General features: G+C 44.0%; 1 protein-coding gene, 1 long non-coding RNA gene, 1 other non-coding gene and 1 pseudogene across 3 annotated transcripts; 3 read left to right on the forward strand and 1 right to left on the reverse strand.

Annotated features, from left to right (window-relative positions):
- The first annotated feature begins 6,747 nt into the window (after window positions 1-6,747).
- LOC126176959 (uncharacterized) lies at window positions 6,748-640,330 on the forward strand. The gene is made up of 5 exons (XR_007535715.1): window positions 6,748-6,858; window positions 226,401-226,475; window positions 414,949-415,017; window positions 605,033-605,152; window positions 640,238-640,330. It is a non-coding gene; the product is annotated as an uncharacterized LOC126176959 (long non-coding RNA).
- Window positions 340,343-340,460, forward strand: LOC126177274 (5S ribosomal RNA; annotated as a pseudogene).
- Window positions 632,366-632,440, reverse strand: Trnat-ugu (transfer RNA threonine (anticodon UGU)). The gene has a single exon. It is a non-coding gene; the product is annotated as a tRNA-Thr (tRNA).
- A 206-nt stretch (window positions 640,331-640,536) lies between the features above and the next one.
- Window positions 640,537-974,768, forward strand: LOC126176958 (adenylate cyclase type 2). The gene is made up of 19 exons (XM_049924166.1): window positions 640,537-640,576; window positions 703,051-703,245; window positions 744,187-744,290; window positions 775,684-775,795; window positions 783,544-783,671; window positions 845,722-845,880; window positions 847,896-848,028; window positions 853,364-853,609; window positions 859,440-859,498; window positions 863,400-863,570; window positions 872,222-872,477; window positions 874,064-874,201; window positions 898,770-898,933; window positions 904,189-904,333; window positions 909,665-909,907; window positions 929,682-929,786; window positions 951,043-951,160; window positions 956,665-956,789; window positions 970,428-974,768. Exons 2-19 carry the CDS (start codon window positions 703,111-703,113, stop codon window positions 970,554-970,556), a joined length of 2,670 nt encoding a protein of 889 aa, XP_049780123.1. The 5' UTR covers window positions 640,537-640,576; window positions 703,051-703,110; the 3' UTR covers window positions 970,557-974,768.
- The last annotated feature ends 178,665 nt before the right edge of the window (window positions 974,769-1,153,433 follow it).

The following is a 1,153,433-nucleotide window of genomic DNA, read 5'->3' on the forward strand; positions in this document are numbered from 1 at the left end:
AGTACAGGGCGAGTATACGAGTAAATCTTTGTTGCTTTTGAGTTACACATTAAACGTCATTTCATTTCTTTGGCTCAGAGTCCCACGTATGGAATTAATCACTATTAAGCAACACACTTATTTTAAGGCATCGCAAATTGAGAATACTGAGAGCTGGTTTCTCAGGATGGGCCAGGACAAGGATACGATTGTGGATGGGGCCGTAATCAGTTACTCTCGGTTGCAGAACAAATACGTAAACTTTATTTGAAGAAATTAAAATTTTAAAACACTCTCTTAAAAACACAATTGACTGTATGACAACTGAAGCCCTTATCACAGAAAAAAATTTCACAATTTTAGGGCCGGAGGCTACTAACAATAACCTCAAATAACAAACGGCTGAAGGCCTGAATTAGAAGTCAGAAGAACAAGTAGCACTCTTAATATAAATACCTTGTTTTTAAAACAAGTTTGATTAAAAAAAAGTTTCTTTAACATGGCTGAAGGCCTGATCACGAAAGAAGTGAAATTATTGCTCGGCTGAAGGGCCCACCAACAATAATTAGAAAATTACAAACATCCTTAAAATAAACATCACAATCTAAGGAATCAGGACAAGTGCTTCTCAGCAAGTGTTCCCAGGGTCGGCCTGGGAAGGTAACTCAAACATAAGGTAAGGTGAGACAGGCAGCCAAGAGTTGTGCTCTCGTAAAAGGATGGCAACTCAAACTAGAGGCAGCTTAAGCGCCGACCGATCGACTAACCACTCCGCCTAACGTCCGACCACCGGTACAACGATGGAATATTTTTAGGCAAGGCCGAAGAGACGAACATTTCTACATCTTCAGAAAACACTTTGTAAGTAGGCTGTTTATGTTTTCTTATGGGTAACGCCATGTAGCGCTCTGTATGAAAATCACTGGCTGTGCTGTGTGCAGTCTGTGGCTAGTTTGCATTGTTGTCTGCCATTGTAATGTTGGGCAGCGGCAGCTGGATGTGAACAGCGCGTAGCGTTGCGCAGTTGGAGGTGAGCCGCCAGCAGTGGTGGATGTGAGGAGGGAGATGGCGGAGTTTTGAAATTTGTAATACTGGATATCATGAACTGCTATATGCATTATGACTTTTGAACACTATTGAGGTAAATACATTGTTGCGCAGTTGGAGGTGAGCCGCCAGCAGTGGTGGATGTGAGGAGAGAGATGGCGGAGTTTTGAAATTTGTAATACTGGATATCATGAACTGCTATATACATTATGACTGTTGAACACTATTGAGGTAAATACATTGTTTGTTCTGTATTAAAATCTTTCATTTGCTAACTATGCCTATCAGTAGTTAGTGCCTTCCGTAGTTTGAATCTTTTATTTAGCTGGCAGTAGTATTGCAGTAGTTCGAGTAACGAAGATTTTTGGTGAGGTAAGTGATTTGTGAAACGTATAGGTTAATGTTAGTCAGGGCCATTCTTTTGTAGGGATTTTTGAAAGTCAGATTGCGTTGCGCTAAAAATATTGTGTGTCAGTTTAAGCACAGTCATGTATAATTGTTCTAAGGGGACGTTTCAACTTAAGGGGCTCCGGAAAGGCTCAAAATCATGAAAAGTTCAATTTTTACTTTTTTGCGTTTTCTGAATCTGCAGACTATTACCTTTTAATAGATATCTAATTTATTCAATTCCGAAGACTACAACTATTTTTAAATTTTTTTTGAACCGTGTTCTACATGGGCGTGACCCACTGTGGCGCTGTTAAACTGCTGTCAAATGGTGTTATTATTAACGTCCGTGTTCATCAGGTACATTTTAGTGATGTGAGATAAAGTATGTGTTGTGGCTAACCTGTGATGGTTCAATATATATCGCTGGTGTGGTTGTCGATTGTTTCATGTTTATTTACTCTGTCGTTATCTCGAAAATATTCGTAATTAATTCTGTTTCTTGAGTCTCTGTTTTGTTGAAGTATAATAATGAGTAAAAGTAAAGTTATTAGAAATCCTCTGAAGGCTTTTAAGAAAAGGAGAAATGTTGGAAAGCCAAAGGTATGTGTTATTGCTGTAAATAATAACATTCTAACATGGTACGAGCGATGCTTGCTTTAGACAAGGAACACCTTCGGGCTGCAGACAGGGCTGTAAAGAGTCTAGAAATACAAGCAAGAGTAAACAGGAGGAGGAACAAGAGGAAGCTGGAGGAGGAGATTGCAGAGGATGAAGATAATCCATCCTATGGACCTGGAATGCACTAAAAAGTTAATCGAATCTTTGTCGCTCGATTCCCAAAACTTTTATTTTCTCATACTAATAACATGTTTTCTAAGGATCTTCCAAACATATTTGTTTCAAACTTTCAGTAAATGTTACACAGTACCTTCTGCATAATTTAACACAGCCTTTTTCCAAAAAACTGTATATTTTTGAATATATAAATAAAAAATTGCAAAAAAATGTTGTGAATTTTCATTACAATTGAAAGAAAATCACCTTTAATTACTGAACTAAAATTTTGTAAAATCCCTGTATTAAGTTGTAGCCCATATTCCAATAAATAATCTTTAAAAAGTTCAACTTCCTACCTCAAACACTTTGTGAGAAAAGATGTAATTTATAAGCGTTATTTTAACATTGCAAGTATAGGGCGTTCCGGAGCCCCTTAAGGCCGAAGGAAACACTAGAACCAAGGTAGACCTACCCAAAATATATATATATATACACAGTACAATAGAAGAGGCTGTCGAACTACACGCCGTGTCGGACAGCATCAACATGACGAGGAAAGGTACACTGCCGGAAAAGTACGCTAACCTCCAGGGCAGGTAACTGGGGCGTTAGCGGCCACAAGGCAGAAAATGCCGCTGGTAGCACTTAACTAATAAGAATAATACTTAATTCAATGATGAATAACGAATAGAGAAAGACGGCTGCATCATTTCGCCGCATCGAAACACTTCACTCGTTGCCGACAGGCTCAGCGGCCCTGGGAGCAACAACCCGCCGACCAAAGGCGAGATCTCAGAATAGTTGAGGTTGTATTAGCAGTCAAGTCTACACTCAACTTCGACGTCCACGGTTCGGTTTGCAACGATGTCGTCGCTCTCGCAGCCACCCCTCCTCCATGTGGCGGTGGCAGTGTGCTGCCAGCGGCCCCGGCTCGCTCCTCGCGCTGCACAGACCTGCTCGCTGCTGCGCTCTCAACCGATCTGATGTCCGTTCGCAACTCCTCACTTCACACAACGCGACCCGGTAATACTAGCAGTCGCACCAAAGACAGTACCACAGTACAGCGCTGCTGCTGCCACTCACACGGAGCAAGCCAGCAACTTAGTTACGCCAGTAAATCGAATAAGAAACGAGATGCCACAACCGCAATGACAAGATGCCAAGCAATAAACGTCTTGAATAGGAGCCGCGCACGGTTCCAATACGATCCTGACAAAACTCTACCATCTGGTTAGCAAGATGTATGAAACAGGCGAAATACCCTCAGACTTCAAGAACAGTATAATAATTCCAATCCCAAAGAAAGCAGGTGTTGACAGATGTGAAAATTACCGAACAATCAGTTTAATAAGCCACAGCTGCGAAATACTAACACGAATTCTTTACAGACGAATGGAAAAACTGGTAGAAGCCGACCTCGGGGAAGATCAGTTTGGATTCCGTAGAAATACTGGAACACGTGAGGCAATACTGACCTTACGATGTATCTTAGAAGAAAGATTAAGGAAAGGCAAACCTACGTTTCTAGCATTTGTAGACTTAGAGAAAGCTTTTGACAATGTTGACTGGAATACTCTCTTTCAAATTCTAAAGGTGGCAGGGGTAAAATACAGGGAGCGAAAGGCTGTTTACAATTTGTACAGAAACCAGATGGCAGTTATAAGAGTCGAGGGACATGAAAGGGAAGCAGTGGTTGGGAAGGGAGTAAGACAGGGTTGTAGCCTCTCCCCGATGTTATTCAATCTGTATATTGAGCAAGCAGTAAAGGAAACAAAAGAAAAATTCGGGGTAGGTATTAAAATCCATGGAGAAGAAATAAAAACTTTGAGGTTCGCCGATGACATTGTAATTCTGTCAGAGACAGCAAGGGACTTGGAAGAGGCAGTTGAACGGAATGGATGGTGTCTTGAAGGGAGGATATAAGATGAACATCAACAAAAACAAAACGAGAATAATGGAATGTAGTCGAATTAACTCGGGTGATGTTGAGGGTATTAGATTAGGAAATGAGACACTTAAGGCAGTAAAGGAGTTTTGCTATTTGGGAAGCAAAATAACTGATGATGGTCGAAGTAGAGAGGATATAAAATGTAGACTGGCAATGGCAAGTAAAGCGTTTCTGAAGAAGAGAAATTTGTTAACATCGAGTATAGATTTAAGTGTCAGGAAGTCATTTCTGAAGGTATTTGTATGGAGTGTAGCCATGTATGGAAGTGAAACATGGACGGTAAATAGTTTGGACAAGAAGAGAATAGAAGCTTTCGAAATGTGGTGCTACAGAAGAATGCTGAAGATTAGATGGGTAGATCACATAACTAATGAGGAAGTATTGAATAGGATTGGGGAGAAGAGAAGTTTGTGGCACAACTTGACCAGAAGAAGGGATCGGTTGGTAGGACATGTTCTGAGGCATCAAGGGATCACCAATTTAGTATTGGAGGGCAGCGTGGAGGGTAAAAATCGTAGGGGGAGACCAAGAGATGAATACACTAAGCAGATTCAGAAGCATGTAGGTTGCAGTAGGTACTGGGAGATGAAGAAGCTTGCACAGGATATAGTAGCATGGAGAGCTGCATCAAACCAGTCTCAGGACTGAAGATCACAACAGCAACAACAACAACGGCTACACGATTTACTAGTAACATATAAAGATATGAGCCGGACCGGGACTCGAACCCAGATTCACAGTTTTACGTGAACAGTCGCCTTAAGCGCCTCGCCCTCCAAGTACGCTTTCAGGACCGACCCAGACTTCCATATAGCCAAGTGTCTACATCCTATGGGGCCCGCATACAAACTGTATGATTCCCGTACAGGGAGAAACATTGTTTTGCTCTTCATATTGCCATACTTAGGCATGAAGCAATGTTCCTTAGAACATGCATCCATGCCCGACGGAACAGACACTGCTGGCGATTGAAAGCCGTGTTACATTATGAAATGCATTCGTAAATTGGAAAATTCATTGTACAACGACTCTACGATTTACTGTTAACGTGAAAGTTTCTGCCTGACTGGGATTCGAATCCGGATTTCCCGCTTCCGCCAACCGATCACGCCTCCAGGACTGCCGCTAACATCTATGATCTCCTAGTGCCTACGTCCCATAGTGCTCGCATACAAATCGTATGACTCACGCACAAGGAGAGACATTGTTTACCTCGTCAGATTGTATTGCTTTGCTACGAAATACCGTGGGGCAGTGTCTGTATTCCACTGAGTCTGTATAGCTCCTTCGGACATTGAATCAAACTATACACACAACGTAAAATACAGACGCTGCCTACTGTAACAAACTTAAGTTCATCAATGCAAGAAAACGAGATTACGTCACCACGTGATTAAACAGACATTTACACTGCTTAGAGTTAGGTCGACCATCCAGCTGTGGTATAGACGGGAACGTCAATCTGCGAGTTTTCTTTCCTTTACCCTCTCCTAACCTATGGACAATCAAGAACGTTTTTAGCCGTCGATACGAACGAGATGGTAGCTTAAGGGGGAATAGGACGTCAAACGGGCCGACTTGGAGCAGGAGAGGCACCACAGGACATTTTAATTTCCACTGTCTATACTTTTACAAATAAATTCATAAAACTTTGTCAGCATGACCAGGAAGGATTCAGAATTCACACTCATAGCAGTGGAAGTTCGAAGACATAACAAAGTAATTTATTTTACATGTGAAATTTCATCATTTTTTTCACTTACTAATGTCAGTATTTGTTGCTATAGGTACACTTTTCTTCATAAGTAAGAGAGATTCTTCGATGAATTTTGCACAGCATACAAACCATACTTAAAAGTGTATGAAACTCTAGAATTTTCCAAATCTATTAAAAACTGTGGTAAAAATTGAGGTAATAAACTACAAAATTTTTGTTTTTTATCTAAACATGAAGTTTAAAATACAACAGCTCTTTCGTTTTTTCATAAATTAAATAAATTATAGAGCTTCATACACCTGTAAGTATGGTATGTAAGCTGTGCAAAATTCATCGAAGAATCTCTCTAACTTATGAAGAAAAGTGTACCTACAGCAACAAATGTAGCCATTAGTAAGTGACAAAATGATGAAATTTCGCACGTAAAAAAATTTTTTTTATGTTTTCGAACTTCCACTGCAATGGGTGTGAATTCTGAATCCTTCCTGGTGATGCTAACAAAGTTTTATGAACTTATTTGTAAAAGTATAGACACTGGAAATTAAAATGTCGTGTGATGCCTCTCCTGCTCCAAGTCGACCCGTTTGACGTCCTACCCCCCTTAAACGGGGACACGTTGAAAAAGCGCGAAGCATTCTTTTACAAGGCGGCTAATGCTCCGCTGTGAGAATCACGAAGACATTTTCGCTAGCGCGCGTGAATGAGGACTTATGGACCGCAGACAATAAGGCCTGTCGTGTTTCGCGCGCAGAAATTTCGGGCGCGATTACCCCATTAGTAGCCATCAGCGCGCAGAGCACCGCGCCGTCTGCAGCTCTCGGCAGACACACGGAGAGGGCGCCGAGCGGTGATTGTTGCGTAGCCGCGCTCGGCCACTCACTGCGCAGGCCTCCGCTAGGAGCGCTGCTGCGCCGACCGAGGAGGAGACGCGGCAGTTGCAAGCTACGCTTCGCCGCGTGCAGTCACCGGGAGCCGTCTATCCTGTCGGACGCTGGCCCAGGTACGTACGCGTGCGAGAGCGTTGCGTGTTTCCAAAGAGCATGATGTGAAATCAGCGATAGATTCTTTGAAATGTATTTCTTTATGACTGATTAAAATTCTTTAATTTTGGACGTAATCAAATGAAAATAGTGTTGCTTAAAAAGATCTCAAAACAGTCCAGCTAGCGATTTATTGTATTTAGTGGCCTTTTTCGATTACACAATCATCTTTAGACAGACTTAATACCAACAATGACAAGGAAACATTAAGTTAGTAAATTTTTCCAGCAGGTATCTGTCAGTTCTGGATATTAAGCTGATGTGAAAATATTTTTATGTAAAATATAACCCACATCTTAATAAAGATAACAGCAATATAAACTGTTTTGAACATAATTTTAACTTGTTCAGTCGGTTGTACAGGGCCTATTCTAAATTTTCTAACAACGACCTATCATACTTACCAATGAAACCGAGTTGTTTCCATTGAATTAGTTTCCCTCTATAAGCTACTGCTTTAGACAGTAATTCTATGAAAGATAGTTTAGTTGTACAACACTATAGGCCTACAACAATGGCTTGTTAGGAAATATCATACATTTAAATTAAAAACAACAGAATGATTTCATTAAATAAATTATTATGGGCGGCACAAGTCATATCAGTTTTTTCTCTCTTCGACGGATGCGACGATAAATTTCTGTATTCCCGTATCAGGAATGTTATCATCTGCTCATAGAAATAATGACACTAAACTTTAAATATGGTTATTATATCTTTAGTATCGCTGTATCAGTCTGCTGGATAAATAAATGACACGAATTTATAATTTTGAGGTAGTTTTCTTTCATTTCCGTTATAGGGCCGCGAGAGACGATCTTTGTCACACATTTTTTTTCCTTTTTTTAAATGTGTAACTATATTTGAGGCCCTGTGGTCTAACCCTCGGCCTATAACATGTGCTAGTAATTAAGATAGTTAATTGTTGGCGCGAGAGAATATGTTACTTAGGGAACATGTGCGATACTTCGCGTGCGGCAGTCGTATTTTCAAAAATATCCGTCTCTATAAGCCTATGTTGCCTTTGATTTGATGTGTTTTTATAGGTACTTGAAAAAATGTAGCAAGTGGTTGTTTTTGGTCATTTAATAAATTCGTAAATTTAAATTTCACTAATTTGGAAACTCTTATTGCATGATATTTAATGAAAATAACTTACGAAATACAGCAAACTGCCGATTGTCCGAGGTAACGCAGACCTGAGAGTGCAGTGGCAACCTAAAAAACATGGATAGTCCAAAATACACGTTTTCCCCCAAAACTTATATTTACCGTATTTAAGTCACATGCTACATGTCACACCTGAAAGTTCGCTGCATTATTAACGCGTTACTCACCGGAAATTGTGAATTAATGTACAACATTATGCTTATAACACACTTCATTTGCTTTCAGTTCACTTTCGGGAGATAGTGGTCCAGTTTTTTTTTTTTTTTTTTTTTTTTTTTCCCTAACGGCAACTCTCATTTACCGGAGAGTGAGAAGATCGGTGGTCAGACAGATTTTGCCCATTGTACTCTAATAATAGATGAACATTTTTCAGTGCGTCCTTGTACGTGATAAGTGTTTTCTCGATTATCTCGTCTCTACCGAGAAAACTTTCTGCACTATTACAGGCCAATCCGCGTCTGTTACGCGCTCAAATGCCGGTTAACACGCACTGCCATTTAATAACTTGAGGATGCTTCTTCGTATACCTCTTCACAACTAGAAAGTTGTATTCTAAACTAAAATATTGCTTTTGGTTATAACACCATACTTCTGTCTTGCCGCGCGGGATTAGCCGAGCGGTGTAAGGCGCTGCAGTCTTGGACTATGCGGCTGATCCCGGCGGAGGTTCGAGTCCTTCCTCGGGCATGGCTGTGTTTGTTTGTCCTTAGGATAATTTAGGTTAAGTAGTGTGTAAGCTTAGGGACTGATGACCTGGGCAGTTAAGTCCCATATTATTTCACACACATTTGAACATTTTCTGTCTTCCTGTTTTTTTTTTTTTTTACATTTTTTTTCAGTAGCGCCGAACTAAACTCAGTTAATCAGAAGCATGCAGTACTACTTGCAAGTAGTTAACATAAGTAATAAACATGTATCACGAAACGCTATTAACTTTATTTATGATGGTATACAGTGAGTTGTTATAGTTCTTTTAGTTAAGTGTTGAAGGTAAGTTACTTTTTTTTCCCGTCAGTTTCTTGTTACATCAGAATGCGTAATCTAGAAGGGCGTTTCATAACAGACACTCATTTTACTTCCTCGAAGGATATATGAGAAGGCCTCGTTGTTTATTTTTTATAAAACTAATACTGTATCAGCAGCGTAAGTTGGCAATATTACAGTCTGGATTGTTGAAACGTAAACAACAACGCAACGTACATGAGAAGAGGAATATAACAGACAACTGAATTGTGTTCCGTTGCGAAGTCGTAAAGAGCAGTGACTGTGATATGAGTGCCAAAGGCGGCAGAAATTCATAACTTTGACTACTGGTTTCAAACTGAATATAAGCGGAAAACAAATGGGGAAAATCGCAGTAGGTTAAGGAACCTTACTTCAGTAGTATAATAAGCAATTGGTTTTATTTTTAAGGCTTATTTTTAAGCTACTGTTGATCATTGTAGCTGCTAAAACGAGAAGCGTAAAAGGGGGAATAGGGATATCGATTACTGCAAAGGCAGAAGTAAATTAATAATGCCCTCAAATAAAGATTTTGTATAAAAAAGTGGAGGACGAACAGCTGTTCAAAGTTAGTTAATAATTAATTTAATTTACATTTAACTTTTAATTTTCATCGAACAGCTGGGACTTCTGTTTTTGTTGCAAGACATCAAGATATGGTTTTCAACAATTATTAGACGTAGTAAAAAGTTAGGAATGCCAGGGTCCATTTTACCTGGACACGTGACTTCCTGAGGTACAGTACTGTGGCCCAACAGTTGGATGTCAGAATGCGAATCCGATTCCCTAAAGAGACTGGCAACGAGCCAATACAAATTATACCTGCCCCTCATAATCACGCATCGGTAATTTTCCACAATTTGTTCAACTTATGGTATGTAGTTTTAGCATAACGCAGTCAAAAGTGGTATTTTAGCAATTCTGCTAACAGTGCGACTACTTTTACACCGCCTTCCTTAACAGAAAGTGACTGAGTAGTCAATTCTCAGAGTATCGCTATTCCTTCGTAGATGTTGACTTTGATATACCGAAACATTAAATCGGCGATTGTTTAATTTAACACGCTGCTCCTGACACAGTGTTGGTGCGCAGGGAAAATTCTTGTAGCATCTGCCACTAGAGTTGTGTGGGCATCTCCGTAACCCTCTTTACTAAACAAACCAAGGATTCAGTGGCCGCTCTTCTTCGGATCTTCTGTATTTCCTTTTCTATGCTACATGATAAGAGTCCCAATCAAACGAAAAATATTCAATAATCGGCCGAACAAGTGCTTTATAACCTCCTTTCGTAGATATGTTCTGTCAATGAAACTCAGCGTAGCATTCCCTTTGGCTTACTTTATGCTGCTTTTCCACTTTAAATCACTCCTACGACTACTAAGCTGTTTAAAACAAGTGTCACATATTCCTTGAGGAGGTGTTTTTGGCCAAAACTTTTTAAGTTACTGTAACGGCATGTCCGCAAACGAATACCTGTTGAGATTCCGGTGAAGCTGTCCTCTCATTCACGTATTACGCTGAAGTAGACATCATAAGCAGTGTTGCATGTGGTTACCGCTTATCGTGACACATCCTTCATCTCTTCTTCGCAGCGAATCACCTGGTTCCTTTCGGAATGCATCACATGCGTTGGATCACACCATCCTGTAACGTATGCCGCTGTCGATGGGCTGGGCACATACTGAAGCCTTTTAAATGTGCCCATAGCCGTAACTCCAACAGAATCTGGTCCGGTGAACTGGGAGGGCACGCCTCCGGACGTCCTCGACAAATCTACCGATCACAAAACGTTGCAGTGAGGTCCTGTTGCACGATTGGTAGAAAATGGTGTGGCGCCCCGTCGTCCATAAATCACAGTCTCTCTGCAAATGTAACGTTGTTCAGTGCTGCTGGTAGATTATCGTGCATAAATCAATGATACACAGCACCCGTTAATCTGCTTGGTAAACTGGACCCACCTATGAGTGTCAGAAACAATTCCTGCCCAATCATTGATACTGAAACGATCTTGATGATTCACCTCCATGATTGATCGAGGATTTGGATCTGCTCACACGTGCATATTCTGTCAATTTACTATGCCATTTCTTGCGACGGCCCACACCTCTCAATACTACGCATTATCGTCACGAGCAAAACTGTCCATATCTCAATAGATATTGTTTCCGTAGACAAGAGATGGGCAAACTGAAACACGTAACTGTTTAGAAACAAATGAAACAGTACAATGTAATGTTCCGATACGCTGTTTCGAAACAGTGAAACAGTTTGTGTTTTGTAATGTAATAAACCTACACATTTTATCATCTTGAATGTCTACTGTATAAGTATGTCCATATAAACACAAACGAGGTGCGAGAGCGCTAATCATGTCGCAGAAAGTATGAAACTATCACTTAGGCGTCTTGGCAGTTTCTTATTTCCTGCAGCAAATGCGCTGCTTTCGTGTCGCGTGACTTTCATACTTTTCAATTGGCTGAGGACAGCCATGGCTGAAGACAGAAGAACCACCACGAAAGGAACTGGAGGTGGGAGCAAACTGCAGAAACAACGGATATTCTACTGGGAGTCCCACATTCCGTTAGTATGGGTAATATACCCATCCTGATAATTTCCATCTACGCAAAGGGAATCATTGTGAATAATAGGCACAGTGACTATAGACTCACAAATAACGTCAAATAATTCGAATAAATAACGAAATATAACAGAAAATTTTTTTGTGTTTCAAGGTTTTTCGAACCGTTACTATAAATTCACCATGCTTCCCAGCCCTTCCCGTACACCATTACACTATCAGTGATTTGTCAAACAGATTGCTTGCAATTATACCTACATCAAATTTATGTATATGTCTAATAACTGTCACTCTACGCCTTTTTTTATTCAAAATGTTGTAGGCTTACTTGCGTTTCTTAATATGATTACTGTACATGAACAGAGAAGCGTATGTTATAAAAAAGTGTAATTTAACTGAATGATTTTCACATATTTATTATTTTGAATGTGAATAGCATGCGTTGTTTTATTGTTAGGTTAGTGTTTATAAAGCAGATGTAGCGCCATTTCGAAACAGGACAGTCAGCTAGAAATGAAGCTTTATTTTCGGATATCTTAAGCTTCATGCTACTGCTTGTCAAAAAGATTTCGACACTCTTGAAAGAGTTTCATGAAGTGGTATGTTGTGTTTCAGTACCTGTGCCGAGCCCGAATCTCGTCCGACACAGAGTGGAATGAAACATCACTGTTTCGATACAATTGGTCCGTTCCAGGCACAGGTGGACTGAAACAGCCTTATTTTGAAACAACGATACAGTTTCTGTGTCTGGCTCGAGATCGAATCTGGTCCGAGACAGGGGCGGAATGAAACACCACTGTTTCGAAACAGTGAACCACAACCGTTCCGAAACACTGAAACAGTTCCACGTATCGATACACTGTATCGAAACATAGAAACAGTGGCCAAGTCTACCGTAGACGTAATTACAGGATTTTTTCTTTTAGTTCTGACCCAACTACCTCCCGTACGAATATGCAGCACTTTATTTAAGCAACCTATACTTACGGTTATTAGTCTCCACTAATTTATCGCCAGTGGTGTAACATCTTCAGTTATTTTTTCTTCGTTTGAAGAAACGGTCGACTGTTGAACAAATGAGGGAGCCAGTAAATATCTCATAAGCCCGCCCGGTTGGCCGTGCGGTCTAACGCACGGCTTTCCGGGCGGGAAGGAGCGCCGTTCCCCGGCACGAATCCGCCCGGCGGATTTGTATCGAGGTCCGGTGAACCGGCCAGTCTGTGGATGGTTTTTAGGCGGTTTTCCATCTGCCTCGGCGAATGCGGATTGGTTCCCCTTATTCCGCCTCAGTTACACTATGTCGGCGAGTGCTGCACAAACAAGTTCTCCACGTACGCGTACACCACCATTACTCTGCCACGCAAACATAGGGGTTACACTCGTTTGTCGTGAGACGTTCTCTGGGGGATCCACCGGGGGCCGAACCGCACAATAACCCTGGGTTCGGGGTGGGGCGGCGGAGAGGTGAAGTGGACTGCGGTAGTCGTCGTGGGGTTGTGGACCAATGCGGCTGCGGCGGGGACGGAGCCTCTCCGTCGTTTCTAGGTCCCCGGTTGACATACAATGCCATACAATACAAATATCTCATAACACGAGTCGAGTCTTTCCCATGGTCTTAAAAGTTTTGAACTTACAGTGGCCACTTCTGTAGAAAGTTTCACTGCAGACATAAAGATTATTCGTTTCTGTTTTTTCATTATGTAATTACTTTTAAAATTTAGTCGTTCCATTTTAAAACTAGTTTTGAACTATTTCAGCGAACGAAATGTTCCAGAGAAATAGTCATCCAGAAAGAGATATTCAACCATACCTGCGTAGTCATCCTTTGCTAGATAAAGGCCTATACCAGACATATCCATGCATAACGGACTTCCGATTTACGCATCCCTATTGCTTCTCCATGTTCTCCAATTTCGTGTACCCACCTTTCCATCAGATCGCCATCTCTAGTTATTCTTGGAAAATAGTAAAGAAATTCCTCAATCCATCCAACATTCATTGACTTGGCTATATGTCCGCCAAACTCTTTTTAATTTTCGGTACGATCTTAATTCTAGGTTTAGCGAGCGCAGTTATTTGCTTGCAGGGGAACTGCGGTCGTTAGAAATTAAAATTGTAGAACTGCCACAAGTCGCACATATTTTTTTCTTTATTTTACATGTTTCACTCGACCTTCGAGAGCTTCTTCAGAAATTACCTGGCCGAGGGCCAGTCGTTACATACATACACAGCCCGATATTTGTAACGAGTGGCCCTCGGCACGTAATTTCTGAATTTGCTCGCGATGGTCGAACGAAACATGTAAAATAAAGAAAAAGTTACCCGTAGTTATATGTGATTCCACATATCTACATATATATTCCGCTAGCCACCAAGCGGTGTGTGGCGGAGGGCACAATTCGCGCCAAAGTCAGATTTCCCCTGTCTGTTTCACTCGCGGATCGCACGAGGTAAAAACGACTGTCTGAACGCCTCAGTACGAGCTCTAATTTCCCTTATCTTTGAATGATGATCATTGCGCGATTTGAAAGTTGGTGGTAATAATACATGCTCTACGTCCTCGGCGAACATCGGATTTCGGAATTTAGTGAGCAGCCCCTTCCGTTTAGCGCGTCGTCTATCTGCAAGTGTATCCCACTTCAAACTTTCTATGAGATTTGTAACGCTTTCGCGATGGCTAAATATACCAGTCACGAATCTTGCCGCTCTTCTTTGGTGGACCTTTTCAATCTCTTGAATCAGACACAACTGGTAAGGGTCCCATACAGATGAACAATACTCTAAAACTGGACGAACTAACGTATTGTAAGCAATTTCCTTTGTTGAAGGACTGCATCGCTTCAGGATTCTACCAATAAGCCGCAATCTAGAGTTCGCCTTTTCTTTTACTTGTGTAATCTGATCATTCCATTTGAGATCATTTCGAATAGTCACACCCAGATAGTTGATGGATGTTACCGCTTCCAAAGACTGGGCATTTGTTTTGTACTCGTACAATAATGGGGATTTTCGCCTTTCTGTACGCACTAGGTTACACTTACTGATATTGAGAGATAACTGCCAGTCATTACACGATGCATTTATTTTCTGCAAATCCTCATTGATTTGTTCACAATTTTCGTGTGATACTACTTTCCTGTAGACAACAGCATCATCGGCAAACAGTCTAATGCCGCTGTCAATACCAGCAACCAGAATGTTTATGTAATCGTAAAAAGCAGCGTACCTATTACGCTGCCCTTGAGCATTCAGGGTTATCCGTTTGTTTTCTTCTCTCTCCCAGAAATTCCCAGAGTATCTGGTCATTGGTTGCCGTGTACCCTCACTTGTCAACGGGACTCGCGTAGAAATTTCCTGTCTTACTGCCTTATCAAAAACTGCCAATACAAGCTGATTTTAAACTTGTATTTTGCGAAACACGGGAAGCTCAGTTCTGAAAAATATGGTTTATGAACATATACAACTGATAATATTACTTAACTTTGCGTATAGATGAGCACGTAGATGTGAAGCCGTTCATGTATCGAAGCTAACAGCTACTAGAAATTACGAAGGCAAATCGGTAGTGGCTCGCCAACTATGAAATAGAAACAATGTTGCTTGGTCGTCTACTCGGAATCAAAATGGGCTGAATCCGGAGCGGCGCTCGTAGAGCTGCACTATCGATACCACACATCACAACAAACCACTGGTTTCCAGTCATCCACTGTACAGTGGCGATGGTCTGTAACCACCTCGAGCATCGTTCAGCGCTGACTCCAGAAATGTGTGGCCTTTGACGAGTTACTCGACCATTGTGCCCCATTGTTTTTAACTACCCACGCACGGTCATGGTGCTAGATGGACTGCTGTTAGCATTTTGGAGCTCACGAATGAGTCCTTCAGCTCATCTAATGCTATTGTTTACAACTACCACCCGCAAAGCTCGATGTACCCTGTACGTCAGTACCAGAGGTGTGTCAGATCTTCATTTAGCTATAGTTATTGATTCACCTTTCCACCTCACAGTCACATAAGTAACAGTTAGGGTTTCCATAATCCGAGGACGAAAATCAAGAACAAAATTCGGTGATTATAAAGATGCGGTTGAAACACGGACCGATATGTTGTGCAAGTGACCATTGGTTTGCATTTCAGTTGAATCTTCATCATTACTTTACAGTGGTAATTATGAAGCTGTAGTTCAAACCTGGAATCACACAATGTCCTTTCACCTTTCTGCACGTCAGCCAAATCTTCATAATTACCATAATTCGAACAGTAATTCTGTCAGCAAAGAAGTTGTAAGTAACAAGGAAAATTAATCCAAGCATTAATGGTGTCTATTAAGGAGTGGTCAATGATGAAGAAACTTAATTGCAATTGACATTAAATAACCTTTCAGTTAAAACACTGAACTCAAATCATTAACATGTGCACAGTCATGTTGCTACGATTGATATATATCTTTTACTTTATGCTTTAAACTTGTCATATTTCTATGAGCCCAGGACAGAAGAAAGAAACTCGCTCCGATTCTGAATCAGTCTATGAAAATATGTGCAATTTATGTTTTTCATGTTATATTGGATTTGGAGCATTGCATTGACTGATGCTTTTTTACCCTGTTTCTTTCTTCTGTCCATTGTGCATTCACAAGGGAAAACACTCTCTCTACATTGGCGTTATGCCCTGGAGTGGAGAGATAGTGATGCACAACAGCAAGCAGTTCTGAATACTGCTCTTTAGAAACACAATTCTCAAAAAATTTAACGCATTTTTTATGAGGCATCATCTCCAAATTCTGGTTATCTTCCTGTGTAAGAAAACATTTCAGTTACAGTTATCATAAAGATTCTGAAGTGACACGGAATATCAGCACAGGTTTCAACGGCTATCGTTAAGTCTGCAGAAGTTATGAAACGCTTGATCCGTGGTCAATAGCAAAACTTGGGTAAAAATTTTTTTTTACTTACTAGCCACTTTTTTCGCGGACATTTTCCTCTTCGTCCAGGACAGCCGTCTTCGAGCATAAAAACCGGACTGTCAGCGAAATCCGCGACGTATGGCAACACAACTAACAATCGATTCGGGCAGCTTTAGACGGGCTGAAATGTCCCTGGCTGAACTCTTGCTCAGGTGACATCCAATGACTAGTCCACGTTCGAAGTCAGTGAGCTCTCGTGACCGACGTGTTATAGTGTTACTGCTTGCCGGCCGGAGTGGCTGAGCGGTTCTAGGCGCTTCAGTCTGGAACCGCGCGACCGCTACGGTCGCAGGTTCGAATCCTGCCTCGGGCATGGGTGTGTGTGATGTCCCTAGGTTAGTTCGGTTTAAGTAGTTCTAAGTTCTAGGGGACTGATGACCTCAGATGTCAAGTCCCATAGTGCTCAGAGCCGTTTGAACCATTTGTTACTGCTTCTGTACTGACAGCAAATATTCCCTGCCTCTTTTTGTACCAGCGGGTCCGCTTCTCATCATATGTGGGGGTCGATTCCGCATTACACAAGGGTTTCCGGATACTTTGATCAGATAATTTGTTTCTATTCGTTACTGAAGTTCGTCTGCAGAAGAGGCAAACACTATAATGTCATCAGCAGAGCAAAGGTGGCGGAAGTGCGAACAAGAGCAAAATACTCCTCAGCTTTTCAAGTTTTCAGTTCTTTCAAATTCAGTTCTTTGCCGTTAATAAGATTAGTTACGGTGATACAGAATCTTCATACTTGACTTCTCTTTCTGTTGTGGATTTCTTATTATCCTGATGAACTCGAGAGGAAGCTGTTGCATTGTCGAGTGTATTCTCCATTGCGCTGAATCAAAGAATCATTTCTAGAGGACTATCGGCACCGATTTTATTGCAATAGAGTCATAAACTTTCTCGTCTGTATATTGCAGACGTGTAAATTTGGGGAAGACAACAGGAATAACTCGCGTCGAAAACTGACAGCTCTGATAGTCACACCAACATTTGTTCACCCTTTCTCCTCTAAAGAAAATATGCGTCTGTGTTTAACTTCTTTCTCGAGAAAGTCCAGATTATTTTGTTGGCAGTAATCTCTGCTGCGACCTTGGCCGCGCTTCCCGGTTAACTGTCTCCGGACTGAATCCATTATACAGCAGCGGCTCGCGTAGCGCCCGCATATCGCGTTCTCTTTCGTGTAAACAACACGTCGCTCTTTATTCACTTGTATTTCGGGGCGCGTAAAGAGCCCTCGAGATACATTTCCAGTTGTCCCTTCGGCTGCGGAGTTCAGTTTACCATTATCGAGCGTCGGGTAGTGCTTTCCTGCCGTAAGTTACCTTCAAGAATTTAGTTACACATTATCGTAGCAGGTCAAGTAACTGTTATTGAACGCAGCACTACGCCTCATATTACGCAGATATATGACACTATTTTACCACAAACTCACCAAATCCCTGTACACAACGGTCGGTGCGTTCTAGAAATACTTCAGTACTTTGGCGGTAGAAATTCGCTCCTTGGTCACGAAGCACTTTGGCAACCGCTGTGTAACCTCATCGTCCGAAGATCTCTCTCTCTCTCTCTCTCTCTCTCTTTCTCTTTCCCCTCTCCCCTCGCTACGCCTACCCCCAGCTGTTATTTCATATATGATGTACGAGGCTAACAAGAGGAGGCCACAACGTTTGGAACGCGGATTTACTGCAAACTTCGTACACTCGTAGTACTTCACGAGCACAACAAAATGTGTGAGCAGTAGCGCATACTTCTCAAGCGTTATTGAGAAAATCGCAAGATAATTTCGTTGACCAGTTTAAGCAAGAAGCGGCTATAGCCGAGTGGCGCCGGCACGGTAGCTCAGGGTGTTCGGTCAGAGCGTTAGCTACCCTTTATAATAAAAAAACTGAGCGAACGATCATCGACCAAACAGAACGGGTGTCATCGGAAATCCGCCCTGAACAAATTCAGCGAACTATATAGAACAAAATGTTTTTTGTTTTAAAAAAAAGTGTTTGGCGTTCAAGCCGCTGGATCGCTGGATCGAGTTCCGTTCGTCAGTTTTTTTTATTTTCAACACAATCATTTTCTTTATTATGTATATCGCAATTGATATTTTTTTTTTGTCATCAGTCTACTGACTGGTTTGATGCGGCCCACCACGAATTCCTTTCCTGTGCTAACCTCTTCATCTCAGAGTAGCACTTGCAACCTACGTCCTCAATTATTTGCTTGACGTATTCCAATCTCTGTCTTCCTCTACAGTTTTTGCCCTCTACAGCTCCCTCTAGTACCATGGAAGTCATTCCCTCATGTGTTAGCAGATGTCCTATCATCCTGTCCCTTCTCCTTATCAGTGTTTTCCACATATTCCTTTCCTCTCCGATTCTGCGTAGAACCTCCTCATTCCTTACCTTATGAGTCCACCTAATTTTCAACATTCGTCTATAGCACCACATCTCAAATGCTTCGATTCTCTTCAGTCGGCTTTCAGCCGTGATACCGTGCGGACGGGCTCGGCGCGCCGGGCAGTGCTCCGCAGGTGTTGTTGTTTACCCGCTAGCGCGCGGTCGCGTCGTTGTATTACCGTATAGTACCTGTACCGACCCGACATGGCGTTCGCATATCGCAAAGCTACAATCAAACTGACGTTCAACGCATCGTACACGAGACCGAAGGCCCATGAAATTGAACGGTTTCTACGAGACATCATGCACATAGAACCACAAGAACTGATAGGAATTCATCTGTCTATTGTAACCAGCACAGTGTACCTCAAACTGATTGACGAAGCGGCGTGCGACAGATTACTCCAACGATCTGCAAACGGCTTTCGCTTCTGTCACGCAGACGGTAACGTGAGCGTGGTAGGAGTTGACCATGCTGGTCTGGGGGTGCGTACCGTGCGCATCTTTGAACTACCGTTCGAAGTTCCTGCCAACCTAGTCGTTGATGCGCTGCGGCCATACGGCACAGTTCTGAGCCACACAGAGGAGAAATGGAACACATTCGAAACGTACCCTGTCCTTAACGGGGTACGACAAGTGCGCATAGAACTTAAGAAGCACGTTCCATCGTATGTTTTCGTTGGTGGCTGCCGCGCAATTGTTATATATGATGGACAACCGAGGACCTGCTCGGGCTGCGGCCAGGAAGGCCATGTTAGAACTGAGTGTCTGCAGCGCCGCCTCGTTCAGGTGCCCCGCAATGAACTTCCCCAACGATCCACTATGACCTCTCTCCCGCTAACATACGTGGAGGCGGCACGCCATGATGTGATGGATGATCAAAACCTGCTACCTCCTCAAGCCGCTGCCAGCTCCGTTGGAGAGTCAGCGCCGTCGACGACGCCGCAGCCCAACGGTGCAGAGGTTCCTACAGCCTCTGCCCACCGCAGCGTCGTGGACACCCAGCCACCGTCACTGTCGGAATCTGACACAGGTGTTCCTAGCGACCGAGACTGTGTCGAGCCCCGCCCTTTAGTGGATGTCGAATCTCGGACCCGAAAGCAAAGATCACCCAAGCGACACAAGAAGAGGCGATTGTCAGCTGAAGAACAGGACAGGGATGCGAAGCCGGCGGAAGACATCGACTTCGTTGACTCGTCCACAATTGCAACGGCCTCCAGTGGCATCATTCACCAGAAGGTGCCTGAAGACAAGGAACACTCTCCTAAATCTGGTGGCCCAGAAAACGAGGCGCATTGCGTCGACTCCTGTGAAACCGACCAGCCCCCAATGACATCACAATCGTCTCTTGGTGATTGGGCAGACGATATGGAGGCAGATGATGCACAGCAAACATTGATATCTCCGCCAGAGCCCATGGCTGACATTGAGCCCGGAGGGCTCTGCCAGTCAGGGACTCATACGGTACAGTAATGCACAGCATGCAGATGGATGGCTGTGTGGTGTGTGAGATCACTGTGGGCTTGCACCGGCACACTGCCTCCGCCACTTGATATGTCTCAGTCATACCGTGTGGGAACAGTCAATGTAAATGGTGTCCACTCCACTGTCAAGACCCGCATGTTACACGACATGATCAGAGCGGCAGACTTGGACATTGCCCTTCTCCAGGAGGTCCGTCCCGAGCTGCGTTTAGACCTATATGGCTACACCACCTACAGCCTACCCTTAGGTGATGGTGCAGGAGGAACGGCCATCCTTCTCCGAGATGGCATAGACGCGACAGACGCGACGTACTTGCCGAACGGGCGAGGCATCGCACTAACACTTGGCGCAGTCCGCCTCATTAACGTCTACGCTCCCTCCGGTAATTCGCACCGTGGTGACAGGCATGTCTTCTATTCGGAGGAGATAGCCCCACTATTGCAAGGAAATATGGACCATTACATAGTGGGCGGCGATTTTAACAGTGTTCTGCGGCCCGAGGACCAGATACCGCATTACGTCCCATGCCCGGCTCTACAAGCATTGATACGTGACCTCGCGCTCCACGACACATGGCTCTTACATCACGGGACCCAGAGTGGATATACGCACTTTACCAGCCATTCTGCCAGTCGTCTGGATCGGATATACGTCTCGCGTGCCCTCCGCACAGCAACCCGTGATGCAGAACTCTGGCCGACGGCCTTCACGGACCATCTCGCGTACATCTGCACTGTCACCTTACCCCGACAACTCACAAGACGCAGCAGGGGCCCGTGGACGCTGAACGTCTCCCTCCTTCGCGAGGAAGCGTGTCAGCGAGCAGTCACTGACACGTGGCGTCGATGTATCAGGCGCCTGCCCATGTATGCTTCCACGTTGCTGTGGTGGCTGGGATGTGTCAAACCTACACTCCGAAAGACCTTGATGGCCTACGGGCGTGACAGATCGAACTGGCAAAGGGCAACATCGGAATTTTACTATACAGCGTTACGTGAGCTGGCGACGCAACCGCCGTCTCCCGAGCGTCAGATGTCAGTACAACGCATCAAAGCTCGTCTCCTTCGCATCAGGACCGAGCAGCTCGAAGGTGTCCGCATCCGTGCGCGAGTGCAAGACTGTATCCCCAACGAAACAGCGTCAGTGTATCACATTGTGCGCGAGAGGCGCCACCGCAAACGTCAGCTCATTACGGCGGTAAACACGGAGGAGGGCGGCCGCGCAGTGACACAAACGGACATCGCGCACACGTTTGCCAGACACTATGGGACCTTGTACATGGAAGATCCGCGAAATGTACGTGATTATGACGAGCTGTTGCACGATTTTCCCGCCCGTCGGGACGTGGCACCCGATGATAGTCTGCTGTTGCCCATTACACCCGACGAGCTGACATCGGCCTTGGCACGTGGAGCACCGAACAAGTCGCCTGGACCGGACGGCTTACCCCTGGAATTCTACCGCACTTTTTACCACCTTATGGGTGACAAGTGACTCCAAATGTTTCAAGACCTGATCCGTCCTGATTTCACTGTCCCCACAGAATTCACAGAAGGCATCTTGATCCCAGTACCGAAACCGAATGGTGGTTGTAGGTGGCAGGACTTTCGCCCACTCACACTCCTCAACAACGACTACAAGATCTTCGCCCGTATCCTCCGCGCGCGTCTCCACACCGCTATCGGGAAAGCCATCCACACCGATCAAACATGTTTAGGTGGTGTCAGCAACATTCATACGGCGTTAGGAGCATACCGCGACGTAATTGCTTTGACGGCGGCCTGCAAAATACGAGGCGCCCTTGTCGCCGTAGATTTTGACCACGCATTCGACCGCGTCGACCACGGCTTCTTACGCGCAGTTTTGCAACGCATGGGCCTCTCTCCGGAGTCTGCACAGGTGGTCCTTCGACTGGTCCACGGAGCGCGCTCCCGCATGATGGTCAACGGTTATCAGTCTGGTCACATTGTTGTTGGACGGTCAGTGCGACAAGGGTGCCCCCTGTCGGGTATATTATTTGCTGCAGCGCTTGAACCAGCTTTACATGGTCTACGACAGCGATTAACTGGTATCTCCTTGCGGGACGAGACCTTTCGTTGTGGTGCATTCGCCGATGACGTGGTGTTCCTGGCCAGATCAGAGGATGAAATGCATATGGCGCTACAGTGGCTACGCCAGTACGGGGCGGTCGCTGGGAGCGTCATCAACGTGAAGAAGACAAAATACATGGATGTCGGAGGGGGGCTTTCCCACACAACGGCGGTGCCCTTTGACAAGGTGCCCGTACTCAAGTGTTTAGGAGTGCAATTCTATAGCAATGTCCGCCGCACGGCGGCGGCTACGTACCGCCGGCTCCTGCATCAGACACGTGCTCTGCTGCAGGACAACAAACTGCGTCGCTTGGATATGCTTCTCAGAACACGTTATGTCAACACCTATCTTGTCTCAAAACTGAACTATTTTGCGCATATCCTTCCCTTGACGGCTACGATGGCCGACAGATTTCAAGCAGCATATGGACATTTCGTAAGCACCGGTCTGGTTTTTAAAGTCCGATACGCCACCCTGACGCTGCCGCAGCGGGCGGGCGGTATCGGTTTACTTCATGTGTATAACCGTGCGCGATCGCTTTATCTCAACACTATGCGTCGCAGGTGGACCTCTGCCCACGCCACTCTGACGGGCAACCTGATAGCGGAAGTGGCACCACACTCTCTGCATCCCCCGGTTTCTGTAGGACACATTTCACCGGCACTCACCCACATCAGAGAGTTCTTGATTGACTTCAGCTACTTACGGTCAGAACTTCCGACGACACGGAAGCCCAGCACAAAAGACTATTATCGCATCTATCAACAGCAGCAACCTGTAAATACGGTCACCCAGAGACATCCTGAAGTTGCCTGGAACACGGTGTGGCGAGCGGTACACACGCCTTTTCTACCTACGACGGTGCGTTCATTGTGGTACGTAGTTGTGAATGGGAAGTTCGCTACTCGTCAGAGGCTACATTCCATACATCTGACGGACGACCCCTTGTGTCCGACATGCTCAGTCGCTGACTCGGACGCACACCGTCTGACTTGTGCCGCTACCAGCGAGTGCTGGCTACTGACGCAGCGCATGCTGGCGTTACTCTTGCGGCGATTGCCGGAGTCTATCTCCCCTGATGAAGTATTGCGCCCCGACGGCGTCTACTTTCTATCAACCAGAACGAACGCCGTTAACTGGCTAAAAGGCATGGCCGTTTACTACATATTTTGCGATGCTCCCAAAGGCACACTCGACTTTTGGTCCCTATTGATGACGACACATGCAGCTTTCAGCCGCCACCCGAAGTACAGAACCCGTTTCGCAAATTATTTAGGTTCATTATTTGCGGATCCTCCTGCTCACTGGGGCGTTCCGGGTATGAGACGCTGAAAATGAAGAAGAATCCTGGAGCATATTGATCCTCTACGGACGGAATAGGGGGGAACCCCTCCCAACAGACGAGAAGACGACTCGGACGCACGGCTACGGCAGTTGTAGGATCTTTCTTTGTAATGAAACAAAAATGAATCTATAAAAAAATGTTATAAAAATTTAAAAAAAAAGAATAAACAAATAAATAAATAAATAAATAAAACAACATCGATAAACCCACTACATCCTCTTCCTGATCCTTCGATCCTCGAACTCGAACACGTTGCTTGGGCGTGGCGGCGGGATGGCCAGGCTTCGGGTGTCGACCCCTGCCCTACCCGTCGTCCTGCTCCCGCAGCGGTTCATAAGATTTAAAAAAAAAAAAAAAAAAAAAAAAAAAAAAAAAAAAAAAAAAAAAAAAAAAAGGGTGTTCGGTCAGAGCGTTAGCTACCCTTTATAATAAAAAAACTGAGCGAACGATCATCGACCAAACAGAACGGGTGTCATCGGAAATCCGCCCTGAACAAATTCAGCGAACTATATAGAACAAAATGTTTTTTGTTTTAAAAAAAAGTGTTTGGCGTTCAAGCCGCTGGATCGCTGGATCGAGTTCCGTTCGTCAGTTTTTTTTATTTTCAACACAATCATTTTCTTTATTATGTATATCGCAATTGATATTTTTTTTTTGTCATCAGTCTACTGACTGGTTTGATGCGGCCCACCACGAATTCCTTTCCTGTGCTAACCTCTTCATCTCAGAGTAGCACTTGCAACCTACGTCCTCAATTATTTGCTTGACGTATTCCAATCTCTGTCTTCCTCTACAGTTTTTGCCCTCTACAGCTCCCTCTAGTACCATGGAAGTCATTCCCTCATGTGTTAGCAGATGTCCTATCATCCTGTCCCTTCTCCTTATCAGTGTTTTCCACATATTCCTTTCCTCTCCGATTCTGCGTAGAACCTCCTCATTCCTTACCTTATGAGTCCACCTAATTTTCAACATTCGTCTATAGCACCACATCTCAAATGCTTCGATTCTCTACTGTTCCGGTTTTCCCACAGTCCATGTGTCACTACCATACAATGCTGTACTCCAGACGTACATCCTCAGAAATTTCTTCCTCAAATTAAGGCCGGTATTTGATATTAGTAGACTTCTCTTGGCCAGAAATGCCTTTTTTGCCATAGCGAGTCTGCTTTTGATGCCCTCGTTGCTCCGTCCGTCATTGGTTATTTTACTGCCTAGGTAGCAGAATTCCTTAACTTCATTGACTTCGTGACCATCAATTCTGATGTTAAGTTTCTCGCTGTTCACATGTCCTTAACTTCATTGACTTCGTGACCATCAATTCTGATGTTAAGTTTCTCGCTGTTCACATTTCTACTACTTCTCATTACCTTCGTCTTTCTCCGATTTACTCTCAAACCATACTGTGTACTCATTAGACTGTTCATTCCGTTCAGAGCAGATCATTTAATTCTTCTTCACTTTCACTCAGGATAGCAATGTCATCAGCGAATCGTATCATTGATATCCTTTCACCTTGTATTTTAATTGCACTCCTGAACCTTCCTTTTATTTCCATCATTGCTTCCTCGATGTACAGATTGAAGAGAAGGGGCGAAAGGCTACAGCCTTGTCTTACACCCTTCTTAATACGAGCGCGTCGTTCTTGATCATCCACTCTTATTATTCCCTCTTGGTTGTTGTACATATTGTATATGACCCGTCTCTCGCTATAGCTTACCCCTACTTTTTTCAGAATCTCGAACAGCTTGCACCATTTTATATTGGCGAACCCTTTTTCCAGGTCGACAAATCCTATGAAAGTGTCTTGATTTTTCTTTAGCCTTGCTTCCATTATTAGCCGTAACGTCAGAATTGCCTCTCTCGTCCCTTTACTTTTCCTAAAGCCAAACTGATCGTCACCTAGCGCATTCTCAATTTTCTTTTCCATTCTTCTGTATATTATTCTTGTAAGCAGCTTCGATGCATGAGCTGTTAAGCTGATTGTGCGATAATTCTCGCACTTGTCAGCTCTTGCAGTCTTCGGAATTGTGTGGATGATATAATGGGGAAAATACGTGTAATCGGATGAACTTTTATTAAATTTACAATGTTAATTGGCAGTCTACTAACTTTTACTATCACAAATAATGTAATATTCATACCTATCGACTAGTAAACGACCAAACGCATAAAGTGATACTGAAAATACTCGACCCAGCGATCCAGCGGCTTGAACGCCATCCACTTTTTTTTTTAAATAAAATAAAAAAAAATGTTCCATATTGTTCATGGCGGACGTACGATGACACCCGTTCAGTTCGTTCGATTATCGTTCGCTCAGTTTTTTTATTATAAAGGGTACCTAACGCTCTGAGCGAAGACGGTGAGCTACCGTGCCGGCGCCATTCGGTTGCAGCCGCTTCATGATTAAAATGGCCACCCATATATATACACTCCTGGGAATGGAAAAAAGTACACATTGACACCGGTGTGTCAGACCCACCATACTTGCTCCGGACACTGCGAGAGGGCTGTACAAGCAATGATCACACGCACGGCACAGCGGACACACCAGGAACCGCGGTGTTGGCCGTCGAGTGGCGCTAGCTGCGCAGCATTTGTGCACCGCCGCCGTCAGTGTCAGCCAGTTTGCCGTGGCATACGGAGCTCCAGCGCAGTCTTTAACACTGGTAGCATGCCGCGACAGCGTGGACGTGAACCGTATGTGCAGTTGACGGACTTTGAGCGAGGGCGTATAGTGTGCATGCGAGAGGCCGGGTGGACGTACCGCCGAATTGCTCAACACGTGGGGCGTGAGGTCTCCACAGTACATCGATGTTGTCGCCAGTGGTCGGCGGAAGGTGCACGTGCCCGTCGACCTGGGACCGGACCGCAGCGACGCACGGATGCACGCCAAGACCGTAGGATCCTATGCAGTGCCGTAGGGGACCGCACCGCCACTTCCCAGCAAATTAGGGACACTGTTGCTCCTGGGGTATCGGCGGGGACCATTCGCAACCGTCTCCATGAAGCTGGGCTACGGTCCCGCACACCGTTAGGCCGTCTTCCGCTCACGCCCCAACATCGTGCAGCCCGCCTCCAGTGGTGTCGCGACAGGCGTGAATGGAGGGACGAATGGAGACGTGTCGTCTTCAGCGATGAGAGTCGCTTCTGCCTTGGTGCCAATGATGGTCGTATGCGTGTTTGGCGCCGTGCAGGTGAGCGCCACAATCAGGACTGCATACGACCGAGGCACACAGGGCCAACACCAGGCTTCATGGTGTGGGGAGCGGTCTCCTACACTGGCCGTACACCACTGGTGATCGTCGAGGGGACACTGAATAGTGCACGGTACATCCAAACCGTCATCGAACCCATCGTTCTACCAGTCCTAGACCGGCAAGGGAACTTGCTGTTCCAACAGGACAATGCACGTCCGCATGTATCCCGTGCCACCCAACGTGCTCTAGAAGGTGTAAGTCAACTACCCTGGCCAGCAAGATCTCCGGATCTGTCCCCCATTGAGCATGTTTGGGACTGGATGAAGCGTCGTCTCACGCGGTCTGCACGTCCAGCACGAACGCTGGTCCAACTGAGGCGCCAGGTGGAAATGGCATGGCAAGCCGTTCCACAGGACTACATCCAGCATCTCTACGATCGTCTCCATGGGAGAATAGCAGCCTGCATTGCTGCGAAAGGTGGATATACACTGTAGTAGTGCCGACATTGTGCATGCTCTGTTGCCTGTGTCTATGTGCCTGTGGTTCTGTCAGTGTGATCATGTGATGTATCTGACCCCAGGAATGTGTCAATAAAGTTTCCCCTTCCTGGGACAATGAATTCACGGTGTTCTTATTTGAATTTCCAGGAGTGTATATATATATATATATATATATATATATATATATATATATATATATATATATATATTTATCGACCGAAATTATCTTGCGATTTTCTCAGTAACGCTTGAGAACTACGCGCTACTGCTTACACATTTTGTTGTCCCCGTGGAGTACTACGAGTGTACGAAGTTTACAGTAAATCCGCGTTCCAAACGTCATGGTCTCCCCTTGTAAGTCAGTTATTATCCAGAACTTAGTTATATTTTTGTCTCGATTATAATCCAGAATTAAATTATATTTTTGTTTATTTTGGTAGTTTTACGTCGATGGCCCATGCTTTGTTTATTTGTTGTTATATCTTTGCAATTTTCAAGCTGCTAGGTTAGTTTCGTTATCGCTGCCGTGCTGTTAATCATGGCTGTTCCGCTGTCTATTTGCACCAAAGAAGAGCAACGTTCAGTGATCCGTTTTTTTGTGGTCGGAAGACTATCAGGGGCCGAAATTCATCGAAGACTTTCGGTACAGTGAGGGAACAGTGTTTTACCACAACGGAGTGTCTACGAATGGATTGAAAAAATTGCGAAATGGTCGCACAGGTGTTACGCATGATGAAGGAGGCGGACGACAGTTTCCTGCTACAATTGAAGAAACCATTGAGCGTTCACGTAAAATTAGACAGACGATTAACTATTGACGAAGTGGCTCATCGTCTGCAAATTATTCATGATTCTGCCTACGAAATCATCCACAACAGACTTTGGTTTCTTAAAGTTTGTGCAAGATGGGTCCCAAAACGACTCACATAGTTGTATTGACCTAAAGAAACGCGCTTGGACATCTGCAAAAAACATTTGCGTCGCTATAGTAGCGAAGGGGACAACTTCTTAGATGGGGTCATTACTGGTGACGAAACATGGATCCATCTTTACGAACCAGAGAGTAAACGGCAGAATATGGAATAGAAACATCCAAATTCGCCGTGCAAGAAAAAATTCAAGACCCAACCGTCCGCAGGAAAATTGATGCTTACGGTTTTTTGGGACGCACAAGGTCCAGTACGGGAACATTATGGGGAAAGGGGCACAACAATAAAAGAATGTACGTCACAGTGAGATGCTTACTGCCAGGCTAAAGCCTGCAATTCGAAGCAAGCGCCGAGGATTGCTGTCAAAAGGAGTTGTGTTGTTGCACGACAATGCCCGTCCGCATACTGCTGCCCATACTGGTGAAACGCTCCAGAAACTCAAGTTTTAAGTACCGGATCATCCATATAGTTCCGATCTTGCGTCTTCTATCACTTGTTTGGTCCACTCAAACAGGCATTAAGGGGCCGTCGGTTTGCCTCGGACGACGCAGTGAAAGAAGCGGTGCATTCCTGGCTCGCAGCTCAACCGAGAACCTCCTTTTATTAGGGCATCAGGAAGCTTGCACAACGACGGACCAAGTGCATTGAAACGCAAGGAGACTATGTCGAAAAATGATGTTCTTGTAAGTTCAATATTTGATTACAAGAAAATTTTATAACTACTTTGCGGGTAATAATTGAATTACCCTCGTATATCTACACGATTACTTAGCAATTGGCAACTGAAGAAGTGTCAGAGGTTTCACGGAACCACAGCCCCCGTAGCTGAGTGGTCAGCGTGACAGACTGTCAGTCCTAAGGGCCCGGGTTCGATTCCCGGCTGGGTCGGAGATTTTCTCCTCTCAGGGACTGGGTGTTGTGTGGTCCTAATCATCATCATTTCATCCCCATAGACGCGCAGGTCGCCGAAGAGGCGTCAACTCGAAAGACCTGCACCAGGCGAACGGTCTACCCGAAGGGAGGCCCTAGCCACGTGACATTTCATTTCTCTACTATTCCACTCTCGAACAGCACGCGGGGAAAACGAATGCTTAAATCTTTCCGTGCGAGCTCTAATTTCTCTTATTTTATTATGACCATATATAGATTGGCGCCAAAAAAAAAAATATTTTCACATTCTGAGGAGAAAGTTGGTGATTGCTATTTTACGAGAACATCCTGCTGCAATTGGAAACACCATTGTTTCAATGATTGCGACCTCAGTTTTCTTATCATAACCGCGGCACACTGTCTCCTCCATTTCGCGATAATACAAAAACGAGCTGCAATTCCTTGAACTGTTTCGATATCCTCCGTCAGTCCCCCTCTGACGTGGATCCAACACCGCACAGCAATACTCCAGAAGAGGGTGGACAAGCGCAGTGTAGGAAGTCGCGGTAGCACACCTACTGCATTTTCTAAGTGTTCTGCCTATAAATTTGGTTTGCTTTACCCACAACATTATCTATCTGATCGTTCCAGTTTAAGTTATTAATAATTGCAATCCCTAAGTATTTACAAGGGGAGGCCACGATGTTGGGATCACAGGTTTATTTCAAACTTTGGACACCTTTAGTAGGCCACTGAAACTACGTGATGTGCAATTAGTAAGGTGCACTACTCTGGCAATTCCGAGAAAATCGCAAGAGAAGTTTTACGCGTCTGTTATGAGGCTTATGCATTTGTGCGTCGGTGCCGACGTTAGAGTTCAAGGTCAAGTGATTGGCGTTCGAGCTTCAAATGGTTCAAATGGCTCTGAGCACTATGGGACTCAACATCTTAGGTCATAAGTCCCCTAGAACTTAGAACTACTTGAACCTAACTAACCTAAGGACATCACACACACCCATGCCCGAGGCAGGACTCGAACCTGCGACCGTAGCAGCAGCGCGGTTCCGGACTGCAGCGCCAGAACCGCTAGACCACCGCGGCCGGCGTTCGAGCTTCCTAAGATGAAAGTGTATGAGGCGACGGTTCGACTCCCGCTCATACTTAATTATTAATCTTTTTTTTCGTCGCTAGTCATGTTATTTAATTGATATGACATTTGAGAGGTAATATAATGAAAAAAAAAAAAACGACGTGTATTTCCCTGAAGTAATTGCATGGGAGTTTCAATTTATTTTTTCCACGTCTGTATCACAGATACATCCTGCAAAGTGTAATGTTGAGAGCACATCGGATGAGTAATTGTACATTACACTTGTGGTCTGACAAATTGTCACTTACTGCACTTCTGATTGTGAATGACGTCATTTGCATCAAGATTTATCGAGGCTTGACTTGGGCTTTCCAAACCCGTTCCTCGTCTTTGAAAATTTAACTAAAGATAGTAAATAGTAAGATATCATACGAAATTTACTACAACTTTATGAAAATACACGTGGTTTTTTTTTCATTGTATCAGCTCTCAAACGTCACATAAATTAAATAATGTGACCAGTGGCGAAAAATTTTAGATTGAAAGAATGAGTAGCTACAGGATTCGAACCGTCTGCTCGTTCACTACCCTCTTGCTACGCCCGAATGCTAACCACATGAGCACAATGACTTCCTGATGCCGGCACCTTCGCATAGACACATCAGTTACATTATAGACGCGTAAAACTTCTCTTGCGATATTCTCGGAATTGGCAGAATAGTGCGTCTCGCTAGTTGCACATTATGTGGATTCAATGGTGTACTAAAGGTGTGCAAAGTTAGAAATAAATCCGTGATCCCAACGTCATGGCCTCCCCTAGTGAGTTGAATTTAAATCATTTAAATTTGTGTGATTTATCGTGTAATCCAAGTTTAGCGGATGCCATTCAGTACTCATATGGATGACTTCATATTTTCATTATTTTGAGTCAGTTGCCACTTTTTTCACAGTACAGGTATCTTGTCTAAATCTTTATGCAATTTCCTTTGATCACCTGAAGACTTTATAAGATAGTAAACGACAGCATCATCCGCAAACAATCGAAGAGGGCTGCTTAGGTTGTCACCTGAATCATTTGTGATCAGAAACAGCAGTGGGCCTTCCTTGGGGAACGCCCGATAATATTTCTGTTCTCCATGACTTTCTCTCAGTTACTGCAAACTGTAACCTTCCTGATAGAAAATGAGGAATCCACTCACACAGCCGAGACGGTACTCCACAGACAGTTTAATTAGAAGTCGGTGTGAGAAGCAGCGTCAAACGCCTTCTAGAAATCTAAAAATATGGAATCAATTTGACATCCCCCGTCGATGCCGAAAAGGATGGAAATCGCAGGGTGCAAGATCTGAGCCGTACGGCGGATACTTACAAACCTCCCATCGGAAACGTTGATAAAATCTTGTGTTGGGCTCGCCTTGCGGTTCGTTGATTTGTCGTGCATGGGAACAACGGCTTTGTTTCATTTTTCCACGCCTCCTATTTATGGTATTGCACAGCGGTGTCATTGTTGCACTCTACGAATCGGCGTTAATGGTAGCGCCCTTTTGCGTAGACTCTTTGCACACATCTCCTTCACAGCCGAAGAAAACTGAGTCGATGACCTTCCCTGCTCAAGGCGCAACTTCGGATTTCTTCCGTGGGGTTGGGGAGATGTGTCCCCATTCCACAGACGCTCTCCTTGCAGATGTGAAATCATGGGCGCCAGTCTCATCGTCAGTAATCTTGCGGCTAAGGATATCATTGCCTTCGACGAAAGAAAGTCCAGAGGCGCCGTAAGCCCTGCGCATTTGTCTGCTGGGGACAGTGATCTCGGTCCACAGTGCCAGGACAGCTTCCGAAACGGCAGGCGATCGCGGACGATGTACAGGGCTATTACAAATGATTGAAGCGATTTCATAAATTCACTGTAGCTCCATTCGTTTACATATGGTCACGACACACTACAGATACGTGGAAAAACTCATAAAGTTTTGTTCGGCTGAAGCCGCACTTCAGGTTTCTGCCGCCAGAGCGCTCGAGAGCGCAGTGAGACAAAATGGGGACAGGAGCCAAGAAAGCGTATGTCGTGCTTGAAATGCAGTCACATCAGTCAGTCATAACAGTGCAACGACACTTCAGGACGAAGTTCAATAAAGATCCACCAACTGCTAACTCCATTCGGCGATGGTATGCACAGTTTAAAGCTTCTGGATGCCTCTGTAAGGGGAAATCAACGGGTCGGCCTGCAGTGAGCGAAGAAACGTTTGAACGCGTGCGGGAAAGTTTCACGCGTAGCCCGCGGAAAATTGGCTCATGCCACAACTGGAGACCGACAGCGCCGACTTCATCTTTCAACAGGATGGTGCTCCACCGCACTTCCATCATGATGTTCGGCATTTCTTAAACAGGAGATTGGAAAACCGATGGATCGGTCGTGGTGGAGATCATGATCAGCAATTCATGTCATGGCCTCCACGCTCTCCCGACTTAACCCCATGCTATTTCTTTCTGTGGGGTTATGTGAAAGATTCAGTGTTTAAACCTCCTCTACCAAGAAACGTGCCAGAACTGCGAGCTCGCATCAACGAAGCTTTCGAACTCATTGATGGGGACATGCTGCGCCGAGTGTGGGAGGAACTTGATTATCGGCTTGATATCTGCCGAATCACTAAAGGGGCACATATCGAACATTTGTGAATGCCTAAAAAAACTTTTTGAGTTTTTGTATGTGTGTGCAAAGCATTGTGAAAATATCTCAAATAATAGAGTTATTGTAGAGCTGTGAAATCGCTTCAATCATTTGTAATAACCCTGTAGTGAGCACTGCCTATTGTTATGCGTTTCTGCTGAGAAATGTTTTACATCATCACTCGGCGACTACCGTGAATCAGTTTCTCGATTGCCTAGACTTTGGCCGATGTCGATGGTCTTCCTTTCCGATCAGCATCACACCTGTCAAAGTGACCACGATACAATTGTTGGTATCGTTTCATTACAGCTGGACGCAATATTGCATTTGGTCCACATAAGGCCAGGAATTTCACGGCGAATCTGTTTTGAATTTAGATCTTTTCCGCACAAGAATCGTACTATCATGAGTGCTTCAATTGCTGCACTATTTCGCTCCCACACTGGAATTAACCCGGTATCCGTAACTCTGCAGAGCTCTCTGCAGGAAACCCGCAACATGAATTATTTTTCTTCTGACAATGCGCCATTCATGTTGCACGGTAGTCTTGGCTTGCAACTACACGTACAGCTTACTTTCTGAAGTCCCTGCGGATTTAGATGTCTAATATCGGAGAGTTGTTTTATATGTAATCTTCACCTCTCATCATCCGTGCTAGGAAAACGTGCGAGACAGTCAGCAAGTTGTTGGATGAACTTCTACATCTACAGCTACAGCATGGTGCATGGCGGAGGGCACCTTGTATCACTATTATTCGTTTCTTTTCCTGTCTCACTCGCAAGTGGAGCGAAGGAAAAGCGACTGCCTATATGCCTCCGTGTGAGCCTTAATTTCTCTTATCTTCGAGGGCCTTACACGAAATGTACGTCGGCGGCAATAGAATTGTTATAGAGTCAGTCTCAAGTGCCGGTTCTTCAAATTTTATCAGTAGCATCTCACGAAAACAAAGTCGTCTTCCCTCCATTTATTCCGACTTTACTTCACGAAGTATCTGCGTAATATTTGAGTGCTGATGGAACCGACTGGTAAAAAATCTAGTAGCCCGCCTGTGAATTGCTTCCATATATTCCTTTAATCCTATCCTGTGCGGGTCCCAAACACTCGAGTAGTACTCAAGAATAGGCCGCACTAGCACTCTGTCCGTTGTCTTCTTTATAGATCAGCTACACTTTCGCGAAATTCTCCCGGTAATCCGAAGCCAACCATTCGCATACCCTACTACCGTCCTTACGCTCTCGCACCGTTTCAAATCTCTTTGCAGCGTTGCGCGTATATATTTAATATACGTGACCGTGTCAAGTAGCACTCCACTAACGCTACGTGTATATTCGAACGTAACAGGTTTGTTTTGTTTCTCAGCTGCATTAACTTATATTTTTCCACATTAGGAACAAGCTACCGTTCGTCACACCATCTGCAAATTCCATCAAAATTATGTTAATCCTTCCACAGTCATTTAATGACGACACCTTTCCAACACCACAGCAACATCAGCAAACAGTCACAAATTACTGCTTGGAAAATATTTCGAGTAGATTTCCCCACCATGTTATAGTTCTGGGTGGAGATTTTAATTTGCCGGATATAGACTGGGAGACTCAAACGTTCATAACGGGTGGCAGGGACAAAGAATCCAGTGAAATTTTTTTAAGTGCTTTATCTGAAAACCACCTTGAGCAGTTAAACAGAGAACCGACTCGTGGCGATAACATATTAGACCTTCTGGTGACAAACAGACCCGAACTATTTGAAAAAGTTAACGCAGAACAGGGAATCAGCGATCATAAAGCGGTTACAGCATCGATGATTTCAGCCGTAAAGAGGAATATTAAAAAGGGTAGGAATATTTTTCTGTTAAGAAAAAGTGACAAAAAGCAGATTTCAGAGTACCTGTTGGCTCAACACAAAAGTTTTGTCTCAAGTACAGATAGTGTTGATGATCAGTGGACAAAGTTCAAAACCATCGTACAATATGCATTAGATGAGTATGTGCCAAGCAAGATCGTAAGAGATGGAAAAGAGCCACCGTGGTACAACACCCGAGTTAGAAAACTGCTACGGAAGGAAAGCGAACTTCACAGCAAACATATACATAGCCAAAGCCTTGCAGACAAACAAAAATTACGCGAAGCGAAATGTAGTGTGAGGAGGGCTATGCGAGAGGCGTTCAATGAATTCCAAAGTAAAGTTCTATGTACTGACTTGGCAGAAAATCCTAAGAAATTTTGGTCTTATGTCAAAGCGGTAGGTGGATCAAAACAAAATGTCCAGACACTCTGTGACCAAAATGGTACTGAAACAGAGGATGACAAACTAAAGGCCGAAATACTAAATGTCTTTTTCCAAAGTTGTTTCACAGAGGAAGATTGCACTGTAGTTCCTTCTCTAGATTGTCGCACAGATGACAAAATGGTAGATATCGAAATAGACGAGAGGGGGATAGAGAGACAATTAAAATCGCTCAAAAGAGGAAAGGCCTCTGGACCTGATGGGATACCAGTTCAATTTTACACAGAGTACGCGAAGGAACTTGGCCCCCTTCTTGCAGCGGTGTACCGTAGGTCTCTAGAAGAACGTAGCGTTCCAAAGGATTGGAAAAGGGCACAGGTCATCCCCGTTTTCAAGAAGGGACGTCGAACAGATGTGCAGAACTATAGACCTCTAACGTCGATCAGTTGTAGAATTTTGGAACACGTATTATGTTAGAGTGCAATGACTTTTCTGTAGACTAGAAATCTAGTCTGTAGGAATCAGCATGAGTTTCGAAAAAGACGGTCATGTGAAACCCAGGTCGCGCTATTCGTCCACGAGACTCAGAGAGCCATAGACACGGGTTCACAGGTAGATGCCGTGTTTCTTGACTTCCGCAAGGGGGGGGGAGGAGATTAGTGTTTAACGTCCCGTCGACAACGAGGTCATTAGAGACGGAGCGCAAGCTCGGGTGAGGGAAGGATGGGGAAGGAAATCGGCCGTGCCCTTTCAAAGGAACCATCCCGGCATTTGCCTGAAGTGATTTAGGGAAATCACGGAAAACCTAAATCAGGATGGCCGGAGACGGGATTGAACCGTCGTCCTCACGAATGCGAGTCCAGTGTGCTAACCACTGCGCCACCTCGCTCGGTCCTACACTTCCGCAAGGCGTTCGATACAGTTCCCCACAGTCGTTTAATGAACAAAGTAAGAGCATATGGACTATCAGACCAATTGTGTGATTGGATTGAGGAGTTCCTAGATAACAGGACGCAGCATGTCATTCTCAATGGAGAGAAGTCTTCCGAAGTAAGAGTGATTTCAGGTGTGCCGCAGGGGAGTGTCATAGGACCGTTGCTATTCACAATATACATAAATGACCTTGTGGATGACATCGGAAGTTCACTGAGGCTTTTTGCAGATGATACTGTGGTGTATCGAGAGGTTGTAACAATGGAAAATTGTACTGAAATGCAGGAGGATCTGCAGCGAATTGACGCATGGTGCAGGGAATGGCAATTGAATCTCAATGTAGACAAATGTAATGTGCTGCGAATACACAGAAAGATAGATCCTTTATCATTTAGCTACAAAATAGCAGGTCAGCAACTGGAAGCAGTTAATACCATAAATTATCTGGGAGTACGCATTAAGAGTGATTTAAAATGGAATGATCATATAATGTTGATCGTCGGTAAAGCAGATGCCAGACTGAGATTCATTGGAAGAATCCTAAGGCAATGAAATCCGAAAACAAAGGAAGTAGGTTACAGTACGCTTGTTCGCCCACTGCTTGAATCTGCTCAGCAGTGTGGGATCCGTACCAGATAGGGTTGATAGAAGATATAGAGAAGATCCAACGGAGGGCGGCATGCTTCGTTGCAGGATCATTTAGTAATCGCGAAAGCGTTACGGAGGTGATAGATAAACTCCAATGGAAGACTCTGCAGGAGAGACGCTCAGTAGCTCGGTACGGGCTTTTGTTAAAGTTTCGAGAACATACCTTCACCGAAGAGTCAAGCAGTATATTGCTCCCTCCTACGTATATCTCGCGAAGAGACCATGAGGATAAAATAAGAGAGATTAGAGCCCACACAGAGGCATACGGACAATCCTTCTTTCCACGAACAATACGAGACTGGAATAGAAGGGAGAACCGATAGAGGTACTCAAGGTACCCTCCGCCACACACCGTCAGGTGGCTTGTGGAGTATGGATGTAGATGTAGATGTAGAATCTGCACGTCAGATGTTTCATGTACAGGGTGGCAATTGTTGAACTATATGAAAAAAACTTAAATTAGTTAGAAACTGCGGCGTGCACACACTTTACTCAACATGTAAACGTCACTACAGACATTCGGATTTAGGTTATGACATGTACGATATGGCTGCCATCATTGGAGATGATGAGGTGCAGACGAATAGAGAAATTCTGCATGACCCGCTGCAGTGTCGGAACATCGATGCTGTCGATGAACTGCTGAATGGATGTTTTCGGTTCAGCGATGGTTTTGGAGTTATTGCTGTACAACTTGTCTTTAATATAGCCCCACAAAAAGGAATCGCATATGGTCAGATCAGGAGAATATGGCGGCCAATCGATGCCCATGCCTCGGTGGTCCCCAAAGTGCCCCTCCAGGACATCACTCTCCTGTTTCGATGCGGGTCGAGCTCCGTCTTGCATGAGCCACATCTTGTCGAAATCAGAGTCACTTAGGACAATAGGGATGAAATCATGTTCCAAAACATTCACCTACCGTTCGGTAGTCACTGTGCCATCAAGCAATATCGCACCGATTATTCCGTGACTGAACATTACACACCACATATTCACTCGTTGAAGTGAAGAGACTTAGAGACTTCTCGAGCCAGCCGCCGTGGCCGAGTGGTTCTAGGCGCTTCAGTCTGGAACCGCGCTGCTGCCTTCGGTCGCAGGTTCGAATCCTGCTTCGGGCATGGATGTGTGTGATGTTCTTTAGGTTAGTTAGGTTTAAGTAGTTCTAAGTCTAGGGGACTGATGACCTCAGATGTTAAGTCCCGTAGTCCGAAGAGCCATTTGAACCAAGACTTCTCGATCGCGAATTACACTTTCTCAGTCCCCCAAATGCGCCAATTGAGGAACCCATCCCAATGGAGGTGGTCGCTAAACCAAACCATGCTAATTCCCATCATGCCCCGCACCGAAGCGTGTAGTTTGAAAGTCCTAACGCAAACCGTTCAGAAGGAATGATGATTTTATTTCTTATAGTTGGGTGGGTTCTGGGAAAATTCAGGGCATTTGCAGAGGATATCACATTACAACAGTCCTAGAGCGTTGTTCCAGTGCTTGTGGACATCGAGTAGGCACGACAACAGACATGGAACGAATTCAGAGACGCACGGTTAGGAACAAACAGATCCAGGCAACCCAACGAAACAGAAACGCTCGGCGAACTTGGAGGAGAATATCTGAAAGAATGGTGAAGTTGTTCTCGCAGACCCCTGTTATGTAAATTTAGACTACTTGTATTCGAGGAAATTGTGCGACAGTTTCGCTGCCACTACCATATACAGGGTATCCAGCGCCGGTGTCCTTGATTTTAGAATTAAATACCACGAAGACTAAGATCGATAGTCCAACAAATGGTACGTTTATTGTGAAAACTGTAAGAATTTTACACAAACGTTGTACAGAACTTTCTAAATAGTTCGAAGAGCTGCTAACAAATGGAGCTGTAATCGCAGTACTTGCTGCCTATAAATACTGCGCCACAGCCCAGGGCGATCAGCTCCACCATTGAAACGTGAAAGGAGGTTGGTGTACCGATGGAAGAGGTTGAAATAATTTATTCCATTGAACATTGTGATTTACTGGTACTGAAGTAACACAGCTTACAACACAGTCCTACGGTGACAATGCGCAGTTTTCAAATGGGATTTAGGGTTCTAAAGGGGCCCGATGCGAAAACTACTCATAAGCTCTTCTCCACATTCCAATGGATACGCAACGTGGCTGATGATCTAGTGAGGAATGTTGACCCCTGTAGTTACTCCTGAAAATGTTGCCACGGTTTCTAGAACTACTGAGCATAAGCCAACTAAATTCATCCGAAGACTTGGATCAGAGACTGGTCTGAAGCGTTCCAGCACGCAGAAAATTCTTACACAGGGCCTACACATGTTTCCATTCAAATTCCAAAGCCACCAGGCCATACCAGTACGAGACGTGCGACAGATGACTGGCTTTGATAACCAGACTTTTGCAACGACTGATAATGAAGGATCTGACGTTGGCTGCATCTGGTTCACAAATGAAGCACACTTCCACCTGAAACGAGTCGTGAATAAACAAAACTGGCGATTTTGGACTTTCGAAAATCCCTATTTATGTGAAGCGAAACATCTGTATTCTTCCAAAGTTACTGTTTGAGGTACGGTATGCAGCAGAGGCATTATTGGCCCTTTTTTCATGCGAAAAACTGTCACTGATGGACGTTACGTTGCTATTTTGGAACAATTTGTTGCCACACACTAGCATTGGAGGAACGACCAGGCACCGAGTGATTCATGCAAGATGCGGCAAGATCACAGCGCGCCGAACAGGTTTTTCGCTGTCTTGGTGAATACTTCGGGAGTAGTCAATGCGTTGGATTATTCAAATTTTCTGGCGCAGAGATGAATTGGTCTCCATATTCGCCCAATCTGTATCAGTGTGACTACTTTTTGTGGGCACATTGAATGACGCTGTCTATTGGAACCATCCCATCACGGTTGACGAACTTGAATCGACAATCTGTGTGATATCTGAACCCAATTCCATTGAGACACTACAGTATGTAATGCCAGATTTCACTATTCGTCTGTGGCACAACTGTGAGTTGTGGGAATTTTGAAAAAAACTGAGATATGATTGCAGGGGCGAGTTTAGTTATGCACGCTGGTACTCTACGAGCTCCACAGCGTACAGCGACATCTACATCTACATCTAAATCTACGTGGACACACTGCAAATCACATTTAAGTGCCTGGCAGAGTGTTCATCGAACCACCTTCACAATTCTATATTATTCCAATCTCATACAGCGCGCGGAAGGAATAAATACCTGTATCTTTCCGTACTCTAGCTCTGAATTCCCTTATTTTATCTTGGTCACCGTTCCTCCCTATGTAAGTCGATGTCAACAAAACATTTTCGCATTCGGAGGAGAAAGTTGATGATTGGAATTTCGTGAGAACATTCCGTCCCAACGAAAAATGCCTTTCTTTTAATGATGTCCAGCCCAAATCCTGTATCATTTCTGTGACACTCTCTCCCATATTTCGCGATAATACAAAAGGTGTTGCCTTTCTTTGGACTTTTCCGATGTACTCCGTCAGTCCTATCAGGTAAGTATCCCACACCGCCCAGCAATGTTCTCAAAGAGGACGGACAAGCATCGTGTAGGCAGTCTCCTTAGTAGGTCTGTTACATTTTCTAAGTGTCCTGGCAATAGAACGCAGTCTTTGGTTAGCCTTCCCCACAACATTTTCTGTGTGTTCCTTCCAATTGAAGTTGTTCGTAATTGTAACCTAGGTATTTAGTTGAATTTACGGGTTTTAGATTAGACTGATTTATCGCGTAATTGAAGTTTAAGGTATTCCTTTTAGCACTCATGTGGATGACCTCACACGTTTAGTTATTCAGGGTCAACTGCCACTTTTCGCACCATTCAGATATTTTTTCTAAATCGTTTTCCAATTTGTTTTGATCTTCTGAGGATTTTATCAGTCGATAAACGACAGCGTCATCTGCAAACAACCGAAGGCGGCTGCTTAGATTGTCTCCCAAATCGTTTATATATATATAAGGAACAGCAAAGGGTCAATAACACTATCTTGGGGAACGCCTGAAATCACTTCTGTTTTACTCGATGACTTTTCGTCAGTTAATACGAACTGTGACCTCTCTGACAGGAAATCACAAATCCAATCACATAACTGAGACGATAATCCATAAGGACGCAGTTTCACTACGAACCGCCTTTGTGGTACCGTGTCAAAAGGCTTCCGGAAATCCAGAAGAACGGACTCTATCTAAAATACCTTGTCAATAGCACTAAACATTTCATGTGAACAAAGAGCTAGTTGTGTTTCATAGGAACGATATTTTCTAAACCCATGCTGACTGTGTGCCAATAGACTGTTTTCTTCGAGATAATTCGTAATGTTAGAACACAATATATGTTCCAAAATCCTGCTGCATATCGACGTTAACGATATGGGCCTGTAATTTAGTGGATTGCACCTACTACCTTTCTTGAATATTGGTGTGACCTGAGCAACTTTCCAGTCTTTGGGTACGGATCTTTCGTCGTGGGAACGGTTGTACATGATTGTTAAGTATGGAGCTAATGCATCAGCATACTCTGAAAGGAACCTAATTGGTATACAGTCTGGACCAGAAGACTTGCTTTTATTAAGTCATTTAAGTAGCTTCACTACTCTGAGGATATTTAGTTCTACGTTACTCATGTTGGCAACTGTTCTCGATTCGAATTCTGGAATATTTACTTCGTCTTCTTTTGTGGAGGCAAAAAAAAAAAATGGTTCAAATGGCTCTGAGCACTATGGGACTTAACATCTATGGTCATCAGTCCCCTAGAACTTAGAACTACTTAAACCCAACTAACCTAAGGACAGCACACAACACCCAGTCATCACGAGGCAGAGAAAATCCCTGACCCCGCCGGGAATCGAACCCGGAACCCGGGCGTGGGAAAACTGGAGGCAATTCGGAAATCTGTGTTTAGTAACTCTGCTTTGGCAGCACTGTCTTCGATAGTATCTGCACTGCCATCGCGCTGAGAAGGCGTTGATTGTTTCTTGCTTTCCTGCTTTTCGAACGATGTCAAAAATTCTGTATAGCTTGGATAAAAAAATTCGTACAGCTTTCACAATAAACACACATTTTATCGCACTTGTCTATCGATCTTAGATGTCGAGCTGGACACACTACAATTCGCGTAAGTGTCATGAGAATAAGATAAGAGAGACTTGAGCGCATGTATGGACGCAGAAATTTTCCTTCACTGAATAAGATAATGAAATAAGAGAGAAAATCGTGATGACGAGACCAAGTACTACCCCCACTCCCCCCCCCCCCCCACCATCACCACCACAACGTACTGTAGCGGGCGTTCGTCGTATACACCGAGGTGACAAAAGTCATGGGATATCTCCTAATATCGTTTCGCTTGCCCGGCGGAATGCCTCAACTCGACGTAGCGTGGACTCGACAAACCGTTGGAAGTTTCCTGTAGAAATGTTGATCTATACTGCCTCTACAGCCGTCCGTAATTCCGATAATATTTCAGTTGAAGGTTGTTGCGCACGAACCGACCTCTTGATTATGTCCAATAAATGGTCACTGGGATTCATGTCGGGTGATCTGGGTGGCCAAATCGTTCGTTCTAATTGTCCAGAATGTTCCTTAAACCAGTCGCAAACAATTGTGGCCCGGTGACTTGGTGCGTTATCATCCATAAAAATCTCATCTTTATTTGGGAGCATAAAGTGTATGAATTGCTGCAAATGGTCTCCCATTAACCGAACGTAGCCATTGGCAGTGAATGATCGGTTCAGTTGGACTATGGGACTCAGTCTAGTCTATGTAAACCCAGCCAACACCATTTTTGAGCCACCACCAGCTTCCGCAGTGCCTTGTTGACAACTTGGGTCCGTGACTTCGTGGGATCTGCGTCACTTTCGAACCCTACCATCAGCTCTTGCCTGATCTGATCAGGCCACGGTTTTCCATATGTCTAGGCTCCAACAGAAGTGACCACGAGCCCAAGAGAGGCTCCGCAGAACTGTTAGCAGAGGCACTCGAGTGGGTCGTGTTCATCGAAAAAGTTCAAAGAAAGGCAGCGCGTTTTGTATTATCACGAATTATGGAGAGGGTGCCACAGGAATGATATAGGATTTGGGCTGGAAATCATTAAGAGAAAGGCGTTTTTCGTTGCGACGGAAACTTCTCACGAAATTCCAATCACCAACTTTCTCCTCCGAATTCGAAAATATTTTATTGACACCGACCTACATAGGGAGGAACGATCACCACGATAAAATAAGGGAAATCAGAGCTCGTACGGAAAGATGTAGGTGTTCATTCTTTCCGCGCGCTGTACGAGATTGGAATAATAGAGAATTGTGAAGGTGGATCGATGAACCCTCTACCCGGCACTTAAATGTGATTTGCATAGTATCCATGTAGGTGTCGATGTAGTTGAGACAAGAAAATGTCTCAAATACTAAACGGAATAACACTTTTTCATTATTTTCAAACATACTATCAGGCGATACCATTGTTGATCCCTCTGCCCCACACCGAGGGGGTTGGAGAGGGGGACAACTTTGAACTCTTAAATAGGTTTTATTATAGAATCGGATTCTACTGGGAAACGATACGTAAGGGGCTGTGTATATAACACTTCTTTCGTTGCGTGACACTTGGGTCTTTAATCGAAAAATAATGCAGTTGAATTTGAAAACGGTCTCGAGAATAATGGATTGGAACGAAAACATAAATGCAGGCATTTATGCAAACGAGTCAGTGTTTTGCAGTTTTCTCTGTATAGCTGTTTTTAAATATTCATTCATTGATTAATTCATTATTTGTCTCTACCCATTGCGTGCTCGTCGTCCCTCATTTCTTAAATACGTTGTTTCATAACCTGGCCGCGTTATTAGTCAGAATGCACGCTATTACTATAAAAGAGAAAACTGAAATGGTTTACATTTATGGACAGAGGGGTAAGAATGTCGATTAAACTGTAACCCTTAATGCTCACCGTTTCCTGAACAGGGTGTGATCAGGCACTTCTTTTTGTCGGGTTATTCGAGAGATTCCTACAGAGAGAACTGTGCAATCATGAAAAAGGAACCATGGAAAGAAACAGCTGCTGGAGAGAAAATGAAACTGTGATAATAACTTCAGTGAATCGCAACACTCACATTACCAGCCGAAAATTGAGTCGTGAATTAATCAGACACAATTTGGCGAATTTTGAAACGGAGAAAATTCCATCCATAAGATATTTCCCTCCATCAGGAACTTCTTGGCAATGATTTCAAGAATCGAGCAACATTTTGCCAGTGGTCACTTCAATAGACACAGAGAGAATCTAATTTATTTACTCTAGTATTGTTTTCGGACGAACTGACCTTCACAAACTACGTACTATTGACCGATGCAAAATGCATTATTGTGGAGAAGCCAGATTTGGTACGACATAGTTGAAAATCAGCATCCGTGGAATATGAATGTTTGGTGTGGTATAATTGGAGACAAACTTATTTGTCTATTCTTTATCGATGGAACCTTAAGTGGTGATAAATACCGAGCATTACTGGAGGAAAATCTTTCAGTATTGCTTGCAGACCTACCCTTGGACATGCGACGAACAATGTGGTTTTACATTATGGTTGTCCAGGACATTATTCTCTAGCAACACGGGAAATATTAAATCGCGTGTAGAATCGGTAGATCAGAAAAGGGGGATCCAGCGACTTGGTCTGACTCGTTTGTGTGATTACTGAATGAGTGAAGTTTATAGCGAAGTGCCAACAACGTGCGATAACACGATTTGGAGTATCACCAGTGCATGTCAGCAGATTACATCGGAAACAATTCTCAGTTTTCAGAATGAGATTTTCACTCTGCAGCGGAGTGTGCGCTGATATGAAACTTCCTGGCAGATTAAAACTGTGTGCCCGACCGAGACTCGAAGTCGGGACCTTTGCCTTTCGCGGGCAAGTGCTCTACCAACTGAGTTACCGAAGCATGACTCACGCCCGGTACTCACAGCTTTACTCCTGCCAGTACCTCGTCTCCTACCTTCCAAACTTTACCTGCGATTCGCAGGAGAGCTTCTGTAAAGTTTGGAAGGTAGGAGACGAGGTACTGGCAGGAGTAAAGCTGTGAGTACCGGGCGTGAGTCGCGCTTCGGTAGCTCAGTTGGTAGAGCACTTGCCCGCGAAAGGCAAAGGTCCCGAGTTCGAGTCTCGGTCGGGCACACAGTTTTAATCTGCCAGGAAGTTTCAATTCTCAGTTTTGTCGAATCATTCCATATGCGGACGAATATTTGCTACGGTGTGAGCAGCGACGTTTTTGAAGACTTGCTGTGAAACACATCTAACAAACAAGCACCATGTTGGTGAGAGAACGCACTTCACACAAGCCTTTCTCACAATTACTGAACACATCTGGTTTCCTGTCTTTCATCCACTGCATTCACTGCATTTTCCTCGAGATAATACCATTTTTAACTAAATTCAGGTTTTTGTTCATTACAGTGCCATCTACGACACAACAGAAAATGGTTAAAAAAAGAATTCGATGCATAGTTCTTAAGATATTTCGCTGTCTCAAGATAAAAATCTTACCCTGTATTGAAGACGAAGATATGTAATCAGTTTAAAATCCGCTTTTAGGCAGTTGCTTGTAATTTGCTCTTGTTTCCGACTCGTAACTACATTATCTGTACTTTCCAATCTGTACGTATTCGCGATCTCCTATGCTTTCTGGTGAAGTACTCTTGTACCGGTTGCAGTGTGTAAGGAATGTCATTATCATTAGATAAGTATAATAATTTTCAGCGCAGCAATGAAATATTTTGCAATCCAAATGGATGCTGGCAAACATGAGCTTTTTGTCAACGTTCAAGCGGGTACAATACCCAGGTTCTAGTTGACTGCTGACGTACGTGCTATGTTTGAGAGAACTGGGTAAAACTGAATCTCTTGTAGATGTCGTCGTCATCGTCGTCAAGTACAACATACGAAAACAACTGCTGGATAGACGCCCCCAAAAAATGGTTCAAATGGCTCTGAGCACTATGCGACTTAACTTCTTAGGCCATCTGTCGCCTAGAACTTAGAACTAATTAAACCTAACTAACCTAAGGACATCACACACATCCACGCCCGAGGCAGGATTCGAACCTGAGACCGTAGCTGTCGCGTGGTTCCAGATTGAAGCGCCTAGAACCGCTCAGCCACATCATCCGGCGATAGATGCCCCCGCCAGACATTTAAATGCAGCCCGGTATTCGTCTATACATAGCTATGTTGTTCTTTCATGTTTCCAAATGACGTCTACTCACCGTCCATTTGGTTTTCGTACTGGTCTTTTATTCTCTTTTCGGATCCGGCAATTCTTTGATCCATCCACCACAGTGGGTCATACGTCCCACTCACCTCAATCTAACTTTGCATAAAGTCACAAATACGCCATCGACTCCTATTTGTTCTCTGATACACTTAATCTTCTTCTGTCGTTTAGTTATTCCCAACCTGTACCTGTCCATTGCTCTCTGAACACGCCACAGTTATTCATGATGTTCGCACTATAAACTCGCGTTTTCCTGTCACATCTCAACAGTGCCAATAAGCACTGATGGAAAATATTCCTTCTCAGACACATAGAAAGCATCTTTTAAAACGAAATCCTCTTTGGTGTAGCAACGCATAATATTTTCAGTCATATGTTTCTTTTTCTGTCCATCCCGTCAATGTTTTTCAGTTGCTTTAAATGCAGAACCTTACCAACTCGTTCGGTGACTTCATTGTTCATTTGATTAATTTGTTTTTGGATATGTTATTTATACTGAACTGCAATGAGTTTTAGGTCTGCTGTCGATAGAAAAGGAACTAATGAGTCTTTATGTAATGTATGTATACCACTTCATTCTGCGCATTACGTTGAGCTCTTTGCTTGCAGTGCAGATACAATTCAGTAAAGTAAATAGAAGAACTTAATTAAGTTATATTTTCCTAAATGTGTTCTGCAACACAGATACAAACACAGTCGATAATGATTCATGTACTAAACAAAATAATTTGATGCTGGTCAAAACTGCATCGAGAATACTCGTAAAGAAATCATCGCTAAAATGCATAATACTGTGGTAGAAAACCGGCCGAGGTGGCCGAGCGGTTCTAGGCGCTACAGTCTGGAACCGCGCGACCGCTATGGTCGCACGTTCGAATCCTGCCTCGGGGATGGATGTGTGTGATGTCCTTAGGTTAGTTAGGTTTAAGTAGTTCTAAGTTCTAGGGGACTGATGACCTCAGAAGTCAAGTCCCATAGTGCTCAGAGCCATTTGAACCATTTTGAACCATTTGTGGTAGAAAAGTCACTTCAAAAGTTGTGAGGTGGTTGCGATTTTTGGCATTTTACAGGAGAGAGGCTAATCGCGTGGTTACCTCTTCCGTGGACTTGTTATAAAACATGTTCGAAGGAACCCAATTTCAATATTTATTTGAGAAGCTGAAGGATTAAGAGAGGAGCTACAGCTGTCGTCGGGTGTCCTGTCGAAACGGATCCAACAAAACACGTCGGAGCTAAAACTTAAGTAAGACAGTGGATCAGTGAATGCGAAAGAGCACTGACGAAAGCGAAGCGTTTCACTGGTTGGAAAAGCGATCCATTCCTCTTTTGAGAAGCGCTATGTGTAACCATCACATTTTGGAAAATAGGAAAACAGTGACAGACTGTTATTCTACAAAGTCATCGTACCAGTTACAAAGGTAGTTTTAACAGAGATTACAGAAATTACGACACAAAACCGTGCTCTACCCCCATGAATATGAGGTGTTACACACGAGCTGTTGGGGTTAGCATGAAATGAGCATCGAAATAGTCATCTTAAATCCCCTGATTTGCCCCGACGTTGGTATGCCCGTGACGCACTCCCTGCTAAAACGTTCCTCACGTAAAAGTTAATACACATTGCTTGGCAAGGGAAGGCAAAGCACCCAGAAGAGCAGGAGGGAAATAAGGAACTAAATGAAACTTGGTGGTCTGAGAGGGTATGCAATGTTAATTCAGTGATCACAAAATCGAGACAAATTTACGAAGAACTTGACTGAATGAGCTGACTTACCAGTTCGACGTTGCACCCCCTCGGACCTGGATGCATGCGCTTATCGGTAGGGGAATGTATGATAAAAGCCGTTGTATCCCCTCCCTATACAAGCTGGCCCACAGTAGTTGTTACTGCTTCTTGATATTCTCGATTCTGGCACTGGGACCGAGTTAACGTCGAACTGGTCCTACACATGGTCCATCTGGGGATCTGGGCTACACGAGTACATCACTACCAGCCGTGACCCGAACTCATACCCGATGGTTTCCTACGTCACGAAACCAGGAGTAACACCTCTGTGCCTCTACAAAACATGAAGGTTTGAACCTCTCCCCACGTCTCCACCTTCCTCGCTGACGACAGTCATATACAGCGGTGCAGAAACGTGGTTCTACGTTATTCATCAGTAGCCGATGCTTCGCGGTCACGGCGCTTCTCCAAAAGCAGACATTTGCGTTGTGTAAGCGGCATCTTACGCAGGGGACGTAATCCCGTAGTCCTGCAGCTGCTAGTCTCTCACCTGTGGACCAGGGTAACTCGGGGAGTTTCACGGACTCCATTGCTTGTTTTTGGATCGTAGAACATATATTGTGTTCGAACATTATGATTTACCTCGAAGAAAACGGTGTATTGACACACAGTCAACATGGGTTTAGAAAACATCGTTGTTGTGAAACACAACTACCTCCTTATTAACATGAAGTGTTGACTGCTATTGACAAGGGATTTCAAATCGATTCCTTATTTCTGGATTTCCGAAAGGCTTTTGACACTGTACCACACAAGCGGCTCGTAGGGAATTTGCGAGCTTATCGAATATCTTTTCTGTTATGTGACTGGATTTGTGATTCCTGTCAGAGAGGTCACAGTTCGTAGTAATTGACGGAAAGTCATCGAGTAAAACAGAAGTGATTTCTGGCGTTCCCCAAGGTAGTGTTATAGGCCCTTTGTTATTCCTTATCTATATAAACGATTTGGGAGACAATCTGAACAGACGTCTTCAGTTGTTTGCAGATGACGCTGTTGATTATCGACTAATAAAGTCTTCAAAAGATCAAAAGAAACTGCAAAACGATTTAGAAAAGATACCTGAATGGTGCGAAAAGTGGCAGTTGACCCTAAATAACGAAAAGTGTAAGGTCATGCACATGAGTGCTAAAAGGAACTCGTTAAACTTCGGTTACACAATAAGTCAGTCTAGTCTAAAACCCGTAAATTCAACTAAATACATAGGTATTACAATTACGAACAACTTAAATTGGAAGGAACACATAGAAAATGTTGTGAGGAAGGCAAACCAAAGACTGCGTATTATTGGCAGGACACTTAGAAAATGTAACAGTCCTACTAAGGAGACTGCCTACACTACGCTTGTCTGTGTCCTCTTTTAGAATACTGCTGCGCGGTGTGGGATCCTTACCAGATAGGACTGACGGAGTACATCGAAAAAGTTCAAAGAAGGGCAGCAAGTTTTGTATTATCACGAAATATGGGAGAGGATGTCACATAAATGATATAGGATTTGGGCTGGAAATCGTTAAAAGAAAGGCGTTTTTCGTTGCGACGGAATCTTCTCACGAAATTCCAATCACCAACTTTCTCCTCCGAATGCGAAAATATTTTGTTGACACCGACCTACATAGGGAGGAATGATCACCACGATAAAATAAGGCAAATCTGAGCTCGTGCGGAAAGATATAGGTGTTCATTCTTTCCGCGCGCTATACGATATTGGAATAATAGAGAATTTTGAAGGTGGTTCGATGAACCCTTTGCCAGGCACTTCAATGTGCTTTGCGGAGTATCCATGTAGATGTAGGCGCTGATGTGAAGGGGTTACGATTTACACGGTGCGCAATATGGCGAATCCCACTCGGCCGTTCGACTCTTGACGTGAAGTAATCCTGTTCTCACGCTCCCCTTGCAGTCCAACATCGGTCTGTTGTCACATCCGAATGCTCCACATACCTGGATATTGCACGATTCGACCAGTAGGCCAGGAAAGACCCATCTTTGCCTCTTTATAAAACTGTCAGGTGGCGATAAAGTTGTCCCATAGGAGTGCAAGGCTTCCCATGTCTTTGGCAGTGATCACTCCACATATGATGTAATTCACGCCTCTTCTGTATCCAACCAGGCCTGGTAACAACGCTTAACGTAAACAACACTAATGCACTCTGGCTGCAGTTCTACGTGCAACAGAAAATTGCACCTGTAATCATTTGCATAGCCACCAATGGTATGTACGTGTGCTAACAGTTAGTTACATTGACATCCCTCCGTGTCTTCTGGGTGCTTCGCTTTTTTTATCAGACAGTGAATATTTGGAATCCCAGTCCACAAAATATTTCCAGATGTGCTTGGAGAGTGACCAGTTTTCAATGCGTGCCGTGATATTTGTCTAAGTGCCGAAGTGAAGCTCCAAAGGTCTTCTTCACCGTTGAAAAATAAGGATTCCGCTGATAAACGCTTCTTTTACTTCTGTCAATAGTTTGTTAATGTGAAAAACTCAAGTTCTATTGCGCTTTTTGAATGCACGTTGAACTCTTTAAGTCCCCCTGAATAAATCAGTTCAAAGGTCGGAGGTAGGCATGGGCACACCACAGCAAAGAAGAAAATGGCTAGTAAAGCTATCTGATGTTCAAAGCAATCTTCAGACTGAGGACAGACTTTGTTCAGTTAGGAAGCTTTATACTCAGCTTTGGTATTACTCGTAAACTAAAAAGGAGATTTCAGAGTACCTGTTGGCTCAATACAAAAGTTTTGTCTCAAGTACAGATAGTGTTGAGGATCAGTGGACAAAGTTCAGAACCGTCGTACATAATGCGTTAGATGAGTATGTGCCAAGCAAGATCGTAAGAGATGGAAAAGAGCCACCGTGGTACAACAACCGAGTTAGAAAACTGCTGCGGAAGCAAAGGGAACTTCACAGCAAACATAAACATAGCCAAAGCCTTGTAGACAAACAAAAATTACGCGAAGCGAAATGTAGTGTGAGGAGGGCTATGCGAGAGGCGTTCAGTGAATTCGAAAGTAAAGTTCTATGTACTGACTTGGCAGAAAATCCTAAGAAATTTTGGTCTTATGTCAAAGCGGTAGGTGGATCAAAACAAAATGTCCAGACACTCTGTGACCAAAATGGTACTGAAACAGAGGATGACAGACTAAAGGCCGAAATACTAAATGTCTTTTTCCAAAGTTGTTTCACAGAGGAAGATTGCACTGTAGTTCCTTCTCTAGATTGTCGCATAGATGACAAAATGGTAGATATCGAAATAGACGACAGAGGGATAGAGAAACAATTAAAATCGCTCAAAAGAGGAAAGGCCTCTGGACCTGATGGGATACCAGTTCAATTTTACACAGAGTACGCGAAGGAACTTGCCCCCCTTCTTGCAGCGGTGTACCGTAGGTCTCTAGAAGAGCGTAGCGTTCCAAAGGATTGTAAAAGGGCACAGGTCATCCCCATTTTCAAGAAGGGACGTCGAACAGATGTGCAGAACTATAGACCTATATCTCTAACGTCGATCAGTTGTAGAATTTTGGAACACGTATTGTGTTCGAGTATAATGACTTTTCTGGAGACTAGAAATCTACTCTGTAGAAATCAGCATGGGTTTCGAAAAAGACGGTCGTGTGAAACCCAGCTCGCGCTATTCGTCCACGAGACTCAGAGGGCCATAGCCACGGGTTCACAGGTAGATGCCGTGTTTCTTGACTTCCGCAAGGCGTTCGATACAGTTCCCCACAGTCGTTTAATGAAAAAAGTAAGAGCATATGGACTATCAGACCAATTGTGTAATTGGATTGAAGACTTCCTAGATAACAGGACGCAGCATGTTATTCTCAATGGAGAGAAGTCTTCCAAAGTAAGAGTGATTTCAGGTGTGCCGCAGGGGAGTGTCATAGGACCGTTGCTACTCACAATATACATAAATGACCTGGTGGATGACATCGGAAGTTCACTGAGGCTTTTTGCAGATGATGCTGTGGTGTATCGAGAGGTTGTAACAGTGGAAAATTGTACTGAAATGCAGGAGGATCTGCAGCGAATTGACGCATGGTGCAGGGAATGGCAATTGAATCTCAATGTAGACAAGTGTAATGTGCTGCGAATACACAGAAAGATAGATCCTTTATCATTTAGCTACAAAATAGCAATTCAGCAACTGGAAGCAGTTAATACCATAAATTATCTGGGAGTACGCATTAGGAGTGATTTAAAATGGAATGATCATATAATGTTGATCGTCGGTAAAGCAGATGCCAGACTGAGATTCATTGGAAGAATCCTAAAGAAATGCAATCCGAAAACAAAGGAAGTAGGTTACAGTACGCTTGTTCGCCCACTGCTTGAATACTGCTCAGCAGTGTGGGATCCGTACCAGATAGGGTTGATACAAGACATAGAGAAGATCCAACGGAGAGCAGCGCGCTTCGTTACAGGATCATTTAGTAATCGCGAAAGCGTTACGGAGATGATAGATAAACTCCAGTGGAAGACTCTGCAGGAGAGACGCTCAGTAGCTCGGTACGGGCTTTTGTCAAAGTTTCGAGAACATACCTTCACCGAAGAGTCAAGCAGTATATTGCTCCCTCCTACGTATATCTCGCGAAGAGACCATGAGGATAAAATCAGAGAGATTAGAGCCCACACAGAGGCATACCGACAATCCTTCTTTCCACGAACAATACGAGACTGGAATTGAAGGGAGAATCAATAGAGGTACTCAAGGTACCCTCCGCCACACACCGTCAGGTGGCTTGCGGAGTATGGATGTAGATGTAGATGTAGATGTAAACTAGCCGCATCAGTGCATTGAATTTGGCAGTTCAGGAAAAAAGAGGCAGAATTTCAAATATTTACGTTTCCAAACAATTTTTCCCTCCGGTGTGTAGGACAAACAAATGACACCTATTCTAAAACGATTAGTAACGAGCTAGTAGTGGAACAGATAATGTTGCCGTTGCTATTATGCAGGAGAAAAGCTGGAGCTTTTAACTCTGATTCCTCTCAGAATCGACAGGAAACACTATCCCGGGAAACATTTCTGGCAAAATTGTATGCAGAGTTTTATGAAGAGCAGTAACTGTTTTCATTTTTTTTTCAAACCAATCCGAGTTTAAAAAGTTGGCACACAAAATGGCACTACATCAGTTCGAATATAATGCATCACGCGAACATTACCGAAAGAAATTAGAGCAAACAAAAAAAATGGTTCAAATGGTCCTGAGCACTATGAGACATAACTTCTGAGGTCATCAGTCCCCTAGAACATAGAACTACTTAAACCTAACTAACCTAACGACATCACAAACATCCATGCCCGAGGCAGGATTCGAACCTGCGACCGTAGCGGTCGCGCTGTTCCAGACTGTAGCGCCTAGAACCGCTCGGCCACCCCGGCCGGCTTAGAGCAAACAAATAACTGCAAAGATTTACTTACTAATTAGTTACTAATTATAACAAGAAGTTATATATAGGGTCGACCATTTTAGTCCATAATGGGGAATAAATCGGAATAGAGATGAGATAAACCAAAACGATTTAGATGGTGTTGTATGTGGCAAACAGGCTCACGCATTGCTACTAATGGCCGTGACTATGAACGTGACTTTCAAGGTGATTTGGGAGTTAAAGTTATTTTTTTAATGGGAACCCTAATATGTAATTCAAGATTTGAAAAGAGCGGCAAATTTTACGTCTAAAATGATACATTATCCAAAGTCATGGTAAGATTCAACTTAGTAGGGATTAACTTGGTATAGAGGGGGGGTACAACAAACTGCAGTGTTAGATGCAGATTGGAAGGGGCATAACGCGTCACATATGATTTTAAAGGTAATTGTCGAACGCCATTCGAAGATTGAGTTTTACTTCATGGCAACCACTATTCGTGACGCCGGATTTGGAAAGAGCAAACAGAGTTTTGAACTTCAAGTTTTAATTAACGTGTTTATAGGCAAAAATAAATACGTCACAGCGTATAAATGTTATTGTGGCATTTGAAAGAAAGAGAAAACGTAAATAAAACGTAAATCATTGATTTACAAGTCGTTGAATGAGCCCCTGATTCCTCGGAGTGCATTTTGAAATTTGTATCCAACATTGTATTTTGCTTTATCCCTCCTCTATCCTAAGCTAATCCCTACTAGACCTGAAAACATATTTGCTTATTTGACCTTCACTGAGCTAGCCAAGATCTTGAATAATGTATCTTCTTCTAAGTGAAGTTTCCATCTGCTTTCAAATCTTGAATTACATGTTAGTGTTGTCATTTAAAAAATCACCTTCACCTCCAAAGTATCTGGAAAATCACGTTTAAGATCTCGGTCAGATAAACTTTTTGCTGTATCTTATATCCTTTCCGAGTTATTCCCATTATGGTTAAAATGGTCCGCCATGAATATATTAAGGGTATACGGAATGAGTTTTTCGATGAAAAAATCCATTTTTGGGTAAATGCATTTTCGAAAAATTTAGACTCTCCCGTTTAATACCATGTATAAAATATTTGGATGAATTGAATAGAACTATTTCAAATAATTTTTTAAAATAATTTCGGCACACGATGTTCCGCACCTTGTATATGAGACGCGAAATATACCTGATATTGACAGCCTTGCCAGAGATATAATTGAGCACAAGAGAGTTAGCTTTTCTGTTGGCTACACTGCTAGACAGTTGACAATAGATTCTGCACCATTTGTATTGTTTCCTTTGTGAGTACATCCATGTCATTGTTGTGAAAGTCGTATGTGGAGAAGTCATTGAGTTTTCTTTCCTTCAACATGCCAAGACCTAGTCTGAAGGTATTTAGAAAGCGTGTACATTGGCGCAAGAAAGCCAAGGGTACTAAAAATTCGTCTGATTCATCTTCATCAGTATCTGATGTCCCAGTAGCGACTAACCTCAACACTGGTAGTGATACATTGAGTGATGCTGCTGCCACTACACCGGAAAGTGCTTCAAGAAGAAAACTAGCTGGATTTGAAGAAGAATACAAGAAACTAAATGCTGGGACTACAAAATATGAGGTAATTAACGTCTCTTTATTGTCAGACGTTTTGGAGAACAATGTGTGCTGCAAACAATGTGGAAAATGTGGTGTTTCATTGAAAACAAACTTACATGTAGGACTTGCTTGTGAATTAGAGTTGATGTGCAGTTATTGCAAATACAGTGTTACTTTCTTCAATTCCTCACATGTTACTGCAGATACAGGTAAACTATACGATATAAACATTAGACTGGTTTATGGATTACGGTGTATAGGAAAGGGCAGGGCTGCAGGTGCCATGTTGTGTGGTGTGATGAACCTCCCTCCTCCAACTTCAAAATTTAACAAACACATAATTGCAATAGGCTCTGCTGTAGAAGATGTGGCACAGGAAAACATGAAAGATGCTGTTGAGGAAGCAGTTGTTGAAAATAATAATAGCAGTGACTTGTCCATAGCTTTTGATAGAAGCTGGCAGAAGAGAGGCCACACATCTCTGAATGGTGTAGTAACAGCTACAAGTGTGGACACTGGTAAGGTAGTTGATGTGGCAATACTTTCCAAGCATTGCAGATGCAAGGAGAAAATGAAAAATAAACATGAAGAGGAATGCATGGCAAATTACTATGGGTCAAGTGGTGGTATGGAAGTTGCTGGTGTAAGAAGTATTTATCAACGCTCAGTAAAATGGTACAACGTTAGATACATAAATTTTCTTGGAGATGGTGACTCAAAGGCTTTCAAAGAAATTGAGGAACTGAGACCCTATGGTAACGATGTGAAAATTTCCAAACTGCAGTGTTTTGGCCATGTTCAGAAAAGGATGGGATCAAGACTGACGGCTCAAGGCTAGCATGAAAGGCAAGAAATTGAGCGATGGAAAAACTTTAGATGGGAAAAATAGACTGACAGATGCTACAATAGATCATATTCAGAAGTGCTACGGTCTAGCAATAAGACAGAATACAGCAGATGCAGAATTAATGAGAAGAGCAGTCTGGGCTCTGTTTTTTCATACAGCTTCAAACAATGAGAATCCCTAACATGGGCTATGTCCAAAAGGAGACGACAGTTGGTGCAAGTACAACAGAGGCAAGGTAACTAAGAAACAATACAATCACCCTCATCACCTGCCACCTGCCATAATGGATGAAATAAAACCAATATTCCGAGACCTCGCAGATATTAGTCTACTAAAGAAATGTCTTCATGGCCAGACTCAAAATCCAAATGAGTGTGTGAACCATGTGATGTGGGTATAAACACACTTCACTTTGGCGTTTATGATGCTGTCGCATCATTCAATCAGGGCAAAATAACAAAGTGCAAAGTTCTGCAGAAGTTGGGGCTCTGTGTAGGACTACGAACTGCCGCAGCTATGCTTTGTGCTCAGGTCTTCAGATACTGCCATAAAAGTATATTCAAAGATGGCTAGACAGCATAGCAGAGCCATCAAGAGGAACCTGTTGGACGATTCTGATGATACAAGCTATGGAGCAGGCTTGTACTGAAGTAAAAACGTTGAAGCTAATTTCCCGTAACTTTAGTTTTTTGTGTATAAGGTATATTTTCTCAGGGCCTGTTTATAGTAGAAAGATGAAATTTTCTGTAGTTGTTCCTTAAGACCTTCTAATATATCTGAATTAAAAGATATGTGGAATTATTTTGTATTAATGGATGTAAATTTTAAAATACTTGCTAAAATGTATAACTTTTTTTAACATTTACAAACAATAAAATATCTGAAAAACTATACATTATTTTTTCAAAATTAATAATTCAGCATAAAAGCAGAACATATCTCTGCGTTCTGTGAAAAAATCAAGAGTATCGTCCAAATAACAAATGAGAAAATGTTCCTAACTTTTAGCTCAATTTAACATTGTAAGCATAGGGCGTTCCGTATACCCTTAAGATACAGTCAGCTTAGAGTTATTTGCCGGGTGTCCTCAGAAATACATCGGGCCTTGGTAAGACGTAGTCTTCTCCTATACTGGTGGCTACAGAGTTAATGATTCCAACAATTCGGTCGTGTGTTGTTAGCTTTTACTCAGCGAATTCCACTTTTGCTTCCTGCTGCTATCCCCCACTACTCCGACGCTCAGAACTCTAATGGAACCAGATCAGATAACCATGACAGTCACTGACCGTGGCTGCTGCGAACGATCAATCATCTAGATATGGTGCCTTTAGCTGACGTGTAAGCGCGGCTGGGAGAGCGGTGTGCTGACCCATACAGCTCCATGCCGCATCCAGATGACGCCATATATAAATAACGAAAAATATTGGAAAATTATTTCGTACATAGTGTGAAGCATTGAGCTTCGAACACAGACTTGGGTTTTCTACACTCCAGTGTCAGTAAATGGCGATGCAACTTAATTCCATGGAGTCGAAAAATCTCAGGACAACATTTGATTGTTCCCGTGGGGCGGTATACGATCACGTCTGCATGCAATAGTGACAAACGACAACAAACTGCATCGTAGAATGCTACGTCAACCGCTCTTTTCAATTACACCTTCTCAATGTCAGCAACGTATGACCAATAAGGTCTTATACGGTTTATCGTGCTGTGCTATAAAATGAATTTTTTATTTTAAATTTCCATCAGTGGGTGGTACAAATCAGGGCTCGGGTGTGCCGCGTAATATATCTGCGGGGGAATAACAAGATTTCGTTAAATGCATAATTTTTGTAATTTTGTGAACAGTGAGTCCACGAGAAAGGACCCAACAGTTTTCGGTATGTGCATAACTCATATGACCCTCTGTATACGAGGGTACATAGAGGGTCTCAGAAAAAATTCAGGAATGAAACGGCTCTGGTGGAATACAATTGGGACATTTTCCGGAAGAAGGGTTCATAGATGTACGAGGCCTTTTTCTGAAAATTATTTAAAAGTAATCAACTTGTTGTGTAGAACATTCCGCCAAGGTTTTGTTTCATTATCATTATCAGAGGAGTGTTTTCTTGATGCATGTGCACGCAGGAAGAAGAAGATGAAGAACCGGTTTTGGTTTGTACAACAGATATGGGAATGGTCATTACTACCGAAACCTGTAGTCTGAGCACCTACACTATTTGTCATCATAAACGTGAAATAAAGAAATTTATTCTATTATCAGAAATAATATTATTATTATGTTTTAATCTGTCCTGAGAGTTAAAATACGATTAAACGAAACAAGTGTTTCCTCATTATAACTTACTGACATTGATTTTTGGCAAAAGGGCCAAAAAATGTTTATCATAAATTTTATTTTTCACTTTAAAACATAGGTTAAAGTATCTAGTACTAGGAAAGCGTTACTTAATAGTAGCATACATCCTATTAAAATATACGTGTTTATTAGAACCGGTTTGTTATTTTAATACACTGACGGAAAAAAATCGCAACACCAAAAAATAGTTCAGGTAGACTAATGAAATTTCGAAAACACATTTCTCTAGGTAAGATATTAAAGTGATTAACATTGCAAGACCACAGGTTAATGTAAGCGCAGGAAGAGCTACAGCGACTTCGAAATGCCGGTGCATTAATAACCAGAGTGGGCCGAGCGGTTCTAGGCGCTACATTCTAGGCGCTACAGTCTGGAACTGCGCGACCGCTACGGTCGCAGGTTCGAATCCTGCCTCGAGCATGGATGTGTTAGGTTAGTTAGGCTTAAGTAGTTCTAAGTTCTAGGGGACTGATGACCTCAGACGTTAAGTCCCATAGTGCTCAGAGCCATTTGAACCAACCAATAACCGGCGTAACCGCCAGAATGTTGAATGCAAGCATGCAAAAGTGGATGCATGTGTTGTACAGGTGCCAGTGTCAGTTTGTGAGATGGAGTTGCACACCTGTTGCACTTGCTGGGCCAATCCAGGGACAGTCAATGCTGTTTGCGGATTACGCTGGAGCTGTCCGATAATGTCCCACGTGTGCGTGATTGGACACAGATCTGGTGATCGAGCAGGTCAGGGCAACATGTCGACACTCCGTAAAGCTTGTTGGGTTACAACAGCGATATGTGGACCAGCGTTATCCTGTTGGAAAACATGGGATACTGTTCGTGAATGGTAGCACAACAGGTCGAATCACCAGGCCGACATACAAATTTGCCGTCAGGGTGCGTGGGTTAACTAAGAGAGTGCTCCTGCGGTCATACGGAATCGCACTCCAGACCATAACTCCACGTGTAGGTCCGGCGTGTCTATGACGCAGACAGGTTGGTTACATGCCCTCAACTCGCATCCTTCCATTCAGCACACGGGATTCACTGGCACCGAGGCAGAACCAGCTTTGATCAGGAAACACAACAGACCGCTGCCCTGCTCTCCAATGAGCTCTCGCTTGGCACTACTGAAGTCGCAAATGGCGATAGTTAGGGGTCGGTGGAATGCGCGCTACAGGGCCTCTAGCTCGGAGGTGTCCTTGAAGCAACCGAGCTGTAATAGTTCGTTGTGTCACTGCGGTGCCAACTAGAGATGGGGGATCCGCTCTTGAACTAATTCATAGAGTTGAATATTTCAAAGGAGTGAACAATCAGTGATTCAGAAAAAAAGAACGGTAGCTCCAAACGTTTCCCACGGCAGAGAGAGAGAGAGAGAGAGAGAGAGAGAGACGGAGCATATCAGCAGCGCCTCTGCTGGTCAGAGCACAGTGCACGCCACACAACACAGCCAGCGCCGGCCTCTGCCCTGCTTCTACCTTGGCTGCCTGCATTGTGCAGTGCCCCATTGGATTTTGTGTTTCACATATGCCGTGCTGTCTCTGTGCGTCGTCTGCTGCTTGCAGTGTCTGGCGCAGCTTAACTTCGCATCGCACTCTGTCGGCGATCGTTTCAGTCGCACGTCCTGCCCTCTGGGCAGTTGATGCGAGCAACAGGACAGAGAGCCACCTAGCGGATAACATAGGGACTACCTGCAACAACCTGCTCGCAAGGGAACGGACGATTTGTCTCGGAGCGGGTGAGTTCACCGCTCCCCCCACCCTCGGAACTCGCCCGCTCAACGCTCACCCCACCCTCTCGACTCTAGCCAGAGCGTTGAGCAAAGTGGCTCCGGTGTCACTCTGGTATCTGCGGTCTTAGCTCACGCAGTAATACAGCTCGCGGCTCGACCTGCTCGACTCAGCGCCTCTGCATCGGAGTTCGTCCCTACTGGATATTGTTCTTCGTAGTAATACCGCTATGTATATTACATTATTATGTTATGTATACATCAATTGTTTTTATTTTATTTTTATTTGTTTAAACTGATTAGATTAGGTTCCTGATGACTCCTCTTACTATAGGATTTTTATTATGGACACTCGAATTTACGCTTTAATTACGAGCGAACCGATAAACGTATCGTAAAATGTGATACACCAATATTTTCCTTGTTTTATTCTGCGTAAGGCTATATGCAGCACTTTCGTTTTACAGTCAAATTTATATTTTTTTTTCTTATTCTGGTACGGATTTTGCGATTTTAGGCGTCTTTGGAAGGAAACGTTCACTTTAAAAATATATGGCTTGCGATGTATTTGTATGAGGTTAATGAAATTTTAATACATTGTAGCCAAATATATTGTTAATGTAAATCTCAAGTTACAACATTTTCTGATCACCCAGGAAACCACGATAGTGCAAAATAAATCAATAATCAAAAACTTTGTCATTTCGTGGAAATTTCAATAAACAATACAAAATTCTTACTCATTATCTGTGTTACTTCAAAATAGGATCAAATAAGATCAAAATACAGGTATAGTACTGGAATAAACCAAGTTTAAAGGGCAATGTGCCTTCCATTTATTTTCTATTGTAAATGAGTGGTGAGTCATGAAAAAGAGCTAATTCATTTCAGGGAGTGAACAGTTCTGATCCAATCTCTGGAAAGAACAGTTTTGCCCATCTCTAGTGCCAACTGCTACTCAAAGCGCTGCTGCAGCTGCGCTATGATGCGCCAGAGCACGTCGAACACGTGGTCTTCCCTCTCGGCAGTGCCACGTGGCCGTCAGAAGACCGGTCTTCTTGCGACTGTACATTCTCGTGACTACCTCTGCTGTCAGTCATCTACAGTGGATACGTTCCAGCCAAGTCCTTCTGCAGTATGCCAGGAGGAACATCCAGCTTCTCGTAGCCCTATTACTCGTCCACGTTCAAACTCAGTGAGGGGACTATAACGGCGTCTTTGTCGCCTTAAAGGCATTCTTGAGCAACATCATGTCACCACATCCTATTTGAAAGGTAACTAACGCTCAAGAACGTAACAGCGTGTATTTAAAGAAAAACCTGGTGTGAGTCCTCATATTGGTGACACGAACACCACTGTCGTGCGACTGGGATGAAATGTGAATAAACATCATCTTTCAGATCTAAAAACACGTCAACCAACTTTCTTTTGTGTCCAATAACTCCTTAACACCGGTTCCCGTCAGATCACCGAAATTAAGCGCTGTCGGGCGTGGCCGGCACTTGGATGGATGACCATCCGGGCGGTCATGCGCTGTTGCCATTTTTAGGGTGCACTCAGCTTAGTGATGCCAATTGAGGGGCTACTCGACCGAATAGCAGCGGCTCCGTTCACAGAAAACCATCATAACAATCAGAAGTGTGGTGTGCTGACCTCCTCTCCGCATCCTCATCTGAGGATGACACGGCATTCGGATGGTGGCGATGGCTCACTTGTGGCCTGAAGACGGAGTGCACAACTACTTACTGGCTTCAATAGTTTGCTCCGTCTGAGTGTATTAAAAGTAAGCATTTAAACTGCCCTATATGAAATGAAGATCTTGTCATATGACCCTATTTTTCGGAAAATGCCGCAATTACAATGCTTTTGTGTAAAAGTAAGAAAGAAGATAGATCAGAGAAACATTTGACGTGCTTTTGAATGCTCCTCGAAATCACGTAGGCCTACACAGCAAATGAGGTGACGATTGAGAATTTACGAGGTGCATTGAAGTTCTAAGGCCTCCGATCTTTTTTTCTCCGGATTGGAAAGAGATAGAAACATGCGCATTGTTTTAAAATGAGGCCGCGTTCATTGTCAATACGTCCCAGAGATGGCAGCACCGTACAGCAGATGGAATTTTACCGCCAGCGGCGAGAATGAGAACTGTTTTAAATACTTAAAATGGCGACGTTTTCCTTACTTGAACAGCGTGCAATCATTCGTTTTCTGAATTTGCGTGGTGTGAAACCAATTGAAATTCATCGACAGTTGAAGGAGACATGTGGTGATGGAGTTATGGATGTGTCGAAAGTGCGTTCGGGGGTGCGACAGTTTAATGAAGGCAGAACATCGTGTGACAACAAACCGAAACAACCTCGGGCTCGCACAAGTCGGTCTGACGACATGATCGAGAAAGTGGAGAGAATTGTTTTGGGGGATCGCCGAATGACTGTTGAACAGATCGCGTCCAGAGTTGGCATTTCTGTGGGTTCTGTGCACACAATCCTGCATGACGACCTGAAAATGCGAAAAGTGTCATCCAGGTGGGTGCCACGAATGCTGACGGATGACCACATGGCTGCCCGTGTGGCATGTTGCCGTGCAATGTTGACGCGAAATGACAGCACAAATGGGACTTTTTTTTCGTCGGTTGTGACAATGGATGAGACGTGGATGCCATTTTTCAATCCAGAAACAAAGCGCCAGTCAGCTCAATGGAAGCACACAGATTCACAACCTCCAAAAAAAATTCGGGTAACTGCCAGTGCTGAAAAAATGATGGTGTCCATGTTCTGGGACAGCGAGGGCGTAATCCTTACCCATTGCGTTCCAAAGGGCACTACGGTAACAGGTGCATCCTACGAAAATGTTTTGAAGAACAAATTCCTTCCTGCACTGCAACAAAAACGTCCGGGAAGGACTGCGCGTGTGCTGTATCACCAAGACAACGCACCCGCACATCGAGCTAACGTTACGCAACAGTTTCTTCGTGATAACAACTTTGAAATGATTCGTCATGCCCCCTACTCACCTGACCTGGCTCCTAGTGACTTTTGGCTTTTTCCATCAATGAAAGACACTCTCCGTGGCCGCACATTCACCAGCCGTGCTGCTATTGCCTCAGCGATTTTCCAGCGGTCAAAACAGACTCCTAAAGAAGCCTTCGCCGCTGCCATGGAATCATGGCGTCAGCGTTGTGAAAAATGTGTACGTCTGCAGGGCGATTACGTCGGGGAGTAACGCCAGTTTCATCGATTTCGGGTGAGTAGTTAATTAGAAAAAAAATCGGAGGCCTTAGAACTTGAATGCACCTCGAAAGTTAAAAGTTTAACTTAGAATTTTAGGTAGCACCAGAGGATATTTGTTAAACTGAATGACGTTTAGACAAATCATTTCGCAAAACATTTTACCTTTCTGTTTCAAAAAATTCATTGACAGCGAAATATTACACCAAAATAACTTGTACGCAAAATGGCTAGGCTTTGAGAAGATGAACTTTTTGACACTTCATATACTCAGCTACCAGCAGCTGTTCTTGAAATATTTCAGTTTATCTTCAACTTACTAGTTAAGTTTTTTGAAATACCCTGATTACATTCAAGCAATTAAATCTTTGTAATCTCTCAGGATTTTTCGTCGTGATTAATGGTGTGCTTCCCGGTGTTTTGCACAGGTGTAGATTTTATTTCATGCATGCTACTTCGACGTATGACCCAACGGCCCTCTTCAGGTGCTGCGAATTTTGCTATTAATGTTTACTCGCTGCCTAGGCTTCAACCAGACTCTGAACTGTTGCTACTCTCACGCTGATATTTGTAGCTGAGATCGATGCAAGACACTTCCTACACCTTTTGATGCTCTTTTTATTTTTCAGAGCTCGCACTGATATTCCATGAAATGAAAATTCTCTCAGCGTTTCCCTGTTCTGTTGGATGTACTGGGTAGACTGTTATAGAGTGAGTACCGCAACTCAGGTGTTACATAAGCTGAAACACCTGTCGCTGTTTATCAGATATTCTGTCTTATTTATTTCGATACACTCCTTAAGTATGCAGTCTCAGAAACTTGTCTCGCCGTATTTTATTTCCTCATTATATTCGAAGCAGTGGTCGGTGACAGCTGACTTGGTTGGTTGTTTTAATTGCGTGCGTGCCTGGTGTTCCTTGCATCCCCTCTCGAGTGCTCCCATAGTCCGGCTCCCTTAACAAACACCACATTCGAAGATGCGATACACAGCCGGCTTTGGGAGACCTAGGTCGTCTTTAACATTAGAAATACTATCTTCCCTCTTCCTTGAAGAGAGCGAAATACATTTGATGCTATGTTCCGTAGGAGTGTACCAGTATTTCCGGATATTGTACCAGCAGAATGGGATATAAGTGATTTCTGCTGTGTTTCCCGATACTGTCCATCGGATAGGGCTCCCGGAGCAGTTCTCAGTTTACTATGCAGAACTGTTTGCCATTCTGCAAGCATTAGAGCATATGCGCCGACATCGTGGCACGAAATTCCTCATCTGCTCCGATTCCCAAAGTGCTCTACACGCTCTTGAACAGATGTACCCAGCAGATCGGATGGTGCAAGAGGTGCAGGACGCACTCCTGCTCTTGCAACAGCAGGGTAAGGATGTAATTTTCTGCTGGGTTCCAGGGCACATAGGGATTCCTGGAAATGAACTTGCAGATGCGGCTGCCAAGGAGGCTTGCTCCATCCCACCTCCTGCTCGCTGTTCCATCCCCCTGCAGGCCATTACGTCTTTCGTGACTCGGAAGGTCATGCATTGGTGGGAGGCTCAGTGGCTGGACGTGAGGGATAATAAGTTGCGAGCGGTGAAGGATTCTGTCCGACCGTGGCTCACCTCCTTCCGACAACGACGCGCTGAGGAAGTAGCCCTTACACGGCTTAGAATAGGACATTGTCCTTTGACACATGGTTTTCTGTTACGTCGTGAGGAGCCACCAACGTGTCAGACATGTGGGACACAGCTGTCGATACGACATATTTTAACTGAGGGTGTTTTATATGTAGGTTTGAGGGAAGATTTAAATTTACCACCAGACCTGCCCTCTATTTTAACTAATAATGAGGCAAGTGTCGCTAGAGTTTTACGTTTTTGTGTGATGTCTGGCCTTCTTCCCAAAATATTGGGATTGAAGTCTTAATGTGTTGTCCCGTGGTTTGGTCACCCATTATTTGTAAGTGGTCACTCAGCCACCGTTAATTATTTTTACCTGTTTGTACTGCTATTTTATTTTTAGTTTTATCTCCCTGATTTGATGTGCTGTGTCCAATCTTGCAATTTGAACAATACCCATTCTCTCAGAATTCGGCTCTGAATTGAACTTTTGGGAACGGGCGCTGATAACCTCGCTGTTGTGCGCCCTAAAACACTAATCATCATCATCATCATCATCATCATCTTCTCTAGCTGGATCTGACCCTCTTTCTCAGAGGTTCTTGACTCTGATTACATTGTTCGGTCAGTTTGATTGACCTGTGTACCCATTCGTTTGTAATATTATTGGTAGGTGTTGTAATTCCTCGACGAGTCTATCCTTGTCTGGAAGTTTTCGAGCTCTGTGCACCAGTATCGTGCACCAAAGAGGAAACTTCTGGGACAGAATAATTAAAGAGCATATAGAAATAGAAAAGTCAGAAACTTAATTCATTGAATAACGTCTGAGGTCCGCTACTCAGTTTATTAGAATTCCGCCGGGTATCATATCCACTAGAGCTGGATTTCAGACTGGATCCCCCACTTTAGTTCGATGCTGAGGTGCTATTCCAGAACATGGAGAACATCGGCAGTTACGCTCGCGTGTGAGGGGGAATTTACAGTAGACTGCGGTGGCAGTGAGAATTAGGATCTAGGAGGGATGGGAGTCAGGGTGGTCAGTGCAGTAGTGCCAAGAAGGTTTAGGGCTAAATCATCTGCCTAGTAAGCAGGAGACTTGTGTTCGATTCCCGGCATTGGTACAAATTTTCACTTTCCACTCCAATCTACACTCCTGGAAATTGAAATAAGAACACCGTGAATTCATTGTCCCAGGAAGGGGAAACTTTATTGACACATTCCTGGGGTCAGATACATCACATGATCACACTGACAGAACCACAGGCACATAGACACAGGCAACAGAGCATGCACAATGTCGGCACTAGTACAGTCTATATCCACCTTTCGCAGCAATGCAGGCTGCTATTCTCCCATGGAGACGATCGTAGAGATGCTGGATGTAGTCCTGTGGAACGGCTTGCCATGCCATTTCCACCTGGCGCCTCAGTTGGACCAGCGTTCGTGCTGGACGTGCAGACCGCGTGAGACGACGCTTCATCCAGTCCCAAACATGCTCAATGGGGGACAGATCCGGAGATCTTGCTGGCCAGGGTAGTTGACTTACACCTTCTAGAGCACGTTGGGTGGCACGGGATACATGCGGACGTGCATTGTCCTGTTGGAACAGCAAGTTCCCTTGCCGGTCTAGGAATGGTAGAACGATGGGTTCGATGACGGTTTGGATGTACCGTGCACTATTCAGTGTCCCCTCGACGATCACCAGTGGTGTACGGCCAGTGTAGGAGATCGCTCCCCACACCATGATGCCGGGTGTTGGCCCTGTGTGCCTCGGTCGTATGCAGTCCTGATTGTGGCGCTCACCTGCACGGCGCCAAACACCCATACGACCATCATTGGCACCAAGGCAGAAGCGACTCTCATCGCTGAAGACGACACGTCTCCATTCGTCCCTCCATTCACGCCTGTCGCGACACCACTGGAGGCGGGCTGCACGATGTTGGGGCGTGAGCGGAAGACGGCCTAACGGTGTGCGGGACCGTAGCCCAGCTTCATGGAGACGGTTGCGAATGGTCCTCGCCGATACCCCAGGAGCAACAGTGTCCCTAATTTGCTGGGAAGTGGCGGTGCGGTCCCCTACGGCACTGCGTAGGATCCTACGGTCTTGGCGTGCATCCGTGCGTCGCTGCGGTCCGGTCCCAGGTCGACGGGCACGTGCACCTTCCGCCGACCACTGGCGACAACATCGATGTGGAGACCTCACGCCCCACGTGTTGAGCAATTCGGCGGTACGTCCACTCGGCCTCCCGCATGCCCACTATACGCCATCGCTCAAAGTCCGTCAACTGCACATACGGTTCACGTCCACGCTGTCGCGGCATGCTACCAGTGTTGAAGACTGCGATGGAGCTCCGTATGCCACGGCAAACTGGCTGACACTGACGGCGGCGGTGCACAAATGCTGCGCAGCTAGCGCCATTCGACGGCCAACACCGCGGTTCCTGGTGTGTCCGCTGTGCCGTGCGTGTGATCATTGCTTGTACAGCCCTCTCGCAGTGTCCGGAGCAAGTATGGTGGGTCTGACACACCGGTGTCAATGTGTTCTTTTTTCCATTTCCAGGAGTGTAGAAATAAAAAAGTCAGAAACTTAATTCATTGAATAACGTCTGAGGTCCACAACTCAGTTTATTAAAATCCCGCCGGGTATCATATCCACTAGAGCTGGATTTCAGACTGGATCCCCCACTTTCGTTCGATACTGAGGTGCTATTCCAGAACATGGAGAACATCGGCAGTTACGCTCGCGTGTGAGGGGGAATTTACAGTAGACTGCGGTGACAGTGAGACTTAGGATCTAGGAGGGATGGGTGTCAGGGTGGTCAGTGCAGTTGTGCCAAGAAGGTTTAGGGCTAAATCATCTGCCTAGTAAGCAGGAGACTTGGGTTCGATTCCCGGCATTGGTACAAATTTTCACTTTCCGCTCCAATCTATTTGCACAAAATATGTGAAACAATTCTCTGAGCTAAACATTCCACGGAGCCAGACAATCTAGACTACTATTTGTGCATCGAACCCCGACACAAGATGCCAAAAGTAGATACGATATTTCTGTGCCTGTGTTGTTGAGAACAACGATGCATTGTTCCTTCTGCAATATCGTATTTATTCGCAGTAAAAGGCAGGCAACTTTCATTTAAAATCTCCTCCCCTGTAAGGGAATTCCATAATGTGTGTACAAGTACAATCCGTTAGGCAGGAATGACGACATATAGGTGTCTGGAACAAATTTTCATTTTCGTCCGAATAAATTTCATGTATGCCGAAAATCGCTGGACCCATTTTGTGAATGGCTGCGAAATCTTACGCATTACGCCAGGGATACATCGGCGCATCTGGGATTCAGAAAGTCAAGTCGAGGCATACATTGTATCGTCATCTAACAATCAGCATTGCTGTTAATATCCCTTTACTGTAGGAAGTGACGTAATCTTTGGTGATATACAGAGAAGTCTCGTGAAGTCTCCATGACCTGATCCGGCCGACTGAATAAAGATAATTCCTCACGATGACGACAGAGGGAGTCGTCGAAAGCTTGAGTTTCCATACAGTACCAATGTGATCCAGCAAGGTACCCATGGAACATTTATTCGGTTAAGAACGTTACTCGCAGATATCAAGGCTTCGAGTTAACGAAAAAGAAAGATTGGAGTTAATTAACATCTAAACATCATTGTTCTGCAGACCACTGTGAATTCGCGTTGTAAAAATGGTTCAAATGGCTCTGAGCACTATGGGACTTAACATCTATGGTCATCAGTCCCCTAGAACTTAGAACTACTTAAACCTAACTAACCTAAGGACATCACACAACACCCAGTCATCACGAGGCAGAGAAAATCCCTGACCCCGCCGGGAATCGAACCCGGAAACCCGGGCGCGGGAAGCGAGAACGCTACCGCACGACCACGAGCTGCGGACAATTCGCGTTGTACCGCATGTTAAATCTCTTCCTGTTCCATTCGCGTATGAAGCCAGGGATGAATGACTAGTGAAATGCCTCTACGTATATTGTAGGTATCTGTCCGCAGCTCGTGGTCGTGCGGTAGCGTTCTCGCTTCCCACGCCCGGGTTCGATTCCCGGCGGGGTCAGGGATTTTCTCTGCCTCGTGATGACTGGGTGTTGTGTGCTGTCCTTAGGTTAGCTAGGTTTAAGTAGTTCTAAGCTCTAGGGGACTGATGACCATAGATGTTAAGTCCCATAGTGCTCAGAGCCATTTGAACCATTTTTTGTAGTTATCTTAATCTTGTCTTCACGCTTCCTTCTAAAACGATACGTGAGTAGCTGTAGTACATTCCTGTATTCGTTTATTAATACTGTTTGTGGATGCTAGGTAAGTAAGCTTTAGTGGGAAAGAATTCGTCTGTTTCAAGTGTGCCAATTCAGGTTTCTCAGCATTTCAGGTACGCTCTTTTGTGAGTCAAATTATCCTGTGACCATTCGTGCTGTCCTCTTCAGTACACCATCAATTGAGCACTGTTTCACATAGAGCTCACAAACATGGTCAATATTCTTGTGTGGGTCGCACGAGAACTTTGGCCGTGTGCTACCAATGCATAACTCGGGTCATTCCACTATGGGAATAAGCGTGAGTTGACTAATTCCTCTTGTTACTGGTTAATATTGTAGTCATTGGATACCACTTTTTGCGTTTCGTGTAATCAAAAATTTTACATGAGTTGCCAAAATTTGTACCAAACCGGCGGTAAAGTCATTAGAAGCGTCCTAGAAGTTCAGACAACACAAGGATGTAGAAGAAAATCGGATGCGACTGTTTCAGATGAAATATTCCAGCATTCGCCTTAAAAGAAGTGTTCGCGGAGCAGAACAGTTGCCTGCAGTACCGGCTGACGTCACATCGTTCTATTTCTACAGCAGCTGAGAAAGCTGGGCCTCCCATAATGTGGTCCAGAACCTACTGTTTCGGACTCTGAGTGTATTGTGATTCGTCGAAAAAGTAACATTTGTAGCAATATTAAACTGCAAATTATGGAAATTATGTGAGAATGACAGCAGAAAAAACGAGGTTGTATGTATATTTCCTTTCTTTGCGTTACAGCTCTTAGCCATGTCTTCGCAATATCCTTTCTTTCAGGAGTGCTAGTTGTGCAAGGTCCGCAGGAGAGCTTCTGTAAAGTTTGGAAGGTAGGAGACGAGATACTGGCGGAAGTAAAGCTGTGAGGACGGGGCGTGAGTCGTTTTAGCTCAGTCGGTAGAGCACTTGCCCGCGAAAGGTAAAGGTCCCGAGTTCGAGTCTCGGTCCGGCACACAGTTTTAATCTGCCAGGAAGTTTCATAAGATGTATTGGTTAACGAAGGAGGCCTATGTCTCTCGTCCTTATATGGATATTGCGATTTCACGAAAATGTTACGAAAACCAGTCGATTTTATTTTATCGTATGGCTAGGGCCCCCGTAGGACAGACCGTTCGCCGGGTGCCGGCCTTTCAATTTGACGCCACTTCGGCGACCTGCAGTCAATGAGGATGATAGCATGATGATGAAGACAGCACAATACCCAGTCTCTGGGTGGAGAAAATTCCCCGATCCAGTCGGTAATCGAACCCGGACCTAGATGACTGACAATCCGTCACGTTGACCATTCAGCTACCAGGGGCGGACAACTAGTCGATGAGGAATGGACATTGGAATGAAATCATTTGTCTGCCATAAAGGGCAGTACTACTCTTCGATACAGCCCTTAATTAGAGTTTCTTCCTGGTTCCGAAAGTTTGAGCCGACTACGAAATCGATAACTATCTGGGTAGGAAGGCGTGCTGTTAGGTTATGTCATTAGTAGACCCGTAAACTTATCGAACCCGAGGAGCGTAGAATTAAAAATGATATCAGCAGTATATTGCAGTTACTAACGCGCATATTAAACGTGCCATGTTCGTTTAAGAACCTCGACCACTGCGTGCTTATTAAAACCGTCTGTTTCCGGGCATGTTTTATCCAGCGACAAGTGTGTGAAAACACGTGTGGCAAGTTACATCACAGTAGTGTGTCTGCTGGAATGTTCAGCATAACCGGTATTTTACGTCAGAAATGAGTCCTCAGACAGCGAGACTACTTGCCAGACAAAACGGAAAATAGTTTCCTGTTTACCCACACGCGATTCTTTCCTGGAAATGTACTGCATGCATAAAAGTGACCTATTTCTTCGTCTCTTCTATATCGAGCGTACGCTTGTATTGTTTGCTTCGTGGAGAGAGGCACCGTGTGTTAAGTGCATGTCCACTATTAACTTGAAGAATAAATATATTTCAATCATGTAAAGAACAAGCTAGTTTTGGGATTGAATATACATAAATTATTCACTTGTAACTCGCCCACAAAATTATAGAACAGTGCAGTGTGTATGAATAACCTCTCTGTCTGGCAGATTAAGCAAAGCTGGCCCAGACTGTCCAGTTGGGACCGACCGACCGCCATGTATCCTCTGCTAAATGGCGTCATTCATTGAGTTTCGAGGGGCACGGTATCAGCACACCACTCTCTCCGTAGTTGTCGACTTTCTTGGCTTTGGAGCTGCTCCATCTCAATCAAGTAGCACCTCAGTTGGAATCACGAAGCTGAGTGCCCCCCCCCCCGTTCCAATCCTCCCACCAAGGAAAAAATCCCTAGCAGTACCGGGAATCGAACCCGGATCCTCCGCATATCGGCCAGACACGCTGACCACTGACCTAAGGAGGGATGGGATTTATAGACTTTGAATATCCTCAAGAATCAGTTTCAAAAAATATCTGTACAACAAGATGGTGAGAAACATGTCATTAATCTACATCTACGTCATACTCCGCAAGCCATCGAATGATGTGTGGCGGAGGGTACTTTTTGTACCACTAACTGAGCCCTCAAAACTCAGCTTCACTCGCGAAGAGCGCGTGTGAAGAATAATTGTCGGCAATCCTCTATTTTGGCTCTAATTTCTCGATTTTTCTCCTCGAGGTCATAAAGCGATGCGTATCTGAGGGGAAGTAATATGTTGTCCCGGAAAGTTCTGTCTCGAAATTTCAATAGCATGTCTCTCCGCGATGTACATCAAATGGTTCAAATGGCTCTGAGCACTATGGGACTTAACATCTATGGGCAACAGTCCCCTAGAACTTAGAACTGCTTAAACCTAACTAACCTAAGGACATCACACAACACCCAGTCATCACGAGGCAGAGAAAATCCCTGACCCCCCCCCCCCCCCCCCCACCCCGGGAATCGAACCCGGGAACCTGGGCGATGTACATCGCCTCTCTCGTAACGTCTGTCAGTAGAGTTTATTGGGCATTTTCTTAACGCTTTCGCGCCGGCTAAACGATCCCGAGAAGAAACGCGCCGCTCTTCGTTGGATCTTCTCTCTCTCTCTCTCTCTCTCTCTCTCTCTCCTATCAGTCCTACCAGGTATGGAACCCGGATAGATAAACAACACTCAAGAATCGGTCGAACAAGCGTCTTATAAGCCACTTGTTTTGTGGAAGATTCTTCCTAAGACCTGAGCCTGGCCACTGTTATTCCCACTATTTGTTTTATGTGGTCATTCCACTTAAGGTTGCTCTGGATAGTTGCTCCTAGATATTTTACAGTAGATACTGTTACTGATATAACCTACGTTACTATACTGAAGAATATAGTTGTAACTGCTTCGGATTCCATTGTAATTCATCTGGAGAGTGGGAATTTCAAAATTGAAGGAGGAGTGAGACTAGCAGATTCCACATCTTGCTTTATTCAGAACTCCTAAAATTTATTGCATCTCTTCACTGGAAGAAGGGAGAAACACAAATCTAATACATCAGTACCACTTTCATTTAGCTGACGACACTATATTCTTTATCTCTAGTACACATGATCTTCAACAAGAAATGGAACAATTTAATATTTTGAAATAAGGACTGTATATCAACTATAATATTGCAGCCATACTAACAGTAATGAAAACTGTGTAATTCAAAGAACAGTTGATAGGTTTCATTTATTTCGGGTAGCTGTAGGCGACGACACTATTGTCTGTGCAGTCTCAAAATTTAATAGGGATTTCAAAACGGAGCTTCCGATAAGCCTAAACATTTAGAATGAATGAGTATTACCAGTTTTGTCCTGTATCAATAAGACAGGAACTATTAATGCGAAAACCGTACAGAAACTAAAGGTTGCTGAGAGTAGTAACGTTATTTTCCAGTTTTTTTTTTATTTACAAACACAAATATCATAAAATGGGATAGTTTCGTTCTGTCTTAGGGCTACGACAAAAGGTATAAACAGTGACAATAGAATATTGAGAGAGGTGTAAGTAGAATGATTTTGTAACTCTTAACAAAGAAAAGAAAGTTTTAATGTCTGTTTTGTTTCATCTGATCATTTCGTTGCATGTCGCTTAGTTTAAACGTCAGTTACATGTAATGTTTTCTTAAATGAATAATAGTGCATTTCAAGGTTAGCTGTGTCTCAAAACTTACTCAAAATTATCTTTCATAAAAATTAATTCGAGAAATAATCAGGTAATGTTTAATTTGGCCACCTTTAAAACGGAATCTATTCGTTTTGTGCGATAATTTTGAGTTGCATTTGGCTCCAGTTCATTCACTTCCATTTTTAAAACTGGACATATGGAATTGAGAGGCATTACATTGAATGAGATTTTCTTATAAAGGGTACTGTTTCGTAATCACGTGGTCGCGTTGTTATTAAAAAGATCTATTCTATAAAGATAATGGGCCTAGCTGATATTATTCAGTTCCATAAAAGCAGAATGAAAACCCCATTGATATATGAAACATTTCATTTAAAGGATGAATATGCACTACAGTCGTTGCACTTAGACTTGTAGTGAAAGCAAAGATGAAATATTTTGTAAACTATGTATTATGCAAATGTAAAATCTTTTGTACACTGTGTACCACAAAAAAAAATTCTTATATTTTAGGACACAGATGTAAAACTTTCAGAAAGTAATGCTACCATCTAATGATGATTTCAGGCCCGAAACTAGTGAAGGTACAATAAAATCATTTCAAGAAAACTTGTGCTTGGTTGCAGTACTTCCTACAGTATAATTTACAGTGTAAGATTAATTTCCATACATTCCTTTTCTCGCCGATTCAGCAGAGAACCATATTTGGCATCTCACCAGCTCACTTGGTTTTCAATGTCTCAAACGCTTCACCTCTTTTCTCTTTCACTTTTCCCACAATCCATGTTTTACTTTCATACAATGCTGTAATCCAAACGTAAATTCTGAGAAATGACTTCATCAAATTAAAAACTGTTACTAGTAGACGTATTTTGGCCAGGAATTCTGTCTTTACCTCTGCTAGCTTGCATTTTTCACGTTTCCTCCTTCGTCTATCATGTACTGTTTTGCTACCAAGATAGCAGAATTCTTTCACTTTTTCTGCTTCGTGGCCCACAATTTTCATGTTACATTCCCCACTAAACTCATTTCTGCTACCCCTTTATTACTTTCATCTTTTCGGTTTACTCTCAGTTCAGTACGTCCTGTAATTCTTCCTTGCTTTCACTGGGGATACCAACGCAACGGCGAATTTCATCATTGACATTGTGTCAACCGTAATCTTAAGTCCACTTAATATACCTTTTATGTCCGTCAGCGCTTCTTCGATGCACGGGCTGAACAGTGTGGCAAAAGACTACGCCCGTGGCGCGATTTTAGTCCGAGCTTAGCCCGAGCGCTTCGATCTTGACTTTCCATTCTTGTTGTTCTTATTGGTTCTTATACATGTTGTAAATTACTCGTCCTTCCCTAGAGTTCGCATCTACACTCCTGGAAATGGAAAAAAGAACACATTGACACCGGTGTGTCAGACCCACCATACTTGCTCCGGACACAGCGAGAGGGCTGTACAAGCAATGATCACACGCACGGCACAGCGGACACACCAGGAACCGCGGTGTTGGCCGTCGAATAGTGCTAGCTGCGCAGCATTTGTGCACCGCCGCCGTCAGTGTCAGCCAGTTTGCCGTGGCATACGGAGCTCCATCGCAGTCTTTAACACTGGTAGCATGCCGCGACAGCGTGGACGTGAACCGTATGTGCAGTTGACGGACTTTGAGCGATGGCGTATAGTGGGCATGCGGGAGGCCGGGTGGACGTACCGCCGAATTGCTCAACACGTGGGGCGTGAGGTCTCCACAGTACATCGATGTTGTCGCCAGTGGTCGGCGGAAGGTGCACGTGCCCGTCGACCTGGGACCGGACCGCAGCGACGCACGGATGCACGCCAAGACCGTAGGATCCTACGCAGTGCCGTAGGGGACCGCACCGCCACTTCCCAGCAAATTAGGGACACTGTTGCTCCTGGGGTATCGGCGAGGACCATTCGCAACCGTCTCCACGAAGCTGGGCTACGGTCCCGCACACCGTTAGGCCGTCTTCCGCTCACGCCCCAACATCGTGCAGCCCGCCTCCAGTGGTGTCGCGACAGGCGTGAATGGAGGGACGAATGGAGACGTGTCGTCTTCAGCGATGAGAGTCGCTTCTGCCTTGGTGCCAATGATGGTCGTATGCGTGTTTGGCGCCGTGCAGGTGAGCGCCACAATCAGGACTGCATACGACCGAGGCACACAGGACCAACACCCGGCATCATGGTGTGGGGAGCGATCTCCTACACTGGCCGTACACCACTGGTGATCGTCGAGGGGACACTGAATAGTGCACGGTACATCCAAACCGTCATCGAACCCATCGTTCTACCATTCCTAGACCGGCAAGGGAACTTGCTTTTCCAACAGGACAATGCACGTCCGCATGTATCCCGTGCCACCCAAGGTGCTCTAGAAGGTGTAAGTCAACTACCCTGGCCAGCAAGATCTCCGGATCTGTCCCCCATTGAGCATGTTTGGGACTGGATGAAGCGTCGTCTCACGCGGTCTGCACGTCCAGCACGAACGCTGGTCCAACTGAGGCGCCAGGTGGAAATGGCATGGCAAGCCGTTCCACAGGACTACATCCAGCATCTCTACGATCGTCTCCATGGGAGAATAGCAGCCTGCATTGCTGCGAAAGGTGGATATAGACTGTACTAGTGCCGACATTGTGCATGCTCTGTTGCCTGTGTCTATGTGCCTGTGGTTCTGTCAGTGTGATCATGTGATGTATCTGACCCCAGGAATGTGTCAATAAAGTTTCCCCTTCCTGGGACGATGAATTCACGGTGTTCTTATTTCAATTTCCAGGAGTGTATTTTAAGTCTTGCTCCCATTATGTAACAGACGGCGTGACACGTCTGATGGCATTATTGCTGATGCGAAATTGCAGCAGCCGTGAGGTATTATTTTCGAATAAGCGTTATCAGTGTGATGGTACAACGCCTGAGATGAACTTGGCTATCAGGTAGTATAGCGATTTTCGTTGACAGTATTACAGTTAAGGCATGTTCTTTTGTATGCACAATCGTAGTCTGTTTTGTGAACACTCGTGAATGTTTGGGAACCACGTGGTAATAAATCAGGATCCAACTCGTGTACGTTCAGAAGATCATTGTCTGGAAATTTATCTATCTTCTGGAATGTTCATTGAATGAGTTGCCTAGTCTCTTCGTATAATGTTTTCTGCGTCAAAGCCTAGGTTCTCCAATGAAGGACTGTGTGTGTAAGGTACGAAGGACACCAATAAAATCACTCGCAGAAAATCAATGTGGTATTCAAAAATATTCAAATGTGTGTGAATTTCTAAGGGACCAAACTGCTGAGGTCATCAGTCCCTAGACTTACACACTACTTAAAATAACCTATGCTAAGAACACGCACACCCACGCCCGAGGGAAGATACGAACCTCCGGAGGGAGGGGCCGCGCAGTCAGTGACATGGCGCCTCAAACCGCTCGGCCACTCCGCGCGGTAATGTGATATTCAATGAACCTTTCGTGTTTATGCCAATTTAGTAATGTTACTCATGAACATGATGTTGAGGACTTCACACGCTGTTATTAGCACCGTCCATACTGTAACCGGATACAAGTTTCACCTGTTGGCTGAGTATTAGAATATATATCTACATTGAGAAAGGCACCTTAGGGAGTGAGGCGTATGGTTTCTGAGTTTCCTGTTCCATTCGCGAATGGTATATAAATCCTACTGTTAGGGCTTGGTATTTGTAAATTGTGACTACTTCCTGCCAGTCTCTTATAAAGCCTATGTACGAACAATGCATTTAATTTGCTTGTGTTGAAGAACAACTGTCAATCCTTGCACCTAGAGTCGATGTGTGTCTACGTACTGTGTCTGCAAACAGTCCATGGAACCTCCGGTGTTTTCAAATGGTTCAAATGGCTCTGAGCACTATGGGACTTAATGATGTGTTGGCAAATGTGCGAACACCTTGTAGATTGAGGAGGTCGAAATGCTCTCTATAATCTAACGCAGACGGGCGTGAGGTCTGGAACAGGATACTTATTGAATGCTATAAAGAAAAGTACGTAGCTGCGGTTATACTTAACTTTTAATCCATCATTTGTATACAGCGTTCTTGATGATACAAGTGAGACTCTCTATAGAAATGGTTAATGGCGCCTTGCTAGGTCGTAGCCATGGACTGAGCTGAAGGCTATTATAACTATCTCTCGGCAATTGAGAGAAAGGCTTCGTCAGTGTAGTCGCTAGCAAAGTCGTCGTACAACTGGGGCCGAGTGCTAGTACGTCTCTCTAGACCTGCCGTGTGGTGGCGCTCGGTCTGCAATTACTGACAGTGGCGACACGCGGGTCCGACATGTACTAATGGACCGCGGCCGATTTAAAGCTACCACCTAGCAAGTGTGGTGTCCGGCGGTGACACCACACTTAACATCTATGGTCATCAGTCCCCTAGAACTTACAACTACTTAAACCTAACTAATCTAAGGACATCACACAACACCCAGTCATCACGTAGCAGACAAAATCCATGACCCCGCCGGGAATCGAACCCGGGCGCGGGAAGCGAGGACGCTACCGCACGACCACGAGCTGCGGACCCGGTGTTTTCCTCACACGTCATTTATGAACATCGTTAACATCAGCGGTCCAGTAACACTTACCTGGGGAATACCCGAAACTACTTTCCCATGTGACGAAATCTCTCACTTACGAACGACTCTGTGCGTGTATCGCTTGGGAAGCCCTCAGTCATAAAAGTTGTCCGGCGTTGCGTAAGCCAATATTCAGTTGGCTATGTCACAGTGCGTAGCTGCATTGATTCGCTTCCGGAGAGATTAAATGGAGCCGCGAATGGCTCTAACACTTCTCCGCATGTTTTAAATTTCTTTTGTCCTATTTTGCCTTCTGGTGTCGGTCCCCTTTACCAGTGTTGAGCCAAGGAACTCATATTCGGAAGGAATTGTGTTCATTTCCCCGCCTGTCCGTCTCGGTATAGCTTTTCCTCTCGCATAGCACTGTACAGGGCGGCAGCCAGTCGAGGAATATTTTAAGGAATTTGTTCAAAAAAACTTATTTCAAAGGCTGAGACTTCTGTATTAAAATTCTTTTCTGCTTCTATTGCTGAATGAAATGGAAAGTTGAAGCTTCTACGTTATTTAATTCTGAAACAGCTGAGCAAAACTGAACGTACTGTGCCTACTTTCTCTTAACTTATTCTTATAACACTGACCCACAATATTCTTGCGCAACGCAATCTGACTGCTCAAAAAAATTACAATCTGACTTCAAATAATCAATTCAAAAGAATGGCCCTGACTAAACAGAAATCTTAACAATAACCTATACCTTTCATTAAGCAGTTACCTCACAAAAAACTTCATTACACGAACTACTGCAATACAGCGAGCGCCAATACTGCCAGCTAAATAAAATATTCTAACTACTAAAGCCACTAACTACTAATAGGCATGTGGTTAACAAAGGAAAGATTTTGCTGCAAAACAAATAATGTATTTTTTACTTTAATAATGTGACATCCAGTTTAAACAAGAATGTAAATCGTCTTTGAAATGTAGTACAAAGGTATATAATCTTAAATAATATTCATTCTCCAAGTTGAATATGTGCAGATCGTTAGCCTGCGCCAACACTTCAGACCTCTACCCTCCATCAATGCTAACTTCTCACATCTAACTGATGTGTTGGGCGGAAGAGCCAACACCGTGTTGCTAGAGGAGGCCGAAATGCACGCGTTTACGCTCACGCAGACTGGCGTGAGGTCTGGAACAATTACGGGAATGTATAGTAGCAATAAAGTACGTAGTTGATGGAATACTTAACTTTAATACATAATTGGTGCACATTGGTCTGATAGTACATGCTTCACAAGATACATCGCAAAGGATAAATGGCGCCTTGCTAGGTCGTAGCAATTGACGTAGCTGAAGGCTATGCTAACCATCGTCTCGGCAAATGAGAGCGTATTTGTCAGTGTAGCTTCGCTAGCAAAGTCGGCTGTACAACTGGGGCGAGTGCTAGGAAGTGTCTCTAGACCTGCCGTGTGGCGGCGCTCGGTCTGCAATCACTGACAGTGGCGACACGCGGGTTCGTCGTATACTAGCGGACCGCGGCCGATTTAAAAGCTACCACGTAGCAAGTGTGGTGTCTGGCGGTGACACCACACTAACCACCATCACTGCTCGCTGTTCACCTCCAACTGCCCAACAGTACTTCCATCTCTGCTGGCGACTAACTCCCCACTGCCCAACACTAATGGCGATTAACTGTCTGTACTCTGGAGTCCAACCAACAAATCTGAAACATCATTACCAAATGCTGTTTCGCAATCAGCGATTGATATGTTCATGGCTTCTTATGGCGACTAACTTCCAACAACGGTCCAACCAGCCACAGAGTCTCTTACAAAGAAAGCGCAGTCAGAGATCGAATGCAAAGCGCGACACAGTGCTGCCAACACAGAAGCAGACCACTTACAAAGCCCAGTCAGATCTTTACAAGTTTTCTCCCAGAGCAACTTCTGCTGTGCCTGCGTGACACAAGTTGCCTGTCTTTCAGAACCGAGACGCTTCTGTCCTGTTAAAACTGCTGACAAGTGACGCCTTGAGCGCTACACTGAAATTGCTAGGTCACGTGTGAGGACGCTGGAGCTTTCCGCAGTACAGAACATAGTTGCCTCTCCCTCTTGTGATGCAGACCTCGAGCAGAACAGACTTCTTGGGAAGCAGAGCCTTCTGCTGTGGGTTCCAAGACCGGCCATCGACGTAAGTTAACATGAACCGCCTGCCCACCCGTTGCCCACTTATTTAGTTGTTCGACCTCCTAGACTGGCCTAAACGTGGTAACTTCTGACCCTAGGCGAACCCCCATACACTGAAATATATTCTCTTTATTTTACCTAATTTCTTGTTCTATCATTTAACGGCAGCGCTGGATGCCCACTCACAAGTGCTGACCGTCGTCGCAAGCAGAATCGAGTAACCTTCTTCCCCCATCCCTGCCCATGTACATCACAAATGGTGATTTTAACGTCCTCATTTGGTAGGCAGTTCAAGAGGAATAGAATTTTATTCATTTAGTGAGTCGTAGTAAAGTAATCGGGTTAGAGTTTCAGCCTTTCAACGTAAGACCTCGTTACCTAATCTCGTAATCACACTTTTGGTAAGAAAGCTTTACACCATCAAACGGTTCAAATGGCTCTGAGCACTATGGGACTTAACATCTGAGGTCATCAGTCCCCTAGACTTAGAACTACTTAAACCTAACCAACCTAAGGACATCAAACACATCCACGCCCGAGGCAGGATTCGAACCTGCGACCGTAGCAGCAGCCCTGTTCCAGACTGAAGTGCCTAGAACCGCTCGGCCACAGCGGCTGGCTTTACACCATCCTCTGACTTTCATAGTTTCTGTGTTTTTTTTTCTCTTTTTTTCGATACTCCCATTCTTTATATTATTTTGACCACGGAAAATGGATTCTTACATCCAGCTGTGTAATGGAGGTAAGATTAATTCCACACCTCACTGCAGCTAAGTACCATGTGTTGTGTCTGCTATTGTGAAGGGTACAGTCCATATTGTGTTCACTATTCAGTCTGCCAACGTGCCTCGAAGTGTCATTTCCAGCTTAAGGTACGTTGATACTGAAAACAAACAAAAAAAACGTCGCAACTGTAGTAAGTTTGTCAGACTTGCAACTATCGTAATGCTATTGTAAATATAATACTGCCATTAATCAGTATATTTTAAAATTTTTTGTTCCATAATAATTTTGAAAAACTAAGCAAATACTATAACGAGAGTAAGCTTCTTTTAAGTGTAGTTTATCTGTTTAAAATAACCTCTTTGACATAGGTGGAATAAATGTATTAACACATATTTTGTAAATAATTATGTAATATTTCAAGTACAACTGTAATTAATTATGTCAATTTTGTATGTATATGCTGTCATGCAATTGTAGATGGTTCATACTTAGGGTTTTTGTAAGCAGAAGCGTAAATTGAAAAGGTGTAGGGATCATAGGTAGAACGGAACTCCGTTCTGTGGTGGAATGGAAAAGGTGGTGGGGCGCGCGAGGGAGATTGGGCGCGCAAGTGGCTCACACAGTCGGTAGCTGCCCTGCAAGTGGTGAACCCGCATTACGTTGGTCAAGCACTAGAGGCGCCGATTTTACCTGCAAGACTGGGTTTTAGCCTCGGACGTGTTCTACATGATTGGCACAGTACGGCTCAGAAATTTGCAATTTTACCGTCGCCACCAAGAGGAAGTCACAGCTTGTACATCAAGAGCCGTACCTGCGCAATGTTACTACGCAGCAGCGCCTCACGCCACCTTCGATATCAGTAACAGACAAAATACTTCATTCAGAAGTGTATCACAGTATGAACCATCCTTCTTCAATCAGTGGAATATAAGTGTTAAATGTACCTTTGTGTTTAACCGTAATTTTCCTATTTAATTTACCTCAGTAGGTTCCTTACCTAAATGAATTTATTCCAAGTATCCTGATGTTTGTTGAAGCTTGAATAATAGTAATTTACTGGCAATAGTAATGTTTTGGTAGTAAGTTCTGAAAATCATTATTAAATACTAAAGTTTGCACGTATCAGTTTAACGGCCACCGCTTTGCGTGACCATGAGGATAAGTTTCCACTAGAATTTCTGAAAGTGATGCAACATAATTGTTTAACTGCAACAATCTTAACAGTAATTGTTCGTGTTGCTTCTCCATGTCAAAGAAAGCTAGACAAATATTGGTGTTAGTAAAACATTAACAAATAACAGTCCTAAACAAATGAAATTTAGCCGTGTTAAATAATAGTTTTGGTCATATGAATGATAGCTATAAGTTTAATACTTTTTTGTATCCTTGTTGGAACATATGTGTGTCTTCTTTAAATATTTACTGAAGCATAGTGATAAATTCCATAAGTAACAGAAAGTGGAATTAATAGTACTTACTGCCAAGTGACTGTAGTAAATGGAAATTAAGTGGTTGTGTTTGAATTACATAGTAAGTGAAAGTAGTTATTTATTCAGTGTCGAAAACTGACTTCATCTTTTTGTGTAGACACTGTGCCTGATTTGGGCTGGCGGCCGTTTTATTAAGCGAAACAGTTTATTGTTATAACAGGCTTTGTCTGAATAAAGGTTTCCAAAAGTAATTACTCTCACTGCTTTTCCCACAAACTGTATGATTCGGAGAAAAATAGTTCGATACTTTACCATTAGGTTAAACACGGTTAAAATCTCTCTCCGAGAGTCGATGGTTTGGAGTGTTAGTGCTGCGTAATTTTGTTGTAGTGTTCCTGCCGCTACTTACTACACAGTTCTGACATTTCAAATCACGGATCTTCCGTCTTTACAGTGGTAGAACTTAAATGTTCTGGTACCGTATTGACTAGAACGCGAAAGTATCGTTGCAACGTGAGATCGCCAAACTTCCACCTATTGCAAAATGTTGACAACAGTTTCAAATACTTGTAAATATACACATTCGCAGTATTCTTTTTTTTTTCAGAAATGAAAATGGATTCTAGTTGTGAAGATGCATTACCACATTCTACTATAATTCTTGGTATAATTATTTGTAACGAAAATCAACTCAAGAAAGACGCATGTGGTACAGAAAGTTTTTGTTACAAACAGAAATCCACGGAACTTATAATCCTGTATTGGAGCTCTATACGGGAGACGGGAAAGAAGAACTATGGCAGTATGACACGTAGGCAATTCGACGAACAATCCTGTATTGGAGCTCTATACGGGAGACGGGAAAGAAGAACTATGGCAGTATGACACGTAGGCAATTCGACGAACTCTTGAGGTAAGGGGTACCACATATTCCAAGGAAAGTCACAAATTTGGGAGATTCAGTACCATCAGCAGAACACCTTCTTATAACCCTTCGATTTTTGGCAACAGGTGACAGTTAAAACGTTTAATGTACTCTCAATGAATATCACTGACCTAGATTAGTGAAACCATGTCTGGAGTGTGCTAGGCTGCCGTAAATGTACTCAAGGATTTTGTAAAAGTACGTACTATTATTTTGCTTTCTACACATGCACTTATCGGCACATGCCACATATTCAGTTCCTTCCCTTTATCCTATTATCTGAAGGCAAGGAACTGAAAGTTATTGTTAAAGTCTCTGATCATCATAAGAGTTTGCACGTGCTTCAACCTGTAAGTGAAGAATATAAGTTGCCGGACTCAAAATGAACATAGTAGATATCTGTACCTTAAATTTAAAATAAAATGATTGTTAAATTGAAATAATTTATTCATAAGAATATTGAATCAGGTGGTTCCCTCTGAGTTTTCATAACTTTAGTTTATAATAAAAACAGAAAAGAAAGAAAACATACGACACTGAAATGCTCATGAGCCAGTCACCCAACTTTGCCATGTTTTTATTCACTGACCATAAACTGCAAACTGGAGACAAAACTTCCCTCAACTAGTTATTCAAATTCGCGATTTCTAGCAACTCTCGACAATAGTCAGACTTCGAGTTGAAAGCAGTTGTCAACCGAGTTTGTTGTATTTGGTTTTCGGTGTGAAGGTCCCTTTAGACTGCAAATGCATTGTCACGGGGTTGTCAGGAACGGTAGTTGCTAATATCATTGGTATACAACATAGCCACATCATTCGAACATTTAATCGCTTGCGTGAGACACAAATCATCGAAGGTCAACTCTCTGGACGTGGTCCGCGGTGTACACCACTATCTGATGACCGCCACCTGCCAATTATAGCTCGTATGAACGGCGAGCGTCATGAAACACCGCTGCGTGCTGGCTTTTCGGATTCAACTGGCAGGACTGTATCGACCCCGACAATGCGCAACCGCTTCCACGCAATTACTTTGACCACTGTGTGTACATTACGAACAACAATGCAAACAGAATGCATTTTCACTCGGTAGCTGATTGCGCGCTGTTCTGAAACATCCTAGCAGATCAAAACTGTTTGCCGGCGCGGGACTAGAACCTGGGATGAGGAGAAGTTGTGTGAACTTTGGAAGTTAGGAAATGTACCGGCGGAAGTAAAGATCTGAGAGCAGCCCGTGAGTCGTGCTTCGATAGCATGGTCAGTGGATCACTTGTCCGAGAAAAGCAAAGGTAAGAGCTTCGAGTACCGATCTGGGTTACAGCTAGGACCTGCAAGGACGTTTCAGTAGTACAAACACATCAGCATCGTGACGCGTGAAGAAAGTGGACAAGGGATCAGCTGGTATTAGGATTAGATATACTTTCATTTCAATTGATCCGTAGTGAGGAGGTCCTCCAGGATGTAGAAAATGTCAGCAAAACAACAGTACATGTCAAATATTTACAACTCAAACAAATAAGCTAATGTACTATTCCACAGGTCCCAAGTGGAATGATCGTCATTTTTTAATCAGTACTATATTAAAGAAACATGTTACAAATACTAATGCACTGAATTTAAAATAAAAAAGTTTTTTATTTATTTGTAAGGCAATAATCGTGTAACACAACTACTACAATACTTATTTACAATGAACACGTTACTGCACTGAAATTGTGCAGAAGTTTACAAATCAGTTGATTCTACTGTTAAATTCGTCAATGGAGTAGAAGGAGTTGGCCACCAATAAATCCTTTAGGCTTCTCTTAAACTGAATTTCATTGGTCGTTGGAATGCAACCTGTATCAGTGGCCTCTAGCTCCCTTGACCTAAAAGTGCGGGTTGTTTTGTTTGTTCGTGTGTTTGTTTTAATTACCCACTAAGATAATAATTTAATTGTTATAGGAATCATTCTGTTATCATCTGTTCCCTATTGAATCTAAGATCACGCTTGTAGATATGCGTGATACTTAAGACCGTATTTGAACAGTAACGTAATCTGTAGAGAAACGCTACTACTATACTCAGTGCATACCATCATATCAGAAAATGCTGCAAAGTAATGCCTCCGCATTTATTATGTGACAACTGTTGAAGCTTTTTACATAAAACAGATTTTAACATTCTTCATCTTACGTTTTCATATCCACATATTTATTTCTCAACTTAGTCCGCTGGCGAGGAACACATTTCTCCCAAAGACAGAACAGTTTGTTGATACCGTCACTACAGAATGTTGAATTTTGTTGACGGAGCTGTAACCTCACCTCTGCTTGCACCCTTTCATCACTATCAAACTGAGGTCCTCGAAGGTGTTCTTTAAGTTTTGGAAACACCTGGAAATCGGATGAGGCCAAGCAGGGTGTGTGTGAGGGATGATCGATGACAGTGACTCCAAGGCGTAGAGAGCTTGCAGATGTCTTAGGGCTCGTGTGTGGTCTCACATTGTCATGCTGAAGGGGAAGGTGCTCCATGTGTGGACGAACTTACAGGATTCGTGCTTTCAGTTTTCAGAGGGTCTTGCAGTCCACCGACATACACTACTGGCCATTAAAATTGCTACACTACGAAGATCACGTGCTACAGACGCGAAATTTAACCGACAGGAAGAAGATGCTGTGATATGCAAATGATTAGCTTTTCAGAGCATTCACACAGGGTTGGTGCCGATGGCGACACATACAACGTGCTGACATGAGGAAAGTTTCCAACCGATTTCTCATACACAAACAGCAGTTCACCGATGTTGCCTGGTGAAACGTTGTTGTGATGCCTCGTCTGAGGAGGAGTAATGCGTACCATCACGTTTCCGACTTTGATAAAGGTCGGATTGTAGCCTATCGCGATTGCGGTTTATCGTATCGCGACATTGCTGCTCGCGTTGGTCGAGATCCAATGACTGTTAGCAGAATATGGAATCGGTGGGTTCAGGAGGGTAATACGGAACGCCGTGCTGGATCGCAGCGGCCTCGTATCACTAGCAGTCGAGATGACAGGCATCTTATCCACACGGCTGTGACGGATAGTGCAGCCACGTCTCGATCCCTGAGTCAACGATGGGGACGTTTGCAAGACAACAACAATCTGCACGAACAGTTCGACGACGTTTGCAGCAGCATGGACTATCAGCTCGGAGACCATGGCTGCGGTTACCCTTGACGATGCATCACAGACAGGAGCGGCTGCGACGGTGTACTCAACGATGAACCTGGGTGCACGAATGGCAAAACGTCGTTTTTTCTGATTAATCCAAGTTCTGTTTACAGCATCATGATGGTCGCATCCGTATTTGGCCAGATCGCGATGAAAGCACATTGGAAGCGTGTATTCCTCATCGCCACACTGGCGTATCACCCGGCGTGATGGTATGGGGTGCCATTGGTTACACATCTCGGTCACCTCTTGTTCGCATTGACGGCACTTTGGACGGTGGACGCTACATTTCAGATGTGTTACGACTTGTGGCTCTACCCTTCATTCGATCCCTGCGAAACCCTACATTTCAGCAGGATAATGCACGATCGCATGTTGGAGGTCCTGTACGGGCCTTTCTGGATACAGAAAATGTCCGACTGCTGTCCTGGCCAGCACATTCTCCAGATCTCTCACCAATTGAAAACGTCTGGTCAGTGGTGGCGGAGCAACTGGATCGTCGCAATACGCCAGTCACTGTGGTATCGTGTTGAAGCTGCATGGGCAGCTGTAGCTGTACACGCCATTCAAGCTCTGACTCAATGCCCAGGCGTATCAAGGCCGTTATTACGGCCAGAGGTGGTTGTTCAGGGTACTGATTTCTCAGGATCTATGCACCCAGATTGCGTGAAATGTAATCACGTGTAAGTTCTAGTATAATGTATTTGCCCAATGAATACCCGTTTACCACCTGCATTTCTTCTTGGTGTAGCAATTTTAATGGCCAGTAGTGTAGTTACGGTACACACCACAATTCAGAGCTTTCTAGCGGCAGAGGGTTGCAATGTACTTCAGCGATATGGGAAAGTCAACCTAGTAATGCGCATGACATGGAACAGCACAACTGGTCCTGAGAAGAGAACAAAAAATTCGGAGGCATTGCTTTTCAGCACGCCCTCGTACATTAATAGTCAGGACGGTGCTCATAACCACGCCGTTGACAAGCCTAAAACCGTTAGCATTATCATCATTATCGTCATTGGTGATCAGCTACGTAACAATATCACTATTTGCGAATCATATTATACATTAGAGACTTATCTGTCAATATTTACTGAAATATCACGATTATTGCAGATGGTGTAGTTACACTATGTGATCAGAAGTATCCGGACACCCCCAAGAATGAGATGCACGGTGCTGCCACCTACTGCCAGGCACTCCATATCAGCGACCTCAGTAGTCATTAGACATCGTGAGAGAGCGGAATGGGGCGCTCCGCGAACTTCAGGTGATTCGGTGTCACTTGTGTCGTATGTCCGTACGCGAGATTTCCACACTCCTAAACATCCCTAGGTCCACTGTTTCCGATGTGATAGTGAAGTGAAAACGTGAAGCGACACGCACAGCACAAAAGCGTACAGGCAGGCCTCGTCTGTTGACTGACGGAGACCGCCGACCGTTGAAGAGGGCCGTAATGTGTAATGGGCAGACATCTATCCAGACCATCTCACAGGAATTTCAAACTGCGTCAGAATCCACAGCAGGTACTATGACAGTTAGGCGGGAGGTGAGAAAACTTGTATTTGATGGTCGAGCGGCTGCTCACAAACCACACATCACGCCGGTGAATGCCAAACGACGCCTCACTTGGTGTAAGGAGCGTAAACATTCGACAATTGAACCGTGGAAAAACGTTGTGTGGAGTGACGAATCACGGTACAGAATAAAGCGATCCGATTGCGGGGTGTGGGTATGGCGAATGCCCACTGAACGTCATCTGCCAGCGTGTGTAGTGCCAACAGTAAAATTCGGAGGCGGTGGTGTTATGGTGTGGTCGTGTTTTTCGTGGAGCGGGCTTGCAAGCCTTACTGTTTTGCATGGCGCTATCACAGCACAGACCTACACTGATTTTTTAAGCACCTTCTTGCTTCCCACTGTTGAAAAGCCATTCGGGGATGGCGATTGCATTTTTCAACACGATCGACCACCTGTTCATAAAGCACTACTTGTGGCGGAGTGATTACACGACAATAACATCCCTGTAATGGGCTGGCCTGCACAGAGTCCTGACCTGAATCCTATACAACACCTCTGGGATGTTTTGGAACGCCGGATTCGTGCCAGGCGTCAGCGACCGACGTCGTTACCTCTCCTCAGTGCAGCACTCCATGAAGAATGGGCTGTCATTCCCCAAAGAAACCTCCCAGCACCTGATTGAACGTAGGCTTGCGAGAGTGAAAGCTGTCATCAAGGCTAAGGGTGGGCCAACAATATTGATTTCCATCATTATTGATGGAGGGCACCACGAACTTGTAAGTCATTTTCAGCCAGGTGTCCGGATACTTTTGATCACATATTGTATCTAAGAGGAAATCCTATCCGGTAAATTTATAGATATTTGCTGGTATAAGGGGCACTCAAATCAAAATGAATTGGAAAAAAAAACTAAGTACACTGCTTACTATTTCTAATGCAGTCATCATAACTGTTAATACATTTAGCCTACTGTGAGACAAGATGGTGAATAATTTCATGGAAAAATTTTTACAATTAGCTGCGGAACCATGACTTTACCCAAGCGTGCACCTATTAGTCCGACACAAATCAGCGACCACCAATGTCTTTCTTCAGGGCACCAAAAGTATGGGAATCGCATATGGAGAGATCGGGACTGTGTACAATGTAGCTGACTTGCACACGTGTTGTCAAGGTTGCTTCGACTACGCTGCAGAAGTTACGCTAGGAAGCCCTTCTAAATCCTTTATACAGTCCCGAACTCACGCCATGCTATTTCCATATTTATGGTACCTGGAGAAAGACAATCGTGGCCGCCGATTTGCTTCGTACGAAGAGATGCGCGCCTGGATACGATCATTAACGCCGTGGGCAACAGCAAACATTTGTTCACGAAGGCGTTGGTCGTCTTGTCTCACTGTGGAATAAATGTATTAACTATTATGGCGATTTCTTTTGAAATAGCAAACAGTATACTTATATTTTTACATCTTCATTTCATTCGACTGCTCCTTTTAGACAGGCTTCGACATAAATGAAACAAATATCTCGCTACGATTCTTTGTTGAGATGCTGGGACACTGCGGCTTGTCTACAACAGGGATTGAGTACAAAACATTAAAACATTCGTAGACCCACATATGCATACTGCTGAAGTGTATGAAACCCTTATGAGGTCAGGGTAACAAAGTAATGCCAGTTTTTAGGTACACAGAAGAGCGGCAAGAATGGTCACAGGCTTGTCTGACAGAAGAAACTCGGAAGATGCTCAAAGACAGAAGCCGTACTTCTCTCACGATATGTTAAAAATATTTCAAGAATCGTAATCCTGGACAGAAACTACCAATATTCTTCTGCACTTTACATGCTTAGTTAAAATCAGGAACATAGCAACCCCCTTTTCTTTAACTAAGGTGCAAAGAAGCTGGGGTCATGTACTCGTATGCTTGGGTCATGACTTGAAGTGGGCCGTTTTCTAGCGAAAGCAGTCCGTGTTTCTTGAAGTTTATCGACACACAGGAGACTAAAGGGTGTCAGTAGGTGAGTAAAACTACGATAATTGATAAAATAAACCTGGAACGCTTGTTAAGACGCAACAAGAAATCTGAAAGATAAGCGAGACTTAATTTTAAGAGGGCATTCGAAAGAGTTTCTAGGACAAACGGTGTATACGGTCAAAATTTATTTACAGCAGACATGGTACTCAAAGTGAGTCCATGTTCCAATACAGCTCAAGAAAATGGTACCCAAAATAGGTCGTAGGAACAGGGGCGTTGGTGCATACGAGAAAAAGAAGGTCGGTGTGAATGGTTAAAGGCTTCACATTAATTTAAGAAGGCAGTGACGTTTCGATGTTTTTGAAAAATAGTGATTTGGCACACTAGCTGCATGTCACTTTCATAAAACTATTTATCAGGGCATTTTGAGGCATAATAAAAGGATGTCCTGTAGTTAAGACCATATTTTTGCCTGAGAATGGTTTGATGTTTGATAGTAACAAAATTTAGGTTTATGAAAGTGTTTATATATAGCCACTGGAACCGAATCATTATTTTCCTAACATGGTAAGTTTGTTTGACTAGCGAGAGATTGTAGCCGAAACAATGAAACTATTAATCTGACAGGCACGTATCTATCCCCTAGAGACAGTGCAAAAATAAATAAATAAGTAAATAAATAAATAAATGTTTTCATGCTAGTTCCGTGAACGAAACGGGAAGAAACAGCAAATGTACGCTGAAATCAAAAAGTGCTCTCTGCCTCGCACATCACAGTGATTCACAAACTAGAGATGTAGATGTCGAGGGTGAAAGTCAGTGCTTGCACATGACCTACTTGTCTAATGTAGTTTCTTACTTTTAAATAAAATAACTTGTTGGACAGACAGCGGAGTAACTCTATTGTACATTCCCGCACGAAAAATACGTGGAATTCTACATCTACATGATTATTGCTTACTAGGAGAATGGAACGGTTGGTAGGACATTTTCTGTGGCATCAAGGGATCACCAATTTGGTACTGATTGGAAGCGAAGGGGGGGGGGGGGGGGAATGGTAGAGGCAGACCGAGAGTTGAATGCACTAAGCAGATTCAGAAGGATAGAGGTTACAGTAGTTATTCGGAGATGAAGAGGCTTGTACCGGGGTAGAGTACCATGGAGAGCTACATCAAACCAATCTCTGGACCGAAGACCACAACACCTACGATAAAATTCAATCGTCAGTTGCAAATCTATTTTTATTTAGCTTTCCCTGTTTCGACAAATTAATTTGTGATCTTCAGAAGCCTACAGATTTAGTGATATTTTAAATCTTTAGACCTTGGCTATACATTTATGTAATGTATAAGAGGTATGTTACTGAAACTTACTTAGTATTAATTTAACAGTGTCAATATCTTCTTGCTTTTTGATGCAGCGGATATGATATACAATACATTCTTTTTTGGACTTATCATGGGTTTTGCTTGTATGTAGAAGATAATGACTAGTTCTAGATCGATACTAAGTTACTTTACATAAATATGTAGCCAAAGTCTAATGATTTACAATAACCTTAATTCTGTAGGATTCTTAAGATGACAAATTGATCCGTTGAAGCGGGTAAAGCGAAATAAAAGTATATTTGGAACTGACGACTGAATTTTATTCTGAAATATATACGAGGTGCATTCAAGGTCTAAGGCCTCCGATTTTTTTTCTAATTAACTAATCACCCGAAATCGATGAAACTGGCGTTACATCTCGACGTAATCGCCCTGCAGACGTACACATTTTTCACAACGCTGACGCCACGATTCCATGGCAGCGGCGAAGGCTTCTTTAGGAGTCTGTTTTGACCACTGGGAAATCGCTGAGGCAATAGCAGCACGGCCGGTGAACCGGTGAATGTGCGGCCACGGAGAGTGTCTTTCATTGTTGGAAAAAGCCAAAAGTCACTAGGAGCCAGGTCAGGTGAGTAGGGAGCGTGAGGAATCACTTCAGAGTTGTTATCACGAAGAAACTGTTGCGTAACGTTAGCTCGACGTGCGGGTGCGTTGTCTTGGTGAAACAGCACACGCACAGCCCTTCCCAGACGTTTTTGTTGCAGTGCAGGAAGGAATTTGTTGTACAAAACATTTTTGTAGGATGCACCTGTTACCGTGGTGCCCTTTGGAACGCAATGGGTAAGGATTACGCCCTCGCTGTCCCAGAACATGGACACCATCATTTTTTCAGCACTGGCAGTTACCCGAAATTTTTTTGGTGGCGGTGAATCTGTGTGCTTCCATCGAGCTGACTGGCGCTTTGTTTCTGGACTGAAAAATGGCATCCACGTCTCATCCATTGTCACAACCGACGAAAAGAAAGTCCCATTCATGCTGTCGTTGCGCGTCAACATTGCTTGGCAACATGCAACACTGGCAGCCATGTGGTCGTCCGTCAGCATTCGTGGCACCCACCTGGATGACACTTTTCGCATTTTCAGTTCGTCATGCAGTATTGTGTGCACAGAAATGCCAACTCTGGAGGCGATCTGTTCAACAGTCATTCGGCGATCCCCTAAAACAATTCTCTCCACTTTCTCGATCATGTCATCAGACCGGCATGTGCGAGCCCGAGGTTGTTTCAGTTTGTTGTCACATGATGTTCTGCCTTCATTAAACTGTCGCACCCACGAACGAACTTTCGACACATCCATAACTCCATCACCACATGTCTCCTTCAACTGTCGATGAATTCCAATTGGTTTCACACCACGCAAATTCAGAAAACGAATGATTGCACACTGTTCAAGTAAGGAAAACGTCGCCATTTGAAGTATTTAAAACAGTTCTCATTCTCGCCGCTGGCGGTAAAATTCCATCTGCCGCACGGTGCTGCCATCTCTGGGACGTATTGACAATGAACGCGGCCTCATTTTAAAACAATGCACATGTTCTATCTCTTTCCAGTCCAGAGAAAAAAAATCGGAGGCCTTAGAACTTGAATGCACCTCGTACTACAGTAGCTTAAAATTACATCCATAAATAAAACATTATTTCATACAGTTTAGTTCCAATGTCCTACTGTAAATCGATCTCAAGCATTTGGGTTTATTACTCAAGGGAGTACTCCTACTCCCTTTCTTGTGTGCTGGTATTGAAAGAGCTGTGTCGGCTACAGGGAGCCGGTGTTATTGAGTACCTGGCAGTAGTGGCTCTATACACTAGTGTAGCAAAAAGAAATGTCGGCTTGCGGCTGACTGAACGCACAGGAAAGAGCAGCCCAGGTCAGATCAGCAGCGAGCCGTGGCGGAATGTCGCCGCCCCACGCTGCGCCACGTGGCCTGCTGACCTGTAACCGGTCCAAAGGACAGACTCTGCCTTTGGCGGCGCGGCAGCTCTTTGCCGTTCGACAGTCGCCGGCGGCGAACACACAGCACAACCTGTTGCTAGGCAACGCCACAAGTGACTTCTCTCCCTGCAGTCGATCGTTTCGACCTCATTTCGTGACACCTACCGTGTTCTGTCGGTTATCTCCTTAGAATACTGACGCTGAGTTCCCAGGATCGAGTCGCTGTGACCAAGTCACATTTTTCTGTTTCGTAACTGAGGGAAGTTGTGGATGGCAGTATTCATGAAAGAGGAAGGTAACGTTGTCACTGCCCCAGGGAAGTATAATGAGAATCGCTCCTGTTCTCCATGTGTCTCATTTAAATTATACAAGTGGTGGACAATAATTAGGAAATACCGAACTGAAGCTCGACTCATCACTGAAGACAATTCTACTCCAGTCAATGAGATTCCAGGCCGAAGACGTATCTGGCGGTGGGATACCAATCTCAATGTCACCTTCCATACTTCCCGACAACCATGAGTCATGGTCTGGGTTGCCATTTCTTTTCGTAGCAGGACTCCTTTTGTTATCATCCGCTGCAGTCTCACTGCACAGTGATCCGTCGACGTTATTCTATATCCGTTTTGTTGCCCCACATATCAAGCCATCCTGGGCTTACGTTTCAACAAGATAATGCCCGCCCGCACACGATGAGAGTTTCTGCTACTTGTCTTCATGCTTGCCAAGTCCACCCCTGGTAGCTGAGTGGTGCCGACACGGTAACTCAGCGTGTTTGGTCAGAGGGCTAGCTGCCCTCTGTAATAAAAAAACTGAGTTAATGGATCAACAACGAACTGAAATGGGTGTCTTTCGACGTCCGCCCCGAGCAGATACAACGAACAACAACGAACAAAATGAGATTAAAAAAAAAAGTGGCTAGCATGACACAGTGTCAATCCTAAGGGCCCGGGTTCGATTCCCGGCTGGGTCGGAGATTTTCTCCGCTCATGGAATGGGTGTTGTGTTGTCCTAATCATCATCATTTCATCCCCGTCGACGCGCAAGTCGCCGAAGTGGCGTCAGATCGAAAGACTTGCACCCGGAGAACGGTCTGCCCGACGGGAGACCCTAGTCACACGACATTTACATTTGTGCATGCGAAACCGTACCTCGGTCAGGAGGCCGTCGGATTTTTCCCCAGTTGAGATCGATTGGAGCATTATGAGCAGGACCCTCCAGCAAGCTCGGGATTTTGACTGTCTAACGTGCCAATTTGACAGAATTTGGCACGATATCCCTCAGGATATAAGAGTCGAGGGACATGAAAGGGAATCAGTGGTTGGGAAGGGAGTGAGACAGGGTTGTAGCCTCTCCCCGATGTTATTCAAAATGACTCTGAGCACTATGGGACATCTGTGGTCATCAGTCCCCTAGAACTTAGAACTACTTAAACCTAACTAACCTAAGGACATCACACACATACATGACTGAGGCAGGATTCGAACCTGCGAACGTAGCGGTCACGCGGTTCCAGACTAAAGCGCCTAGAACCGCACGGCCACACCGGCCGGGCGATGTTATTCAATCTGTATATTGAGCAAGCAGTAAAGGAACAAAAGAAAGATTTGGAGTAGAAATTAAAATCCACGGAGAAGAAATAAGAACTTTGAGGTTCGCCGATGACATTGTAATTCTGTCAGAGAGAGCAAAGGACCTGGAAGAGCAGCTGAACGGAATGGACATGATCTTGAAAGGAGGAAGTAAGATGAACATCAACAACAGCAAAACGAAAATAATGGAATGTAGACGAATTAAATCGGGTGATGCTGCGGGAATTAAATTAGAAAATGAGACGGTTAAAGTAGTAAATGAGTATTGCTATTTGGGGAGCAAAATAACTGATGATGGTCGAAGTAGAGAGAATATAAAATTTAGACTGGCAATGGGAAGGAAAGCATTTCTGAAGAAGAGAAATTTGTTAACATCGAGTATAGATTTAAGTGTCAGGAAGTCGTTTCTGAAAGTACTTGTATGGAGTGTAACCATGTATGGAAGTGAAACATGGACGGTAAATAGTTTGGACAAGAGGAGAATAGAAGCTTTCGAAATGTGGTGCTACAGTAGAATGCTGAAGATTAGATGGGTAGATCAAATAACTAATGAGGAGGTATAGAATTGGAGAGAAGAGAAATTTGTGGCACAACTTGACTAGAAGAACGGACCGGTTGGTAGGGCATATTCTGAGGCATCAAGGTATCACCAATTTAGTATTGGAGGGCAGCGTGGAGGGTAAAAATCGTAGGGGGAGACCAAGAGATGAATACACTAAACAGAATCAGAAGGATGTAGGCTGCAGCAGGTACTGGGAGATGAAGATGCTTGCACAGGATAGAGTAGCATGGAGAGCTGCATCAAACCAGTCTCAGGACTGAAGATTACAACAACAACAGCAACATCCCACAGGAGGGTATTGAAGAGCCGTATCAATTAATACCAAGCCGAATGACTTCTTGCATAAGGACCAGAGGTGGACCAAAGCGACATTCACTTGCTGAACTTGTGAATCTCTTCCTCTTGAATACTTCATTCAGTTTTTCTGAAATTGTGATCGGTACGTCACATCTACCGATTTCCGTTCCATTTGAATAATTCCTTCGTGGTGCACCGCTTCTTTTTCCGTGCGTCTTAGAATGTACTATTCCCCTCCTGCAACATCAGTTTTATTTGTCTTCTCCATAATAGCTGCAATTCTCGCACTTCTGTTGTTTTTCCAGTTTGGGAGCCGCCAATCATGTTCTCGAGGACTGCACGGCGTTGTGCTCGCGTCCCAGCGACTTGAGTAACGTTTCCGTTTCGATACTTTACTTGCCGTGTCCTCCGAGATCTAGCAGGTATCTGGTGATATGAGTAAAGCCATCAGGAACTCGGGGACTGTCACAACGGCCAAAGTTTGACCAATACATGTTTATAATAGATTTTGGAAATTTAATAATGAGATTCTGTGAAAGCGTGCCATACGTAAGATGCTTGCAGCCGTTTAAAAGGAAATTGCGTGTCTGTTCGGCAGCGTGTTTCCACGAAAAACTGAAATGTTGACAGCGCGTTTTTTTAATCTCCTGATTCAGATTGAATTTCAGGCCCTCCGTCCGCTGCGTTGCGGCAGATTTCATTTCCCGGTAATCACATTGACCACGGTTGGTTTGATATGACACCGCAGTAACGGGAAATCAAGTCATGATTCTCTTTATCTAATACAAAATTATATTATATAACGTTCTCGTGTGGTTTAGCGCACAGAACCTCCTTCCGTCTCGCAAATGTAACTTCTTTATGTGCTACTGCGTAGTTGACAAAGTATGAAGTGATTCAGATGGCTCTGAAATAGAGAGAGAGAGAGAGAGAGAGAGAGAGAGAGAGAGAGAGAGGGAGAGAGAGAGAGAGGAGGTGGAGGAGAATGAACTGAGAAAGCCTGAGGAATACGTACCGCCACTGGAGGAAGCGTTCTTCCACTGTATTTCATCACAGATATTCTTAACGTGGATTCTGACACACTTTTAACGTCATCGCAAACCACACCATTAGGTTTTTCCCTTGGTCCGTCCCATAACGAACTTCGCTCTTGTCGCTACTTGATATTAACGTGGTCAGTCTGAACATACATGAGACCACAAATATGGTGGTTCAAAATGGTTCAAATGGCTCTGAGCACTATGAGACTTAATATCTGAGGTCATCAGTCCCCTAGATATTACAACTACTTAAATCTAACTAACCTAAGGACATCACACACAACCACGCCCGAGGCAGGATTCGAACCTGCGACCGTAGTGGTTGCGCGGTTCCAGACTGAAGCGCCTAGAACCGCTCGGTCACACAGGCCGGCCAAATATTGTGAATTTGGCACATAATGCACAAGATAGTGGAAACTATAGTGCAGGAAATTTAGAAAAAGAAGTTTTCAGCAAGTCTTACGAATTATAATTATCTTTGAATAGTAAGTTCTGTGTCCGAAACTAAATGAATAGCTATTTGTATGGCTGGTACCTCAATGGCACGGTTTTTCGTATTTCAATAGAAATTCTTCCAATCCATGCTTTTAGGTTATCCAAGTCTACACAACGCGATCGCGATTCTTAAATAGATGTATTTGTTCTCTGTTTTCTATGTAGATAACCTGAAGATGCCTAAATAAGGCGAAACGCGTCGTTGAAAAATAAAAAACTAAAATTGCAACCAAGACTGCTTTTAACCAATACTATTTAGTATATCTATACAGTTCAAGAAGTCCTGCTCTTGATGTCTTCGTGCTCATCTCACTACATCCACTTTGCCTGTTCACAAGTGTTTGTTCTTTCTTTTTTTGAACTGTAAGCTCACCTGACAAAAAAGTAGTAATCCCTGGAGAAATTATCACAAGCATTATTTAACACCGTGTAGTTAAGTCCATGGGTTTGATAAACGCCATGATCCGGTTAGGAAGTGAGTCCAAAAGGATGTGTAGGTACGTTGCACCCAGGTTAAGACACTCACTGAGGATTTGACAGAGCAGTGAAACCAAATTACGGGTACTCTGGTATCGATGATTTACCCGCTGTTCAAACGTGTTCCACAGATTTTCTTTGGCATTCAAGTCAGGTGATTTTGCAAGCTAGTCGAGATGTAATGTGGTGGGGGAGTGTTCAGAAAACCAGTCACGTATCTTTCCAGCCCTTTGCTGTTGTCGTCTTGAAAAATAAAGTTATCATTAACATACTTATCTTGCAGCTGTTGGCTGAAAGGCAACACGTAATTATTCAGAATGTTCAAATAAATATGCTGGTCCATGTTAGTGATTACCTTAGTGAGCGGGACCAGTTTACGATGAGAAGAATACCACCAAAACATCACAGACTCACCTCGGCTTTCATCTGACCATTCACACAGTCAGGATGAAAGCTTAATTTGGCCTTTGGTACACTCGACGACGTGCGTCATTTGAATGTAGGCAAAAAAGTGACTCGTCAGACTATACTATATTCCGCCAGTCAGCTACTGTTCACGTTCGGTGATTTCTTGCCCATTGATGATGAGCAGCTATATGCGCCTGTGTGAGCAATGGCCTCTTGCAAAGTGACCGACTCCAAACGTTCATTTCAGCAATTACCGTCGTAATGATCGCTACATAGCATGTTGGCATAGATCTACAGCGGTTCCTGTCGGGTCTGAAAACGATTTTGATTCAGAAGCCTCGAAACGTGTCCCCGTTCCCTCTGTCACATTGTTTTTCCGACCACAGTTCTGACGTTGTGATTCGTGGTCACATGTGTTAGACCACTGCTTGTAGATTCATCGAAAGTCCGCCGTGAAACACCAACAAATACGGCAGTCTCACACGCCGTTTGACTATGAGCACGGTGATATACGAGGTGTGGCTAGAAAAAAACCGGACTAGTACTGGTGAAACAATAAAACGAATGCAATAAGGCTGAAAGTCGCGTGGCCTGTCAAGTGACTCTCGCTCCGCCTACTGCTCGAGTTTCATCTGCCTCCTGCACTCAGTCTGCCTGTGGCGTCTGTTTTAAGTAATTGACGTTTTGTCTGTGCGTCGGAAAATGTTGAGTGTACAGAAAGAACAGCGTGTTAACATCAAATTTTGTTTCAAACTAGGAAAATCTGCAAGTGAAACGTTTGTAATGTTACAACAAGTGTACGGCGATGATTGTTTATCGCGAACACAAGTGTTTGAGTGGTTTAAACTCGCACTGGCAGACCACTGTCAGCAAAAACTGATGCAAACATTGAAAAAATCGGTAAACTTGTTCGACATGATCGCCGTTTAACAATCAGAGCAGTGTCTCAGTTAACAGGAGTTGACAAGGAAAGTGTTAGGCAGATTCTTCATGAAAGTTTCAACATGAAAAAAGTGTGCGAGTGTCATCACTGGTGTCTTCGCGGCCACCTTTAAATCGTTTAAACCACTCAAACACTTGTGTTCGCGATAAACAATCATCGCCGTACACTTGTTGTAACATTACAAACGTTTCACTTGCAGATTTTCCTAGTTTGAAACAAAATTTGATGTTAACACGCTGTTCTTTCTGTACACTCAACATTTTCCGACGCACAGACAAAACGTCAACTACTTAAAACAGACGCCACGGGCAGACTGAGGGCAGGAGGCAGATGAAACTCGAGCAGTAGGCGGAGCGAGAGTCACTTGACAGGCCACGGGACTTTCAGCCTTATTGCATTCGTTTTATTGTTTCACCAGTACTAGTCCGGTTTTTTTCTAGCCACACCTCGTATGATTGCTCTATCTAGCCACTCTGTCCCCCCTTTGAGTTTGCCCATGCTTACGTACAATGTCCGCGTGAAACACAATGTCTCACTGATCGCTGCTTCCTCATGCTCATGTAGAGGCGCAACTCGTGCGGTCGAACACGTGACTAGATCTCTGCATCACATGCAAAGGCTGGACGATTCACCTTGCCGTGTCCACTGGGCTCACTAAAGTTTTGTCAGGTGAGCTGACTCTGTGTCTTTGCTGTCTTGTTGCTGTCTGTGTTGCCAACTACCGAGGTCCATTGTCCTCTGTAGCGTTGCCAACTTACGAGGAGCGTTGTTCTTCCTTTTGTGTCCTGGTGGCTTATGTAGTTCAGTTCGCTTTGGTGTGTGCGTTTGAGTGCGTGTGCGTCATTTATGGCAGAGGCTGGAAGTGAGTGGGCGGAAATCGCTAGTGTAGGTCCGTATCGTCATGTGTTTTATTTTTATAATGGGACTGGTTCCGATAGTGGGAAGACACTATATGTGCAAACCAAGTCGACACTCCGGCACGGAGGCTGATGGGAGCGACTGTAAATGGGAAATGCCATTACGGTTGCTCCCACCAGCCAATGCGCTGAGTATCAACTTAGTCTGCGTATGTAGTGCGTGTTGTAGATTCGGATAGCTTTGTTAGACATATAACAGTTAAACACAAATTAAGATAAAAAGTAATATTAGAAATTTCTGACACACTCATTCCCGTCTTGTCCCAATGGTAGTAAACAAATTTAATACACAAACATATTCAGTACTATACTAACACGTGTCTGTTATACAGGCTGTATCAGGACGCATAGTAAATATTTCACGAGGTGGTGGTTTGGGCTAGTCAGAGTAAAACTTTACATAAAATATGCGGCCAATTTTATTTGATTTCATACTCTCACCAGACTATAGAATGTAATCCAAATCGGAGTCTTGGTGGCCAAGGAACATCACTCCCGATTCATCTTTCAGTGAATTTTACGCTTCGGTGATGTGTCACCTGGTGATTAGAATATGCAAATGATCCTTCTCGCTGGAGATCATAACCATCCTCATTACCACATGAACGTCTACTGAACGTCTACATCATACTCCGCAAGCCACCAAAGTGTGTGTGGCGGAGGGTACTTTCGGTACTACTATCTGGTCCCGCCAGCCCTGTTCCACTCGCGAATAGTGCGTGTGAAGAATGATTGTCGGTAAGCCTCTAATTTCTCGAATTTTCTCCTCGTGTTCAATACGCGGGGTGTACGTGGGGGAAAGTTTTCCGACTCCTCCAGAAAAGTGCTGTCTCGAAATTTCAGTAGTAAATCTCCCCGTGATGCACAACACCTCCCTTGTAACGTCTGCCAGTGGAGTTCGTTTAGCATCTCTGTGACGATCTCTCGTCAGCTAAATGATCCCGTGATGAAACGCGCCGCTCTCCTTTGGACCTTCTCTATCTCCTCTATCAGTCCTACCTGACAGGGATCCCAGACAGATGAACAATACTCAAGAATAGGGCGAACAAGCGCGTTATAAGCCACTTTTTTCGTGGATGAGTTACATTTCCTTAAGATTCTTCCGATGAATCTGAGTCTGGTGTCTGCTTTTCCCACTATCCGTTTTATATGATCATCCCACCTACGGTCGCTCTGGACAGTTATTCCTAGCCGGCCAATGTGGCCGAGCATTTCTAGGCGCTACAGTCTGGAACTGCGCGGCCGCTACGGTCGCAGGTTCGAATCCTGCCTCGGACATGGATGTGTGTGATGTCCTTAGGTTAGTTAGGTTTAAGTAGTTCTAAGTTCTAGGGGACTAATAACTTCAGAGGTTAAGTCCCATAGCGCTCAGAACCATTTGAACCATTTGAAGTTACTCCTAGATAATTCGCGGCAGACGCTATCTCTAGTTGTTTGTCATCAATAGTGTAGCTGTACAGTAGTGGATTTCTTTTTCTATGTATGCGCAAAATGTTACATTTATTTACATTCAGGGTCAACTGCCGGAGCCTGCACCATTCATCAATTCTCTGCAGGTCGTTCTGCAAATTCTTACTATCTTCTGGCGTTGCTACTTTGGTGTAGACAACTGCATCATCTACAAAAGCCTTAAAGCGCAACCAATGCTTTCTACTAGATAATTTACACATATTGTAATCAGAAACGGTCCTATCACACTTCCCTTTGGTACTCCGGATATTACCTTTTTTTTGGTCATCAGTCTACTGACTGGTTTGATGCGGCCCGCCACGAATTCCTTTCCTGTGCTAACCTCTTCATCTCAGAGTAGCACTTGCAACCTACGTCCTCAATTATTTGCCCTCTACAGCTCCCTCTAGTAGCATGGAAGTCATTCCCTCATGTCTTAGCAGATGTCCTATCATCCTGTCCCTTCTCCTTATCAGTGTTTTCCACATATTCCTTTCCTCTCCGATTCTGCGTAGAACCTCCTCATTCCTTATCTCATCAGTCCACCTAATTTTCAACATTCGTCTATAGCACCACATCTCAAATGCTTCGATTCTCTTCTGTTCTGGTTTTCCCACAGTCCTTTACCATACAATGCTGTACTCCAGACGTACATCCTCAGAAATTTCTTCCTCAAATTAAGGCCGGTATTTGATATTAGTAGACTTCTCTTGGCCAGAAATGCCTTTTTTGACATAGCGAGTCTGCTTTTGATGTCATTTACCTTTATATCTACCGATTTATTTCTGATACGAGCGACGTGTTGAGTTCTGTCTGCAAGAAAATCTTGAATTCAATCACAGGTCTGCTCCGCTATTCCGTAAGTTCGTATTTTGTTCATTAAACGGCAGTGCGGAACGGTGTCAAATGCCTTACTGAAATCAAGGAACACGGCACCAACCTGACCGTTGTAATCCACTGCGCTGTGGATCTCGTGGAGGAGCAGAAAGAGCTGAGTTTCACAGGATCTCTTTTTGCGGAATCCATGTTGATTTTTATACAGGAGATGTTCATAATCCTTGAGCATAAAACATGGTCCATATTCAACGATATAGGTCTATAATTGTGTGGGTCTGTCTTACGGCCTTTCTTAAAAAAGGGAATGACCTGCGCTTTTTTCCATTTGTTAGGTACCTTTTGTAACACCATAGCTCTAATGCTGTACTGATTTATTTTGCTTTTGTTTCATTTAATGTTACATTGCTGTGCTTCTGTAGATGTGTTTGATTGAATAGGTAACACAGAATTGTATACTCCTTTCTTTGTTAAAACTTTGATGTCGTGGTTTGTTTCTATGCAAATTAGTGTATCTGTCATTTAAATTCTTTGTCCCATTTGGAGGGAACAAAACTTACCATATATAATTGTAATTTCTGTGTGAGTAATTTTTTGTAGAAATGTCAATATGTGCATATGTTCTGTTTTATTTAATGTATTTGTTTGCTGTTATGAAAACTGCTGATCCTCACTTAGGGTTCTTTGTTAATTTGTATGTAAAAGGTGTAGTGGTTCCCCTGGGGAACGAAACTGTGTAGCGCGCGCAAATTGTGGTTGGCCTATGTAGAACAAGTGGAACTGATAGTCAGTCGGGGACAAGCTACGAGTCGGGACGAGCTACGAGTCTGTGCACTGCCATGTAAATGTTGCATATTGTGCTGGTTCCGAGAGAGGCTTTTCCAGCCGCTTTCCAATGCCTCGGATGGATGGATAAATAGTTGGAACTATTCTGGAATTTGTATCTATCATCGCCACCAAGAAATGACAGAGTCCAGCAATTCTACCTGCAATTCCACCTAACAACATGCAGTTGCCACCACATTGCGCAATCATTACATCGGAATACTACAATGATGTACAGTGAAGGATCAGCTTAATGGATGTGTTAGTCTGCTCAAATATAAGGTAATATATATCTGAATTTATGTACCTACCCTGATTTTTCTCCTCATCATAACACCTCTCAGGTTCCCCTCCGTTTGAGCTAAAGTGATTACCGAGTGTCCCTACTGAAAGAAAGTTAAAGACCAGTGTTTTTGCTAATTAATGCCTCTTGAACATAGTAAAGAGAAAGTTAAAGTTAATGTGGCAATAGAGTGAGTTAAAGTCAATGATGCTTGCTGAAAATAATTTTCCTAGTAAAACTGCTTATTAATGTGTTGTTGCCAATTTCAAATTAAAAGTTCTTAAGACTGAGGCTTATAAAGTTTTTGCTTAGTAAATGATCACATTACTGCCTGTTGTAAATCGCAGAAGGTGAGTCAGTATCTTACATATATGTCAACATTGTGTTTCGCTGTAGTAAAAGTGAGAAAGCTGCAGTTGTGAAACGTTATATACTCATGTTAGCTAAGTGTTTGTCTCTCTTGTGTATTAGAAGTGCATATTAATAGTAATGTTATAAAGACCATTCACTTTGTGCAAGCCCTGAAAGTAATAGTGTGTTTCGGTATCTGTTATAATTTTGCAAATTGTTTCTGCTGCTCTGTTAGTTTCAATCTTACCGTAAACATATGTACGTGTCTGAGTTCACTGCACTCGCGTGTGACAAAGTATAGGTTGTGTTTATCCATTAAAGTTACTAACAACTATTTACTTGAACGAGAATGTTAATCATTCTCTTGCCTAGTTAGGCTGGCGATCGTTTTCTTTATCCATTGAACAGTGCAGATAGGCAAAATTTTGTTTGTTACTGTTCGAATATTTACGTAATTCTGACTTTCATTTCCGATAAGCCATTCCCGTTAGGTACAGCACGGTCAACTTAACAAAATTCCTCTCAGAGGGTAACACTGCTCTGTTGCTTTATACCATAATTGTACTAACTAGACAGTTTTATTTCACAACCTGCCTCCAGCTTCGAGGTTATGGTATAGCAGTAGCAGCAGTTTGGGAGTGTTATACTTTCTTTGCTCAAGCGATCTGCGATAAATTTCTGCTAGAAGGGGAGCAAGTTCTTTACAATATTCTTTATAGAATCTGATAAGTATCTCATCTGGTCCTGAAGCATTTCCACTACTAAGCGCCGGCCGCGGTGGTCTAGCGGTTCTGGCGCTGCAGTCCGGAACCGCGCGACTGCTACGGTCGCAGGTTCGAATCCTGCCTCAGGCATGGATGTGTGTGATGTCCTTAGGTTAGTTAGGTTTAAGTAGTTCTAAGTTCTAGGGGACTTATGACCTAAGATGTTGAGTCCCATAGTGCTCAGAGTCACTACTAAGCGACGGTAGCTGCTTTTCAATTCAGCGATCGGTTATCTCAATATCTGCCATTTTGATGTTCGTACGACGATTGAAAGGAGGGACAGTGTTACGATCTTCCGCTGTGAAACAACTTCGGTAGACCGGATCCAGTATTTCGGCCTTCTCTCTGCTGTCTCCCGTTTCGGTGCCAGTGTGGTCGCTGAGAGATTGAATAGATGATTTTGACGTACTTACTGATTTTACATACGACCAAAATCTCTTAGGGTTTATATTCAGGTCGATTGACAACGTCTTACTTTCAGAATTATCGAACGCTTCTCTCATTGCTATCCTTGCGCTCATTTTCGCTTCTTTCAGCTTTTGTTTGTCAGCTAGGTTTTTACTTCTCTTGAATCTGAGATGAAGTGCTCTTTGTTTACGTATCGCTTTTCTAACACGGCTATTAAACCATGGTGGATTTTTCCCATCTCTTAAAACCTTACTCAGAACATGCTTGTCTAGGACATATAGAACGATGCCTTTGAATTGTTTCCATTTGTTCTACACATCTTCGTCCTCATCGCCGAATATTTGATGCTGACTGCTGAGATATTCTGTAATTTGTATCCTGTCACCCTTGCTGAGCAAATACATTTTTCTACCTCTCTTAACATTCCTTGTAGGATCGTCGCCGGACGGAGTGGCCGAGCGGTTCTAGGCGCTTCAGTCTGGAACCGCGCGACCGCTACGGTCGCAGGTTCGAATCCTGCTTCGGGCATGGATGTGTGTGATGTCCTTAGGTTAGTTAGATTTAAGTAGTTCTAAGTTCTAGGGGACTGATGACCTAAGATGTTAAGGCCCATAGTGCTCAGAGCCATTTGAACAATTTGATCCGTCGTCATAGATGCTGTCACAGCCTTATGATCACTGATACCTTCCTCTACGTTAACTGATTTGATGAGTTCAGGTCTTTTTGTTGCCAGGATGTCTAAGAAGCTATCCTCACGAATTGATTCTCTAACTATATGCTAAAGGTAATTTTCGGACAAGACATCGAGAACAAAGCTACACGATTCCCTGTCTCTGGCACCAGTTTTGATGGTATAACACTCCCAAATGGAATGACAAAGCCATTTTCCCTCGATACTTCGCGATTTTTCAATCTCGAATACTCTTTCATTATTGAATGCAACAAAAGGACATGAAAATAAAAATGTTGCTGAAAATTACCAAGCGTGGCGAATGAAAATATTTTTTAGCGTTAAAAACCTACGAGCATTAAAAATGGTTACATTCTATAAAAACTGTTATATTTTTGTTTCCTTTCTCATTTACATTTCAGCAGTGCAACTACATAGATAAGTTTAAATCAAAATTTACTCGCTTTTGAGCAAAGTTCTGCTAATCCACTAACAACATACATCTGCAGCCAAATATAAAGTTACATAGTTTAGAACCCAAGCAGGATCTCTGTCTGTCAGTCTCTGGCGAAATTAGTTAAACATTTTTCATAGTTCTGCGTCAAGTTAGCAGAGATATTTGGTTTAGACTAATCTCTATTATTTTCAGTGTTTGGGTTAACACCTGCATTTCGCAATTTTGTTTTTAAAAATTTCTTCTTTTGACTCCACCCTTCGTCAGTACCGAGCTTCGTTACAAGCAGGCAGCATCCAGAGTCTGGGCGTCGATTAGGTTGGCAATTGGCCGCAGCCTTGGTGCCGGAACCAGGACGGCGTTCTCTTTAATTGACTTGTGGTCCCGACAGTGACCCTTGGATCAAAATGGCGGCGCGCACTTAGTCTATATTACGAGCCTATCGTTAGAGAGCAGTTCTCCTGTTGAAACGAAGAGATGGAGTTTGCAGACATTTAAAAGACCTCACGAACTCTCTCACGTCGCATTAAATTCCCAGTGACCACTATTGTCTTTGTGAATTCCTATCTTAGTGGCTTCTTCGTCTTTGTCGCATTAAAGGTTTCCTGTTTGTAGTCGTGCAATACATTTCTTTAGTTACCTGGCTATTTACTTTGGATCTGAAGTTATTAAGGATCAAATAAAGGTAGCGAAGGGTTATCTACAATTTATAGAAAAACAATACTACAGTTATAATTGTTGAAATACATGACAGTGAGTCAGTGGTTGAGAAGGTAGTTAGTGTTGTAGGTTATCCTTCATGTTATTCAAACAACAAGTAGAGTAAGGAGTAACGGAAAAGGAGGAGGAATTTGGAAAGGACCTATTGGGAGAATGAATATAACCTTGAGGTATGCCGATGACAATGTTATTCTGTCAGAGACAGCAAAGGACTTGGAAGAGCAGCTAAACAGATATGATAGTTAGTTACTTTCAGCGCGCTGGATGGCAGTAGACAACAACTTACTACGATTTAATGAGATTACAAAACCGTTAAAGTTGCACAAAAGTTTGCTTTCATTTAAATAACCACCTGTTTCGGACTTTTGTCTATTATCAAACCACCCACGTAAGTGCTACCAAAAAACCATAATGTGTGTACGCCGGCTACATTGCTTGTATGGTTGACTAAGTGGAAGATACTGTTTGCTGCTGCTTACAGCATGGAACGGATAGTATTGAAAGAAAGTTATAAGACGAATATCATAAAAAGTAAAACAAATACATTGCAGTGTAGTCGAATTCACTCTGGTGATGCCGAGGAAATTAAATTAGGATACGCGGCGCTGTAAGCAGCAGATGAGTTTTGTTGTTTCGGGAACAAACCATCTGACGTCAGACTGGCAACAGGTTCAAATGGTTCAAATGGCTGTGAGCACTATGCGACTTAACTTCTGAGGTCATCAGTCGCCTAGAACTTAGAACTAATTAAACCTAACTAACCCAAGGACATCACACACATTCATGCCCGAGGCAGGATTCGAACCTGCGACCGTAGCGGTCGCTCGGCTCCTGACTGCAGCGCCTAGAACCGCACGGCCACTCCGGCCGGCTGGCAACAGGTAGAAAACTCTTTCTGAAAAATAAAAAAATCAAATACAAATATAAGTTGTTACAATTCGTTTCTGATATGTTAATCTCTGGTGTGGCTTTACATGAAAATGAAACGTGAAGATAAGCAACACAAACAGGAATAGTAATTTTTGAAATGCGGTTTTCACAAAAATGCTGAAGATTAGATGTGTAGAACTAGTGCCTAATCTGAGTGCATAGATACTGAATTTAACTGGAGACCAAAGGGCATTGTTGCAAAAATTGATTAAAAGGAGGGTACGTTGACAGTACGCATTCTAAGGAAGCAAGGAATAGTTAATTTGATAGCTGTGGTAAGGACGGAGGGTAAAAACTGCTGTTGGCACCCAGGCTTGAATACAATAGTCAAGTTCAGATGGATGCAGGTTACAGAGAGCTGCAGGAATTAGCGCAATTGGGAGTAACAGGATTGACTTGCGCGTTGAGCTACATAAAACTAGTGTTAGGATTAAAGACTAAAAGACCACTATCCTGAATCACTTGATGAATCTGTAGTCTTCGCCAGAACAGCGTCTCAGTAAGGATTTGGGCGTTTGTGCTGGAAACAGGCCAGTTCCCCAGTGCCTGTTGCTCGCTGGTGTTCGTAGGTTAGCCTCGTAACAGTTCCCATGACATTGCATGCAATTAGAGAGACATACGTTTCCAAAATGAATGAAGGTTCCAAGGACTCATCGACGCCAAATGAATCGTTGTTTCCTCCCGAAGGCAGTATTTTATTCCGGGAGAATAATGTTCGTGGTAATCAGCATGAAAATCGTAAGTCATTAGCTTATCAGCTCTCGTTTCCGGCGCCTAACGTTCGTGTGATGTCTCGCTTCTTATGTAAGCCTGCTGTCTCTACTGCTGGGACCAAGGCTGCTCTGCGCTTGCCCTCCTCGTACGGCCGCCGCGGCAAACAATTCATCATAAATGGAATGTTACAAGTCTACTCGTTGGCGTAGTACGCGCTGTGTGTTGTCGTTGTGGTCTTCATTCCAAAGACTGGTTTCATGTAAGTTTGGAAACACCCAGTAATTTTAGACAAAGGAAAGGAAATACAGTATAAAAATGCGTTTTTTGTTGTTTTTCAAATGTTTATTAAGCTCAAATAATACACAGGAAGATGCAACAATTAAATTTTCAATTCCTCAAAATAGCCACCCTTTGCTTTCATCACTGCCTTGCACACTCTCAGCATGTGCTGCGTCAGTTTTGCCAACGTTGTAAGGAGGGTATAATTTCACACCTTACAAGAACCCATCCACATACTTTGACGTGTTCTACAAAGACAATTAGGTATCACGTATTGCCCCTCGCAGCGAGCAAAGTTAATGATAATACACTTTGCAAGCTAACAGAAAAAAATTGTTGGGTTGTTTATTCAAAAGAGGAATATTTTGAATTAGTAGAATTTTACTATAGAGAGTATGGGTAACATGTTAAGACAATAAGTTACGAGAATACCTAAGCTGTAGTTTTTACATGTACCGGGGTATACCTGCAGCCCGAGTACATAACCAGGGAAGATGTAGATTGGTGTAATTACGAAAAAGGTCTACCCATTTGGGAATTGGCCTTCACAGGGAAACCCTGGAAAACCCGGAAGAATAGACCCCAGCTCAGGTATTAAAGAAGATAGGAAAGCCTAAATCCAGTAATTTTGAAATATATAGAAGCTCCATAGATTAGATCGAAGGAAAAGTGCCTCATAGCCAAAAAAAATTTTACAATATTGCTCAAAAAAAATTTTCAAAATTCTTCTTTCGACGATGTAGCCGGCGATCTCGTTGTGAAGTCGATGGAACAGGAACACTGGGTACGGACACCGGGTAGGCGACGTACAGCGTCTGGTGGAGGCGGCACGGAGGACAGGCGATGGCCTATGGTACAGGATAGAAGCTGGTAATGCGCCGTAGAAACAGGAAGATGACCTCAGGAACAGATGGTCAGGGACGTGAACATGAAACAGGTTTAAAGTGGAATAAGAAAAGGTTCTGACTGAATAAATCCCTGGAAGAGAGTGGATTAAGGCAACGAAGTCCATATTTCAGCGTTGAACTCAAAGTCGGAGTGGATTCTTATATTCTTCCATCTGTACTAGACTCGAACATCCATCAGTCCTATCACGGTCGCCACTGTAATTTTTTTTCTCCTATCTACGTAATTCTGTAGCTCTCAATTCGTTCGAGCAATCAATCATTCATGATAGGAAACACATTCATAGCTCAGTCACTCAAAATGATTCTGAAATTTTACTTGTTAGAATGAAATCAGGCGATGATTCTTCTTCTCTGCAGGCTCGTGCTTTGCGGCAGTCTGCTAATCTGTACAAATACAATACCTCGTAATTTTGGGAGCGTTGTATAATCAGTCGGGAAACCTCAGATCAAGCGGATATTTGGCTTTGATGAAGTTTAACCTTCCGAAGAAGTAATGGAGCTCTTGGATTATTAAATGCAGGTTCGTATCCAGTCTTTCGGAAGTCCCTTCTGATTAACAACTACGCAATATATCGATAAATATCATTAATTCTCAATTGTCAAATACACACCTTGGTATGAAGGAGCAATCTATATATATATATTTCCTTTTTAATCGTACAGTTCGTATCAGTTATCTTCTGTTATAAATCTCAATAATCAGATTACAGTTCTTCCAAACCAAGGTCAGGCTAATCGGCACGAAGACAACCTCGGAAGCTCCCTTTCTCTTTTTTTTCTAACAACCACCAGAGAGAGTACCACAAAGAATACTTATGTGCTCATGGCATAGCTATTGTATGAAACTATTTTGCGCATGGATTCTGCGAGTATGAAGATAGAAGATTAGTAAACGTCATTCAAGGGTAGAATTGTATCACAATAACTCATCGAATATAAAGAGATATTACAACGTGATAGGTTGTACATCGTATATATCAATATATAAAGGATACTGACATTGTCACGTACGCCTTGTAAATAATTGTCAACGCTTATTGCAAGAAAGGTGACGGAGTGCCTTTATCGTCATACTAGTAGAGGTTGGAACGCCGGTGGAGATGAAACGGCAGGCAGAACTCAAGCTCTGTGTGGAAGGCCCGTCCTGCTTTAACATAGGAAGTAGCTAGACGGACGTGATGGCACCTGAGCTCTGGAGCAGAATAGGGTGATTGCCGGTCGCTATTGTAGTAGGGCCGGAGGGATAACCGGATAATACTTCCGAACTCTGCAAATCTTGGATGCAGGTGAGAGGAACGAAGAAGCGGCACTTCGGAAACTACGCAGGCTGGGTTATTTCCAAGTATTTTTGCTCAGAAGCGTACCGTTGTACGAGTCTAGGGTTTTCCTCACAAACGTTCCGCGCTGGACGACAAAAGACTAAAATATGGTTGGTCGGCGTTCGGAAGAATCTTTAGAGAGGGAGAATATTCCGTGGTTTCGGGAATATGATTCGTTTTCGGAATTACGATGGTGGGGAGCTGAGCCTTGCTGGGAGGCTAGCGGTAGAGAGATGAGGTCTTCCGTTGTGAGCGCCCCTGTGTGACGGTCGCTCGATATCAGCTTTGTTGGTAGAGACGGACTTGCTGTCTTTGTTTTCAGGAGTGTTTATAGTTAGAACAGTTAGGCACTGTACTGTTGCGAAATTATACAAATCTAGACTTCACCTCCGGGTTGGAAGTCGTCGTTGAGTACGCAGCGTTCAGTAATTGAGAGCACTTCCTCTGCCTATACTTACGTTGAGACGTTATCTGAACTCCATTCTTGTGGCTGGGAGTTCGCGTTTCTCGTCTGTAGAACACAGAGAGGAGAAGACAGTATTAGAGTAGATTAAAACTGTGTGCCCGACCGAGACTCGAACTCGGGACCTTTGCCTTTCGCGGGCAAGTGCTCTGCCATCTGAGCTACCGAAGCACGACTCACGCCCGGTACTCACAGCTTTACTTCTGCCAATATCTCGTCTCCTACCTTCCAAACTTTACAGAAGCTGTCCTGCGAACCATGCAGAACTAGCACTCCTGAAAGAAAGGATATTGCGGAGACACGGCTTAGCCACAGCCTGGGGGGATGTTTCCAGAATGAGATTTTCACTCTGCAGCGTAGTGTGCGCTGATATGAAACTTCCTGGCAGGTTAAAACTGTGTGCCCGACCGAGACTCGAACTCGGGACCACTGCCTTTCGCGGGCAAGTGCTCTACCATCTTTTTTTTTTCCGCGACCGCAGCGGTCTTGCGGTTCCAGACTGTAGCGCCTTTTTTTTGCGCTGACCACTTTTTTACCACTTTTTTACTTTTTTATTTTTTTATTTTTTTTAAATTTTTTATTTATTTATTTATTTTTAATTTCCAATGTCAGGCTTACCACCTTTGCTGACATACATTTTGTTGTACTACCGCACAAATAGTGTCTACATTGTCCATTGTTGACAAATAGTGCCTAATTAGGAAATTAAGTAATTAAGGAAATGAATAAAACAGAAAATGTCCAAATGAAAGACATGAAGGCATTGCGGATAGTACAAATGTAAAAGAAACATGCTCCTGTAGCAATGAAATGAAATTCGTGTCGGGGGCGACACCTACTCACGACCCGACGTTCGATAGAGCAAGAGAGCCATCTATCGACTCGTTCTCCAGACGTTGGTGTAAGACTGGGTCGTCTTCTCGAAATTAACTAAGGGTCCGTAAGTGTGATCGATATCTATCTCGGTTTCTTCGTCTATCTCATCTCTCACCCGTCACACCCCATCTGGCCGCTTGTCGGTAAATGTAAGTCGCAAGTAATTAGCGAAGTCTTGCCCATATTTCTTACGCTGTTGCAGCTTCGTGTGTCCATCCAGGAGAAAATGCCAAAAATCAATTTTGTCCTTTTCCGATTCGTTATACACGTAGTCCACCACCATTCCCCGTACCCATGTCACTGCATTGGTTTTTTGGACCGGAAAATAAGATTCTTGGGGGAACAAAAGTGTGTCTGATGAAATTGTGTGAGGGGCGGAGCGTAACAGGAAGGCCAATATCTGTTGTGCCAAGTGCCACACTGGAGCCGTCCCACTACATGCTAAACGATGTTCATCAGTGTCCACTGTTGCGCAGCCTAAACATAGTGGAGTGTCTGCCAAATGAATCGCGTGCCGCCGTTGATTCGTTGCGAACTTCCTATTTACCACCACATACCATGTTGAGCGTACCGACGTTGGGAGGTAAACGTTCCGTATAACGCGCCATATCTGTCGCCAGTTCTTGTCTGGGTACTTCGTTTCCAGGGTATTCCTGGGACACCGGCGCAGTAAGAGTTGGTGTACATCTCGCGTCGTCGGTAGTCGTGTTGTTGGGAAGGAATCTCTGACATAGCTAAGCTCCAAAAAAACAACTCGAAATGTGACAGCTTCGGTGAAATATGGCCCACATTGACTGGGGGCAGCATTGAAGTCGGCGCTAGTACATCGGCCAACGCACCCGAGATATTGCGAAATTGACCGCGCCACTGTCGGAAAATTGTACTGACGAATAACGCCCGTGCCTTTTCATATACGTTCACTAGACCAAGTCCACCCTCTCCAGGTGGTAGCGTAAGCGTTGTGTATTTGATCTTAAATAGGTGTCCCACACTCACGTAGGTTCCGAAAGTTGCTTGTATCCGTGATGCCATTGTGCGCGTTAAAGGCATGACATGCGCTACGTGAGTGAGTCTCGGTGCTAGGTATACGTTAACATAGGTCACGCTCTGAATCATATTCAACGCTCTTAATTTCTGTAACAGCGCCATTGTCCGCATCAGCTTCAATATGCGTCGGTAGTTATCCGCTGCTGTCCGCTGCACATCCGTGTGGAACGTAATACCTAGGCATTTTATGGTCTTAACTAACATGAGCGGGCCTTCCTCCCCCGGTTGTAATCCTCGACCGACATTCATGCAGCGTGATTTCTGTAGATTAAGCACGCTTCCTGCCGCCATCCCGTATCGCTGTATCCATGCCAACGCCGTACGTACTTCTTCGCCTGTCCGTGCCACCAGCATCACATCGTCAGCATAAGCGCGGCAATGAAAGGTCAGTTGTGGCAACGGCACTCCCTCCAACCGTCTTCGGAGACCATATAGACACGGTTACCATCTGAGCTACCGAAGCACGACTCACGCCCGGTACTCACAGCTTTACTTCTGCCAGTATCTCGTCTCCTACCTTCCAAACTTTACAGAAGCTCTCCTTCCCCCATGGCTGTGGCTAAGCCATGTCTCCGCAATATCCTTTCTTTCAGGAGTGTTAGTTCTGCATGGTTCGCAGGAGAGCTTCTGTAAAGTTTGGAAGGTAGGAGACGAGATACTGGCAGAAGTAAAGCTGTGAGTACCGGGCGTGAGTCGTGCTTCGGTAGCTCAGATGGTAGAGCACTTGCCCGCGAAAGGCAAAGGTCCCGAGTTCGAGTCTCGGTCGGGCACACAGTTTTAATCTGCCAGGAAGTTTCATATCAGCGCACACTCCGCTGCAGAGTGAAAATCTCGTTCTGGAAGTATTAGAGTATATTAGTCAGTGAACCGCCTCCTGCCGTCCTAGTGTTTCAAAGAGCTTATTTGTGGCTGGAGTTCTTCCATCATGGCAGACGAGTACGAGAACTATCACTTCGACGCACCGGACGCAGTGCATACGGTGATATCGCAAATTGCTTCGGACTATTACGGCTATAAAAGTTAAACGGCTGTGATCGCGTTAGTTTATTTCCACTGATGTTCCACACCACCGTAGATCATCTTTTAAAGTAGTGTCTTGTAGTGTTTGGTATGTAGATGATGTCAGCCATATCGCGTTCTCGATATTAGACTGCACAGTCATAATAAGGGCAGAGTTGGGCGATTGATTACTAATTTTACTTAGGAAATGTAAACTTTGTAATCTAAAGGTCTTTTTTAATCTACAGTAAATACATAAGCAGGAACAACGTTTGTCATTTAGTAGGATTAGTTGCCTTCATTATTCATTTATGTTTAGATCGTAATTTATAGAATTAAGAGATCCTAAGATCTGCTTCAGGGGGTAATCAGACAGGACCAAATCTTCATTTAGCGTTTATTATTTTCCGTTGCGCACATTCATTTTACACCTGCCAGGAGCAGCATCTTGGAAGGTTTCAGTTGGAATTAATCTCCATTCTTGCTGCAGGACCTCCCACAATTGTGACCCTCTCATGATTTCCAGTTTTCGGATCCTCATGTTCAATTTATCCCATAGCAGCTCAGGGGATTGAGGCGGCCATTCCATGTTTTTTCAATATTTCATGAATCTATAGAGACTTCGCATAGTTCTGACACAAGCGAGACGTATGTTTCGGGTCGTTGTCTTGCTGCAAGACAAAACCTTTCCCAATCAGACGCAAACCAGATGTCGTAGCATGTCGCTGGAGAATGGCATGATAATCCTTTTGGTGTATTTTTCCATCTATTTTCACCAAATCTAGGACTTCATTCCCTCCAAAGGATCCCCATACCATCACAGAACCTCCTCCATGCTTTACAGTTGGAATCACGCACTGAGGATTCAAGCGTTCATGGGGTAAACGGCGTACAAATTGACGGCATTTACTTCCAAATATTTCGAACTTGGATTTATCAGTGAATAAGACTCTTTCCCAATCCTCTGCTGTCCAATGTTGGTGTGTCTTAGCCCAGTGAAGTCTTTTATTGTTAACAGGGCGCAACAGTGGTTTCCTTGTTGCTACATAAACACGGAGGTTGTTGTCTGCCAGGCTTCGTCTCACTGTTGACCCGGTGTATGCCTCGTTGCGTTTAGTTCAGCAGTAAATCCATGGACAATTTTTAGTCTGTTACGTTTACTGGTCACTACCAAACACTTTTCCTAGCTTTCTGATATTTTCCTGGGTGCTCCTGAGCGAGGACGATCTCCATAGGAGCCTGTTTCTCGATGCCGGTGTACAGTTTTGACAACTCCGCTGATGGAAAGCATCAGTATCTTTTCTATTTGTCGGACACTATTGCCTTCTTGGTGCAAAGTGATTATCATTGCCCGTGATTCATAAGCAATCTGGCACTTTGGGGCTATTTTCAATTACTTTCGCGGCGTGTTATACCTTTTTGCAAAAGCAACTACAAGTGAACAGAAATGTAAACAACGTACGTATACATAGCCATGCGGTCTCCTCGTGCCACCTGGCGTGTTTAGTGGAACTGTTTGGGCAGGTAATGTCGGTTTACATAGAACGGAGCAATACTAATATGTTCCAATATGTATGTATATGTACAATAATTAAGTGTACAATACTGTACGTGTCATTATTAACCGTTATTTGATCTTGCTTTTCCGTATCATAACCAATAACTCACATGAATCACTTCCATCTTGCTCCGTTGTAATACGCAGCATGGTGTTTCCAATCTTATGGAGGGCAGTGTAGCTCGTCATACTTGTCTACCTCGTCACAAAACTCATTAATTCCTTATTACAACTACAAAGTACGTCCAATTGAACCTGCTCATTGCAGTCAAGTCTAGGTATCCCACTACAATAACCTGGTACTCGCCTGAATGAAAGTTCTGTTTTTATTGCCACCATACTTCATTAATTTCCACTAATTGTAACGTCAACCTAACCATTTATCTTTTCCACTGCTTGTAATCAGCGCTCGGACGATTAAACGCTAGATTTGCTTTTTCCTTGACCTTGATATCCAAATAGGGGACTGTTTCTCCTCCGAAGTATTTCACCCACCACTACGCCATGCAGCAGAGCTGAATGTTGTCGATAAATACACTGTAAGACAAAAAAGAACAAAAATACGACGCACCAAGAAGGAGTTATGCAAATAGGTTCAAAAATGGTTCAAATGGCTCTGACAGCTGCGGAACAAGAGGTCCTAGGTCCGAGTCTTCCCTCCAGTGAAAATTTTACTTTCTTTATTTTAGCAAAGTTACGATCTGTCCGTTCATTCATTGACGTCTCTGTTCACTGTAATAAGTTCAGTGTCTGTGTTTTGCGACCGCACCGCAAAACCGTGCGATTAGTACACGAAAGGACGTGCCTCTCCAATAGGAACAGATTCCTCCACTGGAAAACACGTCTGATATATTCTATACGACACTGGTGACGGCATGTGCGTCACATGACAGGAATATGTTGTCGACCCACCTAACTTGCACACTTGGCGAATGGGTAGAAAGATTCTTCTACCTTGCCCGATTTAGGTTTTCTTGTGGATGTGATAATCACTCCCAAAAAAGTGATGAAAACATAAGAGTTTGTCACATAAACTGCAACAAATGAATGCAACAGTTTCACAGTCGCACAGTTTTCCCTGTGCTCTGTCAAAACATATGTTTTTTACGTTTTCAAATGTTTCCGTGTGCAGACCGTCAAATCCTGCATTTCGTCCAAGCAAATCTGAACATGTCATGGAATTTTGGAGAGCGAAGTTGATTACGTGTGACTGCCTGAACTTTGATAATTGTCTGAAAGTAAAAAATTAAATTTTTCATTCGAGAGAAGACTTGAACCAAGGACCTCTCGTTCTGTAGTTGCTCACGCTAGTCACGGGACCACGGCGCTCTTACGCTCATACCCTCCTTGATGTTGCCTACATTGCACATGGACTACTCAGTTTGTATATTTTGCTTATTTTTTTCATAGTTGCACACAACTTCTTCCTGTTTTCTCGACTGATCTGTGTTCAGTTTTTCAAGGCCTATCCCTGTGCCAACATATAACTAAATCTGAGGGGGGTGCGATGGGGAGGTTCCCTTGTGAGCACTATGGGACTTAACATCTATGGTCATAAGTCCCCTAGAACTCAGAACTACTTAAACCTAACTAACCTAAGGACATCACACAACACCCAGTCATCACGAGGCAGAGAAAATCCCTGACCCCGCCGGGAATCGAACCCGGGAACCCGGGCGTAGGAAGCTAAAACGCTACCGCACGACCACGAGCTGTGGACATGCAAATAGGTCACAAATTGATATTCGTACTGGTATAGACGGAAAATGCAGAATTGTAAACTTCGATGGCGGATCTACATCTACACGGATGCTCTACAAATCAGATTTAAGTGCCTGGCAGAGGGTTCATCGAACCACCTTCACAATTCTCTAATATTCCAATATCGTATAGCGAGCGGAAAGAATGAACACCTGTATCTTGATGGATGAACGTGTGACGCAGCAGCGCGCTTTCACCGAGCAGGTGGCAAGGGTAGTAACCTGCGGACATGTCGTTATCAGGTCTTTGCGAATTTCGTGTACTCAGTTGGACAATAATTATGCCTCGCAGACAGGTATTTGAGCAATGTATGCAGTTACCAGCATTTGAGAAAGGACGTGTAGTTGGGCTCAAAGAAGTCGGTTGGAGTAACAGGCGAATCGTTTGACATTTGAATTGGAGGGGTGTCATTATTCCAAGACGTTGGCAAGAATGGATGAATCTTGGCCGAACACAGCGTCAAGAGGACCAAGCAATCGCCAGAGCGGCACTCATAGCCATGGATTCATCACTATCATCGATCCGACGTACGACTGATACTTCATGATGAGTCATCCTAGGGTTCCCAGAATGAAATTTTCACTCTGCAGCGGAGTGTGCGCTGATATGAAACTTCCTGGCAGATTAAAACTGTGTGCCCGACCGAGACTCGAACTCGGGACCTTTGCCTTTCGCGGGCAAGTGCTCTACCATCTGAGCTACCGAAGCACGACTCACGTCCGGTACTCACAGCTTTACTTCTGCCAGTATCTCGTCTGCTACCTTCCAAACTTTACAGAAGCTCTCCTGCGAAACTTGCAGAACTAGAGCACTTGCCCGCGAAAGGCAAAGGTCCCGAGTTCGAGTATCGGTCGGGCACACAGTTTTAATCTACCAGGAAGTTTCATCCTAGGGTTGCTTATCAACAATGTAATTCCCGCCCGCACACAGCTACAGTGTCTACTGCTTGTCTTCGTGCTTCCAACCCTACCTTGGCCAGCAAGGTCGTCGGATCTCTCCCCAATTGGAAACGTTTGAAGGATTATGGACAGGGGTATCCAATCAACTCGGGCTTGTGACCATCTACCGCGCTCATTGGACACAATTTGGCACGAAATCCCTCAGGAAGAGACGCAACAATCTCTCAATCAATGCCAAGATTTGCTTGCGTAAGGGCCAGATGTGTAGTAACGCGTTATTGACTTTCTCACTTTGTGAAGCGCTTTCTCTTGAGTAAATCACCCAGTTTTTCTGAAACTGATATCATTGTCTGTCTATACATGTACACTTGCCGATTTCCTCCCATTCGGATTACGCATTCATGGTGCATCTTTTACAGTATAAACTGAGTGTATCGTGAAGAATATGCCCTACCAGGGCGAAATTGGAATTCCAAGACATGCTTTCTAGTGCTTTTCGATAATCCATTCGCTTCCCTGGAAAGATAGTAGACGTACAGACCTGTATCACTGACATGTTTCTTGTAGAACTATAGAACTTAATTGTGTTGCCTGCTCGCTTTTAATGCCCAACAGCAAACAGAACTTCATTCAAAAGAACTTGAAGCGCATGTCTGGAATGTGAACATTACGCCTGCTTGAGTTTGTAAATCTGATAATATTTTCATTACGTGTGGAAAGAAAATACTACCATAGCGTCTACCCATATTAACTGAAAGTACTTCTGTGAATTTTCTCTTAACTGTATCAAATTTAGGTCTCTACATCTACATCTGTGCTCCGCAAGCAACCTTACGGTATGTGGCAGAGGCTACTTTGTGTACCACGTATTAGCCCACATCTCGTGGTCGTGCGGTAGCGTTCTCGCTTCCCACGCCCGGGTTCCCTGGTTCGATTCCCGGCGGGGTCAGGGATTTTCTCTGCCTCGTGATGGCTGGGTGTTGTGTGCTGTCCTTAGGTTAGTTAGGTTTAAGTAGTTCTAAGTTCTAGGCGCCTGATTACCATAGCTGTTAAGTCCCATAGTGCTCAGAGCCATTTGAACAATTTTTTTTTTTGTACCACTTATTAACGATTGCCGGCCGTTGTGGCCGAGCGGTTCTAGGCGCTTCAGTCTGGAACCGTGCTGCTGCTACGGCCGCAGGTTCGAATCCTGCCTCGGGCATGGATGTGTGTGATGTCCTTATGTCAGTTAGATTTATGTAGTTCTACGTCTAGGGGACTGATGACCTCAGATGTGAAGTCCCATAGTGCTTAGAGCCACTTGAACCACTATTAACGACTGCATTTCATTTCGTTGTCTACATTTGCTGGCAATGTAGGTACTTAATCGTTCCTTGCTCCATACCTGAATCCACGACTTAAGAGAAAATCTGCGATTTTCAAATAAGTAATGCCTCTGTGCTGTAAGAGTACAGTGTCTTTTAGTCTAGTACTTCTTGGCTTAGCTTGGTGTAGCCAGTGAGCGTTACCTTCTACAGGGTGCTTAAAAAATGACCGGTATATTTGAAACGGCAATACAAACTAAACGAGCAGCGATACAAATACACCGTTTGTTGCAATATGCTTGGGACAACAGTACATTTTCAGGCAGACAAACTTTCGAAATTACAGTAGTTACAATTGTCAACAACAGATGGCGCTGCGGTCTGGGAAACTCTATAGTACGATATTTTCCACATATCCACCATGCGTAGCAATAGTATGGCGTAGTCTCTGAATGAAATTACCCGAAACCTTTGACAACGTGTCTGGCGGAATGGCTTCACATGCAGATGAGATATTCTACTTCAGCTGTTCAATTGTTTCTGGATTCTGGCGGTACACCTGGTCTTTCAAGTGTCCCCACAGAAAGAAGTCACAGGGGTTCATGTCTGGCGAATAGGGAGGCCAGTCCACGCCGCCTCCTGTATGTTTCGGATAGCCCAAAGCAATCACACGATCATCGAAATATTCATTCAGGAAATTAAAGACGTCGGCCATGCGATGTGGCCGGGCACCATCTTGCATAAACCACGAGGTGTCCGCAGTGTCGTCTAAGGCAGTTTGTACCACCACAAATTCACGAAGAATGTCCAGATAGCGTGATGCAGTAATCGTTTCGGATCTGAAAAATGGGCCAATGATTCCTTTGGAAGAAATGGCGGCCCAGACCAGTACTTTTTGAGGATTCAGGGACGATGGGACTGTAACATGGGGCTTTTCGTTTCCCCATATGCGCCAGTTCTGTTTATTGACGAAGCCGTCCAGGTAAAAATAAGCTTCGTCAGTAAACCAAATGCTGCCCACATGCATATCGCCGTGATCAATCCTGTGCACTATATCGTTAGCGAATGTCTCTCGTGCAGCAATGGTAGCGGCGCTGAGGGGTTGCCGCGTTTGAATTTTGTACGGATAGAGGTGTAAACTCTGGCGCATGAGACGATACGTGGACGTCGGCGTCATTTGGACCGCAGCTGCAACACGGTGAAAGGAAACCCGAGGCCGCTGTCGGATCACCTGCTGCACTAGCTGCGCGTTGCCCTCTGTGGTTGCCGTACGCGGTCGCCCTACCTTTCCAGCACGTTCATCCGTCACGTTCCCAGTCCGTTGAAATTTTGCAGACAGATCCTTTATTGTATCGCTTTTCGGTCCTTTGGTTACATTAAACCTCCGTTGAAAACTTCGTCTTGTTGCAACAACACTGTGTTCTAGGCGGTGGAATTCCAACACCATAAAAATCCTCTGTTCTAAGGAATGAACCATGTTGTCCACAGCACACTTGCACGTTGTGAACAGCACACGCTTACAGCAGAAAGACGACGTACAGAATGGCGCACCCACAGACTGCATTGTCTTGTATATCTTTCACATCACTTGCAGGGCCATCTGTTGTTGAAAATTGTAACTACTGTAATTTCGAAAGATTGTCCGCCTGAAAATGTACTGTTGTCCCAAGCATATTGCAACAAACGGTGTATTTCTATCGCTGCTCGTTTAGTTTTTATTGCCGTTTCAAATATACCGGTCATTTTTGAAACACCCTGTAGTATGACCGTTGTTCCCGTCTTTTCTGGCAGCTGCGGCATTACGGTGTAGCGCTAGCAATGAGTGAGTGCACTGGCGACCAGGCGGGTTCAGTAGTGGTTTTACTGTTAAAAGATGAGATCGGATGACTTAACATGCGGTATCGACTCACAGGAACTGGACACTTGAAAGTTAAGGAGGGAAGTGTTTAATTTCTTCTACCGAGTAGTATATTTTTTGGACTATATAGATTGATTAAAAGATGTTAACTGAAGAATTTTTCGTGCTATGGGAAAGTAAATTGACGGGACCAGTTGTCAATTTACACAGTTCGTGTGAATATCCATTGTTACAACTGACAACTAGCATGCAGAATATACTTTTTCATCATAAGACTAAACCTGATGGAAACAAACACAAACGCGAAGACAGTTCAGCAGCCGTAGCACATGTGCACTTGTGTTACGCTCTTGGAAGCAGGTCCTACTTGCGTGTCAGATTCATTGCGTTAAATGAAACTATAAAATTTTCTAATGCCTTAACAGCCATCAACGTGTTTCTTAATCACTCTTACGGTATGTAGTTTCTATTTCAAAAATCGTGTACGGTCACTATCTCTGTATTATTGTACTCGGATTGTTGCGCTGTTAGTTCGCAGTGTGGAAATGGCTGACACTGCTTCCTGCTCTGTAGTGAGACACAGGCGTGGAAAGCCATTAAAAAGTGGCGACAAACACGTTGTTGTTAATATTTTTCACAAGTTTACAGAAAAAAAATCAGCTTTGAAGTTTTAAGAGTAACTGTATTTACTAAAGTTAAGTATTTCAAATCGGCTGCTTAGCTGAACAGGTAGCATCGTATAATGGTTATGCAATACAGGGCTATTACAAATGATTGAAGCAATTTCATAAATTCACTGTAGCTCCATTCAATGACATATGGTCACGACACACTACAGATACGTAGAAAAACTCACAAAGTTTTGTTCGGCTGAAGCCGCACTTCACGTTTCTGCCGTCAGAGCGCTCGAGAGCGCAGTGAGACAAAATGGCGACAGGAGCAAGGAAAGCGTATGCCGTGCTTGAAATGCACTCACATCAGTCAGTCATAACAGTGCAACGACACTTCAGGACGAAGTTCAACAGAGATCCACCAACTGCTAACTCCATTCGGCAATGGTATGCGCAGTTTAAAGCTTCTGGATGCCTCTGTAAGGGGAAATCAACGGGTCGGCGGGCAGTGAGCGAAGAAACGGTTGAACGCGTGCGGGCAAGTTTCACGCGTAGCCCGCGGAAAATTGGCTCATGCCACAACTGGAGACCGACAGCGCCGACTTCATCTTTCAACAGGATGGTGCTCCACCGCACTTACATCATGATGTTTGGCATTTCTTAAACAGGAGATTGGAAAACCGATGGATCGGTCGTGGTGGAGATCATGATCAGCAATTTATGTCATGGCCTCCACGCTCTCCCGACTTAACCCCATGCGATTTCTTTCTGTGGGGTTATGTGAAAGATTCAGTGTTTAAACCTCCTCTACCAAGAAACTTGCCAGAACTGCGAGCTCGCATCAACGATGCTTTCGAACTCATTGATGGGGACATGCAGCGCCGAGTGTGGGAGGAACTTGATTATCGGCTTGATGTCTGCCGAATCACTAAAGGGGACCATATCGAACATTTGTGAATGCCTAAAAAGACTTTTTGAGTTTTTGTATGTGTGTGCAAAGCATTTTGAAAATATCTCAAATAATAAAGTTATTGTAGAGTTGTGAAATCGCTTCAATCATTTGTAATAACCCTGTAGAGTCCATGGATCCAATACAGGTGATCTGTAGGCAAGTTAAGGGATTTGTCAAGTGAAATAAAAAGGCATTTAAGCTGCCAGACTTACAGGAACGAATGGACGGCGCTTTGTCACACATTATTGCTGAAGCTGGCGGAATACAGAACGGCAAGTCATAAAAGAAGAGGAGGAAATGTGGCGCTTTTCGGGCTTCGCAGAATCTGTTGTTGATCGTCTCTTTATCAGCGTCGCAGGGGACAGTTTCAGTACTGCAGTGTATTTGGCGGATTCGAATATGGAAGGAGTTCATGATTACCAGATGACTGGCTGTAACACCGTCACTAACTTCAATATTTAACTTTACGGTAAAATCCTTGCAATACGCTTTTAGGTCACACATAACTCGTTCAGGAAAATATGCTTTATTTAAGTTAGGAATTTCATCACTCTTCTTTTTAATTACAGCACTAGGGGGTGTTCAAAAAGTCTCTCCGCAGTGCCGTATGATTGTTAGCCGCGCGTGCCGTATGATTGTTCGCCTGCCTGCGTTACTTCCCTTCAGGTGGACTCTCCCAACGTTCCACTGTTTCGTTTATCTCAGCCAGCGTCAGTAGTATCGTTGGTGTGTGTCGTTACGTGTTGACGTGAACGTTTAAGTTTAGTCCATTTGTTCGTTTGTTTCGTGTTTGTCACTGCTAAATTGCTAACCATTGAAGAACGTGTGTTTTTAGTCGAACAAGTGTTCAAAGCTGGCGGTAAATACACAGTTTCAGTTCGTCAAACATTTAATTCAGTTTTCCCGGAGACAACACTCCCACATCGCGATACTGTGCGAGATTTGATTAACAAATTTCGAAGTACGGGTTCAGTGACAGATGCACCGAGAAGTGGTCGTAGTAGCGTTTTGTCAGAGGGTAAACTACTCGATATTTCCGATAAAATGTCCATGAGTCCGAACAAGTCAGAAAGAAAACTCGCCCATGAAATCGATGTTAGTGTCGGAACGCCCCACACAGCTGTAAGGGAAAAATTAGAACTTTTCCCATACAAAGTGACAGTCGTGCAAGAACTGAAAAATACTGATCATAGCAAGAGACTGCATTATTGTCAATGGTTCAAAAATTTCGTTCAACAAAATGGAAGCCTTCGGGCAGACCGTTCACCGGGTGCCGGTCTTCGATTTGACGCCACTTCGGCGACCTGCAGTCGATGGAGGATGAAAGGGCGGTGATTAGGACAGCACAACAGCCAGTCCCTGGGCGACGAAAATTCCCCGACCCAGCCGGGAATCGAACCCGAGCCCAGAGGATTGACAATCCATCACGCTGACTATTCAGCTATCGGGTACGGACAATCCAGGTACATGAACTCGCAAAATTCTCGTATGTGGAGTGCTGCAAATCCAATGTGTGTTCATGAGGAATCACTTTATTCTGTGAAAATAGGAGTTTGGATTGCAATTTCTAGACGTCGGATTGTGGGTCCCATATTTTTCAACGAAACAATAAACCCACAACGAAACTGCAGTGATTTCCTGTACCCATTCATAGGAGAACTTGTGTTAAGTGTAATACTGAGCGGTTATTTTCAACAAGACGGTGCAACCGCGCATACAACTCGCGTTTCTATGTCACTGCTTGCTGATGTTTTTGGTGATCGCATAATTTCACAGGGACTTTGCCCTCCACGATCGCCTGACCTAATACCACCTGACTTTTACTTCTGGGGTGCAGTGAAAGCCACTGTCTATAAAATGCCGTCCAAAATCTATCGATGAATTGAAAACTGCAATATCCACTTTCATTACTTCTGTTACAGGAGAAATGTTACAGCTTTATTTTGGAAACATGATTAGACGACTTGAATTGTGTATTCAACAACGGGGGGGACACTTTCAACATTTAATGTGAAAAACTGTAAATCAAAATGAATATTCAATAATAAATTAATAACTTGTATTTCACTGAGTTTCATTTCGGTATATTCAATGCGGCATGCCGCACAATCATACGGCAGCACGGAGAGACTTTTTAAACACCCCGTATATACAGGGTGTTTCAAAAATGACCGGTATATTTGAAACGGCAATAAAAACTAAACGAGCAGCGATACAAATACACCGTTTGTTGCAATATGTCTCGGACAACAGTACATTTTCAGGCAGACAAACTTTCGAAATTACAGTAGTTACAATTGTCAACAACACATGGCGCTGCGGTCTGGGAAACTCTATAGTACGATATTTTCCACATATCCACCATGCGTAGCAATAATATGGCGTAGTCTCTGAATGAAATTACCCGAAACCTTTGACAACGTGTCTGGCGGAATGGCTTCACATGCAGATGAGATGTACTGCTTCAGCTGTTCAATTGTTTCTGGATTCTGGCGGTACACCTGGTCTTTCAAGTGTCACCACAGAAAGAAGTCACAGGGGTTCATGTCTGGCGAATAGGGAGGCCAATCCACGCCGCCTCCTGTATGTTTCGGATAGCCCAAAGCAATCACACGATCATCAAAATATTCATTCAGGAAATTAAAGACGTCGGCCGTGCGATGTGGCCGGGCACCATCTTGCATAAACCACGAGGTGTTCGCAGTGTCGTCTAAGGCGGTTTGTACCACCACAAATTCACGAAGAATGTCCAGATAGCGTGATGCAGTAATCGTTTCGGATCTGAAAAATGGGCCAATGATTCCTTTGGAAGAAATGGCGGCCCAGACCAGTACTTTTTGAGGATTCAGGGACGATGGGACTGTAACATGGGGCTTTTCGGTTCCCCATATGCACCAGTTCTGTTTATTGACGAAGCCGTCCAGGTAGAAATAAGCTTCGTCAGTAAACCAAATGCTGCCCACATGCATATCGCCGTCATCAATCCTGTGCACTATATCGTTAGCGAATGTCTCTCGTGCAGCAATGGTAGCGGCGCTGAGGGGTTGCCGCGTTTGAATTTTGTATGGATGGAGGTGTAAACTCTGGCGCATGAGACGATATGTGGACGTTGGCGGCATTTGGACCGCAGCTGCAACACGGCGAACGGAAACCCGAGGCCGCTGTCGGATCACCTGCTGCACTAGCTGCGCGTTGCCCTCTGTGGTTGCCGTACGCGGTCGCCCTACCTTTCCAGCACGTTCATCCGTCACGTTCCCAGTTTTTCAAACAGATCCTTTATTGTATCGCTTTTCGGTCCTTTGGTTACATTAAACCTCCGTTGAAAACGTCGTCTTGTTGCAACAACACTGTGTTCTAGGCGGTGGAATTCCAACACCAGAAAAATCCTCTGTTCTAAGGAATAAACCATGTTGTCTACAGCACACTTGCACGTTGTGAACAGCACACGCTTACAGCAGAAAGACGACGTACTGAATGGCGCACCCACAGACTGCGTTGTCTTCTATATCTTTCACATCACTTGCAGCGCCATCTGTTGTTGAAAATTGTAACTACTGTAATTTCGAAAGTTTGTCCGCCTGAAAATGTACTGTTGTCCCAAGCATATTGCAACAAACGGTGTATTTCTATCGCTGCTCGTTTAGTTTTTATTGCCGTTTCAAATATACCGGTCATTTTTGAAACACCCTGTACGAACAAGAGCATCTTATGCTTTCCGTCTGGTCCCCTAAGAAGCGTGCGGCATTGCTCGGGTTCTGCCGAATATTACTTCATTCTGTTTAAAAATTAAATGACCTTCGAAGCTGTATAGTTTGTCTGCTCGTGTGTTTTAACGTCTCAACTGCAGCTGCTCGCATCACTACAGGTTAGTTGGACCAGGCGGCTGGGCAGTGATGTCCAAGTTAAATGCACCGACTTAGTTGTTGCCCCACATTACTGCTCAGTCGCTGTGGGCGTAACCCGGCGCAACATAAGAGGCATCTTTATTATAGTACTTGACTGTACACGATAGAGCTTGGCTTCCGCTCCACGTGAAACAAAATCCAATGAGATTCCAGCAACTGCGGAGCTTTACATTATGTAATGTTTACATCAGGTTTATTCTTATGATGAACACAGTATAATTTATAGACGGTCATACAATATTTATAATCAGATTCGTGCTGAACCAACGTGAACAAACTGCAAACTTGCGGCTTCTCTTGAATAAAAGGATTGTACAATGTATCAGTGCGAATTAAGGCATTTGTATGAGTTGACAGAGTCCAATTGTACCTCATTAATAAATTGTTGTCATAGGATGTTGTGAAGCGCGCAGCTGTACATTTATGGATATTTAAAGTAAGTTGCGAATCTTTGCAACACTTGGAGATTTCATTATGTAATTTTGTATATTTAGCAAAAATAAAATAAAATTAAATTAAATTAAAATAAAGGCGGACAACGCAAACAATTACCTGAGTGTAAACTTTGTACGAACATGGGATGGAACGATAACATAGGCTCAATCACAGATAAAGCGGGTGCAGATTACGGTTTATTGGTTACAAATCACCGCTGGCACGGATCCTAGAATACTGCTCCAGTGTTTGAGTCCCGTACAAAATAGGGATAAGAGAGCGTTATTGAACGTTTAGAGAGAAACGCTAGCACACGTTTTTTTGACCTATCGGAGGGTGTCATAGAGATGACGAAGGAATTTATCTGCCAGACAGTAGAAAAAAGACACAAACTATCCCGAGAAAACCTACTTTCAAAATTCCAAGAACGAACTTTAAATAAATCTAGGAGTATACAACTCCCTACATATCACTTCCGTAGAGATCTTAAGCACAAGATTGACTTAATTAACAGCGCACACAGATCCATTCAAACAGTCATTCTTGGCACTCTCCGTATGTGAATGGAATGGGAAGAAGTGCTAAAAACTGGTATGAAACCTCTTAAAGGTAGCAGGCAGACCCACGGTTCTCTACCCCTGGAAGCGTGGAATCCACATCTACATATATACTCCGCGAGCCACTGTACTGTGACTGAGATTAATTAACTTAATGCACATCATCTTTTATTGCAGGGAAGTGTTTGTCATAGCTAGTTATTAGTTTTGTACGACAATTACTGGAACTTTGTGAACGGTAGGCATGCAGTTTCACCCTTTTCCGAGTGCGATCTGTTGGTAAAGAGTCTCCTTTCTGAAGATGCGATTACTTCAAATTAAATGAACTATAGTGGTCCGAAAATGGGAAGGGTACTTACACTTCCGCAAGTAGATCCTTCCCTTGTTTAGTATCAGTATCATTGACAGGTCTGTTTTGAGTCTTTTAAAGGAAACTTTTTCGAATACTGTAGCTCTGGGATACACTTCACTGCGGCCTGTACTGACAAATCAGCGCGATAGGTAAAGCGTAATCACAATAATTAATTAAGTGCAAAATATGTTGGCGTGTAAAAAGATCAAATATCGGCAGTATTGGCTGGTCGTGTTTCTCATTAAAGCATTATTAATGCCAGACACATCGATATACCGAAGATCTCTTATTACAGAAACTGCTGTATCACCGTAATGAGTTTCTGCTTCGTATCCTGCAACATTGCCACTGATGCCGAGTTCTAGCAGGGAAACACAGCTGCGTTGCGATATATCCGCCGCTCCTGTGATTAATTAAGTTATGTGTTTAGAGCATCTTTTGAACGAAATCATAGACGATTATATTTCATAACGCATCTGTGATCATTACTCCTACTGGTAAAAAAATCTCCTGTAAAGATATGAGTAGAATTGGGACACGGACAGCCTGTTCAGACCATTTCCCTGTAATTAATGGCCTCTGTCAAACGGGTAAGTATCTAATCAACAATAGTCCGAAGATCTGTACAGAGCGAAGTGGCGCAGTGGTTAGCACACCGGGTTCGCATTCGGGAGGAGGGCGGTTCAAATCCGCTTCCGGCCATCCAGGCTTTGGTTTTCCGTGATTTTCCTAAATCGCTTCAGGCGAATGGCAGGATGGTTCCTTTGAAAGGGCGCGGCCTATTTTCTTCCCCATCCTTAACACAATCCGAGCTTGTGCTCCGTCTCTAATGACCTCGATGTCGATGGGACGTTAAATCCAATCTTGCTTCCTTTCAGAGATCTATAATGGCGTTATCAGATTTACGAGTGAAATGTTGTAACGCCAGTTTAGAAAAGTGTAGCCAAGTAACTGGCTAATTCGTTCGGTTTCTCACTGTCAACTAACCCTTTAGGATGATTTTTTCGCTTGCATGTGAATCCTATGGTACAACGTGTTAAGGTAACATCATGAACCCACACTGCCATCATTCAGCAATTGAGATGACGGTGATGTAACAATTATAGTGAAATGTTTCCAAACCAGCCTTCTGTTTATAACAGAGGAAAGAAAACGAATCTAGAATTTTCTTCACACAAATCTTTGAAACTTAAGTACAATGTAATTTAAGCATCATCGGAAAAAACTACTAACGAATGATGTATTTCTATACATGTTGTTTACTTTTTTTATATGGCGAAGGGTATTTTGCACCCAATACAGCCATCATTGCTACACAGCACGTCATTAAACAAAAGGAATGTACACTGGCGGAAAATGTTATACCATGAAAACTGTGATCGAATTCTGATAAACTGATACTCTAGTAAAAAAATGTTCTAATATGTGTGAAATCTTATGGGACTTAACAGTTAAGGTCATCAGTCCCTAAGCTTACACACTACTTAACCTAAATTATCCTAAGGACAAACACACACACCCATGCCCGAGGGATGACTCGAACCTCCACCGGGACCAGCCGCGCAGTCCATGACTGCAGCGGCTCAGACCACTCGGCTAATCCCGCGCGTCGATATTCTAGTATTTCCATGAGTTAATAGAAATTTCATCCTTACGTCAACTTATATTCAGTACAGAAAAAAGTCCTTCCTACACGGGAAGAATGGTAGGAGTACACGATGGCTTTGGTGTGTGTAACGTTTCTGGAATTTTTCAGCCGGCCGAAGTGGCCATGCGGTTCTAGGCGCTGCAGTCTGGAACCGCGAGACCGTTACGGTTGCAGGTTCGAATCCTGTCTCGGGCATGGATGTGTGTGAATTCCTTAGGTTAGTTAGGTTTAACTAGTTCTAAGTTATAGGGGACTAATGACCTCAGAAGTTGAGTCCCATAGTGCTCAGAGCCATTTTTTTTGGAATTTTTCAGGTGGAAATCACAAAAGAGCATGCTCAAAGAACGTGCACTTACTGCTTATCGCCATCTTTCGTACTCTGAGAAAGGTCGAATAATTGGCAGGAGGGTGATGGGGACTTCATACCAACAGATTACACAGACAATTGGCTGTTATTGAACGGCTGTGAAACGAATGGCGTCGAGATGGACTGAGTACCAGAGCGTGACAACAAGAGCAGGTACGGGCCCTCCAGAATGAGTGAACTACGATAACATCGTAGAGCCGGTCGAGTGGCTCTGACGAACAGGCACATGACAGCAACTGAAATCTGGACAGAGGTTACAGATTGTCTCTCTCCACGAACCATCGGAACCAGATTGCTAGAAACTGGTACACTTCGAGGTACTTCCGTCATTTACCACTGACGCCATACCACAGAGAATTGCGTGGTCTAGAGCCAGAGTTAACTGGGGCACTGAGAGGTGTTCTGTGATTTTCGACTGTGTATCTAACTTCCGTTTGCGGGCGTCAGAGCGACCAGAACGTGGATAACCTCTTAAAGGTTGCAGGCAGCAGCGTTATTTGACACCTATACAGGGTTATTACAAATGATTGAAGCGATTTCACAGCTCTACAATAACTTTATTATTTGAGATATTTTCACAATGCTTTGCACACACATACAAAAACTCAAAAAGTTTTTTTAGGCATTCACAAATGTTCGATATGTGCCCCTTTAGTGATTCGGCAGACATCAAGCCGATAATCAAGTTCCTCCCACACTCGGCGCAGCATGTCCCCATCAATGAGTTCGAAAGCACCGTTGATGCGAGCTCGCAGTTCTGGCACGTTTCTTGGTAGAGGAGGTTTAAACACTGAATCTTTCACATAACCCCACAGAAAGAAATTGCACGGGGTTAATTCGGGAGGGCGTGGAGGCCATGACATGAATTGCTGATCATGATCTCCAACACGACCGATCCATCGGTTTTCCAATCTCCTGTTTAAGAAATGCCGAACATCATGATGGAAGTGCGGTGGATCACCACCCTGTTGAAAGATGAAGTCGGCGCTGTCGGTCTCCAGTTGTGGCATGAGCCAATTTTCCAGCATGTCCAGATACACGTGTCCTGTAACCTTTTTTCTCAGAAGAAAAAGGGGCCGTAAACTTTAAACCGTGAGACTGCACAAAACACGTTAACTTTTGGTGAATTGCGAATTTGCTGCACAAATGAGTGAGGATTCTCTACCGCCCAGATTCGCACATTGTGTCTGTTCACTTCACCATTAAGAAAAAATGTTGCTTCATCACTGAAAACAAGTTTCGCACTGAACGCATCCTCTTCCATGAGCTGTTGCAACCGCGCCGAAAATTCAAAGCGTTTGACTTTGTCATCGGGTGTCAGGGCTTGTAGCAATTGTAAACGGTAAGGCTTCTGCTTTAGCCTTTTTCGTAAGATTTTCCAAACCGTCGGCTGTGGTACGTTTAGCTCCCTGCTTGCTTTATTCGTCGACTTCCGCAGGCTACGCGTGAAACTTGCCCGCACGCGTTCAAGCGTTTCTTCGCTCACTGCAGGCCGACCAGTTGCCAGTTGATTTCCCCTTACAGAGGCATCCAGAAGCTTTAAACTGCGCATACCATCGCCGAATGGAGTTAGCAGTTGGTGGATCTTTGTTGAACTTCGTCCTGAAGTGTCGTTGCACTGATATGACTGACTGATGTGAGTGCATTTCAAGCACGACATACGCTTTCTCGGCTCCTGTCGCCACTTTGTCTCACTGCGCTCTCGAGCGCTCTGGCGGCAGAAACCTGAAGTGCGGCTTAAGCCGAACAAAACTTTATGAGTTTTTCTACGTATCTGTAGTGTGTCGTGACCATATGTCAATGAATGGAGCTACAGTGAATTTATGAAATCGCTTCAATCATTTGTAATAGCCCAGTACTTCTATACCCCTTGGAAGCTTGAAATCGACATCTACATACATACTCCGCGAGTCACCGTGCGGTGTGTGGCGGAGTGTACCAGTGTACCACTAGAAGTCGTCCCCTTTCCTGTTCCACTCGCAGATAGAGTAAGGGTAAAACGACTATCTATATGCCTCTGTATGAGCCCTAATTTCTCGAATCTTCGTGGAAATTATGCAAAATGTATGTTGGCGGCAGTAGGGTAGTTCTGCAGTCAGCTTCAAATTCCTGTTCTCTAAAATTTCTCAATAGTGTTCTTCGAAAAGAATGTCTCCTTCCCGACAGGGATTTCCATTTGAGTTCCTGAAGCATTTGCTTGTTGCTCGAACCCGCTGGTAACAAATCTAGGAGATTGCCTCTGAATTGCTTCGACGTCTACCTTTAATCCGACCTGGTACGGATGCGAAACACTCGAGCAGTAATCAAGAATATGTCGAACTATCGTCCTACACACGGTCTCCTTTACAAATCAACCACACGTTCCTAAAATTCTCCCACTAAACCGAAGTCGACCATTCGCCTTCTCTATCACGATCCTCACATACACGTTCCATTCCACATCGCTTTGCAACGTTACGTCCAGATATTTAAACAACGTGACTGTGTCAAGCAGGACACTGCTAATGCTGTATCCGAACAGTAAGGGTTTGTTTTTCCTACTCATCCCTATGAACTTACACTTTTCTTCATTTATAACCAGCTGCCACTTATCACAACAAGTAGAAAGTTTGTTGATGGCGTTAAGACAGCGACCAGCCACAAATTTATTTTCAGTTCCTTTATTCGAAAGGTACCGTTACCGGTTTCGAATCTTTACGATTCATCTTCAGACGTAATACATCGTAATTCATGAAAGAGAATACATAGAAAAAACCTTGGAATTTTTCCATAGCAACAATATTACTGAGATAAAGTCATATCCTACAATAAAATTCCAAACTAAACTCCGTAAGCTACTACAAAACTGTAACTTTTTACTGAGCAAATATGAAATACGTAACTGCGTAACAATGAATCCCTCAGCACCAAAACTGCGTGCACAGCCAAAGGTTCACAAAGAAAATTGTGCCATTCCCCCCATTGTTAACTCAAGAAACATCCTTGCATACTTCATAAGCCGTAAACTAAAAGACCTCATTACCAGATACTATACATTTGAAAATAACTACACCATACATACCACACATGAACTCATTAGCTTAATTAAAGACATCCACAACCCACCAACAGCTAAATTAGCATCACTAGACATAGTCAACCTGTACACGAACATCCCTGTCAAAGAGACTTTTAACATTATAAGAATCAATCTGCTTAAATATAAGAAAATTAGTATTGCAGAGATCTATGAACTCATAGAAATACTTTCACTTATTTTAGAGCATAACTACGTTAGCTTCAACAACAAACTGTACCAAAACCATGATGGTTTGGCAATGGGAAGTAGCTAAGCTGGGATATTGGCTGATAGTTACATCAACCATACAAAACAAAAATTCTTCTCAACCAGCCAGCACATCTAAAAAAATGACGTACTACAGAAGATATGTTGATGACATAATCTTGCTTTTTGGTGGTACAAACAATGAAATTGATACAGTAGCAGCAGATCTAAGCAAAAGGCACAAAAATATTAAATTCACAGTTGAACATGAAACGAATAAAAGCATTAACTTTCATGACCTGAAGATTTGCAATAGTAACCATAAATATCAATTTATTATTTACAGAAAACCTACCCCAACAGATGACAGTATTGAAAACTCATCTTGCCACCACCGTCAACAAAAAATGGCATATTTCGGAGCCATGGTACACCGATTTAAAAAAGTACCAATGAGTGACACAGAACAACAAAATGAAATCAATATAATTGAAACGGTTGCTCAGAATAATGGATATAAACCCATAATAATAGAAAAACTCCAAAACAAAATGCAAACAAAACCCACGGATCCACTTCACAGCAATCCACACAACATGGACTCCAAGCCAAATCGGTGTGCCACAGAAGCCAGACCTAAATATTCTGCTCTCCCATACATAGGATCACTATCATACCATATAGCAAACTTATTTAAAAAGAAAAATATCACATTCAGCTTTTCCACAAATAATAAATTACAACAAAAAGTAATCCATTATGTAAATACCTCCAAGAGTCCACATGGTAAATCAGGAATATACAAACTCAAATGCGATACATGCCCAAAATTCTACACTGGACAGACAGGCAGAAGTTTCGACGTTAGATGCAAAGAACACATTGATGCTTTAAGGCTTGGAAAATTGAACAAATCTGCATTTGCAGCCCATATTGCTGAAGAATACCATTCAGTGAGAAACACTGACAACAACTTAAAATTTTACATCTAGCAAAAAAAGGAGCCACTATGAATATATTAGAAGAAATAGAAATACAAACACACCAAAACAGCACCCCAGACTATATCCTCAATGAACAAACCGAGTTAGCTAACACCCCTTTCCTGAAAAATTTCCAAAAATTAGTTTCCACTCTCCAAAGCAAATAATATTCCTACGCCTATATGCATATCAAGTAGCAAATTTATATGTTTCTACAATTGTCACGATGCCAAATGTAAATAAATAATGTACTGTCTTACCTATACAGTACCCCAAAAAAATGGAACAATTTTATAATTAATGTAACAGTGTTCGCTCTAAAACTCACAAAATCAATGTCCCTCTGAACTAGTGTAAAAGGCGTTTCAGTTGCATAAGTGAATATCTGATCTTTTTCCAAACATGGGACATCTTTATAATGTTACAATATATCGTAGCACCTTTGACACTCATATGTTTGTAAGCACTTTTTATGTATCAAAACAAGTGGTGCGTGTTAGAAAACTGTTCTGTGTCATATCTAAAGTGTTCAGTGAGAAAAATTTACGTGTGCAAAGATAAGAATGCAGTGGGAATGTATTCACATCTGTTGGACGAAAACTATGAAAACAAACACTACAAACCGACATTTCACGTAAGTCACATCCAATGCAAACCTGTAACGCAACCACCTGTGTGGCGTGCTTATAATTATGTACTATTTATGTTTTAGGACAATTAATCTGTAAAAAAAATGCACCAAATGTAATGAAAGCATGAAAACCGTCTGAAGATGAATCGTAATGATTCGAAACCGGTAACGGTACCTTTCGAATAAAGGAACTGAAAATGAATTTGTGGCTGGTTGCTGTCTCAACACCATCATTTGTCATCAAATAACAGCCACGGTCTCCAACCATGTCATCATATGACAAAATTGCACAAAGTAGAAAGTTTGTCTGTCAACTTGTATCATCCTACAGTCTCTCATCTTCGACACCGTCCCTTACACCGTATATCATCAGCAAACAATCACAGATTACTGCCCACCCTGTTCGCCAGATCATTTATGTGTATAGGAAATAATGATGGTCCTATGACATTTCCCTGGGGTACTCTTGGCGATACCCGCTTATCTGATGAACACTCCCCATCGAGTGGGTTCTATTACTTAAGATGGCTTCGAGACACGCACGTATCTGGTAACCTGTTCCATATGCTTGTGCATTCGTTACGTCTACAGTGTGGTGTCGTGTCAAATCGTATCGGAAATCTAGAAATATCGAATCTGCCCGTTGCCCTTAATCCATAGTTCACAGTATATCGTGCGACAAAAGGGCAAGCTGAGTTTGACTCGAGTGATGCTTTCTAAAACCGTGCTGATTCGTGGACATGTGCTTTTCTATATCTAGCAAATTTCTTATATTCGAACTAGCAATATGTTCTAGAATTCTGCAGTACATCGACGTTACGGATAGTGATCTGTAATTCTGCGAGTCCGTTCTCTTGCCCTTCTTGTCCACAGGGGTCACCTACTCGTTTTTCCAGTCCTTTGCGACTCTGTGCTGGGCTAGAGGTCCGTGATAAATGCAAGCTAAATAAGAGAGACGTGGACTGTAGAGTATTCTTCGTAAAACAGAATTGGGTTTCTATCGGGACTTATTTGTTTTCAGCTCGTTTAGTTGTTTCTCTACGTCTATGTCGTGCATAAGGGACCCTGTGCGCTGGAGAGCTATTGGATATCACAACAAGCCTGATTTAGTATTTGTTGAAACGAAGCTGAATGTTTGTCACCATGTGGTTAATAAATAGCATATTCCAATACGATAAGCCGACGCTGCAGTTCACGCCACAAACGCATTTAGAAAGTTATGAATCCTAGACTTTCGTCGCCGGTCCCCTGATTTGTCACCCATGGAGCATGTCTGGGATGTGATGGGAAAACTTATACTTACACATCAGTCTTCACCCAGAAATCTTCATGAACTGACGAAGCATGTGCTTGTTGATTGCTAAGAAACTCAACTTTTGCTGGCTGTTTGCTTTATTGTCACAACGAATGCAAGAGCTTTTCCGGCCCCCTGGGTGACCATGCTTCATAGTAATGTTGGACGTCATTCCGGACATAAGTAAAGGTTAATCATTTAACGGCCTTTGTATGACAAACGTCTCTATAAAGTTTGATATATACCGAAATGGCCATCCATAGTGTAACACTTTCCACTACCGCGAGTATATAATGCAGCATAGAAAGTTGTATGTGAACTGTGTACAACCTACATAAATATGTGACAACTCCCTACATCTCGCATTTGAATTTGATTTTTTAAGTTACTGAGCAGCGCACTCTGGAGTAAAAATACAGTTACAAGCTAAGTTAACAGGCAGTAAAAAAATTGTATAGTGTTTTTCGGTATTTACTGTTTTGCATGTGTGTACAAAGTTTCAAAATAAGAAGTTCGGCGTGTTACAAAGAAAGTGAACTTCTGACATTATCAGTTAATGACTCACTTCTTTCCCAGGCTTTTCACTTCAACATCGACTCTGAGCTGATGAGCTAGGAATTTTTCACGATCGCTTTTGGAGACAAAATATCTTATAATTTTTCCGTCGGTAAAGCAAAATTTTAGAGAATTTCTCAAGTGAGTAATAAAATACTTCATGTTATCTTTCCAACGTTCCTTAGTTTTATTTTCTTGAACCATATAACAATATCGGACTTGGGAAAGGTTATGTTTAGAGCACACCAGTAGCTGAAGCGTCATCAAAGTCGAGGTTATTCCTTTCAATTTCCACTTTCCTATCCACGATGTTCATTTAAAACAGTCATTTTTAGTGTTCCACTTAGTATTTTCTACTGACTGCGGCACGATCTTAAAATTAGTTGCGACTAACTGTTGGAAAGGTCCTCTATGTGTCCCGAAAGTAATACGTGTTTTGTAGCCATGGCGTCCATTGTACATGTAAATATTTCATTGGTAAATCAATTTCAGGAAATATTACTGTCGTATTCATGAGGTAAGAAAAAGCCTCATTTGCTGAATCAGTATATCCGCGATCTGTCACACTTTCTCCCGTAAGGTTGTATGCGTCGATGACATCTTTCTACTGGCTCACAGGAATAGCCTCTCAGGGGCAGATAAGTAGTGCCAGACGATCTGCGTGTGTTTCATGGAGTTTCAGGAAGCTGTAGATAAAACTAAACCGTCTGAAGAGAGAAGTTGTAGCCTTCCACTTGAGCAACACATTAGCAAACCACTGTCAGCAGGGAATATTCGGGCAGTGTATTAAAGCGCAATAGCAACACGAAGTACCGAGTCGTTATTCTTGATACATGACCTACCGACATGTGCCATGGTCGCAAAAGAGCTTCAAGGGATACAGTGCAACTGGAATTCTGCTTATACAACGACTGAAATGTAGCCATGACGTGTACAACATGTCATGTATATATCGTGCACTGTAAAAACTAACAAGCTTCTTTGGTGTGATATCTGTGGTAACATGTTTATTTTCACAAGATTCTTTTTATCTGCTCGACCAGAAAGCTTTTGACAATGTTGACTGGAATACTCCCTTTCAAATTCTAAAGGTGGGAGGGGTAAAATATAGGCAGGAAAGGCTATTTACAATTTGTACACAAACCAGACGGCAGTTATAAGAGTAGAGGGGCACGAAAGGGAAGCAGTGGTTGAGAAGGGTGTGAGACAAGGTTGTAGCCTATCCCCGATGTTATTTAACCTGTATACCGAGCAAGCAGTAAAGGTAACATAAGAATAATTTTTAATAGGAATTAAAGTCCAGGGAGAAGAAATAAAGATTTTGAGGTTTGCCGATGATATTGTAATACTGTCAGAGAAAGAAAAGGACTGAAAGAGCAGTGTAACGAAATAGATAGCGTCTTGAAAGGAGGATATAAAATCAACATCAACAAAAGCAAAACGACGGTAATGGAATGTAGTCGAATTAAATCAGGTGATGTTGAGGGAATTAGATGAGGATATGAGACAATTAAAGCAGTAAATGGGTTTTGCTATTTCGGAAGCAAAATAACTGTTGAAGTAGGGAGGATATAAAATGCAGACTAGGAATGGCAGGAAAAGCATTTCTGAAGAACAGCAGTTTGTTAACATCGAGTACAGATGTGTCAGGAAGCCCTTTCTGAAAGTGTTTGTGTGGAGTGTAGCCATGTATGTAAGTAAAATATCGACGATAAACAGTTTAGAAGCTTTTAAAATGCGATGTTACAGAAGAATGCTTAAGATTAGGTGTGTAGATCACGTAACTAATGAGAAGGTACTGCATAGAATTGGGGAGAAGAGGAGTTTGTGGTACAACCTGAATAAATGAGGGGATCGGTTGGCAGAACACTTTCTGAGGCATCAAGGGATCACCAATTTAGTACTGGAGGGAAGCGTGTGGGGTAAAAATCGTAGAGGGAGACCAAGAGGTGATTACAGTGTGCAGGTTCAGAGGGATGTAGCTTGCAGTAGTTTCTCAGAGATGAGGCTCGCACAGGATAGAGTAGCATGGAAAGCTGCATCAAACAAGTCTTTGGAGTGAAGACCGCAACAACAACAACAATTCTCCACCATTATGACAATATGGCATGAGTGATAAACACATAATGGAACACGATTTATAACCAAAAATTTTGTCAAGATCAGAAGTAATAATTCCAGCAATCGGAACCGGTCCTCAGTAACAGACATAAATGAATACGATCTTGGAGGTAAGAAGGTTTGTTATAAAGTGGTTTTTACGTGGGAGAAATGTGCTCGTCGCTAGGGTGGCTAGTTGAGAAATAAAATTGTAGGCATTCAGAATAAAGATGTGGAACGTTAATAATGTTGGCTTTATATAAGAAGTTTTAAGAGTTTTCGCATTAAAAATTCGGAGGCATTACTTTTCAACTGATGACCTCAGATGTTAAGTCCCGTAGTGCTTAGAGCCATTTGAACCATATGTAACTTACGCAAAGGTATGTACAGTATAGTATGGGAAAATTGCATGCAAAGTGACATTTTAGTACACCGAGTGTATCACAGTGTGAGCTAATTAACTCCGGCACCCTATAAAGAGGCGTGCTGAGGAGCAGTTGTAACACGGACTATTTAAGCGGCCGTGGTTTGTGTTAGGAGGGGATTTCTCGACAATTAAGGAAGCCAGCCAGCGTGCGTGACGCTTTGCGGCGTGCGTGGCTGCAAAGTGTTTAACGCCCCGCTACTGACGTCAGCACAAGCGCCTTCCCCGCTCGCGTTAATGGCATGGGCGCTACCGAATCGCTCCACTGTCAGTTGACCATCGAATTTAGTTCCTGTTACATGCTGCCTAGTGCTTTAAGATTTTAATACTAGTGACCAGTTATCTACAAAGTGAAGAAAAATTGGCCCACTCGGAGTACACTCCGCGATTCCTTCCATGGTAGCAGGACAGAGAAGCATTAACAGTACTGTCGTCCTGTACATATTTTCAGTAGAAAATACACGTCCAAGCATGAAAATCGAGCAAGATTGTGAGCGCTGAATGACACTGGCCCTTCGTAGTCAATGCAGTGAGAATTACTGGTAGATTTTGTGTTGTTGAAATACTGGCTCGTGTTCTTATTTCTATCCCATCACAGGTGAGTTTTGCTACCTTTACTCTTCAACAATATTTCTAGCAACCTGATCAGTGTTACTGTCATGACTCCATAAAGAATTCTGTAATGTGTAGCTGTAGGATAGATACTGCGAAAGAACCACACTATGCTACATTATTTTTTGCAAGGCTAAATTCTAAAATAAAGAGAAATAACCGCATTTAACCCCAAATTTCATAAACTGCGCAAATTTGCTACACCTTTTTAACTGATAATGTATGTGCTGCATGTCATTAGTAGACCACGGATTTTTAGGTCGTAAAAAGTGTGTTTTAGGCACCTAAAATAGGTTCCTTCAGTAGTTCATTTAGGCTATATAAAACCTAAAATAGGCTCTAATAAAAATGATGCAGAGAAAATAAAAATAAATTAAAATATACTGTGTTGACAGTATGAACATCTTATTAGTCATTAAAACAAGGAGAATGAATATTTACACAGTTACAGAGCTAAGCAATCTACAACATTAATGTTGAACATAACTCCAAATATTTTTGAGTTCCTTCAAGATAAAGATCTTCGTAAAAAAGATGTGGCAATGGTTTAATTAATACATTCGTAGTTTCACATATTCTGACCATAGTTGGCTTCACAATAAATAACCAAAATCTTTTCTAGGTTTTCTAGCGAAAAACTGTGGCGCTTGTCAGTCAGAATAAATTTATACGCTGAAAAAGAACGTTCTACATCAACAGATGTGACAGGGGCGTACTTGACTTTCGGCACATGTTGGACAGGAATGCAGCAGTCAGGGGTGCTGGATTTTCTACTAAGTATGTCGGCAGCTGCACACAACTCCTTCATGCCAGTGTTCTTCTGCAAAACCGTTCGCATTTTTGCCCGTACTTTTTCCCCTACTTCACCTGGCACTTCATTAATTTTCATTTTGACTTCCTCAAGCAAAGAAATATTGTCGTAGATAGGTCTCCCTGAGCCTTCTGATTGTCAAATTATTCTTGTCATAAATGTGTAGTGGGCCCTCATGTAAGATAAGTCCCGTTCTAAAGAAGAATCTTTGAGTAACTCCATTGCTGCGGTTACGGATGCAGCATCCTCCGGTATACTTTCAGCCACCTGCAGGACAGCAGAGAGATGCGTACTATAGTATTCTGCTGCTATCAGCCACGTGCCCCAGTGGGTGACAGCAGGCTCTGGCAGCAATGGGACATCTGGAAGCTGTTCTTTGAATGCCTGTATTCTTGATGGTGCCTTAACAAAAATTTTCTGCACCATAGACATAACTTTATTTACTTTAGGAAATTGTGGCCTTACTTGCTCTGCTATGTGGTTGATCCCATGCACTACGCAAGTTACGTGCAGCATCAATGGGTAGAACACTTTTAATAGTTGAAACGCTGCTATCATATATGCAGCAGCATCAGTGACGGCCAGAAGCACCTTATTCTCATCCAATCCGTTTGGGTATAGCACCTTAAGCCCATTGTTCACAAACTGCTATTGTTTGTTGGTTAGTTTTTGCAAGCTGTTTTGTGTAAATCAAATGAGCCCTGGATGGAGCATCTGGATCTAGCTTGCCAATAATCAGGTTTGCAATGTAACGGCCAAGACTGTCAGTAGTTTCATCCACAGAAATCCATCTATAAGATTCTCCAACATCTTCTCGGATTCTGTGCAATGCAGCATTGTAAGCTGAATCCACATAATTCTTACGTAAAGTTGACTCTGCAGGAATAGACTGACGACAGTACTTCTCAAGAAAACCTCTGAAAATAGGGTTTTCTAGTTTCCGAAAGGAGATGTTCGCTGCCACAAGTGCATGACATTAATCACTGCAGAACTTGTATTTTTCGGAGGATTCACCAAAAGAGTTTGCATCAATTTTGACTTTCGTTCAACATTAGCATTAAGCGCGATTCCATCTGCATACTGAGTTAAGTGAGATTTCTTAACACTCGAAACCTAATACGAGAGAAAAGGGAAATGCAGTTTAGAATCGCATATAAATAGTATTTCGTATTACTAAAGGATAGCGATAAAAAAGAATCCTAAGTGACAGGAAAATAAAAAGTCTAAGAAAAACATCAACTAACCTCCTTGTTGCATGCTTGCAGAAAATAATTTTCCCATCTGTTTTATAATGCGGAAAATCTTGCAGCCACTGCCTTATATGAGTAGACTTTGAACTCGCTGTTTTCGGCATGGCGTAGTATTCTCACACAGAAACTAGAATTTGTTTTGCACTTAGAACGTCAGTAACACTTAACACGTCGGTCGCTATACAATGTACTGATTTGTTTTCGCTGCGAAAGAGTTAACGATGACCTGTTTTCTTTCCTTTTACTGCGGTGCATGGGAGCGGTAGGGGAAGTACCTTACTCGTTGCTGGACATATGGCACCTGACAGATGGCCGCCCCTTCTGAACAAACGAATGGAGTCTACCGGTGCTTCAGATGAAAACATCTCACTACTGGCACATTATTCTTCGAACCGCAAGATTCACTTAAAATCTTTCACGAAACAGAGTAGTTTGATAGGACCGCCTGTAGACAGCAGCGAGAAAATTCGCGAAGGGCAGTAATGTAGCTATAGAGGGCGTCTACGATTGACATTGTGATTTTTTAATCCGTGCTCAGCTTAAGGCCTATGAAACCGTTTCTTTGCGAAAATACACAACTGGCCAGAATTCTACGAACGAAATATCTTCAAATATAACATTTAGTACTCCCACGTTCGATTCTAATGTGTAACTCAAATCTTTGACCGGTTCCCATTCGCTCACCGAAGCTAGCTAGGACTGTCGCGCTCGGCGCGTACTTGTATGGATGACCATTCAACCGTGCCGAGTGCTGTTGATAGTAAGGCAAGCAAAGGAATTGTAAACAGTCTCTAATGACCTTCACCTTCGACGAGACGTAAAGCCCTAAGTTTACTTCCTTTTTCTAATTTTCGAAAATACAAGAACTCTATGTCAGATTGCCGGCCGCGGTGGCCGTGCGGTTCTAGGCGCAGCAGTCCGGAACCGCGGGAGTGCTACGGTCGCAGGTTCGAATCCTGCCTCGGGCATGGATGTGTGTGATGTCCTTAGGTTAGTTAGGTTTAAGTAGTTCTAAGTTCTAGAGGACTGATGACCTAAGATGTTAAGTCCCATAGTGCTCAGAGCCATTTGAACCATTTTTTTCTATTTCAGATTAACGAAATAGGTACTTTTTAGGATTTTGATGCCGAAATAGACAAAATTAGGCGTCAACGTCGAAATACGCAATTTTAGGTCCTATAGAACTAACGGTATTCAGTTTAGTTAGTCATGATACGCATAAGCACCAACTTATATGCAAATTGGAGCTTAGGAAAAAAAATAGGTTTTAGCCTAAAGATCCGTGATCTATTTTTTACATATGAATAATAAAACACCTATAAAGAGTATTTGGTATTAACAGGGATAGCGATATAAAAAAGACCGAAGTGTTGGGCAAATACGAAGCATGAGCGCATATCAACTAGCCACCTTGCTGCACGCTGGGCAGACAATATTTTTTTCCATCTGTCGTATAGTGTGGAAAAATTTGGAGCCACTGTGTTATATGTTGAAATAGGCACTTTTTAGGATATTAAAGCCGAAATAGGCAAAAACAGGCACTAACGTCGAAATAGGCTTTTTTAGGTCCTATAGAATTAACGCTATTAAGTGTAAATAGTCATGAAACGCATAAGTACAAATTTTTATGCAAATAGGAACTCAGGAACAAAATAGGTTTTTACCTAAAATCCGCGGTCTAGTCATCAGATTATTACGTCAATGGCATCATTTGACGTCAATCTTTTAGCAAAAAAGTTCCTGCAGATATTTTTGCATTGTCAGTGTGCGAAGAATCGCGCTACGAAGTCAGAGTGCGATATCTTTCTTTTTCTATTCTAATCGTAAATAACTTTCCGCTAAAGCAATAAAAATCAGAGTACGTACGCTTACAGGGGAGTTTATACAGCTATGTCACTCGCCTAACATATTCTCTTTTGCTACTATGTTCGACTATATCCCACTTCTTTTATCTCTACTACCAATTTACACAGCCTAGTCACTTGCGGGAATACGGTCGTGGTACTTAATATACAGCTGCCGATATTATTTTTACAGGTTAATGTTTGAAAATGAGGTGGTCTTTATTTGTCGAAATATCGGCGGTTGTCGCGGAAGTTACGCGGCTTCATTCCTGTTAGTTACCTGTGCATTCGATATGCCAAGAAAAGCTTAAGTTACGTAGTCACTGGCTTCCCTTCTTCTTTCTCAGACCCTTCGACCTCTTCCATGCATCGCCAGAGTCACCTTAGCTTGTCGACTGCTTTCCGAAGCATTCATTTTAATATACCTCTTCATTCCAGTCCGGACCCTTGTCGAATCGTCTGTAGTTGCGACTCCCGTGTACTGTGATTAATCTAAAAATCATGGTAATAGTAAAAATGAGGCCAATGTGAAGTAAAGGCTGAATGGGCATCGTAGAATACATATTTGACCATATTTTTAAGAACGAACCAATTATAACGGTAAAAATCCTATTTCCTTGCTGCCGTTTACAGCTACACGGGGTCGACCGCAATTCCTCTTACTTCTGTGAGTTGTAAAGTGGAATTATTTGATGACGTTCAAGATGGTAGGCAGTTGTCCTAGTTTAACCGATCATTATATTATTGTGCAGGGCAGCTGGTCAGCAGGGTGAAGATTCACTCAACACGGGAATTGCGTACAAGAAGTTATAAGGAAAGTTGTGAGAGTCGTGAAAATATGGCGTGATTTACAACCTCATAAAAATAAAAGCTAACGCAATGACATGTTAGGATTTTAAGTAATAGGTCGATTAAGTAGGTACACCAAAAACGCGACAGTTAATACGTATAAATTATTACACAATAGAAGTGAAATTCATAAGTTTGCCGAAGACCAGTCGGTAGCTCGTGGTCTAGTTGAGCCTATAGATCATGGGGTCTGGGGTTCGATTCTCAGCCGGATCGTATTTTATCTGCACGGGAACTGAATGTTGTGCTGTCCACATTATTTCCTCACCATTGACTCGCAGGTCGCCGAAATGGAGTCAAATAAAAGGAGTCGTATACAGAGTCTCCAGGCCAAATAATGCCCTACGATCAGTTCAGTCTTACAGAAGAACAAAAGACTGCGCTACCTGCAATAGGATTAACGCCAAGCGTGGAAAACGAAGCAAGCCGGTATCGCAGACTACAACCGGACCAAAATCAACCCACACTGTGGTGTCACCGCCAGACACCACACTTGCTAGGTGGTAGCCTTTAAATCGGCCGCGGTCAGTGATTGCAGACCGAGCGCCGCCACACGGCAGGTCTAGTGAGACGTCTTAGCACTCGCCCCAGTTGTACAGCCGACTTGCTAGCGAAGTTACACTGACATATACGCTCTCATTTGCCGAGACGATAGTTAGCATAGCCTTCAGCTACGTCATTTGCTACGACCTAGCAAGGCGCCATGACCAGTTTATATTGAGATTATATAATGTATCAACAAGAGCGATGTTCTCCAGTTATGGATTAAAGTTAAGTATTACATCAACTCCGTACTTTATTTATTAGACTCAACTCCTTCAATCTGTTCCAGACCTCACGCCAGTCTGCGTGAGCTTAAACGCGTGCTACTCGGCATCCTCGCATAGTGACTTGGCTGTCTTGCCAAGTCACAACACACACAATAAACAGTGTATTTTCGCGGTTGTCAGCAGAGACATCAGGCTTGTTAGATTTAGGCTGCAGTCACGGACTGTGCGGCTGGTCCCGGCGGAGGTGCGAGTCCTCCCACGGGCATGGGTGTGTGTGTTTGTCCTTAGGATAATTTAGGTTAAGTAGTGTGTAAGCTTAGGGACTGATGACCTTAGCAGTTAAGTCCCATAAGATTTCACACACATCTGAACGTCTTGTTAGATTTAGCAAAGACCGTCGAAAGATATTTTGAAATAGGAATTCTGAGAAAACTTATCTTCATTCAAAATTGTTCTGCTTTCTTTCTTTTGACACAAGATATTTCAAAATGCTTCTGCAAATTTAGATGAAGCCCACTGTTGGCTCTGTGCAGAATCTCAATACCAGCGACCATATCAGAGATTTCATGGTTGCGTCTTGACACAGGTGCACCCAGTACAGTTTTATTCTGCTTATAAGAGTCCTCGTTAAAACGAGTCTTAAATATTCTGTCCAATGAATTGTTTTGTTACTGTATCCTTTAGATACCCCAATGTAGATATTTATTTTTCTATGTGAAGTATTGTGTCGAACTCTCGCTTTGTTTAAAGCATCTTTTAAGTTTGTTTTAGCTTACGACTTTTCAGTTTTATCACACATTACGCCGCTATGTGGTACGGAATTGCGTTTCTTATTTAATTTAGGTTCTTGCTCCATACTATAGACTCTCGACATTGCTACAGAACCGCGCCGCTGCTACGGTCGCAGGTTCGAATGCTGCCTCGGGCATGGACGTGTGTGGTGTCCTTAGGTTAGTTAGGTTTAAGTACTTCTATGTCTAGGGGACTGATGACCTCAGATGTTAAGTCCAATAGTGCCTAGAGCCATTTGAACCTTGCTACAGAGCGTTCGCACCATTTTATTCTAACAATGAGCTTCAGTATGTTCTTTTCTAACCTTCTCTTGTGATAATGACGGGTGTAACCGTGGCGCAGCATTGAATGACGATGGAGCCCCTCAGGGAAACAGCGTACAGGGCTGGAAAGAAATCCAATGTGCACTCAGTCTGTCTGCCGGGGGGGCTCATCCAAGATGTGGAGGCGGCCTTGCCTGCGGCTATCGAACGTACGGGGTGCAGTCGTCTGCAAGTAGTTGCTCACGTCGGCACCAATGATGCCTGTCGCTTGGGTTCTGAGGCGATCCTCAGTTCGTACAGGCGGCTGGCGGATTTGGTGAAGACCGCTGGCCTCGCACGTGGGGTGCAAGCAGAGCTCTCTATTTGCAGTATCGTTCCCAGAGTGGATCGGGGTCCTTTGGTTTGGAGCCGAGTGGAAGGTCTCAACCAGAGGCTTCGTCGACTCTGTGACGATCTTGGCTGCAGATTTCTAGACTTGCGCTATTGGGCGGGGAATTGTAGGACGCCCCTAGATAGGTCAGGGGTGCACTACACAAAGGAAGCGGCTACTCGGGCAGCAGAGTACTTGTGGCGTGCACATGGTGGGTTTTTTAGGCTAGGCAGTAGTGCGAGGTGTCCTGATGAACACTCACCAGTCGACGTGCAGGCAGGGAAATTAGGACGCGCTCAGTGTAAAGACACTTCAGCTATCAAGATAGTAGCAGTAAATTTTGAGAGTGTTCGGAATAAAGTTCCTGAATTTACTGCCCTCCAGTAAGGGTGTGGCGCGCAAATTATTCTCGCGACTGAGACCTGGCTGAACCTCGAGATAGGAAGTTCTGAAATATTTAGTGAGGGTTGGAACGTGTATCGGAAAGACAAATTAGACACCGTAGGAGGTGGTGTCTTCATTGCAGTTGACAAAGATATTGTGTCTACCGAGGCCGAAGTAGAGTGTGATTGTGAAGTTATCTGGACACGTTTACAGGGCTAGGGGAAATAAAGTTAATTGTGGGGTGTTATTACCGCCCACCAGGTTCCACCGTGACATTTCTAGAATCATTCTTAGGGAATCTACATTCTGTATCGCAGAAGTACCCGGATCATGCTATATTACTCGGAGGCTACTTCAACCTACCTAGTATAGACTGGGATGCTTATGGATTCATTACAGGTGGTACAAACAATCCGTCGTGTGAATTACTTTTGAACACATTATTCGAAACCTGTCTTGAGCAGCTAAATCGACAGCCAACGCGTAATGGAAATATTTTAGACCTGGTAGCCACGAACAGACCAGACCTCATCGACGGCGTCAGTTTTGAGACAGGGATTAGTGATCATGATGTTGTCATTACGACTATGGTTACGAAAGTTAAAAAGTCGGCCAAGAAGGCTAGGAGAATATTCTTACTAGAAAGATCAGATAAGCAGCTGTTAGCATCCCATTTAGTAAATGTATCGACTTCATTTACTTCCGGTACGATGGAATTATGGGCAAATTATAAACACATTGTAAATCACGCATTGGACAAGTATGTGCCGAAAAAGTGGGTTACGGACGGAAAAGACCCAACGTGGTTTAACAGCGCAATTCGGAGAATGCTCAGGAAGCAAAGGCAGTTGCACTCGCGGCACAAGAAAGATCGGGAGAATGAGGACAGGCAATAGTTAGTAGAGATTCGTGCTGCTGTAAAAAGAGCGGTGAGCGAAGCATTCAACCACTACCACCGTCATACCTCAACGAAATATCTTGCTGAAAACCCAAGGAAATTCTGGTCTTACATAAAATCGGTAAGCGGGTCGAAGGCTTCCATCCAGTCACACTCACTGATGAGTCTGGCCTGGCAACGGAAGACAGAAAACGAAAGCTGAAATTTTAAATTTAGCATTTCGGAAATCTTTCATGCAGGAGGATCGTACAAACATACCGCCGTTTGAGTCTCGTACAGATTCCCGTATGGAGGACATAGTGATAGACATCCCTGGGGTTGTGAAGCAGCTGAGTGGGTTGCAAATAAATAAATCGCCAGGTCCTGATGGGATTCCAATTCGGTTTTACAGAGAGTACTCTACTGCATTGGCTCCTTACTTAGCTTGCATTTATCGCGAATCCCTTACCCAACGTAAGTCCCGAGCGACTGGAAAAAAGCGCAGGTGACGCCTGTATATAAGAAGGGTAGAAGGACGGATCCTCAAAATTACAGACTAATATCCTTAGCATCGGTTAGTTGCAGGATTCTAGAACATATTCTCAGTTCGAATATAATGAATTTCCTTGAGACAGAGAAGTTGCTGTCCATGCATCAGCACGGCTTTAGAAAGCATCGCTCGTGCGAAACGCAACTCGCCTATTTTACACATGATATCTTGCGAACCATGGATGAAGGGTATCAGACGGATGCCATATTCCTTGACTTCCGGAAAGCGTTGACTCGGTGCCCCACCGCAGACTCCTAACTAAGGTACGAGCATATGGGATTGGTTCCCAAGTATGTGAGTGGCTCGAAGACTTCTTAAGTAATAGAACCCAGTACGTTGTCCTCGATGGTGAGTGTCTATCGGAGGTGAGGGTATCATCTGGAGTTCCCCAGGGAAGTGTGTTAGGTCCGCTGTTGTTTTCTATCTACATAAATGACCTTTTGGATAGGGTGGCTGTTTGCTGATGATGCTGTGGTGTACGGGAAGGTGTCGTCGTTGAGTGACTGTAGGAGGATACAAGATGACTTGGACAGCATTTGTGATTGGTGTAAAGAATGGCAGCTAACTCTAAATATAGATAAATGTAAATTAATGCAGATGAACAGGAAAAAGAATCCTGTAATGTTTGAATACTCCATTAGTAGTGTAGCGCGTCGATTAAATATTTGGGCGTAACATTGCAGAGCGATATGAAGTGGGACAAGCATGTAATGGCAGTTGTGGGGAAGGCGGATAGTCGTCTTCGGTTCATTGGTAGAATTTTGGGAAGGTGTGGTTCATCTGTAAAGGAGACCGCTTACAAAACACTACTACGACCTATTCTTGAGTACTGCTCGAGCGTTTGGGATCCCTATCAGGTCAGATTGAGGGAAGACATAGAGGCAATTCAGAGATGGGCTGCTAGATTTGTTACTGGTAGGTTTGAAAGTCACGCGAGTGTTACGGAAATGCTTCAGGAACTCGGGTGGGAGTCTCTAGAGGAAAGGAGGCGTTCTTTTCGTGAATCGCTACTGAGGAAATTTAGAGAACCAGCATTTGAAGCTGACTGCAGTACAATTTTACTGCCGCCAACTTACATTTCGCGGAAGGACCACAAAGATAAGATAAGAGACATTAGGGCTCGTACAGAGGCATATAGGCAGTCATTTTTCCCTCGTTCTGTTTGGGAGTGGAACGGGGAGAGAAGACGCTAGTTGTGGTACGAGGTACCCTCCGCCATGCACCGTATGGTGGATTGCGGAGTATGTATGTAGATGTAGATGTATCCGTTTTTCTTATGACGATACACTCTTTCGCATAGACTTTAGTATCTACGCATGTAGATTTCCTAAGGAATTTGGAAATGGTTAAATAAAGGTAGCTGAAGCCGGTGTTTTCCCGTTACTAAAGTGAATTCTACATTGATGCCCCTGGTATATATTTTCCAAGTAGCCTTCCCGATTCGCATTAAATAAAACGATCGCGTCAGAGAATCTTTTACAATACATCACACAGATTCTTTTGTTTTGAAAATTTTTCTTTACAAATCGTTCAGGAAAGCCTCTGTAATAGCATCAGCTAAACTGTCGCCCAGTCACGCCCTCAAGCTGTTTAAAGTGACAGAACTTACGTGAAAGTAAAATACTTCAGCAATTCCGTAATCCCACTTTCACGAGCTCTTGCACATTTTAATACACTTTGTTGAATAATCGCCATAGTTTCATGGAGGTGCTTAAGACTATTTAACCTTGTCGTCTGTTCTTGATACAAAACGTTTCTGGCACTGTGTATAAAGCTTTCAATCTTTTTTTCTTTGTTGGAGAGGTAACGGCCAGTTAATGTTATAGAAAATGGGACGAATTTTCTTATTCTATATGTTGTTTGAAACTGGGTTGGTGATTTCGAAAATATCCGTGACTTTTAGATATTTCCTTTCTGTATCTGGACACATTGACGTATTGTTACGTGACTGACAACGTACAATTTTAGTACTTCGTGTGAACTCTTGCCCTGCTGAAAAGCTGCTCTTCGCAGTGACAGTTACGAATTACTTCATGGGGTTTGATTTTTATACTGACGTTGTTTATCTTTTTTATTGAGAAATTATACTACCAATTTTGTACCCTCGTACATATTTTTCTTCTTTTATCACTTACTTGGACGTGAAGATAACCAGAATGGCCGCTCGAAGTCGATTATCCGAATAAAGCAGAGCAAGTGACCCGGACTGAGTCTTTTCTCGCTAACAGCTGAACAGTAATATCGTTGCCTTTGTCTTCGGCTGATCGTTTCGCACCTCGGCTGTGTGAGACGCAGAGAGGCGGTCCCTGGGTCACAGACGTGGCGTACAGCTCTGCATCGTGTCGCCCTGAGCGCCTGCCATCTTCAGCCGCCTTACACAACCGACTTGCCTGTTACGGTGTCACCACAATACCGCACGGGAGCCCCTAGTGACGCAACTCTGACCACAGGCTGCCTCCGCTAATTGTAAACTGGGCTGCGCCGAGCTGTGTCACGTAATATCTCGGCTTTTCTTCCTTGTTCCTCGGTCAACTCCAGCCGTCCCAACCTGGCCGAAATGCAATTGTAAATTCTACTGACAATAAACTGTGCCATGACCCTGCCTGGTATGAGCACTTCATATCTACTGGAGAGTTAAATTGACGATGAATCGAAAATATTCAGTTTGCCGAAATATATGTCTCGGGAATAACTGGCTTCGTATTTTCGCGGCCGTGAAAGTTTGAAATATTTCAAGTGGGATAATTTAATTTGCACTTGGCAATCGGGCTTTTTAATTAAATAAAGAACAGGTCCTAAACAATAACTACGTATTACAAGAGCAACTACGGGAGTAAACATGGCTGATAAACGATTTCTTTAGAAACTGAGACGCTTGTTTCTACCAAACTCATTTCTCAGCCCGTTCGGGTTTTTTTTCCTTGTATGCAGGCATAGAGTCGAGCGATGTGCCACCATTAGCGAAACGTTATGTCAGTTTAACTACAACCCAATCTGGCCCATAATCCGATGCTTACTTACTGTGAAAAGAAGGAGAACGCCTCAACGACTTCGAGAGGGAGCACATACTACGCTTGGAGGAGACCGGCCGTGCCGTTTACAAGGAACTGTCCCGGCATTTTTCTCTTAAGATTTACGGAAGCCTCGGGAAGATTTACAGTGTAACGCCAAAGAAAATGGTATAGACATGCGTATTCAGATACCGTACTGAGGTATGTAAACAGGCAAAATACCGCGTTGCGGTCGGTAACGCCTGTGTAAGACAACAAGTATGTAGCGCAGACGTTAGATCGATTAGTCTACTACAATGGCAGGTTATTAAGATTTAAGTGAGTTTGAACCTGGTGTTACAGTCGGTGCACGAGAGATGGGACACAGCTTCTCCGAGGTAGCGATGAAGTGGAGATTTTCCCGTACGACCATTTCACGAGTGTATCGTGAATATCAGGAATCCAGTAAAACATCAAATCTCCACCACCGCTGCGGCTGGAAAAAGATCCTGCAAGAACGTGGCCAACGACGACTGAAGTGACGTGACTGAAGTACAACCCTTCCGAAAATTGCTGCAGATTACGGTGCTGGGTCATCAACAAGTATCAGCATGCGAACCACTCAATGAAACTGTTATGTATGAGGCGGAACTATGGGCCTCATGGAGAAAGGGTGACGCGGCTGAGTCACGCAATGACTCTTAGTCTGATCACGAGGTGTGGCCATTAATTGCACGCGTTGATCACGTAGGCTGACGTGAGAATCAATAAACTATACTTGACAGGATGTATCTGGAATTATCTTGGGTGATTATAAAGTAGTAGCCAGGAATACAATTAAATACACTCCGTCTTCAGGCCACAAGTGGCCCACTGGGACCATCAGACCGCCGTGTCATCCTCAGTTGAGGATGCGGATATGAGGGACGTGAGGTCAGCACATCGCTCTCCCGGTCGTTATGATGGTTTTCTGTGACCGGAGCCGCTACTATTCGGTCGAGTCGCTCCTCAATTGGCCTCACGAGGCTGAGTGCACCCCGAAAAATGGCAACAGCGCATGGCGGCCTGGATGGTCACCCATCCAAGTGCCGGCCACGCCCAACAGCGCTTAAAATACAATTAAATACCTAGCTTTAATTCAGCATCAGCGGTGAACGTCAATCTTGACTTTGTACAGTAATATTTACAAGTACAGTTATAGACTGAACTGCGAATACTTCTTTACAATTCTGATTGCTTCACACATGTAGATCAATTGTCAATGCATAAACTGTATATGGCGCCTGGCTAGGTCGTAGCTGCTGACTTAGCTGAAGGCTATGCTAACTAGCGTCTCTACAGATGAGATCTCTGAAGCTATAACGAGTGAACCATACCTGGCCAGTGCGCTAGCTTGTCTCGTAAGACCAGCCGAGTGGCGGCGCTCGGTCTGCTAGCGTCGACAGTGGCGACTCCCGGTTCCGATGTGTACTGACGGACCGCGACCGATTTGAAGCTTACAACCTAGCAAGTGTGGTGCCTTGCGGTGACACCACAGAAACAATACCGATATGGGCTTTCGGAGCCGAAGGCCCACTCGTGTACCCTCCATGACTGGCAAAACACAAAGCTTTACGCCTCGCTTGGGCCACCGACATTGGACTGCTGATGACTGCAATCATATTGCCTGGTCGGACGAGTCTCGTCGAGTGGATGGATGTGTAAGGATAAGGAGACAACCTCTTGAATCCATGGACCCTGCATGTCAGCAGGGGACTGTTCGAGGTGGTGGAGGCTCTCTAATGGTGTGGGGCGTGTGCAGTTGGAGTGATATGGAACCCCTGACACGTCTAGATACAACTCTGACAGGTTACACGTACGTAAGCATCCTGTCTGATCTCCTGCATCCGTTCACGTCCCTTGTGGACCCGACAGATTTGGTTAATTCCAGCAGGACAGTGCGACACCCCGCACCTCCAGAATTGCTACAGGGTGAGTACAGGAACAGTCTTCTGAGAGGCCGCGCGGGATTAGCCGAGCGGTCTCAGGCGCTGCAGTCATGGACTGGTCCCAGCGGAGGTTCGAGTCCTCCCTCGGGGATGGGTGTGTGTGTTTGGCCTTAGGATAATTTAGGTCAAGTAGTGTGTAAGCTTAGGGACTGATGACCTTAGCAGTTAAGTCCCATAAAATTTCACACACATTTGAACATTTTTTTGAGTCTTCTGAGTTTAAACACTTCCGCTGGCCACCAGACTCCCCAGATATGAACATTATTGAGCAAATGTGGGATGCCTTGCAACGAGCTCTGCAGAAGAGATCTCCACCCCTCGTACTCTTTCTGATTTATGGACAACCCTGAACGATCATGGTGTCAGTTCCCTCCAGCACGATTTGAGACATTAGTCGAGTCCATGCCACGTCGTGTTGCCGCACCTCTGCGGGGGCCCTACACGATATTAGGCTGATGTACCTGTTTCTTTGGCCCATCAGTTTAAATCTGGACGAATGGACGGTGGGAACTTGAGCAACCGTTCTCCCAGTGCCTTAGCACTACTTCTTTTAGTGCGACACTTTCTGTAAAACGAGTGTATTTTATTGTGTGCGACTTTGTACAGGGCAGTAAGGAGAGGTGGGCTACATAGTGGTGTAGCAACTGTCGACGTACGAAAGCTGGACAGGAGCAGAAACGATCAGCGAACAAGTTAACAAAACAAACAGAAGATTTACTTAGTTTGTATTTCTTCGTGTGTGTGAAGGCGCGTTACAAATGATGAGACAAGAAATAGAGTCCAGCTCTTAATGTCAGGGAGGATGACCCTCTCTGTACTGAAGCACGAACGATGATGGCGGTGCTGTGACTAGGCGCTGTCTGCATGGGCTCCCTTAGCGAAGTGACTCCGTAGGCGTATGGGATGAGTGGCTGCTGCCGGCCGTCATACATTGCGACGGCAGAGGGTGTTCGTAGCGCAGGGCTCCTGCAAGCGTGGCTCAGCGGCAGCGGCTGACTGGATCCGCCAGGTCCCGTGCGACTGCTTGCGGCGGTGAATTTCTTTTTACACAGGCGCCTCCTTGAAGTTGTTGACATACAGTTCACAGCCAGAAAAAGCTATAGAAAAAACAGCTGCACACATCATAATCGCAAGTAGCACTGAAATTGTTTTGTTGGTGGAAGGAATAGTAAAATGAAAGTATTTATATACGTAATACTTCACTCTGTTTTGACAGGCTTGCATACACCAGTTACTACCAAGCCTCACTCTCAGCTGTACAAAGTCTGAAAAGTTCACACGAGCACCTCATTCATAACCATAGCCAGTTTTTGGTATAATTCTTCACCGAAGCCGGCCGCGGTGGCCGAGCGGTTCTAGGCGCTAGAGTCTGGAACCGCGCGACCGCTACGGTCGCAGGTTCGAATCCTGCCTCGGGCATGGATGTGTGTGATGTCCTTAGTTAGGTTTAAGTAGTTCTAAGTTCGAGGGGACTGATGACCTCAGAAGTTAAGTCCCATAGTGCTCAGAGCCATTTGAGCCATTTTGAGTCTTCACCGAAAGCTTACAAACGGATTGTTTCTTTCAAAATTGCTCGCTCATATGCTGCTAGTATCAGCCTCATAGAACAAATTGGTCAAGTTCGCGAGTAAGCAACACGCCACGCAGTGGTTAGTTGTTTAAATGTCTCCAAACGTTCTGAATTTCACCTTAAGTCGCATTCCCTTCCACAGGTTACGGCACTTCTCAAACGTTTTGATACCGAAACATCACAATGTTAATAATTTACAAGGAAGCTCATGTCAATAGATCTGTTCACTATACGTTGGAAGCCCCGACTTTTCAGAGAAATATCACAGCCAGTCGGAAAGGAGCATCCAACCCGCTCAATCTCGCACATATGTTCAGAACCAATCAAAATTGGTCACTGAACCAGAAAAAAAATTAACATGACTAAATTTTGAAAACCCACAAATATTAAATTAATCCCCTTTTAACAAAACTGTTGTTCCGAAATCATCATCTCATTTCCACAGTACCATATACGTTGGAAGCCCCGACTTCTCAGAGAAATATCACAGCCAGTCGGAAAGGAGCATCCAACCCGCTCAATCTCGCGCATATGTTCAGAACCAATCAGAATTGGCCACTAAACCAGAAAAAAATTAACATGTCTAAATTTTGAAAACCCACAAATATTAAATTAATCCCCTTTTAACAAAACTGTTGTTCCGAAATCATCATCTCATTTCCACAGTACCATAAACTGACGAAATAGTTTATAATAAATTCTCCATTATGAATGACTAACACACACGTCATTCTCAAGATGAGACCAGTTACTTCACTGCATAATATAAAACTTTACATAAAGCACTATTTCACATTTGCACCCTCTTTCGGCCTCATAAGCAAACGCAATAATAGTAGTTATTAAGGAACAATAAAAAAATTAAAAAAACGAAACCAAAACTTAAATTAACAGTATTTTGACTGCAGCTCCAACATTGTTCTCAGTTAGTAACGTCTACCATATCGCAAAGAAACTACGTACTTGAGCCGTATGACGCCGCCTTTCTTGCTCGTGGCTCATACCACACGTCTGATCACTATGTAATGTCCCATCCGAACAGGCATGATGCGACGCGCCACGCTTCACGCTATCAGCGTGGAACGGAAACATACAAACCCATTACCAACGTAATGGCTGTGAGGTGGTATCAGTGGGTGGTATCACCCGTTTTGTAGCCATTAAATTGTGTAAAATGAAAATAATGGTCCATTATTGTGTGTACCATCTCTCCGTGACGCTGTTTGCCACACACAGTCCGCACCTCACTACGCATCACTATTAGAAAACATCAATGGCTGTGTCGAGGTGGATACATCGGTTCCCGTCAGATAACCAAAGTTTATTACCATCGGGCGTGCTCACTACTTGGATGGGTGACCGTCGTAGCCAGTACTTTGGTGGATAACTGTCCGGGTACGTCGCGTTTTCTTGACAATTAGCCTTTATATCAGAGGGGCAGGGGGGGGGGGAGAGGTGGTAGCATAAGATTCCTGATCCCAGTCTTTTCGCTAATGTCCTCGATTCATATCCAAACCTCTCCACAGTTTCTCATGAAGTAAGAGCATGCGACATGGATGATTAAGATACGTCCGTCGAAGGGAGACATGAAGCTCGACGGTCCGCGTGGTGTTCTTCGATAGTAGTCTACGTGCCGCAACCGGGTTCAGCCACTCCCTTCTCTGTAATCTCCAACACGTCACTACACTAACCATACGCCACTGTAATCATCTACACTTAAGGGGCTCCGAAACGCCCTATACTTGCAATGTTAAAATAACGCTTATAAATTACATCTTTCCTCACAAAGTATTTGAGGTAGGAAGTTGAACTTTTTACAGATTATTTATTGGAATATGGGCTACAACTTAACACAGGGATTTTACAAAATTTTAGTTCAGTTATTAAAGATGATTTTTTTTCAATTGTAATGAAAATTCACAACATTTTTTTGCAATTTTTTATTTATATATTCAAAAATATACAGTTTTTTGGAAAAATACTGTGTTAAATTATGCAAAAGGTACTGTGTAACATTTACTGAAAGTTTGAAACAAATATGTTTGGAAGATCCTTAGAAAACATGTAATTAGTATGAGAAAACAAAAGTTTTGGGTATCGAGCGACAAAGATTGGATTAACTTTTTAGTGCATTCCAGGTCCATAGGATGGATTATCTTCATCCTCTGCAAACTCCTCCTCCAGCTTCCTCTCGTTCTTCTTCTTGTTTACTCTTGCTTGTATTTCTAGACTCTTTACAGCCCTGTCTGCAGCCCGAAGGCGTTCCTTGTCTAAAGCAAGCATCGCTCGTACCATGTTAGAATGTTATTATTTACAGTAATAACACATACCTTTGGCTTTCCAACATTTCTCCTTTTCTTAAAAGCCTTCAGAGGATTTCTAATAACTTTACTTTTACTCATTATTATACTTCAACAAAACAGAGACTCAAGAAACAGAATTAATTACGAATATTTTCGAGATAACGACAGAGTAAATAAACATGAAACAATCGACAATCACACCAGCGATATATATTGAACCATCACAGGTTAGCCACAACACATACTTTATCTCACATTACTAAAATGTACCTGATGAACACGGACGTTAATAATAACACCATTTGACAGCAGTTTAACAGCGCCACAGTGGGTCACGCCCATGTAGAACACATTTCAAAAAAAATTTAAAAATAGTTGTAGTCTTCGGAATTGAATAAATTATACACTCCTGGAAATTGAAATAAGAACACCGTGAATTCATTGTCCCAGGAAGGGGAAACTTTATTGACACATTCCTGGGGTCAGATACATCACATGATCACACTGACAGAACCACAGGCACATAGACACAGGCAACAGAGCATGCACAATGTCGGCACTAGTACAGTGTATATCCACCTTTCGCAGCAATGCAGGCTGCTATTCTCCCATGGAGACGATCGTAGAAATGCTGGATGTAGTCCTGTGGAACGGCTTGCCATGCCATTTCCACCTGGCGCCTCAGTTGGACCAGCGTTCGTGCTGGACGTGCAGACCGCGTGAGACGACGTTTCATCCAGTCCCAAACATGCTCAATGGGGGACAGATTCGGAGATCTTGCTGGCCAGGGTAGTTGACTTACACCTTCTAGAGCACGTTGGGTGGCACGGGATACATGCGGACGTGCATTGTCCTGTTGGAACAGCAAGTTCCCTTGCCGGTCTAGGAATGGTAGAACGATGGGTTCGATGACGGTTTGGATGTACCGTGCACTATTCAGTGTCCCCTCGACGATCACCAGTGGTGTACGGCCAGTGTAGGAGATCGCTCCCCACACCATGATGCCGGGTGTTGGCCCTGTGTGCCTCGGTCGTATGCAGTCCTGATTGTGGCGCTCACCTGCACGGCGCCAAACACGCATACGACCATCATTGGCACCAAGGCAGAAGCGACTCTCATCGCTGAAGACGACACGTCTCCATTCGTCCCTCCATTCACGCCTGTCGCGACACCACTGGAGGCGGGCTGCACGATGTTGGGGCGTGAGCGGAAGACGGCCTAACGGTGTGCGGGACCGTAGCCCAGCTTCATGGAGACGGTTGCGAATGGTCCTCGCCGATACCCCAGGAGCAACAGTGTCCCTAATTTGCTGGGAAGTGGCGGTGCGGTCCCCTACGGCACTGCGTAGGATCCTACGGTCTTGGCGTGCATCCGTGCGTCGCTGCGGTCCGGTCCCAGGTCGACGGGCACGTGCACCTTCCGCCGACCACTGGCGACAACATCGATGTACTGTGGAGACCTGACGCCCCACGTGTTGAGCAATTCGGCGGTACGTCCACCCGGCCTCCCGCATGCCCCCTATACGCCCTTGCTCAAAGTCCGTCAACTGCACATACGGTTCACGTCCACGCTGTCGCGGCATGCTACCAGTGTTAAAGATTGCGATGGAGCTCCGTATGCCACGGCAAACTGGATGACACTGACGGCGGCGGTGCACAAATGCTGCGCGGCTAGCGCCATTCGACGGCCAACACCGCGGTTCCTGGTATATCCGCTGTGCCGTGCGTGTGATCATTGCTTGTACAGCCCTCTCGCAGTGTCCGGAGCAAGCATGGTGGGTCCGACACACCGGTGTCAATGTGTTCTTTTTTCCATTTCCAGGAGTGTATATCTATTAAAAGGTAATAGTCTGCAGATTCAGAAAACGCAAAAAAGTAAAAAATTGAACTTTTCATGATTTTGAGCCTTTCCGGAGCCCCTTAAGGGATACATTTACACACTCACGCACCTCTCACAGTGCACAAAGGTAAGGTTCTTGGGGGTTGGAGAATAGGAAAAAGCTTTCCACCTAGATGGCGGAACCTCGACTTCTGTGTCTCCCAGCTTGTCATGCCATACGATTTTACTGTACTGTTAGTAGAAAAAGTAGAAAAGGTCCAAGGAACAGTGTCACGTTTCGTCACCGATTCGTTTGGTAAACGATGCAGCACCATGCAAACGCTCATCCAGTTGCACTGGCGGGAGGTGCAAAAGAGGTGGTGCGTCTCGCAGGCAGGTTTGCTATTAAAATTCCGAGAGCGTACCTTCCTTTACGTGTCAGACTGTTACTTTCTCAGAGATACACGTTGCGAAATGATCATACAACAATTTCACACCATTCCCAGACAATTCTCAGGCTTACCAGCAATCGTTGTTCTACATCTACATCTACATGGATACTCTGCAAATCACATTTAATTGCCTGGCAGAGGGCTCATCGAACGACCTTCACAATTTTCCATTTTTCCAGTCTCGTATAGCGCGCGGAAGAATGAACTCCTATATCTTTCTGTACGAGCTGTGATCTACCTTATTTTATCTTGGTCATGGTTCCTCCCTGTGTAGGTCGGTGTCAACAAAATATTTTCGCATTCGGAGGAGAAAGTTGGTGACTGGAACTTCGTGAGAAGATTCCGTCGCAACTAAAAACGCCTTTCCGTTAATGTTGTCCAGCCCAAATCCTGTGCCATTTCTGTGGCACTCTCTCCCATATTTCGCGATAATACAGAACGTGCTGCCTTTCTTAGAACTTTTTTGATATACTCCGTCAGTCCTATCTGGTAAGGATCCCACACCGCGCAGCAGTATTCTAAAAGAGGATAGACAAGCGTAGTGTAGGCAGTCTCCTTAGTAGGACTGTTACATTTTCCAAGTGTCCTGCCAATAAAACGCAGTCTTTGGTTAGCCTTCCCCTCAACATTTTCTATGTGTTCCATCCATCTGAAGTTGATCGTAATTGTAATGCCTAGGTCGGGTTCGAATCCCGCCTCGGGCATGGGTGTGTGTGATGTCCTTAGGTTAGTTAGGTTTAAGTAGTTCTAAGTTCTAGGGGACTGATGACCACAGCAGTTGAGTCCCATAGTGGTCACAGCTATTTTTGTAATGCCTAGGTATTTAGTTGAAATTACGGCTTTTAGATTAGACTGATTTATCGTGTAACCGAAGTTTAACGAGTTCCTTTTAGCACTCATGTGGATGACCTTACACTTTTCGTTATTTAGGGTCAACTGCCACTTTTCGCACCATTCCGATATCTTTTCTAAATCGTTTTGCAGTTTGTTTTGATCTTTTGATGACTTTTTTAATCGATAAACGACAGCGTCATTTGCAAACAACCGAAGACGGCTCCTCAGATTGTCTCCAAAATCGTTTATGTAGATAAGAAACAACAAAGGGCCTGTAACACTACCTTGGGGATCGCCAGAAATCACTTCTGTTTTACTCGATGACTCTCCGTCAGTTACTACGAACTGTGACCTCTCCGACAGGAAATCACAAATCCAATCACGTAACTGAGACGATATTCCATAAGCACGCAATTTCAGTACGAGTCGCTTGTGTGGTACAGTATCAAAAGCTTTCCGGAAATCCAGAAGTACGGAATCGATTTGAAATCCCTTGTCAATAGCACTCAACACTTCATGTGAATAAAGAGCTACTAGTTGTGTTTCACAGGAACGATATTTTCTAAACCCATGTTGACTCGAATTATTCGTGAATAAAGCAGGTGAGACGTGATCCGAAACGCACGTCCTTTTCCAGGCATCATCATTAGTGCAGTAAAAATAACTGTTACAGTATGTAGCGCATATATTCGGTAATGTCGAGAAACTTAACCGTTGCAAAATATTCGTTAGTCTGTCACGTATGAATATTGCTTGTGGACCTTGGTGCGACCATTATTGCCGACATAAAACACACTTCGCTTTATTCCCTGACTCTTCTCTGAAAAAAATCACGCCGTTTGCTTCTTTTCCGAAAAATATTTACTGCGCAACACAGTGAGAAAGGCGCTAAATTACCGTGAACGTGACTCATGTGAGCAGGACAACGAGACGTTGCAAAAATAGAACTCTACCTTCCATTTCGGCTCAGAACATAATTTACTTTTGGACTCCAATAGAACACTTTTTAACAAATGTAGATGGGTCAAATTAGATGATGGTGGAGAGCTACAGTTGCCGCACTGGTGAATCACGTCATTTACGTTTCGCTCACGGCGTTTGAATTTACAGGACTACCGAAATGCATCTGGGAGAAATGTTCTGACAGCTTACGAATACTACTGACTAAGCCCGCTTCTGGCTCATCTGCATACGGAAACACCGAATACATTAGATAAATCTGCCTCCCGTAACATAAACCGTAAAGTGACTTGTGCGCTATAGGTGTTGATATATGCAGTAAAGACAAAACTGGACGTGAACGTCAAAGGAAGGCTGTATAAGTCGGTGTTTCTAGGAAGCTGTGAGGCAGACGCACAGGAAGCATTGCGTAATCTTTCCGCACGCGAATGGCTGACCGCAGCCGAATTTCCGCCATGCTGAGAGGTCTTCCCTTTAGGTCGAGAGAGGCCTTCAGCTGCAACGTTGGCAGCACTGATAGCGGTGCGAAAGACGGCCTGGAGCTGTTTCCTTGGCGCGGCCCACTCTTGCCTCATTTCCGCCAGATGGCTCCTCTTATATTTGGAACGGTTTACTTAGGCCCCACATTACTGTCACCATAATTTGCCTCCTTATTATAAATATAGAACTCTTTTCTCCCGAAATAATAAGCTTTGATGCACTGCCATTGCAGTTATTTCTAGTTCGCGGGACTCAGCTCTCGCGAATCTGAAACAGGCTCGTTATGCGATGGAAACTATCCAGTGACGTCATAGTAACTGTAGCCATGATGAGGAGTCCTTAACAATATGTACCTTTTCTCTCTCTCCCTCCCCCCCCCCCCCCCCCCCCCCCATCTCTCTCTCTCTCTCTCTCTCTCTCTCTCTCTTAGGAAACAGCAACAAATAGCATTTTATTTTCGTGAAATATTCATTTGTCGTAAGCTAATTTTTCAGTATCAGAACCATGAAAGTAAGACGGTGAGTGCTTCATCATATTGTAGCGTTACTGAAAACAGGAAACTTTTGACGCAGTCTACTACTACAATAAACACTAAAAGTTTTTGCTACAGCTTGCGTGTTACAGAAACAAAAAATGGATACTAATTTTACGAGCCTATTCATATTGCTTCGTTTAAATCGGGTGAGAAATCGCAACGAAAACTATCATTTGCAACGCCTTCTTTTCCACATACGTAGAGCACATTCATAAGATGCAACAGCAAAATGATTTGTAATACCTATCACTTGAATTCTGGGGACTTGCCGGTTGATTAACCACAGAAGCTCTGCAGTACAGCTAGGCTTGCTATTTTTTTAATACTTTTTTTCTCACACAATTACATATCACGTGCTATTAAACAACTGCTTGAGACCAAGGCAGCTTCCCTGATAGCGTTCACAAGAAGCTCGCCACAGAAAGTGATTAAATCAAGAGCGTGCCGGGCCAAGACAAGAGTTGGCGCAAGTTCACGGTGGCACACAGAACTACACTCCTGGAAATTGAAATAAGAACACCGTGAATTCATTGTCCCAGGAAGGGGAAACTTTATTGACACATTCCTGGGGTCAGATACATCACATGATCACACTGACAGAACCACAGGTACATAGACACTGGCAACAGAGCATGCACAATGTCGGCACTAGTACAGTGTATATCCACCTTTCGCAGCAATGCAGGCTGCTATTCTCCCATGGAGACGATCGTAGAGATGCTGGATGTAGTCCTGTGGAACGGCTTGCCATGCCATTTCCACCTGGCGCCTCAGTTGGACCAGCGTTCGTGCTGGACGTGCAGACCGCGTGAGACGACGCTTCATCCAGTCCCAAACATGCTCAATGGGGGACAGATCCGGAGATCTTGTTGGTCAGGGTAGTTGACTTACACCTTCTAGAGCACGTTGGGTGGCACGGGATACATGCGGACGTGCATTGTCCTGTTGGGACAGCAAGTTCCCTTGCCGGTCTAGGAATGGTAGAACGATGGGTTCGATGACGGTTTGGATGTACCGTGCACTATTCAGTGTCCCCTCGACGATCACCAGTGGTGTACGGCCAGTGTAGGAGATCGCTCCCCACACCATGATGCCGGGTGTTGGCCCTGTGTGCCTCGGTCGTATGCAGTCCTGATTGTGGCGCTCACCTGCACGGCGCCAAACACGCATACGACCATCATTGGCACCAAGGCAGAAGCGACTCTCATCGCTGAAGACGACACGTCTCCATTCGTCGCTCCATTCACGCCTGTCGCGACACCACTGGAGGCGGGCTACACGATGTTGGGTCGTGAGCGGAAGACGGCCTAACGGTGTGCGGGACCGTAGCCCAGCTTCATGGAGACGGTTGCGAATGGTCCTCGCCGATACCCCAGGAGCAACAGTGTCTCTACTTTGCTGGGAAGTGGCGGTGCGGTCCCCTACGGCACTGCGTAGGATCCTACGGTCTTGGCGTGCATCCGTGCGTCGCTGCGGTCCGGTCCCAGGTCGACGGGCACGTGCACCTTCCGCCGACCACTGGCGACAACATCGATGTACTGTGGAGACCTCACGCCCCACGTGTTGAGCAATTCGGCGGTACGTCCACCCGGCCTCCCGCATGCCCACTATACGCCCTCGCTCAAAGTCCGTCAACTGCACATACGGTTCACGTCCACGCTGTCGCGGCATGCTACCAGTGTTAAAGACTGCGATGGAGCTCCGTATGCCACGGCAAACTGGCTGACACTGACGGTGGCGGTGCACAAATGTTGCGCAGCTAGCGCCATTCGACGGCCAACACCGCGGTTCCTGGTGTGTCCGCTGTGCCGTGCGTGTGATCATTGCTTGTACAGCCCTCTCGCAGTGTCCGGAGCAAGTATGGTGGGTCTGACACACCGGTGTCAATGTGTTCTTTTTTCCATTTCCAGGAGTGTAGTTGCCACTTGTAAACTCCTGCATTGTTGTCACAGCAAAAGCTACTTCCTACAATGTTGAAACGAATGAATATGCTCTCCTGTGCTATAGCACAATTAGAGACAGACCTAGATTTCTCACTGCCGGACTTAGCGCTTTTATAAACCGCAGCGTTCTGTGTTCAATAGTGTCAACTGTTTCGGCGGTGGATTTTGGAAGAGTTTTATGGCTGTCATGTCGATTCCCCCTCATAACTATCTCCCTCATATCATACTGTATTCTTGTGATTCAAGCTCCGCGATACAATGATCGAAAATGAATCTACGTTGTTCATATACTCTTAAAATCAGCCTCTTCTTTTAAACATTTTGAAGTCGTATGCTTGTCGCACAATCTTCAGCTAAATCTTCTAGTTATAACAACACCTTAAAAATTAAACTCAGATCAGGATACGTTTGACTTGAAGGTTATGAGTCTCATATTATTTTCCAGTTGCAGAAACTGTTCGTTACACCTGTGATTTTCAGTTTTGCAAGAGTAATGCACGTCGTCTTACTTGTGGATGGGGCTACCAACTACCTGAATAACTGCTTCAGATGCAGCGATGTTCTGTGTTCTGAACACTGTTGAATACACACGGAATAGCGTGAAGGGAGTGGTCTACAGTGGAATAGTAGGTGCCAGGCTGAGATTCACTGGCAGAATCTAAGAAAATGGAAGTCATCCACGAAAGTAGTGACGCACAAATTTTTGTACCCCACCTGGACAGGCGGCGCGTGCATCTGCTCCTGTGAACTGCTTCTGCAAAATAGGCCGAGAGCGAAGAACGCGAGTAGGAGTAGGAAAAGGAGAAGTACTTCGGTACTGTCTGTAGATTTTGGAAGTTACTATTTTTTTTCTTTATTGAGTTTCGATTCCCCCCCAAGGGGGTGGGCTGGCAGCAGCTTAGTACGCCGCTCTTCACCCTATAGAATTTGTTTTAAAAAGATGAAGATAATAAATAATAAAAGCAGGCGATAAAATGGTAAAAAGGCGGAAAACTGTGGAACTTAAAACATAGAACAAAGGGTTGGTGATGCTAACAATATACATATGAAGCAGACAGGTAAAAAAATATACAGACAATTAAAAAAAACAGGGAGACAGTCTGGTTCTGTTCGCAAGAGATATAAAATTTACACCCAGTGACAGCATGGTTTCTGTTCGCAACACTTTGGAAACACTGAACATTCAATTGAACACTGCACAAAAACAAGGCACAAATATGATATACCACAGCCGAGGGCAGATGGGGGGAAACTGGACTGATGATGGGAAAGGAAAGGCGGAAGGGCAGGAAAAAAATGAAGTGGGAGGGGGGCGGGAAGGAGCCGATGGAGGACGAGGACCCATAAGAGGAAGGCGGGTGCTGGGCAGATGTGACAAGGAGTGGGGAAAGGCAGAGGAGGGGTATACAATAGGACTCTGGAGGGGGGGAGAGGGGAGGCAGAGAGAGGTTAGGTGGGGAGAAAACAGGATGGAAGGGGGGAAGAGGGAGCCAGGGGAAAGGGCAGAGGAAAGGAATGGGGGGGGGGTGAGGATCAGAGTTGATGGGAGGGATAAATGGAGGGACACAGGGCATCATTCAGGAGGGGGAGTTGACGGAAGCCATCTTGGGAAAGGAGATGAAGGGTGTAGAGATGGAGGGTAGGGGGGGGGACACAACAGTAAATACGTGGTGGGGATTCAAGGGGTGATGGGGATCGAAGCGACGGGAGGTGTAGAGAATGCGGTTATGTTCGAGGAATAGGAGCAGATGGGGGAAAGGAATCAGGTCATAGAGGATCCGCATGGGGGATCGGAGGCGTATACGGAAGGCGAGGTGGAGTGCATGGCGCTCGAGGATCTGGAGGGACTTATAGAATATGGGGCGGGGGGGGGGGTGGCTACAAGTTACTAATTTTTTTTTCTTTATTGTTATTTTGAAACCTGTAGTATAGGCAGGCCTGCAGCAGCATACGACGGCGCTCTTTGGCCGCAGAGAAACACAGATATACAAATGAAGACATTTAGAGAAAAAACATGGTGGACATATAAACGGAGACAAACAGTTTTTACAATACAAGGTGCCGTTCACGGGCGTAGAATCCAAGATAAAATTGTTCAAACACTTGGACACAGACAGAAACGAGAATTGTCACACGTGAACGTAGGTGCACAAAACGAATAACACTGAACCACTTAAGCACAAAACGACGGCACACACAGAACACGAGGCGTTGATCTCTGGCGCGCGAATGTTCACTAACCGTGTACGAGTCCGGGGACCTGCCAGGAGGAGTGGGGGAGGGAGGGAGAGGGGAGAGCAGATGCCATGTGCAGGGCGGGGGGGGGGCAGGGGGAAGGGAGGAAGGGGGAGGGGAAGCCCGGGGGTGGAGGGAGGGGACGGGGGAAAAGGAAAAGGAAGGGAGGGAGGGTGCCTAAAGGAAAGGACACAGGAAGTGGGGGGGGGGAGAATCAAAGTTGATACAAGTTACTATTTTTTCTTTTTTTTTTTCCTTTATTGGGTTTCGATTCCCCCTAAAGGGGGGCGGGCCGGCAGCAGCTTATTACGCCGCTCTTCAGCCTACAGAATTTTTTAAAAAGATGAAGATAATAAAAAATAATAACAGTTGGCGATAAAATCGGTGACTTAAAGGTAAAAATGGCAGAAAATTCTGGAGCGTAAAACATAAAACACAGGGTCGATGAAGCTAATAAAACACACAGGAAGCAGAAAAACAATAGACAGACAATTAAAAAAACACGGCGACAGTCTGGGTTCTGTTCGCAAGAGATATAAAAAGCACACCCAGCGACAGCATGATTTCTGTTCGCAACACTGTGGAAGTACGCACAACACCGAGCACTCACTTAAACACTGCACTAAAAGTTGGCACAAATACGACATACCACACCCGAGAGCAGGTGGAGGAAACTGGTCAGATGACGGGAAAAAGGGGGGGGGGGAAGGAGAGTAAAAGTGAAGGGGGAGGGGGGAAATGAGCCAATGGAAGAGGAGGATCCATAAGAGGGGTTGGGGGGTGCTGAGCAGACGGGCCAGGGATTGGGGAAGGCAGAGGAGGGGAGTACAAAAGGACTCGGGGCGGAGGGGGAGAGAAAGGAGATGATAGGCGGGGACAAAACACAGGATTGAAGGGGGGGGGAAGAGGGAGCCCAGGGAAAGGACGGAGGAAAGGAGCGGGGGTTGAGGATCAGAGTTGATAGGAAGGATAAATGGAGGGAGAGAGGGCATCATCCAGGAGGGGGAGCTGATGGAAGCCACCTTGGGAAAGGAGATGTAGGGTGTAGAGATGGAGGGTACAAGTTACTAAAAAAAATATGAGTAGATAAGTGGTTACTTAACTTTGGATGAGATGAGCACATAGACGCGGAGCAGTACAGGTATCAAAGCTAACAGCTACTAGAAGTTACAAAGGCAAAAATCTGTAGTGGCTCGCCCTCTGTGAAATAGAAATAATGTTGCTTGGTCGTGTACTCGTGATCAAAATGGGCTGAATGTGGAGCGGCGCTCGTCGAGCTCCACAGCGTCGGCTGGAGGGCGCTGTGGGCGGCGTTGTTCGTCCGCTCTCCTAGTGCCAGCCTACGAGAGCGCACCTGCGTTGTGGCATCGTAGCTGTCAAATGTGTTCAAATGTGTGTGAAATCTTATGCGACTTAACTGCTAAGGTCATCAGTCCGTAAGCTTACACACTACTTAACCTAAATTGTCCTAAGGACAAACACACACACCCATGCCCGAGGGAGGACTCGAACCTCCGCCGGGACTAGCCGCACAGTCGTAGCTATCGATACCACACAAATCACTCCTTCGACCGATTTTTTAGTATTTCTTTCCATTCTGGGACCTTTTCTTCAGGTCAGGTTAATACAAGGCATAGGCAATCCTAAAAAAAGGGCGCGTTTTGTAACAGGATCGTAAAGTAAGCACGAGAGCAACAGAGTTGCTCGACAAGTTCCAGAGGCAGACGTTACAAGAGAGATTTTTGTCAGTTTCGGAGAGCTTTACCACAGAAATTCCGTGAGCATACGTTTGAAGAGGAGGCAAGTAATATTTGATTTGCTCTCGCAAATTTCTCGAGAAATACACACACAAAAAAGCAGACAGAAGCCCTCCCCACAGTAACGGTGGTGAAAACGTTGATGGTGACGACGTGGATGATAATTTTTCTCACTGACTAGAATGAACACTTCCCCCCATGAACCATGGACCTTGCTGTTGGTGGGGAGGCTTGCGTGCCTCAGCGATACAGAAGGCCGTACCGTACGTGCAACCACAACGGAGGGGTACCTGTTGAGAGGCCAGACAAACTTGTGGTTCCTGTAGAGTGCCAGCAGCCTTTTCATTAGTTGCAGGGGCAACAGTCTGGATGATTGACTGATCTGGTTGGTTGGTTGTTTGGGGGAAGAGACCAAACAGCGAGGTTATCGGTCTCATAGGATTAGGGAAGAATGGGGAAGGAAGTCGGCCGTGTCGTTTCAAAGGAACCATCCCGGCATTTGCCTGGAATGATTTAGGGAAACCACGGAAAACCCTAAATTAGGATGGCCGGACACGGGATTGAACCGTCGTCCTTCCGAATGCGAGTCCAGTGTGCTAACCACTGCGCCACCTCGCTCGGTGAATGATCTGGCCTTATAACACTAACCAAAACGGCCTTGCTGTGCTGGTACCGTGAACGGCTGAAAGCAAGGGGAAACTACAGCCGTAATTTTTCCCGAGGGCATGCAGCTTTACTGTATGGTAAAATGATGATGGCGTCCTCTTGGGTAAAATATTCCGGAGGTAAAATAGTCCCCCATTCGGATCTCCGGGCGGGGACTACTCAAGAGGACGTCGTTATCTGCAATTAAACAATTACTGATGATGGTCGAAGTAGAGAGGATATAAAATGTAGACTGGCAATGGAAAGGAAAGCGTTTCTGAAGAAGAGAAATTTGTAAACATCGAGTATAGATTTAAGTTTCAGGAAGTCGTTTCTGAAAGTATTTGTATGGAGTGTAGCCATGTATGGAAGTGAAACATGGACGATAAATAGTTTGGACAAGAAGAGAATAGAAGCTTTCGAAATGTGGTGCTACAGAAGAATGCTGAAGATTAGATGAGTAGATCACATAACTAATGAGGAAGTATTGAATAGAGTTGTGGAGGAGTTTGTGCACAACTTGACTAGAAGAAGGGATCGGTTGGTAGGACATGTTCTGAGGCATCAGGGGATCACAAATTTAGCATTGGAGGGCAGCGTGGAGGGTAAAAATCGTAGAGGGAGACCAAGAGGTGAATAAACTAAGCAGATTCAGAAGGATGTAGTCTGCAGTACGTACTGGGAGATGAAGCAGCTTGCACAGGATAGGGTAGCATGGAGAGCTGCAGCAAACCAGTCTCAGGACTGAACACCACAACAACGACAACAGAATGAACAAGTAAAACACTGTGCCTAACTTGATTTATGCAAACGAAAGACAGCCCCACGGCATGTTAAGTGACAGAGAATACGAGAGAATTCCAGTACCTCCGTGTGGGAACGCCAGAAGCCTCTGCCACATGAGAAGTGGGCAGACGACGACAGGCAGACGCGGCCGCTGACGCGCAGCCAGCGCTCTTGAGGCCTCGCGAGTAATCCAGCCCGGAGCAGAGGCAGCGGCACGCCGCCGGCACGTCGCAGCTACTCCGCCGAGAATAATATTTTGGAGCTCACGTCACACAGACGGTCGCCGAGGACAACTCACATAAGTGGAAAGCGGCTCTCCCTCGCACACCTACTTACGTTCCTCTTCAGCTTTGAAATTTGTGTTGGTGGAGACACCCGTCTCTCCCTTTGTAATGCTATTGTAAATACAGGGTGATTCAAAAAGAATACCACAACTTTAGGAATTTAAAACTCTGCAACGACAAAATGCAGAGCTAAGCACTATCTGTCGGCGAATTAAGGGAGCTATAAAGTTTCATTTAGTTGTACATTTGTTCGCTTGAGGCGCTGTTGACTAGGCGTCAGCGTCAGTTGATGCTAAGATGGCGACCGCTCAACAGAAAGCTTTTTGTGTTATTGAGTACGGCAGAAGTGAATCGACGACAGTTGTTCAGCGTGCATTTCGAACGACGTATGGTGTTAAACCTCCTGATAGGTGGTGTATTAAACGTTAGTATAAACAGTCAACTACCTGAGGCGATGGATCGGCCGCCAGGCAGCCCGTGACAGAGCACTTCATCACTGGCCTCCAAGAAGCCCTGATCTTACGCCCTGCGATTTTTTCTTATGGGGGTATGTTAAGGATATGGTGTTTCGGCCACCTCTCCCCGCCGCCATTGATGATTTGAAACGAGAAATAACAGCAGCTATCCAAACTGTTACGCCTGATATGCTACAGAGAGTGTGGAACGAGTTGGAGTATCGGGTTGATATTGCTCGAGTGTCTGGAGGGGGCCATATTGAACATCTCTGAACTTGTTTTTGAGTGAAAAAAAAAAACCTTTTTAAATACTCTTTGTAATGATGTATAACAGAAGGTTATATTATGTTTCTTTCATTAAATACACATTTTTAAAGTTGTGGTATTCTTTTTGAATCACCCTGTATAATACTGCCATTAATCTGTATATTTTAAAATTTTTTCGTTCCGTAATAATTTTGAAAAATCAAGCAAATACTATAACGAGAGTAAGCTTTTGTTAAGCGTAGTTTATCTGTTTAAAATAAACACTTTGACGTAGGTGGAATAAATGTATTAACACATATTTTATAAATAATTATGTAATATTTCAAGTACAACTGTAATTAATTATGTCAATTTTGTATATGCTGTCATGAAATTGTAGATGGTTCATACTTAGGGTTTTTGTAAGCAGAAGTGTAAATTGAAAAGGCGTAGGGATCATAGGTAGAACGAAACTCCGTTCTGTGGTGGAATGGAAAAGGTGGTGGGGCGCGCGAGTGAGATTGGGCTCACACAGTCGGTAGCTGCCCTGCAAGTGGTGAACCCGCATTACGTTGGTCAAGCACTAGAGGCCCCGAATTTACGTGCAAGACTGGGTTTTGGCCTTGGACGTGTTCTACATGATTGGCACAGTACGGTAATAAATTAATACCTCAGAAATGTGCAATTTTATCGTCGACACCAAGAGGAAGTCATGGTTATGTACATCAAGAGCCGTACCTGCGCAATGTTACTACGCAGCACCGCCTCACGCCACCTTCGACATCAGTAACAGGCAAAATACTTCATTCAGAAGTGTATCACAGTATGAACCATCCATCTTCAATCAGTGGAATATAATTGTTAAATGTACCGTTCTGATTCACCGTAATTTTCCTATTTAATTTACCTCAGTAGGTTCCTTACCTAAACGAATTTATTCCGAGTATTCTGATGTTTATTGAAGCTTGAATAATAGTAAATTACTGGTAATAGTACTGGTTTGGTAGTAAATTCTGAAAATCATTATTAAATACTAAAGTTTGCACGTATCAGTTTAAGGGCCACCGCTTTGCGTGACCATGAGGATAACTTTTCAATAGCATCTCTGAAAATAAAGTAACATAATTGTGTAACTGCAACAATCTTAACAGTAATTGTTCGTGTTGCTTCTCCATGTCAAAGAAAGCTAGACAAATATTGGTGTTAGTAAAACGTTAACAAATAACAGACCTAAAGAAATGAAATTTAGTCGTGTTAAATAATAGTTTTGGTCATATGAATGATAGCGATAAGTTTAATATTTTTTTGTATCCTTGTTGAAACATATTTTGTCTTCTTTAAATCACTACTGAACTATAGTGATAAATTCCATAAGTAACAGAAAGTGGGATTAATAGTACTTACTGCAAATTGATCGTAGTAAATGGAAATTAAGTGGTTGTGTATAAATTACGTAGTAACTGAAAGTCGTTATTTATTCAGTGTCGAAAATTGACTTCATCTTTTTCTGTAGACACTGTGCCCGATTTGGGCTGGCGGCCGTTTTGTTAAGCGAAACAGTTTATTGTTATAACATGCTCTGTCCGATAAAAGGTTTCCAAAAGTAATTATTCACACTGCTTTTCCCACAATCTTTATGATTCGGAGAAAAATAGTTCGATATTTTACCATTAGGTTGAACATGGTTAAAATTTCCCTCCGAGAGTCGCTGGTTTGGAGTGTTAGTGCTGCGTGATTTTGTGGTGGTGGTCCTGCCGCTACTTACTACACAGTTCTGACATTCCCAATCGCGGATCTTCCGTCTTTACAGTGATAGAACTTAAACGTTCTGATACAGTATTGACGAGAACGCGAAAGTACCGTTGCACCTTGCCTTCTTTAAAAGAAGACAAGCTCCTTACCCGGCGTTGTCTGTTTACATATATCTCCCAGTCGTAAGTTGGGTAAGGTAAAGGGAATGAAACCTGAATACGGTGTGAAAACAGTACAGAAAATATAATTTTTTTTACAAACTCGTTGCAATCTAATACACTCTAAGACAAAAAGAAACGACGCACTACGACCGAATTATCCGAATGGGACTGAAATCAGTACTGTCGTGTACAAGTACGGGCAAACAAAAGATTGGCCGGCCTCGGTGGCCGTGCGGTTCTAGGCGCTCCAGTCCGGAGCCGCGCTGCTGCTACGGTCGTAGGTTCGAATCCTGCCTCGGGCATGGGTGTGTGTGATGTCCTTAGGTTAGTTAGGTTTAAGTAGTTCTAAGTTCTAGGGGACTGATGACCACAGCAGTTGAGTCCCATAGTGCTCAGAGCCATTTGAACCAAACAAAAGATCTTCAATAAAATTCTTCAGGGTATCAGACCGCATCGTCATAATTTAAAATGCGCCAACGTTTCGGCCAGCGTTGCAGCTAGCCTTCATCAGGGCCTTACGTTAAACTGTTTAACGTAAGGCCCTGATGAAGGCTAGCTGCAACGCTGGCCGAAACGTTGGCGCATTTTAAATTATGACGATGCGGTCTGATACCCTGAAGAATTTTATTGAAGATGACAACGGCCGCGGAAGCCTACGCTTACAAACAAAAGATAACAGCTTACCAAAAACTGGACAATTTATTCGTGAGGAAGGACTTAACAAACTGAGCAAGTAAATGACGCCTTGGTCCACCTCTGGCCCTTATGCATGGAGTTATTCGGCTTGGTATTAATTGAAAGATTGTTGGATAACCTCCTGAAGGACATCGTACCAAATCGTGTCCAATTGTGAGATACTCAAAATCCCGAGTCGGTTGGAGGGTCTCGTCCATAACGCTCCAAACCATCTTCACTGGGGAGAGGTCCGGCGACCTTGTTCGCCAAGGTAGGGTTCGTCAAGCACAAACTAGCAGCAGGAACTTCTGCCGTCTGCGGGTGGACTTTACTTTGCTGAATTGTAAGGCTAGGATGGCTTGCCATGAAGAGCAATAAAACGAGGCGTAGAATACAGTCGACGTACCGCTGTGAGGTTCGGGTACCGCGGATGACAACCAAATGGGTCCTGCTTCGAAATGAAAAGGCAGCCTAGAACTTCACTCCTGGTTGTAGGGCCATATGGCGGTCGCCTCTTCGTCATCGTGGCTCAGTTCAAGGCGGGACTTGTCACTGAATACAGTTTACTCCAATCAATGACATTCGACGGCGAAGAGATTGAAGTGATTGAGGTACCACTTCATTTCAAAGCAGGACCCCGATTGTTATCGCCGGCCGCTACGGTCGCAGGTTCGAATCCTGCCTCGGGCATGGATGTGTGTGACGTCCATAGTTTACTTAGGTTTAAGTAGTTCTAAGTTCTAGGGGACTCATTACCTCAGAATTTAAGTCCCATAGTGCTCAGAGCCATTTGAACCGGTTGTTATCCGCAGCACGCTTACGTCGAAAATATTCTACACACCGTTGTGTTAGCCTTAACATAAGCTATCCTGGGCTTATATTTCAGCAAGATAACGCCCGCCCGCGTGCGGGGAGAGATTTTACTACTTGTCCTCGTGCTCGTGAAGTCCTAGCTTGGCCACCAATGTAGCTGGTTCCAAATGGCTCAAATGGCTCTGAGCACTATGGGACTCAACGTCTGAGGTCATTAGTCCCCTAGAACTTAGAACTACTTAAACCTAACTAACCTAAGGACATCACACACATCCATGCCCGAGGCAGGATTCGAACCTGCGACCGTAGCGGTCTCGCAGTTCCAGACTGCAGCGCCCAGAACCGCACGGCCACTTCGGCCGGCCCAATGTAGCTGGACCTCTCTCAAATTGAGACCGTTAGGAGCATTATGGCACCATAATCACTAACCTTCTTTTCTTTGAGTGAACGATGATCGTACAAAATCCTTATTGCGATATCAGGATTCCTGCCGTATCGAGTACCTACCGTTAAAATATGACATTATTTCCCGCTGCTATGTCATTAGATACAAACTGGATAATTTAGTCTCTTGTGAGTAACGACATGCAAGTTACTAATAAAAGAGGACGGTTACCTGTTTTGTGCACGGTGTAAGCGACGTTGTCAGGACATATGAAATTCGTAATCTAGTAGAAGAGAGTAGCGCGCTTGTATTCTCTGGCACACTTACGGAAAAACGCGTGCATTATTTGTTTTTTAATAACGCACAGTTGCAAATTAAAAACGCGGTACAGAATGTAATATATCCCCACGTGTTGAATGTCTCTCCGAAATTTGATTTTGCTCTGTTCCAGTTTTGTATTCGTTTATTTCTAATTGTTGGCTGCAGAAGGAACCGATGTACATATTCGTAGAATTTGCCCGCTAATAACACTGAATTTATGTAGGTAAAAAATAAACGACGTCTGGGAAAAAGCTTCTCCGGTTTTCCAGCTGCAGAGCTGATCTTATTTTTTAGGTTAACACAGGATTTAACACGAAATCCACTATCCTCCAACGTAGACTTAACACAGGCTTAACACGAGAAATCGATTATCAGGAAGCGTTATAATGATGGATCCTGCACTTACTGAAGTAAACGTAACTCTGCCGTGACGTAACAGTTCTTGTTTTCCATACATACACAGACGTGCGCGCGCGCGCACACACACACACACACACACACACACACACACACACACACACAAGCGCGCGCAGGCGTGCATCCGAATATTACTAGGCTGTAGGGAAGCGGGAAACAATGATGTATGAGATGGTTTCCTGTGGAAGCATAAACAGTGTCATTTGTCTGCAAGTGTTACGTGAACCTCGTGAAGAATAATATTAGTCCAAAGGAAGGTCAGTGCTTAACATTCCGTTGACGACGAGGCCATTAGAGACACAACAAGAGAACTGGAAGGAATTCGGGTGCGCCGGCCATTGTGGCGGAGAGGTTCTAGGAGCTTTAGTCCGGAACCGCGCTGCTGCTACGGTCGCAAGTTCGAATCCTGCCTCGGGCATGGATGTATGTGACGTCCTTAGGTTAGTTTGGTTTAAGTAGTTCTAAGTCTAGGGGACTGATGACCTCAGGTGTTGAGTCCCATACTGTCTAGAGCCATTTGAACCGTTTGAATTCGTCTGCGCCCATACAGTCGTCTTAAGCGATTTAGGGAAATTACGGTAATTCTAAATCTGCACGATAGGAGTGGGACTTGAACCATCGTCCTCTCGAATACGAGTCCAGTGAGTTGCCACTGTGCCGTAACACGTCTTCACTCGGTGTTTCATCATCACACTTCGAAAACAGACTCAGCACAGCGCAGATAGCACTAATGAATGAAATTGTTATATTTTAAAAATAAATCTTACCTCAAACTCCAGATGCAAAGCATTACTTTAAAATTATGTTCCATATAAAAGTATGCCTTTTGTAGCAGAAATATCTTCGCACAAGCCCTAATCATATTCATTTACTTTCCGGTATTTCATCTAAAATACTTTTTGAAGCTTAAATCACCTGATCTGGAGACGAACTGGAATACTTCATGTAACCTTGTTCTTTTGCCACGATCTGACGCTCTGTCTTTAGAGTTCCTACACAACACTCACAGCTTCATGTCAATGGATTCCATCGTCACTTTTGGCAGAAAAGTTTCATATCTAGCCCCGAAAAACAAATTTTGCTTTCTTCCACTACTTTATTACCAACAGTTTTTCGTCGTATTAGGTTACATGTTATTCTTAATAACACCTGCTTAGCATCCATAAAGATACTGTAGAGTGTAACTTTCCTTAATAAAATGTGTAACTTCACGATTACCTTGAATGAAGTGTGATGTATGAAATGAATACTGAACTCGAATTGTCGTGTTGCGTGTTGTAAGTGCAAGTGTTGTGCTTACTCTATGTTATTGTTAGGAAAACTTTACACGAATTGATTGGACAATGCAGCTCCCAGTACCAATAAAGGAATACAGTCACTGCAAAATACATTCAGCACCTTAGGGACTGAATCATCTGGCCCTGTTCAAAACTGATAACTTTGGTCCCTGTGCACATAACAAATAAAATTAACTGTCTTACCTCTAAAGCAGCAACGGAGTAAGCCGATATATTCTGGTCTCTCACAAAAATATGAATGCTAACTACAGGCTCAGCAGTGTGCAAATGCTGGCCATAATACTTGAAATGCACATGAAATTCATTTGGCTGATAAACGAGATCATCTAAGAAAATTCAACTTCTTTAAAAATTATATATGACCTGGACTGGGAGGCGGTACTGATTATGGTGAATTACTAACACTGAGTTTTCTTAGCAAAATTATATGGCAAGTTAATTTTGCCTTTTCCAAAACATCTGCCAATTGGAGCTAAATTACTCACAATTGATTCACAAAGAATGAGATTTAAACAGAAAGTATTATATAACTTCATTAATCCGTCATAAATGTAAATCATCAAATCTGTTAACAAATCTTAAAAGCATTACAAAATGAAATATCTAACTAGCCTATTTTATCAAGACAGTTCACATACATCCTGGGGTTACTCAACAATTTAAAATTATCAGCCAACTCATCTATACTAACACGCTGGAAAAAACAAAAATCATAATTATTTAAATATTTACCTTATTTGCCTGAAGACGTCTGCTTCCATGTTCAACAATATTGACATACCTACATCAATCTAACTCTTGGTGGCTTCATACAGCACACCACAGAACCTGCCGACTCCATCGTCTTTCCCTCACAGACAACTGAGCGACCAGCACTCTTACTCCAACAAAGCAGTACAGTATCTTTGGCTCTGCGGTCGCCCTCAGTCAGCGATCAGTATTTTCGAGCCTATCAGAGACATTCATTGTTTATAGTGTACTAGTTTCATTTTAATTTATTAATATTCTTATTTTATTCTTGTGCCGGATACAAGTGTGCACCAGTACACTCCTTTCAACAGAAGTGCTATAATTTTCCGCCAACCACTAACGCCTAGGCGCTTCTGAAAAAAGTTATGCTATCCTACGCATAAACAGGCTTTCATATAATCTTGAAAAAATTTCGCAGCTACATACCTACCTTTTCCAACAACAGTAACATAACAAAAACACAATATAACCTGTAGCACAAATTAGGGTGTGTTAGATAACCAGTAATCATATGACAGGATCTGTTGAGTAGGAAACACAGATTTGATTGTTTTTAACAGTAAACTGTCCGTACGATATCCGCTGTAAAGTTGTACATACTTACAAGAAAAGCGGGAAAATGACGATACGGCTGTTTTAGAAATGAATAAAAGTGTGACACGGACTGTTCGCTGAGTTTTAAATGACCAACCCCTACTTCGTTTTGCACCCTCAGTTACCCCTACTTCGTTTTGCACCCTCAGTTAAAATAAGTTTCGGTTCTGCATCTGTAAGAGGACCGGATAACAGTGGTAAAATAAACATTCATATTTAATATATAACTACTTTCTTTGTAATTCTCTTATGACTTTACTGCTTTCCAACGTAAGAACTTTGTATCTGTATCACTAATAGACCGCAACACGAGGAAAAATAGCAAGTAACGAAACTGCAGTAATTATGCGTGTACAGTATAGCAGGGAGAATGTTGCAGTTGTTATCATCATGGTTTGACGCAGCTCTCCAGGCTACTCTAGCCTGTGCGAGTCTTCTCATCCCCGAATAACTACTGCAACCTACATCCTTCTGAAACTGGTTGCTGTATTCATCTCTTGGTCTCCATCTACGATTTTTATCTCTCACACTTCCCTTTGGTAACTTCTTGATGTCTTAGAATGTGTCGCATCAACCGATTCCTTCTTTCGTCAAGTGGTACCTCGAATTTCTTGTCTCCTCAATTATATTCAGTACTTCCCCATTAGTTACGTGATCGACCCACCTAATCTTCAGCATTCTTCTGTAGCACCACATGTCGAAAACTTGTATTCTCTCTGTATCTAAACTGTTTATCGTCCACGTTTCGCTTCCATACACGGCTACGCTACAGACAAATAGCTTCAGAAAAGACTTCCTAACAGTTAAATTCATATTCGATGTTAGCAAATTTCTCTTCTTCAGAAATGCTTTTCTTGCCATTGCCAGTCTACATTTTATATCCTCTCTACTTCGGCCATCATCAATTATTTTGCCCCCAAATAACAAAATTCATCTACTACTATAAGTTTCTCATTTCCTAATATAATTCCCTTAGCATCACCTCATTTAATTCGACAACATTCTGTTAGCCTTGATTTGCTTTTGTTGCTCTTCATGTTATATCCTCCTTTCAAATGCTCTTCCAAATCCTTTGCTGTCATCGGCAAACCTCAAAGCTTTTATTTCTTCTCTCTGAACGTTAATTCCTACTTCAAATTATTCTTTGGTTTCCTTTACTTCTTGTTCATTGCACAGGTCGAATAACATCGGGGATAGACTACAACCCTGCTTCACCCCCTTCCCACCCACTGCATCCCTTTCATGCCTCTCGACTTTTATAACTGGCGTCTGGTTACTGTAAAATTGTAAATAGCCTGTCGTTCTCTGTACTTTAACCTTGCTACGTTCAGGGCTTCAAAAGAGTATTCCAGTCAATATTGTCAAAAGCTTTCTCTAAGCCGCTCTGCTATAAACGTAAGAGTGCATCATAACATATCTTCTAAAAGAAGCCCCAGGGTCCGTATTGCCTCGTCTGTTCCTGCATTTCTTCAGAATCCAAACTGATCTTCCCTGAGTTTGGTTTCTACGAGTTCTTTTCACTTCTGTAAAGCATTTGTGTTAATATTTTGCAACCATGACTTATTCAACTGATGGTTCGGTCATTTTCACACCTGTCAGCAACTGCTTTCTTTCGGATTGGATTTATTATATTTTTCTTGAAGTCTAAGGATATTTCGCCTGTCTCAAACATCTGGCACACAATACGGAAGAGTTTTGTCATGACTGGATCTCCCAAGGCTATCAGTAATTCTGACGGAATATCGTTTACTCCCGGGGACTTGTTTCGACTTAGATCTTCCAGTGCTCTATCAAATTCTTCTCGTAGTATCACGTTTTCCATCTCATCTTCATCTACGTCCACTTCCCTTTGGGTAATATTGTTTTCAAGTTCATCCCTTTTGTAAAGGGCTTCTATATACTCCTTTCGTCTTTCAGCTCTCTTTTTCTTTGCTTAGGACTGATTTTCCTTCTGAGACTAGGTATTCACACAGCTGCTTCTCTTTTCGCCAAGGGTCTCTCTAACTTTCCTGTAAGCGGTATGTATCTTCCCTCTGGTGGAATATGCTTCTAAGACTCTTCATTTGTACTCCAGTCATTTTTGCTTAGCCATTTTGCACTTGCTGTCAGTTTTATAATTTAGATGTTTGTATTCCCTTTCGCCTCCTTCATTTACTCCATTTTTAAATTTTCGCCTTTCATAATTTAAATTCAGTATCTTCTGTGCTCTCCAAGAGTCCTTGTATTTTTACCTATTTCACCGTCTGTTGCCTTCCCTATTTCACCACTTAAAGCTACCCAATCATTTTCTACTGTATTCCTTTTTTCTGTTCTAGTCAACCGTTGCCTGACGCTCCCTCTGAAACTCTAACAACCCTTTGTTCTTTCAACTTATCCAAGTCCCATCTCCTAAATTTCCTGCGTTTTTCCAATTTCTTTAGTTTTAATCTATAGTGCATAGCAGAGTCAACATCTGCCCCTGGAAATGTCCTGCAATTATAAATCTAGTTCCCAAATCTCTTTCTTACCATTATATAACCAATCTGAAATCCTTCAGTGTCTCCAGGCCTCTTCCACGTATACAACCTTTTTTTATGGTTCTTAAACCAAGTGTTTTCGACGATTAAATCCTGCTCTGTGCAAAATTCTACTAGGCGGCTTCCTCTTTCATTTCTTTCCGCCACTCCATATTAATCTACTATTTTTCCTTCTCTTCCATTTCCTGCTATAGAATTCCAACCACCCACCACAGCTAAATTTTCGTCTCTTTCAACTGTCTAAATAAATTTTAATTTCTTTATCTCATCATACATGTATTCAATTTCTTCAGCATCTGTGGAATCTGTAGAGCTAGGTGACAATAAATTGTACTGCTGTGGTAGGCGTGGGCTTCGAGTCTGTCTTGGCTACGATAATTCGCTCGTTCTGGCGTTCATGGTAGCTTATCCGCATTCCTGTTTTCTTATTCATTATTAAACCCACTCCTGCGTTCTCTCTATTTGATTTTGTATTTATAGCCCTGTACTCACCTGACCAGAAGTCCTGTTCCTCCACCGAACTTCAGTAATTGCCACTGCATCTGACTTCAACGTATCCAATTCCTTTTTTAAATTTTCTGATCCACCTGCCAGACTAGGAGATCTAACATTCCACGCTTCGATCCACAGAATGCCAGTTTTGTGTATCCCGATGACATCCTTTCTATTAGTCCTCGCCCGGAGATTAGAATGGATGACTATTTTAGACCCTGAATGTTTTTCCCAAAATAACGCCATCATTACTAAGCTATACATCAGAACTGCATGCACTCGGGAAAAATTACGGCTATAATTTCCCCTTGCTTCCAAACGTTCGCAGTACCAGCACAGCAAGGTCGTTTTGGTTGATGTTACAGGGCCAGATCAGTCGGTCATCCAGACTGCTTCCCCTGCAACTACTGAAAAGGCTGCTGCGTCTCTTCAGGAACAACACATTTCTCTGGCCTCTCAACAGATAACCCTCCGTTGTGGTTGCACCTACGGTACGGCTATCAGTATCGCTGAGGCACGCAAGCCTCCCCACCAACGCAAGATCTATGGTTCATGGCCGGCGTAGGAAGAGTAGATGATCAAACTTGTAGGTAAATCGGGTGTACAGGTTGCTCGGCTGTGCATCGAGACGAACTGAATCTGGGTGTCAGGTATGGGTACATCATGCCATGCTGCAACAACAGTATGACGGAGTTCATCATAGTGGTGACGTGCTAATTTTTTGGCAATCTACTACCACGTGTTTTCAATGAGAGAGAGATGTGGAGAATGTGCTGTACAGGTCTACAGTCTAGATCTCGCCAATCGAGATATATCAGAATAGCATCGATAACATGCGGTTTTACGTTATCTTGTTGAAAGATAAACGCCACAGAACCTCGTTGGTAGGGCACAGCCACCGGCAGCGACATGTCAGAAATGCAACGCTTGCTGCCCAAATTATTGGCTATGCGGACAAGAGCTGATGGTGTTTTATACAATATGGCACAGAATAGCCTAACGGTACTTTGTCTGTATGACGATAACGAATGCATTCTGGCGACACTGGTTCTCCTCGGGCTCTCCTTACATGGATTCTTCCATCGTGATGGCATACACAGAACCAGATCGTCTGGAAGGAAGACGTTGTGTCACATGCATGCCCAGTCTTGTCGATGGGCGCACAACATTTGCGCACTTCTCTCTTTTGCCGTGACAAGCGGTGTGGATAACGTTCTTGGTACCACCAAGCCCACTTCCTGACTCAGAGTGCTCCATGTGGATGGACGATTCAGCACCGCTTCTCAATTTCCAAGCCCATATGGCCTAAGAGAGCGTGCAAGCTGCTTCATCTCCCAGTACCTACTGGAACCTACATCCTTCTGAATCTACTTAGTGTATTCATCTCTTGGTCTCCCTCTACGATTTTTACCCTCCACGCTGCCATCCAATACTAAATTGATGATCCTTTGATGCCTCAGAACATGTCCTACCAACCGATCCCTTCTTCTGGTCAAGTTGTGCCACAAACGTCTCTTCTCCCCAATCCTATTCAATACTTCCTCATTAGTTATGTGATCTACCCATTTAATCTTCAGCATTCTTTTGTAGCACCACATTTCGAAAGCTTCTATTCTCTTCGTGTCCAAACTATTTATCGTCCATGTTTCACTTCCATACATGGCTACACTCCATACAAATACTTTCAGAAATGACTTCCTGACACTTAAATCTATACTCGATGTTAACAAATTTCACTTCTTCAGAAACTCTTTCCTTGCCATTGCCAGTCTACATTTTATATCCTCTCTACTTCGACCATCATCAGTTATTTTGCTCCCCAAATAGCAAAACTCCTTTACTACTTTAAGTGTCTCATTTCCTGATCTAATTCCCTCAGCATCACCCGACTTAATTCGACTACATTCCATTATCCTTGTTTTGCTTTTGTTGATTTTCATCTGATATCCTCCTTTCAAGACACTGTCCATTCCATTCAACTGCTCTTCCAAGTCCTTTGCTGTCTCTGACAGAATTACAATGTCATCGGCGAACCTCAAAGTTTTTATTTCTTCTCCATGGATTTTAATACCTACTCCGAATTTTTCTTTTGTTTCCTTTACTGCTTGCTCAATATAAAGATTGAATAACATCGGGGACAGGCTACACCCCTGCCTTACTCCCTTCCCAACCACTGCTCCCTTTCATGTCCCTCGACTCTAATAACTGCCATCTGGTTTCTGTACAAATTGTAAATAGCCTTTCGCTCCCTGTATTTTACCCCTGCCACCTTTAGAATATGAAAGAGAGTATTCCAGTCAACATTGTCAAAAGCTTTCTCTAAGTCTACAAATGCTAGTAACGTAGGTTTGCCTTTCCTTAATCTTTCTTCTAAGATAAGTCGTAAGGTCAGTATTGCCTCACGTGTTCCAGTGTTTCTACGGAATCCAAACTGATCTTCCCCGATGTCGGCTTCTACTAGTTTTTTCATTCGTCTGTAAAGAACTTAGAACTACTTAAACCTAACTAACCTAAGGACATCACACACATCCATGCCTGAGGCAGGATTCGAACCTGCGACCGCTGCGGGTGCGCGGTTCCAGACTGTAGCGCCTAGAACCGGTCGGCCACTCCGGCCGGCTTGACTTGTTCAATTTATGAAGTTCTTTCTCTTGAATAAGTCATCCTATTTTTCTGAAATTGTAATCATTTGTTTGTTTGTACATGTACATCACATCTACTGATTTCTGTCCCATTCGGATAATTCCTTCGTTGTGCCTCATTTTTCTCTCTAAGAATTTGTATAGAATGGAGATGGCATAACTTCTACCTACTTTGTACGGTAGTGCTGAAGTGCTAATCACTTATATCTCTAAGCCTTTAGCAAACATCACGCCAATTTTTTGTTGTTGCTCGCCATTTTCATGGTGTTGCAGTTTTAATCGCCAGCTGATAAGTAGATAAGGCGCATATAATTTCATCTGTATCTCACACACTAAGTTGTCTCCTGATAATGGATTAAGAAGCCGAAAACCGGTTTTTGAGTAAATAACAATTGCAAAAAATGAAGAAAAGTTACATATATTTTTTCTTGTTATTGTCATGTTCTGTTAAGTGCAGATGGAAAATTCAATTAATATTAAAATGAAGTTTCATTGTAAATGATGAAACCCTTTCTAAAACCAACGTAGGTGGTCAGTTTTATTATACCAAGGGCTTTTCTTGCACCACACATATATGTACCACAATGAGAAATGCTCCTATCGTAGCAGAAAATAGGCGAATATATCCTGATCAGTGTTACTGGTTAAAAGTTGATAGCTAGCTTTTCGACTTATCTATCATCTTCGTAGACATTTAAATCAAATCATCTTGACGTATTCGCGATTTTTTGCTTGTTAGTATTAGTGCAAGTGTCAATGAATATGATGCAGCATGTCAAGTCAAGTAACATGATACATGATGTCATGTCATACAGGATGACGCGTGCCATCATGCCGTCCAGAATTGCATTTTTCATATCTTGTAATATATGCAACGTTCCATTAAAGTTTGGGATGCATGCATCCTCATTCTGTGATACTTGCTATTATAGATGCACGCCCAATCTCGGATATTTTGTATTGTAGTTGCATCCCACTCTCCAGAACCGTACAAAGTTTTGCCTCTTTGTTCCTACATCCCTCACCGTACATGTAACAGGGGGTGCGTCTAAGACAGCTCAGTGCGCTGAGGAAGTAGGGTTAACTCGTAAAAAAATCACCAATATATCAAGATATTTTGATATAAATGTGCTTGAAGCAGCCAGATAAGTCGAAGAGCTATTTCCTTTCTTTTACATCCCTAAATCAGTGCAGGACAAATTCACCTTTTTTGTGCTACGATAGGAGCATTTTTCATTCTGGTTCCCAACTTTTACACTACCGAAAGTTTGACATTGACCGCCATAGTTTGGCATCCGATGTACATTTTTTTTTTAACTCGCTCGACGACTGATCCTGTTTAAGTTTCTTTTTTGTCTTTCGAACCATAATGCTTGTATGTGGCAACGGATAAAGCTATCACAAAACAGAACGACCATTAACTACAAAATTTGAAGCGATTCGCGTAAGTTTGAAATATAAACTCCTGAAAATTGAAATAAGAACACCGTGAATTCATTGTCTCAGGAAGGGGAAACTTTATTGACACATTCCTGGGGTCAAATACATCACATGATCACACTGACAGAACCACAGGCACATAGACACAGGCAACAGAGCATGCACAATGTCGGCACTAGTACAGTGTATATCCACCTTTCGCAGCAATGCAGGCTGCTATTCTCCCATGGAGACGATCGTAGAGATGCTGGATGTAGTCCTGTGGAACGGCTTGCCATGCCATTTCCACCTGGCGCCTCAGTTGGACCAGCGTTCGTGCTGGACGTGCAGACCGCGTGAGACGACGCTTCATCCAGTCCCAAACATGCTCAATGGGGGACAGATCCGGAGATCTTGCTGGCCAGGGTAGTTGACTTACACCTTCTAGAGCACGTTGGGTGGATCGGGATACATGCGGACGTGTATTGTCCTGTTGGAACAGCAAGTTTCCTTGCCGGTCTAGGAATGGTAGAACGATGGGTTCGATGACGGTTTGGATGTACCGTGCACTATTCAGTGTCCCCTCGACGATCACCAGTGGTGTACGGCCAGTGTAGGAGATCGCTCCCCACACCATGATGCCGGGTGTTGGTCCTGTGTGCCTCGGTCGTATGCAGTCCTGATTGTGGCGCTCACCTGCACGGCGCCAAACACGCATACGACCATCATTGGCACCAAGGCAGAAGCGACTCTCATCGCTGAAGACGACACGTCTCCATTCGTCCCTCCATTCACGCCTGTCGCGACACCACTGGAGGCGGGCTGCACGATGTTGGGGCGTGAGCGGAAGACGGCCTAACGGTGTGCGGGACCGTAGCCCAGCTTCATGGAGACGGTTGCGAATGGTCCTCGCCGATACCCCAGGAGCAACAGTGTCCCTAATTTGCTGGGAAGTGGCGGTGCGGTCCCCTACGGCACTGCGTAGGATCCTACGGTCTTGGCGTGCATCCGTGCGTCGCTGCGGTCCGGTCCCAGGTCGACGGGCACGTGCACCTTCCGCCGACCACTGGCGACAACATCGATGTACTGTGGAGACCTCACGCCCCACGTGTTGAGCAATTCGGCGGTACATCCACCCGGCCTCCCGCATGCCCACTATACGCCCTCGCTCAAAGTCCGTCAGCTGCACATACGGTTCACGTCCACGCTGTCGCGGCATGCTACCAGTGTTAAAGACTGCGATGGAGCTCCGTATGCCACGGGAAACTGGCTGACACTGACGGCGGCGGTGCACAAATGCTGCGCAGCTAGCGCCATTCGACGGCCAACACCGCGGTTCCTGGTGTGTCCGCTGTGCCGTGCGTGTGATCATTGCTTGTACAGCCCTCTCGCAGTGTCCGGAGCAAGTATGGTGGGTCTGACACACCGGTGTCAATGTGTTCTTTTTTCCATTTCCAGGAGTGTAGAAGCGCGGCGCTTAAGAAAACGTACAGATAACGTGATTCTTGCACGTAACATCCCTATGAAGCTAGATTTTTGACGAGTCTTCAATTTGATCGTAAGAATGCACTAGTTATTTGTCTGATTCACTTTAAACTGTTTTCGAGCATTCAGTTCACGGGAGAACGAATTTCACGTGCTGCATTTTGCTCGACTTTAACACATTGTATCTCGATAATGAACAAAGATTACTGGATAAAAAAACCTCTGTTCTGACTTCATCCATTTATCTACTTAGTGCAGAGTCGTACAAATTTAAAGTTCAGAAGTGGCGCGCTCCAAAATCCTCACGGAAAATTTTTTTTTGGACTAAAATCCAGGCGAAAAAGATTTTTTTGAACATATTAAGACCAAGGTACGATACATCAGTAGATCAGATTTGAATCATCAGTTTCGTTTCAGTCCAGAGTTGTTTAAGGACGACTGTTCTTGCACGTAAAATTCGAACTAGGGCGACTGTTTTTGCGTTTAAAATGTGAACGGTGCACACACAAATGCTGTCATTATCTGAGCATTAATTTCAGCCTAATGAAAATCTTTTGAAAAAGGAATTAATAGAGTCGCACAATTTGCCTGGTCACCAGCTCCAGTTCGTCGTTAAAACCCTGCTTAATATACTGTAACATAGCTAGAGTGAGACAAATGTTCGAATGGCGACACAAATGGCTGTGGTTCCGGCCTTTGACCGTTTTCAAATGCCAACGTTGGTGATGTATGTGTCAAATTTAAATCTTGTTTCGTGCCCCGTGGGGACTGGCAGTTGTTCACACACACACACACACACACACACACACACACACACACGCACACACGCACGCACGTCGTACGTTTAAATATATGTTCTTGCACATCACAACCTCCTTCCAAGCATAAACTACATAAATCGTCTTGCATGTAAAAAACACTACCAACAGCTAGCTTCCTGGTCCTTGGAAGTGCCATTGAATGTATTTGCCAGCACCGAGAACGTAGCTGTTAATAGTGTTTTTACATGCATGATGTGTTATATAATGTGTTCTTGGCAGAAGGTTTTGATGTGCAGGACCATATAAACGTTCGATGTACGTGTGTGGACAAGTGTCAGTCTCCCACCTAGCACGTAAAAGGTTTTAAATGTGACACTCATACTACTAGCGCTATACATCTGAAAATGGCCAAAGTTGTAAACTGGGCAGTAATGTGAAGTATGTACATGGTGCAATAAAGGTACTTTGCATTAAAAAAAATGACAGCGTACGGTGGTTTCGAAAACTATTTCATCATTTAGAAGTTACATTGAGGCTGTGGACCACACTTGAAGTAACTAATGCAGTTCGTTTTTTTTTCCTGCCTTTACCCTTTACCTCCTCCTCACGACTCTCCTCACATGTAGCATGCCCTCCCCTTCCCTTCCTCTGTCGCTCTTCCTCCTTTTCTCTCTTTCATTTTTGTCTCCACCTCCCAACCTCTCCTTATTAAATGGTTCAAATGGCTCTGAGCACTATGCGACTTAATTTCTGAGGTCATCAGTCGCCTAGAACTTAGAACTAATTAAACCTAACTAACCTAAGGACATCACACACATCCATGCAGGCACGATTCGAACCTGCGAGCATAGCGGTCGCTAGGCTCCAGACTGTAGCGCCTATAACCGGACGGCCACTTCAGCCGGCTCTCCTCATCCGTCTCTCATCCTTCTTCATACCACCTCTCCCTGTCTGACTCCCTCCCCCCTCTCTCTCTATCTAACTTTCTCTCTCTCTCTCTCTCTCTCCCTCTCCCTCTCCCCTCCCTCCCCCTCTTTCTCCCTCTCTCCCTTCCTCCCTCTCTCTCTCTCTATCTAACTGTCTCTCTCTCTCTCTCTCTCCCTCCCTTCCTCCCTTCCTCTCTTTCTCTCTCCTTCCCTTCCTCCCTCCGCCCCCTCCTCTCTCTCTCTATCTCTCTGTCTCTCTTCCTTCCTCCTCTTCCTTCATACCTCCCAACTTCGCTCACTCCATCATCTGCCCCTCTTTCTCTTCTCTCCGTCTTCTGTCTGTCTGTCTTCGCCGGCCGTGGTGGTCTAGCGGTTCTAGGCGCTCAGTCCGGAACCGCGCGACTGCTACGGTCGCAGGTTCGAATCCTGCCTCGGGCATGGATGTGTGTGATGTCCTTAGGTTAGTTAGGTTTAAGTAGTTCTAAGTTCTAGGGGACTGATGAACACAGCTGTTAAGTCCCATAGTGCTCAGAGCCATTTGTCTCTCTTCCCCACCCAGCCGCCTCTCTCTCTGACGGCAGTGAGTGTGTTGCTCTAATCGGGGGCAAGTCTGCTGCTCTACGCATTAGGAGAAAACATAAACAGCTACCCAAAAGATTGTTTTTCTACAGTTGGCGGCCGCCACAGCTAGCCAGAATAGTGAGTGCAGCGTCTAAAATTAGCCCGCAGTGCCGGCAGCTGGTGCGTGTCGCCAGCGGAGGCTGGACGCGTGCTGCGCTCGGAGTACTGGCCTGCCTGCGCTATGAACGGACCCGCTGTCGGCGCGGCGTCGCTACGCCGGTCCGCTAATTGGGACGCCGCTGGCCCGTAGCGCCGGCGCCCGTGCCGCCGCGGGCGCAGCCGTCGCGACGCAACGCGCCCGGCCGGCCGTTCTAAATATTTGCTGGCACTCGGCGCGGCGCCGTCCGTGTATTTATACCGCGTCCGCCGCCACCGCAGGCCAATAACATTTGTCGCCAGTGACATAGTGCTGGAGGGGCGAGAGGGGGACATCGATTTGTTTGGGGGAGGGGGGGAGAGGGGTAGCTTCTGGCACGCAGGTGGCGGCCGTGCTCCGCCGGACGGCTGACTGCCGCCTAAAAATAAAAATACGGCCGCTGTGTTTTATGGACCGCGGCCGACGGTAGAGCGGAAGGGCGCGCGTCGTGTCCACCTCACGCTGGATCTCCTCTGACAGTCCACTCCCAGGTGCTGTTCTGAACATACGTTACCCCCTACAGTTCACTCCCCTTCGCTATCCGCCTCATCTTACCCCCCTCTCTCTCTCTCTGCCCGTGTTCTCATCCTTCTCTGTCCACCTCATGCACCTTTCCCCTTCCTCCTTTCTCTGCCCATCTCTCCTCCGTATCAGTCCATCTCCTCCATCCTCCTTTCTCCGTCCATCCTCATTTCCTCTTTTTATCTCTCTGTCCATCTCGTCTTGCCTCCTCTATCCGTCCTCCTCCCCTCTCTGACCATCTTCTTCTCGCCTTTCTCTCTCTCTCTCTCTCTCTCTCTCTCTCTCTCTGTCTATCTGCTCCTCTTTCCTCTGTCCATTCCTCCTCCCTCCTCTTTCAGTTCACCTCGTCCTCATTCCTCTCTCTTTCCATCTGCTCCTCTGCCCATCTTATTCTCACTTCTCTCTCTGTCCATCTCCTCTTTCTCCTCCTTCTCTCTGTCCATCTCCTACCAACTCTGTCCAACTCCTGCACCCCGTCTCCCTGTCGGTCCATTCTTCCCTCATTCTCTGTTTACGTCTGTGTTCTCATCCTTCTTTGTCCATCTCATGCACCCTTCCCCTTCCGCCTCTCTCTGCCCATCTTTCCTCCGTATCAGTCCATCTCCTCCATCCCCCTTTCTCTTTCCATTCTCTTTTCCTCTTTCTATCTCTCTGTCCATCTTGTCTTGCCTCCTCTATCCATCCTCCTCCCCTCTCTGACCATCTCTTTCTCGCCTTTCTTTCTCTCTCTCTCTCTCTCTCTCTCTCTCTCTCTCTCTCTGTCTCTCTGTCCATCTGCTCCTCTTTCCTCTGTCCATTCCTCCTCCCTCCTCTTTCTGTTCACCTTGTCCTCTCTCTTTCCATCTGCTCCTCTCCCTCTGCCCATCTCATTCTCACTTCTCTCTCTGTCCATCTCCTACCAACTCTGTCCAACACCTGCACACCCTCTCCCTGTCTGTCCATCCTTCCTTCATTCTCTGTTTGTCCATCCGCTTCTCCCCTCTACCTCTAACCATCACCAAGTTATCACCAACGTCCTCACCCCAATGTTGGGTTTATGGTTTTTATATCCACAGTGTTTCTTTCCAGATAATAAGTAATAAGTGTACTTCATTTGGTTGAAACTGATCAAGTATTTTTTCCGAATCCATAGCCTTCTGACTGGTTTGATGCAGCGCACTACGAATTACTCTCCTGTGCCAACCTTTTAATTTCAGATTAGCACTTGAACTTTCGTCCTCAGTTATTTGCTCGATGTATCCCTATTTCTTGTTTTCCTCTACAGTTTTTACCCTCTACAGCTCCAAAAAAATGTTCAAATGTGTGTGAAATCTTATGGGACTTAACTGCTAAGGTCATCAGTCCCTAAGCTTACACACTACTTAACCTAAATTATCCTAAGGACAAACACACACCCATGCCTGAGGGAGGACTCGAACCTCCGCCGGGATAAGCCTTACAGTCCATTAATGCAGCACCCGGACCGCTCGGCTAATCCCGCACGGCTCTACAGCTCCCTCTAGCTCCTTCGACGTATGGATTGAACAGTAGGGTAGAAATACAACATCCCTATCTTACACCCTTTTTAATCCGTGCTCTTCATTCTTGGGCCAGGCGGAATGACCGAGCGGTTAGAGGCCCCTTGTCACGGATTGCGCGGCCCCTCCCGCCGCAGGTTCTAGTCCTTCCTTGGGCGTGGGTGTGTGTGTTGTTCTTAGCATAAGTTAGCTTAAGTTAGTTTAAGTAGTGTGTGAGTCTAGGGACCGATAACCTCAGCAGTTCGATCCCTTAGGAATTCACGCACATTTGAATATTTTTAATTCTTGGTCTTCCACTTTCTTGGTTCTCTCCTTGTGAATATTGCACATTACCCGCCTTTCCCTATAGCTTACTCCTATTTTTCTAAGGATTTAGAACGTCTTGCACCAATTTACATTGACGAACGCTTTTTGCACGTCGATAAACCATAAGAATGTGCCTTGCTCACATTTTCACCCACAACGTCAGAACTGCCTCTCTGAAGCCTTTACCTTTCGTAAAACTAAACTGATACTCATCTAGCAGATCCTCAGTTTTCTTTTCCATTCTCCTGTACATTGTTCTTGTCAGTAATTTGGACACATGAAACGTGAAGCTAATTCTTCCATAATTTTCGCACTTTTCCTATGTGGATGATGTTTCTCCGGAAGTATGATGGTATACCGCTAGTCTCGTGCATTCTGCATACCAGCGTGGATAATGGTTTTGCTGACACTTCCCCGAATGGTTTAGAAATTCTAATGGAGTGTTATCTCTGACGTATTCTTCCGTAAGTTTTCCAAAGCTGTTTTAAATTCTGGTTCTTATACTGGATCCCCTATCTCTACCATATCGATTCCTGTTTCTTCTTCTATCACATCAAACAAATTTTCCCCCTCATAAAGGCCTTCAGTCCTTTCAATCTATCTGCTATCTCCTCTGCATTTAACAGTGGAATTCCCATTTCCCATTTCACTGTTGTTACCGCCCTTGCTTTTAATTTTACCAGAGATTGGTTTGACTTTTCTTTTCAGTCCTTCCAACAATCGTTTCCTTTTCGATTTTTTCGTATGTTTCCTGCAGCGATGTCGGCTTAGTTTGCCTGCACTTCTTATTTATTTCCTTCCTAAATGACTTATATTTCTGTATTCCTGAATTTATCGAAACATTTTTGTACTTCTTTCTTTTGTCGATTAACTGAAGAGTTTTTTCGCAGCTATCTTCCATGTACCTATGTTTTCCCTTCCAGTTTCTGTGACTGCCATTTTTAGAGATATTCTTTCTTCTTCAAGTGAACTGCCAACAGAGTTATTCCTTAGTGCAGTACCTATAGCCCTAGAGAACTTCTAGCGTTTCTCTTCATTCCTTAATACTTCCGTATCCCACTTCTTTGCGCACTGATTCTCCCTGACTAGTCTTTAAAACCTCATCATATTCTCCCGTAACCCTTTCTTCTACTCTTCCCCTACAATGCATTCCAATCCCCACGACTATTAGATTTTCGTCTCCCTTTTGCGTACTTTCTCTCTCTCTCTCTCTCTCTCTCTCTCTCTCTCTCTCTCTCTATCTATCTATCTTCTGCTTACGACTCGGCGTGTATACATGAACTGTTGTTGTCGTGTTAGGTGATGTTGAACTATTCGTCTACTACCCGTGATGGTGGAAGGGGGAGGGGAGAATTTCTCACACACAGTATTTTTACACAGTAATTCATGTACCTAACAAATTTAGTTGCAATTGCTCCAAATGTTCCTAAGCTATGCTTCAATGTCACTCGCTTTTCATTCTCACCCATTAGGGATGTAGGTGGTTCTTAGCCTCATAGTGTCACAGTCTTTCTTTCTAGATAGTAAGTAAGCAGTAAACACCTGATTCTTTAAAGAATTGAACACCCCTGTGTAAAACAGCGTCCAGCTTCTGACTACTGTGCAAATGAGTGTAGGTATTACATATTTTACTGTGAACGTGCAAGGGAGTAAAAATTTAGAAAAGGTCTGAAGTCAAGTGTGAAGTTTGTTGGAAGTCGTTAAGTTTTCTCATTCTCAAATACTGCGTGAATATAACCTAGGAATTTGCACGCAGTGTTCAAAGCTTCTTTTTTACACCCGCCGACATCCTTTTGAGAGACAGGCTTGTTTCCGGATAGTAAGCGATATTTGTACCAAGTCTGATTGAAATCGATCCAGTAATTTAGGAAGAAATGTTAAAGAAACAAGCGAACGTACACTACATAGGTACTTTTTCATAATATATAGAGACATAGACCATTCAGCCATTCAGAATCAGGACCGAAATATAGGCATTGGCATGGGCCATTTCTTGCTCCTGCGTATACCGTTTCTGGAAGGTGCTGCTTCCTGGCAGGACTCCCAGGACTCTGTGACGTTAGAAAATACCGGCCGTCATGACGAAACCCCTGAACCTGAAGTCGGCATCGTATAATCCGACCAGTACCCATTTAGGGCTATTACGGAAACACCGGCCCATTTTGTCCAGGCTGGAGGAAGAAAACACTTTCCCTGGCACACACAGTAATCACCGAGACAAACAGATGTGGCCCAGAAAAGATATGATACAACATGTCCACTGGTTTGATAGAAACTACTGATCATTTGATTGAAATGCTTCGTGAGTAATCCACCAACTTTATCTTCGTTACTCTTGGAACACCCTATAAGATGATAGCTGCTCATTTCCTGGTCGTACTAATTCATGAGTAACCCACTTTATCTTCATCAAACACCCTACAAGTGGATAGCTGCTGAGTTCCCTGATCGCACTAATTCATGAGTAACCCACTTTATCTTCGTTACTCTTGGAACACCCTATAAGATGATAGCTGCTCAGTTCCTGATCGTACTAATTCATGAGTAACTCACTTTATCTTCGTTGCTCTTGGAACATCCAATAGGTTGATAGCTGCTCAGTTCCCTGATCGTACTAATAAATTCGAGATTGCCGGCCGCGGTGGTCCAGCGGTTCTAGGCGCTCAGTCCGGAACCGCGCGACTGCTATGGTCGCATGTTCGAATCCTGCCTCGGGCATGGATGTGTGTGATGTCCTTAGGTTAGTTAGGTTTAAGTAGTTCTAAGTTCTAGGGGACTGATGACCACAGATGTTAAGTACCATAGTGCTCAGAGCCATTTGAACCAACCAAATTCGAGATTCGTCTCCTGTTATAGTGTTGAATTTCCGTGCTCGAATTCATTGAGCATTTTCTTACACCGATTACTATGAGCCAGTTTTTGAGCGTCAGCTGTACTATACGGAATACTTTTCCACAAATAAATATTGATAGAAATGCCAACGTACTTTTGTGGTCGCAGATATGCTCAGGAAGCTGGTATCTCTCGCTAAGTTCCACTCCATTCCTCGCCAGTCACGTCGTCCTACAGCGTCGATGTTGTTTGGAATAACAAGCGATATTCGTCGACCTTCACGAAATTCATCGCTGACCGAAGCACGGCCACGACGAAATTCTGCAAAACAACTGTAAACTACATTAGGTTACATTCCATTCAGAAGGCTGTTGCACTCAGCGACTGTTCTATTGAAATGTAAATAATAGATTTCAGCTATCAGTCGTCCCTTTCAAATTTTATTGGCAGATCTGGATTTCAGCTAAAAACTAGCCATTCTCAGTGCACTATCATTTTTGGTCAATGCCTGTAATGCCTGTTGGTCGGGCTTCATCCATAGTTCATTGAATACCAGTAGATGAAGCCCGACCAACAGGCATTATATACATTGATCAAAAACGATAGTGCATTGAGAACGGCTAGTTTCTAGCTGAAATCTAGGTCAGCCAATAAAATTTAAATAGGACGACTGGTAGTTGAAATCTATTATTTACAATTGTAAACTGTATTTTATGAAGGTAGAAAGTAAAGTCGTATGGCGTCACTGGCTGGGAGACCCCGAGGGCGAGGTTCATCGTCGAACTGGGAAGGTCCTTCGCTCTCACTCGCAGCTTTACTTCGTGAAATGTGAGACTTATGTGTTAAGTGTAATTGATATGTGTAGATGACTTTCTTAGCTGCGAGTGTTGTATGATGGTCAGAGAGGGGAGAGGGTGAAACCCGGTCCGGCACGTAGCCCATTCCTCACGAACTGCGCCAAGGGGTCGTCACAGTTTAAGGTCCCAGCCGATGGAGTCACCGACCAGAGGTATGGAGTTCAATTCAGGACACTGGCGCGAAGCCAATAGTGCCTGACGCGCCCCTTCGGTTACCCATCCGATTACCGGGCACGCTCGGTGATCTGACGGATCCTGGCGTATTCAACGAGGCAAGGATGTAAGGATGTTGACATCTTTTTTTTTGGTCATCAGACTACTGACTGGTTTGGTGCGGCCCGCCACGAATTCCTTTCCTGTGCTAACCTCTTCATCTCAGAGTAGCACTTGCAACCTACGTCCTCAGTTATTTGCTTGACGTATTCCAATCTCTGTCTTCCTCTACAGTTTTTGCTCTCTACAGCTCCCTCTAGTACCATGGAAGTCATTCCCTCATGTCTTAGCAGATGTCCTATCATCTCCTTTTCAGTGTTTTCCACATATTCCTTTCCTCTCCGATTCTGCGTAGAACCTCCTCATGCCTTACCTTATCAGTCCACCTAATTTTCAACATTCGTCTATAGCACCAAATCTCAAATGCTTCGATTCTCTTCTGTTCCGGTTTTCCCACAATCCATGTTTCACTACCATACAATGCTGTACTCCAGACGTACATCCTCAGAAATTTCTTCCTCAAATTAAGGCCGGTATTTGATATTAGTAGACTTCTCTTGGCCAGAAATGCCTTTTGTGCCATAGCAAGTCTGCTTTTGATGTCCTTGCTCCGTCCGTCACTGGTTATTTTACTGCCTAGGTAGCAGAATTTCTTAACTTCATTGAATTCGTGACCATCAATCCTGATGTTAAGTTTCTTGCTGTTCTCATTTCTACTACTTCTCATTACCTTGGTCTTTCTCCGATTTACTCTCAAACCATATTGTGTACTCATTACACTGTTCATTCCGTTCAGCAGATCATTTAATTCTTCTTCACTTTCACTCAGGATAGCAATGTCATCAGCGAATCGTATCATTGATATCCTTTCACCTTATATTTTAATTCCACTCTTGAACCTTTCTTTTATTTCAATCATTGCTTCCTCGATGTACAGATTGAAGAGTAGGGGTGAAAGGCTACAGCCCTGTCTTATACCCTTCTTAATACGAGCACTTCGTTCTTGATCGTCCACTCTTGTTATTCCCTCTTAGTTGATGTACATATTGTATATGACCCGTCTCTCCCTATAGCTTACCCCTACTTTTTTCAGAATCTCGAACAGCTTGCACCATTTTATATTGTCGAACGCTTTTTCCAGGTCGACAAATCCTATGAAAGTGTCTTGATTTTTCTTTAGCCTTGCTTTCATTATTAGCCGTAACGTCAGAATTGCCTCCGTCGTCCATTTACTTTTCCTAACGCCAAACTGATCGTCACCTAGCGCATTCTCAATTTTCTTTTCCATTCTTCTGTATATTATTCTTGTAAGCAGCTTCGAGGCATGAGCTGTTAAGCTGATTGTGCGATAATTCTCGCACTTGTCAGCTCTTGCCGTCTTCGGAATTGTGTGGATGATGCTTTTCCGAAAGTCAGATGGTATATCGCCAGACTCATATATTCTACACACCAACGTGAATAGTCGTTTTGTTGCCACTTCCCCAATGATTTTAGAAATTCTGATGGAATGTTATCTATCCCTTCTGCCTTATTTGACCGTAAGTTGACATCTATGCAGACGATTTACTGTCGAAAGTTGAGCGAACCATTTCGAAGCGTCATAACCTATATGTGAAATTTCCATTATTTCCCATCACTTTGTCTAAACGCCCTCTGTAAACAAACTACTTCGTCATCAGATCTGCCATTGTTTTAACTGCGTTTATCGTGACTATCTCGCCCGGCACAAAGTCCCAAGTGACTGGAAAAAAGAGCAGGTGACTGCAGTATACAAGAAGCGTAAAAGAACAGACCCGCAGAATTATAGGCAAATATCTCTAACTTTGATTTGCTGCATAGTCTCAGTTCGAATATATTAAAGTTTCTCGAGACTGAGAAGCTTACGTCCACGAATCACGATAGTTTTCTAAAACATCGCTCGTGCAAAACTGAACTCGCCCTATTCTCACGTGATATACTGCGAACTACGGATGACGGGCAAAAGGCAGGTTCCATATGTGTAGATTTCCGCAATGCATTTGATACGGTGCCCTACTGCAGGCTGTTACCGAAAGTACGAGCATATGGAATACGTTCACACATATGTCAGTGGCTTGAAGACTTGTTGAGTAATAGAACACAGTTTGTTGTCCTCGACGGCGAGTGCGGGAGGGAGAAGGGTGTCATCAGGAGTGCCCCAGGGAAGTATGATAGGTTCGCTGCTGTTCTCTGTAGACACAAATGATTTAGCGGACAGAGTGGGCAGAAATCTGCGGTTGTTTGATGATAATGCTATGATGTACGGTAACGTGTCGAAACTGAGTGACTACAGGAAGCTACAAGACTACTTAGACAAAATTTCCAATTGGTGTGATGAATGGCAGCTAGCTCAAAATGTGGAAAAATGTAAATTAATACCGATGAGCAGGAAGGAGAAATCTGTAATGTTCAGATATAGTATTGCTAGTGTCCTGCTTAACACAGTCAAGTCGTTTAAATAACTTTGCGTAACGTTACAAAGCGATATGAAAGGGAACAAGCATGTGCGGACTATGCTAGAGAAGGCGAATGGTCACTTTGGGAGAATTTTAGGAAATACTGATTCACCTGTAAAAGAGACCGCATATAGAACATTAGTGCGACCTATTATTGAGTACTACTCGAATGTTTGGGATCCGTACCAGGTCGGATTGTAGAAAGATTTCTAAGCAGTTCAGATTTTTTTTCTTTTCCTTTATTGAATTTCGATAGCCCCCCCCCTCCCCTCCCCACCCACACCCCCTCCCCCAGAGGGAAACAGATACACTCTTGACACTTTATAGCAGGTCGGAGAAACGCAGCAGGATATCACCTCCGGTAGGATATTGCCTGGAACGGCGATGCTGTATTGCTACGTGAGCTGCCTTCACTCATTTCCTGAGTATAGGTCTGCTTTGGGGTAAAGGAATAGATTTGACACTGACTTCGCAAGGGCGATCACTCGCTGGAATCAACGTTCACATCTGCGAGAATCCGTACGGAGTGGTTCAAATGGCTCTGAGCACTATGGGACTTAACATCTGAGGTCATCAGTCCCCTAGAACTTAGAACTACTTAAACCTAACTAACCAAGTACATCACACACATCCATGCCCGAGGCAGGATTCGAACCTGCGACCGTAGCGGTCGCGCGGTTCCAGACTGAAGCGCCTAGAACCGCATGGCCGTACGGAGTGATAACGTAGAAGAGGCAGATGGCAGATTCAGATATATTAGAAGACTCCTTAGAACGTATAAATGTACCACCAACTCATCAGTATTGTTCTTCGGTCCGGGATCCTTACCGACCTGGATTAACGGAAGACGTAGAAGAAATACAAAGAAGAGATGTACTATTTGGGACAGATTTTTTTCGCGAGTTCGAGAGAGTGCCAGAAATTTTCAGCGAACTGCAGTGAGATAAGTTAGAACGAAGACTTTGTCCATGAGCCTTGCTCAGAAAATATCAGGAGTCCACGATAAACCAGGTGGCTATAATTAAACTTTCCCTGTTTAACATGTTATAACACGTAAACTAAATACCGTACAAGGACCATGCTTGGTAGCATTAATGTCAAGGACGTATGCAAGAGAAATAATGCAGAATCAACGCAGTTCAAACACTTTTAATTTGCTGTTACGGTGCATCATACAATTACATACCTGTACCATTATTGTTACAAAAGGGGCTCAATACGGGGCCCATCAGTGTCCGGAAGAATCTGAAAGTGCACGATTGCATACTGCACAGCAGAACGAATCATGTCCTTAGTTATGCTGCCTACCATCTCGATATGCTGCGCTTCAGATCAGCGTATGCGTGAATGTTCCCCTGGTAAACCCTGTTCTTCAGGTAGCTCCCCAACCAGAAATCACAGGGAGTGAGATCAGGTAATCCTACTGGCCAAGCATTTGGAAACGATCGTCTGATAATTTAAGGGGCTCCGGAACGCCCTATACTTGCAATGTTAAAATAACGCTTATAAATTACATCTTTCCTCACAAAGTATTTGAGGTAGGAAGTTGAACTTTTTACAGATTATTTATTGGAATATGGGCTACAACTTAACACAGGGATTTTACAAAATTTTAGTTCAGTTATTAAAGATGATTTTTTTTCAATTGTAATGAAAATTCACAACATTTTTTTGCAATTTTTTATTTATATATTCAAAAATATACAGTTTTTTGGAAAAAGGCTGTGTTAAATTATGCAGAAGGTACTGTGTAACATTTACTGAAAGTTTGAAACAAATATGTTTGGAAGATCCTAAGAAAACATGTAATTAGTATGAGAAAATAAAAGTTTTGGGAATCGAGCGACAAAGATTGGATTAACTTTTTAGTGCATTCCAGGTCCATAGGATGGATTATCTTCATCCTCTGCAAACTCCTCCTCCAGCTTCCTCTTGTTCCTCCTCCTGTTTACTCTTGCTTGTATTTCTAGACTCTTTACAGCCCTGTCTGCAGCCCGAAGGCGTTCCTTGTCTAAAGCAAGCATCGCTCGTACCATGTTAGAACCTATCTTCATTCCCATATTTCTAAATACCTTGCAGCTTACAATGTTGCCATCATTGAAAGTCGCAACAGCATCATACACACCAAAGTGAAGTGTTTCTATTCCAACAAATACAGTCTTGGGGATTCTCGACCATATAACACTATTTACACTTTCATTGGGGTTTTGAGTTTTTCCGTGAATACACTTTTTCAACAGTTCAGGTGCTGCTAAGTCTCTGAAAATAGGTTAGCCAGAACACATACTTTATCTCACATCACTAAAATGTACCTGATGAACACGGACGTTAATAATAACACCATTTGACAGCAGTTTAACAGCGCCACAGTGGGTCACGCCCATGTAGAACACATTTAAAAAAAAGTTTAAAAATAGTTGTAGTCTTCGGTATTGAATAAATTATATATCTATTAAAAGGTAATAGTCTGCAGATTCAGAAAACGCAAAAAAGTAAAAATTGAACTTTTCATGATTTTGAGCCTTTCCGGAGCCCCTTAATTGATTCCAAATGTGTTTCGGAGAAACAGGTGAACTTCCCGAGCGATGTTCTGTTGGGCCCCATTTTGCATGAAAAGTGTTGAGTTCAATGCGTCTCTGTCCTGATAGGCGAGTATGACGTACTGGCGAAGCAAATCGCAGTAACGCTGGCAAGGTACACTATATTTCTCAGCGCCAACCTGTTCAAAAAGAGAATGGTCCAATGATGAACGTGGCCATGGAGGCACACCATACGGTGAAGCGTTCACCATACAGAGGAACGTCATGCACAGTGACTGGAGTGAAGATCCCCACACTCGGCAATTCTGTATCCATCTCACCCGTCAGAGAAAAATGAGCTTCGTCTGTCCATAGGATGGTCCAGTTCCAGACCTCGTAAACTTCAATCGTTGCTTGAAAGTGGAGAGCGGATTGAACACATCGTTGCGCGTCCTGTGGTGCAAGTTGGTGTACGACATGGATCTTGAACGGATACCATCTGAGAATGGTTCAAGGCACCTTTCGTACAGGGATATTCCACTGTCGTGACACAGCACGCGCACTGCCTGATGATCGGGAATTTCGCGCAGCGTTGTCTGCCTCTGTTGTTGTGGTCTTCAGTCCTGAGACTGGTTTGATGCAGCTCTCCATGCCACTCTATCCTGTGCAAGCCGCTTCATCTCCCAGTACCTACTGCAACCCACATCCTTCTGAATCTGCTTAGTGTATTCATCTCTTGGTCCCCCTCTACGGTTTTTACCCTCCACGCTGCCCTCCAATACTAAATTGGTGATCCCTTGATGCCTCAGAGCATGTCCTACCAACCGATCCCTTCTTCTGGTCAAGTTGTGCCACAAACTTCTCTTCTCCCCAATCCTATTCAATACTTCCTCATTAGTTATGTGATCTACCCAACTGATCTTCAGCATTCTTCTGTAGCACCACATTTCGAAAGCTTCTATTCTCTTCTTGTCCAAACTATTTATCGTCCATGTTTCACTTCCATACATGGCTACACTCCATACAAATACTTTCAGGAACGACTTCCTGACACTTAAATCTATACTCGATGTTAACAAATTTCTCTTCTTCAGAAACGCTTTCCTTGCCATTGCCAGTCTACATTTTATATCCTCTCTACTTCGACCATCATCAGTTATTTTGCTCCCCAAATAGCAAAACTCCTTTACTAGTTTAAGTGTCTCATTTCCTAATCTAATTCTCTCAGCATCACCCGACTTAATTCGACTACATTCCATTATCCTCGTTTTGCTTTTCTTGATGTTCATCTTATATCCTCCTTTCAAGACACTGTCCATTCCATTCAATTGCTCTTCCAAGTCCTTTGCTGTCTCTGACAGAATTACAATGTCATCGGCGAACCTCAAGGTTTTTAATTCTTCTCCATGGATTTTAATACCTACTCCGAATTTTTCTTTTATTTCCTTTACTGCTTGCTCAATATACAGATTGAATAACATCGGGGAGAGGCTACAACCCTGTCTTACTCCCTTCCCAACCACTGTTTCCCTTTCATGTCCCTCGACTCTTACAACTGCCATCTGGTTTCTGTACAAATTGTAAATAGCCTTTCGCTCCCTGTATTTTACCCCTGCCACCTTTAGAATTTGAAACATAGTATTCCTGTCAACATTGTCAAAAGCTTTCTGTAAGTCTACAAATGCTAGAAACGTAGGTTTGCCTTACCTTAATCTTTGTTCTAAGATAAGTCGTAAGGTCAGTATTGCCTCACGTGTTCCAGTATTTCTACGGAATCCAAACTGATCTTCCCCGAGGTCGGCTTCTACTAGTTTTTCCATTCGTCTGTAAAGAATTCGTGTCTGCCTTAGCCTTAGCCTTAGCAACATCGATTTCATCCTGGGAGGCAACTAGTCTTCGGCATCTTCCCGGAGCGACGCCCAGTTCGCGAGTTGATTGGAACTTCTTGATCATTCTCCGCACAGCAGATGGAGAAAGGGGACCCTTCCGTAATCCTTTCAACCGGCGGTATTCTCGAAGTGCAACTGCAACATTACTGTTGTTTTGATAATAGAGCTTCACCAGTGATGCGCTGCTCCTTTTGTCCAAGCTCATGTTGACACATCAACAAGCGCACTGCCGTGCAGGTGAGCGCCACAATCAGGACTGCATACGACCGAGGCACACAGGGCCAACACCCGGCATCATGGTGTGGGGAGCGATCTCCTACACTGGCCGTACACCAAGATGATCGTCGAGGGGACACTGAATAGTGCACGGTACATCCAAACCGTCATCGAACCCATCGTTCTACCATTCCTAGACCGGCAAGGGAACTTGCTGTTCCAACAGGACAATGCATGTCCGCATGTATCCCGTGCCACCCAACGTGCTCTAGAAGGTGTAAGTCAACTACCCTGGCCAGCAAGATCTCCGGATCTGTCCCCCATTGAGCATGTTTGGGACTGGATGAAGCGTCGTCTCACGCGGTCTGCACGTCCAGCACGAGCGCTGGTCCAACTGACGCGCCAGGTGGAAATGGCATGGCAAGCCGTTCCACAGTACTACATCTAGCATCTCTACGATCGTCTCCATGGAAGAATAGCAGCCTGCATTGCTGCGAAAGGTGGATATACACTGTACTAGTGCCGACATTGTGCATGCTCTGTTGCCTGTGTCTATGTGCCTGTGGTTCTGTCAGTGTGATCATGTGATGTATCTGACCCCAGGAATGTCTCAATAAAGTTTCCCCTTCCTGGGACAATGAATTCACGGTGTTCTTATTTCAATTTCCAGGAGTGTAGGAGAAGTTCAATTCCAACCACCCGGTATTAAGTGTGCCACAGATTTGTGGTAAATGACCATTGCACCAAGTTGTGTTGAGGGTGATGGGTCGTAGGTGTCATACAGTAAGCTTAGGCATATGTAACCATAAAGCCATCAAAATATCAATCGATTTGTAATTGCATCAAAAGTTCTTCCCGAGTATGTGAACTTAGGAGCCCAGTTCTCGTCATCCGCGGAAAGTTTTAATTTTCTGCTTTAATACGAAGAAATCTGTGGCTGACACTAATAAATGCTGGGTAAGGCCTGCGGGGGGCACCCGTTGGTGAAATAACATGCAGAGAATGGTTTCAACGCTTCAAGAACAGTGATTTCGACGTAGAAGACCGGCATGGTGGTGGAAAGACAGAGAGTTTTGGAAGCTACTGAAACCGACGGAGATCGTTGTTGAAAGCAATTGATTCGTTTGAGGTGGGCACTGAAAGACAATCGGCCACAATACAGTCATAGATATGAAAAAGCTATTTTGCAGCATAACAGTGCTGGACCCCATGTCGCAAAAGATACTGCGAAACGTTGAAATGGGATTCCTACCACAGCCACCGTTTTCTCCAGACTTTGTTCCCTTCGACGACCACCTTCTTCGATTGGATCGATTCATGGATTCCCTCAAAATTCGCTCAGTCCTTCCGCCACGGGATTATTATGCCGTCCGAAAGATTGAAGAAAGTAGTGGTTACCGATGGCCAGTACTTTGAATCGCAAATTTCTTTTGTAAGCTTTGCGCATTAAAAGCAGGGGAGCAAAGTTGTAGACCTAATGAGCCAAGATGCATATTGTATCCTGTAATATATATTTCGTAATACAAAACTAAAATTAAAGAATTTGCGGAAGGTACCGTGAATTACAGGCAGGTTTTCCTTCCACTTGTCATACACGATTGTGACATGGTTGAAAGTTGATGCTGTAAAACTGTAGGTATGTGTGTGTGTGTGTGTGTGTGTGTGTGTGTGTGTGTCTAAATTCGAAATGTTGTGTGTCTGAACGTAAATTTTATTCATGAGCTATCCGGGTATATGGCAGTAGCAGCGCTGAAGCCGTCGGTGCAGGTTGTTCCTTGTAAGGCTACTTTGCAGCAAAGAGCAGCCCTTGTTGCGATGCCTCTGGCTTCTGGCGAGGCGCGCCAAGACTGCTTTCTCAGGGTTATAAAAACCACCCGTAAAGGCAGGCCGGCGCCTGTGGTCATCCCGCAGCCGTGTCGTAAAACGTCCTGATGATGACACGCCGCAAACGCCGTGAAACGCAGGGCGCGCGACACATGCAAAGGCCGGGGGAAAGTAAGAATTCTGTGGCGGTGTCAGTCTACATCTACATCTGCGTCTGTATTTAGGGAGACATCGTGCAGTGTGTGGCAGAGGCCGAATATCGTGCCAGTCTCTTTCCTCCCTTCAAATCTATTCGCGGGTGATAAGGGAGAAGGAAGGCAGTACCCCTCCGTATAGGCCAAATCTAATTTCAGCGATATGGTCATTAAGCGCGGTTTGTTCGAGCAAGTGCTATGATTCTTAATTCGCTTTAAAATAATGACAGAGGCCTTACTACATGGAGATAGGATCTGCGCTTTGCAGTGTAGTAGTTTTCCTAACGTCTCGCATCGCTTCTTACTGGGAATTTGCGTGACACTCTGGTGCACATAAAATAGAATTTTACAACTCTCATTCCAATCTTTTCCATCCATTCCGCTAATTTAAGTCAGTAAGGAGCGCAGAGTTGAAAGCCTCCTCACTACTATACACTTCAATGCCCACGTTTTTAATTTCCTGAAACGTTACCCTCTTACGTAAAGTGTAAGCCATATGTGAGGAACGGAATAAGACTAACTTCGTTTCTGAGTTTTGGTAAGGGCAACAACTTTCTGACAGCGCTACGGAATAATTAAAGCGAGGTCTAACAAGGATTAAAACCAAACAAAACTGAAACCTAACCTATAAAAGTAAAAATTTCAACAGCCAAGATTGCCAATTATAATTTTATTTTTTATGATCAGTTGCGGTAAGTCTAAGTTGTCATCATCGGATCTTATGCAAATATTGATTTATTTATTTATTTATTTCACCTGATCAGATTAGGGCCATCAGGCCCTCTCTTACATCGGACCAGTGTTCCACACATGCTGCATTTCACACATTAGAGTTACATCACGACAATAGTTTAAATGAGAAAATTAGCTTACTCTAGTGACAATATGAATAAAGAGTAGTGACTAAGACCTAATAAAGTAAATGCGGCAGTATTTTTACAACAGGTGCTATACATACACATTATGATAAAAGCAATAATAATAACAGTGAAAAAATCAAATAATAATGATAAACATGACTAAGACCTAATAAAGTAAATGCTGCCAGTATTTTTAAAACAGGTGCTATACATACAGATTATGATAAAAACAATACTAATAACAGTAAAAAATGTCAAATATAAATGACAAACATGAGAAAAAATTGGCAATAGTAATGAAGGTTTGTGCAGATGTACATTAATATCTTGGTGTGTGAAGTAGATGTTTACTAGTATAGCGAGCTGCCCGCCGCTCGTGGTCTCGCGGTAGCGTTCTCGCTTCCCGAGCACGGGGTCCCGGGTTCGATTCCCGGCGGGGTCAGGGATTTTCACCTGCCTCGAGATGAATGGGTGTTTGTGTTGTCATCATCATTTCATCATCATCCAGGAAAGTGGCGAAATTGGACTGAGCAAAGATTGGATAATTGTACGGGCGCTGATAACCACGCCGTTGAGCGCCCCACAAACCAAACATCATCATCATCATAGTATAGCGAGTTTTGGGGAAGGGAGATTTAAGGAGGGGGAAAGAGGGAAGTAATGAAGTGAAGTGCATTCATGTACAGAGGAAGGCATTACTGTTGCTTAAGTAGATACGTCACTAATTGGTTTTTGAAGCCGGACATGTTTTTAAGTTCTGTAACATAACGAGGGAGGTTATTCCAGAGTCGGGTTCCCGCTGCTGTAAAGGACTAGCAGAAGGTGACTGAGCGATGCAGTGGAACAGAGAGGATTTTATTATGATGGGAACGTGTGTTTCTGTCATGTTGTTCCGCCATAAGCGTTAAGGATGAGGAGAGATATGAGGGACAGTGTACATTTATAAGGCAGTAGATGAGACAGGGTGTATGGAAATCTCTGCGTTTGTCTGCACGCAGCCAGGACAATTTTGCATATGCTGGTGAAATGTGATCAAAACGTCGAACGTCACAGATATATCTGACGCAGGCATTCATGACCAGTTCTAGACGTCGCGAATTTTCCTTAGAGAGGCCTTGTAGGATAACATCGCTGTAGTCAATGATTGGGAGTATACGCGTTTGTACTAATTTCTTTTTCAGATCGAAAGGGAAGAGTTTTTTATATTTTTGTAGGACATGAAGGGATGCTGATGCTTTTTTGCACACTGCAGTTACGTGCTCTGTCCAATTTAGATTATCATCTATTATTACTCTCAAACTCTTTGCTGAGGGAGAGAAGTTACTATTTGTTCCATTTAGGATAAGAGGTGATACGGATTCCCGATGTTTTGGGCTAATGAGCTTAGAGTGACCAACAAGTACCGCTTGGGTTTTAGATGGGTTTAGTTTTAGACCTATGTCCTGTGCCCATTTTGACAGTGCATCGAGGTCAGTATTGAAATTTTCAATAGCTTTCTTGAGATTGCTTGGTTTCGCACTTAGATACAACTGAAGGTCATCAGCATACATATGATATTAGCAATAGGTCAGAATCGATGACACATCATTGACATACAGAGAGAAGAGTATAGGCCCTAATACTGAGCCTTGGGGAACGCCTGACACTACCTGCCGTCATTGTGATTTTATATTTCCAGACAGGACGCGTTGCTGACGAGACGTCATGTATGAGCGAAACCATTGCACTGCACTTGGTGAGAAATTTAGACCGCTAAATTTGGCTAGTAAGATGTCGAAGTCGACAGTATCAAATGCTTTGCTGAAATATAAGAAGCAAATGATAGTCGCTTCTTGTGTGTGCATGGCAAGTTTCAGGTCATCTGTCACCTTTATGAGTGCGGATGTTGTGCTTCGATGTTTACGGAAACATGATTGGTATTCGTCTAGTAGGTTGTTAGTAGTTAGGTAGTTTGTGAGCTGGTCATGAACTACATATTCTAAGGCCTTTGATAGTGCAGGAAGAAGGCAGATGGGGCGGTAGTCAGAGGGTGCTGTGGCGATGTCCTTTTTAGGCAGTGGCTTAATTTGTCCCAGTTTCCAGGCCTCAGGGAAAACACTTGTGATTAATGAACCGTTGAAAATGTGTGTTATAGAGGGCAGTAGTTGATCAATAATAAGTTTTACCATCTGAATAGTGATGCCATCATGTCCAGTAGATGCCGATCTAATCCGCATTATGGCTTTCTTGACAGTACTGCAAGTGACGTGCTGTAGATAGAATTTTTCTTTGCTACAGTCGTTCATCCCCATGAAGTAATCAATGATACTCTGTTTTTTTTCTTTTTTTTTTTTTGCGGTTCAATTTTGGTTGTAGGTAATGTGAAGAATCGGTTTAGTTCTTCAGCTGGGACCATGGGATTTTCTGCAACTTTTATTTTGCCTAAACCGATACTACGGAGATTTTTCCACAGGATAGCTGGTCTACATCTATTGCCAGCTAATGTACGGGCATGCCTGAGCTTAGCGTTTCTCACCGCTTGACTGACTTTGTTTCGTTTCTGCTTGTATACAGTATGATTTTCAGGTGTAGGGTGTATCTTGTATGCTCGATGTGCAGCGTCTCTGAGATTCTTGAGCTGTTTTAGTTCATCAGTCAGCCAGGTAGCAGGTTGCCTTTTTACTTTTCTGGTCTTTATTGGAGCATATATACGTCTGAGTGCATCTCCATCGTATGTACAATACATTGTGTCAACTCGTGACACGTCATTTCAGGAACATACAGAAAGTGGAACATCGGCAAGGTTTTATTACTGACATGCCGACGTACCATTTTCTGCGTGTTCCTGGAATGACGTATCACGAGGTGACGCAGTATATTGAACATATGATGGCCATGTATTGAGACGTATTTGGATAAGATCCGATGGTGACCACTTAGATTTGCCGAAACCGGTCATCTAAAATAAAATTATTATTAGAGACCTTGGTTTGTAGAAGCTTTTGCTTCTATGTTTCATATTACTCTAGATTGACCCCGTACTTGAATGTTAAGCATATACAAAACTGAAACCACAATCTTTACAACAGACCAATTATATCTAATCAATATCCATGTGTCTGAATTACACTGTTTAGAGGTAGTTCATGTGATGCAATTGGTTTTGCACCCTGTACCCTTACACAGCTAATGAACTGAGAAAATCTAAGCTAACGTTACAGTCTCAAAGAATCCGTCTCCGCAAGCGCGCGTCTTGAATTTCAACAGCAACACTAACTTAACTTCACAGCTGAAAATTTCATTAGAATTTAAAAAATTCATCACTGCACTTTATTCCCTCTCGACTTTAAATGCCGCTAACGCGAGTACAGTACATTGGAGAATGTGATTAAATGAACACATAAGGAGATATGGAACCCGTGAAAGATTAAAATCAACAAAGATTAAATGTCGTTATAATCGTAGGAATCTGAAATTATACTCATTCTCTCTATATTTTTCAGCAATTGCATACAAAGTCTCTTGTTTTATATAAAAATTCCATTTACATGACCATCTAAACACAATAGAAAAACTAAAATCATCACGTATTAACATTAACCTCGGAAGTATTATTTGATGGATCGAAGAGCAATGAGATAAGCAGTTTGCAAGCTTGGATGACTAAATAAAAGTTGGTCTAAGGAAGGTGCGGATTCGTACAAAGACATGACGTTTTCCACGTTAAATACAACTGCAAAGTACCTCACTCAAAGGAATTAATGTTCCCTAATTTGAAGGCTACCCTCAGTTGCATAAATGCTGTAGAAGCATGTGAGCCAGTACTCGTCTGTCTACACTGAATGTGTGTTTACAAATGACGTCACCTACCAGTGCAGAAATGCATCATCCGCAAACATCCCCAGAGAGATAAAGGCTTTATTCGTTAACAGCTTCCAACAGCACTTTACGGTGCGCCGGACGCTACCTTTGCTTCTGGCGATACTTCCTGATTAAGAATGACGAATAGGTTCTCTCTTCTATCCAGTCTTCCATACGCAGCCCTTTTCAATCTATCCCAGGGTTCATGTCTGGAGACCGTGCTGGCCACTCTAGTCGAGCGATGTCGTTATCTTGAGGAAGTTATCTTGAAGGATGTCATTCACAAGATGTGCACGATGGGGAAGTGAATCGTCGTCCACGAAGACGAGTGCCTCGCCAATATGCTGCCGATATGGTTGCACTATTGGTCGGAGGATGGCATTCACGTATCGTATAGCCGTTACGGCGCATTCCATGACCACCAGCGGCGTACGTCGGCCCCACATAATGCCATCCCAAGAGAGCAGGGAACCTCCACTTTGCTGCACTCACTGGACAGCGGGTCTAAGGCGTTCAGCCTGAGCGGGTTGCCTCCAAAGACGTCTCCAACCATTGTCTGGTTGATGGAATATACGACACTCATCGGTGAAGAAAACTTGATGCCAATCCTGAGCGGTCCATTCGGCATGTTGCTGGGCCCATCTGTACCGCGCTGCATGGTGTCGTGGTTGCAAAGATGGCCGTCGCCACGGACGTCGTGAGTTAAGTTGCTCATCATGTAGACAACTGCACACAGTTTGAGTCGTAACACGACGTCCTGTGGCTGCACGAAAAGCATTATTCAACATGGTGGCGTTGCTGTTAGGATTTCTCCGAGCCATAAACTGTAGGTAGCGGTCATCCACTGCAGTGGTAGCCTTTGGCGGCCTGAGCGAGGCAAGTCATCGACAGTTCCTGTCTCTCTGTATGTCTTCCATGTCCGAACAACATTACTTTGGTTCACTTCGAGGCGCCTGGACAGTTACCTTGTTGAGAGCCCTCCCTGGCAGAAAGTAACAATGCGGATGCCATCGAACCACGGTACTGACCGTCTAGGAATGATTGAACTACAGACAACACAACCCGTGTGTCTCCTTCCTGGTGGAATGACTGGAACTGATCGCTGTCGGACCCCCTCCGTCTAATAGGCGCTGCTCATACATGGTTGTTTACATCTTGGGGCAGATTTAGTGAGATCTCTGAACAGTCAAAAGGACTGTGTCTGTGATACAACATCCACAGTCAACGTCTATCTTTAGGAGTTCTGGGAACCGGGATAATGCTAATTTTTTGTTTTTGTGTGTATTTCGAAAAATACTCTCTCTCTCTCTCTGTGTGTGTGTGTGTGTGTGTGTGTGTGTGTGTGTTTGTGTGTGTCGTGAATAAAGGGGCTAACAGCAAGTGTTCGAAACACACAGAAAAAGACAGCACATGTCGGAGGTTTTGGAAGCATCGTGTAGAATTTGCAGCTACCGCCAACGGTGCTAAAAAACTATTAACTTTCAACTTGCTGGAGTCGCTTTGATTAATGTGAATTTGTGACACACCACATTAAGACGTTAACTATAGCCTCACAGAAAACCACATATCTACGCCTCAAGGGTAGTTTTCATACGTAGAAAGCCTACAGAATTAGAAAACATCTTCATCACTACACAAGCACACGATACTTTGTCACTAACTGGACGCAGAGCGTAACGTCGCAGAACATATTTACACAAACGCAAGAAATATTATGCGCAGAACCACCCGCACCTCTACAGCTAACTAAAAGTTAACTACCGCCACATGCCACTTTGACGTGCATCGTAGGGTTCGCAGCGAGTGCCCGGAACAGGCAAACGTGCACAGACGGATGTGCTCCCAGACTCACAGCCGCGTTTGGCACTACGTCAGCGGATGCTTTACTAGTGATTAATGGAAGCTACCTAGTAGACATGTTGTTCAGCCTCCTACTGGTTACGTGAAGATGATCTGCCAAAAATCCAACAAATCGTTGACTAAAGGGTAACAAGTAAGTCCGAACTCCTGAAACGGAAAGTGGATATATGGTGGAACAACTGGAAGGAGAGTAAAATGGGCAGGAGAGTCGGTCAGCATTTTCCGTGTATTCGAGAACGCCTAGCCCTGGGCCATGAAATCCCAGTCCGGGCATGGCACATTACCTAATGAGGCATCGTCTGTATCCAGTTTACATGTACAGCTTCAACAGGAAAGCCAATGGCATCTGCTGCTGTCGGTATCCGGAACACCCGATCTCTTGTTGTAACTATGACGCTTATAATGAAACTAGGGAACCTATAGACACTAACCGACCTCAATATGAAAATTTTACAAATTACTAATGGTATACAATAACAGTGTTTCTAACATCATTTAAAGGCGTGAAAAAGTGGAGGCCGGGATACTTCAATTACAAGATACCTCACATAAAAAAAATGGTTCAAATGGCTCTGAGGACTATGGGACTTAACATCTATGGTCATCAGTCCCCTAGAACTTAGAAGTACTTAAACCTAACTAACCTAAGGACAGCACACAACACCCAGTCATCACGAGGCAGAGAAAATCCCTGACCCCGCCGGGAATCGAACCCGGGAACCTGGGCGCGGGAAGCGAGAACGCTACCGCACGACCACAAGCTGCGGACTACCTCGCATACTGCACAGCATCAGCACAGAAGTGTGAATGATGAAACAGATGCTGGCAAGTGCAGCTAGTTTTGTGGAAGATGTAAATAAGACTGTATTTTGTTTTCAATCAAAACATAAAACTACGTCAAAAAATTTTGAAAACACGACCTATTATACAGGGTGGATTACACATCACTTACGATCATCCTACTTTAAGTTTGTTAATGTCAAGAGGCATTATTCCATTTAAAAAGTGTGCGTTTGCACAAATAAATAGACTTTCTAAGTGTTATTACGATCTGTTGATTGGCTAACAACATGAGCCACTGACTACCAATCCATTCTGTGAAACCCGCACAGAAACAGCACTTTCCATTTCCGTAATATTTTCGCTGCAAGTCTTAGGTGATTCGTGCTATATAAATTATAAGTCTAAAGGAAGCAATAAAATAAATAAATGTGTCATCTGGACCACATGCTCCTGTGATTACACTCTAGTGAAATGGCGCAGTTGTGTTCGTGATAGCCTTCAGCTAGACCTGATGCAGGTCAGGAGTCACGTGATGTTTTCTTTATCACGCGGGCGAGTAACTTCTCTGTGTAGAGGGCAAGGGAGGGGAAGGGGGCGGCGGCAACGTACGCACTTCTCTTAATTTATTGCTATGGAGGTAATGTGTAACTGAAGGAGATATTTGAGCCGCTCATTCAATATCAATAACATCTCAATGGAGAAAATTTAACAAATACTGTGATGAACAGAAATTATCAACACTTGGGATATTTAAGGTTATATTGAGTTACATTGCAGCTTACTTTCATGACTGTTTCTTCATAAGCAGTGTGTAATCAAAATTATTGGGGTTCTGGGTTCAGGGATCAAATGCATGGCTAAATCCAAAGCTTCGACAAGAGACTCGGAAGTAGAATAATAGAGCGCAAATCTGTAAGAAAGTCATAGACGTTAAAACTGCAAAAGGCACACAGCTTTTAATATACAAAAATATAGATGCTGACCCAGGAAAAGATTCATGAAAAACTGTTTCAAGCGTGTGTGTGAAACGTGAACGCAGGGGAAGAGAAAAATGAAATGATAGAATTTTTTAGTATGATGTTACAGCAGACTGTTTAAAATGTGGTACATTCATCGAGTAAAGAATGAACACGTACGTCCTGTAACGAATCACTCAGAAAACATGTTTACTATAGTAGACCTACATAATGAAATTACGTCGCAGAATAGTTGGGCAGATATTACGACATGAATCGTTGCTGAAAATAGTACCTGAAGGGACGATGGCAGAAAAAACTCTCAAAGACACGACCAGATATGAGTATTTATGGCATATAGCCGATATATAGAATGTAATAGCTGTGCTGAATAAAGAGGATTACTCTGAAGCGGCATGAATGGGAACTGTATCATATTGTCCTTAGGACTGTTGATCGAAACTTCAAAAAGAATCTACGAGAAAATAAATCTCATTTATGCAACTGCAATAGATGAAACTTTTTCTTCTTTCTTTTCTTTTACTCTGGACATCATCTTTGATGGTGCCGAATATTTTTAATTTTGTTCTACAGTGTTAAATATGACTAAGTTTTGCTTTATTTACATTTCTACATTAATTTCTTGTTAATTGAGTACGCAAAACTTCAACATATATTTTATCTGCTTTTGTAAAATGCACAGAATAAAACTAATTGTAGTACGTAATGTATATGAACTGTGATGCGAGAGCGTTATCGATAGTGACAGTCGAACAGTGACAGTCAGTGTGGTGGCACATATACGCGCTTATGCTTCATAATTCTGCTAGACAGAAACATATAAAGATTTATTGCCGCATAAATATTTTTCGGACACGGTTAAAACTAAATTTCGACGTGAAAGTTATGACAGAAAAAGTTAGACTTTTAAGCTTTGTGGAGTATTATAAAGAGTTCAGATAACCTATATACAAATTGACTTTGACTGTCGTTATTGGAACTGAATTGTTTGCGTATTACTGAATTGTATAGACTAATGTACTTTAAATTTCTTGTCATATTTGCTAAATGAAGTGCCGACGCGTTAAAACATTAACCGCCGCTATGAAAATATTTAAACCGTTTATTACGTGTGGTACTGTTTTCGCCGGAACCGTGAATTCGTGATTGTGGTACACACGCTAAAAGCGATGGACTGTAACTTCATGATTGGCAGGTTAAACTGAATTTTATACTGTTTTAAAACTGTGTGCGGCACGTTGATATCGGAATCGCGTGTGATTGCACACGTGCGAAGTTGGATCTTCACAACTACTATTCTCGACCAGCCTGTGATAAAAGGAATGCCACGGATGATAATACTATCGCCAGGAGAATCATATAATAAGCAAGCTCATGTACCCACAGTAATTTCACGATTGATGGAGCTGAAATAATTACGCCCACAGAACGAAAGAGCAGCTATCGACGTAACAACACCCCGACTACGAACAGAAACGCTCTCTCTCTCTATCACTCATAAACACTAAAAGGAATTCAACATTCCCATTTCTCGTCTTACGGAGAGAAACTTTTCTTAATAAATGCTTTCCTTAAAATAAATGGTTCTTTCTATGTTGACATTACTGGACAACCGTTAATAGTAGTCATTATTATTACCATCTCTGTCTTAATCTTTTATTCTGTTGTAAATTTTGTTGCATGTGTTTTAACGTATGTTTCGGAGGGACATGTTTGTGTGTATGTGTGTATGTGGTGGGGGGGGGGGGGGGGGTGCGTGATATCATTGTGTTTTGTCATGATCCGTGGTAAGTCTCGTGAGTTGTGGCATACATTTCCTGTTTTTTTTTTGTGAGTGTTGCGAATTCATGAGAATGGACTGCGACTTCAGCAACGCTACGGACACTGCGAGGCATGGAAGAAAGGAATGTTACACTGTCTTCAGTCAATACGTCTTTCTTATTTTTTCTGTTCGTCTTATGTATAATTCTAGTCAGCAGCTTGTAAACAGACATTTTCAGGCTAAATGTCCGACAGTTTTCCTATATATCTGCACGTCTCCTCCCCCCCCCCCCCCCCCCCCTAGTGATGATTTGATAATCCTTTCCTGACTTTGAGATACTAGGTTGAAAACCTGGTGGTAGAATAAATGAAGGCCAATATTTTTTGGTATGGGAAGAAGAGAAACTTTTTTGTGTTGTGTGTTAAAACTCAAATACTTCCACGGAGTGAAATCATATGGAACTGCCGAATGATCCAGTCAAGCTCAGCGGCCTCTTTTGTGATACTCCAGAGCAGTTGGCGGTGTGCCGGTAGCGGGTTCCAACGTCTTCATTCCACGCTCATGTATAACAACACAAACGTGAAACGTGGTAGCACCGTACTCTACAAACAGGCGTCAAAGTCTGCCATGGCAGAGAGACAGCTTGACACCAAAGAGACAGCTTGACACCTTAGGACTGGTCAAAGGAAGGCAACGGCGAAGCACAGCGAGTTGTATTTCGTCCACGACAGCCCTGCGTAACCCTCCACGATATGAGTGTGGGAGAAAACCAAGCGCGACAGAGGAGGCTAGGGGACCGGGGGTGGGGGTGGGGGGAGGGGAGGAAGAGAGGAAGAGAGAGAGAGAGAGAGAGAGAGAGAGAGAGAGAGAGAGAGAGAGAAAGAGAGAGAGAGAGAGAGAGAGATAGAGATGGAGAGAGAGAGAGAGAGAGAGAGACCTGCAGAGGTTCATCGTTTGGTGCAAGGAGTCGTAATTGACCCTCATCATGAACAAATGAACGTATAGCGAGAAAAGATCTTCAGTGTGTGATTCCGCGACTGCATAACAATCACTGAAAGAAGTTACTTCCATAAAACATCTAGGAGTGTGCGTACGGATCCATTTCCAGTGGAACGACCACATAAAATTAATGGCTGCTAAGGCAGGTGCCAGACTGAAATACGTTGGCAGAATCCTGAGGCAATGTAGTCCATCAACAAATGATGTAGCTAACAAAACACTCGTTCAACCAATACTAAAATACTGCTCGTCAGTCTTGGAGGGACACCAGATGGCATTGATAGGTTGTGGCGGTGGTGTTAGTGGTTTGATACGTATAGGGCGCTCAACGGCGGGATCATCAGCACCCATACTACACTAAGGCACTGATAGAGGAAGTACAGAAGCACAGCACGTTTCGTTACAGGTTCATTTCGTAAGCGCGAAAGCGTCACGGGGATGATGAGACAGCTCCAGTGCCAGAAGGTACAAAAGAGGTGCTCCGCGTTACGAAATGAGCAACGGTTGAAATTCCGTGACGGCACGTTCCTAGAAGAGCCAACCAACACGTTGCTGCCTCCTAAATACCACGTGGTTATTATGAAAGTGCACCTACTCACGGAGGTCCGTTGTGGGCTGTAATTATTGTGTGGCAGCGAAACTTGGTAGATGCACTAATGCTGTAATGCGGAACCGATACACGCTGGAAAAAGATAGTTCCAATTTTGGCCAACAAGTGCAAATCTGGTGCTGTATCATATCCCGTGGAGTCGCCGGTGGTGATACTGAACAAATTGTGTAGGCGGCGGTTAATAGTAAAAACATTATACCTTTCTCACTTGTTTGACCTATTTTGCCCAAATCCCTGTCTTAAACCGTTACATATGCAAACTTTTTTCCATCGTAAATCGGCTACGCATTCACGTATTAGAATATCCAGCGAGTTTCACTGCCACATGTGAATTCCAGCACACACTGGATCCCTGTGAGTAGCTGCACTGTAATTGTAACCACACGTATACCTCGTGGAAAGACCATGAAGATAAAAGAGAAATCGTTGTTCCTGCGAACAAAACGCGACTGTAACAGGAAAAGGCGGATGTGACAGTGGTACACGATGTTCCCTCCTTAAAGTGGCTTGTGGAGTAGAGATGTAGTCGTAGATGGAGAGCGCTGTAGGGTACTGTTATCTGGGAAACTCAAAAGGACAGTCGACCGATAGGAAAGCGCTCTCTTGCTCGTCGCACAGTGGCATGATTCCAGCCAGACGTTTCAAGGTTTCCTAGAGGAAAAATAGTGTAGCTGACAGAAAGTCAGCTTTTTCCCAACCTATAGTCCTACTTTTTTTTCCTTTTTAAATACGCATCAGTCTGTGTCCACCGCAGAGGTAGAGCAGGCGGTTGAAGTCCTGACCGTTTGTAGAGTAAGGGCCTTTTCAGCCAAACACGAGACGATGCTGTACTGGAGCAGAGGGAGTCCCAGTTGTGAATATTTGGGAACGGACTTCTAGTTCAAGCAAGGAAACCTCCGGAAAACCTGGATCCGAACCAGGGAATACGACCGACTTTTAATGTAATCCTAGGACAATAGCTTGTGGCAACGGCCTTGCCGCAGTGGATACACCAGTGAGATCACCGAAGTTAAGCGCGGTCAGGCGTGGTCGGCGCTTGGATGGGTGACCATCCAGGCCGCCATGCGCTGTTGCCATTTTTCGGGGTTCACTCAGCCTCGTGATGCCAATTGAGGAACTACTCGACTGAATAGTAGCGGCTTCGGTCAAGAATACCATCATAACGACCGGGAGAGCGGTGTGCTGACCCCACGCCCCTCCTATCCGCATCCTTCTCTGAGGATGACACGGCGGTCGGAGGGTCCCGGTAGGCCACTCGTGGCCTGAAGACGGAGTTCATTAAGACAATAGCTTACAGGCAAAACATCGGAAACCGAGCGTTTGTGTGAGTATATTTTATTGTTTATGTATAGAGTAAAATCGATGATTTCTTCGCCACTTGCAGTGCACCTACTGAATTTCGCTGCGATGCATTCCTGGAATGTTGTGACAACATTTTCAGTACCACTGAAAACATCTATTGAAAACGTATATTTTACCGACAAAAATTAGGTCCGAGTTTAAGGTACTGAATTCGTTGTTGCAAGAAACGGGGTTGCATCTCCAGTCCAAGCATTCAGATATAGGTTCCCCGTAGTTTCACAAAATCGCTTTGGACAAATTGTGTGATGGTTTCTTTGTAAAGCACAAAGGCAGTTGTGCAACGCTGGGGAAGAGTATGGGTTAACGTTGATTATACAATTCTCACAATAGAAGGCGCCTCTTGGACTAAATGTAGGACATTAGCGATTTGCATCCCGTATTCGTGTACACTGTTATATACGTTCTCAGCGTTTCTTTCACATCATTCTTTGTTAATATTGCTGTTTTCACAAACGTTATCATACTTAATTTAACGGATAAACTACTTACAGAAGACTGCGGCTTGTAGAGTGAGGAAAAGAAGTAGAATTAAATTAAATAACTCCATACAGACGTCTGGGAGCTTAAATATATCAAAGAAACTGGGTGGCTGAACCTCGAAATAGTTTAATCATCTAACCAGAAAGGTTCTTCTTCATCTTCGCACAATGGCCCCTTTCCTCACTGTGAAGGTGGGTGCCTTAAGTGTGTCTGTTCAGTGTGAGTGACTGCAATGGTTGCATGTGTGTGCCTAGTATGGAATCATGTTTATGTTGTACGATGATGACAGGAAGAAGAGGGTGGATCCCGATGCTAGCAAATAACGTGCTCCTCGCAGATAGCCACAAGGGGTCCACAGTGTTTAACATGCATTGTCACACGTCCTCACGACGCATGGCCCTGCGGGAGGTTTGGAATTTGATCTAGGATGTTGGCGCAACGTCTAGTGATCAGGAACTCTCCGCCGCCATCTCTCTTCCCCTCGATGGCCAAATATAAGCTGTCAAAATTTATTCCACAAGCAGGATTCGAACCGGATACCTGGCAGCCGAGCGCTACGGAACAGACTTGTCTTTTATTTATTCATTTATTTTATTTTATTTTTTTAAAGGAAGGCCGGCATGGAGGGGAGACCGGAGAGGGCAGAACGGACCGGGTTCGGAATGTCTTAGTGCTCTCGGCTAAGGTGCCTACTGAGTCTTCCAAACACTAAGCTAAACGTTCCCCTAAACGCACACAGGAAAGTTGCAATATCGAATGGAATGTATCACGAGTCGAGCCTAGCAGTTAGTTAACGTAACTGCTTTCTGCGCGATTCTAGAATTAATTAGGAAGAAACATAATCACGGCGGAACTTGGAAAACTGAAAGGCGATACTTCATATCAATAACTACCGGGGGATGAAGAAAACAAAACGATGGAACTAAGTAACAGAATCCTTGTCAAGTATCCCAGCTTCCTGTCTGCAGTTGCGAGCAAAAAGGTTTTCACGTCGAACTCAGCAAAGCTAATGCAGTGACCACTCAGCTACGATCTACTCTCTTCTGCAAGAAGGAAGTCAGTACCAAGACTAAGTTATCTGTGCACCGTTCAATCTTTCGACCAACGTTGTTGTATGGGAGCGAAAGTTGGCTGGATTCAGGTTACCTTATCAACAAGGTTGAGGTTACGGATATGAAAGTAGCTAGGATGATTGCAGGTACTAGTAGATGGGAACAATGGCAGGAGGGTGTCCACAATGAGGAAACCAAAGAAAAACTGGGAATGAACTCTATAGATGTAGCAGTCAGGGCGAACAGGCTTAGATGGTGGAGTCATGTTACACGCATGGGAGAAGCAAGGCTACCCAAGAGACTCATGGATTCAGCAGTAGAGGGTAGGAGGAGTCGGGGTAGACTAAGGAGAAGGTACCTGAATTCGGTTAAGAGTGATTTTGAAGTAAGAGGCTTAACATCAGAAGAGGCACCAATGTTAGCACTGAATAGGGGATCACGGAGGAATTTTATAAGGGGGACTATGCTCCAGACTGAACGCTGAAAAGCATAATCGGACTTATATGATGATGATGATGATGATGATGACGACTCAGCTTTTGTACCTACCTCTCCTCCGAGTCAACTCTGTTCACAAAAAACTTGTACAGCTACTTTTGGTGGTACAAGTCTGTCTAAAAGGTATTCCTTGACTATAGATATCTAAATAAAAAAATGTTTCATGGGAGGTATTTTGTATCCTTATCTACGCGGCAGCATATCACACTGTTGCAGGAGGACCTGGTTCTGTCTTTCTTTGGTGCGATATCCGGAATGTGGTCCGCATGGCCTCTTGAAGAAGGCTGAGCCCGTTCTTAAAAGAGAAGTTTCAGAGCTGTGTCCCTTTTAATACCAACTCACACTAAAAGTCACGCAATAGAACGTAGAACGTAGAACTTTGTGCACGCTTTTTTCGCGCTCCAATATTTTTTCTGTACACTGGCTTACTTTGGTTAATTGTATGTGCACGTTGTTGCGAAAAAATGAGATTAATTATTATTATACTGGAACTGGCTTCTTATTAAATGAACACTGTTTTGTTACTGTAACTCAATACAATGCACAACATATGCATCTCTGCTGCAACTATCCTAAAATTGCTCTGAAATTATTTCTGTTATCAAAAATAATGAAGTTGCCGTACGCAACGCTTAAAGAACCTCAAACCTTGCAGTGGATTTTTCGTCAATATTAATTATTAATCAGCATCACCGCTAACACTAGAGCATGAGACTATCATTATTAACCAGAAAATGATTTTTCTATAACTTTTACCAGTCCAGAATTTTTGCATAGCAAGATTTGCTTTTGAAATATGTTAGTATTTTAACTTTGACACTGTTAAAGTTTACAATATTAGCAGCTCGCGTCCGCCTGTGAAACACAACGTAAAATCTGCTGCTTTGTACTCCGATCTCGAACTGCTGTAATAAATAATTTTAAATTCAATTTTTACCTGGCCGCTTATTGCGGTATGATTGCCCTTATTATCAGATTTGAATCTGCGCAGTTCTGCACCACAGACACTACTTAAAAAGCTAAAAATGTCTTAAATAAATGGTTAAAGTACCAGGCAAGGTTTCTAATAATACCATGCGAGTTGTCATTAAATAACTACATTTAAAACTCGAATAATAACATGTTCACACACCTTTCTTTATAGTCAGCGCCTAATGGCGTCCTGCTTACAATCTTGACAAATGAAAGCTACCTATGCGTTAAACATAGCGTCTCAGGTTCCTCCTCTCTATGTGACTCCAAGAAGACGACAACGACATTATTATTCTTACACTACTATTTATAGAATGGCTGATTGTCATGAAATCTCTGACTTTTCTTTACTAATTATTTTCTGTGGCGATTTCAGAACTCGCCGGCACAGATATTATTTCACAAATCCAGTACTTAATCCTTTACAAATACAAAATATAACATAATTGTCTCTATTCTATTATTGTTCAGAGTCCACAGACGTAATCAGTGCCTATATATAAATAAAATTGTAATTGCATAGTTATAAAGTATGCTTTACCAGAAAACGTTATATTTTCTAGAGGAACGTTCAATAGATTTGAAAGATTTTTATCCGTACAATGCTGTTATGGCCGCTAGAGGAAAATCTAGTCACTTGGTTTTTGAGCAACTCAACTTTATTTACACATTTCGAGTGAACTCATCTTCAGAATGTCAAAGGAAGTAAGGGGCTTCATACAGACGGTATGGCGTTGTACAAGTACCCAATTTCACCCTATTCCTTTTGATTTCATGAAGATAAGTTTACTCGCTTAAATAACGTTGAGTTGCTGAACCTCAAGTGACTACATTTTTCTCCAGCCACAATAACGACAACGTACAAAAAAATTATAAAATGATCACGTGCCTCGTACATGACTTTGTTATATACCACGTCCACGTACACCTTCAACGGAAAGCAACGTCACTATCAAGAATTCTAGAGAAGATAACTTCGGCAGTGGCGCCGTCTGTTCATATCGGAACCCAACGTAGACTGAGGTGACAAAAGTAATGTGGTACCTCCTAATATTGTGTCAGACCACCTTTTTCCCGACGTAGTGCAGTGCTCGACGTGGTATGGACTCAAGAAGTCGTTGGAAGCCCCTGCAGAAATATTGAGCCATGCTGCCTCTGTAGCCGTCCATAACTGGAAAACTGTCGCCGGTGCAGGATATTGTGCACTATCTGACCTATCGACTATGTCCCGTGTATGTTGGATGGGATTCGTGTCGGGCGATCTGGGTGGCCAAGCCATTCGCTTGAAATGTACAGAATATTCTTCAAACCACTCGCGAACAATTGTGACAAGATTTGTTTTTTGGGAACATGAAGTCCATGAGTGGCCGAAAATGGTCTCCGTGTAGCCGAAAGTAACTATTTCCGGTCACTTATCGATTCAGTTGAACCAGAGGACTCATTTCATTCCATCTACTACCAGTTTGCACAGTGTCTTGTTGACAACTTGGATCCATGGCTTCGTGAGGTCTGCGCCACACACGAATTCTGGCATCAACTCTTACGAACTGAAATCGGAACTTGCCGGACCAGGCCACGGTTTTCGAGACGTCTAGAGTCCAGCCGATGTGATCACGAGTCCAGGAGAAGCGCTGCAGGCGATGTCGTGCTCTTGCGGCAGTCGCCCACTTTCATATTCAATTAACGCTAAATTTCGCCGCATTGTCCTAAAGGATACGTTCGTTGTACGGCCAACATTTATTTCTACGTTTATTTCGTGCAAAAGCGACTGCTCTCGGTGAAGGTCGTCGGCCACTGTGTTATCCGTGGCGTATTCTTGACAAGTGGACCTCAGAATATTGAATTCCCTAACGATTTCGTAAATGGAATATCCCATGAGTCAAGCTTCAACTAACCTTCTGCGTTAATTCCCGTCGTGCGGCTTTAATCACATTGCAAATCTTTTACGTGAATGACCGAGATGACCAAGTAGAAATGACAGCTCTCCAAATGAACTGCCCTTCTATAGCTTGTGTACGTGGTACTACCAGCATCTCTATGGTATACATGCGTATCGTTGTCACATATCTTCTGTCACCTCAGTGTAATCTCACTAAGCTTATTCGCGTCTGAGTAATGGATTACTAACGGTTATGACTTCTCAATCTTTAATTCTTCTTTGTTTTCAACACACGTTGCATAGATTTCACTAGGACTTGATACTTTTTTCGAGTGAACTCCTTCAAAAGATACTCAGCATCTTTCTTTGTTTCTTTCACTGATGCCTAATCCCACAGCTGTGCAGGGTCGGCATTGTGAGGAACGGATTTGGCAAGGTTAATGGTTAAGGGGTGGCCGGATGCTCTTCCTGCCGCCACTCCGTACCCCCCAGGACGGAATTAGTGGACCCCAGCTGTCTGCATCTAGTGTAATCCATGGAATAGTGCTAACCTATTCAGATGTCTGCGAGACATGTAACTGAGGCCGAACGTGGGGACAAGCCCAGTACTCACTTACTGGGATGTGGAAAACCGCCTAAAAACCACATCTAGGCTGGCTGGCACACCGCCGCTCGTCATTAATCAGCCAGGCGGTTTCGATCCGGGGCGGGCGCGCCTACCCGAGACCAAGAAGCAGCGCGTTAGCGCTCTCGGCTAACCTGGCGGGTCAAAAGATAGCATCTCTAAGTAAAATTTTAGTTAGGCTTTACAAAGCCTATACAGTGAACTGTAAATAAATAACAAGGTAATAAAAGTAAAACAGCTTTTGCTCAGAGAAAAGATTCCACTGACACTGATTTTGTGCGTGTCAGTTAAAAAAGCAAAAAGATACGTAAACGTGAGATGTATTGCCTGATAAAATTTTGATGGTAGGAAATGTTTGCACGTTGCTTTCCCCACGCTTTCCGCTCTGAGCAATGAGTAGAATTTACCGTTCTCCTTTCGCCAGTAACAAATAGCGAGGTGAAGCAATAGTTGGCACTCAGGACCTGTATACGAAAGGACGGCGCTTCAAATCCTCATCTGCCCATTGTGCTTTAGGTTTTTCGTGATTCCTCTAAATCATTTAAGGCTACCTCCTGCATGATTCTTTTCAATGGGTTATGGCAGAGTTCTTTCTTCAAATGGACTCTAAAAGCATTATATTATAATATAATTCATTTTAGTTCTTTTATTCTGAAATATTTCTTAACGTTAATTAATTTCGCATTATTGTATTTCGATTGAAATATATGCCGTATTATCGCATCTTAGAGACTTCAGCGCTCTCGATCGATACAACGTAACTCATTTAATATAACAGAATGAAAGTTGACAGGTGCCTATGTAACCAGCGTTGGTGCTTTCAGAGTTTTAAAGGACAGCCCCATTTATAAAGGAACGAACAGTGCTCATCATACAATCACGTTATTATATTATGTGCACAAAGAAATAAAAGAAAACAGAGTTACATAATAGTGGAAGAAAATGAACTTGGTATTCAGTGGGATTTGGAATCGACGCGGTGGTTTCTTATTTAACTTTCCCAACTCAACGGTTCCGTAACAAAGGTAAAGTGGATTGTGGCGCATCATGCAGACAAAGCATGAAACAACAGTTCTATCACCACGAGATAAAGAAACTTATCTTCTGTGCTAAATTTTACTGCTTGCATCCTAGATAGACTTCGTACGTCGTTAATAAGGAATATTCTGACAGCACGGACGTCATGTGCGACTGTAACTAATAGTTGGGGCAACAGAGATGGACTCGTATTTATCGTATAATTTGCAGACCCCCATAATGGGTAAGCGACCACTACGTGAAAGATGCTTCATGGCTCCTAGTACTAATCAATAACGTTGTAAATATTGGCGCAATTCCCTGGCAGGAGTAACATTACAATGCTGAATCACTATGCAGAGCAAGTACAAAGTTCGCATCACTGAAATCGTATGGTGATGCGAAAGATTTCGTATAAATGTAGGTTTCTATTTAAACTTGAACTAATTTCACCACAGTAGCATGCGAGTTAGAGTTCTGAATTTGTTGATCTAGACTGTCATCGGAAAGAATGTGTGTGTTAGTTAATACTCGCAGGACATCGTGTCTGTTGGCAAGTGTTTGCATCTGTGACGTTTTGCTTTGGTTGCAAAGCAGCATCACGTAGCGTCCACTAAGTGTCTGTGCATGCGATGCTTTCTTTTTTCTTTTTCTCAAACCATATTTGCTTAAGCTCAGCCGATGGCCACTTCACGGCTCGAAGCATTTGTCGGTGGCCGACTGCCAGCAGAGAAACTAGCGCACTGCTTGTTTGACGCCGACCAGAGGAAATCGCTGCTCTTCGGTGATGTGAAGTATTTGCTTTTATTTTCCTTACAAAGACGCACGGGCTGTATAGGACTTTTATGTGAGGCAGAAATATTTCGAACTTTTCTGGCTGAACAACAAAACTGCAAAAACGCGACGCTTCTATTGGCACGATAGCGGCAATTTCTGTTGTAAGGCGGGCTGCCACAGCCTTTTCTATTAGCACAATTAAATTTTCCACTTTTGAATGACTGACAGGAATTTGCGAAGTACTTTTCCTCCCAATAGCAGCACGCTTGATATAACGGGTCCCATCACAAAAAAACAACATTCACTGATTTCCAGTTGATATTTCATTACGCAACTTGATAAGAACACTTGTCTATAAAAGAGACTAATAGCTCTTCCTGTAAATTAAACTGTAATAATTAACGAAGAGAAAGAACAATAATTGTCTTTTATTGGACACTTCAGAATGCCAGTTTGTAATTTCTCCCTTTGCAGATGGTCATCCCTTTATGACTTACGTGAACAATCTAGTGCAGCTATCTGTAAATTGTTGGTCAAAATTTAAAGCAAACCAGGAATGCTCTCGACTGTGAACTACGTGTAAATGATTTAAAACGTATACGAAGTGCTCGGTGCATGTATAAACTGCTGTCATTAAGAACTCCTTTTACAAATCTAGTTACTGCACAAGTGGATAGCAACGATTAGTTTATTACTTTCTCAAACATTTTAGGAAAATTATCTAAGCTGAGGCTAGTCGCTGTTTACCGAATTTAAGTTAACAGTCTGTAACATATGCAAATAATAACAATACATAGTGAAGTACTGAAACTTTTTACCCCCTTGTATGAAAGCATACAAAATTTTGTATACCAGAGTCATGATAACTTTGCTTATTTCTCATGGATGTATGAAACGTATTTTAATTTTGTTACATATCTTAGGTTTGGTAGCTCTATTTTTCTTACTAGCAACATCCAACAACTTTTTCAACTACCTTCCTGCTGCAGCTGGTCATTCCCCCTGCCAATCATCTTCTATTTTTCCTTACTCGACACGCTCATTGTTCTATGGTCTTTTACAGTATTACTGACAAGCGTGTGCGAACTATGCCCTTTTGAAGTAAGTACTGTTCCCCCTGACAACTGTGACTTATCTCGTTTCCTATACTCGGGGACTGGGTGTTGTGTTGTAGCTACTTTCGAATCGCCGTAGCTGAGAAGACAATCATCTCCATTACACCGTCGTATCGTCTGCCCATTACTCAGATGGCTGGATGGGCACGAACCGAAAGCCAATAAACTGAAATAAAAAGAAAAAAAATGTTTCCTTTACGTTACGTAACGACTGCTTCTTGTTCATTTTTCAGAAAAAACGCTCTGCTGGTGGCAGCTGGTGACTTAGGCCTTCAGCAACGTTCAGTGCTGGAGTCTGCACATCTGCGGTAAGTCCAGCTTTTCTTTCTAACTTTCAAACTACTGAGGGCACAGAAGAGTTGCTCAGGATGTCCTAGACTGCGGAAACTAGTTGGTATTATGTCAAAATGTAACGTTCTTCACTCCATAGAACTTAAAAATGTAGTTGCCTTAAACTACATGGTTAACGAATCAGTTATATCAGAAATATCTGCGAGTAAGAAAGCGTGGAGAGATGAACTGTAACTGTGATATAGTCGTGTGATGTTGGTACAAGCAAATGGCAGGATTTGCTTGCAAAAGTGATTGCTTACAAATCCTTTACACGATCTGTACCGGTATAATTTCAGATCTGTCTCAGTCGCATCAGGGTGGACTGTCAGAGTAAATCTAGGACAGTAGTAGTTATTACACACTCGTTTCACTCGCTCTGATGTGTTAAAGAAATTCTGAAAAAAGAAAAATATCTCTGAGGTGTCACCGCCAGACACCAGACTTGCTAGGTGGTAGCTTTAAATCGGCCGCGGTCCATTAGTACATGTCGGACCCGCGTGTCGCCACTGTCAGTAATTGCAGACCGAGCGCCACCACACGGCAGGTCTAGAGAGACGTACTAGCACTCGCCCCAGTTGTAGAGCCGACTTTGCTAGCGACTACACTGACGAAGCCTTTCTCTCATTAGCTGAGAGATAGTTAGAATAGCCTTCAGCTAAGTCCCTGGCTACGACCTAGCAAGGCGCCATTAACCATTTCTAGAGAGAGTCTCACTTGTATCATCAAGAATGCTGTATACAAATGATGGATTAAAGTTAAGTATTCCAGCAGCTACGTACTTTTCTTTATAGCATTCATTACGTATCCTGTTTCAGACATAACGCCATCCGGCGTGTGTAAACGCGTGCGTTTCGGTTACCCGTCACTGTGGACTGGCTGTCTTGTCAGTCCACTACAATCTCAATTGACAAGACACCTGAAGAAACGCGTCTAAAATGTTATGAATACTTAGGGCCAGGTTCGCATTCGAATGAGCAAAAAATAGGCAAATGTGTTTGCATGCATACTGACATATAAATCATTGTATGAACGTGAGTCACTGCACGACAAGCTTCCTCTCTGAGTCTGACGTCTCTGGCTTCGAACTTTTGTAACGCACGGATTAAAACTCTTTTCGTCCCAACATTCTAGAAACATATACCTTTCAAAACATGCAATAAAAATCGAATTTTCGACCGTTTTGAATAAGAAGCTGGAATACGAGGATTGTCCAGAAAGTGAGTTCCGATCTGTTGCGAAATGGAAACCACTCTGAAAACCAGAAACGTTTTATTTGCAACAGTTAGGTACACCTTCCACCTACTTCTCTACATAGTCGCCGTTCCAACTTCGAGTTTTGTTGTAGTGTAGTATCAACTTTCCAATATCCCCGTCATACAGGGTGTTTCAAAAATGACCGGTATATTTGAAACGGCAATAAAAACTAAACGAGCAGCGATAGAAATACACCATTTGTTGCAATATGCTTGGGACAACAGTACATTTTCAGGCAGACAAACTTTCGAAATTACAGTAGTTACAATTTTAAACAGCAGATGGCGCTGCGGTCTGGGAAACTCTATAGTACGATATTTTCCACATATCCACCATGCGTAGCAATAATATGCATAGTCTCTGAATGAAATTACCCGAAACCTTTGACAACGTGTTGGCGGAATGGCTTCACATGCAGATGAGATGTACTGCTTCAGCTGTTCAATTGTTTCTGGATTCTGGCGGTACACCTGGCCTTTCTCGTGTCCCCACAGAAAGAAGTCACAGGGGTTCATGTCTGGCGAATAGGGAGGCCAATCCACGCCGCCTCCTGTATGTTTCGGATAGCCCGAAGCAATCACACGATCATCGAAATATTCATTCAGGAAATTAAAGACGTCGGCCGTGCGATGTGGCCGGGCACCATCTTGCATAGACCACGAGGTGTTCGCAGTGTCGTCTAAGGCAGTTTGTACCGCCACAAATTCACGAAGAATGTCCAGATAGCGTGATGCAGTAATCGTTTCGGATCTGAAAAATGGGCCAATGATTCCTTTGGAAGAAATGCCGGCCCAGACCAGTACTTTTTGAGGATGCAGGGATGATAGGACTGCAACATGGGGCTTTTCGGTTCCCCATATGCGCCAGTTCTGTTTATTGACGAAGCCGTCCAGGTAAAAATAAGCTTCGTCAGTAAACCAAATGCTGCCCACATGCATATCGCCGTCATCAATCGTGTGCACTATATCGTTAGCGAATGTCTCTCGTGCAGCAATGGTAGCGGCGCTGAGGGGTTGCTGCGTTTGAATTTTGTATGGATAGAGGTGTAAACTCTGGCGCATGAGACGATACGTGGACGTTGGCGTCATTTGGACCGCAGCTGCAACACGGCGAACGGAAACCCGAGGCCGCTGTTGGATCACCTGCTGCACTAGCTGCGCGTTGCCCTCTGTGGTTGCCATACGCGGTCGCCCTACCTTTCCAGCACGTTCATCCGTCACGTTCCCAGTCCGTTGAAATTTTTCAAACAGATCCTTTATTGTATCGCTTTTCGGTCCTTTGGTTACATTAAACCTCCGTTGAAAACTTCGTCAACACTGTGTTCTAGGCGGTGGAATTCCAACACCAGAAAAATCCTCTGTTCTAAGGAATAAACCATGTTGTCTACAGCACACTTGCACATTGTGAAAAGCACACGCTTACAGCAGAAAGACGACGTACAGAATGGCGCACCCACAGACTGCGTTGTCTTCTATATCTTTCACATCACTTGCAGCGCCATCTGTTGTTGAAAATTGTAACTACTGTAATTTCGAAAGTTTGTCTGGCTGAAAATGTACTGTTGTCCCAAGCATATTGCAACAAACGGTGTATTTCTATCGCTGCTCGTTTAGTTTTTATTGCCGTTTCAAATATACCGGTCATTTTTGAAACACCCTGTAGAAAGCAGCCGCCTGTGCTTTCGGCCAGTTATCTGCACTGGTCTGCAGCTCGTTGTCAGTGGAAAAATGTTGACTTCATAGTCAGCGATTCTTGTGAGCAGAGATGAGACTCAGGGGAGCCAATTATGGACTGTATTGTGGGTGATCAGACACTTCTCACCGGAAACGCTGCAGTAGCGTCTTCATTGCCCCTACAGTGTGCGGCCGAGAAATGGCATGAAGAAGGGACTGCTCGACAGTTGTGTTATGTGGGCTGCATGACACAGGCGAAATCTCTAACCAAACCCTCATACTTGGCGGGAGACGCCATTCCATACGCATGTTTACGTGCTCACTGTTCACTCAAAACTGAAAAGAGCGATGCGACACGATCGACAGGCATACTAGAGACACTGCCCAACACAACTGTGCAATGCTTTACAGGATTTTCACAGTGATTTCCATTTGGCGACCGATCGGAACTTACTTTCTGGACAAATGTTCTACAAATGTTCATGTACATTTTTTAGTCATGACTATCCATTTCTTTAATCTTTTCATCTCTTCATAACTCTAACACCCATCATCCCTAATCATCTATTTTCAGTCTTCGCCTTACCCCTACATTTTCCTCCCTGCTGCTCCTTTCAGCGCCAAGTTAACTTTTCCGGCACGCCACAGCAGATGGTCCATCAACATATCTCACTTATAGTAAGGGTTTTCTACAGCCGTCTTTCCTCAACTACGTTTTTAGTACCATTTCAATTCGTATCTGATTTATCCATTGGATTTTAGACATTTTCGCAACGCATGTCACATTCATCCACATTGTTTAGCTGCTGGTTTCTCGTGATCAACGTTTCACTTATTCCCATCGTGGTGTTCCGGACGCCCAGTTGTACTCGCATTTGTCGAGATGGTGGTTCAGATCCATTCTGACCATAAGAAAAATTGTGATTTTGTTTGTCTTCCCAGCAGAATAAGCCATGACACTGTTCCCATCTGGCCCTCATCTTCAGGTGAGACGCTGCTGTTGCTAAGTCTCACCTAACTGATGATACGCTGCAGCCGGCGCCGCTGTGTAGGCCAGCAGAGTGTGCTGAAGGCATGCACGTAGCCTCGTCAATTCTGTCGCACTGCAAAAGATACTAGCGGCAATGCCAGTGATGGTACTGCAGCAAATACGAGGTATCGCTGTCCCGACTTATCGGTGAATTTAGTTTTATTTATTTACCCATCCTTAGATATCCTTTGCTTAGTTATTTAATGCTGCATTTATGATGATGATGATGATGATGTTTGGTTTGTGGGGCGCTCAACTGCGTGGTTATCAGCGCCCGTACAATTTCCCAATCTTTGCTCAGTCCAATGTCGCCACTTTCCTGGAGGATGATGAAATGATGAGGACAACACAAACACCCAGTCATCTCGAGGCAGGTGAAAATCCCTGACCCCGCCGGGAATCGAACCCGGGACCCCGTGCTCGGGAAGCGAGAACGCTACAGCGAGACCACGAGCGGCGGACTGTATTTATGTTCCCGCGAAATATTCAGTTGCTGACGTGTTTGAACTTTGCTTACGGAAACGTGTAGCGATCGAGAACGTCCTGTTTTAATACAGGTCAGCGCAGGGTTCCACGATGTGCTTTGAGAACATCCCTTGTCCCTGTTAAATTACCAGCCAGCTTGATTTCTTCAGAACACAGTGCCAGTAACGAGAAACGGCATCAGCGACCTGTCATTCACGATACTGTGTTCCTACATCTATATCTACATATATACTCCGTTAGCCACCAACTGGTATGTGGCGGAGGGCACAATTCGCCCCAAAGTCATATTTCCCCCGTCTGTTCCACTCGCGGATCGCGCGAGGGAAAAACGACCATTTGAACGCTTCAGTACGACCTCTAATTTCCCTTATCTTTGAATGGTGATCATTTCGCGATTTTAAAGTTGGTGGTAATAATATATGCTCTACATCCTCAGCGAAGATCGGATTTCGGAACTTAGTGGGCAGCCCCTTCCGCTTAGCGCGCCGTCTATCTGCAACTGTGTCCCACTTCAAACTTTCTATGATATTTGTAAAGCTCTCGCGATGGCTGAATGTACCAGTCACGAATCTTGCCTCTCTTCTTTGGACCTTCTCAATCTCTTGAATCAGACCCAACTGGTAAGGGTCCCATATAGACGAACAATACTCTAAGACTGGACGAACTGCCGGCCGAGGTGGCCGAGCGGTTCTAGGCGCTGCAGTTTGGAACCGCGAGACCGCTACGTTCCAGGTTCGAATCCTGCCTCGGGCATGGATGGGTGTGATGTCCTTAGGTTAGTTAGGTTTAACTAGTTCTAAGTTCTAGGGGACTAATGACCTCAGAAGTTGAGTCCCATAGTGCTCAAAGCCATTTGAACCATTTTGAACTGGACGAACTAACGTATTGTAAGCTATTTCCTTTGTTGAAGGATTGCATCGTTTCAGGATTCTACCAACAAACCGCAATCTAGAGTTTGCCTTCCCCTTTGCTTGTGCAATCTGATCATTCCATCTGAGATAATTTCGAATAGTCACCCCCAGATACTTGAAAGATGTTTCCGCTTCCAAAGACTGAGCATTTATTTTGTGCTCGTACATTAATGGGAATTTTCGCCTTGTCATACGCAGTAGGTTACACTTACTAATATTGAGGGATAATTGTCAGTCATTACACCACCCATTTATTTTCTGCAAATCGTCATTGATTTGTCCAGAACTTTCGTGTGATACTAATTTCTTGTAGACCACAGCATCATCGGCAGACAGTCTAATACCGCTGTCAATACCATCAACCAGATCGTTTATGTAAGTCGTAAAAAGCAGCGGACCTATTATACTGCCCTGGGGCACACCTGAAGTTACGCTTGTTTCTGTTGAAGTCTCCCCATTCAGGACGACATACTGCTCTCTGTCTGTTAGGAAACTTTCTATCCAACCGCATATGTCATCAGAGAGGCCGTAAGCGGGCACTTTTTGGAGCAAGAGACATTGCGGAACAGTCGAGCGCCTTTCGAAAGTCGAGAAATATGGCATCAACCTGGGAGCAGGTATCTAGAGCCTGTTGTATACCATGCACAAAGAGGGCCAGCTGTGTCCCGCATGACCGCTGTTTCGTAAAACCGTGCTGGTTTCTGCAGATGAGCTTCTCAGAGTCTAGAAAGGTCATTATGTCTGAACACAAAATATGTTCCATGATTCTACAACAAATCGATGTCAGTGAAATTGGCCGGTAATTATGTGCATCCGATTTTCTACCCTTTTCACAGACTGGTATGACCTGGGCCTTCTTCCAGTCCCGTGGAACTTTCCGCTGTTCCAATGATCTTTGATAGAAGGTGGATAAGAATGGTGCTATATTTGTAGCATAGTCAACATAAAATCTTACGGGGATACCGTCTGGGCCAGATGCGTTCCTGGCGTCTATGGACATTAACTGTTTTACGATTCCAGATACACTAAACACTACGTCAGCCATCCTTGTGTTTGTGCGATACTTGAAAGGGGAAATGGTGCTGCAGTCCTTTACCGTAAATGAGTTTTTGAAAGCTGGGTGTAGAATTTCGGCCTTATGTTTATCATCATCAGTTACATTACCCGTACTGTCAGCACGAGAAGGTATTGAATTATTTCTAGCGTTCATAGATTTTACGTACGGCCAAAATTTTTTTGGGGTTATTTTTAGAATCTGCAGACAAAATATTGCTTTCAAATTTGTTAAAAGAATCTGTCATTGACCTTTTGACAGCTGTTTACATTTCGCATAATTTCTGTTCGTGAGCTGGGCAGTGACTACGTTTAAAACGACTATGCTGCTTTCTCAGCAACTTCCTAATGTGTTGGTTGTATCAAGGTGGATCCTTTCACTCCCCTATATTTTTGCTAGGCACATACTCCCCGCGGTGACTGCTTGGAGCTGACTATGAAGATATTCATTAATGACACTTTTATTTGTTTTCCCAAATAAGAAAAGTATACGCTGTTTTTTTTTTTTTTTCAATTGACATAGAAGCCACAACGACATTATGGTCGCTAATACCTTTCATTGAGTATGACCGCAGATTTTCCGGGTTGTTGTAACTTTGTTTGCAAGTGATGTTCCACACATCTGTCCTCAACAGTAGGAGTAGTTTTAATGAGAATGTATGCCTTAAAACAGTGACATGGAATCTTATAGACATCGGGCTTCCATAGCCCCGTCTCTCCTTTAAGAGAACCCAAGGCCACTGTCCTTGGTCGGTTGGAGTGTGCCAGTAAAATGGATCCCTTACTTAGTTAGCCATACATACGAAGAACGACATTACTGAAACTATAAAACTGAAATGCGTTCTGTCCTAAAAATAAGCTCGATGCCTAAAGATGCTGCCTGATGCTCCTTTCCAGTGAAGATTGTATGGTTTCACCAAAAACCAGAAGGAAAGCGTGCCATAACACCCCATTGTTTAGTAACGTGGGCGCACCCACTCACATTTTAGCAAAATATCCTACTGGATGTTCCTCGTCCAGTCGTCGGCAAATGTGAACGTCACATCTACAACTCGGTGGATTCAGTCGGCGTTTAAATACTTTACACCCACGTCCTTTGGAACTGCGTCTAGTTGATTAGAAAAAGTATGCAACATAGTGCTAATTTTATCAATACAGTATCTCGGACTACGCTGAAAAAATGTACAGTGTGAGTACATGTGATATGAATGTGTGATGTCTGTTGTTTAGGACATCTCAGAAAGAACAGACACCACACATTAATATAATTTGATAGGCCGAGATGGCCAATGAATCCACCTCATTCAGTGCGGATGCACAAATACGCCCGACCTCCTGTGGGGATCTCCAAAGAGCAAATATGGCGAAAATGGAGAGGGGCTACGGATAAGTGGTGCTGGATGGGAACGTGTTTCGGCCGTGTGGCGAGCCGAGATAGTCAGTGCAGTTGCGATAACACTGTGTCCTGGATGGCGCAGTGGTGACCGCACCTCTCTAGTAAGCAGGATATCCTGGGTTCGAATCCCGGTCCAATACACATTTTCATTAGTCGCCGCCGATTCCGCGTAATGTCCCAATGCAGCTGGCAGCCTTAATCCCTCCCGACCTCCAATTTACTTGTAAGTACATGTGCTTTAGATTTATCACGCAATTTCCAAATTTAGTTTATCCAGGATTTTAGTTTCGATTTTGAATATACATCAGTTTAAAATGTTTTCGCTTTAGGATACCATGGCATTCAGAGCGACCGACAGCCGATTAACAGTTCGTGCTGTAAATACGGTGAAGCTGTCTAATGATGAATACAACGATAGAAACAAGAAGCAACTAAGCAGTTGAAGAAGAGTGTCACCTGGTGAATAGTTGATAGCTGTTATTATGAAATATCCTATACAGCATTTTTAGAAGATTTCACCTAATTTTGGTGTAGTATACTTACATTTTTAAATATGCGTAAATAAAGTCTAAGACAAAAAAAGCTACACACCACAAAGGAGGTACCCGTATAAGACAAAAATTGATAGATGTGAGGTGCATGTACAGATAAACAAATAATTAGAAAATTGGATGATTTATTCAGTAGAAAGAGCTTCACAACTTCTACATCTACATTTATACTCCGCAAGCCACCCAACGGTGTGTGGCGGAGGGCACTTTACGTGCCACTGTCTTTATCTCCCTTTCCTGTTCCAGCCGCGTATGGTTCGCGGGAAGAACGACTGTCTGAAAGCCTCCGTGCGCGCTCTAATCTCTCTAATTTTACATTCGTGATCTCCTCGGGAGGTATAAGTAGGGGGAAGCAATATATTCGATACCTCATCCAGAAACGCACCCTCTCGAAACCTGGCGAGCAAGCTACACCGCGATGCAGAGCGCCTCTCTTGCAGAGTCTGCCACTCGAGTTTGTTAAACATCTCCGTAACGCTATCACGGTTACCAAATAACCCTGTGACGAAACGCGCCGCTCTTCTTTGGATCTTCTCTATCTCCTCCGTCAACCCGATCTGGTACGGATCCCACACTGATGCGCAATACTCAAGTATAGGTCGAACGAGTGTTTTGTAAGCCACCTCCTTTGTTGATGGACTACATTTTCTAAGGACTCTCCCAATGAATCTCAACCTGGTAACCGCCTTGCCAACAATTAATTTTATATGATCATTCCACTTCAAATCGTTCCGCACGCATACTCCCAGATATTTTACAGAAGTAACTGCTACCAGTGTTTGTTCTGCTATCATGTAATCATACAATAAAGGATCCTTCTTGACTTGAATAAGTCAGTAACGCGTTGGTTCATTTTTGGCCCTTATACAAGCAGTTATTCGCTTTTCACTTATTGATAGAGTTGCTGGATGCCCGCCTGAGGGATATCGTGTCAAATTCTGTCCAACTGGCGCCGTAGGTTGTGAAAATCCGAGCTGACTAAAGGGCCCTGCCTACGATGCTCCAAACGTTCTGAACTGGCGAGAGACCTGGCGACCTTGCTGGCCAAGATGGTGTTTGACAAATACGATGACAAGCAGTACAATTTTTTGCCGTGTGCGGGCGGGCTTTATCTTGCTGAAATATAAGCCCAGGATGGCTTGCCATGAAGGGCAACAAATCGGGGCATAGAATATTGCAGTGCTGTAAGGCTGCTGTGGATGACAATCGAACGGGTGTTCCTATGAATGGAAATGGCTACCAAGACCATTATTGGTGGTTTTCGGGTCGCATGGTGGCCCACCGTTGTCTGAGGACTGTCAAGAGACGCCTTCGCTGGTCATTGGGACTCATTTAGAAGCGGGCCCCTTCACTGAAGACAAATCTATTCCATTCAATGATACTGCAGGCCGAAGACGTCTATCGAGTCGCCACGGATAGCGCTGGAATACTAATCTGACTGTCGACCTTCCATACTGCCCGAAAACTAGGGGTGATGGGCTGAGGTGTAGCTTCTTTTCATGGCAGGACCCGTTTGGTTGTCATCCGCGGCTCCTTTACATCACAGCGGTACGTAGACGATATCCTACGTCTCGTTTTGTTGCCCTTAAAGCCATCCTGGGCTACATTTCAGCGTGATATTGCGCACCCGCTCACTGCCGGAATTTCCATTGTTTGCCAAACCCTACCTCGGCCAGCAATACAGGGTTATTACAAATGATTGAAGCGATTTCACAGCTCTACAATAACTTTATTATTTGAGATATTTTCACAATGCTTTGCACACACATACAAAAACTCAAAAAGTTTTTTTAGGCATTCACAAATGTTCGATATGTGCCCCTTTAGTGATTCGGCAGACATCAAGCCGATAATCAAGTTCCTCCCACAGTCGGCGCAGCATGTCCCCATCAATGAGTTCGAAAGCATCGTTGATGCGAGCTCGCAGTTCTGGCACGTTTCTTGGTAGAGGATGTTTAAACACTGAATCTTTCACATAACCCCACAGAAAGAAATCGCATGGGGTTAAGTCGGGAGAGCGTGGAGGCCATGATATGAATTACTGATCATGATCTCCACTACGACCGATCCATCGGTTTTCCAATCTCCTGTTTAAGAAATGCCGAACATCATGATGGAAGTGCGGTGGAGCACCATCCTGTTGAAAGATGAAGTCGGCGCTGTCGGTCTCCAGTTGTGGCATGAGCCAATTTTCCAGCATGTCCAGATACACGTGTCCTGTTACGTTTTTTTCGCAGAAGAAAAAGGGGCCGTAAACTTTAAACCGTGAGATTGCACAAAACACGTTAACGTTTGGTGAATTGCGAATTTGCTGCACGAATGCGTGAGGATTCTCTACCGCCCAGATTCGCACATTGTGTCTGTTCACTTCACCATTATGAAAAAAATGTTGCTTCATCACTGAAAACAAGTTTCGCACTGAACGCTTCCTCTTCCATGAGCTGTTGCAACCGCGCCGAAAATTCAAAGCGTTTGACTTTGTCATCGGGTGTCAGGGCTTGTAGCAATTGTAAACGGTAAGGCTTCTGCTTTATCCTTTTCCGTAAGATTTTCCAAACCGTCGGCTGTGGTACGTTTAGCTCCCTGCTTGCTTTATTCGTCGACTTCCGCGGGCTACGCGTGAAACTTGACCGCACGCGTTCAACCGTTTCTTCGCTCACTGCAGGTCGACCCGTTGATTTCCCCTTACAGAGGCATCCAGATGCTTTAAACTGCGCATACCATCGCCGAATGGAGTTAGCAGTTGGTGGATCTTTCTTGAACTTCGTCCTGAAGTGTCGTTGCACTGTTATGACTGACTGATGTGAGTGCATTTCAAGCACGACATACGCTTTCTCGGCTCCTGCCGCCATTTTGTCTCACTGCGCTCTCGAGCGCTCTGACGGCAGAAACCTGAAGTGCGGCTTCAGCCGAACAAAACTTTATGAGTTTTTCTACGTATCTGTAGTGTGTCGTGACCATATGTCAATGAATGGAGCTACAGTGAATTTATGAAATCGCTTCAATCATTTGTAATAGCCCTGTATATCCGCATCTCTCCCCAATTGAGAACATGTGGAGCATTATGGGCTGGGTCCTCCAAGTAGCTGGAGAGTTTGACGATTTAAAATGCCAGTTGGACATAATTTCTCGCACGACATCCCTCAGGAGAACATCCAATAAGTCCGTCAATCAGTACCAAGCCGAATAGCTGCTTGCATAGGGACCAGAGGTAGACCAACGAATTATTGACTTGCTCGATTTCTGCAGCTCGTTCTCTCGAATAAATCTCACGATTTTCTCTGTCCATTAACACCACAACTACCGATTTCCGTCCCATCCCGATAATTCCTTCGTGGTGCCTCTTCTTTCTTGCCTTAGAGTGTAAAAGAACTTTTCTCACTGTTGTTGTTGTTGTGGCCTTCAGTCCAGAGACTGGTTTGATGCAGCTCTCCATGCTACTCTATCCTGTGCAAGCTTCTTTATCTCCCAGTACCTACTGCAGCCTACATCCTTCTGAATCTGCTTACTGTATTCATCTCTTGATCTCCGCCTACGATTCTCACCCTCCACGCTGCCGTCCAGTACTAAATTGGTGATCCCTTGATGCCTCACAATATGTCCTACCGGCCGATTCCTTCTTCTACTCAAGTTGTGTCACAAATACCTCTTCTCCCCAATTATATTCAATACCTCCTCATTAGTTATGTGATCTACCCATCTAATCTTCAGCATTCTTCTGTAGCACCACATCTCGAAAGCTTCTATTCTCTTCTTACCTAAAATCTACACTCGATGATAAAAAAAATTCTCTTCTTCAGAAACTCTTTCCTTGCCATTGCCAGACTCTACTTCGACCATCATCAGTTATTTTGCTCCATAAATAACAAAACTCATCTACTACTTTAAGTGTCTCATTTCCTAATCTAATTCCCTCAGCATCACCCGATTTAATTCGACTACATTCCATTATCCTCGTTTTACTTTTGTTGATGTTCATATTATATCCTCCTTTCAAGACACTGTCCATTCCGTTCAACTGCTCTTCCAAGCCCTTTGCTGTCTCTGACAGAATTACAATGTCATCGGCGATCCTCCAAGTTTTTATTTCTTCTCCATGGACTATAATTCCCACTCTGCATTTTTATTTTGTTTCCTTTACTGCTTTCTCAATATATAGATTGAATAACATCGAGGATAGGCTACAACCCTGTCTCACTACCTTCCCAACCACTGCTTCTCTTTCATGCCCCTCGACTAGATAACTACCATTTGGTTTCTGAACAAACTGTAAATAGCCTTTCGCTCCCTGTATTTGACCTCTGCCATCTTCTGAATTTGAAAGAGACTATTCCAGTCAACAATGTGAAAAGCTTCTACAAATGTGAAAAGAGTCTACAAATGCTAGAGACGTAGGTTTGCCTTTCCTTAATCTATCTTCTAAGATAAGTCGTAGGGTCAGTATTGCCTCACGTGTTCCAACATTTCTACGGAATCCAAACTGGATAGACAGATTTTATTCCTGGTCCTATCTTATCCCAGGTCATGGCACATAAGTAACTGATCAACGCCAGGCAATAAGCTACTGCCTAATAAGAAAGCGTCTAAATAGCTACAGCTTTGAACCAGTAAATGTGGGCTGTAAGTATTTCCGAGGTAAAGCCCAACAGCGAGTAGTCCTTAGGTGACAGTGAAACATTAATCTCAGTCGTGTGCGCCTGTGAAATGCGAGGGCAGAAGAAACTCGCTAAGAAGAGAATCTCTGTCGGGGATCAGAGACTTGTCTTTTCGCCGCGGGCCGAGTGATACTTTGCATGGGCGGCCCGCCATGCCAGGGTGACAGATTGTCACCGCTGAGTCCGCCTGCTCCAGGACCCGGCGGTTCAGTTCCGCCAGCACGTGGCGTCCGCTCTTTTTCTCCTTCACGACGTTTCGCCACCGTGCCTGGCTGACATTTTCACAAGATTTGTGGTGCCAGTTATTCTACTGCGCTGTACTTCAGGTTCAACATTTACATGCATGCATATTACGCAAGCCATCTTGCGATGTGTGGCTGAGGATATCTTGGGTGGTTTGATAAGTCTGGTAAATTACTTACCAGGAAAGAAGGGAACATTTTTGCTATACCTTCCTGGCTGGTACTCTTGATTACTCCAAAGATCGTATGTATAAAGAATTTCAACAATGTACAGCTTACAGTTTGTTGTAGACCACCGTCTGAATTGGTCATTGTGTAGACTGCGATTGAAAACGGAGAAAACCGAGATTCGTGCTGTTATTAAACATTTTCATTTGAAGTGTCAGATTGCCGCACAAATTAAAACAAAACTGGATGATCTCGGCGCTGCCTCTACACTATCACTGAAGACCAATTACTTCTGGATTAATAAATTCACACGTTGTCGGGCCAAAGGCGAAGCACGCTTCCGACTTCCAATTGACGTCATCATAAAGGAAATCATTGACAAAATCCATGACATGGTAAACACCGAAGAATAAAAATTCATGAGATTTCTGAAACTGTAGGCATCTGAACTGCGTGAGTGCGTAATATCTTGTACGGAAAATTTTCTCTGAAGAAACTGTGCGAGGTGGGTGCCGACCAAAGCGCATCGGGCACAGCATTTCAACACAGTTTCCGGCAACATTGATCGCAATCTGTAAGACTTTTTGCACCGATTTGGGACTATTGATGAAGCCTGGATCCATCATTACACACCAGAGTCAAAACGGCAGTCAAACCAATGGACAATGGCTGGTGAAAGTCAAAATCAACCAAACTAGGCGAAGACTGTTCTGTCAGCTTCTAAGGTGACGACCACTTTTTTTTTTTTTTAGGGATTCCCAAGGAATAATCTCTGTAGATTACTTGGAAAAAGACAGAACCCTAACTGGATCCTAATGTGCTTCATTGTTGGATTGTTTCAAGCTTGGTGGCTTAAAAAAGGTGGTTGGCACGCAAAAAAGTGGTCTTTGACTAGGATTATGCACCATTCCCACATTGCCAGCAGGAGTGACCGAGCGGGTGTAGGCGCTACAGTCTGGAACTGCGCGACCGCTACGGTCGCAGGTTCGAATCCTGCCTCGGGCATGGATGTGTGTGATGTCCTTAGGTTAGTTAGGTTTAAGTAGTTCTAAGTTCTAGGGGACTGATGACCTAAGAAGTTAAGTCCCATAGTGCTCAGAGCCATTTGAACCATTCCCACATCAGCGATAGCAATGCCAAAAACGCGTGAATTGGGCTTTGAATTGTTTCCTCATGAACCCTTTTCACCAGACGTAGCCCCAAGTGACTTCTTTCTGTTTCCTGGCTTGAAACTTTCTCTTCCTGGGAAGAAATTTTCATCATATGAAAAACTGACAGTTGTAGTCAACGAGTACTTTGCAATGACAGAACGTAGTTTGCCCATGAGATGAAAAACCTAGTGGACCGTTGGACCAAGCGTATATCCCTTAAAATGGACAATGTCGAGAACTATGACTAGTTGTTTAGGAAACAAACATTTTCTCTTGCTTTTTTTTACAGACTTATCGAACCACCCTCGCACTACTTATAGGTACTCCATTTTTTTATTCCTCTCGCAAATGGGGCGAGGGAAAATCGAGCCCTGATTACTCTTGTCTACGAGATTCTTATGCAAGACACACATTCGTGACATTACAAGCCTCCTACAGTCTGTCGGAGATCCAGGTCCTCTAAACTTTCTCAGTTGTGTAGCTGTGTTTAGAAAAAAGGTGGTCTCCCCTGTAAGGATTCTGTTGCCTATTATACATAGTTCGCAGGATATCGTGCGAGAAAAGGGCAAGCTGAGATTCGCACCAGCCGATCCTTTCTAAATTCATTTTGATTTGTCGATGTAATTTCTTTTCTCCTCAAGGAAAATTATAACCTTCGAACTTAGATTACGCCCAAGAACTCTGGAGAAAACCGATGTTAAGTCCGAGTCTTTCCTTTTACGCTTCGTACGTACGGAGCTCACTTGTGCTCTCCCACACTCGTTTGTGAAATGGCTCTGGGCGATAACTGCAAGTTACGTAATGGGCCAACGACGAAGAGTACTGTCTGTAAAATCGAACTGCGATTCTATCTGGACCTGTCGACTTATTTGTTCGCAACTCTTTCAGTTGCTTTTCAACGGCAGGAGTGACTGTTTCAATCCCTCAATATGTGGGTTTCTGCAGCAGTCAGACAGTAGTACAGAGTATACGAGGTGTGGCTAGAAAAAAACCGGACTAGTACTGGTGAAACAATAAAACGAATGCAATAAGGCTGAAAGTCGCGTGGCCTGTCACGTGACTCTCGCTCCGCCTACTGCTCGAGTCTCATCTGCCTCCTGCACTCAGTCTGCCCGTGGCGTCTGTTTTAAGTAGTTGACGTTTTGTCTGTGCGTCGGAAAATGTTGAGTGTACAGAAAGAACAGCGTGTTAACATCAAATTTTGTTTCAAACTAGGAAAATCTGCAAGTGAAACGTTTGTAATGTTACAACAAGTGTACGGCGATGATTGTTTATCGTGAACACAAGTGTTTGAGTGGTTTAAACGATTTAAAGATGGCCGCGAAGACACCAGTGATGACACTCGCACTGGCAGACCATTGACAGCAAAAACTGATGCAAACATTGAAAAAATCGGTAAACTTGTTCGACAAGATCGCCGTTTAACAATCAGAGCAGAGCAGCGATCTTGTCGAACAAGTTTACCGACAATCATCACTTGTTGTAACATTACAAACGTTTCACTTGCAGATTTTCCTAGTTTGAAACAAAATTTGATGTTAACACGCTGTTCTTTCTGTACACTCAACATTTTCCGACGCACAGACAAAATGTCAACTACTTAAAACAGACGCCACGGGCAGACTGAGTGCAGGAGGCAGATGAAACTCGAGCAGTAGGCGGAGCGAGAGTCACGTGACAGGCCACGCGACTTTCAGCCTTATTGCATTCGTTTTATTGTTTCACCAGTACTAGTCCGGTTTTTTTCTAGCTACACCTCGTATCTGTACCATCTCCATGCTTGAACGATTTTTTCAATACACAATTTAAAACTAGCTTTGATTTTCATCTCTTCTATTGCCGCATCAGACTGAGATATGAGTGAATGAACAAAAGCCTTAGCGATTTTAAGTCTAACCGGATTTTCAAGGAGCCCTGGGGAGATGAATGGAGGTCTTGCAGTTAATACATTTCAGTAGATATACTGGTAATATTTGAATGTCCTCTGACGTATTAGAAGCAACAGTACGTTTTTCTGTTGTACGTGCTATTATTTCAGAGTTGCAACTCTAAGGAGCGTTACTGTAGCGAAAAGAAGCCAGACGGATATCGTAATGAGTATTGTGCCTGCACGTGCATCAATACTAGCAGTAGTAGTTTTATTTATGTTTAGATATCTTTTACAAGCACAGTGGACATGTTTTGGTATTTCAATTTAAGAACAACAAAAATAAAGTAGTTCACACACACAGACATTTACAGATTTACAGGACTAGAATGACAACAATTGGGCAGGTCGTCGATCGTGCCCTTATAGTAGGAAACATCCCGGCATTTGCCCGAAATAATCTAGAGAAGTCATGAAAAACCTAAATCAGCATGGCTGGATAAAGACTGGAGCCTTGACCTTTCGGAATACAAGACCACTCCGTTTAAAATAGTGCTACTTGTCCGGTTCTTCCTTATTGTACAATACTGCTTTGCAGAAAAGTTATTTAATAATGGTGGAAAGCCAGTGCTACACTGCTCATTCCTTTCTCACACCCAGTCATTGCACACACTACACACGCTATACACAAACTGTTTCATAACACTACACAAACTGTCAGCTGCTGTCAGGATTATTTCGTGCACCGCAACTTCCCATTTGCTAGCCTGAAAAACTGAGTCGATATCCCTTTGTGACGATTGAAATGTTGAGTTCAGAAAGGTGAGCTGATTACTGCGTTGGAGAATACAGCATTTCCCAGAGCGATACTTAATACTTCAACTACCACAGCATATGACACGTTTTATTTTGCTGGAAAATGTGTGTGAATCTGCGGAGATCTTATAAATGTGCTATAGCTGAGGTTTCTGTCCTTTTTCTCTGCCCGGAGACACGAACTTAAGGGAACATTATACGTGAAATTCGTTGAAATTTGACATTTTCTGTTTTCTACTCCACAATGTACTTTGGACTTTCCTGAACATTTTGGTACATAATACATTAAAATCAGACACTTGTGAGACCTCCAAATAATATTTTGAATGTTTACATGTGTCTGTCAAATTTCGCGGCTACGCTTATACTGCCATAATTGAGCAGTCGTATCTTGGAAACTACACAGTCTAGAAGGCTGTGAACTGCTTTGTTTTGTGCCTACTGCTACGTCTCATAAGTTGTCATTACGAATAAACAAATCAGTCCTTTGTTTCTGATACCACTTTTAATTGAAAGTAGAGTGATTATTGGCTGTTTTTGTAGTAAGCTAACTTCTATTACTTCTTATATGTAAATAAAATGACTAAGCGTAGGCCATTAAAGATAACTGTGACAATTTAGAGAAGATGAAAAGAGCTCTGTGAAGCACTTACATTCATCAAATATCAGCCGATGAAAAGCCGTGTCATGCTTTGTGTCCACCTCTACCAAACAAGCTGAATTTTCTAGCACCCTGCATGAATTTGCAAATAAACGTTCTCTTCCTTTGGCAGTAATGGAGGCAATCAAACCTATTTACGGAGATTTGACAAATCCTGAGCTGCTAAAGAAGTGTTTACATGGGAAGACCGAGAAAGTGAATGAGTCCTTCAGTAATGTTATGTGGTGCCGTGCGCCTAAAAATGTATTTGTTGGCCTTATAGCTCTAAAGTTAGCAGTGTCTGATGCTGTAGTAAATTTTAATGGTGGGAACTATGAAAGACTTAAGGTTCTGGAGAAGTTAGGGGTAAGATTTGGACAGAACATCGCGAAAGGACTGCGGGGACTGAATGAGCTTCGTGTACGTGAAGCAGAGTTAGCTGCTCAGCAAATGACAAAAGAAGCAAGAAAGAAAAGGAGGAGGCAAGCACAGGGCTCTTGTGACACTAAAGTAGACAGAGACTATGGGGCCAGGGAAATTCTAGTGCATAAAAGACGCATGAATCTAAGTCCGTATAAGAATGTGTAATAAAAACCTCGATATGTCTGAACTACATTTTTTGCAATAAATGAGCCCTTCTGTAAAAAGTACTGATGGTAGAGACATGAAATTTTCACAGCATGCCAAATGTGAGATTCATCACATATGGAACTAGAATAATTTAATTATCTTAAGTTGGTTTGTTTTTAAGTTCATTTGTTTAAAAATTCTATCAGCAAATTGAGTGTTTGGAAAAAAAAAGATAATATGCCCCACAGTACAGTTTTAATAAAAAGTCCAGTTCAGTGTATCTAGAAAGGTGCATTCAATAGTTATGGAAAATTGTAAGTTGGTGTCTTAAAAAGTTTCGAATATAAAATTCGATAATTTATCATTGGCGGTATAGGACATACAATGTACCCTTAATTAATGACCCCAGCATCGTTGCTTTATCGCACCACAACATGTTTGCCAGGTTTCTTTTTTTTCACCGTTATTTCCATCAGAGCTGCGTTCGCTATATAATCAACTGGTAGTATTTCCTCCTCCTCGTTAAGATAAGGTTTATGCATCTAAATGGCTAACTGAATTTAATGTGCATAGGTTTCCTTTGTATTCAAAAGGACTTTAGTCTCATTGAACTTCAGTGTATGTTGAATATTACTGTAAACGTATTTCCCCACAATTTATTTTTTTAATCTGTCTTTGTAGACCAGTCATATTGCGTTGAAGTCCTGTGTTAACCGATCTTTTAATGAAGGCAATACGGGTTTTTCCATAGTAATATGGAATATGATAAACCCCTGATGTTCAAGTGCATCACACTTAAGTTTTAGCAACCTGTAGAATTCGCCAATCCTTTCAGCGGGTTTGAAAATGGTTGTATCTACTGAGTCTATCGATGACTTTTTAGAGCAAGGACAGTTAACTGTGAGTGTGCCTTTATTTTGTTTCTGTTGTTACTCTTGTAGGCTTGAGTTCTCCTGAACTTCAGATTTGGAACACAAAGGGAACGTGACATTCACGAGTTCAGAACGTGCCCTTAAATATGTATGATAGTCGATTTTGGGTAGGATGGTGATAGGACTCTCGCTGCAAGTACTGCCCTGTTTGTATTGACGTTCTGTAGAGAGTTTAGCCCAAATGCCGGTCGATTCGCATGAGTAATATGTCTAGAAATGCAAGTGGGGCATCCTAATCCTTTTCCTTTTCCACTGTAAGTGGTTTGTCGGCATGGATTTCATTAATGTGATTGAACGAAAGGCAACACTCATATAAGCTGTGTTCTCCTTGTTTGAGGCGATGAACGTGTCATCTGCGTATCTGTAACACACTATAGGTGTATACCACTGGCGGACAACCTGGTGCCTACCGCCCACCAATGGGCGTCCCAGCTTTCACTGTGGGCGGCAGGTGGTGAGGATTTTAAAAACATTTTCAATAGGGTTTTCTAAAATTTTGACACAGTATTTCGAAAGTAATTATTATTATATGGCTAAATTTGCCGTAACTCTGCTTCACAAATTTAATAAAGTTAATTGCTTACTTCATAAATGAACATTACTGTGGAACAGGTGGGCGCTTAGAAAATTTTGCTACTAACAGGGATACAAAAGTGGGCGGTAGGTTAGAAAGGTTGACTACCCTTGATGTATACTGGGCTCGTGGTAGTCTGTTCAAAATACACTCCTGGAAATGGAAAAAAGAACACATTGACAGCGGTGTGTCAGACCCACCATACTTGCTCCGGACACTGCGAGAGGGCTGTACAAGCAATGATCACACGCACGGCACAGCGGACACACCAGGAACCGCGGTGTTGGCCGTCGAATGGCGCTAGCTGCGCAGCATTTCTGCACCGCCGCCGTCAGTGTCAGCCAGTTTGCCGTGGCATGCGGAGCTCCATTGCAGTCTTTAACACTGGTAGCATGCCGCGACAGCGTGGACGTGAACCGTATGTGCAGTTGACGGACTTTGAGCGAGGGCGTATAGTGGGCATGCGGGAGGCCGGGTGGACGTACCGCCGAATTGCTCAACACGTGGGGCGTGAGGTCTCCACAGTACATCGATGTTGTCGCCAGTGGTCGGCGGAAGGTGCACGTGCCCGTCGACCTGGGACCGGACCGCAGCGACGCACGGATGCACGCCAAGACCGTAGGATCGTACGCAGTGCCGTAGGGGACCGCACCGCCACTTCCCAGCAAATTAGGGACACTGTTGCTCCTGGGGTATCGGCGAGGACCATTCGCAACCGTCTCCATGAAGCTGGGCTACGGTCCCGCACATCGTTAGGCCGTCTTCCGCTCACGCCCCAACATCGTGCAGCCCGCCTCCAGTGGTGTCGCGACAGGCGTGAATGGAGGGACGAATGGAGACGTGTCGTCTTCAGCGATGAGAGTCGCTTCTGCCTTGGTGCCAATGATGGTCGAATGCGTGTTTGGCGCCGTCCAGGTGAGCGCCACAATCAGGACTGCATACGACCGAGGCACACAGGGCCAACACCCGGCATCGTGGTGTGGGGAGCGATCTCCTACACTGGCCGTACACCACTGGTGATCGTCGAGGGGACACTGAATAGTGCACGGTACATCCAAACCGTCGTCGAACCCATCGTTCTACCATTCCTAGACCGGCAAGGGAACTTGCTGTACCAACAGGACAATGCACGTCCGCATGTATCCCGTGCCACCCTACGTGCTCTAGAAGGTCTAACTCAACTACCCTGGCCAGCAAGATCTCCGGATCTGTCCCCCATTTGGGACTGGATGAAGCGTCGTCTCACGCGGTCTGCACGTCCAGCACGAACGCTGGTCCAACTGAGGCGCCAGGTGGAAATGGCATGGCAAGCCGTTCCACAGGACTACATCCAGCATCTCTACGATCGTCTCCATGGGAGAATAGCAGCCTGCATTGCTGCCAAAGGTGGATATACACTGTACTAGTGCCGACATTGTGCATGCTCTGTTGCCTGTGTCTATGTGCCTGTGGTTCTGTCAGTGTGATCATGTGATGTATCTGACCACAGGAATGTGTCAATAAAGTTTCCCCTTCCTGGGACAATGAATTCACGGTGTTCTTATTTCAATTTCCAGGAGTGTATGAATATAATTTGAGGATTAGACCAGAAGAGCATTCTCCGCAAGGTAACCATTAAAAACAATAAACATACTCTTTCGTAAAATACTGAGAACAAGGAATGTTAGTTGACATCACCCAGCATCCCCGAGAAACAACTTCCAGATCAATTGGTCAAACGATGAACAGCTTGCCTGAGAATAAGCCACGATGTGAATTCTGCAAACGACGGCCTGAAAGCTTGCATAAACGTGTCATTAACGTAAAATTTACTGCTGTTTCAATGATCAAACTGTCGCTCACCGGACACACGTATTGTCAAATAGAGTGCCGAGATCGCTGCATGCCGAAACCACCTCTCGCAGTTTAAGCTCGGCGCTAGCCACCGTCAAATCCCGCCACTGCAGTCTAACAAGCTATTCGTTTTTGTGAGTTGATTTCATGTGTATTGATTTTGCAATTATAGCTGGATTTCTTTTGTCTTTGTTGTTTTTTCACTGTCCCCGCCAGTTTACGAGGCCGGTTCTCACAGTTTTTTGAAGTACGAGACTCGTACATCGGTTTCCTCACGCTTTCTGCGAAAGTAAGAGATGGTGCAGTGGCAGCTCCGTTGCAGTTCAGTGCGTCATACGATGGTACAGTGTTTGTGCGTATCTGTAGAGATACGAAAGACACGTTCTCGGGCACCAAGGAATAATCGGTTTGGTAATAGAGGGAAATGTGAAGAGAAAAAAAATTGTAGAATGCCATCAAAGCTTGACTACGGCAAATAGGTTCAAATGAATGTAGGATGCAATAGTTACTTAAAGATGTAGAAGTTTGCACGTAAAAGACCAACATGGAAATCTGTAGCGGACAAGTCTACGCACTGAAGACCAGAACAACAATTTGCGTTGTCATGGACTGAAGGAGTTCCTATAGGGGGGCAGAAAATAAGCGCTGGGCCTACAAAACCTATGAGGAAGAATTCTTAGCGTTGTGAGATTTTGATTCTTAGTTTATACGCATAGAATGTGTGTAGGAAGTGGTTAACGCCTCTTTAAAGTCAGTATCGCCATTACTGTCGTTTATTTACAGTGTTACATTTACACTTACACAATCATGATTTCGGCTCGTATTTTAATATGACAGTATGCCATCTTAGGCAATTTATAACACTTAAAACACTTGATAATGGCACTTTGAAGCCGAAATCATGATTGTGTAAGTGTAAATGTAACGCTGTAAATAAACAACAGTCTAATGGCGGTACTAACTTTAGTAAAATACAGGGTGTTTCAAAAATGACCGGTATATTTGAAACGGCAATAAAAACTAAACGAGCAGCGATAGAAATACACCGTTTGTTGTAATATGCTTGGGACAACAGTACATTTTTAGGTGGACAAACTTTCGAAATTACTGTAGTTATAATTTTCAACAACAGATGGCGCTGCAAGTGATGTGAAAGATATAGAAGACAACGCAGTCTGTGGGTGCGCCATTCTGTACGTCGTCTTTCTGCTGTAAGCGTGTGCTGTTCACAACGTGCAAGTGTGCTGTAGACAACATGGTTTATTCCTTAGAACAGAGGATTTTTCTGGTGTTGGAATTCCACTGCCTAGAACACAGTGTTGTTGCAACAAGACGAAGTTTTCAACGGAGGTTTAATGTAACCAAAGGACCGAAAAGCGATACAATAAAGGATCTGTTTGAAAAATTTCAACGGACTGGGAATGTGATGGATGAACGTGCTGGAAAGGTAGGGCGACCGTGTATGGCAACCACAGAGGGCAACGCACAGCTAGTGCAGCAGGTGATCCGACAGCGGTCTCGGGTTTCCGTTCGCCGTGTTGCAGCTGCGGTCCAAATGACGCCAACGTCCACGTATCGTCTCATGCGCCAGAGTTTACACTTCTATCCATACAAAATTCAAACGCGGCAACCCCTCAGCGCCGCTACCATTGCTGCACGAGAGACATTCGCTAACGATATAGTGCACAGGAATGATGATGGCGATATGCATGTGGGCAGCATTTGGTTTACTGACGAAGCTTATTTTTACCTGGACGGCTTCGTCAATAAACAGAACTGGCGCATATGGGGAACCGAAAAGCCCCATGTTGCAGTCCCATCGTCCCTGCATCCACAAAAAGTACTGGTCTGGGCCGCCATTTCTTCCAAAGGAATCATTGGCCCATTTTTCAGATCCGAAACGATTACTGCATCACGCTATCTGGACATTCTTCGTGAATTTGTGGCGGTACAAACTGCCTTAGACGACACTGCGAACACCTCGTGGTTTATGCAAGATGGTGCCCGGCCACATCGCACGGCCGACGTCTTTAATTTCCTGAACGAATATTTCGATGATCGTGTGATTGCTTTGGGCTATCCGAAACATACAGGAGGCGGCGTGGATTGGCCTCCCTATTCGCCAGACATGAACCCCTGTGACTTCTTTCTGTGGGGACACTTGAAAGACCAGGTGTACCGCCAGAATCCAGAAACAATTGAACAGCTGAAGCAGTACATCTCGTCTGCATGTGAAGCCATTCCGCCAGACACGTTGTCAAAGGTTTCGGGTAATTTCATTCAGAGACTACGCCATATTATTGCTACGCATGGTGGATATGTGGAAAATATCGTACTATAGAGTTTCCCAGACCGCAGCGCCATCTGTTGTTGAAAATTGTAATTACTGTAATTTCGAAAGTTTGTCTGCCTGGAAATGTACTGTTGTCCCAAGCATATTGCAACAAACAGTGTATTTCTATCACTGCTCGTTTATTTTTTATTGCCGTTTCAAATATACCGGTCATTTTTGAAACACCCTGTATATTATGACTGTGGCCCCGCATTATGAAAAAACTATTAAATAGTTAACGGTTGCTTTCAGCAATTTGTTTACCATACTTGAGACGCAGTGACGGTATCTTGAACACTATGGTGCAGTCAGGTCGGACGTTGCAGGTAGCCTGTTGGTCTTGGTTGGCAGTGGCCCAGAGATCTGATTCTGACGCCACAGCCTACGTGTTTAACATGACCACAGCTTCAGGCTTGCCTTTGAAGTTAGAAGAGGAACTAAGGTGAGTGTTGCCCATGCTGAAACAATTCAGGACCGTCTTCCCGAGTTAGTCTCTTAAAATGAAGTAAAAGGTTTATTTGGAAATTATGTTCTTGTTTCGTATCTTTTTAACTGTTTTCTTTGATTTACGAATTGAAAAGAAAATCCACAAAAAACAATCAATTCAGTGTGATACAGTATTTACAGTTACGCGTGGTTTGCAAAGTGTGTAGCGCTGAAAACAGAAATGAACAAGAAAAATAGAGGTAGAAGTGAGGAATTCCACGAAATGCCCAAGCAGACATTGAGGTATGAGTGGAAACAGAAGACGAATGAACACCACTGATAATGTTACAGCTAAATAAAAGGAACCGCCTATGGAGACGAAAACCCGCATCTGTATGTGCAAATGTAAAGCGCCAGTGCAATTATAAAACATATCGGAATAGAACAGTATGAGCACTTACGGGCAGCTTGTAGACATGCTACATCGTATTCTGTGTACCTGTACTGCTCTATTCCATTGTCAAAACCCCAGCCAAAAAAATTATGCAGATCTTTGCCATGAGCTGTTTTTCGCTTTAATCTCTCTAGATTTGCACTTCGATGACGAATAACTGACCACAACTACTTCGGTTTTGTAAATATGATTCTAAACTTACTGCATGCGTTAACGCATAACGTTTCAAGCATTCTTACCTTTTTTGCTAAGAATACCTCATTTATGACTCTCGTGTAGCTGCTGATCTCTGTTGCCTGTTACTCAGTAATGGTTCATCTTTAACTTGTGCTTCTTCTATCTTTAGATTTTTTAACCTTCAAACATCGATTGTACAAAAACGTACAGTTTTTTTGATGGTTTTTAGCCTTTTCAGGCGTTTCACTTAATAGCAGAGAATCCGACATTATGGTAAGCGAATGACGCATCAAGATTCTTACTACGCATTAAAACGATTGTTTAGATTAAGCAATTTTGAAAATAATACTACAAACAATTATTTCGAAACAATTAAGTATACCGTAAAATAATTAAACATATAAGTGCGTAGCAAGGGCGCTTACCACAGAGCGAAAGCCGAGATGCTGTCCGGTGACATGCTTTCCTTTAATCTACTCTGACATAGCTAGTTCAGCGTGTGTTGGTCAAGACACAATGGATATCGTGCTAATGCATGTCCCAGATGTAAACATAGAAGCATTGTCCTGCTACATGTTTGCAGACGAGGTATCTGGGGACACCCGTCTCGTCTGTTTCTCCATAAACAGGTAGAACAGGCTTCTATCAACAACATGGAAGCTCCTGAATGAATAGAATCAATACCATGTCGATCCATATTGATCTTGCCATACAGTAACGTTAAGCTGCAGGCTGTGTTCACATAAATGTTGGTTGGTCTCCATGGGTATTTTTGTAAGTTTTGTCAAATGGTGAAGAGAATATGAACAATCTATGCATTTCAATAATTTGCATTATTTTCGTGTTTAAATACCAATTTCTTACATTTGAATGAAATAGGACTGTTGTACCTTTAACGAACCACAATTTAAATTTCTCAGTTTCTATTTTCAGACACGAAATCACGCAGAAACACGATTTCCCATTTTGCGAAAAAGTAAGTCCATGATTAAAAATTTCTGGGTCATGGTGGACAAATTTCACATATCTTGCTGGAACATCCACGCAGCCAGAGATACGTGTATTTATTTTGTCCCACTTGGATGGGCCAACTAAAGACCCCGTGACAATTTCAATTCCTTATGCTTGGTTCTCTTCTTTTTTTTCCAGTACTCTTTCATCTGCTCACTACATTCTTTACTCCTGTCTTCTGACCACTTCAGGACCTTTTTTCACTCTTACACCTAGGGATTTTTCCATACCGAATACTTTTCTCTAAACACTTCTATAAGTTCTTTCTTCAGCTTCTGTATTATTCTTTTCTACATCTGTTTTCAATTCATGGATCCACCTTATCGTTGACTTCTTGTCCCACAAATAGTTGAAGATCTTTTTGGTTAATCTGTTGTGTTGCATTAGATATAAATATAAAAAAATAATATTCTTCTTATTCCCATTACTTCTGTTATGTTTTCTATGTTTCGATGAATTTCACATTACTATGTAATTACCAACCTTCACGTTTTCTCGTGAGCCTAATAGTTTCCTAATGATTAGCCTTTCTTGTATTTGTAATTAATCCAAATTGTAGTTTAGGGCAAGAAATTCGCTTTCATATAAACAGTCTTGTTTCACTGCAGTATTGTAATGCCGTATTGTAATGCTTTATTTTTGCATTTTTAGACCAACGTTTTTTGTTGTAAAAGTCTTTAGTTATACCATATGACCCTTCCAATTTAACTGCCAATTTCCTTGGATTATATTCTAAAAATATTTAAATTTTTTAACGTTTTCAATTCGACCCATTATTGTTTTCAGAAATTTAGGTGCATTTTTCATGTTTGTAGAAAAAATTGTTTTCTTTTTCCTGCAAAACTTCTTCAGCCGGTCCTACTGGCTATTTCTTCTGAAATATTAATTCTAGTTGCAGCTGGTGTCACACTTTCAGAAAGTGTAGCAAGCTGTCTGCAAAGGAGGGACAGTTTATTCCTGTACACACTGACGGAAAAAAAATCACAACACCAAAGAAGGAGCTGTTGGTAGGCATTGTAGCATTGCTCTTGGGGGGTGAAAAGGAAAAGAATTGTTATTTTACATTTTTTGAAAAATGTCGAAAAAGTGAATATTTTGGTGGGCCATTTGGCAACAGAATCAGGTATTGATTACACTATTATAATAACATACGTTGAGCATTAAATACGTGGTTGGATTATTTTGAACAAGAGTAGCAGATTGATTTATTTGAGATCGTTTGGAAGAAACATGATCATTTCTGTGCATTTTTATAGTCGCGATGTAGTCATACCGGGAGCAACACTAAGGCACCAGAAGATTTATAAACTTTAAAAGAAATGCAACACTACACAATTAAAAAAAAGAGCTGATTCAGAAGTAATAAGAAAAACGATAATGTTCCTTCTGCCTGATGCTGCGTTCGGCCCATCAGCGTGATCGTAATTTCTGGTGATGAACTAATACAAAATAAGTATCATTCAAGTAAATGAGGTGATGGAAATCATCAAGGTTAATTTACTAAAATAAGCACACTTATATTTAACACACGTTTTTTAAGGCTACGTACCTTTGCATATTAAATTACAATATATGACCATTGTGGTTAAATACTTTATACATAACAGTCAAAACGTCCTCTTGATGCTGTCTGTTCGTAATCAGTTACAAGAAACTAAATGTTTTCTGATTGGAATAGTAACAATCAGCATATTTACTGAATATTTTCACATAAAATATAAAATACCGATGCGGAACGCAGCAAGTCCGCGTCCGCCTTTCGTGGAATACAAACAGTAAAAGGTGAGGCGCCCGATGCCTCATTTGTCTTGAAACAACAGAATTATCTTTTATATCATTAATCGATACATGTACATACAGATTTACAGGCACCGCGCAAGAACGGCAAAGATAAAAAATAATGAATTCTGTCGCTGCTATACAATGGTTCATTTCTTTTACTTTACAATTGTTCGATAACTTTAGGCCATCAGGCGTTTACTATTGAGCGTATATTGATGTTTGTGAGGCGAAAATTACTAATATTACAGCATGTTTCTACATCTGAAAGATGTTATCTATTCAGATTCTGCGCCAGTCGCATAAGAGTAGCGCTAGAAGCGCCACTGTAAGGATGCAAGTCAGGTTTGCTTAAAATACACGTTGTAACGGTCGTGAGCGTCAGTTACGTATGAGACAGGACTGGTGAGTTGATGTTAGTCAAGAATGCCTTTAAGGGGCTCTGGAACGCCCTATACTTGCAATGTTAAAATAACGCTTATAAATTACATCTTTCCCCACAAAGTATTTGAGGTAGGAAATTGAACTTTTTACAGATTATTTATTCGAATATGGGCTACAACTTAACACAGGGATTTTACAAAATTTTAGTTCAGTTATTAAAGATGATTTTTTTCAATTGTAATGAAAATTCACAACATTTTTTTGCAATTTTTTATTTATATATTCAAAAATATACAGTTTTTTGGAAAAAGGCTGTGTTAAATTATGCAGAAGGTACTGTGTAACATTTACTGAAAGTTTGAAACAAATATGTTTGGAAGATCCTTAGAAAACATGTAATTAGTATGAGAAAATAAAAGTTTTGGGAATCGAGCGACAAAGATTGGATTAACTTTTTAGTGCATTCCAAGTCCATAGGATGGATTATCTTCATCCTCTGCAAACTCCTCCTCCAGCTTCCTCTTGTTCCTCCTCCTGTTTACTCTTGCTTGTATTTCTAGACTCTTTACAGCCCTGTCTGCAGCCCGAAGGCATTCCTTGTCTAAAGAAAGCATCGCTCGTACCATGTTAGAACCTATCTTCATTCCCATATTTCTAAATACCTTGCAGCTTACAATGTTGCCATCATTGAAAGTCGCAACAGCAACATACACACCAAAGTGAAGTGTTTCTATTCCAACAAATACAGTCTTGGGGATTCTCGACCATATAACACTATTTACACTTTCATTGGGGTTTTGAGTTTTTCCGTGAATACACTTTTTCAACAGTTCAGGTGCTGCTAAGTCTCTGAAAATAGGTTAGCCACAACACATACTTTATCTCACATCACTAAAATATACCTGATGAACACGGACGTTAATAATAACACCATTTGACAGCAGTTTAACAGCGCCACAGTGGGTCACGCCCATGTAGAACACATTTCAAAAAAAATTTAAAAATAGTTGTAGTCTTCGGAATTGAATAAATTATATATCTATTAAAAGGTAATAGTCTGCAGATTCAGAAAACGCAAAAAAGTAAAAAATTGAACTTTTCATGATTTTGAGCCTTTCCGGAGCCCCTTAAGGCGACAAAGAGGCCATTGCATCCGTCCTGCACCTCTGGCGCATAGTGCTGCACCTGCAGCAGCAACTTGAGCAGCAGTTGGCACCACAGTGACACAAGGGACTTTTACAAATCGGTTGTCTTAAGTACAGTTCCGAGCCGGACTCTCTGTAGTGTGTGCATTCCACTGATCCCAAACCACTGCCATTTCTGACTTCAGTGGCGTCAAACGAGAGCTAATTGAAAGGCAGGGTGGAGGTTCGCGTTTTCCGATGAAAGCTGGAATTGCCTCGTTGCGAGTGATGGTCGTGTGTTGGTTAGTACACTCCTGGAAATGGAAAAAAGAACACATTGACACCGGTGTGTCAGACCCACCATACTTGCTCCGGACACTGCGAGAGGGCTGTACAAGCAATGATCACACGCACGGCACAGCGGACACACCAGGAACCGCGGTGTTGGCCGTCGAATGGCGCTAGCTGCGCAGCATTTGTGCACCGCCGCCGTCAGTGTCAGCCAGTTTGCCGTGGCATACGGAGCTCCATCGCAGTCTTTAACACTGGTAGCATGCCGCGACAGCGTGGACGTGAACCGTATGTGCAGTTGACGGACTTTGAGCGAGGGCGTATAGTGGGCATGCCGGAGGCCGGGTGGACGTACCGCCGAATTGCTCAACACGTGGGGCGTGAGGTCTCCACAGTACATCGATGTTGTCGCCAGTGGTCGGCGGAAGGTGCACGTGCCCGTCGACCTGGGACCGGACCGCAGCGACGCACGGATGCACGCCAAGACCGTAGGATACTACGCAGTGCCGTAGGGGACCGCACCGCCACTTCCCAGCAAATTAGGGACACTGTTGCTCCTGGGGTATCGGCGAGGACCATTCGCAACCGTCTCCATGAAGCTGGGCTACGGTCCCGCACACCGTTAGGCCGTTTTCCGCTCACGCCCCAACATCGTGCAGCCCGCCTCCAGTGGTGTCGCGACAGGCGTGAATGGAGGGACGAATGGAGACGTGTCGTCTTCAGCGATGAGAGTCGCTTCTGCCTTGGTGCCAATGATGGTCGTATGCGTGTTTGGCGCCGTGCAGGTGAGCGCCACAATCAGGACTGCATACGACCGAGGCACACAGGGCCAACACCCGGCATCATGGTGTGGGGAGCGATCTCCTACACTGGCCGTACACCACTGGTGATCGTCGAGGGGACACTGAATAGTGCACGGTACATCCAAACCGTCATCGAACCCATCGTTCTACCATTCCTAGACCGGCAAGGGAACTTGCTGTTCCAACAGGACAATGCACGTCCGCATGTATCCCGTGCCACCCAACGTGCTCTAGAAGGTGTAAGTCAACTACCCTGGCCAGCAAGATCTCCGGATCTGTCCCCCATTGAGCATGTTTGGGACTGGATGAAGCGTCGTCTCACGCGGTCTGCACGTCCAGCACGAACGCTGGTCCAACTGAGGCACCAGGTGGAAATGGCATGGCAAGCCGTTCCACAGGACTACATCCAGCATCTCTACGATCGTCTCCAAGGGAGAACAGCAGCCTGCATTGCTGCGAAAGGTGGATATACACTGTACTAGTGCCGACATTGTGCATGCTCTGTTGCCTGTGTCTATGTGCCTGTGGTTCTGTCAGTGTGATCATGTGATGTATCTGACCCCAGGAATGTGTCAATAAAGTTTCCCCTTCCTGGGACAATGAATTCACGGTGTTCTTATTTCAATTTCCAGGAGTGTAGTAGTCCAGTTGAGGGCCTACAACCAACCTGTCTGCTTGGTACACCTGGAGCTATGGTGTGGGTTGCGAATCGTATGATTCGTATAACTAGTGGTTATTCTTGGCACCCTAACTGCAAATATGTACAACAGTCTGGTGAATCGACCTGTTGTGCTACCATTCATGAGCAGCATTCCAGGGGGTGATTTCCAGCAGGATAACGCTGGCCCACGTACCGCTGTTGTAACACGACATGCACCATAGAGTGTTGTCATGTTTGCTTGATCTGCTCGATCACAAGATATGTCTCCAACGAGCACATGTGAGACATCATCAGGCGAAAGTCCAGCGTCATCCGCAACTAGCATTAACAGTCCCTGTACGGACCGATCAAGTGCAACAGGCATGTATCTCCATCCCACAAACTGACATTCGGCATTTGTATAACACGATGCATTTTGTCGATTACACCGGTTATTAATGTACCAGTATTTCACATTTGCAATCTCTTATGTGGCGCTTATATTAATCTGTGATCTTACAATGTAAATCAGTTAAATAAGTTACCTAGACAAATATATTCCCGAAATATCCTTACTGTACGTTAATTATTTTTTGGGGTTGAGATTTTTTTCTGCCTGTGTATTTGTTTTCTCTTCCCTGCTATATCGGTAAAATCTCAAATTCATTTAGTTTTCATTCCAAATTCCAATTTTTTTATACAACACAATTATAAAGAATTGGGTATAATCCGTCACCTTGCCGCACACCTGAGTGTGTATCGATTATCTGATATATTTCTCCCTTGAGTTTCACTTTATCTTCTGTGTCCGTAACGGTTCCACGAATTAGATCCGCTAATTTAAAAAAATGGTTCAAATGGCTCTAAGCACTATTGGACTTAACATATGAGGTCAACAGTCCCCTAGTCTTAGAACTGCTTAAACGTAACTAACCTAAGGACATCACACACAGCCATGCCCGAGGAAGGATTCGAACCTGCGACCTCAGCGGTCGCGCGGTTCCAGACTGAAGCGCCTAGAACCGCTCCGCCACAGCGGCCGGCTGCTAATTTAAACTTTACAGAAAATACAGAGTTATTCTACAAACTGCATACAGTAACAAAAAGACAAGTACCTCGTAGAAAGTGTATTAACAATAAACTGTCACTGTATACATACACTATTTGTAGTTACGCCAGCTACATGTCTCCCTACTTTGAAACAGCTGCGCCTCCCTTAGTTACATTATCTTTCATTGCTAGCTCAATATTTACTTTACTATATTGGTGCTATTCAGAGAAAATACATACGTCTATAACAACAGAGCACTGTTTACAGTACACTTGCTACTAGTTATGCATCTGGTCGAGCGGTTCTAGGCGCTTCAGTCCGGAACCACGCGGCTGCTACGGTTGCAGGTTCGAATCCTGCCTCGGGCATGGACGTGTGTGATGCCCTTAGGTTAGTTAGGTTTACTTAGTTCTAAGTCTAGGGGACTGATGACCTCAGATGTCAACTCTCATAGTGCCTAGAGCCATTTGAACAATTTAGTTATGCAGCTGTACGCTGCTACTCGTCATTAAGCAAACTGGTTACTTGCAGAGAGTGGCTGAGAGGTATGTTTTTCGTTCCCCTTTGAAATGATAGCGATCAAAAATTGTTGATTTATGATTGATGGGAGCTCGTTGAATGCTTATGCACAAGTTCAAGTAACTTTATTCTGTACCCAAGACAAATTTGAAACCCCACATGAATATCATTTTTTGCGTCTTTTATTGTGATAACGTGTTGCTTACTCGAATGTGTGTTCACCCGATATTTTTTTTTCTTGGTCTTGTAGAACAAACTAAAGGGTATGCTGACTTCAGCTTGTCACTGAAGGTAAAATCCTATACGTGTTTAGGCTGCACTACATTGCGCTTCAACTTTGAAAGTTACCTACATGTTGCTGTTACACTGTTATTATTTTACGAGACTTCCTCGTAGGAAACGTCAAAGGAGATTGGTCAAAGCGCGTAGTAGAAAATACTAGCATTTTCATTTAACTAATTTGTTTTATTCTCTAGGCACAATAAAAGTTACAGAGAGTTGAATTCTCTGATCTTTTGGGATACCACTACCGCGTGAGCTGAAGGGTTCAGAAATACTACCTGAATATCAATAAATAGCTCTGCTACGCTAGGGGAAATTCCTGCGTCACTCAACTGAATAAACAAAGATTATGATCGCTCTTCTTGGCAGGCGGGCGAGCGGTCTAAGGCCCTGCAGTCATGGACTGTACGGCTGGTCCCGGCGGAGGTTCGAGTCCTCCCTCGGGCATGGGTGTGTGTGTGTTTGTCCTTACGATAATTTAGGTTAAGTAGTGTGTAAGCTTACGGAGTAATGCCCTTAGCAGTAAAGTCCCATAACATTTCACACACATTTGAACATTTTGGCAGGCGTGAATGAGCGTTATTCAAAGAACGCAAAAGGAACCCCATGCCATAAAGTTGGGTGATTTTGAAAATAAAGCTAAACCAGTTCACTTTCTAATGAGCTCATCGTGGCTTGACTATAAATTCAATGAAACCAGTAGCATCCTGACGATGAACCCAGAAAAGGGATCGGAATTTCAAGCACTGTAAAAGCTTGAAGAGGAATATGAGGTGGACTGACAACTAAGAAGATTTTACCAACGTTTTAATCGATTTAGCGACATTCTGTCTCTGCAGGCATAGGGATGACAAAGATGTTTTTATATGCCTGGACTGGATATGTGGTTTCCAGTCAGGGAAGTCACAGTTCGTTGTAATTGACGGGAAGTCATCGAGTAAAACAGAAGTGATTTCTGGCGTTCCCCAAGGTAGTGTTATAGGCCCTTTGCTGTTACTTATCTATATAAACGATTCGGGAGACAATCTGAGCAGCCGTCTTCGGTTGTTTGCAGATGACGCTGTCGTTAATCGACTAATAAAGTAATCAGAAGATCAAAACTAACTGCAAAACGATTAGGAAGAAATATCGGAATGTTGCGAAAAGTGGCAGTTGACCGTAAATAACGAAAAGTGTGAGGTCATCCACACGTTAAACTTCGGTTACACTATAAATCAGACTAATCTAAAAGCCGTAAATTCAACTAAGTGCCTAGGTATTACAATTACGAACAACTTAAATTGGAAGGAACACATAGAAAATGTTGTGGGGAAGGCTAACCAAAGACTGCGTTTTATTGGCAGGACATTTAGAAAATGTAAGACCTGCTAAGAAGACTGCCTACACTACGCTTGTCCGTCCACTTTTAGAATACTGTTGCGCGGTGTGGGATCCTTACCAGATAGGACTGACTGAGTGCAACGAAAAAGTTCAAAGAAAGGCAGGACGTTTTGTATTATTGCGGAACATGGGAGAGAGTGTCACAGAAATGATACAGAATTTGGGATGGACATCATTAAAAGAAAGGCGTTTTTCGTTGCGACGAAATCTTCTCACGAAATTCCAAGCACCAACTTTCTCCTCCGAATGCGAAAATATTTTATTGACGCCGATTTACATATGGAGGAACGATCACCAAGATAAAATAAGGGAAATCAGAGCTCGTACGGAAAGATATAGGTGTTCATTCTTCCCGCGCGCTATACGAGATTGGAATGATAGAGAATTGTGAAGGTGGTTCGATGAACCCTCTCCCAGGCACTTAAATGTGATTTGCAGAGTATCCATGTAGATGTAGATGTAGATATGCGCAGTATACTGGCAAACAATCGTCTACTGCATGACAAACTAGATGACTGAAAGATTGTGCAGTATTCAGCCACTTTTCAACCCAGATTCAGCCATACGGGGCGTCACAAAAGTCTCGAGGAAGATCATAACAGAGCAATCGAAACGTTTTATTTGGGGAAGAAGTTGACACGAATGTGACACAGCCAAATAATCCAGAAGGTGACACCTTCAAGCTAAAAAGTATTCCTTATAGTTAAATGTTACGTGACATGTGTATATTAGCACTTGTAGAGGTAAAGGTACGTAAAGTTCCACTTTTGGGCGCTACGTGGGCCTACAGGACCCGACCAACCGCCGTGTCATCCTCTGCCATTGGCATCACCGGATACGGTATGGAGAGACATGTGTTCATCACTCCACTCTCCCGGTCGTTGTTGCGTTTGTTGACCTTGAATACGCTACTCATCGGTCGGGTAACTCCTCAGTTATTCTCACAAGGCTGAGTGCATCCCACACCTATCCAAGGAAACATTCCTGCCAATACTGCCAATCGAACCCGGGTCCTCCGCGTACAGTCAGCTGTGCTGACTACTCACAAGGGAACCTCCCCATCGCACCCCCCTCAGATTTAGTTATAAGTTGGCACAGTGGATAGGCCTTGAAAAACTGAACACAGATCAATCGAGAAAACAGGAAGAAGTTGTGTGGAACTATGTAAAAATATATATATATACAAACTGAGTAGTCCATGCGCAAGATAGGCAACATCAAGGATAATGTGAGCCCAGGAGCGCCGTGGTCCCGTGGTTAGCGTGAGCGGCTTCGGAACGAGACGTCCTTGGTTCAAGTCTTCCCTCGAGTGGAAAGTTTAATTTTTTTTATTTTCGCAAACTTATGAACTGTCCGTTCGTTCATTGACGTCTCTGTTCACTGCAATAAGTTTAGTGTCTGTGTTTTGCGACCGCACCGCAAAACCGTGCGATGAGTAGACGAAAGGACGTGTCTCTCCAATGGGAACCGAAAACATTTGATCGCAAGGTCATAGGTCAACCGATTCCTCTACAGGAAAACACGTCTGATATATTCTATACGACACTGGTGACAACATGTGAGTCACATGACAGGAATATGTTGTCGACCCACCTAACTTGTACACTTGGCGAATGGGTAAAAAGATTCTTCCACCTCGCCCGATTTAGGTTTCCTTGTGGATGTGATAATCACTCCCAAAAAAGTGATCGCATCGGACGGACCGACAGATAATAATTGTGTGAAAATAAAAAAAAAACTTTACAGTCGAGGGAAGACTTGAACCAAAGACTTCTCGTTCGGCAACTGCTGACGCTAACCACAGGACCACGGCGGTCATGAGCTCGCACTATCCTTGATGTTGCCTGTCTTACGCATGGACTACTCAGTTTGTATATTTTGCTTATTTTTTTCATAGTCCCACACAACTTCTTCCTGTTTTCTCGATTGGCCTGTGTTCACTTTTTCAAACCCTATCCACTGTGGCAACTTATAACTAAATCTGAGGGGGGTGCGATGGGGAGGTTCCCTTGTCAGCTGCGGAGGCAGACGACAGCTTTAGAGACAAGTAAATAGAATTAAATTATAGTTAGATTTCATTACCTCATTTTCATAAAAGTAGAATGGGATTTGCATGCAATGAAGCAACACTGTATAATCAGTTTGCTGAAGTAAAAATAATGTTTCTGCGTAAAACACTGGCCTATACTGCCTGTACTAAATTGGGAACTGTATATAAAATTAGTCGGTTTCTGAGTATTTTATTCCAAACTGATTATACCAGAACCAGCTGACAAATCCGCCATTTCATTGCCCGGGTATTCATTTTACCTATTTTTTTGTTTTGTTTTTTAGGAACGAAAACCAAAAATGAACTGTGTTTGTAGTGTAATATCGTAAAAATTTCATGCACATTTGTTCGCGAAAAACGCCTTCGTAGTTATGAAACAGTCACAAAAAGAAATTTCCATAATATACAAATGTAAAAGTAATTCAAATGGTTCAAATCGCTCTGAGCACTACGGGACTTGTCATCTGAGGTCATCTGTCGCCTAGACTCAGAACTACTTAAAACTAACTAACCTAAGGATATCACACACATCCATGCCAAGGCAGGATTCGAACCTGCGACCGTAACAAAAGCGCGGTTCCGCTCTGAAGTGCCTAGAACCACTCGGCCACAGCGGGCGGCGTAAAAGTAATTACCCAAATTAAGAAACATAGTTCCTGTACGCTTGGTACAGCTGCCATGCGTGTCTACAACGCGATTTTGTGAACGTCTCTTCACCGAGGTGACAAAAACCATGGGATAGCGACATGCAGTTAAACAAGTGACGGTAGCATCGCGTACACAAGGTATAATAGGGCAGTGCATCGCCGGAGCCGTGATTTATACTCAGGTGATTCATGTGGAAAGGTTTCCGACGTGATTGTGGCCTCACGATGGGAATTAACAGTCTTTGAACGCGGTGTGGTAGTTGTAGCCACAGGCATGGAACATTCCATTTCGGAAATTGTTAGAGAATTCAATATTCCTAGATCCACAGTGCCAAGAGTGGGCCGAGAAAACCAAATTTCAGACATTACCTCTCACCCAGTTCTAAGCAAACCCCAGTTCTAAGCAAAGAAGGGAAAGTAGAAAGGTGGAAGGAGTATATAGAGGGTCTATACAAGGGCGATGCACTTGAGGACAATATTATGGAAATGGAAGAGGATGTAGATGAAGATGAAATGGGAGATACGGTACTGCGTGAAGAGTTTGACAGAGCACTGAAAGCCCTGGGTCGAAACAAGGCCCCCGGCGTAGACAACATTCCATTGGAACTACTGACGGCCTTGGGAGAGCCAGTCCTGACAAAACTCCACCATCTGTTGAGCAAGATGTATGAAACAGGCGAAATACCCACAGACTTCAAGAAGAATATAATAATTCCAATCCCAAAGAAAGCAGGTGTTGACAGATGTGAAAATTACAGAACAATCAGTTTAATAAGCCACAGCTGCAAAATACTAACACTAATTCTTTACAGACGAATGGAACAACTTGTAGAAGCCGACCTCGGGGAAGATCAGTTTGGATTCCGTAGAAATACTGGAACACGTGAGGCAATACTGACCTTACGACTTATCTTAGAAGAAAGATTAAGTAAGGAAAGGCAAACCTACGTTTCTAGCTTTTGTAGACATAGAGAAAGCTTTTGACAATGTTGACTGGAATACTCTCTTTCAAATTCTAAAGGTGGCAGGGGTAAAATACAGGGAGCGAAAGGCTATTTCCAATTTATACAGAAACCAGATGGCAGTTATAAGAGTCGAGGGACATGAAAGGAAAGCAGTGGTTGGGAAGGGAGTAAGACAGGGTTGTAGCCTCTCCCCGATATTATTCAATCTGTATATTGAGCAAGCAGTAAAGGAAACAAAAGAAAAATTCGGGGTAGGTATTAAAATCCATGGAGAAGAAATAAAAACTTTGAGGTTCGCCGATGACATTGTAATTCTGTCAGAGACAGCAAAGGACTTGGAAGAGCAGTTGAACGGAATGGATGGTGTCTTGAAGGGAGGATATAAGATGAACATAAACTAAAGCAAAACGAGGATAATGGAATGTAGTCAAATTAAGTCGGGTGACGTTGAGGGTATTAGATTAGGAAATGAGAGACTTAAAGTAGTAAAGGAGTTTTGCTATTTGGGGAGCAAAATAACTGATGATGGTCGAAGTAGAGAGGATATAAAATGTAGACTGGCAATGGCAAGGAAAGCGTTTCTGAAGAAGAGAAATTTGTTAACGTCGAGTATAGATTTAAGTGTCAGGAAGTCATTTCTGAAAGTATTTGTATGGAGTGTGGCCATGTATGGAAGTGAAACATGGACGGTAAATAGTTTGGACAAGAAGAGAATAGAAGCTTTCGAAATGTGGTGCTACAGAAGAATGCTGAAGATTAGATGGGTAGATCACATAACTAATGAGGAAGTATTGAATAGGATTGGGGAGAAGAGAAGTTTGTGGCACAACTTGACCAGAAGAAGGGATCGGTTGGTAGGACATGTTCTGAGGCATCAAGGGGTCACCAATTTAGTATTGGGGGGCAGCGTGGAGGGTAAAAATCATAGGGGGAGACCAAGAGATGAATACACTAAGCAGATTCAGAAGGATGTAGGCTGCAGTAGGTACTGGGAGATGAAGAAGCTTGCACAGGATAGAGTAGCATGGAGAGCTGCATCAAACCAGTCTCAGGACTGAAGAGCACAACAACAACAACAACCTCTCACCACAGACAACACAGTGGGCAAGACCTTCGTATAACGACCGAGAGCAACGGCTTCTGTGTGGAGTTATCAACTCTAACAGACAAACAACACTTCGTGAAATAGCCGAAGAAACCGGTATGGAGCCGTTGGTGGCCGAGCGGTTCTAGGCGCTTCGGTCTGCAAGCTACTGTCGCAGGTTCGAATCCTGCCTCGGGCATGGATGTGTGTGATGTCCGTAGGTTAGTTAGGTTTAAGTAGTTGTAAGTTCTAGGGGACTTATGACCACAGATGTTAAGTTCCACAGTGCTCAGAGCCAGCCAAACCGGTGTGGAACTTACGACGAACGTATCCGTTAGTACAGTACGGCAAAACTTGGCGTAAATGGGCTATGGCAGCGGACGACCGACCTAAGTGCCTTCGCTAACAGTGCGACATCGTCTGCAGAGCCTCTCCTTGGCTCTGGACCATATCGGTTGGACCCTAGAAGACTGGAAAACTGTGGCTTCCTCAGATGAGTCCAGATTTCAGTTGGTAAGAGCTGATTGTAGGGTTCGAGTGTGACGCAGACCCCACGAAACTGTGTTGTCGACTAGGCACTATGCAAGATGATGTTGTTGTTGTTGTGGTCTTCAGTCCTGAGCCTAGTTTGTTGCAGCTCTCCATGCTACTCTATCCTGTGCAAGCTTCTTCATCTCCCTGTATCTACTGCAACCTACATCCTTCTGAATCTGCTTAGTGTATTCATCTCTTGGTCTCCCTCTACGATTTCTACCCTCCACACTGCCCTCCAATGCTAAATTTGTGATCCTTTGATGCCTCAAAACATGTCCTACCAACCGATCCCTTCTTCTAGTCAAGTTGTGCCACAAACTTCTCTTCTCCCCAATCCTATTCAATACCTCCTCATTAGTTACGTGATCTACCCACCTTATCTTCGGCATTCTTCTGTAGCACCACATTTCGAAAGCTTCTATTCTCTTCTTGTCCAAACTAGTTATCGTCCATGTTTCACTTCCATACATGGCTACACTCCATACAAATACTTTCAGAAACGACTTTCTGACACTTAAATCTATACTCCATGTTAACAAATTCCTCTTCTTGAGAAACGCTTTCCTTGCCATTGCCGGTCTACATTTTATATCCTCTCTACTTCGACCATCATCGGTTATTTTACTCCCTAAATAGCAAAACTCCTTTACTACTTTAAGTGTCTCATTTCCTAATCTAATTCCCTCAGCATCACCCGACTTAATGTGACTACATTCCATTATCCTCGTTTTGCTTTTGTTGATGTTCATCTTATATCCTCCTTTCAAGACACTGTCCATTCCGTTCAACTGCTCTTCCAAGTCCTTTGCTGTCTCTGACAGAATTACAATGTCATCGGCGAACCTCAAAGTTTTTACTTCTTCTCCATGAATTTTAATACCTACTCCGAATTTTTCTTTTGTTTCCTTTACTGCTTGCTGAATATAGAGATTTAATAACATCGGGGAGAGGCTACAACCCTGTCTTACTCCTTTCCCAACCACTGCTTCCCTTTCATGCCCCTCGACTCTTATAACTGCCATCTGGTTTCTGTACAAACTGTAAATAGCCTTTCGCTCCCTGTATTTTACCCCTGCCACCTTCAGAATTTGAAAGAGAGTATTCCAGTTAACATTGTCAAAAGCTTTCTCTAAGTCTACAAATGCTAGAAACGTAGGTTTTCCTTTTCTTAATCTTTCGTCTAACATAAGTCGTAAGGTCAGTATTGCCTCACGTGTTCCAACATTTCTACGGAATCGAAACTGATCTTCCCCGAGGTCGGCTTCTACCAGTTTTTCCATTCGTCTGTAAAGAATTCGCGTTAGTATTTTGCAGCTGTGACTTATTAAACTGATGCAAGATGATAGAAGCTAACTAAACCAGTAATTGATTGGAAATGGCTATGTTCGGCTACTTGGAGGCCATTTGCAGGCATTCATGTACTTCATGTTTCCAGACAACGATGTCATGTCACTGAGACACAATTGGTCACAATTTCAAGAACATTCTGGACAACGCCTGTTCATTGCTCCGTAGAGGGCTAATGTTTCCGAACACAGCCGTTTCTTCTTCGCATTTGAAAGCAGTCAATAGCGCTTCCGGGTATCGGCTACTTCAGTAAGTTGACTCGACTGTAGGTAAAGAACGATGCGGCACTATTTCACGCATGTGAGTGTTTATGACGTGTAACACACCAATTATAGAGCCCATAATGATCACCCTTTTGTTGCAAAAAGAAATAGAAAAATCATTGATCCTGACAGTGATGACAGCTATTGAAAACAAAAATATACACTCTCGGCAGTTTGATTAAGAAGAATGTTATGTAAATACTAATGCTTATCATAAAGAAAGGACTGAATGAAAGAATACAATATGATATGAAACAGAAACTTTTAAGAAAGAATTTAAAAAAAATTTATTTAGGAAGGGTAAAGCCCAGACCATAATTTGACCAAAGACAACATTTATCCTAGAAGAGAATTGTAGCCGCATCGAGCTGTAAGTTCGCTGTGACTACAATGTAACTCGGCAATGGAGATGTCAACTTCACTTCTCTCTTGTACTATTGCTGTAGTAGTACCCATGTTAAGCGCTAGTGGATTGTTTTAAAAAAGATCTGAAGTTCAAAAGTTTTACGGTCGGAAGTATTAGTCAGAAATCGGACTGAAGTAAAATCATCTTCACCGTTTAGACAGATAACGGGATAGTTGATATATGTGACAGAAAAATAACTCGTGTGATTGCTGATTTGTGATGGGACTTAGCCTTCGTGATACTTAATAGTCACGAATATCAAAGGACACAGAAAGAGACTGATTGTCGACATAAACTCAATTATGTGACTTGAGTAGGCAACAGATAAACGCAATCACAAAGAACTTACAATTGCGCCGTGTTGTCAGAAGCTATTGTCAAAGTCAGAATTGCTGGTGCTAACATACGCAATTACCTGAATGAAAAATCGGTGTGTGTGCTCAGTGCAAGGACAAATAATTACAAAGAACAATAAACTTTAATTCAACTTTAATTCTTCGTGTTCCGCATACATCATTTAATGGACATTTAAAGTGTATTTGTGAATTAACTGATTCTTCGGCTAACATAAAAATGAAAAGTAATTTAGTGACAATTTAACTGTAAACAGCAATAAGTTTACACCGAAATACAACGCATTCTGAATATTGCTCAAGGGTATGTTATCTCTGGAATTATGTCGTGTAGTTGTTGAATACGCGACGTAGCGACGCCTTGACGACGGAATAATGATTAACAACTCAGTATCCTCGCAAAAATCATGATGTGACAGCGGCTTGGGTGATGGATTGATGATTCAAGACACTATATTTTCAACGTTTGGATACCCATTCTCAAATCGGGCATAAGAACTACAGCCAGCAAGTTCGCGTGAACTGAAAAGTCTGTCGCGAACACCCAAAGGACTTTTGGTTGTTATTTCAGATGAAGGGAGTCATCGCGTTATCGAGTGGTACAGTAGCTATATTTATAAGAGGAGTAGACCGATAGACATTGAACACCTTTGCTTTAATTATAAGCAAGTGCGGCGCACACACTCCGGCGTGCTGCTCCATCGAGACGTTGATATCGGTTTTGAGACACAGTATCTGAAAAATAATCAAACCGCGCGAGTAGTTTGTTTTTATGATAGTTACTGATTGGCGTTGTCGTGATCGAAGGACGCCGTTCCACGTCATCTCGACTGGGACAACAACCACCATCGAGCCGACACAAAACGAGACGTCACAGACGCCATATCTTCTGAACTATGTGTGATATCAGATATGGTTCTGAAGGTGCACTTAGCGCCGTTGGTGGATACTGTCTGCGAAATTTAGTTAGCACGAAATTAGTAAATTTAAACGTCATACACGATGCGACAGTTTTTCACTCGTATCATAGTCCATGACGTCATAGCTCCTGAACTGTGATAGGTGGGTTGTTCTTACCCCTACAACGATTGTTGTTTGACAGTAAGGGATATATGTACAAAGTTTGGTTGAAATTGGTCCATTGGTTTAGATGTAGAACATACATACACATAAACATACACATAAACATACATAGCACAATTTTTACAGCATGTATGTATGGGTTCCTAGTGAGTCGCCATCCCTTTAGCGTTTGTACTAGGCTAAAATATCACTCAGTACTCAGTACAGTCGTCTTTATAACCATCTCATCTCAAATAACATACTGTCAAAGTCACAGTTTGGATTTCTAAAAGGTTCTGATATTGAGAAGGCTATCTACACTTACAGTGAAAATGTGCTTAATTCATTAGACAAAAAATTGCAGGCAACTGGTATATTTTGTGATCTGTCAAAGGCATTTGACTGTGTAAATCACAATATCTTTTTAAGTCAACTAGAATATTATAGTGTAACAGGAAATGCTGCAAAATGGTTCAAATCTTATATCTCTGGCAGGAAACAAAGGGTGTTATTAGGAAAGAGACATGTATCAAGCTATCAGGCATCATCCAACTGGGAACTAATTACATGTGGGGTCCCACAAGGTTCCAATTTGGGGCCCTTACTTTTTCTTGTGTATATCAATGACCTTTCATCAGTAACATTACCAGATGGCAAGTTTGTTTTGTTTGCCGATGATACAAACATTGCAATAAATAGCAAATCAAGTGCAGTCTCAGAAAGATCAGCCAATAAAATATTTGTGGACATTAATCACTGGTTCCTAGCCAATTCTTTGTCACTAAACTTTGAAAAAACACACTACATGGAGTTCAGAACTTGTAAGGGGAGTCCCAAGAGTATATGTCTAACATACGATGACAAGAAGATAGAAGAAGTGGACAGTGTTAAATTGTTTAATTCTTGGGATTACAGCTTGATAATAAATTCAACTGGGAGGAGCACACCACAGAACTGGTGAAACGTCTTAACAAATCTTTATTTGGAATGCGAATTTTGTCAGACATAGGGGATATAAAAATGAAAAAGCTGGCATACTATGCTTACTTTCATTCCATAATGTCATATGGGATTATTTTTTGGGGTAATTCATCAAGCCAAGCTAAAGTTTTCCGGGCACAAAAACGTGCAGTAAGAGTTATATGTGGTGTGAACTCAAGAACATCCTGCAGAAGCCTGTTTAGGGAACTAGGGATACTAACTACTGCTTCCCACTATATTTATTCCTTCATGAAATTTGTCATTAAAAATATATCACTTTTTCAAACCAACAGCTCAATTCATGGAATCAATACTAGAAATAAGAATAATCTTCACAAGGATTTAAAGTCACTTAGTCTTGTACAAAAAGGTGTGCATTATTCAGGAACACACATTTTCAATAACTTGTCAGCAGCCATAAAAATCTTAACAACCAATGAAATTCAGTTTAAGAGAAGCCTAAAGGATTTATTGGTGGCCAACTCCTTCTACTCGATTGATGAAGTTCTTAGTAAAACCAACTGATTTGTATATAAGTACAACATAACTTCTGCACAATTTCAGTGCAGTAATGTGTTCATTGAAAATTTGTGTGTGTGTGTGTGTGTGTGTGTGTGTGTGTGTGTGTGTGTGTGTGTGTGTAAGTATAATCTAACTTCTGCACCATTTCAGTGCAGTAATGTGTTCATTGTAAATAAGTATTACAGTAGGTGTATTACATGTTTATTACCTTATAAATAAATAAAAAACTTTTTTAATTTAAATTCAGTGCATTAGTATTTGTAAAATGACTCTTAGTGTTCATTAAAAAATGACGATCATTCCACTTGGGACCTGTGGAATGGTACATTAGCTTATTTGTTTCAGTTGTAAATATTTGTCATGTATTGTTGTTTTTCTGACATGTTCCACATCCTGGAGGACCTCCTCACTACGGATCAATTGGAATGAAAGTAAATCTAATCTAATCTAAAAAAAAAATCATTAATAGAACCAGAGACAGCGTTTGCCGTAGCCCTAGATTCACGATCTTACGTAGACCACCACTTTAAATCCGTGAGTTCGATCTGGCCCCGGAGGCGTTGCGTGCAGCATGATAAACGACGCCAGCCATGCGTCATGGCGCTACCTGGAAGCTGAATTAGTGACGGGCTCGGCTTATTGTTCCGGCAGCAGTGCGGCCCGAGTTGATCACAGGACCCCGAGCTGCGCCGCGTATCACACAGCCATAAACTGCACGGCGGGCAACGCCCAGCAGTCGTTAGGAAGAGCACAGTAAAGTCGAGTTAGGCTCTCGTGTTCGCCACACGAGGCAACTTATAATTACGGCCTTCAGACAAGTTCCTTGCCCGAGTAGTCAACGGATGCCGCATGTCATCGCCACTGGTGAAACGCAAGTCAGCCATTATACCGGGTGGCCCAGAGAGACGTAATCAACCTAACGTTTCACTGTCACGAACTCGTTGAAAGTTGTTGAACATTCTTCTCTTTGCATAGCTGTTTAATGTGTCCCAAACATTTAGGATAAAAGTTAGAGAACTTTGATATCAGGAATTAGTTTTTACTGAAGTTATAAATTTACACATTGCAGTCAAAACCTAAATCTATAGCCACTGCTCAAAGTGTCGAATGCCAGTTTGACTGCAGATTGCAGATGAGCTGTCAACGTTTGGCGAATTCTAGAAAAATAAAAATAAAGTAAACGGTAGCCGGAGTATTCCACTATACAGTCGTTAGGAAGCATAATTTTATTTGCGAAGCACTATTATGCATGTGACATCCTTGAAATATTTTACGGTTGTTTGCTGGTCTTCGGTAAATATGAAGACTCTACCCCTGCAATACATCTCTGGCCAATTTCTTGTCAATATGTATCCCTAGTCCTTTCCCTAGGAGTTTAGTGGAACAGCTCCCAAACAATGTGCCACAGTGCCCTAGGCATCAGATGCTGACGGCACGATGACATCTATTCGTCATGCAGGTTGCAGCCAGCTCAGTCCCAACGTATCAGCTGACATGGAACTTCGCAACCCCGGAACTCCAAACTCGTTGGAGACATATCTTGTGATCGAGCAGATCAAGCAAACATGACAACACTCTATGGTGCATGTCGTGTTGCAACAGTGGTACGTGGGCCAGCGTTATCCTGCTGGAAATCACCCCCTGGAATGCTGCTCATGAATGGTAGCACCGTAGAGATCGCTGGGAAACCACACCTCCTCATGCCTCCGCCATGTTATGTGCCAAAAGCAGGGGCCCACAGACCTATCCGTGAGGCAGCTATCTGGGGTAGCACATGAGCTCTAGAGAGCTGTCCCGTGGCAGCCAGAAACCTGAAGATCTCCTTTACACTGCGCCAAGGACTGGGCTCTCGACTTCTGGACGGCACACCGCCGCCTCAGCTGGGACTCAAAGGGTTCAGCAGAGTGCTTGTTTAGAGCTGGTAGAATTGTAATGTTGTTGTTCTAGCCAACAAAACAGTGTCACACTGGAAGATTCTATCCTTGTCGGACTTGGACATTTCTTTACTGTTGGCTCTCAACACTTCTTCAGCAAAGTACACCATGGGAATTGTTAAGTGTTTATTCTACTTTACTGAAGCTTGGGTTTGGACCTGAAACTTACTTTTCCATTTTAACCTAAAGTTATTAAGACTTCAGTACTCTGCACATCAGTGTGTGACTACAGAAACGTAATTCACTGTTTTTAATGTAAAGCTCCTAAGACTTTAAGATTGTGTTCACTGAAGCATGTGTAACTTTTTCAAGTATCACTGAACTTATTTATTTACTTTCTGATTCTGCAAGTCTAAGGGACTTATTTATGAACCTTCATTTATTTTGTTTACTTACTGAAGGACTAGAATCTATTTTCTTTCACTTATTGAAGAGCCATCCTTCCTTTGTTTCATAATGGAGATTATTTTTGTATTAATTGTGTTCTATAAACTTTTGTTCGTTCCCTGTACCTGGGCTCTTCACTTCTGCTCGCCAGTGGCGGACACATCGCAATGTATAAAAGAACTATACTTCATTCTGAAGTTTCTATTGAAATATACGCAACGAAAGAGTGACTGTGTTAAAATAGGGCCAACTGGCCTACTGCCACTACTTGTGCGTTGAAAATTCCAGTTACTGCAGTGCAGCGATACACGTCTGATTCAATTTCTCACCAAAACGTTAAATACGGAATGAAAGCAAGCTAATATCTGGACTGATGGAGGCCCTGACTTTTCACCATTATGTAATCACACAAGACGGCTCAAAAATCGTGTAAAAGTTTTTCCTCCAAAATAATGTACATAGATATGCAGTTGTAAATGGGGGTAAAGTCCCGCATCTGCTAAAGACCCACAACGCGTTTTTTAATTAACCGCCATCGATTCAGAAGCTGACCATCAGGTAGCAGGTTTGTCTCATTGTAACTCATTGTTCCTTAAAATTATCTCCAGACAGGTCGCTCCAGAGGTGAGAAAATGACGTAAATTTCTTATGTAACTTTTCTGGCGTTTTACTTGAATGTTGAAAACGTAGGGTTTGAAAAGGGGTACGAGGAATTACTCGTTGAGACTACTGCTTTTAAACCCCACTTTCCCGTGAAAATAATTTTTCCTTTTAGTTCCCAAAATTTTTAGGTTAATCCCCGCAGATCCAAAACTGTGGCGACAACTTCTCAATGATAATGCATGCAAAAGATGATACTGAATACACAGTGCATGAGATTATCTGACCTGAAAATATAATTCCGCTGACTAAGATGAAGATTTAGGGGAAACTTTGTAGCAGAGCAATAGAATCTGTACTTTTAAGTTTGAGACTCAATTAAGAAGGAATGGAAGAAGAGTGAACAGAAAAAGAAAAGCTTTCTACTGACAAGGAAAGACGTGCCAAAGAAAGAAAAGTGCGTGCTATGGAAACAAGAAGACGTAATTTAGATTTCATTACGTCGATGCCAAAAAAAAAAAAAAAAATCAAGAAAACAGCCACTTGTTTTTTGTTCTTCAGGGTCAGATTGTCTTCTAACATCATGACCGTAGCTCTGATATAGATGTAGACATACTGTTTGGCATAGAAGCTTTCTAAGAGGAAGAAGAAGTAGATGAAGAAGGACACGGGACTTCCGAGAAAGAATCAGAGGACCCGAAACAGTACACTACTTACTAGATACTTAGACAGCTTAGCCTCAGTAATCGAATTCTTTGAGGTTACCCTACAAATCCTCCTTTCTTGAAGAAGAAAGTATTAGTTTTGTAGAAGTATTTTAAGAATTCTGTTCAAATTTACGAGATATTTCAGTTAAATATTCAGTTGGGTAACTTGGATACAATACAACAATTTCAGAAACGATTATATCAAATGCTTTTCTATTGGAGACACCAATTTTTATCCATGTTTATTTATTAATAATAAAACCGAGCTGGAATTTGGATAAGCTGTGGGCAACGACCCAACCATGACTTCAGTTAGAAATCGCCGTAAAATCTAACCCTCATTGACCCTACTATCAGAAAACTCTAACACTGCGAGACTTTACCCCCACCTACTCTAACAATTAAGCAAAAAAACTTAATAAAACACCTTAAAAAAAATGCAATTGAAATGAGACAAGTTTCTTGGAACGGCCGCGCGGAGAGGCATGGATGTGAGTGTTGTTCTTAGCATAGGTTAGATTAAGAAAAGTATTGTGTAAGTCTAGGGACCGATGACTTCAGTAGTTTGGTCCCTTAGGAATTCACACACATTTGAACATTTTTTTGGAGTGCCGATTTTAACAATGCAGCAAGATCACATCAAACAGCAACATAGATCACAAACACAATAAGTTTTCAGAGTTAATTATTTTTGGCAGACGGAAGACATAATTTTTATCTGGTACAAACTGTCACCATACTGATAAACGTAGCAATTTCACACAGTTTCCCACTCAAGCTGCCACGTAATTACGACTTATTTAGCTTCATAATCGAAAAAAGGTCTTTCACACAAATATATCGATCGAAATATTGTAGCACTTTTGCAATCTCATTATGGGAAGATGGCAAATGTACCCGAGAAAAGCAATGTAGACATCCTGGACAGTTTTAACGTAAAAATATTTGTGATTAAAACTGGAATTACCTTGAAGGCCAATCAGTTACATCTGCACATGCACAGGTACGCTTTCAGCAGAAATGGCAAACGGTCTCGAAAACAGCTGGAAAACAGATGTAAGATTCACAGTGTCTTCAAAATCTTTATAATTGCATCGTTCTAATTCTTGCAAGGCCGCAATGAATTCTTCAAACTTCGCACTTTCTTTGAGCATAGGGAACTGGATTGTCTCTGTCATAATGTGGCCTTCTACAACGTGATTTTCTTTTTAAGTGCATCCCGTGGAAATCACAAAGAAGTTGCCTTGCAACGTCTTATTGTGGGCAGTGTGCACACAAGTTCACTTAAAATGCGAAGTCTGTAAACCATTACGGATCTTCTAATTTTCGTTCCTGCGCTACTTTTTCTTTCATAAATTCAGCAACAGCCATATATAAATTTAAAAAAAAATCGTTCCGGAATTCCTTTGACTTAACCAGCGTACTTTTCAGAAATTTATGAAGTCTCCATACTCTTCCTTCATTTCCAATGAAAACTGTTGCTACTGAAAATTAAATAATGGTTGCGACTTCAGAAATTTTACTATTCGTACCACCAATTTCTGCAACTGCTCCATGCCAGCAAATTTAGCACGAAGTGTTTCTTGATGTACAGAACAATGAATCCCGTCTGTCGCCCGTCGTGACTTTTTGCACTTTAATTGTCATTTAAAGGTTTAAATTCTTTCTGCATGGTACTATAAAATGGTTTCGTAGCAAATAAGCAGTACCACTCGGTTATGCGAATTGAGAGTTTGATCCCTCTATTCTTTCATTTCCATTCATTGTAAAGGTTTGCCGCGCAGGATTAGCCGAGCGGTCTGAGGCGCTGCAGTCATGGACTGAGCGGCTGGTCCCGGCAGAGGTTCGAGTCCTCCCTCGGGCATGGGTGTGTGTGTTTGTCCTTAGGATAATTTGGGTTAAGTAGTGTGTAAACTTAGGGACTGATGACCTTAGCAGTTAAGTCCCATAAGATTTCACACACATTTGAACATTTTGAACATTGTAAAGCTTTGCGACGATAGATCGCTAGACTGCCTCTTTTTGTGCAAACAACCACTGGTCAACGTCCTTCATACCACGAACACATAGCGTGCTGACAGCACGATTCTGCCGAATTCTGAGCGTTGTGTAGACCGCAAAATGCCGGACCGCAATGCTAAATGAAACGTCGCTCCGTTCCGGGTACTTCTCACTAGGACGGAGCAAAGCCGCGTGACAGGCCGTGCGTTGGTCCGGCGGCCGCCCGCGCACGCAACACGCGTGAAGTTCGGCACGCCGTGACCGGCCCTGGGTGGTAGGTCACGCGTCCAAAGCACGCAGGAGGCGGCCGCACGGGTAGCGGGAGCTGCGTGCGAGGACTGGGACTCTTTTAACCTCGGCGAGTTTCGGAAAAATGCAGGAAGGGCTTCAGTTTCAAATGGTGCAGGACGAACACAGGAAGAAGGTAGCCACAGCAACAATTAACATTGTAGTTGCAAAACTGTCGTAGGTGTGGTGAGAGAAAACCAGAGCTCCAAATGCTAACAGAAAGCCCTGAAGGTCAAATCCTTAAGATTACCGAAAGCTGCCTAAATCCGGAGATAACTTAAGCCGACATTTTTATGAAGGGCCTAAAAGTGTTTGATGAAGTTGGATTAAATATAGTTAGTGGCAGATTTGTTGCTGTTAGAAATAGATTACGTTGTAGAGAAATTGAAGTAAGTTCCTGTGAGCATGGGTGGAGGTTATACTTGACAAACCGAACAAAGTATTGATTGGTTCCTTTTGCCTACCCCCTGCCTCACATGATACTGTTGCCGAACAGTTCAAAGAAAACTTGAGTGTCATCACAAATAGCTACCCCACTCACACAATTATAGTTAGTGGTGACTTGAATGTGTTGGTGAAAATACGTATTTAAAGCCAGTGGTAGGTATAAAACATCGTCAGAAATTGTACTAAACCCATTCTCTGAAAGTTATTTTGAGTAATTATTTCAGGAGCCTAAACTAATATGAGGGGTCCACGACGTTGGGATTACAGATTTATTTCAAACTTTGTACACCTTTAGTACGTGATTAAAACAACGTAATGTGGACGTAGTAAGGTGCACTACTCCAGAAATTCCGAGAAAATCGCAGGAGAAGTTTTTCGCGTCTATTGTGTAACTGATGTATCTGTGGGTAGGCGCCGGAAGTTAAGAGTTCATGGTTGTCAAATGGAGCGGGCACGGTAGCTCAGAGTGTTCGGTCAGAGTGTTAGGTGCCCTCTGTAGTTAAAAAAATTGAGTGAGCGGATCAACGATAAACCTGAACGGGTGTCATGGGACGTCCGCTCTGAACAAATGGAATGATCATATAAAGTTGATCGTCGGTAAAGCAGATGCCAGACTGAGATTCATTGGAAGAATCCTAAGGAAATGCAATCCGAAAATAAAGGAAGTAGGCTACAGTACGCTTGTTCGCCCGCTGCTTGAATACTGCTCAGCAATGTGGGATCCGTACCAGATAGGGTTGATAGAAGAGATAGAGAAGATCCAACGGATAGCAGCGCGCTTCGTTACAGGACCATGTAGTAATCGGGAAAGCGTTACGGAGATGATAGATAAACTCCAGTGGAAGACTCTGCAGGAGAGACGCTCAGTAGCTCGGTACGGGCTTTTGTTGAAGTTTCGAGAACATACCTTCACCGAAGAGTCAAGCAGTATATTGCTCCCTCCTACGTATATCTCGCGAAGAGACCATGAGGATAAAATCAGAGAGATTAGAGCCCACACTGAGGCATACCGACAATCCTTTTTTCACGAAGAATACGAAACTGGAATAGAAGGGAGAACCGATAGAGGTACACAAGGTAACCTCCGCCACACACCGTCAGGTGGCTTGCGGAGTATGTATGCAGATGTAGATTTAGATGTCACGAACAAAATGAGGTCAACCAAAAAAAAACAGTGGTTATCGTTCGAGAAAGTAAGACGAACGTGTAAGGGCGACGGTTCGACCTCCGATCAGACTTAATTTTTAATCTATATTTTTTTCATCAACGGCTATATTATTTGACTTATATAATATTTGAAGGAAATATAATTTTAAAAAAACACCTGTATTTGCGTGAAGTTTTAATGAATTTCATGTTGTTTGACTACTTACTAGTCTTAATTAAATTTCATTATTAGAACAAACAGATTTATAACTGTTGACAAGTAAATGAAGAAACACTTAGAGTTTTCTTGAAAATGTATGCCTGCCGTGATTTGCTAAAGCCCTCATACAAGCAATCCGGTAAGGTAAACGAAACTACTTTGCACCTCGACGCTTCGAGCTGCAGACACAGACGCAAGCCCCATTTGGCAGTTAACCTGCGTAGCGGTGAGACGAATAGTGTAGGCACAAATTTTTTGAATATCTCAGAATTTACACTTGTACTACAAAAATGAAGGTTTGAGCAGGAGTCGCACCGTCGCCTCAGTTACGTTCGTCTTACGAAGCTCAAACTCTAACCACTTTTTTTAAGCATTTTGTTCGTTTTTGTTCCTTGTGTTTTGTTGTAACGGACATCACATGACATCCGTTGAAGTTCGTTGTTGATCCCTTCACTCAGTTGTTTGTTAAAGAGGGCAGCTAATCCTGTGACCGAACACACAGCTATTCTGCCGGCTCCATTTGACCACCATGAACTCTTAACATCAGGCCCCTACGCACAGATACAGGGTGTTTCAAAAATGACCGGTATATTTGAAACGGCAATAAAAACTAAACGGGCAGCGATAGAAATACACCGTTTGTTGCAATATGCTTGGGACAACAGTACATTTTCAGGCGGGCAAACTTTCGAAATTACAGTAGTTACAATTTTCAACAACAGATGGCGCTGCAAGTGATGTGAAAGATATAGAAGACAACGCAGTCTGTGGGTGCGCCATTCTGTATGTCGTCTTTCTGCTGTAAGCGTGTGCTGTTCACAACGTGCAAGTGTGCTGTGAACAACATGGTTTATTCCTTAGAACAGAGGATTTTTCTGGTGTTGGAATTCCACCGCCTAGAACACAGTGTTGTTGCAACAAGACGAAGTTTTCAACGGAGGTTTAATGTAACCAAAGATACGAAAAGCGATACAATAAAGGATCTGTTTGAAAAATTTCAACGGACTGGGAGCGTGACGGATGAACGTGCTGGAAAGGTAGGGCGACCGCGTACGGCAACCACAGAGGGCAACGCGCAGCTAGTGCAGCAGGTGATCCGACAGCGGCCTCCGGTTTCCATTCGATGTGTTGCAGCTGCGGTCCAAATGACGCCAACGTCCACGTATCGTCTCATGCGCCAGAGTTTACACCTCTATCCATACAAAATTCAAACGCGGCAACCCCTCAGCGCCGCTACCATTGCTGCACGAGAGACATTCGCTAACGATATAGTGCACAGGATTGATGACGGCGATATGCATGTGGGCAGCATTTGGTTTACTGACGAAGCTTATTTTTACCTGGACGGCTTCGTCAATAAACAGAACTGGCGCATATGGGGAACCGAAAAGCCCCATGTTGCAGTCCCATCGTCCCTGCATCCTCAAAAAGTACTGGTCTGGGCCGCCATTTGTTCCAAAGGAATCATTGGCCCATTTTTCAGATCCGAAACGATTACTGCATCACGCTATCTGGACATTCTTCATGAATTTGTGGCTGTACAAACTGCCTTAGACGACACTGCGAACACCTCGTGGTTTAAGCAAGATGGTGCCCAGCCACACCGCACGCCGATGTCTTTAATTTCCTGAATGAATATTTCGATGATCGTGTGATTGCTTTGGGCTGTCCGAAACATACAGGAGGCGGCGTGGATTGGCCTCCCTATTCGCCAGACATGAACCCCTGTGACTTCTTTCTGTGGGGACACTTGAAAGTCCAGGTGTACCGCCAGAATCCAGAAACAATTGAACAGCTGAAGCAGTACATCTCATCTGCATGTGAAGCCATTCCGCCACACACGTTGTCAAAGGTTTCGGGTAATTTCATTCAGAGACTACGCCATATTATTGGTACGCATGGTGGATATGTGGAAAATATCGTACTATAGTGTTTCCCAGACCGCAGCGCCATCTGTTGTTGAAAATTGTAACTACTGTAATTTCGAAAGTTTGTCTGCCTGAAAATGTACTGTTGTCCCAAGAATATTGCAACAAACTGTATATTTCTATCGCTGCTCGTTTAGTTTTTATTGCCGTTTCAAATATACCGGTCATTTTTGAAACACCCTGTACATCAGTTACATAAGAGACGCGCAAAACTTCTCTTGCTATTTTCTCTGAACTGCCAGAGTAGTACACTTTACTAATTGCACATTATTTTGTCTTAATGGCCCACTGTTTTTCAAGTAAATCTGTAGTCCCAACGCTGTGGCCTCCCCTTGTAAGTGTAAATGGCTGCGAAAACATACTTGACCTCTTAACAACAAATCGTCCTCAACAAACAGGTAGCATCATGGCGGGTACAGGGATTAGTGTAGCGAGTGACGCTACCAGCAACATCCAAATCCAGCAAACACAAACACAAAATACATCTATTAAAAAAACCAGATAAACATTCGCTTGACGCCTTCCAAAGAGACAGCCTCCACTCCTCTCGAACTATTAAGTGTGAACGAGATGTGGTTTAAATTCAGACAAATAGTATCTGGAGCATTTGGCAGATTTATAAGAAATAAATTAACACACGATGGTGCCGATCCCCCATGATACACAAAACAAGCCAGAACACTGTTGCACAGGCAACGGGAAAAGCATGCCAAATTTAAAAGCACACAAAATCTCCAAAACTGACTTAGCGCGAACTTTAGTGTAAGTCGCTTAAAATGAAACTCTGTCTCATAATGTGAAAGAAATTTCAAAGAGATTCTCGTCGTATGTAAAGTACACAAGCGGCAAGAGGCAATCGATAACTTCACTGCGAGGTACCAATTGTAATATTACCGATGACAGTGCAGCTAAAACGGAGTTATTAAATCACGGTTTCCCGAAATGCCTTCACCAAAACAAAGGGTAGCAAATATTCCAGAATTACAATCGAGAACAACTGCCAACATGAGTAACTTAGAAGTATGTATCATCGGTGCAGCGCAACAGCTTACTTTGCTTAATAATGACGAAACCTCAAGTCTAGACTGTATCCCAGTTCGGTTCCTTCCAGAGTATCCCGATACAGTAACTCTGTACTTAGCAACCGTACACAACTACTTGCACATCGAAAGAGCCGTACCTACAGGTTGGAAACTTGCACAAGGAAATAGAAGTTGTTGTTGTTCTAGTCTTCTGTCCAGAGACAGGTTTGATGCAGGTCTCCATGCTACTCCATCCTTTGCAAGCCTCTTCATCTCCGAATAACTACTGCAACCTACATCCTTCTGAATCTGCTTAGCGTATTCATCTATTGGTCTCCCTCGACACTTCACTCCAGTACTAAATAAATGATCTCTTGATGCCCCAGAACATGTCCTCCCAGCCGCTCCCAACCGACCCCTTCTTCTAGACAAGCTGTGCCACATATTCCTCTTCTCCCCTATTCTATTCAGTACCACCTCATTAGCTACATGATCTACCCACCTAATCTTCAACATTCTTCTGTGGCACCACATTTCGAAAGCTTCGATTCTCTTCTCGTCTAAACTATTTATCGTCCATGTTTCACTTACATACATTCCTACACTCCATACAAAAACTTTCAGGAAAGACATCCTGACACTTTAATCTATACTCGATGTTAACAGATTTTTCTTCTTCAATAACGAATTCCTTGCCATAGCCAGTCTAGATTTCATATCCTCTCTACTTCGACGATCATCAGTTATTTTGCTCCCCAAATAGGAAAACTCGTTTACTACTTTAAGTGTCTCATTTCCTAAAGTGACATCCTCAACATCACCTGCTGTAATTCGACTATATTCCTTATTCTCGTTTTGGTTTTGTTGGCGTTCATCTTATATCCTCCTTTCAAGACATTGTCAATTCCATTCAGCTGCTCTTTCAGGTCCTTTGCTGTCCCTGACAGAATTACAATGCCGTTGGCAAACCTCAAAGTTTTTATTTCTTCTCCGTGGATTTTCATTCCTACTTCAAATTTTTCTTTTGTTGCCTTTACTGCTTGCCCACTATACTGACTGAATAACATCAGGGATAGGCTAAAAATCTGTCTCACTCTCTTCTCAACCACTGCTTCCCTTTCTTGACCCTCGATTCTTATAGCTGCCATCTGGTTTCTGTACAAAATGTAAATAGCCTTTCGCTCCCTGTATTTTATCCCTGCCGCCTTAAGATTTTGAAAGAGATTAGTCCAGCCAACACTGTCAAAAGCTTTCTCTGAATCTACAAATGCGAGAAATGTAGGTTTGCCTTTCCTTAACCTATCTTCTAAGATACGTCGTAGGGTCAGTATTGCCTCGAATGTTCCAGCATTTCTACGGAATCCAAATTGGTCTTCCCCGATTTCGGCTTCTACCAGTTTTTCCATTCGTCTGTAAATAATTCTTGTTGGTATTTTGCAACAGTGACTTAATTAACTGATAGTTCGGTAATTGTCAGACCTGTCAACACCTGCTTTCTTTGGAATTGGAATTATTATTTTCTTCTTGAAGTCTGAGGGTATTTCGCCTGACTCATACATCTTGTTCATCAAATAGAAGAGTTTTGTCATGGTTGGGTCACCCAAGGCTGTCATTAGTTGTCATGGGATGTTTTCTACTCCCGGTGCCTTGTTTTGACTTAAGTCATTCAGTGCTTTGTCAAATTCTTCACGCAGTATGATATCTCCCATTTCATTTTCATCAACTTCGTCTTTCATTTCCATAAAATTGCTGTCAAGTACATCGTCCTTGCATAAACCTTCTATATAGTCCTTTGCCGCGCATGGTAGCCAACTGGTCTTGCGCGTCTTCTCACTTTACGCGCGGCTTCCCCCTTCGGAGGGTCGAGTCCTTACTCGGGCATGGGTGTGTGTGTCCTCCTTAGCGTAAGTTGGTTTAAGTTAGATTAAGTAGTGTGGAAGCTTAGGGACTGATGACCTCAGCAATTTGGTCCTTTAACACCTTACCACTAATTTCCAAATTTCCTATGTACTACTTCCGTCTTTCTGCTTTCCCTTCATTGCTTAGGACTGGTTTTCCATCTAAGCTCTTGATATTCATACAGGTGATTCTCTTTTTCTACAGGAATATTCTGCTGAATTACAGGCCCATATCATTAACGTCGATTTGCAGTAGGATTTTGGGACATATACTGTGTTAAAGGACTATGAATTACCTCTAGGGTAACGGTATATTGACACACAATCACCAATCATTCAGAGAATATTTTTTCTTGTGAAACTAGCTCTTTATCCGGACGAAGTAATGTGTGGTATCCCGAGGGGATCTCAAACTCATTCGGTATCACTAAATTTGCAAAAGGTTTTGGCACTGTTCCTCACAAGCGTCTTCTAACCAAATTGTGTGCGAGTGGAATATCGTCTCAGCTGCGCGGCTGGATTCGTGATTTTGTGTCATAAAAGTCTCGTACGTAGTAATCGACGAAAATCGTAGAATAAAACAGAAGTGATATCTGGCATTTCCCACGGAAGTGTTATAGGCCCTTTGCTGTTCCTAATCAACAATGAGGAGCAGTCCTCTTGGATTGTTTGCAGATGGTACTGTCATTTACTGCCTAGTAAAGTTTTCAGAAGATCAAAACCAAATTCAAAATGACTTAGACGCGATATCTGAATGGTGCGAAAATTGGTGCGATAAGTGGCGTATGTTCTCAATAGGAAATTGTGAGAGCTCATCCACTTGAGTACATAAAAGAAATCTGTTAAATTCCATTTACACGATGAATCACACAGATTTTAAGACTAAATATTTAGGATTTACAATTAAGAACAACTTAGTTCGAACAATAACATAGCTAACGTTGTGGGGAGGTAATCCGAGTACTGTGCTTTATTGGCAGAACGGTTAGGTGACGCAACAAGTGTACTAAATAGACTGCCTACACAACTCTTGTTCGTTCTCTGTTAGGGTAATGCTGCACCTTATCGATCCTCAACAGAAAGGATTGACGGAGGACATCGAAAAAGTTCCAAGAAGGTCAGCTCGTTTTGTGGTTTCGCGTAGTAGGTGACAGAGTGCCACGTATGTGATACGGAAGTTGGAATGGCAATCATTAAAACAAAGGCTTTTTCTGTTGCTGCGATATCTTTTCACAAAATTTCAGTCACGGACATTCTCCTGTGAATGTTTTATTATCACCATTGTCCACAGGGAAAAATGATCTCTTAGTAAAGTAATTAACATCAGAGCTAGTACAGAAAGATTTAAGTGTTCATTTTTCCCACTTGCTGTTAGAGATTGAAACGGTAGAGAAATCATTCAAAGAACCGTCTACCAGGCAGTTGCGGGATAGTCATGTAGATGTAGATGTGAACCAGTCCCACTTGCATTCCATATTGTGAGGTAACGCACGAATTGTGGCGTGCCGCAAGGGCCACCCGTCCAACCGGGGCCCGGCGAACACGTGGTTTCGAACATTAGCCTGACGAGAGGGGTAGCCCCAGAGCATGGTCCAGCCGCGGGGCGTGGCTGGGAATTCCATCGTGACACTGTGCTGCTGAACGAGACACGCCGGGAGTGTCAAAGATGGCGGACTTTGTGAAACGTTAATGGCAGACATTTCACAGTTCGTATGGAAATTAATAGTAGCCACATGAATCATGATACCTCAGAAAGAAACTTGTACATTACCATTATTTGCACGACGATTCTGATGGTGTAACCAGATTTTCAATATATTTGTTAGTTTAAAGTTTAGTATCTGACTGTAAATTAGACAAGTAACACCCAGCAAACGAGTTTCCAAAATGTAGACGCTTCATCCGCTTTCGTCGATCGACGTGTCTTTAGGAAGCTATTAGTGTAAACCTAAATTGGTATGAATTACAGGCATGTTACAAGATTTTAAACATGGCTGCAACAGCAACTGTTGAAATTCTTCACGATAAAGGATGACATCCAAAAACAGTTGCAGGATAAAAATTTATTGAATTTCTTGACCAGGTTTCGGTACATGTACATGTAAATATACCTTCATCAGAAGTAAAAAATCTAAAATTACATCATGCAATGGAGATTAATAAAACAATTGTGCCAAAGGCGTCGTCAATAATTAAGACATGTTCTCCATTTGTACAACATGACTATAGGCACAGGGTCAAAGCGAACAGTTTAGCACCATTAAACTGTTCGCTTTGACCCTGTGTCTATAGTCATGTTGTACAAATGGAGAAGATGTCTTAATTATTGACGACGCCTTTGGCACAATTGTTTTATTAATCTCCATTGCATGATGTAATTTTAGATTTTTTACTTCTGATGAAGGTATATTTACATGTACATGTACCGAAACCTGGTCAAGAATTTCAATAAATTTTTATCCTGCAACTGTTTTTGGCTGTCATCCTTTATCATGAACAGGCATGTTACCTGAATATTACATGAGTTATTAGAAGTTAAAGTGGCCCGTTACTATCTATCGCGTCAGGCCATAAGTATTCCACAGTTACACGAGAAAAATGGTAGCAGCATACTTATAAATATATTTATTCATCTATGATTTTGTTTATATCCGATATATACTATTCATGAAGAAACTGGTTAAATATTTACTGTGTTTTAGAAAGCATAGAAACATTAGGCTAGTGGCCTACCTTTTGTTCCACTCCTTTGATATATGTTTATTTAATTTGTTCGTGTTTCTAATAATGTGTGTTAGAGCGTGTTTATGGTCCAGTCGTAGGAGTACTTATTTAATTTCAAGTTATTTAAATGTAAATACAGTATTTAGAATGCGTTGCATCATGTTTGTGGGGGTGCGTTAGCTTGAAGACGTGAGCGCTCTAGCCAATCACAGCGCTCGTGAATGGGGAGACTGGATGGAAGCGGGAGAAGAGCATCGTTTTGAGAGAGGAGAGGGAGTTCGGGAGTGGGCTGTACGAGAGAGTACGGAACACGACGCGGGAAGTGCAGCACGCGACGGCGCGACGGACGCGGAGTCGGCGGAGAGACTTGGAGAGTGTTTAGCGGTTTGCGCGTGGTCGAGACAGATAGAAATACTTCGGAGTGCCGACTTGTGCACTTGTGAGATTTCCTTGGCTTCTACAGTGAAGACGTAGTGTGCGTTTAGAAGTGAATATCTCGATAGCTACGTTGTCGTTCGCCGGCCGGTGTGGCCGAGCGGTTCTAGGCGCTTCAGTCTGGAACCGTGCCAACGCTACGGGCATGGATGTGTGTGGTGTTCTTAGGTTAGTTAGGTTTAATTAGTTCTAAGTTCTAAGGGACTGATGATCTCAGATGTTGAGTCCCCTAATGCTCAGAGCCATTTGAACCATTATGTTGTCGTTCATAAATAATTCAAAAAATGGTTCAAATGGCTCTGAGCACTATGGGACTTAACATCTGTGGTCATCAGTCCCCTAGAACTTAGAACTACTTAAACCTAACTAACCTAAGGACATCACACACATCCATGCCCGAGGCAGGATTCGAACCTGCGACCGGAGCAGTCGCGCGGTTCCGGACTGAGCGCCTAGAACCGCTAGACCACCGCGGCCGGCTCATAACTAATTATGTGCAGTAGGAATCTATTGTTTCCTTATTATTCAACTTATATTTTATTTAATTGCTGGATCATCGACACCAATAACTGTTTGCAGAAATATACCGCATTCTCAAAAGTACTTTTACTATCGTACTCATCATTTAAAGTCGTTACGTTAGTACCTGCAGATTTTATTTAATTGCGATCTTTCATTTGTAAATTTATATGTCACTTTCACAATTCGCAATTGTCGAGTGATAGAAACCTTCCACCATTCGATTCATGTGTGTATTCATGTCGTATACTGTAGACTCAGCAGTATTTGGCCTGTAATGCGGCTACTACGTATCCCAGCCCCTAGACAACGAAACCAGCCAAAACTTTCTATGTTTCAACTCTGAGTCGCAGGGTGCGTAGTGTTTGAAAGCCCGCAATATGTAGTTGAGTGGAGTGGATCTACCCACAGCTTATACCTTCCTGGAAATTCGATGTCTCTCAAAAAGAAGCATGGTTTTTACTGAGAAACTTGGTTTAGTACATCCACAACACACCACGCTAGGTCGAATTCCAGGGCAGATGAAAAATAAATAAATAAATAAATAAATAAAGAATAAAACGGCGTGCTGTAGCTACCGTCGCAATCAGTAATACCAGTACGCCGTTCCCCGTCCCGTATAGTATAACTACATTTGTAGGTATCATTCACTAACCACTTGCAGCAGCCTTCCGCCTGACAACCTTCCCGTTCGGAGACTCACACCAGACTCTTCTGCTGGCAGCTCGGTCTTCGCCACGCAGCAAGCGCCTCGGCTCAGGGCCAAGGATCACAAACGGCTCGCGAGAGAGAAAATGTATCATTAAGCGCGATGCGCCTGTTGCGAAATTTTTCGCCATACATTCGTTCGGTTTATACTGCTGTGATGTGCTTGTCCTTAAATTCCTGTAATGAATAATGTTCCATCATCGGAAGGTACTTGATATCTACCTATACGAGGTGCATTCAAGTTCTAAGGCCTCCGATTTTTTTTCTCCGGACTGGAAAGAGATAGAAACATGCGCATTGTTTTAAAATGAGGCCGCGTTCATTGTCAATACGTCCCAGAGATGGCAGCACCGTACGGCAGATGGAATTTCACCGCCAGCGGCGAGAATGAGAACTGTTTTAAATACTTAAAATGCCGACGTTTTCCTTACTTGAACAGCGTGCAATCATTCGTTTTCTGAATTTGCGTGGTGTGAAACCAAATGAAATTCATCGACAGTTGAAGGAGACATATGGTGATGGAGTTATGGATGTGTCGAAAGTGCGTTCGTGGGTGCGACAGTTTAATGAAGGCAGAACATCGTGTGTCAACAAACCGAAACAACCTCGGGCTCGCACAAGCCGGTCTGACGACACGATCGAGAAAGTGGAGAGAATTGTTTTGGGGGATCGCCGAATGACTGTTGAACAGATCGCCTCCAGAGTTGGCATTTCTGGGGGTTCTGCGCACACAGTTCTGCATGACCTGAAAATGCGAAAAGTGTCATCCAGATGGGTGCCACGAATGCTGACGGACGACCACATGGCTGCCCGTGTGGCATGTTGCCAAGCAATGTTGACGCGCAACGACAGCATGAATGGGACTTTCTTTTCGTCGGTTGTGACAATGGATGAGACGTGGATGCCATTTTTCAATCCAGAAACAAAGCGCCAGTCAGCTCAATAGAAGCACACAGATTCACCGAGACCAAAAAAATTTCGGGTAACCGCCAGTGCTGAAAAAATGATGGTGTCCATGTTCTGGAACAGCGAGGGCGTAATCCTTACCCATTGTTTTCCAAAGGGCACTACGGTAACAGGTGCATCCTACGAAAATGTTTTGAAGAACAAATTCCTTCCTGCACTGCAACAAAAACGTCCGGGAAGGGCTGCGCGTGTACTGTTTCACCAAGACAATGCACCCGCACATCGAGCTAACGTTACGCAACAGTTTCTTCGTGATAACAACTTTGAAGTGATTCCTCATGCTCCCTACTCACCTGACCTGGCTCCTAGTGACTTTTGGCTTTTTCCAACAACGAAAGACACTCTCTGTGGCCGCACATTCACCAGCCGTGCTGCTATTGCCTCAGCGATTTTCCAGTGGTCAAAACAGACTCCTAAAGAAGCCTTCGCCGCTGCCATGGAATCATGGCGTCAGCGTTGTGAAAAATGTGTACGTCTGCAGGGCGGTTACGTCGAGAAGTAACGCCAGTTCCATCGATTTCGGGTGAGTAGTTAATTAGAAAAAAAATCGTAGGCCTTAGAACTTGAATGCACCTCGTACTTCATTTTAGGTGAAAATTCAACCCTCCACCTCTGGGGCACCTGGCGCCACCCTCCCCCTCCACCCAGTTCCATAATTCTTGCTCAGGCAAGCAGGGGTCTGCCTGGGTCATTGGTTGTTTCCCTAGCGTTTCATGGGACCCCTATGGAACGGTCTCATAAAACTACTACTCCTGATGGGGCGGGTGTACCGCCAGGTAGTATCTACGGCTACTCATCAAAAAGAGTTCGGTTGGTCAGTCCTCCCGAATAGAAGTCTCAGAATCATAATAACCGGGCATTAGTGTGCCATAACACTTTCGTTGTAACCAAGCGAACGGAGGTAATCTTTGAGGTCTTCCCTTTCTATATTCACAAGGCATTGAAAGGTATTGCTGGGTCTCTAAAAAGTGACGAACGGCTTCATAATGGAACTCTTTTAGTTAAAACTGCTAATTCAAACCAAATATCTAAGCTTCTGGGATGTAAGGTCTTAGGTGACTACCCAGTCGAGACTGAGATGAATAACAAACTTTAGCAAGAGTGTAGTTACCTGCTCCGATATGATGGAGGTGGACCCCGCAGAGTTAGGTGACTAATGGAAAAATATGGTCGTCGCGGAAGTGCAGAACTATGTGAGGAGAATCAATGGCAAATTGGAAAAATCGGTAACATTTATTCTAACGTTTAGTACTCCGGAATTACCTGAACATATACTCTGAGGTTTATCCGTCTTAAGGTTCGCTCGTTTGTTCCCAGCGCAATGTGATGCTTCAAATGTCCTGGGAAGGCTACGTGTGGCAATTGTGGACGCTGAGCTCACGAATCAGGCAATGCCTGTACACTTCCTCTGGAATGTGTAAATTGCTCTGGGGATCACCCATTGTGGAGCAGAAAGTGTGCGGTGACAACGAGGAAAAAAAATTCAGGAGTTGAAAGTCAAGAGGTGAATACCCTAAGGTTAAGCTAAAAAAGATTTCAAAGCTAAGCAACCTCCGGTTTTTGCTACTTCTTTTCCATCAGCCTTTGAGACGCCTAGTGTGCTGTCTCCACACACACTCAGACCATAGATTCGAGCACGAGCGCATGCACTTGTCGGTGCACCTGTGGGGGAAACGTTCCACCTTAGACAGAAGTCATTCGGAAGCCGTCGGCAATGGGCTTTCCACCTAAGCCATATACAAGAGCCCACAATCAGAAGCTAACTAAACCGTCCCCGCAACCCAGGCCACCATTTCCTCCCATAGTAAAGAGAAACGTCCTATGAAAAGTAGTTGAAAGTCCAAGAAAGTGGTAGGTAAACCTTCGACTCGGCGAGCTCTCTCCCTCTCTAATGCCGACTATGCTCTTGAGAATATGGACTTCCATTTGGAGGAACTGGTGAGCCGGTAACCGGCTAACATTCCCCCTGACCTCCCTGGTAAATTACCACCTCCAAGGGACAAAGGCAGGAACAACCTTCGCCAAGCAACGGCTTCCACAGGGAGTTCTGTGTTGCAGTGGAATTTAAATGGATGTCGCTCACATTTGGAAGAATTACAGCTCCTGGTCCAGGTAGAAACCGTTCTTCATCTGCTTACAAGAAACGAATCTTAAAATCACTGGCACACCTGCATTACAGGGTTACTATTCATACAGGAAGGACGATATTACTGGAGACAAGGCTAAAGGTGAAGTGACAAATTACTTTCCTCTCCTGTCCCTCCTCACCACGACCATGCAAGCAACTGCTGTGAAAGTTCTACCACCCTTTAACGTCACATTGTAGCTTCCACCTAATGATGCTCTGGATGCAGACGCACTAACAGAACTCTTCCATACATTCCCACGCCTATTCCTCCTTGTGGGAGACTTCAGTGTACACAGTGTGCTGTGGGGCTCGGCTACCACTTGCTCCAGGGGTCTGATGATTGGGAGAATCGTCCATTCTGAGAGTATCTACCTTCTGAACGCAGGTCACATGACACACTTTTCCACAGCTGTATGGTCTTTTTCGGCCATTGACCTTTGTTTTTGTTCCCTAGCTATTGCAGACTCAGTCCAGTGGGAAGTGGCTACAGATTTACATTCTAGAGACCACTTCCCAGCATGGATCTGAATGCTGACTAGAATGGTGGCTGACAGGACACCATGCAGATGGGTGATAAAAGGGAAAATTGGTTAGAGTACGGTCGACAGGCTACTTTTGAACAAAATGACTCTGCAGAGAAGATGGTGGGCCACATCACTTGTGAGATTCAACAGGCTGTCACAGAGTCCATCCTATAGCACAGCAACTACCTTACATGATGGCCTGCACCTATGTGGAATGAAGACTGTCTATTGGCAATCAGGGCCAGACAAACAGCTCTGCAGGGCTTCAAACACTGTCCAACTGCAGAAAACCTTCATGCTTTCAGATCTCTGAGAACATATGTGAGGCAAGTGATAAAAGAATGGAAAATGGCTTCCTGGAAGGAATTCAAGACTTACATTAATCGGTTCACTTCCACTACACAAGTTTGGGACTCAATAAGATGGATTTCAGGAAAGGGTAGTACACGACCCCTTACAGCCTTGTCAAGTAATGGGGGCTTGGTGGACACGCCAGAAGACTTGGCTCATGTTTTAGCTGAACACTTCTTTACTGTCTCTATGTCATCCAGACAAGCTCCTGCTTTTCAGATATTCTGTAGGACTGCAGAGATGAGGAAGCTCAAGTCCTTCTCACATAATGAGGAAGTCTATAACCTTCCATTACCTATGTGGTTACTGGAATCAGCTTTATCTGCAGCCAGAAACACTGCTCCAGGACATAATGAAGTCCATTATGCCATGCTTCGTCATCTGTACCCTGAAGCAAAAGGACTGCTTCTCTCTTCTTTTAATCAGGTCTGGTTTGATTAACAGTACCCAAAGCCTTGGAAGGAGTCAATATTAATTCCATACTGGGAACCACGCAGGACCGTAGTAGCCCTAACAGTTACACGAGTGCAGTCCTTCCCATTTTTATGGGTAAGACACTTGAACCCATGGTCAAACCCGCTTCGACTGGCTGCTCGAATCGCGAGGTCCCTTGAGCCGCTCCCAGTGCGGTTTAAGGCGCTACTGTTCCACCCTTGACAACTTAATTCTACTGGGGAAGGCGATGAAGGACTCCTTCTTAGTCTGAAGCCACTTGGTGTATGTGTTTTTTGACACTACTTGGAGGTACAACATTCTTCGCCAGCCGGCCGCGGTGGTCTCGCGGTTCTAGGCGCTCAGTCTGGAACCGCGCGACTGCTACGGTCGCAGGTTCGAATCCTGCCCCGGGCATGGGTGTGTGTGATGTCCTTAGGTTAGTTAGGTTTAAGTAGTTCTAAGTTCTAGGGGACTTACGACCTAAGATGTTGAGTCCCATAGTGCTCAGAGCCATTTGAACCATTCTTCGCCAATTTGATGAATGGGGAGTATGTGGACGCCTGCGACTTGTTATCCAATCCTTTCTCGAGGACTGTCGTTTTCGATATCATGTTGGCGACGCCTTGTCTGACTGCTATGTTAAATAGAATGGGCTCCTCCAAGGCAATGTTCTCAGTATCACATTGGTTGCCATCGCTATCAATCGCATTTCCTCTGCAGTCAGGACCCCTGTCAAATGCTCTTTGTTTGTGGATGTGTTTGCAATCTTCTACTCTTCCTCTGATCTTACAACGACGACGAGGCAGCTACAGCTGACCATTAGGAGGCTGGAAACCTGGGCCAGGACAACTGGTTTTCGGTCATCCCCAGAGAAGACTATATGTGTCAATTTTAACCGTGCTCGTCGAAGTTTTAACCGACCAATGCTCACAAAAGGGGACAATATTTTACGTTCTCAAGAAACTGAGCGCTATTTGGGTTTAATATTTGACTCGAAATTGACTTGGCTCCCACACCTGAAAGACCTACGGACGACAAAGGGCTTCCAGTCATTGAACATTTTGAAATGCCTTAGCGGAAAAACATGAAGAGCTGAGAGGTCCCGTCTCCTGCAGTTTTGTAGGGCATTTGTTCGATCACGTTTAGATTATGGCAGCGTGGTCTAAAGATCTGGCCATATTTCCTACCTGAAGATGTTAGACGCTGTCCACCATGAGGGCATTTGGATACCAACTGGCGGCTTTTGGACCAGCCCAGTTCCAAGTCTGTGTGCAGAGGCTGGTGACCCACTACTCTAAATTCGGCGACGTATCCTTTTGGCTCGACAGGCATTGAAAGTCTCATCGTTATTTCAGTCATTTGCATTTAGTGTAGTGGTCCAACCCAATTGTGAAAAGCTGTTCAGGAATCGGCCTCATGCGACCAAACCGTTTGGGATACGTGCTGTAGACTGTATCAAGGATCTGAATCTATCACGTATCAAAATACACAGACAGGGATGGCACGTATTGCCGCCTTGGCGTCTTCAGAGGACCAAAGTGATTTTAAGCTTGACACAGTACAAGAAAACGTGTACTTCAGACTAAGTTTTTAAGACTTTGTTTTAGTCCTTTTCAAGAACGTACCAAAGTTTTGTCGTTGTTTATGCAGATGGATCCCAGCAAGAGAATGTCCTCGGTTGTCCTGCTGTTTTCCCTCACAGGGTTTTTGAAGTGCGTCTGGAACAATTTACGGATTACGACGCGTAATTATATGGTATTCTGGTGGCAGTGGAGAGTCTTCGGAGACATCGTCAAACAGGGTTTCTTGTCTGTTCCGACTAGCTTAGTGCACTTCAGGCACTTCACCAAATGTATCCAGTAGACCAGCCGATTCAGCTCGTCCATGGCTCCTTACAGCGGCTCCAACACCATGGGAAGCAGGTGATCTTTTGCAGGGTATCTTGCCACATTGGGATATAGGAAAGCGACATAGCCGACAAAGTCGCCAAGGAAGCATGTCAGGAAGGTGTTGCCCATCAATGTCCCGTCCCGTTGCATGCCGTCGTCTCATTTTCTGACAGACGCATCATGCGCCATTGGGAGACTGAATGGTTGCACGTGACAGAAAACAAACTGCGGTTGTTCAAATCTACCATAAAGATATCGTGGACTTCATGTGAGCCTCACCTTTGGAAAGAGGTTCTGCTTACCAGACTACACATCGGACATATCCCTTTAACACATGGCTTCCCCCTCCTGCCGGAGGATCCACCACTCCGTAAGATTTGTTGCATGTCGCTTTCAGTTCAGCGTATTTTCGCAACATGTGTCCTGTATACTGATATAATGGCAGCCCTCAGTCTGGATGGAGATCTGCCCACCATCCTCGCAGATACTGATTCTAGTGTTGCAAGAATTGTGAAATTTTGTGAACTGATAGGACTCATCCCAAAATTGGTGGGGAAGGGAGGCAGACTTTAGCACATTCTTGATTGCCTTCATCCCCACCCATGAGATTGGCATGTGGACTTTCCGTCAGGTCGCTGATGACCATGATGTTGCGCACCCCTGGCCTCAAATCATTATCATCATCATCGTCATCATCATTCACGACTCCCCTGGATACATTTACCTTAGAGTCATTCACTGTCCAGCAACGCAGGTCCACAGCTTCATATTGAATGAGGTATATTTTAACTTTATAAGTAAGGAACAAAAACTTTTACTAATGTGTGTTTGTTGTTGTTCAGTGCAAAGACATTAACATGAGCAAAGTGCTTAGAAATGTCTCGCTGCCTCAGCGTTGCCAACTCCACCCTTGGCAAACACCGTACAACGCCATCTTGAAAACATTCGCTCATCTGTAGATGTCAAAGCGTCTGCTCCTACACTCGCCGATATTGTGCAAAGACTCTCACCACTACAGCATAGGTGTCAAGTGCTCCACTGTTGCTTTTATTCAAGGGGTTAATGACGTCATAAAAGCGCTACGTTATAATTGCTTGTCTTAACACTCAAGTTTCTTGTAAATTAAAGTTATGTTGATTGCTAATTATACAGGTAATTCATTGCACCAAAAAGATTCTGAGAATCCCTCACAAATTGTCAGATCTTATTACATGCAAATCTAGGCTACAATAATTTTAATCATTGAACCAGATTGAAGGGCTGTGGAAAGGTGGAAAACATACAAAAACAAAAATCTCTAGAAAAATACCAAAATAAAATTCAGTAAATATTATCGTGTTTGATCGGAGGATTACAAAACTGAAATTGGATTTTGTCTGAACAAACTACGAGGGCTTTTTTTCTTTCAACCTTCGATCGATCGCGAAATTAAAACGACAATGTAAACCCGATGGAGCTTTGAGCATATGTGTTTCTCAGTATCTCTAGTAATCCCATCTATCGCATCACGTCGCATTTTTCAGTTCTGAACACACAGGGCTAATAGAACTCCTTGGGTAACAGAAGAAATATTGAATTTAATTGATGAAAGGAGAAAATATAAAAATGTAGTAAATGAAGCAGGCAAAAAGGAATACAAATGTCTCAAAAATGAGATTTACAGGAAGTGCAAAATGGCTAAGCAGGGATGGCTGGAGGACAAATGTAAGGTTGTAGAGGCTTATCTCACTCGGGGTAAGATAGATACTGCCTACAGGAAAATTAAAGAGACCTTTGGAGAAAAGAGAACCACTTGTATGAATATCAAGAGCTCAGATGGAAACCAGTTCTAAGCAAAGGAGGGAAAGCAGAAAGATGGAAGGAGTGTATAGAGGGTCTATACAAAGGCGATGTACTTCAGGACAATATTATGTAAATGGAAGCGGATGTAGATGAAGATGAAATGGGAGATACGATACTGCGTGAAGAGTTTGACAGAGCACTGAAAGACCTAAGTCGAAACAAGGCCCCGGGAGTAGACAACATTCCATTTGAATTACTGACGGTCTTGGAAGAGCCAGTCCTGACGAAACTCTACCATCTGGTAAGCAAGATGTATGAGACAGGTGAAATACCCTCAGACTTCAAGAAGAATATAATAATTCCAATCCCATAGAAAGCAGGTGTTGACAGATGTGAAAATTACCGAACAATCAGTTTAATAACCCACATCTGCAAAATACTATCGCGAATTCTTTACAGACGAATGGAAAAACTAGTAGAAGCCGACCTCGGGGATGATCAGTTTGGATTCCGTAGAAATATTGGAACACGTGAGGTAATACTGACCCTACGACTTATCTTAGAAGCTAGATTAAGGAAAGGCAAACCTACGTTTCTAGCATTTGTAGACGTAGAGAAAGCGTTTGACAATGTTGGCTGGAATACGCTCTTACAAATTCTGAAGGAGGCAGGGGTAAAATACAGGGAGCGAAAGGCTATTTACAATTTGTACAGAAACCAGATGGCAGTTATAAGAGACGAGGGACATGAAAGGGAAGCAGTGGTTTGGAAGGGAGTGAGACAGGGTTGTAGCCTATCTCCAATGTTATTCAACCTTTATATTGAACAAGCAGTGAAGGAAACAAAAGAAAAATTCGGAGTAGGTATTAAAATCCATGGAGAAGTTATAAGAACTTTGAGGTTTGCCGATGACATTGTAATTCTGTCAGAGACAGCAAAGGACTTGGAAGAGCAGTTGAACGGAATGGATAGTGTTTTGAAAGGAGGATATAAGATGAACATCAACAGAAGCACAACAAGGATAACGGAATGTAGTCGAATTAAGTCGGGTGATGCTGAGGGAATTAGATTAGGAAATGAGACACTTAAAGTAGTAAAAGAGTTTTGCTATTTGGGGAGCAAAATAACTGATGATGGTCGAAGTAGAGAGGATATAAAATGTAGACTGGCAATGGCAAGGAAAGCGTTTCCTAAGAAGAGAAATTTGTTAACATCGAGTATAGATTTAAGTGTCAGGAAGTCGTTTCTGAAAGTATTTTATGGAGTGTGGCCATGTATGGAAGTGAAACATGGACGATAAATAGTTTTGACAAGAAGAGAATAGAAGCTTTCGAAATGTGGTGCTACAGAAGAATGCTGAAGATTAGATGGGTAGATCACATAACTAATGAGGAGGTATTGAACAGGATTGGGGAGAAGAGAAGTTTGTGGCACAACTTGAAGAAGAAGGGATCGGTTGGTAGAACATGTTCTGAGGCATCAAGGGATCACCAATTTACTATTGGAGGGAAGCGTGGAAGGTAAAAATCGTAGAGGGAGACCAAGAGATGAATACACTAAGCAGATTCAAAAGGATGTAGGTTGCAGTAGGTACTGGGCGATGAAGAAGCTTGCACAGGATAGAGTAGCATGGAGAGCTGCATCAAACCAGTCTCAGGACTGAAGACCACAACAACAACAAAATGCGAACACTAATTATGTATACTGTACTGTAAACTGATTTGTTCCACATCACTCCAAGAAAAGAAGCGTTCAAATGATCTATGGAACGTGTAACTAACTAACATGAAGAAAAATCAGGGAGCGAAAAGTTAACTACAACTTGTACAGAAACCAGACTGAAGTTATAAGACCTGAAGCGCCGCTAAGGGAAACAGTGGTTGAAGGAGTGAGACAAGCTTGCAGCCTCTCTCCAGTGTTTTTCAGTCTGCACGTTGACCAAGCTGTAATGGAATCAGAGGAAGAAATATGAGGAGGGAATTAACCTTTTCACTACCAGCTTTTTAGAGCAAAAAATATTAACATATGATTGTCTTAACAAATGCCGTAATCAGAAATAAACGGGGGTGAGACAAATGAAAATCTTAAATATTTTTTTTAAAATGTTGTTTATTGTGCAGAAGTGGTACAAAGCTGTATCACTTTTCAACATAAACTCCCCCATGCTCAATGCAAGTCCTCCAGCGCTTACAAAAAGCATATATTCCTTAGGAAAAGAAATTCTTTTGGTAGTCCGCGCATTCACTCATGCACCGCGTGGCGTACCTCTTCATCAGAACGGAACTTCTTCCCCCCATTGCGTCTTTGAGTGGTCCAAACATATGGAAATCACTTGAGGCAAGGTCTGGTGAGTATGGTGGATGAGGAAGACTCTCAAAATGCAGGTGTGTGATTGTTGCAACTCTTGTACGGGCAGTGTGGGGCCTTGCAGTTTCATGTTGCAAAAGGACACCTGCTGACAGCAATCCACGTCGATTTGATTTGATTGCAGGCCGCAGATGATTTTTTTAGGAGATCTGTGTATGATGCACTGGTGACAGTGGTCCCTCTAGGCATGTAATGCTCCAAAATGACACCTTTTCGTCCCAAAAGAGAGTCAGCATAACCTTCCCTGCTGATGGTTCTTTTCGAAATTTCTTTCGTTTTGGTGATGAGGAATGGCGCCATTCCTTGCTTTCTGTCTTCGTTTCCGGTTGGTGGAAGTGAACCCAGGTTTCGTCCCCAGTAACGATTCTTGCAAGGAAGCCATCACCTTCTCGTTCAAAGCGCCGAAGAAGTTCTTCACAAGCATCAACACGTCGTTCTCTCATTTCAGGAGTCAGCTGCCGTGGCACGCATCTTGCAGACACTTTGTGAAACTGGAGCACGTCATGCACAGTGTGGTGTGTTTGACCCATGACTAATCTGCAAACATGCTGCAATGTCATTCAGTGGCACTCGGCGGTTTTCCTTCACTATGGCTTCAACTGCTGCAATGTTCTGTGGAGTCATAACTCGTTGTGCCTGACCTGGACGAGGAGCATCTTCCACTGAAGTCACACCATTTGCGAACTTTCTACTCCATTCGTAGACTTGCTGCTGTGACAAACATGCATCACCGTACTGAACCTTCAAAAATGGCTCTGAGCACTATGGGACTTAACAGCTATGGTCATCAGTCCCCTAGAACTTAAAACTACTTAAACCTAACTAACCTTAGGACAGCACACAACACCCAGCCATCACGAGGCAGAGAAAATCCCTGACCCCGCCGGGAATCGAACCCGGGAACCCGGGCGTGGGAAGCGAGAACGCTACCGCACGACCACGAGATGCGGGCACTGAATCTTCATTCGTCGATGAATTTCAATAGGTTTCACACCTTCACTACGCAAAAACCGAATAACAGAAAACTGTTCTTCCCTGGTGCAAGTCGCAAGTGAGGCGGCCATCTTTATACTGATACTGCGACGGTATGTTTGCATCTGCACTATTCCGCCACCTACAGGCCATTCCGCACGCTGTTGGTAGCACGCTTATCAACTTACAGGATAACAGCGCGAAATTTCGATTTGCTGTTACAAATTTAAGCTTTTCATTTGACTCACCCTCGTATTTTCAAAAGAGGGGTGGGGGGAACGGGGATGGGGACATAGGATTCTTCATAGATACCTCTGGAGTTTCAGAAGATGACAGAGCAAAAACTACGAGACGTACAGAAAACCAACACACATCAGCGGTTATAGCGTCTCTCCAAGTTCTTAACTAGCGTTACAGGTGCTCAGTACGGATACCTCTTGTGACGCAGCAGACGTCAGTTGTTCGACAGTAATTGTTCAGACACGCGCGACGCAGCCTGCTTAGCATATCTGTTCATTGGGTTGCCTATCTGCTGGCACGAACTAATCCGATGCGTCAATATGGAGCGGTGCGGAGTGGAGGGTTAACATTGAAACTTGAAGACATCAGAACCTACAGGTGCAAAATGTAATTATAAATATTCCACAAACATTTTGCAAGCTTCCGTCGACCAGTGGGACACTGATGCGTAGCGATAATATGCAGGAAATTCCCACTGAGTCTCTGCTAACCTCTCGTGGGATACATATGTCCCAATGGTAGTGAAAGGATTAACGTTCGGGGAGAAGAAATAAAAGCTTTACGGTTTGCCGATGACACTGTAATTTTGTCAGTGACGGCAAATGACTTGTAAGAGCAGTTGAATGGAATGGGCAGTGATACTTTAGAATGATACACGAGAATACTACGAACGAAAGTAAAACAGGAGTACTGGAATGTAGTTCAATTAAATAAGACAATGGTCATAGAGTTATATAAGAAAATGACACCCTAAAAGTAGTCAATGCATTCTGCTGTTTGGGCCGAAGTGTAGAAGATATAAACTGTAGACTGCAAATAGCCGAGAAAAGCTTTTCTGAAAAAGAGAAATTTTTGATATTAGATATAAATGTGTTAGGAAATATTTTGTTAGACTATATCTGTGGAGTGTAGCCTTGTATGGAAGTGAAGCGCAAAGAATAAGTAGTTCGGACAAGAAGAGGAGCTTTTGAAGCATTGTGATACAGAATAGTGTTGAAAATTGGATGTGTAGATCGTCTAAATAATGAGGAGTTATTGAATCGAATTGGAGAAAAAGAAATCTGTGGCGCAACTTGACAAATGAAGGGATCGGTTGATAGGACACGTCCTGATGAGTCCTGGTGAGTGTTCATGGGAGGTGAGGGTATCATCTGGAGTGCCCCAGGAAAGTGTGGCAGGTCCGCTGTTGTTTTCTATCTACATAAATGATCTGTTGGATAGGGTGGATAGCAATGTGCGGCTGTTTGCTGATGATGCTGTGGTGTACGGAAGGGTGTCGTCGTTGAGTGACTGTAGGAGCATACAAGATGACTTGGACATGATTTGTGATTGGTGTAAAGAATGGCAGCTATCTCTAAATATAGATAAATGTAAATTAATGCGGATGAATAGGAAAAAAAATCCTTTAATGTTTGAATACTCCATTAGTAGTGTAGCGCTTGGCACAGTCACGTCGATTAAATATTTGGGCGTAACATTGCAGAGCGATATGAAGTAGGACAATCATGTAATGGCAGTTGTGGGAAAGGCGGATAGTCGTCTTCGGTTCATTGGTAGAATTTTGGGAAGATGTGGTTCATCTGTAAAGGAGACCGCTTATAAAACACTAATACGACCTATTCTTGAGTACTGCTCCAGCGTTTGGGATCCCTATCAGGTCGGATTGAGGGAGGACATAGAAGCAATTCAGAGGCAGGCTGCTAGATCTGTTACTGGTAGGTTTGATCATCACGCGAGTGCTACGGAAATGCTTCAGGAACTCGGGTGGGAGTCTCTAGAGGAAAGGAGGCGTTCTTTTCGTGAATCGCTACTGAGGAAATTTAGAGAGCCAGCATTTGAGGCTGACTGCAGTACAATTTTACTGCCGCCAATTTACATTTCGCGGAAAGACCACAAAGATAAGAGAGATTAGGGCTCGTACAGAGGCATATAGGCAGTCACTTTTCCCTCGTTCTGTTTGGGAGTGGAACAGGGAGAGAAGATGGTAGTTGTGGTAGGAGGTATCCTCCACCACGCTCCGTATGGTGGATTGCGGAGTACGTATGTAGATGTAGATGATACCTCAAGAAATATTAAATCTTCTAATAAATGCAAGAATGGGGATACGCGCGGTACGTTGAATATAGGGATATTATTGATGCAGAGCCGGCCGTAGTGGCCGAGCGGTTCTAGGCGCTACAGTCTGGAACTGCGCGACCGCTTCGTTCGCAGGTACGAATCCTGCCTCGGGCATGGATGTGTGTGATGTCCTTAGGTTACTTAGATTGAAGTAGTTCTAAGTTCTAGGGGACTGATGACCTCACCAGTTCACAGTGCTCAGAGCCGTTTTTTTTATTGATGCAGAATGACCTTGATTCAAATGGCTCTAAGCACTATGGGACTTAACATCTGAGGTCATCAGTCCCCTAGGCTTAGAAGTACTTAAACCTAACTAACCTAAGGACATCACACACATCCATGCCCGTGGCAGGATTCTAACCTGCGACCGTAGCAGCAGCGCGGTTCCGGACAGAAGCGCCTAGAACCGCTCGGCCACAGCGGCCGGCAGAATGACATTGGCTCCGACGTCGACCAGTAGAGTCGTACCATAAGGACAAGCAGGCCCTCCAAGTCAGCTGACATAAGATCGTCGTATTGATCAGTAATTACGTTGAAAATAGTGTTTTGAAGCCAGGAGTGTGGGTAATAATGTGGTGCACTGGAGTCCTGAACAGAACTAACCTGCTTTCAGAGAAAAATTGTTGCATTACTTATCGAACACCCCTCGCATGTAACCTGTTCAACTGCGTGTTGTTGTGTGTAGTTGGCGAAAAACCAGATCGTGGCAGATATTCATAGGCGTTTGCAGACTGTCTACGGAGATCTGGCAGTGTGATTTAGTTTCCCAGTATTTAGCTACTCCCGTGCCCCTTTTCTTTAAAAAATAGAGTACCTGCTGATAACTCGCTGAGAAGTCGAATCTGTTTGTGATACTGTTTGTGCGATCTAAAGCTGAAGAGCACAATAAAAGACTTTTGCCAGTATTATTGCCTTCTGCCTCATAGAGTGTCTGTTAATGTAGCATATCTTAATAAACAGTTGAGTACATCTACATGTACATGGATACTCTGCGAATCACATTTAAGTGCCTGGCAGAGGGTTCATCGACCACCTTCAGAATCCTCTGTTATTCCAATTTCTAATAGCGCGCGGAAAGAATGAACACCTATAACTTTCCGTACGAGCTCTGATTTCCCTTATTTTATCTTTGTGATCATTCCTCCCTATGTAAGTCGGTGTCAACAAAATATTTTCGCATTCGGAGGAGAAATTTGGTGATTGGAATTTCGTGAGAAGATTCCGTCGCAACGAGAAGCGCCTTTCTTTTAATGATGTTCATCCCAAATCCTGTATCATTTCTGTGACACTCGCTCCCATATTTCGCGATAATACAAAACGTGCTGCCCTTCTTTGAACTTTTTCTATGTACTCCGTCAGCCCTATCTGGTAAGGATCCCACACCACGCAGCAGTATTCGAAAAGAAGACGGACAAGCGTAGTGTAGGGAGTATCCTTAGTAGGTCTGTCACATTTTCTAAGTGTCCTGCCAATAAAACGCAGTTTTTGGTTAGCCTTCCCCACCACATTTTCTATGTGTTCCTTCCAATTTAAGGTGTTCTTAGTTGTAATACCTAGGTATTTAGATGACTTTATGGCTTTTAGATTAGACAGATTTATCGTGTAACCGAAGTTTAACGAGTTCCTTTTACTACTCATGTGGATGACCTCACACTTTTAGTTATTTAGGATCAGTTGCCACTTTTCGCACCATTCAGATATTTATTCTAAATCTTTTTCAGTTTGGTTTGAACTTCTGATGACTTCATTAGTCAATAAACGACAGCGTCATCTGCAAACTACCTAAGACGTCTGCTCAGATTGTCTCCCAAATTGTTTATATAGATAAGGAACAGCAAAGGGCGTAGTTGTACCACTGGAAAGCCTTCAAAGAAAATGTTTTGATTGGATACGAAATATTTTATTTCGTTGAAGTGAGGACTTCTGTCAACAAAAACTGTGCAGTCTATGGGGCAAGTTGTACTGTACCTGGCGTTAAGGATAGGAGCGGGCTGTGCGCCGCACACGGATATTGTACGGCGCGGCGAGATCAGAGGCGGGTTGCTGGCATTGTTCGCGTGTCCCAGTCTGTGTGTGCGCGGCTGGAGGGCTGTCGGCCGTGCCGAGTACCTGCCGCAGCGCCACAGAAAAGTCTGCTGACGCAGACGCTCGCCACCACCTCAGCCACGGAGCGACTGTAATTACAAAGGCTAACACATCCTGTGATACATACAGTCCAATGGTGTAGTCAGTGGAACACGGTGAGGCATTCGTACCGAGATTCTGTACGCGTACTCCGTCGTCGTGTTACAGGCAGGCGTTACGAAAAGCCCTGCCCAGCCTTCTCAGAGCATATGTCGATCCTTTCCTTCGTCGACCTATGTCTCTCCTGTGAACCTGATTGTACTTAACAGATATATAGCGTACTCTTTTGTTTTTCATTCTGTTCACTTGTTGTTTCTACCTATTTCTTCATTAGTAGCATCTACATTCAGTTCAGTAGGTTTTCTATTCTGATCTGATCTCTAATTATGCAGCCTTTCACTCTACTCAACACTCTCATCCTGTTGCTGCTATGTTACTGTCATCGTTTCCACCTCTCCATGGTGTCTCCATACTTTAATAAAATCTGTTTTTTCTTCTCTTTTTTGGTTTTGTACTTCAATCTTCTGTTTATTCCTCCATAAATTGCTTGAAATTTGTGCAGATTTTCGTATATACCATAATTCGAGAGGCATCCCAGACAACCTTCTTTCTCGCTTCCTGGCATTTAATGGCATGGGTTCGCTTAAAGGTGTAGACATATATGCATTTACTGACAGCGTGATTATTTTAAAACGAACTAAATGTTCAGAATGTCTGTTTTAATCATTTTCCTGATAAACAACGAGTATAAAAGGAAACCATTCTGTTGAAACGCCATCTGCCAGTGTAAAGCTTGATTCTAACGGCACTCAGCGCAGGTTAATTCTAATATAGGCATCAAGTGAGCGGGGATACCACGATTGACCAACAAAAGTGTGCTGCGGAGAACACCAAAACGCGAGCAAGTTTCACTCTACTCAACACTCTCATCCTGTTGCTGCTATGTTACTGTCATCGTTTCCACTCTTGATGGTGTCTCCATACTTTAATAAAATCTGTTTTTTCTTCTCTTTTTTGGTTTTGTACTTCAATCTTCTGTTTATTCGTCCATAAATTGCTTGAAATTTATGCAGATTTTCGTATATAGCATAATTCGAGAGGCATCCCAGACAACCTTCTTTCTCGCTTCCTGGCATTTAATGGCATGGGTTCGCTTAAAGGTGTAGACATATATGCATTTACTGACAGCGTGATTATTTTAAAACGAACTAAACGTTCAGAATGTCTGTTTTAATCATTTTCCTGATAAACAACGAGTATAAAAGGAAACCATTCTGTTGAAACGCCATCTGCCAGTGTAAAACTTGATTCTAACGGCACTCAGCGCAGGTTAATTCTAATATAGGCATCAAGTGAGCGGGGATACCACGATTGACCAACAAAAGTGTGCTGCGGAGAACATCAAAACACGAGCAAGTTTCACTCTACTCAACACTCTCATCCTGTTGCTGCTATGTTACTGTCATCGTTTCCACCTCTTGATGGTGTCTCCATACTTTAATAAAATCTGTTTTTTCTTCTCTTTTTTGGTTTTGTACTTCAATCTTCTGTTTATTCCTCCATAAATTGCTTGAAATTTGTGCAGATTTTCGTATATACCATAATTCGAGAGGCATCCCAGACAACCTTCTTTCTCGCTTCCTGGCATTTAATGGCATGGGTTCGCTTAAAGGTGTAGACATATATGCATTTACTGACAGCGTGATTATTTTAAAACGAACTAAATGTTCAGAATGTCTGTTTTAATCATTTTCCTGATAAACAACGAGTATAAAAGGAAACCATTCTGTTGAAACGCCGTCTGCCAGTGTAAACTCTAACGGCACTCAGCGCAGGTTAATTCTAATATAGGCATCAAGTGAGCGGGGATACCACGATTGACCAACAAAAGTGTGCTGCGGAGAACACCAAAACGCGAGCAAGTCTGCTCATGAACAGCAGACACTCTTCTCGTGTTCTCGCTGTTTGTACCAGTGATGAACTTTAACTTACGTTCACCAGATCTCTCCCCCACTGAAATCACCGGGTCTTGGTTACCCTGTGAATAACAAGCTACCACTTGATAGCCACCATGATTGATGAACTCCGACATAGACCAGAAACAGCATGAAATGACGTACTTATATCATGATGAAAAATCATTTTTATTTGTTCCTGTATAGGCACTATTTATTTATTATTTTTTGGAACATTGTTCTAGGAAAACAGCGGACCTACCAGGTTAGCCGAGAGCGCTAATGCGCTGCTTCCTGGACTCGGGTAGACGCGCCGGCCCCAGATCGAATCCGCCCGGCGGATTACCGACGGCGGCCGGTGTGTCGGCCAGCCTGAATGTGGTTTTTAGGCGGTTTTCCACATCCTGCTAAGTGAATATGGGGCTGGTCCCCATGTTCCGCCTCAGTTACTCGCCTCGCAGACATCTGAACACATTCGCACTATTCCATGGATTACACTAGACACAGACAGCTGGGGTATACTCATTCCGTCCTGGAGGGTGGGGGGGAGGGGTACGGGGTGGCTGCAGGATGGGCATCCAGCCACCCCTTAAAAACTAACCTTGCCAAATCCGTTTTTAACCATGCCGACCCTGCGAAACCGCGGGACAAGGCACCAGCAAAAGAAAGAAAGAAAGTTCTGGGAAAACAGCGACCTCAGGTGTCAATAAAATCTGCTGAAAACAGTCTTGACCGCATAAATATTTTATTTAAAATGGTGGCCGGTTTAGTTCTGTTATACTAGAATCATCTTCAGACCTTTAGCCTCATGATGATTAGAAGATCTGGGATGGTTGAGCAGGCTGCTCCAGAGAGAGTCGATTACACATATCTAGAGCACTCAGGCAGCCAAGCATCTTTCACCATCATGAAGTTCTAGGTCTGGAGATGGTCTAACTACAATAGATCGGAACAGGCCACCAGTTTAAATAAAATATTTATGTGAGAAAAAATGTTTTTCGCAAGTTTTATTTATTTATTGGCCGGATAATTTTGGGTTTTGCCATTTTCATAAGCCACGTATTACAGAGATCAAAATTTTATGAGTGGATGCGTCGAATGCGGATTATAAATATATCAATAATAATATACTCGAGACGGTAACTACTTATGTATTTTCTATTTGGGATATATTTGGTACATGTCATCACACTTTAGATGTAGCTCAGATCTGCGTCGGAACACGTCACAATTGTAGTTACACTTTAGAGTAGTATGTCAGTGTATCATCGAGATACGTATTTGTTTTACCTGTGGCAGCCCTCTCCCCCCCCCCCTCTTCCCCCCTCCCCCGCCATCTTCATTATTCAGAATGATCTGATCCTTGTGACAACGATATATTCTGTGTATATTAAAGGAAATATCCTGACTCCCACATCATCTCCCAGCTCCAAAACTTGAAATTTGGAGAGAATGTTGGTATTATGTTGTAGACGTCGTCTGAGAAGGGATTTTTTGGAACTTCAAAAGCTGGTATTTGGTTTCTCGGCCTGAAATCAGGAAACACACATTTAAGCGTTTTAGGAAAGTCAACCCTTAAGGAGGTGAAAAGTTTCGTGAAAATATTTAATTACGAAATCATTTTGAAAGCTAAACCTCTGAAAATTTCTATTTGACACCTCGGTTAGAAATAAAAAAAAAATTACGTGTTTCAGTGTTTCTTAGAATTTAAACCCCTAGGGGGTGAAATCGGGGATGAAAGTTTTTATGAAACTATTTCATGATATCAAAATATTTTCAAAGTTCAATCCATGAAAAATGGTATTTGATTCTAAAGAAATATATTTTTGGGGATGTACATTTCTATGGAAATATCACCGCAGGAATTTACAAGACAGGTCTAACTAAAGACCTCCGATTCCAGCTACCAGAATCGCTTTTTGGTCAGAAGTACATTCGAAAAAAACCGTGCTCATATGGCCCTTAATTATCGTGAAACGTTTAGATAATGTTGCAGTTTGTGAACGATATTACAGGGAAATAAAAAAAAATCTTTTTAGACCACGCAGTTTAAGCGAGTGAAGCAACAGGCACTAAGCTAGCTTCAGTATAAAGCAGCATTCGTTCTCGCTGGAATTCACTGTGTGTCTCTCTGACTTATTTTTTGTATGTGTTACCGTAAATGTCAGAGATGTCGTTGCACAAAATTTTATTGTATGGTATTATATAATCTCTGAAACATTCAATTTACTCCGCGATTACTCTGATATCACGGACTTCGTTCAGTGTGAAACACATGCAGTGAGCAGTTCAGAAAAATGTTTCAGTAAGGATACTTCCACCGGTTTCCAAATTAGAATACTGATGACAAAACGAAGTATTAAAGATTAAAAAACTTGATACGTCTGCTAGATAACAACGGCAACATTTTTCAAAGAGTTTCAAGAAATGCTACCTTTTCTTAAAAAATAGCCACAGAGCATCTTTCACATAATGTGTACTAACTTACAGCTCAAGTGCTAGAAGTAACTACGCATCCTATCAACCTTTCCACAGATACATCAGCTTCTACATCTCTTCCTTCTACGGCAGTTTACATTACTTCCAACAGTAACTTCCACTCTCCATATTAGTTTATAATTTGTAAATCTTCATTGACCGTGGTAATTCTTTCAGTAATATATCGAAACAATCAACAACCAGCTGAATAAAGAAATTTTTTTTCTTAACAGGTTTCAAGTACTTACTTCCCTTCTTCAGTTTATAACTATGGCATTATTTGCGAGTAATTAAAACTTTGTCGATATTATTCCTTACCTTATTGTAATCGTCTTTTGTTTAATAGGTTGAATACAATTCTTCTAGAAGTTTTGTAGATGTGGTATTTCTGTAAAAGACAGTGCATGTTACCGGAAGTTGCAAGAGATCTCCAATAGAAGTTTAAGACTTGTACTTGTTGTGACTTAGTAACTAAAACTGTAGTTGAAAAGTCCGGAAGAAATTCTCTATTTCGTTATCCAGATTAACCAGCGATCTTTTATGCTGTTATCGATAAAGAATGTGCAAAGGAAGTAAATACCCTGCGATTAATCGTCTTCGAACGTTCGGCTACAATTGCAACAACCAAAGTGATTGTGCTGAGCAGAAGCCGCAGTGGATCAGCAGTTGACGCTGCCCGCCACCGACCTGCCATAGCACGCAGTACTAACATTTTTACATCATATTCACTTACCCGTTAACCCAGATAAATATCACTGTTTTTCCAAGATTAAAGTCTTCTTAGAAGCGTCAGGTACATTTCGTACTGTTATGTAGTTTCTAAAACTTCACTTGCGATGAGTACACGCAATAGTACTTTTTCAGCACAACGTTGGTCAATGAAGGGCGCGTGCTCAGTTGATTGTGTGATTTCACAAACCTGAACTGTCGTCCTAAGACATGTGAAAATCGAGTCAGAAACGTTGGAACAGCTAGGAATTTCAAATAACCATGGGAAAGCAAGAAAACAAAAGGAAGGTAATCTTGATTACTGTTTAGTGTGTTATGGCTTTTTAATTTTGAGACACGGAAGGTGAAAGAAGTTGAAGCTTTGTTTTTGTTTTTTGTTTTTTTTGTTTGTTTGTTACCATGAAAGCCACGATAACCAGGTGCTAATAAAGTGTGCAACTTTCTTTTCTTGAACATCTTCTCCCCAAAAACATAAAAGATCTTCAGTTGTTCAGAGATGTATGCAGTAGCCAAAACCGCAGCCATGCGGTTATGCAGTAAGAATGTCATAGTTCTTAAAGACAGTGGCAGATTTGATAACATCTACTACTATTTCGCCATTAGAAGGCACCCTTATCTACCGTCTGATAGTGAATTAACTGTTGTGAAAAGAAAATTACGAATGACGAATGTACTATCGAGCGCTTACTTTAGACATGTCACATATCACCGAATGTAGCTGCCTTGGCCTTTTTAAAGTTTATACAGCAAAAACAAGCGACACAGTGGATATTAAAACATAGTGGTTCCTTTTATATAAGAAAGTCTTCATCTCAGCTGAATCAATGAGAAGAGGCACTAGAAAAAAGGACAGAGTATCTTTTGCTCCCCAACAGTTTAAGTACGATGAGTACAGTTGAGAAGTGAAAGGACAAGTTTTTAATAAGCCGTATGCTGGAAGACTCTAAGTCCATACCTTTACATTAGTCAAAGACGGGCCATATTTTCCCAACAAGAAGATCAGGCTTGCTCGAGCGGAATGTTCTCAAAAAGAAGAAGATAGCAGTGACAGTGAGAAATCACTGAAGTATATTACAGATCCGCAGCCTCAAGTCTTTTATATTCAGCTGAAGTCGTGGTCTACCAAAGAAGTGGATGAAGGTGACTGATAAGTGACTAGAACCAATCATCTCTTATAACACATTTCATTTTCGTATAAACATAAGACGGTTTTGTGAACAACTGGCTAGTCTTTTTTTGCAACATGTTTTGTATTTATGTATGTACCTAAGACAATTTTTTGAATACTTAGAGTTACAAAGTTAACGTTAAAAATATTCAGTGATTTAAGTTCGAAGGCATTTAAAAGAAATTCAAACACGATTATGTATGCTGATAATAAATTTTTCCGTTTAATAGTAAGCTCAAGATAGAATTAATTACTTTATATTACAGTTCTTGCAGTCAAAACACTGTCATTAATTATTTATAAGTTCTTACTTTCCTGTAATTTAAATAAGTGCCTTAAAATATATTTTCTTCTTCATTTATTGCGATAAGGGAATAAAATATTACCACGGCAGCCACAAATACTTTTCAAAATAGGCAAAATTTGCCTTAAAATATATTGTCTTCTTCATTTATTGCGATAAGGGAATGAAAAACTTACCACGGCACCCACAAATATCTTTCAAACTAGATAATATTAGCCTTACACATTTCAGAAAAGGAATTATTGTTTCAAACAGTAGAAAAAAATTGGTCTTCAGATTTTCAAACAAGATTGTGGAGTATTATTTCCTCCTCATAAATAATTTATCGATGGCAAGTTGTCCCCTTTGAAAAATAAGTGATTCAGTTTTCCGCTAGGATAAACTAACCGAAGACGAAAGAGAGAGAATTTTAGCTAGGCGAAGAACGAATTTCTGTTTATCCAAATCGAGGAGAACGCACTACTGCTTCTACTACTACTGCTATTACTTCTTTTCGTCAGCGTTCACCCCGCCTAATACGGGCTCCGCTGTACTCGAGTTTTAGCAAATTTATTTTTGTTCTCTTTGCAGCGAGATGCCCTCCATGTTGCCACAGGGATGCCCTGTTACCTGAGGCAGGCAATTTATGTGCGCCACCTGCCTGTGAATCGTGTAAACTTCGTTCTGTGTGCGATTGCATAACTGTGTGTGAATCACATTTCCTGAGGCAGGAAGTGGTGATCAGCTCAGCATAACCAGCATGCTCTAGCGTGTGGTCTGGCATCTTCATGCTGAAGGACAGGGTGCTCCATGTGTGCGAACTCTTCGAATTCGAAACACTATTACAGCACACTCTTTCTCACACACGACATAGCCACTTTACGCCCACCGTGTTACACGCTACCCTTCGGAGACTTCAGCGGCAGAGGCTGCAGATATGTAGACATGAAGAGTAAGGATACAGAACGTTAGTTTGGTTGGTTTTATTTGAAAACCTTTCAGAGTTTCAACTTAAAAATTTGAAGGCATTTCTTTTCAGCACGCCGTCGTATATTGCGCGACTTATTAATATGACGTATGCTTTTAACGTGACAAGTCTAAATACATTTTCGTAAGTCCATCGACAATGTAGCCATAAAAACACTGTCCACCTCAGCATTTGGGCATACCCATGAATTTCTGGTTACACGGAAAGTATACCGCTTTCCCTGTCTTCTAAAACAGCTTTCAGTGAGGATATGTCAGGTTGCTGCCCATCTCAGTATGTGCTCTGCTGTATATCGCCTCACGTGCTGTATTGCTTCAACTAATAATAGACTTAGGCAATGCTCGCTGTGCAAGAATATATATGACGCCTAGGAACTGACGGAAGCCGCCTAATATTTCTATACTGACGTGAAAAAAGTCATGAGATAGCGATTTGCACATGTACAGATAGCGGCAGTATCGCGTACACAAGCTACAAAACGGTAGTGCATTGGTAGAGCTTTCATCTATACTCAAGTGTTCCATGTGAATAGGTTTCCGACGCGATTACGGCCGCACACGGGAATCAACAGACTTTGAAAGCAGAATGGTAGTTGGATATAAACGCACGGGACATTCCGCTTCGGAAACCGTTGTTGTTGTTGGTGTGGTCTTCAGTCCTGAGACTGGTTTGATGCAGCTCTCCATGCTACTCTATCCTGTGCAAGCTTCTTCATCTCCCAGTACCTACTGCAAGCTACATCCTTCTGAATCTGCTTAGTGTATTCATCTCTTGGTCTCCCCCTATGATTTTTACCCTCCACGCTGCCCTCCAATACTAAATTGGTGATCCCTTGATGCCTCAGAACATGTCCTACCAACCGATCCCTTCTTCTGGTCAAGTTGTGTCACAAACGTCTCTTCTCCCCAATCCTATTCAATACTTCCTCATTAGTTATGTGATCTACCCATCTAATCTTCAGCGTTCTTCTGTAGCACCACATTTCGAAAGCTTCTATTCTCTTCTTGTCCAAACTATTTACCGTCCATGTTTCACTTCCATACATGGCTGCACTCCATACAAATACTTTCAGAAATGACTTCCTGACACTTAAATCTATACTCGATATTAACAAATTTCTCTTCTTCAGAAACGCTTTCCTTGCCATTGCCAGTCTACATTTTATATCCTCTCTACTTCGACCATCATCAGTTATTTTGCTCCCCAAATAGCAAAACTCCTTTACTACTTTAAGTGTCTCATTTCCTAATCTAATACCCTCAGCATCACCCGACTTAATTCGACTACATTCCATTATCCTCGTTTTGCTTTTGTTGATGTTCATCTTACATCCTCCCTTCCAGACACCATCCATTCCGTTCAACTGCTCTTCCAAGTCCTTTGCTGTCTCTGACAGAATTACAATGTCATCGGCGAACCTCAAAGTTTTTATTTCTTCTCCATGGATTTTAATACCTACTCCGAATTTTTCTTTTGTTTCCTTTACTGCTTGCTCAATATAGAGATTGAATAACATCGGGGAGAGGCTACAACCCTGTCTTACTCCCTTCCCAACCACTGCTTCCCTTTCATGTCCCTCGACTCTTATGGAAACCGTTAGGGAATTCAATATTCTGATATCCACAGTGTCAAGAGCGTGCCGAAAATACCATACTTCAGGCATACCTTTCCACACCGACAACACAGTGGCCGAATGCCTTCACGTAACGACCAAGAGCATCGACGTTTCTGCACAATTGTTAGTGCTGGCAGACAAGCAACACTGCATGAAATAACCAGTGAAATGAAAGTGGGATATACAACGAACGTATCCATTAGGAGAGCGCGGCGAAATTTGGCGTTAATGGGGTATGACAGCAGACGGCCTTGCTAATGGCACATCACGACGTCACCTGCAGCGCCTCCCCTGGGTTCGTGACCACATCGGTTGAGCCTCAGACGACTGGAAAACCGTGGCCTGTTCAGATGAGTCCCATCTTTAGCTGGTATGAGCTGACGTGCTAAACGCCCAAGAACGGAAGATGATTATTACTGATCTGCAGGGTCTTCCAACATCTAGACACCCGAGACGTTTCCATTCACGTAAAAGGCTTAATAGCGTTGGCAAAGCCAACCACGGCGGAGTGGACAACGACGACGAACTGCTGGTACCCGAACGAGGAAAGAACTCGCTCTTTTCACCAAGGGTTTGTGTAACGCAACTGCACTCTAAGACAAAATAGGAAAGAGACATCCGAAAGAATTGTCCGAATGGGACGCAAATAGGTAGATTTTATTTATATGTACAGACAAACAAATGATTGCAAGTTGAGAAAAATTGGTTGATTTATTCAATGGAAAGAGATTCACAAATTGAACAAGTGAATAACGAGTAGTCCACCTCTGGTCCTTATGGAAGGAGTTATTCGGCCTGACACTGTTTGACAGAGTTTTTGGATATCCTCCTGAGGGATACCGTGCCAAATTCTGTCGAACTGCGAGTTATATCGTTAAAATCCCGAGCTGGTTCTTGGGACCTGGCCATTATGTTCCAAATGTTCTCAGTCGGCGAGAGATCTAGTGACCTTGTTGGCCAAGGTACGGTTTGGCATGCTCGAATACAAGCGTAGAAATTCTCGCCGTGTGCTGGCGGGCATTATCTTGCTGAAATGTAAGCCCAGGATGGCTTGCCATGAAAGGCAACAAAGCGGGTTATACTCGTAGAATGTCTTCGACGTACCGTTATACTGTAAGAGCGTCGCGGATAACAACCAAACGGGGCCTGCTAAGAAATGAAGTGTCGCCCTCAGACAATCACTCTTGGTTGTCAGGACGTAATGATGGGCGACAGTCAGGATGGTATCCACGTCTGTCGGGGGCGCCTTCAACCACGTTTTCGCTACACGCCAAGGCTCTGTTCAGAACGGGACTCATGTTGTTGTTGTTGTGGTCTTCAGTCCTGAGACTGGTTTGATGCAGCTCTCCATGCTACTCTATCCTGTGCAAGCTTCTTCATCTCCCAGTACCTACTGCAACCTACATCCTTCTGAATCTGCTTAGTGTATTCATCTCTTGTTCTCCCTCTACGATTTTTACTCTCCACGCTGCCCTCCAATACTAAATTGGTGATCCCTTGATGCCTCAGAACATGTTCTACCAACCGATCCCTTCTTCTGGTCAAGTTGTGCCACAAACTTCTCTTGTCCCCAATCCTATTCAATACTTCCTCATTAGTTATGTGATCTACCCATTTAATCTTCAGCATTCTTCTGTAGCACCACATTTCAAAAGCTTCTATTCTATAAGACAGGGTTGTCGCCTCTCCCCGATGTTATTCAATCTGTATATTGAGCAAGCAGTAAAGGAAACAAAAGAAACATTTGGAGTAGGTATTAAAATCCATGGAGAAGAAATAAAAACTTTGAGGTTTGCCGATGACATTGTAATTCTGTCAGAGACAGCAAAGGACTTGGAAGAGCAGTTGAACGGAATGGATAGCGTCTTGAAAGGAGGATGTAAGATGAACATCAACAAAATCAAAACGAGGATAATGGAATGTAGTCGAATTAAGTCGGGTGATGCTGAGGGTATTAGATTAGGAAATGAGAGACTTAAAGTAGTAAAGGAGTTTTGATATTTGGGGAGCAAAATAACTGATGATGGTCGAATTAGAGAGGATATAAAATGTAGACTGGCAATGGCAAGGAAAGCGTTTCTGAAGAAGAGAAATTTGTTAACATCGAATATAGATTTAAGTGTCAAGAAGTCATTTCTGAAAGTATTTGTATGGAGTGTAGCCATGTATGGAAGTGAAACATGGACGGTAAATAGTTTGGACGGGACTCATAACTAAAGACAATACTATTCCAGTGAATGAGATACCAGGCCGAAGACGTGCCTGGAGAGATCTCGGCAAGTAGTGGACACCAACCAGACCGTCTCCCGCCATGCGGCCCAAAAACCAGGAATGATGGTCTGAGGTGCCAAGTCACTTCATAGATGGATCCCCTTGGTTGTTGAAGGATCCCCTTGGTTGTTGAAGGATCCCCTTGGTTGTTGAAGGATGCCCTTGGTTGTTATCCGCGGCATTATTGGAGCTCACCGGTACGCCCCGTTTTGTTGCTCTTCATGGTAACCCATCCTGGCCTTACATTTCGACAAGTTAGTGCCCGCCCACACACGGCGAGAGTTTCTGCTGCTTTTTTCTGCTTGACAAACCCTGCCTTTGCCAACAAGGCCACCGGTTCTCTCACGAATTGAGAACGTTTAGAACAGTATGGAGCGCCCATCTTGGGATTTTGATGATCTAAGAATCAATTGGACAAAATTTGCCACAATATCTCTCAGGAGGACATCAAACAACTCTATCATTCAATGTCAAGCTGTAACCTCCCCCTCACTTATCGACCTTAATGACAGTGAAAAATTAAACCGCGTGTACCTAATGGGAATTTGGGAAAAGCAATCGTCACCGAAGTTTATCTGTCGGTAAAGAGGGAGGAAAGGGTTACATCTAAATGAAAGGAAAAATGCTAATCAAACTGGTGGAAATTAATTTTGAAAAGGGGTAAAGTTAATAAAGAAAGTAAATGTGCGGCCGTTACGTTAACAATTAACTAGCGGTAATTAGATATTTGAGATTTGGGGAGAAGTACGGTCGCCAGTCCTAAGGACAATTACTATAGTAACTGAAAAAGAAAGGTTATTATACATATAATTAGCACTAGAAGTGTGGCAACTGAAGGTTGACACGTGCAGTGTGAAAACTGAAAGTTTGTCAGAAGTAATAAATTTCGCTACAGTCTGACTTAATTTAGCAAAAGATTTTATAAAACCGGAAAATCGAAAGTTAATTTAGTGACTGAAATTAATAGTTTGCTTTGTTTCTGATGCACATCGAAATTCAGTAAAATACGGTTAGTCTTGGACTACTTCAACAATCATTTCAAAAGCTACTTGAATCTACGCAATTTAGAAATAAGAGATTTAACTTTGAACTTGAATTAAATGATTCTGAACAATTAACAATAGTAAAATTTAGTACGTACCAAGCTGAGCTGCAGTTACTGGTAAGCTAAAATATGGTAACAATACTCGCACTCTTGATTTTTGCTTGTGTAATCTAAATATTGTAGCCAGCTATGAATACTTTAACCGAATTTTGAAATTAAAGCAGCGAAATGGAATGATATTCCTTTAATGCTGGCGTTTGAATTTCGACACTCGGGTTCATTCCGGAAAAGGAAGGGACCCTGCTTGGTAATGCAATTGGGACAATGAGCAACAAAGGTTCATGCTAAGTTGCTGTAATTATAGTTACGAAAATGGTATAGTTTGAAAAGCTGAGGTCTGCCATACAGTTCTGAAACTTTACGTGCTTCCAGTCTTCCTTGTTGGTTGATTGAAGGTTTGAAGCCGTCGATCGAGGAGATGGCGACAGTCACTCATTGTCGGCCGTCGCTGTTGCAGAAGCTGGATGTTGGCGCGCCTTCTTCTCGACACGGTCACCAGGCGAAACGGGTTCTTGATGTGCGCCAGCTAATGCTTCCCGTCCGCGACACCATGTCAGAAACTATCATCGCGAGTCGAGCGCAATTACATTCTGCCAAACCCCGAAAGCGCGGCAACTCGCGGGAGCGTCACACAACACACCTGCTCCACTGCACTTCCGCCAGCCAGACTCCCTCTGCCCGCGCTCCACGCGGCAGACTTAACACTACCAAAGATCCTACACACTTTGATTCTTCACACGACCTATCGACGTAATCGTTCGATAGCAGTTTTCCCTAGGCAAGACCCAGCGTAAAAATACAAATAATATTTACGAAACAAACCAATTACACATCGACATAAATGCATATATATATATATATATATATATATATATATATAGTAAAACAATTACAATATACGAAGACACAGAAATGTTATATATTCAGGTAACAAAAATAAGGAAAACAAATTTATAGTACAATAGATGGAAATAGGAGGATATGCATTTCCCGCGTTACAAAGCCCAATAATTGCTTGCATAAGGGCCAAAGATGGACCAACGCACTATTCACTCGCTCAAATTGTAAAGTCCTTTTGCTTCAATAAATCATTCAATTTTTCTGTAACTGTCATTAGTTGTTTGTTTGTACAAATACATCTCATCTTCTGATTTCCCTCCCATTCCGGTAATTACTTCGTTTTGTTGTCATAAAGGCCTGCATAGAACAATGTACGTACAGTTTATCACACACAGGCGAAGCGACTCTGAGATGTACATGTTGATTGTTAATTTTTTTTAGTTTCATGGTAAATATAAATTAATAATGCATTTGTTAGTTGTGATGCATGCGGTTCCCTATATGTTACTTTTTCTTCTGTAGTCTGTGGTAATAGTAGTAGTAGTAGTAGTAGTAGTAGTAGCTGTTGTTGTTGTTTTAGTTGTTGTTGTTTTTGTTGTTGTTGTTGTTGTTGCTGTTGTTGTGCTGTCGTTCTGTGACCCAGCATTGCACAAGATGGCTGTAACTAGTTAGAAATGAGAAGCTGACTGACTCCGACTGTAAGAAGTTTTGTCCACTGTAAAACTTTGCCGATATAAATTATTTTCATTCACTCCAGAAAAATGTGTCTGAAACGGCAACTAAGGAGCGCGGCTTTGTATGAAATTGAAATACGCCCTGAGCTACTCCAGTATTTTGAAAGGACAACACAAAACCGCAAAGTTTTCAATACCTGTATCCGTTTGCACTGAATTTCATGTCTCAGTGATGAGAAGATTCGGCAAGAACGTATCGGGGTTCCTTAAACCCAACCAACCTAAGAACATCACACACATCCATGCCCGAGGCAAGATTCGAACCTGCGACCGTAGCGCTCGCGCGGTTCCAGACTGAAGTGCGTAGAACCGCTCGGCCACACCAGGCGGCGGAGGGGTTCAGATTCCGTGTTATTAAACTGTACGTCCCGGTTCTCCAGTAGGATTACTGGTGTAGGGTAGGGACACGCAAATCATGAAAACGGCGTCCAGTCGAAAGATTTACACCAAGCCTTTCTGCTACAAGAAATTGTTGTTATTCTGTACGGAAAGCAATAGCTTAGGTATTTCACACATTTTCTTAACGTATATCCTGTCATGATGTATTCGGTGTCACCAATATCGACAACCAAGATACTCTGTTCTTTCTAGAGCTGCTAGCGATGCACTTATTTTTCCGTCTTATGACACAGACTGTCTCTCGGAAATAAGCCACCATCTCATCTTGCACTGAAACTTCCAACTCCAGGAAGATTCATAAGATGCTCGTATCTTTCAATTAGGAATTTTTGTTTGGTTCATTATATATGTTTGTATTTCACCAGGTTCCAAGCACGATAGTATCAACATATGTTACGTCATTTGAATTTCCCTTGTAACCTCCCCCTCACTTATCGACCTTGATGACAGTGAAAAATTAAACCGCGTGTACCTAATGGAAATTTGGGAAAAGCAATCGTCACCGAAGTTAATCTGTCGGTAAAGAGGGAGGAAAGGGTTACATCCAAATGAAAGGAAAAATGCTAATGAAACTGATGGAAATTAATTTTGAAAAGGGGTAAAGTTAATAAAGAAAGTAAATGTGCGGCCGATACGTTAACAATTAACTAGCGGTAATTAGATATTTGAGATTCGGGGGAAATTACGGTCGCCAGTCCTAAGGACAATTACTATAGTAACTGAAAAAGAAAGGTTATTACACACATAATTAGCACTAGAAGCGTGGCAACTGAAGGTTGACACGTGTAGTGTGAAAACTGAAAGTTTGTCAGAAGTAATAAATTTCGCTACACTCTGACTTAATTTAGCAAAAGAATTAATAAAACCGAAAAATCGAAAGTTAATTTAGTGACTGAAGTTAATAGTGAGCTTTCTTTCTGAAGCACATCGAAATTCAGTAAAATACGGTTAGTCTTGGACTACCTCAACAATCATTTCAAAAGCTACTTGAATCTACGCAATTTAGAAATAAGAGATTTAACTTTGAACTTGAATTAAATGATTCTGAACAATTAACAATAGTAAAATTTAGTACGAACCAAGCTGAGCTGCAGTCACAGGTAAGCTAAAATACGGTAACAAAACTCGCACTCTTAATTTGTGCTTGTGCAATCTAAATACTTTAGCCAGCTATGAATACCGTAACTGAACTTTGAAATTAAAGCAGTGAAATAAAATGATGCTGGCGTTTGAATTTCAACGACACTCGGGCTCATTTCGGAAAAGGAAGGTACCCTGCTTGGTAATGCAATTGGGACAATGAGCAACAAAGGTTCATGCTAAGTTGCTGTAATTATAGTTACGAAAATGGTACAGTTTGAAAAGCTGAGATCTGCCATACAGTTCTAAAACTTTACGTGCTTCCAGTCTTCCTTGTTGGTTGATTGAAGGTTTGAAGCCGTCGATCGAGGAGGTGGCGACAGTCACTCATTGTCGGCAGTCGCTGTTGCAGAAGCTGGATGTTGGCGCGCCTTCTCGACACGGTCACCAGGCGAAACGGGCTCTTGATGTGCGCCAGCTAATGCTTCCCGCCCGCGACACCATGTCAGAAACTATCATCGCAAGTCGAGCGCAATTACATGCTGCCAAACCTCGAAAGCGCGGCAACTCGCGGGAGCTTCGCACACAACACACCTGCTCCGCTCGCTACTCCAGCCAGACTCCCTCTGCTCAGCCCGCGCTCCACGCGGCAGAGTTAACACTACCAAAGATCCAACACACTTTGATTCTTCACACGACCTATCGACGTAATCGTTCGATAGCAGTCTTCCCTAGGCAAGACCCAGCGTAAAAATACAAATAATATTTACGAAACAAACCAATTATACATCGACATAAATGTATAAATATATACACTCCTGGAAATTGAAATAAGAACACCGTGAATTCATTGTCCCAGGAAGGGGAAACTTTATTGACACATTCCTGGGGTCAGATACATCACATGATCACACTGACAGAACCACAGGCACATAGACACAGGCAACAGAGCATGCACAATGTCGGCACTAGTACAGTGTATATCCACCTTTCGCAGCAATGCAGGCTGCTATTCTCCCATGGAGACGATCGTAGAGATGCTGGATGTAGTCCTGTGGAACGGCTTGCCATGCCATTTCGACCTGGCGCCTCAGTTGTACCAGCGTTCGTGCTGGACGTGCAGACCGCGTGAGACGACGCTTCATCCAGTCCCAAACATGCTCAATGGGGGACAGATCCGGAGATCTTGCTGGCCAGGGTAGTTGACTTACACCTTCTAGAGCACGTTGGGTGGCACGGGATACATGCGGACGTGCATTGTCCTGTTGGAACAGCAAGTTCCCTTGCCGGTCTAGGAATGGTAGAACGATGGGTTCGATGACGGTTTGGATGTACCGTGAACTATTCAGTGTCCCCTCGACGATCACCAGTGGTGTACGGCCAGTGTAGGCGATCGCTCCCCACACCATGATGCCGGGTGTTGGCCCTGTGTGCCTCGGTCGTATGCGGTCCTGATTGTGGCGCTCACCTGCACGGCGCCAAACACGCATACGACCATCATTGGCACCAAGGCAGAAGCGACTCTCATCGCTGAAGACGACACGTCTCCATTCGTCCCTCCATTCACGCCTGTCGCGACACCACTGGAGGCGGGCTGCACGATGTTGGGGCGTGAGCGGAAGACGGCCTAACGGTGTGCGGGACCGTAGCCCAGCTTCATGGAGACGGTTGCGAATGGTCCTCGCCGATACCCCAGGAGCAACAGTGTCCCTAATTTGCTGGTAAGTGGCGGTGCGGTCCCCTACGGCACTGCGTAGGATCCTACGGTCTTGGCGTGCATCCGTGCGTTGCTGCGGTCCGGTCCCAGGTCGACGGGCACGTGCACCTTCCGCCGACCACTGGCGACAACATCGATGTACTGTGGATACCTCACGCCCTACGTGTTGAGCAATTCGGCGGTACGTCCACCCGGCCTCCCGCATGCCCACTATACGCCCTCGCTCAAAGTCCGTCAACTGCACATACGGTTCACGTCCACGCTGTCGCGGCATGCTACCAGAGTTAAAGACTGCGATGGAGCTCCGTATGCCACGGCAAACTGGCTGACACTGACGGCGGCGGTGTACAAATGCTGCGCAGCTAGCGCCATTCGACGGCCAACACCGCGGTTCCTGGTGTGTCCGCTGTGCCGTGCGTGTGATCATTGCTTGTACAGCCCTCTCGCAGTGTCCGGAGCAAGTATGGTGGGTCTGACACACCGGTGTCAATGTGTTCTTTTTTCCATTTCCAGGAGTGTATATACAAACAGTAAAACAATTACAATATATAAAGAGACAGAAATGTCATATCTTGAGGTAACAAAGCAAGGAAAAAAATAATAGTACAATAGATGGAAATAGGAGGATATGCATTTCCGGCGTTACACCCTGCGTAGCTCTCATGACAGGTCGCGGCCTGCAAACAATTTTTCTTCTGTCAGATCTGATCGTAGCGGTAGACATTGTAATTTCCGGTTTCAGTAAGTGGTAACGACATTTCGATCACTGTCAGCGCTTGCTCGTGGAAGAGAGCCATGCAACTGAAGGAACTCGAAGGCATTGTAACACGGTATTCTAGAAAAGGCCACTAACCGGAAAATGATACTTAACCTGTGCGGCATCAAGGTAGGTGAGGCAGTGGCTACTATTGCTAGTCCCGTAATTGGTAGGACGGCGGTTCAAATTCCTGTCCCATTTGGGTTTCTCGTGGCTTCTCTATATAACTTGAAACAAATTCCTGTATAGTTGTCTTGCAAACGACACTGTCCACATTCTTCCACATGCAGCACCTCCATCCCTGTTTGTGCCTCGTCTCTCTAATGAGCACCTCGTCGATGGGACTTTAAATCCTAATATTCCTTTCTCCATTTCTTCTTCTTCTTTTCTCACTTACCTGATCAGGACTGACAAAAGTTTTATTTTACTCTAATTGATAAGTATCCGTTTCCTAGATGACTGTGTAGTTGTATGTTGGATTCAGACGGAAATGTAACCAAGACATTAAAAAATTAAATGCCGTATGTCATTGTTGGGTGGGATATCCCACGAAGGTGGGTTCTGTGTCCCACACCTCGTGCGGCTAGAGGAGAGCTCTAACAGTTGAAGTGGCCTTGACGTACGTGCTTCGCGCGTCCACGACGGTCAGTCAGATCGTGGGGTTTTGCTTACGTTACCGTGGTCGATGGCCCACCGTTGCCGTAGTGCTAGGCGATCCCGGCTTTCATTCAGTTGTGTCGAGTGCCTAGTTCAGGTTTGTGTGCGTACGTGTGCATTCCACTAATTCTGTGAGTTTCTCGCCGTGTATCTGGAAAATGGCCACCTGCAGTAGAGAGATGACGAATTTTGGAAAAATAGTTACGCTGACATCTCAAGCATGGTAATTTTTATACAGATTGCGTTTTTGGTGGGCCTTTGATAGCAGTGAACAATGTGATTCACAGGATGGCAGAAGCGGAAAGGGTGTTCTTCTCCCGCGCGCATTAGCACCTTACCTCGCCGAAATTTGAGTGCTGTGTCATGTATAGTGATCAGCAAGAACATTACGACTACCTGTCTAAAGCCCATCTTAGATACGGTGGCGTCGCGTCATGCAATGGAATCAGTGAGGCCTTGGTAGGTCACTGGAGGGAGTTCGCACCACATCTGCACACACGAGTCACCTAATTCCCGTAAATTCCGGGGAGGGGTCCATGAGCTCTGACGCCACGTTCAATCAAATCCCAGATGTGTTCTATATGGTTCAGATCTGGCGTGCAGGGCGGGGGGGGGGGGCAACAGCACATCAACTGGATGGAACTCGCCACTATGATGTTCCTCGAGCGACTCCACCACACTCCTGACCTTTTGCCACGGCGCATTGTCTTGTTGAAAAATGCCTCTACCGTAGGGAAACATGATCGTCAAGAAGGGGTGTACGTGGTCTGCAGCCAGTGTACGGTACTCCATTGTAACGTCTACCGCTCGGGCGTACGTTAACTCTTTAAAGCCTGTACTATGGTAAGTTGACGGGCTTCACCTTATAAGAAAGGATTTTAGTAAATATGTTGACCGCGTGTACCTGAATGGAGGCAAAATCAGACTTACACCCACTCAGTAACAACAATGATACGTCAAGCAAGTCTAAAGTGCAACTACATGTTAGGACGGGCAAGAAACATACACAGCAGATGCTACCAATTGTTAATAATACGGTCGCCAGCCTAGTTAGGCATAAACTGAGTTTCTTCCCTGTACAAGAGGAAGTACGTTCAAGCATAACAACACGTAGTAATACTGCATTATATGGTAAATTTTAGAACCAGAAAAATCTACTGAACTAAGAATCTCACTTTCTGTTCTAATATGGACACACCATAAATACACAACAATACACTATAATGTTTACTACAACCTGCGTTTTGTCTTTTGATCCGACTGAAATCGGGCATAGGTTACCCTAGAAATAGCACTTTTGAAACACACCTACAAAGTCAATTTTAAGAAGGGTAAAACACTGATAAATTTAGGTTTTATATTGACCTTTAACTTTGCTGGTCAAAGCAGTTCAGCACACTTCAGGATTCAAATGAATAGAAAAGAAAGAAAGGAGAAGGGGGGGGGGGGAGACCCTGAAACTGTTACGATCACTGTAGTGAAAGTTTGATCATTGAGAGCCTTAAGCATTCTAGATTTCCAATGTATGATTTACCACTCTTTTTGTCTTATTTCCTGCTCATTTAACTACCGTTATTTTTGTCTCAATTTAAATAAACTTCATTACTAAACCAATTTCAATATTATCTTCCAACTTGGTCGGACCTATATTATTCGTCCAGTATTTCATTAACAACAAAGTTCTTTAAACATCATTCTAACATAGACAGGTCTGCAGGTAATTATTATTAACATAAACCTTAAATCTTCATCTTGGGATACTCGGATTGCACAACATGTGGAAAGGACCCTGTCTAGGTTAGTTGTGAGGATAATTAATTGATAGGACAGTTCTGGTAAAATTTAAGTTATTATTGAACAGTATGTAGCAAAAGTGACACTGGTCCACACGAATACAGTACCGAAAGTTTCAACCTGTTCGTATCGATGAGGCGGTCGGCAGGTGGCGGGACGGCGAGGCACAAAGCACACGTGCAATTACAGCAATGGCTCACGAAATCTCGGCACTTTACTTCTTCACGGCGTCGCAATGCTTTTCCATTTAGTGCATATGGAATATTGTCATGCTGTACAGACGTCGGAAACAGCGCATCCGAGGCTCAACGAAACCACTTTTTCCAGGAGAGCCTCCTCGATCCAGCACGTGTTTCTCAGATCGATGCCCAACTCTGGCTACTACTGCTGAGCCCGTCATATCGTACCGCGCCCGTGTGCATTTTCCCGCGCTCGCCTGCCTCCACCTTTTACCGCTCCCCTACAGACAGGGTATTCACCAAAGGTTTTACATTCCACATAGTCTAATACATTGCCTACATATGGACCAGGCGTACAAATACAACTTTCACATCTTACAATAGTTTCAACATTAGGTACACTTCCCTTCGATTACAACATTACTTGAAATTTGACATAAATATTAAAATTTACATCGAAATTTGTTTATAGCTTTTTCAACATAATGTCATGAAACAAAAAAGAAATGAAACCAGAATATCGATTATACTAATTTATCGAAATTCAGAAGACAAAAATTTATTACATATACAGTAGGATAACGTTAGTGTTGTTACACCATGGCCGTAACGGTGCCTTGCAGAAACTCCGCTGGAACAGTGGATACCCACGTGCATGTTCCCCAGAGCATAACGTAACTGCCACCAGCTTGTCTCCCTCTCGCAATACAGGTGTCAAGAAGCTGAAAGACGACAGATCCGTTCCCTCCCATCAGCATGATGAAGCAGGTTTCGGGATTCATTAGACCATGCACCGCCCTGCCACTGCGCCAACGTCCAGTGCCGATAGTCACCTGCCCAGCTCCGTCGTAGCTGCAGATGCCGTGGTGTTAACAGAGTCACATGCGAGGGTCGTCGTGTGCGGAGGCCCATCGTTTGGAGTGTTGGTTGCATTGTGTGGTCAGACACAATTGTTCTTTCCCCAGGATTAAAGTCTGATGTTAGTTCAGCCACAGTTCGCCACCCGACCTGTTTTACCAGCATGCTCAGCCTACGACGTGCGACGTATGTAATGAGATGTGACCACCCAAGTCTGCAACGTCTGGACGTGGTTTCCCCTTGGGTTCGCCACGTATTGAAGACACTCACCACAGCACCCCTCGAGCACTCGGCATGTCGTGGAGTTTCCGAAATGCTCGTGCCGAGCCTCCCAGGCCATCACAACCTGTCCTCGGTCAAACTCAGATAGACCGCAACCCTTCTCCATTATACACATGGACAGCACGCTCACTGATACTGGATGCACCATGTGTTTGTCTCACTAGCAGGTATTTCCCACCAGGTGACGCTGCAATCGCCCGGACGGACTCATATCGGTAGTAGATCGCCGGTCATAATGTTCTAGATGATCAGTGTATATTTTTATACACTCCTGGAAATTGAAATAACAACACCGTGAATTCATTGTCCCAGGAAGAGGAACCTTTATTGACACATTCCTGGGGTCAGATACATCACATGATCACACTGACAGAACCACAGGCACATAGACACAGGCAACAGAGCATGCACAATGTCGGCACTAGTACAGTGTATATCCACCTTTCGCAGCAATGCAGGCTGCTATTCTCCCATGGAGACGATCGTAGAGATGCTGGATGTAGTCCTGTGGAACCGCTTGCCATGCCATTTCCACCTGGCGCCTCAGTTGGACCAGCGTTCGTGCTGGACGTGCAGACCGCGTGAGACGACGTTTCATCCAGTCCCAAACATGCTCAATGGGGGACAGATCCGGAGATCTTGCTGGCCAGGGTAGTTGACTTACACCTTCTAGAGCACGTTGGGTGGCACGGGATACATGCGGACGTGCATTGTCCTGTTGGAACAGCAAGTTCCCTTGCCGGTCTAGGAATGGTAGAACGATGGGTTCGATGACGGTTTGGATGTACCGTGCACTATTCAGTGTCCCCTCGACGATCACCAGTGGTGTACGGCCAGTGTAGGAGATCGCTCCCCACACCATGATGCCGGGCGTTGGCCCTGTGTGCCTCGGTCGTATGCAGTCCTGATTGTGGCGCTCACCTGCACGGCGCCAAACACGCATACGACCATCATTGGCACCAAGGCAGAAGCGACTCTCATCGCTGAAGACGACACGTCTCCATTCGTCCCTCCATTCACGCCTGTCGCGACACCACTGGAGGCGGGCTGCACGATGTTGGAGCGTGAGCGGAAGACGGCCTAACGGTGTGCGGGACCGTAGCCCAGCTTCGTGGAGACGGTTGCGAATGGTCCTCGCCGATACCCCAGGAGCAACAGTGTCCCTAATTTGCTGGGAAGTGGCGGTGCGGTCCCCTACGGCACTGCGTAGGATCCTACGGTCTTGGCGTGCATCCGTGCGTCGCTGCGGTCCGGTCCCAGGTCGACGGGCACGTGCACCTTCCGCCGACCACTGGCGACAACATCGATGTACTGTGGAGACCTCACGCCCCACGTGTTGAGCAATTCGGCGGTACGTCCACCCGGCCTCCCGCATGCCCACTATACGCCCTCGCTCAAAGTCCGTCAACTGCACATACGGTTCACGTCCACGCTGTCGCGGCATGCTACCAGTGTTAAAGACTGCGATGGAGCTCCGTATGCCACGGCAAACTGGCTGACACTGACGGCGGCGGTGCACAAATGCTGCGCAGCTAGCGCCATTCGACGGCCAACACCGCGGTTCCTGGTGTGTCCGCTGTGCCGTGCGTGTGATCATTGCTTGTACAGCCCTCTCGCAGTGTCCGGAGCAAGTATGGTGGGTCTGACACACAGGTTTCAATGTGTTCTTTTTTCCATTTCCAGGAGTGTATGTACCCTCTACTGCTATGCGCAAAACGAACCCCGTATGGTGCAATCAACGTGTAGAATTTAAGCCTTGTTCTTACTTTATGTTTCTATTAAAAGCTGAAATTTCCAGGTAAATCCCATTTTACGCTGTCTTACGTAAAACATCTTTCTGCCAAAGAAAACAGATTTTTTTTTTACGGCAGTAAGCAATGTCCATAATGTCGTCATTATTTTTTGGTTTATGTGAAAGTCCTCCATCGTTTGTCGAATGACCGATTTTGTGAAACTGCCTATAACGAAGAGTTTCCTCCCAAAATTATCAGTTTTCCTTCGTGGCGGTTCCAGTAAACCACGCGGTTTATTTTCGCGTTTCTTCCTTATGCGTCCTATTGTGGCGAGGCTGACGTTTGCATAAATTGCAGCCCTCTGATTAAGACTGGTAATATTAGCCCACAGTTCTTTTGTGCCGCCTCTTTAACACATGATGTTGTAACATTACAGACAACCGAACGCTCGTTACTCCATAAATACCTCCTCTTCCCCATATTCTGCACATTTTCTTGCAATGCAGGGCGATTATGCATCACTTCCGGATACCGAAGTATATCAGTAAGCATACAAAATTAACTGTCTGACACTGGCAATTATGATCCCACGAACAGAACGACATGTATCACTGCTCGCTTATCTACACCGCTAGGCAGGTAACGGGCAACTGATTTTGGGTGCCCCTGTAGGCCAGTGGCAGGGTTCTTATGGGAAAGGCCGCTTCCCCCACCAAAGGCAGTGCTCGCTCTTGAGTTTACAGACAGACTATAGCTGCAGATGTCGTGGTGTTAGCAGAGGCACATGCGAGGGTCGTCGTCTGCGGAGGCCCATCGTTCGGAGTGTTGGTTGCATTGTGTGGTCAGACACATTTGTTATGGGTGTGTGTGATGTCCTTAGGTTAGTTAGGTTTCAGTAGTTCTAAGTTCTAGGGGACTTATGACCTAAGATGTTGAGTCCCATAGTGCTCAGAGCCATTTGAACCACATTTGTTCTTTCCCCAGGATTAAAGTCTGATGTTAGTTCAGCCACAGTTCGCCACCTGACCTGTTTTACCAGTATGCCCAGCCTACGACGTGCGACATGTGTAATGAGGTGTGACCACCCAAGTCTGCAACGTCTGGACGTGGTTTCCCCTTGGGTTCGCCACGTGTTGAAGACACTCACCACAGCACCCCTCGAGCACTCGGCATGACGTGGAGTTTCCGAAATGCTCGTGCCGAGCCTCGCGGGCCATCACAATCTGTCCTCGGTCAAACTCAGATAGATCGCACGCCTTCTCCATTATACACACGGACAGCACGCTCACTGATACTGGATGCACTATGTGTTTGTCTCACTAGCAGGTATTCCCCACCAGGTGACGCTGCAATCGCCCGGACGGGCTCATATCGGTAGTAGATCGCCGGTCATAATGTTCTAGATGATCAGTGTATATTTTTATACACTCCTGGAAATTGAAATAAGAACACCGTTAATTCATTGTCCCAGGAAGGGGAAACTTTATTGACACATTCCTGGGGTCAGATACATCACATGATCACACTGACAGAACCACAGGCACATAGACACAGGCAACAGAGCATGCACAATGTCGGCACTAGTACCGTGTATATCCACCTTTCGCAGCAATGCAGGCTGCTATTCTCCCATGGAGACGATCGTAGAGATGCTGGATGTAGTCCTGTGGAACGGCTTGCCATGCCATTTCCACCTGGCGTCTCAGTTGGACCAGCGTTCGTGCTGGACGTGCAGACCGTGTGAGACGACGCTTCATCCAGTCCCAAACATGCTCAATGGGGGACAGATCCGGAGATCTTGCTGGCCAGGGTAGTTGACTTACACCTTCTAGAGCACGTTGGGTGGCACGGGATACATGCGTACGTGGATTGTCCTGTTGGAACAGCAAGTTCCCTTGCCGGTCTAGGAATGGTAGAACGATGGGTTCGATGACGGTTTGGATGTACCGTGCACTATTCAGTGTCCCCTCAACGATCACCAGTGGTGTACGGCCAGTGTAGGAGATCGCTCCCCACACCATGATGCCGGGTGTTGGCCCTGTGTGCCTCGGTCGTATGCAGTCCTGATTGTGGCGCTCACCTGCACGGCGCCAAACACGCATACGACCATCATTGGCACCAAGGCAGAAGCGACTCTCATCGCTGAAGACGACACGTCTCCATTCGTCCCTCCATTCACGCCTGTCGCGACACCACTGGAGGCGGGCTGCACGATGTTGGGGCGTGAGCGGAAGACGGCCTAACGGTGTGCGGGACCGTAGCCCAGCTTCATGGAGACGGTTGCGAATGGTCCTCGCCGATACCCCAGGAGCAACAGTGTCCCTAATTTGCTGGGAAGTGGCGGTGCGGTCCCCTACGGGACTGCGTAGGTTCCTACGGTCTTGGCGTGCATCCGTGCGTCGCTGCGGTCCGGTCCCAGGTCGACGGGCACGTGCACCTTCCGCCGACCACTGGCGACAACATCGATGTACTGTGGAGACCTCACGCCCCACGTGTTGAGCAATTCGGCGGTACGTCCACCCGGCCTCCCGCATGCCCACTATACGCCCTCGCTCAAAGTCCGTCAACTGCACATACGGTTCACGTCCACGCTGTCGCGGCATGCTACCAGTGTTAAAGACTGCGATGGAGCTCCGTATGCCACGGCAAACTGGCTGACACTGACGGCGGCGGTGCACAAATGCTGCGCAGCTAGCGCCATTCGACGACCAACACCGCGGTTCCTGGTGTGTCCGCTGTGCCGTGCGTGTGATCATTGCTTGTACGGCCCTCTCGCAGTGTCCGGAGCAAGTATGGTGGGTCTGACACACCGGTGTCAATGTGTTCTTTTTTCCATTTCCAGGAGTGTATTATAGGCAACTGTAGTGTGTGTGTGTGTAAGGTGGGCGACACTATTGTGTTCTGCGTGATCCCCAGTCTGTTCCTCTCAAGAAGGATGAAGGGGGCAACCGAGATTAACGTTCTCATCGAACACACGGATCACCAGCACTCCATGAGGCACTGCGGAACGGTTGAAATTTAATACAGGACTCTGGTGCAAAGACTGGTGATCACGAAGTGTAAGCCACCACCTCTCCTCGCCCTATTGGCCAAATACTGGCATTGGAAATTTCACGAGGATTCAAACCGGTGTACCTCGGATTCGAGTGCCATCGCACATGTGTGCGTTAGTGACCTCTGCTGCAGTTAACCAAGACACTCATTATCGCACTTTTGAACTTACACTGTCAAAAAATAATGACAGCTTCGAAGAAGTAATATGTGTCACTGATAGTTTCTTATGAGGTGGTAAACGACTGGAGCATTGAAACATCCTGGCAGATTAAAACTGTGTGCCGGACCGAGACTTGAACTCGGGACCTCTGCCTTTCACGGGCAAGTGCTCTACCATGTGGGCTACCCAAGCACGACTCACACCCCGTCCTCACAGCTTTACTCCTGCCAGTGAGGACGGGGCGTGAGTCGTGGATGGGTAGCTCACATGGTAGAGAACTTGCCCGTGAAAGGCAGAGGTCCCGAGTTCGAGTCTCGGTCCGGCACACAGTTTTAACCTGCCAGGAAGTTTCATATCAGCGCACACTCTGCTGCAGAGTAAAAATCTCGTTCTGGACTGGAGCATTGTTCAACACATCTGAATGTTAACCTTGACCGAACTCTGTCCTTCAAGAAACATTGTCGTAACACCAGGCAGAAAGTTAGTTAATGTTACTTAAAATCCGTCTTGATTGCAAATTTTTTTATTATTCATATGACCGGTTTCGGTTCATTCAGAACCATCTTCAGATCTGATATTTCAGTTACAGGAGTAACCCGTCCAAATCCAGCAACTTTCACATGCTACGTCACATCTTGCATGTGACGTCATGATGTGACGTAGCATGTGAAAGTTGCTGAATTTGGACGGGTTACTCCTGTAACTGAAATATCAGATCTGAAGATGGTTCTGAATGAACCGAAACCGGTCATATGAATAATAAAAAAATTTGCAATCAAGACGGATTTTAAGTAACATTATAAAATCACTGATTGCTGTTATCCCATAAGACATTATGTCTGTTTTTGCAAAATAAAAGTTAGTTCACGGAATAACATCTTGAGGAAGCTCACATCCACCGCCTGGGGAGCAAGTCCTCCCATCCTGAGAATTTCGGCTCTTGCTTTGTGTGTGCCCGCTGCAGAGTATGCTTCACCTGTGTGGAGTGCATCCACTCACACCAAACATGTTGATATTGAAATCAATGAGACCGTCCGAATCTTGCAGGGATGCTTGAAGCCATCTCCAGTCGATAAAATCTACCCGATTGTTGGAATAGCTCTCCACACTATTAGAAGGGCTGTTGCTGCTGATGTAGAGGGGGCTAAGCAAACTTATGATCCCCGACATCCAATGCATGATAATCAGGCTGTAGTCCGTCGATTGAAGTCGAGAAAGAGCTTCATCGCCATGTCTCAACCACTAGAGAGAACACCAGAGTCTAACCACAACACCAGGTGGAAGAGCAAGCTGCCACCTGATATCCCTGTAAAGGAAGAGGTAGCTCCAGCAAATGACTTGACCTACCCTATTTGGAGATCACTCAATCCTCTTGGGGTGCGCGCTCCTCTTTGCAAGACCAACATGCGAAAATGGGGCATTCTTCCAGTTGATGGAGATACATCCTGTGAGTGCGGAACAACACAAGACCCGGCCTACCCGCTAATTTGTCCCCAACTTGAACAACGCTGCACAACACAGGACCTGATCGCGGGAAACAACAAGGCAATAGGAGTTGATACCTTCTGGAAATGGTGACTGGACACGGAAATGAAATGAATGAATGAGCTGGTTCTGAAAGCTCATTGACACATTAAAGAGAGTTTTGTTCCTTGGTGTAGACAAACTGCTACGTGTTCTGTGATGTGACAAGAGTCGCAGCCTGCGCCGAGATCGCCTAACAAAGCATTCCGCGCAGACCAAGTGACGCGTGGCGCTAATTCTTATCTGGGGAAGTTCCCACCCGCAGTTTCATAAGCGCATTACCGTTAAGCTCTTCACCTCTGCAGCAGGGAGGGCACCAGCGAGAGCGATATTATCGCACAGAGAGGGAAAGTGGAGGCAGTGGCAAACTTCGGGGCGGGGGGCTAGGTACTCGGATGCAAGTCCTTTCACGGCGATAATCTGGAGAAATCCTCTTTGGGACTCCATTCGCCAGAAGACCGTGCAGCGAATAGAGGAAATGCGAGATAAACGTTCAGATTGTGCTGCTCTACACAGCCAGACGCCTTCTGTGCAGTTCTCCCCCCGTTGCTTCAGAAAGATAGCTGTACTTCACTGACAGATGTTACACGCGGAAGATTGTTCTAAACACTCCGTCCAACATTCTAATAACAGTGAAAGAAAAATATTATATACGGATATATAATGTGTTTCGACTATATGGGGCCGGCCTGAGTGGCCGTGAGGTTCTAGGCGCTACAGTCTGGAACCGCGCGACTGGTTCGAATCCTGCCTCGGGCATTGATGTGTGTGATGTCCTTAGGTTAGTTAGGTTTAAGTAGTTCTAAGTTCTAGGCGACTGATGACCTCAGAAGTTAAGTCCCATAGTGCTCAGAGCCATTTGAACCATTTTTGACTATATGGGATGCAACCGACCACTTAAAAACACCAAGATGCGAACATGTAGTTACTATTCGACCATGAAGCAATTCGTCGACTTACGCTGATCCGATATATATATCCCTGCACTTGTAAAACTGTTTTAATTGGCTCAACAACATCATATTTACCTATCAAAAAACAATTACTCACATCTCACACACCACAGATCTGCTTGTTGTTACCAGCATTGATTCATAAAAAAGCTCCTGGTCCAGGAAACCGGATTTGAGCTACAGAGCAATATCAGTTTCAGCTCCAATGATGTATCTTGCATTGTGTTCAGATTCTGGAAGAAGTAGTCTCGAGACTAAAGTACTTGACTGAAACCAAGGAGAATGAACTTCCGAGTACATATATTTATATTTAGCGAATGTGCGTGGTCTCAGTACACATCCAACACCAGCTCGAAGTGTATTCACTGCCTTCCAATTTCCAATGTTATGTATAATCCCTCTTGATTGCAAAAAAAATATTTATTCACATGACCCGTTTCGGTTCCTCTAGAACCATCCTCAGATCTGCAATTTCGGTTACAGGAGTAACCCGTCCATACACAGCAAACTTCAGACGCGTCACCGAAACCGGTCATGTGAATAAACATTTTTTGCAATCAAGACGGATTATAAATAACATTGGAAAAACCAGTGATTGCGGTTATCCCATCAGACATTATGTCTGTTTTTGCACAGCCTTCCAAATTGCCACCAACTCTCTTTCGTATCGGGCTGACAGTTCTTTTGATAATGGGATGCGATGATGGCCCCTACGTCAAATTTTAAATCTTTTTCTTAACAAAGTGGCACAATGGTCAACTACTAGACTCAGAATCCAAAAGTCTGCGGTTTCGATGAAGAGCCACACCTACGATTTTACTCTATAGCCCATTATTTCTTTCATTTCGGGCGGTGTTAGTTAATATGAAAAATACCGGTTTATACCGCGATTCGGAACCCATATTATACTGTAGGGTCACCCCCCCCCCCCCGCCCCCTCGCCACTCAATAGCTGACAGGGTAAGTCAGCGCAAATATAAAATGATGGCAATGACGTACCACCTGTTACAGGATCATGCCACTGTGATGTTCACATAAAGCTACAAGTAGGTGATAGCTTCACCTTGTGGTCTTGCGGTAATGTTCCCGCTTCCCTCGCACAGGGTCCCGGGTTCGTTTCCCGGCGAGGTTAGGGATTTTTTCTGCCTCGAGATGAGTCGGTGTTGTTGTGCCGTCTTCATCATCATCATTCATCCCCATTAAGGTCGGAGGAAAGCAATGGCAAACCACCTCCGCTAGGACCTTGCCTAGTACGGCAGTGCGGGTCTCCCCCATCGTCCCCTACGCTCCTCGGAGTATGGGACCTTCTCATCCTCACTTGATGTTTTTACACATTTAAGGGGCTCCGGAAAGGCTCAAAATCATGAAAAGTTCAATTTTTACTTTTTTGCGTTTTCAGAATCTGCAGACTATTACCTTTTAATAGATATATAATTTATTCAATTCCGAAGACTACAACTATTTTTAAATTTTTTTTGAAATGTGTTCTACATGGGCGTGACCCACTGTGGCGCTGTTAAACTGCTGTCAAATGGTGTTATTATTAACGTCCGTGTTCATCAGGTACATTTTAGTGATGTCAGATAAAGTATGTGTTGTGGCTAACCTATTTTCAGAGACTTAGCAGCACCTGAACTGTTGAAAAAGTGCATTCACGGAAAAACTCAAAACCCCAATGAAAGTGTAGATAGTGTTATATGGTCGAGAATCCCCAAGACTGTATTTGTTGGAATAGAAACACTTCACTTTGGTGTGTATGATGCTGTTGCGACTTTCAATTATGGCAACATTGTAAGGTGCAAGGTATTTAGAAATATGGGAATGAAGATAGGTTCTAACATGGTACGAGCGATGCTTGCTTTAGACAAGGAACGCCTTCGGGCTGCAGACAGGGCTGTAAAGAGTCTAGAAATACAAGCAAGAGTAAACAGGAGGAGGAACAAGAGGAAGCTGGAGGAGGAGTTTGCAGAGGATGAAGATAATCCATCCTATGGACCTGGAATGCACTAAAAAGTTAATCCAATCTTTGTCGCTCGATTCCCAAAACTTTTATTTTCTCATACTAATTACATGTTTTCTAAGGATCTTCCAAACATATTTGTTTCAAACTTTCAGTAAATGTTACACAGTACCTTCTGCATAATTTAACACAGCCTTTTTCCAAAAAACTGTATATTTTTGAATATATAAATAAAAAATTGCAAAAAAATGTTGTGAATTTTCATTACAATTGAAAAAAATCATCTTTAATAACTGAACTAAAATTTTGTAAAATCCCTGTGTTATGTTGTAGCCCATATTCCAATAAATAATCTGTAAAAAGTTCAACTTCCTACCTCAAATACTTTGTGAGGAAAGATGTAATTTATAAGCGTTTTCTTAACATTGCAAGTATAGGGCGTTCCGGAGCCCCTTAATGTCATTTATCTGGGAGTCGTAGTTAAACATTCCACATTCATCCTGAAACCTGACATTTTGGCGCTTGATGGCTTTACAACATTCGAAATGTAGGAAAACAAATCTGGGCAATCCTGTAACAATCGAAGAATTTTTGGAGGTTCATTCTGCAAATTGCTGTATACGTACAGAAAATCTGCCATTGACTTCTTATTTTCCAATACTGGATCAACGCTTTATCGACTTCTTCTTTAACCTGTTTGTTTCTAAAGCCTCATGAGGCACAGGCTGTCCAAAAAGTGCAGTAAGTCTTCACCGTCCACAGGCTGTCCAAAAGGTGCAGTAAGTCTTCACCGTCCACTTAAAAAATTCACTGTATAACTCATCGAATCCGCGCATCACACAGTTCACTGTTATGTGAAACACAGATGTGGACAGATAGTCTTGTGCGACCACTTGTAGTGGACCGCACAAGAATCGCCCAGTTCGTAGTTGAGTGTGTACGATTGGTCGTTCATTGTCGCTTCCTGTGAACGCCCGGTATTAATAAGCCCAGCAATAGTCGGTTGGCAATCTGAACAACAAACAGGCGGGTGCGAGTTCCTACTCTCTCTCTCTCTCTCTGTCTCCTCTCTCTCTCTCTCTCTACCCAACTGCGTCACAAGGAGCACACAAAGGTTGTACCATAAGGTTATACCGACCCTGCTACACAGTTTCTTTCATAAGGAGCAATCAAAAATTTTCAGTTTGAGGGCATTACTATAGCGCGTACGCGACTTAGCAAACTCCAATTCGGGTATGGAGGTTGTTAGGAAATCCCTGTACAGACTTCTAGGACTTGCAGAGAGGAGTGTGTATATAGTACACTCCTGGAAATTGAAATAAGAACACCGTGAATTCATTGTTCCAGGAAGGGCAAACTTTATTGACACATTCCTGGTGTCAGATACATCACATGATCACACTGACAGAACCACAGGCACATAGACACAGGCAACAGAGCATGCACAATGTCGGCACTAGTACCGTGTATATCCACCTTTCGCAGCAATGCAGGCTGCTATTCTCCCATGGAGACGATCGTAGAGATGCTGGATGTAGTCCTGTGGAACGGCTTGCCATGCCATTTCCACCTGGCGCCTCAGTTGGACCAGCGTTCGTGCTGGACGTGCAGACCGCGTGAGAGGACGCTTCATCCAGTCCCAAACATGCACAATGGGGGACAGATCCGGAGATCTTGCTGGCCAGAGTAGTTGACTTACACCTTCTAGAGCACGTTGGGTGGCACGGGATACATGCGGACGTGCATTGTCCTGTTGGAACAGCAAGTTCCCTTGCCGGTCTAGGAATGGTAGAACGATGGGTTCGATGACGGTTTGGATGTACCGTGCACTATTCAGTGTCCCCTCGACGATCACCAGTGGTGTACGGCCAGTGTAGGAGATCGCTCCCCACACCATGATGCCGGGTGTTGGCCCTGTGTGCCTCGGTCGTATGCAGTCCTGATTGTGGCGCTCACCTGCACGGCGCCAAACACGCATACGACCATCATTGGCACCAAGGCAGAAGCGACTCTCATCGCTGAAGACGACACGTCTCCATTCGTCCCTCCATTCACGCCTGTCGCGACACCACTGGAGGCGGGCTGCACGATGTTGGGGCGTGAGCGGAAGACGGCCTAACGGTGTGCGGGACCGTAGCCCAGCTTCATGGAGACGGTTGCGAATGGTCCTCGCCGATACCCCAGGAGCAACAGTGTCCCTAATTTGCTGGGAAGTGGCGGTGCGGTCCCCTACGGCACTGCGTAGGATCCTACGGTCTTGGCGTGCATCCGTGCGTCGCTGCGGTCCGGTCCCAGGTCGACGGGCACGTGCACCTTCCGCCGACCACTGGCGACAACATCGATGTACTGTGGAGACCTCACGCCCCACGTGTTGAGCAATTCGGCGGTACGTCCACCCGGCCTCCCGCATGCCCACTATACGCCCTCGCTCAAAGTCCGTCAACTGCACATACGGTTCACGTCCACGCTGTCGCGGCATGCTACCAGTGTTAAAGACTGCGATGGAGCTCCGTATGCCACGGCAAACTGGCTGACACTGACGGCGGCGGTGCACAAATGCTGCGCAGCTAGCGCCATTTGACGGCCAACACCGCGGTTCCTGGTGTGTCCGCTGTGCCGTGCGTGTGATCATTGCTTGTACAGCCCTCTCGCAGTGTCCGGAGGAAGTATGGTGGGTCTGACACACCGGTGTCAATGTGTTCTGTTTTCCATTTCCAGGAGTGTATTTTGAATTGAGACTCATGCCAGAAACGTACAGTTTCCGTTCTATGACGATTTCAATTCACATATATAACGCGTCCACTGCTACTGAGGGAAAGAGAAAAGTCTGAGAGTTGCTTGTCCTGTTATGTAATATGGTAGGCAGGATTACGTGTACTACTAGTTGTTGGGCCAAATGCAGAATTTAATTTACGAGACTCCTGTAGAGACAGAAGAAAATATGCTGGCACGAGTTCTGGGCGCTGCATTAAAAATTGAAGAGACACCAGGTGCGATGGAGAGTGTGTACCAGAACATGCTTTGTAGGTACAATGTAACAGAGTTGGTGGCTGGCACATCGAGCCGCTGTTCTAATGCATCAGTACCACCGGGTGTTCAAAATGTCTCTCCGCAGTGTCGTATGATTGTTAACCGCGTGTGCTAGATGCCGCAGTGAATATACTGAAATGAAACTCAGTGAAATACAAGTTATTAATTTATTTAATATTCATTATTACTTACAAATTTTCACATTGAATGTTGAAGGTGTCCCCCCTGTTGTTGAATACACAATTCAATTCGTCTAATCATGTTTCCAAACATAAGCTGTAACATTTCTTCTGTAAGAGTAGTAGTGAAAGTGGATATTGCAGTTTTCAGTTCATCGATGGATTTTGGACAGTTTTTATAGACAGCTGCTTTCACTGCACCCCAGAAGAAAATGTCAGGTGGTGTTAGGTCAGGCGATCGTGGAGGCCAAAGTCCCTTTGAAATTATGCGATCACCAAAAACATCAGCAAGCAGTGACATTGAAAAGCGAGCTGTATGCGCGGTTGCACAATCTTGTTGAAAATAACCGTTCTCCTATGAATGGGTACAGAATATCACTGAAGTATCGTTGTGCGTTTATAGTTTCGTTGAAAAATATGTGACCCACAATACGACGTCTAGAAATTCCAATCCAAACTCCTATTTTCACAGAATTAAGTGGTTCCTCATGAATACACAATGGATTTGCGGTACTAAACATACAAGAATTTTGCGAGTTCATGTACCCAGGTAAATGAAACCACGCCTTATCAGTGAAAAACGTTTCATTAAGAATATCTCTTCTATTCTGTTGAACGAAATTTGTGAACCATTGACAATAATGCAGTCTCTCTCCATGATCAATATTTTTCAGTTCTTGCACGACTGTCACTTTGTATGGGAAAAGTTCTAATTTTTCCCTTACAGCTGTGTGGGCCGTTCCGACAATAACATCGATTTCCTGGGCGAGTTTTCTTACTGACTTGTTCGGACTCATGGACATTTTATCGGAAATATCGAGTAGTCTATCCTCAGACAAAGCGCTAGGACGACCACTTCACGGTGCATCTGTCACTGAACCCGTACTTCGAAATTTTTTAATCAAATCTCACACAGTATCGCGATGTGGAAGTGTTGTCTGCGGAGAAACTGAATTAATTGTTTGACAAACTGAAACTGTGTATTTACCGACAGCTTTGAACATTTGTTCGACTAAAAAAACACGTTATTCAATGGTCAGCATTTCAACAGTGACAGAAACGAAACAAACAAACAAAGGAACTAAACTTAAACGTACACGTCAACACGTAACTACACACACCAACAATACTGCTGACGCTGGCTGAGATAAACGAAATAGTGGAACGTTGGGAGAGTCCACTTGAAGGGAAGTAAACCAGGCAGGCGAACAATCATACGGCACCCGCGACTAACAATCAAACGGCACTGCGGAGAGACTTTTTGAACACCCCGTATTCTGTATTTACAGTGCGTTGGGTTCTTTCTTTGTTTTGGAACAATGGAAACACTTAATGTTTAAGTTGTTCACACAAACAAATGCTTTGTAAGCTGCGACAGGGTCGCAAATTGAACAGTGACCCGAATATAGAATAAATTTCCTGTACTTCACGTCTATGGTCACAAGTTTTTGTCATCAGACTACCGGTTTCGGTCTATAATGCATGGGTTAGTGTTGAGAATATTATGTACTCACTCTCGTCTACAAGTCCTAGAAGCTTTTAAGGGGAATTTCTGAACGTATGTAAGCAATGACATACAGGCAAGCGATTAGCGTGGTATTCGTATCTTTTCGATGTACATGTTGTGGATTGGCAAGACAGCCAATCCACTAGGAGGAAGCCGAAAGGCACGCGTTTAAGCTCACGCAGGCTGGCGTGAGGTCTGGAACAGTTAAAGGAATTGAGACTAGTAAAAAAACGTACGTAGCTGCTGGAATACTTAACTTTAATCCATAATAGGTGAACATCGCTCTTGACGGTACATGTTTTACAGCATCAATAGTAACTGGTAGGCAACGGCCTTGCCGCAGTGGATACACCGGTTCCCGTCAGATCACCGAAGTTAAGCGCTGTTGGGTGTGGCCGGCACTTGGATGGGTGACCATCCGGGCCGCCATACGCTGTTGCCATTTTTCGGGGTGCACTCAGCCTCGTGATGCCAATTGAGGAGCTACTCGACCGAATAGTAGCGGCTCCGGTCAAAGTAAACCATCATAACGACCGGGAGAGCGGTGTGCTGACCACATGCCCGTCCTATCCGCATCCTCCCCTGAGGATGACACGGCGGTCGGATGGTCCCGGTGGGCCACCTGTGGCCTGAAGACGGAGTGCCAGCCAGTGCCAATAGTAACTGGTAATGGCGCCTTGCTAGGTCGTAGCAAATGACGTAGCTGAAGGCTATGCTAACTATCGTCTCGGCAAATGAGAGCGTAATTTGTCAGTGAACCATCGCTAGCAAAGTTGGCTGTACAACTGGGCCGAGTGCTAGGAAGTGTCTCTAGACCTGCCGTGTGGCGGCGCTCGGTCTGCGATCACTGACAGTGGCGACACGCGGGTCCGTCGTATACTAGCGGACCGCGGCCGATTTAAAGGCTACCACCTAGCAAGTGTGGTGTCTGGCTGTGACACCACAGTACATGCGGTAAATGAGAGAACTATGAGTACGTTATCACCAAATGAGTCCAATCAAAACCAATTTCCTGTTGTTTTCTTTTTGGCTGAGGAAGGACAAACGCCGGCAGACTTTATCAGTGACTGAAGAATGTATATGAGGTGTCATGTTATACCGTGACGTCGTTATGTTGTATCGTAAGGCGTGTATGCTGTCGTGGTCGTCTCTTCTTTTCCTCTTCGATATCAGAGCATGAGAAATGTTTATGTTTGTGTTTACCAGTTTGTTGTTGACAACACACGACTACACGGCCACGATACCACCTGATTCCAGAATTAACAGTACAAAGATAGTGGGTTTCGATGCAGCATTATTTGCCTCTACACCACTATAAGAAAATATCACTGTTCATGAAATAACAAAATATACGAATAAACTTCTTTATATCTTTCCTTTTTTTTCAATCAAATGGTTTCAAATGTTTATTTCGCACACACAAATGATTCACACCTCGATGTAGAGTGTAAACGTGTTCACGAAAAATAGTACACTGTTTCCGTCGATAACCACGTCTGAGCTTTTGGGTTGCTAGGCTACTTCGATCAACAGGATTTATATTGGATTTTGAAACTGATCTCTCTATCCAAACCTACGTCCTCCACAATAGGCCATCAACAGCGGGATAACCATCAAATATTCTACCCTTTGGCGATAGTTAAGAATTCGCGTAAATTGTATTTTCGCGAGTTTAAAGCAAACCATCGGCGACGCGAAAGCAGTCTTGATACCGCGTCACACTCGCGACGCTTACTAGCCTGTCACGAAACTGACCTGCATACATCTACAGTCAATTCCAAGGTCATAATTCGCCCCACGCCACTGTGTGCAAGTGAACTTCGTCAAACCAATTATTTCTCGAATCGTAATCACTGATCCCGACACGTTCATAAACGTACAATTAACACTCTTTTTCTAACAAGAGTAAAAGAATGACGTCACGTCATGTACGTAGTTATTAAATTATTATTACAAATACCTCAAACATTTATCGTCATTATATTTCAATTGTAATCAGAAAAAATATGATTTACTATCGGAAAATAAAACATAACAGATGGCAAAGCGCACGCAACTACACTCCTGGAAATTGAAATAAGAACACCGTGAATTCATTGTCCCAGGAAGGGGAAACTTTATTGACACATTCCTGGGGTCAGATACATCACATGATCACACTGACCGAACCACAAGCACATAGACACAGGCAACAGAGCATGCACAATGTCGGCACTAGTACAGTGTATATCCACCTTTCGAAGCAATGCAGGCTGCTATTCTCCCATGGAGACGATCGTAGAGATGCTGGATGTAGTCCTGTGGAACGGCTTGCCATGCCATTTCCACCTGGCGCCTCAGTGGGACCAGCGTTCGTGCTGGACGTGCAGACCGCGTGAGACGACGCTTCATCCAGTCCCAAACATGCTCAATGGGGGACAGATCCGGAGATCTTGCTGGCCAGGGTAGTTGATTTACACCTTCTAGAGCACGTTGGGTGGCACGGGATACATGCGGACGTGCATTGTCCTGTTGGAACAGCAAGTTCCCTTGCCGGTCTAGGAATGGTAGAACGATGGGTTCGATGACGGTTTGGATGTACCGCGCACTATTCAGTGTCCCCTCGACGATCACCAGTGGTGTACGGCCAGTGTAGGAGATAGCTCCCCACACCATGATGCCGGGTGTTGGCCCTGTGTGCCTCGGTCGTATGCAGTCCTGATTGTGGCGCTCACCTGCACGGCGCCAAACACGCATACGACCATAATTGGCACCAAGGCAGAAGCGACTCTCATCGCTGAAGACGACACGTCTCCATTCGTCCCTCCATTCACGCCTGTCGCGACACCACTGGAAGCGGGCTGCTCGATGGCTAAATGGCTCTGAGCACTATGGGACTCAACATCTTAGGTCATAAGTCCCCTAGAACTTAGAACTACTTAATCCTAACTAACCTAAGGACATCACACACACCCATGCCCGAGGCAGGATTCGAACCTGCGACCGTAGCAGTCCCGCGGTTCTGGACTGCAGCGCCAGAACCGCTAGACCACCGCGGCCGGCGGGCTGCACGATGTTGAGGCGTGAGCGGAAGACGGCCTAACGGTGTGCGGGACCGTAGCCCAGCTTTATGGAGACGGTTGCGAATGGTCCTCACCGATACCCCAGGAGCAACAGTGTCCCTAATTTGCTGGGAAGTGGCGGTGCGGTCCCCTACGGCACTGCGTAGGATCCTACGGTCTTGGCGTGCATCCGTGCGTCGCTGCGGTCCGGTCCTAGGTCGACGGGCACGTGCACCTTCCGCCGACCACTGGCGACAACATCGATGTACTGTGGAGACCTCACGCCCCACGTGTTGAGCAATTCGGCGGTACGTCCACCCGGCCTCCCGCATGCCCACTATACGCTCTCGCTCAAAGTCCGTCAACTGCACATACGGTTCACGTCCACGCTGTCGCGGCATGCTACCAGTGTTAAAGACTGCAATGGAGCTCCGTATGCCACGGCAAACTGGCTGACATTGACGGCGGCGGTGCACAAATGCTGCGCAGCTAGCGCCATTCGACGGCCAACACCGCGGTTCCTGGTGTGTCCGCTGTGCCGTGCATGTGATCATTGCTTGTACAGCCCTCTCGCAGTGTCCGGAGGAAGTATGGTGGGTCTGACACACCGGTGTCAATTTGTTCTTTTTTCCATTTCCAGGAGTGTAAATGACAGCTTTGCATAGCGTCGGGACTTAATCACGCAAATCTATACAAAGAAATGCCCGGAATCTCAATTTTTCCATACGAACTGACAGATACAAATAAGATATTCAAGACTTCATAGATCGATCCCGACCTGTAATGTTATAATGTGTGTCGAAAACGGCAGCTGTCGGGAGGTGGAACAGGAGGTGCTACTTGTTCGTTGTAACGCTCGTCCTCTCATGGCAGATGTAATGCGGAATTTACGCCAACTGAAGTGGGAGGCACATTCCGCCTCGATAGGTGCGCAGTCAGCGCAGCCGATTGCTAAGTGAAGGTTCAAATGGTTCAAATGTCTCTGAGCACTGTGGGACTTAACTTCTGAGGTCATCAGCCCCCTAGAACTTAGAACTACTTAAACCTAAGTAACCGAAGGACATCACACACATCCATACCCGGGGCAGGATTCGAACCTGCAACCGTAGCGGTCGCGCGGTTCCAGACTGTAGCACCTAGAACCGCTCGGCCACCCCGGCCGGTGCTAAGTGAAGGGGCTTGGGTTCAATTCCTCGTCGGTAGAAGATTTTCTCCGCTCGGGGACTGCGTATTGTGTTGTCCTTAGGTTCATATCGTCCTAATTCGACTATTGAACTGGTGAATGGGCACGTCCCGAAAGCCAATAAATTGGAAAGAAAGGTGAGAGACATTAGAACACCCCCCGTATAGTCCTGATGTCTCCCCATGCGACTATCACGCCTTCGGTCCCCTAGAAACGGCCTTGAAGGTCGACGATTCCTGTCAGACGAGGATGTGCAGGAGGCAATTACGGCACTTCGTCGCCCAGCACAACGTGGTGTTCTACCTAACGGATATCTTCAACCTGGTGCGTCCTTGGTATTATTGTCTCGAAGTCCACAGGTGATTTTCCCTGACTGGGTTACCGATTCTGGTCTGAACGGCCTTCGACCGGAAATTTTTTGATCGTCCCTCTGCGACACAATGCGCAGAAAACCCGGAGACTATTTCCACTGTACGCGTTAATACTACACGGAACGCAGAAGTGAGTAAGGCCGGTATTACACTATCAAATTTCTTTGTCAAATATCTTTGTCCAATATCTTTGTCAAAGATATTTGATGGTGTAATAGGGAACTTTGTCAAATCTCGTCCAATATTTGATCAAATTTAGGGCCTCGCTGTAGATTTGATCAAAGAAGTCGCTTGTCTTCTGTTCACTGCAATGTGACATGTTACCACATGGAGCGCTAGCATCGTTGCGTTCTATAGTCTGTAGTGGTTTTATAAACATTACCGGTAAATACAATTGGTGTGTGCCGACAACTACAAAATTAATAGAGATGTATGAAGCTGATGAGGCGCTTTACAACGTGAGGCATGCTGAATACAAAAATAGATTACAAAGATTGGAGACCTGATCTAACCTAACCTAACCGTCTCCTGTAGCAAGGTTCAAATGGTTCAAATGTCTCTGAGCACTATGGGACTCCACTTCTGAGATCATCAGTCCCCTAGAACTTAGAACTACTTAAACCTAACTAACCTAAGGACATCACACACATCCCGAGTCAGGATTCGAACCTGCGACCGTAGCGGCCGCGCGGTTCCAGACTGTAGCACCTAGAACCGCTCGGCCGTTCCGGCCGGCTGTAGCAAGGAATCGGAGTCTTACAGTGAGCCTGTCTTCTGCAGATGTAGCAGTTCTTAAGTGAATATTGTGTTTTGTGATATGAGGGTACACTTCATTGAGCACATACAGAAATGTATGCCCATCGCTTCTTAAGTAATTGATGTAGGACTTGACGCCCCCCACTATAAGCTCACGTAACAGGTTTTGTTGAATGCTTTTATCGTGTCGTCGTAAAACCGACTGCTTCACCCAAGTATGTTTCCTTTTTTTCCCCCGCTTCTCTTCCGCGTGCGCACACAGTGCAATTGTGGTACATGCAACTGCTGCGGTTAATAACAAGTTGTTGTTGTCAGCCATCTTGAACTTTGACGAAAAATATGATGACAATGTAATACCCCTTCTAGCGCTACGTCAAAGATCTTTGTCAGATATATTTGACGGAATATTTGATCACATCTTTGATCAAATCTTTGACAAAGAAATTTGATAGTGTAATACCGGCCTAAATGAAAGCGCACACAAACAGTTTATTCGTAAATCACAGGGGGCAACACTACACAAACAGACTGGAAACTATCTCTTCTGCACCCTGCATGGTAGCTGTAGCGTTCTTCTGTGAAAGGCCACTTTCTCCAGCACACCACGAGCGCTGCCCAGCTAGACGCGGCTGCGCTGCGCTGTGTCAAACACAGGCCGCCCGCCATCTCCGGCGGCCTTGTGGGCGCCAGCAGGCAGCGGCGACCGCAGGCGGGCAGATGGCCGTGTTTATGGGGCGCCGCCGGTGACGTCACGCGCAGCAGGCGGCAGTGTGCGGTCGCGCGGCCCCGGCCTCTGCGTGTCTGGCGGGTTTACGCGCCCCGATGCATTGCGCCGCGTGCTAACCAGCCGGTGCGGGCAGCCGTCCAGAAGTGTCGTTATTAGACCCGTGTGCAGGCCTTGGTCACTTTGCAGGTAGTTTTTAAAAGTAACCACGTTCGCATTCCAAAGGCCATAGTACGAGTGGTAAACATACAGTTCGAAAAAACTTTGGAACTTGGTTTTTATGGTGTTCTTTAATTAGACACATTTTTCGCAATGATGGATGACGAGACGGAGTCTGTGGTTGTATAAGTCTGAGTTTTAGCTGTGAAGGAAACGTTCCACTACGAAATTCAGCTCTTCCTAGTTGTGTAAAAATCTCCAAAGCAACAGTTCCTTTATCTGAGGAAGGAGGAAAAACTCAGTAGGTACCATGTCAGCAGGATAAGAGTGCTGAAGCAAAATTTGAAAGCCCAACGTTGCACCATGTGCGACTGTGTATTGTAAACTCATTCGGGAGGACGATGGTTTGGATCCGTGTCCGTTCATCCAGATTTAGGTTTTCCATCATCATCATCATCATTTAAGACTGATTATGCCTTTCAGCGTTCAGTCTAGAGCATAGTCCCCCTTAGGTTTTCCATGGGTTCCCTAAATCATTTAAGGCGGTAGTCGTCTACGAAATCACGAAAAATACAGTGAAACGTTAAATTTGACGATATACAGGGTGATCAAAAAGTCAGTATAAATTTGAAAACTGAATAAATCACGGAATAATGTAGATACAGAAGTACAAATTGACACACATGTTTGGAATGACATGGGGTTTTATTAGAACCTAAAAAATACAAAGGTTCAAAAAGTGTCCGACAGATGGCGCTTCATCTGATCAGAATAGCAATAATGAGCGTAACAAAGTAAGACAAAGCAAAGATGATGTTCTTTACAGGAAATGCTCAATATGTCCACCATCATTCCTCAATAATAGCTGTAGTCGAGTAATAATGCTGTGAACAGCACTGTAAAGCATGTCCGGAGTTATGATGAGGCATTGGCGTCGGATGTTGTCTTTCGGTATCCCTAGAGATGTCGGCCGATCACAATACACTTGCGACTTCAGGTAAACCCAAAGCCAATAATCGCATTGACTGAGGACTGCGGACCTGGGAGGCCAAGCATGACGAAAGTGGCGGCTCAGCACACTATCATCACCAAACGACGCGCGCAAGAGATCTTTCACGCAGCTAGCAATATGCGGTTGTTCTAAAAAAAGCCCATGTCTTTCCAAGCATGTGTGTCAATTTTTACCTCTCTATCTACATTATTCCGTGGTTTATTAAGCTTTCAAATTTATACTAACTTTTTGATCACCAGGTACGCCGGCCGAAGTGGCCGTGCGGTTAAAGGCGCTGCAGTCTGAAACTGCAAGACCGCTACGGTCGCAGGTTCGAATCCTGCCTCGGGCATGGATGTTTGTAATGTCCTTAGGTTAGTTAGGTTTAACTAGTTCTAAGTTCTAGGGGACTAATGACCTCAGCAGTTGAGTCCCATAGTGCTCAGAGCCATTTGAACCATTCACCAGGTACTTTAATTCCATGCCATTTAATGGATGGTATGTACTGCTCAACAGAAATTAGGAAAAGAATTGCAATGGCAAAAGAAGGATTCAAGAGAAAACAGAAATTACTTTGTGGACCACTAAACAAAGATCTGAGGAAAAGACTTGCCAAATGTTACATCTGGAGCATTGCACTATATGGTGCGGAGACCTGGACATTGAGGAAGGAAGACGAACGAAAATTGGGGGCACTAGACATTTGGATACGGAGAAGAATGGAAAAAGTGAAATGGGGAAGACTGAGTAAGGAATGAAGAAGTATTAAGAAGAGTTGGAGGAGAAATAAACATGCTGAAAGTCATCATAAAGAGAAAACGGAACTGGATTGGACATTGTTTGGGGAGGGACTGTTTATTGAAGGAAGGAATAGAAGGAATGGTGGAGGGAAAGAGCTGAAGAGGAAAAAGAAGATATCAAATGCTGGACAATATCAAAGGAAACTTCCTGGCAGATTAAAACTGTGTGACCGACCGAGACTCGAACTCGGGACCTTTGCCTTTCGCGGGCAAGTGCTCTACCATCTCCGCAATATCCTTTCTTTCAGGAGTGCTAGTTCTGCAAGGTTCGCAGGAGAGCTTCTGTAAAGTTTGGAAGGTAGGAGACGAGGTACCGGCAGAAGTAAAGCTGTGAGTACCGGGCGTGAGTCGTGCTTCGGTAGCTCAGATGGTAGAGCACTTGCCCGCGAAAGGCAAAGGTCCCGAGTTCGAGTCTCGGTCGGGCACACAGTTTTAATCTGCCAGGAAGTTTCATATCAGCGCACACTCCGCTGCAGAGTGAAAATCGCATTCTGGAAACATCCCCCAGGCTGTGGCTAAGCCATGTCTCCGCAATATCCTTTCTTTCAGGAGTGCTAGTTCTGCAAGGTTCGCAGGAGAGCTTCTGTAAAGTTTGGAAGGTGGGAGACGAGGTACTGGCAGAAGTAAAGCTGTGAGTACCGGACGTGAGTCGTGCTTCGGTAGCTCAGATGGTATAGCACTTGCCCGCGAAAGGCAAAGGTCCCGAGTTCGAGTCTCGGTCGGGCACACAGTTTTAATCTGCCAGGAAGTTTCATATCAGCGCACACTCCGCTGCAGAGTGAAAATCGCATTCTGGAAACATCCCCCAGGCTGTGGCTAACCCATGTCTCCGCAATATCCTTTCTTTCAGGAGTGCTAGTTCTGCAAGGTTCGCAGGAGAGCTTCTGTAAAGTTTGGAAGGTGAGAGACGAGGTACTGACAGAAGTAAAGCTGTGAGTACCGGACGTGAGTCGTGCTTCGGTAGCTCAGATGGTAGAGCACTTGCCCGCGAAAGGCAAAGGTCCCGAGTTCGAGTCTCGGTCGGGCACACAGTTTTAATCTGCCAGGAAGTTTCATATCAGCGCACACTCCGCTGCAAAGTGAAAATCTCATTCTGGAAACATCCCCCAGGCTGTGGCTAAGCCATGTCTCCGCAATATCCTTTCTTTCAGGAGTGCTAGTTCTGCAAGGTTCGCAGGATAGCTTCTGTAAAGTTTGGAAGGTGGGAGACGAGGTACTGGCAGAAGTAAAGCTGTGAGTACCGGACGTGAGTCGTGCTTCGGTAGCTCTGATGGTAGAGCACTTGCCCGCGAAAGGCAAAGGTTCCGAGTTCGAGTCTTGGTCGGGCACACAGTTTTAATCTGCCAGGAAGTTTCATATCAGCGCACACTCCGCTGCAGAGTGAAAATCTCACTCTGGAATATCAAAGGAGACAAATATTCAGAATGAAAAAACTGGCTATGGACAGACAAAAATGGAAGAGGCTTCACCCATGACAAGACCTGCCGTAAGGCACAATACCATACTACTACTACTTAGTCTTCAAGAAATCATTTTCGTGCCCACATCGGACGCTCTCTGTAACCGCTGCACTGGGTGGAAAGAGACCTTGCAGCAGGAGCACTGGTCATCAGCGGGCATTCCCGAACGCATCCTATTGGACCTGTAATAAAATAATTTTGTGTTAAGTCATTTTAAGTATATTTTCTATCAGCATTCATATAATTGATTCGCCTCGATGGGTAATGAATCCACCGCCATCAGTGCGGGTGTACTAATACGTTTGACCTTCTGCAGTAATACGAAAGTAGCGAGCATGAAGGAATGGTCAGCGCTGGGTGGGGATGTGGGTTGGCCTATAGGCGATCCGAGACAGTCTGCGCAATTTCGATAAACACTGCGTCTAGAAGGCGCAGTGGTTAACGCAACTGTCTTGTAAGCAGGAAATCTGGGATTCAAATCCCGGTCCAGCACACATTTTCACTCGTCGCCGCTGATTCCGCATAAAGTACCGATGCACCTGGCATCAATAGTTCCTCCCCTTTCGGTTCCTTTCCACCCCCTCCACCTTCAATATACATAATAAAGATGATATTTGAAAAATATTAACTTTTAACGAAATGGTGACGTGTTGAAACGAATGTAATTTATTCGCACAAAAAACCGATGCGGAACGGTGCACCAAAAACAGATTTTCGAAGCTAATGCTAAACGGCTACGTTCGCTGACAGAAAATTCAACGTAGGATGGCGACATCAAATTGCGATCAAAGTCGTGTGTGCCGTCCTCGAGTTACGTTTCTCGCCAAATTGAAAAAAATCGAGGAAAAGCGTTTAAAGTTACATTTTTTGTAGTTAAACATACGTCCAGTCAGCTATCCGTGGACCAAATAGGAATCCTCCCAGATTCTGAAGGAGGTCCTCCACCGTCTTCTTCCTGGCCATGGTTGTTCTGAGGGTCTCATTGGTATCTTCTGTCGTCCGCTACCCTATTGGTTCGGTACACTTTTCGTTCGCTTTTGTGCAGAAGTTGTAACAGGCTAGTCTGACCTTTAATATAAACACTTGACATTGTCGGCTGAAGACCGATCAATTAATTCGATGTAAAGAAAGCTTCTGATACGAAGATTTTTAATACCTTGATCGCTTACTTACTGGCTTACCAGTTCCGATAGGAATAATCTGTCATGCTCAGATCCGCAGAGTACAGGTTATAAAAACATGCTGTGCGGTAAACCGCACGTTTGTATTCATAACATCGTAACGGACTAATAATAAAAAAGCGAGTAGGAGATTGAAAATACAGCTGTGTCCTCATGGCAAGACAGAGTCATACAAGTGTGCCACATGAAGATTTGCCAGTGGTCTACGCAGACACATGCAGCAACTACGAAGACAAAGAGGAAGACTTTTTCTACATCTGTCCTCACTCTAAACAGAAGCCTATTAGTAACACATCTGTAAAAAGTAAAGTTGATAGTCTAGTAAAAATGTGGCTGCACATGAAATCAAAAGACTCATTCAATGATGTGGCAATTCCTGGGGAACAGGCTTTAGTAAATTCGTCTACATACCCTCAAATGCTGCAGTCAACGACTTTTTTCTCTGGGGGCAAAGACATTTTGTCTCCTATACGAGCTCGTTCTCGGATGAAAATGTACCGAGCGAGGTGGCGCAGTGGTTAGCACACTGGACTCGCATTCGGGAGGACGACGGTTCAATCCCGTCTCCGGCCATCCTGATTTAGGTTTTCCGTGATTTCCCTAAATCGCTTCAGGCAAATGCCGGGATGGTTCCTTTGAAAGGGCACGGCCGATTTCCTTCCCCATCCTTCCCTCACCCGAGCTTGCGCTCCGTCTCTAATGACCTCGTTGTCGACGGGACGTTAACCACTAATCTCCTCCTCCTCCTCGGATGAAAATGTTAACGTGTTCATGTTCATGAAGAGAAATATGCACCTTATGTATCACGCTATCTGATTCCCCTGTATTTTGATTCTCTAGTGATTTAACATTGATAAGTAGATGATTATAAAATTAAATGATTGAACTGTTTTTATCTTCCATTCCTACCTAAGCTTCCCCATCAAAAAAAATTTTTTTAAGCAACGATAATACGTTTGATTTTATCATTAACAGTTAACGATTAACGTTAACTTCGGATAAATCACCTGTAAAGTAACGCTTTAACGTTTAACGAAGTTAACACTTTTAATAACGGATTAACAACAAGCGTAGTTAACTTTTTGTTTAACGGTTGCTAGGTATGGTTACAGCACGTAATGCGTAGTTTAAGATATGCGCTTTAGTTGCTCTTTTCGTAACATTTTAGTTTTAATCATCAGCCCTCCGGCATATCACTGGAGCAAATACTTTCTTTGCTTTGTTGTTCTCGATGGGTGCAGTTACATCAGCCTCATTTATCATTAATACAAGTGAAATAATTAGCAGTGTTATCTTAATGTGGGTAATGAACTGGTAAGTGTGCTGATCCTGAGCATGTAGAATCACCAAGTACATAAACAGAGGTTAACAATAAGCCCAATTTCTATCTGTTGTTATAATTTCTGTGTCCCTTCCCCCAGATGAAAATAATATTTTGATTATTTTGGCCTCAAAAACAGTTCCACAGCTGAAGATGGACTGTATACAGAAATATCATAGTATTTTTCATTGTGGTTTCTTTACTATAACTTTTTATCGAGGTTTCTGGTCCTGCACTGATTTCATGCTGGAAATGCGTAGAACAGTATATAATTAGAGGACACTACAACTTACATGTTGTGCAAACCGTCGCTTGCTTTAATCATAAGTATACGTCTGAGTAAAGCTAAGTGTTGTTATCTTCACATAAAGAAAAATACACTCCTGGAAATTGAAATAAGAACACCGTGAATTCATTGTCCCAGGAAGGGGAAACTTTATTGACACATTCCTGGGGTCAGATACATCACATGATCACACTGACAGAACCACAGGCACATAGACACAGGCAACAGAGCATGCACAATGTCGGCACTAGTACAGTGTATATCCACCTTTCGCAGCAATGCAGGCTGCTATTCTCCCATGGAGACGATCGTAGAGATGCTAGATGTAGTCCTGTGGAACAGCTTGCCATGCCATTTCCACCTGGCACCTCAGTTGGACCAGCGTTCGTGCTGGACGTGCAGACCGCGTGAGACGACGCTTCATCCAGTCCCAAACATGCTCAATGGGGGACAGATCCGGAGATCTTGCTGGCCAGGGTAGTTGTCTTACACCTTCTAGAGCACGTTGGGTGGCACGGGATACATGCGGACGTGCATTGTCCTGTTGGAACAGCAAGTTCCCTTGCCGGTCTAGGAATGGTAGAACGATGGGTTCGATGACGGTTTGGATGTACCGTGCACTATTCAGTGTCCCCTCGACGATCACCAGTGGTGTACGGCCAGTGTAGGAGATCGCTCCCCACACCATGATGCCGGGAGTTGGCCGTGTGTGCCTCGGTCGTATGCAGTCATGATTGTGGCGCTCACCTGCACGGCGCCAAACACGCATACGACCATCATTGGCACCAAGGCAGAAGCGACTCTCGTCGCTGAAGACGACACGTCTCCATTCGTCCCTCCATTCACGCCTGTCGCGACACCACTGGAGGTGGGCTGCACGATGTTGGGGCGTGAGCGGAAGACGGCCAAACGGTGTGCGGGACCGTAGCCCAGCTTCATGGAGACGGTTGCGAATGGTCCTCGCCGATACCCCAGGAGCAACAGTGTCCCTAATTTGCTGGGAAGTGGCGGTGCGGTCCCCTACGGCACTGCGTAGGATCCTACGGTCTTGGCGTGCATCCGTGCTTCGCTGCGGTCCGGTCCCAGGTCGACGGGCACGTGCACCTTCCGCCGACCACTGGCGACAACATCGATGTACTGTGGAGACCTCACGCCCCGCGTGTTGAGCAATTCGGCGGTACGTCCACCCGGCCTCCCGCATGCCCATTATACGCCCTCGCTCAAAGTCCGTCAACTGCACATACGGTTCACGTCCACGCTGTCGCGGCATGGTACCAGTGTTAAAGACTGCGATGGAGCTCCGTATGCCACGGCAAACTGGCTGACACTGACGGCGGCGGTGCACAAACGCTGCGCAGCTAGCGCCATTCGACGGCCAACACCGCGGTTCCTGGTGTGTCCGCTGTGCCGTGCGTGTGATCATTGCTTGTACAGCCCTCTCGCAGTGTCCGGAGCAAGTATGGTGGGTCTGACACACCGGTGTCAATGTGTTCTTTTTTCCATTTCCAGGAGTGTATTATCTTTTCAATAACCTTGAAATTGTGTGGTGCTCAAATGAGTCTTCTACATAAACTAGTGAATTTACTCATGGCGCTTTTGTTGCCCTACACATGTAATCACTTTCAGAAGTCAAATTAATAAACAAATTTACAATAAATAAAAATATATAGAATAGTACAGTGAATATGAATGAGAATAGTGGGGTATTTAAGTTTACAAAATAATGACAAGTTTTATTAAACCTTTAGTAACTACAACCTTCTGGACAACCAGCTGATAAATCTTACATGGAAATGACAAACACAAACCAGTTAACGAATGGTGTCTGATAGGCAAAGCATACACTGAGTTAGAAGCTATACAAATTCTCCCCTGAATGTATCCGTTTTACAATGCAATCTGACTTTGTTTACATAAGTCTACTGTTAGGCCCACTCTATCAAATGGAATAGACTACGATCAGATATACCACAAACGACGGTTCACCTGAGAACAGGCAAGTGTGAATATAATTTAACAACCCTACTCCAGCGCAGCAGCACTTTGCCCACTCACTTTGATTCAGCCGGCAGCAGAAAACGGCGAGCCGCGGGCGAGGCGTAGTGTGTGCTGTAGCAGCTGTTATGACCTGACGCGTCCACGAAAATATGCAAACCTTGCGGTCTGGCATTCTGATTACCAGAACGTGAGAAACGTGCCTCTCAGAGCACTAAAATCTCGACAGATTTCAGTCTTAGTGCGCCTGGATGCTGGCCAGGCCAAACCAATCTGACTCACAGGCATGACTGTGCATGCTGGAATTGTCAAACATCAGACGGCTGACTCAGGAAAAATAAGTCCACCTTCAAAACATACGATACACTATTCGATCAAATCTATCCGGACACCTGGCCAAAAAGGACTCACAAGTTCGTGGCGTCCTCCATCGGTAATGGTGGAATTCAGTATGGTGTTAGCCCACCCTTAGCCTTGACGACAGCTTCCACTGTCGCAGGCATACCTTCCTGCTGGTGGGTTTCTTGGGGAATGGCAGCCTATTCTTCATAGAATGCTGCACTGACGAGAGTTATCGATGTTGGTCGATGCGGCCTGGCACGAAGTCGCCGTTCCAAAACATCCCAAAGGGGTTCTGTAAGATTCAGGTCGGGAATCCGTGCAGGCCAGCCCATTACAGGGATGTTATTGTCGTGTAACCACACCGCCAAAGCCCCTGCATTATGAACAGGTGCTCGATCGTGTTGAAAGATGCAATCGCCATCCCTGAAATGCTCTTCAACTGCGGGAAGCAAGAAGGTGCTTCAAACATCAGTGTGGGCCTGTGCTGTGATTGTGCCACACAAAACAACAAGCGGTCCAACCCCTCTCCATGAAAAACACGACCACACCATAACACAATCGCCTCTGAATTTTACTCTTAGCGCTACACACGCTGGTAGATGACTTTCACCGGACATTCGCCATACCCATACCCTGCCATCGGATCGCCACATTGTGTACCGTGATTCATCACTCCACACAGCGTTTTTCCACTGTTCAATCGTCCAACGTTTACACTCGTTACACCAAGAGGGGCGTCGTTTTGGCATTTACCGGCGTGATGTGTGGCTTATGAGCATCCACTCGACCATGAAATCCAAGTTTTCCACCTCCCGCCCAACCATCGTAGTACTTCCAGTGGATTCTGATGCAGTTTGGTATTCCTGTGTGATGGTCTGAATAGATGTCTGCCTATTCAACTGTCGGCGGTCTCTGTCAGACAACGTACGAGGTCGACCTGTACGCTTTTGAGCTGTACGTGTCTCTTAACGTTTCCACTCGACTATCACATCCGAAACAGAGAACCTAGGGATGTTTACGAGTGTGGAAATCTCACGTACAGACGTATGACACAAGTGATGGCCACGTTCGAAGCCCGTTAGTTCTGCGGAGCGCCCCATTCTGCTCTCTCACGGTGTCTAATAACTACTGAGGTCGCTGATATGGAGTACCTGGAAGTCGGTGGCAGCACAACGCACCTAACATGAAAAAGGTATGTTTTTGAGGGGTGTCCGGATACTTTTGATCACATAGTGTATGTCAGAGATGATAAGCAGTTCCACTGTCGGTACACCTGGAAATGGCCACAGGCCCTCTCTCAGTCCACCACAACATACAGGACCAAAGTCTCAAAAAGAGCCTGAAGTTCACCAAAACAGGACGAGAAGACAAAGTCCCCTGGAGAATCATCACTACATTCCATCAAGCTTCATGACGGGAGCAGAATTATCAAAACGAAACCACCTGCACAAAGCAATCTGTTTCTGTTTATCGAATCTCCCCTCTTGACTGTTCTGTCGGCCTAACAGCCAACAGAGTCATAGCACCATTGTTTCCAAACAGCGGAACAAGCTTCTCCTTTGTGCCTTTGTCTATACTGAGAATATCCAATCAGCGCATCCAAATCTCTCATGTATGAAAAGAAAAAGACTTTAGATAAGGGAAGCGCCGTTCTCACGGTAGGCATGGCCATATTTTGGCGATAAATACACTCCTGGAAATGGAAAAAAGAACACATTGACACCGGTGTGTCAGACCCACCATACTTGCTCCGGACACTGCGAGAGGGCTCTACAAGCAATGATCACACGCACGGCACAGCGGACACACCAAGAACCGCGGTGTTGGCCGTCGAATGGCGCTAGCTGCACAGCATTTGTGCACCGCCGCCGTCAGTGTCGGCCAGTTAGCCGTGGCATACGGAGCTCCATCGCAGTCTTTAACACTGGTAGCATGCCGCGACAGCGTGGACGTGAACCGAATGTGCAGTTGACGGACTTTGAGCGAGGGCGTATAGTGGGCATGCGGGAGGCCGGGTGGACGTACCGCCGAATTGCTCAACACGTGGGGCGTGAGGTCTCCACAGTACATCGATGTTGTCGCCAGTGGTCGGCGGAAGGTGCACGTGCCCGTCGACCTGGGACCGGACCGCAGCGACGCACGGATGCACGCCAAGACCGTAGGATCCTACGCAGTGCCGTAGGGGACCGCACCGCCACTTCCCAACAAATTAGGGACACTGTTGCTCCTGGGGTATCGGCGAGGACCATTCGCAACCGTCTCCATGAAGCTGGGCTACGGTCCCGCACACCGTTAGGCCGTCTTCCGCTCACGCCCCAACATCGTGCAGCCCGCCTCCAGTGGTGTCGCGACAGGCGTGAATGGAGGGACGAATGGAGACGTGTCGTCTTCAGCGATGAGAGTCGCTTCTGCCTTGGTGCCAATGATGGTCGTATGCGTGTTTGGCGCCGTGCAGGTGAGCGCCACAATCAGGACTGCATACGACCGAGGCACACAGGGCCAACACCCGGCATCATGGTGTGGGGAGCGATCTCCTACACTGGCCGTACACCACTGGTGATCGTCGAGGGGACACTGAATAGTGCACGGTACATCCAAACCGTCATCGAACCCATCGTTCTACCATTCCTAGACCGGCAAGGGAACTTGCTGTTCCAACAGGACAATGCACGTCCGCATGTATCCCGCGCCACCCAACGTGCTCTAGAAGGTGTAAGTCAACTACCCTGGCCAGCAAGATCTCCGGATCTGTCCCCCATTGAGCATGTTTGGGACTGGATGAAGCGTCGTCTCACGCGGTCTGCACGTCCAGCACGAACGCTGGTCCAACTGAGGCGCCAGGTGGAAATGGCATGGCAAGCCGTTCCACAGGACTACATCCAGCATCTCTACGATCGTCTCCATGGGAGAATAGCAGCCTGCATTGCTGCGAAAGGTGGATATACACTGTACTAGTGCCGACATTGTGCATGCTCTGTTGCCTGTGTCTATGTGCCTGTGGTTCTGTCAGTGTGATCATGTGATGTATCTGACCCCAGGAATGTGTCAATAAAGTTTCCCCTTCCTGGGACAATGAATTCACGGTGTTCTTATTTCAATTTCCACGAGTGTACCTACCTAGATAGGACCACAGTCCCTCATTTTCAGATTGAGCTAATCTTTCTGGGCTCACCATTTCCCGTTTCTGAAATAAGGCAGTTAAGCTTCTCAAACATTTGTGGCTGTGAAATATATGTTTTTACGTGCACTAAAGGAAGCTGGCAACTTCCTGGCGTCATAGGGGAGGGGGGATTACAGCCCTACCTCCGTTAGACATGTACACCAGCTGCTCTGTCTGTTGCGTCCCAGTTTCTAATATGAGAATGTACGGAGTTTTACGACCTTCCCACCATTTGCACAAAATCTAAATTTACTGCAGTCTCTCTTAAATGACTGTCAGAAGTTTTGCATTTTGTGTTGAGACTGAAAAGTCGTTGACATCAATAGCGATAATTTTTGCACACGAATGATGTTGTGCTGTGTCGAGGAGGATATCTGTTTAAATTTTATGCTGGTGGGGAACGACATTGTAGAATTATAACAAAGGAAATTCACACTGGGTGTTAATGCCATTATAAAAAAGGAGGAGGAAGAAGAATATTGCATGAAAAATGAATGATGTGAGTTGAGACATCATCGGCCGCAAGACGCTATCCAGAACTCCTTATGTTTTACGATGTGTGATAAACATTTTCGTCCGCAGCTCGTGGTCGTGCGGTAGCGTTATCGCTCGCCGCGCCCGGGATCTCGGGTTCGATTCCCGGTGGGGTCAGGGATTTTCTCTGCCTCGTGATGACTGGGTGTTGTATGATGTCCTTAGGTTAGTTAGGCTTAAGTAGTTCTAAGTTCTAGCGGACGGATGACCATAGATGTTAAGTCCCATAGTGCTCAGAGCCATTTGAACCATAATCATTTTCAAAAATATCTTTGTGGACTGTTCTGCCTCTTTTCTTTGGACTCTGTTTTCGACATACAATATTAATCCGCCATTGGTTACTCACATTCCATATCATTTTCTTCTTGTTTGTTGAACATGTAGAATCAACAATGTGTCGGTCTTGAATAAATCTAAAATGGTCGTTTGTCTGGTGCGTCAAGAACAACTAATATTGTACTTCTACTGTTTGAGAAATCGAACAGTAATTCATTCAAGACAAATTTGTTATAGCAATTAATTCTTCTGTCAATGACAATTAGTCTAATAATCTGAGAATGATTGGATAAGAGTCAGTGCAGTAATTTTCTTCACTTTTTTTTGCTCTACGGCAACATAAGGTAGCTTGTATGCTGTTTACTCATTGTTTCAATAAACGGACTGGTTCTCCTTCAGATTTTAAATTTTTGCTCTAGTTTCCAGACCTCTTAACTCTTTGTTGGATCACACAATCACCCTATTATTCGCAATTACTATAAAAGTGGAAATACCCTCATTTAAAAAATGAATTCCCCCGGATAGTGGACGTGTCTACGAACAGCGAACAGTTTACGGACTAAGTTTTCTTTTATTTGCCTTCTTAATATTTTGATTCTATATATCTTTAAACTGAGAGGCCATTTTTTAAAAAATTTTGCTCAATTTCTACATTTAAGACAGGAAAGAACAGGAATAGAAAAACCGAAAATCGGTTATTTCAGAAACCGGTAGTATTGAGCGGTTTTAGCAGTCAGGTTAAACTGGCGTGGGAAAGACATAGCCGAAAACCAGTTGTTTCAGCGATAAGCGCCATCCCTAGTTGCGAGTTAACGACTCTATTCATAGCGGTCTTCAGGGTCGTGCACCGCTATCTGATTCTGCCGTATGTTGCCCCTACTGAAGCGCTCAATCAGTGTTTAACCTGTATAATTTGTGTAAACATACATTAGCACAAACCATTTCAGATGAGAATAGTTCGAGGTTGTACCGAGACCTCCGCATCTGAAACAGGTAGAAATAGGCCATTATCAACCAACATGGTACGTAGACTATATTACGCATCCAAATACAGCATATCACTTCCCTCTACATAGTCCAAATTATTTTCACCACACTCATTGTATTACAGCATCTACTTTTTTATTTTTCTTTGACATTTGCATTATATAAATTATATTCTCATCAACTAGGTAGTGAGCCATGCTGGCCCCAGCTTATGCGTTGGTTTAAACCTTGACTGTTACTCTGCGTTTGGTGTCCCGCGGTTATTGCGATTCTGCCGTGGTTCTTCCTCTTTCTACGTGCGGCAGCAGCGGTGTGTATCGATATTCGCACCTTGTACTATCTTTGGTCCTGTGCTGATAGTTTCCGGCTATCTGGTGTGCGGCAGTCGGTCGGTTGGTGTGGATCAGGCCCACTGGCGGTCTCTACGCAGTGTTGGAGTGTGTGGGAGCTGTTCCGATTGCTACGAGGTTCGTGGCTCACCTACCTAGGACATCAAAGTTGAGTGGTGATTTAATTAACGAAGCCAGTCTGTCCACATTGTGCCGCTGGTTTTCATTGTTGACTGTTAAGGGGGGGGGGGGGTATTCCCGTGAGAAACAACGAGTGTTCGAGTTGGTGAAAGTGTTGTTGAGTGGTACTTAAGTAAATAAATTAGTGAAATCAAAGTGAAGTAGAAATTAGAATATAAATGAAAAACTTGGTTTAGTTTAGAGAGTTACATACTGGCATTCAGCGGGCAGAACAGCAGAGACAATGACCGTGAAGTCAGCAAGTTCCGCATAAGCGGGCGCTGTCGATTCAGCCGTCAGGGCATCGCCCGACCGGCTCACGTGTTTCTCAGTTGTCGCATGTGAGCAAAGGCCCTCGCCTACATCCCAAGAGCCAATGACCGACGTTAAGAAGAATCTTCGAGAATCTTTTCAACGTGACAGAAGAGGCAATGGCCGTGAAGTCGTTCACCTCCAGTAAACTGAAGTGAATAAATACGCGAGACGCAGTGGGCCCAACAGATGAAGACGAGAGGAAGACGAAGGCGAAGACGGAGACGAAGACGGAGACGAGCGACGAAGAAGACGAAGAAGTGAAGAAGCGTAGCAGTTGTTTTAAGTTAGTTTCGGTGCTGAAGACCGTCATGCAAGAAGAGACTACATCATGCACAGACGCACCAAGTCCGCCGCTGTAATGGAATAGCAAGCAGCAGCCTCGGCGCCAGAAGACAGGAGTTAAAAGGTATTTGAAGTCTGATCTTTACGTACCCGGGTGACTCGTAAGGACGGGAAGGAGACGGCCTCACTTCAGCAGTCACCTGTGAGCTGGGATGAAGACCTGACAGCCGAAGACTGGCAAGCGGGAGTCCGTGGTTCGAGTCCGGGACACTGGCCTTCCCCCGCCGCGCCGCTCTGCTGGCCGACGCACAACACACGCGGCCGCTTAGAGAAGAGAAACACTGGGACGCCACATTCAAGGTATCACCATCCGATGCACGACGTCGCTCGCAATAATTAAACGGGCCACCTCGCGCTGCGCGTCTCCAGTCAGCTGGGCGAGACGGCGACACGAGATACACACCGCTACGCGTAATCAAACGCCGCCGCCGCCGCCGCCGCAGCAGCAGCAGCAGAAGGCTACGTAAACGACACAGCTGCCGCTCTCCGAACCAGAACATCCCGTAAGATACAGTTGTACAAATCTTCAATAAAAGTTATCTTATGTAAAATTGATGTTTCATTCGACCCCATACCCGAGCCAAGGAAGAACCCACCCTGCCCACATCTTGTTAAGAGAGAAAAGTTAATTTATTTAATATTTTCACCCTGACAGAATGCTTTAGAATGCTCATCCTGACAACTGACAGCATCAAAAGAGAAAACCCAGTTGGATTGAGTGACAGAAGTGTCACATTTAGTAACACAACTGTTACAGTGTGGCCACTACCTGGTGGAGTTTAACTGTATTTTGGTTGTTTGAAGTCCGAGTGCACAAACGGAATTTTCTGCCTTGTGGCCGTTAGCGTTCCGGTTACCTGCCCTCGTAGCTGACGTAAAATTCAGGCAGCGTCCTTTCCTCACCATGTTGTCGCTGTCCAACAAGTTATGTAGTTTTGACAGCTTATGCATACTTGGTTGTGGGCGGCTACGCCTTTTACGTTCTGGCATTGGAGTTCCTTGTGTACTGGTCGTGTGGAAAGCAAGTCGTCTTGTCGGTGGGTCTGTTGACTGTCTCTTGGTTGGGTTGCCGGCGGATCGGATATAGTTGGGCCAACTACCTGTCTCCGCTAAGCGAACGTCAATATTTCAAGTGCAAACCAACCCCCGGAAACTTCTGAGCGCCGCTGCCTTTTCTTATTGGTGTTTCATTCTGTATTGTAGTGGCTCATAGCCCATGGTTTGAATTTGTATGCTTTTAGTTGGGTTTTAAATAATGGGCCTCACGCCATTTTAAAATTGAAAGTTCCTTACTTGCCAAGCCTTGCACTGTTTCGGCCTTCAGCCTAATTTTATTTTATTTTTGATAAAGCTTTGGGTCTTCTGCCTTTTGAAAATTTATTGCAGTTGAGTTTTCCAGTCATGGGCCTTCAGCCGTCTTAAAATTTAAATTCGTTACTTGTTAAATCTTAGATTGTTTGGGCCTTCATCCTCATTTTTCAAAATTATTTAAGGATAAAGCATTTGGCCTTCTGCCTTTGAAAATTTGTTGTAACTGTGTTTTTAAATCATGGGCCTTCAGCGAGTTGTGCTCTTAAGCCATAAGATTGTGTGACATATTCAGTCCATAGTTAAGGTCGGAAATGTAATGTTATAATAATGTTATATGTGTTCGAGTGTAATTGACAGCCGCTCATTTTTGGCCCGTTTCCACGATTCCAACTACCTGTTCTGTCCTGCGGATTTAACCAGGCGTTTCAGTTAGTAACAAATTACATGGAATGATTTTAACAATTGTTAAGTATTCAATTCGCTGTAACCGCCGAGAAATCTTTATATATTATGATGTTTATATTATTTTAAAAAAGCATTAACAACTGTGTACCAATAAGATTGTAACAATGAGAATTCTTTGCTGTTAGATTCAGAAGCATTCGCCCCACCTAACATTTCAAGGAGGTGGGTTACTCTTAATTGTTAATGAAAATAAATAAATAAATAAATCTACTGTCTGTGATTCGATGCTTAAGAAGACGTAGCGCCCGTTGCATTCGTCTTGTAGGCTGTCTGATTTTCTCTGGTTGCTGTGAGTCAACGAGCACGGTTTATACTGTTGTATATATGACGGTTTCCGTAAGGTGGTCTACGCATGTGCGGCTGCGCTGGTTCGAGTATAGAGCTCAGCGCGGGAGTAGGAGCCGCGTAGAGCATGCCCAGTCGGACCAGCAGTGTGAGCACAGCTGGTCCTAGGCCTTAGTTACACTTGTAGGATACGTGAGAGCCGGGGGTTGGCCGAGCGGTTCTAGGCGCTACAGTCTGGAACCGCACGACCGCTACGGTCGCAGGTTCGAATCCTGCCTCTGGCATCGATGTGTGTGATGTCCTTAGGTTAGTTAGGTTTAAGCAGTGCTAAGTTCTAGGGGACTGATGACCTCAGCAGTTAAGTAATAGAACCCAGTACGTTGTCCTCGATGGTGAGTGTCTATCGGAGGTGAGGGTATCATCTGGAGTGCCCCAGGGAAGTGTGTTAGGTCCGATGTTGTTTTCTATTTACATAAATGACCTTTTGGATAGGTTGGCTGTTTGGTGATGATGCTGTGGTGTACGGGAAGGTGTCGTCGTTGAGTGACTGTAGGAGCATACAAGATGACTTGGACAGGATTTGTGATTGGTCTAAAGAATGGCAGCTAACTCTAAATACAGATAAATGTAAATTAATGCAGATGAATAGGAAAAAGAATCCCGTAATGTTTGACTACTCCATTAGTAGTGTAGCGCTTGACACAGTCGCGTCGATTAAATATTTGGGCGTAACATGGCAGAGCGATATGAAGTGGGACAAGCACGTAATGGCAGTTGTGGGGAAGACGGATAGTCGTCTTCGGTTCACTGGTATAATTCTGGGAAGATGTGGTTCATCTGTAAAGGAGACCGCTTATAAAACACTAATACGACCTATTCTTCAGTACCGCTCGAGCGTTTGAGATCCCTATCAGGTCGGATAGAAGGAGGACATAGAAGCAATTCAGAGGCAGGCTGCTAGATTTGTTGCTGGTAGGTTTGATCATCACGCGAGTGTTACGAAAATGCTTTAGGAACTCGGGTGGGAGTCTCTAGAGGAAAGGAGGCGTTCTTTTCGTGAATCGCTATTGAGGAAATTTAGAGAGCCAGCATTTGAGGCTGACTGCATTACAATTTTACTGCCGCCAACTTACATTTCGCGGGAAGACCACAAAGATAAGATAAGAGAGATTAGGACTCGTACAGAGGCATCTACATCTACATCTACATGATTACTCTGCAACTCACATTTAAGTGCTTGGCAGAGGCTTCATCGAACCACAATTATACTATCTCTCAACCATTCCACTCCCGAACAGCGCCCGGGAAAAACGAACACCTAAACCTTTCTGTTCGAGCTCTGATTTCTCTTATTTTATTTTGATGATCATTCCTACCTATGTAGGTTGGGCTCAACAAAATATTTTCGCATTCGGAAGAGAAAGTTGGTGACTGAAATTTCGTAAATAGATCTCGCTGCGACGAGGAACGTCTTTGCTTTAATGACTTCCATCCCAACTCGCGTATCATATCTGCCACACTCTGTCCCCTATTACGTGATAATACAAAACGAGCTGCCCTTTTTTGCACCCTTTCGATGTCCTCCGTCAATCCCACCTGGTAAGGATCCCACACCGCGCAGCAATATTCTAACAGAGGACGAACGAGTGTAGTGTAAGCTGTCTCTTTAGTGGACTTGTTGCATCTTCTAAGTGTCCTGCCAATGAAACGCAATCTTTGGCTCGCCTTCCCCACAATATTATCTATGTGGTCTTTCCAACTGAAGTTGTTCGTAATTTTAACACCCAGGTACTTAGTTGAATTGACAGCCTTGAGAATTGTACTATTTATCAAGTAATCGAATTCCAACGGATTTCTTTTGGAACTCATGTGGATCACATCACACTTATTTAGCGTCAACTGCCACCTGCCACACCATACAGCAATCTTTTCTAAATCGCTTTGCAGCTGATACTGGTCTTCGGATGACCTTACTAGACGGTAAATTACAGCATTTTTCCTTCGTTCTGTTTGGGAGTGGAACAGGGAGAGAAGATGGTAGTTTGGTAGGAGGTACCCTCCACCACGCACCGTATGGTGGATTGCGGAGTATGTATGTAGATGTAGAAGTCCCATAGAGCTCAGAGGCATTTGAACCATTTGATACGTGGGATACGTGACACACATCTACAAAGTAAGCACCTAATTAGCCTTTGTATGTTTATACAGGGTGATTCAAAAAGAATACCACAACTTTAAAAATGTGTATTTAATGAAAGAAACATAATATAACCTTCTGTTATACATCTTTACACAGAGTATTTAAAAAGGTTTTTTTTTTCACTCAAAAACAAGTTCAGAGATGTTCAATATGGCTCCCTCCAGACACTCGAGCAATATCAACCCGATACTCCAACTCGTTCCACACTCTCTGTAGCATATCAGGCGTAACAGTTTGGATAGCTGCTGTTATTTCTCGTTTTAAATCATCAATGGTGGCTGGGAGAGGTGGCCGAAACACCACATCCTTAACATACCCCCATAAGAAAAAATCGCAGGGGGTAAGATCAGGGCTTCTTGGAGGCCAGTGATGAAGTGCTCTGTCACGGGCTGCCTGGCCGCCCAGAACTTTTCCCTTTGCACAAACACCCATTCTCTGTAAACTGTTTATACCAACGTTTAATACACCACCTATCAGGAGGTTTAACACCATACTTCGTTCGAAATGCACGCTGAACAACTGTCGTCGATTCACTTCTGCCGTACTCAATAACACAAAAAGCTTTCTGTTGAGCGGTCGCCATCTTAGCATCAACTGACGCGGACGCCTAGTCAACAGCGCCTCAAGCGAACAAATGTACAACTAAATGAAACTTTATAGCTGCCTTAATTCGCCGACAGATAGTGCTTAGCTCTGCTTTTTGTCGTTGCAGAGTTTTAAATTCCTAAAGTTGTGGTATTCTTTTTGAATCACCCTGTATTTAGAAATGCTAGCGTCCTCAAACAAGTCCGTTCTACATGCCATTCGCTTTGCGGAAACAGATAGACCCTTCCCAGGAGCCGTACGCAGGTCTGAGCACGCATGGGCGTGGCTGGGGCGGGCACGTTTCAGCCACTCGCGCATCTGGCAGCGAGACGGACCGCCCGGATGCCGCGGCCAGGGCCAGAGGCTGAGCAGCTGGGCAGCTGGGCAGCTGGCTTCTCCCACGCCCCGTTCTATCCTCGGCCAGCTTTCCTTCAGCTGAGCCGGCGCGGACGACATTCGGAATGGCGGCAACGAATCGGAGCGAAGCGCGTGCAGGCGCGCCGGATTCGTCAAGCGAAGCCTCAACTCCAGGATGTGCCGCAAGGGTCCAAGAATACACGTCCGCCTTTTCTGCCAACCCCAACACCATCATGCCACTGTGCTGCGGGATGTGTAGACATAAAACTGCCAGGCGCTCCGTTGGTCTACTTGCTCGCTTTTATTATAGTCTCTGAACTCGGCACCAAAGAAAGAACTGACTCATGAGAGTCGTCAGTGTACTGCGGCATACAGGGTTAAGACAAACTCTGTCAGTTTGTCGGAACAGAACTTAGTGAAACTATATCTTGCGGTTTCGCTACAAGGGCAACGGTTAATGCTTAAGAGGAGTGACTAGTAATGGGGAATCATAAACAGCAATCAACAGTCAGCGAAACCTGTGAGTCGATCGACACTCACATCCTTGTCAGAAGACGACTTCCGCAGCTGATGTAAGTTTTCGTGAATAAAATAATCTACCAGAATACAGCTACTGGTATGAAAATGTGGTGAAAGCTCCTCAGCTACAGAGCATTGTACGGAAGTCAAGATTAGATTAGATTAGTTTTTCGTTCCACAGATCCGTGCTGAGGAGATCCTCGTGAATGTGGAACGTGTAAATTTTTTTTTAAAAGATGAAATAACAATACTAATAGTATGAATATATACAATACATCATCTGTTTCCATTAAAAAATTCGTCAATGGAGTAGGAGTTGGCCACTAGTAAGTCTTTCAGGCTCCTTTTAAACTGATCTTTATTTGTAACAAAATTTTTTATGTTTGCTGGCAAATTATTGAAGATGAGTGTTCCTGAGTAGTGGACCCCTTTTTGAACTAAAGTGCTTTTTAAGTCCTTGTGCAGATAATTTTTGTTCCTGGAATTGTATGTATGAACTAAGCTGATTGTTGGGAAAAGAGATATATTATTTACAACAAATTTCATTAAGGACTAAATATACTGAGAGGCAGTAGTTAGTATACCCAGTTCTTTGAAGAGGTTTCTATATGACGTCCGTGAATTTACTCCACAAATAATACGTATTACACAATTTTGGACTCTGAAAACTTTTGTTTGACTTGAAGAGTTACCCCAAAATATTATACCATATGACATTATGGAATGAAAGTAGGCCCTTACTAACAAGGACCACTGGAAGTCTAGAGAGAAAGAAACTGGAAGTAGGTGATATATGATGCATCCAAAAATGTTAAAAATTAAGTCGACAGATGAAGTTTGAAAGGAAGAAGTACTAAAGAGAGTACCACCACATTAGTGGAACATCTGCAAATAGCATTCATGAGTTGTTAACTTGGAGGTGGGAGGAGCAGTTGAGGCGAAATATAGGGACCGGCTAAAAAACCTCCCTTGTTTCAAAAAGAAGTTACAAAAAAAAGAAAGAAATATACAGAGAAAGTACTTTTATGTATGAGCAACAAATAGTATGCGATTCTACATGAGGTGGTTTTTAAAAATTACGTCCGTTAAATGGTGTCCTCCGTTGCTGACACACTGGCGAAGCCTTTCCTGGGAGTTGTTCATACGTGTTCGTGCCACTTCCGGTGGAACGGCAGCCACTTCCTGGCTGATTACGTCCATAAGTCCTCGAAGGTTTGGGGGCCACTATATATTCACCTGAGCCTTTAAATGTCCCCAAAGAAAACAACTACATGGTGATAAATTGGGTGACTTTGGAGGCCATGCTATCTTATCCCGTGAAGAGAGAAGACGCCTAGGAAACAATTTTCTCAAAATTTCTTGGGAATAGTGAGAAGTGTGAGTTGTGGCTCCGTCTTGTTAAAACCAGACTTTCCCTCTTCATGGTCCCCAACAAACTGGTTTAATTATGGCCGAAGAAAGGCCCCTCGGCTATGACAGCAGCGATCTGAATTACCCGTTACCGTTTCGCCGTCTTCTTCGTAAACATGGGGACCCCAACGCCAAATTCAAAAGCGGCGTATCAAACTGTCGCATGATGGCTGTGAAGTGGTCATTGGTGAAGTTCCTGAGAGTTTCCTGCTGCTCAGTAGCGAAAATTTTATTTATTTACAGTACGTGACATGTAAGTCTCATCATGCGAAATAAAAACTGCGCCAGGGGGAATATTCTGAAGAATTTCCACAATAACTTTTCTGAGAGTTTCAAAATTACTCTCGCTTAATTCCTGGGTAACCGTCATTTTGTATGGGTGCATGCAAAAATCTGCGTTCAATATTCTTCCTACACTATCAAGACGATCGCATGGCAGCTTCCCGTTTAACTGCTGATCGCTTCGGAGATTGATGGACGGACGCTGTCACATGCGCCACGTCTTCCGGCTATGTTGCAGTCCGAGATAGGGCAGTGGATTCTCTTTTCAGTACAAAATCCGTTTTCATAAAGTTTGTTACCCAACCTCGAATAGTTTCTGTATCAGAAACAAAATAATGTCTGCCACGCTCGAACCGAATGCGAAATGCTCTCTGAGTATTACTCACAGGAACATCATTACGAATACACTCCTCCGCAAGAAATGCACGATGCTCATTAATACCAGATAGAAGAAGGTAGAGGACAACATTAGAACAATTACAAGACTGATAACCTAACAACAGTCTTTCATCCACCCATGAGAAATTAGCACTCCTTACTGCCCTTTCAAGAATGCTATCCACCAGCATGACATAAAGTTTGGTCGCTCTGCCCTTGCGGTATTGAGTGGCAAATCTTACGTAGAATTTTTTGTTGACCCAACCTTAGACAGCTTAGGTGTTAAAAATGAAAAGTAGTTAATTGCAGATATTGCACAGTATTATTCTAATTACGTAACCGACTTACGGCTTCCGAGACCACTATCAGAATTTTGCTACAGTCATCAAAGATGATATAATACTGATGCCCACCATTGCAAAAGATATTACACTTGGAGGGTCAAATGTAAACACAGTGTGACGTGTAACGCCGGAAATGCATATCCTCCTATTTCCATCTATTGTACTATAATTTTTTTCCTTGTTTTGTTACCTCAAGATATGACATTTCTGTCTCTTTATATATTGTAATTGTTTTACTGTTTGTATATATCTATTTATGCATTTATGTCGATGTATAACTGGTTGTTTTGTAAATATTATTTGTATTTTTACGCTGGGTCTTGCCTAGGGAATCTATGCTATCGAACGAATACGTCGATAGGTCGTGTGGAGAACCAGAGTGTTTAGGATCTTTGGTAGTGTTAACTCTGCCGCATGGAGCGCGGGCTGAGGAGGGAGAGTCTGGCTGGAGTGGTGCAGGTGTGTTGTGTGACGCTCCCGCGAGTTGCCGCGCTTTTGGGGATGGGCAGCATGTAATCGCGCTCGACTTGCTATGATAGTTTCTGACATGGTGTCGCAGACGGGAAGCATTAGCTCGCGCACATCAAGAGCCCGTTTCGTCTGGTGACCGTGTCGAGAAGAAGGCGCGCCAACATTCAGCTTCAGCAACAGCGACGGCCGACAATGAGTGATTGTCGCCACCTCCTCGATCGACGGCTTCAAACCTTCAATCAGCCAACAAGGAAGACTGGAAGCACGTAAAGTTTCAGAACTGTATGGCAGACCTCAGCTTTTCAAACTTTTAAAATTGTTGCATCACAAAATTACAGCAACTTAGCATGAACCTTTGTTGCTCATTGTCCCATTTGCATTGCCAAGCAGGGTCCCTTCCTTTTCCGAAATGAACCCGAGTGTCATTGAAAATCAAACGCCAGCATTAAAGTAATACAATGCGATTTCCCAGCTTTAATTTCAAAATTCAGTTAAGGTATTCATAGCTGGCTACAATCTTTAGATTACACAAGCACAAATTAAGAGTGCGAGTTTTGTTACCGTATTTTAGCTTACCTGTGACTGCAGCTCAGCTTGGTACATACTAAATTTTACTATTGTTAATTGTTCAGAATCATTTAATTCAAGTTCAAAGTTAAATCCCTTATTTATAAATTGCGTAGATTCAAGTAGCTTTTGAAATGATTGTTGAGGTAGTCCAAGACTAACTGTATTTGACTGAATTTCGATGTGCTTCAGAAAGAAAGCTCACTATTAACTTCAGTCACTAAATTAACTTTCGATTTTCCTGTTTTATTAATTCTTTTGCTAAATTAAGTCAGAGTGTAGCGAAATTTATTACTTCTGACAAAGTTTCAGTTTTCACACTACACATGTCAACCTTCAATTGCCACGCTTCTAGTGCTAATTATATGTGTAATAACCTTTCTTTTACAGTTACTATAGTAATTGTCCTTAGGACTGGCGACCGTAATTTCCCCCAAATCTCAAATATCTAATTACCGCTAGTTAATTGTTAACGTAAAGGCCGCACATTTACTTTCTTTATTAACTTCACCCCTTTTCAAAATTAATTTCCACCAGTTTCATTTGCATTTTTCCTTTCATTTATATGTAACCCTTTCCTCCCTCTTTACCGACAAATTTACTTCGGTGACGATTGCTTTTCCCAAATTTCCATTAGGTACACGCGGTTTAATTTTTCACTGTCATTGAGGTCGATAAGTGAGGGGGAGGTTACACGTAGAACTAACGGTCTTAAAGTTACTAAGCAAAAAATATTCATCAAACTAAGGGGAAATGCATACTAATTCCGCTCCATTTTTTAAGTCAAAATGGAAGAACTTTTCTCAAAGAATAGACTTTTAGTACCAGCTAAACGTGGTTTTACATGTTGTCGACCACATGGGTCGCTTACTTGGTGGCGGGGTAAATATAATCACACACAACAGTTCAGTTTGTCCTGCTGGCTTTGCAATGCACCACTGGCGATCTCCCAAGTTTATACTGGGGCTGGCTACCAGGCACTTGCGGAAGAATGCAGCCGCAACTACGACACGAAGTAACGAGGTGACGACAAGTTCTATAATGGGACAGGCAGCCTCACACAACCCGTAAACATTCCCCTCTCTCTCTCTCTCTCTCTCTCTCTCTCTCTCTCTCTCTCTCTCTGTCTCACACACACACACTCACACATACACGTGTGCCTCACGTGACGGAATCGGAAGTAATTTCTGAAAAACGAAGTCCAGTTGTGCAGATTTTGTGCGAAGTCTCTTGTTGCTATCATATTTTTTTTTTTTTTTTTTTTTTTTTTTTTTTTTTTTTAGATTGCCAAAGTGCTGTCGAAGATACACCTCACACTTGCTGTCTCTGGATTTTGTAGATCACACAGGTCTCAAAGAGCCTGAGGGACAGCATAAGACTGCACGGAAATTTGATTTCCATTAAGTAACAAAGAAGATTTAGTAACTTCCTTCTTGTCCACGACATACAAAAACGGATAAAAAGAGGAACACAGTAACTGGGCAGCAGTTGGAATTACAAACAGTCTTCTGAAGAGTCCAGAGCTGACGCGATTACAGTGATATGAGGATGCCATGACAATTAATCCATAAGAAGACGCTTAAATACACACTGATATGGTGAACATAATGTTCCCAGGAGGAGACTGCAGGAAACAATCTGTAAAAGTTTGGAGAAGAGCGGTATGAAAGGCGTTGCAAAATTACAGATGCCAACTGGCGTCAAAATAAGTACAAAATCTGTGGACGGAGAATGACAGAGAGAGAACAGTAAAGAGCAACTTGTTCCCTATAGCAGAGAAATGGAAAAATGATGATGTAAGTAACGTCTATTGTGTGAACGAGGCACCGAAAGCAGAGACCGAAACAGGCGCGCGTACGTCTTTTGGTTCTGGGAGATCGTCGCAATTTCTTAGTTTCTCCTCATGCCTCCAAATACAGTTTACTGTCACCCCATCTTTCAATGTACCACAGGCGCTTCGTGTTTTAATAATAATAGCATTAGATGTTTAAAATGCTTTGATACAATAATTTGTTTACATTAGTGCTCAGCACATTGTTTAAGTGGTTCGCAACTCGTGATCTTGTGGTAGTCTTCTCGCTTCCCACGCACGGGGTCCCGGGTTCGATTCCCGGCGCGGCCAGGGATTTTTCCTGCCTCGAGATATGTTGTGTCATCATCGTCATTCATCCCCATTACGGTCAGAGGAAGGCAGTGGAAAACCACCTCCGCTAGGACCTTGCCTCGGAGTATGGGACCTCATCATCACCACATCGTTTAGTACAACTTGCAAGAAATTGCAGTTCCTTAAAATACACCAGTTTAAAAGCATTCGTGCCACATATTTGATTTAAGAACTACCTGACGTAATAATAATAAACTCACATACAGGGTGTTTCAAAAATGACCGGTATATTTGAAACGGCAATACAAACTAATCGAGCAACGATAGAAATACACCGTTTGTTGCAATATGCTTGGGACAACAGTACATTTTCAGGCAGACAAACTTTCGAAATTACAGTAGTTACAATTGTCAACAACAGATGGCGCTGCGGTCTCGGAAACTCTATAGTACGATATTTTCCACATATCCACCATGCGTAGCAATAATATGGCGTAGTCTCTGAATGAAATTACCCGAAACCTTTGATAACGTGTCTGGCGGAATGGCTTCACATGCAGATGAGATGTACTGCTTCAGCTGTTCAATTGTTTCTGGATTCTGGCGGTACACCTGGTCTTTCAAGTGTCCCCACAGAAAGAAGTCACAGGGGTTCATGTCTGGCGAATAGGGAGGCCAATCCACGCCGCCTCCTGTATGTTTCGGATAGCCCAAAACAATCACACGATCATCGAAATATTCATTCAGGAAATTAAAGACGTCGGCCGTGCGATGTGGCCGGGCACCATCTTGCATAAACCACGAGGTGTTCGCAGTGTCGTCTAAGGCAGTTTGTACCGCCACAAATTCACGAAGAATGTCCAGATAGCGTGATGCAGTAATCGTTTCGGATCTGAAAAATGGGCCAATGATTCCTTTGGAAGAAATGACGGCCCAGACCAGTACTTTTTGAGGATGCAGGGACGATGGGACTGCATCATGGGGCTTTTCGGTTCCCCATATGCGCCAGTTCTGTTTATTGACGAAGCCGTCCAGGTAAAAATAAGCTTCGTCAGTAAACCAAATGCTGCCCACATGCATATCGCCGTCATCAATCCAATCCTGTGCACTATATCGTTAGCGAATGTCTCTCGTGCAGCAATGGTAGCGGCGCTGAGGGGTTTCCGCGTTTGAATTTTGTACGGATAGAGGTGTAAACTCTGGCGCATGAGACGATACGTGGACGTTGGCGTCATTTGGACCGCAGCTGCAACACGGCGAACGGAAACCCGAGGCCGCTGTGGGATCACCTGCTGCACTAGCTGCGCGTTGCCCTCTGTGGTTGCCGTACGTGGTCGCCCTACCTTTCCAGCACGTTCATCCGTCACGTTCCCAGTCCGTTGAAATTTTTCAAACAGATCCTTTATTGTATCGCTTTTCGGTCCTTTGGTTACATTAAACCTCCATTGAAAACTTCGTCTTGTTGCAACAACACTGTGTTCTAGGCGGTGGAATCCCAACACCAGAAAAATCCTCTGTTCTAAAGAATAAACCATGTTGTCCACAGCACACGTGCACCTTGTGAACAGCACACGCTTACAGCAGAAAGACGACGTACAGAATGGCGCACCCACAGACTGCATTGTCTTCTATATCTTTCACATCACTTGCAGCGCCCTCTGTTGTTGAAAATTGTAACTACTGTAATATCGAAAGTTTGTCCGCCTGAAAATGTACTGTCGTCCCAAGCATATTGCAACAAACGGTGTATTTCTATCGCTGCTCGTTTAGTTTTTATTGCCGTTTCAAATATACCGGTCATTTTTGAAACACCCTGTATTTGACAATGTCATAATTTACTCAGTATAAACTCAAAGCGCACTCACTGTTATCAATAGTCCAGATAGCTCTACAGCTACGAACGCAAGTCTGGGCACAACAGCTAAAGGAGCATGCAAATGGGGATGATGCGCCTCTCACAGTCTTCTGCGCTTCCGGTCTGGAGCGTTGCTATTTCTGTCACTTTTCTCCTTAGTCGAGGGCCTTTCTCTTTCTCTCTTGCTTTGCTCTGCTCCCTTCGGGCTACCGGCTGTACCTGTGCGCACACCGGTCGTGTCGGATTTGTTGTTAGCAGAAAATATGCTCGGCATGTCAACAGAATGTCTTTAACAGAGAAGAATATTGTCTGCACCCTCGTATAAGGTACGGTCCAGGAAAAATCAGGAAACATCCAATATGAACAACAACTAAGAAGGATCAACAAGGGTGCAAAACTGAGGAACTGTGCTGGTGAAAAAGGATGAAGGGCAGTGTTTCGCCTTTGTTGTCCAACTTGCACATTGAAGAAGTAATGTCAAAATAAAATAACGGTTAAGAATTAGGATTAAAATTCAGAGTGAATTATGTATTTAGTAAGATTCATTAATGACATTCCCATTCTCAGTAAAAATGAGAAGAATTAGAGGACGTTTTGAACTGAATTAATCGTCGAATAAACACAGAATAAGAACTGAGAGTAATAAAATGAAAAACGAAAGTAATGAAAAGTAACAGAAGATAGATTAACGATAGAATGAATATCAGAATTGGAAACCACGAAGTAGACGGAGTGATGTAATTCTGCTGCCTTGGAAGCAAAACGTGACGTATGAAGCAAGTTCGAAATAAGAAGCAATGAAGCAACTGCAAATAGGGAGTTTCTGGCTAAGAGATGTCTCCTGGTATCAGCCATAGATATCGAAATAGACGACAGAGGGATAGAGAAACAATTAAAATTGCTCAAAAGAGGAAAGGCCGCCGGACCTGAAGGGATACCAGTTCGATTTTACACAGAGTACGCGAAGGAACTTGCCCCTCTTCTTGCAGCGGTGTACCGTAGGTCTCTAGAAGAGCGTAGCGTTCTAAAGGATTGGAAAAGGGCACAGGTCATCCCCGTTTTCAAGAAGGGACGTCGAACAGATGTGCAGAACTATAGACCTATATCTCTCACGTCGATCAGTTGTAGAATTTTGGAACACGAATTATGTTCGAGTATAATGACTTTTCTGGAGACTAGAAATCTACTCTGTAGGAATCAGCATGGGTTTCGAAAAAGACTGTCATGTGAAACCCAGCTCGCGCTATTCGTCCACGGGACTCAGAGGGCCATAGACAGGGGTTCCCAGGTAGATGCCGTGTTTCTTGACTTCCGCAAGGCGTTCGATACAGTTCCCCACAGTCGTTTAATGAACAAAGTAAGAGCATATGGACTATCAGAGCAATTTTGTGACTGGATTGAAGCGTTCCTAGATAACAGAGCGCAGCATGTCATTCTCAATGGAGAGAAGTCTTCCGAAGTAAGAGTAATTTCAGGTGTGCCGCAGGGGAGTGTCGTAGGACCGTTGCTATTCACAATATGCATGAATGGCCTTGTGGATGACATCGGAAGTTCACTGAGGCTTTTTGTGGATGATGCTGTGGTATATCGAGAGGTTGTAACAATGGAAAACTGTCCTGAAATGCAGGAGGACCTGCAGCGAACTGGCGAATGGTGCAGGGAATGGCAATTGAATCTCAATGTAGACAAGTGCAATGTGCTGCGAATACACAGAAAGAAAGATCCCTTATCATTTAGCTACAGTATAGCAGGTCAGCAACTGGAAGCAGTTAATTCCATAAATTATTGGGAGTACGCATTAGGAGTGATTTAAAAAGGAATGATCATATAAAGTTGATCATCGGTAAAGCAGATGCCAGACTGAGATTCATTGGAAGAATCCTAAGGAAATGCAATCCGAAAACAAAGGAAGTAGGTTACAGTACGCTTGTTGGCCCACTGCTTGAATACTGCTCAGCAGTGTGGGATCCGTACCAGATAGGGTTGATAAAAGAAATAGAGAAGATCCAACGGAGAGCAGCGCGCTTCGTTACAGGATCATTTAGTAATCGCGAAAGCGTTACGGAGATGATAGATAAAATCCAGTGGAAGACTCTGCAGGAGAGACGCTCAGTAGCTCGGTACGGGCTTTTGTTGAAGTTTCGAGAACATATCTTCACCGAGGAGTCAAGCAGTATATTTCTCCCTCCTACGTATATCTCGCGAAGAGACCACGAGGATAAAATCAGAGAGATTAGAGCCCATACAGAAGCATACCGACAATCCTTCTTTCCACGAACAACACGAAACTGGAATAGAAGGGAGAACCGATAGAGGTACTCAAAGTACCCTCCGCCACACACCATCAGGTGTCTTGCGGAGTATAGATGTAGATGTAGATGTAATGAATGCCGTTACAGAAACTAAGGAAATGCGATATAGTTGACAGAGAGTAAAGTCTTGTGTAGGACCACTCTTTCTGGACGCGAGGATGACGTCAGATCTGAGCAAATGGAAGACTTACTTGGTCGTCTCACTTAAGAGTGAACACAGGCAAGTGTCAGGCCTATGTGAGGCCTAACTGTTACGAGCCAGGCACCAAGAGCATGCCGAGCGTGGGCAGATGTGAGGCTCCACTAACATAAATTGTCACTGTCCCATAAATGGTCACTGCGAATCACGGTGTGCCCGCAATATTGTATAGAGCGATAACGGCACTGCTGACGACATTAAAGACGACGGCGTATCATCTGCAGCGAACTACAAGGTTGTTTTATTTTTGTTGACATTGGATACTTTATGAGGCATTACCCAGTGATATTCTCAGTAAATGGTATTTCAATAATAAGTGTTGCACACCGACCGCTGTGGCCGAGCGGCTCTAGGCCCTTTAGTCCGGAACCGCGCTGCTGCTACGGTCGCAGGTTCGAATCCTGCCTCGGGCATGGCTGTGTGTGATGTCCTTAAGTTAGTTAGGTTTAAGTAATTCTAAGTCTCGGGGACTGATGACCTCAGATGTTAATTTTCATAGTGCTTAGAGCCATTTGAACCATTTTTGACTCTTGCACGTAAAAACTGTGGGTACTTGATCTTGCCATTATCCTCACTCATTATCATCTACTTATAATCCCATTCCTTTCCAGTTATTGAATATCTAACTGTCGTTGTTTAAATAGCTAAAAGAAAAGTAATAAATTACTGCCATTTTTGTTTACTGAAAAAAAAACCTCCCTCCATGAACCATTGACCTTGCCGTTGGTGGGGAGGCTTGCGTGCCTCAACGATACAGATAGCCGTACCGTAGGTGCAACCACAACGGAAGGGTATCTGTTGAGAGGCCAGACAAACGTGTGGTTCCTGAAGAGGGGCAGCAGCCTTTTCAGTAGTTGCAGGGGCAACAGTCTGGATGATTGACTGATCTGGCCTTGTAACACTAACCAAAACGGCTTTGCTGTTGTGGTACTGCGAACGGCTGAATGCAAGGGGAAACTACAGCCGTAATTTTTCCAGAGGGCATGCAGCTTTAATGTATGGTTAAATAATGATGGCATCCTCTTGGGTAAAATATTCCGGAGGTAAAATAGTCCCCCATTCAGATCTCCTGGCGGGTACTACTCAAGAGGACGTCGTTATCAGGAGAAAGAAATCTGGCAATCTACAAATCGGAGCGTGGAATGTCAGATCCCTTAATCGGGCAGGTAGGTTAGAAAATTTAAAAAGGGAAATGGATAGGTTAAAGTTAGATATAGTGGGAATTAGTGAAGTTCGGTGTCAGGAGGAACAAGACTTCTGGTCAGGTGGATACAGGGTTATAAATGCAAAATCAAATAGGGGTAATGCAGGAGTAGGTTTAATAATGAATAAAAAAATAGGAGTGCGGGTAAGCTACTACAAACAGCATAGTGAACGTATTATAGTGGCCAAGATAGACACGAAGCCCATGCCTACCACAGTAGTACAAGTTTATATGCCAACTAGCTCTGCAGATGATGAAGAAATTGAAGAAATGTATGATGAGATAAAAGAAATTATTCAAGTAGTGAAGGGAGACGAAAGTTTACTAGTCATGGGTGACTGGAATTCGGTAGTAGGAAAAGGGAGGGAAGGAAACATAGTAGGTGAATACGGATTGGGGCTAAGAAATGAAAGAGGAAGCCGTCTGTTAGAATTTTGCACAGAGCATAACTTAATCATAGCTAACACTTGGTTCAAGAATCATAAAAGAAGGTTGTATACATGGAAGAATCCTGGAGATGCTAAAAGGTATCAGATAGATTATATAATGGTAAGACAGGGATTTGGGGACCAAGTTTTAAATTGTAGGTCATTTCCAGGGACAGATGTGGACTCTGACCACAATCTATTGGTTATGAACTGTAGATTAAAACTGAAGAAATAGCAAAAAGGTGGGAATTTAAGGAGATGGGACCTGGATAAACTGACTAAACCAGAGGTTGTACAGAGTTTCAGTGACAGCATAAGGGAACAATTGACAGGAATGGGGGAAAGAAATACATTAGAAGAAGAATGGGTAGCTCTGAGGGATGAAGTAGTGAAGGCAGAAGAGGATCAAGTAAGTAAAAAGACGAGAGCTAATAGAAATCCTTGGGTAACAGAATAAATATTGAATTTAATTGATGAAAGGAGAAAATATAAAAATGCAGTAAATGAAGCAGGCAAAAAGGAATACAAACGTCTCAAAAATGAGATCGACAGGAAGTGCAAAATGGCTAAGCAGGGATGGCTAGAGGACAAATGTAAGGATGTAGAGGCTTATCTCACTAGGGGTAAGATAGATACAGCCTACAGGAAAATTAAAGAAACCTTTGGAGAAAAGAGAGCCACTTGTATGAATATCAAGAGCTCAGATGGAAACCCAGTTCTAAGCAAAGAGGAGAAAGGAGAAAGGTGGAAGGAGTATACAGAGGGTCTATACAAGGGCGATGTACTTGAGGACAATATTATGGAAATGGAAGAGGATGTAGATGAAGATGAAATGGGAGATACGATACTGCGTGAAGAGTTTGACAGAGCACTGAAAGGCCTGAGTCGAAACAAGGCCCCGGGAGTAGACAACATGCCTTTAGAACTACTGACGGCCTTGGGAGAGCCAGTCCTGACAAAACTCTACCATCTGGTGAGTAAGATGTACGAGACAGGCGAAATACCCTCAGACTTCAAGAAGAATATAATAATTCCAATCCCAAAGAAAGAAGGTGTTGACAGATGTGAAAATTACCGAATTATCAGTTTAATAAGTCACAGCTGCAAAATACTAACGCGAATTATTTACAGACGAATGGAAAAACTAGTAGAAGCCGACCTCGGAGAAGATCAGTTTGGATTCCGCAGAAATGTTGGAACACGTGAGGCAATACTGACCTTACGACCTATCTTAGAAGAAAGATTAAGGAAAGGCAACCCTACGTTTCTAGCATTTTTAGACTTAGAGAAAGCTTTTGACATGTTGACTGGAATACTCTCTTTCAAATTCTAAAGGTGGCAGGGGTAAAATACAGGGAGTTAAAGGCTATTTACAATTTGTACAGAAACCAGATGGCAGTTAGAAGAGTCGAGGGGCATGAAAGGGAAGCAGTGGTTGGGAAGGGAGTGAGACAGGGTTGTAGCCTCTCCCTGTTATTCAATCTGTATATTGAGCAAGCAGTGAAGGAAACAAAAGAAAAACTTGAAGTAGGTATTAAAATCCAGGGAGAAGAAATTAAAACTTTGAGGTTCACCGATGACATTGTAATTCTGTCAGAGACAGCAAAGGACTTGGAAGAGCAGTTGAACGGAATGGACAGTGTCTTGAAAGGAGGGTATAAGATGAACATCAACAAAAGCAAAACGAGGATAATGGAATGTAGTCGAATTAAGTCGGGTGATGCTGAGGGAATTACATTAGGAAATGCGACACTTAAAGTAGTAAAGGAGTTTTGCTATTTGGGGAGCAAAATAACTGACGATGGTCGAAGTAGAGAGGATGTAAAATGTAGACTGGCAATGGCAAGGAAAGCGTTTCTGAAGAAGAGAGATTTGTTAACATCGAGTATAGATTTAAATGTCAGGAAGTCGTTCCTGAAAGTATTTGTATGGAGTGTAGCCATGTATGGAAGTGAAACGTGGACAATAAATAGTTTTTCAGAAATTACTGCAACCAGTCGCCTTTTATGTAGATGTATTTTATTTAACCATGACCGGTTTCGAGCTGCCTAGCAACTCATCATCAGATGGTATATACATTTAGTGCTTTTTTGTACCCATTGTGTGGGTGGTTGAGTATCTGTGGAGATAAATCTTTCTGCAGGTATATATATCTCTTTTAGGACGTATTTTTGAAACCATTGTGTCTTGTTTTTCACAATTACACAAGTTACAACTTTCACTAGATGTATATTGCTTTTATGAGGCACTGTTGGAAACATATATCTTGTTTTTCGTAAACATCGCTGAACACACTTAGCCACAGATACGAATACAGGATTTACACATTATAAACAAGCCAAAGATTGCAATATAACTACAGTATCAAAGATTTCAAGTTGACCAGAGGCATTATTAGTCATCGCACACACTGACAAGAGATTTGTCTTTATTACATAGAAAATAAATGTAAATTAGCTTAAACTATTAAAATATTTATTTATAAATTAACTGTGCAATTTTAACAGGTATATAAAACTAAATTATTTCAGTTACATTTAAGATTATCGGTATTGAGAGTATTATGACAGCTAATTTCTTGCTCCTTCCATTGGCTGATCTTGGCATATGATGTCAGGGATGAGAGGTTGATGGTTAACTTGAAATAATAAGTAATGCTGGTACTTGAAAGGGTGTGGAAAAGGAGTTAGCGGCGGTGGGGGGGGGGGTGTATAGGAAAAAGGAGAGGGGGGGGAGGGGGGGGGGCATATTGTTTCTGAATGACTGTTTAGTTTTTTAAGTTCAAAGAATCCTTAAAATTCTGAAAGAAGGAGTTATTCGCCAATTCTGTCTGCTCATTTAAAATGGTATGTGGGGAATTATGTTTGTGGGTGAAAATCTCTAATTGTTCGAGAAGATTCATCTTGAATCCCTTGTCTACAGTGTGTAGACATTAAAACTAACCTTCAAATCCCCCCCTCTCCTTTTTCCTATACACCCCCCCCCACCGCCGCTAACTCCTTTTCCACACCCTTTCAAGTACCAGCATTACTTATTATTTCAAGTTAACCATCAACCTCTCATCCCTGACATCATATGCCAAGATCAGCCAATGGAAGGAGCAAGAAATTAGCTGTCATAATACTCTCAATACCAATAATCTTAAATGTAACTGAAATATTATGTAAAAAATTTAGTTTTATATACATGTTAAAATTGCACAGTTAATTTATAAATAAATATTTTAATAGTTTAAGCTAATTTACATTTATTTTCTATGTAATAAAGACAAATCTCTTGTCAGTGTGTGCGATGACTAATAATGCCTCTGGTCAACTTGAAATCTTTGATACTGTAGTTATATTGCAATCTTTGGCTTGTTTATAATGTGTAAATCCTGTATTCGTATCTGTGGCTAAGTGTGTTCAGCGATGTTTACGAAAAACAAGATATATGTTTCCAACAGTGCCTCATAAAAGTAATATACATCTAGTGAAAGTTGTAACTTGTGTAATTGTGAAAAACAAGACACAATGGTTTCAAAAATACGTCCTAAAAGAGATATATATACCTGCAGAAAGATTTATCTCCACAGATACTCAACCACCCACACAATGGGTACAAAAAAGCACTAAATGTATATACCATCTGATGATGAGTTGCTAGGCAGCTCGAAACCGGTCATGGTTAAATAAAATACATCTACATAAAAGGCGACTGGTTGCAGTAATTTCTGAAAACCTTTTCACACCACAGTCGCAGTGTTCCACATCCACAATGGATAAAAGTCTTAATAAATAGTTTGGACAAGAAGAGAATAGATGCTTTCGAAATGTGGTGCTACAGAAGAATGTTGAAGATTAGGTGGGTAGATCACGTAACTAATTAGGAGGTATTGAATAGAATTGGGGAGAAGAGAAGTTTGTGGCACAACTTGACTAGAAGAAGGGATCGGTTGGTAGGACATGTCCTGAGGCATCAAGGGATCACAAATTTAGCATTGGAGGTCAGCATGGAAGGTAAAAGTCGTAGAGGGAGACCAAGAGATGAATACACTAAACAGATTCAGCAGGATGTAGGTTGCAGTAGGTACTGGGAGATGAAGGAGCTTGCACAGGGTAGATTAGCATGGAGAGCTGCATCAAACCAGTTTCAGGACTGAAGACCACAACAACTGAAAAAAAAACTGAAAGTAATTAATAATGAAGCATCAAAAACTGAACAGTGTGACTCAATATTTCAAGTGACAATGTCACCCACGCTAATTGAGTAAAGACAAAGTAAAGTAACTTAAAATTAATGTAATTTTGACATTTTCAATCCAAAGAACAGAATAAATTAAGTTTACGTATTTCATATTTGAGTCTATTGTAATAACCCTATGCATTCTCTTACAATTATTTCACGCAGATACTTCATGAATCCATTCGAATAGTAAGCGGTTGGGAAATCGCACTTTTCCTCTTAGCAACAAATAATCCTGAACTAATGACAAGCATCAAAACGGATAGAGAGACTAGCGAACACAGGGTTTTCGTGGCGAGATCGAGTACTGTAACCCGCAAATCCTCCAAAAATAAACGAAAAATATACCTACTGAAAAAAGGCAAACAAAAATTCACTTCACACCGTCCTGGGAGACAATCTCTACTCCTCCCAAATTAACAATGTAGGAATAGGCCAGGTGTAGCTCTGATTCAAAGAAATAGTATCGGCAGCAATTGAGAGATGTATACCAAACAAAATTAACAAAAGACGCAGCTGATCCTCCTTAGCACACAAAACTGGTCAGAACACTGGAAACAACGAAAAAACATGCCAAATTTAAACGGAATCAAAATCTTTAGTATTGGAGTTCTATTACAGAAGCTCGAAATTTAGCGTAGACTTCAATGAGAAATGCTTGTAACAGTTTCCGCAACGAAACTTTGTCTTGAAACCTGTCAGAAAATTCAAAGAGATTCTGGTCGTATGTGAAGTATGCTAACGGCAAGACACGAGGAGTGCCTTCTCTGCGCGATAGCGATGGAAATACTATAGACGACATTGCTGCCGAAGCATAGTTACTAAACACAGCATTCCGAAATTCCTTCACCAAAAAAGCCGAAGTAAAAATTCTGGAATTCGAATCAAGAACTGCTGCCAACATGAGTAACGTAGAAGTATACTAGGAGTAGTGAAGCAACTTAAATCGCGAAACAAAAGCAAGTCTTACGATCCAGACTTGACACCAGTTACGTTCCTTCCAGAGTATGCTGATACAACAGCTCCATACTTAACAATCGCATACAGCCGTTCGCTCGACGAAAGATCCGTACCCAAAGACTGGAAAGCTGCACAGGTCACACCAATATTCAAGAAAGTTAGTAGGAGTAATCCACTAAATTACAGGGCCATATCATTAACGTCGATATACAAGCAGGATTTTGGAACATATGTTGTTTTCGAACGTTATGATTACCTCGAAGACAACAATCTATTGACACACATTCAACACGGATTTAGAAAACATTGCTCTAGTGAAACACAACTAGCACTTTATTCACATGAAATGTTGAGTGCTATTGACAAGGGATTTCAAATTGATTCCGTATTTCGAGGTTTCCAGAGGGCTTTTGACATTGCACCACACAAGCTGCATGTAGTGAAATTGTGTGTTTATGGAATATCGTCTTACTTATATGACTGGATTCGTGATTTCCTGTCAGGGAGGTCACATTTCGTAGTAACTGACGGAAAGTCATCAAGTAAAACAGAAGTGATTTCTGGCGTTCCCTAAGGTAGTTTTATCGACAGGGGATGTCAATTTGATTCCATATTTTTAGATTTACAGAAGGCTTTCGACACCGTTCCTCACAAGCGTATTTTAACCAAACTGCGTGCCTGTTGAATGTCGCCTCAGTTGTGGGACTGGATTCGTGATTTCCTGTCAAAAAGGTCACAGTTCGTAGTACCAGACGGAAAGTCATCGAGTAAAACAGGAGTAATGCCCGGCGTTCTCCGAGGAAATGTTGTAGGCCCTCTGTTGTTCCTCGTCTATATTAACGATGTAGGAGACAATCTGAGTAGCCGTATTAGGTTGTTTGCAGATGATGCTGTCATTTGACGTTTTGTAAAGTCATCAGATTACCAAAACGAATTGCAGAATGGTTTAGATAAGATATCTGTATGGTGCGAAAAGTGGCAATTGATTCTGAATAAAGAAAATCGTGAAGTTATTCACATGAGTACTAAAAGAAATCCACTAAATTTCGGTTACGCGATAAGTCACACAAATCTGAAGACTGTAAATTCAACTAAATACTTAGGGATTACAATTACAAATTACCTAAATTGAAACGATCACATAGATAATGTTGTGGGTAGAGTAAACCAAAGACTGCGATTCATCGGCAGAACACTTAGGAGGTGCAACAGGTCTACTAAAGAAACTGCTTACACCACGCTTGTTCGCCCTGTTCTGGAATATTGCTGTGCGGTGTGGGATCCGCGTCATGTGGGACTGACGGATGATATCAAAAAAGAACAAAGAAGGGCGGCTCGTTTTGTACCATCGCAGAGTAGGACAGGTAGTGACACAGACATGATACGTGAATTGGAGTGGCAATCAAAGAAACAAAGGCGTTTTTCGTTAGACGAGATCTTCTCACGAAATTTCAATCTCCAGTTTTCTCCTCCTATTGCGAAAACGTTCTGTTGGCACCCACCTACATAGGGAGAAATTATCGTCACGATAAAATAAGAGATATCAGTGCTCGCACAGAAAAATTTAAGTGCTCGTTTTTCCCGCGCGCTTTCGACAATGGACCGGTAGAGAGACAGCTTGAAGGTGGTTCATTGAAGGCCCTTTGCTGTTCCTTATGTATATAAGCAATTTGGGAGACAATCTGAGCGAAGACGTTTTTCGTTGCGGCGGAATCTTCTCACGAAATTTCAGTCGGCAGTTTTCCCCTCCGAATGCGAAAATATTGTGTTGACGTCGACCTACATATGGAGAAACGATCATCTTAAAAAGTAACGGAAATCAGAGCTTGCACGGCAAGATATAGATGTCTGTTTTTTCCGCGCGCTGTATAAGACTGGAATAATAGAGAATTATTGTGAAGGTGGTTCGTTGAACTCTATGCCAGGCACTTAAATGTGATTTGCAGAGTATCCATGGAGATGTAGATGTGGGTGTGTTCTGACTAGGTTCATATTTCGGCGTTACTAATCGATTGAAAGCCAACAGTTGCGTGTTTGATCCAGTAACTTTTCAGAGTAATTGCAATCCATTCAAAGTACATAGTTTCCAATATCCAACAATCTAGCGCACGTACGTAAACGCTAATCTCAGGTTCCTTAAATTAATGTCGTAACAAAAGAGCTATCTCCATTCAGTCATTTACTTTTCAATGAGTTTAAATACCCTTTTCGAAATTAACAGATCTGAATATTAACGATATAAGATAATTTCTTTCTTTATTCATTATTATTTCGTAACGTGTCGTGTCGTCGTAAACCTGTGTCAACCTTCTGTTGCCACACGCACTCCCAAACGATTACGTACTTATTGATCAGATATTGAGCAGACAGTGTCCAGTTGGGCTGGCGACCTTATTGATTAATTTCTGTATTATTCCAATTAGATTTGTTGTGGTCTCTCTGCGTCATGTGGTACCCTTTCTCGTTTCATATTTTATGTGAGTGATGACACTGTTTTCATTACTAAGCAAAATCCATATAAGTAGGAAGTACCGGAGTAGAGTAGGTTGTCCATTAGAATAATTTCTTGTGCACTTCTCTACACTAACCGGTCAAAAAATTTCTAAGGTGACGATCACCTTGTCCAAAATCAAATTAATTAGAGATACGTATATCAAAGTCATATTATGGCTTTAACCGACTAGTAAGGTGGAGGTTACAAGGAATTACGAACACGACTCAAACGTTCCATACTTTTATTACTTTTTGCTTTCAGTTTTTAACAAACGTGATTTCTGTAATCTATCAGACACTGAAGAATTTGCTCCAGAGGCACTCCAGACCATTAACAATGATTTAAAGAACCATTTTCTTGTAAATGATATTTTAACACCAGAAACATTTAAGAACACAGATATCTAAACGGCAACCGACTTGAAGAGCGACAGAAGTCATGCAGGAGACCTGCGACTATGACGTAAACTTGAGGAAACTTACTCCACTGATCAACAGGCCACTAGAATAACTAGCCACTTGCTGTTCAAAAATTCTTGCTTATGACGCGTTTCGGCCACAGCCCATTGTCAGTAAATCAAAAAGAAAATTCTTCACGCAAAGCAAGTGACCAGTTATTGTAGCGACCTATTCAACAGTGGTATAAATCTCAAAAGACAAACCGCCAAAGCGCCAAAATTAGAGGCATATGCTAATAGTTTCGAAAGACAATGTTCAAATGTGTGTGAAATCTTATGGGACTTAACTGCTATGGTCATCAGTCCCTAAGATTACACACTACTTAACCTAAATTATCCTAAGACAAACACACACACCCATGCCCGAGGGAGGACTCGAACCTCCGCCGGGACCACCCGCACAGTCCATGACTGCAGCGCCTCAGACCGCTCGGCTAATTCCGCGTCGCTAAAAGACAATTGTAAGCAGCTTTTTATACAGGCGTTAGAATAACCACTGTTAAAATTTGAAAATAATCGTTTAGATTCCAAAAATATTAGTTCAGGCACTCTTTTGAATTCACTAAGAGAACAAAAGTTTTTGAAGTATGTAATATCTTGAAGTGTTTAAATCGCCAGAAAAAACAAAACACAAACGCTTTGACTAACAGATTCACAGCATATTTGAAAGGGAGCTGATATTTATTGCATTAACCAAGATAAGATCACAGACTTGAGCTTAGACCACACATCGAAGTGTTGTTTGGTTCAGCTCAGACTGTTAAACATACACAGGGTACACATTAGAACTGTGTAACAGATACAAATTACAGACCGCATACTGGTACTTCCCGTCAGAACAAGAATAACTGACCCCATTTAGTCCACAGAAGCAAATAGTCAATTGTACGTACAAATATTTGTTTAAAATTGAACACCTGATCATTCAGAATAAACACAGATATAATTCTAAGACAATTAAAGCACGAGTGGTATAGTCCTAAAACATAATACATGATTTGAACCCTTGAGCGTTCAAAAGAAGACATACGTACACATTTTAAAGAAACAATCTTTGCTTTTTCCAATGATAATGAAAATAGAACTAGAGAAAATATGACCCCGTTTACAGATGTCTTAAAAACGACTCGGAGATTACAAAGGACGATGAGCCGTTTATAACACCCAGGCCAAATAAAGGCCATTAGCGAGAGCTACACACGCTATTGGCGTCAACCCAAGTCTCACTTACAAAGAACAGGAGCTTCCGAAAATTGCATCTATCACTTAATCACACGCAGACGACTTGCCCGTCATTTACTTCTACGCCGAATGCCTGAGGCACAAGAAATACTGGTGGGACCACATCGATCAACCAAAGCACCAGAAACGGGAACTGGTCGACTCAGAAGATACAATCCGCGTTCGCGAAGGCAGAGGCAAGCAATGGTCAACCAGACAGCGTCGGCACCGTAGTGTAGGTCGTCCTGCTACTACGGTTCATCGCGCACGTCTGAGTGGTTGTAATTTACAGAACACTAATGGCAGCGCAACGAACTGCTACATCATCTGCTACTGCAACAGACTGCTGTAGACCGGCAGACCAGTGTCTGCATTTTACTTAAAGATGAGGAGGCATGTTTCACAAAAGATGTCGCATTGATTTACCATAATACGCACATGTGGGAAGATGCAAATCGTCGAGCAGTCATGAGAGTGAGGCATGAGGATGGCGTCATTATCAGTGTATGGCAGCAATTGTCGATGATAGACTCATGGGGCCACATACACTACTGACCATTAAAATTGCTACACCAAGAAGACATGCAGATAATAAACGGGTATTCATTGGACAAATATATTGTACTAGAACTGACATGAGATTACATTTTCATGCAATTTGGGTGCATAGATCCTGAGAATTCAGTACCCAGAACAACCACCTCTGCCCGTAATAACGGCCTTGATACGCCTGGGCATTGAGTCAAACAGAGCTTGGATGGCGTGTACACCTACAGCTGCCCATGCAGCTCCAACACGATACCACAGTCATCAAGAGTACTGACTGGCGTATTGTGGCGACCCAGTTGCTCGGCCACCATTGACCAGACGCTTTCAGTTGGTGAGAGATCTGGAGAATGTGTTGGCCACGGCAGCAGTGAAAAATTTTCTGTATCCAGAAAGGCCCGTACAGGACCTGCAACATGCGGTCGTGCATTATCCTGCTGAAATGTAGGGTTTCGCAGGGATCGAATGAAGGGTAGAGCCACGGGTCGTAACACATCTAAAATGTAACATCCACTGTTCAAAGTGCCGTCAATGTGAACAAGAGGTGACTGAGACGTGTAACCAATGGCACCCCATACCATCACACCGGGTGATACGCCAGTATGGCGATGACGAAGACACGCTTCCAATGTGCGTTCGCCGTGATGTCGCCAAACACGGATGCGACCATCATGATGCTGTAAACAGAACATGGATTAATAAGTGCTATCATTGATTTCTGCACTATAAACTACCAGTGCCATCAGAGAACTTAGCCTGCACACAGCCAATGGTAGTTTATGCACGAGGAGTCACCACCTCATCTTCTACACATCGTGCGACATAACCTCATCGCAACGTTTCATGGACGGTGCGTTGATCGTGGAGGTCCGATACATTGGTTTACCTGTTCGCCGGAACTGAATCCTCTGGATTTCTGTCATGGGGACATTAAAACAACTGGTGTACGGTTAACCCGTCGACAATGTGCAGACGTTACAGGAGCGTGGGTCCAATGCTTGTGTGACACAGTCATAACTAAGCGAGATGTATCTGAAAGAGCCGAGCGGTTCTAGGCGCTTCAGTCTGGAATAGAGCGACCGCTAAAGTCGCAGGTTCGAATCCTGCCTCGGGCATGGATGTGTGTGATGTCGATAGGTTAGTTAGGTTTAAATAGTTCTAAGTTCTAGGCGACTGGTGACCTCAGATGTCAAGTCCCAAGTGCTCAGAGCCATTTGACCCATTTGAATCTGAAAGAGTGCTTGATCCATTGCGAGGAACGGCTGAAGCACGTATCAGGATGCATGGTAACCACTCACAGGACTGTTTCAACCGAACAGACAGATTCGCATGAGAGCAAAGAATCGCCCATAGTCTCGAAAGACACATAATTATAAGGTCTTTTCTGCTAATTTTTAGCGATACTATCTACTGTAGGAATACGTGGTACTGTTTTTAGCACCCTGCATACAACGAACAGTTGAGGACGTTTAGAAGTGAGAACTTCTCTGACGTGAGGTTTGTGGAAAAGGACGGAATTTCGTGGCGGGCCGCATAAAACCAGTCAGAAGGTTAAAAATGAAAGAAAGATGATACATGTATCTCCATTTGCTTCTTTGGATAAATTTTACACTGAGCTCCATTTCACAACTCTTCTGTAGAGGTTGGAAATCGAGTAAACATGTTGGGGGCAGAAGGAATGTGTGTGTGATGTGATAGCGGGGACTTACTTGTGTGTGTATGTGCGTGTCTGTTTTTACTTTTTAATTTAAGCATCTCCTCGATGTTCTCCCATGGATTGCTCCAGCTTGTGACCACCCTTGGTGACCCTCCATGCATACGATCGATGTACCCTGTTAGGGCTATCTGAAATCAGTCCCACGCGGAACGTGCTCGTTAACGTGGTTTTCGTAATTTTGTATCAATAAGAGTATTTTTGTTATTGATTACTGAGCATTTTTAGGTTCGCTGCTGATTTTTATGATTTCGTACCTAAATCGGTAAAAACAGAACCTTCATAGGATCAATTTGTTATCTCTCTCTCTCTCTCTCTCTCTCTCTCTCTCTCTCTCTCTCTCTCTCTGTGTGTGTGTGTGTGTGTGTGTGTGTGTGTGTGTGTGTGTATGTTAAGAATCCCTTTTCTACATGCTAAGGTCCACAGTATCTTTGCAGTGTAAAACACTGAAGCTTAGAAGTCAATGCAGTCAAAATATACGGCCATTTACATCACGTATTTTGTTGTTGTTGTTGTGGACTTCAGTCCTGAGACTGGTTTGATGCAGCTCTCCATGCTACTCTATCCTGTGCAAGCTTCTTCATCTCCCAGTATCTACTGCAACATACATCCTTCTGAATCTGCTTAGTGTTTTCATCTCTTGGTCTCCCTCTACGATTTTTACCGTCCACACAGCCCTCCAATGCTAAATTTGTGATCCCTTGATGCCTCAAAACATGTCGTACCAACCGATCCCATCTTCTAGTCAAGTTGTGCCACAAACTTCTCTTCTCCCCAATCCTATTCAATACCTCCTCATTAGTTACGTGATCTACCCACCTTATCTTCAGCATTCTTCTGTAGCATCACATTTCGAAAGCTTCTATTCTCTTCTTGTCCAAACTAGTTATCGTCCATGTTTCACTTCCATACATGGCTACACTCCATACAAATACTTTCAGAAACGACTTCCTGACACTTAAATCTATACCCGATGTTAACAAATTCCTCTTCTTGAGAAACGCTTTCCTTGCCATTGCCAGTCTACATTTTATATCCTCTCTACTTCGACCATCATCGGTTATTTTACTCCCTAAATAGCAAAACTCCTTTACTACTTTAAGTGTCTCATTTCCTAATCTAATTCCCTCAGCATCACCCGACTTAATTTGACTACATTCCATTATCCTCGTTTTGCTTTTGTTGATGTTCATCTTATATCCTCCTTTCAAGACACTGTCCATTCCGTTCAACTGCTCTTTCAAGTCCTTTGCTGTCTCTGACAGAATTAAATGTCATCGGCGAACCTCAAAGTTTTTACTTCTTCTCCATGAATTTTAATACCTACTCCGAATTTTTCTTTTGTTTCCTTTACTGCTTGCTCAATATACAGATTGAATAACATCGGGGAGAGGCTACAACCCTGTCTTACACCTTTCCCAACCACTGCTTCCCTTTCATGCCCCTCGACTCTTATAACTGCCATCTGGTTTCTGTACAAATTGTAAATAGCCTTTCGCTCCCTGTATTTTACCCCTGCCACCTTCAGAATTTGAAAGAGAGTATTCCAGTTAACATTGTCAAAAGATTTCTCTAAGTCTACAAATGCTAGAAACGTAGGTTTGCCTTTTCTTAATCTTTCTTCTAAGATAAGTCGTAAGGTCAGTATTGCCTCACGTGTTCCAACATTTCTACGGAATCCAAACTGATCTTCCCCGAGGTCGGCTTCTACCAGTTTTTCCATTCGTCTGTAAAGAATTCGCGTTAGTAATTTGCAGCTGTGGTTTATTAAACTGATAGTTCGGTAATTTTCACATCTGTCAACACCTGCTTTCTTTGGGATTGGAATTATTATATTCTTCTTGAAGTCTGAGGGTATTTCGCCTGTCTCATACATCGTGCTCACCAGATGGTAGAGTTTTGTCAGGAATGGCTCTCCCGAGGCCATCAGTAGTTCAAATGGAATGTTGTCTACCCCCGGGGCTTTGTTTCGACTCAGGTCTTTCAGAGCTCTGTCAAACTCTTCACGCAGTATCTTATCTCCCATTTCGTCTTCATCTACATCCTCTTCCATTTCCATAATATTGTCCTCAAGTACATCGCCCTTGTATAAACCCTCTATATACTCCTTCCACCTTTCTGCCTTCCTTTCTTTGCTTAGAACTGGGTTGCCATCTGAGCTCTTGATATTCATACAAGTGGTTCTCTTCTCTTCAAAGGTCTCTTTAATTTTCCTGTAGGCAGTATCTATCTTACCCCTAGTGAGACAAGCCTCTACATCCTTATATTTGTCCTCTAGCCATCCCTGCTTAGCCATTTTGCACTTCCTGTCGATATCATTTTTGAGACGTTTGTATTCCTTTTTGCCTGCTTCATTTACTGCATTTTTATATTTTCTCCTTTCATCAATTAAATTCAATGTTTCTTCTGTTACCCAAGGATTTCTATTAGCCCTCGTCTTTTTACCTACTTGATCCTCTGCTGCCTTCACTACTTCATCCCTCAGAGCTACCCATTCTTCTTCTACTGTATTTCTTTCCCCCATTCCTGTCAATTGTTCCCTTCTGCTCTCCCTGAAACTCTCTACAACCTCTGGTTCTTTCAGTTTATCCAGGTCCCATCTCCTTAAATTCCCACCTTTTTGCAGTTTCTTCAGTTTCAATCTGCAGTTCATAACCAATAGATTGTGGTCAGAATCCACATCTGCCCCAGGAAATGTCTTACAATTTAAAACCTGGTTCCTAAATCTCTGTCTTACCATTATATAATCTATCTGATACCTTTTAGTATCTCCAGGAGTCTTCCAGGTATACAACCTTCTTTTATGATTCTTGAACGTATTTTAACACTCGCAAATTCCCTCATCAAAACCTATAGTGTGTCTCGTTCACCTAGGATCATGAGATTTGGTAAAAAGCAAGGTTTCACCGTACAAATAAGGGGGAAATGGAAACACTGAGCCGGCCACTGTGGCCGAGCGGTTCTAGGCGCTTCAGTCCGGAACGGCGTTGCTGCTACGGTCTCAGAAGCGCGGTTCCGGACAGAAGCGCCTAGAACCGCTCGGCCACAGCTTCGGTCGCAGGTTCGAATCCTGCCTCGGGCACGGATGTGTGTGTTGTCCTTAGGTTAGTTAGGTTTAAATAGTCCTAAGTCTAGGGGACTGATGACCACAAATGTTAAGTCCCATAGTGCTTGGAGCCATTTTTTCGAAAAACTGGTAATATGTAATTATGTCATACAGTCTGCCTGTCCGTCTGTTAAGAACGATGTTTGTCAGAAACAGGTAGACCTAACTAGCTGAAATTTATCTCAAATACTAAGGCGTATGACTCTTTGGCGATGTAAGAACTTTAAGCATTCCACGTCAATGCGATCGGCCGATGCGGGAATCTACGTCACATATTTTGATATCTCACTAATATCGATATCAGCAAAAGTCATCGAAATTCTCGATTCCCGGGATGGATGAACTATCTATATAAGTTTCTACGGATCCCTCAGTGCGCCGGCGCATGTGACCGAGCGGTTCCAGGCGCTTCAGTCCGGAACCGCGCGACTGCTACGGTCCCAGGTTCGAATCCTGCCTCTGGCATGGATGTGTGTGATGTCCTTAGTTGAGTTAGGTTTAAGTTGTTGTAACTGTAGGGGACTGATGACCTCAGATGTTAAGACCCATAGTGCTCAGAGCCATTTGAACCATTTGAACCCTCAGTGCGCGTGTCCTACGCGTATTTACAGGGTATTTCAAAAATGACCGGTATATTTGAAACGGCAATAAAAACTAAACGAGCAGCGATAGAAATACACCGTTTGTTGCAATATGCTTGGGACAACAGTACATTTTCAGGCAGACAAACTTTCGAAATTACAGTAGTTACAATTTTCAACAACAGATGGCGCTGCGGTCTGGGAAACTCTATAGTACGATATTTTCCACATATCCACCATGCGTAGCAATAATATGGCGTAGTCTCTGAATGAAATTACCCGAAAGCTTTGACAACGTGTCTGGCGGAATGGCTTCACATGCAGATGAGATGTACTGCTTCAGCTGTTCAATTGTTTCTGGATTCTGGCAGTACACCTGGTCTTTCAAGTGTCCCCACAGAAAGAAGTCACAGGGGTTCATGTCTGGCGAATAGGGAGGCCAATCCACGCCGCCTCCTGTATGTTTCGGATAGCCCAAAGCAATCACATGATCATCGAAATATTCATTCAGGAAATTAAAGACGTCGGCCGTGCGATGTGGCCGGGCACCATCTTGCATAAACCACGAGGTGTTCGCAGTGTCGTCTAAGGCAGTTTGTACCGCCACAAATTCACGAAGAATGTCCAAATAGCGTGATGCAGTAATCGTTTCGGATCTGAAAAATGGGCCAATGATTCCTTTGGAAGAAATGGCGGCCCAGACCAGTACTTTTTGAGGATGCAGGGACGATGGGACTGCAACATGGGGCTTTTCGGTTCCCCATATGCGCCAGTTCTGTTTATTGACGAAGCCGTCCAGGTAAAAATAAGCTTCGTCAGTAAACCAAATGCTGCCCACATGCATATCGCCGTCATCAATCCTGTGCACTATATCGTTAGCGAATGTCTCTCGTGCAGCAATGGTAGCGGCGCTGAGGGGTTGCCGCGTTTGAATTTTGTACGGATAGAGGTGTAAACTCTGGCGCATGAGACGATACGTGGACGTTGGCGTCATTTGGACCGCAGCTGCAACACGGCGAACGGAAACCCGAGGCCGCTGTCGGATCACCTGCTGCACTAGCTGCGCGTTGCCCTCTGTGGTTGCCGTATGCGGTCGCCCTACCTTTCCAGCACGTTCATCCGTCACGTTCCCAGTCCGTTGAAATTTTTCAAACAGATCCTTTATTGTATCGCCTTTCGGTCCTTTGGTTACATTAAACCTCCGTTGAAAACTTCGTCTTGTTGCAACAACACTGTGTTCTAGGCGGTGGAATTGCAACACCAGGAAAATCCTCTGTTCTAAGGAATAAACCATGTTGTCTACAGCACACGTGCACGTTGTGAACAGCACACGCTTACAGCAGAAAGACGACGTACAGAATGGCGCACCCACACACTGCGTTGTCTTCTATATCTTTCACATCACTTGCAGCGCCATCTGTTGTTGAAAATTGTAACTACTGTAAGTTTGTCCGCCTGAAAATGTACTGTTGTCCCAAGCATATTGCAACAAACGGTGTATTTCTATCGCTGCTCGTTTAGTTTTTATTGCCGTTTCAAATATACCGGTCATTTTTGAAACACCCTGTATCTGCATTTTTTAAATTTGTTTGCGTGTGCCATTCATAAATATGAAATGTTTTGCAATTTAACACAGTGGAATGGTCCATTAAAGTCACTTGTTACGGCGCGGGAGGAGGGACCGCCCGGTTATTTGGCCCAGGTAGCAGCAGGAACCTGCTGGCCCCTGGCAGCGGTCGCGCATTCTGCTGGAGGCCCCACAAAGAACAGCTGCCGGCCATTCGTCTCCCCAGTATAATTAGCACACAAGCGCGCACACACACACAGACCAAATATACTGCGGGCTCCGGTCACCAGCAGCCCATTTGCTCCACTGTGTTTACTGAGGAAGCGATACCCAACCGTCATCACACACATACATCTATCTACCTCTTTCCTCCTCACCAATCTCCGCGAATGCAATAGTAATGCCATTCCCACTGAGACGTGAACGCGGCCGCGCTCTCCAGCGAGGTTAGTTATCGCTCAGAAACCATCACACAGGATGTGCTCGCTAACGTGTTCTGTGGCCGCTGCGCTGTCCAATATTAGTTGGCGGTTGCCTCTCATCTGGCGTGCAAAACCTACGAAATTTGCTTCAGAAAATGAATATTCGTGAGTGAGCTGCGTCAGCTTCAAATGCGATTCTCTAAGATCCGTGGAGAGAATCCCGAAGAACGTTGTGGAAGCATCAGTGCGCCCCAAGACGTTTAATACGAAAAGAGACGTTTAAAAGTACTTCGTTTTCTTCCATTCAAAATATGATGTACAACATACAGGGTGATTCAAAAAGAATACCACAATTTTAGGAACTTAAAACTCTGCAACGACAAAAGGCGGAGCTAAGCACTATCTGTCAGCGAATTAAGGGAGCTATAAACTTTCATGTAGTTGTACATTTGTTCGCTTGAGGCGCTGTTGACTAGGCGTCAGCGTCAGTTGATGCCAAGATGGCGACCGCTCAACAGAAAGCTTTTTGTGTTATTGAGTACGGCAGAAGTGAATCGACGACAGTTGTTCAGCGTGCATTTCGAACGAAGTATGGTGTTAAACCTCCTGATAGGTGGTGTATTAAACGTTGGTATAAACAGTTTACAGAGTTTTTGGTCCCTTTTTCTTCGAAGGTGCTACTGTAACTGGACTACAGTATCTGGAGATGTTAGGGAATTGGCTGTTCCCTCAGCTCGAACAAGAAGCACAACAATTCATATTTCAGCAGGATGGAGCGCCACCACATTGGCACTTATCTGTCCGTAACTACCTGAACGTCAACTACCCAAGGCGATGGATCGGCCGCCAGGCAGCCCGTGACAGGGCACTTCATCACTGGCCTCCAAGAAACCCTGATCTTACCCCCTGAGATTTTTTCTTATGGGGGTATGTTAAGGATATGGTGTTTCGGCCACCTCTCCCAGCCACCATTGATGATTTGAAACGAGAAATAACAGCAGCTATCCAAACTGTTACGCCTGATATGCTACAGAGAGTGTGGAACGAGTTGGAGTATCGGGTTGATATTGCTCGAGTGTCTGGAGGGGGCCATATTGAACATCTCTGAACTTGTTTTTGAGGGAAAAAAAACCTTTTTAAATACTCTTTGTAATGATGTATAACAGGAGGTTATATTATGTTTCTTTCATTAAATACACATTTTTAAAGTTGTGGTATTCTTTTTGAATCACCCTGTATTTAAGCAAGTAGGCACAGTTGCGATGGATTAATGTTTCATGTGTGACTAAGGAATGAGTGTGAAGCAGATGGTGCACTTAGCTTCATTGGCAGGTCATTTTGAAACTGTATTCAGTTGACAAACGGTCTCCTAAACTGACATACGGCCGGGAGGGCGGTGTGCAGACCACATGCCCCTCCACATCCGCGTCCATGACGCCTATGGACTGAGGATGACACGGCGGCCGGTCGGTACCGTTGTGCCTTCAAGGCCTGTTCGGGCGGAGTTCAGTTTTATTCAGTTTACAAAGGAGGTTGCTCATATGAAACTCTTGGCTCCCATTGCAGAATATTGCTCATATGTGTGCGACCAATATCATCAAAGAGGACTGACGGGGGATATTGTAAGTACACAAAGAAGAACACCACTAGCGGCCAGTGGTTTGTGTGGCGACGAGAGAGCATCAGGAGGAAGCCGAAGAACCTAAATTGGCAGAAGCTCGAAGACAGATAACAATAGTCCAGCGAAATCCTACGCATAGAGATTCAAAAACCAGAATCAAATGAAGACTCCTTTAGTGAGTTCCAGGTGACCGTTAAGACAAGACTGGGCTGATTACATCGCTCACAGGAGAATTCAAGCATCTTTTTCCCCGCTCCACACGTTGCGGCAACAGTAAGAAAACGCAAACGTCATCCAATAGGGTTTTCCCTCTGCTGTGTACTTCGCAATAGTTTGTGTACTACGGTTGCCTGTTTGGTATCATCCACAAACTGGAAAGCAGTACTCTTGCATATACACATCGTGGCATTTCATCAAATTGTTGTATTTCTAAGTTGTTTGACGGTAAATCTTCTAATTTAAACTCAACGATGCTTTCATTTCTAAATGATCATTCGGGATACAATCGACGTTGCATAAGCAAAACATCTCGAGGTATCTTTGAAGTTTGTACCCTCATACCATTTCCCAAAATTTTATCACAGATAGTAACAAAAGCGACGTGTTGTTTTTATGCAGTGTAATTCTGCTGTCCCTGCCGATGAAGTTTAAGTAACCCCTAATGTTACATCTGGCATTCAAAAACCGAGTGCGAGATTTCCGTATTCTCTCGCTCGCTGAGCGCCAACTATTACTCATACAGAAAAATGAACATATCTTCTTTTGTAGGAAATATGACGTCGTTAAATTTTCTACTGGGGTACGTTTTCGGTAGAAGCAGTAGACTGCAAGTTATTCAAGAAAACCGTACAAAAGTGAGCTTGAAGCACACCTTCACCCTCGCAATCATGCCTCACCAGTTAGGATTTCTAGTATATTGTTCGTGACACTCCCTTTTGCCTCTTTAAAAAACATTCTCACTACAGGAACTGTTTCCGATGTTCAACCTTTTTTTTTTTTGTCTCTGTTGACTGGGCTTTTACGCCACCAGCATACTCGACTAATTCGTTAACATTAATTAAAACGTAATAGCAATGAAAGAAACACGACTTCTGTAAACGTTACGCTAAAACTAATTACGTTGAATATTATATCCAAACTTAACCCTTACCAGCATTCTAGTTTCATAGTCAGGAGACGTAACAAAAACGACGACTTATTTTTTTTACTTTACTCCTTAAGACTGCTCGCAGATGATACTGTTTTCTATAAGAAAGTACCAACGCCAGAAGACAGTATTGATTTGCAGGAAAACATGCAGAAAATTGATGAAATGTGCAGGCTGTGGCAGTTGACCCTGAACGTAAATAAATGTAACACATTGCAGATACATAGGAAAAGCAGTCCAGTTCTGAAGAACTACACTACTGACGACAAATTTCTGGAAACAGAATCTGTGGTAGAATATCTGGGAGTATCTAACCAAAGCAACCTCTAGTGGAACGATTCAAATGTTCAGATGTGTGTGAAATCTTATGGGACTTAACTGTAAGGTCATCAGTCCCTAAGTTTACACACTACGTAACCTAAATTATCCTAAGGAAAAACACACACACACACACACACACACACACACACACACACACACACACACACACACCTGCAGCGCCTGAGACCGCTCGACTAATCCCACGCGGCTCTAGTGGAACGGCCACATAAAATAAATAGTAGGAAAAGCTGTTGTCGGACTGAAATTCTTAGAAAAAATCTGAAGGTAATGTACGTCATTCACGAAGAAAGAGGCTTACAAGGCATTTATTCGACCGATTCTCGAATATTATTCATCAATCTTGGATCGTTATCGGATAGTACTGACAGGAGAAATAGAGAAGATCAACGAAGAGCGGCGTGTTTCGTCACGGGATGCTTTAGTCTTGAGACAGCATTATAGGGATGTTTGCCGGCCGGAGTGGCCGAGCGGTTCTAGGCGCTACAGTCTGGAACCGCGAGACCGCTACGCTCGCAGGTTCGAATCCTGCCTCGGGCATGGATGTGTCTGATGTCCTTAGGTTAGTTAGGTTTAAGTATCTCTAAGTTCTAGGGGACTGATGACCTCAGAAGTTAAGTCCCATAGTGTTCAGAGCCACTTGTAACGTGCTCCTACGTTCAGCAGGGGCATGCAGGACAACACCTGGAGGGGCGCTTCTTGTGGTAATGGGTGGGGATCTGTACACTGGACATTAAAATCCGTGAGCAGGCCGCCTGGTACTGGGCGAAGAAGGAGAAAAGGGATAAGGGAGATAACTGGGGGTTTAAGCTGGGCATAAAAATGCAATTAAAAAGAGAGGGATCGAACTATGGCAGGAACAGTGGAATAATGAGGATACGGGGCGCAGAACCTATGAGCAGTTACCGGACATAGAGGAACACGTACTTCATGCCTACGAGAGGAATGCTGCACTTTCTTACTGGAAGTGGACCCTACCCTACATATCTAAATCGGTTTGGGAAGCAGACTACACCCACGTGCGACTGTGGTGCTGTGCAAGGCACGCCAGAAGATGTGGTGTATAGAGTGCCACCTCTTCGATGACGTAGCCAACGACTTCCGAATATCGACACATACCATCTGCTAAGGCATGACAACACCTTCAATGTCTTGAACAAATTGACAGCCCGCATCTCGTGGTCGTGCGGTAGCGTTCTTGCTTCCCACGCCCGGGTTCCCGGGTTCGATTTCCGGCGGGGTCAGGGATTTTCTCTGCCTCGTGATGGCTGGGTGTTGTGTGCTGTCCTTAGGTTAGTTAGGTTTAAGTAGTTCTAAGTTCTAGGGGACTGATGACCGTAGCAGTTAAGTCCCATAGTGCTCAGAGCCATTTGAACCATTTTTGAACAAATTGACAGACGACATTTCGAAAAAAGTCCTTAAGAACTTTCTAAGGGACAACCATTAATCAGTAAAAATTACACCAACTCGGACTCCGTGCACCTTTGCTGTTCCGCCGGGCCGGGACTTGGCCAGCCGCTTCACGGCTGGAATCCGCCTTGCTCTGGACTAGGGGGGGGGGGGGGGGAGGGTGTACAATAATCGTATAAGACTACGCACCAATTATGACACTATGTAAAATTAGGTTAGGTGTAGAAGATAGGATAATGCTTTTAAGGATAGACTGCAGCGATACCAAGTTACTGGCCAGCCCAGTTCCAGGGGCATGCCCACTGGGATTAGCTCAGTGGGCCAGGCCAACATCCATCAGGTTTATAGAGCACTTGCACACCTGTAACGCTGCAGGTAGCATAAGTTTTCTCGTAGATTAAGTAGATTAGGAACCACATAGCGGTAAGATCATAACTAAGATTTACGTACCTGTAGTGTAGAACAGAGAGCTGCATATTTGTGTATGAAAATAGGACCCACTAGTGCAATCATGTAGTGGGTTAATATATATAATGTAATGAGTTGAATAAAGAATTAAAAAAAAAAAGTTCTCGGGGACTGATGACATCATCAGAAGTTAAGTCCCATAGTGCTCAGAGCCACTTGAACCATTTTTTATAGGGATGTTTAACGAACTCCATTGGCAGAAGCTGTGCATCACAGAGGAGTTAACTATTGAATTTTGTGGGGAGCACTTTCCGGGAAGAGTCGGACAACGTATTACTTCATCCCACATCATCTCACGTGCCATTTGGGAGTGACGCACATATACATTACCATGAGGGGTGAGGTACACGTACACACGTGGTTTCCGTTTTCAATTACGGAGTGGAATAGAGAGTGTCCCGACATGTCAGGCCAATAGATGTTCAATGTGGTGGCCATCATTTGCTGCACACAATTGCAATCTCTGGCGTAATGAATGTCGTACACGCCGCAGTACATCTGGCGTAATGTCGCCGCAGGCTGCCACAATACGTTGCTTCATATCCTCTGGGGTTGTAGGCACATCACGGTACACATCCTCCTTTAACGTACCCCACAGAAAGAAGTCCAGAGGTGTAAGATCAGGAGAACGGGCTGGCCAATTTATGTGTCCTCCATGTCCTATGAAACGCCCGTCGAACGTGTACCTCACCACTCATGGTAATGTACAAGTGCGTCAGTGAAAAAGACCAATAAAAAGATGTTAGCATGTGGACGTAATGTGCCGTTCCAGTCTCTTCTGTACCTAAGGTCCATCACCATTCCCTTTGGATCCCTACGTAATTCGGTGCTCCCCGATACACACGATCGAACAGCGGAGGAGTGGTACTCAAGCGTCAACTTTAGGTTACAATATTTCCGGATGTAATTAATACTTTTCAATGCAACAAACGGCACTGATTACGTATTTGTTTATATGTTCAGATGTGCTAACAAAACTAACGGGGTTCCATTTAAAAAACGTAGGTTTGTGTTAAAAAAACATACTTCCGTGCATTTTTGTATGGTTTGTATTAACCAATTACACTAGCCCCTCTCCTCACGTTCGGTCTGTGGAATCGATTCGTCAGTATTTGATGTGGTTTACGAAATATATCCAGCGGTAACGTTAGGTGGCTTCCCCTGTATATAAGGAACTTAAGCAATATCAATAAGATAAACAGAAATTAATAAATGCAGGAAAATGGAGGTATTTGAGGGAACCTACAGTTTGAGAGTGTGGTGGTACTGCATTTTAACATTAACATTATAATCAAAGCAGTGGCTGTGTACCAGTTTTCATTAAATAAATGAGAAAAGTAAAATATGAACAGTATTTGATGAGACAACTACAAGGGGAGTTAAACATGGACAGTAATACAAGTACAAGTTAAACGGAAACCCTTAACTATTGAAACTACAGCCTATGTGGAATACAAAGACAACTGCAACAAATAAATCAACTTAATGAATACAGGAAAATGGGAATATTTAGGAAGAGAGAGTGTAGGAAATAATGAACAACAAAGATGATTATATGAAGTTTAGGAGAGGGGAAGTGTTGAGTTGTGTCTGCCTTGTAAGCCTAAAACCGGTTAGCAATAAAAGTAATATTGTAGAACAAAAGCAAACTGGTGCTCTTCATTTATCATAGAGTTACAAATTGTAGATGTCCACTTTTTAGAACCGCGCACCTCCTCAGCCTTTCACACGGGTTCTCGCAGGTTACCGCTCGCTCCTTTGAACTGTTGCTGCTGACCCGCTGTACGTTCCGAGGTCCCACGGCGCGTGACAGCCACCTCGCGTGCGGCAAGGCCGGCGAAAAGGCCAGCCGGCGCTGCCGCCACGCCTGCACCAACTAATTTCGCCGCTGCTAATTCAGCAGAGACCCTGCGCTTTGCGTTGGCGTGTCCTGGCACTACTTATCACGAGCCTGTGGGCTGGTGCGATACTATCGCCAGAGCGCTAAACTGGCTGCCCGTCCGCGTCAGACGACGGCTTCGTCAGTGTGCGAATGAAGCGCCGACACCTGTTTTAGTTTACTCAGCTCGGACCACCGTGTAATTGGCGAAACTGGTAGTTTATTCAAAAGGTTGGGCGTGCCTTTGCACAGGCGAGAGTATACGTAGCTTAATCTCGGCAGCTGCTCCTTTTACTAGCTAGTCAAATCGTAACTCACTATTGTACTCTGTCAGTGCAGATGGAATAGGTTACCTTTGCTGATATCAGCTCTTGCGGTGTGCTTGTTCCACGTCGCTTGCCAGTTATGATGTGACCCTTCTGCACTATTGCTTGTTTTAATGATTGATGAGCGTGAGTCTGGTGGTAACAGACCAACTACTTTCAAATTTAGGAAGTTACAAGGCAGATTACACGGATGAAGAGTCTGACACAGAAGTGAATACAATGAAGCAAACAAATCCATTCTTATGTTCATATTCTCAGTTAAAATATGGCAATTAAATAATTTTTCGGTATATTACACTGTCATTTGGGCTGTATAAAAGATAAATTGTATAAAATCAACAGTATGGGAATTGTGAGTAGGCCTTGATGCGAAGCACGTTATTTGTTTATTCCCCAAACTAGTTTCAGTGACAAATATCACCATCATCAGTGGGTTCTTTAAATCTAAACCCGCAGAAAATAGCATAGTTAGGAAACACAGTAATACATTATTATACGAGGGCTATCCACAAAGTACATTAAGTTTTGCAATTAAAAATAAATAAAGTATTGGATTTTGTTTATTATATACAGATGAAAGCCACACTTAAATACTACTTTTCTACACAGTTGCCATTTAAATTAAGGCACTTATCGTAGCGATGGACGAGCTTGGAAATTCCTTCGTCGTAAAACTCGGCCGCCTGAGCCTTCAACCACGTGGTTACCTCTTCTTGAAGCTGTGCGTCGTCATCAAAACGCTGCATAGCCAACCACTTCTTCATTGCTGGGAATAAGTGGAAGTCGCTCGGTGCCAGTTCGGGACTGTACGGCGGATGAGGAAACAACTCCCACTTAAAAGATTCGAGAACTTCACGAGTGGCATTTGCCGTGTGGGCCCGGGCGTTGTCGTGAATCGGCAAGATCTTTGAGCCCAACTTTCCCCAGCGCTTGTTTTGTATTGCTCTTCTGAGGTTGTGCAGAGTTTGGCAATACCTTTGAGAGTTTATTCTAGTGCCTCTTTCCAGGAAATCCACAAAAATCACACCTTTTCTGTCCCAAAAGAGGTAACCACGTGGTTGAAGGCACAGGCGGCCGAATTTTACGACGAAGGAATTTCCAAGCTCGTCCATCGCTGCGATAAGTGCCTTAATTTAAATGGCAACTATGTAGAAAAGTAGTATTTATGTGTGGCTTTCATCTATATATAATTAAAAAAAATTCCAATACTTTATTTATTTTTAATTCCAAAACGTAATGTACTTTGTGGATAGCCCTCGTATTTGTACTGTTTGTTTTTTAAATAGTGTTTTCTCTTAATACTTTCACACTATCATATTTATTATACGTTACAGTATGGTTTTAAGATTGTTGTCACTGTTTGCGGCTATTTTCTGTGGTTTTCTGTTGCCGTTTTTCTCTGCAGATGACCACCCTTCGCCAAGCGATAAAATCCAAACGACCAGAGAATCTCACCCATGGGGTCATTCTGCTCCACGGCAATGCAAAGCCTCATACGGCCAACACAGTTGCGGCACTCCTGCAGAAATTCAAATGGGAGGTTCTCGGCCGCCCTCCATACAGTCCAGACCTCTCTCCCTGTGATTCGGCCATTTTTGGTCCCCCCGAAAAGGTTCTGAGGGGCAAAGGATTCACCTCGCACGATGACTTCCAGCTGTACGTGCGGAACTGGTTAACAACGCAGTCCCGGGAATTTTATGAGACACCCATTCACCGCCTTGTGTCACAGTGGGACAAGCATCTCAACAGCCAGGGTGAATACTTCTAACATACAGGTATTGGTTTCTGTAATTACGCCTCCAGCACGTTTCTTTTTGAACGCCTCTTACACACAAATCAAAAAAAAGTTTTGCATCACCTCGGTTCCGGGAATTCCGGAACCTGTACAAAAAATTGGGATAGAGAGCAAAAACAAACATCATTTGCACCCTTTTTATTGCTCATGAAAACCACACATGGCATGTTGTACCACCATACAGCGAGACCTTCAGAGGTGGTGGTCCAGATTGCAGTACACACCGGTACCTCTAATACCCAGCAGCACGCCCTCTTGCAATGATGCATATCTGTATTCGTCGTGGTATACTATCCACAAGTTCATCAAGGCACTGATGGTCCAGATTGTCCCACTCCTCAACGGCGATTCGGCGTATATCCCTCAGAGTTGACGGTGGGTCACGTCGTCCATTAATAGCCCATTTCAATCTATCCCACAGTTAATGTCTGGATAACATGCTGGCCATTCTATTCGAGCTATTTTGTTATCCTGAATGTAGTCATACAAGATGTGCACGATGGGGGCGCGAATTGTCGTTCATGAAGACGAATGCCTCGCCAATATGCCGCCCATATGGTTGCACTATCGGTCGGAGGATGGTATTCATGTATCGTACAGCCGTTACAGCGACTTCCATGACCACCAGCGGCGTACGTCTGTTCCACATAATGCCACCCCAAAACAGCAGGGAACCTCCACCTTACTGTACTCGCTGGACAGTGTGTCTAAGGCGTTCACTCTGACAAGGTTGCCTCCAAACACGTCTCCGGCGATTGTCTGGTTGAAGGCATATGCGACACTCATCGGTGAAGATCACGTAACGCCAATTATGAGCGTCGGCCGTTGTGGCTGAGCGGTTCTAGGCGCTTCAGTTCGGATCCGCACAGCTACTACGGTCGCAGGTTCGAATTTTGACTCGAGCATGGATGTGTGTGATGTCCTTAGGTTAGTTAGGTTTAAGTAGTTCTAAGTCTAGGGGACTGATGACCTCGGACGTTAAGTCCCATAGTGCTCAGAGCCATCTGAATCAATCCTGAGAAGTCCATTCGGCATGTTCTTGGGGCCATGTGTGCCGCACTTCATGCAAAGACGGACCTCGCCATGGACGTCGAGAGGGAAGCTGCGCATCATGCAGCCTATTGCGCACACTTTGAGTCGTAAAACGACGTCCTATGGCTGCACGAAAAGCATTAATCAACATCGTGACGTTGCTGTCAGGGTTCCTCCGAGCCACGTTAAATCAGTAAGTGGCTCGAAACAGCATATCCAGACACTCCGGGATGATGATGGCATTGAAACAGAGGATGACAAGCGTAAAGCTGAAATACTAAACACCTTTTTCCAAAGCTGTTTCACAGAGGAAGACCGCACTGCAGTTCCTTCTCTAAATCCTCGCACAAACGAAAAAATGGCTGACATCGAAATAAATGTCCAAGGAATAGAAAAGCAACTGGAATCACTCAACAGAGGAAAGTCCACTGGACCTGACGGGATACCAATTCGATTCTACACAGAGTACGCGAAAGAACTTGCCCCCCTTCTAACAGCCGTGTACCGCAAGTCTCTAGAGGAACGGAAGGTTCCAAATGATTGGAAAAGAGCACAGGTAGTCCCAGTCTTCAAGAAGGGTCGTCGAGCAGATGCGCAAAACTATAGACCTATATCTCTGACATCGATCTGTTGTAGAATTTTAGAACATGTTTTTTGCTCGAATATCATGTCGTTTTTGGAAACTCAGAATCTACTATGTAGGAATCAACATGGATTCCGGAAACAGCGATCGTGTGAGACCCAACTCGCTTTATTTGTTCATGAGACCCAGAAAATATTAGATACAGGCTCCCAGGTAGATGCTATTTTTCTTGACTTCCGGAAGGCGTTCGATACAGTTCCGCACTGTCGCCTGATAAACAAAGTAAGAGCCTACGGAATATCAGACCAGCTGTGTGGCTGGATTGAAGAGTTTTTAGCAAACAGAACGCAGCATGTTGTTATCAACGGAGAGACGTCTACAGACGTTAAAGTAACCTCTGGTGTGCCACAGGGGAGTGTTATGGGACCATTGCTTTTCACAATATATATAAATGACCTAGTAGATAGTGTCGGAAGTTCCATGCGGCTTTTCGCGGATGATGCTGTAGTATACAGAGAAGTTGCAGCATTAGAAAATTGTAGCGAAATGCAGGAAGATCTGCAGCGGATAGGCACTTGGTGCAGGGAGTGGCAACTGACCCTTAACATAGACAAATGTAATGTATTGCGAATACATAGAAAGAAGGATCCTTTATTGTATGATTATATGATAGCGGAACAAACACTGGTAGCAGTTACTTCTGTAAAATATATGGGAGTATGCGTGCGGAACGATTTGAAGTGGAATGATCATATAAAATTAATTGTTGGTAAGGCGGGTACCAGGTTGAGATTCATTGGGAGAGTCCTTAGAAAATGTAGTCCATCAACAAAGGAGGTGGCTTACAAAACACTCGTTCGACCTATACTTGAGTATTGCTCATCAGTGTGGGATCCGTACCAGATCGGGTTGACGGAGGAGATAGAGAAGATTCAAAGAAGAGCGGCGCGTTTCGTCACAGGGTTATTTGGTAACCGTGATAGCGTTACGCAGATGTTTAACAAACTCAAGTGGCGGACTCTGCAAGAGAGGCGCTCTGCTTCGCGGTGTAGCTTGCTCGCCAGGTTTCGAGAGGGTGCGTTTCTGGATGAGGTATCGAATATATTGCTTCCCCCTACTTATACCTCCCGAGGAGATCACGAATGTAAAATTAGAGAGATTAGAGCGCGCACAGAGGCTTTCAGACAGTCGTTCTTCCCGCGAACCATACGCGACTGGAACAGGAAAGGGAGGTAATGACAGTGGCACGTAAAGTGCCCTCCGCCACACACCGTTGGGTGGCTTGCGGAGTATAAATGTAGATGTAGATGTAGCCACAATCCGTAGGTTGCAGTCGTCCACTGCAGTAGTAGCCCTTGAGCGGCCTGAGCGAGGCATATCATCGACAGTTCCTGTCTCTCTTTATCTCCTCCATGTCTGAACAACATCGCTTTGGTTCACTCAGAGACGCCTGGACACTTCCCTTGTTGAGAGCCCTTCCTGGCACTAAGTAACAATGCGGACGCGATCGAATTGGGGTATTGATCGTCTCGGCATGGTTGAACTACAGACAACACGAGCCGTGTACCTCCTTCCTTGTGGAATGACTGGAACTGATCTGCTGTCTGACCCCCTCCGTCTAATAGGCGCTTCTCATGCATGGTTGTTTACATCTTTGGGCGGGTTTAGTGACATCTCTGAACAGTCAAAGGGACTGTGTCTGTGAAACAATATCCACAGTCAACGTCTATCTTCATGAGTTCTGGGAACCGGGGTGATGCAAAACTTTTTTTAATGTGTGTATACCCCACGAAGCCTAGTCAAATTATTTAATCTTCGCAAGTACTAAGAGAATGAATGCTACTCAATTTAGATAGACTAGTAAATTTTCGGACAGTCATCTTATTATGTCATTTGAAGAGGAACGGATTTTTGTGGCTATATATTTGATTTAGTCTCCAAAATGTATTAATTTGCCCTGTTTGCCTTTTACAGCTTTAAAAGTAAATTAGTGGTGTTATGACTCCCTTCAACCCCATCCCCTACCTTCCATAACTGTCACTGTCTACCAGTCAGTTATTCCTACTCTCCACAAGCCATTTTCCTCCGTGTGGTGGAGGCTTTCTGGAACCATTTTCATTATTCCCCTCCCCCTCTACTTCCCTATCCCATTCCCAAATGGTACGTGGTAAAAACAGACTGGCGGAGAACCTCAATATGAGCTCTAATTTCCGTGCTTTTAGTGTCATATTTTGCGAGACGTGTGTTGGAGGAAATAATATGTTGCCCTACTTCACTTGGTACGCTACCCGGAATTTTAACGTTAAACCTTTTTTTTAATGCAAATACATAGCATGTCTTACAGCGGGTGGCGCAGGTGAATATCCTTATTTGTCTCGTGCTTACTGAGCAATCTTGCAACGAAACCCTCGCTCTTCGTTTTAGGTTCCCCATCTCACCCATTAATCAATTTTGGTAAATTGTTTGAACAACGAGCAGCATTCAAGAATAACTGATCGAACGAGTGTTTTGTTAGCTAATTCTTACATTTCCTTAGGATTCTACCTCTGGATCACAGCCTGACATCTCCTTTTCGTACAACTAGTTTTTGTGTCATAATTCCTCTTTAGGTCGATCTTGCGGCTAACGCTTTTGTTTGTCGCGGTCTATCGCAAGTGGCGTAATCGAACAGTAACAACTCTGAAACTTCCTGGCAGATTAAAACTGTGTGCCCGACCGAGACTCGAACTCGGGACCTTTGCCTTTCGCGGGCAAGTGCTCTACCATCTGAGCTACCGAAGCACGACTCATGCCCTTTACTTCTGCTAGTATCTCGTCTCCTGCCTTCCAAACTTGTAAAGCTGTGAGTACCGGGCGTGAGTCGTGCTTCGGTAGACCAGATGGTAGAGCACTTGCCCGTGAAAGGCAAAGGTCCCGAGTTCGAGTCTCGGTCGGGCACACAGTTTTAATCTGCCAGGAAGTTTCATATCAGCGCACACTCCGCTGCAGCGTGAAAATCTCATTCTAGTAACAACTCTCTCCGGCTATTTAGGCACACTATGCTGGATTTATTTACGTTCAGAATCTATAGGAAGTCCTTGCTCCAAGAATCGATCCTCTGTATGTCTTCCTGCCTTTCGCTATGGTCTTCTGGTGTTGCAAGCGTCCTATAGGCAACAGGATAGTCCATGAGCAGCATAACGTATCTCCCGACAGTATCCATTACATCATCGTTTGTAACCGTGCTGTAAGCCTCCGTTGCGGCTAGGCCGTAATGGTTCATCGTGTTAATAATGGCATGTTGCGTTCAGTCTCCAAGGAAGTCTTGGAGTCATCTCTGACGATGTTCCATGTTTTTACGTAACATCGCATTCTCTTTCCGCATGGTAACATGTTCATTTTTTTCAGATTTTCTTACTAATACATGGCTACGTTTGTCTCTGAGTGAACTCCTGATTTTTATCGAAGGTGATAAAACACGCAGATGTTATGTATCTTATGCAGTATCAATATTTTTAATCGTACTTGTAAGATGTCTTGACGCAGATATTAGGTCGACAATACTTCATAAGTATTCATATCACACAGCTTCAGTGGATGTATTAAATAAAAAATGACATCTGTCCAATGCAAAAGTGAACGAAAACACATTTTGGTAATTAATTCGAAGTACCTGTGTTTTGCGTAAACAGGATGAAACTCTTCCTGCAGTAAAACTGGGAAAGTGCCTAATGTACATACTACCGAACATCGAAAACCATTCAGAAAGCGCGCATGTATGGCTGTTGTAAAGATACACGTATTACCATCACCACAAAATTCTAATAAACCAAATTTTATTTGTTTGCGTAGGCTATATATGCAAGTAACGAGAGCATCTATATGAATGTAGACACTTACATTACCTAGCGGCAGCAGTAAGAGTTAACAGGAAATTACACGCTGAAATGCCCGGTGTTGTACGGTGCTACCGCTTTTTAGTCATCAGTCTTCTGGCTTGTTTGATGTGGCCCACCATGAGTTTGTCAACTGTGCCAACCTCATTATCTCAGAGCAGCAATTATAGCGTACGACCTCAATTATCTACTGGGTGTATTCCCATCTCTGTCTTCCTCTACAGTTTTTACCTTGTACAGCAGCCTCTAGTATCATGGAAGTTGTACCTCGATGTCTTCACAGATGTCCAATAGTCTTGTCCCTTCTTCTTTTCAGAGTTTTCGGTATATTCCTTTCCTCACTGAGATTGCGCTGAACATTCTTAATCTTTATCTTGTCATTCCACTATCACATCGCAGATGCTTCGATTCTATTCTGTTCCGGTTTTCCTAAAGTGCGTGTTTCATTGCCATACAATGCTATACTCCAAACGTACATTCTCATAAATTTCTTCCTCAAATTAAGGGATATGTTTGATATTACTAGATTCTCTTGGCCAGGAATGCCCTTTTTTCCAGTCTACTTTTCCGTCCATCAGGGGCTATATTTCTGCCTAGGCAGTGAATTCCTTAACTTTGTCTAATTTGTGATCTCCAATTCTTATGTTAAGTTTCTCGCTGTTCTCATTTCTGCTACTTCTCATTACTTTCATCCTTCTTCGATTTGCTTTCAATCCACATTCTGTACTCATTAGGCTGTTCATTCCATTCAGCATATCCTGTAGTTCTTCTTCACTTTCACTCATGATAGTGTGGTGTCACCGCCAGACACCACACTTGCTAGGTGGTAGCCTTTAAATCGGCCGCGGTCCGCTAGTATACGACGGACCCGCGTGTCGCCACTGTCAGTGATTGCAGACCGAGCGCCGCCACACGGCAGGTCTAGAGACACTTCCTAGCACTCGCCCCAATTGTACAGCCGACTTTGCTAGCGATGGTTAACTGACAAATTACGCTCTCATTTGCCGAGACGATAGTTAGCATAGCCTTCAGCTACGTCATTTGCTACGACCTAGCAAGGCGCCATTATCATTTGCTATTTATCTTGTGATGCATGTACCGTCAGACCGATGTTCACCAATTATGGAGTAAAGTTAAGTATTCCAGCAGCAACGTACGTCATTGGCTATATTAATTACCTTGTCCTGTTCCAGACCTCACGCCAGCCTGCAAGGGCTTAACGCGTGTCTTTCGGCTACCAATCATAGTGGCTTTGCTGTCTTGCCAAGTCACAACAGATAGCACTGTCATCAGCGAATCTCATCAGTAAATCCTTTCATCCTGAACTTTAATTCCATTCTTGAATGTTTCTTTTATTTCCGCCATTGCTTCTTCGACGCATAAATTGAACGCCTGGGGCGAAATACTACATCCCTGTCCTGCACCCTCTTCAATTCGGGCACTTAGATCTTGGCCTTCCAGTTCCATTCTTCCCACTGGGTCTCGTACATATTGTATTTTACCCGTCTCGCTCTATAGCTTCTCTTTTTCCCTCAGAATATCGAATATCTTGCACCATTTTACATTGTCGAACGATCTTTCTGGGTCTACAATTCCTATGAATGGGTCTTGATTTTCTTAAGTCTTGTCCCCACTATCAACCGAAATATCAGAACGTCCTCTCTTTTACCTTTACCCTCATAAAGCCAAACTCTTCGTTATCTAACAGATCATCAATTTCCTTTTCAATTCCTCTATATATTATTCTTGTCAATAAATTTGATGCATTAACTCTTTAGCTAATTGTGCGACAATTATCAAACTTGTCAGTTCTTGCAATCTTTGGAATTGTGTGGATGATGTTTTCGTGAAAGTATGATGATATACCACCAATCTAAACTCCAACAAGATTGTTGCCACTTCACCCCCCCCCCCCATCACCACCACCCCAATGGAGGCCTTCATTATAATCTTTCCACCTATCCGCTCTCTCCGCTACATTTAGCAGTGGAATTCTCATTGTGTTCATTATGTTACCGCCCTTGCTTCTTTTAATTTCGACGACGATCGTTTTGACTTCTCTATGTGCTGCGTCGGTTCTTCCGAGAATCACTTCTTTTTTTATTTCTTCATATTTTTCATGCAGCCACTTCGCTTTAACTTCCCTGCACTTCTTATTTATTTCATTCCTAAGTGACCTGTATTTCTGCATTCCTGAATTTCCCTGCAAATTTTTCTGTGATTGCCCTTTTTAGAGATGTTCATTTCTCTTCTACTGAACTGCCTACTGAGTTACTCATTATAGCAGTAGCTACAGCCTTAGAGAACTTCAAGGGTGTACTTCCATTCCTTAGTGTTTCCGTATCCGACTTTTTTACACATTGATTCTCCCTGACTAGTCTCTTAAAAGGCAGCCTACTTTTCATCATTACTAAATTGCGATCTAAGTCTATTCGGCTCCTGCTCCTTACAATCCAACATCTGATTTCGAAATGTTTGCCTGATCATGATGTCATGTAATTGGGATTTCCCCGTGTCTCCCGGCGTTTTCCAAGTGTACCCCCTCCTCTTCCTCGGAATTATCAAACACAGTATTCGCTATTGGTTGCTGAATTTTTTTTTTACAGAATGGCAATGTACGTCAGTTAGGGGAAGAGCCGATAGACAAAGAACGGGCTACCTTTTCGCGAGTCGTCTTTGTGGAGTCGTGAAGACTGCTTGTCGCAGAGCAGATACGCATTCAGCCTCTAATTTACTGTAAACAGTGTGTCTAAGGAGGAATTGTCAGTATTCAGGGGCGTGACAGGAACGACCATTCGCAGTGAAAAGAAAAATCGAGGGAAATGGTCTCTAAAATGCATTCTTTAAGAGCCATGAGCACTTCTTCATCTTAGATCGGGTGCGACACATCTCTTTTACTGAACAGGTGTTCGTAGCTCGTATAGTATGCATTTTAGGAACCTTGTTTATGAGACGATATTTTTCTTGTTTTGGTCCAGACTACCTCCTCCAAATCAAATGGTTCAAATGGTTCTGAGCACTATGGGACTTAACATCTGTGGTCATCAGTCCCCTAGAACTTAGAACTACTTAAACCTAACTAACCTAAGGACACCACACACATCCATGCCTGAGGCAGGATTCGAACCTGCGACCGTAGCAGTCGCGCGGTTCCGGACTGCGCGCCTAGAACCGCGAGACCACCGCGGCCGGCTACCTCCTCCAAAAATATGCAAAACAAAGACCTTTCAGTAGAAGAGATTTGTTTCAAAATATCGAAATTGAAGAAGTGCTCATAACTCTTAAGACACGCATTTCGGAGCACATGTTTACTGGGCATGGTTTTCTTCGAATAATCGTTCTTTTCATATCCGTCAATACTGACTATTCCTCCAGGAACACTCTGCATAGAGTGCAGCTGCTGAGTCGCCGATGATATCACAGCAGTACGCCGTCATCATGGAGTGTCTTAGCTAAATTTCTACAGGTATTTCCTCGCCAGCCAACGTAATGATGAAATGGACATCGCAACTTGGCTTGGGTCGTTGGTTAGCTAGCGAGAATAAGGAAACAGCTGATTAATTGCAATACCAACTGTTGGATAGTAACTTAATGCAGCAGTTAACATTATATGGCATCTACAGGAGAGGCACAAAACTGCTCACTGATATGACTACGAATCTTAAATGTTTTTGTCACTAGTGTTGGGCATACAGTGAATACGTTCGCAGGACGCTAGTATGCGAAGTCAAGTTTAGTTTTGTAAAGCCAAGCTCTCTCGGACTGTGCTGTTTTATTTGAGTAATTATTGGATTAGCTAATGCACTTGGTTTTACGTGTTTCCTTCAGTAAGTACTGAGTGTATACCGACTGCGCGTTCCATGTATCAAAGTCTGTTCATATTGCACTATCGTAAAAGTAGAAGCTGGTACCAGATAAATTAACATACTCAGTATTCGACAAATGCAGTTTATATCAATAATAAGCAGTTTTGTGTGCTAAAGTGCTATGAGCTGTGAAAGAGACCACAAAACTGACTCCGAAAGGCAACAAGCTGAATTCATCATTATGCAGTAGACGCACTGTGGTGATGTAATTCCAGTGAAAACAGTTTCTTTCGATACATGCGACGATGTTAAAATGTTAACTACGGAAAGTTTACGTTTCAGTGACACATTAACTCTTGTTACTCACGTTAATTCCTGTAAAGTGACCTGGTTAAAACCGCCATTTGTAAAGTGAAGTGTTGCCCACACAAATACTCAAATGACCAGCCACCGCACTGCACGCTGCATCCTTTGTGTAGTGTAGTTCAGCCATATATATTTACTTACTGCGTATTTTTTGTCTAATCGTTCTATATTATTGTGTGTGCTACGTGTTAAAATCATTTGTTGGCTCTGAGCACTATGGGACGTAACATCTGTGGCCATCAGTCCCCTAGAACTTAGAACTACTTAAACCTAACTAACCTAAGGACATCACACACATCCATGCCCGAGGCAGGATTCGAACCTGCGATCGTAGCAGTCGCGCGGTGCCGGACTGAGCGCCTTAACCGCAAAATCATTTGTTAATGTTTATGCTGATTGTCCGAATTGCTCTAGTTAATTTGTCCCATTTGTAGGTTTATTCTCAGTCCTCAACCATCTTGAAGTTAGAATGAAATTGCGATTACAGCTAGCTACCCATCCTCTCATCAGAACGTAATGACAACGTATTATTTTAAGTCCAGCAGCTCACATAATATTATCGTTAGGTTAAAAAAATGGTTCAAATGGCTCTGAGCACTATGGGACTTAACATCTATCGTCATCAGTCCCCTAGAACTTAGAACTACTTCAACCTAACTAACCTAAGGACATCACACAACACCCAGTCATCACGAGGCAGAGAAAATCCCTGACCCCGCCGGGAATCGAACCCGGGAACCCGGGCGTGGGAAGCGAGAACGCTATGAGGTATATAGTGCAAAACATTATCGAACAGCTACTACAGGTTATCGTTACTGTTTCAATCCGATGAGTCACCCTTGAATGAGTGTCACTCCTAACAAGGAAAGGACAAGTTAACTGAAACGATGTGGTAGCATTATAGTGTGTGTGTGTGTGTGTGTGTGTGTGTGTGTGTGTGTGTGATACAGTGAAATAACAGTATGTATCGTTACTGTTGCAGATTGGAGCACTCGCCAATGCACACGAACTAAGCAGTCAACTTTGCCTGTGATACAGCCAGAACAACACGGTAAGCTTCCAATGTGGTAACTTTTTCCTCACATTCGGCTATTTGAAGGATCACAGGTGAAACTTCTGATAACAATTAACTCCTCTAGTTTAGTAGCTAGTGCTAGAGTTAGGCCGTAGCACATCATATCATCATAGCCAGTCTTGTGACTGAAGTCACAAAAATATCAAAATATGAAACTAGTTAAATGTATGTGAGTATTTCAGGACATATATCCTCGGTTGTCTTACTGAGATGGCGCTGAAAGGGACATGCATCACTACGAAAGACATATTGTTTGTACACCTTAAGCTGCAATTTAATTGCAATGTATTTACCGCTATGTAAAATTCACCTCGTTAGTTGGTGAACACTATACAGCAGGCTTTTACTTTCCATTATTTCGATTTCAACAGAGTCCGAAGCAACTACAAATAGCCTGAATGTTGCCATTATATCACAATGGCTGCCAGTGGATGAATGTACAGTAATGGCAACAAAACAAATTGAAGTTTTCTTTAACCGACTGCAGCCAGTGTTGTAAACTATCTAATACTTCCATTATGCAGATCCTCCCTAAATAATCTGGAGGTGATCCTATATATTGGCTGAAATCGGTTGTTTCAATAAAATTTCCAGCGTAGCTGCGTAATGAAATATTTAGAAATTCCTGAAGTTCGTTGCTGTTAGTTTACAATTCGACGTGAGAAAGAAAGGTACAATGTCTGGTTAACTTTTCGCCAGAAGCAGTGTCGTGGTGACACATACGCTGGATAAGAAACGGCCGGCCACTGTATGGGGTGGTGAATGCTATTGAACGGTCTCAGAGTACACTCACGCCTGAGAAATTGACGGAGAGAAAGGGAGAGAGAGGGAGAGAGAGAGAGAGAGAGAGAGCTCCGGTAATGTGATCTTAGTCATCGTGGTGACACTAGACCACAGGATGAGTATGTCACTGCATCTGATCACTGTCAGATCGTAGATGCCTGAATCACGAGACATTTCATATCCGACATCCTGTGAACACTCGGTTTCATATGCGCCACTGTGCTTCGTAGTCACTCCGACTGAGAAAAAAGCGCCACCGCCAAAATTAGCAGGCAAGGACAGTTGATGATAGAGGTCCTGTATGTTGTGTGAATGTAAAAGTAACAACAAATTTAGGCTTACGATAGGGATGCATTACGTCTCTGTTACTTTTAATGTTTGTGTTCATTCTATGTTGAGACAACTTCTAAAGAAACTAGAGTCTTAGGCCCATGACTTAACCAACGAAGTTATCTGATGACAGCAATCTTTGTTGATGATCATCTTCTTGCAGTCGACGGCAAGGACACACTTTAACTCTTTTAAAGAACAGGACCCAGACCCACGCAAAACCGTAATAAACGACCAGAATACAGAGAAAGTTACAGAGTTCATCTTCTTGGTAAATAGCACCTCCTTCACAAACGAAAAGATACACAGAAAAAATTTAAGTTATTCAATTATATCAATGGAACCATATATACGATTCTGAATTAAAAGGCGAGGAAAGAGAGCCTAATTAAGTTCTACAAAACAATGTAAGTCTGCAGGCTTTCGTGGCCGTTGTCACTGAAGTTGAAATCTTCTGGGTTATAAGGCCGCGCCATATTTCTTCTAAAATGATCGAAGTTTCGACCCCTCTGCTGGGATCTTCCTCAAGATCTTCCGGTGTCCACTGCTGCTAGAACACTGTCAGAGACGAGGGACGCGTCCTATTATAAAGGGGAGTTTTCCCGCATTCGTGCTGGAGAAGTGGTAGTATTGGTAAAAATTCTTATGGCTACCATTGCTGGGTCATAGGCTAATATTCCGGCACTGATGCAGAAGAATGGGCGTTGTTGGCGAAACCCATGCGGATACTATTGGTGGCCCGTTGTCACTGGATAGAAAGGCACTATTTCACAATTACGCTTGAGAAGGGTTATTGGTTGAAATTCCTCCTACTACTATTGGTTGGCCGTCATCATTGGCTAGATTCGAAACGGACAGAGCAAGAGTGGAGGAATGTTTACCCAAAATACTATTGTCCGCCGAGGTGACTTGCAGCACGTTGTTTGTCACTCGCAAACCGCGGCCGCATGTTCGCTTCCTCGATGCCGGGAAGCCACGATGCCGGAAACCTATAGCCGTCCTCTCTACTGAAATTACATGCATTCTGGGAAGTTTCAACCGCTTCTCTGACCTTTCTTCCATAATTGTTTGTTTTCTTAGCCAGCACACTACTTTATTAAAATCGAAGTAACAGCCACATTTCTCATGATGCTCCGCTATTGCCGATTTTGCACTCTGCCGCAGGTGCCGTTTGTGTTCCGTAATGCGTTCTGTAACACTTCTTCCCGTTTCGCATAAATACACTTTGCCGCAGCCACATGTCACTTGATAGGCGCCTGCATTGTGGAGGCAATTGTGTGGCATCTACTTTCCGTCGAAAGAAATCTTTTATTTTGCTTTGACCAAAGGAAGATGTTTGAATATCATTTTTCTTTAGAAGTTTGCTTATGCGGTCTGTGACCCCAGAAACGAACGGTAACCTAACGGAGTGAGAAGGCGGTTTTTCGTCATTCTTACTAGCATTATTAATATTCCGCCTGTAACCTCCCGCTCACTTATCGACCTTAATGACCGTGAAAAATTAAACCGCGTGTACCTAATGGAAGTTTGGGAAAAGCAATCGTCACCGAAGTTAATTTGTCGGTAAAGAGGGAGGAAAGGGTTACATCTAAATAAAAGGAAAAATGCAAATGAAACTGGTGGAAATTAATTTTGAAAAGGGGTAATGTTTAAAAATAAAGTAAATGTGCGGCCGTTACGTTAACAATTAACTAGCGGTAATTAGATATTTGAGATTTGGGGGAAATTACTACAGTAACTGAAAAAGAAAGATTATTACACATATAATTAGCACTAGAATCGTGGCAACTGAAGGTTGACACGTGTAATGTGAAAACTGAAAGTTTGTCAGAAGTAATAAATTTCGCTACACTCTGACTTAATTTAGCAAAAGAATTAATAAAACAGGAAAATCGAAAGTTAATTTAGTGACTGAAGTTAATAGTGAGCTTTCTTTCTGAAGCACATCGAAATTCAGTCAAATACGGTTAGTCTTGGACTACCTCAACAATCATTTCAAAAGCTACTTGAATCTACGCAATTTAGAAATAAGGGATTTAACTTTGAACTTGAATTAAATGATTCTGAACAATTAACAATAGTAAAATTTAGTACGTACCAAGCTGAGCTGCAGTCACAGGTAAGCTAAAATACGGTAACAAAACTCGCACTCTTAATTTGTGCTTGTGTAATCTGAATATTGTAGCCAGTTATGAATAACTTAACTGAACTTTGAAATTAAAGCAGTGAAATAGGATAATGTTACTTTAATGCTGGCGTTTGAATTTCAACGACACTAGGGTTCATTCCGGAAAAGGAAGGGACCCTGCTTGGTAATGCAATTGGGACAATGAGCAACAAGGGTTCATGCTACGTTGCTGTAATTTTGTGATTTGAACAGTTCTAAAAGCTGAGGTCTGCCATACAGTTCTAAAACTTTACGTGCGTCCAGTCTTCCTTGTCGGTTGATTGAAGGTTTGAAGCCGTCGATCGAGGAGGTGCCGACAGTCACTCATTGTCGGCCGTCGCTGTTGCAGAAGCTGGATGTTGGCGCGCCTTCTTCTCGACACGGTCACCAGACGAAACGGGCTCTTGATGTGCGCTAGTTAATGTTTCCCGTGCGCGACACCATGTCAGAAACTATCATCGCAAGTCCAGCGCAATTACATGCTGCCAAACTCCGAAAGCGCGGCAACTCGCGGGAGCGTCACACAACACACCTGCTCAACCGCACTACTCCAGCCAGACTCTCTCTCTCTGCCCGCGCTCCACGCGACCGAGTTAACACTACCAAAGATACTAAACACTTTGGTTCTCCACACGACCTATCGATGTATTCGTTCCCTAGGCAAGACCCAGCGTAAAAATACAAATAATATTTACAAAACAACCAATTACACATCGACATATATATATATATATATATATATATATATATATATATATACAAATAGTAAAATAATTACAATATATAAAGAGACAGAAATGTCATATCTTGAGGTAACAAAACAAGGAAAAAAATTATAGTACAATAGATGGAAATAGGAGGATATGCATTTCCGGCGTTACACGCCAAAAAGCCCTGTCGATTGAATAACTATCATCGCCATTTGCCTTCAATGTCCTCTTTAAAAAATTCAACTCCGATTCCAAGTTGTCGTCATGGCTGATACGGAAGGCACTTGAAGAAAGAGTGTTTCTTGCTTCTGGGCTGAGTGGTGGTGCGAAGTGGCATCTAAAAAATACCTGTTAGTGTTAGTCGGCTTTCTGTACACTCTGTCACCTATTGTGTTATCAGATCATCTGTATACGAATAGTATCCACAGGAGTTTAGCCAACAACGCCCCTTCTTCTGCATCAGTGCGGGAATATTAACCTATGACTATGACCGAGCAATGGTAGCCATAAGAATTTTAACTAATACTACCACTTCTCCAGCACGACTGCTGGAAAACTCCCATTTATAAGAGGACGCCACACTCGTCTCTGACGTTGTTCCAGCAGCAGTGGACACCAGTAGATCCTGAGGAAGATTTTAGCAGAGGGGTCGAAACGTCGATCATTTTAGAGGAAATATGACTCGGCCTAATAACCCAGAAGATTTTAACTTCAATACTATCGATAGTTTATGAGAGCCGACCGGTGTGGCCGTGCGGTTCTAGGCGCTTCAGTCTGGAACAGGTTTGAATCCTGCCTCGGGCATGGATGTGTGTGACGTCCTTAGGTTAGTTAGGTTTACGTAGTTCTAAGTTCTAGGGGACTGATGACCACAGATGTTAAGTCCCATAGTGCTCAGAGCCATCTGAACCAGTTTATGAGAGTGAGGTTTGGACGATAATATCTGAAAATAAACGGAGGACTAGCTGTGAAAATGAGTTCTTTAAAAACAGATGACTATAGACTACCGGGCATGATAAGGAGTACAACAGTCAGGCAAGAACTAAGGCTTAAAAACGTAAATGAACATACCAAGGCGTACAGAAATAAACTGAGAGATCACGTCACAAGAACGAATGAAAATGGAATACCCAAATGCCTATCACCTGAGAAGAGGAAGAAGAAGAAGAAGAAGGGGAGGAAGGAAAAGAAGACAGTATGAGGCGGGATCGTCAATTATCGCGAGTTATAACAGCGGATAGGCTAGCTACAGTGCAGCAAACCGCTAGACAAGCCAGTTCAGGACAAGGACAATTGGTGAGTAATCACACCGTTACTTTCCAGAACTGCCCCACGCTATGTTGTTACAGAAGTAACCAAGTCAAGGGACTGCTCTGTTCTGTACGGTGGGGTATCCAGTTTTCTGTACGGTGAACATACTTGGCAAGCCAATAAACAGTGCGTGACGGAGACTACTTCGAAGGAATGTTAGCTGCTTTTTTACTACTTCATCCACATATTGAGGGACTTACATCTTTATGTGCGCCCTAATCTCATATTATTCTCAAGATCCCTGCGCGACATATGCAATGGTGGCAGCAGAACTGTCGCAGTCTTACTGATATACCGGTTCTCTAACTTCGCCCAAGAATGTGTCCATCTAAGTTCTCCGACTTCTCTGACTTCTCTATGGGCTATTCCCAACAGTTTCAACATGACAAATCTGTGTGTTCCCTGCCCTCTCTATATTACGGATTTTGCGTATTCATTTTTTGCTTTAGATTAAGCTCTACATATAATTAAACGATACGAGATTGTTCACATATTTTCCACTAGTCATGTAATCGAATACTGTTTGCTTGTTATGAACATTGTCTCTCTCTCTCTCTGACACACATACACACACACACGCACACACACACACATGTAGGGTGGTCCATTGTTAGTAACCGGGCCAAATATCTCACGAAATAAGCCTCAAACGAAAAAAGTACAAAGAACGAAACTCGTCTAGCTTGAAGGGGGAAACCAGATCGCGCTATGGTTGGCCCGCTAGATGGCGCTGCCACAGGTCAAACGGATATCAACTGCGTTTTTTAAAGTAGGAACCCCGATTTTTTAATACATATTCGTGTAGTACGTAAAGAAATATGAATGTTTTAGTTGGACCACGTTTTTCACTTTGTGATAGATGGCGCTGTAATAGTCGCAAACGAATAAGTACGTGGTATTACGTAACATTCCGCCAGTGCGGACGGAATTTTGCTTCGTGATACATTACCTGTGTTAAAATGGACTGTTTACCAATTTCGGAAAAGGTCGATATCGTGTTGATGTATGGCTATTGTGATCAAAGTGCCAAACGGGTGCATGCTATGTGTGCTGCTCGGTATTTAATAAATAAAAGAAAATATTGCTATTGGCTGACTACATCACGTATCCTACGCTAGAAGATCCGCTGTCATCGGCTGGCGAGATCACGTGACGAGCTATTAGTGGCTACAAAAGCACATTGTAATCTTGATTTCAATGCTTCGGTAAGTAACATGCGGTGTTTGGTGGAATTTAAATTTACACTTTCGTAATACGAAAATACGCAGTATACATGTTGCTGCACACCAAAGACCTTTCCACTTTTTTTTTTTTTTTAGTGAGTTTGGTTTTGTAAAGGTCTGGGAAGTTTTATGCCCATGTATAAAACCAAAACCATTCAAAGTATTGGCAAGTTCTACACTTCCGAAGAAAATTATACGGTCACATAACACGGAAAAAGTGTATTTTCACCTGGGAGAAAGTGTAATTTTAACCTGGAAATCCGGGAAAAATCCGGGAATTTTTTTCTTGTCTGCGTATACACCCTGTAGAATATTGCTCAAGTGTGTGGGACCCGTACCAGATAGGACCAACAGGGAATATTGACTGTATACATAGAAGGGCAGCATGAATGGTTGCAGGCTTGTCTAATCCGTGGAAGAGATACTGAAGGAACTGAACAGGAAGTTTCTTGAAGATGACGTAAACTTTCCCGAGAACGTCTGTTTACAAAGTTTCAAGAACTGGCTTTAAGTGATTATGCTAGGGATATACCACAGCCCCTTATGTATCGCTCGTACAGGGATCGTGAGGATAAGATTAGAATCATTACTTCAAGTACAAAGGCATTCAGACAGTCATTCTTCTCGCGCACCATACGTGAATGGAACAGGAAGAAAGCCGCATAAGTGATATAATGGAACTTACCCGGTGACATGCACCTCACGGTGGTTTGCAGAGTATAGATGTAGATGTAGATATATCGATGAATAACGGGAAACCCCATTCATTAAAAATGTAAATTTTGGCAGCATCTACATACATTTCCTTGACACTGTTCAACGACAACACTTTACTACAGACAGTATCATCGTCAGCAACCACTGTGATGGTGCTCGTTATCCTACGTGAGAAATCGTTAGGCATACTAGTGGTCCTCCTACGAATTCCTGTGGCAAACACGATACTCTCGTGGGGTCCCATCATCGGAGAGGAGGTGGCGATATTGCTATATAGGTGCCGCTAATCAATTTGCACGATTACAGATATACTTCGAATCAAGAGTAATTCGGTGTAGAACTATGACTAGATCGAAGGTTATTTCTTGCTTGCAATCAACAATAGAGGAAAAAATGCAGCTCAGCTGTGGTTCAGCTCCCTGAAGACAGAAACTCTTCGTTGTACTCACCAACCACGGACAGTTCTCAAATAACGAGAAGTTAAATTGAAAGGACTGATAGATGTGAGACAGTAACCTTAACATCGTAACGCTGGTCTTTGCTGCTCAGCCGGGGCACGTAATAGCCTGATTACGTGGTGCTGTTACCGCAACTGTGTGTTCCACTAATTGACACTGCGTAACACCAGGCACTTGTCAGGACGCAGCAGTAACTTCTGCGGTCCGTGGCCGTGTACGGAAGTGGAAATCTTAACTCAGATGCCTTCCCGTGTACGCAGGTACACACATCAGTTGAACAAACGCAAAATCAGGACTCGTCGGACAACATTACAAGCCTCCACTGAGCCGCGGTCGAGTTGCTGTGTTATTTGACACATTGTAGACGTGCCTGTTTTAACAGGCGCTGTGAGCAGTAGCTTCCGCAGAGTATCAGACTTAGTGTCCACATTAATGCAGGTTTCTTCGCACTGTTCGCTTGGGAACAGGTTGAGATGGACATGCATTTACTGACTACTGAGGTTCCTGTCGGGTTGCAAAACGGTTGTCAGCGACAAGGGATGGTACTGAAATCCGGTAACAGTCGGTTAGAAATTGTTTTCACCCGTTGTTCTTATACTTCGGTTAGTTCATTGCTATAACTAGCGTTAGCAGTGCAACGTGGCGTGAACATCTAGCAGCAATTATACACCGTATACAGCGCTCCGAAGCGACCAGTGTGCTCTATTGAGGAGGCGACTATTTTGTGAATGAACTAGTGTACACTTCCAGAACTCCATAAAGATGTTTGTGAACGATGCTGTAGTACATCATAAAACACCATGAAATGACGTACCTAGGAGACATGGAGAAATTATCCGGGTGGGACAAAAATCGGCATCTGTGATGTACATGTACGGAAAAACGAATGATTAAAATTTCAGAAAATTTGGAAGACCTACAAAGATAAAGAGCTTCACAAAGTGAGCATGTCAGTACTGTGCTTGGTTGGCTCTGAGCACTAAGGGACTCAACTTCTGTGGTCATCAGTCCCCTAGAACTTAGAACTACTTAAACCTAACTAACCTAAGGACAGCACACACATCCATGCCCGGGGCAGGATTCGAAACTGCGACCGTAGCAGTCGCACGGTTCCGGACTGAGGTACTGTGCTGATCAACCCCTGGTATTGTGTCCGCCAGATCGTCTAATATAGGGTGCCTAGGAAGCTGTGAGACGCCCTACTAAACCCGCAGGACAGGACAGGTAGTTTAAGTTGTGGAAAGTGGACGAAATAAGTGGTTGTCAGTTACACTAGAACATACAACCTTTTATTTGATCAAACATTACAAGAACCAAGAAAAATTAAAAAATAACACAGCTTGAGTTTTGGAACTTAATTAGCGGTTGAATGCGCCGTACAATCTCATGCCCTAAGGGCAAGACGACTTTAATTTTAAAAAAGGCTGAAGGCCAATAACTTAAGGCTCAACCAAAATCAGAAATTTAAAAGGCAAAGCCTTGTCTTGAGTTCTTAATTAGGCTGAAGACCCAAAGAATCTGGCACTTTAAGAGCAAACAACTTAAATTCAAAATCGGCTGAAGGCTCAACACTTAAGGCCGGCCTGTCTGGCCGAGCGGTTCTCGGCGCTTCTGTCTGGAACCTGCGATGCCACTATCCGAATGTACTATAATATTTTTAGACCATGCGGCATCGGACGTCTGGAAAGCGGCTATCGCGTGTAATAAGCCTGAATAGCTTTGCTATGTAGTTCAGACTACTACACAGAATTACTGAATAAATATTGGCGATGGCGTACAAGAAGTCGAATGTTAAATAAATTCTGATTTTCATTAACAAAAATAACCTCTTTGAAGTGACTGAACAGAATGCACTAACTGGTGTATGTTAATCACGCCTAGCAGGCGAACAACATTTACGTAACACAATATACACACACATATGATAAACACTTGAACTTGCTGTAAGTTAGATTGATCTACACCAACTGTCAGTAATGATTTTCATGTTACTGAATTTGCATTGTACTGAAGGTACAATGATTACTGTGGTGGCAATAAATTCTTTAATTGAATAATCAATGAACACTATAGAACTGATGGTTACTAGAGATGTTAAAAACATTACTTTAGAATCATTTTGTTCTAATGAAACTGAATGAGTTTTTACGTTGATAAAGTACTGAAAAGCCACCACATCGAGTTGAACTGTAATTAATGTGGCACAGTACCTGGTGTCTTCTGTCAGTTGTATAAACCGGCGTTTGTTGGAAATTTTTGGCGTTAACTCCGATTATATCCTCTTGTTGCATTAATACGCCGATACTCACGTAATATAGCCTTTTTACTGGTATTGCTGCACACACAGTGATGGATTTGGGATAATAATGAACTATTTTCTGGCAATAATTGATGACACTCATGGAATGCACTTTGAATCACAAACTTATTATTTCACTCAGACATTACACTGTAGAGAACTTGACTTGATAAATACATAAACTGGTTCGCTACGGATAAATGTACTTGTTATGGCGGCGGTATAAAATGCACTGTTCATAAAAACACTGTCGCACGATAATTACTAGTTCGTTGCTTGTGCTGGCGTGAGCTCATTAATGGATCTCATATGGTTGTAAGATCACATTGCAAAATTAGCTGCAGACACTGGTCACTTCATACCTTGCTGCTGGTCGCTGCAGTCCGTCGTAAATTACGCAGACTTCCACAAGGCGTGCCATGTGCTTTTTGAGCGGGAACAGCAACCATATCGCTCACAAGCCGTCTCCGTTGAAATGTTGCATCCTGCAAGCCTTATTGTCCATTTGACTTGCTGACACACCATAAATCCACTTAGTGTTTCTTGTAAGCTCACTTTTAACTGTCTATAAGCAATGTTACCGTACCGTACTAAAACCGTCACTTTCGCGCCGCGAAATCGCTGTTCTGCACCTGAACAGTTCCATAACACATCTCTCTCTACTGCCAAATTCACGCGCCAACCTGCATTGTCCGCGTTCTCGGCGATTTCCCTCACATTTAAACATTAATTTACTCTATGCCAAGTTCGCTATTTACAAATGGACATACCATAACATTACCATATTCAATTACAGTCATATATATATATATATATAACTAATATGAAATTAATATTTTTGCTATATGTAATAACATTATCCTAGTTTAACGCTTCTTTATTTCGTCGTCCGAGCGCAGCACTATTCAGATACTGTCTTACTCGTAGCGCTATTTCATTTGACTGCCGCCAGGTGGAAGCACTTGTGCTTTTGTTTGTGCAACTTCCAACAGATGACATGAGCATTCACTTATTCAACTGCTGTGCCTTGGCTATGCTTCATCGTGGCATTACAAACCGCGCGACCGCTACGAACACAGGTTCGAATCCTAGATGTGTGTGATGTCCTTGGGTTAGTTCGGTGTAAGTAGTTCTAAGTTCTAGGGGACTGATGACCTCAGATGTTAAGTCCCATAGTGCTCAGAGCTATTTGAACCCAACACTTAAACTCAATAACATTAATTTTAAAAATGCCAAAGGCTTTACGTAAAATAGTTCTTAAATTAGGGTGAGGACCAAACCATCTAACACATTAAGAACAGAACAACTTTAATTCAAAATCGGCTGAAGGCCCAACGCTTAAGACTCAATAACTATAATTTTAAAAATGCCAAAGGCTCTATGTAAAACAGTTCTTAAGTTTGGCTGAAGGCCCAAACCATTTGACACCTTAAGGGCAAAACAACCTCAATCTAAATATTGGCTAGAAGCCATACAAGTACAAACAACAAGAACAAACAAGAAAAGGCAGTACATCCAAGGGCGCTCAGAAGTTTCGAGAGTGGGCCTGGAATTCAAACACTAACGCTCGCTTAGATGAGAGAGGCAGTCGGCCCAACAATGGACCCACCGACGAGATAACCTCTGCTCCATGCCAACCGACCAACTAAAGCCCAGAAATGGCGAAAGGACCAAATATACGTCGGCTGATGAGACGACGATGCGAACGACCAAGCACCGGTCGTCCCACTCCAATCTCCCTCCATCGGACAGTTCACGTGTGTCTCCAGCGGTCGGAGAGCACTGGCTGTCGGCGCCTCACCGGCGCCCCGTCCCCGACTTCACTACTGCTGCGCCACGACTGCGCTGCTACAGCTACATCTACATCTACATTTATACTCCGCAAGCCACCCAACGGTGTGTGGCGGAGGGCACTTTACGTGCCACTGTCATTACCTCCCTTTCCTGTTCCAGTCGCATATAGTTCGCGGGAAGAACGCCTGCTGGAAAGCCTACGTGCACGCTCGAATCCCTCTAATTTCACATTCGTGATCTCCTCGGGAGGTATACATAGGGGGAAGCAATATATTCGATACCTCATCCCGAAACGCACCCTTTCGAAACCTGGACAGCAAACTACACCGCGACACAGAGCGCCTCTCTTGCAGAGTCTGCCATTTGAGTTTGCTAAACATCTCCGTAACGCTATTACGCTTACCAAATAATCCAGTGACGAAACGCGCCGCTCTTCTTTGGATCTTCTCTATCTCTTCCGTCAACCCGACCTGGTACGGATCGCACACTGATGAGCAATATTCAAGTATAGGTCGAACGAGTGTTTTGGAAGCCACCTCCTTTGTTTATGGACTACATTTTCTAAGGACTCTGCCAGTGAATCTCCACCTGGTACGCGCCTTACCAACAACTAATTTTATATGATCATTCCACTTCAAATCGTTTCGCACGCACAGTCCCAGATATTTTACAGAAGTAACTGCTACCAGTGTTTGTTTCGCTGTCATATAATCATACAATAGATGATCTTTATTTCTATGTATTCGCCGTCCGTCTCCAACTGACTACCAGACACACAACGACCCAGAAATGCTATCGGTCGGTCCAGATGTGGTGCGACAGTGCACTTATCGATACGCGCTGCTGCTGCCGCTCACGGGCATGTAAGGCAGGAAATTAGTGACGCCAGTAAATGAAATAAGAAAACGAGGCGGCACTACCGTAATAGAAGATGACAAACAATGAACGGGATAAACGCGAGCAGTGCACGGCTCAAGCTGTTCTCTCGAATCGCTAGACAACAATTCAAGCAAAACGTATTAATGGTGTATATTACAGTAAGTTAAACTGACAATGCTTAACTTTGCGTATTCACAAAAGTGTGTCGCAAGCAAATGGCGACATGCAGATAATCAATGTCCCTTGTTATATATAATTTCAATGCAAGTAAAACAATACAGATCATAAGGCACTGGTGTAGCGTTTTTATGACGGGTCGTCTTACACTCCGGCCGGGGCTAGGCGGCACGGTGCTTGCATTCTCTTCACCTAAATGTCACTCCTGTCTTGGTGTCGTCCTAGAGATTGGTTCGTCAGCGTACTATTGGCTGACGTCGTCTCACAGTCCTCTCCGCTCTTCCGCTCTTGATCGTCGTGCCGGCGCTTGTCACTACGCCGGAGCATCTGGCCCTTATGTAAGCAGTAATAAGGCTGGACATTGATTGATAGAGTTGTTCTATGCCCTCCTGAGGGCTGTCGTACCAAATTGTGTCCCAGATCGTCAAAATACCGACTTCATTTGAGGCCCTGCCCGTGATGCTCCAAAGCTTCTCAACTGGGGAGACATCCAGCGAGCTTACTAGCGAAGGTAGGTTTTACCTGGCACTAAGATAAACGGTAGAAACGCTCGCCGTGTGCGAGCGGGCATTATCTTGCTGAAATGTAAGTCCAGGATGGCTTACCGTGAAGGGCAACAAAATGGGGCGTAGACTATCATCGACGTACCGCTCTGGTATGAGATGCCGCGGATGGCAACCAGAGTGCGCTGCAGCGTACGCATTCATCCACCGACCACCAAAGTTTACAGTTTTGCATTGTGCCTCGAAACGTCTGTTAATATCAGTTTGGGACCAATTTGCATAATTCCTTCGTGGTGTGTCGTTCTTCTTTGTCTTTTTTTTTTTCGCAAAGTGTATCTTCCGAGATTATGACGCCGGAGAGCCGAGAAGGATCGATGGGTCACGCAGTGACAGTTGACCCACAACACAAACAAAGGTACCTCATTCTTTGTAAGCCAGCAGAAACACCCATTACTGTATTTCGTGTTGCTTTCCTGGCTACATTAAAAATTTACCAGTTCAAACACAACTTTGCGTCACCTGTGTATACCACGTATTTCTCCTCCACCTACACTGAAGTGATTCAAAGTCGTAAGTCCTATTGTAAACGTATGCGAGGGGACTTCAGTAAGTAACGCAACACATTTCTTAAAGCTAGTTGGTTTTATTCAGGATGCTGATACACCATACTATTCCCCATTCTTTTAGCTATAAACCATATTTTTCAACAATGGGACGGCATTACGCCAATTTACTGGGAGGGCCTTTATTCCCGCATGGTCACACTCTATTGGTCGACGTCGGAATCAATGTCTTGCTGCATCAGTAAACTCCCCAGATTCCACCTACTGCTTCCCGCGGATTGAATCCTTCATTGGGACGAACAGATGGAAGTCGGAAGGCGTGATGTCTTGGCTACTGGGAGGGCCTTTATTCCCGCATGGTCACACTCTACTGGTCGACGTCGGAATCATTGTCTTGCTGCATCAGTAAACTCCCCAGATTCCATCTACTGCTTCCCGCAGATTGAATCCTTCATTGGGACGAACAGATGGAAGTCGGAAGGCGTGATGTCTGGGCTACTGGGAGGGCCTTTATTCCCGCATGGTCACACTCTACTGGTCGACGTCGGAATCAATGTCTTGCTGCATCAGTAAACTCCCCAGATTCCATCTACTGCTTCCCGCGGATTGAATCCTTCATTAGAGCGAACAGATGGAAGTCGGAAGGCGTGATGTCTTGGCTACTGGGAGGGCCTTTATTCCCGCATGGTCACACTCTACTGGTCGACGTCGGAATCAATGTCTTGCTGCATCAGTAAACTCCCCAGATTCCATCTACTGCTTCCCGCAGATTGAATCCTTCATTGGGACGAACAGATGGAAGTCGGAAGGCGTGATGTGTGGGCTACTGGGAGGGCCTTTATTCCCGCATGGTCACACTCTACTGGTCGACGTCGGAATCAATGTCTTGCTGCATCAGTAAACTCCCCAGATTCCATCTACTGCTTCCCGCGGATTGAATCCTTCATTAGGACGAACAGATGGAAGTTGGAAGGCGTGATGTCTTGGCTACTGGGAGGGCCTTTATTCCCGCATGGTCACACTCTACTGGTCGACGTCGGAATCAATGTCTTGCTGCATCAGTAAACTCCCCAGATTCCATCTACTGCTTCCCGCGGATTGAATCCTTCATTAGGACGAACAGATGGAAGTCGGAAGGCGTGATGTCTTGGCTACTGGGAGGGCCTTTATTCCCGCATGGTCACACTCTACTGGTCGACGTCGGAATCAATGTCTTGCTGCATCAGTAAACTCCCCAGATTCCATCTACTGCTTCCTGCAGATTGAATCCTTCATTGGGACGAACAGATGGAAGTCGGAAGGCGTGATGTCTGGGCTACTGGGAGGGCCTTTATTCCTGCATGGTCACACTCTACTGGTCGACGTCGGAATCAATGTCTTGCTGCATCAGTAAACTCCCCAGATTCCATCTACTGCTTCCCGCGGATTGAATCCTTCATTAGGACGAACAGATGGAAGTCGGAAGGCGTGATGTCTTGGCTACTGGGAGGGCCTTTATTCCCGCATGGTCACACTCTACTGGTCGACGTCGGAATCAATGTCTTGCTGCATCAGTAAACTCCCCAGATTCCATCTACTGCTTCCCGCAGACTGAATCCTTCATTGGGACGAACAGACGGAAGACGGTAGGCGTGATGTCTGGGCTGTAGGGTGAATGACGAAGAGCAGTCCAGTGAAGTTCTGTGAGGTGCTATCGGGCGCGCAGACTTTTTTAAGGCGTTGCGTTGTCATAGAGAGGAAGTTCGTCTGTATCTTGGTGGGGTCGCACACGCTGAATGTGTGTGTCCGCACGCTCCTACAGTGCATGACTCACAGGCCTGTGTGGCCAGCTGGCAAGAGGAAGATCGGACATGTTTGCGCGGCCTTATTGCGAAAATGACAGGCTCCTCGCCCAACGATTCACCACGCTTTTGTTTACTGCCAGGCCTCCGTGAGCATTCTGCAAGCGCCTGTGAATATTTGCGATGTTCTGGTTTTTCGCCAAAAGAAACTCAGTAACAGCTCTCTGCTTGTAACTCACCTCCATTACAGACGCCATTTTGAAAGCTACCTATAGCCCCGCCACCTATTGGATCTTCATGAAAGTGTATGCGATTAAGCGGGCATATTCCACGATGTCCCACAACAAATTCCGTTTGTTTCCAACCGAAAGTGGACGAGAGAAAAATATGTTGCATTACTAATTAAACGACTCTCATAAGCACCCTTGCATGTAGTCCCTTGTATCGCAGGTATACTCATCTTGTTGAATGTCGGTGACCTAACAATCACATACAATCGTTCGCTCGACAGAAGAACCGTACCCGAAGACTGGAAAGTTGCACAGGTCACACCAATATTCAAGAAAGGTAGTAGGAGTCTAAACATTGTGCGTGGTGTCTGTTTGTTCTATATCGTGTCTCCCTACCACTTTCGTGCAACGACCCTCTAGGGTGTTTTTTAGGGAATTGAGTAGTAGAACCTGGGACCTGTTGCTGGCAAGGAGACGCCAGACCACACATGACATGTAGAATTCAGAATAGTTCAGTGAGACTAGCGATGATACAACCAAATACTTAATGATTTCAGCGTCAGCTCCACTGCACTCCCTGTAAAAGAATCTTAATACTAACTAAATTTAGTGGAAGGGGTTCAAGGCTTTCCTATTTTTAGTTAGCTGGTAAAATAACGTCGAAAAAGCAGCTAAGTTTACCATTGGAAATTTTATTCTTCTCACAAAACATCGTTTATAAATTGCACTATTGATAAAAGGAAATGTTTTAATACAGGATGGTAAAAACCAACTCCGTTCAACAAAAATGTGAACGAATATTCCCTGAATGGGTTTCCAAGCGCCAAGCGTTCATTACCTTTTCAGTGTTCGTCAGGGGGCGGCGGCCGGCGCAGCTCCGTCCAGCTCGCCTCTCGGAAGCAACTCTCTCCTAACTTCTACTTACTACTATTTACCGAAGTTGGTTAAAAAAAAAACTATCTGGCTGTGTTTTCATCCGACCAATCAGGGTCTCAATGTTAACCTTAAGCTCCGCCTACAAAAATTCTGTCTATCCATGAGAAACGTTATACTTTTTGTGGTGGGGCAATGTCTTTTTAAAGTTTGCAACATAACAAAGACGCGAAAAAGTCTCACGCTAAAACTTGCAGCTGATGTGGTCCTTTTAGCGTTATCGTAAGATCTATACTGTTGTTCTGGGGGGCTCTATCTTTTATCATGGGCTGCGGGGGTGGTCCTAACGTAACAGAGACGCGAAAAAGTCTCACGCTAAAACTTGCGGGTGGTGTAGCCCTTTTTTTGTTATCGTAAGATCTATACTGTTCTTATGGAGGGCTCTAGCTTTTAACATGGCCTGGGGGTGGTCCTAACGTAACAGAGACGCGAAAAAGTCTCACGCTAAAACTTGAGGGTGGTGCGGTCCTAGCGGTTAGCTGGCGACGTGGGTGTCCGTCCGTTCCTTATCGTAGGGCCTTCCAGCGTAACACGGTTCTGCTCTCGGCTTCTGTTCTCGTTTCTCCCCTCGGAACTGCGTCTGTCTCACGGTGGGAAGGTATGACATGCGTTTAGGCATTCTTGTGTTAGTCTGTGGTATTCCATTTGCTCACTCGTTACTCGTATTACTTTGGTTAATTTAATGTCACGATTTATTCGGAGCTATGTGACATACTACTGGATTTGCTTATCATGTCAGGGTTTTCATGGAAGGTGTTGGATTTGCCTCACACCTTACAGGAGTAATCCACTAAATTACAGGCCCATATCGTTAACGTCGATATGCACCAGGATTTTGGAACATATATTGTGTTCAAACATTATGAATTACCTCGAACAAAACGGTCTATTGACACACAGTCAACATGTGTTTAGAAAACATCGTTCCTGCGAAACACAACTAGCTCTTTATTCGCATAAAGAATTGAGTGCTATTGACAAAGTATTTCAGATCGATTCTGTATTTTTGGATTTCCGGAAGGATTTTGACACTGTACCACACAAGCGGCTCGTAGTGAAATTTAGTGTTTATGGAATATCGTCTCATTTATGTGACTGGATTTGTGATTTGCTGTCAGAGAGGTCACCATTCGTAGTAAGTGACGGAAAGTCATAGTGTAAAACAGAAGTGATTTCAGGCGTTCCCCAAGATAGTGTTATAGGCCCTTTGCTGTTCCTTATCTACATAAACGATTTGGGAGACAATCTGAGCACCCGTCTTCGGTTATTTTCAGATGGTGCTGTCGTTTATCGCCTAATAAAGTCATCAGAAGATCAAAACAAACTGAAAAAACGATTTAGAAAAGATATCTAAATAGTGTGAAAAGTGGCAGTTGACCCTAAATAACGAAAAGTGTGAGGTCATTCACATGAGTGCTAAAAGGAACTCGTTAAACTTCGGTTACACGATAAATCAGTCTAATCTAAAAGCCGTAAATTCAGCTAAATACCTAGGTATTACAATTACGAACATCTTAAATTGGAAGGAACACATAGGAAATGTTGTGGGGAAGGCTAACCAAAGACTGCGTTTCATTGGCAGGACACTTAGAAAATGTAACAGACCTACTAAGGGGACTGCCTACACTACGCTTGTCCGTCCTTCTTTAGAATACTGCTGCACGGTGTGTGATCCTTACCAGATAGGACTGACGGAGTACAGAAGGACGGCACGTTTTGTATTATCGCGAAATATGGAAGAGTGTGTCACTGAAATGATACAGGATTTGGGCTGGACATCATCAAAAGAAAGGTGTTTTTCGTTGCGACGGAATCTTTTCACGAAATTCAAATCACCAACTTTCTCCTCCGTATGCGAAAATATTTTGTTGACAGCGACCTACATAGGGAGGAACGTTCACCGCGTTAAAATAAGGGAAATCAGAGCTCGTACGGAAAGATATAGATGTTCATTCATTCCGCGCGCTGTACGAGATTGAAATAATAGAGAATTGTGAAGGCGGTTCGATGAATCCTCTGTCAAACACTTAAATGTGATTTGCAGAATATCCATGTAGATGTAGATGTAGATGCAGTTACATGTACATCTAGATTTTATACTCTGAAAACCACCACCGAGGGAATGGCAAAGGAAGCGCATGGCAGAGATTATATGCGTTCCTCCGTTCAGAGAGCAGTGCAGCAAGTTTGTATAAGGTGCAGTTTATGAATGACAGTTTCCTAGTCCATCGCGAAGGTATCGTCAGTGATTTCATCAGTCGTATCAGTATCGCTCGACTGTATCGGCCTGCATTTTCCCTCGATACTCATATAGAGGGTCTATACAAGGGCGATGTACTTGAGGACAATATTATGGAAATGGAAGAGGATGTAGATGAAGATGAAATGGGAGATACGATACTGCGTGAAGAGTTTGACAGAGCACTGAAAGACCTGAGTCGAAACAAGGCCCCGGGAGTAGACAACATTCCTTTAGAACTACTGACGGCCTTGGGAGAGCCAGTCCTAACAAAACTCTACCATCTGTTGAGCAAGATGTATGAAACAGGCGAAATACCCTCAGACTTCAAGAAGAATATAATAATTCCAATCCCAAGGAAAGCAGGTGTTGACAGATGTGAGAATTACCGAACAATCAGTTTAATAAGCCACAGCTGCAAAACACTAACACGAATTCCTTACAGACGAATAGAAAAACTAGTAGAAGCCGACCTCGGGGAAGATCAGTTTGGATTCCGTAGAAATACTGGAACACGTGAGGCAACACTGACCTTACGACTTATCTTAGAAGAAAGATTAAGGAAAGGCAAACCTACGTTTCTAGCATTTGTAGACTTAGAGAAAGCTTTTGACAATGTTGATTGAAATACTCTCTTTCAAATTCTGTAGGTGGCAGGGGTAAAATACAGGGAGCGAAAGGCTATTTACAATTTGTACAGAAAGCAGATGGCAGTTATAAGAGTCGAGGGACATGAAAGGGAAGCAGTGGTTGGGAAGGGAGTAAGACAGGGTTGTAGCCTCTCCCCGATGTTATTCAATCTGTATATTGAGCAAGCAGTAAAGGAAACAAAAGAAAAATTCGGAGTAGGTATTAAAATCCGTGGAGAAGAAATAAAAACTTTCAGGTTCGCCGATGACATTGTAATTCTGTCAGAGACAGCAAAGGACTTGGAAGAGCAGTTGAACGGAATGGATGGTGTCTTGAAGGGAGGATATTAGATGAACATCAACAAAAGCAAAACGAGGATAATGGAATGTAGTCGAATTAAGTCGGGTGATGTTGAGGGTATTAGATTAGGAAATGAGACACTTAAAGTAATAAAGGAGTTTTGCTATTTGGGGAGCAAAATAACTGATGATGGTCGAAGTAGAGAGGATATAAAATGTAGACTGGCAATGGCAAGGAAAGCGTTTCTGAAGAAGAGAAATTTGTTAACATCGAGTATAGATTTAAGTGTCAGGAAGTCATTTCTGAAAGTATTTGTATGGAGTGTAGCCATGTATGGAAGTGAAACATGGACGATAAATAGTTTGGACAAGAAGAGAATAGAAGCTTTCGAAATGTGGTGCTACAGAAGAATGCTGAAGATTAGATGGGTAGATCACATAACTAATGAGGAGGTACTGAATAGGATTGGGGAGAAGAGGAGTTTGTGGCACAACTTGACCAGAAGAAGGGATCGTTTGGTAGGACATGTTCTGAGGCATCAAGGGATCACCAATTTAGTATTGGAGGGCAGCGTGGAGGGTAAAAATCGTAGGGGGAGACCAAGAGATGAATACACTAAGCAGATTCAGAAGGATGTAGGTTGCAGTAGGTACTGGGAGATGAAGAAGCTTGCACAGGATAGAGTAGCGTGGAGAGCTGCATCAAACCAGTCTCAGGACTGAAGACCACAACAACAACCTCATCTCACTGGAAAAGGTTGAGACTGATTAAAAAAGTAGTGCTAGCACGTTCTGACTCACCATAGAAGTTACAACGGGTGAATCTCAATAAAAGTTACTTTCGTTTCCGTTACGTAATAGTAGATCTTATTTTCTCCGTTTTTGTGGTCAATAAACTGGAAGAGACATTACTTGCCAACCAACATTTCAGCACTGCGTAGAATGCTTTCGAACTTTTATTTGGCGGTTGTGTAAAGCTTGTCTTGTATACCGGTTTACGATGAAGACACGTGTGAGAGCTGAGGACATCCCAAGATATGTAGGCGTGGAGCTGTGGTGAGCTAAGCCGCCTGACAGCTCCCGTCACCTCATACTGGCTTGTGTAAACACTCTGACATCTGCCGCTGATTGACGCGTAACCGAAGTGCGCCCGCGCGACCCTCTTCGTGGTTTCGTCCGTTCAGTCGCATTAATCACCCGGCGCAGAGCTACCGCATCTTGTACAGGGTAAGCCGCTTCGCTAAACACAGGTCCGTTAATCATCCCGGCACGAGCGAATCACTTGCCAGGCGCGACAGCGGCCGCGTGCAAATTTCTGAGACTCGGACGAAGAGAGGAAGCGAAGCGGGCAGCCTTGGTGATGGATGGGGCTCGGACATATATCTGCCGCTCTCTAAGTTTCACAACAGCTGTGGCAGGAGAATTTCCTAACGCAAAGGGGACCGGCCGTAGTTACGACGGAAGAAATTGTCACGCCATGTGGTGGGCAATTCTCCCTCGTTCTGTCGATTAAGACCATCTAGAGAGAATTTCAAACGATGAGATGCAGTTGTGAGTGACAATTAACGCTTCACACTATTGGTCTTGCCACCTGAGTAATGTTCCTGTGCAATGAAAATTCCTCCAGGAAGGGGTACATCCGCTGCCGACGATTAGTGACGAGAGATGGACAAAATTATACATGATATTTCAAGAGTAACACAACCTGTTCGGAAAATTACGAGATTGCGAAAGTTTTTGAAAGGGGTCTCCATTCTTCATTCAAAAAACAGGGCAGTCATGAATATGACTCTCCCAAACATCTCTTTTTTCCGTGTAGAAGGTACTCGTACATCTGATCAGAATTTGCCGCACGCCAAGTAAAGTAATATAAGCTCCAAAATATCCGTCAAGGTGCAACCATCTCTCCTCAGGCCAAAATCGTTTTTTTTTTTCTAACTAGCATTTGCATTGACAGAAGGCTGTACATTTCCCATTGTCTTGCGGTAACTGCTAATGAACAGCAAGTATTATATATGGGTGTATTTTATAAAAAATTCGTAATGTCGTGTGAGCACTACCAACAGATGTACCGTACTGGCTCGCCTGAATCGTGCAGGCTTCGTGTGACTCAAAGAAAATGAGCCTCGCTCTTCCAACTTCTGCATTGATAACACTTTCAACCGATCACTTTTGGACTTGTATGTCACATTTTTGGTCGTAAGGAATTTGTCGTACAGCTCTAAGATGGTGCGCGTGGTTGTTGCACTTCACCATACTTTTCTGTGAAGGCATTCTGAGTCGCACTATAGCTGAAAAACTGACTGTACACGGTGGAAATGAATATTTTCTGTTGTAATGTCTACAGTAATTCTTCCCCAAATTGAACAATGCCCGCATCTCGTGGTCGTGCGGTAGCGTTCTCGCTTCCCACGCCCGGGTTCCCGGGTTCGATTCCCGGCGGGGTCAGGGATTTTCTCTGCCTCGTGATGGCTGGGTGTTGTGTGCTGTCCTTAGGTTAGTTAGGTTTAAGTAGTTCTAAGTTCTAGGGGACTGATGACCATAGATGTTCAGTCCCATAGTGCTCAGAGCCATTTGAACCATTTTTTTTGAACAATGGTCATACCCGCAACAAAAAGCAAACCTTCTTCCGTAAGGTTGCGTCACGTTTTAAACACCATATATAAACAACCAATTAATATCTATTGCATTCACAACAGCCTGAATCTGTATGGGACTCACGTATCTAAGTCCTGTATCACTGGAAATGGGGAATTGTGCCGTTATTTACGAAGACATTTTTCAAATTGCTAGAAAAATACAAGCATCGTTGAACCGACAGTTTTCCATATCCGTCAGTTGACCTATTAAGCCTTCATGTTCAATGTACCAATTGTTAAGAGACGATCATGGTTATCTACTACAGACTGTAGCAGTTTTATTTTCTCACAGTATGATTTGTAACCGAATACATGTCTTCTTATAGCCTTGACATACTTAAGATTTTAATAGTTGTATTTTCTTTCAGTGTGTCTGTATAATTCTCTGAAACCGAAGATATGGTTGCAGAAACCATTGCAGGATCTCCTCTGCGCCCCTTCCCACCCCAACAGAAAGAATACAGACTGGACTGTACACTTCCTCTAATGTTATATTTACGTTCAAAAGACCTGCGTTGGGAAACTGTGTAAACGTTCGAGGGAAATTCACAAAATATCTATTACATTTCAAAAATAAATAAATTAATAAATAAAAATAAAGAAAAGTAAAAGAAATGAAGTCGAGTTCGGTCTTGAAACCTGGCGGCGGTATTAGTTTTTCTGTACACATTCACGTTTTTCTCAACGATACATGACTTGATCGAGATCTTAGCAGTAGGAGTCTACATTTTGGCTGTTCAAGATACATTCTGCCTCAATAAAGACTCCATAGTCATTCTGTAAATGCTTGCCACGAAGTGGTTTTTTCATCCGAGGAAAAAGGAAGTCACTTGTAACCTCCCCCTTACTTATCGACCTTAATGACAGTGAAAAGTTAAACCGTGTGTACCTAATGGAAATTTGGGAAAAGCAATCGTCACCGAAGTTAATCTGTCGGTAAAGAGGGAGGAAAGGGTTACATCTAAATGAAAGGAAAAATGCAAATGAAACTGGTGGAAATTAATTTTGAAAAGGGGTAAAGTTAATAAAGAAAGTATATGTGCGGCCGTTACGTTAACAATGAACTAGCGGTAATTAGATATTTGAGATTGGGGGAAATTACGGTCGCCCGTCCTATGGACAATTACTATAGCAACTCAAAAAGAAAGGTTATTACACATATAATTAGCACTAGAAGCGTTGCAACTGAAGGTTGACATGTGTAGTGTGAAAACTGAAAGTTTGTCAGAAGTAATAAATTTCGCTACACTCTGACTTAATTTAGCAAAAGAATTAATAAAACCGGAAAATTGAAAGTTAATGTAGTGACTGAAATTAATAGTGAGCTTTGTTTCTGAAGCACATCGAAATTCAGTAAAATACGGTTAGTCTTGGGCTACCTCAACAATCATTTCAAAGGCTACTTGAATCTACGCAATTTAGAAATAAGAGATTTAACTTTGAACTTGAATTAAATGATTCTGAGCAATTAACAATAGTAAAATTTAGTACGTACCAAGCTGAGCTGAAGTCACAGGTAAGCTAAAATATGGTAACAAAACTCGCGCTCTTAAATTGTGCTTGTGTAATCTACATATCGTAGCCAGATATGAATACCTTAACTGAACTTTGAAATTAAAGCAGTGAAATCGATTGATGCTGGCGTTTGAATTTCAACGACACTCGGGTTCATTCCGGAAAAGGAAGGGACCCTGCTTGGTAATGCAATTGGGACAATGAGCAACAAAAGTTCATGCTACGCTGCTGTAATTTAGTTACGAAAATGGATCAGTTTGAAAAGCTGAGGTCTGCCATACAGTTCTAAAACTTTACGTGCTTCCAGTCTTCTTTGTTGGTTGATTGAAGGTTTGAAGCCGTCGATCGAGGAGGTGGCGACAGTCACTCATTGTCGGCCGTTGCTGTTGCAGAAGCTGGATGTTGGCGCGCCTTCTCGACACGGTCACCAGACGAAACGGGCTCTTGATGTGCGCCAGCTAATGCTTCCCGTCCGCGACACCGTGTCAGAAACTATCATAGCAAGTCGAGCGCAATTACATGCTGCCCAACCCCGAAAGCGCGGCAACTCGCTGGAGCGTCACACAACACACCTGCTCCACTGCACCACCCCAGCCAGACTCTCTCTCTGCCCGCGCTCCACGCGACAGAGTTAACACTACCAAAGATCCTAAACACTTTGGTTCTCCACACGACCTATCGATTTATTCGTTCGATAGCATAGTTTTCCCTAGGCCAGATCCAGCGTATAAATACAAATAATATTCACAAAACAAACCAATTATAAATCGACATAAATGCATATATATATGCAAACAGTAAAACAATTACAATATATAAAGGCACAGAAATGTCATATATTCAGGTTACAAAATAAGGAAGAAATTTATAGTACAATAGATGGAAATAGGAGGATATGCATTTCCGGCGTTACACACTCGGTACACATCTTAAGAGAATATAGGTGGTGAGGCAAAATTTGGCAGCCCAAGGAAGCAGTGTGTGTGACTGTGTTGTGTGCGATTTGTAGCGTTCTCGTAGAGCAAAAATACGGACTTCGACAGTTTTCCGCGATGTCCAGTATAAACTACCTTCCGTAAGACGTTCTGGAAAACGATCATATGACAGTTTGCCCATCAAGAGAATAATCTGTTAGCACCACACCATGGCTCAGTTCCAAAACAAAATCACTCGGTGGCACCTTGCCTTATGATGTTTGGGTCTTGACCTTTTTGGGCGGTGTTGAATCCACATGTTTCCACTGCTTGATCTGCTGCTTTGTGTCGGGGCTGTAATGGCGTACCCAGCACTCTTCCACAACGATCAGGCGGCTAACGAATACATCTTGGTTGGTCTGCAACAACTGAAGCATTTCTGCTGCTGCCTCAGTTTTGTGGGATTTTTCAGTGGTAGCAGTCGCAGAAACCACCAAGTGGCGACCTTTGCCATCTTCTAAATACCGTGCAAGACGTTTAAAACTGATCCACGACTGATTGTCACTTTTCCTATTGTCACCTCGATTGTGCTATGCCAGATTTTTAGCAACATGCCCCACTTCTCGTATGATTCCAATTTCTTCACAGAGCAATCTACACTATGTGATCAAAAGTATCCGGACACTTGGGTGAAAATGATTTATGAGTTCGTAGCGCCCTCCATCGGTAATGCTTGAAATCTACATGTTGTTGGCCCACCCTTAGACTTATGACAGCTTCCACTCCCGCAGACATACGTTCAATCAGGTGCTGGAAGGTTTCTTGGGGAATGGCAGCCCATTCTTCACGCGGTGCTGCACTGAGCAGACGCATCGATGTCGGTCGTTGAGGCCTCGCACGAAGTCGGAAATGGAAATTTGTGGTATGGACTATGGGACCAAACCGCTGAGGTCGTTGGTCCCTAGGCTTATAGGCTACTTAAACTAACTTACGTTAAGGACAACACACACACACACACCCGTGCCCGGGAGAGGACTCGAACCTCGGGGTTGGTTGCGGTGCGGGGGGGGGGGGGGGGGGCGTGGTCCGCGAGAAGACGCCTGAGACCGCACCCGCACGGCTCCCATGCGTCGCAACTAAGTCGGCGTTCCAAAACATCCTAAAGGTGTTCTATAGCATTCAGGTCAGGACTCTGTGCAGGCCAGTCCGTTACAGAGGTGTTATTGTTGTGTAACCACTCCGCCACAGGCCGTGCGCTATGAAAAGGTGCTCGATCGTGTTGGAAGATGCATTCGCCATCACCGAACTGCTCTTCAACAGTGGGAAGCAAGAAGGTGCTTAAAACATCAGTGGAGGCCTGTGCTGTGATAGTGCCACGTAAAACAGCAATGGTTACAAGCCCCCTCCGTAAAACACACGACCACACCATAACACCACCGCCTGGAATTTTACTGTTGGCACTACACACGCTGACAGATGACGTTCACCGGCATTCACCATAGCCACACCCTGCCATCGGGTCGCCACTTTGTGTACCGTAATTCGTCACTCCACACAACATTTTTCCACTGTTCAAGCGTCCAATGTTTACGCTCCTTACACCAAGTGAGGGGTCGTTTGGCATTTACCGGCGTGATGTGTTGCCTATGAGCAGCCAATCGACCATGAATTACATGTTTTCTTACCGCCCGCCCAACTGTCATAGTACTTGCAGTGGATCCTGATGCAGTTTGGAATTCCTGTGTGATGGTCTGGATAGATGTCTGCCTATTACACATTACGACTCTCTTCAACTGTCGGTGGTCTCTGTCAATTAACAGATGAGGTCGGCCTCGTGACACCCAATCACTTGACCACGTTCGAAGTCCGTGAGTTCCGCAGAGCGCCCCATTCTGCTCTCACGATGTCTAACGACTACTGAGGTCGCTGATATGGAGTATTTGGCAGTAGGTGACAACACAATGCACTTAATATGAAAAAGCATGCTTTTGGGGGTGTCCGGATACTTTGATCACATTGCCGTGCTGCAAGCGACTGTAGCACCATTGTTGCCGTACTGTTCCACCAACTCAGCATGGTTTGTTGCACCGTTCTTTGCCTTCGAAAGCAGCAAACTACTGCTGCGTGGTACTCCATCGGCAGGTTGCACCACTTTGTTTTGGCTCCTGTAACTGCGTGCTACAGTATTGTGACACTGCCTTTTCAAAGTGTGCCAGCACTGTAGGCATGTTGTTGCTAACAAACAAAAAATTTGTTTTAACTCAGATATCACCCCAGACTGAAACAGCTGGACCATATCCTTCCTCGAGGCTTTGGTTACCTATTAATATGCCCTGAATGAGTAAGATACTAACCAAGATCCTTCCCACCCCACCTCTGGCTGTGTTCCGTCACCCACCCAAACTCGACAACATCCTAGTTCATCTCATATCTATGCCACTTTCAATCCCAATCTCTTGTCAAAGCGATTGTATGGCTGTGGAAGAACGAGGTGCAAGATCTTTAAAATCCACCCACCAAGCACTTCCTATTTCAGTCCTGTCACAGGCTTATCCTACCCCATCAGTGGCTGGGCCACCTGTGAAGCAGCCATGTCATGTACCAGCTTTAATGCAATCATTGCACAGTCTTTTATATTGGTATGACTACCAACCAGGTATCCACCAGGGTCAATGGCCACTGCCAAACTGTGGCCAAGAACAAAGTGGACCACCCAATTTCAGTGGTTGCTTCACAACTGGAGTCAACTCGATTATTCCCTCCACTATCATCTTTTCTGAACTTCACAGATGGGAGTTACCTTTACAACATATTCACCATTCCCAAAATTATTCCGGCCTCAACCTTCGGTAACCTACAGTCGCAACACACTCCAACCAACAGTTTTCGCACACTCTGTCCTATCACCTCATACCTGTCAACGTTCCCTCGCCCTCGTTCTGTGCCGCTCTCTGTCAATGCATCCGCCCATCTTTCCCCATCCTTGCTCCTCCCCTTTCCCGCTCCCCCCCCCCCCATTACCTCCCCGCTATGCTACCTCGCACCCTCCAGACACTGCACATAGCAGGCTCGTCATGCCTCCATGTAGTACCTGCACGCTCCACCAGACAGCACTCTTCTCCCCACTCATCCATACCCTGCTACCCCACCCCTTTCCCCGCCGCATTCCAGATAGATACCTTCGTTCAATACGGCAGTTGCATTCCAGTCTGAGCTGCGAGCGATGGCGGTCATCTGTGCGTGACGTCTACTTTCTTGTATGAACGTGCATGTTTATTTTCTGGAGAAGGGTTTGGCCGAAAGCTAAATGTTTAACAGTCTTTTCGTTATGCTTGTCTCCAACTCAAGGCGTCATTTTTACAGTGAGAAACAATCTATCCTTTTCCGTATATTGTTAAAAAGTTAATTTTCCAGTTTTAGCTTTTCGGTGCGATAATTACTACTTTATGACCATTTCTCGTAGATTTTCGCTGTCAGTGCATCTTGCCATTTCCCTGTGACCATAGTTTAGTACTTCTTGAGTCAACGAAGAATCTTGTCTCTTTTCTTTTGCTTTACAAAGTTTTTGCGTAAGTAATTCTTCCACCTATTACAATCTTCCTATCAGATATGCTGTAGTCCCATGGAATGTCTTAACAGTCCCAATGTTCCTTTCTTCCAAATGCGGAGTAGTTCATAGGGCCACGGTTCTCGAATTTTGAAGGGATTACAGTGCACTGACGCCACTGAAGACGAGGCCATTACCGCGGAGCGCCAGCCCGTGCGCAGGTGAGTAGGTGTGCACTTTGCCTCGTGCTGCCACTCCGCCGCCCACTCAGGGTGTCGCAACCCCAAACAAGGGCGGCGCGCCGAGCCGTGCCGTATCTCGGCTTCTCCAGTAATTGGCGCCCACTGGAGGAGAATCCGGGGCGGCCACCCCCACCCCGCAGCTAATTAACAGAACGACCTGGCCTGGCCTAGGCCAGCCCGCCCGGGGCTGCCTCCGACGCTTCCAGAATTACTCCCCGACTGCTCCGGGCGACCTGCCAGCTGCCCTCGCCACGTGAGAGTCAGACACCCGATATTGTTTGGAGTGGCCCCAGGCTACGACAGAAATGGACCGTCAGTCAGGATCACTCCCATCCAACCGACCTGCAGTGCTCTTCCGTTCTTTTTTCTTTTTTTTTTTTAATCTCCAGTTTCTTCTTTCGACACTTAGCAAACATATACAGGGTGGTCCATTGATAGTGACAGGGCCAAATATCTCACGAAATAAGCATCAAACGAATAAACTACAAACAACGAAACTCGGCTAGCTTGAAAGGGGAAACCAGATGGCCTTATGGTTGGCCCAGAAGATGGCGCTGCTACAGGTCAAACGGATATCGACTGCGTTTTTTCAAAACAGGAACCCCCATTTTTATTACATATTCGTGTAGTACGTAGAGAAATATGAATGTTTTAGTTGGACCACTTTTTTTGCTTTGTGATAGATGGCGCTGTAATAGTCAAAAACGTGCTATCACATAACATTCCGACAGTGCGGACGGTATTTGCTTCGTGATACATTACCCGTGTTAAAACGGACCGTTTACCAATTGCGGAAAAGGTCGATATCGTGTTGATGTATGGCTATTGTGATCAAAATGCCCAACGGTGTAAGGTGTCAGGCAAATCCAACACCTTCCATGAAAACCCTGACATGATAAGCAAATCCGGCAGTATGTCACATAGCTCCGAATAAATTAACCAAAGTAATACCAGTAACGAGTGAGCAAATGGAATACCACACACTAACACAAGAATGCCTAAATGCATGTCATACCTTCCCACCATGAGACAGACACAGTACCGAGGGGACAAACGAGAACAGATGCCGAGTGCAGAACCGTGTTAAGCTAGAAGGCCCTACGATAAGGGATGCACTGGACACCCACGTCGCCAGCTAACCACTAGGACCACCCCAGCTGCAAGTTTTAGCGTGAGACTTTTTCACGTCTCTGTTACGTTAGGACCACCCCCCAGTCCATGTTGAAAGATAGAGCCCCCCGGAAGAACAGTATAGATCTTACGATAACGCTAAAAGGACCACACCAGCTGCAAGTTTTAGCGTGAGACTTTTTCGCGTCTCTGTAACGTTGCAAACTTTAAAAAGACATTGCCCCACCACGAAAAGTATAACGTTTCTCATTGGATAGACAGAATTTTTGTAGGCGGAGCTTATGGTTAACATTGAGACCCTGATTGGTCAGATGAAAACACAGCCAGATAGTTTTTTTTAAACCAACTTCGGTAAATTGTAGTAAGGAGAAGTTAGGAGAGAGTTGGTTCCGAGACGGCGAGGTGAGCGGAGCTGCGCTGCCTGCCGCCCCCTGACGAACACCGACAAGGTAATGAAAGCACGCGATGCCGCATTTTTGAGCGCATAAGGCTTCCTCAGAACTGCAGAAGTCTCATCTGTTACACCGCCTTTACGTAATACTAGTGTCGATCGTCAATTAAAGCTCATGGTGTTCACATTTGCCACTTGAAGTAAAAATCTGAAACGCGATGATTTTTCTGTTATATAGTTATTGAGAAGCCACGTCAGCCACTGTAATTTACGACAAGTTAGATAAGTAATTAAAGATAATTGAGCGTCATTGTAGACCATTTTGATAGTTTTGTCTTTTATGAAACTTTACTTAAACCTAGATTATAGATGTGATATGGCATAGGTCGTCCTTCGATCCATTGTAGAACTTTGAAACCCATTCAGGGAATATTCGTTCACATTTTTGTTGAACGCAGTTGGTTTTTATCATCCTGTATTAAAACATTTCCTTTTATCAATAGTGCAATTTATAAACGATGTTTTGTGAGTAGAATAAAATTTCCAATGGTAAACTTAACTGCTTTTTCGACGTTATTTTACCAGCTAACTAAAAATAGGAAAGCCTTGAACCCCTTCCACTAAATTTAGTTAGTATTAAGATTCTTTTACAGGGAGTGCAGTGGAGCTGACGCTGAAATCATTAAGTATTTGATTATGTCATCGCTAGTCTCACTGAACTCTTCTGAATTCTACATGTCATGTGAGGTCTGGCGTCTCCTTACCAGCAACAGGTCCCAGGTTCAAACTAGTGAATTCCCTAAAAAACACGCTCAGAGCGTCGTTGCGCGAAAGTGGTAGGGAGACACGATATAGAACAAACAGACACCACGCAGAATGTTAGAACGGGCGTGTGCTATGTGTGCTGCTCGGTATCCTGGACGACATCATCCAAGTGTGCGGACCGTTCGCCGTATAGTTACCTTGTTTAAGGAAACAGGAAGTGTTCAGCCACATGTGAAACGTCAACCACGACCTGCAACAAATGATGGAGATGCCCAAGTAGGTGTTTTAGATGCTGTAGCGGCTAATCGGCAAATCAGTAGCAGACAAATTGCGCGAGAATCGGGAGTCTCAAAAACATCGGTGTTGAGAATGCTCCATCAACATCGATTGCACCCGTACCATATTTCTATGCACCAGGAATTGCATGGCGACGACTTTGAACGTCTTATACAGTTCTGCCACTGGGCACAAGAGAAATTACGGGACGATGGCAGATTTTTTGCACGCGTTATATTTAGCGACAAAGCGTCATACACCAACAGCGATAACGTAAACCGGCATAATATGCACTATTGGGCAACGAAAAATCCACAATAGCTGCGACAAGTGGATCATCAGCGACCTTGGCGGTTTAATGTATGGTGCGGCTTTATGGGAGAAAGGATAATTGGCCCCCATTTTATCGATGGCAATCTAAATGGTGCAATGTATGCTGATATCCTACGTAATGTACTATCGATGCTACTACAAGATGTTTCACTGCATGACAGAATGGCGATGTACTTCCAACATGATGGATGTCCGGCACATAGCTCGCGTGCGGTTGAAACGTTATTGACTAGCATTTTTCATGACAGGTGTATTGGTCGTCGAAGCACCATACCATGGCCCGCACGTTCACCGAATCTGACGTCCCCGGATTTCTTTCTGTGGGGAAAGTTGAAGGATATTTGCTATCGTGATCCACCGACAACGCCTGACAGCATGCGTCATCGTATTGTCAATGCATGTGCGAACATTACGGAAGGCGAACTACTCGCTGTTGACAGGAATGTCGTTACGCGTATAGCCAAATGCATTGAGGTTGACGGACATCATTTTGAGCATTTATTGCTTTAATGTGGTATTTAGAGGAAGTCACGCTGTAACAGCATGTGTTCTCAGAAATGTTCACAAAGGTACATGTATCACATTGGAACAACCGAAATAAAATGTTCAAACGTACCTATGTTCTGTATTTTAATTTAAAAAAAAACCTACCTGTTACCAACTGTTCGTCTAAAATTGTGAGCCATATGTTCGTGACTATTACAGAATCATCTATCACAAAGCGAAAAAAGTGGTCCAACTAAAACATTCATATTTATTAACGTACTACACGAATATGTAATAAAAAATCGCGGTTGATATCCGTTTGACCTATGGCGGGGCCATCTAGCGGGTCAACCATAGCGCCATCTGGTTTCCCTCTTCAAGCTAGACAAGTTTCGTTATTTGTAGTTTTTTCGTGAGATATTTGGCGTGGTCACGATCAGTGGACCACCCTGTATAGGCGACGTACGAGGGGCGCTCAATAAGTAACGCCACACATTTTTTCCTGAAAGCAGGCTCGTTTTATTCAAGATTCCAGTACACCATACTATTCCCCCTTCTTTTGGCTAGAAAACCCTACTTTTCAACCTAATCCCGCTCGGTGCAGGTGTAAGCCTTACTGGGTGAGTCTGTACGCCCCCATGGTACGACTCTAGTGTTCTGTGTCGGAGCCAACGCTTTACTGCGTCAATAACCTCCCCATCATCCACGTGCTGATTCCCGCAGGTAGCAAACTTGATTGGGCCAAACAGGTGCAAGAGGGAAGGTGTGACTTCCGGGCTGTAGGGTGAATGAAGAAGAACACTCCAATGAAGGTTAGGTGAGCTGCTCTCGGATGTACAGACGTGTGTGAGGCATTACTTTGTCACGGAGAAGGAGATCATCTTTCGCATTTTTGTGGTTTCTCCTGTTTCGAAGACTACAGTGGTCACAGCTGTGTGCGGCCGTCCGGCACGGGGAGATCAGACATGCCTGCGCAACCCTGTTGCGATGACGACAGACAAGTTGCCCAACTACTCACCGTGCTTTTGTTCGCAGCTAGGTCTACATCTACATTTACATCTACATTTATACTCCGCAAGCCACCCAACGGTGTGTGGCGGAGGGCACTTTACGTGCCACTGTCATTACCTCCCTTTCCTGTTCCAGTCGCGTATGGTTCGCGGGAAGAACGACTGTCTGAAAGCCTCTGTGCGCGCTCTAATCTCTCTAATTTTACATTCGTGATCTCCTCGGGAGGTATAAGTAGGGGGAAGCAATATATTCGATACCTCATCCAGAAACGCACCCTCTCGAAACCTGGCGAGCAAGCTACACAGCGATGCAGAGCGCCTCTCTTGCAGAGTCTGCCACTTGAGTTTGGTAAACATCTCCGTAACGCTATCACGGTTACCAAATAACCCTGTGACGAAACGCGCCGCTCTTCTTTGGATCTTCTCTATCTCCTCCGTCAACCCGATCTGGTACGGATCCCACACTGATGAGCAATACTCAAGTATAGGTCGAACGAGTGTTTTGTAAGCCACCTCCTTTGTTGATGGACTACAGTTTCTAAGGACTCTCCCAATGAATCTCAACCTGGTACCCGCCTTACCAACAATTAATTTTATATGATCATTCCACTTCAAATCGTTCCGCACGCATACTCCCAGATATTTTACAGAAGTAACTGCTACCAGTGTTTGTTCCGCTATCATATAATCATACAATAAAGGATCCTTCTTACTATGTATTCGCAATACATTACATTTGTCTATGTTAAGGGTCAGTTGCCACTCCCTGCACCAAGTGCCTATCTGCTGCAGATCTTCCTGCATTTCGTCTCCGTAGACATTCTGCAAGTACCTATGAATATCTACGATGCTCTAATTTTCCCACAAAAGAAACTCAATGACAGCTCCCTGCTTATAACGCACCTCCTTTACGGACGCCATTTTGAAGGCTACGTATGGCGCCATCACCAGTCGGAACTTCATGAAACTGTTGGAGCTGAAGCAGAAATATTCCATGAGAGCCCACAATAAATTCCGGATTTTTACAGCCGAAATTGTCCGAGAAAAAATGTGTTGCAATGCACATTGAACATCTCTCGTACAAGTAGCAGTGAACCCTTGTAAGACGTCATGGTCTCCTGACCTTCATTGCTTACATATTCCGCCATCACAATCATATTACGCACATGAAGACGCTTCAATCAAACCCAAACTCGATAAGACAAAGTCAATGTTGTACGAATTCATGTAAACAATATGCAAATAGCTAGTAAATCGCAAGTGCGCACCGTGGTTGAAATACTCGAGGCTGGCGTACACACACACATTCAAGACACAACGGTCAGAAAAGCTTTTATTTCGGGAGAAGCAAACCACTCACCAGGAGGCCGGTCCCTTCAGAGGACGAGACATCCTATCTACGTCGGCCAGCAACCGCCTGTAGAGCCGACAGCGTTTGCCTGAGTGAAAGGCAGAACGACCCTGTGTTCGGCTTAAAAGCAAATTCCGCTACATTGTGTGGGAGCGCCCAGCCTACGCATTCTTTACAAATGTAGCACGCAGTTTCAGAGGTTTTCACAGGGAGGCAGCAAACGCCAAACGCCGATGCTACAGATTTCTGGACTGGTCGCCTTAAACGAAACGTTATTCTCCCGGTTTAGAAGAGCAATGCTGATTGGCAGACGATATTCCTGACGCCTTGAGCTGAAGGAGTAATGGAAGAGACCAAAAGATACACCCCTTCACGTCTGGCGTGGAGAGGGGCTGTTCCGTTGTCACTCTTGGAGCGAGAACACGTAACGAGAGCGTGTGCGCTCGTACGTGTACTCAAAGAGCGAGGAACAAGTCTCTCCTCAGTACTTCACTGGGAAAGCACCTCTGTTCAGAGCGAATCGGAGTGCGACTCTATATTGAGTCCTTTCGATTAAGCGTTGTTCACTGTGTTGGCCACCACACTTATTGTGTGGTGTGAACAGACAGAGGTATAGTTAAACGCCTGCAAGCGAATGTTTGAGTGGCATCGCAGTGGACTGGTTATCTGACTGGTGTACCACGACAATAGTTGGACTAGTGGTGAAGAGTAGTATTCTGCGTACAATTCTTCAGAGAAAGGCCAATTGGACTGCACATGTTCAGGGCTATTAGAAATGATTGAAGCGATATCGTAAATTCACTGTAGCTCCATTCATTGACATATGGTCACGACACACTACAGATACGTAGAAAAACTCATAAAGTTTTGTTCGGGTGAAGCCGCACTTCAGGTTTCTGCCGCCAGAGCGCTCGAGAGCGCAGTGAGACAAAATGGCGACAGGAGCCGAGAAAGCGTATGTCGTGGTTGAAATGCACTCACATCAGTCAGTCATAACAGTGCAACGACACTTCAGGACGAAGTTCAACAAAGATCCAGCAACTGCTAACTCATTTCGGCGATGGTATGCGCAGTTTAAAGCTTCTGGATGCCTCTGTAAGGGGAAATCAACGGGTCGCCCTGCAGTGAGCGAAGAAACGGTTGAACGCGTGCGGACAAGTTTCACGCGTAGCCCGCGGAAAATTGGCTCATGCCAGAGCTGGAGACTGAAAGCGCCGACTTCATCTTTCAACAGGATGGTGCTCCACCGCACTTCCATCATGATGTTCGGCATTTCTTAACCAGGAGATTGGAAAACCGATGGATGGGTCGTGGTGGAGATCATGATCAGCAATTCATGTCATGGCCTCCACGCTCTCCCGACTTAACCCCATGCGATTTCTTTCTGTGGGGTTATGTGAAAGATTCAGTGTTTAAACCTCCTCTACCGAGAAACGTGCCAGAACTGCGAGCTCGCATCAACGATGCTTTCGAACTCATTGATGGGGACATGCTGCGCCGAGTGTGGGAGGAACTTGATTATCGGCTTGATGTCTGCCTAATCACTAAAGGGGCACATATCGAACATTTGTGAATGCCTAAAAAGACTTCTTGAGTTTTTGTATGTGTGTGCAAAGCATTGTGAAAATATCTCAAATAATAAAGTTATTGTAGAGCTGTGAAATCGCTTCAATCATTTGTAATAACCCTTAGACACGAGGGACTCATACATGATGTCATCGAAGGGAAACTCAGAGGAAACGCAGGACGAGGAGGAAGAAGAATTCAACATCTGGACGACATGAAAGATGGAAGGAGATACAACAGACTGAAGGAAGAAGCTGAAGACAGGGAACAGTGGAATCAGAAATTCTCCATACGAAGACATGGACCTGCCACTAGGCAGAATACTACATAATAAGAATAATAATAATAGTATACCGGACCAGCTTTGTGATTGAATGTAGCTGGTTCAAATGGCTCTGAGCACTACGGGACTTAACATCTGAGGTCATCAGTTCCCTAGAACTTAGAACTACTTAAAGATAACTAACCTAAGGACATCACACACATCCAAACCCGAGGCAGGATACGAACCTGCTTCCGTAGCGGTCGCGCGGTTCCACACTGAAGCGCCTAGAACCACTCGGCCACACCGGCCTGCTGAATTTAGCGTAACTAATAATTTACTGTAAAAAATTGGCAGAAAATCTTATAATTGTACGACTTCCCATTTGCCAAAGTCACTGAAAGTTGTCATATCCATTAAAATCTTGCTATATCCATTAAAATCTTGCTATTTGCATGAATTTGGAAGAACACATCAAGCTAACCGCAGGTAAGGCAGATTACATGTACCCTCAGGAAGTTTCTTCCGCTTGTGAAGGGGCTAACACACAAAACACTCGTTTAACGTTGCTTGAGTATCGCTCCTCAACCTGGGACCGTTAAGAGAATTGATAAAAGAAATCGGGAAGATTGAAAGACGAACCCCGTCTGTTACTACAAAGCCTCATCTCAGGTCGTAACAGTCTTCTTATTGAACCATAACACAAAAACCTATTGTACCTTGCGAAACTTTAAAAAAAAGCTTTCGCCCATAGCTAAAAACAGAGTCCCATTATTAGTTATAAATACCCATTCAACAATACCGACAATATTTACAAATATTATACGTGAAAAATAGCCGACTCGAACGCTATTTTATTGGTTTACAGTCTTCAGAAAGAGCGTGACAGCGCTGTGTGTATGTTTAATCGGATAATTGAAAATATTTCGCTCTCTCTCTCTACGCAGCTAAAGGCTACGAGAAATGGCAGATGACAGCAAATAATGATAAGCTTTATAATTTCTCGTGCAATTTGCTGGCTGTTACCAAATAACGAACGATTTCAAACGACTTGAAGTTAGGTACTTTTTAAAAAATGCCGACAAAGTTATAATAGCTGGTAACTGAAATGAGCGTGAACAGCGCAAATTACCAATTTCCATCGCACAATACGGTCCGAGGCAGTTAATTATCACAAAGTAATTCACTTGCCCTATTGTTATTTATGCTTTAATGAAAACTAAGTGTTTAAGCTGTCTTTTGTTTCGACAGCCTATTCACGTAAATATAACGACTCATATAAATCACGAGTATTCACTTTTACCCTAATATTTACTTTCTGCATTTATATTGAGAGCCGTCATCAACTCAAAAGTTGTGACAAATGACTCACATTTTGGAGAACGATTTTCAAATCCCCGTTTGGCCATCCAGATACAGATTTTCCATGGCGTCGTTACATTGCGTAAGGCGACTGCCGAAATGGCTCCTTTGAAAAGAACGCAACACATTCCCTCCCACATCCTTTCATAGCCCGAGCTTGTACTCCGGCTGTAATAACGTTCTTGCAATAGGATATTTACCTCTCATCCTTCCTTTTACCGAAAGGTTAGACTGAACGTCACATAATCTTACTAGGCTTGTTCCCTTTTGAGTTGGAAATCCCTAGCTTTCCTGGGACGAACTGGGGGTATAACTTGTGAGTTTTGTATTTTCACGATTGACCTTTATGTAAATAATCTATATTGTAAATACTTCATGTGGTATGAATAAAAGTTTCTATGACTTGTAGATCTGCAAGCTATTAAGGTACCGCAGGCGTACAGGAAATCTGAAAACTTCGAGGTCAAGTTACAATACCTGGCACGCATTCGGTGACGCTGATTGTTGTGATGCAGTCATCGGTACTCATTCTCTCCTTCGCATTAGGCGAGAACAGACTTTAAGATTATTCAGAGGTATTATGTGTAAATTTAGCTCTAGCGCAGTGAATAACGGGTAATGGTCAGAGGAAGTACTGCGCTAGCAGCCTATAGTCAAAACTTTTTACTGATAGAGATACTTAGAGATTGATTTTGAGCAGGATAAACTTGGGGTGAAAACCAACTGAAAAAAGACGTGAAGCACAAAGGAGTGGAGGGTGAAACGAGATGCTACTTCGCAAGTTGAGATGGTGCGTGATGTTGTTACACTGATTACTAAACTGAATCAAATTTAGGATGATTTTGGCAGTAAGAGCCTACTTATCACTGCGACATTGTACCCCATCTGAACTTTGGACGCATGCACTGATTCGATTAGGAAGGGACGCATAAGACCGTTCATCCTCTCCCGAGTCAAGCTGACAGACAAGTGTTGTAATTCTCTGTCGGTCCATTATAGCCAGGGGACATCATCAGGAACGTACTTCTAAAGTTGATTGCGTTGAGAAGTGTTGTAATTGGTCCCTGAGTCTGACAGAAGGACGAATCTGACGTCCGAGCTGGTCCCACACATCTTCTGTCAGAGACAGATCTGACAACGGAACCTCCCCATCGCACCCCCCTCAGATTTAGTTATAAGTTGGCACAGTGGATAGGCCTTGAAAAACTGAACACAGATCAATCAAGAAAACAGGAAGAAGTTGTGTGGATGAAAAAAATAAGCAAAATATACAAACTGAGTAGTCTATGTGCAACATATGCAACATCAAGGACAATGTGAGATCAGGAGCGCCGTGGTCCCGTGGTTACCGTGAGCTGCAGTGGAACGAGAGATCCTTGGTTCAAGTCCTCCCTCGAGTGAAAAATTTAATTTCCTTATTTTCGCAGTTATGATCTGTCCGTTCGTTCATTGACGTCTTTGTTCACTGTAATACGTTTAGTGTCCGTGTATTGCGACCGCACCGCAAAACCGTGCGATTAGTAGACGAAAGGACGTGCCTCTCCAATGGAAACCGAAAACATTTGATCGCAAGGTCATAAGTCAACCGATTCCTCCACAGGAAAACACGACTCGTATATTCTATACGACACTGGTGACGGCATGTGCGTCACATGACAGGAATATGTTGTCGACCCACCTAACTTGTACACTTGGCGAATAGGTAAAAAGATTCTTCTACCTTGCCCGATTTAGGTTTTCTTGTGGATGTGATAATCACTCCCAAAAAAGTGATGAAAACATAAGAGTTTGACACATAAACTGCAACAAATGACTGCAACAGTCGCACAGTTTTCCCTGAGCTCTGCCAAAACATATGTTTTTAACGTTTTCAAATTTTTCCGTGTGCAGACCGTCAAATCCTGCATATGTCCAAGCAAATCTGAACATGTCCTGGAATTCTGGGGAACGAAGTTGATTGTGTGTGTGTGTGTGTGTGCCTGAACTTTGATAATTGTCTGAAAATAAAAAATTAAAATTTTCACTCGGGGGTAGATTCGAACCAAGGATCTCTGTTTCCACAGCTGCTCACGCTAACCACAAGACCTTTTTTTTTTTCTTTTTTTCTTTTTTTTTTTTTTTACTCAAATTGTGAGGAATAAATAAGGAAATTTTTTGTTTTTTTTTTTTCAAAAGAAAACAAAGACTCCAATTATACTGGTTTCGCCTTCCAGTAAACAAAAATGAGTCTCCTTCATCTTGTTGGCGAAGAAGCAATCTTTTGGAACAAAAAAAGTTTCTCAAATTCAAATTCAAATTTCTTGTTCCTTTAAGAACAAACTATGAAGAATAAATAAGGAAAAGCGTTTTAAGTCGTCGTGCGACTTGTAGTTAAAGTCCAGTTCTTACAGGAGCTCCTGAAGTGTCCGCCTACAGCATGCCAGCTCGTCCAAACGTGTCTTCTCATGGCGTAGGCGTGGGTTTCGGGTAGCAGATCTATTCAGTTCGGTCCGTTTTATACAGTTTTCAGCTTCTCATGGCTTGGACGTTCCAGCTACTAGGTGGGTCATCGAAAGTGCTCCGTAAGAAATTGGAAAAATATTGTTTATAGCGTGGGTTGCGTCTCAGGACGCAGTGTCGTTCGTTGAGATACGTCCAATATCCTAGCGTAGACTTGTCGCCAGAAGTAAAAAGATAGCGGATCGTGTGGCCACAGATCCAATTCACAGAGTTAGTTTTGGCGGAGGGGTAGAAAGTCTTATCGGGGTGCAAAAGCATGTGGACGTCGATCTGAGCCGGTGTCTGGCGAGTAAGAAACGCCAAAATTCGCCGCGCAAGTGTCCAGACGTCTAGCGCTGTGCCACAGTGGAACCGGTGGACATCCGTGTCATCCACTCCACAGTGGGTGCAGAGGGATGAATCGGCGAGATGGATGCGGTGCAGACGATCTCGGTTAACTTGTTTGCCATTCACGGTGATGTACCACGCTGATTGAACGTCTGATTCGAGAAAACGCGCATGGATCGCCTTCCATATGTGTCTCCACACGTACTGTGGATACTTACGTTCGATGGGGTGGGACGGGCGGCACTGTTGTAACAATTCGGAGACTGTTTTCGTGAGGTACAAACGTGTAAGTGGTAAGGACCGGTAGATATAACTGAACTCCAGGAAAAATCGTTGGATGTAATAAAAGGGGGTTGGAATGGTCGATACCAGTACTGGGGCGGACAAGGAGGCCGGTGCAAAGTTGTGAAGCAGGAGGCTAGTAAGGCTCTGCGGGCAACGATGCCAAAGTTTTAGTTGGGAGCTGACGTATAGTGCCTTGACACGAGTCGGCACGTGGATGAGTCCCAAACCGCCACGATCTCGTGGCAGTGCAAGGGATTCATACTGCACCTTGAATAACATCCCCGAGCTGACGAAGGAGCCGAAAGCCATCAACAGTCGTCGCGCCAGGAGATTTGGGACTGGTAGTACTTGAGCCACGTGTGGTATACGGGAAGCATGATACATGTTCACGTATTGCGCGCGTTGGATAATGTCGAGAGCTCGTAGCCGGTGATCTGCGAGATTTGCTCTGATTGTCTGTAGCAAGCGTCTACCATTGATAGTCGCTGAGCGGCGCAGGTCTGCTGTGAAATCAAGTCCAAGACACCGTATGGTGGCGGAGACACTAAGCGGGGCAGGGCATCTCTCCGGCAAGCCCTCACCAATGAGCAGGACCTTGGATTTTGACACGTTGAGGCAGCTCCCCGACGCTTCGCCGTAAGTCGCCACCCATGCCAGTGCTGCTCGTACTTCATCTTCACTGCGCAGATATAGTACTATGTCGTCTGCGTAGGCTGTACAACAAAAACGGTGGCCTTGCACAGCCATGCCTTCCAAACGTTGGCGCATGCCCTGGAGCAGGGGTTCCAAGGCGAAAGCATACAAAATCGTGGAAAGAGGGCATCCTTGTCGTACAGATCGTGCGATGACCAGGAACGGTGTAAGACGACCATTGTACATGATTTTGGAGGTTGCACTACTCAACAGGCGCATAATCACCGTTACAATACCGCCAGGAAAACCCATATGCTGAAGAACTGTCCGTAAATAGAAGTGGTCAACACGGTCGAAAGCCTGGCTAAAGTCCAGTGAAGCCAAGGCGCCAGGGAGACGCTGATGATGCGCTAATGCTATCATGTCTCTGTAACGGCAAAGGGCCGTACGGATGTTGTTGTCGCCTCCTAGGGAAGTCTGGTCGCAGGATGTGACGTAACGTGCGACCTTCTTGAGACGCGATGCCAGTAGCCGTGTGAATATTTTCATGTCGCTGTTGAGCAAAGTAATTGGTCGATAGTCCTGGACCCTCGATAACCCACGCGGTTTATGTACGGGGATAATAATTCCTTCTAGAAAGGCGCTCGGGACCACTGTCATCGGTGACATCAGCTCTTGTGCGATTGCCGTCCACGTGGAAGCCAACAAATAGTGAAAACTTTTATAAAATTCGATGGGGATACCGTCAGGTCCAGGAGATCTGTTATCGGAACCCGCCTTGACAGCGTCTAGCACTTCATCGGTGGTTACGTCGTCTTGGAGGTCGTGCAGTGCATCCTCTGGAAGAGTGGTCGTAGTAAGCTGAGCGACTTCTGTGATCAGTGCTGCAGAATGCCGTACGGCTGCGTATAGCCCGGCAAAATGAGCATGGAGAGCACGACCGATGCGTTGTTGGGTGTCGTGCCGGCGCCCTTCCACATCAGTGAGGACTTGGATCAGATCTCGTCGTCGTCGTTGTCTTTCCTGAAGGAGGTGGTACATCGACGGACGTTCTTGAGGGATTCGATTAGAAGCTCGAGAACGGACTACAGTGCCTTCCAAGTTACGCCGCATGATCATGGAGATCTGCGCCTTCGTGCGATGGACCATCGACTGCCGGGCTGGCGAGAAAGGCATCGTCGTACAGTCACGTAGAATGGTGTAGTAGAAGTGCAGGGTATTAGTTTGCCACGCCTTTAATTCCTTCCCATAACTCATCAGAGTCTTCCGGAGGGTCGGCTTTGCACAGGAGATCCACCATGATAAGGTGGAGGCATAGGCTTCTCGACGATGGTGGCAGCGTGCCCACGCTTCTTCGACCATACGGCGACAGTCTGAGGAGGTCAGGTGAGCGACATTGAGTTTCCACAGACCACGACTATGCCACACTTGCTGTCGGGCGAGAGTGACGTCACAGATGTACGCATCATGGTCTGAAAAGGCCAAGGGCCAGATTTCCGCATGACGTGTGCCATCAGCAAGGGAGCGGGTAACGTAGATGCGATCTATGCGGCTTGACGAGTGAGAGGTGTAGAATGTATAGCCCGGTTGAAGTCCGTGGAGCTTCCGCCATGTGTCAACAAGTCGGAGACGGTCGATGACCACTGAGAGAGATGCACAAGGGGAATGTCGCGGGAGTTGGTCCGCGGGCTCCTGTGTCGAGTTAAAATCCCCACCGAGTACCAAATCGTCCTGCGGACCAGTGAAAAGGGGCGTGACGCTTTCGGCAAAAAAAGTTTGTCGGTCATGACGGTGGCCAGTGCCGGACGGTGCGTAGATATTAATAATACGCACGCCGAACAGTGTGAGGGCCATACCTCGCGCAGTGGGGAGGTAGATGACGTCCTCTGCAGGGAGGCCGTCGCGTAGCAGGATGGCGACGCCGCTACCGGTATCGGATGCGGGGGAAACATGGGCGTTGTATCCGGTGGGAACTAGGAAGTCAGCCACAAACACCTCTTGTAAGAGTGCTATATCCACATCCGCAGAGTAAATAGTCTCTCTGAACATGGCCAGTTTATGGGGGGCACGAATGGTGGCAAGATTCATCGTGGCGATACGATATTGCTGTGTGCGGCCATCCTCAGTATTTGCAGAACGTGCGGTAGAAGTAGCCGGCAGGTGGAGACCCGCCGGTGGTCCCGCAGTGGTGATAATTACTGGCGGGACGCCTGCCCCAGTGTCGCCGAGGTGGACTCCTGTGCAGACACGCTGGCAGTCTGTTCCGCTTCTTCTTCAACGTCATCGGCCCAGGAAGCTGACGACGTGGACATGTGACGGTCACGTACTTCCGGAACGGTTGTTGTGGATTCCGGAACATGAGTGGCAGGGGGATCGCCGTCATCATTCGTTGACAACGGCGAGGACACGTCCCTGGCCGGGAGAGTAGGCGTCACAGGAGGGGCGCCTGTTGCTGCCACATCGCGTGACTGGACGCAATGTGGGAGATCACCGTCAGACATCAGGTCGACATCTCGTGAGCCCGTCTGAGATAGGGCGTCATCGGAAGGCGTTCGTCGTCGTTTCCTGTGTTTGCGAGGCGACCGCTGTTTCCTGATGTGGCCTTCTGAATCAGAATGTGGTCGCCCGTCGTCTGACGCCGAACCCGTCTGGACAAAGGCAGACGTCGGCACGACACCGAGGTCGACGTCCATGGTTCCAACAGGAACATCGGTTTCGGTCTGCAAACCGGACGGTCCTGAAGCGAGCACTGGAGGCGACGCCGTGCTTGTGTCCTCGGCGCGTTGTGCTGCGGCGGGTGGCGTTGACGATGCTGCTGGCGCAATCGAGATTGGTACGACGGGGTCCTGTGCAACCTTGGCGTAGGTGATGGGTAAGGACGTGACCGTCGAAGCCTGGGTCTCTTCACGTAACGGCGTCTGTATTAAACGGCGGTGTAAGCATTCGGAACGTACATGTCCCTCCTGGCCACATCCTGCGCACGTTCGTGGCTGTCCATCATACATGACGATGGCCCTCACACCGCCAATCAGCAGGTACGATGGGACATGTTTCGTCAGCTCAATTTTGATTTGCCGGACGCCATTTAATACGGGGTAGGTCGTAAATGTTTGCCACTTCTCCGCGACGTGACCTAAGACGGTGCCATATGGTTGGAAGGCGGCAATGACCACATCCTGAGGCACCTCGAACGGGAGCTCAAACACCCGCAATGTCCGGAGACCGAATCCAGCATGGGCGACTGTCACAGCACCCATATGTCCATCAGAGTGTTTAAATTTCAGTCCGGTGGCATGACGGTGAATTATGTCATTGCAAATTTCCTCCGTCGACATCTTAATGTAGACAACACTTCCAGTGATGGAAAAATGTATGCCGATTACGTCCTGGGGGTTCAAACGTAGATCCTCACGTATAAACTGTTCGACTTCGAAAGCTCTGGGTCGTGGATGTTCGGCCTGAAACGTTACTTTGATCGTTGCACGGCGGTACGAGTGCGCCATGGTGTACGTTAGTACTGGACTCGATAGACACAAACACCGCGACGCGGAAGTAAACACCACCGAGAGCGGAGCGGCGGACGGCGCGCGGAGCAGCTCCGCACGCTAGCACGGCTGAGAGCCGACTCTGCCTCGGCGCTACTACTGTAGTACTATCCTTAATGTTATATATCTTAAGCATGGACTACTCAGTTTGTATATTTTGCTTATTTTTTTTTCATAGTTCCACACAACTTCTTCCTGTTTCACGATTGATCTGTGTTCAGTTTTTCAAGGGCTATCCACTGTGCCAATTTATAACTAAATCTGAGGGGGGTGCGATGGGGAGGTTCCCTTGAGAGGATAGTGATAGTCACAGCGTACCTGAGCATCAAATAGGTTGTTCATAGGAACGCGTACCATGTGTGCACGAGCTCATTTTTGAAAAGGGCGCCATGATAACGTTACATGAGACGTAACAGAATGACCGTGACGTGACGTGCCGTCAGAGTGCCATCACCGGCCGTAGTGGCCGTGCAGTTCTAGGCGCTACAGTCTGGAACAGAGCGACCGCTACGGTCGCAGGTTCGAATCCTGCCTCGGGCATGGATGTGTGTGATGTCCTTAGGTTAGTTACGTTTAGTTAGTTCTAAGTTCTAGGCGACTGATGACCTCAGAAGTTAAGTCCCATAGTGCTCAGAGCCATTTGAACAATTTGAAGAGTACCATCAGTCACTGCCAGCGGCCGATGGCTCCGCACACCTTAGCGCCAGGAATAATACTTTTGTAAGTAGCCTGTTTATATGTTTGTATGTTGGCAGCGCTATAGACTGCATTAATATCACTGACAGCGATCAGCGCCCTCGCTAAGAGACTCTGTGATTGGACGGAATCGCAGTTGGCTGTTAATACTTACAAGGGAACCTCCCCATCGCACCCCCCTCAGATTTAGTTATAAGTTGGCACAGTGGATAGGCTTTGAAAAACTGAACGCAGATCAATCGAGAAAACAGGAAGAAGTTATGTGGAACTATGAAAAAAAGCAAAATATATAAACTGAGTAGTCCATGTGCAACATAAGCAATACAAGGATAAAGTTAGATTGAGAGTACCGTGGTCCCGTGGTAAGCGTGAACAGCTGTGGAACGAGAGGTCCTTGGTTCAAGTCTTCCCTTGGGTGAAAATTTTACTTTCCTTATTTTCGCAAAGTTATGATTTGTCCGTTCGTTCATTGACGTCTCTGTTCACTGTAATAAGTTTAGTGTCTGTGTTTTGCGACCGCACCGCAAAACCGTGCGATTAGTAGACGAAAGGACGTGCCTCTCTAATGGGAACCGAAAACATTTGATCGCAAGGTCATAGGTCAACCAATTCCTCCACAGGAAAACACGTCTATTCACGTATATTCACGTATATTCTATACGACAGTGGTGACTGCATGTGCGTCACATGACAGTAATATGTTGTCGACCCACCTAACTTGTACACTTGGCGAATGGGTAAAAAGATTCTTCTACCTTGCCCGATTTAGGTTTTCTTGTCGATGTGATAATCACTCCCAAAAAAATGATCGCATCGGACGGAAGGACGGACAGATAATAGTTGTCTGAAAATAAAAAATTAAAACTTTTCACTCGCGGGAAGACTTGAACTAAAGGCCTTTCGTTCCGCAGGTGCTCACGCTAACCACGGGACCACGGCGCTCCTGAGCTTACATTATCCTTGATGTTGCCTATCTTCTCATGGACTACTCAGTTTGTATATTTTGCTTCTTTTTTCGTAGTTCCATACAACTTCTTCCTGTTTTCTCGATTGATCTGTGTTCAGTTTATCAAGGCCTATCCACTGTGCCAACCTATAACTAAATCTGGGGGGGGGGGGGGGGTGCGATGGGGAGGTTCCCTTGTTAGCAGTGTTGGAGGTTAGCAGTGAGCGAGCAGACGTTCTGGACGAGGGTCCGTCATGGAGATCTAGTGTTGATTGGAAATGGATTGTAAAATGATGATTGAGGTATCTGCTAATGTTTGGATACAGAAATTATTCATGATTATATAATTTTCGAACTGTACGTCACATGATTAATGTAAAATCTGCAAAATACATTGTTTGCCCTGCAACAAAATCTTTCCTTTTCTAACTACATGCCTATTAGTAGTTAGGGCCTACAGTAGTTAGAATCTTTTATTTAGCTGGCTGTAGTTGCTGCTTGCTGCTATTGCCGTTGGATCGTGTAACGAAGATTTTCTGTGTGGTAAGTGACTTATGAAAAGGTGTAGGTTATTATTAGGATTACTTCCAATCCAGGGCCATTCCGTTGTGTTACTTATTTGCATTCAGATTGGGTTGCGTTTGTGTGTTGTGGGACACAAATAGGGAAATTCTGCTGGTCAGTGTTGAAATTATAAGAACAAGTAAAGAGACTGTTGGTCCAGTTGCATTCAGCAGTTTCAGACTTAAACAAAGAAGTTTCACCTGTCGACACTTAGCCGAGGATACCTCACTGGAATCTTCTGATTTCCTTGTACTTTGAATAATTAGCGCATGATTAGAAATTAGTTATTGTCTACTGGTAGCGCGTTCCTGTATATAGAGAATTTCCTTTGTAGTTGTAGTTTCTTATTGTTGTACTGTATTGTAATAAGCAAAGAAGTTGTGGCATGCACATGGATTTGCGCTAAGTATTTCGCAGTCTCGCTTGCAACTAATTTACATATAGATTATTTTCGGTGCTATTCTAGTGTTTCTTTTTATTTTTGCTTTTCAAATTGTGTTTCTTCTGTGTTATCGTGTGAAATACCGTGATAATCATGGCGTGTGAAAAGCGGAACACTAGGCTGCAAAGTAAATTGAGCAATGACAGTGACGAGGAGCATAGCTTGTTAACACCACCTAGTAATGAATTGACAAACGTTCAAGGCAATAATTTGGTAATTGTGCATAGGGAGATGGACCAGGTAGTAAATAGCGGTGTAGAAACTGAAACAATCAGTCAACAGGGAACTATTGTCGATTGCTCGGTCGGTAACAGTTCGCCTCAGGAATGCGAAATAACAGAACCAAATCTTGCAAATACCGTAGATTCAGGTTTTGCGTCATTACACTTTTCTCAATTAAGTCAGGACACACTCTCTGCTTTTCAAAATACCAATATTGCCGGTGCAAACGCACTGACGAAAACCACAGAGGAACATGTTTCGGTCACTAATGTATTGTTATTGCAATTAATACAAAATAGGAAACAAACACAGCAACAAATGGAACGAACACAGCAACAGCTTCAGAAGTTAGACACAGCACTTGAACAAACACGTCAAGATTTAACTGAAGAGCTATTTTAAACTGAATCGAAATATCAAAAGATTTTTGAAGATGTAAAAACACAAATTTGTGAGCATTTTCAGAAGAGATTCGTTGACTTTTTCCTGTTTAATAAAATCCTGTGCTTCTGTACACCATTTGATTCGTTGATGTTTCCCTGCTCAATAAAATCCTGTGCTTCTACACACTATTTCAACCTGATTACAAAATCGTTTAATTTTAAATACATGATATGTTACAACACAGCATAACCAGTCTTTCGCGACATGAAAACACATTACAGAATCATGAAGCAGCCATAAAAGAATTGCGGATAGCTGTTCACGAAAATCACTACACCTTGCAGGCTACAACTGACTCAGTTGCATCTACCGATATGGTCGTGCAACTTGTAGAAGATCAGGAAAACTTAAAGGACACAGTAAATACGATTACGACACAATTGGACACTCTAAGAGTTGGTTCAGAAAAACACACAGAGGAAAAGTAGCCAAACTTTCGGCTCTGTTAACAAATTTATCTACGAAGGTAGATGATGATCTTCATTATACGAAATACGGCAATAACAGCAAGCAGAAACTGCAACCAGCTAAATAAAAAATTCTAACTGCTGTAGGCTCTAACTACTAATAGGCATGCAGTTAGCAAAGGAAAGATTTTGTTGCAGAGCAAACAATGTATTTAGCAGATTTTACCTTACTCATGTGACATACAGATCCAAAATTATAAAATCATCAATAATTTCACTATCCAAATATCAGCAGATATATTAATCATCATTTTAAATCCATCTCGAATCAACACTAAATCCCATGATGGACCCTCGTCCAGACTGCCCGCTCGCTCACTGCTAACCTCCAACACTTCTAAGTAGACTTGGCCACTGTTTCTATGTTTCGATACAGTGTATCGATACGTGGAACTGTTTCAGTGTTTCGGAACGGTTGTGGTTCACTGTTTCGAAACAGTGGTGTTTCATTCCGCCCCTGTCTCGGACCAGATTCGATTTCGAGCCAGACACAGAAACTGTATCGTTGTTTCAAAATAAGACTGTTTCAGTCCACCTGTGCCTGGAACGGACTAATTGTATCGAAACAGTGATGTTTCATTCCACTCTGTGCCGGACGAGATTCGGGCTCGGCACAGGTACTGAAACACAACATACCACTTCATGAAACTCTTTAAAGAGTGTCGAAATCTTTTTGACAAGCAATAGCATGAAGCTTAAGATATCCGAAAATAAAGCTTCGTTTCTAGCTGACTGTCCTGTTTCGAAATGGCGTAACATCTGCTTTATAAACACTAACCAAACAATAAAACAACGCATACTATTCACATTCAAAATAATAAATATGTGAAAATCATTCAGTTAAATTACACTTTTTTTATAACATACGCTTCTCTGTTCATGTACAGTAATCATATTAAGAAACGCAAGTAAGCCTACAACATTTTGAATAAAAAAAGGCGTAGAGTGACAGTTATTAGACATATACATAAATTTGATGTAGGTATAATTGCAAGCAATCTGTTTGAAAAATCACTGATAGTGTAATGGTGTACGGGAAAGGCTGGGAAGCGTGGTGAATTTATAGTAACGGTTCGAAACACCTTGAAAGACAAAAAAATTTTGTGTTATATTTTGTTATTTATTCGAATTATTTGGCGTTATTTGTGAGTCTATAGTCACTGTGCCTATTATCCACAATGATTCCCTTTGTGTAGATGGAAATTAGCAGGATGGGTATATTACCCATACTAACGGAATGTGTGTTTCTGCAGTTTGCTCCCACCTCCAGTTCCGTTCGTGGTGGTTCTTCTGTCTTCAGCTATGGCTGTCCTCAGCCAATTGAAAAGTATGAAAGTCACACGACACGAAAGCAGCACATTTGCTGCAGGAAATACGAAATTGCCAAGACGCCTAAGTGATAGTTTCATACTTTCTGCGACATGATTAGCGCTCTCGCAACTCATTTGTGTTTATATAGACATACTTATACAGTAGACATTCAAGATGATAAAATGTGTAGGTTTATTAGAATACAAAACACAAACTGTTTCACTGTTTCGAAACAACGTATCGGAACATTACATTGTACAGTTTCATTTGTTTCGAAACAGTTGCGTGTTTCAGTTTACCCATCTCTACTTCTAAGTATTAACAGCCAACTGCGAGTCCGTCCAACCAAAGAGTCTATTAGTGAGAGCGCAGAGCGCTGTCAGCGATATTAATGCAGTCTATAGCGCTGCCAACATACAAATATATAAACAGACTGCTTACATTTGCTGCCTCTTCAGAACATTCGACGAATGGGACTTCTCCCCAGATTATCCTGGGTAGTGCAGAACCGCAGTTCATCGCTGAATACAGTGCGGTGCCGTTCACCTGCAGTCGATACTTCCCTGCCACAGTACTGCTCGGCCATTTGTGTTGTGGTGATGACGTCAGCCTATGCAAGAGACGGTGATTCCCTACTGTGGGTGCTGCCACTCTCCGACCAGTGCTGCTGGATAACACAGTGTTCATTACGTATTCTCAGATGGCTGGCGCAAATGTAATGAGGTTACGATGTGTTTAGTTCACAGTGCGTTGAACCTCCTTTGTGTTGGCCACACATGGTCGGCCGGAACCTTGAGGACGAGTAAGCCTTCTCTAATGTTCTCAAGCAGTCCAATATAAGGCCACTGTTACATCTAAATGCCCCAAATTTTTACACGATTCGACTAGCCGGCCAAATGGAGATCCACAATCGGACCCCCATCGCTCAGTTCTACACAGGGTAAGATCTTACGCTGTTAACGCGCGCTTAAAAAGGGTGATCTGTAAAAGCGTGCCAAAATTTAACGTGACATAGAGGATGTTCCATTGACAATTTGAGGTTGGGAACCTAGGGTCGGAGAAGCAAGCTTAAGGAGATAATAGGAATAATATCACATTAATATGTACTTTTTTATTTACATTAGTTACAGTTAACTGCAAATACCATCATTCACACACTGAACGTACCATTTGTACCTTATCCTACAAAACGTGCTGAAACTGATGTCCATCAACCTCAATGCAGGCATGACATCGGCGAACAAGATTCTGACGCACCCAGACAAATATCCCTAGTGTGTTTCGAATCACATCACAGGCAGCTAGAGTTCTGGAATCTAATTCCATCACCGTCTCCTCTGGGATCTCATACATAAGTGACATTAGATATCCTCATAGGAAATACGCAAAGGGATTCAGGTAGGTGACCACGCAGGCTATGGAATAGGATCTCCCATTCCAATCCAGCGACCAGGAAACACAGCATTGAGATTGTTGCGAATATCCATACTGAAGTGAGGCGTCGCACCGCCGTTTTGTACCCACATCCTACACGAACAGCCAAGGGTACTTTCTCCAACCACTCAGGCAGAACTCTTTGAACAGACCTTAAGTGTAGGTGGCGATTCAGATGGCCAGGTAGAAGACATGGCCTAATGAGATATTCACGTCAAAATGTACTTGATGGTATGACTTTACTAAAGCGTGATGGTTTTCCTCATCCCACACAGTGCTATTCCTGCTGTTCGAAATACCATCACGATCAGATGAGGATTGATTCAAAATGGTTCAAATGGCTCTGAGCAGTATGGGACTTAACTGCTGAGGTCATCAGTCCCCTAGAACTTAGAACTACTTAAACCTAACTAACCTAAGGACATCACACACATCCATGCCCGAGGCAGGATTCGAACCTGCGACCGTAGCGGTCGCGCAGTTCCAGACTGTAGCGCCCAGAACCGCTCGGCCACTCCGGCCGCCTGATGAGGACTCATCAGTAAACAGCACGATCTGGAGGCAATCTGGTCGATCAATCAATTGCTGGAGTAACCCCTGATACAATGCAACCCTTGGTGCAAAGTCAGTCACGAGCATTACACGGACTCGTTGAGGGTGATACGGGTGTAATTGTTGTTCGTGGAATACTCGCCATACGCCAGTATGAGCAGCGCCAATTTCACGCGCAATACGAGTAGTGTAGCGGGGTCCGCTGCAACACGCCCCGGCACCTCCTCTTCAGAATCGAGTGTGCGAGTGGTTCTCATGTTGCCAAGTCCCTCGTTTCTTCCTTCCAATGAACCAGTTGTGGAGCGGCGGGAGGAATTATTTTGTTTTATAAACGATGTAGAATTGTAATGTAGAAAGAATGCATTTCCCTGCCGTTTAACCATATGTGGGGCGGCGGGTGTAATTAATTGTTATAAAAATGTTCCTATTAATTATGCTGTCTTTTGCCGTTCTCAACACTGGCTCTCTAACTACAATATTGGCAACCAGAAAGTGATTAACAAAACGTGAAGCCTGTAATTAGAATTCCTAGTGCCCACTTCATCTGAGAAATACACTTATAGCTACAGCTTATAGCTCTGAGGAATTAGGAGATTGTCTGGGATTCATAATCAAAAACGATCGTGAAAAAAAAAACGTTCTATGCATTCTGAAAGTCACAGATGAAAAAGAGAGGGAAAAAAAAGAATCCACACAACCTGACTAACAGAGCAGTTCAGAGTCTAATGCGCTGATGCAACTATAACTGTCCAAATTAAATGTTTAAATGAATGCTCGCCATAATTTGATGATAATGTTCATCAAACGCCACGCTAAATAATGGTAGAATGTCTGTCCCGCGGCGGCACGTGAAAATACGACATTCGCAAACTGAAGATAGATCATTAAAGTCATCCCAGAATTTACACTTCACTCGAAATCGATTTCATGGTTACGCGTATCCCGAGTAACTTAATACGGCATCCGAGGCTGTTTATAGCAATGATACCGACGCGACGCGACTCCCGACACAGACGGTGTGCTATTCAGCGTCTGGAGAGAACTGGGGCCTTCCTTCCTCGCGCAGCGTTCTTATGTATAAAGCCGCGGTGTAGACGGCTAAGGGAACGCCTGATCAAATCGGCTCTCCCAACTAGCAGCTGGGCTAGTAATGCACCACTTTAAGTCATTGAATAAATCATAGCTCCTTTTGCTGATGGCCGATGAAGCTCTCAATTTAAATGTGCATTCAGCACACAGGTAAGTAATCATAATAAAAGTGTACGTGGGTAAGTAAAATATTTTGGGCGAGAGAATTAATTTAATTACACTACACGCTGTAGAAGAGCTCTGAACTTGCCCTTTGGAGATACGCTATCGCTATAGTTTTATAGTTATTGAGTTGAAATTTCTCACATCTTTATGATTATAGCGGATCTCCATTCTACTTAAATTTAAACATCCTAGCCTTATTTATTAGCCTACTTAATCTATCTTGCTTCCTTAAATTTTAATACAAAAACCAGAAAATTATGAATTTCCACTAAAATTTTAACTTGTGAGATCCCAAGTACTGTTCCTACTAAATTATTATGAAAAAGGAATCTAAATATAAATTTTTAAGTCTCTAGCTCTTTTCTGTTGCGCCAATGATTTTTACAGAAAAACGTCCAAATTTCGAAGATGGTTAAACTTATCGAACTGATATTCAACACATATTAATTTAGTATTACTCCTGACATGCTAGAACTGTTTCAGGTTATTTACTTGAGTTTTAAAGTATTGCGCAACATTTATGACGTCAGAGCTAGCTACAGCGGACTAGGCTGGCACACAATGGAAAGACTGATGTGAATTTTATACGGCGTGAGTAGGCTGCTTCCCTACACAGTCTCCCGAACCCGTCTATCGAGAGAAATAAACACTCGTCGTGACGGATGATGCCTGTTATGAAATCGTTCCCTGTACGGCTTTTCAGCAGCGACAGCATTACAACGCTCCGCTGGCCGGTGTGGCCGAGCGGTTCTAGGCGCTTCAGTCTGGAACCTCGCGACCGCAACGGTCGCAGGTTCGAATCCTGCCTCGGGCATGGATGTGTGTGATGTCCTTAGGTCAGTTAGGTTTAAGTAGTTCTAAGTTCTAGGGGACTGATGACCTCAGCAGTTAAGTCCCATAGTGCTCAGAGTCATTTTGAGCCATTACAACGTACTTCCCCATACACAAGGCGCATGTCAGTGACTTCTGCCAAACTGCACCGGTACTGCTCCATCGTATTGTACTGTACGTTTCTAAATATCATTGAGTGATGAATGGGACAGTCGTTCTTTTATAGGGCGTTCTGTAATGGGACAAAGTAAATAAGATACAACAGAGCCAGCTTATGGACATCTAAACAAACAAAACCCCCGTCATGACTTCCTAGTAACCATGCTCGTCGTCCTTGTTTCCTTGCAGGAAATAAAAAATGTACATATAAATAGACAGCACTGTACGTGTAAACTTGAATGCGTGTTAAATGTTCAAAATGGTTCAAATGCATCTAAGCACTATGGGACTTGACATCCGAGGTCATCAGTCCCCTAGACTTAGAACTACTTAATCCTAAATAACCTAAGGACATCAGACATACCCATGCCCGAGGCAGAATACGAACCTGCGACCGTAGCAGCAGCGCGGTTCCGGACTGAAGCACCCAGAACCGCTCGGTCACAGCGGCCGACTGTTAAATGTTAATAGGCTGGCAAACAGTAATGCTAGACAAAACGGTAAGCAAGTTTACTTCCATATCTCCTTAAGCTGGCTTCTCCTTCATATAGTTCTGTGGAGCATTCTCTATGTCCTGTTAAATTTTTCATGCTCTTGTGGAAAATCTTGTGTACTCCAGTAGTAGTAAAGTAGACGAAAGACAGTGACGAACTCCAGCGATCATTCTACATTTCACTGAGAATTGCAACTTTAATCGTTTACATGCCCACCGATGGTTTGTGCGTGAATGAAGTTACCTTGACATCTGATCATGTACAGTGGATTTTAATGATTAGAAACCAAGTCCCGTCCCAATGCAGATCCCAGTACATTATTGCCATCCAGTGTTACAGAGAGAGAGAGTGAAGATGCACTAAAATTGAGAGTAGTGATTGTACTTGCTAGGTTAGTTGCACAGTGTAATTGAACAGTCAGCATAACATCCACCTTGCGATAAAAAATATGCAGCGTGAAGAAAATCCTGCCCGAAACCTACTTTGGGTTTCGGATACAGTTTTAGTTCGTCTCACATCTACCACGTGTCGCCTCTCACATTTTTTCTATCTGCCGCCGGGCCGATCGTTTGAATGGAGCCCTTACCACGACCCTTACGGGGAAAGGTCAGTAAGCAGAGATCGGTGCGTTGGTGTGGCACGCCCACGTGAGGGCAGAGTGAGACGGACAGGGTCGCAGGAGTGGAGCGCCCGGTGAGGGGGGTTGAGCCTTGAGAAGAGGAGAGCTTCTTTTTCTATTTCGAAAGACACGAGTCGATGCCGTTGGACGGTGGCGCTTGAAGTCGTCTGCCTCTGTTTTGAAATTTTGTGCCGGAGAGCACGAGAGTGAACAGCTCGGTTTGTGATTGTTGTCTAAGCAATGTGGGGAACGCTGTGTGCTCGGCAGCAGTGAAATATAAGGTACTGTATCGCGACTGCGCTCTGTTTTTCGTTTGGTGTACACCGCGATAGATTTCCGCTTCGAGTGGAAGAAGTCCACTGAAGTTGTATTTTGGTGACGCTTCGTCGTGTCTGTTTAACTGGCCATCGGTAGTTTGAACTTCATGCCACCTTTTGGAGTACACAGTGGATCGTTACAGTGGTTTAGAAATCGTGTGTACACTGTTGTATCTTCCAACTGTACTGCTAGTATGTCGTTTCTGTTTAGCTAATTCATGCCTGTCTCAATCAAAGTGCAACGTGAACCTGTTATTGGCTGGCACCGAATGGCTGTTATTTATTTAATATACCTGCATTTAGTTGATAAGTTATTTATGCGTCACAGCAGCTGAGTGCTTCTCAAGTTCTATCTTGTGATAGTTAATGTACGATTGTGTGATATTAACGAGTTCTGTTGAAGATATCATATAAGGTTAATTTGGCTTGTTTTCGTGATGATTTGAATCCTTTTGAATAAGTTAATGTTGAGCCCATGTCTGAGGTGCAGAACCAGCTTTGAATCCAGTCTTGTTGTAACGGATTTGAAAAGTTTTAGATTTTTGTGAACTGTTCTGTTAGTAAGGTTTCTATTCTTTTTGAAAAATAATTTTTTGATAAAATTACTTGGATTGTTATGTGGTCAAAATATTGTGTTTATACGATAATTGTATTCAAAATAAATTTTTACTTCACGAAAAGCTGTTATTTATAGTAAAAGAGAAAAATATAAACTGCAGCACTGTGATGCAGCCGCTAAATAAATGTGTTACGTAAGTGCAACCTGTGTGTTAATTGGCCCAACTCACCATGATATCATTATTTCCTGTCTTGCTTCATCTTTCGATATCAAATGACTTTATGCTAAGATATCAGCCACAATACAAATATTCTACCAGGGATATACGGGATACTGAAGTGAGTCATTAGTCAATATCAAATTAACAATAATAATAATAAATATCATAGTAATGTATTTGTTATTATAACATTAAGCGTAATACACTGAAGCACCAAAGAAACTGGTATAGGCATGCGTGTCCGCAGCTCGTGGTCTAGCAGGTAGCATTGTTACCTCTCGATCACCGGGACCGGGGTTCGATTCCCGGCCAGGTTGGGGATTTTCTCTACCCAGGGACAGGCTGTTTGTGTTGTCTTCATCATCATCATCATCATCCGTGACAGTGGTTACTATGGAATGTGAAAAACTGGGCTGTGTGATAATTGGGACTTTGTACGGGTGCTGATGACCGTGCAGTTAAGTGCCCCCCAAACCAAACATCATCATAGGCATGCGTATTCAAATACAGAGATATGTCAATAGGCATAATATGGTGCTGTGGTCGGCAACACGTATATAAGACAACAAGGGTCTCTCGCAGTTGTTAGAGCGGTTCCTGCTGCTGCAGTGCCAGGTTATCAATACATGAGTTTGAACGGGTGTTATAGTCGGCCCACGAGCGATGGCACACAGTATCTCCGAGGTAGCAATGAAATTGGGATTTTCCCTTACGACCATTACACAAGTGTATCATGAATATCAGCAATACGACGTCGCTGCGACCGCAAAAGGTCCTGCAAGAACGGGACCAACGACGACAGAATCGCAAATCTTCCCCAAATTGCTACAGATTGCCGGACAATCAGCAAGTGTCACTGTTCGAACCATTCAACGAAATGTCATCGATATAGGCTTTCGGAGCCGAAGGCCCACTCCTATACCCTTGATGACTGCACGAAATAATGCTTTACGCCTCGCCTGGGCCCGTCAACATCGACAATGGGCTCTTGATGACTGGAAACAAGTTGCCTGCTCGGACGAGTCTCGTTTCAAATTCTATCGATCGGATGGACATGTATGGGTATGGAGACAGCCTCATTAATCCATGGACCGTGCATGTCAGCAGGGGACTGTTTAAGCTGGCAGAGGCTCTGTAATGGTGTGGGGCGTGTGCAGTTGGAGCGATATGAGACCCCTGATCCGTCAAGATACGACTCTGACAGGTGAAACGTACATAGGCATCGTGTCTGATTAGCTGCATCCATTCATGTCTATTGTGCATTCCGTCGGACTTGGACAATTCCAGCAGGACATTGATGTACCCAACACGTCCAGAATGCTACAGGGTGGCTACAGAAACACTCTTCTGAGTTTAAACACTTCCGATGGCTACCAAAATCTACAGACATGAACGTTATTGAGCCCTTCTGGGATGCCTTGCAACGTGCTGTTCAGAAGAGATCTGTACCTCACTGTACACTTAGAGATTTATAGACAGGCCTGCAGGATTCTTGGTGTCAGTTCCCTCCAGCACTACTTCAGACGTTAGTCTTATCCGTGCCAAGTCGCGTTGCGGCACTCTGCTTGCTAGCGGGGCCGTATACGATATTCGGCAGGTGTACCAGTTTCTTTGCCTCTTCAGTGTTATATAATGAAGCTATTCATTGACTCCCACCGTCAAAGTATGCACATACCGAAAGGAAGTAACTGGGAAGATGTCGCCAAAGACTGTATGAGTTGAGAACGGAATGATAAAAGATTTCCTCTACCTTTAAGCGACGGGAAGGAGGAAATAAGAGCCACGCTCACTGACCTGCGACGAGGAGCAGAGTAGGATCACAACTGACTAGCTGTACTCTGTGGGCTGTAAATTTGCGCTGCAACTCGACCTTCACCATAGATAAATATTCCTCATCTTTGACATACTTACTTGGGAAAAACTTTCTATTTACTTCCGTGTTTGCACGAACAATAAACAGATTGTGAGCAACCCACCTTCAGCAGAACACTATTTTTTTGTTTTTCACTATTTACGCATACATAACTTGGTGATGTTACACTATAGTCAGGGAGTACAAAAACGTGCAGCTTGAAGAGACGGTCATCACATCCCTAAAGCCGTTTCTACAAAAACACATACTTTAATAACCCATTTGGTTATTCACGTTGCTTTCAATCTGAGCAGTATTGCTTGAATTTTCATGCAGATTGTCACTGTAACTATTTTACACTGTTATACTTTCTACAAAACGTAAAATCATAAAATATAACTACTGCGTTGGAGTTTTTTCTCATATTGTTATTGTTATATAACTCATTACTAACATTTTTTTGGCTACTGATCTTCTGAAACTGTTACATTATGCCAACTTCTGTCAAACCTATTACGGGTTACTTTAGCCCTGTTAAACCCATTTTATCCCTCAGTACGGCTCTATTCCGCTTAGATGCCATACACACATTTAATTTTTGCTCTTAACTCTCTCCAATTTTATGCCATTAAAACATCGTTTTTAATAAACTGCGGTTTTTCCATCCCCCACAACACAGAAACCATATTAGTGTTAGAGAAAAAAAATGAATGGAACTTTTTAGTAGGAAATTTAATGTAGTTTCATTCTGTATCGAAAAATATTTTCGCTTGAAGCCTCTGTTTTCGAGTTATTCAAGGAAAACATAAAAATGACTTTCAAAAGCCCAGCCGCCTACACTCTTACTCGACTCGTCAAGATTTTTAGCATGTTCCTCATGGTAGTCCTACCACTATGCAACAGTCTGCGACTACACCAATTATTTCTCCTAGTGTTCTGTCGTTGACTTGTCTATTAACTGTGGTTGTTCCTTCGCGTTTTCACTTTACAGTCACATCACTAAGAGTCAACATTGGCAGCTTTAGAAGGACTGAAATGTACCTGATGTATTTGTTACTGAAGTGACAATAAAAAACTAGTCCTAGTTCGAAGTCACCGTTCAGCTGTTGCTGCTTCTGCACTGAGAACACAACACTCCCCGTCTCCTTTTATGCTGCCTCGTCGACCTACCGTGACATTTAGTGGTCAATTCCGGGTTACATAGTGGCGTCTAGTTACCTTTGATCAGGTAGTACAGTCATGTGGAAGATGTAACACTCTATGTTTTCTTCAGTACACTAACGTAGGTTTCTCTAGGGCTGCTAATACAGATGTCACAGAAACTGAAACCTAACTTATATTCTGTGACTGTCAGACGAAGTCATAGTAAGTATCATACTTCCATTCCGTCGTTTCATTTTTGGCTTGTGAATTTTCCTTTTCGCTGTATTCATTTCTAAGGCCAGCTTCTTCATTTGCCTGCTTAAAATCTAACATCGTTTTTCCTTGTGGTTGGTGTAAATTTACGATTTCGCACATTACGAGGACTGGACTTAGAGGTAGGCAATAATTTATACCCTGTCTGTCACTTTTTTTGTAAACTAGAACAACTACACATTGTTCAAATGCGGATCAATTGGCTTTTCTCAAAAACATCCTGTAAATAATTTTACAACTTCGTTGTACACTGAAGAGACAAGGAAACTGGTACACCGGCCTAGTACCGTGTACGGCCACCGCGAGTACGAAGAAGTGCCGCAACAAGACGTGGCATGGACTCGACTAATGTCTGAAGTAGTGCTGGAGGGAACTGACACCATGAATCCTGCAGGTCTGTCCACAAATCCGTAAGGGTAACAGGAGGTGGGGATCTCTTCTGAACAGCTCGTTGCAAGCCATCCCAGATATAGTCGATGATGTTCGTGTCTGGGGAGTTTGGCAGCCAGCAGAAGTGTTCAAATTCAGAAGAGTGTTCCTGCAGTCGCTCTGTAGCAATTCTGGAAGTGTGGAGCGTCGCATTTTCGTGCTGGAATTGCCCAAGTCCTTCAGAATGCACAATGGGCATGAATGGATGCGTGTGATCAGACAGGATGCTTATGTGCGTGTCACCTGTCAGAGTCGTATCTAGACGTATCAGGGGTCCCACATCACTCCAACTGCACACGCCCACCGCCAGCTTGAACAGTCCCCTACTGACATCCAGGACCCATGGATTCGTGTGGTTGTCTCCATACCCGTACACGCCCATCGGCTCGATACAGTTTGAAACGACCCTCGTTCGACCAGGCAACATGTTTCCAGTCATCAACAGTCCAGTGTTGGTGTTGACGGGCTCAGGCGAGGCGTAAAGCTTTGTGTCGTGCAGTCATCATGGGTACACAAGTGGGCATTCGGCTCAAAAAGCGCCTATCGATGATAGTTCGTTGAATAGTTACCACACTGACACTTGTTGATGGCCCAGCATTCAAATCTGCTGCAATTTGCGGAACGGTTGCACTTCTGTCACGTTGAACGATTCTCTTCAGCCGTCGTTGGTCCCATTGTTGCGGAATCTTTTTCCGGCGCAGCGATGTCGGAGATTTGATGGTTTACCGGATTCTTCATATTCACGGTACACTCGTGAAATGGTCGTATGTAAAAATCCCCACTTCATTGCTACCTTGGAGATGCTGTGTCCCATCGCACGTGCGCCGACTATAATAACATGCTCAAGCTCACTTAAATCTTGATAACCTGCCATTGCAGCAGCAGTAACCAATATAACAACCGCTCCATACTCCAGTTGTCTTGTATAGGCTTTGCCGACCGCAGCGCCGTATTCGGCCTGTTTACATATCTGCGTACTTGAATAGGCATGCCCATACCAGTTTCATTGCGCTTCAGTGTATATAACTTTTCCTCCGCTGTAAACGATTCATTTTGCATGCCGTCTCCAGAAGCCTCTTCTTTCCTCATATCCCGGAAATTTAGTACCACAATGGTAGATTACTTACGTAGTACTGCTGTGGGTTTTGTGCAAAAATAGTGGAGTTAACTGCAGGAGGAGGAAGAAAGTATGCGTGAGAGCTTTACCATGGTTCGTAATCACGGTAATGAGATAGAGAACACAAGGTCGGAACGGAACAGGATGGTGGAAGACATTCGGCCGTTCCTTGTTTAAAAAATCGTCTTACCATTCACTTGACGCTACTTTTTTTATCATGATTCTGCTAGTGTTTGTTGAACTATACTGTCAACAGTTTGGTACAAATATAAAAACATGCATACAGAGAAATCGCAATATAAGTTGTTTCAACAAAACAATTAAAATATTCTTAATGACCATATAGGCCCTATAAATAGCTAAAAAGGATCATGACATGATACCAGCTGTTGACAAAATTATAAAAATTGAACTCAATATAAATTGGCGCAAGTCCACGTGGGTATTAGAGTGTTAATGCATCCACTCATAGGACACTAGCTCGATAAAAAACCATTATTATGTTGTGTAGACTTAAAAAAGATCTTTTTATAATTAATGTCTTTATGACACAGTAGCTTGGAAGGGGCGCCCTCGTTTATACAAGATTTTGCGGTAAGCGGTGTTGGTATGCTTCGAAGGAACTATCGGAAAACAGGAAGTGTTTTACACATCTTTGTTCATTTCTCTGACAGTGGCACAAATAGTTTTCCTTGATACCCATCCAGTGTAAGTGAGATGGAAACTGCTGGTGCGCAGTCGATCGCCGTAGTTATGAGCTTCCTGCTGGTTTGGAATTTTTCGAAACTAGGGAGAGCTTCTAATTATTGGATGGATTGCAGCGTCCTATGGTCTACGTAGCAAACTAAACGGCGCGAATCTTTCGACCATTCTTCAACGGTCAGTTTCGGTATCTTATGTTTTGAGATCGGAGGACGGTAGACCGATATTCATTGCAGGGCCAGAAACACTGGCCTCCTTCGCGAACAACTCGACTTTGTCATTCCAAAACACTCCTACATGATTACTAGCTCATAGAAATATTAACACGCTTCTTATTTTGCAATGATTCTTGTATAAGAAATAAAATGCGAATAGAGACTGCGATTCTGCACCCGGTGGGGACCTGAAAACTTTTCTTAGAGTGCCGTAAACGAGACGAAAGGAGCTCGTGGACCTAAATCTGATGCAGACTCGTTACTTCTTCGAGGCAACAGCTTTACCGCCCCACTCATCTTATAAAACGCTGTTAGCCCCATAATGGACGACTAGTATGTTCACTTGTAACCTCCCCCTCACTTATCGACCTTAATGACAGTAGAAAATTAAACCGCGTGTACCTAATGGAAATTTGGGAAAAGCAATCGTCACCGAAGTTAAACTGTCGGTAAAGAGGGAGGAAAGGGTTACATCTAAATGAAAGGAAAAATGCTAATGAAACAGGTGGAAATTAATTTTGAAAAGGGGTAAAGTTAATAAATAAAGTAAATGTGCGGCCGTTACGTCAACAATTAACTAGCGGTAATTAGATATTTGAGATTTGGGGGAAATCACGGTCGCCAGTCCTAAGGACAATTACTATAGTAACTGAAAAAGAAAGATTATTACACATATAATTAGCACTAGAAGCGTGGCAACTGAAGGTTGACATGTGTAGTGTGAAAACTGAAAGTTTGTCAGAAGTAATAAATTTCGCTACACTCTGACTTAATTTAGCAAAATAATTGATGAACCCGGAAAATCGAAAGTTAATTTAGTGACTGAAGTTAATAGTGAGCTTTCTTTCTGAAGCACATCGAAATTCAGTAAAATACGGTTAGTCTTGGGCTACCTCAACAATCATTTCAAAAGCTACTTGAATCTACGCAATTTAGAAATAAGAGATTTAACTTTGAACTTGAATTAAATGATTCTGAACAATTAACAATAGTAAAATTTAGTACGTACCAAGCTGAGCTGCCGTCACAGGTAAGCTAAAATATGGTAACAAAACTCGCACTCTTAATTTGTGCTTGTGTAATCTAAATATTGTAGCCAGCTATAAATACTTTAACTGAACTTTGAAATTAAAGCAGTGAAATAGAATTAGCTATATTACTTTAATGCTGGCGTTTGAATTTCAACGACACTCGGGTTCATTTCGGAAAAGGAAGGGACCCTGCTTGGTAATGCAACTGGGACAACGAGCAACAAAGGTTCACACTACGTTGCTGTAATTTTGTGATTTGAACAGTTTTAAAAGCTGAGGTCTGCCATACAGTTCTAAAACTTTACGTGCGTCCAGTCTTCCTTGTTGGTTGATTGAAGGTTTGAAGCCGTCGATCGAGGAGGTTGCGACAGTCATTCATTGTCGGCCGTCGCTGTTGCACAAACTGGATGTTGGCGCGCCTTCTTCTCGACACGGTCACCAGACGAAACGGGCTCTTGATGTGCGCCAGCTAATGCTTCCCGTCCGCGACACCATGTCAGAAACTATCATCGCAAGTCGAGCGCAATTACACGCTGCCAAACCCCGAAAGCGCGGCAACTCGCGGGAGCTTCACACAACACACCTGCTCCACTCGCCACTCCAGCCAGACCCCTCCCTCAGCCCGCGCTCCACGCGGCAGAGTTAACACTACCAAAGATCCTACACACTTTGATTCTTCACACGACCTATCGACGTAATCGTTCGATAGCAGTCTTCCCTAGGCAAGACCCAGCGCAAAAATACAAATAATATTTACGAAACAAACCAATTATACATCGACATAAATGCATAAATATATATATACAAACAGTAAAACAATTACAATATATAAAGAGACAGAAATGTCATATCTTGAGGTAACAAAGCAAGGAAAAAAATAATAGTACAATAGATGGAAATAGGAGGAAATGCATTTCCGGCGTTACACACTCTCGCCTGATATCAATAGCTGGCCGTTCCTCAGTGCGTGGCACGTTATGCTCTGGGCGAGTGAAACGAGACTGCAGCACTTTGATCCGTTTACATTTCAAACGGCGTTTACGCACCACTTAGACACTGTTTGGGATATTGCGGAACTGTGTATCACTCGTTCCCAGGCCGCAGTGCATACCGTTTACTTCTAGCAAGGATCTGAAGAAACTGGGGATGGAAAGAAACAAAACAAGCCGACCCGCGTGCCTGAACAGTGACGTCATTGCCATCGTGCGGCGACGGCCGGTTGCCACGGATACGGCGCCGTCTGCCTCGGGCCACGGGTTCCAGTAGCGACCCTGGAACTCCGCTGCGCTTTCTCTGATTTGCGAAGTAGGTCACGCACTCCACGAGGTTCTCAGCAACTCAAGGTGAAGGTGTGTGAAGTAAAAGTTGTTTGCACGGTTGTCGGAACACACACGAATATTGTTCCAGCGTTATCAAGTAGGCATGACAGCAGACATGAAATGACTTCAGAGCCGTGCTGCTAAAATCGTACCAGCTCGGAGAGGCTCGCATGAAAGCTTAATAAAAATGTTCGAGGAACTTAAAAGGAAATTCCTGCAAAGGAGAGGCGGAGTTCTTGCGATACCTCATGTGTAAATTTATGTAACTTGTTTTCTAAGATTACTGGTGTCTCTGTTATATATTAAGAACCAACCGAAACGGGGAAAGACTCATAGAGTTTTTTAAACAATTTAACCTAAAACTAATGTCGACATTTTTCAGGAAACTTGAAAGACAGAAAAAAATGTGGGTATCACCTAATCCAAATCAAGGTGAATATCAACTAGACCATGTGACAATAATGACTCGTAACTACAAGGAAATCTTGGATGTCCGAGTGAGGAAGGGCCTGAATATAGACTGAGACCATTATCTGACTGAAATCATGTTCCAACCAAACAAACCTAAACCAAAACCAAAAATATTTCCAAGAGTACACACTAAATTTCCCACGCATAACCAGGACAAATTCTATGATATACACTCCTGGAAATGGAAAAAGAACACATTGACACCGGTGTGTCAGACCCACCATACTTGCTCCAGACACTGCGAGAGGGCTGTACAAGCAATGATCACACGCACGGCACAGTGGACACACCAGGAACCGCGGTGTTGGCCGTCGAATGGCGCTAGCTGCGCAGCATTTGTGCACCGCCGCCGTCAGTGTCAGCCAGTTTGCCGTAGCATACGGAGCTCCATCGCAGTCTTTAACACTGGTAGCATGCCGCGACAGCGTGGACGTGAACCGTATGTGCAGTTGACGGACTTTGAGCGAGGGCGTGTAGTGGGCATGCGGGCGGCCGGGTGGACGTACCGCCGAATTGCTCAACACGTGGGGCGTGAGGTCTCCACAGTACATCGATGTTGTCGCCAGTGGTCGGCGGAAGGTGCACGTGCCCGTCGACCTGGGACCGGACCGCAGCGACGCACGGATGCACGCCAAGACCGTAGGATCCTACGCAGTGCCGTAGGGGACCGCACCGCCACTTCGCAGCAAATTAGGGACACTGTTGCTCCTGGGGTATCGGCGAGGACCATTCGCAACCGTCTCCATGAAGCTGGGCTACGGTCCCGCACACCGTTAGGCCGTCTTCCGCTCACGCCCCAACATCGTGCAGCCCGCCTCCAGTGGTGTCGCGACAGGCGTGAATGGAGGGACGAATGGAGACGTGTCGTCTTCAGCGATGAGAGTCGCTTCTGCCTTGGTGCCAGTGATGGTCGTATGCGTGTTTGGCGCCGTGCAGGTGAGCGCCACGATCAGGACTGCATACGACCGAGGCACACAGGGCCAACACCCGGCATCATGGTGTGGGGAGCGATCTCCTACACTGGCCGTACACCACTGGTGATCGTCGAGGGGACACTGAATAGTGCACGGTACATCCAAACCGTCATCGAACCCATCGTTCTACCATTCCTAGACCGGCAAGGGAACTTGCTGTTCCAACAGGACAATGCACGTCCGCATGTATCCCGTGCCACCCAACGTGCTCTAGAAGGTGTAAGTCAACTACCCTGGCCAGCAAGATCTCCGGATCTGTCCCCCATTGAGCATGTTTGGGACTGGATGAAGCGTCGTCTCACGCTGGTCCAACTGAGTCGCCAGGTGGAAATGGCATGGCAAGACGTTCCACAGGACTACATCCAGCATCTCTACGATCGTCTCCATGGGAGAATAGCAGCCTGCATTGCTGCGAAAGGTGGATATACACTGTACTAGTGCCGACATTGTGCATGCTCTGTTGCCTGTGTCTATGTGCCTGTGGTTCTGTCAGTGTGATCATGTGATGTATCTGACCCCAGGAATGTGTCAATAAAGTTTCCCCTTCCTGGGACTATGAATTCACGGTGTTCTTATTTCACTTTCCAGGAGTGTATTAAACACAAGAAAAATGGATGATTTGGAAGAAATTAAAGAAAGAATGCTAGAGTCAGTTAAGGAAATGGTACAACCACGAAGAATACTAAGACAGATGGTGGAACGAGCTGTGTGACGAAGCAATTGACAATCGACTTAAGGCATGGAAAAAATTGAACAGTAATAAGAAACATGAATCCTGGGAAGAGTTTCAAGAAGAAAGGAAAAAGACAGAAAAAAATACTCAGATCAGTGAAAAGAAAATTTGACAAAGACAGATTACAAGAAATGGATTCACACTAGAGACTTCTATAAGACTTTCAAAGAAATTTTAGCAGGATTCCAGTCACCAAGTTTACATTTTAAAGATAAAAACGAAAAAATGGTTTTAAGCAATAAAGGGAACAGCCAAATTTTAGCTGAATACTTTGAAAATCTATCAAATTGTGAAGAGCCTAATGACAGATTACAATTTCAAAAACCACAACGTGAAGATCGACCATCGGAAGCACCTACAGTAGAAGAGAGAGAAAAGACTTTCAAAGCATTGAAGAATAACAAAGCACCAGGAGAGGATGGGATAGTAGCAGAAATGTGAAAACTAGGGGGGTTATCCGCATGGCAGGAAATTCACAAAGTAATTAAAGACATTTGGAGAAAAGGAATCCTATCCAGTGACTGGAAACGAGCATTGATCCATCTTCTGTATAAATAAGGAGATAAAACAGACACCAACAACTACAGGGGTATACTTTGTTACCAATAAGATACAAATAATGTTAAAGAGCTTTTAAAAGAGAATAGAGGAACAAGCAGGACCTAATATAGGACATTATCAAGCAGGATTTAGAAAAGGTAGATCATGTGCAGAACAGATTCTTAATTTAAAAACAATTTTGAGAGTGAGAGCTATACTTTCATAGACTTCAAGAAGACCTACGACTCAGTTGACAGACAAACACTTTTCCAGATACTTTATGAATCAGGGGTAGACGAAAACACCAGAATACTTGTTGAACAAACGCTCACAGATACTACGTCAAGGGTTAAGTTTCAAGGTGAAATTTCTGAACCATTGAAAAGCAAGACAGACGTTCGACAAGGCGATTGACTGTTCCCAATTCTCTTTAACCTGGTTTTCATAAAATAGTGAAAACATGGAAAAGCACATTAAAAAACACTGACACAAAGGGTATAAGCATCGGCCAAGGAAAGAACAAATTTGAAGTGATATGTTTTGCCTTTGTGGCTGATATGGCATTGATAACTGAAAACCGAACAGACGCAACAGTTATGCTTGATCTGTTACACGAGATTGCTGAAAAGACTGGGTTGTGGATATCCTACGAAAAAACCTAGTATATACACTCCTGGAAATTGAAATAAGAACACCGTGAATTCATTGTCCCAGGAAGGGGAAACTTTATTGACACATTCCTGGGGTCAGATACATCACATGATCACACTGACAGAACCACAGGCACATAGACACAGGCAACAGAGCATGCACAATGTCGGCACTAGTACAGTGTATATCCACCTTTCGCAGCAATGCAGGCTGCTATTCTCCCATGGAGACGATCGTAGAGATGCTGGATGTAGTCCTGTGGAACGGCTTGCCATGCCATTTCCACCTGGCGCCTCAGTTGGACCAGCGTTCGTGCTGGACGTGCAGACCGCGTGAGACGACGCTTCATCCAGTCCCAAACAAGCTCAATGGGGGACAGATCCGGAGATCTTGCTGGCCAGGGTAGGTGACTTACACCTTCTAGAGCACGTTGGGTGGCACGAGATACATGCGGACGTGCATTGTCCTGTTGGAACAGCAAGTTCCCTTGCCGGTCTAGGAATGGTAGAACGATGGGTTCGATGACGGTTTGGATGTACCGTGCACTATTCAGTGTCCCCTCGACGATCACCAGTGGTGTACGGCCAGTGTAGGAGATCGCTCCCCACACCATGATGCCGGGTGTTGGCCCTTTGTGCCTCGGTCGTATGCAGTCCTGATTGTGGCGCTCACCTGCACGGCGCCAAACACGCATACGACCATCATTGGCACCAAGGCAGAAGCGACTCTCATCGCTGAAGACGACACGTCTCCATTCGTCCCTCCATTCACGCCTGTCGCGACACCACTGGAGGCGGGCTGCACGATGTTGGGGCGTGAGCGGAAGACGGCCTAACGGTGTGCGGGACCGTAGCCCAGCTTCATGGAGACGGTTGCGAATGGTCCTCGCCGATACCCCAGGAGCAACAGTGTCCCTAATTTGCTGGGAAGTGGTGGTGCGGTCCCCTACGGCACTGCGTAGGATCCTACGGTCTTGGCGTGCATCCGTGCGTCGCTGCGGTCCGGTCCCAGGTCGACGGGCACGTGCACCTTCCGCCGACCACTGGCGACAACATCGATGTACCTCACGCCCACGTGTTGAGCAATTCGGCGGTACGTCCACCCGGCCTCCCGCATGCCCACTATACGCCCTCGCTCAAAGTCCGTCAACTGCACATACGGTTCACGTCCACGCTGTCGCGGCATGCTACCAGTGTTAAAGACTGCGATGGAGCTCCGTATGCCACGGCAAACTGGCTGACACTGACGGCGGAGGTGCACAAATGCTGCGCAGCTAGCGCCATTCGACGGCCAACACCGCGGTTCCTGGTGTGTCCGCTGTGCCGTGCGTGTGATCATTGCTTGTACAGCCCTCTCGCAGTGTCCGGAGCAAGTATGGTGGGTCTGACACATCGGTGTCAATGTGTTATTTTTTCCATTTCCAGGAGTGTATTTTCAGAATAGAGAAATGTGTCGTAGGAATTGTGCTTCGTACTGTATTTCCCTTTTAGTTCAGCTTCGGCAAAAAATAATTGTATAACTCCTTATTCATAGTAATTAGGATGAATAATCCAATACCTTTATTTTATTTCGCCAACAGCTGTAGTAGCCCACACAGCTAATGTAACTGAACTAAGACATTTCATTCATTTGCCTCCTCTTTTTACTTCATTCTTTCAATAAACTTTTTTATAGCTTGTAGAGTTATGTGAGTAGTACTACATTGTATGCACCGAGCCTTGCGAAAATTTAATAAGTATCCACCTGTAACAATTTCAGAAGAGAAACAGTAATAATTTGTACAGCTTCAACATGACTTTCTACAAATAACCCGTTCGCATTCAATCGTCTGTTGACGTTTCCAGTAACATGATGACGCTAATTTCATCCCTGTTCTTGTTTGATTTAGAAAATAAAAGCGACGTTTTGATCTTCTGACAACGCAGATGGGAAACCATTCTAAATTTAACAGGTTAAATGAGGGACCCAAAAGAGAACATGGGGATGGGTACGGAGGGCGGCGAAGGGTCTACTGTACCCGGATTCTTCATGTTTAGAGTGTCTATTCCTACGAGGACGACATAGAACTGAGTCTCATTGCTTTCTGCCATTCAGATAAAATAAAAGCCATGTCTACCGTTTCACAGTATTTAAACCTTTGCATGAAGATATCGCGCTCCAAGCAATCAAAAGCTTTAGTTAACTAAGTCAAAAGTCATTAACATGAAAACTGCATAGCCGCTTTCAGGCACGAAGCGGTGAACCGCTGTTACTTTTTAATTTAAGCTAGCAAGTAATGACAGGAAATGCTTCTACTCATCGAGGTGATAACTTGACGTTAATTTCACTTGTTGAAGAGAAAAGATAATGTGTAAGAACAGAGAATCTGAATGTGCTCAAGATATGTTGATTATTTGTGCTGTACAGTGAGTAGTAGAACTGGGCTTAGCTGTGAGTTGTCCATACTCTTCAAAATTTTCATTTAGTAAAGTATCGAAAACAATATTCCAATGAACTTACATATTTTTTGTAAAAAAAATACACTGTTTTTAAAATTGACACATTCAGTAGTATCAAAGGACTGATAGTCTCTGAATTCCGAAGTCATTACAATAAACAATAAATTCAAAAAGAGCCAGGCCCAAGGATAGCGAGATAATGTTTAAATCAATGGAATAATAAAATTACAGAGAATTGCCCAACAAAAACAGTTCAATTAGCCAAAATCTTTTAAAATGCATAACAGACACAAAATAAACTATTGTACCTGGGACAGAGCACCATATATAAGCTTGCTACAACCGTGAGAACTGTTACATGAAACCTTGCCCTAAATAATGGCCGGCCGAAGTGGCCGTTCGGTTAAAGGCGCTGCAGTCTGGAACCGCAAGACCGCTACGGTCGCAGGTTCGAATCCTGCCTCAGGCATGGATGTTTGTGATGTTCTTAGGTTAGTTAGGTTTAACTAGTTCTAAGTTCTAGGGGACTAATGACCTCAGCAGTTGAGTCCCATAGTGCTCAGAGCCATTTGAACCATTTTGAACCTAAATAATGGTACACACAGTCCGGCCAATAACACAATTGTAATTTACTGACAATGTTACCAGATACAAGCTACATCGAAGCAATATGAAAATACTACAAAATGACCAAACGTTTTCACAAGTTTTCAAATTAATTTAGATCCTATACTCTGAACGGATTTATAACAACAATATTAATCAAGAAAAGCAATGCTTGAAACATCATCATTGTTGAGTGGGAACCAGATCGGAATGTATGCACTCCAGCAGAAAATATACCAAGGTTTATACATGTTCAAGTGAGCTGGCAACGGATGCAGTAACATACGCGGTTCACTGAGTGCTCTGGCGCAAATGTACTGAATACAAGAAATACTGTACTCAGAAATTCTATAACAGTAATTCTATAACAAGACTCAGGATGCACGCAGTTATCAGTAGTCACCCAAGCACTGATTTGAATCACTTGGACTCAGAAATAACGCCGCTCTTTCCTGTGAGTACACTACCAACTGCGTCGGAGACACAGCTGACAACCTGTCAGGTAAAAATTTAGGAAAGCACAACACACTCAGACAGCCCACTATGGCACCCCAAATCGCGCCTTCCAGGAACATGCAGGTCAGAAAGCTCTACAGTAAACAGCACAGGGCGTGCAGTTCGCCCGGCACTCTCTTCTTACAAGGGAAGCTACCCGTCGCATTCCCCTCAGATTTAGTGGTAAGATGGCCGAGTGAATAGCCCGCGAAAAACTGAACACAGATCAAGCATTTAAACAGGAAGATGGTGCGCTGAATTGCGACAAAAGAAGTAAAATAGGAACAGGGAACGGTTCAACCTCAGATATGCAACATCGAGCGATGGTCAGTAACAGCGGCGTCGTGGGTGCGTGGTTCTGGTGTTGGATTGGTATATCACTGTTCAAAGTTCCCGCTCTAGTATGATAAAAGCAAAAAAAAAAATTAAATTTAGTGTATTTCAGTTTTTTTCACTTTTAATCTGATAATTATATATGTATTGTGTTTCATACTAGAATGTCGTGTTCCCGATTTGGCACAGCTTTGCTGCAGGAAACACGGAAGAGGCCGAAGACGTCAGTCTTCTGGTCGGCTCCTGATCGTTGTCAGAAGGAGGCTAGTTTTTCATTACTCAAAGGCTTCTATTATTTGGAAAAGATTAATCAGTATGAATTTTATAATTTCCTAAGGGACCTTTAACAATGAACAATAAAAAATTGCTCTTGCAAATGAAATCATTAATAACTGGGGCGGCTATGAGTTGTATAGAAAACATGGATGCCGCAGTATTCTCTGCTGTAGTGAAGGCTGTTTGACATTTATAAAAATAATATGACATGGAGGTAAAAAAAGGAAAACAATAGAATAAGAAATCTGGTAAACACTATATATATTCAGATACTTCTCACGAGCAATTAGGGCTTATTTATAAACACTATAACTTAAATAAGTAATTTTCTGACTGTTGTTGCCATCAGATTTCAGCCTGTCCTGTGATCGCTTCTTGATTCACGTCTTTATCACACATTACACTCATTACGTTTCTCATTCCTTGAGATAATTCTTGCACTGTTCAATACCATACAGCGTGGAACATAAATTACTTGAATTTTATTAATTAATAACTGTTGACTGCACGCTGGCAAGACCTCTCACTTTTATGGCTTAAAGGCGACCTTCTTTTCGCTTTCGCATTACAAGAAGAAGTACGATAAAATCTGAAAATCTACAAAGGTTTTTACCGTCATATTGACTGGAGCGGAACGCTCAGTTCAGATTCTGTTGAAATGTTTCTTTGACTGCGCAATCGATGTATTAGCGTTCGTGCTAGATGCGCATCTTTACAGCTACGTAAATTATGTAAAACAAATGTCTTTCAAAGAATAGGTCTCATCTCATAAGTTGATCATTTAATACACAGCTAGGTGAATGCCTTTGCGATGGTACTCACAGCTTTCGTACGACGGAAAGCACCAATAATATTACACCACTTGCTCAAATTTTTTTTTTTTTTTTTTTTTTTACAAAATTATGAACAGTCCGTGTGATCATTGACGTGCCTGTTCGCTGTATTCAGATTTGTGTCTCTGCTGTAGTGTAACGTCCGTTTGCAACAACAAGGTGTAAGTAATTGACCTACAGACGTACATACCTCCTATTAGTTCTATACAACCTGATATTTATTCTATACAAGTACCAAATGTTAAGACTCTTATGTTCCGTTTTGGAAGTTTTGACTCTAGAATTCCTTTGCTGTAATATACTTCAGTTTATTGTCGTTTTCTTTTCTGTGCGCGGTTTATACAGCATCTCGCTTGATCTCACTATTCATCACATTTACTTACGACAGTAATATACGAGGGTTGTAACTTAAATAGTAGCAACTATTTATTCACAACCGATACAAAAGAGTTACATGTTTGCACCTGTTACTGTCCTTGAACGTAGTCACCATCGTTGTATAGAACCCGTCGCCAACGATGTGGAAGGTGTAGTATATGGTTAGCACAGCCTGTTCTGTTGATGGTGCGAATCGAGCGATCTAAAGTGATGGTAATTCTCGTGTACGGCTGTGATGGTGTTATCCTAAGGCATTACGTTCCTCCACGGCAGACCGTCAATGGACAGTATTACTGTTCGTTTTTGGAGCGTTACCTGCGACCAGCTTTGCGGAAGAAGCGGCGACACTTTCTGCGCATTTTGCACGACAGTGAGCGCTCGCATACAGCGCAAGCTGTGACTTGCAACAGTAATATACGAGGGTTGTAACTTAAATAGTAGCAACTATTTATTGACAACCGATACAAAAGAGTTACATGTTTGCACCTGTTACTGTCCTTGAACGTAGTCACCATCGTTGTATAGAACCCGTCGCCAACGATGTGGAAGGTGTAGTATATGGTTAGCAGAGCCTGTTCTGTTGGTGATGCGAATCGAGCGGTCTAAAGTGATGGTGATTCTCGTGTACGGCTGTGATGGTGTTATCCTAAGGCATTACGTTCCTCAGCGGCAGACCGTCAATGGACAGTATTACTGTTCGTTTTTGGAGCGTTACCTGCGACCAGCTTTGCGGAAGAAGCGGCGACACTTTCTGCGCATTTTGCACGACAGTGAGTGCTCGCATACAGCGCAAGCTGTGACTTGCAACAGTAATATACGAGGGTTGTAACTTAAATAGTAGCAACTATTTATTGACAACCGATACAAAAGAGTTACATGTTTGCACCTGTTACTGTCCTTGAACGTAGTCACCATCGTTGTATAGAACCCGTCGCCAACGATGTGGAAGGTGTAGTATATGGTTAGCAGAGCCTGTTCTGTTGGTGATGCGAATCGAGCGGTCTAAAGTGATGGTGATTCTCGTGTACGGCTGTGATGGTGTTATCCTAAGGCATTACGTTCCTCCACGGCAGACCGTCAATGGACAGTATTACTGTTCGTTTTTGGAGCGTTACCTGCGACCAGCTTTGCGGAAGAAGCGGCGACACTTTCTGCGCATTTTGCACGACAGTGAGCGCTCGCATACAGCGCAAGCTGTGACTTGCAACAGTAATATACGAGGGTTGTAACTTAAATAGTAGCAACTATTTATTGACAACCGATACAAAAGAGTTACATGTTTGCACCTGTTACTGTCCTTGAACGTAGTCACCATCGTTGTATAGAACCCGTCGCCAACGATGTGGAAGGTGTAGTATATGGTTAGCAGAGCCTGTTCTGTTGGTGATGCGAATCGAGCGGTCTAAAGTGATGGTGATTCTCGTGTACGGCTGTGATGGTGTTATCCTAAGGCATTACGTTCCTCCACGGCAGACCGTCAATGGACAGTATTACTGTTCGTTTTTGGAGCGTTACCTGCGACCAGCTTTGCGGAAGAAGCGGCGACACTTTCTGCGCATTTTGCACGACAGTGAGCGCTCGCATACAGCGCAAGCTGTGACTTGCGACAGTAATATTCGAGGGTTGTAACTTAAATAGTAGCAACTATTTATTGACAACCGATACAAAAGAGTTACATGTTTGCACCTGTTACTGTCCTTGAACGTAGTCACCATCGTTGTATAGAACCCGTCGCCAACGATGTGGAAGGTGTAGTATATGGTTAGAAGAGCCTGTTCTGTTGGTGATGCGAATCGAGCGGTCTAAAGTGATGGTGATTCTCGTGTACGGCTGTGATGGTGTTATCCTAAGGCATTACGTTCCTCCACGGCAGACCGTCAATGGACAGTATTACTGTTCGTTTTTGGAGCGTTACCTGCGACCAGCTTTGCGGAAGAAGCGGCGACACTTTCTGCGCATTTTGCACGACAGTGAGCGCTCGCATACAGCGCAAGCTGTGACTTGCAACAGTAATATACGAGGGTTGTAACTTAAATAGTAGCAACTATTTATTGACAACCGATACAAAAGAGTTACATGTTTGCACCTGTTACTGTCCTTGAACGTAGTCACCATCGTTGTATAGAACCCGTCGCCAACGATGTGGAAGGTGTAGTATATGGTTAGCAGAGCCTGTTCTGTTGGTGATGCGAATCGAGCGGTCTAAAGTGATGGTGATTCTCGTGTACGGCTGTGATGGTGTTATCCTAAGGCATTACGTTCCTCCACGGCAGACCGACAATGGACAGTATTACTGTTCGTTTTTGGAGCGTTACCTGCGACCAGCTTTGCGGAAGAAGCGGCGACACTTTCTGCGCATTTTGCACGACAGTGAGCGCTCGCATACAGCGCAAGCTGTGACTTGCAACAGTAATATACGAGGGTTGTAACTTAAATAGTAGCAACTATTTATTGACAACCGATACAAAAGAGTTACATGTTTGCACCTGTTACTGTCCTTGAACGTAGTCACCATCGTTGTATAGAACCCGTCGCCAACGATGTGGAAGGTGTAGTATATGGTTAGAAGAGCCTGTTCTGTTGGTGATGCGAATCGAGCGGTCTAAAGTGATGGTGATTCTCGTGTACGGCTGTGATGGTGTTATCCTAAGGCATTACGTTCCTCCACGGCAGACCGACAATGGACAGTATTACTGTTCGTTTTTGGAGCGTTACCTGCGACCAGCTTTGCGGAAGAAGCGGCGACACTTTCTGCGCATTTTGCACGACAGTGAGCGCTCGCATACAGCGCAAGCTGTGACTTGCAACAGTAATATACGAGGGTTGTAACTTAAATAGTAGCAACTATTTATTGACAACCGATACAAAAGAGTTACATGTTTGCACCTGTTACTGTCCTTGAACGTAGTCACCATCGTTGTATAGAACCCGTCGCCAACGATGTGGAAGGTGTAGTATATGGTTAGAAGAGCCTGTTCTGTTGGTGATGCGAATCGAGCGGTCTAAAGTGATGGTGATTCTCGTGTACGGCTGTGATGGTGTTATCCTAAGGCATTACGTTCCTCCACGGCAGACCGTCAATGGACAGTATTACTGTTCGTTTTTGGAGCGTTACCTGCGACCAGCTTTGCGGAAGAAGCGGCGCCACTTTCTGCGCATTTTGCACGACAGTGAGCGCTCGCATACAGCGCAAGCTGTGACTTGCAACAGTAATATACGAGGGTTGTAACTTAAATAGTAGCAACTATTTATTGACAACCGATACAAAAGAGTTACATGTTTGCACCTGTTACTGTCCTTGAACGTAGTCACCATCGTTGTATAGAACCCGTCGCCAACGATGTGGAAGGTGTAGTATATGGTTAGCAGAGCCTGTTCTGTTGGTGATGCGCATCGAGCGGTCTAAAGTGATGGTGATTCTCGTGTACGGCTGTGATGGTGTTATCCTAAGGCATTACGTTGCTCCACGGCAGACCGTCAATGGACAGTATTACTGTTCGTTTTTGGAGCGTTACCTGCGACCAGCTTTGCGGAAGAAGCGGCGACACTTTCTGCGCATTTTGCACGACAGTGAGCGCTCGCATACAGCGCAAGCTGTGACTTGCAACAGTAATATACGAGGGTTGTAACTTAAATAGTAGCAACTATTTATTGACAACCGATACAAAAGAGTTACATGTTTGCACCTGTTACTGTCCTTGAACGTAGTCACCATCGTTGTATAGAACCCGTCGCCAACGATGTGGAAGGTGTAGTATATGGTTAGCAGAGCCTGTTCTGTTGGTGATGCGAATCGAGCGGTCTAAAGTGATGGTGATTCTCGTGTACGGCTGTGATGGTGTTATCCTAAGGCATTACGTTCCTCAGCGGCAGACTGTCAATGGACAGTATTACTGTTCGTTTTTGGAGCGTTACCTGCGACCAGCTTTGCGGAAGAAGCGGCGACACTTTCTGCGCATTTTGCACGACAGTGAGTGCTCGCATACAGCGCAAGCTGTGACTTGCAACAGTAATATACGAGGGTTGTAACTTAAATAGTAGCAACTATTTATTGACAACCGATACAAAAGAGTTACATGTTTGCACCTGTTACTGTCCTTGAACGTAGTCACCATCGTTGTATAGAACCCGTCGCCAACGATGTGGAAGGTGTAGTATATGGTTAGCAGAGCCTGTTCTGTTGGTGATGCGAATCGAGCGGTCTAAAGTGATGGTGATTCTCGTGTACGGCTGTGATGGTGTTATCCTAAGGCATTACGTTCCTCCACGGCAGACCGACAATGGACAGTATTACTGTTCGTTTTTGGAGCGTTACCTGCGACCAGCTTTGCGGAAGAAGCGGCGACACTTTCTGCGCATTTTGCACGACAGTGAGCGCTCGCATACAGCGCAAGCTGTGACTTGCAACAGTAATATACGAGGGTTGTAACTTAAATAGTAGCAACTATTTATTGACAACCGATACAAAAGAGTTACATGTTTGCACCTGTTACTGTCCTTGAACGTAGTCACCATCGTTGTATAGAACCCGTCGCCAACGATGTGGAAGGTGTAGTATATGGTTAGAAGAGCCTGTTCTGTTGGTGATGCGAATCGAGCGGTCTAAAGTGATGGTGATTCTCGTGTACGGCTGTGATGGTGTTATCCTAAGGCATTACGTTCCTCCACGGCAGACCGACAATGGACAGTATTACTGTTCGTTTTTGGAGCGTTACCTGCGACCAGCTTTGCGGAAGAAGCGGCGACACTTTCTGCGCATTTTGCACGACAGTGAGCGCTCGCATACAGCGCAAGCTGTGACTTGCAACAGTAATATACGAGGGTTGTAACTTAAATAGTAGCAACTATTTATTGACAACCGATACAAAAGAGTTACATGTTTGCACCTGTTACTGTCCTTGAACGTAGTCACCATCGTTGTATAGAACCCGTCGCCAACGATGTGGAAGGTGTAGTATATGGTTAGAAGAGCCTGTTCTGTTGGTGATGCGAATCGAGCGGTCTAAAGTGATGGTGATTCTCGTGTACGGCTGTGATGGTGTTATCCTAAGGCATTACGTTCCTCCACGGCAGACCGTCAATGGACAGTATTACTGTTCGTTTTTGGAGCGTTACCTGCGACCAGCTTTGCGGAAGAAGCGGCGCCACTTTCTGCGCATTTTGCACGACAGTGAGCGCTCGCATACAGCGCAAGCTGTGACTTGCAACAGTAATATACGAGGGTTGTAACTTAAATAGTAGCAACTATTTATTGACAACCGATACAAAAGAGTTACATGTTTGCACCTGTTACTGTCCTTGAACGTAGTCACCATCGTTGTATAGAACCCGTCGCCAACGATGTGGAAGGTGTAGTATATGGTTAGCAGAGCCTGTTCTGTTGGTGATGCGCATCGAGCGGTCTAAAGTGATGGTGATTCTCGTGTACGGCTGTGATGGTGTTATCCTAAGGCATTACGTTGCTCCACGGCAGACCGTCAATGGACAGTATTACTGTTCGTTTTTGGAGCGTTACCTGCGACCAGCTTTGCGGAAGAAGCGGCGACACTTTCTGCGCATTTTGCACGACAGTGAGCGCTCGCATACAGCGCAAGCTGTGACTTGCGACAGTAATATACGAGGGTTGTAACTTAAATAGTAGCAACTATTTATTGACAACCGATACAAAAGAGTTACATGTTTGCACCTGTTACTGTCCTTGAACGTAGTCACCATCGTTGTATAGAACCCGTCGCCAACGATGTGGAAGGTGTAGTATATGGTTAGAAGAGCCTGTTCTGTTGGTGATGCGAATCGAGCGGTCTAAAGTGATGGTGATTCTCGTGTACGGCTGTGATGGTGTTATCCTAAGGCATTACGTTCCTCCACGGCAGACCGTCAATGGACAGTATTACTGTTCGTTTTTGGAGCGTTACCTGCGACCAGCTTTGCGGAAGAAGCGGCGACACTTTCTGCGCATTTTGCACGACAGTGAGCGCTCGCATACAGCGCAAGCTGTGACTTGCGACAGTAATATACGAGGGTTGTAACTTAAATAGTAGCAACTATTTATTGGCAATCGATACAAAAGAGTTACATGTTTGCACCTGTTACTGTCCTTGAACGTAGTCACCATCGTTGTATAGAACCCGTCGCCAACTATGTGGAAGTTGTAGTATATGGTTAGCAGAGCCTGTTCTGTTGGTGATGCGAATCGAGCGGTCTAAAGTGATGGTGATTCTCGTGTACGGCTGTGATGGTGTTATCCTAAGGCATTACGTTCCTCCACGGCAGACCGTCAATGGACAGTATTACTGTTCGGTTTTGGAGCGTTACCTGCGACCAGCTTTGCGGAAGAAGCGGCGACACTTTCTGCGCATTTTGCACGACAATGAGCGCTCGCATACAGTGCAAGCTGTGACTTGCAACAGTAATATACGAGGGTTGTAACTTAAATAGTAGCAACTATTTATTGACAACCGATACAAGAGAGTTACATGTTTGCACCTGTTACTGTCCTTGAACGTAGTCACCATCGTTGTATAGAACCCGTCGCCAACGATGTGGAAGGTGTAGTATATGGTTAGCAGAGCCTGTTCTGTTGGTGATGCGAATCGAGTGGTCTAAAGTGATGGTGATTCTCGTGTACGGCTGTGATGGTGTTATCCTAAGGCATTACGTTCCTCCACGGCAGACCGTCAATGGACAGTGTTACTGTTCGTTTTTGGAGCGTTACCTGCGACCAGCTTTGCGGAAGAAGCGGCGACACTTTCTGCGCATTTTGCACGACAGTGAGCGCTCGCATACAGCGCACGCTGTGACTTGCAACAGTAATATACGAGGGGTGTAACTTAAATAGTAGCAACTATTTATTGACAACCGATACAAAAGAGTTACATATTTGCACCTGTTACTGTCCTTGAACGTAGTCACCATCGTTGTATAGAACCCGTCGCCAACGATGTGGAAGGTGTAGTATATGGTTAGCAGAGCCTGTTCTGTTGGTGATGCGAATCGAGCGGTCTAAAGTGATGGTGATTCTCGTGTACGGCTGTGATGGTGTTATCCTAAGGCATTACGTTCCTCCACGGCAGACCGGCAATGGACAGTATTACTGTTCGGTTTTGGAGCGTTACCTGCGACCAGCTTTGCGGAAGAAGCGGCGACACTTTCTGCGCATTTTGCACGACAATGAGCGCTCGCATACAGTGCAAGCTGTGACTTGCAACAGTAATATACGAGGGTTGTAACTTAAATAGTAGCAACTATTTATTGACAACCGATACAAAAGAGTTACATGTTTGCACCTGTTACTGTCCTTGAACGTAGTCACCATCGTTGTATAGAACCCATCGCCAACGATGTGGAAGGTGTAGTATATGGTTAGCAGAGCCTGTTCTGTTGGTGATGCGAATCGAGCGGTCTAAAGTGATGGTGATTCTCGTGTACGGCTGTGATGGTGTTATCCTAAGGCATTACGTTCCTCCACGGCAGACCGTCAATGGACAGTATTACTGTTCGTTTTTGGAGCGTTACCTGCGACCAGCTTTGCGGAAGAAGCGGCGACACTTTCTGCGCATTTTGCACGACAGTGAGCGCTCGCATACAGCGCAAGCTGTGACTTGCAACAGTAATATACGAGGGTTGTAACTTAAATAGTAGCAACTATTTATTGACAACCGATACAAGAGAGTTACATGTTTGCACCTGTTACTGTCCTTGAACGTAGTCACCATCGTTGTATAGAACCCGTCGCCAACGATGTGGAAGGTGTAGTATATGGTTAGCAGAGCCTGTTCTGTTGGTGATGGTGATTCTCGTGTACGGCTGTGATGGTGTTATCCTAAGGCATTACGTTCCTCCACGGCAGACCGTCAATGGACAGTATTACTGTTCGTTTTTGGAGCGTTACCTGTGACCAGCTTTGCGGAAGAAGCGGCGACACTTTCTGCGCATTTTGCACGACAGTGAGCGCTCGCATACAGCGCAAGCTGTGACTTGCAACAGTAATATACGAGGGTTGTAACTTAAATAGTAGCAACTATTTATTGACAACCGATACAAAAGAGTTACATGTTTGCACCTGTTACTGTCCTTGAACGTAGTCACCATCGTTGTATAGAACCCGTCGCCAACGATGTGGAAGGTGTAGTATATGGTTAGCAGAGCCTGTTCTGTTGGTGATGCGAATCGAGCGGTCTAAAGTGATGGTGATTCTCGTGTACGGCTGTGATGGTGTTATCCTAAGGCATTACGTTCCTCAACGGCAGACCGTCAATGGACAGTATTACTGTTCGGTTTTGGAGCGTTACCTGCGACCAGCTTTGCGGAAGAAGCGGCGACACTTTCTGCGCATTTTGCACGACAATGAGCGCTCGCATACAGCGCAAGCTGTGACTTGCAACAGTAATATACGAGGGTTGTAACTTAAATAGTAGCAACTATTTATTGACAACCGATACAAAAGAGTTACATGTTTGCACCTGTTACTGTCCTTGAACGTAGTCACCATCGTTGTATAGAACCCGTCGCTAACGATGTGGAAGGTGTAGTATATGGTTAGCAGAGCCTGTTCTGTTGGTGATGCGAATCGAGCGGTCTAAAGTGATGGTGATTCTCGTGTACGGCTGTGATGGTGTTATCCTAAGGCATTACGTTCCTCCACGGCAGACCGTCAATGGACAGTATTACTGTTCGTTTTTGGAGCGTTACCTGCGACCAGCTTTGCGGAAGAAGCGGCGACACTTTCTGCGCATTTTGCACGACAGTGAGCGCTCGCATACAGCGCAAGCTGTGACTTGCGACAGTAATATACGAGGGTTGTAACTTAAATAGTAGCAACTATTTATTGACAACCGATACGAAAGAGTTACATGTTTGCACCTGTTACTGTCCTTGAACGTAGTCACCATCGTTGTATAGAACCCGTCACCAACGATGTGGAAGGTGTAGTATATGGTTAGCAGAGCCTGTTAAGTTGGTGATGCGAATCGAGCGGTCTAAAGTGATGGTGATTCTCGTGTACGGCTGTGATGGTGTTATCCTAAGGCATTAGGTTCCTCCACGGCAGACCGTCAATGGACAGTATTACTGTTCGTTTTTGGAGCGTTACCTGCGACCAGCTTTGCGGAAGAAGCGGCGACACTTTCTGCGCATTTTGCACGACAGTGAGCGCTCGCATACAGCGCAAGCTGTGACTTGCGACAGTAATATACGAGGGTTGTAACTTAAATAGTAGCAACTATTTATTGACAACCGATACAAAAGAGTTACATGTTTGCACCTGTTACTGTCCTTGAACGTAGTCACCATCGTTGTATAGAACCCGTCGCCAACGATGTGGAAGGTGTAGTATATGGTTAGCAGAGCCTGTTCTGTTGGTGATGCGAATCGAGCGGTCTAAAGTGATGGTGATTCTCGTGTACGGCTGTGATGGTGTTATCCTAAGGCATTACGTTCCTCCACGGCAGACCGTCAATGGACAGTATTACTGTTCGTTTTTGGAGCGTTACCTGCGACCAGCTTTGCGGAAGAAGCGGCGACACTTTCTGCGCATTTTGCACGACAGTGAGCGCTCGCATACAGCGCAAGCTGTGACTTGCGACAGTAATATACGAGGGTTGTAACTTAAATAGTAGCAACTATTTATTGACAACCGATACAAAAGAGTTACATGTTTGCACCTGTTACTGTCCTTGAACGTAGTCACCATCGTTGTATAGAACCCGTCGCCAACGATGTGGAAGGTGTAGTATATGGTTAGCAGAGCCTGTTCTGTTGGTGATGCGAATCGAGCGGTCTAAAGTGATGGTGATTCTCGTGTACGGCTGTGATGGTGTTATCCTAAGGCATTACGTTGCTCCACGGCAGACCGTCAATGGACAGTATTACTGTTCGGTTTTGGAGCGTTACCTGCGACCAGCTTTGCGGAAGAGGCGGCGACACTTTCTGCGCATTTTGCACGACAATGAGCGCTCGCATACAGCGCAAGCTGTGACTTGCAACAGTAATATACGAGGGTTGTAACTTAAATAGTAGCAACTATTTATTGACAACCGATACAAAACAGTTACATGTTTGCACCTGTTACTGTCCTTGAACGTAGTCACCATCGTTGTATAGAACCCGTCGCCAACGATGTGGAAGGTGTAGTATATGGTTAGCAGAGCCTGTTCTGTTGGTGATGCGAATCGAGCGGTCTAAAGTGATGGTGATTCTCGTGTACGGCTGTGATGGTGTTATCCTAAGGCATTACGGTCCTCCACGGGAGCCCGTCAATGGACAGTATTACTGTTCGGTTTTGGAGTGTTACCTGCGACCAGCTTTGCGGAAGAAGCGGCGACACTTTCTGCGCATTTTGCACGACAATGAGCGCTCGCTTACAGCGCAAGCTGTGACTTGCAACAGTAATATATGAGGGTTGTAACTTAAATAGTAGCAACTATTTATTGACAACCGATACAAAAGAGTTACATGTTTGCACCTGTTACTGTCCTTGAACGTAGTCACCATCGTTGTATAGAACCCGTCGCCAACGATGTGGAAGGTGTAGTATATGGTTAGCAGAGCCTGTTCTGTTGGTGATGCGAATCGAGCGGTCTAAAGTGATGGTGATTCTCGTGTACGGCTGTGATGGTGTTATCCTAAGGCATTACGTTCCTCCACGGCAGACCGTCAATGGACAGTATTACTGTTCGTTTTTGGAGCGTTACCTGCGACCAGCTTTGCGGAAGAAGCGGCGACACTTTCTGCGCATTTTGCACGACAGTGAGCGCTCGCATACAGCGCAAGCTGTGACTTGCAACAGTAATATACGAGGGTTGTAACTTAAATAGTAGCAACTATTTATTGACAACCGATACAAGAGAGTTACATGTTTGCACCTGTTACTGTCCTTGAACGTAGTCACCATCGTTGTATAGAACCCGTTGCCAACGATGTGGAAGGTGTAGTGTATGGTTAGCAGAGCCTGTTCTGTTGGTGATGCGAATCGAGCGGTCTAAAGTGATGGTGATTCTCGTGTACGGCTGTGATGGTGTTATCCTAAGGCATTACGGTCCTCCACGGCAGCCCGTCAATGGACAGTATTACTGTTCGTTTTTGGAGTGTTACCTGCGACCAGCTTTGCGGAAGAAGCGGCGACACTTTCTGCGCATTTTGCACGACAATGAGCGCTCGCATACAGCGCAAGCTGTGACTTGCAACAGTAATATACGAGGGTTGTAACTTAAATAGTAGCAACTATTTATTGACAACCGATACAAAAGAGTTACATGTTTGCACCTGTTACTGTCCTTGAACGTAGTCACCATCGTTGTATAGAACCCGTCGCCAACGATGTGGAAGATGTAGTATATGGTTAGCAGAGCCTGTTCTGTTGGTGATGCGAATCGAGCGGTCTAAAGTGATGGTGATTCTCGTGTACGGCTGTGATGGTGTTATCCTAAGGCATTACGGTCCTCCACGGCAGCCCGTCAATGGACAGTATTACTGTTCGGTTTTGGAGTGTTACCTGCGACCAGCTTTGCGGAAGAAGCGGCGACACTTTCTACGCATTTTGCACGACAATGAGCGCTCGCATACAGCGCAAGCTGTGACTTGCAACAGTAATATACGAGGGTTGTAACTTAAATAGTAGCAACTATTTATTGACAACCGATACAAAAGAGTTACATGTTTGCACCTGTTACTGTCCTTGAACGTAGTCACCATCGTTGTATAGAACCCGTCGCCAACGATGTGGAAGGTGTAGTATATGGTTAGCAGAGCCTGTTCTGTTGGTGATGCGAATCGAGCGGTCTAAAGTGATGGTGATTCTCGTGTACGGCTGTGATGGTGTTATCCTAAGGCATTACGTTCCTCCACGGCAGACCGTCAATGGACAGTATTACTGTTCGTTTTTGGAGCGTTACCTGCGACCAGCTTTGCGGAAGAAGCGGCGACACTTTCTGCGCATTTTGCACGACAGTGAGCGCTCGCATACAGCGCAAGCTGTGACTTGCGACAGTAATGTACGAGGGTTGTAACTTAAATAGTAGCAACTATTTATTGACAACCGATACAAAAGAGTTACATGTTTGCACCTGTTACTGTCCTTGAACGTAGTCACCATCGTTGTATAGAACCCGTCGCCAACGATGTGGAAGGTGTAGTATATGGTTAGCAGAGCCTGTTCTGTTGGTGATGCGAATCGAGCGGTCTAAAGTGATGGTGATTCTCGTGTATGGCTGTGATGGTGTTATCCTAAGGCATTACGTTCCTCCACGGCAGACCGTCAATGGACAGTATTACTGTTCGGTTTTGGAGCGTTACCTGCGACCAGCTTTGCGGAAGAAGCGGCGACACTTTCTGCGCATTTTGCACGACAATGAGCGCTCGCATACAGCGCAAGCTGTGACTGCTCTGTTCGGTCGATGGGACTGGGAAGTACTATACCATCCACCATACTCGCCGGACTTAAGTCCTTGTGACTCTGATTTGATTCCGAAGATAAAGGAACCACTTCGTGTCATTCGCTTCAGATCTGTTCTTGAGAGTCGACAGGCAGTAGACTGCTCCATTCGGACCATCAACAGAAAAGGCTCTGCTAACGGTATACTACGCCTTCCACATCGCTGGCAACGGGTTCTACACAACGATGCCGACTACTGTAAAGGACAGTGACAGGTGCAAACATGTAACTCTTTTGTATCGGTTGTGAATAAATTAATGCCACTATTTAAGTTCCAGTTCTCGTATTCTTAAAACATGACTCAAAGTCTAGAACCAATGTGTAGTTTCACAACTACCCCGACTACCAAAGGAGAACCGATACGTCAATGACCGGGTGGAGAGTCAACAATTTTGCGAAAATAATGGGGCACGTGGGAGATATGAACATGGATTTCCCGCTTTGCAGTCCAACACTGTGACCATACAACCACGACGCTGTGGTTCTTACAGTTCGCTCTATGTCGCACATCTTGAGCTTGGACCTTCACCGCTTCTGGTTTGCTTCTTTTTTCACATTTCAGTTCAGCTTATTCCTATTTTCATGCCTGATCTGTGATCATTTTCTGATGGGCTATCCACTGGGCAATTTTACCATTAAATCTGAGGCGGGTGCGACGGATAGTTTCCCTCGATAGCGGCTCCCGACTCAGCCGTGGCTCCCCAGGTATGCGGTCGAATCCGTTCATCCGACTCGTTCGGCGGCGCCTCCAGCTTCCTTGCGATGTTGCTCCTTCGGCCCCCTTCGGTGCTCTGCCCGATTCCCTCTTCTCCTGCTGGAGTCTGGCCGGCGCTGATATGGCAGTGAGCTCGCATACAGCGCCTCCATGGAGTCTTGCTGACACGGTCGCAGTGGGGCTGGCGAGGTTTCCCAAGTTGCTATGGCTGAGTGACTTCTTGTGACGGCGCATTACAAGAGAACAGTTCGCAAAATATGGAACAGCGGACATCATACGCTTCCTCTCTAAAGAGGAAATAGAAAACGAAAAAGAAAGCTGTTAACAAGGCGACGAAATCCTTTGTGGTCTTAAGTGTATTTCTTTAAGGAATGCCGTAATATTTACCAATTCTGAGACAGCATTACAGCAGGTTCTTGTCATAATGCCAAATTCTGATACCGAACAAATCGGAATGTAGCGCATAGTAGACAATGATCCACTGACCGTGACGATAGATCTCTCGCTCCCAGTACAGCAGCTGACCCTAATTCAGTTGCTCTTGAAGAAATTTTCCTAAATTATGTTTGAGAAGTTTCTAATCGTTCGAGCTATGCAGATTAGCTTCCTTATTTACGCCAACAACACCCGTTCTACTTTCAATTAAATACATGAAGGCGCTGTTGTATACAGCTATCCACATTGATGACTGAGCCATAGCTTCTTAGTAACGGAAAGGAATAGCGCTACACTGAGTGGAAGCGGCGAACTTAACGGGATGTGGCGGGTGATAAGCGACGAGCGCGGTACAGTTTCTGCCAGTGTCTCCAGATATGTCGTTGGCCACGGGATAGTGAGTATGTCGGCTTCATCATACAGTACACGTCGTACGTACTCGTATACTGTTGCAAATATTGCAAGCTTAATACCATGAAGGTGGAGATGACTGTGCGATTGTAGGTGAGCAGTTTGAACTGTATAGGGTTCCAAGCTTCCTTCCTTCAAATAAATTTCCGTCTTAGATGACTCCTTTTTTCTGTTTTTAGGAACGCATGCGCGTAATCTGATATGTAGTAATATTAGTGACAGTAACAGAACATAATTGCGTATTTCGCATCAGTGAATCGTGGGCTTTTCTGTCATTGCCATTCGACAGGGTTGATAGCAAACATAGTTTCCGCTAGAGTGGAAGTTTTAATTGCATGTACAACATTTCGACATCTGCCGGCAACAGAGATATGAGGCCAGTTTTGTAATGCTGAAGATGCTATGTGCATCCTAAAACTCTATGTACACCGCAATCCTTTTATGCGACATGTCGTCTGTAAGTAGGAATATTACAACTTCAATCAGGGCCAATAATAATTCCCGCCCCCCTCCTCTTCCTAGCCGTTCCCACTGACAGTTGCTTAATATAAACACAAGACTAAAATAAGCCTACTCTACGTATAGGCCTATATTGGTACCACTGTACTGTACTGTACTGTACTCAGTTCCACCGAAGGTCTATTCAGAACTGTTGAAACAGCTATCTTGAGTTTTATCACTGAGAGAAGCATAACCTTACAGGTAGTGCGTCATCCAACCCACCGCAAGAACAATAAAAGGTCTTAATTTTAAACACAATTCCGGGAACTGGCATCCAAGTGTCCACAACTTCTGGTAGACAAACTCACCTTTTGAAAATTACGTAGTAGCACCTTTTATTCTATACACAGAGACTCTGATTATGTCAGTTGAAAAAAGCTTTTACAGAAAACAATGATACGCTTTTAAAACGAGTTTTCATTCATCCCGATTATATTAGATTTGTAAATAAAACCTTTCGTCGCCGACTTTACGTAGAAACTGTATTTATTTACAGAGCTGAATACTGAAGCAGAATTTAGAAGCTGGTGAACATTAAGGAGAGACAGGACTGACGTAATCGTTAAATCATGTCTTTTTGGGAAACTACATGTTTGCTTTCGGTTAAGAGCGCTCTGCTGAATTACGTGAAAATTGTACTAAGAACGTAGAAAGTGTTATATACACGTAATCCTTCACTCGATTGCCGCAGCCTAACGAAAGAAAATATAATTTTTTAACCTGTCGGTTTTAGGTAACAGCTCTATCTTGTGATATTTTGGCACTGAAACCATTTCTGACTTCAGTCTTTTTTTCTTTCACGCACAGTTTTGTCATAATGTGCGTTCGTTACAAACTGGAAAATTAGCAGAACATGAGTGATTAGAATGAACAGTAATTTTATTTATTTTTATGAAAATAGATTTTTATTGAAGTATAAACACTAAAATAATTCTTTATTGCATCGTAATTATGTACTCTTTGGCTCAAGCATATACTTCCTTTCCGTTTTCTCCTTAAAACATCTAATACAGCCTCAACTGCGACGAACTGTCTGTTGTACGTCTCAGCGAGAAAATCAGCAATGGCCTTGTATCATATGGGTATTCCAGCGGCACTAGTACCGTCTTTTTAATACGTTGATGTATTTATGAAAACGCTCAAGCAAATATTCAGAGAAAACTCAAGGTGTCTCTCCAAAAAGTGAATATTGAGGTTCATCAAACTGCCTAACCAACTTTTTCAACAAGTTGGCTACAACAGGAGAATATAATGTGAGTACCTGTTGTTGCCTAAGAATTTAGAATTATATGTTTATACTTTCAGCTGCTAACGGGCGTTGATATATATCAACGGGGACAAGTGAAAATGTTTGCCCCAACTGGGACTCGAACCCGGGATCTCCTGTTTACACGGCAGACGCTCTATCCATCTTTTTTTATTTATTTTTTATTTTTTTATTCGACCTTTGCCTTTCGCGGGCAACTGCTGTACCAACTTTTTTTTTTAACAATAGGGAAAGTTCAAAATTTGTGCTGGACAAGTATCCGAAACCTGGACCTCCCGTTTACTAGCCAGATACACTGACCACTGTTGCCTTTTTTTGTTTTTTCTTTTTTAAGTTTTTTTGTTGTAATTGTAAATTTTTCTCTACCAACTTTTTTTTTATATGGAAAAAGGCGTCGTTCAGTTACGACAAACAAAAGTAGAATGTACATCCGTAGCAACAACAGAACAAGAGTTCCTTCTAAACTATGAAATAGAATTCGAAACTAATAGTATGATGATAGATAATAAGGAAAGAAAAATGTAACCAAATCCCGCACGCCATTCCATGTGCATAGCCCATCTGCGTACAGATTCCATGTTCCAAATTGGTACAACATTTCTCAGCGTGTGGAGCCCCATGAAGGCGATCATCCTCTGCCTGGTACTCCCCAACTGTGAGGGGGTTTATCGAAGACACTGCGCAAATAGTTGGCAAATAGTTGTCGGTATCGGGGTGTACACTCAAGTGTGCTATGACCGTCCTGGAGAAATTGCCAGTCAGCAAGTACCATCTTCTCATCATCTCGAAAGAGGTAGTATATGGACATGCCTTTAAACCATGTGAGAGCGTGAGTCTTCGCAGGTGGGAAATAAGTATCCTCTGGACAAAGGAGGAGCCGTGGCTCAATTCTGCGAGGCGCGATACGTAGGTAGCAGGCGAGGATCTTCTGCACTAGCAGCCATACCTCTGACGCCGATTCACATGTTAAACGGTGTTCGCCAATATCCACGGGGTGGCAACGTGGGCAGAGGGGGGAATCCGTCATCCCGATAGCGTGCAGCCTTTGTCGTGTTACAACCTTCCCGTTCACTACCTGGTACCACGCGGCTCGTACCCGCGTGGGGAGGAACGGCTTCTGGACCTCTCTCCACACTGCAGGCCATAGGGTAATCGGGCTTTTCCTCTCAATCACATTGCGAGGGATGGACCTTAGCAGCAGCCTGTAAACGTCTCTCGCCTTGGGAGGGCGAGTGTTGGGGAGGTCTGGGTGCACGTAACTATACTCAAGAATAAATGCCGAGAGGTGCGAGAGTGAGGGTGTAATGTGCGCAATCGTGACAGGTGGCAGAAGAGACGCCGGCAGCAATTCTTCTAACAGAAGTCCCGTAAGGGAACCATCTTTGTGGATCCACAATTTCATCATTGTGCACAAGTATAACGCTGTAGCTCTCGTTCGTACATTTATAAGTCCCAGTCCGCCATCACGCGGGGGAAGGGTGAGTGTTTCGTAGCGGACTTTGAATAGGTGTCCGGCGGTAAGATAATATCCAAACGCTGCTTGCAGTCTGTGTGCCGTCGCTGTCGATATCGGTGGGACCTGAGCCATGTTGATCATCTTAGTCGCCACGTGAAGGTTGAGGTATTCCACACGCTGTAGGAGGTCCATCTGTCGAAGTAGGTTCCGGCGAACTTCTGTGCGTATTGCCTGTAGTAATCGTGCATAGTTCATGGCAGCCGTGCGGCGCACATCCTGTCTAAATGTTATGCCCAAGAACCGGATCTTGTTAACTAGTGGGAGTGGGGCTAAAGCGTCCTCCTGCAGACCTCTCCCAATGGGCATCGCTGCCGACTTGGCCACATTCATGAGGCTGCCCGCTGCCAATCCATTGCGATTGATCCATTGCATCACCGAGCGTACCTCGTCACCAGATCGGACAAGTAACAGAAGGTCATCAGCATATATCCTGCAGTGAAATGTGTGATCCCTCAATGACAAGCCCGAGAGCCTGTTTTTCAACCCTCCGACAAGTGGTTCGAGTGCGATCGCACAAAGGATCATGGAGAGTGGGCATCCTTGGCGAACTGACCATCGGATCGGAAAGGGACCCGCAATCCGTCCATTCACCAGTACACGGGATGCAGCTCCACGGAAAAGGCGCTGAAAGATGTCGAGAAAGTCAGGCGGGAAGCCCATGCGGGCCATAACGGACAGAAGGAACTTGTGGTGAACTCTGTCGAAGGCGTGGTCGAAATCAATGGAGATCAGAGCAGCTAGAAGGCGACAGGATGTGGCGATAACTATTAAATCCCTGCATTCGCTGGTTGCCGCTTGCATGTTGGTCACTCCGCCCTGTGTCGTTTGCTCCATGGAGAGGAGTAGGGGCAGAACCTTCTTTACGCGGCTGGCGAGTAGTCGGGCGAAGATTTTATAGTCCGCGTTGAGCATTGTAATTGGCCTGTAGTCCTCGACCGTCCGACCTCTGGAAGGCTTGTGTATCGGTATGAGGAGAACTTCCACGAATCCAGGTGGCACGTGGGAACCGGAGGTCATCAGTTCTTGGTACATGGTGATCCATCGGGGCATCATTAGATCGCGGAAAGTCCGCTAAAACTCGAGCGGCAGTCCGTCTGGCCAGGGGGATTTGTTGAGTGCTCCCTTGTTAAGCGCGTCGTCGATGTCGTCCCGTGTAAGTCCAGCTAACAGCGTCGCCGCTGCTGCATTGTCGAGGGTGTGCGACACGCGCTGCAGTATGTCGTGCCCATCCGCTTCCTCTGTATTCACCTCGTCGTAAAACCGGCGATAGTGATCTACAAAGGCTCCTGTAACCGCCGCCTGAGTCATTACGACCCTACCACCTGACAATATGAGGTCCGTGATCAGCTGCTGTCGGCGTCGGCGGCTATTGAGCACGATGTGATGCACAGACGGGTTTTCTCCTTCCGCTCGGTCTTGACGTCGCGATCGCACGACGACCCCCTCCAAACGTTTCCTCGTAAGCGACAATATTTTACCTTTAATTCGGCGGCTTTCCATTTGTCTGTTTGGAGATGGTGGTTGGCTGGCGAGTTCGCGGAGCATCGTGTAATAAAAGTCCAATGTGTGACGATGCCACACTGCGATATCTTTCCCGAACTGTGTTAGCACACGCCGAAACGTTGGTTTTGCACATTCCACCCACCATGCTAGAGTCGAAGGGTATCGGGGAAGACGACGTTCGCAATCCATCCACGTGTTGGCGATAATCTGACGGCATTCCGGGGCTTGAAGATGTGCCACATTCAGCTTCCAGGGTCCTCGGCTGCGCCATATCCGCTGCTGCTGTAGAGTGAGTGTGCATATGAAAGCGCTATGATCGGAGAAGGCAAGCGGCCAACGTTCGGCGCCCAATACTCCCGGCGCTAGAGCTCGTGAGACATAAATGCGGTCTAGGCGACTGGCTGAGTGACTAGTAAGGTATGTCGTGCACTGTCTCCCACGTGTCGGTGAGAAGCATATCACGAACCAGGAGCCGAAGTTCTTGACAAGTCGAGAAATGAGGGACTTGGTCTTTGGGGTGGAGCACACAGTTAAAGTCGCCGCCGAAGATATATTGATCGAAGTGACTGATAAAGAGGGGGGCGATATCCTCGGAGTAGAACAGCGATCGTTCGCGGCATTGGTCAGTTACTGATGGAGCGTAAATGTTAATGATGCGCGTGCCCAGTGCTGTGATCGCCAGCCCCCTTCCTGACGGAAGGTAAGTCACTTCTTCGATGGCAATCCCGTCGCGCACTAGTACTGCCGTACCGCTGCCATTTCGGTCCGCCGGTGACATATATGTCACATAACCGCAGAAAACAGGGAGGGCCGCTATATACACTTCTTGCAACAGGGCAATGTCAACATCCGAAGAACGAAGCATCTCACGCAGCAACTGGATCTTCATTGCCGTTCGTATCGTGTTGAGGTTAATCGTGGCGATACGATAAGCTTGTTGCCGAACCGCAGGAGCTAAGTGATCCATTAAGACTGAAATTACCTATGACGTTTCTGACTGTATTGACACCTCCGCATCCCCCCAAACCTCACCTCCTGTCTAGAGAGCCGGCGCCAATGGCGTGGGCCCTGTTGGCGTAACTTGCATGGTGCCGTCGTCGTCGTGGTCATCCGCCCACGTCGGGGAACTCAAAGCCAGATCGGTTTCCCTAGCTTCCTCAGGACACGGCATGGGTGCTTGCACTCCAGAAGGTGGTGGGCAGCATCTGTCCTGCGTATCGACATCCGATTTTGCCACTGTAAATATGTCTGGTTTGTCCTCAGTTCCGTTCGGTGGTGCCACACTTCAGCAAATGGCGCCTGCCTCTGTGGTAGCGTCGTCATTGAAGGTGGAGTCGTCGTCCTCTGGAGGCTGTGTCGCATCCCGTTCGGAAGTTGCTCTACGCCTCCGCTTCCGTCGCTTCGGAGAGCGTTGCTTCCTGGTGTGTCCTTCTGTGTCAGACGATGGCAAAGATTCACGACGTTCCGGCACAAAGGCAGCCGTAGGCATAATAAGCGAGTCTACGGCCATGCTGTCGTCATGTATCTTGTTATCCGTCGACGGGGGCGGCTGCATCGGAGTTGAATCTGTAGCTTGTGGAACGGGTGTGTCGTCATCGCCCTGTATTGGAGGATGGAGCCGCGACCCAACTGTGGATGTCGGCTGTCGTGGTGAAGTGGTAGCTGTCGTGAGGGCGGCTGCATAAGTCACGGGGAGCAGCGTCGGCTGCGACGGCGGGTCCGCGTCAGCCGGCGGCAGTTGAGTGATTCGACGTTGGATACATTCTGATCTGAGGTGTCCCTCCTTCCCACAACCAGAGCAGGTCTTCGGGTGCCCATCGTAGATGACGATGGCACGGCAGCCACTGATATTCAGATATGAAGGTACGTGTCTTTTAAGATCTATTCGGACCTGGCGGACTCCGTTCAGCACAGGATATGTCTGGAATTGCGTCCATTTTTCCGCAATATGATCATGCAAAGTGCCGTAGGGGCGCAGCGCTCTACATCTACATCTACATCCATACTCCGCAAGCCACCTGACGGTGTGTGGCGGAGGGTACCTTCAGTACCTCTATCGGTTCTCCCTTCTATTCCCGTCTCGTATTGTTCGTGGAAAGAAGGATTGTCGGTATGCCTCTGTGTGGGCTCTAATCTCTCTGATTTTATCCTCATGGTCTCTTCGCGAGATATACGTAGGAGGGAGCAATATACTGCTTGACTCTTCGGTGAAGGTATGTTCTCGAAACTTTGACAAAAGCCCGTACCGAGCTACTGAGCGTCTCTCCTGCAGAGTCTTCCACTGGAGTTTATCTATAATCTCCGTAACGCTTTCGCGATTACTAAATGATCCTGTAACGAAGCGCGCTGATCTCCGTTGGATCTTCTCTATGTCTTGTATCAACCCTATCTGGTACGGATCCCACACTGCTGAGCAGTATTCAAGCAGTGGGCGAACAAGCGTACTGTAACCTACTTCCTTTGTTTTCGGATTGCATTTCCTTAGGATTCTTCCAATGAATCTCAGTCTGGCATCTGCTTTACCGACAATCAACATTATATGATCATTCCATTTTAAATCACTCCTAATGCGTACTCCCAGATAATTTATGGTATTAACTGCTTCCAGTTGCTGACCTGCTATTTTGTAGCTAAATGATAAAGGATCTATCTTTCTGTGTATTCGCAGCACATTACACTTGTCTACATTGAGATTCAGTTGCCATTCCCTGCACCATGCGTCAATTCGCTGCAGATCCTCCTGCATTTCATTACAATTTTCCATTGTTACAACCTCTCGATACACCACAGCATCATCTGCAAAAAGCCTCAGTGAACTTCCGATGTCATCCACCAGGTCATTTATGTATATTGTGAATAGCAACGGTCCTATGACACTCCCCTGCGGCACACCTGAAATTACTCTTACTTCGGAAGACTTCTCTCTATTGGGAATAACATGCTGCGTCCTGTTATCTAGGAACTCCTCAATCCAATCACACAATTGGTCTGATAGTCCATATGCTCTTACTTTGTTCAATAAACGACTGTGGGGAACTGTATCGAACGCCTTGCGGAAGTCAAGAAACACGGCATCTACCTGTGAACCCGTGTCTATGGCCCTCTGAGTCTCGTGGACGAATAGCGCGAGCTGGGTTTCACATGACCGTCTTTTTCGAAACCCATGCTGATTCCTACAGAGTAGATTTCTAGTCTCCAGAAAAGTCATTATACTCGAACACAATACGTGTTCCAAAATTCTACAACTGATCGACGTTAGAGATATAGGTCTATGGTTCTGCACATCTGTTCGACGTCCCTTCTTGAAAACGGGGATGACCTGTGCCCTTTTCCAATCCTTTGGAACGCTACGCTCTTCTAGAGACCTACGGTACACCGCTGCAAGAAGGGGGGCAAGTTCCTTCGCGTACTCTGTGTAAAATTGAACTGGTATCCCATCAGGTCCAGAGGCCTTTCCTCTTTTGAGCGATTTTAATTGTTTCTCTATCCCTCTGTCGTCTATTTCGATATCTACCATTTTGTCATCTGTGCGACAATCTAGAGAAGGAACTACAGTGCAATCTTCCTCTGTGAAACAACTTTGGAAAAAGACATTTAGTATTTCGGCCTTTAGTCTGTCATCCTCTGTTTCAGTACCATTTTGGTCACAGAGTGTCTGGACATTTTGTTTTGATCCACCTACCGCTTTGACTTAAGACCAAAATTTCTTAGGATTTTCTGCCAAGTCAGTACATAGAACTTTACTTTCGAATTCATTGAACGCCTCTCGCATAGCTCTCTTCACACTACATTTCGCTTCGCGTAATTTTTGTTTGTCTGGAAGGCTTTGGCTATTTTTATGTTTGCTGTGAAGTTCCCTTTGCTTCCGCAGCAGTTTTCTAACTCGGTTGTTGAACCACGGTGGCTCTTTTCCATCTCTTACGATCTTGCTTGGCACATACTCATCTAACGCATATTGTACGATGGTTTTGAACTTTGTCCACTGATCCTCAACACTATCAGTACTTGAGACAAAACTTTTGTGTTCAGCCAACAGGTACTCTGAAATCTGCTTTTTGTCACTTTTTCTAAACAGAAAAATCTTCCTACCCTTTTTAATATTCCTATTTACGGCTGAAATCATCGATGCCGTAACCGCTTTATGATCGCTGATTCCCTGTTCTGCCTTAACTTTTTCAAATAGTTCGGGTCTGTTTGTCACCAGAAGGTCTAATATGTTATCGCCACGAGTCGGTTCTCTGTTTAACTGCTCAAGGTAGTTTTCAGATAAAGCACTTAAAAAAATTTCACTGGATTCTTTGTCCCTGCCACCCGTTATGAACGTCTGAGTCTCCCAGTCTATATCCGGCAAATTAAAATCTCCACCCAGAACTATAACATGGTGGGGAAATCTACTCGAAATATTTTCCAAATTATCCTTCAGGTGCTCAGCCACAACATCTGCTGAGCCAGGGGGCCTATAGAGACATCCAATTACCATGTCTGAGCCTGCTTTAACCGCGACCTTCACCCAAATCATTTCACATTTCGGATCTCCGTCAATTTCCTTCGATACTATTGCACTTCTTACCGCTATAAACACGCCTCCCCCTTCACTGTTCAGCCTGTCTCTGCGGTATACATTCCAATCTGAGTTTAGGATTTCGTTACTGTTTACGTCTGGTTTCAGCCAACTTTCTGTCCCTAGTACTATATGGGCGTTGTGATCGTTTATTAATGAGAGCAGTTCTGGGACCTTTCTATAGACGCTCCTGCAGTTTACTATTAGCACATTAATATTGTTATTCCCTGTTGCATTTTGCCTACTCCTAACTTGCCGCGTCTCAGGAGGCGTCTTGTCGGGCCTAGGGAGTGGATTCTCTAACCTAAAAAACCCCCATGTGCACTCCACACGTACTCCGCTACCCTTGTAGCCGCTTCCGGCGTGTAGTGCACGCCTGACCTATTCAGGGGGACCCTACATTTCTCCACCCGACAGCGGAGGTCGAGAAATTTGCACCCCAGATCTCCGCAGAATCGTCTGAGCCTCTGGTTTAAGCCTTCCACTCGGCTCCAAACCAGAGGACCGCGATCGGTTCTGGGAACGATACTACAAATAGTTAGCTCTGATTCCACCCCGCGAGCGAGGCTTTCCGCCTTCACCAATTCCGCCAACCGCCTGTACGAACTGAGGATGACCTCTGAACCCAGACGGCAGGAGTCATTGGTGCCGACATGAGTAACAATTTGCAGTCGGGTGCACCCAGTGCTCTCTATCGCCGCCGGTAGGGCCTCCTCCACATCTCGGATGAGACCCCCCGGCAAGCAGACAGAGTGAACACTGGCCTTCTTCCCCGACCTTCTCGCTATTTCCCTAAGGGGCTCCTTCACCCGCCTAACGTTGGAGCTCCCAATAACTAATAAACCCCTCCCCCCGTGTGCCTGCTCGGACCTTGCTGAAGGAGCAGCCACATGTCCCCTCACAGGCAGAGCGGGCGATGCCACACGGCCAGCCTCCACATTGACCTTCCGCCTCGTGCGCCGCGAACGCCGCTGAACCCGCCACTCCCCTTGGGGAGAGGGTGGCCCAACCGCGCCCGGTACCCGCGAAGATGTCACGACGTCCTCCGCCGGTAGCTCGAAAGGAAGTTCGAAAAGTCTGATCGTGCGAAGTCCCATGCCAGAATAATCGACGTGCACAGTCCCCACATTGCCATCAGCATGGCAGAAACGGAGGCCCTGTTTCGTGTCCCGAAGGGTCCGTTCACATGTTGCGTCGTTGATGATCTTGACATATACGATACTACTCACAATGGACAAGTGAATGCCGAGAATGTCGGTCGCTGGGATTTTAACTTCTTCTCGTAGAAATCGTTCGATTTCGAGTGCTTTGGGCCGTGCAAATTCGTTGCGGAACGTAAATTTGAGCGTCGATTTTCTGTATTGGTGCGCCATAGTGATCTATATGCTGAGTACGGCACGCGCGAAACGGCCGAGTACGATGTAAACAACACGAGCGCTCGCTCCGCGGCAGGAACACAAACAGCGCGTCCTCACCGCAGCACAGCCAAAGGCCAACTACGTGCGACTGCAGGGACAATCTCGCGCACGCCTCCCGCGAGACCCGCAATCTCACCTTATATGTCCACACACTACATTCGTAGTGTCCCTACCCATCGCACTCATTACTCGTGGAAGACATTCTTACCAAGTCCCGTAAGAGTTCGGGTAATACGTGTGCATCCGTACACAAGAGGAAGGTTATGGCCGGCATTGCCACAACTATATACTTACATGGATATGGTGTCTGTTCTTTCGGACATGCTGCAATCAAATGTTCAAATGTGTGCAAAATCTTATGGGACTTAACTGCTAAGGTCATCAGTCCCTAAGCTTACATACTACTTAACCTAAATTATGCTAAGGACAAACACACACACCCGTGCCCGAGGGAAGACTCGAACCTCCGCCAGGAGCAGCCGCACAGTCCAGGACTGCAGCGCGTCAGACCGCTCGGCTAATTCCGCGCGGCATGCTGCAATCGAACATCAGTGTCAAGTTCAGTAAACGCACTTGAAACCTTATCAAGCTTTGGGTAACGCTTTTACAGACTGATTTATTAGGACCAATTTAATGAACATACATGGTGATGGTATTTCTCTAGGATGAGCAATATTTTTTATTAATAAAAAGATGGAGCAAATACAGTGTCGTGACAGGATATACACGGTATGGACAAATTAGGGAAATGCATGCTTGAACATACACTCCTGGAAATGGAAAAAAGAACACATTGACACCGGTGTGTCAGACCCACCATACTTGCTCCGGACACTGCGAGAGGGCTGTACAAGCAATGATCACACGCACGGCACAGCGGACACACCAGGAACCGCGGTGTTGGCCGTCGAATGGCGCTAGCTGCGCAGCATTTGCGCACCGCCGCCGTCACTGTCAGCCAGTTTGCCGTGGCATACGGAGCTCCATCGCAGTCTTTAACACTGGTAGCATTCCGCGACAGCGTGGACGTGAACCGTATGTGCAGTTGACGGACTTTGAGCGAGGGCGTATAGTGGGCATGCGGGAGGCCGGGTGGACGTACCGCCGAATTGCTCAACACGTGGGGCGTGAGGTCTCCACAGTACATCGATGTTGTCGCCAGTGGTCGGCGGAAGGTGCACGTGCCCGTCGACCTGGGACCGGACCGCAGCGACGCACGGATGCACGCCAAGACCGTAGGATCCTACGCAGTGCCGTAGGGGACCGCACCGCCACTTCCCAGCAAATTAGGGACACTGTTGCTCCTGGGGTATCGGCGAGGACCATTCGCAACCGTCTCCATGAAGCTGGGCTACGGTCCCGCACACCGTTAGGCCGTCTTCCGCTCACGCCCCAACATCGTGCAGCCCGCCTCCAGTGGTGTCGCGACAGGCGTGAATGGAGGGACGAATGGAGACGTGTCGTCTTCAGCGATGAGAGTCGCTTCTGCCTTGGTGCCAATGATGGTCGTATGCGTGTTTGGCGCCGTGCAGGTGAGCGCCACAATCAGGACTGCATACGACCGAGGCACACAGGGCCAACACCCGGCATCATGGTGTGGGGAGCGATCTCCTACACTGGCCGTACACCACTGGTGATCGTCGAGGGGACACTGAATAGTGCACGGTACATCCAAACCGTCATCGAACTCATCGTTCTACCATTCCTAGACCGGCAAGGGAACTTGCTGTTCCAACAGGACAATGCACGTCCGCATGTATCCCGTGCCACCCAACGTGCTCTAGAAGGTGTAAGTCAACTACCCTGGCCAGCAAGATCTCCGGATCTGTCCCCCATTGAGCATGTTTGGGACGGGATGAAGCGTCGTCTCACGCGGTCTGCACGTCCAGCACGAACGCTGGTCCAACTGAGGCGCCAGGTGGAAATGGCATGGCAAGCCGTTCCACAGGACTACATCCAGCATCTCTACGATCGTCTCCATGGGAGAATAGCAGCCTGCATTGCTGCGAAAGGTGGATATCCACTGTACTAGTGCCGACATTGTGCATGCTCTGTTGCCTGTGTCTATGTGCCTGTGGTTCTGTCAGTGTGATCATGTGATGTATCTGACCCCAGGAATGTGTCAATAAAGTTTCCCCTTCCTGGGACAATGAATTCACGGTGTTCTTATTTCAATTTCCAGGAGTGTAGATGCCGACGCTATTCAATCCTGCAGGTAGCGTTGTTATGTTTGACCACAAACGGCGCCTACGTAGTGTGTTCAGTATGCTGTAAGTGTCAGTCGCGGTCAGAGCAGTGCTCTGTGTAGTTGTGACTGCTTTATGTCGGAGTCATGTAAATTAGAACGAGGGCGAACTGTTGGTATGCATGGTAGGTGTTCCTACAACCAGGGCTCCGAAATGTTTAATGTTTCAAGAGGTACCGTATCGAAGATTTATACCGCATACAAGAAAAGCTGAAAAACATCATCTGCTACGTCACAAAGCGGGAAGAAAACGTGTGTTGAGTGAAGTGACATATGGTCATTCAAGCGTATTGTGACGAAATATAAGACGACTATAGCTGCAAGAGTCATTGAAGAACTGATTGTCGCACTCACGAACCGTGTCAGCACCAAAGCAACATGAATGGAGCAATAGATCTGGACTGTGGAGCAATGAAAGAAAGTCATTTTGTCAGAAGTTCGAAATTTGGCTGAAAGGTGACTTCAACCTCCTGCGACGTAAGCCACGAGCTCGAAGACGGTTGAAATAGGAAGGTGTCGATTCATGCAGAACAAAGGCCCCAGCTCGGAAGTTCATGTGAGCTGTAAGGTGGGTTAATAATGTCACACTGGAACCAAATGTCGTTACAAATCTGCCCAACGCCACCCTGGAAACGTCACACTATGGGAATGTCGGCACACACTCTTTTATCCACATCTCAACCCTTCTTTTGACGCCTCTGGAACGGAGGTCAGAATCGCGACACCCAGCCCTGCAATCACATGATTTTCTTATGGGTGGGCGAAGAAAAGATCTCACACACGCCGCCGTTCAGGCTTCAGAGGTTCGTATAAAGAGCATCAATGAGACCAGCCCTTTCCTTGGAGCGATCATTCTGCACCTGTCACGGTCGAGAACGACATTCCTCTGTGTGACGATCAACAGGATGATGTTGCTGGCAACATTTGACGCTGCCATCGGAGGAATGACAAGTGCTTCAAATGGTTCAAATGGCTCTGAGCACTATGGGACTTAACATCTGAGGTCATCAGTCCCCTAGAGCTTAGAACAACTAAAACCTAACTCACCTAAGGACATCACACACATCCATGCCCGGGCAGGATTCGAACCTGCAACCGCAGCGGTTGCGTGGTTCCAGACTGAAGCGCCTAGAACCGCTCGGTCACGCCGGCCGGCGACAAGTGCTTCCCTGCCTGTGAACATCTAGGTTTATTCCGCAGTTTTTCTCTGTAAAGGCACATTTTTAAAATTCTCATTAAATGTAGGCGGCTGCTACCGAAGGTATTGCCGAACTGGATGCCTGAGAGGGAGCCTTTGCCGTTTTGTTAACGCATGTTTCAGTGTTGCACAACTGCGTGGTCACGCCACAGGAAGGCAAGAAACTGAAGTGCTGAAATGCATAAGCACTTTTTGCTGTTCCCAGTCACGTTTAAAGTTGGTCGAATGATCTTGAACGGTCCCTGGTGGTTCCAACCTGTTCACGAGAGCAAAAACTGCGGTTTTGCTGCACTCTAGAGGGGTGCGATCACGTTCCCCAGCGTCAGCTGTTGTCAGTGACGTTGTCCAGCTTCTCATCGCACTAAGAACTCTCGCTTTCGACCGCGGAATGTGTGAGAATCAAGCCTTAAGGAGAGAGGTGGTTTCATTGACGACCTTTATACCACCCCTTCAGCCCCTTTCGTGTCAGCTCTGTGCGCCATTATGTCTGAAGTGGTTTGCTCGGCCACCCATAATAAATCGCGTGATTTCAGCGCTGGGTATCGCTGTTACGACTTCCATCGCAAAGGCATCAAAAGAAGGGATGGAATGTGGATAAGAGGGGATTTGGCTACCTTCCCATCGTTTGACACTTTCGCGGTGGCGTTAGGCAGATTTGTAGCGAAATTTGGTGCCAATGTGACGGCATTAACTCGCCTTACACGTCACATCAACTTCTGAGCTCTGACTTTTTCTTCGCTTGTGTCGACACTTTATTATTTGAAGCGTCTTCGAAGCAGAGGGCGACGTCGCAGGGCGCCCTTTTGTACCATTACAGAAGAAGATTGCAGGCATCTTTGAGCCAAACTGCAATCTTCAGCGTCACGGCAGAAGTCAATTACGGGTTTCGAAAAAGTGATCCTTTAATTGTGTTGCGATTTATACCTGAATCGTTTAAATATCTGCCTTGAACTTTTTTTCTTACCTTTGTTGACTTAAGGGATTTAGTAATCAAAGTGCCCAACTTAATCAGCAATCTCTTTTCTCCTAATAGCTCCTCCTGACTAGTCTCCGGTCAAGATACGAAGGAGAGACTGTTTATCTTCGGTATACTTGCACAAGGAAAACAATTACTACGTTTTTAACGAAGAACTTCGTATAACATGGAAAGTAATAAAAATATGTTAGTTGTTTTTGTAATTGACTATACACCGTCCAGTTTTTGTGCCTGTTGTTTAATCTGAACGTATTGCTGTCTTGATGTGCCCATTTGTACTGCGTATACTGTAAACATTTAAATTAAGCAGATTCTTTTGTAATATTCTTTACTGTGGTGTTTCAATATATTACACTTGCATGACTTCTCATTAGTAGTGACTTAAGGTAACGATACGTCGCTACAGTTTTTTCGTAGTGGTCATATTCTTTGATATTCTGTTTATTCTCAGTATGACTGTGAACGCTATCTATAGCCTGTAATGTTTTCTTCGTCGGTACGTCATCGGTGCATTTGCAGTTTGGCACTAACACAATAGGTAATAGAGTCTTATTTCCAGTAGCCTGTATGCTCAATTTCATGAACTTTGCTTTCTACTTAATTGTAACTATGAGTAGATTTTGGATGTATTATGGATGACAAAATTTTCACTAGCTTTTCTTATAATGTGTTTCTTGTTCTCGACACAGCTGTGTTCTAATGATGATGTACAGAAACGTAACGACGAATCTAGTAATTTGCAATATTTCCAAATTCTTTACTGTATCAGAGCAGAAAAAGATTCTAGCGGAGCTGTGCTTGGCGCAGAGCTCTGTAAGAGTGAGAAACGCGGACATAGGGCAAGAGAGATATTAGACAATTACAAGCCCTGGAAATGCTGAGATCGGACTGACTGATCGAGTGAGGATTGAAGACTTTCTGCCACGGCTCATCGACAAAAAATTTCTAAAGGTAAACATACCCTTGGTGAACACCGTCGGCGAGTAGGATGACCACCTGAGGAGAGGCCCCTTTCTAATGTTTTTGGGAGGCACAGTGGTGTCACTTCTGGCGCCATACTGAGGGGAGCCATCGGGTCTGATTTCAAATCACGGCTGGTACTGACTGAGGGAGAACGGTGCCTCTTGGACGTTCTGTTTCCTGCTCTGTGAGCTCTCATGCGACAGTATCGAGATTCCGTTTTTCAGCGGGACAATGCTCGTCCACAAATAGTACGTATGTGTATAAATTGTATGCGTGATGTTGAGATGCTCCCGTGGCCAATAAGATCCCCAATCTGTTGTAATACACTCCTGGAAATGGAAAAAAGAACACATTGACACCGGTGTGTCAGACCCACCATACTTGCTCCGGACACTGCGAGAGGGCTGTACAAGCAATGATCACACGCACGGCACAGCGGACACACCAGGAACCGCGGTGTTGGCCGTCGAATGGCGCTAGCTGCGCAGCATTTGTGCACCGCCGCCGTCAGTGTCAGCCAGTTTGCCGTGGCATACGGAGCTCCATCGCAGTCTTTAACACTGGTAGCATGCCGCGACAGCGTGGACGTGAACCGTATGTGCAGTTGACGGACTTTGAGCGAGGGCGTATAGTGGGCATGCGGGAGGCCGGGTGGACGTACCGCCGAATTGCTCAACACGTGGGGCGTGAGGTCTCCACAGTACATCAATGTTGTCGCCAGTGGTCGGCGGAAGGTGCACGTGCCCGTCGACCTGGGACCGGACCGCAGCGACGCACGGATGCACTCCAAGACCGTAGGATCCTACGCAGTGCCGTAGGGGACCGCACCGCCACTTCCCAGCAAATTAGGGACACTGTCGCTCCTGGGGTATCGGCGAGGACCATTCGCAACCGTCTCCATGAAGCTGGGCTACGGTCCCGCACACCGTTAGGCCGTCTTCCGCTCACGCCCCAACAAATTGCAGCCCGCCTCCAGTTGTGTCGCGACAGGCGTGAATGGAGGGACGAATGGAGACGTGTCGTCTTCAGCGATGAGAGTCGCTTCTGCCTTGGTGCCAATGATGGTCGTATGCGTGTTTGGCGCCGTGCAGGTGAGCGCCACAATCAGGACTGCATACGACCGAGGCACACAGGGCCAACACCCGGCATCATGGTGTGGGGAGCGATCTCCTACACTGGCCGTACACCACTGGTGATCGTCGAGGGGACACTGAATAGTGCACGGTACATCCAAACCGTCATCGAACCCATCGTTCTACCATTCCTAGACCGGCAAGGGAACTTGCTGTTCCAACAGGACAATGCACGTCCGCATGTATCCCGTGCCACCCAACGTGCTCTAGAAGGTGTAAGTCAACTACCCTGGCCAGCAAGATCTCCGGATCTGTCCCCCATTGAGCATGTTTGGGACTGGATGAAGCGTCGTCTCACGCGGTCTGCACGTCCAGCACGAACGCTGGTCCAACTGAGGCGCCAGGTGGAAATGGCATGGCAAGCCGTTCCACAGGACTACATCCAGCATCTCTACGATCGTCTCCATGGGAGAATAGCAGCCTGCATTGCTGCGAAAGGTGGATATCCACTGTACTAGTGCCGACATTGTGCATGCTCTGTTGCCTGTGTCTATGTGCCTGTGGTTCTGTCAGTGTGATCATGTGATGTATCTGACCCCAGGAATGTGTCAATAAAGTTTCCCCTTCCTGGGACAATGAATTCACGGTGTTCTTATTTCAATTTCCAGGAGTGTAGAACATGTGTCAGACCAGCTCGAACATCAATTCCGTTTGAGTGCAACTATCCATGAAATCAAAAACATTGTGAATAACAACAACACTCAATAACCATTCAAATTATCATAAAAATTGTGACGATTAAAAAGTCAAGAACCATGAGATGTTTCCAAAAGCCTCGTAACTGTGTGAAGGTGCTTTATTCGTAGCTACTGGTTTTTCGCGTCAGTATAGACGCATCGTCAGGTTTATAACGGTTATCTTTCCATAGCGTAGATGGAAATATATACTCTTGACTTTTTAATCGCTATAATTTTTATGAAAAAACAAGAATGGACAGAGTACGGAACGTAGATATAAGAAAGGACATTTAAGAAAAAAGTATGAGCGAAGAAATTGAAAAAATGAGACTAAGATGGTACGGGCATGTTAAGAGGATGTGTGGGCAGAGACTCCCCAAAAGCTGGATAGAAAAAGACCTAGAGGGCCCCCGAGAACACGGAGGAAAACGGCAGTGAGAATATCTGTGGAAAGGAGGGTGTGACCTGGCAGCAAGTGGAGGAAGAAAAGTGGTGGGAGGACCGAGCCAAGTGGAGAGGACTCGTCAGCACCCAGACCTGGCAGTAGCTGGTGCGGGATCCGGCTATAGATGGACAATTGTTATGATAATTTGAATGGTTTTTGAGTGTTATTCTGAATGTCTCTGAGCTGGGGTTGCCCTCCCCTGAAAGTGGTTTGTATCGAGGAGTAGTTACGGCTGCTGTGGGCTACTTGTTTCAGGAGGGGATACAATGGATTCCCAACCGAATCAGTATATGCTCTAGGCCAGAGGGGCGCAACATCATAATGATAAGTGGGCTTATAGTGCCAAGTTCTTGTAATCTCTGAAATAACATCACATACCCTCACTCTGTGACGTTTCAGTTCGGTTCCTCCTCACCTTTTATTGGCTTCATTGTTTTGTCAAGCACTGGTCTTATATTCGAAAGGTTACGGTCAAATCCCTGCCTGTTGTAGCACTGATATATTGTGCTACCTAGCCACAAAGCATGTGGCAGCACGTCAGCAGCTGGTCTAGCACTATGACAAAGGAAGAGCGTCCAAATGAAATTTAATCAGTAGGTACTTTTGAGTACAGATTCACCTTTGTCTTGATTTAAACCGTGGACGAATCGGCCAAATGAGTTAAAAGTCAATTTCATTAAACGCCGATTAAATAAGTCATATCAAATGAATTTTCCGCGGTAGACAGCGACCTCCGTAGCCTTGCCTAACCTGAGGACTTCCAGCCCGTGAAGAGGTTATAATTCCAACCCGGTGGCCGCAGGCACTACTTTCACGGGCAGGAAGAAATTAGAATGAGACGTGCCTGTGTGGTTGGTCGTGGGGTTCCTCTTCTTCCCGGTGAAGGCATGCAGTGTCGTTGGATGTTTGTACAAAAAAAATGAAGATAGACGGCACCGACGGCCCAGTTGATCTAAGATCTCAGTTGGAGTAGGTTCGTGACCGTCGCCAGCTAGTGAGTTGCAGCCATTATGCACGGGTGTGTACGCTTCTTGCGTCGGTAGCGGCCATTGATCACGCGATTCGCTACAGCACGGTCGGTAATCAGTTTCCGCGTGCTAATCGGTAATAATTCCGACGCGAAGCAACAGCGCGCGTGCCAAAGCGCAGGCGCACGGACTCGTCGTGTTTCCGGACAGCAATCTGAACCGCCTCCAGCTGGACCGGTCTCATGACTATCAGTATTTCAAGTGCTCTCGGCACACTCGCTCTTAATTCAGCGGTTAGACCATTCATCAGAATGTCTGTAATTCGTTCCTGTTTAATCGTTCTTCTGTCTTGTTCTAAAGTAAGACTACTTCTCGCAAGTTTCTTAGCTTGATTCAAGCGCAATAGCGGTTACTCACTTGCAAAAGACTGTCTCTCATTTGACAAGGACAATAATGCAACATTTTCCATAATATGGGAAGCTGAAGAAGTGAATTAAGATTTGTGCTGCGGCCGGGACTCAAACCCTGGTCTTCTTGATTATTAGGCAGATATGCTGACTACTACACTACCACAGGATTACCGTCTACACACATGCACGAACTACGCAAGTCCAATACCCTCCCCAACACAAATTCCAATTCACATCTAGTAAGCAAGAAAACCCGGGTTCGAGTCCCGGCAGCAGCACAAATTTTAATTCACTTCTTCAGCTTCCAACGTTATCGTAAACAAATTAGAGACTTAAATGTCTCATGGAAAATTTAGTCTAAGATCTATACGATCACATTAAGTCCAATGCTTGGGTGCTATTCCAATGTCGGAGAGCCCTGGTAATAGTGACAATGTAAGGGGAGATGTGAATTGGAGTTGGTGTTGGGGAGGGTATTTGACTTGGATAGTTTGTGCAGCACTTGGGCAAGCAGTAAAGGAAACAAAAGAAAAATTCGGAGTAGGTATTAAAATCCATGGAGAAGAAATAAAAACTTTGAGGTTCGCCGATGACATTGTAATTCTGTCAGAGACAGCAAAGGACTTGGAAGAGCAGTTGAATGGATTGGATGGTGTCTTGAAGGGAGGATATAAGATGAACATCAACAAAAGCAAAACGAGGATAATGGAATGTAGTTGAATTAAGTCGGGTGATGTTGAGGGTATTAGATTAGGAAATGAGACCCTTAAAGTAGTAAAGGAGTTTTGCTATTTGCGGAGCAAAATAACTGATGATGGTCGAAGTAGAGAGGATATAAAATGTAGACTGGCAATGGCAAGGAAAGCGTTTCTGAAGAAGAGAAATTTGTTAACATCGAGTATAGATTTAAGTGTCAGGAAGTCATTTCTGAAAGTATTTGTATGGAGTGTAGCCATGTATGGAAGTGAAACATGGACGGTAAATAGTTTGGACAAGAAGAGAATAGAAGCTTTGGAAATGTGGTGCTACAGAAGAATGCTGAAGATTAGATGGGTCGACCACATAACTAATGAGGAAGTATTGAATAGGATTGGGGAGAAGAAAAGTTTGTGGCACAACTTGACCAGAAGAAGGGATCGGTTGGTAGGACATGTTCTGAGGCATCAAGGGATCACCAATTTAGTATTGGAGGGCAGCGTGGAGGGTAAAAATCGTAGGGGGAGACCAAGAGATGAATACACTAAGCAGATTCAGAAGGATGTAGGTTGCAGTAGATACTGGGAGATGAAGAAGCTTGCACAGGATAGAGTAGCATGGAGAGCTGCATCAAACCAGTCTCAGGACTGAAGACCACAACAACAACAGTTTGTGCAGCGATGTTGACCATATTACTTGGTGCTGTAATGGTCAGAGTATCTGCCTACTAAGCGAGAAGACCCAGGTTCGAGTCCTAGCCGCAATACAAATTTTAATTCACTTCTTCAGCGTCCAACATTATCGTAGATAAATTAGAGACTTAAATGTCTCAGCGAAAATTTAATTTGAGATTTTCCATAATATCTATGGTTTTCTTCGGTCTTTGGCTACCTTGTGCTGTCTCTTTTTATCGTCAATTTAAAAACTGAAACCCCATGTAGACGTGGTGGAGCCAGATACCGGCCGCCATTGGACCAACAGCGGAATCGCAGGTGAGATTTAAGATCGCCAGCTCATTTAGTGAGCAAGGCAAACTGACACCCACTTCATCTGATGCCATCTCAAGAAGCACCAGCCACACGGTCATCTAGATTTTACTTTTCCACAATTTCTGCACTTCATCTGGGGTGAATGAAGCGATGATACGTTTGGAAAGGCAGTACCGAATTCCTCCCCCTACCTTTCCCAATCCGATCTTCCGCTGTGTCTGGAGTGACCCCGCGATCATCAGGACGTTAACACCTCACCTCCTTTCCTTGGTATATACGGGGTGCAACGGGTAACAGTGCAGATATTTCTATTGGTGACTGAAGACGGTGTACGGAACAACAGGAAGACAGTATTTACGTCATTTGCAGATTAATAATCGTAGGTATTACAAGACGTATGTTTTTAACTCGAGTACCACATCGACGTATGGTGTCACAAGCAAGTCATTAATGAACGAGGGCTGTTCGGAAAGTAAGGTCCGATCTGTCGCGAAATGGAAACCACAGTGAAAATCCAATTAAATTTGCATAGAAGTGTTGAGAAGTTTCTCTATTATGCCCGTCGATCGCGTCACGTCGCTGTTTTCAGTTATGTGCGCACAGTGACTGCCTAAAGATGCCTAGAAAATAGCGTCTCACGCCAGGTATGAGGGCCAGGTGAGAGATTTTACCTGATATCATGCAGTCCAATAACATACGTATCATTCTCGCCCGCTCTCTGAAGGGGGGAAAAAGACGCTCCCGTACCGTTGTCTATGGGAAGTGTTTGATCACACACAATAGAGCCCGTAATCGGCTCCCCTAGAGTTTCATCTGTGCTCACATGAACCGCTGGCCACGAAGGAAATATTTTGATACGCACAATGAGCTGTAGAGCCGCGTACAGAATAGGAGGAAAGCACAGGCGGCTGCTTTTATGACGAGGGTATTGGAAAGTTGGTACAACGCTACGGCAAGTGTTTAAGTCGGAGCGGCGACTACATAGAACAATAGCTGGAAGGTGTAGCTAAATGCTCCAAATAAAACGTTTCTTATTTCAACGGGGGTTCAATTTCGCGACCCATTGGACTTTACCTTCCGAATAGCCCTCATATATGTTCCCTAGGGCAGTAGGTCAGGTATTGAAGTGTTGATGCAAAAACGATAGTCTTTCTTGACAGGCGTACTTCGTGCAGAAAACAACAGGTCGTAAGGTTTGTGACATGTTTGTGGGAAGACTGTTCGACACAGAGAAAAAACAACAAACACAGTCATATGTGTATATACGAGGGTCACAACTTTAATAGTGGCAACTTTTCATTTACCGCTCGTATAAAATAGATTCGTATTTCAAAGTAGTCACCAACATTGTGTATAGCCCGTTGCCAGCGATGTGAAAATCGTAAGATAGCCTTAGCAGTGCCAGTTGTGTTGACAGTTCGAGTGGCGCGGTCTATTGCCCGACGAATTTGTATCAGTTCTTAAGCAAATGCCATGACGTGTTTCCTTCAGTTTAGAAATCGAGTTGAACTTACGAGGGCTTACGTCAGGGGAGTGCAGTAGGCGGTATAGCACTTAGCAGCCCCATCAGTCAAACAAATCAGTAACAAAATGCACTGTACGTGCTTGAGCATTGTCCGGCAAGATGATGGTCAGGTCCTGCAGGAAGTGTCGTCAATTCTAAGCTTGTCGCAGGTTGTGTTAAAAAAATGAACAGTATAGAGACAGAAGTGATGACACTTTCTGCAGGGCCTGACCATCATTTTACAGCACAATGCGCAAGCACATACAGTGCAAACTCTTACTGATTTGTTTGACTGATAGGACTACTAACAAGGGAACCTCCCCATCGTACCCCCCTCAGATTTAGTTATAAGTTGACACAGTGGATAGGCCTTGAAAAACTGAACACAGATAAATTGAGAAAACAGGAAGAAGTTGTGTGGAACTATGAAAAAATAAGCAAAATATACAAACTGAGTAGTCCATGCGAAGATAGGCAACATCAACGATAATCGCAGCACAGGAGCGCCGTGGTCCCGTGGATAGCGTGAGCAACTGCGGAACGAGAGGTCCTTGCTTCAAGTCTCCCCTCCAGCGAAAAGTTTTTATTTATTTTGGCAAGGTTATTATCTGTCCATTCGTTCATTGACGTCTCTGTTCACTGTAATAAGTTTAGTGTCTGTGTTTTGCGACCGCACCGCAAAACCGTGCGATTAGTAGACGAAAGGACGTGCCTCTCCAGTGGGAACCGAAAACATTTGATCGCAAGGTCATAGGTCAATCGATTCCTCCACAGGAACACACGTCTGATATATTCTATACGACACTGGTGACGGCATGTGCGTCACATGACAGGAATATGTTGTCGACCCACCTAACTTGTACACTTGGCGAATGGGTAAAAACATTCTCCTACGATGCCCGATTTAGCTTTTCTTGTGGATGTGATAATTTTTCCCAAAAAAGAGATGAAAACATAAGAGTTTGTCACATAAACTGCAACAAATTAATCCGACAGTTTCACAGTCGCTCACTTTTCCCTGTGCTCTGTCAAAACATATGTTTCAAATTTTTCCGTGTGTAGACCGTCAAATCCAGACTATGTCCAAGCAAATCTGAACATGTCCTGGAATTTTGGAGAGCGAAGTTGATTATGTGTGAGTGCCTGAACGTTGATAATTATCTGAAAATAAAAAAATTAAACTTTTCGCTTGAAGGGAGACTAGAACCTAGGACCTCTCGTTCCGCAGCTGCTCACGCTAACCACGGGACCACGACGCTCCTCAGTTCAATTTATCGTTGATGTTGCATATCTTGCACATCGACTACTCGGTTTGTATATTTTGCATATTTTTTCATAGTTCCACACAACTTCTTCCTATTTTCTCGATTGATCTGTGTTCAGTTTTTCAAGGCCTATCCACTGTGCCAACTTATAACTAAATCTGAGGGGGGTGCGATGGGGAGGTTCCCTTGTAAGTGCTATACCAGCTACTGCAAATCCCCTGACTTAAGCCCTCGTAACTTCAACTCGATTTCTAAAATGAAGGAAACACTTCACGGCATCTGCTTCAGAACTGCTACAAATTCGTCGGATGATAGACCCCGCCGCTCAAACTGTCAACACAATTGGCACTGCTAAGAGTATCCTACGACTTCGACATCGCTGGCAACGGGCTATACACAGTGCTGGTGACTACTTTGAAGGTTAGTAAAACATTGTAACACGTATCTGTTTTCTACGAGCTGTAAATACACTACTGGCCATTAAAATCTCTACACCACGGAGATGACGTCCTACAGACGCGAAATTTAACCGACAGCAAGAAGATGCTGTGATATGCAACTGAGTAGCTTTTCAGAGCATTCACACAATGTTGACTCCGGTGGCGACATCTACAACGTGCTGACATGAGGAAAGTTTCCAACCGATTTCTCACACACAAGCAGCAGCTGACCGGCGTTACCTGGTGAAACGATGTTGTGATGCCTCGTGTAAGGAGGAGAAATGCGTACCATCACGTTTCCGACATTGATAAAGCTCGGTTTATAGCCTATCGCGATTGCGGTTTATCGTATCGCGACATTGCTGCTCGCGTTGGTCGAGATCCAATGACTGTGAGCAGAATGTGGAATCGGTCGGTTCAGGAGGGTAATATGGAACGCCGTGCTGGATCCCAACGCCCTCGTATCACTAGCAGTCGACATGACAGGCATCTTATCTGCATGGCTGTAACGGATCTTGCAGCCACGTCTCGATCCCTCAGTCAACAGAAGGGGATGATTGAGAGACAACAACCATCTGCACGAACAGTTCGACGACGTTTGCAGCAGCATGGACTATCAGCTCGGAGACCATGGCTGCGGTCACCCTTGACGCTGCATCACAGACAGGAGCGCCTGCGATGGTGTACTCAACGACGAACCTGAGTGCACGAATGGCAAAATGTCATTTTTTCGGATGAATGCAGGTTCTGTTTACAGCATCATGACGGTCGCATCCGTGTTTGGCGACATCGCGGTGAACGCACATTGGAAGCGTGTATTCCTCATCGCCATACTGGCCTATCACCCGGCGTGATGGTATGGGGTGCCATTGGTTACACGTCTCGGTCACCTCTTGTTCGCATTGATGGCACTTTGAACAGTGGACGTTACATTTCAGATGTGTTACGACCCGTGGTTCTACCCTTCATTCGATCCCTGCGAAACCCTACATTTCAGCAGGATAATGCACGACCGCATGTTGCAGGTCCTGTACGGGCCTTTCTGGTTACAGAAAATGTTCGACTGCTGCCCTGGCCAGTAGATTCTCCAGATGTCTCACCAACTGAAAACGTCTGGCCAATGGTGGCCGAGCAACTGGGTCGTCACAATACGCCAGTCACTACCCTTGATGAACTGTGGTATCGTGTTGAAGGTGCATGGGCAGCTGTACCTGTACAGGGCTATTATAAATGATTGAAGCGATTTCATAAATTCACTGTAGCTCCATTCATTGACATATGGTCACGACACACTACAGATACGTAGAAAAACTCATAAAGTTTTGTTGGGCTGAAGCCGCACTTCAGGTTTCTGCCGTCAGAGCGCTCGAGAGCGCAGTGAGGCAAAATGGCGACAGGAGCCGAGAAAGCGTATGTCGTGCTTGAAATGCACTCACATCAGTCAGTCATAACAGTGCAACGACACTTCAGGACGAAATTCAACAAAGATCCACCAACTGCTAACTCCATTCGGCGATGGTATGCGCAGTTTAAAGCTTCTGGATGCCTCTGTAAGGAGAAATCAACGGGTCGGCCTGCAGTGAGCGAAGAAACGGTGGAACGCGTGCGGGCAAGTTTCACGCGTAGCCCGCAGAAAATTGGCTCATGCCACAACTGGAGACCGACAGCGCCGACTTCATCTTTCAACAGGATGGTGTTCCACCGCACTTCCATCATGATGTTCGGCATTTCTTAAACAGGAGATTGCAAAACCGATGGATCGTTTGTGGTGGAGATCATGATCAGCAATTCATGTCATGGCCTCCACGCTCTCCCGACTTAACCCCATGCGATTTCTTTCTGTGGGGTTATGTGAAAGATTCAGTGTTTAAACCTCGTGTACCAAGAAACGTGCCAGAACTGCGAGCTCGCATCAACGATGCTTTCGAACTCATTGATGGGGACATGCTGCGCCGAGTGTGGGAGGAACTTGATTATCGGCTTGATGTCTGCCGAATCACTAAAGGGGCACGTATCGAACATTTGTGAATGCCTAAAAAAACTTTTTGAGTTTTTCTATGTGTGTGCAAAGCATTGTGAAAATATCTCAAATAATAAAGTTATTGTAGAGCTGTGAAATCGCTTCAATCATTTGTAATAGCCCTGTATACGCCATCCAAGCTCTGTTTGACTCAATGCCCAGGCGTATCAAGGCCGTTATTACGACCAGAGGTGGTTGTTGTGGTACTGAGTTCTCAGGATCTATGCACCCAGATTGCGTGAAAATGTAATCACATGTCAGTTCCAGTGTAATATATTTGTCCAATGAATACCCGTTTATCATCTGCATTTCTGCCTGGTGTAGCAATTTTAATGGCCCGCAGTGTAAATATTGCCACTGTTAGAGTTTCAACCCTCGTATTAAGATACCACATACTAAAATATCTGCACTTATACCCGCCTCGCAGCCGGTGAGTCGCCTGGCTGAAAGCCTGCCTCGCTGGAGGCGGCGATCGGCAGCGGCGCCGACAGACTAATTGCTTTTGGAAGGCACCTGCCCTGGCTGGCGGCCCAGGATGCTGGCAGATTACGCGTCTCAGCGGAAATAGCGGGCGTGGCAAGACGAGGGAGGGGAGGCGAGGCGCGTCACACCTGTGCCGGCAGCCGGCTCGGCGCTCGCAGCCCTCAGGCCAGTCTCCGGCACTCAGAGCCACGCGGAGATGCGGCAAATTAGCGGAGTGGCATCACCAGCACCAGCTGCACCGGTGAACTGGTTAGCCGCCTCTGCGGCGCCGCACCCGCGTTCTTGGCCTCCAACGCCGCTCCGTAAACCAGCTAACGAGGCCTCACTTGCTGGTGATAACATAACATCAGAATGAGATTTTCACTCTGCAGCGGAGTGAGCGCTGATATGAAACTTCCTGGTAGATTAAAACTGTGTGCCGGACCGAGACTTGAACTCGGGACCTTTGCCTTTCGCGGGCAAGTGCTCTACCAACTGAGCTACCCAAGCACACAGTTTTAATCTGCCAGGAAGTTTCATATCAGCGCACATTTCGCTGCAGAGTGAAAATCTCATTCTGGAAACATCCCCCAGGCGGTGGATAAGCCATGTCTCCGCAAAATCCTTTCTTTCAGAAGTGCTAGACCTGCAAGGTTCGCAGGAGGGCTTCTGTAAAGTTTGGAAGGTAGGAGACGAGGTACTGGCGGAAGTAAAGCTGTGAGGACGGGGCGTGAGTTGTGCTTGGGTAGCTTCAGTTGGTAGAGCAAAATGGTTCAAATGGCTCTGAGCACTATGGGACTCAACTGCTGTGCTCATAAGTCCCCTATAACTTAGAACTACTTAAACCTAACTAACCTAAGGACATCACACACATCCATGCCCGAGGCAGGATTCGAACCTGCGACCGTAGCGGTCGTGCGGTTCCAGACTGTAGCGCCTTTAACCGCTCGGCCATTCCGGCCGGCAGTTGGTTGAGCACTTTCCCGCGAAAGGTAAAGGTCCCGAGTTCGAATCTCGGTCCGGCACACAGTTTTAATCTGCCAGGAAGTTTCATATCAGCGCACACTCCGCTGCAGAGTGAAAATCCGATTCTGGAAACATCCCCCAGGCTGTGGCTAAGTCATGTCTCCGCAATATCCTTTATTTCAGCAGTGCTAGTTCTGCAAGGTTCGCAGGAGAGCTTCTGTTAAGTTTGGAAGGTACGAGACGAGGTACTGGCAGAAGTAAAGCTGTGAGGACAGGGCGTGACTCGTGGGTACCTCAGTTGGAATGCCCGCACGGTTGCTCAGCGTGTTCGGTCAGAGGGTTATCTGCCCTCTGTAATAAAAAACTGAGTTAATCGATCAATAACGAACTTATACGGATGTCTTACGACGTCCGCCCCGAGCATATTCAACGAACAAAAGCGAACAAAATGAGATGTAAAAGAAAAAAAATATGTTGGTAGAGCACTTACCCGCGAAAGGCAAAGGTCACGAGTTCAAGTCTCGGTCCGGCACACAGTTTTAATCTGCCAGGAAGTTTTAACATAACATCACTTAAGGGGGACGTTGCCGAAATTGACCAAAAATACCAATTTTCGATTTATTTTTTATTTGTTTGTACAACTCATGGTCAATAAGTTCCCAAAGTTTCAATGTTGATATCGCATCCGAAGTGCCTGAAAATTAATTAAAAGTGTGACGCGGCCTCCCTGCCACGCCCACGTTTGGAAGCAGCACTTCAGTACCAGCTCAGTGAACAACGGTTCTGCGTATTACTTTCAACCAAACGTGTGCGGGATACATCTAGAAGGCCGTGATACATACTCTTTGCTTTTATAGATCAACTTTGGCCGATCCTGCACTTCTCAAAAAGTGAGTTGATGGCAAAACCCAAAATCCAAATGAGTTCCTACGTTCATTCATATGGAAACGATGCCCTAAAAACACATTTGCATCTTCTACAGTTGTCAGAATTGCAACTTATGATGCAGTTATTGTTTTTAATGATGGTAACGTCGAGAAGATGAAGGTATTACAAAGAATAGGCTTCAAGATTGAAAATTTTACTCAAGACATCCTGAGAAAAATAGATTTACAGCGCGTGTCCGCAGCTGAAAAGTCAGTTGAAGACGTGGTATAGGAAATAAGACAGACAACAAGAAAGCAGGAGAGAAGCCTTGAAGGGAAAGACGACCCAGATTACAAATGTGGTGCCTTCTGAAAAAGTTTCATAGGGAAAAAAGTTTGGCTGAGCTTTAAATTAAGTTTCCTGAAAAGTTTGTTTTTTAAAGTTTATGTAACTTTTCCTCAGATTCTATGAATGCAAGAATTATGAAATTTTGTACACATATTTCTGTAAAGCTAACAAACGTTGTCTCAAGAGCAAATTTTGTAATTCTGACTGCAAGCTGAGATATTGGGCAAAGTGCTTGGAATTTTGCATGAATTGAAATTTGTACTTGTGCAATTATAATTAAAAAGTTATGAAAATTCTCCTATTCTACCTATTTCAAAAACCTCATGAGAGAAGCTTACAACTTATAAAGAGCGGAAACAGCGAAATTTTTGTAAAAATCTCTTGAATACTTTCTGAGAAAAAGGCACATACATTATTATTTGAAAATAAAACTTCAAATTTAATTTAAAAAAGTTGAATGTATAAAATCAAAGGATTTTATATGTAAATGTGTTACTTTTATTTAAAGCGTGGTACAAAATTTCTTTGCCATATCTCCAAAACTGTTGATTTGGTGTATTTTTGAAACAGCGTGTGTTTTTCATCAACGTCCCCCGTAACGAGCTATATCATTTATAATACGACAATTACCAGATGTATGAATTTAAACATCAACCGGTCACAAGTACAGGTTAAGAAATTTGTTTAAAACATACCATTACAAGATTCAGATTTACTACAAATTCATCTTCAGATGCCTCTTACAGATTTTCTTGCTTACGCACTGAGTCCTCGTTTTGTGACCGTTATTGGTTTCAAAATTCGGTAAAACTACGTCAGTTTTTTTTTTACCTTCACGAAACGTACATGAAATGATTATAAAGGTACTAAAAATGTAATGTGACAAACACTTACGTGGTGTCTATTTCTGTTCATCGAATTGTCGTACATCTTTGTTGTTGTTGTTCAAAAAAATGGTTCAAACGGCTCCAAGCACTATGGGCTTAACATCTGAGGTCATCAGTCCCCTAGACTAACCTACGGACATCACAAACATCCATGCCCGAGGCAGGATTCGAACCTGCGTCCGTAGCAGCAGCGCGATTCCGAACTGAAGCACCTAAAACCGCTCGGCCACAACGGCCGGCGTATGTGGTTGTTGTCTTCGATCTGAGGACTGGTTTTATGCAAGGTCTCCATCGTACTCCAAGTTCTCCATCCTATTCCATCCTGCGCAATGCTCTTTACCTCCAAGTAACTACTGCTACTTGGCTCAAATGGTTGGTTCAAATGGCTCTGAGCACAATGGGACTTAACATCTGAGGTCACCAGTCCCCTAGAACTTAGAACTACTTAAACCTAACTAACCTAAGGACATCACACACATCCATGCCCGAGGCAGGATTCGAACCTGCGACCGTAGCGGTCGCGTGGTTCCAGACTGAAGCGCCTAGAACCGCTCGGCCACACCGGCCGTACTGCTACTTACATCCACTTCAACCTGTTTCCTCAATTCATCTCTTCGTCTCCATTTATAATTTGTACCCCCCCACACTTCCCTCCAGTAATAAATTGGTGGTCCCTTGACGCCTCAGAAAGTGTGCTATCAACCGATCCCTTGTTTTACTTACGCTGTGTCATAAATTGTTTTCTTCCCAATTTTGTTCAGCACCTCCGCGTCAGTTACATGGTCTAACCATTTAATCTTCAGCATTCTTCCGTAGCATCATATTTAAAAGCTTCTATTCTCTTCTTGTCTAAATTGGTTATTTGCTTGTGTAAATTGCAGTTTTAATTTATAAACTTTATAGTTATCCTACAACGACGGTTCTCGTAACGTCTTTTTAAGACAAGATACCGTATTATAGGACTGTGAACACTCACGTGAGGCTTTTTGAGCTAAATATTCTCAGAAAATTAAAAAAAAATATTTGACGTGTGTGCCTGACCGTCGAATTAATTGCTGTTGTTTATAGTTTAATTCTGACAGTAGTGTTGTGCTACAGTAGATCCGCTCGGTTCGCTTCCATGAGCAGTCTTATCTCTCTCTCTCTCTCTGTCTGTCTCTCTGTCTGTCTCAGACACACACACACACACACACACACACACACATATATATATATATATATATATATATATATATATATATATATATATATATATATATATAAACACACCCAAAAAAAATTCAAGGCTAAGCATGGCATGAAACGGTAATTGTAAAATGTCAAGAAACAATTGTTCCATCTGCGTATCTGCGAATGTGTGAGGAAAAAGACAAGAAAATAATTAGCCTCACGAAACAAAAATAACTTTACTAGTAAATAAAAGTAAAACAATAACCATAATAAACATTTTTTAAATTTATTTGTGGGTCTCGGACCTCAGCCATACAGCCAGTCTCATAATAATTCTTTTTAACTTTTAGCGGTTAAAAACAACAATTATCATCTACCTTAAATTAGTATGAAATCCCCTTAATGATCCAACAAAATTTAAAACCACATTAGTTAATTTGAAAGGAGGCCTGATATCATAAATCATCCTTATTCATTTACTATATTCAAACGCAAAACTATAAGTCGCTTTATCTACATTCTTATTTGTTCTTCAGCCATACACTGAGATGACGAAAATCATGGGATATCTCGTAACATGGCATCAGGCCTCCTTTCTCCCAGTGTAGTGCAGCTACTCGACGTGCACGGACTCAACAAGTCATTAGAAGTCCCCTGCAGAAATAATGAGCCTTGCGGCCTATATAGCAGTCGATAACTGCGAAAGTGTTGCTGGCGCTGGATTTTATGCACGAACTGGTCTCTCGATTATGTCCCATAAATGTTCGATACAATTCATGTCGGGAAATCTGGTTGTCCAGATCATTCGCTCGAGCCGTCCAGAATGTTCTTCAAACCAATCGTGAACAATTGTGGGCCGGTGACATAACATCGCTGTTTTGGAAAGTGAAGTCCATGAATGACTGCCGAACATATCCATTTTCAGTCAATGATTGGTGGACCAGAGGACCCAGGCCATTCCACGTAAACACATCCCGCACCATTACTGAACCAAACTAGTTTGCGCAGTGCCTTGTTGGAAAATTGGAAATTCGTGTTAAGTTCCTATGGGACCAAACTGCTGACGTCATCGGTCCCTAGGCTTACGCACTACTTAGTCTAACTTAAACTAACTTACGCTAAGGACAACACGCACACACCCATGCCCGAGGGAGGACTCGAACCTCCGACGAGGTTAGCCGCGCCAACCGAGGCAAGGCGCCCCAGGCCGCTCGGCTACCCCGCGCGGCAGTGCCTTGTTGACAACATGGGTCCATGACCTCCTGGGGTCTGCGCCACACTCTAACCCTGCCATCGACTCTTACCATTTTAAATCGAGATTTTTATGGCGCGTAATATGTTATAGAATCCAGTCGGATACTGTGCGGTCCTCAAACCACCCTCAACGTCATTAAGAGGCGTCTGACATCGGTGTATGGACCCAAAACATGACTGACTCAGCTCTTTACTGAACAGCTAGGACTTCATGCTTGAGACGTCAGTTGGTACGTGCCCACCACCACAATCCTCTACGACAATCGTCAGACGTCAATATATCCTACACAGATTTGGTGGAGGAAACGCAAAGGAATTCCTCTTCACGTGTTTCCATGCCGATCATCTTCACGAATCATGGTGCTGGGGATGGGACGTTTCTTGTCTGAAGGAACAGGAACTGCAACGAAGTGCCGAAGATAGACAACCATCAATTATGCGATGGATTGACGACAGCGAAAATTTGTTCCGTTCTGGGACCTGAACCCGGATTTCCCGCATATCGCGAGCTGTTCCTTTATCACTAGGCTACCCGAGCACGCCTCACGGTCAGACCCAAACTTCCATATGTCGTCTACCATGTGTCAACAGCCTGTACTGATACAGCTATTATGTATATTCCCATACAGCGAACACATTTTAGTTGAATGTTACCTGCCCGGTGTCGACAGATAAATACAATATAACAGTTCCTGTGTTGTCCTCCTGCACTCCGTAGACTACAGTCGTTATGAAATACAGGGTGAGCACAAAGTCTTTTCCTGATTATAACAATTTATTACAGAATAACCGTTTGACATAGTAATTTACATTTGATGCGGTTACATAGGTTAGTGTTACTAGGTTTTTTTTAAGACCACTTACGTTAAGTAAACCTCAACGTGTGCTCCCTTGGTAGCTCGGAGAATGTCGCGGAGTTATTCCAGTTCCCGCCAGGTGTTTCGTAACATGTGTTCTGTCACAGTACCCACAGCATCTTGTATTCTAGCCATCAGTTCGTCGACGTCAGCAACTGGTGTGACGAAGACTCTGTCCTTGATATAGCCCCAGGAAAAAAAGTGAAGGGGCGTAATGTCTGGAGAGCTGGGTGGCCAGGGTGTTGGACCGTTCCTGCCAAACCACCGATCCGGAAATGTTTCATCCAGGAAATAACGCACTATCAAAGCCCAGTGGGAGGGGGGGTGGAGGGGTTGCCCCATCTTGCTGGAAAATTATCCATAGTTGATATTCTTCTAACTGTGGGGCTTTGGTAGTGCGTTATTTCCTGGATGAAACATTTCCGAATCGGTGGTTTCGAAGGAACGGTCCAACACCCTGGCCAGCCCCCGTTCTCCAGACATTACGCCCCTTGACTTTTTTTTCTGGGGCTATATCAAGGACAGAGTCTTCGTCACACCAGTTGCTGACGTCGACGAACTGAAGGCTAGGATACAAGATGCTGTGGGTACTGTGACAGAACACATGTTACGAAACACCTGGCGGGAACTGGAATACCGCCTCGACGTTCTTCGAGCTACCAAGACAGCACACGGTGAGGTTTACTAACGTAAGTTGTGTATAAAATATTCTCGGTATTCTTGCCGCGTCAGTTCTAGATAAAATCTCGAACTTTCGACGATTACCTCCATCGTCATCGTCAGGAGCTGACTGTCTCCACTGCTGCTATGGTAGCCTCTATATAGCCCGAAGACGGCTTCTGATTGGTCGGCTTCTGATTGGTCGGCGATTACGTGCTGCTGTCTGAGACGGTGTCACTGTGTGCGCCGGTGGCGCCACCGCTTCCGTTTGAACGTAAACCTTGGAAGGAACGTCTCTGCTGCTTCTCTGCATCAAGCGCTCGTTTCCACGCACAGCTCAGATGGTACCCGCTATCGCGGTTAAAGTTCTTTTGGCTCATTCTTGTTTCAACAGCCTCCTTAATAACAGAATCCCAGTACGTGGAGGCATGGGACAGAATTTTAGTTTCATCGAACAATATTTTGTGTTTGTTCGTGAGGCTGTGCTCCGCAATTGCCGATTTCTCCAGCTCTCTATTTTTAATATGGCGTTGGTGTTCTGCACAGCGGTCGGAAACGGTACGAATAGTCTGACCTATATAATTGCTTCCACACTGACAGGGTATATTATAAACTCCAGGGACCCTGAGGCCGAGATTGTCCTTAACAGGGCGCATCATCTCCTTAATTTTCTTAGGAGGACGAAAAATCGGTCTTATACCACGTCTACGCAGGACTCTTCCTATTTTGCTGGAAATTGCGCCACAAAAAGGAAGAACCGCAATCGGTGTTTCATCCTGTGAGGTTGCAGCATTATCACGTTTCCTTCTTTTGGAGAACGCTGCCTTTATATCGCGTGCACCACAGCCGTTCTTTCGGAACACGTTCTTCAGGTGATTAATCTCGGACCTTAAGTGGTCCTCGTCAGAAACAGTTTTGGCTCTATATACCAACGTGTTCAAAACGACTCTCTTCTGAGCAGGGTGATGGAAACTCTGTGCGTTGAGGTATAAATCGGTATGCGTCGGCTTACGGTATACAGAGTGGCCAAGACGCCCGTCCGTCTGTCGTTGTACTAAAACGTCTAAGAAAGGCAGTCTCCCTTCCTTCTCCATCTCGACAGTGAACTGGATGTTCGAATGGATGCTGTTCATGTGTTCAATGAATTCTTTGAGAGCTTCTTCGCCGTGTGGCCAGACCATAAATGTATCATCAACGTATCGATAAAATAAGGATGGACGGAGGGGAGCCGAATTTAGTGCACGTTCTTCAAAATTCTTCATAAAAAAGTTAGCCAGTGATGGAGACAACGGAGAGCCCATTGCCATACCGTCTGTCATTTCATAAAATTTATTACCATACAAGAAGTAGGTGGTCGTCATCACGTGCCGGAACAACTTTATAGTTTCAGGAGGAAAAAGATCCGCCAGCATTTTCAAAGTGTCCTCCACAGGAACTTTTGTGAACAGTGACACCACATCCAGGCTGACTAAAATGTCATTTGGACCAAGAACTTTAACCGCGATAGTGGATACCATCTGAGCTGTGGGTGGAAACGAGCGCTTGATGCAGAGAAGCAGCAGAGACGTTCCTTCCAAGGTTTACGTTCAAACGGAAGCGGTGGCGCCACCGGCGCACACAGTCACACCGTCTGAGACAGCAGCACGTAATCGCCGACCAATCAGAAGCCGTCTTCGGGCTATATAGAGGCTACCATAGCAGCAGTGGAGACAGTCAGCTCCTGACGATGACGATGGAGATAATCGTCGAAAGCTCGAGATTTTATCTAGAACTGACGCGGCAAGAATACCGAGAATATTTTATACATAAGTGCCGCCGCGAAAAACTTCGTTCTCAACGTAAGTTGTCTTAGAAAACTAGTAACACTAACCTATGTAACCGCATCAAATGGAAATTACCATGTCAAACGGTTATTCTGTAATAAATTGTTATAATCTGGGCAAGACTTTATGCTCGCCCTGTACATTCACAGCTGCGAATATCAGCTGTATAGTGTAATGGTAACAGTGATAATTTGTGCCGGATAGGGACTCGAACCCGTATTTCATGCTTATGGCGAGCGTGCATGTCCGTAGGAACTTTGCGTTGCACGCCGGTACAGCACACGCACTGCAGTAAGGTATTTATACGTCGACACCGGGTGAGCGACTTCCAGTTACAGTGTCTTCCTAACAAAAGAATATACATAATGGACGTACAAGTACAGGTTGACACATGATTGACGACATATGAAAGACTGGGTTTGGCCGTGAGTCGTTCTCAAATAGCTTAATGGTAAGGCGACCGCCCGCGAAAAGCGGGAAATCTGAGTTGGCGTCCCGGTCGGGCACAAATTTTAGCTGTCGTCATTTCATGTACAGTTACATACTGACTGGTTTGATGCAACCATCGCAGATGCCTCCAGAGTGGCAACGTGCAGTTCTGTTGCAATCTTCTCTGGGTTCCCAACACCATAATTTGCAGTAACTCTCATCGGCTAATGTTGTTGGCTGCTGGCGTCCACTAAAAAGCCGATCTTCAACGGTTTGTCCCACACGATAATAGTTTTTTGTTCATTGGTTGGGAGACTTCCTGTGCTGACAAAGCTTACTGCCATACAGTGAGAATGCACGCGCATTTTAACTTGAAATGACCTTTTAGAGGCGTGTTGACAGAATCAACAGTGCAGGTACACAAGACGCAGAGTCCCATTCCCCACATTACTGAGTGTGCTCTACTGAACTGCAATGAGAATATTTACCTTCAAAGCACATTGGGACTTCCTACGGTAGGAAGAATGTGGAGAAAGGGGTTTCCCATGAAAAGACACCAACTATTGCATAAACCCATGTGTGTTTGAAATGGGTGTCCTGACCCAGAAAACTAAGTTAGAGCTGGACACCCATTAAGCCCCAAGCTCAAATTATTGAGTGGAACGCAATGACTAACACGAAGAATTTATGGCACTTGCTGTGAACTCTAAAGTGAAGAATTGCGTAACATTAAAGATGACGTTAAGTGAAGGTGTTAACAGAAATGAACACTTTATTTTATTCTATTAACACACAAACATAAAACGCATCTGAATATCAAGCTTCAACCGATATTACAAATCTGCACCGCATGAATAAAAACCAAGTGAACCTGTTGGTTTTCGTAGTTACCTGAAGGTGAAGAAATAGTGCCCTTTAGATGCAACTGAAACTGAAAAAAAAGAGACTCGCGACCTTCTAATTAAACGAATTCAGTGACTTTTGGCCTGACAGAGTGACAAACACATGATTTTACGGAATCAATGCTCGACTGTTGACAGATAACTGCAATGATCTGACAACATATCGACCAAGTGCTGTCCTACAATGTTAGTACTGCTAATAAAATGGCTATAAGCACTGTGGGACTTAACATCTGAGGTCGTCAGTCGCCTAGAACTTAGAACTACGTAAACCTAACTAACCTAAGGACATCACACACATCCATGCCCGAGGCAGGATTCGAACCTGCGACCGTAGCAGCCACGTGGTTCCGGACTGAAGGGCCTAGAACCGCTCGGCCACAGCGGCCGGCTGCTGCTAATAATGCTCGTTCTGTATAACCAGCACGACACATGCAGAAAGCTGCTGATATGCCTGTGTGTCTGAAGCACAGGGTGAGGGTTCTGCTTCTGCCGATACGATTTTGGATCCCATTCGGCTGCTAATATGCACACCAGATGCGCCCTCGCCGCCGTCTCGAAACGAACTTCGCGATCTGATCTCATCTCCGTCCCTGGACGAACTTCTGAATCCACGCTAGTTTCCGTATGTGGAAGTATTCCTCGATCCACTCACGTCTCCGTCTCCAGACGAATTCTGAATTTTTCTTTTAACTGAATTGTACCTGGCATCACAAGCATTTTACCGGTAGTGCGTTTTTTCAACCAGGAACTAGTCTCGCATCAAATACAGTGGAATGTCAGGTCTTAAATGGCTACACAGGATAATTGAAATGGCCTGGGAGTTGGGACAGGTTCCATCAGACTGGACAAAAGCAGTAATCACACCGATCTTTAAACATGGAAACAGAAAAGATTGTAACAACTACAGAGGTATCTCTTTAATCAGCGTTGTGGGTAAAATCTTCTCAGGTATTGTTGAAAGGAAAGTGCGAGTATTAGTTGAGGACCAATTGGATCAAAATCAGTGTGGGTTTACGCCTCTTAGAGGTTGTCAGGACCAGATCTTTAGCTTACGGCAAATAATGGAGAAATGTTATGAGTGGAACAGGGAATTGTATCTATGCTTTATAGATCTAGAAAAGACATATGACCGGGTTCCTAGGAGGAAGTTATTATCTGTTCTACAAGATTATGGAATATGAGGCAAACTTTTGCAAGCAATTAAAGGTCTTTACATGGATAGTCAGGCAGCAGTTAGAGTTGACGGTAAATTGAGTTCATGGTTCAGAGTAGTTTCAGGGGTAAGACAAGGCTGCAACCTGTCTCCACTGTTGTTCATATTATTTATGGATCATATGTTGAAAACAATAGACTGGCTGGGTGAGATTGAGATATGTGAACACAAAATAAGCAGGCTTGCATATGCGGATGACTTGGTTGTGATGGCAGATTCGATTGAAAGTTTGCAAAGTAATATTTCAGAGCTAGATCAGAAATGTAAGGACTATGGTATGAAGATTAGCATCTCCAAAACGAAAGTAATGTCAGTGGGAAAGAAATATAAACGGATTGAGTGCCAAATAGGAGGAACAAAGTTAGAACAGGTGGACGGTTTCAAGTACTTAGGATGCATATTCTCACAGGATGGCAACATAGTGAAAGAACTGGAAGCGAGGTGTAGCAAAGCTGATGCAGTGAGCGCTCAGCTACGAGCTACTCTCTTCTGCAAGAAGGAAGTCAGTACCAAGACTAAATTATCTGTGCACCGTTCAATCTTTCGACCAACTTTGTTGTATGGGAGCGAAAGCTGTGTGGATTCAGGTTACCTTATCAACAAGCTTGAGGTTACGGATATGAAAGTAGCTAGGATGATTGCAGGTACTAGTAGATGGGAACAATGGCAGGAGGGTGGCCACAATGAGGAAATCAAAGAAAAACTGGGAATGAACTCTATAGATGTAGCAGTCAGGGCGAACAGGTTTAGATGGTGGGGTCATGTTACACGCATGGGAGAAGCAAGGTTACCCAAGAGACTCATTGATTCAGCAGTAGAGGGTAGGAGTAGTCGGGGCAGACCGAGGAGAAGGTACCTGGATTCGGTTAAGAATGATTTGAAGTAATAGGTTTAACATCAGAAGAGGCACCAATGTTAGCACTGAATAGGGGATCATGGAGGAACTGTATAAGGGGGGCTATGCTCCAGACTGAACGCTGAAAGGCATAATCAGTCTTAAATGATGATGATGATGATTCATTTTTTCAACCAGGAACTAGTCTCGCATCAGAGGTGCTCGGAATTTAAAAAAGGGAGCAATTGAGGCTAACGCCTTATATTTCGGCGTTCCGTGTTTCTTTAGGAAAGCGTAAGATTGTTATCGGCTGAGGGCACACTTCAGAACTCAAGGCGGGTGCCAGCCACCTACTGGTACAGTTCCTTCACTCGCCACTGCTCAGCCGCTAGGCTGGAGGTGAGTCGTAAGAGCACAGTGGCACCGGTCACCCGGAGCTCTCCCTGCGAGGCTGCTTTCATGAAGGCAACACCCGACACCAACTGCCTCTGCGAATGCCAGATGCCAGAGGCCACACTGGCTGCTCATCCTCGCTTCTTTTCGTTATTTCGGACACTACCTTGCCTGTCCCAGATCCAGCATGTGTCCTGTTCGCACACACTCTCAGAAAGCAAAAAGAAAAAGACCTGCCCCATGTTCAAAGTACCGGGTGGCTATAATCAAACTTTCCCTATTTAACTCGTTATAATACGAAAACCAACTACCTTAAGAGGAGCAAGCTTGGTAGCATTAACTTCAACAACGTGGGAAAGACAAATAACGCAGAATCAGTTCAACTGAAACACTTTTAATGTGCTGCTACGGTATATAATACCATTACATACCGGTACCACTTCTGCTACAAAAGGGGCTCAATATGGCGCCCATCAATGTCCAGAAGAGTCTGAAAGCGCAGGATTATTCTGCACAGCAGAACGAAGCATGTCCGTAGGTATGCTGGCTGTTGTTGTTGTTGTTGTTGTTGTTGTGGTCTTCAGTCCTGAGACTGGTTTGATGCAGCTCTCCATGCTACTCTATCCTGTGCAAGCTTCTTCATCTCCTAGTACCTACTGCAACCTACATCCTTCTGAATCTGCTTAGTGTATTCATCTCTTGGTCTCCCCCTACGATTTTTACCCTCCACGCTGCCTTCCAATACTAAATTGGTGATCCCTTCATGCCTCAGAACATGTCCTACCAACCGATCCCTTCTTCTGGTCAAGTTGTGCCACAAACTTCTCTTCTCCCCAATCCTATTCAATACTTCCTCATTCGTTATGTGATCTACCCATCTAATCTTCAGCATTCTTCTGTAGCACCACATTTCGAAAGCTTCTATTCTCTTCTTGTCCAAACTATTTACCGTCCATGTTTCACTTCCATACATGGCTACACTCCATACAAATACTTTCAGAAATGACTTCCTGACAATTAAATGTATACTCGATGCTAACAAATTTCTCTTCTTCAGAAACGCTTTCCTTACCATTGCCAGTCTACATTTTATATTCTCTCTACTTCGACCATCATCAGTTATTTTGCTCCCCAAATAGCAAAACTCCTTTACTACTTTAAGTGTCTCATTTCCTAATCTAATACCCTCAACATCACCCGACTTAATTCAACTACATTCCATTATCCTCGTTTTGCTTTTGTTGATGTTCAGCTTATATCCTCCCTTCAAGACACCATCAATTCCGTTCAACTGCTCTTCCAAGTCCTTTGCTGTCTCTGACAGAATTACAACGTCATCCCCGAACCTCAAAGTTTTTATTTCTTCTCCATGGATTTTAATACCTACTCCGAATTTTTCTTTTGTTTCCTTTACTGCTTGCTCAATATACAGATTGAATAACATCGGGGAGAGGCTACAACCCTGTCTTACTCCCTTCCGAACCACTGCTTCCCTTTCATGTCCCTCGACTCTTATAACTGCCATCTTGTTTCTGTACGAATTGTAAATACCCTTTCGCTCACTGTATTTTACCCCTGCCACCTTTAGAATTTGAAAGAGAGTATTCCAGTCAACATTGTCAAAAGCTTTCTCTAAGTCTACAAATGCTAGAAACGTAGGTTTGCCTTTCCTTAATCTTTCGTCTAAGATAAGTCGTAAGGTCAGTATTGCCTCACGTGTTCCAGTATTTCTACGGAATCCAAACTGATCTTCCCCGAGGTCGGCTTCTACTAGTTTTTCCATTCGTCTGTAAAGAATTCGTGTTAGTATTTTGCAGCTGTGGCTTATTAAACTGATAGTTCGGTAATTTTCACATCTGTCAACACCTGCTTTCTTTGGGATTGGAATTATTATATTCTTCTTGAAGTCTGAGGGTATTTCGCCTGTTTCATACATTTTGCTCACCAGATGGTAGAGTTTTGTCAGTACTGGCTCTCCCAAGGCCGTCAGTAGTTCCAATGGAATGTTGTCTACTCCGGGGGCCTTGTTTCGGCTTAGGTCTCTCAGTGCTCTGTCAAACTCTTCACGCAGTATCTTATCTCCCATTTCATCTTCATCTACATCCTCTTGCATTTCCATAATATTGTCCTCAAGTACATCGCCCTTAACACGTTATAATACGAAAAGCAACTACCTTACGAGGAGCAAGCTTGGTAGCATTAACTTCAACAACATGGGAAAGACAAATAATGCAGAATCAGTTCAACTGAAACACTTTTAATGTGCTGCTACGGTATATAATACCATTACATACCGGTACCATTTCTGCTACAAAAGGGGCTCAATATGGCGCCCATCAGTGCCCAGAAGAGTCTGAAAGCGCAGGATTGCATTCTGCACAGCAGAACGAAGCATGTCCGTAGGTATGCTGGCTACCTCTCTTAATATCCTGCGCTTGATCAGCACATGTGTGAATGTTCCGTTGGTAAACCCTGTCCTTCAGAAAGTCCCACAACCAGAAATCACAGGGAGAGACTGTGGTGTCACCGCCAGACACCACACTTGCTAGGTGGTAGCCTTTAAATCGGCCGCGGCCCGTTAGTATACGTCGGACCCGCGTGTCGCCACTATCAGTGATTGCAGACCGAGCGCCGCCACACGGCAGGTCTAGAGAGACTTCCTAGCACTCGCCCCAGTTGTGCAGCCTACAGCCGACTTTGCTAGCGATGGTTCACTGACAAATTACGCTCTCATTTGCCGAGACGATAGTTAGCATAGCCTTCAGCTGCGTCATTTGCTACGACCTAGCAAGGCGCCATTACCAGTTACTATTGATGTTGTAAAACATGTACCGTCAAGAGCGATGTTCAGCAATTATGGATTAAAGTTAAGTATTCCAGCAGCTACGTACGTTTTTTGCTAGTCTCATTTCCTTGACCTGTTCCAGACCTCACGCCAGCCTGCGTGAGCTAAAACGCGTGCCTTTCGGCTTCCTCTCTTAGAGGGTTGGCTCTCTTGCCAATCCACAACAGAGACCAGGTGAAGGTGCTGGCCAAGAATTCGGAAACGATCGGCTACTAATTCGATCGTTTCCAAATGCGTTTCGGAGAAGCAGGCGAACATCACGACCGATGTACGGTGGGGCTCCATCTTGCTTGAAAACTGTTGAGTTCAGTGCGTCTCTCTCCTGTGGGGCGGGTGTGACATGCTGGCAAAACATACCACAGTGCCGCTGGCCAGTAACACTGCGCGTCTACGGGCCTTGAGCGCCAAACTGTTCAAAAAAGAATGGCCAATGATGAACGTAGCGTGAAGCCACACCATAAGGTGACACGTTCACCATACACAGGGACTTCATGCACAGTGACTGGAGGTGAAGTTCGCGACGCTTGGCAACTCTGTGTGTTTACATCACCCGTCAGAGAAAATTGAGTTTTCTCCGTCCATAGGGTGGTCCAGGACCAGCCCTCGTCAACTTCAATCCTTGCGGGAAAGTGGAGAGCGAAATCAACGTGTCGTTGTGTGATCTGTGGTGCAAGCTGCTGTATGATATGGATCTTGTACGGATACCAACTGAGAATGGTTCGAAGCACCTTCCGTACAGTGGACCACGGGATCATCAACTGTCGTGACACAGCACTCGCACTGCCTGACGATCGGGAATTACGCGCGACGTCGTCTGCCACAGCAACAGCGATTTCATCAACCACCTGTGGTGCAACCACTCGTCGCCCTCTTCCCGGAGCGACGCCCAGTCCTCTAGTTGATTCGAACTGATACGAGGTGCATTCAAGTTCTAAGGCCTCCGATTTTTTTATTTATTAACTACTCACCCGAAATCGATGAAACTGGCGTTACTTCTCGGCGTAATCGCCCTGCAGACGTACACATTTTTCACAACGCTGACGCCATGATTCCATGACAGCGGCGAAGGCTTCTTTAGGAGTCTGTTTTGGCCACTGGAAAATCGCTGAGGCAACAGCAGCACGGCTGGTGAATGTACGGCCACGGAGAGTGTCTTTCATTGTTGGAAAAAGCCAAAAGTCACTAGGAGCCAGGTCAGGTGAGTAGGGAGCATGAGGAATCACTTCAAAGTTGTTATCACGAAGAAACTGTTGCATAACGTTAGCTCGATGTGCGGGTGCGTTGTCTTGGTGAAACAGCACACGCGCAGCCCTTCCCGGACGTTTTTGTTGCAGCGCAGGAAGGAATTTGTTCTTCAAAACATTTTCGTAGGATGCACCTGTTACAGTAGCGCCCTTTGGAAGGCAATGGGTAAGGATTACGCCTTCGCTGTCCCAGAACTTGGACACCATCACTTTTTCAGCACTGGCGGTTACCCGAAATTTTTTTAGTGCCGGTGAATCTGTGTGCTTCCATTGAGATGACTGGCGCTTTGTTTCTGGATTGAAAAATGGCATCCACGTCTCATCCATTGTCACAACCGACGAAAAGAAAGTCCCATTCATGCTGTCGTTACGCGTCAATATTGCTCGACAACATGCCACACGGGCAGCCATGTGGTCGTCCGTCAGCATTCGTGGCACCCACCTGGATGACACTTTTCGCATTTTCAGGTCGTCATGCAGGATTGTGTGCACAGAACGCACAGAAATGCCAACTCTGGAGGCGATCTGTTCAACAGTCATTCGGCGATCCCCCAAAACAATTCCCTCCACTTTCTCGATCATGTCGTCAGACCAGCTTGTGCGAGCCCGAGGTTGTTTCGGTTTGTTGTCACCCGATGTTCTGCCTTCATTAAACTGTCGCACCCACGAACACACTTTCGACACATCCATAACTCCATCACCACATGTCTCCTTCAACTGCCGATGAATTTTAGTTGGTTTCACACCACGCAAATTCAGAAAACGAATGATTGCACGCTGTTCAAATAAGGAAAACGTCGCCATTTTAAGTATTTAAAACAGTTCTCATTCTCGCCGCTGGCGGTAAAATTCCATCTGCCGTACGGTGCTGTCATCTCTGGGTCGTATTGACAATGAACGCGGCCTCATTTTAAAACGATGCGCATGTTTCTATCTCTTTCCAGTCCGGAGAAAAAAAATCGGAGGCCTTAGAACTTGAATGCACCTCATACATCATGCTCCGCACAGCATGTGGAGAAAGCCGGTGATATTCTCGAAGTGCAGCTGCAGCATTACTGTTGTTTGGATAAAGCAAAAATGGTTCAAATGGCTATGAGCACTATGAGACTTAAAATCTGAGGTCATCAGTCCCCTAGAACGTAGAACTACTTATCTAACCTAAGGACATCACACACATCCACGCCCGAGGCAGGATTCGAACCTGCGACCGTATCAGTCTCACGGTTCCGGACTGAAGCGCCTAGAACCGCAAGGCCACCACGGCCGGCTTGATAATACAGTTTCACCACTAATGCCCTGCTTCTTTTGTCCAAGCTCATGTTCAAACGTCGACAAGTGCACTGCGATTGGTTAGGTGCGTGAGACTATGAATCACAATGACTGATCAGGGCTCCTGGTGGCCATAGTTGGAACTGGATGGCGGCGCTGTGACGCATGGAAATCATGCACTCTGGACATTAATGCTACCAACTTTGCTACTCGTACAGTAATTAGTTTCCGTTTTATAACTTGTTAAATAGGAAAACTTTAATTATAACCACCCGGTTGTTACGATATGAAGCTAGTGGAAGTCAGTGATAACAGACACTGCAGTCCAGTTGGCTTTCATGAATCATTATCATCATATTCCGCTCCCTCATAATGCTCTAATTAGTGTGTGGTTCTCATAGTAAATGAAAAGGGATATGGAAAATGGCTTGCCGCTTTGCACAGTGAGAAAACATAGGCGCTGTACCATTTTTTGATTGCTTTACTAAATAGCTGTAGTTAGACCTACACATTCGGTTACGTGACATTCGCTAAATTAATTGGCAATGTATATACTATGTAAACACTCGTAACGGTGCGTCCTCATCAAACGCCGACGTTCTGATTATACAGTTCTAGCAAACACTGTGATTCCATTGGAGCTTATTACATTTACATGCAGGTAATGTGTGAAACAACTATAATTCCATTAATGCAATAATTTATGTGTCCATATCTTGATGACATATCTCTTGGAGGTGTCTGTTTTGGACTCATGGGGCGACAGATGATTGATAACTTGACTTTTCGCTGACATTTTCAAAACAATCATCGACTGTCGGCAGTGGCGGAATGAAGCCGAGCTCGTGGGGACTTTGGCCGAGTGCCTTTTCGTGGTCTTTATCGCTAGCTACGTACCTGTGTTGTTCGTTCTCTGTAAGACAGCAGTCAAACATCCGCTTACTCCCAGGCTTTTCTCCTCCTTGTTGGCGTTCTCTTCATGCATATATACATCCCTGATCTCTAGGAAAAGACGGGCGTAGTAACTCATTTGCTCACGCAGTAGTCGAGTTTTGGCGAATCATGTACATTGTTCCACGTTATTTGACACATGCTAGAGGACAACCGATTATCCGCCTCTCCCACCCTACTGTTTCGTGCATGTTCCGTCATCTTGGCGTCAGCGGATTGACCCGTCATTCCGGTTTACAGGATGTAAACTTTAAGTTGACAAACCAAAACAACTCCAAAAAGAAGCATCACAAGAAAAAATGTGTAGAATCTGAAGTTGATTATTTTCGAGGGGGACGTCTGCTGGTGCTAACATTAGCCCGCCACCCCAGCCCCCTGGGGGTGGGTCGGGAGGCAACTTTAAAATTTCAAATGGGAACCACCATTTTTTATTGCAGATTCAGATTCTATATAATAAACTACGAACATTTTGTCTTAAGCATTTGCTTTGATTCTTGGTAGTTGGTGCTCTAATTCAAGAAAATCCATGTTCTCATTTTTGCGTGGAAAATGGTTACGGATAAATAAAAAATACTTATTTACTCGGTAAATTTTGATTCGATAAAACTAAAACTCTCCCTCTATCCCCATAGACTGGGGTTTGAGAGGGAGGAAGTAGAGTTTTACAAATGTTCATCCATACACTAATTTTTTCCGCAGATTCGGATAAGTTTTGTTTGTTTCGTGATAATGAGGCTACACAACTTTTAATTATCAAACAGACCATTTGACTAGCTAACTAACTAACCAAACATCCTACTTCCTAACAACTGAACTCATTAACTAAAAAACTGACTCGCGAACCGAGTGAGAACATGGATTTTATTGAATTACAGCGCCAACTACCAAGAATCAAAACAAACGTTTAAAACAAAATGTACATAGTTCTTTATGTAGAATCTGATTCTGCAATAAGAAATGGGGGTTCCCATTGAAATTTTAAAGTTGTCGGGGTCTGGGGTGGTGGGTTAATTTTAGCACCAGCCGATGTTCCCCTCGAAAATAATCAATTTTGGATTCTACACATTTTTTCGTGTGAGGCTTATTTTTCGAGTTATTCTGGTTTGTCAACTTAAAATTTACACCCTGTATAATTTGCCGAAAGTGCGCAGAGTTTGGTTAACCACTGATGCTGTGAGCAGGTCCTCGTTGTCGCTGAGCGATCTGAAGTACTCACTGGTTTCCTCGGTCGGTCTGCGTACTGTCTGTATTTTCCGATATTCATCCGCTTCTAGTTTCTACCCTGGGGAGGTACGGGAGAAAGGCCGTGCCCGGCATTTGTTCTTTAAAGTTGTCATTTCGCCTGCTACTGGGGTTTATCACGCTTCCAATGTCGATCGTGGAACATATATGTTGTTGTTGTTGTTGTTGTAGTTGTGGTATTCAGTCCTGAGACTGGTTTGATGCAGCTCTCCATGTTAATCTATCCTGTGCAAGCTCCTTCATCTCCCAGTACCTTCTGCAACCTACATCCCTCTGAATCTGCTTAGTGTATTCATCTCTTGGTATCCCTCTACGATTTTTACCCTTCACGCTGCCCTCCAATGCTAAATTCGTGATCCCTTGATGCCTCAGGACATGTCCTACCAACCGATCCCTTCTCCTAGTCAAGTTGTGCCACAAACTTCTCTTCTCCCCAATCCTATTCAATACCTCTTCATTAGTTATGTGATCTACCCATCTAATCTTCAGCATTCTTCTGTAGCACCACATTTCGATAGCTTCTATTCTCTTCTTGTCCAAACTATTTATTGTCCATGTTTCACTTCCATACATGGCTACACTCCATACAAACACTTTCAGAAACGACTTCCTGACACTTAAATCTATACCCGATGTTAACAAATTTATCTACTTCATAAACGCTTTCCTTGCCTTTGCCAGTCTACATTTTATATTCTCTCTCTTTTGACCATCATCAGTTATTTTGCTCCCCAAATAGCAAAACTCCTTTACTACTTTAAGTGTCTCATTTCCTAATCAAATTCCCTCAGCATCACCCGACTTAATTCGACTACATTCCATTATCCTCGTTTTGCTTCTGTTGATGTTCATCTTACATCCTCCTTTCAAGACACTGTCCATTCCGTTCAACTGCTCTTCCAAGTTCTTTGCTGTCTCTGACAGAATTACAATGTCATCGGCGAACCTCAAAGTTTTTGTTTCTTCTCCCTGGATTTTAATACCTACTCCGAATTTTTCTATTGTTTTCTTTACTGCTTGCTCAATATACAGATTGGAATAACATTGGGGAGAGGCTACAAACCTGTCTCACTCCTTTCCCAACCACTGCTTCCCTTTCATGCCCCTCGACTCTTACAACTGCCATCTGGTTTCTGTACAAATTGTACATAGCCTTTAGCTCTCTGTATTTTACCCCTGCCACCTTTAGAATTTGAAAGAGAGTATTCCAGTCAACATTGTCAAAAGCTTTCTCTAAGTCTACAAATGCTAGAAAAGTAGGTTTGCCTTTCCTTAATCTTTCTTCTAAGATAAGTCGTAAGGTCAGTATTGCCTCACGTGTTCCAACATTTCTACGGAATCCAAACTGATCTTCCCCGAGGTCGGCTTCTACCAGTTTTTCCATTCGTCTGTAAATAATTCGCGTTAGTATTTTGCAGCTGTGACTTATTAAACCGATAGTTCGGTAATTTTCACATCTGTCAACATCTGCTTTCCTTGGAATTGGAATTATTATATTCTTCTTGAAGTCTGAAGGTATTTCGCCTGTCTCATACTTCTTGCTCACCAGATGGTAGAGTTTTGTCAGGACTGGCTCTCCCAAGGCCGTCAGTAGTTCTAAAGGAATGTTGTCTACTCCCGGGGCCTTGTTTCGACTCAGGTCTTTCAGTGCTCTGTCAAACTCTTCACGCAGTATCGTATCTCTCATTTCGTCTTCATCTACATCCTCTTCCATATATAGTTTCTCAGAACTTACACGAAGTATTGTATCACGTCTGTAAGCAGCGAAGGATAGTTCATCGAGGATATCAGCCTGCCGTACTAGCGAAATGTCAGATTATTTTTGAACCAAACAACCAAAGGCCGAACGATATGAAACAGATGCCTGCGGGCAGTACGTCAAGTGTAGTTCTGTTAGATAAACAATTCAGAGTTGATTAGTGAATTCTGCTTTATACGCAGATTAACAAAATGAGTTACTAAATCAATTAACAGTTTCATTTTACTTTTAATCAGTATTGTCCTTGTCCAAGACGTCTCTTTTTTCTTATGTAAAATCATTAATAATCGTGAGAAACTCTCGTATGAGCTGGCGTCACATTGAAGATAGATGTTGCTTTGCGTATTTGCCTATGGCATTCCCTCTTCGTTCGTTCGCATTTTACGCCATGTTAAGATAGAATGTTGATTTCTGCAATTTGATTTTTAATATTTTATTTTAAATAAAATATGAGCCATAGACTCACTTTCATCTCTAATAAAACTCTTGCCATCACGTAATAATTGACAGCCAATAATAGTAAAACTATTTTTAATACAGAGGGAAAGTAAAAATCAATCAACACAAGGGATAACTATTCACTTACAAAATACGTCACTGTTGGTTAAGGTAGATATCAATAGTATCGAGTCCCACTGAGCGCAAAAGGGTAGTGGTTATCGCACTGGAATAGCATGCGGGTGGACGGTGGTTCAAACTCGCGTCCTGCCATCCTGATCTAAGTTTCCCGTCATTTCCCCTAATATCTTGATGTGATTGCCGGGATGGTTCCTTAGGCTGCTTTGCTTCGCCATCCTTTCGTAATCATAGCTTATGCTCCGTCTCTAGTGACCCCCATGGGACATTAAATACTAATTTCATCCTCTTTCTGTACCGAGTCCAACTCTTACCAGGTATTATACTGCACTCTGACTTACTTCCGGATTCCACAATGGAACCTGTCCCGCCTGTTCAAACAGGAAAGTGTCCGAATTCCTCTTCTGCAAATCATAAGTGCCAAGTCCATGTTGTACTTCTTTTCCTACTTTCTTATGCTCATTTCGACTTTTGTACTTCTCCTCAAATCAGACTGGATTTTGATGTGGCGTTGAGAGTTAAATCATGTACAATGTTCTTGCTCTCATCTGATTGAGGGTATGAATTCTTTTTAATGGTTGTGTCAAAACTAGCCTCGACATATTTATGTTGCACTCAGATGCTAAGAAACGGATATCCTCGACTGTATAAAATAACCAAACGTTTTCCTTTGTGGCATATATGGAAAAATGGCTACCTGAAACTGTATGTTGAAAGAAAATTTTATGAAGAAATGTAGTTGTTTTAATTATCAAGAGACTGAAAAAACCAGTTAAACAGCTGCAAATAAAGGTTTAAAGAAACTCTTGACCTAAGTTTTGACAATTTTAAAATTGTCTTCTTCAGAAGGTGTAATGGTCATTGTTACATCACATGCTATGAAGTACATTGAATAATCAAAACTGCAATATCATATGACTTTTGCTATTTGTCAGATATTTACTGCTGTACTCCAGATGCCATCATTGCATTTTATTGTTTACAAGTCAACTTTAACGTTGACAAGAGCCTCATGTTAATGGGCCCCTAAAATGGTATTTTGTCTGCACACCTTTAATACCATACAGGGTGTTTCATAGTTAATGGCCTAAACGCATGTAGATGACAGTACACGATACTATAAGCAATAAAGGTCTCAGTAAACATAGGGTCGAAAATGCATACCTTAAGAGCTACGAGCAATTTTTCATCTTCGATACTGTGAAACAAATCTCTTCTACTGCAAGTTCTTTGCTTTACATATTTTGGGAACTGGTAGTATGGACCAAAACAAGAAAAAAAGTCAGTAAACATATGCTCCAAAATGCATTCCTTAAGAGCTATGAGTACTTGTTCATCTTTGCTACTTTGAAACACAACTCTTCTAATGATCAAATGCTCGTATTTTTAACGTATGCGTTTTAGAGCACTTGTTTGCTGGACATTTTTGTCTTATTTTGGTCCATACTACCACTTCCCAAAATATGGAAAGCAGAGAACTTGCAGTAGAAGAGATTTGTTTCACAGTATCGAAAATGAAAAGTTGCTTGTAGCTCTTAAGGTATGCATTTTCGACCCTGTGTTCACTGAGACTTTTTTGCTTCTAGTATCGTGTACTTTCAACTGTATGCGTTTACACCATTAATTATGATACACCCTGTAGTACTGCAATCTTAAGTCATGGTTCGTGATTTTTCGTGTTCTTAAGATGGATTCTCAGATGGCAAGCACTGTTTGGCTTTGTGGCGCAGTGGTTAGCACACTGCACTCGCATTTCGGAAGGACGAAGGTGCAAACCCGCGTCCGAACATACTGATTTATGTTTTCCATGATTTCCCTAAATCGCTTCAAGGAAATGCGGGGATAGTTCCTTTGAAAGGGCACCACCGACTGCCTTCCCCTTCTTTCCCTAACTCAATGGGACCGATGATATCGTTGTTTGGTCCCCTCCCCTCCCCCCCCCCCAAATCAACCAAACAAATTAATTAACATGGGATGTAAGAAGATCCTTTACACCTTCAGAAGCAAAGAATTTTAAAATTGTCGAATCCTAGGTCAGGGATTCGAATTAACCTTTTATTTGCAACTAACAGGCTGATTTTTTGTGACCTCTCTAAGTTTACTGTTATACAGTTGCTGAAATTAGTCACATTTAAGCTTTTAGTTGTTTTAACCTGAAAATAACAAGAAAATGTAAAGCAGATACAATTTAGAATTGTAAAAAAATGGTTCAAATGGCTCTGAGCACTATGAGAGGTCATCAGTTCCCTAGAACTTAGAACTACTTAAACCTAACTAACCTAAGGACAACTCACACATCCATGCCCAAGGCAGGATTCGAACCTGCGACCGTAGTGGTCGCGCGGTTCCAGACTGAAGCGCCTAGAACCGCTCGGCCACACCGGCAGGCTTAGAATTGTAAAACTTGAGCTTCTTCCGGCGCGATGAAGTTCACATTCATAACTGTAGTACAGCCAGCTAAAGTGTTCGACAGTCTGCGACATTTCGACATGTGAAAACCCCGTCATTTTCAGTGTGTAAGGGAAACACAGCATGCGCTGACTTTTGGGTTTCTTGCCGTAGTCGCGTCCACGATGGTTTTAATTTTCATGCACAGAAATTTTATGTTTCATTTGTCCCTTGAGAATGACGGACTACTGTCGAAGACGTTACGCGGCTGCATACCTGAAGTTGTGTGAAATTCGTAGTTATTTCTTATTTCAGTTGTACTTTCGCAATCATTGCTGCTTTAACCCCGTTTTCGGTGTTTCCAGCATCACTGTCTTCGGTTACTTGACGGAACAGTATTGGTCTGTAACGGGCTTGCGCAGATTACTGAAACAACGAAGCTCTAGAGTAAAAAATAATTATTACAAACAGACAACAAGCCACTTCCCTCAAAAACTGAAATGAATGTAGCCTTTTTTTTTTTTTAATTTTGCTTTGAAGACGATTTTCCTTTGTCTTCCTAGTTATTCATACAATTCCAAACGTGTCACCACTGTAACTCTAAAACTTTAATTTATGTACCGGCTTGTTGTTGTAAATCTTAGCGGTTACCTCGGTGGCGCTTCTTACGGCCTTGCGGCGTAATGTGTTTGCTGCCCTTCGGAGGTGCTGTGTGCCGTTGTTAATGGCCCATTCGCTGTGCCGCTACCGCAACGACCAACCTGAGCGTCTTTATCAACGGCACCTAGTAGAGAGCAGCCGAGAAGGGGCAAAGACAGTTAGCAAACAGACTGTTGCAAGTGTCAACAGGTGGTCCGCGTCACACAAGATGGATGGCAGCAGGCGCGACGGTTAAGTGAAAGTCGCTGGGAGATTCCGTGAGTCACTGTCTCTCACCGCACGCCATTGTCAACTTCTGCTCGTTTCTCGCTTGGCGAGTTAAGGTTGCTATCATCAATCAACCATTTTTACTACATTTTTACTACACACAGGAATCCGTGCCGCACATTGAAATCTGCCTTTCAGTACTGCTCCATGTACGAGAGTGTGCTGAAAAGTAAAACCCCCGAATTTATTTCTGAAAACTCTTAAGGGGCTCCGGAACGCCCTATACTTGCAATGTTAAAATAACGCTTATAAATTACATCTTTCCTCACAAAGTATTTGAGGTAGAAAGTTGAACTTTTTACAGATTATTTATTGGAATATGGGCTACAACTTAACACAGGGATTTTACAAAATTTTAGTTCAGTTATTAAAGATGATTTTTTTTTCAATTGTAATGAAAAATCACAACATTTTTTGCAATTTTTTATTTATATATTCAAAAATATACAGTTTTTTGGAAAAAAAGGCTGTGTTAAATTATGCAGAAGGTACTGTGTAACATTTACTGAAAGTTTGAAACAAATATGTTTGGAAGATCCTTAGAAAACATGTAATTAGTATGAGAAAATAAAAGTTTTGGGAGTCGAGCGACAAAGATTGGATTAACTTTTTAGTGCATTCCAGGTCCATAGGATGGATTATCTTCATCCTCTGCAAATTCCTCCTCCAGCTTCCTCTTGTTCCTCCTCCTGTTTACTCTTTCTTGTATTTCTAGACTCTTTACAGCCCTGTCTGCAGCCCGAAGGCGTTCCTTGACTAAAGCAAGCATCGCTCGTACCATGTTAGAACCTATCTTCATTCCCATATTTCTAAATAACTTGCACCTTACAATGTTGCCATCATTGAAAGTCGCAACAGCATCATACACACCAAAGTGAAGTGTTTCTATTCCAACAAATACAGTCTTGGGGATTCTCGACCATATAACACTATTTACACTTTCATTGGGGTTTTGAGTTTTTCCACCAGAGATATATATTGAACCATCACAGGTTAGCCACAACACACACTTTATCTCACATCACTAAAATGTACCTGATGAACACGGACGTTAATAATAACACCATTTGACAGCAGTTTAACAGCGCCACAGTGGGTCAAGCCCATGTAGAACACATTTCAAAAAAAAATTTAAAAATAGTTGTAGTCTTCGGAGTTGAATAAATGATATATCTATTAAAAGGTAATAGTCTGAAGATTCAGAAAACGCAAAAAAAGTAAAAATTGAACTTTTCATGATTTTGAGCCTTTCCGGAGCCCCTTAAAGCTTTTTAAAGAAAACAAATTTTATTAACAGTTCACATCTTTATTCTTCGTGCCTACATATTTAATTCTCAACGTAGTCACCCTGGCGACGGACACATTTCTCTCAACGAGGGAAAAGCTTGTTGATACTGTCACTGTGGAATGTTTGACTTTGTTGACGGAGCCGCAACCTCACCATTGCACGCACCGCTTCATCACCATCAAGCCCTCCAAGGCGTTCTTTGAGTTCTGGAAATAGATGAAAATCGGATGGGGCCAAGTCGGGATTATATGGACGATTATCGGTGACAGTGAAGCCAAGGCTTCGGATTGATGCACGCGTCGTAGCGCTCGTGTGTGGTCTGGCATTATCATGCTGAAGTAGAGGGTGCTCCATATGTGGACGAACTCTTCAAATTCGAAACTCGATCATGGCACGCTGTTTCTCAAGCACTGACATACTTACGTTACACACCGCCACGTTGAATGCTATAATTCGGAGCCTTCTAGTCGCAGAGGGCTGTAAATATGTACAGGGTGTTTCAAAAATGACCGGTATATTTGAAACGGCAATAAAAACTAAATGAGCAGCGATAGAAATACACCGTTTGTTGCAATATGCTTGGGACAACAGTACATTTTCAGGCGGACAAACTTTCGAAATTACAGTAGTTACAATTTTCAACAACAGATGGCGCTGCAAGTGATGTGAAAGATATAGAAGACAACGCAGTCTGTGGGTGCGCCATTCTGTACGTCGTCTTTCTGCTGTAAGCGTGTGCTGTTCACAACGTGCAAATGTGCTGTAGACAACATGGTTTATTTCTTAGAACAGAGGATTTTTCTGGTGTTGGAATTCCACCACCTAGAACACAGTGTTGTTGCAACAAGACGAAGTTTTCAACGGAGGTTTAATGTAACCAAAGGACCGAAAAGCGATACAATAAAGGATCTGTTTGAAAAATTTCAACGGACTGGGAACATGACGGATGAATGTGCTGGAAAGGTAGGGCGACCGCGTACAGCAACCAGAGAGGGCAACGCGCAGCTAGTGCAGCAGGTGATCCAACAGCGGCCTCGGGTTTCTGTTCGCCGTGTTGCAGCTGCGGTCCAAATGACGCCAACGTCCACGTATCGTCTCACGCGCCAGGGCTTACATCTCTACCCATACAAAATTCAAATGCGGCAACCCCTCAGCGCCGCTACCATTGCTGCACGATAGACATTCGCTAACGATATAGTGCACAGGATTGATGACGGCGATATGCATGTGGGCAGCATTTGGTTTACTGACGAAGCTTATTTTTACCTGGACGGCTTCGTCAATAAACAGAACTGGCGCATATGGGGAACCGAAAAGCCCCATGTTGCAGTCCCATCGTCCCTGCATCCTCAAAACGTACTGGTCTGGGCCGCCATTTCTTCCAAAGGAATCATTGGCCCATTTTTCAGATCCGAAACGATTACTGCATCACGCTATATGGACATTCTTCGTGAATTTGTGGCGGTACAAACTGCCTTAGACGACACTGCAAACACCTCGTGGTTTATGCAAGATGGTGCCCGGCCACATCGCACGGCCGACGTCTTTAATTTCCTGAATGAATATTTCGATGATCGTGTGATTGCTTTGGGCTATCCGAAACATACAGGAGGCGGCGTGGATTAGCCTCCCTATTCGCCAGACATGAACCCCTGTGACTTCTTTCTGTGGGGACACTTGAAAGACCAGGTGTACTGCCAGAATCCAGAAACAATTGAAGAGCTGAAGCAGTACATCTCATCTGCATGTGAAGCCATTCCGCCAGACACGTTGTCAAAGGTTTCGGGTAATTTCATTCAGAGACTACGCCATATTATTGCTACGTATGGTGGATATGTGGAAAATATCGTACTATAGAGTTTCCCAGACCGCAGCGCCATCTGTTGTTGAAAATTGTAACTACTGTAATTTCGAAAGTTTGTCTGCCTGAAAATGTACTGTTGTCCCAAGCATATTGCAACAAACGGTGTATTTCTATCGCTGCTCGTTTAGCTTTTATTGCCGTTTCAAACATACCGGTCATTTTTGAAACACCCTGTAGATGTGAAGAATAACGGGACAATCCTTTCTGTGTTCACTGATCACTCGGTCAATGTACCTCGAAGAGCTTAGACGTTGAGTGCAGTGTCACTTTCCGGCAAAGGCGGTTGTCGGCACGGGAATGTGCCACCTAATTTGGCGTACACCGCATTGACGTCAATCGAATATTATCCAATATCGCGAGATGCGAAGCACTGATGATATGCCGGGCAATAATCTCCTGCTGTCAAAACCTCCAGCTGAGGGCGGAAGCCTACAAATTATGGCTTGTCAGTACACAGAGGAGAACGCAATACATCTGAGGTTGGGATTTTCTGGAAATAGCTCGGAAGACTTTGTCCAGACAGTACGCAAACGGTGCAGTTTGACCTCTAGGCGTCCGTTACTAATCCCTCGGCATTGCAAATGTTCGGTCGGAGTGGGTAAGGGAAGAGGCTGGTCCAAAGCTGACTGGATCATCGGCGTCAGGTTCTTTTCACCGAATAGGGTAGATCTGTGTGATGCCTGATTACCATGGAAGAGTTTAGAAGCTGCCAGGTACAGCAGGGATCATCTCTAGCACACAACCCACGGGTTCAGCAGGAAGGTAAACAGGTAATGTTTCGGACTGCTGTTATACACTTATTTCGTATACACGTTTCATCGCTATGGACAGTAATTTGAAGGCTTTGTGGTACCAGGAATGTATCTTTCAACCTACTGACCAGCTCTACAATAACAATTTGGCGATGGGTTCGTGAATATCGTGAATATCTTCTTCCGATAGGCAGGACACAGCGCTGACATGAACCCGACCGAAAATGCTTAGGACCAGCTGAAACTGGCAGCGGTGGTAACGTAGTGGATGGTCTCAGGAAAATCGCTGACGATGAGTGGGAAAAGTTTGAGCAGAACCCCGTGACAGTCTTGTGGACAGCGTGCCAGAGAGGAAATGATGCATGCTGTAAATTTACTGGGTATAGCAACACCGCTCTAAGTGCTACAGACCAGCACGTAGTGATTTCACGGATGTGCACTTCCTAACAGGCTGTCTTTATTTTACTCAGTTTTTGTTGTTATCTCACAGTAGTTAATTTTCAGCTTCGTTCCATCTTGAATCCAAGATCGTCATTAGTTCGAAGTCATACAGGTTGTGTTAGACTATTCTCAAACATTTTGTGTTTAGAAGAAATTATTACCAGTATTTATCTCGTTAAATTGTTAATTATGGGAATCTCATTTCTCTCTCTCTCTAATCATTTACCCATTTAGTCGACTTCGACTCTTCGTCACCCCAGGAACTGAAACACTCCAGTTTCCTCTGTCCCACACTTTACCCCGCAACTTTCCGGGTTAGAATCCATTACTTTTGCGATGTCATCGATACATCTCTTGCTTTGCCGCTTTCTCACTGAGCATTATAAAAAAATCCACACACTTTTAGAGGTTCCCAATTTACTCAAGATATTTTGTTGCAACCGTGCATACGGATTACATGAAATGACGGCATTTAGAGATCAACAGCACAAGCGGTTTTAATGTACCAGGTATCAACCCTTGTTGAAACCCACATTAGTATGCGGTGTAACCTCAACGCGCAGCAACAAAAGTGATACGAGGATAATGCAGTGTAGTCGAATTAAATCGGTTGATGCTGAGGGAATTAGATTAGGAAATGGGACACTTATAGTAGTAGATGTATTTTGCTATTTGGGAAGCCAAATAACTGGTAATGGTCGAAGTAGAGAGGATATAAAATGTAGACTGACAATGGCAAGGAAAGCGTTTTTGAAGAAGAGAAATTTGTTAACATCGAGTATAGATTTAAGTGTCAGGAAGCCGTTTCTGAAAGTATTTGTATGGAGTTTAGTCATGTATGGAAGTGAAACATGGACGATAAATAGTTTAGACAAGAATACGATCTTTCGAAATGTGGTGCTACAGAAGAATGCTGAAGATTAGATGGGTGGATCACGTAACTAATGAGAATGTACTGAATATATTTGGGGAGAAGAGGAATTTGTGGCACAACTTCACTAGAAGAAGGGATCAGTTGATAGGACACCTTCTGAGGCATCAAGTGATCACCAATTTAGTATTGGAGGGCAGCGTGGTAGGTAAAAATCATAGAGAGAAACCAAGAGCTGAATACACTAAACAGATTCAGAAGGATGTAAGTTGCAGACGACAGGGCAGGATGGAGAGCTGCATGGAACCAGCCTCTGAACTGAAGTCCGCAACAACAACCCTGTATTCAACTGACCAGAAGTGTTGCTCCTTCTGCCACCAAATTTCACTAATCCCCACTATATCTACCTTTAATCTAGCTATGTCCCTTTTTATATTTTCTAGCTTTCCTGCCCGATTAATGGATCTGAGATTCCACGCTCCAATCCGCAGAATGCCAGTTTTGTTTCGCCTGATAATGACGTCCTCATGAGTAGTCCCCGACCGGATATCCGATTGGGGGACCATTTTACCTCCGGAATATTTTACCCAAGAGAACACCATCATCATTTAACCATACGGTAAAGCTGCAAGCCCACGGGAAAAATTACAGCTGTAGTTTCCCACTGCTTTCAGCCGTTCGCAGTACCAGCATAGCAAGGCCGTTTTGGTTATGTTACAAGGCCAGATCTGTCAATCATCCAGACTGTTTCCCTTGCGACTACTGAAAAGGCTGCTACCCCTCTTCAGCAGCCACACGTTTGTCTGGCCTCAACAGACACCCCTCAGTTGGGATTGCACCTACGGTATAACTGTCTTTGTCACTGAGGCACGCAAGCCTCCCCAGCAACGGCAAGGTCCAAGGCTCCGATAACAATGGAAAAACTATAAGCGACAGTGCTGCCAAAACAGAGCTACTAAACACAGCTTTCCGGAATTCATTCACCATAGAAGACGAAGTAAATATTCCAGAAATCGAATCAATAACAGCTCTAAATATAAGTAACCGAGAAATAGATATCATCGAGGTGACAAATGCATGTCTTCTGGTCCAGACCGAATACCAGTTAGGTTCCTTTCAGAGTACGCTTATACAATAGCTCCATACTAAAGAATCAAATACAACCGTTCGCTCCACGAAAGATCCGTACCCAAAGACTGGAAAGTTGAACAGGTCACACCAATATTTAAGAAAGGTAGTAGGAGTAATCTACTAAGTTACAGGTCCACATCATTAACGTCGATATGCAGCAGCATTCTGGAAAACGTAAGCGAACATTATGAACTACCTCGAAGAGAACGGTCTATTGACACTCAGTCAACACGGATGTAGAAATCATCGTTCTTGTGGAACACAACTAGTTCTTTACTCACACAAAGTGTTGAGTGTTATTGACAAGGGATTTCAAATTGATTCGTATTTCTAAATTTCCAGAAGGCTTTCGACACTTCACCACACAAACGGCTTGTAATAAAACTGCGTGCTTAGGGAATAGCGTCTCAGTTATGTGACTGGATTCGCCATTTTCCGTCAGGGAGGTCACAGTTCGTAGCAGCGTAACGTTAAGTCATCGAATAAAACAGAAGTGATTTCTGGCGTCCCCCAAGGGAGTGTTATAGACCCTCTGCTGTTCCTTATCTGTATAAAAGATTTAGTAGACAATTTGAGCAACGTCTCAGGTTGTTTGCAGATGATGCTGTCGTTTATCGACTAGTAAAGTCATCTGAATATCAAAACCAATTGCAAAACGATTTAGAAACGATATCTGTACGGTGCAAAAATTGGCAATTGACACTAAATAACGGAAAGCGTGAGGTCATCAACATGAGTGCTAAACGGAATCCGTTCAGTCAAATCTAAAGGCCGTAAATTCAAATAAATACCTAGGAAATACAATTACAACTTAAATAGGAAGGAACATACAGAAAATGTTGTGGGAGACGCTGACCCCAAAGACAGCGTTTCTTTGGCAGGACACTTAGGAAATGTAACAGAACTACTAAGGAGACTGCCTTAACTACACTTGTCCGTCCACTTTCACTCGTGGCATACTGCTGAGTGGTTTGGAATCCTTACCAGACAGGACTGACGGAGTACATCGAGAAAGTTCGAAGAAGGGGAGCACGTTTTGTATTACCGCGAAATAGGGGAGAGCGAGTCACCGAAATAATACAGGATTTGGGGTGGAAGTAATTGAAACAGAGGTGTTTTTCGTTGCGTCGGAATCTTCTAGCGCAATTTAAATGACCAAATTTCTCACCCAAATGCGGAAATATTTTGTTGACTCTGACCTACATAGGGATAAATGATCTTCATAATGGAATGAAGGTAATCAGAGCTCGCACGGAAAGATATAGGTGTTCGTTTTTTATGCGCGCTGTACGAGATTGGTATAACAGAGCATTATTGTGAAGGTTGTTCGATGAATCCTCTGCCAGGCACTTAAATGTGATTTGCAGAGTATCCATGTAGATGTAGATGAACCCGTTTTATATAAAAATATGAGGGCTGCAACCGGCTTATCCGCTGACCTGCCTTCTGCTTTAGGAAGCAGTGAATCGAACGTGGTTCCTGTTTTAAGATTATGTGTGATGTTCGACCTTCTACGTGGTTTCTTAAGTAGTACAGTTTAATGTATTTCCAGGGTGTCCGCTTCATCTTTTATTTCCCCGCTGATCAACCAGTCACGATTATCTGTTACTTTATTTTAGCTTTTGTGTAATTATAGTCTCTGTATTTTAACCGTAAAATGAACTGAGGCATACGTCTTTTAGTTGTCTGTGTGAGTGTTAGTCAGTAAGAGAGGGTGTATCAGGGTGGTTTAGAATTAAGTTATATGTTTTATTTTTCGTGTATAATGTTCAAGTAATAATAATACGAGGGCAGTTCAATAAGTAATGCAACACATTTTTTTTTCTCGGCCAATTTTGGTTGAAAAAACCGGAAATTTCTTGTGGAATATTTTCAAACATTCCCGCTTCGTCTCGTATAGTTTCATTGACTTCCGACTGGTGGCAGCGCTGTACGGAGCTGTTAAAATGGCGTCTGTAACGGATGTGCGTTGCAAACAACGGGCAGTGATCGAGTTTCTTTTGGCGGAAAACCAGGGCATCTCAGATATTCATAGGCGCTTGCAGAATGTCTACGGTGATCTGGCAGTGGACAAAAGCACGATGAGTCGTTGGGCAAAGCGTGTGTCATCATCGCCGCAAGGTCAATGATGATGATGATGATGTTTGGTTTGTGGGGCGCTCAACTGCGTGGTTATCAGCGCCCGTACAATTACCCAATCTTTGCTCAGTCCAATTTCGCCACTTTCCTGGATGATGATGAAATGATGAGGACAACACAAACACCCAGTCATCTCGAGGCAGGGAAAATCCCCGACCCCGCCGGGAATCGAACCCGGGACCCCGTGCTCGGGAAGCGAGAACGCTACCGCGAGACCACGAGCGGCGGACCGCAAGGTCAAGCAAGACTGTCTGATCCCCCGCGTGCGGGCCGGCCGTGCACAGCTGTGACTCCTGCAATGGCGGAGCGTGCGAACACACTCGTTCGAGATGATCGACGGGTCACCATCAAACAACTCAGTGCTCAACTTGACATCTCTGTTGGTAGTGCTGTCACAATTGTTCACCGGTTGGGATATTCAAAGGTTTGTTCCCGCTGGGTCCCTCGTTGTCTAACCGAACACCATAAAGAGCAAAGGAGAACCATCTGTGCGGAATTGCTTGCGCGTCATGTGGCTGAGGGTGACAATTTCTTGTCAAAGATTGTTACAGGCGATGAAACATGGGTTCATCACTTCGAACCTGAAACAAAACGGCAATCAATGGAGTGGCGCCACACCCACTCCCCTACCAAGAAAAAGTTTAAAGCCATACCCTCAGCCGGTAAAGTCATGGTTACAGTCTTCTGGGACGCTGAAGGGGTTATTCTGTTCGATGTCCTTCCCCATGGTCAAGCGATCAACTCGGAAGTGTATTGTGCTACTCTTCAGAAATTGAAGAAACGACTTCAGCGTGTTCGTAGGCACAAAAATCTGAACGAACTTCTCCTTCTTCATGACAACGCAAGACCTCACACAAGTCTTAGCACCCGAGAGCAGCTCACAAAACTTCAGTGGACTGTTCTTCCTCGTGTACCCTACAGCCCCGATCTCGCACCGTCGGATTTCCATATGTTTGGCCCAATGAAGGACGCAATCCGTGGGAGGCACTACGCGGATGATGAAGAAGTTATTGATGCAGTACAACGTTGGCTCCGACATCGTCCAGTGGAATGGTACCGTGCAGGCATACAGGCCCTCATTTCAAGGTGGCGTAAGGCCGTAGCATTGAATGGAGATTACGTTGAAAAATAGTGTTCTGTAGCTAAAAGATTGGGGAATAACCTGGTGTATTTCAATGCTGAATAAAACAACCCCTGTTTCAGAAAAAAAATGTGTTGCATTACTTATTGAACTGCCCTCGTAATAACCACATTCGTCTCCAGTTCGTTAACAATGGCGCTGATGACCTCACTATTGTGCGTACTCTGTATACCACCACCATCACCACCACAAAAGAATAATAAAACCATTCTAAACACAAGCGACTAAGCAATTCCTCCCTCAGATGAGCTGGAACTCTGCTTACGTTGGTCTCTGCTATACAGAAAGCTTCAAAACTGTCTCCTTCAACATCTGACCTTTGAATTTGTCGAGAAAGGTATACAAAAATTCTTGATTTTTGCATTAACAGTTTCAGATAAAAACAGTAAATGTAGGTTGTATAATTCATCTTTGATATTAGGCAAATAAATGCGGAAAATACTGCGGCATGTCTTATAACGAAAATACGGAATGTCTTTTAAAATGCTACTACGTTTTTTCGCGTTCTATCTTAGCATATGATAGCTCTTTTCTCTCTCTCCTTGAGACAAAACGTGTCCAGATACATGTTCGTAGATTTGATGAAGGTGGCCACAGGTTTGTCAGGCGTCGCTCGAAACACTTTCGAGAGGAAGATGGAGAACAAAGCACGCGTCCCACACTCATTGTATCGACGTGGTGGGAGGAGTTTATTGTACTGTGACCAGATGTTTTGTTCAAATTTAAAATACAGCACAAACAACAGTGACACTGTTTTGAAAGGCTGTCGGGAGTAGGCGTCGTATTTTGAAAAGCCGACGATATTTCGACTGGACGTCTGCCCATTATTCCCAAGTGGCATCGAACGCGCGCTGACTGTGTTCGACGGTTGACAGCTGTTTACTCTGTGCAGCCACTGGGGGAACTTCCCTCGCGCTTTCACAGAAAAGATATGAAGTGGTACGTCCACATAAGTTCAGTCGTAGGTATAGCAAATGTCAAACTACGGTTCATTGGCAGGAAGTAGGGAAACTGAAGTTAGCGTACAAAGGATATTTAATGCAATACACTCGTACTGCCCGAATTTGAATACGGCCCATGCGTCTGAGATACAAATCAGGCTCCCTATATATTAATACCGTATCATGTCAGCAATAATGGAATTGTATCGTGCTACACATTCAGAATTTTTTGATAACAGTATATCACTGCTTCTCATGTGAAGAACTGACATAGCCTAACCGACATAAACGAATATGTTGGTCTATGACTGTGAAGAATATCTCAACAGTGCGTGTCTCACCACGACTTATCTTTAAATAGACCATGAAAATACTTTATTATAGGCCTACGATAAAAATAGCCTCTGCCGCGCACTTCACAATTATTTATGTGTAGTAGCACTTCCTCAGCTCATTCTCAGTAGACTTCTGGGCCGATGATGCAAATCAATCACGGAATGCGTTCTGAGACTTTTGATTGGTCATAATTAGTAAGCACGTCATAGCTGTGTGATTGGTCAGGGCTTGAAGGCATATACTGACGTTGCGAGGCAGCGATGTCTCGAAAGAGACTACGGAGAACATCTTACGAACTTACTCGAGCCTCCAGTTCTTAACTTGAGAAGCAGTGTTATGCTGTTATTGTAAAATTCGAAACGTGTAGTACGATACAATTCCACTTATATTAACTGAAAATTACTAATGAGGTATTACGGCGAAACAACTACGACATACCGTGAACGCACCTGGGCTCTTCAGCAGTTGTCTACTTATGGCAGAATGTTGAGGGGATCCGGCGGCACACCCAAAAACTATTAGAAGAAGAAAAACGCCGGGAAAATTTCAGAAGTTACACCTACAAAAACAATAATGATTGTTTCTGGAGTCAATTTTCTTTTAGGTCTTCAAAGTTCTGTTCTTAGTCAAAGACTGTATCACTTACATCCATTAGGAGTATGTTTAATTTAAGTAACTGTGTATCTGCAATTTATGAAGTGTACATTCTGTGTGGTTTGAACTCCTTGATGTATGGCAAGAAATTGGAGTTTTGTAATGTATATATGAAAAAAGCCCATAGAATATGTTGAAAATTTGAATTATTATAATACGAATGTGCTTATGAAAGAAGTATGTTTGTTGAAAGCTGGTTCATGGTTAGGGCACTTGTATTTCTAACATGTAAACACTGTAGGGAAGTCCCTTCACAACTAAAGTGGCATGGCGCGATGGAAAAGGTGGGTTTGGCGGTCGAACTGAGCGGCTCCTTTGTGTGAACGGTACGCAGTAAGTGGCTAGCCTTAGCACGGTACACTTCGACGGTGCTAAGAGAGGCAGTTGGAAGCTGCATTAGAAGGGATTTGCCTCAGATGTGAATCTGGCTATTATTTGGTATTCAAGGAATAATAGAATGGATCTAATATTTTGAGAATCTGACGTCACGAAGAGATTTTATAGAGCATTCGCACGTGAAGAGCCGTGAGTGCAGTTACCCGCTATTTCGCCTGCCACTAATCTTCACTATTGCTTCACAGACTTCATGCATTCAGTTACGTAATGTATATTGGCATGGACCAGTTAATTTTTGTGTTGTTTCAACAATAATCACGTAAAACGTCGATTCGTGTTCGAAACCAAAACTTGAATCCTAATTACGAACCTACGCAGGGTTCTCACCTAAGTGCTTCTAAAACCGAGTATCCTGATTTAAATAAACAGTTCTGCCATTCATGTGTTTGAAAGTGATTTTTTTGTCTAAAGTAAAAGGAGTAGCAAAAGTTAGAAAAATCTGGGTGCTTTGTTTATGGACTATTCCAAGTGAAATTGTTAAGGTAGGAAGTTTACGTAGAAATATTTAAAGATCTATCAATAGGAAAGTGAAAACTTTAATTATTTAAAGGCTAAAACCATAAAAGTGAAGTTGGTTAGGCTTTTGCTCAAGTATCCCTAGTTTATTATAAAATATACTTTTGTAGGATTACAGTCCAAGATTGTGTAAATATTATTGCCAAGTATGCCTGCTTCGCAGGTGATTAAAGTAAAAGTACATATAAATGTTTAATGAACCGATTTGAGTACTGTTAGAAGTGAAGTTATGCACATTTTCAAAGAAATGTAGTTTTGGTACCCACCATGAATGATTCCTTTTGAAATTAATTAAGCCCAGTGTTGTATTTTATTACCTTTCAAGGTAATTTAAGTGAATGATTAGCTTTCAGAGGTAATTTTTACTTTTGCAATAATCAAAGAACCCTGTCTAGTGAAACTATACTAGTTTATGGGTCCCCATCATATTTTCCTCCTATTAAGAAAGAAAAACAACTACTACTGTTACTAACGAAAACCGTTATATGCGTTGGAGCTTAAACATTGTATTTAAGATGTTATTCATCTTGATTTGCGTTATTGATGTCAGTCAAGATAGAAGCTCCTCATGTCCAAAATTACTTCTGCACTTCATGCAGTGATGTTTCAGTATTTTGATTAAGTAATGCTATTGATTGTGGCCGTTATTAGTATGAAATCGGTGCAATTTTGCTCCCCATGATTTACTGGTGTGTGTGTGTTATCGGCAACTGCTGCTACACACAGTACATGGTGCACTGTGTCAGTTTGTATCCTGTTTTCTATTCAAAGGGAAATCTCAACAAAAGTAACTTCAATAACTAGGCAATTTTCTCAAATACATATTTCCAAATTACTGTGCCTAATTAGGCTGGCGTTCGTTCATTTTTTTAATTCATTTATAATTTTACGACATCTGTTAACTCCTAAGGTTAAGACCCGTTTGGTTTTACTGTTAACTTCACAAAATTCGCAATTATAGCCCGATATCCCTTGCCTAGCAGGCGGTGCGAACTCCCGCATCGTGCCCTTCGCTCCTCGGAGTATGGGAGCTCATCATCATCATCACCCCTTTCCATTAGACACACACACACGGTCGAACTTTGAAACCCTCTCAGAGGGTAACATTAGCGTGTTTCACGGCATGTTAGTGGTGGGTAGTGTTTAACGTCCCGTCGACAACGAGGTCATTAGAGACGTAGCGCAAGCTCGGGTTAGGGAAGGATTGGGAAGGAAATCGGCCGTGCCCTTTCAAAGGAACCATCCCGGAATTTGCCTGAAACGATTTAGGGAAATCACGGAAAACCTAAATCTGGATGGCCGGAGACGGGATTGAACCGTCGTCCTCCCGAATGCGAGTCCAGTGTGCTAACCACTGCGCCATCTCGCTCGGTCGGCATGTTAGTGTTATACCTGACTTTTCCCGTGACAGAACTAAAGGTTCAGTTATTAAGGTATAGTGTTATAAGCTTGCCCATAGGTGAATTGTTTACTAGTCGACCCAGACATAGACGAATGTGTTGCTCTATGACCCTGGAGAAGACCTCAACAGTGCGTGTCTTAATGCAACTCTTCGTGAGAGGCCACACATGGCACCAATGTTTATTACATTTCGTTTACCTGCATTATTGCATATGCCCTCCAGAAACCGCTCTACAGTGGACGCTTGAGGATGCTTCTTGGTAGAATTAGCACATCATGCTCTGTTCGATATCCTTTTGGAACGTGTAGCTCCCTGATCTCTCTTGCCTTATTCTCGTGATTCCTGCACGAAAGACATGAAGAGTGCCATAGAAAAATGTCATAGCTTTCATCAGGTAGCGGATTTCTAAATGTAAGAAATGAGATATTGTGGAAATAACATTAATTTAATTCTAATGTTCCACCTAACTTTCATGTGGGATGTATCTACCAGCTACGATCTTAGCAGCTGATATGTGAACTGATTCGATTCCTACCTTTAGGTTTACTTGAAGGGACTCTAAGCAGTACGATAGGTCACATTAAAGTGTTTGTGTAGCTTTTTATAACACACACATTGCACTTAAACAGAATATTCTCAACAAATCTGAGTATTTCATTGTCTTTCCCAACTAACATTTGTAATGGATTTGTGGATATGTAAATGATGCGACAGATTCCTGAAACAGTTTCTGAAGCATTGTTCATGACAGCATTCATAAAGTACTAATCGAAATTTCAGTTAAATAACGATCTTAGCCCCTAAAATTTATTTTTATTCTAAAAGGTGACCGGTTTAGATCTGTGTGGGATCATCTTCAGACCAGTTATATTTCATGATGACCATTGGTGACGGTCCACGGTATGTGTGTCCTCACTTTCCATGTGCTCCAGCATCGGGTCGCTGTCACATCATAATCCCCACACATCTGAATATTGCCCGACTCGATGTGCCGGCCAAATGGAGACGCACAGTGAAGCGCCTTTCAAACTGTAGCAGGTGCTGATAACGCTGTCTCACACGCATACGCGGCATCTCTGTGTCCTCCTCAGTAATCAGTCAACATCTGACGATGTATATGCCTCTTATGAAACCTACCAGGCCTGGTCACAGCGCTAAAGACGAGCAATACTAATGCCCTCCAGTGGTCGTTCTGCCTCCTGTCACGGACAATTACAACTCTATTACATATACGAGGATGGTATGTACGTGTACAAACAAAGTTACACTGGCGTCCGTCCAGGTCTTCTGGGTGCTTCAATTTTATGCTGGGCTATATGTATAAATTCACGCACTCTGAATTCGTAGTGCGGTTCCTCGCATACTAGCTGTACAAAAACGTCTCTCACAAAATTTCGTCCTGCCCATATTTCGGGCAGTAAATGGACGTTAAAAACTGGCAGCATGGCAACACTGTAACCACAAGTAAGCCAACAAGCTCTGTCAGCAACTAGCAGTAGGGGTGTGCAGTTGGTCCAGTGGACAGCGTCTACGGGTCAGCATGCAGCAGTTCGAGGGTTCGATTCTGGGCCGAGGCTTAGTTGTTTTTATTAGCTAAATGTAGTCTGTGTGGTACGGTATCTGGCGTCTTAATAGTCATACAGCGCTTACAGTGGGTCTTCTACGGAACATCTGCTGTTGCGTACTACGAACAAAGAAATGGAAGTACAATAGTTTTCACTGGTCAGCTTTTACAGAAGCTTTTTGCACATCGTGGACGCGAATTGCTTCGCACCATTGCATCTACTAGATTCCGAACTTGCTTTGTGTGTACCGTGCCCTAATGGTCCCATCGGGTAATACCAACGATTATTCTTGGCACGTTCACGTCCACTACATTTCGTTAGGGTGTTACGCCACCAGTAGGGCTAGCAACGTGCATAGAAAATACACTCCTGGAAATGGAAAAAAGAACACATTGACACCGGTGTGTCAGACCCACCATACTTGCTCCGGACACTGCGAGAGGGCTGTACAAGCAATGATCACACGCACGGCACAGCGGACACACCAGGAACCGCGGTGTTGGCCGTCGAATGGCGCTAGCTGCGCAGCATTTGTGCACCGCCGCCGTCAGTGTCAGCCAGTTTGCCGTGGCATACGGAGCTCCATCGCAGTCTTTAACACTGGTAGCATGCCGCGACAGCGTGGACGTGAACCGTATGTGCAGTTGACGGACTTTGAGCGAGGGCGTATAGTGGGCATGCGGGAGGCCGGGTGGACGTACCGCCGAATTGCTCAACACGTGGGGCTTGAGGTCTCCACAGTACATCGATGTTGTCGCCAGTGGTCGGCGGAAGGTGCACGTGCCCGTCGACCTGGGACCGGACCGCAGCGACGCACGGATGCACGCCAAGACCGTAGGATCCTACGCAGTGCCGTAGGGGACCGCACCGCCACTTCCCAGCAAATTAGGGACACTGTTGCTCCTGGGGTATCGGCGAGGACCATTCGCAACCGTCTCCATGAAGCTGGGCTACGGTCCCGCACACCGTTAGGCCGTCTTCCGCTCACGCCCCAACATCGTGCAGCCCGCCTCCAGTGGTGTCGCGACAGGCGTGAATGGAGGGACGAATGGAGACGTGTCGTCTTCAGCGATGAGAGTCGCTTCTGCCTTGGTGCCCATGATGGTCGTATGCGTGTTTGGCGCCGTGCAGGTGAGCGCCACAATCAGGACTGCATACGACCGAGGCACACAGGGCCAACACCCGGCATCATGGTGTGGGGAGCGATCTCCTACACTGGCCGTACACCACTGGTGATCGTCGAGGGGACACTGAATAGTGCACGGTACATCCAAACCGTCATCGAACCCATCGTTCTACCATTCCTAGACCGGCAAGGGAACTTGCTGTTCCAACAGGACAATGCACGTCCGCATGTATCCCGTGCCACCCAACGTGCTCTAGAAGGTGTAAGTCAACTACCCTGGCCAGCAAGATCTCCGGATCTGTCCCCCATTGAGCATGTTTGGGATTGGATGAAGCGTCGTCTCACGCGGTCTGCACGTCCAGCACGAACGCTGGTCCAACTGAGGCGCCAGGTGGAAATGGCATGGCAAGCCGTTCCACAGGACTACATCCAGCATCTCTACGATCGTCTCCATGGGAGAATAGCAGCCTGCATTGCTGCGAAAGGTGGATATACACTGTACTAGTGCCGACATTGTGCATGCTCTGTTGCCTGTGTCTATGTGCCTGTGGTTCTGTCAGTGTGATCATGTGATGTATCTGACCCCAGGAATGTGTCAATAAAGTTTCCCCTTCCTGGGACAATGAATTCACGGTGTTCTTATTTCAATTTCCAGGAGTGTAATTAGGATGGGACCATTGGGGGGGGGGGGGGTTGACACAGAAAACAGATATGGAATGTAGATGCAGTGACGGGAGACAGTTCACGTCAACGACGTACTACGTAAGGTTTCTTTAAAGGCTGACCAATGAAAACGATTGTACTGCCATTTCTGTGTTCATGGTAGGTAACTGCAAATGTTCTGTAGAAGACCCAACGCAATCGCTGCATGACGATTAAGACGCCAGGTACCGTACCACGCAGACTACACAGTCAGCTAATAAAAACAAATACGCCTCAACCCAGAATCGAACCCTCGACCTCCTGCATGCAAACCCAAAATGCTATACACAGCACCAACTGCACAGCACTGCTCTATATGCTAACGGAGGTAGTTGTATGATTACAGTCTTGCCAGACTGCCAATCATTAACGTCCATGTATTGCCCGAAATATCAGCAGGACTAAATTATGTGAGAGACATTTTAGGTAGTTATTTGATTACAGTGTTGCCATTATTTGATTACAGTGTTGCCAGACTGCATTATTTGATTTCAGTGTTGCCAGACTTCATTATTTGATTACAGTGTTGCCAGACTGCATTATTTGATTACAGTGTTGCCAGACTGCCAATCTTTAACTTTCATGTATTGCCCGAAATATCAGCAGGACTAAATTTTGTGAGAGACATTTTTGTGTTGCTCGTCAGAGTGCGCGAATTTTTCTTCACCCATGGCCCGGACGAGTGGATACGATTGGACATGACCACACCTCGCGACTCACACATCACGTGTACGTGCGTCACGCCATCCACACCGCTTCATAGCTTAGTGCGGGCTGCGTCGCTGTGAGTGGAGCAGGGCAGAGGATACGACGGTACTCACAGTGCAGCAGCGGGTGTTCGCTGTGGAAAGCTACGTGACAACAGAATCGTGGGAACGATATGGTCAGTTGTCTGCTGAGAAGTTTAATGGTGTCAAAGAGCCAGCAAAGTGTGGCGTCAGACAGGATCTGATTTGAACAAGTGAAGAAACATTCCGTAAGTGCTCGCACACCAGGAAACGTGGCCCTGGTTCACCAGAAAATGCTTCAGATTCCTACCAAATCAACCCGACGCCTGTCGCAAGAGACCGGGATATCACGTCTGTCATCCGGACGAATACTCCACCGAGACATACATCCCTACCGAGTGTCTCTTCACTCATTAAAACCAGCAGCGCCTCCAGTATTGCGAGTCGGTGTTCACTGAGATATCAATGAAAGTTTCGACATGGACCCGTTCTTTATGTTTGATGAACCCGGTTTTCACCCGAGGGGCTATGTCAGCACACAGGATCACAGGTTCTGAGCAGCAGAGAAACCGCGTAATTTCTACGAAACACCCTTCCATGACCAGAAGGTTAGGGTGTGGTGTGCTGTACCTGCACGCCGCATTTTTTGTGCCATCTTCTTTCATCAGACATTGACTTCGGCGCGTTACATTACCAACATTTTGAACCGATTTATAGCAGGATTAACGGCGGAGGAGAAGACCTACAGTTCCTTCCAATAGGATGGAACAACTGCCCATCCAGCCGGCCGAAACTTGCGCCACATTTACACAATCTTCAAGCCTGACAGATCTGTTAGCACATGTTAGACGGGTCGCGACCCTTGCCGGTCACCCAGGTCACCTGATCTGCCACTGTGCGATTACTTTGTGTGGTGAGCCCTCAAGTCAAGGTGAATCGCAAACAACCCTCATAGTCTTCAGAACGGCAGCAGAACATTTCGGATGAGGTTGCAGCAGTTTCAGGAATCCAGCATCGATCCACCTTCAGCAACTTCCTGACCAGGGGCCAAATGTGCCAAGAGATGAATGGTGGTAAATTTCAGCATCTGCTATAGTCAGGTTACTACTGCGTAACTCTTTTCTCCATGCCAGTTTTATTTTTCCCACTATATATCAGTCTTATGACTGGTTTGATGTGGCCCGCCACAAATTCCTCTCCTCTGCCAAACTCTTTATCTCAAAGTAGCACTTGCAGTCTACGTCCTCACTTATTTGCTGGACGTATTCCAACCTCTGTATTCCTCTACAGTGTTTACCCTCAACAGCCCCATTTAGTTCAAATGATTCAAATGGCTCTCAGCACTATGGGACTTAACATCTGTGGTCATCAGTCCCCTAGAACTTAGAACTACTTACACCTAACTAACTTAAGGACATCACACACATCCATGCCCGAGGCAGGATTCGAACCTGCGACCGTAGCGGTCGCTCTGTTCCAGACTGAAGCGCCTAGAACCGCTCGGCCACACCGGCCGGCCCCCATTTAGTACCATGGAAGTTATTCCCTGATGTCTTAACAGGTCTCCCACCATCCTGACCCTTCTTCCTGTCACTATTATCCATATATTCATTTCCTTGCTGATTGTGCGGAGAAACTCCTTGAACCGTGACGAAATGTCACGGTTGGTTCTCTGCCTTTCCTCCTTGTCCGTAGCACGTTCCATTTGAAATTCCGGGTCTGGTGCAGCAGGGGATACAACCCGTCGGTTTTGAACAATGACGTCATTCCTTAGTCATAGATCGTAATGTCTTCACTTCGAGGCATAGATAATAAAGCAGTTCTGTGTTCTAATAAGCACTATCATTAAAATAATTGAATGTTAATCTAAAAGCGATCGCTTGATATTCGGTACATCATTAAACGTGTGATTTAATTAACTTAATTGTTTGTTTTTTATTCGGCCGGTACTTAATATTTTTCGTAATGATATTGAGGTAATGTGGATTGTGATTTTTGGCTTTAAAAAAAAAAACTCACGAGATAGAATAAATTGATCCTACTTTATTAAGCAATCAATAAAAAAACTAAACTAAAACATAACAGCTTTTGCTGTTATGTTTCAATTTCGTTTTTTTACTGATTGCTTAATAAAGTAGGATCAGTTTATTCTATCTCGTGAGATTTTTTTTAAAGCCAAAAACCTCTTATTAGCTACTGAAGGGAGCTACAACACTATGAAGAATCGCTTCTCGGCTTTTGAGAAGATCAATGTTTATCTCTCTCGCATTCCTTTGTTTCTCAACATTCTCCTCAGCTCTTTCATCTTTGTAATACATGGTCTCTGGCGACTTGTGACGTCATTGTTCAAAGCCGACGGGTTGTATCCCCTGCTGCACTAGACCCGAAATTCCCGCTTCGCGGTCTGCTGTTTTCTCACCCTCGCCAGAGGGCGCTGTGGCGCTGCTGCGGCCGGCTGCTGCCGTGTTAGCGGGAGAGAGACGGTCGGGAGGAGGGACTCTGATTGCGGTCGTCTGGGAGCGTACAGGAGGCCACGCCGTTTTGTTGATGGTTTGGCGTGGCTCGTGTCAGGTGTGATGCCTCGTTAAACACCTGATAGCAGCCAATGTTACTGTCTTGGTCGCAAGTGGACCCAAGGGGATGAGGCCTGGTTGTCCATTGAAACTCCTATCCTACGGATGTCATCGGACTTAAAGTAACACATTTTGAGCATTATTTGCATCATTTTCAAGCAACTGGGGATTCCGGCGTCTGCAGTAATTCGGCGAAGATTACTTGTTTCGTCGGTGTGTAAAAGACTGATCAAGGAGCAGATTATTTAACGCTCACCTTATGCTCGTGTTCTGCTTGCTAGTGTAAACTTGACTCTCACCTTTGTCTGTTTGTTTTAAGCGCATCATCAAATACTGAATACAAGTTGTGACTTAATTAGCTGGATTCTTTCTTTCCTCGTTAAGACACGTGTTAAATAGTAAAGTAGAACTGTATACCTTAACTTTCCACCTCATTTGTGTGGCATCGATAACACAGCCTAACCTGTTAACTAATTAAGGCTTGTGGTAAACAAAAGTATTTAAGTATTTTGTTTCAAAATATTATCTGAAATGTGTCAATGATTTATGTTGCGCTAGTTGATTCTGGGGTATGAACGGAAGTATTGGCACGTCTGCCGTGTAAGGGAATCCTGCTAGTTTTAGTTGTTTTGGGAACTTTAATTGAGAGAGAAACTAGTGTGCTTTAGTCCTGCCTTGGGTTAAGGCTATATTCTGGCTCTGGCATTTTTACTCCAAGCTGCCTAAAAAAATGCCTCTGAGCACTATGGGACTTAACATCTATGGTCATCAGTCCCCTAGAACTTAGAACTACTTAAACCTAACTAACCTAAGGACATCACACAACACCCAGTCATCACGAGGCAGAGAAAACCCTGACCCCGCTGCAAGCTGCAATATCATTCTGTTGTTTCATGGTTGTTTTGTTCTCAAACTAGGTGTTTGAACTAAACATGCTTTCGGCTGGGCGTTTCGCCCCTCAGCATTACACCTGGGTTTCAGCTGAGTGTTCAGTCCATTGACTATCCATCGTACGCCACATAGGTAATGGTCAACCTGTCATCAATTGATTTTAGTGCTGTAGTTAGTTGTAAATTGGTACTGGCTCCATTACCTTCTGACCAGGGTTCTTGCTAAACGCTTGTCTTTAAACACGCCGATAACCTGGTTAGCGTATGTTGTAGCTAGCTTAATCACTGCTCAATAGCCCAAAACAGTACGTCGGCCGTCAGAAGCCGCGTATGTGTTATTTATTCCTTTATTCTAGTCAATCTATAAGGATACTATTCTTAATTTTGTTACTCTAGGTAGCCATTAAGTTGCCATTTTTAGGGTGTTTAGATGGAGTGCAGCTCCTTTGAGTATAATTATTTTCCTTTTAAATGGAGTATGCCTGCCTTGATGTTATAAGTGACTGTTTCATAACCAGTTCTTTAACGCGCCTACTCGCATATTTATATTTAGTGTAGAACTTAAATTGTGTTCGCCTGTTGAACTTTAACTAAAGTGCAGAAAACTGAATCAGGTGTTTATTATTGTTCCAGTGCTATTATCTGTCAAATTGTAACCTCCCCGTCACTTGTCGACCTTAATGACAGTGAAAAATTAAACCGCGTGTACCTAATGGAAATTTGGGAAAAGCAATCGTCACCGAAGTTAATCTGTTGGTAAAGAGGCAGGAAAGGGTTACATCTAAATGAAAGGAAAAATGCAAATGAAATTGGTGGAAATTAATTTTGAGAAAAGGGTAAAATTAATAAAGAAAGTAAATGTGCAGTCGTCATGTTAACAATTAATTGGCGTTAATTAGATATTTGAGATTTGGGGAAAATTACGGTCGTCAGTCCTATGGACAACTACTACAATAACTGAAAAAGAAAGGTTATTGCACATATAATTAGCACTAGAAGCGTGGCAACTGAAGGTTGACACGTGTAGTGTGAAAACTGAAAGTTTGTCAGAAGTAATAAATTTCGCTACACTCTGACTTAATTTAGCAAAAGAATTAATAAAATCGGAAAATTGAAAGTTAATTTAGTGACTGAAATTAATAGTGAGCTTTGTTTCTGAAGCACATCGAAATCCAGTAAAATACGGTTAGTCTTGGGCAACCTCAACAATCATTTCAAAAGCTACTTGAGTCTACGCAATTTAGAAATAAGAGATTTAACTTTGAACTTGATTTAAATGATTCTGAACAATTAACAATAGTAAAATTTAGTACGTACCAAGCCGAGCAGCAGTCACAGGTAAGCTAAAATATGGTAACAAAACTCGCACTCTTAATTTGTGCTTGCGTAATCTAAATACTGTAGCCAGGTATGAATACATTAACTGAACTTTGAAATTAAAGCAGTGAAATTTTAACGACACTCGGGTTCATTTAGGAAAAGGAAGGGACCCTGCTTGGTAATGCAATTGGGACAATGAGCAACAAAGGTTCATGCTAAGTAGCTGTAATTTTGTGATTTGAACAGTTTTAAAGGCTGAGGTCTGCCATACAGTTCTAAAACTTTACGTGCTTCCAGTCTTCCTTGTTGGTTGATTGAAGGTTTGAAGCCGTCGATCGAGGAGGTGGCGACAGTCACTCATTGTCGGCCGTCGCTGTTGCAGAAGCTGGATGTTGGCGCGCCTTCTTCTCGACACGGTCACCAGGCGAAACGGGCTCTCGATGTGCGCCAGCTAATGCTTCCCGTCCGCAACACCGTGTCAGAAACTATCATATCAAGTCGAGCGCAATTACATGCTCCAAACCCCGAAAGCGCGGCAAATCGCGGGAGCGTCACACAACACACCTGCTCCACTGCCCTACTCGAGCCAAACTCTCTTTCCCGCGCTCCACGCGGCCGAGTTCCCACTACCAAAGATCCTGAACACTTTGGTTCTCCACACGACCTATCGATGTATTCGTTCGATAGCATAGTTTTCCCTAGGCCAGACCCAGCGTGTAAATACAAATAATATTTACAAAACAAACCAATTATACATCGACATAATTGCACACACACACACACACACACACACACACATATATATCTATATATATATATATATTAAAACAATTACAATATACAAAGACGCAGAAATGTTATATCTTCACGTAACAAAATAAGGAAAAAAATTTGCAGTGCAATATATGGAAATAGGAGGATATGCATTTCCGGCGTTACAAAATGTAACACGCGACATTTTCTTGCTCTGTTATCAAATGTTACAATAAATGCCAATTGCAGTAAAGTGATGGGCTATTTCAGTTGTTCCCGTGATTTCCTATCTCCACATATAATATTTAACTGTTTGATATAAGACTGATTAAGCCTTGTTGAAATATTGGAGGGAGGTGTGCTTGTCTCACTTCTCATTCCTTACCAATTTACATAGTGTGTATATTGTATACACCTTCAACTTTAGACAATTATAAGCCCATGTTTTAATAGTAGCTTTGTTTATTTTTACGTGTTTTTTGTTTATGTTTAAGGCATCACTGCTTTATAAAACAACGATGAATTAGTTAACAATGTTGCTGACTGAAAATGGTACTACCTGACTTCGGGATGTTAAACAAATAGTCAAAGTGAAGAATTACTGAGTTGTAAAGTGAAATTGTAAGGTTTTCTTGTCTCAGTGCACGTTCTATCACGAAACGTCTCTGCTCTCTGACAGACATGTCAGTATTACGAGATGCAAATCTGTTGTTTCTTAACGTTGACAACACTCGAAAAAACAATTTCCTTGTACATGCTCCACTGGGAAGATACTGGTAGAAGGTGTTAGAAAACAGCCTGACATGGTCTTCAAGAAAGTGGCCGGGGAGAGCAGGTATGACGTTCGAGATGCGTTTAATCAGTGATACACGGTCGCAGGTTCTAATCCTGCCTTGGGCATGGATGTGTGTGATGTCCTTAGGTTAGTTAGGTTTAAGAAGTTCTAAGTCTAGGGGACTGATGATCTCAAATGTTAAGTCCCATAGTGTCAGAGCCATTTGAACCATTTTTTCCTGTGGAACAGCTATGCTGCAGTTCTTTTAGAAGGACGTAATATCTACAAGGCACTTTGAAAACAAGTCAATCTTATCAGAATTTTAAATTTAATTGAGAGTGAGAGTGTAGTATAGCTTTACTTTAATCCACATGATATCTACAATGGTAATGTGGCCTTTTTTCTTGCGGTTATTTTGAGATAAAACATATGGAACACTGTACTGTTGCAGTTTTGTGGTAGTATATCCAAGGACAAAAATGGTAGTGACAATTATAACGATCAGAAGTAACGATTGTTTTCATCACGAAGAAACAGCCTTCCCCATGAAGAAAACAGATTTAAATGAATGGGAAAACAGTCGACTGATTTTTTGAATTTTCAACAAATAATTTTCTCTCTGTTTTCGACAAGATGTACCAACCCGAATAACGAATTCAAAATACGAATGCGCAAAAACAGAGATATTTGGGTCAAATGGCGCTGAGCACTATGGGACTTAACATCTGAGGTCATAAGTCCCCTAGAAGTAGGACTACTTAAACCTAACTAACCTAAGGAGACCACACACATCCATGCCCAAGGCAGGATTCGAACCTGCGACCGTAGCAAGAGCCCGGATCCGGACTGAAGCGCCTATAATCGCTCGGCCACGACGGCCGGCCAGAGATATTTCACAGACTCCTTAAAAAATGTGTGGTATGTTTACAAATAACTTTGGTAATTACTTTATAAGTGATTACTGGATTTTGTAATTCTGCACACATGTTTTGTTCCGTTTCCTCTGCTAGATCTGTATTAAAGGTAATCTATGTAAGGTATGGAAGACTGCTTTGCAAGGTTATAGGTGAGAAACCACAGTATGGCAGGGAAAATAGGATGCATCGCACAAGTGGTAGTGTAGCTTATTTTTAACGATTGTTTTTCGACCTGGAAGTACGAGTATTTCCTTGCGTTGTGACAACCTATCAAGTCAGTTCCTGTAGAACAGCAGTTGCTTGCACATGTGCTCCTTCTGGCAACCGCAACGTTATTTTTTCTTCTATTGTTGTAGCTGTAATTTCCAAATTGTGATGTGCGGTCACAACGCCAAACTCTGTAGGTGTGCGTCACAGATCATTCTCGCAAGGCGCTTCTGTGCAAACAGTACTTCCTACGTCACGAGTTACGGCACCATAAGACATTAATGAGTAAAAATATCATAAATATACTAAGATATTAATTCGTTTGTTTCAAAATTAGCTATTATGAGACAAGTTGCTAAGTTTTGCTTTGTAAGTAGCTCTTTAACTTCTTTCTTGCAAATTAAAATTTCATCTATGTGATGGTCCAAAAATGTAGAACATTATGCCGCTCTCAAGTGACAGTCTTATTCACGTTCATGCTGGTATTACGTTCCTATTACCAAACTTGTCAGCCGGCCGCTGTGGCCGAGCGGTTGTAGGCGCTTCAGTCCGGAACTGCGCTGCTGCTTCGGTCGCAGGTTCGAATCCTGCCTCGGGCATGGATGTGTGTGCTGTCCTTAGGTTGGTCAGGTTTACACAATTCTAAGTCTAGGGGAATGATGACCTCAGATGTTAAGCCACATAGTGCTCAGAGCCATCTGAACCATTTGAATCAAATTTGTCACCAACGAATTAGTTCTCAGGTATGGTGCTGTGAAGTTAGATGGACCCCGGCATTCCGAAAACACTTTCTTCGTAATAAGTGTTCCCCGGTCAGGAACGTCTTCCCTGCGGTAATTGAACAGGTGAAGTAGTTTAAATTTCTGTGGCGTTCACGACTGATCAAACCACCGCGAAGTGTTCAGGTATTCATGCCGGTTGTAACCTCCCCCTCACTTATCGACCTTAATGACAGTGAAAAATTAAACCGCGTGTACCTAATGGAAATCTGGGAAAAGCACTCGTCACCGAAGTTAACCTGTCGGTAAAGAGGGAGGAAAGGGTTACATCTAAATGAAAGGAAAAGTGCTAATGAAACTGGTGGAAATTAATTCTGAAAAGGGGTAAAGTTAATAAAGAAAGTCAATGTGCAGCCGGTACGTTAACAATTAACTAGCGGTAATTAGGTATTTGAGATTTGGGGGAAATCACGGTCGCCAGTCCTATGGACAATTACTATAGTAACTGAAAAAGAAAGGTTATTACACATATAATTAGCACTAGAAGCGTGGCAACTGAAGGTTGACACGTGTAGTGTGAAAACTGAAAGTTTGTCAGAAGTAACAAATTTCGTTACACTCTGACTTAATTTAGCAAAAGAATTAATAAAATCGGAAAATCGAAAGTTAATTTAGTGACTGAAGTTAATAGTGAGCTTTGTTTCTGAAGCACATCGAAATCCAGTAAAATACGGTTAGTCTTGGGCTACCTCAACAATCATTTCAAAAGCTACTTGAATCTACGCAATTTAGAAATAAGAGATTTAACTTTGAACTTGAATTAAATGATTCTGAACAATTAACAATAGTAAAATTTAGTACGTACCAAGCTGAGCTGCAGTCACAGGTAAGCTAAAATACGATAACAAAACTCGCACTCTTAATTCGTGCTTATGTAATCTAAATATTGTAGCCAGCTATGAATACTTTAACTGAACTTTGAAATTAAAGCAGTGAAATGCTATATTATTATTTTAATGCTGGCGTTTGAATTTCAACGACACTTGGGTTCATTCCGGAAAAGGAAGGGACCCTGCTTGGTAATGCAATTGGGACAATGAGCAACAAATGTTCATGCTAAGTTGCTGTAATTTTGTGATGCAACAATTTTAAAAGCTGAGGTCTGCCATACAGTTCTAAAACTTTACGTGCTTCCAGTCTTCCTTGTTGGTTGATTGAAGGTTTGAAGCCGTCGATCGAGGAGGTGGCGACAGTCACTCATTGTCGGCCGTCGCTGTTGCAGAAGCTGGATGTTGGCGCGCCTTCTTCTCGACACGGTCACCAGGCGAAACGGGCTCTTGATGTGCGCCAGCTAATGTTTCCCGTCCGCGACACCGTGTCAGAAACTATCATCGGAAGTCGAGCGCAATTACATGCTGCCAAACCCCGAAAGCGCGGCAAGTCGCGGGAGCTTCACGCAACACACCTGCTCCACTCGCTACGCCAGCCAGACTCCCTCTCTGCTCAGCCCGCGCTCCCCACGACAGAGTTAACACTACCAAAGATCCTACACAGTTTGATTCTTCACACGACCTATCGATGTAATCGTTCGACAGCAGTTTTCCCTAGGCAAGACCCAGCGTAAAAATACAAATAATATTTACGAAACAAACCAATTATACATCGACATAAATGCATAAATATATATATACAAATAGTAAAACAATTACAATATACGAAGACACAGAAATGTTATATATTCAGGTAACAAAAATAAGGAAAACAAATTTATAGTACAATAAAAGGAAATAGGAGGATATGCATTTCCGGCGTTACACGGTAGCAAGCCGCGGCGTGAAAGTGCGCCAGCCAGCGGAAGGCGGCTCCCTCAGTGGAGCTCGTTTACTGCCGACTCTGCACTTACGAGCGTAGCCAAGCTCCCACCTCCCAGCGCAGTCGAATTTCTATTTTCCATTGAATTTAGACGGGAACCGCCACTTCGATGAAAGGATCCCAATTTACAGGGAACCCGTCACTCCCTTCACCGGCGTCAAATGAAGGAAACGGGGCTGGAGCGAGCGAATATGGCGAATAAGAAAATGAAGCGGCGCGAGAGATAAATTGAGACACGCCGAACTCTCGGGTGACGTCGTTATCGGCAAACTGGGAAAGGCGGCTGCCGCACGTGAAAGGACACAGCCAAACGCGCAGCGCGAGCCGAGGGCGTTATTGGCTGCGTGTGTGCAGAACCGGATGTGGTTTATGTGTAGTTCCAGACACACAACACCTGCTAGCAGTACCAGTCACTAAGGTCCCATTCACTAGAGCGTCATCAGCCTTGCTGGCTTAAGGGGCTCCGGAAAGGCTCAAAATCATGAAAACTTCAATTTTTACTTTTTTGCGTTTTCTGAATCTGCATACTATTACTTTTTAATAGATATATAATTTGTTCAATTCCGAAGACTGCAACTATTTTTAAATTTTTTTTGAAATGTGTACTACATGGGCGTGACCCACTGTGGCGCTGTTAAACTGCTGTCAAATGGTGTTATTATTAACGTCCGTGTTATCAGGTACATTTTAGCGATGTGAGATAAAGTATGTGTTGTGGCTAACCTATTTTCAGAGACTTAGCAGCACCTGAACTGTTGAAAAAGTGTATTCACGGAAAAACTCAAAACCCCAATGAAAGTGTAAATAGTGTTATATGGTAGAGAATCCCCAAGACTGTATTTGTTGGAATAGAAACACTTCACTTTGGTGTGTATGATGCTGTTGCGACTTTCAATGATGGCAACATTGTAAGGTGCAAGGTATTTAGAAATATGGGAATGAAGATAGGTTCTAACATGGTACGAGCGATGCTTGCTTTAGACAAGGAACGCCTTCGGGCTGCAGACAGCGCTGTAAAGAGTCTAGAAATACAAGCAAGAGTAAACAGGAGGAGGAACAAGAGGAAGCTGGAGGAGGAGTTTGCAGAGGATGAAGATAATCCATCCTATGGACCTGGAATGCACTAAAAAGTTAATCCAATCTTTGTCGCTCGATTCCCAAAACTTTTATTTTCTCATACTAATTACATGTTTTCTAAGGATCTTCCAAACATATTTGTTTCAAACTTTCAGTAAATGTTACACAGTACCTTCTGCATAATTTCACACAGCTTTTTTTCCAAAAAACTGTATATTTTTGAATATATAAATAAAAAATTGCAAAAAAATGTTGTGAATTTTCATTAAAATTGAAAAAAAAATCATCTTTAATAACTGAACTAAAATTTTGTAAAATCCCTGTGTTAAGTTGTAGCCCATATTCCAATAAATAATCTGTAAAAAGTTCAACTTCCTACCTCAAATACTTTGTGAGGAAAGATGTAATTTATAAGCGTTATTTTAACATTGAAAGTATAGGGCGTTCCGGAGCCCCTTAACATTGCTCATGCCTGAGTGGAACTCTATGTGACCTCTTTGTTGACTTCTGATTCAATTTTGTCACCACAAAGCTCCTAAACAAAACGGCATGCTCGACCCTTGAGTGCTTCTGTACATGTCTGCTAGCAAGGAACCACGCGGTGTACGACGGTAGCTACACTACTGGCCATTAAAAGTACTACACCACGAAGATGACTTGCTACAGACGCCAAATTTCACTGACAGGAAGAAGATGCTGTGATATGCAAATGATTTGCTTTTCAGAGCATTCATACAAGGTTGGCGCTGGTGGCTACATCTACAACGTGCTGACATGAGGAAAGTTCCCAACCGATTTCTCATACACAAACAGCAGCTGACCGGCGTTGCCTGGTGAAACGTTGTTGTGGTGCCTCGTGAATGCGTACCATCACGTTTTCGAATTTGATAAAGGTCGGATTGTAGCCTATCACGATAGCGGTTTATCGTATCACGACATTGCTGCTCGCGTTGGTCGAGATCAAATGACTGCTAGCAGAATGTGTAATCGATGGGTTCAGGAAGGTAATACGGAACGCCGTGCTGGATCCCAACGGCCTCGTATCACTAGCAGTCGAGATGACAGGCATCTTATCCGAATGGCTGTAACAGATGGTGCAGCCACGTCTCGGTCCCTGAGTCAACAGATGGGGACGTTTGCAAGACAACAACCATCTGCACGAACAGTTCGACGACGTTTGCAGCAGCATGGACTATCAGCTCGGAGACCATGGCTGCGGTTACCCTTGACGCTGCATCACAGACAGGAACGGATGCGATGGTGCACTCAACGACGAACCTGGGTGCATGAATGGCAATACGTCATTTTTTCGGATGAATCCAGGTTCTGTTTACAGCATCATGATGGTCGCATCCGTGTTTGGCGAAATCGGAAGCGTTTATTCGTCATCGCCATACTGGTGTATCACCCGGCGTGATAGTATGGGGTGCCATTGGTTACACGTCTTGGTCAGCTCTTCTTCGCATTGACAGCACTTTGAACAGTGTACGTTGCATTTAAGATGTGTTACGACCCGTGGCTCTACCCTTCATTCGATCCCTGCGAAACCCTACATTTCAGCAGGATAATGCACGACCAAATGTCACAGGTACTGTACGGGCCTTTCTGGATACAGAAAGTGTTCGATTGCTGCCCAGGCCAGCACATTCTCCAGTTCTCTCACCAATTGAAAACGCCTGGTAGATGGTGGCCGAGCAACTGGCTCGGCACAATACGCGTTACTGCTCTTGATGAACTGTGGTATCGTGTCGAAACTACATGGGCAGCTGTACCTGTATACGCCATCCGCGCTGTGTTTGACTCAATGCCCAGTCGTATCAAGGCCGTTATTATTGCCAGAGGTGGTTGTTCTGGGTACTGATTTCTCGGGATTTTGATGTTCAAAATGTTCAAATGTGTGTGAATTCCTAAGGGACCAAACTGCTTGGATCATCGGTCCGTAGACTTCTACTTAAACTAACTTATGCTAATCACAACACACACACACCCATGCCCGATGAGAGAGGACTCGAACCGACGGCGGGAGGGGCCGCGCAGTCCGTGACATGGCGCCTCAAACCGCACGGCCGCTTCTCGCGGCATTTCAGCGTTGATCCACGAGTACAACTGACTGTAGCTTACCGCTAGTAGAGTGAAATAAAATGGGGAACCCCCTGACAAAGAAAAGTATCGTGCGATTAAAGAAGTCATCTGAATTGGTCTAACGTAGCTGATACGTTTCCGATGCTGGCGAAAACGAATTACCAAACGACACTCCACGTTTCCAGTGCGCCGTGCTTTTCTTGCTTTGGCTTCCTAGCGGCGTGAACGACATTGTAGCGCGCGTAATTTAGTGCGTACCAGGACTGCAGACATGTGTCTGTCAACAACAAAAAAATTAATTGCGTGATTCTATTTTTTAGAGATAACAATTAAGACTTTGACTACCCTCGGGCATAACTAAATTGCTGATTGCCATCCCGATACTGCCAGGAAATTTGAAAATTTGTGGTAAGGTCATATGGGACCAGGTGAAGTAGTCTACATTTCTGTGGCGTTCACGACTGATTGAAACCACCGCGAAGTGTTCAGTTATTGACGCCGGCAGCAAGCCGCGGCGTGAAAGTGCGCCAGCCAGCATGAGCAATGTTAAGGGGCTCCGGAACGCCCTATACTTGCAATGTTAAAATAACGCTTATAAATTACATCTTTCCTCACAAAGTATTTGAGGTAGGAAGTTGAACTTTTTGCAGATTATTTATTGAAATATGGGCTACAACTTAACACAGGGATTTTACAAAATTTTAGTTCAGTTATTAAAGATGATTTTTTTTCAATTGTAATGAAAATTCACAACATTTTTTTACAATTTTTTATTTATATATTCAAAAATATTCAGTTTTTTGGAAAAAGGCTGTGTTAAATTATGCAGAAGGTACTGTGTAACATTTACTGAAAGTTTGAAACAAATATGTTTGGAAGATCCTTAGAAAACATGTAATTAGTATGAGAAAATAAAAGTTTTGGGAATCGAGCGACAAAGATTGGATTAACTTTTTAGTGCATTCCAGGTCCATAGGATGGATTATCTTCATCCTCTGCAAACTCCTCCTCCAGCTTCCTCTTGTTCCTCCTCCTGTTTACTCTTGCTTGTATTTCAAGACTCTTTACAGCCCTGTCTGCAGCCCGAAGGCGTTCCTTGTCTAAAGCAAGCATCGCTCGTACCATGTTAGAATGTTATTATTTACAGTAATAACACATACCTACGGCTTTCCAACATTTCTCCTTTTCTTAAAAGCCTTCAGAGGATTTCTAATAACTTTACTTTTACTCATTATTATACTTCAACAAAATAGAGACTCAAGAAACAGAATTAATTACGAATATTTTCGAGATAATGACAGAGTAAATAAACATGAAACAATCGACAATCACACCAGCGATATATATTGAACCATCACAGGTTAGCCACAACACATACTTTATCTCACATCACTACAATGTACCTGATGAACACGGACGTTAATAATAACACCATTTGACAGCAGTTTAACAGCGCCACAGTGAGCCACGCCCATGTAGAACACATTTCAAAAAAAATTTAAAAATAGTTGTAGTCTTCGGAATTGAATAAATTATATATCTATTAAAATAAAATTTTCTGCAGATTCAGAAAACGCAAAAAGTAAAAATTGAACTTTTCATGATTTTGAGCCTTTCCGGAGCCCCTTAAGCCAGCAAGGCTGATAACCCTCTAGTGAATGGGACATTAGTGACTGGTACTGCTATCAGGTGTTGTGTGTCTGGAACTACACATAAACCACATCCGGTTCTATACACACGCAGCCAATAACGCCCTCGGCTCGCGCTGCGCGTCAGTCAAATGGCTCTGAGCACTATGCGACTCAACCTCTGAGGTCTTCAGTCGCCTAGAACTTAGAACTAATTAAACCTAAGTAACCTAAGGACATCACACACATCCATGCCCGAGGCAGGGTCCGAACCTGCGACCGTAGCGGTCACGCGGTTCCAGACTGAAGCGCCTTTAACCGCACGCGCGTCAGTCATATGGGACTGCTGACGCCATCGGTCTCTAAGCTTACGCACTACTTAATCTAACTTAAACTAACTTACACTAAGGACGAAACGCACTCCCATGCTCGAGGGAGGAACCGAACTGGGGGGAGCCGCGCGGACCATGACAAGGCGCCCCAGACCGTGCTGCTACTCCGTGAGGCGATAATGCCAGGGATTTTCACCTTTGTGGGACAACTGGAACAGCGACCACTCAGCATCGTTATGACAATTGAGGAGCTACTTGAATGAGAAGCAGAGGCTCCAAGATCTGAAAAACCGACAACTGCTGGGAGAGCTGTGTGCTGACCCCCCGATCCTCCATACAGCTTACAGGTGACGCCATTAACGTTTCGCGTCCCAGTCATCATCATCATCATCATCATCATCATCATCATCATCATCATCATTTAAGACTGATTATGCCTTTCAGCGTTCAGTCTGGAGCATAGCCCCCCTTATACAGTTCCTCCATGATCCCCTATTCAGTGCTAACATTGGTGCCTCTTCTGATGTTAAACCTATTACTTCAAAATCACTCTTAACAGAATCCAGGTACCTTCTCCTCGGTCTGCCCCGACTCCTCCTACCCTCTACTGCTGAATCCATGAGTCTCTTGGGTAACCTTGCTTCTCCCATGCGTGTAACATGACCCCACCATCTAAGCCTGTTCGCCCTGACTGCTACATCTATAGAGTTCATTCCCAGTTTTTCTTTGATTTTCTCATTTTGGACACCCTCCTGCCATTGTTCCCATCTACTAGTACCTGCAATCATCCTAGCTACTCTCATATCCGTAACCTCAACCTTGTTGATAAGGTAGCCTGAATCTACCCAGCTTTCGCTCCCATACAACAAAGTTGGTCGAAAGATTGAACGGTGCACAGATAACTTAGTCTTGGTACTGACTTCCTTCTTGCAGAAGAGAGTAGATCGTAGCTGAGCGCTCACTGCATTAGCTTTGCTACACCTCGCTTCCAGTTCTTTCACTATGTTGCCATCCTGTGAGAATATGCATCCTAAGTACTTGAAACCGTCCACCTGTTCTAACTTTGTTCCTCCTACTTGGCACTCAATCCGTTTATATTTCTTTCCCACTGACATTACTTTCGTTTTGGAGATGCTAATCTTCATACCATAGTCCTTACATTTCTGATCTAGCTCTGAAATATTACTTTGCAAACTTTCAATCGAATCTGCCATCACAACTAAGTCATCCGCATATGCAAGACTGCTTATTTTGTGTTCACATATCTTAATCTCACCCAGCCAGTCTATTGTTTTCAACATATGATCCATAAATAACATGTCCCAGTAATAAGAAAAAATCAATTTTTAAATTTTTTTATAGAATTGACCTTTATCATCACAGTAAACAATGAATACAAGAAGAAATTTGCAGAAAGTAAACATTCAACTGTTTCAGGCACTTGGTTTCACTTTGGAACATAATTTAATGTTTTTCGCGAAATAAACCTTTACAGCCACACTAACCGACGAATAGAGGAAAACTGCAAAAAGTAAACAATTAACTGTTTTAAAGATGTCCTTTCACTTTGAAACGACTGGTACATCAGTTTTCAACCACCCATCATTTCCTGAGATATATTTGAAAGTAACTTCGCATTGATCCTAGACACAATAAGGCATCGCAGAAACTTCCATGAACTTATGATTAGGTTAAAATCAACAGTAGAGATGGCAGTAATATTTGTTTATTTACCCGGTGTCGGCTTATACTAAACCCATCCTCAGGACTTTTGGCATCCTATTTCTGGTGCTGGCGGCTTCTCGGTTTTCTCGTGATACCACAGTGTACGATTGTCGTATCACGAGAAAACCAAGAAGCCGCCAGCACCAGAAATAGGGCGCCGAAAGTCCTGAGGAAGGGTTTAATATAAGCCGACACCGGTTAAATAAACAAATATTACTGCCATCTCTACTGTTGATTTTAACCTAAATACAGGACCAGATCGCTGCACTCCATAGACCATTTTATCTAAATTTATTTCCATGAATTTATGATGCCTAAATCAAATTATAGTCCTAAATAACGAGCCAAAACTGGCCTAAAATTTAGTAAATCTGTCAAAAGTACGTATTACCAAAGTGGTTTCATTTCGAAACCACTCATAAAAGCACTAGTACAAACTCAAATTTCCCTCACAAGAACTGTAGATATACTTACTTTTTTTGTCCACGATCTCCTCAGTACGATCACTATATAAAAAAAGCAATGTGTCGCAATCTTCTATAATCACTTAGCACAATTGCCCCGCCTACTGTTCCTCTGGAAGTTGTAAGTGACTGCTACAATGCGCTACATTCGTATGACTACTTAAGTGCATCACTAGATGCCTCTGTCTTACAACAGCATCGCTGGTTTCATGCGAAAGGTACAGGTACTTCAAAAAATAATTACATTAGGATTTCAGGCAGAAACAACTGGCACTCAAAGGGCGGAGGATGGTGCAGCGGTCCGTCTGTGGTCAGAGCGGCGGAGTTTAGCGAGAGCTGGTTGAGCGAATCAGTTTCGCAAGATGAAAAATAATCCTGCCACATACGCAGGATCGTGTCGAGTGCATTTTTACACATATGCGACGTATCACTTGTATCCGACTTCCCCGCCCTGCATTTTTTCCCTTCCACGCTCGTACATTTTCACCCGTGTCACCTGTCGCTACTAGTTGTGGTTCGCACTGTGTACAAATTTTGCACTTGAGTGGCCCACTCAGCTTGGCGCTCCAAGCGGTGCCTTGTGTCACTTGGGTCTTGAACCGGTCCTGCGTATTCGATAGGTGTGGTATCAAGTGACGGTGTAACTAACCGGTTACTACGGGTTATTACGTTATTATTGGGACTGTAAATGCTTATTGCTTGTGAAGTTAGCTTGAGAAGATTAGGGTCGCCACCGACTCTAACCATACAACTAATCGAAGGTTTGGTCGAGTCGGAAAATAAATTAATTTGATCACAGACCAAAAACTCACAAAAATGCACACGTGGTGAGGTCGCTCATAGCGGATACGATGTAATTAATAGTATTGCCCGTGCACTGTTCACGAAAATCAAACATTTAAAATAAAATAGAAAATGCATGAACACTGCATAAGATCAGCTCCCAGCAACACGCCTGAAAATAAGACTTAATCTAAAGAATTTGTTATGAAATACAAGGGGAGACTAATCACTGGACCTGTGCATAAAGAAACGCATTGGATGTGCTAACGGGAAAGCTACGAGGTGAGTGGCTTAGGTGCAAAAACTTCATCTCGGAACACAAGAGAAAATTGTAGATAAAATCATTTATTCCTAAGATAAGGATGTGAGGCATGTACACGATTCCTGATAACACATGGTTTGTGGAGACACAATTTCTAGGTATAGTGCCAAATTCCAACAATATCACATCACTCAATCATGTTAACGTTATCTAAAACAAACATGCAATCGGACAGTTAGTGATGCCGGTAGCCCAACAACTATAAAGTTCTACCACGTGGTTGGCTTCCCACGGACGAAAGACACATAAAGTAAGGAAAATTTACGAGAAGGCAAAGCTCTAAATATTTAGAAAGGTGAAAGCTTATGCAGGCACAGCTGAAGGCAAACAGACATTCATACAGAAGCGAGTGCTCACTTCTTATCGACACCTTTGTGTGGCGCTCTTCCGGCGGATCCAAGTCTGCTACAGAAATTGGCTAAAAGAAAAATCTGCCAAAGTTTTGCATTCCTTGCTGCGACAAGGCAAAGCAATCTTCCAGATTTGAAAAGCGAGACCAAAAGCTAACAGCTCTCCCCTCGCCAAGTAACAACGCGCCACGCGGCCAGTCTAACTCACCCTTCTTCGACTGGAGCACAGCTGTGCACGCTTCCCGTACCGGCGGCAGACTGCCCCCTTTTTCCTCTCCAGCCTCCTCCACGCTCCGCGTGGACCGGAAAGCCCAAAGATGCCATTTCCGCCACCAACCTAACGCAGGTGGATTTCTCACAAGTAGGGCAAACCTCTTTGCCTACTTGACCACTACGAGAGTTGGCTATTCTGTACCAGTGCTGCTGAATCTCTACGACTATCGCAGACTTTCTGCAGCAGACTACGCCACCGTCTAGCAACGTGACACACAACCACATTCATTCAATCACGCCACTATGAGAGTAAAGAGAAAAGAGAAACAAGAAAAAGAAAGAGAAATACTTGTGAAATTGGGCTACCGGACTAATGAAAGGTGGCTACAGGACCCTTTCAACGGTAGCAAGTGTTCAATTGAGTTTTAGGCGGCCTATTTGAACAGTTGTTTAGCATTTATTCTACCATTCAAATAATACAAAGTTATTAGTCGGTATTTTTTTATATATAGATTTTACACTACTGGCCATTAAAATTGCTACATCAACAAGAAATGCGGATGATAAAAGGGTATTCATTGGGCAAATATATTATACTAGATCTGACATCTGATTACATTTTCACGCAATTTGGGTGCATAGATCCTGAGAACTCAGTACCCAGAATAACCACCTCTGGTCGTAATAACGGCCTTGATACGCCTGGGCATTGAGTCAAACAGGTCTTGGATGGCGTGTACAGGTACAGCAGCTCATGCAGCTTCAACACGATACCACAGTTCATCAAGAGTAGTGACTGGCGTATTGTGACGAGCCAGTTGCTTGGCCACCATTGACAAGACGTTTTCAATTGGTGAGAGATTTGGAGAATGTGCTGGCCAGGGCAGCAGTCGAACGTTTTCTGCATCCAGAAAGGCACGTACAGGACCTGCAACATGCGGTCGTGCATTATCTTGCCGAAATGTAGGGTTTCGCAGGAATCGAATGAAGGGTAGATCCACGGGTAGTAACACATCTGAAATGTAACGTCCAGTGTTCAAAGTGCCGTAAATGCGAACAAGAGGTGACCGAGACGTGTAACCAATGGCACCCCATACTATCATGCCGGGTGATACGCCAGTATGGCGATGACGAATAAACGCTTCCGATTTCGCCAAACACGGATGCGACCATCATGATGCTGTAAACAGAACCCGGATTCATCCGAAAAAATGACGTATTGCCATTCATGCACCCAGGTCCGTCGTGGAGTACACCATCGCAGGCGCTCCTGTCTGTGTTGCAATGTCAAGGGTAACCGCAGCCATGGTCTCCGAGCTGATAATCCATACTGCTGCAAACGTTGTCGAACTGTTCGTGCAGATGGTTGTTGTCTTACAAACGTCCCCATCTGTTGACTCAGGAATCGAGACGCGGCTGCACGATCCGTTACAGCCATGCGGATGTGTCTATTAACATTTCACCATTTACATTCCTGATCCCCAATCCATGCACGCCCATGATATGTTCAAGCCCTTCATTTTCTGAACCAACTTTTGCGTTCAAGTCACCCATTAAAATTTTAATGTCCCTAGAAATAGTTCGTCTAAGGACTCCGTTAAGCTCTGTATAAAATGCATCTTTTAATTCTTCTTTAGCTATTTCAGTAGGTGCATAGTATTGAATTACAGTGACATATCGCACATTTGTTTTAAAGCGTGCGGTTATTATCCGTTCTGAGACTGGTTTCCACTCCAGTAAGCTCTTCTTGCTGCTTTTAGATAGTAAGAGCCCTACACCATTCGTATGCATTGCGTCCTCACCTGTTTGACCCGCATACAGCAACACTCCACCATTTTGTGTTTGGAATTCCCCAGATTCTGGCCACCTTACTTCACTTAGTCCCAATATATCTAGTCGATAGTTCTCCATCACTTTTTCAACCTGTCTTAGTCTCCCTGCCTCTCTCAACGTCCTTACATTCCAAAAACCGATACGGGTTTTCCTTTTCAGGCCAAAAGTCATATCCTTAAGATCCATCCTGCTGCTTCTCCTTTTAGTTTCTGTGATATGTGTTTTTTGGTGGTGCGGGTTATCAGCCCACAGAGTGTCCTGGTGGGGCTGCCACCTCATGGCCTGGACACGTGCCAATGTTTTATTTCAGGGCCTCACCCCTTAGATAGCTTGTCTTCACCACGACTACAGAACGCTATCCATCCCTTCGCAGTAAGGCCTATGTGCATCAACGTTGTCCTGGTTTTCAAGGATCTTCCGCTGTCCACATTAGGGGACTGTGTCTGCTGCCACACAATCACAAGGAGGAAAAGGAAAGGAAGAGAGTCTATAGGATGGGACAGAACAGAATAGGATAGGACAGGACAGGACAGGACAGGACAGGACATTAGACGGGACGTTGTGAGACACACTTTGTCTGGATCCTCTATAGAGACCTGTCCAGCTTGGGAGGCCCTGCTGGTAGTTACACCACCGCCGGCATAGCCCTCCACTTCATTGGATCACACAAACCCCCTCACCCACATGGACAGTGTTTCGTTAAGGCGGTGTCTCCTGAGGGGGAGTCTACGTTATACTCTACATTATCTTAGAAAATTTCTCGCTGGAGTTGATGAATAGACGATATTCTTTGTGACTGTCTGAGCTTGCAGTCTTTCGCTCTTAAGAAATCAGTTGCAGTGCTACTCCGTAACCCACTACAACGGCGATTGGACTAATCCATAGAAAGACAATTCAAATGCAGCTGTTCTAAAGTTTTCTTTATAAATTTTTATTTAATAGGAATTTTTAATTTGTCAATACAGCTAACACTACAGTTGTTGATATTGTGTTTAAGATGACAAAACACACTTACACCCACCCACCATCCTCCCCCCCACCCCCCCCCCCACCCCCCCCATACACACACACTATGCAATCATTTTTGATAATTTTCTGGGAGAGTTATGAACTATTTCTGGTGAGATATATCTGGATGAACAGATTTGTAGCGCTATCCTTTACAGATGGTTGCATTTTATAGTCGAGGAACAATTTGTTGAAGTTGAAATACGTTTGGGTAAGCACTACGCAGCGAACGCTTAAGATAGTTCATTTAATGCTCGTAAAAACGGCTAGTATATAGATAGGTTGATTGGAAATCAACCCATCAGCACTCTGACGGCAAAGTGTTGTGATGCATCCCTTAGCGCCAAGTGGAAATTCTGTAAGAATCAGTGATTGTGAGGATTAAATTATGCATGAATTTTCCTCCCTGTTTTCTATGTAAACTCATTACGAGTGGAACAAAAAATACTGAAACACATTAAAGTTTCCGCCATATTTCACTGCAGTATGCCTAAATTTCTTCTTGATATCTGAATCTCTACGTTTTTTGGCAACTCTTTTCATCCATCATTTCATCGTAAGTATTCAAGCTAATGTATGTAAGTCTTGATCTTAATCATACAGAATTTTTGCTATGTGAACGTTTTTTTTTAGAAGTATGGAGTCGTTTTATTACCTACTATGTTCATCTTGTTGCCCATGCACCATTGCTCCCATCTCTTCAAACAGATCTCAGTTTCTCATAACCATCTTTGCTATACGGTCTTCAGTCACCACCACCATACCGCTATATCAGCGCAGTACTGTGGGCTAAAGGCTAAATATACACCTCCGTGGCGTAAGCTGTGGTCTCGCTACAGAACAGATATGAGCCTGAGCGACGAACACGTCAGCGGCCGCGCGTTGACTTTGGCGAAATATGTCTGACTTCATAGGCGGCGACGCCGGCGGGGGAAACAGAAGAGACCGGAGAAGGGAGTTCAAAGGGCCGGAAGGGCGCTTCCCTGTCACAGCCGGCGCTGTAACTGCGTCACTTCTCGCAGGCGCCGCGTCAAAGGGCTGGGCCTGTATTCGGCGTCGGCCTGCGTGAATAGGCCAGCGAAACTGTCATCTGCCTCCAGTCACTTGTTATCTGTGGAGCAGCGGAAGACGAGCTTTTGTACAGCAGCGTTTCCTTCTGAATCGAATAATGGCTGATATTAACTGAACCATGTTTGCCCCAATGGATGCTGTAGCTAATACTGTATTTACGAGAAAATTTAATATGTCTTTATTCTCTCTTTTGAAACACTTCGTATGAAAACTTAGAGGTGGCATCTGGCACGTGGTGATTCCATCGGGATCCAAGTCGGAAGTAGAATAGGTTAAAAAAAATACAGGGTGATTCAAAAAGAATACCACAACTTTAAAAATGTGTATTTAATGAAAGAAACATAATATAACCTTCTGTTATACATCATTACAAAGAGTATTTAAAAAGGTTTTTTTTCACTCAAAAACAAGTTCAGAGATGTTCAATATGGCCCCCTCCAGACACTCGAGCAATATCAACCCGATACTCCAACTCGTTTCACACTCTCTGTAGCATATCAGACGTAACAGTTTGGATAGCTGCTGTTATTTCTCGTTTCAAATCATCATTGATGGCTGGGAGAGGTGGCCGAAACACCATATCCTTAACATACCCCCATAAGAAAAAATCGCCGGGAGTAAGATCAGGGCTTCTTGGAGGCCAGTGATGAAGTGCTCTGTCACGGGCTGCCTGGCGGCCGATCCATCGCCTCGGGTAGTTGACGTTCAGGTAGTTACGGACAGATAAGTACCAATGTGGTGGCGCTCCGTCCTGCTGAAATATGAATTGTTGTGCTTCTTGTTCGAGCTGAGGGAACAGCCAGTTCTCTAACATCTCCAGATACTGTAGTCCAGTTACAGTAGCCATCTTAGCATCAACTGACGCTGACGCCTAGTCAACAGCGCCTCAAGCGAACAAATGTACAACTAAATGAAACTTTATAGCTCCCTTAATTCGCTGACAGATAGTGCTTAGCTCTGCCTTTTGTCGTTGCAGAGTTTTAAATTCCTAAAGTTGTGGTATTCTTTTTGAATCACCCTGTATTTCTTTTAATCGGTAATGGCGTATTGAAAATTGACTTCTTTCGAGAAAAGGATACTTATTTCAAGTTTATAGTTGACCTGAGGACTCGTCTTGGCATCTACAACGCGGTATATGATAATTAATAGCGAAAACTGACAAAGATGAAATTATACGGTAGTAGAAGCAACCTCGTTTCAGTAAACATAGGTGGTACAGGAGCCACTTGTGAGATAACTGTGAACGTATCATTATGAGCTGCTACGGGTACCTGTATGAAATGTTGACCTAGTTTGTGCAGATTCATTTGAAAAGTGAACTTTACGAGAAGGTGACATGTCGTTGCCTTCCATCCCACTTTTGATCTCATTTACGAAGTCATTCACAGGGGCTAATGGTTTAATGTCAGCTCCGAAGCACGGTGAAACTTGGCGTTTCTCACACTAAAAAATTATTCTAAGAAAAGAATTCGTTGTCTGACGTCTACTTAGCCACTGCGTCACACCCGCCGTTTCCTACACATCAAAAAGTGGTCTGATTATCGACTTCTTGGTCATAGGGAACTATAAAAACTTCAAATTCTATATCAGCTGAAACCTAAGGTTTCGGAACGAAATGAAAAGGGTCGCAGGAAGCTCGTACACTGTGACAAAAGTGCTTTGCTTTCAGTGGTAATAACCAGCACGTCACAGCATATTAGCCTTCTCTTTGATCTCTTACAGCCATACGATACTCTCAATAGAAATACATTGCCTTGAGCATTGAGCAGAACCGAGATCCGAATCCAGGTCTTTGCCTGAATTCAAGAAAGATTCACAGAGGTTGGAAGCATAGCTGAGGGTTGCTGTAAGCTTAAAAATTTGCGTCGGTGCATGAAATTTGTTCCAGAGTTCTTTTTGACTTGCTGAGGAACAGGAGTGACAGTAGACCAATATGGTTTTAAGTACACTACTGGCCATTAAAATTGCTACCACGAAGATGACGTGCAACAGACGCGAAATTTAACCGACAGGAAGAAGATGCTGTGATATGCAAATGATCAGCTTTTCAGAGCATTCACACAAGGTTGGCGCCGGTGGCGACACCTACAACTTGCTGACATGGGGAACGTTTCCAACCGATTTCTCATACACAAACAACAGTTGACCGGCGTTGCCTGGTGAAACGTTGTTGTGATACCTCGTGTAAGGAGGAGAAATTCGTATCATCACGTTTCTGACTTTGATAAAGGTCGGATTGTAGCCTATCGCGATTGCGGTTTATCACATCGCGACATTGCTGCTCGCGTTTGTCGAGGTCCAATGACTGTTAGCAGAATATGGAACCCGTGGGTTCAGGAGGGTAATACGGAACGCCGTGCTGGATCCCAACGGCCTCGTATCACTAGCATTCGAGATGACAGGTATCTTATCAGCATGGTTGTAACGGATCGTGCAGCCACGTCTCGATCCCTGAGTCAACAGATGGGGACGTTTGCAATACAACAACCATCTGCACGAACAGTTCGACGACGTTTGCAGCAGCATGGACTATCAGCTCCCTGCGAAACCCTACATTTCAGCAGGATAATGCACGACCGCATGTTGGAGGTCCTGTACGGGTCTTCTTGGATATAGAAAATGTTCGAATGCTGCCCTGGCCACCACATTCTCCAGATCTCTCACCAATTGAAAACGTCTGGTCGATGATGGCCGAACAACTGGCTCGTCACAATACGCCAGTCACTACTCTTGATGAACTATGGTATCGTGTTGAAGCTGCACGGACAGCTGTACCTGTACACGCCATCCAAGCTCTGTTAGACTCAATTCTCAGGCGTATCAAGGCCGTTATTACTGCCAGAGGTGGTTGTTCTGGGTACTGATTTCTCAGGATCTATGCACCCAAATTCCGTGAAAATGTAATCACATGTCAGTTCTAGTATAATATATTTGTCCAATGAATACCCGTTTATCATCTGCATTTCTTCTTGGTGTAGCAATTTTAATGGCCAGTAGTGTAAATAATTTACAGCAAGATGATTACCATGATTACATGAGAACATTCGCAAGCAAGGAAACTGTCTTAATAGTTCAGTGCTTTTAGTTTCATTTTGTTTTATGGGTGTGCCCTTACGATTCGTTTGCTAAAAGAATTCATAGGATCTCACGCGAAGTTAAATGCAGTCTTTAGAGCATGGAGTAAGTTGGATGCATTCGTGTTGAAAAATTCATCCGCTCCGACTTCTCGAATGGCTTCATATCAGTAAAACGAATACAACCCAGCAGAGAAACAGACTTTGAGCATCCATATGCACTAGCGTCTTCCGTCGGATGCATTATTGAGCCGGAATCGTTGGGCTTAATGATTTCAGTTCGACTCAATTGATTCTTTTACACACCCTCCGAGTAAATCAGTTGCTGTAGAGATATCCTAAATGTCATTCGCATCCATGCTTTCTGCTCATCTGATGGCCTACTACATCGTTAACAGAAAATTATTTGCCCTTGTTCTGCCTTAAACACAATTTACAACATTCATGGCTGTGTTTTCCATTTACAGAAGTTTGGAAATAAGGAGTCATTCTAGTGGGTACCAGATCACATTGGTATTCAGAGAAATGAATTAACGGCTGTGAGAGCCAAGAAGGAATGTACTCAAAAAGGACTTGGGATCAGTGTGATGTATTTCGGCCGGCCGCTGTGCACGAGCAGTTCCAGGCGCTTCAGTCTGGAACCGCGCTGCTGCTACGGTCGCAGGTTCGAATCCTACATCGGGCATGGATGTGTGTGATGTCCTTAGGTTGGTTAGGTTTAAGTACACTCCTGGAAATGGAAAAAAGAACACATTGACACCGGTGTGTCAGACCCACCATACTTGCTCCGCACACTGCGAGAGGGCTGTACAAGCAATGATCACACGCACGGCACAGCGGACACACCAGGAACCGCGGTGTTGGCCGTCGAATGGCGCTAGCTGCGCAGCATTTGTGCACCGCCGCCGTCAGTGTCAGCCAGTTTGCCGTGGCATACGGAGCTCCATCGCAGTCTTTAACACTGGTAGCATGCCGCGACAGCGTGGACGTGAACCGTATGTGCAGTTGACGGACTTTGAGCGAGGGCGTATAGTGGGCATGCGGGAGGCCGGGTGGACGTACCGCCGAATTGCTCAACACGTGGGGCGTGAGGTCTCCACAGTACATCGATGTTGTCGCCAGTGGTCGGCGGAAGGTGCACGTGCCCGTCGACCTGGGACCGGACCGCAGCGACGCACGGATGCACGCCAAGACCGTAGGATCCTACGCAGTGCCGTAGGGGACCGCACCGCCACTTCCCAGCAAATTAGGGACACTGTTGCTCCTGGGGTATCGGCGAGGACCATTCGCAACCGTCTCCATGAAGCTGGGCTACGGTCCCGCACACCGTTAGGCCGTCTTCCGCTCACGCCCCAACATCGTGCAGCCCGCCTCCAGTGGTGTCGCGACAGGCGTGAATGGAGGGACGAATGGAGACGTGTCGTCTTCAGCGATGAGAGTCGCTTCTGCCTTGGTGCCAATGATGGTCGTATGCGTGTTTGGCGCCGTGCAGGTGAGCGCCACAATCAGGACTGCATACGACCGAGGCACACAGGGCCAACACCCGGCATCATGGTGTGGGGAGCGATCTCCTACACTGGCCGTACACCACTGGTGATCGTCGAGGGGACACTGAATAGTGCACGGTACATCCAAACCGTCATCGAACCCATCGTTCTACCATTCCTAGACCGGCAAGGGAACTTGCTGTTCCAACAGGACAATGCACGTCCGCATGTATCCCGTGCCACCCAACGTGCTCTAGAAGGTGTAAGTCAACTACCGTGGCCAGCAAGATCTCCGGATCTGTCCCCCATTGAGCATGTTTGGGACTGGATGAAGCGTCGTCTCACGCGGTCTGCATGTCCAGCACGAACGCTGGTCCAACTGAGGCGCCAGGTGGAAATGGCATGGCAAGCCGTTCCACAGGACTACATCCAGCATCTCTACGATCGTCTCCATGGGAGAATAGCAGCCTGCATTGCTGCGAAAGGTGGATATACACTGTACTAGTGCCGACATTGTGCATGCTCTGTTGCCTGTGTCTATGTGCCTGCGGTTCTGTCAGTGTGATCATGTGATGTATCTGACCCCAGGAATGTGTCAATAAAGTTTCCCCTTCCTGGGACAATGAATTCACGGTGTTCTTATTTCAATTTCCAGGAGTGTAGTTCTAAGTCTCAGATGTTAAGTCCCATAGTGCCTGGAGCCATCTGAATTTTGTCGTATTTCATGCTATACCATTAGCGTTGAGAGGCAAGGGCGTCATATGCTGGTGCGCAGAAGAGTGGTTGGAAGTGATGGGAAATAAGCTGTTGTTGATTAAATCAGCTAGTAGGCTGTGGTGCACCCCCTCTTGGCTAGCGGACCCTCCACTGTGCGGTCTAGATTTCAGTATGCATCATATAAGGGGTGGCAAATGTCTCCATTTGAAGGCTGTACAGTTCGGAATCGGCATGCCAATAAGGCAAAATCGCCCTGAATATTGAAACGAAGCTGTCATCCCACCGACGAACCAGGTTAACGATATCCATTTGGTAAAACACCATGTTATGCTCCGTGAAGAAGTTCCAATTGCCTGCCGCACATCCTCACCGTAAGGGAGTTGTTGATCCTTCAGGGCATTTTTCAAAGGACTGAGTTCACGATAATCGCTTGGGGAGAGATCACGGATAGAGGGCGGATGTTAGTGTGTCTCCCTCTTGAGTTGGCGTAATCCCTGCGTTAAGGCATTTTGGATACGGGATTTGCCTAATCATCAAGTAGTGGCACTCATTGGGAACTTTGCGCTACATTCCGCGACGGTGATTACCAACAGACATGCTGCCCCATACAAATTATACACTCACAGATGGATGTCTACCAGTATCTGTCCTTCAGGAACCAAGAAAAGAATAACAGTACGTTGGCCCCGTTCGTACGCATTTGATAGTGTCGCCAGAGTTCACGTTCCCGCATAGGATGCACGCTCGTTGAAAAGACACAAATGCCACACTAATCCCTCGTGTACATGTCGGTGTCGCACAAAGTTGCATGTACGCAGCAGCAATGCCCCAAAATGAAAACTTTTTGATCGCCCTTATACACTGTGTGATCAAAAGTATCCGGACACCTGGCTGAAAATTATTTACAAGTTTGTGGCGCCCTCCATCGGTATTGCTAGAATGCAGTATGGTGTTGGCCCACCCTTAGCTTTGATGACAGCTTCCACTCCCTCAGCCATACGTTGAATCGGGTGCTGGGAGGTTTCTTGGGGAATGGCAGCCCATTGTTCACGGAGTGCTGCACTGAGGAGAGATATCGATGTCGGTCGGTGAGGTCTGGCACGAAGTGACGTTCCAAAACATCCTAAAGGTGTTCTGTAGGATTCAGCTCAGGACTCTGCGCAGGCCAGTCCATTACAGGAATGTTATTGTCGTGTAACCACTCCGCCACAGACCGTGCACTATGAAAAGGTACTCGATCGTGTTGAAAGATGCAGTCGCCGTTCCCGAATTTCTCTTCCAAGGTGGGAAGCAAGAAGGTGCATAAAAAGTCATCGTAGGCCTGTGCTGTGATAGTGCCAATCAAAACAAGAAGGGGTGGAAGCCTATTCCATGAAAAATACGACCACACCACAACACCACCGCCTCCGAATTTTACTGTTGGCACTAAAAACGCTGGCCAATGACAGTTCACAGGGCATTCACCATACCCACATCCTGCCATCGGATCGCGACATTGTACACCGTGATTCGTTACTCCACACAACATTTTTCCACTAGTCAATCGTCCAATTTTTACGCTCCTTACAGCAAGCGAAGCGCCGTTTGGCTTTTACCGGCGTGATGTGTGGCTTATGAGCTGCCGCTCGACCATTAAATGCAAGTTTTCTCACCTCCCGCCTAACTGTCATAATACTTGCAGTGGATCCTGATGCAGTTTGGAATTCCTGTGTGATGGTCTGGATAGACGTCTGCCTATTACACATTACGCCCATCTTCAACTGCCGGCGGTCCCTGTGAGTCAAGAGACGAGGCCGAACTATACCCTTTTGTGCTGTACGTGTCCCTTTACGTTTCCACTTCACTGTCACATCGGAAACAGTGGACCTAGGTATGTTTAGGAGTGTGGAAATCTCGCGTACAGACGAGTGACACACGTCCAAGTTCGAAGTCCTTTAGTTCCGCGGAGCGCCCCATTCTGCTCTGTCACTATGACTACTGAGGTCGCTGATATGGAGTACCTGGCAGTTGGTGGCAGCAAAATGCATCTAATATGAAAAAAGTATGTTTCTTGCGGTGTCCGGATAGTTTTGATCACATAGTGTATTTTATTCTGAGACAAGAGAGCAGATGCTACTTTACAAGGTGATCTGTCTTTTACTTCAGCAGATCGTGAGACGAATCTAACGCGATGTTTAAGATTTTGCGAAACGTCTGACTAGCTTACTAACTCGTTAGGGAGAAGGTTTAATATCTTTGTGATTTCAAGTGAATTTATTTTAGGCGTTTCGCAAATAGTTCACATGGCTCTAAGCACTATGGGATTTAAAATCTGAGGTCATCAGTCCCCTAGAACTACTTAAACCTAACTAACCTAAGGACATCACACACATCCATGCCCGAGGCAGGATTCGAAACTGCGACCGTAGCAGGAGCGCGGTTCCGGATTGTAGCGCCTAGAACCACTCGGCCACAGCGGCCGGCTATGTGTTTCTAGTTTTACCTATTTTAACGACAGTCACGGCCCTATGCTCAGATCTGCCAAATGGAAAACATGGTGTTGGTTTATTGTAAACAGTTATTCTAGCCAAATAATGAGGTATATGGAAACTGGTTATGTTCTGAAAAATAGGATATACTGAACGGTGCGGTATGTTTACTGTCCTTACCCGCGCTGGGTGCGTGGTCAATCACGTGAAAGTAATGATATACGTCTCCTCGTTTCCCATTGCCTGTCCGGAGCAAGCCCTCATATGAAAGAGTTGTCTGCTACGGCCTCTGATTGGCTACTTTTGGAGAATAGAATCTCCGGAACGACGTAACAACAACGGGTGGCTTTAGTCTCAGGGTTAACGTGCATCCGGAAAGATGTACGCACTGCGAGGGTGTGTTTTATTCTACTTCGACTGTTTGTCATATTTCAAAGCGCTTGAGATTGAGGGTGTACACATTCCACCACGATTGTTTTTGTGGGAAATTAAACATATCGTGCCATCCCTACAAAAATACCTATCGCTAGTAGCCAAACGATGTAGGAAATTCGTAGCGATCCTCGTTACAGTCAAGGGAAGCGATAACAGCAAACCTGAGACAGTGCGGTATCTTCTTCCCAGGAGACAGGACTACAGAAAGCGCAAGGTGGGTGCACAGACCCTCCGTCCCATATGCCTGGAGTGCGTAAGTCCAGCTGTAGCATCTGGAAGCAATGTTTGTTAGAATTAGCTCCCATCATTATGTTTTCAGAGGTAATGACGGCTGGAGTTGTTGCACCGTCCATAAAAAGCAAAATCCTTTTTGAAGTGCCACTGTGGCTTACGATTTTGAGTTGATTTCGTAATCACACAGTGAAAGATTGACTGGCACTATTTTAGAGAAGACTATGTTTCCAGAACGTGTGCAAATGTTAGGAATGCCCTCGTGTTCCAGATGGAGCTGGAGGACCTGTACCGGCGCTACTGCTCGCGGCTGAAGCAGTCGCTCTTCCTGTCCGGGCTCGGTGTTTCCACGGCCAGCTGCGCATGCGCACTCACCGCTCTGCTCATACAGGTAAGTGTTGTGGACTGACAAGACAGCCAGTCCACAGTGACGGGTAACCGAAATGCACGCGTACACCCACGCCGGCTGGCGTGAGGTCTGAAACAGGATACGTAATGAATGCTATAAAGAAAAGTACGTAGCTGCGTTAATACTTAACTTTATTCCATCATTGTGGTACATCGCTCTTGGTTATACAAGTGAGACTCTCTCCAGAAATGGTTAATGGCGCCTTGCTAGGTCGTAGCCATGGACTTAGCTGAAGGCTATTCTAACTGTCTCTCGGCAAATGAGAGAAAGGCTTCGTCATTGTAGTCGCTAGCAAAGTCGTCCGTACAACTGGGCGAGTGCTAGTACGTCTCTCTAGACCTGCCGTGTGGTGGCGCTCGGTCTGCAATTACTGACAGTGGCGACACGCGGGTCCGACATGTAGTAATGGACCGCGGCCGATTTAAAGCTACCACCTAGCAAGTGTGGTGTCTGGCTGTGACACCACAGTAAGCACCATCAAAAAATGGCTCTAGGCACTATGGGACTTAACATCGGAAGTCATCAGTCCCCTAGACGTAGAACTACTTAAACCTAAGGACATCACATACATCCAAGCCCGAGGCAGGATTCGAACCTGCGACCGTACAATCCGCGTGGTTCCAGAGTTAAGCACCATCCTTGGGATACTCTTCGTGTAGGGCAATTCTTACGATCGCTTAAAAACCTCCGAAGCGATGCAGATGACGCTGAGACGAGTAATTTAATATAAGACACCTGGGGACCACAAATGTAGGGACATGCCCGAAAACTGTATGAAAAATTGACAAGTGACGTCAGCAGATGACGTACGTTGCCGCAACTGATCATCCCAACCCAAGTCAAGTTCAGGGTGTTTATAAATGAGTATCGGGGTTTTAACGCTTTATAATATTTATTATATTAAACTTACAGTATATAAATGATATGTAAAGTGAAAGAGCAGCTCAAACAGTTGTGTTTGGCACCAGTGCACATGCGCAACGCGAAATGTTTCCGCCGAAATCCGCTCGATTGGTTGAACTTCACTGTGCCCATGCACTGGATAGGCCGCAAGGGGCCCAATGACAGGGCTTGCTTTGCATGGCCTCCACGTTTACCGAAACAAACGCAATGCGATTTTTTTCTTTGGGGCTTCATCAAGGGTCGTGTGCACGTGCCACCGCTACCAGCAGACCTCCCTGAATTAAGAAACCGGATTGAAGGAGCAGACCTGATGTTTGCCGTGTGATAAATGGTGCTCACATTGAACATTTATAAGGTTCTTGGTAAAACTGTTTGAGTTGCTCTTTCATTTGCCATATCATTTATAACTGTAAGTTTAATATAGTAAATATTATAAAGCCTTAAAACCCCGATATTCATTTATAAACAACCTGTATTCTTGTCGGTGTGGCTCCTGGCCTACGTGCACGTCTACAGCTCGATCGGCTCAGGGTTCCAATCTTCTGTGTGGCAGGAAGTATTTTTTTTTCATTGGTTTAGACGATTATGTCTTTATATTGAAAATACAGGGTGATTGAAAAAGAATACCACAACTTTAGGAATTTAAAACTCTGCAACGACAAAAGGCAGAGCTAAGCACTATCTGTCGGCGAATTAAGGGAGCTATAAAGTTTCATTTAGTTGTACATTTGTTCGCTTGAGGCGCTGTTGACTAGGCGTCAGCGTCAGTTGATGCTAAGATGGCGACCGCTCAACAGAAAGCTTTTTGTGTTATTGAGTACGGCAGAAGTGAATCGACGACAGTTGTTCAGCGTGCATTTCGAACGAAGTATGGTGTTAAACCTCCTGATAGGTGGTGTATTAAACGTTGGTATAAACAGTCAACTACCCGAGGCGATGGATCGGCCGCCAAGCAGCCCGTGACAGAGCACTTCATCACTGGCCTCCAAGAAGCCCTGATCTTATCCCCTGCGATTTTTTCTTATGGGGGTATGTTAAGGATATGGTGTTTCGGCCACCTCTCTCAGCCACCATTGATGATTTGAAACGAGAAATAACAGCAGCTATCCAAACTGTTACGCCTGATATGCTACAGAGAGTGTGGAACGAGTTGGAGTATCGGGTTGATATTGCTCGAGTGTCTGGAGAGGGCCATACTGAACATCTCTGAACTTGTTTTTGAGTGAAAAAAACCTTTTTAAATACTCTTTGTAATGATGTATAACAGAAGGTTATATTATGTTTCTTTCATTAAATACACATTTTTAAAGTTGTGGTATTCTTTTTGAATCACCCTGTATATTTGTAATTTCATTTACCGGTCTCGCGATACCCGCTGGTTTATTGCAAAGTACAGTACAGTTCAACAAAAAACTAACGTATTGCGTTATAAGCTTACGAATCGCTTTGCTACCAGTAAACCCTGTACGTTTTCTTTACTGAATAAATGCTCTAAACAAAATAAAAAGGGACAAAAGGAAAGAGGCACAAAATAAGTACAGCTTTTGTTTGGTTACAGCAAGGACAATAATGTAAGTTCTACGTTTACAACAGGTAACATTTCGAAAAGTGTTCGATAAAAGAGTAGCCTAGAGGAGCGACGTGTAGCGCTGCCCCTGCCAGCGATGGTAGCATCGACAAGCTCAACCGCTGCGCGTACGGCGCGATACGTCACCTAGTGACGTCACATTTCGACGTTTGTCATCCACTTCAGGGTATTCTCGACATTTTCGGCCGCCTGTGTCTTATATTAAAATAATTGTCTCAGTGTCATCTACGTCGCTTCGGGGTTCTTTAAACGTTAGCAAGAATCACGCTATATAGCAAGCCGACCTACTCGGTATAAATATTTACAAGTAGATATAGCAGCCTTCAGAATATCTTGGGAGTTCTAATAGATCTGAAGCTCTGAAGCACAGGGCCTACATGTTCCTAACAAAGTGATTTTATGAAACAAACCGACTTACTTTCGTCAAAATTATTTTATTGTTGTTGTTGTTGTTGTGGTCTTCAGTCCTGAGACTGGTTTGATGCAGCTCTCCATGCTACTCTATCCTGTGCAAGCTTCTTCATCTCGCAGTACCTACTGCAACCTACATCCTTCTGAATCTGCTTAATGTATTCATCTCTTGGTCTCCCCCTACGATTTTTACCCTCCACGCTGCCCTCCAATACTAAATTGGTGATGCCTTGATGCCTCAGAACATGTCCTACGAACCGATCCCTTCTTCTGGTCAAGTTGTGCCACAAACTTCTCTTCTCCCCAATCCTATTCAATACTTCCTCATTACTTATGTGATCTACCCATCTAATCTTCAGCATTCTTCTGTAGCACCACATTTCGAAAGCTTCTATTGTCTTCTTGTCCAAACTATTTACCGTCCATGTTTCACTTCCATACATGGCTACACTCCATACAAATACTTTCAGAAATGACTTCCTGACACTTAAATCTATACTCGATGTTAACAAATTTCTCTTCTTCAGAAACGCTTTCCTTGCCATTGCCAGTCTACATTTTATATCCTCTCTACTTCGACCATCATCAGTTATTTTGCTCCCCAAATAGCAAAACTCCTTTACTACTTTAAGTGTCTCATTTCCTAATCTAATACCCTCAACATCACCCGACTTAATTCGACTACATTCCATTATCCTCGTTTTGCTTTTGTTGATGTTCATCTTATATCCTCCCTTCAAGACACCATCCATTCTGTTCAACTGCTCTTCCAAGTCCTTTGCTGTCTCTGACAGAATTACAATGTCATCGGCGAACCTCAAAGTTTTTATTTCTTCTCCATGGATTTTAATACCTACTCCGATTTTTTCTTTTGTCTCCTTCACTGCTTGCTCAATATACAGATTGAATAACATCGGCGAGAGGCTACAACCCTGTCTTACTCCCTTCCCAACCACTGCTTCCCTTTCATGACCCTCGACTCTTATAACTGCCATCTGGTTTCTATACAAATTGTAAATAGCCTTTCGCTCCCTGTATTTTACCCCTGCCACCTTTAGAATTTGAAAGAGAGTATTCCAGTCAACATTGTCAAAAGCTTTCTCTAAGTCTACAAATGCTAGAAACGTAGGTTTGCCTTTCCTTAATCTTTCTTCTAAGATAAGTCGTAAGGTCAGTATTGCATCACGTGTTCCAGTATTTCTACGGAATCCAAACTGATCTTCCCCGAGGTCGGCTTCTACTAGTTTTTCCATTCGTCTGTAAAGAATTCGTGTTAGTTTATTTTATTTTATGAAACAAGCAATGTACAGTGCAAACACAGGGAACTCATAATGCATTGTATACTACCCTTACAATTCACTAATGAAGTTAATTGTAACGTTAAACAAAGATCATATTTATATAATATATACGACTGTCAGTTGTAGTGTTACAAGGGCACTAATTCAATGTTCGGCGAAGTAACTATTCCTAACGTTTAGCCGGCCGCGGTGGCCAAGCGGTTCTAGGCGCTTCAGTCCGGAACCGCGCGACTGCTACGGTCGCAGGTTCGAATCCTGCCTCGGGCATGGGTGTGTGTGATGTCCTTAGGTTAGTTAGGATTAAGCAGTTCTAAGTTCTAGGGGACTGATGACCTCAGATGTTAAGTCCCATAGTGCTCAGAGCCATTTGAACCATTTGTACCTAACGTTTAGTTTACCTACATTTCAGTTATCCTGACACTTTCCTCCCTCGTCAAAATTTGTGTGTGTGTGTGTGTGTGTGTGTGTGTGTGAGAGAGAGAGAGAGAGAGAAAGAGAGAGAGAGAGAGAGAGAGAGTAGTAGTAGTAGTAGTAGTAGTAGTAGTGGCTGTCCTCCATCTTAAACAATAAGTTTAAATTGGGATCCGTTGCGTGGATGAACACTACGAAGTTTTAGAATTACTTGTGATTTCAAATTTTAATTTCTTTTCGTCGGGAAATAGTTTATCTGGTCCGGAGAAACATATATTGAGTTGTAAATTGGTGCAGTAAAAAAAGAAGAGTTTTAACACTATGGGACCTTGCTGCATTCAATCACGTTTTTCACAGTAAACTATTGAGGCCTGAAGTCATTTCCTGGCTAAGTTATCCTGAGATTGTGATGATGGAGGAAGCGGCTTTTTTTCTTGTTACGATCAACAATATTTTGCACAAAGGTTCCACAACACTGTACATATCTGTGGTTGCATCGTCACATAAGAATAACTTTTTCTACGTGGGTTTTATGACAACATAAAAAGAATTGAAACTTCCTGGCAGATTAAAACTGTGTGGCCGACCGAGACTCGAACCCCCGAGTTCGAGTCTCGGTCGGGCACACAGTTTTAATCTGCCAGGAAGTTTCATACCAGCGCACACTCCGGTGCAGAGTGAAGATCTCATTCTGGATAAAAAGAACTGCTTTTAACATGCGTTTGGAGATATAGCACTTTTTGCCTTATTTTGTATTACTGACACACTTACAGGCTTTCAAAACAAAATCTAATATGATGGATAAAATTAATTTGTTGCTTTTGATGTCGTTTACATGAGGGTTCAGAGTTAGTTTTCATGTCAGTTATTCGACTCTTTTGAAGTAATGAAAGCATGTCACTCTGCCAGACACCTCGTTTATTGCTCGGCAACACACGCTGCTTGGCGACCAGAGTGTCAGGCGGCTGTTGATACTCGTGGTCCCAAACACCGCACCAACCGCTCGATACGCCTGTTACACCCCTCCACACGCACCACCCCGTATTCATCGCTCTGCGGTAACTTGTTGCTTTTTCCCGTTACCTGCACAATTCTGCCCATGCTGCCCACTCGTCGCAGTGTCGTGAAGAGCTCTGTAATTATTAGCTTTTCAAATTTCGAATAATTTCGTGTCACTTCTCGCCCATCAGCACACGCCATCCACCCAACACCATGTGACGTAGCTCTAAGCCAAATAAATAGACACACTGAGAAACGATAGTGTTATTAGATCCCAACTACACTCATGCTCATAAATTAAGGATAATTGCAGAATGTGGTGCCACACAACGTGACACTACACGAAACTGGCGCTAATAGCATAGGCAAATGGGGAACACACACACGACACAGATCTGTAAGTCCACGGTATTGGTATAAGTTGAGAGAACTGTCCCGAAACACATATGCTACAAAACGCCACTGTTACCTCCGCATGTACTCCAACTTCAGTATGGGATGTGATCACCATGCAAACGTACACAGGCCGCACAACGGGTTGGCATACTCTGGATCAGGTGGTCGAGCAGCTGCTGGGGTATAGCCTCCCATTCTTGCATCAGTGCCTGACGGAGCTCCTGAAGTGTCCTAGTGGTTTGAAGACGTGCAGCGATACGTCGACCGTGAGCACCCCAGACGTGCTCGATGGGGTTTAGGTCTGGAGAACAGGCAGGCCACTCCATTCGCCTGATATCTTCTGTTTCAGTGTACTCCTCCACGATGGCAGTTGGCTGAGCCCGTGCGTTATCATCCATCAGGAGGAAGGTGAGACCCAATACACCCCTGAAAAGGCGGACGTACTGGTGCAAAATGACGTCCCGATACATCTGACCTGTTAAAGTTCCTCTGTCAAACACATTCAGGGGTGTACGTGCGCCAATCATAATCCCATCCCATACCATCTAACCACGACCTCCATACAGGTCCCTCTCGAGGACATTAAGGGTTTGGTATCTGGTTCCTGGCTCACGCCAGTTGAAACCCCGGCGAGAATCACTGTTCAGACTATACCTGGCCTCGTCCGTGAACATAACCTGGGACCACTGTTCCAATGACCATGTACTGTGTTCTTGACACAAGGCTTTATGGGCTGTCCTGTGACCAGGGGTCAGTGGAATGCACCTTGCAGGTCTCCGGGCGAATAAACCATGTCTGTTCAGTCGTCTGTAGACTGTATGTCTGGAGACAACTGTGCCACTGGCTGAGGTAAGGTCCAGAGCAAGGCTACCTGCAGTACTGCGTGGCTGTCCGCAGGCACTGATGGTGAGATATAGGCCTTCTTGTGGTGTTGGTCACTGTGGACGTCCCGTACTGTAGCGCCTGGACACGTTTCCTGTCTGCTGGAATCGTTGCCATAATCTTGAGATCACATTTTTTGGCTCACGGAGGGCCCGTGCTACGGCCTGCTGTGTTTGACCAGCCTCCAGTCGCCCTAGTATTCTACCCTCATAACGTCATCAATATGTGCTCTTTGAGCCATTTTCAACACACAGTCACCATTAGCACGTCTGAAAACGTCTGCACACTTACTCGCTGCACCGTACTCTGACATTCACGAACACACCTGTGCGTATTTGGGCTACTGCCAGCGCCACCGTGCGACGATCGCAGATCAAATGCACTGCATGGTCATACCCGAGGTGATTTAACCCGCAAACCGCCACCAGAAAGTTGTTTCACCATGTAGCAGCATTATCGTTAATTTATGACCATGGGTGTTGAAGAAAGAGTGGAATCTGGAGAGAGATTATCCTTCCTTGACTTCGAGAAAGGCTTCCATACGGTTTTAATATTTTTTTGTGGTATTCAAAAAAATTTAAAAACCTCTCTCACACCGGCCTGATTTAGCATCACCGATCAGGATAGTAAAAAGCATGCGTATATTAAGGGAATTTTCATTCACAAAGTAGGCTTATCACATTCACACAGTTCAATACTGTTCCATCATGATTAAATTGAGCTTAACTTAAATACCATAAGGCAGTGAAGCAATTTCGAAGTCTCGGTGCGACGAAAATTGTCAGTCGATCTCCTGAAAACATTTGTAATAATTATTAATTTTCGGTGATCACATGGGGAAGACCGGAGATCTCCTGGTAAGACCGTGTTAGCCTATTTATTTGAAGTAACTGGATATCTTGAGCATTCAAAACGGTAGGTTCATTCAGTGTAAATCAGACGTCCCCCACTGATCCCGTGCAACACAGCGTAGTAAGCAGACACTGTCAATAATAATCAGTTAAATAATACGCGAACACACTTACTTTAGTTTAGTTCATGTATTGAATTCCTTCTCATGCAGAATCTTATCAAGATGGCGACTAGCTCAACAATACATACATACACATCCTCGTTCTTTCACGGCTAATCGGCAAGATCTCCGTCATTCTTTTCATAAGAGGAAACATAGATAGTAGAGAAGCTATTCCATGGAGTAAATGGACCTCCAAGGAATAATAGGGCTTGAAACTACTTTGCATTGATAATGATCGTATATTAAAGTTTAGGAATCGGTAAGATAAGAAGAGATATTTCGAGATATGTACTGAGTTATATAATTTATAAAATTTCTGAAAATATCGCGGAGAGACCGCTGCGAGAGACATTACACGGTCCTGTTAAAATAAATACTTGCTTACCGAATAACTGAACTGGTGTTCCAGCAAGATGAAAACTTCCTAGCAGTCAAATCGTTTATAATTGAGAGGCGTCAAGATAATGAAAGGCTGGTAGCGTTGGTATATCTGGATGTGATAGGGCCGGTAATATTCTATGGATATACATTGTGGCGCAAATAGAAGTGGCCAGGACGAGTGGATACCACTTGTGACAGCATTAACGGAGGAGGAAGAGACCTGTAGTTACTTTTATCAGTATGGAGCAACTGACCAAACCGCCGGCCTAATCTTGGAGCACATTTACACAATCTTCACACCTGACGGTGTTGTTAGCAGAGGTCAGTATGATCATGGGCCTAGCTGGCCATCCAGGTCAACGGATTTGTCTATGTACTGTAACAGTTGTGACACTAAATGTAGCACTTCTGCTACTAAATGTAACTGGGTTTTCTCTTTTGATGCTGTCAATTGTCAGGATGAGCATTCTAAAGCATTCTGTCAGGGTGAAATTATTAAATTAATCAATTTTCCTCTCTTAACAACATTTGGGCAGGGTGGGTTCTTCCTTGGCTCGGGTATGAGGTAGAATGAAACAGCATTTTTACATAAGATAACTTTTATTGAATGTTTCGTACAGCTGTATCTTACTGGATGTTCTGGTTCGGAGAGCGGCAGCCGTGTCGTTTGCGTAGCCTTCTGCTGCGGCAGCGGCGGCGGCGGCGGCGTCTGATTACGCGTAGCGGTGTGTATCTCGTGTCGCCGTCTCGCCCGGCTGACCGGAGACGCGCAGCGCGAGGTGGCCCGTTTAATTATTGCGAGCGAAGTCGTGCATCGGATGGTGATACCTTGAATGTGGCGTCCCAGTGTTTCTCTTCTCTAAGAGGCCGCGTGTGTTGTGCGTCGGCCAGCGGAGCGGCGCGGCGGGGGAAGGCCAGTGTCCCGGACTCGAACAACGGACTCCCGCTTGCCAGTCTTCGGCTGTCAGGTCTTCATCCCAGCTCACAGGTGACTGCTGATGTGAGGCCGTCTCCTTCCCGTCCTCACGAGTCACCCGGGTACGTAAAGATCAGACTTCAAATACCTTTTAACTTCTGTCTTCTGGCGCCGAGGCTGCTGCTTGCTATTCCATTACAGCGGCGGACTTGGTGCGTCTGTGCATGATGTAGTCTCTTCTTGCATGACGGTCTTCAGCACCGAAACTGACTTAAAACAACTGCTACCCTTCTTCACTTCTTCGTCTTCTTCGTCGCTTGTCTCCGTCTTCGTCTTCGTCTCCGTCTCCGTCTGTCGGGCCCACCGCGTCTCGCGTATTTATTCACTTCAGTTCACTGGAGGTGAACGACTTCACGGCCATTGCCTCTTCTGTCACGTCGAAAAGCTTCTCGAAGAATCTTCTTAACGTCGGTCATTGGCTCTTGGGATGTAGGCGAGGGCCTTTGCTCACATGCGACAACTGAGAAACACGTGAGCCGGTCGGGCGATGCCCTGACGGCTGAATCGACAGCGCCCGCTTATGTGGAACTTGCTGACTTCACGGTCATTGTCTCTTCTGTTCTGCTCGCTGAATGCCAGTATGTAACTCTCTAAACTAAACCAAGTTTTTCATATATATTCTAATTTCTACTTCACTTTGATTTCACTAATTTATTTACTTAAGTACCACTCAACAGTACAATTACTTTATGTTGGGAGCCCTCAAGTATAAGGTGTATCGCAACAACCCGCATGGTCTTCAAGAATTGTAACAGAACATTTCGGATGAGATGGCAGAAATTCCAGCAGTCCAGCTTCGATCTGCCTTCAGCATTTTCGTGACGAGGCCATAAAGTGCCAAGAGATGAATGATGCTCACGTTCAACATCTGCAGAGTCAGGTTAGTACAGTATTTCATTTCATCTGCTATGTTTCTCTGTACCCTGGAGCTCGCTTCTCCGGGCCACTTTTCTATGCCTCATCCTTTATATCACTTCCCAGATAATCTGCAGACTTGTGAGATTCATAAAGAAGGCGCAGTTACGTACAGAGAGATGCCGTCATTAGGAACTTGTTACGGTATGCAGAAGGACTTGAGCATGGTCGCAGCTTGATGCAAAGACTTGCAGCTTCCTCTAAACATAAATAAATTTAATGCCCGACGTAGACGAAAAGATTAATTACGCGATCGTCCATCGTTCAACGGAGCGGCGCGCATGTCACATAAACAGAAATTTTTGTCCAGAACGATTTAAGAGGACACGGCGGTGTAAATTCAACCGTATGGAAGGGAAAGACCAATCTCAGATTTAATCATGGTCACATGGTGGTTATAATCCATTGGTGAGTTTACATGCTGTATGTACTGCACAAATGTCGCATTACTTCAACCAAAGGGCGTTTAAGGTGCAATCTTTCTTCCTTTTTTCTTCGCGGGTACAAAATACATCTTGGGGAGGGAGTGGAGAAATTCACTGATATGACATAGCGTACTGTACTTCAAGTTTAACACAAGTAGCAAACCTGCCAGTCCACAAAGAGATCACGTCGTGATTGCAGAAGGTCAATGATCAGGGCCTGCAGAGCGTAACAAGCAACAAGGCCACGAGGTGAGAGGCTGGAGTTGCTTTAAGACCCCCAATGAATGCTCGGAATGGAATTCTGTCGTACCGATACTCGGTGGAGACATGCGTACAATAGACCCTTCCTTGCCCGCGAAAGGCAAAGGTCCCGAGTTCGAGTCTCGGTCGGGCACACAGTTTTAATCTGCCAGGAAGTTTCATATCAGCGCACACTCCGCTGCAGAGTGAAAATCTCATTCTGGAGACCCTTCCTTCTTCCTCTCCAAGAACACTGAAACTCACGAATAGTTTTCTTAAGAAGGCGTAAAATCTGTCGTCTGGTAATAGCATTCACAGTTCTGAATGCGAATGATACGTTTCATCTGTCCCTCGATGAAATCAGGGGTTCTTTCGGGACAACTTACAAAGGCTGCAGCAAGCTGTCATGATATTTTGGATTGCCTTAATCGCAAGTAACTGGGTCTTTTCGTGAGGTGACGGTGTTGACTCATTTCCGACATGTTGTTAATACTATTGAAATTCTCAACCAACATAAATTTTCGTCTAATGATACATTACAAGTAGGAATTGTTCTTTGCATGTCAGTCACTTAATACGAATTTTGGAATCTTGCAGTCACTATTATTGAGTACAGCGTGCGGACAAGTTTGTTTTAGAGCTGTGTGAATCTGTGGAGTCAGTACTTCATTTTGTACTACAGGTCAAGTGACTTTCGTACGTAGATGTATCGCAAAAGGAACCTATACCACCCCCTGGAATTTAGAATGGCGTATAAAAGCCGTGAAACAGATAGGCCATGTGGTTTACTTATGGGATAACGTATTTGCCAGTTGTTGCGCAAAGAATCTTCATAACTATTTCCTCCATGGTAAACTGTATTTAACGACTGCTAATCTGATTTTAAAAATTTGGCATTAATCTATTGCAATAATGATGTCGCAACAGTCGAAAGCTGTAGAGAATGCCTTCCACTTGAAAACTAAGGACGATCGTTGCAACATTGAAGTTGATCACAGTGATGATATGAAATGATGAACGCACTTCTGATAATCGTGGTGAAGCTCATAATTACAATGATTATTATGTTCCTGATGATGGTGATCGCAACTAAGATGATGCTCATGACGATGATTATAATGAAGATTATGATGGATTTGATGAAGATGTAAACACCATACCGTAAAAAAATTTCGTGTCGTACTCAGAAGTCTTGCCATGTTCGCATATGCAACACTATTTCTAAACGGTTTTGTTCCCATACTGTACGTTTCACTCTTCGCCTGCATAATAAGTGAAGAGATACATTCTGACTGAAATCCATATATTTAACACAGAAAATCGAGAGAAAGCACTTACGCAGGATGAATCCGAACTCTATTAACAAAATTTCAGATTTTCTGAATAATATTTTCTGTGTTTTTGATATAAGGGAACTTCACATCTCAGTATTTAGAAAATATCCTTGAAAAACCTCCAAAATTTATCGGTGGACCTCAGGTTTGCCTTTGTATAAAAATATATTTTATCTAATTTTTGAAGCACAACTTAAAGAACATTGATTATTTCTTAGAGTTTGCATAAGGCTCAGAAATGGATCTGTGCTCTACATGAGCAATAATTTTCCAGCAGAAGAATCCGAGAAAGTCCCTCCTGGGTGTATGTACATCGATAGCCGCTACGGGAAAAAAATACGGACGCGACTTCATGCGTGGCACAAAGCTATAATCCGTCAGGAGACTTCAGTGAAAACAAACAAAATAGGACGCCTTCATTCTTAGTTTTAATGGTAGTCATCATCGTCTGCTGGACTTTAGTAACTGTCGTTGTGAACACGATACATTTTGCGAACGACTTTTGCTATTCCTAACAGAAATTCCATTCTTACAGCCGTAAAACACGCCAGATACGAGACTATGAAATTGTCTGAAAGTCTACAGAGATTTGTCCTTGCTGGACCGTGGGAACCTCATACTATCGGTATAGAGATATACTTCAAAAATATCCTGAGTTAGTACGTACAGTGCCTTACAGTTTTAACTAGATACACAGCGAACGTTGAAGTATGCACATTGTTAGGGTGTTAAATTATTGAATTTATCAGTAATATATCTACCAAATAAGCGATTCACGGCCGCTATGGACGAATAATTCCGGATAAAAGTTTAAATTACCTAAATTAGAGAGAAAACATGTAACGGCGGACTTATTGGTTTAATATAGTTGTTTCCACAGAACAGTTCGTAATATTCACCCCAGAATGTTTAATATACAGCAGTATACAAAATGTTGGTGATGATATCGTACTAAAATCGGTAAAATATGGTACGTATCGATGAACCAATTCGCTCAAAATCCCGTCCCCTGTTTCTTTTCCTCCAAGCAAAGAATTAAAAGACAAATTTAATGGGTTCAAATACCCGTGGTATTTACCATACAGTTAAATAATGTTAGTACTGCAGCATGCTGTAAATATTTGCGAAGCGGCAGTCGGTACGATAATTTGATGGACTTTAACAACCAGCTACGAATAAATTATCAAAATTCAAGCCGAATAATTCCAAATAAATTCTCAAGTTCTCAGCAGCTATTTCCACCGTAGTCTTAAGTAGTAAAAAGATTGACTGTAATTATTTTATCTTCTGAAGACGCTAGCAGAGATATTTTTCAGGAATTTTATTCGAAATAACTCTGCTTGAAAACCGAGAAGGTTTCATTTAGGTATGCTACCATTGTGGACTTGATGGAAACAGTCATGTATTTCCCTATTAAGAGATGATGTTAAAGTATTTTTTCACCAGACATCTTCAAAGTATTTTATCATTTTATATTTGTGCTACTTACTGATGCTCTATGTTTTTTTTTCTCCCAATGCGAAAAAAAGTACTCTTGCGCTGAGCAACAACTACTACCACGCGAAGAGCACAAGAACAGTTGTCAGCTATTACTATTTAACACGCTGTTGTTGTTGTTGTTGTTTTCGGTCCGAAGACTGATTGGATTCAGCTGTCCATGCTAGGCTGTCCTGTGTCACTTTACGTCTAGACATCCTACAACCGTTTGGACCTCCTTAATTTAATCAAGCCTTAGTCTCCCTCTACATATTTTACCACTATGCTTACCCCTACTGCCAAACCGACTGTTTCTTGATGTGTCATGATGTATCATATCAGCAGATCTCCTCTTTAAGTCATGTTGTGCTACAAATTTATTTTCTCGCCAAGGATATTCAGTAATTTCTCCTGTAGTAATGTCTACATTACACTTCCGCACAAGGCTATACTTCAGAAAAATATCGTCAGTAGAACCTAACATTACAATTTACATTCTGCATTAAGAAATTCCTGTTTTTCTAAATGCTTTTCGTTCCTAGTCTACATTTTATATCCTCTCTACTTCGGTCATCATTAGTTATTTTGCTGCCCAAATAGCAAAACTACTATTAGTGTTTCATACCCTGTTCTATCAACATCAACTGATTTAATTCGGCTATCTACCATTATCATTATCTTACTTTTATTTATATTCTTCTTACAATCTCTTTCCAAGATACTATCCATTCCTTTAAAGTACTCTTCCAAATCCTTTGCCTTCTGTGACAAAATTAAAATGTCATGTGCAAACCTTGAAGTTTTACTTTCTTCTCTCTGAACTTTAATTCCCATTTTCAACATTTTTTTTTTTTTTTTTTTTTTTTTTTTTTTTTTTTTTTTTTTGCTGCCTTCATCGCTAGCCAATGAACAGATTAACGAAAATCTGGGAAAGGGTAAAACCCTGTCTCACTCTCCTCTCAACAACTACTTCACTTTCAAATACTGCACCAACAGCCGTTATTTAGATATTGTTTCATTAGGCAAGCAGTTTCGACGCTCCAATCACGTCATCTTCAGATCTGTTGCGTGAATGACACCAACTACCACTCGTGCATGTCTAAGACAAGGCACCAATATTTGCATCTGGTTCCCTAGACATCCGAACATCATGAGCATATTTATATTTATGAAATTGGTACTTGGTGTCGCTCATGCGACAGGCCTGAAGATGACATGATTGGAGCGTCGAAACTGTATGTCTAATAAAAGAATATAAAAAAACTGCTGTTGGTAAAGTATTATTAAATTTCGTCGACCGGCAGCTGTCTCACGCTCCTGAGCCCAAAATGGGGTTACGTTTGCTTCACCTGCAAGTCCTTCGACTCTTACAGCTGCAGGTTTATTTCTCTACAAGTTGCAGATGACCTTTACGTCAACCTGTTATTCCCATATAAAGTCCTCAGTGACGTGAGAAGAAGAACCCAAATTTATTCAGCATTCCTATATTTTCGAAAGCGCTTTCATTCAGTACCACATCAACGCTCCTAAAGAAAATAAATTCATATTGAATATGTAACTGGATTTATGAATCGTTCGAAGTATATTGACAGGCAGGACACAGTACGGTATCCAAAATAGAGACTCATCTACAGACACTGAAGTGATACTCGATGTGCTCCAGGGAAGTGTATTAGGACTAAAAATGGTTCAAATGGCTCTGAGCACTATGGGACTTAACATCTGAGGTCGTCAGTCCCCTAGAACTTAGAACTACTTAAACCTAACTAGGCTAAGGACATCGCACACGTCCATGCCCGAGGCAGGATTCGAACTTGCGACCGTAGCGGTCGCTCTGTTCGAGGCTGAAGTGCCTAGAACCGCTCGGCCACACTGGCCGGCCCTGTATTAGGACTACTGGTGTTCATGATATACAGTAATGACTTAGCGAATAGTATTAGTTGTAATTTCAGGGCTTACGAAAACGAAGCACTTATCGATAAAGGAATTACATCCGATAAAAACCTGCAATAATATCCAGTGAGGCCTCTTGAAAATATCACCCTCGCGCCAATATTAATTAGCTCTTAACGTAGAGAAATGCAAAATTTTTCATTCACGAAACATGTAACGTAATTTCCCTTGACTACAGGAAAATCAATCACAGTCTGTTATATCATGAGAGTAGTTGCGAGTAACAGTGTATGGAAGTTTGAAGTGGAACGATCCCACAGTCTCCGTTGTACGTAAAGCAAATGGCAAGCAATGACTCATTGGTGGGATACTGGGTAACTGTAGTTTTTCCACAAAAGAAATTGCGTACGAAACACTTGTATGGCCGACACTCGAATATCCCTCAAGCATGGGATCCGTATGAGGTCGGACCAATAGAATGCATCTGTTACTTACGAAGTAGCGTGGTATGATTGGTCACATGCTTGTTTAGATCGCGAGATTAGAAATCATAAATGTAGAAAAATTCTCTCTCGGAGTTATCCGAAGAAATACGCAGAACTGAAAACCGACTCCACCTTGTTGAGAAAATAATTACGACAATTTGCGTCTGTACTCTCAAAGTAGTACTAATTCTGTTGACGTCGGAGCCAGTCGGTTTGTTGCAGGATTCTCGAATATATTCTCAGTTCGAATATAATGAATTTCCTTGAGACAGAGAAGATGCTGCCCATGCATCAGCACGGCTTTAGAAGGCATCGCTCCTGTGAAACGCAACTCGCCCTTTTTTCACATGATATCTTGGGAACCATGGATGAAGGGTATCAGACAGGTGCCATAGTCCTTGACTTCCGGAAAGCGTTTGACTCGGTGCCCCACTGCAGACTCCTAACAAAGGTACGAGCATATGGGATTGGTTCCCAGATATGTGAGTGGCACGAAGACTTCTTAAGTAATAGAACCCAGTACGTTGTCCTCGATGGTGAGTGTTCATCGGAGGTGAGGGTATCATCTGGAGTGCCTCAGGGAAGTGTGGTAGGTCCGCTGTTGTTTTCTGTCTATATAAATGATCTTTTTGATAGGGTGGATAGCAATGTGCGGCTGTTTGCAGATGAAGCTGTGGTATACGGGAAGGTGTCGTAGTTGAGTGACTGTAGGGGGATACAAGATGACTTGGACAGGATTTGTGACTGGTGTAAAGAATGGCAGCTAACTCTAAATATAGATAAATGTAAATTAATGCGGATGAATAGGAAAAAGAATCCCGTAATGTTTGAATACTCCAGTAGTAGTGTAGCGCTTGACACAGTCACGTCGATTAAATATTTGGGCGTAACATTGCAGACCGATATGAAGTGGGAAAAGCATGTAATGGCAGTTGTGGGGAAGGCGGATAGTCGTCTTCGGTTCATTGGTATAATTTTGGGAAGATGTGGTTCATCTGAAAAGGAGACCGCTTATAAAACACTAATACGACCTATTCTTGAGTACTGCTCGAGCGTTTGGGACCCCTATCAGGTCGGATTGAGGGAGGACATAGAAGCAATTCAAAAGCGGGCTGCTAGATTTGTTACTGGTAAGTTTGATCATCACGCGAGTGCTACGGAAATGCTTCAGGGACTCGGGTGGAAGTCTCGAGAGGGAAGGAGGAGTTCTTTTCGTGAATCGCTACAGAGGAAATTTAGAGAACCAGCATTTGAGGCTGACTGCAGTACAATTTTACTGCCGCCAACTTATATTTCGCGGAAAGACCACAAAGATAAGATAAGAGAGATTAGGGTTCGTACAGAGGCATATAGACAGTCATTTTTCCCTCGTTCTGTTTGGGAGTGGAACAGGGAGAGAAGATGCTAGTTGTGGTACGAGGTCGCCTCCGCCACGCACCGTATGGTGGATTGCGGAGTATGTATGTAGATGTAGATGTAGTGTACGATCCTAACTACAAAGTTTGGCTCTGCTGTCCTAATAACAGCCCCATACATCTACGATTTGGGCAGGCAAACACTGATTAAACTTACGAAATCCAGTATACATTTCTGTAACAATTAACAGTAAACAAGTTATATAAACTGAAAAAGTAAGTGGAATCAAAATACTACTGTAATCAAAACACCGACGAAGTTAAAAACTTAATATTATATTTTCAATAAAAATACAAAGAAAAACGATGACGTTCCATAAAATTATTAATTGCTTGTCGGTTTCCACCTTAAATAAATAAAACAGTAGCGAAGTGCATTTAAGACTGAGTGAATACCGAATTACACTGAGGTAACAAAAGCGTGGGACAGCGATGTGCGATAGTACCGCATACACAAGACATAAAAGGGCAGTGCATTGGCGGAGCTGTCATTCGTACTCAAATGATTCATGTGGAAAGGTTTCCTACGTTATTATGGCCGCACGATGGGAATTAACAGACTTTGAATGCGGAGTGGTAGCTGAAGCTAGACGCATGGGACATTCCATTACGGGAAACGTTACGCAATTCAATATTCTGAGATCCAGAGCGTGAAGAGTGTACCAAAAGTACCAAATTTCAGATGTTACGTTTCACCACGGACAACGGAGTGGCCAACGGTCCACAATTAACGACCGGGAACAATTGCCCTCGCGTAGAGTTGTCAGTTCTGACAGATAATCAACACCCCCTTGTAGTAATCGCAGAAATCAATCTGGAACGTACGACTTCCGTTAGGACAGGGCGGCAAAATCTGGCGTTATCGGGCTTTTCGCAGCCAACGACCGTAACGAGTGCCTTTGCTGACAGCACGACGTCGGAGTCTTCAGCGCCTCTCCTGGACTCATGACCATATCGGTTGGACCGTAGACGACTGGAAAATTTTGGCCCGGTCAGATGAGAAGAAGAAAGAGTCAGATTCAAAAATGGCTCTGAGCACTATGGGACTTAACTTCTGAGGTCATCAGTCCCCTAGAACTTAGAACTACTTAAACCTAACTAACCTAAGGACATCACACACGTCCATGCCCGAAGCAGGATTCGAACCTGCGACCGTAGCAGTCGCGCGGTTCCGACATGAAGCGCCTAGAACCGCTCGGCCATCGAGGCCGGCAGAAAAATTTCAAATCAGAGAGGAATTATTTCTGTTAATCACTTGAAAAGTAGTCAGCTCTTTATGCAATTTTTCAGAACCTGCAGATCTACAATAGGAACTGTTTTGTAACGTTTAGGAACCTGGGGCTGTAGGCCTACTTTTATTCAAGGATGCCGTTTGGTTTTTGCCCTAATGCTCATTTAGTTACTTATCTTCTAAAGCTGTGACTTTAAGCAGTAATAGATTCTCTCTACGAAAAAAAAGTATCCTGTGGTGGCCACTGTCTGGGATCATAGCTTACATCGGCAATTGCCGCGCATTGCAAACAGCTATGCTTCAGATATGGAATTCAAGCACTAAAAACACGTAGTCTCATCTCTGAGTATAATAACAAGTTTAAGTTTGTACAGAGCACACATAAAACTTTTCAAAACATTCTACAAAAACCAAACCTCGTTCCACTTCTTATACGACGTAGGAATGAAACAGGACTCAAATTCAACGTCTAAACCCACCAATATAAAAACTCATTCACAATTTGAAATACACTTTAAGATAAAAAAATAGACGTATCATGAAGGGGTTATGCAAATTAGTCACAAATTGATATTCATAGAGGTATCGACAGAAAATGTAAAACTGTAAATTTTGGCTACCGATGGATGAACGTGTGACGCTGCAGCACAGCTAGCAAGGATGGTAAACATGGTAAAGTATACCAAGGCAAAGTATTTGTGAATTTTATTCCGTGTCCTCAATCGGGCGGTAACTATGCCTCGCAGACAGGGGCGTGAAAAGTATAGTACGCAGATATCATCATTTGAGACAGGACGTGTAGTTGGGCTCAGAGAATCTGGAGAATCGGTAGGTCGCTCGACATTTGAACAGGAGCGATGCCACTATTTTATGCTGCTGTCAGGAATTGGTAAAACATGGCAGAACACGGCGTCAAAAAGGAAGCGGTCGACCTAGAGAGACGACACAACGAGAGGACCGGTAAATCGTCAGAGAAGCACACAGAGAGCTGTGGATTGATAATTATAATAGATCCGATGTTCAACTGGTGCTTCAGGGACCACAAGGACCATTAACAGGTGGCTCACAGTAGGGCAGCTTAGACGCCCCTTGCGTCGAGTGTCATTGACTTCTGTACACCAACGAGCCCGTTTGCAGGAGCGTCTGGAACATTTGGCCTGGAATCTCACTGACTGGAGCAGAATTGTCTTCAGCGACTAATCCCGCATCAAACTGAGCCCCGATGACCAGAAAAGACATGTCTGGAAACCAGTAGACAGTAGTGGGATACCAGCCTGAAAGTCGATGTATGCGGTGACATTTCGTTTCACAGCCTGACCCCTTTGGTTGACATCCGCAGCATCCTTACATCGTACCTGTACGTCGACCAAGTTCTCCACCCTTTTTTGTTTCTCTTCATGACAAGCAATCCTGGGCTTAAATTTCAAGAAGATAATTGCCGCCCCCAAACGGCGAGAGTTTCTACCATTTGTCTTCGAGCTTGCTCCTGTACCTTGGTCAGGAAGGTCGCCGGATTTCTCCGCAATTGAGTACGTTTGGAACGTTACTGACAGGCCGCTACAACCAGCTCGGAATTTTGACCATCTAGCACGCCAATTGGACAGACGTTTGCCGGATATCCCCTCTGGACAGCATTCATCCACCCTATCAATCAATGCCAAGCTGAATAATTGCTGGAATAAAGGCCAGAGGCGGACCAAAGCATTCATGGCTTGCTGAATTTGTGAAACTCTTTGTCTTAAATAAATCATCCAAATTTTCTGAAATTGTAAACATTTGTATATCTGTACATGGTCATAACATCTACCGATTTCCGTTCCATACAGATAATTCTTCGTGATGAGTTTTCCTTGTGTGTACGTAGCGACAGCAAGGATTCAACGATCGAAAAACAAGCACTCAAGAAATAAGACAAACATATCTGTCGCGAGATCATACGTTCTCTTCACATTTTTCTCTTCAGTCCTCGGCTCGTCGTCGGAACAGTAGACCTGTGGCAGTTTCTCCCACTCTCCAGTCTGTGCTACTCAGGCGCAACCAAGCAGTACGGGAATGAAGTATTAGGCATTGTTATACGCTATGCTTAATTGGTTTTGTGCTCTAACATGCGGTAAAGCAGCTCCTGATCCTGCAGCGTCATGCACGACTCCTTCCCGATAATATAGCTCTTATTTTACGGAGATCGCAATTGTTTATTGATTCCAAGCAGTTACAGTTTTACTATCGCCTTGGAGAGCATATTTAGCACGTAGTAATAAAATTTCATTCGTGAGCTTGATGTCTCACCGCTAATGTTTCTACACTCCTGGAAATTGAAATAAGAACACCGTGAATTCATTGTCCCAGGAAGGGGAAACTTTATTGACACATTCCTGGGGTCAGATACATCACATGATCACACTGACAGAACCACAGGCACATAGACACAGGCAACAGAGCATGCACAATGTCGGCACTAGTACAGTGTATATCCACCTTTCGCAGCAATGCAGGCTGCTATTCTCCCATGGAGACGATCGTAGAGATGCTGGATGTAGTCCTGTGGAACGGCTTGCCATGCCATTTCCACCTGACGCCTCAGTTGGACCAGCGTTCGTGCTGGACGTGCAGACCGCGTGAGACGACGCTTCATCCAGTCCCAAACATGCTCAATGGGGGACAGATCCGGAGATCTTGCTGGCCAGGGTAGTTGACTTACACCTTCTAGAGCACGTTGGGTGGCACGGGATACATGCGGACGTGCATTGTCCTGTTGGAACAGCAAGTTCCCTTGCCGGTCTAGGAATGGTAGAACGATGGGTTCGATGACGGTTTGGATGTACCGTGCACTATTCAGTGTCCCCTCGACGATCACCAGTGGTGTACGGCCAGTGTAGGAGATCGCTCCCCACACCATGATGCCGGGTGTTGGCCCTGTGTGCCTCGGTCGTATGCAGTCCTGATTGTGGCGCTCACCTGCACGGCGCCAAACACGCATACGACCATCATGGGCACCAAGGCAGAAGCGACTCTCATCGCTGAAGACGACACGTCTCCATTCGTCCCTCCATTCACGCCTGTCGCGACACCACTGGAGGCGGGCTGCACGATGTTGGGGCGTGAGCGGAAGACGGCCTAACGGTGTGCGGGACCGTAGCCCAGCTTCATGGAGACGGTTGCGAATGGTCCTCGCCGATACCCCAGGAGCAACAGTGTCCCTAATTTGCTGGGAAGTGGCGGTGCGGTCCCCTACGGCACTGCGTACGATGCATCCGTGCGTCGCTGCGGTCCGGTCCCAGGTCGACGGGCACGTGCACCTTCCGCCGACCACTGGCGACAACATCGATGTACTGTGGAGACCTCACGCCCCACGTGTTGAGCAATTCGGCGGTACGTCCACCCGGCCTCCCGCATGCCCACTATACGCCCTCGCTCAAAGTCCGTCAACTGCACATACGGTTCACGTCCACGCTGTCGCGGCATGCTACCAGTGTTAAAGACTGCGATGGAGCTCCGTATGCCACGGCAAACTGGCTGACACTGACGGCGGCGGTGCACAAATGCTGCGCAGCTAGCGCCATTCGACGGCCAACACCGCGGTTCCTGGTGTGTCCGCTGTGCCGTGCGTGTGATCATTGCTTGTACAGCCCTCTCGCAGTGTCCGGAGCAAGTATGGTGGGTCTGACACACCGGTGTCAATGTGTTCTTTTTTCCATTTCCAGGAGTGTATTTTGACATACCATGAGAGTAAGCAGGGCTAATCTACGGGCTAAAATTACGCAGCACTTATTTATAGCCAGTGAGTTGTGAGGTTCGTTAACGGAAGTAGGCTACGTCTGGATGTCAGTATTCAGTGGACACAACAGTTTGGCAGACGAGCACGTTCGCATCGCAAGATGCGCACATAACCTGAGTTACCATGGGCCACCGTGAGGGGGTGAAGTGCATACTTCTCCCATTTCCACAACTCCTCTACATCTACATCCACATTTTGAAAACCATTGCGAAGTGCGTGGCAGAGGGTGTTCCCGTTGCAGCACGTATTAGAGTTTCTTTCCGTTGTGTTGGCGAATGAAACGCGGAAAAGGACTGCTTAAATTCCTCTGTGCGCGCCATAGAGTAAAGTGACAGGAGTCATGGGATCTTCCTGATATACTGTTGGACCTCCTTTAGCCCGGAGTAACGCAGCAACTCGACTTGATGTAGACCTCTGCAGAAATATCGGGCCATGCTACCTCTACAGTCGTCCATAACTGCGAACGTGTCGGCGGTGCAGGATATTGTGCAAGAACTAAATTTTCGATTATGTCCCATAAATGTTCGATGGGATTCATGTCGGGCTATCTGGGTAGTCAGATCCTACTCTCCAATTGTCCAGAATGTTCTTCAAATCCGCTTCGAATAACTGTGGCCCAGTGACAGGACATCGTTGTGTGGGTACACGAAATCCGGCTGCAAATGGTCTCCATGTAGTCGAACATAGCCATTTCCAGTCAATGATCGGTTCAGTTGGACCAGAGGACCCAGTCCATTCCGTGTTAACACAGCCCGTACCATTATGGTGCCACCACCAAGTCGTGCATTGCCTTGTTGACAACTACGTCCGCGGTAGCGTTCTCGCTTCCCGAGCACGGGGTCCCGGGTTCGATTCCCGGCGGGGTCAGGGATTTTCACCTGCCTCGAGATGACTGGGTGTTTGTGTTGTCCTCATCATTTCATCATCATCCAGGAAAGTGGCGAAATTGGACTGCGCAAAGATTGGGTAATTGTACGGGCGCTGATAACCGCGCAGTTGAGTGCCCCACAAACCAAAGATCATCATCATCATCATCATCAGACAACTACGTGGAATCTGCGCCACACTCGTATCCTATCGTCAGCTCTTACCAACTTAGATCGGGACTCATTTGACCAGGCCATGGTTTTCCAGTCGTCTATGGTCCAACCGACAAGATCACGAGCCCAGGTGAGGCGCTGCAAGCGATGTTGCGCTGTTAGCAAAACCACTCCGGTCGATCGTCTGCTGCCATAGCCCGTTCCGCCACACTTCGTCACGATGGCCTAACACATACGTTCGTCGTACGTTCCACATTGATTCCTGCGCTTATTTCACACAGTGCTGCTTGTCTGTAGGCAGTGACAACTTTACACCAAAACCGTCGATCACTGCGTTGTTCGTGCTGAGAGACAATGCCTGAAGTTTTGTATTCTCGGCACACTCTTGACACTGTGGATCTCTAAATATTGATTACCCTAACGATTTTCGAAATGGAATGTGTTGTGTCTAGACAAGACAGTCTAGACACAAGGCGAGGAAGCCGAAAGGGCACGCGCTTAATTCACGCAGGCTTGCTTAGGTCTGAAACAGGATACGTAATGAATGCTATAAAGAAAAGTACGTAGCTGCTGGAATACTTAACTTTAATCCATCATTTGTATACAGCATTCTTGATGATACAAGTGAGACTCTCTCTAGAAATGGTTAATGGCGCCTTGCTAGGTCGTAGCCATGGACTTAGCTGAAGGCTATTCTAACTGTCTCTCGGCAAATGAGAGAAAGGCTTCGTCAGTGTAGTCGCTAGCAAAGTCGTCCGTACAACTGGGGCGAGTGCTAGTCAGTCTCTCTAGACCTGCCGTGTGGTGGCGCTCTGTCTGCGATCACTGACAGTGGCGACACGCGGGTCCGACATGTACTAATGGACCGCGGCCGATTTAAAGCTACCACCTAGCAAGTGTGGTGTCTGGCGGTGACACCACAGAATGTCACATGCTTGTCTCTTAAAGCTTCACCCTCCGTTGCTGGTGGTGGGCTGTTGCCGAGCTCAAAGAACAGTCCGAGACAGAAACCAGTAGCCAATTTTCCAACAAGTGGCCACGAAAGCTTCAACGATATTGTTTTATATTGTATATGAAGTTAGCTGATTTACCCTTTGATCTTTACTGCTAAAATTATAATGTCGTCACAAGACTCATACCATGCATCGAGCCTAGAAGAATGAAAATTAAATTTTTAGCTATCATTACATATCTGTAGAAGAAATCTCATCGAAATCGGATCACTACAGTAAAAAGCTGCGTCATGAAGCAGTATGTTGCTGAAGTGGTTTTTAAGAATAGTCGCACCGCGCCACTTCGATTCGCCGTTCCTGCAGAAATTAACGCATGGAGAGGACTGTTCCCCAGGTAAGCGCAGCTTCGAGCAGTGCCCGAGAATGGTGACGTACTGTGAGCAAGTTTGCGAAACTGGCGGCGGCAGGGCTTATAAAGCGGCATTATTAGCCGACGGCAATGTCCTGCGCGGCAACTTCAAAGAGGTGGCAGACAAGCGTCTCCCGCCAGCCCTTAATGAGCCTGGGCCGCCCAGCAAGGGACCTCTCACCTGCCGCTGTCAAGGATCACACACGGCAGCCGCCAGTCTGCAATAACGCGGAGGACAGCGCTGGAAAATGATACTGAGGAACGTATTATTAGTAATTCAAATGAAGAAGGTTAAGCAAAGACGGAACAGCGAGGCCAGTGAAGAGTAAAATGCCTTCGTTAAAGAGAGATACGTACGGAGATCGGCAGAATCAGAACTGACCTGGGAATACTCGAGTGCTTTTAACACTCTGTCAGTGAATTGAATGCTATCAGTAGAATTTTATTCCTCACGACTGTGAATTTGGAAGTAGGTTATGCGGCCGATTGAATTTGTAAACATACACCGAAGAGCCAAAGAAACTGGTACACCTGCCCAAAATCGTGCAGGTCCCCACGCGCACGCCGAAGTGCCACAACACGACGTGGCATGGATGTCTGAAGTAGTACTGGAGGGAAATTACACCATGAATCCTGCAGGGCTGTCCATAAATCCGTAAGAGTACGAGGTGGTGGAGATCTCTTCTTAACAGCACTTTGCAATGCATCCCAGATATCTTCAATAACGTTCATGTCTGGGGAGTTTGGTAGCCAGCGGAAGTTTTTAAACTCAGAAGAGGGTTTCTGGAGCCACTGTGTAGCTATTCTTGGCGTGTGGGGTGTCGCATTGTCCTACTGGGATTACCCAAGTCCGCCGGAATGCACGGTGAACATGAATGGGCCGAACAGTCTAGGTCGTCTTGCCACGGTTCGCTCGGCTCCCCCCGTCGGAGGTTCGAGTCCTCCCTCGGGCATGGCTGTGTGTGTTGTCGTTAGCGCAAGTTTGTTTAAGTTACATTAAGTAGTGTGTAAGCCAGTGACCTCAGCAGTTTGGTCCCATAGGAACGTACCACCAACACTAATGGGTGCTTGTGATCAGACAGGATGCTTTAGTAAGTGTCACGTGTCTGAGTCGTATCTAGACGTATTACGTGGTCGATATAGCTCTAACTGCACACGCCCCACACGATTACATAGCCTCCACCAGCTTGAACAGTCCCCTGCTGACAAGCGTGGTCCATGGATTAATGAGATTGTCTCCAAACCCGTACACGTCCATCCGCTCGATAAAATTTGAAATGAGACACGTCTGAGAAGGCAACATGTTTCCAGTGAAACTTCCTGGCAGATTAAAACTGTGTGCTGGATCGAGACTCGAACTCGGGATCTTTGCCTTTCGCGGGCAAGTGCTCTACCATCTGAGATACCCAAGCACGACTCACGCTTCGTCCTCACAGCCTTACTTCTGCCAGTATCTCGTCTCCTACCTTCCAAACTTTACAGAAGCTCTCCTGCGAACTTTGCAGAACTAACACTCCTGAAAGAAAGGATACTGCAGAGACATGGCTTAGCCACAGTCATCAATAGTCCAATGCCGGTGTTGATAGACCCAGGCGAGGCGTAAAACTTTGTGTCGTGCAGTCATCAAGCGTACACAAGTGGTCCTTTGGCTCCGAAAGCCCATATCGATGTCGTTTCGTTAAATGGTTCGGACGATGACACTTGTTGATGGCTCAGAATTCAAATCTGCAACAGTTTTGAGAAGGGGTGCACTTCCGTCACGTTGAACGATTCTCTTCAGTCGTCGTTGGTCCCGTTCTTGCAGGATCTATTTCCGGCCGCAGTGACGTCGGAGATTTGATGTTTCACCGGATTTCTCATATTCACGGTACACTCGTGAAATAGTTGTACGGGAAAATTCCTACTCCATCGCTACCTCGAAGATGCTGTGTCCCATCGCACGTGCGCCGACTATAATAGCACTTAAAGTTCACTTAAATCTTGATAATCTATCATTGTAGCAGCAATAACCGATCTGTCAACTGCGCCAGACACTTGTTGTCTTACACTCCTGGAAATTGAAATAAGAACACCGTGAATTCATTGTCCCAGGAAGGGGAAACTTTATTGACACATTCCTGGGGTCAGATACATCACATGATCACACTGACAGAACCACAGGCACATAGACACAGGCAACAGAGCATGCACAATGTCGGCACTAGTAAAGTGTATATCCACCTTTCGCAGCAATGCAGGCTGCTATTCTCCCAATGGAGACGATCGTACAGATGCTGGATGTAGTCCTGTGGAGCTGTAAACAGGCGTTGATTTGCTTCATTGGGGACACGTTGAAAATGTGTGCCCCGACCGGGACTCGAACCCGGGATCTCCTGCTTACATGGCAGACGCTCTATCCAGCTGAGCCACCGCGGGTACAGTGGATAGTGCGTCTGCAGGGACTTATCCCTTGCACGCTCCCCGTGAGATCAACATTCCCAACATGTCCACACCACTACATTCGTAGTGCGCCTAATAGATGTTTGCCCATCATACTCATTACCCGTGGCAGATTAATCTACCAAGTCCCGTACGAGTTCGGGCATAGCGTGTGCGTTCGCACAAGAAGGTCAATGGCCGGGAAGCCATATTTTAACTATATATGACGGTAGTATCTGTTCCCGAGAGAACAGTTACCGTGGATGACCATGCAGCTTTGCTAGATATGAAATGATAATTAAATGGACACCATAGCTGCAAACAGGCGTTGATGTACTTCGTTGGGGACATGTTGAAAATGTGTGCCCCGACCGGGACTCGAACCCGGGAACAGATACTACCGTCATATATAGTTAAAATATGGCTTCCCGGCCATTGACCTTCTTGTACGAACGCACACGCTATGCCCGAACTCGTACGGGACTTGGTAGATTAATCTGCCACGAGTAATGAGTATGATGGGCAAACATCTATTAGGCGCAGTACGAATGTAGTGGTGTGGACATGTTGGGAATGTTGATCTCACGGGGAGCGTGCAAGGGATAAGTCCCTGCAGACGCACTATCCACTGTGCCCGCGGTGGCTCAGATGGATAGAGCGTCTCCCATGTAAGCAGGAGATCCCGGGTTCGAGTCCCGGTCGGGGCACAAATTTTCAACATGTCCTCAATGAAGTACATCAACGCCTGTTTGCAGCTAGGGTGTCCATTTAATTATCATTTCGTTTTATTTAGAAACAGCTACTTTCGAGAGGTCACACATCTTTCTCGTAAACCGTTGTGTTTGTTGCATTTGAGAGTGACATTTGAAATCGGGATGTACAAGTACTCTCGGAATATTATACCCTAGTACAGTCTTATTTGGGCAACTGAATACAGAGTAACGGTAACCCCTTCAGTCCAGATCGCTATTTAGGTGCAGACGGGAATTCTCCTTACACGCAGTCTGCCTCAGTACCCGGCTGAACCCCGCTCTGGTACTCCCGGTTCTCCAGTGCTGAAATGTGGGACGCTGAGACCGACACAAGTAGGGCGCTGGTGCGGGCACAAGTGTTCCACAGAACGCCGTTGTCGAATATGGAGCTCCGCATCAGAGGACCTCACGTGATCCTCTTCTGGGCCAAAGACATCGTCAATAACGTTTGCAGTAGGCACACGGACACAAACTGAACGTGTCACTCGCTCAGATGAGTCGCGTTTCTTGTTACATTAGGTCGATGGTCGTGTTCCGAAATGCCGTCATGAATGCGAACGGATATTCGAAACACGCCACGTACGCAGAACCATGGGCGTAGTATTACATTATGGAGGACAATTACCTGCACTTCCGTGGGACGTGCGGTATTAATCGGAGGCACTACGACAGCTGTGAACTGCGTGAATATTCTTGCGGGCTATCGGCATGTGACAGTTCACACAGTAGAATGAGATTTTCACTCTGAAGCGGTGTGTGCGCTGATATGAAACTTCCTGGCAGATTAAAACTGTGTGCCCGACCGAGACTCGAACTCGGGACCTTTGCCTTTCGCGGGCAAGTGCTCTACCAACCCAGCTACCGAAGCACGACTCATGCCCAGTACTCACAGCCTCACTTCTGCCAGTACCTCGTCTCCTACCTTCCAAACTTTACAGAAGCTCTCCGCTGCAGAGTGAAAATCTCATTCTGGAAACATCCCCCAGGCTGTGGCTAAGCCATGTCTCCACAATATCCTTTCTTTCAGGAGTGCTAGTTCTGCAAGGTTCGCAGGAGAGCTTCTGTAAAGTCTGGAAGGTAGGAGACGAGGTACTGGAAGAAGTGAGGCTGTGAGTACCGGGCGTGAGTCGTGCTTCGGTAGCTCAGATGGTAGCACGGTAGCTCAGCGTGTTCGGTCAGAGAGCTGGTTGGCCTCTGTAATAAAAAAACTGAGTCGAAAGATCAACAAACGAGCTTTAACGGATGCCATGCGACGTTCGCAACGAACAAACACAACGATCAAAAAAAAAAAAAAAGATGGTAGAGCACTTGCCCGCGAAAGGCAAAGGTCCCGAGTTCGAGTCTCGGACGGGCACACAGTTTTAATCTGCCAGGAAGTTTCAGTTCACACAGTGTTGAAAAAATTTTAACTGTCATCAAGCTAGTCAAGTCGTCTTAAATTGTTGTTGTAGCAACCAGATTAGTCCTAAGAGATAAGTTGGAGAACCGGAAACGTACCTTAGTATAACTTTTTTTTAAATTTCTGTTTGTTTCCAAAAATGTTGCGTCGGTTCTATGACATTCTCCGCCAATATTAGCAGAGTGAGCGGCGCTCATCGCCGGCAGCAGTAGTCCGGGGCAAGGCGACATCAACGGGAGCTGGCCACAGAAGCAATAGCTGACAGCTGTGGAATGCAATGAACTAATTGTTAAAAGTAACGGAAGCGTTGTACGTTTATTTCAGTTGAATACCAGGTCCTGTACAGTGCAGTGGCAGTGAAGGCTAACTGGCGAGCTGACATACCCGTGGCCACAGCGTAACTACTCTATTGCGTCTCTTCCGAGGAATAGTTTCTGAATAGATTTATGGAGGTGTTTGGAGGATATTTTTACGTCGAAAATTAATACTGACCGTTGTTATTGAGTCGCAATCAACGAAAAATTTCTTTAGGCACTTGTAGGTTTCACGGACTTTAAGAATTGATCGATAGTTTACTGTGATGCGCAGTAAGTGCTGCACCTACACCGAACATTGGTAATTGGCACTTAGGTTGCTCTTCAGTCGAACGTCCGTTCGTGCATATTAACTAGTGAATATTTCGTCAGGCAGAACTACACAGCTCGTAAGTACACTAACCTGCAAGTTTACTAATGTTTATAAAAACCATCTCTGAGCAATTAGATCTTGTAAAAGAAGTAAATCTTTCGTAAAAATACCATTACCGATATGACAACAAAAATATTTCTTTTCTTTCCCAGTGCAGCAAATGAATAACATAAACAAAACTGGGTCCAACTAAGAACGCTTGTAATCTGCCATCTGAAGATGGATTTGTAAAGATAAATCCGAAACCAGTCATGGTCTGAAGATAATAAACCTTTCTAAACCATACATGTGGCTGGTAGCTGTTTTTTGTATAAATTATAAACCTTAAGTACAACAGCCACGTTTCTCAACATGTCGACTTTCGACAAAATAGCGTATTTTCACAATGCTTTGCACACACATACAAAAACTCAAATAGTTTTTTTAGGCATTCACAAATGTTCGATATATGCCCCTTTAGTGATTCGGCAGACATCAAGCCGATAATCAAGTTCCTCCCACACTCGGCGCAGCATGTCCCCATCAATGAGTTCGAAAGCATCGTTGATGCGAGCTCGCAGTTCTGGCGCCTTTCTTGGTAGAGGAGGTTTAAACACTGAATTTTTCACATAACACCACAGAAAGAAATCGCATGGGGTTAAGTCGGGAGAGCGTGGAGGCCGTGACATGAATTGCTGATCGTGATCTCCACCACGACCGATCCATCGGTTTTCCAATCTCCTGTTTAAGAAATGCCGAACATCACGATGGAAGCGCGGTGGAGCACCATCCTGTTGAAAGATGAAGTCGGCGCTGTCGTTCTTCAGTTGTGGAATGAGCCAATTTTCCAGCATGTTCAGATACACGTGTCCTGTAACGTTTTTTTCGCAGAAGAAAAAGGGGCCGAAAACTTTAAACCGTGAGATTGCACAAAACACGTTAACTTTTGGTGAATTGCGAATTTGCTGCACGAATGCGTGAGGATTCTCTACCGCCCAGATTCGCACATTGTGTCTGTTTACTTCACCATTAAGAAAAAATGTTGCTTTATCGCTGAAAACAAGTTTCACACTGAACGCATCCTCTTCCATGAGCTGTTGCAACCGCGCCGAAAATTCAAAGCGTTTGACTTTGTCACCGGGTGTCAGGGTTTGTAGCAATTGTAAACGGTAAGGCTTCTGCTTTAGCCTTTTCCGTAAGATATTCCAAACCGTCGGCTGTGGTACGTTTAGCTCCCTGCTTGCTTTATTCGTCAACTTCCGCGGGCTACGCGTGAAACTTGCCCGCACGCGTTCAACCGTTTCTTCGCTCACTGCAGGCCGACCCGTTGATTTTCACTTACAGAGGCATCCAGAAGCTTTAAACTGCGCATACCATCGCCGAATGGAGTTATCAGTTGGTGGATCTTTGTTGAACTTCGTCCTGAAGTGTCGTTGCACTGTTATGACTGACTGATGTGAGTGCATTTCAAGCACGACATACCTTTCTCGGCTCCTGTCGCCATTTTGTCTCACTGCGCTCTCAAGCGCTCTGGCGGCAGAAACCTGAAGTGCGGCTTCAGCCGAACAGAACTTTATGAGTTTTTCTACGTATCTGTAGTGTGTCGTGACCATATGTCAATGAATGGAGCTACAGTGAATTTATGAAATCGCTTCAATCATTTGTAATAGCCGTGTATTTCTTTCCTTTGCAAGATGCCGGAACATCTGTAATGTACGCTTCTGGTGAAGTCACATGTCGTTGAATCCTTAGGAAACACCTGTGACATGGAGATTTAATATACCTGCAGAAGCACGCAGCAGATAAAGTAGTCCAGAATCTCCAGGTCGTGATTCTGCGGCTACGAAAAGTCGTGGAAGTAGCCGTCCTTCTGCTGGATACCAGTCTACATGGAAATTTAGGGAAACGAATTATCAGATGAAGGAGCCAAGGGGGCATGCATCAATAATGACGTGCTACACTGTGCCGTCTCCCTACATGATATCAATTAACTGTTGTGGTAGAGAGTCATCCGCAGATTGAAACAAGAGTGGCTGTAAGTGACAGAGAACACCTATGACTAGTAAAATCAACAACGTTATTATGACGTACTTCCTTCCAGCCACACAGGCGGGATCAGGTCCTCCTCCCTTGTCTCAGCATGGAACACAGTCCAGTGATGCAAGACCATCCCCCAACCAGAGGACTCTCCAATGAGGAGTGCTTGTGACTTAAAGGTCACAGAGTGCCACTTTTTAATTGATGCCCCACTTTTTAAGTGACTGTGTTTTATACTCAGAGAAGTGAAAGGCGATTAATTTACCAGCAGATTTGCCCTGTATTTTAACTGAATGTGAGACGAAAGTGCTACCACTTCCGACTCTGTGAAATGTTAGCTCTGCAAAATATTAGGGAAGAGTTTATAAAGTTTTATCGGGGCTGGCTCCTCTTCGCTTTTTTAGCTGATCGGTCAGTCACACATCACTGTGTCGCCGTTTTATCGTCCTCGTGTTATCCATGCTTTAATAGAATATATTGTGTCTCACTACTTAGACGCACAAAATGCGTGGGCGTTTTCAGCTCGTTACTAAAAGCAAATAAGTAGGAGGCCGAGTTGATAGGAGCTGAAGGAGTCCAGGTTGCAATAATATGCGGTACGGCACACTGTTAGAGAGAAGAATTATTATTCAAGAAACACACAGTACAATGAAAATTGGTTATCTTAAGTAGTTTGTAGGACTGCAGCTGTGGCTATGAACTGACAGTCTCGTAACGTGGAATACCATGAACTAATACAACATATTCTCAGGGACTAGGCCTGATGGGCCCTCCTCAGAGAATCACTGCAAACAGAACTGGCTGAGGGCCGATTATGAAAGTGCGTCTGCCTATGTTGGAATCTAGCTAAGAAGTGAACGAGGCACACTCCAGTTCCGTCGAGCTGCACAGCCCGCTGCAGTGCGCTGTGCTCGGCAGACGACGGGTTGCCATCCTTGTGTTGGCGCGGCGTTGTAGTAGTATCTGTGGCAATGATACTACAGAATATTTTAGAACCTTTAACTAAATTGGCAGCATTTGCAGGTTTGCATGTTAAAGTGATTGAATGGGCGAACATGAGATTGTCCTTTACTTGTTTTAAATATTTTATACGTGGCACCTTTTTAATATTTTAGACGTTATAATCAAATTTTTTCTGGTTATTTTAGTAAGGTTGCTGGTAACCTCGTCGCTGAGCATAAATAAAACACACATACACAGGCTAAATTCACCATAGTGTTGCCATAGCCACAGTCTTTATAATGACGTTTCGGCCTGTAGTGATCTCATCTTCAGGAGCGAAACACACACACAAGCTACAGGGTGTTTCAAAAATGACCGGTATATTTGAAACGGCAATAAAAACTAAACGAGCAGCGATAGAAATACACCGTTTGTTGCAATATGCTTGGGACAACAGTACATTTTCAGGCGGACAAACTTTCGAAATTACAGTAGTTACAATTTTCAACAACAGATGGCGCTACAAGTGATGTGAAAGATATAGAAGACAACGCAGTCTGTGGGTGCGCCATTCTGTACGTCGTCTTTCTGCTGTAAGCGTGTGCTGTTCACAACGTGCAAGTGTGCTGTGGACAACATGGTTTATTCCTTAGAACAGAGGATTTTTCTGGTGTTGGAATTCCACCGCCTAGAACACAGTGTTGTTGCAACAAGACGAAGTTTTCAACGGAGGTTTAATGTAACCAAAGGAGCGAAAAGCGATACAATAAAGGATCTGTTTGAAAAATTTCAACGGACTGGGAACGTGACGGATGAACGTGCTGGAAATGTAGGTCGACCGCGTACGGCAACCACAGAGGGCAACACGCAGCTAGTGCAGCAGGTGATCCGACAGCAGCCTCAGGTTTCCGTTCGCCGTGTTGTAGCTGCGGTCCAAATGACGCTAACGTCCACGTATTGTGTCATGCGCCAGAGTTTACACCTCTATCCATACAAAATTCAAACGCGGCAACCCCTCAGCGCCGCTACCATTGCTGCACGAGAGACATTCGCTAACGATATAGTGCACAGGATTGATGACGGCGATATGCATGTGGGCAGCATTTGGTTTACTGACGAAGCTTATTTTTACCTGGACGGCTTCGTCAATAAACAGAACTGGCGCATATGGGGAACCGAAAAGCCCCATGTTGCAGTCCCATCGTCCCTGCATCCTCAAAAAATACTGGTCTGGGCGGCCATTTCTTCCAAAGGAATCATTGGCCCATTTTTCAGATCCGAAACGATTACTGCATCACGCTATCTGGACATTCTTCGTGAATTTGTGGCGGTACAAACTGCCTTAGACGACACTGCGAACACCTCGTGGTTTACGCAAGATGGTGCCCGGCCACATCGCACGGCCGACGTCTTTAATTTCCTGAATGAATATTTCGATGATCGTGTGATTGCTTTGGGCTATCCGAAACAAACAGGAGGCGGCGTGGATTGGCCTCCCTATTCGCCAGACATGAACCCCTGTGACTTCTTTCTGCGGGGACACGTGAAAGACCAGGTGTACCGCCAGAATCCAGAAACAATTGAACAGCTGAAGCAGTACATCTCATCTGCATGTGAAGCCATTCCGCCAGACGCGTTGTCAAAGGTTTCGGGTAATTTCATTCAGAGACTACGCCATATTATTGCTACGCATGGTGGATATGTGGAAAATATCGTACTATAGAGTTTCCCAGACCGCAGCGCCATCTGTTGTTGAAAATTGTAACTACTGTAATTTGGAAAGTTTTCTGCCTGAAAATGTACTGTTGTCCCAAGCATATTGCAACAAACTGTGTATTTCTATCGCTGTCGTTTAGTTTTTATTGCCGTTTCAAATATACCGGTCATTTTTGAAACACCCTGTAAATTCACCATAGTGTTGACATAGCCACAGTCTTTATAATGACGTTCCGGCCTGTAGTGAGCTCATCTTCAGGAGCGAATCGTTCGTGTGGCGCAGGGCGGCGCGGGCGAGTCGCCGGTGCCGGTGTGGGTGCTGTCGGCGATGTGCGCGGGCAGCGGCGCGCTGCTGGTGGCGGCGCAGGTGCCGGCGGTGCGCGGCCCGCGGCGGCTGCTGGCGGCGTCGACGGCCGCGCTGTGCGGGCTGGGCGGCGGCGCGCTGGCGCTGGGCGGCGGGGCGGCGCCGCTGCCGCTGTTCGCGCTGCTGCTGGCCGCCCACACCATGCTGCCCGCGCCGCGCGCGCTCGCCGCCGCCCTCTCGGCGCTCCTCGCCGCCGGCCACCTCGCGCTCGCCGCCGTCCTGCGGCCCTCGCCCTCCACGCAGGCCACAGTCTGCCAGGTGAGCCGCTGCCGCACCCAGTACACACTGCTGGCTAAACTGTGACGCCGCGAAGGCCACGTGCAACAAACGTCCTACTGGTACGAAGATATCCAAACGATCAGTATTTAATTGCAAGTGCACAAACTAGGAACGATTACGAAGGGGTCTCCCATTCTGAGATGGTGTCTGAATGCTGATTTGTTTGTCAGAATATCGTTTTTGTTCTGTGCAAGGAGAAGAAAGGTTTACCAACAGATCTCCAAATTCAACAGTGCCAAGACTGTCACCTATTCAGACTGTAATTGAAATTGCAGCTCACATTGGTAGGGATTCCACGCGACTAGCGTCCGATAGGCCAAACATGCATACGCTACTGGCCATTAAAGTTGATACACCAAGAAGAAATGCAGATGATAATCGGGTATTTAGTGGGCAAATATATTATACTAGAACTGACATGTGATTGCAAAAAAATGGTTCAAATGGCTCTGGGCACTATGGGACTTAACTTCTGAGGTCATCACTCCCCTAGAACTTAGAACTACTTAAACCTAACTAACCTAAGGACATCACACACATCCATGCCCGAGGCAGGATTCGAACCTGCGACCGTAGCGTTCGCGCGGTTCCAGAGTGTAGCGCCTAGAACCGCTCAGCCACCCCGGCCGGCATCTGATTACATTTTCACTCAATTTGGCGCATAGATCCTGAGAAATCAGTACCCTGAACAACCACCTCTGGCCGTAATAACTGCCTTGATACGCCTGGGCATTGAGTCAAACAGAGCTCGGATGGCGTGTACAGGTACAGCTGCCCATGCAGCTTCAACACGATACCACAGAAGTAGTGACTGGCGTATTGTGACGAGCCAGTTTCTCGGCCACCATTGACCCAACGTTTTCAATTGGTGAGAGACCTGGAGAATATGCTGGCCAGGGCAGCAGTCGAACATTTTCTGTATCCAGAAAGGCCCGTACAGGACCTGTAACATGCGGTCGTGCATTATCCTGCTGAAATGTAGGGTATCACGGGGGTCGAATGAAAGGTAGAGCCACGGGTCGTAACACATCTGAAATGTAACGTCGACTGTTCAAAGTGCCGTCAACGTGAACAAGAGGTGACCGAGACGTGTAACCCGTACCGTCACGCCGGGTGATACGCCAGTATGGCGATGACGAATACAGGCTTCCAGTGTGCGTTCACCGCGATGTCGCCAAATACGGATGCGACCATCATGATGCTGTAAACAGAACCTGGATTCATCCGAAAAAATGACGTTTTGCCATTCGTGCACCCAGGTTCGTCGTTGAGTACAGCATCGCAGACGCTCCTGTCTGTGATGCAGCGTCAAGGGTAACCGCAGCCATGGTCTCCGAGCTGATAGTCCATTCTGCCGCAAACGCTGTCGAACTGTTCGTGCAGATGGTTGTTGTCTTGCAAACTTCCCCATCTGTTGACTCAGGAATCGAGACGTCGCTGCAAAATTCGTTACAGCTGTGTGGATAAGATGCCTGTCATCTCGACTGCTAGTGATACGAGGCCGTTGGGATCCAGCACGGCGTTCCGTATTACCCTCCTCAACCCACCCATTCCATATTCTGCTAACAGTCATTGGAACTCGACCAACGCGAGCACAATGTCGCGATACGATAAACCGCAATCGCGATAGGCTACAATCCGACCTTTATCAAAGTGGGAAACGTGATGGTACGCATTTCTCCTCCTTACATGAGCCATCACAACAACGTTTCACCAGGCAACGCCGGTCAACTACTGTTTGTGTATGAGAAATCGGTTGGAAACTTTCCTCGTGTCAGCACGTTGTAGGTGTCGCCACCGGCGCCAACCTTGTGTGAATGCTCTGAAAAGCTATTCATTTGCATGTCACTGTATCTTCTTCCTGTCGGTTAATTTCGCGTCTGTAGCACGTCATCTTCGTGGTGTAGCGATGTTAATGGCCAGTAGTGTATTTTTTTAACTTACCTATACAGGGTCCTCCACTTACGACACATGCTGTCAGTAAGCAAAAAGGACTCTTTGTCATGACAAATATCCTTGCTGCGAGCGATATTGACTGTCAGAAAGGTGGCCATTGCAGCTTCTGTTGATGCCATAGCAGAGAGAGGCACTCCGACAATGGTGCGTTCTATGATCTTACTGGGGGCAGACGTTTTTTCGGAAGAATTCTGGTTCTGTGCACTATATCACGATGGATGTATCCTTGTATGAAGGCTCCAAGTATAATGGACATTGCCACTTTGTATTCGTCAACATCGTAAGGCATAATGGTTATTGGTACCACTCCACACATAGCACAATTACCTCTCGTTCGTACAGCCTATAATTTGGGCAGCAGCCGTAATTTTTCTGACGTATTAAGCCCTACCGGTGTGCACTACCTTCGAGATTTTTGTAACATCTTTCAGTAAGGTAACACAACGCAGCATTTTCTCCGTACGTTCCTGACCAGTCACGATACAGAGTGTCTTCGAGTGGTTCCCTGGTCAGCAACTTCTTTAGATACCGAACCCACTGGAAGAATATAATCATGCTTTGCCTCCACCACTCGCCAGCCACTATCTTTGATGAGCTATATGCCATAGTCGAAGCTGCATTTAATGAAGTTTTCGTGACTGGTTTACAAGCTCAATTCAACTCTATGCCAGTGTGGTCGAAGCCACTGTTGGTGTCTGAGACGGAAGTTCTATACAGTAAATTTCGCAACCTGCGTACCTCCGAATCACCTACAAATTTAATGTATTATTCCACGCAATAGGTAAACTTTCGTTACTTGCTACCATACCTCCAAATCACCTACAAATTTAATTTATTATTCCACGCAATAGGTAAACTTTCGTTACTTGCTACCATTCCTGATGTTACAGATAAAGTTAGACTTCCTCAACTGCAGACTGACGTCAAAAACTGCTGCTCAGTTACACAAATTATGCTTACGGTCCCCCTGAGCTTCTTTCTTCATCGCAGCAGAGATCTGACTACGACAAAACAGACCTACGTCACCGTTTCGCATACAATATCTCTCTGTCCATATGCGTATTCCGCATGCCGCTTTACGGTGAGTAGCGCAGGTACTTACGCTATCACAGGCTCACCCCTCCCTCCCTTTTTCATTCGCAAATAGCGCATGGGAACCACGATTGTCGGTAAACATCCGTATCAACTCTAATTTCTCTGATTTCCGCGTTGTGATCATTTCTCGCGGCATTAAGGGGCTCCGGGAAGGCTCAAAATCATGAAAAGTTCAATTTTTACTTTTTTGCGTTTACTGAATCTGCAGACTATTACCTTTTAATAGATATATAATTTATTCAATTCCAAATACTACAACTATTTTTAAATTTTTTTTGAAATGTGTTCTACATGGGCGTGGCTCACTGTGGCGCTGTTAAACTGCTGTCAAATGGTGTTATTATTAACGTCCGTGTTCATCAGGTACATTTTAGTGATGTGAGACAAAGTATGTGTTGTGGCTAACCTGTGATGGTTCAATATATATCGCTGGTGTGATTGTCGATTGTTTCATGTTTATATACTCTGTCGTTATCTCGAAAATATTCGTAATTAATTCTGTTTCTTGAGTCTCTGTTTTGTTGAAGTATAATAATGAGTAAAACTAAAGTTATTAGAAATCCTCTGAAGGCTTTTAAGAAAAGGAGAAATGTTGGAAAGCCAAAGGGATTTAGAAATATGGGAATGAAGATAGGTTCTAACATGGTACGAGCGATGCTTGCTTTAGACAAGGAACGCCTTCGGGCTGCAGACAGGGCTGTAAAGAGTCTAGAAATACAAGCAAGAGTAAACAGGAGGAGGAACAAGAGGAAGCTGGAGGAGGAGTTTGCAGAGGATGAAGATAATCCATCCTATGGACCTGGAATGCACTAAAAAGTTAATCCAATCTTTGTCGCTCGATTCCCAAAACTTTTATTTTCTCATACTAATTACATGTTTTCTAAGGATCTTCCAAACATATTTGTTTCAAACTTTCAGTAAATGTTACACAGTACCTTCTGCATAATTTAACACAGCCTTTTTCCAAAAAACTGTATATTTTTGAATATATAAATAAAAAATTGCAAAAAAATGTTGTGAATTTTCATTACAATTGCAAAAAAATCATTTTTAATAACTGAACTAAAATTTTGTAAAATCCCTGTGTTAAGTTGTAGCCCATATTCCAATAAATAATCTGTAAAAAGTTCAACTTCCTACCTCAAATACTTTGTGAGGAAAGATGTAATTTATAAGCGTTATTTTAACATTGCAAGTATAGGGCGTTCCGGAGCCCCTTAAGTGGGAGTGGAGGAAGTAACACGTTGTCACGCTCTTGGCATTTCGACAGTAAACTTATCCGTCACACACAACGCCCCTTTTGTAGCGTCTGCCGCCGCAATTTGTCGTGCGTCTCCGTAACTCTCTTGTGTCGCCTAAACGATCATGCGGCGAAAAACGTCATTCTTCGATCGATCTTCTCGACCTCCTTTGTCAATGAACCTGGTAAGGGTCCCAGTCTGATGATCAGTTGTAAAGTATCTGTCTAACAAATATTTTGTAAGCCATTTCTCTCGTTGATGAATTACAATTCCTTAAGATTCTTCTAATGAATTACAGCCTAGCACCTGCTTATCGCGGAATTTGTTTTATCTGATCGTTTTACTTTAGACCACTCCATATGGCCACTCTTAAGTATTTTACTGCAGGACAGTGGCAGTAGTTTACCGCAAATAGCGCAATCTAACAGCAGTGGATATTTTGCTATTTATGAACAGTACGGTATATTTATTTATTTCATTGTCAATCGCCAGTTCCTGCATCAATTGTCGATCTACTACAGGTCTTCTCGCATTTCGCTAAAGACTTCCGGCTTTGCCACCTACCCACCGACAACTGCATCGTCTGCGTGGTCCCGAGTTATTTATCCACTAGATTACTCACATGTGAAAGAGAACGGCCTTATCACACTGCTTCGGGGATCTTCTGAAATCACTTTTACATACGACGATTTTCATCCGCTAAGAAAAATTTGTTGTGTTTTATCTCCAAAGAATTCCTCATCGAATCACAAATCTGGTCCGATTCTCGGTAGCTCATGTTTTGTTTACTAAACGAAAATGTGGGAATCTTCCGAATGTCTCCCTTGTAGTCAAGTATCACAGCACCGACCTGGATACCTTTACCTACCACGCTCTGAATCTCACGGACGAACAGTGTGAGCTGAGATTCGCAAGAACTCTGTCCAACAACTGCCTCTCCTCGTTGACCGTCTCTACCTAGCACACGTCTGCAGACTCACCCATATATGAGTCTAAGGGAATGGTAGATCCCTCCGTTTCTCACCATTTGTTCCTTTCATTCCTTGGCGGATTTCTCAGTTCTGAAACAGTTTATACCGATGGTTTGAAGAATGAAGATCGGACCAGCTACCTGTACCCGTGCGCCGGGAGGTGTACAGTACACTCGCTACCGAATGGGTGTGGTGCTCTTGAAGCACAATTAATGGCCAGTAAGCGAACACTATGTTATATTAGTTTCCATACACAAGATATTTTCTTAATTTGTTGTGTGTAAACTTCGACCTCTGTTCCATCCAATATAATTTACATATTAGTGACCGCAAATTTTGTTAAGGACAATCGGTATTTATTTAGTTGGACGTTAGCCGAGGAGGGGGAGGGGGGAGATGAAGTCCGCATACGGGGTGTTCAAAAAGTCTCTCCGCAGTTCCGTGTGATTGTTGGTTGCGCGTGCCCTATGCCACAGTGAATATACCGAAATGAAACTCAGTGAAATATTCAATTTTATTTACAAATTGTCACATTAAATGTAGAAAGTGTGCCGGCCGGTGTGGCCGAGCGGTTCTAGACGCTTCAGTCTGGAACCGCACGAACGCTACGGTCGCAGGTTCGAATCCTGCCTCGGGCATGGATATGTGTGATGTCCTTAGGTTAGTTAGGTTTAAGTAGTTCTAACTTCTAGGGGGCCGATGACCTCAGAAGTTAAGTCCCATAGTGCTCAGAGCCATTTGAACCATTTTTGTTGAAAGTGTCCCCCTCTGTTCTTGAATAAACAACTCAATTCGTCTAGTCATGTTTCCAAACACAAGCTGTAACTTTCTTCCGTAATAGAATCAGTGAAAGTGGATACTGCAGTTTTCAATTAATCGATGGCTTTTGGAACGTTTTTAATAGTTACTTTCGCTGCACCCCAGAAGAAAAATTCAGGTGGTATTAGGTCAGGCGATCGTGGAAACCAAAGTCCCTGTGAAATTATGCGATTACCAAAGACATTAGCAAGCAATGACATCGAAACGCGAGCTATATGTTCGCGGGCACCATCTTGTTGAAAATAACCGTTCAGTATTTCAATTAACAAAACTTCTCCTAAGAATGGGTACAGAATGTCACTGGAGTATCGTTGTGCGTTTATTGTTTCATTGAAAAATATGGGACCCACAACCCGACGTCTAGGAATTGCAATCCAAACTCCTATTTTCACAGAATGAAGTGATTCCTCATGAATACGCAATGGATTTGCATTACTCCACATACGAGAATTTTGCGAGTTCATGTACTCGGATAAACGAAACCACGCCCCATCAGAGAAAAACGTTTCATTAGGAATATCGCTTCCATTTTGTTGAACGAAATTTTTGAACCATTGATAATAATGCATTCTCTTGCCATGATCAGTATTTTTCAGTTCTTGCACGACTGTCACTTTGTATGGAAAAAGTTGTGTGGGCTGTTCCGACACTAACATCGATGTCCTGGGCGAATTTTCTTAATGACTTGTTCGGAATCATGGACATTTTATTGGAAATATCGAGTAGTTTATCCTCAGACAAAACGCTAGGACGACAACTTCTCTGTGCACCTGTCACTGAACCCGTACCGACCTTCGAAATGTGTTAATCAAATCTCGCACAATACCGCGATGTGGGGATGTTGTCTCCGGGAAAACTGAATCAAATGTTCGACGAACTGAAACTGTGTATATACCGCCAGCTTTGAACACGTGTTCCACCAAAAACACACACATTCTTCAATGGTTAGCATTTCAACAGTGACAAAAACGAAACAAACGAACAAAGGACCTAAACTTAAACGTTCACGTCAACACGTAACGACACACACCAACGATACTACTGACGCTGGCTGAGATAAACGAAACAGTGGGATGTTGGGAGAGTCCACTTGAAGGGAAGTAACCGAGGCAGGCGAACAATCATACGGCACGCACGGCTAACAATTATGCAGCACTGTGGAGGGACTTTCTTGAACACCCCGTGTAAAAAAACACAGGAAGATTAAGAGCTGTAACTACGTTCCTAGACCCATCGGATGCCCCTGTTTTGATTTTAATACAGCTTTCTTATTATTAGTTTCAAATGTGGTGTATATTCAATAATTTAGAATAGAAAATTTACATAGATATCGTAACTGTTAATTCGACAAGCATTTGATTCCTAACACTTTAAGCCGGCCGCGGTGGTCTAGCGGTTCTAGGCGCTCAGTCCGGAACCGCGCGACTGCTACGGTCGCAGGTTCGAATCCTGCCTCGGGGATGGATGTGTGTGATGTCCTTAGGTTGGTTAGGTTTAAGTAGTTCTAAATTCTAGGGGACTGATGACCACAGATGTTAAGTCCCATAGTGCTCAGAGCCTAACACTTTAAATTCTTATTCGTATTCGTCACTATTGTTAAAATTTCGTTTTCTCTATGTTCATTGGCAGTCTAGATTGTTGACCATTGAAACCAATAAAATTTAGATGACACAGTATATGTGAAAATTATCGTTGCTTGTCATTCACGTGCAACTGCTTTCTTTACGCACTTGTACCACTCTCAATCAGAATCCTCTTTCCTTAACAACTCCTTATCGCCATCTTTTAATTCTTATTATTAATTAACAATCTTTCTCTCATCAATTTTTCAATAATTTCACTGTCTACATTTACAGTATTTCATTCTTCATATTAATTTTTCAAACAAAACCTCACGCGCACGCACACACACACGCACGCTCAAATCAAAAACTTCGGATTGCCAAGACCTAACGGATGTCTATTCTGATTACTAAATAAGTTGGCCTCAGTACAAATAGTATCCTTACAGGTGACCCCCTCAGTTGGCAGCAGGTAATAACTCGATGCTGTCCCAGAAACCCAGTGGTTCCGACAAACCACGATCATTTTCCAGGCCTCCACGATTACTGAAAGACTTATCTTGCTTCTCGCAGTATAGCGTTACATTGCTATACCCAGGTAAGAATTCTAGAGCTGTTAGCTCAGGAGGCGACCACGATTGGCACTCTGGAAATGGGTGGGGCCTATTCTGGGTCCCAGTACACAGACGATACTACACTGTCACGTTTTGGGGTGACCACTACCAATAATCTACGATACGTAATTGGAAACACAGCTTTGTAGCAGTCTTCGAACCTCTAGCAAGTAATGAACTGCTCCTTATCGGCTTATTGATCACACTTGCGTGTTACAAACTATTGACGACCAAGCGGCGGACCTGGTGTTACTTTCCATGCGTGGCTGTTGTTCCTGATCATTCCGTTGGCTTTGTTAGTGTAGTCCCATCGACACATGATCAGCCTTGTCGGCCTCTGGATGTCCGTGGCTGGAGAACACTCCCGCTTCGTGAAATTTTCAACTTTTTTAAGTGTTTCATTTATAATTCTGTTAGCCCATGGCAGTTATTTTTTCTTCCTCCTTCGAGATTTTATTTTTCCAATCTTATCGACCTTTTACAGATACTATGGTGAGGAGGAGGGGGGGGGGGGGGGGGTCGGAGAGAGGAGTGGGAGGAGGAACTAAATTTCAGTTCGACATGAAAGTTATGACTCATACTATCAGACAAGTTCCATGAGATCTCTAGCCTATTTCCTCACCTTCTTGTATTTTCTTACATTTCTTGCCTGTTTGACCTTTACTCTTCCTCGTATTTGTTTTTCCACGCCAGTTGATAACTCTCCTGCCTTGACATTTTTTGTTTGTTTCCTAACGCTACTTTATTTCTTTAAAACATTTTGCGTTGAAAGATAAAAGTTAACAGAAGTTTTTCATAATCAAAGAGCAGCAGTTGCACGATGTCCCGAAATTCATCTGCTTCAAGATCTCCTACGGGCGTGAAGTCTGCAGCGGTAGAAATCCAGTCCATCCGTCGCCGTGATTTATTTATATTGCAATTATTACTTTTCCTACTTCACATAAAACTGTGGTGTCACCGCCAGACACCACACTTGCTAGGTGGTAGCCTTTAAATCGGCCGCGGTCCGTTAGTATACGTCGGACCCGCGTGTCGCCACTATCAGTGATTACAGACAGAGCGCCGCCACACGGCAGGTCTAGAGAGACTTCCTAGCACTCGCCCAGTTGTACAGCCGACTTTGCTAGCGTTGGTCCACTGACAAAATACGCTCTCATTTGCCGAGACGATAGTTAGCATAGCCTTCAGCTACGTCATTTGCTACGACCTAGCAAGGCGCCATTACCAGCTACTATTGATGCTGTAAAACATGTACCGTCAAGAGCGATGTTCACCATTTATGGATTAAAGTTAAGTATTCCACAGCTACGTCCTTTTTTGCTAGTCTAATTTCCTTGACCTGTTCCAGACCTCACGCCAGCCTGCGTGAGCTAAGGTGTGCCTTTCGGCTTCCTCTCATACAGGGTTGGCTCTCTTGCCAATCCACGACAAAAACACTAACATAATTATGAAACCACGACTTGTATTTTTGGTGGTTTTTAACTTTTTTATGCATTTCCATAAGAACAGAATGCATGGTCCGGTAAGCTCAAAGTATGTTCTCATTAAAACACATCAGTACAGTCCCGCTCTACTTGCCTGATCGTGCTTTCTTTTCTTTTTTATCCAAGAACTTTTACCGAAAAGGAACTCCGTTACCAATTACTACCCAATAGTAATGTTCACCTTACCTCGATCACGATTTGAATCAGTTATATTAATATTTAGTGCGCTGGTAGACATTCAGAAAATGTGGGAAGTATCATGGAACAGGTCTATAACTCAGTAAAGCAATACTGAGTTAATTATTTGAAATTGTCTCCAACCCAGTCCCAGTCGGACATATGCTACCGTCGGCGAACAGATTAACAGCGTTTTGATTGCTAGCTGCTTAATACACCGCGTGATCGAATATGCGATCTGCAATGCACACACAAATGGTTCAAATGGCTCTGAGCACTATGGGACTTAACTTCAGAGGTCATCAGTCCCCTAGAACTTAGAACTACTTAAACTTAACTAACCTAAGGACATCACACACATCAATGCCCGAGGCAGGATTCGAACCTGCGACCGTAGCGGTCGCGCGGTTCCAGACTAAAGCGCCTAAAACCTCTCGGCCATCCCGGCCGATATGTGTGCACACACACACACGCACACACGCACACACACACACACACACACACACACACACACACACACAAACAAACCTGATAGCCAATGATTCAACGAAAAAATTTTAAGTTATACTGTCGTTAAGTCTGTGAAAATAGTTGCAATATGAAAGCAATACCAGTACTTACTGATTACATGAGTATGGGCCGTCAATATAACTAATACGTTGCGCTTCCTAACAATAATGCGTTCAGCAGTTACGCCGTTTTCACCAGGCCGAACCCGTCATTTTCCTGATGTTCCCTCTCAGATAAACCACCAGTTTTTCAACAGGAAAAATACGTCACAAGTATTCAACAACTGAAAGTGATGAGATCCAGAGAAATTAATTTATACGACATATTGAAAGCAAGTTGGGCAGCAATTTTGAAATACCCATGCGTCGCGCCACAGTCCTAAAAATTAATAAATGCAACTTTGGAACCCTTTTGCTTCGAACGTCACTTTAAACTGTCCTGACAAATTGCTCTTGTCTTCTGGCACAGCGGTAGTAAGTAAATTATGAAAGTAGCAACCTCAATGCTACATTACTTGCGCATTCAGTTATTTCCAAAGACTCCTTGGCTACTATTAAGCTAACAGAAATTAAAAAAAAAAAGAATTTTCCTTAACACCAAAATTTAAGCTCTCTGTTTCTCAGTTAACAATATCTGAAAAGGAAAGCCTACTTTTAGCTTTAAACTTTACTCGGGTTGCCGGCCGGGGTGGCCGAGCGGTTCTAGGCGCTACAGTCTGGAACCGCGCGACCGCTACGGTTGCAGGTTCGAATCCTGCCTCGGGCATGGATGTGTGTGGTGTCCTTAGGTTAGTTAGGTTTAAGTAGTTCTAAGTTCTAGGGGACTGATGGCCTCAGAAGTTAAGTCCCATAGTGCTCAGAGCCATTTGAACTATTTTTTACTCGGGTTGGTTACTGGAATTACCCGGGAATCTAACACAGGTAACATGATTCGGATTAACAACGCTTTGCGAAGAGCGATGAAATTATAAGTTTGTACTGAGAATCACAATGTAATTCTCTGCCATGCTTATACATGCCCCCAACCGAATCAAAAATACTTTGCCTGGTAACGTTGTGAGGTTACAACAATCCAATTGGTGGTGGTGGTAATGGTGACGGTGATGTCTGTCTGAGGCACAGTGAACGATATTCGCACTTAGCCTACAGTCGACGTTAGATGTTTCAGCACATAATTAAAACTGCCTTTTAGCACACAAAGCAGCATCTGTATTACGGAGCACTGCGCACTGTCTTCGTAGCAATCCGCTGTGCGCATTATAAGCCCTCTAACCATTATTATTATTACAGTTTGTTATTGTTCTGGCGTTTCACTAACATAGAGAGTAACGGACTCATAGCCGTAGATCATATCCGTATCAATAATCGCGTGCCTTCACAAATGTGCTAATGATTAGATTCCTTCTTTTAAATTATCTGTTATGAATGACAATAAATTTTTAAATGATAGCTGTTTAGTAAAACATGGTTTCAAAATATTAAATCGAATCACTCACATACGAATGAAACGGCTGGTAGAGTAAGATCACTTTGGTTTCTAGAGAGATGTTCAAATATGCAAGGCAATAACCATCCAACGATTTATCTCACTAGATTCCTTAAAAAAAGGCAAATTCATATTTAAAGCATTTCATAGTTCAGAAGAGCGCTTTTGACAATGCTGACTGGAGTACATTCTATGAAACTGCGACACTATCACGTTTAAGACTACTTTTATGAGCCGAAGGTGATCTTGAAAGACAGGCAGTGACAAGACAGGAGTGAGACAAGATTGTTGCTCACCCTCGTGCGTTGTTCACTGTGTACACAGAACAAGCAGTAAAGAAAACTAAACTGAAAATTAGTAAATTCATGAGACGAACATCAAGAAAAGTAAAACAGGATCGATGTGTGACTGAATTAAGGAGTACTTATTTTGAAAATGAAAAGTTGAAAGTATTAGTTTTGCTATTTGTGTAACAATATAGCTGGCGATGCAGAGTTAAAGATCATACAAAATGCTAGCTGGTAAAAAAAAATCTTTTAAGAAAATTGCAGCATCCAAGAAGAAATCGTGGGAAGACTTTGGAAACAGGTTGGAGACTATGGGTCAAGCTGCTGGAAAACCATTCTGGAGTGTAATTAGCAGTCTTCGAAAGGGAGGTAAGAAGGAAATGACAAGTATTTTGGACAGATCAGGAAAACTGCTGGTGAATCCTGTGGATGCCTTGGGCAGATGGAGGGAATATTTTGAAGAGTTGCTCAATGTAGGTGAAAATGCGATCAGTAATGTATCAGATTTCGAGGTAGAATGGGATAGGAATGATGATGGAAATAGGATCACATTTGAGGAAGTGGAAAAAATGGTCAATAGATTGCAGTGCAATAAAGCGGCTGGGGTGGATGAAATTAAGTCGGATCTCATCAAATACAGTGGAATGTCAGGTCTTAAATGGCTACACAGGATAATTGAAATGGCCTGGGAGTTGGGACAGGTTCCATCAGACTGAACAAAAGCAGTAATCACACCAATCTTTAAACATGGAAACAGAAAAGATTGTAACAACTACAGAGGTATCTCTTTAATCAACGTTGTGGGTAAAATCTCAGGTATTGTTGAAAGGAAAGTGCGAGTATTAGTTGAGGACCAATTGGATGAAAATCAGTGTGGGTTTAGGCCTCTTAGAGGTTGTCAGGACCAGATCTTTAGCTTACGGCAAATAATGGAGAAGTGTTATGAGTGAAACAGGGAATTGTATCTATGCTTTATAGATCTAGAAAAGGCATATGACCGGGTTCCTAGGAGGAAGTTATTGTCTGTTCTACAAGATTATGGAATAGGAGGCAAACTTTTGCAAGCAATTAAAGGTCTTTACATGGATAGTCAGGCAGCAGTTAGAGTTGACGGTAAATTGAGTTCATGGTTCAGAGTAGTTTCAGGGGTAAGACAAGGCTGCAACCTGTCTCCACTGTTGTTCATATTATTTATGGATCATATGTTGAAAACAATAGACTGGCTGGGTGAGATTAAGATATGTGAACACAAAATAAGCAGTCTTGCATATGCGGATGACTTAGTTGTGATGGCAGATTCGATTGAAAGTTTGCAAAGTAATATTTCAGAGCTAGATCAGAAATGTAAGGACTATGGTATGAAGATTAGCATCTCCAAAACGAAAGTAATGTCAGTGGGAAAGAAATATAAACGGATTGAGTGCCAAATAGGAGGAACAAAGTTAGAACAGGTGGACGGTTTCTAGTGCTTAGGATGCATATTCTCACAGGATGGCAACATAGTGAAAGAACTGGAAGCGAGGTGTAGCAAAGTTCATGCAGTGAGCGCTCAGCTACGAGCTACTCTCTTCTGCAAGAAGGAAGTCAGTACCAAGACTAAGTTACCGTGCACCGTTCAATCTTTCGACCAACTTTGTTGTATGGGAGCGAAAGCTGGGTGGATTCAGGTTACCTTAGCAACAAGGTTGAGGTTACGGATATGAAAGTAGCTGGGATGATTGCAGGTGCTAGTAGATGGGAACAATGGCAGGAGGGTGTCACAGTGAGGAAATTAAAGAAAAACTGGGAATGAACTCTATAGATGTAGCAGTCAGGGCGAACAGGCTTAGATGGTGCGGTCATGTTACACGCATGGGAGAAGCAAGGTTACCCAAGAGACTCATGGGTTCAGCAGTAGAGGGTAGGAGGAGTCGGGGCAGACCGAGGAGAAGGTACCTGGATTCGGTTAAGAATGATTTTGAAGTAATAGGTTTAACATCAGAAGAGGCACCAATGTTAACACAGAATAGGGGATCATGGAGGAACTGTATAAGGGGGTTATGCTCCAGACTGAACGCTGAGAGGCATAATCAGTCTTAAATGATGATGATGATAATGATGATGATGATGATGATGATAAGAAAAGATGAGTATGGTCACATTGGATGTAAGAGGATGTTCTAAGAAGTCTCTTTTAAAAAGTATTTGTTAAAATGTAACTTTACATGGGCAACAAACAGTACACACAAGAAGAGAAGTTTTTCTATGTTTCCATCTAGATGGAGTCCGCCCCAGTAGCTGAGTGGTCAGCGTGACGGATTGCCGTCCTCCGGGCCCGGGTTCGATTCCCGGCTGGGTCGGAGATTTTCTCCGCTCAGGGACTGGGTGTTGTGTTGTGTTCATCATCATTTCATCCCCATCCGGCGTGCAGGTCGCCCAATGTGGCGCCGAATGTAATAAGACCTGCGCCAAGGCGGCCGGACCTGCCCCGCGAGGGGCCTCCCGGCCAATGACGCCAAACGCTCATCATCATCATCTAGATGGATACTCTACAAATCACACTTAAGTGCCTGGCAGGGAGTTCATCGAACCATCTTCACCATAGTTTCTCTGTTATTCCAATCTTGAACAGCGTGCGGAAAAAACGAATACCTATGTCTTTCGGTGCGAGTTGCGATTTCCCTTATTGTATTATGATGATTGTTTCTACCTATGTAGGTCGACGTCAACAAAATATTTTCGCATTCGGAGGGGGGAGTTGGTGATTGAAATTTCGCGAGAAGGTCCCGCCGCAACGAAAAACGCATTTGTTTTAATGATGTCCATCTCAAATACCGTATCATGTAAGTGACACTCACTCCCCTATTTCGTGATAATAGAAAACGCGCTGCTCTTCTTTGAACTTTGTCGATGTACTCTGATAACACTATCTGGTAAGGATCCCAGACCGCGCAGCAGTACTTCAAAAGAAGACTTACAAGCATAGTGTAGGCGGTTTCTTTAGTAGATCTGTTAAATTTTCTAAAGTATTCTGCCAATAAAACGCAGTAGGCTATTTGATTCGCCTACCCCACAACTTTTTTTGTGTCTTGTGTGTGTGTGAATTCCTGAGGGACCAAACTGCTGAGGTCATCGGTCCCTAGACTCACACACTACTTAAACTAACTTAAACTAACTTATGCTAAGGACAACACTCTAACCCATGCCTGAGGGAGGACTGGAATCTCCGACGGGAGGGGCCACGCGTCTGTGTGTTCTTTATAATTTAAGTTTTCGTAATTTTAATACCTAGGTATTTAGCTGAATTTACGGCCTTAGATTTGCCTGATTTATCGTGTAACCGAAGTTTAAGGGGTTTCAAAAAAATGGTTCAAATGGCTCTGAGCACTATGGGACTTAACTTCTGAGGCCATCAGTCCCCTAGAACTTAGAACTACTTAAACCTAACTAACCTAAGGACATCACACACATCAATGCCCGAGGCAGGATTCGAACCTGCGACCGTAGCGGTCGCGCGGTTCCAGACTAAAGCGCCTAAAACCTCTCGGCCATCCCGGCCGATATGTGTGCACACACACACACGCACACACGCACACACACACACACACACACACACACACACACACACACACACACACACACACACACACACACACAAACAAACCTGATAGCCAATGATTCAACGAAAAAATTTTAAGTTATACTGTCGTTAAGTCTGTGAAAATAGTTGCAATATGAAAGCAATACCAGTACTTACTGATTACATGAGTATGGGCCGTCAATATAACTAATACGTTGCGCTTCCTAACAATAATGCGTTCAGCAGTTACGCCGTTTTCACCAGGCCGAACCCGTCATTTTCCTGATGTTCCCTCTCAGATAAACCACCAGTTTTTCAACAGGAAAAATACGTCACAAGTATTCAACAACTGAAAGTGATGAGATCCAGAGAAATTAATTTATACGACATATTGAAAGCAAGTTGGGCAGCAATTTTGAAATACCCATGCGTCGCGCCACAGTCCTAAAAATTAATAAATGCAACTTTGGAACCCTTTTGCTTCGAACGTCACTTTAAACTGTCCTGACAAATTGCTCTTGTCTTCTGGCACAGCGGTAGTAAGTAAATTATGAAAGTAGCAACCTCAATGCTACATTACTTGCGCATTCAGTTATTTCCAAAGACTCCTTGGCTACTATTAAGCTAACAGAAATTAAAAAAAAAAAGAATTTTCCTTAACACCAAAATTTAAGCTCTCTGTTTCTCAGTTAACAATATCTGAAAAGGAAAGCCTACTTTTAGCTTTAAACTTTACTCGGGTTGCCGGCCGGGGTGGCCGAGCGGTTCTAGGCGCTACAGTCTGGAACCGCGCGACCGCTACGGTTGCAGGTTCGAATCCTGCCTCGGGCATGGATGTGTGTGGTGTCCTTAGGTTAGTTAGGTTTAAGTAGTTCTAAGTTCTAGGGGACTGATGGCCTCAGAAGTTAAGTCCCATAGTGCTCAGAGCCATTTGAACTATTTTTTACTCGGGTTGGTTACTGGAATTACCCGGGAATCTAACACAGGTAACATGATTCGGATTAACAACGCTTTGCGAAGAGCGATGAAATTATAAGTTTGTACTGAGAATCACAATGTAATTCTCTGCCATGCTTATACATGCCCCCAACCGAATCAAAAATACTTTGCCTGGTAACGTTGTGAGGTTACAACAATCCAATTGGTGGTGGTGGTAATGGTGACGGTGATGTCTGTCTGAGGCACAGTGAACGATATTCGCACTTAGCCTACAGTCGACGTTAGATGTTTCAGCACATAATTAAAACTGCCTTTTAGCACACAAAGCAGCATCTGTATTACGGAGCACTGCGCACTGTCTTCGTAGCAATCCGCTGTGCGCATTATAAGCCCTCTAACCATTATTATTATTACAGTTTGTTATTGTTCTGGCGTTTCACTAACATAGAGAGTAACGGACTCATAGCCGTAGATCATATCCGTATCAATAATCGCGTGCCTTCACAAATGTGCTAATGATTAGATTCCTTCTTTTAAATTATCTGTTATGAATGACAATAAATTTTTAAATGATAGCTGTTTAGTAAAACATGGTTTCAAAATATTAAATCGAATCACTCACATACGAATGAAACGGCTGGTAGAGTAAGATCACTTTGGTTTCTAGAGAGATGTTCAAATATGCAAGGCAATAACCATCCAACGATTTATCTCACTAGATTCCTTAAAAAAAGGCAAATTCATATTTAAAGCATTTCATAGTTCAGAAGAGCGCTTTTGACAATGCTGACTGGAGTACATTCTATGAAACTGCGACACTATCACGTTTAAGACTACTTTTATGAGCCGAAGGTGATCTTGAAAGACAGGCAGTGACAAGACAGGAGTGAGACAAGATTGTTGCTCACCCTCGTGCGTTGTTCACTGTGTACACAGAACAAGCAGTAAAGAAAACTAAACTGAAAATTAGTAAATTCATGAGACGAACATCAAGAAAAGTAAAACAGGATCGATGTGTGACTGAATTAAGGAGTACTTATTTTGAAAATGAAAAGTTGAAAGTATTAGTTTTGCTATTTGTGTAACAATATAGCTGGCGATGCAGAGTTAAAGATCATACAAAATGCTAGCTGGTAAAAAAAAATCTTTTAAGAAAATTGCAGCATCCAAGAAGAAATCGTGGGAAGACTTTGGAAACAGGTTGGAGACTATGGGTCAAGCTGCTGGAAAACCATTCTGGAGTGTAATTAGCAGTCTTCGAAAGGGAGGTAAGAAGGAAATGACAAGTATTTTGGACAGATCAGGAAAACTGCTGGTGAATCCTGTGGATGCCTTGGGCAGATGGAGGGAATATTTTGAAGAGTTGCTCAATGTAGGTGAAAATGCGATCAGTAATGTATCAGATTTCGAGGTAGAATGGGATAGGAATGATGATGGAAATAGGATCACATTTGAGGAAGTGGAAAAAATGGTCAATAGATTGCAGTGCAATAAAGCGGCTGGGGTGGATGAAATTAAGTCGGATCTCATCAAATACAGTGGAATGTCAGGTCTTAAATGGCTACACAGGATAATTGAAATGGCCTGGGAGTTGGGACAGGTTCCATCAGACTGAACAAAAGCAGTAATCACACCAATCTTTAAACATGGAAACAGAAAAGATTGTAACAACTACAGAGGTATCTCTTTAATCAACGTTGTGGGTAAAATCTCAGGTATTGTTGAAAGGAAAGTGCGAGTATTAGTTGAGGACCAATTGGATGAAAATCAGTGTGGGTTTAGGCCTCTTAGAGGTTGTCAGGACCAGATCTTTAGCTTACGGCAAATAATGGAGAAGTGTTATGAGTGAAACAGGGAATTGTATCTATGCTTTATAGATCTAGAAAAGGCATATGACCGGGTTCCTAGGAGGAAGTTATTGTCTGTTCTACAAGATTATGGAATAGGAGGCAAACTTTTGCAAGCAATTAAAGGTCTTTACATGGATAGTCAGGCAGCAGTTAGAGTTGACGGTAAATTGAGTTCATGGTTCAGAGTAGTTTCAGGGGTAAGACAAGGCTGCAACCTGTCTCCACTGTTGTTCATATTATTTATGGATCATATGTTGAAAACAATAGACTGGCTGGGTGAGATTAAGATATGTGAACACAAAATAAGCAGTCTTGCATATGCGGATGACTTAGTTGTGATGGCAGATTCGATTGAAAGTTTGCAAAGTAATATTTCAGAGCTAGATCAGAAATGTAAGGACTATGGTATGAAGATTAGCATCTCCAAAACGAAAGTAATGTCAGTGGGAAAGAAATATAAACGGATTGAGTGCCAAATAGGAGGAACAAAGTTAGAACAGGTGGACGGTTTCTAGTGCTTAGGATGCATATTCTCACAGGATGGCAACATAGTGAAAGAACTGGAAGCGAGGTGTAGCAAAGTTCATGCAGTGAGCGCTCAGCTACGAGCTACTCTCTTCTGCAAGAAGGAAGTCAGTACCAAGACTAAGTTACCGTGCACCGTTCAATCTTTCGACCAACTTTGTTGTATGGGAGCGAAAGCTGGGTGGATTCAGGTTACCTTAGCAACAAGGTTGAGGTTACGGATATGAAAGTAGCTGGGATGATTGCAGGTGCTAGTAGATGGGAACAATGGCAGGAGGGTGTCCACAGTGAGGAAATTAAAGAAAAACTGGGAATGAACTCTATAGATGTAGCAGTCAGGGCGAACAGGCTTAGATGGTGCGGTCATGTTACACGCATGGGAGAAGCAAGGTTACCCAAGAGACTCATGGGTTCAGCAGTAGAGGGTAGGAGGAGTCGGGGCAGACCGAGGAGAAGGTACCTGGATTCGGTTAAGAATGATTTTGAAGTAATAGGTTTAACATCAGAAGAGGCACCAATGTTAACACAGAATAGGGGATCATGGAGGAACTGTATAAGGGGGTTATGCTCCAGACTGAACGCTGAGAGGCATAATCAGTCTTAAATGATGATGATGATAATGATGATGATGATGATGATGATAAGAAAAGATGAGTATGGTCACATTGGATGTAAGAGGATGTTCTAAGAAGTCTCTTTTAAAAAGTATTTGTTAAAATGTAACTTTACATGGGCAACAAACAGTACACACAAGAAGAGAAGTTTTTCTATGTTTCCATCTAGATGGAGTCCGCCCCAGTAGCTGAGTGGTCAGCGTGACGGATTGCCGTCCTCCGGGCCCGGGTTCGATTCCCGGCTGGGTCGGAGATTTTCTCCGCTCAGGGACTGGGTGTTGTGTTGTGTTCATCATCATTTCATCCCCATCCGGCGTGCAGGTCGCCCAATGTGGCGCCGAATGTAATAAGACCTGCGCCAAGGCGGCCGGACCTGCCCCGCGAGGGGCCTCCCGGCCAATGACGCCAAACGCTCATCATCATCATCTAGATGGATACTCTACAAATCACACTTAAGTGCCTGGCAGGGAGTTCATCGAACCATCTTCACCATAGTTTCTCTGTTATTCCAATCTTGAACAGCGTGCGGAAAAAACGAATACCTATGTCTTTCGGTGCGAGTTGCGATTTCCCTTATTGTATTATGATGATTGTTTCTACCTATGTAGGTCGACGTCAACAAAATATTTTCGCATTCGGAGGGGGGAGTTGGTGATTGAAATTTCGCGAGAAGGTCCCGCCGCAACGAAAAACGCATTTGTTTTAATGATGTCCATCTCAAATACCGTATCATGTAAGTGACACTCACTCCCCTATTTCGTGATAATAGAAAACGCGCTGCTCTTCTTTGAACTTTGTCGATGTACTCTGATAACACTATCTGGTAAGGATCCCAGACCGCGCAGCAGTACTTCAAAAGAAGACTTACAAGCATAGTGTAGGCGGTTTCTTTAGTAGATCTGTTAAATTTTCTAAAGTATTCTGCCAATAAAACGCAGTAGGCTATTTGATTCGCCTACCCCACAACTTTTTTTGTGTCTTGTGTGTGTGTGAATTCCTGAGGGACCAAACTGCTGAGGTCATCGGTCCCTAGACTCACACACTACTTAAACTAACTTAAACTAACTTATGCTAAGGACAACACTCTAACCCATGCCTGAGGGAGGACTGGAATCTCCGACGGGAGGGGCCACGCGTCTGTGTGTTCTTTATAATTTAAGTTTTCGTAATTTTAATACCTAGGTATTTAGCTGAATTTACGGCCTTAGATTTGCCTGATTTATCGTGTAACCGAAGTTTAAGGGGTTTCAAAAAAATGGTTCAAATGGCTCTGAGCACTATGGGACTTAACTTCTGAGGCCATCAGTCCCCTAGAACTTAGAACTACTTAAACCTAACTAACCTAAGGACATCACACACATCCATGCCCGAGGCAGGATTCGAACCTGCGACCGTAGCGGTCGCGCGGTTCCAGACTGTAGCGCCTAAAACCGCTCGGCCACCCCGACCGGCTTAGCGGGTTTCATTTAGAACTCGTGCGAATGATCTCACTCTTTTCATTATTTATGGTCAATTGCGAATTTTCGCGGATATCTTTTCTAAATCGTTTTGCAATTTGTTTTGAGCTTCTGACGGCTTTACTTGGCGATAAACGACAGTACCACCTGCAAACAACGTGAGACGACTGCTCAGATTGTCCTCTAAATCGTTTACATAGGTAAAGAACAGCAGAGCGTCCATAACACATTGTAGAACGCCAGAAATCACTTTTGTCTTGCTCGATAATTTTCCGTCAATTGCAACTACCTGTGATCCATCTGATAGGAAATCACGAATCCAGTCACCTAACTGAGTCGGCATTCAATAAGCAAGCAATTTCACTACAAGCCGCTTGTGTGGTACAGTGTCAAAAGTCTTGAAATCCTGAAATACGGACTGAGTTTGAAATCCCTTCTCAATAACACTGAATCCTTCGTGTGAGTAAAGAGTCGGTTGTGTTTCACAAGAACAATGTTTTCTAAATCCGCGTTGGCTGTGTGTCAATAGACCATTCTCTTCGAGGTGATTCATAATGTTCGAACACAATATATGTTCCGAAATTCTGCTGCATATTGACGTTAATGATTTGGGCCTGTAATTAAGTGGATTATTCCTACCACCTTTCTTGAATATTGGTGTGACCTATGCTACTATCCAGTCTTAGGGTAAGGGTCTCTCGTCGAGCGAGCGGTTGTATATGATCGTTAATTATGTAGCTATTGTATCAGCATCCTCTGAAAGGAATCTAATTGGTATACAATCTGCATCGGAAAACTTGCCTCACTACTCCGATGATATCTATTTCGAAGTTACTCATGTTAGCAGCTGTTCTTGACTCGTATTCTGGAATATTTACTTCGTCTTCTTTGGTAAATGAATTTCGGAAGGCTGTGTTTAGTAACACTGGTTTTCCAGCACTTTCGTCGATAGTATTCCCATTGCTATCGTGCAGAGAGGGCATTGACTGTGTCTTGCCGCTACCATACTTTATATACGGCCAGAATCTCTTTGGATGTGACGGAGTGGCAGAGCGGTTCTAGGCGCTTCAGTCTGGAACCGCGCGACCGCTACGGTCGCAGGTTCGAATCCTGCCTCGGGAACGGATGTGTGTGATGTCCTTAGGACAGTTAGGTTTAAGTAGTTCTAAATTCTAGGCGACTGATGACCTCAGAAGTTAAGTCCCATAGTGCTCAGAGCCATTTCTTTGGACGTGAGCCTTGTTTGCCTTAGGAAAAAGGGACTGAAGACCCTGTTGTTTGGTCGCTTTATATCCCAAACCAACCAACTAACCAACTATCTTTGGATTTTTTGCCAGAATTCTAGACAAAGTTTCGTTCTCAAAACTTTTATAAGCTTCTCGCATTGAAGTCCGCGCTAAATTTCGAGCTTGTGTAAAAGATCGCCAGGCTTGGAGATTTTACGTTTGTTTCCATTTTACATGCTTTTTCGTTTTTCTGGAACAGTGTTCTGATTCGTTTTGTGTACCAGTGGGGATCAGCTTCGTCGTTTGTTAGTTTATATGGTCTAAATCTCTCAACTGCTGTCGGTACAGTTTCTTTGAATTCAAAAAACAGCTGGCCTATACCTACATTATTAATTTGGAAGGAGTGGAGATTGTCTATTGGGAAGGCGTCAAGTGAATTTTCATCTGCTTTTTTGAATAGGTATATTTTTCGTTTATTTTTGGAAAATTTGGGAGTTACAATATCCAGTCTTGCTACGTCAACCCTGTGTTCACTAATCCCTGTATTCGTTTTGATGCTCGTCATTAGCTCAGGATTATTTGTTACTAAGACGTCAAATGTGTTTTCACAGCCGTTTACTATTCGCATGGGCTCATGAACTAACTGCTCGAAGCAATTTTCAGAGAATGCGTTTAGCACAGCTTCAGATGATGTTTTATGCGTAATTCCGTATTTTCGCCAACATATCCAAATTATTCATCACCAACTACAAGTGTATGAGTCGTGTACGTGTTTGAAATTAAGCTCAAGTTTTCTTTGAACATTTCAGCAATTGTATCATTTGAGTTGGGAGGTCGGTAAAAGTATCCATTTATTATTTTTATTCCGCTTGCCAAGAATGACCTCTGCCCATAGTAACTCACAGGAACTGTGTACTTCAATTTCCCTTCAAGGTAAAATGTTTTTAAGAGCAACAAACACGCCGCCGCCAATTGTGTTTATCCTATCCTTTCTGAACAGCGTCCTTCGCAAAACTTTCGGCTGAACTGATCTCCGACTTTAGCCAGCTTTCAGTGCCTATAACGATTTGAACATCAATGCTTTCTATTAGCACTTGGAGCTCTTTGCTTTCCCCACACAGCTACAATAATTTAAAACTGTTATACCGATGGTTCGTGGATCTACGTTCTTCCTGGGTTCGACCTGCGTCCTTTGAGACTGAAACCCTATTTGTGTTTCTCCGAGACCCTCTAACCTGAAAAACTGCCCAGTCCACGCCACCAGCCGCTGCTACCCGTGTACGCATTTCCTGCGTGTAGTGGTCTCAGACTAACCTATTTGGCGGAACTCTAAACCCAACCACACCCTATGGCCAAGTCGAGGAATCTACAACGTACACAGTTACAGAACCGTCTGAGTCGCTGATTCAGACCACTCATCTCCGTACCAGAGGTACGCAATCGGTTGGTTCAAATGGCTCTGAGCACTATGGGACTTAACATCTATGGTCATCAGTCCCCTAGAACTTAGAACTACTTAAACCTAACTAACCTAAGGACAGCACACAACACCCAGCCATCACGAGGCAGAGAAAATCCCTAACCCCGCCGGGAATCGAACCCGGGAACCCGGGCGTGGGAAGCGAGAACGCTACCGCACGACCACGAGATGCGGGCCACGCAATCGGTCCTGTCGACTATGCTGCAAATGGTGAGCTCCGCTTTCATCTATCAAACAAGACTGGCGGCCTTTGAAATGTGTTACTAGAGAACATTTATTAAGAATAGATGGACGAAGATATACTGAATCGAGTTTGGGGGGGAAACAGACGTATTGCACAACCTGATTGAAAGAATAGTATGAGAAGTCTTACCCTGAGGCATCAAGGAATATTTTGTTTGGCAGTGAAGGAAAGTGTGCAGAGTAAAGCTTATGGGGAACACCAAGCCATGAACATAGTTAACGGGGCCAAATATATGTAGGTTGCAGGAGGTACGCATAGACTGGATTGCAAAGCTAAATGACATCAGTTTCCGGATTATTAATACAACAAGGGCTATTACTATGGTTAAGAAAGATGTTAATTAAATGAAACAACAAGTTTACTGTTACCAGGCACCGTTTTATTTTATTTTTTCCACGACGCGTTTCGAAGGTTTAAACCTCCATCTTCGGGTGGATTTACATTAGTTAGTATTACATATGTGTGTATGTTGTGTTACGATTTTGGAGGAACGTGTGGCACTGCCTAGTGGGGAAACAAGACACTATTTCAGAATATGGTTTTGGATAACTTTTGACAAAAAATAAACTGATATCTAATGGTAAACTTTAATAAGTAAACTAGAGTACCTCCAGTGATCACAGGTTCCTTTTTCTGTCGTAACACTTAACATGTATAATGCCACATTTGTAAACAAATATGGCGTCTGGAAACAGCTGGGTGCAAGGTTCGTACAGCAGAAGAGAAGACATAATCGCATAGTGCAAAGAATATAGATCGTAACAACATTATTACAGAATAATCGTTTAAACCATTTGGGGGTGTTTGTTTTGAGGTGTCGAGTATATGTGTGTGTACTTCAGGTGGTATATAAATCCAATTTTGAAAGGTTAAAACAGATAAATATTCGTACTCGTTTATGCAATCAGGTGAAATGTTAAAATGGCTTAAACTTCATACTTGCTCATAACAATTAAGTGAAATGTTACAGGCTTGAATTACAATGATCATATTGGCTACAGCAGTAAAATCATAAATAGATGACACTCTTTGAAGAAAGAGAGAGAGAGAGAGAGAGAGAGAGAGAGAGAGAGAGAGAGAGAGAGGAAGGAGTGATTATATGAGAGCAAACATTTACATGGCAAGGAGTCTTAAGATTACATGTTGCATATAATGCAGCTAATACCACTGGAGGTACTCTAGTTTACTTATTAAAGTTTACCATTAGATATCAGTTTATTTTTTGTCAAAAGTTATCCAAAACCATATTCTGAAATAGTGTCTTGTTTCCCCACTAGGCAGTGCCACAAGTTCCTCCAAAATCGTAACACAACGTACACACATATGTAATACTAACTAATGTAAATCCACCCGATGATGGAGGTTTAAACCTTCGAAACGCGTCGTGGAAAAAATAAAGAAAAAATAAAATAAAACGGTGACTGGTAACAGTAAACTTGTTGTTTCATTTAATGTCGGTAACAGTCACAGTAAAGCCTAACCTAAAAATGTTCGCATTTAAAGTTAAGAAAGATGTATTAATCAACTATATCAGAGGTACGGTGTGGTAAGTGTATAATTATGAATAGGTAAGTGTAAAATTAGGAAGTGACACACTAAAGCAAACGATTCAAAAGGCTATGAATAGTGATCAGTTTGAAGAGAACTTAAAGAATATTGTAATCGTATCGAGTCTCCTTTGCTGAGGGCTGGTTAACTAAGCGAGAGCCGGCTGAAGGATGAGGTCGCGGGGTTATTTCCAGGTCGGCGAACGGGGCGATCAAAGTAATGAGATTCAGTCCCGGAAGACGCATTCTCTTTGAGCACAAGGAGAGGCAGGAGCCCTCTGAAGCCTGCCGGCACGAAAGGCGGACCAGCACTGAATAACCGCGGCGTCAAATCAGCTGTAAGGGCGTGGGATTAGTCCGTCGGTTCTGCTCCGAAACATGGAGGTGGCTTTTACAAAGTGCTTATGTCGTCCAAAGCACTTGCTAGATGACGGTACGGTTGAAAAGAGCGTAAACGTTTAATGTGAAGAAACAAGTAGTAATAATTTCCATCTCTGAATTCTGGAACACTTGCAAATCTAACGAGCAGTGTTTAGGCAGTAAATTTTAACTTTTCAGTCGTAAGTAGTAGTTGCCTCCACTGTAATAGTTGTATCGTGCAGCAACTGTATCCAGGGTTGCCACCACACACCTATGGGGTGGTCCTGGACTCGGAGATAACCGGTTTGAGTCCTGATGAAGGCGAAAAGTTCCTGATCAACTGACTTCCCTCCTGAAGTCTTGGATCAAGTTCCGAACCTTTCCGCGATGTCTCTTGGGAGTCTCATGTAGTACTGTCGAAGATGATCCGTTCGCAGGACGAAGGTATCAAGATCGGAGGATGCCCTTGGTGCTATTCGCAGGAATAAGCTGTGTGCCGGCACCAGATTTCACCATCTGCTTTGTCTTACCGCCACACAACAAAAACATGACAGCACACTTCACAGATATTTGCAATTTCCTATATCCAATGAGTAGCTGGAGTCAGCCCAAACAAATACTGCTATACATCACTTTCCTGCGAAGCCTGGTGACAACGAAATGCGTTGGTTTCTTTCCTGTCAAAAACAAAACGATTTTAAAGGTGGAATTTAACACGCCCACATAACAGAGCGGTCCCAAATTAGTCTAGTCTGATACTCGGTTTATCAGTATGTATTAACAGGGAAATTTCGCGCGACGTAAGACTACCGAACTTTATTGGTACCAAAAGTCTTTTCTAATCGAACTACTGTCTACATGACTGTGTCGAAAACATAGTGAAACATTATTTTGTTGTACACCTGAGACCAATACACCTGAATTCCAAACACAGAGACTGGGTTTTGTTCCATAGCTCATTTTCTCATATTTCTTTCGCGAAGTGCGAATATCATTGGTGGAGTGTAAAATTTTATTGAAATAGTTAAAGACAGATGCTGGTAGAATGCACGGTCGAGCGAGATCCTTTAGATGTGTAGTTAGATAGATATATAGATAGAGAGAGAGAGAGACAGACACACAGACAGAGAAAGAGATAGGAGTGGTTGGATCCGAATCTGATTCATAAGTTGTACCTTTCGATCGGCACGGACGACACACCACATCTGGGTACGCATGCGCCTAGCGAATCACAACAAAGATGTCATTTATCTTCATACTGTGACATACTACAAATGCTGACGGAAGTAACTACGACTTAGTGGCCAATGTAATTGCTCGCTTTCTCCCTTAAACAAATGAATATAGCTGCTTTAAGTCTCAATTAACACCTACCATTAAATTCCCGTGGTGAGTTTAGTGTGTCCTTAACGATATGATCTGGCTGGCACATTACTGTAATCTTTAGTAAGGAAATATGTGGAAATTGCTAATAGAAGACATATAACTACAGCTGCATTATTTAAGTTAAGGAGAGACTAATGATGAATGACACACCATGGCAGTGCTATTTCTACCAGTGGCTTAACTATCGCTCTAACTTAACAGCGGCTGTACCAGGATGGCATTAACACATGTCGTCGGAGATGCAATACGATGAAACGAGAAAACTGTGTAATCTCAGATAGTCAGTAACAGATTGACTTCCACAAAGGGAAGAAATATTTGGGAATTGTTTTAGGTCAGTAGTGGGGATTTTGGCCATCGGGATAGCGCTTGGCATTTTGAACGATAATCAATGCAATAAATATACACAGCGCAACAAGAGACAGGATTAACTACCGGGTCGATCTCTGAGACGCGGTTGGACGGCTCAGCTGGTAATGCGCAGTCAAGAGACGGCAGAGAATTAGATTCAAATGGTGATTCAGTGTGCAGTTTCAATTCTTCACCCATCATAACCAATACAATGTATGGTTCATGTTATATGTCCAGACTCTCTCCCTCTTCAGCTATGCTTTCTTTTCAAACAACGAAGAATAGCCAAAATCTCCAGCAGCGGCTGCACACGAGACGGGGCAAGTCGAACTAAGAAGACGTGGCGATCAAATGTTTACCAATCCTTCGGTTTCTATAGTGGAAATCTCCTACATTAGACACCTCTGAGACCAGTCCGCGTAGCTACAGTATGAGGTGCATTGAAGTTCTAAGGCCTCCGATTTTTTTTTCTCCGGACTGGAAAGAGATAGAAACATGCGCATTGTTTTAAAATGAGGCCGCGTTCATTGTGAATATGTCCCAGAGATGGCAGCACCGTACGGCAGATGGAATTTTACCGCCAGCGGCGAGAATGAGAACTGTTTTAAATACTTAAAATGGCGACATTTTCCTTACTTGAACAGCGTGCAATCATTCGTTTTCTGAATTTGCGTGGTGTGAAACCAACTGAAATTCATCGACAGTTGAAGGAGACATGTGGTGATGGAGTTATGGATGTGTCGAAAGTGCGTTTGTGGGTGCAACAGTTTAATAAAGGCAGAACATCGTGTGACAACATACCGAAACAACCTCGGGCTCGCACAAGCCAGTCTGACTACACGATCGAGAAAGTGGAGAGAATTGTTTTGGGGGATCGCCAAACGACTCTTGAACAGATCGCCTCCAGAGTTGGCATTTCTGTGGGTTCTGTGCACACAATCCTGCATGACGACCTGAAAATGCGAAAAATGTCATCCAGGTGGGTGCCACGAATGCTGACGGACGACCACATGGCTGCCCGTGTGGCATGTTGCCAAGCAATGATGACGCGCAATGGCAGCATGAATGCGACTTTCTTTTCGTCGGTTGTGACAATGGATGAGACGTGGATGCCATTTTTCAATCGAGAAACAAAGCGCCAGTCAGCTCAATGGAAGCACACAGATTCACCGCCACCAAAAAAATTTCGGGTAACCGCCAGTGCTGAAAAAATGATGGTGTCCATGTTCTGGGACAGCGAGGGCGTAATCCTTACCCATTGCGTTCCAAAGGGCACTACGGTAGCAGGTGCATCCTACGAAAATGTTTTGAAGAACAAATTCCTTCCTGCACTGCAACAAAAACGTCCGGGAAGGGCTGCGCGTGCGCTGTTTCACCAAGACAACGCACCCGCACATCGAGCTAATGTTACGCAACAGTTTCTTCGTGATAACAACTTTGAAGTGATTCCTCATGCTCCCTGCTCACCTGACCTGGCTCCTAGTGATTTTTGGCTTTTTCCAACAATGAAAGACACTCTCCGTCGCCGCACATTCACCAGCCGTGCTGCTATTGCCTCAGCGATTTTCCAGTGGTCAAAACAGACTCCTAAAGAAGCCTTCGCCGCTGCCATGGAATCATGCCGTCAGCTTTGTGAAAAATGTGTACGTCTGCAGGGCGATTACGTCGAGAAGTAACGCCAGTTTCATCGATTTCGGGTGAGTAGTTAATTAGAAAAAAAATCGGAGGCCTTAGAACTTGAATGCACCTCGTAGTAACACAGCACAGTCACTTCCCAGACGGTATCACGGAACTGCCGTGTGTTTCTCGTTTCCGTAACACGATAGTATCTTCCTAATGTTACGAAGGTTTGAGATTAATAAAGCCAACGGCCTTGCCGTAGTGGTAACACCGGTTCACGTCAGATCACCGAAGTTAAGCGCTGCGGGGCTGGGCTAGCACTTGGATGGGTGACCATCCGCTCTATCGAGCGCAGTTGGCAAGGCGGGGTGCACTCAGCCCTTGTGAGGCAAACTGAGCAGCAACTTGACTGAGAAGTAGCGGCTCCGGCCTCGGAAACTGACATACGGCCGGGGGCCGGGAGAGCGGTGTGCTGACCACATGTCCTTCGATATCCGCATCCAGTGACGCCTGTGGGCTGAGGATGACACGGCGCCCGGTCGGTACCTTTGGGCCTTCATGGCCTGTTCGGGAGGAGTTTGAGTTTAATAAAAAGTAGCACGCAGTAGACGTAAGTCATTTAATTTAGTTTGGTTACTGCACATAATGAGCGGCAAGACTTTACATTTACAAACCAATTCATGACCAACCAAACAGTCAATAAATTCACAATCTTGAACGTGGTTGTTAGCAGCAGCTGTAGTTTACAGTTTATTTTACAGTCAATAACTTGCTCATTTGCAACTAAAGCCATTGTCTGTAACTGGTTTCCAGTCTATAATTAAAAATGTTATTTTGCTAATTTATTATTAATTTTTCGTCGCAGACACTCGATCCATTAACATTCCACATAACATAAAAACGGATACTAAAGCCTACCTGTGGCCGAGCGGTTCTAGGGGCTTCAGTCCGGAACCGCGCTGCTGCTACGATCGCAGGTTCGAATCCTGCCTCGGGCTTGGATATGTGTGATGTCCTTAGGTTAGCTAGGATTAAGTAGTTCTAAATCTAGGGGACTGATGACCTCAGATCTTAAGTCCCATAGTGCTTAAAGCCATTTGAACCATTTTGAAAGTCTAGCCAAAGTTGCTAATAAATGCTTAGAGTAAAACAAAGTAAAAAGAGGAAAAGAGAGAAATAGGAAACCAAATAACTAATTCATCGACCCATTGCCTTACTGTAGGTGTTCGAATATACCGCAGTTTTGTTCTCGACTCCGTTTTAGTCTAGGTCGGATAGTAGCTGTATTCCGCAGTGCCTCATACGACACATCAACTGCGGATGCAATTTTTGATCTCGTCACGGTTTTCGCATCTTCCTGCGTACATCATATCCATTACTGTTGCCCAGTAATAGAAGTCGACGACCGACAGATCGGGCGAGCTAGCTGGCCATTCAGCGTCCATATGTCTGCCTGTTGTTTTCATGCGGAAAAGATCCCGTGCAGCTTGGCGCACAGATGCAGTGCAGTGTCTAGGTACAGGTACACCATACTGTTGTTGCATCCACATCAATTGCTTCGTTCTTAAATCGTCGAGCAGAGCAGGCGGTTCATTCCAAAGGAAATTCGTGTACTTTCTCCTGTTCAACCTGTCTTAAATAATTGAGGACCAACAACACGGTTACCGATAATACAACCCCAGCATTTGACGGCCCGTCGGTGTTGATAATCTGCCTCAAGCATAGGGTTTCGCAGTGGTCCAGTAGTGTTTGGCAAAGGGATCTGGCATTCCTGTGCTGCAAAACTTTGACTCGTTATAACACTATTACTGGCGTTCAGGTGCGTGTGCAACACTGTTTCCAAATAGCGGAACTTACAAACTTGTCACAAGGAAGCCAAGTATGACACTACCGCTGCAATTTGCCTAAATATGACTTAACACACAGTATGTGTTACCCTCTGGGAGGATTTTTAAAAGTTTGACCGTCTGTTACATAGCAGACAGAGGGAATCTAACATGCTCGTAATAGTAGCAGTTGGTAGACAACAGAAAGACTAAAATTTTGTAAGAAATTACAGTAACGGAGTTCCAGTAAATGAAATACAAAACGGTCGCCAGCCTAATTAGATATAATAATGTGGAAACATTATTTTTAACTAATTTATTTTTATTCTTGCAAAAGTAACTTTCATAAATCCTTTCCTAATCAAGTGCAATGAACACCTACAATAATAAGGAAAACCGCACAGTGGGTAGCAGTAGTTATCAACAACATAGTTAAGCAATCACAGAAAGGGGAAAGAGACTACCCCCGTTAACCACAATATTCACTTCTACCTTTCACTAATTTGGCACATGAACTGTTCCCTATAGCATACACAAGACTAAGTGGCATCTGGTAAGAATTAAAGTTTGGCGAAGTCTTACACACACATCATAAATGCAATAAGATAACACTGTACACATACCTTTTGTATATAGTCTTTTAAATAATCACTTCTAGTTTATTTAGCTAGAAAACAACTATTCGGTTTGTTTTCTTCCTGATATAAAAGAATGAAATGGGGTCCCACAAACCATACCTTCTTTATATAAGCAAACTATACACACTTTTCAGAAATATTTTGCATTATGAAAAAAGCTGAATTATTGCCCCACTTAAGGTCATTGATCTGGCAAAGGTTTAACATTATTTGCACTGACAATACTCTTTACAACTTCAGCAGAGACTTCAATTAGAAGTTAACTTCAAACAGCATCAAAACCAAATGCTTCATAACACTACTTGTGAAGCAAGTGACTTTCACTGACAACTTTTATACTGCTGAAAACACTGATACTTGTAAAACAGAAGCAAACCAAAACACATTGGAGATTTTTATAAATTCATCAATAAGTGTCTCCCATGATTTCAATGAAATTATTAATCTGATTATTCACGTTTATAAATTTTTGCATTCAGAAACTAGGCACACTCAGATAACAAAAATTATTATCAGTTTTCACACACAGAATACTCGGTCTTTGGTAATTCTGAGGAGAGGACCATGTTAGGTACCATGAGAGTGGTAAATAAATAGTGGTGGCGAGCACGTGGCGACTATCTGGTCTCCCCTTTGGCAGTAATATGCTCTATTTCGTTCTTGGCGACGTGAATATCATTTTTAGAGTCATTTCCAAGGCGAGAGCAACATTTTACAACCACAATTACTCCCGAGGCCTTTCCATCTGAAATTAGATACTGGATGCCTCGCTCGGCACCTGTGCTGTTGACTGGTACCGCGCGACTGCTACGGTCGCAGGTTCGAATCCTGCCTCGGGCATGGATGTGTGTGATGTCCTTAGGTTAGTTAGGTTTAAGTAGTTCTAAGTTCTAGGGGACTGATGACCACAGATGTGAAGTCCCATAGTGCTCAGAGCCATTTGAACCATTTTTTTGTTGACTGGTCGACTGCTGGCTATTGACTCCTTACTGTGCTCTCTCGCCTGCCGCCCAGATTCAGCGCCAATACCTCCTTTTAGCTCGCGCCACATCACTTGTGCATCGGAGGGGAATCACTATGTCTTTTATATTATACAATACAAAATACCTGTGTATGAACCTGTTTTTACATTTCAGTTGTTCATATATAAACAAACATATTTAATAAAATTCGATTATTTAAGCACACAGTTATAATTCTACAAAACATATTTCGCTAAACTCCACTTTCTCACAGTAATGCAAAGACATTAGGCAGTAAAGAGTAAACACTTTATACTTCACATAATAAATGACACTTTATAAACTACTGACTATCGATTGTGGTGTTACATCGTCTGTGAACAGTCTCTTTAAATTATAGGTTGCTTCAATTTCCCTTTTACAAAATATCAGCCAATTAGCTTTGTCCAGCACTGAAAACTTCTGATGCACGTGCTGGTGGTATGAGTGCATGTTTAAAGGAGGGAAGGAAGATTAGGTTTAAATGTGCCATCGACAACGAGGTCATTAGAAAGTGGATGTTTGAGTCTTTCAACACTGCGATGCGCCGTGCTGCGTGATATTTGTAACACGCTGCGGGCGTCCTTGTACTACTGTGTGCATCATATCCAACGCAGTGGCATTGGCTCGATTTCGCACAAGATTGCTTCGCTGACGCTTTCTGGGTGCAAATCCTCTGTGTGTAGAGCTCGTTGTATTACAGCCTGAAAAGGATCTGCGCAAGGCGGCTTCCAACTCGTTCCGAATAACTCTCGGCGTACATTCGAGCTGTCACCCTGGCAGCCTTTTTGCACATCTAAGTAAATAAAATTAGTAGCAAGGAATCGCGTCGGAAATATCCACTAAAGTAACAACAACGAAACAGTATGCTGGCACAGGAATACTTTAGAAACATTTTCTCATTATCAGATTTCTGCCCCTTATTTCTGAAGGAAATTTTTTTTTCTGCTGTGTGCCGTGGCAGGAAGGAGAGTGACAAGGAGATGTCCCCAGCGGCGGGGTCGACTTTTTAAATTATCTGTATGGTGATGTAAGTTAAAAGCTCAGATGTCACACCCTGCAGCCATTCATCCCGGTGGTCCCTCGTTTGCCAATAACTGTCGAAAAAATTTCGGAATTTTGTGTGATGCTCAATTGCATTAAAATAGAAATATCATGTTAATTGGTTGCGTGCTGTGACAGGGTAAAGCCTTCACGTGCACAAGGTCGTGGGACTGAATCTGCTCATATAATTTTTCTTTAATTTTTATCAGAATCATTGATCATTATTTTCATTCAGTTAATTGGCTTAAATATAATTTTTATTTCTGTTCCTTTGTCACATTTTAATTATTACATGAAATTCTTCATTCGCTCTCACTTCTGTCATGCTTTTTCCGCTTGAAATCTTTATTCTTCTGATTTTAATTAATTTTACACACGGTATTAATTTCAGTTTAATTTCTTTCGTTTTATCATCCTATTTTTTTCGTCCATGTTATTACGTTCGTTATTTCTTTTCCTCATTTTGCTTGATTTCGTTTTATTTATAATCTCTTCTTTAATTTAAATCTCAGTCTGCTTATTTTATGCATGGTGCAGTAGAAATTGAGGCTATGTTTTAAATGTTTATACGACGATTTCCGACCAAAAAATGTACATCTCGTAACGAAAAGCATATTTTTGGCACAACTACACAGTCAGTATAAATAGATAATTTCTTTTGTTTTCCAACCTATAGATCAGCATTTTCAGTTATTCAAATATTATGGCAGATAAATATAAATTTAGATTCACGTTTATAGAAATTCCGAATGGAAAAAGAATGATATAAATAGAAAATGAGACTGAATGAAAACATTCATACAGTGATTAAAGTGAAGTGACGCAGGAATAGAACTAAAAAATACGTTTCAACCAATTAACTGAATAAAAATATTGATAAGTCATTTCGATAAAGATTTCAAAAACAATGTAAGGCACCTTACAACATTTGAACCCACAACATTCCACACATGAAGGCCTTGCTTGTGCCATTCATTTCACCACGCAACTAGTTTTGCAAAACAGAACTTATTTAATGCTGTTACGCGTTGCGTATTTGTTTTTTCATCGATTATTCGCAAACGAGGCAAACCAGGTCGTATGACTGCGGGGAGCTATTCCTGGGCTCTTCCCTTACATCGCTATATAAATGGTTTCGAAAAGTCGATGCCACCCCTGGCGATCTCTCCTTGTGATACGTGTCCACTGCCAGTTCCACTGTGTTACAGAAATTGTCTTATCGGTAAACATATGTTCACCACGTCTTCCTTGCCCGACTTGCCCTGTCTCGGGTGCCGCCACGCCACGCGTTGTCTGCATGCAGCAGCGCTACTCACAAGGGAAACTCCCCATCGTCCCCCCCTCAGATTTAGTGGCCTTCCATATTTGACGCGAAGTATAGGCATTCACTTTAAAAACCTTCTCCAGATGCAGGAAGGACATGCAAAATTATAATAACAAGTAGCAACGCTCTGAGGAGACTGATGTCGATTATAAATCAACTGCGTTCCTTCCATATGCCGGAAACGTGTCTTCTAAAGTAGACAGATTGCTTAGGAAGAATAATATTGATGTCGTCTTGCGTCCACCAGCAAAGAGCAAGGCCATAGTCGGATCCGTTAAAGACGATTTACAATTGAGGAAGGCGGGTGTTTATAAAATTCCCTGTGAGTGTTGTTCTGTATATATAGGTCAGACGACATGAACGGTCCAGGAACCCGTATGCGGCAACCTTTAAAATCAGCAGTAGCAGAACATTGTGTTTCCATGGGACATTCAATGGAGTACAATAATGCCAAAATTTTAGCACCGGTAGCCAGCTTCTGGGAGTCTGTAATTAAAGAATCTGTGGTAATATGTCTTGCTGATAATTTAATGGCCGGCCGGTGAGGCCGAGCGGTTCTAGGCGCTTCAGTCTGGAACCGCACGACCGCTACGGTCGCAGGTTCGAATCCTGCCTCGGGCATGGATGTATGTGATGTCCTTAGGTTAGTTAGGTTTAAGTAGTTTTAAGTTCTAAGGGACTGATGACCTCAGATGTTAATCCCATAGTGCTCAGAGCCATTTGAACCATTTGATAATTTAATGAATCGTGGTAACGGCTTTCAGCTGGATAAAAATTGGAATCCAGTTATTAAAATTATGGGGTCACAACGGAATCGACATGCTCAGTAGATACTCAGTGATAAGATTATTCTTACTTCATCACTGAGGGCAGCACACACAACTTGGCTGCCTCGCATATGTCACCTCCTGACGCATACGCCGTAAATCGCCAGAACGATTCGCATGCGCGGAATTCACCATAAATACCGTGACTGCATCAAGTCTCTTTAGTACTTCGTCTGCTCACGTGAGAATAACCGGACGTCTCTGGGTCGAAATATCGTGGCAGAATGTTGATTGGATCCGGATGCAAACCTGAAAATTCCTGGGAGAAAGAAGAAATATGCCGGGAAATTTTCAGAAGTCACAGACTGTGAAATGTTTCCTGTTTTGACGTCAGTATGCTGTTTGTCGTTTGATTTATTTTGTACAGTGACTGTTGGTTTAAAGGGTTAATGTTCTTTTGTGCACGAAACGCGATGGCTTTTGAAAAGGAAGACCTTGAACTACTAGTAAAGTTGTTTTATCAGAACGGCAACAATAGCAGCAGTGCATTCCGGGAATATTGCAGACAGAAAAAGCTGCGAAGAGGCCCCATGTCAATAAATGGACTAAAGAATATGATCAAGAAATTTCAATAAACAAATGAATTAGGTGATGCAGCGGGAAAGGCGGGCAATTCCTGTGGCAGTAGTTGTCCTGTAGCAGATCGTGCAGCACATGCGTCGAATTCTGCAACCCTTAGCTGAGTGTCAGTTCGTCTGACTGATATGCGGCGAAACCGGGTTCGATTCCTGGCCGGGTCAAACATTTTTTCTACTCGGGGGCTGGGTGTCGTCTTATCATATTCATTTCATTATCATCTGCACGCAAGTCGCCTAGTTTGGCGTCAACTGAAAAGACCTGCAGTTCGGCGGCCGAACTACCTTAGGTGGGGACTCCCGACCGTCAACGCCGCACGTTCATTTCATTTCATCTCACAGGAATTGTCTCCCTCATGATTAACAGTTCAAAAGATTTTGCGGCCCATTTTACACTGGTATCTCTAATTCAGAATATGCACCTCATGAAGTCCGAAGATAGGTCACTAAGCCATGACTTTGTCCTTCTCTTTTTGGCAACCATAGTAATGGATGACACGTGGGCAAGGAATATTTGTTAGATGGATGTGAATGCTCAGAATGTAGTGGACTGACAAGACAGCCAGTCCACAGTGACGGGTAACCGAAAGACACGCGTTTACACACGCCGGCTGGCGTTAGGTCTGAAACAGGATACGTAATGAATGCTATAAAGAAAAGTACGTAGCTGCTGGAATACTTAACTTTAATCAATCATTTGTATACAGCATTCTTGATGATACAAGTGGGACTCTCTCTAGAAATGGTTAATGGCGCCTTGCTAGGTCGTAGCCCTGGACTTAGCTGAAGGCTATTCTAACTGTCTCTCGGCAAATGAGAGAAAGGCTTCGTCAGTGTAGTCGCTAGCAAAGTGCAACTGGGGCGAGTGCTAGTACGTCTCTCTAGACCTACCGTGTGGTCGAGCTCGGTCTGCAATTACTGACAGTGGCGACACGCGGGTCCGACATGTACTAATGGACCGCGGCCGATTTAAAGCTACCACCTAGCAAGTGTGGTGTCTGGCGGTGACACCACACAGAACTGTCGCATATGGCGTTCTACTCCGCCACATGTTGTGCAAGAACAACACTGCGTTGACCTTATGCAATTGTGTGGTGTGGTTTGACAAGCTAATTGATTCTCGTTTCGTTTTTCATCGGGGAATGACAATTCTCGAGGCTGTTAGGTGTATAGTGACGACTGCTTGTTATAAGGACCTCCTTGTGCAACACATGATACCTGCTTTGCAAGAATGCATGATAGGACGACGCCTCATGTCGCTTGCCAGGTGAAAAATTTGATAACGACCGCATCATCTTTAGGTAGTTTCACGATGTATGGCCTTGCCGATCCTCCGACCTAAATCGACGTGACTTATAATTGTGGAGATATCTGGAAGATCGTGTCTATCAGGAATGTATCTGGACTGTTCCTGATCTGAAGGACAGCATGAGACGACATATCGCTCTGATTGCGCCGGATACGCCGCGAGCAGCTGTCGATCACGAAGTGTTACGGCTGCAGGACGCAGCTGAGTCGGGAGATCAAATTGAACACACGTTGTAGCTCGTGACTATATCCTAATAAACGTGCGTTTGATCATACCTCTCCTTTCCATGCACACAAACTATTATTTTTTCGGCATACTCCGCGTGCACACCGATTAGTGACCAGGCCTACGATATTTCAGCTTCCTGCAATGTAAACGTCCCGCGGTATAAACTTTGGACAGTGTCAGTTTAATTATAACCACCCAGTATTACTCACCATATAGGGAGATACTGAGTTACAGATACGCACAACAAAAAGAGTCTGACAAAGCTTTTGGCCAAACAGGCCTTGATCAGAATAGGAGGCCTGTTTGGCCGAAAGCTTTGTTTGACAGTTTTCTCATTGTGCCTACCTGCCACTCATTTCCGCTATGTCGTGAACAGTAACTATACTTTTCATCATATTGTCATTATTCCATCCCGTATTTTCCATTGGTTGACGAAAAACAAATCAAAACACCAAGAATTAGTTGTGCGACATAAACGAAAGTTGGTAAATGTGTGTCTACTTCTGAAAGATTGTAATGTCTCTTGCAGCGGTCTCTCCGCGATATTTCAGAAATTTTATAAACTATATAACTCAGTACATATCTCGAAATATCTCTTCGTATCTTACCGATTATCAATGCAAAGTAGTTTCAAGCCCTATTATTCCTTGGAGCGGCCATTTACTCCATGGAATAGCTTCTCTGCTATCTATGTTTTCTCTTAGGAAAAGAATGGGGGACTTCTTGCCGATTAGTCGTGAAAGAAGGAGGATGTATATGTATGTATTGTTGAGCTAGTCGCCATCTTGATGAGATTCTGTATGAGAAGGAATTTAATACATGAACTAAACTAAAGTAAGTGTGTTCGCGTATTATTTAACTGATTATTATTGACAGTGTCTGCTTACTACGCTGTGCTGCAGAGAATCAGTGGGGAACGTCTGATTTACACTGGACGAACCTGCCGTTTTGTATGCTCAAGATATCCAGTTACTTCAAATAAATAGGCTAACACGGTCTTACCAGCAGATCTCCGGTCTTCCCCATGTGATCACCGAAAGTTAATAATTATTGCAAATGTTTCCAGGAGATCGACTGACAATTTTCGTCGCACCGAGACTTCGAAATTGCTTCACTGCCTTGTGGAATTTAAGTTAAGCTCAATTTAATCAGGATAGAACAGTATTGAACTGTGTGAATGTGATAAGCCTGCTTTGTGAATGAAAATTCCCTTAATATACGCATGTTTTTACTATCCTGATCAGTGAAGCTAAATCAGGCCGGTGTGAGAGAGGTTTTTAAATTTTAGATTCCACAAAAAATATTAAAAGACGATTATTCAAACTCCGCGCCAGTCGCATAAGAATGACACTAGTAGCGTCACTATGAGGAAGCAAATTAGATTTGCTTTAAATACACGCTGTAGCGGTCGTGAGAGATAGTTACTTTTTGGATTGGAGGCGAGAAAGACGCTATTACCAGTACGTCACTGAGTTTGTACGAGGTTGTGTAACAGAGGTACGAAACGATGGATGTTCTTTCTGCGATACTGCAGGAAGACCTGGCAGGAACGTAGCCCTTGTACATAATTGCTGGCAGCGGTAGTCGCAAGAATGCACAGTCGCAAGAAGCCATGTGGCACTACCAAGAAACACGAACATCGGGTTGCGCGTGGGACTCTGGCGGAACGTAATCTCTCAACAGTAGCAATCTGAGCGGCAGTTGGCACCACGGGATACAGCGAATTGTTACAGATCGGTTCGTTCAAGGGTAGCTCCGTACCAGACACCCTGTAGCGTGGATTCCACTGACCCCAAACCACCGTCATTGGTGTCATCACTGTGTAACCTCCCCCTCACTTATCGACCTTAATGACAGTGAAAAATTAAACCGCGTGTACCTAATGGAAATTTGGGAAAAGCAATCGTCACCGAAGTCAATCTGTCGGCAAAGAGGGAGGAAAGAGTTACATCTAAATGAAAGGAAAAATGCAAATGAAACTGGTGGAAATTAATTTTGAAATAGGGGTAAAGTTAATAAAGGAAGTAAATGTGCGGCCGTTACGTTAACAATTAACTAGCGGTAATTAGATATTTGAGATTTGGGGGAAATTACGGTCGCCAGTCCTAAGGACAATTACTATAGTAACTGAAAAAGAAAGGTTATTACACATATAATTAGCACTAGAAGCGTGGCAACTGAAGGTTGACACGTGTACTGTGAAAACTGAAAGTTTGTCAGAAGTAATAAATTTCGCTACACTCTGACTTAATTTAGCAAAAGAATTAATAAAACCGGAAAATCGAAAGTTAATTTAGTGACTGAAGTTAATAGTGAGCTTTCTTTCTGTAGCACATCGAAATTCAGTAAAATACGGTTAGTCTTGGACTACCTCAACAATCAATTCAAAAGCTACTTGAATCTACGCAATTTAGAAATAAGAGATTTAATTTGAACTTGAATTAAATGATTCTGAACAGTAGTAAAATTTAGTACGTACCAAGCTGAGCTGCAGTCACAGGTAAGCTAAAATACGGTAACAAAACTCGCACTCTTAATTTGTGCTTGTGTAATCTAAATATTGTGGCCAGCTCTGAATACCTTAACTGAACTTTGAAATTAAAGCAGTGAAATCGAATGGTATTATTTTAATGCTGGCGTTTGAATTTCAACGACACTCGGGTTCATTTCGGAAAAGGAAGGGACCCTGCTTGGCAATGCAATTGGGACAATGAGCAACAAAAGTTCATGCTAAGTTGCTGTAATTTCGTGATGCAACAATTTTAAAAGTTTGAAAAGCTGAGGTCTGCCATACAGTTCTAAAACTTTCCGTGCTTCCAGTCTTCCTTGTTGGTTGATTGAAGGTTTGAAGCCGTCGATTGAGGAGGTGGCGACAGTCACTCATTGGCGGCCGTCGCTGTTGCAGAAGCTGGATGTTGGCGCGCCTCCTTCTCGACACGGTCACCAGACGAAACGGGCTCTTGATGTGCGCCAGCTAATGCTTCGCGTCCGCGACACCATGTCAGAAACTATCATCGCAAGTCGAGCGCAATTACATGCTGCCCAACCCCGAAAGCGCGGCAACTCGCGGGAGCGTCACACAACACACCTGCTCCACTGCACCACCCCAGCCTGACTCCCTCTCTGCCCGCGCTCCACGCGACAGAGTTAACACTACCAAAGATCCTAAACACTTTGGTTCTCCACACGACCTATCGATGTATTCGTTCGATAGCATAGTTTTCCCTAGGCCAGACCCAGCGTATAAATACAAATATTATTCTCAAAACAAACCAATTATAAATCGACATAAATGCATATATATATATGCATATATATATATATTATCCCAAGCACACAGGTTACAAAGTTGAACGACGGTCTGATGATTCGAGCTTTTGTGCTGCCATTCCTGAACAGCCTTCCAGGGAAGAGGGGGAGGGGGGGGGGGGGAGGGGACGGGTGTTTCACAACTCGATAATGCTCGCCTACATACCGCTGCTGTAATTCAACATTCTCTACAGAGTGTCGACGTGTTGGCTTGGCCTACTCGATCGTCAGATTTGTCTCCAATCGAGCAAAGATGGGACGTCGTCGGACGGCAACTCCGGCGCCATTCACAAACAGCGTTAACCGTCCCTGTGTTGACCGACCATGTGCAACAGGCATGTAACCCCATCCGGCACCAGTACAACACAATGTATGCACGCATGCTTGTGTCCAAAATTCTGGTGTCTGCACCGATTGTTAATGTACTAGCATGTCACATTTACCATGGCCGATCTCGCGCTTATTCACTCCGTGAGTGAACGGTATCCTCCAGGTAAGTGACAAGAGAGTTGTGTAGAACGAATGTGTGGTGTCACCGCCAGACACCACACTTGCTAGGTGGTAGCCTTTAAATCGGCCGCGGTCCATTAGTATACGTCGGACCCGCGTGTCGCCACTGTCAGTGATTGCAGACCGAGCGCCGCCACACGGCAGGTCTAGGGAGACTCCCTAGCACTCGTCCCAGTTGTACAGCCGACTTTGCTAGCGAAGCTACACTGACAAATACGCTCTCATTTGCCGAGACGATAGTTAGCATAGTCTTCAGCTAGGTCATTTGCTACGACCTAGCAAGGCGCCATTACCAGTGTATATTGAGATTGCACTTATGTATCATCAAGAGCGATGTACGACAATTATGGATTAAAGTTAAGTATTCCAGCAACTACGTTCTTTTCTTACTAGACTCAACTACTTACCTGTTCCAGACCTCACGCCATCCTGCGTGAGCTTAGAGCGTGCATTTCGGCCTCCTCTAGCAACACTACAGAATGACAAAAATTTTGGAGGTTGTCGAATCAATTAAATATACAGGGATAGTATTTTAGAAAAAAAACTGGAACCACCACGTAAAAAATGTTATAGAGAGGGCGTTTTGTTGGCAAGACACATAGATGATACAAAAATCAACCAAATGAACTGCTTACAATACGTTGGTCAGTCCTGTTCAAAAGTAATGCTTCCTTCACTTCGTGATATCACGAAACAGGAAATAGAGCGTTAGGTATCCGATAAGCGGGTTGCTCATGCGCAAAGAGCAAAAGTGTACTGGTAACATTACTCGTTAAGCCCGAATTACAGGCCTATATCACTAACGTCGATTTGCATTAGGGTTTTGGAACATATACTGTATTCGAACATTATGAAGTACCTCGAAGAAAACGATTTACTGACACGTAGTCAGCACGGCTTCAGAAAATATCGTTCTTGTGAAACGCAACTAGCTCTTTATAGCCGCGCGGGATTAGGCGAGCGGTCTAGGCGCTTCAGTCATGGACTGTGCGGCTGGTCCCGGCAGAGGTACGACTTCTCCCTCGGGCATGGGTGTGTGTGTTTGTCCTTAGGATAATTTAGGTTAAGTAGTGTGTAAGCTTAGGGACTGATGACCTTAGCAGCTAAGTCCGATACGATTTCACACACATGTGAACATTTGAGCTCTTTATACTCATTGGGGGAAGTGGCAACAAAACGACTATTCACGTTGGTGTAGAATATATGAGTCTGGCGATATACCATCTGACTTTCGGGAAAGCATCATCCACACAATTCCGAAGACGGCAAGAGCTGACAAGTGCGAGAATTATCGCACAATCAGCTTAACAGCTCATGCATCGAAGCTGCTTACAAGAATAATATACAGAAGAATGGAAAAGAAAATTGAGAATGCGCTAGGTGACGATCAGTTTGGCTTTAGGAAAAGTAAAGGGACGAGAGAGGCAATTCTGGCGTTACGGCTAATAATGGAAGCAAGGCTAAAGAAAAATCAAGACACTTTCATAGGATTTGTCGACCTGGAAAAAGCGTTCGACAATATAAAATGGTGCAAGCTGTTCGAGATTCTGAAAAAAGTAGGGGTAAGCTATAGGGAGAGACGGGTCATATACAATATGTACAACAACCAAGAGGGAATAATAAGAGTGGACGATCAAGAACGAAGTGCTCGTATTAAGAAGGGTGTAAGACAAGGCTGTAGCCTTTCGCCCCTACTCTTCAATCTGTACATCGAGGAAGTAATGATGGAAATAAAAGAAAGGTTCAGGAGTGGAATTAAAATACAAGGTGAAAGGATATCAATGATACGATTCGCTGATGACATTGCTATCCTGAGTGAAAGTGAAGAAGAATTAAATGATCTGCTGAACGGAATGAACAGTCTAATGAGTACGCAGTATGGTTTGAGAGTAAATCGGAGAAAGACGAAGTTAATGAGAAGTAGTAGAAATGAGAACAGCGAGAAACTTAACATTAGGGTTGAGGGTCACGAAGTCAATGAAGTTAAGGAATTCTGCTACCTAGGCAGTAAAATAACCAATGACGGACGGAGCAAGGAGGACATCAAAAGCAAACTCGCTATGGCAAAAAAGGCATTTCTGGCCAAGAGAAGTCTACTAATATCAAATATCGGCCTTAATTTGAGGAAGAAATTTCTGAGGATGTACGTCTGGAGTACAGCATTGTATGGTAGTGAGACATGGACTGTGGGTAAACCGGAACAGAAGAGAAGCGAAGCATTTGAGATGTGGTGCTATAGACGAATGTTGAAAATTAGGTGGACTGATAAGGTAAGGAATGAGGAGGTTCTACGCAGAATCGGAGAGGAAATGAATATGTGGAAAACACTGATAAGGAGAAGAGACAGGATGATAGGACATCTGCTAAGAAATGAGGGAATGACTTCCATGGGACTAGAGGGAGCTGTAGAGGGCAAAAACTGTAGAGGAAGACAGAGATTGGAATACGTCAAGCAAATAATTGAGGACGTAGGTTGCAAGTGCTACTCTGAGATGAAGAGGTTAGCACAGGAAAGGAATTCGTGGCGGGCCGCATCAAACCAGTCAGTAGACATGACCAAAAAAAAATACTCACGAAGTAATAAGTGCTATCGACAGGGGACGTCAAATTGATTCCATATTTTTAGATTTCCAGAAGGCTTTCGACACCGTTCCTCACAAGCGTCTTCTAACAAAACTGCGTGCCTACGGAGAATCGCCTCAGTTGTGCGATTGGATTCGTGATTTCCTGTCAGAAAGGTAATTGTTCGTAGTAATAGACGGAAAGCCATCGAGTAAAACAGAAGTAATATACGGGTTTCCCCGAGAAAGTGTTATAGGCCCTCTTTGGCTCCTGATCTATATTAACGACATAGGGAACTATCTGCGGAGCCGTCTTAGATTGTTTGCAGATGATGCGGCCGTTTACCGTCTTGTTAAGTCATCAGATGATCAAAACGAATTGCAGAATGATTTAGATAAGACATCTGTATGGTGCGAAAAGTGGCAATTGACCCTGAATAAGGAAAAGTGTGAAGTTATTTACACGAGTACTAAAAGAAATCGGCTAAATTTCGATTACGCGATAATTCACACAAATATGAAGGCTTCAACTAAATACTTAGGGATTACAATTGCAAATAACCTAAATTGGAACGATCAAAAGATAATATTGTGTGTAGAGCAATCCAAAGACTGCGATTCATTGGCAGAACACTTAGAAGGTGCAACAGGCCTACTAAAGAGACTTGCTTACACCACGCTTGTCCGCCCTATTCTGCAGTATTGTTGTTGCGGTGTGGGATCCGCATCAGGTGGAACTGACGGATGACATCGAAAAAGTAAAGAGAAGGGCAGCTCGTTTTGTATTATCGTGAAATAGGGGACATAGTGTCACAGACATGATACGTGAATTGGAGTGGCAATCATTAAAACAAAGGCGTTTTGCGTTGCGACGGGATCTTCTCATGAAATTTCAGTCACCAGTTTTCTCCTCCGATTGCGAAAACATTCTGTTGGCACCCACCTACATAGGGAGAAATGATCATCACGATAAAATAAGAGAAATCAGGGCACGCACAGGAAAATTTAAGTGCCCGTTTTTCCCGCGTGCCGTTATTGAGTGGAACGGTAGAGAGACAGCTTGAAGGTCGTTCATTGAACCCTCTGCCAGGCGCTTTATTGTGAATAGTAGAGTAATCACGTAGATGTAGATAAGCATAAATTATTAGACGACATATACTACATTACACTGTCAGTATTAAAATGAATTACACAACTGAGGCTGACAGAGGTGGAGCCTTCTTGCAGTTGCTGCATCGGACATCTCCCATTGTTATCTTCCAGTAGGATAAACCGCTAGAACAAACAGTCATTACGCATCTTCACTCATGAAGTGGAGTTTTCTGCAGCAAGACAAATGCCCACGACGACTTTAGCACTACGTACGGTCACGCCCACCATTTAGCGTCTTCCATCGACGTAAGCGGCAGCAGAAGGAGGGCCTCTGACAGATGCGTGAGAAATTACTTCTAGGTTTCCAGGACGTTATCTTCCAACAGGGTCTGTCAAGGCTGCATATTTCCCGTGATACGCTGACCTAGCATAGTACAGATAGCGTGCGATTCTTCCTTTGGCCATCATATTCCCTTGATACTGGAAACACGTGGTTACGATCTGCTGAGAGACTGGCACAGAACTACTCGCCAGGAACAAGACTGATGATGAACTGAGGCGCAGAGTTGAAACTGCGTGGAATGACTTAACCGCATCTCCCATCCACGCCCCTTTGTGCTCCATAACCAGCTGACACAGAGCCATTATAGCTACCAGCGGTGGAAGCTCTGTGTACTGAGTGTCGCATCTTGTATTGACACCAATCATTTACGAATTTACACATTTGTTTGTTCTTACTGTACAGTACATGTACAGCAACTTCCAGTGCGTCTCTTCCTTCCCTGTGTTGAAATTTTTAAGGCCAGCACTGTAGTAGGCCTGCTGCTGACAGCGTAGCTGTACAAACTTCTCAACTTGTCCAGCAGCTGCGAGTTAATTGGCGTTGATGGAGAAGGAGCGAATACTACGAAAATGTTGGAATCTTCCCTAATTGGAGGCCAAGGGCGACTGCGGTTAGCTGTCGTGTGGATGAACGTTTTACTCCGGACAGAGGAACAACGAACTGATGCAGTGCTGGATTCGGGAACATTATTGTTGAAATATTGGAGGGCTTTCTCTGGCGTACCCTTAGTATGCTAACAGACGCCAAAATGGTTCAAACAGAATCATTGTCACATTATCCAACAGGCATTGTTATTTCAATTTGACTTTATGGAGAAGTATAAACAACACTTTATTAAAGTGAAGTATGGTATTTTATTTAGAAAATAATAAGCGCTACAATTTACTGGGACCTAATGTTACTGATTCGTCACGGCAGCATAATAGCGGCCTAACATTATAACTACCTCGTAAATGTGACCTTTTTTTCTTCAAACAGCAGCTCCACAGCTACACTTTATTCTTTCTAGTTTATTTATACATTTTTCTCTACTACTTGGTTTGGATCAGGAGCCAACATCGTTTTTAAGGACGTCTACTTACGGTGACTGTAAAACATAGTCCTAACCACGACAGTATGCTTGCTGTTTTCCGGGATAGAGTCCTTGATGCGACCCAACAATTTCACTCCTTCACTCCACACTCCAACAGCTCCCTGCCTCCCCTCCGCCGTCTAGTCTAGTCTACTTCAGACCACCACTCCCCGTTTCCCCGCAACCCCCCACCCCCCACCCCACTACAGCTCTCTTCTCTCTCTCTCTCTCTCTCTCTCTCTCTCTCTCTTTCTCTCTCTATGGGGTACTGTGAAACGAGGTTTTCAAGTCTGTAGCTCGGGTGAAAATGTCATGGATGCCTGCACGATGAATTCTTCTGGAGTTAAATACGAAAAGAATTGCAAATAGTAATCGGAAGCTCTTAGTAGTGAGTAATAACGCCGATGTGAGACGATGAGGAAGAGGAACCATGAGAATAGATGTTAAAGTCATTACTGTAAATGAAATGTTTAACAAGAATCCAAAAAATTCACCCGATCAACGGTGTCGGAGAACTGTTCTAATAGTTTGAAAGGTAGCCTGCGTTATTTTATAAATAAAAAACGGGAATAAATCATGGCAGTCAGAGATCATATACAGATTACTTAGTAATTCAGTTAAACAAAAACTCGACAAAGGTTAAAGCAATGATATAGGGAGCTAAGAGTCCATGTATACATTTCAGCAAATTGAGTCTTTCTGGTTCATATAAAGAACAGATCAACTATGTTAGTGAGACGCTTTCTAATTCGAGTCTACAAGAAACGGTGGTCAGCATTATTTTCAGGAACGGAGGATAGGAACTAGTTACGACCAACCAGCTGGAATTTGTCGTGGCATTTATTGAACATGTGTCTAACATCCTGCACCTCTTCTATGGTACAAGGAAACAGAAATATAAATTCAGATAATCACAGCTTTCAATACCTAATCAACAGGGGGATTTGGCAAGGACAAACAACCCCCCAGAAGCGCAAGGAAATGTTAGGATACAGGAGTCTACTGAAATTCTCAATTACGTGACGCTTATCGGAAAAATTACTTGTTGCAATAATGCAGATTTAGGAAAATGTGCAAAAAGGATACCGTACACACAATAGCTGCGGTGATTCAGCGTGGGCTAGATAGTCCATCGTCAAGTTCGAATTTAAAGTTGTTTCAGACCATGACATCATGGCTCCCAGGTAGTAGACTCCACGTAGACTTTCAGACAAAGTAAGCACCACGATATAACCCAATAATTTGCATTAGAATAGTCGCATTCACCAACGAAAAAGATAGACTACGGATATATTTTTTCAATCTGAGTGGCTTCTAACTGGATCCTCACTCTCGTGGCACATCACACAAAAAAATACCCCGAAATCGAGCAGTTACTTTAGAAACCTATATCAAAATGAGAAGCAAACTCTTCCGGCAGCATTTCAGAAGGACAAGGAAATACTCTTAAGGCACCCATGGTGTATCACACAAAGAAGATAACATAAAATTGGACAATTAGATCAGCAGTCTATATCAGAATAGCAGACAAAACACTTCTGTAGTGTTTTAAAGAGAACAGGATACACAATGAAATCACCTATTCCGTTTTTAGCCCATCTAACTGGCCTCCGACTAATGTCGTAAAGCGCGCAACGAAAGGTGTCACAATGCTGAAAAATTTAATCCGCTCTTTCTTTTGGAATAGCAAGAAAAACGCTTTCTGCTTCGTATTAGAGAAAATAATATTCCATTACGCATTTAGACTATACCCTGAGAAGCCCAGAGACGCTTATAACGTGTCCTCCGCCGATGTGTAGCCTACCTAAACCCTGCAGTGCGGCCATCCTCTGGCAGCCAGCAAAGGAATAACCCTGACTTGACAACTCGGAGTCGCTCACTTTACCTGTAGTCCAGTCAAATAGTAGATATACCTTGCAAAAGGTGGGGTAGAAGAGTTTATTTTTTCAACTCGTTCATATGGTTGGAAAGATTAGAAAACCGAGCTTTGCCAACAAAATTTCGCATGGGAAAACTTTCTGCAGTCAAAAAACTTCGAAAATTTTGGACTTTTTTCAGTTTTTTCAAAATATCTCAGTTTCATTTGCTCCTATCGCTTTAACGTCTATTTTCTTTTTTAAAGAGCACAAAATTATCTACATATTTGATTCTTGCCATTTTTTTCTACTCCCAATATCTAAGGCCTCAAAAAAATACCAATTTTTCAAATTTTGAGCATAGTGGCAAGATACCTTATTTTTAACACTATTTTTTCAGTTTCTGTTTGTGTAGTATAAATACATTCTACATCATGTTATAAGTTGGAATTTACCACCTCACTTTCAGGTATTCACTTTCTCTGTATGCAACATGAGGATTGCTGGGCACCCAACTATTGTGATTCTTACATCGCTACCTGAAGTTCACTATGGGCCACCTCAGCCCTGGTATTTGTAAAACTATAAATATAAAAATACATCATTAAGAGACATAAACACACACACACACACACACACACACACACACACACGCACGCACGCACGCACGCACGCACACGCACACAAAAGAAATTGTCTCAGGAAACTGAACTATTTTTAGCTTCAATAGGCAACCCAATTAGGTTCTGGGTGTGTAATACTTGTAATATTGCACTTAAGCGCACTTGAGACAGATATGAGCATCACTTCCAACGTTTTGATGGGCCAGGTTCCTCAGTGTCATCAGAAATACCTTGAGTCACGGATTCAGGGTCTGTACATAGAGTTGATCCCAGATTGACCTCTTCTTTAAACAGCGAGTCAGCCTCAGCAAGGTCCTTGGTTTCGTCAGCGGTTTCCTCAACATCCTCCATAACATCTTCTTCACTGTCTTCATATAAAAATTTTGGCACGTTTTCACAGTTGACCCCAATACATTTCTTGCAAATTGAAGAACATTTCAAACCCAATTTCCTGCAGGAGCACGCTCCGCCACAGTTCAGCTTGCATGAGCATGAAACAATATGAATAAGTGCTTCAGGGCTGGACCTTGGCTCATTATAACGGGTATTGGACCGTGGTCACTGTGATTCCAGCCCCATTCCTCAAGAGTTTCCCAGTTTCCCATCCAACTTTGGACTTGTTGGTAAGTCCGCAACGAATGATATTGTGCAGCATCTTGTGTAGGTGGCAACCGTGCAAGATTCAGTTTGCTTTTTGTGGTAGACTTGGCGAATAGCTGGTACCGCAAATAGTCTAGTATGTGGGAACCGCTGAAACCTCCACTATACAATGCGATAGTAAACTGTTCTCCTGCAGTTATTATTTCTTCACGGGTAGCATGTGGTTTATTGAACGTGCAAAGCGCTGAGGTTAGGTGTTCATTTTTTGCAACAATATTGCAGCACTTAATTTTTCCTTGACCAAAAAAGCAGATGTTGTATCACATCCGCTAAAGGCGTGAGTGAACAGAATATATTCACTGTCAAACTTGTAAGATGCAGTGGAAAACCACTTGTCTTCTGCATTTCCTCTTCCTGGCTTTAAGAAAAATAAGTTTTCAATGCCTTGCCCCAAACCGGTCATGAGCAGAAGCGGGTCAACATCATCTCCTACAATGACAACACTTCCAAAATCTTTGGTTCTTGAAATGGCAGATGTTATAATTATAACGTCAGCATCTTCTTGTGCCTGGTGCACTTCAATGCTATACGCCAGAAATTCCATTTTAAGAAGTGTGATCAAACGCATCTTGTTTCGTTCGTTGTACAAGAACTTGTCCTGAGGGACTTGGTTCACCATCTCTGATTCAACCACAACGTCAACCGAAGAATGTTGTTTGGACGTACGAATCCTCTCAGCACTCTTTGTGCTACGTTTGTCTCCCTCACATGGATACCCATCAAATACAATAGCAAATTGAGCTCCTAAATGACATTGCAGGTAAGAAACATAGCTTTGGGCTATTGACTTGAAGCAAACATTTCGAGTCCAAGTCACTTTGTGGATAAAGGTACCCTCCATCAATTACAAAAAATTTACTCGGTTCACCTGACTTCACATCTTCCACTGGAACGAAGGCACTGTAGAATGAAGATTTTATTCCTTTTCGCATGCCTTTTTCTGAGAATAGGGACATTGGGTAAGGAGCAAGTTCATATTTCAGAAAGGCTTTTAACTCTTCTTCACTTTGTTTCACTAAACAAATCCTTTGGAAAAGAGTTAAAGGATCAACAGGAGTAATTTTAGTGCACCCAGTTTTTACAGAATTGAACGCAGAAAGGAGAGTCACAACTTTATCTTTTCTACGGAACTTTACATCGTGGAAATTGTCACCAACTATTCTTTGCTCGAAATTTGAAAAACTGGTATTTTTTGATACGCTGTAGCGCCTTAGATACTGGGAGTAAAAAAAAAATGGTAAAAATAAAATTTGTAGAGAATTGTGTGCTCTTTAAAAAAGAAAATAGACGTCAAAGCCATAGGAGCAAATGAAACTGAGGTATTTTGGAAAAACTAAAAAAAAGTCCGAAATTTTCGAAGTTTTTTGACTGCAGAAAGTTTTCCCAAGAGAAATTTTGTTGGCAAAACGTGGTTTTCTAACCTTTCCAACAATATGAACGAGTTAAAAAAATAAAATCTTCTACGCCACCTTTTGCAAGGTACAGGCTTTTTTTCTGACAGTTTCACTGGACTACTGTGTCATTGTAGACTGAATGATACCTCGCAGATTCTCTGCCTAGCAACTGTGTAAGCAAAATAGTTCCGAAGGCGCGCTCCTCAGTTGCTTTGAAATCAGCCGTACGACTGTTAAAGGTACCCCAGAAAGGATCCGAAACTTCTTCTTTTCAGCGATCACAGGTCGTGTAAGCCACGTGCTGCATCCAACGACCTGCTTCCACTTTAAATCCACTATTCGAGGCATGTCGTTGATGTGCGCCAATATGCATAAAATGTTCTGGCCGCATTACGAGCGCTGCGCAGGTTAAGCTTCGTATTGGGGCTGCCATCTCATAGCTTCCAATCGAGCGAGGTGGCGCAGTGGTTAGACACTGGACTCGCATTCTGGAGGACGACGTTTCAATCCCGCGTCCGGCCATCCTGATTTAGGTTTTCCGTGATTTCCCTAAATCGCTCCAGGCAAATGCCGGGATGGTTCCTTTCAAAGGGCACGGCCGACTTCCTTCCCCATCCTTCCCTAATCCGATGAGACCGATGACCTCGCTGTCTGGTCTCCTTCCCCAAAAACAACCAACCAACCATAGCTTCCAAGCTTGCTCAGTAATATTTTGGAATACCATTTCCTAGGCAGAATGCCTTTCCCATGCTCCGAGCAACGATTACAATATACAACAAAGAAACAAAGAAAAAACAGCCATTCTGATCCACAGAATGCTAGTTATTTCCCCGGTATCGTAGTCCACTTGCAGTGATATTAAAAAACCGCCGGGGCTGCACAGAAGTTTGTTTTTATTTGAATGGCGACCAGTTTCGGACTTCTGTCCATTATCAAGCTAGTCTTCATAAAACCAGAACGTAGAAAGACTTACATGGATGTCTTGATAACGGGCAAAAGTCATGAACTGGTCGCCATTTAAATAACAACAAACTGTATGCAAATTAGAGGGTTTTTTAATTTCATTGAATCATAGTAAGTTGCTGCCTGCTGCCAACCAATATTCTGGAAGTGAGTAGATCTCTTTCGTCTTTACATCGCGAAGTCTGTAGGCCTCTTAAAAGTCGACGCATTTCATATTTGTTCCAAAAATTATATGTCTCCTTTAAGAAATAAAGCCCAAGTGTATGCAAGAACTGTTCCTTGAAAACTGAGATCACAAAATGGAGATGACTGAAACCATTTTGAGGTGCCACGATGAAATGTATTGCTGGGTTTGTGTTGTAGCGTATTGTGCGGTGATGTGGCTGTGATGCACCGTGGTGAGATGAGATTCTGCCACACGTTGGCAGTTTTATAAACAGACCAATCGGTCATTACTGGGCAAATGAATATTTCTCATATTTTCGTTGAAAAGGAGAAATTACATCCGAAGATGGTGCAGAATTTTTGCGTCTTGAATTGTTGGTCTGTAGCGTTTCCATAAAACAGTAAACTGAAAAAAGTATCTGGCGACGTTGTGAGACTGTGTGTGGCCAGAAGTTCCTACGTGGCATCTGAAGCACAACAAGTTTATAAATAGGAATCACACTCTACGATGTATAATAATAGTACAAAGAATACTTTCGAATCATAATATCTAATGGATATGTAAGATATCATTTCCGATTCCCGATTTAAAAAGAAAGTTAATCAAGCATTATCAGTTGAAATGGCAGGGTCCAAAGCTATTGTTACTCTATTGTATTCCGTTGCTCGTGCGTGTAGTTTAATCGTTATGCATGTTAAATGAAGTCATTTAGTTCTTTATCAGTTTTCCGGACCTAGAGGCTAAATAAATAATAACAGATCGTCATGTATTCTAGCTAATTATTTACCATACTTATTTCACTTTATCTTGTCTTAATTTCTTAAGTATCTAGTATCTTGAGGAGACGTTATCGCCAGTAATCCCAGCATAAAAGTTCTTGTAATGTGGTGTATCTGGATATTGTCAATCTCTGTGAATTCTGCGTTGAACCTGTATTAGCGCTTACCTACAGGGTATATACAGGGTGTTACAAAAAGGTACGGCCAAACTTTCAGGAAACATTCCTCACACACAAAGAAAGAAAATATGTTATGTGGACATGTGCCCGGAAACGCTTACTTTCCATGTTAGAGCTCATTTTATTACTTCTCTTCAAATCACATTAATCATGGAATGGAAACACACAGCAACAGAACGTACCAGCGTGACTTCAAACAGTTTGTTACAGGAAATGTTCAAAATGTCCTCCGTTAGCGAGGATACATGCATCCACCCTCCGTCGCATGGAATCCCTGATGCGCTGATGCAGCCCTGGAGAATGGCGTATTGTATCACAGCCGTCCACAATACGAGCACGAAGAGTCTCGACATTTGGTACCGGGGTTGCGTAGACAAGAGCTTTCAAATGCCCCCACAAATGAAAGTCAAGAGGGTTGAGATCAGGAGAGCGTGGAGGCCATGGAATTGGTCCACCTCTACCAATCCATCGGTCACCGAATCTGTTGTTGAGAAGCGTACGAACACTTCGACTGAAATGTGCAGGAGCTCCATCGCACATAAACCACATGTTTTGTCCTACTTGTAAAGGCACATGTTCTAGCAGCACAGGTAGAATATCCCGTATGAAATCATGGTAACGTGCTCCATTGAGCGTAGGTGGACGAAACTAAAATGAGCTCTAACATGGAAATTAAGCATTTCCGGACACATGTCCACAAAACATCTTTTCTTTATTTGTGTGTGAGGAATGTTTCCTGAAAGTTTGGCCGTACCTTTTTGTAACACCCTGTATATGGACAGTTTAGTGGTCGCCTCACTCGCAGCTCTGTCGCTGGAAACCCGAGGAGTTTCGTCCCCAGAAGCGACCACCTGGAGCGCCTGCTTTACGTTTGACACAGCACGTGTTCTTTTTTAATATTATCGTGAGAATATCTCCGACATTGCGGTTAACAAGACGTGCGGAGTACCTATGTGTTCCGTCTAGCCAAACAACACCTCCCACAGATTGTCTCTGTTTGCAAGAGAGTATTTCCTGTGTGTGAACGGCTTCGATTCCCCTCAGAGACAGACATCATTGTATTAGGGATATATTCCTCACCAGTGCAAAACTGGAGACTTTACAAAGGGTCGTCCTCGCACTGCGCTTGTTTGTGTTATAGGAAGAAACGAAGATTAGGGTTTAACGTCCCGTCGACAGCGAGGTCATTATAGACGGAGTACAAGCTCGAATTACGAAAATATGCCCTTCCAAAAGAACCATTGTATTGTATGTTAACAGGGGACCTAGAAACGACGGAGAGGCTCCGTCCCCGCCGCAGCCGCAGTGGTCCGCAACCCCACGACGACTACCGCAGTCCACTTCATCCCTCCGCCACCCCACACCAAACCCAGGGAGGGTCCAGGGTCCAGGGAACGTCTCACGCCAAACGAGTGTAACCCCTATGTTTGCGTGGTAGAGTAATGGTGGTGTACGCGTACGTGGAAAACTTGTTTGCACAGCAATCGCCGACATAGTGTAACTGAGGCGGAATAAAGGGAACCAGCTCGCATTCGCCGAGGCAGATGGAAAACCTCCTAAAAACCATCCACAGACTGGCCGGTTCACCGGACCTCGACACCAAGTCCACCGGGCGGATTCGTGCCGGGGAGCAGGCGCTCCTTCCCGCCCAGAAAGCCGTACGTCAGACCGCACGGCCAACCGGGCGGGCAAAAGAACGATTAGAAGCATTTGCCTGGAGGGATTTAGGGATCTCAGGCAAACCCTAATTTAAATTGGTGAGCAACGGATTTGTATCGTAGTTCTCTCGAATGGAAGTCCAGCGTGCTAACCACTGCGCCCCGTCGCTCGGCCGCTGTGTAGGGCAGGTATTGGCCATGTGCCTTCGTGCCAAGTGGGGGCCAACGAAAGTGAGGATGGCGTTTGTCCACAGCTCGTGGTCGTGCGGTAGCGTTTTCGCTTCCCACGCCCGGGTTCCCGGGTTCGATTCCCGGCGGGGTCAGGGATTTTTTCTGCCGCGTGATGACTGGGTGTTGTGTGGTGTCCTTAGGTTAGTTAGGTTTAAGTAGTTCTAAGTTCTAGGGGACTGATGACCTCAGAAGTTAAGTCTCATAGTGCTCAGAGCCATTTGAACCATCATTTGAACGACTTTGCGCCCCTGATATACGAATTACTTGCGTATTGTGGACGGCCCAATTCTGCTTTTGCCTCATTTAGGCGTTCCTGTTAACAAAATGTTTCGCAGTGTAACGCTGTTTACATCGAAATACATTATAATGAATTCGTCTAAAACACCGGTTCGGTGACGGATTGATACGACTGGCCGAGCGGTTCTAGGCGCTTCAGTCAGGTTCGAATCCTGCCTCGGGCATGGATGTGTGTGATGTCCTTAGGTTAGTTAGGTTAAGTAGTTCTAAGTTCTAGGGCACTGAAGACCTCAGATGTTAAGTCCCATAGTGCTCAAAGCCATTTGAACCATTTGATTTCTTATCAGATACGGAATTTGGATAATCCTGACAGATACAAAAGAACTGTTGTCATCCAGCGGACATCTCGACCTTTATTTTCTACTTTTACTGCAAACGAGACTTTTTTTCCTGGATATATACAGCTCTGTTGCTTGGTATGTTGAAATGCCATTAATAATTTCCTCTTAAAGGCAGCATTTAAGCCGGCCGGAGTGGCCGAGCGGTTCTAGGCGCTACAGTCTGGAACCGCGAGAGCGCCACGGTCGCAGGTTCGAATCCTGCCTCGCGCACGGGTGTGTCTGATGTTCTTAGGTTAGTCAGGTTTAAGTAGTTCTAAGTTCTAGGGGACTGATGACCTCAGAAGTTAAGTCCCATAGTGTTCAGAGCCATTTCAACCATTTGAGCAACATTTAAGTTGTGGCTGCAGTCAGATTTGTAGCGTAGCCTGAAGTCTAGGTTAGATTGGAAGATTAAAGTTTGGTTGTGGTAGCGTAAATTCACTGTGTATCAATAAGGCAAACGAATGTGTACGGGAATAGCAGACAGAACAGAATGCCAGTAACTGTTATAAGTCTCTGTTTCATGTTTTGTACGAATTAATTCGTATCAGTAAGTCACTGCAATGAAGATTCCGTATTTTTATTCAAAAGAACAACGACATTGAAATTAACCGGTGAGGGAAAGTCGAAAATTTGTGCCCGGATTTTTCCGTCTCGTGCGAACTGTCGTCTTGACGGCCTCGTATAACCGTACACTGTCCATGACCGATCCAAAATCCCAACTTTACCACATATTACTGACGTAGTGTCCCTGCGCATTATCGTCACTACTCGCAGTGATTGTTGATTCTCGTGGAATTCGGGACTGGTTGCGCATCTTCACGGAAAGGGTCAGAGGCCGCAATGGCCGTCTCACTATATATACACTCCTGGAAATGGAAAAAAGAACACATTGACACCGGTGTGTCAGACCCACCATACTTGCTCCGGATACTGCGAGAGGGCTGTACAAGCAATGATCACACGCACGGCACAGCGGACACACCAGGAACCGCGGTGTTGGCCGTCGAATGGCGCTAGCTGCGCAGCATTTGTGCACCGCCGCCGTCAGTGTCAGCCAGTTTGCCGTCGCATACGGAGCTCCATCGCAGTCTTTAACACTGGTAGCATGCCGCGACAGCGTGGACGTGAACCGTATGTGCAGTTGACGGACTTTGAGCGAGGGCGTATAGTGGGCATGCGGGAGGCCGGGTGGACGTACCGCCGAATTGCTCAACACGTGGGGCGTGAGGACTCCACAGTACATCGATGTTGTCGCCAGTGGTCAGCGGAAGGTGCACGTGCCCGTCGACCTGGGACCGGGCCACAGCGACGCACGGATGCACGCCAAGACCGTAGGATCCTACGCAGTGCCGTAGGGGACCGCACCGCCACTTCCCAGCAAATTAGGGACACTGTTGCTCCTGGGGTATCGGCGACGACCATTCGCAACCGTCTCCATGAAGCTGGGCTACGGTCCCGCACACCGTTAGGCCGTCTTCCGCTCACGCCCCAACATCGTGCAGCCCGCCTCCAGTAGTGTCGCGACAGGCGTGAATGGAGGGACGAATGGAGACGTGTCGTCTTCAGCGATGAGAGTCGCTTCTGCCTTGGTGCCAATGATGGTCGTATGCGCCGTGCAGGTGAGCGCCACAATCAGGACTGCATACGACCGAGGCACGCAGGGCCAACACCCGGCATCATGGTGTGGGGAGCGATCTCCTACACTGGCCGTACACCACTGGTGATCGTCGAGGGGACACTGAATAGTGCACGGTACATCCAAACCGTCATCGAACCCATCGTTCTACCATTCCTAGACCGGCAAGGGAACTTGCTGTTCCAACAGGACAATGCACGTCCGCATGTATCCTGTGCCACCCAACGTGCTCTAGAAGGTGTAAGTCAACTACCCTGGCCAGCAAGATCTCCGGATCTGTCCCCCATTGAGCATGTTTGGGACTGGATGAAGCGTCGTCTCACGCGGTCTGCACGTCCAGCACGAACGCTGGTCCAACTGAGGCGCCAGGTGGAAATGGCATGGCAAGCCGTTCCACAGGACTACATCCAGCATCTCTACGATCGTCTCCATGGGAGAATAGCAGCCTGCATTGCTGCGAAAGGTGGATATACACTGTACTAGTGCCGACATTGTGCATGCTCTGTTGCCTGTGTCTATGTGCCTGTGGTTCTGTCAGTGTGATCGTGTGATGTATCTGACCCCAGGAATGTGTCAATAAAGTTTCCCCTTCCTGGGACAATGAATTCACGGTGTTCTTATTTCAATTTCTAGGAGTATATATATATATATATATATATATATATATATATATATATATATATATACAGAGAGAGAGAGAGAGAGAGAGAGAGAGAGAGAGAGAGTCTCTAATAGCCTTCAATATAAAAAGCACAAAATGCTACATATATCAGTAAGCAAAAGCAGAAAGTAGAATTCAGTGTTCAGCAATCGATTACGTGTTTATATGTATTTACAACTGCTACCGAATTGGTTTTTCTCCGAAAATTCAATTTGATCGCCCTCTACCACCTAGAATATTAACATGGCTGCTTTGTGAATTATTTGTCCTGTGATCGAGTCGAAAACATAACGTTTACGTTTATGAAATCTTCTCGGATTATCGAGTCAGTCGTGGCGTCGCGTTGGCGCACTGTTTTGACGACTGTCTCACTATTCATCTTCAGGCAGACTGTCGGGTCCATATCCAGTTCTTTCCTTTATAGCCGTTTAACCGCAGACTCCTACGCCTAGAGTCCAATGACGGGCAAGGAGCTATTCGAAACGTTTCAACAAAACGAGACAACGACACGACTTTATATCCAGGAAGATTTCATCAATGAAATTCGCCGAGGAAGCCTGCAGTCCCAAAGAGTGTTTCATGGTTGGCTATGCACTCAGCTGTTCTGAGAAGATAACGTCCCACAACCCGCTTGCGATGGGCGCTGCAAACATACACTCGAAGCTTAGACTGCGGACGCCCCGTCGTAAAATCTTGCAGCTGACGCACACTTTTGTGCGTTGACGTGTGACTGGAATGAGGGCACGGCGTATGGTGTGCTTGAAACATCCCCGTAGCAAAATTTATGAATCATTGTGCTGGTAAACCCCTTACGTTATTTGATTTTCAAACAGCTGAGCAAAACTGAACGTATTCATACATTTCTCTCTTTACTTATTCTGATCATCATTAAACTGACACACAATATTTTTAGCGCAACGCAATCTGACTTTTAATAATCCCTGCAAAAGAATGGCCCTGACTAACGATAACCTATACCTTTCATGAATCACTTACTCACAAAAATCTTCATTACTCGAACTATTGCAATACAGCGAGCGCCAATGCTGCCAGCTAAATAAAAGATTCTAACTACTGAAGGCACTAACTACTGATAGGAATTATTAGAAAATGAGAGAATTTGATAGAGAACAAACAATGTATTTACCTTAATAGTGTTCAAAAGTCATGATATATATACAGGGTTATTACAAATGATTGAAGCGATTTCACAGCTCTACAATGACTTTATTATTTGAGATATTTTCACAATGTTTTGCACACACATACAAAAACTCAAAAAGTTTTTTTAGGCATTCACAATTGTTCGATATGTACCCCTTTAGTGATTCGGCAGACATCAAGCCGATAATCAAGTTCCTCCCACACTCGGCGCAGCATGTCCCCATCAATGAGTTCGAAAGCATCGTTGATGCGAGCTCGCAGTTCTGGCACGTTTCTTGGTAGAGGAGGTTTAAACACTGAATCTTTCACATAACCCCACAGAAAGAAATCGCATGGGATAAAGTCGGGAGAGTGTGAAGGCCATGACATGAATTGCTGATCATGATCTCCACCACGACCGATCCATCGGTTTTGCAATCTCCTGTTTAAGAAATGCCGAACATCATGATGGAAGTGCGGTGGAGCACCATCCTGTTGAAAGATGAAGTCGGCGCTGTCGGTCTCCAGTTCTGGCATGAGCCAATTTTCCGCGGGCTGCGCTTGAAACTTGCCCGCACGCGTTCAACCGTTTCTTCGCTCACTGCAGGCCGACCCGTTGATTTCCCCTTACAGAGGCATCCAGAAGGTTTAAACTGCGCATACCATCGCCGAATGGAGTTAGCAGTTGGTGGATCTTTGTTGAACTTCGTCCTGAAGTGTCGTTGCACTGTTATGACTGACTGATGTGAGTGTATTTCAAGCACGACATACCTTTCTTGGCTCCTGTCGCCATTTTGTCTCACTGCGCTCTCAAGCGCTCTGGCGGCAGAAACCTGAAGTGCGGCTTCAGCCGAACAAAACTTTATGAGTTTTTCTACGTATCTGTAGTGTGTTGTGACCATATGTCAATGAATGGAGCTACAGTGAATTATGAAATCGCTTCATTTGTAATAGCCCTGTATATATATCAGTTCATGACATCGAGTCTTACAAAATTAGTGTCTCTGATGGACACACGTCCAGATCATCCGCTCTCAAAACTCCGCCACTGCTGGCGGCTCACCTCCAACTGCGCAACGCTACGCGCAGTGTTGCCAACTCGAAAAAACCCGAGTCGCTAGATTCAATATCAAAAGTCGCTAGAAAGTCGCTAAAACTGATTTTACTATGGGTGTACTGAAAATTTCGTGCTGTGAATGGCGCAGTAAGCCAGTGGCAGGGGGGGGGGGGGGGGGGGGAGAGCGGGAGTTGTCTTAATTAAATGACGCATCGCAACAACATACATATAAAATACGTTAACGTTTAATTAAACATGTTATCATAATTGACGCAACACATAAATTGTTGTTTCAATCACAGTAGTCAAATATACTAGAAATATACAACTATATTTGTAACAAAAGAAAGCAAGAACTCAAATTAGGTTACAAAATATGCACATACCAGTATGTGAGCTATTCATCGTTGTAACTCAGAAGATCGAATAACTCTTCTGCTTCATGCTCTAACAGAACTGTAGTTGATGTAGAGTATTGAACGTCGCTCAAAAGGTGATGTTGCAGTTCGACTGGTTTTGTCGCAAAAGAGTAACTTTTCTTTGTTACAATAAGCTCCAATACGTCTGACGGTATGCCAAAAGATGCACAATCTTTATTTTGTTTCTTCAGCTGGTCTCTCAATATGATCAAAGCATTAATTGACTTTAACGATAATCTGTTACGTTGTTTAGTTTTTATAATGTTCATGGAACTGAATATTCTTTCCACTTCTGCATTTGAATGCGGTAGGCATAGAACAGTCATTGCTAGCTGTGAAATCAAAGAAAAAGGATTCTCTCCTGCGGCATTTTTATACTGCAAAACCTCACTCCAAAATCGAACAGTGTTAGTAGTGTTATTCCACCCAATGAAGTTGATATTATGCCATTCTTGCAGCATACCGTCTATGAAATCGCCACTAAAACCCAATTCTTTGGCTACATCCGCTACAGCATTATTTTTATTCACTTGTAGTGTTTCTTCAGCATCCAGCATTGACTTTTTTTCAGGATCGTAACGTTACTTGGCAGTCTTTGTTGAATTTCTTTTATGAGTTTCAGACTAAACTGAATGCATCTCTTCTTCAAATAAACTTTATTTTCTTCAGACAAACTTGACTCGGACAATTACTGTTCAAACGTAAAACCAAGGTTCGGATTTGCGAACATACATTCGCTTGGAACTGGTGTTGTCAACAAATCAACAGTTGGAAAAACTATGTTTTGTCCGAGTGACTGCATGAGAAATAGAAGTGTATCTAGTAATTTAGTGGTGTCATTGTCTTCTCCTTTAAAAGCTTTTATTGCTATTTGTACGTCTTTTAAAGCATGTTTAAGGTAAAACATGTAAAGAAGATTTGAGTCGTCACAAATGTACTAAATGTTGAACAATGCTACATGATCTGCTAAGAACTTAATTTAACTTAGTAAATCTAGAACAAAGTCAGCGCAGTACCCATTCTATAGTTAAAATCTTAGTTTTGTTAATGAAAATACTGGCCCAAAATAGTTTTGATTCGTACTTCAAAAGTCGTCAGTACTCCACATGTCGCCAAATAAGCCGCTAAATAATTTTTCTCGCTAAAAAAATTTTTTTTTGTCGCTAAGACGAAGGCAAAAGTCGCCATTTCTAGCGACAAAGTCGCTAAATTGGCAACACTGGCTACGCGCTGTTAACAGCCAACTGCCCAACACTACAATAGCAAATTCCAACAATGCAAACCGGCCACAGACTGCACACAGCACAGGCAGTGATATTCATATAGAGCGCTACGTGGCGTTACCAACACAGAAAGCTAAACAGCCTCCTTACGTGTTGTGGTGTTCCAGCTGGTGGCGGAGGCGCTGCTGCTGGCATGCGCGGGCGGCACGGGCCTCTACTACCGCCACATGACGGAGGCGGCGCACCAGCACACGTTCGAGGGCACGCGCACCTGCATCGAGTCCCGCATCAAGCTGGAGTGCGAGAAGGAGCAGCAGGAGCAGCTGCTGCTCAGCGTCATACCCGCCTACATCGCCGCAGAGGTAATGATAGCGATTAGGACTTAATCATGGCCTTTTTGGATATTGAGAAGGCGTATGACAGTATCTGTAGGGACAAGCTCTGGGATGTGCTGAATGCAAAAGGGATAGATGAAGAGATAGCACGAAAAGTCAGAAAAATGTATGAGGGAAGTGAGAGTTGTGTGAAAGTGGGGAGGGAACGTACTGCATGGTTCAAGCTGGAAAATGGGCTGCGACAGGGAAGTGCACTTTCGCCTTTATTGTTTATTATTGTTATGGATGAAACCCTACAGCAAGTATCAGATGCAATTGGAGATCATAAAATGAAAGCAGTGCTTTTTGCCGATGACCTGATGTTATGGGGAAATTGCGAGAAGGAGGTGCAAGAGCAGTTAGATGCATGGGAGGCAACGGCAGCACAATATGGAATGCATTTCTCTGCAAAGAAAAGTGAAATAATCGTCACAACAAGGAAGAAGAATAGGCCAAATGTGGATATAACTTGTGGAGGGGAAAACCTACAAGTGGTAGAGAACTTCAAGTACCTGGGAAGCGTGATTGAAAGTAAGGAGGGAAACGCAATGGAAATAAATGAAAGGTGCAGAAAAGCAGGACAGTTCTACAAATGTATTAGGGGGCTTATTTGGAGCAAGGAGGTGCCACAGAAATCCAAGGGAATTATATACCGAACCTACTTTGTCCCCATATTGGCATACGGAAGTGAGACATGGGTAATGCACAAAAGCGACAAAAGTAGAATACAGGCTAGTGAAATGAAGTTCCAGAGGAGCAGGTTGGGTGTAACAAGACGAGACAGATTGCGAAATGTGTATGTGAGGGAAAGACTAAAGGAGGAACCAGTACAGGACAGGATAGAAAAAGCAAGACTGCAGTGGTATGGACACATGAAGAGAATGGATGAGGGAAGAATTCCTAAGAGGATGTTTGATCTGCAACTGGAGGGGAAGAGGCCCAGAGGAAGACCAAGGGATAGATGGGTGAAGGGAGTGAAGGAATGTGTGATGAGAAGAGGAGAGAACTGGACAAAGGTGGAAGAGGGGGAATGGTGGAAAGACAGAACACGATGGAGAGGCTTGTGTTCCCGACAGACCCAGCCATTCGCTGGAAACTGTCCAAGATGATGATGATAGCGATTAGGTTGGTTAGTACCTGCAAGCACATGTAGCAAATGCAACCCGTTACTGTATTTACCCCTGGGCAGCGTCTCAGGTGTTGAAACGTGGATGTCTGGACACAGAACGCTTAGTTAATATTCATAGGGGTAGTCGACTTAATGGTGCAGTTACGACCGTGCTCATAACATCAAGTAGTAAGTTACGTGACGTGTTTGCAAGAAGACTGTTAGACGCAGAAAAAAGCGACCAACGCAGTAATGTATGTACATATTAAGGTACCTCATACGAAAGTATCTACACTTGCACTCATGCTCATAAATTAAGGATAATGCTCATACGTGGTGAACAACGCTCTAGTGGGCGGGTTGCAGGTTTAAATCACCTCGGGGTATGACCGTGCGGTGCATTTGACCTGCGGCCGTCGCACGGTGGCGCTGGAAGTAGTCCTCATACGCAGAGGTGTGTTGGTGCTGAAACGTCCCCTTAGAACAATTATACAAGACTGTGCTTAAACTGACACACAATATTTTTTTAGCGCAACGCAATCTGACTTTCAGAAATCCCTACAAAGGAATGGCCCTGACTAACATTAACCTGTACCTTTCACAAATCACTTACCTCACAAAATCTTCGTTACTCGAACTACTGCAATACAGCGAGCGCCACTACTGCCAGCTAAATAAAAGATTCAAACTACGGAAGGCACTAACTACTGATAGGCATAGTTAGCAAATGAAAGACTTTAATAGAGAACAAACAATGTATTTACCTTAATAATCATAATATATATAGCAGTTCATGCCATCCAATCTTACAAATTTCAAATCTGCGCCATTTCTCTCCCCACATCCACCACTGCTGGCGGCTCACCTCCAACTGCGCAACGCTACGCGCTGTTCACATCCAGCTGCCGCTGCCCAACACTACAATGGCAGACAACAATGCAGACTAGCCACACACTGCACACAGCACAGCCAGTGATTTTCATACAGAGCGCTACGTAACGTTGCCCATAAGAAAATCTAAACAGCCTACTTACAGTGCATGTCAGGGTACGGTGCAGCGAGTAAGTGTGCATAAGTTTTCAGACGTGCTAATGGTGACTGTTTGTTAAAAATGGCTCAAAGAACACATACTGATGCCGTTATGAGGGGTAGGATACTAGGGCGACTGGAAGCTGGTCAAACACAGCAGGTCATAGTACGGGCCACGAAGTGTGATTTCAAGATTACGGAAACGATTCCGACAGACAGAAAACGTTACCAGGCGCTACAGTACGGGAGGTCCACAGTGTACAACACCACAAGAAGACCAATATTTCACCATCAGTGCCTGCAGTCGGCCACGGAGTGCTGCAGGTTGCCTTGCTCTGGATCTTACCGCAGTCACTCGAACAGCTGTCTCCAGACACACAGTCTACAGACGACTGAACAGACATGGTTTATTTGCCCGGAGACTTGCAAGGCGCATTGCACAGACCTCTGGTCACAGGAGAACCTGTAAAGTGTGGTGTCAGGAACACAGTACACGGTCATTGGAACAGTGGTCCCAGGTTATGTTCATGGACGAGTCCAGGTATAGTCTGAACCGTGATTCTCGCCGGGTTTTCATCTGGCGTGAACCAGGAACCAGAAACCAACTCCTTAACGTCCCTGAAAAGGACCTGTGTGGAGGTCGTGGTTTGATGGTGTGGGGTGGGATTATGATTGATGCACGTACACCCCTGCATGTCTTTGACAGAGGAACTGTAACAGGTCAGGTTTATCGCGACGTCATTTTGGACCAGTATGTCCGCCTTTTCAGGGTTGCAATGGGTCCGACCTTCCTCCTGATGGATGATAACGCACGGCCCCACCGAGCTGCCATCATGGAGGAGTACCTCGAAACAGAAGGTATCAGCCGAATGGAGTGGCCTGCCTGTTCTCCAGACCTAAACCCCATCGAGCACGTCTGGGATGCTCTCGGTCGACGTATCGCTGCACGTCTTCAAACCCCTATGACACTTCAGGAGCTCCGACAGGCACTGGTGCAAGAATGGAAGGCTATACTCTAGCAGCTGCTCGACCACCTGATCCAGAGTATGCTAACCCGTTGTGCGGCCTGTGTACGTGTGCATGGTGATCATATCCCATACAGATGTCGGGGTACATGCGCAGGAAACAGTGGCGTTTTGTAGCACATGTGGTTCGATACGTTTTTCTCAACTTATCACCAATACCATGGACTACCAGATCTGTGTTGTGTGTGTTCCCTGTGTGCCTATGCTATTAGCGCCAGTTTTCTGTAGTGCCACGCTGTGTGGCACCACATTCTGCAATTATCCTTAATTTATGAGCATGATTGTGTATCCATTACACCCTTTGTATACGCCCATATCAATAGTATTATTGGCTTTGCGGATAATGGCTTTCTCAGAGTGGATGTCTGTGAGTGTATGGGCGAAACTCGGCAGTAATATACCGCCTGATACAAAAAGTGAAGCATCCATAAGATATGGTCGGACATCAAGATAACTTCATAGATGCATACACCATTGACATGTTGGCATGTGTGTGAATGACAAGAAATGTAAATTCTCTGTGTCCATTAGACCAGCCACCAGAATGGTTCAAATGGTTCAAATGGCTCTGAGCACTATGGGACTTAACATCTATGGTCATCAGTCTTCTAGAACTTAGAACTACTTAAACCTAACTAACCTAAGGACATCACACAACACCCAGCCATCACGCGGCAGAGAAAATCCCTGACCCCGCCGGGAATCGAACCCGGGACCACCAGAATGCATTAGCGCTGTCCGTCTGTAGTGTTGTTAACACTTTGCCGTCCGCACGCCTCGTACAAATTTATTTGCTCGGCGCCGGCAGCGCTAATTCGGATTACTCGGCTTGTCGCCGGCCGTTCTTGAGATTATCGGAAATAGTTACGTTTTACTAATCTCATCGTTAGGTGTCACAAGTTATCAACCCCTTTGCCCTACTTTTATGAACTTTCGAAGATATACATACGTAAATAAATACAAAATTTGTTTGTTTCACATATCTGTTTATTTGCATTGTCTCTGGGGCTTAGAATTTCTCTTTCATATGATATGCAGCAAAATAATCTCCAAGATGTAACGCAACTCCATAAGACTTGCACAGTAGGTTTTTTTTTTTTTTTTTTTTTTTTTTTTTTTTGGGACCGTACATGGTAGTTTCTTCGTTTTCTTTTATTCCTCTCGGAAATACGTAGGCTTGTTAGTTGGTGTTGCTTTATGTGACCCGAAAGTCTGTCAACCGGATAATGATGAGACGTACGTGATGTAGTGTTGTGGACTGGCAAGACAGCCAATCCACTATGACAGGAAGCCGAAAGGCACGCGTTTAATCTCACGCAGGCTGGCGTGAGGTCTGGAACAGGACAAGGAAATGAGACTAACAAAAATAATACGTAGCTGCTGGAATACTTAACTTTAATCCATAATTGGTGAACATCGCTCTTGACGGTACACGTTTTACAGCATCAATAGTAACTGGTAATGGCGCCTTGTTAGGTCGTAGCAAATGACGTAGCTGAAGGCTATGCTAACTATCGTCTCGGCAAATGAGAGCGTATTTTGTCAGTGAACCATCGCTAGCAAAGTCGGCTGTACAACTGGGGCGAGTGCTAGGAAGTGTCTCTAGACCTGCCGTGTGGCGGCGCTCGGTCTGCAATCACTGATAGTGGCGACACGCGGGTCCGACGTATACTAACGGACCGCGGCCGATTTAAAGGCTACCACCTAGCAAGTGTGGTGTCTGGCGGTGACACCACATGTAGTGGCAACCTCCAAGTTTTGCTCCACGCATTCATCGTAAATAATCGTACCGTCTCTTTCGTCTACCATGATGAAAGGGCACTGGAACTTATAAATACAAAGAACTTGTGGACCTGTGTAACTTATTGTTACCTAAACAAAAAACCAACAGAATGTAAAAGATACTAAAGTGCTGCAGCCGGCCACTGCGCGGTACTGTACTCACGACACCACTGTGGTGTCGCCGGCCACTGAGCGACACTATGCTCACGACACCAATGTGGTGTCGCCGGCCGTTGGCCGCTGTTTCACGCACGACACCACTGTGGTGTCTCCGGACGGCAGAGTGTTAACAGGGCTGTTAGGGTATACGAGGTGCATTCAAGTTCTAAGGCCTCCGATTCTTTTTCTAATTAACTACTCACCCGAAATCGATGAAACTGGCGTTACTTCTCGACGTAATCGCCCTGCAGACGTACACATTTTTCACAACGCCGACGCCATGATTCCATGGCAGCGGCGAAGGCTTCTTTAGGAGTCTGTTTTGACCACTGGAAAATCGCTGAGGCAATAGCAGCACGGCTGGTGAATTTGCGGCCACGGAGAGTGTGTTTCATTGTTGGAAAAAGCCAAAAGTCACTAGGAGCCAGGTCAGGTGAGTAGGGAGCATGAGGAATCACTTCAAAGTTGTTATCACGAAGAAACTGTTGCGTAACGTTAGCTCGATGTGCGGGTGCGTTGTCTTGGTGAAACAGCACACGCGCAGCCCTTCCCGGACGTTTTTGTTGCAGTGCAGGAAGGAATTTGTTCTTCAAAACATTTTCGTAGGATGCACTTGTTACCGTAGTGCCCTTTGGAACGCAATGGGTAAGGATTACGCCCTCGCCGTCCCAGAACATGGACACCATCATTTTTTCAGCATTGGCGGTTACCCTAAATTTTTTTGGTGGCGGTGAATCTGTGTGCTTCCATTGAGCTGACTGGCGCTTTGTTTCTGGATTGAAAATTGGCATCCACGTCTCATCCATTGTCACAACCGACGAAAAGAAAGTCCCATTCGTGCTGTCGTTGCGCGTCAACATTGCTCAGCAACATGCCACACGGGCAGCCATGTGGTCGTCCGTCAGCATTCGTGGCACTCACCTGGATGACACTTTTCGCATTTTCAGGTCGTCATGCAGGATTGTGTGCACAGAACCCACAGAAATGCCAACTGTGGAGGCGATCTGTTCAGCAGTCATTCGGCGATCTCCCAAAACAATTCTCTCCACTTTCTCGATCATGTCGTCAGACCGGCTTGTGTAAGCCTGAGGTTGTTTCGGTTTTGTTGTCACACGATGTTCTGCCTTCATTAAACTGTCGCACCCACGAACGCACTTTCGACACATCCATAACTCCATCACCACATGTCTCCTTCAACTGTCGATGAATTTCAATTGGTTTCATACCACGCAAATTCAGAAAACGAATGATTGCACACTGTTCAAGTAAGGAAAACGTCGCCATTTTAAGTATTTAAAACAGTTCTCATTCTCACCGCTGGCGGTAAAATTCCATCTGCCATACGGTGCTGCCATCTCTGGGACGTATTGACAATCAACGCGGCCTCATTTTAAAACAATGCGCATGTTGCTATCTCTTTCCAGTCCGGAGGAAAAAAATCGGAGGCCTTAGAACTTCAATGCACCTCGTATTACGGGCGTGAACATTGTCGTACGCTGGGTGGACCTCCGTTTGGCCAGCTGGTCGGATGGTGCAGTATTCAGATTTATGAGGTATTCAGATGTGCCAGTGGCCCAGTGTTGGACTGCATGGGAAAGTGAGGGCAGGCATCAGGTCTTCCGGTTTTCAACCGACCACGTCTGACTCCCACGAGCAAGGATCGCCGTATTCTGCACCCAGAAAATCGTAACGCCTTTACGCCTGCTCCTGGCATCTGAGAATACGTTATTGACTCCTTACAACATTCTGTGCCATCCTGCCCCATCGGTCAGAGATTAGCAGCAGCCAGACAAGGGAATACTGTGCCCTGCATAGGCTGTCAGTAACGCCACAGTACAAACGGCTGTGTTAGGATGTGTGATGAATGGGAAACCTGGACTGCTGATGAATAGCGTCGCATTATGGTTAGCCGTGATCGTGATTCTTCGCTTCCCCAGATGACAACGGCTGCCGCTTGTAGACAGGTGCCATTCATCCGATGTTTTCGAGAGTACGGCACTGTTACCCCTGAAGTCGTGCGGTTCGATTCCCGGTCACTCCTTGTACCGATTGAAGGAACTAGGATGGCAGACAGACGTCCTGCGTCCTCAAGTGTTACCTCTCATGCTACAGTACCGTGGCGTCATTTTTGAACAGCACAGTGCTCGTTCACACATGGCACGTCTATCTATGAACTGTCTGCTCGACGTTGAGGCACTCTGTCCCCGGTATAGCACGTGAGGGTTCTGCTCGGACGTCAACTCCACCTCAGTGCTACTACCCAGGATATGAAGGACCACTTACAACATTTTTGGCCAGATTGCCTCACGAAATGACACAAAGGCTTTGTGACACCATTCCAAACCGAATCAGTGCTTATACCCAGGCCAGTGTGGAGCGAAGATAAGCTAAGAAGTGGGCTCATACTGCTAAGTTCGTTATAAATATCACTCGATTTCGTAATGACTGAAATAACGTTGTACGAGGTACAATCAAGTTCTAAGGCCTCCGATTTTTTTTCTAGTTAACTACTCACCCGAAATCGATGAAACTGGCGTTACTTCTCGACGTAATCGCCCTGCAGACGTATACATTTTTCACAACGCTGACGCCATGATTCCATGGCAGCGGCGAAGGCTTCTTTAGGAGTCTGTTTTGACCACTGGAAAATCGCTGAGGTAATAGCAGCACGCCTGGTGAATGTACGGCCACCGAGAGTGTCTTTCATTGTTGTAAAAAGCCAAAAGTCACTAGGAGCCAGGTCAGGTGAGTAGGGAGCATGAGGAATCACTTCAAAGTTGTTATCACGAAGAAACTGTTGCGTAACGTTAGCTCGATGTGCGGGTGCGTTGTCTTGGTGAAACAGCACACGCGCAGCCCTTCCCGGACGTTTTTGTTGCAGTGCAGGAAGGAATTTGTTCTTCAAAACATTTTCGTAGGATGCACCTGTTACTGTAGTGCCCTTTGGAACTCAATGGGTAAGGATTACGCCCTCGCTGTCCCAGAACATGGACACCATTTTTTCAGCACTGTCGGTTACCCGAAATTTTTTGGTGGCGGTGAATCTGTGTGCTTCCATTGAGCTGACTGGCGCATTGTTTCTGGATTGAAAAATGGCATCCACGTCTCATCCATTGTCACAACCGACGAAAAGAAAGTCCCATTCGTGCTGTCGTTGCGCGTCAACATTGCTTGGCAACATGCCACACGGGCAGCCATGTGGTCGTCCGTCAGCATTCGTGGCACTCTCCTGGATGATACTTTTCGCATTTTCAGGTCGTCATGCAGGATTGTGTGCACAGAACCCACAGAAATGCCAACTCTTGAGGCGATCTGTTCAGCAGTCATTCGGCGATCTCCCAAAACAATTCTCTCCACTTTCTCGATCATGTCGTCAGACCGGCTTGTGTAAGCCTGAGGTTGTTTCGGTTTTGTTGTACACAATGTTCTGCCTTCATTAAACTGTCGCACCCACGAACGCACTTTCGACACATCCATAACTCCATCACCACATGTCTCCTTCAACTGTCGATGAATTTCAATTGGTTTCACACCACGCAAATTCAGAAAACGAATGATTGCACACTGTTCAAGTAAGGAAAACGTCGCCATTTTAAGTATTTAAAACAGTTCTCATTCTCACGGCTGGCGGTAAAATTCCATCTGCCATACGGTGCTGCCATCTCTGGGACGTATTGACAATTAACGCGGCCTCATTTTAAAACTATGCGCATGTTGCTATCTCTTTCCAGTCCGGAGAAAAAAAATCGGAGGCCTTAGAACTTCAATGCACCTCGTATTACGGGCGTGAACATTGTCGTACGCTGGGTGGACCTCCGTTTGGCCAGCTGGTCGGATGGTGCAGTATCCAGAGTTATGAGGTATTCAGATGTGCCAGTGGCCCAGTGTTGGACTGCACGGGAGCGTGAGGGCAGCCATCAAGTCTTCCGGTTTTCCACCGACCACGTCTGACACCAACGAGCGAGGATCGCCGTATTCTGCACCCAGAAAATCGTAACGCCTTTACGCCTGCTCCTGGCATCTGAGAATAAGTTATTGACTCCTTACAACATTCTGTGCCATCCTGCCCCATCGGTCAGAGATTAGCAGCAGCCAGACAAGGGAATATTGTGCCCTGCATAGGCTGTCAGTAACGCCACAGCACAAACGGCTGTGTTAGGATGTGTGATGAATGGGAAACCTGGACTGCTGATGAATAGCGTCGCATTATGGTTAGCGGTGATCGTGATTCTTCACTTCCCCAGATGACAACGGCTGCCGCTTGTAGACAGGTGCCATTCATCCGATGTGTTCGAGAGTACGGCACTGTTACCCCTGAAGTCGTGCGGTTCGATTCCCGGTCACTCCTTGTACCGATTGAAGGAACTAGGATGGCAGACAGACGTCCTGCGTCCTCAAGTGTTACCTCTCATGCTACAGTACCGTGGCGTCATTTTTGAACAGCACAGTGCTCGTTCACACATGGCACGTCTATCTATGAACTGTCTGCTCGACGTTGAGGCACTCTGTCCCCGGTATAGCACGTGAGGGTTCTGCTCGGACGTCAACTCCACCTCAGTGCTACTACCCAGGATATGAAGGACCACTTACAACATTTTTGGCCAGATTGCCTCACGAAATGACACAAAGGCTTTGTGACACCATTCCAAACCGAATCAGTGCTTATACCCAGGCCAGTGTGGAGCGAAGATAAGCTAAGAAGTGGGCTCATACTGCTAAGTTCGTTATAAATATCACTCGATTTCGTAATGACTGAAATAACGTTGTATAGCCTCTCAACCTGTGAAGTTTCATTTCGTTTCTTCTTCCCCTTCTGGGTGCTTCAATTTCTTTTTCAGACAGTGTAATTATTTTGTGGTTAACAGTTGGAGAATAGTGTCAATATTACAATTTTTTTTCACTTTTTGTATTCACATTGTTATCGGATCGGGATTGAATGGCACTATATTGTGTCGAGTGCGTAGTATCCTGGAAGCAGTAGATCTCTGCAAAGATGGCGATATTACACACACTCCCTGCTTCTGTTGTAGCAACTGCCACAAAGCAAGTTGAAGGCTATTCTAGTACATTCCAGTCATTATAATATTCGGTTCACGACGTGGTATAAAATCAGTGACATGCATCACTAACTACGTTAAGAAGTGTAGCACGTTAACGTGATTTAACGTTATAGTGAATTAACGTGCATTGCATAAACTATGTGGCTAACATTTAGCTGTGTGAAAGACGTTACGATAGCTTGTGGCACGACTTCTCAATGTTGAACTAATATTCTGCAGAAAATTTCGGAAAATCCGTTTCAACATCTACGAAAGGAAACTGTAATTTACGAAATTTACCGAGAAAATAACACACAGATTTGTATTAAATTGTGCTCATGGTCGACATCTAAATCCTTCGTCTACAGAATGTGTTCAGCAGACGATGATTCAGACACGCTGCAAAGTTGCAACAGAAATTCAGTATACCGACCGATTTAAATTGGTTTGTAATAATTAAATATCGTCGGTTGCACGTAAGAGTCAGGCGAAATACAGACATACATCAAGAACAGTGAAATAATTCCAATGTCAAACAAGTCAGGTGCTGGCAGCTATGAATATTACAGAATCACCAGGTTATGAAGTCAAGGTTGCGTAATACAGACACAAATTATTTACAGAAGAAGCGAACGATTAGTAGAAGCCGTCCGCGAGGAAGATTAGTTTCGATTTCTCAGTAATGAACAAACACGCGAAACATTACTGACTCTGCGACTTATCTTAGAATACAGACTGTAGAAAGGCAAACCTACGTTTATAGCATTTGCACAGTTACAGAAAGCTTTCGAAATTATTGAATGGAATGCATCTTAGAAATTATGAACATAGCAGGGGTGAAGAACAGAGTGCGAAAGGTTACTTATAACACGTACAGAAATACACTGCACTTGTAAGAGTCGAAGGACTTGAAATGGAAGCAGAAGTTAAGAAGCGGGTGAGACTGGGGTGTAGCCTATCGCCGATGCTATTAATCTATATATTTAGCAAGCAGTAAAGAAAACCAATGACAAATTTGGAAAGGAAGTTAGAGGTCAGACAGAAGAAATAAAAATTCAAGATTTGCCGATGACATCGTACTTCTGTCAGAGACGGCAAAGAGCTTTGAAGAGCATGTAACCTCCCCCTCACTTATCGACCTTAATGACAGTGAAAAATTAAACCGCGTGTACCTAATGGAAATTTGGGAAAAGCAATCGTCACCGAAGTTAATCTGTCGGTAAAGAGGGAGGAAAGGGTTACATCTAAATGAAAGGAAAAGTGCTAATGAAACTGGTGGAAATTAATTTTGAGAAGGGGTAAAGTTAATAAAGAAAGTAAATGTGCAGCCGTTACGTTAACAATTAACTAGCGGTAATTAGGTATTTGAGATTTGGGGGAAATTACAGTCGCCAGTCCTAAGGACAATTACTATAGTAACTGAAAAAGAAAGGTTATTACACATATAATTAGCACTAGAAGCGTGGCAACTGAAGGTTGACACGTGTAGTGTGAAAACTGAAAGTTTGTCAGAAGTAATAAATTTCGCTACACCCTGTCTTAATTTAGCAAAAGAATTAATAAAACCGGAAAATCGAAAGTTAATTTAGTGACTGAAGTTAATAGTGAGCTTTCTTTCTGAAGCACATCGAAATTCAGTAAAATACGGTTAGTCTTGGACTACCTCAACAATCATTTCAAAAGCTACTTGAATCTACGCAATTTAGAAATAAGAGATTTAACTTTAACTTGAATTAAATGATTCTGAACAATTAACAATAGTAAAATTTAGTACGTACCAAGCAGAGCTGCAGTCACAGATATGCTAAAATACGGTAACAAAACTCGCACTCTTAATTCGTGCTTGTGTAATCTAAATATTGTAGCCAGCTATGAAAACTTTAACTGAACTTTGAAATTAAAACAGTGAAATGATGCTACTTTAATGCTGGCGTCTGAATTTCAACGACACTCAGGTTCATTCCGGAAAAGGAAGGGACCCTGCTTGGTAATGCAATTGGGACAATGAGCAACAAAGGTTCATGCTAAGTTGCTGTAATTATAGTTACGAAAATGGTACAGTTTGAAAAGCTGAGATCTGCCATACAGTTCTAAAACTTTACGTGCTTCCAGTCTTCCTTGTTGGTTGATTGAAGGTTTGAAGCCGTCGATCGAGGAGGTGGCGACAGTCACTCATTGTCGGCCGTCGCTGTTGCAGAAGCTGGATGTTGGCGCGCCTTCTTCTCGACACGGTCACCAGGCGAAACGGGCTCTTGATGTGCGCTGGCTAATGCCTCCCGTCCGCGACACCGTGTCAGAAACTATCATCGCAAGTCGAGCGCAATTACATGCTGCCAAACCCCGAAAGCGCGGCAACTCGCGGGAGCGTCACACCACACCTGCTCCACTCGCTACTCCCGCCAGACTCCCTCTGCTCTGCCCGCGCTCCACACGGCAGAGTTAACACTACCAAAGATCCTACAAACTTTGATTATTCACACGACCTATCGATGTAATCGTTCGATAGCAATTTTCCCTAGGCAAGACCCAGCGTAAAAATACAAATAATATTTACGAAACAAACCAATTATACATCGACATAAATGCATAAATATATGTATACAAATAGTAAAACAATTACAATATACGAAGACACAGAAATGTTATATATTCAGGTAACAAAAATAAGGAAAACAAATTTATAGTACAATAGATGGAAATACGAGGATATGCATTTCCGGCGTTACAAGCAGTTGAAAAGAAATATAGTTTCTCGAAAAGAGATTGTAAGAGAACATTAACAAAAATAAAACTGCCGTAATGGAGTGTAGTAGAATGTAATCAGATGATGCTGAGGGAATCAGTTTATCAAATAACATACTAAAACTTGTTGGTGCTATTTCGGAAGGAAATGACGATGGCTGAAGCAGATTGGATATAAAATGAAGACTGCTAACAGTAAGAAAAGCGTCTTTTGAAAAACTTAACATGGAATATAAATGTAGGTGTTAGTAATTCTTCTCTTTTTTTTATGTGATGTTGCGACACGGGATCGATCATAAGGCATCAAGGAGGGAAGTGAGGGGAGGGGGGAAGGACGAAAGCTGTAGAGTGAGGCCAAGGTCCTGTTCGTTCAAAAAATTCTGAGACTGATTTCACTCCTTTTGAGTATAAACGATGGCCGCCCAGTAGCTACGGTGGCAGCTTGAACTGACAACTGTAAACAACAGATGCGCATTCGGCCAGTCAGCCGGGAGCAGGCCGTGTTAATTAGCGAAAGTGCGGCCGTTGGTGTGCCAACGTTGCAGTGTTACAAATCGCAATGGAGCAACAACTCCGAATCAAGTGTTCAAGGTACTCTCGATAATGTTTTGGAGATAAGTGTGCACAAAGTTTTTGTCGCACGCTTAGGCTCCTGAACAAAAACGACGACGATCGGACGGCTGCCGTGACTGAAATGCAAAACGTGGACTTTTCTTTTTCAGGAAAAAGTTATCGTAGGTAAAGAGGCTTGGTGCTTTCTGTACTAACCTACCACAAGACGACAAGGTGTAGAACTTCATACGGAGGGTCGACGCTCTGACGACATACCGACGTTCAAATCAGTCTGACGCGCGAGTCGAATAACGTCCCAAAGAAAGACTTCTCTGTCAGTTTCATATGAGTTGTATGAACGTTCTGTGCGTTGTACTCGAGTGAGTGGGAAACTATGTAGAAAACTTGAAGCATCAAGCCCTCCATCTTAACTTTCCTCTATTTTTTATTAATCTATTCTCGAAACTTTTTGGACCGAAGTGGTGCAGTAAGCAGGTTCAAAAGTCCAGACTGGTACAATTAAACTTTCGCTAACTCAGAGGGTCCTTATGACAGTGTAGCTTTGTGGAAACATTTTTAAGGACATGCGCAATAGAAATTACATATAAACCATTGAAAGGAACACATTTTCATTTCCATGTGAGAGAGTAACATTTGTTAATTGCATACCATGTTTACGTTTCACGTTACTCAATGTAGCGACAATCTATATCCACGACACCCCGGAATCACATTAGAGATTCCCTTTTTCTTCTGTTTGCAACATTTTTCGAACGGTTGGCCTTGGGATGTTCAACTGCCCTGACACAGCACGTGCCCTGCATTAAGATCACACATTCTTTCCAGCATTCTCAGCCATAGAATCAGTATTTTTTAAAACAATCTCCGGCGCTATTGGTCGTTGAACTCTCCCAGGAGCAATTCCCAAATTGCCAGTTAATTCGAACTTCCGAATCGTGTTCTTTAACGTCGGTGCGGAAGGAGGACCTTTCTGTATCCCTTTAATGTGTCAGTACGCGCGAAGAGCAGTAACACTATTGCTGTTCTCTTGACAAAATAGCCTTACGAGTAAAGCCGTGCTCACCTTGTAAAAAACCATCTTGACTGTGCGCTACTGTAATGTACACTGATGCATGTGTTTGAACCCTACGGCGCCTAACGGTAAGTCATGACGCCATGACTACTAACAACGTAAATCCTGTTACGTACAGTCCGAACGTCATTGCTGTGAAGCTGGGCAGCCGGTAAATAGTCTTCCGTCTACATTGGATCAAGTAGTGAAAGTGTAATCATAGCCAACCTGTATGTTGCAGTAGCTGCGATGGGATGAAGAGACTTTTACAAAATCGACTAACGAGGAGAGCTGCATCAGGCGAGTCTTCTGATACTGAATACCATCAACAACTAAGACTGGCGATAGTGGCACGACTATGAGGATGCAAACTGTAACATTAGTTCGCTTTGAGACTGGACGTGGTGAGTCGATGCTAGTCAGGAATGCTTTTAAGGCGACAAAGAGTTTGAACGATGTCTTGTAATAGAGTAGATTAGGAGAAATTTTTGCACCTTACACAAAGAGATACCTAAATGGAAATAAGTGTTTCTAGTAGAATGATATCTGGTCTATTGACTGGTGATAATGCATGGAATGTGGTAGGTGTCCATTTTGAGACACATGACTTTCAACACGGCTATAACTTGGTACTTTCATATTTTTTAGCAAATTTATAGGACGGTAGCACAGTTATTAAACACGCAAGCTGGCTATAATTTGTGAAATACACAACGGCCAGACAGACATTAGTGATCTCTTCTCACTACTTATGCCTTGTTAAACCATGGGACATATTTGTCCCCACATGATTTATTACCCATTTTGAACTGAGATTATGCCAAAAGCGTTGTTTTCTGAACTTTCCTTGCATCATTTATGTGTTGAGCATAAAAAGTTGTACCACTATGCCCAGAAGGAAGCGGCTAATGGTTTAAACGGCCCTAAGCACTATTGGACTTAACATCTGACGACATCAGTCCCATAGACGTAGAACTACTTAAATGTAACTAACCTAAGGACATCACACACATCCATGCCCGAAACAGGATTCGAACCTGCGACCGTAGTAGCAGCGCGGTTCCGGACTGAAACGCCTAGAACCGCTCGGCCACAACAGCCGGAGCAAGCGGCTAGCTCTCTTAGATTAGGAACAGTGGCACGTCTTGGCTTTTGGGTCACCAAAAAAGTGGTCTTCACAAGAACGACTCCAGTAGCAGGTAATTCGAAATTTGTGGTAAGTTTCTATGGGACGAAACTGCTAGGCTTACACACTACGTAATCTAACTTAAACTCACTTACGCTAAGGAATCACATACACCCATGCCCGAGGGAGGACTCGAACATCCGACGGGTGGAGCTGCGCGAACCGTGGCAAGGCGCCCGAGACCGCGCAGCTACCTCGCACGACGGTACCAGGTGAACCTGAAACTTTAGAAGTTCATGCAGGTCCTTCAAGTTCAGCCTATATACATTTCAACGAAATTAAAGATGTTCGAACTGGGAGCATGTTCTTGGTTGGTTGGTTTGTTTGGGGAAGGAGACCAGACAGCGAGGTCATCGGTCTCATCGGATTAGGGAAGGATGGGGAAGGAAGTCGGCCGGGCCCTTTGAAAGGAACCATCCCGGCATTTGCCTGGAGCGATTTAGGGAAATCACGGAAAACCAAAGTCAGGATGGCCGGACGCGGGATTGAACCGTCGTCCTCCCGAATGCGAGCATGTTCTAAACTAGGACACTTGACATGAAATGAGCCAAATGAAACTTCCTGGCAGATTAAAACTGTGTGCCGGACTGAGACTCGAACTCGGAACCTTTGCCTTTCGTGGGCAAGTGCTCTAGGAGCTGAGCTACCCAAGCACGACTCGCGCCCCATCGTCGCAGCTTTACTTCTGCCATTACCTCGCCTGCTACCTTCCAAACTTTACAGTAGCTCTCCTGGTAGAGCACTTGCCCGCGAAAGGCAAAGGTCCCGAGTTCGAGTCTCGGTCCGGCACACAGTTTTAATCTGCCAGCAAGTTTCATATCGGCGCCCACTCCGCGGCAGAGTGAAAATCTCGTTCTGGAAACATCCCCCAGGCTGTGGCTAAGCCATGTCTCCGCAATATCCTTTCAGGAGTGCTAATTCTGCAAGGTTTGCAGGAGACCTGTAAAGTTTGGAAGGTAGGAGACGAGGTACTGACAGAAGTAAAACTGTGAGGACGGGGCGTGAGCTGTGCTTGGGTAGCTCAGTTGGTGGAGCACTTGCCCGCGGAAGGCAAAGGTCCCGAGTTCGAGTCTCGGTCCGGCACACAGTTTAAATCTGCCAGTAAGTTTCATATCAGCGCACACTCCGCTGCAGAGTGAGTCTCATTGTGGAAATGAGCCAAATGTTAGTATTTGCGAGGGGATGTGTAGTCGGGCTCAAAAAAGCTGTTTGGAGTGATCAGCGTCTCGTTCGAGATTTGAATAGGAGCGATCCCACTGTTCGACGATGTCGGCAGGAATGGATGAACTATACCCGAACACAGCGTCAAGAAGGAAGCGGTCGACCTCGAGACTCGACACAACGAGAGAACCCACAGTCGTCAGAGAGGCAATCAGAGCCCCGGATTTGTCATCATTATCGACGTGCAACTGGTGCTTCAGTGACCACACGGACCATTAATAGGCGGCTCACAGAAAGGGGGGATGGGCTGACAGTACCCCTTACGCCGCCAATCATCGACCTCTGTACACTGATAAGCACGTTTGTAGTCGTGTCGGGTACATTCAGCCTGGAATATGACTGTAGTACAGTTGTCTTCAGTAATGAGTCCCGCTCCGAAGACCAGCGAAGACGTGTCTGCAGTCGCCCCAGAGAGCTGTGGGGAGTCAACCTGACTTTCGCTCGCCTTGCGGCCCCACAACCAGGAGTGATCGTCTGAACTGCCACTCCCTTTCATAGCAGGACCCCTTTCGTTATCATCTGCGGCACCATTACCTCTCATCTGTACGTCGACGATATTCCGCTGCCGGTTTTGTTGCTCTTCATCCCAAGAAATCCTGGCACACCATTTCAGCAAGACAATGCCCACCAGCACATAGAATTTGGCACGAGGACAGCCAACAACACAATCAATGAACACCAAGCCAGATAACTACTTGCATTAAGGCCAGAGCTGCCCAAACGCGTTATTGACTTGCTCAATTTCTGAATCTCTCTCTTCAATAAATCATCCAAGTTTTCCGTAATTGTAGTCATTTGATTTGTTTGTCTCTACATAAACATCACATCTACGGATTTCCATCCCATTCGGATAATTCCACCGCGGTCTCTCGTTTGTTAACCGTCTACTAGCAAATTATCGATTACCATGTTTTTTTTTCCTTTATTGAGTTTCGACTCCCCCTAAAGGGGGCTGGCTGGCAGCAGCTTATTACGCCGATCTTCAGCCTACAGAATTTGTTTTAAAAAGATGAAGATAATAAAAAAAATAAGAGCAGTTGGCGATAAAATCGATGACTTAAAGGTAAAATGGCAGAAAATTCTGGAGCTTAAAACATAAAACACGGGGTGGATGATGCTAATAAAATAGACAGGAAGCAGAAAAATAATAGACAGACAATTAAAAAACACGGCGACAGCCTGGGTTCTGTTCGCAAGAGATATAAAAAGCACACCCAGCGACAGCATGATTTCTGTTCGCAACACTGTGGAAGGACACACAACACTGAACACTCACTTAAACACTGCACTATAAGTTGGCACAAATATGACATACCACACCCGAGAGCAGGTGGGGGGAAACTGGTCAGATGACGGAAAAAGGGGGGGGGGGGGGAAGGAGAGGAAACGTGAAGGGGGAGGGGGGGGGGAAAGGAGCCAATGGAAGAGGAGGATCCAGAAGAGGGGTGGGGGGATTACCATGGGATTTCGGACGATATTTGTATATCCGCATTGTAAGAAGGGTCAAGGGGGAGTCACGCTGTTACAGGAATTAATATCTGTGAGCGGCGTCTGTTCTGTCGGACGTGTCCGACAAATCAGACACCAGTTATATATACATTGATCATAACCGAGCCAAATATCTCACGAAATAAGCGTCAAATGAAAAAACTACAAAGAACGAAACTTGTCTACCTTGAAGGGGGAAACCAGATGACGGTGTGGTTGGCCCGCTAGATGCCGCTGCCATAGGTCAAACGGGTATCAGCTGCGTTGGGCATTTTGATCACAATAGCCATACATCAACACGATATCGACCTTTTCCGCAATTGGTAAACGGTCCATTTTACCACGGGTAATGTATCACAAAGCAAATACCGTCCGCACTGGCGGAATGTTACGTGATACCACGTAGTGATACGTTTGTGACTATTACAGCGCCATCTATCACAAAGCGAAAAAAGTGGTCCAACTAAAACATTCATATTTCTTTACGTACTACACGTATACGTAATAAAAATGGAGGTTCCTATTTAAAAAAACGCAGTTTATATCCTTTTGACCTATGGCAGCGCCACCTAGCGGGCTAACCATAGCGCCATCTGGTTTCCCCCTTAAAGCTAGACGAGTTTCCTTCTTTGTAGTCTTTTCGTTTGACTCTTATTTCGTGAGATATTTGGCCCGGTCACTATCAATGGACCACCCTGTATATCTGCAAAAGCGCGACAGCTCCTTGGAATTTGTTTCGGAGATGATGGACTAATATTATCCCAACTCCTACAGGAATCAATAATTTGCGAATAGGGGGTTAATCAACGAGGGCCGCTACACTGCAGCATGCGATAAGTTGGAAATTTGAGTTGGTCAGGGACCGTATGCCAATGGCCGAAGCGGTTAAGCCAAACGCTCAGGAGAAACACTAAATCCTTGTTCGAGTCCCTGTTCGCGACAAATTTTCAACTTTTTCCTTTGCGTTACGACAGCGCCGTGTGCAGCTGTAAGTCACTGATTCCCATGCGTCTCCTCCCTTCCTTTCCCCATTTTCTTTTACTTATAAAAAATTGTGTGTTGTAATAAGGGACGCTGTAGAGTTCTATAAACTGCCTCCTTTGTAGAGTGACGCTATATCCTTCTTGCTGAGAAAATTTCGGCACGAGACACTACCACCGACCACTGTGCAGCTGAAACCGTATACTCTGAAATAACTCGGCACTGTGCGACAGGGATTGGGTGCGCCCTTTGGGACGCTGAATCAACTTGTTAACGCGGCGGCTGCCCGTGCAACCCCCGCCGTGCAGACGCCGCCAGCGCGGATCCCCCGGCGGACTGCCTGCGGTCGTTGCGTAATGAAGCGCCGCCTCGCCGGCCGGTATTCCGGCCTCCGGCTCGCTGCCGCCTCCACCTCCTCCCCCACACCCGCCCCCAGCGCTGAGTGGGGCGCCGCCCCCGCCGCAGACACCCTCCAATTACCACACGCCGCCTCTCGGAACGCCGGCAGTCGCGTCCGTCTGCTGTTTAGCGCAGTTGCGCGACGCGCCAAGCACAGCACAAAACATCCGAGTTAACGTATGCCCTGGGGGGGCGTTTCGAAACATTTACTCCATATCAGCGAGCTCTAATTTTTGTTGCTTTCTTAATTACACTATTGGTCAATAATTGCAACACCATAGATGCGTTACACAGCGAACGTCAAATTGGCGTGTAGTCTTCTACATGCGTGTCATTACCAGTTGTCTATATAGCCACGAGTGACGCCATCTACTTCGTGTATACGAGGAAAGATTATGCAGCGGGTTGTTTAATCATAAATCGTATTTGAATGTTGATCGTTTCTGAGAAGATTGGATTCAGCCTTGTGTAAGAAGGAGAAAGGCCTACCAACACGTGTCTAAATTCAACACAGGCATTATCGTCGTGTATCAAGACTACGATTCAGCGTTCCACGATTTACATCTACATCAATACTCCCCAAACCACCTGGTGGTGTGTGGCGTGGCGGAGCGTACGTCTGATACCATTAAATGATCCGTCTTCCCATTCCACTCGCGAATGGCGCCTGGGAAGACCATTGTCGGCATCTTTCTTTTTTTACGATGTTTGACGTATGTTAACGTCAGCTGATGAACATAAGTGACGAATCCACGTCACAAGAATATATTGGCTGTTAAATACGCTATACTGGAACTTCCTGGCAGATTAAAACTGTTTGCCGGACTCAGACTCGAACTCGGAACCTTTGCCTTTCGCGGGCAAGTGCTCTACAAACTGAGCTAGCCAAGCACGACTCGCGACCCGTCATCACAGCTTCATTTCTGCCAGTACCTCGTCTCCAACATTCCAAACTTCACAGAAGCTCTTCTGCGAACTTGCCCGCGAAAGGCAAAGGTCCCGAGTTCGAGTCTCTGTCCGGTACACAGTTTTAATCTGCCAGGAAGTTTCATATTAGCGCACACTCCGCTGCAGAGTGAAAACCTCACTCTGGACGCTATACTGGGTTTTAATGGTATTTCACTGTGCACAATGCAGCCGTATTATGTATCTTCGATATGTATTCATATAATACGACAACTGGTCTGTAAGACCAGAAATATGCTCTTTCGACGATGACATGTTACAGACAGTCAGGCGTATTTTAACATTTCAACGTGCACTTGAGAAATGCTATAAAGACGAAATTACTATTGTGCACAATAAAAGAAAAATTATCAGTCAAATGGTGGAAATATCTTTCAAAAATCCGACATGATTTGGTCCCCCACGAAGGAGAGATTGCAGCCTGTCTGTAAGCCTCTGTATTAGCTCTAATTTCTCGAATTTTGTATTACAGTCATTTAGCGAGATGTATGTAGGAGGCATCAGTATGTTGTTCGACTCTTACCGGAAAGTTCTCTCTCGAAATTTCAGTAGAAAACCTCTCCGTGGTGCATAACGCCTCCCTTGAAGTGTCTGCACTGGAGTTTGTTGAATATCTGTGTAATGTTCTCGCGTCGACTAAACGATCCCGTGAAGAAAGCCCCGCTCTTCGTTGAATCTTCTCCACCTCTTCTATCACTCCTGGCTGGTAAGGCGCCCACATGGACGAACAATACTCAAGAAACGACTTGTAAGCCACTCCTTTTGTGGATGAGTTATATTTCCTTAAGATTCTTCGTATGAATCTCAGTTTGGCGTCTATGAATATCAGTCTGGAGTCTGCTTTCTCTACTGTTTGTTTCATTGGTCGCTCCACTTAAGGTTGCTCTGGGCAGTTTCTCCTAGATATTGTACGATATATGTTTCCAGCAATTTTTCATCAACAGAGTAGTTCTGCAGTGGTGGATTTCTTTTCCTACGTTTGCCCAATATGTTACACTTATTTATTTTCAGGGTCAACTCCCAGAGACTACACCAGTAATCAATCTTCTGTAGGTCATTTTGCACTGTCTTCTGGCGTTGCTTCTTTCTCATAGACAGCCCCGTCTTCTTCAAACAGTCTTAAAAAGCTTCTGACGATGTTGCTGGTAGCATTGGTCAGGATACCCATGGCTGTCATGCGGATAAGTAACCGACGGGTTTAGATGGGCCAAACTCAGTGCTTTATTTCCTTAAGACAGTTGCATATTTTGAATGACTGATGTTCTTTTATTCATTCGGTTAAGATATCCAAATAACATTAACATTGGTTTTTTCATTACCTGCAAACTTTTATAAATGTACGTTTCATTTTCAATTTATCTTTTGTGTGTTTCACATCTCATAATTACTCTTCCAATAACTTTTTTCCTACCTGTAGCCTACTCTGCAAACTTTTATAAAGGTACATGCTTCATTTTCAATTTATCTTTTGTGTGTTTCACATCTCATAATTATTCTTCGAATAATTTTTTTTCCTACCTGTAGCCTGCTCTTAACATAGTTCATTTTTGAACTATCACATATTTGTAAAAGTCTTACTTTACATTACCTGCATTTTGTAGTTCTAGAGAAGTTTATGATGTTGAAGATGTTCTTAGTTAAATCACACGCTTCTTTCCTCCTGCTGAATATTTGTACCATTTCTTCCGTTCAGAATCTTTTTATTAATTTTCTTCTATGATTTTTCCTAGATATTGAGGTTTTTTTTAATTTACCTACTTCCAAAAACGTGCGCAGAATCGTGGAGGAAAGGAATATGTGGAAAACACTGATAAGGAGAAAGGATAGGATGATAGGACATCTGTTAAGACATGATGGAATGACTTCCATCGTACTAGAGGGAGCAGTAGAGGGCAAAAACTGTAGAAGAAGACAGAGACTGGAATAAATCCAGCAAATAATAGAGGACTTAGGTTGCAAGTGCTACTCTGAGAAGACGAAGAAAAAAAAAAGACATCCACCCTGTCATTTGACATGCCATAACGATCAATAATAAAAATCAACATTATGTTTTCCCTACTTTTTTGACGTTTTCTGCCCACGTCCCGTTCCTTTCCCATTACGCACGGAAACATTTCTATACCTCTTTCTTGCCGCTACAGCGCCAGATTTGCACCTGCTGGACAAAATTAGAACATTTAATTTTTTCAGCGAAAGTCGGTCCCGTATTTACGCATTAGCATGTCTGCCGACTTTCGGTGCCATAGGATAATTGCAGCCCACACTGGACCAGATTTACAAATGGTGACAAAAACTGGAACTATTTTTTTTTTCCAGCGTAAATCGATTCCACATTAACGCATTAGCATATCCGACAAGTTTTGCTCTCATACGATAATTGCAGCCCGCACTAGACCCCCGTGAAGACGGCACTTTATTATAGACTTAATTATAGCTACTCCGTATACGTCTGCACTCCTGGTACACGTTGATCAAGGGGAGAATGTTTGAACAAGGCAAGCTAAGTTTGTGGAAGTGTGCCTTTGCAATGTCTTATGACACGGTAGTTGGGTAGCACAGATGCTTCCAGTGTGGTCAAACAGCTCTAAAAAGAGCGAAGTGCCAGACCATCTGTGTGATGGTCTTCTAACATTCTGCGTGGTTTCTGTTTGTTCTAAGTCGTGTATCCCTACCACTTCCGCGCAACGACGCTCTGAGCGTGTTTTTTAGGGAATTGACTAGTTTGAACCTGGGACCTGTTGCTGGTAAGGAGACGCCAGACCGCACATGACATGTAGAGTTCAGAAGAGTTCAGTGAGACTAGCGATGATATAACCAAATACTTAACGATTTCAGCGTCAGCTCCGCTGCACTCCCTGTAAAAGAATCTTAGTACTAACTAAATTTAGTGGAAGAGGTTCAAGGCTTTCCTATTTTTAGTTAGCTGGTAAAATAACGTCGAAAAAGCAGTTAAGTTTACCACTGGAAATTTTATTCTACTCACAAAACATTGTTTATAAATCGCACTATTGATAAAAGGAAATATTTTAATACAGGATGATAAAAACCAACTGCGTTCAACAAAAATGTGAACGAATATTCCCTGAATGGGTTTCAAAGTTCTACAATGGATCGAAGGATGACCAATGCCATATCACATCTATAATCTAGGTTTAAGTTAAGTTTCATAGAAGGGAAAACTATCAAAATGGTCTACAGTGACACTCAATTATCTTTAATTACTTATCTAACTTGTAAATTACAGTGGCTGATGTGGCTTCTCAATAATTATATAACAGAAAAATCATCGCGTTTCAGATTTTTACTTCAAGTAGCAAATGTGAACACCATGAGATTTAATTGACGATCGACACTAGTATTACGTAAAAAGTGGTTGTAACAGATGAGACTTCTGTAGTTCTGAGTGAAGACTTATGCGCTCAAAAATGCGGCATCGCGTGCGTTCATTACCTTGTCGGTGTTTAGGCAGCGTCAGGGGGCGGCGGGCGGCACAGATCCGTGCACCTCGCCGTCTGGGAAGCAACTCTCTCCTAACTTCTCCTTACTACTATTTACCGAAGTTGGTTTAAAAAAACTATCTGGCTGTGTTTTCAACTGACCAATCAGGGTCTCAATGTTAACCTTAAGCTACGCCTACAAAAATTCTGTCTATCCAATGAGAAGCGTTATACTTTCCATGGTGGGGCATTGTTTTTAACGTTTGCAACGTAACAGAGACGCGAAAAAGTCTCACGCTAAAACTTGCAGCTGGTGTGGCCCTTTTAGTGTTATCGTAAGATCTATACTGTTCTTCTGCAGGGCTCTATCTTTTAACATGGGCTGGTGGGTGGTTTTGGCGGTCAGCTGGCGACGTGGGTGTCCGTTCCTTATCGTAGGGCCTCCTAGCCTACACGATTCTGCTCTCGGCTTCTGTTCTCGTTTCTCCCCTCGGAACTGCGTCTGTTTCATGGTGGGAAGGTATGACATGCATTTAGGCGTTCTTGTGTTAGTCTGTTGTATTCCATTTGCTCACTCGTTGATCGTATTACTTTGGTTAATTTAATGTCAGGATTTATTCGGAGCTATGTGACATACTGCCGGATTTGCTATCATGTCAGGGTTTTCATGGAAGGTGTTGGATTTGCCTGACACCTTACAGTCTGATTGGGATTGCCAGGAAATCGGAGGCCGTGGACTTCAAGACAGGCGTGTCACAATCCAGGCGATTGTCGAAAAGGTGAAGAATCTGTCATGGATCAGTTTTCAACACGTAACACGACATTTTGAACGTGACAAAAGTCGCTGTGCGCAGGTTCCTCAACTGCTCATATCCATTCAAAAAGCGCGTCCAAACGAGGCAGCAGTGAAAATGTTGCAGCTGTTTCAGGGTGAACCAGGTGACAAGATTAGGGTCATCAGACTCTCTCTTACACCTAAGCAGGTGTTCTATATGTGTTACAGCAAGCATATAATACTAAATTTAGAAACATGAAAATTACACTCGTTACAGATAAACATACGGGCAGTTTATATTCGAACGGTAACTGCAAGAATAATTAGAGGTTGCAGTAAGGCAGATTTTTAATTATGAGTGGTAGCAGCAGTGGGCATGGAGAAAGGGGTGGACGAGGAAGGGAACGTGTCATAACACAAAGTTAAAGGATATAAGGGAGGAGAGGGGAGAGCACGGTTTGACTTACAGGGAAAGGGAAAGATACAGAAGAGTAAGTGGGAGAAGATACGAACATTGCCTTCGCTTTTTGACAGAGGGGAAGGGCTGTATATGTACGTTAATTTTGGGAAGCGTTATCAGGACAACAGGAGGAAATTCTTCAACCTATTTTTAAAATTATCAGGACTTCGCATAGCGCAAACAGTGCATCTTGCTCCAGACCCGAGCAGCAGTGACACCGGAGGAGTTTGCCAATGTTTCTCTTTCATGAATCGACACAGTTAGGATACTAGATAGCTGAGACCTTGTGTTTGCATTACGATGCACGAAAGATGCTTAATCTCTGAGGCAAGGTACTGAGGTGCATGCGCTCTGAGAAGCCTATGAAGTAAACACAACGTATGGTAGTCCCGTAACTTGTCTGGCAGAAATCACCCTATCTGGGTGTCTGAAGCGCTGACATGGCCATAAACGTGAATGTTGCTGCTGTAAAGCACACAACCATTCATGATTAGCTCTAACCGCCTTGTGTTTTCACTAATTGTACCACATTGAATAACACCACAATAGTGGAGGTTCGGTAGAACGAGTGACTGCCGAGCTTGCGTTTCACATCCTCCAGATATATGTTCCGAAACTCTTTGGGGGCATAGGTGCAAGCGTAAACTTTCTGGTATAGGGCGATAGTATTCTCTGTCCAATTTAAATGCTGAACCAAAATTACATGGAAGCTCTTCACTGCTTTCTGAAATGCTATTGGGATGCCGTACAATTAAAGGGGGGGGGGGCAGCTGTCGCTGAATTCTGAACTCATTAATTTGTGATGGGATACAAAATTACTTGCGACTCTTGTATTTAGTTTAAGCCCGAAGTTTTTCGCCTGTGATACCACTGAAGACAGATCATCATTCGTTTGGGCAGTCGCAGTACTTATATTTTCAGGTCTGGCACTTAGGTAGAGCTGGAGATCCTTGGCATAGAAATGGTCTTTACAGGAAAACAGAATCGATGAATCATCATTGGCATAGAAGGAAAACAAAAGTGGGTCCTAGATTGATGCTTGTGGCACTCCTGAAAGAACATGTTTTCAGGAAGATTTTTCATTCTCACTCACAGCACTTCGCTATCCGTTTTACAAGTGGCTTTCAAACCACTTCAGGGCACTTTAGTTCTTGAATCGCCACTAACGAGTACCTGGTGTATCACTATGGCCACGACAAAAAGGAGCAAAGCAATCAGAGGAAAACTGTGGATTTACTACCGCCGAAAAAAGAGCGAAGAAAGGATTGGAAACAAGTGGATTCACCAGTGCCGAAAAAGCCAAATATCCAACCATCATCGGGCAAAGTGGTTGTGAGTGTTTCTTGGACTGCCACCGGTTGATGCTAACAGACTGTACTCGTAAGGGCCAAACTGTCACAGGAGCATGCTAAGGAAATCTGACGAGGTTTCGGCAGCTTATCAAGGCGAATCGTCACAGGAAGTCGTCCAAGGCGGTTTTTGGGCTACGTGACAATGCAACAACCTATTTTGTACAGTCACTCATGCTGCTTCTTCGGGCTATCAAATTGGGACCCCTCCCTCCACCTGACATGATCTCCAGTGACTCTTTCTTCGGATGAATAAACCATTGTTCAGCAAGCACTTTCATGATGAAGCGGATTGTAAAACCAAGGTCGCGGAAAGGTAATCCATCACTGCGGATAACCAGTGGCACTGAAGGGTTAATGCCATCGTTGAGGATAATTAGCTGCATTGATGACTGAATACGCGGGGAAGGGCTAACAGCATATCTAATGGTTGCTGCTCGAATGTTTCGATGTGATAATTCGTGCAACAGCACTCTAGTGCTGTCGACACGGTAGTTCAGCGTGTTTGGTCACAGGGGTGGCTGCCCTCTGCAGTAAAACAAAAAAAAGTTGAGGAAGTATTCAACTATGAATTTGAAGAGGTGTGACGTGACGTCCGCCCAGATCAAATCCCAGAATAATGACGAAAAATACAATAGCGCGGGGGGGGGGGGGGGGGGGGAGGAGGCGGCGAGGGAACGACTTTGACTAGTAACAAAATGTCTACGACCCGGGTTCGAGCCTCACCAATAATTAAATTTTGAACGAAGATCATCAGCAATGGCGGTCGAAGACTTTCAGCATATAGAAGTCACACTTGTTCTGCCAACGCCGTTGTCAAAGAGGGCGGAGGGTCGGACAGATGTTCAGGGCACTGTCTTGCACTTGGGATACAAAGCTGCCTCTAAAAGGAGAAAGAACTAGTAATGATCAAAGACATGACGAAGCAGACTGTGAAGGAAACCACCGCATTGAATACATAATTTGTATCAATAGTACATGTGGCTTGTAATTGGAAAAATGTCATAATTATCCCCCTAATACAAAAGATTCTGTACTAGTCCCTCATTTATATCTTTGCGAGGGAACTGACAAAAAGGAGGTGACCATGAGAAAAATATTGAATAACCAACGGAAGGGTAAGGTTCTTCTACTCGGGGCGTGGAATGTCAGAAGTTTCAACGTGGTAGGGAAGCTTGAAAATATGAAAAGGCAGATCCAAGATTCAGTCTACATATAGTGAAATGAAAATGAAAGAAGGCAACGATTTTTGCTCAGACAAGTAAACAGTAATATGAATGCCAGCAGAAATTGGTATAACGGAAGTATGATTCGTTGTGAATAAGAAGGTAAGGCAGAGAGTGATTTACGGTGATTAATTCAATCATCGGGGTGTTCTCATCAGAAACGTAAGCAAACCAACGCTTATAACAATAGTTCAATTATACATGCCGATGTCGCAATCAAAAGATGAAGATATTGAGCAAGTACATTGATAAGCCAAAACATAATGAGCACCTGCTTAACAGCTTATTTGTCCGTTTTTGGAACGATATATATCACTTATTCAGTGTATCAGGGATCCGACATTTTGTTAGTAAATTCGTGAAAGTATGTGGCATTAGATGTTTACGCAGAGGTCACGTAATTCGCGTAAATAACGGACCGCTAGTTTGCGTGCGCGGTGATGGCGACCGATAGCGACGCAGAAGGGTCCCATAGAATTTATATCAGGTGAATTTGGTCCCCGAGACATCAACGTGGATTCACTGTAGTGCTCCTCAAACCACTGTAGCACGGTTCTGGCTCCGAGACACAGATAATTATATTGCTGAACGATGACGTCGCCGTCGTGGAAGACATCAAGCTTGGAGGGATGCAGGTGGTTCGAACCTGTCAGCGTCTATTCGATTAGTACCACAGGTCCCATGCAAGCGCAGGAAAATGCCTCCCATAACATAATATACACTCCTGGAAATGGAAAAAAGAACACATTGACACCGGTGTGTCAGACCCACCATACTTGCTCCGGACACTGCGAGAGGGCTGTACAAGCAATGATCACACGCACGGCACAGCGGACACACCAGGAACCGCGGTGTTGGCCGTCGAATGGCGCTAGCTGCGCAGCATTTGTGCACCGCCGCCGTCAGTGTCAGCCAGTTTGCCGTGGCATACGGAGCTCCATCGCAGTCTTTAACACTGGTAGCATGCCGCGACAGCGTGGACGTGAACCGTATGTGCAGTTGACGGACTTTGAGCGAGGGCGTATAGTGGGCATGCGGGAGGCCGGGTGGACGTACGGCCGAATTGTTCAACACGTGGGGCGTGAGGTCTCCACAGTACATCGATGTTGTCGCCAGTGGTCGGCGGAAGGTGCACGTGCCCGTCGACCTGGGACCGGACCGCAGCGACGCACGGATGCACGCCAAGACCCTAGGATCCTACGCAGTGCCGTAGGGGACCGCACCGCCACTTCCCAGCAAATTAGGGACACTGTTGCTCCTGGGGTATCGGCGAGGACCATTCGCAACCGTCTCCATGAAGCTGGGCTACGGTCCCGCACACCGTTAGGCCGTCTTCCGCTCACGCCCCAACATCGTGCAGCCCGCCTCCAGTGGTGTCGCGACAGGCGTGAATGGAGGGACGAATGGAGACATGTCGTCTTCAGCGATGAGAGTCGCTTCTGCCTTGGTGCCAATGATGGTCGTATGCGTGTTTGGCGCCGTACAGGTGAGCGCCACAATCAGGACTGCATACGACCGAGGCACACAGGGCCAACACCCGGCATCATGGTGTGGGAAGCGATCTCCTACACTGGCCGTACACCACTGGTGATCGTCGAGGGGACACTGAATAGTGCACGGTACATCCGAACCGTCATCGAACCCATCGTTCTACCATTCCTAGACCGGCAAGGGAACTTGCTGTTCCAACAGGACAATGCACGTCCGCATGCATCCCGTGCCACCCAACGTGCTCTAGAAGGTGTAAGTCAACTACCCTGGCCAGCAAGATCTCCGGATCTGTCCCCCATTGAGCATGTTTGGGACTGGATGAAGCGTCGTCTCACGCGGTCTGCACGTCCAGCACGATCGCTGGTCCAACTGAGGCGCCAGGTGGAAATGGCATGGCAAGCCGTTCCACAGGACTACATCCAGCATCTCTACGATCGTCTCCATGGGAGAATAGCAGCCTGCATTGCTGCGAAAGGTGGATATACACTGTACTAGTGCCGACATTGTGCATGCTCTGTTGCCTGTGTCTATGTGCCTGTGATTCTGTCAGTGTGATCATGTGATGTATCTGACCCCAGGAATGTGTCAATAAAGTTTCCCCTTCCTGGGACAATGAATTCACGGTGTTCTTATTTCAATTTCCAGGAGTGTAGATCCCACTAGCCTGCGTTACTGGCGCGCTGCGCGTTTCGAGCCGCCGTGCACCACGATGAATGCGTTTGTGGAGACGACGTAGTGTAGCAATAATGTGATTCACCTGAAGAGCCGACATCGTTTCCATTGATCGACGATCGAATCACTATGATCCCGTGCCGACTGCAGTCTTAACTGACGATGTCATTGTGTCAACATGTACACACGTAGGGGTGGTCTGCTCGATGTTCAATAACGACGAAACGATGTTCTCCGAAACACTTGCGCTTACACCAACATTGTGACCTTTCGCAGAGATGCCACAGATCACCATCTACCCTACTTTACAGAGCAGACATGCCTCCGAACACCACGTTCTGTGAAGACTCGTGCACGTCCAAACGTCTAGCGACTAGTGGTAGTTTCACTGTCCTTCCACCTCTTCCATAGATGCTCACGACAGTAGCACGTGAACTTTAGACCTGCTTCGCAGTTTTCGAGATTCTCGTTCACAGGCTCTGCGTAATAATAATCTGCCCTTTGCCAAAGTCACTTACGTCAATGAATTTCCCCATTCGCAGCCCTTATGTTCGCTAAGGATATCCCTGTTAAGCCGTCGGCACACGGACCATGCTGTCGAACGTAAACGTTGAGCGTGCCAAGTTCAACGTGCCGCTGAACGCTCAGGAATGATGCGACTTGTGCATACGGTACGTGGGCCCCAACGTGGTATACGCGATCGCAACGCACTCCAGCGGCAGTTGAGCGATGTTTCTAGTTCGTAAATCACACTGTTTACTCAACGGGCGCGCGTAAAATTCCCACGTTAGCACTATTAAAACGTGCATTTCCTCCATCGTCCACGAAAAGGAAAGTACCATGTCCAATCAATAAGGACAGAGACATAAAAGTTCCATTACAAACAGTGCGGTACAAATTTGGAATACTTCTCCGCATAAGATAAAGATTATTTCATCATTCCCACATTTTATTAAAACCCCAAGGTCAGTCATACTCAATCACTGTTCGTACCCAACAGCAGAATCTTTGCAACATGTGAATTACGAAGCGAAAAAGAAAAGGAGCAAAATATCTTTATGGAAGTAGCGCAAGCTGTCCTGTAGATTAAGCCAATCGAACAAAGGCACCCCTCAAAAAATGATGAACTTCTATTTACATAATATCAAATATCATAGTATATACTTATATTAAACTAATAATAAAGTATCAGAACCTAATAAAAACGCTGATGTTAAGAAATAAAATACGGAAGTGTCAAGACGCGAACCACCACCCCAACTATCAACGAGACAGTTACGTTACTCATTATGCTAATCCAACCACACGCGGACACCTCTCGCAAGTAATCCAAGTATGTTACCCGTTATCGTAGATACGTTACTAATTGAAATTTAATTATAACAAATTGTACAAGAACAATGCGTTTTGGGTGGATCATCCTTGTGTCACTGCCTTCAAATAGCCTACTCTCATAAGACGCAAGTTACAATAATTCTTTTGCCATGAAAATGATGTTTCTCGTTATTTTATTGGAATGAATCACAGAATTAACAACGGGTTTTCCAATGATTCTCAATTTGCTGGTGCTCAGAAACGGCATATATACATATAGGATTGAAATGAACGCCAATATGGCGCCTCACAACTCTGTACTGAAGGGAGACGGCGTGCGTGTGACGTAGGTGGCGTTGTGCCATCTCATTGGTCAACGCTCAGACGCACGCTCAGAATATCTGACATGCCAGATATTGCTCTGCACGTTCGGAAAGACTCCCGAACGTGCTATTCCACGCTATGACGACAGAAACTCGGCGCGCCCAACGTTCAACGTTCGGATGCACGGTCCGTGTGCCGACGGCTTTACACACTTTTGTTACCGCGTCAGGCGGCATTCAGTGACGCGGTGGCGAGTGGTCATAATGTTTTGGCTTTTCAGTGTATATAAGGATACTGAATGGTTAATTTTGTACTTAAAGAGAGTTCCACATCTAGAGAGAGACTATTTGAGTACTGCAGTAAATTTCAGCAAGTAATAGCGAATACTCTGTTGAAGAACCACAAGAGAATGAGATATGCTTGGAAAAGGCTTGCAGATTTAGGTAGATTACAGTTAGATCATATCATGGTCAGGCAGGATTCTAAAAGCAGATATTGGATGGTAAGGCCTATCCAGGAGTAGATACATGCTCGAATCACACTTTACTAATGATGAAGAATTGGCGGAAGCTTAAGAAACTAGTGAGGAAGGATCAGTGCACAGAGAAGTGGGATATGGAGATAAAGAATTAAGAGATATGCTTGAAACTTTCTCTGAGGCTATAGGTACTGCGATACTGAATAGGTCAGTAGGCTGTTCAGTTGAAGAGGAATGGACATTCCTGAAAAGGACAATCACAGAAGTTGAAAAGAAAAACTTAGGTACAAGGGAGGCAGCTGCGAAGAAACCATGGGGAACAGAAGGAATACCTCAGCCGATTGATGAAAGAAGAGGTGCTAAAATTCTGAGGGAAATCTAGGAATAAAATGATATCAGTCGTTTAGGAATGAAATAAATAGGAAATGTAGGGAATCTAAGAAGAAATAGCTGCGTTGAAGATGTGAAGAAATCGAAATAGCAATGTTTGTCGAAAGGACTGACTCAGCATATATCAAATTCCAAACAACCTTCAGTGAAATTGTAAGCAAGGGTGGTAACGGTAATAGAGCAATGGTGATTCCACTTTAAAACACAGAGGAGTGAGCGAGTATGTGGAAAGAGTACACTGAGGGCCTCTATCAGGGGCAGATTTTTTTGATGACGTGATAGAAGATGAATCAGGAGTCGATAGAGGAGAGAGAGGAGATCAAGTATTAGAATCAGAATTTAAAAGAGTTTTGGGCAACTAAAAATCATATAATGCGAAAGGGATGGATAACATTACATTGGTATTTCCAAAATCGTTGAGGGAAGCGGCAACAAATCTACTATTCACGTTGGTGTGCAGAATGTATGAGACTGGCGATATACCATCAGACTTGCAGAAAACATCATCCACACAATTCCGAAGATAGCAAGAGCCGACAGGTGCCAGAATTATCGCGCAATGATCCTAACAGGTCAGGCATCTAAATTGCTGATAAGGATAATATACTTTGCGCTTAATAATGGAAGCAAGACTGAAGAAAAATAAGATACGCTGATAGGATTTGTCGATCTAGAAAAAGTGTTCGACAATGTAAAATAGTGCAAGATGTTCGGAATTCTGAGAAAACTATGAATGGTCTACATGAAAATATGTTCAAGTACCAAGAGGGTACAATATGACCGGAAGGTCAAGAACGATGTGCTTGAATTAAAAAGGGCGTAAAGCATGGCTGTAGTCTTACAGATGTAGTGTTCAGTCTATACATCGAAGAAGCAATGACGGAAATAAAAGAAAGGTTCAAGAGTGGAATTAAACTTCAAGGTTGGTGGATATCAGTGATAAGATTCGCTGATGACATTGCTGTCCTCACTGAAAGTGAAGAAGGAGTACAGGATCTGTTAAACGGAATAACCAGGGTACAGATTATGGATTACGAGTAAATCGAAGAAAGACGAAAGACATGAGAAGTAGCAGAAATGAGAACAGCGCTAAAGTTAACACTAAAACTAGGAATCATGAAGTAGACGAAGTTAAGGGATTCTTCTACCTAAGCAGCAGAATAACGCATAGTGGGCGGAGAAAGGAGGACATAAAAAGCAGAATAGCACTGGCAAATAGGACATTTCTGGCCAAGAGAAGCCTACTAGTATCAAACATAGATCTTAGTTTGTGGAAGAAATTTCTGAGAATGTACGTCCGGAGTGAAACATGGTAGTGAAACATGGGCCGTGGAGAAGCCGGAAAAGAAGATCGGACCGTTTGATAAGTAGTTGTACAGAAGAATGTTGAAAATTAGGTGGACGGATAAGGCGAGGAATGAGGAGGTTCTCTGAAGAATCGACGTGAAAAGGCATAAATGGAAAACACTGACAAGAAGGGACAGTACTAGGGGGAGCGGTAGAGGGTAGAAACTGTAGAGGAAAACAGACGCTGGAATACATCAATTAATTAATTGAGTACATACTGCAAGTGCTACTCTCAGATGAAAAGGTTGGCACAGGAGAGGAATTCGTGCAGGGCAGAATGACAGAAAAAAAGAGCTGTTTGTTACTACGACCCGTATTTGTAGCGACAGACTCACCTGCTTAGCCGCGGAGCCAACCTGAGCAAACCTGTAAACCAGCACCTCAGTAATGTCAGTCACTATTTCAGCAGATGGTACTTCGCTGTGCGGTGGGCTTTGAAGCCATAACAAATTACACACTGCTATTATCTCCAGAGTGCGTATATAAATCCGACTTTCTGTAGGCTTTTTCCCCAAAGAATATTTGTCTTTCTTTCCTTAACGAATTTAAAGATTCATCCGATTATCCATGTAAGTCATCTACTCGCATAATGACTGTGTGTATTTCTCTTGCGTGAATTTATATCGGCCGTTACTTTAATATCGGTCATTATCTTATCAGCTCTACAAATATGGAGGAATTGTCGTATTTCTCAAGTATGACACAAAACTGAGTTTTTTCCCCTCCAGTTTAGGACCTCATTGTCTGAAAATGTTTTCATCTTAAATAGTACACTTAGTTATAATCGTTTAGAATATCAAGACAAACGTGCAGACATTGCTCCGTGGGTTGTGACAATATCTTTGGCCGCAGCTTTACAATTTATCGCACTTATTGTTCTTCGAACGGGCGGGCAGAACTATAATGTGGCTTGGTGGTCTTGTAGCCTGAGAGCTTCAACTAGCTCCAAGTGAGGAACTAAATGTTCACACCTCACTGACCAGCACGAAGTCCGGTAGCAGCCTAGACTTGACTGGGGACCAACGTCTACTATCCGCGACACTATTTTTCCATGTCATGCGAGCGTCTACTGTGAATCCTTCTTGTGAAGTTACCCGTGTCAGCAAGTCGCTGGAGAAACCTCCTCAAATATAAAGAGGGTGTATCATAACACTACGCAACAAAGTAATTTTTTTCCCTGTAGCTCGGTTGAAAATACTTTCCTTGAAGTAATTCATATGCGCTGAATACATAACTACAGTCATATTTGCCCTGACAAGTCGGGAAAAAAGTTATGTATGTGTAAATGTTGTCAAGAATATTACCTGCGCTGAATTGCGAATGTGAGAAATTTTAGGAAATTAATGTACGTACTTTGGAATGAAAGCACTAAATACTATAAAGAAGTGTATTATAAATGTTTACATAGCTCTGAAATTCGTCACCGACCTTTAATTACACTAAGATTGGGAATGACTTGGTTTAAAAGTGTGTAGAGAAAATGGTTCAAATGGCTCTGAGCACTATGGGACTTAACATCTGAGGTCATCAGTCCCCTAGAACTTAGAACTACTTAAACCTAACTAACCTAAGGACATCACACACATCCATGCCCGAGGCAGGATTCGAACCTGCGACCGTAGCAGCAGCGCGGTTCCAGACTTAAGTGCCTAGAACCGCTCGGCCACTGCGGCCGGCGTGTGTAAAGAGTCTTGCTTTCCGCCAGTGAACATATTCTGTTGCTTTCTGCAAAAACCAACAGTAATCCCCCATTATGTTCGGATTGAAGCGGCCGTAGTATCTTGCTTCCACGGTGGACGTCTCGTGGTGGAATCTTTCACCGTGCTCGTCGCTCCAGGCTTCCATATTTGACGGAAAGAATGTGAGATGCGAATGCAAGAAATTCAACTTTAGTGACATTTGGCAACCGAGGTGGTGGAACCCTGGTAGCAAGTTGTCCACAATTTCTGCATAGTTGTCTGCACTGTGATTCCCAAGAAAGTTGTGCACAAGAAGCACAAATGAGTTCCAAGTTTGTAGTTCTCGTCTCGTGAGCTCCAATCTGAACTGCGGATCTCGAACCAACTTTCGTGTTTCTGGTCCGACGAAGACTCCTGCCTTCAATTTTTCGTCAATTTTCATCTTTCCAAACTTGCATTTTAGGTACTGCAAACCACGATTTGTTTCATCTTTCGCTGCAAGAAACTATTTCATAAGACCCAGCTTGATATGGATTGGAGTTAGGTAAATCTTATTACGATCCACAATAGGTACATGTTCAACATTGTGCTGTTCGACTACAGATAAATTTCTCGGTGGCCAATTTTCCACTATGCGGTGATACTTGTCATCGCGACTAGTCCGTAGGCAAACAAAGCACGTGTGCTTTGTATACCCAGTATGCAATCCTAACAATGGGGCTACAACCCTCAAATCACCGCAGATATTCCAGTTATGCTCAGAGTACTTAATCAGCATCAAGAGAGTGTTCATTGTTTCGTAGGTTTCTTCACTTGCAAGTCGGAATTGATAGTTTCTGGTTATCATTGTGTAGTAGTGCAGGTTTGAAACTGCTTGATTTAGAGTCAATAAAAAGTCTCCCCTCTTCTGATACGTATTTATTGCGTAGTTCCTAGATGAGTCCTGTCACGTCCTGACAGAAGCGAACACCGCCTCCAACAGCATAGTACGCTGCGAATTTCATGCGCCGATCAGGACAATGGGGTAACTGTGACACCTCTAACACCTTCAGTCAGGAACCCAACAGTTCAGATTTATCTTTCAACAGGGACTAATCGTGAACCAGGTGGTCCAGTTCGACTTGGCTTATCAAATGTGCCTTTTTATGTCATTGTCGGGATCATTCGTATACTCCATAGCTCCTTCGTCACTGCCATTACCTTCAGTATCACTGCATCGGATGAAGGATAAATTGGTACTGGGTAATCTGTACCATGCGCCACAGGCTTTACAGCAGACTGAAAATCGGGATTGACGATTTTTGACTTTTTCTTCTCGCTGTACCTGGATATGTTGCTCAAGCAGAAACCGCAGTTCGAGTGGTGATCTTTTTCCTCCCGCCAAATCAAGGTAAGAGCAAAAGGCATTCGATTTCGCTTACCGTTTAACCATTGGTTTCACGTTCGAAGTAATGTTTGTAAGCTATATACGTATAGCTTACAAGCATTCTGGTCATGTTCTGGCGTCGGTCGGACGTCCTGTACTTGCCCCAAATGTAGCAAAAGTAGTCTGGACAATTCACACAACTGCTCCTATTCATGTTTCGTTTACTAAATCACCATACACCGGATTACCGAATCGTCTTATACGAAATCACTCAAATGCATGTTACCGCGACTGTTGATTAATAAAACACAGAACCACACTGGCATGAACTGTTCTCTATCCACCTCCGAATCAGACTGATTGATGAGCAGGAGAACTTGCACGGGAACTAATTTTATAAAACGGGTTGAAACCTGCCTGTGCGCTGTACCTCGCAGAAAAGTTAGAACTTGTCGCAGACTAGTTAGAACTTGTCCAAGTCTGCCAGTTTGTTTTCAGTACTGCATACTTATCCTTCCACAGACGCATAAAGTAGAGAAACCTTAGAGAATACACACACGTACATACACACTCACACAATCGTTCGTCAAACACGGCTCGTTGATGCAGCTATATATTAACCCATGTACAGGCTTTAAATATCGTATGAATTTCAGCCATAAGTTTAAAGCCAGGCGTCCTACAACATTTCCGATAGCAAAATCGGAATCAGCGCACACTATTACACAACACTCGCGCTATTTTCACCCATTAGCAAATTCATTGTTGCGTAGTGTATTTAAAGGCCTAAAAGCAAACAGTTGAAAGTACAAGACACTAGAACCAAATTAATCCCATTACTGCGTGAAACATTGTCAGCTGGAGAACGCTCATGAGTGCAGCGTACGAGGTGCATTCAAGTTGTAAGGCCTCCGATTTTTTTTAATTAACTACTCACCCGAAATCGATGAAACTGGCGTTACTTCTCGACGTAATCGCCCTGCAGACGTACACATTTTTCACAACGCTGACGCCATGATTCCATGGCAGCGGCAAAGGCTTCTTTAGGAGTCTGTTTTGACCACTGGAAAATCGCTGAGGCAATAGGAGCACGGCTGGTGAATGTGCGGCCACGGAGAGTGTCTTTCATTGTTGAAAAAAGCCAAAAGTCACTAGGAGCCAGGTCAGGTGAGTAGGGAGCATGAGGAATCACTTCAAAGTTGTTATCACGAAGACACTGTTGCGTAACGTTAGCTCGATGTGCGGGTGCGTTGTCTTGGTGAAATAGCACACGCGCAGCCCTTTCCGGACGTTTTTGTTGCAGTGCAGGAAGGAATTTGTTCTTCAAAACATTTTCGTAGGATGCACCTGTTACCGTAGTGCCCTTTGGAACTCAATGGGTAAGGATTACGCCCTCGCTGTCCCAGAACATGGACACCATCATTTTTTCAGCACTGGCGCTTACCCGAAATTTTTTTGGTAGCGGTGAATCTGTGTGCTTCCATTGAGCTGACTGGCGCTTTGTTTCTGGATTGAAAAATGGCATCCATGTCTCATCCATTGTCACAACCGACGAAAAGAAAGTCCCATTCATGCTGTCGTTGCGCGTCAACATTGCTTGGCAACATGCCACACGGGCAGCCATCTGGTCGTACGTCAGCATTTGTGGCATCCACCTGGATGACACTTTTCGCATTTTCAGGTCGTCATGCAGGATTGTGTGCACAGAACCACAGAAATGCCAACTCTGGAAGCGATCTGTTCAACAGTCATGCGGCGATCCCCCAAAACAATTCTCTCCACATTCTCGATCATGTCGTCAGATCGGCTTGTGTGAGCCCGAGGTTGTTTCGGTTTGTTGTCACACAATGTTTTGCCTTCATTAAACTGTCGCCCCCACGAACGCACTTTCGACACATCCATAACTCCATTACCATATGTCTCCAACTGTCGATGAATTTCAATTAGTTTCACACCACGCAAATTCAGAAAACGAATGATTGCACGCTGTTCAAGTAAGGAAAACGTCGCCATTTTAAGTATTTAGAACAGTTCTCATTCTCGCCGCTGGCGGTAAAATTCCATCTGCCGTACGGTGCTACCATCTCTGGGACGTATTGACAATGAATGCGGCCTCATTTTAAAACAATGCGCATGTTTCTATCTCTTTCCAGTCCGGAGAAAAAAAATCGGTGGCCTTAGAAATTGAATGCACCTCGTAAAGAAAGCTTCAGACATGAAGCTGTTATTACATTGATCGTATGTAGGTACACTGGACTACTAGTTTCACCCGGGCTAAATGCCATCTTCGGATGTGAAAGGTTACAAAAATTACAAGAATATTACATATTTGTAACTGCAATCCTAAATTAATGATTCTCCGTTATTTCTTTTTCACATACCCTCAGTGTATTGGTTATGAAGTCGTGGTGTGCAATCAACTGCACCTTAGTTTGTGTACCATCGCAACAGACTGCGTATTTCAAATCATCATCATCATCATCATCATCATTTAAGACTGATTATGCCTTTCAGCGTTCAGTCTGGAGCATAGCCCCCCTTATATAGTTCCTCCATGATCCCCTATTCAGTGATAACATTGGTGCCTCTTCTGATGTTAAACCTATTACTTCAAAATCATTCTTAACCGAATCCAGGTACCTTCTCCTCGGTCTGCCCCGACTCCTCCTACCCTCTACTGCTGAATCCATGAGTCTCTTGGGTAACCTTGCTTCTCCCATGCGTTTAACATGACCCCACCATCTAAGCCTGTTCGCCCTGACTGCTACATCTATAAAGTTCATTCCCAGTTTTTCTTTGATTTCCTCATTGTGGACACCCTCCTGCCATTGTTCCCATCTACTAGTACCTGCAATCATCCTAGCTACTTTCATATCCGTAACCTCAACCTTGTTGATAAGGTAACCTGAATCCACCCAGCTTTCGTTCCCATACAACAAAGTTGGTCGAAAGATTGAACGGTGCACAGATAACTTAGTCTTGGTACTGACTTCCTTCTTGCAGAAGAGAGTAGATCGTAGCTGATAAAAAATGAAATTTTCTTTGCTTGAGCTACTACAGTAAATATATAAATTCCAATGTACGCCTAAGATAACATTGTCTCGCGATGAAAACAGAGTAAAACATTAAAAAGTGTAACTGTGTCCTCCTGGCAACACAGAGCCACACGGGCGTGGCACATCAAGAAGTGCCGCCGGTGTCTGAGTTGGCTGCCGGCTGCATACTGCCGTACACCAGTTGCGCAAGTAAAGTAGTGAGAGGAGTGCCACCAGATGACAGCAGTCTCACGAGCGAAAACAAAGATTTTCTAGGTCTGTGTATTGTGGTACTTTTGTGTCCTCTGCTATTTATGTATTAAATTTTATAACGTTTGCACCTATTTTAGTAAGTACATTCCAGAATATTATCTGACAAACTTCGTTAACGCTGTTCTCAAGATGGTTGGACGAGAGGAAGCTATACCCACATACATATACTTTAACATCCTATAACAACTTAAAAGTGTTTTGCCGGCCTACGTGGCCGAGCGCTTCTAGGCGCTTCAGCCTGGAACCGCGCGACCGCTACGGTCGCAGGTTCGAATCCTGCCTCGGGTATGGATGTGTGTGATGTCCTTATGTTAGTTAGGCTTAAGTAGTTCTAAGTCTAGGGGACTGATGACCTCAGATGTTAAGTCCCATACTGCTCAGAGCCATTTGAACCATTTTAAAAGTGTTTGTTCTAACGAACACAGCCGATTTATAAGACCTAATATACAAATGAAAGGTTCTTTTTTGTGACCTGGAAAGTAACAATAAATAAACTATACTTATCAAATTCTTTTTCCCTTCAAGTGCTTCCTAAAGGCTTTACTTGGCCAATGGCTGTTGCAGGTGAAGAGGAGCATAATGCTGAAGATGGCGGACGCTTGCCAGGACATGGCCAACAAGCAGACACGCTTCCACGAGATGTATGTCCAGCGGCACAACAACGTCAGGTAAGGTCTCATCCCTCATGTATTCTCAAGAAATGTACAGGGTGTTTCAAAAATGACGGGTATATTTGAAACGGCAATAAAAACTAACCGAGCAGCGATAGAAATACACCGTTTGTTGCAATATGCTTGGGACAACAGTACATTTTCAGGCGGACAAACTTTCGAAATTACAGTAGTTACAATTTTCAACAACAGATGGCGCTGCAAGTGATGTGAAAGATATAGAAGACAACGCAGTCTGTGGGTGCGCCATTCTGTACGTCGTCTTTCTGCTGTAAGCGTGTGGTGTTCACAACGTGCAAGTGTGCTGTGGACAACATGGTTTATTCCTTAGAAAAGAGGATTTTTCTGGTGTTGGAATTCCACCGCATAGAACACAGTGTTGTTGCAACAAGACGAAGTTTTCAACGGAGGTTTAATGTAACCAAAGGACCGAAAAGCGATACAATAAAGGATCTGTTTGAAAAATTTCAACGGACTGAGAACGTGACGGATGAACGTGCTGGAAAGGTAGGGCGACCGCGTACGGCAACCACAGAGGGCAACGCGCAGCTAGTGCAGCAGGTGATCCAACAGCGGCCTCGGGTTTCCGTTCGCCGTGTTGCAGCTGCGGTCCAAATGACGCCAACGTCCACGTATCGTCTCATGCGCCAGAGTTTACACCTCTATCCATACAAAATTCAAACGCGGCAACCCCTCAGCGCCGCTACCATTGCTGCACGAGAGACATTCGCTAACGATATAGTGCACAGGATTGGATTGATGACGGCGATATGCATGTGGGCAGCATTTGGTTTACTGACGAAGCTTATTTTTACCTGGACGGCTTCGTCAATAAACACAACTGGCGCATATGGGGAACCGAAAAGCCCCATGTTGTAGTCCCATCGTCCCTGCATCCTCAAAAAGTACTGGTCTCGGCCGCCATTTCTTCCAAAGGAATCATTGGCCCATTTTTCAGATCCGAAACGATTACTGTATCACGCTATCTGGACATTCTTCGTGAATTTGTGGCAGTACAAACTGCCTTAGACGACACTGCGAACACCTCGTGGTTTATGCAAGATGGTGCCCGGCCACATCGCACGGCCGACGTCTTTAATTTCCTGAATGAATATTTCGAGGATCGTGTGATTGCTTTGGGCTATCCGAAACATACAGGAGGCGGCGTGGATTGGCCTCCCTATTCGCCAGACATGAACCCCTGTGACTTCTTTCTGTGGGGACACTTGAAAGACCAGGTGTACCGCCAGAATCCAGAAACAATTGAACAGCTGAAGCAGTACATCTCATCTGCATGTGAAGCCATTCCGCCAGACACGTTGTCAAAGGTTTCGGGTAATTTCATTCAGAGACTACGCCATATTATTGCTACGTATGGTGGATATGTGGAAAATATCGTACTATAGAGTTTCCCAGACCGCAGCGCCATCTGTTGTTGAAAATTGTAACTACTGTAATTTCGAAAGTTTGTGTGTCTGAAAAATGTACTGTTGTCCCAAGCATATTGCAACAAACGGTGTATTTCTATCGCTGCTCGTTTAGTTTTTATTACCCTTTCAAATATACCGGTCATTTTTGAAACACCCTGTAGCAGTTGTGTCGTGGCAGCAGTCAGTGTCATAGGCTCCTGGGACATCGTACCTTCTCCCCCCTTTCAAAGAGATGACTGATTGCTTTGGAGCGCCATAAATGTTGTAGAGCAGGTAAATCATGGATATGAAGTGGTGTATATTTGCCAGCAATCATCGCAGTAAGCTAGAGTAGAGAGAAGCGACAGAGCTAAAGAAAAGAGTTATCTTGTTCCGACCTAGCTGGAAGGAAGCTGCGCAGTTTGTCGGGTTACCTACGTGCATTGTTCAAAGTACACTAATCAGCCTGAAGATTGACGACCTACGTAATAACCGGAATGTTCATCTTAGGCACGGATAACAGCAGCAACCCGTCGTGGCATGGAAGCAGTGAGGCCTTGCTAGGTCGCTGGAGGGAGCTGACGCCACACCTGCACACACAAGTCACATAATTCCCGTAAATTGCGGGATGGGAGGGGGGGGGGGGCGATGAGATGTGACGCCACGTCACATCGCAGATGTATTCGATAGGGTTCAGATCTGGCGAGTTGAGAGGGGTGGGGTGTAGTGTAACGACGTAAGTTCTTTATAAATGATTTTCTTTCGACATATGACCATGTGTAGACTTCGTCACCTACGTCAGTTACAACCCACTTCAAAATTATTCATATTCTTTTTAAATTGTCTCAGAATGGTTCTTGAACGAAACTGTAAAACATCATTTGAGTCGTACGCACAGAATTACGTCACTCGGGCCAATTGGTTTGCGTAACTTTTTCAATTTTTGACGTCGTTTGTTTCTCCTCAGAAATTATATTGATACACTTTATCTTGATTTAATCGATATTAGAATCACATTAAATAAACTTTGAGATTCAAAGTTGCGATGAACGCTGTCAACATTCAATAATATTGTCAAATATATTATTAATCTATTCACATAATTCTTCATAAATAAATCCTCAGAACACGTGTTTCAACTTTAGTAGCATCCACTATTTTATTATCTTCCTACATACAGACGTGAACCTGAGCCTTGACAAGATAGGACTAACATTTTCAATAAGATTAAACTTCCTACGATATCATTGTTGTACAAAAAATTACATATTTTCATTTATCAATTTTTAGAAGCACGACGCAACAAATCGGTTTCAGAATCTTCTGTTGCTCTTTGGCTGTCGACCCGCGACGTGTAGTGGCCAGCAATTTTCTCTCTGGTCCCGGCAGCGAAGATGCTGTCTCCGTTCGTTGCGCCGCCCTCTCCGTACATGAAACATAAAAAATAAATACAAAAACTTTAGATAATCCACAGCTATTACCAAAATATTACAAAAAATACATAAACAAACTAAATTAAACTTATATTGACCTGCAAACTGGGTTGACACTGGTGGATGGGTGACGCTTCAATTTCGCGTCCCACTACTGGGGGCAGGAGGGGGCAGCACATCGGTTGGAACTCGCCACTGTGTTCCTCGAACCACTCCGTCACACTTCTGACCTTGTGACATGGCGCGTTACCTTGTTGGAAAATGCCACTGCCATCGGGAAACATGAACGTCATTAAGGGATGCACATAGTCTGCAACCAGCGTACGATATCCTTGCCCGCCATGGTGCTTTGCACGATCTCCACTGGACCTGTGGATGCCAGCTTCTCTCCGTCCCGTAGTAAAGGTGTCAAGAAGATGTTTCACTGGAAGACGACGGATTCGCGCCCTCCCATTGGCATGATGGAGAAGTGTCGGGATTCATCCGACCACGCAACGGTCTATCACTGGGCCAACGTTCAGTGCCGAGGGTCACGCGCCCATTTCAGTCGTATTTGCCGGTGTCGTGGTGTTAACATTGGCACATGCATGGGTCGCCGGCTGCGGAGTCCCATCGTTAGGAGTGTTAGCTGCACTCTGACTCAGGTCAGACTGCAGCTGACTGAAATCACGAACATCTGTGTTTCATCACGTAAGAGAAAAAGAAGCTTAACCTTCTCCTGGGAAGGTAAAACGCTGGAACACTGTCAAACTCCAAACTGACTAGGGGTATAGCTGCAGCGCACCATATCCTTTAAGCAGCATTGTCTGAACAGCAAGCACAAAGTGGCCACCAGAAGTAATGTTAAATCACTATCTTGATCTCGAAAATAATTTTATCTATCCTTTCAAGACCAGTTTCGGGAGAAATCCATCATCAGATCTCTTGAATGAAACGTAACATATAGGACAAATATTAAAAGCGATACCTTGCAACAACACTGAAGATGACAAACGTACGTACTACAATCATCACAAACTATTTTGTCCCTCTCTAATCCAATTCGTAACATCATCAGTGCCCAAGCTGACGAAGATTACAAGAGAAGCAATTTTACCAGTAGGTGCCAATAATGACCCTAATGCCTATGGCAGTAAGCATAACAGTTACATGACAACGCTTATTAAAAAAGGAAAATATACTGTTTAACTTAAACACTGGAAACTCCATGGAGGAATATCAACAATGCAGGAAAAGATAGCGTGTTATCTTTACGGGAAGCAACCCAATTTGTAGACAGGCGCAATTAAAAGACACTCACACATAAGCTTTCAGCTTCAGCTTTCGCCAGAAGAAGACAAACACACACCATTCATTCACACGGGCAGGCACAATTCACGCACACGTAACGATCAAGTCGGAGATGGGGTTAACACTCATGTGTGGGCGAGGTGTGCTTGCCTTTGTGAATGAATGATTTGTGTTTCTCTTTGACGAAGGCCGAGGCCGTAAGCTTACGTGTAAGAGACTTTTAATTATGCCTGTCTGCAACTTAGCGTGTTACCTTTACAGTAAGTAGCAACTACCTTTTCTCACATTGCTGACATTATTTAACTTACGTCTGTACAGAAATGGTTAATAAAAGAATCACACTGTACTATCGAAGCCATATCTTCAGATTCCAAAGCTGCTAGGATTTGAACATAGAAAGTGACAGAAATCGAAGAAACTCAGTACATAAATTTCAAACAAAACGTTAAAAGCAATATTACAACGCAAAATCAAAATTACAAGTAGCTCAATAAAGATAAATTTAAAAAATAAGGAATGAAGCAGGGACACGATTACAAGGAACCACGGCCATTTATGGGCTACTAGTAGCTAATGCTTGTAACATCAACATCTGTCATCAAAATTACATCACAAAAAATTGTCAGTAATTGCAGTTACAAATTTCTGCCAAAAAGGCCCTAGCTGAAGCTGCTGGAATCTAACATAAGAACTCACTGCGTAGGAGAATCTTAAATATAATAATTTCATCCAATCTATTTAAAAAATATTACGTGAAGTAAATTTTTTTTTGTAAACAGTCCTATGTGGCAGTCGAAATTTTAAAGCACGTTTTGAAAAGCGATAGTACATGGCAGCCAAAGTAACAAGTCAAAAATAAAAGTTTAAAAAGATGTGGAAAGAAAGAGATCAGGGGTATCTATAATCTGCGCAAATTGACGGAAGTAACTTGGAGAGAGATATGATCACTAGTTCTGTGCTGTTCTGCAGAAAAGAACGCACGCCCTGTATGGCCCACATGACACCACATCAGATCAGTGGATGTCGGTATCAAAAAACGCGTCGAATCATTACAGGCTCTCTACGTCCCCTCTTCTGTAGGAGCTATACTGTCACTGTAGAATCGCACCTCCTGACATTTGGCGAGAAGTAGCAGCCAGATAAGAGAAGACCAAAGCAACGAAATCAGAATCTTAACTACTGTTTAGCCACCGGTATTCAGTTACATGAACTGATATCGATAACAAGTCTTCTCAATACAACTGAGGAATTCGTAGCTTCACCATAGTAAACGATATTAAGAAATTAGCGCGCTAGAACCCGCTGGTTAGGTAGATGAAATATGAGGAGGACTTCCCCTCCGCCCCGCAGAAAAATGACTTATAAGTCACTCAACTGACTCCATTCCGGTTCACGAGGAAGAAATGAATACGGGTGGCGTCTCAGTGTGGAGCCTGTGTTCTGTGATTGTGGGGATGAGCAGAACTCAACTCACTTGATGCAATGGAGTATATGGCTATTCTCGTCCACAGTAGCGAAGTTACCCAAGCCTGCGCTCATTGCACTTGATGATGCCAAGTTCTGGTCTGCAGGTGTCTAGTATTTATAGTTATATTTTGTTCTCAGTTAGGTTGTGTATCCAAGTGTTATATAAGGGTACTGGCACGACATATAAACAACTGCACGCATTTCTACTCCATTGTGTTTAACCTTACGTCCTACGTGCCACCCCATGTGCAGGGAAAAACCGAATGGAGTCTTACTGTCGTACTTTTTTCCCATATCGGCTTCATATCACTGGTTTACGACTAATAAAACTGAAGTTCGTTCCTTGCGCTGCCGTGCAGACGCCGTGAAAGACTTCAGTAAAACTCCTCTTGCAGCTGCACTGTCGCCACACCAGAGGCGAAGTTCCTGCCGACCAAAGTTTCTTAACTGCCGATTTATTGGACCACTTGGCCTTGCTGCAGCTGCAATAGCGTCTGTTAGACGTCCTATTCCCAGGGCTGTCTGTGTTTTTACTGCCCCATGAACATTAAGCGAGTGAAGCGTTAAGGAACTGCCAATTTCTTTTCATGCTATCAGTAAACTATATGAACACTAAAATAATGCCTCTTGAATTATTGGCACCATTGGTAGAATTTAATATACAATATATTATAACATTACCGCCCTTGTATGATGTACTGCCGAACTTCATTTCTGCATCTGCTAATAGTCTAGCTTGAAGTTACATAAGCGAACCATCGAAAATTCTGTCTTTGGCGGCAATGTTATAAGACAAACTGGGACCAGAAGAAAATGAAAATATTTTTCTTTCTTAACTTTTGTACATGATTGCATGAAAAATTCAAGAATAATTAATGATGATTTGGTTTTCTTTTATTGCACTTATTAAAGTATTTACGGTCACAGTTAGCTTGGAAGACAACTCGTTTGGTAGTTCTTAATCGACCGCTGAAAGAAATAATGTTTTCCTTCGGAAAGTATTACTTAAGAATAATATTGGATTTCACAAAATTAAAATGATTGCAGGTTCAAGCATGATAATTGAATTACAGTTGTACACAAAATGCTGCTTAAAGTCATTGCCAACCAAGCGAAAAGCCTCCGTGTTTCAATAATTCACTTTGACGAGAAAATAAACATTTTGACTATGACTTTCAATGAAGGGGATTGTAAAAGGATGTACTCTACACTCAACAAAACATTTTAAAAAGTTTTTAAGGAGAAACTGGTAACATTACAGTGAAATGAACACCCTTAGCTGCTTACAGGCGTTGACATACGTCAACGGGGACAGATGAAAATGTGTGCCCCGACCGGGACTCGAACCCGATCTTTTTTTTTTCATTGTTGATCGTTGTGTTCGGTCGTTGCGGACGTCGCAAGACATCCTGTTCAAGTTCGGTGGTTGATCCTCCCACTCAGTTTTTTATTATAGAGGCCAATCGGCTCTCTGGCCGAACACGCTGAGCTACCGTGCCGGCTATCCATCTGAGCCACCGAGGAAACAGAGGATAGCGCGACTGCAGGGATATTTATCTCTGGCGCGCCTCCCGCGAAACCCACATTCTCAACGTAATGTCCCGCACTATATTCGTAGTATATAAACATTTAACATATGAACTCACATTCCAATAGATGACAGCAAGACAAATTAGCAGACCAGACCATGTCGCAATCGTCAGTAACAGTAATAAAAATAGCAGTCGTTTTTCCTATCGATGCACGTGTATATATACAAAATCTACTGATAAAAGGATCTTTGTACAGAGTTTTTATCGTGTTATACACTATAGATTACGTACATTGCACCATTTCACAGGTACTGACATGAAATAAAAATAAATATTATTTTGTTTACGCGTATTATATGCGATCATGTAATATGTGCTGTTCACGAAACGAAGCGAAAATTTTCTTAGTCTGGCTGTGGCGCCTCAGTATACAAGAAAAGAGGCGTAGTTTTCGCAAAGCATCTTCAATAAATAATTTATGCAATCGGAAATAAAAGCCAGTTGAAATTCAATATTGTCAAAATTGTTGCTTCAGACTTTGTTGCACAATTTTATTTTTTTGTCTTATTCATTGCTTCATACAATCTTCTGTTAGTGTGATGTTGCATATGTCTGTTTCTTTCGTGACACCAGTATTTAATTAGACTTTAGAAGAGGAAAACACTTTTTAGCCACTGTTCTACCAATTGTTTACAATTTGTGTGACCTATTTTTCGAGCTATTAGCCCACTGTGTATTCTTATTGGTATATAACACTAGACAATGGGCTAATCACCCGTAACATGAGCCACAAAAATTAGGAGGAATCAGTGAAACCGTGACTGAAACTATTTCATTTTTCCGTGAAACGAAAATAAATTAACTGCTCTTTTAGTAGAATAGCAGATATTAGAGCAGCTTCTTTGGAGATAAATTTCTTTTTGTTCTTTCTTATACTGATATAGATTACAAATGACACAAAAAAGTATTTACGAACAGTGTTAGCGAGTGTGATATCTGCCACATGACCAAGTGGTTGCATAAACAGGACGCGCCGTACATCACAAATTTTGAAAAACGATAAAGCATAACGAAGAATCTTACACCTTCAGTTCTCCATCACCTTGAAGCGTTGGAGCTGCGTGTAAAACACGTTTATAGAGAAAATACTCATAGCTTGAATATATTAAGAGAAATAAATATATATGTAACTCATAAAATTATTCATAGGTGAAATGTTTTCAGCACCTGTTTCGATATTTTTTCAGAATAAATTTCAGTCGTCAGCTGCACAATTGGAATTTTTTATTGTACTTAACCAGTTTCAGCACACTAACCTGTCATCTTCGGAAACCTACAAAATATAAATCATTAGAACATGCCCCTACTTCCATGTGTAGTAAGAGAAGCGTATAACATAAAAAATTAAGGCAGTTTTGCGTTATTACATGGATAAGCAGACATCAATATCTTATTTTATGAAGCACAATGCCAAGACGTCAGAAAGTGCTTTTAGTGTATACGATAATTGTAATCATGGATAGATAACTTAGAGTGGATTAATAACACATACAAAGAGAGTTAAGTTGTTATGGAGAAAAGTATTCATACACCGTAGTTCATGTAGAATAACTTTATTTGTTATATGCCTCCCTGTCTGTCCTACATAAAAATTCCATATTTCGTTGATTTTTATACATCCTAGAATCCATAAATTAGTGAGTTGTAGTCTTCTCATTATGTGTAAAGAGCTGTTTTGTGACATTATTGGTGGTAAAGGATTCACTGATGCCACATTTTTTAAACAAAGTAGCAATACGATACGAAATGTCACTTAGGAATCGACTGTAATGTATTTCTTAATAGTAAGGTCATTTGTATTGAGTGTAGAGGAATTAGTGTTGATACGGGGTTTAGTTTCATGAAGTTTTTGTTCAAGGCATGCTTGATATCTGCCTTTAACAGCTATATAGTTTAAATATAAATATATAGCTCTGTGCTAAAGGGTGACAAGTACGGATTATGACAACTGTTGTGATGGGTTTCCTATAAGCGTACAAGTTAATTTTACCATCTAGTTAAGGCAGTTTCAGTCAAGGAAGCTAAGTCCCTTGCGCTAAAATTCTATTTCATAACTAAATTTAATTTTAGACTGGAAGCAATGCAAAGAGTCACTAAGTGACAAGATCTCATTCACATCTCATTTTAATACGATGCTAGTATTGTACACATACCGTCTCTGTTAAGAAATGCTGTTAGCCAGAGCTGGAAAGACTTTAAAAAATTAATCTCAATATGTTTAAGGAAGATGTCAGGTAGATATCTAGGTAGGCAGCTCCTCACAGCAACTCTTCATCTTGTTGATATAGTAGACCATTGACACTGACGTAATTGTAGTTTGGAATGATTCTCAAAAAGTGTTATAATTGCTTTAATTTCATCTGAATCCACTTTCTGTGCTTAGTGAAATTGTCTTCAATGATGTGGATCGTTTCTTGTATTGGAATGTAGGCATAAAAATTTGTAATATCCAGTGAGCCAGCAAAATTCAAGTATATGGGCAGCAGAAAAGAAGATAATTTTTAGAGTTAAATATCTCTTTCCTATTTTTCACAGAGAAAGACGTTTCATATTAATAGTAGCTTTTTGCGAATACAGAGTAACTTCTGCGAAAAGAAACAGCAAGTGCTACAAATTCCATTAATGACTGTGAAGTTAGTGTCCTGTGATTCATGCTTAACACTCTGGTATGGTCTTTGGCAGAGAAGGAAGAATTACAGGAGAAAAAGCCTCTTTAAGCTCGTTAGTGGATTTAGTTGCGGGATTGTTGCTGATGGTATATATGTTGTTATCAAAAATTCTAACGTTTTGCTACTATACAGGTCTTTGTTAAAGATGACCGAATAATTGCTCTTATCTTATTAATGATGAGAGCATTTTATTCTTTGAGATTCTTATTAATGTGCTTCACGGTGGAAAGTCATTTTTTTTATATGGCTAGCAATTATGTTTTCCTTTTGTGACAAGCTCATTAACTTTACAACCAATCTTAGTTCTGGCTGATAGCATTTGTTTCTGTGGATGGCACATTGACCATACCAGCATTGTATTAAAAGGATGTGAATGACATCATGTCACTTAGTTACTCCCTGAATTGCTTTCAAACTAAAATTAAGTTTACATATGATTTTACGGTAAAGTTAACGTTGACAATTACAAGAAACAAACCGCAACAGATAATATGTTTCATACTACTTCTTGTCACTCCTTCAAGCAAAAATTGCTGTTCTTTCCCGCTGTGATCGCCTGTGTGCTTGAGCTACGCCTACCTCTACTGCTGCTGTTACTGAACTTAGTAACTAAAGGTATGTAGCGGTCCAACACAGTTATCAAGCAAGTCTTGTACAAATACTTCATGAAACTAAAACCAATAAGAACGCCAATTCTTTACACTTAATAAAAATGACCTTACTGTTAACAAATCATTACAATCCCATTCATAAGTGAGTTTCATATCGTATTGCTAATCTGTTTAAGAAATATGACATCACTGTGTTCTTTATGACAAGTAATGCCACCAAGCAGCTATCTACGCATTATGAGAAGTCTACAACTGACAACTTTACCAACTCCGGTGAGTATAAATGTCAATGAAATATATGTCCGAGATTTTGTATGGGCGACACAGAGGACGCATTTAAGACTCACCTTCGTCAGCACTTGCTCAGCAAAGACGGTAAAAATTCATGTAAGTCAGCATGCACAGAACTCCTTGAAGTCAAGAAACACACTCTTCCTCCATCATCTTTACTGAAACGAAAATTTTGTGTGCGACTGACAAGGGCTACAAAATGAGCCTCTTGGAAAAGCTCGAAATATATAGCACCCCTGCCCAAATTCTAAAGACTTACTGAATGATCAGCTCACATTGAAAATCACGATTTTTATTGTTTAGCATTTCCCTTAACATGATGAAAATTAAACCATTTCATGTAGATTCTAATGTTGGCAATACATTACGCAGGAGTATGTGGCATGTTTTCCACATGACGTAGAAAGTGGCCAGTAAGATTTTAGCTAACGTGCGTATGATCCACAGGCACGCATTCCGCATACTAAATCAACTCGTGGACACGCACGCGCTAGGGCGCGTCCCACGCTCAACTCGCTGGCAGACAAGGCCGCGTGCAGCCTACTTACCTGGCGTTTCTGCGAACTCTCTTCCAGCTGCCAGTCTCGTCTCCAGGATACTGAAATGTACAAAGAACTGCCAATACACCATCAGCCCATAGCGCCACCATCAACTACCAATAAATTAAATTCCATACCAGCCTTTTGTAAGACCTTTTAACCTGAAATCCACGTTTATAAATGATTGGCCGTTCAGCAATTTTATGTACGAGGTGCATTCAAGTTCTAAGGCCTCCGATTTTTTTCTCCGGACTGGAAAGAGATAGAAACATGCGCATTGTTTTAAAATGAGGCCGCGTTCATTGTCAATACGTCCCAGAGATGGCAGCACCGTACGGCAGATGGAATTTTACCGCCAGTGGCGAGAATGAGAACTGTTTTAAATACTTAAAATGGGGACGTTTTCCTTACTTGAACAGCGTGCAATGATTCGTTTTCTGAATTTGCGTGGTGTGAAACCAATTGAAATTCATCGACAGTTGAAGGAGACATGTGGTGATGGAGTTATGGATGTGTCAAATGTGCGTTCGTGGGTGCGACAGTTTAATGAAGGCAGCACATCGTGTGACAACAAACCGAAACAACCTCGGGCTTGCACAAGCCGGTCTGACGACATGATCGAGAAAGTGGAGAGAATTGTTTTGGGGGATCGCCGCATGACTGTTGAACAGATTGCCTCCAGACTTGGCATTTCTGTGGGTTCTGTGCACACAATCCTGCATGACGACCTGAAAATGCGAAAAGTGTCATCCAGGTGGGTGCCACGAATGCTGACGGACGACCACATGGCTCCCCGTGTGGCATGTTGCCGAGCAATGACAGCATGAATGGGACTTTCTTTTCGTCGGTTGTGACAATGGATGAGACGTGGATGCCATTTTTCAATCCAGAAACAAAGCGCCAGTCAGCTCAATGGAAGCACACAGATTCACCGCCACCAAAAAAATTTCGGGTAACTGCCAGTGCTGAAAAAATGGTGTCAATGTTCTGGGACAGCGAGGGCGTAATCCTTACCCATTGCGTTACAAAGGGCACTACGGTAACAGGTGCATTCTTCGAAAATGTTTTGAAGAACAAATTCCTTCCTGCACAGCAACAAAAACGTCCGGAAAGGGCTGCGCGTGTGCTGTTGCACCAAGACAACGCACCCGCACTTCGAGCTAACGTTACGCATCAGTTTCTTCGTGATAACAACTTTGAAGTGATTCCTCATGCTCCCTACTCACCTGACCTGACTCCTAGTGGCTTTTGGCTTTTTCCAACAATGAATGACACTCTCCGTGGCCGCACATTCATCAGCTGTGCTGCTATTACCTCAGCGATTTTCCAGTGGTCAAAACAGACTCCTAAAGAAGCCTTCACCGCTGCCATGGAATCATCGTGTCAGCGTTGTGAAAAATGTGTACGTCTGCAGGGCGATTACGTCGAGAAGTAACGCCAGTTTCATCGATTTCAGGTGAGTAGTTAATTAGAAAAAAAATCGGAGGCCTTAGAACTTGAATGCACCTCGTAATGCATAACTTCCTTTTTTTATTGCTTAGTTATGTTGTTTATATACTTCTATAAACGTTCCTTGCTGCTAGCGCACCAACTTGATTCTGTATACATGTATGATTAATTTATTCAAAGTTATCTGTATGTGATTATACGAGTAATTATCGCATACACTGCGTAAATTCTGCGATGAGTCATGGCAGTATGCTCCGTTGAGGAAGCCATTGCTCTCTCCTTCTAAAGATGATAGATTAATCTGTAGAAACTCGTGAAATGAAATAAAATATTTCTACTGAGCAGCTGACGAGTGAACACTATTTAGATAAAGTATACTGACGTACTGCACACCCATTCCACGGAAATATCAGCAAAGAGCGATGGAACGTGCCATTAATCAAATAAGTTATTTCCTGTAAGGATGCTAAATGACGTAAACAGAAGACCTTGATTATAACTGCTTCGTTCACAGTTGCTTTTAGAAATAAAGAATAACAATCACACTACATCGATCTGTGTATTTCGAAGCAGTTCCCAACTAAAAACTTAAAGTTTATTTGGAACTGTAGGACCTTGGCCGTCTTAAGAATTAGTGTAACTGGAGGTGATAGAGCATTTTGTTTACTGAGCTTTTCCTAAATTTTTATGAAACACTTGGAAATTAAGCGTTGGTATTGCAACTTTGTTCGGTAATGATGTCGTAGCGACTAGCGACTCAGTCTGTGCTGCGGCTACATTAAAAGCCGGATCTGTGCACGGCCGTCGCTAAGAATTACCTACGTTTTTGCATCGAGTCTGGGTGCATTAAAAAAAAATTTCCGCCCGAACAGACTTCGAGAGCTTTTTCAGTGGCTACTCTCAGTGTTCCTCTTCACGACGCTGACAAGGGTTGTAATAATTTGGCTATTATCATTAGTTGCGTTGTCATGATTGTCATAAGTTGCGCAACACAGTGAAACAGGTTTTAATAAATGTAACAGAAATTTCTAGACAAATTGTTCGTATTTAAAAATTCTGTAATACTCCAAAAATAACTTGTATTTGCAACAAACGTCAATTTCTGGCATTGCTGAGATCGTATCACTGTTCTTGTTACTTTGTTTTAAATTGTGCTGATAAAAGAAATTACTGTTTTTATGTACGGTTAAGCGTTTCGAGATATCATACAACTTTTCCTAAAGTCCGCTCTAAAAAATAGACTCACTCGTTTAATTAAAATAAGAACACATTTTCACAATAAAATGCACATATTTTAAGTCATTCAGTATATATTGCCATTTTTGCATCTATTTTGTTTACCACTGATAATTAAAATATTAATAAAAATGCCTGAAATATTGCTTTCACTGGCTATCTGTGTCTTAAAACAAGTGTGCACAAACCAAATTAAAAGAAGAAAATAAACCATAATGCAAGAATCGAAAAGAAAATTTGTAATTTTATTTTGAACAGAAATGAGCTCTTATGACTAAATTCTCATAAAAATGCGATCTAGTTCTGTAAACTCTCCGTATTTCGATATTGAGTAAACTCGCATGGAACATAGTGGAGCCCGTCCACAATTTTGCTGTCGTCTTTATGTCGTACAGAGGCATAATAAGGCTCTTTTATTAACAGGTAATACTAATAAAAAGTTGAGTTTCAGGGGATAACAGGAAGTGAAACAAATTTTCATTAAAATATCAAACTGCAAAGTTTCCTCTGCGTTTTACTAACAGGGAGTTAGTGAAATGTTATTAAAGAAAGGCGAGAGCAGACTGGTTATAAATCATTTCAAGAGCCAGAGCAAGACCTGAAAGTTTGGGACCTGTGCATTACGTCTTTTGTATTGTTTTGACACCGGCAAGAGCTCTGATTTAAAGTTAACCTGCCGACTTTTAAAAGCGAATAAAGTGAATCAACATTAGCTGTCCGTGTCTGAGGATGATCCCTTACAGTAATAATAATAATAATAATAAAGTAATAATAATAATAAATGAGTGTGCTAGTTCGTGTGAAAGTGGCACGAGTACGTCTGAAAAATGAATCTAGCTTTCACATCACAACCAGTGAAGTCTCGCCAAGTGGTTGAAATATTGCGTAGTTTGTCACGGCATTACTGCCTTCTACGTCACTTTCGAATCCAAGCGTGAAGCATAATGTGCTGGAAGCAATGTGAGCCCTACCACATTAAGTGTGTGACGATACTTTGAGCGCTGAGCAGCGACCAGCCGAGTTGACTATGTTACTTGCTCCCGATCTTCCATATTTCCTACCAGCAACACATCATGCGGTGCGACTTCGGCTTCTGCTCGAGCAGCTGCAATTCCTACTCAAGTATCTCGCTAAAGCCAATTAGCTGCCGTTCCAGGGGCTTTGCGCAGAATCTCGATTTCACAGTTCCCGCAAATGAAGATATAGGCCTATGTAACTACACAAACAAAACCAGCAGGCACGGTCTAGTGAACAGCATCAGGTATTAACTCAGGCTCACGGTTTTTCATTTCTCAGCGTGCCGACACATTCGTACACAGAAAATAAATGAAGTATACGATGGATGACAATGTTTCTGCTGTCGTTTCAAATCAAACTTGTCAAAACGGATATGCTAACATTCCTTGTGAAGAACTTACTCTCGCTTGTAACGGGTACCATTAACAAGGAGAGGACACCAAGAGTGGTACTGACTTTTTTAAATCAGCCGCGCGGAGTTAAAGATTAAGGTGCAAGGAGTCACACGCTGAAGCCATTCCATCCTGGTTGATCCTCGTTTGTGTGTAATCCACAAAAAAGAATTTGGGAATCTCTTATGATTCACAATAGCCTTAAAAGTAGCATTAATTACAAAACGACGCCGTAGTCTAGTTGATAGATTATTTGGCTTGTATAATGAAAGTTGTGGAATCAAATCCGACCTGGAATAATCTCATTTTGGTACATCCTTATCGCAATAACTACGATGATTGTTTTTATTCAATTAACTGGTTTAAATATATTTTTTCACTTCTAATCTTTGCCACAATGTTTTAATCATATTTTTACATCTTTTGTTTGCTCTCTTTTCTTCCTCTCATTCTTGTTTGTTATTTGAAATGTTTGCTAGTGTGGTGTTTTGTTATTTTCGAGCACTTACTTCGGTTTAATTTCTTCCTTTTCAGCGTGTTATATGTGCGTCCATATTACTGAAATAATTATTTTGCTTGAATTTAATTTTATTTGTGAAATTTTTGTTTGTTTAAATCTTCAACTGCGGTATTTTGTCCGTGGTGCGGGAATCTGTGTTTTTAATGTTTATAAGACGATTACCATGCATAAAAGTGTACATCTTGTGACGAAAAATACACTTTTGACGCCATTGCACAGCCAGTGTAAATCGATTACGTTGTCTTTTGGTTTTTAAACGACGGTAGGTATTTTGAAATGTTTAAATATTGCGATAGGTAACTAAATATAATTCAGAACACATGGACAAATATTTAAAAAAAGAATAAATGGTAATAAAAATTGAAGCAAATAAAAAGTTGATAGGACAATTAAATTGAAACGGCAAAGGAATAGAACGAAAAATTATGTCAATTAATTGAACACAAATAATGATCACATTCATTTCTACAAAGATATAAAAATTTGATTGTAAGCGATGGAAATGGAGCCCACAACCGTCAGCATAAAAGTCAACAGTTCCATAAAATTTCGGGCGTGCAGCCGCATAAATTTCACTACATCATCTGATATTGCGGCTGTGTACCGTCCAGCCATCTCCAGAGTGAGCCGGGTGACTGACGCTCCAGCAATTGCTCCGTCGTTCCAAACCCGCAGACCGCGTCACTGTATCTGTGGCCACGTGTGCAGTGGAGCGCTCCGCGGGTTTAGAACGACGGAGCAGTTGCTGGAGCGTCAGTCACCCGGCTCACTCTGGAGATGGCTGGACGTGAAACTGATCCTGCAGCACGCCAGAAATTTTATGGAAGAATCAATGTGCCGAGAAAATATGAATACGCACTAAAAACAAATAGTTTACCTGCTAGACTATGGCGCCGATTAAATTCCTATTTTTAGACTCTTGTGGAACATAAGAAATTCTGAAATTCTTTTTTGTTGATTACTTGCAAAGCCCACCATGGTGTATTGCTGCAGGACTGTAAATAATTTGGTGCACTTTAACATCTCTCAGTTCACTACGTGAAAACATTACTCTTTGATACGGTTCTTAGATTATGAAGAAAGTAGGAGAGTATGAAATGGAAAGAATGAAAGACAACATTCGATATACGTAGGCACCAAATCAATCACAAGAAATCGCGGATTGGAAAAGGATAGGGTTATTTCCGTTTTCAAGAACGGGAAAAATAAGTACTGAAATCCTCCTGTGCGAGCTCTGATTTCTCTTATATTGCCATGATAATCATTTCTCGCTAAGTAGGTGGGAGCCAACAGAATATTTTCGCATTCGGAGGAGAAAGTTGATGATTGAAATTTCACGAGAAGATTCTGCAACGCAAAACGCCTTTGTTTTAATGACTGTCACCCGAGCTCATGCATCATGACCGTTGCACTCACTCCCCTATAGTGCGATAATACAAAACGAGCTGCACTTCTATGAATTTTTTCGATGTTTTCCGTCAGTCCCATCTGATGGGGGATCCCTCACCGCTGAGCAATATTCCAGAAGAGGGCGGACAAGCGTGAAGTGCGCAGTCTCTTTAGTCGATCTGTTGCATTTTCTAAATTTTCTACCAGTAAATTGCAGTCTTTGGTTTGCTTTACCCACAACATTATCTATGTGACCGTACCAACTGAAGTCAGTCGTAATTGCAGTCCTAAGTATTTAGCAGAATTTTGCAGCCTTTAGATTTGTGTGATTTATCGTGTAATCGAAATTTAGCGGATTTCTTTTCGTACTCATGTGGATAACTTCACACTTTTCATTATTTAGAGTCAATTGCCACTTTGTGCCCTATATAGCTATCTTGTCTAAATCATTTTGCACTTGGTTTTCATCATCTGATGACTTTACAGGACGGCAAATGACAGCATCATCTTAAGCAATCTGCTCAGATTGTCTTCTAAAACGTTTATATGTATCAGAAACAGCAGAGGGCCTATATCGCTTCATTGGGGCCATAGGCAAGCAATTTGATTAGAAGACGCTTGTGAGGAACGGTGTAGAAAGCCTTCTGGAAACCTAAAAATACGGAATCCGCTGTCGATAGCGCTCATTACATCATGAGTATAGAGATCTAGTTGCATTCACAAGTACGATTTTTCCTTAAAACCTGCTGATTATTAGTCAATAAATCGTTTTCTTCGACATAATTATCATCGAACCGAGAATATGTTCCAAAACCCTACTGCAAATCGACGTTAGTGACACGGGTCTGCAACTCGGCGGATTACTTTTGTTTCCTTTCTTGGGTATTGGTGTAACTTGTGCAACTTTGTACTCTTTAGGTGCAGGTCTTTGGATGAGCGAGCGGCTGTATATCACTACTAGATGCGGAGCTATTGTATCAGCATTCTCTGAGGGGAACCTGACTGGTATGCAATCTGGACCAGAAACCTTGACCTTATTACGTGATTTAAGCTGCTTCACTACACTTCTATTACTACGACCGCATAAAACTAGTTACCAGAAAAGCAGATGCCATGCTGAAATTCTTTGAAAAATCTGAAGGAAATGTAATTCACACACAGACAAAAATAAAATTTAATTTATAAAATTAAAACTAGAAGAGAAACTTTGTGCATTGTATAGAGGTTTTCTGTTGAAACTGAGAGAGCGTACGTTCCAGTGAGAATTAAGCAATATATAAATTCCTCACACACACACTTTTATAAATGACAATGCCGGGAATATCAAGCAAATTACATCTTTCGTAGGGCTACAGTTATTCTGACTACACACCTCACACGAATGGAAGAGGAAATAGTGATAGTGACGATGGAAATGCCTGGACTGGTATAGATGTTTCTAAAGTTCAGTTGGTATGTTCTTGGATAGAAGTATTGTGTTTTTGCGTTTAAGGTGATGAGTGGGTTGTCATTGCATTTTTACTTAAATTAGTCCTAGCTTTAATAAATCATTCAGCTTCGTGTAAAAATGTTTTCTTTGTCCTTATTCGTTTTCAGAGAGTTAATCACATGGGTACTTAGAGAGAAACATTCTTCTACGTTTTAACTGTGGCAATGGAACTAAAATCATTTTCACATTCTGAATATGTTAGGGAAAAGTAGATGTCTATCATTTGTCGAGTTTTCCGAAACATATTAACCGATATGCTATAGCGTCAATGGAACAAGCAGTAAATGAATGAAATTAGACGAAATAGTTCTTGGTCGAAGCTGTTCAGCGGAAATTTTCTCTTAATTCTTGTTCAGGTACAAACTGCTTCACAATCCATAATATGGCTGTTAGCGAATTGCTCTTAATTGTACTGTTGCGTAAACAATTGTACTGTTATCGAACAAAAAGTTTGAGTTTTGAGAAATGATATCAGCGTCGGTAATTGTGGCTGTTGCGTGTGTAATAGGTATTGAATTCCGTTGTCGCATTTCTGATTAGCTCTGGAAACTTGTTGTCCGTTACGTCACTGGCCTCGTATACTGCAAGTTATTCTTGAACGCAGGTCAGTCAATAGCGGGCAGCATTTAGCCGAGTACTTGTTCACTGGGTACAGAACTTGTGCAAGTTAATCACTATGTACCTTTAATTTTTTAGTTGTAAAGCGTTCTATATTCCTTAGACTATGTACTGGATAGTTTTCCGTATATTGATATAATACGAGAGTTGTCCAGAAAGTAAGTTCCGATCTATCGCTAAATGGAAACCACAGTGAAAATCAGAAACATTTTATTTACAAGAGTTAGCTACACTTTCCAGATACATCTCTACATAGTCGCCGCTCCGACTTAGACACTTGTTGGGGCGTTATACCAAATTTCCAACACCATCGTCATAGAAGGCAGCCGCCTGCGCTTTCCGATAATTATCTACGCTGTTCTATAGCGCGTAGCCAGCGCCCAAGTGTTGTCTTATTATCCAGCGTTTCATGTGAACAGAGATGGGACGCGGCCGCTCCACGCCCGCACCAACGTGGTGACCAAACCAAAAGTTCTACTGTCACCTCTGTCAACATGTTAGTTATCTAGTAAATGGACCATAGGATGCTGGGCTGTGATGTTATCCGTGCGTCTGGGTAAGACTACGCATTAACACGGTCCATCAGGTGATAGATAGTGGACGAAAGGCGAGTGAGGGTAGCGATTTGAAGAGCAGAGGGAAAAAAGTGCCAAGGCTCGTGCCGTGGGAAAAATAAAACCTCTGCGACAGTGGGATGGGTAGTAAAAGCAGTAGTGGCTTACTAGCTACGATAGTTCATGCAGTGTTGGGTTTGTTAGTATGGGTATCATGCATCATTACCGTGGCAAGCGATGGCGATGTATCCCAATTGCTGCAGCCGCTACAATCCTGGAACAGTCAAGATCGTTGTACAATAGTGGGAGATCGGCTATAGATCATCTCACTGTATGGGGGATGTAGATGATACTCAGAACAAGCCAATTAGGGCTGTGTTGTGGGTGATCGAACAGTTCCCATCGAAAAGGCTGCAGGAGCGTCTTCACTTCCCCTGCAGAGTGGGCTGAGAATTTCCATGAAGAATGAAGTGCGTGGCAGTTGTGTCAGGTGGGCTGCATTCATTAAGGCGAAGCCTCTCAGCGGGCCGTCCTACTTGGCGGGAGACATCGTTGTTCTGGGCACCTTTACTCGCTCACAGTGCGCTCAGCACTGAAAAGAGCGTCTTGATGCGATCTACGGTCATACTAGAGACACTATCGAACACATCTGTGCAAAACTTAATCGGGTTTTCCCCGTGGTGTCCATTTCGCGACCGGTCGGAATTTACTTTCAGCACATCCCTCGTATTTGCAAGTGGTGGAAACTCTTATTTTAACAAATGTGATGCACGTGTGAGTCATAAACTTGAATATTGTGGAGTCTGATGAAGTAGGTGGTCGGAATATGATGGGCAAATACACTGACGGAAATAAAATCTCAGCGCCAAGAACGAGTCGTGTGACATAGACGAAAATTGGTTGGTGTGTTTCTACATCTGAAAGCTGATGTCCATTCAGATGTCGCACCAGTCGCATACGAGTGGTATTAGTAGCTCCACCATGAGGATGCAAATCATCTTGTAACACGCCCGGGAGTACGATTGGGGGTGGGGGACTCTTAACTGCTTTCACTTCTGCTTTTCTTGGCCGTGCGCCCTGTCCACACCACGTACGTGATAATCCCGCGGCGGTCGTTCTTCTCCACACTGCTGCTGGCTTGCCTGACATTATCTGTCGAATTATGCAAGCGGATTTAGGGGAGCCACTTGAAACGTCCCCTTAGAACAATTCATACAGGACTGTGCTTAAACTGACACACAATATTTTTTTTAGCGCAACGCAGTCTGACTTTCAGAAATCCCTACAAAGGAATGGCCCTGACTAACATTAACCTGTACCTTTCACAAATCACTTACCTCACCAAAAATCTTCGTTACTCGAACTACTGCAATACAGCGAGCGCCACTACTGCCAGCTAAATAAAAGATTCATACTACAGAAGACACTAACTACTAGTAGGCATAGTTAGCAAATGAAAGATTTTAATAGAGAACAAACAATGTATTTACCTTAATAGTCATCAAAAGTCATAATATATACAACAGTTCATGACATCCATTTTTACAAATTTCAAAACTCCGCAATTTCTCTCCCCACATCCACCACTGCTGGCGGCTCACCTCCAACTGCGCAACGCTACGCGCTGTTCACATCCAGCTGCCGCTGCCCAACACTGCAATGGCTGACAACAATGCAAACTAGCCACAGACTGCACACAGCACAGCCAGTGATTTTCATACAGAGTGCTACGCAACGTTGCCAATAAGAAAACATAAACAGCCTACTTACGTAAAGAAAACATAAACAGCCTACTTACACACTCAACGTTAAAACACAACACTGTTCGACGTCTGGTATGAACAACTATATTCTGAGACTATTCTACATTCTATTTCAGAAGTGTTTATCCCAATTAATGAATGATTAACAGCCCACGATATAATTCGGACGAGCGTACGCGTCACCGGCACGACCCGGATGATTGTTGATGATGCGGAAGCCGAATGGTCACACGAAAGTTCTTACGCTCGTCGCATACACACATATTTGGTACCAGTCCTCCTTGACACTAGTAATGATGTTTTAACACCGTTCGTAAAGTTAATTTTTCAGTTCTCAGTTCTCACTTGTACGAGCGTGCGCGTAACCGTCGCGGCGCGGCTGTTTGTTGATAATGCGGAAACGCGATGACCGAACGCACGTCCTCACACTCGCTACAAATCGCTGACACTTGATTGCACTCTTTTATGGTAACTAATTTGTTCTGATTCACATCAGTTCATTCTGGGAGACCGAACGCGGCGCGGATGATTGATACTGTACGGTACGACACGCAACGAGAGGATACACATATACTTCATCAGCAGCACTGATTATTTTTAAATTACTTATTGATGCATTTTCCTCTGAAGCATTTGCATATTTTGTCACTCTACAGTAGTAGCACTTGTAGCAACACTTCAACTTCCATACTAACAATGTCTCTCACATGCAGAGCTACACACTACAACATAACAGTTCCGTGTCCCGCGCTCGACTCTGCAGACGCGGCTGCCCGCAAAGATACTCCACAACTAAGCCAGCGATATGACAATACGCTTACAATCTTTGCTATTAATACACGCTGTTATCTTTGAGACTGGACGTGGTGGGTTGATGTCAGACAAGAATGCATTTAAGGGGCTCCGGAGCGCCCTATACTTGCAATGTTAAAATAACGCTTATAAATTACATCTTTCCTCACAAAGTATTTGAGGTAGGAAGTTGAACTTTATACAGTTTATTTATTGGAATCTGGGCTACAACTTAACACAGGGATTTTACAAAATTTTAGTTCAGTTATTAAAGATGATTTTTTTCAATTGTAATGAAAATTCACAACATTTTTTTGCAATTTTTTATTTATATATTCAAAAATATACAGTTTTTTTGGAAAAAGGCTGTGTTAAATTATGCAGAAGGTACTGTGTAACGTTTACTGAAAGTTTGAAACAAATATGTTTGGAAGATCCTTAGAAAACATGTAATTAGTATGAGAAAATAAAAGTTTTGGGAATCGAGCGACAAAGATTGGATTAACTTTTTAGTGCATTCCAGGTCCATAGGATGGATTATCTTCATCCTCTGCAAACTCCTCCTCAAGGTTCCTCTTGTTCCTCCTCCTGTTTACTGTTGCTTGTATTTCTAGACTCTTTACAGCCCTGTCTGCAGCCCGAAGGCGTTCCTTGTCTAAAGCAAGCATCGCTCGTACCATGTTAGAACCTATCTTCATTCCCATATTTCTAAATACCTTGCACCTTACAATGTTGCCATCATTGAAAGTTGCAACAGCATCATACACACCAAAGTGAAGTGTTTCTATTCCAACAAATACAGTCTTGGGGATTCTCGGCCATATAACACTATTTACACTTTCATTGGGGTTTTGAGTTTTTCCGTGAATACACTTTTTCAACAGTTCAGGTGCTGCTAAGTCTCTGAAAATAGGTTTTATCACCTCCATTATTGCATGAGGCAGACTATGCTTATGAGTGTACACCTCACCAGTTAGCAATCCTTTGTTATATTTACACCAACTGTCTTCTTCTTTGGGACACAAGCTATGTTGGGGATTTTCATCGGTTGAAGAAGTATGAAAAAAAAAGAGTCCAAACAGCCTTCTTCATTTCGTCGACACTTTGTGTATTTCTAATAACTTTACTTTTACTTATTATTATACTTCAACAAAACGGAGACTCTAGCAACAGAATTAATTACGAATATTTTCGAGATAACGACAGAGTAAATAAACATGAAACAATCGACAATCACACCAGCGATATATATTGAACCATCACAGGTTAGCCACAACACATACTTTATCTCACATCACTAAAATGTACCTGATGAACACGGACGTTAATAATAACACCATTTGACAGCAGTTTAACAGCGCCACAGTGGGTCACGCCCATGTAGAACATATTTCAAAAAAAATTTAAAAATAGTTGTAGTCTTCGGAATTGAATAAATTATATATCTATTAAAAGGTAATAGTCTGCAGATTCAGAAAACGCAAAAAAGTAAAAATTGAACTTTTCATGATTTTGAGCCTTTCCGGAGCCCCTTAAGACGACAAAGACGCCATTACCAACACCTCACTGAATGTGTAAGAGGTTGTGTAATAGAGATATGGGCAGCTGGATGTTCCTTCTGCGATCTCGCAGAAAGACATGGCAGGAATGTAGTCACTGTACAGCGGTGTTCGCGGGAATATTGAGTTGCAGGAAGAGCAGCCTCCGGACGGCCACGTGGCACTGCCAAGAGGGAAGACCACCGTGTGCGGGCTACGGCTCTGGCGCATCGCACTGCATCTGCAGCGTCAATTTGAGCAGAAGTTAGCACCTCAGTGAGACAACGAACTGTGAAACGTCCCCTTTGAACATTTATACAAGACTGTGCTTAAACTGACACACAATGTTTTTTTTTAGCGCAATGCAATCTGACTTTCAAAATCCCTACAAAAGAATGGCCCTGACTAACATTAACCTATACCTTTCACAAATCACTTACCTCACCAAAAATCTTCATTACTCGAACTACTGCAATACAGCGAGCGCCACTACTGCCAGCTAAATAAAAGATTCAAACTACTGAAGGCACTAACTACTGATACGCATAGTTAGCAAATGAAAGATTTTAATAGAGAACAAACAATGTATTTACCTTAATAATCATAATATATATGCCATCCAGTCTTACAAATTTCAAGTCTCCGCCATCTCTCTCCCCACATCCACCACTGCTGGCGGCTCACCTCCAACTGAGCAACGCTACGCGCTGTTCACATCCAGCTGCCCAACACTACAATGGCAGACAACAATGCAAACTAGCCACAGACTGCACACAGCACAGCCAGTGATTTTCATACAGAGCGCTACGTAACGTTGCCAATAAGAAAATATAAACAGCCTACTTACATAGCCCCCATGCTCCCCACAAAAAATTTTACAAATTGTTTTGGGCAGTGGCCAATACAGATTTGAAAAAATTTTTCATAATTACAGTAAGAAAGATATCAAATGCACACACTTATTAATACAATGTTGGTCAAAAGCTAAAATTTTCTCACAGTCCTATGTAAGTAGGCTGTTTGTTTTCTTATTGGCAACGTTACGTAGCGCTCTGTAGGAAAATCACTGGCTGTGCTGTGTGCAATCTGTGGCTAGTTTGCATTGTTGTCTGCCATTGTAATGTTGGGCAGCGGCAGCTGGATGTGAACAGCGCGTAGCGTTGCGCAGTTGGAGGTGAGCCGCCAGCAGTGGTGGATGTGGGGAGAGAGATGGCGGAGACTTGAAATTTGTAAGACTGGATGGCATATATATTATGATTATTAAGGTAAATACATTGTTTGTTCTCTATTAAAATCTTTCATTTGCTAACTATGCCTATCAGTAGTTAGTGCCTTCAGTAGTTTGAATCTTTTATTTAACTGGCAGTAGTGGCGCTCGCTGTATTGCAGTAGTTCGAGTAACGAAGATTTTTGGTGAGGTAAGTGATTTGTGAAAGGTATAGGTTAATGTTAGTCAGGGCCATTCTTTTGTAGGGATTTTGAAAGTCAGATTGCGTTGCGCTAAAAAAAAAATATTGTGTGTCAGTTTAAGAATAGTCATGTATAAATGTTCAAAGGGGACGTTTCAACTGTTACAAATCGGTTACCTGAATGACATCTCCGAGCCAGATGCTCTGTAGCGTGCCTTCCAATGAACCCAAATCACCGCCATCTGCAACTTCTGTGGCCACAAGTGAGAGGTCACTGGAGGGCAAGGTGCAGGTCTGTTGTGTTTTATGATGAAAGCTGGTTCTGCCTCGGAGCCAGTGTTGTCGCGTGCTGGTTAAAAGAAGGTTCTGCAACCAATCTATCTGCTTGCCAGACATACTGGACTTACACCTGATGTTATGGTCTGGGGCGCGATTTCGTATGACAGCGGGAACACTGTCGTGGTTATCCCACGCTCCCTGGCTTCAAATTTGTACGTCAGTCTCCTGATTCGACCTGTTGTGCTGCCATTCATAAACAGCATTCCAAGAGATGTTCTTCAACAGGATCACAATCGTCCACACACCGTTGTTGCAACTCAGGACGATGTACAGAGTGCCGATATGTTACCTTGGTCTGCTCGAACAAGATCTGTCTATAGTCGAGCACATTAGAGATGGGGTATCCGCTCTTGAACTAATTCATAGAGTTGAATCTTTCAAAGGAGTGAACAATCAGTGATTCAGAAAAAAAGAACGGTAGCTCCAAACGGTTCCCACGGCAGAGAGAGAGAGAGAGAGAGAGAGAGAGAGACAGAGCATGTCAGCAGCGCCTCTGCTGGTCAGAGCACAGTGCACGCCACACAACACAGCCAGCACCGGCCTCTGAACTGCTTCTACCTTGGCTGCCTGCATTGTGCAGTGCCCCATTGGATTTTGTGTTTCACATATGCTGTGCCGTCTCTGTGCGTCCTCTGCCGCGTGCAGTGAGTGTCTGGCGCAGCTTAACTTGGCATCGCACTCTGTCGGCGATCGTTTCAGTCGCACGTCCTGCCCTCTGGGCAGCTGATGCGAGCAACAGGACAGAGAGCCACCTAGCGGATAACATAGGAACTACTTGCAACAACCTGCTCGCAAGGGAACGGACGATTTGTCTCGGAGCGGGTGAGTTCACCGCTCCCCCCACCCTCGGAACTCGCCCGCTCAACGCTCACCCCACCGTCTCGACTCTAGCCAGAGCGTTGAGCAAAGCGACTCAGGTGTCACTCTGGTCTCTGCGGTCTCAGCTCACGCAGTAATACAACTCGCGGCTCGACCTGCTCGACTCAGCGCCTTTGCATCGGAGTTCGTCCCTACTGCATATTGTTCTTCGTAGTAATACCACTATGTATATTACATTATTATGTTATGTATACATCAATTGTTTTTATTTTATTTTTATTTGTTTAAACTGATAAGATTAGGTTCCTGATGACTATTCTTACTATAGAATTTTTATTATGGACACTCGAATTTACGCTTTAATTACGAGCGAACCGATAAACGTATCACAAAATGTGATACACCCATATTTTCCTTCTTTTATTCTGCGTAAGGCTATATGCAGCACTTTCGTTTTCAATCAAATTTATATTTTTTTTTCTTATTCTGGTACGGATTTTGCGATTTTAGGCGTCTTCGGAAGGAAACGTTCACTTTAAAAATATATGGCTTGCGATGTATTTGTATGAGGTTAATGAAATTTTAATACATTATAGCCAAATATATTGTTAATGTAAATCTCAAGTTACAACATTTTCCGATCACCCAAAAAACCACGATAGTGCAAAATAAATCAATAATCAAAAACTTTGTCATATCGTGGAAATTTCAATAAATAATACAAAATTCTTACTCATTATCTGTGTTACTTCAAAATAGGATCAAATAAGATCAAAATACAGGTATAGTACTGGAATAAACCAAGTTTAAAGGGCAATGTGCCTTCCATTTATTTTCTATTGTAAATGAGTGGTGAGCCATGAAAAAGAGCTAATTCATTTCAGAGAGTGAACAGTTCTGATCCAATCTCTGAAAAGAACAGTTTTGCCCATCTCTAGAGCACATACGAGATACCGTTGGACGTCAGCCCCAGCGACACCCACAAACAGCGTTAACCATCCCTGTATTGACCGACCAAGTGCAACAGGCATGGAACTCCATCTCACAAACTAACATCCGGCGCCTGTACAACACAATGCATTCATGCAACATTGTGGTGGTTGCACTGGTTATTAATATACCAGCATTTCATGCTAGCAAATGCATATCTCGCGCTTACATAATCTTGTGATCTAGCAGTGTTAATCACTTAAATACGTTAGCTAGACAAATGTGTTCCCCAAAGTTCATTACTCTACATTAATTACTTTTTGGTGTAGCTTTCCTTCATCAATTTCCATAGAGAAGCGCTTGATCTTACAATGTAGGCGGCAGTGAGCCGCTTTACCTCGTGGGATGTCTCCCGCAGTTGGAGAGTTTTCTAAACTCATGCTCATAAATTAAGCATAATTGCAGAATATGGTGCCACACAATGTGGCACTGCACAAAGCTGGCGCTAATAGCATAGGCACGTGGGGAACACACACGACACAGATCTGTAAGTCCACGGTATAAGTAGAAAAAACCGTCCCGAAACACATGTGCTACAAAACGCCACTGTTTCCTGCGCATGTACCCCGACGTCAATATGGGATATGATCACCATGCACACATACACAGACCGCACAACGGGGTGGCATAGTCTGGATCAGGTGGTCGAGCAGCTGCAGGGGTATGGCGTCCAGTTCTTGCTCCAGTGCCTGTCTGAGATCCTGAAGTGACGTACGGGTCTGAAGACGTGCTGCGATACGTCGACCGAGAGCATCCCAGACGTGTTCGATGGGGTTTAGGTCTGGAGAACAGGCAGGCCACTCCATTCAGCTGATATCTTCTGTTTCAAGATACTCCTCCACGATGGCAGCTCGGTGGGGCCGTAAGTTATCATCAATCAGGAGGAAGGTCGGACCCACTTCAACCCTGAAAAGGCGGACATTCTCGTTCAAAATGACATCCCGATACACCTGACCTGTTACAGTTCCTTTGTCAAACACATTCAGGGATGTACGTGCACCAATCATAATTCCACCCCACTGCATCAAACCACGACCTCCATATACATTCCTGGAAATGGAAAAAAGAACACATTGACACCGGTGTGTCAGACCCACCATACTTGCTCCGGACACTGCGAGAGGGCTGTACAAGCAATGATCACACGCACGGCACAGCGGACACACCAGGAACCGCGGTGTTGGCCGTCGAATGGCGCTAGCTGCGCAGCATTTGTGCACCGCCGCCGTCAGTGTCAGCCAGTTTGCCGTGGCATACGGAGCTCCATCGCAGTCTTTAACACTGGTAGCATGCCGCGACAGCGTGGACGTGAACCGTGTGTGCAGTTGACGGACTTTGAGCGAGGGCGTATAGTGGGCATGCGGGAGGCCGGGTGGACGTACCGCCGAATTGCTCAACACGTGGGGCGTAAGGTCTCCACAGTACATCGATGTTGTCGCCAGTGGTCGGCGGAAGGTGCACGTGCCCGTCGACCTGGGACCGGACCGCAGCGACGCACGGATGCACGCCAAGACCGTAGGATCCTACGCAGTGCCGTAGGGGACCGCACCGCCACTTCCCAGCAAATTAGGGACACTGTTGTTCCTGGGGTATCGGCGAGGACCATTCGCAACCGTCTCCATGAAGCTGGGCTACGGTCCCGCACACCGTTAGGCCGTCTTCCGCTCACGCCCCAACATCGTGCAGCCCGCCTCCAGTGGTGTCGCGACAGGCGTGAATGGAGGGACGAATGGAGACGTGTCGTCTTCAGCGATGAGAGTCGCTTCTGCCTTGGTGCCAATGATGGTCGTATGCGTGTGTGGCGCCGTGCAGGTGAGCGCCACAATCAGGACTGCATACGACCGAGGTACACAGGGCCAACACCCGGCATCATGGTGTGGGGAGCGATCTCCTACACTGGCCGTACACCACTGGTGATCGTCGAGGGGACACTGAATAGTGCACGGTACATCCAAACCGTCATCGAACCCATCGTTCTACCATTCCTAGACCGGCAAGGGAACTTGCTGTTCCAACAGGACAATGCACGTCCGCATGTATCCCGTGCCACCCAACGTGCTCTAGAAGGTGTAAGTCAACTACCCTGGCCAGCAAGATCTCCGGATCTGTCCCCCATTGAGCATGTTTGGGACTGGATGAAGCGTCGTCTCACGCGGTCTGCACGCTCAGCACGAACGCTGGTCCAACTGAGGCGCCAGGTGGAAATGGCATGGCAAGCCGTTCCACAGGACTACATCCAGCATCTCTACGATCGTCTCCATGGGAGAATAGCAGCCTGCATTGCTGCGAAAGGTGGATATACACTGTACTAGTGCTGACATTGTGCATGCTCTGTTGCCTGTGTCTATGTGCCTGTGGTTCTGTCAGTGATCATGTGATGTATCTGACCCCAGGAATGTGTCAATAAAGTTTCCCCTTCCTGGAACAATGAATTCACGGTGTTCTTATTTCAATTTCCAGGAGTGTAGGTCCCTTTCATGGACATTAAGGGTTGGTATATGGTTCCTGGTTCACGCCAGATGAAAACCCGGCGAGAATCACTATTCAGACTATACCTCGACTCGTCCGTGAGCGTAACCTGGGACTACTGTTCCAATGACCATGTACTGTGGTCTTGACACCAGGCTTTACGGGCTCTCCTGTAACCAGGGGTCAGTGGAATGCACCTTGCAGGTCTCCGGGCGAATAAAACATGTCTGTTCAGTCGTCTGTAGACTGTCTGTATGGAGACAACTGTTCCAGTGGCTGCGGTAAGGTGCCGAGCAAGGCTACCTGCACTAGTGCGTGGCCGTCTGGGGGCACTGATGGTGAGATGTCGGCCTTCTTATGGTGTTGTACACTGTCGACGTCCCGTACTCTAGCTCCTGGACACGTTTCCTGTCTGCTGGAATCGTTACCATAGTCGTGAGATCTCACTTTGTGGCACACGGAGGGCCCATGCTACTACATCTACATCTACATCTACATTTATACTCCGCAAGCCACCCAACGGTGTGTGGCGGAGGGCACTTTACGTGCCACTGTCATTATCTCCCTTTCCTGTTCCAGTCGCGTATGGTTCGCGGGAAGAACGACTGTCTGAAAGCCTCCGTGCGCGCTCTAATCTCTCTAATTTTACATTCGTGATCTCCTCCGGAGCTATAAGTAGGGGGAAGCAATATATTCGATACCTCATCCAGAAACGCACCCTCTCGAAACCTGGCGAGCAAGCTACACCGCGATGCAGAGCGCCTCTCTTGCAGAGTCTGCCACTTGAGTTTGTTAAACATCTCCGTAACGCTATCACGGTTACCAAATAACCCTGTGACGAAACGCGCCGCTCTTCTTTGGATCTTCTCTATCTCCTCCGTCAACCCGATCTGGTACTACCTGCTGTGTTTGACCAGCCTCCTGTCACCCTAGGATTCTACCCCTCACAACGGCATCAATATGTGTTCTTTGAGCCATTTTCAACTCACAGTCACCATTAGCACGTCTGAAAACGTCTGCACACTTACCCGCTGCACCGTACTCTGACATGCACCAACACACCTATGCGTACGTGGACTGCTGCCAGCGCCACCGTGCGACGACCGCAGGTCGAATGCACCGCATGGTCATACCCCGAGGTGATTTAAACCAGCAAACCTCCCACCAGAGCGTTTTTCATCATGTGTCAGCATTATCCTTAATTTATGAGCATCAGTGTACATCGAACACGTACCATAAGCTTGTTTGATTCAGTGTATCCTCTCACAAAATTTATTGCAATAATGTGCCCTTCCTGTTGTTTCAGCATCCTGTACGCAGACATCGTCAACTTCACTCCGCTGTCTGAACAGCTGAGCGCTTCGGACCTGGTCAAGACTCTCAACGAACTGTTCGGCCGGTTCGACCAAATAGCGCAGGTGAGCAGCCACTCAAAGCGTGTCTCCAACAAGGCACAGTGAAGAACAATAAGAGTTGAAAATATTATCGTTCTTAGTTTTGTGCGATGTCGGAGAATAGGAAGAAGTGGAAAAACTTTGGAGTAACTTCAACTTTTTGTTATCAGTGACGACTTAATAAGCCTGTTTGAAATTTCACCACTGTTTCAGTTTGTACAGATAAACTTGACTCGCGCAGTAAGTAAGTAGAAGGAACAAGCGGAGACGACGTGTTTATCAAAAATTTGTATTCCACTGAGGACGATAACTTGTGAAGATTCGCAGTTGTGACGACGATGTCAAATAAAATCGTCACCAACGTTACGCTTAGTGCTTTTGTTTTCTTTCCGGATGTGCATCCAGCTGTTTCTTCCCAATTACCTGAATACATGCGATCGAAAGTTATTCAATTTTATGCCGTATAGTTCAATTTTTTTTTCACTCGCACGTTAGGTGAACAGGGAGCTTGCGTCCGGAGCGACGACAGGTGGAACAATGAAATAAAACTGTGAGTGAAATCAGCGGTCAGACTAAGATTCATTGAGAGAATCTGAAGGAAGTATATCCTTCCCCATGAAAGTGATAGCTTTCGAAACAAATTCTTAAGTACTGGTCGTCAGTCTCTGACCTTTACTAAGTACTGCTAACAGATGAGATAGAGAAGATCAATCTTAGAAGAGCACGTTTTCGTGAAGGGTTTGTCCCGTCAGTGTTAGAGCGTCACGCAAATGCTCATTAAACTGCAGCAATAATCGCTTCAAAGTGTGGCCACTGTCGTGGTGGGATTTCTTGTTTAAATTGCGAGATACACATCCAAGAAGAATTCAACAAGGTATTACCCGTACTTCCCTCCATATACAGGGCTATTACAAATGATTGAAGCGATTTCATAAATTCACTGTAGCTCCATTCATTGACATATGGTCACGACACACTACAGATACGTAGAAAAACTCATAAAGTTTTGTTCGGCTGAAGTCGCACTTCAGGTTTCTGCCGCCAGAGCGCTCGAGAGCGCAGTGAGACAAAATGGCGACAGGAGCCGAGAAAGCGTATGTCGTGCTTGAAATGCACTCACATCAGTCAGTCATAACAGTGCAACGACACTTCGGGACGAAGTTCAACAAAGATCCACCAACTACTAACTCCATTCGGCGATGGTACGCGCAGTTTAAAGCTTCTGGATGCCTCTGTAAGGGGAAATCAACGGGTCGGCCTGCAGTGAACGAAGAAACGATTGAACGCGTGCGGGCAAGTTTCACGCGTAGCCCGCGGAAGTCGACGAATAAAGCAAGCAGGGAGCTAAACGTACCACAGCCGACGGTTTGGAAAATCTTACGGAAAAGGCTAAAGCAGAAGCCTTACCGTTTACAATTGCTACAAGCCCTGACACCCGATGACAAAGTCTTACGCTTTGAATTTTCGACGCGGTTGCAACAGCTCATGGAAGAGGATGCGTTGAGAGCGAAACTTGTTTTCAGTGATGAAGCAACATTTTTTCTTAATGGTGAAGTGAACAGACACAGTGTGTGAATCTGGGCGGTAGAGAATCCTCACGCATTCGTGCAGCAAATTCGCAATTCACCAAAAGTTAACGTGTTTTGTGCAATCTCACGGTTTAAAGTTTACGGCCCCTTTTTCTTCTGCGAAAAAAACGTTACAGGACACGTGTATCTGGACATGCTGGAAAATTGGCTCATGCCACAACTGGAGACCGACAGCGCCGACTTCATCTTTCAACAGGATTGTGCTCCACCGCACTTCCATCATGATGTTCGGCATTTCTTAAACAGGAGATTGGAAAACCGATGGATCGGTCGTGGTGGAGATCAAGATCAGAAATTCATGTCATGGCCTCCACGCTCTCCCGACTTAACCCCATGCGATTTATTTCTGTGGGGTTATGTGAAAGATTCAGTGTTTAAACCTCCTCTACCAAGAAACGTGCCAGAACTGCGAGCCCGCATCAACGATGCTTTCGAACTCATTGATGGGGTCATGCTGCGCCGAGTGTGGGAGGAACTTGATTATCGGCTTAATGTCTGCCGAATCACTAAAGGGGCACATATCGAACATTTGTGAATGCTTAAAAAAACTCTTTGAGTTTTTGTATGTGTGTGCAAAGCATTGTGAAAATATCTCAAATAATAAAGTTATTGTAGAGCTGTGAAATCGCTTCAATCATTTGTAATAACCCTGTACACTACACGGATTAACAACAAGGATAAAATCGTAGAAGTTCGAGGATAATAATGAGTCTTTTTCGTACGGTGCAGATGCACTCTTCATACGACGTCGTGCGGGAATCAGTTGAGGCTGCGACCAACGAGATTATTGGACAGGTTTCGCTATGTATGTAATGTGCGGCGTGTAAGAATCTGGGTCAGAATGGATGTGTGCTCTGATGTACGAAGTGGTTAAGGCGACCACTCGCGAAAAGTGGGAAGTCCCGGTTCGGTTTAAATTTTCACTTGTCCCCATTGGATTTTTTTCTTTTTCAGTGCCTGATTGCAGTTGGTGTCGGAATTTCTCTTTCGTCATCACTGTTTTAAGGTTTAATTCTTCATGCGGATAAATTTTTAGATTTAGCATAGAGATTGTAGTGAGGAGAACGCCTTTGAAGGAACTAATGTGTTTCATTAACTTGTCTGCAGTGCCTGTTGTCTTTTTCATGGATATAGTAGAATGAGTGGCTTGGCAATCAGTAGGAGCATGACCGATAGAGCAAAGAGATTTCTTGATTGTCAACATATTCTGGTTTGTTGTACCAAGCACACTTATAAAAAGGCACTGTAACAAACTGAAATTTCAGTATTTTTCCCGTCCCTCTGTACACTCACCTTGCAGACTGGTGTCTGAGGTTCCCATCTTCTGGTTTCCACGTTCTTCATTTCACTGGCAAAACTGAAATTAGTGAACACAGCTGTGCACTTGGCACATTCGTATTTTCAAGTAAACTGAACTCTTGGGTAAACACATCACGTACATGTTTTGAAATTTTCGGAAAACACTGTTTTCTATATTTGCAATCTTCACCAAGAATGTGACACATCGCTTTCATGCGTTTACTCGCATCGTGAAGTGTAGCATGTTTGGATCTTTTGTTTTCTGTAGTCTGATGAATAGCTGTAACACTTTTATAACTTCATGCGAATTTAGACTTTCTCTGCGAATCTCGATGATGAAGTCTTCTCGGGTTATCAGCAGAACGAAGGCGCCGTTCTGCGGTAACGTTTCAACACCTTTCCTGCTTTTCATCTTCAGGCTAAGTGTCTCGTCCAGTTCTTTATAGCCGATGGACCGCAGGTTCCTCTGCCTCGTTTGCGTCGGTAGCGCCAATCGCACGCTTCCGGAAGGAGTGTCGCTTCATCTGGGATGGTGACGGGGGGGGGGGGGGGAGGGGAGGGGGGGGCGGGGAGAACTGTGGGCGGTGGTCGTGGGAGCTCCCTGCGTGCTGGAGGGTGCTGGCGTCGCGTCCTGACGCTGCTTTCGCTGGTTTCGCATTGGAGCGTTCTTGTAGTATTTTTGCCATCGCTGTCTCGGTTGACAAGGTCATCATGGACTTTTATCTCCACAGCATCTTTGAAAATCAAATCTGAGAACTCTTTCGCCATGAACACTTGTTCGAAAACAAAGAAATGGTTTTCCTTGAGACTGTGTTCCGCCACTGTTGAATCCCAGAACTTAGGGCCTAGTAGGTGGCCAGTGTATCTTGAACGACTGCACTATACGAGACATCGCTCACCACGTCTACGTTGCACGCGCAAAAGACCATCACTTGCGTGCAGGCATAATCTCTTTTCATCGCTGAAGACCGTGGCGCCCCATTCCATCTTCCAAGCGATCCTCTGACGGCACGGTGCACGTCGATTCTGAGGCGTGAGAGGAAGACGGGCTATAGCTGAGCGTGCCTGTTGTCCCACTGCTAGTAACCAGTTAGCGCAAGTTGGTGTTGACACGTCTGGGATCGCAGGCCCTCTTACCTGTGCTGTGGTTGGTGCGCGATCTGCCACTTCCGCCCTTGCAATACGGCGATATTGGCGGACGTCTGTTCTGCGAGGACGTCCAAACCTCGTCTACGAGTGTGAGAATGTTCATGCGACCACTGATTTCAGCATGGTTGCACAACTCACGCAGCACGTTCAACAAGTGTGGAAATTCCCCTAAAGGGCCCTCCCGCCATTCGGAAGGCTAATCCCTTTCAAACTCGCTCATTTGGCTGAGAAAGCATGATTGCATCTCCGTGGCATGGTTACCTGTTTGCTTCACACATATGCACCACACATCCTTCTGGATATCAGTATTCCATATTAAAGACAGCGCTCTGTTAGCTATGCCGCTACCTTATCTGTTGGCGGAAGACGCTGAAATCCTTATTAGTACATCTACTACCCCCAGGTGGCATATGCCGCCATCGGATCAAAATATGCGTCGTCTTTCCAGGTGTAGTAATTTTTTTGCAACAGTCTATGCTGAAGCAACTGAAAATTTTTTTGAATGCAGTGATATACTCTCATAGATTTTGAAAGCAGAGTACTCTGATTACTGTGAATGGTGGCGTCATTATGTTTCATCAAATACTGTGAGGAGGTTGCTGGAACTGAGTCGCAAGGAGGCTGGAATCAGCTACTGCAGCGTAAACACAGCCAATGGAGCTGTCATGATATAAGAAACACGTTTTATCATGGTGTCATCGAACTTCATACTTCATGCATGTTACAAAAAGGTACGGCCAAACTTTTAGGAAACATTCCTCACACACAAATAAGGAAAAGATGTTATGTGGACATGTGTCCGGAAACGCTTATTTTCCATGTTACAGCTCATTTTAGTTTCGTCAGTATGTACTGTACTTCCTCGGTTCACCGCCAGTTGGCCCAATTGAAGGAAGGTAATGTTGACTTCGGTGCTTGTGTTGACATGCGACTCATTGCTCTACAGTACTAGCATCAAGCACATCAGTACGTAGCATCAACAGGTTAGTGTTCATCACGAACGTGGTTTTGCAGTCAGTGCAATGTTTACAAATGCGGATTTGGCAGATGCCCATTTGATGCATGGATTAGCACGGGCCAATAGCCGTGGCGCGCTACGTTTGTATCGAGACAGATTTCCAGAACGAAGGTGTCCCGACAGGAAGACGTTCGAAGCAATTGATCGGCGTCTTAGGGAGCACGGAACATTCCAGCCTATGACTCGCGACTGGGGAAGACATAGAACGACGAGGACACCTGCAATGGACGAGGCAATTCTTCGTGCAGTTGACGATAACCCTAATGTCAGCGTCAGAGAAGTTGCTGCTGTACAAGGTAACGTTGACCACGTCACTGTATGGAGAGTGCTACGGGGGAACCAGTTGTTTCCGCACCATGTACAGTGTGTGCAGGCACTGTCAGCAGCTGATTGGCCTCCACGGGTACACTTCTGCGAAAGGTTCATCCAACAATGTGTCAATCCTCATTTCGGTGCAAATGTTCTCTTTACGAATGAGGCTTCATTCCAACGTGATCAAATTGTAAATTTTCACAATCAACATGTGTGGGCTGACGAGAATCCGCACGCAATTGTGCAATCACGTCATCAACACAGATTTTCTGTGAACGTTTGGGCAGGCATTGTTGGTGATGTCTTGATTGGGCCCCATGCTCTTCCATCTACGCTCAATGGAGCACGTTATCATGATTTCATACGGGATACTCTACCTGTGCTGCTAGAACATGTGTCTTTACAAGTACGACACAACATGTGGTTCATGCACGATGGAGCTCCCGCATATTTCAGTCGAAGTGTTCGTACGCTTCTCAACAACAGCTTTGTGACCGATGAATTGGTAGAGGCGGACCAATTCCATGGCCTTCACGCTCTCCTAACCTCAACCCTCTTGACTTTCATTTATGGGGGCACTTGAAAGCTCTTGCCCACACAACCCCGGTACCAAATGTAGAGACTCTTCGTGCTCGTATTGTGGATGGCTGTGATACAATACGCCATTCTCCAGGGCTGCATCAGCGCATCAGGGATTCCATGCGACGGAGGGTGGATGCATGTATCCTCGCTAACGGAGGACATTTTGAACATTTCCTGTAACAAAGTGTTTGAAGTCACGCTGGTACGTTCTATTGCTGTGTGTTTCCATTCCATGATTAATGTGATTTGAAGAGAAGTAATAAAATGAGCTCTAACATGGAAAGTAAGCGTTTCCGGACACATGTCTACATAACATATTTTCTTTCTTTATGTGTGAGGAATGTTTCCTGAAAGTTTGGCCCTACCTTTTTGTAAGGGTGTCCCAGCTATCTTGTCCACCCAAAATATCACTGGAACAATAACAGCTATTGGAAAACGACTTTCACCGGTATCAATGTATGGCTGGGGCCCATGAATGTACATATGTGGAAACATTCTAAAACGAAAGCATATGTGTTTTTTTAACACAAACGTATGTTTTTTTTAAATGGATCTCCTATATTTTTTCTTCAGCAATCCATAGCATGAAAAAGCACATACACAACTGCGTTGATTGCATCGCAATATTCCCATTACTTCCCAAGATATTGAGACGCGAAGTTGACGCTTGAAACACCCGACATGCGCTGCTAGCGCATGTCCTGAGGCTCAGGCGTGAATCCCATGCTGCCGTAATCGCGCAGCAGACCGTATTATTCGTTTCGGTCCTCTTGATAAGTATGGAAGTGTGATTACGCATGTCAATCACATCGCGATTAGGGGCAGCGTGGGGTTCACGCCTAAGCATCAGGACGTGCGCTAGCAGCGCATGTCGGGTGTTTCAAGTCAACTTCGCGTCTCAATATCTCGGGAAGTAATGGGAATATTGCGATGCAATCAACGCCATTGTGTATGTGCTTTGTCATGCTATGGATTGCTGAAGAAAAAATATAGGAGGTCCATTTAAAAAAACATACGTTTGTGTTAAAAAAACACATATGCTTTCGTTTTAGAATGTTTCCAAATATGTACATTCATGGGCCCCAGCCCTACATTGATACCGGTGAAAGTCGTTTTCCAATAGCTGTTATTGTTCCAGAGATATTTTGGGTGGACAAGATAACTGGGACACCATATATATATATATATATATATATATATATATATATATCGGACATCATACGTCCGTGATAAAACGTGTTTCTCCTTTGCCCTACTTTGTAAGACAAACATAGAGGCTCATCTATACATTTTGTGACTGTATGCTAGTTTTTAGTAAAGAAGATGAGTCTTGCGAATTTTTAAAAAGATGTTCAGTCCTTATGTTTAGACAGTTTTGTGCAAAGATCTAAATCCTCGTAAAGTAATGCTATGTTAACGACGGAGCTCGTCATGAAAACACCGCTTGGAGGTGTTTACAACACGTTAGCGAATTCTAAGCGGTTTGTCTCTTACCTGTAGCACTTCTCTCAAATATAGCTGCGAAAGGTTGCAATGCCCGTGTTAAGAAGTGCTATGTCACTGTTCTTGTCTACTGAGGAGCTTTAGAGTGCTCTTAAGATCATTTACTATTTCATTTAAAAAAAACTTGCTTCCGTATACCAACCGGTACTGGAAACGAATAGTTAGCAAAATCACCTGCTCCTGCGTTACTGCCGTTTGTTTTTGATATCTTGAAACTTTTGCGAAATAACTGGGTGTTACTTTTTAGGCAGTAGTCCATGTTTTTATTAAGTATCGTGAATAATAAGGGTACTTGATGAATAATTCGTTGCTTGCTGCAGGACAACCAGTGCATGCGGATCAAGATCCTGGGCGACTGCTACTACTGCGTGTCCGGGCTGCCCGTGTCACGGCCCAACCACGCCTGCAACTGCGTCAACATGGGCCTCCAGATGATTGACGCCATCAGGTGAGTGCAAGTCGTCTACTGATGACGCTGCCAGAGCTCCTTAGGTCTGCAGCAATATCATAATGTAGATTAGAAATTATTAGACAGTACAACATCCTAGAATGTACAAACATCGTCAACTAGTAAGCACGATACTATCACTGGTCAAGGTAGTGTTTGGCAACCACGAAGACAGACAATGAAATCTTTCGCCCTATGCGGGCGGGCTTTATCTTGCTGAAATGTAAGCCCAGGACAGCTTGTCATGAAGGCCAACAAAACGGGGCTTATAATATCATCGACGTGTCCCCATGCTGGAATTGGGCCGTGGATGACAACCGAATCAGTCCTTTTATGAAAAGAAATGGCAATCCAGGCCATCATTTCCAGTTGTAAAGGCGTATGGCGGGCGACAGTTAGGCTGGAATCCCACAGTTGTTTGGAACGCCTTCAGTCACGTTTTCGGCCTGAAATCTGAATCATTGACTGGAGTAAAATTGTCTTCTGGGATGAGTGCCGCTTCGAAGCGGACGCCGATGACCAGCGAAGACATGTCTGGAGGCGCCCCACACAGCAGTAAAGATACCACCCTGTCACCCGCCATACGGCCTGAAAACTTGGAATGATGATCTGAACTGTCATTTCTTTTCATAAGAAGAGCCCTTCTATCCTCATCTGTGGCACATTTACAGCATAGCGCTACGTCGACGATATTCTATCGTCTGTTTTGTTGAAATTCATGAGAGATATTCTGGCCTCATATTTCAGCAGGATAATGCCCGTCCGCACACGGCGAGAGTTTCTGCTGCATGTCTTTGCGCTTGCCAAACCGTACCTTGAGCAGCAAGGTTGCCGGATCTCACCCCAGCTGAGTACGTTTGAACCATTGTGGCAGGACCCTCCACCCAGCTCGACATTCTGACGATCTAACGAGCCAGTTGAATAGAATTTGGCACGATGTCCCTCAGGAGGACAAACCACCAAGCCGAATAACTGCTTGCATAAGGACCAGAGGTGGACATGCTCAATGTGTGAAGTCTTTTTTCTGAAATTGTAATCATTTGCTTGTATGTACATGTACATCACATCTACTGATTTGCGTCCCATTCGGATAATTCCTTCGTGATGCGTCGTTTTTATTTATTTATTTTCTTTTTTGTCTTAGATTGTTTTTAGAGACAATACAAAGAACGCTTAATCTGTAATAGATAACGTGAATGGAAGAATTTTATTTGTTAGGAGGATTCTTGCAAAGTTATATGTATCTGTAAAGGCAGTAGTACACACGACGTCATTGCGACCAATCCTAAAATACTGCTCTAACGTTTGAATTCGATGTGAAATTGGCATGTCACTTGACAGCCAAAAAAATTAGAGTCATCCTCGTAAGATCGTAACTGGTCGTTGTAGTCCGTTACAAACAATAACAGCAGTGCTCATTGATTTAAATGGGAATCTGTGGAAGAAACGTGACATTGTTTTTGTGAGACCCAGTTAGGTTAATTTAGAGAGCCGATGTTCGAGGGTGACTGCTACCATCATCCTATATCTCGTGTAGTGACCCTGAGAATAAGGTAAGGGAGATGATGCGTGCGGAGCTGTAAAGATGGTCATTTATGTATTCACTCAATACGCAGCTGAAACAGGACGAAAATCAATAATAGCGGTGCGCAATTCCCTCGGCGCGCACCATACGTATGAATACGAGTACTTTTGTAGTTACGCTTTTGCAGGCCGGAGTGGCCGAGTGGTTCTAGGCGCTACAGTCTGGAACCGCGCGACCGCTACGGTCGCTGGTTCGAATCCTGCCTCGGGCATGGATGTGTGTGATGTCCTTAGGTTAGGTTTAACACATCGATTACACAAATATCGCACTAGTCTAATCTGGTACATCTCTATTGAATGGGCATGAAAAATTCCGCTTTACAAATAATTTTGACTTCCACCAACACTGGGAGTCGCGTCAGAGACGTGTTGGGCAGTATTTGTTTGGGACGACTCCAGCTACACATAACAAAAGCGTGACTGGTCCAAATGATTCAAATGGCTATGAGCACTAAGGGACTTAACATCTGAGTCCCCCAGAACTTAGAACTACTTAAACCTAACTAATCTAAAGGCATCACACACATCCATGCCCGAGGCAGGATTCGAATCTGCGTCCGTAGCGGTCGTGCGGTTCCAGACCGAAGCACCTAGAACCGTTCGTCCACTGCGGCCGGCTAAACTATAATAGTATACCTAGCTTCCCTGAATTCCTCAGGCAGACAATCCAACGAAAACTTTCAGTAATTTTGTGGAACTATGAAAAATATATGTTGGTTCCTTTGTTATTTACGCTTTACCTCTTACTAAAAATCCCAAATTCACTCTTAAATATAAATGGTGTAAATTTTAAGTTGACAAACCAGAAAAACCCGAAAAATAAGCTTCACACGAAAAAATGTGTAGAATCCAAAGTTGATTATTTCCAAGGAAGACATCCGCTGGTGCTAAAATTATACCGCCTCCCCAGACCCCTGGGGGTGGGGAGGGAGACGACTTCAAAATTTCAAATGGGAACCACCATTTTTTATTGCAGAATCAGATTATACATAAAAAACTACGTACATTTTGTCTTAAACATTTGTTTTGATTCTAGGTAGTTGGCGCTGTAATTCAAGAAAATGCATGTTCTCATTTTTGCGTGCAAAATGTTTACGAATAATTAAAAAATACTTATTTATTTCGTAAATTTTGATTCGCTAGAACTAAAACTCTCCCTCTCTCCCCATAGAGTGCGGTTAGGGAGAGAGAAATTAGAGTTTTACAAATGTTGACCCAAATATTAATTTTTTCCCGCAGGTTCGGATGGGTCAACATTTGTAAAACTCTTATTCTTCTCTCTCAAACCCCATCCTATGGGGAGAGGGGGAGAGTTTTAGTTTTAGCGTATCAAAATGTACGAAGTAAATAAGTATTTTTTATTTATCCGTAACCATTTTCCACCCAAAAATGAGAACATGGATTTTCTTGAATTACAGCGCCAACTGCCAAGAATCAAAACAAATGTTTTAAGACAAAATGTACGTAGTTTTTTTATGTATAATATGATTCTGCAATAAAAAATGGTGGCACCCCAAGGGGCAAGGGTAGCGGGCTAATTTTAGCACCAGCTGATGTCCCCCTCGAAAATAATCAACCTTGGATTCTACACATTTTTTCGTGTGAAGCTTATTTTTCAAGTTATACTGGTTTGTCAACATAAAATTTACAGCCCTGTATACAGTGTGACCCAAAAGTTCGTTAACGTTTGAAAATGCAATAATTCACAGAATAATGTAGGCAGAGAGGTAAAACGTCTGAAATGAGATGGGTTTTATTGAAACCAAAAACGAGTCAAAAACCGGTCAAGAGATGGAGCTTTCTTCGAGAAAATGCGGGATGCTGAATTTCAAACTGTCAGCGTGACGGGTGTGTGGTTTTGGCCGATATGTTACGGAATCGAATCATCCCTAGCCTGGCTGATAAACACCTGCGGGGCTGCGCCCCCCCCCCCCCCCCCACCGTATTGCTACACGTGTGAAAGTCCTCCTGCGCACGTCGTTTAGTGTGGATTGCATGCTGAGCCGCCACTGCTGTCCCAGGTCCTCAGACCTCCGTCCGTGTGATTATCAGTAGTGCGGTTACCTGAAGTCACAAGTCTACTACGATTGTCCGACCTCATTAGGGATGCTAAAAGACAACATCCGACGGCAGTGTCTTACTATACGTACTGATAACGCTGTACAGTGCTATTCACATTGTCCTTCGACTACATATGTTGTTGTTGAATCACGGCCGACAAGTTGAGCATTTGTTATAAAGAACATCTTTGTGCCAGATCAGTTATTATGCTAATTATTGTTTTTGTGTCATGTGAATCGCCATCTGTTGGTTATTTTGTGAATTTTTTTGTTTCAATATAATCCCATGTCCTTTGAACGCGTGTGTAAACTTTTACCTCCCTACCTACGTTATTGTGTGAAGTACTGAATTTTCAAATGTCAGCGGACGTTTGCGTCACACTGCACATTTTTCTGAGGGTAGTGGTGAGAGAATTAAATAGACGTAATAACAAACAGTAGTCGCTAGGCTCGAAAACTAATCCCCACCTTTCCCCTCCTTTCTCCTATCCTGTGCGCTTGCCACCAGTAATGTAATGCGGTCTTACCTAAGATTTCAGTAGTTGGTCTGAATTCTCGTTATCTGAAGGAACCTTGTTAAAGTGTTAGCACATCGTAGATCTTACATAACACTTTCGAGGCTACAAAGTGTGTGAATAAACAATTAATATGGTGTGACAAATGAAAATCTGTGCCAGACGGGGGGTGAAACCAGAATTTCCTTTTTTTGGCGGCCAGCCTCCCAAGACATCAGGCTGTCGGAACACGCCTACGTGAATGACACTTACTGTCGCTGGTTTTCCATTTGCACAAAAATGTATTGACCCCACTACCCAAATGGGGTTATAAGACAGTTACTGACTTCATTCAAATCAATATACCACAAAGACATTCTCAGTGGGTTGATTTCGCATAAAACTACTTTGAGTAAGGTATGAAGAAAAGGAAACGTTATACTCAGATTCCAGAAGAAAAGATTCTGCAGTTGCGCTATCAGATTTTAACGAAGAGCATTAAAAAATTGGATTACGAACAGGTTCTCATATTCACTATGAAAATATATTTCTTTCTTAATTTATCAGTTTTTCAACTGATCTGATTCATGTCTTGTGCTACTTTTTTCATCTCAACCGCCATCCCAACCGCGTATGTACGTACCTATAATTCATTCTGAATACTGTAGCCTTTGTCTATGCCGTACAAATTTTCTTCGCTTGCTGGCCTTCCAGCGCCATATTAATTTTGCTGGGCGCCGTACGTGACATCCCAGTAAAAAGATCCACTGGTACAGAAAGTGTACATACGTTTCAAACTGGCGAAATAATCCTCAGACAGTCACTAATTACTCCAAAAATCTTTCAATTGGTAACGGTAACAGAATTCTGACTGATGTGTTTGTGATCAAATCTATATAATTTCACATCTTTGCTTCATTAAATGTTATACGTAGTAGATCGTCATAACCGTCACCTCTATGGTTTAGACCTGTTGGTCCGCTACCGTTTCAAGCGGAACTGTCATCTACCTTTTGTGGGGTCATCCTACGTAGCGCCGTCCTGATGAGGAAGAGTTTAAGGAGACCAAACAGCTAAGGCCATCTCCCAGGACAGGAGCAGTGTACCCAGTCGGACTGTATAAAGAGTAAATTCTGTGTGCAATTGTGAGAAAGTGTTCTAAATACATGCGAAGTGTGTATCTGAAGCGGAACATGGGAAGCAGCCCAGTATTCGCTTAATGGACTGTGGGAAACAGCCTAAAAATCTCATACAGGCTGACCGGCACACTGACAGCTTGTCGTTGATCCGTCAGATGGATTCCATCTCTGGCCGGCATACATCCCGATCCCAGAAGTGGGCTTGTTAAAAACGCGCGGCTACTCAGACGGATCCCACCGTCCTAGCAAGACATATGTTGTTGTTATTGTTGTTGTTGTTGTGGTCTTCAGCCCAGAGACTGGTTTGATGCAGCCCTCCATGCCACTCTATCCTGTGCAAGGTTCTTCATCTCCCAGTACCTACTGTAGCCTACATCCTTCTGAATCTGTTTAGTGTATTCCTCTCTTGGTCTCCCTCTACGATTTTTACCCTCCACGCTGCACTCCAATACTAAATTGGTGATCCCTTGATGCCTCAGAATATGAGCAAGACATGCAGTTGTGTTATTATCTAGTCGTTGAAAATCGACTGTCGATTTTAGTTTGTCGTAGTATATTCTGCAATTTAAATTTGTTGTGCCCTCATCTGTGAAAGTATAACCTGTTCCCGACGTCCAAAATATCATTTGCCTTTCAAAATACCATTTCGACAGTTATTAACCGCCTCTTCTCTGATCTCGGTAATTTTCCTAATCTCACCATCGTGTTTTAACATGCGGACTGCTATCACCTTAAAAATCTTGAAATGTGTCTCCGTGGTATTCCTCTTAATTTTTTATTTATACACAGCACTTTAGACTTTTACGCTTTACATCGAGATAATGTCACTGTATACACTGGCTTAATTAGCGAGCTTCGAGGAAGATAACGTAATTAATGTTGTGCAGACTTCGAGCAGCTAGACCTGGCTCCAGCTAATAACACTCCTGTTGATTAGGAACAGCTGTTACAACGATCAGATAATGCAGCAGTACACACTTCCTCCCAAGTCATGGCTCGCACGAGAATTTCACATTCGCTCGTGCGCCTTGCAGTTCGTTGTAACACGTTATTTTCTGGATGATAACGATCGGTAAATCTATCCACATGCGATACAACGTGTAACAAAGACACGATGGTGCCCAGTATACAGCAACTTCCATGAAGCTGTGTTTTTCTTTCTGGTGGGCACGATGCCGTAATACACTGTTTGTTATGCTTTGTGAACGTAGTCACCAGCTCGTGGTCTTGTACTTAGCATTGCCGACTCTCAATCATGAGGCTCCGGATTCGATTCCAAGCCAAGTCACCGAAGTGGCGTCAAAAAGAATTGCAGCAGGCGGTCTAATTACCCGTAAGGGGACTCCCCGCCAAAAGAGCCATACACACTAAAACGGGATTTTCGTCGTACAAAAATTAAAAAAATAGGACGTGCGCTGATATTAGAACACTTACGAACTACCAACCCATGACACACCGAAATTGCATAATATTTCCCAAGATAATGTGCACTTATAGAGGATTTTGTCCACAAGTACATCTGTGCTCTGCGAATCACTATGTAGTGTGTACCAGAGTGTACTTTTTATTGTGCCACACATAATGTTTCCTCCCGTTCAGTCCATATATGGATCGTGGGAAGAATGTCTGCTTGTGCGCCTCTGTGTGAGGGTTTGTCCGATATTATCTGCAGGATCCCTACGGAATAGACACGTTGTATTCCTAGTTTCTTCCATGAATGTCGGTTCTTCCCTCTTTCTAAGAAGGTTCTAGCATTGTGTACGGCATTGTGAATCTAGTAAAGATTTGTTAACATTTCTGTTGCGCACTCTCACGAAATAGCCTGTGACCATTCGTACCGCTATTTCTCGTACACTATCGATGTCCACATTTAGTCCGACCTAGTAAGATGGCCCCATATGCTTCAGTGGTACTAAAATACGTGCAGTACAAGTGTTTTGCATGTAACTTGTTTTATGGCAAATAAACAAACAACGTCTGCATTGCAGCTTTTATTGGAATTGGATAACTTCCTAATCTCCTGCTCCCCCTTCTCTCTGTCTATCTCATTCCCCCCCCCCCCCCTCTGTCCATCTTCTACTCTTCCGTCTCTCTGTCTATCACCTTCCCCTCCCCCCACCATCTCCGGCCAATCACCTTCTCACCCTCTCTCTGTCACTTTCCTCTTCCCCCTCTTTCTCTCCATCTCCTCCGCCCCCTTCGTCCGTCTCTCCTTTCTTGTCCATTCCCCCCCCCCCCGCCCCGTCTCTGTTCATTACCTCTTCCTCCCTTTGTCTCTGACCTCGAGCCTTGTTTAAAGTCGTTGCAAACAAAACCCTGATTTGGGACATAAGTCGCTTAAAATGAGAGGGAAAATCGGTTGGTATCATTCATATACGATAGAAGCTTCTCCAGCTACTGAATGTGTGAGCATATTAGATTCAGTGACTGTACTTAAAGCTTTAATAAACAAATGGTTTTAATTAATAAATGACACCAAGTTTTGAACGATTCGCTATCCGTAGCAATATTATAGTCATAAGGCACAAGCCATAAATATGGTTATCGTGTTTTCTGTTAAAATCGAGTGCGAGGATGATAACACAACATCACATTGTTGCGTCTACAATTTTTGTTCAAAATTATATACAAGGAGAGAAAATAAATGCGGGGGAAATAATTTGACTAATGGTTTAATTAAATGCCCTGCTGTCGTGGTTAAAAATGTGTGCGAGAAAGAAAACTAAACCATACATTGTTACAGCACAAGACAATACTCTTTTTCGCACTTGGTTTAACAGAAAACTGCACATTGTTGCTTAAAAATATTTAGCCTATGTCCGCCTGAATGTTTATTAGAGTATCGTGTAAAACCTAGAAAAAAGTAATATGTAGCCTATGTGCAGCTGAACGCTTATTAGGCTATTGTGAAAATTTAGTAGACTATCGTGTAAAAATTAGAAGGAAATCGGTGAAGAACCATTTGAGATATTCACCGACTTGCTTCTAATATACATACAGTTTATTTGCTTCTAATATACAGGGTGAGTCGCGTAAGACGTAACCCCCCCCCCCTCCCCATTATTCCGGGGGCGATTGCACGTATCGACAAGCGGTGTTCGGCAAATCATAGTGGACTATGGGGCACATACGTTGGTACATGTACAATAATCACAATGTTTATAATGACCAAGATAATGAGGCAAGTACATGTTTTTTAAATGGGTCGCTATACTTTTTTTGCCATCATTCGAACGCTCTGGAAAAGACGCGTATAGTGATGTAACGCATGTTGCTATTGTGATTCAAACTTCGCTGGGAAATATTGTACGACTGAAGGTCGAGGCGGTCGGAAGCGGCTGCAGACCGTAAACACGCCTTGCGCGACCCACAGGCCGAGATGCCGTGCTCTATGCAGCATGCACATCCTACGCTACGTAGGTAAATCCTCATCCGCCCTCTTTTAAGCAAAGTTTGAATCACAATAGCAACATGCGTTACATCACTATATGCGTCTTTTCCAGAGCGTTCGAATGATGGTAAAAAAAGTACAGCGTCCGAGTTAAAAAACATGTACTCGCGTCATTATCTCGGTCAATATAAACGTTGTGATTATTGTGCATGTACCAACGTATGTGCCCCATAGTCCGCTATGATTCGCCGAAAACCGCATGCCAATACGTGCAATCGCCCCCGGAATAAAGGGGGTGTTACGTCTTACGCGACTCACCCTGTGTATACATATCTTCACCGGTTTGCTTCTAATATATAAATGTCTTCAGATCTGGAGACTGAACGCTGAAAGGCATAATCAGTCTTAAATGATGATGATGATGATGATCTGGAGCTGCTAAATTCAGTTTGTCAACAGTGGTACACAGCGTTACACACCAATGCTGACAATCTGCACTTTGCAGTGCAGACCTGAAGATGATATGCAGCGGCAATTGAAACTAGTAGTCGTTAATAGAAGAAGTTGTGATCCAGACAGTGTTTTTTTTTTTTTAACTAAAACAAAGGTCACGGTTCCCAAGGCATTGCGTCAATTATGCCATTTCTTTTGTTGTTAAACTGCAGTTTCCTAGTGTTCTGCGAACAAACTGTAACTGGCTTTTGCTTCGGCCACTACTAACGTGGTTGTTACATTCCATCCTTTTACGCAGTGTTACTCCAAAGTATTTGTGTGAGGTGACCTTAGTTGTGAACCATTAACGTGGCGGTCAATGGACACCACGCTTCTACTTCTTGTTTGAATTTCTGTTCACTGAAACTATTATTTTGTATCAGGGTGATAATATTTCAACTCAATCTGAATAGTACTGCAATTTTTACCCCAATAGAATTTCTTCGCGGGTAACTGCATCATCCGCTGAAAGCCTGAGATTTCAGTTAATACCATCTGCTAAGACCCAAATACACAGATGAACAGTGAAAGTTCTAATACAGTACTTTGGGGCACACTAGAAATTACTTAAGGGTCTGCAGATGACACTCTGTCCAGTACGACGTACTGCGTCTTGCCTGGCGCGTAATTTTCGATCTACTCGTAAGCCTGCTTAGAGATCCAACAGAATGTATTCTCCTCAGACAAGTGGTAGTAAAACAGCTTGTCGAATATCTAGAAATACCATACAAAATTTAATAATCTTCCTGCTTAGATGATTAATGAGAAAGGATCCGGGGCGAATCCAGTTTGGATGTATGTGAATTTATGGATGAAGAAGTCTTTCGTCTGTATTTACCGCTACACAGTCCTTCGGCTGCGACGTTCTCTATGAGAGGTGAGCTCGCATTGTAGCAGCTGTCAGGGCGGTGTCACCAGCCAGGGTAGCATCAAGCGGCTGTTTGGGAAGCCGTTTCCACCTCCTCTGACCACTTGAGATGCAGGGCGCGCGCCCACGCTTACTCAGCTGCCAGACAGTGACAGTTGCCTCCCTAGAACTCAGTAATATCGTTACTAGAGTGCCCACCCAAGTTGGGACCTCTTCTTCAACTCCGGTCGCACTGGGAGGAGAAGCACGTAGCTATCCGAAACAGCTCGAGGCGACCACCAGCCAAGGCAATTGTACTCACTCTCAAACTAAGTGAACGGGAATTTCTTGTAACTCGCATTACAATGCCATCTCCACAAAGCATTTTCCCTGGCACAACACTCTCTGTGTCGTCGTCGTCGTCTCTCGTTACTGACCAGTCACACATATCCATGTTTCTTTCTTCTTAGTACTGCATGACGTCGTCACAGCACAAGGTAAAATAGTTCCAATTCCCTGACGCGATGAAGGTTTCCCTTGGTTATCAGGGAAATTCTGAAACCTACGATCCCCTCCAACATTTGGGAAATGAGACTGCATTTTCCAGTTTGTGGAGAAATCTACAACGGTCCAGTCTGTCCATCGACAATGAAGCCATTGAAGGAGATTTCGGGATTGCAGGCAGTCGTCGTAAACTTCATTCCCCGATATTTCGGCTGGACAACTGCCAGCCATCTTCAGATGGCAGTTGTCCAGCCGAAATATCCTGGAATGAAGTTCACGACGACCGGCTGCGTTCCCGAAATCTCTTTGAACAGTTGATTCGCCGGGAAAATTTTAAATTTTACGACAATGAAGCTATTAGAGGTGGAGTATAGATCGGATTGGGGAAGGATGATAAGGAAAACCGATCGCGTTGTTAGTAAATGAAGATCCCCGCAGGTACCTTAATCGATTTTGGGGAGAAACGGAAAACATAAATGTTGTGGGTTGACAGGAGAGCCAACACCGGGTATGAGAGGAAGCCGAAAGGCACGCGTTTTAGCTCACGCAGGCTGGCGTGAGATCTGGAACAGGACAAGGAAATTAGACTTTAGAAAAACGGACGTAGCTGGTGGAATACTTAACTTTAATCCATTAATGATGAGCGTCGCTCTTGACTGTACATGACTCAGTATCAATAGTAACTGGTAATGGCGCCTTGCTAGGTCGTAGCAAATGACGTAGCTGAAGGCTATGCTAACTATCGTCTCGGCAAATGAGAGCGTATTTTGTCAGTGAACCATCGCTAGCAAAGTCGGTTGTACAACTGGGGCGAGTGCTAGGAAGTCTCTCTAGACCTGCCGTGTGGCGGCGCTCGGTCTGCAATCACTGATAGTGGCGACACGCGCGTCTTACGTATACTAACGGACCGCGGCCGATTTAAAGGCTACCACCTAGCAAGTGTGGTGTCTGGCGGTGACACCACATTCCTCCCTGCAAATCGGCGGACGGTTGTGGCATAAGGCTTCCGCCCGCCATGGGGAGGACCCCATGTTGACGTATGCGATGAGGTGGGGAGTCTAACAACAGGCGAGGCTGTGCCACCCGCACCCTGTCATTCGGACCGCGGGGAGCTAGGAAACGCCTGAAAACCTGCTCCAGGGTGCACGCCAACATGCGGTGTATGTGCCCGTAGAGAGACAGGAGGGGCCGAAGGGTCGACCTCCATCGGGCCGGGGCACCCGACGGGCGAAGACGACATATGATCGGAGCGAGCAAGAGTTCCATGCCGGAGGACAACTGGTCACGGGAAGCGATCGGCGGCGCGTGACCCAGGGAGACGCCCGGCGGTTGCAGCGACGCGTCCACTCGCCGGCGGGAGAAGATGCAGCGGCTGCGGCGGCGCGTCGCCATGGGGCAAAATGGAAGGCAGCGTCGGTAACACCTGGGGCTGAGGCGAGCCAGTAGATGGGTCCCCAGGGCGCTGACCTGACGCCACCGTCGCTGAAAGCAGACGGGGAGCGGCAGATCCCGTGCGACGACAGAGGCGCAGCTGATTGATATGCCGACGCACCTCACCAGAGGCCCCCAAAACCAGATACATAGCGCGGCCGAGGCAGCGAAAAATGCGCCCTTCGAGCCAACACCGTGAACCGCGATAGTGACGATAGGAGACAACGTCGCCTGGGGCAAAAGCAGGTGTCTGCCGCTGCACAGGAACCTGATGCGGCGGATGTAGCAAAGACATAAAGGTTCGATGAGGGCGACCGTGGAGTAATTCAGCCGGCGAGCGACCATCTCGGGGCTGAGAGCGATATGAGGACAAAAAGAGCAATAACGCGTCCTCCCGAGAATGCGACTCTTTCAACTTCAACATCTGTGACTTGAAAGTCCTGACCAATCGTTCAGCAGCACCGTTTGACTGTGGCGAAAACTGCGCGGACGTCAGATGTTGAATACCATTGGCCTTGCAGAATGACTGAAATTCTGCGGACATGAATTGTGGGCCATTGTCGGAAACAATTAGTCTGTGGAAGACCTTCGATGCAAAAGATTGCAGATAACGCTTGGATGGTGGCAGATAACGTGGTGGAAGACATCCGGACAACAAAAGGAAAATTACTGAATGAATCTACCACAACCAACCATCGAGGAATCCAGAATGGACCAGCAAAATCGATGTGTAAGTTGCCAAGGGGAAGTGGCTTTTGGCCATGCAAAGAATTTCCGCGGTGGTGCTGATTGTTGTTCGGTACACACCATGCAAGAAGAGCACCTATTCGTAATCGCGGCATCAATTCCGAACCAAGTACAGTGCTGACGAGCAAGTTGTTTCGTTCTCACTATACCCTAATGTCCTTGGTGGAGAAGCTGTAAGACAGAGGACTGTAACGAACGTGGGACCACGACCCTGGACTGTTCATTATCTGAAAGCAACAGCAAAACACCACGTCGTACAAAAAGTCTCTCCTTGTGAGCAAAAAATCGGCGAACCAACGGATCCCCTATCCGTTACTTTGACAAGGGCCTTTGTGTAGCAACAAAACGCAGAACGGTAGCAAGGACAGGGTCGGCAGCTGTGGCTGTAGCTACACGACGAAAATCAATCGGAAACGATTCGACCACGTCATCGGTTTCCGAATCAATGAACATGCAAGCAAGTTCGGAGGAATCGTATGCTCTATCCTCAGCAACAGGCAAACGGGACAACGCATCGGCGTTTCCGTGCTTAGCAGTGGACCAATACAAGATATCGTAGAGGTACTGCGAGAGGAAAATAGACCAGCGAATGAATTTCTGCGCTGTACGTGGAGGTACAGGCTTGGTCGGATGAAAAAGCGATGTCAAAGGTTTGTGGTCTGTGATGGTGGTAAAGTGACGACCATACAAGAAATCATGAAACTTTGCAACACCAAATACGAGAGCCAATGCTTCTTTCTCGATCTGTGAATAATTTCGTTGCGCAGACGAGAGCAATTTGGACGCAAAGGCAATAGGGCGATCGTGCGAACTATCTTTGGGCGCAAGCACAACACCGATCCCGAAATCCGATGCATCCACCATCAACAAAAGGGGCTTCCGGGGATCGAATGGCGTAAGGCAAGTATTGGAAAGCAACGCCGATTTCAACTGGCGAAAGGCGCGTTCGCATTCCGTCGTCCAGACGAACGGAACACCTTTACAGCGTAATCGATGAAGCGGAGCTGAAATGGAAGAGGCATGGGGCACATATTTGTTATAGTAATTTATTTTTCCCAGCACACTCTGTAGCTGCTGCAAATTCTGCGGCGAAGGCAAGTCTTGTATGGCACGGAGGTGCTCTGGACTGGGATGTATGCCTTGGGCATTGAGTACATGTCCCAGATAGGTTAAGTCACGAGCAAAAAACACACATTTGTCCTTCCGCAAGCGAAGACCATTTTGTCGCAAGACCTGAAATAATGTTCTGAGATTGGCTAAATGTTCTTCTTCCGTCTTTCCGGAGATCACAATATCGTCCAGATAGTTTGCTGCAGTAGGGACCGACGCACTAACAGTTTGTAGATATTGCTGAAACAATGCAGGGGCGGATGCACACCCGAATGGCAGTCGTTTGAATCGATGCAAACCAAGATGCGTGTTAACCACCAAAACGCGCTGGGATTCTTCGTCCACCGATATTTGCAAGTACGCATCTGCTAGGTCCAACCTCGAAAAATATTTACCCGGGCACAGTTTGTCAAAAAGATCTTCTGGGCAGGGTAAAGGAAAAGTTGCAGTCACTAGTTGTGGATTCACTGTTGCCCTGAAGTTCACACAAAGTCTCAATTTTCCGGAAGGTTTTGGCAAAATTACTAAGGGTGATGCCCAGGGAGAAGCCTGCACACGTTCAATTACACCTTGTGATTCCAAATCGTGTAATGTTTTTGCGACCTCATCACGCAATGTGTGGGGAACATTGCGCGCTCTGAAAAATTTCGGTTGCGCGTTTATTTTCAGTTCCAAATGTGCTTTATAGTTCTTAGCGCAACCGAGGCCCAGTGCAAAAATGCCTGCAAATTCTTCACATAGACGAGAAACACTGTCTGAAGGCACAGTCTGGTTCACTGATAGGACCTGATTTACTATAGACAAGTTAAACAACTGAAATAAATCGAAACCAAACAAGTTCACTGCAGAAGAAGAGCAAAGGACGTAAAATGACACAAGTTTTGTTTATCCCTTGTATGTTGCAAGAAGGCTGCACTGTCCTAACACAGGGATCTTGTGAGCCGAATAGCTAGTTAACTTAACAGTTGCGGCACGCAACGGAGGTGTGCCCAGCAGTTTGTAAGTGTCTTGATTGATCAGTGAAACTGCAGCCCCGGTATCGGGCTGGAATGGTATCACTTTGCTGTTAATGTCCAAGTCCTCAAAAAGGTTATTGCCCTGCTGACGACAAGAGTGACTGTCTCGTGCAACGTGAACTGACACTGGTACCAAATCACTTGCGACTTGACGGGAGTTCCTGCGATGTCGACGCACACTATTTGTGGGACGAACACAATCACTGTTAGAGAGAGGGGCACTGGGCGGAGTGGTATGAACTATACGAATTTCCATGGGCGAAGTTTCGTGAGCCTGAGTATCCTTGGTTCGATTCTGATTCCGGCGTGAAGCAAAGGGCCTGGAATGGTTTTGAGCTTCCGACCTGACCTTTTCTGGCAAACACTTTGAACACGTCATTTTTTATTACAGTAAAAGCAAATAGCTTGGCGTGACAGGCAATTCTCATGCGAATGTCTAGTAGCACACCGCGGGCATGATTTTAGCACTGTATTTGCTTGCCGGCGTGGTACATGTGGCTGAGAGCCTGGTGGCAGCGGCGCGGTCGGGCGCGAGGACTGTTTACTGTTCTGTGCAGCTCGCCCGGCGGGCCAGTTAACCTGACACACGGGTGACGAAGTTTCAAATGATTCCTGAGCAAAGTCAAGTGTGTCCTGCCGATCCAATACGTTCATCACTGGTTGAACGGAGGGATTGACTAGTTTCAAAATCTGTTCCCATAGACGAACATCAGAAACGTTCTGTGCCATTGCATCACGCACCATAGTATCTGAATAAGGGAGTCCACATTGACACTCAAAATCACAATCCCTAGTAAGGGCTTGCAAGGTTGCAACCCACTCCCAATTAGTCTGACCTGCCATACGTTTTGTACGAAAGAAGGTATACCGTTTGGCAACTACACTGACTGATTCTTTGAAATATGCATCTAATGCAGACAAAATTTCGTCGTAGGACAGAGTTGCTACGTCGCGTCGGGGAAATAATTTGACTATCACACGGTACGTGTGCACCCCAACGGAGGACAATAAAAAAGGCTGCCGCTCGTTACCTTGAATTCTGTAGGCGACGAGATGGAATCCAAATTGGCATGACCACTCCGCCCAGCTTTCCAGTGCAGCATCAAAATGACAAACAGTAGGTGCAACTGCGTTTTGTGGCTGCGTTAGCTGTGGAGCGGTGGCTGCCGCATCATTTTGCATTGCACGTTGACCCTGGACGAGCTGTCCCAGGGCATCCAGTAAGGCCTGCGTCTGCTGATTCTGTAAGCGATAAAATTCGGACAGTACACCTGGAGATGGTGGCGAAGCCATTACACAAGTAAATCAGGGCAGTATAGTTATGAACGCGGTGTTGCCTTGTCGCCAATGTTGTGGGTTGGCAGGAGAGCAAACACCAGGTATGAGAGGAAGCCAAAAGGCACGCGTTTAAGCTCACGCAGGCTGGCGTAAGGTCTGGAACAGGACAAGGAAATTAGACTTTAGAAAAACGGAAGTAGCTGGTGGAATACTTAACTTTAATCCATTAATGATGAGCGTCGCTCTTGACTGTACATGACTCAGTATCAATAGTAACTGGTAATGGCGCCTTGCTAGGTCGTAGCAAATGACGTAGCTGAAGGCTATGCTGACTATCGTCTCGGCAAATGAGAGCGTATTTTGTCAGTGAACCATCGCTAGCAAAGTCGGTTGTACAACTGGGGCGAGTGCTAGGAAGTCTCTCTAGACCTGCCGTGTGGCGGCGCTCGGTCTGCAATCACTGATAGTGGCGATACGCGGGTCCGACGTATACTAACGGACCGCGGTCGATTTAAAGGCTACCACCTAGCAAGTGTGGTGTCTGGCGGTGACACCACAATAAATCTGCTTCGTCGGACTGGAATTGGGATCTCCGCCCTCTCGAAAGAAAGTAGACGAGTCTTACAACGGAGGGGACAGATTCTTCATAAAATTTTTAATGCCTAATGGATAAAGAAGACCCATAATACTGCGTCTTTGACCCACATTTCACCTGCCCACGCATTTTGGCTTCGTAACAAAATTTTCCTCAAGACAATCACTTGTAAACGATTAAACTCTATCACCTACGGCGCCATCTATGGAAATGAGAAGATCAACTGCAGCTTAAAGCGCTAAAAGTTAATACAGTCACTGGATATGATGGAGTATATTTCCATACAAAAGTTGCTACTGAACTATCTCTTTGCTATAATTAGTTAGACAGAAAACGTTCCCAATGATTGGAAGTGAAAATGGATTGTAATATTCTGTTTGGTTCTGCATTGTCGATTCTTGTATGTTAAATTTCCCTACGGTGTGACTCATGTTTCTGTTTATACTATTATTGAAAAAAAGCCAGAAACTAATTGTATTGCAAAATTTTTTGAGTGTACATTTTGCTTCTAAGAGATTTAAAGAAGAAGTTAAAATCTACTGGTTTGTTAGGCCGCGTCATATTTCTTCTAAACAATGGACGTTTGGACCCCTCTACTAGGATCTTCTACAGGACCTTGTGGTGTCCACTGTTGATTGTTGAGTATTCAGTCAACAGTAAACACCATAAGATCCTAAAAAGATCCCAGCAGAGGGGTCGGTACGTTATCGTTTTGAAGAAATATGACGTGACCAAACAAACTAGAAGATTTTAATTTCACTGTCAATGGCCACGAATGTCTCGAGACTTATATTTGCCACGGCTTTCGGATAAAAAATCGGATTTTTGTTTTATCGATTAAGCAAACATATAGCAATACGATTCACATTCGTAGTCTTCATATGTTGACTCCAAAGGTTAAACATCATAAAGCTGGATAGTTTCCATCTGTTCTTTTACAGAAATAAATTCAGTTGTTTACTTTAACAATAGGAGACTCTCCTAAATCTCTTATTTACGTAACTGAAATTATTCTATAGGGGAACCAATTAAGCAACAGTATGAGGCTTCATGCGGAAGTTGATGCCGTCATATTAAGTAGTGCTCTATGGTTTCCCGTCGTTTCATTGTAACACATTTCCATTTCAAACAAGACAATAATCAGAAACGTAACACAGTAATTCTGGGAACAACGCTGTTAGCAAAGCCGTTTATTTCACACCGGACAGTATTACTATAAAAGGCACATAACACACAAAACGCTTTAAGATAGCGTACAAATTTTAAATGTCATTTCCAGCCTTTTTTCTAGGGTTTATAAACTAATTAATTGTTTTCAAAGTATAAGAAAAAGCAGGTGTCTTCGTTTAATACTGCTAAAATGCCCGTATCAGTTACTTCATTGTACTGTTCTTTGAAAGGTAAATATTTTTAAATTACTTGCAGCTTAGGGTGGTTTTATCTGTGTTATTAATGGTTCGGAACATTGGGGTTCATTATACCCAAATTCGGTTATCTGTGAGCGACTTGTATCGAACGAGTTGCACTTAAGACTAGCAACCAGTTCAGGTAATTCATTTAGATACGTACTTTCTGCTTTCGGGTAGTATGCAATTCTGTTTTCTGTACTTAAATAAACATTGGTCGTTATTTAGTTTATTTCCATAGAACATTTTCATAAACGACCTCGATGTTACCTTAAAAAACAGTCACTCGCCATGATGTCAACTATTTGTGATGGCTATCAACTTGTCGGAAGTTTCACCTTACTTGCCAAACACAATGAGGCCACCCGATGTACGGATCGTAGTCTGTCTGGAGACGCCATCGATTCAGAAAAAGCGTCGTGCAAAGAACACTGGTCCTCGTGTGTGCCCATTAGAAGCACCGTGTGTAACTGGAAGACCCGGGCATTCCCCAAGAGAGGAACCTTCCTCTGGCGGAGAACTACCTGCACAGTGTGGCGAACTCTGAACGAGGTAAGGGTTCAAGCGCAGCGTTGCAAGACCGACATGCAGAGCAGGGGGATTCCTTTTCTCGCAGATGAAGCAGGTGCTCTTTGCAAGGTGTACAGTGGTGTACAAGGTCCGGGCTACCTGTTTCTGTATTGTCTGGCGGGTGTACCTTCCACATTATTTTTAGATACCGAAAAAAAAACAGTCTAGGTTTGACAAGAAAGGTTTATTTAATATTAACTTGCGACGCGCTTCGCCTGTTCTAGGCATCATTAGATAATAGGATGAAAACTCGTGCTAATCGTGATCGAGGCGTCGAACGTAATTAAGGGGCTCCGGAATGGCTCAAAATCATGAAAAGTTCAATTTTTACTTTTTTGCGTTTTCTGAATCTGCAGACTATTACCTTTTAATAGATATATAATTTATTCAATTCCGAAGACTACAACTATTTTTAAATTTTTTTTGAAATGTGTTCTACATGGGCGTGACCCACTGTGGCGCTGTTAAACTGCTGTCAAATGGTGTTATTATTAACCAATTATTAATAATTATTAATAATAATAATTAATAATAATAATAATAATAATAACTGAACTGTTGAAAAAGTGTATTCACGGAGAAACTCAAAACCCTAATGAAAGTGTAAATAGTGTTATATGGTCGAGAATCCCCAAGACTGTATTTGTTGGAATAGAAACACTTCACTTTGGTGTGTATGATGCTGTTGCGACTTTATATGATGGCAACATTGTAAGGTGCAAGGTATTTAGAAATATGGGAATGAAGATAGGTTCTAACATGGTACGAGCGATGCTTGCTTTAGACAAGGAATGCCTTCGGGCTGCAGACAGGGCTGTCAAGAGTCTAGAAATACAAGCAAGAGTAAACAGGAGGAGGAACAAGAGGAAGCTGGAGGATGAGTTTGCAGAGGATGAAGATAATCCATCCTATGGACCTGGAATGCACTAAAAAGTTAATCCAATCTTTGTCGCTCGTTTCCCAAAACTTTTATTTTCTCATACTAATTACATGTTTTCTAAGGATCTTCCAAACATATTTGTTTCAAACTTTCAGTAAATGTTACACAGTACCTTCTGCATAATTTAACACAGCCTTTTTCCAAAAAACTGTATATTCTTGAATATATAAATAAAAAATTGCAAAAAAATGTTGTGAATTTTCATTACAATTGAAAAAAATCATCTTTAATAACTGAACTAAAATTTTGTAAAATCCCTGTGTTAAGTTGTAGCCCATATTCCAATAAATAATCTGTAAAAAGTTCAACTTCCTACCTCAAATACTTTGTGAGGAAAGATGTAATTTATAAACGTTATTTTAACATTGCAAGTATAGGGCGTTCCGGAGCCCCTTAAAAGTCTCATAGAAACGGTAGGTGACAGCCAGGCAGCTACAGTCGATGCTTCATTACATCACCGATAAAATGCTCCCTACTGATATCCGAGGGGTCAAATGTGATTAAAAGTCTCAAGGAACTGGGAGACCAGGTAGCCACCGTCAATGCGTCTTCATATCACCCATGAAGAAACCGCCCCATTAGCACAAATATGGTGTACTCATTGTGTTGTGAACAGACTGCAGACTGGCTTTCTGGCTGTCACCTCCCGATTTTATGGGACTTTTCATTACGTTCCACGCCTCGGTCACGATTGGCACGAGTTTTTATTCGGTTGTCTGATGATGGCTAGAACAGGCGAAGCGCGTCACATGTGAAGATTAAATAAACCTATCTTGTGCCACCAAGACTGTGTATCTTAAGATCTATTACGGTTGGTGTACCAGTGGCACAGCGGTAGTTATGGAGTGGACCGACTTTCATTCCACGTTATATCTTTTTAAAGTTAATAAGAAGGCCATTTAAAACGATTTTTTTACAAAAAAGATCTCGTTTAAGTGGGCGCAGAAATGAATAAATGAAATGAGACAATGAATTCGTCAATTCGTTATTACTCTTCTTCTCCCAGTATAACAAAGCTTCTGCTTGTGTCTGCATTCAGATTTAGCTGGCACCCCCCAACGTCACCGCGAATTCCGCCGACAGTGACCACCTCGCAGCGCGCCACTGCTCTGCCTCTATGGAATGGTGTGGACCGCTCTGCTTCTGTGTGCCTGCGCCTGACTATTGTGGCACGACCCAAGAATGTGCGTCTTAACCTTTAAAAATATCGGTAGAGTATGATGGATCCCAGAAACTCTCTGTTTCGTAATTTTTCATGCGCTAATTGGAAAGTGGCATTGGAACATTGTACTCCTAGTTTACATCACTTGTACGCTAGACGAAACATTGTGCATTACTGCAGTTCCAAAGTGTAAATCCCGAGCACGAAAATGCATACCGAGTATTCCCTGACGCGTTTCTGGTGTAGTTCCGTTCGGTTAGCAAAATATATCTTTTAACAGTTGTCACTGCTTTTTAGTCTTACTTCGTAACCTAACAGAAGGAAACAATGTTTTAGAGCGACATGACATAGCGAAAACGATCTGACTGGCCCTTATAGACATTGAGATTATTTCTGAATGATTTACACTTCTGCTATACAGAAAATGAAGCTGATGGTAAGTCACATAATTTCATCTCAGTCAGATAATTTCATCTGAAATAATCACAAATCTGAGTCTGATGCGACCTTAGCTAGGTCCTGAAGAGAATGAAGGGAGAATCGGAGATTCAAACCAATTTTTTCTCTGGTGATATCCTAATTGGAAATGGCGTAAAATATGTAACTAGCTTACCCGAAAATATCGTTGTTCATTTTGCATATCTGATCTCACGGTGGGTATTTTACCTTCGTACACAAATGACAAAGAAGAGCAAGCCGAGAAAGGTTCAAGTCCTTACTCCTACCCTACATATACGAATTTAACATTGTTGAACTGATGGCTTTTATTTGAGTATTTCATTCATCAGGATGAATAAAGCCAGCTAATGAAGCTGACATCACATTGTTTGCCTCGCACAGTACTGATGGGATCATCTCTCGTAAGATCACGAGCATGTCAGTGGTTTTGTTCATTCTGTATTCTCTGAGATTAGTATTATGCACTCTTCTCAAACGTTCCTAAATCGAATGGAGCAATTGTATCGTTAGATACCATTAAGAAATGACCCCAGAAAATGGGAATCCAGACATTACAAACGGTTAGAAGAATCCAAATTGTGTAGATGACTCTCTGGATGAACCTCACAGCAATTATTCATTATCCAAATGAACCAGAACAGGATCAATGGCAATATATAGTTTCACAATTAATTGCTGGAGTAGCTAGTTGCAATATATAAACCTCATAAGAGCTACTGCTGGTTAGAAAAGATCTAGTACACCAACATATAGAATACAGACAACTGGCGAATATTTCTCTACACTTGGAGTGAGTCATACGCTTGTTTTTTAGGAGTAAGTGAGCCTCAACATACAGCTGCGCGACAGAAACAGTACTTCGCAGTCTGATTGGAGTCCTCGCAATGAACATGCTTAACAACGTATCTTGCAACACCTGAAGAAGATGAATGGATCCATCGTCGAAATACTGTGCATTGACATGGAACCAAAAACTTGGCCACACAACTGAGAGTACATCATAGCCAGTTATGTATCCAGTGTAGAATGTCCCCACACATGACAGTAGAGCAGAGATGCCGTTTCGGATTGCTCCATACTTGACAGTAGCGAGAATTCACAGTCAGATCCATGACTTTGCCGAGACTAGGGACGAACCGTGGATCCCGTGCGCTATTTCTCGCTACTCTGCCCCTGCCAGGCAGACAACAGGCGGCTCACGCGAGGAGAGGTGAGGTTAGAGGGACAGCGCCGCTGAAGAATGGCTCCAAGCACGCACGCACGCCTGCCACCGCAACCCGCTGCGCCAACTTGTGTGGCGGTCGGCCTATACGGAAGGCGTATCCTGCACCACTTACATTACTTACTTCTCTATTTCGTGACAGTTTTTCTTTCCGTGACCAACCAACTATTTATATCCTCTTTAATTCAGCCGTCATGAGTTTTTTTTTTTTCTTTTTTTTTTTTTTTTTTTTTTTTTTTTGCTGTGATTAGCACGGTATCGTTTAATTTGTTCCATGACGGTCACCGCACTGTTCAAACTGGAATTTCCCGGCGCTGCGCAGAAAGACAACTTGTAACGTTAGTCCTCCATTTCTGTCAACAATTAGTGCATCGATATAGAACGGACAGGAGAAAGATGGCAGAAACAGTCCTGCAGGGTCTATGAGAATGAAGTGTCTGCAGCAGTAAGCGGCGGAATAACAGCCGTACGTGATCTATTGATGCCTCTCTGCTGGTTCCGTTCAGTTGATGTCGATTCGCATTGCTTTCACCCGCTCAAAACTACCTGCCCTTACATGGGCTCCAACCGTTCAGAAGGTGCACTCGAAGTGGGGTTGCTTTGTAATACCAAAAAAAAATCATGGAGAGGTTTGTACACCATCAAATAAGTGACACATGAATCTGATAAAAAACACACTATATTGTCGAGGTCCTGAGTCCTCCTGTTAGCTAGATGTACATTAGCATCAACACAAACCTAAAGACAAAATCCCCACGCATCAGAATTCACCTAGCCTGTACTGCAGTTTCTAATTTAGAGTAACACCACTCTTCCGTAAATTTGACTATCTAGCAACTCCAGTCCGAGTTCACGCAACACAATAATACTTCTGCCACTCGGGACTTTATACATGAGTCAACAGGATAGTTCTGAATCTGCTTGGCACCAAAACAGTCAGTGTTCTCCAAGACGATTAAGACTGACACCCACAAACGCCACCAGAAGGTACGTGCACGTTTTTAACCCAACACTGGGAAACTACGGAGGAAGGTAAGAAGCTTTGTCCTCTTACTAGCCTCAATGTGATGGATGACACAATAGTGTGATACAAACTCTGTTCATCTGAGCTTTCCATCTCTCAATCAGTTGCTAATGTCACAGTCCAAACTGTAACTTTAAAACACCAATTAAAGTCATTTCCTTTACGACTGTTCGTATTCAGAAATTGCAAACATCAGATGGAACCTCAAACAATTATTGCTACACTGAAGTGGAACGGAAATCAAATCTGTCCTCATTCAACGCCTGTTGCGTTTTGCCTCGAACATCGGACTCCGACTCCTATCTACACTCAGAACACCTTGAACGACTAGAGATGGAACGTTAATATTCATGACTTGTACATTGGTATGTTCTGCAGAAATGATTAGCATTTGAACCATGTCGGCCGCGGGGACAAGGTCAACATCGATATTGCTGCACGCCACCACATACCAGTAAAAGGTGCCTGCAGCTATAAACCGAAGGTAATGGATCAATGTGATTTGAGCAGATGTGATGCATGCCTCGCAGACGTATGCATGAACCGTAGCGTCAAATCAGTGAGTGTGAAAGAAGCCCATTATTGGCTTGAGAGAGTGTGATTATCCATCGTGGAAACTGCTCCTTTTGTGGGCCGAAGTGTTTCGGCAGTGCAACGGGCGTGGGCAGAATGGTTCACGGAAGGCCATACAACACGACGAGATGAGTCAGGTCGCACCAACGAGATATCACGGTATAAGTGTATATTTTTATTTTTATAATTATATATTTTATGATTTTGGTTGGGCTGGCTTTAAATATTGTGGGCTAGCATGAGACTTTTAATTAATTAATACCGCGATACCAATCGTAAGGACATCGGCTGCCGCGAAGTACGTACGATATAATATTTTTAAACACAGCGCGCGACTCACCGCCTTCTAATAAATAGTTTGCGTGAGCGCTGCTATTTAGAAAAGAAAAAATGCGTATTCTTACGCAAACTGTAATTATTAATATGGGTCTCAGGGGCTACTGGTTTTTTATGTACCAAAGTACACAAAGATTAACTGAGATATTACGGAATGTAATGCTTTTCCATATTTATTGTTCTCTATTCGCAAGGCAAAACTGGAGAGAATCTCGTCTGCCGTTAGACGGCCAAAATGAAACATACTGAACTCATTCAGTGCTGTGAATTTTGGTAACTGAAATTAATTTTAACTTCGTAATTAATGGAAGATCAAAATTGAGAAGTCTCTCGCATTTACATATTTACATTTAATATTATGACTTGAAATTTTAATTAAGTAATACAATCAGCATAATGGCCGACTAAATCCTGCTAGGGGAGGTGAACTCCCTGCACTTCGAAATTCTGTAAATTTTTGTTAATTATAATTAATGGTTGCAATCATGAGAGGTGACAACTAAGTCAATAATACCCACTTTCTAATAACAGTTTCTATTATATTTTTCAAATATACAGATAAAACTTACGTGAATTATCAGACAGCACTGCAATGGTGGCCTACCGCTAGACGAAACAAAAACAGGAAAGCTAGTTCAATCAAAGCATTGTCTCTGATCTTCATGGCCTATGTTACACAGAGATTATACCAAAAAAACTGTGTTTTGTTAAATACATCGTTACATGTGTGCAGAGTGTGAAGAGTAATTTATAATTCATACGTCTCATAACAAAAACTTCCTTTCTCTTTCTCCAAATGTCCATTTATGTGACGTAGCTTCACAGAGACCATACCCGCAAATGATCGACACCTTATCTAAACAACATTGCAGCGCAGACCTGCGTCCTCCTCAACACCAGCGCAACGTTAGAATAGTGTAAAACATCGTACACCATCAGGGGTGACAGTCCGTCGCGGTTTATTACGGCAGGAGTTTAGCGCGCGTCGTCCAGTTTTTCGCCTACCTTTGACGAATGTACAGAAACATTCTAGACGGCAATGGTGTAGGAAATGGGATCGCTGGGAAGAGGAATGGCATCAGAGAGTGTTTTGGAACGAATCCAAGTTCTGTTTGTTAAAAAAGTGATGGCTGCATTTTGGTTCGTCACAGACACGGGGAGCGGCATCACAATGACTGCCACCGCTTGAGTTCTTAAGGTGTGGGGTGCTATTGGGTGCAACCAAAACGCACAGTTGGAGCGTGCCCAGGGCGCTGTGACGAGTGTGACCTACATGAATGACATCCAGAGACCCGTAACTATACTCTTTCTACGCAACACCCCAGACGCCATTTTTCACCAAGACAATGCACGACCACATGCTGCTGCACGAACACGAGCCTTCTTGGTGTCACAGGAATTCAACCTTTTACCGTGGCCCTCCAGAGCACCAGACTTGTCACCAATAGAAAATACGTGGGGATGGTGAAACGACGGGTTTAGCGCTGCGACCCAACGCGAGCCACCACAGAGGATCTTTGGAACGAGGTGAATGCAGCATGGATGGCTATAGCACAGGCCGCAATTCGCGCCTTATACGCGTCGATGCCATCAAACGTGGAACAACTTATCAGGGCCCACGGCTGACCCTGTGCCTACTAGGCAACATGACACACGGAAAATTTGGAAACTTTTGGTGAGTTCCATGGGACCAAACTGCTGAAGTCATCGGTCCCTAAACTTACACACTACTTAATGTACCTTAAATTACTATACTGTCAATTAGGATTGCTACACCAAGAAGAAATGCAGATGATAAACGGGTATTCATTGGACAAACATATTATACTACAACTGACACGTAATTACATTTTCACTCAATTTGGGTGCATAAATCCTGAGAAATCAGTACCCAGAACAACCACCTCTGGCGGTAATGACGGCCTTGATACGCCTGGGCATTGAGTCAAACACAGTTTGGATAGCGTATATAGATACAGCTGCCCATGCAGCTTCAACACGATACCACAGTCACAACAAGTTTAGTGACTGGCGTATTGTGACGAGCCAGTTGCTCGGCCACCATTGACCAGACGTTTTCAACTGGTGAGAGATCTGGAGAATGTGCTGGCCAGGACAGCAGTCCAACATCTTCTGTATCCAGAAAGGCCCGTACAGGACCTGCAACATCCAGTCGTGCAATATCCTGCTGAAATGTAGGATTTCGCATGGAAAAACTAGTAGAAGCAGACTTCGGGGAAGATCAGTATGGATTCCGTAGAAATGTTGGAATACGTGAGGCAATACTGGCCTTACGACGTATCTTAGAAGAAAGATTTAGGAAAGGCAAACCTACGTTTCTAGCATTTGTAGACTTAGAGAAAGCTTTTGACAATGTTGACTGGAATACTCTCTTCCAAATTCTGAAGGTGGCAGGGGTAAAATACAGGGAGAGAAAGGCTATTTACAATTTGTACAGAAACCAGATGGCAGTTATAAGAGTCGAGGGACATGAAAGGGAAGCAGTGGTTGGGAAGGGAGTGAGACAGGGTTGTAGTTTTTCCCCGATGTTATTCAATCTGTATATTGAGCAAGCAGTGAAGGAAACAAAAGAAAAATTCGGAGTAGGTATTAAAATCCATGGAGAAGAAATAAAAACTTTGAGGTTCGCCGATGACATCGTAATTCTGTCAGAGACACCAAAGGACTTGGAAGAGCAGTTGAACGGAATGGATAGTGTCTTGAAAGGAGGATATAAGATTAACATCAACAAAAGCAAAACGAGGATAATGGAATGTAGTCGAATTAAGTCGGGTGAGACACTTAAAGTAGTATAGGAGTTTTGCTATTTGGGGAGCAAAATAACTGATGATGGTCGAAGTAGAGAGGATATAAAATGGAGACTGGCAATGGCAAGGAAAGCGTCTCTGAAGAAGAGAAATTTGTTAACATCGAATATAGGTTTAAGTGTCAGGAAGTCATTTATGAAAGTATTTGTATGGAGTGTAGCCATGTATGGAAGTGAAACATGGACGATAAATAGTTTGGACAAGTAGAGAATAGAAGCTTTCGAAATGTGGTGCTACAGAACAATGCTGAAGATTAGATGGGTAGATCACATAACTAATGAGGAAGTATTGAATAGGATTGGGGAGAAGAGAAGTTTGTGGCACAACTTGACCAGAAGAAGGGATTGGTTGGTAGGACATGTACTGAGGCATCAAGGGATCACCAATTTAGTATTGGAGGGCAGCGTGGAGGGTAAAAATCGTAGAGGGAGACCAAGAGATGAATACACTAAGCAGATTCAGAAGGATGTAGATCGCAGTAGGTACTGGGAGATGAAGAAGCTTGCACAGGATATATTAGCATGGAGAGCTGCATCAAACCAGTCTCAGGACTGAAGACCACAAAAACAACAACAACAGAATGAGGGTTAGATCCACGCGTCGTAACACATCTGAAATGTAACGTCCACTGTTCAAAGTGCCGTCAATGCGAACAAGAGGTGACCGAGACGTGTAACCAATAGCACCCCATACCATCACGCCGGGTGAAACGCGGATGCGACCATCATGATGCTGTAAATAGAACCTGGATTCATCTGAAAAAATGACGTTTTGCCATTCGTGCACCCAGGTTCGTCGTTGAGTACACCATCGCAGGTGCTCCTGTCTGTGATGCAGCGTCAAGGGTAACCGCAGTCATGGTCTCCGAGCTGATAGTCCACGCTGCGGCAAACGTCGTCGAACTGTTCGTGCAGATGGTTGTTGTCTTGCAAACGTCCCCATCTGTTCACTCAGGGATCGAGACTTGGCTGCACGATCCATTACAGCCATGTGGGTAAGATGCCTGTCATCTCGACTGCTAGTGATACGAGGCCGTTGGGATCCACCACGGCGTTCCGTATCACCCTCCTGAACCCACCGATTCCATATTCTGCTAAAAGTCATCGGATCTCGACCAACGGGAGCAGCAATGTCGCGATACGATAAACCGCAATCGCGATAGGCTACAATCCGACCTTTATAAAAGTCGGAAACGTGATGGTACGCATTTCTCCTCCTTACACGAGGCATCACAACAACGTTTCACCAGGCAACGCCGGTCAACTGCTGTTTGTGTATGAGAAATCGGTTGGAAACTTTCCTCTTGTCAGCACGTTCTAGGTATCGCCACCGGCGCCAGCCTTGTTTGTTTGAATGTTGTGGAAAGCTTATCATTTACATATCACAGCATCTTCTTCCTGTCGGTTAAATTTCGCGTCTGTAGCACGTCATCTTCGTAGTGTAGCAATTTTAATTGCCATTAGTGTAACTTACACTAAGGACAACACACATATCGGGACCGAGCGAGGAGGCGCAGTGGTTAGCACATTGGACTCGCATTCGGGAGGACGACGGTTCAATCCCGTCTCCGGCCATCCTGATTTAGGTTTTCCGTGATTTCCCTAAACCGTTTCAGGCAAATGCCGCGATGGTTCCTTTGAAAGGGCACGGCCGATTTCCTTCCCAATCCTTCCCTAACCCGAACTTGCGCTCCGTCTCTAGTGATCTCGTTGTCGACGGGACGTTAAACACTAACCACCAGCACCACACGCATATCGGCTTCCGGCACACTTCTCAGATTTTGCAGCCGAAATCTTCGCCTTGTATCAAGCCACGGAGTACATCCGGCGATACAGCCTTTCCAAATGTGTCCTCTGCTCAGACTCATTCAATGCCCTCCAAAGTCTATGTGCGCTGTACACTGCTCATCCCTTACCGCAGAGGGTCCTGAAAAACTGTTACTTGGTCATTGTCCGTGCAGCCAGTTTCAGTTTCTGTGGGTGCCTGGTTATGTCTGTCTGCCAGGCAACGGGGCTGCTGACGCTGCTGCCAGGGCTGGATGTTTGGTTTGTTTGGTTTGTGGGGCGCTCAACTGCGTGGTTATCAGCGCCCGTACAGTATCCCAACCTTTGCTCAGTCCAATTTCGCCACTTTCCGGGATGATGATGAAATGATGAGGACAACACAAATACCCAGTCATCTCGAGGCAGGTGAAAATCCCTGACCCCGCCAGGAATCGAACCTGGGACCCCGTGCTCGGGAAGCGGGAACGCTACCGCGAGACCACGAGCGGCGGACACTGCCAGGGCTGCAGTCCCTTTACCTCAGTACCTCTGTTCCCTCCGATGACCTCTGCGCTGCCGTCTGTCAGGAGGTGGTGTCCCTTTGGCATCGCCAATGGCCCTCCTCCCTTCACGGGAATAATCTTCGGCTTATTACGCCTCTCCCAGCGCCATGGACGATCTCCTCTCGGCCCTCCCGCCGAGAGGAGATATTTTTAACTCGGCTGCGTGTTGGGCACTGCCTTTTTAGTCATCGTCATTTCCGAAGTGGCGCTTCCCCATCCTCTTTGTACACATTGCGCCCAACTTTTAACTGTCCTCCACTTCCTGCCAGAATGCCCATCGTTTACCAATTTACGTTCCACCTTGGGTTTGCCGTCTGCTTTATCAGCCGCGCGGGCTGTCGACTGCGTTTTTCTTTATATCCGCCAAAGCAATATGGCGGAGGCCATTTAATTTTTAGTTCTCGACCTCCATTTCTGTCTGGTGTTTTTTTTTCAGACCTTTTCGCACGTGCCTGTTTTTTAGCTGTATCCTATTCTGTCCAATGGGACAGACGTATAGTCGTGCAACTCTGTGTTCGTGTTCTGTAGTTTTGAGTTGGGCGCGTATGACCCCAGTTGTTTTTGGCCCTAAAGCAAAACAAAACAAAAACACCCATACCCGAAGGAGTACTCGAACCTCCGACGAGGGTGGGAGGGGGTGGGGGGGGGGGGTAAGCCACGCGAACCGAGACCACGCGGCTACCCCGCGCGGTCAGGACACATACATAACCCAGGTGACTGAAATGCTAATCATTTCTGCAGAACATACTATTGTACATTTCCTGTGAATATAAAGGTCCTTTCTATACTCGTTCAAGGTGATCTGTTTTTTTTTTCTGAACTTGAGTGCATTACTTTCGAGCCAGCCAGCCAGCCAGCCAGCCAGCCAGCCAGCCATATTTCCGATATTACACAATTTTGTTATTATTTGGGAAGGGAGTAAGACAGGGTTGTAGCCTCTCCCCGATGTTATTCAATCTGTATATTGAGCAAGCAGTAAAGGAAACAAAAGAAAAATTCGGAGTAGGTATTAAAATCCATGGAGAAGAAATAAAAACTTTGAGGTTCGCCGATGACATTGTAATTCTGTCAGAGACAGCAAAGGACTTGGAAGAGCAGTTGAACGGAATGGACAGTGTCTTGAAGGCAGCATATAAGATAAACATCAACAAAAGCAAAACGAGGATAATAGAATGTAGTCGAATAAAGTCGGGTGGTGCTGAGGGAATTAGATTAGAAAATGAGACACTTAAAGTAGTAAAGGAGTTTTGCTATCTGGGGAGCAAAGTAACTGATGATGGTCGAAGTAGAGAGGAAATAAAATGGAGACTGGCAATGGCAAGGAAAGCGTTTCTGAAGAAGAGAAATTTGTTAACATCGAGTATAGATTTAAGTGTCAGGAAGTCATTTCTGAAAGTATTTGTATGGAGCGTAGCCATGTATGGAAGTGAAACATGGACGGTAAATAGTTTGGACAAGAAGAGAATAGAAGCTTTTGAAATGTGGTGCTACAGAAGAATGCTGAAGATTAGATGGGTAGATCACATAACTAATGAGGAAGTATTGAATAGGATTGGGGAGAAGAGAAGTTTGTGGCACAACTTGACCAGAAGAAGGGATCGGTTGGTAGGACATGTTCTGAGGCATCAAGGGATCACCAATTTAGTATTGGAGGGCAGCGTGGAGGGTAAAAATCGTAGGGGGAGACCAAGAGATGAATACACTAAGCAGATTCAGAAGGATGTAGGTTGCAGTAGGTACTGGGAGATGAAGAAGCTTGCATAGGATAGAGTAGCATGGAGAGCTGCATCAAACCAGTCTCAGGACTGAAGACCACAACAACAACAACAACAACACACTCCCTACCTGATTCTCCCACATAAACTCACTCCGAAACCCCTTTAAAATAATTTTTCATCCGCTCTTTCTGCTGCACAACGTATTCTTGTGGAGGACTACTTTTGCTTCTCCCACCCTTCAGGGCCAGCGAGGAGACCAACCACTGTGGCTAAGTGGTGTCTCCCCACAAAAACTGCATTTTACTTTTAGTTTTGCACTGAAGTATCCCAGTGCCGAGCCTCGAGACTATTCCCGGCGCCCTGGCGTTCGCCTCACATGTAGGCCTCGGATCTTCAGCGCTGAGTCTCCTCAACCTGGCTCAGCGCACCTCCACGAATCCTGATCGGCAGCTCAGTTAAAAGTCTTACCTTCCAGCAGGTGTTTATCAGGCAGCCTAGGGATGATATGACTGACTCCCTCTCCGACTACTACTACACTACTGTCGTGCAGCGTCAGTGACATGTTGCTGTCCAGCACCATCTCTTCGCCAGTATTTTGCATCCGCTTTTTGTTTCAGTAAAACCCCATGTCACGTCAGGCATTTGTGTCGATTGTTACCTCTATGCCTACAGGATTCCGTGAATTAGAGCATTTTCAAATGTTATCGGGCTTTATGGTCACCCTGTACTGGTTCTTTCTGAATTGAGCGTTGTCAGTGAAGTAACATGGCATGTTAACGCCGTAAACTGGGCGAAGCAGAGGTGGACAGATACGCACCAGCTAGTGGAGTGTTTATTTCCGGCAGTTCAACCGGACGGCAGACAGCAGCCCAGCATACCACAGCAGGCAAAGTCATGCTGGTGCGAGTGGCACTCGTTGCTTGCTGCTGCCGACTACCACCATGTCGGTGATGGGGCCAGTGGCCATGGAAGGTTGTCGATTTCTCCCTACGACAGTTACAGGTTTTTGGGGTCGGTTGCTGTTCGAAGTGATCCTATTGATTAAGTCATTTCTGTTGTGTCATCCGGTTCACCAGTTACAGTGCAGCGTTAAGTGGCGATTCCTGTATACGTTCTAATATTATGTTGATGAGGTTAATATTATTTATAACATCTGCAATTAAGCTATTGCCCTAGTGTAACGTTATTTTGCTGTCACGGAACATTAGTGATTAGAATCGCTAGTTAGTGATGTACGTTCTCGTCTTTAAGGCAGTAGTACAATTCTTTTTTTTTTAGTCCTTCAAAATTATTTCCTGACTTTTTTAAATAGTTTGTCCCGTAGCGTCCACTATTTTTACACGGAATTTGCGATTCTTTCGTATTTAGATTTTATTGTTTTCTTTAAGGGTTAAGCTTCCTACTTTGAGCGACAAGGTTTATTGGCATAAATATGTTAATTATATTTTGTAATGTTTCATAAATTCTGATTTACTGTAAAATTTATAACGCACAATCAACCCAGTTCTCCCACTCCCCTTCTTCCAGACAGCGACACTCGCCTACTACTGTCAGCGGCTCATTTCGCAGTCTAATTCCCTGAGTATCACTTGAATAAATTTGACCACATTTCATTATCATCATTATAGTTATATTCTCCTTATAACACTTTTCAAGACAGTATCCGTTCCGTTCAGTAGTTTATTCAAGGCATTTTCCTCCTCTTGCAGTATTAAATTATCATTGGCAAACCTGAAAATTTGTACAGGGTTATTACAAATGATTGAAGCGATTTCACAGCTCTACAATAACTTTATTATTTGAGATATTTTCACAATGCTTTGCACACACATACAAAAACTCAAAAAGTTTTTTTAGGCATTCACAAATGTTCGATATGTGCCCCTTTAGTGATTCGGCAGACATCAAGCCGATAATCAAGTTCCTCTCACACTCGGCGCAGCATGTCCCCATCAATGAGTTCGAAAGCATTGTTGATGCGAGCTCGCAGTTCTGGCACGTTTCTTGGTAGAAGAGGTTTAAACACTGAATCTTTCACATCACTATGCGTGAAACTTGCCCGCACGCGTTCAACCGTTTCTTCGCTCACTGCAGGCCGACCCGTTGATTTCCCCTTACAGAGGCATCCAGAATCTGCGCATACCATCGCCGAATGGAGTTAGCAGTTGGTGGATCTTTGTTGAACTTCGACCTGAAGTGTCGTTGCACTGTTACGACTGACTGATGTGAGTGCATTTCAAGCACGACATACGCTTTCTCGGCTCCTGTCGCCATTTTGTCTCACTGTGCTCTCGAGCGCTCTGGTGGCAGAAACCTGAAGGGCGGCTTCAGTCGAACAAAACTTTATGAGTTTTTCTACGTATCTGTAGTGTCTCGTGACCATATGTCAATGAATGGAGCTACAGTGAATTTATGAAATCGCTTCAATCATTTGTAATAGCCCTGTACTTATTCTCCCTCAACTTTAATTCCCTTTTCATATTTCCCCTTGATTCCTGTCACTGCTTGCCCAAACTGCAGATCGATAGGCTACAACGTTGTCTCACATGCTTCTCAACGACTTATTCACTTTCATTTCTTTTGACTCTAGTAACTGCAGTCAGTTTTTTACTTAAGTTAGAGATTATCTTTCGTTCCTTGTGTTTTGTCCTTGATATCTACAACATCTCGTAGCGTCGTAAACAATAAATATACGCTTGTCTTTCTTCAGCGTATTTACTAAGATGATTCATATGCTCAGCATTGCATCGTGCGCTACTAGAATTATCTTGCGGCCTCTTCCTCCAGGTCAGTTGTACCACATGGTCTATCATCAGATTTTTGAAATGCTGTTGCAGACTTAACAAAGAGAGATCTGGAAACGAGTCAGATCCAGACGTCCGGCCGACAAATGGAGTCATAAATGATGTTGAGTCTTGTACCACAAGAATCGAGGGAGAGGATGATGTCTGATGGCCGGTATCCTACAACACGACTACGCACATTATTAACAGGGTTCTTTATTTACAGTAACAGGAAGTTACTTATCTTTAAGAGAGTCCATGTGTTGTGGTAAAAGCACGTCAAATAACAGTTCCCATTAGCCTCACTGCTGGTGAAGTACGAGCCCAGCTATAAACACTACCCCAGTCGCTCTACACTCGTGGCCGGTGATGAGAACTGACGGATGCCAACTAGAATAAGTTAGTGACTGAGCTAGTGAATGGAAAACTGAGCTCTCCGGTCAACGGCGGAGATCTAAATACTTGCGTTCTAGAGGGCGTTGGCGGCGCGTCGGTTGCGAGTCTGTCTTTGGCCTCTCTCCTGATAGGCTCGCTTGATCCAGCTCCTACTATCGATCTTCTTGCTACATCTTTGCCGACCGCTGTGGTGGCGACAGCTTATACCAGCACTAATGATGTTACTGTCACTAACTTGTTTGCCTCGTCTTGAGGCTCAAACAAGGAAAATGTTAGAACAATTTTTTTCGTGAAGCACTCACCTGTTGCTTAATAAATGGACAAAGCAACAACGCACAAATATGTTATGTGGAGTCTTGCCCATTCGTCTCGTAAGGGTACCTAAGGGATGCTGCGTTCTCGGAATGCTATACAAAACTTCAAGCAAATAACATTAGTAGTTTTATTTCAATAAAACGAATTGAAAATACTTAACTTTGCTTATAGAATATGTGTCGCAAGCGATGGGCGGCATACAGTAATGTTCTTTGCTGTAGACAAAGTCCAAACAAGCAATCTATATGGATGACTAATAACTGTTCTCGTGGTACTCTCTGCTAGGCCGCGCTAATACTCTGCGAATGCTGTCCACTAATGTCCGTCCGACGCTGGCAGGAGCGGCGCTTATGTTCACTTCAGTTACAGGGTGTTTCAAAAATGACCGGTATATTTGAAACGGCAATAAAAACTAAACGAGCAGCGATAGAAATACACCGTTTGTTGCAATATGCTTGGGACAACAGTACATTTTCAGGCGGACAAACTTTCTAAATTACAGTAGTTACAATTTTCAACAACAGATGGCGCTGCAAGTGATGTGAAAGATATAGAAGACAACGCAGTCTGTGGGTGCGCCATTCTGTACGTCGTCTTTCTGCTGTAAGCGTGTGCTGTTCACAACGTGCAAGTGTGCTGTGGACAACATGGTTTATTCCTTAGAACAGAGGATTTTTCTCGTGTTGGAATTCCACCGCCTAGAACACAGTGTTGTTGCAACAAGACGAAGTTTTCAACGGAGGTTTAATGTAACCAAAGGACCGAAAAGCGATACAATAAAGGATTTGTTTGAAAAATTTCAACGGACTGGGAACGTGACGGATGAACGTGCTGGAAAGGTAGGGCGACCGCGTACGGCAACCACAGAGGGCAACGCCCAGTTAGTGCAGCAGGTGATCCAACAGCGGCCTCGGGTTTCCGTTCGCCGTGTTGCAGCTGCGGTCCAAATGACGCCAACGTCCAAGTATCGTCTCATGCGCCAGAGTTTACACCTCTATCCATACAAAATTCAAACGCGGCAGCCCCTCAGCGCCGCTACCATTGCTGCACGAGAGACATTCGCTAACGATATAGTGCACAGGATTGATGACGGCGATATGCATGTGGGCAGCATTTGGTTTACTGACGAAGCTTATTTTTACCTGGACGGCTTCGTCAATAAACAGAACTGGCGCATATGGGGAACCGAAAAGCCCCATGTTGCAGTCCCATCGTCCCTGCATCCTCAAAAAGTACTGGTCTGGGCCGCCATTTCTTCCAAAGCAATCATTGGCCCATTTTTCAGATCCGAAACGATTACTGCATCACGCTATCTGGACATTCTTCGTGAATTTGTGGCGGTACAAACTGCCTTAGACGACACTGCGAACACCTCGTGGTTTATGCAAGATGGTGCCCGGCCACATCGCACGGCCGACGTCTTTAATTTCCTGAATGAATATTTCGATGATCGTGTGATTGCTTTGGGCTATCCGAAACATACAGGAGGCGGCGTGGATTGGCCTCCCTATTCGCCAGACATGAACCCCTGTGACTTCTTTCTGTGGGGACACTTGAAAGACCAGGTGTACCGCCAGAATCCAGAAACAATTGAACAGCTGAAGCAGTACATCTCATCTGCATGTGAAGCCATTCCGCCAGACACGTTGTCAAAGGTTTCGGGTAATTTCATTCAGAGACTACGCCATATTATTGCTACGCATGGTGGATATGTGGAAAATATCGTACTATAGAGTTTCCTAGACCGCAGCGCCATCTGTTGTTGACAATTGTAACTACTGTAATTTCGAAAGTTTGTCTGCCTGAAAATGTACTGTTGTCCCAAGCATATTGCAACAAACGGTGTATTTCTATCGCTGCTCGTTTAGTTTGTACTGCCGTTTCAAATATACCGGTCATTTTTGAAACACCCTGTAGATGCCTCTCCTTTCGTGGTGACGTCCTGGCCAGGGTACTACTGGCTGATGTCGTCTCATCGACTTCTCTGGTCTTGCGTTCTTCTTCTTCGTTCCGGCGCTTGTGGTTACGCCACAACATGATACATTTTTGTACCCCTGAAACCTATTAACAGGGAACCGAGTTACTTAGATATTTGAATATTTCCGTCTGCAAAAGTGAGGACATTAACTTGATTAATTTGTAATTACATGTTGTATGTAGTACGACACCATCGAATCACTGAAGATAAGCGCTGTCGGGCTGGGCTTGCTCTTGGAAGGGTGACCATCTGGTCTGCCGAGTGCTGTTGGCACGCGGGATGCACTCAGCCCTTGTGAGGTAAACTGAGGAGCTACTTGAACGAGAAGTGGCGGCTTCGGTCTCGTAAACTGACATGCGGCCGCAATGAAAATCTTTACACTCTCAATAAACCTCTTTTCAACTACTTTCTAGAATGAGAGGACTTCATAGACATAGACAAAGCTCATGTAATCGCAAAAGATATTTTTGGTTAAAACCTAAAAAGACAAAAAAGTAACTATTAAGATGTTAGACTGAGTTATCAGTTACAGTTTCCATTCTTCTATTGTTTCATTTAACTGCACTGAGTTTCTAAGAACAAACTGACTTCTTAAACTAAAAGAAAGTCTTTTTAATTTATTTATTATCAAGAAGTGAAATTTCTTATAGTAAGAAGGATTTTAATTTTATCAGTATATGATGCTTTTAACTTACTTCACCTTAAAGAACTACTTTCCTTTATTATAATTTTAAAGAGCAGCAGCTAATAGAAAGATGTCCGTCTCCATAGGTCAGTGGCCAGCGCGGCAGAACACAATGCGAGGGATCCGGGTTCGATTCCCGGCTCGGTCGGAGACTTTCTCCGCTCGGGGACTGGGTGTTGTGTTGTCATCATCATAATTTCATCCTCATCGACTCGCAAGTCGCCGAAATGGCGTCACCTGAAAAGACTTGCATCAGGCGACCGGCCTACCCGACGGGAGGCCCTAGCCACAAGACATTACATTTCAATACAAGTAAAAACTACCGACGTACAATTGTTATTTTTTTTATCTCTGGGAAGTTGAGGGAAGAAAACATAACAAAAAAAGAAAGAAAAAGATAGCTCTTTCCGTAGAGCACTTGTCAGCGAAAGGCATAGGTCACAGACCTCAATCCTGGTCCGGCACAGTATTTTAACCTGCCAGGAAGTTTCAAATCAGCGCGCACTTTCTTGCAGAGTGAAATTCAGTCAGCTTTCCGGATAACATCTGCAGCCCTCTGACGCTGTTCGCAGACGATGCTGTTCTGTGCATTTTCGGGGGAGGGGAGGGGGGATGATGATTTCGTGATGTGAACAGCAGACGGACTAAGTGGCATGTAGATGATCAGCGGCCGATGTAGAGAGAGAGAGAGAGAGAGAGAGAGAGAGAGAGAGAGAGAGAAAGTGATGGAGGGAGAGAGAGAAAGTTGTTAATCAGAAGCTGCCCCGTAAGGATTCACCATGGGTATTTTAGTGGTGAAGTCGTTAGCACACTAGACTCCCATTCGGTAGGACGACGGTTCAAATCACCGTTCTGTCATCCAGATGTCCCTAAACCGCTCCAGACAAATACCGTGATAGTTCATTTGCCGATTTTCTTCCCAGCTCTTTCGTAATCCAAACTTGTGTTCTGTCCCTAGTGACGGCTTTGTCACCAGGGGCTAATCTTCCTTCCTTTTTCCACAAACTGATGTAAGAGATGGTATAAGAGACGTTTTGTGGATCTCGCGTCGTACAACTCCGGGAGTCTCCTCCTCCTCCTCCTCCTCCTCCTCCTCCCCCCCTCCCTCCCTCTTTGTTGTATATATCGTTAACGGAATCGAATGAAAGAAACCACCTAATGTAGCATGCACTTGTTGGCCTTTAAAACTCGATGAATGCAGGCACATTGTCTGCTGCGAGCTACTGTAGTTATTAAATCGTTGTGAGATCACAGCTAAATCAGGGAAGAACTACACTACTAGCCATTAAAATTGCTACACCACGAAGATGATGTGCTGAAGGCGCGAAATTTAACCAACAGGAAGAATCTGCTGTGATATGCAAATGATTAGCTTTTCAGAGTATTCACACAAGGTTGGCGCCGGTGGCGACACCTACAACGTGCTGACATGAGGAAAGTTTCCAACCGATTTCTCATACACAAACAGCAGTTGACCGGCGTTGCCTGGTGAAACGTTGTTGTGATGGCTCGTGTAAGGAGGAGAAATACGTACCATCACGTTTCCGACTTTGATAAAAGTTGGTTTGTAGCCTATCGCGTTTGCGGTTTATCGTAACGCGACATTGCTGATCGCGTTGGTCGAGATCCAATGACTGTTAGCAGAATATGGAATCGGTGGGTTCAGGAGGGTAATACGGAACGCCGTACTGAATCCCAAAGGCCTCGTATCACTAGCAGTGGAGATGACAGGCATCTTATCCGCACGGCTCTAACGGATCGTGCAGCCACGTCTCGATGCCTGAGTCAACAGATGGAAACGTTTGCAAGACAATAACCATCTGCACGAACAGTTCGACGACGTTTGCAGCATGACCTATCAGCTCGGAGACCATGGCTGCGGTTACTCTTGACGCTGCATCACAGACACGAGCGCCTGCTATGGTGTACTCAACGACGAACCTGGGTGCACGAATGGCAAAACGTCATTTTTTCGGATGAATCTAGGTTCTGTTTACAGCATCATGATAGTCGCATCCATGTTTGGCAACATCGCGATGGACGCACGCTGGAAGCGTTTATTCGTCATCGCCAGACTGGCGTATCACCCGTCGTGATAGTATTGGGTGCCATTGGTTACACGTCTCGGTCACCTATTGTTCGCATTGACGCCAATTTGAACAGTGGACGTTACATTTCAGATTTGTTACGACCCGTGGCTCTACCCTTCATTCGATCCCTGCGAAACCCTACATTTCAGCAGGATAATGCACGACCGCATGTTGCAGGTCCTGTACGGGCCTTTCTGGATACAGAAAATGTTCGACTGCTGCCCTGGCCAGCACATTCTCCAGATATCTCACCAATTGAAAGCGTCTGGTCAATGGTGGGCGAGCAACTGGCTCGTCACAATACGCCAGGCACTACTCTTGATGTACTGTGGTATCGTGTAGAAGCTGCATGGGCAGCTGTACCTGTACACGCCATCCAATCTCTGTTTGACTCAATGCCCAGGCGTATCAAGGCCGTTATTACGGCCAGAGGTGGTTGTTCTGGGTACTGATTTCTCAGGATCAATGCACCCAAATTGCGTGAAAATGTAATCACATGTCAGTTCTAGTATAATATAGTTGTCCAATGAATACCCATTTTTCTTCTGCATTTCTTCTTGGTGTAGCAATTTTAATGTTCAGTTGTGTAATAAATCTGAGTAACAGACAATTTTACCTGTAGCCTGCATTATTTAAAGTAATCCATGTCTGAACCTCGTTCCAGGTCCGTTTTTTAGCCAGCGATGGGTATCCTTGCTCACAACAATCCGACAGTCCATGTTCCAAAACGAGCCGAGGATCATTTTACTTCTTTCAATATATATATCTCGTAACGGCATGAGAGCAAGATCACGGAAATTTTAGTGTTTAGAGAAGGGTGACAGAGTCTTTAATCCCACTTGCCATCTGCTAATGGAATATGATGAAGAAAACGGGACTGGGGTGAGAAGGCCTTGTATCTTTTGATGCCTGTATCCCGCGTTCGTCCAGGGTTAATGTGTTCGACGTCGAACTTCGTTGTTCCTTAACCGTGGATGGCGTGAGAGTCTTCCTGATTCTAATGAATGGAGAGTTATAGAGCTTTATATATATACACTGAAGAGCCAAAGAAACTTGTACACCTGTCTAATGTCAAGTAGGGCCCCGCGAGGACGCAGTAGTGCCGCTACATCACGTGTCATGGACTCGACTAATGTCTGAAGTAGTGCTGGAGCGAACTGACACCATGAATCTTGCAAGGCTGTCCATAAATCCGTAAGAGTACGAGGGGCTGGAGATCTCTTCTGAACAGCGCGTTGCAAGGCGTCGCAGATATGCTCAATAATGTTGATGTCTGGGCAGTTTGGTGGCCGGCGGAACAGCAGGGTCCATGGATTCTCGATTTTGTCTCCATACCCGTAAACATCCATCGCTCGATACAAGTTGAAACGAGACTCGCCAAACCAAGCAACATTTTTCAAGTCATCAACAATGCAGCGTCGGTGTTGACGGGCCCCGACAAGGCGTAAAGGTTTGTGTCGTGCAGTCATCAAGGGCACACGAGTGGGCCTTCGGCTCCGAAAGCCCATGTAGATGGTGTTTCGTTGAATGGTTCACAGGCCGATACTTGTTAAGGGGGGGGGGTAGAACGTTAAACGGGCCGACTTGGAGCGGGAGAGTGTGGGGCGGCTGGTGAAATAATTATTATTTAAAATGTAGATAGAATATTATGTAGAAAAGAAAAGATGCAATTCCCTGCCGTTTAACCATATGTGGGGCGGCGGGTGGAATTTTGTTGTTTAAAATGTTCCTATTATTTATGCTGTCTTTTGCCGTTTTCAACACTGGCTCTCTAACTACAATATTGGCAACCAGAAAGTGATTAGCAAAACGTGAAGCCTGTAATTAGAATTCCTAGTGCCCACGTCATCTGAGAAATACACTTATAGCTACAGCTTAAAGCTCTGAGGAATTAGGAAATTGTCTGGGGTTCATAATCAAAAACGATCGTGTAAAAACGTTCGCTATATTCTGAAAGTCACAAATGAAAAAAAAAAAAAGAATCCACACAATCCAACTACCAGGGCAGTTCAGAGTCTAATGCGCTGATACAACTATAACTCTTCAAATTAAATGTTTAAATGAATGCTCGCCATAATTTGATAAATATGCTCATCAAACGCCACGCTAAATGATGGTAGAATGTCTGTCCCGTGACGGCACGTGAGAATACGACATACGCAAACTGAAGATAGATCATTAAAGTCACCCCAGAATTAACACTTCACTCGAAAATGATTACGCGTATCCCGAGTAATTTAATACGGCATCTGAGGCTGTTTATAAAACGATACCGACGCGACGCGACTCCCGACACAGATGGTGTGCTATTCAGCGTCTGGAGAGAACTTGGGCCTTTTACTCACGCAGCGTTCTCATATATAAAGCCGCGGTGCGGACGGCTAAGGGAACGCCTGATCAAATCGGTTCTCCCAACTAGCCGCTGGGCTAGTAATGCACCACTTTAAGTTATTGAATAAATCATCGCTTCTTTTGCTGATGGCCGATGAAGCTCTCAATTTAAATGTGCATTCAACACACAGGTAGGTAATCATAATAAAAGTCTGACGTGGCTAAGTCAATTATTTTGGGTGAGAGAATTAATTTAATTACACTACACGCAGTAGACGAGCTCTGAACTTGCCCTTTGGAGATACGCTATCGCTATAGTTTTATAGTTATTGAGTTGAAACTTCTCACATCTTTATGATTATAGCGGATCTCCATTCTACTTAAATTTAAACATCCTAGCCTTATTTATTCGCCTACTTAATCGATCTTGCTTCCTTAATTTTTAAGATAAAAACCAGAAAATCATGAATTTTCACTAAAATTTTAATTTTTGAGATCCAAAGTACTGTTTCTATTAAATTATTATGAAAAAGGAATGTAAATATAAATTCTTAAGTCTCTAGCTCTTTTCTGTTGCGCCAATGATTTTTACAGAAAAGCATCCAAATTTCGAAAATGGTTAAAGTTATTGAAATGACATTCAACACATGTTGACTTAGTATTACTCCTGACATGCTAGAAACGTTTCAGGTTATTTACTTGATTTTTAAAGTATTGTGCAACATTTATGACGTCAGAGCTAGTTACAGCGGACTAGGCTGGCACACAATGGAAAGACTTATGTGAATTTTATACGGCGTGAGTAGGCTGCTTCCCTACAAGAGGCACCACAGGACATTTGAATTTCTACTGTCTATACTTTTACAAATGAATTCATAAAACTTCGTCAGCATGACCAGGAAGGATTCAGAATTTACACTCATAGCAGTGGAAATTCTAAAACATAACGAAGTAATTTCTTGTACATGTGAAATTTTCCAAATCTATTAAAAACTGTGGTAAAAATTGAGGTAATTAACTATAAAATTTGTGTTTTTTCTAAACACGAAGTTTAAAATATAACAGTTAATTCGTTTTTTCATAAATTAAATAAATTCTAGAGTTTCATACACCTGTGAGTATGGTATGTATGCTGTGCAAAAGTCACGGAAGAATCTCTCAACTTATGAAGAAATGTGTACCTATAGCAACAAATGTTGCCATTAGTAAGTGAAAAAATGATGAAATTTCACGTGTAAAAAAAATTACTTCGTTATGTTTTAGAACTTCCACTGCTATGAGTGTAAATTCTGAATCCTTCCTGGTCATGCTGACAAAGTTTTATGAATTTATTTGTAAAAGTATAGACACTGGAATTTAAAATGTCCTGAGATGCCTCTCCTGCTCCGAGTCGGCCCGTTTGACGTCCCAACACAGCAATCTGCGGAAGGGCTGCACTTCTATCGCGTTGAACAATTCTCTTCAGTCGTTGTTCGTCCCTTTCTTGCAGGATCTTTTCCCGGCCGCAGGGATGTTGGAAATTTGATGTTTTATGTGATGCCTGGCATTCACGGTACACTCGTGAAATGGTATTACGGGAAAATCCTCACTTCATCGTTACCTCGGAGATGCTGTGTTCCACCGCTCGTGCGCAGACTATAACGCCATGTTAAAACTCACTTAAATCTTGATAACCTGCCATTGTAGCAGCATTAACCGATCGAAAACTGCGCCAGGCGCTTGTTGTCTTATATAGGAGTTGCAGATCGCTGCGCCGTATTCTGCCTGTTTACACATCTCTGTATTTGAGTACGCTTGCCTATACCAGTTTGTTTCGCACTTCAGTGTAATCCAAAAGTACAGATCTTTTTTACACAACCGTGTAATCTATTTTAAAGAACACTATAATATTCCAAACAGAGCTCTAGGGAACAGAAGCGAGTTGTTAAATTACGTAAATATCCATCGCATGACATCGTTTCGACTGGTAACTTATCTCTATGCTACGATACCTGGAGATCCTTGGTTTTACCATGTATGTAATGTCTCGCGCACTAAATCAGTCCAGACCTGAATTTCCTAACACGTCGGGGTGTAAACAGCAACTTGAGCAATAAACGTGCCGTCCCTACGCGCTGTTGGGGCTCGCGGCTTCCGTAACTCGGCCCATACGTCATCGTCTGAAAGGCGCGAGTTCGCGCGGCCACAGTGGGTGACCAGGGGGCACAATGACCGACCGCCGGGATGGCGCGCGTCGCTCGCATTTTCCGCTGGAATAACTCGAATACCGGCCACTGCCCGCTGCAGGCTCGGCGCGGAAAATTGCTTTGCCTCGCAGGAAGTAATGTGAGAACACAGTAGAGGTCTCCGGCATAGGGAAACAAATACGGGCGTTAGTTTTTTACTTCCCCCTTCTCTCCATCGCAAGTAATTTTAAATGCCTTGTTGCCTAATTCTAAAACTGAATTATCAATGCACTCAGAATGGCGCAGTTTTTACGTACCACAATTTTCATATATTTTTTAGAAATCACTGCACAAGAGTGTGAATCCAAGTCATAAAACGTATTTTTTGGCAGACGCGGAATCTGGACTAAGGAGGTGCACAAGATCTGCAAATTATTCGTTTGTGAGTGATGCAGCCCGCATCTCGTGGTCCTGCGGAAGCGTTCTCGCTTCCCACGCCCGGGTTTCCGGGTTCGATTCCCGGCGGGGTCAGGGATTTTCTCTGCCTCGTGATGGCTGGATGTTGGGTGCTGTCCTTAGGTTAGTTAGGTTTAAGTAGTTCTAAGTTCTAGGGGACTGATGACCATAGATGTTAAGTCCCATAGTGCTCAGAGCCATTTTTTGTAAGTGATGCACTTGCGGGGCTAAACGATCACATAAGGACAAAAGGTATCTTTTTTATATAAGAAATGCGTTTTTTATTTTATACTTTTACGCAGAATGGACCATTATAGACTTATGGGAGAAATTCACAATTTGGTAAATTTAAACCTAGGAAATTTCTCCTTCAAAGTGAACAAACGAGGAACGGAATTGAATCTAACGGGACTACTGTAAAATGGAGGATAACACAATATTCAGTTCTGGGTCAAACAACTATGCCTGAAACGTGATTATTTTTTCTATTTATAAATGGCGCAAGTGCTTTTGCGAAAGGCGTAGAAAGTAAATTTTCAATTAATGGGGTAGTGAGTAACAATAGCTGATGGCATAAACAGAACAATTTTCACTTAGCAATAAAAAAACACAGTGTCGACGGAGATGGAAGTTCCGCACAAGAAAAACTTTTTTTTATTTCATGATGATTACATATCCAGTGAAGTCGAACGTTTTAAACTCATAGCAATGAAATTAGGTGGAAAGCTTTCTTTTATTCTGTACGGAATTCCTCCTAGTAGTTCAGAGTCCTTCGATGCTATATTTCATTCATACCAATGTACTGTCGAAAATCATTTTTGCGCTCTTTATTCTTTTTCTTTTAGCTTCACAGTTTTTGCCAGTACTATATTAATTATGCACTGTCACGTTATAGAGTTGAACAGCTGTGACTCAAAGGTGTCTGAGAAATATAAATAAATAGTAAATAAATTAACATCCTTTGCGAAAGACATGTCAAGCAAAACGGTCGACACAGAAAACGTTAAACGGAGAAAATTAGATTTGAAACGCTACTGACAGAGTGACAAGGATGTTTTAGCCGTTGGCTAAGATGATTAAATTGTAGTGACAGAAGAAACCCGCAGCTCCAAGAAGGAGCTGCTCTACATAAACGAAAGTTGGCAGGCATCCTTCTAAATCTGAAAAATTATATCTATTCAAATTTCGCGCCAGTCTCATAATAACGGCGCTAGTAGCGCCACTATGGGGATAATGATCAGGTTTTCTTTAAATACACGTTCTGTCGTGAGCGTTACTTACCTTTTAGATTGGACGTGGTGAGTTGATGTTAGGCTACAATGCGTTTAAGGCGCCAAAGACTCCATCATCAGAACCTCGCTGAGTTTGAACGAGGTCGTGTAATAGGACTACGAGAATTGGCTGGTCCTTCTGCAATATTGCAGGAAGACTTGACAGGGATATAGTCAATGTACATGATTGCTGGCAGCAATGGTCACGAGAATGTACGATCTAAAGAACACTGGACTCCAGACGGTAACTGGCACTACCGAGAGTAAAGACCGTTGTGTTCGCCGTGTGGTTCTGGCGCATTGTACTGCGGCTGTAGCAGTAATCTGAGAAGCAGTTGACACCACACTGACAAAACGAACTACGAGGGCAGTTCAATAAGTAATGTAACACATTTTTTTTCTGAAACAGGGGTTGTTTCATTCAGCATTGAAATACACCAGGTTATTCCCCAATCTTTTAGCTACACAACACTATTTTTCAACGTAATCTCCATTCAACGCTACGGCCTTACGCCACCTTGAAATGAGGGCCTGTATGCCTGCACGGTACCATTCCACTGGTCGATGTCGGAGCCAACGTCGTACTGCATCAATAACTTCTTCATCATCCGCGTAGTGCCTCCCGCGGATTGCGTCCTTCATTGGGCCAAACATATGGAAATCCGACGGTGCGAGATCGGGGCTGTAGGGTGCATGAGGAAGAACAGTCCACTGAAGTTTTGTGAGCTCCTCTCGGGTGCGAAGACTTGTGTGAGGTCTTGCGTTGTCACGAAGAAGGAGAAGTTCGTTCAGATTTTTGTGCCTACGAACACGCTGAAGTCGTTTCTTCAATTTCGGAAGAGTAGCACAATACACTTCAGAGTTGATCGTTTGACCATGGGGAAGGACATCGAACAGAATAACCCCTTCGGCGTCCCAGAAACTGTAACCGTGACTTTACCAGCTGAGGGTATGGCTTTAAACTTTTTCTTGGTACGGGAGTGGGTGTGGCGCCACTCCATTGATTGCCGTTTTGTTTCAGGTTCGAAGTGATGAACCCATGTTTCATCGCCTGTAACAATCTTTGACAAGAAATTGTCACCCTCAGCCACATGACGAGCAAGCAATTCCGCACAGATGGTTCTCCTTTGCTCTTTATGGTGTTCGGTTAGACAACGAGGGACCCAGCGGGAACAAACCTTTGAATATCCCAACTGGTGAACAATTGTGACAGCACTACCAACAGAGATGTCAAGTTGAGCACTGAGTTGTTTGATGGTGATCCGTCGATCATCTCGAACGAGTGTGTTCGCACGCTCCGCCATTGCAGGACTTACAGCTGTGCACGGCCGGTCCGCACGCGGGACATCAGACAGTCTTGCTTGACCTTGCGGCGATAATGACACACGCTTTGCCCAACGACTCACCGTGCTTTTGTCCACTGCCAGATCACCGTAGACATTCTGCAAGCGCCTATGAATATCTGAGACGCCCTGGTTTTCCGCCAAAAGAAACTCGATCACTGCCCGTTGTTTGCAACGCACATCCGTTACAGACGCCATTTTAACAGCTCCATACAGCGCTGCCACCTGTCGGAAGTCAATGAAACTATACGAGACGAGCGGGAATGTTTGAAAATATTCCACAAGAAATTTTTGAACTGCCCTCGTATTACAGATCGGTTACTTCAAGGACACCTCTGAGCCAGACGCCCGGTACGGTGCATTCCACTGACACTCGACCACAGCCATTCGCGACTTCAGTGGTGTCAAGCGACAACTCATTGAAGGGCAGGTCCGTTGTGTTTTCTGATGAAAGCCTGTTCTTCCTCGATGCCGGCGATGGACGAGTGATGGTTAGGAGGAGGTCAGTTGAGAGCCTACTACCAGACCCTCTGCGTGCTAGACAAACTAGACCTACACATGGAATTTTGTCGTTATCTCACACGCACTGACTCCAAAATTGTACATCGGTCTGGTGGTTCGACCTGTTGTGCTGAATAACATCCCAGGGAGGTGTTTTCCAACAGGATAACGCTCGCCCACATAACGCTGTTACAGTCCATCATACTCTACTCTAGTCCATAGTCACTGAAAGACCTGATTCGAAACAAGGCCCCGGGAGTAGACAACATTCCATTGGAACTACTGACGGCCTTGGGAGAGCCAGTCCTGACAAAACTCTACCATCTGGTGAGCAAGATGTATGAAACAGGCGAAACTCATTGAAGGGCAGGTCTGTTGTGTTTTCTGATGAAAGCCTGTTCTTCCTCGATGCCGGCGATGGACGAGTGTTGGTTAGGAGGAGGTCAGTTGAGAGCCTACTACCAGACCCTCTGCGTGCTAGACAAACTGGACCTACACATGGAATTTTGTCGTTATCTCACGCGCACTGACTGCAAAATTGTACATCGGTCTGGTGGTTCGACCTGTTGTGCTGAATAACATCCCAGGGAGGTAATCAAAATATCCACGGGTATGCTGCCGGTCTATAGTGTCCAACGGGCACAATATTTCGGCGATCAAACATGTCGCCATCATCAGGTGAACTGACGGACTGAGCTCCTGTGAACGTGCCGGCACGGAGATCCGTACGCTATGGCTGCTCAGAGGGAACTGGGTTTGGTCGCGGCGGCGGCCGATTTAAATACCCTCCGCCCGCGGCGCGCTCCCTCCGCCGTCCGCGCCCAGCGCCACGGTCGCGCGGTGGAACAGATTGCGACGGCGTCTGAGATGACGTCGGTGTGATGGCTCTGTCCGCCGTGGTCGTCACAACTATACGTCTGCTCGATTTACTCTTGATTAACCCGATCGCTGGTTCCCAAGCCTTGCTAAGATTATAGCCACAGTCCCGGTTTATGAGGTCGTCATTGGTGCGAATTTCGATGGCCTCTCTAACAACGCTGTCCCAGTATCTCGACGTCTGTACCAGAATCCTCGTGCGGTCATACTCCATGGAGTGATTTTCCGACAAACAATGTTCAGCGACCGCCGACTTGCTCGGATACATCAGTCGAGTGTGCCTCTGGTGTTCACGGCATCGATCCTCGACGGTACGCATCGTCTGACCAATATACGACTTGCCACATTGACACGGAATCTGGTACACGCCGGCCTTCCTCAAACCGAGGTCATCTTTGGCGCTCCCCACCAGTGCACGAGTTTTATTTGGAGGACAAAACACAGTTCCGACCCGGTGTTTCTTCAGAATGCGGGCGATTTTCCCCGAGAGTGCGCCTGTGTATGGAATAAATGCAATGCCTACCTCCTCCCTCGTGACTTCATCCATCTCAACAGGTTGTGCTGCAGTGGGTGGGCGGAGAGCACGTTGAATCTGCCACTCTGAGTACCCATTTTTTCGAAATACAGTTCTCAGATGTTCCAATTCCTGGGGTAGACTCTCTGCGTCAGAGATAGTGCGCGCCCTATGTACTAGAGTTTTAAGTACCCCATTCCTCTGTGAAGGGTGGTGGCAGCTGTCTGCATGCAAATACAGATCAGTGTGCGTAGCCTTCCGATACACCCCATGACCTAGGGTGCCGTCAGCCCTTCTCTTGACCAAGACGTCAAGGAAAGGTAATTTACCCTCCGTTTCAGTCTCCATAGTGAATTTGATGTTGGGGTGTATGGAGTTTAGATGTGTAAGGAAGTCAAGGAGTTTATCCATACCATGTGGCCAGATGACGAACGTGTCGTCCACGTAACGGAAAAAGCAAGTAGGTTTCCATACGGATGACGACAGGGCTTCCTCCTCGAAGTTCTCCATGTACAAATTCGCTACCACCGGTGAGAGTGGGCTACCCATGGCGACTCCCTCCGTTTGTTCGTAGTATTCTCCATTAAAAAGAAAATACGTGGAAGTCAAGACATGCCTAAAAAGTTCAGTGGTCTTCTCATCAAACTTCTGACTAATCAATTCTAGTGACTCTCGCAGGGGTACCCTCGTAAACAAGGAAACGACATCAAAACTCACCATGATATCTGACTCATCCAACCTGAAGCTATCAAGGCGTTTAACAAAATCCACGGAATTACGGATGTGATGAGGGCATTTACCCACATAAGGACTTAATATTCCCGTCAGGTATTTGGCCAACAAATATGTAGGTGCCCTGATGTTGCTGACAATGGGGCGTAATGGTACCCCCTCTTTGTGAACCTTCGGGAGTCCATATAGTCTAGGCGGTACCGGACCTTGGGGTAACAATTTCTTAGCGTCACCCTCCGGTAAATCTGCGTCTTTGAGAAGCGCCCTCGTCTTGTTCTCCACCTTCTTTGTAGGGTCAACGCTGATCTTCCGGTAGGAATCGTCATTTAGCAGGCTCTGCATCTTATCAGTGTAGTCCTTATGGGAGACAACAACTGTAGCATTGCCTTTGTCAGCTGGTAAGACAACAATTTCAGAGCGCTCCCTCAGATCACGAATGGCCGCCCTCTCTTTACTGCTGATATTTGACTTCATCGGCTTGGATTTCGTCAACGCACGACAAGTTTCACGACGTATTTCCTCGGCTGATTCTGGCGGAAGTCGAGCTGCAACCTGTTCAACAGCACTAATAATTTCTGCGACCGGAGTGAACTTGGGGGTGGGAGCGAAGTTGAGACCTCTCTGCAAAACCGAGACCGCATCATCACTCAACACCATGCCACTCAAATTGATGACAGTCTTGCACGGAACTTGCAGGGATGGTTTGTCAAGGAGACGTGAGAACTTATCTGTTTGACGTCCTGTAGCCTTCTTATGGGCGGAATCAGCTGACACCCAGGTGACACCATCAATCCAATCCCAGGAACAAGAAGTGAACTTACTAGCTAGTTGCAAATGTAGTTTGAGTAATTCCTGTGAGATAAACTCAAGGCTCCGGCGGGTGAATTGCACTCTCTCACGTACCAATGCGAGGCTGGCTCGTTTCTTGATTCTTTTAGCTGCTGCAGAATCGATGTGATGCATAACCTTAGCAAAATCACCTGATGATGGCGACATGTTTGATCGCCGAAATATTGTGCCCGTTGGACACTATAGACCGGCAGCATACCCGTGGATATTTTGATTATCAAATACGCCGGGAGAAACTCAAGAATCACATCATACACCTTTACGGGGAGGAGATGTATCGCAGCATGAAGAAATTTGAAAAGTTGCGCCACCGTAGATGTCGTTTGCTAAGTACTCTTGCCTTTCTAAAGAGAAGTCGTTCCGAGAATGTTGTTCCAAATTTTGCTAAGGTTATGCATCACATCGATTCTGCAGCAGCTAAAAGAATCAAGAAACGAGCCAGCCTCGCATTGGTACGTGAAAGAGTGCAATTCACCCGCCGGAGCCTTGAGTTTATCTCACAGGAATTACTCAAACTACATTTGCAACTAGCTAGTAAGTTCACTTCTTGTTCCTGGGATTGGATTGATGGTGTCACCTGGGTGTCAGCTGATTCCGCCCATAAGAAGGCTACAGGACGTCAAACAGCTAAGTTCTCACGTCTCCTTGACAAACCATCCCTGCAAGTTCCGTGCAAGACTGTCATCAATTTGAGTGGCATGGTGTTGAGTGATGATGCGGTCTCGGTTTTGCAGAGAGGTCTCAACTTCGCTCCCACCCCCAAGTTCACTCCGGTCGCAGAAATTGTTAGTGCTGTTGAACAGGTTGCAGCTCGACTTCCGCCAGAATCAGCCGAGGAAATACGTCGTGAAACTTGTCGTGCGTTGACGAAATCCAAGCCGATGAAGTCAAATATCAGCAGTAAAGAGAGGGCGGCCATTCGTGATCTGAGGGAGCGCTCTGAAATTGTTGTCTTACCAGCTGACAAAGGCAATGCTACAGTTGTTGTCTCCCATAAGGACTACACTGATAAGATGCAGAGCCTGCTAAATGACGATTCCTACCGGAAGATCAGCGTTGACCCTACAAAGAAGGTGGAGAACAAGACGAGGGCGCTTCTCAAAGACGCAGATTTACCGGAGGGTGACGCTAAGAAATTGTTACCCCAAGGTCCGGTACCGCCTAGACTATATGGACTCCCGAAGGTTCACAAAGAGGGGGTACCATTACGCCCCATTGTCAGCAACATCAGGGCACCTACATATTTGTTGGCCAAATACCTGACGGGAATATTAAGTCCTTATGTGGGTAAATGCCCTCATCACATCCGTAATTCCGTGGATTTTGTTAAACGCCTTGATAGCTTCAGGTTGGATGAGTCAGATATCATGGTGAGTTTTGATGTCGTTTCCTTGTTTACGAGGGTACCCCTGCGAGAGTCACTAGAATTGATTAGTCAGAAGTTTGATGAGAAGACCACTGAACTTTTTAGGCATGTCTTGACTTCCACGTATTTTCTTTTTAATGGAGAATACTACGAACAAACGGAGGGAGTCGCCATGGGTAGCCCACTCTCACCGGTGGTAGCGAATTTGTACATGGAGAACTTCGAGGAGGAAGCCCTGTCGTCATCCGTATGGAAACCTACTTGCTTTTTCCGTTACGTGGACGACACGTTCGTCATCTGGCCACATGGTATGGATAAACTCCTTGACTTCCTTACACATCTAAACTCCATACACCCCAACATCAAATTCACTATGGAGACTGAAACGGAGGGTAAATTACCTTTCCTTGACGTCTTGGTCAAGAGAAGGGCTGACGGCACCCTAGGTCATGGGGTGTATCGGAAGGCTACGCACACTGATCTGTATTTGCATGCAGACAGCTGCCACCACCCTTCACAGAGGAATGGGGTACTTAAAACTCTAGTACATAGGGCGCGCACTATCTCTGACGCAGAGAGTCTACCCCAGGAATTGGAACATCTGAGAACTGTATTTCGAAAAAATGGGTACTCAGAGTGGCAGATTCAACGTGCTCTCCGCCCACCCACTGCAGCACAACCTGTTGAGATGGATGAAGTCACGAGGGAGGAGGTAGGCATTGCGTTTATTCCATACACAGGCGCACTCTCGGGGAAAATCGCCCGCATTCTGAAGAAACACCGGGTCGGAACTGTGTTTTGTCCTCCAAATAAAACTCGTGCACTGGTGGGGAGCGCCAAAGATGACCTCGGTTTGAGGAAGGCCGGCGTGTACCAGATTCCGTGTCAATGTGGCAAGTCGTATATTGGTCAGACGATGCGTACCGTCGAGGATCGATGCCGTGAACACCAGAGGCACACTCGACTGATGTATCCGAGCAAGTCGGCGGTCGCTGAACATTGTTTGTCGGAAAATCACTCCATGGAGTATGACCGCACGAGGATTCTGGTACAGACGTCGAGATACTGGGACAGCGTTGTTAGAGAGGCCATCGAAATTCGCACCAATGACGACCTCATAAACCGGGACTGTGGCTATAATCTTAGCAAGGCTTGGGAACCAGCGATCGGGTTAATCAAGAGTAAATCGAGCAGACGTATAGTTGTGACGACCACGGCGGACAGAGCCATCACACCGACGTCATCTCAGACGCCGTCGCAATCTGTTCCACCGCGCGACCGTGGCGCTGGGCGCGGACGGCGGAGGGAGCGCGCCGCGGGCGGAGGGTATTTAAATCGGCCGCCGCCGCGACCAAACCCAGTTCCCTCTGAGCAGCCATAGCGTACGGATCTCCGTGCCGGCACGTTCACAGGAGCTCAGTCCGTCAGTTCACCTGATGATGGCGACATGTTTGATCGCCGAAATATTGTGCCCGTTGGACACTATAGACCGGCAGCATACCCGTGGATATTTTGATTATCAAATACGCCGGGAGAAACTCAAGAATCACATCCCAGGGAGGTGTTTTCCAACAGGATAACGCTCGCCCACATAGCGCTGTTACAGTCCATCATACTCTACTCTAGTCCACAGTCACTGAAAGACCTGAGTCGAAACAAGGCCCCGGGAGTAGACAACATTTCATTGGAACTACTGACGGCCTTGGGAGAGCCAGTCCTGACAAAACTCTACCATCTGGTGAGCAAGATGTACGAGACAGGCGAAATACCCTCAGACTTCAAGAAGTTTAATAAGCTACAGCTGCAAAGTACTAACACGAACTCTTTACAGACGAATGGAAAAACTTGTAGAAGCCGACCTCGGGGAAGATCAGTTTGGATTCCGTAGAAATACTGGAACACGTGAGGCAATACTGACCTTACGACTTATCTTAGAAGAAAGATTAAGGAAAGGCAAACCTACGTTTCTAGCATTTGTAGACTTAGAGAAAGCTTTTGACAATGTTGACTGGAATACTCTCTTTCAAATTCTAAAGGAGGCAGGGGTAAAATACAGGGAGCGAAAGGCTATTTACAATTTGTACAGAAACCAGATGGCAGTTATAAGAGACGAGGGACATGAAAGGGAAGCAGTGGTTGGGAAGGGAGTAAGACAGGGTTGTAGCCACTCCCCGATGTTATTCAATCCCTATATTGAGCAAGCAGTAAAGGAAACAAAAGAAAAATTTGGAGTAGGTATTAAAATCCATGGAGAAGAAATAAAAACTTTGAGGTTCGCCGATGACATTGTAATTCTGTCAGAGACAGCAAAAGACTTGGAAGAGCAGTTGAACGGAATGGAGAGTGTCTTGAAAGGAGGATATAAGATGAACATCAACAAAAGCAAAACGAGGATAATGGAATGTAGTCGAATTAAGTCGGGTGATGCTGAGGGTATTAGATTAGGAAATGAGACACTTAAAGTAGCAAAGGAGTTTTGCTATTTGGGGAGCAAAATAACTGATGATGATCGAAGTAGAGAGGATATAAAATGTAGACTGGCAATAGCAAGGAAAGCGTTTCTGAAGAAGAGAAATTTGTTAACATCGAGTATAGATTTAAGAGTCAGGAAGTCATTTCTGAAAGTATTTGTATGGAGTGTAGCCATGTATGGAAGTGAAACATGGACGGTAAATAGTTTGGACAAGAAGAGAATAGAAGCTTTCGAAATGTGGTGCTACAGAAGAATGCTCAAGATTAGATGGGTAGATCACATAACTAATGAGGAAGTATTGAATAGGATTGGGGAGAAGAGAAGTTTGTGGCACAACTTGACCAGAAGAAGGGATCGGTTGGTAGGACATGTTCTGAGGCATCAAGGGATCACCAATTTAGTATTGGAGGGCAGCGTGGAGGGTAAAAATCGTAGGGGGAGACCAAGAGATGAATACACTAAGCAGATTCAGAAGGATGTAGGTTGCAGTAGGTACTGGGAGATGAAGAAGCTTGCACAGAATAGAGTAGCATGGAGAGCTGCATGAAACCAGTCTCAGGACTGAAGACCACAACAACAACAACTCTACAGAGTGCCGACATATTTCCTCGGCCTCCTCGATCACCAGTTCTCCCGTCGAGCAGATATGGACATCGTCGGGCTACAGCTCCAGCGTCATCCACAGGCAGTATGAACCATCCCTTTATTGACCGACCAATTGCAACAGGCATTTAACTCTCCCACAAACTGACGTTGTACAATACAATGCATGCACGTTTGCAAGCTTGCATTCAATGTTCCGGCGGCTCCATCTTTTACTAATGTACCAGCTATCCACATTCGCAAAGATTTATCTCGCACTTGCGTTATCCTGTGATCTTACAATGTTAATCACTTAAACATGTTTGCTAGCCAAATGTATTCCCGAAATTTCATTACTGTACATTAATTATTTTTTGCAGTTGCGACTTTTTCAGATGGTTCAAATTGTTCTAAGCACTATGGGACTTGACATCTGAGATCATCAGTCACCTAGACTTAGAACAACTTAAACCTAACTAACCTAAGGACATCACAGACATGCATGCCCGAGACAGGATTCGAACCTACTACCGTAGCAGTCGCGCGGTTCCGGACTGAAGCGCTAGAACCGCTCGATCACAACGGCCGGCCGCGATTTTTTCCCTAAGCTCATATATGATGACTGGAGACAGTCTTAAAAGCTTGTAAAGGTGTTACAGCTTAAGTTATGCTGAGATATAATTGTTAAAAAAATGGATACGGTGCGCTGTTTACGAATTAATTAGTACTGAAGTTAGCCAGCCAGGCCTTAGCGCGTTCAAATTCAAGCGGCCTGCCAGTGTCGCCAAACGTGTTCTTCGTTTGGTTTCGTAAAATCGAACGAGAGACGGTCACAAAAATTGTACATGGGACGGTAGTAAGGATCGAACCCGAGCCAAAGGCTGAGCAGTCTCGTGCGATATCATCTACGGTATTTCATTAACTGACACAAATTGTATCTCGCGGGCCGCTTTAATTTCGGCGCGCAAAGGCCTGATTGCCTAACTTCAGTCCTAATTAATTCTGAAACGGCGCAACGTATAGAATTTTTTATTAGCAATTATTTCTCTACATAATCTATAATGCTGATATGTAATGTAATCCATGTTCTTAAGGAGTTACTTTTTAAAAATTAGTTCTAAGAAAAATTAAGAGATATTTGCTACAGCTTTTTAAATATCCTTAGTGCCCCTTGGAGGGAGAGATTTATTTGCCTTATCACCCTAATTCGCGTAAATATATCTGGCTGTTAAGCTGCCATATTCTTTGGCGACTGTAAACCAGCTCTTGTAGCTGAGTGTTCTTGTTAATAATTCTTTTACCTTTTACGTTCATATTAAAAACCAGTAACTTCCACCATCATGTACCCATCATCCCCTCCGCCTCATACCTTACTGCAGGTTCTGTGATGTAGTTAATTGTCTCGGTTTGGAGATACGGTAGTCCTACCAAAGTTGATACAATAGTCAAGCTTTTCCCAGTAAACACGACAGAAACATCGAATGCCTGGGATAAGATATTAAAGTTTGCCTTATTTACAGTCCAGCTTTAACAGTTGTATTAAACTAATTTAACCAGTTTCTGTACTGCTTTGAAAAACTTGTATGTGGCAGGGGTAAATGAGCCATTCGTCGACAGCTGATTGAATTTTTTTTTTTTTTAATTTCGCCTTCGATACACGACGGTGCAATTACACTTGTTGTTTTCTCGATACGCTACACTATACATGCTGCCAGTAGTTCCTTTTTTTTATCTTCTGCATTATCCAGCTGGCAGAACCACAGATCAAATAAACTGCAAAATGTTTAGTGTTGGTTTTTGAGCGACAACAGTAAGCTACGCTAGTTGCCATAACTTGGATTAAGACATCCTTCTATTCTCGAACCACAACTACAGTGATTTCCGTCTGTATAGCAACATTCAGTTGTCTTACATTTGTACTACGTGTAATATAGTTGAAATATAGAATAAACCATTGATTTTATAGTGGAAAGAATAAAAAATGAATGGGAAAATATCTTCTGCACATTAAAACTCGTCAAACGGTCATATTCGAGTTACAGTAAAAGCGTTCGTCTACTCATACATTGTTGAAATGCCTTGGATTGGCTCCGCATGCGGTGAAATTACACATGACCGTCCGTCTCTCTCTGTCTTAAACAAAGTCTTTTTTCTGATACTCTTCTATTATTTTGAAATGCACACTTATTTCGTTATTCAGGAATGACGTAATTCAGCTTCATTGGGTACTGTCATAATAAAAATTGTTGTATTTACTTCACTACAAGTACACTTCCTAAATTAATTCCATTACGAAAATTACAGCAGCTGCTGCTCTATACGTGAGAAAGACTTCTGAATCTTTGTCCTTCCTGTCATTCATACATCATAAAATGGTTCAAATGGCTCTGAGCACTATGCAACTTACCTTCTGAGGTCATCAGTCGCCTAGAACTTAGAACTAATTAAACCTAACTAACCTAAGGACACCACACACATACATGCCCGAGGCAGGATTCGAACCTGCGACCCAAGCGGTCGCTCGGCTCCAGACTGTGGCGCCTAGAACCGCACGGCCACTCCAGCCGGCATTCATACATCCATCATATCGCTTTCGTAAGTGAACAAAGATTACTTAAATGTTGTCTGTCCGACTCTTAGAGCCTTTCTTGCTACTCAAGTTTATCTGTGATCAGCTGGCAGTTCAGAGTCGCTCAGAGGTGGAATCCCATACATTACACGTGCAACTGATGTGTTACATCACTACTAAGAAAACCCTTGGTGCCATATAATTAACTTTAAAGTCAGGTATTACGGTAAAATGTTTCATTGTGTGATGCTGTCTCTTATTGTCTGATTACGACATTATAATTCTACTCGTGCTTAATTCTGCTACATACTGGGCCAATCAGCTACATTTTAACAAAGCATGGTTAGATGAAAGTTTAGACTGTAAACCAGATATGTCTGTTTGACGGGTAGTCCTACATAGGTCCTCTTTTAATTTTTCCCACTACACAAAGTTAGACTGCAGTTTTATCAAAGCTGGGTCTTCTTTAGCTCTGTGGATTATTCAGTTAACGATTGTTGAGGAGAAGGCAATCATCCACGAATACTTGTAAAATGTAACGTGCCTGGCTGCTTTCTTGACCAACAATCAAAAAATGGTTCAAATGGCTCTGAGCACTATGGGACTTATCATCTGTGGTCATCAGTCCCCTAGAACTTAGAACTACTTAAACCTAAGTAACCTAAGGACATCACACACATCCATGCCCGAGGCAGGATTCGAACCTGGGACCGCAGCAGTCGCGCGGTTCCGGACTGAGCGCCTAGAACCGCATGGCCAACGCGGCCGGCGACCAACAATCCTTAACATAGAACTGTGTTAGAACTGACACATTTTCCGATGAACTGTTGCTACTTAATGTTCTTACTCACAATCGAGATTTCGGCCCTTTACGTCATTTTCGACTGATAGCTTACTGTGAAGTGTTCAATGCATAATGGTTAGTGTTACATATGGATTATGCGTGACACAAGGATATTGTCCTCTTCAAACGGGACACTTGTGGTGGTGTAAAGAGCGACGTTTAAGGTGGTGTAAAGCTCGACGACACTGGACAATGCATGACTAAACTCGAGTGATTTGGGCTGATGAATGACGCTGTGCCCTGTAGCAATCCAATGATCTGTAGCGCCAGCGGTGAACCACGGTGGACGTGCTGTTACAGGTACACGGTTGGTTTTCGTGGTCTGAAAATGCTATATTCTGAAGGAATGAACATATTTCACAGCTGAAATGGACTGCCCTGCCCAGAATCCCAACCCGAATCCAATGGAACAACTTTGGGATGAGTTAGGACGTCGACTTTGCCCCAAACCCCAATGCCCAACATCACTACTTTCTGTGGTTTCGGCTACTGAGGGAGAATGGGCTGCCATATCTCTCAGACATTCAGGCAACTTACTGGAAGTGTCTACAGTTGGGGTAAAGCCGTCATTAGGCGAAGGTTGGACACACCCCATATTAATGTCCACTAATAGGTTTCCGGATACTTTTGATCAGATAGTGGCCCGCATCTCGTGGTCGTGCGGTAGCGTTCTCGCTTCCCACGCCCGGGTTCCCGGGTTCGATTCCCGGCGGGGCCAGGGATTTTCTCTGCCTCGTGATGGCTGGGTGTTGTGTGCAGTTCTTAGGTTTGTTAGGTTTAAGTAGTTCTAAGTTCTAGGGGACTGATGACCGTAGATGTTAAGTCCCATAGTGCTCAGAGCCATTTGATCAGATAGTGTACATTTAACAGCAGTTCAGGAAGAAAACGTGTTCTTTTTAGGGTTCCAGACCTCAGTAGGTAAAAACGGAACCGTCATGGGATTACTTTTTTGTCCGTCCGTCTGTCTGTCTGTTTGTGTCTGTTTGTCCGATTGTCAAAAACCCTTTTTCTCAAGAATGGATGGACGTATCACGTTGAAATTTATGTCACATACTAAGTTCTACATTCCTTTGGTGGTGTAGAACCCGAAAGCTTCTAAGTCAATGCAGTCAAAAGACGCGAGCATTTAAGTCACATATTTTGAGACTTAAAAAACTAACTCATCAAAACCTCTAGGGTATTTCCTAACGACGTAGAATCATAAAATATGGCAAAAAGAAGCAATGCCTCACAGCACGATCAAAGAAAAATTGTTAATTTGTGAAGTTATCATATGAAAATATAATCTTTTTGTCATTCGTAATTAGACAATCTGTCTGATTCGTCACTAAAGACCTCTTTTTCTCAGAAACTGGTAGAAATTTCAAGTTGAAATTTATGTCACGTACTAAGGTCTAAACTCCCTTGGCGGTATAATAAACGTCACTTGCTAAGTCAATGCAGTGAAAAGATATGGCCATTTATGTCACATATTTTTATACTCAGGGTACTTTCCACTGACGTAGAATCATAAAATTTGGCAAGAAGCAAGGTCTCGCAGTACAACCGAAGGAAAAATCTGAAAATTGTTAATTTGTAATTATATTAGGCGAAAATAAAATCTTTTTGTCAATTGTTATCAGACCGTCCGTCTGTCTGTCAATCCATCTGTTAAGACCACTTTTTCTCAGGAACGGGTACGCGTATCATGTTTAAATTTGTGTTACATATTAAGGTCTACAGTCCCTTGCCGGTGTTAATAAATGTACGTTTCAAAGCCAATTCAGTCGAGCGATACAGCCATTTATGTCACACATTTTGATGCTCGAAAATTCACTTATCAGAAGCAGTAGGGTGTGTGTTGTGTATAGAACAGGGGCCCTAGAAACGACGGAGAGGCTTCCTCCCGCTGTAGCCCTCAGTGGTTCACAATCGCACAACAGGCCACAGCAGTCCACCCACCCCACCGGCGCCCCACACTGAACCCAGGGTTATTGTGCGGTTCGGCCGCCAGTGGACCCCCCACCCTGGAACGTCTCACAGCAGACGAGTGTAACCCCAAATGTTTGCCTGGTAGAGTAATCATGGTGTACGCTTACGTGGAGACAGTGTTTGCACAGCGATCGCTGACATAGTGTAACTGGCGGAATAAGGAGAACCAGCCCGCATTCGCCGAGGCAGATAGAAAAATGCCTTAAAAACCGCCCACAGGCTGGCCGGCACACCGGACCTCGACACTAATCCGCCGGCCGTATTCGTGCCGGGGACCGGCACGCCTTCCCGCTCGGGAAGCAGCGCGTTAGAGAGCGCGGCTAGCTGGGCGGGCACCTATAGGGTATCTACATCTACATCTACATCCATGCTCCGCAAGCCACCTGACGGTGTGTGGCGGAGGGTACCTTCAGTACCTCTATCGGTTCTCCCTTCTATTCCAGTCTCGTACTGTTCGTGGAAAGAAGGATTGTCGGTATGCCTCTGTGTGGGCTCTAATCTCTCTGATTTTATCCTCATGGTCTCTTCGCGAGATATACGTAGGAGGGAGCAATATACTGCTTGACTCTTCGGTGAAGGTATGTTCTCGAAACTTTGACAAAAGCCCGTACCGAGCTACTGAGCGTCTCTCCTGCAGAGTCTTCCACTGGAGTTTATCTATCATCTCCGTAACGCTTTCGCGATTACTAAATGATCCTGTAACGAAGCGCGCTGCTCTCAGTTGGATCTTCTCTATGTCTTGTATCAACCCTATCTGGTACGGATCCCACACTGCTGAGCAGTATTCAAGCAGTGGGTGAACAAGCGTACTGTACCCTACTTCCTTTGTTTTCGGATTGCATTTCCTTAGGATTCTTCCAATGAATCTCAGTCTGGCATCTGCTTTACCGACGATCAACTTTATATGATCATTCCATTTTAAATCACTTCTAATGCGTACTCCCAGATAATTTATGGAATTAACTGCTTCCAGTTGCTGACCTGCTATTTTGTAGCTACATGATAAAGGATCTATGTTTCTGTGTATTCGCACCTATAGGGTACTTCATCTTTGTTCTAGAACAATGGAATTTGGCAAGAAGTAAGGTTTTTCACTGTACAATTAAAGGAAAAATCATAAAATAACTAATTCGAAATTATACTGCAGGAAAAAAATTTTCTTTTGTTATTTGTTATCCGTGTCAAACTTTAAATTAAAACATTCTCGAAAATCTTAGGATCGCTGGCACAGATATCTTGCCAGTGTCATTGTCGGCAATAAGCAAAAATCGTCGAAATTCCCAATTCCTGTAATGGATGGACTGTCTATACACTTAATTATATTTGTACAGAATTCTCAGTGTGCAAATCCTAGTCCCAGATGGCCAATTTTGTAAAAACGTCACAGGACTGCGAAGGCTGGTAAACAGAATATAACGATCGTTTTATACTTTTATTTTAACTGTGTTAAAGCTAGTATGTTTTTCAGACGCATTGGAAAATTGCTACTCAGCCGAAATTGTGTAGTTTTTTAGGATTTTGTGTTAAAGAGAGTTTAAATCCAACTAACAACGGCCGCTAAGACCGATTGATGTCATTCAGGAGACTTTGCTTCGTGTGGGGGCCCCACTGCAGTTAAACTATTGACAGGTATTGAGTGTTTTATTGTTCGTGCAGTGTTGAAACTTAACCTGGAACGTGTGGTACACATGTCTGTGTCTGCTGGCAGGTTCGTCCGCGAGGCGACCGGCTTCAACGTGGACATGCGCATCGGCATCCACACGGGCAACGTGCTGTGCGGCGTGCTGGGGCTGCGCAAGTGGCAGTTCGACGTCTGGAGCGACGACGTCACGCTGGCCAACCACATGGAGTCCGGCGGGCGGCCCGGGTGAGCACCGCGGGCCGCGCCACGCTGCCAAATCCAAGCGATTTCATTCACTGCTACCAGTGGTTGAACGCAGTGGATACTGTCTTGGAAACAGCTTGTAAGATAAACGTCGACAAGGGCTCATGGCCGAATGTACCTTGTCCCGCTTCTATTCAAAATTGTTCAAATGTGTGTGAAATCTTATGGGACTTAACTGCTAAGGTCATCAGTCCCTGAGCTTACACACTACGTAACCTAAATCATCCTAAGGACAAACACACACACCCATGCCCGAGGGAGGACTCGAACCTCCGCTGGGACCAGCGCCTTAGACCACTGCGCCTGAGACCTCTCGGCTAATCTCGCGCGCCGGCCGGGGTGGCCGAGCGGTTCTAGGCGCTACAGTCTGGAACAGCGCGACCGCTACGGTCGCAGGTTCGAATCCTGTCTCAGGCATGGATGTGTGTGACGTCCTTAGGTTAGTTAGGTTTAAGTACTTCAAATGGTTCAAATGGCTCTGAGCACTACGGGACTTAATATCTGAGGTCATCAGTCCCCTAGAACTTGCAACTACTTAAACCTAACTAACCTAAGGACATCACACACATCCATGCCCGAGGCTGGATTCGTACCTGCGACAGTAGCGGTCGCACTGTTCCAGACTGTAGCGCCTAGAACCGCACGGCCACTCCGGCCGGCGTTTAAGTAGTTCGAAGTTCTAGGGGATGATGACCTCAGCAGTTAAGTCCCATAGCGCTCAGAGCACCGCCAAAGAATTATCCAAATGGGACGAAAATCGGTAGGTATGATGTACATGTACTGAGAAACAAATAATTACAGTATCAGAAAAATTAGATGTTTTATTCAAGAGCTTCATAAATTGAGCAAGTCAATAACTCGTTGATCCACCTCTGGCCGTTATGCAAGCATTTATCCGCTTTCACATAAATTGATAGTGTTGTTGCATGTCCTATTTAGGGATATCGTCTAAAATTCTGTCCAACTCACGCGTTAAACCGTCAGAATCCCGAGAAGGTTGGAGGACCCTGCCCATGATGTTCCAAACTTTCTCATTTGGGGAGAGATAACGGCGAACTTGCTGGCCAAGGTAGTGTTTGGCGAGGGCGGGGACAAGCAGTAGGAACGTCATGTGTGGGCGGGCATTATCTTGCTGAAATGTAAGCCCAGGATGTCTTCCCATGAGGGAGAGCAGAACTGGGAGTAGGAAATCGTCAGTGTACCGCTGAGCTGTAAAGATGCCGCGGATGACAACCATAGGTGTCCTGCTACGAAAAAAATGGCACCCCAGACCATCACTCCTGTTTGTCGGCCCATATGGCGGGCGACAGTCAGGTTGGTGTCCCACCGCTATCAAGGACGTCTCCAGACACGTCTTTGTTGGACATCGGGGCTCAGTTCGAAGCGGGGCTCATCACTGAAGACAATTTTCTACTCTAGTTAATGAGATTCTGGGCCGAAGACGTGTCTGACGGCGACCTGGACAGCTGTGGGATACCAACCTGACTGTTGCCCGCCATAGGGCCCCACAGACAGGAGAGATGATGGTCTGGGGTGCCAGTTCATTTCGTAGCAGGATCCATTTGGTTGTCATCTACCGCACCTTTGCGACACGATGGTACGTTCTCGATATTCTGCAAGCCGTTTTGTTACCCTTCATGGCAAGCCATCAGCTAGATAATGCCTCCACATGGCGCCAGTTTCTGATGATGAGGATGTTTGGTTTGCGGGGCGCTCAACTGCGAAGTTATCAGCGCTCATACAAATTCCCAATCTTTGCTCAGTCCAAACTCGCCACTTTCATGAATGAACGACAGTTTCTATTGCTTGTCTTCATGCTCCTTGTCCAGCAAGGTCGCCGGATCTGTCCCCAGCTGTGAACATTTGGAGGGGCTGACGATCTCCATCGAGCTACATGCCAATAGATGGGGCTCTATACATTTCGTCAGCTAGGGACTACGCATCATCTGACATTAGCGTAGTGTGACTCTTACATGTTCACTTCCTTGATCCGACAGACGCGTCCATATCACGAGGGCGACTCTGCTGCAGCTGAACGACCAGTTCCAAGTGGAGCCTGGCGACGGGGCGTCCAGGGAGGCATACCTGGCTGACCACAAGATCGAGACTTTCCTCATTGTGCCGCCCAAGGTAAGCGCTCCATCCTGAGGTTACTGGTTTAACTCTATTCACACAGGTTATCAGTTTATGAAGTCCGCGACCATAATAAACATTACTAATCTCACAAGACTCGCAATGAGAATGACACATAAGATTCCCAAACCTATAGATCAAAGCAACCGGGTGGATACAGTATATATTTACTTCCAAAAACCGTCTGAGGAAGTCTGACACCAACGCTTATTAATAAACTACACTACTGGCCATTAAAATTGCTACACCAAAAAGAAATGCAGATCATAAATGAGTGTTCATTTGAAAAATGTATTATACTAGAACAGACATGTGATCACATTTTCACGCAATTTGGATGCATAGATCCTGAGAAATCAGTACCAAGAACAACCACCTCTGGCCGTAATAACGGCCTTGATACGCTTGGGCATTAATTCAAACAGCTTGGATGGCGTGTACATGTACAGCTGCCCATGCAGCTTCAACACGATACCACAGTTCATCAAGAGTAGTGACTGGTGTATTGTGACGAGCCAGTTGCTCGGCCACCATTGACCAGACGTTTTCAGTTGGTGAGATATCTGGAGAATGTGCTCGCCAGGGCAGCAGTCGACATATTTTGCATCCAGAAAGGCCCGTACAGGACCTGCAACATGCGGTCGTGCATTATCCTACTGAAATGTAGGGTTTCGCAGGGATAGAATGAAGGGTGCAGCCACGGGTCGTAACACGTCTGAAATGTAACGTCCACTGTTCAAAGTGCCGTCAGCGCGAACAATAGGTGACCGAGACGTGTAACCAATGGCACCCCATACCAACACGCCGGGTGATACGCCAGTATGGCAATGACGAATACACGCTTCCAATGTGTGTTCACCGCGATGTCGCCAAACAAGGATGCGACCATCATGATGCTGTAAACACAACCTGGATTTATCCGAAAAAATGACGTTTTGCCATTCGTGCACCCAGGTTCGTCGTTGAGTACACCATCGCAGGCGTTCCTGTCTGTGATGCAGCGTCAAGGGTAACCGCAGCCACGATCTCCGAGCTGATAGTCCATGCTGCTGCAAACGTCATCGAACTGTTCGTGCAGATGGTTGTTGTCTTGCAAACGTCCCCATCTGGTGACTCAGGGATCGAGACGTGGCTGCACGATCCGTTACAGCCATGGGAAAAAGATTCCTGTCATCTCGACTGCTAGTGATACAAGGCCGTTGGGATCCAGCACGGCGTTCCGTATTACCCTCCTGAACCCACCGATTCCATATTCTGCTAACAGTCATTGGATCTCGACCAAGCGAGCAGTAATTTCGCGATACGATAGACCGCAATCGCGACAGGCGGTCCGACCTTTATCAAAGTCGGAAACGTGATGGTACACATTTCTCCTCCTTAGACGAGGCTTCAGAACAACGTTTCACCAGGCCACGCCGGTCAACTGCTGTTTGTGTTTATGCAATCGGTTGAAAACTTTCCTCATGTCAGCACGTTGTAGTTGTCACCACCGGCACCAAACTAGTGTGAATGCTCTGAAAAGTTAATCATTTGCATATCACAGCATCTTCTTCCTGTCGGTTACATTTCGCGTCTGTAACACGTGATCTTCGTAGTGTAGCAATTTTAATGGCCAGTAGTGTATTATAATAATGGGGTATGAATCTGAATTTGAGACTGGACTGATAATTTAGTGGCAGAGAGGATGTAGCATGTTATGTTAATTGGAAATTCATCGAAAGATCTAGAACTAACTGCAGGCGTGACCCAAGGTGGAAGGTGTTAAAGTGGATAAAATTTGGATGTCAGTGATGCACCGGAAGCATGATGATCGATTACTCTCAATCGAGAATGTTGGCATTGCCAGAGAAAGTCTCATATCCGACGCCACGTGATGTGCAGTGGCACCCTCTGTACTGCGTATATAATCAGGGCTTCCTCGAGTTTTTCTTTGCAGTTCGCCTCTTTACTTCGGAGTATGTGTTCCGCAGTCGGACACTAAATGTCAGGGGAGACTTTTATACATCGACCACGGCCTATCAGCCCGGAAGTTTTAAGTGAAGACAATTCCGGCCGTTAAGGCCTACATTTTACGATCAAAGAGCTGTGTTGGCACTTCTGTTGTCATGTGGTATACAAATGAGCTGGCAGAAAATTTAGTAGACGCCTCAGTCTTTTTGCAGATAATGCATTTAACTAACTGCACTATCAGAAAAAAAGATGAAAAAATATCCAGCCAGATCTAGATAAGAAGATTTGCATGTTCGCTATCAGCTGTACAGATTTGTCATTTATTTTCTACCGATTTCGGTAGTCCTTATGTTATTACCTTAGCGATCGTTCCCTTTAATCACAGTGAAGTCAGTTTTGCGCTAGTATCGAAATCGTGGCCTGTTTGCCAAACGTAGTCCTGTAAAGATGATTTGCATATCTCTCTAATGTAAGGCGTTTTCTTTCCTCATCTGAAGGTGATCGATACAACCGAAATCAGTTGAAAATAAATAATAAATTTCTACAGCAGACGGCAAACATGCAGTTCCTCAAAAACGTGACAGTAGTGTCGAGTAATTTCACTTAACTGTTAGATACTGTTAAGGTTTCGGTATGGTGCAAAAATTTGCAAATCTATTTAAATATTTAAAATTATAAGAAATAAAATTTTCTGATTCATGGAAACTCAGAAACGTAGTATAGAAAGACAACAAAATCAGTGTGTTACAAATGGAATCAATCAACTCTACAAATCTCTCCCTATAAAATTACTAGGATATAGACTGGAATGATCATATAAACTCGGTTGTGGGTAAAACAGGTGGCAGGCTTCAATTCATTGGTATAATACAATCAATTTATGAAGGACGCTTATTGCAGAATGTGCACGCTGGACATCCGACAATATAGAACGCGATTGCCAAGAAAGCAGTAGGAACGGTCACGTGATTATTTCAGTCACGTGAGTGTTTCACGAAACAGATGAAAAACTTGAACTAGAAAGACACCTGAAGATAGACGCGAGCTATCCAACGAAACCAGGAGCCAATATTTAGTAAGAAATCTGACGGTATAATACAACCCCCTACGTATCACTTCCGCAGAGACGAAGAGGATGAGATTATATGGATTACAGCGGGCATAGAGACGTTTAGTAATCATTCTTCCAGCATTTCATACGTAATGATCAGAAAGAAACCCTAATACGTATTACGGAACAGATATACTCTTTCATGTACTTTACAGTGGTCTGCAGAGTTCGGTGTACTTGTAGGTTTAATAGCGACCAGATCCCTTAACGATTTTTTGGTACTATTTCATACAACACATTACGCCCCCAAGAACGCTACAGACAGCCGAAGCGTGGGTGCTACCATTTCGCACCGGTAACTGGGGAAACAGTAGACGGACACATAATACCTGAAGCGAGCACCAGCCTTCTCAGTAGGTGTACAGGTAAAAGTCTCGATGATACACCGATCCGGGTTTATGACCTTGCCGTGCTGACTGCGACACGGATTGAGGCAAGGGAGAAATGTCGTCGTATTCCAAAAGCAGTTTCAGTTCTGTTGTACGATTTAATGGCGACTGAATCCTCGCACAAAAATTTTTCGGAGGTAAAGTTGCGGCGAGGGCTACTCAGAAGGGCATAGTCATCAGAAAAATAAACGAATCCGACAGTCTAAGGCTAAACAGTGTTAGCGGGTAACAGAAGTTGAAGACAGAAGTGGACAAGATAAAGTCAGATTTATTGGGAATTAGTTAAGCGCAGTGGCAGGCAAAAAGGATCTTTTGTGTGTCCGATACCGGTGACGCCAACCCAAAATCAAATAGTGGTGTACAGGCGTAGGTCAATAATGCTCAGTAAAACAGGAATGCGTGTCAACAACAACGAACAGCGTAGTGAACGGGTAATCACAGGTAACATAGACACATAGTCACGCCCGACCAAGGTAGTTTAAATAGCCTACATATGCCCACTAGCTCCGCAGATAGTAAAAAGATTGTTCTGTACGTTATGAGAGGCGAATTTTCATTGTGACAGCAGTTGTAATTCATTGTCTAGAAAACGATCAGAAGAAAATTATTGGAACAGCACTGACTGGGGCAAAGGAGGATTCAACTATTACAAATATAGATTTATGAAACGTGAAAGAAGGTTGTATGTATGGAAGAGTTTCTAATAGATCATATGCTTCTAAGAATAAGATTAAGAAACCACATTTTACACTGAAAAGTATTTCCAGCAGCAGATGAGAATTCTGACAGTAATCACGAGATTCAGACGAAAACTTAAGAAACTGCAAAGAGGTAGGATATTATGAATACTGGAGGTCAATAATTTGAAGCAATCATAGGGAATGGAGAACTAAAAAGGTGCATGACTCACACTGAGAGATGCGAAGGAAGCAGAGGAAGAACTAGGGAAACAGACAAGGCGTAGCATAAATACATAGGCACGTGACAGTAGAAGGAAACATAAAAATGCAGCAAATGAAACAGGCGAAAATTAACGTAGATCGGAAGTGGAAGGAGGCCAAGCAGGAATGGATAGTGGATAAATACTACGCTTTTGAAACCTGCATGACTGCAAGGAAGGTAGATGCTCCTTGTAGCAAAAATAAAGAAAATATTGGAAAGAAAACACGAGAGCAGATAGATAACAAAAAAAAATGTTCAGATGTGTGTGAAATCTTATCGGACTTAACTTCTAAGGTAATCAGTCCCTAAGCTTACACACTACTTAAGCTAAATTATCCTAAGGGCAAACACACACACCCATGCCCGAGGGAGGACTCGAACCTCCGCCGGGACCAGCCTCACAGTCCATGACTGCAGCGTGCAGCGCCCAGACCGCTCGGCTAATCCCGCGCGGCTGGATAACCAGTACGGAGCAAAGAAGAGAACGCTGACTAGGTAGAGAGAAGATATGTTAGAGCTGTTTTTGATGGAAAGAAATTTGATAAAAATATTATAGAAAGAGATGATGATGTCGGTGAGAAGAGAAGCGTAATGTGATCTCATGAAAATCATTTGAAATACCTAAGTAAAAATCAGAAATCTCGACATGCTTTCAGAATGAAGAATTGATACTTCACTGCACCCCTTTCTCCCCCGTCCCCACCTGTTACAGTCGTCCATACTAAACGCTAATCCACTGTCCTGACACGTTCCTCCTAATATGACTAACCTACGGGATCTTCCATCTGACACTGTTTCTAAACTAAAGAGCACTAATACACACTTAAAATGCAGTAAAATAGGAACTAGTGGATACTCATCTTTCTAAGAGGTGCGCAGAGAAACACGTCGAAATCCCTGCTTGAAGCGAGGTGTCAGCTGAAGGCGCTTGCTGTTGCAGAAAAACGACGGCGGCGGCGGACAGGATGGCTCGGCAGGTGGCGGGGGTGGCGCCCAGGAGGGCAGCGGAGGCGGCGGGGGCGGAGGCGGCGGGGGCACTAACTGCCTGCGCGCCGCCAGCACGGCCTCCGACCTGTCGCGCAACCGCTCGCCGAGCAAGATGACCAAGTACGTGGAGTGTTGGGGCGCCGACAAGCCGTTCGCCAACATCGCCGAGAGCACGCTCGCCAAGAACATCGGCCTCACGGTCAGCTCACGCACTTTTCTCTTATATTTTTTTCTGTTTTCTCTCTCGTAGTTTATTTCCCTTGACATGTCAGATGGGGCTAACGCTCATCTCAGGAGACTTTCTGCAAACGTGACTTGATTTTGACGTCAGACGCAATATCGACAATCGAAGCGGCAGGCACCGACTTCATTTTGGTAAATTTAGAGGTTTCGTATTACAACTTGCAACATTCCGTTTCAAAGCAACGGCGTACTAGAAATTTATGACAAACACATCACCATCATCATTAAATGTAAGTTAATAAAGCATCAATGCTATAAGCCTGCAAGAGATACTATAGTAATCAATAGAGGAGACTAAAATAACATGACCAGACGCTAGCATAATGCATAGTCTTGCGGTTTACGGAGGTGAAGGATGAAGGTTTGAATCCTACTGCATCTTAATTTTTTTTCCATCTTAATATTATTAACACATTCTGCGACTTTCTTATAAACATGTCCTGTAACGTTCAATGTTATCTACATTTCCGACTGATTGGAGAACAGACTGTTCAAAGCGGCGCTCCGTTACTGTGCAAATTAATTAGAAGAGTGTGACGGTGACGGTGGCTTTTATAGTCATAAAAATTTGCAGTAGGGCATAGTATCTGTAGGTCACAATTTGCTAGACGTAAGTCATATTTAGACACAGCCTCTATTCCGCGACTATTTGGAGGAATACAATTATTGCACAAGAGATAAGCCGCCGCCGCTACACCATGATGACGAAACGCACAGCGGCTATTTTCTACTCTACATCAGTCATCTGACGGGGTCACCCTCATATCACAAGTCTTTCTGCAACAGTGTAGTAATTTTAAATGTATTAGACGATTTCCAAGTGGTATCGTTAGGCAGGAATCTAAGAGGACAATTTTAGTTGCTGCGACTAAAACGTGCAGCAGCAAAATTCATATTCTTCCTTTTCCAAGAGTTTGACTCATTATTTCCGAATATATGACGTTTCCGAGAGTGTGGTTGGGCAGGAACCGAAGAGGACAGCTTAAAGGGCTGCGAATGAAACGACGGGTGATAACATTCATATTCTTCCTCATCACGAGTTCAGTAGCAACTCCTGCAAGTGCCGATATTGCGCGTGACGTTAAAATGACGTCACTTTTGCAGAAAGACTTGTGAGATGAGCGAATCTCTATCAGATGACTGATGTAGAGTAGAAAATCAATTGTGAAATTAGACTTAATTTCTGATACGACTGTTACGTGACTGCATTCTATTTCCTGTTGTAAGCACTGTCAAAGAGTGTCCCTCTGTTTTCCGATGCATGTTGTTGCTGGAGCTATCGTGGTCGGCTGCGGATCCAATCGACGACTCGCGATGGAATACGTCTCGGTAAACTTTCAGCTCATAAACTCCAGATCTGTACTCGGGAAATGCGTTTCAGAATTGTCTGTCACAGGGCGTGACTTATCCAATAGCATAGAGTGATATTATGGCTCCGTGCTGTTGGCTGCTGGCGCTGAGTGACACCGCATTTCCGCACTATTGACTGCTATTGCGGTTGATGCCATATCTTCACACAATTGGCTGAACGTGACAAATGACGAGCAATGTATCCCTTGCCGTCGAGGGCCGCTACAACACCGTCGTCCTATCTTCCCCTGGTATATATGCAGTCCCGGTTACTAGCCGTGGCTGACTGGTAGACTATGCAAGAGGGGTTGCGACGTGTCTTCCTCTATTCTTGCCTTTCCAGTCGTATCAAATTGAGTGCTTTGATTTCCTATGTCTTCCAATGAACGATCTATGCTGGGTGACACCACCATGCCAGTCTTGGTTCCAGGGTGCTAACCTTTGCGATGCCACTTCGAAACATCCCTGGTTCAGTGACAAGTATATGAAGATTGTTGATGTGATGTCGTGTCTGGTACGTTGAATTTCGTATGAGAGGGCACGGACGAGACATTGAAGTTAATATGAGCACCACATCAGCGTGAATTGCTGGAAGGATGTGACTACTGTTGAGTAAGTTTCATTTCTGGATAAACTAAGACAATTTTTGCTTTTGTATGGGACGCATATTGGTGAGTTGTGTTGAGACAACGTGTCTGCGCCATATCCGTTTGAACATTACGAGAACTGTGAAATGATGTCAATAAGCTTTCAACTCTGTGTTGTGACTCAGTGACCCAAGCTATTTCGCGATTAGGACGTCGTATAAACTGACATATTCCTTAAATTTTAGTGCCACATGTTTCAGCTTGTGCACATGCTGGAACTGCAGTCGCATGACATCAAGCTCCCGACGATATCAGCGACAGTACAGGAGTTGCTTCGTTACCTACAACAAGTGTATAACGGACCTTCGAGACAATCTTTTAAAAAAGAATCGTCGAATACCAGCATCGCGTGACATCATCGCCACACCTAGCTTCGATTCCTGCAACGAGATGAGGTTCAGCAAAAGCGGACAATTTTGAAGCGGGCTGCAATATAGGATCCCACGAACAATTGAAAAAGTAGTATGTTCGTGTGTTCTCTCCTCTTTACAATGAAATGTTCGACGGTATTGTCGCAGATTGGCGCAGTAGCACGGACGTATACACATAGTGTTTCCTCCGCAGCTCTCCCTATAATTTTTCTGTTAGTATGTGAAACAGTAGCCACATATGCTCCTTTTCATTCAGTGCATTTGCCACGTTCCACTGAGACTGATGTCTCACGTGATATATGATTTAAACAGTGATGTGGACAGATTTGCGACCAGCCATTGTATGGCATGCACGCGAGCATAAAAATAATGTACTTTGTCCCGACTGGTCGAGAACCGCAACAGATGCTGCATTCAAATCTGACAGCTAGTGTACATCCTGCTTTTTTTATGCTTGAGTAAAAGCACGGTGAGAGAACATGAGTACAGCTTTACTGATTTTGTATTGGACAGTGAGATAATTCGGCTTAGCGTAACGAGATTTGGTCACCACTTGATTCCAATGGTCATTTACGCTATTTAATTATAGGTCTACTATTATGTCGCGTCATAGAGGCGTAAATAGAAGCTTCTTTTCCAGAGTGCCGGGTTGCAAAATATTACATATTACAGCGGACGTTATGTTATCCGTGTTTTTCTAAATACGTGGCAGAGGGAAGTTAGTTATTCATCCCTCCCACATAATCAGTTGGGAGAAGTTTCTTGGCAGTACGAATTTTATTCAGTATTCATCAGCGTTGATAACTTCAGTCTTAGTTTAATGTTAACTTCGCAACAATGAAAGGGAACGCAGTGAAAGCAATAAGACAGGTAATATGAGGGTGGGCGTGTGTTGAGATCATTGGACCCGCCTCTAAGAGACGGCCTTCCTGCTGTCCCAAATGTTGTTACTGCCAAACGCTCTCTGATTTCTGATAAAGGAAGATTTCGTTTGTCTCACGTAATTCATACAGCCACTTTCTTCAAGTAAAGATCGCAAGGAAAGTAGTTTGGCAATTTTCGTCTTAAAAAACCTCTATTCTTGATTTGGAAGGTTACGCATGTCCAGGCAGTATCCGAGAACGGCATTGCACAGATGAGGTACTTGCAATGACTCGTAACTTAGTCAAAACAGTTTATGTGGATATAACTACAGCATCAATGGCGAATAAAACGTTTGATTGCAATAAACATACCACTATAAACCGCGGAAGATATCCGGCGGCTCTACAGGTGGAAAGCCAACATTCACTTATGAGCCCTGCAGTATGGACTCAAAAGTTAATTATAACATCACACTGTTGACCTCATCAGTACCTCACTCCGACAGTTGAGTAAAGAGTTCACCAGGGAATTTGAAAATTGCTGCAACTGGTCACACATCACATGTATTAAGCGTTGCCATCAGCTCCGTGTTAAATACAGGACGATGTCCTATGGTCACGTGCAATGGGAATCATTATCTGTGAAATCAAGATAGTGGTGGACCATTTTTAATTATTTTGTTAATAAAAACCTATCCGTTAGTTATTACGGAATTTTGTTATTTTCTATGCGTCTTCCTATTTTTGTAAACCATCATTTCGAACATGACTAATTCTAACACAGATCAATTATTTGTGAAACATAAATAATATTCAACATAACAAAAGCTAAGAAAGTGGAATTTTTTATGACTAGGAAAACTTCGATGTCGGCAGTACCGCTGTTTTTATTCAGATAATTAGAACGACTTAAATTTTTTCCACGTTTTATCACATCCTAGAACGTTTCTTCATCGTAACCATCTGAACAGTTGGGTAACACAGAACATATTTCTTAGCGAAAGTAGATTATTTTTGTTTCTAGTGAGTTTAATCCTAATATGATAACGAGAAAGACATTTTATCCACCATCTTTTGCAGGTAGCGCAAAAAATTAAAAAAAAGTTTTTATAGAAATTTTAATCATATGCACTTCACACAGCATTTCAGTTAATAATAATATGAAGTGGAAATTTCATTTGTAGTTGTTGTACTGCTTAGTACATATCGCAACTACGATGACAAGCTGCTTGACTCTCTTTCTTTTTGCGCTAGAATCTTGTGGCAAAAAAAGATAAAGGGAAAAAATTCTATTTTCACATCTATGCGTTAATGAAACAGTTTGCGAAAGTCTAATCCAAAGATGCATAATGTCTCAAGGTTGCATGCGTGATGGTTATTTATCAGAAGTGAAACTGAATGATTGATTGCATCAATAAAGGAAGAAAAAAGAGATTTCACGTCATATTGACAAAAAGGCTATTAGAGACGTAGCACAAACTCGGATTGGGGAAGGTCGTACGGAAACTTATTTTGCCCTTTCGGAGGAACGAACCCGGAATTTGCATTAGTGATTAAGGGAAAGCGCGGAACACCCAAATATAAATGGATTGGCGGCGATTCGAACCGCCGTCTTTTCGAATACGAGTCCACTGTCTGACCACCTAGCTCATCACTCGGTGCGAAAATGAGGGAGTGTTTGTTGGACCTAACATGCGACCAGTGATGACTGATTCCAACTTTGAACCAAAAGTGAGTATGAGTGAGGCTTTGATTTCATTCAAGAAGGTTTACAGAAAGCCCTTAGGTAACAAAAAAGATCTACGTTATGTTTCTGTTGTAACAGACATGCTGTAAAAGTTCAAGAAACTGGGATATTTAATGAACCTCAAAAAGACTATTTGAAGACACCTTGATATTTCCTTGAACATTTGGATAATTTATTTGTTGAACAAGGTGAGCGCTTCCGTCAAGGTATCAGAGTGATGCAAAGATGTTATCAGCACTGCTGGACTACCATTATCATGTGAGATTCTGTAGACCACTTCACCAAGAAGTACAGCAAAGAACTCAATGGAGAAAAGTCTATAATAGATGCTTCATGGAGAAGAGAGTAAAGAAATATACAGAAAAAATATGTATAGTAATTACGAAATAAAGAGTTAATTTCACATTTATTTCAGTAAAATATTTTTTTGCATTGAAAAGTTAAATTACTTTTAATTCTTACTACCTCTGTTTTGCTGATTCATAACGAGGTCACATTGTGACTAAAATGTATGTGATAAAAAAACCTGTCGCCAGATGTGAGACTAAACTATTACCTAAGAAAAGTAAGCAAGAAATATTTTTTTGTTGGCCAGTGTAATAAACTTATGGTTTCTGTTTGCTCAGTACTATAAAATTATGGTCTCATCATTCTTTTTACCCCAACTTAACTTTCCTGTCTTCAAAGTTTGGTTTTTTTATTTCATGTATCTGTCTCATTCGCCGATTACAAAGCATTTTATTTATTTTTTTGTAGGCAGCTTCTCACAACGCATATTTAATGAGCACCGTCCATTTTCTGTTTACAGAGCATCTCCATGATTGAGTCAAACTTGCTGCCCAGCGAGAGCTCCTGCTTCGACTGCAAGTAAGTGTACGTCCAAAGTGTCTACACTTATGCATACTGTTGTGTGGTTAGTCGTTCTACTGAAAGCGGGGCTACAGTTTATAATACACACCTGCTACAGTTCTGTTCTACTTTGATGATTAGGTAATAGTTTTTCATAGAATAAAAAGAATAACCTAAAAGAGAAGTATATTACGTCGACATAAAAGGACGAGACACTTCGGTCTACTAAGGAACTGTTCGTCTTGGCGTGCTAATGAGCGATTCTTCATCGACCTTCAACTTTCTCCATTCTTTGAAAGACGTTTCCGTTAGTTGATCGAATAAGTCACTGTGCAGTTTACTTGATCCACCGAAAAATACATATATATTTTACCAGTCACTATTTGTAAAAATGCGTAATGGTGCCCCTTTTTTTCTGCAGTTACATGTCCGAAAATGCTCGTACACATCGAAACATTGAAATACCTGCAACACAGCACTGTACTAGAGCATTTAAAGCAACGTGCCGCAGCCTATTATTAGGTGGAGTATCGTATGGTAATTCGTTTTCTGCATTTGAAGGGGAACAACAGCGCAACCATCCCTGAGGAATTCGTGTAAGTTTACGGAAGCAATAATATGACTCAGTGGTTAGGTGGCGCAGACGTTTCCAGTTTAGTCAAACAAATCAGAATTGTAAAGGAGAAAGTGGCAGAACGGGTATTACAATCGAGGAGGCAGTGAAAAAAGTTAAAACCAGTCAAGGATCAGTTTTCAATATTTTGCAAGTCATTCTGAACATTAGTTAAGTTTCCTGCCTGCTTGCACACATTCAAAAATCCTGCTAGTTGGCGGTAGCAACGAAAATGTAGCAGCTATGTCAGACCAACCAAGATAATTTCTTTAGCCGCCTAATAACCTAAATGCAAACAATACCCCTGGAGAAGACGACATTCTTATAGAATTACTGATATCCTTGTTGTACTTAGCGAGCAAGATACATGAGACAGATACCCCCAGACGTCAGGAAGAATGTAATAACCCCAATTCCAAAGAAAGCAGCCGCTAACGGGTGTGAATGGTACCAAACCATCAGTTCAGTAAACCATGGTTGTAAATTTTGACACGAATTATTAACAAAAGAATAGAAAAATTGGTAGAAACCGACTTTGGGGAGGATGTTTCGTTTCGGAGAAAAGCAGGAACATGAAAATCAGTATTGATCCTACGACTTATCCTAGAAGACAGCGTAAAGAAAGACAAAACTACTTTTACAGAATTTGTAGATTTAGACAAAGTATTGATACTGTTGACTGGACTATACAGTTTGAAATTTTGAACGTAGCAGAGATGAAATACAGGAAGATAAAGAAAGTGAAAGATCTATAATACTCATATAGAAACCATACTGCAGTTGTAACAGTCGAGGGATTTGAAAGGGAAGTCTTAATTGAGAAGTGAGTGAAACAAGATTATAGCCTACCCCCAGCGTTATTCAATCTGTACATTCAACGAGCTATGAAGGAAACGAAGGAGGAATTCGTAAAGCGAATTAAATTCATGAAGAAAAAATAATAACTTCGAGAGTTATAGATGACATTGTTATTCTGACGGAGGACTCGGAATACCAGCTGAAAGAAATGGATAATGTCTTCAAAAGATATTATAAATGAACAACATCAAAACTGAAGGAAGGATAACGGAATATACTCGAATTAAATGAAGCATTGTTGATAGAAATAAATTAGAAAATAAAAGAAGTAGATGAGTTTTGTTATTTGGGCATCAAAATAACTGATGGTGGCCGCAGTAAAAAGGATAAAGACTGTAGACGGGCTGTAGCACGCAAAGTGTTTCTGAAGAAGGGAAATTTGTTAACATCTAATATAGAATTAAATGTTGGGAATTCATTTCTGGAGTGTAGCGTTGTATGGCAGTGAAACGTGAACGATAGGCAGTTCAGACGAGAAGTGAATGTTTTGAAATGTGATACTACAGAAGAATAATGAATATTAGACGGGTAGATCGAATAACTAATGAGGGGGTGCTGAATCGAACTGAGGAATAAGAATTTCATGGCACAATTTGACTCAAACAGGGATCGTTTTGTGGTATACGTTCTGAGACACCGAGGGATAGTCAGTCTGGTAATACAGGCAAGTGTGAGTGTTAAAAATTGTAGAGGGAGACGAAGGCCAGAATACGGTTAGTGGGTTCAAATGCCTATTGGTTACGTTAGTTGCGCAGAGATGGAGAGGCTTGCACAGGACAGGGCAGCATGGAGATCTACAGCAAAACTGCCTTCGGAATGAACAACCGTAGATGAATTCTGGGTATATCACTATGACCTCGAGGCAAAGGAGCAAAACAAGCAGTGGAAACAAGCGGATTCACAACTGACGAAAACGGCGAAGTAGACAGAACCAGCATCGGGCAAAGTGATGCTGAGCGCCTTTGTGATTACCTTGATTTGATGTTAACAGATTATCCTCGTACAGGCAAACCATCACAGGAGGAACCACCGAAACGTCCTAACGAGGCTGTCAAGACGAAGCATTGTTATAAGCTGACAAAGGGTTTGTTTTTGCTCCACGATAACGGCTCAGCTCATTCTAAGGCAGAAAGAGTGACACATGCTGCCTCTTTGGCCTACAAAAATTTTGTCTTACCTTCCGTAGCATCCTGACATAGCGCACCGTGAGTTCTTCCTCGTTATTCGGAGACGGAACCACGGTATGGCAGGCATTACCAGAATAACGACGAGGTGGTTGGGTTGGAACTGTACCAGAACAGAAGAATTGCAGACTGATTTCTACAACAAACGTAATGTCATCCAAACTTGGCACATATCTGGACACCTCTCGCACCCTTAGGGGTGGGATGCAGTTTCAATTGTATGATACGTAAAAGTAATCGCAATCGCTTTTCTTAACGTCGAATGCATAATTTTTGGGATTGCTAGGCTTGAATGGAGATAGTCTGACAACTCTGAAGCCGTGGCGTTTGCGGTAGAAAGGGGTGACATGTACAGCTTATCTCTGGAACGCTTGCAGCAATTTCAACTTAATGAGGTGCGCGTTTAATTTAAAGTCAGGAAAAATTAGTGGGGAGCTGGGGGGAGTAGGACACGCTTAGCATTTCTATGTAGGGTATAGGCCTATTGGAGAGATGGGGTGAAGTTTAAGCACAGCTCTGGAGGAATAAGGATAAGTATGTAGCCAGGCTCCGTCAGCCAGTCAGCTAGTGTATTATATAGCATACTAACTGTTCCCAGACACGCGTTGCTATGGCTCAATCAACTTAAACTTAAAAAAAGAAAAACAGAGAGCATAATTTTCTAACATGTGTGTGAATTGGATACACATCCTAATCTTTTTCTCCCCCATTCCAAACCCCCTTTCTGTCCATCTCTTCTTCCCCCTCTCTCATTGTCCATTACCCCTTCCTTCCCCCTCTTTCTGTGCATCACCTCCTCCTCCTTTTCTTTGTCCATCTTCTCCTCCTCCCTCCCTCTCTCTCTCCCCCTCTCTCTCTCTCTCTATCTCTATCTATCTATCTCCTCCGCCCCCTCTCTGTCCCCCTCTCCTGTCCATCACCTTCTCACCCATGTCCATCGTTTCCTCCCCCTTTCTATGTCCATCTTCTCCTTCTCTTCCACCTATCTCTCCATCTCCTCCTGCCCCTTTCTCCCTTCATCTCGTCCTTTTCACTTTCTGTGTCCACTTTCTCCCACCCCTCTGTCCATCTCCTACTCCCCCTCTCTTTCACACTGTATACGTATGATAAAAAGTGGGCGTATAAAAACACGTGCGTATTCGCATGCAACGTTGTGTCAAGGTCGACGAAGAACTTAAGAAGATTTAAGATTTTAAAGAAACGAACATTTACATTTTTTATTTGTGTAGATAAGAGCAGCCAGATGTTGCCTGTCTCCCCACAGGCAGTGCATGTCTCAGTCAGAGGAGATGAACCCGGCACTCCTGTGGTTCAAAGACGGCGGCCACGAGACCGACTACCGCAGTGAGCCGGACCTGCAGTTCCGCTACTACGTGCTCGCCGCGCTCGTCCTCTTCCTCTGCATGGCCACCGTGCAGCTGCTCATTCTCAAGGGGTAAGCGCCGCCTTCTTACTACATCACATCCACACGCTCCTACATACCGCTCTACAGTACTGTGTCCCATTCCCTTAACGAGCGATGGACAAAATATTCTTTACATGCCCCTATGTGTGATCTAACGTGTCTCACCTTATTCTCACGAGTCCTACTTGACATATATGATAGTGGCAACTGGATTATCGAACAGCTTTTTTCTAATATCGGTTGTCTTAAAATTTCGGGACAGAGTGATTCACATACTGTCTCGAAGGCACTTGGCTAACGACACATCCAAACTCCTTACTTCAGTGCACCACACGACTGCAGTTACAATCCCCCCCCCCCAAGGAGGCTCAAAAGTCTTTGGTGATTATGTGCTTGACTTTCACGGGGCCCCAGCCTTTGCAGCTCTACTTCCTCTTTCTCTTCCTGTGCTGCTAACCCACACTTCGACTATCTCTTTGAATTTCCTGCCCACGGGGCCCACAGCTCTTTTGTGTGTACATGTGTGGTACACACGATTCCCTGAGCTATTGCAGCCTTTCTTCATTTCTGCGCTGCTTTACCTTCCCCTTCCGTCTCCCTACCTGTCATTATTCCTTTCCCTTTGCCCCTTCCTTTCCCTCTCTTGGTGTTCTTATCTATGTCGGCCCAGCTATGCTCCTGACTTCGTTTCGTCTTGCGGTTTTCGGTTGTTTGCTTTTTCTCCTCCTGTTGGACTTCACTTTTTTGACCTCCATTTCTAAATTTGGAATCTGAGCAGATGGGGAAGAACTCCCTCCCTAGCGCCTTTGGTGTGGCTTCCCCTCGACCTCTTCCTCTTCCTCCTCCTCCTCTTCCTCTTCCTCCTCCTCTCCTTCTCCCTTTTCCTTCCTCCATTCTTTCCAGCCGTAGTCCTTTCGCCTCCTTGCTAGGTTACCAGTTCGACAGCCCCATCTGGCTGAGACCGCTGCTCGTACCTGCACTCTGAACGCCTCGCGATAGCCTAGGAGCGACTGTCTATCTTTTTAGGGCATCGGAACTCCCGGCAACGACCGTCATGCCAGGCGGCCGTTGCTGTGGGTGGATGGCGCCCACGAGGCGAGCCCCTGATCGTAGTGGATGGACATTTGGCACATAAAAGATGTTGAACTCTCTGACCGTCTTACGTGGCCGCGTTTCTTCCTAGCAATAGTTCTCTCTCAGTTCCTGTTTCTGCCTCCCCAGACTTTCCGCCCTTTGGTTACCCTTGGTAGAAAGGCTAGGCCCGCTGGCTTCGGGCAAAACCCTTTCTGCTGTTTTTGGTCTGTACCAGGATTGATAGGAAGACTTTTGCCTCCACCAAACCCCTTTTTGTGGAAAGTATTGAGGACAAGTCCTTAAGCAAGTTGAGATTTGGCTCCGTCCTTACAGAGGCAACTCCTGCCAGTCAGTCAGCCTGCCTCTGTGGCTGCGACCGCTTAGGAGACATACCACTGAATATCACCCCTCACAAGTGTCATTATGACATAGGTGTAATTTTTCATGAGGATCTTCTCCTCCAGTCCAACGATGAGCTCAGGGCTAATCTGGAATTATGTGGCTTTCATTTCGTCCAGCGCGTACCTAACGACATCGTTTAGACATTGGCGCTTTCATCCTGGCCTTTGCAGGGGATACCCTGTCCGAGAAGGTAAAGGCAATGGTATACAGATGCAACGCAAACTGTACATTCCACCTCCCACGTGTTGCTTCCGTTGCCTCAAGTTCAGCCACATGTTCTCGTGATGCTATGCCACTCCTATGGGTGGTGACGGTGCTCGCCCTCTTCATTGGGGTGCCCTTGCACCCTACTGCCTAACTATGTAGATATTCTCCCTGCTCACCAGTATGCCTGGTGTATACAAAGGAAAAAAGAACACAGATATAAAGATCGTTGACAGTCTTAGCTACTTTCAGGCCTGATGGTGAAGTCTGATAGACTTCACCCTGTGAATCTCTCACCTACTTTGCTTCAATTATGTCTTCCCCTCGTCTTCCCTCCTCCTTACCCCCAGCCTGCCCCCCTTCCCTTTCCTCCACTCCAGTGGCTCCCATCCCTTCCCATCAAGGAACCCCTCCTCCTCCTCACCTAGAGAACAAATCCTCTTCTCTGGCTCCTACTAGGGGCTGGGCTCCGTCTCGGAACACCACTCCACAACATTCTCAAGATAGAAAGCCTACAACCTACAGTCAGATGAGGGGCCCACGCTCGGAGGACCCAAAGCCACTTGCTTTCTGTCCAATGCAGACATCGCAGTCACCTATTCCCTTACTGATAACACTTTCTCCCTCCCTCCAAGAGAGAAGGAGCAACACATGGACGAGGTTTCCCCAACATCCCAGGGGCTTTCGCCCCCCTCCCTCTCACTCTGAATTAGATCCTGTTTTTATGGATGTCACACCATTCACGTCAGTGACGACCACTGTCCCAGTGACATGATCTCCCCTCAGCTTCTATATGTCTAGCCTGAATTCTCAACACACGATAATCCACTGGAATTGCGACGGATACTACAGTCACCTACCGGAAATGCAACAACTTGTTCTGCATTCTGTCTTGCTCTTCAAGACTTACATGATAACCATTCTCCAACGTTTCGTGGTTATCGGGCGTCCTGTCAGAATGGTGTGGGCCCCAAGATAGCATCTGGAGGAGTCTGCACTTTCCTTCACACTGATGCTATTAGTGACTGGGTCCCCCTTCATACCAACCTGGAAGCAGTAGCGGCACGAGTGCGACCGACCCTAGCAATCACCATTTGCAATGTATACCTCCCCCAGATAGGTCACTTCGTCAAGTTGAATTGCCTGCCTTAAACGGCAACTCCTGCCCCCGTATCACCTCCTCAACTTCAGTGCACACAAGCCCCAGTGGGAGTGGGACACTTCAAAGGGTAGCGGTTTTTTAATTGACCAACTTATTGCAGACTTTGATGGATCTCCTAAATGCTTTAGTGCTGCTCTTGGTACCTTTTCTGCCATTTATCTCACGACCTCCTCACCTACTCTCGTGACTTCACAACACTAGTCACCCCATGATGATCTTTGTGATAGTGAACACTCACTGGTGATTCTTTCGTTCCCCTGCCGCCTCCAGCCAGACATGCCTCAAAGATGAGCATTATGCAGAACCAACCGGGCTTTATATATGTTTGCTGTCCACGTCGACACCTCTCTCTCGGATAGGATTGATGTGATCGTACAACACGTCTCTGTCACTATTCTTCGTGTCGCTGGCACTCCTATTCCCATATCCACAGGTCCTCCATGTCGTCAACCAATCCCTTGGTGGACCAACGACGTAGCATTCGCTATCCACGACCACTAACGGTCGGTGCAACGATTTAAATGATACCCTTCACAGACTAGCCTTATCGCTTTAAGGAATCTCTGTGCTAGAGATCGCTATCTTATTAAGCACAGTAGAAATAAATGCTGGAATCACTGTGTTTCCTCCCTGGGGATGTATGCCTCTTCATCTCAGGTTTGGTCCAAGCTCTGTAGCCTTCTGGGCCGCCAGCGACAATCAGTTGTCCAGGGCATCATCCTAAAGCGTGCTCTGTGTAATGATCCATCAGTCCTTGCAGAACACCTCGAAACGCAGTTCGTGACAACATCGGCATCCTCTACCTATCCTGCTGTCTTTCTCCACCAGAGACGATGAGTTGAAGAAACCCCCCTCTGTTTCAATCCCCGCCAAGCTGAAGCCTATAATGCATTTGGCTCATGGTTATCTTCCCCTCACAATGGCGAGACAGTATACTTATTCATGTACTTAAGCCCATGAAGAACGGACAGCTACCAAACGATTAGCCTGACCAACGTCCTTCGTAAACTTCTCGAGTGGATGGTTAGCTTCCGGTTATGCTGGGTACTCGAATCTCAGGGTCTTTTTTCTCATATCAGTGTGGCTTCCAGGACGAACGATCTACAACTGATCATTTACTCAGAATGGAAACAGAAACCCGATAGGCTTTTGCTAAACGCCGACACCTTGTGCAGTCTTCTTTGACCTACATAACGCATTCGACACAGCTTAGCACCGTAATATTGTCGTTACCCTCCATGACTGGGGCTTTCCGACCCCTTTTCGATTTGTAGGTGCGAGTTTTTATGCCTCCGGCTATCCTGGGTAGATTTGGCACTTCATTCAGCATCCTTCGGATCCAGGAGAACGTATCCTATAGGGTTCTGTGTTAAGAGCCACACTCTTCCTCGTTGCCATCAATGGGCTGGTAACCTCTGTTAAGCCTCTGGTTACACTGGCATTGTATGTCGACGAGTTTTGCATCTGCTGCAGCTCCCACTTGGTAGAATCAGCTGAACGCCAGCTCCAAGGTGCCATCCAATGGGCCTCTACAGGGGCCCTTTCCCATGGCTCCCAGTTTTCTCCCTCGAAAACACGGGTTATGCATTCTTGCTGTTGAGCCACAGTACACCCCGATCCAGTACTTTTTTAGGCAACCAGCGGCTCGATGTAGCACAGCACCGGTTCTTGGACTTCCTTTCTCATAAAAAGCTGTCGTGGCTGCCCTATATACGCCACCTGTAGACTACCTGCATTCGGAACCTTAAAGGTCTCTGGTCCTGGCTCGCACATCTTTGGGTACAGTCTGTGCTACTCTTCTCCACCTTTACTGCGGTGTGGTTTTTTCCAGACTAGATTATGGTTGTGTGATTTATGGCTTAGCAGTTCCTTCCACTCTGAAACGATTTGACCCTTTTAATCATTATGGGATGTATCTGGATATCAGTGCCTTTTGCACTAGTCCTGTCTACAGTTTCCTTGCAGAAGCGGGTATTTCCCCATTACAAATACGATGGAGTCAACTCGTGGTTTCTTGCGCAATCGGCATTCGACCGATCGACAATTTCTTTGTCAACCCGTGTATCCCGCCCTCTTTGCAAACTTGGAATATCTTCCTCCTGATACCTGCCCTCAGGTGGGATTGCCAGTTGGAATGCATCCTCACTTCTCTTTTTCAGGATCTTCATCATCTCCCCATCTCCACTCACTGGAATGAGCCCTGCGTCTTTCCTCCCCCCCCCCCTCTGAATTGTAGTTAGACCACAGATTAAGATCGACATATTCCAAGATCGTAAGGTCTCTGTCACCTGTATGTTACTCCAGCATCTTGTACATGCCATCCTTGAAGAGTTACAGAATGCTGTCATCTTCTACACTGATGGTTCTAAAATGATACATAAGATTGGATACACTTTTACGTCTCTTGCTGGCGTGGAACACCATTTACTGCCGAGATCTCGTAGTCTGTTCAGAGCAGAGCTGCTAGTCTTAACAGTGCCCTCCATTTTGTTACTGAGGCCTCCCTCCACAGAGTTTTAATATGTACTGACTCAATGAGCAGTCAGCAGGCTATAGACCGACGCCACTCATGTCACCTTTTGGTCTCTGCTATCCATGACCTTCTCCATGCCCTTGGCTGTGAAGCCTGCGAAGTTGCCTTTCTCTGGGTCCCAAGGCTTGTGGGCATCCCAAGGAATGAATAGGCTGACCATTTGACTAGAGAGGCAGATACTTGACCCTCACTGCCTTTGGTGATTCCAATGCGGATATGCAGGTACATGTCAAATCGCTCTTTGTCCAGAAGTTCGCTACTGCTCTTAGTAATAATCTTCGCTCTTCCTTCTGCTCCTCTAGGGAGTCCACTGTGTCAGGCCGTCTAGGTATCTATCATACTAGGCTCGCCCGTTGTTTTCTCTTGCCTAACGTGGCTGTGGAGCCAGACTGACGGTATTCCATATATTCGTGGAAGGTCCCCTCTCTTGGCTCTTCGTACTAAGTATAACCTTCCAGATTCCTTGTCTATAATATTAGCTGACAATTGACGGGAGGCTGAACTGGTCCTCAGGTTCCTATATGAAAGTGGTTTTTATTTTCAGTTATAAGGTTTTGCTTTACTCCTGGAGCAGGGGCAGGGTGGTCGTGGTTGGGGCCTGTCTTCGTGTTTCCTGAGTCTCGGACCCATGACCACTCCCCTTGCAAAGACCGCTCTTTTATCCCTCTGTTTTTTCCAGTTTTTGGATTTGGCCTACCCTTTTATGCCTTCTACTGTGTAGATTTTTAGCTTTCTTGCTTTATAGTTTCACCCTTCTGACTGGATGCGCCCACTTTTAACGGACACCTCCATCTTACGCAACTAAGTTCTGAACTGCGGAACTGATGACCTCACGGTTTAGTCCCATAACCCCGTTCAGTCAGTGTAGTCCAGTCCTGTAACGACGTGTCGACACAACAATTGAGTCAAATAGCTGCGCATGCTGCCACAGCCAGTCAGCAAAACATCTCTCTGCGAGTGTGCTACAAATACACTGGTATGTAAAACTTAAAAGAAAGTAACTTTCGCATTATATGTCACTACCGTGTAAGATAGCTCGATGAAACTTGAAGTTCATCTTTTCATGATGTAAATACTGATTTCGTTAGTTACCAAGTAACAGCATAACGCCTTCGTTTTATGACCATCGTCAAATTACACTGGTCACGAACGATGAAAAAGTATTTTTAATTATGTCATGTGTGGATGTTGTCATTTTAAGAAAGATTTTAACAGCGTGTGAAGCCATGATGGCACCAACACTAATCAAGTACGTTTCATGACCTGAAGGTGGCTAGATTGTTAGCTAGCAATCGATCCAAATAAGCCGCGCAGAATTATCCGAGCGGTCTGTACCGCTGCAGTCATGGACTGTGCGGCTGATCCGGGCGGAGGTTCGAGTCCTTCCTCGGGAATGGGTGTGCGTCTTTGTCCTTAGGATAATTTAGGTTAAGTAGTGTGTAAGCTTAGGGACTGATGACCTTAGCAGTTAAGTGCCATAAGATTTCACACACATTTCTTTTTATCCAAATAAAGGGAATTTCATGTGCGATCTTGACTTCATGAGTCTTCAGTCCCTAACATTAATAAAAATTTACAGTAGATAGCGTATTTCCTGGTCATCATCATCATCATCAGTGTTCTGCCAAAAGGCAGGTTTCCACATGGTAGTTCTCCTGGCTGTCCGGTCTTCTGCCATCCTCTTCAGATCTGCATAATTTCCTCTTCCCTTTACGTCGTCTATCATCTTGTATCTCCTTCTTCCTCTCAGTCTTCCCCCACAAACCAATCCTTCCAAAGCATCTGCTAGCAAGCACTCCCTTCTGAATGAATGTCCCAACCAGTTCTTTTTCCTTTCTCTTACAACCTTCAGCAGACATATTCTCTCACCAAGCCTTTCGTTACTCGCTCTTTCCATCCAGCTTATTCTCTCCATTCTCCTCCACATCCACATCTCAAATGCTTTTAACCTTTTTTCATCATCTCGTCTTAGCGTCCATGTTTCTGCCTCACTCCAGACAAAACATTTGTCAAGCCTTTTCCTTAGTCCTTTATCTAATTTGCCACGTAAGAGTCTCCTCTTTCTGTTGAATGCCTCCTTCGCTATGGCAATTCGAGTTTTCACCTCCTGGTGACATCTCAAGTCTTCAGTTATTGTGCTTCCAAGATATTTAAATTCACTTAGTTGGCTAATGGTAGATTGTCCTATTTTAATATTGGACAGTCTGCGTCCTGTACTGATGAACATACTCCTTGTTTTTGCTGTGTTTATTTGCATCCCATATTCCACACAAGCTTCATTCAGATCTTTGAGCATGTTATTCACTGTCCACTCAATTTCGGCCATTAATACCATGTCATCAGCAAATCTTATACATTCTATTCTCTTTCCACCAATACATATTCGTCTTTTCCCATCTAAGCTTTTCGCAATATTCTCTTCAAGGTATACGTTAAACAACAGGCAACAACCTTGTCTAACACCTCGTCCAATGCTGCTTCCTTCTGACATTTCATTTCCAGTCCTTATCCTTACTTTCTGGTGTAAATATAGATTCTGTATCACTCGTCTCTCTTTCCAATCTACTCCTTTCCTCTTCATATTCGTCAGCTTGTTCCACTGAACTCTGTCAAAAGCCATTTCTAAATCTATAAATACAGCCAATATTTCTCTACCCTTTTCCATATATCTTTCTGCTATAGTTCTTAACAGGCCAATAGCATCTCTTGTTCCTTTCTCTCTTCTAAATCCGAACTGCTCCGCTGCAATCCCTCTATCCAGCTTGCCATATAACCTTCTATTCAACACTCTCAGCAAGACTTTAGCTGCGTGAGAAATTAGACTGATGGTTCGGTGCTCTTCAGATTTTTTAGTGTTTCTCTTTTTCTCTGTTGGTATCATAACTGTAGGAGTCCTGGTCGACTATATCAAAAAAACTAATTCTCTTCGCTGTGTGTGCCCTAGTCCAGATTTTCAGCCTTTGCCTATCGAAGCAGTCCATTACTTCCTTTTCACTATAGCTCTTGTGCCTAGTATCTTCTTTGCCTTTTCACGTTCGCTCTCTCTAAACGAATACTGAGAGCCTCTCTCTCGTACTGATAGCTCTAGTGTTCGTACGCCAGGTTTCACCAGTAGCGCCACACTGAGTGTAGCTTTGTAAGCCCCCGTGAGGGATGTTTCTTTGTGGTTTCCGAACGGCATATGTCTGTGTAACCAAGGGCACCGACGAAATGCTGCTGTCTAGCGTGTCAGAGACAGAGCAACACTGAGCGAGGTTGGTCCGTTGCCAGGGGCAGGTACTGAGGGAGGCGGTGGTCTTTTCGCAGGGGCGTGGTGCTGTGGGGGTCCCTGGGGGCGACGCTGTGCGCGTTGCTGGTGTTCGCCTACCTGTGCTGGCTGGAGGGTCGGTGCCCCGGGGGCGGCTCGTCACCCACCCCTGCCGTGGGCGGCGGCTGCCCGGGGGCGGCGGGGGCGGCGGCCGGCGACGAGGGGCGGCACACGGTGAGCGCCCACCGCTGGCTGCGCCTCGCCGTCTTCTCCATCACCGCCGCGCTCTTCGCCGCCTGCGCCGTCATCACACTGGTGAGTACACACTGCCAGCCCGCCTGCGTCTGTGAGTGGCCGTGTATAGCTCTGAAACGTCTCTAGCAGTTACGGCGAAATCTTAAACACGTGTGATCCACTTTCCCTGAAGGAGTACTGGGAGTAGGGTGTTGATGCAACTCTATTACCCATAGCAGAATGGTAGCGGAAGGAAGGAAGGACGTCCAAACCTGAGAATTGCTCAGAATATGTCGGAAAAGTTAAGGGGCTCCGGAACGCCCTATACTTGCAATGTTAAAATAACGTTTATAAATTACATCTTTCCTCACAAAGTGTTTGAGGTAGGAAGTTGAACTTTTTACAGATTATTTATTGGAATATGGGCTACAACTTAACACAGGGATTTTACAAAATTTTAGTTCAGTTATTAAAGATGATTTTTTTTCAATTGTAATGAAAATTCACAACATTTTTTGCAATTTTTTATTTATATATTCAAAAATATACAGTTTTTTGGAAAAAGGCTGTGTTAAATTATGCAGAAGGTACTGTGTAACATTTACTGAAAGTTTGAAACAAATATGTTTGGAAGATCCTTAGAAAACATGTAATTAGTATGAGAAAATAAAAGTTTTGGGAATCGAGCGACAAAGATTGGATTAACTTTTTAGTGCATTACAGGTCCATAGGATGGATTATCTTCGTCCTCTGCAAACTCCTCCTCCAGCTTCCTCTTGTTCCTCCTCCTGTTTACTCTTGCTTGTATTTCTAGACTATTTACAGCCCTGTCTGCAGCCCGAAGGCGTTCCTTGTCTAAAGCAAGCATCGCTCGTACCATGTTAGAACCTATCTTCATTCCCATATTTCTAAATACCTTGCACCTTACAATGTTGCCATCATTGAAAGTCGCAACAGCATCATACACACCAAAGTGAAGTGTTTCTATTCCAACAAATACAGTCTTGGGGATTCTCGACCATATAACACTATTTACACTTTCATTGGGGTTTTGAGTTTTTCCGTGAATACACTTTTTCAACAGTTCAGTTATTATTATTATTATTATTATTAATAATAATTATTACTATTAATAATTATTAATAATTGGTAAATAATAACACCATTTGACAGCAGTTTAACAGCGCCACAGTGGGTCACGCCCATATAGAACACATTTCAAAAAAAATTTAAAAATAGTTGTAGTCTTCGGAATTGAATAAATTATATATCTATTAAAAGGTAATAGTCTGCAGATTCAGAAAACGCAAAAAAGTAAAAATTGAACTTTTCATGATTTTGAGCCTTTCCGGAGCCCCTTAAGCTTTCTCCACTTGGCGCTCCTTTTTCCTCCAAATGACAGAATGACAATATGTAAACTCCAACAGCAACAGTGAACTACAAATAAAAAATTACAATCAGTAAATAAACCGATAGCAACCGGAATACCAGCATGCAAAATAAAAACGTTACGAACGCATGTACAAGTCTAATGAAACTGATGATTTGGTATTATTCACACCTGTTAGCCGTAATACAATGAATTCTGTGACTCAGTTATCGAGTGTTACCCTGTAACAATAGTGTGCCAGAGAGGGAGAGGGTTTTCCCTGCACTCGCTGTTGCAGGTGGAGGTGGGCCCAGACGGAGAGGCGCCGGCGCTGCAGCTGCTGGCCGCGATGAACAGCAGCGCCAACTGGACGGACGTGGCCGCCGAGGACTCGTGGCCCGTCCTGGGAGCCGCTCTCACGCCGGACGCCGTACCGGTAGGTGCCCACCCGTCACGTCATGTGCTCTCTGTCTGTACTCACCCCGCTACCGAACAGGGCTACTGTGTGAAAATGCAGGCGTTTTCGTTCTCGGTTTATCAGTCGAGTGGCAGAGTCATCTTGCAGCAAAGTTTCGACGTGTTCCGTACTCGTCATCTTCAGGAGACAGACTCCAACTGAGGATGACGAGCAGGAAACCTCGTTGGAGCAGTGCTGCAGGACGACCCTGTCTCCGGCTGACAACCCGAGGTTTCATCAAAGAGTGTTATGTTTTTGTTCCTCTATTGACAATATTATTCCTCCCATTTGATAGTGACCTTACAGCAAAATTTTGATAAAACGAGTTTTTCAATTTGTAGGGCCAAAAGTGAATATGAAATTGTTAATGTCGAATTTTTTATGGTGCACTCATGCAGATAATATGTGAGTTGCTGCTATAAAGGTGCTGGCGTTCCTTCTAGCTATTACACGATAGATGTATACATTCCAGTCACGTTAAACTCACCAGCTGCCTAAGCCTGAATTATCATTGAGGTTCTGGTAGGTACCCACTCCAGAGCCATGCCTACCGACGATAGGTCTCGCGGTTGAGAATCCATGGTGCGAACAGTTTGATCGAGATCGTTCCATAGATTATCGATTGCGCTGAAACCCAGTGTATTTGGATGGCGAGGGGAGCACGATAAATTCATCCTGGTCCCTTTCAAATCTCGTTGCATTGTAATGCTGGTAGATGACATCTTTCCGAGGTAAAAAAAAACTGTGTGTAGGGGTGGACATGGTCTCCAGGGATAGATGTATACTTATGTTTATCCATCGTGCCTTCCAGAATGTCGACATCACCCAAGGAATCCCAGAGCAACATTCCCGAGACCATAACGCTCCCTCCTCCGGCCTGAAACCTTCCAACGATTGTTGCAGCCAACAGCCATCTGTCCGATGAAGCATACAACGTGATTCACCTCAGTTTGACGCCCAGTCGCGGTCTGCCGTGAAAATTCAACTGTTTCTAGTACAGTAAGCAAATTCTGAAGGACGTAGGTTGCAATAATTGCACGAAGATGAAGACGCTTGCACAGAGTAGGGTAGCATGGACAGCTGCATCAAACCAGTCTTTGGACTGAAGACCACAGAAACAACAACAACAACAACATTTTGAGTTCTCTCTACAAGGAAACCATGAATCTAGTCACAAATCTGGTCCGGTACTCGGTAAGTTCGTATTTTGTTCACTAGACGATACTGCGGAACTGTATTAAAATGCCTACCCAAAGGAACACGGTATCAACCTGCGTGCAAATTGAATAATCATTATATTATTACTCTGTAACGAGCCACTGGTGACCACGGATCCCTTACACCGAACGACTCAGAAATTACCCTTCATTAACTTCCGCCGACTGTGTAATTTGCCTTGACTGTTTATTTTTCGCAACCTACGACATCAAAACTTCGTGGTCTCTTCAGTCTTTTAGAGGAAGGTAATCGGGACACCAGCAAAAATACGTCTTTTGTCCCTCCATGATTTTAATCCTTCTTCTTTACGATTAAAATTGTATTGATGTTTGTGGATTTCAATTGTCTCTCTATACATACGCGTATAATAATGCGACGTCCTCGCTAGCACGCTTGTTTCACCAAATTTTATTTCGTAATCTCCATCCTTAAAAACATGTTCCGCTACTGCTGATTTGTCGATGTGTCGAAGGATTAAAATTGGATAAGATATGGCGGTCGACGTTGCATCAATCACGTGACAATCGATTGCCTACAATCGAGATAACAGACGACAGCCAGAGATAGCTGCACATCGACGCCACGTGACGTGCGGTGGCGCCCCCTACGATATCCATATAAGCGGCGGCCCCAGCTCCTAGCAGCCAGTCGTTGGCTCACCTCGGAAGATGTTCTCCGTAGTCCGTAGTTGAGAACGAAACGTCAGGGAGAATAAGTTCTACAGATCCCACGGCAACTTAGCCCGGAAGTGTTTACTGATGAAGACGCCGGCCGTTAAAGCCTACATGGAATGAGTATGTGCTTTATTCCCAGAGATGCTGTAGCAATTATAGTCGTCTACAAATTGTTTGAGGACTTTTTTACGACAGTATTCGATAACTTCGAAAATGACAGATACAGCGTAAGAACCCATTCGGGGTTGGAGCGTGAAAAGAACGTCTTTTTACGAGTAATTACTTACTTAATTACAGGTCCGTGCTATCTCTGCGGAATAAACTATTCATGAAGTTTTCTAAGTAGGTAACTGTGAGAGGTACGGTGTCTTTCTTCGACTGTTTGTCAGTTAAGATTTTTCAACATTTCTGTTGCGCATCGTCTCCAGCCATACGAGCCAGTGACCACGGCTTCGTACTTTGTTTACGTTTGAAGTGCCCTGCGAGTCCGACATGATAGGCTCGCATTACAGTTGGGCAGTACAGTGGGGAGGAACAACTATTTCATAAACAATATTTTCTGTAGAAAAACTTCAGTTTTGTTGTAAACTTTCATATTTTTTATCTACAACTGCGCGGATGTGGCCATTCCAATTCATATCTCCAGACATCGGTATTCCCAAACATTTGTCTAAAATGACTCTAGTTACGACTCGTCAAAGTTGCGGTCAAAGTATTTCATGTTTTACGTTTCGTCTAGTGCATAAGTTCGTACTTCTCTACATTACGAGCTAGTTGCCAGTCTGCTGTTTTTTTTTTTTTTTTTTTTTTTTTTTTTTTTTTTTTTTTTGTTGAGATATGACTGGAAATTACTGCAGATTTTAGCGAACACTTACCCCGTGGACAATTTCGTCATTGCAAAGAGTACTATTTGGGAAGTCATCAAAGTGAAACATGACCAAAAACGGTCCTATTATACTCCCACAGGGGCCACCAAATCTTACTTCAGCACAGCATGCTACATTCTGTCTTTCATACTTCTCTACATAATCACCACACCAACTTAGACATTTGTCGGAGCGTTATACCAAATTTCCAACACCATCGTCATACAAGTCAGCCGCCTGTGCTTTCCGATAATTGTCTACACTGGTCTGTAGCGCGTAGCCTGCGCCTTCATATCCAGCGTTTCATGTGAACAGATATGATACTCAGGACGAGCCAATTAGGGCTGTGTTGTGGGTGATCGAAGACTTTCCATCGAAAAGGCTGCAGGAGTGTCTTTACTGCCCCTGCAAAGTGCGGCTGAGAATTTCCATGAAGAAGGAAGTGCGTGGTAGTTGTGTTAGGTGGGCTGCATTCATTAAGGCGAAGCCTCTCAGACGGCCCTCCTACTTGGCTGACAGTGCGCTCAGAACTGAAAAGAGCGTTTTGATGCGATCGACGCTCATATTAGAGACACTGCCCAACACATCTGTGCAAAGCTTCATCAGGTTTTCACCGTGGTGTCCATTTCGCGACCGATCGGAACTTACTTTCTGGACAACCCTCGTATATCCCACAAAACGCATTTTACTTTAGGGACGTAGATGTGCTACTGAATCAACAGCCCTTCGAAATATTAGGTACACCAAATCAATATGGCTTCCGTCATACTTGATGACATCACATATGAAGAATTTGAGTTGATTTTCGTAACATCAATGTTTTCAGAACCAGTGTTGATTTTCACGGAGTAGTTTACTTTGTCTCAAGTAGTACACCTCGACTGAACCTATCATATGTTCTACCATTCTGATTCAGCTGCTTGTGGGTGATATAGGACGATAATTTTGTGGATCAGTTTCTGGAGATGGGTGCGGCCTGTGCTCTTTCCCAGTCATTTACGAGGGGGATGCTGAAAAGTAATGCCTCTATATTTTTTATGTGAAAAATCTTGAAGATTTTTAAATACAAAAATGTTATGCACATTATACGCCTTCAGTGTTTATGTCTACAAATATGCAGTCCTGTAGCGCTATAGGGCTCCGAATTGTAGCATGTAACATGACGGTGTGCAAAATAACTATATCGGTGCGTGAGAAACAGCGTGCTGTAGTTGAGTTTCGAATTTCAAAAGTTCGTCCACGCATGGAGGAACCTTCCCTTCAGCACGGCAGTGGAAGATCACACATTAGCTCACCGACTTGGTTCTTTGTCATCGATCATCCTCCATACAGCCCCGAGGTAGCCGCACCCGTCTTTTATCTGTTTCCAAATCTTAAAGAGAATCTTCGAGGACTTCGCTTTGATAGTGATGAAGCAATGCAAACAGCGGTGATGGAGCAGCTGAGTCAACGAAGTCGACAAACTGGTCTCTCATTAGGAGAAATATGTTCGTCCCCAGGGTGAATGTGTTGAGTAATAAAAATGTAAATTTGAAGAATAAAGCTGTAGAATGTTAATAACAGGTGTTTTATTTAAAATGCTGTAAGAGTTTCCATATAAAAAAAATTTTGAAGCATTATTTTTCAGAACGCCCTTGTAGAACATCACCCTGCTCAACAGATTTACTTTGCATTATAGTCACTCTGTAAATCTGTAGAGGACATGAATGCATTCCATTTGTCATGACAATCTTGCACGTTTTAGCGAGTTAAGTTGCTTTTAATTACTACCAGTAATGATAATTATGTCACTCGCCTTAACAGTGATGCAGCAAACGAATGCAACGCCCACTGATTTTCCACTTCTAAAGGAATGTTTAACGTGGAATTCAACGTATCGGCTTTCGTTTAGCTTTTTTCTGTATCGCTTCCTGTCTACTCTACAAATTCCTTGGCACTGATTTTGGTGTCAATGATAGTGTTAACATTTTGCCATCGTAAGGTCAGATAGCGATTCAGTGAACGTATATTAACTAACGTAAGTCTGTCTGAGGATATATTTTTGTTTTGTATTTATTTTGAAACAGCCATTGATTCATAAAAAAAAGTTCTGTTACTGGTTGCACCCCAAGGGGAAATCATTATCATCTTCAAGTGTTCTAACAGATACAATTTTTCTAGAGCAAGTTCGACTATTTCTTAAAATTTGAGTCATGGTTCCTACAACAGATGACCACTTAAATCAAATGAGTACACCTCCTCTCTGAGATAGCCTCATCCAAATTTATTTTGTTGAACACGTAGAACTTTTTGATAACCTGTCTACCATTTGCACAATGGTACCGATTATTGTTAAAACTCCACCGTGTTCAGTGACTACCATGTGAGCAAAGAGATGGCGTCTGTTTGATACAAGTAAATCTAGTATACCTCCATCATGTGGAAGGTACGTCTGGGAAATAGAGGTAAACGTGTCACACGGTACTACGTGCTGCCGGCAGCCATAGGACAAGTACGACTTACAGCCGTACACAAAATGCTCCCCTCATCGCAGAGTTACCATTTTCCTCAATATTCGTTATGACGTCTTGAACCGTTGTTGATCACAAAGTAAATACATCACGTCCATACAATATTACGTTTAACGTTGCGATAAATTCTTGGTTAAATATTGTTTATTATTGTTAACATTTGCAGCCATTCTTCCTCATTTGTTGCCTTCAGTGTTTATCTTGTAGACAAATATATTTACTGTCTATCTTTTGGAACTAAATTTTATTTTTCTTGCAAAGCATGTTTCCCCTAATGCTTTTACGAAATTCCGGTGGCTAACTGACATTGTTTGCGTTTCTTTTTAGATTTCTAAATGTTTATGACCCTGTGGAGCTGGCCTATTAGAACTTCTGCTTGTCAGTCACTTCCATTACGGACCTACTACACGTGCAAGAACACATTCACCCAAATCTTACTGTCAAAAAGTTATTTAAAACTCAACACATTGCACAAACAGTGTCAGCTACCCACTGAATTTTCATAAAACATCAGCTGTTAAAAACAAAAAAGGTGTATAATTTTTTATATTGTCTACAGACTAAACAGAATTAAGTATTATGTTTTCGTCACAAATATACCTCTTAAAATTGTTTGGTTAATGACAGAAAACTGGAACTTTCTGAGGATATTTGCATGTGAACCATATGTTGATTTGAATATAAACTTCCTCATTAAAACAATAGATGAAATTGAGCTGTAAGTGCTTCAAACTAGTAAAATATAAAAATTAGGAAGCATAATGTATTACAGTTTCCGATAACTTTCATTTGACGTACTTTTTTGTGTTACATGCTGTATTATAAATACATCCCTGCATGAAATCCTGTTGATAAATGTGTAGTTCTTTGCTGAACAAATCACTCAAACTTTTTCAGTGTTTGTTTGTATTTTATGTATTTTAGATGAACTTCACTTTGTGTACCCATCCTTTTTTGGATTGTACCTATTGCATACTTGTCTGTCTCTTGTAAATCAGTTGAGTATATGTGTTTTGCTATCTCTCTATCACTTTTCAGGACTAAATGTTGCGTGTTACTCGATGCTCTGCTGTTTCCATCTTTCCTTCTTCTCTTCCGTGAGTGCCCTTCTAGCATGTGTAGTGAAAACCTTATCTGTTGATTTCTTCTTTCCTTTGCAAATAAATTGTGTGGCTTTATTTCTTGTTCTTTCTCTCTTGTAGCATTTCACAGCTATATCGCTAAGCCTACATAAGCATGAGGCGTTCCCTACACGATTCTTGTACTGCACACTTTTGCTTATATGTTGCATACTTTGCTGTCAAACAAATCCCAGAAAATATCTAATTACAGTTGGCGAGTTTATATATCGGGACTAGTATTAAGCCATTAAGACTGAGAAAACTGTGAATGCAAAGAGCATGTAAGTCAAAAAGCTAAACGTGGATTGGGATGCCCTACACGTCTGGGTAAAACGCATTGCAGGAGGACAGGATGTTGATAGGACTAATCAAGTGACCTGCTTTTCTTTCTTGCCGTACTCAATGAAGCTTCCTACACAAAAAAATGAGAAGCGTACAAATATTACAACTTTGCAGGAAACAGAACATGATTATAACTTTAAAAATGGCAGCTCGACATAAGGTGGAGCCCTTAGTGGCCTGCCTCTATGTGTTCTATTCTAATATTTTGTGACTAAAGCGTTATCGCTTCATAGTTATTTTATACGTGACATGCCAGTTTTAAATGTTTTATTTCTGATGAAGGCACTCTTAGAAGTGGCCGAAACCTAAGTCAAAAAGACTTCATTTTCGCGGCAGAGGGCTGCAATTTTTTTAATTTTAGAACATGGTTAGTCAAAGAAGATAATGATATCCAGTGGATTTAGAATAAGAGTATGGCTCAGTCATTAAGTGCCTGTGTACTGACCCGAAGGTATATGTTTCGAGCTATGGTCAGTACTAAGACTTTATCTGTCACTTATCGCCTCTTTTACCTCTGACAGTGTTTGTTAATGTGAAAAACGCCCATTTGCACGGTTCTCAACCAGCTATCAGTTTTCACTGGCACTGAGGACTGATGGAGCTGATTGCAACTTCAAATATGCCCAGTAGGACTGAGGTCACGTTCTCTGGAAATCGCTATAACGTACTCGTGTCTGTGGAGCGTTACCGAAACTGTTCTGTCTCACTCCTAGGTGGACAGAGTGCTAAAACGCCAGCATGAATGGCGTCCCGCCTGATAGGAGCATGCACCTGCCCTTACGGATCTCCACATCGGCGTATACTGCACCAAGTCAGATCATTATAACCACCTGCTTAATAGCGTATTGGTCCCACTATGGAGAACAATACAACAGCAATCCTACGTGGAATGGATTCGGCAAATCCTTGGTAGCCTTCCGGAGGTATACGGCACCGGATATCTACGAGCAAGTCGCGCGATTCCCGTAAATTACGGACTGATGGTTTGTGGGCGCAGACCTGGCGCCGGGTGGTCGAATCGGGGGGGGGGGGGGGGGGGGGGGGAAATCAGTGTGAGTCCACTATCATCTTCCTGAAATCAATGTAGCACGACTCTGGTTTTATGAGGCGTACAGTTACGTGGCTGGAAGATGCTACTGCTATCAGAGAAGACAGTAAGCATAAAGGGATACAAGTGGTCCGCAATACTCTTCACGTGCGCATGGATGAAAACAGTAGAATCGTGACGACAATGATGCGTGATGGTATGTGGTGCCATTGATTACACGTCTAGGTCACCTCTTGTTCGCATTGACGGCACTTTGAACAGTGGACGTTACATTTCAGATGCGTTACGACTCGTGGCTCTACCCTTCATTCGATCCCTGCGAAACCCTACATTTCAGCGGGATAATGCACGATCGCATGTTGCAGGTCCTGTACGGGCCTTTCTGGATACGGAACATGTTCGACTGCTGCCCTGGCCAGCACATTCTCCAGATCTCTCAGCAATTGAAAACGTCTGTTCAATGGTGGTCTAGCATCTGGCTTGTCACAATACGCCAGTCATTACTCTTGATGAACTGTGGTATCGTGTTGAAGCCGCATGGGCAACTGTACCTGTACACGCCATCCAATCTCTGTTTGACTCAATGCCCAGGCGTATCAGGGCCGTTATTACGGCCAGAGGTGGTTGTTCTGGGTAATGATTTCTCAGGATCTATGCACCCAAATTGCGTGAAAATGTAATCACATGTCAGTTCTAGTATAATACATTTGTCCAATGAATACCTGTTTATCATCTGCATTTCTTCTTGGTGTAGCAATTTTAATTGCTAGTAGTGTATTTTGAGTTCGATAACGATAGTCCGCACTGCAACGTGCAACAGGACGATATTCTTGACAGTCTTTGACACAACTGACGCCCCACGGACGATTCGACCCTTCTCTAAGGACGTTGTGGGCTAGCAATCACACGGAATTAAATCGAACCCCTTTAGAAGGTAGTGCGATTGCAATTCTTGCTCTGGTGTTCAGTGCAGAACCACAAGGGAAAAACCATTCGAACACGATCCGAGGCGTCGTCCTGTTACGTGATGCTGGATAGGTGCGACGTTGACGCATGCGTGAATATAATGGCAAAAGGTCCGTCTGAGACCACCTCCCGGGTTCGGCAGTATTGTCAGCGCCACCAGCCCGCGTTTTTCAAGCACTTTAAAAATGTACCTGCAGAGAGAAAACCCGTGAGAGAGCCCTGGCCATCGGCTAGCAGGCATGCCTGAACAAAGATGTATCAAGTGGTTGCCTACCTCCAGTCACGTCCAATTGGGTTACTGGCACACTCTGTCTTTAGAGGAGGGTTGAAACGTCTGTGGGCTGTCAGGAGTGTCAATGATCGTCCAGAACGTCGTCCTGTTGCCAAACGCACTGCGAACTGTCGTTTTCGAGCCCAAAATGTGGGATTTAACGCCTGAAAGAAGGGGTGTTTTCACTTAGGCCCTTTATGCCATCCGTGAGGCATTTTCGTGTCGACTCTAAGCGACAGTGTGTCTGAAACGTTTTCCTCAGCCACATATAAGAAAAACGCGTGATTTCAATGCTAGCCGTCGTGTTCTAATCTCCTTTGCGGGGGCGTCAAAAAAAGGGAAAAAATACGGGTGAGAAGAGATGTGACGACCTTTCCATAGTGTAACACGTCCACGGTGGCGATGGCTATAATTTTGGTGCTATTTAGTGCCAATGTGGCATTATTAACTCACCTTGCACCTCACATAAGCTCTGGCTTCTTTTTCGACACCCAGCTGCTTCAAGTATCGCCGAACCAGAGGGTGATGTCGCAGGGCCGTGTGCTTCTGCGTCATTACAGAGAAAGGTTGTACGCAGCTTTGAGCCAGTTCTCAAACTTATGCGTTGCAGTGGGGAAGAACTGCGGAGTTCCTAAGAAATGATCAGTTAATTCTCTCATGACGCTGCCGAAAAGTGAGAGATATGGGAAGATTATATTGAGATGACAGACCATACAGAGATTTCTAACAACTAAACTAACAGAACCACCAATAATGAAAGAAGAAATCGAGAAAAGCATACTAAACTCAAAAACGAACATGACAATAGGACCAGATGAAATTCCTGTCGAGCTCACTAAGCGTCTCGATAAAGTAGGTATCAGAGTCTTAACAAACTTTTAACAGAATTTACGGTATAGGTCACTTACTCTGCCCAATGGCTATTACCAACTTTCTTTCCTGTACTATGAGAGAAAAATGTGAGTAAATGTCAAGCTCATAGAGTCACTGCTCTTATGAACCATTCCTTGAAAATACTTCTGAAGGTCACCCAGAAAAGGATATATGAAAACGTGAGAAATTTATTGGTCAGGCAGTGTCTGAGTTTAAGGATGGTTTAAGCATAAGAGGAGCAAGTGTTGCACTGCGAGGTCTCAAGGAAAATTGCTACGATCAAGATAAAAACATAGGCCTTCGTTTTACTGACTACTGAAAAGCCTTAGATAGAGTACAACATAATAAGGTTGTGGAAATTCTCAAAATAATGCATCTCGATCAGAAAGACGTCCGCTGTATAGAGAATGTATACTGGAAATAGGCAGCACAGATTAAGCTTGATAATGGGATCACCGATTTGATTAATATCTGTAGAGGAGACCGACAAGGATGAATTCTGTCACCCTTGTAATTCAGTTTGTACTCAGAGAGTATTTTTCGGGAATCACTTGGTGATTATTGAAAGTATCACAACATATGGTGCAAAGTTGTGGGAACTAACTCAGAGGCAGTAGATCGCTTGCTGCCTCTCGAGATGGATTTCTGGAGACGGAGTTGTGAATACTCCAGGCTTAATCATATTAGAAATGATAGGATCAAAGAGGTTATGAATGTCGACAGCACAATCCTAGACTACACAGAAAGGAAGCGCCTACTCTGGTATGGTCACTTACAGCATATGCCAGACACAAGATAGTCGAAACGTGTATGGCAATGGACTCCACATCAATGAAGAAAGCGCGGTAGACCTGCGAGATGCTGGAAAGACGACGTCAGCAAAGCAATGGTGGCAAGAGATCTTAATAAAGGAGACTGGACTGACCGTGAACGATGGAGACTGGGATGCGGAAGGTGGCGCCAGCCGTAGAAACGTCGCTCACACACGCACACTTGGTGATACAACACACAAAAAGGCATAAAGGGCAACGGAGTCTTCAACAGCAATATTAGCTGTGCTGATAGTACAGTATTTATTGCTGATAATTTAGATGATTTTTTAACAAATCGTCAATACAGTAGGAATTTACAGCAGTAATCTAGGTCCAAACATTAAAATAAAAAAAGACGAATTCTATGATTGTCAAACGGTAGCCCGACTCCTTTACAAATTAATATCTACCATTCTTTGGCACCTTAGTACAAAGAGTAAATAAGTTAAAGTACCTTCGAACGGCACCCTGTGAAGATTCGAGTACAAACATAAAGAACGCCCATATCACTTTCATTAAATATAAGAAAATTCTGACAAGTGCAGATCTAAACCTAAACCTTAGAGTTCGATTTGTAAGGCGCTACATCTGCTCTATTGTTCTATGCGGTTCTAGAAGACTGACACTAAATATGGCAACAGCAAGGAAGTAGAGGACTTTAAAATTTGGATATTTTCCAGAATGCATAAAATGCCCTGGACAGTCAGGACTTTCAAAATTTGGATATTCGCCAGAATGCATAAAATGCCCTGGACAGTCAGAGTGAGTAATATCGACGTATTTTGAAGAATACACAAACAATGAGAAACGTTTATGTTTAAAAGAAGAAAAACTGAATACTTAGAATACATGCAAGCTGTAACGGATATGGGTACAGGTAGTTTTATGTTTGCTATCTTAATATGTGCACACGTCTGCTAGTTGGTAGTTTTTCTCTGTGTCGAACAGTCTTCCCACAAGCAGTCAATAATTTTACGACCTGATGTCTTCTGCATGGTCATAACTACACTGCTAAGTGGACCATGGCTGTCAGTATAGATTAACTGTTCTGCATCCCCGCATCCACACTTCAGCACCTAACACACTGCCCTGGGGGAAATAAGAATTAGTGGCTTGCTCTAACTACATGTCCGTGGAGATACTAACCTCACTAATAACATACGACTCATAATACACTACTGTCCATTAAAATTGCTACACCAAGAAGAAATGCAGACGATAAACGGGTATTCATTGGACAAATATATTATACTAGAACTGACATGTGATTACATTTCCACCCAATTTGGGTGCATAGATCCTGAGAAATCAGTATCCAGAACAACCACCTCTGACCGTAATAACGACCTTGATACGCCTAGGCATTGAGACGAACAGAGCTTGGATGGCGTGTACAGGTACAGCTGCCCATGCAGCTTCAACACGATACCACAGTTCATCAAGAGTAGTGACTGGTGTATTGTGACGAACCAGTTGCTCGGCCACCATTGACCAGACGTTTTCAGTTGGTGAGAGATCTGGAGTATGTGCTGGCCAGGGCAGCAGTCAAACATTTTCTGTATCCAGAAAGGCCCGTACAGGACCTGCAACATGCGGTCGTGCATTATTCTGCTGAAATGTGGGGCTTCGCAGGGATCGAATGAAGGGTAGACTCACGGGTCGTAACACATCTGAAATGTAACGTCCACTGTTCAAGGTGCCGTCAATGCGAACAAGAGGTGACCTAGACGTGTAATCAATGGCACCACATACCATCACGCCGGGTGATACGCCAGTATGGCAATGACGAATACACGCTTCCATTGTGCGTTCACCGCGATGTCGTCAAACACGGGTGAGACCATCATGATGCTGTAAACAAAATGTGGATTCATCCGAAAAATTGACGTTTGCCATTCGTCCACCCAGGTTCGTCGTTGAGTACACCATCGCAGGCGCTCCTGTCTCTGATGCAGCGTCAAAGGTAACCACAGCCAAGGTCTCCGTGCTGATAGTCCATGCTGCTGCAAATGTCGTCGAACTGTTCGTGCAGATGGTTGTTGTCTTGCAAACGTCCCCATCTGTTGACTCAGGGATCGAGAAGTGGCTGCACGATCTGTTACAGCCGTGCGGATTAGATGCCTGTCATCTCGACTGCTAGTGATACGAGGCCGTTGGGATCCAGCACAACGTTCCGTATTACCCTCCTGAACCCACCGATTCCGTATTCTGCTAACAGTCATTGGATCTCGACCAACGCGAGCAGCAACGTCGAGATACGATAAACCGCAATCGCGATAGGCTACAATCCGACTTTTATCAAAGTCGGAAACGTGATAGTACGTATTTCTCCTCCTTACACGAGGCATCACAACAACCTTTCACTAGGCAACGCCGGTCAGCTGCTGTTTGTGTATGAGAAATCAGTTGGAAACTTTCCTTGTGGGGGGGGGGGGGTTGGGGGTAGGGGGTAGGTAGTAGGTGTCGCCACTGGTGGCAACCTTGTGTGTATGGTCTGAAAAGCTAATCACTTGCATGCCACAGCATCTTCTTCCTGTCAGTTAAATTTCGCGTCTGTAGCACGTCATCTTCGTGGTGCAACAATTTTAATGGCCAGTAATGTACACTCCTGGAAATTGAAATAAGAACACCGTGAATTCATTGTCCCAGGAAGGGGAAACTTTATTGACACATTCCTGGGGTCAGATACATCACATGATCACACTGACAGAACCACAGGCACATAGACACAGGCAACAGAGCATGCACAATGTCGGCACTAGTACAGTGTATATCCACCTTTCGCTGCAATGCAGGCTGCTATTCTCCCATGGAGACGATCGTAGAGATGCTGGATGTAGTCCTGTGGAACGGCTTGCCATGCCATTTCCACCTGGCGCCTCAGTTGGACGAGCGTTCGTGCTGGACGTGCAGACCGCGTGAGACGACGCTTCATCCAGTCCCAAACATGCTCAATGGGGGACAGATCCGGAGATCTTGCTGGCCAGGGTAGTTGACTTACACCTTCTAGAGCACGTTGGGTGGCACGGGATACATGCGGACGTGCATTGTCCTGTTGGAACAGCAAGTTCCCTTGCCGGTCTAGGAATGGTAGAACGATGGGTTCGATGACGGTTTGGATGTACCGTGCACTATTCAGTGTCCCCTCGACGATCACCAGTGGTGTACGGCCAGTGTACGAGATCGCTCCCCACACCATGAGGCCGGGTGTTGACCCTGTGTGCCTCGGTCGTATGCAGTCCTGATTGTGGCGCTCACCTGCACGGCGCCAAACACGCATACTACCATCATTGGCACCAAGGCAGAAGCGACTCTCATCGCTGAAGACGACACGTCTCCATTCGTCCCTCCATTCACGCCTGTCGCGACACCACTGGAGGCGGGCTGCACGATGTTGGGGCGTGAGCGGAAGACGGCCTAACGGTGTGCGGGACCGTAGCCCAGCTTCATGGAGACGGTTGCGAATGGTCCTCGTCGATACCCCAGGAGCAACAGTGTCCCTAATTTGCTGGGAAGTGGCGGTGCGGTCCCCTACGGCACTGCGTAGGATCCTACGGTCTTGGCGTGCATCCGTGCGTCGCTGCGGTCCGGTCCCAGGTCGACGGGCACGTGCACCTTCCGCCGACCACTGGCGACAACATCGATGTACTGTGGAGACCTCACGCCCCATGTGTTGAGCAATTCGGCGGTACGTCCATGCCCACTATACGCCCTCGCTCAAAGTCCGTCAACTGCACATACGGTTCACGTCCACGCTGTCGCGGTATGCTACCAGTGTTAAAGACTGCGATGGAGCTCCGTATGCCACGGCAAACTGGCTGACACTGACGGCGGCGGTGCACAAATGCTGCGCAGCTAGCGCCATTCGACGGCCAACACCGCGGTTCCTAGTGTGTCCGCTGTGCCGTGCGTGTGATCATTGCTTGTACAGCCCTCTCGCAGTGTCCGGAGCAAGTATGGTGGGTCTGAGACACCGGTGTCAATGTGTTCTTTTTTCCATTTCCAGGAGTGTATATCCGTTACGCCCTGTACTACGGAGTACCAAATACATTCTTCTACAGTTTATAATAGAAGATTGAGAGGAAAAGAGGAAAAGGATGAATAAGTATATATTGGTTAGGTAATGTAAAGTACTGAACAGGATTATCGAGTGCAGATCAACCATTACGTAATGTGGTTCGTAGAAATAAATGCATCATGTGGTCGCCAACATCAGTTAATGAATAAACTGAAGAAGGAAGTCCACAGGTGTCAATCCAACTATTGCTAACACGTGTCCAATGGAAGACAAGATGGATTTCATCTATACACTAACACTGTCACCGCCAACTTGCGTCTATAGCGTAGTGCAAGTTTGGAGCAGCCGTTCGGATGGATGTCAACGTATCAGAAATGGTACGATCGATCTGGTGGAACAAGAAGCATGATTCATTCAGTAAGGTGACGAGTTTCCATGGATCCATGGTCTAATTTCGAGGACCCTTCAATCGTAATTGCCATTGTCGTTGACCCTACTTGGTAACATGAAGTGGCCGTCTCTTGCCGGGCTCCATGTTCAACGATGCGTTCCGAAAAGCGTTTGGCTGCACGAACATTCTATTCTGTCGGCCGGTATGCCACAGAACTTCGCTTTGCACAGCAGGCAAGTTTCTCATGCCGACTGAGATCAGCCGTGGGTGTCACATAGGTGTAGGCTTCAAGGATCTTGTCGCTTACCATCCATTAACCACTATCCGTAGAGATTCGCGACGGCAGCACGCTGAAAGTTATCTGTTAATTTAATTTTAGTGAAAGTAAATCTGCAATATTGATTGTGGCCGCCTCAGGTTCCCCAGTTCCTCATTCTCGTCTTCGTTATTATCGTCGGGCACCTTAGGTGCTCATGAGGATTTCGGCAGATTCTCCACAGTCACTGGTGTGGTTGCCATCTATCATCCTCAGGGCTGACGGTACCGTCGATGTCCGAAATTTCGACGCTGCAGTCTTACAGTGCATGCCCCAGGGGTCACCCGCCAGACTGTCGCGAACGAATCTCTGCCAACTCTCAGCCTTACCGTGTTCAACTTCAGCTTAAGCAGCGCCTTGGGCCGCCCGTACCGCACAAGTGTGGCCTCACGCATATGATCGCCAAGACTACGCTGGTAATGGCGTCTGCAATCGCGTCGGAGGCGCTTTAGCTTGGGAGTCCATGGCGCTTTAGGCGTGTTTCCTGTATGGATGCGCGGGGCTGTGGCCCTAATATTGATTGTGATTTTGATGTTAAACTGTCCGAAGCTAAACTTTGCACTTCCTATTCCGAATGGTGCGCATACCAAACTTTATAGCTGATGGCCTATGAAATGCTTACTGTTGATGACAAAATTCAAATGCGAGAATGCGTAGAGAAATCTAACTGCAAGAATTCTATGAAAATCATGTGCTGTCTTAAAATTACTGCTATGACCAAATCTGACTATGACCTTTGATGAAAAACTGATTACTTTGAAACTAAAGACTGCCCATGTGAAATTTAATTAAAGAAAGAATCTGTTTTCTACGCTATTTGTCCCACCTTAGTCGCACTGGATAATGGCGTGCAAATTGCTCACGTAGCTACAGCGCGATAACAGAGGTGCAAAATTTAACTACTGAGATACGAAAAAGTGAAGTGCGCTCTCTAAAAGCGTTGCTGTCATTCTTTGTTCATAATTTTGATAATAGTTTTAAAGAAATAGAAAATTAATTGACTCATGGGATGTGGACAATGACATTGGGTTAAATGAACTCAATAGCAATTCATATCGTTTGATTTAATAACATTTAATGAAACTTGAAAAATAGTTAAGCATTCTCTGACATCACGTAACTATAACACAAAAATTACAAAAATTAAACTTAACATTTATAATTTTTCCTTAAACAAAATTTCAAAATCTAATTCTTAAATGCATTTCCCTCACAGTGATCGATAATTTCTAACAAAGAAATGAAAAGCAAAAAGATTTCTGATCTGGATCTCTGACGAACCAAGAATGCTGCATTATCAAACTGCTGCTGCAAATCAATCGAAACTTAATCATTACCTGAAATCCATTTTTCACAAAGGGTATTTGTGATGATGATGATGATGATGATGCGTGGTTATCAGCGCCCGTACAATTACCCAATCTTTGCTCAGTCCAATTTCGCCACTGTCCTGGATGATGATGAAATGATGAGGACACCACAAACACCCAGTCATCTCGAGGCAGGTGAAAATCCCTGACCCCGCCGGGAATCGAACCCGGGACCCCGTGCTCGGGAAGCGAGAACGCTACCGCGAGACCACGAGCGGCGGACAAAAGATATTTGTGTATTGTGTATAAAACTGGGGACTAAAAACGACTGAGAGGCTTCGTCCCCTCGTAACCCTCAGTGGTACACAACCCCAAAACAGGCGACAGCAGTCCACCCACCCTACCGCCACCCCAAACTGAACCCAGGGTTATTGTGCGGTTCGGCCCCCAGTGGATCCCCTCTCCGCCCCGTCCCGTTCCCCGGGAACGTCCCATACCAGATGAGTGTACCCCAAATGTTTGCGTGGTAGGGTAGTTGTGATGTACGCGTACGTGGAAACAATGTTCGCGCAGCAGTCGCCGACATAGTGTAACTGAGGCGGAATAAAGGGAACCATCTCGCATTCGCCGAGGCAGATGGAAAACCACCTAAAAGCCATCCTCAGGCTGGCCGGCACACCGGACCTCGACACTAATCCATCGGGAGGATTCTTGCTGGGGACCGGCACGCTTTCCCGCTCGGGAAGCAGCGCGTTGGACCACACGGCTGGCACGGCGAGCTCACAAAGTATATAATTGTACCAATGTAGAAATCAATTCTTTTCTTTCTACAACAAATCTTCCATTGATCCATAATATGATTGCAGACCGTGGTGGCCGAGCGGTTCTAGGCGCTTCAGTCCGGAACCACGCGGCTGCTACGGTTGCAGGTTCGAATCCTGCTTCGGGCATGGATGTGTGTGATGTCCTTAGGTTAGTTAGGTTTAAGTAGTTCTGAGTCTAGGGGACTGATGACCAGAGATGTTAAGTCCCATAGTGCTTACAGCCATTTCAACCATAATATGATTCCCAAAAATCTCGATTGTTCGCTGCTTGCTGCTACTAAACCGAAACTCTACTGTTCGCATCTAGCACCAAAGCTCATATGTCTTTGTCCTCTTCTCTCCTCTCCTCTCCTCGCAACCAACAGGTAAAACTGCCGTGCATCTTCGCAGAGGAATGACACCTTTAACTCGTCTCTGAGGAGCGTAGTTCCTTTGCCGAGGCTGCGCGCGCATGTCTATACAATTCAGGCCTTACAAGCGAGATTCCCGATATCCAAAACAAGAAAAATTCCTACGAAAATTTACACACACACTTGTCAACGCGATCAGCTAACCAGCTTCCCCTTTTCCGAGATGCTCATTCACAGTCGCCGGGCCACAGCAATCTGCTGTTTCCTCAAAGTCGTCGACTTCAGTGAATTTTTCCCATTTCAGGCCCCTATCGCCACTATAATGATTTCCCATTCTCCGTTCGTCTCTGTTCCGCTTATATGCTGTACTTTCCACGTGCCACGACGCCAGCAGGTGATGTTCACTCTCGCAACGGACAGTGCTAGTAATGTTTTTTCTCATCGTTGTATACACTGTCACTTGCATATTTCCACCCCACCCCCTACCACTCCTTCCTAAGTTTCAATTAACATTACCAGTCGCAAGTTTAATTATGGCAGTCGGAATCTATGTAATTGGCCTGGGAAAGTGGTAGAACTCAGATACAAGTGACAGGTGAACACGAGAAGGTTAGGATCTGTAAAAGCATAGTACCCCCATCACATATTCCTATTACATTGAGATATAGTTTGGTTATTATTCACTTCAGTATCTGTTGATAAGGACATGGGCATGGCCTGTACGATTGCTCAGTAATTCAAAACGATAAAACGCCTAAATGTAGTCACTGTTCATTCGACAAACACAACATTAACCGTACCAATTCGCACTGTTATTTTGCACTATTGTTACAATGCCTATTTCAGTACGCTGAGCGTCATTCTGGATTTTTCACCATGATGGAACTGTTGATGGAACATGGTATGCTGTAACTACAGTATATGAAAATTACGGTCCATTTGATCCACTTTAAAGCAGAATACCGCTTCTTTAATGACTACATTTTACCATCTTTTTATCCGTATTACTAGTCGATATACTTCCTCCTACCCCTTTTCCCTCGCTTCACTTATCGTCTACCAAAAGTTCGTGATTTTGTAATCATTAATATTCTACGTAACTCTGCTAGCACGTGCACTCGAATCACTATCCTTGTACTGTCGAACCTGGAATGTCAAACGAAGCCCGTCTGGCTGACAAAAAAGTTAGCCCCTATACACTTCGTGGTGAAGCGTACGTCGTACCAATACTATCGATTTCTTCCCCATACCTTCGTGGAATTATCCATGAAAAAATTACTGTCTATGTTTCTCTGTACGCGTCCTCATCGTTCTAATCTTGTTCTCATCATCCTTATGTGGTCTACAAAATGGTCAGAATATTATTCCATTGAAGTTTCTTCGCATTTACCCAAAAGGGTTTCGCGAGAACTTCGTCGCGTTTCTTCCAAAATTCCCATTTAAGTTCCATGACCTCCCAGGTTTTTTTCTTGCCTAGGGCAGTACTAAAGCGATGGGTGGACAGTTTCTGTATCGCACAATGAGGATTTGCTTCAAGGTGGAATGACAGCTTTAATCCGCCACATTCAGTGACAACAGCTTTCCGCAACACGTTGATGCCAACGACATTTGTGTCTTGCGAATCGAGGTTCTCCTTGACAGTGTAGCACGTGGAAATCCTTTTGCGCGCATGACTCCGCTGATAAAGTGGCTACGCGTTGTGCATGCAGGTCCGACTGCGATCACATTCGCTGACAGCGCTCGCCCCGCCTCTCCAATGCAGTTCCCGACTGTGGCGCCGACAGACCTTCCTGTCATGTAATGCTCATGTGGAGATCTATTCTGTTCTCTGTGGGTATCTGGCTGAGATTCAGTTGGTTAAATGAGTATTATGGTTTCATAAACCGGACTGTTAGCATATAAAGAATTCTAAGTAGTATCGCACTGTCTCGTTTGCCATGTATCAGGTTAGTCCCTACACGTCATTTAAGACACGCTATACTGATAACGTAACATACGAGGTGCATTCAAGTTCTAAGGCCTCCGATTTTTTTTCTCCGGGCTGGAAAGAGATAAAAACATGCGCATTGTTTTAAAATGAGGCCGCGTTCATTGTCAATACGTCCCAGAGATGGCAGCACCGTACGGCAGATGGAATTTTACCGCCAGCGGCGAGAATGAGAACTGTTTTAAATACTTAAAATAGCGACGTTTTCCTTACTTGAACAGCGTGCAATCATTCGTTTTCTGCATTTGCGTGGTGTTAAACCAATTGAAATTCAACGACAGTTGGAGGAGACATGTGGTGATGGAGTTATGGATGTGTCGAAAGTGCGTTCGTGGGTGCGACAGTTTAATGAAGGCAGAACATCGTGTGACAACAAACCGAAAGAACCTCGGGCTCGCACAAGCCGGTCTGACGACATGATCGAGAAAGTGGAGAGAATTGTTTTGGGGGATCACCGAATGACTGTTGAATAGATCGCCTCCAGAGTTGGAATTTCTGTGGGTTCTGTGCACACAATCCTGCATGACGACCTGAAAATGCGAAAAGTGTCATCCAGGTGGGTGCCACGAATGCTGACGGACGACCACGTGGCTGCCCGTGTGGCATGTTGCCAAGCAATGTTGACGCGCAACGGCAGCATGAATGGGACTTTCTTTTCGTCGGTTGTGACAATGGATGAGACGTGGATGATGCCATTTTTCAATCCAGAAACAAAGCGCCAGTCAGCTCAATGGAATCACACAGATTCACCGCCACCAAAAAAATTTCGGGTAACCGCCAGTGCTGAAAAAATGATGGTGTCCATGTTCTGGGACAGCGGGGGCGTAATCCTTACCAATTGCGTTCCAAAGGGCACTACGGTAACAGGTGCATCCTACGAAAATGTTTTGAAGAACAAATTCCTTCCTGCACTGCAACAAAAACGTCCGGGAAGGGCTGCGCGTGTGCTGTTTCACCAAGAGAACGCACCCGCACATCGAGCTAACGTTACGCAACAGTTTCTTCGTGATAACAACTTCGAAGTAATTCCCCATGCTCCCTACTCACCTGACCTGGCTCCTAGTGACTTTTGGCTTTTTCCAACAATGAAAGACACTCTCCGTGACCACACATTCACCAGCTCTGCTGCTATTGCCTCAGCGATTTTCCAGTGGTCAAAACAGACTCCTAAAGAAGCCTTCGCCGCTGCCATGAAATCATGGTGTCAGCGTCGTGAAAAATGTGTACGTCTGCAGGGCGATTACGTCGAGAAGTAACGCCAGTTTCATCGATTTCGGGTGAGTAGTTAATTAGAAAAAAAAAATCGGAGGCCTTAGAACTTGAATGCACCTCGTACTGTCTTTTCAAAATGCAGATGTTCCCCAACAATATCTAAGACTATCAGATTTCCTTAAAAACCACGAAAAATAACGTGGTAAAATACAAAGAAAAATATAAAGAATAACTTGAATGTACGCCAGTAACTCATTTGAACAGTACTGTCCAGTTATACACCAAACAAATTTGCTGTACATCTATAGAAAAATAGAATAGAAAAGACCATAAAATTGCAATACGAGTGAAATGTCATAAGCGCGCATGTGTAACTGAATGTGTTAAGAGATAGTTTTTTGTATTGTCCCAAATAAATAGCGACATAGTTATCCATTATAAATGTTGGTCTGCAAAATGCAGTGTCATTTGTTTTATACTTTCTCATGAAGACATAGTGAAGTAAAATGACTGAACAAGACTTAATCATTACAGCGCTTATCACTCACCGTGCACCGTACACTTTATAACTTTAATACTGTGGTATATTAGCAAATCACGTCGGTTCCTGGTAGTCAGATGCAAATTTTTTATCTATCTGGTATTATGAACTGTCTCACAGAATGATCCTCATTTTACCCACAGCAGGCGAGTGTAGGAGAGCAATAATCATTATGCTTCGTTTATGCTTTAGAATCTGGAATGCCTTTTATATGTTACGATATTACAAACTGAAAACATGCCGTTGGTTACCTTGATTACTGCAATATTTAGAAGCACCCAACTAATTTGTATGTTTTTTTTATTTATGTCTTTACTGTGAATATATATAACACTAATATTTAAGATAAGAGTCTTTCGATATCCATGGTAATATGTATATTCCTGAAAAAGAACATGTGTACAAATAACGTAATAAAAATCTTTTATTTCGTATTCAATTTTTATTTCTTGTTGCCGGGGTCTTGCTTTTGAACTTATTACTAAAACCGTTCTTGATTTAGTATGTGTGGATATTTCCTCTGTGGTAGTGTCTGCGATGCTCTTACTGTAGTAGCTGGTTTTGGTTTTGTACGAGGGGACTTGGAAAAGTAAGTTATACATTATCGTGGCAGACCAAATAACTTCTATTGAACGCTGCACTGCAGTTGAGAGTGACACAGAAACGTGACACTATTTTTCAACATAGTCAGCAGTCTCTATAAACAACGGTCGGAACGTTCTACCAATCGTTCAGTTCCTTGGTGATGGAAATCCACTCCTTGGCCACATAGCCACTGGAGAACAGCTGTGCGAACGTCTTTGTAAAATCTCTTTTCCTACAGTGTTCTTTCAGCTTGCCGATTGCCTGGACATTGTCGTTCGTGGTCGACGTCGATGGCCTTCTTTCTCGTCGGTGCGGTTTGCTCAAACTGTTGGCATCTTATCCCCACTCCAGCTGGGTGCAACACTGCAATTGGTGCATGCAGTGCCAGAATTTCGCGACGAATCTGTGTGTAATTTAGACTTTTTACACACAAATATTGTACTGTTAGAGGTACTTCAACTTTGCAGTGCTTTTGCTGCTGCCACGTCATTTCGCTCTCAGACTGTGATGCACCTGTTAACCGTACCACAGCAGTACTGCATATGCAGGAAACCCAGAACATGTAATCTCTTCTGCCAATGCACCACTGTTGTTGGTCAATTGTCTTAGCGTAGGACGACATGTATAACTTACTTTCTTAAGTCCCTACATATTTGTGATCTATTCTGTTGTATCATGTGTGTTTCTGCATTTTGTGCTCGTATTTTGGGTTGTTGCGTGTGTGTGTGTGTGTGTGTGTGTGTGTGTGTGTGTGTGTGTGTGTGTGTATGTGTGTGTGTGTGTGTGTGTGTCTGTGTGTGTGTGCGTGTGTGTGTCTCTGTGTGTGTGTGTGTGTGTGTGTGTGTGTGTGTGTGTGTGTGTTTGTGTGTGTGAATTGTTACATACACTACTAGGAAAAAAGTTGTCACTTTTGCGAAACCCTGTAATTGTCTTCAGTTGCGAAGCATAAGTATGAAATTTGGTTCAAAGGTGCCTACAACCCTCCTCTATAAAGCTGTAAAAGCGTGGCGGCGTGCGACGTCACCCTCTGACTCACCGACACTTCAAACAGCAAGGTGTCGACACTTGCGAAAGAAAAGGCCACAGCTCAGAAGTTCATATGAGGTGTAAGGTGGGTTAATGATGTCACAATGGCATCAAGTTCCACCACAATTGTGCCCAACACCATCGTGGACATATCGCACTATTGGAAGTTCGTCATCCTCTTATGCACATTTCAACCCTTCTTCTGACGCTTCTGCTATGTAGGTCAGAACCACGACATCCAGCGCAGAAATCACACAATTTTTTCTTATGAGTGGAAGTGGAAAACATTTGAGGTACACCATCACTCAAAATCGACATGGGAAGCCCTTATGAGATGACATAAAGGGCGTCAGTGAAACAAGCCCTATGCTTGGGACGTAGAATTCTTATATATTTCGAGGTCAGAAACGACAGTTCGCAGTGCGATGAGCAACAGTACGACACTCTTGACAACGTTAGACACTGTTGACACCCTCTGAGTGATTCATCTAGGGTCATCGTGGGGCTGCAGTCCCATTGAATGTGACATGGCATGTTTGGTGTGTAGTGCGACTGCAACTTTTTGCGCTGGTATGCCTGATGGAATCACTAAACACCACTGAAAAGCACTTGACGAAATCTGAACGTGATCCAAAGCAGCAAAGGATGTTTAAGCTTTTCTAAACATATTTTTTGGTGACTTGCTGTAGCGTTATCATGCGGTGATGCCAGATTGCCATGTGCACGAATAAAGCGGCAAAGGGTCCCTCTAAGAACCCCCAGTTCGGCAAAACCCTCGGTGCCACCCACACACCTTCCTTGAGCACATTAAAGATGCACCTGTCAGAGACCTAGGCACCTGTTCAGCTGAGTGCTGTCTTACGTCTGCTCTAGCGCCTGAGAGCAGGCAACCCTTTCGACTCCTCTGACGTAGAGTTACCTGCCCTCAGGCGCTACAGCAGCTACAAGACACCACTCAGTGAACGGGTGTCTAGGTCTCCGACAGATACGTCTTTAATGTGCTCAAGAAAGGTGTATGGGTGGCACTGACCGTGTTGCCGAACTGGGGGTCCTTAGAGGGATCCTTTGCCGATGTATTCATTGACATGGCAATTTGGCACCCCCCTGTTTCGAGTGTTCGGATGTCGAGTCTTGAGAGTGTCGAGCGCATGTTGGTGCAACTGAACAGTTTTGAGTCGTGACGGTATGACTGTGTTGCAGTAGTCCTGCTGTGGTGTGGTAGTGTTGTTGCTTTTGTGTCTTGTGTCTGTTCGCTGCCAGAGGAGCCGCGCGTGACGTGACTGCAGTCTTACCTGTACAGCTCTGCGCTGTCGCTGTGTGCCGTGTCGGTGTTCCTGCGCGCCGGCTTCCTGCTCAAGCTGCTCTTCATGGTCGCCACCGCCGCCGCACACCTCGCTCTCTACTCCTCCATAGACGCCTTCCACCTCTACTTCCGCAGCACGCGCGACGGGTGAGTCAGTCGACGCTCTCCTGCTACTGCCACCACCACTACTACTGCTGCTGCTTCTAGCTAGAGTATTTACACACTGCCATCCTAGCATACATTAAAGTAAATAAATTCGTAATTTTACGAAATAAGGAAATCAAACAGTTTTCCGGTGTAGCTCAGACCATATGTCCTGGTTGGGACATAGATCGTACGTTAACTACTCAACGTGGTTCTCTTAATGCTGTTGTGCAAATGTTATCTAGCAACTAAGTGTAAAGGGCTATTACAAATGATTGAAGCGATTTCATAAATTCACTGTAGCTCCATTCATTGACATATGGTCACGACACACTACAGATACGTAGAAAAACTCGTAAATTTGTGTTCGGCTGAAGCCGCACTTCAGGTTTCTGCCGCCAGAGCGCTCGAGAGCACAGTGAGACAAAATGGCGACAGGAGCCGAGAAAGCGTATGTCGTGCTTGAAATGCACTCACATCAGTCAGTCATAACAGTGCAACGACACTTCAGGACGAAGTTCAACAAAGATCCACCAACTGCTAACTCCATTCGGCGATGGTATGCGCAGTTTAAAGCTTCTGGATGCCTCTGTAAGGGGAAATCAACGGGTCGGCCTGTAGCGAGCGAAGAAACGGTTGAACGCGTGCGGGCAAGTTTCACGCGTAGCCCGCGGAAGTCGACGAATAAAGCAAGCAGGGAGCTAAACGTACCACAGCCGACGGTTTGGAAAATCTTACGAAAAAGGCTAAAGCAGAAGTCTTATCGTTTACAAGTGCTACAAGCCCTGACACCCGATGATAAAGTCAAACGCTTTGAATTTTCGGCGCGGCGCTGGCGCTGGAAGAGGATGCGTTCAGTGCGAAACTTGTTTTCAGTGATGAAGCAACATTTTTTCTTAATGGTGGAGCGAACACACACAATGTGCGAATCTGGGTGGTAGAGATTCCTCACGCATTCGTGCAGCAAATTCGCAATTCACCAAAAGTTAACGTGTTTTGTGCAATCTCACGGTTTAAAGTTTACGGCCCCTTTTTCTTCTGCGAAAAAAACGTTACAGGACACGTGTATCTGGACATGCTGGAAAATTGGCTCATGCCACAACTGGAGACCGACAGCGCCGACTTCATCTTTCAACAGGATGGTGCTCCACCGCACTTCCATCATGATGTTCGGCATTTCTTAAACAGGAGATTGGAAAACCGATGGATCGGTCGTGGTGGAGATCATGATCAGCAATTCATGTCATGGCCTCCACGCTCTCCCGACTTGACCCCATGCGATTTCTTTCTGTGAGGTTATGTGAAAGATTCAGTGTTTAAACCTCCTCTACCAAGAAACGTGCCAGAACTGCGAGCTCGCATCAACGATGCTTTCGAACTCATGGATGGGGACATGCTGCGCCGAGTGTGAGAGGAACTTGATTATCGGCTTGATGTCTGCCGAATCACTAAAGGGGCACATATAGAACATTTGTGAATGCCTAAAAAAACTTTTTGAGTTTTTGTATGTGTGTGCAAAACATTGTGAAAATATCTCAAATAATAAAGTTATTGTAGAGCTGTGAAATCTCTTCAATCGTTTGTAATAACCCTGTATATCAGTAGAAATGAAATGAAATGAAATGTCGTGTGACGAGAGCCTCCCGTCGGGTAGACCGTTCGCCTGGTGCAACTCTTTTGATCTGACGTCACTTCGGCAACTTGCGCGTCGATGGGGATGAAATGATGATGATGATTAGGACAACACAACACCCAGTCTCTGACCGGAGAAAATCTCCGACGCAGCCCGGAATCGAACCCGGGCCCTTTGGATTGACAGTCTGTCGCGCTGACCACTCAGCTACCGGGGCGCGGACTATATCAGTAGAACGGAATGGGAACCATCTTAAATACAGTTTATAAGATGAAAATCACGTGTTCTTAAGATACCTGCTCAAACGATGGGCCTTAGCAAGGTGTGGTGGCTTCCGTACCTCAGTGATGCAGAGAGCTCTAATGTACCAGGGTTGGAACTTAAATAGTGTTTGCACCTGTTACTGTCATTCAAAGTAGTCACCAGCGTTGTGTAGAACCCGTTGCCAGTGATGTGGAAGGCGTAGTATACCGTTCGCAGAGCCTGTTGAGATGACGGTGCGAATGGAGCTGTCTACTGCCTGTCGAATCTCTGGAACAGTTCTGAAACGAATGTCACGAACTTGTGGCTTCATTTTCAGAATCAAATCAAAGTCACAAAGACTTAAGCCCGGGGAGTATGGTGGATGGTACAGTACTTCCCAGTCCCATCGACCGAACAGAGCAGCCACAGCTTGCGCTGTATGCACCCGCCCATTGTCGTGCAAAATGATGGGTGGGTTGCGCAGAAAGTGTCGCCGCTTCTTTCAAAAAGATGGTCGCAGATGATGCTCCAAAAACGAACACTAATACTGTGCATTGACGCTTTCCCGTGGAGGAACGTAATGCTTTAGGATAACACCATCACAACCGTACACGAGAATCACCACAACTTTCACCATACTGGGGCTCTGATGCACTTTCGACTTTCGCGGCTACCCATAATGACGCCATTCGTTTGACTGATGTTCCAGTTTAGGCTTCGTGGCATTCGCTTCAGAACTGTTCCAGAGATTCGACAGGAAGTAGACCGCTCCATTCGCACCATCAACTGAACAGGCTCTGCTGAAGGTATACTACGCCTTCCGCATCGCTGGCAACGGGTTCTACAAAACTCTGATGACTACTCTGAAGGACAGTAACAGGTGCAAACATGTAACTCTTTTGTAAATAGTTGCCACTATTTGAGTTCCAACCCTCGTATATGCAACGAAATTTGAAGGGTATTTGTGAAAGAGCCAGACTAAAATATGGTTCCTGAAGAGGGACAGCAGCTTCACCAGTAGTTGCAGGGGCGACACTCGAGACATTTGACTGGTCTAGTTTTGTTTCATAAGCCAACGTGGACTTGCTGTGCTGCGACTGCAAACCATAGAAATGAAGAGAGGAGATGTACATCACTAATGCACAATTTAATGAAAACATCCTCTTGCGTAAAATGTTGGAGGGTGTTGACATCAGAAAGAACAATTCTGTAGTCTACGTGTCAGGATATTAAATTTCCATTGCTTAATGGGGTCGGTAGATATGAGAACATCAAAACAGAAGTAGCGAGGTTGGAAGTAGATATAGTGAAAAATAATGAAGTGTGATGGCAGGAAGAACAGGAATTCTGATCAGATGTGTACATGATTCTCAAACAAAATCAAATAAAGGCAGTGCAGCAAGAGGACTAATAATCAAAAACAATATAAAAATATGAGTGAACTGATATGAACAGTACAGTGGTTCCACAAATGATAAAGAGGTTGAAAGAATGTGTGATCACGTAAAATAGACTAGTCAGTATGTTAAAGGGGATGAAAATTGACTGTGAATGAGGACTGGAATTCGATAGCAGGAAAAGGAAGAAACGGAGGAAGAGTACGACGACATAGAATGAGGGACAGGAATGAAGGGGAAGCCGGCTGCTAGAATTTTATGAAGAGCTTTATTTGATCAGCACAGAAACTTTAAGTTTCCTGAAACAAGGTTGTAAAAATAGAGGAGACTGGAGACCACACATGTTTTTGGCTAGACTACATAAGGACAAGAAGCAGATTTTGAACGAAAATTTTAAGCTGCAAAAAATTTCCAGGGGCGTCTGGGGTCTCTTACCACAATTTATTGATTATGAATTACAGATTAAATACGAAGAAATTGCAGAAATGTAAGAAATTAATGGAATGTAATCTGAATAAATTGAAAGAACCAGAGATGTTTGACGGTCTCGGAGCGAGTACAATGTAACTATGACGGAAACAGGCAAATGGAACGCAACTGAAGACAAACGCATAGCTTTGCGAGATGGTATAGTGGTGTCACCAGGGGAACGATTAGGCGAAGAGACAAACCCACTAGAAATCTTTGGATAATACTCATTATATCGAATTTAATTTATGAATAGAGTAAATATAAAAACACAGCACGTGAAGTAGTCAAAGAGGAATAGAGCATCCAAAAATGAGTCTGGCAGAAGGTGGAAAATAGAAAACCGGGAATGATTAGAGGAAAAATACAAACCTGTAGATAAACTCACGACACTGAGAAGTACAGATACCACACATAGGAAAATTAAAGAACGCTTCGCGAAAAAGCGTAGCAGCTGTGTGAATATCAAGAGCTCGGATGGCAGTCCGGTACTAAACAAAGAAGCTAAGGCTGAGAAGTGGAAGGAACGTACAGAAATGGATATACAGGAAAAAACTTGAAAGAACTACTGGGGTCCCATTTATCTCGAACACCCTAAATATCTTTCATCCAGCAGGATATATATATATATATATATATATATATATATATATATATATATACGAAGCAAATGATGACTAGCTAGTAGGAAGGCCATGAACCAGCGTGGTTCCCTTTCTCGTACCTTAGTTCGTTACGAAACTGTGAGGAGCAGTACGTCATTTTTAATATCATCCTACATTGTTATTCGAAAATCCACTTCTTCTCTTCAAGACTTGTTCAAGAACATATCGCAGTTTACCATTCACGTAAACATGACGTTACTGAAAACGTAAGACAAAACTGACTCTAACGTCTGCATACTAGCACACACTGGGTAACTGCTCCATTTTCTAGAACTGACAGTAAGCAAATGGAAAAACCAGGATAATGCACACCTATCACCCAGTCAATAGCCTTCAAGTGAAGGTTACTGTGGAAACAGTGTGCCCCAAACAGTAACAGAAAATAATGCTTTTTATTTACAACATCGGTACAATCACAGTAGCCAATCTGATCTCAAATAACACTGTAGTCACTGAAAAGGCTATCATCTCCACATCCAACGGAAGACCACCAACAGTGTACGTAGGCTCACTTCATAGATTTGTGGGAGTGTACAGGATTTAATACAGAACGCTGGCGACTGTCTGGTGACCAGGAAACGTGCACTACAGTTTCTGCATCATATGCTGACCAAACGATGAAAATTCCTTCTATTGCCAAGATGGGGACCGGCCGTGTCCGTATCACGTGCAACTGTGTGTTGTGTGTAAATAGAGGAGTTGTGTGTAGATTAGAGCAGATATCCTCCGACGTGCTGCAGGATCGTGATGGACAGCATGCAATGATAAACTATAAAGGCTCGGTTGTTTCTTGATTGCTGAACAACCGATGGTGGCGTACCTCAGGAAGGCTTTCTGGTGGCGTGTCCTCAGGATGGAGCTGGTGCCCGCGCCGTTCCGCATGGCGCTGCTGCTGCTGGTGGTGGTGGCTCTGCTGCACGTGCTCGACCGCCAGCTGGAGTTCACGGCGCGCACAGACTTCCTCTGCAAGGCCAAGCTGCGCGTCGAGCAGGATGAGGTGCGTACTCGCTCGTCCAAGCGCCTTAACAGCCCAACATCTACATCTACATCTACATCCATACTCCGCAAGCCACCTGACGGTGTGTGGCGGGGGGTACCTTGAGTACCTCTATCGGTTCTCCCTTCTATTTCAGTCTCGTATTGTTCGTGGAAAGAAGGATTGTCGGTATGCCTCTGTGTGGGCTCTAATCTCTCTGATTTTATCCTCATGGTCTCTTCGCGAGATATACGTAGGAGGGAGCAATATACTGCTTGCCTCTTTGGTGAAGGTATGTTCTCGAAACTTTGACAAAAGCCCGTACCGAGCTACTGAGCGTCTCTCCTGCAGAGTCTTCCACTGGAGTTTATCTATCATCTCCGTAACGCTTTCGCGATTACTAAATGATTCTGTAACGAAGCGCGCTGCTCTCCGTTGGATCTTCTCTATATCTTCTATCAACCCTATCTGGTACGGATCCCAAACTGCTGAGCAGTATTCAAGCAGTGGGCGAACAAGCGTACTGTAACCTACTTCCTTTGTTTTCGGATTGCATTTCCTTAGGATTCTTCCAATGAATCTCAGTCTGGCATCTGCTTTACCGACGATCAACATTATATGATCATTCCATGTTAAATCACTCCTAATGCGTACTCCCAGATAATTTATGCTATTAACTGCTTCCAGTTGCTGACCTGCTATTTTGTAGCTAAAGGATCTATCTTTCTGTGTATTCGCAGCACATTACACTTGTCTACATTGAGATTCAATTGCCTTTCCCTACACCATGCGTCAATTCGCTGCAGATCCTCCTGCATTTCAGTACAATTTTCCATTGTTACAACCTCTCGATACACCACAGCATCATCTGCAAAAAGCCTCAATGAACTTCCGATGTCATCCACCAGGTCATTTATGTATATTGTGAATAGCAACGGTCCTATGACACTCCCCTGCGGCACACCTGAAATCACTCTTACTTCGGAAGACTTCTCTCCATTGAGAATGACATGCTGCGTCCTGTTGTCTAGGAACTCCTCAATCCAATCACACAATTGGTCTGGTAGTCCATATGCTCTTACTTTGTTCATTAAACGACTGTGGGGAACTGTATCGAACGCCTTGCGGAAGTCAAGAAACACGGCATCTACCTGTGAACCCGTGGCTATGGCCCTCTGAGTCTCGTGGACGAATAGCGCGAGCTGGGTTTCACATGACCGTCTTTTTCGAAACTCATGCTGATTCCTACAGAGTAGATTTCTATGTCTCCAGAAAAGTAATTATACTCGAACACAATACGTGTTCCAACCTCAGGCAACTGGCCGGGTAGTGAACAAATGGCAGGAACTTCGCTCCTCCTTCCTTCCTTCCTTCCTTCCATCCTTCCTTACATTCACAAGAAAATTAGATTATCGAGGCAATGGAAAAATCAACAATTTGACGGAGCTAGATGCAACTCGTAGATGCTCTTAATCTCTTCAGTCCAATCTACGGAAGTTTTCTGGTGACGGACACTGCATGTTCAGAACATATGTCTGAGGTCATCATCATCATCTTCCGGGATAACAGGCTGTGGTCGATGTGTAAATATTTCTCCTAACGTTTCATCTCTAACTGTGGGAGACATCTCCAGAGGTAAAGCGGCGAACTGCCACCAGATCTCGAGGAATCGTCGAATGTGTAGTGAGTGTAGAGGGCACCACAGGCCATCACATGACGTCGGTCGGTTGGGTTGTTTGTGGGAAGAGACCAGACTGCGAGGTCATCGGTCACATTGGATTAGGGAAGGACGGGGAAGGAATACGGCCGTGACCTTTCAAAGGAACCATCCTGGCATTTGCCTGGAGCGATTTAGGGAAATCACGGAAAACCTAAATCAGGATGGCCGGACGCGGGATTGAACCGTCGTCCTCCCATGACGTCGGCTACGAGAGTATCTCCAGTAGTGGCAACATTCCCGATTGAAAGTAATCGATCGTCATTCTTGCAGTGTAATGTTGACATCCATATATTATCTAATTCAACACCTTCCTCTATCCTGTTAAAATTATTGCAGTGTTTGTAAATCTCAATAGCCTCTCTATACACGAGCGCAAGATAATGCAATGTTTTCGATATGACGCTCGTCTCACTAATTTGATTTCGTGACCACCCTCTTGGTAAACACGTTCCGGTACGGCCGAACGTCCCAGGAGGCAATTCAGCTTGTGTTCAACCAGGCGGGTATTAACATTTCTTTTCGTAGTACCAGTTTGAAGAAGTCCACAACTACAATGAATACTATGTACACCTGGCGTAGCCAAAGGATTTCGTACATCTTTCATCGATCCTAGAGATCCTTTTGTCTTCCTGGTGGGTCTGAATGCAGTTTCCACATCACACTTGCTCAATATTTTCCCAATGCGATCTGCCCCCATGGGCTGCAGTTGTTCCTCATTTATCCTGAGTCCTGTTAGAATAATCATTCTTCTTCAATGCCGACCGTAGATGTTCAGTGTCATCTTTCAGATAAGCCGGTTCACAAATTTTGTATATCCTGTCTACCAAGGTTCTAATCACAACTCTTTTCTGGCTGGGGTGGTGGTTAGAATTTTTATGGAGTTAACAGTCAGTACGCGTGGCTTTACCAGAGATAATCTGGTAGCCGACGTCATTTGATGGATTGTGGTGCTTTCTACAATGCGCCTATATTCGGTGCACCCTCGAGTTCTGACTGGAGTTCGCCCCTTTACCTCTGAAGATATCTCCCACAACCCTAGATGAAACGTTAGGAGAAAGTTTTATACATCAATCACGGGCTGTTAGCCCGGAAGTTTTAAGCTAAATCAGTACAGGCCGTGAAAGCTTACCTAGTATGATCAGTTTCCTTGTCCATCTAACTTCCACTTGCCTGGTTGCATCTTCTCCCGACCTCTACTTCAGTCTCAGTACGGTCGCACTCGAGTCTTCGTCTTCAGTGTTGCTCCTTGATTCCGATCTTTGTCTTTCTTTCACTCCACCTAGTATTCCCAACATCGTCATAACCCACATCCGAATCGTGTTCACATCAAGACTCGAAGTCCCACTGCCTTAAATCAAAATAAGTAATAACACATTGACATTAAATCGTCAGTGTTGAATCTACATAAATATATTTATTGTGCAAAAACCGTTTAGCTTTGTTCGCATAATCCTCAACGAGAAGTTGAACAAGATTCAATAGAAATAACTACATACTTTCTTGGAGTGAATATAAAAAAAAATCTTAGCACCAGCACTTCAAGAAGCTTTAGATAATACTAATTTCATCTCTTTGTTGCGTAACACACCGTCACTTGCTTTCTCAAACACGTGCGACCTATTTAATTCGAAACTGCATTCTCTAAAATAAATTTTTTACCGTTTTCCATTTGCCAACTTGCATTCTTATTTCAATATTGCACGATTTTTCATTGTTATGTTAGTCATTTTGTATTTACGTCTCTAACTGTGTTTACCAAGAGTCATTAGATTTCACGCACGCGCAATGTTATAAATGTCTGATAGTCCCCTCAGTTTTTAGACGTGCTCGGTACCATCACTGTAGCTGCACCAACCGCCATCCAGACAGGCAACACGCCTAAGGACTAGATTGCGTCACGTGACATAGATGTCATTCACCGAAATAGTATGCATAATGCAAAATCGGCAACTGGGTGGATACTAGAAAACCTTTTCCCACACATAAAGCATCCTTATCATCGTTTTCATCTTCATCATCATCAACAACACCATGTGCACTATCATCTCATTTCTTCTTCCTCACCTTCTGTTGGTCCTCCTCCAAATGGCCTCTGAGCTGATGAACCATTTAAAACTTTGGTTTTGTGTCTACTATCTGAGGATTAACTGAACATCGGAAATACGATGGTGAGTCAATAAATAAGTCGCAAACGACATATCGGCGCATATCATTTTGGATTTCACGACCATACGTATCTACAAGTTGGCAGAGCATGTTGTGTGGAAAATAGACTACACACAATATTTCGCGGCAAACACTTGGATCCGCAGTCACACAAAGATCTCAGGTATAATGTAAGTGTGCACCCGACTGGCACAGCGTAATTCTTGTGAGACAAGGGACTGACTGCAGAGGATGTTTTTAGTGAAATTCGTGTCGTATTTGGTTACAATTGTATTTCATGGAAAGTTGTATTAAACTGCGTGCAGGAACTCAACAAAGGACAAGTTTTCATTATTTAAATCATTACAAGAAGAAATTAAAAATATGGAGCGTCCTGGTTGCCCTGGTTATCCAGTGGTGCCACCTCATTTCCCCATGAAGGGGTATTTCGCTACCCGCACGACACATCTGTGTTTTTGGTTGCAGCAACTTTAAGAAATAAATTGTTTATGGCGCGAGAAGTCATTCGTGGGTTCTTTTATGGCGGTGAGGCCGCGACAAACACTTCGCTGTAGAAACGGCTTACGAAGTCACCGCCACACTTTTAATAGCGGGCCGACCGGTCCGCTGGAACAGTGAACAGAAAGATGAAAACCCAAACACTCTGATTAAATAACAGTCGGTACTTATCTTTATTAACGAAGATACAGAAACACAGTAGTGAACTCTGTGTCTACAGAAATCTGTCTAGATCGAGTCGGAGCGGCTAGGTCAGCGTCGGCTGACGACAAACATCAAGTCTGCTGCGATGAACACACAACGGACTCGCAAGTACACAAATCGGTGGCGAGCATACCACTGAGCGGCGAACACAGAACTGTCCTGGCGCTCGCGACTCCAGCGCTTAAGAAGCCAGAAGCCAGCGGTGGCGCGCGCAGACTTGCGGCGATTTCCTGTATCGCTGGCGCTGCTTATGCGGACGGCGTCCGGACTTTGATGCTGCCAACCTTTTGGCAGCGGGCTCGGCTGGCACCACTGGCTAGGATATAACAGGTTCCGAATGGTATCAAAAGAAGTCCATGCTGCAGACTTTCGAGGCCTTGTCGGGCGATGAGATAAGTATTTAAATATGGGTGGGGAGACTTTTGAAAGGTAAAGTAAATCGCAGGCAGGAACATGCGGCAATGATCTCTACCTCTGTTTGCAACTTGTTTATTGACTCACCCTCCCAACATAGTTTTCATCCATATCTTACAATTTTCCCATCGAACTAAAGTAAAATCGTTTAGAGGATTTACAATTAGCAGTAACAGGTCAGGGTACCCATAAGAGTATCTGTGCACTTGTACGCACATCAAGCCATGGGTGAATGTGTGAGGACGATGGTACTGGTGGATGGAGAGGATGTATGACATATACTAAATCCACTGCCGCACTTGTACTTGACGTCTGCTGGTGAGTGCGGCGTGTTGTGGCGGTGCCGGCAGGTGGAGACGATGCGCGGCATCAACAAGATCCTGCTGGAGAACATCCTGCCGGCGCACGTGGCCGACCACTTCCTGGCGGGCGCGGCGCGCCACTCGGACCTCTACCACGAGCGCTACTCCTGCATCGCCGTCATGTTCGCCTCCATCCCCAACTACAAGGAGTTCTACGACGAGAACGACGTCAACAAGCAGGGACTCGAGTGCCTTCGGCTGCTCAACGAGATCATCTGCGACTTTGATAAGGTAGTTCATGAACCGTGGATTTAACTTTTCAAAAGAATTTACTTTATTTACTAGCGACTCATCAAGAACATTAACACATTTAATCACACTATGTGAGCGTGGAAGTAGTTGAAAATGAAATTACTTTTAACGAATGGGAATTTGATTCCTAAAAGCTTTTCAAAAACAGATTTAAAATTATAAGCAGAAAAGCACCCTCGAAATATCAAGTTACAATTTTATTTAGAGGCAGAAAGAACGGTATTGACAGTATGAGCCTTCGGGCTGAGAAGCTTGCCGCTCCCTTTCAACACGGCCGTAGTCACGACCGCTCACAACAACCTCTGAAATACTACACTGGTGCAAATCTGCAACACACCAGATTACTTTAAACTAAAAATTTTAACAACTCACAGAAACACATTAACTATGCACCCCGTAAGAGGGATGGAAATGGTACAAACACTCACACTAAGAGATTATTTGCCACCGAAAGTGCAATTTGTTTTTAAAAGGACTCTTACGGTGGAAGGGTGGCAACTTTATAAAAATGACTATTTAAATAAAACTCACTTACATAAAATATACAACATGCTCTACATTGCACATATACTGCCTCGCAAGATGATAGGTAAGATAATAACATATTTCAGGAATTCGGCCTTTACACCTTAATTCTATAAATTCGTTAACACCGAATCAGACAAACATGACAGAGGCAGCTATTAACGTACGGCAGACCGACCGACAGACAGACACTATCTGCCTAACAAATGCGGACGCGAGACAAACGAGCAAGCTGGGGACGAGGGACTGACCAAGAAAACAAGTAGAATTTAACAACGTATCGCGAATCACTTAACTTCTAATGATGTGTTGGCAGATGTGCCAACACTTTGTAGTTAGAGGAGGCCGAAATGCACGCTATAATCTAACGCAGACTGGCGTGAGGTCTGGAACAGGATACGTAATGAATGCTATAAAGAAAAGTACGTAGCTGCTGGAATACTTAACTTTAATCCATCATTTTTGTACAGCATTCTTGATGATACAAGTGAGACTCTCTCTAGAAATGGTTAATGGCGCCTTGCTAGGTCGTAGCCATGGACTTAGCTGCTTAGCTGAAGGCTATTCTAACTGTCTCTCGGCAAATGAGAGAAAGGCTTCGTCAGTGTAGTCGCTAGCAAGTCGTCCGTACAACTCGGGCTAGTGCTAGTACGTCTCTCTAGACCTGCCGTGTGGTGGCGCTCGGTCTGCGATCACTGACAGTGGCGACACGCGGGTCCGACATGTACTAATGAACCGCGGCCGATTTAAAGCTACCACCTAGGAAGTGTGGTGTCTGGCGGTGACACCACATCTAATAACTGCGATTTCTGGCGAAGACGTGGCGCAGCACCCCCAAAACGCTCTCCCGAACCGTACGCTGCCAGCCGTTTCAACGGACGCAGGAAGACGCGCCGATCTCCCGTCTCACGGCGTCGCAGCTCGCACCGGCCAGACCGATGTATTGGGTTGACTCCTGTTGCTCTCGTGTCGGCCGCGAAGCCACTACGCCTCGCTCTACGGCGCGGCCCACTGGACTCACGTGGCGACTTCACATGCGCCGAAGCTCCAGGCGGACAAGTCATCTTGTGTCCCAGTGCGCGACCGACCAACCGATTGATCCAACCGCCAATGCCCATTGCCTGAGCAAACTCGAGCAGACTGGCGGCCCAACACATACAAGCACTCTGGACGACAGACAGACACTGACCGCCTCACCAATGCGGACGAGAGGCAGACCCAGACTAGAATGAGATTTTCACTCTGCAGCGGAGTGTGTGCTGATATGAAACTTCCTGGTAGATTAAAACTGTGTGCCTGACCGAGACTCGAACTCGGGACCTTTGCCTTTCGCGGTAGAGCACTTGCCCGCGAAAGGCATTGGTCCCGAGTTCGAGTCTCGGTCCGGCACACAGTTTAAATCTGCCAGGAAGTTTCAGACCCAGACTAACTTGGCTGACCAACTGACCAGACTCGCCCAGACTGACAGACTGACCGACTGCCAAGCTCATGGCGCCCCTTAAATGCACGTGAACAGGCAACTTTTCCCCTTTCCCACCAGAGAGAGACACCAAAGCTGCGATTGCCACAGCGGCGCCACCGCCAGAAACGGAGGGCGACTGCTTTACACTACGCGCAGAGGCACACTCTTCAAAACAGCAATTGTTACCACGGCTCAGTTTCCTTCCTATCAAAAGTTCAGAGGCGTAACAAAGTACTTCTGCTTAGCAAGAGACAGGAACGAGCTGCACACTTTCGAGTGATTAATATCAAATAATCAGTTCTGAGGATGAAGATGTCGAGCAAAAACGGATAACAATAAAAGCGTTTTACTATACACCAGAGACCAGTATGTGGCGAACAAGGTTGAGGTCTCACAAAAACCACCGTAGTTAACTAGCCGTGTCAGAAAATTACTGCTAAAGCAAAATAATCTTCATAATAAAGTTAAGCAAAGTCAGTGTTTGTCTGCCAAAGACGAGCTGAAAGGAAGCAAATTCATCGTAAGGAGAGCACTGCAAGAAGCTTTTAATGAAATCTAAAATAAAATTTTCTTACTGATCTTACTGAAAATCCGAGAACTTTTTCCTCCTCAGTCTTCTGCCTGAATTGATGCAGCCATCTACGAATTCCTCTCCTATGCCAACCTTTCCATATCAGAGTAGCACTTGCAACCTATGTCGTCAATTATGTGCCTGATGTATCCCAGTCTCTGTTAGCCTGTACAGTTTTTATCAACAGCTCATCTAGTACCAGGGACATTTTGTCTTAACACATCTCCTACCATCCTGTTCCTCCTCCTTGTCAGTTTTTTCCACATATTTCTTTCCTCGCCGATTCTGCGGTGAACCTCCTCACTCCTTAACTTATCAGTCCACATAGCTTTCAACATTCTTCTGTAGCTCCATATCTTCTATTCTCTTCTGTTTCGATTTTCCCATAGTCCGTGTTTCATTACTATACAATACGATGCTCCAAAGGCACATTCTCAGAAATGTCTTCCTCGAATTACGGCCTATGTTCCAACTAGTAGATTTCTCTTGGCCGAAATTGGCCTGGTTGCCTTGCTTGTCTACTTTTCATGTTCTCCCTGCTCCGTCCGTCATGGGTTATTTGTTGCCTAGGTAGCTTGTTCTTCACTCTCACAGAGGATAGCAATGTCATCAGTGGATCCTATCAGTGATATCCTTCCACCTTAATTTTAATTTCACTCTTGAAGCTTTCTTCTATTTCCGTTATTGCTTCTTTGAGTGAACAACAGCGGTGAAAAATTACATCCCTGCCTTACGTCTTTTTTAATCCGAGAACTTCCTTCTTGGTCTTCCAGTCTTATTGTTCCCTCTTGGTTCTTGTATGTACTGTATATCACCCATCTTTTCCTATAACGTACCACTACCTTTCTCAGAATTTCGGACAGTTTACACCATTTCACGTTGTCTTGATTTTTCTTCAGTCATGCTACAGTTACCACACGCAACGTCAGAAAGCGTCTCTGAGGGAATTACCTTTCCCAAAGCCAAAATGATCATCAAACTAAAACATCCGCAATTTTCTTTTTCATGCTTCTGTATATTATTCTTGTCAGCAACTTGGATTCATGAGGTGTTAAGCTGAGTGTGTGATAATTACAGCACTTGTCGGATCTTGCATTCTCCGGAATTGTGTGGACAATGTTTTCCCTAAAGTCTCATGGTATATCGCCAGTCTCACACATTTTAAACACCAAAGTCAGTAATCATTTTGTTGCCATTTCCCCCAGTGATTTTAGAAATTCCTCTGGAAACATGTTTCCAGTCACTCTGTAACTATATTGACACTGAAACGGGCAGCTGATAGAGAGAAGGCTGAAACGATGAATTCGGCTTTCTGATATTATTTCACCGCAGAAGATAGTAAGACGGTTGCTCATGTCAATCATCATACGAGCGCCTAAATCGTAAATATTGAGAATTTGAACGTGGGATAGAAAATGAACTAAATCCCCTCAATAGAGAGAACGCATGTCGACTAGAGAGCTGTGAGATTCTACTGAGATTATGTGGAAGAATTTTCTACCATTTTAGCAGAAGTTTATCGTAGAGCAATGAAGGGTTCAGGTGCACATAATTATAGCCTTATATCGCTGAAGTCAGTCTGTTATAGAATTATACAATATGTTCTATGTTCGATGTTGTAGAGAACGAATATGGATTCCGTAACCAGGGGTCTTGCGAAACACAGGTCGCTCTGCTCGTCCTTGAAATAAAGTGTATGGCATTCAACGGCATCCAGTTAGATACCGTGTTGCAAGACATCGGGGTGGTCTTTGAAACAGTTCTTCACTGTCGTTTAGTGAAGAAAATCGTGTTTACCGAGTATCGACCCCTATATCTGTCTGTATTCAGGTCTCACTGACAGGCAGAACTTTCTTATGTATGCTTCTATATATATTGTACTTAATGTGGATAAAGGCAAGCTAATGCCTTTACATAGGAACATAATAAGAAATAATTAGATTATAAGATTAGATGCCAACGTCTGGAGCACAACGTTTAAATAATTGGAGGTAATGTTAAGAGCCGTTAATGAAATGGGGCAAACAAGTAAAATGTATACAGGAATAAACGAATGCACGGCTTGAATGTGGGGGAAGGGCTGGTTTCTGTGAAAGAGCGCTCCATGTGCAAAGATAGACTCTAGCGGGACCAATACTCCACCGTTTGAAGTCCTTATGCTCGGGCAACGTCAGTAATTCTCTTTGGAAGAAAGGAGACATTTCCGCGAAACCCTGTTGGGTAAATTTGAACAATCGGTATTCGAAGAATACTGATAGATCTTTGTGCTGCTACCACCATACATCTCAAGTAGAGATCGTGAGAATAGTGTATGAGTAATGAAGAAATTTGTCTGGAATATATGAACATAAGATGGTGTATCATTCTCATTAATATTAATTTAGTAGTTTATTTGCTTTTAGATAATGAATATTACGTAACAAAAATGTAGACAGTCATTTTTCCGTCGCCCCTGATGAATGTCGTTACAAGTACCTTCTGCCAAGCGCTGTGCCGTGTCGTGTAGCGTATGGGGTATACGGGAAAGTATACATGATGAATCAGAACTCCACCGACATAATTGCGGAGGGACCCAAGGTCTCCGTCAGCTCGTTACAGAGTTTTGACATTTCGTTTGGTTTCTTGCCCCAGTTACTTTTGCATCTGTATTGCAACTGAAAATAGAGCGTAACAATGCAAATGTCGAAGATACTACTAAACCACGATATTACTGCAGTTGTCCGTTATCGGAAACACGCGGTAGCGTACAGTAAACAAGTACACTGGTGACCAAGTAAAACACATACCAGTGTCAATGCTTTCAGGTCAGTTGTGAATATACCGTCAACCTCGATTAAGCGGTGACTTTTGTTTCGAAACAAACTTGTTCCGAAGAGTCAAACCATGTGCTGTTGTCAACACTAATGTCAACTTTATCTTCTCTCTGAAGCTTTCAATCAGCACTGTTCGGTTCTGGCACGGGTTTGTTTTCCCTGCAGTGTTAATTGTACGTTAACAGTAATACACAGCAGTGCGGATAGGTTTACTGACGGAGAGTTGGTCGATACGCTCCTCGTCTGTTGTGTCCATGAATACGATGGGAGAGCGGCGCGACGACCTTTTGTTGGCCTGTTCCCCGCAGCACTATTGCATTTCAACGTAGGTGTTTTGTGTTGTACATTTTACTGATTGCATACCGTAATTTTTTCTAACTGTCCACAGAAACAAGGGTAATTGGGGTAAAAAACCATAATTATATTATTACGGTGTCACGAGCCATCGGAGACTATGATCCCTTACACCAAAAAAGTCAGAAAACATCGATGACCAATATCCTAAATTTTGTCGGTGAAGTTCCGGTTCATCCTGTACGTGCGTGCGCACCGACAGCCAGCAGCTACCATATCCTTTTAGTCTTGCTTAGGCGTCCCTCCCGTCTTTTCCATCACTGGATCTCACTCTAGAATTTCCTTCTGATCCTTTATTTATAAATGCGTAGACTGTTTGCCTTACTGGATGCATACAGGATGTCCGTAATATTGTAGCAATATGTTACACTCATCTAAATGCAAATCCGCTATTGAAAAACAATCATTGACATTATAAATGATCACAGAATGCACAAAATTACAACAATAAATTGCGCAGAACAATCTGAAACGCCCTCATTACTGTACAGATGTGTCCATTTGCATGGAATGACTCAAATAGTGTGTCACTCCACGTTTTCGCACTGTAACGCACAGTGACAGATCTCATATGACGGCAGCACTTGAGTAATTTAGCAGTTTGTCTGATATGTATGAACATAAAATGACGTATCATTCTAACTAATGTTAATTTAGTAGTTTATTTGCTGATACTACTATGTCAAGTAATAATCTTTTTCAGTTTTACACACCAATATCCATGTATGCAACATATATCATGCATGAATACCATTAATCACGTAGACAATGATGGAACAATATTTCCACTGCTGTTTCTCTTTGCCCTTGCTTTGCTTTAATAATGTCATATGTCAACGTCATATTTACTATATTTATTTTTGTTTGTAGACTGTATCTTTCACCTTACCAAATGTATTAGGAAGCTCAAATGAATCTTATTCCTTACAGCTAAACTCATTTTTTAATGAACAATTAATAATGATAAGGTGTTGTTTCCAACAAACATTGTTTTTATTCGTGCAATGAAGATACTATTTTTTTTCTTTATTGTTATTTCACTCCCCAAAATGGGGTGGACTGGCAGCAGCAGAAAACGCCGCTCTTCAGCCAAGAGAGTTACAGAAAAAAAACATAGTCAGATGAGGAAAGAACACATAACATAGAGTGACATAACGTGATGAATGAACGACAACAGAAATGGTAGATTTAAAAACAACATAGACGAGAGCCACTCACACATGTGGAGAACTGACACTACAACGAAAACATTAAAAATCACTACACGAAAGGGGAGGGGGGGGGGAGGAAGGGGAGGGGAGAGACAGTAGAGGAAAACCAGGAGGGGGTAGAGGGTGCTGTGGAGGGGAGAAGGAAAGGAGCAGGAAGCCTGGGGGGTGGGGTGGGGGGAGGTGAAAAGTAGAAAGAAGGTGTTTGGCAGGGAAAAGGGAAGAAGAAGGGAAGGGAGAGAGGAAGGGAGAGAGGGAGCCCTGTGGAGGAGGGGGGGGGAAGAAGGATGGATTAGATATAGTAGGAGGGGTAGATGGAAGGCACAAGGACATCATCCATGAGGGGGAGTTGGCGGAAGCCACCTTGGGCGAGGGTATGGAGAGTGTGGAGATGGGGACCAGGCAGGACACTGTGGTACCGGTGCGGCAGCGGGCTAGGGTGGGAGAGGATGGGGAAAACTAAAGGATGGGGGGATCCAGTTTGCGGGAAATGTATAAAATCCGTATTCGTTCAAGGATCAGGAGGAGATTGGGGAAGGGAATCAGATCACAAAGGATCTGCGTGGGGAATGGGAGACGGATGCGATAAGCGAGGCGGAGTGCATGGCGCTCAAGGAGTTGGAGGGATTTATAGTAGGTGGAGGGGGGGGGGGCAGAGATCCAAGCGGAGTGGGGCATAACGTAGGATGGGGCAGATGAGGGACTTATGAAGATATTAAAATATACAACGTATATTTTGTTTATATACCATGTAGTAACTTGGGTTAATGAAATTTGGTGTACTATGGGTGATTACAGAAGCATCTTAATCCCTAGGTGTACGCTCCTCAGTCTCTTTTGAGTTCTTTTATATATATATATATATATATATATATATATATATATATATATATATATATATATATATATATATATATATATATATATTAACTTCAAACATATGTTGTGAAGTGGATACAATGTCCTGTACTGTCTTCCGGGACGATTTGTCGTCGCTACAAGCACACCGTCCATTTCCGGAAGCGTGTTTGTAGGACCTTTATCGCTCGATCTTTAGTCAGGAATCTGTCCCTCCAGTTTGTCAGTTTTATTTATATTCACCCTGTATCTTTTGTTTTGTCTACAAATGCTATCACGTCAATATACAGTACTCTAGATACTAGTGTTTTGCCTGTGAGAATACTGAGAAATGACCCTAAATCATTATTCAACGTACGATTTGTACTGTGATCTCTCTGTATAGAAGTTTTCGTATTTGTACCAAGCTCCTGGCAGTAGGGCTCAATAAGCAGGAAAAAAGAGGAATATGTAGGCAGAGTAGTGTCACTGACGCAATACATTCGGTTTTGAGTGGAACTGTCCTCAGATATAATTTGCTATTGAGAAGTAAGTAAATTACGAATACCATCTTCGTCAAGGTTTATGCTAAATGAAAAATGTACCGAGAAAATATTTACGTCTAATAAAAGTGTTGGGAGCAAGTTATTAATTTTGGAGTGGGCTTCATCATTTATTATACCGTTCCATTTAAATCCTTTCATAGTTACGGAAGTTAAAGAGATGAAATGAATGTGAAGTGAAAGTAACGGACTAATTCACGGCGCTTCAATGAAGAAGTTGATTTGTTTTTGAATGGCTGAGAGCGTAGAAATTTTAGAGCTTTTGAAAAAGTTCGAAAGAAGCATGATACCGGCAATATTGTCAGTAATGTCACGACATTGAATGACGCCAGTACTGTTAAATCATCAAAAACAGTCTGTTTTTAAAAGGAAAAATACTGATAAACCGTTTGTTAACAGTCGACATACTCCTCTAAGTTATTTACGGCGAGTGCCGGTCACGTCAAATTGTGTTTGCAAGAGAGCTGCTTCGAGGAACTCATTTTTTGAAAGAGAGGTCTGAATCAGACCGTACACAGCGCTAGCCCTCGCTTTTCATTTACTTTTAGAGGTAAGCCCATCTCTACTTGCATTTGTTTTATTTTGTTAACGGGGCTACATTACTTGTAAATGGATCGATAGAAGTTTCTGTCTTGAACAGACAGTGATAAATCTTGTTGAAAGATTGTCGTGAGTCACTTCTGAAAAGTTCAGTCAGTACAGACTGTCTGTAGATCATCACAAACGATAACATTTCTAGTTTAGTTTGCGAACAGTCACAAACAGTAGCGTTTGTGCTGTTGTTTGTATCATCACTAACGGTAGCACATCTATTATACAAGGCTCGTCCAGAAAATAATTCCGATCAGTAGCGAAATGGAAACTACATTGAAAATCAGATATGTTTTATTTGCGACAGTTGGCTCCACCTTCCAGCTACTTCTCTACATAGACGCCACTCCAGCTAGGACGTATGTCGCACCGTTGTGCTATCTTTCCAATATATTCGTCATAGAAGGCAGCCGCCTATGCTTGCCGCCAATTCTCTATGCTCGTCTGTAGCTCGTTGTCTGTGCGAAAATGTTGTCTTCATAGCCAGTAGTTAATGTGAGCAGAGATGAAACACAGACGGAGCCAATTACGGGCTGTAGTGTGGGTGATCAAACACTTCCCATCGAAAACGCTGCAGGAGCACTTTCATTGGCGCTGCAGATTGCGATCGAGACTTGTCACGCAGTAGGAGCTGTATGACAGTTCTGTAATGTGGGCTGCATAATACCGACGAAATCTCTCACCAGGGCATCATACTTGTGAGGACACACTATTTTCTACGCATCTTTATGTGCTCGCCATGCGCTGAGAACTGAAAAGAGCGAAGTGATGCAACCGACAGGGGTACTAGAGACACTGACGAACACATATGTGCAAAGATTTATTAGATTTTCACAGTGGTTTCCATTTCTTGACCGATCGGAACTTATTTTCCGAATATCCCTCGTAGTTTGTAAATCATGCTGATCGATACCATTTCTGCTACGCTTCACGACCGCCACAATCGACAGCATTGCTACAGCAGTTTCTAAACCGTCACGAACCATAGCATTTCGACTACATACTAAGTGAATTAGATTATATAATGGTAAGACAGAGATTTAGGAACCAGGTTTCAAATTGTAAGACATTTCCAGGGGCAGATGTGGACTCTGACCACAATCTATTGGTTATGACCTGTAGATTAAAACTGAAGAAACTGCAAAAAGGTGGGAATTTAAGGAGATGGGACCTGGATAAACTGAAAGAACCAGAGGTTGTACAGAGTTTCAGGGAGAGCATAAGGGAACAATTGACAGGAATGGGGGAAAGAAATACAGTAGAAGAAGATTGGGTAGCTTTGAGGGATGAAGTAGTGAAGGCAGCAGAGGATCAAGTAGGTAAAAAGACGAGGGCTAGTAGAAATCCTTGGGTAACAGAAGAAATATTGAATTTAATTGATGAAAGGAGAAAATATAAAAATGCAGTGAATGAAGCAGGCAAAAAAGAATACAAATGTCTCAAAAATGAGATCGACAGAAAGTGCAAAATGGCTAAGCAGGGATGGCTAGAGGACAAATGTAAGGATGTAGAGGCTTATCTCACTAGGGGTAAGATAGATACTGCCTACAGGAAAATTAAAGAGACCTTTGGAGATAAGAGAACAACTTGTATGAACATCAAGAGCTCAGATGGAAACCCAGTTCTAAGCAAAGAAGGGAAAGCAGAAAGGTGGAAGGAGTATATAGAGGGTCTATACAAGGGCGATGCACTTGAGGACAATATTATGGAACTGGAAGAGGATGTAGATGAAGATGAAATGGGAGACACGATACTGCGTGAAGAGTTTGACAGAGCACTGAAAGACCTGAGTCGAAACAAGGCCCCCGGAGTAGACAACATTCCATTGGAACTACTGGCGGCCTTGGGAGAGCCAGTCCTGACAAAACTCTACCATCTGGTGAGCAAGATGTATGAAACAGGCGAAATATCCTCAGACTTCAAGAAGAATATAATAATTCCAATCCCAAAGAAAGCAGGTGTTGACAGATGTGAAAATTACCGGACAATCAGCTTAATAAGCCACAGCTGCAAAGTACTAACACGAATTCTTTACAGACGAATGGAAAAACTAGTAGAAGCCGTCCTCTGGGAAGATCAGTTTGGATTCCGTAGAAATACTGGAACACGTGAGGCAATACTGACCTTACGACTAATCTTAGAAGAAAGATTAAGGAAAGGCAAACCTACGTTTCTAGCATTTGTAGACTTAGAGAAAGCTTTTGACAATGTTGACTGGAATACTCTCTTTCAAATTCTAAAGGTGGCAGGGGTAAAATACAGGGAGCGAAAGGCTATATACAATTTGTACATAAACCAGATGGCAGTTATAAGAGTCGAGGGACATGAAAGGGAAGCAGTGGTTGGGAAAGGGAGTAAGACAGGGTTGTAGCCTCTCCCCGATGTTATTCAATCTGTATATTGAGCAAGCAGTAAAGGAAACAAAAGAAAAATTCGGAGTAGGTATTAAAATCCATGGAGAAGAAATAAAAAGTTTGAGGTTCGCCGATGACATTGTAATTCTGTCAGAGACAGCAAAGGACTTGGAAGAGCAGTTGAACGGAATGGATGGTGTCTTGAAGGGAGGATATAAGATGAACATCAACAAAAGCAAAATGAGGATAATGGAATGTAGTCAAATTAAGTTGGGTGATGCTGAGGGAATTAGGAAATGAGACACTTAAAGTAGTAAAGGAGTTTTGCTATTTGGGGAGTAAAATAACTGATGATGGTCGAAGTAGAGAGGATATTAAATGTAGACTGGCAATGGCAAGGAAAGCATTTCTCAAGAAGAGAAATTTGTTAACATCGAGTATAGATTTAAGTGTCAGGAAGTCATTTCTGAAAGTATTTGTATGGAGTGTAGCCATGTATGGAAGTGAAACATGGACGGTAAATAGTTTGGACAAGAAGAGAATAGAAGCTTTTGAAATGTGGTGCTACAGAAGAATGCTGAAGATTAGATGGGTAGATCACGTAACTAATGAGGAAGTATTGAATAGGATTGGGGAGAAGAGAAGTTTGTGGCACAACTTGACCAGAAGAAGGGATCGGTTGGTAGGACATGTTCTGAGGCATCAATGGATCACCAATTTAGTATTGGAGGGCAGCGTGGAGGGTAAAAATCGTAGGGGGAGACCAAGAGATGAATACACTAAGCAGATTCAGAAGGATGTAGGTTGCAGTAGGTACTGGGAGATGAAGAAGCTTGCACAGGATAGAGTAGCATGGAGAGCTGCATCAAACCAGTCTCAGGACTGAAGACCACAACAACAACTAAGTGAATTTTCACTCTGCAGCGGAGTGTGTGTCCATCTGAAACTTCTTGGCGGACCAGGAGTGGAATCTGGAACCCCTGCCTATCACGGGGAAATACTGTACCAACTGAGTATCCAAGCAAAACCCAACCTCGCAGTTTCATTTTTGCCAGTACCTCATCTCCTACCTTCCTAACTTCACAGTAGTTCTCCTACATATCTTGTGGGCGAGGACTCCTGGTAGAAAGATTACTACGGAGGAGTGACATAGACACAGCCAGGTGGCTTATTTCCAGAATGAATATTCACTCGCACGAGAAAGTCTGTGAAGTTTATAGGATATGAGATATTTGGTAGAAGTAAAACTAAGAAGGCTGGTCGTGATAAATATCTCAGTCAGTAGAGCACTTGCCCGCAAAATGCAAAAGTTCCAGGTCTCAGGCCCTTTCCCTCACACAGTTTTAAGCTACTAGTGAGCTTCAACTCTACTATAGTTTGTAAACCATAACGAACGGTAGCATAAATTTTAAGCCATTTCGAAAACGGCTATGTAAGGCGAAACTACCTGTGTTACTGAAATGAACTCTTGATAAATGCTGTACGACTTACCACGAAGGAATTACCCGAATGTTGCTGAACTTGCTATCTGTGATGCACATATACAGAGAAATACATGATTACAATTTCAGAAAAATTAGACGATTTATTTAAGAGATAGAACTTTACAAACTGAGCAAGTCAATAACGTATACTAATATGGATATGCAGTCTGTTCTTTGGGACATGTCTAAAGGAACAGACACCATATCCAAATAAGTATACAGGGCTATTACAAATGATTGAAGCGATTTCATAAATTCACTGTAGCTCCATTCATTGACAGATGGTCACGACACACTACAGATACGTAGAAAAACTCATAAAGTTTTGTTCGGCTGGAGCCGCACTTCAGGTTTCTGCCGTCAGAGCGCTCGAGAGCGCAGTGAGACAAAATGGCGACAGGACCCGAGAAAGCGTATGTCGTGTTGAAATGCACTCACATCAGTCAGTCATAACAGTGCAACGACACTTCAGGACGAACTTCAACAAAGATACACCAACTGCTAACTCCAATCGGCGATGGTATGTGCAGTTTAAAGCTTCTGGATGCCTCTGTAAGGGGAAATCAACGGGTCGGCCTGCAGTGAGCGAAGAAACGGTTGAACGCGTGCGGGCAAGTTTCACGCGTAGCCCGCGGAAAATTGGCTCATGCCACAACTGGAGACCGACAGCGCCGACTTCATCTTTCAACAGGATGGTGCTCCACCGCACTTCCATCCTGATGTTCGGCATTTCTTAAACAGGAGATTGGAAAACCGATGGATCGGTCGTGGTGGAGATCATGATCAGCAGTTCATGTCATGGCCTCCACGCTCTCCCGACTTAACCCCATGCGATTTCTTTCTGTGGGGTTATGTGAAAGATTCAGTGTTTAAACCTCCTCTACCAAGAAACGTGCCAGAACTTCGAGCTCGCATCAACGATGCTTTCGAACTCATTGATGGGGACATGCTGCGCCGAGTGTGGGAGGAACTTTATTATCGGCTTGATATCTGCCGAATCACTAAAGGGGCACATATTGAACATTTGTGAATGCCTAAAAAAACTTTTTGAGTTTTTGTTTGTGTGTGCAAAGCATTGTGAAAATATCTCAAATAATAAAGTTATTGTAGAGCTGTGAAATCGCTTCAATCATTTGTAATAACCCTGTATAGTTCTGGCAATACCGGCCATGACCTTGTTCTGTGCGTGTGCACACATATTACCCGAACTCTTACGATACTTTGTAAGAATGTCTTCCACGAGTAATGAGAGTGTTGGGTAGGGACACTACGAATGTAGTGTGTGGACATATAAGGTGAGATGTGGGTCTCGCGGGAGGCGTGCAAGAGATAGTCCCTGCAGTCGCACTATCCTCTGTGCCCTCGGAGGATCAGATGAATAGAGAGTCTGCCATGTAAGCAGGAGGTCTCGGATTCGAGTCCCGGTCGGGGCACACATTTTCACCCGTCCCCGTAGATATATATCAACGCCCCTCAGCAGCTGAAGGTATTAATATATAACGTTTGGCCGACCTCTGGCCATTATGGAAGCAGTTATTCGGCTTGCCATTGATTGACAGAGTAGTTGGAGGTCCTCCTGGGGGATATCGTGCCAAATTCAGTCCAAATGGCACCTTAGATGGTCAAAATCCCGAGCTCGTTTTCGAAGTCCTCCCATAATGCTGCAAACGTTCTCAGTTGCGGATACATCCGACGACCTCGCTAGCAAAGGTAAGGCTTGGCAAGCAGGAGAAGAAACAGTAGAAACTCTCGCTGTCGGCGGTAGGTCGTTATCTTGCTGAAATGTAAGTCAGAGGATGGTTTGCCACAGAGGGCAACAGAACGGGGAGTATAATATCGTCGTACAAGTCTTCGCTGGTCTTTGGAGTTCAGTTCGAAGCGAGACTCATCACTGAAGACAATTCTACTCCAGTAAATGATACTGAAGGCCGTAGTCTCGTCTGGAGACGCCCTGAACAGCGATGAGCTACCAGCCTGACTGTCTTTCGCCATACGGCCCGAGAACCAGGGGTGCCATTTCATTTCATTGCACGACCCCGCTGGTTGTCATTCGGGGCACCCTTACAGCGGAGCGGTACGTCGACCATATTCTGCTCCCGGTTTCGTTGTCCTTCATGGCAGGCCGTTCTGGGATTACATTTCAGCAAGATAATGCCCGCCCGCACACGGCGAGACTTTCTACTGCTGAGCTCCGTGCTTGCCGAACCCTGCTTTAGTCAGCAAGGTCGCCGGATCTTTCCGCAATTGAGGACGTTTGCAGCATTACGGGCAGAGCCCTCCAGTCAGCTCGGGAGTCTGACGATCTAATGCGACACCTTGACAGAATTTGGCACGCTGACCCGCAAGAGGACGTGGAGCAAATCTATCAATGAACGGCAAGCACAATAACTGCTTGCATAAGGGCCAGAGGTGGGTCAACACGTTATTGACTTGTTGGATTTATGCCCTTCCTCTTGAATAAATCATCCATTTTTTCTTCAATTGTAGTCGCCGGCCGTGGTGGCCGAGCGGTTCTAGGCGCTCCAGTCCGGAACCGCTCGACTGCTACCGTCGCAGGTTCGAATCCTGCCTCGGGCATGGATGTGTGTGATGTCCTTAGGTTACACAAGCTGCGACATCGTCGCGAAAAAAACAGTGACCCGTACATTCAATAAGTTTCCTTTAATTTACGTCTATGGTCACAAACTTCTTGTTGACAGATTACCGGTTTCGGTCTTTAATGACTAGCGTGAGATCTGTTCATAAAAACAAAGTCCTAATGTACTGCAGCCATAGTGGCAACGTCAAATGTTAAATGCGGTGCTGATTCCGCATTTAACATTTGACGATGCCACTGTTAAATGCGGTGCTGATTCCTCATTTAACATTTGACGATGCCACTGTTAAATGCGGTGCTGATTCCTCATTTAACATTTGACGATGCCACTATGGCTGCAGTACATTAGGGCTTTGTTTTTATGAAACAGATCTGATGATGGTCATTAAAGAACGGGACCGGTAATCTGTCAACAAGAAGTTTGTGACCATGGACGTAAATTAAAGGAAACTTAAGTCCTCAGGTTAGTTAGGTTTAAGAAGTTCTAAGTTCTAGGCTACTGATGACCTCAGGTGTTAAGTCTGAAACACCTCCGTTTTTATCCCGACCTGATCTGATCGAATAGCAGCCCAATATTTATTATTAACATGACCGTGAACCTAATGGGGCTGGTAATCGGAATTGACTCCTACGGAAGTTGTTACTTTCCAGTTCGTCCTGTTCAATACTATAATACTGAATGTATGGTAATAAGGAAGACCAACACAGTTTTACTAATTACGAACTTATATTCTTCTCAAAATACAAAAAGGAGACAGCCACTGCCTTCGTCATACATATCTAATTACGGCTAATCTCAGCACAGGCTTCCTTCATTTTCCATTACCGTCACACGCTAATCCATCACTGCATCCAACACTGCAGTCCAAGGTTAGGCCGGCGCGGTAGACGCGAAACTAAATATCGGCACTAGTAACGTCACTGATCGCTTTTATAAAGATACTTCATCAGTTTCGTGGTATTTATTTATTATTTATGGGTCTAGCCACGGCGATGGTGACACCCCTCTCGGTTAAAAACCCTGTATTCCAATAATGGCCTCCACACACACACACCATTCCCGCCAACCACTCTGGCGCATCTCGACACTCGCTCTCGCAACACGTCACAATCGATTGTTCGCCCTATCGACCTGTGCCGAGTGCAAAGTTATAGTAAGGGACTACGGACCCCTTACAAGTCCCATAGTGCTCTGAGCCATTTGAACCATTTCTACAATTGTAGTCATTTTTTCGTCTGTACATGTACATTATCAGGAGAAAGAAAACTGGCGTTCTACGGATTGGAGCGTGGAATGTCAGATCCCTTAATCGGGCAGGTAGGTTAGAAAATTTAAAAAGGGAAATGGATAGGTTAAAGTTATATATAGTGGGAATTAGTGAAGTTCGGTGGCAGGAGGAACAAGACTTTTGGTCAGCTGATTACAGGGTTATAAATACAAAATCAAATAGGGGTAATGCAGGAGTAGGTTTAATAATGAATAAAAAAATAGGAGTGCGGGTTAGCTACTACAAACAGCATAGTGAACGCATTATTGTGGCCAAGATAGACACAAAGCCCATGCCTACTACATTAGTACAAGTTTATATGCCAACTACCTCTGCAGATGATGAAGAAATAGATGAAATGTATGATGAGATAAAAGAAATTATTCAGGTAGTGAAGGGAGACGAAAATTTAATAGTCATGAGCGACTGGAATTCGTCAGTAGGAAAAGGGAGAGAAGAAAACATAGTAGGTGAATATGGATTGGGGGGAAGGAATGAAAGAGGAAGCCGCCTTGTAGAATTTTGCACAGAGCATAACTTAATCATAGCCAACACTTGGTTCAAGAATCATAAAAGAAGGTTGTATACCTGGAAGAATCCTGGAGATACTAACAGGTAACAGATAGATTATATAATGGTAAGACAGAGATTTAGGAACCAGGTTTTAAATTGTAAGACATTTCCTGGGGCAGATGTGGATTCTGACCACAATCTATTGGTTATGAACTGCAGATTCAAACTGAAGAAACTGCAAAAAGGTGGGAATTTAAGGAGATGGGACCTGGATAAACTGAAAGAACCAGAGGTTGTACAGAGTTTCAGGGAGAGCATAAGGGAACAATTGACAGGAATGGGGGAAAGAAATACAGTAGAAGAAGAATGGGTAGCTCTGAGGGATGAAGTAGTGAAGGCAGCAGAGGATCAAGTAGGTAAAAAGACGAGGGCTAGTAGAACTCCTTGGGTAACAGAAGAAATATTGAAATTAATTGATGAAAGGAGAAAATATAACAATGCAGTAAATGAAGCAGGCAAAAAGGAATACAAACGTCTCAAAAATGATATCAACAGGAAGTGCAAAATGGCTAAGCAGGGATGGCTAGAGGACAAATGTAAGGATGTAGAGGCTTGTCTCACTAGGGGTAAGATAGGCACTGCCTACAGGAAAATTAAAGAGACCTTTGGAGAGAAGAGAACCACTTGTATGAATATCAAGAGCTCAGATGGCAACCCAGTTCTAAGCAAAGAAGGGAAGGCAGAAAGGTGGAAGGAGTATATAGAGGGTTTAAACAAGGGCGATGTACTTGAGGACAATATTATGGAAATCGAAGAGGATGTAGATGAAGACGAAATGGGAGATACGATACTGCGTGAAGAGTTTGACAGAGCACTGAAAGACCTGAGTCAAAACAAGGCCCCGGGAGTAGACAACATTCCATTAGAACTACTGATGGCCTCAGGAGAGCCAGTCATGACAAAACTCTACCATCTGGTGAGCAAGATGTATGAAACAGGCGAAATACCCTCAGACTTCAAGAAGAATATAATAATTCCAATCCCAAAGAAAGCAGGTGTTGACAGATGTGAAAATTACCGAACTATCAGTTTAATAAGTCACAGCTGCAAAATACTAACGTGAATTCTTTATAGACGAATGTAAAAACTGATAGAAGCCGACCTCGGGGAAGATCAGTTTGGATTCCGTAGAAATGTTGGAACACGTGAGGCAATACTGACCTTACGACTTATCTTAGAAGAAAGATTAAGGAAAGGCAAACCTACGTTTCTAGCATTTGTAGACTTAGAGAAAGCTTTTGACAATGTTAACTGGAATACTCTCTTTCAAATTCTGAAGGTGGCAGGGGTAAAATACAGGGAGCAAAAGGCTATTTACAATTTGTACAGAAACCAGATGGCAGTTATAAGAATCGAGGGGCATGAAAGGGAAGCAGTGGTTGGGAAAGGAGTAAGACAGGGTTGTAGCCTCTCCCCGATGTTATTCAATCTGTATATTGAGCAAGCAGTAAAGGAAACAAAAGAAAAATTCGGAGTAGGTATTAAAATTCATGGAGAAGAAGTAAAAACTTTGAGGTTCGCCGATGACATTGTAATTCTGTCAGAGACAGCAAAGGACTTGGAAGAGCAGTTGAACGGAATGGACAGTGTCTTGAAAGGAGGATATACGATGAATATTAACAAAAGCAAAACGAGGATAATGGAATGTAGTCAAATTAAGTCGGGTGATGCTGCGGGAATTAGATTAGGAAATGAGACACTTAAAGTAGTAAAGGAGTTTTGCTATTTAGGGAGTAAAATAAGCGATGATTGTCGAAGTAGAGAGGATATAAAATGTAGACTGGCAATGGCAAGGAAAGCGTTTCTCAAGAAGAGGAATTTGTTAACATCGATTATAGATTTAAGTGTTAGGAAGTCGTTTCTGAAAGTATTTGTATGGAGTGTAGCTACGTATGGAAGTGAAACATGGACGATAACAAGTTTGTTCAAGAAGAGAATAGAAGCTTTCGAAATGTGGTGCTACAGAAGAATGCTGAAGATAAGGTGGGTAGATCACGTAACTAATGAGGAGGTATTGAATAGGATTGGGGAGAAGAGAAGTTTGTGGCACAACTTGACTAGAAGAAGGGATCGGTTGGTAGGACATGTTTTGAGGCATCAAGGGATCACAAATTTAGCATTGGAGGGCAGTGTGGAGGGTAAAAATCGTAGAGGGAGACCAAGAGATGAATACACTAAGCAGATTCAGAAGGATGTAGGTTGCAGTAGATACTGGGAGATGATGAATCTTGCACAGGATAGAGTAGCATGGAGAGCTGCATCAAACCAGTCTCAGGACTGAAGACCACAACAACAACAACAACAACAACAACATGTACATCACATCTATCGATTTCCGTCCCATTCGGATAATTCCTTAGTGGTGCGTATTTCTTTAGTGTATTATTGCCTGAGTAGAACAATTGTACTCTTCATCCGATAATTCTCTTCACGCAACGGCAGCTTTCCTTTATTTAGTCGTTACGGAAAGAAATGTAATCCGTTGCGTCTAGCCGAGTTTTGGACTCGCCACTGAGGAAGGCATTGTGTGACCTGTGGCTCGTTTCTTCCACAGCTGCTGCTGAAACCAAAGTTCAGCTGCATCGAGAAAATCAAGACTATCGGCAGCACTTACATGCTGGCTTCGGGGCTGCGGCCTGGCAAGGAGGACGGCGGAGGGGTAAGTGCAGAGCCGCGTCGCGCCCCGCCACCCTGCTCCCACCCTCCACTCCTACCCTGGCAGTGGCTGCATTCCGCTTCTCGCTGCTGCCACTATATTCCTCCTCTTCAGGTTTCCTATCTCCACATAGAGCATCCCAAGCTTCCTACAATGACGAAAGGGAAGAAAAAGAAAAAGAAATGTCAATTCTTAGTTTTATCTGTTTGCTGCCAAATTAGTCTGACTCCTTCTCGGCCCTGTAGCCAAGGCCGCTAAAGCATCCAGTTACTCTACTGGCCATTGAAATTGCTACACAACGAAGGTGACGTGCTACAAACGCGAAATTTAACCGACAAGAAGAAGATGCTGTGATATGCAAATGATTAGCTTTTCAGAGCATTCACACCGCCGGTGACGACACCTACAACGTGCTGACACGAGGAAAGTTTCCAATCGATTTCTCATACACAGACAGCAGTTGACCGGCGTTGCCTGTTGAAACGCTGTTATGATGCCTCGTGTAAGGAGGAGAAATGCGTACCATCACGTTTCCGACTTGATAAAGGTCGGATTGCGGTTTTTCGTATCGCGACATTGCTGCTAGCGTTGCTCGAGATCCAAAGACTGTTAGCAGAATATGAAATCGGTGGGTTCAGGAGAGTAATGCGGAACGCCGTGCTGGATCCCAATGGCCTCGTATCACTAGAACTCGAGATGACAGGCATTTTATCCGCATGGCTGTAACGGATCGTGCAGCCACGTCTCGATCCCTGAGTCAACAGATGGGGACGTTTGCAAGACAACAACCATCTGCACGAACAGTTCGACGACGTTTGCAGCAGCATGGACTATCAGCTCGGAGACCGTGGCTGCGGTTACCCTTGACGCTGCATCACAGACAGGAGCGCCTGCGATGGTCTACTCAACGACGAATCTGGGTACACGAATGGCAGAACGTCATTTTTTCGGATGAATCCAGATTCTGTTTACAGCATCGTGATGGTCGCATCCGTGTTTGGCGACATCGCGGTGAACGCACATTGGAAGCGTGTATTCGTCATCGCCATACTGGCGTATCACCCGGCGTGATGTTATGGGGTGCCATTGCTTACACGTCTCGGTCACCTCTTGTTCACATTGACGGCACTTTGAACAGTGGACGTTACATTTCAGATGAGTTACGACCCGTGCCTCTACCCTTCATTCGATCCCTGCGAAACCCTACATTTCAGCGGGATAATGCACGACCGCATGTTGCAGGTCCTGTACGGGCCTTTCTGGATACAGAAAAATGTGCGACTGCTGCCCTGGCCAGCACATTCTCCAGGTCTCTCACCAATTGAAAACCTCTGGTCAATGGTGGCCGAGCAACTGGCTCGTCACAATACGCCAGTCACTACTCTTGATGAACTGTGGTATCGTGTTGAAGCTGCGTGGACAGCTGTACCTGTACACGCCATCCAAGCTCTGTTTGACTCAATGCCCAGGGGTATCAAGGCCGTTATTACGGCCAGAGGTGGTTGACCTGGGTACCGATTTCTAAGGATCTATGCATCCAAATTGCATGAAAATATAATCATACGTCAGTTCTAGTATAATATATTTCTTCAATGAATACCCGTTTATCACCTGCATTTCTTCTTGGTATAGCAATTTTAATGGCAAGTAGTGTAGTATACAGTTGGTGGAAGAAGTGTTCACTAACAGTATTAGGCTGGCAGTGGTAGATGTGGTGGCGTAAATTTCTTGATCAACAGACTTGGCATCAATGTCCTGATTTAAATTTTCAATCTCTCCGCAGTGTCTCGTGAAGTGAGAGCCTACAAGACTGATGATAGCTATAGCTCCATCCGGTCGGGACGTTAATGTCTGTGGCCCCCTTGGCGCTGTTCTTGATGAGGAAGCTTTACGCCACCCTCTCCCTCCTCTCGTCGTCATAAACATGACACCACATTGTTAAAAGATCACTTACAGTCAACTGGACACGCCAGGTAGACATAAGACACAGCACGCATAAGCGCAAGGAAAGGAGCCATTGTCCGCAGAGAAAGAAAACACGATTAGGTGAGAACAATTCCATATGAAACTTGCTTGTTACTGGCACTAAAACTGTAGATACTGTCTGTCGTGTCCGCACAGCGCTATCGCAAATTTCCTAGACTGAGGAAAAATTGAAAAACTAGTGTGTTTACCGCAAACACACTTGACGTAATAAAGTGGTTAGACAATTCCAAAACAATAATGGTAGAAAACATACCGACAGGTACTAAGTGACTCTCTTTGCGCTACCAGTTCCACTCTGCATGATCACCTAACAGCAGAGCTTTCACCTTAGCGTATCTGTGTAAGTATGTCCATAATGATTTCCACAGTAACAGCGTAATAAATCTGCGCACTCATTGTCTTCTCTTGCTGGAAAGCAGTTTTGCAAGCCTGCGTAAATTATATGGTGCTGTATAACACGACACGTAAACAAAGAAAATAATACGTCTTTGTATAGGGAATGGGGTACTAGAATACAAATGCAGAGAAGCACGTACGCATTATAAATCTGGAATGAACAATTTAAGAACGCTGTACTTAAAAGAAAAAATGTTACCTGGAAAGGTTAAACATACAGAATAAAAATGAAAAAAAAATACGGTGAGCCCTAGTGAGGAGACTCACGGCAAACAACCAGTAAAGAATGGAAGCAATGTCTGATGAGACGAGAATATGACATGACTTGAGCAAAAAAATTTGGATTTCTAATTTCCAAAAATAGAAGAGTGACTTTTTTCATGTTTTCGTGGCGCAAAGATCATGCCATAAAATTTCGAGCGTGCAGTCGTGTAAATTCGACTTCTTCTTCTAATATTTCTGGCTGTATACCGTCCAGCCATCTTCACATTAAGTCGAGCTGAGTGAAGCTCCAGCAATTGCACCATCCTTTTAAACTCGCGGCCATAGATACACAAGGCGCCAGAGACGTTGATCGAAGGCAAAAAGGTATGACATATGCAAGGAATTAGATCTATGGCTGCGTGGTCGATATCATGGTGTGGTTAGACCGCACAGCCATAGATACGAATTATGCATGGAATTAGATCTATGGCTGCGCGGTCGATATCATCGTGTGGATCGACCGCACACCATAGATCTAATTCCATGCATATGTCATACTTTGCCGCCGATCAATGTCTCTGGCGCCTTGTGTATCTGTGCTGCCTAAGAAAAGGATGGAGCAACTGCTGGAGCTTCACTCAGCTCGACTTACTGTGAAGATGGCCGGACGGTATACAGCCGAAATTTTAGAAGAAGTCAAATTCATGCGGCTCCACGCCCGAAATTTAATGGAACAAGTGAGTGACTATTTAATAAAAGGGTACTGAAACGAATGATAAAAATAAAGCATATCCGAGTCATCACACACTGATTTTCCATCACCATATTATCCGCTAAAGTACTATTGAAGATTTTTCATTGTTTATTCGACAAACTGATCAGTCACGCTTAATTTAAACACTGAGAAGTTGACAGGAGACTTTGTTTCCATTTCCTGCAACATCGCAAGCCTTTTCAATTATAGCAGTAGCAAACGCTCTAGATCGGTATTGTAAATAACAAAGCTTGATTATCATCACTGTAGCGAAACATGTGGGATATATGTAGCGCTGGCTGGTGAGAACTCTCAGTAATCAACAAACACTTCACCATCAATCTGTCGGTGTTCCACGTCCTGACAAACGGAATCAGCAACTGCATTGCGATGTAACACTGTCTGAGGGGGATCACCTTTGCGTTAATTACGTTTCAAGTACTGGGAACAAAGCGAATTACATACCTGTTTTCTAGACTCTTGCTGCACGTAGAAAGCCTTGGCATGAAATTTTGCGTTACATTTGCCCCATATATGGGTCTACCGTCAGCAGACGTCTCTTTCGCCGTTCAGCCCAAGACAAATTTTGACATTTCTTCTCGCCATAGGTCACATACGAACTATCGTAAGAAAATCACGAAACAAGCACTCGTGCCGGAACACTGTTAAGAATTACCCAACTTTATTGTTATTTGCTGTTAGAAATTAGGTTATTGTTTGGAAAATCCTGCTAACTTGAGTATATTTTCCAAACAGTAACCTAATTTCTAACGGGCCAATAACACTAAGGTCAGCACACTAATAGAGAACTTGCAGGACGATACTATCGACATCGTTTCACAGGTCGTTGATATAGACCATGAACAGTATTTTAACGCCTGGATGAGAACTCTACCTATTATATTTACATCGAGAGCACAAGTGCTGTGAGAGGTGACATACATGCATACATCACGCTTTTCAGTAGATACATGTGAATTTTAATGATATATCAGACATTTTTATGTCATGTCCGCCAGACTGCTCAACATGAGCAAACAACTATCAATATTACATAGTTGAATGCAAATTACACGAAGGAAAAGTGGCTAAAGGAAACAACATACATTAAAACAAATTCATTATTAATTTGTGTTTTGGCTGATGTATGATACTTAAGTAACTGCTTGGTAACTTCACAGTGGAGCATCAACATCTCCTTATACTTTAAGGAGAAAAATGCACACTTGCACTATCGCAGTTCTGATAGTGCGCAGTTATGACCTTCTTAAAGTACAGTTTTTCAACTTTCGCCTGTACTAGTTGTCTGTTACTAGCTCTGCCGCGATGCAGCCACCTAGTGCCCGATGTATTGTACGACAGAGAGACAACCAGAACCGTGAATACGCAGGAAGTTGAACGCAAGGGAAGAGGAGGGAGATGGGTTTTCCGTCTGTTCAAAGTGTTTTGAAATCTTGTTCAAGAGCTCGTCAGTCTACGCGAAAAATAGTAGGTAATATGAGTGACTAATAAGTCAACCTCGAGCACGTACAGGATGTAATGAGTATATGTGTATATGTTGTGTACCTTAGTATGCACACACATCAGTTTGTTGGCTGGATTTTCTCTGCGTCTAACAGTCTTCCAGCAAACACGGCACATAATTTACTACCTAATGTTTTCTGTGTAGTCATAACTGCACCACTATATGGACTGCGCCTGCCAGTATAGACTAGCCGCTCTGCGGCCACGAATCCAAACTTCAACACCTGTGGCAAAATGGACATAACAGCTTGCTCTTGCCAAGTGTGCGTGGAGGTACTACCCAATAGAAAAACGCACGACTTGTAATGGCTGTAATTATTAATCTGAAAATAGCGTAAATACTGGCGTAAAGTTGTTCAGCATACCGTCCTCAGTCACCAACAGAAATGTCAGCACTTACACACTTTACATCCTGTATGTGTTCAGTATTATTCAAACAATATTGATATTCTGGAACCATATATACACCTCAGAGTCAAAATGAATACCTAAATCTAAGCGACTGCAGAATTATTATGAAATGAAGTTAATGATTTTCTATTTACAATTTAATTGTGTCAATCGCACTGAAGGAAAGCTCATCTCCTGCAACTGTACCTCACTTTACCAGTGCTAGCCTTAAAATTCAAAGAAAATAACATATAGAAGCGATGTTAATAATTAAATACCTCTGTGGTACTTCTTTAATGACACACTAATTGGTTACATTTATTTACACTGCATTTGTAAATCGCAACGTAAAAGTTTTAAGAGCAAAGAGAAATCTGCCACCAGCGTACTTTGACACAATGAATAAAGCATGTTAACAACGTAGAACAGAAATTCGCAAATCTCTTATTCACCCCGCTGTACAGTACTTCGCGTTCGGGCTATTGAAGGCTGCAGTAGAGCGGAGGCAGTAATAAGCACCCGGTGCCCGCGAATGTTTAAAAGCAGTACTTTCAGATGATCATAGCTGCATTCTATCAGGAATATGACCCAAATTTTCAAGGTATCGATTGCTGGGTCTGATATCTTGTACGTTTTTGCTGAATAAAATGTGAGCTCAAGTTGATAATGTTTCGTTGTCAGTCATTTGGCGTGCATGAGAGGTAAATTACGCATTAATTATTCCTCGTGGGACCCTGAACGCAGTTATGTGCCATTTTACAAACATTCTGTGAGCGGCTGAGTGAAAGGTCACCACTAAAGAAGAGCTACAGATCTCCCACTGTGATGTTGGTAGGTGACCGTCATTGTTCACCATCTCGCCAAAGTTGGCTAGGTTGTTGTTAGGCTGTTAGGCAGTGTATTACCTTACGCTCTGTGCAAGTTTACAAAGCATGGCGGCCAGCCAAACAGCAAATGACAATCAATAGATAATGGATGACTGCAGCAATCAGAGACGAGTGACGTAAGACTGATGGTAATATTCAGAGGTTGTGATTAAATGTTTGGTCCCTCCTCTTATGTACGCTGTAGTCTCCCCCCTCCTTCCTACTTCCATCTATTGCCCACATTAAACAATGTCCAGTCCAAGTAATCAATAACCAAAGACTTCTATGAAGATATGAGAGGAGCGAAGATTACAATAAACTTTCTAGTTTACTTAGCTTGTCATGTTAATTTGCCTCCAGTTCTTCTTGTCTAGAGATCTGATTCTTGAAGCTGAAGATGTCACATCAGGTCCTCACGGTTGGATTGCACTAAATAAATCTGAAGATTGTTGTTGCATCACTCTTTGACGTAAATATGTTTTCTCATATTTTAATATATCATAAAGTATTTTAATTTTTCACATTAACAAAGCAGATATTACATTTCTCGTACAAAAATACGTCCGATCACATCAGAGACATGCTTACGACTCCCACACTCTGCGGAAATAACAATATTCCGAAAGGCTTACAATTTTTCTTAACAAATGAATTCCTGCTACTTTTAATTTCGGTTGTTATTTCACACATGAATCCAGAAATAAACATAGTATACAGTACAGGATTGCGTAAATAAGAATAGAAATTTCAAGGGCACCAACAATTCGTAATTTCAAACGTTTCTAAATAAAACAAAAATTATCTGTACACTCAGAACTAGTTCTTATCGTTTATAAAATCGAAACTAAAATATTTTATAAAGTAATTCATTTTCATGAATTTTAGCTTGAAATATAACATACTGTGTATAAAATTATATGGAAGGTTTCAGAAAAACAACTGAGATAATACTGACCCGTCCAAAATTCGAAAAGTAATACTGGTATTGACAACTACTGTTGAGGAAAATGCTAGAGAAGGATGTCCCGCTACAACCCTCTTCCATACGTGTTTCTTCTATATCTAGTCAGAAATGATTTTAATCTGTCTGTAACGTAAGAAGTTACTATCGTCCAAACATTATACTTTAGATACCGTTTAAATCGAATGCGTCAAGGAGACTGAGACAACTTCAACCTAGAATGTCCTCGTAGAAAATCACTTCTCATTTGACATATAACAGTTTCACAACTTTTACTATTTGAAAATTAAAACAAGCAGTAAAACCAAGCATTCCATAATCTCTTTTTATAAATGAGGCATGTAGTGTCAAAATTGGCCAAGTCATTGAAGGCATATTTTTCAGTATGGACAAAACAACCTCTAGAGACAAAACAAGGATGTCCACAAACGTTACTCTTTCATAGTTACATCCTTAACGGTTTAATGTTTGCGTTCTATTGTTTTGTGAAATCTGATTCATAATGAATCATTCTCTTGTTAATTTAAGTTTTGACTTGGCCATATTTGTTGCAATGTTATATTATTTTACCCTTGTTTCATAAAACGGTATCTTTTTCAACTTCAAAAAATCTTGTGAATAAAGCAGTTACAAGAAAACAAAGTGTCATTGTGGTTACTTTTCTTTATAGCAATAAAAGAAATCATTTTAACATAAATACGGCAATGACATATCAAGGAGAACATCCGGAAACTGAGTGCAATTCAAAGTAGAATTTCTCTCACTGAAAGCTTGTAGTTTGCTCATATCTTGAACACAATAAAGAGAAAATGATTTGCAAGTAATCATATATGTTATTAGAATCAGTCCACATAAACTGGGTAATATTGTTGTTTTTAGTCTTCATTTTTGTTCTCACTTACGTGAGAATATCAGGCATTTCATGTGAACCACAGACGCAATGTACACCTTACAATACACGATAATGACAAAATACAAGCACATCGCGAAAGAAGATCCCCTTCGCACGAGTTGCGGTAAGAACACCGTGAATACGGAAATTTCTGCAAAAGATTGTTGTTGTCAATATACAAATGAAATATCAGGCCTTCAAAGAGTATACAATGTAAGGGTTCGAGTCCCTACCGGGACACAAATCTTAATTCATTTCTTCAGCTTCCATCATTAGTGTAGATAAAGATGAGACTTAAATGTCTCAGGGAAAATTTAATAATAAGAATTTTTACATAAGGAATTATTGTGCTACAGATATGATCACAACTGTTGCTCGTTGATTGATATGGCAGGTTTTGAACTCACTGCCTGTACGACTTGACCCATTCTGCTGCACGACCTAGAATCCAGTGCTATTTATGACGAAGAAATGTTTTTGAAGCACATTCTTGTTTCACCTGATAGTGATATATTTCGAATTTAAACTGATAACTTGAGCTCATTTTCGAAAATTACGTGACTTGGCCAGTTTTGACAGACACTAGCCATTTCACATGTACTAGGAGGCGGATGATGGAGTGTTGACTAAAGCCGTGCACATTGCTGAAGATAGCCCTTCAAACAGTTTTTGTCATCACGTTATCCATGATGAATACCCCCAGGTTCACTTTTTGTAGAGTTACTCAGTTATTGGACATTACGTCACGAATTTAAAGAAACCGTCAATTCTGTACTTGGCTTTCTGCAGCTGTTCTACTTAAAGACAGCACCGTCTGCTTAATCAATATTCTGTCTTAAGTATTTTTGACCAATACTTTTTTTTAGCAAAAGACAAATTTCAATCGTAAATTAATATATTACAATTTTAAATGGTGCCCTTCGCAAAATGAAGTTTCGTTTTTTCGAAGTGGCTATTTACAATTATTTGATTGAATCGGGTTGTCAAGTATAAGACAGCACGGATGAGATTTAAAAATAAGAGCAACTACTTTTAGTGAGAAATATAAAATTGTATAAACAACTTGCTAAGCTATGTCATCCACACCCATTGTGCATATTGATCATTTGAATTTAGCTTCTGATCCAAAGGCATTACTGTTTGCAGTAGTCAGTCACTTATCAGCATTGCACATGCGGTTCATCCATTAAGCATGAAACACAACAGATAATTCGAATCAAATCATAGTTGCACGGAGGAGCAAATTCTAGATTACTGAGGAAAATGTCGCAATATTTCTTCAAAGTAGTTAGTCTTCTGACTAGATGGTTTAAATTTTTGAGGAAATTTTGTCGATAGAGAAGGAGTCTGCAGCTGATGTCGACCACTTCTTCAGTGTGCGTGTGTGCTGCACGAGGGTAATCCAGGAAGTAACGGTCTATAAGGCGTTCCCGCTGCGCAGACTGGTACCAGGCTTCTACCCATGTCGTATGTTTCCTGGACTTCTTGTCTCGGTTTTGTGTCAGTGCCAGTGGAAACAAGTCGTTGTTACGCACTCTGTGATAGTTTACAATAAACTGTGTGATGAGAAGGTCCGCCGACTGTAAGGTCATTGCCGTTTTTCATCTTTTGAATGGTCTCAAGTTGAAATCTGCGAAAATCTGCCACCGGCTAAACTAAGGGTATCTTTATATGGCAGTGAACAACAGAGATGTGAAATTTTCACTAATGGACGGACAGACGTGCATAACGAAACTCGACGCAAACGTCCGTCACATACCACAGATGATTTGAAAAACTCCAAATATTTCTCCAGATTTGCTCGCGCAAAACTGTCTGCGAACGTCTTGACTATAGCGGAATTCGTACACAATATGTTTCCCGACGACGGAACGACTCTGAAAAAACGGAAAATAGCTGCAACGCTTACATTTTCGAAACAGTATCACGGAAATGGAAATGTTTTACTTGATCGAATTTTTACCGGTGGTGAGGCGTGGGTGACTCACTTCATCATACTAAAGTGGAATCATCCGATTATCATCGAAAAACCGCAAAAAATGCGAAAAATGTCAAAGTAACTCGTGTTCTCTCTGTCTCTCTCTATACCGGGTGATCAAAGAGTCAGTATAAATTTGAAAACTGAATAAATCACGGAATAATGTAGATAGAGAGGTACAAATTGACACACACGCTTGGAATGATATGGGGTTTTATTAGAACAAAAAAAATACAAAAGTTCAAAAAATGTCCGACAGATGGCTCTTCATCTGATCAGAATAGCAATAATTAGCATAACAAAGTAAGACAAAGCAAAGATGATGTTCTTCACAGGAAATGCTCAATATGTCCACCATCATTCCTCAACAATAGCTGTAGTCGAGGAATAATGTTGTGAACAGCACTGTAAAGCATGCCCGGAGTTATGGTGAGGCATTGGCGTCGGATGTTGTCTTTCAGCATCCCTAGAGATGTCGGTCGATCACGATACACTTGCGACTTCAGGTAACCCCAAAGCCAATAATCGCACGGACTGAGGTCTGGGGACGTGGGAGGCCTAGCATGACGAAAGCGGCGGCTGAGCACACGATCATCACCAAACGACGCGCGCAAGAGATCTTTCACGCGTCTAACAATATGGGGTGTTTTTTTTTCTAATAAAAGCCCATGTCATTCCAAGCATGTGTGTCAATTTTTACCTGTCTACCTACATTATTCCGTGGTTTATTAAGTTTTCAAATTGATACTGACTTTTTGATCACCCAGTATATATATATATATATATATATATATATATATATATATATATATATATATCTGTCTCTATTCTGTGTGTTTTTTCCTAACGGATTTCATATGAAGACACTACGATCGGTATTGTGGCACACCAAGAGAATTACGGCGAAGATTCGAAAATCATAGTCGCTTAAGTTCTTTCTATCGGTATTGTGCATTCTCACGAAAATTCTTGCCCTGTCATTACTGCTGCAACCCGGAGGGCTCGCTGCTAATTTCGATGGGGAAGTTTTGAAGCTCCTCTTTCCAATTTGCAACATGCTTCTAGAGATGGGCAGAAAATGGTTAGGAAGTGATGCCGAGGTGGAGAATGCTCTGAACAAACTTGAGGGACTACACTATCTTACCTCTAAAGCTCTTGGGCAGATAAGAGATACGCTCAAATAGAAGAAATGATTTCGCAGAGAGTTTCAGTTTCGTATGTGACGTGTTTTCGTTGACAAAATAGGTTCTTGAATTTATTGAAGCCAAAGGATCTTTAGTTGCTGGATCACCCACGTGCTTGTGTGTGTATGTGTGCGTGTGTGGCTGTGTGTGAGTCATCGACAGTAACGCTAATGAGATTCTGTGTTCTGGCGCTGCGCCTTCGCCCCGCCGCGCCCACATTGCAGGACGAAGCCAAAGTAAGTGTGGAGGCACGCCAGTTCCCGTGCCCGTAGTCGCAGCTGTTTCTGTGTGTGTGCTGCCGCCTCCTCTCACCAGCGCCTTAATCACAGCTCGCGCCGCCACCGCGCCGCAGGCCGGGTGCCCGCTTCGCTTCGCGCAACGCTTTGCCGCTTCCGCCGCCGCCGCCGCCGCTGCTGCTACTGCTGCTGCCGCACTGTGACGTCACCGCTGAGCCGGAAATTAAACCGGCGAAACTCAAAGCGAGAGCCCGCAGTGCGTGCCAATAATCCCAGCCGCGGAATCTGAACGCCTCACTTTACATCTGCGTTCGACCGAAAAATGCCTCGCAGCGAAACTCGCGTTAGGCGGCCGTCCTTGTTCGCTTACTGGGCGCAACGGAACGCGAAGTTTTGAAAAATCGGTATTAATTGCCCCTCGTCCAGTGTTGCGGAAATCGAGGCGTGTTATCAGAGCCAAGGGAAAACCATTAGCCGCGACAGTATTTCCCGACGAATTCGAATCGTCCGCTTGTCAAAGCCGTGCAAGATTCTTGTAATTCTACAGTAGGCCACAGCGCTAGTTCATCTCTCTATTGCAAAGAATGGCTCTCAGTACTATGGGACTTAACATCTATGGTCATCAGTCCCCTAGAACTTAGAACTACTTAAACCAAACTAACCTAAGGACAGCACACAACACCCAGTCATCACGAGGCAGAGAAAATCCTGACCCCGCCAGGAATCGAACCTGGGAACCCGGGCGCGGGAAGTGAGAACGCTACCGCACGACCACGAGCTTCGGACTATTGCAAAGAGAAGAGCCCCTTCTTAAGGGGGGTAGGACGTCAAACTGGCCGACTTGGAGCAGGAGAGGCACCACAGGACGTTTTATTTTCTACTGTCTATACTTTTACAAATAAATTCATATAACTTTGTCAGCATGACCAGGAAGGATTCAGAATTCACACTCATAACAGTGGAAATGCAAAAACATAACAAAATAAATTTTTTTATATATGCAATTTCATCATTTTTTCACTTACTGTTGGCTGCATTTGTTGCTATAGGTACATTTTTCTTCACAAGTAAGAGAGATTCTTTATGAATTTTGCACAGCATACAAACCATACTTACAGGTGTATGAAACTCTAGAATTTTCCAAATCTATTAAAAACTGTGGTAAAAATTGAGATAATTAACTACAAAATTTGATTTTTTTTCTAAACATAAAGTTTAAAACGTAACAGCTCATTCATTTTTTTCATAAATTAAATGGATTCTAGAGTTTCAGACACCTGTAAGTATGGTTTGTATGCTGTGCAAAATTCATCGAACAGCCTCTCTTACTTATGAAGAAAAGTGTACCTATAGCAACAAATGCAGCCAATAGTATGCGAAAAAATGATGAAACTTCACATGTAAAAAAAATTATTTTGTTATGTTTTTGAACTTCCACTGCTACGAGTGTGAATCCTGAAACCTTCCTGGTCATGCTGACAAAGTTTTATGAATTTGCTTGTAAAAGTATAGACAGTGGAAATTAAAATGTCCTGTGGTGCCTTTCCTGATCCAAGTCGGCCCGTTTGGCGTCGACCTCCCTTAAAGGTGTCTGGATAGATACGGAGTTTCAGATGATATCTGTGGATTTATGTAGAGGTTTTATATGCTCCATTCGTATTAAATTTTTACGCGTGAGGGACAGAAGTCAGCAGCCAATAGCTATTCGATGACGTGTAAGACTGCAGTCAAAAAACGTTGGTAATAAAGGAGGATAGGAGATGTCGAATCATGCAACATGTGCCTCACAAGCGTAGGCAGGGAATGCAAGTGTTTTGAAGAGTCGCCAGTGGTTCTACCCTGCATACCAGACCAAACATTGCGGTTGCACTACACTCCAAAAGGGTCATATCAAGTTCAGCGGGGTTTAAGCCTCACGATGTCCTCAGACTAGATTTGAAACGTCCAATGAGCATTGTCAAACATGGTCAAGAACGCACTGCAAACTGTCTTTTCCGATGGCGTATTGTGTGGGAATCAACGCTGCAAGGAGAGCGGTTGTTCCATTGACGCCATTTGTCCCACCCTCTGAGGTCCTTTCCAGTCGATTCTGAGCGGCGGTCTGTCTAAGAGGTTTTCCTATGCCACCCTTAAGAAAACTGCGTGATTTCAACGTTGAGTGTCGCATTTATGACCTCCATCGCCGAAGCGGCAAAAGAAGAGGTGAAATATGGGTAAGGGAGAGTGTGACGACCCTGTCGTCAACGGTAGCGTTGGGCAGGATCACGGAAATATGGTGACAGTGTGACGTCATTAACACACCTTACACATCACATGAACCTTTGAGCTGTGGCCTTTATTTCGCACTTGTCGACAAGCTGTTTGAAGCGTCTCTTAGACCGAGCGTGACGTCGCAGGGAGCCACGCATTCTCACTATTACAGAGCCACCACAAGATGACATTATTGTTGCTACAGCTTTATCCACATCTACACACCTTCAAGACAGCAACCAGTTGGACACCCGAATCTCATGGGTGGCCAAAGTTGTGGCGCAGCTATTGCAGCGCAATGGGAGACAGTTACAAAGTTTTGAAAAAGTTATCATTTCTTTTTTCCGCACTGTAGACGAATCACATCAAAACAATAACGTATCCTGGCTTCCTCGAAACGAGGACTGAAGTTTTCCAGTGGAAAGTCGTAATGTAGCAGGGTTCAACCTTATGATAGCGTCATGGCCAGTAAACATGGCTGACATTTGGTCCCGAAAGATTTCCTGCGGAGAGGCAGTTGATTGCCCGCACAGAGATTCAGTGAGGGACGCCAAAAGCCACAACTATGAAAAATCGATTTGAAGTGATTTAAGGTGAAAGAACCACCTACATTTATTTGTTTAGTAACATCTCCATTATGTTGATTTGTCGTAAGAGTGTTACGGACGGCCGGCCAGAGTGGCCGTGCGGTTCTAGGCGCTACAGTCTGGAGCCGCGTGACCGCTACGGTCGCAGGTTCGAATCCTGCCTCGGGCATGGATGTGTGTGATGTCCTTAGGTTAGTTAGGTTTAAGTAGTTCTAAGTTCTAGGGGACTGATGACCACAGCAGTTAAGTCCCATAGTGCTCAGAGCCATTTGAACCATTTGTTACGGACGTGTAATTCATCAACGTTGTCGTTCGTGTACAAAACTTTCCTCCACCAAACCTTTGAGTACTCTTCGTCCCGACATAATTTCAGAGTTCAAATAACCCATGCTATAGAGACGGTTCTGAGAAGAGAAACACGATTCGTGTATAAAATAATCTCAAAACTCTTCCCGCAGTAAAACACAAGAAAACTGGAGCTTCAGTCGATAACCGCAAAGTTAAGCAGGAACAACTGGCTATTGTAACTATTGCCGTGTCTGCGACTTAACCGGCTCTGTAGTGATAGACGTTCGTCATCCTGATGTCAAACTGCCGGAGACGGTTTTCTACAAGTGCTAATGGGCGTCACTATAAACGCACACATCGGCACAGTCTCTGGCACTGCACTGGTCGTAGCAGAGAAATACGATTTCAAACGAAGGCTTACAGACAGTCCTCCTTCCAGCGCGCTGATCGTGCGTGTGGAACAGCATGGAGGATTCCTATAAGAAGATCTCTACACCGCATACAGAAGATCGCTCTCATAGTATAGATTTTAATGTAAAGCACGGCAGTTTACATAATTTATAGTACCTAACATAAACGCCAGTTAAACTGTATTTTTTCGTAATACTTAAATGTTATCGCAAGACCATTTCAATCGCCAATAAATCGCGTGCTCCAGTGCATCTTTATTCTCGTTATACACCGAATCCACCGTCTTCTAGATTGTGACCTCTAATTTTTTTCCTTATGTTGTATTTGAAAAGTATAATTCGTAATGTTTATCTGTCTCATTGCGTATTACGAAAGAAATAACAGTTGTAGTCTGGTGGAAATGCTAAGTGCAAGAGTTTGAAAATCACGGTGCTTTTGCACTAAATATGATCTAGAATAGGAATTCAACTTTACGAGAAAACCCACTCCTCTTGACATTTATGGCTGGCTCTGAGCACTATGGGACTTAACTTCCGAGATCATCGGTCCCCTAGAACTTAGAACTACGTAAACCTAAGGACATCACACACATCCATGCCCGAGGCACGATTCGAACCTGCGACCGTAGCGGTCGCGCGGTTCCAGACTGTTCTTGACATTTAAATCCAACTACAACTTGCTGTTTATTTAACAACACACATGTAGATTAGTTAAATGAGCCACCGAGTTCTCTGATAAGGAATTCCGTTTTTTCCAGAAGGGCCTATACCTACATTTTAACATTAACAGAATGGCATGCAATGTCCAGGAATGTCACCGCCATATTTTCCTCTTTTTACTTTGTTTACTAACTTCTCAAAACACGAAATAAAAATTATGTAAATGATCAACTTTTGAACCAGTCACAATTCACTAAGTAAATGTCCAGTTGTTATATAGCTGCGCAATGGGCTACGTTACCATTTACATCGCAACTTTCTACCGCATCTCAAATAATCTGTCGTTCATTGTAACCCTCTCTGAAATTTTAGCGTACATGTTGTATGCTTTTAAGCCAGTAGTACCAATACTTATTCTCATTTAATGTCATTCACAGCGTTCAATGCGCCAGATAACTAATAATGTAGTAAATACTAATTCTGCAATACCATTCGGAGTTCTGCAACACACACACTCTGTCTAGCAACTCAAAGTTCTCGCTTTCAGGCTTTACTGATGGGTAGCATTGCTGATACTATAGCTATATGAAAACCTCCCAATAATTTGTAACTACCATATACACTCCTGGAAATTGAAATAAGAACACCGTGAATTCATTGTCCCAGGAAGGGGAAACTTTATTGACACATTCCTGGGGTCAGATACATCACATGATCGCACTGACAGAACCACAGGCACATAGACACAGGCAACAGAGCATGCACAATGTCGGCACTAGTACAGTGTATATCCACCTTTTGCAGCAATGCAGGCTGCTATTCTCCCATGGAGACGATCGTAGAGATGCTGGATGTAGTCCTGTGGAACGGCTTGCCGTGCCATTTCCACCTGGCGCCTCAGTTGGACCAGCGTTCGTGCTGGACGTGCAGACCGCGTGAGACGACGCTTCATCCAGTCCCAAACATGCTCAATGGGGGACAGATCCGGAGATCTTGCTGGCCAGGGTAGTTGACTTACACCTTCTAGAGCACGTTGGGTGGCACGGGATACATGCGGACGTGCATTGTCCTGTTGGAACAGAAAGTTCCCTTGCCGGTCTAGGAATGGTAGAACGATGGATTCGATGACGGTTTGGATGTACCGTGCACTATTCAGTGTCCCCTCGACGATCACCAGTGGTGTACGGCCAGTGTAGGAGATCGCTCCCCACACCATGATGCCGGGTGTTGGCCTTGCGTGCCTCGGTCGTATGCAGTCCTGATTGTGGCGCTCACCTGCATGGTGCCAAACACGCATACGACCATCATTGGCACCAAGGCAGAAGCGACTCTCATCGCTGAAGACGATACGTCTCCATTCGTCCCTCCATTCACGCCTGTCGCGACACCACTGGAGGCGGGCTGCACGATGTTGGGGCGTGAGCGGAAGACGGCCTAACGGTGTGCGGGACCGTAGCCCAGCTTCATGGAGACGGTTGCGAATGGTCCTCGCCGATACCCCAGGAGCAACAGTGTCCCTGATTTGCTGGGAAGTGGCGATGCGGTCCCCTACGGCACTGCGTAGGATCCTACGGTCTTGGCGTGCATCCGTGTGTCGCTGCGGTCCGGTCCCAGGTCGACGGGCACGTGCACCTTCCGCCGACCACTGGCGACAACATCGATGTACTGTGGATACCTCACGCCCCACGTGTTGAGCAATTCGGCGGTACGTCCACCCGGCCTCCCGCATGCCCACTATACGCCCTCGCTCAAAGTCCGTCAACTGCACATACGGTTCACGTCCACGCTGTCGCGGCATGCTACCAGTGTTAAAGACTGCGATGGAACTCCGTATGCCACGGCAAACTGGCTGACACTGACGGCGGCGGTGCACAAATGCTGCGCAGCTAGCGCCATTCGACGGCCAACACCGCGGTTCCTGGTGTGTCCGCTGTGCCGTGCGTGTGATCATTGCTTGTACAGCCCTCTCGCAGTGTCCGGAGCAAGTATGGTGGGTCTGACACACCGGTGTCAATGTGTTCTTTTTTCCATTTCCAGGAGTGTATTTTCTGGACAGTATTTCGACGTTTGACCTAGTCTGGGTGTAGTCCAGCACTATACCTTCAGGAATTACAACCGGAACCAAATTAAACAGAAACGATCGTATAGAAAGTCCTGCAGGACAGACGAACCAAACAGATCACTTAGGACGTGCGACAGAGCCACTCAAGAAGCTACTTACACTAAGTTATTACGTCTTCCTCTACAGCAGTGCTGTGGAGTATAGGATCCTTATAAGATAGAATTGACAGAACGTTGTGAAAGTTCAAAGAAGAGCGTGTTCGTTTTGTGTTATACCTAAAGGTGGGAGACCATCTCATGGATGTGACAAGCAAATTATGACTTTGAAAGAAGTAAGTGTTCCACCGCGGCGAAATCTTTTCTCAAAATTTCAATGAACGATCTCCTTGAATCACCAAATCATTTTGTTGCCCCACCCCTCCTAACTACACAGTGAAGATTGACTCTCGCTTAAAAATTAGAGAATTTAGGGTTCGCACGGACATATTTAGGTTTTCTTCTTCCTCACGAGATATTCTAGGGTGCGACGACAGAGATACGATATGAAAATGGTGTGCTGCACCAACCGTCAAGCGCTAAAGTTCGTGTTGCGGAATTACCATGTAGATGTAGAAGCTCTTAATTACTATATCACTCCTCCATATATTGTGCAGACCCATCGGTCTTCTGAGAAAATTGTTAGTTGCGCGAAACAGACTGAAAGCCAGAGGTTACTATGGCAACATTCCACACGTACGTGGCCTGTTGACTGCTGCAGCTTACTGCTTCTGCTCACTTCTTTTTGTTGCTTCATTTTCATTATTTCGCTGCTTCCTTCTCGTTAAACTGCAGTTTATTTTCCGCTGTAAAGTGTAGCTCTATTATTTGCTGGCGTAGATGGTCTGCGTTGTTTCTTGTTTCTGTTACACTCAACTGGCATGATAGTGTCTAATGTAGCAGTACATTAGTTGAATAATACAGTTTTCTTTTCACTACAATATCTTTTGTGGTCTGGAAGTCGAAAGCTGATTTACGGATTTATTTTTTTTCTCCTGCATGCTTGATTCAAATTTCTGAATTTTAGTGTCTAATATATATTCTTCCTTTGGAGTGTTACTGTTTTATTTTAGCTCTCATTAATTTGTAACTCAACTTGTAATTGATTTATCTTTTCTAACTTCCGTATAGTATTGAAATAATTCTTCTTTTCAATACTTACTATTCTTTAAAGATGAAAAAGTGGTAGTTCTCTTCTGTCGTACAGAGAAGTGAGCGTAAATATCGCAGGAGTTATCTGAGTCCTTGTATCACAAATATCGTAACTCAGGGTCAGTTCATTTCAATCTACGTAAATGGAGTACAGCATTACGAAAAATAAAAAACCGTAGGACTGTCAGTAATGACATTTCCCAGGATATCATTCAGATGGGCTGCAATAATAGCACTGTCTGGAGGATAATAATATAAATTTCAAGAACATTCAAATAAAGTGAGAACCTTTTTCTTTCCGGAACTGTGGCGAACTGGCTTCGAACCGCATCGATCGCTCATACGTGGACGCGAATCTACCACTTCTGCTGTTAACTTGAGGGATACATTCCAATAAAGTAAATCTATAGAATGTTCGTTATAGTTGTTTTCATGAATTCTTAAATAGCATCGTAGAGTAGCTAAGATTTTTGCGTAATATATCAATGTCTTCACTCGTCTCCCATTGAAGGTTCCTTAGGACGAGAGATGGCGAAACGACTCGAATTGGACTTTTTGGCAACGTCAACTTTATATTTTCGTAATCTCGATAAAAGTGTGGTGTTTTTCCTCTTACCACATCGAGGCATAGCCAAAGACAATCCATTCTTTATCGTATCCCAATTACTACGTATTAGACCTACTTCCACCATGTAAATGACAGTCTTTGACATAATGACGGTTGATAATCAATTCAGTCTCCGTCATTCTGTGGTTAATTACGATGCTATGTAAAACGTAAGGACGAAAGTAACTTTTGCGTGATTTGTCACTGCGACGTACAATGGACAGTCAAATGTAAACGAGAGAGACGGAAAAGGATGTAAACTGTCAGTTACTTCGAAAGCAGTCGCCATAACTGTTAATACATCTATTCCAGTGTGAGACAAGATGGGCAGTGCCTTCATGGAAAAATATTTGCAGTTCACTGCGGAAACATGATTGCCTCCAGACGTGCACCTCTTCCTCCGAAACAAATCGACAGCCACGAATTTCTTCAGGGCTCCAAAAATATGCAAGTCACATGGGGAAGAATCTGGACCGTATGGAGAATGTGTAAGGACTTCCAATGAAACTTCTGCAGCCTAGTGGAAACATGGCAACATGAGGATACTCCAGAATCACTACTCAAACCGAATCTTCTTTCAGCCGAAAAGAGCACGCTACGCTACTCCTCGTTGGGCCAGTCACTTTGCTCTTGCCAACATTCCTAACGGTGACGCCGATGTGTGGTTGTCAATGGAACACAAAGTACTGGTCGTCAGGCAAAGACACCACCCCCATGCAGTCGCCGAGCCACTGTGGAGCATGAGACGGCATACCTTGCTGTCCCCTTAAATGTTGTTACCATTGCACCCGCTATTTGATGTGTGTTCCTTCTAGTCTTTTGCACAGTGAATCGGTCATGTGCTGCTGTAGTAGACCGTGGTCACCCACCTCCTCTCCTTCGGGTACCAGTGCCTGAGCTCTGGAACGCACGCGATGGACGTCAAACAATGCTGTGAGTGAAAGTTCCTGGCAGATTAAAACTGTGTGCCGGACCGAGACTAGAACTCGGGACCTTTGCCTTTCGCGGGCAAGTGCTCTACCATCTGAGCTACCCAAGCACGACTCACGCCCCGTCCTCACAGCTTTACTTCTACCATTACCTCGTCTCATACCTTCCAGACTTTACAGAAGCTCTCCTGCGGACCTCCTCAGGGACGTGAGTCGTGCTTGGGTGCTCAGATGGTAGAGCACTTGCCCGCGAAAGGCGCAGGTCCCGAGTTCGAGTCTCGGTCAGGCACACAGTTTTAATCTGCCAGGATGTTTCATATCAGCGCACACTCCGCTGCAGAGTGAAAATCTCATTCTGGAATGCTGTGAGTAATACCAAAGTCCTTGGCTACACTCGTCCCAGCTGGTCCTTCTTACGGTTTCCCGACGACTCTTTCGCTTTTGAAGTCGTACAGGTGTTATCACCCGGCCATGTTGTAATTAAGAACTGACTGACACACTCTGTCTTTTCCAGTTCCTTCAATTGACTCGTGTTGCGGAGGCAGCCCCATTTAACACTATAATCACGCTGGCCTCACGCTATATGTTGTCTAGCTTCCTGTACATGACAGGGAGACCTCTGGCAACATGCACCAGCGCTTACACGCGTTCCACCAATAAGTTGACATGTTATGTTACTTGGTCTACCTTGTCCTCAAGTTTTACAGAACAGTGTAGTTTTCTTAATTGTTAGTAGTTTCATGATTTTAATCTTTGGCCTACATAAGCTGACATCTTATCAGACAATGTGGTCCTAATACAGAGTAGTGCAGTAGGCATCACGTGGTCCACGTGTGAGCCAGTTGCCGGGCTCAGTCAGTGTGCTAAACACAGCGCCACCGAGGTACCGACCTGTGCATCTGTTGCAGGACGCTTGCCGCCAGCAGGAGCACAATGTGGTCATCCTGGTTGAGTTCGCCGTACAGCTGATGACCATTCTCGACCAGATCAACAGGGAGTCCTTCCAGAGGTTCAAGCTCAGAATAGGTGAGTTGCCACATCTCCCTAGTCTTATGCCTTTTTTTCCCCATCAGGCGTCATATTCAAAATACAAAGGGCGTTCAATAATTAATGCAACACTTTTTTTCACTGCCAGTTTGATTTGAAAAAAATGCGGAATTTACTGTGGGACATTGTGGAATACTCCCGGTTCAGACACTATAGATTCATGAAGTTCCGATGGGTGGCGACGCCGTAGTTAGCCTTCAAAATGGCGTTTGTGATGGAGGTGCGTTCCAAGCAGATAGCTACCATTGAGTTCTTTTGGTGGAAACTCAGAGCATCGCAGATATCTATAGGAGCACGTAGAATGCCTACGGAAACCTGACAGTCAACAAAAGCATGGTGAGTCGTCGGGCGTCTGTCAAGATCCCCCGCGTGCCGACCGGCGGCACACTGCGGTGACTTCTACCACGCTGGAACGTGTGGACACTCTCATTCGAGGTGTAGGATGGATCAAAATCAAATACCTCGTCCACAACTGGACGTCTCTGTTAGTAGTGTTGGCACATTCATCCACCAGCTGGGGTACTCAAAGGTGCGTGCTCTCGCTCCTTCCGATTTCTATCTGTTTGGCCCAATGAAGAATGCCCTCCGTGGGAAGCAATATGTGGATGATGGGAGGTTACTGATGCAGCAAGGAGAACGGTACTGTGCGGGCATACAGCTCCCTCCCCCCCCCCCCCCCTCCACACTGAGTAACCTAGTAAGGTGGCGTGACGCCAACGCATTGATCTGAGATTTTGTCGAAAAATGAGGTTTTGTAGGCCAAAAGAGTGAGAATAATATGATGTATAGGACTACTGAAAAAAAGTGTTGCATTACTTAATGAAAGCCCGTCGTAGTGTTAGAGAAAGACGTTGTTGCCTGCAGCAGATCGTAGCTAAATGGCAGATGACTGGCGATTGGTGCAGCCGCTTTCAGTTGACCCAGAACGTAATTAAATGTCACAAACTGTGTATTAATACGAGGACAGGGCCATTAACGTCCAATTAGGCTGTTGGAGATAAATCACTGTGAACAGCAACAACCGTAAAATATCCTGTATTAATCGTGTGGACTGACCTAAAGTGGAAACCTTGTAAGGGGAATACAGTGTCCAGGACGCCGTTTTATTCCGAGGTAACTCTAGCTATTAACCCAAGCTTTGCTGGAAAATGGTCTTTGACCGGAACCAGTCGCTTACTTAAATATATTCCCAACAGCATCTTACAGTGTTACGTTATTCGATCCTAAAACTGCTAGTTAAGTTAAAGATTTTACTTTCTCCGACGTCATCATTGGTTCATTATAGTAGCAAAGTAATTTCGTTGCCCGATTATCTCGTATAGTTCTTTAGTAGATAATTTCTTCAAGATGTATGTAAGTCTCGAGTAATAAACAGGAAAGCAGATTTTATGTACCACATGTTTCAGTTTTCAGTTATGACTTTTTGTCGAATTTTCTGCTGTTCACGTTCAGACCGTTGTGATTAACCAGCAGGTGTGTGTGAATAGTGCCACACTAGCTGTGGTGCTGTAGGAGGTGTTATGTCCTTGCCTAATTTCTGCCTTAGAAATGACATACTAGCAAATTACTGGTGGGGATTACTGTTGCTGTAGTCATCAACCACGGCGCGTCTTGACATTTTTCACGTTAACAAATCTGTGCCACAGGTGACTTCTAGATTTTTAGTCTGGCACTCATGCACTCAGCCACCGAGACAAACGCGCACGTACAGTTATGTATAACGATAATATTGCTAGTGTAAGAAAGTCCGGTCCAGGCACATTAGTGTGACCACCGCGTATCTCGACGTCAACGTGCAATAACCAATCACACAAGGCAAGTGGCAGAATTAGCAGTGGAGGGTATACAAAGCGCGTCGGGGTGACGCGGAAAACAGTGCTGTCGTTGTCGTAGTGCAGAAATAGATCGATTTATCTGACGTCCAAAAGGGCACAATCATTGGCTTTCGGGCCAAGGATGGGTGTATTTCTCAAACGGCTAACTCTGTAAAGCGTTCGCGGTTCGCGTGGTTAAAGTACACTGTGCGTGGCAAAATGGCGCTAGCCAAACTGGTGGCAAGGCAACTGCGGTGCAGCACAGCCCATAGGTGACAGGAGCGAACGATGGATGCGGAGATTTTTAAGGGCGAATAGACGTCCAACTGTTGAAAAACTGACTGCCCAGATGAACCAAGGGGCTACCAACAGTGTCTCCTCAACAACCAGTCACCGAACGTTACTGGGTACGAGCCTTACTGTTGTATGACCCTCTGCAGGACGGGCCTGGGCCCATGTTGGCTGCTACTCATCGGAGACAAGAGCTGGAATTTGCACGCCAGCGCTGCAACTGTCGTCCACTGAGAGGCGACAAGTGGCCTTTCCAGATGACCGTGTCCACTACTACGTAAAACTGATTTTCTCTCACCACAATGTCATCCACACTCATGCTCATAAATTAAGGATAATGCTGATACATGGTGAAACAACGCTCTGGTGGGCGGTTTGCGGGTTTAAATCACCTAGGGGTATGACCATGCGGTGCATTCGACCTGAGGTCGTCGCACGGTGGCGCTGGAAGCAGTCCACATATGCAGAGGTGTGTTGGTGCAAGTCAGAGTACAGTGCAGCGAGTAAGTGTGTGGACGTGCTAATGGCGACTGTGTATTGAAAATGGCTCAAAGAACACATATTGACGACGTTATGAGGGCTAGAATACTAGAACGACTGCAGGCTCGTCAAACACAGCAGGTCGTAGCATGGGCCCTCCGTGTGCCACAAAGTGTGATCTCAAGATTATGGCAACGATTCCAGCAGACAGGAAACGTGTCCAGGCGCAATAGTACGGGACGTCCACAGTGTACAACACCACAAGAAGACCGATATCTCACCATCAGTGCCCGCAGACGGCTACGGAGTACTGCAGGTAGCTTTGCTCGGGATATTACCGCAGCCACTGGAACAGTCTACAGACGACTGAACAGACATGATTTATTCGCCCGGAGACCTGTAAGGTGCATTTCACTGACTCCTGATCACAGGAGAGCCCGTAAAGCCTGGTGTTAAGAAGACAGTAGAATGGTCCCAGGTTATGTTCACGGACGAGTCCAGGTATAGTCTGAACAGTGATTTTCACCGGGTTTCCATCTGGTGTGAACCAGGAACCAGATGCCAACCCATTAATGTCCTTGAAAGGGACCTGTGTGGAGGTCGTAGTTTGATGGTGTGGGGTGGGATTATGATTGGTGCACGTACACCCCTGAATGTCTTTGACAGAGGAACTGTAACAGGTCAGGTGTATCGGAACGTCATGTTGCACCAGCATGTTCGCCTTTTCAGGGGTGCAGTGGGTTCCACCTTCCTCCTGATGGATGATAACGACTCCACCGAGCTGCCATCATGGAGGACTACCTTGAAACAGAAGATATCAGGCGAATGGAGTGGCCTGCCTGTTCTCCAAACCTAAACCCCATCGAGCACGTCTGGAATACTCTCGGTCGACGTATTGCTGCACATCTTCAAACCCCTTGGACACTTCAGGAGCTCCGACAGGCACTGGTGCAACAATGGGAGGCTATACCCCAGCAGCTGCTCGACCACCTGATCCAGATTATACCAACCCGTTGTGAGGCCTGTGTACGTGTGCATGGTGGTCATATCCCGTATTGATGTCTGAGCACTTGCGCAGGAAACAATGGCGTTTTGTAGTACATATGTTTTGGGACGGTTTTCTCAACTTATCACCAATGCTGTGGACGTACAGATCTGTGTCGTGTGTATTCCCTATGTGCTTATGTTGTTAGCACCAGTTGTGTGGCATCACATTCTGCAGTTATCCTTAATTTATGAGCATTCTGCAGTTATCCTTAATTTATGAGCATGAGTGTATTAGGAGGACAATGCGACGTGTTGCACAGCTCCCAACGTGCTTGCGTAATTCAAAGAGCGTCAGGATGAGTTTACCATAGTCCGCTGGCTACCAAACCCCTCGGATTTAAACCCAGTCGAGAATCCGTCGGACCACCTCGACCGGGTGTTCGTGTCACGGATCCTCAACCGTGAAACCTAGAGGAGCTGACTGCGGCACTGCAGTCGACGTGGCTCCACGTCCCTGTCGGTACGTTCCTGACACTCTTCCTGCACGTCCAAGCTAGTGATGGGGAGCTCGTGAATGAGTCGTTCAAATGAACGCTTCACTCCAGTGAAGTGTGAACTAACCACTCAATTTCAATGAACTGGTACTTCAAACTCTTCACAGCTAACACACTCCATAGTTTTTTCTAGTTCACTCTCTCTCTTCCCCTCTCCCTCATCCCATTACATCGGCGCTACGTCACTCATTCTCCCTTCACTTCAGTTCCCACTCTACTGCCTGTCGACGAATCGCGCGGCGTTTGTGGGAAACGATAGGTTTGCGATGGCTTGTGAAGGTGAGGGACGAGGGGAAGGCAGCGTCAGCTGCTTCCTGCAGTGCTGACATCATTACCCCTGACTATTTGTGCAGTTCAGTTATACTTCGCGTCTACCGTTGGCAGCGCTTGCGGACCAATGAATATTACAGATACAAACGAAGAGGTTGGCTGTGTGAGCACGCACAGCCAACATGAAAATAAAAGGTTTGTTAATAACACTGAAAGAGGGATTTTACCTGAAATCGTACCAATGACTACAGGTGACAGTTTAAACTGTTTTGAATCTGGAGTGTTATTATTCTCAACAAAAATAAAATCTACAGGAAAACTTCTGAATAATTACTTAACGTAGATATATAGACTTTGTGACAGTGGTAAACATACACATTCTATTTTGGATTAAATTTTAAAAGGAACATAAAATTGGACTGCATTTCGTTGGTAGCCGTAGTTTTCAGTCCATGAATACAACAAATAATGTTTCACTTAGCAGATAAAGACTTTTTTGGGCGCTTCATGACAAAATGTCGAGCAAGATTAAATGTAATACCTTCTTTATATGTGACAGGCTTCTCTGTTTATCTTTCCTTTGTCCCCTTCGACCATGCTCTATTTAAGTTAACTCAGACGCTGTAAGAGCATAAAACGTTGCGTGCACGTTACTGCATAGTTCGGCCATCTGTTGGTAAAATTATGAAGTATTACGAAGCTTTATTGTACGAGCGAGGCGAAGCGAGCGTAGCCGCGGCCGAGCGGCGAACTGGGCAACTTCGCCAGGCTTCCGTACTTCGTGAATGAACCACTTCATTAGAACGCTTCACGGCAAAGAGTGAAATGAATGAAGTAGTTCACGGGAATGAACGAGTTCGACCCATCTCTAGTCCGAGCTGCAATATGTGCTTATCCAGGTTTTTGACGGGTGGTCACTTTAGTGTTGACCTTTCATTAAATGATAGTGCTATCATCCAATGAAACAGTAACAAGCGTCATACTAATACCGCACAGAAATCCTTTCCCTAGCATTACTATAAAAAGAGATTGTGTTGTCTGAGACGTGCCGAGCTTAGCAGTTTACGCGTACTGTGTTGTGCCGCAGGTCTGAACCACGGACCAGTGATCGCAGGCGTGGTGGGCGCCCAGAAGCCGCAGTACGACATCTGGGGCAACACCGTCAACGTCGCCTCACGCATGGACAGCTGCGGCATCATGGGCCGCATACAGGCAAGTAGCGCAACCGACACGGCGCTGCACAGTGCCAGCTCAAGCTGCGGTGTCTCAAACAGAATTACCTCCTCCATGCCAGCCGATACGGCAGTCAGGAAGGCGCAATATTTCTTGACTTTGGAAAAATATTTCACTGTGTACGTCGCCAAAACTTTTTAACCGAATTTCGATTGTTTAAGGCAGGGGCGGGCAAACGTTGCACGCGGCTCGTGAGCGCACAGAGCTGCACGTGTGCTGCTCGCGTGCAATCGCCGAATGGGGCAGTGGCGACAGCTGGCAGGTTGCGGCAGTGTAGTACAATAAGCCGCGGACGCTGACGCGAAGCGACCACTACGTAGTGAACGTAGTATTTCAAGAACCGTAAAATGCAGAGTGAATCAAGGAAACGGAGACGTGGAGATATGCTATCTTTTAAAAAGTAATGGGAGAATCATTTTTTTCTCTGTGCAAAGACGTGAAAATTCTAAATGTTTAATATGTGGCAGTACTCTCGCTGGTCAGCGGAAGTTTAGAATTGAAGGCCATTATAATAAATTTCACAAGGACGAGTACAATTTATTGTCGGATTCTGAGCGGATGGGGAAATTGATTGAGCTTAAGAAGAGTGACCTGACGATATTAGATGCATCTGTCCTAGTTGCCGTTGTCAAGAGAGATCAGCGACTTTCTCTCGTCATGTCTCTCATCTAACTGATTTAACATTTTATGGAGCACTGTTTTCAATTTTTCAGGACGACAACAATAATAGCCCAGCGGTACGTGCAAGCTATAGAATTGCGCTTAATATAGTGAGAGCTGGAAAGCCATTTGCTGAATTAATAAGCCTCGGTTAAGAGCAAACATAAGTGATGAAAATTTACGTAACTGTTTGCGTTTGTCTGTATGCAGAAATTTTGTTCCAGATATTAAACGTATTGTAAACTCCACCTGTGATAATTAAATAAAACGTATCGTAGTTAATAGGTCCTCTTTCAAACCATAATTTATTTCAAGCACTCCTGCTAACCTTATTCCATCATTCAATAAAGCACGCTAGAAAAACAAAACGCATTACAGAGGAAGGAGTGGACAGATGGTATGGTGGGGAGGGGAGGTAAGCGGGTGGCCAGCTTGCCCCTGTGTGCACGCAGAACACCTGTTAACTGCACGCGTGCAAGTGCACCGCACACGTGCAGGATTCCTGCCCGCCCCTGGTTTAAGGTATGAAACAAAAAGGGGGATTGGACTAGGGTTTACTGGTAGGGAAGTCGCAGCATGTTACCTTTGATAGAGTGTAATCGACACACGTAGAAATAACTTCAGATCTGCATTAGGGAAGTTTGATCTTCGCTGTATGTGTTGTATATTATTGACATGGTACAAGATATTAATAGGAACCTGAGACATTTCGTAATTGAGGCAGTTACTGCTACTGAAGTACTATAAAGGAAGGTTGCACAAATATTCAGCCAGATATTGATAAGATTTCAAATTTGCACGAAGACTGGCTATGGCGTTAAATGTGCGTCTATTGAAACCTCTGCACTTAGAAAACCATAGAAGGTAGCATCCAATGGATATAATATCAATGACTCACAATTGGAATTAGTCAGCTCATGTAAACACATTGATGTAACAATTTGTAGGGATGTGCAAGGGAATGTTCACATGTGCTCAGTCGTAGATAAAACAAGTGGCAGACGTTGGTTGGCTGGAAAATGCAGCCGCACACAGACGAGATTGCTTACAGATCACAACGACTTTGCCGCGGTGCCAATGTGAGTTACCCGGATCAATACCCAATGATAATTTCTTGACTATGTGACTGACTTCGCCTAATGAGAGTAATATGGTTCACACAATCGTCTTAACAAATAGTAACAATTTTTCATCAGGTTACCTTCCATTCGGAAAGTGGATGCACTCGGCGACTGTATGTGACATAAATTATAGAGTGCAGCAGTCAGTAGTCCTTTCTAGATTTTATTATACAAATCCACATTTCGGCTAGTAGCTAGCCATTCTCAATGCGCTATTTTTTATTCTCAATGCATGTAAGTCCCTGTTGTTCGGGCGTCAGTCGAATAAAGAACTGTGACTGAAGCCCTCACAACAGGGACTTACATGCGTTGAGAATAAAAAAATAGGCATTGAGAATCGCTAGCTACTAGCTGAAATCTGGATTTGCGTAATAAAATCTAAAAGGGACGACTGATTGCTGCCATCTATAATTTAGAAATAATTTTTCATTTCTATATATATGAGTAAAGAAATGTATTGTTTAATTTAGATCTATATTAAGTAATCTGAAGTATTAGGTGTTTCAAAAAGAATCTTTCGATTTCATTAGATTGTATCTTGTAAATGAATGAAGATAGAAGGTTGGGGAGTATTTTAACCTACGCACAGAAGAACAAAGTTTTCGTTTACATCCGATCTTACAAGAATATATCTCTTACATGTTTTCACATACAACCTTGTTGTACATATATATCTACATACATACTCCGCAAACCACTGTACGGTGCGTGGCGGAGATTACCTGTACCATTACTAGTCATTTCCTTTCCTGTTCCGCTCGCAAATACAGGGTTATTACAAATGACTCAAGCGATTTCACAGCTCTACAATAACTTTATTATTTGAGATATTTTCACAATGCTTTGCACACACATACAAAAACTCAAAAAGTTGTTTTAGGCATTCACAAATGTTCGATATGTGCCCCTTTAGTGATTCGGCAGACATCAAGCCGATAATCAAGTTCCTCCCACACTCGGCGCAGCACGTCCCCATCAATGAGTTCGAAAGCATCGTTGATGCGAGCTCGCAGTTCTGGCACGTTTCTTGGTAGAGGAGGTTTAAACACTGAATCTTGCACATAACCCCACAGAAAGAAATTGCATGAGGTTAAGTCGGGAGAGCGTGGAGGCCATGACATGAATTGCTGATCATGATCTCCACCACGACCGATCCATCGGTTTTCCAATCTCCTGTTTAAGAAATGCCGAACATCATGATGGAAGTGCGGTGGAGCACCATCCTGTTGAAAGATGAAGTCGCCGCTGTCGGTCTCCAGTTGTGGCATGAGCCAATTTTCTTGCATGTCCAGATACACGTGTCCTGTAACGTTTTTTTTGCAGAAGAAAAAGGGGCCGTAAACTTTAAACCGTGAGATTGCACAAAACACGTTAACTTTTGGTGAATTGCGAATTTGCTGCACGAATGCGTGAGGATTCTCTACCGCCCAGATTCGCACATTGTGTCTGTTCACTTCACCATTAAGAAAAAATGTTGCTTCATCACTGAAAACAAGTTTCGCACTGAACGCTTCCTCTTCCATGAGCTGTTGCAACCGTGCCGAAAATTGAAAGCGTTTGACTTTGTCATCGGATGTCAGGGCTTGTAGCAATTGTAAACGGTAAGGGTTCTGCTGTAGCCTTTTCCGTATTCGTCGACTTCCGCGGGCTACGCGTGAAACTTGCTCGCACGCGTTCAACCGTTTCTTCGCTCACTGCAGGCCGACCCGTTGATTTCCCCTTACAGAGGCATCCCGAAGCTTTAAACTGCGCATACCATCGCCGAATGGAGTTAGCAGTTGGTGGATCTTTGTTGAACTTCGTCCTGAAGTGTCGTTGCACTGTTGTGACTGACTGATGTGAGTGCATTTCAAGCACGACATACGCTTTCTCGGCTCCTGTCGCCATTTTGTGTCACTGCGCTCTCGAGCGCTCTGGCGGCAGAAACCTGAAGTGCGGCTTCAGCCGAACAAAAGTTTTTCTACGTATCTGTAGTGTGTCGTGACCATATGTCAATGAATGGAGCTACAGTGAAATTATGAAATCGCTTCAATCATTTGTAATAGCCCTGTAGAGCGAGGGAGCAACGACTGTTTCTCTGCCTCCGTATCAGTTCTAATTTTTCGATTCTTATTTCGTGGTCCTTACGCGGAATGTATATTGGTCGCAGTAGAATCGTTTCAGTCAGCTTCAAATGCCTTTTCTCCAAATTTTCTCAACGGTGTTTCTCGAAAAGAACGTCGCCTTCCCTCCAGGGATTCGCAGTTAAGTTCCCGAAGAATTTCCGGAATACTTACGCATTCTTCGAACCTGTCGGTAGCAAATCTAGTAGCCCGCCTCTGACTTACTTCAATGTGTTCCGAGCTGATACGGATCTCAAACACACGAGCAGTATTTAAGAATAGGTCGCACCAGCGCCGTATAAGCGCTCTCCTTTACGGGTGAACCACTCTTTCCTAAAATTCCCAATGCACTAAAGTCGATCATTCGCCTTCCCTACCGCAGTTCTCACACGCTCGTTCCATTTCATTTCAGTTTGCAACGTGACGCCGAGATATACACTCCTGGAAATTGAAATAAGAACACCGTGAATTCATTGTCCCAGGAAGGGGAAATTTTATTGACACATTCCTGGGGTCAGATACATCACATGATCACACTGACAGAACCACAGGCACATAGACACAGGCAACAGAGCATGCACAATGTCGGCACTAGTACAGTGTATATCCACCTTTCGCAGCAATGCAGGCTGCTATTCTCCCATGGAGACGATCGTAGAGATGCTGGATGTAGTCCTGTGGAACGGCTTGCCATGCCATTTCCACCTGGCGCCTCAGTTGGACCAGCGTTCGTGCTCGACGTGCAGACCGCGTGAGACGACGCTTCATCCAGTCCCAAACATGCTCAATGGGGGACAGATCCGGAGATCTTGCTGGCCAGGGTAGTTGACTTACACCTTCTAGAGCACGTTGGGTGGCACGGGATACATGCGGACGTGCATTGTCCTGTTGGAACAGCAAGTTCCCTTGCCGGTCTAGGAATGGTAGAACGATGGGTTCGATGACGTTTTGGATGTACCGTGCACTATTCAGTGTCCCCTCGACGATCACCAGTGGTGTACGGGCAGTGTAGGAGATCGCTCCCCACGCCATGATGCCGGGTGTTGGCCCTGTGTGCCTCGGTCGTATGCAGTCCTGATTGTGGCGCTCACCTGCACGGCGCCAAACACGTATACGACCATCATTGGCACCAAGGCAGAAGCGACTCTCATCGCTGAAGACGACACGTCTCCATTCGTCCCTCCATTCACGCCTGTCGCGACACCACTGGAGGCGGGCTGCACGATGTTGGGGCGTGAGCGGAAGACGGCCTAACGGTGTGCGGGACCGTAGCCCAGCTTCATGGAGACGGTTGCGAATGGTCCTCGCCGATACCCCAGGAGCAACAGTGTCCCTAATTTGCTGGGAAGTGGCGGTGCGGTCCCCTACGGCACTGCGTAGGATCCTACGGTCTTGGCGTGCATCCGTGCGTCGCTGCGGTCCGGTCCCAGGTCGACGGGCACGTGCACCTTCCGCCGACCAATGGCGACAACATCGATGTACTGTGGAGACCTCACGCCCCACGTGTTGAGCAATTCGGCGGTACGTCCACCCGGCCTCCCGCATGCCCACTATACGCCCTCGCTCAAAGTCCGTCAGCTGCACATACGGTTCACGTCCACGCTGTCGCGGAATGCTACCAGTGTTAAAGACTGCGACGGAGCTCCGTATGCCACGGCAAACTGGCTGACACTGACGGCGGCGGTGCACAAATGCTGCGCAGCTAGCGCCATTCGACGGCCAACACCGCGGTTCCTGGTGTGTCCGCTGTGCCGTGCGTGTGATCATTGCTTGTACAGCCCTCTCGCAGTGTCCGGAGCAAGTATGGTGGGTCTGACACACCGGTGTCAATGTGTTCTTTTTTCCATTTCCAGGAGTGTAGAAACGACTGCTGTAACCGAACATTACAGGTTTGTTTTTCCTACTCGTCCGCATTAACTTACGTTTAGAGCTAACTGCCATTCGTCACATCAACTAGAAATTTTGTCTGTCTTGTATCTTCTACAGACACTCAGCTTCGACATCTTACCGTACACCACAGCATCGTCAGCAGACAACTGCAGATTGGTGCCCCCCACGCCCCACGCCCGCCAAATCATTTATTTATACAGTGAATAACAGCGCTCCTATCGCACTTCCCTGGGACGCTCCAGACGATACCCATGTCTCTGATGAACACTGGCCGTCGAGGGCAACATAATGGGTACTATTACTTAACAGGTCTTCGAGGCAGTCGCATACTTGTGAACTTATTCCATAGGCTCGTATCTTCATTGACAGCCTGCAGTGGGGAACCGCGTCAAATACTTTCCAGAAACCTAGAAATACGGAATCTGCCGGCTGCCCTTCATCCATAGTTCGCAGTATATCATGTGAGAAAAGGGCAAGCTGAGTTTCGCACAAGCGATACTTTCTAAAACCATGCCGATTCGTGGACATAAGCTTCTCAGTCTCAAGAAAGTTTATTATATTCGAACTGAGAATATGTTCAAGGATTCTGCAGGAAACCGAAGTTTGGGATATTGGTCTGTAATTTTGTGGGTCCATTCCTTTGCCCTTCTTAGATAAGGGAGTCACCTGCGTCTTTTTCCAGTCGTTTGGGACTTTGTGCTGGGTGAGAGATTCACGATAAATGCAAGCTAGGTAAGGGGCGAATGCTATAACCTACTCTTTGTGAAATCGAACTGGGAATGCATCCGGACCTGGCGTTTTATTTTCTTTCGTATCTTTCAGTGGTTTCTTTACGCGAATGATGGTTATTAGTACGTCGTCCATACGGGACTCTGTCCAATGGTCACATGACGATAGTTTGTACGATTCTCCTGTGTGAACGATTTCTTCAACGGCTTTCGTTTTTCTGTCGTCAACTGCCACGCCAGATTAGTCGATAAGGGACTTAGACCCCCTTAGTGGCTTACAAAACACTCGTTCGACCTATACTTGAGTATTGCTCATCAGTGTGGGATCCGTACCAGATCGGGTTGACGGAGGAGATAGAGAAGATCCAAAGAAGAGCGGCGCGTTTCGTCACAGGGTTGTTTGGTAACCGTGATAGCGTTACGGAGATGTTTAACAAACTCAAGTGGCAGACTCTGCAAGAGAGGCGCTCTGCATCGCGGTGTAACTTGCTCGTCAGGTTTCGAGAGGGTGCGTTTCTGGATGAGGTATCGAATATATTGCTTCCCCTACTTATACCTCCCGAGGAGATCACGAATGTAAAATTACAGAGATTAGAGCACGCACGGAGGCTTTCAGACAGTCGTTCTTCCCGCGAACCATACGCGACTGGAGCAGGAAAGAGAGGTAATGACAGTGGCACGTAAAGTGCCCTCCGCCCCACACCGTTGGGTGGCTTGCGCAGTATAAATGTAGATGTAGATGTAGACATATGAAAATAATTTTCTGGGGTTCTCTGCCAGATTTTTGTTAAGGTGCGACGGTGGTACTTGTATACATCTCGCATAGATCTCTTCACAGACGCACGAATCTATGTTAACCTATCCCTGTCCTCATTAGTGCTGATTACAGGTACGTTTGTATTCACCTTTCCGTGTGCCCTTCACTAGAAACGCAGAGAGACATCCAGGTGATAGTCACGTCCCATATTTCTTCGAGATCATGTTGCTATGCGAGGACGCACTTCTTCAAAGTTGCTGGAAGAGGAGGAACGCAGACCGAATATTTCACAAACGTCCAGAAAAAATTCACATACTGCGAGATGAGACGACGTTTGTGGTCGACGGCCCAGTGGCAGATCCTTACGACCATCACGCTGCAGGAATTCTCGACGACAAAAAGCCGCACGGTTATAACGTCACTACACCTGTTGAAACGGAAAACGCAAAACGCCTGTTGTCGCTGTTTTGTCGCCATCTCGACACGGCGCACGTTGAGTAATGATCGACAGACTGAAAGAACAGGCTGCGCCAGGGAGATCCTACCGACAACCACATGGATAGGCAATTTGATACATCTCGTGCCAAAACAAACTTTTAGTTGCCATGCAACAGTTAAAATTCGCTCCACGCTCCTATCTTCATTTATGTGTGATGTATACAGGATGTTCCGAAATTATTCGTCCAAATTACACTACTGGACATTAAAATTGCTACACCACGAAGATGACGTGCTACAGACGCCAAATTTAACCGACAGGAAGAAGATGCTGTGATACGAAATGATTAGCTTTTCAGAGCATTCACACATGATTGGAGCCGGTGGCGACACCTACAACATGCTGCCACGAGAAAAGTTTCCAACCGATTCCTCATACACAAATAGCAGTTGACCGGCATTGCCTGGTGAAACGTTGTTGTGATGCCTCGTGTAAGGACGAGAGATGTGTACCATAACGTTTCCGACTTTGATAAAGGTCGGATTGTAGCCTATCACGATTGCGGTTTATCGTATCGCGATATTGCTGCTCCCGTTGGTCGTGATCCAGTGACTGTTAGCAGAATATGGAATCGGTGGGTTCAGGAGGGTAATACAGAACGCCGTGCTGGATCCCAACGGCCTCGTATCACTAGCAGTCGACATGACAGGCATCTTATCCGCATGACTGCATCACAGACAGGAGCGCCTGCGATGGTGTACCCAACGGATCGTGCAGCCACGTCTCCATCCCTGAAACAACAGATAAAGACGTTTGCAAGACAACAACCATTTGCACGAACAGTTCGACGACGTTTGCAGCAGTATCGACTATCAGCTCGGAGATCATAGCTGCGGTTACCCTTGACGCTGCATCACAGACAGGAGCGCCTGCGATGGTGCACTCAACGACGAACCTGGGTGTACGAATGGCAAAACGTCATTTTTTCGGATGAATCCAGGTTCTGTTTACAGCATCATGATGGTCTCATCCGTGTTTGGCGACATCGCGGTGAACGCACATTGGAAGCGTGTATTCGTCATCGCCATACTGGCGTACCACTTGGCGTGATGGTATGGGGTGCCATTGGTTACACGTCTCGGTCACCTCTTGTTCGCATTAACGGCACTTTGAACAGTGGACGTTACATTTCAGATGTGTTACGACCCGTGGCTCTACCCTTCATTCGATCCCTGCGAAACCATACATTTCAGCAGGGTAATGCACGACCACATGTTGCAGGTCCTGTACGGGCCTTTGTGGATACAGAAAATGTTCGACTGCTGCCCTGGCCAGCACATTCTCCAGATCTCTCATCATTTGAAAACGTCTGGTCAATGGTGGCCGAGCAACTGGCTCGTCACAATAAGCCAGTCACTACGCTTGATGAACTGTGGTATCGTGTTGAAGGTGCATGGGCAGCTGTAACTGTATACGGCATCCAAGCTGTGTTTGACTCAATGCCCAGGCGTATCAAGGCCGTTATTACGGCCAGAGGTGGTTGTTCTGGGTACTGATTCCTCAGGATCTATGCACCCGAATTGCGTGAAAATGTAATCACATGTCAGTTCTAGTATAATATATTTGTCCAACGAATACCTGTTTATCATCTGCATTTCTTCTTGGTATAGCAATTTTAATGGCCAGTAGTGTAATACAGAAGGTAGAGAACATCAGAAAGAAATATAATCAGTTATGGTACATATGGTCTCTGACGTCAGTTTCTGATGCCAGGAACGATTTACACAGAAGGTAGTCTAGCACACTAATTACAGCAGTGCCATTCACAGGAACTGCTCGAATGCGCGACCATTCGCCTGCGTCACGCTGCGTATCGTCGGACCACTGATAGTCGTGCCCATTCGAAGACTTCTGGCATGTCCGCAATGATACCACGACGACGACAACCCCGTTTCCACAACGGTTTCATACACCATCTGCTCCATATGCCCACAGAGGCAGAAATCCAGACACGTGAGGTCAAATGACCTGGGTGGCTAAGCCATAGGACCACCCCGGCCGATCCATTGATTCCCGAAAGTGGATCTCAGGTGATTCCTCCCAGCAGTGCTGAAATAGGGCGGCACCCCATTGTGCTGGGAGTACATCCATTGTCTGACATTCATAGGTACATCCTCCAGCAGCTCTGGCAAGGCAGCCGGCCGCGGTGGTCTAGCGGTTCTAGGCGCTCAGTCCGGAACCGCGCGACTGCTACGATCGCAGGTTCGAATCCTGCCTCGGGCATGGATGTGTGTAATGTCCTTAGGTTAGTTAGGTTTAAGTAGGTCTAACTTCTAGGGGACTGATGATCACAGATGTTAAGTCCCATAGTGCTCAGAGCCATTTGAACCATTTCTGGCAAGGCATATTCCACGAAGCCGCAATATCTCCTTCCCTTGAGGCAGAATGGAAGAATGTATGGTCCATCCAACTTATCACCAAGAACACTACCGAAAACACCGAATCGCTATTGATGAGCACGAGGTCGAGTGTCTAGCGGATTCACATGTGCCCAACATGCGAAATGTGGTTGTTAGAATGTCAGTACACATTCCCATTCAGCGACACCGACGCAACAACATACGCCAAAAAAATTAAAAATAGGTTCCCTAACATCACAAGTTGACTTCAAAGACCATATGTTCCTTCACAAAATATATTTGTTTTGGTGTTGTTTATCTCCTGTATTAATTTGGACGAACAGTTTCGGAACACCCTCTATATGAAATAGGGCTAATCATTTTAGTTGGCCGTTGTGGCCGACTGGTTCTAGGCGCTTCAGTCCGGAACCGCGCTGCTGCTACGGTCGCAGGTTCGAATCCTGCCTCGGGCATGGATGTGTGTGATATCCTTAGGTCAGTTATGTTTAAGTAGTTCTAAGTCTAGGGGACTGATGACCTCAGGTGTTAAGTCCCATATTGTTTAGAGCCATTTGAACCATTTGAATCGTTTTTAAGCACACTGTGTGAGGGCAGTCATAAAGTAGTAATTAACACCTCGAAAAAATTATGTTACCTAACTACTATTTTGTGTATTTGCACGTACATGTATGCAGTCGTGGACCACATGGAAATCTTCGTACCACAGTACCGAAGCACGCCACTACAGGAACTAAAACGAAATAGCTCAGCACATTTCTATACTGCCAGCCAACCAAAATGCTATACGAAGAAGAGTTGGAGAATCACATCCGGGTTGATTTTTGAGATAGCACGTTGTGCAAAGACACATGATTGAAAATACATCCCATGTGAAGTGAGGAAGATAATGAAATTAATATTGTTGCCAAAATTGCTGCCTATAACCAATGCTACACGCCTCGGCATTGAACCAAAGAGGCTGTGGATGTTGCTGGGGTGTAGCAGTCCATGCTGCTTCCACGTACTGTCACAGTTGATATGGTGTAGCAGCAGGTGGTGTATCGTGGGCCAATCATCTACCAGACATTTTCGATAGGCGAGAGGTGGGAGAATGGGGAGGCCAAGGCAGAAATACAATCCGATAGGCGACCAAAAAGTCCTGAACATACCATTCACGTGTGGCCATACATTACATTTTAGCAATGTGGCCGTCGGCAAGCTCCGCATGTATGGGAGGACAACGGGTTCCAACACTTCAGAGATGTAGCTCTGGCTGGTTAGCGTACTGGCAATGCGTTACTAGGGGCATGGGGAGGGGGAGGGGTGCAGGAGTGGAATACCAGCGCAACACACCAGTATGCTGATGCATAAGGTAACAGTTCAACAGTCTTTCACAACAGTGTTGTCCAGACTCTAATCCGATCATCGTGGTGGCCCAGGCAGAATCGAGATTCGTCGGTATAAACAGTGTCGTTCCATTGGCTATTCATGGCCGTCGTTCATTGCACCATCCCCGGTGCAAACACCTGTGGCGTTGACTCAGTGCAGTCCGGAACCACGGGACTGCTACGGTCGCAGGTTCGAATCCTGCCTCGGGCATGGGTGTGTGTGATGTCCTTAGGTTAGTTAGGTTTAAGTAGTTCTAAGTTCTAGGGGACTTATGACCTAAGATGTTGAGTCCCATAGTCCTCAGAGCCATTTGAACCATTTCGTTGACTCAGTGGTAAACGCAGCAATGAACGTCTCGCGGACAGTCCTCTCTGCTGCAAAAGACGTCTAACGGTACGCACGGACACTGCTTGTTGTGCAACAGACCGAATTTGTTGTGGTACGGTTCGCGATGTGGCAGAGCGATCCGTCACTGCCACGCACACAGTATGCCTATCACGTCTAGTTGGGCAACGAGGTAGGTTTAATCGGTCCCATCGGTCTGTCGTTCCCTCCCGCATTCGGTGATTACAGCTGCTCGGTTCCGTCCGACACGATCACCGATTTCCCTGTAGGATGATCCGCTCTAAAGACGCTCGCTGTCTTCTAGGAGGCATACTGAAAGCTGCTTATGCAAAACATAGGGCAATTCCAGTACGGCCACGCGGCCGTCCGTTCCCCCTTTATACATCGCTTGTAGGTGGCGCTACCTGCGCCCGTGATGTGCGCCTGTGATGAAATGCTGATCTTGTGCATCTCTCATCGCCGCAAACGCATACTGCAAATTTAATCTGATCTGGATGCTTCCTTCAAGTTGTTGCAATTTTTGGATAATCTGCTGTGTATTTTATGTGTAGCTGCGCCGTTCCGTTTGCTCTTCTAGCGGTGTGCTGTGGTACAGTGGCGAAGGGACTTCTGTATGTACCTAAAGTACAAACTGCAGACATGTACCTGCAAATAAATAAATAAAATAATTTTCGGGTGATAATTACAAGTTTACGACTGCCGTTTCTACTTGTGCGGGGAGACAGTCTGACTTGGTTGAAAGGTTCTTGCTCACAAGGGAACATCCCCATCGCACCCCCCTCAGATTTAGTTATAAGTTGGCACAATGGATAGGCCTTGAAAAACTTAACACAGATCAATCGAGAAAACAGGAAGAAGTTGTGTGGAACTATGAAAAAATAAGCAAAATATACAAACTGGGTCGTCCATGCGTAAGATAGGCAATATTAAGGGCAGTGTGAGGCGAGGAGCGCCGTGGTCCCGTGGTTAGCGTGAACAGTTGCGGAACGGGAGGTCCTTGGTTCAAATCTGCCCTCCACTGAAAATTTTGCTTTCTTTATTTTCGCAAAGTTATGATCTGTCCGTTCGTTCATTGGCGTCTCTGTTCACTGTAATAAGTTTAGTGTCTGTGTTTTGCGACCGCACCGCAAAGCCATGTGATTAGTTGACGAAAGGACGTGCCTCTCCAATGGGAACCGAAAACATTTGATCGCAAGGTCATAGGTCAACCGATTCCTCCACAGGAAAACACGTCTGATATTTTGTATACGACACTGGTGACGCCATATGCGTCACATGACAGGAATGTTTTGTCGCCCCACCTAACTTGTACACTTGGCAAATGGGTAAAAAGATTCTTCTACCTTGCCCGATTTAGGTTTTCTTGTAGATGTGATAATCACTCCCAAAAAAAGTGATGAAAACATAAGAGTTTTTCACATAAACTGAAAATAAAAAGTTGAAATTTTCGGTCGAGGGAAGATCTGAACCAAGGACCTCTCGTTCCACAGCTGTTCACGCTAACCACGGGACCACGGAACTCCTCGCCTTATATTTCCCTTAATATTGCCTATCTTACGCATGGACGACCCAGTTTGTATATTTTGCTTATTTTTTCATAGTTCCACACAACTTCTTCCTGTTTTCTCGATCGATCTGTGTTCAGTTTTTCAAGGCCTATCCACTGTGCCAACTTATAACTAAATCTGAGGGGGATGCGATGGGGATGTTCCCTTGTCAGTATGCATGTTGCAGGAGTGTCCCTGCGTTGCAGTTGTTGTAATGAGGTTGTGCTGTGGTGTCCTCAGGTGACGGAGGACACGGCCAAGATCCTGATGGCCGCCGGATACGACTGCGAGTGTCGTGGGCCGACCTTCGTCAAGGGCAAGGGCACGCTCACCACCTACTTCGTCAGGACGCCCTTCGACGAGAAGTAGGCCCCGTCGACTGCCTGCGATTCGCCTGCACCGACCATGTTGGACGCTTATCTCCGGAAACAGTCGATCGTGTTGTCGTCATAAGAACCAGGGAACGCCGGGACATGCTCGCTGCTAAAGAACCAAGATGTTGGCGACACACCCAATTTTTCCGTCAAAATGTACAAAACTCTTTACGTATGAAACATTACATGCCGACAAGAATTATTTCATCTTGAGAGCTTTTATCATCTTATACATGTTAGTACTACAGTTGTTATGTATCATATTGAACTTGTGGTAATTTGAGAACTGAATATGGCACTAAATTAGTGACAGCGCTTAATACAGTAATACAGCATGCTGGATTGTTTCACGATCTTAGCGGTGATAAACGAAACGGCTCGTTTTTACTACCGAGATCTTATGAGGCTTTTGCTTCTGATGCGATATGTCGTCAGGTTGTGAAATAAGCTCTTCTGGGATTCTCAGTACAGTTCTCATTTCCTACTGGTATTCAAAAGTCCTTGAACCTAACTTATATTTGTACTTGTTGTTGCATTATGAGAAGGTAAATGCTCAGAGTGGTACTGCATTGCTGCTGGTATGTAAAACATTTTGACTACTTCACTTATTTAAACGTGAAACAATTTGACCGATATTCTTCAGAGCTCAGGACTGATTGTATTACAAAACTGAAATTTAGTAGTAAGAGAAATTGTTTGCTATGTGCCCTGTGCTATTTATCATTCCCTCTTGATATTCGAAGGTGCTTGTTTCAGTTTTTCTGCTATGCACTGGAAATACGAAGAGCTATCTTTCAGGAAGGGATATTATTATCATAAAATTTCTTTTATTGTTTACTTTAATCTTTAGTAGTGACATGTTGTGAACGATTTGCCCTGGAAACTGAAACATGAGTTGATTATAAAACGTAGGTATATTTCATTAGTCGATCGAAGATCACTGGAAAATGTTTGATGACACTATGATTAGTATCACCAACTTAACAGACTCTAGGGAATACAACTGTTAGGAGAAGCTTTTTCATCAGTTCAAGAGAAATACAGTTCTTTGTGAGCCCCTTACCAACACTATAGACCTGTTTCTATTTCCGTTAGTTCCATTAGCCATTCATAGTGTGAAGGAACTTAAAGTTAGAAGTTCTTTTATTTTATGTGTCAGCATTGTTCTGTTTATGCAGTACAGGCAACTAGAATACATTTTGAACATGAGGGAGACACACAATATAATGATAGGATCAAATTTTATTTATCTGAGTTGTTTGAAATTGCTTTCTTGCAGTCACTCAGCAAATTTGTTCCCTTTGTGGAACAGACATATTCCAATCGTTTGTGCTGTACTGTAATCGAAACACATGTAGGAGCAGTAATTCTCAAACACTCATTGCCGTTCTGAGGACTAATATAACCTCTTCCTGTAATGTGACTATTCAATTCAAAGACTGTTGTCTGCTTGTAACTTGGCTGTCACTATTGATAAGAAACATGCTCTAACAACACATGTCTCAAAGTTTATTCTTGCTTTAGTTGCAAACAATTTCCATTGTTTTCTAACATTAGCAATTGTGTATGGAATTTGATGTAGATTTGTGTCCACCGTGACGTAACCAGTTTGAAATTAGATGTCCCTTTGAAAGAGAAATTCGTCTTCTCATGGGGATCATTCTTGCAAAGCTAATCAGAAAATTTATTTGTACACACATTTTTACCTACTTACTGTTGTTCCAGTGATGGTGACATTGTTTCCTTCAATACCCTTTAGACAATGACGACCAGCCATGAAATACTATAAATTTCCGCCTTATGTGTAACTCACCCAAAGAGAAATTCAGTATTGGAGTAGAGATGTGTAATCACTCTCTTTGCCCCTCTGTTAAATTTGTTCATTTTCTTTTTAAATGTTAATGTTTCTTTCTTGGGAAAATGCGTACGGTGATGTGGGTACTATGAATTAGTACCAAAAGCCAAAGGTACCACAAGAAATGTAAATTGTGCTGGTAAATACATTTCAGAATAGAAACATGTCAATATAGTTCATATGACACAGTTAAAATGGAAATGTTACTCTAAGATAGGCCATAAAGGAACAGTGGTATGTCAATAACCGTTCGACACTATGACGATAGATAATGATAAACTGGCTCACCACTGGAGAGGAAAATTTACATTTCAGAATTTCATCCACCATAGTAATTACCAAGTGACATCTTCATTTCTGAAGATGAACAAATGACCAGTACATAAGAGTATTCTAGAAACGTTCACATGATCCCATAACTTAGTTTTCTTCTTAGACACCTATCTCTAGGCTCTCAAAACGTTTTCCGCCCTATGCCTTTTCCATGATATGCTGGCAGTTTCATTAGTTTGCAATGTCATACAGTACTCGAAGCATTCTTCTTGCCCTTGCTCTCTTCACTCCAATTGTTCATTCTTCATTGCAGGCCGTTTCATCACAGTATGTCTTCTAACAGTGATGTTTTCCTTATTCTTATCATCTCCATTAAATTTTTCCCCTTTCTTCATATTTCTTCAGTTCTCATTATGTCATTCCATTTCATTTTAAGCATTTTTTTCTCCACAGCCTCATCTGACTCATGTGTCCAAAGAACCAATTTAGGTGAAACAGAGATGCAGATGTTTATAAATGCTTATTCTTTTCTAAATGTTGTCATGTTTCTAGATTGATGGTTTTATATATGAAATACACCAATGATCAAACATCACTCCACTCACCTTCGCTCCATTAATTATGTTAGTCTAGCAAGTGGCTCCCAGGACACAACGTTAATTGGTAACTTAAATTGTACTGGAGTTCACATATCTTACCCTGTCGCAGCAGCTTTCAAATGCTGCATCCTGTTGCCTGCCTTACAGAGAGAAAGGTGCCTCTGGCTGTAGTCGCTCATGGACCACCTTGCCCTTCCCTACCTGCCATCTGCCGACAAGTTCTTAGACAAATAACTACTTTCTGCAAATTATTATCAAATTAAAAAAAAACTTACGATTTGGCTCCATAGCCAGTCAACCAGTACCATTCCCAAAATGAACAACTGTGTTACAAAAAAACTTCTGTACTTCTCACACTTGATTATTAGACGAGGCCAGAGTACTTTCTGTTATTGACACATCATTGCTTCCTTATCTAAACCAGGAAGTCCTACTTTCGTATGTCACTGAGAAACATGATAGATGCATTATGAGTTCTTGGTTGGTTCCAAGGGTACTTACTGCAGGATAGTACAGAGTGTAGGTTGCTGTGTTTATGTGCAATAAAATTTTACTATACTATGATTCTACTAATAGCATATTGACTGTGGGCGTTTTCTTAGGTGCTTTGCTTGGGCACCCTACTGAATTTCAAATTTTAGTGTGAAGAGGAGAATTCCTATTTTTGCTGGTATACAAGGAAACACATTGACAAAAACAAACTTAACTATTTGACAGCAAGCAGCCATTTTTTCCTGTTTGGTTGGTAACTGTCTTGAAATTTGATATCAGTTTATCAGTTTACAGTTGTACAGTCGCAGTCACAATGTCAGTAAGATCTAGTTTCTAGATACTGTTACTAGAAGCATGTACATTTCCTAAGAACAGCCTTAATCTTGCCTACTATGACTGACTTGAGGAAACAACACTGATATGATTCTTGAAATATATCAAACAATACGAATATTGTTAAAGTACACATAGGTGTGTTTTAGCTGCATTCACATTTGTGTTATTTAGTTTGCCAGACAATAGTGCGTGTACATAGAAAATATTACTGTTGTGGAAGTGTTGTAGATAGATTTATAGAATCATCAGTTTATGAGAAGAAGACAAAATCTTATGAAGCCTTTACAGGCTTTGGTCAAATTGCTGAATTACTTGATGTGTCTACTTCAGATTCCCTTTTGCGCATAGTGCATTTCCTGTAGTGCTGTAGTGATCACCCTCCATGCCAGGTGAGATACCCTGCTATGTCAAGCAGCAGCGTAGAGAAGTTGAATAGTAGGCACTATGATGTGCATTACTCGTTGGTGTGTTTTAGGCTTTGGTTTGCACAAACTAAAATAGTATCTGTGAAGTAGGTAGAATTTGTGAAGTAAGAGCTAGGATGTTAACATTCAATACATTCCGAGATTCAGGTTACAACTAGGAATGGCATGTAACCAGTGCAACAAATCAGATTATTTATGTATGTAAATGTAAATGTGCATTTAATAAAAGCATGTTATTTATATTTCTCCTCTCTGTTCCTTTTCATTAATGTCCCTGGATAAAATTCTTCCACAGGAACTAATGAAAAATACACTGAGAAGACAAAACTAATGGGACAGCGAAATTCACGTACGCTGCAGTGAAAAAAGTCGTGGAGTCGTGCAATACTTTCTAATGTCGTGTCGGACCTCCTTTTTGTCCGGCGTAGAGCAGCATCTCAACGTCGCCTGGACTCATTAAGTCTTTGGAGAACCCCTGCAGAAATAATGAACCGTGCTGCCGCTGTAACCGTCCATAAATGCAGAAGCCTTGTCATTGCTGAATTTTGTACACGAACTGACCTGTCGACTATGTCCCATGGGATTCATCTCGAGCGATCTGGGTTGCCAGATCTTTCACTCGAATTATCCAGAATGCTCTTCAAACCATTCGCGAACAATTGGGCCTGGTGATATAATACAGGGTTATTACAAATGATAGAAGCGATTTCACAGCTCTACAATAACTTTATTATTTGAGATATTTTCACAATGCTTTGCACACACATACAAAAACTCAAAAAGTTCTTTTAGGCATTCACAAATGTTCGATATGTGCTCCTTTAGTGATTCGGCAGACATCAAGCCGATAATCAAGTTCCTCACACACTTGGCGCAGCATGTCCCCATCAATGAGTTCGAAAGCATCGTTGATGCGAGCTCGCAGTTCTGCCACGTTTCTTGGTAGAGGAAGTTTAAACACTGAATATTTCACATAACCCCACAGAAAGAAATCGCATGGGGTTAAATCGGGAGAGCGTGGAGGCCATGACATCAATTGCTGATCATGATCTCCACCACGACCGATCCATCGGTTTTCCAATCTCCTGTTTAAGAAATGCCGAACATCATGATGGAAGTGCGGTGAAGCACCATCCTGTTGAAAGATGAAGTCGGCGCTGTCGGTCTCCAGTTGTGGCATGAGCCAATTTTCCGCGGGATACGCGTGAAACTTGCCCCCACGCGTTCAACCGTTTCTTCGCTCACTGCAGGCCGACCCGTTGATTTCCCCTTACAGAGGCATCCAGAAGCTTTAAACTGCGCATACCATCGCCGAATGGAGTTAGCAGTTGGTGGATCTTTGTTGAACTTCGTCCTGAAGTGTCGTTGCACTGTTATGACTGACTGATGTGAGTGCATTTCAAGCACGACGTACGCTTTCTCGGCTCCTGTCGCCATTCTGTCTCACTGCGCTCTCGAGCGCTCTGGCGGCTAAAACCTGAAGTGCGGCTTCAGCCGAACAAAACTTTATGAGTTTTTCTACATATCTGTAGTGTGTTGTGACCATATGTCAATGAATGGAGCTACAGGGTATTTATGAAATCGCTTCAATCATTTGTAATAGCCCTGTATTTTTGTTTGGAAACATAGAGTCCATGAATGCCTGCAAATGGGCTACAAGTAGCCGAACATAACCATTTCCTGTCAATGATCAGTTCAGTTGGACTAGAGGACCCAGTCCACTCCATGTAAATGCAGCCCACACCATTACGGAGCCATCACCAGCTTCCACAGTGCCTAATCGACAACTTGCGTCCATTGTTTCGTGGGGTCTGCGTCACACTCGAACCCTACCATCAGCTCTTACCAATTGAAATCGGGACTCATCTGATCAGGCTATGGATTTCCAGTTGTCTAGGGTCCAACCGACATGGTCACGAGCCCTGGAGAGGCGGTGCAGGCGATGTCCTGCTGTTAGCAAAGGCGCTCGTGTCTGTCATGTGCTGCTATAGCCCATCAACGTCAAATTTCGCCGCACTGCCCTGACCCAGAAACGTTCGCCGTACGCCCCACATTGATTTCTATGGCTGTTTCTCGCAGTGTTGATTGTCTGCTAGCACTGTCATTGGAGAGAGGCAACGCCTGAAATTTGGTATCCTTAGATACTGTGGATCTTGAAAATACAAAGTTGACGCCGCCCATGCAGGCGGGGTGGTAAGGAGGTGGTAAGTTGTAGCACAGAGAGGTGTTCCCTTTACCAATATCAACTTTCCACCTGTGCGTCGTTTTCGAGATACTTAGTTGTCTCAAAACAACACTCTGCACTTCATCATCTGAACCATCCTCATTGGTGGACATTAGAAGGACTTGGGTTTCATACTTTGAATCGTTTGACCTTTAACACCTGCATCTACATCTACATATATACTCCGCTGTGTGACGGAGGGCACAAATCGCGCCAAAGTCATATTCCCCCTCCCCCACCCCTCTGTTCCACTCGCGGATCGCGCGAGGGAAAAACGACTGTCTGAACGCCTCAGTACGAGCTCTAATTTCCCTTATCTTTGAATGGTGATCATTGCGCCATTTGAAAGTTGGTGGTAATAATATATGCTCTACATCCTCGGAACTGGAGCTACAAAGTATATTTTAACAACAGTTTATTGAAACCAATGAAAATCCTTACAAGTAGATAAATACACCAACAACTGAATGACAGAAAACGAAAAGTTTTAAAGCTAAAAAGACTTGCAGTAGAAGTAGTGATAAAAGCGTAACAAATCAGTAAAAATACAAAAAGCGACAATCGTAGTAGAACAGAGTTATAAATCAAGCCAAACTAAATCAGAATCGCTCAACAGTTGCTATTAAGTATTTCGTCAAACTTAGCCACTGCTAAATTCGTTAAAGACCAAATTAAACGCATGTTTCATGGCTAAGTCAAAATACTAAGTTACAAGAAATACAGTACAACGCAGTACACTACAGTTAAAAAGGCAACAGTGCATGGCAAATCCAAAATTATTCTTATCAACTGCATCGAAGGTTTTTCAGAGTGAGGTAAGTGGTAGCGGTGAGTACTGAATTGACAGCTAGCGGCCACGTTAGCAAACTTTACAGGTGGCGAAGATGCCTTCGGATCTCCCCTGAAATTTGGCGGAAAAACCAGAAATCCATAAGTAACTATATAAAAGGCTCTTATAACATAGTGGCCATGCAAAAAAAAAAAGGGTAGTCCTGACTTATGGTAAAGAACTCCTTTAGGCAGTAGACGTACGTAGAGCAGACGAGGCCCAGCGGGCAGCATGCAAAATAAACAACTGACAAATGATAAACAGACAGAACACTAAAAAAAGCCGCTAGTGGGAAGCAGTCTGGATTTAATATACCCAGCCGCCCAGCTGATTATCAAAATAAGTCTCTTTTGACAGACACATTACAAAATCTGTGTGGTGACTCTACTGTGGGGCCCCTGTAATAGAGGATTAAGCACACATAGACGCAGAATTATATACTATTCATTTGTAAATCCACCGCATAATATAAGTTTAACAAGCACTGAAAGTACTAAGAAAATAAATTGAATAAAACGCAAGACACTAGATAATATTTGAAGCAAGCAAACTGTAGGTAATCTAAACAGTAGTTACCTAAGAAAATGCTAAACCCTCTCCTCCGCAGGAGAGCTTCTGTAAAGTTTGGAAGGTAGGAGACGAGATACTGGCAGAAGTAAAGCTGTGAGTAGCGGGCGTGAGTCTTGCTTCGGTAGCTCAGATGGTAGAGCACTTGCCCGCGAAAGGCAAAGGTCCCGAGTTCGAGTCTCGGTCAGGCACACAGTTTTAATCTGTCAGGAAGTTTCATATCAGCGCACACTCCGCTGCAGAGTGAAAATCTCATTCTGGAAACATCCCCCAGGCTGTGGCTAAGCCATGTCTCCGCTATATCCTTTCTTTCAGGAGTGCTAGTTCTGCAAGGTTCGCAGGAGAGATTCTGTAAAGTTTGGAAGGTAGGAGACGGGATACTGGCAGAAGTCAAGCTGTGAGTACCGGGTGTGAGTCGTGCTTCGGTAGCTCATATGGTGGAGCGCTTGCCCGCGAAAGGCAAAAGTCCCGAGTTCGAGTCTCGGTCGGGCACACAGTTTTAATCTGCCAGGAAGTTTCATATCAGCGCACACTCCGCTGCAGAGTGAAAATCTCATTCTGGAAACATTACAGGTATATCAATAAAATTTACCTCGCCTTTCAAGAAACGTTGTGGATGCAAGTTTATTTTGCTCTCTTTCAGCCTTTCAAATCAAATGGGGCATTGTACTTCATTGCTACCGCACTTCGTAAAATAGTCCAAACCAGGTATGGTGTCATTGAGCAATGCAGTTAATGTCCGTGTAGACTAGGTGGGGGCGAGCCTCGCACATTCGTATTCGGGAGGACGAAAGTTCAAATTGGCGTCCAGCCATCCAGATTTAGGTTTTCCGAGATTTCCTTAAATCACTCCAAGAAAATACCGGGATAGTTCTTTCAAAAAGGATTTCCTTCCTTATCCTTTGCACGACCCGAGATTGTTGACCGGACGTTAAACCGGATCTTGCTTCCTTTCCTTCCTCCCCTTTCCCTAGTTTCTATAGTAATCCAACATTTCAAAACAATGGATATTTTGTGAATAAACATACTCGTTTTCAGAAACCAAAAAATATAGTACTGCTGCTGTTGCAAATTGATATTCCAGTTTTTCTCTCAAATTATTAGTAAAAAACAAAAGCCCTCTTACAATCAAGACCGAACAACTCCCGAAAAACACCGGCAATTCAGAACTAAAATATTGGTATCGGTTTTTCCCATGCCTAGCTGAGGCATACGCAGCGTTTATAATACTGTAGTAGTCGCACCAGCTGGTGCTTGCCCTGTGCACGCGTACCCTGCTATTGAACGCTTGTGCCTCTGGACCAGCGTCGCTGTATGCTGCACTGTGATCCTCGGTTCACTCCTGTCTACCTGTGGCGGCAAGCTTGCACGCTGTGCAACCCCTAAGTCCGCGTGCTGAGCAGTACGGCGCTCTCACAGTCCAGGCCCACTGGCCTCAGGCACGTCAATATTTCGACTGTTATAACACTGTGCTCATGAATACATGCACTGTTGTTCTTCATCAGTTGCATGATTTTACGAAGGTCATCGACCTGGCTCTATGTACCTGCTGCAGTGTTGCCGGCCGCTGTGCCAGAGCGGTGCTAGGCGCTTCAGTCCGGAACCGGGGTGCTGCTACGGTCGCGGGTTCGAATCCTGCCTCGGACATGGATGCGCGTGATGTCCTTAGGTTAGCTAGCTTTAAGTAGTTCTAAGTCTAGGCGACTGATGATCTCAGAGCTGCAGTGTCAACCGTCCTGCACTGCCATTGCACTTGCACCGGGACACGTAAACACTCGAGGCATCCTGACCCTTTGCAACTGGGATGGTTCCTCTGAAAAAGTACTGTCGATTTTCTTCCCACGGCTGCCCCGTCCCTAGCGACTTCATCATCGATGTGTTTGCTCTTCCTCTCGTCGGATGTCATTTTACTTCTCGTCTTAACGTGCAGACTGCATTGATAATTAGCTCACAAAATTTATTACTGCGATCCTGTCCCACCGGGTTCAGGGAAGATCTGTGATGGACGCAGTTTGACAAATGCGCCATCAAGTATGGAACAAAATCCACCTTTACTTCATCGTTTCTAAAAAACTTACATCAAGAAGTTGATCTTATAGACAGCCCTACATAAATGCAAATCCCACTATTCAAAAACGCGCTAGACCAGCGTTACCTGCTATACTCGAGGCAGCCTAAGGTGACCCCTGACGGTTGCAGTGGGCTGGGCGCGACGGCTTCGCGAGCATACCTCAACCAGTCACGTAATGCGATCCTGGAAACGTCTCTATGTCAATGTCTCAGTGTTGTGACAGCTCTATAGCAACCGACTGTCTCGCCTGCAGCCGTTTGCACATCTCAGCTGAAAGCTGACAACAGGAATCCACTTATGCCGTCTCGACCACAGACACGCGCCCTCACAGCGACTCATTCTCAAGTGTGCTACTGCAGAAAACTCAGTTTACACGGGGGCAGGCCAAACCAGGTCCATTGTTGAGACCAGGAACAAAGAGAAATGCAATCCCATACTAACACAACCATACATAATTCTTAAAAACGACAAACACATTTATATCATTCAATAAACTGATATAAAACTGAGACACGTATGGTAAACATGCATCTCAGACGTAGGATGTTCAATATTAATCATTCTTCCTTTGCAAGCAGCTTTTTAGAACAAATTTGACAAGTGGTTTAAGGACAGAGAGCAGACTTTGCTTTTCCATTGTTTTAGGCCACAAGGTTCAAAGACGTATAAATCTTATCTATATTCATCACGAAGGATTCTTAACCAGAATGAAAAACTCGTTTCAGCAATTTCAGAAACTTTTTTTAATTTTTATTATTATTTTATTGTATTTCATTTATTTATTTATTTGTTTTTTGCTTTTGGGGTCATCGGTTTTCTGTTTAGATGTATCCTCCCCCGAATTCCCTCTTGTTCTACCCTCTTGCACCCAACGTTCCACCTAACACCGCACCCCAAACGTCTCAAATCTTTTCGTTTCCATCCACAATAAGACTCTCTTTTTAAAAATCGGAAAATTCGACGTACCGAAAGCATCAATATTTTACTTCGGTACGGCTCATTATCGATATTACTCTGATGATTTATCGATAAACTGACGTATTTGAAACCTGGTAGTCAAGGGAAGGCAGGATTCGATTACGATAGTGGACGGGGCCGTAATCAGTTACTATTCGTTTGCCTTTTACAGTTACACACAATTTATTTTTAACCAGTAATTCCAGACTCAACAATAAATAAAAATACCACACGTTACTAATGAAGGAATAAACAAGTGTGTAAATAATAGTGTTTTCAGTGAGTTATAATTTAGCAAATCACCACTAAATACAGATACAGCAGATAATGTTTTAAAAACAAGCGTCTGTGATCTGGGCAGAAGACCTTACACGACGGGAATGGCAATACATTAAGAATTCTTTAAAACTCGCTGCAACTTACAAATTACAGGTATTGAAATATTAAAGGCAAGTCGCCACAAACACAGCAGAAGGCATCAGACGCCAGGAATGGCAGTAAATAAGATTTTAAAGGCTTACTGGCTAAATATAAATACCATACTAAATTAGAATTTTAAGTCAAGTGACCACAATCACGGCTGAAGGCCTTACACGCTAAGAATGGCAATAAATTAAGAATTGTTTAAGAACTCGCTGTAATTTACAACTTACAAGTATTGAAATATTAAAGGTAAGTCACCACAACACAGCATAAGGCAATCAGACTAAATAAGCTTTTAAGACTTACTGCTAAAATACAAATACCAAATTAGAATTTTAAGGCAAATGACCACAATCGCGGCAGAAGGCCTCATATGCCAGGAACGGAAATAATACAAAAAATTTAGAAATCTGCTGTAAAACAGCAAATACAATAACAAAAGTTAACTAAAAAAACGAGCAACTGATCACCAAACGGGTGAAATAACATGATGGTAAACTTTGTAACACAAGGGGCCACAGACGGTGCTCCACGAATCGACCTCTAAAAAGGTCCGCAACTAACACTTTCGCGAGCGATGAGATAGGCAGCCAAGAGTTGCATTATCACTTCACAAGATGGTAGCTCGGACTAGTGGCAGTCTAACAAATGACTAATGATAATCTTGCTCAAGGTACCTGACGTCCGATAAACTAAATGCAACGATGGTACAATACGCCAAAGCCGGAACCGGCGGTCTGCACTACGTCCTCAGAATACTGTATTTAGAGCGCTCTGAACGAGAAAGTAACCACTACCACCAGAGTAGAAAGCACTCCACTCGCTGCTCTTCGCCTCGGCGACACTACTAGCAGCAACACGAACCCAAGTCACTGGAGAATCGCGAGATATCACAATGGTGGAGGTTTCTCTACTTGGATTGAAATGCACTCATCTTAAAGCTTGCTGGATCCGGTTTAAGACGAGGTCGTGCACCCTCGTGACCACAGCCCTTCCATCCGGCAGTCCATGCGTACCGCCAGCGGTCCCGGTGTGTTCTGGCCCTGTGCGGACCTGGCTCCTCCTGAGTCCCCAACCGAATTGGCCAACTCACACGACCCAGAAAAACAACGACGTCGCCCCAAATACATGGCAACAGTTATTACATACCGATAACCACTGCTGCTGCCACTAGCGGACAGGCAACGCTTGCGAAACCGAGTGGCGCCAATCATCACGAGAAGAAGAAAAACAACTGCAACCATGCCAACTAAACGATGCCGTCTGGCCTCCAACAGATGGCTCAAACCTGCAAACAGCACCAACGCGAGCCACAGTACGGCTCAATACTTTTATTTTAGAAAATTTTGGCATTGAGTATACCCCAAATAAGTATTACTCTTCATGACATAGTCTGAAATGATCAGACCATAAAGCCCTCTTCAACCAGCAGGCATAGATGTCTATTAATTGTCACATTTTCTTAGGTAGGTCGCCATATTCCATACCTTCATCTGGCTCGCGCATTATTATTGTACATCGAAATCGAAGCAAGAGGAAGTAATGAAGTGACTCAATAACGAATCTTAAACGTTGTCCCAGGAATAGAATTTCACGCGAGGTCAAAAATGGTTCAAATGGCTCTGAGCACTATGGGACTCAACTTCGCAGGTCATCAGTCCCCTACAACTTAGAACTACTTAAACCTAACTAACCTAAGGACATCACACACATCCATGCCCGAGGCATGATTCGAACCTACGACTGTAGCGCCTACAATCGCTCGGCCACCCAGGTCGGCACGCGAGGTCAATTCAGATAAAATTGCCATGGAAGGTTCTTTTCTGAGGAGGTTTAAACCAATAGTCTCTGTTGTCAACTGTGTAACGGAGACAGGATATTAACGAACATGCAGCTATCCAGAAAGGAGAAGAGAATGTTCTACAATAGTGGATAACGGAGGAACCTTGAAGGCAGCAAATACCACGTGTCTCGTCCTCACTGTGCTACGATAAGGACAAAGTGATAATACCACACTAGTTTGGCAGCAAATGATCAAACGCAAAGAGAGATGCAGGAAAATATGTAACCAAATCTGCACTGGATGGGAAGATACCCGGGATTGCCGGTCCGGTGAATTCTGCTCAAAAATTTAAGACGAACTCTGAGAGAAGAAGAACACAAAATTTTATAAGTTGACATACACCAGAGTTCCCATTACTTAGATGATCAATGGCAAGTAATAGCTTCTTCACATTGTAGGTGGTAGGTATAATCTTAAACGACCTACTATCTGAGTTTGGATTTGCATTTGAGGGGAAACCCGCGTCCAGCAATCCTGGATTTAGGTTTTACGTGATTTTCCTAAATCGTTTAAGGCCCAACGCCGGGATGGTTACTTTGGAAGGACACTGCCGATTTCCTTCCCTGTCTTCTACTCCGAGCTTGTGCTCCGTCTCTAATAACCTCGTTGTCGACGGGACATTAAATATTAATCTCCGCCTCCTAGTATGTTAGTTGACTTGTCTGTTGATGTATGTGGAAAATTGGAAGCTGCAAGTATATCTTGTGGAGCTTCCATTTCTGGCATCCATAATTCGCATCTGGTTCACGGGCACCACGAAGTTGTACAAGGTGCATTCAAGTTCTAAGGCCTCCGATTTTTTTTCTCCGGACTGGAAAGAGATAGAAACATGCGCATTGTTTTAAAATGAGGCCGCGTTCATTGTCAATACGTCCCAGAGATGGCAGCACCGTACGGCAGATGGAATTTTACCGCCAGCGGCGAGAATGAGAACTGTTTTAAATACTTAAAATGGCGACGTTTTCCTTACTTGAACAGCGTGCAATCATTCGTTTTCTGAATTTGCGTGGTGTGAAACCAATTGAAATTCATCGACAGTTGAAGGAGACATGTGGTGATGGAGTTATGGATGTGTCGAAAGTGCGTTCATGGGTGCGACAGTTTAATGAAGGCAGAACATCGTGTGACAACAAACCGAAACAACCTCGGGCTCGCACAAGCCTGTCTGATGACATGATCGAGAAAGTGGAGAGAGTTGTTTTGGGGGATCGCCGAATGACTGTCGAACAGATCGCCTCCAGAGTTGGCATTTCTGTGGGTTCTGTGGACACAATCCTGCATGCCGACCTGAAAATGCGAAAAGTGTCATCCAGGTGGGTGCCACGAATGCTGATGGACGACCACATGGCTGCCCGTGTGGCATGTTGCCAAACAATGCTGACGCGTAACGACAGCACGAATGGGATTTTCTTTTCGTCGGTTGTGACAATGGATGAGACGTGGATGCCATTTTTCAATCCAGAAACAAAGCGCCAGTCAGCTCAATGGAAGCACACAGATTCACCGCCACCAAAAAAATTTCGGGTAACCGCCAGTGCTGAAAAAATGATGGTGTCCATGTTCTGGGACAGCGAGGGCGTAATCCTTACCCCTTGCGTTCCAAAGGGCACTACGGTAACAGGTGCATCCTACGAAAATGTTTTGAAGAACAAATTCCTTCCTGCACTGCAACAAAAACGTCCGGGAAGGTCTGCGCGTGTGCTGTTTCACCAAGACAACGCACCCGCACATCGAGCTAACGTTACGCAACAGTTTCTTCGTGATAACAACTTTGAAGTGATTCCTCATGCTCCCTACTCACCTGACCTGGCTCCTAGTGACTTTTGGATTTTTCCAACAATGAAAGACACTCTCCGTGGCCGCACATTCACCAGCCGTGCTGCTATTGCCTCAGCGATTTTCCAGTGGTCAAAACAGACTCCTAAAGAAGCCTTCGCCGCTGCCATGGAATCATGGCGTCAGCGTTGTGAAAACTGTGTACGTCTGCAGGGCGATTACGTCGAGACGTAACGCCAGTTTCATCGATTTCGGGTGAGTAGTTAATTAGAAAAAAAATCGGAGGCCTTAGAACTTGAATGCACCTCGTAAGACTGCCAGCGGGTAGTTACCGACACCCTGTATCAGAAGAGGGCAGACCGATACTTCTGCCGTAGGCTGGCGACACAAGTCGGCCGCATTTAAGAGACATAACTTGTCTGTCCTTTATCCCCTCGCCCGTGTATCACTGCAGCTGCACAAGTAAGATGAGACACAGGTTCAGTCACTTAACTGCACAAAAAGCCACGTTAATTGACACTGCGACCAACCGACTGTGAGGTATGCTGTGGCTGCCCACTTCATACATGGTAGCGCCTACTGCACCGGCCTCCCACTTCCCGTCCAACCAACACGGAATGCCTGCATCACAGGGCGTATATTCACCAGGAAAACTTACGTCGTCTGTGTTGTCAACACAAATACTTACCGGCGGCCACAACACAGCACCAGGTCTCCACCAACAGCCGCCAGGGACCACTACCAGTTTACAGCTTCGGCACAGGTCACACCTATCCCAGGAACTACTTTGATACGCGAGTCACGTGCTCGCAAACGAGCTCTGTAGGGTGGAGCACTGCCGGCGAAGAGCAGTACGACGCACCGCTTGTAAGTATAGATAGCTACCAACCCGGCAGCCACGGCCTGACGCCTCTTCTAGCTGGCCGATCTCTTGCAGATGGGCTTGGTATAGTCGACAAGCATCTGGAAATTGCAGAAATTGTTTTGTTGTGATCCGTCCCTTTGAAGAGACGGGTCTTTTCTATTATTATTCGTTATTTTATATTTGTGAAGATCCGGAGATGGGATCGATACTGTTGTTCTTTTGGAGAGTGTATTATTGTTTCGTTTTGGTGAGTCCAATAAATTGTTTCCGGACTATTCTGCTAGCGCAGATACTTCAAGGTAAGTCTGGCATAACGATTTTTTCCCCGTATATTCTATGTAGCGTTTGATTCTGATCATGCAATGAAATTGGGAATTCATTTGTTATTTGGTCTGAGATTGCATCAACGGAATTTAGACATCACATTAACGTAGGGAGTTTGTAATTCAACATGGGGCTTGCACGCAAAACTAAGTCTAAATATTATCAGGCCAATCGTACCTCTTTTTTACTGCATTCAAGTACAATGAACGTATTAGCTTCACTGATTTACAAAAGAAATCATCTGACGGATAGGTTGATAATCTTGGAAGCTCCTTGTGGCTTTCTTAAGTTGGTGATGGTTTGTGTAGGACTGTCTTTTAGTTGAGGAAGTTGTTGCGAAATGGAGAACGTCCTAAGATTCGACAGTTGGTAAAGAGACAGGCATTTAACCGTCAACGTAAACAATGAAATGTGTGTGCATATATAGACGAAAGAACTCAGTACTGTTTACAGGAAATTTATTCGCAGTTGAGAATATAGACAGCCACCAGATGTGAATGACGACAATGAAAATTTGTGCCGAACGGGAACTCGGATTTCGGACTTAACGCGAGCGCCCGCCTCACCATTTGGCTGTCCGTGAACGACTCTCGGGCAGACCCAAACCTCTATATGTTGTCAGCCACGTGTCTACAACCTGAGCTCGTAGTCCATTATCTACATTCCTGTACAGGGGAGATATTTTACTTGAAAGTCGCTTGCCTGGTGTCGGCGGATACATACGACACGGCAGTTTTTGTGTTATTCAGATTTACGCTGCAACGTTTCTTCGTCAAGCATGTATGTCCGAAGGAAGAGGCACTGCGGCGACTACAGCCGTTATGAAGAACAATAAATGAATTAGCAGTTGCGAATATGGACAACTATCAGCGTGTCAGTATTATTTGTTTGCACGATTAGTGATCAATTATCTACTGCAAATAGTGAAAACGGTTAAAATCTTCAATGTAAGGTAGTTTGCAAAATCCGATTCTTAAATATAGGTCAGCGTTACGGGACCATTACTTGGTGGCATTAATACAGGAAATCCAGAGAGTAGCAACACGTTTGCTCACGGGTTCATTTAGCCCGCGTGAGAGCGTCATGGCGGAAGAGGCAGAAACGGGGTAATGAGGATGGTTTTGGAGAAATAGGCCAAGTATCTGGCGGTCAAAATTTTTTTGTTGGTATGTCACTTACAGAGAAAATACGTATCAGAACATTAGCCTTTTGGTGCATAACCGTAGAAACATGCAATTTTCGTATCGCAATCTGGATCAGTTGGAGACGTCGGAGTGAAATGCTATCTCACTGACAATGCTCAATCACCATTACGTAAGTTACGAGGTCAAGTCGGTAGATTAAAAGGGGGAATGGCAGTGGAACACACCGCTACTCTGTGCTCTCTTTAGTTTGAGACTGATTGGTGTAAACCGCATCGTAATCCGACCTTTGCACCAGGAAACATTTAAATTCTGATTGAGCGCTAACAACAGAATTTACTGGAGCGTGCGGCGGCCTAGGACTACCATGGCAGCGCGGCGGATCGCGGAGATCATCATCATCATCATCATAATCATCATTTAAGACTGATTATGCCTTTCAGCGTTCAGTCTGGAACATAGCCCCCCTTATACAGTTCCTCCATGATCCCCTATTCAGTGCTAACATTGGTGCCTCTTCTGATGTTAAACCTATTACTTCAAAATCATTCTTAACCGAATCCAGGTACCTTCTCCTCGGTCTTCCCCGACTCCTCCTACCCTCTACTGCTGAATCCATGAGTCTCTTGGGTAACCTTGCTTCTCCCATGCGTGTAACATGACCCCACCATCTAAGCCTGTTCGCCCTGACTGCTACATCTATAGTGTTCATTCCCAGTTTTTCTTTGATTTCCTCATTGTGGACACCCTCCTGCCATTGTTCCCATCTACTAGTACCTGCAATCATCCTAGCTACTTTCATATCCGTAACCTCAACCTTGTTGATAAGGTAACCTGAATCGACCCACCTTTCGCTCCCATACAACAAAGTTGGTCTAAAGATTGAACGGTGCACAGATAACTTAGTCTTGGTACTGACTTCCTTCTTGCAGAAGAGAGTAGATCGTAGCTGAGCGCTCACTGCATTAGCTTTGCTACACCTCGCTTCCAGTTCTTTCACTATGTTGCCATCCTGTGAGAATATGCATCCTAAGTACTTGAAACCGTCCACCTGTTCTAACCTTGTTCCTCCTATTTGGCACTCAATCCGTTTATATTTCTTTCCCACTGACATTACTTTCGTTTTGGAGATGCTAATCTTAGCCAGGTAAAATTCTAGTCACACATAGAGGAGCCTGAGTCGATGGTCGGAAGGGTTCTCGAGTTTGGCACGAAGATACGAAGAGATCGACCTAAAGGTAAGACAGGTTCGTGAGAGGCAGACCCCCGTCAGCGACAAGCGATTGGACTCGTCTCCAAACCTGAAGTCACGGAGAAGAGAAAGTAACCCCTTTAAAAATATACGTTTTTAAGCAGTTAATGCGATTGTAAAATTATTTCAAGCAGTGTTACGAAATAGTTGGCACTGGAGGAACCAGTGCACCACACAATAATTACAAAGACGTAAATATTAGAAGAAGAGATGCTTCTCACGTCGCACTCAGATAAACAGGGGTAGTAGACCATTCAGGTAGAACAAGTCAGGTGTGGCTGATGCAAGATCTGTAGGTCACGGCAGTTCCACCTATGAGGCGCAGTAAACTTTGTAATTGTTCACTTTACGGTGACAAAGTAGGAATCTTAACAGTCGTGTTGGGAGTGATTTTACTTGGTGTTGTAAGGTTATAATTTTGATTGTGACACTATCTACAGGCTTAGATGTTCCTGGCAAAAATTAACAAAGTTTATGTTAAGTCGTTACGTTATCTCTCACCTTCCTGACATGTAAGTCGGATGGTGCTTATTTATGCTCGTGAACTCTCTCAGTCTTGTTTTAAATCATCGCTACTGTGTGGGGCAGTAATTTTATCGTCTCGGAGAACAACACGAATCTTGTGCTAAGCAGGTTCAGAATTATCCTGGAATTTCGATTTCCATTCCTGCGTGGCAGCAGGAGTAGTATTATTGCATCTTACATCAGAGTCGCTAGTGAGTTAAATTTAAAACGTTTCTGGTAAATCAGAATTAGTACCTACCGTAGAGGCTCCATAAATTCTGGTATGTGGCAATCGGCACTTCGCATTTTTCTAACTACTAATTTATTCCAACCTAACGGTAGGACATAGGGCGTCAACAGTATAGTCTGTTTTTTCCAGAGTAGCGTGTTATTTATTTCACGTTGTACGAACCTCTTCCTGAGTTGGTTCAAATGGTTCAAATGGCTCTGAGCACTATGGGACTTAACATCTGTGGTCATCAGTCCCCTAGAAATTAGAACTACTTACACCTAACTAATCTAAGGACATCACACACATCCATGCCGGAGGCCGGATTCGAACCTGCGACCGTAGCGGTCACGCGGTTCCAAACTGAAGCGCTTAGAACCGCACGGCCACACCCGCCGGCTGCTTCCTGAGTTGTACTAAGTTAGTACTGCTACGCCACGAATAAATACAGGAGTGGATTTGAGGAATTGTGTAAGTAGGCTGTTTAGGTTTTCTTATAGGTAACGCCACGTAGCGCTCTGTATGAAAAATCACTGGCTGTGCTGTGTGCAGTCTGTGGCTAGTTTGCATTGTTGTCTGTCATTGTAGTGTTGGGCAGATGGATGTGAACAGCGCGTAGCGTTGCGCAGTTGGAGGTGAGCCGCCAGCAGTGGTGGATGTGGGGAGAGAAATGGAGGAGATTTGAAATTTGTAAGACTGGATGGCATGAAGTGCTATATATATTATGATTATTAAGGTAAATACATTGTTTGTTCTCTATCAAAAACTTTCATTTGCTAACTATGCCTATCAGTAGTTAGTGCCTTCAGTAGTTTGAATCTTTTATTTAGCTGGCAGTAGTGGCGCTCGCTGTATTGCAGTAGTTCGAGTAACGAAGATTTTTGGTGAGGTACGCCACGAATAAATACAGGAGTGGATTTGAGGAATTGTTGTAAATTTCACGCAGCTACGGCTAGAAAGCAGTAGTTAAGAGACCTATTGTCAGATCGGATGGCAGGCACAGGCGATGTTGATATTTTGCAAAGGTTTCTGCGAGGCAGGTTTATGACACCACCCTCAGGCTAGAAGACACGGCCCGGCGGGCTCTGTGTATAGGCTGTAAGGTGTTGTGAAGAAGCCATACGTTGCTGTTACAACAGCGCCTCGTCATCTGTGTGTCGGGGCCGAAGTGGGCTCAGGAAAATTGACGTTGTAATTATCAAAGAGCATTCCACTTGCCCGCTCCAGAGCAACTGCATCGTAGGTGTGGGAAAAGACGTACAAATAAAAAAATGGTTCAAATGGCTCTGAGCACTATGGGACCAAACATCTGTGGTCATCAGTCCCATAGAACTTCGAACCACTTAAACCGAACTAACCTAAGGACATCACACACATCCTTGTCCGAGGCAGGACTCGAACCTGCGACCGCAGCTGTCACGCGGTTCCAGACTGAAGCGCCGAGAACCGCACGGCCACACCGGTCGGCACCTCAGAAGCTCAACGCAGGCAATCCGTTCGCCATTCTGTCTGCGTCTAGAAGCGGAAAGAATGACGATTGTTTAAGTTTCAGGCCGACCACGACGACCTTTTAGCGATAGATATCGACTGCCCACGGGCCCGCTGAATCTACCTCCAACCTGCGCCGCACGGACTCGTCACTGCTGTGGTGGGGCGCGTCGCACCGTGGAGGTACAGCAGCGCGAGGAGTTACAGGGCTGCTAGTCTCCGCTCTCTGGGGGGCATCGTCCGGCGAACTGCAAGCTGCCGTCAGTAGGGGTGGAGCCGGGCCTCGAACTCGCGGCCTCCCGGGTGCAGAGCTGTCTGCAGGCACTACACGGGCTGCCCCTGGCGGACGGCCGAAGCTGCTGAGGCTCAGTAAAACGACAGCGGTCGGCTGCTTCCCTTCGGCGCCCTACATGGAATCTACGAGTCCCGCTTGACGGAGCAGTCAGGCGTGTTCCGAGCCACTGCCACAGTTAACGCACGCGGATGCATCTAGCTGTGGCGCGAGTAACATCGCTACGAGCCCGCCCGGTTAGCCGTGCGGTACCCGGCACGAATCCGCCCGGCGGATTAGTTTCGAGGTCCGGTGTGCCGGCCAGTCTGTGGATGGTTTTTAAGGCGGTTTTCCATCTGCCTCGGCGAATGCGGGCTGGTTCCCGTTGTAATGGTTCTTTATTTACGTGACCACTACGGCACGCCAATCCCAGTTCTCGATACCAGTAATATCGAACTAGTTTTCTGCGAAGTAATAGACATATTTTTGTGACAATATTCACATTTGGTTTTATTAATGTATAGGTACTCCAATGTATGGATATATTACAGTGATATGGTTCTTGTGTGTATTTACTTCTGTGAGACTGTCATAATCTTTGACTTACTTGTAAACGTTTAGGCGCGAATGCGCACAGAACAGTCTTTGTTTCACTTCGCAGAAGTTAAGTTGTTATTTCGCTTGTAAAAGAACAGTGAAGTCTTGTGTTTGCTTAAAGTGGAAATTAAATATATGAAAATTGATACAAAACTGTTTTCTTGAGGATGTGACAATTAAGAAGAAGTATATGTGAATTTACAAGAAGTTTAATAAAAATGTGGATCGTGAACACCAAGTCAAAAATTATTTCTATCATACCACTGTTCTGATCTGGGATTGCTTGATCATTAAGAATTTCCTGAAAAACGCATTTCTTAGGTCTTCAAATATTGCTAAAATACAGATCTGGACCTTCTACCAGTCAAAGTGGAATCACCCTACAATCAACAAGATGAGCCATAACAACTTCGACGAAATCTACATGGGAATCCATTCAAGAAAAGTGCCAAAATTAATGACTTTTTTACAGTGACTTCATTATTTCCATTCCGACGATACCATACACAGTCAATAACTTTGTTGTTGCCCGATAAAGCGAACATATGCTGCGTGAGCAACATTATTAATCTGATTTCCAACCTACTTTGCAAGTGGTTGTATTGTTAGACCGTTGTTCCGCCTCAGTTCACTATCTCGGCGATTGCAGCGCAAACACGGTCTCCGGGGTACACGTACACCACCATTACTCTACCACGCAAACATTTGGGGTTACACTCGTCTGGTGTGAGACGTTCCCTGGGGGGTCCACCGGGGGCCGAACCGCACAGTAACCCTGGGTTCGGTGTGGAGCGGCGGCGGTGGGATGAGTGGACTGCTGTAGCCTCTTGTGGGGTTGTGAATCACTTAGGGCTACGGCGGGGACGAAGCCTCTCCGTAGTTTCTAGGTCCACAGTTCCATACAATACAATACAATACAAGATCGCTACAGCCGTAAGGCTGGGCAACCGGGCGCGACGCTGCAGATTCCGGCATTCGCCCGCATTGTCGCGGCGCCGTCACCGAGTTCAAGACAAGGTCGGCTGTGTGCCTTCGATGTAACAAAATCAGTGACACACTTGCCTGTGTTTTTCTGCACGCTTCGGCGTTGAGTCATCCGTCCCTCCCAAAACTTGTAGCCCTGTCATTCTGACGTCTTACGACCCCTCAGCTCGAGGGGTTGTAACAGTGCAAAGATTAACTGTCATATGAGAGGCTAAGGTTTTATAAACTTAGCGAATGACCGCATTTTGCATAAGTACGTCACAAACTAATCAAAATCACAAGAAATACACGTATGTGATACAAGTATATGTAACATCTTGTGAAACACACAGTTTTAAATTTTTTGTATTTACGAAAAATTTTTACCTTTTGATAATTTATGTCACAGTGCAAAGTTTGCATTGCGTAGTAAAAGAAGTTCGTTACAGGCTCTCTTAAAATTGTTCAGCCTGGACAAAATCCAACTCTAAAATAATGTAACTCAGTATCACATCTAATTTTACGTAGAAGCACGCTCATTTCGTACAGATACCGGTGCCGCTTTCATTTTACAATTTTTGCAACACTGAAACAATATGTAAAACCATAAGTGCCGCGTTAAGAAGAAAAACTACGTTAAATTACACTGAAGCGCCAAAGAAATTGATGTAGTCATTCGTATTCAAATACAGAGGTATGTAAACAGGCAGAATATGGCGCTACGGTCGGCAACGCCTGTGTAAGACAACAAGTGTCCGTCGCAGTTCTGCTGCTACAATGGCAGGTTATCAAGACTTAAGTGAGGTTCAACGTGGCACGAGCGACGGGATACAGCATCTCCGCGGTAGCGATGAAGTGGGGATTTTCTTGTACGACCATGTCACAAGTGTACTATGAATATCAGAAATCCGGTAAAACATCAAATCTACGACATCGCTGCGGCCAGACAAAAATCCAGCAAGAACGGGACCGACGACGACTGAAGAGAACCGTTCTACGTGACAGGAGTGCAACCCTACCGCACATTCCTGCACATTTCAATGCTGGGCCTTCAACAAATATCTGCGTGCGAACCATTCAACAAAACACCATCCATATGGGCTTTCGGAACCGAAGACCCACTCGTGTGCCGTTGATGATTGCCCAACACAAAGCTTTACGCGTCGCCTGGGCCTGTCAACATCGACATTGGATTGTTAATGGTTCAAATGGCTCTGAGCACTATGGGACTTAACATCTGAGGTCATCAGTCGCCTAGAACTTAGAACTAATTAAACCTTACTAACCTAAGGACGAAGCTTTTGACAATGTTGACTGGAATACTCTCTTTCAAATTCCAAAGGTGGCAGGGGTAAAATACAGGGAGCGAAAGGCTATTTACAATTTGTACAGAAACCAGATGGCAGTTATAAGAGTCGAGGGACATGAAAGGGAAGCAGTGGTTGGGAAGGGAGTAAGACAGGGTTGTAGTCTCTCCCCGATGTTATTCAATCTGTATATTGAGCAAGCAGTAAAGGAAACAAAAGAAAAATTTGGAGTAGGTATTAAAATCCATGGAGAAGAAATAAAAGCTTTGAGGTTCGCCGATGACATTGTAATTCTGTCAGAGACGGCAAAGGACTTGGAAGAGCAGTTGAACGGAATGGATGGTGTCTTGAAGGGAGGATATAAGATGAACATCAACAAAAGCAAAACGCGGATAATGGAATGTAGTCGAATTAAGTCGGGTGATGCTGAGGGTATTAGATTAGGAAATGAGACAATTAAAGTAGTAAAGGAGTTTTGCTATTTGGGGAGCAAAATAACTGATGATGGTCGAAGTAGAGAGGATATAAAATGTAGACTGGCAATGGCAAGGAAAGCGTTTCTGAAGAAGAGAAATTTGTTAACATCGAGTATAGATTTAAGTGTCAGGAACTCGTTTCTGAAAGTATTTGTACGGAGTGTAGCCATGTATGGAGGTGAAACATGGACGGTAAATAGTTTGGACAAGAAGAAAATAGAAGCTTTTGAAATGTGGTGCTACAGAAGAATGATGAAGATTAGATGGGTAGATCACATAACTAATGAGGAAGTACTGAATAGGATTGGGGAGAAGAGAAGTTTGTGACACAACTTGACCAGAAGAAGGGATCGGTTGGCAGGACATGTTCTGAGGCATCAAGGGATCACCAATTTAGTATTGGAGGGCAGCGTGGAGGGTAAAAATCATAGGGGGAGACCAAGAGATGAATACACTAAGCAGATTCAGAAGGATGTAGGTTGCAGTAGGTACTGGGAGATGAAGAAGCTTGCACAGGATAGAGTAGCATGGAGAGCTGCATCAAACCAGTCTCAGGACTGAAGACCACAACAACAACAACAACCTAAGGATATCAGACACATCCATGCCCGAGGCAGGATTCGAACCTGCGACCGTAGCGGTCGCTCGGCTCCAGACTGTAGCGCCTAGCACCGCACGGCCACTCCGGCCGGCTGGACTGTTAATGACTGGATACATGTTGCCTGGTCGGAAGAGTCTTGTTTCAAATGGCATCGTGAGGATGGACGAGTATGGGTATGAAGAGAACCTCATGCATCCGTGGCCTCTGCATGTCAGCAGGGGACTGTTCAAGTCAGTGGTTGCTCTGTAATGGTGGAGTGATATTGGATCCCTGAGACGTCTAGATACGACTCTGACAGGTGACACGCACCTAAGTATCCTGACTGATCACCTGCATCCGTTTATGTCCGTTGTGCATTCTCACGGACCTGGAAATTCGAGCAGGACAATGCGACACCCCACGTGTCCAGAATTGCTGCATAGTGGCTCCAGGGTCACTCTTGTGTGTTTAAACACTTCCGCTGGCCGCCAAACTACCCAGACCTGAACATTATTCAGCATATCTGGGATGCCTTGCAACTTGCTGTTCAGAAGAGATCTCCACCCCCTCGTACTGTTACAGATTTATGGACGGCTCTGCAGGATTCATGGTGTCATTTCCCTCCAGCAGTACTACTTCAGACATTAATCGAGTCCATGCCACGTCCTGTTGCGGCATTTCTGCGTGCTCGATATTGGGCAGGTGTACCAGCTTCTTTGGCTCTTCAGTGCATAGTTTTGACTTAAATGACCTCAGGACAAACACGCTTGTTCATTTACACGTGTCACTGGAACATACAAAGCTAAATTAAATTTAAATAAATGTGATCATTGTAAAGAAATAGGGACAATGAAGTTAAGCCACTAATGTTTTTGAGCGTTTCTTATCATTAGATTACCACACGTTTGTGAATCACTCTTAAGCTGGGAGTGCAGTTGTGCAGATGTAATATAAATTTTCCATTATATTAGCCATCAAAGGCTTAGTGCACAGTTTCTCCACTAACTTGTGAGTGATGATGTATGTAATAAATGGAGAATATGATAAAAAATATATACAAGTGAGTCAAAAATTCAAAAGAAAATCAGGACTTTTAAACTGAAACTAACGGCTTTTTAAATCCCTTATATTATTGTATCGAACCAGGAAGATCAAGTTAAGTATCTTAGGTTTTGAGGAGGTCGTCAGGAAGAGAAATAAATACATGTGACCAGGAATGTTTTGGATAACATCGAGTTAGTAGTGCTGCACTCGCGCCAACCGTGACACCGAGAACCCGTTGCAAGGTCACATCCTGCACCAAGCACTCCATACCACATAGCACAAGGCGGCATGCAGAGAATTGATGTATATCAATATTGCGCAACAAGTTCTGAAACAAATTACATGAAAGCTAAAGAAGATTACATTTTTGCATAAACTGAAGGTGAAGGGAGGAAAAAGGGAAAGGAAGGAATTCATTATGTCGGCTGCATCAGGGCTTTATGCGGAGTCAGCGGGGACGAGTGAAAATACGGGCCAGATCGGGATTCTAACCCTGAATTCCCTGGTCAGTATGCAGTTGTGGTAACCACTGCGCCACCCGGACACAATATTTTTCGCAACTACGCTGACTTTCTAGGTACGCCACTGAGTTGGCGTATACATTATGTGAACAAAAGTATCGGGACACCCCTAAAAAAATACATTTTTCGTACTGGGTGCATTGTGCTGCCACCTACTGCCAGGAACTCCATATAAGCGACCTCAGTAGTCATTAGACATGGTGTTGTTGTTGTTGTTGTTGTGGTCTTCAGTCCTGAGACTGGTTTGATGCAGCTCTCCATGCTACTCTATCCTGTGCAAGCTTCTTCATCTCCCAGTATCTACTGCAACCTACATCCTTCTGAATCTGCTTAGTGTATTCATCTCTTGGTCTCCCTCTACGATTTTTACCCTCCACACTGCCCTCCAATGCTAAATTTGTGATCCCTTGATGCCTCAAAACATGTCCTACCAACCGATCCCTTCTTCTAGTCAAGTTGTGCCACAAACTTCTCTTCTCCCCAATCCTATTCAATACCTCCTCATTAGTTACATGATCTACCCACTTTATCTTCAGCATTCTTCTGTAGCACCACATTTCGAAAGCTTCTATTCTCTTCTTGTCCAAACTAGTTATCGTACATGTTTCACTTCCATACATGGCTACACTCCATACAAATACTTTCAGAAATGACTTCCTGACACTTAAATCTATACTCGATGTTAACAAATTCCTCTTCTTGAGAAACGCTTTCCTTGCCATTGCCAGTCTACATTTTATATCCTCTCTACTTCGACCATCATCGGTTATTTTACTCCCTAAATAGCAAAACTCCTTTACTACTTTAAGTGTCTCATTTCCTAATCTAATTCCCTCAGCATCACCCGACTTAATTTGACTACATTCCATTATCCTCGTTTTGCTTTTGTTGATGTTCATCTTATATCCTCCTTTCAAGACACTGTCCATTCCGTTCAACTGCTCTTCCAAGTCCTTTGCTGTCTCTGACAGAATTACAATGTCATCGGCGAACCTCAAAGTTTTTACTTCTTCTCCATAAATTTTAATACCTACTCCGAATTTTTCTTTTGTTTCCTTTACTGCTTGCTCAATATACAGATTGAATAACATCGGGGAGAGGCTACAACCCTGTCTTACTCCTTTCCCAACCACTGCTTCCCTTTCATGCCCCTCGACTCTTATAACTGCCATCTGGTTTCTGTACAAACTGTAAATAGCTTTTCGCTCCCTGTATTTTACCCCTGCCACCTTCAGAATTTGAAAGAGAGTATTCCAGTTAACATTGTCAAAAGCTTTCTCTAAGTCTACAAATGCTAGAAACGTAGGTTTGCCTTTTCTTAATCTTTCTTCTAAGATAAGTCGTAAGGTCAGTATTGCCTCACGTGTTCCAACATTTCTACGGAATCCAAACTGATCTTCCCCGAGGTCAGCTTCTACCAGTTTTTCCATTCGTCTGTAAAGAATTCGCGTTAGTATTTTGCAGCTGTGACTTATTAAACTGATAGTTCGGTAATTTTCACATCTGTCAACACCTGCTTTCTTTGGGATTGGAATTATTATATTCTTCTTGAAGTCTGAGGGTATTTCTCCTGTCTCATACATCGTGCATCTGACTCTCCCGAGGCCATCAGTAGTTCAAATGGAATGTTGTCTACTCCCGGGGCCTTGTTTCGACTCAGGTCTTTCAGTGCTCTGTCAAACTCTTCACGCAGTATCTTATCTCCCATTTCGTCTTCATCTACATCCTCTTCCATTTCCATAATATTGTCCTCAAGTACATCGCCCTTGTATAAACCCTCTATATACTCCTTCCACCTTTCTGCCTTCCCTTCTTTGCTTAGAACTGGGTTGCCATCTGAGCTCTTGATATTCATACAAGTGGTTCTCTTCTCTCCAAAGGTCTCTTTAATTTTCCTGTAGGCAGTATCTATCTTACCCCTAGTGAGACAAGCCTCCACATCCTTACATTTGTCCTCTAGCCATCCCTGCTTAGCCATTTTGCACTTCCTGTCGATATCATTTTTGAGACGTTTGTATTCCTTTTTGCCTGCTTCATTTACTGCATTTTTATATTTTCTCCTTTCATCAATTAAATTCAATATTTCTTCTGTTACCCAAGGATTTCTATTAGCCCTCGTCTTTTTACCTACTTGATCCTCTGCTGCCTTTACTACTTCATCCCTCAGAGCTACCCATTCTTCTTCTACTGTATTTCTTTCCCCCATTCCTGTCAATTGTTCCCTTATGCTCTTCCTGAAACTCTCTACAACCTCTGGTTCTTTCAGTTTATCCAGGTCCCATCTCCTTAAATTCCCACCTTTTTGCAGTTTCTTCAGTTTCAATCTGCAGTTCATAACCAATAGATTGTGGTCAGAATCCACATCTGCCCCAGGAAATGTCTTACAATTTAAAACCTGGTTCCTAAATCTCTGTCTTACCATTATATAATCTATCTGATACCTTTTAGTATCTCCAGGATTCTTCCAGGTATACAACCTTCTTTTATGATTCTTGAACCAAGTGTTGGCTATGATTAAGTTATGCTCTGTGCAAAATTCTACAAGGCGGCTTCCTCTTTCATTCCTTCCTCCCAATCCATATTCACCTACTATGTTTCCTTCTCTCCCTTTTCCTACTGACGAATTCCAGTCACCCATGACTATTAAATTTTCGTCTCCCTTCACTACCTGAATAATTTCTTTTATCTCGTCATACATTTCATCTATTTCTTCATCATCTGCAGAGGTAGTTGGCATAAAACTTGTACTACTGTAGTAGGTGTGGGCTTCGTATCTATCTTGGCCACAATAATGCGTTCACTATGCTGTTTGTAGTAGCTAACCTGCACTCCTATTTTTTTATTCATTATTAAACCTACTCCTGCATTACCCCTATTTGATTTTGTATTTATAACCCTGTAATCACCTGACCAAAAGTCTTGTTCGTCCTGCCACCGAACTTCACTAATTCCCACTATATCTAACTTTAACCTATCCATTTCCCTTTTTAAATTTTCTAACCTACCTGCCCGATTAAGGGATCTGACATACCACGCTCCGATCCGTAGAACGCCAGTTTTCTTTCTCCTGATAACGACGTCCTCCTGAGTAGTCCCCGCCCGGACATCTGAATGGGGGACTATTTTACCTCCGGAATATTTTACCCAAGAGGACGCCATCATCATTTAATCATAAAGTAGAGCTGCATGTACTCGGGAAAAATTACGGCTGTAGTTTCCCCTTGCTTTCAGCCGTTCGCAGTACCAGCACAGCAAGGCCGTTTTGGTTAATGTTACAAGGCCAGATCAGTCAATTATCCAGACTGTTGCCCCTGCAACTACTGAAAAGGCTGCTGCCCCTCTTCAGGAACCACATGTTTGTCTGGCCTCTCAACAGATACCCCTCCGTTGTGGTTGCACCTACGGTACGGCCATCTGTATCGCTGAGGCACGCAAGCCTCCCCACCAACGGCAAGGTCCATGGTTCATGGGGGGGTTAGACATGGTGAGAGAGCAAAATGGGTCGCTCCGGACTACGGACTACGGACTACGAACGTGGTCAGACGATTGGGTGTCATTTGTATCATATGTCTGTACGCGAGATTTCCACACTCCTAAACATCCCTAGGTCCACTGTTTCCGATGTGATAGTGACGTGGAGACGTGAAGGAACACGTACAGTACGAAAGCGTACAGGCCGAGCTCGTCTGTTGACTGACAGAGGCCGCCGATAGTTGAAGAGGGTCGTAATGTGTAATAGGCAGACATCTATCCATACCATCACGCAGGAATTCCAAACTTCATCAGGATCCACTGCATGTACAATGACAGTTAGGTGGGAGGTGAGAAAACTGGAATTTCATGGTCGAGTGGTTGCTCATAAGCCACACATCACGCCGGTAAATGCCAAACGACGCCTCGTTGGTGTAAGGAGCGTAAACACTGGACGATCGAACAGCGGAAAAACATTGTGTGGAGTGACGAATCACGGAACACAATGTGGCGATCCGATGGCAGGGTGTGGGTATGGCGAGTGCCAGCAGTAAAGTTCGCAGGCTGTGGTTTTGCGGTGTGGTCGCATTTTTCATGGAGGGGCTTGCACCCCTTGTTGTTTTGCGTGGAACTATCACAGCACAGGCCTACATTAATGTTTTAAGCACCTTCTTACTTCACACTGTTGAAGAGCATTTGGGGTATGGCGATTGCAATTTCCAAAACAATCGAGCACCTGTTCATAACGCACGGCCTGTGGCGGAGTGGTTACGCGACAATATCCCCGTAATTGACGGGCCTGCACAGAGTCCTGACCTGAATACTATAGAGCACCTTTGGGACGTTTTGGAACGCCGACTTCGTGCCAGGCCTCACCGACCGACATCGATACCTCTCCTCAGTGCAGCCCTCCGTGAAGAATGAGTTGCCATTCCCCAAGAAACCTTGTGGCACCTGATTGAAAGTATGCCTGCGAGAGTGGAATCTCTCATCAAGGCTAAGGGTGGGCCAACACCGTACTGAATTCCAGCATTACCGATGGAGGGTACCTGTTCTTTCAGACATGGCATGTTAATGCGTAGCGTATGTTCTTTCAGACATGGCGGACATGGACGGGAACTGCCGAGGGGCGTACAGTAGATGGTCCACGCAAGTGCCATAAACGCTTTGTCTGTGTGGCTCAGTGATTAAGGCCTCTACCCAGTAAGCTGGATATCTCAGGTTCGAATCCTGGCCCAGCACACATTTTCACTCGGCGCCGCTGACTCTGCATAAAGTCACTATGCAGCTGATATCATGATTTCCTTTCTCTTCCTTTCCTTTCTACCCCATCCACTTAATTTACGCATCATGTATTATAGCCGCGGATTCCCCATAGTATCTTTTCTTTCGGACTTGTCTTAAAGAGCAGACACCATGCATCAATGTAATTGAGTCGTCCCGATGGTCTATGAATTCACCACCTTCAGTGCGGATGCACAGTCACGTTCGACCTCCTGTTGATATCCCAAAATACCGAGTATGGACGACACGAATGGGGACTGCAGATAGGTGGCTCTAGGTGGGAAAGTGGGTCGACCGGAGAGCGTAGGTAGGAAATTCTTGCAGTTGCCATAAAAGCGTACAGGTGGCTTAGTGCGGGAGATCCCGGCTTCGAATCCCCATTTTCACTCGGCGCTGCTGACACACTGTAAAGTCCCAGTGCAACTGTCATCATAAATTTCTACCCTTTCCTTTCATTTCTGCAGCTCCACCTTCAATTTACATAATATGTAGCACATCTGAGGGTTCCTCATGCTGTCTACACAATGCTTCTCGTAGACATCGATGTTATTACATACAGAGTAAAAGTGCAGACAGGCCTACGTCAAACATCAGGACCAAAATCTTTTTTTGTCGTATTCAACGGAAACATTATGTGATTTAGGCTGACGGGGATTTAAATTCCAGTCCTCAGAAAGTGCGTCCAGCGCCTTAACTGCTGCACCTCCTCTATCCGTGATCATCATATTTAGGCAGTCCGTGTGTTATGCGAAGCTCCATCTTATTCTGGACCTCTTCCGGCATTTCGTCGACAGGTGTGCTTTCATTTCTTGATTATGCACTTTTTTGGTGCAGCCTGTTTTCCAACAAGAAACATATTCCTTACCTCTTAATTTGTGTTATCGAAAACTTGTCCCAATCTCTCCCCTTAACCGCACCTTTCACATGATGCACTAACCTAGGAAGTATGCCCTAAATCTGACTTCTACATTTAAAGCCTTCTGTCGTTTTTGAATATACGAGGAGAGTTCAATAAGTAATAAAACTTTTTTCTCGGTCAATTTAGGTTGAAAAATTGTGGAATTTGTCGTGGGACATCGTGCAACAGCTCGTATAGTTTCTTGAAGTTCCGATAGGCGGCATTATACCTGTACGTAGCCTTCAAAATGGCGTCTGTAACGAGGTTGCGTACCAAGCAGAGAGCTGTGATTGAGTTTCTTTTGGAGGAAAACCAGAGCATCGCAGATATTCGTAGGCGCTTGCACAATGTCTACGCAGACCTGGCAGTGAACAAAACCATGATGACACCCTGGGCAAGGCGTCTGTCACCATCATAAGAAGATCGCGCAAAACCGCCCGATCTCCCGCTTCCCGCCGGCCGTTGTGGCCTAGCGGTTCTAGGCGCTACAGTCTGTAACCGCGCGGCCGCTACGGTCGCAGATTCGAATCCTGCCGCGGGCATGGATGTGTGTGATGTCCTTAGGTTAGTTAGGTTTAAGGAGTTCTAAGTTCTAGGGGACTGATGACCTCAGAAGTTAAGTCCCATAGTGCTCAGAGCCATTTGAACCATTTTGAACCCGCTTCCCGGCCCTGCCGGTCGTACAGAGATGTGAGTCCAGCAACGTTGGAAATTGCGGACACTCTCATTGGAGGTAATCGACGGATCACAACCAAACATCTCGCCTCTCAACTGGACATCTCCGTTGGTAATACTGACACACTCACCCACCAGTTGTGGTACTCAAAGGTGTGTGCCCGCTGGGTTCCAAGACGTCTAACAGACGACCATAAAGAGGTAAGAAGGGCCAGCTGTGCAGGGAAACAGTACGTGGATGATGGGGAGGATACTGATACAGCAAGACGTTGGCTCCCACATCCACCATTAGAGCGGTGCCACGCAAACATACAGGCCCTCCCAGTAAGGTGGAGTAATGCCATCGCATTGACTCGAGATTGTGTTCAAAAATGGGATTTTGTAGACTAAACAGTGAAGAATATTATTTTATATAGGAATCTTGATTAAAACCAACCTACTTTCAGAAAAAAATGTTGCATTACGTATAGATCGCCCCCTTGTAACATCTGTATGTGAATATTTCACATGAAGAAACTAGTATTGACTCCTTTGAGATTCCAAACCTTGCTTCTCGGATTAGTTTGAAAGCAGAGGTTCGCTTCCCAGTAGATCCTCTTCAGTTGATTCATCAATGTCTTGGAACTGTCGTAAATACGAACTCAGGTACTGAAAAAAATTGCATTTATTCACTAATCAGCTTCAATGCTATGTGGTTTGGATAGTTTCATGGTCTTTCAAGACCTACAATCAACACTAAAGGATCCGTGAAACACAGATTCATTCGTCGGATCACTTCATAAATTTCGCGATGAGTGGTGAAACCAAATGCAGGGGCAAATTCTGCCACCGAATGTATCAGGATGACCAAATGTAGCGGGAAGATGTAGAAGGCACCGCATTAAGACTTGTCCAAGCTTTCCCACTGATTTATTGTTTCCAACTACAGTGTTGTGTTCCCCTCAGTCTGCGTCACCGGGTCCCGCAATGCTGAGGACACCACTTCGCTGTCTGCGAAACGGCTTGGCGCAGAATGGCTGCCTCGGCGACCCACGCACGCACTGTGTGTCGGCCTCGTATGCCAGCAGAGTTGCGACATCGTCAGGATGTCGGCAGTCGACTCAGTGGTCTGCATCCCTGCCGACTCAGCACTGCTCGGTGTAAGCAACGGGTGGGCAGCTGCGTGCTTCTTGCCGGCGTGGCTGAGATCGCAGCATTAACAAGCTCCTACGATCCAGTATCCAAATCTGCAGTCAGATGTTGGAAGTCAGGACGCCTGCCCACGGTAATGGGCCGTAGAGTGGCCTGCTGCTGGCCAGCTATGGACCCCGCATCAGCCTCAGAGGTTCGAACCAGTGACTCGCTGTGGACTGGAACGCTGGTGCCCCATCTGCTGCTGCATGTAGCTGGTGGTGTGACATGCCCCGCCGCCCAGGAGATCTGCCATGCTTGAATGAATCTCGTTAGAAACTCGCACCTATTTATGCGTGGCTGTGCGCCTCTGTTTTGCTAGACGTGCCGCTTCGCGTCATATACTCATAACGTGCTAGGTTGGCCAGTGGGCCCCTTCTGCCTGTGATTTCCGACATGCAAAACCGGTGTGTATACTCTTTCAGCAATTTGACGGCCCTGTAGCCTCTATCCTACTTCGCAACTGTTGGTTTGCGTAACTCACTGCAATCCGGCCTGCACCTGGCTCTAACTTGTGCTCAGAATATTGCACAAAACTAACTTTCCCTATCCTAAACGGTGGTGCAGCTACACTATTTTGCTCCATGTAAAAGATTATTGTTTTCCAAATTTCACAAGATGCGGACTTCAAGATTTTGTACATATATATAAATATCTACAATGATTACTACGCAACTCATGAAAACAGAACTGTGGAGTATTCTCTGACAATGCGACGTGTTGTAGTCATCCAAAAATATGCATTTGCTTTAGTCCAGCAGGTATTTTCAGTAGCCACTTATTTAACATAATAACCATGATTGGCAAAGAATTTAGCGTTCTTTGTATCAACACTTCCCATTGGTTAGTCGTCACTGCTGTAGGTCCTTACCTACACATGATGTAGAGGAATAAAGTCAAGTTGTGTTACAAACAACACTGGAAAGACACTCTTTTTACGTACAAGATTACGATTTGCATGAAATAGGTTTATTGTCATTCACAGGCTTTAGTCTACCGGATAAACACTGAAGACCAAGAGGTTAAATTGCAACTTAAACAGCCGGCCGGGGTGGCCGTGTGGTTCTAGGCGCTTCAGTCTGGAACCGCTTGGCCGCTACGGTCGCAGGTTTGAATCCTGCCTCGGGCATGGATGTGTGTGATGTCCTTAGGTTAGTTAGGTTTAAGTAGTTCTAAGTTCTAGGGGACTGATGACCACAGATGTTAAGTCCCATAGTGCTCAGAGCCATTTTTTTGCAACTTAAACTACCAGTAAAAATTCTAGAAGGACTCGTTTAGCACAAAATGATGGAACTAGATGAGCTGTCGGGGTGGAGATCTCTCCAGCTGAAGTGGCCGCTAACTGAATAACACTGCAAGCTGACCACGTGCTACTCTGTACCATGGTGAAAACGGAGGACCTCGCTCAACACCAGGACTGGGATAAAAAATGAATTAATGCTCGGTGCATCTAGCAAAATTTAATGATCTTAGAGAGATAGAGAGGATCTGTACGAAATTAACCACGATGAACATAAAGCGTCTATGTGATAACACTAACTTTAACGTGCAAAAATATTTGAAATATAAATGTATTCACTTCCGACTTCTGAAAGGATTTCAAACTCCACCTAACGCCTGATGCGCTAAGCCAATAAGAGGGGCTTCGAGAATGTTATCGAACATTAAGCGAGACAAACTACAGGACCAATCAAATGACAAGATTTTAAAGATGGATAGAAACTGCGGCTATGCAGTTGAGCCTTGGTCCGCTAACTAAATTTGAAGAGAAAGCCAAACTGATTCTTCTTATCCTCCCAAAGAAGGAAATAAAGGAAACTTACACTGACTTGGAGCTACGCTGCCACATTCCCAGTTCATGAAGGTAGCTACCCCAGAAATTGGTACATGGGAAGGCTCGAAGCTGCTGATCACAAATGACTATACGGAAAAAGAAACTGAAATCAAATGTCCCACAGAATTCCTCCTCCAACAGTCGGTGTGTAAATTAAATACGAACCAGATAGAGAAAACAATGATAGGATGCCAACAAGTCTGCAAATGACAAAATTATGGAAGGGATACGAAAATAACTTACTTCTTTCAAATGACATACATACGCACGTAACTGTTATACAAAGCAAATTGTAGCTGAAAACAAGATCCATTTTAACGCACTGTTAAAGATAACTTTTCTATTAAATCACCTAAAAGTAAAATAATGGATTTCAGGTTTAATTCTTATGTTCTTTACCACAGTCTTCAGTATTATAGGTATCAAAAAATGGTTCAAATGGCTCTGAGCACTATGCGACTTAACTTCTGAGGTCATCAGTCGCCTAGAACTTAGAACTAATTAAACCTAACTAACCTAAGGACATCACACACATCCATGTCCGAGGTAGGATTCGGACCTGCGACCGTAGCGGTCGTTCGGCTCCAGACTGTAGCGCCTAGAACCGCACGGCCACTCAGGCCGGCTTATAGGTATCAAATTCACTTGTTAATGATACTGGTATTATTATTATTATTATTATTCTGAACAATCAAGTTCTACATACCTTGTATGATCAGTAGAAAGATGCCACAGAGCCAAAGCGATCTTCGGTCTCTAGACTCGGTCACAGGTGATGCTCTCGAGAATGAAATACCGGGCGACATGAGGCGTGACGTTGTCTGGCATAATTTCGATTCAACGTCGAGCCACGTAAACTCGTTCTGAGCAGCTCCTTGATTGTGTCAAGTTATACGTCGTGCTGAAAGAATACCGTGTGAAAGTACTAGAATTCTAATACAGCAGTAGGAAACGGCGGGAAACTGCCGAGGAACCGGTAAGCGACTAGACACTATCTTTTCTCTCTCCGAACTCAGATGTCCAGTCAGTTTACTGTAGGTGTTCAGGCGTGCCAACTATGTTTTACTGAGGATACTGATTCCTTTCAGTGATGCGAGTTGACGAACAACACAAGCTACGTGAGTAGTCCTACAGAATCGCCGGACTCCGTCCTTCCTCCTTCATAACAATTCCATGTACTACTTTATGTTGCTTTTTTGGGGCGTTACAGATTGTTATCGTTGATTGTTTACACTGTCAAGTGAGCTTGGCACCCTTACATTTCCGTTCCGTCCTTAGCGGTAATGGTAACCTGTATTATCGTATATACTAAATTCCGTATAAACTATCACTCGTTTTATTGAAAGACAAGTTCTTGATTTTGTGCTATGAGATTCATCAGTTGTAGTGATGTAGGTACAATTTGTTTCGATTGACTCTGTAACTTAATTAACTTCTAACTAATGCATAACAGTACACTTCTGATTATTTTATTTGACATCGAGTGAACTGTGAGTAAACTTTCGGTTCTGTTTCAAATGAAAAATCCCACAGTGGAGTGTGGTTTTGACTGTAATCAAACGGAAAGTGAAAGACGTGTGCTAAGCGTTGACTCGTATCTAGAGCTGTGATTTTCTCGGGCAACGCTGTTGTCAGCTAAGCCATTGCTGGACATTTGTTAGCTTAACTCAAAAGCTTTACTCTCTCTCTCTCTCTCTCTCTCTCTCACTCCGTTGCAAAATGATAGATTCATTCTCGCTCATATACTTGAGCTTTAGGGGTGATGCACAATAAGATATTTACCCTGCGTTGGCACAGAAAGACACAGATATGTGTTCAAAGATGACTCCAGTACATAATTGAAGGGCTCAGAGAGATATAGTCATAAGACACATCTTTCACGAAATTGAGTTATTCATGTTGCGGCATTCTTAACAATGTCTTCTTCACAATGCGTTGAAAACGTTCCGTGTTACTGCAACAGATGGCAGGCTATGACGGAGTGCAGTTCTATGCTGAGCCATCTGGTGGTAGTTTCAGAAGATACATAGTCACAAGCCACGGCAAAATGGCAGGTGGGTCAGGAACGTCTGCAGCGTCTTCAACGCATATTTGACACAGACAGTAGTGGAAGTGAAGAGCTTTACCCTTTGGATCCTGATCGTGATGAATCTTGGCATCCATTGACCAGCAGTTCCAGCTCAGATGATGTTTCGGTAAGTATATAAAACGGCTTATTTCTGGTGATTAATTTCCTATGGCTTGTGACTTCGTTTCTCTCAACATTGCCAACCCATTACAGCCATCCTGTGTGTTAATGATGAAACTTGATGGGCACATTTATATTACTGCTTAATGGTGCAATAATGTAGTTTCAAAGGCAAAAGACGTGTAAAAAATATTTTCTCATTAATGTGATTTTAGCGAAATTTAATGTTTTGTGTGTCTTATGACTATATCTCACGCAAATTCTTAGACTATTTTGTTCTTCATATTATAGCTTGAAATAAATAGAATAAATGAAGAATCACCCGAAAAACCAAAGCCTTCACGGAAAAGAAAGCGAAATATTGATCAGTGGAAGAAAAATAAAGCAAAACGTTGACTAAATGCTGGTCAGCAGTATAAGTCTTCAAAAACCCACAAGACTGTTCAGGCTGCTACTATAGGAAGCCCCTGTACTTTTTTAAATAAATGCTTCATAAAACTGCTTGGAGAGGAAGAAAACATTTTTCATTCATTTTGCGACATAGGAAACTTTAATGCCCTGAATACTTACCTGACGAGCTGTATGAAAATAGAACCGAAAAAGCGGAGGTTTGTTCACTATTTAAATACAAATGGTTTAATCTTTTGTATATTTATTTCAGTTTGTTATATTTGTTACAATTTCTTTCAAAGCTATCCAAAAAAGACTTCCAAGAAAATATCATCCATGGATGCTACATTTTCTTATAATGTGGGAGTATGCGGGATAGAAGTCATGATCTGCAAGGAAGCTTTCCTAAGGGATCATAGCTTACAGATACATGCACGAAGAGTGAGGAATGTGCAACATCAAATGAAACAGGGATTTGCAGTGCCAAAAGAAGATGGAAGAGGTTTGTATGTTACTCTGTGCTATAAGTTGGGGATGTACTCAAACTGAGTACTATACAAATATTTCTATTAGGAAGAGGATATATGCTCATCTTTTTTTTTTTTTCTTTCAGGAAAACATGGAAACTACACACATAAATTTCAAGGCGAAGCTGTACAAAGTGTCAGAGAATTTCTCAACGCCATACCGAAATATAACACTCATTACAGTAGGCAACAGAGCCCCAATAAAGTGTATTTGGATTGTGATCTCACAATTGCTTCCTTATTTCGAGATAAATGCTCAGAATACTGCAAGGAAAAGCAGGTTCCTGCAGTATCTGAAAGTAAATTCAGAGAAATTTTCGTATCTGAATTTAACATAGGCTTCAAACTACCAAAAAGTGACACCTGTTCAAAATGAGATGGATTTCTAATTGCAGTAAATAGCCCAGAATTATGTGCAGAAGAAGTCATAGAAAAGAAACAACAATATGAACTGAATTTCAAAAAAGCTGACAGAGGACAAAATATGATTGCGTCTTTAACTACTCTAGCTAAAGGAATTCGAAAGAGCATCATGTGATAGCAATGGACATGCAGCAAACGTTCCCCACACCTAAACTAACAGTTGGACCAGCATTTCACAAGAGGAAAATACGGACATACAACTATGGTATCCACGACTGTGGATCAAATAAGGGTTATATGCTTCTGTGGAGCGAGAAAGATGAAGGACGGGGTTCAGATGAGGTTGGGAGCTGCTTATTGAAGTACTTGGAGATAACTAATCCTCAGACAAAACATCTCCACATAATCACAGACAACTGCAAGGGTCAGGCAAAGAATTGGACTATTATTGCTTTGGAGAGATCCCTTGTTGCTACCAAAAGATTTGATTCAATCCAGCACTACTTTCCTGTGGAAGGTCACACCGTGTTACCTTAAGATCGTGATTTTGGTCGCATTGAACGGTATGCAAGAAACAGACGTCCCATTCCAAATGAATGGGCAGAAGTAATAAAATCTGCGAGTCCAAAACATTTCATTGTAACTAAAATGGAAAGAGAAGACTTCAGAACTTTGGAAAGCCTGAAGACGTTGATCTCAAAACGTACAGAATCCACGTCTGGAGATCCCGACCATTTCAGTGACGCAACTCAATTTAAGTTTGAGTCTGAAGATCCCTTCAAGCTAAGTGTAAAGCTCTCTTATTCAGACGTAGGAGCTTTCATGTCAGTGGATATTCGTGTCAAAAAAAAAGGAAGGCTAGTTGAACCAAATCCATATCAGTTGCCAATAAAGCACAGAAAGCCACTACCAATTAACCAGAAAAAAATTGATGATGTACTGTCTCTTATACCATACATACCTGCAGCAAATCAGGAGTTCTTTCGGTCATGTGCTGGAAATAACGTGTACAATGATGAGGTAGAGGAACTTACTTGATGTAACTATAGAATGAAAAAGTAATTTATACATCTCAGATATGTGGGAGTATGCGGGATAGAAGATCTGCAGGAAGCTTTCCTAAGGAATCATGGCTTACAGATACATGCACAAAGAGTGAGGAATGTGCAACATCAAATGAAACAGGGATTTGCAGTGCCAAAATTATATGTTCTGCTTGCTGTGTAAGAGTAGTTAAAATTCATACTTTATGTTTTAAACAATTTTTTGAGAGATACAGTCATAAGCCACCATTGACTACATCTTAATTAGAATCATTCTAAAATTAATATTTTATATCATGCAGAGAGTTGACTATTTAACAACATGCTTCGCAAGTATTAAGCAAGTGTTTGCAGTAGAAATAAGGTTTCTATTTTCTATTAAACATTTTCAGATCTCCGTGGAACTTTAAACTCGCTGTATCTCAAACCAGTTCGACGTGGCTTATGACTATATCTCTCTGACCCCTTCAATTTTAACATGTCTGACTTTCCTGGATCTATTCATTTTGCACACCTCATAAGATTTCTAGTTTTTGGCGTTAACTGAAAGTGATGTGAGCTCTATTTTTTTAGTCGGTGTACCGCACTTCATATTTGTCAGCTGCGTGTTATTCAAACAAAAGTCTGGAATAGTCGATATGTTACGCCACAGAGGAACTGAGTACAAGCAATATAATCTTTGGTTGTCCGCCGCTCGTGGTCTCGCGGTAGCGTTCTCGCTTCCCGAGCCCGGGGTCCCGGGTTCGATTCCCGGCGGGGTCAGGGATTTTCACCTGCCTCGAGATGACTGGGTGTTTGTGTTGTCCTCATCATTTCATTATCATCCAGGAACTTGGCGAAATTGGACTGAGAAAAGATTGGGTAATTGTACGGGCGCTGATAACCACGCAGTTGAGCGCCCCACAAACCAAACATCATCATCATCAATATAATCTTTGGTTGTCAGTAGCATTGCCAGCCATTGGTCATGCAACTGAGCGGACTGAAAATACGAGGGTTACTCGGAAATTAAGGAACGATCGGTCGCGAAATGGAAACCACAGTGAACATCCCATGAAGTTTTGCACATGTGTTTTGGGCAGTGTCTCTAGTATGCCTGTCGCTCGCGTTACGTTGTTCTTTTTAGTTCTGAGCACACAGGGAGCACATAAAGATATCTAGAACAATAGTGTCTACCGCCAAGTACGAGGGCCTGGTGAGAAATTTCGCCCATAGCTATACATCCAACATTACATAACCGTCGTGCGTTGTCTTCTTCAAGACAAGTATCAGCCGCCTTCTGCAGGGGCAATGGAGATGCTCCTGCATCGTTTTTAATCGGAAATATCTGATTACCCACAGTACAGCCCGTAATTGTCTCCTTCTGAGTTTCATCTCTGCTCACATGAACCACTGGCTATGAAGACAACATTTTGGCACGGACAACGAGCTGTAGGCCAGCGTAGAAATTTAGCGGAAAGCACTAGCGGCTGCCTTCTATAACGAGGGTATTGGAAAGTTGGCACAACGCAACGACAAACGTCTAAGTCGGATGGAAGTTGTAGCTAACTGTTACAAATAAAACAGTATTGATTTTCACTGTGGTATCCATTCCGTGACCAATCGTTCCTTACCTTCCGAATAGACCTCGTAGCTAGCAGAGCACATAAATACACTCCTGGAAATGGAAAAAAGAACACATTGACACCGGTGTGTCAGACCCACCATACTTGCTCCGGACACTGCGAGAGGGCTGTACAAGCAATCATCACACGCACGGCACAGCAGACACACCAGGAACCGCGGTGTTGGCCGTCGAATGGCGCTAGCTGCGCAGCATTTGTGCACCGCCGCCGTCAGTGTCAGCCAGTTTGCCGTGGCATACGGAGCTCCATCGCAGTCTTTAACACTGGTAGCATGCCGCGACAGCGTGGACGTGAACCGTATGTGCAGCTGACGGACTTTGAGCGAGGGCGTATAGTGGGCATGCGGGAGGCCGGGTGGACGTACCGCCGAATTGCTCAACACGTGGGGCGTGAGGTCTCCACAGTACATCGATGTTGTCGCCAGTGGTCGGCGGAAGGTGCACGCGCCCGTCGACCTGGGACCGGACCGCAGCGACGCACGGATGCACGCCAAGACCGTAGGATCCTACGCAGTGCCGTAGGGGACCGCACCGCCACTTCCCAGCAAATTAGGGACACTGTTGCTCCTGGGGTATCGGCGAGGACCATTCGCAACCGTCTCCATGAAGCTGGGCTACGGTCCCGCACACCGTTAGGCCGTCTTCCGCTCACGCCCCAACATCGTGCAGCCCGCCTCCAGTGGTGTCGCGACAGGCGTGAATGGAGGGACGAATGGAGACGTGTCGTCTTCAGCGATGAGAGTCGCTTCTGCCTTGGTGCCAATGATGGTCGTATGCGTGTTTGGCGCCGTGCAGGTGAGCGCCACAATCAGGACTGCATACGACCGAGGCACACAGGGCCAACACCCGGCATCATGGTGTGGGGAGCGATCTCCTACACTGGCCGTACACCACTGGTGATCGTCGAGGGGACATTGAATAGTGCACGGTACATCCAAACCGTCATCGAACCCATCGTTCTACCATTCCTAGACCGGCAAGGGAACTTGCTGTTCCAACAGGACAATGCACGTCCGCATGTATCCCGTGCCACCCAACGTGCTCTAGAAGGTGTAAGTCAACTACCCTGGCCAGCAAGATCCCCGGATCTGTCCCCCATTGAGCATGTTTGGGACTGGATGAAGCGTCGTCTCACGCGGTCTGCACGTCCAGCACGAACGCTGGTCCAACTGAGGCGCCAGGTGGAAATGTCATGGCAAGCCGTTCCACAGGACTACATCCAGCATCTCTACGATCGTCTCCATGGGAGAATAGCAGCCTGCATTGCTGCGAAAGGTGGATATACACTGTACTAGTGCCGACATTGTGCATGCTCTGTTGCCTGTGTCTATGTGCCTGTGGTTCTGTCAGTGTGATCATGTGATGTATCTGACCCCAGGAATGTGTCAATAAAGTTTCCCCTTCCTGGGACAATGAATTCACGGTGTTCTTATTTCAATTTCCAGGAGTGTACATTAGAAATTAAAAATATAACTATTTTCTCAAAAAATAGTTAATTTTATGTCAGAAATATGCTTCGTCGGTGTATATTTGGTTCAAATGGCTCTGAGCACTATGGGACTTAACATCTATGGTCATCAGTCCCCTAGAACTTAGAACTACTTAAACCTAACTAACCTAAGGACAGCACACAACACCCAGTCATCACGAGGCAGAGAAAATCCCTGACCCCGCCGGGAGGTGTATATTTACATAAACATTATAGATAATACAGAATTTGCAATTTGGACCTCTTTGTGCAGTGTGGTGAATTATAATAGATCGGGTTCTCAGTTTCTTGACGATAAAAGAGGTGTATTGAACACAATATCCGCAATCACGAGAATCTTCGTGAAGACCGATGGCGGATTCAGCTCTGAATCAAATACATTCTTCCATTTATTGGTGGAATAGACCCGAAACTGCTGCGACCGCAACATATAGCACACATTCTGCACCGCCGTAAGCGAAACACTAAGCGCTGGACTGAAGACACATCGCAGACTGATGGCATTACCGATAATGTGTAGGTGCCGAGGCAGCGCCCGGCTGTGCAGGCTATCGTCTCGGGAACAGATTGTGTATGTGCAATTAAGACTAGATGTAATGAAAGTTGTTCTTTTAAGAAAATCTCATTACAGCCTACTACGGACCATGTTTACGCTTATTAAACATCTCGTGGCTGCGGCACCCCACAAATACAAAAATATAGATTTGGCGTTGTAGTGACCGTATTTAGTGTCCGTAAAATATTACCGCCCTCGTATTACATTTGTCGATAAACCTCACTATGTTTCACCTGACTAAATGCGTATATGACTTATGTATCACAATGCTAGATCTAAATATACTGGTCGCCTTCCGTATCGCTGAAAGACAGGTTCCAGAGTATGTTGTAACTTTCGCCAGGCAGTGGCATAAACTTACTAATGGTGAGACCATAGAATATCCGGACAACAGTACAAACATCCCTACAGTCAATTTATGTTTACTCCATAATTTCTTTTTACATCTACAAAGGAGCTATTTCACTGAATTTATCTCATCAGGATATATTATTCTGACGACAAAAATAACATAATCCAGTTTAAAAAATCTGTGTCTCGCTTATTAATGACACTGCGAGAAGGCATTGTCGTTTGTTTCATTGGTCTCTGTTCGCTGTTTGTCCAGGTGTAAAATACACTCCTGGAAATGGAAAAAAGAACACATTGACACCGGTGTGTCAGACCCACCATACTTGCTCCGGACACTGCGAGAGGGCTGTACAAGCAATCATCACACGCACGGCACAGCGGACACACCAGGAACCGCGGTGTTGGCCGTCGAATGGCGCTAGCTGCGCAGCATTTGTGCACCGCCGCCGTCAGTGTCAGCCAGTTTGCCGTGGCATACGGAGCTCCATCGCAGTCTTTAACACTGGTAGCATGCCGCGACAGCGTGGACGTGAACCGTATGTGCAGTTGACGGACTTTGAGCGAGGGCGTATAGTGGGCATGCGGGAGGCCGGGTGGACGTACCGCCGAATTGCTCAACACGTGGGGCGTGAGGTCTCCACAGTACATCGATGTTGTCGCCAGTGGTCGGCGGAAGGTGCACGTGCCCGTTGACCTGGGACCGGACCGCAGCGACGCACGGATGCACGCCAAGACCGTAGGATCCTACGCAGTGCCGTAGGGGACCGCACCGCCACTTCCCAGCAAATTAGGGACACTGTTGCTCCTGGGGTATCGGCGAGGACCATTCGCAACCGTCTCCATGAAGCTGGGCTACGGTCCCGCACACCGTTAGGCCGTCTTCCGCTCACGCCCCAACATCGTGCAGCCCACCTCCAGCGGTGTCGCGACAGGCGTGAATGGAGGGACGAATGGAGACGTGTCGTCTTCAGCGATGAGAGTCGCTTCTGCCTTGGTGCCAATGATGGTCGTATGCGTGTTTGGCGCCGTGCAGGTGAGCGCCACAATCAGGACTGCATACGACCGAGGCACACAGGGCCAACACCCGGCATCATGGTGTGGGGAGCGATCTCCTACACTGGCCGTACACCACTGGTGATCGTCGAGGGGACACTGAATAGTGCACAGTACATCCAAACCGTCATCGAACCCATCGTTCTACCATTCCTAGACCGGCAAGGGAACTTGCTGTTCCAACAGGACAATGCACGTCCGCATGTATCCCGTGCCACCCAACGTGCTCTAGAAGGTGTAAGTCAACTACCCTGGCCAGCAAGATCTCCGGATCTGTCCCCCATTGAGCATGTTTGGGACTGGATGAAGCGTCGTCTCACGCGGTCTGCACGTCCAGCACGAACGCTGGTCCAACTGAGGCGCCAGGTGGAAATGGCATGGCAAGCCGTTCCACAGGACTACATCCAGCATCTCTACGATCGTCTCCATGGGAGAATAGCAGCCTGCATTGCTGCGAAAGGTGGATATACACTGTACTAGTGCCGACATTGTGCATGCTCTGTTGCCTGTGTCTATGTGCCTGTGGTTCTGTCAGTGTGATCATGTGATGTATCTGACCCCAGGAATGTGTCAATAAAGTTTCCCCTTCCTGGGACAATGAATTCACGGTGTTCTTATTTCAATTTCCAGGAGTGTAGATGGCGAATGGCTTTAAAAGATAAAAAGTATTTCGAGGTGAAATAACTAGGCACCTCACACCATGTATTGTAAACAGTAACGACACTATCACACACTATAGGGGTCCTGCTCAAATTACATTTTATGTATATCGACTTCGTTCTGCTGAGATGACGTGTTGATTTTTATCTACAAAGAAGTTTTGAGGCCAGTCGCAATCTGGCGTGATGCTCGGTAAGCTCGTATTTTCTTCTCTAAAGGGGAGAGTGGGACGGCATGGAATATTTTCTTGAAGTCAACGAACATGGAAACAAACCGGGCACCTTATCTGCGCCGTCCTGTATCTCATGGACGAATGGAGCTAGCTGAGTTTCGGAAGAAATCTGTTTACAGAATCTACTTCGAATTTCATACGGTATCCGTTCTCCGTTAAAGCCATAATGCATGAACAAAACAGGTTTCAGAAATCTAGAACACGCTGATGTCAGCTATATCATTGAATAATTATGTTCATGTGTACCACTAGGAAAACACAGGAATGGTCATCGCTAATATCCAATCGCTATTTACGTTACGTTAATCAAGCGACCCACAGTAAAACACTTCTAGAAGGCGAGCAAATCCGTTCTCGTAATCTCTGTAGTTTGTCACTGGTATCCCGTCCATTCCGTATGCCTTTCCATTATGAAGCAGTTTTACGATTAGGGGAAGACTGAATTCAGTATGTCGGTTTTCTCTCCCTCTCTCTTTCTCTTTTCCCTCTCTCTTCCCTCCCCCCCCCACCCCCTCTCTGTCACTCTCTCTCTCTCTCTCTCTCTCTCTCTCTCTCTCTCAGATCTTCCACACCAATACGGTCACTAAAATACTGAATATATGGTTCAGATCCATTTACTCACGTGACAATTACTCACGTGACATGTATAAATATGCTTACCTTTCCGTTTTGTATGCTTTTTTTGTGGTGCTGAGGCAAACGTGTGGCTACACATAGTCACATACGAGGAGACCTGCGTACGTATTTTCCAGTGTGTGTGTGTGTGTGTGTGTGTGTGTGTGTGTGTGTTTTTGTGTGTGTGCATGTAAGAGAGGAGTGGCGGGGAGTCGGGGACGCAACTGGTAACTCTCTTTACACAACAATCAATATTAACATAAAACATAGAAGAAGCACATTTTTAGGCAGACAGTTTGCTCACACTGCCTTTCAAATTTAATGTAGAGATTTAAATAGAAAGCACGTCTGGTGAAAAACTGTTATCAGGGAACAATAACAAAAAGGAGACTGAATATCTGCAAGTTCTTCACTTTCATGTTGTAGACATGGCAGGTAGAAGTAGTTATTTCCACTCAGTTCGTATCTCACGGTAAAATGAGATCATTTGTCTCGGTGCGACTCAATTTGAGACCAGTCTTTCAACCCCTTCCGGCGCTGGTTAAGAACAGGGAGATTTATGAAGACTTTTTTTTATCTTTGTCACTCTGGAGTGTGGCGTAGAGACAGATGGAGAGGGCGAGGGTGCGAGAGAGAGAGAGAGGGAGAGAGAGAGAGAGAGGGAAGAGAGGGTGGGAGGGAGAGAGAGGTGCCATAGAGAGAGGGGAGGGATTGGCAGAGAGAGAGGGGCGGGGGGGAGGGAGAGAGAGAGAAGCAGACAAATAGAATGAGAAAGAGAGAGAAGGGAGTATGGAGAAAGTAAGATGGCTTTTTAACAGATACAGATGATAGAAACTTTATGGTCTTCCTTAGAAACAGTGGAGAGGATCCAGTAGTTGCAATTTAAGATTTTCGAACATAAACGAAATAGCTTGCACTATTTCGTACTCTAATCTATTGGTTCACAAGAGACAACGGCTCCGACATTTTATGTCTTGAAACGTTACCCATTACATAGAATCTAACCCGTATCTGAATAAATGCAATGTGGCTAACTTTGTTTTCGTAATTCGTAATAGCAAGAACTTTCTCGTAGTGCAAAGGAATAAGTAAAAAGGACGGGCCAGGGGAAGGTTTTAACAGGAGTTATAGCTAGATAAAACTGAAACAGAATCCTTACAACAGATATACACAGTATATATGTATGAATTACACCTAATAAATGTAATTAGTGACATGCAAATGTGATTTGCGCTTTGTGTTCTATGCATCGCTGAAAACTGCATTTAAAATAAAAATACCACCACAGCTGAAGCCACTCGATTTCCTTTCGGCTTTAAATGTAGTTAAAGCGAACGTAGTACCTTCGAGAACATAATTGCCTGAAAGGTTAACTTGAACAAAGATGATGGAAGTGAATTATAAGTTACTAAGAATTCCAAAATGTTTGTACACTTAATACATTGTTCAGGTATTGAATAAAAATATCTCATCTTTCAAATACAAATCGTACAAAACAGACAATGAGTACTTACATGACAATAACCAAGAAAATCATCGTATGTTACCAAAATGACCCGAACTATTATTTTATGAGTGGAGAAGAAATGAGAAAAACAAGCTGAAACTTATTATGACTGCATAATAATAGGATACCTGTTCCCACGTGCTCTAACGAAGTTGTGAACTCTGACAAGGACGTACTGTTTCCCACTTTAAATGTGACTACAACGTATCTTGCCAAAATATAAATAATTTTCCACAGTCTGAAAAGGAACATAACGTACACTCACGTAGAAGCAGAGCAAGCAAGCAGCCAGGAAGCATCTCACCGTGATTCAGAAATAAGTAGTTTCAATGTGCCCATTTCATTATCATAAGACACTCAAATTTCCAACTCCTTCTTCATCCACAGATCTTTCTTGGAAAATGCCTAATCAGAGAGCTTCAAAGCATATTGTGTTAAACACACTTAGATCTTCAGCAACAGCTATCCTATTTTACTGTCAAATCATATGCTTAGATTCCTCCCTAAGCCAACACCTACCTGCAAATACACCCATCAGAGAGCTTCCTAGCATAACGCTGGGCGGGGAACGACATTCCCGTGCAGTGATAGTGATGAATCCGTAATTGTACACAGTGTAAGTTGAAACATGTATTATAGCTATAAAATACAAGAAAACCTTCAAGATATATAGTTCATAACATATCATTGAAGCATTCCGTTACATTTTTCATAATAATGTCTTACAATCATATTTTCATAATACATCTATAATTTGTGTGTTCATTGTGATAATACATCTTGTAAAATGTAAATCACAGTTATATTTTTATACTACATGGACAGCTAGAGTGCTATATTTTCAGGGCAGGGCATCAAATCATTGTGAAACAGTGGTGATGACAACTGCATAATTGTCTTACGCTATGCTAGAAGAAGCAGACAGTCCAACATTCAGTTACATGAAACTCAAATGGTCCTGATAAGAGACACATGCAAAGGCCGACTATGGTTTAGATAACACGCTTTGCACCTCCTGACACCGCCACACACAACAAAGAAAAACGAGGCATTCATGTAATGGATTTGTAGTGTCCGCCATAAAGCTGTTCCCATATGTTCGAACATCGATTTCTTTTATTTTATGTTATTTTATTTAGTAACTGTACAGAATGACTCACCACCTTACTAACTATACTGGATCGTTTGTTACTACAAACTAGACAATTTTCAGAATTTTGGTTCTTTTCTTGTTTGTTGTGCAACTGAACTGTTGATAAGAGTACAATTTGGGAAAGGATATGAAAAACAAATGTTACTATATTCTTAATTTGAAAATAATACACGAAACGGAAGATTTATAAGGCAAAAGAGGTTCCTTTACCTAGCTATTTCAAGTGGAAGGGCTTCGGTAAACACTTCGAGCCTGTCTCACCCAATTAGCATATTCTACTCTACTATAGCTACTACTATATGTATGTACACTCCTGGAAATTGAAATAAGAACACCGTGAATTCATTGTCCCAGGAAGGGGAAACTTTATTGACACATTCCTGTGGTCAGATACATCACATGATCACACTGACAGAACCACAGGCACATAGACACAGGCAACAGAGCATGCACAATGTCGGCACTAGTACAGTGTATATCCACCTTTCGCAGCAATGCAGGCTGCTATTCTCCCATGGAGACGATCGTAGAGATGCTGGATGTAGTCCTGTGGAACGGCTTGCCATGACATTTCCACCTGGCGCCTCAGTTGGACCAGCGTTCGTGCTGGACGTGCAGACCGCGTGAGACGACGCTTCATCCAGTCCCAAACATGCTCAATGGGGGACAGATCCGGAGATCTTGCTGGCCAGGGTAGTTGACTTACACCTTCTAGAGCACGTTGGGTGGCACGGGATACATGCGGACGTGCATTGTCCTGTTGGAACAGCAAGTTCCCTTGCCGGTCTAGGAATGGTAGAACGATGGGTTCGATGACGGTTTGGATGTACCGTGCACTATTCAGTGTCCCCTCGACGATCACCAGTGGTGTACGGCCAGTGTAGGAGATCGCTCCCCACACCATGATGCCGGGTGTTGGCCCTGTGTGCCTCGGTCGTATGCAGTCCTGATTGTGGCGCTCACCTGCACGGCGCCAAACACGCATACGACCATCATTGGCACCAAGGCAGAAGCGACTCTCATCGCTGAAGACGACACGTCTCCATTCGTCCCTCCATTCACGCCTGTCGCGACACCGCTGGAGGCGGGCTGCACGATGTTGGGGCGTGAGCGGAAGACGGCCTAACGGTGTGCGGGACCGTAGCCCAGCTTCATGGAGACGGTTGCGAATGGTCCTCGCCGATACCCCAGGAGCAACAGTGTCCCTAATTTGCTGGGAAGTGGCGGTGCGGTCCCCTACGGCACTGCGTAGGATCCTATGGTCTTGGCGTGCATCCGTGCGTGGCTGCGGTCCGGTCCCAGGTCGACGGGCACGTGCACCTTCCGCCGACCACTGGCGACAACATCGATGTACTGTGGAGACCTCACGCCCCACGTGTTGAGCAATTCGGCGGTACGTCCACCCGGCCTCCCGCATGCCCACTACACGCCCTCGCTCAAAGTCCGTCAACGGCACATACGATTCACGTCCACGCTGTCGCGGCATTCTACCAGTGTTAAAGACTGCGATGGAGCTCCGTATGCCACGGCAAACTGGCTGACACTGACGGCGGCGGTGCACAAATGCTGCGCAACTAGCGCCATTCGACGGCCAACACCGCGGTTCCTGGTGTGTCCGCTGTGCCGTGCGTGTGATGATTGCTTGTACAGCCCTCTCGCAGTGTCCGGAGCAAGTATGGTGGGTCTGACACACCGGTGTCAATGTGTTCTTTTTTCCATTTCCAGGAGTGTATGTTGTGACTGAACCTTCGTGCCATATTTTATTTCTCTTGGGTCTTCTCTGACACCAATGGCTAGAGTTTGCTATCGATTTACTGTTTGTTCAGTAAGCATCTTTGTTCGAAGTCGGCCTGGGAGGAAGCGCTAGCTGTGTGGTGTGTCTCCGGGTGGGAAGAGATTTGCTCTGAGACAGTGGAGTTTCACGGTTAGAGCTGCCTTGTTCTGCGAAAGCTGCATCCGTCCGACACGGGAAATTGGCTGTTGGACCAGTGATGTGTGCGGGCCTCCGGCTGTGGTGGAATGGGGCAACTTTGTGTGTCCATCCGATCGTTGATTAGTGATACCGCAATTCATCGTGTTGTATGGACTGCCGCTTAACGTTACTTGCAGTCTGGTTCGTTATCGCGGTATTCGGGATTGGGAGTTTTATTAAATTCTGTATATGCAGTGATTAACCAAAAAATAAATACTGAATACTGCAATATTGTTTACTCTGTACTGCAATATTATTTACTCTGTACTGCAATATTATTTACTCTGTACTGCAATATTATTTACTCTGTTAAATATTGTGGGCTAACATGAGTCTCTGAAATAACTCAATACCACGATAACACACGTACGGACATCGGCTTTTCTGAAGTACGCAAGAAATAATATTTTATACACAGCGCGTGACTCACCGCCTTCTAACAGATAGTTCGCGTCAGCGTTGCTATTATGGGGAGAAAATATGGGTGCTTATACGCAAACTGTAATAATTAATTTGGTTCTCAGGGCCTACTGTTCATTTATGTACCAACTTTCACAGAGAAATTGAGATATTTTTTATGCTTATTAAAGAGAATATTTTTCTGTATTTACTATTCGTTATCTGCAGGGCAAAACCTGAGGAGAATCTCATCTGCCGTTAAGCGGCCAGTCTTAAACATACTGAACTTATTCAGTACGAAAACATTAATAAATAGAATTTGTCTTTTCTTTAGTAGCTTTGAAACTATTAAACGATCAAAATAGAGAAGTCTTCCACATTTACATTTAATGTAACAGACTGAATTTCCAACTGAAAAAATCGTCAGCGTAATGGCCGACCAATTTTGCTAGGGAAAGAGAGCTCCCGGCAACACGAAGTTCTGAAGTAGAGTTATTAATTACAATTACTGGTGGCTGTTATGGGAGGTGCTCACTACTTCAATAACCAACACTTTCTAATAACAATTGGACATATATTCTGACAACTTACAGACAGACTTACATTAAATATCAGACTGTGATACAATGGCGGCCTTCCGCTAGACGAAACAAGCTAGGAAAAACAAGTCTAACCCTTCGACCATAGATACTAGTAGACTGGCCTTGCTGTGCTGAAGCTATAGGGCTGGTGTGGCTCCAACATAAACCACGTGACTGTTGGCAAAACGTGGCGGGATTTCAAATCAGCGGTCTGCCATCCTATGTTTGTATCGTATTTTACCCACATTTCTCAGTTGACTGTCAAACGCTTCCAACAAAAATTACTTTTTTATTTGCGAAAAATTATGTCAGAACTACATTTGACCTGGATTTGTTCACAGTACCATTTTTAAAATCTAACAAATACATCGAACGCCCTTCTGGTGGGCAGCGGGACGAAATTACTATAAACGATCAATTAAAGTAAAATGTCGTTAAATTCTTTTAAACAGTAAGAGTGGGCTCGTGTAAAAGCTTTAAACATTGGATTCGCCGCGTTTTGAGCTCTAGTCACTTATAAAAGAAAATGGGATATGGGAATTATGTCAACTATAGGTGCCAAAATTGTCGACTTTAGGAGCAGGTGCATTTTAGAGTATCAATTTTAGGCGCACTTCAAAGGTTCAGTTCCTACTATTTTTACAAAAGTTTAAACTATTAGTTTAAAAAAAATTATATTTTACATGAAAGGTGAGACTTTGAAGTTTCAGAAAATAATTTTGGATCCTACATTTATTTAATAGTATTAGAAGGTAGAAAAAAATTCTCTTCATGTGTCGACCATAGGTTATTATATTATAATTTCACTTATATATACAAAAAGGCGCGTATGTGCAGATGGCTTAAAGTTTTTCCGTTTCAGGGCCTGTATCCAAAGCTGCCTTCGATTTTCATCTTTAGGGAACCTATGAGTAGGAACGAGAAATAGTTATACTTCCTTCTGTAACCGAATTATCACAGATACTTTCCAAAATGTAATATGAGTCTGACTTTACAGGCATCACTCTCAACACTTTAATTTACGTGATACTCTATTTCAAGTGTAAAAAACATATAAAAGTCACGTCAGCAGATTTCAATAAACGCATCTGCACTATCATAGAAACACACGTGAAATGTAATGCCATTTCCCCCGACAAAACGCTGAGTACAGCCATAAGCGCAACACGAAACGACCAAGTTTTGCCAACAATGACGTGACTTTAGCCCAGAGATGTTGGAGCCACGAAAATGACGTCAGGGCCAGTCTATTATATTTATGGTCGAAGGTCTAACCCAAAAAAATTATCTCTGTTCTTCTTCATCTACATTACGCAGATACTATTAACAAAAGGCTGTTTGTTAAACGCATCGCTGTTTGCGAGCTTCAATACTTTTTAATACTTGATATTCATCGCGCACACGGACGCAGTCTTTCAATAATTTATAGTTCACACGTCACTATTTTTAACACACCAAAGAAACCTTTTAATTTTTCTAGAAATGTCAATTTATGTGACGTTCCGTCACATTGTCTTCTTCACCCTGGACCGATCTGCCGGATACACCATTCGACTGTTTGTTTAAAAATTACCATTCAAGACACCTCTTGCATCCATGCAGCGCGATGCCATACACAAGACGACTATTAAGCGTGGCTTCGTCTGACTACAGTAGTCTGAAAACAGTAACCTTGTAGTCATATTTCTCCAAACTGTGGCCTTAAGATCTAAATTGAAAATTTCACCAGGACATTTGAGTAGCTCACCCTTTTATTATTATTATTATTATTATTATTATTACCATGTTATATTTCCTTTAAAATGTGGCCTTAAGATTTAAGTTGCAGTATTTACTTCATTGATTTTAAGTTAAATATTAACTTATCAATAAATTGTTATTTGCATGAAATAATAAGCAGTTGATTTGTGGGCCAGATCCTGCCTGTTTTCCTTAACTCCCGATTGTCCGGTTCAGTGATATTAACTCTGTGGGATTTTTGTATGAGGTACGACAGTATTAGTTATTACAATTGCGTAGGTGACCTTGGGCATCGTCTCCCCGAAGGGAGCTTCTTATCTACATTGTGCGCTTGCTTGTGTATTTACGCCTTGTTACAATGCATATTTACGTTTATGCACAATTTTATAAAAAAAATGGCTCAAATGGCTCTGACCACCATGGGATTCAACATCTTAGGTCATAAGTCCCCTAGAACTTAGAACTACTTAAACCTAACTAACCTAAGGACATCACACACACCCATGCCCGAGGCAGGATTCGAACCTGCGACCGTAGCAGTCCCGCGGTTCCGTACTGCAGCGCCAGAACCGCTAGACCACCGCGGCCGGCCACAATTTTATAAGGCGCACATGTTTTACAATTTGCATTTTATTGCTTCCACAAATTACACAATTACATGTTTGAAAATCGTGATCTAATTATTACTTATTTTACTTTTACAGAAAGGAAAAATACGTTGTTTTATAACTATTACTAACTTATTTCTAAATTCCATATATATTTGTTACTTGTAGTATTGTTACAGTCGTATGGTCTATGCAGTATATGTATCTGGTGATATTGGAGTGCTCATGTCATCAGTTGTGTCTACATGTTCATGTGTTTCCACGTCAGTATTTGAATCTCGGTTGTCCCATGCATCATGTTGTGGAGTAGGGTGTGTTTCGGGTCATATATAGTCGTTTCTGCTTCTAGGTCTTGTGTAACGCTCTTGAAATTTCATCAGTAATGCGGTTAAGCATGCCCCACTTACCTGGACCTCTTAAAACTTGCCCTGTGTCCTCAGTCTCTGACGTCTGTCTTACGTGTGTGTGTGTGCTACATTTTAATGCTATGTTTTCAGGGGATCCATGTTGCCCACATGCACACATATCACTTTGGCTAAGGTCAAAGGATGCAGGTGTGTAGGGTAAGGGCCATGGCGTGTCAGGAAATGTACCATACCGTGTGTAGACGTGTCTGAGCCTCAACCATTCCCAGACATTCGCGAAGAAGGAGAAAACCCAGTAGCCTTTGTCAGATGTTTCCCATTCTTTTTGACATATTTCAGATATTCCAAAGGATTAATTGACGTTTTTTCGTAATATGCTCCCCTGTTACCTTACACACCTTATCCAGTCTTCCCTTTCGAGTCAATATACTGCTGTTCCGTGTCTAGTGGTTATGTCAATAGGGTATGTTGCAAGTACTACCCAAAGGGCTTCCACGGACGTGATACCAAATGCCCCTGGCATCGAATAACATGTCTTATTACATGTTAGCAAGTTTCAAAGCACGCTGTTCTATGTGCAAAATCTCATGCAATAATTCCGTCCTTTGAAATTGCAATTGTATATTGTTTGTTTTTCCTTCAACTCATTTCCTTCTTTGCAGTTGAGTCTTTCACTTCTTTTTTAAAATTCAAGGAATAGTTGCCACTTCTTTTCAATAGGTAGTATTTAGTTACCAAGCGAATTATTGCCCATTGCCTTCGATGCTAACAAGAAATGTGATCGTTTTACCAATTTATTAGGGGTATTTCAGTGAACTTATTCGACATGTGCTGACGAACCATTTGACGCTTTCTTTCATTCTTTAGTATCAAGTTCATTTTTATTCTCACAGTACCCTTATATTTCGATGATGATACGACTTCACTATTTCTCAATTCACATATTGCAAGCTCAATGATACTGGCAGCCTCAGCTGGAATGTACTAATCTTTAGGAGAGCTAGTCTTGTTTATAAGCATTGGTAGCCTTGACAGTTTTAGCGTAATTTTAAAGACCTAGTGCTGTGTGACTCTTTTCATTGACTATAATATTAATCAATACGTTGTACAATTCTCTTCTTCCTAGATTTCTTACATTGTGAATTACTAAGTCGTTTTCATCAACATCCATTGCTGAATCACAAATCATCCATACTCTTGTTACGAAACGATCTCTGTAGCGGTTGAGAAACGGGATTAAATGCTTTACCCAGCAAAGACTCAGCTTCAATGCCCTTTTCTTTTTCAACATCAGCTGCTTCCAGTGGGTATAACAACGAAAAGTATGTGCTAAACGCATACTGGTTGATCTTGCAGGCGTCTCAAAGAGTTGCTCGTATAATACTCTAGTTGGTTTTATTTCCTACTAGCAAACGCGAAAATGCTTCACAATTGCTGAATGTGTATGGGAACTGCATATACGTCCAGAAACGCTTCCCTGCTGCTCTCTCCAACAGTCTCCTTCCGCCCCCTTTCTTTGTCCACCTCCCTCCTCCTCCTCCTCCCTCTCTCTGTGCATCACCTGCTCCCTCTGTCTCTGTCCATTCCCTCCTCCGCTCTGTCTATATCCATTTCCTCCCCCTCCCCACTTTATTTTCTCTTACCCCTCTCTCTGGCCTTGAGCCAATGTTATTGCAAACGAAACCTTGACAGGAAACTGAAGTCGCTTAAAATGAATGGCTAAATCCGTTGGGATCATTGGTGCACGCGGTATGAGAGGGAACAGAGACCCCCCCCCCCCCCACCTGCTGGATCTGTGAGGATATTAGCCTCAGCGGCAGTAATTTCCGTAATTTCAGTATGTGAATGGGTAAAACTGCCGGCCGCAGTGGTCGTGCGGTTCTAGGCGCTGCAGTCTGGAACCGCGAGACCGCTACGGTCGCATGTTCGAATCCTGCCTCGGGCAAGGATGTGTGTGATGTCCTTAGGTTAGTTAAGTTTAACTAGTTCTAAGTTCTAGGGGACTAATGACCTCAGAAGTTGAGTCCCATAGTGCTCAGAGCCATTTGAACCATTTGGTAAAACTACACGTTTCGGATGATTCAGATCCCGTAGCAGTATTCTAATGATAAGCTAATAAGCCACAAATACTCCCGTGTCCTAAAATCAACGGCAGGGAAGAAAAGAAAAGAGCGGGTTTGTAATTATGTATAAGGATAAATAATATGTGTGACAGAAGCAATTTATCAAATTATTTTCATACCCTGCTATCGTAGTTGAAGCTGAGTGTGAAAGACAACGAAAACGCACATTTTCACAGCACAATACATCATTTTCTTTTCCACAGTCGGTTTTAAGAGAAAACCGGTACAGTGCCGTTAAAACAAATATAGTCTATATCTCAAAATGTTCATTAGAGTATCTTGTAAAAATTTAAAGTAGACTGGTCAAGAAAATTTTGAGATTGTTGGCAGCATCTTTTCCTCTCTATAAATTACATATATATCTATATATTATATACATTAAAACATATAGCTTATGTCTGTCCAAATGTTCATTACAGTAGTATGCAGAAATTTGAGTTAGTCGGACAAGATCTTTGGTAACAACCGACTGTAAGAATGTTCATTAGAGTATCGAGTAAAAATTTAAAGCAAATCAGTCAAGTACTTTTTGAAATTTTTGTTAACAACCTTTCGCCTCTCTATATTAAATATTTATTTGTATATTATATGCATTAAAAAATGCATTCTATGTGTGTCCGAATATTCATTAGAATACTGGGTAAAAATTCGACATCAGTCGGTTAAAACTCTCAGAGATTTTTTATAACAACATTTCCCCCTTTATATGCTACATATATGTTTACACAATGTATGCAGTAATATATATATATATATATATATATATATATATATATATATATATATTTCAGTATATCGTGTTAAAATCTGTAGTAAACTGTCAAGTGCTTTTCGAAGTTTTGGTACCAATATTTCTCCTTTCTATATTAAATAAATATTTATATATCATATACACTAAAATGTATAACCTGCATCTGTCTGAATGGTTATTAGAGTACCATCTAGAAATTTGAAGAAAATCGATCAACATCTTTTCGAGATTTTTGGTAACAACTTTCGTCTCCGTATACACATAAGCTACGTCCTTTGTGGTGTTCATCAGGGTACGTGTAAAAATCTGAAGTAAATCGGTCAGTACTTTTAGAGATTTTCACTAAAAAGGACTTCCAGTTATACGGTAGTATAGTTTTAACTTTTTGCGAGTAAAAAGATTTACATAGCTACACCAATAACAAATTCTTGTTTTGCTATGTCTGAAAGTATTTTTGAAAAAACCTGAATGAGTTCGTTTTCATATATCACATTTCATTGCTATTCTAACTGAAATGTACTGAATTTTCATGATAATATTGTCTGTGATATGATAGTGGGAGGGACAGCATATGTTATTGCATTGCAAATAAATGCAGCTTAACACTTCACATTTTTTTGGAAATTTTTTCCGTAGCAATTTACTTCATCAAGCAACTATTTTAGATGGCATTAAGTTCAGAATAATATACAGGGTGGCCATTGATAGCGACCGGGCCAAATATCTCACGAAATAAGCATGAACCGAAAAAATTACAAAGAACGAAACTCGTCTAACTTGAAGGGGGAAACCAGATGGCGCTATGGTTGGCCCGCTAGATGGCGCTGCCATACGTCAAACGGATATCAACTGCGTTTTCTTAAATAGGAACCCTCATTTTTATTACATATTCGTGTAGTACGTAAAGAAATATGAATGTTTTAGTGGTATCACGTAACATTCCGCCAGTGCGGACGGTATTTGCTTCGTGAAACATTACCCGTGTTAAAATGGACCGTTTACCAATTGCGGTAAAGGTCGATATCCTGTTGATGTATGGCTATTGTGATCAAAATGCCCAACGGGCGTGTGCTATGTATGCTGCTCGGTATCCTGGACGACATCATCCAAGTGTCCGGACCGTTCGCCGGATAGTTACGTTATTTAAAGAAACAAGAAGTGTTCAGCCACATGTGAAACGTCAACCACGACCTGCAACAAATGATGATGCCCAAGTAGGTGTTTTAGCTGCTGTCGCGGGTAATCCGCACATCAGTAGCAGACAAATTGCGCGAGAATCGGGAATATCAAAAAACGTTGGTGTTGATATTGCTACATCAATATCGATTGCACCCGTACCATATATCTATGCCGCAGGTATTGCATGGCGACGACTTTGAACGTCGTGTACAGTTGTGCCACTGGGCACAAGAGAAATTACGGGACAATGACAGATTTTTTGCACGCTTTCTATTTAGCGACGAAGCGTCATTCACGAACAGCGGTAACGTAAATCGGCATAATATGCACTATTGGGTCGCACGGTTCCAAACAGAAGCGCCTACTGCCGCTCGTCCACTGTGGCCGGCTAAATGATAAGTTCACAAAGGTACACGTAACACATTGGAAAAACCGAAATAAAATGTTCAAACGTACCTACGTTCTGTACTTTAATTAAAAAAACCTACCTGTTACCTACTGTTCATCTCAAATTGTGAGCCATATGTTTGTGACTATTACAGCGGTATCTATCTCAAAGCGAAAAAAGTGGTCCAAGTAAAACATTCATATTTCTTTACGAACTACACGAATATGTAATAAAAAATTGGAGTCTCTATTTAAGAAAACGCAGTTGATATCCGTTTGACCTATGGCAGCGCCATCTAGTGGGACAACCATAGCTCCATCTGGTTTCACCCTTCGAGCTAGACAAGTTTCGTTCTTTGTAGTTTTTACGTTTGACGTTTATTTCGTGAGATATTTGGCCCGGTCACGATGAATGGACCACCCTGTATATTTATATTACACTGTTACAAGCACTGAGTGTGTATCAAGAATGCGACAAATGCTGATGGTTGCATAACAAGTGCCTAAATTTATTGCCTGAGATATTTTCATTAAAACTTAGATGTTAATATTCTAACCAGTATTTCATTTTAGTCCAGCATGATGCACTGAACACAATTTATTAATAACAACAGCTACTTCTAAACATCACATATTGCGTACATTATTGCATACATTATTTATAAATATTCACACCCCTGTTCAGTGCTCCGTCGCGAAATCCACCCATCATTAGCGTACGCCTCGTCATAGCCTCCATCTTCAGTGAGGTCAACTACTGTTAAAGAAAAGAAAATTCGTGAGGTAATGCGTTTTACAACACGATCTTAGTTCGAATGCTAAAAACAACAGAAGTTGAACTCTTAAACTTCAGTACACAAGTTGTACTAAGAGTCGACACTCGATTCGCTGGTTGCTTATGGTGATGGTGTATGCTTACCTTCACCAATTTTAGCGAGATCTACTACTCTAAAAGAAAAGAACAAAATCATGAAGCAGTGTATTTGTAAACAAGATCTTAATTCGAATGATAACGACAAAAAACTCTTAAATTTCATAAGGAAAGACGACTTACAGTGAACACTCGTGAGTTCGTTTTCTCGTTCTTTCTCAGTCTGCAGGAACGTAAGCGCTTCACAGTAGCAGACTGACAAAATGAAATACAGCAAATGTAGGCTCACATGGTGCTGCTTGTCTCACAGCTTGCCCCCTCCCACCCACAACAAAGAGTTAACCTTGAAAAAACAAAGTGCACATCGGTAAAGAAAAGAGAATGATACCTGATGACGAAGTCATTTAAAAAGTTGACGTGTGTGGATGTAAATCTACGCTGAGCTCCTTAGTTGCCTTAGAAATTCTGTTCTGGAGTACCTCATGGAATGTAATCAAAAGAAATATTCTGAGATGTGTGACTCGAAACATGTGACCCAGGTTGAATGCCTCCTGATGGCGTTGCGGGCACGTGAACGCAGTAAGGTAAGAATGCAAGCGCAAAAGAAACGAATGGGCAGTCATTATAGCGAAGATACGGACCGCAAATGCGATAATCCACTGATATAAGAGGTTCCGACGAAGGGCACATTGTTGGGGAACTGCGGCTGGAAACGAGAATCTCTGAAACGATGAAGCTGGTCGCTTCTTTGGCGTACTACTGTCGAGAGCACTTTTGGGAAGTGTCTGAAGGCTGGTGGAATAACGCGTAAGCTGTACTGGATGTCAACGTCTAATCGCAAAACACTGATGTCAGAGGATCCCCCACTGCGTAATCCACGGTAGGCAGCGATCTGTGGCTAACCTGAAGACAGAGTACAATGCTGGTGCAGGCCCAAGTGTTTTGGGGCACACCGTTCAAAGACCATTGTTGAACACGTGAGAGGTGGCATGAGCCCCCTCTCATATTTCTATCTTACGATTTTCCTCTCTAATTGCATGCAGTGAAAAGTAGCTATTCCTTCACACGCGGACTTCCCACGCAGCGTCTCTCGTCACCCGGGTGGTCCGGTGACAGGCGGGCTCTGCTGATCTGGAAAGCGTTAAGCCGACGGGTGTGAGGAAGTCGAGTGAGTGCTTTTCAGACGCTGACATTGTCAAAAGACACGACCGGAGGGGTCTGAAGTAGCGGCTGGGCTAGAGGTTCCGTTACTTCGCAGAAACTTAGCGAAAACACTTTCTGGCGGGCTACCAGCGAGGCGTGGGAATGACTTGTATACCCAGGCAGTTGTGGCGGCAAAATTCCCGCGCTTTCTGCAAAATAGTAACTGTGATTGGCTTGCTCAGGGCATAGCTCCGTGATGTAGCAAAATCAGCGCAGAAATTGGCGCCAAGAATCTCCATTGGTGGAATGGTAGTGCTTCGGCAATAGAGTGGAATTTTCCGCCGGTTTTCGAGTTGCTGATTGGAACGTTTAACCACGGCCAATGTCGTGGGGGTGGGAATGTTGTGTGTTCGGCCTGTACGGGTGCTCTAGGTGGTCAGCTCTCGCCTTTCGGTCGAGGACGTCGAAGCAACCAGCCATCGCCTCCGGTACGCCAGATCGTGTTCTGGCAGTTAAGAAGACAGTTTGGTAATGTATGTCCTCAGTTCCGGCAGATAGGGATTTTCCTAGGTGATAATCAGAGCTCAGCAGAGTGCGCCTGTTCGTCTTTTTCTTACTTTGTTCTGTCTTGAGTAGCAGCAATTAATGTTGGGTTAGCTGTGTGTGTCTCTTAAGATTTGAGTGGCAAGGAATTGGCTCCACATACCACTTCGTCTTAAACTTCAAAATCTAGTTTAGGGACAACTTCACCTTCACAGCGTTTGTTTGAGTGTCCGATTTGACCCAATTTGATGTATTATAAATGTTTCATGTGTTTTTGTTTATTATTTTGTGTTTAGTCTTAATAAATCCTATTGTTATTTTGGACAGAACTTTCATTCTGTTAATCGGTAGAGCAACCCATCATTTCTCACTACGTTAATGAAACCTTCCTTTATTTAACTTATTTATCAAATTAAATTATTGCAGGTGCCAAACTCTTTTCTACTCCACTTGCAGGGTTGATTACAGTCAGTTCGCGTATATTTTTTATCCATGTGCAACAGCAAAAGTCGGAGTTAGAATAGGGGGGGCTTAGAGCATCATTTACATATGTAGATTCTAGAAGAATTTAGTGTTAAATACACTGCTTGCCCCGGCACCTCGCACACGGAGTTCCACATCACATGACCCCTCCGTGTTCCTGTGTTGGCCCAGCGACATCGTCAGTTAAGATTGCAGTGGACGCAGCATCACTGATTTTTTTACCGTAGATCAACAGAAATGTGTCACCAGCCGCATGACTCGCATTTCTTGGTTGTGTCCTGACACGCCTTCATCCATGCGAATGGCTGCTTGAAACGTGCACCGCGCCACAGATGCAGGCCGGTGAGAGCAGAATTACGCTATGAGGTACATTGAGTTGGGCTTCTATGCGACCTGTGGTTGCGCCCGATGACACCAGGACAGCAGCGAACTACGTGAACATTATCGCGGACCAGCTGCATCCCTGCGTGGGTGATGTCATCTCTGATGGCGATGACATCGTTCAGCAGGATATCTCTCTGCAACACAGGGCCAGGATCATGCAGCAACGGTTTGAGGAGCATGATAGTGAACTCACATCGATTTCTTAGCCAGCAAATGTTGTCGATCTGTACCCACTGGATCACATGTTGAACGCTAGATGCGTGCCAGCAAACCACCGTCCCGTATTTTGAAGGATTTAATGATCTGTGAGTAGAGTTTTGGTGCCACGTTCTTCTGGAAATCTATGAATTCAAGTCAAGCAGAATCGCTGTGTGCTGTGTTTGAAAAATGGACCAACACGGCATCAAACAGATGGTCATAATGTTTTGGCTCGTCAGTGTATGGAGAAATCAACAGATCTTGACTTCCAGAATGAGATTTTCGCTCTGCAGCGGAGTGTGCGCTGATATGAAACTTCCTGGCAGATTAAAACTGTGTGCCCGACCGAGACTCGAACTCGGGACCTTTGCCTTTCGCGGACAAGTGCTCTAAGGACCCGAGTTCGAGTCTCGGTCGGGCACACAGTTTTAATCTGCCAGGAAGTTTCAGATCTTGACTTGTCTGTTTCCTTGCTAAAAAAAGGCTGGAAGAACGGTGTGAGTTTAAAGGCTACCACTACTGCTAAAAAGTCATTGATATTGTTGTTGTACTCTCTCTCTTTCACTCTCTCTCTCTCTCTCTCTCTCCCTCCCTCCCTCCCTCCCTTCCTTCCCCCCTCCCCCTCTCTCTCTCTCTCTCTCTCAGCGCGCGTGCGTGCGTGTGTGTGTGTGTGTGTGTGTGTGTGTGTGTGTGTTTGTGTGTGTGTGTGTTTAAACGACAGAGTTCGTCTACACATATACTTAACTCTCTTAAGCTTCAAAATGTACAAAGGATATTATCACCTATAGTCTCAGTTTTTATTCCTTTATTCACATACCTTAAACTCTTGTTATTCTTGTTATTGTAGTTACAAAACTTAACTACAAAATTCAACAGCACTCTGGCATCCCCATTTGCAAGCTGTTGGTGAAGAAGAAAAGCTTCTATCAGTAGTTCACTAGAACATAACTATGAATAATGGGTCAACCGTATACAGAGTAAATTAAAATGAGTGATAACACTCTTGTAAGGATTTTCGTGGATTCTACTTTTAAATGTTGAATATGAACTGGTGTAATAACAGATTTTCATAGTTTTAACGACACCTAACATTTTCTTGACTCATGTGTCCCAGTTACCACAAACACAGTACGCACGTTCAGACGGCTGCTTTAGATGAATGTCTCATTTGTCTGTAAACTATTCTTCGTAAGTCAGGTGGCGTTGGGCAAATGTATATGCACAATAAGAACGTGTGTCTGTCGTTGTCCAATGATATCACTCAATGGTTCTCAACTATGTTAGACTGATTATTAAAAAATAAAAATACTGTGAACTTGGCCAGTTCACGGTTCAGACTCGGAGCTACAATAAATTTTGAAATCTAATTTTAACTTGAATATGCTGTAAATAAGTGTTTTGTGCAGCGTATGATGTATCATGCAGCGTAACTTGCTGTGACAGTGCGAGAGAGAGAGAGAGACAAAGATATTGTTTAATACTCTGTGGCGGTCAGCGCTCACATAATTATTCTTAGGATATAGAGCTTTTGTTCTTGTTAAGAGTAATTTTACAAGAAGAGAGCCATTCTTGTGATGTAAAAATCGACGCCATTGCGAGTTCTGATTCACATTGTAAAATATATGTGTATATGGAAGGAAATCAGTTAATAGAACAATAAAATATTGTTCATTTCAAGAAGGTACGTGTTATTCTACAACCAGCGTATACTTCTATTGTGATTTAATAATAAATACCTGCTTGAGAACAGTTCCGACGGGAGCGTTCAGTTCTAGTGAAATAGTTCGATGCTTTCTTCGGAAAAGAAGTCATTTCATGGATCATTCAAATCCACAATTGTACCTGGACATTTCTCAGGACTGAAAGCAATCTGATTGCTACGCAATAGAGCTCCGAAGAATATTTCTCCGTACTTTGGTTACCACTTTCAGCTCAACATGGTGTCTGCAGCAGCTGGAGCAGATTTCTACAACAGCGGAAGCGTGTAATTGCTATCAGTTTCACACATCGTCCTGTGTACGCTGTATATATTTACCCACAACAGTGAACATACAGTTACTCACACACATAGAAAGACAAATACAAGATGGTGTGGGAAACATTTCAGTATAAAGGTCGTATAGAGCTAAACAGTAATTAGCCTAGTAGTAGTAGTAAACAATTTTTTTTTTCAAAAGAGCCTTTATAGTACTGTTATAAATATTGATTCAAAGAGCTATCATTATTGTTTTAAATTGTCAGTTTGGCTCGTGTGTATCCAGCAAAGGACAACATGAGCTGCATCGCTAATTATCCATATTCATACGTATTAAACTTTGAACAATTATCATTTCCCAGCAATCTGAAGTACGTGAAAATATTTGAAAAAACAAAGGAAATGTATATGTTAATGTGTGCCCTTTTCAGTACTCTGAACATGGAAGGAAGAAATAATACGAAGAACAAGAGTTTAAAGTGATTTCCATTGTATGTCTAAGACCATAATGATCTTGAGAAATATGTAAATCTGTTAATGCTGCCATTTGAAAGTATAGAATTTTACCGTTTTTGCTACATGAAAAACCATTCGAGTCTAGACCATAGAATCATCACAGCTTATCAATATTCAACTGAAGTATATGAGAAGCATTTTTGTGCTATTCTAAAGAAACGTTGCTGCATACTAAGTTGATTGATCACAATTCAAACCAGTTACCACTGTCATGCCTTAAGCAAGAAGTATAGGAAATAATTATATCTACTGTTTATAATATATACAGATATTGAAATTTTGTTACGTCAGAGTTCTACTGACAAAATTCAAATGCATAAACCACATAGAGTTGATTTCTTCATACACTGTGTTTATGCAACGAAATTCAGCTCAACTGACTTTCTGACTGTATGGCAGAGGTTAGCAAACCACTGTATCTCATTACTGTATCCGTAAAGAGTTACTTGTTGGAAAACAAATAGCCTCGTTGATAAGAAACGTTCGAACAGCAGAAGTGTGCCAGGTTTGCAAGGAATGCTTCAAGCAAATTGATATAGAACACAGGCGTCATTTCATTTTTCTTCGTATTTAGAGGAGCTGCACGTAGTGGCTGTAACTTAAATTATAGACGTAATTTAATACTGCCTGTTGTGTTTAACAATGTAACGAACTATGATGCTCATTTCATAATTATGTATCTATGTGAGCTAGTGGAAGAAACTAAGCACAACCAAACGGTGAAAATAAATCCAAGATATGTTTCCTTTACTGTAACAAACATGGAAAAATATAAAACTTTTACTAAAACTATCACAGTGGAACATAACTGCGACATAAAACTTAGTTCTTTAGATGCCTTCAACTTTCTGGCATGCTTACTGGAAAAATGACTCACATATTTAAAACCTGGCGACTTTAAAATAGCAAGGAAGTATTTCCTCGACAGCGAGAAGTTTAATTTCGTTAACAAGAAAGGAGTGTTTCCATATGAGTATGTAACTGATGAATCCGTTTTGGTGGATGAACAGTTGACAAAAATTAAAGCGTTCTAAAGCTTGCTGACGATTTCAATACCAAAGAGAGTGCAAAGTATGACACTGATTTAAATGCAACACATTAAATGAGTACTCTGACTTATATACGAAAACCAGTGTCTTGTTGTTAGCCAACGTCTTTGAAAATTTCCGCGCACTTTGTAAATTAACGTACTATCTGAATCCATTCCTTCATGTGACTTCACCTGGTTTGGTGTGAAATGTTTCGCTGAAAAGTGTTAATAAAAAATTACAACTTATTATGTACATAGAATAATTACAATTTGATATAATGTACGTTATATACCGTTTTCGCAGTGGTTTACAACCTATATCACTTTTATAACTGCGACTGCGGGAAAAACGAGGGCTCAAAACGAAAACGACTATTTGTAGTTTGTTGAATGTCGTAGGTGTTACGGTAAGCATATTATTGCAAACAATAGGTTCATTACTGATTATAACGAAAATAACGACTCTTATATTCCGTATCTCGTTGTTAATAGTCTCTAAGCTGGGCTCTTATGCAATACCTACCATTCTCTGATTCTGCATGGCTGTCTGTGGATTCTTTTGGTCTAATGAGCATATCAGATGATATAGACGTTAGTTATAATTTGGAGGTAAATTTTGAGCATCTAGAATATAGCCATGAACTTCTACCGTTACGCCCAGAAAAAATGTTGTCATCAATCATATATGTATACATATACTTTGAGTCACTAAAGAAATATAAAGCAGTGTCTGAACATTAATCGTGTTCTATGCAAGAGTCACCGGATATTTTTGTTCCATCAAGCTGTCTGAATGAAACTATATATTGATATTAATGCTGAGAAACGTATGTTGCAAAAAACTAATTCAAAAGAAGACTGATTAACAACACTATTTTTGGGAAAACTATGTGTGAAGATAGAAACAAAGTGCGAATGTAGGTATGTTGATAAATCGACTTTTCAGTGCATACTTCGAGCCAGATTACGTAAAGTTTCTGCTATAAATCATTATCAGCAGAGGATGATAACTACTTCATACTCGGTTATATAGTGAGCTTGGCGTCATTTTCTAGGAGGCATTGTTAGTCAGTACGTGTGTGTGACACGAGGCGATTTAAAACTGATATAGTAATAAATACCTGTTATTAATTGAAATGAAAATGAAACCTGCTTGTTGTGAATGTAACGTACTGAAATAGCAACCGGCATGTTGCAGATATAGAAAAGGTGTGAACTGAAATTGTAGTGTCAGGTGATATTAGACTCCTGGAAACTGAAATAAGTACACCGTGAATTCATTGTCCCAGGAAGGGGAAACTTTATTGACACATTCCTGGGGTCAGATACATCACATGATCACACTGACAGAACCACAGGCACATAGACACAGGCAACAGAGCATGCACAATGTCGGCACTAGTACAGTGTATATCCACCTTTCGCAGCAATGCAGGCTGCTATTCTCCCATGGAGACGATCGTAGAGATGCTGGATGTAGTCCTGTGGAACGGCTTGCCATGCCATTTCCACCTGGCGCCTCAGTTGGACCAGCGTTCGTGCTGGAAGTGCAGACCGCGTGAGACGACGCTTCATCCAGTCCCAAACATGCTCAATGGGGGACAGATCCGGAGATCTTGCTGGCCAGGGTAGTTGACTTACACCTTCTAGAGCACGTTGGGTGGCACGGGATACACGCGGACGTGCATTGTCCTGTTGGAACAGCAAGTTCCCTTGCCGGTCTAGGAATGGTAGAACGATGGGTTCGATGACGGTTTGGATGTACCGTGCACTATTCAGTGTACCCTCGACGATCACCAGTGGTGTACGGCCAGTGTAGGAGATCGCTCCCCACACCATGATGCCGGGTGTTGGCCCTGTGTGCCTCGGTCGTATGCAGTCCTGATTGTGGCGCTCACCTGCACGGCGCCAAACACGCATACGACCATCATTGGCACCAAGGCAGAAGCGACTCTCATCGCTGAAGACGACACGTCTCCATTCGTCCCTCCATTCACGCCTGTCGCGACACCACTGGAGGCGGGCTGCACGATGTTGGGGCGTGAGCGGAAGACGGCCTAACGGTGTGCGGGACCGTAGCCCAGCTTCATGGAGACGGTTGCGAATGGTCCTCGCCGATACCCCAGGAGCAACAGTGTCCCTAATTTGCTGGGAAGTGGCGGTGCGGTCCCCTACGGCACTGCGTAGGATCCTACGGTCTTGGCGTGCATCCGTGCGTCGCTGCGGTCCGGTCCCAGGTCGACGGGCACGTGCACCTTCCGCCGACCACTGGCGACAACATCGATGTACTGTGGAGACCTCACGCCCCACGTGTTGAGCAATTCGGCGGTACGTCCACCCGGCCTCCCGCATGCCCACTATACGCCCTCGCTCAAAGTCCGTCAACTGCACATACGGTTCACGTCCACGCTGTCGCGGCATGCTACCAGTGTTAAAGACTGCGATGGAGCTCCGTATGCCACGGCAAACTGGCTGACACTGACGGCGGCGGTGCACAAATGCTGCGCAGCTAGCGCCATTCGACGGCCAACACCGCGGTTCCTGGTGTGTCCGCTGTGTCGTGCGTGTGATCATTGCTTGTACAGCCCTCTCGCAGTGTCCGGAGCAAGTATGGTGGGTCTGACACACCGGTGTCAATGTGTTCTTTTTTCCATTTCCAGGAGTGTAGTATAATCTGCTTAAATGTAACTAGTATGTTGCACATACAGACAACATGTAATGGTAGCTGGAACTGAAACTGTAAGCTATGTGTTATAGACATATTACGATAGTGAAAATGTAAAACACTGGTTGTAGATGTATTATGAAAATGTGATTGTAGTAAGCTTGTTGCAGAAATTTCATGAAAAATTATAACGAAAAACTGTCGTAATATATCATGAGCTACGTAGCTCAGAGTTTTTATTGGGATCTACAACTACTGTGACCGTTTGCACGGCAGACAATATTCCATTTCCTTCATGTATGTATACAATACCTTAGGATACAACACATGACAACTTCGTGAAACAGCTTACTTTGTAAGAGAGTACTTGCCTAAGGAAATTGCTGCATGCAGACGGTCAAAGTATGTGGCTGTCTCAACACCGCCAATGTATTAGGATGAAGTCATGATCAGCCCACGATTGCCGTAGGAATCTTTCTGAGTGGCCTGCTTCCAAAAAGATAGTGTAGCTTAGGGAGGCATGTGTTTTCTCCTAGAACCTCTCTGATTGGCCTATTTTCAAAAAAAGTGGAGTGGCTTAGAAGGAAAAGGAGAGGTACGATCGAGCCTTAGAAATGTGGGGGTGGGAAGCAGCATGTGGCAGGTGGCGGGGCAGGGAGGGAGTAATGGAGAAGTGTGGCTTAGGAAAAGGGGGCTGAGGGAAGAGGAGTGGGTGGGGAGTTCGAGGTCATATTTTATTCAAAGAGGACTTAGCTCTTTTATTGGAGGAACATCATTGCTTAAAAAATGTAAATAAAATTTTCTTGAAAATCGTTCCGTGATCTCTGTAAATGGACTGTCACTGAATCTAGCTAAAATACAAAATCTGTAATAATGTAATCAATAAATGAAACAGAATATCCTAAATTTTTTGGAGTTTATATTACAAAAACGTGAACTGGAAGTCATATGTCACCTGTTCTTAAACGCTTAAGTTCTACAACTTATGCATAGCAGACTCTAGAGACGAAAATATGAAATAGTTGACTTATGTTTCCTATTTTGTATCACCAACGTCGTTTGGCACCATGTTCTGGGGCTATACATTATTGAGGGAGAAAGTGTTCGTTGAAGAGACGCGGGTAATAAGTATGCATATAATGTGTGGTGTATGAACTAGAACGTCCTGTAGAGGACTCTTTAAACAATTGGATATACTGTAAACAGTGTCACAGTACTTCTACTCCGTTACGAGATTTGTTGTCAACAATCAATCGCTGTTCGAAAGTAACAGAAACATTGACAAGTAATATCGTAACACGAGAACTGACTTGCAAATTCACTAGTCAGTGTTAATATTCCACAGAAAGGAGTGACATATTGAGTTGTAAGAATTTTAATTACTTGCCAAGTGATGTGAGTTATCCAATATACAGTGAAACTAACTTCAGACACCAATTGAAATCATGTCTGCTATACAACACAGTCTACTTATAAGGTTACACAAATACTGCACTCAACACTGCTGTCATTTTCACGTACTTGTCGATGGGTAAATAATTGTATTTTAATATTTCAAAGTATAGATTGACAAATAATTATATTTCAATATATTCGCACCAGTGTGTTTTTTTCGTTCTTGTCTCCTACGGAGTTAATGGTAATGGTGAGAACAACGTACCAGCTTTATTAGTCGATGCATGATTTCGCATTGTTACTTCTTGTAGTTTAATTAGTAAGAGTGCCATTGTCAAGACCCTCCTTGTTATTTATTGTAAAAATGAAAAGCTGAAACCATAATCATTGCAATGAAATTCTCTAATGAATAAATAGAAAAGTTAAATCTTTGTCTGATTGTTAAAGGATAGAGTTCATACACTGAAGAGCCAAGGAAACTGGTACACATGCCTAATATCATGTAGGGCCCCCGCGAGAGGGCAGAAGTGCCGCATCACGACGTAGCATGGACTCGACTAATGTCTGAAGTAGTGCTTCGGGCAATAGACACCATGAATTCTGCAGGCCTGTCCATGAATCCGTAAGAGTACGAAGGGGTTGAGATCTCTTCTGAACAGCACTTTGCAAGGCATCCCAGATATGTTCAATAATGTTCATTTCTGGGGAGAGTGGTGGCCAGTTGCAGTGGTTAAACTCAGAAGAGTGTTCCTGGAGCCACTCTGTAGTAACTATGGACTTGTGGTGTGTCGACTGTCCTGCTGTAATTGCCCAAGTCCGTCGGAATGCACAAAGGACATGAATAGATGTAGGTGATCAGACAGGATGCGTACGTACGGGTCACCTGTCAGAGTGATATCTAGATGTATCAGGAGTCTCTTATCACTCCAACTGCTCACGACCCACACCATTACAGAGCCTCCACCAGCTTGAACAGTCCCCTGCTGATACGCAAGGTCCATGGAATCATGAGGTTGTCTCCATACCCGTACACGTTGTAGTGATATATATATATATATATACCGAGCGAGGTGGCGCAGTGGCTAGCACACTGGACCCGCATTCGGGAGGACGACGGTTCAATCCCGCGTCCGGCCATCCTGATTTAGGTTTTCCGTGATTTCCCTAAATCGCTCCAGGCAAATGCCGGGATGGTTCCTTTGAAAGGGCACGGCCGACTTTCTTCCCCGTCCTTCCCTAATCCGATGAGACCGATGACCTCGCTGTCTGGTCTCCTTCCCCAAAATAACCCAACCAACCCCTCTAATCTCTGGTAGAAAGCGATGCAGTCATACCCAGACCGACACTAAGGGACCAAAAGATTTACTGACTTTAAAAGAAATCAACACTAAACAACTGAAAAGGTTTGTTCCAGAAATGATAGGAAAACGACAATGTTCCTCCTGCCTCAATGCAGGTCCATCATCGTGATCGTAATTTCTGGAGATAATCTGATACAAAACGATTAACATTCAAGTAATGAGGAGATGGAGATACTCAAGGATAATCTGTCTAAATAAGCACACTTCATATATAACACACGTTTTTTAATGCTACGTACCTTTTTATATTACAGTTACAATAGCTGGTGCGGATTAAGAAAAGCTTTGCACATCACAGGCAATACTTGAGATAAATGTCCTCTTGATGGTGCCTGCTCGTAATTAATTATATAAAACTATGTGTTTTCTGACTGAGACGACAATTAGCACATTTACAGACTAGTTTGCACCAATTGTAAAATACACAATGCGGAACGCAGAAAGTCCGCTTCCGACTTTCATGGAATAGAAACAGCAAAAGGTGAAGCGCTCAAGGCCTCATTTGTCTTGAAAAAACAGAATTTTTTATATCATTAATCGATACGTGTACATAGAGATTTAAAGCCGCCCCGCAGGAGTGGCAAAGATAAAGAATAATAGATTCTGTCGCTGTTATGCGACGGTTCATTTCTTTTACAATGCAATTCTTTGATAACTTCAGGCCATCAGGCGTTTACTATTGAGCGTACGAGGTGCGGCTCGAAAAAAACCGGACTGATGCTGGAAAAAACATTTATTTACAATTATTTACAATTTCATGTTATCTCCTTCAATGTACTCTCCTCCTCGGTCTCTACACCGCTCCATACGAATTTTCCAGTGTTCATAGCAATGCTGCAGATCATTTTCGGTAAATCCATACATTACTTCCGTCGCTTTTTCTTTTACTGCTTCAACAGTCTCAAATCTAGTTCCTTTCAAAGCTGAATTGACTTTAGGGAAAAGAAAAAAGTCACAGGGGGCCAAATCAGGTGAGTAGGGTGGATGATCTAAGATGGGAATGTTGTGTTTTGCCAAAAACGTCTTCACTGACAACGCACTGTGAGCTGGGGCATTGTCTTGGTGAAGGATCCATGACTTTTTTTCTCCACAAATCGTTCCGTTTTCTCTATACTCGCTCACGTAGGGTAGCCAGGATGCTAATGTAGTAATGCTGATTCACTGTTTGTCCCTCTGGTACCCAATCAATGTGCACAATCCCTTTGATGTCAAAACAAAACAATCATCATTGCTTTGAATTTCGATTTTGACATTCGTGCTTTTTCTTGTCGTGGAGAACCAGGAGTTTTCCAATGCATCGATTGGCGTTTAGTTTTGGGATCGTAAGTAAAAAACCACGATTCATCGCAAGTAATAACATTTTGTAAGAAGGTGGGATCACTTTCAATGTTTTTCAGGATGTCAGAACAAATCATTCTTCGGCGTTCCTTCTGTTCAATTGTGAGACACTTTGGAACCATTTTTGAACACACTTTGTACATGTTGAAACTTTCATGAAGAATCTGCCTAACACTTTCCTTGTCAACTCCTGTTAACTCAGACACTGCTCTGATTGTTAAACGGCGATCTTGTCGAACAAGTTTACCGATTTTTTCAATGTTTGCATCAGTTTTTGCTGACAATGGTCTGCCAGTGCGAGTGTCATCACTGGTGTCTTCGCGGCCATCTTTAAATCGTTTAAACCACTCAAACACTTGTGTTCGCGATAAACAATCATCGCCGTACACTTGTTGTACCATTACAAACGTTTCACTTTCAGATTTTCCTAGTTTGAAACAAAATTTGATGTTAACACGCTGTTCTTTCTGTACACTCAACATTTTCCGACGCACAGACAAAACGTCAACTACTTAAAACAGACGCCACGGGCAGACTGAGTGCAGGAGGCAGATGAAACTCGAGCAGTAGGCGAAGCGAAAGTCACGTGACAGGCCACGCGACTTTCAGCCTTATTGCATTCGTTTTATTGTTTCACCAGTACTAGTCCGGTTTTTTTCTAGCCACACCTCGTATACTAATGTTTGTGAGGCGAAAATTACCAATATTGCAACGTCCATCCGCTCGATACAATTTGAAACGAGACTCGTCGGACCAGGCAACATGTTTCCACTCATCCAGAGTCCAGTGTCGGTGTTGACGAGCCCAGGCGAGACGTAAGGCAGTCATCAAGGTAGAGAGGTGGGCCTTCGGCTCCGAAAGCCCATCTCGATGATGTTTCGTTGAATGGTTCGCATGCTGACACTTGTTGATGGCCCAGAATTGAAAGCTGCTGCAATTTGCGGAATGGTTGCACTTCTATCACGTTGAATGGTTCTCTTCAGTCGTTGTTGCTCCCGTTCTTGCTGGATCTTTTTCCGGCCTCAGCGATGTCGGAGATTGGATGTTATATCGGATTCCTGACTTTCACGGTATAATAGTGAAATGGTCGTACGGGAAAATCCCCATTTCATCACTACCTCGGAGATGTTGTATCCCATCGCTAGTCCGCCGAAAATAACACCACGTTCAAACTCACTTCAATCTTGATAACCTGCCACTGCATCAACAGTAACCGATCTAACAACTGCGCCAGACACTAATTGTCTTATATAGGCGTTGTCGACCGCAGCGCCGTATTCTGTCTGTCCACTTATCTCTGTATTTGAATACTCATGCCTATATCAGTTTATTTCGCTCTTTAATGTGACTAGCTTAGAACGGACATTAAATGTAAAGAAAAAAAATACAGGGTGTACATAAAGTCCGGGAACACTTTCAATTATTTATTGCACAAGAACCAAACATTGTACAGATATCATACATATGTCATTTTAAAGAGAAACACCGAAAGTATTTTTTTCATGTATCAAGCCACAGTGTAGTTTGGCAATTTGCCGATAGTCAGCGCTAGTTCAGGTGCGGAGCAATGTTTCTGTGTGTTGGAGTTCGACAAAAACAAGTGTGCTACAGTTGTTCAATGGATGTTTAGAACGAAGTACGGTCATAATCCATCAACAAGGAAGGCCATTTACCACTGGCACAACAAATTCGTTACGACGGGTTGCTTGTGCTCGGAAAAGAGAAGCTGACGTCCCATTGTGAGTGATGTGAATGTGGAGCGCGTACGGGATACATTCATTGGGTATTCCTTCTTGGACATGTTGCAACAATGGCTAATGCCTTAAACACAATCGGACTCTCCGTTCATCTTTCAGCAGGATGAGGCTCCATCCCATTTTCATCTTGAAGTTTGTGGGTACCTGAACGCGGAGCTGCTGCATCGATGGATCGGCCGTGTTGCCGGAGGGGACAGCTGTTTCATGAAATGCCCAATGCCCCTCCTCCCCCCCCCCTCCCTCGATCACCAGAGCTGACTCCGTGTGATTTTTTTCCCTGGGGACACATTAAAGATCTGGTGTATGTACCGCATCTACCACGTGATGTAGCAGAGCTCCATGAGAGAATACGGGAAGTGAGTGACTGCCACAGTCGACGATGCCATGCTGGGACGGGTATGGCAAGAATTCGATTACCGTATTGATGTCTGCCGCGTCACTCACGGTTCACATATCGAATGTTTGCAAAAAAAAAAAAAAAAAAAAAAAAAAAAAAAAAAAAAAAAAAAAAAAAAAAAAAAAAATCTTTCAGAGTTTCTCTTCAAAATGTAATATGTATGACATCTGTACAATGTTTAGTTCTTGTGCAATAAATAATTGAAAGTACACCCTGTATAAAGTGACTGAACGCATGCAAAGGAAAAACGATATAGAGACCGTATATTCTTATTTTTTAATGCATGTTGTTTCTCCTAATTGGGTTCTATTTACTAGAATTTCAAAACGAATGAGAATTAAATAAAATTGAATAGCCTGGCTGGAATTTTTACAATGACGATAGCTCTCTTTTTTGTTTGAAGAATCACTGAATGCTACATTAAAAACATTCTTTTTGAAACTTCTTCTCGTGGTGTACATCCCATTACTTACATGAATACGCGAGACAAAAGAGAACGAAAAAGAAAAAGAAGGAAACTTATTTAGAAAGTAATCTTAATCTACTCACTATACACGTCCAAAAATTTCCAAGACTGATTTTATTCCTGACGTATAAACGACATTAAGGCAGTAACTTCGGCAGCAGCTTGAACCAGCAGATGTTAGCAAATACTGTGCGTTCAGTCAATCAATTGTGAGCACAGATATTTAAGTAGTGGGCGTGCGACCGTAGTTTGTCAACGTTATTGTGTGAGAAATCGCAATGGAGCAACGTCTCTAAATCAAGTGTCCAAGGCTTTCTCCAGAACGTTTTGAAAAAGATAAGAGTGTGTACAACAAAAAATAGACGTGTGGACGCGTGCCGCGACATGGAAATGCAGAATATCGTCAAATGTGACGGGGCTTGGTGTTATCAGTGCTAAACTACGATGCAGCAAGTGTGACGCTCGAGTTTAATAACATCAAGAAGAAGCACTTTTTTTACAGTTTCACATGGTTGCATGAACGATTGTGCTTTGTAATTACGTTAAGGACAACTATCTAGAACAAATGAAGCATTGATATCACCTCATTAACTTTTTTTGCGGATTTTGTTATCTAGTCTCGAAACGTTTCGGACGGATGTGGTAGAAGAGTTATTCTGCGTTGTAATGTTTTCTTTGCTTCATGGCGATGATGTCTTTTATGGTTATCGTAGCTTCAGATATTGGTTAATATATATTAACGTGGTATCATTATAGATGAACAACTTTACAGTGACGAAGGGACTATGATACAATATACAGAAGAAACTCTGTATAAGTAGTACACTACAAAGAATTTGTGTGTGTGTGTGTGTGTGTGTGTGTGTGTGTGTGTGTGTGTGTGTGTGCGGGTGGATGGGTATGTGCGTGGAACGGGCGAATAACTAACACAGTGTGGTAAATTTGTACATCATAGTGGTAAGTCTTTTGTTAAATGACTCTATTCTTGGTAAGTACGATGTTCTTAACGCTTTCATTCAAACCCTCACAAATATGCAACCCACGGCTGTTGGGCGCTACCTATCTTACAGGTGACCAGCGCGTCACACCTCATAGAGATGGGCCAAGGTGAGAGCTAGCAGGGATGAAAAATGCAGAATGCGTCCAAAAAAAAAAAAAAAAAAAAATGGTTCAAATGGCTCTGAGCACTATGGGAATTAACATCTATCGTCATCAGTCCCCTAGAACTACTTAAACCTAACTAACCTAAGGACATCACACAACACCCAGGCATCACGAGGCAGAGAAAATCCCTGACCCCGCTGGGAATCGAACCCGGGAACCCGAGAACCCGGACGCGGGAAGCGAGAACGCTACCGCACGACCACGAGCTGCGGACGCAGAATGCGTCCAAGTAGAAACAAAGTTTAGGTGAAACAAAGGGATTCTACAGCTACTCTCAGCTCTTTTACTGCTTTGGCTATAGTTCTTATTAAACACTCGTTTTCCATATCAAAGATCATAGCAACAGCGAGTTCGTTAATTGACTTCTTCAGACCAAACATTCTTTGATTTTAACCTAAATTTACGCTTCATAATAGTCTCGTCGTCCGCCCCAGTAGCTGAGTGGTCAGCGTGACGGATTGCCGTCCTCCGGGCCCGGGTTCGATTCCCGGCTGGGTCGGAGATTTTCTCCGCTCAGGGACTGGGTGTTGTGTTGTGTTCATCATCATTTCATCCCCATCCGGCGTGCAGGTCGCCCAATGTGGCGCCGAATGTAATAAGACCTGCGCCAAGGCGGCCGGACCTGCCCCGCGAGGGGCCTCCCGGCCAATGACGCCAAACGCTCATTTCCATAGTCTCGTCCATCTAGAGTGACTCGCATATTTTACTGCTGGAAGTGATCACTTGTAAGTGTTTGTTTTCTTCAATGCCAAAAATTTTACATTTATTTTATCAAGCACTGGTCGATACCTGATTGACGTTTTTTCTTTTCAATTTCCTTGTTTGAAATTATACCTAAAGTTGTTCGCATTCACAGACAGTTAGAAACATCTTTGATTCACTGTGAGAAGTTTCGTGGAGTCAGCTTCCTTGAGCTATTCTTCCATACCTACTGTATAAAAGCCGTACACCCCTCTTGCTTTATTTAAATTTTGTTTCAGTCTTTGGATGTAACTGAGCAATCTCAGTCGAAGCATGAGGTCAAAACAGTTTGATTTAGACCTCAGCTTTCCCACACAAGACGTTACTTTATTATTATTGTTAATAGGTGTGATTGAAATCTATTGGATCACGTAAAGCTTTGTGATTCAATTTTCTGAGTTTACATGCAACTCTCAATCCCTGTTTCATTCTTAAGTCCAGATGGTTCCTGTTTTGTTCGCAGTTTCAGTCTCCGACTGATCTTTCCAACTGAATTGTTTGTATGTTTCTACCTGAAACTTCCGAAAATCTCCATTGACTTGTTCGGTAGAGAGTATAGTTTTCAGTTGTCTTATGTATCTTAAAAATTTGTACTTAAGTCTCGTTGCTAGGAGACAGTGGACGTGTCCATAAACTTTTAATTTGCTTTTTCAGATGTCTGTCGCGAGACTGAAAAATATTTCTGTTGTTTTCCGAATTTTTTGTCTTTAGTAATTTCCAGATCTGTTAGACCAGAGAATTTTTCTCTCAGTACTGCTTTCCTCTTTTAAGATGTTTTCCTCGAAGCGTATTACGTAAAGTGCGAGATTTTCGCTTGGCTACAGGACTTCTGATTTCATAACTGTGTTGCATGGCCTGCAGGCGAATTCCCTGTGCTCTTTTTTCTCCTCCAATGGGTTCGGGGATCTTGCCTAGGTACTTGAGCTACATGACTGTCTCGATTTGAACATGTTTTGTGGACAGTTTTTGACAAAATGAATAGAGCGATTGATAAGGAATTTTGTAAGCCAACTTAGTAAGCACATTCCTTGCGTTTCTTTTCCCTCGGTTGTTGTGGTCTAGTCATTTCCACAATATGGCTACGCCGTTTCCAATCTAGGCATACAATTTTAACATCATCTTTTGTCTTCCTAATTATACGGGTTTGCAGTAGTTTAGAATTTCTAAAATTTTTCCCACTCCCGGATGACCTCGTCCACAAGGATGTTAAATACACTCCTGGAAATGGAAAAAAGAACACATTGACACCGGTGTGTCAGACCCACCATACTTGCTCCGGACACTGCGAGAGGGCTGTACAAGCAATGATCACACGCACGGCACAGCGGACACACCAGGAACCGCGGTGTTGGACGTCGAATGGCGCTAGCTGCGCAGCATTTGTGCACCGCCGCCGTCAGTGTCAGCCAGTTTGCCGTGGCATACGGAGCTCCATCGCAGTCTTTAACACTGGTAGCATGCCGCGACAGCGTGGACGTGAACCGTATGTGCAGATGACGGACTTTGAGCGAGGGCGTATAGTGGGCATGCGGGAGGCCGGGTGGACGTACCGCCGAATTGCTCAACACGTGGGGCGTGAGGTCTCCACAGTACATCGATGTTGTCGCCAGTGGTCGGCGGAAGGTGCACGTGCCCGTCGACCTGGGACCGGACCGCAGCGACGCACGGATGCACGCCAAGACCGTAGGATCCTACACAGTGCCGTAGGGGACCGCACCGCCACTTCCCAGCAAATTAGGGACACTGTTGCTCCTGGGGTATCGGCGAGGACCATTCGCAACCGTCTCCATGAAGCTGGGCTACGGTCCCGCACACCGTTAGGCCGTCTTCCGCTCACGCCCCAACATCGTGCAGCCCGCTTCCAGTGGTGTCGCGACAGGCGTGAATGGAGGGACGAATGGAGACGTGTCGTGTTCAGCGATGAGAGTCGCTTCTGCCTTGGTGCCAATGATGGTCGTATGCGTGTTTGGCGCCGTGCAGGTGAGCGCCACAATCAGGACTGCATACGACCGAGGCACACAGGGCCAACACCCGGCATCATGGTGTGGGGAGCGATCTCCTACACTGGCCGTACACCACTGGTGATCGTCGAGGGGACACTGAATAGTGCACGGTACATCCAAACCGTCATCGAACCCATCGTTCTACCATTCCTAGACCGGCAAGGGAACTTGCTGTTCCAACAGGACAATGCACGTCCGCATGTATCCCGTGCCACCCAACGTGCTCTAGAAGGTGTAAGTCATCTACCCTGGCCAGCAAGGTCTCCGGATCTGTCCCCCATTGAGCATGTTTGGGACTGGATGAAGCGTCGTCTCACGCGGTCTGCACGTCCAGCACGAACGCTGGTCCAGCTGAGGCGCCAGGTGGAAATGGCATGGCAAGCCGTTCCACAGGACTACATCCAGCATCTCTACGATCGTCTCCATGGGAGAATAGCAGCCTGCATTGCTGCGAAAGGTGGATATACACTGTACTAGTGCCGACATTGTGCATGCTCTGTTGCCTGTGTCTATGTGCCTGTGGTTCTGTCAGTGTGATCATGTGATGTATCTGACCCCAGGAATGTGTCAATAAAGTTTCCCCTTCCTGGGACAATGAATTCACGGTGTTCTTATTTCAATTTCCAGGAGTGTAGGATTGGAGACAGACAGTCGCTCTTTCGAACTCCGGCTTTTATCATAAACGGACGCAATAGCTCACATTATAACTTCTGTTAGTGAGTGTTTGCTTAATTAAGTTTAGAGTTTAAGATGAAATCTTTGTTCATCGAGGTTGGAAAAGAGAATCTGTCTCGAGGTTGAATCGTACGCTTGAATAAAAATCAACGAGGGAGTAAATGATCGGACTTGTTTCTGGCTGCCTTGTATCCTGGCATTTCTTTAGGTTGAAAATTTGTTCTACGCATGATCGACAAAGGCGGAAGGCGCTACGACGTCGGGGATCCCGGACGAAGCTAGAGGCACCAGTGTGTCACCGCTTGCGCCGGATGTGCCCCGACGCTACCGACCGTGACCAAAGCAGCTGCCAGCAGTTTCCAGTCACTGGCCATTCACACCCTGCATCCATACACAATAGGAACAGTCTCTGTCCACCTTTACCTGCGTCTAAGCATGCAACAAGAACTACCACATTACCCCAAAGAGTCGCTAGGTATAATCCAGTACTTCTGCTACGCTGCTTTTGGGTTTCACGAAGTCTTCAATGACCGGAGCTCTATGATTATTTTCACCGGTGCTTTGTTAGTGTAACATTACACTATGTTGTTACAAAGAACGCTATATTCATACTGCCAAAATACGTAAAAAATTAGAGAAACGGAAAACAGTACTCGACACAGGCAATAAATAAGCAGCTAATTATCTCTTCCAAGTAGAGGTAAGTAATAAAATGACTACATTATAACACTCTGTGCACATTAAGTACTAATGCTGGCTGCTGCTGACTTCAAGTGCTAGACTGGAGATGTCCATCACGAAGTCGGTTCGTATAACACTAACGCTTGCAAAGTAAGCAAATACTTAGAACTAATAAACGATTTATTTATTTTATTTATTCGTTCGGCATATACAAGGCAAATATTACAGTGTCATTATAATCCACCAGGAAATTACAACACTACACAATGCTACTTATAGTTTTGAGCCAATCTATGGCTAGGTCAGGCAGGTAATGTATGTCCTTCAGTTCACCACTATATCCTACCACTTCACACACCAGTAGGTGGTCCATTGTCTGGATTTCACCACATTCACACACGGGACTCTCCGCAAGTCCCCAATTATTCATTAGATGTTTGCATCTTCCCACGCTTGTGCTAAGGCGATTTAAGGCAACCCAGAGCTTCCGAGGGAGATCAAAACCATTTATCTTCTTGCTGGGGTCATCGATAAGCTTTTGGTTCTTGTGTGTCCCTTTGCGCCCTGATTCCCCCCAGGCTAGCTTTGGGTCGAAGTCCTGTAATTCCCTGCCAATCTTCCAAAAGGGGGATCTAGATTTTAGCCTGTTGATGGGTGATAAGTCTTGGTGTATAGGGAGTTCTGGATTGTGTACGATCTTCCCATATATTCTTGAGGTCGCCATGGAGCGCCTTATATCAGGGGTTTCTATGTTGGCAAGGACTGGGAGCCAGTCACATGGGGTAGCCCTAAGTGTGCCTGAGATAATTCTCATCGTCTCTTTCTATTGGGTGTCTACTTTATTTACATGCGCACTTTTCGCCCAGACTGGTGAACAATATTCAGCCACACTGTACACGAGGGCTAATGCTGACGTCCTTAGTGTATTATCTCCGCACCCCCATGATGTTCCGGCCAGTTTAGACATAATGGCATTTCGAGATTTTAATTTCTGTTTGGTGTCTTCCAGATGGGATCTAAACGTTAGTGTGCGGTCTAATTTTACTCCCAGATATTTGGGCTTATCTTTATGTCTGATATGCCCAACACAGATAAATAGTTACTGTTCGCTTCTTCGCAGAAGGATGTAAGAAATGGAGAAACCAAACGCTTTATAAAACGTAGGTACAGGTACAGGTGCAGATTGCTCTGTAGTCCGCGACTGGACTACTGCGGCATTGGCAACGACTCCACGGACGAATGGGATAATGGAACTATGCTTTAAGGTAATGCGGATTACAAAATTGTTAATGCTTTCGTGGCCACTTGTTGACAAACTGCCTATTGACTTCTGTCTGGGGTTTTTCGGTCGACGTTCATCTAATGACTTTACTGACGTTTCGCCAGCACGAGTGGCTGGCATTGTCAAAGCTTCACCCTCCATTGCCGGTGGTGAACTGGAGCCGAGCTCGCGGCCGCAGACTATATGTACCTGGCGCGCCAACGTCCGAGGGCTTCTCCGCAGTCATTTCCGGCGCGGTTCTCCTCTTGCTACCTGCGACGGTCGTTCGGTGCAGTACGGGAAGCCAGAATCCATTTACCTTAAGGCTTTCCTCTTTCTTATTGAAGCTGTTCGCGTATTTTTGTATTTATACAGTTTCTTTGAACAAGCGCGTGTGATAGTGCTTCTCTACAGCCAGAACTTCCGTGTCGGAGAATTTTATTACGTGATCGGTCTCACTCAGTACGTGCTCTGCTACGGCCGATTTCTCCACCTGCCCCAACCTGCAGTGTCGCTTATGTTCTTTGATCCTGGTGTTGACTGATCGTCCAGTCATTCCGACATAAACATTTCCGCATGTGCATGGTATACGGTATATTCCCGACATTGCAAGTGGGTCTCTTTTCTCCTTCGCCGATCTAAGACACTCTTTGATCTTCCTTGTCGGTTTGAAATCGTCTTTACGCCATGTTTGCGCAATACACGGCCGATTCTGTCCGTCACTCTGGGAATGTATGGCAGAAAGGCCGTACCCGATATTGCTTTATCTGAGTCCCTACTTCGCCGAGTGTTTGGCTCTGTTACACTTCTAATATAATTTGTGGAGTACTCATTGCTCCTCATAACACTTTCCCGGTGTTGGATTTCGCGTCTGAGGTGCTGTGGCTCACATATTCGCCCTTCTCGCGTTACGAGGGTATTAATCATGCCTCTTTTCTGGCTCGGGTAGTAGTTTGATAGTTTGTGCAGGTATAGGTCCGCGTGTGTGGGTTTTCGATACACGCTGTGTCCCAGATTTTCGCCACCCCTTGTGAACAGCACATCTAGAAATGACAGTTTTATGGCCTTGTCTACTTCCACGGTAAATTTTCTGTTGGCATGGAGGCTGTTCAAGTGTCTTAGGAAGTCACCGAGCTGTTCTTCACCATGGATCCAAAAGCATGCGGATTTGTAAAACTTCAATTGACTTCGTGTGCTATTTATGTACGGACGAATATGATTTTAAGAACAGCTTTTTGTTACAAAATATTACGTATCCCATTAAAAAAGAATGGTGAGGTGAAATGCTTGTACTTAATTCTTACGAAGGCTAATTTTCGGAAGTGGGGTGCATCAAACAGACCACAGGAGGAGTATGATAAAGAAATTAATTATTCTGTTGAGTTTTCTGTTTTGTTAACAGCACAAACACACCCACTGACTGCTATTTCCTTTAGTTACTTTCTGTGCTACACTTAGCAGTTCTGTGTATGATCCAAATTTCATAGAGAAATGTTTCTTGCCACTGACAGGTGTGTACTACTCTACTAAACTCTATACGTGTCAGAGGCAAAATCCCATTTTTTCTGTATCCTAACTAGGTTACTGCATGGTCGTCGGCACAACGGTAATTATCACAGCAGGCACCTTGCCGTGATTCAAGCGCGGTTTTTGGAGCGATAATTGCTGTCACTTGTGCTTTAGTTTGACGCCTGGCAAGTCGATTGTTTTTGTAAGTGGGGCTAATGTAGGATCTTCACGTTCACAGCACATTCTGTGGCACATAGAGCAACGTTAATTTTATTCATAAGTTAAGATCAATATTTCGGTTGTAAATAGAAGAAGTAAACTGTAAATTAATTAGCGGGAGTGCTCTGGATGTCCTTACGCAGAGGATTGTGTGGGAGATCATTTTGTTTTCGCCTTTATCGAGTAACAGCATTCAACATCCTTTCAGGGTGTTCATGAGAGACGCGCCAAGGACGTGTGTGGGGAGACAGGAAACTGGAGCCTGACCTGAACCCGTCCCCGTGGAAGTACTCTGCAGAACGCCTAGAATATTCTAGAACAATGACGCAGGTGAACTAGCAGTTTCCAGAATATGTAAGATGCAATAAATTAGTGCTGTTGATAGAATATCGATATATCAATATTTTTTCAAATAACCGATATAATTGGCTACGGTTTTCCCACCAGTTTGTCGATATCAAAATTAAAGGTCCCGAGTTCGAGTCTCGGTCGGGCACACAGTTTTGATCTGCCAGGAAGTTTCATATCAGCGCACACTCCGCTGCAGAGTGGAAATCTCTTTCTGGATGTCGATATCAGATTGGCAATAACGAGAGCCAATAGTTTTATTTTGTATTATATTTTTTCACTATTTTTGGTAAATATTTGAAGTTGTTCAAAGACAATAATTACGCTGAAGTCACCGCAATTGATGGTTGTCCCCTGAAACTACAAAAGGCAGGGAATAGTGCTTAGTAGGGAGTGTGACCACCACGTACGGCAATGCACGCTCTCCAACGTGCCCCCATGTTGGTCACTGGATTGGTAAGGAGTTATCGAGTTCCATTCCTGCACCAGAGCGGATGGGAGCTACAGAATGGTTGCTGGTGCATGTGCACGTGCCGTGGAACGTCGCCCCAACCCAACCCACACGTGCTCAACGGGGTTTAGATGGCGGGAACGGGTAGACCTGTCTAATCGCCGAATACTGTCTTCGAATAAAAGTGTCACTTCTGTTCATGTCATTTCGTGTGTCTTTCAGTTACCTTGTGTACTATCCTTAATCAGCTCTTCCTATCCATGGTCCAAGATACTTGGAAGTGAAATATCATGTGAAAGCTACTTTCGTCCTTAAGCTTTCCACACCTGTGTAGGATAGAAACCCCTTTTGCTTTATTTTAGCGCATGTATCACTACACCTGATAACCTTGAAATATCGTGGTAGCATTCTTCAGTACTGACCTATTGTTATCAAAGTATTCTTACATAGCGTACGCCGTTCTTAATTTTCGCTACGTCTTGCTAGAAAATGAGAGTAAGAAACACATAATACACACATCAAAAAAAGTTTTGGAACGCCCTGGTTCCCAGGACTCCTGAAGACAGACGTTGCTGTGGATATTGTATCACAGACACAGTCCCTCTGACTGTTCAGAGATGTCACTAAACCCGCCCAAAGATGTAAACAACCATGCATTAACAGCGCCTATTAGACGGAGGGGGTCCGACAGCCGATAAGTTCCAGTCATTCCACCAGGAAGGAGGTACACGGCCCGTGTTTTTCGTAGTTCAACCATACCTAGACTGTCAGTACCGCATTTCTATCGCGTCCGCATTGTTACTTTGTGCCGGAAAGGGCTCTCAACAAGGGAACTGTCCACGCTGCTCGGAGTGAAGCAAAGCGATGTTGTTCGGACATGGGGGAGATACAGAGAGATAGGAACTGTCGAAGACATGCCTCGCTCAGGCCGCCCAAGGGCTATTACTGCAGGGGATGACCGCTACCTTCCGACTATGTCTCGGAAGAACCCTGACAGGAACGCCACCTTGTTGAATAATGCTTTTCGCGCAGCCAGAGGACGTCGTGTTAATACTCAAACTCTGTGTAACTTGACTCCCGACGTCCATGGCGAGGTCCATCTTTACAACCACGACACCATGCAGCGCGGTACAGATGGTACCAACAACATGCCGAATGGACCGCTCAGGATTGGCATCACGTTCTGTTCACCGATGAGTGTCGCATATGCCTTCGACCAGACAATCGTCGAAGACGTGTTTGGAGGCAACCCGGTCAGGCTGAACGCCTTAGAGACACTTTCCAGAGAGTGCAGCAAGGTGGAGGTTCCCTGCTGTTTTGGGGTGGCATTATATGGGGCCGAAGTACGCTGCTGGTGGTCATGGAAGGCGCCGTAACGGCTCTACGATACATGAATGCCATCCTCCTACCGATAGTGCAACCATATCGACAGCATATTGGACACAATTCGCGCCCCCATCGCGCACATCTTGTGAATGACTTCCTTCAGGATAACGACATCGCTCAACTAGAGTGGCCAACATGTTCTCCACACATGAACACTATCGAACATGCCTGGGATAGATTGTAAAAGGCTTTTTATGGACGACGTGATCCACAAACCACTCCGAGGGACCAACGCCGAATCGCCGTTGAGGAGTGGGACAATCTGGAAAAACAGTGCCTTGATCAACTTGACGATAGTATGCAACGACGGATACAGGCATGCATCAGTGCAACAGGGTATTAGAGGTACCGGTGTGTACAGTAATCTGGACCACCACCTCTGAAGGTCTCGCTGTATGGTGGTACAACATGCAATGTGTGTTTTTCATGAGCTATAAAAAGGGCGGAAAAGATGTTTATGTTGATCTCTATTCCACCGAGGTGATGCAAAATTTTTTTGATGTGTGTATTTGAAGGATTATTTCTACATCTACATTTACATTTACATGATTACTCTACAATTCACAATTAAATGCCTGACAGAAGGTTCATCGAAGAACCTTCAAGTTACTTCTGTACCTTTCCACTTTGGAACAGCGCTCTAGAAAAACGAACACTTAAACCTTTCCAAGCGAGCTTTGATTTCTCTTATTTCCTTATAGTGATCATTCCCACCTATGTAGGTGGACACCATTAAAACTCTTTCACTCTCTGGCGAGAAAGTTGGCTACTGAAATTTCAGGAGAAGATCCTGCCACAAAGATTGCCACTTGAATTCACATACAATATTCGTGGCACTCTCGCTGTTATTTTGCGATAATACAAAACGAACTGCCCTTCTTTAAACTTTCTAGATGTCCTCCATAGATCCTCTCTGACACGAATCCCACACCACACAAAAGTACTATAGAAGGGAGAGGACAAATGTGATGTAATTTTCTTTTCAGTAGACCTGTTGCACTTTCTAAGTGTTCTGCCAATAAATCGCAGTTTTTGCTTTCCCCACAGCATTATCTCTTTGATCGTTCCATTTTAAGATATTCGTAACTTTAATCGCTAAGTATTTAGTTGCATTTACAGTCTTTAGATTTGTATGTGTTTATCCTGTAGCCTAAATTTAGGGGATTCCTTTAAATACTCATGTAGATGACTTCACATTTTTCGTTATTTAGAGTAAACTGTCACTTTTCGCATCATAAAGATCTCTTGTCTAAATCGTTTTGCGAGTGGTTTTGTTCATCTCGTTTCTTTATCAGACGGTGAATGACAGCATCATCTGCAAAAAATCTAAGACACTTGCTGCGATTGTATCCTTGATCTTTTATGTACATCAGCAGAGGGCCTATAACACTTCGTTGGGGAACATCGGATATCACTTCTGTTTTACTCCATGATTTTTCGTCGATTGCTACGTGTTGTGATCTTTCTGACAGGAAATCAATAACCCAGTCGCGCACCTGAACCGATGCTTCATAGGCAAGCAATTTGATTTGAAGTCAGTTGTGTGGAAATGTGTCAAAATCTATCTGAAAATCTGAAATATGGAATCAGTTTGACATCCTTTGTCGATGGCACTCATTACTTCGTGAGAATAAAGAGCTATTTTTGTTTCACTAGAATGATATTTTCTGAATTCATGTTGCCTATTTGTCAGGAAACCGTTTTCTTGAATGTAGCTGGTAATGTTTCAACACAGCATACGAGTATGTTCCAAAATCCTACTACAAATCGATGTTAGCGACATGGTTCTGTAATTCAGCGGATTTCTCCTGTTTGCTTTTTTGGGTATTGGTGTCGCTTGCACAACTTTCCAATATTTAAGTACGGATGTTTCTATAAACGAGCAGTTGTATATGATGGATAAGTATGGAGCTAATGTGTCAGTATACTCCGAAAGGAACGTGACAGGTTCCTTCCTTTGTAGAAAGAGAGGACCCAAGGTCAGCTAATCTGTCTAGATAATGGAAAAAGTTTGTTAAAATCGAACGTATAATGTGAGGATACAGAAACTATTCGCTCTGCATTGCATGGAACGGGCTGTACTGTGGGGCTACTCCGTACCAGTATTAACCACTTCCTGTCCCAGTCCATTTACGTACCGAATGGAGGAAATATGACTGTTGTTGTTGTGGCCTTCTGTCTGTTTGATGCAGCTCTCCCTGCTACTCTATCCTGTGCAAAATTCTTCATCTCATAGTACCTACTGCAACCTACATCCTTCTGATTCCGTTTAGTGTATTCATCTCTTGGTCTCCCTCTACGATTTTTACTCTCCACGCTGCCCTCCCCAATACGAAATTGGTGATCCCTTGATGCCTCAGAATATGCCCTACCAACCGATCCCTTCTTCTAGTTAAGTTGTGCCACAAATTTCTCTTCTCTCCAATTCTATTCAATACCTCATTAGGTATGTGATCTACCCATCTAATCTTCAGCATTCTTCTGTAGCACCACATTTCGAAAGCTTCTATTCTCTTCTTGTCTAAACTATTTATCGTCCACGTTTCACTTCCATACATGTCTACACTCCATACAAATACTTTCAGAAACGACTTCCTGACAAATCTATACTCGATGTTAACAAATTTCTCTTCTTCAGAAACGTTTTCCTTGCGAATGCCAGTCTACATTTTATATCCTCTCTACTTCGACCATCATCAGTTATTTTGCTCCCCAGATAGCAAAACTCATTTATGTATATACTAACGTACGCGCCGTAATCTCCTCCATGTTATTCTCATTCTTTTCTGAGGGGAGGTATGCGATGAAGAGAGTTAAGATTGTTGCACTGTGTTCCGCTAATACCTGTTCACTAAACTTATCCAACGAGCTACGACGAAAACAACTTCTTTTTCCTTCCAAAGATTCCGATTTAAGTTACCTGAAAATTGGTGCTATGATTTCGTACATCCTACACCAATCTGTTATGTTCCTAAATTCCTTCTGTTAGCATCATTCTTCATGAGGAATCAAAACAGTGGGCTTAACACATGTACAACTCTTTCCCAGAATACTTCCTACGTAAAGTTTTCATTCAACTTCCCTCCTGGTCATCTGATGTGTATGTTGGAACCTACCACATAGAGAGAAATGATGACCACGATAAAACAAGAGAAATCAGGGATCGCACATAACAATTTAAGTGCTCGTTTTTCCCGCGCGCCGTTCGAGAGTGGAACGACAGAGATAGTTTGAAGATGGTTCTTTAAACCTTCTGCCAGATACTTAATTGTAAATAGCAATCACGTAGATATACGTGTAGATAAGATCCTGCATTTTGCGTGTGGACATTTTCGGTTTCGTTCCATTAAACAGAGCTGCCATATAAACGAACAAAATAAGGGAGTGTAAAAGAATTAGGGTCTGACACATCATCGATAAAGAGAGATGTAGCACAAGCTTGGACTGGGGAAGAACAGGGAAGGAAGTCAGCCATGTGTCCATTTCAAAGGAACCGTCCGAATATTCACCTTAAATGGTTTTGAGAAACCACAAGAAACCTAAATGAAGTTGGTCGCAACTGGATATGAATCGCTGGCCTCCCACATACGAATCGAATGTTTAACTGCCACGTCGCTTCGTTCGGTAGCTGTAATGCAGTACAAAAAGTGAAAAGAACATCGAAGCTGCAAGGCACATCTTTGTGAACAGTGTGAGACGATAATTTCCTGTAGATGACAGCACCGAGAAGAAACAATTAAGTTCTAGCAGGAAAATCGTTTATTTACTTTGCAAAGATCTGTGGTCTTTTCTGACTTACGATATGTGAATATCATGATGCATATATGAACGTATAACTATTATTTAGTAGTATTTATAACCTAGGATGTATAGCTTATTAATTAATTATAGATGTAGCTCAGACACTATTAAATAAATAAACCTGTTTTCTACCATTCCTCTCATCTGTCCCAAAAATATAGCACGTCTCTTCTGGATTTGCGCCTGAGAGTTTTGGAATATTTCTGCTTGTAAGTATACAGGGTGGTCCATTGATAGTGACCGGGCCAAATATCTCACGAAATAAGCATCAAACAAAACAACTACAAAGAACGAAACTCGTCTAGCTTGAAGGGGGAAACCAGATGGCGCTATGGTTGGCACGCTAGATGGCGCTGCCATAGGACAAACGGATATCAACTGCGTTTTTTTTTAATAGGAACCCCCATTTTTTATTACATATTCGTGTACTACGTAAAGAAATGTGAATGTTTTAGTCGGACGACTTTTTTCGCTTTGTGACAGATGGCGCTGTAATAGTCACATACTTATAAGTATTTGGTATCAAGTAACATTCCGGCAGTGCGAACGGTATTTGCTTCACGATACATTACCCGTGTTAAAATGGACCGTTTACCAATAGCGGTAAAGGTCGATATCCTGTTGCTGTATGGCTATTGTGATCAAAATGCCCAACGGGCGTGTGCTATGTATGCTGCTCGGTATCCTGGACGACATCATCCAAGTGTCCGGACCGTTCGCCGGATAGTTACGTTATTTAAGGAAACAGGAAGTATTCAACCACATGTGAAACGTCAACCACGACCTGCAACAAACGATGATGCCCAAGTAGGTGTTTTAGCTGCTGTCGCAGCTAATCCGCACATCAGTAGCAGACAAATTGCGCGAGAATCGGGAATCTCAAAAACTTTGGTGTTGAGAAAGCTGCATCAACATCGACTGCACCCGTAACATATATCTATGCCGCAGGAATTGCATGGCGACGACTTTGAACGTCGTGTACGGTTGTGCCACTGGGCACAAGAGAAATTACGGGAAGATGACAGATTTTTTACACGCTTTCTATTTAGCGACGAAGCGTCATTCACCAACAGCGGTAACGTAAACCGGCATAATATGCACTATTGGGCAACGGAAAATCCACGATGGCTGCGACAATTGGAACATCAGCGACCTCGGCGGGTTAATGTATGGTACTGCAATATATGAGGAAGGATAATTGGCCCACATTTTATCGATGGCATTCTAAATGGTGCAATGTATGCTACGCAATGCTCTACCGATGTTACTACAAGATGTTTCACTGCATGACTGAATGGCGATGTACTTCCAACATGATGGATGTCCGGCACATAGCTCGCGTGCGGTTGAAGAGGTATTGAATAGCATATTTCATGACAGGTGGATTGGTCGTCGAAGCACGTTCACCGAATCTGACGTCCACGGATTTCTTTCTGTAGGGAAAGTTGAAGGATATTTGCTATCGTGATCCACCGACAACGCCTGACATCATGTCGTTACACGTATTGCCAAATGCATTGAGGTTGACGGACATCATTTTGAGCATTTATTGCATTAATGTGGTATTTACAGGTAATCACGCTGTAACAGCATGCGTTCTCAGAAATGATAAGTTCACGAAGGTACATGTATCACATAGGAACAGATGAAATAAAATGTTCGAACGTACCTACGTTCTGTATTTTAATTTAAAAAACCTACCTGTTACCAACTGTTCGTCCAAAATTGTGTGCCATATGTTTGTGACAATTACAGCGCCATCTATCACAAAGCGAAAAAAGTGGTCCAGCTAAAACGTTCATATTTCTTTACGTACTACACGAACATTAAAAAAAAATGGGGGTTCCTATTTAACCGCAGTTGATATCCGTTTGACCTATGACAGCGCCATCTAGCGGGCCAACCATATCGCCATCTGGTTTCCCCTTCAAGCTAGACAAGTTTCGTTCTGTGTAGTGTTTTCGTTTGACGCTTATTTCGTGAGATATTTGGTCCAGTCACGATCAATAGACCACCCTGTATAACTGTCATTTCCATCTTTTTTCTTGAGAGGTGGCATGAGCCCCCTCTCATATTTCTATCTTAGTCTGAGTAATTCGTTTTTCCTCTCTAAGTGCATGCGGTGAAAAGTTGCTATTCCTTCACATGCGGACTTCCCACGCAGCGTCTCTCGTCACCCGGGTGGTCCAGTGACAGGCGAGTACTGCTGAGCTTGAAAGAGTTACGCCGATGGGTGTGAGGGAGTCGAGTGGATGCTTTCCAGACGCCGACATTGTCATAAGAGCAGGCGCGACACGCCGAAAGGGGCCAGAACGAGCAGCTGGGCTAGAGATTCCGTTACTTCGCAGAAACTTAGTGAAAAGACTTTCTGGCGGGCTACCAGCGAGGCGTGGGAATGACTTGTGTTCCCAGGCAGTCTTGGCGGGCAAATTCCCGCGTTTTCTGCAAAATCGTGACTGTGATTAGCTTGCTCAGGGCATAGCTCGGTGACGTAGCAAAATCGGCGCAGAAATTGGCGCCAAGAATCTCCATTGGTGGACTAGTAGTGCTTTGGCAATTGAGTGGAATTTTCCGCCAGTTTTCGAGTTGCTGATTGGAACGTTTAACCACGACCACTGTCGTGGGGGCGGGAATGTTCTGTGTTCAGCTTGTACGGGTGCTCTTGAGAGAGTCGGCTCCTGCCTTTCAGTCGCAGTAGGTTACAAGACTGAGCTCTCGCTGCTCTGTCCAGCCTGCCTTCCGTTGGCTGTCTAATATACTTTCATTTAATTGTAACTGTTTGACGAAGTTGCTGAAGTTTCGACTTCAACGTAACTTTCCGAGTACAGTTGGCAATTGAGCGTTCTGCGTACAAGCGGCCTATGTTGTTCGTCTTGAGCAGTTTTGGCTAAAGTTGACTGTATCGTAGTTACTGTGTGACTTCGCTTGTTAAAATCAATCACTGTACCTTCAGTGATAGTGTGGCGAGCCTTCTTCGTCTCCCTCAGAGGCGCATTTGTATTGATAGGAAGTCTTTCGTCTGGAACAACCAGACCAGGATAAATTGGTTTGAGGATTGTAACGCCGGAAATGCATATCCTCTTATTTCCATCTATTGTACTATAAATTTGTTTTCCTTATTTTTGTTACCTGAATATATGACATTTCTGAGTCTTTACATATTGTAATTGTTTTACTATTTGTATATATATATATTTATGCATTTATGTCGATGTATAATTGGTTTGTTTCGTAAATATTATTTGTATTTTTACGCTTGGTCTTGCCTAGGGAAAACTGCTATCGAACGATTACATCGATAGGTCGTGTGAAGAATCAAAGTGTGTAGGATCTTTGGGAGTGTTAACTCTGTCGCGTGGAGCGCGGGCAGAGAGGGGGTCTGGCTGGAGTAGCGAGTGGAGCAGGTGTGTTGTGTGAAGCTCCCGCGAGTTGCCGCGCTTTCGGGGTTTGGCAGCATGTAATTGCGTTCGACTTGCGATGATAGTTTTTGACATGGTGTCGCGGACGGGAAGAATTAGCTGGCGCATATCAAGAGCCCGTTTCGTCTGGTGACCGTGTCGAGAAGAAGGCGAGCCAACATCCAGCTTCTGCAACAGCGACGGCCGACAATGAGTGACTGTCGCCACCTCCTCGATCGACGGCATCGAACCTTCAATCAACCAACAAGGAAGACTGGAAGCACGTAAAGTTTTAGAACTGTACGGCAGACCTCAGCTTTTCAAACTGTACCATTTTCGTAACTATAATTACAGCAACTTAGCATGAACCTTTGTTGCTCATTGTCCCAATTGCTTTACCAAGCAGGGTCCCTTCCTTTTCCGAAATGAGCCCTTGTGTCGTTGAAATTCAAACGCCAGCATCATTTTATTTCACTGCTTTAATTTCAAAGTTCAGTTAAGGTATTCATAGCTGGCTACAATATTTAGACTGCACAAGCACAATTTAAGAGTGCGAGTTTTGTTACCGTATTTTAGTTACCTGTGACTGCAGCTCAGCTTGGTACATACTAAATTTTACTATTGTTAATTGTTCAGAATCGTTTAATTCAAGTTCAAAGTTAAATCTCTTCTTTCTAAATTGCGTAGATTCAAGTAGCTTTAGAAATGATTGTTGAGGTAGTCCAAGACTAACTGTATTTTACTGAATTTCGATGTGCTTCAGAAAGAAAGCTCACTATTAACTTCAGTCACTAAATTAACTTTCGATTTTCCGGTTTTATTAATTCATTTGCTAAATTAAGTCAGAGTGTAGCGAAATTTATTACTTCTGACAAACTTTCAGTTTTCACACTACACGTGTCAACCTTCAGTTGCCACGCTTCTAGTGCTAATTATATGTGTAATAACCTTTCTTTTTCAGTTACTATAGTAATTGTCCTTAGGACTGGCGACCGTAATTTCCCCCAAATCTCAAATACCTAATTACCGCTAATTAATTGTTAACGTAACGTCCGCACATTTACTTTCTTTATTAACTTTACCCCTTTTCAAAATTAATTTCCACCAGTTTCATTAGCACTTTTCCTTTCATTTAGATGTAACCCTTTCCTCCCTATTTACCGACAGATTAACTTCGGTGACGATTGCTTTTCCGAAATTTCCATTAGGTACACGCGGTTTAATTTTTCACTGTCATTAAGGTCGATAAGTGAGGGGGAGGTTACACGTGGCGACCTGGTGACAGGACAATCTTCGGATTTAAGGTTGTTCTGGACACGAATTTTGCATTGTGCAAATCTCGTAACAAAGTACTGGTTACCAAACGGTCGATACGTCAGCGAGAATATTAGTGTGAGGAATCCTAATTAAATTTGAGATTTGGCATTTATATTGAAAATTATTAAAATGAGTGAAGGCAACAATTGCCAAAATTTGGTAGACTTGGATAAGGAACAATCGGTCGAACAGTGGGAAACGCGCACCGCGTTACCCATTGTTCAGGGGCAGGCGGCTAGCATGAAAGACGCGACCGCCGAAACGCAACAAAGAGCAGAAATGGAATTCCACACTTTAGAAAATGTTTCGGAATCGGAAGTGAAAATCAAATGTGAATCCCTTGATGACGAATACGGGGGGACAATTAAAGAGGAAGCCGCTACGGAAGTAAAACCGGTAGTTTCCGGGAATTTAACTGATTTATTGAATGTTTTGATTAACGAAATCAAGAGTCAATCGGCAAGCAAGAAGCTCAATCCGAAAAAATTGAACGAAAGCTAGACAGTCAGAAAAAGCTATTAATGTTGTTAACAACAATGTTGGAGTTGTTAACACAAAAGTTTATAAAATCAAAGAAGATATTGTTGTGATTAATACCGAAATCGGTAATCTTAAACAGGAAATGATAGGCGTTCAGGCGGAAATTGCGAGCATAAACGCTCGTTTTTATTCCGAAATTAGCAGAATCGAGAAAAGTGTAGGAGAATCAGTTGCTCCGATCATCGAGAATAAGGTGACGGAACAAATTCAATTAGTGAAAAAAGAGGATCAAAAGAAGGTGGAAACTTTAAAGGCTTTAGTACCCGAAGTAGATACCAAAACGACGAAGCAGGCTAATATCTGCGAAGAGAAAAAAAGGGAAGTAGAAACGCTTGCGACAACCACTTGCCAAGTAATTACGAGAGTGTCGGAATTAGAAAAGAAACTTGACGAAAAACAGAGCTATGTGCCAATCTATGCACATAGTTCGCAATTGTTGACGAAAGAGGAGAGGTTCGACCCCTTGAAAAAAGGCGGTATACACGCGACGGATTTCATTAAGAATTGTGAAAGAGTTTTACCCAGAACATGGACTAATGAGAGAAAAATTAATGCGATTATTGATGTGTTGGCTGGTGATGCCAAGCGTTGGGGCTTAAACCTCAGCATTACGAACCTGACTTTTGACGAATTTAAAAATTTGTTTCTGGCTGAATACTGGTCAGAGCAAAAACAGCAAAGTGTCTGGCGCGAATTTGTTGTATCGAGGCCTTTCGATGCGAATTCGCGCGGTTCGATGAAGGAGTTTTGTGAGGGCTGGATCCGCAAGTTGGAATATTTGCGTGATCGCTGCACGGAATCCGAAATAGTCTGGGAACTCTACAAGAAGCTTCCAGATGATACAAAATGATACGTAGGAAGCAATTACAGGACAATCAATGATTTCCTGGAAAGAGTTGAGGACGAGGACAATTGGCGCAATAATCGCGACAGTGCTTGAGGCCGTGGTAACAACAACGGGTACCACAGCAACCACAACAACGATAACCATGGGAATAATGCATACCGCAACCATGGCAGCAATAACAATAATGGTTCGGACCGTAATAACAATCGGTACAATGCAAATAATAACAGGAATGACGGAAACCAGTATCATACTAACGTGATACGGGCTTCACAGAATAGTAATAACGCCAGAGGGTGTGATCAGCCGCCTCGACAGCATCCAGCCGCGCCGGTGAGAGGCCGACCGGGCGTGGAGAAATTTTGGCGGCCCAATAACAAGAGAAAACCCAGGTGTCGTCGTTATGAAAATTCCGTGTGGAATAATCAACGGCGGGAGAGTGTGCCAGTGTTAGGAGAAAGGAGTGCGCCCACAAGTAGTAGATCAGCTGTATACACGGCAGTAGGAAGTACATTCACTGTCAGTGAGAACAATTTAAGTAGTGTTCCGGAAATCGATTATAAAGTGGTAGCTGTAATACCCACAGCGGAACTGGAGATTGAGTTTAAGAATGATTCGCAAGTGTTGAGAGAAGATCAGATGTCGGTTCCATATTTGGCTCACATACCCGGCCATATTCAGAGCGTGAATGTCTGTGTGAATCGGTGTTTGGAAGAGGCTCCCTGGTTATGGATGTGTGATGTGAGTGTTAGAGTTCCATATTAAGAAGGTGAAGTTGGCTACATCATAAATAATCCTCCCTCTATGAGCTGCATTTTTCAGTTGCAGTGATTTTTTTTATAGAGTGTGCTATGTGGAATCAGTTTGCAAGATTGTTCTTGGGCAATTGACTCACTACCTTGCTCCTAAGTGAGCTAACCGCTCACCAATTACAATCTAAAATGGCGTAGGGGCTATGAGAGGTGGCATGAGCCCCCTCCCATATTTCTATCTTAGTCTGAGCAATTCGTTTTTCCTCTCTAAGTGCATGCGGTGAAAAGTTGCTATTCCTTCACATGCGGACTTCCCACACAGCGTCTCTCGTCACCCTGGTGGTCCAGTGACAGGCGAGTTCTGCTGAGCTTGAAAGGGTGAAGCCGACGGGTGTGAGGGAGTTGAGTGGATGCTTTCCAGACGCGGACATTGTCATAAGAGCAGGCGCGACACGCCGAAAGGGGCCAGAACGAGCAGCTGGGCTAGAGATTCCGTTACTTCGCAGAAACTTAGTGAAAAGACTTTCTGGCGGGCTACCAGCGAGGCGTGGGAATGACTTGTGTTCCCAGGCAGTCTTGGCGGGCAAATTCCCGCGTTTTCTGCAAAATCGTAACTGTGATTGGCTTGCTCAGGGCATGGCTCTGTGACGTAGCAAAATCGGCGCAAAAATTGGCGCCAAGAATCTCCATTGGTGGACCAATAGTGCTTCGGCAATTGAGTGGAATTTTCCGCCGGTTTTCGAGTTGCTGATTGGAACGTTTAACCACAGCCACTGTCGTGGGGGCGGGAATGTTCTGTGTTCAGCTTGTACGGGTGCTCTTGAGAGAGTCGGCTCTCGCCTTTCGGCCGGAGTAGGTTACAAGACTGAGCTCTCGCTGCTCTGTCCAGCCTGCCTTTCGTTGGCCGCCTAATATACTTTCATTTAATTGTAACTGTTTGACGAAGTTGCTGAAGTTTCGACTTCAGCGTAACTTTCCGAGTACAGTTGGCAATTGAGCGTTCTGCTTACAATCGGCCTATGTTGTCCGTCTTGAGCAGTTTTGGCTAAAGTTGACTGTATCGGAGTTACTGTGTGACTTCGCTTGTTAAAATCAATCACTGTACCATCAGTGATTGTGTGGCCAGCCTTCTTCGTCTCCCTCAGAGGCGCATTTGTATTGATAGGAAGTCTTTCGTCTGGAACAACCAGACCAGGATAATTTGTTTCGGGCTATATTCGCGACATTATCATCACCACGACGGGACGTCGAAGCAACCAGCCATCGCTTCCAGTACGCCAGATCGTGTCCTTGTAGTTAAGAAGACAGCTTGGTAACGTATGACCGCAGCACAGGCAGATTAGAGAATTTGCTCTGTGATAATCAGAGCTCAGCAGACCGCGCCTGTTCACGTCTTTTCTTATTTGGTTCTGTCTTGGATGTTCATTGCCTGAGTTCTCACTACTGTAGCAGCAATTAATGTTGGGTTGGCTGGGTGTTTCTCTTAAGATTTGAGTTGCAAGGAATTGGCTCCACATACCACTTGGTCATAAACGTCACATGCTAGTTTATGGACTACTTCAACTTCACAGCAATTATTTGAGTCCAATTTGACGTATTGTAAATGTTACATGTGTTTTGTTTATTATTTTGAGTTTAGTCATAATAAATCAAATTATTATTTTGGACATAACTTTCATTCTGTGGATCGGTAAAGCAACCCTTTCATTTCTCACTACGTTAATGAAACTTTTCTTTATCAAATTAAATTATTGCAGGTGCCAAACTCTTTTCAACTCCACTTGCAGGGTCGATTACAGTCAGTTCGCGTTTCTTCTTAATCCATGTGCAACAGCAAAAGTCGGAGTTGGAAAAGGGGGGGCTTAGAGCACCATTTCCGTATGAAGATTCTAGAAGAATTTACTGTTGAATACACTGCTAGCCTCGGCACCTCTCAATCTGACCAAGGTTTTCCTTATATCTTTTCCCCCTATGCAAAATTTTTGTTTTGTGGAACGAGGCGACATTTTAGTTGTTGTACACCAGTTTAAGATTTAGTTCTTTATCTGTCAGTTGTAACAAGTATTGATAATATTAACATGCAAAGAAATCTCTGAATTGCAAATATCGTATTGGAGCAACAAACTTCCCCGATTCTTGGCAAGTATAGATTACACATTTTGGAAATTGGCGGTGAGGTCTTATGGGACCAAACTGCTGAGGTCATCGGTCCCTAAAGTTACACACTACTTAATCGAACTTAAACTAACTTACGCTATGGGGAACACACACACACACAATCCAGGACTCGAACCTCCGTCCGTGGAAGCCGTGTGAAGCGTGACAAGGCGCCCGAGGCCGTTCGGCTACCCGGCGCGGCGACTACCATTAAACTGAGGTTCAGTGCAGTTTGGCCGCTCTCAGTTCTATACACGAACATTTGAGCTTCCAGATTCCGCAAACAGTTCGTATTCAAACTTGTGTTCCATGTGTGAAGAGGCATTTCCTCTCTGGAACTGTTCATACAAAATCTACGGCAAACAAGGGTACATAGTCAAATACGCACGCCAGTTGTTGATTAAGTTGAAAGTTCCGCTGCAGCGTAACAGTGTTAGCATTGCGAAACGCCGCTCCGGCGAACAGCTAATAAGCTTGAAATGCTCGCAAGTGAATTTCACGTGTTCATTTCAGCGCACGTACATTTGACAATTGTAATACGACGTGTAAAGGCAACAGCCTATATGAAGACTATTTTACTGCTGAATATTAATCCTAAATTACTACACCCTCATAAAATTTACGATTGTAGTTGGTCATAAAAAAACATTTCGCAAATTAATTTGGTGTATAACATGTAATTTAAGATCTAATAATTGTAATTAACTAATGCATAACCGACCAATTATGCATTCCTGTGTATAAAATTTATAGTAATAATATTTAAGATGTGTTAGTAGTAATGTAACATTCCTCCTCTTCCCCTCCCCCGCCCTCCACCCCCCCCCCCCCCCAACAGCCTCCTTTAGTGTTCTAGGGTTAATGGCAGGTATCCAGACTTATATGAAGCTGTGCAGAATACAAAATATTGGATAACCAGGATAACTAGAGTCGTTATTACCTCAGTGTAGTTAGTTTGTCAAACTTTGCGCGATCGGTGAGAAATATAAGATTTATCTTCAGCTGTGCTACATGTGAATCATATCAATTATTCTGTTATTTCGTAATTCGTTTGTACTGCCTTCTTTTCCATTATATTATCCTTAGAGAATTACTCATATCACTTGTATTATCAGTTTCGTAGTAAAAATAAGCTTAATTACAGAACAGATTGAAAAATCAGCCAACTAGTTGTAAATAAACGTTTATTATCCCTTGACCATGGTTTCGATATTTGTAAAAATATCTTCTTCAGAACTATTGGCCCAAAAAATTTATACACCAGCTACAAACTATTTTTTTTACAAACACAATAAAACATTAATAGAAAAATATTTGTGAAGAAATTGTACTCACTTACTACATCACATGATGCAATAGGCGTCACAAAATAAAATATTTGCGTGAGTTATATATACCTTATCTCAGAGACTAAAGCTAGCTGCTACAAGTATACAGACTCAGGCTACCAGGAATTATTGGTCTACAGAGGGCGCTATATACTGGTCGCCAGAGTCTGTATATTTGTAGCAGTCGGCCTTAGTCTCTGACATAAGGTCCATGTAACTTACGCAAATATTTTGTCTTGTGACGCCTGCTGCATCATGTGATGTAATAAGAGAGTACGTTTACTTCCCAAATATTTTTCTAATAATGTTTTATTGTGTTTGTAAAAAAATTATTTTGTAATTCGTGTAAAAATTTTTAGGACCAATACTTCTAAAGAACTTTTTTTACAAATATCGAAACTATGGTCAAGGGATAATAAACCTTTATTTGCACCTAGTTGGCTGATGTTTCAATATATTCTCAATTACACAGTTTCTGTTTCGCAGCCATGTTTAACATTTTGAAATACGTGCCTGCCCAGGCATAGAATGCTGTCACCAAGTATATGGGCATTAATTTTAAAATTTTAAAAACAAGTATGGGCATTGATTTTAATAAGCAATGTAAAAAGTTGAACCTGATGCCAGACTATGTGAAAGCTTTCATTAATGTTAAGCATGCGAGGAAACGCCTACAATAAAAAACAAATTAGTCCAACAAGTTTTAGCTGACAGAATAGTAGAGCTGTATAAAAAGAAAGATAGGCTGAATGCAGAAGCTTACGAGTTATATCGTGTTTCAAATTGATATTATCTGGAACGGTATCAACAATTGGTTCTATATTCGTAAATGTGAAATTGAAATGAGACACGAAAAGAAATTGTCTACATTTAAGAGTAAAACACCGATAAATTATCATAAACTTACAGTAAATAATAGAACACAACATCAGTTTTTTGAAAGAGTATGAAATAAAACTAATTAAGAAAAGGTTTAAAATACGATGTAGCCCCTAAGCTTACGGTCTCCACTGTAATAGATGCTTTTGTAGTAGGCCTTAAAATTAGTCTATACAGGCCCAGTAGGTTACGATACCTAATGAATGTAACAACGTGATAGAAAAAGAAATGGCAGCTATGAGTAGCGTTTACATCGAAGAAACGAAAGTGATTAATAATATTAATCGTAAATTGAAAAGTAATGAAGCTTTAATAGCCAAAGCCGATAAAAGCAATACAGTGCCTACAAAAATGAGTATGTGGACAAAACATTACAATTTTTTGTGGAAAATGACATCACCGGAATTAGCACAGAACCCACAGTTAACCTGCAAAAATAAATTCGGAATTGCTTGAACAATACTGAAAACTTGTTCGGGAAATTTCAGAAGAAATGATTAGTAAACACGAATTCAAAGCCTTCCGTTTTAAGAAGCCAGTTCAAGCTTCACAAGAACCAGTATCTGATCCGCCCAATGGTAAATAGCATAGGGAGTGCCCACCACAAGTTAGCTGGAAATTAACAAAGTAAACTCAAAGAATTTTTTACTTTTGACAGTAATTTTTCCATTAAAAACGTGCAAGAGCAGATTAGTATAATAAAAGTGCTCAAATGCACTCCTAATACGAGGTTGTTATCCTTTGACATTAGAAGCCTGTACACGAACGTCCCGATTGACGTGATACTTGAAGTCGTTGAGAAGAACTTATTACTGCATAAAAAGTTAACTGAGAGGCAAATTACAGGACTGATGAGTTGGTTAAAGGTAGTGCTCAAGAACAATTATTTTGCTTTTAACCGTAAATAGTATGTTCAATCCTTTGGCCTTGTTATGAGTAGTCCCTTAGCTGCCATCCTAGCTGACATTTTCATCAACTCCCTTGAAGATAGTATTTCCAAAACCAAGTCAGAATTAGTGAGTAAATTACAGTTTTATGCGTGGTATGTAGTCGGCCTAATTTTGCATTTGATGGAACTGACCAAGAATTAGATTTGATATTTAAATCCTCAGCGGCTTTCACGAGAAAATGAAATTCACAAAAGAAATTGAAAATGAGATCGGTGACTTATATTTCCTTGATCTGAAATTACGCATTCAGCATGGCAGTGTCACTTCTGATATTGATCGTAAGACAACGTACTCTGATAATATTATTCCATCAGATTCTTCCCACCCTCAGGCTCATAAAGTTGCGTTTTTCCATTTAGCAATAAAACGTGCTTGAATGACACCACTTTCCCCATACGATTCTCAGAAAGAAATTAATTTGTTTAAGACTATTGCTAGCAGTAATGGTTACAAACAAGACATAGTCGACTAAATACTTAGCAACAAAGTGGCAAATAAAACGTTTTCAACACTACGTGACAAACTGAAGAATAATGAAGAGGTAAATGGCAAATTTATTTCGATACTATTTCTAGGAAATGTGTCCTACAGGATTAGCCGACTTCCGACTAGAAAATATGGTTGTAAAGTTACAACAGTCTGAAGAAAAATTTGGTACATATATTAAAAACTGAACAAGATCCTTTCACTAATTCAGGCGTCTGTGAAGTCGTCTGTGAAGATTTCCCTAGCTATTATATAGGGCAGTCGGGTAGAACTATTAAAGCCACATATGAGGAGCACCTGTTAGGTAAGAGAGGGGGAAATGTGCATAATAATTGCTGAACACCTGTTTCAGACCATTCTCCGAGGGAATTAGAAGAAAGCATAGTTCTACATATGGAAGTAAAAGACTCGAAATTATATTTACTAGACGAACTTAAAATTTATAAGCATCTTGCTAAGGGAGGCGGTAACAATTTGAACTATCAGTTGCAACTTTCTTCTGTTAGGCGGCGAGGAACCCAGGGGACAGACACAGGCCTTTTGGTAACTCTAACTAGTGGACCAGTATGTCAGCACTACAGAGATGTCCAGTTGTGTAGCGTGGTGTTTGATCGTGATCCGCCGATCACCTCGAGTGAGAGTGTCCGCACGCTTCAGCACTGCAGCAGTCACAGCTGCGCGCGGGCGGCCCTCCGGCACGTTCAGAGAGCGGACAGGTTTGCGCGACCTTGTTGCGATGACAGACGCCTCGCTTAACGACTCACCGTGCTTTTGTTAACCGTCATGTCTCCTTAGACTTTCTGCAAGCGCTGTGAATAAATGCGATGTAATGGTTTTCCGCCTAAATCACTGACAGCTCTCTGCTCAAAACGCACCTCCCTTACGGGCGCCACTTTGAATGCTCCGTACAGCGCCGTCACAGATCGGAAATTCATGAAAGTGTAGGAGCTGAAGCGGAAATATTCGCCGATGTTCCACAACATATTCAACATTTTTTCAGCCGAAATTTCTCGAGAAAGAAAGTGTTGCCCTACGTATTGAACGCTTGTCTATTTGAAACATGTGCTACAATTTATAAAAAGAACATGATCACTTTGTAACGCCGGAAATGCATATCCTCCTATTTCCATCTATTGTACTATAAATTTGTTTTCCTTATTTTTGTTACCTGAATATATAACATTTCTGTGTCTTCGTATATTGTAATTGTTTTACTATTTGTATATATATATTTATGCATTTATGTCGATGTATAATTGGTTTGTTTCGTAAATATTATTTGTATTTTTACGCTGGGTCTTGCCTAGGGAAAACTGCTATCGAACGATTACATCGATAGGTCGTGTGAAGAATCAAAGTGTTTAGGATCTTTGGTAGTGTTAACTCTACCGCGTGGAGCGCGTGCAGAAAGAGTCTGGCGGGAGTAGCGAGTGGAGCAGGTGTGTTGTGTGACGCTCCCGCGAGTTGCCGCGCTTTCGGGGTTTGGCGGCGTGTAATTGCGCTCGACTTGCGATGATAGTTTCTGACACGGTGTCGCGGACGGGAAACATTAACTAGCGCACATCAAGAGCCCGTTTCGCCTGGTGACCGTGTCGAGAAGAAGGCGCGCCAACATCCAGCTTCTGCAACAGCGACGGCCGACAATGAGTGACTGTCGCCACCTCCTCCATCGACGGCTTCAAACCTTCAATCAACCAACAAGGAAGACTGGAAGCACGTAAAGTTTTAGAACTGTATGGCAGACCTCAGCTTTTCAAACTGTACCATTTTCGTAACTATAATTACAGCCACTTAGCATGAACGTTTGTTGCTCATTGTCCCAATTGCATTACCAAGCAGGGTCCCTTCCTTTTCCAGAATGAACCCGAGTGTCGTTGAAATTCAAAAATCATTCGATTTTACTGCTTTAATTTAAAAGATCAGTTGAAGTATTCAGAGCTGGCTACAATATTTAGATTACACAAGCACAAATTAAGAGTGCGAGTTTTGTTACCGTATTTTAGCTTACCTGTGACTGCAGCTCAGCTTGGTACATACTAAATTTTACTATTGTTAATTGTTCAGAATCATTTAATTCAAGTTCAAAGTTAAATCTCTTCTTTCTAAATTGCGTAGATTCAAGTAGCTTTTCAAATGATTGTTGAGGTAGTCCAAGACTAACCGTATTTTACTGAATTTCGATATGCTTCAGAAAGAATGCTCACTATTAGCTTCAGTCTCTAAATTAACTTTCGATTTTCCGGTTTTATTAATTCTTTTGCTAAATTAAGTCAGAGTGTAGCGAAATTTATTACTTCTGACAAACTTTCAGTTTTCACACTGCATGTGTCAACCTTCAGTTGCCACGCTTCTAGTGCTAATTATATGTGTAATAACCTTTTTTTTCAGTTACTATAGTAATTGTTCTTAGGACTGGCGACTGTAATTTCCCCCAAATCTCAAATATCTAATTACCGCTAGTTAATTGTTAACGTAACGGCCGCACATTTACTTTCTTTATTAACTTTACCCCTTTTCAAAATTAATTTCCACCAGTGTCACTTGCATTTTTCCTTTCATTTAGATGTAACCCTTTCCTCCCTCTTTACCAACAGATTAACTTCGGTGACGATTGCTTTTCCCACATTTCCATTAGGTACACGCGGTTTAATTTTTCACTGTCATTAGGGTCGATAAGTGAGGGGGAGGTTACAACTTCCGGTAGGTAACACGTCTCTAGGATCTTTATCAGCACAAACGAGTACAGCGAGACACCGAGCGCCACGGAAAATGTAACAAGGGATATTGTGCGTATATAAGGAAGGGCAGTAGGAGTGGTCACGTGGATAATCACGAAAAACCTTAGACTTTAGAAGATACACGTCAACTATGTTGTGGAATCCTCTTAACAGAGTTTCAAGATATAGACTTGAGTGAGTAATCAAGGAATATACCACTGTCGCCTACCTCTAGCTCTAGTAGAGACTGAAATGACAAGATTAGACTAATTACAGCATTTAAACAGTCGTTCTTCGCGTGATCCATCGCGAATGTGACAGGAAGGAAGGAACCGTAATTCTACATTCTGCCATTCACTGCACATAGTTTTGCACAGTATGGAAACAGACAGACAGATAGGTTGCGCCAGTCTGTTGAAAACAACCTGAGCCGTGGTGCGCCTTTTCTGGCACACCAGCTCTTTGGCACGACTATCGATTAACGGCAGTACTACGATCTTTGCCCCTGCTGTAATCTGGCGGCGGGTATTAGCGGTCGGGGAGTTGGTTGTCGGACTACGAGGCGCTAGGACGTGCTTGAGGAGACGAAGGAGAGGAACACTCGGGCTCGGCCAGCAGCGGCGCGGCCGGTCTACCTTGCAGGACGGTCACGAGTTGGTGGTGCACCTGCCTGATGTCAACTCCGGGCGCTTCTCGTCGCATTGCTTTGGTGCCTGTTCTCTAGGACAGACCCATTCCTCGAGACCATCTCGAACAACGGTCTCCATCGAAGGTGTAAGTCTGGGCCGGCCAGAAATTGTGCACGCGTGCGGTGCTCCTGCACGTGTGCAACTTTCGGGTCACAGCGTGCACGCCGCAGCCGTCAGCGTTCATGTAGTGCAGGGGCGGGCAAACGTTGCACGCGGCTCACGAGCTCACAGCGCTGCACGTGTGCTGCTCGCGTGCAGGCGTCGACCGGGGCTGTGGCGACAGCCGACAGGTTGCGGCAGTGTAGTGCCAGGCTAAGCTGCGGATGTTGATGCGAAGTGAGCACTATGTAGTGAACGTTGTATTTCAAGAAACGGAGAAGTGGAGATTTGCTATCTTTTAAAAAGTAATGGGAGAATCATTTTTTCTTTGTGCAAAAACGTGAAAATTCGAAATTTTTAATATGTGGCAGTTTCCGCTGGTCAACGGAAGTTTAGTATTGAAGGCCATTATAATAAATTACACAAGGACGAGTACAATTTATTGTCGGATTCTGAGCGGATGGGGAATTGACTGAGCTTAAGAAGAGCGATCTGACGATACCAGATGACTCTGTCGTAGTTGGCCGGCCGAAGTGGCCGAGCGGTTCTAGGCACTACAGTCTGGAACCGCGCGACCGCTACGGTCGCAGGTTCGAATCCTGCCTCGGGCATGGATGTGTGTGATGTCCTTAGGTTAGTTAGGTTTAAGTAGTTCTAAGTTCTAGGGGACTGATGACCACAGCAGTTAAGTCCCATAGTGCTCAGAGCCATTTGAATTTGTCGTAGTTGCTGTTGTCATGAGAAATCTGCGACTTTCTCTCGTCGTGTCTCTCATCTAACTGATTTAACATTTTATGGAGCACTGTTTTCAAGTTTTCAGGACGACAACAATAATAGCCCAGCGGTATGTGCAAGTTATAAGACTGCGCTTAATATAGCGAGAGCTGGAAAACCATTTGCTGAATTAATAAGTCTCGGTTAAGAGCAAACATCAGTGATGAAAATTTACGTAACTGCTTGTGTTTGTCTGTATGTAGAAATTTTGTTCCAGATATTAAACGTATTGTACTCTCCACCTGTGATAATTAAATAAAACGTATCGTAGGTAATAGGTACTCTTTCAAACTATGATTTCTTTCAAGCACTCCTACTAACCTTATTCATTCACTCAATAAAGCAAGCTAGGAAACAAAACGCATTACAGAGGAAGGAGCGGACAGAAGGTATGGTGGGGATGGGAGATAAGCGGGTGGCCAGCTTGCCCCTGTGTGCACGCGGAACACCTGTTAACTGCACGCGTGCAAGTGCACCGCACATGTGCAGGATTCCTGCCCGCCCCTGATGTAGTGCATGTTTCAAATGGTTCAAATTGCTCTGAGCACTATGCGACTTAACTTCTGAGGTCATCAGTCGCCTAGAACTTAGAACTACTTAAACCTAACTAACCTAAGGACATCACACACATCCATGCCCGAGGCAGGATTCGAACCTGCGACCGTAGCGGTCACGCGGTTCCAGACTGAAGCGCCTTTAACCGCACGGCCACACCGGCCGGCTAATGTAGTGCATGTTTCTACGCACAGATGTCGCTTCATCCACTTGCTGGGTTACTCTACTCCACAGCTTGCAAGCCAACCGTGGGAAGGTATTTCGCGTATGAAACATTTAAAATACTGTCACAGTCTACTCACTGAGACGTCTACTTTTATGTTAACAGTTTAACCCAGTAAGACAAATAATACAGTTAAACAACCGTGGGTTTTTATTAAGGCAGCTTGACTGACGGCACGTAAATACGCGTAATGTTTTTGATCTAGTATTTAAGAAAGAGAGCACTTAGCGACTTCCAACGAACCTTATTCATGATTTCAAATAACATTAAACCAATGCAAGGTTTCCTGTAACTAATTCTCGGTGCCCTCAGTTACACCCACATAATTACTGTCTCACTGACCTCTGAACAGAATGATAACCGCCGACCTCTCGATGATCACCTGTTATTTCAATACCGTTATTGCTATATCTTTTATCAGTTACGTCTGAAATCTGCATAATAACCGACAATTAGATGAATGTTACGTTTTATCGACTTCAGCTGAGCGTAGCTCTTCGCACATTAAAAAAAACCCTAAATGTAAGTATACATTGGAACAATCGGTTTAATGACCAATTTTTCTGATAGTAATGTAACATAGAGCAGAATGAGCCACTAATGCGCAGTTAGTAAACGATAATTTTTAATTATGAGTGGAATAAATCCAAACACGTTTATCACTGGTCATGAGAAATGATAATCGAGTTGATGTGTCTCATCCATTTTCTAAAGGACATTTAATTTTGCTTACTGTTCTTCATTGTTGAGTACACTACACTCGTCTTTGTGATACGTATTGTAGTGTCTTTCAATTGAAAACTTACGCTGGCCGCCTATTATTCGGCGGCACAGCAAACGTTGTGAGTTTTCACCAACGGCTACAAAAAACAATTGCAGTTCCCAGTCATTTTTAAACGACTGATAACTTAGATCTCCCGTCCTTTGCTTTTTCACAGTACCTGCCATTTCTCAGTACTTCTCTGTTAAGGTTTCGGTTACCAGGGGTAAACGAGACTGGGTATGTTGCGCTTTTGCTTGTACCACATAAACAGGGAAGTGGAGCCGCCGCCGTTCATTTAGGACACATGTCTAATAACAGATGTCGCTGTCGCTCGCTGTCGCACACGTGCGCACATGTGCAGCACTTCCGCACGTCTGCACACTGTGCACCGTTTGGCCGTGGTTTTGATGCCTTCGTTTCGTGAAACTATTTGCGCTGTAGCGACTGTCACTTGTTGGTTGGTTGCCCTAATGTATATGTTGTTGAAGTAAGAGCAGCCGCCAAAGTGTGTGATGGCATGGAGACCAGCAGTCACTACTTCCTTTAAGGGGCTCCGGAACGCCCTATACTTGCAATGTTAAAATAACGCTTATAAATTACATCTTTCCTCACAAAGTATTTGAGGTAGGAAGTTGAACTTTTTACAGATTATTTATTGGAATGTGGGCTACAACTTAACACAGGGATTTTACAAAATTTTAGTTCAGTTATTAAAGATGATTTTTTTTCAATTGTAATGAAAATTCACAATATTTTTTTGCAATTTTTTATTTATATATTCAAAAATATACAGTTTTTTGGAAAAAGGCTGTGTTAAATTATGCAGAAGGTACTGTGTAACATTTACTGAAAGTTTGAAACAAATACGTTTGGAAGATCCTTAGAAAACATGTAATTAGTATGAGAAAATAAAAGTTTTGGGAATCAAGCGACATAGATTGGATTAACTTTTTAGTGCATTCCAGGTCCATAGGATGGATTATCTTCATCCTCTGCAAACTCCTCCTCCAGCTTCCTCTTGTTCCTCCTCCTGTTTACTCTTGCTTGTATTTCTAGACTCTTTACAGCCCTGTCTGCAGCCCGAAGGCGTTCTGCGTCGTTACATATGGGCGATACTTTCTTAGTTATCGTCTTTATTGTTTACAGTAATAACACATACCTTTGGCTTTCCAACATTTCTCCTTTTCTTAAAAGCCTTCAGAGGATTTCTAATAACTTTACTTTTACTCATTATTATACTTCAACAAAACAGAGACTCAAGAAACAGAATTAATTACGAATATTTTCGAGATAACGACAGAGTAAATACACATGAAACAATCGACAATCACACCAGCGATATATACTGAACCATCACAGGTTAGCCACAACACATACTTTATCTCACATCACTAAAATGTACCTGATGAACACGGACGTTAATAATAACGCCATTTGACAGCAGTTTAACAGCGTCACAGTGGGTCACGCCCATGTAGAACACATTTCAAAAAAAATTTAAAAATAGTTGTAGTCTTCGGAATTGAACAAATTATATATCTATTAAAAAGTAATAGTCTGCAGATTCAGGAAACGCAAAAAAGTAAAAATTGAACTTTTCATGATTTTGAGCCTTTCCGGAGCCCCTTAAGGAAATCAGCGTCCCCAAAAGATGTAGTAACTGTAAGGTATTGAAGATATTAGCTCACAGTCTGATTTTCTGCATACCAAACTTACACAATTGGCAGCTACATTGTAGACCTATGGAACGAAATTAAAGTGCACAAACCTAGTTTTGTTTTGAAGTTGTGCATCTGAATAACGTGATATTATCCTGAAATAATTTCCATTTCATTTTGTACACTTTGTCAGCCTTAATCGTATCTGTAAGCATTGTTGCGTAAACTATGAGAGTATAAACGTTTGATATTATTTTACAGCATTGCATTTAAGAAGTTTCTCTTGAAAGCACTTACCGGTTTTTTAAATTACATTGTTTATTGATCTCTTAACTTATATTAATTGATGATTGCTTGGTGTTTGCCGTGTTTTCTGCGGTCTGTTTGTGTTCCAGTTTTTGGCGAGTTGGGGTGTTTGGGAGCGGCGCCACGTTCTGCTTCGGTGCACAGAAGCTGTGACGTGTCGTCTAATGGGAAGTGACTCCCGGATGGGTCCCGGCGTTTAGGTGTTGTTTTGGACGGCTGGTCTGCTGCTTCCGGCATTTTAAGTCGCCTTTTGCCCAGGGCAGCCTGGCGTCACTGCCCATTTGGTAAACATTTAACATCTCTCATATATTTAAAAAAAAATTAAATTTGCTTGCCAATGATTATATTAAGTGTAACGTATTGTGCTGGTTGTTTTATGGCTCAAAACCATTTTTATCTGAGCCAACTTTAAATTACTTCATATTTATTGTTCATTAAGTAATTGTAATTTGCTACTTGCCTGAGAAGGAAGCTATTGGTCATTTTGGATATTGTTTTTAAGACGGCCAGGTGTTGATTGTATGTTAGCTCTTTTATAAATGCTGTCTTGAATAACTTGTTAATTTATTGACCTAATAGTTGTTGTGTTTAAGGAGTGACATTATAGGGGCCTTGACCTTCCATGCTTATCCCGACTTCCTAAGTCACACAACTGTCAATTGTTAGGAACGCGGTGACGATAATATATTTTCTGTGTGACAACATGATTCCGCTCAACTCACAGGGAAACTCCATCAATACTTCTGCAGAGAACTTTTTGCGTATCTGTCGTTCAGTCCACATCTTCCGTCAAGGGGCATTTGCCTGTTTCCAAAGTTGGTACCGTGTGAGGTGAAGTTATATTGAAACATGCATATCTGCCTTCCAAAGTTAGAGAATTCATGAGAGTAAAGTTTTCTTGCATATAGTGATAAAGTTCGCAAGTCGGTGTAAAGTGTCTAGGTCATAAGATCAAACAATTCTTCAACGGTGGGATAAAAAAGTTTGCTACATAGGCTCACAAGACTACGGAGGTCTGTGGTGAATATACAAGCTTAAGTTCCCTTCCAAAAGTGAATAAATTAATGTGTAGAAAAATGTATTTCTCCATCTACATATATACTTCACAAGTCACTGTAACGGAGAGTACTTCGTATCAACATCAGTAATTTCCTGCCCTCCTACCTTAGAACATCTGAGTGAGGGAAAAATATCTATCCACCTCTGCACGCACCCTAATCCCACTTATCTTGCTCTCATATTCTCGTGGCCCCCACACGATATATACGGGATGACAATTATTCAACTATATCAAACAAAATCGTCATAACTTCTAAACAGTTTACGTTAGGATGTTCAAACTGCACGGTTGGCATAACTGGAATTAGTACGCGCTGTATGGTTTGTATCGGTTCGTCAACAAGCAAAACTGGCGCATTTTGGGGACTCAGAATGCGCAGTTCGCGATTGAGGAGTCTCTTCACCCTCAAAGGGTGATGTGTGGCGTGCAAGTACAGTCACGGAATAATCGGTTCGATATTAATTGATGGCACGGTGACTAGCAAACGGTACTGAAAGTTTTAGAAGATGACTTCATCCCCGTTTTCCAAAGTGACCCTGATTTCGACAAGATGTGGTTCATGCAAGACTCAAACCCAGCGAAGCAGGAGAGTGTTTTATGTCCTAGCGGAGCACTCTGGAACCGCTCTGGCGTACCCAGGCCATGGGCCTCGAATGGCCGCCATATTCTCCGGACCTGAGCTCATGCGACTCCTTTCTGTGGGGCTGTATTAAAAACAAGGACTACAGCAATAACACCAAAACCATTGCTGAGCTGAAAACTGCCATTGAGGTGGTCATCGACAGCATCGATATTCCGACACTTCAGTGGGTCATGCAGAATTTCGCTGTTCGTCTGCGTCACGTCATCACTATAAATGGCAGGCATATCGAACATGTCATAACCAAAATCCGAATATCTCTAGTGACCTTTACGTGTTGAATAAAGTGTGTGCACGCCGTAGTTCGTACCTACGTGTTTTTTTTTTAATTGTAACCCTGTACTGTGGTGGCAACAGAATATCCCACAGACTGTCTCTATTATAGCGTCTCTAAATTCTTCCAACAAAGTTTCCCGAAAATTATGACGATCCTAGAACATTTGTGTTAAACTTGCGTATGTGCTACAACATCCTGTTGCGGTCCCAGAAGCGCGTCTATGAATTCGTTCAGTGAGTGTCTGTTGTTGTGTCTACTTGATGAAGTCCCCTACTGCAGGAACGACACTTGCCAGGGAGAAGCCGTGGTCTATGGTGCCGGCACGATAGCTCAGCATGTTCATTCAGGCGAGTGGCTATCCCCCGTAATTCGCATAGAAATGCACAACACATACGAGGAAGAAAAAGGTAGCGTCTTTCACTAGTAATAAAAATAAAAACACACTGGTTTCAGAGCTCCACACCAACAGCTCCTTAAAATTTGAACAAAAATCATCACCAATGGTGGCCGAAGACTTCTTGTGTAAGGAATCGCAAACATTATCAGCCGCCTTGTAAAAGAGGACGGAAGAAAAAACAGTTTCGGCACAACCTGTTGCCCCTAAAAAGGCGGAAGAATCACCAATGATCAACGGCATCAGGAAGCAGAAAGCAATAGAAATCACTACATTTGCAGCAACAGGACATTTCGTTAGTAAAAAGTGTCATGATGATCTCTCCATTGGCAAAAGATTCTCGATTGTTCCTTTTGTGGGTTCCTATTACACATTTTTACTGCTCGTTTTACAGTCGAATGCACTGCACTTTGCGCAAATTGTGTTGTTCATGTTACCGCAAGTTTTGAATCTATTTTCTGGGTAATATGCATAAAATTTGATGTATTTGTTTTCTCAACTCCTCAGCAGGAGTGATTTAAATGCTCAATGTACGACAATAAAATAAAAATCCGGATTAGTGCCCGTTCGGATCTCTGCGACGAGACTGCCATGACAGAGGTAACCACGAGAAAGAGACTCAATAACCAACGAAAGGGTAACATTCTACAAAGTGGAGAGTGGGAAGTCAGTAGTTTGAACGCTGTATGGAAGTTACAAAATCTGGAAATGAAAATGCAAAGGCTTTATCTACATATGGTCGGGGTCACTGAAGTGAAACAGAAAGAAGATAATGATGTATGGTCGAATGAGTATAAGGTGGTATCAACAGTAGAAGAAAATGGTAGAGCACGAACAGTATTCGTTATTAATAGGAAGGTAGAACAGAGAGTGAGTTATTCTGAATAGTTCAGTGACAATGCTGTACTCTTTAGTATTGCCAGGAATCCATTGTTACCAATAATACACTCCTGGAAATGGAAAAAAAGAACACATTGACACCGGTGTGTCAGACCCACCATACTTGCTCCGGACACTGCGAGAGGGCTGTACAAGCAATGATCACACGCACGGCACAGCGGACACACCAGGAACCGCGGTGTTGGCCCTCGAATGGCGCTAGCTGCGCAGCATTTGTGTACCGCCGCCGTCAGTGTCAGCCAGTTTGCCGTGGCATACGGAGCTCCATCGCAGTCTTTAACACTGGTAGCATGCCGCGACAGCGTGGACGTGAACCGTATGTGCAGTTGACGGACTTTGAGCGAGGACGTATAGTGGGCATGCGGGAGGCCGGGTGGACGTACCGCCGAATTGCTCAACACGTGGGGCGTGAGGTCTCCACAGTACATCGATGTTGTCGCCAGTGGTCGGCGGATGGTGCACGTGCCCGTCGATCTGGGACCGGACCGCAGCGACGCACGGATGCACGCCAAGACCGTAGGATCCTACGCAGTGCCGTAGGGGACCGCACCGCCACTTCCCAGCAAATTAGGGACACTGTTGCTCCTGGGGTATCGGCGAGGACCATTCGCAACCGTCTCCATGAAGATGGGCTACGATCCCGCACAGCGTTAGGCCGTCTTCCGCTCACGCCCCAACATCGTGCAGCCCGCCTCCAGTGGTGTCGCGACAGGCGTGAATGGAGGGACGAATGGAGACGTGTCGTCTTCAGCGATGAGAGTCGCTTCTGCCTTGGTGCCAATGATGGTCGTATGCGTGTTTGGCGCCGTGCAGGTGAGCGCCACAATCAGGACTGCATACGACCGAGGCACACAGGGCCAACACCCGGCATCATGGTGTGGGGAGCGATCTCCTACACTGGCCGTACACCACTGGTGATCGTCGAGGGGACACTGAATAGTGCACGGTACATCCAAACCGTCATCGAACCCATCGTTCTACCATTCCTAGACCGGCAAGGGAACTTGCTGTTCCAACAGGACAATGCACGTCCGCATGTATCCCGTGCCACCCAACGTGCTCTAGAAGGTGTAAGTCAACTACCCTGGTCAGCAAGATCTCCGGATCTGTCCCCCATTGAGCATGTTTGGGACTGGATGAAGCGTCGTCTCACACGGTCTGTACGTCCAGCACGAACGCTGGTCCAACTGAGGCGCCAGGTGGAAATGGCATGGCAAGCCGTTCCACAGGTCTACATCCAGCATCTCTACGATCGTCTCCATGGGAGAATAGCAGCCTACATTGCTGCGAAAGGTGGATATACACTGCACTAGTGCCGACATTGTGCATGCTCTGTTGCCTGTGTCTATGTGCCTGTGGTTCTGTCAGTGTGATCATGTGATGTATCTGACCCCAGGAATGTGTCAATAAAGTTTCCCCTTCCTGGGACAATGAATTCACGGTGTTCTTATTTCAATTTCCAGGAGTGTATTTCAAGTATGTATGGTGACGTCACAACGAGTAGATAAACAGGCAGCGAAAGTGTATAGGACATTCAAGGGTAATATAGAATGTAAACGGACATGAAAATCTAGTAATATGGGTAGCTGGAATGCTGTGGTATGGAAGAGAATATAGAAAAAGCCTTACGGGAGAATGTGGACTCGGAAGTAAGGATGAGAGAGGATAGTGACAAACTATTTTAAGCAACAAATTTGAAATAAAGTATCAAATACACTACACAAAAATCGCAAGAGAAGGTTTACTTTAAAATGCCCCGAGACTCATATATATCATTGTCAGACAAAAAGATTGTAAGGCGTACTCAGGAGTATATATAGCCTCAGGTGATAGTGTAGTAATGATTAAGAGACTCTGCCGAAAGAATTTATGTAGAAAGAAGTGGGATAATGAAGTATTGAGGAACGGTGAGATGCTTTTGAAATGCTTTAAGGCTGTAGACACACTGAAGAGCCAAATAAACTGGTACACCTGTCTAATATCACTTAGGAACCCCGCGAGAACGCAGAAGTGCCGCAAGTACGTATCATGGACTCCACCAAAGTCTGAAGAAGTGCTGGAGTGAACTGACACCAAGAATCCTGCAGGGCTGCCACAAATCCGTAAGAGTACGAGAGGGTGGAGACCTGAACAGTACGTTGTAAGGCATCACAGGCATGCTTAATAATGTCCATGTCTGGGGAATTTGGGGCCAGCGGAAGTGTTTAAACTCAGAATAGCGTTACTGGAACCAGCATTACAGAGCCTCCACCAGCTCGAACAGTCCCCTGTTGACATGCAGGGTCCATGGATTCATGAGGTTGTCTCCACACCCGAACACGTTCATCCGCTCGATACAATTTGAAAAGAGACTCGTCCGACCAAGCAACATGTTTCCATTCATCAATAGTTCCATGTCGGTGTTGACAGATCCAGGCGACGCGTAAAACTTTGTGTCGTGCAGTCACCCAGGGTACATGAGTGAACCTTCGGCTCCGAAAGCCCATACCGCTGATGTTTCGTTCAATGGTTCGCACGCTGACACTTGTTGATGGCCCAGCACTGAAATCTGCAGCAATTTGTAGAAGTGTAGCACTTCTGTCACGAAGTGCAACAACTTAAATTGGAAGGAACACATAGAAAATGTTGTGTTGAAGGCTAACCAAAGACTGCGTTTTATTGGCAGGACACTTGGTAAATGTAAAAGATCTACTGAGGAGATTACCTGCACTACAATTGTCCGTTCCTTTCTAGAATACTGCTGCGCGGTGTGGGATACTTACCAGATAGGACTGACGGAGTACATAGAAAAACTTCAAAGAAACGCAGCACGTTTTGTATTATCGCAAAATATGGGAGAGTGTGTCACTGAAATGACACAGGAATTGGGCTGGACATCATTAAAAGAAAGGCGTTTTTCCTTGCGACGGAATCTTCTCATGAAATTCCAGTCGCTAATTTTCACCTCCAAATGCGACAATATTTTGTTGACACAGACCTACATTGGGAGAAAAGATCACCACGATAAAATAAGGGAAATCAGAGCTCGTACGGAAAGATATAGGTGTTCGTTCTGTCGGCTCGCTGTACGAGATTGGAATAACAGAGAAATGTGAAGCTGGTTCGATGAACCCTCTGCCAGGCACTTAAATGTGTTTTGCAGAGTATCCATGTAGATGTAGATGTAAATGTAGATGTAGATGTAGATGTTGAACGATTCTCTTTGGTCGCCGTTGGTCTCGCTCTTGCAGGATCTTTTTCCGGCCACAGCGATGTCGAACATTTGATGATTTATCGGATTCCTAATATTCACGCTATACACGTTAAATGGTCGTACGAGAAAATCCGCACTTCATCGGAGGTGCTGTGCCCCATCGCTCGTGCGCCGACTAGAACACCACGTTGAAACTCACTTTAATTTTGATAACCTGCCATTGTAGCAGCAGTAACCGGTCTAACAACTGCGCCAGACACTTGTTGTCTTCTACAGGCATTGCCAACGGCAGCGGCGTATTCTGCCTCTTTACATATATCTGTATTTGAATACGCAAGCCTATACCAGTTTCTTTGGCACTTGAGTGTATTACAATAATGAATACCATAAAATTTGGTTAGGAAGTACTAGGTATCTCTAAAAAGGGCATTGGCAGGAGTTGAAGAGGCAGAAATACGAACAAGGACGGTAAAACGGAAGACACATTGGGCAGCAGAAGAAATAATTCAACTGATCGGTGGAATAAGAAAACACAGAAACATTCAGGAAAAGTCAGGAATAGGGCACATAACCAACAAAGGAACGAAATAAACATGAATTACAGGGACGCCAAAGCCAACGGCTGCTGGAAAAATGCGAAAAGATCTAAAAGCAAAAGATCATCGGAAGAACTGATTCAGCGTACCGAAAACTTAAAAGAGCCTTCAGTGCATTTAAAAGAAAGGGGGTCAACATTAAGAGTCTAGGTTACAGTACACGTGTTTGCCCACTGCTCACCAGTGTGGGATCCGTACCAGATAGGGTTGATAGAAGAGGTAGAGAAGATCCAACGGAGAGCAGCGCGCTTCGTTACAGGATCATTTAGTAATCACGAAAGCGTTACGGAGATGATAGATAAACTCCAGTGGAAGACTCTGCAGGAGAGACGCTCATTAGCTCGGTACGGGCTTTTGTTGAAGTTTTGAGAACATACCTTGACCGAGGAGTCAAGCAGTATATTGTTCCCTCCTACGTATATCTCGCGAAGAGACCATGAGGATAAGATCAGAGAGATTAGAGCCCACACAGAGGCATACCGACAATCTTTCTTTCCACGAACAATAGGAGACTGGAATAGAAGGGAGAACCGATAGAGGTACTCAAAGTACCCTCCGCCACACAGCGTCAGGTGGCTTGCGGAGTATGGATGTGGATGTAGATGTAGATGAGCTCTCATGACGTGAAAGAAAAAGAAATGAGAGACGGTATGGAACTCATAAGGGCTCCTGTACCAAAATCAGAATTTAAATGACCTTTAAAAGGTGTGTGATCAAATGAAGCAGAATGCAGAGATAACATATGTTAGAGGTTTCTAAAATCAATGGCAGGAAGTGGAAACCACACGTTTTCATCATGTTATGTAGAATCTATAATCTGAAAAGACATCAGATTTTCAGAAAACTATCATCCACACAATTCCGAAGATAGTAAATAAATGCAATATAGCGGTCTTATCCTCTAGCATCATGGGAAAGTGGCTCAGAGCCGAATCAAGGTTGCAGCCACAGTCTGCTCTCCCGACGAACCAACGCACGGCAGCAGAAGCCACCTGCTTCCGCGTCGGCCTCTTTCCGGGTGCAAGCGGCCATCAGCCTCTGCACCAGGAGTTTCTGGGTGGCACAGAAACAAAGTTCTTCCGCAGACTCAGTGCTGGCCACGGCGTTTAAACCCCAAGGTACAGTCCCTCGTCATCAGTACAGCTGCACTCTACTACACTCATGGTCATAAATTATGGATAATGCTGATACATGGTGAAATAACGGTCTGGTGGGCGGTTTGTGGGCTTAAATCACCTCGGGGTATGACCATGCGGTGCATTTGACGTGCGATCGTCGCACGGTGGCGCTGGCAGCAGTCCAGAGGTGTGTTGGTGCATGTCAGATTACGGTGCAGCGAGTAGGTGTGCAGACGTTTTCAGACGTGCTAATGGTGTCTGTGTCGAAAATGGCCCAAAGAACACATATTGCTGACGTCATGACGGGTAGAAAACTAGGGTGACTGGAAGCTGGTCACACACAGCATTTCGTAGCACGGGCCCTCCATGTGCCACAAAGTGTGATCTCAAGATTATGACAACGTGTCCAGGGGCTACAGTACGGGACGTCCACAGTGTACAACACCACAAGAAGACCGATGTATCACCATCAGTGCCCGCAGACGGCCAAGGAGTACTGCAGGTAGACTTGCTCGGGACCTTACAACAGCCGCTGGAACCATTGTCTCCAGATACACAGTCTACAGACGACAGAATAGACATGGTTTATTGGCCCGGAGACCTGCAAGGTGCATTCCAGGTTATGTTCACGGACGAGTCCAGGTATAGTCCGAACAGTGATTCTCGCGGGGTTTTCATCTGGCGTGAAACAGGAACCAGATACCAACCCCTTAATGTCATTGAAAGGGGCCTGTATGGAGGTCGTGGTTTGGTGGTATGGGGTGGGATTATGATTGGTGCACGTACACCCCTGCATGTCTTTGACAGAGGAACTGTAACAGGTCAGGTGTATCAGGACGTAATTTTACACCATTATTTCCTCCTTTTTAGGGATGCAGTGGGTCCCACCTTTCTCCTAATGGATGATAACGCACGGCCCCACCGAGCTGCCATCGTGGAGGGGTACCTTGAAACAGAAGACATCAGGCGAATGGAGTGGCCTGCCTGTTCTCCAGACCTAAACCCCATCGGGTACGTCTGGGATGCTCTCGGACGATGTATCGCTGCACGTCTTCAAGCCCCTACGACTCTTCAGGAGCTCCGACAGGCACTGGTGCAGGAATGAGAGACTATATCCCAGCAGCTGCTCGACCACCTGATCCAGAGTATGCCAACCCGTTGTTTGGCCTGTGTACGTGTGCATTGTGATGATATGTCGGGGTACATGGGCAGGAAACAGTGGCGTTTAGTAACACATGTGTTTCACGACGGTTTTCTCAACTTATTACCAATACCGTGGACTTACAGATCTCCATCGTGTGTGTTCCCTATGTGCCTATGCTATTATCATCAGTTTTGTGTAGTGTCACGTTGTCTGGCACCACATTCTGCAACTATTCTTAATTTATGAGCATGAGCGTACAACGACGTGACCCGCCAGGATAGGCGAGAGCGCTAACGCGCTGCTTCCTGGACTCGGGTACGCGCGCCGGCCCCGGATCGTATCCGCCCGGCGGATTAACGACGACGGCCGGTGTGCCGGCCAGCCTGGATGTGGTTTTTAGGCGGTTTTCCACATCCTCCTAGGTGAATACCGGGCTGGTCCCCACGTTCCGCCTCAGTTACACGACTCGCATACATTGCAAACACATTCACACTATTTCACGATTTACACTAGACGCAGACAGCTGGGGTACACTCATTCCGTCCCGGGGGTATGGGGTGGCATCGACCACCCCAAAAAATTAACCATACCAAATCCGTACTAAACCCTGCCTACTGTGCGCACAATGCGGGATAAAGGCAATAGCAAAAGAAAGAAAAGAAAGAAATGTATAATGACATGACGGAAGTCATGGGAAGCCCCCCAGTATCGCGTCGAACCTCCTTTTGCCCGGCGTAGTGCAGCAGCTCGACTTGGAATGGACTCAACAGATCGTTGGAAGTCCCCTGAAGTAATACTGAGCTTTGTTCCCTCTATCGCCGTACTTAATTGCAAAGGTGTTGCAGTGCAGTACTCCGTGTACGAACAATCCCGTCGATTATGTCTCATAGATGTTCGATGGGATTCATGTCGGGCGGCCTGGGTGGTCAAATCATTCGTCCAGAATGCTCTTCAAACCAGGCGCAAGCATTTGTGGCCTGGTGACATGGCGTATTGTCATCCATAAAGATTCCATCGTGCTTTGGGAAAATGAACGATTGTAAATAATTCAGCTTTACTCTACTGGGACACTTCACGAGTAATGAATAAAATCCTTGGGTCTGTGTTTAGTTTTACCTGTAGTTTACTTGCTAATCAATCAGTTGTACAGCGCTGGAGCGTTATTATTTGACGTGTAGCAGCGAGCAGTTGAGTTTGTCAGAGAATGAGTTCTGAGACTTATGAATCTGACAGAAACTACCTGAAATACTTTATTATGGAGGTGAAAACTTGTTTATACCGCTATTTCATTGTTTGTATTAAAGGAGAAGAGTTTTGAAGGAATTTTTAAACATAACCCTTGCATTTGCAAGAACAAGATGTTTGTTTATCAGAATTATTAATTGAAGGAAACCTTGTCCCTCAGATAACTAATAATGTTTATGATTAGTCTTAATTTGATCTCTTTGTTTTTATTATGTCATAAATTACGCAAATGGTTGAGATGTCTGTAGATTTTGTGTAATGAGAGAATCTCGCATCTGTTAGAGTTTTCTTTGTAGTACAGTACTTTCGTCAATAACCAGAGTTTAATTTACAAGAACGATTTTCTTTAAAATAAAACATATCTCCATCATTGTTAGTAAAGTTCTGAATATTCCTTCGTGTGTGCATTGCACCTCACGCCACACCTAGCGAGACTGTTTCTGAAGAGAAAAAAAAAAAAAAAAAAAAAAAAAAAAAAAAAAAAAAAAAATTGAGTAAATAATTTATCTGCAGCTGCTGAATCTACTGATTTGTATTTGCCTTCGAAAACGTCAGTGCATCAGACACAAAATAGCACGCTGAGGAAGGGGTAAGTGACTTTTGTTTCAGGGCAGATCTAATCTTGCATTCTTATCAGCAAACAGCAGGTAGTCAAAAATTATCAGGAGTTGTGCCAACCTAGCAAATTAATTTTCGGTGAACAGTGCTCGTAATTTCATACATTTATCTTTTTTTGAACAGACCAGTAATTTATTTTTGTGGTTACTCAAAATCAAACATTGCAATCGCGTCACGCAATTTTCATTATATACTTCGGTACTGAGGTTGTTATATAGTTTTCATTGAGCACAGAATTAGTTTATCTTGGCAGTTAATTAAATTTATTTTCATTATTTCATATTCTGCAGATATTAAGTTTAATTATTGGCGACTCCATGGAGTGCAGTGTGCACAACGACCATATACGTTAAATTAAAAGGAAGGTCAGCGTTGGCCGTAATATTGATGTTTTATTTATAGCAGAATCGATTTTCGATCACATAGTGATAATCTTCAGTGCTGGAAGTTAAAAATTTCTTACATAGCGATCAGTGAGTAAAAACAAAAAAAAACACACAAATACACCTGAGAATAAACCAAGTACTCGAAAGAACATACCTGATACGTACAAATTAAACTCAGACACTGGTATCAAGTTATCAATAACCCAAACTGAGAATCGATCACAATAACTGAAGCCGCTGTTTACATTCATCTATACAGCAGACCTCGGTGTGGCAGGGTCTTGGAACGACCTCTATGTGGCGTGTGTCACGTGAATACTTAACAAATCTTGTTTGGCCAAGAGATTACTACAAAATACCAACGTGCACTTGCAAATCGTTAATTGAATATTTCAAATTTAAAATTGTTCATTAAAAAACGCATAGCAAAAAATAAGCAGGGGCAAAATGCACATCTTGCCAACATACGCCGGCATGTTACTTTCAAACAAATTAAAAAAAAACATGTCAGAATAAAAATCAACAGGTAAAGTTATATGGTGTCAGATTACAGGACTAGAAAAGAAGAAAAATATACAAACAACATGACATCAAATATAACAGAATTTGTTATAACACAGTAGCCGCCATCTGGCGTAGGGAGTCAGAGATATAAAGGTCTTAATTTACGTAAAATATTACATTGAAACCAAGACGTCAAACACGTAAATGTAATTATACAATGTATGTCACAATATAGGAGGTCAAAATGCCATGAAACTCATTACGTGTTATAAAAATTTTTTTAAAGGGTGCAGATTAACAATTTTTAATCATATTTAACGGCATTTTGGCGGTTACTGTGTTATAACAAATTCTGTTATACACTCCTGCAAATTGAAATAAGAACACCGTGAATTCATTGTCCCAGGAAGGGGAAACTTTATTGACACATTCCTGGGGTCAGATACATCACATGATCACACTGACAGAACCACAGGCACATAGACACAGGCAACAGAGCATGCACAATGTCGGCACTAGTACAGTGTATATCCACCTTTCGCAGCAATGCAGGCTGCTATTCTCCCATGGAGACGATCGTAGAGATGCTGGATGTAGTCCTGTGGAACGGCTTGCCATGCCATTTCCACCTGGCGCCTCAGTTGGACCATCGTTCGTGCTGGACGTGCAGACCGCGTGAGACGACGCTTCATCCAGTCCCAAACATGCTCAATGGGGGACAGATCCGGAGATCTTGCTGGCCAGGGTAGTTGACTTACACCTTCTAGAGCACGTTGGGTGGCACGGGATACATGCGGACGTGCATTGTCCTGTTGGAACAGCAAGTTCCCTTGCCGGTCTAGGAATGGTAGAACGATGGGTTCGATGACGGTTTGGATGTACCGTGCACTATTCAGTGTCCCCTCGACGATCACCAGTGGTGTACGGCCAGTGTAGGAGATCGCTCCCCACACCATGATGCCGGGTGTTGGCCCTGTGTGCCTCGGTCGTATGCAGTCCTGATTGTGGCGCTCACCTGCACGGTGCCAAACACGCATACGACCATCATTGGCACCAAGGCAGAAGCGACTCTCATCGCTGAAGACGACACGTCTCCATTCGTCCCTCCATTCACGCCTGTCGCAATACCACTGGAGGCGGGCTGCACGATGTTGGGGCGTGAGCGGAAGACGGCCTAACGGTGTGCGGGACCGTAGCCCAGCTTCATGGAGACGGTTGCGAATGGTCCTCGCCGATACCCCAGGAGCAACAGTGTCCCTAATTTGCTGGGAAGTGGCGGTGCGGTCCCCTACGGCACTGCGTAGGATCCTACGGTCTTGGCGTGCATCCGTGCGTCGCTGCGGTCCGGTCCCAGGTAGACGGGCACGTGCACCTTCCGCCGACCACTGGCGACAACATCGATGTACTGTGGAGACCTCACGCCCCACGTGTTGAGCAATTCGGCGGTACGTCCACCCGGCCTCCCGCATGCTCACTATACGCCCTCGCTCAAAGTCCGTCAGCTGCACATACGGTTCACGTCCACGCTGTCGCGGCATGCTACCAGTGTTAAAGACTGCGATGGAGCTCCGTATGCCACGGCAAACTGGCTGACACTGACGGCGGCGGTGCACAAATGCTGCGCAGCTAGCGCCATTCGACGGCCAACACCGCGGTTCCTGGTGTGTCCGCTGTGCCGTGCGTGTGATCATTGCTTGTACAGCCCTCTCGCAGTGTCCGGAGCAAGTATGGTGGGTCTGACACACCGGTGTCAATGTGTTCTTTTTTCCATTTCCAGGAGTGTATTTGATGTCATGTTATTTGTATATTTTTCTTTTTTTCTAGTCCTGTAATCTGACACCATATAACTTTACCTGTTGATATTTATTCTGACATGCTTTTTAAGTTATTTGAAATAATAAATGGCATTTTTTTTGCTATGCGTTTTCTAATGTACAATTTTAAAATTGAAATATTCAATTAATTATGTACAGGTGCACGTTGGTATTTTGTGATAATCTCTCGTCCAATAAAGATTTGTTAAGTCTTCAAGTGACACACGCCACATAGAGGGCGTTCCAGGACCCTGTCAGACCCCGTCTGATGTATATGTGAATGTGAACAGCGGCTTCAGTTATTGTGATCGCTTCTCAGTTTTGGTTATTGATAACTTGATACCAGTGTCTGAGTTTAATTTGTACATATCAGGTATGTTCTTTCCAATACTTGGTTTATACTCAGGTGTATTTGTGATTTTTTTTTTTGTTTTTACTCACTGATCGCTATGTAAAAAATTTTTAACTTCCAGCACTGAAGATGATCACTATGTGATCGAAAATCGATTCTGCTATCAATAAAACATCAATATTACGGCCAACGCTGACCTTCCTTTTAATATTAAGTTTATGTTTTGTTTCACGACACCGTTCATGTCCGCAACACAGGGCCATCCAACAGTCAGTATTGGTCAGGAGTTGAACACGGTATCTACAGTACACGTTACACGCGGAGAAAGTTTTGGAAAACAATATCTTTACAACACACTCATATTGACATTTTTTTTTAAATGAAAGTTTGCAAAATGAATGGTAACAACACGCTACACACTAGTAGGAGAGATGGGCACGAAATGTTTTGACGGCGACGCCGCGTCGGCAGAGAGTGAGCGTTTGTGACGCGGGCCGACGGACACCGGACGGGGCGGATTTCATTCCGGCGGAAGATCACACCCCAGCCGATTTATCGCCGCGCCAGTCGGATGTTGGCAGGCAATAACGTTTGTCGTCCGTGAAATAGCGAGAGAAGAAGTCTGGGGTGGGGGGTGGGAAGCGGTGGCCATCGACCGCGTGTCGGGCGGCAGGTGAGCTCTGAGTTCTGGGCGTCGCCTGCGGGAGCCCACTGGCCTAAAAATACCGACGGCCGGTGGCCAACGCCCCGGAGACAGCGGGGGGCACGTGGCCCGGGGTGGCAGCCTGCACCGGGGTCCCGGCCGCAGCGGACACGGAAGGGCGCTGAGTCCTCACCGTTCCGGCACTAGAGGTGGGGAGCAAGCTCGGAGGGGGCAAGGAGAACGAACGAAATCGGCCGTCTCCTTTGCAAATTAACTACCCTGACAATTGGATTGTAACAACTACAGAGGTATCTCTTTAATCAGCGTTGTGGGTAAAATCTTCTCAGGTATTGTTGAAAGGAAAGTGCGAGTATTAGTTGAGGACCAATTGGATGAAAATCAGTGTGGGTTTCGGCCTCTTAGAGGTTGTCAGGACCAGATCTTTAGCTTACGGCAAATAATGGAGAAGTGTTATGAGTGGAACAGGGAATTGTATCTATGCTTTATAGATCTAGAAAAGGCATATGACCGGGTTCCTAGGAGGAAGTTATTGTCTGTTATACAAGATTATGGAATAGGAGGCAAACTTTTGCAAGCAATTAAAGGTCTTTACATGGATAGTCAGGCAGCAGTTAGAGCTGACGGTAAATTGAGTTCATGGTTCAGAGTAGTTTCAGGGGTAAGATAAGGCTGCAACCTGTCTCCACTGTTGTTCATATTATTTATGGATCATATCTTGAAAACAATAGACTGGCTGGGTGAGATTAAGATATGTGAACACAAAATAAGCAGTCTTGCATATGCTGATGACTTAGTTCTGATGGCAGATTCGATTGAAAGTTTGCAAAGTAATATTTCAGAGCTAGATCAGAAATGTAAGGACTATGGTATGAAAATTAGCATCTCCAAAACGAAAGTAATGTCAGTGGGAAAGAAATATAAACAGATTGAGTGCCAAATAGGAGGAACAAAGTTAGAACAGGTGGACGGTTTCAAGTACTTAGGATGCATATTCTCACAGGACGTCAGCATAGTGAAAGAACTGGAAGCGAGGTGTAGCAAAGCTAATGCAGTGAGCGCTCAGCTACGATCTACTCTCTTCTGTAAGAAGGAAGTCAGTACCAAGACTAAGTTATCTGTGCACCGTTCAATCTTTCGACCAACTTTGTTGTATGGGAGCGAAAGCTGGGTGGATTCAGGTTACCTTGTCAACAAGGTTGAGGTTACGGATATGAAAGTAGCTAGGATGATTGCAGGTACTAGTAGATGGGAACAATGGCAGGAGGGTGTCCACAATGAGGAAATCAAAGAAAAACTGGGAATGAACTCCATAGATGTAGCAGTCAGGGCGAACAGGCTTAGATGGTGGGGTCATGTTACACGCATGGGAGAAGCAAGGTTACCCAAGAGACTCATGGGTTCAGCAGTAGAGGGTAGGAGGAGTCGGGGCAGACCGAGGAGAAGGTACCTGGATTCGGTTAAGAATGATTTTGAAGTAACAGGTTTAACATCAGAAGAGGCACCAATGTTAGCACTGAATAGGGGATCATGGAGGAACTGTATAAGGGGGGCTATACTCCAGACTGAACGCTGAAAGGCATAATCAGTCTTAAATGATGATGATGATGATGATGATGACTATTGGATTTCATTCTGACTTAGAAAAGATTGGATCTAACTGTAACAGCTTTTAATTTTCGCTTTTCCCATTTGTCCCTGCAATAAGTACTGCTTATAAGACAAATGAGGTGGATACTGTTGCATGTTAACCTGGGACCAAAAACGACGGAGAGGCTCCGTCCCCGCCGCAGTCGCAGTGGTCCACAACCCCACGACGACTACCGCAGTCCACTTCACCCATCCGCCGCCCCACACCGAACCCAGGGTTATTGTGCGGTTTGGCCCCAGGTGGACCCCCCCCCCCAGGGAACGTCTCACACCAGACGAGTGTAACGCCTATGTTTGCGTGGTAGAGTAATGGTGGTGTACGCGCACGTGGAGAACTTGTTTGCGCAGCAATCGCCGACATAGTGTGACTGAAGCGGAATAAGGGGAACCAGCCCGCATTCGCCGAGGCAGATGGAAAACCGCCTAAAAACCATCCACAGACTGGGCGGCTCACCGGAACTCGACGCATGTCCGCCGGGCGGATTCGTGCCGGGGACCAGGCACTCCTTCCCGCTCCGGAAAGCCGTGCGTTAGAGCGCTCGGCTAACCGGGTGGGCGTTGATACTGTTACTCTTTAGTAACTAATATGCTGCTAATGTCACCTAAGACTGCATGATGCATTAGTAAAAATGTACGTAATACACTGAAGCGCCAAAGAAACTGGTATAGGCATACGTATTCAAATACAGAGGTATGTAAACAGGCAGAATATGCTGCTTCGGTCGGCAAAACAATATAAGACAACAAGTGTCTGGAGCAGGTGATAGATCAATTACTGCTGGTATAATGGCAGATTATCGTGGAGCGTCGTTTGTTCTGTTTCAGACTGTATACCATGTAAAAATCTAACATGTGAGGCGTATTGTTTTTTCAATATTGAAACATATTTATATATATATATATTACGTGAAAATTAACTAGTCGTACATTGGGAAATACACTCCTGGAAATGGAAAAAGGAACACATTGACACCGGTGTGTCAGACCCACCATACTTGCTCCGGACACTGCGAGAGGGCTGTACAACCAATGATCACACGCACGGCACAGCGGACACACCAGGAACCGCGGTGTTGGCCGTCGAATGGCGCTAGCTGCGCAGCATTTGTGCACCGCCGCCGTCAGTGTCAGCCAGTTTGCCGTGGCATACGGAGCTCCATCGCAGTCTTTAACACTGGTAGCATGCCGCGACAGCGTGGACGTGAACCGTATGTGCAGTTGACGGACTTTGAGTGAGGGCGTATAGTGGGCATGCGGGAGGCCGGGTGGACGTACCGCCGAATTGCTCGACACGTGGGGCGTGAGGTCTCCACAGTACATCGATGTTGTCGCCAGTGGTCGGCGGAAGGTGCACGTTCCCTTTCGACCTGGGACCGGACCGCAGCGACGCACGGATGCACGCCAAGACCGTAGGATCCTACGCAGTGCCGTAGGGGACCGCACCGCCACTTCCCAGCAAATTAGGGACACTGTTGCTCCTGGGGTATCGGCGAGGACCATTCGCAACCGTCTTCATGAAGCTGGGCTACGGTCCCGCACACCGTTAGGCCGTCTTCCGCTCACGCCCCAACATCGTGCAGCCCGCCTCCAGTGGTGTCGCGACAGGCGTGAATGGAGGGACGAATGGAGACGTGTCGTCTTCAGCGATGAGAGTCGCTTCTGCCTTGGTGCCAATGATGGTCGTATGCGTGTTTGGCGCCGTGCAGGTGAGCGCCACAATCAGGACTGCATACGACCGAGGCACACAGGGCCAACACCCGGCATCATGGTGTGGGGAGCGATCTCCTACACTGGCCGTACACCGCTGGTGATCGTCGAGGGGACACTGAATAGTGCACGGTACATCCAAACCGTCATCGAACCCATCGTTCTACCATTCCTAGACCGGCAAGGGACCTTGCTGTTCCAACAGGACAATGCACGTCCGCATATATCCCGTGCCACCCAACGTGCTCTAGAAGGTGTAAGTCAACTACCCTGGCCAGCAAGATCTCCGGATCTGTCCCCCATTGAGGATGTTTGGGACTGGATGAAGCGTCGTCTCACGCGGTCTGCACGTCCAGCACGAACGCTGGTCCAACTGAGGCGCCAGGTGGAAATGGCATGGCAAGCCGTTCCACAGGACTACATCCAGCATCTCTACGATCGTCTCCATGGGAGAATAGCAGCCTGCATTGCTGCGAAAGGTGGATATACACTGTACTAGTGCCAACATTGTGCATGCTCTGTTGCCTGTGTCTATGTGCCTGTGGTTCTCTCAGTGTGATCATGTGATGTATCTGACCCCAGGAATGTGTCAATATAGTTTCCCCTTCCTGGGACAATGAATTCACGGTGTTCTTATTTCAATTTCCAGGAGTGTATTTTTTTGTAGTCAGAAACGTTTTCTGCTATTTTGACGAGTTAACAGATGTATTTGTTGAACTCTAGCTATTTCTTTTCTTTCCTTCTACCCGGTCATGAATAATATACATAAAACTGTTTACAACGTACGGTTATATCTACCTTACACGTATCTTTTGCTATGACAATTGATGCATTTATATTTGAATTCTTTTACTATAGGTACGCTTACAATTGCGTAAAGCACTCAATTCTTTTACGATAGGCAGTCACATGTGCATTGCACCAACCCCTTCAGCCAAGCCGGCCGATGTGGCCGAGCGGTTCTAGGCGCTTCAGTCTGGAACCGGGCTGCTGCTACGATCGCAGGCTCGAATCCTGCCTCGGGCATGGATGTGTGTGATGTCCTTAGGTTAGTTAGGTTTACGTAGCTCTAAGTCAAGGGGACTGATGAGCTCAGATGTTATGTCCCATAGCGCTTACAGCCATTTTGAACCCTTCAGCCAGAACAGATGCTGCCAGAAGCGGTGGCGGGGGCGGCGGCCTGTGTTGCCTCATAACGTCCGCGGACGTGGTCTGCCATAGCGGACGGCACGTAGCCGTGAGCACAGTGGTGGTCGAGAGGGCGGCGGCGTGTCCAGAGGCCACACAATGCCCTTCCCACGTGTGGACTCGCTTAACTTAGGACAGGTAATATGAAAATCCACACTTAGAACAAACGACCTGACTACTATAAATAGCCCTTCAGGTCTCCACAGGCCTGGGAGCTTTCAAACAGGCAAGTTACTTGTCTTTCTCCTAGCATCTTGCATGCGACGTCATTGAGCTGCACTAGTATTCCAGGTCAGCCGTCTGGTATTCTATGCTTACCAGAAGTGACCTGCTTCCACCAGCAGAACAATGTGCCATCTTGGACTTTTTAGTTTCGCGTCAATTTATACTTTCGGCAACAGTCCTACTTCCATAGTAACGTCATAGTAGTGGGGAGAAAACCCGGACTATTTTTTAATTTCCAGTAATGTTTTGAATTTCCCGCCATTTATAAATAGGGCACGTATCCTTTGCCAGAGGTGTGGAGGAGGGAGGGGTAGGGAAACCCTACGACTCACCAATGGCGTTATCTAAGACGTCATCGGTGAGCTGTTTTGTCGCACCTCACTCTCAGCCTACATACTTGGATCCTGTAGAAATTCATTCTGGATTCTGTAGGAGGTAATGAGACAAACAGAATTCCCTCTGCACTTGGTATAGTGAGGAGTTCATTCAACATCGCCATTCATCACGGTTTTCAGATACAATATTGGGATGCCATCAAGGAGACTACACTCCTGGAAATTGAAATAAGAACACCGTGAATTCATTGTCCCAGGAAGGGGAAACTTTATTTACACATTCCTGGGGTCAGATACATCACATGATCACACTGACAGAACCACAGGCACATAGACACAGGCAACAGAGCATGCACAATGTCGGCACTAGTACAGTGTATATCCACCTTTCGCAGCAATGCAGGCTGCTATTCTCCCATGGAGACGATCGTAGAGATGCTGGATGTAGTCCTGTGGAACGGCTTGCCATGCCATTTCCACCTGGCGCCTCAGCTGGATCAGCGTTCGTGCTGGACGTGCAGACCGCGTGAGACGACGCTTCATCCAGTCCCAAACATCCTCAATGGGGGACAGATCCGGAGATCTTGCTGGCCAGGGTAGTTGACTTACACCTTCTAGAGCACGTTGGGTGGCACGGGATACATGCGGACGTGCATTGTCCTGTTGGAACAGCAAGTTCTCTTGCCGGTCTAGGAATGGTAGAACGATGGGTTCGATGACGGTTTGGATGTACCGTGCACTATTCAGTGTCCCCTCGACGATCACCAGTGGTGTACGGCCAGTGTAGGAAATCGCTCCCCACACCATGATGCCGGGTGTTGGCCCTGTGTGCCTCGGTCGTATGCAGTCCCGATTGTGGCGCTCACCTGCACGGCGCCAAACACGCATACGACCATCATTGGCACCAAGGCAGAAGCGACTCTCATCGCTGAAGACGACACGTCTCCATTCGTCCCTCCATTCACGCCTGTCGCGACACCACTGGAGGCGGGCTGCACGATGTTGGGGCGTGAGCGGAAGACGGCCTAACGGTGTGCGGGACCGTAGCCCAGCTTCATGGAGACGGTTGCGAATGGTCCTCGCCGATACCCCAGGAGCAACAGTGTCCCCAATTTGCTGGGTAGTGGCGGTGCGGTCCCCTACGGCACTGCGTAGGATCCTACGGTCTTGGCGTGCATCCGTGCGTCGCTGCGGTCCGGTCCCAGGTCGACGGGCACGTGCACCTTCCGCCGACCACTGGCGACAACATCGATGTACTGTGGAGACCTCACGCCCCACGTGTTGAGCAATTCGGCGGTACGTCCACCCGGCCTCCCGCATACCCACTATACGCCCTCGCTCAAAGTCCGTCAACTGCACATACGGTTCACGTCCACGCTGTCGCGGCATGCTACTAGTGTTAAAGACTGCGATGGAGCTCCGTATGCCACGGCAAACTGGCTGATACTGACGGCGGCGGTGCACAAATGCTGCGCAGCTAGCGCCATTCGACGGCCAACACCGCGGTTCCTGGTGTGTCCGCTGTGCCGTGCGTGTGATCATTGCTTGTACAGCCCTCTCGCAGTGTCCGGAGCAAGTATGGTGGGTCTGACACACCGGTGTCAATGTGTTCTTTTTTCCATTTCCAGGAGTGTATATTATACCGCACCGTTGTGCAATAAATCTCCTCCAGCAGATATGACAGGCAGAAGTTTTGTAACCCGATCCTGCCAGTGGCACCCCAACTACTGTGCAGTAGTCCGTTCGATGTGTCCCACTGATACGATATTCGAATCATACAGGGTGTTTCAAAAATGACCGGTATATTTGAAACGGCAATTAAAACTAAACGAGCAGCGATAGAAATACACCGTTTGTTGCAATATGCTTGGGACAACAGTACATTTTCAGCGGACAAACTTTCGAAATTACAGTAGTTACAATTTTCAACAACAGATGGCGCTGCAAGTGATGTGAAAGATATAGAAGACAACGCAGTCTGTGGGTGCGCCATTCTGTACGTCGTCTTTCTGCTGTAAGCGTGTGCTGTTCACAAAGTGCAAGTGTGCTGTGGACAACATGGTTTATTCCTTAGAACAGAGGATTTTTCTCGTGTTGGAATTCCACCGCCTAGAACACAGTGTTGTTGCAACAAGACGAACTTTTCAACGGAGGTTTAATGTAACCAAAGGACCGAAAAGCGGTACAATAAAGGATCTGTTTGAAAAATTTCAACGGACTGGGAACGTGACGGATGAACGTGCTGGAAAGGTAGGGCGACCGCATACGGCAACCACAGAGGGCAACGCCCAGCTAGTGCAGCAGGTGATCCGACAGCGGCCTCGGGTTTCCGTTCGCGGTGTTGCAGCTGCGGTCCAGATGACGCCAACGTCCACGTATCGTCTCATGCGCCAGAGTTTACACCTCTATCCATACAAAATTCAAACGCGGCAACCCTTCAGCGCCGCTACCATTGCTGCACGAGAGACATTCGCTAACGATATAGTGCACAGGATTGATGACGGCGATATGCATGTGGGCAGCATTTGGTTTACTGACGAAGCTTACTTTTACCTGGACGGCTTCGTCAATAAACAGAACTGGCGCATATGGGGAACCGAAAAGCCCCATGTTGCACTCCCATCGTCCCTGCATCCTCAAAAAGTACTGGTCTGGGCCGCCATTTCTTCCAAAGGAATCATTGGCCCATTTTTCAGATCCGAAACGATTACTGCATCACGCTATCTAGACATTCTTCTTGAATTTGTGGCGGTACAAACTGCCTTAGGCGACACTGCGATCACCTCGTGGTTTGTGCAAGATGGTGCCCGGCCACATCGCACGGCCGACGTCTTTAATTTCCTGAATGAATATTTCGATGATCGTGTGATTGCTTTGGGCTATCCGAAACATACAAGAGGCGGCGTGGATTGGCCACCCTATTCGCCAGACATGAACCCCTGTGACTTCTTTCTGTGGGGACACTTGAAAGACCAGGTGTACCGCCAGAATGCAGAAACAATTGAACAGCTGAAGCAGTACATCTCATCTGCATGTGAAGCCATTCCGCCAGACACGTTGTCAAAGGTTTCGGGTAATTTCATTCAGAGACTACGCCATATTATTGCTACGCATGGTGGATATGTGGAAAATATCGTACTATAGAGTTTCCCAGACCGCAGCGCCATCTGTTGTTGAAAATTGTAACTACTGTAATTTCGAAAGTTTGTCTGCCTGAAAATGTACTGTTGTCCCAAGCATATTGCAACAATCGGTGTATTTCTATCGCTGCTCGTTTAGTTTTTATTGCCGTTTCAAATATACCGGTCATTTTTGAAACACCCTGTATTTGCCATGATAGAGATTCAAATCGCAGTCCAGCCATTGATATTCAGTTCTTTGGTAGTTTTCTCAAATAGAGAAAAGGAGACTGCGACTGATTGGTGTAAAGAGTAAGTCGTCATACAGCTTGCGTATATCCCCAACTGCTGTGAGCATTAAGTGCTAATATCACCACAATGAAAGATTCTGTTGTATCTTTCATTATAGTTTCAGTGTGATGAGAACTGACATAGACGAAGCACTGTAAGTTTCCTGACTTGTAAGTATTTTCTTTCACACAAAGCTTTCGTTATTCTCCGAAGCTCTTTAATATGTTTCCCCGTTTTATACAGTTCTTAGGAGTGGAGGTGTTAATAGCATTATTATATTTAAGATTGAACTGTTTTGCAACAAAAAATGGTTCAAATGGCTCTGAGCACTATGTGACTTAGCATCTGAGGTCATCAGTCCCCTAGAACTTAGAACTACTTAAACCTAACTAACCTAAGGACATCACACACATCCATGCCCGAGGCAGGATTCGAACATGCAATCGTAGCGTATTTTGAAACAGTATTGTGAAACAGCAGAACAGGTATCTCGCCAAAAACATGCAGTTGGGCAATTTGGGATATCAGCTGGGCGACATGTTGGCACAAGGCAAGTGACATAAGCCGACTTATCCCTTAATTGGTTTCTTTTTACACAAACGAGAGTCATTCAGTACATAACGCAACATTTTTTCTGGACCTATTTCGGTAGAAAAAATGCGGAATTTTTTGTGGGAGATCGAGGAATATTCTTGTTCTAGCTCCTATTGTCTCGTGAAGTTTCGATACATGGCGGATCTGTACGTAGCCTTCAAAATAGCGTCAGGAACGGAGATGGGTTCCAGGAAGAGAGCTGTCATTGAGTTTCTTTTGACGGGAAGATTTTCCTAGACGCTTGTAGAATGTCTGCAGAGACCTGGCAGTGAATAAAAGCACGTCGAGTCTTGGACGAGGCGTCTGTCGTCATCACAGCAAAGTCGCGCAGGTAAGTCCGATATCCCGCGTGGCGGCACAAAGCTGTGAGTCCTGCAGTCTTGGAACGTGCGGACACTCTCATTCGAGGCGATCGGCAGATCACAAACACCTCGCTGCCCAACTGGACGCCTCTGTTGGTAGTGCTGACACACGCGTCTACCGTTTGGAGTACCCAAAGATGTGACCCACTGGGTTCCTTCCCGCCTAACAGAAGACCATGAGGAGCAACGAAGGACCATCTGGGCCGAACTGCTTGCGCGTTATGAGGCTGATCGTGACAATATTTTGTCGAACATCACCACAGGCGATGAAACATGGATTCATTATTTCGGACCGGAAACGAAAGGGCATCCATCCATATCACCTCTCCTCCGAAGAAAAACTTTAAAACCGCACTGTCAGCCGATAAAGTCATGACGACGATCATCTAGGCCTCTGAATGGGCTCTTTTGTTTGATGTCCTCCTCCATGGTGCAACGATCAACTCTGTATTGTGCTACGCTCAGGAAACAAAAGAAGTGACTTCAGCCAGTTCGTGGCCACAAAAATGCAAACGAGCTTTTTTCTCCATGACAACGCAAGGCCTCGCATAACTGTGCGCATCCGAGAGAGAGTCACGAAATTTGGCTGAATTGTTCTTTCTCGTCAATCCTATAGCCCGGATCTTGCACCTTCCATATACACTCCTGGAAATTGAAATAAGAACACCGTGAATTCATTGTCCCAGGAAGGGGAAACTTTATTGACACATTCCTGGGGTCAGATACATCTCATGATCACACTGACAGAACCACAGGCACATAGACACAGGCAACAGAGCATGCACAATGTCGGCACTAGTACAGTGTATATCCACCTTTCGCAGCAATGCAGGCTGCTATTCTCCCATGGAGACAATCGTAGAGATGCTGGATGTAGTCCTGTGGAACGGCTTGCCATGCCATTTCCACCTGGCGCCTCAGTTGGACCAGCGTTCGTGCTGGACGTGCAGACCACGTGAGACGACGCTTCATCCAATCCCAAACATGCTCAATGTGGGACAGATCCGGAGATATTACTGGCCAGGGTAGTTGACTTACACCTTCTAGAGCACGTTGGGTGGCACGGGATACATGCGGACGTGCATTGTCCTGTTGGAACAGCAAGTTCCCTTGCCGGTCTAGGAATGGTAGAACGATGGGTTCGATGACGGTTTGGATGTACCGTGCACTATTCAGTGTCCCCTCGACGATCACCAGTGGTGTACGGCCAGTGTAGGAAATCGCTCCCCACACCATGATGCCGGGTGTTGGCCCTGTGTGCCTCGGTCGTATGCAGTCCTGATTGTGGCGCTCACCTGCACGGCGCCAAACATGCATAAGACCATCATTGGCACCAAGGCAGAAGCGACTCTCATCGCTTAAGACGACACGTCTCCATTCGTCCCTCCATTCACGCCTGTCGCGACACCACTGGAGGCGGGCTGCACGATGTTGGGGCGTGAGCGGAAGACGGCCTAACGGTGTGCGGGACCGTAGCCCAGCTTCATGGAGACGGTTGCGAATGGTCCTCGCCGATACCCCAGGAGCAACAGTGTCCCTAATTTGCTGGGAAGTGGCGGTGCGGTCCCCTACGGCACTGCGTAGGATCCTACGGTCTTGGCGTGCATCCGTGCGTCGCTGCGGTCCGGTCCCAGGTCGACGGGCACGTGCACCTTCCGCCGACCACTGGCGACAACATCGATGTACTGTGGAGACCTCACGCCCCACGTGTTGAGCAATTCGGCGGTACGTCCACCCGGCCTCCCGCATGCCCACTATACGCCCTCGCTCAAAGTCCGTCAACTGCACATACGGTTCACGTCCACGCTGTCGCGGCATGCTACCAGTGTTAAAGACTGCGATGGAGCTCCGTATGCCACGGCAAACTGGCTGACACTGATGGCGGCGGTGCACAAATGCTGGGCAGCTAGCGCCATTCGACGGCCAACACCGCGGTTCCTGGTGTGTCCGCTGTGCCGTGCGTGTGATCATTGCTTGTACAGCCCTCTCGCAGTGTCCGGAGCAAGTATGGTGGGTCTGACACACCGGTGTCAATGTGTTCTTTTTTCCATTTCCAGGAGTGTATTTGGCCCAATCAAGGACGCACTCCGAGGGAAGAAGAACGTGGATGACCTGAATCTTAGTTTAGAGTCGGCTCTCGACCATGTGCAGTCAGTGAAGAGGCGTACCTTCAGGATCTCGAGGGTGCTGACTTACATAAACTCCAAACGATAATAAACTGACTCTAGCTGGTGAAATGATTCAGAGAAATATCATATACGTATCTTCGTGATGATGGTGTATGTAGTAACACCGCATCATATCCTAGGAAGTCAATGGAAATCGATGTTAACAGTTTATTTGTCTCCAGTGTTGTGCAAGAAATTAAATTTTGAACATGGCCTGACGTTCTTAGCACAGTGTGGTATAACTTCAACAAAAATCTTAGAACTCAAAACCAATAGTTCAAATGAGAGAGCGATCTACTTTGATGGATATAAAGCTGTAATTGATGACTTCTGGCTCTTTCTTATATTTTGGTTTCCTTATCTGAATCGATAAGAACGGAATCCTTATATGATCACTTTCCTACCCGTCTGTTCGACTGTTAAAAACACTTTTTCTAAGCGGATAAACGAATCAAGTTGACATTTACGTTACATACTAATATCTACTGGTCCTTGCCGATATTAACCAACAAAGCTTCTCAGTTAGAGCAATCAAAAGATACGGCCATTAATGTCACATATTTTGATTTTCGCAAACTCATTCATCAAAACCTATAGGGTACTTCCCTAGAATCACAAAATTTAGCAAGGAGCAAGGTTTCATAATACGACCAAAGGAAAAAATCCTAAAATTGTTGAGTTGTAATTATATCACACGAAAAAAATTATCGTTTGTTATCCGACTGTCTGTCTCTCCGCATGTTTATACCCCTTGTTCTCATGAACGGGTAGGCGTATCAAGTTGACATTTACGTCACACACTAAGGTAGCTGGTCTCTTTTCGGTAAAAAGCACTTAAGCTTCTATGTCAGTTCAATCAAAATACACGACCATTTATGTCACAAATTTTGATACAAGCAAATTCACTCATCAAAATCCGTAGGATACTTCCCGTTGACTTTAACTCATGAAATTTGGGGAGCAGCAATATATCACAGCAAAAGTAAAAGAAAACAATCCGTAAGTTGTTGTCATTTATCACTCGATTTTTTTTTCCTGTCTTTTGTTATCTTGCTGTCTGTCCGTCTGTTACGACTCCATTTTCTCAGTATTGGACAGAAACATCAAGTTATAATTAATGTCACGTACTAAGGTGTACGGTCTCTTGGCTGTGTAAAAAACGTAAGCTTCTAAGTCAATACAATGAAAACAAATCGCCATTTACGTTACATATTTGGTTTTGGCAAAATCTATTAAAATATATAGAGCACTACCCGTTGATCCATAGCCACGAAATTTGGCAAGAAGAAAAGTTTCACAATACAAATAAAGAAAAGTCATAGAATTGCTAATTTGTAATTATATGACAAGAAAATAAAAATTTTAGCATTTGTTTTCCGACTTGAAACCTAAAATATTCTCTCTACTCTTGGAATTCCCAGGACCGGTACCTTATCAGTATTATGATCGATGACAGGACTAATCGTAGAGACTCTCTATTCCTAGGATGGATGAACTACTAAGATATTTACCGAAAACTCTAAAGCGACCGAACATCGAGAATAATAAGGAAGACATCTGAACTTCTCAAGACCTCTTCGGTGGGAGACAGTGTGACCAAGGATCTTCCCCCAAAGGCACATAGACCACCTGCTGCTTATGGCTTACGCGAAGATCCACAAGCATGGGACGCCATTTCGCCTCATGATATCTACCATCCATTCACTCTGACTCCAGAGAATTTCTGCTCAAGCAAGAGAGGGTTTTTGGTTCACTTTATAGGAGTACTAAAAATTATTTATATGTGGTGACTTCAGGATTAATTTGGTGCGTGATTCTGCAAAAAAAAAGTATGATGGAAGATCTCCTAAATTCACGTGATCTGATGATGACAGTGTGTTTTTTCCAACCAGGGTGCAGGGCAACAGTAGCACAAACATGGACAATATTTTTATTAATTATTCATGACTAAATGAACTTTCTGTTAGTAAAAGGCAAAATGGCCTTTCAGACCATGATGCACAAATTTTAACATTAAAACGTTTTTGTACTCAGAAAAATGTTATATATAATTACAAACTATGTAGAAATGTTAATCCAAAAGCAATAGAGGTTTTTTGAACCTCGTTAAGGAATAAGAATGGCGGGATGTTTATAGTGCCGATAACATAGATGACAAACATAATGCTTTCCTTAACACATTTTTCATGCTCTTTAAAAGTTGTTTTCCATTAGAACGTTCTGAACAGGGTACTAGCAGTAAAAGGCAGCCTGGGTGACTGACTAATGGCATAAGGATATAATGTAGAACGAAGTGGGATTTACACTGAAGAGCCAAAGAAACTGGTACACCTGACTAATATCGCGTACGGCCCCCGCAAGCACTCAGAGGTGCCGCAACACGACGTAGCATGGACTCGACTAACGTCTGAAGCTGTGCTGAAGGGAACTGACACCATGAATCCTTCAGGGCTGCCATAAGTCCGTAAGAGTTCGAGGAGATGGAGATCTCTTCTGAACAGCACGCGGTGGCCAGCGAAAGTGTTTATACTCAGAAGAGTGTCCTTGGAGCCACTTTGTAGCAATTCTGGACGTGTGGGGTATCGCATTGTCCTGTTGGAATAGTCCAATGGGCATGAATGGCTGCAGGTGATCAGACAGGATGCTTACGTACGTGTCACCTGTCAGAGACGTATCTAGACGTATCAAGGGTGCCATATCACTCCAACTGCACACGCCCCACGCCATTACAGAGCCTGCACCAGCTTTAACAATCCCGTACTGACAATCAGGGTCCATGGATTCATAAAGGTACCTCCATACCTGCACACATCCATTCGCTCGATGTAATTTGAAACGAGACTCGTCCGACCAGGCAACATGTTTCTAGTCACCCACAGTTCCATGTTGGTGTTTTTTGGTGGGCCCAGGCGACGCGTAAAGCTTTACGTCGTGCAGTCATCAAGGGTACACGAGTGAGCCTGTAAGTAGGCTGTTTATGTTTTCTTATTGGCAACGTTACGTAGCGCTAATTTTACTGTGATGAACAATCTGGACTTTCTTTATGGACTGTGAGAAAATTTTAGCTTTGGACCAACATTGTATCAATAAGTGTGTGCATTTGATATCTTTGTTATTGTAATTATAAAAAATTTTATCAAATCATTATTGGCCACTGCCCAAAATAATTTGTAAAATTTTTTGTGGGGAGCATGGGGGCTATGTAAGTAGGCTGTTTATGTTTTCTTATTGGCAACGTGACGTAGCGCTCTGTATGAAAATCACTGGCTGTGCTGTGTGCAGTCTGTGGCTAGTTTGCATTGTTGTCTGCCATTGTAGTGTTGGGCAGCTGGATGTGAACAGCGCGTAGCGTTGCGCAGTTGGAGGTGAGCCGCCAGCAGTGGTGGATGTGAGGAGAGAGATGGCGGAGTTTTGAAATTACATATATTATGACTTGTGATCATATTAAGGTAAATACATTGTTTGTTCTCTATTAATATCTTTCATTTGCTAACTATCCCTATCAGTAGTTAGTGCCTTCCGTAGTTTGAATCTTTTATTTAGCTGGCAGTAGTGGCGCTCGCTGTATTGCAGTATTTCGAGTAACGAAGATTTTTGTGAGGTAAGTGATTTCTGAAAGGTATAATTTAATGTTACTCAGGGCCATTCTTTTGCAGGGATCTTTGATAGTCAGATTGCGTTGCGCTAAAAAATATTGTGTGTCAGTTTAAGCACAGTCTTGTATAATTGTTCAAAGGGGACGTTTCAAGCCTTCGGCTCCGAAAGCCCATATCGATGATTTTTCGTTGAATGGTGCACACACTGACACTTGATGGCCCAGCATCGAAATCTACAGCAATTTTCAGAAGGGTTACACTTCTGTCAGTCGTCGTTGGTCCCGTTCTTGCAGGATCTTTTCCCGGCCGCAGCGATGTCGGAGATCTGATGTTTTACCGGATTCCTGATATTCACGGTAAACTCGTGAAATGGTCGTACGGGAAAATCTGCGCTTCATCGCTACCTCGAAGACGCTGTATCCCATCGCCCGTGCGCCTACTATAACACCATGTTGAAACTCAAATCTTGATAACCTGCCATTGTAGCAGCAGTAACAGATCTAATAACTGCGCCAGACACTTTTTGTCTGCTATAGGCGTTGCCGATTGCAGCGTCGTATTGTGCCTGTTTACATATCTCTGTATTTGAATATTCATGTCTATAACAGTTTCTTTGGCGCTTCAGTGTATATATGTGCGTATATATAAAATCTATAAGAATCTCAATGTCTCGTCAGATAACTGCTCTTTCTCGACATAGTCTACGTTAACCGTTATACACTTGCGCCACAGATGTGGCAACTTCTGTGGCCCTCTCAACCACTTTGTTGGAGTCTCTCACACCCAACGCAAAACATGTGCTCGTAGTTCGCGGATGCCTGGGAAATGATGTCTGCGCAGAGGTCTCTTCATAACCCGCATCAGGCGGTAATCGGAAGGGACTAAATCAGGAGGATTTAGTAGTTGTGACAGTACCTGGAGAGCCTTGTCAACAATGGCACCTTGGTTGTCGGACTGCATTGGTGATTGTCTTGTTGCAAGAGCACTCCTTTCGTCCATTTTCCTGGCCGTTTCTTTTGAATTGCATGCACAACCTCCGAAGAAGTTCTCCGACAGTAGAGCAAGGATGCAAATCCCCGCCTGACCATTCCGATTCAGGTTTTTCCTTCTTTCCCTAAATCGCTTAATGAAACTGATATGCGTATCCTATAATAAGGATATGACTGATCTCATTTGCCATGCTTGTCATGTTCTTGACTTAACTGTTGACAAGCAAAAGCCTTAATCTTTGCTTTATCCTGTTACATGCTCTATTTGTTGTAACCATTGCACTCATTTATGTAAGCAAACTGCTGCAATGTTACATGGATTTTCATAAAAGAATATAAACAGCCCCGTTAAGGTGGGTGCTCTGCTGTGGCTGTGTTTTTACGCACCTACGTTGGAAATGTCTGTTACTTGCGGTGCTGAGCTCTTACAGGCAAATGTAAAATTCCCGCAGGGTGTATTATAGTGGTGGGCCGACACAAAGGTCCTCTTGTGGCTTGCAGGGTTAGGGTGTCAAAGCGAGCACCGACACCGCCTAAGTGGTGGCTCCCATATCAGGTTCCCTCTGTCACAGGATTCCGCACTTAGGCGGTGAACATCCACGCACACAAACACTCCTCCGCCTGTTGGAATTGAAACACTACGCACTGTAGCACCCCAATTTGTTGTGATGGACTTCTTCTGTATAGGAACCTGAAAAGCTACTTTATTTCAATTACATTTATTAATTGTAATTGCAGCTGAGGTGGACATTTGCAGTCATTATCAAATAAACTCATTAGATGGACCGAGCCTGGTGGCGCAGTGGTAGCACACTGGACTCGCATTCGGGAGGACGATGGTTCAATCCCGTCTCCAGCCATCCTGATTTAGGTTTTCCGTGATTTCCCTAAAATCGTTTCAGGCAAATGCCGGGATGGTTCCTTTGAAAGGGCACGGCCGATTTCCTTCCCAATCCTTCCCTAACCCGAGCTTGCGCTCCGTCTCTAATGACCTCGCTGTCGACGGGACGTTAAACACTAACCTAACCTAACCATTACATGGAGACCCTACAAGAATGTAAGTGTTTTATAGTTGTTTTTGTGGCCGCGGCCATGGCAGTGTAGTGCAGCCATATTCAACCAGATGTACGCGTACCCTCAGGAGTACGCTAATACTTATTAGGCCGGCCGGAGTGGCCGAGCGGTTCTAGGCGCTACAGTCTGGAACCGCGCGACATCTACGGTCGCAGGTTCGAATTCTGCTTCGGGCTTGGATGTGTGTGATGTCCTTAGGTTTGAGTAGTTCTAAGTTCTAGGGGACTGATGACATCAGAAGTTAAGTCCCATAGTGCTCAGAGCCATTTAAACTATTTAATACTTATTAGGGGGTACGTAAAATTTAAAAACGCATACAATCAGTACAACATGTTTCCTGAATGATCACAAATAACGAAAAATATCTCAGCCAGAGATCTGTGAGTTATCCATCTACCCAAGAATCAGGATTGCTTACTCTACCGGTCTACTAAGCAATGATATATTATAGGCGCGCTCGCTAATCATTTCTATTGTTTGTTTCAAACGCAGACTACATTAACAGTGTCGGCAAATGTATATTACCGACTGATTTATAATCTGTCAGTACTATTGCTAATGTCAAGATAAATTAGCATCGTAATGAAATTGAACGAAATATAACCACTTTTAATGAAGTCATTCTTCGTATAATATGTTTATAATACATTTATTTTGTACAATAGCTCATCGACTACTCATGTCGCACATTGTTTGTTTTATGTATGGTGTGTTATATAGGGCCTGAAGATGGCGTTGACGGAACGTCGAAACTAGTAGCCAAATAAATATGAAATTTAAGTACAGTTAGAGGAGTTTCATTTTTAATAAAAAGGCTAAATAAATATTTTCATAAAAAATATTTTTTTTCAGTTGGTTGCATTTCCCAACTGACATCCAAAGGCACATTGCTAGTTTAGTTAACCAGCAATAATTTTACCTATATAGTTAATTACTGAAACAGGAATATTAATATTAACTTTTTAAATAAGTAATATACACTGTGGCTAAATTTTTTATGTTAACTATAAAATAGTTTTTCCAGTTTCTACAAATATCTGTTGGAAAATAAGTTAGTGCCACATTCTTATCAACGATATACACTGGTGTGCAAAACTGAAGGATAAAAGTCAACTTTCGCATGATGCTTTATTGCAAAATAACATATCCTGATGAAACTTGGACCATACATAGAAGGAAAAGCCACAGTGTGGTACAGAACGTAATAGAAAGAAATACGAAATGAGACCAACAGGAATGTTACTTCTATTCAAAGACAATAATTACCCTAAAATCACCGCGATTTATGGTGGTCCTCTAGACAGTACAAAAGGCGGGGCGTGGTCCTTAATATTGTGTGTCATCACCATGGACGTCGGTGCATGCTGTGCAGCTTGCTGCCACGGTGGCCGGAAGGTTGGTAAGGAGGTCTCCAGGTAGGGTTTCCCATTCCTCCACCAGCACGCTTGCCAACTGCTGGTCGGTCATTGGTGTATGTGAAAGTGCTGCAACAAATCTCCCCATACGTGCTCAATGGTTTAAGTAGGGGGAATGCGCAGGCTGGTCAATTAGCTGAAAATCCTGTCGTTCCAATAGCTGCCAAACCTGCGTTGTCTGATGCTGTCGCGTGCTGTCATCCATAAAAATTAAGTCAGGGCCGAATGACCTCTGAAAAGACACACATGGGGAAGGAGTAGTACACTGTTACAATAGCGCTGACCGGAGAGTGTGCTGTGTTCGATGTTTTGTAGGTCAGCACGCTTGAGAGACAGTATGCTCCCCCACACAATAACACCTGGATCACCATAACCATCACATTAGTCAATGTTTCTGGTTGCACTGCTTGTTCCCACCTCTCGCCGTATGGGAATACGTTCAGAATCACTATTCAGAGCACAATTTTATATTTTTGGTACGTTTTGTGACACCTGCCATCAAAACTGATGAAATTTCGTGTCTTCCCAACATAAATGTGTGTTCCGTTTCCTTTATGGCTTTTTTCAGTCATTTGTTTCACCAATTTTTCGTCATGCTCTCTTTCGTCCTCCGTAAAACATTTACAGACAGTGCAGGTGAATATCGCTTTCTCTTTAACAGATTTTACTTTCCTCGTATGTACGAAATATTTTGCTGATTGTAGAAATATGTTTGCTAAATAGCTGCACCGTCGTTTAATCCAGTGCAGCACCTTATTCTTCTATAAAGTTTCATCGTATACATTCCTCTGTGACTAATATTTCGAGCGAATTATTGTTTCTACTCGCGTTCTACAATCAATTGCCACTCTCAAGTGGTTTAGTAAGCTTGTATATAGTATAATTTGATTTATTATTTGTTAAAAATCTGTTTAGCCTCTTTTTTAGTTCCATTTTGTCTTTGTCGCGTCCTTTTTTCCATTTAATGCAAAGTATTAATTTGAATTAGAGTTGTTCTAGAGTCCTGGCCTTGCATTAGGGATTACTCTATGCGGTTGGACTTCCATGCCAATTGCACTTAACGACGGAGATGGGATCGATGGGACATTGCCACCGTGCTGCTGCTGTTACGCAACTCCCCTAAGACGGAAGAGACACGCAGTCCGCTACGAAGGCCCAGTCGATAGTGTTTCTGGGTAGTCCGCCGGCAGGCGGTGTATACGACAACCGAGGGCAGTCCGGAAATTTCTTGTAGACTAGATCAAGAGAGAGACACTGATAATTATGTAGATACACATTGAGTAGTTCCTCGACGATGTGAAACATCACAGAAAGATACAGCAATTATGTTTTATCATAAAGATGAGAAAACTTCAGTCTTTTGCAACTGAAATTCATTCTTGAGTACCAGACATGTTTCGCCTATTCATCTTAGGCACCTTCAGTGGTCTGTAATGTTTGTGCTTCTTAGTTATATTTTTGTGAAAAATAAATCTAATTAAAAACACAAAAAAATAAATTTACGTAAAAAACATAAATAGAAGTAGTTAAATCGAAAGAAACTGCCACAGAATCACTACAAATCTCACATCAAAATACGTATAACTAAATAATTTTATGTATGTATATTATGGACCACAGAAGGTCATAACATGAGTGGGCAAATCATGTCCTGTACTCAAGTATAAGTTTCAACTGCAAAAGACGGAAGCTTTCTTATCTTTATGATAAACCATAATTAGAGTTACTGTCAGTAACTGAGGGAAATAACTGCAAATATTAACAATATACGTGATATATATTTACAAAATAACTCTAGTGTTAATGTTTACACCACGAATATTAGGTGAGATGGTGGTCAAGGATGACAAAAAATTCCAAAATTTTATTCATTTTTAGTGACATATCAGTTGTTAATGTTATCAAAAGAATTTAAATTCGTACATACTAACGTTCATATGTCACTAGGTGGATACTGGAGCCAGCTATCATCCAACCAGAAACGATTAAAAAGGATTTCTTCTGCGGATCTGATTACTGAGTTGAGGTTATGTGTTACAGCTAATAAGAAGTACAACATTCGTTAGTGCTGAAAAGTTAATCAAAGAATCTGAAGACGTTGGAGTCCTCTTCAATTATACTTCATTACTAACTGAACTTTTACTGTTGTTGGAAAGCTACAGCAAATGTATGCTTCTGAATAATGAACACGTTTCTGGGGCTCTTCAATTATACTTCATTACTAACTGAACTTTTACTGTTGTTGGAAAGCTACAGCAAATGTATGCTTCTGAATAATGAACACGTTTCTGGGGCAAAGCAAGTGTCTTATACTGCTTTTCAAAACTGTTCCTATTTCTGGGATTGACTCTGTGAGCTCATCCTATAGCTCCAACGGGACATATACACTGAAGCACCAAAGAAACTGGTATAGGCAAACCTATATATGTAAACAGGCAGAATACGCTGCTGCGGTCGGCAACGCCTACATAAGACGACTAGTGTCTGGCGCAGTTGTTAGATTTGCTACTGCTGCTGCAATGGCAGGTTATCAAGATTTAAGTGAGTTTGAACATGGTGTTATTTCGGCGGACGAGCGATGGGACCCAGCATCTCCGAGGTAGCGATGAAGTGGGGATTTTCCAGTACGACTATTTCGCGATCATACCGTGAAAGTCAGGAATCCGATAAAACATCGAATCACCGACATCGCTGCGGCCGGAGAAAGATCTTGCAAGAACGGAACCAACGACGACTGAAGTGAATCGTTCAACCTGACAGAAGTGCAACCCTTCCGCAAACTGCTGCAGATTTCGATGCTGGGCCATCAACAAGTGTCAGCGTGTGAACCATTCAATGAAACATCATCGATATGGGCTTTCGGAGCCGAAGGTCCACTCGTGCACCCTTGATGACTGCACGACACAAAGCTTTACGCCTCTCCTGGCCTGTCAACACCGACATTGGACTGTTGATGACTGGAAACATGTTGCCAGGTCGGCAAGTCTCGTTTCAAATTGTGTCGAGCAGATGGACGTGTACGGATATGAGGACAACCTCATGAATCCATGGAACCTGCATGTCAGCAGGAACTATTCAAGCTGGTGGAGGCTCTATAACAGTGTGAAACTTAAGCAGTTAGAGTGAAATGGGACCCCTGATACGTCTAGATACGATTTTGACAGGTGGCACGTACGTAAGCATCGTGTCCAATCACCTGCTTCCCTTCATGTCCATTGTGCATTCCGTCGGACATGGGAAATTCCAGCAGGACAATGCGACATCCCACATGTCCAGAATTGCTACAGAGTGGCTCCAGGAACACTCTTGTGGGTTTAAACACTCCTGCTGGTTAGCAAACTCCCCAGGCATTAACATTATTGAGAATATCTGGGATGCCTTGTAGCGTGCTGTTCAGAAGAGATCCCCATCCCCTCATAGTTTTACCGATTTATGGACAGCAATGCAGGATTCGTGGTGTCAGTTCCCTTCAGCACTGCCTCAGACATTAGTCGTGTTGCGGCACATCTGCGAGCTCACGGGGCTCTACTAAATATTAGGCAGGTGTATCAGTTTCTTTGACTCTTCAGTGTATTTATTATGAAATTATTGATCATATACTAAATATACTGAGAAGCAGTTGGTATTACCTTCAGTTTTCTGAACAGGCTTCATAAAACCTTCTTCAACTTCCATTACAGATAATTAGTATTACACATGGACTTCGAAAACTTAGGTCGGCTTGATGGTTTACCGAAAGGATGATACTGTGTAACATTACGGAATGAAAACTAACAAAGACTGCCAGTTTTGTATTTGTCCTCATCTGTATCTGACTACATTTGCTTTACAAACTATGAATTTCTAGGTGTTTCAGAACTTCTCATTCCAATGGAATTATCAATCACTTTTTAATCTCAATAATTAAATAGATTTAAGTACTAATATCTGAATATCATGATATTTTATATATACGTTGAGCTGAAACTATGACAGATACTGAACTGCATATTTTTAGGTTTTTCGAAGCTTGATGGAACTAAATTGGCTAGACACAATTTATTAATTTCCATGAGAAAGAAGACAGCTTCGTCTAAAATAACATTTGAATTGATGTTTATTTCAGTATCTGTACCACCTGCAAATCAAACTAACTTAGCATCGAACATCAGAGAGTTGGAAATAAAAGATTACCATGTTTTTAATAACCTGTTGAGAAAGAGGAAAGAGGAGAAGATCCAAAAAGGGGGGGGGAGGGGAAATATAGAAGAAATCCAGGAAGCTATAAATATCACTACGGAATTTAATAGTTTAATCAGACTGATTGGACATCAGGAGAAAATGAACAGGATGTGGTAAGGGAAGAAAACAAAGGAGAAATGAGTAGGAAGAGGCTACCTATTATAATAATTAACATTTGTGGCATAAAGGAAAAGTAAAATTAGTAAATAAACAGTCCTGATCACATAGTCATTTATTAAAAATATGACCGGTTGCGTTTCACTACTACTAGAAGCCGAAACTGGTCATATTTTTAATAAACGTCTGTACAATCAAGACTGATTTAGATCTCAATAACGTTACCTAAAATTATAAAGTAAAAGGTTTGGTTCGACACTGGGAGGGAATCTGTCTGAAGTATTATGGGAACATCTAAAGAAAGATAACAAAATTGTAAATATGCCTCTGTCCAGAGTAGTCAGAGCAACAGGAAAATTTAATAAAGCAGTAAAAAGGTAAGTTTACTTTATATCTGACACTGAAGGATATGAACTGGAGTAAAATTTTTAAATGTAATTTTAGTGATGGACTTCATAAATAAATTCAATATAAAATTGATTGTGCAAAGGAGATGATTATAGTTTTATGTGATGTGGCTGAAGTATAAACAGGTTTCAGTGAACAAGTAATGGATGAAGATACTCAGATCTGGATTATAAAGATAAAAATGATGACACTGGGCATCTGTAGCGATTTTTACCAATCAGAAAATTATACAGATTACAAAGACTGGCGTGTTGAAAAGGGACAATTACTCAAGGAAAAAGTAGATTAAATTGAGAGTGTTAGTGAAAGTCATAGGGCTGAGCTATAAAATATCTTGTTAAACAACGATAATGTGATTTTTTGGTGTGAGTGAATAAGGTTGAATGAAGTCTGAACATGAAACCACATATTCAGTTTTTAACGGGCTTTACCCAATACCTTTGCCGAGAAAGAAAGGCTGTGACAGAAAAAGTGGAGAATTATTGAAAGTATCAACAGTGAATACCTTAGTCTTTACTCGGTTTACTCTCAGTCGCTTTTCTTTGCTCAGGAGACCGTTCGTTCAACTGATCCTCTGACTGTTTCTCACTTTTATTGAGAATAGCGAATGTCATCACCGAATCTTATATTCTTCCAGTTTCAATTTTAATTCCATTCCTTAATCGCCCTTTTATTTAATTCAATGCTTCTTCGATACATATCTACATCTACATCATACCCCACAATCAAGCTAACGGTGTGTGGCGGAGGGTACTTTCGGTACCACTATCTGATCCCTCCAACCCTGTTCCACTCGCGAATAGTGCGTGGGAAGAACGATTGTCGGTAAATCTCTGTATTGGCTCTAATTTCTCGAATTTTCTCCTCGTGGTCAATACGCGAGATGTATGTGGGGGGGGGGGGGGGGGGGAACTAATACCTTGTCTGACTCCTCCTGAAAAGATCTGTCCCGAAATTTCAATAGTAAATCTCCCGGTGATGCACAACGCCTCCCTTGTAACGTCTGCCAGTGGAGTTTGTTTAGCATCTCCGTGACGCTCTCTCACCAGCTAAACGATCATGTGACGAAACGCTCCGCTCTTCTTTGGATCTTCTCTATCTCCTCTATCAGTCCTACCTCATAGGAATCCCGGACAGATCAACAATAAGAATCGGGCGAACAACCGCCTTATGAGCCACTTCTTTCGTGGATGAGTTATATTTCCTTGAAAGTCTGGTGTCTGCTTTTCCCACTATTTGTTTTATGTGGACATTCCACATACGGTCGCTCTGGATAGTCATGCCTAGATATTTTACGGCAGACGCTGTCTCCAACTGTCTGTCATCAATAGTATAGCTGTACAGTAGTGGGTTTCCTTTCCTATGTATGCGCAATATGTTACGTTTATTTACGTTCAGGATCAACTGCCAGAATCTGCATCATTCATCAATTCTCTGCAGGTCGTTCTGCAAATTCTTACTATCTTCTGGTGCTGCTACTTTGGTATAAATAACTGGATCATCGGCGAATATCCTTAAAGAGCATCCGAGGCTTTCTACTAGATCATTTATAAATATTGTGAACAGCAAAAGTCCTATCACACTTCCCTGTGGTACTCCGGATATTACCTTTACCTCTGTCGATTTAGTTCCGTTAAGAGCGACTTGTTGAGTTCTGTCTGCAAGAAAGTCTTGAATCCAATAGCAGGTCCGCTCCGACACTCCGTAAGATCGTATATTTTCATTAAACGGCAATGCGGGACGGTGTCAAATGCCTTACTGAAGTCAAGGAACACGGCATCAACCTGAGCACCGTTGTCCACTGCGCTGTGGATCTCATGGTGGAACAGAGAGAGCTGAGTTTCGCAGGATCTCTGTTTGCGGAATCCATGTTGGTTTTCATTGAGGAGCTGTTCATTTTCCAAAAACGGCATAATTCTTGAGCATGAAACATGTTCCATAATTCTACAACAGATTGACGTCAGTGATACAGCCTTTCTTAAAAACGGGAATGACCTGCGCTTTTTTCCAGTCATTAGGCACCTTTCGTTGCTCAAGCGATCTACGATAAATTACTGCTAGAAAGGGAGCAAGTTCTTTCGCTTAATCTTTATAGAATCTCATAGGTGTCTCATCTTGTCCTGAAGCCTTTCCACTGCTTTTCAGTTCCGCGATCGGTTATCTCATCATCTGCCATTTCGACGTTAGCACGATGATTGAAAGGAGGGACAGTGTTACGATCTTCCGCGGTGAAACAACTTCGGAAGACCGAATACAGTATTTCGGCGTTCTCTCTGTTACCTTCCGTTTCGGTGCCGATGTGGTCGCTGAGTGAATAGATGATTTTGACCCACTTACTGATTTTACATACGACCAAAATCAGAGTTTTTACTCATGTCAGTTGACAACGTCTTACTTCCGAAATCATTGAATGCTTCTCTCATTGCTCGCCTTACTCTCATTTTCGCTTCGTTCAGCTTTTGTTTATCAGCTAGGTTTTTACTTCCCTTGAATCTGAGATGAAGTGCTCTTTGCTTACGTAGCGTTTTTCTAACACGGCTATTAAACCATGGTGGATCTTTCCCATCCCTTAAAACCTTACTCGGAACATGCTTCTCTAGGGCATATTGAACGAACGATGCCTTTGAATTTTTTTCCGTTTGTTCTCCACATCTCCGTTCTCATCACCGAATTTTTTATGCTGACGGCTGAGATATTCTGAAATTTGTATCGTGTCACCCTTGATGAGCAAATATATCTCCCTACCTTTCTTAACATTCCTTGTAGGACCCGTCGTAATAGATGCTGTCACAACCTCATGGTCACTGACACGTTAACTGACTCGATAAGTTCAGGTCTGTTTGTTGCCAGGTGGTCTAAGAAGTTACTCTCACGAGTTAGTTCCCTAACAATCTGCTCAAGGTAATTTTCGGACAAGACATTCAGAACAAAGGCACACGATTCCCTGTCTCTGGCACCAGTTTTTATGGGATAACACTCCCAATCTATACCTGGCAAGTTGATGTCACCTCCTATTACAACGGCATTATCAAGAAAATTACTAATGGTATTCTGCAAGCTCTGTCTGCAGCGCTGTGCAGCTACAGATACTGACCCAGGTGGTCTATAAAAGCATCCGATCACCATTTTTGACCGTTTTTTGATACTCAATTTCAGCCAGATTAATTCACATTCGGAATCTGTGATAGCCACTCTAGATTTTAACGAATTTTTTACTGAAATAAACACGCCGCCACCATTGGCGACTAACCTATCCTTACGATAAACATTCCAGTCTGAACTTAGGATTTCGTCGTCATTGACGTCTGGCTTCAACCAGTTTTCTGTTCCCAAAACTATCTGTGCATCATGACCTTCCATAAGCGATACTAATTCTGGGAATTTTCCTTGGATGCTGCTTCAGTTTACTAAAATCATATTAATCTTTTATATCTCTGATGTGCGAGGACCAAAATTATCTGAGGACGCTGTAGCTGATTTAACAGGGTGTTTGCTTCCTTGGGAGGGGTCATCCAACCTAAAAAAGCCCCTTGTGCACGCCACACGTACTCCGCTACATTAGTAACCGCTTCCTACGTGTAGTGCACGCCTGACCTACTAAGGGAAACCCTATAATTCTGCACCCGATAGCGGAGGTCGAGAAATTCGCATCCGATACCGTCGCGGAGCCGTCTGAGCTTCTGGTATAGACCTTCCACTTTGCTCCAAACCAGAGGACCGCGATCAACTCAGATTACGATGCTGCAAATAGACAGATTAGCCTGCATACCGCGTGCGTTGCTAGTTGTTTTCGCCAAATCAGCCAGCCGCCGAAAGGAGCCGAGGTTGGTCTCAGAATTCAAGCGGCAGCCGACTGCACCAAGTGCGCTCGGTAGCCGCCGGCATGGCCTCATCCACATCACGGATGAGACCTCCAGGCAAACATACCGAATGCACACTGGAATTCTTTCTCGCCTTGCCTACTATCTCCCTGAGGGACTCCATCATCTACCTAACATTGGAGCTCCTAATGACTAGCATACTCATCCTCTGTACTTGTCCGAACTGGGCAGGGAATTCGACCGCTGGCTCAGCAGGGAGGCATCCCGTGCTGGCTCAGAGCTATCATCAACACTGGGAAGCTCCTCGTACCTATTGCTAAGATGTAGGGAGCCAGCCGCACGGCCTGCTCCCTCTTTCGCCTTCCGCACAGTGACTCGCGAACCACCACTGTCTGCCACCCACTCTGGAGTGAGGACGGACCGGTCAGGTGACGTCTGAGCCACCAGGGGATGCCACTGACACCAAAGGTGTCGCGGGTCTCGTCACTGGCGCCCCGACGTCACCGCAACTTCGAGCATTAGTTGGAAGCTCATCGACGGCAGCCAACGCAGCTTCCAGCTGTTTACGGACAGCAGCCGACTCTCCTTGTGTCCGCTCACAACAAGCACAGCCCCTAGCCATAGCGTACTGTGTATAAAATAGATGTAAGGTCTCAAATGGCGTTACTGAGTTTTTTTATTTTCTAGCACGTTTCATTCCTCCTCCTGAGGGGAGAAGGGGGGCTGTTTGAAGGCTTATCTCATTGCCCTTCATCAGCCAGAATTTTAAATCTTTATTTTATTTATTGTACATAACTTATATTTTTGAATACATGCTATACATAATATTGGTTTTTTGGTTCATTAACATATAAATAAGTGATTGGTAACATTATAAATTAAAATAATTGAAATGTAAATAAAAATAAACAAGTGATTTATTATTGACTAATGGTTTACATAGTTTAGGGTACTTATATTAGGGGTTTGGGTGGTTGCGATTTCCGTCATAGTTTTAGTACTATGAGAGTGGTGTTTTTTTTATTTTTTTTTTTTCCTGCTTGCTTGTGCAGGAGTGTTGTGTGTTGCGGTGTTCGTACTTTTGTGATTTCACTTATTTCTACGTTACAGGTTCTCCTTTCCTATTACTACAGTACTCGGAGTTGCGTATTACAATATTTTCCTTAGTCTATGATTGTTCTTGTTCTCTTTTGTCGTATTTTATGTGTGTTGATCTTATGTTTTTCTGTATGATACCTGTGTGTTTTGTGTGCTGTGGAGCCGTTCCGGTGCTTTGGATGCGGATTTTGGTGCGTTATACTTCATGTCATGGGCTCTTGCTATGGTCTTTCGTCTAGGTGAGGTGGGTTTGTTTCAAGATGAGTCAGTTGTGTCATTGTTGGTGCTAGGTCGGGGAATATTCAGGATGTGTTTTGAGCTACTGTATGCGCTGGATATATGTATTTAAATTTTGGTCGTCGTGTCGTTGGTGGTTTGTTTGTCAGTATGTCTTCCATGTCTGGTCTTTTGTGGAGGATATGGGATCCATATCTTGCTCTGAGTTTGGCGAGCCTTGTCTGGAACGGTGTCATGTCTGTGATCTCGTATACTTGGGGTGCGAGGTGGTAGTTTTGCGATGCTGTGCAATAGTCGTCGCTCTGTTGCGTATAGTTTTTTTGCTACAGTCTTGGGTATACCGACTAGTGGCGCTGGGGCGTATTCGTAAGTAGGTCTGATGTATGTTTTGTACATGTTCTGGTGGAACATCCATACAGTCGGCCTCGGACTTGTCTGATGAGGTTTAGTAGGTGCTGAAGATGAGTCTTATAGCTTAGGTGTTTGTCAAGGAATACCCCGAGATACCGTGCGGAGTCTGTGAGTTGTAGCGGTTGGTTCCAGAGTCTGAGGGTGATGTCGGTGCGTTTTTGTTGTCGTTTTCGAGTCAGGTTTCGGTGCTGGAATAGCAATATTTGTGTTTTTGTGGGGTTTGGTCTTATCCTCCATTTTGTCATCCAGTCTTCGAGTTTGGTCAAGTATCTTGTGGCTTTTCGTTGTATGATGTCTGTCCGGAGGCCTGTGCCAAAATATACCAAAGTAGAAGAAAGTAACACTAAAAGTTGGTGTGCAGATTTCTCACTGAAATCTGAGACCGCAAGCTATTAAACATAAAAGAAATTTCTCTACACGGAAAATTTACTCTAGGAAGCTGCCCTGCACAAGGATATTCTCAAGACTTACGCAAAAAACAAAAACTACGATTAATTTTCTAACTACTAGTCTACACAGTAAAATACACACGTACAGTTCACTTCTTTGCAGAAGAACGTGAACAAAAAACAAAGACTAAATTAATTTACAGTTTATCAAACAAGTGCTGCTGCTGGACGATCTCAGCTTTTGTACGGAAGTACCCCTCACTTGTTGAGCCATAAAAATGTGGACTTTATTGCACCGTCGCTTGGCTGAGCCCGCATAGAGGCGAGTTAATCTCCGAGAGTGGCTCGATAACAGCTTCGTACGCCTTCTCCACACGCCCGATCGCCACACATCGTTCTCCGGGTTGCCTAGCGCTGCATTTCCGTTACGTCGGCGCCTCGTCGATAGCTCGTAAACCTCACGTAAAAAGGTCCTCGCTCATCATAGCATGCCAATAGCTTACCAGTTCACGGTTTTTTGTTGTGATTCGCTCTTCTTGACAGAAATGTCTTCTAATTGATCTCACAACGCTAAGTTCTTGCTCACGAGAAGTACTGAATCCATCTGCTGAAGGCAATTACGGCACCATTTCAACTCGCTGTGCATACCACATTGCTGGCATTATTTATTGAGATATATTCTTCGATTTTGTTATTTGTCTTACCAGAAGTATCAAGTGGATGCTCTGCACTTTTCTCTGTCCCGTACTTCTTACGTTGCATGGTAACTTCACCAATTTTTAATTTCAGCATATATTTTTTGTGAAAGCAAGCTCGCTTGATTTGAAGACCTTTATTCAATATTGAGAACCAAGTGTAAATACATTAAAAAATTCAAAAAGTCGGCGACACATATATGTGAACATATAAGCAAAGTGTAATGCCAATCTGAAGATGATAGCACGATTCTTTCGAAACTAGAAACTGGAATAAACGTCTTAAAATCAAGAGAGCTTGGCTTTCACAAAAAATATGTACATGAACAGAGATCGTCCCAACACCATGCGTAAGTTTAATTTCAGCCACCAGTCTAAAATTCTTTTCTCCACTTCGTCCTATCCCTGCAGAGTTTCTATCGGTGACTCTTCGTTGTAAACTACTTGGTCAGAATTTACTCTGCAGTCAACATACAATATTTTCCTCATTTCTCGCCTCTAGTTTTCTTTGCTCTCCAACTCACTGAACTATCTATTTATTTTCCATTCTGTCAGAAAATTTTCCTTCAAACCATTTTTCAATGCGATTCAAGTATTTTCTGTATCCACGAGTCGTAGCTGTCCAGACACAGGACATGGCGAATATCTTTCTTAGTTCTAACAGAATGCCCTTTGTTGTCAACAAATATTTCACCTCTGTAAAACATCTTTTTGGTATCAATATCCCACCTAAAAAAATTCTGCTTCCATTGCATAGCTCAGTTTTGTGTTGCTGAATTTACGACGTATCATGAGCATTCTTTTTCCAGTGTATTTCCTTCCGCTGATATTTTGACGGAATATTCATGTTGATTCTCATCACTTTGGTCTTTCCTAAAAAGTATCACCATTTCATTCTCTTTTCCCAGTTTTATGACCCTTGTTATCATAAATTGGAGTTCTTCCTCTAATTCTACTGACACTACTTGATTAATTATATATCTGAATGTCTTTATCCTTAATCTTCATACTATGCCTGTTGCTTTTTTTCTAATATTTTGCAAAAACAGACATAATGGCTGATAGAACAGCCGCAATCAGTGATTTTACAATGTAACTTTTAATCCGTCTTGATTGCAAAATGTTTATTCATATGACCGGTTTCGGTTCCTTTAGAACCATCTGCAGATCTGATATTTCGGTTACAGGAGTAACCCGTCCAAATACAGCATGTGGAAGCTGCTGTTTCTAAGCAGAAATATTGAAAAGCGTTGGTCAGAAACAACACCCTCATCGACTACCCATTTTATTTGTTTTCTCATCGGCAGTCCTCACTACTACTTTCGGTTTTGTGTACCCCATACAGTTACTCTGTAAATTCCCTTTTCTTCCAGTCTGTACAAAATCATTCAAGCCTTTTGGTGTAAGAGGACATATCTTCCAAGCCTTTCTCGGAGATACTCTAATGAACTCTGTCAAGCACCGTTTTCTAGTCAACAAATATGTCCCTCTTCTATAACTCCTTGATCATCAGCTGCAAATATCCACTGACATGTCGTATTTCTTATTCTTTCCTGAATCTAATCTGATCCCTCCCCATTTTTCTTTCAGACCTTCTGAGTACAGCATTAAATTCCACTTACCTCGAAAAATAATATGTAGAAAGGACTTCGTAGCGGAACCTGAACGCTTAGCATAGAATCCCCACCAAATCAGTCGATTACCTCAGCTCCACGATGTACTTCTTTGTTCTTGAATCTACTTTGTCTTATTATGGACTCTTTATGATCTCCCTGTTACTTTCTTATACAGACTTACATTTCTGCGTCTTTTATTCACTAAAATTGCCCTGGCTCATTGTCTGTGCCTCCTTTTGTTTCTTGCTTCTTTTGTCGTTTGCTGAGCAGTTAACTCTGCTAGACATACACGAAACACATCCAGTTCCCGCAGTCCTTTAGCTGTGTTATGTCCAAATCTTACCCCTAGCTTCTCCAGAACGTTAATTCTGTCGTAGTTCCCACCGTTAAAAGTTATTACAGCATCAGACACTGCTAACTTTAGAGTCATAATGCCAACAAATACATTTTTAGGCACACGGCACCACACAACATTATTGAAGGACTCATTCACGTTCTGGGTCTTCCCATGTCAACACTTCTTTAGTACCTCAGGATTTGCCAAATCTCTGTAAACAGGTCTGACTGCCTCAAATACTGCCAAAGGAAGAGAATGTTTACGTGTAAATTCATTCAGGGCGCCAGAAAATTCAGCTAGCCTATATTTACATCAAGTGCTTGGTGGAGGTGAACACAAAGCATAACATGGCTTTTCATCCGTGTTTTCAAGTACTTCAGAAGATAATGTAGGTCTCACATATCTGTCATCCGCAAGTTTGCGTTTCTTGAAGTTACTTCTACGCTTAGCCATTTTATTTACATATAAAAAGCAATAGAATTTAGCTTACTACAAAAAAGCCGATAATTACACCACTTTAAACGAAAACCAGTATCAGAAACAAAGGACTAATTTTTTATTGGTAATGTCAACTTCTGTGACGTAGCAGTAGGCACAAAACAAAGCAATTCACAGCTTTCTAGACTACGTAGTTCCCAAGATATGACTGCTCAGCTATGGCAGTATATGCGTAGCCGCGAAATTTAAGTCACACATCAACATTCAAAATATTATTTGAAGGTCTCAAAAATGTCTGATTTTAATGTATTATATACCAAAATGTTCAGGAAAGTCCAAAGTACATTATGGAGTAGAAAAAAGAAAATGTCAAATTTCAATGAAATTCGCGTACAATGTCCCCTTAATCCACATATCATGTTACGAAAAGTCTGTTATATTCTGTACTGTTCATTTCTAGCAGATCCATCTTGGTGTTATTAACCCATTTGTAATTACTGAGAGCTGTTAAAGTGGTTGAAGATTCATTAGCTCAGTGTAGCAGCGTTTCTTTCTGTATGGAACAGATAAGTGCTACTTCACTTTCTTGTAGTATTTTAGAATTCCATCACACACTGACGGAAAAAGTCGCAACACCAACAAATAATTAATGTAGAGTAATGAAATTTTTGGAGTACATTTGTATAAGTAACATAATATTGCAAGATCACAGACTAATGTAGCTGCGAGATTAGGAATTACAAATGTGAAATACTGGTACGTTAATAACCGGTGTAACTGCAGAATGTTGAATGCAAGCACGCAAACGTGGACTCATTGTTATCCATAGGTAACGGATGTCAGTTTGTGGGATGGAGCTCTATGCCTGTTCCCTTGGTCAGACAATACAGGCACGGTTAATGATGTTTGTAGAGGACGTTGAAGTTGTCGTCCATTGACGCCCCATGTGTGCTCGACTGGAGACAGGGTTGGTGACCGAGCAGGCCAAGGCAGCATGTCGACATGTCGACTCACAAATCTACTGTCAGAGTGAGTGGGATAACGACGAGTGTGCTCCTGGTCTCGTACGAAATCGCATTCCTAGAGTCCTAGACCATAAATCCAGCTGTAGGTACACTGTGTCTAACACGCAGACAGGTTGGCTGCAAGCCTGAGTTGGCCTCCTTCTAGTCAAAACACGGCCTCCGCTGGCACCGAGGAAGAACCAATGAGAGGTGGCATGAGCCCCGTCTCATATTTCTATCTTACGATTCTCCTCTCTAATTGCATGCGGTGGAAAGTTGCTATTCCTTCACACGCGGACTTCCCACGCAGCGTCTCTCGTCACCCGGGTGGTCCGGTGACAGGCGGGCTCTGTTGATCTGGAAAGCGTTAAGCCGACGGGTGTGAGGAAGTCGAGTGAATGCTTTGCAGACGCCGACATTGTCAAAAGACACGCCTGGAGGGGTCTGAAGTTGCGGCTGGGCTAGAGGTTCCGTTACTTCGCAGAAACTTAGCGACAACACTTTCTGGCGGGCTACCAGCGAGGCGTGGGAATGACTTGTGTACCCAGGCAGCTGTGGCGTGAAAATTCCCGCGCTTTCTGCAAAATAGTAACTGTGATTGGCTTGCTCAGGGCATAGCTCCGTGACGTAGCAAAATCAGCGCAGAAATTGGCGCCAAGAATCTCCATTGGTGGAATGATAGTGCTCCGGCAATAGAGGGGAATTTTCCGCCGGTTTTCGAGTTGCTGATTGGAACGTTTAACCACGGCCACTGTCGTGGGGGCGGGAATGTTGTGTGTTCGGCCTGTACGGGTTCTCTAGGTAGTCGGCTCTCGCCTTTCGGTCGAGGACGTCGAAGCAACCAGCCATCGCCTCCGGTGCGCCAGATCGTGTTCTGGCAGTTAAGAAGACAGTTTGGTAAGGTATGTCCGCAGCACCGGCAGACAGGGATTTTCCTAGGTGATAATCAGAGCTCAGCAGAGCGCGCCTGTTCGCCTTTTTCTAACTTTGTTTTGTCTTGGGTAGCAGCAATTAATGTTGGGTTGGCTATGTGTTTTCTCTAAGATTTGAGTTGCGAGGAATTGGCTGCACATACCACTTCGTCATAATCCTCACAATCTAGTTTAGGGACAACTTCACATTCACAGCGTTTGTTTGAGTATCCAATTTGAGCCAATTTGATGTATTGTAAATGTTTCATGTGTTTTTGTTTATTATTTTGTGTTTAGTCTTAATAAATCGTATTGTTATTTTGGACAGAACTTTCATTCTGTTAATCGGTAGAGCAACCCTATCATTCCTCACTATGTTAATGAAACCTTCGTTTATTTAACTTATTTATCAAATTAAATTATTTCAGGTGCCAAACTCTCTTCTACTCCACTGGCAGGGTTGATTAGAGTCAGTTCGAGTATATGTTTTATATCCTTGTGCAACAGCAAAAGTCGGAGTTAGAATAGGGGGGGCTTAGAGCATCATTTACATATGTAGATTGTAGAAGAATTTAGTGTTAAATACACTGCTAGCCCCGGCACCTCGCACCAACTTTCATCAGAAAACCCAACAGACCTCTACCGTGCCCTCCAATGAGCTAATGAGCTCTCGCTTGACATCACTGAAGTCGCAAACGGCGGTGATTTGGGGTCTCTGTAATGCACACTACAGGGCATCGGGCTCGGAGCTGTCCTTGAAGTAACCGATTTGTAACACTTCACTGTGTCACTGTGGTGCTCAAATTGCTGCGCCAAAGCCATACGCTGAACACTATTGTCTTGCTTCTCGGTAGTGCCACGTGACCGTCGGGAGCCAGGCATTCCTGCAACTGTGGCGAAACAAGCGCTGAATCATTTTAAGAGGTACAGAGACGAGCGAGTGTGCCGGGGCTTACCCCAGTTCACTGTTACCTGCGCCGCGTGATCATAACGCGCCTGTACTTAACATACAGTGGATTGCACCATAATCTAAGAGTGAAGTTAACAATGAACATAAGTTTTCCAAACTTTGTCAGTGTATGCTTCAGTATATAATGTTGAGATTGTAAAGGCTCAGAATGATCAAATGAATACGTCGGGCAAAACATACGATCTTATGCAAAAAATAAATGGAGCTGAATAACAAAATTAAGAAGCTTAAAACTGTTCGGAATATGCTAATGTGGGTCACAACCAAAAGTTACAAGTCTCAACTAGATCAGATCAATATTTTGGTCAAAATTGCCATTTCACGAAAAACTGAAATATTGAATTCAGAAAGACGAAAATTCTTATATAACCTCAGTTACATATAAGAACCTTAACTATGCGAGGCCAATAAGCTACCTCTACTAGTTTTCAAGTTATTTACTGAAAAACAAATTTGGAACGAAAATGTCTTTATTCCTAATAGATCAAGTGTTCATTTGTATTTGTAATATAACTTTCTACTTACAGTACAGGGCTATTACAAATGATTGAAGCGATTTCATAAATTCACTGTAGCTCCATTCATTGACATATGGTCACGACACACTACAGATACGTAGAAAAACTCATAAAGTTTTGTTCGGCTGAAGCCGCACTTCAGGTTTCTGCCGCCAGAGCGCTCGAGAGCGCAGTGAGACAAAATGGCGACAGGAGCCGAGAAAGCGTATGTCGTGCTTGAAATGCACTCACATCAGTCAATCATAACAGTGCAACGACACTTCAGGACGAAGTTCAACAAAGATCCACCTATTTCTAACTCCATTCGGCGATGGTATGCGCAGTTTAAAGCCTCTGTAAGGGGAAATCAACGGGTCGGCCTGCAGTGAGCGAAGAAACGGTTGAACGCGTGCGGGCAAGTTTCACGCGTAACCCGCGGAAGTCGACGAATAAGGCAAGCAGGGAGCTAAACGTACCAGAGCCAACGGTTTGGAAAATCTTACGGAAAAGGCTAAAGCAGAAGCATTTCTTAAACAGGAGATTGGAAAACCGATGGATCGGTCGTGGTGGAGATCATGATCAACAATTCATGTCATGGCCTCCACGCTCTCCCGACTTAACCCCATGCGATTTCTTTCTGTGGGGTTATGTGAAAGATTCAGTGTTTAAACCTCCTCTACCAAGAAACGTGCCAGAACTGCGAGCTCGCATCAACGATGCTTTCGAACTCATTGATGGGGACATGCTGCGCCGAGTGTGGGAGGAACTTGATTATCGGCTTGATGTCTGCCGAATCACTAAATGGGCACATATCGAACATTTGTGAATGCCTAAAAAAACTTTTTGAGTTTTTGTATGTGTGTGCAAAGCATTGTGAAAATATCTCAAATAATAAAGTTATTGTAGAGCTGTGAAATCGCTTCAATCATTTGTAATAACCCTGTACTCATTTACATTAATGTAACAATACAGATTTACCACGTTTCAAGACTATTTTGTGAATAATAATAATAATTACAAGGGATCTTACAGAGGCAGTTCAGAGGTCAAGTTCTCCTGTCGCTTCTAGTCTACAGTCCGCAGCTCGTGGTTGCGGTAGCGTTCTCACTTCCCGCGCACGAGGTCCCGTGTTCGATTCCCGGCGATGTCAGGGATTTTTTCTACCCCGAGATGACTGGGTGTTGTGTCGTTTTCATTATCATTATTCATCCCCATTACGGTCGGAGGAAGGCAATGGAATACCACCTCACTAGGACCTTGCCTAGTACGGCGGTGCGGGTCTCCCGCATCGTCCCCTACACTCCTCGGAGTATAGGACGTCATCATCTTGTCTACAAGTCCTAGCCAGAAAAGTTTACATGCAGTCGAGCTAAAACTTTATCAGTAATTAAATCAAACTTCATTTGTACAAAAATGAAGAAGATTGCAAATTGTTAAACGACAGAGAAATTAATTGAAATGTGTCCGAGAAAGGGTCCATTTAGATGCTGCTACCTGTGCCTAAAACGGTTGATAGCAGAAGCTTCGTTTGGCGGCCCACTGCGCCCGTATACACATACAACCGTGGAGGCAGTTACAAGAGACACTTCGCACAGAGATATCAATCTGTCCTCGTCAGTCAAACGCTTGCGTGCGCTGTGCCACTGTTGACGTCAGAGCCGGACAGCTACCAAAAGCGCTTTCGCTAAAAGCAGGAAGCGAACTCCCGAGGACTTTACACTGTACTGGATCGCTTAGTCTGTGCGCCGCCCGTAGTGTTGACAAATCCGCGTAGCAAGTGGCGAGATTATTTTCCACTTTTAAGGGGAGGAAATAACCTTGGCGATTCGAAGTTATTTATTATTAGGGATATTATTAGATTTTGTGCTTTTGAAGTTTTAAAGACTATATCAATCAGTTAGAAGTCAAAACTTTTATTTATAATCATAGTTCCTGATCCCATTAAGTAAATAGCAAGTAGAGATATTCTCCTTCAGTGAGTACAAAGAATAATGTCGACTTGCAGACTGTAAATTCAGGGCAATATGTCCTCCATCGCTTTCTGGCTGACAGAAAAATAGTTTTCAAGCTCTTGTAAATGCCGAAGGTAGGTGTAAAGCACGCACAGATAATTTATTTGTAGTTTTTCAAGCTTAATAAAAAAGTCCGACCGTTTCATTATTCACCCGTCGCCTTACACGAGTACACGTTCCCTTGACCATCGCTGCCGGTAGTCTTGTACAGTGGCTGCATTCCTGTCCAGCCTTTCTGCAATATTGCAAAAAGAACGTCGAGGTTCTCGTAATCCTGCTACAAGATCTCCTTCAAACTCAGTGAGCTGTTGCTAATGACGTCTTTGCCGTCTTAAAGGCATTCTTGGCTAAGATCAAATCACCACGGCAGATCTCAAAGGTAACTAACGCTCTCGATCGTTACAGTGCGTATTTAAAACGAACCTGATTTTAATCCTCATAGTGGAGCTACTAGCGTCAATCTTACGGGACTTGCGCGAAATTTGAATATGCAACTTTCAGACGTAGAATCACGCCTACCAACTTTTATGTTGCACAACTCCTTCCTGGTGCTGCGCCTTTTTTCTGTCAATGTAATTCAACTGTTTCCAGAATGAGATTTGCACTCTGCAGCGGAGTGTGCGCTGATATGAAACTTCCTGGCAGATTAAAACTGTGTGCCCGACCGAGACTCGAACTCGGGACCTTTGCCTTTCGCGGGCAAGTGCTCTACCATCTGAGCTATCGAAGCACGACTCACATCCGGTACTCATAGCTTTACTTCTGCCAGTACCTCGTCTCCTACCTTCCAAACTTTACAGAAGCTCTCCTGCGAACCTTGCAGAACTAGCACTCCTGAAAGAAAGGATATTGCGGAGACATGGCTTAGCCACAGCCTGGGGGATGTTTCCAGAGTGAGATTTTCACTCTGCAGCGGAGTGTGTGCTGATATGAAACTTCCTGGCAGATTAAAACTGTGTGCCCGACCGAGACTCGAACTCGGGACCTTTGCCTTTCGCGGGCAAGTGCTCTACCATCTGAGCTACCGAAGCACGACTCATGTCCGGTACTCACAGCTTTACTTCTGCCAGTACCTCGTCTCCTACCTTCCAAACTTTACAGAAGCTCTCCTCCGAACCCTGCAGAACTAGCACTCCTGAAAGAAAGGATATTCAACTGTTCTTTACTTCTTTTACTGCCGGAATAAAAAATTAGTACACCTGGAAAGACGACGTCGATTTTGATCCGATTAGGGCTTATGTAACCCGTGGGATACTAGATGTATTGATAACGGTTTCAACGTCGTCCACCAACAGACAGCATGGTGGCATAGCTACCAGAGTGCCATCTGTTTCCACCCTTCAATAGCAAATGCTCACATCCATCGGCTCAATGTGGTGCAAACGTGTGAAGCCTGCAGAAAACCACGCCACACGGACGCACTCGCGCTTCCTACAGCCAACTGAGCGAGTTTGAAAGGAGTCAAATTGTGGCCCACCGAGTGGTGGGATGGTCCTTTCGGAGAAGTGCCACACAGATTGGACGTGCTGCGTCAGTTGTGAAATGATGTTCGTATCGGTGGTCACGTGAACATTCTCACACCCACAGACGAGGTTCTGGACGTCCACGCAGCACAGACGCCCGCCAGCACCGTCAGCAGTGTCAGGTAGTACAGCTACCACAGCACATGTCAGAGGGCTCGTGAGCCCAGGCGTATCGAAACGAACTGTTGCGAACCGGTTGTTAGCAGTGGAACTACGTACACGCACACCTCTAGCCCGTCTTCAAATGGTTCAAATGGCTCTGAGCACTATGGGACTCAACATCTTAGGTCATAAGTCCCCTAGAACTTAGAACTACTTAAACCTAACTAACCTAAGGACATCACACACACCCATGCCCGAGGCAGGATTCGAACCTGCGACCGTAGCAATCCCGCGGTTCCGGACTGCAGCGCCAGAACCGCTAGACCACCGCGGCCGGCAGCCCGTCTTCCACTCACGCCACAACATCTGCGTACCCGGCTTGACTCGTGTCGTCAGAGGATCACTTGTGTTGAGTGGTACTTAACTAAATAAATTAGTGAACAAAGTGAATTAGAAATTAGAATATAAATGAAAAACGTGGTTTAGTTTAGAGAGTTACATACTGACATTCAGCGGGCAGAACAGCAGAACAGAAGAGACAATGACCGTGAAGTCAGCAAGTTCCACATAAGCGGGCGCTGTCGATTCAGCCGTCAGGGCATCGCCCGACCGGCTCACGTGTTTCTCAGTTGTCGCATGTGAGCAAAGGCCCTCGCCTACATCCCAAGAGCCAATGACCGACGTTAAGAAGATTCTTCGAGAAGCTTTTCAACGTGACAGAAGAGGCAATGGCCGTGAAGTCGTTCACCTCCAGTGAACTGAAGTGAATAAATACGCGAGGCGCGGTGGGCCCGAAAGACGGAGACGAGAGACGGAGACGAGAGACGAAGAAGACGAAGAAGTAAAGAAGCGTAGCAGTTGTTTTCAGTCAGTTTCGGTGCTGAAGACCGTCATGCACAGACGCACCAAGTCCGCCGCTGTAATGGAATAGCAAGCAGCAGCCTCGGCGCCAGAAGACAGAAGTTAAAAGGCATTTGAAGTCTGATCTTTACGTACCGGGTGACTCGTGAGGATGGGAAGGAGACGGCCTCACATCAGCAGTCACCTGTGAGTTGGGATGAAGATCTGACAGCCGAAGACTGGCAAGCGGGAGCCCGTTGTTCGAGTCCGGGACACTGGCCTTCCCCCGCCGCGCAGCTCCGCTGGCCGACGCACAACACACGCGGCCGCTTAGAGAAGAGAAACACTGGGACGCCACATCCAAGGTATCACCATCAGATGCACGACTTCGCTCGCAATAATTAAACGGGCCACCTCGCGCTGCGCGTCTCCGGTCAGCTGGGCGAGACGGCGACACGAGATACACACCGCTACGCCTAATCAGACGCCGCCGCCGCCGCCGCCGCTGCCGCAGCAGAAGGCTACGCAAACGACACAGCTGCCGCTCTCCGAACCAGAACATCCAGTAAGATACAGTTGTACGAAACTTTCAATAAAAGTTATCTTATGTAAAAATGCTGTTTCACTCTACCTCATACCCGAGCCAAGGAAGAACCCACCCTGCCCACATGTTGTTAAGAGAGAAAAATTGATTAATTTAATATTTTCACCCTGACATAATGCTTTAGAATGCTCATCCTGACAATTGACAGCATCAAAAGAGAAAACCCAGTTACATTTAGTGACAGAAGTGTTACATTTAGTATCACAACTGTTACTCTTGGAAGGTGGAATGGTGCGCCGTGGTCTTCAGCCATGAAAGCAGATTCTGTCCGCATCCAAGTGGTGGTAGTCTCCGTGAACGAGTGCTGTCTCATAGACTGCATTTTCAAGATCGACTGAGCCCATCCAAAGCCCTGTGGTCTCAGGTGTGATAAGCTACAGTTCTCGTTCACCTTTGGCGTTTCTGGAGAGGATGCTATCCAGTGTTCGGTATGTGCAGATTGTTGTTAGAAGTGTTGTTTTACTGAAGGTAACTTGTAGTTCCGAAAGGATAATGCTGAGCCACTCGCTGCCAGTGAAACTCAACGCGCTCTGTAACTTCCCTGGCCAGCACGGTCTCCGGATTTGCCTCTATCAGAGCACATCTGGAATATGATCGGATGACAAGTGAATCGTGCAACTCGTCAACCAACAACTCTTATAGAACTACTTGAACAGGTAGAGCAGGCGTGGCATAACGTATCCCAGGAGAGTATTCGACACTTTTCATGCTATATACTGCACAAGATTACTGTCATACATGTGAAGCGCGAAAACCCAATGGAGTCTATGTAATACAGTTCCGCCACAGTGGAGGTCAGAGTCAGTACAAAAAGTGGGTCAAATGGCTCTGAGTACTATGGGACTCAACTTCTGAGGTCATCACTCCCCTAGAACTTAGAACTACTTAAACCTAACTAACCTAAGGACATCACACATATCCATTCCCGAGGCAGGATTCGAACCTGCGACCGTGGCGGTCTCGCGGTTCCAGACTGTAGCGCCTAGAACCGCACGGCCAATCCGGCCGACAGAGTCAGTACAGCTCCACTGCTGCCCGTGAAGGGAACATCACTTATTAATGAGGGAGCATCGCTTCCTAATGTGGGCGTTTCAGCGTTGGTCGATACCTGGTACCTCAGAAACAGTTGCGCTATTGATCTGTAAACGTAACTATTTCATGTACCCCATATGCACCGTTGCAACAATAAACTTTTCACTAAAAGTTTACCTCTAAAAGGGTGTCCTAATTATTTGCTGGCAGTGTATATTAGTGCTGTAGAGCTGTTTCACAAAAAAATTGTTTTTGAACTTAGTCAATCCAAGCACAATGCTCTTAACACCGGAGGAAGAATTTGAAACTCATCAAATGGTTCAAATGGCTCTGACCACTATGAGACTTAACTTCTGAGGTCATCAGTCCCCTAGAACTTAGAACTACTTAAACCTAACTAACCTAAGGACATCACACACATCCATTGCCGAGGCAGGATTCGAACCTGCGACCGTAGCGGTTGCGCGGTTCCAGACTGTAGCACCTAGAACCGCTCGGCCACTCCGGCCGGGTGAAACTCGTCAAATGTGCAGAAAGCATCAGCTTCTGCAGTAATTTTTTTTAGCAGAATGGCTTTTAACTTACATGTGAAGTTTCATGTGTTATCTATTATTTAAAAAAAAAGCAGATTTTATTATAACGTATTTTTATGTCGCCAAAAGCAACTTATGATGGTGACCCGAATTTCTTCAACTGTGTCAGAGCTGTGAAGCACGTTTTACAAAAAAATTATCTTTGACTGTTATTTCGAACATGATGGTTTTGTGGAGCAGATGCACAAACTATTATTAAAACGCCCTTCGCGTGCGTAATGTGTGGAACTTCCCATTCTTTATCGATACTTTCCACCCTCAGCGAGTAGAGAGAATCATCTTTCGGGGTGCGATTGTTGTTGTAGACAAAAGTGGATCATTGGAAAAAGGAGTAAAAGGCGAAATTGCGCATTCTCGTGTAAGATAATAAGGTAATGCTTATGGACTGCTTTTTTTTATTTTGTTCACAGTGCAGCAAGTCAGAAACAATGAGTCTACATCTCAAATCATCCTACTGTATTGAGCATTTTCTTTTGTGTACGTCCTATCCACTTACTTCGTATAACAGGTTACGTTTACATCCAAGATGAAAGACGACGGACACCAGAACTACAAAACCTGGAGGTAAGTGTTTGCGGCCCGATTGGACTGGTTGTAAATGCATCAGGAGTCTTACCTGTAGGCTGTAAGGAATGGTTCAATGAATTTATATTGTAATCGTCATTTAAAAAATCCGTCCAATCAACCCTTTTGCCACTTTCGACCGCTTACAAACTTACAAGACCCCTCTGAACTGCACAGATTTTGCGAACATGTGATTGACAGGAAATGTTGTATAGAGCGATGTAGCTAAGTGAACGCCTACATGGCAGCAATGCGGGCCCACCTGCGATCCCCGAAGAAGACCAAGTTTCCCCGCTTTGACTGTGCGCCGTGGTGTTACCTGCTAACTGTTGCCGCCGCTCGGTGCCTTGGAAACCGTGGAGAGTGCGGGGTGAGGGGAGAGGTAGTCTGGAAGTTTTGTTGTGCGCTCCAAGTTACAGTTGGCTGTGAAGCCCTGGGGACCCACGCCAGGACAGCACAGGCAGGAAAGGCAGAGGAGCGACCTGTGCAACTGTTTGTGTGAGGGGTTACTCTGGACAAACACCACCGTAACTGGTGCTATATGCATTGTGCCCCCCCCCCCCCCCCCACCATGAACCATGGACCTTGCCGTTGGTGGGGAGGCTTGCGTGCCTCAGTGATACAGATGGCCGTACCGTAGTTGCAACCACAACGGAGGGGTATCTGTTGAGGGGCCAGACAAACGTGTGGTTCCTGAAGAGGGGCAGCAGCCTTTTCAGCAGTTGCAGGGGCAAAAGTCTGGATGATTGACTGATCTGGCCTTGTAACAATAACCAAAACGGCGTTGCTGTGCTGGTACTGCGAACGGCTGAAAGCAAGGGGAAACTACAGCCGTAATTTTTCCCGGGGGCATGCAGCTTTACTGTATGGTTAAATGATGATGGCGTCCTCTTGGGTAAAATATTCCGGAGGTAAAATAGTCCCCCATTCGGATCTCCGTTGTTACCAAGAGAAAGAAAACTGGCGTTCTACGGATCGGAGCGTGGAATGTCAGATCCCTTAATCGAGCAGGTAGGTTAGAAAATTTAAAAAGGGAAATGAATAGGTTAAAGTTAGATATAGTGGGAATAAGTGAAGTTCGGTGGCAGGAGGAACAAGACTTCTGGTCAGGTGAATACAGGGTTATAAATACAAAATCAAATAGAGGTAATGCAGGAGTAGGTTTAATAATGAATAAAAAAATAGGCGTGCGGGTAAGCTACTACAAACAGCATAGTGAACGCATTATTGTGGCCAAGATAGACACGAAGCCCACGCCAACTACAGTAGTACAAGTTTATATGCCAACTAGCTCTGCAGAGGATGAAGAAATTGATGAACTGTATGATGAAATAAAAGAAATTGTTCAGATAGTGAAAGGAGACGAAAATTTAATAGTCATGGGTGACTGGAATTCGAGTGTAGGAAAAGGGAGAGAAGGAAACATAGTAGGTGAATATGGATTGGGGGCAAGAAATGAAAGAGGAAGCCCTCTGGTAGAGTTTTGCACAGAGCATAACTTAATCATAGCTAACACTTGGTTCAAGAATCATAAAAGAAGGTTGTATCCATGGAAGAATCCCGGAGATACTAAAAGGTATCAGATAGATTATATAATGGTAAGACAGAGATTTAGGAACCAGGTTTTAAATTGTAAGACATTTCCAGGGGCAGACGTGGACTCTGACCACAATCCATTGGTTATGAACTGCAGATTAAAATTGAAGAAACTGCAAAAAGGTGGGAATTTAAGGAGATGGGACCTGGATAAACTGAAAGGACCAGAGGTTGTACAGAGTTTCAGGGAAAGCATAAGGGAACGATTGATTGCAGTGGGGGAAAGAAGTACAGTAGAAGAAGAATGGGTAACTCTGAGGGATGAAGTAGTGAAGGCAGCAGAGGATCAAGTAGGTAAAAAGACGAGGGCTGTAGAAATCCTTGGGTAACAGAAGAAATATTGAATTTAATTGATGAAAGGAGAAAATATAAAAATGCAGTAAATGAAGCAGGCAAAAAGGAATACAAACGTCTCAAAAATGAGATCGACAGGAAGTGCAAAATGGCTAAGCAGCCATGGCTAGAGAACAAATGTAAGGATGTAAGGCTTATCTCACTAGGGGTAAGATAGATACTGCCTACAGGAAAATTAAAGAGGCCACTTGTATGAATATCAAGAGCTCAGATGGTAACCCAGTTCTAACCAAAGAAGGGAAAGCAGAAAGGTGGAAGGAGTATATAGAGGGTCTATACAAGGGCGATTTACTTGAGGACAATATTATAGAAATGGAAGAGAACGTAGATGAAGAGGAAATGGGAGATAAGATACTGCGTGAAGAGTTTGACAGAGCACTGAAAGCCCTGAGTCGAAACAAGGCCCCGGGAGTAGACAACATTCCATTAGAACTACTGATAGCCACGGGAGAGCCAGTCCTGACAAAACTCTACCATCTGGTGAGCAAGATGTATGAGACAGGCGAAGTACCCTCAGACTTCAAGATGAATTCCAATCCCAAAGAAAGCAGGTGTTGACAGATGTGAAAATTACCGAACTATCAGTTTAATAAGTCACAGCTGCAAAATACTAACACGAATTCTTTACAGACGAATGGAAAAACTGGTAGAAGCCGACATCGGCGAAGATCAGTTTGGATTCCGTAGAAATATTGGAACACGTGAGGCAATACTGACCTTACGACATATCTTAGAAGAAAGATTAAGAAAAGGCAAACCTACGTTTCTAGCATTTGTAGACTTAGAGAAAACTTTTGACAATGTTGACTGGAACACTCTCTTTCAAATTCTAAAGGTGGCAGGGGTAAAATACAGGGAGCGAAAGGCTATTTACAATTTGTACAGAAACCAGATGGCAGTTATAAGAGTCGAGGAGCATGAAAGGGAAGCAGTGGTTGGGAAGGGAGTGAGACAGGGTTGCAGCCTCTCCCCAATGTTATTCAATCTGTATATTGAGCAAGCAGGAAAGGAAACAAAAGAAAAATTCGGAGTAGGTATTAAAATCCATGGAGAAGAATTAAAAAATTTGAGGTTCGCCGATGACATTGTAATTCTGTCAGAGACAGCAAAGGACTTGGAAGAGCAGTTGATCGGAATGGACAGTGTCTTGAAAAGAGGATATAAGATGAACATAAACAAAAGCAAAACGAGGATAATGGAATGTAGTCGAATTAAGTCGCGTGATGCTGAGGATATTAGATTAGGAAATGAGACTCTTAAAGTAGTAAAGGAGTTTTGCTATTTGGGGAGAAAAATAACTGATGATGGTCGAAGTAGAGAGGATATAAAATGTAGACTGGCAATGGCAAGGAAAGCGTTTCTGAAGAAGAGAAATTTGTTAACTTCGAGTATAGATTTAAGTGTCAGGAAGTCATTTCTGAAAGTATTTGTATGGAGTGTAGCCATGTATGGAAGTGAAACATGTACGGTAAATAGTTTGGACAAGAAGAGAATAGAAGCTTTCAAAATGTGGTGCTACAGAAGAATGCTGAAGATTAGATGGGTAGATCACATAACTAATGAAGGGGTATTGAATAGAATTGGGGAGAAGAGGAGTCTGTGGCACAACTTGACGAGAAGAAGAGACCGGTTGGTAGGACATGTTGTGAGGTATCAAGGGATCACAAATTTAGCATTGGAGGGCAGCGTGGAGGGCAAAAATCGTAGAGGGAGACCAAGAGATGAATACACTAAGCAGATTCAGAAGGATGTAGGTTGCAGTAGGTACTGGGAGATGAAGAAACTTGCACAGGATAGGGTAGCATGGAGAGCTGCATCAAACCAGTCTCAGGACTGAAGACCACAACAACAACATGCATTGGTGCGTGAGCAACTGTTGATTATATCAGAAACCGCCACAATACTCGATACAGAATCGCCAGCGGATGCTCTGCTCTAAACAGGAGGTGGTTTCTTCCTCTTTTTCTGTTTCCTGGTGGTCATCCTCTAGTGACGCTCTGATACCACCAACCCTCTACTACTCTCTGGAAACGGGGCAAGGGTAACACAACTCTCTCATTAAGGTACTCATATGTAAAAGTCCAAATAATTTTTCATTCCCAAATAATAAAAAATCGGTTCAGTTTATGTCTGCTCATATACATCCAGGTGCAGATCAGTGTGGGGGGAGGGGAAGAAGGAGGGATTTATCATGGCTGTCATGACCACTTCCAATGAACATTTTACGAAGAGTGTTTACACTTTCACAAATAAGAATTTTTGAATTTATGAGCTAACTTTCTGAGACTAAAGTAGTATGAAAACTAAGCGCCTATAAAATGTCAAGCAGTTCAAGAAAATTTCGGGCAACATTTAACACAAGATAGTTTAGTGTTCATTGGTCAGATGGATGAACTTGCTGCCTGACCTATTAGAGATGGCCACTCCCACCGGGGATTCGAGTCCTCCCTCGGCCATGGGTGTGTGTGTTGTCCTTAGTGTAAGTTAGTTTAAGTAGTGTGTAAGTCTAGGGACCGATGACGATGACCTCCGTGGTTTCGTCCCATAGGAATTCACACACATTTTCTGAACCTTTTACAGAACCATTCCAGCCATTTAAATGTGTGATAATGAATCAGGTAGCCAACGAGAGAATATAAGACACAGAAAAACAAACACTAGTTTATTTTAGGTTATTAAAGTGATACAAGCCACTTTTCGTGCTATATAATGTACAAAATTACTGAATGTTGTCTCCTTACTGCTACAGGTGTGAAGCGCAAAAACCCAATTGAGCCTACGTAATACAGTTCTTGCACAGTGGATACGACGTGCTCAAGAAATTGAGTGAAAATTATGTATTATTTTCTGATGTCACGTCCCTAGAGTAACGTAGTGTGTTAATTGCGATCTCACTCTGCACACGTGGAGGTTGTGATATAGTGTTACTGGACAGTGGGTGCCATGACTAAATCCTGGGTGATTTTTACATTAATGTTTCTCTGAGATATGCAGCTTGCTCAAAATTAATGACCATATCTTCTACCGATTGGTGAGTATTCACTGAGAAAAAAGTTCTTATACTGAGATCTGACGATGGCTAACTACCTTGGCGGAAAATAATAATCAGTACAAATAATAAAGTGCTTTCTTTACCAACAAAGGACATTTTCTGAATCCAATCAATCTTAAGAAGAAAATCCGTTGTGGGGAGAATGCGATTTATTTACAGTGGTCCGTCTTTGTGCTTGGAGGGGACTTACTGTTTAAACCACAGAAGTCAGTTCCTTATTCACACGCTAGTTTATAAAAATTGATAATCAATTTCGGATTTGCAGCTATCATTACATCTAAAAATAATTATACTAGTGACACGTAGGAATGCATTCAGTTCTACCACGCGTTGCTGCCGTAGTTTTTGGATCTGATGATGGCTCCGAAGCCGAAACCTGTTAGCAAATATAATAAAGTATCATCTGACCAGGACATTGACTTTTATAATCTAGTCTCATACGAAGGTCATCGATCTCCACTGTAGACCCTTACGACCCAAATTCCGAGGACATATTGTGTCGATATCAGCAGGGGCAGTCAGCCTCAGGGCATGATAAAATTCACATAGTGTCAGACAGGATGACGACATTTTGTGAACGAAGCAATCTAGCTCGCTTAATATACATTACTTTATTTATAACGATGTTTCCGTTGCAATTACATTAGATCAAAAATTTTGAACTTGGCAGGAGCTCCTTTACATGTAAATGAATATTTTAAGCTAGCTAGATGGCTTTATTCATAAACGTCCACAGTGGCTGCACACTCATTCAGAAAATTAATCTCCTTGATTAACAGCAGGAAGTACAACGGTGTTGATGAAATCAGAAATTTTCGTGAGAGTTATGGCTGGACCTAGACTGTGGGCAATGCGCATCTTTGCTAGACTCTGAAATTTTCGTGATAGATGGACATCTCTAAAGTGTGGTATTTTCATAATAATATGGCTTAGGTGCTAGTGTGATATGCGATATTACTGTCACATATCTCAACATGATACTGTTTCATTTTTGCCAACATTTCGTGATTTGATTTAAACTGTGCTGGGTACATTTATTAGGATGAAAACTTTGCGTTTTTACAATGTGGCAGTGTTCTGCTAGTGTGATCTTTGGATCCTCTGTGCCAGCACTAAGCGGTCAGTGAGTCTCATTAGGAAAGGCGAAGGTCCCTTGGTGGCTGGGCAGTTTTCGCAAAAGTAAGGTTGTGGCCTGCTTCGTGCTTTTGTTGACAGAGCCGGCACCCCTCCTAACCCTGAGCAGAAGGCACCATGCCGCCACTGCCAGCCCCAGAGAATAACTGAGTCTGACATTCGCGCTCCAAGTTTGCTGTATCCAATCGAACTAATTTGCCCCACCGCCATGTTTTGCACGAAAAATACGATCAGTCGATGGGATAGAGCTTCATTCCAGTACCAAGCTGTGTTTTTTACGCCAAGCGTGTCAAGTTTCTACAGTGTCCGTACGAATTTTCATGAAATAAGCGACATTCTGGTCTGTCACGTTGACAACAGCATTAAGTTATCCCCTCCATATAGGGTTTTTTTTTTCTTTTAAGTAGAGATTGTTGTACGGAGATATACGTTTCAGGTCACATGATCGCCACCCACCGTGAGGGTCCTCGTCTCTCAGCCTCCGTTTGTTGCTGATTTGGAAAATGTAAGAGTTGCAATTGCGGTAGTGCAATCGACGTTCTTGGCAGCTCATTACCTGCTTATTTTGGCATGCAACTTGTGTTCCTTAATTTTTGACATCTTGATGTATCGTTATCTTTGATTTTTCAAGCTGACCAGATGAGCAGGTCTTGGTGTGCTTTCTCCATAATGCACACTTTCCACAGTGTTAGCATCGTTTTTTAAATTTGACTGAAGTTTAGATAACTTCATTCTGTGTTAATTTTTATTGTGAGTTTTGTCAATCATTAGAGCAAATAAAAATCAGTTGATCTCCGTCTTGTCCTAGATTCCTAAATCGAACATCTCCTCCATGGTGCGTTCACCCACTAATAAGAAATACAACCTGTTGCACATCTAAGCTTCTCGTTCTCACTGTGACAGAGTTATCGTTCGGCATAAAGACCAAGCTCAACGATCAGTTGTAATAAGAATTTAGAGAGAAGTACGAACATCGCATATATTCGTTCTGTATGATCAACGATTTGTTTTATAACCATACAGCACTTACGCTCCTCGACTTTCATCTAGGAATGGAACTACAACTTCACTATCCGAACAGTGGTGTATGAGAACTTGTCCAATATGATATAGTAAGTTCTGGTCCATGACTACTGCGTATAATAACGTTTATCCAGAGATATGAAACCTATGCTCAGCTGATGATCAGAACTTGATGTCATTCACTCCAACTAGTCGTCATAAACGACTTGCAAACAAGTGTAATTTGTAAAACTTATTGAGCCAGTATAATCTGCAAGTATCCCACTAATTAATAAGTAGCATTAGTTGTCATGATATTAACGCTGTGCTGCCCACGGTTACAAGTTGTGGGCTATTATTTGTGGAAAAGACCCCATAAACGACTTGCACACTAAATGGATCTACTACTAAGAGCACGAGTAAATACTTAATACTCTTAGATCCAGTTACTTATTTCAAGAGAGAGACTGGCATTTTTAGGAATGCAAACGAGAAACTTAAGTGCTTTTTATATTTATCCATAAAGTTACGTGCTATGGTACATATTCAGGTCACTCCTCACTCACATAAAGTAATCATTGCACAAAATAATGTGGTTAGAATCATGTATAGAATTTGTCTAATTGTAGGGTTCCATTTTATTTTATTTTGGTTCATTTTTCCTGTTATAATGGGCTTTCCTGCTGTTTTGCAGTGGACCACAAAGGAATGAGAAACACAGCTATAAAACTCTTTGACGATTTAAAAATAGAAATAATTCTTCTGACAGCCAGTATTAATGGTATAAAACGCATGTTAAAAGTGGTTTTTCTTGCCTACTTTATAGAGCGGTTCTTGAATAGAAACAGGCAGACAGCTAAAAGTGCTCCTTCTTCTTTCTCCTGGCATTCATCCCGTATCTTCACGAGGTCGGCATGTTTATTAGTGGATTTGGCAATGGTAGTGGTAAATAGTGTCCGAATACCCTTTTATGTTACCATCCCTTTGCCCAGGATCGGCGCTCCTCCCTGAATTCCGGAAGCGACGTGCCAACGCGGACAGCTGTACAAGAGGGTTTTTCAACTAAAAGTGCTAAATGGCCAATTTGTAACTGCACAGATTTATCATACTATGACGATTACCGTACATTGGATATGTGGAACACCCATTTAGTTTCACGTTAGCAGCTCTTTCCACACATAACTCACCACATTCCACCTTCTGTTTTCTTAATTTTAAGATATTGTACCGTAGAATCATCAGAAGCCTCATTATTTGGTACGAACGTATCACAGAACTTTACTGTAGAGATTACTGTTGCACCTTGTAACACTTTTTCTAGAAAGCGCAGTGACAAAAGTAAAATACTTTTCTTAATGATGACTGCATACCTATTTTATAATTTAGCGCTGTTAGTTCCTTATAAGCGAAGAATAAATTGTGTTTTGTATAAATGATTCCTCCCTCCTTTTTATAAATTGGTATGATTAACAGGTATTTGAATTTGTCTCGAAACTGACGGCACAAGAAGAGCACGTTGTACAGGTGTGACGCTACAAAACTAATATACCGAGCACTGACTTGGAAAAATCCAGCTAATATTTCGGCATAACCATTTCAGTCCTTAATGTTCAGTGATGTAACGAATGATTCACTTTCGTTCAGTTTATTTTCAATGCCTATGTGTGATATAATTGTCTCGGAACACAAACTGTTATATATTCTATACGCTGCGTTTACCAAGAAAATTTTGATTTTGGTGTGCTGGCATTGGTTTTCAACTATCCCATTTCTTACGTTCCAGTCTCCGTTATAGCAGGACTAACAGAGTACAATCGCTTGTCAAACACGCTCACTTGACACTTTGTTACAGCTAAAATCTAGGCATTTCAGACTCTTATAACAACCCTCTACACAGAAAAAAAGTTGAATTGCAATATTGTCCTCGGTATTTTGTAACTTTTCTATCTGCCTATGTCAACATTTGTAATATTTTTCAATGGGATGAAGCAGCTTTGCTATGACATTCAGAAAATTTCAAAACGATTTGTACACCGATTTAATACCAATTGCATGTGAAAAGAAGCATCGGACCTACAACAGAACTCTGTGGTACCACCTCATTTTATAATAAACCCATCAGATTCAGATGTGTTCTCCGTCTGTTGATACTGAAGGACGACTTTGTTTCCTGTTCCATTGTTTAGCTTTTCCTTCAATTTCCCTCAGGCTCCAAACCACAACGCTGCGAGGACACAGCCCTCGCAGTCAAATGAGTTTGTTGTAACAAGCAAGATGCATTCTGTCCCCTAACGTATCATTTAGCCACAAGAGAAATATATGTGCCACTCATTTGGTAATATTATGCCGGCCAGAAAAAGAGCCATTAATGCCAAAACAGCATCGCCCACTATACACAAAGGTTATAAGCAGCTAGGAAGAGGCACATCAAAGAGGTCGCTTCCGGCGCGTGAGCTGTTTCCCGACAGCTTTTGAAGTTCTTTTGTGAGCCCTTCTGCCACGAATAGGGCTTTTTTTAAAGCCCTTAATGACATTTTGCAGGCGGCGCTCACAAAGCCCGCCCGGAAGCCTCCCGCAGAGATTGCATCACTCGTCAATACGGCGCTGCCCGACTCGCCCCAAGCCGTGGGCCGCGCCGCTGGGCTGCCTTGCCCTCAGGGGCAGGGCAGCCCTGGAGGCTGCCGGCGTCGCACCTCGTTTCACGGCGCCGTGGACCGCACCTCAACCCCCAGCCAGCTGTGCCGCATGTGGACCGCACCTCAGCCCCCAGCCAGCCTCACACTGTGCCGCATGTTACCCGGCAACGCGAACATAAGAACTGATCGGGTTGAAAGTCTGTGGCTTTGGGATCACATCTGCACGTAAATTCCCGCATAATGCCACATTACACTATGTGATCAAAAGTATCCGGACACCTGGCTGAAAATGACTTTCAAGTCCGGGGCGCACTCCATCGGTAATACTGGAATTTAATATGGTGTTGGCCCAACCTGGGGCCTGATAACAGCTTGCACTCTCGCAGGCATACGTTCGATCAGGTACTGGAAGCTGAGGAGAGGTGTCGATGTCGGTCGGTGAGGCCTGCCACGAAGTCGGCGTTCCAAAACATCCCAAAGATGTCCTGTAGGATTCAGGTTAGGACCCTCTGCAGGCCAGTCCTTTACAGGGATGTAACCACTCCACCACAGGCCGTGCATTATGGGCAGCTGCTCGATCGTGTTGAAATACGCGACCGCCATACCCGAATTGCTCTACAACAGTGAGAAGCAAAAAGGTGCTTAAAACATCAATGTAGGCCTGTGCTGTGATAGTGTCACGCAGTAAAACAAGGGGTGCAAGTCCCCTCCATGAAAAACAGGACCACACCATAACACCGCCGCCTCCGAATTTTACTGTTGGCACTAAACACTTTGACAGATGACATTCACCGGGCATTCGCCGTACCCACACCCTGCCATCGGATCGCCACATGGTGTACCGTGATTCGTCCCTCCACAACGTTTTTCCACTGTTCATTCGTCCAATGTTTGTGCTCCTTACACAAAGCGAGCCGTCGTTTGGCATTTACCGGCGTGTTGTGTGGCTCATGAGCAGCCGCTCGACCATGAAATCCAAATTTCCTCACCTCCCGCCTAACTGTCATAGTACTTGCAGTGGATTCTGATGCACTTCGGAATTTCTGTGTGATGGTCTGCATAGATGTCTGCGTATTACACATTACGATCCTCTTCAACTGTCGGCGGTCTCTGTCAGTCAACAGACGAGATCGTCCTGTACGCTTTTGTGCTGTACGTGTCCCTTCACGTATCCACTTCACTATCACATCGGAAACAGTGTACCTAGGGATGTTTAGGGGTGTGGAGATCTCGTGTACAGACGTATGACACAAGTGGCACCCAATCACCTGACCACGTTCGAAGTCCGTCAGTTCCGTGGAGCACCCCATTCTGCTCTCTCACGATGTCTAATGACTAGTGAAGTCGTCGATATGCAGTACCTGGCAGTAGGTGGCAGCACAATGCACCTAATATGAAAAACGTATGGTTATGGGGGTGTCCGGATACTTTTGATCACATAGCGTATATTGGTGCACAACACAATTCTTATGAAATGGCTTTAATACCTGAGCACTTTGTGGTTCGCAACTGAAAGGTATTTTACACTATTGCACAGTTAAGTCACATATTACGTAGTTTCAGGTTTTGAACTTCCCATAAAAAGTGCTACGAACTCGTATGGTCCGATTTCATCGGAACCAGTTTAATGTGGAATTGAGGGATATTAACAGCGAGAATCTCAGGTCCTACACCTCAGCTGTGCTCTGATTGTGAAGTGAGGCAGCTGCGTTAGAGGGTAAGTACTGTGAAATGGTGTACGTTGTGAGGTTATGCGGATTTCCTGGGCGGATGTGACGTATTTTGCACCACAATGTTAGCTCCTTTGTTACCTTAGCATCTCTGTCTCATTTTCATCTTATAAAAATCATCTAAATGTTACTTTTTAACTGTGTGCTGTTACAAGCCAACTGGTAACTCTGGAGAACGATAAAAATTAATTAATTACATCGAAGCAGCGACTCAACTTTCCTAATCACGTATTATCAACTAGCGAAACTTGATACTTATGAAGACACTTTCGCATGCACGGACACAGTAAACAGTCATCTATATTTAATTTAAATCAATTTATTACAATTAATTCATATACAAAAACTCTCTTGGGATTAATACAACACATAAATACACAAATAGCAGACTATCTTCACAGCTAATGCTAAAGTGAGATCCAAGTGTTTTTAAAGTATTTATTACTCTAGTTCGCAATTTACTATTCGTTATTTCGCGCCATAGTCTCTTCCCAAGGTTTCTCTCTTCATTCAAAATCTCCCTCCTCTGGAGGAAATTTGGTGTGGGTACAGGGACGTACTGTGGCACCAAACCCACAAGGCTCCTTTATATTAAAAAATAACTGAAAGAAAGACAACGATGGCTCATCGTTGGTAAGTGTTCACCGCTGGGTGCCGCTTTCATCGAGTGGAAAGAGGCTTAACCCTCCCCCTCTCTAAACCCGCCCCCCCCCCCCCACATAGCACCAGTTTTAGATACCAGGCAGACAGTTATCTCGCAAACTGCTGCCATCGTTAACTTGTAACAAATATCTGCTTATCTGCTGTTGTATATGTAATAGAGTTTAACAAGTGTAGTATTCAAAAATAATGTTAGTTTATATAACGACGTGAGATTCATTTTATACTTCACTTCACACGTTTTCAGAAACATGCAAACTTCTGGCAATTTTCTGCACAATATGTTTTATTATGGCTTAGTGTGAGAGATGTTTCGATACTGTTAAATGGATAATTATATATCTTTAAATGTCCAATACTTTCTTTATAAAAAGAAAGTGATAGAATAACAAATAATTTCATCGAAAAGTTATTGGATTTCTTTACTTCAAAGAAAGATATAAAAATGTTTCACGCAAGAATTGCCCAAATGATTGTTAATTTATCATGTATGCCAGATGCTAATTCTATTGTACTAACATATCCTTTGTTTTAGTCATGCCGTACTACAAATTTATTTTCTCCCTGATTTGATACAATATCTTCACACAGTGAACAAAAGCACGGTGAGTTGTTGGGCGAGGCGAGTGTCACCATCGCAACAACGTCACGAAACCTGCCCATCTTCCGCGTGCCCGCCGGCTGCACACGGCTGACTTCTGCAATGTTGGAGCGTGCGAACATTCTCATTGGAGGTGATCGACGAATCACAGTCAAACACCTCGCTGCTCAACTGGACATCACAGTTGGTAGTGCCGACACACTCATACAACAGGTGTGTGCCTGCTGGGTTTCAAGCAGAATAACAGAAGACCACAAAGAGCAACGAAGGACCATCTGCGCGTAATTACTTGCGCGTCACGAGGCTAATCGTGACAGTTTTTTGTCAGACATCGTCACAGGTGATGAATCATGGATTCAAAGCCGCACCTTGTAACGGAACATATTAAAGGCTTTACTGTACCGAAGTATGCGATACCCTCCAAATTCAACCAGTTTAACGAGTATTTATGATTATAGAAAAGTTATTGTGTATGTTAACAATGATTGCATAACATGTCTCCATAAACAGTCAGCCCATTAAATTATACTGAGTAACTGACCCACACAAAAGTTTATATCACTTGATCACTGATACAGCAAATGTCATCATGTAAAAACACTAAGTTCATCTTAAATAATTAATATGAAGTACGAAAAATAGTGGCCAACTTAGGTATTTTGGATCTCCTTAAATAAAAATCACCCAGTGAAACCTATTTGTTCACTAGGAGCGTTTTCACTCAGTATTCACGTAATCAATCCTATTTTAGACGAAAACCAATGTAATTCTTAATAATTCATGTTACTTACTTATTTATGCAAATTAGAGAAGTCAATTGACAAACTTCTAAAAAACGGCCTTTTTGTAACAAAGAATTATTCTGTCAAGTCAACAAATCTGTCTGTCATTTTAATAACATGTTAAATTATGTCACTCGATGCAAATTAATAACTTTTCTGCACAAATTATGATAACAGATGTAAATGTGACTTGTAAACTATATCTCTTTTTAGTAGTTCTTTGACAATGTTATAAATACACGCATCAAGAACGGTCGGGAGGCAGTCGGAATGTCACTTTGGTAAAGTGTGTTTGTGTGTTATTGTTTGAGGTGGATAAACACTGCAAAGAACATGTAACGGAAGTACTACTTTGTGTTGAGTCATGGTCTTTGGTGGACAGTGGAATTAAGATGGCCACCAGGGTAATAAATATTTGAAGTTTACATATTTGTTGGTTTCGCTCGCTCTTTATCATCAAAAGCACATAAAAAACACGGGACCTCATGTTTTTAACCCTAGACAACCAGATGTAGAGCCAGCATCAGCATCGAGAGACAGCAGCGGTCCAGCAAGTAGCAGCGATTACCACAACACAATGCATTTTAATGGCGCCAACCTAACATCAAGTGCTAACAAGCTCCGTAAATGGGAGTGAAATAGTGCGATTA

The sequence above is a fragment of the Schistocerca cancellata genome, chromosome 3 (genome assembly GCF_023864275.1).
Source record: "Schistocerca cancellata isolate TAMUIC-IGC-003103 chromosome 3, iqSchCanc2.1, whole genome shotgun sequence".
Taxonomy (NCBI): domain Eukaryota; kingdom Metazoa; phylum Arthropoda; class Insecta; order Orthoptera; family Acrididae; genus Schistocerca; species Schistocerca cancellata.

Coding starts and splice junctions, on each gene's coding strand:
- LOC126176958 (XM_049924166.1), top strand. CDS start 703,111: ATGACGGAGGCGGCGCACCAGCACACGTTCGAGGGCACGCGCACCTGC. Junction 853,610..859,439: donor CCAAGAACATCGGCCTCACG/GTCAGCTCACGC, acceptor TTCTGTTTACAG/AGCATCTCCATGATTGAGTC. Junction 956,790..970,427: donor GCATCATGGGCCGCATACAG/GCAAGTAGCGCA, acceptor TGGTGTCCTCAG/GTGACGGAGGACACGGCCAA.